General features: G+C 46.0%; 2 protein-coding genes across 2 annotated transcripts in view; both read right to left on the reverse strand.

Annotated features, from left to right (window-relative positions):
* Positions 1–11,463, reverse strand: part of NPC1 (NPC intracellular cholesterol transporter 1) — a 313,228-nt gene extending 301,765 nt beyond the window's left edge. Inside the window, exon 1 of the mRNA XM_069220022.1 lies at positions 11,133–11,463. Coding sequence (XP_069076123.1) covers positions 11,133–11,216 — 84 coding nt within the window. The 5' untranslated portion in view covers positions 11,217–11,463. The remainder of the gene's footprint in view (positions 1–11,132) is intronic.
* Positions 11,464–180,569: 169,106 nt separating this feature from the next.
* ANKRD29 (ankyrin repeat domain 29) lies at positions 180,570–766,048 on the reverse strand. Its single transcript, XM_069220024.1, has 10 exons — positions 765,757–766,048; positions 641,383–641,493; positions 535,728–535,826; positions 446,673–446,771; positions 436,963–437,061; positions 291,034–291,132; positions 223,443–223,541; positions 193,085–193,180; positions 185,263–185,361; positions 180,570–182,428 (listed from the first exon to the last, which is right to left on the reverse strand). Exons 1-10 carry the CDS (start codon positions 765,775–765,777, stop codon positions 182,345–182,347), a joined length of 906 nt encoding a protein of 301 aa, XP_069076125.1. The 5' UTR covers positions 765,778–766,048; the 3' UTR covers positions 180,570–182,344.
* Positions 766,049–1,005,328: the final 239,280 nt, after the last annotated feature.

The following is a 1,005,328-nucleotide window of genomic DNA, read 5'->3' on the forward strand; positions in this document are numbered from 1 at the left end:
GCGACCCATCAGGCAAGGGTCGCTCCCCTGGGGGGGGGGGGCGAATTGTATTTAGACCATTTCTGCCCCCCTGGGGGCAGATTGGCCAATTTTAGGTCAATCTGCCCCCAAGGGGGCAGAAACCACTAGGCACCGGGGATTTGTTATTTGGCGCCAATGTCACGCAGGGGGAGCGACCCCGTAGGCAAGGGTCGCTCCCGGGGGCGGGGTGGGGGGGCAAATTTATTTTAGGCCATTTCTGCCCCCCCGTGGGACAGATCGGCCTAACCCTCTAGGCGCCAGGGCAAATTTTTTTTGTTGTGTTGTTTCTTTTTTTAGAGATGGAGAGCGACCCATCAGGCAAGGGTCGCTCCCCTGGGGGGGGGAAATTGTATTTAGACCATTTCTGCCCCCCTGGGGGCAGATTGGCCAATTTTAGGTCAATCTGCCCCCAAGGGGGCAGAAACCACTAGGCACCGGGGATTTGTTTTTTGGCGCCAATGTCACGCAGGGGGAGCGACCCCGTAGGCAAGGGTCGCTCCCGGGGGGGGGGGGGGGTTGGGGGGGGACAAATTTATTTTAGGCCATTTCTGCCCCCCCCCCCGGGGGACAGATCGGCCTATTATTAGGCCTAACTGCCCCCAGGGGGGGGCAGAACCCTCTAGGCGCCAGGGCAATTTTTTTTGTTGTGTTTTTTTGTTGTTGTTGTTTCTTTTTTTAGAGATGGGGAGCGACCCATCAGGCAAGGGTCGCTCCCCTGAGGGGGGCAAATTGTATTTAGACCATTTCTGCCCCCCTGGGGGCAGATTGGCCAATTTTAGGTCAATCTGCCCCCAAGGGGGCAGAAACCACTAGGCACCGGGGATTTGTTTTTTGGCGCCAATGTCACGCAGGGGGAGCGACCCCGTAGGCAAGGGTCGCTCCCGGGGGGGGGGGGTGGAGGTTGGGGTGAGAGAAATTTATTTTAGGCCATTTCTGCCCCCCCTGGGGGCAGATCGGCCTATTATTAGGGCGATCTGCCCCCGGGGGGGGCAGAAACCTCTAGGCGCCAGGGCAAATTTTTTTTGTGTTTTTTTTTTTGTTTTTGTTTTTTTAGAGATGGGGAGTGACCCATCAGGCAAGGGTCGCTCCCCAGGAGGGCAAATTGTATTTAGACCATTTCTGCCCCCCTGGGGACAGATTGGCAGAGTTTAGGTCAATCTGCCCCCAAGGGGGCAGAAACCACTAGGCACCGGGGATTTGTTTTTTGGTGCCAATGTCACGCAGGGGGAGCGACCCCGTAGGCAAGGGTCGCTCCCGGGGAGGGTGGGGGTTGGGGGGGCAAATTTATTTTAGGGCATTACTGCCCCCCCCCGGGGCCGGCTGAGCTACAGGCCAAACACCACAGGTAGGCACCTTGCAAAAAACACCTCTGTTTTCTGTGAAAAAATATGTTGTGTCCACGTTGTGTTTTGGGCTATTTCCTTTTGTGGGCGCTAGGCCTACCCACAGAAGTGAGGTACCATTTTTATCGAGAGACTTAGGGGAACGCTGGGTGGAAGGAAATTTGTGGCTCCTCTCAGATTCCACAACTTTCTGTCACCGAAATGAGAGGAAAAAGTGTTTTTTGGGCCAAATTTTGATGTTTGCAAAGGATTCTGGGTAACATAACCTGGTCAGAGCCCCGCAAGTCACCCCATCTTGGATTCCCCTGGGTTTCTAGTTTTAAAAAATGCACTGGTTTGCTAAGTTTCCTCAGGTGTCGGCTGAGCTACAGGCCAAAATCCACAGGTAGGCACTGCTTTTTATAAAAAAATGTGATGTGTCCACGTTGTGTTTTGGGCCCTTTCCTTTCGTGGGCGCTAGTCCTACCCACACAAGTGAGGTATCATTTTTATCGGGAGACTTGGGGGAACGCTGGGTAGAAGGAAATTTGTGGCTCCTCTCAGATTCCAGAACTTTCTGCCACAGAAATGTGAGGGACATGTGTTTTTTTAGCCAAATTTTGAGGTTTGCAAAGGATTCTGGGTAACAGAACCTGGTCCGAGCCCCGTAAGTCACCCCTCGTTGGATTCCCCTAGGTCTCTAGTTTTCAGAAATGCACAGGTTTGGTAGGTTTCCCTAGGTGCCGGCTGAGCTAGAGGCCAAAATCTACAGGTAGGCACTTCGCAAAAAACACCTATGTTTTTTTCCAAAATTTAGGATGTGTCCACGTTGCGCTTTGGGGTGTTTCCTGTCGCCGGCGCTAAGCCTACCCACGCAAGTGAGGTATCATTTTTATCGGGAGACTTGGGGGAACGCTGGGTGGAAGGAAATTTGTAGCTCCTCTCAGATTCCAGAACTTTCTGCCACAGAAATGTGAGGGACATGTGTTTTTTTTAGCTAAATTTTGAGGTTTGCAAAGGATTCTGGGTAACAGAACCTGGTCCGAGCCCCGCAAGTCACCCCTCCTTGGATTCCCCTAGGTCTCTAGTTTTCAGAAATGCACAGGTTTGGTAGGTTTCCCTAGGTGCCGGCTGAGCTAGAGGCCAAAATCTACAGGTAGGCACTTCGCAAAAAACACCTCTGTTTTTTTCCAAAATTTAGGATGTGTCCACGTTGCGCTTTGGGGTGTTTCCTGTCGCCGGCGCTAGGCCTACCCACGCAAGTGAGGTATCATTTTTATCGGGAGACTTGGGGGAACGCTGGGTGGAAGGAAATTTGTAGCTCCTCTCAGATTCCAGAACTTTCTGCCACAGAAATGTGAGGGACGTGTTTTTTTAGCCAAATTTTGAGGTTTGCAAAGGATTCTGGGTAACAGAACCTGGTCCGAGCCCCGCAAGTCACCCCTCCTTGGATTCCCCTAGGTCTCCAGTTTTCAGAAATGCACAGGTTTGGTAGGTTTCCCTAGGTGCCGGCTGAGCTAGAGGCCAAAATCTACAGGTAGGCACTTCGCAAAAAACACCTCTGTTTTCTCCCAAAATTTTGGATGTGTCCACGTTGCGCTTTGGGGCGTTTCCTGTCGCGGGCGCTAGGCCTACCCACGCAAGTGAGGTATCATTTTTATCGGGAGACTTGGGGGAACATAGATTAGCAAAACAAGTGCTATTGCCCCTTGTCTTTCTCTACCATTTTTTCCTTCCAAATATAGGAGAGTGTGTAAAAAAGACATCTATTTGAGAAATTCCCTATAATTCACATGCTTGTATGGTCACCCCGGAATTCAGAGATGTGCAAATAACCACTGCTCCTCAGCACCTTATCTTGTGCCCTTTTTGGAAATGCAAAGGTTTTCTTGATAGCAATTTTTTACTCTTTATATTTCAGCAAATGAATTGCTGTATACCCGGTATAGAATGAAAACGCACTGCAGGGTGCAGCTCATTTATTGGCTCTGGGTTCCTCGGGTTCTTGATGAACCTACAAGCCCTATATATCCCCGCAAACAGAGGAGTCCAGCAGACGTAACGGTATATTGCTTTCCATAATCTGACATTGCAGGGAAAAGTTACAGAGTAAAACGTAGAGAAAAATTGATGTTTTTTTCACCTCAATTTCAATATTTTTCTTTTTCAGCTGTTATTTTCTGTAGGAAACCCTTGTAGGATCTACACAAATGACCCCTTGCTGAATTCAGAATTTTGTCTACTTTTCAGAAATGGTTAGGTTTCTGGGATCCAGCATTGGTTTCATGCCCGTTCCTGTCACTGACTGGAAGGAGGCTGAAAGCACAAAAAATTGCAAAAATGGGGTATGCCCCAGTAAAATGCCAAAATTGTGTTGAAAAATTGGGTTTTCTGATTCAAGTCTGCCTGTTCCTGAAAGCTAGGAAGCTGCTGAGTTTAGCACTACAAACCCTTTGTTGATGCCATTTTCAGGGGGAAATCCACAAGCCTTCTTCTGCAGCCACTTTTTCCATTTTTTTTTTAAAAACGAAATTTTCACTGTATTTTGGCCAATTTCTTGGCCTCCTTCAAGGGAACCCACAAAGTCTGGGTACCTCTAGAATCCCTAGGATGTTGGAAAAAAAGGACGCAAATTTGGCTTGGTTAGCTTATGTGGACAAAATGTTATGAGGGCCTAAGCGCGAACTGCCCCAAATAGGCAAAAAAAGGCCTGGCACAGGAGGGGGAAAAGGCCTGGCAGCGAAGGGGTTAAAAATCAAGTTATTATTACTAACACAGACTCCAGAAGGTCCTGAGGAACCCTCGTAAACGTCACAATACTCTAAATGAGCCATTTAAAGCCAGAAAACAATTCAAATAGATGAGGTGGAAAATTGAACTAAACATAGGCTTGTATATGAGACCTCCAAACTGGGAAAGAAATCCACATGAGAGCTTCAGAACTGGACATAAAAGCAACATAAAAGCCAGATAATGCCCTTCGATAAGAATACAATAGTAAAATTGACAACATTCCAGTGATGAATACACCAGTAAAGCAACACCCATTTACTGCTAGTTAAAGCTCTAGTTCTGCACCCCAATTAAAATCTGGTTCTCAATGTGGCCTTATTCCGTTTACCCACCTGAGTTCATCCAATATGATGACTCCAGGATATTTAAGGACAAGGGAAGCTTGAAGGTTCATAAGTTGACCACTGACACTCAGCGGAAAATCATAAAAATGAAATATCAGCAATAGGTTTCAATTACTGTTTTACAAATTCTGTTCCTAGTGTTTTCTGAACACACGTACTGTTGCAACAAATTCTATGATTCTGATTGTCTTTTTCAAAACTATATTTTTTAAATAAGCCCATATTTTTTCTTGTTTCTTAATTCCTTTTCCTTATAAACAGCATTTTTTATTTATTTGTGGTCAAATGCTTGTATTTTCCTTATATTGTAATAGTCTGTATTGCTCCTGACAATATGGTACTTGTGGTGACCTCACCAGAGCTTGAAAAAAGAAAAAGAAAAAAACTTGGCATTTTAAATGATGATATTTAAGAATGTTCCACACAACCAAAGGGGATTAATTCACAAGTGTAACTTACACCACAAAAAACAATGATCTTCAACAGTGGTTGTTGGAGGCAGCACGTTCTGGTTAGCTGAGTTGAGGCCCTAGCCAGGCAGAACATACCACTCCTATTAGGGGTGGGTGACTACACTTACTGTATAAACTGCGCTCACCCTTGAGTAGCTTGGCACAGAGCATTCAGGATTGTCACAGGGGCAATGTGTAATGCAAAGGCACAGCACTTCCCCATAACAATTACACAGAACGTCACCAAAGAAACTTCACACGAGGTGTGTGGAAAATTAAATTTGTATTCAACACACACATTATTAACACAGCATGATCATCATGTAAAACTAGGCATAAATCACATTTAGAAATATTACTCGTAGTACTAGGCCTCAATGTGTTAAACACCATAAACAGTATGTACCTAGGAGAAAAAAAAAAAAAATCCCTCCCAGCACCCTCATGCTGTGCCAAACGTTGTCAGCATGAGACCCACTCTAGAGATTACCCCAATTCAATAGCACACTGTTGCAAGATGCACTCTAGTTCACAACGTTAGCAGCAATATGTACATACTAAGTCTTGCAGTACTTTTAATTAGCTCTGCGACCTGGGCTGCACAAGTAAAACTCAATGTCAACCGTAACAGGCCTTTGGCAAGAAATAATGTGCATGGCAACACCACCGTGCTGGTCTATCAGTCACCCGCACTCACTCCCTCACATTCACTCTGCACCGCTATGCAGTACCGTGGATATCAGGCTGTTCATATACATACACACACTCACTCACAGCACCCTCATGCGATGCCCTGATATCCTGCACTGTGTTCGCAGACACCAGAGGCCCTAATTCACCCTCCACCCGCCAACCAGTTCCTACTACCCCACAAGCAGGAGATGAAGCAACCTTTCACCAGATACTAGGAGGCTCACAGCAAAAGTCCCACCTCTCAGGACCCTGAGCACAAGGTAGGGGGGAGGACCGAGATAACAGCTGTTCTATTAACATACAGAGGTTTAGGCACCAATCAGGAGGTTCACTCAGAGGTCTGCAAAGCACATGGGAGGGTCACTAGGGACACAAACTAGTCACAGTGGTGCCAGGCAAGTCAGGCACTCCAATACCCAAATAGTTACCAAATCCACACCTCCCGGGAAGGAGGCACAGGTCTGAGGCATGATGACTTGAGCTGCCCAGACATTTTCGTTGTACACCAAGAGTTACCAGATCCGTACCATCAGAAAAGGAGGCTCAACGTCTGGTGGGTGATGATTTGAGTCGCACCAGATGATTCCTATCCCATACGTAATGTGCTCAATGTTGTGCCTCCCTAGAATGAGGCACAACGTCTGGGGCTCGATAACTTGAGTTGCCCCAGACAGTTCGATCACACACAAAAAGATTTCCAATGAAGTGCCTACCCGGAATGAGGCAGTTGTCGGGCGCGCGATGACTTGAGTTGACCCACACAATTACAACATGAACTTCGATGCTGTACCCTCCCTGGAATGAGGCACAACGCCTGGTGCGCAATGACTTGAGTCGCACCAGACAATCCGGACACACGCAAAGACGGAAGTTCAGCGGTGCCACCTGAGGGAGAATGTGGCACTGCTCCAGATGCACCCCCACATCCAAGGGTCGCAACCCATGAATCAGGCACTGCACATATGGAGCATGCAGTCGGGTTTCGCACAAGCAAAGCACTAGACAAAAGCGGGCCACACAGGGTCCCACAACCAGAGAACAAACAAGACGTTGATGTGTGCAGTGGCCCTTAAGGGCCACACTCTGCAAGTGCAGGCAGTATGATGAAGGCTCCGCACAAGGCAATTCCGGTCTCTAGATGCAAATCTTATTCTACGCTCACTCCGCTTCTGCCGGGTGGAGTCCAGCAGTCTAGGTAGGCGTGGAGGTGGGTACCACTCCCCAGATGACACAAGTGGATGATGTAGGTGTCTTGCAGGAGGTCTTTGATGTCCTGAGACCTCCAGGCAGAACAGGGAGCAAGCCAACTAGCCCTTGGAGAGCACACTTCAGAGTGCCACATAGAAGCAGCCAATCTGCCCAGTCCAGCCACGATGCAGGAAGGGTGTGCTGATTCTTTTCCAGGACAGTAAATACTCCTGTGCACAATAGATTCCCCTGGCAGAGTGCACCACGCTGTCCAGCGTTATCGGTCCCATGTCCCTGCTAGTATATCTCCAAGTTGCAGAAGTGTGGTATTCTTAGTTATATTCAAGTGTGCCTTTGAATTTGGGAGTGGCTCAAAGGGGCCCCCTTTGAACCACAAATGTCTCCCCTAAAGTTCATTCCTGTCTGCCATGGGGCTAGGGATTGCAGATCTTTATCTCTAGTGGTGAAATGATCTGGCTCCTAGAGGCCAAGTGTCAGAATCTCGCCCTCCAAGCTATCCAGCCAGGCCCTGAAATGGCAGAGGTCTGTTGTTCCAGTTGCCTAAGTTTTATGGAATGCACAAATATGCTCCCACCCCCTCCCCCCCTTCCAGTGGAATTAAGCCAAATTAAGAGACACACCAAAAGAGTCTTTAGAACATACAAATGCCAAATTTCTAGAAGTGGCACTGCTCAGGTATTATTGACAAAAAACACCTTTACCATGAGAAGGGGTTTGTCATTGTGAATCCAATGATAGTAAACATCATGAGGCTGCTCCACTGCAATCCACTATTGCAGCCGGGATTGATTCTCATGGGCAGTGAGAACACACATGGGTAGTCTGCACTCCCTGGGCACATGTGCCCTGGCGAATGCACAAGTCTGCAGGGGCAGGCTGGACACAAATTTAGGATCACCAAAAAGGTGCAAGGACGTCCATGTAGGCCTGCTGTGACAGGCTCAGTATATATAAAACCAGAAGTGTGCAAATGTGCACAACATGGCAAGTTGTGCCAGGCTCAGTATAGAGGAAAACGTCATTGTGGAAATGTGCACCTATTGGCTAGCACTAGGTCCTAGTGGGTGTATGTAGGAAGGACGCATGCACTTTCACACTGTACTTTACAGTGGGAAAGTGCTCAGGGCCACTCACTGAAAATCAGAAAAACCTCCAAGAAAAAAATAAAAAGGTTTGGGGAACCACTATCAAAGCGTGTCAGGTCTAACAGTGGGTAATACCCATGCTTTGTGCAGCAGAATTCCAAGTTACAGTAAAGCATCATTTTGGTGACTAAGCAGCACCACGAGTGTGACACTGTATAAAAGGATGTGACGCATGGCCTTGTGTTCAATGATCAGCAATACTGAAAATAAATGCTGGCAGTGCACATTAGTCATTTGAAAAGGTTATCTGCAAGCCTGTCCCTAACGCACATTGCGTAAAAGTACACCATGTCAGTTCTTTGCTGCCTTGAAGTTTGAAGGTTAATGGTGCATGCACTGGTCAGTATAATTTGAAAAAATTACGTATTTACTTCTGACATGCATCACAAATGTTAGGACCTGTTTAAGTTATACTTTTAAAAAACATCTATCGTGTTGAATAAAATAGAAACCACAATGAACCGTTTTTCAGGAACAATACCGGATTTGTGTTCACTGTGCTGATATACTTGTGTAGTAGAAAACCAGAGTTTCAGCTGGAGCCTCTTGTTTGGTCAGCATGAACAGTTTACATAACTAAAAACTCTAAGAACACTTCAACTGAACAGGAAGGAAGGACCAAAATACACACAGTACTAACAAAACTGCAAACTGCGGTTGTATGTAAATATTTTTACACAAACTAAAAATATTGGTGATTCGGCAGCACAATAAAGTGGCCCATCTCCCCTTCAGGAAGGCCAGTGTTTTACAGTCCCTTCAAAAAACTGCATTTTAGCAAGTATTGACAAAGCTAATATGTTTTGTTTATGTACAGACCGCACACAGACCATTTCTCCTTTTAATGTATGCCTGCCCAGGAACTTCAAATGTAAATAAAAATCTCAGAATTGACAACCCAGTGCAGTAACCAGCTATGTACATAACAAATATCATAAATAGACCTGCAGAGCTGCTCACAGCTACCAGCTTACTGAAAAACGTGAACTGTGCACCATTCTACTTCCTTCACCACCCTGCTAAGTGCTGCGTCCCACAACATGATAACTGGACTTCCGTGGCCATGACGTACGACATGGAAACACTTCCCACACGGGATCAAAACAAAGAGTACACGCTTCCGACCACACACCCTACACGATATGGCGTGCTACCCATGTAGGCAAGTTCTTCAGCGCTCCACACAGGAGCAAGTGCTATATAAATGCTGCAGTATAAAACATACGCCCACAACTTATGGGTTCACAGGCACACTCAGTGCAGGTACAGACCCAAAACACCTAGAAGTATTCCCTTTTCCACTGTCAAATAGTCCGCGCAGACATCCATGCAAAAGAGACCAACATAAAGACTATCTGGGATACATTTGCATGTGCAGGGTAACAGGGAGATGCACCTCAAGGGAGTAAGGGGGTGATGTGCCTCAAGGGAACACTGGGTAATGAGGCTCTGCGCTGCACCACGTGATGCGCATGAGGTCAGCACGATGCTCTGCGTATCAGCACAGGTCAATCTATAATTGAGGGGCTTTCAGCTATGTGTATGAGGGGGCAAAGGCTGATGTGCAGCAGAGGGTACAAAGATGCACAACATGAGGAATCAGCGTCAAAAGCAGAATGTAAAATGCTGCAAACGAAAAAGGCCAACAATGGCTTAAGTTAGCATTTCAGTCCAGTCCTTGTGATGCCAAATCAGTGCTTCGAGTCACTCAGCAGGATGCAGTGGTTGACTACATCATTGGCCGTGATAGCTAATACAGTAAGTTTATCAAGTAATTCAAGCATTGGGTCTATAGCCTGAAATACATAGCTTTCAATTTAGAAGCAGGTATCTTTGTCATGTAAGTCACAACTCAACAGCAATTCACGAGCTTCAGAGGAATGAGAGGGAAATCATCTTATTGGGAATGAAGCCTTTGTTCTTGGCACGAGGCTCATTGATACAATGTTCATTACTACAGTGAGCTACCATACCAGTTCACGACAATGTCAAGTCGGTCAAGTTCACAATTATGAGTAAGAAAACAAGGGAAAACCACCAATCACTACTGCAGTCCAGTTTCAATTTACATCTTATGGACTTTGCTTACAATCCAATCAGAAGTTTTTTTTACAGTGCATGGCCTATTTTTTTAATCCATAACAAACAATTCACTCTCGCAATAGGCAATAGAACCAGATTATTAACTTTTTAGATAAATGGTTACAATGGCCATACTTTTCTATAGGTAAGGCCTTTAACCTCATACTTTACTGCAAAACAAATCTCCTGGCATCTACCACCGTTATCACAAGATTGAATTATTGCTACAACAAATGGATACTAATTTCATTCACTGTCTACTTAAAAAGACGGGAGCACTTAACACGTCTATCGTGCTATAATCTGAATGTATGTTGGGAACAGTAGTCTTTCTCCAAATGTGGACTTTGCTATGTGCATGAAAAATACGGCTGGAGTTCCACACGTTTGGTAAACTCAGGCTTGTAAAGGCTTATGTTATCATAATTAGCTTGCAATCGCACTGGCTACCTGGTATCTTTTTATAACTTCTGCACCCACTAACTTGCTGGGTGCACAAAGATATATGCAGCAGGGGCATTGACCATGTAAGACATTTTAAAGGGTAGTCTGTGACCACTTAAGTAAGCCAAAACACATTTGGATGGGTCTTTGTTTATATTTTTGGGGGGGCAAAATTAAAATAAAGGTAAAAGTTAACTGTCGGACATCACCCCTTTTGACTCCATCCCCCATTCTGCTGCTACTCATTGACTCCCAATTGCTGGGATCCCATAGTATATTTTCCATTTCTAACCCCTACATAACCCTGAGAAATGCTTTGTTTGCACTTAAACCTTGTTACTTGTACTGTAAAAATGTTTGAAAAACAGCAGCTTATGATAAAAACACAAAATGTGTTTCATCTTCCCAGTGGAGAGGACTTTTTTCCCCCAATAGGAAACAGTTCATCCTCTTAATAACAGTTTACTTTCAAAGCGCTGTACTGTACCATTAGAAGGCATGCGCAACACCACCGTACAAGTTAACAATCTTACAATGCCTGCAGAAATATTTTCAGGGTGATTTCTCTGCTTCCAAAAGGGTCAAACTGATGTCGAGAGTCCGCAGTGGACTGCCAACGCTACTGACCTGCAGAGGTAGGAAAGCCAAGAGGAGCAAGAGGAAAAGTGCCGGGCAAGCATGTGCGCGGCTTCTGCAGGACGAATTCCACATAGTTGGGGGCACTGCGCTCGTTCTGAACGGGTCCAGGAACGCTAGTTCGGAGCCACAGTGTCAGTTGCCTGCCAGGAACGATGGGTTGTATCAAGGAGGGGTCGGCACAGTCGCCGGTGAGTTAGGCGTGCCTATGTCAAGGGGAGGTTCTCCCCGCCCGGATGATGCGAGGCGCCCCTCCCTCTCTATCTGTCACCGCCTCTCCAGATCACATTGCGGCTTCAGATGCAGACACCCTTTGCTGCCTGGCTCCTCCTGCTCACGCCACCGGTGGCTGGGGCCTCCTGCTGGCCAATCGTGATGCCACTGAACCTTCATCCTCCAACCAGCGACCAAGAAACATCAGATTACAGCGGCCGGCCTTCAATTAAGGGCAACTAGAACACCTAAACCAAAGGTGACTGAGGGCTGCGTTCATTTTGTTGTAAACAGATCGCCATCTTTGAGTGGAAGATTCCCCCCCCCCCAAAAGGCAATATAGATACAATTTAAAGAGAAGGTGTCACCCAATAAGGCTTTCTTTACCGATTAAAATCTCACCCGATATATACTTCGATAGTTTCCGGCTACATTATATGTACATTATTTTACACTAATTCGTCCTACTAATATTTATTTCCACAATAGTACAATAAATATATGCTTTTAACAACTTTAAATGTGAGTGAAACGACTAAAGTTTTCTGTATATGATATTTTTCGTCAGCTTCGTATGTTGTGGCATTGTTGGACTGTAAAGGAAATATGGGCTCCGACAGGGCATACTGTATGGCCTTGCCAAGTGCAACACATAGGCGGGGAGGAGGGGCGTTAAAGTAACGCAAATTAAGTCATTTTCGCTCATCCTTACGTGTCACTCGTGTTTTCACTTGCTTTCCTCGTGTTCCGATGATTGCCGATAGCACTATTAACCCCTTCGCTGCCAGGCCTTTTCCCCTTCTGTGCTGAGCCTTTTTTTGGGGCTATTTGGGGCAGTTCACGCTTAGGCCCTCATACCTTTTTGTCCACATAAGCTATCCACTCCAAATTTGCAACGTTTTTTTCAAACATCCTAGGGATTCTAGAGATACCCAGAGTTTGTGGGTCACCCTGGAGGAGACCAAGAAATTAGCCAAAATACAGTGAAAATTTTGTTTTTTTTCCCAAAAACATGGGAAAAAAGGGCTGCAGAAGAAGGCTTGTGTATTTTTCCATGAATTTGCATCAACAAAGGGTTTGCGGTGTTAAAATCACCACCATCTTCCCAGCTTTCAGGAACAGGCAGACTTGAATCAGAAAACCACATTTTTCAACACAGTTTTGGCATTTTAGTGGGACATACCCCATTTTTACTATTTTTTGTGCTTTCAGCCTCCTTCCAGTTAGTGACAGAAATGGGTGTGAAACCAATGCTGGATCCCAGAAAGCTAAACATTTCTGAAAAGTAGAAAAAATTCTGAATTCAGCAAGGGGTAATTTGTGTAGATCTTACAAGTGTTTACTACAGACAATAACAGCTGAAATAAACAAAATATTGAAATTGAGGTAAAAAAACAGCAATTTTTCTCCACGCTTTACTCTGTAACTTTTTCCTGCGATGTAATATTTTTAAAAGCAATATACTGTTACATCAGCTAGACTCTTCTGGCTGCGGTGATATATAGGGCCTGTAGGTTCATCATGAACTCTAGGTACCCAGAGCCAATAAAGGAGATGCACCTTGCAATATGTTTTCATTGTACACTGGGCATACAGCAATTAATTTGGTGAAATATGACAAGTGAGAAATAGGTATCAAGAAAACCTTTGTATTTCCAAAATGGGCACATAATAAGGTGTTCAGAAGCAGTGGTTATTTGCACATCTCTGAATTCCGGGGTGCCCATACTAGCATGTGATTTACAGGGCATTTCTCAAATAGATGACTTTTTTACACACTGTCTTACATTTGGAAGGAAACAATGTACAGAAAGACAAGGGACAATAACACTTGTTTTGCTATTCTGTATTCCCCTAAGTCTCCCGATAAAAATGGTACCTCACTTGAGTGGGTAGGCCTAATGCTCGCGACAGGAAACACAACATGGACAGATCACATTTTTACATTGAAATCGGACATGTTTTTTGCAAAGTGCCTAGCTGAGGATTTTGGCCTCTAGCTCAGCCGGTACCTAGGGAAACCTAGCAAACCTGCACATTTTTGAAAACAAGACCCCTGGGGGAATCCAAGATGGGGTGACTTGTGGGGCTCTGACCAGGTTCTGTTACCCAGAATCCTTTGCAAACCTCAAAATTTGGCAGAAAACATTTTATCCTCTCATTTCATGAACAGAAACTTCTGGAATCTGAGAGGAGCCACAAATTTCCTTCCACTCAGCGTTCCCCCAAGTCTCCCAAAAAAAATGGTACCTCACTTGTGTGGGTAGGCCTAGGGCCCGCGACAGGAAATGCCCTAAAACACAACGTGGACACCTCACATTTTCCAGAAGAAAACAGCTGTTTTTTGCAAAGTGTCTAACTGTGGATTTTGGCCTCTAGCTCAGTCCGCACCTAGGGAAACCTAGCAAACCAGCGTATTTTTCAAAACTAGACACCTGGGGGAATACAAGATGGGGTGACTTGTGGGGCTCTGACCAGGTTCTGTTACCCAGAATCCCTTGCAAACCTCAACATTTGGCCAAAAAACACTTTTTCCTCTCATTTTGGTGACAGAAAGATCTGGAATCTGAGAAATTTCAAATTTCCTTCCACCCAGCAATTACCCAAGTCTTCCGATAAAAATGGTACCTCACTTCTGTGGGTAGGCTTAGCGCCTGCAACAGGAAATGTCCCAAAACACAACATGGACACATCACATTTTCCCAAAGAAAACATACCTGTTTTTTGCAAAGTGCCTAACTGTTGATTTTGGCCTCTAGCTCAGCCGGCACCTAGGGAAACCTACCAAACCTGCGCATTTTTGAAAACTAGACACCTAGGGGAATCCAAGATGGGGTGATTTATGGAGCTCTCACCAGGTTCTGTTACCCAGAATACTTTGCAAACCTCACAATTTGGCTAAAAAAAAACACTTTTTCCTCACATTTTGGTGACAGAAAGTTCTGGAATCTGAGAGGAGTGTTATGTATGTGTTCTTAGTGCGTTCGTGAGAACGTAAGTGTTTAAACGTTCTGGAGTTGGCAGTTGAACCTAGCCTCTCCGGAGCGGCTGGACGCTAGGTCGCGCTGAGCAATAAACTTGTGTTTCTACTCACCCATGTCGTGGACCTAGTAGCTTCCGATCACTTCAGTTTGGCGACGAGGGTTTGGCGCGACCTAGGTCAGCCCTGGACCCTGGATCGTATTCCTGCTGTCCTTTTGGATTCCAGTGGCGGCTCTGGGTCATTTTGGATGCTGATTTGGCCGTTTGTTCCTGCTTTCGGTGGCGGTGCTCCTTTCACCTGGCGAGTTTTTTTTTTAAAACAAAAAAAGGACTCCTTTTGTATACCGTGGAGCGGGCTGGTTACTTTGCTCCTACGGCGTTTCCTGCACGTCAGCATCAGCGTTTCCTAGGGGACCAGGAGCGCTTTACACAACGGCCGGCAGAGGGCCAGAGTGTTAACGTCTCCGAGGCAACCTGAGACGCTCTTCACTCCTCGGCGGCTGCGGGCCGGCATACGAGTGTCTACTAAGGAACATTAGTTGTTTATTGATACTTTGTGTAAAAAAAAAAAAGGGAATATCCTTTGAGACGTTCAGGAACACGAACTGGAGGAAAGGAGCTTGCACTGCAAAGGAAGTGACTTTATAATAGTGCATTTTGTGGGTCTTATTGGAACACCTTATTTTTTTTTTTTTACAGGATCTATGGCTACCCAGGCCAATATTTCTCCACCACCGTTATTTCTTCCACTTCCAGGTGTTCCAACTCTGCCTTGGGAAGACTGGATAGAAATGTTGGAGAATTATATTGTAGCGTTGGATGGACAAGGTTTTTCTTCTCTAAGAAAAAGGCTATTCTTTTAAGTACTTTGGGGTGCGAGGGTCAAAGAATCTTTAAATACCTTCCTTCTGCCATGGGGCCAAATGGACAGCCTATGGATGACGTTTTTAAGGAGGCTATTAAGCGGCTGGAGAATAGGTTTGCTAAGGAAACCAATCTAGTACTAGCCAGATATACATTTTATACTCAACCCCAGGATTTTCATGAGTCTATTGACGATTTTGTGTCCAGGTTGAGGGAATTATCAGTCAAATGTAGGTTTGGTACTATGACTGATGAACTAATACGTGATCAACTCATCGTTCAGTGCAGTGATAGAAAGATTCAGGAGAGGTTATGGGCGGCAAAGGATCCTACGTTGCAAGAAGCAATTGACTTGGCAAAAGTTATGGAAAAATCGAGGCGTTGTATAAAAGAATTCGAGAAGAAAGAAAAAATTGGAGAGGTCATGGTTTTATCAAGCGAGTCTACTGGAGCTCAACAGGAACTTGGAACTCTACCAAAGAAAGGGGGGGTATCAAAAGCAAGGGAAAGGAGTGTTTTCGGTGTGGCAGTACTTTACATTTGGGGGATTCCAAGAAATGTTTTGCTATCAATAAGGACTGTCGCAAATGTGGTCGTAGGGGGCATTATGCTCGTGTGTGTAGAGAAGGGAATCGATGTGTTAAGGAGTCGAAACCAACCATAAATATTGTGGAGGACTGCTGTGAATCAGTTTGTGAGGACAGGATATTAGCAATTGAGGATGGAAAGATTCCGAGTGTGAGTGGGAGTGACCGCAGGTGCTCTAGACCGTCTGCTCTATTCTCTATCGGGGAGGTCCAAGTGAATCTCATGGTGGATTCTGGTTCTTTGTACACCATAATCCCTGAGAGCTTATTTAAATGTTGGTGGTCGAAGGAGAAATTGTTACCAAAAGATATATCCCCGGGTGGGTATCAAGGTGTGGAAATTCAACTGCTTGGGTATATGTTTAAAGAAATTCAATTTAAGGATAGGAAAATTGTTGGGAAAATATATGTGGCAGTTGAAGGTCCACCCATTCTAGGCTGGATGCATCAATTTGATCTCAATATTGTCATCAGTCCCAGGGCATCCAACCAGATTTTGTTAGTAGATGATATACAAGTGGATGACATTTTGAAGGGAGCTGGGAATGTGTTTAAGAAAGAGTTGGGATGTTTAAAGGGTTATGTACATAACATTTTGTTGAAGGATGATGCTCACCCGAGTCAGCACAGGGCTCGCAAGATACCATTTGTGGTTAGGGATGAAGTCAAGAAAGTGATAAGCAACATGTTGGCTGAAGGTATTATTGAACCTGTAGAAGTTTCTCCATGGATTTCACCCGTTGTCATTACACGAAAGTCAGACAGTAAAGTGAGATTGTGTGTGGACTTGAGGTCTGTTAACCAAAATATTGTGGTGGATGTCTATCCTTTGCCGAATATTAATGAGCTGTTAACATCGGTCAAAGATGGTAGGTTTTTCTCAAAATTGGATTTGAGAAGTGCCTATCACCAGATTAGGCTTCATCCTGAATCCAAACACATTACGTCATTTGTCACTCCGGAGGGTACCTTTCAATTCACCCGGATGCCTTTTGGTTTGGCATCTGCGGCAAGTGTGTTTCAACGTATGATGGCCAAAATGTTTGGGGATGTTAAAGGTGTATTATTTTTTCAGGATGACGTACTAGTGATGGGTGAAACAGTTAATGAACACAATATCACACTCAGAAAAGTTCTCAAGGTTATTGATGAAGCAGGCTTGAGTTTGAATAAAGAGAAGTGTATCTTTCTGGTAGAAGAAATAGATTACTTAGGGTACTCTATTTCTAAAGGGAGTATCAAGCCAAAGAAAAGTTTATTAGAGGCTATTAAGTTGGCTCCAGCTCCGACTGATAAAGAACAGTTGAGGTCCTTTTTGGGACTTGTAGAATACTACTCCAAATTTGTGGAGAAGTTTGCAAGTAAAACTGAGGATCTTCGGAAATTGTTGAGGAAAGGGAGTAAGTTTTGTTGGTCTGATGAGCAGATGGTTTGTTTTAATAGGATCAAGGAAGAAATTTGTGGAGCGGGTATCCTAACAGCTTTTGATATTAATAGGCGCTCTATCTTGACTGTTGATGCGAGTGGTACAGGTTTAGGAGCGGTGTTGTCACAAATGCATGGGAAATGTGAAAAGACTGTGGCGTTTGTGTCTCGAACTTTGACTCAGACAGAACGTAACTATTCTGTTATTGAACGAGGGGCCTTGGCGGCTGTCTGGGGTACAGAGTACTTTAGAACGTATTTATGGGGAATGGAGTTTACTCTGAGGTGTGACCACAAACCACTGTTAAGGATACTGTCTGCTGGTGGTGGGGGAAGGGGTCAGCGAGGTTGGCCAGACTTTCCGCAAGGCTACAAGAGTATTTATATCGTGTGGAGTATGTCCAAGGTTGGAAAAATGTCCAGGCTGATTGCCTGTCTAGGATGTCCCTTGATTGGGAGAAGGTCGATTCTCAATCGTTAAAGTGTTGTGATACTGATGATGCGGTGGCCTCTATTGGGGATGTGGTAGTTTGGGGTTTAGGTACGTTTACATTGGAAGAATGGAAGCATGAGATGGCTGCGGATGATTGTCTGAAATGTGTTCTCAAACTTGTCTCTTTAGGGGTTAGAAGGGAGAGTGCTCTTCCGCTGTCTGTGAGGCCATTTTTGGATGTGTGGGATGAATTGTCGTGTTGTGGGGAGAGTGTGTTGATGCGTGGAGAGCGTTTTGTTCCACCTATTGGATTGAGGTTTAAATTATTTTCTCTGGCCCACGAGGGTCATTTGGGTCAGGGAATGACAAGTAGGAGGTTGAAGGAGTTTTTTTGGTGGCCAGGGTTAGATGGTCAAGTTAAGCGTTGGGTGGAGCAGTGTAGGTTGTGTAAGGAGAGTGAAAAGAGGTTGAAGGTTGGGGTGGGCAGAATGGAAGGACATATTGAAGATTCTGGAAAACCTTGGCACACGATTTGTTTGGATTTTATTGGTCCACTATTAGAACTTCCATTTCAAATGCGTTTTGCGGTAGTGGTGGTAGACGTACACTCAAGGTGGTTAATGGTTAGGTTTGTACGTGATGTTACCACTACCACAACCATAAAAGTTTTGGAGGATATTTTTATGGAGGAAGGTATCCCCACGGGGCTTATCACAGACAATGGCACGCAGTTAACTTCGAATGAGATGTGTTTATTTTTGAAGAATTGTGGAGTGCGTCATACCAGGACATCCCTATATTATCCACAGGGTAATGGAATTGTTGAAAGAATCAACAGATTAATTAAGGGGGCAATACAACTAGCTCTCGCTAATCATTGTTGTGTGCGGAAAATGATAATTGATGTTGTACGAGCCTATTGTGGAACGATTCATAGTGCCACTGGTGATTCTCCTTTTCGAGTGATGAGGGGACGGTCGGTGGGGTCGAAATTGATTCCTTCTTGGCTGCTAGAGTGGGTTGCATCTGGTGGAAGCAAGACTTGTGTACCCTCTCAGCACAAGCATGGATTGAAAGTAGGAGATTGGGTCAAGGTCAAGTCTGGTAGAGTAAGGGGGGGTGTTTCTAAATTTAGAGGCCCATTTTGTGTGAAGAAGGTTGGAAGATTTAATGTTGAGATTAATGGAGGAGAGAAGTGGAATGTGAGGAATGTGGCCTTGTATCAGAGGTGTGGAGAGTGTGCTTTAAGTCAGGTGGAGGATGATTGTTTGAGCTCTTTCTTCTGGGGTGGGGAGAGAGCGTCTACTTCTGGTGTAAGTCATGGTAATGTTTCTGAAGCTGGAGAGTGTGAGTCACAAAGTACCAGTGCAGCTCAAGAGAGAGAGAATGTCCAAACAAAAGTTGCTGTTCGTGAACAACCGATGAGGACTCGCAAGTGTCCTAATTACTTGAATGACTATATAATGAAGTAACAACTGTTTTTTTGTGTTATTCCTTTTCTTAATTACAATATTGTTGTTTTAGCATCTTTTATTAATTACTTAATGTGAAGACAAGAGGATAATGTTATGTATGTGTTCTTAGTGCGTTCGTGAGAACGTAAGTGTTTAAACGTTCTGGAGTTGGCAGTTGAACCTAGTCTCTCCGGAGCGGCTGGACGCTAGGTCGCGCTGAGCAATAAACTTGTGTTTCTACTCACCCATGTCGTGGACCTAGTAGCTTCCAATCACTTCAAGGAGCCACAAAGTTCCTTCCACCCAGCGTTCCCCCAAGTCTCCCAATAAAAATGGTATCCCACTTGTGTGAGTAGGCCTAGCACCCGCGACAGGCAATGCCTCAAAGCACAACGTGGACACATCACATTTTCCCAAAGAAAACAGAGCTGTTTTTTGCAAAGTGCCTAGCTTTGGATTTTGGCCTCTAGCTCAGCCGGCACCTAGGGAAACAAAGCAACCATGCACATTCTCGAAAACTAGACACCTAGGGGAATCCAAGATGGGGTGACTTGTGGGGCTCTGACCAGGTTCTGTTACCCAGAATCCCTTGCAAACCTCAAAATTTGGCCAAATAAACACCCTTTCCTCTCATTTCGGTGACAGAAAGTTCTAGAATCTGAGAGGAGACACAAATTTCCTTCCACCAAGCGTTCCCGCAAGTCTCCCGATAAAAATGGTACCTCAGTTGTGTGGGTAGGCCTAGCGCCAGCGACAGGAAATGCCTCAAAACACAACGTGGACACCTCACATTTTCCTGAAGAAAACAGAGCTGTTTTTCGCAAAGTGCCTAGCTGTGGATTTTGGCCTCTAGCTCAGCCGGTACCTAGGGAAACCTAGCAAACCTGCACATTTTTGAAAACTAGACACCTAGGGGAATCCAAGATGGGGTGACTTGTGGGGCTCTGACCAGGTTCTGTTCCCCAGAATCCTTTGCAAACCTCAAAATTTGGCAAAAAACATTTTATCCTCTCATTTCATGAACAGAAAGTTCTGGAATCTGAGAGGAGCCACAAATGTCCTTCCACCCAGCGTTCCCCCAAGTCTCCCAATAAAAATGGTACCTCACTTGTGTGGGTAGGCCTAGCGCCCGCGACAGGAAATACCCCAAAACACAACGTGGACACCTCACATTTTCTTGAAGAAAACAGAGCTGTTTTTTGCAAAGTGCCTAACTGTGGATTTTGGCCTCTAGCTCAGCCGGCACCTAGGGAAACCTAGAAAACCAGTGTATTTTTTAAAACTAGACACCTAGGGGAATCCAGGATGGGGTGACTTGTGTGGCTCTCACCAGGTTCTGTTACCCAGAATCCTTTGCAAACCTCAAAATGTGGCTAAAAAAGCACTTTTTCCTCACATTTTGGTGACAGAAAGTTCTGGAATCTGAGAGGAGCCACAAATTTCCTTCCACTCAGCGTTCCCCCAAGTCTCCCAATAAAAATGGTACCTCACTTGTGTGGGTAGGCCTAGGGCCCGCGACAGGAAATGCCCCAAAACACAACGTGGACACCTCACATTTTCCTGAAGAAAACAGAGCTGTTTTTTGCAAAGTGCCTAACTGTGGATTTTGGCCTCTAGCTCAGCCGGCACCTAGGGAAACCTAGAAAACCAGCGTATTTTTGAAAACTAGACACCTAGGGGAATCCAGGATGGGGTGACTTGTGTGGCTCTCACCAGGTTCTGTTACCCAGAATTCTTTGCAAACCTCAAAATGTGGCTAAAAAAGCACTTTTTGCTCACATTATGGTGACAGAAAGTTCTGGAATCTGAGAGGAGCCACAAATTTCCTTCCACCCAGCGTTCCCCCCCAAGTCTCCCAATAAAAATGGTACCTCACTTGTGTAGGTAGGCCTAGCGCCCGCGACAGGCAATGACTCAAAGCAGAACGTGGACACATCACATTTTCACAAAGAAAACAGACCTGTTTTTTGCAAAGTGCCTAACTGTGGATTTTGGCCTCTAGCTCAGCCGGCACCTAGGGAAACCTAGCAAACCTGCGCATTTGTGAAAACTAGATACCTAGGGGAATCCAAGATGGGGTGACTTGTGGGGCTCTGACCAGGTTCTGTTACCAAGAATCCCTTGCAAACCTCAGAATATGGCCATAAAAAACACTTTTTCCTCTCATTTCGGTGACAGAAAGATCTGGAATCTGAGAAATTTCAAATTTCCTTCCACCCAGCGTTTCCCCAAGTCTCCCGATAAAAATGGTACCTCACTTTTGTGGGTAGGCCTACTGCCCGCGAAAGGAAATGCCCCAAAACACTATCTGGACACATTAAAATCATCAAATACAAAACTACCTGTTTTTGCAGGGGGGACCTACGGTTTTGGTCCTGGGCTCAGCAGCCATCTAGGGAAACCTACCAAACCCAGACATTTATGAAAACTAGACACCTGAGGGAGTCCAGGGAGGTGTGACTTGCATGGATCCCCCAATGTTTAATTACCCAGAATCCACAGCAAACCTCAAATTTAGCTAAAAAACTAATTTTCCCCACATTTCTGTGTGGGATCACCGCATGGGACAAATTTAATTCCACCCAACGTTCCCCTCAGTCTCCCGGTAAAAGTGATACCTCACTTGTATAGGTGGATCAAGTGCTTGTGACAAGGGAAGAGCCAAAAACATGTCGAAAGTGAGGGGGAACCAAACAGGGTCCAAAAGGGCAGTTTGAAAAAAAAAATTTTTAGGCTGACATGTGTAGCAGAATTTTTATCGGTATAGATGAGACAATGCTGAGTGGTAGGACTTCTGTGGATTCCTGCAGATTCCAGAAGGTTCCATCATAAAAATGTGGGAAAAATGTGTCATTTCCAGCAAAGTTGGAGGTTTGCAGGGCATTGTGGATAAGAAAATGGTGCGGGGTGCATGTGAAACACACCACCCCGGATTCACCCAGATGTCTAGTTTTCAGATGTGTCTGGGTCTTGTGGATTTTTCTACATGGCAGCGTCCCAAAGCCCATAAAGTGCAGTCCTCACCATTCCAAGTGGGACGATTTTGAGAGTTAGCCAAGCTCTCCTGGCCCAAATGTAAAACCAAAACCCCAAATAATCAAATGTCCGCTTGCTTGCTGTGGGGTAAGATGTTTTAGTGTGTGGGGGAGAGCTGAAAGACTGTCACCCCCTTCAGTTGGGGTGGGGGCATAACCAGGCCCACACTGGTTGTTAGCCACCACCCCACTATTTTTTTTTTTAATTCCCTGGCATCTAGTAGACTTTCTGACCCCCGGGGAGTGGATCAGGGGTAATTACCCCATCTGCCCACTGGTGGGCAGAACAACTTTGGCCCCATTTATTTGGGGTGGGGGGTATGGCCATCCCCCCCACCCTTTTATTTTGGAAAAAAAAGCTTCCCAAGGGGGGCATATATGGCCAACAGTAATGTGCCTCCATGGGGAGAGACCCTTACCCAAGGGGCTGCCCCCCCAAAGAAAACACACACCAATCCCTGGTGCCTAAGTGGTTTCTGCCCCCGGGGCAGATCAACCTAATAGAAATAGGCCGATCTGCCCCCAAGGGGAGCAGAAATGGGCTAAAATAAATTTGTCCCCCCAGGGGAGCGACCCTTGCCTAAGGGGTCACTCCCCTTGCGTGAAATTGGCGCAAAAAAAATCCCTGGTGCCTAGTGGTTTCTGACCCCCTTGGGGGCAGAGCGGCCTAATAAAAATAGGCCGATCTGGCCCCAAAGCTGGCAGAAATGGCCTAAAATAAATTTGCCCCCAGGGAACAACCCTTCTCTAAGGGGTCGCTCCCCTTGCGTGAAATTGACGCAAAAAAATGAAAGATCCCTGGTGTCCAGTGTTTTCTGCCCCCCTTGGGGGAAGATTGGCCTAACAAAAATCAGCCGATCTGCCCCCAAGGGGGGCAGAAATGGTCTAAATACAATTTGTCCCCCCCCAGGGGAGCGACCCTTGCCTAAGGGGTCGCCCCCCCTTGCGTGAAATTGGGGTAAAAAAAATCCCTGGTGGCTAGTGGTTTCTGCCACCCTTGGGGGCAGAGCAGCCTAATACAAATAGGACAATCTGGCCCCAAAGGGGGCAGAAATGGCCTAAAATAAATTTGCTCCCCGGGGAACAACCATTTTCTAAGGGGTTGCTCCCTTTGCGTGAAATTGACGCAAAAAAATGAAAGATCCCTGGTGTCTAATGGTTTTTGCCCCCCTTGGGAGAAGATTGGCCTAACAAAAATTGGCCGATCTGCCCCCAAGGGTGGCAGAAATGGTTTAAATACAATTTGCCCCCCCCCAGGGGAGCGACCCTTGCCTAAGGGGTTGCTCCCTATATATAAAAAACAAAAGTAAACATAAACGAAAATGTATCCCTGTTGTCTAGGGGTTTCTGCCCACCTAATTATAATAGGCCGATCTGCCCCCGGGGGGGGGGTCAGAAAAGGCCGAAAAATATTTTGCCCCCCTGGTAAGCGGCCCTTGCCCAAGGGTCCGCTACCCTTATGCGCAAGTATATATGAAAAAAAAATCCCTTGTGTCTAGTGGTTTCTGCCCCCCATGGGGGCAGATTGGCCTAATAAAATTAGGCCGATCTGCCTCCAAGGGTGGCAGAAATGGCCTAAATACAATTTGCCCCTCAGGGGAGCGACCCTTGCCTAAGGGGTCACTCCCCACCTCTGAAAATCGGAAAAAAAGGATCCCTGGCGCCTAGAGGTTTCTGCCCCCCCGGGGGGCAGATCGGCCTAATAACAATAGGCTGATCTGCCCCCATGGGGGGGCAGAAATGGCCTAAAATAAATTTGCCCCCTCTCCCCCGGGGAGCGACCCTTTCCTAAGGGGTCACTCCCTTTGCGTGAATTCGCCTTAAAAAAAAACTCCCTGGTGTCTAGTGGTTTCTGTCCCCCTTGGGGGCAGATTGGCCTCATAAAAATAGCCCAATCTGCCCCTAAGGGGGGCAGAAATGACCTAAATATAATTTGCCCCCTAGGGGAGCGACCCTTGCCTAAGGGGTCGCTCCCCACCTCTAAAAGACGAAAACAAAATGATCCCTGGTGCCTAGAGGTTTCTACCCCCCCCGGGGCAGATCGGCCTAATAACAATAGGCCAATCTGCCCCCAAGAGGGGCAGAAAAGGCCTTGAAAAATATTGCCCCCGTGGGGAGAAACCCTTGCTCAAGGGGTCGCTACCCATATGCCAATTTCCTTATTTGAAAAAATCCCTGGTGTCTAGTGGGCATTTCAGCAACCAGATCGCCTCACGATCTGGCTGCTAAAATGCTCTGAGAGACTTCAAAGGGAAGGAAATTCCTTTCCTTCCCTTTGAAGCCTCTCAGGCCCCCATCACATGATCGGAAGAGAAATGATCGTGCTGGAAGCTGAGCTTCCAGCGTGATGTGGAGGTTGCCTCTGATGAGGTCAGCGTACGATCGCGCGCTGACGTCATGAGACGTCACAGGGGGGGTCGGGGTGTCGGGGTTGAAGGGGAAGCTTCCCCTTCCATCCCTGCCCTAGCCCACGGAGGCTCCCTCCGAGCTCATGTGCCAGGACGTAATGGTTCCGTCCTCAGCACAGGAGCACTGTGCCAGTGGGTGTAACCATTACATCCCCGGCACAGAAGGGGCTACGGTGCTGCAGGCCAGCACTGAGCCCTAATAAGTTAATTTATTTCAGACAGTAACAAGCATTTGCAATGTAATACAACATTTTCTAGCTTTGCAACAAGAATTTTAGATTCTATTAAGGACACTGAGGTGAGGATTATGCTTCTCAATCAGCCAACAGAAAAATAGTAAAAACAGTAAACACAAACTATAAACCAGGAGACTTTGAACCACGCCTGTATCATAACCCACTGCTGAAGCAGATATGTTAATTAGAATGATCAATGAGTGTTTATTCATCTTGAATAATAAGAAAAATGTAGAAAAAAATAACATTGAAAATTAATGTGCACATTTGAAAATGTGCCCATGGCCATTAAAAATGACTAAAAATATGTGAAATGTTGAAAATGCTTAACAATGATGTAGTAATATGTCATATCGAGATACATAACGGATGTTTTACATTATATTGTAGAGCTAACTTAGCTGAAGTTGTGGCCTAGTTTTGCCAGGCCTCATGCAGAAGCTGAATAATTGTTCAATGTAGAGAAGTTAATGTGCTGAAATGACCCTGAACTGCTCGTTGTTAATAAAGTCTGCTTAGCCAGAATTTTCTGCGATGAACCGACGGACAGGAGATGATGGAACTAGACTATGTATCAAAATCGGTGTAAAGCAGCTGACTGGGAAAGATGGACTTTCCCAGGACTCGAACAATAGAGACACTGACTGGAGAAGAAGGTGCAACATTTTCAATACCTGATGAGCTGGATGATGAGGACATCGTACAGTGAACCAATCGACACTCTGAGAATGGCGTAATACTAGAATTCATAGATTTGGAAAAGTGAAATTATTGGGTAGAGTCATAACTGGTGACTAATTGACCAATTGGAAATTGGGGGTTTGGATGGGTGACTTGGATATAATGGCGTGACAAAGGGGGAAAACTTCAAAACTGATGGGGAGATGTTAGGGCAGATGTCGAAGGAGAGACACTATTCTGAAATTAATGCGATATTGGAGGAGAAGAGATTCGAGATTCTGTCATTTGGGCTCATGCTCTTGAGAGCCTGATGCGATGCTGATCGATTGATGACCTGAAGATGAAGACTGACTTTGTTACTGATCCATACCGTGGATAGGTACCTATGACAAAGTGACTGACTTAACTTTTGTGCCTTTCCTTTCTAGGTACCAACTGCGCTGTGTAAATAGTTTTTTCTCCTAGTTGTTTTTCCAAATTCACATTCTAAACTGTTTTCACATGAAGTCCCACATGCTAATGCTAATCTGGGTTAGGTAATGTCCCTAGGCATTGAGACTTAGACATATACAGTGACAATTGATTGACGGACTGATTTGCTGAACTCTGCTACTAATGTTGGCATATACATTTTTGTTGGCTTACACTGAAGCATTAGAATCTATGTTTTCTCAAGTTCTGATTAGGTTATGTTATTGGTGGTCACTAATGAATTAATCTTGAGTTGATTGAATAAAGTTTGAATTAACCTCATGACTTAATATTGTAACTAAAAGGGAAATAAAATTGATAGAACGCATAATTGAGTGGTGGTTATTCATGAACTGTTGACACTGTTAACAGATGATTAATGTTTTTCTTAATGGTTTTTGATTAATGTATTTGATTATTAATGGTCATCGATTACTACATGGATAGGATACTCCATGCGAATCAAAAGGTTCATCGACCTATACGCATCCCCTTGTAAGTTTACTTTCAAAGGACCGGGCGCGCTAGCAGTTTTTGATAGCAGCTTGATGGTTAGTTTCCTTGGAGAACTAGTTATGTGATGATTGATGGTTATGGTGGTAGTTTGAGTTAGGGTTTGTTGTTCATTATTATTGTGATTTGGATTTTATTTTTCGTAATAGCAATTGTAGCAAGAATGATGTCCCCTTAAACCCAGAAATGACTTTCCCAGCTCCTGGATCCCGCTAGTAAAGTTGAGTATGTTCTCGCCGTTCTAGTGATAGTGTTAAAGTGGTAGGTTGCGCTTGCAAAGGCTTATGCAGACAGCAGGTGAATTGTGATGTATGTGAGGAAAAGTAGGGAGTCTGCGTACTCCAGTTGAGGTTTATTAGGAATGTGCATACTCTGCAGTATGAGAGCAGGGAAGTCGTCAAACTTCACATGTGTGTGGCGCTTTGTGCTAAACATTTGTCCATGTAGTTGTTGGTGATGTACGGACCCTGCATGGTCTAAGGCTCCGGAGTATATTGAGAAGTGTAGGAGACACTTGGTTATATGTTGTAATCTGTCTGGTTTAGTAGGTTGATCGGGTGTGGTCAACAAGGTGGTGTATAAGTTAAGTGAGTAAGAGAAAGTTTTGACTGAGATTTGGCGAGTCCTATGTGCACCAGGAGAGACCCATTGATCAGTTGAGAGTAAAAATTTGCGGGTCGAATTTTGCTTGCGAATGTGGGAGACTGAGAAAGAGGAATAGCTGCATGAGCGAAAGGGCCATCAGTGAAAATCCATAAGGGCTCTGAAGCAATTGTGTACCTTCCTGTCATAAACCAGCAGGTTTGTTTTTGGTTATTGGTTTTTGGTTAGTGCCCACAATCATTTTGCATTAGTTCCGTGTGAATTGAAGATCAGGAGGACAAGCTGCAAGACTTTGTCAGCCGCAGTGTGTGAGTGTGACATCATAGTGAGCCGCGCTGGGATAGGGTGGTTAGTGAGAAGAGTCGCGGGCGGATTGGCAGCCGTCCGTGAAAGACAATTGGTTGAGAAAGCAGGAGAAGGGAATCTTGGGAGTAAAAGTCATTTCCTTATTCAATCGAATGCACAAAGGATAGAAAGATGAAGTTTTTCAAAGCGTTTAGGAGTGCCATGAAGGGCGATACATACATAAAGGCGACAGTGGGGGAGCCTACCCCACCGGAAAATTCTCTGGCATATATTATGATGGAGGAGCAAGGTGTCACGCCATGTCTTTGGTTAAAGCAGTGGTGCAAATTGACTGAGAAACAGGGAGCATGGAACGTTTAATTTGAGAATTTTGGATCAGTTGCGAATGACGTATGAGACAAAGCCACTTCCGAAACCAGCACAGTTTGAGGCATTAGCAGTTTGGGAGCTCATAGCGAGACAGCAGCAAGAAATCAAATTCCAGAGGAGAATAAGGAAGGTAGAGAAGTCCCTAGCAGAAGCAAGATGGGATTTGGAACAGAAAAGTTCGAGAACCGAGACGTTGCAGGGTGTTAAGTTGTTTCCTGCTATCATAGAGGAAGATGAGTTAGAAGAAAAAGGGGATACTAGCAAGAGTGGTAAGAGTTCATCAGGGGCTAAGAAGGAGAAAAGAATAATGTAGAAGAAGAAGATTCAGATGTTGAGGATCTTATAATACAAGTGTTGAGAGACCGACCTCCACCTTATGCGATGCATCAAGGGGGTTCAAGTACTAGTACTGCTCCAACTGCCCCAGCTCAAGTGTCGGGAACAGTGGGACCAATGCAAGCAGATAATGGACAGGTACAAGGGGTAGTGCAGAGTACTCCTAATGCAGTGACTACTTTGGTGGTCCAAGCACAGATGCACTTACCACCGGTACAGAGAATTTATCCAGAGATACCGATACTCAAGACAACCTCGAACTTAGTGGTTCCTACTGAGCAAGCGGTTCCGAACCCTATGTTAGTTCAGACCGAGCTGACTCCAATGTTGATGCCCCAGGCACAGCCACAGGGTTTGCCAAAGTTCACACCAATGACCGGGACACAGTCAGATGTGACACTAGTAATGAATCAAAGTATGGGAGTAGTCCTTCCACAAAATGCGGGTGTCAGAGCGGCACCAGATGCAATATTGCTACCAATTGCTGTTGGTCCAGCGGTACCATTGTTTGCGCAAAAGAAGCCGATTACAGAAGAACATGGTGAAATATCACAAAGCCTTGTGAGGAGGGGATGAGAGACCATGTGCAGGTAATATCATCTGTAGGTCAGACTTTTGATGGATCTAGGCCGTTAATGGATCTTATTCCACTCGTTGCTCTTTCAGATGCTGTAAATGGCCCGAGTGTAAATCAGAGGTTGAAGCTTTTGACACCGCAAACTCCAGGTGCAGTGGTACAACAGGTGCCAAAGCCGAATGCATGTAGTATTTTGTTGCAGGGATTGACAGCACAGCAGTGAAGTGAGTGGTTAGACAGTCTGAATACCCCTCGAAATACATCCAAGGGTGAAGAGCAGATTGATCGTGTAAGGCTGGCTACCGAAATAACCGAACTAGTTGAGGGATCGATGGGCGTGATTAGGTTAGAATCCTATACAGAAGTAGAGCTGAGATACTTGTGTCCAAGAATTACGAGAGAAGTGGGCAAGATACATCAGAAATTGGCAGATCTGGCAGATAAACATGATATTGAAATTGAGAAAACAAAGCGCTTGAAAAGGAGCTACAGGTTAGATTTTGAGGCAAAAGATTTTGAACACATGAGGTCAGCAAGGGATGAAAGAGTTGTTGCAGAGTGCTCAGATTTGGGGAGCATTAGAAAATAGGGAAAGCAGATGGGCAAAGAAGAAGGATAAACAGAAAAGAGATTCACAAGAAGGGTCTGAAGGTGTTTAGAAGGAAAAAGATCCAGTAAAAAGTTTACCAATGAGGAAAATTCCAGGAGGGCAATTTGTTCAAGTTCCCTGGCACAGGAGCGATATTCTGTCATTCACAAATGATTATCCAAAGCTGAGAAAGAAACCAGTTGAGTGGTACCAGCAGACAGATAGATTTGTAAAACTTTAAAAATGTTTGAGGGAAGACTTGAATACTCTGTTGGAGATAGTGGTTCCAGCTGATTTGTGGGTTTAGTGCAAGAGAGCAGTGGATTGGCCAACGAGTGAACCAGAAAGAGATAGAGTTACAGGTGCACCATCACCCGAAATGATGAAACATTATTATAAGGTGATTGAGTTCCTGAAGATGAGAATTTCGCCTAAAAATATTGATTGGCAGAGAATTGACATAACAGTGCAGGAAGTAAAGAAGTCGATACACACCTACTATGAGAGATTGTTGAAGGCGTTCAAAGGAATACAGTGGGAAGGAAGCGATCAAGCCAAAAGACATGTTGCACTTTGTGTTCAGGTTTGTGGAACGATTGAGACCTGAAATAGGTCAGATCATTAAGAGTCATTTGATTTGCTGGCAAGCGAAGCCGATTGATGAGGTGTTGCAGTATGCGAAATACTGTAGTGATGAGATTGAGTTGAAGCAGAAGAAGTTGAAAGAGGAGGCGATGGTGATGCAAATTAAGACGGCTCAAACAGGAGTGTAGGGAGCATTAGTGTAGCAGATACCGCAGCAGCAGGGAAGTGTTATGTTCCAACCTCAGATGGGAGGTAGGGGTTGTGGAATCAATATGAATCGCAGAGCAGATTTGAGTATGGTTGTGGTTCAGAATGATGTGCAAGGGATGAAAAAGATGTTACTGTGTCATCTTTGCGGAAACGTGGGACACTGGAAGCGGGAGTATCCGATGATAGGGCAGGATGGTGTTGTTCAGCAAAGTGCTGATGTCAATACGTTTCAAACTGTCAAAGTCCCTAGAATGAGAGGACCTAATCCAAATTTCCAGAATAACATGAATCAAATGCAGAATTTTCAACCCATGCAAATGCCTTGTGCACAAATGACACAGTTGCAACCAATGCAGCAGCAGGTTCCTATGGTACCTAAACAGCAAATGCAGATACCTCAAGCCCTGATGGAACAGCAACAGATGATGCTTACTCAGCAGGTCACAGGTCAGAGACAAGACAAGTAGTGACACAGTGCACCAATTCCCATTATATAGTGAGAATTAAATAAACGATGAATGGATGTGTAATAGTTCGGGTGAGGAGTCATCTATGCTTGCAGCCTCATTAGAAATAGATCAACGAGGACCCTTTGTGAAAGGAAAAGTAATGAGTCATAGGGTTCCATTCCTAGTGGACACAGGAGCTACACGCTCTACAGCGAGAAGTGCAGAAGTGCTGAATTAACCTCTTTCAGGCAGTTGATAAATCCAATCACAGATCCGGTACAGGTTGAGATTGGCAACTTTCAGGGGCTGCAAAAGTTTGTAGTCTGTGACTCAAGTCCAGTATCCCTACTGGGAAGGGACTTGTGGAAGACAAGATGCTCGATTAGTTGCTCAACTGCTGGAATAGAAGTTCAGATGAATAGTGATGATGAGGACGAACAGACTCCTGAAATTGATAATGAAATCACTAATGAAGAATACCCATTGATTGAGTTTTTCCCGATGTTTATTGTGAAAGAATTGCATTCAGACTTGCAAGAAACAGTACAGGAGAATGTGTGGGACCTGACAGGAAAAGAAGTGGGTCTGATCAAGGGAGTGGAGTTAAGATCACTTTGAAGCCGAATGAAGTGTTCCTGCAGCTTCCATAGTATAACATGGCACAAGATGTTCTGATGAAAGTGGCGCAGATAATTGGAGATTTTCTGAAACAAGGGGTTTTGAAAGAAGTGTTGAGCAGTTAATGTAATTCACCGATAATGGGCTTAAAGAAGCCTTGTGGGAAAGTGCGCATTGTGCAAGATTTGCGAAAAATGAATGACATGGTGGTCAAGTGTTGCCCTGTAGTGCCAAACCCAGCTGTAATATTGTTTCAGATTCCATTCTATGTAGAGTGGTTCACAGTGGTTGATTTGTCACAAGCTTTATTTTGTGTGCCTCTTCATGAGGATAGTCAGTTTCTCTTTAGTTTCAAATTCTTAGACAGAGTCTATAGTTGGTGCAGGCTTCCTCAAGGGTACACGGAGTCACCGTCTCTGTTCAATCAGATTTTGAAAAAGAATTTGGAGTCGTTGGAACTACTGTACAAATCAACTCTGGTGCAGTACATTGATGACTTATTGATTGCATCCAAAACGAGGGACGAGTGTAAGTACAACTTGATTGCCCTGTTGAATCATTTGGGAAAATTTGGACATAAGTGTCACCTTTGAAACTGCAGTATTGTCAGAAATCAGTGAAATATTTGGGTCACCAACTTCATAAAGGGTCAAGAAGAATTTCCAGAGAAAGGATTACAATGAAATGGCAGAGAAGTCCCCCGACTTCACAGAGAGATGTCAGAATGTTTCTGGGTATGGTAAGTTATTGTCATCAGTGGATTCTAACTTTTGCTGAGATTGCCAAACCATTGCAGCAGCTGACACATAAGGATGTTACAGATCCCATTACACTAGACCAGGATCAGATAAAAGCGTTTACTGAGTTGAGAGAGAGTTTGTGCAGAGCTCCAGCGTTGGGAATGCCTGATTACACAAAGTCATTCATATTGTTTTGTCATGAACGTGATGCATGTTCTTTGTCTGTCTTGACACAGGTCCATGGAGGTGCTTATCGCCCAGTAGCCTATTTTTCTGCTACCTTGGACCCAGTCGCAGCAGCCTTACCAGGTTGTTTGCGTGCAGTTGCCGCAGTTGGTCAAAACATTTCTCAATGTGAGGGAGTAGTGATGGGATACCCTTTGACGGTAATGGTACCTCACTCTGTTGGGATCTTACTGACATGGACAAAAACACAGTATTTGACTGGTGCCAGACTTACAAGCATTGTAGGTGCTCCAAATGTAACATTGAAAAGATGTACAGTGCTGAACCCGGCAACATTACTTCCAAGTGATACTCTTGAAATCAAAAAAGAAGAAGACATTTAGTATGATTGTCTTAAGGTGACTGAGTTGTACACAAAACCAAGACCTGATATCAGAGATACTTGATTAGAAGAAAATGATCAAATTGTCTTTGTTGATGGCTCATTTCTTAGAAATGGTACAGGAACATTGAGAGCAGGATATGCTGTGAGCACAATTACAGGTACATTAGAAGCTTCTTGGCTTTGAGGTGTATATTCTGCACAAGTATCAGAATTAGTAGCTCTTACTAGAGCGTGCCATGTTTCTGCTCAATTGAGAGTCACTATCTATACAGATAGCCAATATGGATTTGGAATTGTTCATGATTTTGGTTAATTGTGGTCACAAAGAGGTTTACTGACCTCTACTGGTTCACCAGTAAGAAATGACGACAGAATAAAAGAATTACTGCATGCAATACAGTTGCCTGAAGAAATTGCTGTGGTGAACTGCAGTGCACATCTAAAGTCACAGGACTACATCTCATTAGGAAATGGATATGCAGATCAAGTCACAAGATTTTGCGCATTGAACTATATATCGTTCAAAGACAAGTGGGAATTGATGTCAGAAGAAGATAATAGATGTACAAGTTTTGCATTGAAAGTGATCGATACTTTGGAGGAATTGAAAACATTTCAGAATAATGTTGACAAGGAAGAGAAACAGCTTTAGTCCAAGTTAAAATGTGTACAAAGGCCTGATGAAATATGGGTTTCCGAGGAAGGTCAGATGGTTCTGCCGAATAATTTATTGTCACAAATAACCAGGCATTATCATGGTCAGGCACATTTTGGGAGGGATGCCAGGGTTCGTTTGTTCAAAATAGACTGGTTCAATCCCAAGTTTAGGCAGGCTGCAGAGGCAGTGTGTCATTGCTGTAAATTCTGTCAGCAGCTAAATGTGGGGAAAGGGACAGTGGTGAATTTGAGCCACATTGGAAGAGCAGGAGGTCCATTCAGCAGAATGCAATTGAATTTTATTGAGATGCCTGCGTGTGGAGATTTGAAGTACGTCTTGGTGATTGTGTGCATTTTTAGTCACTGGATTGAAGCATACCCCACAAGAAGGAATGACAGTCTCACAGTAGCAAAATTGTTACTTAGGGAGTTGATACCACATTTGGGGTTTCCGATCTCCTTAGAATCAGATAGGGAACTCACTTCAACAACAAGGTGATTAAACTCTTGTGTGTAGCACTAAACATTGAGCAGAGGTTGCATTGTAGCTATCGCCCTGAAGCATCAGGACTAGTAGAACAGATGAATGGTAATGTTAAAAATGTGTAACAATGATGTAGTAATATGTCAAATTGAGATACATAACGTATGTTTTACATTATATTGTATAGCTAACTTAGCCGAAGCTGTGGCCTAGTTTTGCCAGGCCTCATGCAGAAGCTGAATAATCGTTCAATGTAGAGAAGCTAAAGTGCTGAACTGACCCTGAACTGTTCATTGTTACCGACAGACAGGAGATGATTGAAGTAGAGTATGTATCAAAATCGGTGTAAAGCAGATAAGATGTACTTTCCCAGGACTCGAACAATAGAGACACTGACTAAAGAGAAGATGCAACATTTTCGATACCTGATGAGCTGGATGATGAGGACATCGTACAGTGAACTAATCGATACCCTGAGAACGGCGTAATACTAGAATTCATAGATTTGGAAAAGTGAAATTATTGAGTAGAGTCATAACTGGTGACTAATTGACCAATTGGAAATTGGGGGATAGGCTAGGTGACTTGGATATAATGGCGTGACAAAGGGGGGAAACTCCATAACTGATGGAGAGATGTTAGGGCAGATGTCGGAGGAGAGACATTATTCAGAAATTAATGCGATGTTGGGGGAGAAGAGATTTGAGATTCTGTCATTTGGGCTCATGCTCTTGAGAGTCTGTTGTGATGCTGATCGAATGATGACCTGAAGACGAAGACTGACTTTGTTGCTGAGCCATACTGTGGATAGGTAGCTATGACAATGTGACTGAATTAACTTTTGTGCCTTTCCTTTCTAGGTACCAACTGCGCTGTCTAAATAGTTTTTCTCTTAGTTAGATATTTTTCCAAATTCACGTTCTAAACTGTTTTCACACGAAGTCCCACATGCTAATGCTAATCTGGGTTAGGTAAGGTCCCTAGGCATTGAGACATAGACATATACAGTGACAATTGATTGACAGACTGATTTGCTGAACTCTGCTACTAATGTTGACATATAAATCTTTGTTGGCTTACGCTGAAGCATTAGAATGTATGTTTTCTCAAGTTCTGATTAGGTTATGTTATTGGTGGTCACTAATGAATTAATCTTGAGTTGATTGAATAAAGTTTGAATTAACCTCATGACTTAGGGGGTCATTCCGACCCTGGCGGTCATGGACCGCCAGGGCCGGGGACCGCGGATCCACCGCCAACAGGCTGGCCGTGCATCCAGGCCAATTCTGACCGCGGCGGTAAAGCCGCGGTCAGAAAAGGGAAACCGGTGGTTTCCCGCCGGTTTTCCCCTGGCCTGAGGAATCCTCCATGGCGGCGCTGCAGGCAGCGCCGCCATGGGGATTCTGACCCCCTTACCGCCAGCCTGGTTCTGGGGGTTTTGACCGCCAGAACCTGGCTGGTGGTAATGGGTGCCGTGGGGCCCCTGGGGGCCCCTGCAGTGCCCATGCCAATGGCATGGGCACTGCAGGGGCCCCCTAACAGGGCCCCACCAAGATTTTCAGTGTCTGCATAGCAGACACTGAAAATCGCGATGGGTGCAACTGCACCCGTCGCACCCTTTCCACTCCGCCGGCTCCATTCGGAGCCGGCATCCTCGTGGAAGGGGGTTTCCCGCTGGGCGGGCGGGCGGGCGGCCTTCTGGCGGTCGCCCGCCCAGCGGGAAACTCAGAATTACCGCGGCGGTCTTTTGACCGCGCAGCGGTATTCTGACGGCGGTACTTTGGCGGGCGGCGGAACCCCTTAGTATTGTAACTAATAGGGAAATAAAATTGATAAAAAGTATAATTGAGTTGTGGTTATTCATGAACTGTTGACGCTATTAACAGATGATTAATGTTTTTCGATTAGTGTATTTGATTATTGATGGTCATTGATTACTACATGAGTAGGATACTCCATGCGAATCAAAAGGTTAATCGACCTACGCGCGTCCCCTTGTCAGTTTATTTACAAAGGACCGGGTGCACTAGCACCACCAATGGTAGTCCAGGAAAGCATACAAAATAGATAGGCACCTTCTTGACCTCCTCTTTCTTTGCAAAGGCAATCCATTGTACCAGCCCTTGAACGAAAAAGGGAAATCCAACAAGGTCTCCCAAACGACTTCAAATCCAACCAAATCCAATCAAAGCTCTGGCTTTCAACTTGCTCAACAAAAGACACAGGATGCTTCACATCTGCTTAGAATCCGTTCCTGAAAAGAGAGAAAGAATCAAACCTATCTCAGCCCTTACAAACGTATGAAGGGAGGGCAATATACAGCATGACAAACAGTACTAAGTCAGCATCAAAAAGTTTAAACAGTTTACCTGTCCTGCCTCCGTGTCCTTAATAGAATCTAACATTCTTGTCGCAAAGTTAGAACATTTGTATTCTATGTCAGGACCTGAGGCTCCTATTATGCTGGTTCAAATCTGATCAACAACCAAAGAAGAAACATGCACAAGTGGTTTATAATAAAACATTTTGAACATTGAATCACTCAACCAATTGGCTGCATGAAGAATATCTTCCAACCTAGATCCGACATGACTCAATGGACCCAAAAGGCCAACGTTGCTGCTGAAACAGGACTAAAAGGTTTTTGAGTTGCAATGTGGAGAGGTCCACAGGGGTAGTTCTTTTGACCAGTGGTACGCTCTTCATAGACGTTTAAACATTTCACAACACACAATTTATCATTGTGAGGAAAAGAAGGATAATCAACAGAGGAAGACATGAACTTTGTCCTTTTGGAAATGCTAAATGAAGCACCCGTAGGTGAAAACAACCTTCTTGCAAGATCCAATGCTCTCACATCAGAGACCTTATGACATGATATCAAACACAATAATATAGTCAATTTCGCAGACAATTGTTTCAAAGATAACAAATAATTGTCAGGCAGGGTAATCAAGAAAGATAATACCACATTCACATCCCACAACTGAGAATACTGCGGTCTAGGTGGATTGGCCACCCTAATGCCTTCTAACAACTTACACATCAAAGGGTGGGTGCCCACTGGCTTACCATCTAACCAGTCACGTCCAGCTAAAATAGCCAACCTGAAATTGTTTACTGACCTGTAACACAATCCAGATGCAGTGCATACTGACAGAAAATTCAAAATGTCCTTCAGCTCGGATCGCACAAGATCCACCTCCCCTCGAAGGCACCAACCCACCAATTTCCTCCTTGCCAAAGAACATCGTTTCCGCTTGGATGGAGCCCAAGGTTGGCGTTTAAACGCGGCAGCTGATGATGAAATGCCTTCCATTTGGTTTTGTCTCCCGATATCTTCCAAGCCATAAGGGGCAGTTGTCCCTGCAACAGCAGAGGGTGGGGCAAGCCCACTGAGTCCAAGAGAAATGCAGAAATACTGGGAGCAGAATAGGAAGGGCTATGGACAGCTCCAGAAGGGAAGTAAACCACGGTTGACACTTCCACATTGGAGTAATCAAAACCAAGGACGCTGATTGACGCCTGGCCTGTGCCGACACCCTCAAGATCATGGCAAAGGGTGGACAGACATAATTCATTTGACCCCACCAATCCGTTTCCAGGGCTACTGGGTCTGGTCTCCAATTGTAAAACCTCAGGAGTTGGCAGTTGAGCCGAGATGCAAACAGGTCTAGGTGACAAGGGCCCAGGACCGACATGATCTGCTGAAAGACTGATGGGTGGAGCTACCAGTCGCTGGAATCTAACATGAAACAAGAGTTCCAATCTGACACCAGACTGACCTTCCCGGGAAGGAATTCTGCCACTACCCTGATCTTCTGCAAAAGGGAAAAATGCCAAAACTCTCTGTCAGTGTTCGCTTATAAACGGGACCTGGTCCCTCCCAGGCAGTTGATGTAACGGACCGCCTAAACATTGTCCATCTTCAGCAGAATGCAACAGATGCTTGCTCTTGATGGGGGAAAGGGATTTGATGGCGAAGGAGCCCGCCAACAGTTGCTGACAGTTTATGTGGAGGAGTAACTCATCTGCTGACCACAGACCTCCCTTTGAGAACTCCCCACATCTCGCTCCCCAGCCCCACTGGCTGGCATCGGATTCTATCACAACTTCCAGAGAGGCTCCGAAGATGGCGCTGCCATTCCAGGCTTCCAAATGCAGATGCCAACAGTGGAGTTCCTCTTGGGCTTCGACAGATAAGGGAATCAGATGATCGTAAACCCCACAATCTGGGCAAGGGATCTCAAAGAAACCGTCTGTATTGACAGTGTCACTTCCAACTCCCTCTTGATCCTCTTCATTTTCTGAGATGGCAAGAACATTTGGGCTTTGATGGAGTCCACCTGAAACCCCAAGAATTCCATTTGTTGGGAGGGGATCATAGAGGATTTCTCGAGATTGATCACAAATCCCAATTCTTGTAAAAGAGAAATTGTCCACAACAGATGAGATAGAAGTAGATGTTGGTCTTGTGCTGAAAGAATCATATCATCTAGGTATATGATCATGCGCCCTCCCCTCCCTCAAAGGTGCTCGACCACCGGTTTTAGAAGTTTGGTGGAGACCCAAGGGGCTGTTGATAGGTCAAACGGGAGTACCTGGTATTCGTACTAATCTTCACTCCAACGGAATTGCAGATATTTCCTGTGAGAAGAAGAAATGGGAACCAACAGATAAGTGTCCTTGAAAGCTAGATGTATCATCCACTCTCTCTCTTGAAGTAAGTCCCTCAGAAGATGGAAACTCGCCATCTTGAAGTGGCGATAGACCACAAAGGGATTGAAATTTCTGGGGTTGAGGACCAACCTTTGACTGCCCCCCTTTCTTCTGCACTAGAAATACGTTGCTACAAAAACCTTGAGATTGTTGGGAAGGGAGGGCAATAGCCTGTTTTTCTAACAGCTCTTTAATTTCACAATCGATAAAAGACATCTTGTTGGGAAGAAAGGATGGGATTTGGAAGACATGGTTCAAAAGGGGACGTAATTAACTCTATGGAATAACCTTGTACAGTGTTTAACACCTATGCATCTGTGGAGATTTTTGCCCAGTTGGGAACAAAGTTTCTTAACCTTCCCCTCAGTGAGGAGAAGGAACAGAAAGATTCATTACCAGCAGAGTTGTTGTTAATTGCTCTATAACCACTGTTGGAGCTTCAGAAGGTGTGTCCATGTGCACCTCTTGCTCAGGTGGGATAGAAGCCTGCTTGTCCTGGATCTCGGGAGTAGCCCCTGCACCGTGGATATTATCCCCTAGCAGGACCTTGCTGGTACACACAGCCGATCTGCCGTCCTCGAAAGCGACCGACCCTTCCAAAAAGCGGGTTGAACATTCTTTTAAGAGAAGATTGTGATTTATCCAAAGAAGTGAAGGTGCTTATGAATTTTGCAATGTCCTTCACAAAATGGTTGCCAAACAATTGCCCTTCAGCGAGGGCACCCCCCTCTGCTGAGGCCAAGTCTACGAGTTGAGGATCTATCCTAAACAAAACAGATTTTCAGCGCTAGGAAGCCAGAGCGCAGTTCGTATTGCCCAAAAAACAGATGGCTCACTGGGTCCATCTGGCAAGGACCTCCGGCATATTAGGAGTCCCTGTTTCTTTGGCGTGGGGGTGGGGGGTTCCAGAATTTTTGCTACAGGGCCAGACACATCAAGGAGTTTATCTTAGCCCACCCGGAGGGTTCTATCTATACCTTTCTTTGCTTCTTTATTTTATTTCTCCAAGAATGTCAACATAGTTGCATCAATACCAGGAGTGACAGCCATCTTGTGAGGTACATCCAGCCGAGGACATTCAGATTTTAAATCTGGACCGTACCTCCTTCTCAAAGCTTTTTCTAATATGCGCTTGCCTATAATCTGCGACCGCTGGAGTGGGAGACCAGTCAGAGAATCTTTGGTGGATGATCTCATAGGGCTCAAAGGTAAAGGGGGAAGGAGTGGACCGTGAGAGGGAACATTTGCGTTTCTTGGAGCGCTTTCGGGTTTTATGAAATTCACGTGATGATGAGGAGGAGTCAGAACCAGAACCTGTGACTGGGGAAGAGGGAGGAGGATTAAAAGGCTTAGGGGCAGCAGCCGCTGCATATGTATGCTCAGGTAGGTTTGTTTGGGTCAGAGTGGTCAATGTGCTGGAATGGGGCCAGGCCTGGTCAGAGTAGGATAGGGAAGGAGTGAGGGAAAGATCACCTGAAGTGGGGGGCTAAAGGACAGGACAGTTTCTCCAGGCATTTGGATAATGGATGCAGAGCAGAGGAGAGAGCCTTGTCCATTGATTTCTGGAAGGAGGAGTCAATGACTTGTTCCATGCAAGGGTCATAATAGTTGTCCTCATATTCGTAAGGGCCATACATTTCTAGGCCCTGCTCATATGTCTTGTAGTCAGACATCATCAATGGTATTTCACCACAGTGCTTATGTCCCCAGATGTAAGCAAGGGTCACTTGGAAGTAACTCAGCGTAAAAGGGATGTTAAGGGTCAGAGTCCAGTGACTCAGAAAGAATTATTGCATCCCTTGCCTTCGATAGGCCTAGGACGTCGGTGGGAGTCAAGCTGGTATCAGGCAGAACTGAGAAAGTTCCCAAAAATGACACTGTCAGCCCACAATGTTCATAGATATTCACAAGGGTAGGCCCCACAAAGAAAGAACTTAGGAATGTTCATTGCCGTCAGTATTCACTCCTGCATAGTCTTCCCCCGTTATTGCAGCCCAGGGAGTGGCGTCTCCAGCTTGTTATAGGGAGGTCGGCCGAGTGCGAGAGAACGTCTCGGCTGGCCCTTCCAGAAACCAGCGTGCGCAGCCTAATTGGGCTACGCTGAGTGGCTTTGCTCCGAGGTGGGACGGGATTTGCGGCCGTTGCGCATAGAGGGCTGTCTGGAGGGAGGAAGGGGGAGAATGGAGCAAGGCAACAGTGGACAGCGCGGTACCAAGCATAAAGCAAAGTTCCATAAGCAAACTAAATAAAATAATAAATAAAATACAAAACAATAAAAGTAGGCGCAACACGCATCCAATGGGAATAAAAAACGCGGACCGAAGCGGTCGCGTAATACAATTGGCGCGGTGCGCCTAGTGAACAATAGCAGTAATCACAAAAAAACACAGTAAGGTAATTGTTTAGCAATAAATAGAAAGGCACTTATCTTGACTGTGGAGCAGCAAAGAAAGAGAAGGTCAAAATGATGCCTATCTATTTTGTATGCTTTACTGGACTACCATGGGTGGGTTATTATAGAGGTGTGGTTCAAAACCTCAGGCTTTATATTGAGTGTACTGTTTTTATTGTTTTTGTATTGGCTGCTGTTAATGAGTAGTAATGATTGAGAAGCATAATTGGAGCCTTCGTCCTGGCATAGAATTGGTCTTGCATTGGTGAAAGTTAAAGCTCTTGGCGTTGAAAATTGCATTTTTTTTTACTTTTATTTTTTTGTATGCAGTGGAGTGATGATATTTGCATAGCACTATTGCCATTCGTATGACCTTGCGGAGCTGGAAAACCAGACAATGGGAAATAGGTTATGAGGGAAGGGTGACAAAAGTAATTTGCGGGCTCAGCAAAAAAAATAAGTAACAACATCCTGGAAAAAGCAAACACTCATCGAGAATGCAAGATTAAGTAAAGCATGAGAAATGTAAGCAGGAAAAACATGGTCACGTTAACGCTTTTACACTTATAATATGCCGGCTGAACAAAACCTGCAACATTTACTGTTTTAATGTGCAGGGAAAGGATGCAGTACCACAGGCTGTCTCTAGGTGTTCCTGTGTGAAAAGAGTAATGCAAAATTACTCCAACATAAACACTACTCAATATTATGAACTGCACCTCCATTATTAGGGGGGCACTAATCACAAGAAACAGAGTAGCACATTGTATGAACCTATTTGGCAGTGGATAGGCAGGAGCAGAAGGGGACAGGAATCAGCATACAAGGACTATTGGTCGGTAGGCCCAACAGAGAACAAACGGACAGTCACAGGACAGGAGGGAGAGGTGGCTGAGGCAACCAGAAGCCAGGCAGGGAACGGGATATGGGGATGAGGAACAGTCAAGGGAGGTAACAGAGAGTTAGGGATAGCCAGAGACTGGGCAGGCAGAGCACCCACACAGAGCAGGCAGATTACAAGGCAGTACTGGAGCATGGCAGGCCCTGCAGTCATAGACCAGGAATGGACAGAAAGGAACACCAAGGGGCCGGCAGGGGACGGGGCAGTGAGAGACCAGGGCAGGCTAGAAGAGAAACAACATGGCCATCACAATTTCTGTCAGGGAATGTTTTAGGGGCAGGGTTAGCAAAACAGACGGCCAGTAGGAGATGTGGGGAAGTACAGAACAGTTAGCAGGAGGTAGGCAATAGGCATGGGCAAACGGACAGGCTGAGGGCCCAACGGGAGTGAGCAAGAACGGAAAGGAAAGTCAATGCACAAAGGGAACTGACATGAACAGAAAGAGCAGTCTGGGGGTATGAAGGCAGCAAACATGCAGAGAAGGGTGAGTCAATGGGCATGTACTGACCAGGCATGGCAGAAGGGTCAGTCAGATTGGGCTGAAGGGGCAATCTGAGGGTATGAAGGGAACAAGCATGATCCGAAAACGCACTCTTCAACCATGCCAGTCACAAAACAGACTGGAGACTCCGTTAGAGGTGGCTCAGGCTGCAGCACGGCACAGGGAGCCCCGGATACAGCTCCCTGGAGGAAGGAGTGAACAATGGTCACACAGTTCTAAAAACAACTGCCAGACTACCGCTTGCCAGCTATGGTAATCCTGGACCTATCTGTTGATGCTGGCCAAGGCCTCGCTCTCTGAGGCCGTTAGACTGAGGCAGTCCTCCTCCTCCTTGGGCTAGCTGGCTTTTTCGCACCTCACAGCAACTGGTGCCACAATCTCAGTGAGCGTGCTTTCGCCCGGATAATATAGCGGGCCAAAGCACTACACATCTGATAAATTTGAGAATCTGCACACACAGACACAACATGTAAGGTTGAAAGATTCACAACTAGTGAAGTGCTCGCTCCTAAGGTGGAGCTTGATCTGCTGGACCTAGACTAGACTTGGCAATTTATCTTACAGAGGCTGAAAAAGTAATCTTATACAAATGCTGTTCTGTGTGAAGTGTTTTGTGAAAAGGAGCCTGTTGTAGGTAAGGGGGATTAAGGAGATGGGTAAAATGATAAAACGCAGAGGTAGTCATACCCTCCCCCAAAATTGTTTTTTATCAAAGCAATAGAAAAGGCAAAATGTGTTGGAAAGGGGGCCTCTAATTAATTTCCTGTAAGGTACCATGAGAGAGAGCATCATTATGGGCACAAGTTTCAACTGAAAATGAACATAAATATGTGCGCGCTTAGGGCCGTGGTATGTCACCGATCACCCGGGGTTGCTACATACCCCTATGGTGACTGGAAGGGGCCAATCCTCTTCACAGACTCCTATATCACTTTCTTTCCTGACATGCCAGTTCCTCCACCACTCAACTCCATAAAGCCAAACTGAGCTCCTCCTTCAACAAACATCAGCACCCAGATGGACAAACAAATGGGAGGAGAGAGCACCATGGAATCTGCTGCATTCTGGGAATGCACAGCATCCGTTTTGTAAAATTTGTTATGCTGTTTGAGACAAGAATAATCTGTTGCCTTAAAAAAGAATAAGTAGTAACATCCTGGAAAAAGCAAACACTCAGAGAATGCTAGATTAAGTAAAGCATGTGAAATGTAAGCAGGAAGAACATGGTTACGTTAGCTGAGAGCAAGAATGCTCTGCAAATGAACAGGGAAGTTTTGCCAAACACAAGCAGGAAACCAAGAAAAAAAAGTCCCCCCAAGAACAGATAAACAAAACAATGCATAATTATACAGTAGTTAGTCCCTACTCCCAAAGAGTAAAAGGAGGGACAAAAGGCATGACTGACCACAAGCAAGCAAGGCTTTTTAAATGACACTTGTTAGACCTGGCACCTGTTTGTGTGGTTTCCCTGTATTTTTTGCTTCTGACCTCCTTTTTTTGGACTCTGTGCTGTAATTCGTTTTTGCTGGTTTTGATACTCGGGGTACTTTACCACTGCCGACTAATGTTAAAGTGCAAGTGCTCTCTGTCTAAACGATATTGGTAATTGGTTTTCCATGACTGGCACATTTGATTTACTGGTAAGTCTCTAGTATAGTGGACCATGTGTGCTCAAGACCTGTAATTCAAATGCTACTAGTAGGCCTGCAGCACTGATTGTGCAGCCCACACGAGTAGCCCTGTAAACATGTCTCAGACTTGCCACTGCAGAGTCTGGGTGTGCAATTTTGCACTGCCGATTCGACCTGGCAAGTACCCATTTGCCAGGCCCAAACCTTTCCTTTTACTAAATGTAAGTCACCCCAAGGTAGGCCCTAGGTAGCCCCAGGATGCAGTGTATTTAAAAGGTAGGACACATACCGTTGTGTTTTATATGTCCTGATAGTGAAATACTGCTAAATTTGGTTTTCACTGTTGCAAACCCTATGTGTCCCATAGATTAACATGGGAATCACCTTTAAATATATTTTAAGTCTAGATTCTCATTGGGAGCAGATGAGATATGGAGTTTGGGGTCTCTGAACTCACAATTTAAAAACACATCCTTTGGTAAAGTTGTTTTTAGATTATCTGTTTGAAAATGCCAGTTTTAGAAAGTGAGCATTTTCTTGCTTAACCATTTTGTACCTCTGCTTGGCTGCTGAATACACGTCTGGGTCAGACTGACAGTTGGAATGTTTTAGAATTCACTCTAGACAGTGACACAAAGCGAGCTTAGGTGTTTCCTGCATATCCTGATGAGTTTTCCTGGGCTAGAGTGGGAGGGAGGAGTTGAAACTGGCACTTGAAAGGGCTGTGCCTGCCCTCACACAATACATTCTCCAATCCCCTAGAGTGTGTCTGGGGCAGGACAAGGGAGAGGCAGAGTTTTGTGCACTACAAAGGCTTCCCTTTAAAGTTTGACTACTTCAAAGGCAGAAATGAGTGTAAGTATTGGACTGCTGACCCCACAACTTCAGACTATTTCTGGATCAAGAGGAACCTCTGCCAAAGAAGAAGAGCTTGATGCTTGAGGAGGATCTGCCACTTTGCCTGTTGCTTTGCTGTGCTGGTCTGCTGCTGCTTCTGCCAGAAGAGGGAAAGGACTGGACTTTGCTTTCTGAAAACCTACTGGTAAAGTTTCTCGAAGGGCTGGGACTGAGCTTGCCCCCTGTTCTGAAATCTCAAGGACATCAAAGACTTAATCTGCCAGTGCCTAGACTTTTCTGCTGAGCACCCTGACTTGCTAAGTGGTGCCAAATCTAATCCCTGGGCCAACAGAAGTGGAAGCTGGTAACCTGCGGAGGAAAATCCATGCACCACTGTGGGCACATCAGAAAAATTCATGCAGCACCTGTCAGAGGGCTGAAAATTTGATGCAGCTCCTGCCTTGCAGCTTGATAATCAACGCAGCGCCTGTTCTCAATGCGGACCCTTCCCACAGTGTGTTGGAATTTTCCATGCATTGAACCTGGGTGTTAAAATCTTCAACATCACCGCACGGACCTGTCTGGAAATCGACACATTCTTTCCCTGCGAGGGAAGAATCGATGCATTGCTTACCAGGCAGAGAAAGAATCAACGCACAGCCTCACTTGCAAGTAAGGATTCGATGCATCACGTGTTTTTCCAACGCACCCTCGCCCATGCAGCTTTATTTTTGACGCATGCCAGGTACTTTGTACTAAAACAACACATCCATTGATTTCTATGGATTAGGATTCTTTTTACTTCAAAAAAATTCATATCTGTGCTTGTATGTGTTGGATTTTTGTCGTTTTGGTCTTGTCTGCTGTAGATAAATATTGTCTATTTTTCTAAACTGAGGTGGACTCCTTTTGAGGTGTTTTCACTGTGTTAATGTGTGTGTTTGTACAAATACTTTACACGTTGACTCTGAGATAAGCCTGACTGTTTGTGCCAAGGTACCAGGTGGGTGAGCAGGGTTGTCTGAGCTGTGTATCTCCCTTACCCTGACTAGAGTGAGGGTTCCTGCTTGGACAGGGTGCAAACTGACTGCCAACTAGAGACCCCATTTCTGGCAACACTGAAATGAACAAATGAAATGGCTATAAGCCCACAGAAGTATACTAAAAGTATACAAGAGGCCGTACACTTATGCTCAACCTAAAAACTCTGTTAGCATTCTGCTGCTGCTCAGGGCATGCACAGAGATGTTATCATAATCTCGGGCTCCAGGGCTGAAACATTTTCAGCTTTAGCAAGGACTGCTGTCCATGGCAGGGATAGCGTTTAAGCTTAGAGCTTACCCTGTTGCACACAGTCTAGCTGAACATATTCGATCTAGTCTGTGGCAGACAGCAATTTGTGCCGTATCCTAAGAACAACAGGGAGAGAGGCTTCTAACTAGGCTATGTTTTTTGTTCCTGCAAACTGTTTTGGGGTTGAATCAATATTTTTTTTCTACAAAAAGTTTAAATTTTCCTGTGATGTAGCAGAAATATTAGCATTGTCCCTCATGTCACAGTGATCATCTATACGTGACATTTTATGCAGTATGTTAATCAAAGTACTAATAGTTTGATTGTAAAGTAATACACTGAGAAGCCATATTAGTGTGCCTTCAATCTAGAATAGCTAACGAAATCTGTGTGGTATAGATATTAAATTACATGTTTGAAGAATTAATGTGTCATTATGTTATATTTTAGAGTGTAAACTAATAGTCTGCATTAAAATGATATCACATTTCTGATGAGAAATGTTTGAAATTTGTATGCAAAAGTAGAGAAATGTAGTTCTGCACCACATTAGAAATGTATTAACAGAGTATTTTCCATTCAAAAGTTACTGTAACATGAATGCTAATGCTACATTTACTTACCGGTAATAGCATTACTATGAGTCCTTCTCTCACTGTGATGACTCACTTAGTGAGGCCCTTGTGCCTCCAATCACAACCCTTTCCCAAATATAAAATTACCTCCCCCCTTACTTCCTGTTCGGTACCAAGCCCAAACACCAAACAGTTGGATTAGTCAAAAAGGGTGCGAGCGTGGGCCTGAGCCATCAGAGCGAGAGAAGGACTCAGAGTATTGCTATTATTGGTAAGTAAACACAGCATTGCTCCTTCACCCCTCTTACTGTGAGGACTCACTTAGTGAGATGTATCCAAGCTGAAAACCCGACCAGGAAAACTGCACAGAAAATGCACACGTAAGTTTAAGTCACAGGCAAAAAACTGTAACACAACTGAACAACTGTTCTGTGGAACCCAACAAAGCCGGAACCGCTGGACCCCGGTCTCCACCGAGAATGAGAGACACCTGCAGAAAGAACAGCCCAAGAGGCAGCCCATTGTAGTCCCCGCAAAGACACACCCTGCACCACAGCCAGGGAAGCAGACATGCACCCAGGAGACCTCCTCAGGCTCCCAAGAAGACACTCTGCACAGCAAGCGAACAAAGAGCCACCTCCACAGGAGGCGGAGGGTCAGAAAACAACATCAGGAGAACACATCCCGCAGAAGAAGAAACCAAAACGTCCCTTGGGGCACACATCCCGAACCCAACTGCAACACAGCCCCGGCCACTGATACCCATAAGAAAGGAGATAAACAAGTCAGAGAGCCCAGGTCCTTAAGGCAGTAGGTCGAATCCATGGCCACCCAAAAAAACACCTCCAAGGACAAACGCCAGAACCGACGGAAGACAAGGATACAACAGAGGATACGGGAAAGACCGCAATACCAACTGCAGAAAATCCGATGCAACACCTTATTTTTCCACGCATCTCCTCCTCTGCAGTCTCCGTGTGTCTTTAGTTTTGATGCATCCCCGGTACTGTGTGTAACAAAGAAACAACTGTTAATTTCTAAGGATTGAGACTCTTTTAAACTCTTTAAAAGTGATATTTCAACTTGTGCTTATTGGATTTTTGTCATTTTGATCTTATTGTATTCAGATAAATATTATCTATTTTTCTAAACCTGTGTGATATATTTTTGTGGTGTTTTTACTGTGTTACTGTATGATTTACTGCACAAATAATTAACACATTGCCTTCTAAGGTAAGTCTGACTTCTACGTGCCAAGCTACCAAAGGGTCGGCACAGGATCCTTAGGATTGTGTTGTGACTTACCCTGACTAGGATTGTGGCCCCTATTTGGACAAGAGTGTTTACCTCGGTCAACTAGGGACCCAATTTCTAAAATTGGTGATCAGCAGTGAGGATAGGACAATTTCCCTGCTTGACATTCTTTAATCAATCCTATACATCATGTCTCTGGCTGGGTCCACAAGTGGAGCTGGGGAGTTTGATCTGGCTAAGCTAGAGGCATTCACAGTTAAACAGCTGAAGGGCTTTTGCAAGGGGTTGGGGGTACCTACCTGTAAAGGCTCCAAGAAGGATGAGTACCAAACGTGCTTAGGGCCTGGGTAGAAGCCTGCTGAGAAGAGCATGATAAGTTGGGGAAGCCAGTGGATGGCTCTCCTGAGGAGCTACCAACAGCAGTGGGGGATGACACCCTAGAATTTGTGCCCCCTGTAAAACCAGGGAGCAGTGTCTCAAATCACAGCCTGACTGCAGAGAAAAGGAGGGAGGAGAGAGAACTCCAGCTGCAGTTGGCAAGATTAAAAATAGAGGCAGAGGAGAGGAGAACTGAAAAACAGGCTGAGGCTGAAAGAACCTTAGCTGAGAAGAAACCTATCTTGCCTCATAAACTGAGTCTGAAAGAGTTGGAGCTCAAGTTTAGGCAGTCTGAATCCAGCAGTGACGATGGCAGCATACTACAGTACCTGATGGAGACAAAAAGGTTCATATACCCAAAGATTTGGTGACAAGTTATGTGGTGGGAGATGACATTGACAAGTGGTTTTCTGCTTATGAAGTGGCACATGGGGTTCCTGAAGAGCACTGGGGGCGGGCCTGTGGAAACACATGCCAACACTCGGGAGGGACACACTTCTAACATTAGAAGCTGGAGACCAGACCAAGTACAGTCCTATGAAAGCCATTTTGCTTACCAAATTTGGACTGACCCCTGAGAAGTATCGCCAAAGATACAGGAATAGTAAGCTCCCCCACCAAACCTGGGTAGACTTTATTGATTTTTCGAGGAAGGCAGTGAATGGGTGGGGGCGGGGCAGCAAAGTCAGTGATTATGTTGGGCTATACAATTTGATCCAGAGAGAGCATATACTCAGTATTTGCTTTACAGAGTTGCAGAGTTGAGGAGGCGGACCTCTGGACTAGCACCAGAGTGTCCAAAAATGTATCTGAGGAGACACCTACAAAGATGGTCAGGGTTCCCAACAGAAGAAAAAGGGGGGAGCAAAAGGGGGGAGAAAAACTTAAAAATTAGTTCTCTAAAGGCACCCAAAATAATTCCCAACCAGTCCATCCATGATCCTAAGAAGAAAGGGTTATTTGATTATAAGATAGGGAGGTTTGTACCCCAATGTACAGAGTGCTCCAAGTATGGTCACTCTAAGGGCGACTCCAAATGTCCAAAGAGGGCACAGTCCAGACTGGTGGGCAGACACCTGGGTTGGCTAGTCTAGTGCTCGGGGAGGAGGTAGTCCCAGTTAGTTTTGGGGAGCAGACAGAGGTAGCCCTACTGTCCCTGGGGGATGCAGATATGGGCGGTCATTACAACATTGGTGGTAAAAGCCGCTTACCGCCGTGCAGAAGACCGCCAACACACCGCCGCGACCGCAGAAATCCGCCACAGCTATTATGACCCACAGCTCAGATTCCGCCAAAAGTCAGACACCCACACAAGTCCGCCACACCAAAGGTCAGTGATAAACTGGCGAAAACAAATCCTCCACCGTCACGCCAACAGAAATACGCCCACACTATCATGACACATGAATCCACGTGGCGGTCTTTCAACTGCGGTATTCCAGTGGCGGTACACACCGCCACGCTCAAAATACACACACACATACAAAACACTACCACATTGGACAATTCAAAATACACACACCTGATTCACATACACACACCACTCCCATACACCCATTACAATATAAAACACACACCCACATCACCCACAAACCCCTACGACCTAAATTACAGAGAGAAGGCCAGAGAGGGACACCACAAACAACTACCAAGCATCCACAGGCACACAATACTATCACCCACAGAACGTCCACGCACCTCACACAACACACCACTAAATATCACCCCACTTATCACTACACACACCACCCCACACATCACCCACACCACCCCATGGCACGGCAAGGACACCCCAGGTTCTCTGAGGAGGAGCTCAGGGTCATGGTGGAGGAAATCATCCGGGTAGAGCCACAGCTATTCGGATCACAGGTGCAGCACACCTCCATAGCTAGGAAGATGGAGCTATGGCGAAGAATAGTGGACAGGGTCAACGCAGTGGGACAGCACCCAAGAAATAGGGATGACATCAGGAAGAGGTGGAACGACCTACGGAGGAAGGTGCGTTCCGTGGTCTCAAGACACCACCTTGCGTTTCAGCGGATTGGCGGCGGACCTCCACCTCCTCCCCCACAACTAACAACATGGGAGGAGCAAGTCTTGGCGATTCTGCATCCTGGAGGCCTCGCAGGAGTAGATGGAGGAATGGCCTCTGGTTAGTCAAATCTTAACTATTACATCCCCCACCCTACTTGCATGCTATCACATACCCCCACCCTCACCCCCATCACTCCAACTCCTCACAAATGTCCCAACATCACAAACCACACATCCCAACACCAAGCCCAGCATGCAACAACAAAGCATGGACACCCATCACCAAAGCATGGCCACTGCACATACCCATACACCCCCCTAAACCACCATCACACAAGGTCCCACACAGGAATGCAATCACTGGGGTACAAGGTCACCCACCTATTGCACACCATAGCACACACAGATGTAATAAACATCTTTTTATACCCCTGCCGGACCCCTACCCAACGTCACCGGACAGGAGGGTCCGGACAGGAGTGGTATGTCCACACCACCAACAGAAGAGGCCCACAGTGATGACAGCAGCTCTGTCCAACTGGATCTAGATGACCAGCCCGGCCCATCGGGGACCTCGGGACAGTCGGTTCCCCTCACACAGTCACAGGCCACCACAGAGCTTCCCCCCTCTGGAAACACCAGCACAGCACCCACCCAGCTGGCCCATACCTCTGTCCCCAGGACACGTCAATCAGCAGTGTGTCCACCACTACAGGGAACCCAGGCTAACCCACCATCCCAACAACAACAGGGACCTGGGGGAAGTGGTAGTGGGCACATGGTCCAGGGGACGGAGGCCCAGGAACACAGGGGAACTGGGAGGGCTGCTGTGCGACAGGGGGAGGACAGGCCAAGGGAACACACTCTCCACGAGGCCCTCTCCAACATCATGGGAGCCTACCACCACTCCCAGGAGACGATGGCAACGGTACTTGCCAAGTTTCAGGATACTCAGCGCCTGCAGGAGGGACAGTATTTGGGCTTAGGGAGGAACTCAGATCCATCAATTCCACCCTGGGCACCATGGTAGAGGTGCTGAAGGAAGTACTCAACACCAGGAGGGACACTGTGGCACAACAAGGGGCCCCTGACACTAGCCTGGACGATGAACTGCCCACCACCTCTGCCGGCACTAGTGAACAGGACGCCCGTCACAGAACCACCACACCAGCACCCCACCCCCTGCAGAGGGAAAACCACCCCGCAAACGGTCCCTGAGTTCCAGGACAAAGACAGAGAACGATGCCAAGACCCCCACCAAGAAATGACACCACCCTGGATGTCATCTTTCTGTCCCACTTTGTCACCCTGTCCATCCTCAAACTGCCCCAGCTCCACTTCCTATGCCCATTTGGGCAATGCACCTGTGAGACTAATAGACTGGACTCTGCCATGGACATTCCTCCACCATCACCCCTCACCATTTGAGACCCTCCTCCAATATTGAGCACTTAAATAAACACCCTTGAAGCACAAAACAATCTGGAGTCAGTCTGTGATTTCGAAATAGTGTATTAGCAATTACAGTGTCAAAAGGCTCATTCAAATGTAATGTCAGCATACCTATGTCACACAGCTCTAGTCCATGAGGAAACAAAGCAGATGTCACACAGTGGGACCCACATCTGTGAAATCATAAGGGAAAGTGACAACTCAGTGACCATACACTGGGTGAAAACGACAGACAGTAGAGAGGTAGTAGTGTTAAAGTACATGTAGTGGGCAGGTTTGTATTCTTACCTTTGTCTCACTGGAAATATTGCAGGATCACCGAGTTCCTGTTATTGATGTCCTCTTCTACTTCCTCGTCTTCACTGTCCACAGGCTCCACAGCTGCAACAACACCGCCATCTGGACCATCCTCCTGCAGAAAAGGCACCAGTTGTCGCAAAGCTAAGTTGTGAAGCTTACAGCAGGCCACGATGATCTGGCACACCTTCTTTGGTGAGTAGAATAGGGATCCACCTGTCGTATGTAGGCACCTGAACCTGGCCTTCAGGAGGCCGAAGGTCCACTCTGTTATATGCCGAGTTCACCCATGAGCCTCATTGTAGCGTTCCTCTGCCCTTGTCCTGGGATTCCTCACTGGGGTCAGTAGCCATGACAGGTTGGGGTAACCAGAGTCACCTGCAAATGGTCAGGAACTGTTAGACACACACTAACCTGTAGGGATATCCCCAGACCCAGACAACCATTCCCACTGACTTGCTTCCAGGTGCTCACCTAATAGCCACACACGGTGCCTCTGGAGTTGACCCATCACATAAGGGATGCTGCTATTCCGCAGGATGTATGCGTTATGCACTGAGCCAGGGAATCTGGCATTCACACGGGAGATGTAGTGGTCTGCCAAACACACCATCTGCACATTCATGGAATGATAACTCTTCCAGTTTCTGTACACCTGTTCACTCCTGCGGGGGGTACAAAAGCCAAATGTGTTCCATCAATGGCACCTATGATGTTTGGGATGTGTCCCAGGGCATAGAAATCACCTTTCACTGTATTCATGTGTTCAGCAGGGCAGACAACACTCTGGACAACACGTTGGAAAACATAGGCTGGGACATTCCTGATGCTATGGCCACTGTTGTTTGAAATGACCCACTTGCAAGGAAATGGAATACTGACAGCACCTGCACTTGAGGGGGGATTCCTGTGGGATGGCGGATAGCTGACATCAGGTCTGGCTCCAACTGGGCACACAGTTCCAGGATTGTGGCACGATCAAGCCTGTAGGTGATGATCACATGTCCTTCCTCCATTGTCGACAGGTCCACCAGCGGTCTGTACACCGGAGGAAGCCACCATCTCCTCACATGTCCCAGCGGATGGTGCCTATGAAGGACAACAGCGAGCACAGAGTCAACCAACTCAGAGGTACGTACCCACAGCTTACACAGAACACGAATCATAATCCAAAATTTGGCCTGTATGAGTGTTGAGGCAAGGCCTAGGTATGTGTGACACAGTTAAAAATTAAGCCATGTGGGACCCTGAAATGGAGGCTGCCTGACCTGTAAAGTGGGACAATGGGTTGTGAGGTAACTGCGCTGGGGTCGTATACCGTCGCGGTAGGCGGTCGAAGACCGCGGCGCAATTCTGCATTGGTTAACATTGGACCCTATGGGTCCCAGGAGCCAATGACGATGTACGCCGGCGGTAACGGTACGCACCTCCACGTACGTGACCGCCATTTTCTATCTGTTCAATCACTCGATACCTGATCTTTAACAGAAGAGGACCTACACTGCAAGTGCTGCTGTGACCTCGGTCTGGAAGAGACAATGGCTCATGCGTCTGGGGAAAGGTCCCCTGCCTTCACATCGGAGGAGTTGGAGAAACTCGTGGATGGGGTACTCCCCCAGTACACGCTACTCTACGGTCCTCCAGACAAACAGGTAAGTACACTGGGAGCATGCTGTATGGGCTATGCCTGTGTGGAGTAGGGTGGATGAAAGATGGGGTGGGGGGAGAATGCGGCGTGCATGAAACGACGGTGAGTGCATGTGCCACATGGCAAGGGTAGGGATGGGGGCCAATGACTGTGACGGTGCAGTAGGTAACAACTTTTCTTTTCCCCCTGTACAATTCATGTAGGTCAGCGCCCACCAGAAAAAGGATATTTGGCGTCCGGACCCTGGGGGTCTACCACAGACGGAGCACCCACTGCCGTAAGAGATGGGAGGACATTCGCCGCTGGAGCAAGAAGACGGTGGAGGCCCAGCTGGGGATGGCCTCCCAATGTGGGAGGGGTGCCCATCGCACCATGACCCCCCTGATGTTCAGGATCCTGGCGGTGGCGTACCCCGAGTTGGATGGGCGCTTGAGGACATCACAGCAGCCACAAGGGGGTGAGTACACTCTCATTCTGCTGATTTTGCACGCAGTGGAGGTGTCTGGGTAGGGGAAGTGGGCTGTGTGTTTCCCTAGGCCAGGGCGAGTGTGATAGTTAGGTGCCCTTGTTTTGGCAGACCCTGTGGCACCCCACCCCACCTGTGTACAGTGCCAACTACAGCTAGTCAGGCTCCTGTGTCATCCATGTGTGCAGATGTCGGCCATAGCCTTGTAGGCCATGTCCCAGGGATTGAACAGTGGAGCCCAAGTGCGCGGCGTAGTGCAGGGGGCTTCTGTGTCTGTCGTGTCCGCCAACTGTAGCGGTAATGCATGCACTCAACATGTCTTTCTTCTGTCACCCCCACCCCTTTTTGTGGTCTCCCTGTTCTTGTGTGCATTAGCATCATCAGGCGGAGGAGCAGTGGCACTGGAGCAGGAGGGAGCTGCATCCCACATGGCCCTGGAGGGCGAGACAACGGACTCGGAGTTCACCAGTGGGACGGAGGGCGAGGGGAGCTCCACGGCGGGGACAGGAGCTGACACCAGTGACACAGACTCGTCCTCTGATGGGATCTCCCTTGTGGTGGCGGCAACATCTGTGCCCCCGCATCTACAGGTACAGCCGCCACCCCCTTACCAGCACCTCCCTCCGAGCAGCCCCTCAGCCTTTGCCCCGTGCCCGCTCACCCAGGAGGGTGGGTATCACCTTCGCCCCAGGCACCTCAGGCCCTGCCCCAGTAACCCCTGCTGCCCTCAGTGAGGAGGCCATTGACTTCCTCAGGTCCCTCACTGTTGGGCAGCCTACCATTTTGAATGCCATCCAGGGTGTAGAAAGGCAGTTGCAACAAACAAATGCATTCCTGGAGGGCATTCATTCTGGTCAGGCGACCCTTCAGCGAGCTTTTCAGACTCTGGCCTCAGCACTGATGGCAGCCATTGTCCCTGTCTCTAGCCTCCCCCCTCCAACTTCCTCCACCCAGACCCAATCCCCTCTACCTCAGCCTATCCCAAGCACACCTTCAGACCAGCATGCACACACCTCAACACACAAGGGTAGCTCTGGCAAACATAAGCACCACACATCCCACAGGCACTCACGCAAGTATCACACACATGCAGACACACCAACATCCACTGCCTCCACTGTGTCCCCCTCCTCCTCGTCTCCCTCCTCCCTCCCAGTCTCATCTACACTCACACCTGCATGCACTACATCTACAGCCACTACTTCCATCACCAGCACACACACCACCACACCCCGCTCACGTGCAGTCACCACCCCCACTGCCATTCACACGTCCCCTGTGTCCTCTCCCAGTGTGTCTGTGACGCCACCTCCCAAGATACACAAACGCAGGCACACACCCACCCAACAGCCATCCACCTCACGACAGCCTCCAGCGCATGCACCTTCACCCAAAGTCACCAAACGAACACCTCCTACAACCACAACCTCTTCCTCCACTACCAAACCTCCTCCAGCTACCCGTCCCAGTGTTATCAAGAAACCTTTCAAGTCCAACCTTGACCTCTTTCCCTCACCTCCCCCACCCCGTCCGTCTCCTAGGGCCCGACTCTCCAGGTCCCAACCTAGCACCTCATCCACAACATCTCCGGGACCAGTGGTGCCTGTAGTCACCGGAATCTGGAGTGCACCGGGCAGCAGGGCAGCCAGTGTGGCACGGACATTCCCCCACCTGTCAATCATCAAAAGTTGTCCAGTGCCCGGCGGGAGAGGGGGAAGACTCCAGCCACCAAAGCCGCTCCCAGGGGAACAGGTGGGAGTGTGGAGTTAGCTGCGACACCTTCCAAGGTGGGGAAGGGCCACAAGAAAGTCAGCAAGTCTGGGAAGAGCAGCACGGCGGAGAAGACCGCCATCCTCCCTGCTGCCCAGGAGGCCACTGCCATCATCCCCGCTGCCCAGGAGGCCACCGCCACCCGCCCAGCTGCCCAGGAGGGCACCGCCAGCACCAGCCCAGCTGCCCAGGAGGCCACCGCCATCATCCCTGCTGCCCAGAAGGCCACTGCCATCATCCCCGCTGCCCAGAGGGCCACCGCCACCCACCCAGCTGCGCAGGAGGCCACTGCCAGCACCAGCCCAGCGGCCCAGGAGGCCACCGCCATCATCCCCGCTGCCCAGGAGACCACCAGCCCAGATGCCCAGGAGGCCAGCACCAGCCCAGCTGCCCAAGAGGCCACCGCCATCATCCCCGCTGTGCAGGAAGCCACCGCCACCGGCCCAGCTGCCCAGGAGGCCACCGCCATCATCCCTGCTGCCCAGGAGGCCACCGCCAGCACCAGCCTGCTGCCCAGGAGGCTACCGCCACCAGCCCAGCTGCCCAGGACAGGGCCACCAGCACCAGCCCCGCTGGGCCATGAAGGACCGCCAGCACCAGCCCCGCTGGGCCATGAAGGACCGCCAGCAGCTGAGTCACTGCAAAGGACCCCTCTGCCACAAGCACCGCTGAACAGGGCACTGCCGCAACAAGCACCGCTGCCAATGACAGCGCCGCAACAAGCACCGCTGGCCCATGAGCGCCAAGGGCACTGACGCTACTGAGTCCATCACAAGCAGGATGAAGCACTCTGGGCACACAGCCCCCTCCAGAACCAGTGGAGAAAAAAACATCCACTACCTCTGTCCTTGGCAGGATGAAGCACTCTGGGCACAAAGCCCCCTCCAGAACCGGTGGAGACTGTTATCCACTTGAGAGACTGTGGCTTTGCACTTCCCAGGACTGAACAGTGGGCAACCCACCCACTGTAGAGACTTGAGAGACTGTGGCTTTGCACTCCCCAGGACTGAACAGTGGGCAAACTACCCACTGTAGAGACTTGAGAGACTGTGGCTTTGCACTCCCCAGGATGGAACAGTGGGCATGTGGCCCCCTTGTGGATTTGGCGTTGTGCACTCAACCGGCTGAGGTGCCCCCCTTTCCCTTCCCCCTGAGGTGCCTGTTTTATTGCTATCTGATGCCCCTGCAGTGTTCTCTTTGTCATTTCGGGGATTGAGTGTTGGCCTCACCCATACCGTGTGGGACCAGTGTTCCACAGACTTCATTGGAGCACTACCTGGTCTACTAATCTTGGTGTATATTTTGTTTATAGTGTATATATATATTTTTGCGTACTGGATTTTAATATATTACAATGGTTACACTAATTTACTTTTGTTATTGCATTCTTCCCAGGGGGGTTGGGGGGTATAACTGTTATGTATCATGCTGTATTAGTGTGTGTGTTGTCGTGGGTGAGGGTGGGGGTGGGGGTGTTGCGTGTTGCGTGTTTGTGTCCCTGTTTTTAGCCTCCCCCCTCCCCTGTGTCGTAGGTGCAGTACTCATCGTGGTCTTCGCCGCCAGTGTTCGTGCTTCTGGTAGAGGAGCAAGAAGATCAGGGCTGGCAGGATCTGGAGTTCGGGTTCCATGGCGTCCGGATTCCTCGTGGGATGTGTAGAGGTGAGCGTTTTCCCTTCGAAGTCCTGTTTCCGCCGTGTTTTTGTTCGTGGTGAATCCGCCCCAGAAAAGGTGGCGGACTGGTAGGTTGTGATACTGTGGGCGGTACATTGTCCTCCGCCTGTCTGTTGGCGGTGACCGCCAATCTGTTTGTTTGTACCGCCGTGGCGGTTGGAGTGTTAAAGTGGCTGTCTTTGTTGGCGGTTTCCACCACGGTCGTAATTCGATTTTTTTTCCCGCCGGCCTGTTGGTGGTTTTACCGCCGCTTTAACACCGACCGCCAGGGTTGTAATGACCACCATGATGCCAAAAGCCCACATGTCGGGCCAATACTTCTAAGTATAGGCAGTGGGTCACCATTAGTGGGCAACGGGTGGGGGCTCTGCATGACACAGGAGCCAGCATGACTACTGTCAAGTGTCAGCTGGTGCCAGAAGAGCAGGTCCTACCCAACACATTCCACGAAGTCATAGCCTCTGGCAATCGAGAGAGCCATCTACAAATGGCTCTGGTTCTCTTTGAGGGGGGGGTCTCTGGTATTCTGAAAGTAGATGTGAGTCCTGCCCTGCCTGTAGATTGTCTGTTAGGCAATGACCTACAGCATACTACCTGGAGGGAGGTAGAGCTCAGGTCTCGCCTGGAGATGATGGGATTGCCTGAGTGGCTCTGCATGACCACATAGCCCTTGCCTGCCCGGGAGCAAAGTCAAGTGCCTCTGGAGCCTGGAAAAATGGCCCAGGCAGCTGCTAAGGAGAGGGGCAAGAGGTGCAGGAAACCTGTCCCAGAAGTTCCCACGGTGGAGGTTGCAGGGTCCAAGAGGAGGAGGCCCCTAAGCCAACCAGGGAGGACATTGCCACCATAGGTGACTTACCTGAGATTGCTAGTTGGCAAGTTGAGGTTGGGCCCACCAGGGAGGAATTCTGCAAAGTGCAGAAGGAGTGTTTCACTCTTGATGGCTAGAGGCAACAGGCCTTAGCCCACACAGCAAGTGAAGCCTCTGGGGATCACCTAATCTACTGAGAGAATGAGCCTAAGGCTCTGGGTACTGGGGCAGCATGTGTGCTGGTGGTCCCCAGTGTTACCGGGCCTTCCTACTGGATTTGGCTCATGACATACCCCTGGTAGGACATTTAGGGCAAGACAAGACCTTCGCCAGGCTTGTCACCCACTTTTATTGGCCCCCAATGAGGACAGCCTCAGATACATTCTGCAGGTCCTGTCCCACCTGCCAGCCCAGAAGGAAGTCAGGGATAAAGCTGAAGGCTCCCCTGATCCCACTTCCCGCCGTTGGCACCCCTTTTGAAAGGGTGGGCATTGATGTCATTGGTCCATTGGACCCCAAGACAGCCCTAGCAAACAGGTTCATCCTGGCCTTGTTGGACCATGCCACCCGCTACCCAGAGGCAACCCCTCCGAGGACCGTGACTGCATTGGTGGTGACCAGAACCGTGATGGGGATCTTTACCTGTGTGGGGTTCCCCAAAGAGATAGTGTCTGACAGAGGCACTAACTTCATCTCTGCGTATATAAAGTCCATGTGGGATGCATGTGGTGAAACATACAGGTTCACCACACTCTATTGCCCTCAATCCAATGGTCTCATTGAGAGGTTCAACAAGACCTTGAAGGGCATGATTGCAGGCCTACCTGAGGCAATGAGGCATAAGTGGGATGCCCTTTTGCCATGCCTTCTCTTTGCGTAGAGAGAGGAGCCCCAGAATGGGGTACGGTTTAATCCCTTTGAGCTTCTCTATGGCTACCAGGGGGCCTTAAGCATTGTCAAGGATGGGTGGAAAAAAGCTCCCAGACTCAACATGTAGGTCAGCTACATGTTGACCCTCCAAAACCAGATGCACCACTTCTAGAAAAAGACCAGAAGCAACATTGAGGCCAGTCAAGCGGTAATGAAACACTGGTACGATCAGAAGGCCACTCTGGTGGAGTTTCAACCTGGAGGCAAAGTATAGTTTGGAACCAGTAGAGCCCAGAGCTCTCCAGGATCGCTGGACTGGCCCATACGAGATAAAGGAGAGTAAGGGGGAAACCACTTACTTAGTGGACCTCCAGACCCCTAAGAACCCCCTAAAGGTGCTCTATATAAACAGAATAAAGTCTCACTTTGAGAGGTCTGAAGTCAGCATGCTCCTTGTGATCGATGAGGGAGTGAAGGAGGAGGGTGAATCTCTCCCAGACCTCCTCTCTGCACAAGAGAGTGATGGGTCAGTGGAGGGTGTCAACCTCTCCGACTCCCTGACCCTATACCAGCGAGGTAAGTGTTACCAGTTACTGGAACAGTACTCCTCTCTGTTTTTTCTCACCCCTGGCTCACATATCTGTGTGTCCATGATATTGACACGGGAGACAGTCCCCCTGTAAAGAACAAAATGTACAGGTTGTCAGACAGGGTGAAGGTCAACATCAAGGAAGACGTTGCCAAAATGCCAGCTTTAGGAGTGATTAAAACCTCTAACAGTCCTTGGTCCAGCCCAGTGGTGCTCGTACCTAGGGCTGCCCCACCAGGCACAAAACCAGAACTTTGGTACTGTGTGGACTACTGAGGTCTCAACTTTGTCACTAAAACTGACGCACACCCCATCCTCCAAGCTGACAAGCTCATTGACAGGCTAGGCGCTGCCAAATTCCTCAGTACCATTGATTTAACATAAGGGTACTGGCAAATCATCTTGAGTGAGGGGGCAAAAGAGAGATCCACATTTCAAATCCCTGAGGGACATTACCAGCTCCGGGTAATGCCCTTTGGCTTGACGAATGCCCCTGCTACCTTCCAAAGGTTGGTTAACAGTGTCCTGGCTGGTAAGGAGGCAGCCTGTGCCGCTTACCATGACGACATTGCCATCTATAGTGCCAGCTGGGAGGAACACCTGCTTCACCTCCAACAGGTGCTCCAGGCCCTGCAACAGGCAGGACTGACAATCAAGGACAGTAAGTGCCAGATTGGGCAGGGATCCGTTGGGTACTTGGGAATCCTAGTAGGTGGTGGAAAGGTGCAGCCCTTACAGGGCAAGATTGAAACAATCATGGCCTGGCAACCACCCAGAACTCAAACTGAAGTGAGGGCCTTCCTAGGCCTCAGTGGTTACTACTGCAGATTTGTTAAGGGGTATGGCACCCTGGCGGCACCCTTAACTGAGCTGACTTCCAAAAAGCAGCCCAGGTTGATGATCTGGACAGATGCTTGTCAGAAAGCTTTTGATTCTCTCAAGGAAGCCATGTGCACAGTAGTTGTGCTCAGGGCCCCTGATTACTCCAAGGAATTCATAGTGCAGACGGACGCTTCAGAGCATAGCATAGGGGCAGTCTTAGCACATCTGAATGAGGAGGGCCTAGACTTTATAGTGGAGCATTGCCCGGGGACTGGCCACGCCAATGCTGATGGTCTCTCCAGATTCTTCCCCCTTAGTTATGAGAACTCCAAAGAGGTTGGGTAGCTCTCCCACTTTCAGCTGAGGGGACACATGTTAGGTCTGACAGCCTTAGGGTGGTCATCCCCCAACTTTTTGCCTGCCTCCCTCCATTTTTCTGACACTGTTTTTACTGCTTTTAGGACTCTGCACACTTTACCAATGCTGTCCAGAGCTAAAGTGTATATGCTCTCTCCCTTAAACATGGTAACATTGGTTCTTACCCCAATTGGCATATTTAATTTACCTGTAAGTCCCTAGTAAAGTTCACTACATACGCCCAGGGCCTGTAAATTAGATGTTACTAGTGGGCCTGTAGCATTAATTGTGCCACCCACATAAGTAGCCCTTTAACCATGTCTCAGGCCTGCCATTGCATGGCCTATGTGTGCAGTTTCACTACCACTTCAACTTAGCATTTAAAACTACTTACCAAGCCTTAAACTCCCCTTTTTCTACATGTAAGTCACCCCTAAGGAAGGCTATGGTAACCCACAGGGCAGGGTGCTATGTAGGTAAAAGGCAGGGCATGTATTTATGTGTTTCACATGTCCTGGTAGTGAAAAACACATACATTCGCTTTCCAATACTGTGAGTCCTGCTCCTCCCAAGGACTAGCATTAGAACTGCCCTCGTATACACTTTAGTGGTAGATTCTGATCTGGAAGGAGCAGCCATGTCTTGTTTGGTATTGCTTACTGGTGAAGTTGGATTTAATATTACTATTTTAGAACTGTCACTTTTAGAAAGTGGGCATTTACCTGCACTCACTTCCATCTGTGCCTTCCGGCCTGTCGCCAATCCACGTCTCGTCTGTGCTGGTTGAGAGCTCCCCTTGTGCATTCCACCGAGACAACCACAAACACAGGACACTCAGTCACATCTGCATTCATCTACATACTAAATGGATCTTCCTGAGCAGGAAGGGTGGTGGGGCTCACACTTACATTTCAAAGGTTCAGTGGCCTGCCTCACACAAATGACAGATAACCCCCCACAGGGATCCTGGCAGACAGGACTGGACTGAAAGGGGAACCTGTGCACTTCAAAACCACTCTTTGAAGTTTCCCCACTTCAAAGGCATTTTGGATATATGAACTGGGTCTCTGACCCCACCAAATCAAACACGACTGGACCTACACCTGCACATCTGGACTTTTTTGCTGAGAAGGACTGCTGCCCTGCTTGCCGCCCTGCTGCCTTGGTGGCCTCTGACTCTGCTGGAAGGACTTGGATTGAGCTTGCCTCCTGTTTCTGAAGTCTCAGGGTCAACAAAGACTTTACCTCTTCAGAAAATCTCAATTGCAGAAATCGCCGCAAAGCCTACAACGCGGCTGAGGAATCGTCGCACCGCTGACGGGAATGATGCAGCACCAACGTCCCAACTGGAAATTTGATGCAGCGCCTGCTTTGCAATTGAAAAATTGAAGCATCTCCTACCGGATCGATGCAGCGCCTGCTCCTTCTTCCAGCAAGTTAAGGATTTTCAATGCATTGTCCCTGGGCATCAAAATATCCCCACATCGTAGTGAGGAACCAAGACTGCGTGCCAGAAAAACAACGCAACACCTTATTTTTCCACACATCTCCTCCTATGCGGTCTCCCTAAGTCGTTATTTTTGATCCCAGGTACTTTTTGTAACAAAGAAACAACTGTTGATTTCTAAGGCTTGAGACTCTTATAAATGTTTTAAAAGTGATATTTCAACTTGTGCCTATTGGATCGTTGTCATTTTGATCTTATTTTATTCAGGGAAATATTATCTATTTTTCAAAACCTTTGTGGTGTATTTTTGTTGTGTTTTCACTGTGTTACTGTACGATATATTGCACAAATACTTTTCACATTGCCTTCTAAGTTAAGCCTAACTGCTCAGTGCCAATCTATCATAGGGTGGGCACAGGATAATTTGGACTGTGTTGTTACTTACCCTGACTAGGACTGTGTTTCCTATTTGGACAAGGTTGTATACCTCTTCCAACTAGAGACTCCATTTCTAACACACTTGTGCAATAGTCGGAAAATGTATCTCCGTATTGCCTTGAAGTGTTTGGTTACCCTATCCTGTAGTAAGCAGGCAGGTTGTTGGTTTTTGCTCACATTATTTTGCATTAGGTGTGTGAGCAATTATGTGAGAGACAATAGCGAAGCAAAAGTGTTGCTGCACGGGGTGAGTCTGACTTCATCGTGTGCCACGCTGGTATAGGTCAGTTATGTGAAGCAACACTGGTATTGGTGGACAGTGCTGTGTTGCTATTGGCTGACAAGATGGAGAGAAAAGGATAGTGGGATTGAAGTTACTTCCTGATGCCAACAAAAATATAGTGGGATTCATTGAATTTGATTGAAAATGAAGCTCTTTAAAGCGTTAAAAAGTGCATTGAAGGGAAATGTGTTTATTCCAATTAGAGAGGGCTTGGAAACACCACCAAAGGTACTCCAAATCATTACGTAGCATCCGAAAAAAGTTTTCATGCATGTGTGTGGCTTGAGCAATGGAGCAAGATTGCTGAGAAAGAAGGTGCATAAGCATTTCCCGATTATTGAACTTTCAATCTAAGGATTCTAGATAATCTGAGGTGAGTGCTTTATGAGAGGAAACCGTTTGAAGCATGTAATATTTAGGAACTCATACCACAACAGAAATTAAAAACCAGTATGAGATCAGAGTGCAAAAAGAATTAAAGACCATTTCTGAGGCAAGATGGGACGAAGAGCAGAAAGCTTGGAAAGCAGACATAATTGAAAGAAGTAGGTTTGTATCCAGCTATTTCTTGTAAAGATGGGGAAAGCACTAAACCCAAAACTAAGAGAAAGACATGAAAAGCAGAGCAGGCAACAGATAATGAAAATGAAAAGACAGTGACATATGAAAGTGATTTTGATGATGAATTTATAAATTAGATTTAAGTAAATTGTCACCCTCCTTACCTTTCTGTTGAGGTAGGAGCAAGAAGTGAAGCTGCAAAAAATGTAACCCTGAATGTGACAATCTCTTCAGTAGCAAAAAACCTGAGTCAGATAGTACCAGGTATGCCTACAAATTCAGTGACACAATTTCAGTGAATCAACCTGTTGAGAGCTTTATCACAGTTCAGCCTGTACAAAGTCCTATTGTGAATCAGATTGTGCTGAATGCTAATGTGAAGAAGACCGTACTCAATGTGCAGTCACCTTTTTTGAATCCACCTGTGCAAAATGTTATCCCGAATCAACCAGTGCAACTGTTTAGTCCAGGACAGTTGTTACCAAATGTTTTGCTGAGTCAAACAGGGCAAATTTCAGTACTGTCTTGTCAGGACAGAGTATGGGAATAACAATTCCTCAAGATCAGCCAAATCATATTGGTCCAGGTGTATTACACCAAAGAGAGACAGATCATTGAATGTGTCTAGTCTGCAATTCGAATTGAATGAAATTATATTAGGAACGTTAGACACAGCCCAATTGGAAACTGACACAGAAGACGAACTGTGGTTCATGTGCAAACACATTCTTCAGTGTGCAGGACAGGGTTATGAGAGATTAGCTGAAGTAGCTGAAAACCATAATGAGGATTTGGAGAAATCAAAGCCCTTAAAAATAAGTTACAGATTGGAGTTTAGTACAAAAGATATGGGCTTCATTATGAGTCTGGCTGTCATGACACCGCCAAACGCACGGTGGCAGTCGGACCGCCAAATTACAACTTTAGCGGTTGGACCGCCAAAGGACTGCCGTCCCCGCCGGGAACATGGTTCCCGATGGCTTGACGTTGGTCGGGCTTGCAACCAGCCATGGCGGCGCTGAACTCAACACCACTTGGCTGATTACAACCCTGCTTTCTGCCAGCCTTTTCATGGCGGAGAGCCCATCATGAAAAGGCTGGTGGAAAAGAAGTGCTGGGGCCCCAGCGGTGCCCCAGCACTGACCACCACCATGTCATGGGCAGTGCAGTGTCCCCCTCTGCCCAGCACCATCGGAATGCGCACTGTCTCTGAGGGTGCTGGAGTTTTATGATATTGGCCTGGGCTCCCTTAAGGGAGGCCAATATCCTAACACTGTTCCCGCCGGTAAGCCTGGTGGGATCGCGTATTACAATGTCCAACTGGTCAGCCCGTCAGGAACACTGTAGTACACTCAAGGGAAACGTCACCGCTATGGTGGTGGTGTCCTCTCTGTGAGTTTCACGGTCCTGTGGTGGGACTGCCAAACTCGTAATGGGACCCATCATGAGAACCCCTGATATGAAAACAGACATTAAGGAATTGATTACTTATATTCAGAATTACAGAGCAATAGATAAGTGGGAAGGTAGATGGCGGAAGAAAAGAGATCAGAAGAAAGGAAAGCCAGATGTCCCTCTGGCAGGAGCAAATTAAGCTGAGGTGAATGTAAAAATGCTGGCCATGAGAGAGATACCAAGTGAAGGTTATGTCCATGTACCTTGAAGTAGGAGTGATATTTGTCATTCACAAATGATTACCGGAGATTGAGAGAGAAACCAGTGGATTGGTACATGCAGACAGAAATGTTTGTGAAACTTTCAAAATGCCTGTGGGAAGATTTGAATACACTGTTTGACATTGTGGTTAAGAGTAATTTCTGGACTGAATTTAAAGTCAATGTTGATTGGCCACACAGTGAGGCCCTTAGAGACCCAGCAATGGTGTGCCATCCGAACAAGCAATGAAAAAGTATCATAAGGTGCCCGAGCTCTTGAATAACAAGGTGTATATGAAAGACATTGATTGGCAGAGGATTGACAGACGACACAGGAGTTGAAGGAGTCAATTCATGCTTATTATGAGCGATTGTTGCAGGCTTTGAAACATTTCAGTGGTACAGAAACCGTAGACACTAAAGATGTGGGTTATTTTGTGTTCAGATTTGTGCAAGGACTAAAACTAGACAGAAAAGAGATGTTTCCACAGCATCTGATTTGTTGACAGAACAAACCGATTGATGAAATCCAGCATTACGCAAAATATTGTAGTGACAAATTGAATTTTAAACAGAAAAAGTTGAAAGGCTAAGGTCATGCAATTAAAAGCTGCACAGAAAGCTAGTCAAAGCCCCCGATGATGGTGAACACTGGTGGAATGCAAGGAGTACCACAGCAGGGAACTAATATTATATAGCCTAAAGGCAGAGGACATGGTGTTCAGTTAGATCAGACTGCTGGTGTTAAAGTCCATGTTTTGAAAAGAACTCATAATCCATGTCATGCATGCAGAAAGTTGGGTCATTGGCGAAGTGAGTTTTAATAATGTGAATAACCAGGTACATTATAATGGAGTTGCTCAAGAATAAGGCAATAATCAGGTTCAAATTCAGGGAGTTCTAAATTCCAGAGTACAGAATGTAAATGTGTCCCAAGGACAGCAGATGCAGATACTGCAAGTCCGAATGAAGTGGTTGTTCCCCAACAGAATATAAATCAAATTGCAAATGCAAGTGTGAAGCAGTTAGCATTGCAGTTTCCCTTAATGGATCTGAATGATGAGACATTTTCAGAAATTCTTCAGGTAGATAGCTCAGATGACAAGGATTGTATGTTATGTGCATCCTTACAAATAGATCAGTGTAGTCCCTGTGTAAAAGCTGATGTAATGGGTCACCATGTGTTATTCCTGGTTGATACTGGGGCTACCCACACCTCTGTCAGAACAGCAGAAGTACTGAATATTTCCCTTTCAGGAAGGAGCATTCAACCTGCAGGAGTTGCAAAGAAACAACTGACCAAACCTGTAAAAGAATCTGTCCCTTTAAAATTGGTTCATTTGAAGATGAGCATCAATGTGTGGTCTGAGACTCAAATCCTGTAAGTTTGTTTGGACGTGACTAACTGTGTAAGCTAAATTGTTCTATTAGCTGCATACCACTGAGGAATTGCAATAAGGACAAATGATGAAGATGTGCCCTGTAAAATTGTGAAGAAGTACCCGAGTGTCACATTGTACCCAATGCTGACATGTAATGATTTGACCGAAGTTTTAAGAGACTCAGTGACATCTAAAGTGTGGGATTTGTTGAGGAAAAGAGATATGATTCATTAGAGGAGTTGAGCCTGTAAAAATAACAGTGAAGCCAAATGCAGTGTATCCAAAAATTCATCCATATAGCATGACACAGAGGCAATAGCTGGAATAATACCCCTGATAAAGTTTAATTGAATAAGGTATCCTGAAGGAGATGACGGGAAGTCCATGTAACTCTCCCATTCTAGGACTGCGGAAGCCCAATGGAAAGTGTAGCATAGCTCAGCACCTGAGAACGATTAACAAAATTGTTATCCCATGTTGTCACATGGTACGGAATCCTGCAGTGATTTTATTCCAAATCCCATGTGAAGCAGAATGGTTCACCATGATTGACTTTTTTAAAAAACTTTTATTTTATTGGCATTTCAATTGAAGTTCAAGCAGGTATAACCTAATGCCTAATACTCTGTATAACATACTTCTTGACATTTTTATAGATGACACACGTAGGCTTCACAGGCAAAGTGTACTTACAGCATAGCATTGTAGTTCCTTTAAGTCGCTAAAGTTCTCACCTCTTTGTTAGTATGCCAACAGTAGTAAGTTGTTCAGTGGTTCTTAACAGCCCTCTAGCGTAGCGGGGGAGTGGGGGTGGCAGTGTTCGCGTCCCTTAAGTCCATTGTCTAATGCCTTCAGCAGTGCGCATTCATGCCCTCTAGGGATTACCCATCCAATTCAAAGTCCGCAATGCTTATCAAGAGAGACAATCAGAAATGAAGCCAATAATATAGCAAAACTAAGAGAAACAGAACAAACAATCTGCCTGTGGTCCTCATATGTGTATAAACGAGCTGTGTGGCGACAATAAACATGATAATCATTGTTCAAGTACTGTTCCGGAGTCTGTTCACAGGTTAAGTGTGCAAGGGGGGGGAACCCATACGTCGTTCCCCTGGGAATCCTGGAGATAACACAAGGGTACACTCCCTACATCCCTTCCTATAAACTCATCGTAGAGCTCCCGGTATCACTCTCATGTTCAGAGTCTAGTTCCACGGCACTGTTCTCCCAGCTGTCCATCACCTCAGACCACAGTGGCACTAGTGGCTTACGCCTCACCCCTTTGCTTTCCTCCTCTTCAAGGCACTCTCCTCTGCTCTCCCCCACCTCGTGACATCCTGTGTCTAATCTGTAGGCTGGGACCCTCAGCTTTTTTCCATGCCATTGATCTTCGGCGCTTAGCCAGCACCAGGGCCATATCCACAAATCTGTTGCCTACTTTTTTGGGGCGTGGCCGAGTGAATAACCCCAGGAGGCATGTTTCCATTGTTGGCTCTAGTCGTCTATGTAGTGTAGGGTTACTTTTATGGATGACCCCGCTCCAAAATTCTTGGAACTGTGGACATCCCCATGTGATGTGTCCAAATTAATCAGCACTGTGGGCAACCCAACCCAGCCCCCCTGTATATGAGCATCAGCCGCTGTGGGGTTAAGTAAGTCCTATGTGTGTAGTTATATTGTATATATTTTAGTCAGGTGTTTCGGGAGACCGAGGGAGCATGCACCAGAATTCTGTCCCATTCTCCATCAGTAAGGTGTCTACCTAGGTCCGTCTCCCACCTAGCCCTCTCATGGCATCCATCGGATTATGTACCGTAGCCAGCAGTGACCTGTAGAGCCAGAAGACCAAATGTGAGCCCCCCCAATGGACAGCATAGTCTGTAAGACCTTGTGTGTGGGAGGTTCACCCTCTACCCCTTGCCAGAGGGCACGGATAGATCCCATTGTCGCCTCATATGTCAGGAACTGCCCGCAAGGCAGACCAGTCTGTTCCATGAGGTCGTCAAATGGCGTCAGCGATCCCTGACTGTACAATGCGGCCAGTGTGTGCAGGTCTGCGGCCGCCCAGCAGCATAGTTGTCATTGTGCAAAACAAGAGAGGGGGTCTCTATGAGGCATTCCCACTAGGGGAATGGCTGGCACGTAAGGCACTTCCGTGTGTGTTCTTCTAAGGTCTCTCCGCCAGTTGGCTAGAGCCGTCCTCACCAACACTCCCCTCTTAATGCCACATGCACCAGGTAAGAGCAGCCCTGCCACCAGTCCAGTACCGCTGAGGTCTCCCCCATCTGCTGTCCGCTCCGTTAGCCCCACTCCTCTAAGCCACCGCGCCAGCCATTGTAACTGGGCTGCCAGGAAATAAAACTCAACGTCGGGGACTCCGAGCCCCCCGGCATCCCGAGGTAGACTCAAAGTGGTCAGCGCCACTTGTTGTCTTCCACCATCCCATATCAGTTCCCTAAGCAACATGTCCAGTGGTCGAAACCAGGAGGGCGGAAGGGTGATAGGCAAATTAGCAAAATAATATAGCAGTCTCGGCAGCACTATCATCTTAATAAGAGACACTCGGGCCATAGTCGGCAAGCGCAGGGAACATCAGAAAGTGACACTGGACCGCAAAGCCCTAATAGCTGGGCCCAGGTTGCCTTCACTGAGGGCTAGCGTCTCATGGTAGATCCGTATGCCCAGATAAAGGAAGGTATGTGCCGCCCAGGATACCTCCTCCGGGCAAGAAGACGGTCGGCTTGTTTTCTGGACCGCCGGGAAGACATAAGTCTTCCGTTTATTTAGGCGGAGACCAGAAGAGGCCTGAACTCATCTAACAGCTGGAACACCTGGGGCAGTAATTCTAGTCAATTGTGGAGGTAGATAAGTAGATCATCTGTGGACAGGGAGACTATATGGAAACTTCCCCGTCTACATATGCCCCATTCATGGGCCTTATCTCAGAGTCTCGCAGCCAAGGGTTCTATGGCAATGACGAACAGCAAGGGGGACAGAGGGCATCCCTGCCAGGTTCCTCTATGTATACCATAGCTACAGGAGATTGTTCCCGTTTTGACTCGGGCCATAGGCTGTGTGTAAAGCAAGCAGCCTAACCCAGGCACCCCAGGCCTCGCCCAAGCCCAGTCGCGCCATAGTGGCATCCAAAAATTCCCAGCTCACCGCATCAAAGGCTTTTTCAAAATCCACTGACACAATCATTTCTGCCGGATGGGCGGGGGTGGGTGAGCATCATCATAGAGCAGGGAATATAACTTAAGGAGGTTATTGGAGGTGCTGTGGGTGGGGATGAACCCACTATGGTCCCCATGCATGAGGGCATTTATGTGGGGCAGCAGTCTTGCGGCAAGCGCTTTACTAAGGATCTTGAAGTCAGTGTTGAGCATGGACAGAGGCCTGAAGCCGGTAACCTGTCTGTCGACTTGCGTAGTCTTGGGCAGTGGGATCACTATGGCCTCTCTGGTCGTGGCTGGCAACAGCTTGGTCTCATAGGCTTTGGCATACAACTTCACCAACCTAAGGGCCAGGACATCACAGCACAGCCTATAGAACTCTGGGGGCAAGCCGTCAGCACCTGGAGTCTTCCCGGCCGCTAGCGTTTTAATGGCTGACTTAATCTCTCCTACAGAGACCTGTACACCCAGCCCATCCCTATCTTCGTCAGTCGGAACAGTCCGAGGCAGTGCAGACAAAAAGCTGTCCCCTTATGGTAGCGGAGTCCACATGTATGGAGTTATACAAGGATTTATAGTAATCCATAAATTCAGCATTGATCTGAGTAGGTGTGTAAATAATATTTCCCTCCCTAGTCCGTAGGTGGGTGATCGGTGTCTCCCCAGTCTCCAGACAAATCAGCCATGCCAGTAGCCTCCCAGCTTTCCCTTCCTCGTCGTGCACTTTGGCCAGATAGGTCCTGTAGTCATGACATCAAAGGCGCTCTAGCGCCGATGAGTATTTCTCCCGGAGCTCCAGCAGTTTTGCCTGTGCTTCTGGTGAACCATCTAGGTCATTGTCGCTTCTATGTAAGTCGTCCTCTAAGTGCGAGATGTCCCGTTCAAGGTCCTGGTGGATGCCCACCGTCTGGCCCGCAACACTACCTTTAAATCCTCCCATTCAATGCCCCTACTGGTCGCCGAGCCCGGGTTCTGGGTCAAATATTCCGACAACCTATTTAGTAGTGCTGTGTGGAATACATCATCTTCCAACGCTGTTGAGTGCAGGCGCCACGTCAGGATAGGTTGGCGAGTCTCCATCGTGGCTAGATAGATCAATAGCGGACTATGGTCAGATACAGTCCGGCCCAAGTATTCAGAGTGTGTCGCCAAGCCACTAGGAGAGGTTGAGCAGAGCATTCTGTCTATTCTAGTGTGCACATGGTAGAGGTGGGAATAGTATGAGTAGTCTCTACCAAGAGGGTTCTGAAGATGCTAGATATCCACCAGGTCCCAATGTGAGATCCAGGTTGACATGCCCTTGACCACTCTGACAGCAGCTGCCCCCGCAGCCTGTTGATAGAACGGTCCAAGTCAGGGTCTAGTACCCCATTGAAGTCTCCTCCAAGTAGGAACGGGACATTAACAAAACGTGCCAGCCGGGCAGATAAAGTGTGTAGGAACTGAAGCTGGTCCTGATTCGGGACATATATACTGCCCAAGACCAGCGGCCTGCCATATAGCCGCCCCTCCACTAATATATATCGACCCTCTTTATCTGTTTCAATGTTAATGGACTCAAATGGGACCCCTGCTCTCACCCACCCCCCCACCCCTCTTGCATAGGCCGAGTATGTGGTTGCAAACAGCTGCCCTCGCCAACGCCTACATAGGCGATCCGCATCCACCTGGGTGAGGTGAGATTCCTGCAACATGGCAATCTGTACCCCCCTGCACTTCATATAGGAAAGTATTTTGTGGCATTTCACAATCGAACCCATACCCCTGACATTCCAAGGCAGCAGTTTAGAAAAGGGACGTGTCTTAGCCATATCCTCCAAGAGGTCCGTAATGGAGCCCGTGCCTCCCTCTCATGCAGCTCCCTAACGACCATTGCAGTAGCACATCACACATGTCTACGGGACCACAGGCTAAAACAAATAATACTGACATTCCCCAACTCCCCATCCCGAGAGCAGAAAAGCGACTGCTGCCCGCCCAAACCATAATAACCAGTATATGAACAAGTGATGCCATCATCCGACTGGATCGTCGGGTGAGTGATGTGGGGGGCGGGCACAGAGCACAAAGCCGGTCCATCAATGCCCCGCCGGTCTGCCACTGAGTCGTATAGGACCAACAGGGCTGGGAGCATGTAGTCCCCCCGAACTCAAACGATGTCATCTGAAGTCTGAGGCGTCACGTGGGGGAGGCTCTCCGCCACACTAGTCATTGATTCTATATCCGTGGAGTCCTCTCCGTTTGAGGACTCAGGCTCTGATGTCTGGCCATCCTCAGAGCTCCTCGCCTCCGTCAGGGAGGCCGCCGCCTGCATTACAGCTCTCTTCCCCTAGTGCGCCTGTTAGCTTGTGGGTTTTGTCACCTGGCGGTCATCCAGAGAGCCTTTGGTGTGTCGTTTCTTGCCACGATGTCGAGGTTGTCTGCACTCCGCTTGCCTGAGGTCTGTGGATCTGTGGAGCCCGTTCGGTAGGCCTCCAGCCATGTCCACACCTCATCAGGTTCCTGGAAGAAGTGTGTAGCGCCATCTAGCATAATCTTCAGTTTAGATGGGAGCAGCAAGGACTAACGGAGCCCTTCCTCCCGCAGGGCTTGTTTCACCTCCAGGAAGGTGGCACGTCGAGCTTGGACCACCAATGTAAAGTCTGGGAAAAAGGTGGCACGGCCACCCTCCACCTGGAAGGGGCCCTTGTCGCGGGCAGTCTGTAACACCAGGTTGCGGTCTCGATAATGTAGAAGCTTTGCTACTATTAGTCAGGACGGTCTTCCCGGCTTGGGACTCGGTACGCTCTCTCCCGGGCAAAGAAGGGCATGGGGGGGCGTTCCTTCATAATGGTGCGCAGCCAGGTTTCTAGGTAGGCCACTGCATCAGTGCCCACAACGCCTTCTGGCATTCCAACAATTCGTATGTTATTGCGCTGACTGCAGCCCTCTGTGTCTTCCACACGTCGTTCCAATCCCTGAATCCACTCAGATAGGCAGGGGACCTGAGCCCGGTGGGCCCGGTGTGCGGGCTGCAGCTCCTCGAGGGATGTTTCAGTAGCTTCCACCCTGTCTTCTAGCTTGTGGTGATCTGTTCGTAAGTGACTTAGTTCAAAGGAGACTTTTCTGATTTCCTGACTCAGAGTTAGCTTAGTGTCTTCAATCGCCCCAAGGATCTTATTCAGGGTATCCTGCATCGTAGTGGGCACTGCACCCTCCTCCGGTTCACCAAAGGCTAACTGTCGGGCATGCCCCTGCTCCGCTTGGGATGGTCCCTGCATTTTGTGCCTGAGTTTCCCCATAGTCAGATAGGCTGTTGGGGCAGTCGGGATCCACCTCTGCATAATGTCCAGTAGTATGGGTGAGCCTCGCAGCGCAGGGCACCGGCGGTCCTCCATTCGCAGACCCCAGTGCTCAGCGAGGTAGTTCCCCCAGTCAATTCTTCATGTGGGGGTCAGGCCTGCGCCATCCCAGCCATTTCCGCACTGGCGTCTCCTGTCTCCACCAGGGCGGGGCCGTCAGCCATGCGGGGGATGCTGTGGGGGCAATTACAGCCCTGGGCTCCACATCAGATACCCCTAGGCCGGACCCTCCAGTATCCATAGGGGAGGGTGGGGTAGGGGACACCCCCCCTGTTCACATTCCTCGGCGGGGCCCCCACTGCCAACACCCTCCCACGCAGGGGCCGCAGATTCCAGGCATCTCCCTAGACCCCCTCACTGTCTCCTCACCTCATAGCAGGCACCCTCGCTCCTTGCATCCGTTCCTGCGAGGGGCCGCCTTTCACTGCACCACCGCCAGTGCTTAATGTAGGGATCCAATCCGGTTTGCACCCCCAGTGCCTCCTCAGCTGCGCATAGGGCACACTGCGCATCTTTCTCTGGGGTCGCGTCCGTCCTCTGAGGCGCCCGCACGACAAGCGGCCTCAGCAGCGGCCCCCAGGTTCCCTGGGGGTCCCCCAGAGCCCGGCCGGGGCCCACCACCAGCGCCTCTCCAATCGTAGCTGGGGGCGGTGCACCGCTCCCCGCTACTCGCTTCAGCTCACAGCCGTTTGCCGAGCTCGGCTGTGCACGTATGCACCTCCCCTGATTCCGCGCCGGCAGCCGCTCCTCAGACCCGCAGCCCATGCAGATGGCCGACCAGAGCACCCGTCCGGCCAGCGCGGCCCCCTGCAGGAGCCCGACTCCTGTAGAGACTCCGCCACTCTAATCCCCTCTGGCTAGTGGGCCCCTACCTGCTCAGCGTGGCGTGGGGGCCCCCTCAACAGCCTGGTAATGACAAGATGTTAGGCGGGCCGGCTCGGAGCTCCAGCTCTAAGCGGCCACCATCTTAGGCAGTCAAGCCACCCCCCTCTCCCACCATGATTGACTTTTGCTGATCATTTTTCCCCATACTTTTGCATGAGGAGAGCCAGTTTCTCTTCGATTTTAGGTTTGACATCTGTGTTTCGGTATGGTGCCGAGTTCCACAAGGACATTCCTAGAGTCCTTGGATTTTTAACCAGATCTTGAAAAAGAATCTGGCATCACTTAAAATGCCCTATCATTCTGTCTTAGTCCAGTATATCGATGACCTACTTGTGGCATCAAACACTTAAGAGGCATGCAGGAGAGACATAATTGCTCTTTTGAATCATTTAGGAGAAAATGGACATAAAGGTTCCCCATCAAAACTTCAAAATTGCAAGAAAGAAGTCCTGTACCAAGGTCACCACATAGAGAAAGGTGTGCGGAAGGTGTCACAAGAAAGAATCTCAGCAATTTTGAAAACAAATCCCCCTGCCACTCAGAAAGAAGTCTGAATGCTCCTGGGAATGGTTGGCTACTGTCACCAGTGGTGTTCAAACTTTTACCTTTTGGCCAAGCCTTTACAGAGACTGACACACAAAGGTTTGTCTGATCCAGTACCATTGGATGACAACTGCATACATGCCTTCACAGAGCTGAAAAAAGGCCTATGTTGTGCTTCAGCTCTGGGAATGCCTGATTATAACACATGTTGTTCATTATTTTCATGCGAGAGGGAAGGATGTGCTCTCTTTTTTTTTTGTTTCAGTTGCATGGAAATGCAAGCAAGCCAAGATGCATATTTTTCTGCCACACTTGATCTTGTGGCTTTGTGCTGTCTGGTTGTTTAAAGGCAGATATAGCTCTGAGCATCAGCAATGAACAGTACAAAGGCAATGTTACGGGTCACCCTCTGAATGTTTTCATACTCCATTTAGTGGAAATATTGTTAACCCGAACCAAGACACAGTATCTCACCAGTATGCATTTGACCCGTTATAAACAGGTCATTCTCGCTGCATCAAATTTCAATCCCAAGATGTACTGTTCTGAATCTTACTACTTTGTTGCTTAACCCTGTTGAAAATGCCAACGACTGTACAGATGAGGTTGAGCATGACTGTCTCAATATTATTGAATTTTTCATCAAACCAAGACCTGAGATTCGAGACATTCCCCTAACTCAAAATGACTATGTTATGTTTGTTGATGGCTCCACTTTAAGAGACAAAGATGGTACACTGAGAGCTGGTTATGCAGTCTGCACAGTCGCAGGAATGATTGAAGCTTCCTGGCTTTAAGAAGCCTTTTCTGCCCAAGTTGCTGAATTAGTTGCTCTTACTAGAGCAAGCTTTTTTTCTGAATAGCTGAAAGTGTCAATCTTTACTGTGAGTCAGTATTGTTTTGGTGTTGTTCATGACTTTGGACAGTTGTGGTCCCAGAGAGGGTTCATGATCTCCTCTGGATCCCCTGTCCGCAATGGAGACAACATTTCTATTTTATTGAATGCATTACAGTTGGAATGCAATTTCTCTCAGTGGGTTGAAGCTTACCCGACCAGGAGAAATGACAGTCTCACAGTAGTGACGCTGTTACTTAGGGAATTGATTCCTAGATTTGGCTTCCCGAAATCTCTAGAGTCAGACCAAGGGACACACTTCAACAGCCAGGTCCTGAAATTATTGTATGCGGCATTGCAAGTTGAACAAAGATTACATTGAAGTTACAGACCTGAGGCTTCTGGACTGGTGGAGCAGGTCAATGGCGCTCTGAAGTCTAGATTGGTGAAAGTACGTGCATCTACCACTCTGAAAGGACAAGGCGTGTTTCCCGTGTTTTGATGCAGTACACCAGACAGAGAGACTGGTTTGTCCCCACATGAAATCATCATGGGGAAGGCCATGAGATTGCTAACTGGGCCTGCAAGTGCGTTTGTGATGACTTGGTGCTGGATTTTTGCAAAGGACTGACTGATGTGGTTCATTCTTTGTCTCATCAAGTTGGAGAAGCTACAGTACAGATGCAGCAGGAGCTTTGCCATGGTCTATGACCAGGTGACTGGGTCATGGTGAAAAAGCATGTAAGGAAATCCTGCTGGGAACTGCGTTGGAAAGGTCCCCATCAGGTATTTATGATCACTACCACAACTGAGAAGTGCACTGGTCTTCCTAACTGGGTTCATGCAAGACACACTTGCAAAGTTCCAGGTACCCTAGAAGATACCGCACAAGTTCTAGAAGGGCGTGTTACAATGAGTGAGAGGGATCAGGTCAGTTAAGCTGTTGGGGCTGGACAAGTGCCTACTAAAGCACAAGAACAGACTGAGGGGGGTCTGAGCGAGTCAACATAATTGGTTGGTTCCTGAAGGGTTGAGACAAAATCAGTTGACTCATTCGAGCTGCGATTCTGACGAAGGACCAGTTGCTGCAGATAAAAGAGCTGTACCAGGAGACAATTGACTGTGTAAACAAACAGTGCCAGCTGTACAAGTGCCCCTGACAATTGCTGAGGAGTCTGAAGAGTCAAGTCAAAGTGACAGTAATGCTGAGGGTCCAGTAAATAGAAGATTAAAGAGAAAAAGAGTACTAAGCTGAAAATACTCAGCACCTGAATGGACATATTTTGCTGCCAATGACTAGGAGAAGGAGTTTTCAACCTTTTGCTTTAACAATTCGAATCCAGTTTAACATTCTTGAGTTTGAGATTGCAGTGGAACTGAACTTTGAAATCTCATTGCCGCTTGATGAACGAAGATATTACCTTTTGAAAGTGATTAATAGTGATTAGGAGCTTGCTTTTATTAGAGATATTTGAACTTTTATTAGAAGCTTTTTGAACATTTGCACATAGAGAAACACGTGATGAACTATCAAGGAACTTTTTGTGAATAGTTTGATTACTTGAAAAAGAGGCTATTTTTGATAGTTTGCTCTGCACAAAATTAAAAGGACTTAAAAGAGACAGTGACACATTCAAGCCACTTTGCAATATTTGATTTAGATTTTTGAATTCAAATTAGTGGTCTGAAATTAGAGAACTCATGGAGTTGAACAGAAGTAGAGGTAGTAAGTGTAAATATGTATGTGTAGGATTAGTGATTGTGACATTTATTCTGATCATATTATTGCTTATTGGGCTGAGCTTACCAGCACCAAATGTTTCTGAGAAAGCCAAATCTACAAGTGTCCTGAGTTTAGCAATTCCCATAGCAGATCAATATCCCCTTATAATGATGAGAAATACTTACACACTGATGGTACTAGAGTTGATTTGCCTGCAAATGCATATTACAAGCTGTGAAATGAGTATGTAAATACTATGGAAGCTAGAGACTAGTACAAGTGTATACATCATCAGTGGGTGAGGGAATCACCTATCATAGCCTTCTCTTAGCCTATGGAATTTCCTGTAGCCCACTGCTAACACTTTTGTATCAGCAGGAATATTATCAATATTATTACTTGAACTATGATCTTGTGTTTTCAATTGTCCCAATCATTAAACTTTTGAGCAACATTGCAAAAGTGAAAAACAATGACACAGTGGGAGGTTTCTTTGAGACTACATTGACATTTGGTACAGTTTATTGCCACAAGAATAACCTGGCCTGTATTCTTACCCCAGTAGAAAAGTAGTTCAGAGGAACAGTTGAGGAAAAAGGAGGACTCTGAAGGCTAAAGTAGAAAGGGAATAGTTTTACAAAATTGAGGAACAGATGAAAAATATTCAATAACTGGAAGTCAAGGATCCCTTGCTTTAGATTGGCAACATGTTGGAAAGTTATATGTATAGAGACCCAGATCAAAAGCTGAATCACATTTTGTGGGGACTAGTGAATGTAGACATGTGTTTTTGTTTAAGAGTGTATGGACCTTTATGTTGAATGGACAAGACCAGCTATACCAGGTGTTTATTTTGTTTGTGGAAAGAATGCCTATAACAAGCTGACAAAAGGCTAGTATGGTACAAGTTAACTGGGAGTACTTTTTTCAAAGATTTATCACATGAATCATTTTAATAATCCAGTTTGGGATGTGAAATTAAGTTAAGAGAGTTGGTTGCTGTAGGATCAATGGTTTTACAAAATCACCATGGGCCTCATTCTGAGGCCGGCGGGCGGCAGTCGCCGCCCGCATGGCGGGAACCGCCATATGGCCGCTCCGCGGTCGAAAGACCGCGGAGGCCATTCTGGCTTTCCCGCTGGGCTGGCGGGCGACCGCCAGAAGGCCGCCCGCCAGCCCAGCGGGAAACCCCTTCCCACGAGGAAGCCGGCTCCGAATGGAGCCGGCGGAGTGGGAAGGGTGCGACGGGTGCAGTAGCACCCGTCGCAAATTTCAGTGTCTGCTAAACAGACACTGAAATTCAAAGTGGGGCCCTCTTACGGGGGCCCCTGCAGTGCCCATGCCATTGGCATGGGCACTGCAGGGGCCCCCAGGGGCCCCACGACACCCCTCACCGCCATCCTGTTCCTGGCGGTCGGAAACGCCAGGAACAGGATGGCGGTGAGGGGGTCGGAATCCCCCATGGCGGCGCAGCTGATTCCTCAGGGCAGCGGAAAACCGGCGGGACACCGCCGGTTTTCCTGTTCTGCCCGCGGCCATACCGCTGCGGTCAGAATGCCCTGCGGAGCACCGCCAGCCTGTTGCCGGTGCTCCCGCCGACCCCGGCGGTCCTTGACCGCCGGGGTCGGAATGACCCCCCATGTGTTAGACATTCTTCTCACAAAGGAGGGCAGAGTTTGCAAAATGTTGCAAGCCCAACAATGCAGCACTTACATCCCTGATAATAGTAAGGAAATAAAGAATTCCACTGTGAACATGACAAACTTTAGACAGGACCTGAAGGAGTTAACAGCGAGAGGTGCCTGGGAAGCAATAGGTAATGGTTTTTCAGCAGTTGGAAGGTGGTTTAGCAATCTAGGGAAAGATTTGTTGCAAATATTTGGAGACCCCTATTGATAGTAGTCGTGTGTGCCTTAGTTGCAGTTGGCCTTTATTGATTGTTCAAGAAACTGAAAGAGGGAAGAGCAAAGTGTAAAGGGAGGCTGGTAGAAATTGAGATGGAGTCTAGGCAGAGCAGATATTATAGTGTTGTAGTTTGACTCTTGCTCTAGACAAGACTGCTGGTTTAATGATGACAGTGCTTATGTGTGTAGGCGATTATGCCAGTCCTACAAGTCACAAGTGTCATCCCAACCCTCCCTGCTCACAAGCAGCACCTCACCAAAAACCCAAAGAGTAAAAGGTGATTTGTGGCAGCCTTTACTTATGGATTCAAGAGTGTGACATCTCAGGGGGGTCGTGGTTAAACGGAGATTACCCCTTTCTCACATGATCAACATGTCTCAGTCAAACACAGGCAATGAAGGAGATGCAGTAGAGTTTTCAATAGGTTTTATTAACAAGACTGCAGTCTACGATAAGTTGCATGGTCTGCAATGATTAGGATAATGAACAGTGCAAGAAGCAGAACTGTGAACACAACAGTCATTAATACAAAGACTCCCACCATCTTGCAATAACATGGAATGACATGAGATATTAAATATGTCCTAATACCTTAGCACGATGAACCTAATCTCTAACCTAAAGTGAGCTAGGTATCTTAAACCTACTCTGCCACCATGTCCATGAAAAGAGCCCCCAACCCTTGTTACCTTGGAATGAGGTCTCTAGATCAGACTCCGTAGGGACACGTAGACTGGGGCAGCATCAAGGCGACGTGCAGCATAAATAGCGTCAATGGCATCTGGTAGGAATCCGTCTAACTTTCTGTCTGTATGAGGTGCATTTATACAGATCTGATTGGTCCCCTGACGTAGGTCTGTTCTCAAACAACAGATAACAAGACATGCTTGGGGTGGCGATGACATAAACAATTCCCTCGAAAGCACAAAGTGGGAAAGTACCTAATGTGAATACCTACATCTTATGTATCTTTGGCGCTGATAGTGATGCCTTAGCAGAGTGGGTCTGAGAGCATGAAACTAAAACATTGTCCTGACTAAAAACAATGCAGCCATCTTGGAAAGATATAATAAAATAATTGTGCTAAAACAGAGCAAGCTGAGAGGGTAAAAGTCACTGGACGGGGGCACAAGTCTGCAAGCCAGTAGGTAAAGCTAACTCCTGCTTCCCATTAAAACAAGACAGGATTCACTACAATAGTAACATTTAACAGTTAGAGGAGTTCCGAAGACCTTACCTAGAATGACCTCTGAAATGTTGAGCTGTCTCATTGAAAATGAGAGTTTGGATTTTGCGTGATGGCTTGATTCGTCATCAGAGGATGGACTGATGTAACAGAAATATTAGTATTGTCCCTCATGTCACAGTGATTATCTATACGTGACATTTTATGCATTATGTTTCTCAAAGTACTAATAGTTTGATTGTAGAGTGATGCACTGAGAAGCCAAATTAGTGTGCATCTAGAGTGCCTAGTTCTTCTAGTATTTGTTTGTCTGAACTTATTTAGTTGCCTTGGTCAACCCTTGGTGATACTGTCTCTTTATAACTTTGTCTTGAGGATCATCTACATGACTTTGAGTTTAAGCTTCTAATAAAACCCTTAACTTTATTTCCAACTGGAGTTTTCCTTGTATGGCCACATTGGCCATACTGTGTAGTTGAACTTGTTTGTATTGTAAATTTTATGACTTGCTCCCCACACCCTTATGCGGGGCCCAAATATTCATTGACCTTGTCGGGCGTTGAGTCCTGCAAAGGAGGAAATGCACTAGCACTTGTGTAGATGTTCCTACTTTATCTTGCACTTTTTCCAATAAAATTGGGTTTTGCCTATGGGGATTTGTATCCCTGCCTTGCAGACTCTTGGTTTAACAGGTCATAGCGGCATGGGATGATCTGATCTTAGTCTTATGAATGCAGAATAAATAGGTAGTGCCCCTGGTTGATTATCAGGTAGATTTTGTAGGACTGACATTGTTAGCTCTTGGAAAGGAAACCAGGCATGCTACTATAGCACAATTTTCTCTCGATGTCTGTGCCAATAAAAAAAAATCATATTTACAATTCATAAAATGGGGATTGCTATTGCAATTTTTTACTCTTTTATTTGCAGCCATAAAAAGAAACAACTGAGTTTACATGCATTTGAAAAAGTAACCAAATGGTTTGGTTGTTGTTTATTATAGACCTGAATATGTTTCCAGAACTGTAGTGTTAGAAAGGCGAATTAGGCAAGAGACCTAGCTTAAGTATTCAGAGCTCTGCAGGATTATTTTGGCAATTCCTGAAGTGTCTCTCATTATTAGGGCATAGCTGCTTCATTCTGTTATCAATAAACTCACTCAAATTGTCACACATAAGACACTGGAATATCACACATAAGCACACAAAAACATAGAAATGTCTCCGGTAAGCCAAATGAACACGTTGCATCTATGCATACTGATTAACTGAATTCAGCATACCGTTTCATTCACTCTCATTTGGCTGGTGCTTCCCCCTTCGTTTCACTCATATTCACCCACTGACAAAAAAAACCTCCATGGGCTTCAATTGTTTAACTTTCTTTTCACACCTATCACCCTCTTCATTCTCTATTTGTTTCAATGGGATCACCATTTTCAACATCTGACTGCATGTGCCTTGAAGAACCAGTCAACAAACAGGTTTAGGAAAGTGGGAAAGCTATCAAATATTGTTGCAACAGATATATAGCAGTATAGCAATTTTAGGGCACAGGGAATTGAGGCATGAGTTTTAGGGTCAGATGTAGGAAAGCTTTAGCGAGTCGCAAACGGCGAAAATCGCCGTTTGCGAGTCGCTAAAGCCACTTTGAGATGTAGAAATGCATTTTGCGAGTCGGAACCGACTCCCAAAATGCATTTTACGACTCCCAAATAGGAAGGGGTGTTCCTTTCCTATTTGCGACTCGCAATGCGATGTAATTCCATTTGCGACCGAATGGACTCGCAGTTACCATCCACTTGAAGTGGATGGTAACCCAGTCGCAAACGGGAAGGGGTCCCCACGGGAACCCTTCCCCTTTGTGACTGGCATTAAAAATAATTTTTCACAGCAGGCAGTGGTCCCATGGACCACTACCTGCCCTGAAAAATACCAAAACTAAAGGTTTCGGTATTTTCTTCAAAGTGCAGCTCGTTTTCCTTTAAGGAAAACGGGTTGCACTTTGAAAAAAAATAACTGCTTTATTTAAAAGCAGTCACGGACATGGTGGTCTGCTGATCCCAGCAGGCCACCATCCCCGTGAGTGCCCTGACACGCAATGGGGTCGCAAATTGCGACCCACCTCATTAATATTAATGAGGTGGGTCTTTGCGACCCCATAGCGACTCGCAGAAGGTGTCTGAGACACCTTTCTGCATTCCAAATTGCGAGTTGCAATTTGCGAGTCGCTGGGACTCGCAAATTGCAAGTCGCAATTTGGATCCTACCTACATCTGGCCCTTAGTTACTTGAGATAACTATAACTGGTAAATTTCAGTGTTTTTTTTAAGTTTAAAATGTTACCTTGACACTAACCTTTTCATGTAGCTGTAACGTCACTTTGACCTTTGAGTTTTTCAGTGAGTTTCTGAGGTTTGTAAAAAAAAGTAACAATATGAAAGGCAAAGTTTTAAATAAGTTAGACCTACTGGTATTGTCAAAAGGTCAGAACATGCAGGCCTATTAGCATTACCAAAGAATTAGGAACATCAACATATGAAAAGCTGACCTATTGGCTTTGTCAGTAAATGTATTTCATGTATTTACATGGCAAAGTATAATAATAATCAATATGTATTTATTACTTTAGCTCTACTGTACAAGAGATCAAAATAACTCTCTCCAGTGCACTGCGCTGTCTCACCCTAACCCTCCCCCAATCTATCCTCTATCTCCACTCTCTGACTCATCCCAAACCTCATTCTACTACTATGAGCTTCAAAATAACCCTTCCCAGATTCTTCCCTCCTCTACCCCTCCTGGCTCACCGCAAACCTCAGTTTATGACTATGATCTCCCAAACAACCCTTCTAAATTTTCCCCTCATGTATCTCTCCTTTGACTCATCCCAAACCTCATTTTACTACTATGATCTTCTTAGTCCCTCTCTTCAGACTGTTCCCTCCTCCGTCTCTCCTTTTCTCACCCCAAACATCATCTTACTACCATGATCGCCCCATTAACACTTTCGGATTCTTCCCTCTTCTATCTCTCCATTATTCTATTCAATCCAACTAACAGACTCACATGTCCCCTTCTTGAATGAATTCACATTTCCCTATACTAAAACTAACACTATACTCATATTCCCCTATACAAATCCTTTTTGGTTCTGGAGTAGCGTGCTGCTCACCGAAAAGTGCTTGGACTCCACATCAGGGGAAGTAAGAGCTATATAAATACAATTGCAATTACAATTATTGATGATACCTTCACAGTAATCATTTTGCCTTTTATCTATCGGAATTGCTCTACCCTTTCCCACCAAGTAAGTTTCCCTCCCTTTAAATTATAAAATGAACCAACTTCAGTGCGGAAGACATATTGCAAGAGCCGCGCAGGGCAAAAGTAGACTTTGAGTCTTCATTTGTGCATTTACGTGCGTTCTCCTGGCTGCTTGAAAAATGTGATACTTGTCCTGAAAGGGGTACTCTTTATTAAACAAAAAGTGCATTAACTGCCTGAAAATTTCAAAAATTAAAGTTTGGGTATTTCAAGTTCATTGCCCTTCTGTTTTGCAAAGGGGCCCTTTCATCTTTCTCAGTTTTTTTATATTTTGAGCCAAGGTCATATTCATGTTTCTAAATATATACATATAGCAGAAATAGAGGCAGCCCGTGGGAACGGAGAAGCTTCCTGCGTTGCATCCGAGATTGCATTTCCCAACATGGTCTGTTCTCAGAGGATGAATCCTGTTGCTTTACAGATAATGGAGTCAGTGTTTATCACAAATCTATTTACACGACGAGGTGCATATTCAATTTTGTTTATTTCCCAAACCTTTATCTTTTACTTTTACTCAGAAATCTATGTATTCACAAACAAAACTACATTTCAATTGTGTAATTTTTCACGTGAGTAACTCGCCTCCACGGGGCGAACTGCGGGTGCTCTAAAGTGGAGGAAACTTCCAGAAGGTGCTGAACAATCACAAACTCACAAAACAATTGCAAATAGCTTCTTACTCTAAAAACGATGGTAAACTTACTTCTATTAAAGGTCAGAGTAAACCCCTTTTCATGGAGGGAAGGAGAATGGACCCCCTCCCGACATGGAGGGGTTTACGGTTGCAGCTTCCCATGGGCGTTTCTGGAACAATTTTCAATTCCACTGGCGTCTGTCAGCAATCCGGTGGCAAAACATTTCTGACTTTATTTGTGATTCAGTTGATCAGGTTGAACAAAGGACTGTGGGTAAGCGGCCTCCTGCTTAAGCTGAGCTTGCATTCCTCCCTTGCCCCAGAATTGTCTGTGTTCCTGATCTCACTGTGATCACATCCACACCCTTGCTCTGTATTTCAGCGCCCTTGCTATAAATGGTAAACATGAGATTAGAGAATATGTTATTTGTAAGTGAAGGTGCAGCCTGCTTGTGTTGGCGTCAGAGTTCTAGGACAGCAGTTTTGCAGGTTGTGTGGTCAGCTCAGATTGTTTCCACCTGCATAGATGGTCAGTGATGGCTCAGGTCAGGGCGTGGATTCTGTGGTTGGCAGTTGAATAAATGCAGACATCCTTGTAGACGGGTCTCCGCGCCCGCGTCTTCCATCTCCCAGGGCTGGCCCCGCCCTGACGACTCAGGCGATTCACTTCCGCGTTCCCATGGTAACATGGGAACGCTATCCGACGTCACAGGAGGAGAATTCCGGAAGGAAGACCTACAAGTAACGACGGACTACATGGCGGAGGAGGGAGAGACAGAGAAGGACGCGTTGGAAGGAGAGAGACGGACGGACACAGAAGCAGAAGGAGATCCCTACCGAGGCGAGAGGAACACGAAGTGGTCGCCCCCGGAGAGGGAGAGGAGAAGGCGCGAGGAACCCGCCACGACCCAGGAGGTTCGTGGCTTCTCAAGGTACGGTCCCTTCTAGGGAGAAGGGACGTAAGGGATTCACAGGGGCACAAGGGAATAGGAAACCGGGGAGGTGGGACAGGGAGAAGCACCAGTGAGCACGGGAGCACGTTTTAGAGTAATTCTGTCTAATTAAGAGAAAGAGACAGAACGTGTCTTCAGTACTACTCCTCACCCTCACCGTGGAATACCCTTCACCCAGTCACACTGAGGAATCCCTCCCTGCATATACCCTTCATAAAAGAAACCGTAAAACGCCCAACATAAATACTTAACCCAGTTTTTCCTCTGTTTCTTTTCCGGCGCTCCCGGGAGGATCAAGGACAAGAGGACCGACGAACTTAAAAAGAAGAACCAAAGGACAAGACGATTTAACAGAGACTAAAAGAAACATCACGACATATAATAAAGAAACAAATCCGAGTACTGCACCAATATCAATAAAATCACTTCTTTTTCACCCTAAACAAGACTCAGACCTTTTTGTACCGCCCAAAGCCTATCACAGTGGTGTCAGAAGTGGGATTTAATTCCCGAAGGCTACGGGCAGGTATACAACATGGGTGAAAAAACCAACATTAGAAGACATGATTAAACAGCTAGCAGAAGGCCAGCGCCACCTACAACTAGTCTGGGAGGCACACCAACGGGAGGCAAAGGAAGACAGAGAGGCACTACAAACAGCCCTAAAAAGCCAAGCTACGATCATGGCTAATAACCAGCTCGTACATGAGACTGCGTTGCAGAAATTAACGGACACCATAGCAGCCAGCAAAGTCCACCCCAATGTTCCGAGTTCTGTCTTACAAAAGTTCCAAGAAGGAGAAGATCCGGACTCCTTCTTCACGAACTTCGAGCGCGTGGCCTCTTACGCTCAATGGCCGGAGGAACGGTGGGGCCAGTATATCGCGCCACTGCTCACAGGAATTCTACAAACGGCCTACCAGACCGCTAATCCAGGTGGCACCAACCCCTATAAGGATATTAAAAGGAGTATCCTTGAAAGAGTAGGTCATGACATGGAATACTACAGAATGAAGTTTCGGAAAGTGAAATGGGGACAGAACGAAGACCCTCGTACTTTTTACTTCAGGGTGAAATATCTGGGTTTAAAATGGTTGGGACCCCTAGGAACTACCAGAGAAGACATCATAAAAACAATTATTTTGGAGCAGTACTTAGACTCTCTCCCGCATAGTACCCGGAATTGGATAAGGCAACATCCAAAGGTCGATACGGAACTCGCCATAGACTTAGCCTGTGCCTATCACCGATCTACGGATGTTAAACTCCTACAACCCCGACAGACCATGAAAACGATACCGACCCCTCCTAAGTTAACACCGAGATATCCACTAGATAAACCCGGGCCCCACAAACACGGGGAGGGGAATCCGATGCAACAACCCCAATGTTTCAGTTGTGGGGAGTGGGGCCACATTGCCAGGGTGTGTCCCAGGAAAAATGAGGGAGTCGAACCCATGGAAATTGGAGTCACCCGACGTAGGGTGTTATGTACAGGCAAGGGAAATGCCAAATTCAAACAAGATATCAAGATAAACGGAAATCCTATCTATGCCTTAGTTGATTCGGGTTGTAGTCAATCCGTAATCAGAAGAGACCTGGTGAATCCCATGGACCTAGCCCCGAACCAGTGGGTCACTATTTGGTGCATACATGGTGAGAAGGAACAATACCCCTTAGCGCTGGTCAAGATAGAATGGGGCGAGTATCGCGACTTCCTCCCAGTGGGGGTGATGGACTGGTTGATCGAAGACTGTATTATCGGGACTTATTATATCCGGTTCTATAACCTTCTAGATCAAACCCGAAAACCGAAGGAGATCCCCGACTGGTGGATGGAAGCACCATTTTCGAACAGCTTTATTGAGTGTCCTCCGGGTCGCAGAAAACTAACCCGAAGGGAAAAAAGACATGAGAAACAAAAATATCAGGAGTCCAGAGAGGGGACAAATTCTGATAAAGTGGTGGCGGAAATACGTGACACAACTGGTTCCTTTAGAGATAGTCAGAGACAAGACCCTACTCTCGCAAATGCCTGGAATACGGCCAAAACAGAATCTACGGACGAGGTGGGTCCTTATTTTCTAATACAGAAGAACCTTCTCTATAGACTTACCACGACTACCACAGGAGAAACAAAATGACAACTAGTGGTGCCTGAACCTTATCGAACCCAAGTCCTGTTCTTAGCTCATAATCAGCCAGGAGGTGGTCACTACGGTAGAGAAAAGGCTGAGGAATATCTCCTGCGGAGATTCTATTGGCCGGGAGTCTATGCCCACATTAGGAAATACTGTTCACAATGTCCTAGGTGCCAACTGACAGAACCTAGAATACCCAAGAAAGCCCCCTTACATCCCCTACCCATTATTGAGGTTCCCTTTAGCCGGGTGGGTATGGATTTAGTCAGTCCTTTATTGCCTTCATCAAGAGGACACACGTACATTCTAGTCCTAGTAGACTATGCTACGAGATATCCAGAAGCACTACCCTTATCCAGTATGACAACGAAAACGGTGGCTCAAGCCATGATAACGTTCTTTTCTCGGATAGGTTTTCCCCAAGAGATCCTCACTGATCAAGGCACCCCTTTTATGTCAAATCTTATGAAACAAATCTGTAAATTATTAGGGATCACTCACATAAAGACGTCTCTATACCACCCCCAAACGGACGGCTTAGTGGAACGCTATAACCGTACCATAAAAACTCTATTAAGGAAAATAGTAGACGACTCCGGAAAGGACTGGGACCAGAAATTACCCCTGGTCCTCTACACCATCCGGACTCACGAGCAGTCCTCTACAGGACATAGGGGGTCATTCCGACCCCGACGGTCAAGGACCGCCATGGCCGGGGATGCGGGAGCACCGCCAACAGGCTGGCGGTGCCCCGCAGGGCATTCTGACCGCGGCGGTTTGGCCGCGGTCAGACAAGGAAAACCGGCGGTCTCCCGCCGGTTTTCCGCCGCCATGGGGGATTCCGACCCCCTCACCGCCATCCTGTTCCTGGCGGCTCCGACCGCCAGGAACAGGATGGCGGTGAGAGGTGTAGTGGGGCCCCTGGGGGCCCCTGCAGTGCCCATGCCAATGGCATGGGCACTGCAGGGGCCCCCGTAATAGGGCCCCACTTTGTATTTCAGTGTCTGCTTTGCAGACACTGAAATACGCGACGGGTGCCACTGCACCCGTCGCACATACCCACTCCGCCGGCTCCATTCGGAGCCAGCTTCCTCGTGGGGAGGGGTTTCCCGCTGGGCTGGCGGGCGGCCCTCTGGCGGTCGCCCGCCAGCCCAGCGGGAAAGCCAGAATGGCCTCCGCGGTCTAGGCCATTTGGTGGCTCCCTCCAGGCGGGCGGCTCCCGCCGCCCGCCGGGCTCAGAATGAGCCCCATAGTCCTTTTGAATTAGTTTTCGGAAGGCAACCACGTAGTCTTCTAGACATGGCTGTAGAAACCTGGGAAGAGGAAGGAGAGGAAGGGAAACCATTATTAGAATACGTCCACAACTTAAAAACCCATCTACACACCTTATAGGAAGATGTGCGTGAACATCTCGAGAAAGCACAAACCAATTAAAAGACCTCTTACGACCAGGGAAGTAAACTGCGGTCCTTCCTCCCGAATGACCAAGTTCTTATAATGCGACCAACATCTGAGCATAAATTATTGGCTAAATGGCAAGGACCCTATAGAGTTATCAGAGCAGTGTCTCCTGTCACCTATCTCATAGAATTAAGTAATCAACCAAAAAGAACCCAAATATACCATGTAAACCTATTGAAGAAATGGGAACAACCAGAAGACAACGATAACAGATTAGCTAACGGATTTTTTATCTCGCCATCCACCGAGTCAGGGATAGAACTCTATCCTCTGGAGAACCAAAGACCGGCTGACAGCCCGAGTATAAATGGTTCTCTTACTGAAACTGAGAAATTACAATTGTACACCCTCCTACAACAACACTCACGTTTTTTTTCTGAAACACCAGGTCGAACTTCATTAATTCACCACAAAATAAAAACTCCCGGGGGTCAGACTATCCGTCTTCGGCCCTATCGTATACCCGAAGCCCGGAAACACATAATTGAGAATGAAATTGAGAAAATGCTAGCCCTGAGGGTAATTGAACCCTCGGTGAGCCCGTGGTGTTCCCCAGTAGTTCTCGTCCCAAAACCCGACGGGTCAGTTCGATTTTGTATCAACTTCCGCAAACTCAATGATATCTCACTCTTTGACACGTATCCTTTCCCTCGAGTCGATGATGTCTTAGAGAAATTAGGGAAAGCGAAATACCTGTCCACACTTGATTTAACAAAGGGGTACTGGCAAATTCCCCTCGCACCTGAAGATAAAGAGAAAACGGCCTTTTCGACACACTCTGATATATCACTTTACAGTATTACCCTTCGGTCTACACGATGCCCCAGCTACCTTTCAACACTTGATGGATCGGCTTTTAAAGCCCTTCCATGAGTTTACAGCAGCGTATTTGGATGACATTGTAGTTTTTAGCGACACTTGGCTCGATCATGTACACCATCTCCATGAGGTGTTCACTGCCTTAGCAGAAGCCGGACTGACCGCTAACCCAAAAAAGTGCACACTAGGGAACACGGAAATATCCTATCTAGGTTATGTGATAGGTAACGGAACCCTCCAACCACAAAAAAATAAAATAGAAGCCATAATGCAAGTACAAAAGCCAAAAACCAAGAAAGACCTATGGTCCTTTTTGGGGTTAGTAGGCTATTACCGCAGGTTTATACCCCGATATTCTACGATTGCCGCCCCTCTTACGGATCTCCTAACCAAACAACGCCCCTCCACGTTGGCCCCATTCGCAGAGTCCCAAAGTACTAGTTTCGAACTGTTAAAGAAGTCCCTTACGACTGACCCAGTACTGAAGTACCCTGACTTCTCCAAGCCATTCCACCTCTATACTGACGCGTCTAACGTCGGCCTCGGTGCGGTCCTCACCCAACCCGACAAAGAAGGCCTTGATCACCCCGTTGTCTTTATCAGTAGGAAACTCCTGCCCAGAGAATGCCACTACCCTACTATAGAGAAAGAGTGTCTCACCATTAAATGGGCAGTGGAAAACTTGCAGTACTACCTTTTGGGCAGACCTTTCGTGCTTTATACCGACCATGCCCCTCTCACCTGGTTGGCCTCTCATAAGGATTCCAATTCTAGAGTGTTAAGGTGGTTCCTTGAGCTCCAACCTTTTACTTTCCAGGTCCGCCACGTCCCGGGTTCTCAGCAGGGCCCCGCCGATTACCTGTCCCAGTTCCCCTCCTCTTCGGTCCTCTACCAGTCCCAATCATGGGATGGGGAGTGTAGACGGGTCTCCACGACCGCGTCTTCCATCTCCCAGGGCTGGCCCCACCCTGACGACTCGGGCGATTCACTTCCGCGTTCCCATGGTAACATGGGAACGCTATCCGACGACACAGGAGGAGAATTCCGGAAGGAAGACCTACAAGTAACGACGGACTACACGGCGGAGGAGGAGAGACAGAGAAGGACGCGTTGGAAGGAGAGAGACGGACGGACACAGAAGCAGGAGATCCCGGATCCCTACAGAGGCGAGAGGAACACGAAGCGGTCGCCCCCGGAGAGGGAGAGAAGAAGGCGCAAGGAACCCGCCACGACCCAGGAGGGTCGTGGCTTCTCAAGGTACGGTCCCTCCTAGGGAGAAGGGACGTAAGGGATTCACAGGAGCACAAGGGAATAGGAAACCGGGGAGGTGGGACAGGGAGAAGCACCAGTGAGCACGGGAGCACGTTTTAGAGTAATTCTGTCTAATTAAGAGAAAGAGACAGAACGTGTCTTCAGTACTACTCCTCACCCTCACCGAGGAATACCCTTCACCCAGTCACACTGAGGAATCCCTCCCTGCATGTACCCTTCATAAAAGAAACCGTAAAACGCCCCACATAAATACTTACCCCAGTTTTTCCTCTGTTTCTTTTCCGGCGCTCCCGGGAGGATCAAGGACCAGAGGACCGACGAACCTAAAAAGAAGAACCAAAGGACAAGACGATTTAACAGACCAAAAGAAACATCACGACATATAATAAAGAAACAAATCCGAGTCCTGCACCTATATCAATAAAATGAGTTATTTTTCACCATAAACAAGACTCAGACCTTTTTGTACCGCCCAAAGCCTATCACAATCCTCTATCTACATTTCCTTGTCCTTTTTCCTTTTCTTTATAAAACAATACAATCTCTCCACAATGTTCCTGTTCTCTGGGGAATAATGCAGCCTAAACTATGTCCACTCTTCTGCGCTATTAAGAATAATTCAACATGCCTCTCTTCCTCCCTTCTCCTGCTCTCTAGGGAATACTAAAGCCTTTCCTTATTTTACACTTTTCCACTCTCCTTAAAGAGCCTAGTAATAAGAGAACAGCCCCTAAATCAATTTCACTGTCACTTCCGGTTGATTCTCAGTAGAAAATGTGCTTCTTGTAATTAGTGATAGAAAGTGAATTCTGGGAAGGGAAGAGGGTACTGCAACCTCAGATCACACTGATCAATATTTTTTGCAGCATAAACACCACCAACGAAAATGTTAGGTGTACATGAGCGCCTAGAGAAAACCTCTTTTTGACAATAGTCTAAAAAATGTTTTCTGGATTACACATACATTAGATGATATGCCCATGTAATGGTTGCCAGATCTTTTTAAATAAATATTGAAAAATCCTCTCTTTTGCCTCACTCTTCCCCATCTGCTCACTAATATCACCCACATAGTGACTTACCGCAATTCTAAATTTTATCCCCTATGATAAGAGTACGACTCTACAGAAGCATGCAAGCCCGCTATGAGTGCCTGTTGAGAAGCAAAGTGGAAAAGGTTTGTCCACTCCTGTGTTGCTAAACATATAGACACCCTCACATTTCTGTGCAGACGTATTTTGCTATTGTTACATCTCCAGAAGGCAGTGTTAGCATACACTTTCATTCGTCTACATCTGGCTACAGTGCAGCATAGAAGAAGAATAGGGAACATATATCCCTTTTCAAATGCAAAAGCAAGGATGCGCATGGCAAAAAGGCCCCCCAAAATGCACCCCAAAAATAGTAGTGCACTTGCAGAACACTCATATGTCCAAGGAGCATGTGTGTGCTCTATTGCATTTGAAAAAAAAAAAACATTTGGGGGTGATTTTTTTAAAAACTGCACATTCCATTCCATTTCCTATATGCCTAATTCGCATTTAGGATATGCTTTGTACATCTGAATAGGAATCGCAAATAGGTAATCCCTATTAGCGATTTCCTATTCAGAGGATCGCAACTTGAGATTTCTACTGGGTAGAAATCGCAATTTGCAATTCCCTAAAGGGCTTTGTACATCAGAAAAGTAAATGTTTCATTTCTTAACGGCCGGAAATAGCGATTCCAACCGTTAAGAAATGCTAAATTGCTTTGTACATCTGGCCCATAGTCCTTTCAGCATGCCCAAAAATGGGATGCGAAAAATAGAATGTTCTCTTTGTAGAGCTACTTGGTTTAATCTTTTGTGCTTGTACCGCCCAAAGGAGACAATATGGCACAGAGAAGCCTTCATGTAGCTCTTAATAATGATGCGCAAACGCTTAGCATGTTCTGCGGGTAGGGAGACCGGGCACAGAAAGCCCAAGAGCTTGGTGCCCATTTTGTACAATTAAGTCCAGTGAGGTTATGAAGAATGCGTCACCTGGTTCAACAGCTAATATGTTGAACTCCAGAATACTCCCGTGCCCCACTAAAGAGAAATTATAATTTGAAGAAAAATGCTTTGCTTGATCAGTTTCAGTTCATGCACCTCCATGTCTGCACTCAGGAGTAAGACTAGACAACACAATATCTTCCACAGGAAGAACTTAACAACTCTATCTTTTAAGCCTCACGTGAAGGCTGCCGCCTATGCTCCCTCTCCTGTCTCCAGGCTAGGCAGCATTGCCCACTGCCCCCTTCCTTCTGCTGCTACCTCCCAATTCCACCACACTCATTTCCCGCCCCTCTCCTCATCCTCCACTACTTGTACGGCTAGACTTACTGTGTGATACTAGCGCTTCAAAGCCTTTCCCATCTGCATTAGCTAATGCTCAAAGGAAAATTAAGCTTTTTTTGGTGCACATCTACCTATTTTTAGTTTCCAAGCCAATCCTATTCATTCTTAAAAGGGACAGATGGGGGTCTTTCATACAGCAGTACTAATTTTCCCCTGATGTCCAAAATGTTTATACTGCTACTTATACTGCTATTTATCAGATGCTATAGAGAGACTGAGACAGCTGAGGGTGAAATCTGACCTATTTCAATTAAGAGGATGAGGTCTGTTTGTGCAGCACAGTCTTTTTATGTACACGTATTTTAAAGTTGATGTTCATCTGAGTCCCATTAAAAGTAGGCAGTTGTGCCACTTGTCATTTACAGTGCTTAGAAACAGTAAACGTTTGATAGAAGCACTTATTAGTACTCTGTGTGCTGATAATGTAGCATTGCGATTTGAGTGTGCTCTGCTGAGGTTTGTGTGCAGTCTGCATGTCACATATTGCAGTCAGGCAAGGCTGACATGTTCCTTCATCCTTTTCAGATGTATATATTGGTTACCACTGAGTAGAGTACCACCTGTTATTTACAGATCTCTGGAGTGTCTCTGTATAGGGTGACCACCTGACATGGAGGCAAGTTCTGTACAGGACTGTAAAAAATGCAGGACATAGGGTCAAAATTCAGCACAAAATTCAGGGCGAAGGGTCAAAAAGCAGGACAAAAACTCAGGAGAAAAGGTCAATTTTACAAACACATTCAAAGAGAGGCCTTTCCATACTACTATTTTCTACATAGCATTACTTATTCACCATGGTCTTTATGTGATTGCCTCTAGGTATGTCACAGTCATGTGGCACATTATGTCCTTGTACAATAGTAAATTAATGCCAATCAGCACGGTGTCAGGGACATTAGCCTTACTCAGATTTACCCAAACTTTCTTGGAGAGAAAGCAACAGCAACGTTTTGATTATGGTTCTAAACATTGTAAAACCTTTGGCAAACAGTTTGGGAAACATTAAGGTAAGTGACTATTTGATATTTTAGACAAGTTGAACAAAAACATCTGGCTCAACTCAACCTCCAGTCAAGGTTAAACCTAAAAAAATGATGAGGAAGCGCAGATGGTGTAGGTGACAGTCTCACACCTAATGTCAGGATGTGAGGTACTCATAATTTGTCTATAGCCTTCCAGCACTTGACTGTGCATCCGGGACTCTACATTTATCTCAGAACTGGTATCCCAGACTACCAATCAAAGAGAATTAAAGAGGAGGATGGAATTGGGATCAGATGGGAGATCCACAGCAACTGATTCAAAGGGTTGTTGCAAAGAACTAGAAAAATAAGAAAGAGAAAAACAAGGTGGGACTATTCCTAAAAGCAGAAAAGGTGGACCCACCATGAGTATCCAGAAAGCATTGCATACCTGGGAAGTTGTCTCAGCAGAGAGGCCAGAAACAGAAGAGACACTGTCAAGTGGCTGAACAAGCAGCATCCACCCACCCTGACAAACTTTGCTGGTGAATTGGTCCGCTGGTCATGCGTGTGAAGGGTGATCAGGGGCCAGGCCCATTGGAAGGCTGTGCTGGGCAATTGCGCACTCTGTCCATGGCTTATAACGGTTCCTCAGATGAGCCAAAGCCAAGCCAGAGATCTAGCTCATCCTTAAGTACCAAAGTACATGCAGAATCTTCAAAATAATTGGGATGCAAATTAGACAAGCAAAATGTAAGAACACAATAAATATTTTATAATGTATAAAGTGTTTCTTTAACATATGGTAGTGTTTCCCCCTTATATACAATTAGACCCCAGATTGAATTGGAAATCAGTTACTTTTTAATGCCTAGGGATTAATATCTACCATCCCCCCACTGATTTGCAGAATGGAAATCTGGGCAGAGCGATGGGGTACCTGCAAGCTGAGTTTGCTTTTTGGTCTTCTCTTCCACTTTCAGTAATGGGCCACGTGGCATTAGTGAAGATGGTGGTGCTACCACAGTTATTGTATTATTTTGCAAACCTTCACCTGCTCACCCCTTGTTCTTTTTTCAAAACGTTGACACGTTCCATGTCAGAAGTGATCCTATTGGGCGTATTTCCCTGCACTAAGTTTGAGAAGCCCTTGACCAAGTTCCTCGACCTGGCACTTTTAGCAAAACGCAATTTTACACTGCTCTGGAAGGATTCACTTCCTCTTTCCATTTTGTAGTTGTTCTTGCCAAATCTAGGCAGTGGTTTAAGGGTGTCTATTTTCAACACACTGTCATGATTTCCCCCCTCAAACACTTTCTTCTAAGCTCCACAGGGTTCCTTGCTCTGCTTTCCTATGCAGATAAGTAAAGCAGCGGCAACTGGACAGAGGGGGTGGGAGGAACAGTTTATTATGGGTCAGTTTGTTACACAGATTTAAAAAAAATTGTATGCTAACTCTTCATAAATAGCCCAGCACTGTACTTCTGTAATTGTGCGATGGAATCTATTCATACATACCTGGCTATTGTCATGCTATGTAACTTTTTTTGGCATACAACAATACAATCTTTTAAAAACAAATGGTAGTGTTTCATTTTAGTGCATTAGATCACAACATTTCATTGACATTTATTTGAAGTGAAGGCTTCTAAACATGTACTTTAAAACATTCATTATTTCTCCCTCCTGACAACACTAGGAGTGAACAAAGGGAACCAATTATCCGGTGTCTCTTACATCATGGGCAATATTATTGTATGGATGGGAGAACGTTCCAGGCTAATAAAACATACAAGTGATTTTGTTTGTACACAGTCTATCTCAAACTGAATTACTTGAAAGTGCTCTCAAATGTCCCTATCAAGTAAATTAGACACATGAACTAATTTGATTTGACTAGGATCACACAATTTAGCCATGCAGGAAATCCGGGATCTGAACCCAGGCTTCCCGGTCACACACAGTCACACACAGTACACTTAAGCCACTGACTAGATTAATTTATTTATGGAAGACAGTGTTTTTGTACAATTCTGTAAGATGACCAGTATACTGTGTTAGATACAGATCACAGGTTAATCTGACACAATATTTAAAGGTCCATAATGAAGGTAAGAGAAGGTAGGGGACTATATGCTAATATCATTGACTTTTTAGACATTATGGGGGTCATTACAACCCTGGCGGACGGTGTTAAAGCTGCGTAAATACCGCAAACAGGCCGGTGAACAAAAAAAGGGAAATATGACCCTGGCGGTAACCGCCAACAAAGACAGCCACTTTAACACACCGCCCGCCACGGCGGTACAGACAAGCAGCGCGGCGGTTGCCGCCAACAGACAGGCGGGAGACAATGTACCGCCCACACAATTACAACCCGCCAATCCGCCACCTTTTCCGGGGCGGATTCACCGTGGTTAAAAACACGGTGGAAACAGCTTTTGCTATGGGAAAACGCTCACCTGAACACATCCCACGAGGAAGGAGGACACCATGGAGGCCGAATTACAAATCCTACCTGCCCTTGTCTTTCTGCTCCTCTACGACCAATAGCTACGTAGGCGCCGAAGACACCGGTGAGTACTGCACCTACGACACGGGGGAGGGGGGAGCCAAAAGTTAGGGGGACACCCAACAAACACCCCCTCCCCCACCCTCGCATATTACAACATACACACCAATGCAGTCACAAAAATCACAGTAACAACCCACAATCCCCCCGGAAGAATGAAAACACAAAGCGAATTTCAGGCAAACATTGTAATGTGACAATGTACATGTCATACAAAAATATACAGATATATATATCTCAAAATCACCCTTATTTACACATACAATCCGAGAAGTAGTGCAGATATGTACACAAAAATGTCCGTGCACCAACAGTCCAAAAATGCATGGGTGAGGCCCACAAACTATACCTGACCAAAATCGGAGAGAACACTGCAGGGGCATCAGATAGAAACATTACAGGCACCTCAGGGGGAAGGGAACGGGGGGCACCTCAGCCACATGAATGCGAAGCCAGATCCACAACGGGGCTCCATGCCCATTGATGTATCCTGGGGAGTGCAAAGCCACAGTCTCTCAAGTCTCTACAGTGGGTGGGTTGCCCACTGTGCCATCCTGGGGAGTGCAAAGCCACAGTCTCTCAAGTCTCTACAGTGGGTGGGTTGCCCACTGTCCAATCCTGGGGAGTGCAAAGCCACAGTCTCTCAAGTCTCTACAGTGGGTGGGTTGCCCACTGTCCAATCCTGGGGAGTGCAAAGCCACAGTCTCTCAAGTGGATAACAGTGGGTGGATTGCCCACTGTCCAATCCTGGGGAGTGCAAAGCCACAGTCTCTCAAGTGGATAACAGTGGGTGGGTTTCCCACTGTGCCATCCTGGGGAGTGCAAAGCCACAGTCCCTCAAGTAGATGCAGTTCTCTACTGGTACTGGGTGGGACTGGTGCCCAGACTGGATGAGTCTCCCCGTGAAAGTTCATGTCCTGTCACTGTCCCAGCTGCACATGGGAGAAAGATGCCTGATGTGGCGGCCTCTTCATTCCTACACGGTGCATGCCCTGTTCAGCGGTGCTTTGACATGGCGGTCCAGGACTGTTCAGCGGTGCTTTGCCATGGCGGTCTTTGCCCTGTTCAGCGGTGCTTTGACATGGCGGTTCTGGACTGTTCAGCGGTGCTTTGCCATGGCGGTCCTTGCCCTGTTCAGCGGTGCTTTGACATGGCGGTTCTGGACTGTTCAGCGGTGCTTTGCCATGGCGGTCTTTGCCCTGTTCAGCGGTGCTTTGACATGGCAGTTCTGGACTGTTCAGCGGTGCTTTGCCATGGCGGTCTTTGCCCTGTTCAGCGGTGCTTTGACATGGCGGTTCTGGACTGTTTAGCAGTGCTTTGCCATGGCGGTCTTTGCCCTGTTCAGCGGTGCTTTGACATGGCGGTAAAGGACTGTTCAGCGGTGCTATCACATGGCGGTTCTGATAAGGACATTGGTGTGTGGCATGACATTCTCTACAATGGGCATTGGTGGGTGGCATGACGTTCCATCATTGCCCAGCGGGGCTGTGGCATCCGGGCCCCTCCTGGGCTGTGACTCCGGCGGTGGTCTCCTGACCAGTAATGATACTTGGGCCCTCCTGGGCTGTGACTCCGGCGGTGGTCTCCTGACCACTGACGATACTTGGGCCCTCCTGGGCTGTGACTCCGGCGGTGTTTTCTGGACCAGTTACGATACTTGGGCCCTCCTGGGCTGTGACTCCGGCGTTGGCGGAGGTCTCTGGACCAGTGACGACGGTGCTGGTGGTTGTGTCTGGACCGCCGGAAATGATGGCGCACTTCTCCGCCGTGACACTCACAACTGGCTGGGCAGACTTCCTCTGGACCTTCCCCACCTTTGTTGGAGTTACAGCTGACTCACCAATCCCCTTCGAACCCATGTCACTTGTTGTCCCACCAGGAGTCTTAACACGGTCCTGTCGGCCACTCTCCAGTTTCAGAGCCTTTACAGGGGGTGGGCTGCCAGTGCCTTGGCTCCGGGTCCTACTGCCTGCCCTGGTGGCCGGTGCATTCCACAAACCTTGAACACGCACCACTGGTATTGGAGGCTTTTTGGCTGAGGCGCTACGACGGGACTGATGAATTGGAGGGTGGGGCAAAAAGGTCAATTTGACATAGGGACAGTTTCTGACGGACACTGGGATGGGTGGCTGGAGGGGGTCTGGGAGTGGAGGAAGAGGAGGTGGTTGTAGGAGGTGTCACTTTATGTGTTTTGGGTGCAGGTGCAGGTACTGGAGGCTGTCGTGAGGTGGATGGATGTTGGGTGAGTGATTGCCGGCGTTTGTGTACTTTGGGAGGGGGCGTCACAGACACACTGGGAAAGGACACAGGGGACGTGTAAATGGCAGTGGAGGTGGTGAGTGCAGGTGATCGGCTTGTGGTGCTGGGTGTCCTGGTGCGAGTCCTAGTGCCTGTAGATGTGGTGCATGCAGGTGTGTGTGTAGACGAGACTGGGAGGGAGGAGGGAGAAGAGGAGGAGGGGGACACAGTGGAGACAGTGGATGTTGCTGTGTCTGTATGTGGGTGAGGCTTGCGTGAGTGCCTGTGGTGTGTGTGGTGCCTATGTTTGCTTGAGCTACTTGTGTGTGTTGACTTGTGTGCATGCTGGTCTGTAGGTGTGCTTGGGATGGGCTGGGGTACAGGGGATTGGGTCTGGGTGGAGGAAGTTGGAGGGGGGAGGCTGGACACAGGGACACTGGCTGCCATCAGTGCTGAGGCCAGAGATTGCAGGGTTCGCTGATGGACATCCTGACCAGAATGAATGCCCTCCAGGAATGCATTACCATGTTGCAACTCTCATTCTACACCCTGGATGGCATTCACAATGGTAGACTGCCCAACAGTGATTGACCTGAGGAGGTCAATGGCCTCCTCACTGAGAGCAGCTGGGGTGACTGGGGCAGGGCCTGAGGTGCCTGGGGCGATGGTGATGCCCACCCTCCTGGGTAAGCGGGCACAGGGCGAACGCTGAGGGGCTGCTGGGAGGGCGGTGCTGGTAGGGGAGGTGGCGGCTGTACCTGTAGAAGTGGGGCGCACAGATGGTGCCGCCACCACAGGGGAGCTCCCATCGGCGGACGAGTCCGTGTCGCTGGTTGGTGATCCGGTGCCCGACGTGAAGCTCCCCTCGCCCTCCGTCCCACTGGTGCATTCAGAGTCTGTGGTGTGGCCCTCCATGGCCATGTGGGATGCAGCTCCCTCGTGCTCCGGTGCCACTGTACCTCCGCCTGATGATGCTGATGTACAAGAGGACAGGGAGAGCAGGAAAAGGGGGGGAGACAGAAGAAAGAGAGTTTTAGTGCATGGCATTCCGCTACCGTTGGCGGACAAGACAGACGCAGCAGCCCCCTGCATAACGCCGTGCTCCTGCCCTCTGCACATGCAATTTCTGGGATATGGCCTACATGGCAATGGTGGACATCTGCGCACATGGATGCCACAGGGGCAACTATACCTCAACTTGGCACTCTGCTGAGGTGGGGTTGAGTGCCACATGGCCTACATTGCGGAGGGGCCTTGCCTACAGAATTCGCCCTGGCCTAGGGACACCCACAGCCCACCTCCCCCACCCAGACACCTTCACTACACGCAAAGTCCGCAGAATGAGGTTGTACTCACCCCCTTGTGTCTGCTGTGATGTCCTCAAGCGCCCATCCAACTCCGGGTAGGCCACCGCCAGGATCCGGAACATCAGGGGGGTCATGGTGCGACGGGCACCCCTCCCACGTTGGGAGGCCATCCCCAGCTGAGCCTCTGCCGTCTTCTTGCTGCAGCGGCGAATGTCCTCCCATCTCTTCCGGCAGTGGGTGCCCCGTCTCTGGTGGGCCCCCAGGGTCCGAACCTCCTTGGAGATGGCACGCCAAATGTCCCTCTTCTGGTGGGCGCTGACCTACATGACATGCACAAGGGAAGAGGAACAGTCATTACCAACTGCACCGTCAATGTGAGTGGCCCCCTCCCTACTCTGGCCATGTGGCCCATTCATTCACAAGCATTAGTGTTCTATGTACTCTGCCCTCTTCCCTCTTCCACCCAGCCCTCTCCACCCAGGCCTAGCCCATACAACGTGCTCCCTGTGTACTAACCTGTTGGTCTGGAGGACCGTAGAGTAGCGTGTACTGGGGGAGGACCCCATCCACAAGTTTCTCCAACTCATGTGCAGTGAAGGCAGGGGCCCTTTCCCCAGACGCAGCAGCCATCGTCGCTTCCAGACCGAGGTCACAGCAGCACTAGCAGTGTAGGTCCTCTCCTGTCAAAGGTCAGGTATCTAGTGATTGAAGAGATAGAAAATGGCGGTGACGTCCGCGGCGGTGACATCCGCGGCGGTGCGCATCATCACCGCCGGCGCACCTGTTCATTGGCTCCTGGGACCCATAGGGTCCAATGTTAACCAATGCAGCATTGCGCTGCGGTCTACGACCGCCTACATCGACGGTGTGCAACGCCAGCGCAGTTACCCCACAATCCCATTGTCCCAGTTTAGAGGTCAGGCAGCCGCCATTTCAGGGGCCCACATGGCTTCATTTACTACTGCGTCACACATAGCTAGGCCTACACTCAACACACATACAGGAATGGTTTTGTGTCTGGTGTAGTCTTGTGTGTAACTGTGGGTACATACCTGGAGGAATAGTGACTGGTTCTTCACTGTTGTCCTTCGTAGGCACCGTCAGCTGGGACATATGAGAAGATGGTGGAATCCTCCGGTGTACCGACCGCTGGTGGACCTGTTGACAATGGAAGAAAGACATGTCATCGTCACCTACAGGTTTGACCGTGCCACTATCCAGGAACTATGTACCCAGTTGGAGCCAGACCTGATGTCACAGATCCGCCATCCGACTGGAATCCCCCCTGACGTGCAGGTGCTGTCAGTGCTCCATTTCCTTGCAAGTGGGTCATTTCAGACAACAGTGGCCATGGCATCAGGGATGTCCCAGCCTATGTTTTCCAACGTCTTGTCCAGAGTGTTGTCTGCCCTGCTGAAACACGTAAGGAGATGCATCATATTCCCTCAGGTGGAGGATTTACCTACAGTGAAAGGTGACTTCTATGCCCTTGGACATATCCCCAACGTCATAGGTGCCATTGATGGGACCCATGTAGCTCTGGTCCCCCCCGCAGGAGTGAACAGGTGTACAGGAACAGGAAGAGTTATCTTTCCATGAATGTCCAGATGGTCTGTTTGGCAGACCAGTACATCTCGCAGGTAAATGCTATTATGACACTGTGATTGATAATACAAAGTACCAAATCATAGACTGACTCCAGATTTTTTGGTGTTTCAAGGGTGTTTATTTGAGTGCTCATAAAATGTTGGGGGGTTGTAAAATGGTGATGGGTGATGGTGGAGGAATGTCCATGGAAGAGTCCAGTCTATTAGTCTCACAGGTGCACTGGCCATCTGGGCTTTGGAAGTGGAGCTGGGGCAGTTCGAATATGGACAGGGTAACAAAGTGGGACAGTGGGGGGACAATCAGGGTGGTCTTATTTCCTGGCGGGGGTCTTGCCATCTTGCTCTGTCCTGTTCCTGGATCTCAGGGACCGCTTGCGTGGTGGTTGTCCGTCTGCAGGGGGTGGGGTGCTGGTGTGGTGGTCCTGTGGCGGTGCCTCCTGTCCACTAGCGCCGGCGGAGGTGGTGGGCAGTTCATCGTCCTGGCTAGTGTCAGGGGCCCCTTGGAGTGCCACGGTGTCCCTCAAGGTCTTTTGAATGTCCGTCAGCACCCCTACGATGGTGCCCAGGGCGGAGCCGATGGTCCTGAGCTCCTCCCTGAAACCCAAATACTGCTCCTCCTGCAGACGCAGGGTCTCCTGCAACTTGTCCAGGACCGTCGCCATCGTCTCCTGGGAGTGGTGGTAGGCTCCCATGATGGAGGAGAGGGCCTTGTGGAGAGTTGGTTTCCTTGGCCTGTCCTCCCTCTGTCGCACAGCAGCCCACCCAGTTCCCCGGTGTTCCTGTGCCTCCGTCTCCTTGACCGTGTGCCCACTACCACTGCCCCCAGGTCCCTGTTGTTGTTGGGGTGGTGGGTTAGCCTGGGTGCCCTGTAGTGGTGGACACACCTCTGATAGACCTGTCCTGGGTAGGGAGGTTTGGGCCCGCAGGGTGGGTGCTGTGCTGGTGTTACCAGAGGGTGGAAGCTCGGTGTTGGGCTGTGGCTGGGCAAGGGGAACCGACTGTCCTGAGGCCCACGATGGTCCGGGCTGGTCATCAAGATCCAGTGGGGCAGAGCTGCTGTCGTCACTGTGGGCCTCTTCTGGGGGTGGAGTGGTGTTGTCTGGACCCTCTGGTGTGGTGACGGACCTTCGGGTTCCTGCAGGGGTATAAGTACATGATTATTGCATGTGTGTGTTTCATGGTGTGCAATGGGTGGGTGTGCGTTAACCCGAGTGCAGGCATTCCTGTGTGGGGGCTTGTGTGATGATGGTTGGGGGGGTGTTCTGGGTATGTGCAGTGAGCATGCTTTAGTGAGGGGTGACCATACTTAGTTGTGTCATGCAGGGCTTGGTGTTGGGATGGGTGGTTTGTGTTATGGGTAGATTAGTGAGGATTTGGGGTGATAGGGGAGGGTGTGAGGGTGGGGGTGTGTGATAGCATGCAGGTAGGGTGGGGGATGTGATAGTTAAGATTTGACTTACCAGTGTCCCATCCTCCACCGACTCCTCCGAGGCCCTCAGGATGCAAGATGGTCAAGACTTGCTCCTCCCATGTTGTTAGTTGTGGGGGAGGAGGTGGGGATCTGCCGCCAGTCCGCTGCACCGCGATGTTGTGCCTGGAGACCGTGGAACGCACCTTCCCCCGTAGGTCGTTCCACCTCTTCCTGATGTCCTCCCTATTACTTGGGTGCTGTCCCACGGCGTTCACCCTGTCCACTATTCTGCGCCATAACTCCATCTTCCTGGCTATTGATGTGTGCTGTACCTGTGAGCCAAATAGCTGTGGCTCTACCCGTACGATTTTCTCCACCATGACCCTGAGCTCCTCCTCGGAGAAGCGGGGGTGTCTTTGGCGTGACATGGAGTGGTGTGTGTGAGTGTGGGGTGGTGTATGTGGTGATGAGTGTGGTGAGTGGAGTGGTATGTGGTGTTTTGTGCGTGGATGTTGTGTGGGTGATGGTGTTGTGTGCCTCTGTGTGATGGGGTTGTCAATAGCTGTGCTCTCTCTCGCCTTCTCTCAGAATTTCTGGTTGTAGGGGTTTGTGGGTGATGTGGGTGTGTATTTTATATTGTGTTGGATGTGTGGGAGTGGTGTGTGTATGTGTATCAGGTGTGTGTATTTGTAATTGTCCAATGTGGTGGTGTTTTGGAGCTGTGTGTGTATTTTGAGCGCGGCGGTGTGTACCGCCAATGGAATACCGCAGTTGAATGACCTCCGCGTGGATTCGTGGGTCATAATAGCATGGGCGTGTTTCTGTTGGCGTGGAGGTGGAGGATTTGTCTCCGCATGTTTATCGCTGGCCTTTGGTGTGGCAGTGTTGTGTGGGTGCCTGAATTTCGGCGGATTCCGTGATGTGTGTCATAATTGCTGTGGCGGTCTACCGCGGCCGCGGCGGTGTATTGGCGGTCTTCTGTACGGCGGTAAGCACCTTATACCACCAATGTTGTAATGACCCCCTATGTGGCTATTATAGAGGTGGGTGAGCCACAAAAAGCATGAGCTAGGCTTGAGCCTGAGGCCTGGCTCAGCTTGAGGTCCTGTTGGAACCGCAAAACCATAATGAACCAAGCTTTCATGTGGCTTCTGCTTTCCTCCTTCCTTCTCCCAAGGAAGTGTTGTTAGGGCCAGGGCTGCTGACTTTGGAACTGGGGAAGCAGGTTTGAGCGTCTTCATCAACTCAATGTCCTGTGATTCTGTGCAAAACACTTAGGCCCTTATTATGACCCTGGTGGATGGCGTTATTTTGGATAAAGGTACTGCCAACATACGCCCAATCCTGATGCTGCTCAAAGCAGCGTCAGGATTGTCTGGGAACGCCCAGCCAGGGCACTCCCAGGCAGACTGGGAGCCTGTGCAGGCTCTCTCCAGCCCAGCCGTGTGCGCATGTGTGTTTGGCCGGGCCGAGACGGCCGGCCAAACACACATGGGCTCTGAGGGGAGTGCACAGTGCACTCCCCTCTGCCTGTCCCCCCCAATGCCCCGCCCCTTTCACAAGGAAGGGATAATAAACACAATTTATTATCCCTTCCTTGTGAAAGGATTTGCAGCAGTTGCTGCTGGTGGAGGGGTGACGCTCCTCCGCCCTTATGGAGGAGCCGCCCCTACTTTACATGTGCCGATTAACCAAGTGCACTTCTATGGGGAAGCACACACCCTGACAAGAAGGCTTATTTCTGTTTAGCTGTCTGCCTTTCCCTCCGTAGTGCAGAACAGAAGACTATCTCTCTTGCATTTCAGCTGGGGAATCTCAGTTGAGGGAATTAACTTTTGTCCTTTGGAATGTGAGGATAAAATTACGTACAAATGCCGACGAACAATGGATTTTAGGGCTAATTTACGGACGGTCTTTGCAAATTATGGACGGGTGGAAGGGCACTTCTGGAGTACAAACGGTAGCATCAAGTTATGTATGAAATACATGGTCCTTTATTGCCCCCTTTCCTACCTGTTCTTTCAGTTTCATTTTAGTAAATCCAATCCAAAGAGCTGAGGGAGAGGGCCTTCAAGGTTTATGATTGAGTGTTGACTTGTAAGTGCTAATTATGTATATACCTTATACTACTGCTTATTATTTTGTCAGAGGAAGCTTCAATTTTAACAGGACGCCATTTCCTGAAACTACATTTTAGAGTGGGAAAGTGCAAATATACCAATTGGCAGTCCTTTGTAAGACAACTCACAAGCACTTAATTACTCTGTACATCATTGTTTCTCAAATATATTGTTATGCCGTCTCTTTAGTAACCCTAGCTTTCTAGTGTTTTGTTCCTGGTATCTCCATTTTCAAAGTAGTCACATTAGTTGAAGCTACTGGCGGTCATTCCTACTTTGGCGGGCGGCGGTCACCGCCCGCCTGGCGGGAACCGCCAGAAGACCGTACCGCGGTCAAAAGATCGCGGCGGTCATTCTGACTTTCCCGCTGGGCTGGCGGGCGACCGCCAAAAGGCCGCCCGCCCACCCAGCGGGAAAGCACCAGCAACGAGGAAGCCGGCTCCGAATGGAGCCGGCGGAGTTGCTGGTGTGCGACGGGTGCAGTTGCACCCGTCACGATTTTCAGTGTCTGCCAAGCAGAGACTGAAAATCAATGTGGGGCCCTGTTAGGGGGCCCCTGCAGTGCCCATGCCATGCCATGCCAGTGGCATGGGCACTGCAGGGGCCCCCAGGGGCCCCACGACACCCGTTCCCGCCAGCCAGGTTCTGGTGGTGAAAACAGCCAGAACCAGGCTGGCGGAAAGGGGGTCGGAATCCCCATGGCGGCGCTGCTTGCAGCGTCGCCGTGGAGGATTCACAGGGGCAGCGGGAAGCCGGCGGGAAACCGCCGGCTTCCCTTTTAAGCACCGCCAGCCTGTTGGCGGTGCTTCCTCCGTCCCCTACCCTGGCGGTCTCGGACCGCCAGGGTAGGAATGACCCCCCACTGATTGTTTATGTGTCTCCATCAGTTGCCTCATCACAATCTTCTCACTGCACCCAGGGGTCTCAACCCATTTTGTTGTTGCCGAGAATAGATTAGTTCAATGCGCTCAAAATATAACCATTACATAAATGACCTTTCGCAAAGAGAAAATAAAGACATTTCTTTTCTTTTTTTCCTGTGACAAATGTTGTAACAGATATATGCTGCAGAACCAGTTGAAGCTGTTTCTCTGTTTAAATGTCCTTGCCAGGCTGCTCTCCAGACAATGGGTCCGATTGGGAAATGTAAACTTAGACTTTTGGTTTAAACTTAGACCAAAGGTATAGGTTTCACAAAGGGCATTGACAGTACCATCTTTATGTCTGCACAATTTAAATGCCAGTTAATGAACTGTAGAAATATTTCAGAATGTTTGAGAATTAGGAAAGCACAAAGGAAGCACAGTTGTTTGTAATTCTGAAGTGTGGTGGAAACAAATATTTGAATACTATCAAAATAAATCAGTACCAGAGGTCATGCTGATTTCTATACATTATCATTTGTGCACTGTATAGTTTTATCAGTAAAACTGTATATGTGTTGAAATGTAATCATAATTTCAACTGAAAATGTGTTGTCTGTAATGATGGTGCACTACCTCACCACGCATACTCCACTTTACACCTCTGCTCTCTATGATACTCTACTCCATGGCACTTTATGTCGCTCCACCCTATTCTGCACAACGTTATGCCCCTACACTCTATGACACTCTGCTCCACTCTATGACACTTCTCCCTATGCCATTCCCTCCTGTGCCATTCTACTCCACTGTACACCACTCCACTTTACTCTTTGCCACTCCATGACCTTCCACTCTATGCCACACCACTCTATCCCCCTCCAGCCTATGACACTAAACTCCAGTCCATCACATCCCACTCCACAACACACTACTCCACTCAATGACACATTACACCACTCCACTCTACACCACTCCACTCTATGACAATTCACTCTACGCCATTTTACACCACTCCACTCTACAGCACTCCACACCATTTTACTACACTCCACAACACTCTACTCCACTCCATGCCACTCCACTGTATGACACTACTACATTCTACGCCACTCCACTCATTGCCACTCTACTCCACACCACTCTGCTCCACGCCACTCCACGCCAATGTACTCCACTCTATGCTCCTCTTTTCTATGACACTCTAAGCCATGTCACTGTATGCCAGTCAACACCATTTGAGTCTACCCCAGTCCACTCCACTCCATGCCACTTCACACCACTTTACTTAACTCTATGCCACTTCGCTCTTCCCCACTCCACACCACCGCATTCTACAACACTTTATTCCACTCTATATAATTCCATCCTACAACACTCCACTCTACAACACTCTATTCCACTATACTCCCTGGGATCTGAACACAAATAACTTTCTGAGCCCCAATATTTTATGTAACCCAATTTTACTTTAGCTGGTTTAGTTCCTGGATCTCTCCTTGATCTAGCAACAAGAAACTATGCTCCCCATTAATTACTCAATAATTTAGCAGAGTAAAATTCTAAATAGAAACTGGGACTACTCAAGAGCTGAGTTTTAGATCAGAATTAAGTTAAAAAGGTTTAATACAGAATTTGGTAAATAAACAATACACAATAAATGCACACATTTCTCCATAAAGGCTCAGATACAGACTAGAGAGTCATAAAATCATAATAAAACCCATGTCTAGGAGGTTAAATCTCTCCAGATTCTAAGTGTCAAGCTCATAAAGAGTACTGTAGCAAACTGGGCTTCTTTGCAGATGCCCCCACATTTTGCCCCCATTTGAACTGCCAGATGCTGTGGTTTTTAACCTGCTGGTGTCCTGAGGCCTGCTGACCAGGTCCCAGTACCAATGCTCTTTTCCTTAAAGTGGTATGTTGAATTGCATAGGCCAATTGGCAAGCACCTTACCACCCCTTTAAATCCCTAGTAAATGGTACCCAGGGCAAGGGTGGTAAAGAGGTTACCAGGGCTGTAGCACTGATTGTGCCACCCTGGGTACCCCAAGTAAAAGAGAGACTGAAGAGCTGCCATGTCCGCCTGCACGAGCAGCCTGCTGCTTGAGTGAGACTCTGTCCATACAAGGTGCAGGCAGAGTCCCTGTTACTACCCATGCACAGGTCAGTCACCCGTAATGCAGGCCCCCTCTAGCCCAGGGGGCAGGCTTCACTGTTCCATGCCGGAGCACATATGACCCCGTGCAGGCACTTAAACTGCAATGCTGGCCCGAGTAACGAGCGGTCCGTTGGATAACATGGGCTGGCATCTGACCACTGCTCAGATGTCGAGCTCTGCAATGGCATACCCAAATTGCATTGCGTTTAGTTTGAAACACTGTGCTTTTTAACCCTGAACATGATGCCCATGTTTAAGATCAAAAAGAAGATGTCCAGGTGGCACCCTTATAGAGTTCCCACCAAGATACCTAGTCCTCTACTGTTTTGGTGGGCTCTCCCGAGCCGCTACCCACAGACAGAAGTCTGACCTCCTGCCTGTGATGTTAGCACCTTGACAGGATGTAATACAAAGGGCTTGAGCAGGAAGGAGGTCACACCTCCTCCCACCCAGTCTGGCAAGTGAGAAAAACATCTAGGGCGGGGAGCCTCTAAGGCTTCACCCGCCTTTGATGTGCAAATAGTTGTCTCCCCAGTGGAGGACAAAGCCTTCCTACCCTGCCCGGCAGGTCGGAAAGTAGATATGCAGGAAGAGTGCACCTCCCTCAAACTAGCCACACCTTTGAGGGTGAGCTAGGAGGTCTACACGTCCAAGGAAAGGTTCTGCCATCTTGGCAGAACCCTAGAGTAGTGGGGTCTCGGTGGAAAGTGATGTACTCCACACAGGAAGTCATCGCAGCAGGGGCGGACTAGTCCAGGGATAATAGCCCATTGGCCACTGTCCCTCACTTCCTTAAATGCCTGGACAAGAAGATAGAAGCACAAAGAGACACCTGCACCAACACCAGATCCTGGACTCCAGCCCTAGCATAAAGAAAAGGACACAGGGTGACCTACGGAGACCAGTACTGGAACCATGTGCCCCGGGAGTGCTAGTGGTGAGAACTCATTGGTCCAGACTAGAGGGACCCCCGTGGACATTGAAACCCCAAGGACGACTCCCCTGACTGGTGGCACCAGTCCCTGCAAATTGCAGAATTAAAGAAGTGCTGAGGATGGAGAACTGCAACTCAACAGGCTCTGAGTGCCTGAGCCCAAAGAAATGCGGTGTCCAGCATCTAAGGAGTGGGAGTGAGGATGTGCCAACTTTTAAGCCTCTACTCCCCACCAAACAACCTCCAGCTGCCAGAAAGCTTGTGGATGACCGTTGTAGATACCAAGGCTTGTTGGAAGGCTGCATGGAAACCAACGGTCACACGAAGTTCACCAACTCCAGAGCATCCCCCCAGCATAGGGGTTGACTTCGCCAGTGACCCGCCTCCTGGGACCTTGCAGCCTGAAGGAAGTGACTTCGACTGAAGCAGCAAAGCAGTTTTGGCACAACCAGCTTGATGATTGACAGCTAGGAGCTTACCTCTCCACCTGGAGCCACCGGATGAGGTGGTGAAGATCCAAGTGTCAAATCCTGGTACTGGCCCCCCAAAGACCTGTCCATCCAAAGGGTAGCATGTGAGTCCACCCCAAGGCCAGTGCAAAAGACACCAGCCACTGTGGACCGTTCAGCACCAAGGACAGCCAAGTCACCTCTGCAAACAGACTCCCTGGGAAAGGTCACAAAAGTTTGACTGGAGATTCTTGTTCTAGGTCCCTGCAGCACCTTCATTTCCCGTGTTTTTGCCGGAACTCACCCCCGAAGTGCCTGAGTGCACACTGCTATTTTTCCCCTTGACTTCAATGGAAGCCATTTAAATCTGCAAAGTACTGTATTTTCCAAATACTGTAAAAATTCACAACTCGGGTTGTACAGATTCTACATAGATTATTTTGGTGTCTAAATTAGGAATAAAATAAAATCTTTTTTCTAAACTGGTGTCAGATTTCTGTCAAATCGTGTTGTTTGCTTATCATCCATGATGGTAATGTGAAATGCTTTACACATGTTCATCTAAGTAGCTTGTCTGCTCTTTGCCACATTTCCAGGACTGAGCTAGGGTTTGCTGAGAGTGAACCTGAGGTCCACTACTGGGTATTGTGTTGGTATTCTATGGTAAGACTACCTAGTCATACCATATAATACCTTCACCTTGTTAAAAGTACCAACACCATCCTAAGTGAGGACAATAGAGTCTCAAATAAAAATCAAACAGTCTCAGGAGGAAAATGAGAAGTCGCCCCTCCAAACCTTCAAAACCATTTTTTTTTTATATACAAACTACGCATATCAATTAGTAAAACAGAAAATTCAGTAACATGATCATGGTTAGAGCACATTGGCAAATCAATTTCTTAAGGTAAGAGAAATCTTCTGCTTGCTTCTTCAGCAACTTCACCCCAGAGATGTACAACATAATATGAAACATTTCTAAAACAATAGCTCATAGACTTATGTTCTTCTGCACACCAACATCGAAACTTCCAGTGAAACTCCTTCAAAATCACATATCAGGCATAGGATGGAAAGTTTCTTTCTTTCCCAATACATGCTTTCTAACACAATTGACGCTTTGTGTCATAACAATCTGTGCTTCATGGAAACTATGGGGAGGGAAGAATAACAGCGGGTCTTTGACTAGGAGGGAGAATGAGCAGAAGCTAGTTGAGCAGAACACCAGAAACTGCATCCATTTTAAATAAATGGTGTCTTGCATAAAAATGTGGCAGAACTATACTGCAATTGTATTTCTAAACAAAATAATCAAATTGTTTTATGTACATCATTAGATCATTGGCTACGATCATATGCATCATCAAAATCACTAATACACACAAATAAATTGCCTCCCAAAATTGCACATTTAAAACAAAAACTCCCACAACTCAATGACACTACAGTACTTCTTTCTACTCTACAACACTCACCTCCATTCTATCCCACTTTATTTTACAGCACTCTACAGTATTCCACCCTACAATACTCTACTCCACTCTACTGCACTCCACTCTGACACTCTACTCCATTGTACGCCACTGCACAACTCTTTACTCTGAGTCACTCTACTCCACATTCTAAGCCACTTCATTGTACGCACTCCACTCTATGCCACTGTACTATGTGACACTATGCCACCAAATTCTACCACACCCTGTGGCCCACTACTTCACCCTACTCTGCTCTATGACACTCTACTCCACCTTATAACACTCTACGCTACTACATTCTATGCCACTCCACTCTAAAGCACTCCACTCTACAACACAATATTCCACTCTACTCTGCTCCCCATGACACTCTACTTCTCTTCACTCTATGACACTTTACTGCATTCAATGCCACTCCACTGTATGACATTCTACTCTACGACACTCTACTCCACTTTAGGACACTCTATTCTACTACACTGTGTGCTACTTTACTCTATGACACATTACTCCACTCTACAATAATTTACTCTGTGACACTCCACTCCACACATTACACTAGGACACTCCACTTTACAACTTTCTACTCCACTCTATGCCACTCCACTCTACCCCACTCAACCACACTCCATGATACTCTACATCACTCTACGCCACTCTATTCCACTCTTCGCTACTCTATAACATTCCACTCTATGACACTCCACTGTATTCTACTCAACTCTACACCACTCCACCACAGCACTACTCCACACTACGCCACACCACTGTATGCCATTTAATGACACTCTACCCAAGTCGATGCCAATCCACTCTATGACACTCTACACCACTTTATGCTACTCCACTATATGATAATCCACCCTACTCTACTCCATGACATTCTACTCCATTCCAGTCCACAACAATATACTCCACTCTATGACATACCACTCTACCCTACTCCCCTCTAAGCCACCCCACTCGTCTCCACTCCACTCTGACACTCCACCAACCTCTACTCCATTCTGTGCCACTCTCCTCTATACCACTCTGTTCCACTCTATGACCCTCCACTCTATGACACCCTCCTCTATGATAGTACTCCACAACACTCCACTCTATGCCACTTCACTTTGCCACTCTACTCTACGCCACTCCACTCTATGACAATCTGCTCCACTCTACGCCATTCCACTCTATGACACTGTACTCCACTCTACGTCACTCGACTCTATGTCACTCCACATCACTTTACTCCATTCTACTCCACTCTACTGTATGCCATTCCATTCTACGACACTCTATGCCACTCCACTTTACTCTACAGCACACTACTTCACTCTATGCCTCTTCTCTCTGACACTCTACTTCATTTTAAACCAATATACTCTACGCCACTCCACTCTACGACACACTACTCCACTCTACAACACTGTACTCTACTCTAAGACACTCCACTCCATGCTATGACACTCTATGCCACAATACTCCACTTTATTGTGCGACACTTCACCCTATGACACTTTACTCCATTCTGTGCATCTCCACAGTATGCCACTCTACTCTACAGTATTCTACTCCACTCTACTCTATGCCACCCCACTCTATGACACACTACTTCACTCCACTCTACAATGCTCTACAGTACTCCACTCTGTGACACTCACTATACGCTACAACGTTCTACTTTTAGTACTGTCTGCTCCACTCTACAACATTCAAGAACACTCTACCGTACTCTATGCCACTCCACAACACTCTTCTCAACTATAAACCACTCTATGACATTCCATTCTATGCCACTCTAATCTACACCACTCCACTCCACAGCACCACCCCACTCTATGCCACTCCACTCTACGACACTTCACCATACTCCACTATATGACAATCCACTCTATTCGACTCCACAACACTCTACTCCATTCTAGTTTATGACGCTTTGCTCCTCTCTATGCCACTCCACTCTGCACCACTCCCCACTATACCACTCCACTCTATGCCACTCCACTCCCTGACACTCAACTCCATGCCAGTCTACTTCACTCTATTCCATTCCACTCTATACCACTCTCTTCCACTCTATGACCCTCCACTCTGTGACACTTCACTCTATGATACTACTCCACTCTACTCCATGCCACTCTAATTCACTGTATGCACCCCACTCTACAACACTCTAATCCACTCTGTGCCACTCCACTATATAACACTTCACTCTATCCTATGGCACTCTACATCACTCCACATCACTTTACTCCACCACTCCACTGTACACAATTCCACTCTATAACACTCTATGCCAATCCACTATACTCCACACCACACTACTCCTCTCTATGACACTCTACGCCACACATCAATATTCAGCACTACTTTGTTGTATGCCTATCTACTCTACATGACTCTACTTCACTCTACAACACTCTACTTCACACCACTCCACGACACTCTACTTCACTCTATGCCCGTCCACTCTGAGACACTTTACACCACTTCACTCAATGCCATTGAACACCACTTCACTCTATGCCACTCCACTTGACAACACTCTACTCTACGCCACTCCACTCCACCATGTGCCACTCATCTGTACACTACTCCACAACACTCTACTCCACTTCACTCTACGACTCACTAGTATACTATGCTCCACACTGTGACACTCAACTCCACTCTATGCCACTCTATTATAGGACACTCTACACCATTTCACTCTATGGCACTGTACTTCACTCTACACCACTTTACTCCACTCTATGCCACTCCACTCTATTACATGACACTGTACTCCACTCTACACCACTTGACCCAATAACACACTACTCAACTCTACTCCACACACTCTATGCCACTCCACTGTATGACACTCTAATACATTTTATACCACCCTGCTGTACGCCACTCCAATGTACAACACTACTCCATTCTACATCACTCTACTCCACTCCACTACACAGCACTCTACCCTGGTACAGTCTACTCCACTCTATGCCCTTCACTCTATGACACTATACTCCATCATTCGCCCCTCCTTCTAGGTCTCGCTATACACCACTTCACTCTACACCACTTGATGCCACTTCATTCTACGTCACTCCCCTTATGACACTCCATGACCCTCCTCTCTACCCCACTCCACTCATTCTACACCACTCCACCTTATGTCACTCCACTCTGCAACACTCTACTCCACTTCACAACACTCTACTTCACTCTACACCACTCTACTCTGTGACACCTGACTCCAGGACACTCTACGCCACTTTACTCCACTGTGACACTCTATGCTAATCCACTCAGACATTCTACTTCACTCCACGCTACTCCACTCTACACCACTCCACACCACTTTAATCCATTTTATAACACTCTACTCTGCTCTGACCTTCTATTCATTCCAGTCTTCAACACTCTACTCCATTCTATGCCACTCCACTCAGTGTCACTCTATACCACTCTACCCTGTTTCACTCTATGACACTCCATGCCACCCTACTCAACTCTGTGCCACTTCACTCTGAACCACTTTATTCCACTCTATGACCCTCCAATCTACAACACTCCTCTCGATGCCACTTCACTCCACTTTACACCACCGCACTCTATGGCACTCTACACCACTTAACTCAACCCCACACCTCTAACTGTTGACCATGCTGAACAGCAGCCACACTGGTAGATAACATGGCTAGAAGACACTGGCAAAGCCAATAGCTCTTGCATAAGCGAACGCTATTGTATTTGCCAATGCTTGTTATATTTTAGTATTGCAACATTGATTGATTTGTCCAGAATCACAGGATGATGCACCGACGCCAGATTATAACCTGGCCAGCCAGTTTCAAAGTCTGCAGCTCTGCGGTAATGCCACATCCTCTCCCCGACAATCCAATAAACAACAATAACCAATAACACTGACCTAACCACTAGTTCAATATTGATGGTAGATATCCCACAAAACCAGCAGTGAATGTGTATTTTGGCTCAATCCTCCATGCCGGCATTGGTACCCAATTCAATGAACTCATTCAAGTGATAGCTGTGGCCTTGTCAGTGGACAGTCTTTTTTCAAGATGATGCTCCTACATGCATCACCTGTGTGCTCTTCACAATCCTATAGACATTTGGTCAAAAAGTATGTGTAGGGCCCTCATTACTCAAACTCAACATAACCATGCCCTCATTCTATGTCCTGTTGTGCCCATCTAGGATGTGGGTGATTTCTCCTGGACTTGGACTACATTCTACACCCTAGGGTAGTAGGGGTGAATGAAGCCGCACTTCTAGGCAGTACAACAATGGTTTATAACAGGTATATGAGATAAAGCAAAGTCTGGTGCAGCTTGACCCAGTGCCCTACTACCCAGAAGGCACAAACACGGGTATCAAAGTACCCAAGGACAAAATTGGAACAAATTGGCCACAGCACACAGAATATATTGTCCAATCATGTGGTGAGGATAAGGGATCCCTGGTGGTGCGTTGAAGGTTTTGAAGAAGTATGAGGTAAAGAGAAATCTTGAGTCTTGTTATTAGATGGTGTCTTTAATTGTGGAAATTAGAAATCATGATGTCATCAAAGATATACAGCCAACACGTGTTTCGTCACACAAGTGACTTCATCAAGGCTGGGCCGTCCGGCCAGAGTAGTAGATAATAGTCAGCTAAGTAGGCTAAAGTAAGGGAAAGAAGATCTTATTGAGATGGTGAAACTAAGAGTAGTCTTGCTGCCCGAGCAGCAACAGGAGAGTTGGATGTTGAGCGCGTGGGTTGAGATAAGTATATGAAGCCCTGATAAGCCTTGAGTTAAACCTGAACTGCGTCGGATGTTAACCTTGTGGAGAATAGGCACCTGTGGCATACGTCAGTCACACTCTCACCCAAACCGAGCATCGCTACTCACCCATAGAAAAAACAGCCATAGCCATCTACTGGGGATGTCTGTATGTTCACCTCTATCTGTGGAGGCACTCACCCTTGACATAGACTGATTGCTAAACTGAAACTGGATAATTCTTTTACAGGTACATGTCAGCCACACCCACATCGATATGTCTGGAAAGCACTAACCATACTACATGTTGGGAATGAACTTGCTGTCATTTAGGATGGCTGCCTGCTTAGACAAAATTGAATGATAATTCTGTTAGCCCTCAAGGAAAGGATTCTGCAACTTGAGCATGTTGGACAGCAGGATATCAGAAAAAAACAGAGCTGGTAGAGACACTGGTTAAAGATTGTGCCATCTGTCAATTATTGGGTTTCTCTGGCCCACCTCCATTAATCATCACTGAAAACATCTTGCAATCACCATGGGTGTGTGTCAGTGCTAGTTTCAACAACCTACGGGTGGGCAGCACCCCCTTGTTGCTGTACACAATTACACAAAATACTCAGAAGTAGAAATCCTCACTGAGAGAAGGAGTTATTCCAAAGTTAGAGAAAACACTGGTCCCCCATGGTCTGGCCCAACTTGCTCAACAGCTGAAAGCAAGGGTTGTCCCTTCCCAGGGCATGAAGTTGGTGACTATTTGGTCTCCCAGGCAAGGATACACAACAAGATCACACCATGCTTGCATCAAGCAACCAAGAAGCCCAACTAATGTGAACCATCAACAAGATTATCTACATCAGCCATACAGACCAATGCAACAGTGAATGAGATATGTGTCATTCCTTAAGAGAACACTTACAGACTCCTCATCTGACTATAAAATGCACAAATGCCCAGTTGTGCATAGAAAGGGTTGCCGCATAAATCATTGTTCACAATCACTCTTGCGCCCCAGCAGCTCTTGATAAGTCTTCAACTCTAGCACAGCAGAAACACAACGAAAGCACAAGTGCCTGTCATCAAGCACACCACTAAAATACTGGCATGGGAGACTGCAGCAAGTTCTGCCTCCCTTTTGAGATCTTTGGCCCTCATTCCAACCCTGGCGGTCTATGACCGCCAGGGCCGGGGACCACGGAAGCACCGCCAACAGGCTGGCGGTGCTTCCAGGGCCATTCTGACCGCGGCGGTAAAGCCACGGTCAGAAAAGGGGATCTGGCGGTTTCCCTCCGGATTTCCCCTGGCCCGGAGAATCCTCCATGGCGGCGCTGCATGCATCGCCGCCAGAACCAGGATGGCGGGAACGGGTGTCGTGGGGCTCCTGGGGGCCCCTGCACTGCCCATGCCTCTGGCATGGGCAGTGCAGGGGCCCCCTAACAGGGCCCAATTAAGATTTTCACTGTCTGCTTTGCAGACAGTGAAAATCGCGACAGGTGCAACTGCACCCGTCGCACCCCTGCAACTCCGCCGGCTCCATTCGGAGCAGGCTTCATTGTTGCAGGGTCTTTCCCGCTGGGCCGGCGGGCGCCCTTTTGGCGGTCGCCCGCCGGCCCAGCGGGAAAGTCGAAATGACCCCTGCGGTCTTTTGACCGCGGTGCGGTCTTTCGACGGGGTTACTTTGGCGGGCGGCCTTCGCCGCCCGCCAAAGTTAGAATGACCTCCTTTGTGTGTAAGTGATAATAAAACAAGGAACTTCTGGTAAGGAGGCAAGACACACCGACACAGATGAAATATCCAATATCGGGAATAGGCACGAGCTCAAAACAGTAAATATGTATATTAGCATGGATATGACACACGTCTCATTCTTCAACAATAAAAATAAATATCTATTAAAAATGAAGGATTGTGTTTTAACTATAAGCGGCCTACATTTTTATTCTTTATAGAACTGCAGGGGGGGTTGCAGTTGTATTATGTGTACTGAGAATTTCAACTGAATCATGTTCTTAGGTATTTATGTTTTATATATTATATTATTATTATCATTATTGGATTTTATTCTTCTATTACTACTGTATATTCGCTTTGATGATCGATTGATGGAATAAAGCATGTGTAAATCAATCAAAAAATGAAGGAAAAAAGAAACCAACTAGCAAAGCTTTACCTCTTAGATCTTTACCCACTACTCCACAACAAAGTCCTCAAATTTCGTCGGAAACTTACATAAGCATTTAGCATGCAGAATTTCCGCATCTGCCATGATCTTGCCATTTTCCTGAACACTTTTGCCTATGACCACTTCTCGCTCAAACCCAAATCTTGAAAGTCTGTGTTTATACAATACTACTTTTCTTCTCATATTATTATACCCATTATTATATTCCTTGAACATATAGGGGGTCATTCTGACCTCGGCGGTAAAAGGCGCTTACCGCCGGTCAGAAGACCGCCATAACACCGCCGCGGCAAACCGCCACGGTCATTCTGACCCGCAACAGGCAAACCGCCAAAAACTCGACATCCACAAAAGTCCGCCACACCAACATCCAGCGAAAAACTGGCGATGACCAAACCTCCACCGTTACGCCAACAGAAATACGCCCATTCCATTACGACCCACGAATCCACGCGGCGGTCTTTCAACCGCGGTATTCCATTGGCGGTACACACCGCCGCGGTCAAAATACACACACAGCTCCAAAACACTGCCACATTGGTCATTTTGAAACACACACACCTGATACACATACAAACACCATTCCCACACACCCAACACAATATAAAACACACACCCACATCACCCACAAACCCCTACGACCACCATTTATTGACTAAGGCCAGAGAGAGACACCACCAGCTAGTACAGAGCATTCACAGGCACATAACACCATCACTCACACAACATCCACGCACAAAACACCACACACCACCACACTCACCACACTCATCACCACAAACGCCACCCCACACCTCATCCACACCACCCCATGGCACCCCAAAGACACCCCAGGTTTTCAGACGCTGAACTCAGGGTCATGGTGGAGAAAATAGTTCGGGTAGAGCCCCAGCTCTTCGGGGCACAGGTGCAGCACACCACCATTGCCAGGAAGATGGAGCTATGGCAAAGAATAGTGGACAGGGTCAACGCTGTGGGTCAGCATCCACGAAATCGGGACGACATCAGGAAGAGGTGGAACGACCTACGGGGGAAGGTGCGTTCCATGGTATCCAGACACAACATCGCGGTGCAGAAGACTGGCGGCGGACCCCCACCTCAACCCCCAGAATTTACAACATGGGAGGAACAGGTCTTGGCGATCCTGCATCCTGAGGGCCTCGCAGGAGTAGGCGGAGGAATGGACTCTGGTAAGTCTAATCTCAACTACTTCATCCCCCCCCACCCACCGGCATGCCAAATCATACCCCCACCCTCCCCCCCCACCCCCATCACACATCCTCCTTGCTAATGTCTCACCATCACAACCCACCCATCCCAACACCAAGCCCTGCATGCGACCACAAACCATGGACACCCATCACCTAAGCATGCCCACTGCACATACCCATCCCCCCCCAAACCACCGTCACAACAGCCCCCACAAGGGAATGCCAGCACTGGTGTACACGGGCACCCACCCATTGCACGCTATGGCACACACAGAAGCAATAACCATACTCTTATACCCCTGCAGGACCCGAACGCCACGACACCGCCCAGGAGGGTCCAGAAATGTCCATTTCACCCCCAGAAGAGGCCCACAGTGATGACAGCAGCTCTGTCTCCCTGGACCCAGATGACCAGCCCGGCCCATCGGGGACCTCGGGACAGTCGGTTCCCCTCAGACAGCCACAGGCCACAGCAGACCTACCCCCCTCTGGGAACACCAGCACAGCACCCACCCAGCGGGCCCATGCCTCTGTCTCCAGGACCCGTCAATCAGCGGTGTGTCCACCACTACAGGGCACCCAGGTTAACCCACCACCCCAACAACAACAGGGACCTGGGGGCAGTGGTAGTGGGCACACGGTCCAGGGGACAGAGGCCCAGGGAAACAGGGCAACTGGGAGGGCTACTGTGCGACGGGGGGGGGGACAGGCCCAGGGAACCCACTCTCCACGAGGCCCTATCCTCCATCATGGGAGCATACCACCGCTCCCAGGAGACGATGGCGACGGTCCTGGCCAGGTTCCAGGAGATCCAGGTACTGCAGGAGGAACAGTTTATGGGGTTCAGGGAAGAACTCAGAAATATCAGTTCCGCAATGGGCACCATCGTTGTGGCTCTCAATCAGATTGTCAGCACATTGCGGGACCATGTGGCACCACAAAGGGCCCCTGTCACTAGCATGGACCAAGAACAGGCTACCACCTCCGCCGGCGCTAGTGGACAGGAGGCCCCGACACAAGAACAACAGGCCACCAGAACCCCACCCCCTGCAGAAGGAGAACCACCCCGCAAGCGGATCTAGGAAGAAGACAGAGTAGGATGCCAAGACTCCCGCCAGGAAAGGATACCCCCTGATTGTCATCCCACTGTCCCACATTGTCACCCTGTCCAACCTTAAACTGCCCCTGCTCCACCTTCCACAGGCATATGGACAATGCACCTGTGAGACAGAAAATCTGGACTCTGCCATGGACATTCCTCCACCATCACCCATCACCGAATTGCAACCATTACCCAAAATTGAGCACTTTAATAAACACACTTATTGCACAAAAATAATCTGGAGTCTGCCTGTATTTTTGAACAAATGTATTACACAGAACCATGCCAAAATGTCCAGTTACATTGTGATGACAACATACCACTGTCACACAGCTGTAGTCCATGGGGAAACAAAGCAGAGGTCACGGAGTGGGGCCCACATCTCTGAAATTGGAAGGGAAAGTCACAACTCAGTTAACATACACTGGGGGGAAACTCAGACAGTAGAGAGGCAGGAGACTTTAAGTAAATGTAAAATGCCGGTGTTGATTCTTACCTGTATGTCATTGAAAATACTGCTGTATCACTGTGTCCCTGTTGTCTGTGTCGTCCTCTTCGTCTTCCTCCTCTTCACTCTCCGCAGGCTCCACAGCTGCCACAACACCACCATCTGGACCATCCTCCTGCAGGAAAGGCACCTGGCGTCGCAAAGCCAGGTTGTGAAGCATACAGCAGGCCACGATGATATGGCACACCTTCTTTGGTGAGTACATTAGGGATCCACCTGTCATATGGAGGCACCTAAACCTGGCCTTCAGGAGGCCGAAGGTCCGCTCGATCACCCTCCTAGTACGCCCATGGGCCTCATTGTACCGTTCCTCTGCCCTTGTCCTGGGATTCCTCACTGGGGTCAGTAGCCAGGACAGGTTGGGGTAACCAGAGTCACCAATTAGCCACACACGGTGTCTCTGAAGTAGTCCCATCACGTAAGGGATGCTGCTATTTCGCATGATGTACGCGTCATGCACTGACCCAGGGAACTTGGCATTTAAATGGGAGATGTACTGGTCAGCCAAACAGACCACCTGGACATTCATGGAATGATAACTTTTCCTGTTCCTGTACACCTGTTCACTTTCTCTGGGGGGTACCAAAGCCACATGGGTCCCATCAATGGCACCTATGATGTTGGGGATATGTCCAAGGGCATAGAAGTCACCCTTCACTGTAGGCAAATCCCCCACCTCACGGAAAACGATGTAGCTCCGCATGTGTTTGAGCAGGGCAGACAACACTCTGGACAACACCTTGGAAAACATAGGCTGAGACATCCCTGATGAAATGGCCACTGTTGTTTGAAATGACCCACTTGCCAAAAAATGGAGTACTGACAGCACCTGCACTAGAGGAGGGATCCCTGTGGGTTGGCGGATGGGTGACGTCAGGTCTGGCTCCAGCTGGGCACACAGTTCCTGTATAGTGGCTCTGTCAAGCCTGTATGTCAGTATGACATGTCTTTCTTCCATTGTCGACAGGTCCACCAGCGGTCTGTACACGGGAAGATTCCTCCATCTCCTCGCAAGTCCCAGCGGACGGTGCCTAGGAAGGACAACATGGAGCACAGAGTCAATCAACCCACAGGTACGTTCCCACAGCTTGCACAGTACACGATTCTCAATGCATTGAATGGCTTGTATGAGTGTTGATGCAAGGCCTAGGTATGTGTGACGCAGTAGAAATTAAGATATGGGGGCCCTTGAAATGGCGGCTGCCTGACCTGTGAAGTGCGACAGTGGGATGTGAGGTCAATGCGCTGGTGTGGCACACCGTGGCGGTAGGCGGTCGAAGACCGCGGCGCCAAGCCGCATTGGTTAACATTGAACCCTATGGGTTTCAGGAGCCAATGAGGATGTGCGCCGGCGGTCGCGGTACGCACCGCCGCGGTACGCACCGCCGCGGGCGTGACCGCCATTTTCTATCTGCTTATTCACTCGATACCTGATCATCCACAGGAGAGGACGTATACTGCAAGTGCTGCTGTGACCTAGGTCTGGAAGAGACAATGGCTGCTGCGACTGGGGAAAGGGCCCCTGCCTTCACTTCTGAAGAATTGGAGAAACTCGTGGATGGGGTCCTCCCCCAGTATGCGCTACTCTACGGTCCTCCAGACCAACAGGTAAGTACACTGGGACCATGGTTTGTGGCCAATGCCTGGGTTGAGTGGAGTGAATGAAAGATGGTGGGGAGGGGAGCGAATGAGGCATGCATCAAACGAAAGATAAGAGCATGTGCCACATGGCAAGGGTGGGGATGGGGGGCCACTCACATCGAGCATGCAGAAGGTGATGTTTGTTTCATTTTCTCCCCCTGCACAAGTCACATAGGTCAGCGCCCATCAGAAAATCGACATTTGGCGTGCCATCGCCAAGGACGTCCGGACCCTGGGGGTCCACAACAGACGGGGCACCCACTGCCGGAAGAGGTGGGAGGACATCTGCCGCGGGAGTAGGAAGACCGCGGAGGCTCTGCTGGGGATGGCCTCCCAAGGTAGGAGGGGTGCCAGTCATGCTTTGACCCCCCTGATGTCCCGGATCCTGGCGGTGGCCTACCCCGATTTGGATGGGCGCGTGAGGACATCACAGCAGACACAAGGGGGTGAGTACAAGCACATTCTGCTGATTTTGCGCACACTGGAGGTGTCTGGGTGGGGGAGGAGGGCTGTGGGTATCCCTAGGCCAGGGCGCTTTCTGTAGGCTAGGCCCCTCCGTTAGGCATGGCCCTGTACCCCCGCCCCCCACCTCTGTAGGTTGCCTAGTACAGCTAATCATGGCCCTGTGTCACCTATGTGTGGAGTAGTCGTCCATAGGCTTGTAGGCCATGTCCCACGGATTGAGTAGTGTACCCCAAGTGCGCGGCGTAGTGCACGGGGCTTCTGTGTCTGTCCTCTCCGCCAACGGTAGCGGTAATCCATGCACTCCACATGTCTTTCTTTCTCCCCCTCCCCTTTTTTGTGGTCTTCCTGTTCATGTGTGCATTAGCATCATCAGGTGGAGGAGAATTGGCATCGGAGCACGAGGGAGCTGCATCTCACATGGCCATGGAGGGCCATGCAACTGACTCTGATTTCACCAGTGAGACGGAGGGCAAGGGGAGCGCCACAGCGGGACACGTGGTGACACCAGCGACACAGACACGTCCTCGGAAGGGAGCTCCCTTGTGGTGACGGCAACATCCGTGCCCACCGCAACAACAGGTACAGCCGCCACCCAGCGCACCAGCTCTGCCCTCCCATCAGCCCCTCAGCCTTCGCCCCGTGCCCGCTCACCCAGGAAGGTGGGCATCTCCTTCGCCCCAGGCACCTCAGGCCCTGCCCCAGTTACCCCTGCTGCCCTCAGTGAGGAGGTCATTGACCTCCTGAGGACGCTCATTGTTGGGCAGTCTACCCTTTTGAATGCCATCCAGGGTGTAGAAAGGGAGGTGCTCTGGAGTAATGCATACCTGGAGGGCATTCATTCGGGTCAGGCTGCCCATCAGCGATCGTTCAATGCTCTGGCCTCAGCACTGACGGCAGCCATTGTCCCTGTCTCCTGCCTCCCTCCTCCAACTTCCTCAACCCAGTCCCACTCCCCTGTACCTCTGCCTATCCCAGACACACCTACAGACCAGCCTGCACACACCTCAACACCCAAGGGAAGCTCATCCAGACATAAGCACCACACATCACACAAGCATTCACACAAGCAACATCCACATGCAGACATGCCAACAGCCACTGCCTCCTCTGTGTCCACCTCCTCCTCGTCTCCCTCCTCCCTCCCTGTGACATCTCCACTCACACTTGCATGCACAACATCTTCAGCCACTACGTCCATCACCAGCACACCCACCAGAACACTCCGCACACGTGCAGTCACCACCCCCACTACCATTTACACGTCCCCTGTGTCCTCTCCCAGTGTGTCTGTCACCCCCTCTTCCAAACCACACAAACGCAGGCAGCCACCCACCCAACAGCCATCCACCTCACGACAGCCTCCAGCACAAGCACCTGCACCCAAAGACACCAGACTTCACTCTCCTACAACCACCGCTTCTTCCTCCACTCCCATACCCACTACAACTACCCATCCCTGTCTTACTAAATTGCTTTTCCTCTCCAACCTTGACCTCTTCCCATCAACTGACCCACCCCCTCCATCTCATAAGGCTCCAGTCAGCACCTCAGCCACCACAAAACCTGGACCTACAAAGACAATAGTCCAAGGATTGTGGAGTCCACCACCTTCAAGCCCAGCTACTTCAGCTAGGAGTAAAGAGACGGCCAGCCCACCCCCTGCAAAAAAAGCCAAGAAAGCCAGTACCCGGCGCGAGAGGCCAAAGACAGCAGGCTCCAAAAGCACTACCCTGGCACCGTCTGGGAGTGGGGTGCCATCTGGCACACCGGCAAAGGGAGGAAAGGGCCACAGACGAGCAGGGAAGGGTGGCAAGGGCAGCACGCCCGACAAGTCCAGCCACAGCCCAGCTGCACAGGAGGGCCCTGCCAGCCACAGCCCAGCTGCACAGGAGGGCCCCGCCAGCCACAGACCAGCTGCCCAGGAGGGCCCCGGCAGTCACAGCCCTGCTGGGCAGGAGGGCCCCGCCAGCCACAGCCCAGCTGCCCGGGAGGGCCCCGCCAGCCACAGCCCAGCTGCACAGGAGGGCCCCGCTAGCCACAGCCCAGCTGCACAGGAGGGCCCCGCCAGCCACATCCCAGCTGTACAGGAGGGCCCCGCCAGCCACAGCCCAGCTGCCCAGGAGGGCCCCGCCAGCCACAGCCCAGCTGCACAGGAGGGCCCCGCCAGCCACAGCCCAGCTGCACAGGAGGGCCCCGCCAGCCACAGCCCAGCTGCACAGGAGGGCCCCGCCAGCCACAGCCCAGCTGGGCAATGAAGGAGTGCCAGCCACAGCCCAGCTGGGCAATGAAGGAGCGCCAACTCCAGCAACGCTGAACATGGCAAGGACTGCCAAGGCAAGCACCGCTGAACAGGGCCCTTCAAGTCAAGAACCGCTGAACAGGGCACCGCCATCTCAAGAACCGCTGAACAGGGCCCTTCAAGTCAAGTACCGCTGAACAGGGCCCTTCAAGTCAAGAACCGCTGAACTGGGCCCTTCAAGTCAAGAACCGCTGAACAGGGCCCTTCAAGTCAAGAACCGCTGAACAGGGCACCGCCATCTCGAGAACCGCTGAACAGGGCCCTTCAACTCAAGCACTGCTCCGCTGGGCCCCGCCGTCTCTGCACCTATCTGCTGGGCCCTTCATCTCAAGCACTGCTCCGCTGGGCCCTTCATCTCAAGCACTGCTCCGCTGGGCCCTTCATCTCAAGCACCGCTCCGCTGGGCCCTTCATCTCAAGCACCGCTCCGCTGGGCCCCGCCGTCTCTGCACCGCTCCGCTGGGCCCTTCATCTCAAGCACCGCTCCGCTGGGCCCCGCCGTCTCTGCACCGCTCCGCTGGGCCCTTCATCTCAAGCACTGCTTCGCTGGGCCCTTCATCTCAAGCACCGCTCCGCTGGGCCCTTCATCTCAAGCACTTCTCCGCTGGCCCCGCCGTCTCTGCACCGCTCCGCTGGGCCCTTCATCTCAAGCACTGCTCCGCTGGGCCCTTCATCTCAAGCACCGCTCCGCTGGGCCCTTCATCTCAAGCACCGCTCCACTGGGCACCGCCGTCTCAAGCACCGCTCCACTGGGCACCGCCGTCTCAAGCACCGCTGGCCCATTGGCAGAAGGGGCAGGCCCACATCTGTGTCGGGCAGGGCTGCACGAAGCACTCTGGGCACCATGCCTCCTCCGGACCCGGTGGAGTCAGTAATCCACTTGTGAGACTGTGGCTTTGCACTCCCCAGGATGGCACAGTGGGCAATCCACCCACTGTAGAGACTTGTGAGACTGTGGCTTTGCACTCCCCAGGATGGCACAGTGGGCAACCCACCCACTGTAGAGACTTGTGAGACTGTGGCTTTGCACTCCCCAGGATGGCACAGTGGGCAACCCTCCCACTGTAGAGACTTGTGAGACTGTGGCTTTGCACTCCCCAGGATGGCACAGTGGGCAATCCACCCACTGTAGAGACTTGAGAGACTGTGGCTTTGCACTCCCCAGGATTGAACAGTGGCCATGGAGGCCCCTCGTGGATCTGGCGTTGTGGACTCATCTGGCTGAGGTGCCCCCCCTTTCCTTCCCCCTGAGGTGCCTGTAGTTTTGCTATCTGATGCCCCTGCAGTGTTCTCTCCATTGGAGCCGGGTATCCTGTGTGGGCTTTGCCCATGTGTTTAGGCCCATTGGCCCACGAACAATGGCTGATACCCAATTTGGACTGGACAATTTACATATGTATATATAGTTATAGATGTTTGATATATTTTTTAACTTAGCCGTACAATATACTTCAAATTTCATGATCATTTTTTTTTGTCTTTGCATTCTTCCGGGGGGTTTGGGGGTGTCACTCTGAGTTGTTGCTCTGCATTGATGTGTATGTAGTTGTGGGTGAGGGTGAGGGTGGGTGTGTCGCGTATGTGTGTCCCCGTAATCTTTTTGCCTCCCCTGTGTCGTAGGTGCAGTTCTCACCGTTGTCTTCTGCGCCGGCGTTCGTGCTCCTGGTAGAGGAGCAGGAAGACAATAGCTGGTAGGATGTGTAGTTCCATGCTGTCCAGATTCCTCGTGGAGTGTGTAGAGGTGAGCGTTTTCCGTTCGTAATGTCTGTTTCCGCTGTGTTTTTATCGGCGGGGCTACCGCCCCGGAAAAGGTGGCGGATTGGTGGGTTGTGATAGGGTGGGCGGTACATTGTCTCCCGCCTGTCTGTTGGCGGTCACCGCCGCGCTGTTTGTTTGTCCCGCTGTGGCGGTCGGAGTGTTAAAGTGGCGGTCTCTGTTGGAGGTTTCCGCAAGGGTCAGAATTCCATTTTTTTTACTGCCTGCCTGTTGGCGGGTTGGCCGCCGCTTTAACACCGACCGCCAGGGTTGGAATGACCCCCATAATCCCTTACCATGTATTTACATATCAATTTATTTCTCTAGTCCTATTGTACTAGAGAAAACATAAATAAAATAAACAAAATTAAATCTATAAATAAAATTAAAAATATAAATAAATACATTAAATAATATATATATATATATTAAATAAATAAAAAATAATATAGATTTTACTCTCTTGTAAACTTTCCTCTGTCTCCCCATCCATCACCCTATGTCTCTATCAATCTATCCTCCATCCCCACTCTGACTCATCCCAAATCCATTCTACTACTTTCATCTCCGAAATAACCCTGCCTCAGCATTTCCCTCCTCTACCGCATCTAGCTCACCCCAAACCTCAGTTTACTATCATGATCTCCCGAGCAACCCTACTAAATTCTCCCTAATTTATCTCACCTCTGGCTCATCCAAGAACCCTCCTGCCACTATAATCTCCCTAACCCCTTTCTGCAGACTCTTCCCTCCTCCATCTCTCCTTTACTTATCCCGAGCCTCATCTTATTACTATAAACTCCCAACACTTCTGGATTCATCCCTCCTGTATGCCTCTATTACTCTAGTTAATCCAACTAACAAACGCACATATCCTCTTCTCAAATTAACTCGTAATAATACTAATACTGTACTCATGTTTCCCTATACTAATCCACCACTAAGTCCTCTTGGGTTCTGGAGTAGCTTGCTACTAGCTGAAAAGTGCTTCAACACCACGTCAGGGGTAGTGAGTTCTATAAAAATACATTTACAATTACACTTACAATATCTTTTCCGGGAAATCCAAAGTCCTGATCACACTCAGAAACTTCCTGCTCTTTCACCGCCCATGGCAACATTCCATTATTGACCATTAGTCAATTTAACAACACAACCAACCTCAATCTCCTGTTACCAAAAGCTGAAACTTAGAATCTTTGACCACATCAAACCTCCTTTACTTCTACTATGACTCCTGTGAATATCAGACAGTGTTTCTTCCACATCACAATTCACATTGTCACCGAATCTGAGCAACTTACTTAACCATTAAGGTCTGAGAAGATCTAGCGTTGTCCTTCCGCATAAAGTTACAATTGGCGAGACCCCTGTCACACTACATGGAGTATTGAGTTATGACCATAATATCACAAGAACAACATCTCCAACATCCATACCCCCCAAAAACTGTGCTCCTGATGCACTCACATACCAAATGATCTCCTATTTCTACCTGACCATTGCTTTGGGGTGTACAAACTGCACCATTTGTGCTTTATGCCTACACCCACAGACATTCCTTCACCTCTGCTGACACAAATTGCACCCCATTATCTGAAACATTTCCAGAGAGAAAACCCTGTCTGGCAAAAACATCTGTAAGAAAGGTGATGACTGCCTTGATAGGAGTCTCCTGTACAAACTTCACCTCAAACCATTTAGACAAATGATCAGCTAGAACAATAACAAAACGTTGCCCATTAGGAGGAATATAAAATGGTATCAAGAAATTAATACTAACTTTGCCCTAAACCTTTCTGGGCTACCTACTTCATTCATTGGGGGTGTGTGCCACTTTAAATTTGTGTCATTCGGAGAACAAGTGAAACATCTCACCACCACATTCTCCTCCTCTCTTTTCATACCTAGCCACCAAAATGGTTCTCAACGAATCTTGTTACGATTCAGACCCAGGTGACCTTCATGAGCTATACACAATAACCTATTCCTGAAAGCAATAGTAGGAGTTAATTTGTCAGACCTGAATAACAATCCAAATTCCACAGACAATTCTGTCTGAACCTTAATAAATGGCTAGAAACCCACAGTGAGATTTATTTATTTTAAGTTATCCATTCTTCATGTACTCCTTAACCGTCTCTAAAAAACACTTCATGCTCAAGTGCCTTCCTCCAACACTGTTTGGCAACTCTTACCTCCATCGCAGACCACACTAGCAACCACACAATGCACATCTTAGTGAACATCTATGACTTCATCTGTCACGCCAATTGAACAAGGAACCCTAGAAAGCCAATCAGCCTTCCTATTCTTGCGATCAGGTATGTGTTCAACCAAGAAATGATACTCCCAAAGGTTCACACTTAACCTGACCAACCTAGCAGTAGTTTTTGTTAAGTGAACGTTGGAACCACTCATTATGGCACTTTTATCTTATGAATGGTACACAACAAAAGTGCTGTTGCCCAAACATAAGCTTTGAAACGTTCAACCACCCGAGCGCAAGGACACATTTCACGTTCTGTCACTGAAAACAGCGTCTCCCGAGGTCTCAAAGTGCATGAGGCAAACAGGCTCCGATTTACCACTACCTTGACACAAAACAGCCCAAGGCCAACACTACGTGCATCAACTGTGATTGCTAAAGGTTTACCCGCTGATAAGGACTGAGAAGTGGAGCATTATATGGTTCTTTCTTTACATGTAGAAAAGCCTCATCCTGAATCTGACCACTAAACTTTGCATTCTTATTTAATAGGGCGCGGAGAGGTTCAACTTGTGTGGCAAAATTTTGAATCATTTTGACAATTTACTCCCTGTGGCTGGGTCTAGAGCGACATTTTGATACAGTGAGATTATCAGGAGGGGTTGACACTTAAAAAAGAAACAGCAGCAAGCGCCGGGTCACAAGCAGGTGGAGCTGACACCTGTTGCTTTGAGGTTCACGCTGCAGGTTATTTGTTTGAGGAGGCGGGGGGTGGGGGAGGGTTTATAATCCCTACTGCTTTCTGCTACTTTCCCATGTTTCCCGATGGTTATCCTGGTACCATGTGTGAGGAGAGCGGTGTTTATAGCAATTTCATCCCGCCATCCTAATGGTCTCCCACTGCCACATGCCGACCTGCCCCAGGGGCAGAGAGAGAGAGAGAGTCAAAGACGTGGGCTGCTGCAGGGGACAAGCGGAGATTGCCATACATGGATTAAGTAAATCATTGCACGCGAGAAAATGCTAGGGAATAACATTAAAAGAGGACATATGGTATCAGTGAACTACGACTATGGAACCGGGTAACCAAGTTCGAGTCCCGGCGTCGCCTCAACTTCCTGTGATTCTGGGTAAATAACCTAATCTCCCCCCTCAATTATATGTAAGTGACTATGGGCCATATGTACGAACAGTTTTTCCCATAGACACAGAATGGGTAAAAACCTTTGCTACATCTGGCCCTATGTGTAATGTAACTGGTGCTCGTTTAAAGCGCTTCAACACCTTCAGGTCGAGCCGGCGGAAAATAAAACTGCAAAAAAAAGAGTTTATGGATCAGCGAGATGCAACAAAGGCCTTGAACGGGTGATATGTTTTTTTAACTGTCAGGTGTCTTGCGCTGGGCTTTTCTGATTTTTACAACAAAACTTGCCTGCATCAAGTTCACGTGCATGCACGCTCCCATTCATACCTTGCTGAGGCATTGAGGTGTCAGTTTTCTTTCATGCCTGCAGTTAGTGCAGTGCCCGAAGGGACAGTGCGTGGCTGACGTCTTTTGGCTGTTCGTGGGCCTGTTGACTTTGCTGCACTAGGTTTTTCTGGTGATTTTCCTGATAATACCACAAACCTTTCCTGCATCAAGCTCAAACCTGCACCTGTGTCACATACCTTGGAGAACATCCAGAGAGTGGATGAGATGGTGGGCTGCAGCTTTATTTTTTTACCTTGCTGCTTCCGCGGCCAGTACAGTCGCCAAAGGGCAGGTTTGAGAGGCTCAGTGTGTGGGCTGAATTTGTTGGCAGTTCGTAGGCCTATTGGGTCCAGTGTGTCGGGTTTTTCTGTTGATTTCCCTGATATCACCACAAATTTGCCTCCAGCAAGTATAAACGCATGCAGTCTCCTATACCTTGCAAAACATCTATAAAGCATGTTTTGACAAGTTCAAAGCTGCCCGAGTTTGCAACTGTGGGCCTCATTTTTAACTGTCAGACTTGCTAATGGGGGTCCCTTTTATTTTGATCTTATTACCTGTCCCAGTGCGACCTGTGTTGGAGAGGAGGATATAAATGTTTCCTTTCTGTACTGAATGGCAGACAGTGATTCCTCCGACAGCTCATGACTGGATGGTCTACAGCTCTTTAGCCCTACTTGAATCAACACTGCCTGCTGCAGCAGCCTAGTGGCACCTCTGCCCAGCCCAGCGGAAGGACATGGAAGACTCTCATCCCGGCTGACGCACTCCCTAGTCACTTGTAGTGGCACAGGCTAGGCAGGTGAGGCATGCACTCTCTCTGCACTGAAGTCCACTCATCTCTGCAGCATGGGAATTAACCTACTAGGCCACTCTTCGAGGTTTAGTTATATTTTACGACAAACCGAGGCATGTTTTTTATTTTAATAAATTATATTTTCAGACACACTGGTCTCTAAAACTTACTCAGTGCCTGTTCCATGGTGTTGATTCATTTGCTGTCTTGTCAAGCTAAGCACATGGCTCCACAGGCCCACTGAGAACTTCTTCTTCATGGTGTGGCTCTATTGCAATGAATGATGGTGCATGTTTGTTCTTTGCAGTATGATAATGTTTCAAAGAGACTGTAGCTTGGTGACCTTCCATTCCAGGAGTTTTGCATTAGTTTCAAGATATTTTAGATCTTCTCTTTGCTCAAAATGTTGACATTTCTGATATTTATCTCTTTCAATACACTTCACTGCTTAGTTGTAATAGCAAGAAAGTGTCACTCTAAGTGTCACACATTTGGCAGTTGAATATCACCCATAAGTACAGTGAAACCATGGAAATGTCTCACATAATCGAACTGAAATCTTGGCAGCTATGTAGAACAAGAACTGTAATTACTGTGAAGAGGAGAGACTGTGACACAAAACATTTTCTTTTTTAAGGAATTCAGCAAATCATCTCAGAACTGTGATGTCCTATGAATTTCAACTGTCAGATGGCCTGGATAAAGAATTAATACCATTCCTTAGTTTGAAGAGACTGAACATAGTCGATCACTATCTTGTACTGGACAAATTCAAGAGGCTCCCACTGACCTGTTTATGGCATTAGTCACATCCTCAAGAAGGTTGGAGCAACTCTAAGACTCATGTGTCAATATCAATCAATCAGCGATTTGTAGAGCGTGGCTAATCACCCATCGGGTCTCAAGGCGCTGTTTGTGGGCGTGCGCTCAGTTGAAGAGCCCGGTCTTGAGGTCCTTCCTGAACTGCTTCAGTGATGCGGTCTGTCTGAGTATGAGAGGTAGTGTGCTCCATGTTCACGTTGCTAGGCCAAACCCTGTCAGAAATACGAAGACTAAGTGCAAAGACTTTCGTTGTTTTAGTGAAAATCCTGTTTCGCTGCTTTACAAGCAAGGGTTATTCTGTGTCTTTGCCTGTCTATGATGTTGATAATGTGGATTGCTTACATCTCAACATTTCAATGTTTAGAGTGCAAGAATTCATGTTTTCTTTAATTTACGACAATTTAAATCCCCGTCATCTATCTTGTTGTGACATCACAGTCTTACATTTGATTTGAATTACTGTTTATTCTGTGTCCTCATAGTTTTCACTAGCTGAGAAAATGATTCCCCTTAGCTGCCTGAGCAGAGTGTACTTTCCCAAAGACAGAACAACTGTCCCAAACTGAATAACGTACTATGTCACACTTTATGTACTGGGAACAGACGTTATGAATCCTTTGCTGCAAGAGGGGTGTGGCTAGGGGTCAGCAAAATGGCTGTGGGTCACCACCGGAGGGGAGGTCATCAAAATGTAGCAGAGCACCAGTGGAGGGGAATGATAAAATGAACATTTCCACTATCCACAAGCTGATTTTCACCAAAGCGAATGCTTGCTGCAGCGGAACTGTCCTGAACTCAACAGCGGTCTCTTTAGTCATTTTTTAGGCCTGGGAATGTCGATGTGAGCAGTGGAGCCACCCAGCCCTCCAAAACACTGACACTGCCATCGTCTGACTAACCCGGAAGGACAGTGCCAGGGAGGTTTTTATTCTGTGCAACTACCACCATCAGCAGAGCATTAAAATCAGGATCAAAACACATTAATTCTCTCAACCTCATCAGACTCTACAGGAGTTCTGTATCAGCGACAGCGCTTTCTGCAAAAGCCTTCATAAATTTAACTCTCACGCTATCATCGAGGTTCCCTCTGTTAACATATACCCTGAAACCCCTCACAGAAGCATGTTCCCAGGCAACAATGGGGAAATTCTAAATTCTTTCACATGCACTTATGCTGCCTCCTTATTTTCTGGTCATGCTCACACTTTTGCACACTCAGATATCAGCACTCTGAGGCAATTCTTAACTGTATGCAGAAAATTTAAGTGATCACCTGGAATGGCGCTAAAATCAGTATATCACAAGATTACACTAAGGCCACCATAGTAAGACGAAAGGGCTTTCTGGCTCTAGGATAATCTCTAAAGTGAAAGAAGGTACCCTTTTCTTTGCAGGTCCATCTAAGGTGAGAATTCTTCACAATGGGAAAAATATGTTCTTCAAAAAATTATCTGATCTTGAGAACTTCATTGAATCTCTTCATCATTCTCGCATGGACACTTAGCATCCTTATATTGTGGCTATCTACTACCAGCTGGTCCAGATACTACAGTAGTAACTCTGATGCATGACAAACAGCAAGGGGATGAAGGGAGTATTATTAGATATCTACTGTTTGAATAGCAATTGTTATCTGATTGAGGTTTATGACTGTTGTATTAATGTTAATTCATGAAAAGGGATGATATATTTCTAATGGTATAAATGGCTAGCACTACTTCATACAACTACTTTATACATTCTCTCTCTCACAACTCTATGGCCCTCATTACGACCCTGGCGGTATAGAACCGCCAGGGCCGCGGCACGCGGGAGCACCGCCGACAGGCCGGCGGTGCCCCGCGGGGCATTCTGACCGCGGCGGCTTAGCCGCGGTCAGTAAAGGGAAACCGGCGGTCTCCCGCCGGTTTCCCGCTGCCCCCAGGAATCCTCCAAGCCGGCGCAGCTTGCTGCGCCGGCTTGGGGATTCCGACTCCCCCTCCCGCCATCCAGTTCCTGGCGGTTCTCCCGCCGGGAACCGGATGGCGGGAGGGGGAGTCGCGGGGCCCCTGGGGGCCCCTGCAGTGCCCATGCCAATGGCATGGGCACTGCAGGGGCCCCCGTAAGAGGGCCCCTACAGGTATTTCACTGTCTGCTTGGCAGACAGTGAAATACGCGACGGGTGCAACAGCACCCGTCGCACCTTCCCACTCCGCCGGCTCGATTACGAGCCGGCATCCTCGTGGGAAGGGAGTTTTTCCCTGGGCTGGCGGGCGGTCTTTTGGAGACCGCCCGCCAGCCCAGGGAAAAACTCATAATACCCTCCGCGGTCTTTTGACCGCGGAGCGGTATTATGGAGGGCTGAATTCTGGCGGGCGGCCTCCGCCGCCCGCCAGAATCAGAATGAGGGGCTATATGTGTTCTTTTGTCAAATTTTACTAGGATGTGTTTACTTGTTATTTATATGGAAGAGAAGCTCAAATGTGTTGAGAAAGTGGTTATTTAAGGGACACGGATTTTGTTTCATATACTACCTATATTGAGCAATATATGTTTCACAGGGTCTTATCATATTCTGTAGCTTTTTAAGGGCACCTTGCAGTTTGATATCATACCTTTTTTGTCTTTCCGGTTGAAAATTTCTGTGTGCAACAACTGAGGTTGTATTCGAATGTACTTGATTATTCTAGATTAAACTAATTTATTTATACCTAAGTTTCAGATCTGTATTTAGAAATTCCATCCATATCCCATGTTTCAGAGGGACTCAGAATGTTTTGCATATCCTTAACTTCTATAATGTTCTGGCATTCATTTAATCTTAAAACAATGTTCTCCATCTGTTAGAACTTAGCCGGGTAGCCTGCCGTAGCCTACACTTTTCTCTTGTTTACTAAATGTGTTGGGGGGGGAAGAAATAAGGGTGGGCCATATTTTGGGCTTCCCTATCCTCTTTTATTTCTTCATACTCTTGTTTGTTTTCCCTAATTTTTTCTTTTATACTGACTCCCCATTTAGAGTGATTGTCATACCAATCGAAGAGGTGCTCAAACACATTAATGACCAATCTCAACTGACATCACATAGATGGCCATGTCTACGGTAAAAGTTATATCTCTCAAAGTCAAGGGCCTTAACCTCCTGGTAAAAGAAGGAATGTTTTAGACTACTGTCATAAGCTTAAAGGAGATGTCATTCTTCTCCAAGAAACAAGAGTTGGATTAAAAAAGGTGCAGTACATAAATAATACATGGATTGATAGCAGATACTGCTCCCCGGCTGTTAAGGAAAAGAATAGAGTAGTGACACTGATCACAAAGAAAACAGGGATCTTCTGTGTAGAAGTAACTCACAATAAAGTTGGAAGATGGCTCCTTAGCAAACTAAACGTAAGCAAGGTTGATTTGTATTTTGTAAATATATCTGCTCCTACCAGTGACAACCCTACCTTCTGGACTAGACTGAACACAACACTTACTGGACTTCTTGATTATACAGGCCTAATCCGAAAGGGTGAGTTTAAGCTTCTGATTGACATAATATATGACAGCCTCACTGCCTTTCATTTTCGGTCACCAAAGCACATAGAATGATGATGCATTTACTCAGAACTCATGACCTTAGTGATCCGTAGAGGCTTCATAACCGCACCAGTAGTGGATGTCTGTTCTATTAACATACCCGGAACTCTATGTCTAGGATTGACTACCAAGGAAATAGTTCAGCGAGTCATTGAAAGGCGAACTTTATCGAAGCAAAAGCCCTCACTCACCATCCGGTGACATGCTTCATCATAGGGCCAGCTCCTCGTCAGGCCGGCACTGCAATGCCTGACGGGCCCCACAGGGGGGCTCTTTGCCGGAGATCTTTTTTAGAAAACTCGTTTCTGGCCGGTTGAGAAAAGGAATAAAGTGAAGGATTGGTAAATAGGAAAAAAAATATTAAAAATATCTAGAGGTAGAATCTAATAATTTTAATGCTCATGACTCAACCTCTGACAAGATTAAAATCAAATAAAGTTGGGAATTGGTGGAGTAATGACCACAATTACCATGAAAGCCAGGTAGGTATAAACCTCAAAAGACAGAGTACACAGGATCCCCTGTGTCACTCTATATGATTGGTCAACATGTTTCTCGCTTGTTATCAAGGAATTACCTTATGCGATTCGTCAGGACCCAATAATATACCTAATCCTTTGAATTGCGAAGTTTATCACATATAAAAGTCAAAAACCTAAGGAAATATAAAAAGCAGAGAACCTCAATTAGCATTAAACACAAAACAATATATATACTGTGCAACCCCAAGATTGAAGTGCAAATTCATTCTAGTGCCAAGTGGTATATGAGTGACTAGGAAAAAATAATAATAAATAAGAGTGCACAAGCCAATTTAGGAATGTAAATATTCACAATAGCTTACCCTCCAAAAATTAATGGTAGGGCCACATCGGGGAAGTCCAGGCTAGAAAAGTCAATTCTGATCTATACATATATAAATAGATAAGGGGACATAAGATATCATTAGCGTGACTCTCATAACACTAATTAGAATAATTCAATTGAGAGCCCATGATGTCATAATAGATCATAGAGCCTGCAAAGGAAAAAAACTAATTATGATATGGCCATGAGTTAATAGGTGAATGCGCAGTCAAAGGTATGTCAAGACTCTTGCGAAGAAATGCAACCACGGGACCCAGCACGTGTGTTAAAATTATTGAAAAAGAAGATACGTGTCTAGAGATTACACGTGTATCCCTGTACTGCCAAAATGGCAGGGGCATCCATTTCTTACGTGTCGCTCTAGGAATAGCTATACACTCGGGGTAGAGAGACTAATACGGGTCAGGACAGCAAGGTGCATCAAATCGAAGGCGCGCGTTATTATTGGCAAAGATATGCCGAAATACAGGGAACGCGCATGAACATCAAGTCGTTCTTAAATGTGTAAGCGTGCGAGGGCTGAGGAATAGGAATTAATCCCAGAGCCCAGCGTCACGCGTGACTCCGTAGGTAGCTGAATAAATAAAGCGGGCAATAGCAACGCTGAGGCCGCAGTAATGCGTCGAATCAAAAACATACATAGTGGACCTGTTAGTTGCTTACTTTAAAATATGTATGGGCATCGTATAAATGCAAGCGCAAATCACATACGGCAATGATGTGCCGAAATCAATAAAGCGCGCACGGACACAGAGTCAATCCTAAAAGTGTCAGCGTGCGCGAGCCGAGGAAAGGGATTAGCCTCAGAGCTCAGCTCTCGCACGCTTACACATTTAAGAACGACTTGATGTTCATGCGCGTTCCCTGTATTTCGGCATATCTTTGCCAATAATAACGCGCGCCTTCGATTTGATGCACCTTGCTGTCCTGACCCGTATTAGTCTCTCTACCCCGAGTGTATAGCTATTCCTAGAGCGACACGTAAGAAATGGATGCCCCTGCCATTTTGGCAGTACAGGGATACACGTGTAATCTCTAGACACGTATCTTCTTTTTCAATAATTTTAACACACGTGCTGGGTCCCGTGGTTGCATTTCTTCGCAAGAGTCTTGACATACCTTTGACTGCGCATTCACCTATTAACTCATGGCCATATCATAATTAGTTTTTTTCCTTTGCAGGCTCTATGATCTATTATGACATCATGGGCTCTCAATTGAATTATTCTAATTAGTGTTATGAGAGTCACGCTAATGATATCTTATGTCCCCTTATCTATTTATATATGTATAGATCAGAATTGACTTTTCTAGCCTGGACTTCCCCGATGTGGCCCTACCATTAATTTTTGGAGGGTAAGCTATTGTGAATATTTACATTCCTAAATTGGCTTGTGCACTCTTATTTATTATTATTTTTTCCTAGTCACTCATATACCACTTGGCACTAGAATGAATTTGCACTTCAATCTTGGGGTTGCACAGTATATATATTGTTTTGTGTTTAATGCTAATTGAGGTTCTCTGCTTTTTATATTTCCTTAGGTTTTTGACTTTTATATGTGATAAACTTCGCAATTCAAAGGATTAGGTATATTATTGGGTCCTGACGAATCGCATAAGGTAATTCCTTGATAACAAGCGAGAAACATGTTGACCAATCATATAGAGTGACACAGGGGATCCTGTGTACTCTGTCTTTTGAGGTTTATACCTACCTGGCTTTCATGGTAATTGTGGTCATTACTCCACCAATTCCCAACTTTATTTGATTTTAATCTTGTCAGAGGTTGAGTCATGAGCATTAAAATTATTAGATTCTACCTCTAGATATATATATATTTTTTTTTCCTATTTACCAATCCTTCACTTTATTCCTTTTCTCAACCGGCCAGAAACGAGTTTTCTAAAAAAGATCTCCGGCAAAGAGCCCCCCTGTGGGGCCCGTCAGGCATTGCAGTGCCGGCCTGACGAGGAGCTGGCCCTATGATGAAGCATGTCACCGGATGGTGAGTGAGGGCTTTTGCTTCGATAAAGTTCGCCTTTCAATGACTCGCTGAACTATTTCCTTGAAAGAAACCCTTTAGCATTAGGTGGAACCGTGTGTAACCTTTTTTGATTTCTTATCTATTGGGAACCTTACACACGGGACCAGGAGTTATTCTCCGAATATCCCATTTTTCTTGCCCCTCCTGTGTTGTTTTTTTTAGGATTGACTACCTCCTACCAATAGACAGTTAACAACCAAGTACTTTAATCCCACAATTGAACCTATTATATTCTCTGATCATGCCTGTATATCTATGAACCTAGATTTAACGCTCCCTCACATGGCAGTAAGATCTGGAGGATGAATGATGAATTATTAAATGACCCAATCAGAAACAATATAATTCTTAAGGTGATCAACCATTTCTTTCAGGAGAACATATCAGACTCTATCCCCATTCTCACTCTCTGGGATGCAATGAAGGCAACTTTACAGGGTACAATGATTAGCATAATGACTAACAAGAATAAAATGCTAAATACCAAACTTAAATCTCTAGAGCCTGAAATCAAACAGTGAGAACAAGAATTCATACGTACCAAATATAAAGACTTAGGGCCTGATTCTAACTTTGGAGGACGGTGTTAAACCGTCCCAAAAGTGGCGCATATACCACCTACCGTATTACGAGTTCCATAGGATATAATGGACTCGTAATACGGTAGGTGGTATATCCGCCACTTTTGGGACGGTTTAACACCGTCCTCCAAAGTTAGAATCAGGCCCTTAATTCTGAAACTCATAAAAATGAATTCAATAAGATGTTAATTGAAAAGGCACATAAATGGGTTAACCTGTAAAAAGCCGAATCTTTTATAGAACGCAATAAAGCTGTCAGAATGTAGCTAGTGACTTTACATATAAAACCAATAAATGAACTATCACAGTCATTAGAGACAAGGAGGGTATTACACATCTCAAAAGAGATAATGGACCTCATTACAACCCCGGTGGTAAATCCCGCTGACCGCCGTTCCGACGGCCGCCAACATACCGTGTCTGCGGAGGAAATCCGCAACGGGTATTATGACCCACACTGAGAAATCCTCCACAATACAGATACCCACACAAGTCCGTCACACCAAAGGTCAGTGATAAACTGGCGATAGCAAAAACCACACCGTCAGGCCAACAGGAATACGCCCACACTATCACGAATCAACGCAGCGGTCTTTCAACTGCAGTAAACCATTGGTGGTACACACCGCCGCGCTCAAAATACACACACATTTACAAAACACAACCACATTGGACAATTCAAAATACACACACCTGACATACATACACACACCACAGAGAAAAAAGCAAAGACCACACCAGCATCCAGAGGCACACAACACCAATACTCATACACCATCTACGCACAAAACACCACACACCCCAGCACAACACCCCACACATCACATCTAACATCACCTCACACATCATCCGCACCACATCATGGCACCTCAAAGACACCCCAGGTTTTCTGAGGGGGAGCTCAGGGTCATGGTGGAGGAAATCATCCAGGTAGAACCACAGCTATTCAGATCACAGGTGCAGCTGACATCCATTGCTAGGAAGATGGAGCTATGGCGGAGAATTGTCGACAGGGTCAACGCAGTGGGACAGCATCCAAGAACACGGGATGACATCAGGAAGAGGTGGAACGACCTACGGGGGTAGGTACGTTCCGTGGTATCCAGACACCAGGTAGCCGTACAGAGGACTGGCGGTGGACCCCCACTTCCTCCCCCACAACTAACAACATGGGAGGAGCAAGTCTTGGCAATTATGCATCCTGAGGGCCTCGCAGGAGTAGCAGGAGGACTAGACTCTGGTAAGTCAAATCTTTACTAATATATCCCCCACCCTACCTGCATGCCATCACAAACTCCTACCCCTAACCTCACCCCCATCACTCCAAAACCTCACATATACCCCACTATCACAACCCACCCATCCCAAAACCAAGCTCTGCATGCAACAACAATGCATGGACACCCATCACAGACATGCATGGACACCCATCACCAAAGCATGTCCAAGAAAGAGACTCACCCAGGGCAAACAATCACCACTCACACAAGGGCCAAGGCGATAATGCAAGCACAGTACTAGAAGGAAACACACCCATTGCACAAGATGGCACACACAGATAAAATAACAATGCAGTTACACCCCAACAGGACCCCTACCAAACGTCACCGTACAGGAGGTGCCACCAACATCCAGTCCCCCCACAGAAGAGGCCCACAGTGACGACAGCAGCTCTGCACGCCTGGATCAAGATGACCAGCCCGGCCCATCAGGGATCTCTGGACAGTCAGTTTCCAACCCACCACTGAACCTCACCTCTCAGGAAACACCACCACAGCACCCACCCAGTGGGCCCATGCCACTGTCCCCAGGACACGTCAATCCCTCTGTGCGACAGGGGGAGGACAGGCCCAGGGAACCCACTCTCCTTGAGGCACTCTCAAACATCATGGGAGCATACCAACATTCCCAGGAGACCGTGGGCACGGTACTGGCCAAGTTTCAGGAGACCCAGCGGCTGCAGGAGGGACAGTACCTGGGGATCAGGGAGGACTTGAAGTCCATTAATACCACCCTGGTCACCATTGCAGGGGTGCTGGCAGACATGGCCAACACCATGAGGGAGACAGTGGCATACCACCGGGCCCCTGACACTAGCCCAACCGGTGAACAGCCTTCCACCTCCGCCGGGGCTAGTGGACAGGAGACCCCGCCACAGGAACAACAGGCCACCAGCACCCCCCCCCCTGCAGAAGGAGAACCACCCTGCAAACGGTCCCTGCGATCCAGGCAGAAGACAGAGAACAATGCCAAGACCCCCGCCAGGAAATAAGACTCTCCTGAATGTCACCCTTGTGTCCCACTCTGTCACCCTGTCCACCTTGAACTGCCATTGCTCCCCTTCCTATGCCCCCTTGGACAATGCACCTGTGATACCAAGAGACTGGACTCTACTATGGACCTTCCTCCACCATCACCCCAGCCCCTTCCACATACCACTATGCACATTAGCCCATAAATAAACACCCTTGAATCACAAACCAATCTGGATGCAGTCTGTTCTTTCACAAATGTATAATTACAACATCATCCACAAATATCAATGTAAATGTTCATTTGCTCATACCAATATATGACAGTTGGGCAGCAGTAAATATAGCAGAAGGCAGAATGAGGTACCCAGATCTGTGAAATGGAAAGCGAAAGTGAACTGTCAGTGTCCATAGACAGAGGTTAAGAGGCTGACTTATACAACGTCCTACAGTAGTCAAATATGAGAGGAGCAGTGCCAGTCTCTTACCTGTGTGTCACTGGAAGTACTGCATGATGATATTCGTTCGGTTGTCAATATCTTCTTCCTCTGCCTCCTCTTCCTCACTGTCCACAGGCTCCACTGCTGCCACAAGACCATCATCAGGCCCATCCTCCTGCAGAAAAGGCACCTGGTGTCGCAATGCCAGGTTGTGCAACAGGCAGCATTCCACGATTATATGGTACACCTTCTTCGTGAGTAGTGTAGGGAGCCACCTGTTAGATGGAGGCACCGGAATATGGCCTTCAGAAGGCCGAACGTCCTCTCAATAACACACCTAGTTCGCCCATGTGCTTCATTGTAGCATTCCTCTGCCCCTGCATTCCTCACTGGGGTCAGTAGCCCTGAGAGGTTGGGGTAACCAGAGTCACCTGCAAATGTCGAGGGATATCTGTTAGACACACACTAACCCTTAGGGACGACCCCATTCCCAGACACCTATTCATACTGTGTGGGGACCTTGGGCTCACCTATTAGCCACACCCGGTGCCTCTGGATTTGGCCCATCACATAAGGGATACTGCTATTCCTCAAAATGTAAGCATCATGCACGGAGCCAGGATACTTGGCATTCACATGAGAGCTGTACTGGTCCGCCAAACACACCATCTGCACATTCATAGAATGGTAGCTTTTTCGATTTCTGTACACCTCTTCATTTTTGCGGGGGGGAGGGACAAATGCCACATGTGTACCATCAATGGCACCAATGATGTTGGGGATATGTCCCAGGACATAAAAGTCAGCTTTCACTGTGGACAAATCCTCCACCTGGGGGAACACGGTGTAGCTGCGCATGTGTTTCAGCAGGGCTGACAACACTCTGGTCAACGCGTTAGAAAACATTGGCTGAGACATCCCAGATGCCATGGCCACTGTAGTTTGAAAGGAGCCACTTGCCAGGAAATGGAGCACTGACAGGACCTGCACTAGAGGGGGTATTCCTGTGGGATGGCGGATAGCTGACATCAGGTCTGGCTCCAATTGGGCACACAGTTCCTGGATTGTGAAATGATCAAGTCTGTAGATGATAATGATGTGTCTGTCTTCCATTGTCGACAGGTCCACCAGGGGTCTGTACACCGGAGGATGGCGCCATCTCATCATCTGCCTCAGCGGATGTGCCCTATGTATGAGAATGGTGAGCAGAGTGTCATGTACCACATAGTTTGCCCAAGTGTGTTATCAGTAATTTGAGTAAATCTGTGTGTGGCGTAGTTTGTCCATATATCTGCCAAATTGTGCTGTGATGCAGTTAGGTGCCATGGCATGTGCCTCCCTGAAATGGCGGCTGCCTGACCTGTAAGGAGGGACAATAGGAAATGAGGTAACTGCGCTGGCGTTGTGCAGCGTTGTGGTAGGCGGTCGAAGACTGCTGAGCAATTTAGCATTGGTTATCATTGGGCCCCATGCACCGCCGCGGACGTGACCGACATTTTCTATCTGTTCACTCACTTGATACCTGACCTTCAACAGAAGAGGACCTACACTGCAAGTCCTGCTGTGACCTCAGTCTGGAAGTGACAATGGCTACAGCGTCTGGGGAAAGGGCCCCTGCCTTCACCGCGGAGGAGTTGGACAAACTGGTGGATGGGATCCTCCCCCAGTACACGCTACTCTACGGTCGTCTAGACAAACAGATGAGTACACTGTGAGCATGATGCGTGGGAAATGCCTATTTTGAGTAGTGTGGATGGAAGATACATGTGGGGGGTAGCTGAGGCCTGCATGTGTGGATGGTGAGTGTATGTGCTTCAGGGCATGGGTGGGAACTGGTGGGTAATGAGTATGATGGTCCGGTCGGGAGAGTAATTTCCTTTCATCCTGTACCTTTCCACTAGGTCAGCGCCCACCAGAAGAAGGGTATTTGGCATGCCATCGCCAAGGAAGTACGGACTCTGGGGGTCTGTCATAGATGGAGCACCCACTGCCGCAAGAGATGGGAGGACCTGCACCGCTGGAGCAAGAAGACGGCGAAGGCCCAGCTGGGGATGGCCTCCCAATGTGGAAGGGGTGCCCGTCGCACCATGACTCCGCTCATGTTCCGGATCCTGGCGGTGGCATATCCGGAGTTGGATGGGCACTTGAGGCCATCACAGCAGCCACAAGGGGGTGAGTACAGTGTCATTAAGCCGACTCTGCACACTTTACAAAGTGTCTGGGTGGGGTATGTGGACTGTGGGTTCCCCTAGGCCAGGGCGGACTTGGTAGGGTAGGTCCCATGTTGGGCAGGCTCTGAGGCACTCCAACCTATAGTGTTAGTAGGCATCTACAACTAGGCAGGCTCCTGTGGGTTCCAGGTGTGCAGCAAATGGTGTTAGGCATAGTACCCCATGGGCAGGTGATTTTCCTACTAACTGCTAGTGCATGGCCTACTGCATAGGGCTGCTCCCTGTGTGTTGTGTCCACCAACGGTAGTGGTGTTGCTGGCATTGACCATTTGTGTCCTCTGTCTTTCCCCCCCTTCTTGTTTTGTCACCCTGTACTTCTGTGCATTAGCATCATCTGGCGGAGGAGCAGAGGCACCTACAACTCAGCAGGCTCCTCTGGGCGACGGAGGGAGCTGCATCCCACATGGCCCTGGAGGGTGAATCTACTGAGTCTGAAGGCACCAGTGGGACGGAGGGCGAGGGGAGCTCCATGACGGGGACGCCAGCAACAGCGACTCCTCCTCTGATGGAAGCTCCCTTGCGGTGGCGGGCATCTCTGTGCCCACCGCAACAACAGGTACAGCCACCACCCCCTACCAGCACCTCCCTCCCAACAGCCGCCCAGCGAGTTTCCCGTGTCCGATCACCCAGGAGGGTGGGCATCTCCTTCGCCCCATGCACCCCAGGCCCTGCCCCAGTCAGTCCTGCTGCCCTAAGTGAGGAGGCTATTGACCGCCTGAGATCCCTTACTGTTGGGCAGTCAACCATTCTGAATGCCATCCAGGGTGTCGAGAGGCATTTGCAGCAAACAAATGCATACCTGGAGGGCATTCATTCTGGCGTGGTGGCCCAACAGAGAGCATTTCAGGCTCTGGCCTCAGCACGGATGGCAGCCATTGTCCCTGTGTCCAGCCTCCCCCCTCCAACTGCCACTACCCAGACCCAATCCCCTCTACCTCAGCCTATCCCAAGCACACCATCAGACCAGCATGCACACACATCAACACACAAAAGTGGCTCAGGCAAACATAAGCACCACACATCCCACAGGCACTCACACAAGCACCATACCCATGCAGACACAGCAACAACCACTGCCTCCACTGTGTCCCCCTCTTCCACGTCCTCCACCTCCCTCCCAGTCTCGTCTCCACTCACACCTGCATGCACTACATCCTCAGCCACTACCTCCATCACCAGCGCGCCCATCACTACACGCCGCTCACGTGCAATCACCACCCCCACTACCATTCACATGTCCCCTGTGTCCTCTCCCAGTGTGTCTGTGAGCACTCCTCCCAAAGTACACAAACGCAAGCACACACCCACTCAACAGCCATCCACCTCACAACTGCCTCCAACCCATGCACCTTCACTCAAACTCAGCAGACGTACACCTCCTACAACCACTACCTCTTCCTCCACTCCTACACCCCCTCCATCTTCCCATCCCAGTGTGTCAAAAAAACGTTTCCTAGCTAACTTTGACCTCTTCCCTACACCTTCCCCCATCCTTCCCCTAGGGCCAGGATGTCTAGGTCCCAGCTCAGCACCTCAGCCACCAAATCTGCATCTGCTGTGGTCCCTGCTACTCCAGTACAGTCTAAGGGGGCACCCGTCAGAGCTGCCAGTGTGCCACCGACAGAAAAGAAGGATCACCCTATTCCACCACCTGCAAAGGTCAAAAAGGGGCCGGCTTCCAGCAGGGGACAGTCACACCACCCACCCAGCAAGGCCTCGCCCAAACATGGAGTGGACAGTGCGAAGGTCCCTGCAGCGACTGTCAAGACGGGGAAGGGCCACAAGCCAAAGGGCACATCACTTCTGGGCACGATGTCTCCTGGTGAGGGGCTGGTGACCACCAAATCATCAGGGATGGCAGCCACATGCACCACAGTCACCACCGCCGCTCCGATTGCCACCTGCACCGCCACCTGCACCGCCGCTGCCACAACGTCAGTCTGCAGCATCCTCCCCAAGGATCAGCCATCTGAGGCTGCCGGAGATGGTATGGTGTCCCCATCCACTGCAACAGTCACTTGCACCCCGGCCAGCACTGGCACCATCTCCGCCGCAGCCACCGCCACCTGCACCACCATCAGCACCGCCACGTTCACAGCCGATGCCACTCTGTCGGACGTCAGCCCCATCCCCAGTGTGCAGCCGTCAGAATCTGCAGATGACGTCCTGGACCCTGGACACGCCACTTGAGACACCACCTCCAGAACTGACACGAACCAGCAATTGACAGCCTAAGTCGCCGCAGGATGGAGTGTGGGTCTGCCTCCATGGAGTATCATGCTACCTGTTCCAGGTACATTGCTTGGCTGAGACACCCAGGTGAGACGTAGTCAACTGCCACACCCCAGGTGCAGCATCACTGGACACAAAGCCCCCTCCAGAACCAGTGAAGAAAAGCATCCACTAACCCAGTCCTTGGCAGGATGAAGCACTCTGGGCACAAAGCCCCCTCCAGAACCAGTTGAGAAAAGCATCCACTAACCCAGTCTTTGGCAGGATGAAGCACTCTGGGCACAAATCCCCCTCCAGAACCAGTGGAGAAAAGCATCCACTAACCCAGTCCTTGGTAGGATGAAGCACTCTGGGCACAAAGCCCCCTCCAGAACCAGTGAAGAAAAGCATCCAATAACCCAGTCCTTGGCCCACGGACATTTCATGGGACAGTGTTTGGACTTGTGTACTTGCTGTGAATATTTGTGTATACTGATTATTTGCTGTTCTCTTGGGCTATCTGATTGTTCCAATATTACACTAGTTAAACTCATTTCGTTTTGTGCTTGGGTTCTTCCAGGGGGTGAGGGGGTGAATCTGTGATGTTATTGGATATGTGTGTGTGTTGTTGTGGGTGGCGGGCGGGGGTGTTGCGTGCCGCGTGTGTTTGTCACTCTCTTTTCCCTCCTCCCCTCTCCTGTGTGCTAGGTGCAGTACTCACCGTTGTCATCGCCGCCTTCTTTCCACTTCGTGGTGTATTAAGAGATACAGCAACATGGATAGGATCTGCAATGTGGGCTTCATGGCATCCTAGTTCTTTCTTGATTGCCGAGAGGTGAGTGGTTTCCCTTCTGTGTACTGTTTCTGCCGTGCTTTTGATGGCATTGGTACCGCCCCGGAAAAGCTGGCGGATTGGTGCCTTGTAATAGTGTGGGTGGTACATTATCTTCCACCTGTCTGTTGGCGGTTACCGCTGCGGTGTTTGTTGCTACCGCTGTGGGGGTCGGAGTGTTTAAGTGGCTATCTGTGTTGGCGGTTTCCGCCATGGTCGTGATTCCATTTTTCTAACCGCTGGCCTGTTAGCTGTATTACCGCCACTTTAACACCGACCGCCAGGGTTGTAATGAGGGCCAATATCTTTAAAACTTTACAATCCTTTTATATGTCCTGTTATAATCCTGAGAAACCAGTGAAACCTTTCAGAACTACTGTACAGACTTGAATCTACTCATTCTGAAGGAAGAGAGCTCTGAATTGGATATACAGATACTCAGCTTTGAAATTACCAATTCTATTCTTTCTCATAAAAGTGGGAACACACCAGGACTTAACGGTTTCCCTGCCTCCTTCTCCAAAGCATACCAGAAAGCTCTTCTTCCTCAACTAGGAAAGCTTTTTAGACACTTCTCTGACACGGTTGTGGTAAGAGCTACTGTATCGGAAGCCATAATTGTTAGTGATTCACAAAGAAGGGAAAGACCCATCAGAGCTCAAAAACTACAGACCAATATCACTTTTTAATAATTATCTAATAATCTCAGGTCATTCTCTCAATAGAGACAAATGGAAACCTTCCCACTTAATGGCCTTTGCAACCCTTCATCAGAACTCAAATGACAATCTAAAATTTTGAAATGCTTAGGGATATAATTTAAACACAATCTTGTGGATACAAAACTTCATATTGAAAATAACATTATTTGATAATCAAAATTCTTTTAGAAACATGGGTGGTCATTCTGACCTCGGCGGTAAAAGGCGCCTACCGCCGGTCAGAAATCCTCCATAATCCCGCCGCGGTCGCGGAAACCTGCCACGGTCATTCTGACCCGCAGAAGGCAAACCTCCGAAAATCCGACAGCCACAACAGACCGCCAGACCAGCGGTCGGCGGAAAAGTGGAGGTGACAAAACCTCCACCGTCACGCCAACAGAAATACGCCCATGCCATTACGACCCACGAATCCACGCGGCGGTCTTTCAAACGCGGTATTCCATTGGCGGGACACACCGCCGCGGTCAGAATACACACAAACGAACAAAACTCAGCCACATTGGCCGATTTGAATACCACACACCTGATACACATACACACACCACTCCCACACACACAATACAATATAAAACACACACCCACATCACCCACAAACCCCTACGACCAAAAATTCAGAAAGAAGGCCAGAGCGAGACACCACCATCCACAAACTAGCAGCCACAGCCACTCAACACCATCACCCACACACTATCCACACACAAAACAACACACACCACCACACTCAACACACTTAACTACACATACTCCACCCCACACATCATACACACCACCCCATGGCACCCCAAAGACACCCCCGCTTCTCAGACGAAGAACTCAGGGTCATGGTGGAGGAAATCGTTCGGGTAGAGCCCCAGCTGTTCGGCACACAGGTCCAATACACCAGCATTGCCCGGAGGACGGAGCTATGGCAGAGGATTGTCGACAGGGTCAACGCTGTGGGACAGCACCCCAGAAATCGGGAAGACATCAGGAAGCGATGGAACGACCTACGGGGGAAGGTGCGTTCCATGGTATCCAGGCACAACATCGCCGTGCAGAAGACTGGCGGAGGACCCCCACCTCAACCCCCACAATTTACAACATGGGAGGAGGAAGTCTTGAACATCCTGCATCCTGACGGCCTCGCAGGAGTCGGCGGAGGAATGGATACTGGTAAGTTGAAGCTTCACTACTGCTTCCCCCCCACCTGCATGCCAAATCATACCCCAACCCTCACCCCCATCCTCGAACCCCACCCTCACCCCCACCCCCATCCTCACCCCCACCCTCACCCCCACCACCATCCTCACCCCCACCACCATCCTCACCCCCACCCCCAGCACACCTATTCCCTGCCAATGTCTCACCATCACAACCCACACATCCAAAAACCTAGGCCTGCATGCGTCCACTAAGCATGGACACCCATCACCAAAGCATGCCCAATGCATATACACATCCCCCCCACAAGCCACCCTCACCAAAGCCCCCACACACGAATGCCAGCACTTGGGGACACGGGAACCCACAGATACACCCATATGCCACACATTGAAACTATAACCATACCTCTATACCCCTGCAGGACCCGACCGTCAACACACCGCCGCGGAGGGCCCAGAATTCTCCACACCCCCCACCCAAGAGGCCGTCAGCGATGACAGCAGCTCTGTCGACCTGGACACCGATGACCAGCCCGGACCATCGGGGACCTCTGGACAGTCGGTTCCCCTCACACAGGCCCAGGCCACTACAGACCCAAACCCCTCTGGGAACACCAGCACAGCTCCCACCCAGCGGGCCCATGCCTCTGTCTCCAGGGCGCGTCAATCTGCGGTGTGTCTACCACTACAGGGCACCCAGGATAACCCACCACCCCAACAACAACAGGGACCTGGGGGCAGTGGTAGTGGGCACACCGGCCAGGGGGCAGAGGCCCAGGGAAACAGGGCAACTCGGAGGGCAGCTGTGCGACAGGGGGGGGACGGGCCCAGGGAACCCACTCTCCACGAGGTCCTCACCACCATCATGGGAGCATACAACCGCTCCCAGGAGACGATGGCGACGGTACTGGCCCGGTTCCAGGAGATCCAGGTACTGCAGGAGGAACACTATCGGGGGTACAGGGAGGACATCAGAGCCCTCACCTCCACCCTGGTTACCATGGTAGGGCTGCTGCAGGACCTCATCAACACCAGGACGGACACTCAACAACACCAAAGGGCCCCTGCCACTAGCCTGGACCAAGAACAGCCAACCACCTCCGCCGGCGCTAGTGGACAGGAGGCCCCCGCACAGCAGCAGCCCACCAGACCCCCACCTCCTGCAGGAGAAGAACCACCCCGCAAGAGGGCCCTGAGATCTCGCAAGAAGACAGAGTAGGATGTCAAGACCCCCGCCAGCAAAGGATACCACCTGATGTCATCCCACTGTCCCACATTGTCACCCTGTCCATCCTTGAACTGCCCATGCTCCATCTCTCCACAGGCCTCTGGACAATGCACCTGTGTGACTGTTACTCTGGACTCTGCCATGGACATTCCTTCACCATAGCCCCCACCCACTTGAAACCACCCATCCCATTTTGAGCACTTAAATAAACACCTATTTTGCACAAAACTATCTGGAGTCTGGCTGTGATTTCAAAATATTGTAATTGACATGACAGTGCAAATATGTCCTTGTACATAGTGAAGTCAACAAACAGCTGCCACAAAGCTGTAGTCCATGGGGAAACGAAGCACAGGACTCGTAGTGGGGACCCCAGATCTGAAATAGGGAGGGAAAAGCCACAACTCAGTCATCATACACTGGGGCAAATAGACAGGCAGCAGAGATGCAGGAGAGTAGTTCACATTTACTAAATTATCTTTGAATTGTTACCTGTGTCCTATTGGAAGTACTGTTCAATGATTCTGTCCCTGTTGTCTGTTTCAGCCCCGTCGTCTTCCTCCTCGTCACTCTCCTCAGGTTCCACCGCTGCCACAACACCACCGTCTCGACCATCCTCCTGCAGGAAAGGCACCTGGCGGCGCAAAGCCAGGTTGTGAAGCATGCAGCAGGCCACGATGATGTGACACACCTTCTTAGGTGAGTACATTAGGGATCCACCTGTCATATGCAGGCACCGAAACCTGGCCTTTAGGAGGCCAAAGGTGCGTTCGATCACCCTCCTAGTACGCCCATGGGCCTCATTGTACCGTTCCTCTGCCCTGGTCCGGGGATTCCTTACTGGGGTCAGTAGCCACGACAGGTTGGTGTACCCAGAGTCCCCCAATAGCCATACACGGTGTCTCTCTAGCTGTTCCATCACGTAAGGGATGCTGCTATTCCTTAGGATGTAGGCGTCATGCACTGACCCTGGGAATTTGGCATTTACATGCGAGATGTACTGGTCAGCCAAACACACCACCTGGATGTTCATTGAATGGTAACTTTTTCTGTTCCTGTACACCTGCTCCCTGTCTCTTGGGGGAACCAAAGCCACATGGGTCCCATCAATGGCACCAATGACGTTGGGAATATGTCCAAGGGTGTAGAAATCACCCTTCACTGCAGCCAATTCGCCCACCTCAGGGAAAATGATATAGCTCCTCACGTATTTCATCAGGGCAGACAACACTCTGGATAACACCTTCGAAAACATGGGCTGAGACATCCCAGAAGCAATTCCCACTGTTGTCTGAAATGACCCACTTGCCAAGAAATGGAGTACTGACAGGACCTGCACCAGAGGGGGAATCCCTGTGGGTTGGCGGATGGGGGACATCAGGTCGGGCTCCAGCTGGGCACACAGTTCATGTATAGTGGCACGGTTAAGACGGTAGGTCAGGATAATGTGGCGTTCTTCCATTGTCGACAGGTCCACCAGCGGTCGGTACACGGGAGGATTCATCCGTCTCCTCGCCAAACCCAGCGGACGGTGCCTAGGAAGGACAACATGGAGCACACAGTCAAGCAACCCACAGGTACGTACTCACAGCTAGCACAGTAAACGATTCTCTATGCAGTGAATGGCGTGTCTGAGTGGCTATGCAAGGCCTAGGCCTGTGTGACGCAGTTGAAATTGAGCCAATTGGACCCTCGAAATGGCGGCTGCCTGACCTGTGAAGTGTGACAATGGGATGTGAGGTCAATGCGCTGGCGTGGCACACCGCGGCGGGCGGCGGGCGAAGACCGCGGCGCGAAGCCGCATTGGTTAACATTGAAGCCTATGGGTTTCAGGAGCCAATGGCGAAGGGCGCCGGCGGTGGCGGTACGCACCGCCGCGATACGCACCGCCGCGGACGTGACCGCCATTTTCTATCTACTTATCCACTTGCGACTTGAACTTTCACAGGAGAGGACCTATACTGCAAGTGTTGCTGTGACCTCGGTCTGGAAGGGACAATGGCTGCTGCGCCTGGGGAAAGGGCCCCTGCCTTCACTGGAGAGGAGTTGGAGAAACTTGTGGATGGGGTCCTCCCCCAGTATGCGCTACTCTACGGTCCTCCAGACCAACAAGTGAGTTTAATTCAATCTGGATTTGGGGCCACTGGCTGGCTTGGGGGCCTGGCGGGGGGCCTGGCGGGGATGGGGGGGCATGTTGGGGCTGGCGGGGGGCCTGGCGGGGATGGGGGGGCATGTTGGGCCTGGTGGGGGGCATGGCGGGGGGCCTGGCGGGGATGGGGGGCGTTGGGCCTGGTTTGGGGGCCTGGCGGGGGGCCTGGCGGGGATGGGGGGGCATGTTGGGCCTGGTGGGGGGCATGGCGGGGGGCCTGGCGGGGATGGGGGGCGTTGGGCCTGGCTTGGGGGCCTGGCGGGGGGCCTGGCGGGGATGGGGGGTCATGTTGGGGCTGGCGGGGGGCATGGCGGGGATGGGGGGGCATGTTGGGGCTGGCGGGGGGCCTGGCGGGGATGGGGGGGCATGTTGGGGCTGGCGGGGGGCCTGGCGGGGATGGGGGGGCATGTTGGGCCTGGTGGGGGGCATGGCGGGGGGCCTGGCGGGGATGGGGGGCGTTGGGCCTGGCTTGGGGGCCTGGCGGGGGGCCTGGCGGGGATGGGGGGGCATGTTGGGGCTGGCGGGGGGCATGGCGGGGATGGGGGGGCATGTTGGGGCTGGCGGGGGGCCTGGCGGGGATGGGGGGGCATGTTGGGGCTGGCGGGGGGCATGGCGGGGATGGGGGGGCATGTTGGGCCTGGTGGGGGGCATGGCGGGGGGCCTGGCGGGGGGCCTGGCGGGGATGGGGGGGCATGTTGGGGCTGGCGGGGGGCCTGGCGGGGATGGGGGGACATGTTGGGGCTGGCGGGGGGCCTGGCGGGGATGGGGGGGCATGTTGGGGCACTGGCAACGAAAATGCAGACAAACTTGAACGTGGTATTTCTCCCTCCCTGTACGTGTCACATAGGTCCGCGCCCATGAGAAGATCGGGATTTGGCGTGCCATCGCCAAGGAAGTCCGGACCCTGGGGGTCCACCATCGACGGGGCACCCACTGCCGCAAGAGGTGGGAGGACATCCGCCGCGGGACCAAGAAGACCGCCGAGTCTCTGCTGGGGATGGCCTCCCAACGTAGGCGGGGTGCCTGCCGTCAACTGACCCCCCTGATGTTCCGGATCCTGGCGGTGGCCTACCCTGATTTGGATGGGCGCGTGAGGGCAGCACAGCAGACACAAGGGGGTGAGTACAAGCATTATCTACTCTGTTGTCGTGCAGTGGAGGTGTCTGGGTGGGGGAGGAGGGCTGTGGGTCCCCCTAGGCCAGGGCGATATCTGTAGGCTGGGCACCCCCGTAAGCCCCTGTGTCCCCAGCCACCACCCTCAGTAGTTTGTCAGTACAGCCATCCCTGGGCCGTGTCATCCATGGGTGCAGTTGTCAACTCTAGGCGTGTAGGGCATGTTCCACGGAATGCGTAGCGGACCCCAAGTGCGCAACTTAGTGCAGGGGGCATCTGTGTCTGTCATGTCCGCTAACTGTACCGGAGATCCATGTACTCAATATCCCTTTATTTCTCTCTCCCCCCCCCTTTTTGTTTGTCTTTCTGTGCTTGTGTGCATCAGCATCATCAGGCGGAGGAGAAGTGGCATCGGGGCAGGAGGGAGCTGCATCTCACATTGCCCAGGAGGGCCATGCCACAGAGTCAGACTGGACCAGTGAGACGGAGGGCGAGGGGAGCTCCACAACGGGGACGACTGGACCCTGCAGCGACACGGACACGTCCTCGGTAGGGAGCTCCCTTGCGGGGGTGGCACCATCCGTGCCCCCCGCCATTACAGGTACAGCCGCCACCCAGCGCACCATCTCCGCCCTCCAAGCAGCCCCTCAGCGTTCGCCCCGTGCCCGCTCTGCCAGGAAGCCGGGCATCTCCTTCGCCCCAGGCACCTCAGGCCCTGCCCCTGTTACCCCCGCTGCCCTCAGTGAGGAGGTCATTGACCTCCTCCGAACGCTCATTGTTGGGCAGACTACCCTTTTGAATGCCATCCAGGGGGTGGAGAGGGAGGTTCATCGCAGCAATGCGTACCTGGAGGGCATTCATTCGGGTCAGGCTGCCCATCAGCGATCGTTCCAGGCTCTGGCCTCAGCACTGACGGCCGCCATTGTCCCTGTCTCCTGCCTCCCTCTACTAACTCCCTCCTCCCAGTCTCCTGTTCCTCTGCCTGTCCCACCCACACCATCAGACCAGCCTGCACACACCTCAACACCCAAGAGAAGCTCATCCAAACATAAGCACCACAGATCACGCAGACATTCACACACGCAACATTCCGATGCAGACATGCCAACAGTCACTACCACCTCTGTGACCCCCACCTCCTCGTCTCCCTCCTCCCTCCCTGTGACGTCTACACTCACACCTCCATTCACCTCACCATCAGCCAGTGTTTCCATCACCAGCACACCCTCCACTCCAGTCCGCACACGTGCAGTCACCACCCCCACTGCCATTTACACGTCCCCTGTGTCCTCTCCCACTGTGTCTGTCACCCCCTCTTCCACACCACACAAACGCAGCCACCCACCCACCCAACAGCCATCCACCTCACGACAGCCTATCCCTCCTGCACCTGCACCCAAAGACAGCAAACGTGACTCACCTACAACCACATCCTCTCCCTCCACTCCCATTCCCACTGTACCTACCACTCTCCATTGTCCCAAGAAACTCTTCCTCGCCACTGCTAACTTCTTTCCTGACCCTGAGCCCCCCCCTCCTTCTCGTCGGGGTAAGAAGAGCACCTCAGCCACCACCAGCCCTGCAGCCCCCTTGACAAGGGTGCAGGGGTATTGGAGCCCACCAGCCCGCATGTCTGGATCTTCGCCCAGCAGCAAGGGGACAGCCAGCCCACCCCCTGGGAAGAGGAGCAGAAGGCGGAAGGGGCGCCGCAGGAGCCCGGCTTCTACATCCCCCCCGGACACCACCCAGAGACAGTCACCAGCCACAGCTCCAAAGGGAGGAAAGGGCCACAGACTCCCGACTAAGGAGGGCAAGGGCAGCAAGTCGGAGAGGTCAGGCTGCAGGCCTGCTGCCCAGGAGGAGCCCACCACCCCCATAGCCGCTGCCCAGGGAGGACCCAGCCCAGCTGGCCAGGAGGGCCCCACCACCCACAGCCCAGGTGGGCATTGAAGGAGCACCATCCCCGCTGCCCAGGAGGGCACCACCAGGCAATGAGCAGTTGGCCATAGACCGGCCGCCGTCTCAAGCACCACTGAACTGGGCCCCGCCGTCTCAAGAACCGCTGAACTGGGCCCCGCCGTCTCAAGCACCGCTGAACTGGGCCCCGCCGTCTCAAGCACCGCTGAACTGGGCCCCGCCGTCTCAAGCACCGCTGAACTGGGCCCCGCCGTCTCCAGCACCGCTCCGCTGGGCCCCGCCGTCTCAAGCACCGCTGAACTGGGCCGCCGTCTCCAGCACCGCTCCGCTGGGCCCCGCCGTCTCAAGCACCGCTGAACTGGGCCCCGCCGTCTCAAGCACCGCTGAACTGGGCCCCGCCGTCTCCAGCACCGCTCCGCTGGGCCCCGCCGTCTCAAGCACCGCTGAACTGGGCCCCGCCGTCTCCAGCACCGCTCCGCTGGGCCCCGCCGTCTCAAGCACCGCTGAACTGGGCCCCGCCGTCTCAAGCACCACTGAACTGGGCCCCGCCGTCTCCAGCACCGCTCCGCTGGGCCCCGCCGTCTCAAGCACCGCTGAACTGGGCCCCGCCGTCTCAAGCACCGCTGAACTGGGCCCTTCAAGGCAAGACCCGCTGAACTGGGCCCTTCAAGGCAAGAAGCGCTGAACTGGGCCCTTCAAGGCAAGAAGCGCTGAACTGGGCCCTTCCAGGCAAGAACCGCTGGCCCTTTGGCAGACGTGGCAGGGCAGGATCTGTCTCGGGCAGGGCTGCAGGATGTCCTCTGGCCAACATGCCTCCTCCAGTGTCAGTGGGGTCTGTTATGGACTGTTTGGACTGTGGCTTTGCTCTCCCCAGGATGGCCCAGTGGGCAGGCCACCCACTGTATGGACTGTTTGGACTGTGGCTTTGCTCTCCCCAGGATGGCCCAGTGGGCAGGCCACCCACTGTATGGACTGTTTGGACTGTGGCTTTGCTCTCCCCAGGATGGCCCAGTGGGCAGGCCACCCACTGTATGGACTGTTTGGACTGTGGCTTTGCTCTCCCCAGGATGGCCCAGTGGGCAGGCCACCCACTGTATGGACTGTTTGGACTGTGGCTTTGCTCTCCCCAGGATGGCCCAGTGGGCAGGCCACCCACTGTATGGACTGTATGGACTGTGGCTTTGCACTCCCCAGGATGGGCCAGTGGTCATGGAGTCCCCTCGTGGATCTGGCGTCGTGTACTCAAGTGGCTGAGGTGCCCCCCCCTTCCCTTCCCCCTGAGGTGCCTGTCCTATTTTCTTTCTGATGCCCCTGCAGTGTTCTCTCCGTGGAGTTCTTGTCGTGGGACTGGGCCTTGCCCCTTTGCACAGGACCCCTGTGGTCCACGGACAGTGGTTGGACTACATTTAGTAGCTGTATATATTTTGTACATAGTTTATTTATTTATTGGGATTACTGGTGTCCATATTTCAATATATCTGCCCATTTATGATCTCTTCTTTTGGTCTTTGCATTATTTCGGAGGGGGGGGTTTGTGGGTTGTGACAGTGATCTGTGGGAATGCATTGATGTGTGTGTTGTAGTGGGTATGGGTGGGTGGGTGTGTGCCGGTAATCTTTTCCCTCCCCTGTGTCGTAGGTGCAGTACTCACCGATGTCTTCCGCGCCGCCGGGCGTGCTCCTGGTACAGGAGCAGGTATAGGAGTGCGGGGATGACCTGCAACTCGGGTTCCATACTGCCGGAATCTCGCGTGGAGTGCGTAGAGGTGAGCGTTTTCCCGTTCGTAGTCTGTTTCCGCCGTGTTTTTATCGGCGGTGCTCCCGCCCCGGAAAAGGTGGCGGATTGGTGGGTCGTGATAGGGTGGGCGGTACATTGTCTGCCGCCTGGCTGTTGGCGGGGACCGCCGCGCTGTTTGTTTGTGCCGCCGTGGCGGGCGGAGTGTTAATGCGGCGGGCTGTGTTGGCGGTTCCCGCCAGGGTCAGAATTGCATATTTTGGACCGCCGGCCTGTTGGCGGCTTGGCCGCCGCATTATCACCGACCGCCAGGGTCAGAATGAGGGCCATGGTCTCCTAACTTTATTACATTGTGGGGCAGAATGGAATGTACTAAAATAATGATCTCATTCCAGATAAATTACATTACTAGCAAATTGCCTCTTTGCCTATCCACAAATTTCTTTAAAGGATATTACCAAATTGATCTCAGATTACCTTTGGAAGTATAAAAGTACTAGAATCACCCTCAAACAGCTGAAACTACACAAATGATGTGGTGGTTTAAATTTACTGAACTTTTAGAATTACTAAAGGCTGGTTGGTGGTTCTCTCCACATACACCTGTGAGTCCTCCGTGGCTCGATATTGAATTAAACCTCTGTACTTTCTTAGTCTACTTAGCATTTCCAACATATGCTTCCTGTCTTCACTAGATATCTTAACGGACATGACTAAGGCCATCAAAATCCTTGATCATACATTTCAACATAAAATCCGAGATTTATATTCAACATCCCTTTGGTTAAATAACAACATTAGGAATGATGGAAAACTGATCCTGTGGGAGGACTGGGCTGAGAAAGACATAAAAAAAAATTAGAGACATCTACCAGGATGAGGAAACCCCTTTTTCTTTTTCAATGTTCCAATAAAAACACGATCTACCTACTTTTGACTTTTATAGATTTCTTAATTTAAAATCAGCTGTAACAAGAAACAAATACACACACAAGGCTCAAAGTATCTCATATTTGAGCACTATAAACAACAAGCATTGGCAAAGCCAATAGGTCCTGACTATGAGAGCTATTTGCTTTGGTCATTTTTTTTCAAAGCAAAGTCTTACAGCAGAGCGTCTCCTTTGCAGCATGACTGAAATTTAAAAAAATTAAGCACTGCAAAGGCCACATCATTGTGTTTTTTTAATATTCAGCCATGCTGCACAACAGCTGCACTACTGCAAACATGGCTAAAACGTTGTTGACAAAACCAATAGCTCTCTCGTAGGCACGACATATTGACTTTGCTAATGCTTGTTTAAAATTGTGCTGGTTTAGTCCAAAGTACACTTTTTTCTTGCACCTACTTTGCTGCTTGCTTGTACACACCAGCTTCAAGAATAAAAATGTAAAAACTTGGTAACAATGTGTGCTATATAGGCACAATTTGTGTTTGAACCCATTCACCATATATGTACAAATATAAACTTGGTCACTTTAACCCCTACAGTGCCTTGGACTCAGTTCCCGGGTGCCTTGGACAAGATCACCTCGTCCTGCACCCGGGAACTGGGGGGAGCGCTAGCGCTCCCCCCATGTGCTCCCCACCCACCCCCCCAAGGCAGGGATGGAAGGGGAAGCCCTTCCCCTTCCACCCCGACCCCCCTAACCCCCCCAACCCCCTATCCCCCCCTGTGACATCAGCGTGCATCGCGCGCTGACAATCACAGAGGGCCTCCTCCCATCGCGCTGGAAGATCGAAAGAGAAATGCTAAGCATTTCTCTTTCGATCATGTAGAGGAGGCCAAGAGAGGCTTCAAAGGGAAGGAAAGGAATTTCCTTCCCTTTGAAGTCTCTAAGCATTTCAAAAGCCGGATCGCAAAGCAATCCGGCTTTTGAAACGCCCACTAGACACCAGGGATTTTCTTTGTTTTAAAAAAAATTGGCATAAGGGAGCGACCCCTTGGGCAAGGGTTGCTCCCGAGGGGGGGGCGAGGGGCATTTTTTTGGAAGGCCTTTTCTGCCCCCCCGGGGACAGATCGGCCTATTATTAGGCTGATCTGCCCCCAGGGGGGGCAGAAACCTCTAGGCACCAGGGATCATGTTTTTGTTTAGTTTTATTTGTTTTGCTTTTTTGGAGGTGGGGAGCGACCCCTTAGGCAAGGATCGCTCCCCTAGGGGGCAAATTATATTTAGGCCATTTCTGGCTTATTTTTATGAGGCCAATCTACCCCCAAGGGGGACAGAAACCACTAGACACCAGGGAGGTTTTTTTTTTACGTGAATTTCACGCAAGGGGTGCGACCCCTTAGGCAAGGGTCGCTCCCATGGTGGGGAAATTTATTTTAGGCCATATCTGCCCCCCTGGGGGGCAGATCAGCCTATTTTGATTAGGGATTTTTTGTTTGTTTTTGTTTTACAGATGGGGAGCGACCCCTTGGATAAATTGTATTTAGGCCATTTCTGCCCCCTTTAAGGGCAGATCGGCCGATTTTTGCTACGCCAATCTGCCCCCAAGGGGGGCAGAAACCACTAGGTACCGTGGATTTTTTTTTTTGCGTCAATGTCACGCAGGGGGAGCGACCCCGTAGGCAAGGGTCGCTCCCGGAGGGGGGTGGGAGGGCAAATTTATTTTAGGCCATTTCTGCCCCCCCTGGGGGCAGATCGGCCTATTGTTATTAGGCCGATCTGTCCCCAGGGGGGTAGAAACCTCTAGGCGCCAGGGCAATTATTTTTTGTGTGTTTTCTTTTTTTTATTATTTTTTTTTTAGAGATGGGGAGCGACCCATTAGGCAAGGGTCGCTCTCCTGGGGGGCAAATTGTATTTAGACCATTTCTGCCCCCCTTGGGGGCAGATCGGCCGATTTTAAGTCAATCTGCCCCCAAGGGGGCAGAAACCACTAGGCACCGGGTATTTTCTTTTTGTGCCAATGTCACACAAGGGGAGCGACCCTGTAGGCAAGGGTAGCTACCGGGGGAGGGGTTGGGGGGCAAATTTATTTTAGGCCATTTCTGCCCCCCCTGGGGCCGGCTGAGCTAGAGGCCAAAATCCACAGGTAGGCACTTTGCAAAAAACACCTCTGTTTTCTGTGAAAAAATGTGATGTGTCCACGTTGTGTTTTGGGCCATTTCCTTTCGTGGGCGCTAGGCCTACCCACACAAGTGAGGTACCATTTTTATCGATAGACTTGGGGGAACGCTGGGGGGAAGGAAATTTGTGGCTCCTCTCAGATTCCAGAACTTTCTGTCACCGAAATGAGAGGAAAAAGTGTTTTTTTGGCCAAATTTTGAAGTTTGCAAAGGATTCTGGGTAACAGAACCTGGTCAGAGCCCCACAAGTCACCCCATCTTGGATTCCTCTAGGTTTCTAGTTTTCAAAAATGCACTGGTTTGCTAGGTTTCCCCAGGTGCCGGCTGAGCTATAGGCCAAAATCCACAGGTAGGCACTGTTTTCTGTGAAAAAATGTGATGTGTCCATGTTGTGTTTTGGGCCATTTCCTTTCGTGGGCGATAGGCCTACCCACACAAGTGAGGTATCGTTTTTATCGGGAGACTTGGGGGAACGCTGGTTGGAAGGAAATGTGTGACTCCTCTCAGATTCCAAAACTTTATGTCACCGAAATGTGAGGAAAATGTGTTTTTTTCAGCCAAATTTTGAGGTTTGCTAAGGATTCTGGGTAACAGAACCTGGTCAGAGCCACACAAGTCACCCCATCTTGGATTCCCATAGGTCTCTAGTTTTGAAAAATCCACAGGTTTGGTAGGTTTCCCTAGGTGCCGGCTGAGCTAGAGGCCAACATCTACAGGTAGGCACTTTGCAAAAAACACCTCTGTTTTCTGTCACAAATTGTGATGTGTCCACGTTGTGTTTGGGGCATTTCCTGTCGCGGGCGCTAGGCCTACCCACACAAGTGAGGTATAATTTTTATCGGGAGACTTGGGGGAATGCTGGGAGGAAGGAAATTTGTGCCTCCTCTCAGATTCCAGAACTTTCTGTCACCGAAATGTAAGCAAAACATGTTTTTTTAACCACATTTTGAGGTTTGCAAAGGATTCTGGGTAACAGAACCTGGTCAGAGCCCCACAAGTCACCCCATCTTGGATTCTCCTAGGTCTCTAGTTTTAAAAAATGCACAGGTTTGGTAGGTTTCCCTAGGTGCCGGCTGAGCTAGAGGCCAAAATCTACAGGTAGGCACTTTGCAAAAAACACCTCTGTTTTCTGTCAAAAATTGTAATGTGTCCACGTTGTGTTTTGGGGCATTTCCTGTCACGGGCGCTAGGCCTACCCACACAAGTGAGGTATCATTTTTATCGGGAGACTTGGGGGAATGCTGGGTGGAAGGAAATTTGTGCCTCCTCTCAGATTCCAGAACTTTCTGTCACCGAAATGTGAGGAAAATTAGTTTTTTTAGCCAAATTTTGAGGTTTGCAAAGGATTCTGGGTAACAGAACCTGGTCAGAGCCCCACAAGTCACCCCATCTTGGATTCCCATAGGTCTCTAGTTTTGAAAAATCCACAGGTTTGGTAGGTCTCCCTAGGTGCCGGCTGAGCTAGAGGCCAACATCTACAGGTAGGCACTTTGCAAAAAACACCTCTGTTTTCTGTGAAAAAATTTGATGTGTCCACGTTGTGTTTTGGGGCATTTCCTGTCATGGGAGCTAGGCCTACCCACACAAGTGAGGTATCATTTTTATCGGGAGACTTGGGGGAATGCTGGGTGGAAGGAAATTTGGGCCTCCTCTCAGATTCCAGAACTTTCTGTCACCGAAATGTGAGGAAAATGTGTTTTTTTAGCCAAATTTTGAGGTTTGCAAAGGATTCTGGGTAACAGAACCTGGTCAGAGCCCCACAAGTCACCCCATCTTGGATTCCCATAGGTCTCTAGTTTTGAAAAATCCACAGGTTTGGTAGGTCTCCATAGGTGCCGGCTGAGCTAGAGGCCAACATCTACAGGTAGGCACTTTGCAAAAAACACCTCTGTTTTCTGTCACAAATTGTGATGTGTCCACGTTGTGTTTTGGGGCATTTCCTGTCACGAACGCTAGGCCTACCCACACAATTGAGGTATCATTTTTATCGGGAGAGTTGGGGGAACGCTGGGTGGAAGGAAATTTGTGGCTCCTCTCAGATTCCAGAACTTTCTGTCACCGAAATGTGAGGAAAACTTGTTTTTTTAGCCAAATTTTGAGGTTTGCAAAGGATTTTGGGTAACAGAACCTGGTCAGAGCCCCACAAGTCACCCCATCTTGGATTCCCCTAGGTCTCTAGTTTTAAAAAATGCACAGGTTTGGTAGGTTTCCCTAGGTGCCGGCTGAGCTAGAGGCCAACGTCTACAGGTAGGCACTTTGAAAAAAACACCTCTGTTTCCTGTCAAAAAATGTGGTGTCCACGTTGTGTTTTGGGGCATTTCGTGTCGCGGGCGCTAGGCCTACCCACACAAGTGAGGTATCATTTTTATTGGGAGACTTGGGGGAACATGGAATAGCAAAACAAGTGTTATTGCCCCTTGTCTTTCTCTACATTTTTTCCTTCCAAATATAAGAGAGTGTGTAAAAAAGACGTCTATTTGAGAAATGCCCTGTAATTCACATGCTAGTATGGTCACCCTGGAATTCACAGATGTGCAAATAACCACTGCTCCTCAACACCTTATCTTGTGCCCATTTTGGAAATACAAAGGTTTTCTTGATAGCTATTTTTCACTCTTTATATTTCAGCAAATGAATTGCTGTAGACCCGTATAGAATGAAAACCCACTGCAGGGTGCAGCTCATTTATTGGCTCTGGGTACCTAGGGTTCTTGATGAACCTACAAGCCCTATATATCCTCGCAACCAGAAGAGTCCTGCAGACATAACGGTATATTGCTTCCAAAAATCTGACATTGCAGGACAACGTTACAGAGTAAAACGTAGAGAAAAATTGCTGTTTTTTTCACCTCAATTTCAATACTTTTCTTTTTCAGTTGTTATTTTCTGTAGGAAACCCTTGTAGGATCTACACAAATTACCCCTTGCTGAATTCAGAATTTTGTCTACTTTTCAGAAATGTTTAGGTTTCTGGGATCCAGCATTGGTTTCACACCCATTTCTGTCACTGACTGGAAGGAGGCTGAAAGCACAAACAATTGTAAAAATGGGGCATGTCCCAGTAAAATGCCAAATTTGTGTTGAAAAATTGGGTATTCTGATTCAAGTCTGCCTGTTCCTGAGAGCTGGGAAGCTGGTGATTTTAGCACCGCAAACCTTTTCTTGATACCATTTTCAGGTAAAAAACCACAAGCCTTCTTCTGCAGCCACTTTTTCCCTTTTTTTTTACAAAAAAAGAAATGTTCACTGTATTATGGCTAATTTCTTGGCCTCCTTCAGGGGAACCCACAGAGTCTGGGTACCCCTAGAGGCCCTAGGATATTGGGAAAAAAGGAGGCAAATTTGGCTAGCTTATGTGGACAAAATGTTATGAGGGCCTAAGCGCGAACTGCCCTAAATAGCCCAAAAAAGGCCTGGCACAGGAGGGAGAAAAGGCCTGGCAGAGAAGGGGTTAACTTGGAAAATAATCAACACAAACTTTATTAGCACTGGAAGTTCTTGTGCTCACTTTTTGCACTGGCTCCAAATGATTGCCTAAATACTAAAGTCAGTACTTGGCCTCTTCTATAAATGGCAAATCCATTTGATCTCACCTTTGCCAGTGACTGTTCTGGGGCATACTTTAGAGAAACAAACATTCAAACATTGTTGTGTGTGTATGTGTGCATATACACACATGCAGTGGCAAGGATCTCAGAACGTTTGTGGAAAAGTATAACAAAACTCATTCCAACATTTTTTCCCATGAGTATTGGCAGGTAGAAGGGGAGGCAGGGTGAAGCAGGGAGAGAGGAAGTAGAGGTATAGAGTGGTGGACGGCAAGGGGTGGGGCGGATGAGCACCAGAGGGAAACCAGCCCAAGCTATTGGACTACTGTGGCACAAACAATTTCTAATAAATAGCTACATAGGTTATCTTTTATACAGCACCACCATCATATCAGCAAGTCACAAGTAAAGGAAGTGGCGGTGAGGAGAACATTCTCACAACATACACTTTGCCATTATGAGGAGGGCTAATCAAGTCAGCTTATTTCTGGAGCCTAATTAGAGGCCCACTGCACCAATTACTAGCACTCTGGCAGGCTGTTTGAACAAGCGCCCTCGAAAGACAGCCCCTGACATTTGACCTCTGTCTCTGAATGTCCAGCAAACGTAATGAGATAAGAAAAGAATTACAGGCCTATTTAGTACAGAAAACAAGTTCTTGGAAGGATTCTGTATACACAGCTTTGGCATGGGGAAGGACAAAATCGAGCTGGGGAGCCTAAAGCAAATAAAGCCAGCCTATAGGAAGCCAGAAAATGTGAGTTACAAACCACAAAGTCAATGGCAAATGACCAACAGAATGCATTGCCATGTCAACTTTCTGAGACTGCACAAGATGTCTTTCGCATAACAGACAGCTGCACTATGTGGTAGACTGTGACCTAAAAAAGGATCTATACATTATTAGGAAAAACTAAGAACAATCTATGCCAGGATCGTAGTATTAAATGGGGAAGCTCTCTGACAGCATTGTCTGTGACTCTGCCTCCTGAAAATACATGGTACTGCATATGGGGGGTCATTCTGACCCTTGCGGCCGGTGGCCGCCAGGGCCACCGACCACGGGAGCACCGCCAACAGGCTGGCGGTGCTCCCACGAGCATTCTGACCGCGGCGGTTCAGCCGCGGTCAGAAGCGGCAAGTCGGCGGGCTCCCGCCGACTTACCGCTGCTCGGGGGAATCCTTCATGGCGGCGGAGCGCGCTCCGCCGCCATGAGGATTCTGACAGCCCCTACCGCCATCCTGTTCATGGCGGGAAACCCGCCATGAACAGGATGGCGGTAGGGGGTGCCGCGGGGCCCCTGGGGGCCCCTGCCGTGCCCATGCCAATGGCATGGGCACGGCAGGGGCCCCAATAAGAGGGACCCGCAAAGTATTTCAGTGTCTGCCTTGCAGACACTGAAATACGCGACGGGTGCAACTGCACCCGTCGCACCCCTGCAACTACACCGGCTCAATTCTGAGCCGGCGTCCTCGTTGCAGGGGCATTTCCTCTGGGCCGTCGGGCGCTCTTTCGGAGAGCGCCCGCCGGCCCAGAGGAAATGTTTAAATGGCCGCCGCGGTCTTTTGACCGCGGTGCGGTCATTTCACGGTGGTACCTTGGCGGACGGCGTTAGAATCACCCCCATGGTCTAAATGCCCTCAACACAAAATATCACAAATACTATTTCAATGTAAATTCTGGGCTATCCAGAAAAGTTAATGGATGTCAAGGACTTGTTGATTCTTCTTCATGTTGGAGCTGCAATCATGACCAGGCAGACCTTGAACAAACGGTTTTCTATTGTACTCCGCTAAGGAATTTTTGGTCTGATACAGAGAAACTAAGCTGTGACATATTCCAGGTGAGTATTATATTAAATCCTTGCACAGATATTATTGGACCTGGTATCTGTAATTGTGTCACATAATGCTAGATATTGACTTATCACTTCTAGACCTGCTCTTAACTATAGGTCTCAAACAATCCTAAGTGAAACGATGAACCTATACAACATCTCATTGCGCACTTGGTGGGTTTTGAGTCTTTTTTAGGAGCTCTGACAATATTCTAACCTCCAATAGGCCCTCAAACCACTTGGAATAAATTGGATCTCTAAATGCAAAACACACTTCTTAGCCCATTGAGTAGCTTTCCAGACACAAGTACTATTAAAATCCCTTCTTCAGCAATCACATACTACCTGACCAAATCACATTATACCTCGTCATGATGCAAACTCCTTCCTCTCCAGCATGTTTACTTTCTTTTCTCACGTATTTTTAATTTCTACCTATTCTTCTTTTACATTGGTATTTTGCTCTATTTCCGGATGTACACGGTATATTATAGTGCATCCTGCATCATTTTTGAGTGCGACATTGGAACTTTAGTCAACTCAGGCATAATATGCGGTCTCGCCATGCCCTGTTTGATGAGTCACAACGTATGTTATGCGGATGCGTGAATATCATTTACTTTTAATTTAACACTGCATACCCTAAACTTCAATAAAAATAACGGAACACAAAAATGTATTTTGCTGCAACTGTTGTGCTTTCCTTAATCTTTGTTGGTTATGAGCATGTGAACCATGTACTAATGTAGTAAATGTGTGAAGCCTTTGTTTAAAGCCTTTGTCTGAAGCCCAATAAATCATAGGTTAGGAGGAGACCCTAACTCCGTTCTCAGAAGGCTAATCCATGCTGGATTTCTAGTACACCTTTACCGAGTTCTTTGCTGTAGTTTTATGATTTGTATGCCTTTTGATCTAACTCTGGTGGCCCAGCCATTTCTGTATTTTAACTAACTGAGTAAATCTTAAAATAGAGGAACTTGTCTGTCGTTTTTTATCAGAAATGCCTTATTCTTGCCTCCTGCACATTCCTTATCTAGCTTACTAAGAGAGACAAATTCAGCGGGGAACACCAAAGTCAGGCAGGGACTACACCGCTCCCGATCCGGTGTCAGGGTTCCGAGAAGGAAATTTAATGTATGGGTTTGCACAGTGACAATGTACAAAAATGGGTGTAATATCCTTTGAGTTGATTGCGGAGCAGTTGTTTCCGCAATCTAAAGCCGACTGTACAATTGCAGCTGGGGCATTATGTAGGATAGCTGACCCTTTCCTTCTCTCTAAAAGTGCATCTGTCTCAAGTCCTTTTTGGTGGGTTCAGTGATGGAGATGAAGGGGGCTCCAGCTGGATCTGTTAGCAGATATTGAGCCAGTTCTGGGATTTGGTCTGCCTCAATTTGTTAGCTGTGTCCCAGTGTAATTTGCCTACACCAGGACACATTCAGTGGTCCCCGGAGTTTGCATTCAGAGGAGCAACCTGCAGGGGCTGAAGGAAGCTTCTAATTCTGGTTTCCAGCTGTGCCCAGCACAAATGCCTCATTTAAAGGGCCATCAGCACTCCATTTGTTCATTTCTCTTCCTGGCTAGGAGATAGTTGGAGCGTGACACCTTAATGCCAAGGACATCCAAGAAACAACACAAACAACTGGTTGTCATTTCACAAGTGCTTAAAAGATGAACCTTGATTTAGGGGCAGGTTCTTGAAGTTTCCCAGCTCACTGTAAGTATGTCAGATGTTCCTATTAAACTAATAACCATTTATGTAGCACTTTCTAAGAAGCGCCTATTACTGCCCAAAGCAACATTTTTAACAACCCTAGAGCATCTCAAGACAGATAAGAAACAGATCGTCACCTCCCCCGCCAGCAGTTGCCAAACTTCTACGATACAATACGAAACTACATTTATCATTGTTGTATTGTAGAAGGGGAGGGGCCACGGGCTGTGACAAGCACAGGTGGGGGGGCTTTCCCAGTCTGCCTCGGAGTGCCCTGGCTGGACGCTCTGACCAATCTGAATGCTGCTGTCATGCTTCCAACAGCATGACAGCAGTGTTCAGATTGGCTGCAGGGCAGGCTGGGAGCCTGTGGCGAAGGAAAGAGTAGCTGTGCGGTGGTGGCGTCAGCGGCGTATTCAGGTACTTTTTTTTGTTTTATTGTTAATTTTTATCCACTCCCCGTCCGGCATCGCGAGTCGCTCCTTGAAACAGCAAAGTTGAAAACGTACATTCCTTGCAGTTTGCATGCAGCTCCTTGGTGCTAGTTCATAACTCACTAAACGACAGTATAAGGATTTTAACCTGTGACCTGGAAGTAACACCGAGTTTGCTGCAACAAGAGCAGAGAACTTACATACAGGTCACATACATTACAGATATGTGACCTGCATATTACATGGTGTACTTTACAGCAAGCACATTAACCATCTATGCTATGATAAGTCAATGGTGTGACAAGACTGCACACAGATCTCTCCAGCAAATGCGTTAACCACCAATTAAGTTACCTCTAGTAGACCCCTGAAACTGGTTGGTAAACAAAGATCTCTGCAGCAGATGCCTTAACCCTACAAAGACATTTTAAAATGCAGTCTATGACCATGTGAGTCAGAATATAATTAAAATCATATTTGTCCTTGCTTCCAGTTTCTCTGGGACAGGGGGAGGGGGGTATAGTTTAAAAAAAAATACTTGTATAAGTTTACTGCCAGATTCGACACCTCGTGACTCTGCCCTCCTGTCCCCTTTTTGTCACCACCCCGTGCCCCCAATTTGTGGGATCCTGGAGTCATTTATTTTCATTTCCAGTCCTGGGTTAGTTTGTGCCCAAAGGTGTAACACAACTTGAAGGTACCCCCCACACCATACATGGAGAGGCCACCTTCTGGACTCACTCAGGAGCTCTCAGGCCAGGGTACTGTACTAACACCCCTCCTCCCCCACCCCTGCACCCCAATACCGGGGAGATCGGGGACCTTTGTTACACCACTGTTTGTGCCGTGGCCCCTCGTTCTCTCTATCACTCTCCCATAGCATGCATTTGATTTTCCAGTAAATGTACTTTTTTTATTTTAAAGTTTGTGTAGGACCATGTGTGTTTGCATACTGATTCGTGTGAAGATTTTCATTAGCGGCAGTTTGTGCTCTCTGCATCCCTTTGATGTCAGCAGTCACTTACCCATTCTTGTATCTCTCTTTGTGGGGCTGTGATATGCGCTGAATACGTAGTCGTCCAGTGCATGTTGTGTCCGTCACTGCTTATTTGTGTAAGCGAGTACAAAACATTGTGTACATTGCTGTTCCTGGTTTTTGTAGTTTTGCCCTTTGCAGACTGCATCAAGTTGGCAGGAAACGGTCCGTATTTGGGCCCTCATTCCAACCCTGGCGGTCTCTGACCGCCAGGGCGGAGGGCAGTGGAAGCACCGCCAACAGGCTGGCGGTGCTTCCAGGGCTATTCTACCGCCGCGGTCAGAAAAGGGGAACCGGTGGCTTCCCGCCGGTTTTCCCCTGGCAGAGGGAATCCTCCATGGCGGCGCTGTTTGCAGCGCCGCCATGGGGATTCCGACCCCCTTCCCGTTTTCACCGCAAGAACCAGGATGGCGGGAACGGGTGTCGTGGGGCCCATGAAGATTTTCACTGTCTGCTTTGCACCCGTCGCACCCCTGCAATTCCGCCGGCTCCTTTCGGAGCCGGCTTCCTTGTTGCAGGGTCTTTCCCGCTGGGCCGGCGGGCGGCCTTTTGGCGGTGACCGCATGGCGGGCGGCGACCGCCGCCCGCCGCGGTCAGAATGACCGCCTTGGTGTTGTGTACAGAGTTCTGATACTGAATTCTTCTGGTAGATGTGCTAGTGGGAGTAGAGGGATATATGTTCGATGAAAGTTGGCACTTTGCAGGCCAGCTACTGCATACTCTGTTTCCTCGATCCCCTTGGACTCATTTTTAGTTTTTTTTGTTTTGACATAATTTATTTTTGTGGCTACCTCTACTGCGATTAGACATAGTCATTCTAGGGCACAATGTATTTTGTAAAGAAAACAACACAACTCCTGAACCATTTAAGAAGCATTTTCACATACGCATTTAAAGTCGGGACAATAGAAGCCTTTATTTAGGGACACAATGTTATACTTGAAATATGTATACAATTGTACTTAAGAAATTTACAACTCCACTTTAAAGAAGAAAATACATGATCACTTCCTAGAGGAGTCACTTTCATTGCCGGTCACACATTGGAAAGCAGACACACATTTGCATGGTAGAAACTGCAAACAAATCATATCATTACTTACTCGTGTCCCCTTTTTGGTAATATCGAGTGGAGGGCAGTTTGTGCTAAATTAAACTGGTTTGCTCGGATTTAATAAGTAAGCAGTCCACCACAACTTGCTACATTGAGATTACTGTCCCACGATCCCTTGGTGCCCATGTTAGTTTGTTATGGGGGATTTGTGAAGACAGATCTCCTGCAGCAGCTAAGGCCTCATTCAGCAGGAGTCTTCGGGAGAAAGAAAATGGCGGGTGTGCAGGGCTACCCTGCGGCTGCAGGGTTACACCAGATCTGAAAGGTTACTGAGGACCTACAGAGTTACAGTGGATCTGCAAGGTTACAGCCAACCTGCAGGTTACACCGAATCTGGAAGATTACAGTGGCTCTGCAGGAGGGATACCCAGGATCTGTTACAGCGGATTTGCTGGGTTCCAGTGGATCTCCAAGATTACAGTGGATCTGCAGCAGGGTTACAGCGGATTTGCAGGGTTACACCATACCTGCATTGTTTCACAAAATCTGCAGGGTTACAGCAGATCTGCAACAGGGTTACAGGGGATCGGCAGGATGGCAGTGGGTAAGCGAGGATTACAGTGGATTTGCAATAGGGTTACGTCAGATGTGTATAGTTAGAATGGATCTGCAGGATTATGCATTTGCAGCAGGGTTATATCAAATGGGCTGGGTTACAGTGGTTACACCTGGTCTGCAGTCTGCAGGGTTACACTGGATCAGCAGGGTTTCGGAGGATCTGCAGGGTTATGGTGGATTGGTAGGGTTACAGCCAACCTGAAAGTTACCCCAGGTTTGGAATGCTATAGTGGCTCTGCAGGAGGGTTACACCGGATTTGTTACAGCGGATATGCAGGGTTCGCGTCAGATCTCCAACATTGCAATGGATCTGCAACAGGGTTACAGCAGATCTGCAGGATTATAGTGGATATGCTAGGATTACAGTGGATCTGCAGGATTATAGTGGATATGCTAGGATTACAGTGGATCTGCAGGATTATAGTGGATATGCTAGGATTACAGTGGATCTGCAGTAGGGTTCCACCAGATGGGTAGGGTTACAGCGGATCTTCAGGTTTATAGAGGATCTGCAGCAGGGTTATATCAAGTCTGCATGGTTACATTGGATCTGAGAGCTGGGTTAGGACGGATCTTCTAGTTTACACCTGGTCTGCAGGGTTACACCGGATCAGCAGGGTTACAGAAGATCTGCAGGGTTACAGCGGATCTTGTGATTCTTCATTCTGGGGGACGTGTAACTACCAATTAAGCGGTATCTGCTGACGAGGACGAGAGAGGGCAGTGTTTCTGCATCCCCAGCTGAGCAGTGTTATTATCCTTTAAAGGCGCGCTGCATCCTGCAGCATTTTATAAATCATTACATTCTTTGTCTGTTTTACAGGCACTGGTGCTGAGGTTAGATGACAAATCCAATATGACGTTTCATTACATCCTCAGTCCAATAACAGCATCCAATCGGTTGAAGTGTACTATTCCTCTTTACCTTGCACAAGACTTTTATTTTATGTTATGACATAGTAACATAAAAGAGCAGTGCAGTGCGTCATCCTCACATCGGACTGGCAGTCTTTGTACAGCGGGTACAGCTGGTACAGCTGGTAGAGCGCTGTTAGCCTCTGGTGCCCATTCCTTTTCTCTGAAGGAGTTTAAGGATACGCTCATTTTTTGTAAGTTGTGCTAGTAGTTCATGTGCCTGGAAAAAAAAGTTATATTAAAAAATGCAACACAGAGCAAATAATGAATAAAATATACAACTGGCTGAACTTTCAGAAGGGTTAAAGCAAACTTAAGAACAGAACAAAGGATATCATATGGACGTGTGGGAGTTAAAAGGATAATAAAATCCAAGTATGTCAATAGCAGAGCATGACTATGAAAACCGTATAAATTTAGAGATTTGAGGAAGAGCATCCAGCAATTGGCAGCCTAAGTCGCCGCAGGATGGAGTGTGGGTCTGCCTCCACGGAGTATCATGCTACCTGTTTCAGGTACATCGCGTGGCTGAGACACCCAGGTGAGACGTAGTCAACTGCCACACCTCAGGTGCAGCATCACTGGGCACAAAGCCCCCTCCAGAACCAGTGGAGAAAAGCATCCACTAACCCAGTCCTTGGCAGGATGAAGCAATCTGGGCACAAAGCCCCCTCCAGAACCAGTGGAGAAAAGCATCCACTAACCCAGTCCTTGGTCCACTGACATTTCATGGGACAGTGTTGGGACTCGTGTACTTGCTGTGAATATTTGTGTATACTGATTATTTGCTGTTCTCTTGGGCTATCTGATTGTTCGAATATTACACTAGTTAAACTCATTTCGTCTTGTCCTTGCGTTCTTCCAGGGGGTGACAGGGTATATCTGTGATGTTATTTGATATATGTGTGTGTGTTGTGGGTGGCGGGTGGGGGTGTTGCGTGCCGTGTGTGTGTGTGTCACTCTCTTTTCCATCCTCCCCTCCCCTGTGTGCTATGTGCAGTACTCACTGTTGTCGTCGCCCTCTTTCCACATTGTGGTGTATTAAGAGATACAGCAACATGGGTAGGATCTGCAATTCGGGGTCCATGGCGTCCTAGTTCTTCCTTGATTGCCGAAAGGTGAGTGGTTTCCCTTCTGTGTACTGTTTCCGCTGTGCTTTTGATGGCATTGGTACCGCCCCGGAAAAGCTGGCGGATTGGTGCCTTGTAATAGTGTGGGTGGTACATTGTCTTCCGCCTGTCTGTTGGCGGTTACTGCCACGGTGTTTGTGGCTACCACCGTGGCGGTCGGAGTGTTAAAGTGGCTATCTGTGTTGGCGGTTTCCGCCATGGTCGTGATTCCATTTTTTAACCGCTGGCCTGTTAGCGGTATTACCGTCACTTTAAGGCCGACCGCCAGGGTTGTAATGAGGGCCAATATCTTAATAACTTTACAATCCTTTTATATGTCCCGTTATAATCCTGAGAAACCAGTTAAACCTTTCAGAACTACCGTACAGACTTGAATCTGCTCATTCTGAAGGAAGAGAGCTCTGAATTGAATATACAGATACTCAGCTTTGAAATTACCAATTCTATTCTTTCTCATAAAAGTGGGAACACACCAGGACTTACAATTTCCCTGCCTCCTTCTACAAAACTTACCAGAAACCTCTTCTTCCTCATCTAGGAAAGCTTTTTAGACACTTCTCTGACACGGTTGTGGTAAGAGCTACTGTATCAGATGCCATAATAGTTAGTGATTCACAAAGAAGGGAAAGACCCATCAGAGCTCAGAAACTACAGACCAGTATCACTTTTTAAATAATTATCTAATAATCTCAGGTTATTTTCTCAATAGAGACAAATGGAAACATTCCCACTTAATGGCCTTTGCAACCCTTCTATAATTGGCTCATCAGAACTCAAATGACAATTTAAAATGTTTAAATGCTTAGGGATAGAATTTAAACACAATCTTGTGGATACAAAACTTCATATTGAAAATAACTTTTTTTTTATAATCAAAATTCTTTTGGAAACATGGGCCCTCATTCTGACCTTGGCGGGCGGCGGAGGCCGCCCGCCAAAGTCCCGCCGTCAGGTTACCGTTCCGCGGTCGAAAGACCGCGGCGGTAATTCTGACTTTCCCGCTGGGCTGGCGGGCGGTCTCCTTCAGACCGCCAGCCAGCCCAGCGGGAAAGAGGCTTCCACGATGAAGCCGGCTCGGAATCGAGCCGGCGGAGTGGAAGCTGTGCGACGGGTGCAGTTGCACCCGTCGCGTATTTCACTGTCTGCGCAGCAGACAGTGAAATACATTTAGGGGCCCTCTTACGGGGGCCCCTGCAATGCCCATGCCAGTGGCATGGGCACTGCAGGGGCCCCCAGGGGCCCCGCGACCCCCCCTACCGCCATCCAGATCTCGGCGGTCCGACCGCCGGGATCTGGATGGCGGTAGGGGGGGTCAGAATCCCCGCGGCGGTGCAGCAAGCTGCGCCGCCGCGGAGGATTCAATGGGGCCGCGGTACACTGGCGGGACCCCGCCAGTGGTGCCGGTCCGACCGCGGCTTTACCGCCGCGGTCGGAATCCCCATTGAAGCACCGCCGGCTTGTCGGCGGTGCTCCCGCGGTCCTCCGCCCTGGCGGTCAAAGACCGCCAGGGTCAGAATGAGGGCCATGGTCTCCTAACTTTATTACATTGTGCGGCAGAATGGAATGTACTACAATGATGAGCTCATTCCAGATACATTACATTACTAGCAAATGTCCTCTTTGCCTATCCACGAATTTCTTTAAAGGATATTACCAAATTGATCTCAGATTACCTTTGGAAGCATAAAAGTACTAGAATCACCCTCAAACAGCTGAAACTACACAAATGATGTGGTGGTTTAAATTTACTGAACTTTTAGAATCACTAAACATCCTTCTTATTAAGATTAAGAAAGGCTGGTTGGTGGTTCTCTCCACATACACCTGTGAGTCCTCCGTGGCTCGATATTGAATTAAACCTCGGTCCTTCCTTAGTCTACTTAGCGTTTCCAACTTATGCATCCTGTCTTTACTAGATATCTTAACGGACATGACTAAGGCCATCAAAATCCTTGATCACACATTTCAACAGAAAATCCGAGGTTCATATTCAACATCCCTCTGGTTAAATAACAACATTAGGAATGATGGAAAACGGATCCTGTGGGAGGACTGGGCTGAGAAAGACATAAGAAATATTAGAGACTTCTTCCAGGATGAGAAAACCCCTTTTTCTTTTTCAATGTTCCAATAAAAACACGATCTACCTACTTTTGACTTTTATAGATTTCTTAATTTAAAATCAGCTTTAACAAGAAACACATACACACACAAGGCTCAAAGTATCTCATATTTGAGCACTATAAACAACAAGCATTGGCAAAGCCAATAGGTCCTGACTATGAGAGCTATTTGCTTTGGTCATTTTTTTTCAAAGCAAAGTCTTACAACAGAGCGTCTCCTTTGCAGCATGACTGAAATTTTAAAAAATGAAGCACTGCAAAGGCCACATCATTGTGTTTTTTTTTATATTCAGCCATGCTGCACAACAGCTGCACTACTGCAAACATGGCTAGAACGTTATTGACAAAACCAATAGCTCTCTTGTAGGCACAACATATTGACTTTGCCAATGCTTCTTTCAAATGGTGCTGGTTTAGTCCAAAGTACAAATTATTCTTGCACCTACTTTGCTGCTTGCTCGTACACACCAGCTTCAAGAATAAAAATGTAAAAACTTGGTAACAATGTCTGCTCTACAGGCACAATTTGTGTTTGAACCCATTCACCATAAATGTACAAATATAAACTTGGTCACTTTAACTTGGAAAATAATCAACACAAAAGGTATTAGCACTGGGAGTTCTTGTGCTCACTTTTTGCACTGGATCCAAATGATTGCCTAAATACTAAAGTCAGTACTTGGCCTCTTCTATAAATGGCAAATCCATTTGATCTCACCTTTGCCAGTGACTGTTCTGGGGCATACTTTAAAGAAACAAACATTCAAACATTGTCGTGTGTGTATGTGTGCATATAGAGACATGCAGTGCAAGGAACTCAGAAAGTTTGTGGAAAAGTGTAACAAAACTCATTCCAACAGTTTTTCCCATGAGTATTGGCAGGTAGAAGGGGAGGCAGGGGGAAGCAGGGAGAGAGGAAGTAGAGGTATAGCGTGGTGGACGGCAAGGGGTGGGGCGGATGAGCACCAGAGGGAAACCAGCCCAAGCTATTGGACTACTGTGGCACAAACAATTTCCATCAAATAGCTACATAGGTTATCTTTTATACAGCACCACCATCATATCAGCAAGTCACAGGTAAAGGAAGTGGCGGTGAGGAGAACATTCTCACAACATACACTTTGCCATTATGAGGAGGGCTAATCAAGTCAGCTTATTTTCTGGAGCCTAATTAGAGGCCCACTGCACCAATTACTAGCACTCTGGCAGGCTGTTTGAACAAGCGCCCTCGGAAGACAGCCCCTGACATTTGACCTCTGTCTCTGAATGTCCAGCAAACGTAACGAAATAAGAAAAGAGTTACAGGCCTATTTAGTACAGAAAACAAGTTCTTGGAAGGATTCTGTATACACAGCTTTGGCATGGGGAAGGACAAACTCGGGCTGAGGAGCCTAATGCAAATAAAGCCAGCCAATAGGAAGCCAGAAAATGTGAGTTACAAACCACAAAGCCAATGGCAAGTGACGAACAGAATGCATTACCATGTCAACTTTCTGAGACTGCACAAGATGTCTTTCGCATAACAGACAGCTGCACTATGTGGTAGACTGCGACCTAAAAAAGGATCTGTACATTATTAGGAAAAACTAAGAACAATCTATGCCAGGATCGCAGTATTAAATGGGGAAGCTCTCGGACAGCATTGTCTGTGACTCTCCCTCCTGAAAATACATGATACTGCATATGGTCTAAATGCCCTCAACACAAAATATCACAAATACTATTTCAATGTAAACTCTGGGCTATCCAGAAAAGTTAATTGATGCCAATGAGATTAAATAAACGAGGACTTGTTGATTCGCCTTCATGTTGGAGCTGCAATCATGACCAGGCAGACCTTGAACAAACGGTTTTCTATTGTACTCCGCTCAGGAATTTTTGGTCTGATACAGAGAAACTAAGCTGTGACATATTCCAGGTGAGTATTATATTAAATCCTTGCACTGATATTATTGGACCTGGTATCTGTAATTGTGTCACATAATGCTAGACATTGACTTATCACTTCTAGACCTGCTCTTAACTACAGGTATCAAACAATCCTAAGTGAAACGAAGAACCTATACAACATCTCATTGCGCACTTGGTGGGCTTGAGTTTCTTTTTTTAGGAGCTCTGACAATATTCTAACCTCCAATAGGCCCTCAAACCACTTGGAATAAATTGGATCTCTACATGCAAAACACACTTAGCCCATTGAGTAGCTTTCCAGACACAAGTACTATTAAAATCCCTTCTTCAGCAATCAAATACTACCTGACCAAATCACATTATACCTCGTCATGATGCAAACTCCTTCCTCTCCAGCATGTTTACTTTCTTTTCTCACGTATTTTTAATTTCTACCTATTCTTCTTTTACATTGGTATTTTGTTCTACAGTATTTCCGGATGTACACAGTATATTATAGTGCATCCTGCATCATTTTTGAGGGCGACATTGGAACTTTAATCAACTCAGGCATAATATGCGGTCTCTCCATGCCCTGTTTGATGAGTCACAACGTATGTTATGCGGATGCGTGAATATAATTTACTTTTAATTTAACACTGCATACCCTAAACTTCAATAAAAATAACGGAACACAAAAATGTATTTTGCTGCAACTGTTGTGCTTTCCTTAATCTTTGTTGGTTATGAGCATGTGAACCATGTACTAATGTAGTAAATGTGTGAAGCCTTTGGTTAAAGCCTTTGTCTAAAGCCCAATAAATCATAGGTTAGGAGGAGACCCTAACTCCGTTCTCAGAAGGCTAATCCATGCTGGATTTCTAGTACACCTTTACCGAGTTCTTTGCTGTAGTTTTATGATTTGTATGCCTTTTGATCTAACTCTGGTGGCCCAGCCATTTCTGTATTTTAACTAACTGAGTAAATCTTAAAATAGAGGAACTTGTCTGTCGTTTTTTTATCAGAAATGCTTTATTCTTGCCTCCTGCACATTCCTTATCTAGCTTACTAAGAGAGACAAATTCAGCGGGGAACACCAAAGTCAGGCAGGGACTACACCGCTCCCGATCCGGTGTCAGGGTTCCGAGAAGGAAATTTAATGTATGGGTTTGCACAGTGACAATGTACAAAAATGGGTGTAATATCCTTTGAGTTGATTGCGGAACAGTTGTTTCCGCAATCCAAAGCCGACTGTACAATTGCAGCTGGGGCATTATGTAGGATAGCTGACCCTTTCCTTCTCTCTAAAAGTGCATCTGTCTCAAGTCCTTTTTGGTGGGTTCAGTGATGGAGATGAAGGGGGCTCCAGCTGGATCTGTTAGCAGATATTGAGCCAGTTCTGGGATTTGGTCTGCCTCAATTTGTTAGCTGTGTCCCAGTGTAATTTGCCTACACCAGGACACATTCAGTGGTCCCCGGAGTTTGCATTCAGAGGAGCAACCTGCAGGGGCTGAAGGAAGCTTCTAATTCTGGTTTCCAGCTGTGCCCAGCACAAATGCCTCATTTAAAGGGACATCAGCACTCCAATTGTTCATTTCTCTTCCTGGCTAGGAGATAGTTGGAGCATGACACCTTAATGCCAAGGACATCCAAGAAACAACACAAGCAACTGGTTGTCATTTCACAAGTGCTTAAAAGATGAATCTTGATTTAGGGGCAGGTTCTTGAAGTTTCCCAGCTCACTGTAAGTATGTCAGATATACCTATTAAACTAATAACCATTTATGTAGTACTTTCTAAGAAGCGCCTATACTGCCCAAAGCAACATTTTTAACAACCCTAGAGTGTCTCAAGACAGATAAGAAACAGCCTGGGGCGGATCCTCTGCTAGGGCGGAGGATCGTCACCTCCCCCGCCAGCAGTTGCCAAACTTCTACGATACAATACGAAACTACATTTATCATCGTTGTATTGTAGAAGGGGAGGGGCCACGGTCTGTGACAAGCACAGGTGGGGGGGCATTCCCAGTCTGCCTCGGAGTGCCCTGGCTGGGCGCTCTGACCAATCTGAATGCTGCTGTCATGCTTCCAACAGCATGACAGCAGTGTTCAGATTGGCTGCAGGGCAGGCTGGGAGCCTGTACCTGTGGCGAAGGAAAGAGGAGCTGTGCGGTGGTGGCGTCAGCGGCGTATTCTGGTACTTTTTTTTGTTTTATTGTTAATTTTTATCCACTCCCCGTCCGGCATCACGAGTCGCTCCTTGAAACAGCAAAGTTGAAAACATATATTCTTTGCAGTTTGCACGCAGCTCCTTGGTGCTAGTTCATAACTCACTAAACGACAGTATAAGGATTTTAACCTGTGACCTGGAAGTGACACCGAGTTTGCTGCAACAAGAGCAGAGAACTTACATACAGGTCACATACATTACAGATAAGTGACCTGCATATTACATGGTGTACTTTACAGCAAGCACATTAACCATATATGCTATGATAAGTCAATGGTGTGACAAGACTGCACACAGATCTCTCCAGCAAATGCGTTAACCACCAATTAAGTTACCTCTAGTAGACCCCTGAAACTGGTTGGTAAACAAAGATCTCTGCAGCAGATGCCTTAACCCTACAAATACATTTTAAAATGTAGTCTATGACCATGTGAGTCAGAATATAATTAAAATCATATTTGTCCATGCTTCCAGTTTCTCTGGGACAGGGGGAGGGGGGTATAGTTTTTAAAAAGATACTTGTATAAGTTTACTGCCAGATTCGACACCTCGTGACTCTGCCCTCCTGTCCCCTTTTTGTCACCACCCCGTGCCCCCAATTTGTGGGATCCTAGGGTAATTTATTTTCATTTCCAGTCCTGGGTTAGTTTGTGCCCAAAGGTGTACCACAACTTGAAGGTACCCCCCACACCATACATGGAGAGGCCACCTTCTGGACTCACTCAGGAGCTCTCAGGCCAGGGTACTGTACTAACACCCACCCTCCCCCACCCCTGCACCCCAACACCGGGGAGATCGGGGACCTTTGTTACATCACTGTTTGTGCTGTGGCCCCTCGTTCTCTCTATCACTCTCCCATATCATGCATTTGATTTTCCAGTAAATGTACTTTTTTTATTTTAAAGTTTGTGTAGGACCATGTGTGTTTGCATGCTGATTCGTGTGAAGATTTTCATTAGCGGCAGTTCGTGCTCTCTGCATCCCTTTGATGTCAGCAGTCACTTACCCATTCTTTGTATCTCTCTTTGTGGGGCTGTGATATGCGCTGAATACGTAGTCGTCCAGTGCATGTTGTGTCCGTCACTGCTTATTTGTGTAAGCGAGTACAAAACATTGTGTACATTGCTGTTCCTGGTTTTTGTAGTTTTGCCCTTTGCAGACTGCATCAAGTTGGCAGGAAAGGGTCCGTATTTGGTGTTGTGTACAGAGGTCTGATACTGAATTCTTCTGGTAGATGTGCTTGTGGGAGTAGAGGGATATATGTACGATGAAAGTTGGCACTTTTCAGGACAGCTACTGCCTACTCTGTTTCCTCGATCCCCTTAGACTCATTTTTTTTTTTTTTTTGTTTTGACATAATTTATTTTTGTGGCTACCTGTACTGCGATTAGACATAGTCATTCTAGGGCACTATGTATTTTGTAAAGAAAACAACACAACTCCTGAACCAATTAAGAAGCATTTTCACATACGCATTTAAAGTCGGAACATTAGAAGCCTTTATTTAGGGACACAATGTTATACTTGAAATATGTATACAATTGTACTTAAGAAATATACAACTCCACTTTAAAGAAGAAAAAACATGTTCACTTCCTAGAGGAGTCACTTTCATTGCCGGTCACACATTGGAAAGCAGACACACATTTGCATGGTAGAAACTGCAAACAAATCATATCATTACTTACTCGTGTCCCCTTTTTGGTAATATCAAGCGGAGTGCAGTTTGTGCTAAATTAAACTGGTTTGCTCAGATTTAATAAGTAAGCAGTCCACCACAACTTGCTACATGGAGATTACTGCCCCACCAATCCCTTGGTGCCCATGCTAGTCTGTTATGGGGGATTTGTGAAAACAGATCTCCTGCAGCAGCTAAGGCCTCATTCAGCAGGAGTCTTCGGGAGAAAGAAAATGGCGGGTGTGCAGGGCTACCCTGCGGCTGCAGGATTACACCAGATCTGAAAGGTTGCTGAGGACCTACAGAGTTACAGTGGATCTGCAGGGGGACAGCCAACCTGCAGGTTACACCGAATCTGGAAGGTTACAGTGGCTCTGCAGGAGGGATACCCAGGATCTCTTACAGCGGATATGCTGGCTTCCAGTGGATCTCCAAGATGACAGTGGATCTGCAGCAGGGTTACAGCGGATTTGCAGGATTACACCACACCTGCATTGTTTCACAAAATCTGCAGGGTTACAGCAGATCTGCAACAGGGTTACATCGGATTTGCAGGATTGCAGTGGGTAAGCACGGATTACAGTAGATTTGCAATAGGGTTACGACAGATGTGTATAGTTAGAATGGATCTGCAGGATTATGCATTTGCAGCAGGGTTATATCAAATGGGCAGGGTTACAGTGGATCTTCTGGGTTACACCTGATCTGCAGGGTTACACCGAATCAGCAGGGTTACAGAGGATCAGCAGGGTTACAGAGGATCTGCAGGGTTATGGTGGCTTGGCAGGGTTACAGCCAACCTGAAGGTTACCCCAGATTTGGAATGCTATAGCGGCTCTGCAGGAGGGTTACACCGGATTTGTTACAGCGGATATGCAGGGTTCGCGTCAGATCTCCAACATTGCAATGGATCTGCAACAGGGTTACAGCAGATCTGCAGGATTATAGTGGATATGCTAGGATTACAGTGGATCTGCAGTAGGGTTCCACCAGATGGGTAGGGTTACAGCGGATCTTCAGGTTTATAGAGGATCTGCAGCAGGGTTATATCAAATCTGCATGGTTACATTGGATCTGAAAGCAGGGTTACGGCGGATCTTCTAGTTTACAACTGGTCTGCAGGGTTACACCGGATCAGCAGGGTTACAGAAGATCTGCAGGGTTACAGCGGATGTTGTGATTCTTCATTCTGGGGGACCTGTAACTACCAATTAAGCGGTATCTGCTGACGAGGACGAGAGAGGGCAGTGTTTCTGCATCCCCAGCTGAGCAGTGTTATTATCCTTTAAAGGCGCGCTGCATCCTGCAGCATTTTATAAATCATTACATTCTTTGTCTGGTTTACAGGCACTGGTGCTGAGGTTAGATGACAAATCCAATATGACGTTTCATTGCATCCTCAGTCCAATAACAGCATCCAATCGGTTGAAGTGTACTATTCCTCTTTACCTTGCACAAGACTTTTATTTTACGTTATGACATTGTAACATAAAAGAGCAGTGCAGTGCGTCATCCTCACATCGGACTGGCAGCCTTTGTACAGCAGGTACAGCTGGTACAGCTGGTAGAGCGCTGTTAGCCTCTGGTGCCCATTCCTTTTCTCTGAAGGAGTTTAAGGATACGCTCATTTTTTGTAAGTTGTGCTGGTAGTTCATGTGCCTGGAAAAAAAAGTTATATTAAAAAATGCAACACGGAGCAAATAATGAATAAAATATACAACTGGCTGAACTTTCAGAAGGGTTAAAGCAAACTTAACAACAGAACAAATGATATCATATGGACGTGTGGGAGTTAAAAGGATAATAAAATCCAAGTATGTCAATAGCAGAGCATGACTATGAAAACAGTAACAATTTAGAGATTTGGGGAAGAGCATCCAGCTTCTTATATATTTCTACTCTAAACTTCCTAACACAGTATAAACACAAACATGATAACCTAAGAAATGACTAAGGCAAGAAAATGCCAACTTTGTAAAAGTGGCATTTTCGAAATTATAATTAAAAAAACAACTTCACTGTAAGTTAGGATTTTTCATTACAATTCCAGAGACTCCAAACATGAAGAGGTCACCTGTTCCCATTTGTTTATAAATGACACATATAAAATGTAATAAGGTAACTCCAATGTTATTCTATTGGAGAGGCAGGTCTTACAGTAATGAAAAACATCTTTAGGAGTTTTTCACTACCAGGACATGTAATACGTACAAGTACATGTTCAACTTTTCAAATACACTGCATCCTGCCCTCTCGGCTGTCCAGGGCCTACCCTGGTGGAGACTTATATGTATTAAAAGGGAAGGTTTGGGTCTGACAAATTATTTAATTTGCCAGGTCAAAATGACAGACACACAGGCTACATTGGCAGGCTTCAGGCATGGTTGAAAGTGCCACTAAAGTGTGTGGCACGGTCAGTGCTACAGGTCCACTAGTAACATTTAATTTACAGGCCCTGGGCACAGGTAGTGCCACTTTGCTAGGGACTTACAAATAAATATGACAATTGGGAATAAGTCAATCTAACATGTTCTGGGGAGAGAGCACAAGTGCTTTAACACTGGGTAGCAGTGGTAAAGTACGCAGAGTCCTAAGGCCAGCAAAAATGAACTCAGCAAAACAGGAGGTCTGAAGGAAAAAAGTTAGGGGGAGAACCATGCCAAGGACGGCAAGTCTAACACTAACGGGCAAGGTACTTTTTAATTTGTTTAGAATGAGAAGACTAATGCCTGCACGTGTTCAGAATTGGTGAAATGGTATAAGTTAGTGTGAAAGTGGCTAACATTACAATAAAGCCATCTAAGGGGCAGAAAAAATGGTCAGAATTGTCACAACCAAAAAAATGGTGAAGGATCTTAGCATCAATGTGAAACTTCATGATTAGTGTATCTGAAGTATGAGGAGATTTTCGATGTACAGGAGGAGTGATGCATAGACTGCATTTGAAGGATGCAATGTAAGAAGGAAGTAGAGTCTTACGAAAGAAAGAAGTAATGGCAGTTCAGATGATGTGTGGAGAAATGGCAAAAGACTGATTCGCGTAAAAATGAATGTTTGAAGTGCCTTCTTACTAAGACACTTTATTTGTGTAATGAATGGGATGTGTAGCATTATGGGGGATGTGGTGTGTGTATGTGCATGCATAAGGGAGGCATGAATGCAGTGCCAGAGAGTTTTCTGCTGTGTGTGTGTAATGCTGGTGAGTACAATGTAGAATGTATATGGGCGTGTCAGCCGGAGGTCAACTAGGATGTGGCTTGGTTGGTGACAACATTCTCATCACTCATTGTTAATAAAAAACCTTGTTAACTTTCTGACAGCTGTTGTCCTCATCATTTCACATCTACATTGCGTCTTTATAATAATACACATATTGCATAATAATAATGTGTAACATATTGGATTGTGACAGTGCTTAGTGTGAACCAGTGTTTGCAGTTGGGGTCCAACTGCACTCATTTTTGGGGGCCGACCCTTGTTTTTCTTCACAAAATTCTGACCCATTGGAAGAGATCTAAAAACACAAAAGGGGGAAGGTAAGAAGGAAGAGAAAGAAGGAAAAACAGTGACAAAGACAGAAAGGACAGATGAAAATAATCTGAAAGCATGAGATAATGGGGCAGGAAGTGTCTGGTGGTGAATGAAAGGGGTATGAGCTAGAATCAAGACTTTGCAGCCTTGAAATCAGGCACCTCCAACATCCAACAGCACTGGTCATAGGCTTCTGAACAAAACTTCAGGCCCCAGCATTTAAAAAAAATTAAATAAGCAGTGCTTTGTGACCACTTTGCAACCCTCAGTCCAGGACATAATTTGTCAAATAATAAGTATTAGTTCCTAAAGATGTCTCAGAAACCCATGGAGCTGCGATATGTCAAACCTGCCGAATACCACGGCAGTGTAGTCTTCACCCTTTTACCTCTTTCGTCCACCATCATCCACTCCTTACCCCTTTTTTCCCACTCTTGCATGTGATATTTCTTGTGTGGTTTCTATTGTTGTCATAGTTTTTTCCAGTCTTTCTCTTCCTCCTTCTTTTTCCTTTTTGTGTTCTTCTCTGTCTTGCTCTGGGTAAAATTATTATGAAGAAAAACAAGTGCCGGTCCCAAAAAATAAGTGCTGGTTAGAACCTTCTGCAACCACTGTTTCAAATTAAGCACTGCCTGAGTCCACCATTTGTGTGTTGCTCCACCAGGGTTGGTCGTAATGGCTGCACTTGTGGCTGGTAGCCAAAAGACTGGAGTCTAATCTTAAAAGCAAGATTGCATCAGACGATCGATGGACCTTCAGATAAATTGAGATCTGGTCCTTCAGTTGAAAGGGCTTGGCGGATTATTCTCCTGTTCTTCTTGAACAATAGGCACTAAATATAACAATACATTTTCAATACCTCAATTCAGTTTCTCTCCAGTTCCGCGTAATTTCATGCCTTTAAAACTAGCTGATATTGAATCAAATAACTAAACATCATGAAACAGAATCTAAGAGATTACCTTGTTCCTAAGAGTTGGGTCTGCTCCAGCTTCCAAGAGAAGAGCTACTGCTTTGATGCTGCCACTGAGAACTGCAGCGTGGAGAGCAGAACTACCGTTCTATAACAGGTGGACACAAAGCAGAAACTCAACAATCCGTACCTGGCCATGATTTCACGTCAACAGAATACTGGCTTCAAACTGCTACCTAGCAATAAATACATTTGTTTGAAATATACTTTTCCACTAGCAAGGAAAGTACTAGTTGCACCCAAGGAGGACTACTGTTAGTATGGTACAATTGTGGTTCAAGTCATCACACACTAGTACACAACAAGGTATAATCCCTTTCTTCTTCCCTGTTATCTGCATCACAATACTGCACTGCAGAGATCTTGGGCACGATTCACAAACCTTCTTTTGTGGCTAGGAATGAAAAGTGAAAAAATATACTCATGTAGAAGTGATTATGACACCCCAGGGTACAGAAAGACATATTTTACTTTCTCCTTTGACAGTTATAAAAACACATTATGAAGAATGCCATGATAAGGAAAATCCGTGACACTAACTCTACCTCTTAACCTCAGTTACTAATACCTCAACCCCATCCATCCCTAACCCTAAACACAGCCCTAATTCTCATAGTAAAGCCCTAAACCTGCCTTTCAACCCAACCACAAGTGCATCCTTAACAGAAAAAATAAAACAAGCCCTTATCCTAATCCTAATCATCATCCTACACCTAATCCTAACGTAAACCTTACCATGACCCTGTTCCTAATACTACACATCCTCCACCCTTCCCGGTCCTTCCAATTTACCTAGGCCCAGCAGACCTGCAGGCAGTTCTTGTTAGACTGTGAAGTAGGGAGAAGATCGTGGCAGCTTTGGCCAATGCAACCTGTCATGACTGAGTTTCCACTTATCTTGCATAGTCCACAAGACCAGCCCACGGATCAGAGTAGTCAGAAATTGGGACAGGGCTGAAGGGGAACCCACGTTCACCCCTTGATCCTGTCGTGGCCGTAGCCTACTTTCTATGTTAGAGAGCGCATGATGAACATGTCACATCGAGAGTGGCTTAAATGACTTGTTGAACTGCTCCAGGCATGTACAGCATATGACATATGTATCCTGCCCATGTGAGGGGAGATGCAACTGAAACTACCCTCATGCATGCGCAACACACAGTGCAGCTGCAGTACTTCTACTTCTACATACACATGCAGTTTGTGCATGTAAACAAATAATGTAGTGATATTGCTTCTTTACTTGCACCTGTGCTGCTGTAACATGTTAAGCAAGCTGGTGAGGTAAAGTTGAGCTGGTGTGCCAGGGTCCTGGCAATCCAGAATGGACCAAAGCCACTACTCTACACTTGTTGCAAAAATGGGGATGATGGCACACTTTTCTATGCTAACACTTATGCCTAATTGAGGCATACATTGTGCAATGGGGCAGAGATAAGATGGTCAACGAGCTTGGGAAAAGGTCCTTCAGATGTTCGTGAATGTATGCAATGGTTCAAATTCATGAGTGGCCACCACGTTTACAATACCAGTCCCCATGCAAACTGGTATGTTCTTATACTAGCCAATGATTATGAATGAGAAAATCCACCTACATGGTGTAAGTTGTTTGCAGTGGAAAGTGCCATTTGTGACCTTGGAGGTACACAGATGATTCTGTGAAAGCTGAATCTGTTATTTCTGTGCACAGATGCAAATGTAAGTGTGATTTTCATGCTCAAAACTTGTTCTGATTGGTTCCTAAGTTTCGGGGTGTTTTTTTGTAAACAGATATTACTGAAGGTTTTTTATCAACACATTTAGGCTTAGACTGGAAGTTAAGTCTTCAAGATGCCTTTCTCGTGTCTAGCATGCACAGTTTCAGAAAAAACAATTGAACAATCCCAAACATACTACAAATCCCCCTCCCCCAATTCACACATTGTACATAAATGAGCTTTTTGTCGAGTGTTGCTGTGTCTGTTCTAGCAAAATTCCAGTGGAGTACTGTGTGTGCCGGAGAGGGGGCAGAGGGCTGAGCACTCAACCGGCATTAGGTTTCTCTGACTGGTACCTCGCAACGCGATTAGTGGGTATGGGCAAGTGATGTCCCTAGTGAAGACCCCTGGAATTACCCTTCCGGTTCTCTTAAGCCGTCCACTAGAGCTTCCAAAGCCTGGGTGTCCTCTAATGGCTTCTTTGAGAAGCACTTCTTCTTCATAGGTAGCCCATATTTCGAGTTCCTTGTGCCAGGTTACAATACAGGGCCCTCCTGGTGCCTTCCAGTGTTGTGTGATTTCCCTCTTCACCAAGACAAATGCTAATTCCTGAAATCTGCTAGTTACCTTTGTCTTAGTGGTGTGATGGAACCAGTCCAATACACAATGCTCCATCAAACTTGGGACCTCTTTGTCAATTACGTCAGCCATTACCCTAGTGACCAACTCCCACAAGCCACTAGTTGGGGGCAGTCCCATAGCATGTCCTTAAGCTCTGTGCCGACCTCTCCACACTGTGGGTATGCCACGTCTACCATGTGAGAATATCTGTTGATATGGCCTGGAGTGAGATAGGCCCTATGGAGGATAAACTAGTTAATCAGCTTAAAGTGGACATTTCTGGATATCTTTGGGATTCTATCTAATATGTTTGCCCAGTCTTTATCACGTATAATGGGGGTCCCCAGGTTCTCCCCATTTTGCTTTTGGGGAATCTAGTGGCTGGAGCATGACCCCTCGCAGTGCCTTATAGAGGCATGTGACTGCCTTAATCGTTCCTGCTGGTAGGATCAAGTAATGGCCACCAGCATGGGGCTGTGGTTTTGCATGTCCAGTCCCTCAATGTTTATGAAATGCCACATTAACAGCTCTTTGAAGCAAGAAGTGGCCCTGCAGGAGATTAAACTCTGTGCAGAAGTCCTCAAATAGTAAAAGCTCTCCTGTCCTGAATATATCTTCCACCTTTGTCGCCTCTGCTGTCGACCATTTGGTCATTCCCTCACGCTGTCACAGTTAGGTAGTGTTTTCAGCATAGTCATAGGCATGTCTGTTTGCGTTCTCTGCAGGCAGTGGATCCAGCATCTGTGCATTACTCAAAATTTGCGTGAGTCTTTCTCCGTGGTACTCTACACCCTCAGCAACACTCTTTTCCTAAGCTTCAGGATGTGCCTTTCATATAGTCAAAAGCTGGAAGCAGCAGTACTATATAAATTGTGCTTTTTGTAATGATCTCTGACATGTTAGAAATCAAGAAATAAAATATTTATGAAATGGAACCTCAAAATAACCGATTCCAGAATGTGGTGATTTTAAGGTAAGGGATTCATTGTTCTTCAGTACTTAGTAAGATTTTAGAATTGAAATTATCGCTACACTAAAACCATGAAAAACATTCACAAGAATCATTCCCAGGAGCTTGCCTGGAAAACTCACCATGCACAGATTTTCCAGGAGTACCCTTTGGGTAGGTCATACAGCTCTCCCAAATGCAATTGGGGAGAGTTCTCCATAATCTGCACTTGATGGTCGTGATTCCCTGCGTATCTGCACCTGGTGGAGAAAGCCTCCACCTAGACCCTCGCAAATCTAGAATGATCCATGCTCTCTTCTTCCCTGGAATAGTATTTAATTAAGTCTTGGAATGGTATAAATTCCAGACCTTTATATGTTAGAATTGGGATCGATTGGAATTTGCTAATGCCAACAAATGTACCAATTGTGGACGTTTCCAAACTTCCAAAGCAAACTACACCTTTGATGCTCAGTTTCCCATCCCTTGAGTGAAATATAAGGCTGCAAACATCTCCGTACTCATGGCAGAGATCTCTGAACTCGTAAATGTGTTTATACCTGGCAGGAATTCCTTTGTGAATTTCTGGCAGGCGAGAAAAAGATGAATTCAGTCATATGTTTATGACCACATACCCCACTTTGGACAGGGCCAATATGTGATTATTTTGTACCCTTCTTTCTCGAGAGCTAAGGTGGTGTTTTCATTATACCTTGTTGTGGTACATCAGGGGCTGGCTGTAATTGAGTGCTTTTGAATATGACATCCAGCAAGTGTGTGAGGGTTTTCTTTTAGAAATGGCCAAGGGAGTCTCTATAGGTCTGCTAACCAGAAAATGGGTACTTAAATTTACATTAAGGGCCTGATTTCGTGTTTCTCAGGTAGGGTACAGTCCATCAGAGTAGCAGAGAACATTACTTCAGCCAACCTGACAAACTACTGCCAGACAAATTTAGCAAAGACCACCAGCCCAGTGGATTGAAGGAAATCACTGTCATGGTGTTTCCTGTCAATGTAGTAAACTTTTGGTGGATAGCCAGTATCCGTTTTAAGGGCCATCTTACAAATGTTTAGCTTTTTTTGTTTTTGGAAAAAACCTTCCAAACTGGAGTTTGTTTTTGAAAAAATAAAAAACCCGAATGATCCCCAAACCCTGGGAGTTTTCTCCCAGAGTGTGGGGGTGGTCATTATAGTTGTTATCCTTTTCCTCAACACCAGTTTTTCAGTGATTTCACTGAAATGCAGTCCATACACAGACAGCAAACTCTAACAAACGTTGGCAAAGTCAGTGGGTTTGGATTTAATGTGCTCATCCATGAAGTGCTAGCACAATAGAGCAGGGCACACATGAGCAAGCCAGCAGTAGCACACACAGATAGCTGTAGTTATAAAGTAGACCCTTTTCCAATTCATTGCAAACACTCAAGTGGAGGCAGGATGTACCCAAACACTCAATAGTATTAGGTGAGAGATGAATACTCTGCTGCACTGAACAAAGATGTGATTGACAAACTCTCAACCAAATAGCTGGAAAAGCCTGTTTGAAGAAAGGCAATGGTTAATAGGGGTGGACAAAACTCACTTTATGTGTATTGTAAGCAATAGACCTGTTTGGCAGCTGCACTGTCAAAAACCAGACCTAAAACTGAATGGCATACTTTCTACATTTAATACTGGTAAGTACTCTGCTTAGCAGTGGCAAACATCAGTTCAAACTAAGCAATGGAAGGCAGTTTTCTTGTGTTTTAACGGTTGGGAAAATAAAAACTCCCTTACTTGTGACACCTTTTTTTAACTAAGTAAACATTAAATGCACAGATGGTACAATGCATCCTCCTTTCAACGTAAACTCATCCTACAGATGGCAGTAGTACAAAGCAACATGAAGGCACCAGAAAACTGTGCTAATGTCATCTGAATGAGAGTACTAGATAAGTAAAAGGTATCACAGCCTGGAGAGCTTGAATGTCTATTTAATCCACCATTCCATAGGACACGAATGATACCAAACCTTTTCTGGGCATGCCCGTGTATACTATTAGGTGCACCTTCCCAGCATAGGCAGCTTTGAATCAAACCTAGGAACCTGATGTGTCAAAGGGTTACTCATTACCCATTCTGATACTTTTTGGAAAAGTGTTGATACATAAGGGCCTAAATGTTTGTACTTGAAGCTCCAGTCAGTGAATGGCAATGACTCAAAAGTTCTGCTTTAAAGAGTTTGTTATCTCTGTATGTTTTTTTTTAATTGGCACATATACTCCCAATGTGCTATTGTAGTGCCGAAACAAGGGAACAAATACAGGTTGACCTGTATGTTGGGTTGGAAGAAGGTTTGGTTGTACGATTTTCTATGTGCCAAGAGTTGGATACAATGCATCATGTGGCCTGGGCAGCTTGTGACAACTTTGTTGGTGCTATTATGCATGCCAGAGTAACAGAGGTATGTCAGGAAGAACAAGTTATTTTCATGCAGCAACTGTTCGATGTACCAGTTCAATGAATAATTGCATAGTAGGTGTACTACCTGAAAGTTTCAGTTATTGCATGTACAATACTAAAAGGCTTTCAGACCTGACAAGGTGACAATAATAAACTTCATCCACTACCACTTCCACAACAAGATAGAAACCATCTACCGTAACTTTGATCCACAACGCTCCGACCTCCACCGCATCCTATCAACCTCCATCGCGGACCACCCGCTCACCACATGGGGACAACTCATCTCACCAAACACAATCACATTCATATGCTCCACCCACTTGGGAGCACCCACCCGCTCCTGCTCCCACAGGATCTTCAACCTTGGAAGAAACAAGATCAGCCGCAAGCTCACCACCATCTTCAAAGCATTGTTCACCACGGCCACTATTCCAGAAGCCTGGTAACATGTAGAGATCAGATCCTTCCTCGAGAGCCCTCTGCAGACCCCAGTGAGCTCCAGAATTACCACTCAATCTCTCTGCTACCAATCCCCGCCAAAGTCCTGGAGAAGGCCATCAACCTCCAACTCACCGAACACCTGGGGAGAAACAACCTGCTAACCCCTCCCAATCAGGCTTCAAAGCCAACCACAGCACTGAGACAGCTCTGATCGCCGCAACATACAACTTTCGCGCCCTGCTCACCAGAGAAGAAGCAGCTGTCCTGATCCTGCTCGACCTCTCTGCTGCCGTCAAGCCGTCAACACCGTCTCCCACCACACACTGACCAATCGACTACTCCAGACTGGGATCACAGACAATGTGCTCAAATGGATAGCATCCTTCCTCACGGGATGCACCCAGAGAGTCCACCTCCCCCTCTTCACCTCTCAGGTTAAGCACACCATCTGTGGCATCCCCCAAGGTTCCTCCCTAGGCCCAACACTCTTCAATGTCTACATGACACCACTTGCAGGCATTATAAGATCGCACAACATCAACATAATCTCCTATGCTGATGACACACAGCCATCCTCTCGCTCTCAACAGACCCTACCAAGACAAAGATCAATTTTCACAACTGTATGAAGAACATATCCACCTAGATGAAGGACAACTGCCTAAGCTCAACACGGACAAAGCAGAGGTTCTGATCTTCTGCAGACACTCAATCCTCTGGAACAATTCCTAGTGGTCAGCAGAGCTCAGACCTACCCCTACACGAAAGATCATGCCTGCAACCTTGGCATCATTCTCGACAGTGAACTCTCCAAGAAATGCCAGATCAATGCTGTTCCCTCAGCCTGCTTCCACATGATCTGCAAGATATTTTAGAGGCTCCCCATTGGCACAAGGAAGACAGTGACACAGGCCTTCATCATCAGCCAACTGGACTACAGCTACTCACTCTATGCAGGCACCACCACCAAAGTCATGCAAAGACTCCTGCTGATCCAGAATGCACCTGTCAGACTGATCCTCAACCTGCCCAAAGAACCCACATCACCCAGAACTCGAAGGACCTCCATTGGCTCCCGATCCAGAAAGGAGGCCACTTCACGCTCCTGACCAATGCCTACAAAGCCCTTCATAACCAAAGACCCCCTTACCTGAACCACCGCCTTTACCTCCACCAACCAACCAGCAACCTCTGCTTGGCACACATCACCCTTGCAAGAATACCACACATACATAAGGTCCTTCTCCCCCTTCGCCACCAAAGCCTGGAACACCCTCCCACTCCATCTCCGCTTCCTTGATGACCTACTTCAGAAAGGGAATGAAAACCTAGCTTTTCGAATAAGCACCTGCAGCAAGTGCCTGGATACCCACTCAGGTGACAAGCCATTCTATACAAATAACACCTGATTGACTGATTGATGCTCCACAGTGTTCTAGTAGACTATCTTCACTGTCTATTGACTCCCAAACAGAAAATAAGGCACTTATATATTTTTTTAGTCTGAAATCATAAAAAACTATTAAGGAGAACCAATAATCAACTTGGCTTTGCTATGGGCAATTTTGTATACAAGGAAACAAACAAGAAAAAAACAATTCTTACACTGTCAACTCAGACTTATTTTGATTATTTGTCCTCTAGCCTTCATCACCTACCTTTAGAATACCAAGCTTAGGAGAGAATTTTAGTAATTCCTCTATGACATCACTGTAGCCTTTGTGGGAAGCTTTGAATAAAGCTGTTGAGCCATCCTATTACAAAAAAAGGTATGAGTAAAATATATTACCTTAACACATACTTTACATGTGAAGCATTTTCTTGTCATACTGGAAGAGCTGAGAAGTGAACATTGGAGAAGGATTAACTAAATGTACTTTTCTAAATTGCAATAAATAGAGCAGTGGGTAGAATAATGAACTTTACAGCTGTTCTGTTCCAAGCATTTCAAAGCACAGAGCACTATCACTTCCCTATCCAAAGAAAACGAGAGAGAGATAACAACAAGTTTATTGGGACATTTGTCGTTAAAAACCTTCTAAAAACAAACATAAAATAAAAACACAGTCTTAAAACATACAATTTAAAACCAATAAAGGCTAGTTCATAAAAATAAAAAATCTTGATAAAAAGCATAAAACATGCAATTCCTACTACAACATCCATGAAGTGCACTTTAGACAATAGATCCATTGCTTTTACCCGTTGGTCACTTACATCACAAATCTGTAAACAAAAATCTTCCAACAAAAGAGAATGCAATGTGAAGTAGTAATGGTACTAGTGTAAGGCCCAGTCAGAAAAGTTGGAAATATCAGAGAGAAGTCTTAGCGCCCAAAGTAGAATACAATAGTAATAGAACCCATACAGTTTTTGATGGGAACGGAAAATCTACAGAAGAATCCATGTACTGAATTTCGTCTTCATAGGTTTAGTGTGCTTAAGGGAGTTCTTCTAGTGGAGTATTATCTGAGGTCAGCATTTTCCCACCAGTAGTTGGAGTATTTCATCACCACAAAGTTTTTTTTTGCATTCACTACACATTGTTTCACATATTTAGATCCTGGAAATTCATACCTAGTTTAGATTTCTGAGACTATGCCTGGAAACTCTATCCCAGAGCAAAGCAGATTTTGTGGCATGAAAATTCCACCAGCCACCTGTTTTGGGTTACTACAAATTGTGATTTAAAAAAAATATTCATATGGAAAATATGAATCACAGTCAAACCAATTCTCCAGTGTCTGTGGCAGCTGAGGACAATTATGACAAGTATTGCTCTTCTCCTTGGAACCAGGCGCTTCTGCAAGCTCACAGAGTGACCACATATGAGAAACTGGGGTGTTGCTTTGCTGGGGTGTGAGCCCTGGTCAAGCTACAGCCACAATCCCTTCAAGGGTGAACCACAAAAAGTCACTAAATTAACTTGTGGTTAATCCTGGCTAGCTTGGCACAAAAAGCAGTCAGGCGTAACCTAGCTGGAATGTGTAAAGTATTTATGCAGCACACAAACAGTAATAACGTGAAAACACAACACAATAAAAATCCTAAAGCAATCCAGAAAAATAGAGGACACTGTATTTAAATTGTTTGACACCAAAAAAACAAAAATCCAATTAGTAGAACCAGAGTTATGATTTATTAAAGTTTTAGGTTCAAAATAACACCTAGAAGAGAAAAGTGCCAACCACGGATATCTGGTCAAGCTGGACCGGGGCAAAATCAAAAGTTAAGGCTGATCACGATGGAGTGTGGTTTGGATACATGAAGTAAATTGGGCTTGGTCAGTGCTTATCTCGGACGTAGAAAATATTTGAAGAAAAAGTTTCTGAGAAGATATAAATTCTGTGGGACAAGGCTGCAGGAGTGTCCGAGGAGGGAGTATTGACGTCGGATAGCTATGGAGCAGAGCCATAGTGAAGAATTTTACTTAAAGGACTAAGGCCCTCATTATGACATTAGCAGTAAATCCCACGTACCGCCATGCTGACTGCTGCCAACATATCGCTGCCGCAGCGGATTAACGCCACCCATATTATGACCCACACATAGCAATCCGTCACTATACAGCCACACACACAAGTCCGCCAGCCCAAAGGTCAGTCATAACTGGCGGTAGCAAAACCCGTTACGCCAACAGAACTACGCCCACAGCATTATGACCCACAAATCACCGCAGCGGACATTCAATGGCGCTAAACCATTGGTGGGACATACCGCCGCGCTCAAAACACACACACACACACACACAAAACAACACTACACTGGACAATTTGAATAATTCACACCTGACACACACACACATACACACACCACACCCACACCACTATAAAACACACACCCACATTACCCACAACCCTTTACGAATACAAACAATTGCCACAAGAGAGATAGCAAGACCACAGACAAGACCACATACACACACCACCATCACCTCTACACCATCCACTCACCTTTCATCACACACCCCAGCACATCACCCCACACACCCTCACCCACACCACTCACACTACACCCAGGGCATCACAATGACACCCCAGGTTCTCAGAGGAGGAGCTAAGGGTCATGGTGGAGGAAATCATCTGGGTAGAGCCTCAGCTATTCGGATCACAGGTGCAGCAGACATTCATTGCAAGGAAGATAGAGCTATGGCGGAGAATCGTGGACAGGGTCAACGCCGTGGGACAACACCCTAGAACAAGGGATGACATCAGGAAGAAGTGGAACGACCTATGGGGGAAGGTGCGTTCCACAGCCTCAAGACACCAAATAGCTGTACAAAGGACTGGAGGTGGACCGCCACCTCCTCCCCCACAACTAATAACATGGGAGGAGCAAGTTCTGGCAATCATGCATCTGAGGGCCTGGCAGGAGTAGGAGGAGGACTGGACTCTGGTAAGTCAAATCTCTATTACTATCACCCCCCTACCTGCATGCCATCACAAACTCTCACTCTTACCCTCACTCCCATCACTCCACCACCTCACACACACCCCACCATCACAACCCACCCCTCCCAATACCAAGCCCTGCATGTAACACCAATGAACGGACCCCCATCACAGACCTGCATGGACACCCATCACTAAAGCATGCACACTAGAGAGAATCACCTAGCCCACAAAATAACTACTCACACAAGGCAAAGCTGCCAGGGCAATGCAACCATAGAGGGCAACACACCCATGCACAAGAAGACACACACAGAAACAATAACACTGCATTTACATCCCCACAGGTCCCCCACCCAATGTCACCGGAGAGGAGATGCCAGCAACATCCAGTCCACCCCCAGAAGAGGCCCACAGTGATGACAGCAGCCCTGGATGCCTGGATCTGGATGACCAACCTGGCCCATCAGGGATCTTTGGACAGTCGGTAACCCAGGCACAGTCCCAAACCACCACAGAGCCTCCCCCTCTGGAAACTCCAGCACAGTACCCACCCAGCAGGCCCATACCTCTGTCCCCAGGACACATCAATCAGCAGTGTGTCCACCACTACAGGGACCCCAGGGCACACCACAAACACAGGATGATCAGGGACCTGGGGTCAGTGGCAGTGGGCACACGGTTCAGGGGACAGAGGCACAGGACAACAGGGAAGCTGGGAGGACTGCTGTGCGACAGGGGGAGGACAGGCCCAGGGAACCGACTCTCCAGGAGGCACTCACCAACATCCTGGGAGCATACCACCATTCCCAGGAGACGATGGGCCAGATACTGAACAAGTTGCAGGAGACCCAGCGGCTGCAGGAGGGACAGTACCTGGGGATCAGGGAGGACTTGAAGACCATTAACACCACCCTGGTCACCATTGCAGGGGTGCTGGCAGACGTGGCCAACACCATGAGGGAGGCAGTGGCACACCACCGGGCCCCTGACACTAGCCAAAGCGATGAACAGCCTTCCACCTCCGCTGCCGCTAGTGGACAGGAGGCCCTTCCACAGGAACAACAGGCTACCAGCACTCCACCCCCTGCAGAAGGAGAACTACCCTGCAAATGGTCCCGACGATCCAGGCAGAAGCCAGAGACTATTGCCAAGACCACTGCCAGGAAATAAGACTCTCCTGATTGTCACTCATGTGCTCCACTTCCTATGCCCCCTCGGACAATGCACCTGATACAATTAGACTGGACTCTATCCTGGACATTCCTCCACCATCCCATTGCACATCCCTCTCTACTTATTATCACTTAAATAAACACCATTTGAATAAATGCAAGTATGGAGTCTGTCAAATGATTGAACTATGTATTAATTTAACAAGCTTGTAATGTATACATAGGAATGACCTGTAGTTGTCTGCAGTCAGCACAGCAGGAGCGATAGTGGGGCACAAATATCTGAAAACAGAGATGCCAAAGGGTACAGTAAGTGGCCATAGGAGTGGGAAAATCAGCCTGCCAGTGACAATGTCAAACACAAAACTGTGAAATTACAGTGTCTTACCTGTGCGTCATTGGAAGTATTGTCGTATTATTGCACTTCTGTTGTCCTCATCCTCTCATCGTCTGCCTCCTCATCTTCACTGTCCACAGGGTCCACTGCTGCCACACGCCCATCTCCTACCTCATCCTACTGCAGAAAAAGGCACCTGGTGACGTAAGGCAAGGTTGTGCAACATACAGCATGCCACGATGATCTGGCACACCTTCTTGGGTGTGTAGTACAGGGATCCACCCATGTTAGATGGAGGCAACGAAACCTGGCCTTCAGGAGGCCGAATGTCCTCTCCATGATTCTTCTTGTTCGCCTATGTGCCTCATTGTAACGGTTCTGCCCTTGTTCTGGGATTTGTCACATGGGTCAGTAGCCATGAGAGGTTGGGGTAACCATAGTCACCTGCAAATATAGAGGGACACCTGTTAGCCACGCACTAACCCTTAGGGCCCACACCATACCCATAAACCAACACCTACTGGGGTGGAACCAGCGCTCACCTAATAGCCGTACACGGTGCCTCTGGAGTTGAGCCATCACATTTGGGATGCTGCTATTCACCAGGATAAAGGCATCATGCACAGAACCAGGATACTTTGCATTGACATGGGAGATGTACTGGTCCGCCAGGCACACTATCTGCACATTCATGAAGTGAAAGCTCCTACGATTTCTGAACACCTGTTCATTTCTCTGAGGGGGTGGGGCAAATGCAATATGTGTACCATCTATTGCCCCAATTATGTTGGGGATATGTCCCATTGCATAGAAATCAGCTTTCACTGTGGCCAAATCCTCCACCCTGGGGAAAACGATGTAGCTGCGCATGTGTTTAATCAGGGCAGACAACACTCTGGTCAGCACTATTGAGAACATTGGCTGAGACATTCCTGCTGCCAAGCCCACTGTCACTTGGAGGGAGCCAGTTGCCAGGAAATGGAGCAATGTTAGGACTTGCACAAGAGGGGGATCCCGGTGGGCTGACGGATAGCAGATATCAGCTCAGATTCCAATTGGGCACACAGGTCTGTGATTGTGGCTCTGTCCATTCTATAGGTGAGGATAATGTGCCTGTCCTCCATTGTTGCCAAGTCCACCAGGGGCCTGTACATGGGGGGGATGTCTCCATCTCCTATTCATCTGCACCGGTTGCAATCTAGGGGGCAAACGGTGAGCAGCTGGTCAGTATTCCATATTTCCAAACACTACACTGCATTGCATGTTGTGACTGTAACAGTATATTGTTGGATAGTTGGATAGGCCCAAATGGTGCCTATGTGTACTGATGCAGTTAGGTACCATGGCCTGCTCCCCCCCCCGAAATGGTGTCCGCCTGTCCTGTATGGAGGGACATGTGGAAATGAGGTAATTCCGCTGACACTACGCCGTTGTGGGAGGCGGTCGACAACTGCTGTGCAACACCTCATTGGATACCACTGAGCCCTATGGGTTACAGTGGCCAATGATGATGTACGCCGGTGGTGACGGTACGCACCGCCGTGGATGTGACTGCCATTTTCTATTTGTTCACTCACTTGCTAGCTGACCTTCAACAGGAGAGGACCTACACTGCAAGTGCTGCTGTGACCAGTGTCTGGAACAGACCATGGCTCGTGTCACTGGGGAAAGGTCTCTGCCTTCACTGCTGCGGAGTTGGAGAGACTGGTGGATGGGGTCCTACCCCAGTACCGAATGCTGTATAGGCCTCCAGACCAACAGGTGAGTACACTGTGAGCACAATGCATGGGGCATGAATGCATGGAGTGCTGTGTGTGAGGGCCTCGTGTGGGGGGGTTGGTGGAAGGGCCCTGGGCAGCGTGCTGCATGTGTGGTGGGCCATGTCTGTGTGTAAGGGGATGTGAGGGTTATGGTGGGCCATGAGTGTAACAGGCAGGACGGTCTGACTGATACCTTTTCCTATGTGTATTTCTCTGCAGGTCAGCGCCCATCAAAAAAAGGGTATATGGCGTACCATCGCCAAGGACGTACGGTAGGCGGAGCACCCACTGTCGGAAAAGGTGGGAGGACCTGAGACGCTGGGTACAGAAGACAGCCGAGGCCCAGTTGGGGAGGGCCTCCTAACGAGGAAGGGGTGCCCGTTGAACCCTGACCCCCCTGATGGCCCGCATACTGGCGGTGGCCTATCTGGAGCTGGATGGGGACACTTGGGGGCATCACAGCAGCCACAAGGGGATGAGTACAGTGCCCCAATATACTACTGTTCCCTGTGTGTGTCATATACGCCAATGGTGTTTTTGCCGCCATTGACTTAGGGTATCCTTTGTCTCTCTTCCCCCCCTTTTTGTTTTGTCACCCTGTCCTTGTGTGCATTAGCAAAAACAACAAGTGATGGACGGAATGCCGAACATTGTCAAACACTCACCCCCAGTCACAGATCTGGGTTTAATCCATCGTTCTTTTGCTCACCATGCCACCCCAGTTTGGACCCAGCCATATGCAAATCAGTCTTGACCCTGTTCCTCATGGGAACAGTCCAGCCCGAACTGCCAAGCCAGGTCCTCACTGGACCGGAAACAAGCATCCTGTAACCGGTTTCGGGGTTTCACCCCTCATCAGCCAGACTAGCTTGAATCCAGTGGCATGGGAAGCACGGGACCCACGTCTGGGCATACACTTCCCACTTAGGGCGACAAAGCAAAAACAAGTGATGGACGGAATGCTGAACATTGTCAAACACTCACCCCCAGTCACAGATGTGGGTTTAATCCATCGTTCTTTTGCTCACCATGCCACCCCAGTTTGGACCCAGCCATATGCAAATCAGTCTTGACCCTGTTCCTCATGGGAACAGTCTAGCCCGAACTGCCAAGCCAGGTCCTCACTGGACCGGAAACAAGCATCCTGGGACCGGTTTCGGGGTTTCACCCCTCATCAGCCAGACTAGCTTGAATCCAGTGGCATGGGAAACACGGGACCCACGTCTGGGCATACCCTTCCCACTTAGGGCGACAAAGCAAAAACAACAAGTGATGGACGGAATGCTGAACATTGTCAAACACTCACCCCCAGTCACAGATCTGGGTTTAATCCATCGTTCTTTTGCTCATCATGCCAACCCAGTTTGGACCCAGCCATATGCAAATCCGTCTTGACCCTGTTCCTCATGGGAACAGTCCAGTCCGAACTGCCAAGCCAGGTCCTCACTGGACCGGAAACAAGCATCCTGGGACCGGTTTCGGGGTTTCACCCCTCATCAACCAGACTAGCTTGAATCCAATGGCATGGGAAGCACGGGACCCATGTCTGGGCATACCCTTCCCACTTAGGGCGACAAAGCAAAAACAACAAGTGATGGACGGAATGCTGAACATTGTCAAACACTCACCCCCAGTCACAGATCTGGGTTTAATCCATCGTTCTTTTGCTCACCATGCCACCCCAGTTTGGATCCAGCCATATGCAAATCAGTCTTGACCCTGTTCCTCATGGGAACAGTCCAGCCCGAACTGTCAAGCCAGGTCCTCACTGGACCGGAAACAAGCATCCTGGGACCGGTTTCGGGGTTTCACCCCTCATCAGCCAGACTAGCTTGAATCCAGTGGCATGGGAAGCACGGGACCCACGTCTGGGCATACCCTTCCCACTTAGGGCGACAAAGCAAAAACAACAAGTGATGGACGGAATGCAGAACATTGTCAAACACTCACCCCCAGTCACAGATCTGAGTTTAATCCATCGTTCTTTTGCCCCTAGGCCAGGCCAGACATTGCAGGGTAGGGCCCATGTTGGGCAGGGTCTGATGTAAACCTCCTCCAACCAAGCTAGTAGGCATCCACTACTGGGCAGGTGTCTGTTGGTCTCAGGTATGCTGCAATTGGCGTTAGGTATCCCTGTCCATGGGCTGGTAACTAGCATTGTAACTCGTAGTGCATTGCCTAGTGCGTAGTGCTGTTCCCTGTGTGTGTCATATACGCCAACGGTGGTGTTGTTGCCGCCATTGACTTAGGGTATCCTTTGTCTCTCTTCCCCCCCTTTTTGTTTTGTCACCCTGTCCTTGTGTGCATTAGCATCATCAGGCGGAGGAGCAGAGGCACCGGCGATGGGAAAGCTGCATCTCACAGGGCCCAGGAGGCTGAATCCACCAACGGTGAGGGCACCAGTGGGACGGAGGGCTAGGGGAGCACCACAGCAGAGACTGGAGGGGACAGTTCGGACAGTGATACCTCCTCTGATGAAAGCTCCCTGGTGGATGCGGACACCTCTGTTCCGACCCCAACTACAGGTACAGCCGCCACACCCGTACCACCACCGCCTTCCCAGCAGTCCCTAAGTGTGTTTCCCGTGCCCGCTCACCCAGGAGGGTAGGCATCTCATTCACCCCAGGCACCTTAGGCCCTGCCCCAGTGAGCCCTACTGCTCTGAGTGAGGAGGCTATTGACCTCCTGCGATCCATCTCTGTTGGGCAGTCAACTATTGTGAATGCCATCCTGGGGCTGGCAGCCCATTTGCAACAAACAAATGCATTCCTGGAGGGCATTCACTCTGGCATGGCGGCCCAACAGAGATCAATCCAAGCTCTGGCCTCCTCCCTGATGGCAGCCATTGTCCCTGTTTCTAGCCTCCCCCCTCCAACTTCCTCTGCCCAATCCCATGCCCCTCAACCCCAACCTATCCCAAGCACACAGACAGACCAGCATGCACCCAGGACAACACACAGGAGTGGTTCAGGCAAACACAAGCACCACACATCATCCCACAGGTACTCACACAAACACCATCCAGATGCAGACATACCTTCATCCACTTCACTGTGTCCCCGTCCTCCTCGTCGTCCACCTCCCTCCCAGTAGCATCCACACTCACACCTGCATGCACTACATCCTCATCCACTACCACCATCACACCTATCAGTACCGGCCCCTCACTGGCAGTCACCACCCCCACATCTATGCACAGGTCCCATGTGTCTGTGCCCCCTCATCCCAAAGTACACAAACGCAAGCACTCAGACACCCAACAGCCATCCACCTCACAACAGCATCCAGCCCATGCACCTGCGCCCAAACACAGCAGACAGACACCTCCTACAACCACTTCCTCTTCCTCCACTCCCAAACCTTCACCCTTTTCCAGCTCAATGTCCCTAAGAAGTTTTTCCTCTCCACTGTTGACCTCTTCCCTACCACTCCCCCCCGTCCTTCACGTCCGGCCAGGGTGGTCAGAACCCAGGCGAGCACATCAGCCACCCAGTCCATGGCCACAGTAGTGTTGATAGCTACTGCAGGTGGGAGAGGATCCCGGGCACCAGGCAGCAACACTGACAGGGTGCCTGCATCAGGTGCAACAAGGAAGTGCAAAGAGGCACCACCAGCTGTGACAGGGAAGGGCAAGGAGGCACCACCAGCAGTGTCTAGGAAGGGCAAGGAGGCACCACCAGCTGCAGGAGGGAAGGGCAAGGGGCAATCCCCGGCTGCTGACAGGAAGGGCAAGGGGCCTGCACCAGCAGGCAGGAAGGACAGGAGGCCTGGTGCTGGGACTCATTCGGAGCCCCACCACCAACCATTGTGGTTCAGCCATCTGAGGCTGCAGGGGAAGGGCTGGAGCCTCCCCCCACTACTACCACCACCGCTACCAACACCACTGCCAGCAGCAGCACCCCCTGGGCAGCCGTTCGAGGCTGCAGGGGAAGGGCTGGAGCCTCCCCCCACCACTGCCAGCACCGCCACCAGCACCACTGCCAGCAGCAGCAGCCCCGGTGGGCAGCCATCTGAGGCTGCAGGGGATGGGCTAGAGCCTCCCCCCACCACTGCCAGCACCGCCACCAGCACCACTGCCAGCAGCAGCAGCCACAGTGGGCAGCCATCCGAGGCTGCAGGGGATGGGCTGGAGCCTCCCCACCACTGCTAGCACCGACACCAGGCCCGCCACTGCCACCACTGAGCAGCCATCATCGCCGGCGGACAGTGTGTAGTCCTGCCTCCATGGGCTGTTGTGCGTCCTGGCCCCTGCAAATTCTGTGGGTCTGACACACAGGTGATAGACTGTGACCTTGCACTTCCCAAGATCTCCATCACAGGGCACAATGCCCCCTCCAGAACCAGTGGAAGAAGCCATGCATTCACCCCATCCTTCCCAGGATGAAGCACACTGGGCACAAGGCCCAATCCAGAACCAGTGGAAGAAGCCATCCACTCACCCCATACTTCCCAGGATAAAGACCACTGGGCACAAGGCCCTCTCCAGAACCAGTGGAAGAAACCATCCACTCACCTCATCCTTCCCAGGATGAAGCACACTGGGCACAAGGCCCCCTCCAGAACCAGTGGAGATGCCATCCACTCACCCCATCCTTCCCAGGATGAAGCACACTGGGCACAAGGCCCCATCCAGAACCAGTGGAAGAAGCCATCCACTCACCCCATCCTTCCCAGGATGAAGACCACTGGGCACAAGGCCCTCTCCAGAACCAGTGGAAGAAACCATCCACTCACCCCATCCTTCCCAGGATGAAGCACACTGGACACAAGGCCCCTTCCAGAACCAGTGGAGATGCCATCCACTCACCCCATCCTTCCCAGGATGAAGCACGCTGGGCACAAGGCCCCCTCCAGAACCAATGGAAGAAGTCACCCACTTGAGAGACTGTGGCCTTGCACTCCCCAGGACCAAGCAGTGGGCAAACCACCCACTAGAGAGACTGTGGCCTTGCACTCCCCAGGACCAAGCGGTGGGCAAACTACCCACTAGAGAGACTGTGGCCTTGCACTCCCAAGGACATCGCACAGGGTATGTAGCCCCCTCCAGGATCAGTGGTGTTGTATCATCTTCCGGCTGAGTTGCCCCCACATTCCCCATCCCCCTGAAGTGCCTGTGTATTTTCGACCTGATGACCCTGCAGTGTTCTTTCCGTGTTGTTGCAGGAGTGAGGTGGGGCCTTGGTCTATGTGATGTGGCCCTGTGGCCCACGGACATTGAAGACTGGCCAGTGTCTCTACATTTGTAAATATGTATATATGTTTGTATTTTGATGCACTTATGCATGTTATTTTATCGTATTACACTCACTTTCTTCCAATCATTTTGTCCTTGCATTATTCCTGAGGGGTATGGGGTGGATATGTAATGTTTGTGCATCTGGTTGTGGGTATGGTGTTGGGGGTGGGGGTGTTGCGTGTGTGTGTCACTCTCTTTTTCCTCCCCCCTCCCTTGTGTACTAGGCGGCAGTACTCACCATGGTCGTCTTCGCCGGCGTTGGTGTTCATAATGCAGGAAAAGGTAGACGAGCATCGGAAAAATTTGCAGCTCGGGCTCCATGGCGTCATGGTTGTTCCCAGAGTCTCCAGAGGTGAATCCAATGACTTCTGTGTTCTGTTTTTGCCGTGCTTTTGATGTTGTTGGTACCGCCCCGGAAACGGTGGCGGATAGGCCCGTCGTAATAGTGTGGGCGGTACATTGTCTTACGCCTGGCTGTTGGTGGTTACCGCTGTGGTGCTTTTTGAAACCGCCATGGCGGTTGGTGTGTTAAAGTGGCTGTCTGTCTGAGTGGTTTCCACCGTGGTCATAATTCCATTTTTGTTACCGCCGGCCTGTTGGCGGTATTACTGCCACTTTATCATCAACCGCCAGGGTTGTAATGAGGGCCTAATTAACCAAAACTGAAGTAAAAAATCATCAGCTGGATGAAGCAGAAGGCTGTAGCTGAAGACAGTTCCACAGGGTCGGATAACCCTTTGGTGAAGGATTGCTGAAACGGGTTTGGTTCCGCTGACAAGAACGTAGTAGAAGGGGAAAAGTCAATCTGACCAGTGATGCATTTCAGGGGGATAGGCAAGCAGGTTGGTCCTGGTCGCCTCCTGATTCTCCAAGCACTTTTTGGCCAAATTTTCTCCAAGTTCTCAGTTTTGTAGAATGGCTATAAGGGTACATTTAGTACCACAACCAAGGGTCCAGGAGTGGATGGAGACCTCTTGGGGTTTCAGGGATCACTGGGTCCTAGCCGTGTTCAAGATGGTAGAGCCTGTTATGTCCCTGTGGCTCTGAACAGGAGGCCAGCAAACTAGCCCTTGGAGTCATTTCTGGAACCTCTGGGTGCAGGTGAAGATGCAGGGCTCAGCAGAACGGCTGGTCTTTGCGGTTTAAAGGCAGGCTCCAGGCAGTAAAGCAGTCCTTCCAGGTAGAACAGCAGTCTGGCAGAGTGCACAGCTGGTCAAAACAGCAGGCAGTCTTCTGAGGGTCCTTCCGAAGATTAAATAGTGAACTGAAGAGTGACTTTGAGAACCCTATTTTTATATCCTGGTGCCCTGCCTCTAGAAGTTGAGAGAAGTTTCCAGGAATGTTCTTTTAAATTTTGGGTGTTTTCTGGCTCCCCTGCCCTGGCTGCACTGACAATACAGGGTTTTAAGCCTATTGTAAAAAGACAGCACACAGCCTATTCAGGTGCAAGTAGGGTAGTGTCAGCTCCTAACCCCCCCCTTCCGCCTCAGCCCATCCTGCTAGTTGATGGTCATTGAGGCTCTGCTAATCCCACTATTGTGTGACTGTCAGGGAGAAATTCAAACAGTCCTAACTGTTAGTTACACCCAGGCATGTGACCTAAGACAGGTTACAGGCACAGAGGGCTAAGGGCAGGAAAATGCCAACTTTCTAAAAGTGGCCTTTTCAAACATGAAATGATAATTTGGACTTTACCATTAAAGAGGGTTTATCATTACAAGTTCATAGGTACCAAACATGACATATCTACTGTTAGCCCTGACAGCCTTAGGGTGGTCACCCCCAACTTTTTGCCTGCCTCCCTCCATTTCTCTGACACTGCTTTTGCTGGTTCTAGGACTCTGTACGCTTTACCACTCCTGACCAGTGCTAAAGTGCCTGTGCTCCCTCCCCTAAACATGGTAACATTGGTTCCCACCCAATTGGCATATTTAATTTACATGTATGTCCCAAGTAAAGTGTACTACATGTGCCCAGGGCCAGCAAATTAAATGCTACTAGTGGGTCTGCAGCACTGATTGTATCACCAACATCAGTAGCCCCTTAACCATGTCTCAGGCCTGCCATTGCAGGGTCCCACTTCGACTTGGCATTTAAAACTACTTGTCAAGCCTTATCCTCACCTTTTTCTACATATAAGTCACCCCTAAGGTAGGCCCAGGGTAACCAGTAGGGCAGGGTGCTATGTAAATAAAAGGCAGGACATGTACCTATGTGTTTTACATGTCCTGGTAGTGAAGAACTCAGAAATTTGTTTTCCAGTACTGTGAGGCCTGCTCCTCTCATAGACTAGCATTAGAACTGCCTTCATATACTTTTAAGTGGTGGATTCTGATCTGGAAGGAGTAGCCCTGTCATGTTTAGTATGTCCAGAATGGTAATAGAAAACCCTGCTTACTGGTGAAGTTGGATTTAATATTACTATTTTAGAAATGCTACTTGTAGAAAGTGGGCATTTCTCTGCACTTACTGCCATCTGTACCTTACAGCCTGTCTCCAATGCACATCTCGTCTGTGCTGGTTGACAGCTACCCTTGTGCATTCCACCCAGACAGCCATAAACACAGGACACTCAGTCACATCTGCATTCATCTACATACTGAATGGGTCTCCCTGGGCAGGAAGGGTGGAGGGGGTCTCTTTTACACTTCAAAGGCCAGTGGCCTGCCCTCACACAAAGGACTGAGAATCCCCCTCAGGGATCCTGGCAGACAGGACTGGGCTGAAAGGGGAATGTGTGTGCTTCAAAACCACTTATTGCCTCACTTCGAAGGCACTTTTGTTTATATATACTGGGTCTCTGACCCCACCAAGTCAGACACTTCTGGATCTACACCTGGACTCTGTCAGAGGGACTGCCTGGCTGCCCAAAGGGCTCACCTGGACTGCTTTGCTGAGAAGGACTGGTGCCCTGCTTGTTGTCCTGCTGCCTGCTGGCCTCTGACTCTGCTGTAAGGACTCTACCCTTCCCCACTAGTGCTCTCCAAGGGCTTGGATTGAGCTTGCCTCCTGTACTGAAGTCTCAGGGCCACAAAGACTTCACCCCAGAGAAGAAAATCCCCGTGCATCAGAAAATCGACGCAACACCTGCAGAAATCTGAAAGCCTACCTCGCAGTGGAAAAATCGCTCCATCGCCTACCGAATCGATGCAGCACCTGCTCCTTCTACCAACTTGTCAAGGATTTTCAACGCATCATCCCGGATGGCAAAATATCCTCGCATTGCAGTGAGGAACCAATGCTGTGCTCCTGAAAATTGACACATCACCTTTCAGCATGGAAAGAAACAACACATCATCTGTACCACGCTGGAAAATCGGAAGCAGCGCCTTATTTTTTTCAACGCATCTCCTCCTCTGCGGCCCCCATGCTTCATTATTTTTGTCGCATCCCAGGTACTGTGTGTTACAAGGATATAACCGCTGATTCTTAAGGATTGAGACTCATTAAAATCTTTAAAAAGTCATGTCTCGACTTGTGCACATTGGACTTTTGTCATTTTGATCATATTTTATTCAGATAAATATTATCTATTTTTCTAAATTGGTGTGAAGTATTTTTTGTGGTGTTTTCACAGTGTTACTGTATGAGTTATTGCACAAATCCTTTACACATTGCCTTTAAAGATAAGCCTACCTGCTCTGTGGCAACCTACCAGAGGGTGAGCACAGAATAGTTTGGATTGTGTTGTGATTTACCCTGACTAGGATTGTGGCCCCTACTTGGACAGGGTGAATATCTCTGCCAACTAGAGACCCAATTTCTAACATCTACTTCCTCTCATTTAGGAATTACAGCTTATTAAATAAAGGTAATCCCTCATGCTATTCTATGGGAGGGTAGGCCTCACAGTAGTGATAAATGAATTTAAGAGTTTTTTACTACCAGGACATGTAAAACTCAAAAGTTACATGTCCTATCTTTTAATTACACTGCACCCTGCCCTATGGGCGACCCAGGGCCTTCCTTAGGGGTGACTTGTATGTAATAAAAAGAGAGTTTAAGGCTTGACAAGGGGTTTTAAATGTCAAGTCGATATGGCAGTGTGACACTGTATTTAGTCTGCAATGGCAGGCCTGGGACAAGTTTTACTTAGGTGGGTGGCACAATAAGTGCTGCAGGCCCACCGGCCTTTTTTTCAGGCCCTGGGTATATGGAATACCCCTTTACAAGGGACTTACATGTAAATTAATTATGCCTATCAGGTACATGCCAATCAAACTGTGTCTAGGGGAGTGAGCACAAGCCCTTTAGCACTGGTTAACAGCTGTAAAGTGTACAGAATCCTTAAACCAACAAAAGCAACCAAAAAATCCAGCAAAAAGTTGAAGGAAAAAGGAAAAAAGTGACCTGTAGGGAGGGCCATTTCCAACACCAAGTGCCTCTCTTTGTGCATTGAGGGGATGTAAAATTGAATGTGCTTCAACTTTGTTGCCGTGGGTCCATGGTGCAGCAGTGGTCTTGGAAACAGATGGGCCCTCACATTTCTTGCCGGCGCTACTTGGGGAATTAAGATTAAACAGGGGTCACAAAGGCACACAGGCCCTCACACTTCTAGTCAGTGTGCTCAGTAACTAAGAAAAGCTGCAGTTGAGGAGACACGTGGGTCTTCCTGCTTATCCTCAGCGCTCTTTGTCACTGTGATCTTCAGTCTGGATGAAAAGTATCTCAGGCCCCAGGGTTTGCCAAAGTACTCTCAGCAAATCTCCTCACAGTAGCACACTGAGATGCTGAACTTAGGCCCATGTCTTAATCATGTAGGTTCTCCACATGCCAGATTTCATACCTCCTGTCTCTCTGAAGGTTACAGTAGCAGCAAGTTTTGTCCTCAGTCCTGAGGTACATTACCCACACCTTTGGGGGAGAAAGCCAGTCAAAGATTCTTCCTCGGATCCAGCCTTCCTCATCCCAGATGTGTTCCCTTCTCCACAGCCATTGTACGAATGTCAGGCCATGGGTTGACAAGGCCAGCAATTGGCTTGTAGTTGAGAGATAAACACGAAAAGATCTCCTTGTTCCATCTGTGGAAGAGTTTTCAAACCGACACATATGCACTTGACTTTACAATGGCTATGGGAGGGAGGCTATGGCAGTTAGGAGGGCACACACCATGGATTTCCATGAGAAGAGATGGTAGGCAGTTTGGGTACAGGGAAAAGGGCCTGTATTTCATAACTACTGATAAGATGCCATCAACATTTAGTTGTGTTAGGTGGCCCTGTCAATGGGATGATCATTACTCACGTTAAAAGGACTACCAACTTGGGGAACCTCTATCATCCAACAGAATCTAGTACTCGGCGAACATCTTTGAGGCCTTTTTGTGGGCCTAGAGCAAGCAGGTGCTACTGAAGGTCACCTGCAACAAGCAAGGCCATTCATCGCTGGTGTCTGGAGGCCATAATAGTAATGCACTTCGAATGGATGACCAAGTACTCGCCTTTAGCACGTGCCTCTTATAGGAGAGCAAGGTTGAGCAACCAAGCCTAAGCACAAATGGTACTATTTATAGAGGAAAAATTGGTCATAAATGTTAATCGATGATTGAAAACATATTTTTGTATGTCTGCTAGTAATCCACAAAGGGATTCCAGCAGGCATAAATCTATGTACTACTGTGGATTTCTTTGCCACAAGTGGAGTATTTAACTCCACTTAAGGGGTGGGAAGCTGGAGTTCCTAAGCACTGTTTTCCTTGAACAGCAGTAAATGGGAGAAGTGATTTCCCTGAATACAAGGATGGAGGGGTGGTGGTTGGGGAGTAGGGGAGTGAAAGAGGACAGTCTAAGCAGTGGGGAGGATTGCAAGCTTCCCCTTGCATACGAAGAAGGTTGTCATTATCAGGGACCAGAGGATGAGGCTTGGCTGCTGTTGTAGTCAAAGCATCATACAATTTTACCAACAGGGAAAACTAGGTGCTGGAAAACCGGGCCAGTCCTGACCACGTGGCCAGAATTCCCATACATGCCAATAGACCCGATTCAGATGAGAGACTTACGATTTTTTAAGCCAAAAGTGGCTTTATTTTAGATGTCTGTCCCCTAAAATTGCCTCTGCTGCAATATAAGACAGTGGGAAAAAACATCTTTTATTTGATTTATTTTTACAATGTTATGTAGCGCGGACATGGCCCACAGGCATCAGAGCACTTTACAACACATAGAATACAGTGTTACAGCAGGTTACATTAATAGTAATTGAACTCGGATGTGTACATCAGTGTATGTATACAGGAGTTACCACAAGAGGCAGTTACAGTAATAGGGCAGAGGACATGAACAGTTACATGAAGGCAGATCAGGGCGCATTGGAGAAAGTAAATAAGTTTGGTCGAGGGTTAATTAACCAAGATGTCTGTCAAATAGGAGGAGCTTGAGATCCTTTTTGAAGGTTGCTAGGCAGGTGGTTAGACGGAGTGAGGGAGACAGAGATTTCCAGATTCTAGTGGCGCTGCTAGAGAAAGACTTAATCATATATTGTTGCCGCCTGAAGGTGGTGGGGTTCCAGGAGAAGGGATTGGGTACTTATGGAACACCTATTTGTGCAAGAGATTTTCAGTTTTTGGTTTAGATAGGAGGGTGAGGAGGAATGCAGGGCTCTGTGGGTGATGTAAGCAATTTTTAATTGGGCTCCATGCTTCAATGGGGAGCCATTGGAGTGTTAGCAAGGCAGAGGAAATGCGGTCACATTTCTTGAAACCTAGGACAAAGCATGCTGCAGCATGTAGTGCTGCTCTCAGCGGGCCTAGGTGAATTTTGGGAATGCCTGAGAGAAGGGCGATTCCATAGTCTAGTCTATATAGAGAACGAGAGACTGCACCACTGTTTTGAGGTCTTGTCCGGAATCATTTGTCTGATGCCTCGAGGCTGTCTAAGTTGGTGTTGTGCGCTGTTTGTTATGGCTGCTATGTGGCTGTGGAGATTAAGACAATTGTCCAGGGTGATGCCGAGTGATCTGGCACTTGTGACAATGGCAGGGCAGCCTACAAAGGCGGGGGAGTTGGCCATCCATTCTTGTACAGGTGTTTTTGCTTTTGGAGGTGAGATCAAAACAAATTTAGTTTTAGTTGGGTTGAGTGTTAAATGGTGGTTGGACATCCAGTTTTTTAGGAGTGTATCTGAAAGCAGGGCAACATCCTCTGGAGATGAGATTTTCAAGTGTATTTGGATATCATCGGCGTAGAGGTGGAAGAGAATCACAGAGTTTCTGAGAATCACACATTGTGGTTCTAGGTAGAGGCTGAAGAGGGTTGTGGAGAGGATTCTCCTGAGTCATTTTTCAAAATCTCCCAGTTTGAAAATATTGGTATCTGTGAATTCCGTTTGTACCCCTGCAAATGTCATGCATCTTGCGTCGTTAGAATAACACATTTCAGGTCACTTTTCTGCATTACTGCAATGCCTGAAAAAGTAACGCAACAGAACTGTGTCCACAACTGTGGTAAATCCTTCATATTCCAGTATCTCACTTTGCTAGGTACGCTCCTAGTATTTATCAAAGACCACAAGGAGGAGTTGGTGTATAGCAAGAGGTATAGGGGGACCGGAGGGTCCGATTATGCTTTCTCTTTCTTTTACTGTCTCAACACAGCAGCCAATCAAAAGACAGTAAAACAAAAAACATCAAAACCCATAATGCTTTACAATAGGTCACATGTACCAATCACCACTTGAGACCCCTGTCCATATATATCATGACCCCTAGAGTCACTTCCTCTTTCTTTGCTGCTCCGCAGCAGATAAGCACTAATTTTGCTTACTTTGCTTCTTTGACTGATACTGTAGTTTGTGCACTGTTTAGGTGTTTTCTCATATCATTAGAGCGAAGCGATTCTGTTCGCATAATAATTGTTCTTTCAGTGCTTCACGCTTTGTTGTTTTGCAATCGGCTTCTTGCCGACTCAGCCCTTTTGTGGAGTGGGAGCGGGAACGGACTACGCAACTAGTGCGTAGTCCCATTTTTATTTCTAGTGCCCTCATTGCGTCGCGCTGCAGCTTTATGAGCTGATCTTTTACAGAGTTTCCTCTGGGAGATCGGCTTGTATTGCTGGAATGCATGCGTCTGGAAGCCCCCCTCTGTCTCTCTCTGGTGCTCCCTATATGCCCGATTCATTTAAAATGTGGGCTGTAATAATCTAAAGAGGCTTTGCTTAGAGTGCTTGGATTTTGCTACAGGCTGCTCCCTCCACATTTTATTGGACTTTTAACCTGTCAGGGACTTTTGCACTCTCCCTATATTAATATCCTGTATCTCTTTGATTTTAATTGTGTATTTTATATATATATATAGGAGAAGGTCTCAATGAGATGAGCATGAATCAGGTTATTATCCTGAGGAATCTAGAAATCAGTTAGAGATGAACCTGGTGGAAGCCCTTGATAACAGGGATCAACAGTCTGCCAACAATGCCCTTGTCAGGGCTTTAGGATCTTTTTCTGGCTAACTTTTTGATTATACACGCACCCAGGGTTGGCTACAGGAATCCCAACTTCAGAACAAAGGGTCTAAATCTAAATCAAAATCTAAGAATTTCGATAAGGTATTGGATTCTGTGTCGGGGGACAGCCATGCTGACGCATTTGAGAAACTTTGGCGTAAGCGTGCTAGTGAACATAACTATAGCACCAAAAAAGACTCTGGGTTTTCCCCAACTTTGTCAGACAAAAATTCTTCTTCAGAGGATTCTGATGACTCTGAGATTCTGGGACCCAGCAAGAAACCAAAAAAGCAAGCTTCCCCTCTCAGGGTCCCAGATTTCGATCCCACAGAGATTGTTCACCCCAAGGCGTTCAATTGGGTCCCTTCCCCAGAAGTGGCGAAGTATGTTCAATCCAATATTCGCAGGAGCTTCGATAAAGAGGTGCGATCCCGCCTTCGGGAGCAATGCCCTAGACTGGATCTGGAGGGTAAGGTTATAGACACTCCAGAAATAGACCCTACCACGGTGACCTTTATGAAAAAGTTCGCTAGAGACCTAAAAAAGGGTCTAGATAGGTTGTGGCGTAACTGCCAAGGTAAGTTGCTGGTCCTTTGACAAAGATTCTAGAAATGTCATTCCACACCAAGGAATCTGGGACCCCAGTGGACACTGATGTTTTAATTGGTTGGGCTCAAAGAGCCGTCTGTCAACTGGGCAATATGAATTGCTCAATTTCTTCAGAACGCAGGAAGTCCATACTCATGCGTATTGACCCTAAATTAAATGATTTAGCCACCTCAGAGGCGGGTCCTCTTGTTGATTGATTATTATTTGGTTCTTCCTTTATTAAAGAACTGGCTAAGTTCTGCTCTACCTTTTCCTCCCTCTACAAGGCACAGATGTCCCTTAAAAAGGTTTTTAAAAGAGGACTTTTTCTTAGGGCCAATCGTTATGGAGGGTGAATGTCCGGCCGAGGATCTTCCGCAAGTCCTCAGAACTACTACCCCAGAGAGAGAGGAGGTTGGTATGCGGATCAATCTGAAGACTCTATCTTCTATCCCACCCGCTCCAGAGGAGGATACTCCAGATTCCGTATAGGGCCCTGAAGGGGTCAGTGGGAATCAATTCAGGACGCTGGTTACTCCGGTAAGCATTATACCACATTCTCAAGTACTTCTTGGGGGCAGTGTGGGATTGTTTCTGGACAATTGGAAAAATATTTCTGGGGATCCTTGGGTTCCTCAGACGGTCTTGGAGTTCCATTTGGAGTTTATCAGTACTCCAAAGCTTTTGAAACGCCCTCTTCAAATGTGTTTTTCCCTTGCAGATCAGACCTTTATAGATTTAGAGGTTCAAGCTCTGATTGACAAAGGGGCAGTACGTTTTTCTTCCCCTCACCAGTTCGGCTTTATCAGCCCCATTTTCGTAGTAGACAAGAAAGGCGGGGGTCATCGCCTGGTGTTAAATTTAAAAGATTTAAATTTTTGGATCTTGTACATACACTTCAAAATGGAAGGGATTCACATGTTGAGAGATATTCTATTAGAAGTCGACTGGATGGTCTGCCTAAACCTAAAGGATGCCTGTCTCTCGATTCCCGTTTTTCATCCGCACAGTAGATATTTACAATTCCTGTGGAAAGGCCACTGTCTGGAGTTCAATGCGCTACCTTTTGGTCTGTCGTCAGCCCCCTGGTGCTTCACAAAGCTGATGAGACCAGTGGTAGAATTTCTTTGTGCTAAAGGAAAAGGAGTACGATGGATCATATATTTGGATCACATATTATTGACGGCTCAGGATGTACAGATTCTCCTGACTCATTTAGATTGGACCACTCATCTCTTACAAGACCTGGGTTTCCTTATAAATGTGCAGAAGTCACTGTTGAGTCTGTCTCAGGTGATAGACTTCCAGGGCTTCAGGACAGACTCATTCCGCTCTCAGCTTATTCTTCCTTCTCAGAACATTCGCAAAATCAAGAGGGAATTGAGGTATGCATTAGTCAGCCCGACTGTGTCATTGAGGATGATTGCCAGGTTAGTGGATCTTTTAGCCTCATCTATTCTGGCCATTTTTCCAGCTCCCCTTCACTATCATGCTCTGCAAAGACTCAAGATTCGACACTTGCAGAAGGGTCTGAATTATTCAGAGCTGATTTCGTTATCTGTCGAAGTGAGGTCGGAGATTCATTGGTGGCTCCAGCATATGGAAGCTTGGAACGGCAGGGCCATTTTTGGTTCTTACCAAGAGGTGGTGATCAAATCAGATGTCAGCCGTTGGGGCTGGGAGCCCATTGCGGTTCTTTGGTGACTGGGGGTCGATGGTCGAGTTTGGAGCAGAACCTTCACATCAATTGTTTGGAGGTTCTAGGGGGCTCTTTTGCCATAAAGAATCTATCCCCGCAGAAGACGGATTGCTGCATGTTATTGAAGATGGACAAATTTATCCGCAGGACGGTATGTCAACAAATTGGGAGGGACGAAGTCCAGGATTTTGACAGAAATTGCCAAGGACTTCTGGTATTACTGCCCCAGTCATCGTCTGGTTGTCCTAGCGGATTATTTTCCAGGTGTCCAGGACACTATAGCGGACTGGAATTCCAGATTTCTGAGGGATTCCAGCGATTGGAAACTGGATCCAATAATTTTTTTCTCCAGATAATTAGAGAATGAGGTCCTTGCGACATGGATCTGTTTGCTTCACACCTCAACTCTCAAGTAATAAAAATTTTCAGCTGGCGTCCGGACCCTCTGGCTCTGGCAACAGATGCCTTTTTTCAGGATTGGACACAGTTTTGGGAGCATGCATTTACATCGTTCCAGATGATTTCCAGGGTTCTGTCTCATATACGACGACAGAAAGTAGAGACTGTTCTGGTGACCCCATTCTGGAGAGCCCAACCGTGGTTCCTGGTAGCTCTACATTTAGCTTGCGCTCCTCCACTTCTCATTCCACCTCGTTGGAATCTTTTGATGAGTCCGGAGGGCCTTCAACATCCACTGGTCTTGTCAGAGTAACTGGTATTGATGGTTTGGATGGTTTCAGGTCAAGATGGTATTCCCCAGGCCTTTTGCAGCAAGCTGCAAATTTTATCAAACAGGCTTGGGCAACAGGCACTCATAAGAGATACACCTCAGCCTAGCGCAGATGGAGTAGTTGGTGTGATGGAAGGGGTCTCGTTCCTGTGGGGTCGGACATTGAGTTGATTGTGAATTTCTTAGCTGAACTTGCGGGTTCAGGTTTGGCATATAGAACGATTCATAATTTCAGATCAGCCATCTCTGCTGGGCATGAACATATTGAAGGTAAACCTGTAGGGGAACATCCTCTGGTATGTAAAGTTATTAAATGTATCCGCTTGTCAAATCCTCCTCAAGCCCAATATTCTGCTTTATGGGATGTGAATGCCGTTTTGATGTTTTTTAGATGCTTGGCATTCTAATAGGCATCTTTCTCGAAAACAGATTTCAGCAAAATTGACTATGTTGCTCTGGTTGATTTCTTGTAAAAGAGCATCAGATATCAGAGCTTTGGATTTGGCTGCGAGAGTTTATTCTCCTGATGGTATTTCTTTTACCATCATGAGAAGGACTAAGACTAATTGCAGGTCAGTAACTTATCCAATGTTTCCTGATAATCCACAATTATGTGTAGTTCAATGTTTGAAAGATTATGAAGTGGTCGCGGATGAATTCAGACAAGAGTCTAGTGGTCAATTATTAATTTCAAAACAGAAACCATTTAAGGCGGTTTCGTCACCAACATTATCTAGAAGAAGGAAATGGTTAATGAATGAGGCTGGTGTGAATATCAAAAAAATTGGGGCACATTGATCAAGGGGAGCCATGGCTTCCAAGACCTATGCTTTAAGTTCTCGTTTAGAGGACATTATGAGGGTGTGGATTGGTCCTCTGAGTATACTTTTCGTAAATGTTATCACAAACCTGTTGTTGATGTTGCTACTGTGGTCTTTAGACAGCTTTAAACTAGCATAATCGGAGCCTCCGGTCCTGATATATAATAAAACATTTTCTAGCTCACGCGGAGGCAAGGATCATCCCTCCCTTATATACATATTTATGTCTCTTGTCAGAAATATAATTGTGAAGAATCTTTGGTGTTGTATGATTATATATGTTATGGATTTTGCACTCCCTTGCATTTATACATATTTGCTCACAGAAATGTTGGTGTTGATACATTTATTTTGAGAGGTATTACCCTCCGTTATTTTTTGCTATTTTAGGGTCTGATCAGAAGACTCTGTGAAGTTTTGTCACTGCTCAGTTCTTGGAGAAGACAACGCTGTAGACTTCGTTCTCATTGGAAGTTTCTTCTGGATGTGGCTCCTGTTGAGCTGGCTTGTGTTGTTCCAGAATCTCGGATCTGGTGATGGTTGGAATAGTTCATCTGTAAGAAGTTTCATTTTGGATGTTTGATGCTTATCTGACTTAGGCAAAGAAAGTGGAAGTGACTCTAGGGGTCATGATATATATGGGCAGTGGTCTCCAGTGGTGATTGGTACATTTGACCTATTGTAAAGCATTATGGGTTTTGATGTTTTTTGTTTTACTGTCTTTTGATTAGCTGCTGTGTTGAGACAGTAAAAGAAAGAGAAAGCACAATCATCGCTTCCGTGTCCTTAATTGACGTAAGCTAGAAAAAATTATTTTCGATATATTGCGATATTTATATGGTTCCCTCGCCTTCCGCTTGATTTTGCTTGCGAGACATTGTAACCGGTGAAATGTCACTCATAATTACTCTGAAATTATAAAAATGTCACATATAGCAATATGAAACCGTGGCAGCTATGCATTCGGTAATTCCACTCCATAGGAAAAGAAAAAAAAACAGAACACACAGACATACACACGCACGCAGGTCGGGCTTGAATGCGAACCCTGCATTTTTTATATTTTACAAAAGAGTCAATTAATTAACCCCTTGTCTGGAATGCCATTCTTTTCTTAACGCAGTTTATCAATTTCGGACACGAAGGAGGCATCTGTCTACAATCACTTAATAGTTGAAAATCATTAATTGGCCAGTTGCTCCCCCTAGTGGTCAATTTTAGGATTTATATTTTTCACATCGAGAAACTTGCAATTCTATGAATTTACCCGACTCAACACAATAGAAAAGAAAGAAATGCGAGCTGGTATGAGCAGATTATAATCGGATGCAATTTTATAAACGTGTGCAAAGTAAAGATCTTTCTGAGGTCCACAACCCTTATCCTTTCCCATCCCTAATCTCTGGGCCCTGTATTGTCCTGCCGAAAACATATTTGTCTCCTGACACATAGCACTCCCTGAGGGCTGGCCTTCATTCCCCACCCGCACCCTTCCTGAGTGCTCTTGGCCAGTTCGCCATATTATGTATCTGTGTCGTTCCTTAAGCAGCATGTGGGCCTAGGGCCCAGAACACGACACGTGCAATACTAGTGTTCTGCGCCCGTTTGAACGTGTACTTTGATTCTACATTTTAGTTCAAGTCTTTATTTAGTGTCTTTTCACTAAATGTCTTCCTACCCTCTTAATCCTTAAATGAATTACGCTGAGTTAAACAGAACTGATATTAGTGAAAAAAACGCAGACTGACATTCTTCACGTGGGTCTGTTATGTGACAACAACGCCACTGTTGTATGTGTAGAATTATGGATGGGTAACAGTGAATAATGGAGACATTTGTCTATGATGTCACTTTTTCCAATGTGAAAAGCATCCCCATTATTCACTTTTTACTTATCTATAACTTTACGCGATGTATGGCCCCCAAATCATCTACCACTGTTTTGAACAGCTACGCAGGGGCAAAGGAGCAATAAGGAGCCATTTATAACACGGCCTATCCTCCCTGACCCAAATGTAAAAAGTAAATACCCTAAGTGCCATCCTTAACCACTCCTACCGTCTTCCTTGTCCTTATTCCCCTCCTGCAGCTGTGCTTTCTACTTTCGGTCTGTAAGGGAACCCTGTCAGCCTGGCCTGAAGGCCTCTTCTTGTGCCCCATAGTGCCCCCCTAACACCACCATGTGTGCACCATATCCAAGATGCAGTGCACCATGGCGGTAGTTAGGGAACTAGCATCAAACTTTTTGATGCTAGTTTGGAGCTTTACAGGATTAGTGTAAAAAAATGTTGATGCTAATCCTGCAAAGAGCATTGAGGCCCGGTGCAGGCATAATGTAGTACAAAGGGTTACAAAATGGCGCACTGCATGCATTGTGCCACTTTGTAAATTTGGCGCAGCGATTTTGGCCTCGTTGGGCTACATTAGCATAAAAAATAATTACGCTAATGCGGCGCAAGGATGCGCTAGGGGCTCTTAAATCTGCCCCTTAGAATCTGATGTAAACGATAGAGGTTTCCTATGGAAGCCATACATAAGGAACTGACTAAGCATGATTATCTCTGCATGTAATTATATTGTTTCTTTTATGTAAGTGTTGCTAAGTAGATATATTTTGCGGTATATGTATTATCTGCAAATATAAAAAACAAATGAAGGAATTTCATTGTGCACTTTCCCTTTAAATGAACTGGCACAGGGGTGGGTGTTTTTTCCTGATTATCACCTCGATGCCAAGGCCCTACGGTGGGGAAGCAGATCACACTGTATTCCAGTCAGCTGAGTGAACATATAGCATCTGCATTTTGATGGGCAATCTATATGATGGCAATTATTTTAGGCCATCTGAGAATAAATGAAAGGAATTCCTTGTCTGACCACAAGAAGTAGATATGTTTCTGGAGCTTGTCTTCTCAGTGGAGGGCCGCCATCCACTGTCCTCCCTGTCTTGAGCAGAGCCGTGAGCCAACCCACATGCCAATACGCCTGCTGCACATGGCTTTAGGTTGGGTGCATCATGATCAAAACATATGACCTCTGCAAAGGCCAGGCATGGCACCAGCCCCGTGGCCCTAAGCCTGCAGTGCATGGCATCAGGCAGCCATCCAATATACCACAAGGCGCGCAGACTCTGTCTAAGGGTCCTTGGACCCGGACAGCAACCAGATTCGTTGAACTCTAACATCTCCCGATCCATTAGTGAAAATGGGGTGTTTCTTTATTATTTTGGGTGTGTGTGTATATATGTATTTGTAACCCATGCATATTGTCTCTGGGTTCTTGAAATTCATCCCCTACCCTCTGAACCCCCCTAAATCTTTTTTTGTGACACAGGCTTGGGTCCTTGCATTCTGTAATGGTTGCAACAGCAAAAGCGTTCCTGCCATGACCAGCCAATCAGATTGCGTCCATGGGCCAACCCCAGCTCGTAGCTATTCACAATGGATAAAGGCAAATTTTTTTCCTTCTCTTACTGTATTTATTTATATTTTGATTTGGCTCCAGTGGTCATTCAATGGATTAATGGACAAGGCAGTGTTTTTACTTAATATCCTGAAACTTGCTCCTCACCCCATTGTCATGAAGGTACTGCAAAACTATTGAACCAATACCAAAATACCCTATTCTGAATAAAGTTCTAGTTTCCAGCCAAGAATGCTGTAATTTCGTTTTGCAATTTATGCTGCTTTGCATAATTACCAGTAGAGGCTGGTGGCAGGAAGGGGTGAGGGGGCAGGGGGCAAGGAGCAGCATGAAGCTCAGAGGGAGTGGGGGCTGCATGTGGAGCGAGGGGAATGAAGGGGCATTAAAAAAAATAATAAACTTACCTGCTGTCTCCGTGTTCCACCACTCCAGCAGCCTCCAATCTTCTTCGCCCCTCCCCAACCAATGTCAACGCTTCTCTAATGCTGTTACATGGCAAGAAAGAAGTGCCAGGATTGGCCTGAGTGGGCAGAAATGCTACTCGGGGAGGGAGTGGGACACGGCGCTTGGTCTCCACCCGGCTGTGCAACAAAGCTGGATGGAGAGTTCTAAGTGCGCATGTCAGTTCGGCCGGCCTTGGATGGCTGCCCAAACTGACATGTGCACTTAGAAGCGCACCACTTCTCCTCCTCCACTTGTTGACATGGAAGAGGCTGGCCCGCCCCGCCCTATGAAAGCAGAAAAATAAAGGGATAGTAAAATACTTTTATTATTCCTTTATTTTTCTGCTTTCACCAGCAGGGTGCGCACTCCTCTGCCATATCGGAGAGGCCGCCCCTGATATTTAGAAGGGAAACAAGAAGTGAAAATGCTTTTTTTTATCCCCTCTTTAACCTTTCCCTTCCTGGATACATCTATATGAAACTCGACATACCGATACTTAATCAGGTAAGCTAAGCAGGTGAAAATGTCCATGCACATTCGAATCAAAACTATTAGGAAAATATAAATTGCTTTTCAATGGAAAATTAGACTTAACTATAAATGTACAAATGGTCTTGTTGACTGTAAAATATTTGACGCGATGTATGCTGCTCGACTGAAGAGTGTTTAACAGGCTGTGACAACAGATGATTTGGGTTCTGGTGAATCTTAAAAAAATTAGTACATAGGTGGCGATGCCAGAAAATACAGCTGTGTGTGCAAAATCTTATGGATTACATTAGTACAAATAGAGGCATGTCTAAATTAATTTGGGGTATTCTGAACATTTTCAGAATGTTTCAAGTTGCCGAGAAGTTCAGTGATCATATACACTAGAGGAATGATGCCGAAGGGGCTGGGTTTAAAGTCAATATGTAACAATAGCATTCAGGCTGGAAACCTGTTTTAATCATAGTGCTCTTATTGTTCCACATGTGTCAAAAGGGGATGTTTCTTTGTTAACTTGTTAATTACCAGCTGAAGGTACCATGCCATTCCTACTTAACACTAGCCACATGTGGAAAGCATTTAGCTGGCCTCTTTGTTTCTCACATCACATAACCTCATTAATGCTGTGTGATATGCTAGGAAAACATAGTTTTTCGGGCTCTTGTAATCTTAAATATCTCCTGTCAGACCCCTCCTGTCAGAAGGAGTCATGCGGCGGGCACCGGCTACTGGGCCACAACCAAGGCGGTGGGGTGGTTTACATCTGGTGCTGTGGTATGCCTCTTACTATGGCTCTGCAAAACTGGGCTAAGAACACCTTTTCCAAACTTGACTTTCAGGGTAGCGAAGGTGAGCAGCCAAAAGCTTCTCAGGGACCTAGTGTGGGGAGCAGAGACTCAGAACGCAGTCAAACAACAGACATAATACTTCCTGTTCAACCCAGTGCTGCCTTAATAAAAAGAGAAGTACTTTATTTTCACAGTAAAATGAAGTACAACACACAGTAATGCAGATTCAGCTACAGGATTCTACATTCACACCTATGGGGCTCTAGCCAAGTTCAACATTACTTACTATAGGTACAGTGACCTAACAAAACTCTTATGGTGTCCACAATATCTACAGGGTTTAGCAGCCATAAAAGGTCATATGCAGAATCAGGCATAGGTGAGACCTCATTATCAGATTGTGCAAGCCGCTACCATGTTGAGTATTTCTTAGATCATTTTATACACATCTTGAATTAAAGAGTTCATGCAAGGAATTATTATTTTCCCAAAGGCCTGACTTATCTTTAAAGTTCAAGATACAGTAGCATATTTACAAAGAATTGGCATAGGGCAGCACAGCAAGCCTTTCTGCTGTAATACCCTACACCAATTAAAAAAGGGCAGAAATGCACCACATTCAAATGATACAGCGCACATTCCCCCTGTGCTGGCGCACACACTGCTGCCCCGTGCCAATGCAGGCACCCTTGCACCATGGTGCAAGGGTGTCTGTGTTGTTGGATGGATTGTTTTTGTGCAGGAAGGGCCACGTTTCTGTGCAAAAACATCCTAGAAGGCATTTTCCTCTTTCTATATGTGCTGCAGAATGCGGCACACATAAAAAGAGGAGACAACGAGGAGAAATAAAGATATTTTTCCTCGGTCAGGCATACAGTTTTGATGCTTTCCCCGGTTTACAGATTCTTGTAAATCTGGGAATGCGCCAAAACCCATGGGTGTTGCGTGGAAACTTCCACCGCAAAGCCTATGGTACTCCTCCCTGACGAAGTGGAAGGCAATGCAGCAACTTGCACTGCATTGCCTTACACCATATCTGCAAGGCTATGAAAAGCCATGCAAAATAGCTTTGTATTATTGCCTTGTAGATTCATGCCTCCACTATGCACCACCGCTGCATCACAAAAAGTGACACACTGGCAGGGCACGCAACTTATAAATATGCCTAGAGTTTCTCATTAATTCAGTTTAGTTCCCATATTCCTGTTCACTGGAAGTGGCTTAGCTTAGAGACTGGTGGTGTGCTCTTCGTGGTCACACTGTAAGCCACTTAGTTTGCTGGAGCGGGATCGCAGGCAGCTGCCCCACCTCTCAGATCTTGTGGTTGGGATTGAACAGAATGGCAAGCCTTGGCAGCGGTTGCACATCTTTGGCAATTAGGGCTTATAGGCCATTGGGAATGTCCTCGGTGGTGGCAGTGTTGTTGATCCTTGCAGGTCACACAGCATGTGGAGGCAGCAGAGGATTAAGTTCCACCAGTCACGTTGCATGGAAGCAGAACATGAACCACGCAGAGAGTCCGGAAGATCTCTAACACCTTTGGTTAGCACTGGTTATGCTTCAGGTTCAATTATATTGAAAATCATTTGTCAAATGTAAAAATATGTAATAGTAGAGTTTTGTTAACCAACATGTCAGTCCCCTATAATATAACCTTGTTTTAAACCAAAGAAAATAGACGTAAAGTGCTATACTCACTGTCCGCGTAGAGTCTCTGTCGGCTCCTCGTAGAAGCAATACCCTCACCACCTCCTTGTGGTCCATCTGTGAAGCAATCCAGAGCGGAGTGGTCCCATCCTTTATACAAAAGACCCAAGAGTGCTCCTTAGCAACAGAATCCTTTTAACAAATGTTCATTAAAAATAACTTAATATGATCTCCGGAGGCAAAACAGAAATATAGCAAAGCAGAGTTTTAATCAAAAATGCTAAATATATGTAAAAGAACAGGAAATGTCTATAGACTACAGCTTACAACACAGTTGACTTTCTGGAAGGAAAACATTATCTTTTTGGTTGCTTGTATTCCATTTCTAATTGTGGGATGCTTATTAGACACCTCAGGGTCTTTTCTCTTCTCTTCCTCCATATTTCTCCTTCTAAGCCTTTCTCTCTTTAGCTCTGTGTCAGATTATGAAAAATAAGTTCTGGTCCCCAAAAATGAGTGCAGGAGCCTGTGACCAGTAACTAGGACCATGTGCAAAAATGAGGCCAAAATTAAGAGGGGGGAGGTGAAGCATCTAATCACCACTGCCAGCTCCATGTAATTGTGCCTCTCTCCTCATCTCTCTTTCTCCAGGGATTCCCACTGTCCACTGGCCACACAGACCATCAGTCACTTCACCATATGACCTTTGAGAGGTCAGGTTACAGTCAGGAAGATTTCATTTGTGGTTCACAACTTCCTTACCTCACAGCTGTGGGGGGAGGCCAAATTTGTACTCCTTGGTGCGGGCAAGCTTGCAAAGAACCTGCGAGAGAGGGACTGCCCTACCAAAGCTTATGTGCGGATCTGGTAGACATCAAGAGAAAAATACTGAGATGGCTACCAGGACATCTAACTCCATGGGCTGGCAAAAAACTAGTTAAGGCCCTCTTCTCTGAGAAACCAATTCAAGGATAAGCCTAACTCAGAAAGAAAATACACAAGAAAATGAGATGAAGCACCCATTCCTTCTTGGTTCCTGCCTTGAGGTATTTCCATGGTAATTGTGAGAAAGCATCAAAACACTCCATCTAAAACGAGAGTGCTGTCAGAGGTGAAGTAGGTGCACAGAGGGCCGAGTATTCTGCTGTCCAAACAGATTGGCTTTCATACCTGGTATCACCCCTGACTGGAAGGCCATGCAGGCACGATTTTAGGCCTACTTCAAGGGATTTGTCTCTTGTGCTGCCTGCCTGAATCCTGAATAGTGCCTCAGGGCCACATACAATGCTTGTCGTTATGGTGGAATGTTTTGAGTGTTTTTTTTATCTCAATGTGAGATGGTTGACTATTTGTGTCTGACACTGTTATCAAAGGGATGTTTGCTGATACAAAGGGTAGCACACTCATTAATGAAGGTTTGTTGTATTTTGAATACATGCGGTAACCCTTTATGGAGGAGTTATGATTTGAGAAACCCGAAGTATGAATTGTACGATATATTGTAATGGATTTAGTCGGATGTAATTCATTCAAATATCATCCCTCAGTGTTGAGGAGAGGAGAAGGACAAAAGCGAGAGAGACAGAGAGACAGAGAGATGAGAAGTTGTTTTTCGTGAGATCCTAATGCGTCACAGATAGAGGTGGGTGAAACTTCTGGGTGTTAAGCCAAATACAGAAAAACACCTTTTTTTCCACCTGGAATATGGAATATCCACTTGAGTTGATTTATTAAATAGCCTTAACACGGTTTCATAAGAAGGAGGCGAAGAGTCAGTCACAGGGAAACACGTATTAAGATAAACATGATCCAAAACTGAAGCCAAAGTCTCTTTCCTAATGTACCTTTTACTCATCAGAAAGAGCCTCTACCTCATTTCTGGACTCAGTTGTAGGAGACAACAACAAATCATCCAGAGACACAGTCTCTGTCTTCTTTAATAATAGAGCTTCTTTAAATTCATTATGGTCTCCAATATCAGTCTTTTTACCCTTTCATCATCGATCTCCCTTCTCCTCTTCCTCAAGGGAGAAAAAATGAGATGAAATGGAAGCTGATTCCATATAGTGGCATTTTTGTCTGCCTGCCCATGCTGGAAACAATCTCACAAACTGTGCCTAAGTGTTTAAGCATGGAATGTTAATTCAGTAAAGCAAAAATATAGTCAGCCTGAAAAGCGAACACCTCACCTGCTGCATGAATGATCTTTTATACACTGCGAATGGGATCTCCTCTCCGTGGACCCATAGCAATGAAAATATAGACCATATAAAACTCAGTCAGGCACAGAATCATCAGCAGGTCAATAGTTACAGAAAAATGTCTCTGCACATGGTTCAAGCCCAGCAAGAACAATCTGAGAAACCATAATAAGTGTACCAACCTCACAAGTAATGACTGGGACGAGGATGCAGGACATAGAGGTAATAGTAGTTATAGCCTGCTAATGGAGCATTCTGCGCAGGTGTCCAACGTGCTAGTTGTAGTTTATTCCCTGGATAACTCAGGGCTGTTCATGGATGACAAGACGTGTAGGTCACTGCAAGATCACACTTAATAACATCCATGACCGGTGAAAGAATAGGCGTATACATATTAAATTCCTGAAGCATGGCAGTAAAATGATGACAAACAAAGAAAGCTTGAAGGATATGAAACATTCTGGGGGACAAATATGGAGTCTAGATAAAAAAGAAGGCTCCGCAAAAACCTACCACTAAAATATAAATTCCAAAATAATGATTTTGATTGAATGATTTGAATGTGAAAACCAATGTTTAATCTTGAAAGAAAGAAAATTACAGTTTCCCTTAAACTCGGGGTAAAAATTCTGTATGATTACACAGAATTACGCGAGAAGTGTAATTCTGCATTTAGCACAATTTTTTTTAGAATAAATGCCTCCTCACAGTTAAAATGGATGAGAGAATACATTTTGTGCTAAGAAATAGCACTAACTGCAACAGAACCTGAATAGCGAGCATGAGCAGCTTGCTTGTGGTCGCTCAATGTGCACTTGGGGTAGGAATTACTCTTAACTATGCAAGTGAGTGTAATTGCTTTATTATTGGTAATTCCACATCAAAGGGTAGAGCAGAATTATTGAAACTACTTCGATTACTTCATTATAATAAAAATTACTCCCAAGCCCACTTAAAACTTTGCATTTTTATCTCATCTTTTACTCACATCAAGGGACATATTTATGACAGATTTGCATCATGCTTGCACCACGCATCGTGGTACATGTGGAACACAAACCTCTAAGTCGTATTTGTGAAGCCACGCAAAGCACTATGAGTGGCTTTAAGGGGTTCCATAAATATGGAGTAATGCAATGCAGCTCTTCCTGCACAAAAACAATCCTGCATGCAATGGAGGCATCCTTGCTCCATGATGCAAGGGTGCCAATGTTGGTACTAGGCAGCTCAATGTGTGCCAGCGTAGGGAGAAATGATAGGAATGCGCCGTATGCCTTAAATATGGCGCATTCCTGCCCTTTTCCAGTGACACAGTGTAGCGCAGCAAGGTGACTAGCTACTAAGCACTGCTCCACTTTCCCATGAATATGGGCCCAAGTGTTCATGTTGTGGAATATATTCCATATTCATGTGATTATGCACTATGAAAACACATATTTTATCCCCTGCTGATGGTTTTTGCAGGTATTGATGTTTATTTTTTAACAGCCAGCCAATCAGAAGCATTACCCTTGGGACATTTAATCCAACAGTTGGCCAAGGTGTACTTGATGGGAGTGAAATATGTACTACATAACAATGTTGTGTAGATGTAGAAAAAGTATTGGGAAGTGTCGGTCAGAGGCAGAAGAAGCCTCATGAAGTAAAGACTATAAGAGGGAGGACTACTTCTGGATAATGAGTGACTGTGTCTGACAGGCACATGGAAGATTCAAAGATGGCTCAGGAATAATGGGAGAGGGGCAGAAAATAGGGGAATTGAACATGTCAGAAAAGGTGAATAATGAAAGAGGAGGGAAGGCAAAGGTAATACATGAACATGGGAGAAAAGTCTTGCTCAGAGTGAGCGATTATAGTTTGGAGAACCAACCTGATTAGAGATGAATTGGGTAGAGTCATGGGGCAAGGTGGAGAGTCAGAGAGCATGTGATGCATGTGATGCAATTATAGCAATTCAGACTATATAGGTGAGGTTTACAAGCAATGGCAGATGACGGTGAAGAGGACACTGCAACTGTGCTTTTCACCTTACCTTCTCAATACAAAGAAGCTGCACTGTATATAAACAGAGCTGAACCTGGTCACTTAACATGTCTTTGATTTCTTTTACACACTCTAGTGCTGTCTCTTACTTTCATGCTGGAGGCAGGTGGGATGCTTTTGGGAGTCTGTGTAGCTTCTGATGGCACTAGCTGCTCCTTTTGGCTCAGGCAGATACTTTGAGGACCTCTGGTTGTGGGTAGGCCTGGGCGAAGTGTGCAGAGTCACGCTACACGGAACTCCTCGAACTAGCAAAGAAACTCTGCTGTGCTACGCTGAGTTCTGCTAGCAGGCGGAGTTCTCAGTTGCACCTGTTCGCATTGCGTTTGATGTCCCACGCACTGTGAAGTGCGCACTTGGATTCAAAATCTCATGCACATGGCACCACGTGGTTCACAAGGGCATCACCATCTTGTTTATGGTGCTGGGACTTTTACTCCTATCTGCCCTTAATCTTTGCAATCCTCTACCTCATACTTGAGCTACCCCTATTTTTTATTTATTGTATTAGTATTTCTTTTTGTGTCTCATTATTTTTATGTTGGTTTCATTTATTTTGTGTTTTTTGTGACTTTTTGTATTTTTGTTTTTTCCCCTTTTTCCTTCCTTTTCCTCCTGTTTCTTTGTTTTTCTCCTAACCTACCCACCCAGTACCAGAGCAGCGGCCGCCTGCCTTGTGGTTGTGCCGCACTCAAGGGGTGCAGCTTCGTCCGATCTTCAGCGAGGAGGAGATGGCAGCACTTGTTTTTTAAGTGCAGCGCCACCTCCCCACTATGGTGGCAGCAGGCCTGTTAGTGGTTACCCCCTGCAGGAGCATCAGTGGGGCTGGGCTAGGGTGCGCTGGCTGGTCCAGGCCGCCACCAAAGCCCAGCGCACCACCCAGCAGCTGACGCACCGCTGGGAAGATATTATTGACTGAGAGCAGTACCTGCTCGACCTGGTAGCCGTTCAGATCCCAGGGCTTGGTGAGTATTGTATTTGTATTGTGTTTGTGTTCTATAATGCTGACCTTTTTTTCCAAATAGCATGCAGCTTCTACTCTGAGGTAAGTTACGGTTAGTTTACGTTAGATTACAGGTGCTCAGTGCTACATCATTGATTTTTATACTTGTAGGTAGGCACTCTGCTTGGCTGATTATTTAAGAAGCCATTGCAATGTAGACTCCCCTGTTTTCCCCATAATTCTATAGTGAATTATTGATATCAGTGAGTAAGCATTATCTGTGACTTTATATGGCGTGTACAGTCACGGCTCGCGCTGCATGAAAGGGGTGGGTGTGGCACTGGGGAGTGGAGGGGAGCTCCGGTAGGAATAAAAGTTAAATAAAAAAAAATAATAAACAAACACTTACTCCGTTGCGCCGCTCCTCTCCTCCGTCGCTGCAGGCAGGCACAGGCACCCAGCCTGCCCTGCGCCAATCCTGACGATGCTCAGAGCAGCGTCAGGATTGGCTGGGAGCGCCCAGCCAGGTCGCTTACAGGCAGACAGGGAGCCTGTGCAGGCTCTCTCCAGCCCAGCAAAAGTGTTGCTGGGCTGGAGAAAGCCTACTGCAAATGTGTAGGCCGGCCAAACACACATGCGCTCTGAGGGGCAGCGCTGTGCACTCCCCTCACTCCTCATCACCCCAGTGACCCCACCCCTTTATAAGGAAACGATAATAAACACTGTTTATTATTGTTTCCTTGTAAAGGTTTGCAGATGCCGCTGCTGGCGGGGGGCAACACTCCTCCACCCAAATGGAGTAGCTACCCCTGAGCGTGTACAGTCCCAAGCAATTTCACGTTGATACGAGTATGCATGCATTGCAAAAAAAGGAGTCTTAGTTGGTCCACGAAGGGGCCTGAGAAATGAGAATAAACTGAAAGATCATTCATTGCAATGCAAAGTGAGAGCCATGTGGGGAAGCGCAATGCCATTGGAATTAAAAATAGATAATTGTCAGCTCCAGCAACCTGAGCTGCAGACAGTAGCAATGTACTTGAAGCGCTGGCTAGCATGCCTTCAATAATTTGGCATAGCACTTGTACTGCATAGTGCATAATGCTTTACTCATCATAGTGAGGTAATTATTTTTTATTTTCCCACTAAATGTGTCTAATTCGTTACTATAAATGCCTTTAAAAGAAAACAAAATGTAATTACCAACCTTTTAATCTGGTCTTATTCTGCCTTGATTCTTTTCTACCAGTCAGTTAGTGTTTCTTATGTGAGGCATGTGTAGGTAAACAAATAAAATATTGACCCTGTCACTCTCCTAATCATAAATAATATTCACATCAAATTCCATCGTCCTTACGGGACCAGCAATATCTGTTATTGTGCCACCCACTGTCTATCATTTGAACAAGTGTTTGTTCAGACCATTGTTTACAATTTGCCTTTTGTTATTTTTCTTTTCCTCAATATAGCTACTCCTGCCCAATGACCATCACCAACTAGGCAGGAGATAGCGGCCCGGCTGGTGAACATTCGGGCTGAGTACCAGCACCTGGTGATCCTGGAGGAGGAAGGGGCTGAAACAGCTGCCTTGAACCCAGGATCCTGCAGGAGAGCACAACAGCCCTCAGTCTCACGGCCACTACATCGCCGGCACCACAGCCAGCAGTCAGGGTCCCTGACTGCACCTGCTGCTGCACCCTCCTGCTCCACCAGGGCATTTCAAAGATGCATCCTGCGTCGGATGGACGGTTTGGAGAGCCGGCTCACCAGGATAGAGCAGAGCATCGAGCAGCCCCAGACCCATATAGACAGTGCCCTTTAAAAAAATATATGTTTTGGTGGGAGCCACTTGTGGGTGGAGAGGGAGGGGAGGGAAAAGGGAAGGACTTGAAGGCTGGACTTTTTGGGGACGGGGTTATATTTGCAAAGAATAAAGGGGATATTATTTTTTTTACTTCAATTACATCTCAAGTCTTTATTTTGGTGTTTTAGACTTTTAGTTTGTACTGTTGTCTTTTAGTGCACCCTGTAATTTTTAATCTGCTAAAATAAAGTGTATGTCGTTTACTTAGAGCCTTGCTCTATTGCCCTCTCCAACTATTATTGACCACCAGGGGATGATTGCCCATGCCTATTTCCTACAAAAACCTAGTGCACACAGACAACATTTTCTTCAGTAAGGGTTGAGTACTAACTAAAGAAGTTCACTTCAATACATAGTACTTCTCCTACCTGAATAGATGAAGTGAGAAAGTCTTCTTACTGCATGCTTTTACCAGGATGGGATCTTAAGGGGGTGGAAGTTAGGTATTAGTATTAGCAGGCTAGCACCTAAAAGGAAGGACAGAACTTGAAAGAAAGTGCCACTCCCACCTATGCAAAAAATAGAGAGTTAGTTGGTCATCATCATGTATCATAACTGTAGGAAGACTGAGACCAGACTACCACAATGTCAGTTTTGACACACAGCAAAGAAGACCTGATATGATAATACAATATAGGAATATAAATTTCTTCTGAGCAATGGTGGGGAGCTATAGTATAATAAAACTAAACTTAGAAAATTAGATCATGGAGTCAGAAGTGGGTTCAGATTCAAGCGTGTTTGGACTAGGTTAAGCATTTACGGAATACACACACAAGGCATGAATGAAGATGTTGATGGGGCCGGTGTTGAATATTGCTCAGGTAATGGAAGGTAGAAGGTCAGTGAGTTGGTGTTGCTTACTTACTTTCACCACATCTGCCCCAGCAAGTGTGTGATTCATTTATGGTGTAAAATTAGGTCATACCTCAATAAATCAGATAGCCCAGGGAAGAGGGTTAGGGGTTCAATGAATGGAGGGAAAGGAATTTGGGAAAAGGTGTGACAAAGACAAACACTACACAAAAGAAACCAGGACAATATTCGTTGGGCTGCTGAGGAGCACACCATCATGAATCTGTTGTGAAAGGAAACAAAGGGATAAGTGAGAAAGTATGACACACTATAGTAAATTTGGAAACAGTCCTTCCGCCACAAAGAGACCCCAGATAGTATATCCCTAGTGTTATGTCTTTTAGTTTTGAAATATGGAAGATTGAATGTAACCCACCCAGTTCTAAAAATTATGATTGTTAAAAGGGAAATGATACTGTATTGCCAAATTGGGTGATGTGTTTCCATTCTTTTTGGCATGTCCATCACTCTGGTGCCTGTCTGAACCTGTCCGGTAGGTAAGCTGGAGTCTTGAGCTTTGCAAGTTTTGTTTGTGCAGGAGGGGACTTGGAGAAGGCCTGTGTATTGAAAAAAAACCAGTAGCTTTATTATACAGTAAAGGAAAAGGACAAAAGAAATCAAGGTAAGCTTCAAGAGGAGCCAGGAGGACTTTGGAGTGTACCAAGAAGACTCAGAAGCGGAGCAAGAACACAAGAGGAGTTTTGCATTAGAGCTAGCAATGCAGCAACCTCATACTCAGCAACAATTCCAAATCAACGCACCTCTCTCCAGTTCCCAGAGCTGAGTGAGTACTAGGCCTCACAGTCTTCGCCATCATCACGGGTTCTCTTTGAAGTCGAAAACTTTCTCCTTTCTAGCTGTCGAGGTAGTCCTGCCCTGAGTCCTTCCATCTTCCTCCTCCAGATACAGAGTAACTCTGTTCCAGTCCCAAACCGAGCAAGGTACACTTGTGAAGTGCACTACTGTTAAAGAACAAATAGAGGATCAGAACTGGAGTATTGTTTGTGTAGATTTGTGTTTTGCAAGTAATGTGGCTGGTTTGTTATGAGGAACCAGAAAATAGGAGTAGACCCTGCAAGTAAATTTCACTACCTCTGAAAAGCCCCCGAACATTGCAAATCATCAGAAACAAGTTTACAGTTTTGTTGAACTCGTTCCCTCACCGTTAACTTTTCAGATGTTGATGATGGTAGACACAATGCGCGTCATGGTGCTGCAGTCACCGTATGCTGTGGTGTCTCCATCTCTTCCTGTGCCATTGTGAGGTCGCTGAAGCGAGTGATTCTGGTACACTGCTGGGGACAGGTCTGGTTTGCGTGAGGATGCTGTCACCCTCTTCTTGCTTATCTTCCACTGTGATTTGACAAGGTGTAGCTGATGTTTTCTGGCTCTCCTCACCTTCACCACCGCGACCACGTTGAGCCGTTTGTTTAAGGTGCTGCTCCCACCAGATTGTGTTATGTTTTTTCATGTGGGTCGTCTGGCCTCAAGTACCATAATGTGAACTAGGCTTACCTTGACAAACACTCAAGTGGAAAATGGAGCATATGGCAATATTCTCCTCCTGTTTGCTAATCAAAAAAAAGTCCTAAAGTGGGGAGGAATACTTTCTTATTGGGCTACTGCCAATGCCTGAAGAAGAAGTGGGTGTAGGTGGTCGTGGGTGTGTCGAGTGCTCTCAGGTTCCTCTACGGAGGCTGGTGTGGCAACAGGCACATGTCTCCAAAAAAAAAGTGTGTTGGCATGCCACTGGTGGAAAGCTGCTTCTTCTCACTGGCCACTCTCTTGGGAGTAACTTTTCTTTGGGGCCACATTAACTTGCTGTAGGTTGGCAGTGGCACTCAGATGCATAAGCAAAAGAGTTTGGTGCCTGTGGTCCGAAGTAACTGTAGGGCCTTATCTTTAGACATACTGGGGGTGTAGGTGCAGGTCTCTGCTGGGGCCTTACAAATATAGGAGCTGGGGTGCTGTTTGTGCCACATTCCTCAGAGCCGGTTGGACAGTAATGTTGGACTCTTCTGTGCCAGCTTCTACAATGACCATGTCATTGTCATCATCTTCATCACCATCCCCTTCCATGATTGTAAGGTTTCTGGAACTTTTCTTTTACCTTGCCTCTTCTGGCGTATCCCATACTATGCAGGGATTCACTCCATGTCCCTATCATCATCATCAGAAGTGGTGCTTGGATTAGATGGTGGAGTAGTACCCTTCCTTATTCTTGCTGGAGATCTGGGAGCCCTTGATTTTAAAACAGGAAGTTCTTGCTCTACAGAAAGCTTGACCTACTGTTCTACTCTAACTGCAGGAAGATCTGACTGTGGCAGCTATCCACTTTGCTCTGATTCCTGAATCGATTGGGTACTACTTTGTGAAAGGGACAAATCCAATTCAACATCTCCGCTCGTTCGGGTCACCATGATTGCAGTGGCTGCCTCACTGACAGACATCGTCTTGGGCTTGGGTTGGGTTGGAGTGGTGCTGTTGTTGATGCAGGAGTGCTCTCAGGTTCCTCTACGACGGCTGGTGTGGCAGCAGGCACATGTCTCTGAAAAAAAGGTGTGTTGGCATGTCACTGGTGGAAAGCTGCTTCTTCTCACTGGCCACTCTCTTGGGAGTAACTTTTCTTTGGGGCCACGTTAACTTGCTGTAGGTTGGCAGTGGCACTCAGATGCATAAGCAAAAGAGTTTGGTGCCTGTGGTCCGAAGTAACTGTAGGGCCTTATCTTTAGACATACTGGGGGTGATGTGGGGTCCTCTTCTCTTGTACACCTAAAAACAACCAAGCAAGAAAAACATGTAGTTAATGAAATGTGGCATGTCTTTGTTCCAGCAGTTTGAAAATAATACAGAGAAATGCAATCTTAGTTTGGTTGATTACTTATGTAATATTCCTTGTCTTTATTGTAAAGGCAAACCACACCACCACACCATAATCTAGCTCTTTGCTTTATTTACATCTGTTTTAGGAGACACCTGGGGTAATCAGAAAGAGGTGCATAGGTAAATGGAATAATCTTTTAAATAAAATAACCTATGGCGGCAACGTGGTCCAGTGGAAATGCTTAGGTGGATGGATGGAAGGAGGAATGGAATGGATCGGATGGATGGATCAAGGCAAAATGCAGATTTAAAAAAAAAATAAAATTAAAAATTATAAAAAAAAGTTATAACATAAAAATACAAAAACTAAAAATAAAAAGTAAAACAATAAAACAAAAATTAAATATACAAATTAAAATAAAGAGATTACAAATTGAAAGCAAAAAAGTAAAACAAAATTATAAAAGAATAAAACTAAAATATAAACATTAAAATAAAAAGTAAATTAAAAAAGAAATAAAAATGGCATAAAATGAAACTACAATTAAAAATAAAAATGCAAAAAATAAAATAGAAAAAAACCATAAAACCAGAAACTTCCAAAATAAATGATCAATAACCAACAAGGATGTATGTAAGCTTATGCCAACTCAAAGACACACTGACTGTACAGTATGCACACAAAATGGCTGCCAGCCAGCCACGTGGCCAAACAACAACAACAACAAGCAACGAGGAATCATGGAGAACAAAGAAAACAAGCAAGCCCATGGCAAGGGACACTGGATGCATGGATAAAATGGCTGCCATCCAGCCACATGGTCATACAACAAGGAGCAAGGAGGCATGACAAACAAAGAACACATGCAAGCCTATGGCAAAGCACACTGGCTGGATGGACAAAATGGTCCAGCTACATCCTTCCATATATTATTAGCCCACAATCTACATACACATTTTGCAAAAAAAATGAAATGCAAACAATAGCCAACATTTTAAGTTTAATTTACTCCAATGCCATTCCTGTCCTAAACAAAGTTTAAAAAAATATACCACTGAAACATTTATTTCAAGCACTGATGACTACTAGTACTGGCCTGGGAGGACTGGCCTAATGGCCCTTTGGAAATCTAGGAAACATGATAAAATAATATTGCAAATGGAAACATGTAGAAAAGGTACTGAGCTGAACAATATTCCTTTACAAAATGTGAAAAATCAATGAAATGCTAAATAAATAATAACTGGGCCCATACTTAAACTCCAGGCCACCCACCACCACTATACATTTTTAAATCAAATTAAAGTACAAAGAAATAGTGGTGCATGCCCAAGTAAACAAACTACAACACCCTTAGTCAATATAGTTTTAGAACTTACTTGTGTGATGATTTCATAAAAACAAAGTCCTTAAATCCAAACGTAAATCTAGGAGACAAAGAGAGTGATCCTTCCACCTCGAATTCCAAGTGAAAAGTGACCAGGGGATGGACATAGCACTGGGAGGAGCCTGCCAGATAGGAACAGGAAGTTGGAGTCTGCCACACTTCCTTCCTGTTTGGAAAAATAAAAGGCTTCTCAATCTGAAAAACAAATTGAAGGGTCCATTAGAGAAGGAAATCTAGTCAAAAAAGTGGCTCTGGAGTAGAAAATCGACTTCAGAAGTGAGTTTGCGCTCGCAAGCAGTTTGTTTCGGTTGCTGGCGCGGCTGGAAGCAATGCAAGAGAACACGAGGTCTTGCACGCGCTTGCTAACAGCCCAGGAGAATTGTTGCGCTCGTGAGAGAGTGCCAAAACCCAATCTTGTGAGCGCAAACTAACTTTGCTCTGCATGGGAGAGCGGAATTCGGGAACTCCGTGCTACTTTGCATAGCGCAGAGTACCCGAATTCTGCTAACTATGCCGGCAGAGTGAAGTTCTACGCCCAGGCCTTGTTGTGAGTTTCTTTGCTCAATGTACATTGTAGGTAAGGTATAGCCTCTAGTGGCTGAGAGAGTGCCTGAGGTGCCAGCTGCTATACAGTGACAAAGTCTGTGTGTTACATGTCCTTAGTTACCCTGGCAACCATGGCCTGTACTCAAACCCAGTGTGAGAAAAGGCCTCTTTTTGACATGGCCCCCACCTTTTTGCCTGATGTATGATGTAGCCTAAAAATTATAGTGCCCAGGTCCCCTGCTATCCAGGTTCTCTGGGCCAGAGCTCTTTTCCTAAAACAGTTGTGATGCATTGGCACAATTGGATACACCTTTAGCTACCACGATAAGTCCCTAGCAAAAGGTACTTAGGTACCCAGGGCATGGGGTACTAGGGGGAGGCCCCTGAGGGCAATAGCACTGATTGTACCACCCTCTAGGGCCATGCACCCAGATGCATCCATCACTGCAATTCCAGGCTGAGTGTCCGGGTGCAAACAAAAACACAAACTCAATATAGCACACTGCCTGTGTGCACTGTCCACCATGCACTCCATACACTATGGATAAGACACCCCTCTGGCAGCCTTCCAGCCCTAAGGCAGGGTGCACCATGAGGGCATAGCTGCATGAGCAATATTCCTCCACGGTATCCTTGCCAACCCTGGGACATAGTGGGTGAACAGGGCAGTCATTTTAATACATGTACTCGACACTGGTCAACACGAGTTTCCCAGCCACATGATGGCCAGTCTGAACCCTGGGTTGTGTGGTATCAAACAACTCGGAATGATAAATCCAAACTGATACCAGTATTAGATTTAACCAAAAGGTAGGTGTTGCATTGGACACTACCAGGTTCCCCTAAAATGCCCACTAAATTCAGTATTTAGCGGGCATCCCTACAACAGATAATCAGATTCAACAGACAAAAGAAGACCAGCAACAAGAAGATTCAAGGCCCAAGAACCGCCAACAGGCCAGCGGTAAAAAAATTGGAATTACGACCATGGCGGAAACCGCCAACAAAGACAGCCACTTTAACATTCCGACCGCCACGGCGGTACAGACAAACAGCTTGGCGGTCACCGCCAACAGACAGGCGGAAGACAAAGTACCGCCCACAGTTTCACAACCTACCAATCCACCACCTTTTCCGGGGCGGATTCACCGCGGAGAAAAACACGGCGGAAACCGGTCTTCGAAGGGAAAACGCTGACCTCTACACACCCCACGAGGAATCCGGACGCCATGGAACCCGAGCTGCACATCCTGCCAGCCCTCATCTTCTTGCTCCTCTACCAGGAGCACGAACGCCGGCGGCGAAGACAACGGTGAGTACTGTACCTACGACACAGGGGAAGGGGGAGGGAAAAAACAGGGGCACACACATGCCACTCCCCCACCCCCACCCTCACACTAATACATATTACAGAAGAATGCAAAGACAAAAGGAAATGAGTGTACCCATTGTAATATATTAAAATCAAGTACACAAAAATATATATATACACCATAAACAAAATATACACCAAGCTTAGTAGTCCAGGTAGTGCTCCAATGAAGTCCGCGGAACACTGGGCCCACACGGTATGGGCGAGGCCCACACAAGATTCCCGACCATAACGGAGAGAACACTGCAGGGGCATCAGAGAGCAAGAAAACAGGCACCTCAGGGGGAGGGAAAGGGGGGGCACCTCAGCCGGTTGAGTGCACGACGCCAAATCCACGAGGGGGCCACATGCCCACTGTTCAATCCTGGGGAGTGCAAAGCCACAGTCTCTCAAGTATATACAGTGGGTGGGTTGCCCACTGTGCCATCCTGGGGAGCGCAAAGCCACAGTCTCTCAAGTCTATACAGTGGGTGGGTTGCCCACTGTTCCATCCTGGGGAGTGCAAAGCCACAGTCTCTCAAGTCTCTACAGTGGGTGAGTTGCCCACTGCATTATCCTGGGGAGTACAAAGCCACAGTCTCTCAAGTCTCTACAGTGGGTGGTTTGCCCACTGTTCAATCCTGGGGAGTGCAAAGCCACAGTCTCTCAAGTCTATACAGTGGGTGGTTTGCCCACTGTGCCATCCTGGGGAGTGCAAAGCCACAGTCTCTCAAGTGGATGACAGTCTCCACTGGTTCTGGAGGGGCCTTGGTGCCCAGAGTGCTTCCTCCTGCTAAGGACAGAAGTAGTGGATGCCTTCCTCCACTGGTTGTGGAGGGGGCATGGTGCCCAGAGTGCTTCATCCTGCTAAGGACAGAGGTAGTGGATGCCTTTCTCCACTGGTTCTGGAGGGGGCATGGTGCCCAGAGTGCTTCATCCTGCTAAGGACAGAGGTAGTGGATGTATCTCTCCACTGGTTCTGGAGGGGGCATGGTGCCCAGAGTGCTTCATCCTGCTAAGGACAGAGGTAGTGGATGCCTTTCTCCACTGGTTCTTGAGGGGGCATGGTGCCCAGAGTGCTTCATCCTGCTAAAGACAGAGGTAGTGGATGTATCTCTCCACTGGTTCTGGAGGGGGCATGGTGCCCAGAGTGCTTCATCCTGCTAAGGACAGAGGTAGTGGATGCCTTTCTCCATTGGTTCTGGAGGGGGGCATGGTGCCCAGAGTGCTTCATCCTGCTAAGGACAGAGGTAGTGGATGTATCTCTCCACTGGTTCTGGAGGGGGCATGGTGCCCAGAGTGCTTCATCCTGCTAAGGACAGAGGTAGTAGATGGCAATCTCCACTGGTTCTGGAGGGGGCTCTGTGCCCAGAGTGCTTCATCCTGCTCGTGACGGACTCAGTAGCGTCAGTGCCCTTGGCGCTCATGGGCCAGCGGTGCTTGAGGCGGCGGTGCCCTGTTCAGCGGTGCCCTGTTCAGCGGTGCTTGAGGTGGCGGTGCCCTGTTCAGCGGTGCTTGAGGCGGCGGGCTCCTTTGCAGTGACTAAGCTGCTGGCGGTCCTCTCTAGCCCAGCGGGGCTTGTGCTGGCTGTCCTCTCTGTCCCAGCGGGGCTTGTGCTGGCGGTCCTCTCTGTCCCAGCGGAGGTTATGCTGGCAGTCCTCTCTGTCCCAGTGGGGCTTGTGCTGGCGGTCCTCTCTAGCCCAGCGGGGCTTATGCTGGCGGTCCTCTCTGTCCCAGCTGGGCTTGTGCTGGCGGTCCTCTCTGTCCCAGCGGGGCTTGTGCTGGTGGTCCTCTCTAGCCCAGCGGGGCTTGTGCTGGCGGTCCTCTCTGTCCCAGCGGGGCTTGTGCTGGCGGTCCTCTCTGTCCCAGCGGGGCTTGTGCTGGCGGTGGCCTCCTGGGCAGCAGGGCAGGTGCTGGCGGTGGTCTCCTGGGCAGCGGGGATGATGACGGTGGCCTCCTGGGCAGCAGGGATGATGGCGGTCTCCTCCACCGTGCTGCTCTTCCCAGACTTTCCGGGTTTCTTGTGGCCCTTCCTCACCTTGGAAGGTGTTGCAGCTGACTCCACACTCCCACCGGGACCCCTGGGAGCGGCTTTGGTGGCTGGAGTCTTCCCCCTCTCCCGCCGGGCACTGCCCAACTTTTGATGCTTGACAGGTGGGGGACTGTCCGTGCTGTGGCTCTGTGCCACACCGGCTGCCCTGGTGGCTGGTGCACTTCAGATTCCGGTGACTACAGGCACCACTGGTCCCGGAGATGTTGTGGCTGAGATGCTAGGTTGGGACCTGGAGAGCTGGGCCCTAGGAGACAGACGGGGTGGGGGAGGTGTGGGAAAGAGGTCAAGGTTGAACAGGAAAAGTTTTTGAGAGACACTGGGATGGGTAGCTGGAGGGGGTTTGGGAGTGGAGGAAGAGGTTGTGGTTGTAGGAGGTGTTCGTTTGGTGACTTTGGGTGAAGGTGCATGCGCTGGAGGCTGTCGTGAGGTGGATGGCTGTTGGGTGGGTATGTGCCTGCGTTTGTGTATCTTGGGAGGTGGCGTCACAGACACACTGGGAGAGGACGCAGGGGACGTGTGAATGGTAGTGGGGGTGGTGACTGCACGTGAGCGGGATGTGGTGGTGGGTGTGCTGGTGATGGCAGTAGTGGCTGTAGATGTAGTGCATGCAGGTGTGAGTGTAGACGAGACTGTAAGGGACGAGGAAGAGGAGGAGGAGGGGGGACACAGTAGAGGCAGTGGATGTTGCTGTGTCTGCATGTGTGTGTTGCTTGCGTGAGTGCCTGTGGGATGTGTGGTGCTTATGTTTGCCTGAGCCTACCTTGTGTGTTGCCGTGTGTGCATGCTGGTCTGAAGGTGTGCTTGGGATAGGCTGGGGTACAGGGGATTGGGTCTGGGTGGAGGAAGTTGGAGGGGGGAGGCTAGAGACAGGGACAATGGCTGCCATCAGTGCTGAGGCCAGAGTCTGAAAAGCTTGCTGAAGGGCTGCCTGACCAGAATGAATGCCCTCCAGGAATGCATTGGTATGTTGCAACTGCCTTTCGACACCCTGGATGGCATTCAAAATGGTAAACTGTCCAACAGTGAGGGACCTGAGGAGGTCAATGGCCTCCTCACTGAGGGCAGCAGGGGTGACTGGGGCAGGGCCTGAGGTGCCTGGGGCGAAGGTGATGCCCACCCTCCTGGGTGAGCGGGCACGGGGCAAAGGCTGAGGGGCTGCTGGGAGGGCGGTGCTGGTAGGGGGGGTGGCGGCTGTACCTGTAGATGCGGGGGCACAGATGTTCCCGCCACCACAAGGGAGCTCCCATCAGAGGATGAGTCCGTGTCGCTGGTGTCAGCTCCTGTCCCCGCCGTGGAGCTCCCCTCGCCCTCCGTCCCACTGGTGAACTCCGAATCCGTTGTTTCGCCCTCCAGGGCCATGTGGGGTGCAGCTCCCTCATGCTCCGGTGCCACTGCTCCTCCGCCTGATGATGCTAATGCACACAAGAACAGGGAGACCACAAAAAGGGGGGGGGACAACAGAAGAAAGACATGTTCAGTGCATGCATTACCGCTACAGTTGGCGGACACGACAGACACAGAAGCCCCCTGCACTACGCCGCGCTCTTGGGCTCCACTGTTCAATCCCTGGGAAATGGCCTACTAGGCTATGGACGACATCTGCACACATGGATGACACAGGGGCATGACTAGGTGTACTTGGCACTCTACAGAGGTGGAGTGTGGTGCCACATGGCCTGCCTTACAGAGGGACCTTGCCTACTAAACTCGCCCTGGCCTAGGGAAACCCACAGCCCACCTCCCCCACCCAGACACCTCCACTGCGCGCAAAATCAGCAGGATGAGAGTGTATTCACCCCCTTATGGCTGCTGTGATGCCCTCAAGCGCCCATCCAACTCCGGGTATGCCACCACTAGGATCCTGAACATCAGGGGGGGTCATGGTGCGACGGGCACCCCTCCCACGTTGGGAGGCCATCCCCAGCTGAGCCTCCGCCGTCTTCTTGCTGCAGCGGCGAATGTCCTCCCATCTTTTCCGGCATTGGGTGCTCCGTCTGTGGTAGACCCCTAGGGTCTGGACATCCTTGGCGATGGCACGCCAAATATCTTTTTTCTGGTGGGCGCTGACCTACATGAATTGTACAGGGGGAAGAGAAACTTATTACCAACTGCACCGTCACAGTCATTGGCCCCCATCCCTACCATTGCCATGTAGCACATGCACTCACCGTCGTTTCATGCACGCCGCAATCTCCCCCCCTTCTTACATCCACCCCACTCCACACAGGCATAGCCCATACAGCATGCTCCCAGTGTACTTACCTATTTGTCTGGAGGACCGTAGAGTAGCGGGTACCCTGGGGAGGACCCCGTCCACGAGTTTCTCAAACTCCTCCGATGTGAAGGCAGGGGCCCTTTCCCCAGTCACTCGAGCCATTGTCTCTTTCAGACCGAGGTCACAGCAACACTTGCAGTGTAGGTCCTCTCCTGTCGAAGATCAGGTATCGAGTGATTGAACAGATAGAAAATGGCGGTCACCGTGAGTGCCGTCACCGCTGGCGTACATCGTCATTGGCTCCTGGGACCCATAGGGTCCAATGTTAACCAATGCAGCATTGCGCTGCGGTCTTCGACCGCCTATTGCAACAGTGTACAACGCCAGCGCAGTTACCTCACATCCCATTGTCCCACTTTAGAGGTAAGGCAGCTGCCATTTCAGGGGCCCACATGGCTTCATTTTTAACTGCGTCACACATACCTAGGCCTAGACTCAACACACATACAGGCCACTTTTCGGATTAGGATTCGTGTTCTGTGTAAGCTGTGGGTACGTACCTCTGAGCTGTTTGACTCTGTGCTCGCTGTTGTCTTTCATAGGCACCGTCCGCTGGGACATGTGAGGAGATGGCGGCATCCTCCGGTGTACAGAGGGTTTGGTGGACCAGTCGACAATGGAGGAAAGACATGTGATCATCACATACAGGCTTGACCGTGCCACAATCCAGGAACTGTGTACCCAGCTGGAGCCAGACCTGATGTCAGCTATCTGCCATCCCACAGGAATCCCCCCTCAAGTGCAGGTGCTGTCAGTGCTCCATTTCCTTGCAAGTGGGACTTTTCAAACAACAGTGGCCATAGCATCAGGGATGTCCCAGCCTATGTTTTCAAACGTGTTGTCCAGAGTGTTGTCTGCCCTGCTGAAACACATGCGGAGCTACATCGTTTTCCCTCAGGTTGAGGATTTGCCTACAGTGAAAGGTGATTTCTATGCCCTGGGACATATCCCCAACATCATAGGTGCCATTGATGGGACACATGTGGCTTTGGTACCCCCGCAGGAGTGAACAGGTGTACAGAAACCGGAAGAGTTATCATTCCATGAATGTGCAGATGGTATGTTTGGTAGACCAGTACATCTCCCATGTGAATGCCAAGTTCCCTGGCTCAGTGCATGACGCCTACATCCTGCGGAATAGCAGCATCCCTTATGTGATGGGTCAACTCAAGAGGCACCTTGTGTGGCTATTAGGTGAGCACTTGGAAGCAAGACAGTGGGAATGGTTGTCTGGGGTTATCCCTACAGGTTAGTGTGTGTCTAACAGTTGTCCCTCACCATTTGCAGGTGACTCTGGTTACCCCAACCTGTCATGGCTACTGACCCCAGTGAGGAATCCCAGGGCAAGGGCAGAGGAACGCTACAATGAGGCCCATGGGCGAACTAGGAGGGTGATCGAACGGACCTTCAGCCTCCTGAAGGCCAGGTTCAGGTACCTCCATATGACAGGTGGATCCCTATTCTACTCACCAAAGAAGGTGTGCCAGATCATCGTGGCCTGCTGTATGCTTCACAACTTAGCTTTGCGACGACAGGTGCCTTTTCTGCAGGAGGATGGTCCAGATGGCGGTGTTGTTGCAGCTGTGGAGCCTGTGGACAGTGAAGATGAGGAAGCAGAAGAAGAGGACATGGACAACAGGGACTCTGTGATCCTGCAATATTTCCAGTGAGACACAGGTAAGAATACAAACCTACCTACTACATGTACTTTAATACTACTACATCTCTACTGTCTATTGTTTTCACCCAGTTTATGGTCACTGAGTTGTCACTTTCCCTTACGATTTCACAGATGTGGGTCCCACTGTGAGACATCTGCTTTGATTCCTCATGGACTAGATCTGTGTGACATGGGTATGTTGACATTACAATTGAAAGAGCTTTTTGCCACAGTAATTGCTAATACACTATTCCGAAATCACAGACTGACTCCAGATTGTTTTGTGCTTGAAGGGTGTTTATTTAAGTGCAAAATATTACAGGGGGTTGCAAAATGGTGAGGGGTGATGGTGGAGGAATGTTCATGGCAAAGTCCAGTCTATTAGTCTCACAGGTGCATTGCCCAAATGGGCATAGGAAGTGGAGCTGGGGCAGTTTAAGGATGGACAGGGTGACAAAGTGGGACAGAAGGATGACATTCAGGGTGGTCTCAGTTCTTGGCGTGGGTCTTGGCATCGTTCTCTGTCTTTGTCCTGGATCTCAGGGACTGTTTGCGGGATGGTTCTCCCTCTACAGGGGGTGGGGTGCTGGTGTGGTGGTCCTGTGGCAGTGCCTCCTGTCCACTAGCGCCGGCAGAGGTGGTGGGCAGTTCATCGTCCATGCTAGTGTCAGGGGCCCCTTGTTGTGCCACAGTGTCCCTCCAGGTGTTGAGTACTTCCTTCAGCACCCCTACGATGGTGCCCAGGGTGGAATTGATGGCTCTCAGTTCCTCCCTGAAGCCTAAATACTGTTCCTCCTGCAGGCGCTGGGTCTCCTGAAACTTGGCCAGTACCGTTGCCATCGTCTCCAAAGAGTGGTGGTAGGCTCCCATGATGGAGGAGAGGGCCTCGTGGAGAGTGGGTTCCATGGGCCTGTCCTCCCCCTGTCGCACAGCAGCCCTCCCAGTTCCCCTGTGTTCCTGGGCCTCCGTCCCCTGGACTGTGTGCCCACTGCCACCACCCCCAGGTCCCTGTTGTTGTTGGGGTGGTGGGTTAGCCTGGGTTCCCTGTAGTGGTGGGCACACTGCTGATTGACGCGTCCTGGGGACAGAGGTATGGGCCCACTGGGTGGGTGCTGTGCTTGTGTTTCCAGAGGGGGGAAGCTCTGTAGTGGCCTGTGACTGTGTGATGGGAACTGACTGTTCCGAGGTCCCCGATGGGCCGGGCTGGTCATCTAGATCCAGTTGGACAGAGGTGCTGTCATCACTGTGGGCCTCTTCTGTTGGTGGTGTGGACCCTCCTGTCCGGTGACATTGGGTAGGTGTCCTGCAGGGGTATAAAAGGATGTTTATTACATCTGTGTGTGGCATGGTGTGCAATGGGTGGGTGACTGTGTACCCCAGTGCTTGCATTCCTGTGTGGGACCTTGTGTGATGATGGTTTAGGGGGGTGTATGGGTTTGTGCAAAGGGCATGCTTTGGTGATGGGTGTCCATGCTTTGGTGTTGCATGCAGGGCTTGGTGTTGGGATGTGTGGTTTGTGATGTTGGGACATTTGTGAGGAGTTGGAGTGTTGGGGGTGAGGGTGGGGGTATGTGATGGCATGCAGGTAGGGTGGGGGATGTAATAGTTAAGATTTGACTTACTAGAGTCCATTCCGCCATCTACTCCTGCAAGGCCCTCAGGATGCAGAATCGCCAAGACCTGCTCCTCCCATGTTGTTAGTTGTGGGGGATGAGGTGGGGGTCCACCGCCAGTCCGCTGAACCGCCAGGTGGTGTCTTGATACCACGGAACGCACCTTCCCCCGTAGGTCGTTCCACATCTTCCTGATGTCCTCCCGATTTCTTGGGTGATGTCCCACTGTGTTGACCCTGTCGACTATTCTTCGCCATAGCTCCATTTTCCTTGCAATTGAGGTGTGCTGCACCTGTGATCCGAATAGCTGTGGCTCTACCCGGACGATTTCCTCCACCATTGCCCTGAGCTCCTCCTGAGAACCTGGGGTGTCTTTGCCGTGCCATGGGGTGGTGTGGGTGATGTGTGGGGTGGTGTGTGTGGTGGTAAGTGTGCTGATATGTAGTGGTGTGTTGTGTGGGGTGCGTGGAAGTTATGTGGGTGATGGTCTGGTGTGCCTGTGGATGCTAGTATTGTTGATGGTGGTGACTCTCTCTGTGCTTCTTTCTCAATTGGTGTCATAGGGGTTTGTGGGTGATGTGGGTGTGTGTTTTATATTGTATTGGGTGTGTGGGAGTGGTGTGTGTATGTGTATCAGGTGTGTGTATTTTGAATTGTCCAATGTGGCTGTGTTTTGTATGTGTGTGTGTATTTTGAGCGCGGCGGTGTGTACCGCCAATGGAATACCGCGGTTGAAAGTCCGCCGCATGGATTCGTGTGTCGTGATAGTGTGGGCGTATTTCTGTTGGCGTGACGGTGGAGGTTTTGTTTTTGCCAGTTTACCACTGACCTTTGGTGTGGCGGACTTGTGTGGGTGTATCAATTTTGGCGGATTCCGTGCTGTGGGTCATAATAGCTGTGGCGGATTTCCGCAGCCGCGGCGGTGTGTTGGCGGTCTTCTGCACGGCGGTAAGCGGCTTTTACCGCCAATGATGTAATGAGGGCCTATTTTTTTTAAACTTCAAAAATTCATATCTCAAAAGGTTCTTAACCAATTTTGATAATCTTGGTCTTAGAAATTACATAAAAATCTGAAATATTTGTATGAATTGGTCTCAAGTTATTTCTTTGAGTGTGTGAGTTGCATGATTAATACTGTGAGAACAACAAATGCTTTGCACTTCTGCAAGATTGGCCTAACTGCTCGACCAAGCTACCTTAAAAATTAGAGCATTAGGTGATTTAGTTTTTACCCCTGTAAACCAATGTGTAGTTGTTTAGACTCCTGCATGTGAGTCTAGTTTTGCACACTACATTGAAGGCCAGCCTCCTTCGCCCAGGCAGATCCTGCTTGTAGCAGCTAAATGTAGACTATTAGAGTCACAGGGTGACATGCTGCCTGACAATTTTAGCTCAAAGAAGCCCTGAAATATGTGATGATAAGTTTCAGTGTGGTAATGATGGGACAGTGATTAGGATTAATTTGCTTTAGTCTAACCTCTGATGATTGACAATTGAAAGGGCTGAAACATCCACCCTCATTTAAAATCAAACAGAGTGGCTTGAACTGCACACAGTACACACGTGCAGACAAACACTAAAACCCTCTCTCTCACACACACACAGCCTGTTACACACTCAGTCAGTCTCCAGCTCGCCCACACACACCCCCACGTACCATGGTGACACCTATTACACACAGTACTGTACATGGTATCCACTTGCACATTGCATCTGTCTAGTCTACACACGCACACAAACACCTTCATTCAAACTACCATCCTTGTGAAAACAAAAAGACTCAAAGCTACAGCAAGGCCCAGAATTAGAAAAAACGGCATGGAATGCAGCGCAGCAGCCAAAAATGCTGTGTGCATTGCTTGACAGGGAGAGCCATATCTACATCTGGCTCTCTCCTCTCTCCCTACCGCAGACACAAATTTTAACTGCTGTGCGAAACACACACACCTTTGCCCATAGTGCAAGGGTGTGTATGTGAGTCTAACATAGGTTTTGTACTGGAAGGCTATGCTTCCAGTACAAAATAATATACTTAGACACAATTTAAAACAGTGCAGCACACATGCAAAGTTGGAAAAGAAAGGAGAAATGAAAAGATTTCTCCTTTTAATGCCTCCTTTCAAATGGTGTTAACTTTTGTCACAAAACCCTATATACAGTTGTTTGTGGATAGAGTTTTGCATTAAAAGCCGTTAGTGGTCACAAGGGAACGCCCATGTACCATCCACATAAGGTGCTAAGTTTTGCACTGGAAAGTAAATGAGAAAAAAAACATTTTGTGCTGGTTAGTGTCCCATCACAATATATTTTAAATCTACCCTGTAATGTTCTTTTCCACCACCTCAAGGCAGATGGAAAATTCCCCTACTGCCAATGTAGACATTTTTTTAGGGCTAACTTTACCACCTTTCGACTGTTAGTGTAATCTTCCCTAGGAACACCACTCTTTCAAAGACTTTAAATGAGGGGTTATATCTTTTCTATAGTGTTTGAAATTTAAAAATACTGTATTTGCGTTGCATTGCCACCTTTATTTTTGTTCCTATTCCTTTAGAAACAGGAGAAGAGTGAATCCCCAATATACCTATCCTTGTTCTTTTTTGCACCTGCAGGCAAAACTGTTTCAAAACCCTCCTGTCCACAGTTCCATTCTTCTATTTCAAATGGAGCCTGGCCTGCATTTAGTAGGGGCCCATCAATCATACTACAGCTCCTTTCTTACCATGAAGTAAACAGGGCCAACTGTTCTCTTTTTATTAAAAATTAAATCAGCAGAAAAAAAGGGTGAGGGGAATTTAGATCTGAGCCTGGTGGGGCTGGAGATTCTATGCCATCTGGCATAACAAGCAATTGCAAAAGTCAATAGGTCTCGCCTTTGGGACCTACTGGCTTTGCCAATGGGCTTTAGCCATGCTACACAGCATCCTGGATCTGTGCTGCACAGCTAAAGTTTGACCATTTTGTAGGCATGAGCACCACACATCACATGCCTGTGCGTAAAAAAGGACACAGGTGCTTTTTTTGTTATGGGCGAGCACAAAGTGCTCTGTCCATTCTGTTATCTCTCTTTGGGCTTGAAACCACGCCCATGCCACGTAAGTCACTTACATTGGTTTGTGGGCTTGCCTATTAAAATCCGCTTGCTTTCATTTGTGAAAGGCATGCATGCGTCATGCCTTTTCCGGTGTTTAGCCCACCTACACAGCACTGGTAAAGTACCAAAAACATACGAGGCTCGATGTTTTCAGCCTGGAGTCCGGACTACTTTATCTGTTTATTTTCCACGCAGTGCAATCGCGCTGCATTTTACATAGCGTGATCGTGCTGCGTTTTTTTTGCTTAACAATGCTAATAGCTCTAACTCGAACAAATGCGAGACCCGTTGCATTGAAAATGCTTGTTTTTAGTTACTTATCTGAGTTCTATTGATAGGTAAAAAACACAGAATGCTAGGGAGGGGCACGGATAAAAACTGGGGAGGCATGTGGGGGAAAGGAGTAAAATGTGGGGACAGAAACAACATGGGAGTAGAGAGGAGCACACAACAAGACAAAGCAACATACAGCAGAGCACAGAAGCACACAGTGTGACAGAGCAAAACGGAGATGAGGAGTACAGAAGCTCATGATGAGACAGAACCACATGGAGACGGAGGGGAAGCAATACAGGGGAAGGAAAACATATTGGTGGCACAGAGAAGCATGTTGTAAGGCAGAACACCACGAATACCGGGGAGAGTAGGGGGGAGCACAGAAGCACATGCCTAAAACAGAGAAAATTGGAGACGGGAGATCGGAGGACCTTGTTAAAATATGTGGATTATTGAAAGAGCAATCCTTGAGTGGAAAGTTTACTTTTGATCAGCCAATTAAAGGCACGCATGGGGGTTCTAGTTAAAAAATAGTCCAGAAAGATTTAGGGCTTGATTTAGAGTTTGTGGATGGGATATTCAACACAAACGTGACAGATAACCTGTCTGCCATATGAAACAATAGACTTGTAATACGGTGAACGGTATATCACACACGTTTGTGACAAAGTAACCTTGTCTAACACAGTCCAAATCATGCCCTTACACCTTGATTTCAGGTTTGGTGGTAAAATCTGCCAAATCCACACATTTGATAAATACGAATTCTACAGGGTCTGGTAAGTAGCAAATGAGCTAAATAACACTGATTATGAGTTTTTACTGTGTCCTGCTGAATCAGTAATTAATACAATGCTTGAGTATCGAATGTGTGCTATTTACCTGGTTTTAGAAATGTCAAGCCCTGTAATAGCACATACACAAAACACCACGAAAAGCCTGATTTCAGGCATTGGAAATTCCTGGAATGGGAATTTAACCCTTAGAGAGCAGAAACAACATAGAAGGATCCCAGGACATCCAAAGCACACCAACACTACTTTCCTCTGTATGAGTATGCAGGTAGTCATTTCGTGTGTCTGAAGCACCACAATCATCACAACCAGAAAACTGCCCAGCTCTTCCATTCTGGATCCCTGCTGGGTAATCAAGTACACGTTTACAGATCCTGAGCTGCCGGTCCTTGCCAAGGAAGTGGTTAGACACAAAGATTATCTAATGTGCTATCTCATGTTGAAGGCTCTATTAAAAACAAGAACCTTCCAACAGAAGAAGATAGAACAGTGATTCCTAAACGGTGGTCCAGGAACCCCTGGTAAAGCCTACTCATGGGGGTCCACCATTACTTCTTAGAAAATTAAATACTATTAACTGATCGGTCTATAGCCTTGAGCCATGTCCAGTAGTGTTGTCAGGGTGTTGGACCGTTGCAGTGCATCGCAGAAATTCAGCCACATCGTGCGAGCCGTAGTCTAAATCTTAATGTAGTGGAGGTATTGTCTCATATTAAAGGAAGAAGATTCTATAGCTTCTTCCTCTGTGATGAACTGCCCAACGGGCTAGAGGTCCCCCATAGTATCACAGCCTCCATCCTTTCATCTCTGCACTAACATTGAGTCAGTGATTTGTAGAGAAAATTGCACAACCCACAATGCCATGTCCAGAGCTTATTGCATGCACTGAATCACTCTCCAGAACACCCCCTCCCAAACACCTTCCACCAGTCTAATAATATAGGGAAAGGTGGAAGGGAATCACAAGCCAGTCATTAGCAGGCTCGGTAGGAACTATCCCTCATAGATGCCCTGTAGGAGCTGTTTTTCCCAGTTGTCCTCTGGGTCAACCCAATGAATAGTGTAATGTAGGTGTGCCGCCATGTAGTAAAGTTCCAGATATGGAACCAAAAGACCCCTCAACCCTTTTTGCCCTGCACAGTGTGGCTAACTTGAGACGTCTCTATTTTTTTCCCCAGAAGAGATCCATTATAAGGCTATCCAAGGTGCGAAAGTAGTGCCTAGGGATCACGTACAAGGTGCTCCAGAGTGCATTTAGGCACAGCGGTAAAATTATAAATATTTCAATGGCTATCCTGCCCCTTAGGGACAGAGGTAGTTCCTTCCAGAACTGGATCAAGGCCTGAACCCCTCCACCACTCTCCACACATTTAGAGCCAGATAAGTTGGGGCTGTGTGTTTCAATCGGACATCCAAACACGAAACATTGTTAGTTGTCCAGGGGAACCCTACCCTAGGAAGCTCCCAGACCGGGACCCCCACCAGTCTCCCTAGTGGAAATAATTTAACTGTCAGGGTTGAAGTGGAGTCCAGACAGCTCTCCGAACTCACACATGACATTAAGTAGAATAGGTGCTGAGTAAGTTAACTGTCGCAAATACACCAGGGTGTCATCAGCATAAAGGGAGACATTGTTGTGTATCCATTTTTAGTTATAGATTTATACACGTTATTGTAGCAAACTAGGCCTGCCGCTGTGCACTTTAACCTAGATATGTTTTATTTTATCTTTGTTATATTTTTTTAACATTAGCCACATTTGTGGTCTTGTTTTACTTTCTCTGTCAGGCTGTCCTTTGCCTAGGTCAGCACTGCATTCTTAAACAAGACATTTCTTTCACTCTGTGCTTTTCTCAAGGCTGCAGTAAGATAGGCTGCCAGCAAAAGTGGTACACTTTAGGGGTGATTCTAACTTCGGCGGGCGGCGGAGGCTGCCCGCCGAAGTTCCCCCACCAAAATACCGCTCCGCGGTCGAAAGACCGCTGAGGGTATTTTGGGATTTGCCCTGGGCTGGCGGGCGGCCGCCAAAAGGCCGCCCGCCAGCCCAGGGCAAATCAACCTTCCCACTAAGATGCCAGCTCAGAATTGAGCCGGCGGAGTGGGAAGGTGCGACGGGTGCAGTTGCACCCGTCGCGTATTTCAGTGTCTGCTAGGCAGACACTGAAATACTTTGTGGGGCCCTCTTACGGGGGCCCCGCGGCACCCCCTACCGCCATCCTGTTCCTGGCGGGCAAACCGCCAGGAACAGGATGGCGGTAGGGGGTGTCAGAATCCCCCATGGCGGCGCAGCAAGCTGCGCCGCCATGGGGGATTCTAAGGGCAGCGGTAAACCGGCGGGAGACCGCCGGTTTACCCTTTCTGACCGCGGCCAAACCGCTGCGGTCAGAATGCCCTGCGGGTCACCGCCGGTCTGTCGGCGGTGCTCCCGCCGACCCTGGCCCCGGCGGTCTGAGACCGCCGGGGTTAGAATGAGGGCCTTTGTCTCTAATGTTCACAGAAACATACACACTCTTACGTGGGGATCCTTTCCTGGAACATCAGTTTTTTTATTATAAAAGCACTACTTTGAACCATGTACGTTGGAGGGAGATTCCAGCCAGATGACCACAACTGTATGCTGATTGCTGATTGCTTCGCTATAGCTGCTTATGTAGACTTCAGGCCTCTTGGTCATGTATGAGGGATGATGTCTTCCCAGGGGGAACCTGAAGGGCAGAATTAGAGCTTAACATGCTGTGCTTTAACATAGCTTAGGTAGGAACTATCCCTAACAACCTTAGTGACAACATGGTAGCGTTATTCTTGTGTTTTACTCTTCTTGTCACAATTTTAATCCTATTGTGCTTCATTGTCCTAGGTATTGCAATACATGCTTTATTATCTAAGATGCAGTTACTTCGATAAAACCCTATTGAACTATACTCTGCCTCTGATTGTCCTTGCATACGTGAGACTAATGTAACTGAGAGAAACGGATGATATCTGAGTGACCACGATTCCCCTGAGGAGTCATTTATGTCATGCACCCGGTTGCCCCAATCATCGCCACTCTTGGGCGGAGATGAGGCACTGCTATTTAGCTGGAACAAACCTGGATTAAGCCGACAGGTGTCAAATGGTGCGGGACCAGACCCAGTCCCCCAGAGTACAGGTGATTCCGTCGCTCAAATCCAGTAGTCTTATTAGGATAATGAGAACATATGTGACAACATGATTGGTTGCACCAATGTTATCCGCCATGGACCCATCATCCCTTCACAAGGTTTCTGCCAGGGGCTCCATGGTGAGGGCAAGCAGGAGGGTTGGCAGGGGATGCCACCCAAATGCACCCCAGCATAAGGATCAGAATAAAGGAGTTGGACCCAATGGATAAATCTAGGGCCTAAGCCCATTTTATGTAGCACCTGCCATAGGTAGGTCCAAGTCTGGGAATCAAATGCCTGCTCAATGTCCAACAGTGCCAGGGCATAGGCATTGTCTTGAGGTTGTGGGACATGGTAGATGTGAGCCAAATGTAGATTGTGAAGGGGTTTATGTTTTGGGATGAATCCTGATTGGTCTGTGTAACCTAAAACTGGCAAATATGTAAGCAGGCGCGCTGCTCACACACTGCTAAGAAGTTTCATATCAATGTTCAGGAGAGATATCAGCCTATATGCCAAATCGACCATCGGGTCTCTACCTGACTTCGGCACCATTACAATCAATGCTTGGTGCATGGTGGCTGGCAAACCACCGGTGCACAGGGCCTCATTGTATACCTTCTGGAGCTTGTTGGCTATAATATCAGCGTATTCGTGGTAACATTCTGAGGGCAGACCATTGCTACCCTGGGTTGTAGTGGCGCTTTGAGGCATCGGATCACAGCAAGAATCTCAGCTCTAGGGTCTCCCTGGCTTTGGGATCAAGACGTGGTAGTGGTATATCCACCAGAAATTCTTGCAGTCTTTCGGAGGGGGAGTTCCACTGTTCACTATAGGCATTATGTAGATGGGCATGAAATACACCATTAATAGCCCTCTGTGTACAGACCAGGGGTCTTTTGTTGTTATAGAGGGTCAGAATGGGAGTCCTGGGAGATTCTTGTCAGACTAACCTGGCCAGCAAAACACCCGTTTTGTCACCCTCCATATGAAGTCTCTGACAATAGGCCATAAAAGTATGTTCTTCAAGTCTGCGCCAATCCTACAGCAACTCTGTCTTGGGCTCACTCCATGCATCACTTCCAACTTCTCCAATTTTTTTGTACTTGCTAATGCCATGCTCCAGATGATGATGAACCCCATAGGATGTTTTACTACAAACTCCCGGCCTGTAGGACAACCTTTATTGCCTCCCAGTCCAATGCCTTAGTGCTCGCCGAGCCCCAGTTTTTGGCAATGTAATGCACCAGCGTCTCATTACTAGTCACTGCATACAGGGAGTCAGTCAATGCTTCCACATGGAGGAGCCAGAGACGGATTGCCGGATGTCTGGGTTCACCCCCGAAACTCAGTAGGACCCGGGAATGTTCCAAGAGGTATCTGGCCAAATAGGAGACCTCTGTAACGTTAAGTGCTATTTCAGCAGAGATGAAACAGTAATCGAGTCAACTATGTATGTGTCCGTTGCAGGGGTGTAATAGCAGAACAATCTCTCCGTCAGCTGTCTGTCTCTTCACACATCACATCAGTGTACATCATACATCACATCTCGGAGCAGTCAGGTCAGTTAGTGTGGTCCACGGGAGGTTCCCGATCTTGCATACCTTCCAAGACACAGTTACATTCCCCAGCTAACACAATGGCAGCATCTTGATATGGGGTGGCCACTGGGACCCCAGAGAAAAAATCTGGGCGATTTATATTTTGGGCGTATTTGGGGCATACACATTATAAAGCATATCTCCTGGCCATCTAGGGTCCCATGCAAGATGACATAGCATCCCTCAGGGTCAACAAAATGACTCCTGTAGCAAAACAGGACTCCCAAAGCCACCCAGATAAGCAACCCCCAGACATACCCCATTTATGAAGTAGCATTTATCAGCGTCCTCCAATGTTTGCGCAGACAAAGAATGAAACCCTCCCACACATGTGTTTTTTGGTGGAACGTGATTGACAGTTTGTATCGTTTCAGACAGGAATACACACATCTGCATTTCTCATATTGGGTGATGCCCCTAGAATTCCAGGTAACAAGTTTTATTACGGGAGCAGCTACACGTCATAAACACCACACACACACCGTATCAAAGTTAGTACATTCCCACAGACACACACCCATCCCCGGATATCAGTTGACCAACAAGCAGGACCCACATGCACAAGAGCTGAGCTCACATCTCTAAATCTACCCAAACAAGAGAACCAGAACTTCCCTGTAGCTCCCCTCACCCCCTGGGCAGTTTAACCAATCCATCCTGCCTAGACAAAGACAAGTTGGAAGCCGGCGAATGTCACCCCATTATCACAACTTTGCAAATTCACAAAAAAGAAAAACAGTGTAAAATAAACATCCTGTCTCCCATCCGCTTCCCTATCTTGGTGCTTTGCTAGAGGTTAGGTCTTGAAAGAAGGTGTGAGGCTGAGGTACTCAAGCTCCCCCTCTGTCGCTACCAGCCTCTGAGTTGTGGACACTGTTAGGATACGCCATTGTTGGGATATCTGGAGCAATAATGACCAAAGTCTTCCCAGAGTTAAGTTATTCCAGGACCAAAGAAATTACAGTACACCATGTTGTCAATATCCCAACAGCACATCATCTATGTGGTGAATACCCCTGGCTGTGCCCCCTACCGCAGAAAAAGGGCAGGCAGTGCTACCAAAGAACTCAGACTCATGGCTCACCCACCATTTCAATGAGTTGGATGCAACTTGAGGCTCAGATGAGGGTTGAACTACCACTGGCCGAGCCATGGTTTCCTCGCCACACCTGGAAGACGTCCCCTGAGTCATGGATCACAACCATGGCCTGCGGAGTGTCATCCTGGAAGATCATGATTTCCTCTGCCCTTTGATAATCTTCTAGGCTCTTCCAGCATCCCCGTTGTTGCTGGAGACATGCCAACTGGTGCTGTGTACCTGGCAAAGACAAGCTCAGTCAACCTGGGGTTGGCTAGATGAGCGCGCTAGTGTGTCCAGCCAGTCACTAGCGTCTCCCAGAATGAATAAGAACAGGACCTTTCCTTAGTGTTGTATTCTCAACTTCGCCCAGAACATCAAACTATACTTCATGTTGAGGTCACAGTGTCTCCTCATTGGTCCTGCACTCTCAGCGTGTTTTCAGGAAATATAAAAATAGAATGTCCTTCAAACATTAATGAGCCTCATGTTGAGTGCTTTGCAGGATGGCGTAGCGATCACAGAATTTAAACAAATGGGCAATAATTGCTCTGTGGGTGTTATAGGCTTCGTTAGAGGGGCTGCGTCCCTATGCACCAGTTCTATGGCAAAAAACATTGAGAGTCTCTTTGACAGAAAGAACAAAGTGATCCAGTCCTCCAATAAGATTTTGGTGGACTGTCTCTCTGCCCTTTCTGGAAACTCCACGAACCATAGATTATTTCTGAGGGATCGCCCCTCAAAGTCTTCCAATCGATCATTTAAGTGGTTGTCCTTTTTCTGCAGATAGATGACTATGTCATGGAGGGCGTGTCCCTCTCGCTGCAGGGAGTCAACATGCTGCTCTGCAGCTGTCACATGATCCGCCACATTACATAGGTCAGTGCGTAGCAAGGTAACATCAATGTCAGCAGAGTCAATCTTGTGAGCCATCTCATCACATGAGTCTTGGATTGTTGCTAGTAGGTCTGCCAATGACAGAGCTGCATCTGTCACCCCATCCATTTTTTCTGCAGGACCTGTCAGCACTCTCTACCAAGTCTGGCCTTCAGGGGGAACAGTTTGTGTGTGGTTGAATATTTTGTTCAGCTGAGCAGGTTTGGTCCCCTTGTCCTTTACTATTATGAGAACAGGTCGCTCACCAGTCAGGGAGGGCGAAGTGTGGTCTACAGTAAAAGTTCCATGACAGCCCCTCCTCATCTTACCTGGGCAGGAATACTCAGGCATGTCCTTATAGGCCCCTCTGCACAACCTTAGTTCAAGGCTATTCCCAGGGGGTTTAAAGATGGCAGACGTCACCTCAGTGCCGATATTCCAGACCCAGGATGCCACTGGCCTTACAAAAGCGCAAACATGTCCAGCAGCCCAACCATGCCTACTGATCTCCAGACCACTGTACTTTGTTATATGCGGGCCAATGAGGGCCACAATTAGCAATTATTCTTGCATCAGCAGGACCCCTCCAAGCAGTGTTCAGAGACGCTGTTCCTTCCATTCAGGCACACCAGGGTCAACTATAGTGGGAGGTGGGGAGCGCACACTACAAGGTGTCAGATTGATGTTTGGCAACAGACCTACAGGGAGCAGCCCCCTGTGCCCACTCTACACATCGAGGAGCCGCAGAGATGGGTGAGCTGGGGTCCACACAGGAGGCACTGACCTGCTTATACAGTCTGGGGAGGGGCCCCGCAGAACCTTGGCCAGCAAGTCTCCAGCAAATGCTTGGTGCCTGCAGTCATTAGTCTTAATGTCCGTTAGACCACGTTTTCCTTGTTTTTATGCCAATCACCTCATGGGGGGACATGGGTTTCTCACAGGCCCACCGATAACTGCCACCGGCAGGGCTCACAGCGGGAGCTGTTCCATCACAGGGGGTCAGTGCAGATGGACCTGCCTGGCCCAAATCGCCCACCTCTGTCATGGATTCCACAGCCAGACAGCAGGAGAGTCCACTGCTACCTCTCGCACCCAGATTTTGTGACCACTGCCCAGTCCAACACACCAGTCCTCATGATGACCAGTAGGGCCCCTCCGCTTTGCTTCGAGTCAAATCAGCTCCCTGAGGGAAGAATGGTGCAGCCTTGATCAATCGAGGCCCTGTTTTACAGGTCGGCTTGAAAGTCTACAGAAAGCCCCCATCCTGTCAGGCAGTGGCACAGGACCTGATAGAGAGCCGCTGGGGGACACATTCTGGAAGGATCACACAAGATTAAGATAGGATTTCCCTAGCTCCGTTAGGGGGCTCTGAAAGATGCGTCAATGCATACATCTTGCTTGGTCACGCCCCCTGGAGGTGCATGTGGTTGTGAAAATGTTGACTTGAATGAGAATCAGCATCATTGTGAGGAATGACCAATGTGTTTTGTTACATACACTCACATTGATCCATGAATGTGATGTCATAGGGGTTAACAACTCTTGAATGGTACTGCTGACATTTACTGAAATTGGACTACAACAATAATTGTAGTATAGATGATGAAGGGTTGATTTGTCTGCTGCTCACCAAGCAACCAAGTATGTTGAGGGTCATGTGTCACCTTATTATGAATAATGGGCTCCTTTGTAGTACCATAACAATTTGATTTGATTTACGATATGTAGCACAGAAGTTCAATATACACAGGTCAACATCATGCAGCATTTGAACTTTAATAGTGTGCTGCATTTGACAGTTCCTGTTTATGTAAGGCCACTAGGTGTATGAATGTAGTCAATTGACCCTAAATTAACACAAAATGTCTCTGTAGCATAAAACATTTATTTTGCTAGCAATGGGTGTGTGGGAGTCTAAGGGCAGTGGTTAATTTGTGCAAGTGTTTGTTGGTGCTCGGCTCCGACACCTTTTCAAAACCCCGGCATGTATTTATCCACAACATGGTGGCACTGTGTGCATATATTTTAGCAGAAATCCTTAGTGGTGTTTTAATATATATTGGTACTTCTGTCACTTTGGCAGCAATGGCATTGGCTATGGCAATGCCAGCTGCAGTGGACCCCTGAGAAATACTTTGAACTCTGACACTTAGGGCCTGATTTAAGAAAAGAGGTGCTGCACCTAGTGCTACGCCACTTTTCTTGCACCCCTTAGCGCTCCCTAACGCCACTATGTGTGTGCTGGATCACAGGAATGGCACACCATGGCAGTGGTTTGGGGAAAAAATGTGTTGACGCTAGTTCAGAGCTTTGGAGGATTAGCATAAAAAATGTTGATGGTAATCCTGCAAAGCCCATTGTAATCAATGATGTGCCTCCTTTTAACGCCTCCTCTGAACAGGAGTTAAAAGTGCAGAAAAAATTATACAAAGAAATCTCTTAGATTTCTTTGTATTATTCACCCCCCCTAATGGGGGAATGTCCCCTTTGTATACATTATGCCTGGCACAGGCATAATGTAGCGCAAAGGGTTACAAAGGGGTGCACTGCAAGCATTGCACCATTTTGCAAATTTGGTGCTGCAAAGTTGGCCTCGCTAGGCTACATAAGCATAAAAAATATTATGCTAATGTGGCGCAAGGAGGCGCTAGGGGCTCTTAAATCTGCCCCTTAATTTTTACAAACTAAGCACTGTCTATAGGTAACTATAAATGCTGACCACTCACTCTTAGCAAAGCTTCCACCACTTACTCACTTCTCGTTCTGTCAACTGGCTTGTAGGCCAGCAACAAAAGACCTCCATTTCTGTTTGTCTTGGTAAGCTTCTATACATTTCTGTTTCCACAGTTCGCCTCTAGGTGTTCTTTGGTCTACCTCTCTTCTGTTTGCCTTCTGGGGTCTAGTGGAGACCTGTTCTTGTGATGAAGTCTTGCTCTTTTCTGATGGCTTGATCTATCCACCTCCTTCTCATAATGATGGTGGTGAAAGACGCAAAGCTGTTTGTCACTTAATTGAGTACTTTAAAAAAGGATGCTAAGAAAAGGCATTTGCCAGTCCTACTGTCTGTTGTGTGGTGCCTGTGTGGACTCAGTTGTAAAGATTTTACAATGTATAACACTTCTAGCATTTTCAGGAAAGGAGTATGACAGTGAATCCCCATGTTGGGCTCAAGGGTAACTGTAATGATGATATGATTTGCACAGGTTCCAAATTGACCCTGTATGGTTTTTGAATCTCAGGTTGAATCATGCATAGGTCATTCACCTTTACTCTATGTCAAAACATCTTTCACAGGACCACAGGGCAAGCAGGGCTTACTGGGCCGAACTGTGGGGCTTGCAGCCTTTTACACCTGCTGTCCGGGAGCCTGAGCTACTATGCGTCCTGAGTAACTGGACCTAGTTTTAGCCCTTTCAGCACTTGATTCTCAGTGATAGTACGGGTCATGCAGTCCATATTTCTTCAGGGGAACTGTAAGTGTGAGGCACACACAAGCACAATACTCAAACACAAATTGTCCATCAAATACCTGATTTTGTGAGCAAGCATAGGCAAAGCCAACAGGTTTCATCTATGCAAGACCGAATAGCGTTGTCAATGTTTTTTTAAAGCCATTCTAAAATGGCTAACAGCCTTTTTTTAGACATTAAAGTAAAAATAAAAGATAAAGTGTGCAGTAGTGCAAAAAGAGAAGCGAGAGGCATGGAGGCACTTTGCAGCTGCTGCACACTTTTGAAAACAACCTGCAAAGAAGCAATGTTCCTGAGCTATAGCCCTGTCTGCTTTGCATTTCCTTGACATGTCATTTTGACTTGTTATATGAGGTGCTATGAAGTAGAGCAGAGGGTTAATATGCCTGTCACAAAGAACTCGAAGCTTGGAGTCAGGCGCTATCATGATGTGTTTCAGCCCCGACTGAAGACGGCCGCTGCTGATGGCACAGTAAAAGGGCACGTGCCTTTTACTCACCAGTTGTATAAATCAGGGATCCTGGAATTGGTGGCGATGATCTGCCCATTTAACAGAGTTCTATGAAAAGAGTGTGCAGTGCAAACAAACCTTGTGCTTTATACATGGCTCTGTGTAGAGCATTAATCACAACTGATAGCTTCTGTCCAGTAATGGCCACATCACAGAGGAGAAGCAGTGCAAAACTACACATAGTCTTGGATGTGTTAAGAGTCTGTTCCAACATAACTTATACCCGTTCGCACTGAACAGAACTCGGCAGCCACACTCCAGAACATGGAAGCCTTCCGCCATAAATGTTACACACGTGTCTCACCAACTACACAATACTACACATAGAATACAGCTGCACATCACTCTAGGGTCACATGTTTCAGCAGCGATTAAAGATGACTTCTGATGACGGCACAGTGTTTTCCCACTGAAAAAACACTTCAAAAGTGGAACGAGAGCACTGCTTGGCAAATAGCTAGCACCGAGAGTGAGAGGAGGGCAGGAATGCAGATGGAGTGCTTGTTTGTGAATTAAAAAAAAGTACCTGAGGGATTGAAGTAGTCAGGGAAAGGAGGCAACTGCCAATGAGAAGTGACAAGAGGGCATGCTTCGTCGTAACTCCACGCAATGGCAAAAGCAGGAGAATGCAGGAGGAAGTGAAGTAAAAGCCGACATTCTATCCAATGAGAAGCATGCAAAGCTGAGCGACGCTGGAATAGACAAGTGGTAAGTTCAGGTAAGGGGGTGGTTCTAAGCCCCTTTTAAGTTTTTTGATATGCAAGAGGCTTCGCAAGCACAGCGCGAAAGTGCACGCTGTGCAGGCAAAACCTAAAAAAGTAGCGTTTCAATGTAAATACTCAAACAATAGAGATAACACACTAAATAATACCAATTGTCTCTTAGGGCCAGCACACTAGCATCATCCTGGGCGGTATCCCCAAGTCCTTATGTCCTTTCTATTGGACCTGGTTATTACCCATTAGATAATGGCACAACTTTCAGATGTAACTCATGTGAGTCTCCATGTGACAAAGTCTACGTTTGGCTTCAAGAGTCAACCTTAGCAGTGTTACATGCTATGTTTGTTCAAGCTTCCGGCAGGCCTGATGGCTTTGAACAGTCTTACTCTACACAATGGCAGCTGGCAAGGGTAGGAGAAGTGGTCTCCAGTCTCACAATGCTCTAAGTCCACCACTCTTGTTGTCTTTTTGCGATGACGCATCGGGCCTCTGCAATCCTAAGATGTCCCGCTTCGTTCACAGATGACTTCTCTGTGGTGCCTTTGGCAATAGGTCAGTGTTCTTCACAGCAGCCTTGGTATGACATTTCACAGAGACGGTAAAGAAGGATGCCTCCATGGTGGCCCATCCTGGCACACTGGGGTCACTGATGTTGCTTGCAGAAGTGTGATGGTCTCTTTTATGGTCCACTAGAAGGGACAGAAGGACTTGGGGATACCGCTCAGGATGATGTTAGTGTGTCGGCCTTATTAGACTGCTATGATATATGGTGGTTGTCAAATTTGCTTGGACAAGGGCGATAGCCATAGTTTTCCACAGAGACCTGCCCTTGGCACATGAGGGTCACCAACTTTGTTTCTACCAGGGGTGACGGCCCTACTATCAAGGTGGCCCCCTTCTGGCACACAGGGGTACCTGACTTTGCTTGCATTAGAACAAAGGTCCTAGGCCTCACTCCCTCCAGGTACTTTCCTAGTCCTTGCAGGGTCTGCTGTCCTTGGCAGGGAGGCAGAAGGCTGGTACTCCAAGCTCAGGGCAAGTGGTCTTTACTTCCCAGGTTAGGGCCCTGATCCAGAAGGGAGACTAGTGGGCCTTAGTCTCTAGTCCTGTCCCAGCAGCTAGAAGTCTTGATGAACTTCTCTCCTAATGAACAGTGCTGATTAACAACTTGTTAGACTCCCGCTCCCACCTCTGCAGTCCAAATCCAGTTGTGATTGTTTCTGGTCCTTTGATATTCCTGTTGTGCGTGTGAATTTCTTTGAGATGCTTTTTCCCCTGTTGTGTGGCTTCTCAAATGGACAGATTGCCACAGCAGGAACAGCTCCAGTTTTGATTGACCCACAACACAGCCCAACAGAGTAACCAGGGATCACACCTGGCTGTCAGCGTTTGGGTGTCCTTTGATCTGCCTCTCTTCCGTTTGCCTTCTGGGGTCTAGTTGAGACCTGTTCTTGTGATGAAGTCTTGCTTTCTTCTGATGGCTTGTCCTATCCACCTCCTACTCATAATGTTGGTGTTGGAAGCTGCAAAGCTGTTTCTCACTTAATTTAGTATTTTTAGGAAGGATGCTAAGAAAAGGCATTTGCCAGTCCTACTATCTGTTGTGTGGTGCCTGTGAGGACTCAGTTGTAAACAATTGTAGCACTTCCAGCATTTTCAGGAAAGGAGTATGGCAGTGAATCCCCATGTTGGGCTCAAGGGTAACTGTAATGATGATATGTTTTGCATGGGTTCCAAATTGACCCTGTATGGCTTTTGAATCTCAGGTTGAATCATGCATAGGCCGTTCACCTTTACTCTATGTCAAAACGTCTTTCACAGGACCACAGAGCAAGCAGGGTTTACTGGGCCGAACTGTGGGTGTTGCAGCCTTTTACACCTGCTGTCCGGGGGCCCGACCTACAATGGGTCCTGAGTAACTGAGCCTAGTTTTAGCCCTTTAAGCACTTGACTCTCAATGATAGCATGGGTCAAGCAGTCCATATTTTTTTTAAGGGAATGATAAGTGTGAGGCACACACAAGCACAAGACTCAAAGGCAAGTTGTCCAGCAAATACCTACTTTTGTTTCTCAAGCATTGGCAAACCCAATAGGTTTCACTTCTGCAAGACGAATTGGCGGTGTCAATGTTTTTTTTAAAGCCATTCTAAAATGGCCAGCAGCCTTTTTTGGACATTAAAGTAAAAATAAAAGACAAGGGTGGTCATAATGACTTTGGTGGTCAGGTGGCCGCCACGCTGGCGATGACAGTAGTACTGCTGCCAGGCCGGCTATAATGACCACCAAATAATGACCGTGGCAGTGATCCCTCCCATAGACAGCCAATGTAGCACACCAACAGCCAGCGTGGTATGACCACTTAACATGGCGGTAGCCACCTACAGGCAGGTGGAAGACAAGAATCCGCCCACCATATTATGACATAGCACACCACCAGGATTTCCGGGGCGGTAGCAACGCTACCAAAAGCCTGGTGGAAACACATCATATTAAAGGAGACCCTCACCTCCAGGAACACAGAGGAGTCTGCGGCTGGCATGGAACCTGAACTGCAAGTCTTCCCGATGTTGTACCATGCCATGGCTGTCCTGGAGCACTAACACCAATGAAGACGATGACGGTGAGTACAGCCGCCTAGCACACAAAGGAGGGAGGGAGGGAAGAGAGAGTGACACACACACGCACAACCCCCACCATACACACACACCACACACCCAGAACCAGCTGCAGGGTAAATCGATGGTAACAGTGCCCAGGAGCAAAGAAAGCCAGAACACATACATCTGTTCCAACCACTGTAATCCTCTTGGATGAAAATCCCAAATCCCAAAACATACACAACTGCATATTTACATGCAGGTCCAAATGCCAGTTCAAAGACTCTAATGCCCACAGGGCAAAGTCCAAACCCTGACTTGATTCCTGACAACATCGGACTTCAATGTTCAGGGGCATCATGTTGGAAATGGGAAGGCACCTCAGGGGTAGGGGGGCTTCTCATTGGGAGGGGGCTCCTTGCCCCCTGCTTCTGGAGGGGGCTCCTTGCCCACTGGATCTGGAGTGGGCACCTTTGCCTCTGGTCCTCGAGGGGTCTCCTTGGCCTGAGTTTTGGGAGGGGACTCCTTAGCCTTAGTTTTGGGAGGGGCGACCTTGGCCTTAGTTTTAGGAGGGGCCTCCTTGGCCTTAGTTTTGGAAGGGGTCTCCTTGGCCTTTGTCTTGGGAGGGGTCTCCTTGGCCTTTGTCTTGGGAGCGGTCCCCTTGGCCTTTGTTTTGGGAGGGATCTACTCGGCCTTTGGTTTTGGAGGTGGCTACATGGTTTTGGTTGTTTGTTTGGGAGGTGGTGACACTTTGGCCCTCTGTTTTGGAGGAGGAGGAGTGTCTTTGGTACGGAGGCTGGCGTTGCACTCATGTGCCCCTTAGTGGCAGCTGAAGACTTTGGGGGTGGAACAGTGCCAGACTGGGTGTTTGAGGTAATGGGCTGGGGGGGGTGGGACCTTCCTCTAGCGGGCAAGATAGGGGAAGGAGAGGGAAGAGGTCAAGACAGGCAAGCAAAGGTTCTTAGGGCCAATGGGGTGGGATGTGGGAGTAGGGATGGGAGTGGAGGTAGAGGGAATGGTTGTAAGAGGAGCAGGTGTGCAGGACCTGGGTGCAGGTACATGGAGAGTGTGTGTTTGTGAGGTGGATGGCTGTTGGGGGTCTGAGTGTGAGCGTTTGTGTGTCTTTGGAGGGGGAACGACAGGGTGGGGGAGGTCAAACAGGACATGTGGATGGATGTTGTGATGGTGTCTGTAAGTGAGGTGGGTGTGCTGCATGAGGTGGTGATGGTGGTGGTAGTGACTGCTCATGTGGTGTGTGGGGTGCATGTCTGCGGGTCTGCTATTGTGGTGACTGTGGGCAGGGCTGTGCAGGTGGCAGGTTCAGGGACTGTTGAGGCAGTGCATGCAGGTGTGAGTGCGGATGTGACTGTGAGGGAGGAGGAGGATGGGGAGTCAGTGGGGGCAGTGGATGATATGTGTGCATCTGGGTGTTGGCTGAGTGAGTACTTGCGGACTGAAGTGTGCTTCCTGTGTTTGTCTGTGCAAGTCTTGTGTGATGTTTTGTGAGCATGCTTGTCTAAATGTGTGTGTGGGATGGGTTGGGGTAAGGAGACTGGGACTGGTAGTGGTAGTTGGAGGGGGAACTGAAGAAACAGGGACACATGCTACTGTCAGTGAAGAAGCCAGAGCCTGAAATGATCTCTGTAGGGCCACCAAGCCACCATAAATGCCCTTCAAGAAAGCATTGCATTGCTGCATTTGGGATGCGAGCCCCTGGATGTCATTCACTGTGGTTGACTGCCTAAAGAGATGGGTCTCAGGAGGTCAATTGCCTCCTCACTGAGGGCAGCAGGGCTGACTGTGGCAGAGCCTGAGGTGCCTGGGGAGGGGAGAAAGAGATGCCCACCCTCCTGGGTAAGTGGGTACGGGCAACTCGGTGGGGGGCTACTGGGAGGGTGGTGCTGGTATGGGGGGTGGTGGTAGAACCTGTAGCTGGGGTGGTCCCAGAGGGGTCCGCCACCACCAGGGAGCTCCCATCGGAGGAGGACTCAGACTCAGTGGTATCAGCTCCTGTCCACAACATGGTGCTCCCTTTGCCCTTTGTCCCACTGTTCCCCTCGGTGTCGGTGGACTCTGCCTCCTGGGTCCTGTGGGCTGCAGCTCCCTCACTCGCCTGTGCCCCTGCTCCCTCACCAGATGATGCTAATGCACAGATGGACAGGATGACCAAAGGAGAGAGGGTGAGAAAAAAGGTAGCACATGGTAAATCACAGCATCAACAGCACAGATGGCATACACATGACTGTCACACACAGAGACTGAGAGTGGGCAGTATGGACCACACTGGCATACCATTGGTTAAGTACCACAGCAGGTAGAAGCTAAACACTGCCATCTGCACACCAACTGGGACCAACTAAGCCCTGTTTTCCATAGAAAGCCAGCTACCTATCTATCAAAAACATGCATTTCACCCAATTAACCTAAGCTGGACCACGCAGCAATGTCTAAACTGGCATATTGGGGCATTCACTGACTGGAACCCTGCACCCAAATCCCATACCAGGCAACAGGGATGGTTGTCAAACACACTGTACTCACCCCCTTGTGGCTTCTGGGATGCTCTCAAGTGCCCATCCAGTTCTGGGTAGGCCACCACCAGTATGCGGGCCATCGGGGGGTCAGGTTCCAACGGGCACCCCTCCCTCGTTGGGAAGCCACCCCCAGCTGGACCTCCACGGTCTTCTGCGCCCAGCGTCTCAGGTCTTCCCACCATTTCCTGCAGTGGGTGCTCCACCGGCTATAGACCACCAGGGTCTGCACGTCCTTGGCGATGGCACGCTACAACCCCTTCTTCTTATGCGCGCTGACCTGCTGAGGAAACACAAACACTGGAACACCATGAACCAGACAATCCAACCTTTCACACATATGTCATACAAACTGCACTTCCCCCTCATACTGCACCCACATGACCCGTACCTCTGCATTAACACTGCCACCAGTCATACCCTCTAAATGACACACTGCCAGCACACACACACACACACATCTCCATGCAGCCATGACGGCATGCAACGTACCCATGGTGTACTCACTTGTTGGTCTGGAGGCCCATGCAACTGCCCATACGGGGGTAGGACCCCATCCACGAGCCCTCCAACTCCTCTGACGTGAAGGCTGGGGCCCTTTCCTCTGTTGCACGTGCCATGGCAGGTTCCAGACAGAGGTCACAGCAGTACATGCAGTGGAGATGTCATCCTGTGGAAAGTCAGGAATCAAACGAAGTGGTAGAACTAAAATGGATGTCATGTCCGTGGCGGTGAACACTGTCACTGCCGACGTTGATCTTCATTGGTTCCAATACTCCATAAAGGGCCATGTTAGCCAATGAGGAATTGTACGGCGGTGCAGGCCGCCTCCCACCATGACGAGAACGTCGGTGGAGTGAGGTCACTTCCACCTGTCGCTGCATAATGGACAGGCAGCTGCCAGTTTCTAATGCTAGCACACATGTACAGATTAATAAGTGTCTCATTGTAGTTAAATGTACACACCTAGACAATCTCAGTGTCCAACATACAAGCATGCTCTGTGTACCCTGCTGTACTGTGTTCATGGTTCCTGTTGTCACTCCCTCCTTACTTGTGGGTCCCTTAGGTACCAACCACTGTGGAGGAATAGGAGGAGGAGGTAAGCACCCGTGTACAGACCCCTTGTGGACTTGACTACACTGGAGGACAGGCACATCATACTCACCTATCATCTGGACAGTGCCACAATCACAGAGCTGTGTGCACAATTGGAGCCTGATCTGCTACCTGCTATCCATTGCACAACAGTAATACCGTCTCTTGTGCAGGTACTCTCAGTGCTTCATTTCCTGGCAACCGGCTCTTTCCAGGTGACAATGGGCTGAAGCTGTGAGAAAGACTAAGAGCTACTCTAAAATACCACTTTATAAATAGATACACTACAAAAATCACGATATAAAGAGGTTCACCTTATAATGCATGTCAACAGTTATTTAATGGCTGTATGTCCAATCCAGGGCTACATCAATATCATAGCCTTCACTTCAACAAATCTAATTTCATAGAGTCATAACATTATGGCCCTCATTCCAACCCTGGCGGTCGGTGTTAAAGCGGCGGCTAACCCGCCAACAGGCTGGCGGTTTAAAAAATGGAATTCTGACCCTGGCGGAAACCGCCAACAGAGACCGCCACTTTAACACTCCAACCGCCACTGCGGGACAAACAAACAGCGCGGCGGTCACTGCCAACAGACAGGCGGGAGACAATGTACCGCCCACCCTATCACAACCCACCAATCCGCCACCTTTTCCGGGGCGGTAGCCCCGCTGATAAAAACACGGCGGAAACAGACATTTCAAACCGAAAACGCTCACCTCCATACACCCCACGAGGAATCTGGACAGCATGGAACCCGAATTACACATCCTACCAGCTATTGTATTCCTGCTCCTCTACCAGGAGCACGAACGCCGGCGCAGAAGACAACGGTGAGTACTGCACCTACGACACAGGGGAGGGGGGAGGAGAAAATATTACGGGCACACACATACGCGACACACCCACCCCCACCCACTACAACACACACATCAATGCATAGCAATACATCACTGTTACAACCCCGAAGCCCCCCCGAAAGAATGCAAAGACAAAAGGAATAGATCATAAACAGTCTAATATATTGGATTATTGCCTTATAAAAATATCACACATTTAAAACTAATATATACATAAATATTAAAAGTCCGATAATTCTAGCTATCATTGTCCGTGGACCACTGGGCCCAAATCACATGGGCAAGGCCCACACAAGATACCTGACCTAAACGGAGAGAACACTGCAGGGGCATCAGATAGAAAAACTACAGGCACCCCAGGGGGAAGGGAAGGGGGGGCACCTCAGCCACATGAGTACACGACGCCAGATCCACGAGGGGCCTCCATGGCCACTGTTCCATCCTGGGGAGTGCAAAGCCACAGTCTCACAAGTCTCTACAGTGGGTGGGTTGCCCACTGTTCCATCCTGGGGAGTGCAAAGCCACAGTCTCTCAAGTCTCTACAGTGGGTGGGTTGCCCACTGTCCAATCCTGGGGAGTGCAAAGCCACAGTCTCTCAAGTGGATAACAGTCTCCACTGGTACTGGAGGGGGACTAGTGCCCAGAGTGCTTCGTGCAGCCCTGCCTGACACAGATGCGGGCCTGCCCCTTCCGCCAATGGGCCAGCGGTGCTTGAGATGAAGGGCCCAGTTCAGCGGTGCTTGAGACGGCGGTGCCCAGCGGAGCGGTGCTTGAGACGGCGGTGGCCAGCGGAGCGGTGCTTGAGATGAAGGGCCCAGCGGAGCGGTGCTTGAGATGAAGGGCCCAGCGGAGCGGTGCTTGAGACGGCGGTGGCCAGCGGAGCGGTGCTTGAGATGAAGGCCCCAGCGGAGCGGTGCTTGAGATGAAGGGCCCAGCGGAGCAGTGCTTGAGATGAAGGGCCCAGCGGAGCGGTGCTTGAGATGAAGGGCCCAGCAGAGCGGTGCTTGAGATGAAGGGCCCAATTCAGTGGTGCTTGAGATGAAGGGCCCAGCGGAGCGGTGCTTGAGATGAAGGGCCCAGCAGAGCGGTGGTTGAGATGAAGGGCCCAATTCAGCGGTGCTTGAGATAAATGGCCCAGTTCAGCGGTGCTTGAGATGAAGGGCCCAGTTCAGCAGTGCTTGAGACGGCGGTGCCCAGTTCAGCGGTGTTTGACTGAAAGGGCCCTCTTCAGCGGTGCTTGGGACTGCGGTGCCCTGTTCAGCGGTGCTTGAGACGGCGGTGCCCAGTTCAGCGGTGCTTGAGACGGCGGTGCCCAGTTCAGCGGTGCTTGAGACGGCGTTGCCCAGTTCAGCGGTGTTTGATTGAAAGGGCCCTGTTCAGCGGTGCTTGACACCGCAGTGCCCAGTTCAGCGGTGTTTGATTGAAAGGGCCCTGTTCAGCGGTGCTTGATTGAAAGGGCCCTGTTCAGCGGTGCTTGACACGGCGGTGCCCAGTTCAGCGGTGTTTGATTGAAAGGGCCCTGTTCAGCGGTGCTTGATTGAAAGGGCCCTGTTCAGCGGTGCTTGAGACGGCGGTGCCCTGTTCAGCGGTGCTTGAGACGGCGGTGCCCAGTTCAGCGGTGCTTGAGACGGCGGTGCCCAGTTCAGCAGTGCTTGAGACGGCGGTGCCCAGTTCAGCGGTGTTTGATTGAAAGGGCCCTGTTCAGCGGTGCTTGAGACGGCGGTGCCCAGTTCTGCGGTGCTTGAGACGGCGGTGCCCTGTTCAGCGGTGCTTGACACGGCGGTGCCCTGTTCAGCGGTGCTTGATTGAAAGGGCCCAGTTAAGCGGTGCTTGTTTGAAAGGGCCCAGTTCAGCGGTTCCCGCCCAGGCATGGGTGTCACTCCCCACCTGGCATGTGGCTGGCAGGGCCTTCCTGCCCATCTGTACGTTGGCTAGCGGTGCTTGAGATGAAGGGCCCAGCGGAGCGGTGCTTGAGACGGCGGTGGCCAGCGGAGCGGTGCTTGAGATGAAGGCCCCAGCGGAGCGGTGCTTGAGATGAAGGGCCCAGCGGAGCAGTGCTTGAGATGAAGGGCCCAGCGGAGCGGTGCTTGAGATGAAGGGTCCAGCAGAGCGGTGCTTGAGATGAAGGGCCCAATTCAGCGGTGCTTGAGATGAAGGGCCCAGCGGAGCGGTGCTTGAGATGAAGGGCCCAGCAGAGCGGTGCTTGAGATGAAGGGCCCAATTCAGCGGTGCTTGAGATAAAGGGCCCAGTTCAGCGGTGCTTGAGATGAAGGGCCCAGTCCAGCGGTGCTTGAGACGGCTGTGCCCAGTTCAGCGGTGTTTGACTGAAAGGGCCCTCTTCAGCGGTGCTTGGGACTGCAGTGCCCTGTTCAGCGGTGCTTGAGACGGCGGTGCCCAGTTCAGCGGTGCTTGAGACGGCGGTGCCCAGTTCAGCGGTGCTTGAGACGGCGTTGCCCAGTTCAGCGGTGTTTGATTGAAAGGGCCCTGTTCAGCGGTGCTTGACACCGCAGTGCCCAGTTCAGCGGTGTTTGATTGAAAGGGCCCTGTTCAGCGGTGCTTGATTGAAAGGGCCCTGTTCAGCGGTGCTTGACACGGCGGTGCCCAGTTCAGCGGTGTTTGATTGAAAGGGCCCTGTTCAGCGGTGCTTGATTGAAAGGGCCCTGTTCAGCAGTGCTTGAGACGGCGGTGCCCTGTTCAGTGGTGCTTGAGACGGCGGTGCCCAGTTCAGCGGTGCTTGAGACGGCGGTGCCCAGTTCAGCTGTGCTTGAGACGGCGGTGCCCAGTTCAGCGGTGTTTGATTGAAAGGGCCCTGTTCAGCGGTGCTTGAGACGGCGGTGCCCAGTTCTGCGGTGCTTGAGACGGCGATGCCCTGTTCAGCGGTGCTTGACACGGCGGTGCCCTGTTCAGTGGTGCTTGATTGAAAGGGCCCAGTTAAGCGGTGCTTGTTTGAAAGGGCCCAGTTCAGCGGTTCCCGCCCAGGCATGGGTGTCACTCCCCACCTGGCATGTGGCTGGCAGGGCCTTCCTGCCCATCTGTCCGTTGGCTTGCGGGGCCCTCCTGGGCTGCCGTACCGGGCCTCTGGGTGTCCTCCTGCAGACCTGGGAGGGGGCTGGTGGGGCACTCCTGGGCAGCTGGCCTGCTGCCGGACTTGTCGGGCGTGCTGCCCTTCCCACCCTTCCCTGGTCGTCTGTGGCCCTTTGACCCCTTTGGCGGTGTGCCAGGTGGCACCCCACTTCCAGACGGAGCCAGGGTAGGGATTTTGGTCCCTGGTGTCCGTGGCCTCTCGCGCCGGGCACTGCTCACTTTTGGGTGCTTTTCAGGGGGTGGGCTGGGCGTGCCTTGGCTCCTCGCCGGAGTTGTTGCCCTTGAGGGTGGGGGACTCCACAGTCCTTGGACAACAGTCCTGATAGGTCCTGGTTTGGTGGTGGCTGAGGTGCTGATTGCAGTCTTATGAGATGGACGGGGTGGGGCAGTTGTTGGAAAGAGGTTAAGGTTGGCAAGGAAAAGCAATTTGGAAAGAGAGTGACGGGTAGGTGTAGTGGGTATGGGAGTGGAGGAAGAGGATGTGGTTGTAGGAGTGTGAAGTCTGGTGTCTTTGGGTGCAGGTGCTTGGGCTGGAGGCAGTCGTGAGGTGGATGGCTGTTGGGTGGGTGGCTGCTTGCGTTTGTGTGGTTTGGAAGAGGGGGTGACAGACACACTGGGAGAGGACACAGGGGACGTGTACATGGTAGTGGGGGTGGTGACTGCACGTGTGCGGAGTGTTCTGGTGGGTGTGCTGGTGATGGACATACTGGCTGAAGATGTGCATGCAAGTGTGAGTGGAGACGTCACAGGGAGGGAGGAGGGGGACACAGTGGAGGCAGTGGCTGTTGGTATGTCTGCATGTGGATGTTGCTTGTGTGAATGCTTGTGTGATGTGTGGTGCTTATGTCTGGATGAGCTTCCCTTGGGTGTTGAGGTGTGTGCAGGCTGGTCTGTAGGTGTGTCTGGGATAGGCAGAGGTACAGGGGATTGGGTCTGGGTGGAGGAAGTTGGAGGGGGGAGGCTAGAGACAGGGACAATTGCTGCCGTCAGTGCTGAGGCCAGAGCGTTGAACGATCGCTGATGGGCAGCCTGACCCGAATGAATGCCCTCCAGGTATGCATTACTCCGGTGCACCTCCCTTTCTACACCCTGGATGGCATTCAAAAGGGTAGACTGCCCAACAATGAGCGTCCTCAGGAGGTCAATGACCTCCTCACTGAGGGCAGCAGGGGTGACTGGGGCAGGGCCTGAGGTGCCTGGGGTGAAGGAGATGCCCACCTTCCTGGGTGAGCGGGCACGGGGCGAAGGCTGAGGGGCTGCTGGGAGGGCGGTGCTGGTGCGCTGGGTGGCGGCTGTACCTGTTGTTGCGGGGGGCACGGATGTTGCCGTCACCACAAGGGAGCTCCCTTCAGAGGACGAGTCGCTGCCACTGACATCAGCACGAGTCCCCGCTGTGGAGCTCCCCCCCCTCCGTCTCACTGGTGAAATCCGACTCAGTTGCATGGCCCGCCAGGCCATGTGAGATGCAGCTCCCTCGTGCTCCGATGCCACTTCTCCTCTGCCTGATGATGCTGATGCACACATGAACAGGAAGGTCACAAAAAAGGGGGGGGGAGAAATAAAGACATGTTGAGTGCATGGATTACCGCTACCGTTGGCGGACAAGACAGAGACAGAAGCCCCCTGCACTACGCCGCGCCCTTGGGGTCCACTACGCAATCCGTGGGACATGGCCTACAAGCCTATCGACGACAACTGCACACATAGATGACACAGGGCCATGGATACCTGAACTTGGCACCCGACAGAGGTGGGGGGCGGGGGCACAGGGCCATGCCTTACGGAGGGGCCTAGCCTACAGAATTCGCCCTGGCCTAGGGAGACCCACAGCCCTCCTCCCCACCCAGACACCTCCACTGCGCGCAAAATCACCAGAATGAGACTGTACTCACCCCCTTGTGTCTGCTGTGATGTCCTCACGCGCCCATCCAAATCGGGGTAGGCCACCGCCAGGATCCGGAACATCGGGGGGTCAATTGACGACTGGCACCCCTCCTACGTTGGGAGGCCATCCCCAGCAGAGCCTCCGCCGTCTTCCTGCTCCCGCGGCGGATGTCCTCCCACCTCTTCCGGCAGTGGGTGCCCCGTCTGTTTTGGACCCCCAGGGTCCGGACGTCCTTGGCGATGGCACGCCAAATCGCGATTTTCTGTTGGGCGCTGACCTATGTGACATGTACAGGGAGAGAAAAATTGTCATCACCTTCTGCATGCTCAATGTGAGTGGCCCCCCATCCCCACCCTTGCCATGTGGCACATGCTCTCATCTGTCGTCTGATGCATGACTCAATCGCTCCCCTCCCCACCATCTTTCATCCACGCGACTCAACCCAGGCATTGGCCCCAAAGCATGGTCCCAGTGTACTTACCTGTTGGTCTGGAGGACCGTAGAGTAGCGCATACTGGGGGAGGACCCCATCCACGAGTTTCTCCAATTCTTCAGAAGTGAAGGCAGGGGCCCTTTCCCCAGTCGCAGCAGCCATTGTCTCTTCCAGACCGAGGTCACAGTAGCACTTGCAGTGTAGGTCCTCTCCTGTAGAAGATCAGGTATCGAGTGATTAAGCTGATAGAAAATGGCGGTCACGCCCGCGGCGGTGCGTACCGCAGCGGTGCGTACCGCGACCGCCGGCGCACATCGTCATTGGCTCCTGAAACCCATAGGATTCAATGTGAACCAATGCGGCTTTGCGCCGCGGTCTTCGACCGCCTACCGCCACGGTGTGCCACGCCAGCGCATTGACCTCACATCCCATTGTCACACTTCACAGGTCAGGCAGCCGCCATTTCAAGGGCCCACATGGCTTAATTCCTCATGCGTCACACATACCTAGGCCTTTCCTCAACACTCATACACAACATTCAATGCATAGTGAATCGTGTTGTGTGCAAGCTGTGGGAACGTACCTGTGGGTTGATTGACTCTGTGCTCGCTGTTGTCCTTCCTAGGGACCGTCCGCTTGGCAATGCGAGGAGATGGAGGAATCTTCCTGTGTACAGACCGCTGGTGGAACTGTCGACAATGGAGGAACGACATGTCATTCTGACATACAGGCTTGACCGAGCCACTATACATGAACTGTGTGCCCAGCTGGAGGCAGACCTGATGTCACCCATCCGCCAACCACAGGGATACCCACTCTAGTGCAGGTGCTGTCAGTACTCCATTTCTTAGCAAGTGGGTCATTTCAAACAACAGTGGCCATATCATCAGGGATGTCTCAACCTTAGTTTTCCAAGATGTTGTCCAGAGTGTTGTCTGCCCTGCTCAAACACATGCTGAGCTACATCGTTTTCCCTGAGGTGGGGGATTTGCCTACAGTGAAGGGTGACTTCTATGCCCTTGGACATATCCCCAACATCATAGGTGCCATTGATGGGACCCATGTGGCTTTGGTACCCCCCAGAGAAAGTGAACAGGTGTACAGGAACAGGAAAAGTTATCATTCGATGAATGTCCAGATGGTCTGTTTGTCAGACCAGTACATCTCACATGTTAATGCCAAGTTCCCTGGCTCTGTGCATGACGCCTACATCCTGCGCAATAGCAGCATCCCGTATGTGATGGGGCAACTCTAGAGGCACCGTGTGTGGCTATTAGGGGACTCTGGTTACCCCAACCTTTCCTGGCTATTGACCCCAGTGAGGAATCCCAGGACCAGGGCAGAGGAACGCTACAATGAGGCCCATGGGCGGACTAGGAGGGTGATAGAACGCACCTTCGGCCTCCTGAAGGCCAGGTTCAGGTGCCTCCATATGACAGGTGGATCCCTAATGTACTCACCAAAGAAGGTGTGCCAGATCATCGTGGCCTGCTGTATGCTTCACAACCTGGCTTTGCGCCGCCAGGTGCCTTTTCTGCCGGAGGATGGTCCAGATGGTGGTGTTGTAGCAGCTGTGGAGCCTGTGGAGAATGAAGAAGAGGAAGCCGAAGAGGACGACATAGACAACAGGAACACAGTAATAGAGCAATACTTTCAGTGACACACAGGTAAGAGTACACACCGGCATATTACATTTACTTAAAGACTCCTACCTCTCTACTGTCTGACTTTTTCCCCCTGTGTTGTGACTTTCCCTTCCGTTTTCAGAGCTGTAGACCCCACTGCGTGACATCTGCTTAGTTTCCCCATGGACTACAGCTGTGTGACAGTGGTTTTTTGGCATCACTATGTGAATAACAATTGTGGCACTGTCATGTCTAATACATTTGTTAAAATCACAGACAGACTCCAGATTGTTTATGTGCAATAAGTGTGTTTATTCAAGTGCTCTAATTTGGATGCGTGGTTGGAAATCGGTGAGGGGTGATGGTGGAGGATTGTCCATGGCAGAGTCCAGACTATCAGGTTCACAGGTGCATTGTCCAAATGCCTGTGGGAAGTGGAGCAGGGGCAGTTTAAGGTTGGACAAGGTGACAATGTGGGACAGTGGGATGACAATCAGGGCGGTATCCTTTGCTGGCGGGGGTCTTGACATGTTACTCTGTCTTCTTCCTGGATCTCAGGGCCCGCTTGCGGGGTGGTTCTCCTTCTGCAGGGGGTGGGGTTCTGGTGGCCTGTTGGTCTTCTGTCGGGGCCTCCTGTCCACTAGCGCCGGCGGAGGTGGTAGCCAGTTCTTGGTCCATGCTAGTGTCAGGGGCCCTTTGAGGTGCCAGAGTGGTCCGCAATGTGGAGATTAACTCATTTCGGGCCACTACGATGGTACCCATGGCGGTACTGATGTTTCTCAGTTCCTCCCTGAACCCCATATACTGTTGTTCCTGCAGAAGCTGGATTTCCTGAAACCTGGCCAGGACCGTCGCCTTCGTCTCCTGGGAGTGGTGGTATGCTCCCATGATGGAGGAGAGAGCCTCGTGGAGAGTGGGTTCCCTAGGCCTGTCCCCCCCCTGTCGCACAGCTGCCCTCCCAGTTCCCCTGTTTCCTTGGGCCTCCGTCCCCTGGACCGTGTGCCCACTACCACTGCCCCCAGGTCCCTGTTGTTGTTGGGGTGGTGGGTTAGCCTGGGTTCCCTGTAGTGGTGGACACACCACTGATTGACGTGTCCTGGGGACAGAGGTATGGGCCCGCTGGGTGGGTGCTGTGCTGGTGTTCCCAGAGGGGGGAAGGTCTGCTGTGGCCTGTGCCTGTCTGAGGGGAACCGACTGTCCAGAGGTCCCCGATGGACCGGGCTGGTCATCTAGATCCAGGGAGACAGAGCTGCTGTCATCACTGTGGGCCTCTTCTGGGGGTGGAGGGGACATTTGTGGACCCTCCTGCGCGGTGACCTGGCGTTCGGGTCCTGCAGGGGTTTAAAAGTATGGTTATTGCTTCTGTGTGTGCCAATGGCGTGCAATGGGTGGGTGCCCGTGTACCCCAGTGCTGGCATTCCTTTGTTGGGGCTGTTGTGACGGTGTTTTGGGGGGGGGGTGATGGGTACGTGCATTGGGCATGCTTTGGTGATGGGTGTCCATGCTTTGGGGCCGCATGCAGGGCTAAGTTTTGGGATGGGTGGGTTGTGATGGTGAGACATTTGCAAGGGGTAGTTGTGAAGGGGGTGAGGGTGGGGGTATGAGTTGGCATGCAGGTGGGGTGGGGGGATGAAGTAGAGAAGATGAGACTTACCTGAGTCCATTCCTCCGCCTACTCCAGCGAGGCCCTCAGGATGCAGGATGTTCAAGACTTGCTCCTCCCATGTTGTAAATTCGGGGGGAGTAGGTGGGGGTCCGCCGCCAGTCCGCTGTACCGCGATGTTGTGCCTTGATACCATGGAACGCACTTTCCCTCGTAGGTCGTTCCACCTCTTCCTGATGTCATCCCGATTTCTTGGGTGCTGTCCCACAGCGTTGACCCTGTCGACTATTCTTTGCCATAGCTCCATCTTCCTGGCAATGGTGGTGTGCTGCACCTGTGTCCCGAACAGCTGGGGCTCTACTCATAGGATTTCCTCCACCATGACCCTGATTTCAGCATCTGAGAACCTGGGGTGTCTTTGAGGTGCCATGGGGTGGTGTGGATGATGTGTGGGGTGGAGTGTGTAGTGATAGGTGGGGTGCTATTTAGTGGTGTGTTGTGTGAGGTGCGTGGAAGTTATGTGGGTATTGGTATTGTGTGACTGTGGATGCTTGTTTGTAGATTGTGGTGTCTCTCTCTGGTCTTCGTTCGATATTTCTGGTCGTAAGGGTTTGTGGGTGATGTGGGTGTGTGTTTTATAATGTATTGGTTGTGTGGGAGTGGTGTGTGTATGTGTATCAGGTGTGTGTATTTCGAATGGTCCAATGTGGTAGTGTTTTGTAGGTGTATGTATATTTCGACCGCGGCGGTGTGTACTGCCAATAGAATACCGCGGTTGAAAGACCGCCACGTGGATTCGTGGGTCGTAATGGCATGGGCGTATTTCTGTTGGCGTGACGGTGGAGGTTTGGTCATCGCCAGTTTATCGCTGACCTTTGGTGTGGCGGACTTTTGTGGATGGCGGTATTTTAGCGGTTTGCCTAGTGTGGGTCAGAATGACCGTGGCGGTTTACCACGACCGTGGCGGTGTTTTGGCGGTCTTCTGTCTGGCGGTAAGCGCCTTTTACCGCCGAGGTTAGAATGACCACCTATGTCATCAATATTTTATTACATAATACCAAATACATTATAAAACAGACAATACATTGAGTCAGTCATACCACATTCACCCAACAATAATATATACAGCAATATACAGAGATACAAAGATTATATATATATAATAATAATAATAGTGTGATATATTGTTAATATATATATACAGATACAAAGAGCTGTGAGATCTAATATCTGATGTCACAGTATTCTAGTACAATACTCAAGGAACATAGTAGGAACCAAAGGCCTACGCGCAAATGATAATCCTCTCATTGGGAGGCCACCTTCATCAGGGCCGTTCCCAACCCTGTGTTCAAATGTGAATACAAAAGCCATAGAAAGGACATGTGTGTTAAATGGAGTGCCACTTTCTTAATATATGCCACATCAGGAAAAAATATCTGGTACATAAAACCACATAAAAGAGCAACCTTGAAATAACGGAGTCCAATATCCAAGGTGTAAGACATTTACAGTGACACAAGCCACCTATGCACAGAATAAAAACCATAAAGGAATACAAACTAAAATTAAAAGAATACAGCATGCAAATACACGTATTAAAAGGACCCATTAGTGAAGTGTACACTAAAGAAGCAGAGGAGATAGATAGAGCCCCATGTCCATTTTGCAAGCCACAACATGCACTTGGACCTTAATAGTCACCTGTGATATCTATTGATCATTATGTGCCATGTGTCACCACAGATTTATTCCACCCGGATGAGGTTATGGGATTTGTGTCCAACTAATCCCATCATGTTGTTTCAAACATATATTTACCTGTAGGGATCTCTAGATACACATTGTCATATAGAATAGACGATCTTCCAAGGGGAGGGAAAGAGACCGCTTACATACACCATATCATCCACGTTAATGTTTGAAATATTAGGTTACCTATAGGGCACGACCAATAGTAGTTAGGGATCCTTTTTTTGTCTTGGTCCAATGGGCTTGGCTGCAGGAATGTCACAGCCAATGTTCTCCATTGTGCTTTCAAGGGTTTTGGCAGCCTTGCTCAAACACATGTGCAGCTACATCACATTCCCCTAGGTAGATGATTTACCCACTGTGAAGGGTGGATTCTATGCAATGGGGCATATACCACATGTTATTGGGGCCATTGACGGGACCCATATTGCCTTAGTTCCCCACAGGGCCAATGAACAAGTGTACAGGAATAGGAAGAGTTTCCACTCACTCAATGTCCAGATGGTGTGCCTAGCTGACCAGTACATATCCTACGTCACTGCCAAGTATCCTGTGTTGGTGCATGATACCTTTGTCCTGAGGAATAGCAGTGCCCCACAGCTGATGGCACAACTATAGAGGCACAGAGTGTGGCTTATAGGTGAGCCTGAGTCCCCACCTAATGTATGTCAGTGTATGCCTTCAGGAGTCATACCCCACGCCATTGTGCAGAGCTAATGTTTGGCCCTCACTTCTTGCAGGTGATTCCGGCTACTCAAACCTTTCCTGGCTCCTGACACCTGTTAGGAATCTGAGAACAGGGGCTGAGAATAGGTACAATGATGCTCATAAGTGTACCAGGAGGACTGTTGAAAGGACCTTCGGTCTCCTGAAGTCCAGGTTCAGGTGCCTCCATTTGACAGGTGGATCCCTATGCTACTCCCCTGAGAAGGATTGTTGGTGTGTGTTGCATGATGCACAACTCGGCCCTCAGACACCATGTGCCCTATCTGCAGGAGGAGGGGTGACAATGCAGCTGTGGCAGCAGTGGACACTGAGAACAGTGCGGAGGAGGAAGACGAGGGGGATGTGGACAGCAGGACACATATGATCCAGCAGTACTCCAATGACACTCAGGTAAGACTGTTGAACTAAACATTTCTCCATTTCAGTGTTGTGCTGTGTGGCTGTAGCATAATGCCAGTCATTACCTTTGCATCCCACCTGCCTGTCACCTAAGCCTTCCCTTATTGCAGATGTTGCTGTGGTTACAACAGTGTAATGCTGTGATGTGTACAGACTGCTGAGACACATTTGTAGGATGGATCAACATATTACTGGACATTTACACAGGATAATGCAGTTCATTACAGTTCAATACATTGTACATTACCTTCAGATAAAGCACTATTACTCAAATTGTGTCCAAGGGTGTGTATAGAAAATCTGTATACAATGCAAAGTGCAATAGAGTGGGGTGATGGTTGGGAATATTTCAGTGTAGTGGGCCAGTCTGTTTGTAGCGCAGGTCCAGTGCCCAAGGAGCCATAGGAAGGGGAGCAATGGCAGTTCAAAGTGGACAAGGTGTCACAGAGGAACACACGCTGAACACTCAGGAGGGGCTCATTTCCTGGAGGTGGTCTTGGTCTTGGTAACTGTCTCTATTGTCTGTCTGGGTTGCAGGGACCATTTGTGGGGTGGTTCACCTTCTACAGGGGAGGGGCGCTGGTAGCCTGTGGGTCCTGTGGCAAGGCCTACTGTCCACTAGCTGCACAAAGCTTGGAGTCAGGCGCTATCATGATGTGTTTCAGCCTTGATTGAAGACAGCCGGTACTGCCGCTGGTGGCACAATAACAGGGCACATGCCTTTTACTTGTCTGTTGTATAGCGCAGGGATTCTGATATTGGTGGTGACGAGCCTGCCCATTCAACAGAGCTCTATGAAAAGTGTGGGCAGTGCAAACAAACCCTGTGCTTTATACATGGCTCTGTGTGGAGATCTACATCACAATAGATAGCTTCCATCTGGTAATGGCCACATCACAGGGGAGAAGCAGTGCAAAACGACGCACAGTCTTGGATGTGTTAAGAGTCCATCCCAACATAATTTATACCCATTTGTGCTGAACAGAAGTAGGCAGCCACACCAAAGAACATGGAAGCATTCCGCCATAGATGCTACACATGCATCTCACCACCTACACAATACCACACAAAGAATGCAGTTGCACATCACTCTAGGATCAGAGGTTTCAACCCTGGTTAAAGATGACCGCTGATGGTGACACAGTGTTGTCCAGCTGAAAGAACACTTTCAAAAGTGCAAAGAGACTACCTCTTGGAAAATAGCTGGCACCGAGAGTGGGAGGAGGGCAGGAATGCAGAGAGTGCTTGTTTGTGAATTTAGGAAAAGTACCATGAGGAATGAAGTAGCCCGGTGAAGGACACTGGCTACTGCCAATGAGAAGTGACCAGAAAGTGTACTTCGTCCTAACACAACACACCGACAAAAGCAGGAGACAGCAGGAGGAAGTGAAGTAAAAGACGACGTTCTATCCAATGAGAAGCATGGAAAGCAGAGAGACGCTGGAATAGACCAATGGTAAGCTCAGGTTGGTAAGGAGGCTCGTTCTAAGCCCCTTCTAAGATGTTTTTCATTTACAAAAGGCATCACAAGCACAGCGTGCAAATGGACACTGTACAGGCGAAACCTGAAATAATAGTTTTTCAATGTTAGTACTCAAAGCTTAGAAGACACATACTAAATAATACCCACAGTCTCTTAGGGCCAGCACACCAGCATCAACCTGGGTGGTATCTCCATGTCCTTCTGTCCCTTCTAGTGAACCAGGTTATTATCCCATTATAGATAATGGACACAACTTTCAGATGTAGCCCATGCTAGTCTCCATGGGACAAAGTCTAAGTTTGGCCTCAAGAGTCAACTGTAACAGTGTTACATGCTATGTTTGTTCAGGTTTCTGGCAGGCATGATGGCTTTGAACAGTCTTACCCTACACAATGGCAGCTGGCGAGGTTAGGAGAAGTGGGTCACATCTTTGCAGTCTCAGTCTCACAATGCTCTGGGTCCACCACTATTGCCGTCTTTTTGCGATGACGCATTCGGCCTCTGCAATCCTCAGATCTCCCTCTTCAGTAACAGATTGCCTCTCTGTGGTGTCTTTGGCAATCAGTAAGTGTTCTTCACAGCAGCCTTGGTATGACATTCCATAGAGACGGTAAAGGAAGATGCCTTCATGGTGGGCCCCTCCTGGCACACTGGGATCACAGATTGTGCTTGCAGAAGGGGGATGGCCTCTTTCTGTGGTCCATTAGAAGGGACAGAAGGACTTAGGGATACTGCCCAGGATGATGCTAGTGTGTCAGCCTTATTAGACTGCTTTGGCATATTGCATTTGTCAACGTTGCTTGCACAAGGGCGACAGCCATAGTTTTCCACAGAGACCTTCTCTTGGCACACAGGGGTCGCCCACTTAGTTTCCACCAGGGGTGACAACCGTGTTATCATGGTGGCCCCCTTCTGGCACACAGGGGTACCTGACTTTGTTTGCACTAGAACAAAGGTCCTGGGCCTCATTCCCTCCAGGCACTCTCCTACTCCTCGCAGGGTCTGCTGGCCTTGGCAGGGAGGCAGAAGGCTTGTGCTCCAGGCTCAGGGCAAGCAGTCTTTACTTCCTGGGAGAGGGCCACTGATCCAGTAGGGGGACGAGTGTGCCTTGGTCCCTAGTCCTGGTCCCAGCAGCTATTTAACAACTTTTTGGACTCCTGCTCCCACCTTTATAGTCCAAATCCAGATGTGATTTAGTGTCTGGTCCTTTGATGTTCCTGTTGTGGGTGTCAATTTCTTTAACGTCCTCTCTCCCCTGTTGTGTGCTTTATCAAATGGACAGACTGCCACAGCAGGAGCAGCCCCAGTTTTGCTTGACCCACCACACAGGCCAAGGGAGCAACCAGGCTCACACCAGGCTGTCAGCCTCCATTGAGATATGCCTCAGAAATATTCAAAGACCTTCTCCTATCATTGTTCCCGGGCGCTACAGTGTCAACCTTGTCAGACCCACAATACATTTTACAATGAGCTGGGACCCACTGACCACTAACTCTTCCTAGAATCAAAGAGACCTTTGAAGTGCATAGAGGATGAGCTGTTCACCCTTCCTCCAGTGTCGGTGGTTCCACTCCAGCTTTCAGGAATGTCATCAATCCACATCTCCTGTCTGGGAGTTGCCATCCTCACATCCATCAGCCTTTCCAGGCCCCGGGCTTCCAAAATGGAACCCACAGACTTCAATGTTTTTCACCGTGCACAGGTCCACACAAATACTAGCACACACATGCAAGTATCACATGTTGTCCGGCGCTACATGCAGTCATCATGTAGGTCAAGAGTGAGTTAAATACACAGCAGCAGAACTGTGTGCCTGGAGGCAGCACTCCAGTGATCCATGTAAAAGGGCCTGTTCACACTACTGATCCTTACAAAACACAAAACGGATACGCTTCCACCACCCCGGTCATGCCACTTCAATTCTAGCAAGGGCAATAGCCCTTTGCCATTATGTGGGTAGAGCTTGATGCACCTTACCCAGTCTAACAAGAGCACATTACCATGACAAAGTCCTAGGTTATGGTGCACACACAAGAGCTATGTTTGTCCATTACCATAAATGAGTACCAGGGATCGAGACATACATGCACCTCGGGTACTCAGTTCAGGGGTACGCATCTATCACCTGCAGAAGACTTTTCTGTCACAACACTCTGTCAATCCTGGCTCTCATCCAGCACTGTTGAACCCTTTGAGGTCATGGAATTGTTTCCTTGCATCTATATTCATGCTGCATGGTTTACTGTAACAGAACGTGGGTCTGACATAGCCCGATAAAGCGGCCTAAGTGTGAGGAAGTGTGAGCTGCTGCAATTAACCTGTGAAAGCTTAACCTGTTCATGGCTGTCTATGTAAGTCTAACCCTGTGTGCAGGTGTGTGTTTTGTTTTCAGCTCAGATAATGCATGTATTGTTGTGATGATTTTAAAATGTGTGCATAGTTTTCTAGCTTTTATTTCATTCCATATTCTTTTAGGAACTTTTACCACCTGCTTTTGAATGAAGGCATTTTAAGGTGGTATTTTCCATTTGTTTTCAATTACCTCTTGTACTTCTAATTGGATTTGTTAGACCTGCCAGCCTTTGGGTGGTCATCCCCCAACTGTTTGCCTGCCTCCCTCCACTTTTCTGACACTGTTTTTGCTGGTTTTAGGACTCTGCAAACTTTGCCACTGCGAACCAGTGCTAAAGTGCATATGCTCTCTCCCTTAAACATGGCAACATTGGCTCATACCAACTGGCATATTTAATTTACTTATACGTTCCTGGTAAAGTGCACTACATGTGCCTGGGGCCTGTAAATTAAATGCTATTAGTGGGCCTGCAGCACTGGCTGTGCCACCCACATAAATAGCCCTTTAACCATGTCTCAGGCCTGCCATTCGGCTTGGCATTTAAAAGCACTTGCCAAGCCTAATCTCCCCTTTTTCTGCATATAAGTCACCCCTAAGGTAGGCACTAGGTAATCCATAGGGCAGGGTGCTATGTAGGTAAAAGGCAGGACATGTGCATGTGTGTTTTATATAAGCTGGTTTGGGAAAACTTCTAAATTAGTTTTTCACTACTGTGAGGCCTGCTTCTTTCATAGGATAGCATTAGGGCTACCCTCATATGCTGTTTGAGTGGTAGATTCTGATCAGAAGGTAACCAGGTCATATTTAGTATGGCCAGAATGGTAATAGAACATCCTGCTTATTGGTGAGGTTGGATTTTATATTACTACTTTAGAAATACCACTTTTTACCAAGTGAGCATTTCTCTGCATTTACAATCCATCTGTGCCTAATAGCCTGTCTCCAACCAACGTCTGGGCTGGACTGGTTGACAGCTTCCTTGTGCATTTTACCCAGGCAACCACAAACACAGGATACTCAGTCACACCTGCACTGATCTGCATACTGAATGGGTCTTCCTGGGCAGGAAGGGTGGAGGGCCTGACACTTACATTTCAAAGACTAGTGTCCTGACCTCACACAATGGACTGCCAAACCTCCTACTGGGACCCTGCAGACAGACCTGACTGAAAGGGGAAATTGTGCACTTCAAAACCATTCTTTGAAGTCTCCCCCACTTCAATGGCATTTTTTGGTACATAAACTGGATCTATGACCACACCAACTTAGACACTTCTGGACCTAAATCTACAACCTGTCAAGAGGAACTGCCTGGCTGCCCAAATAACTCATCTGGACTGCTTTGCTGAGAAGGACTGCTGCCCTGCTGTTGCCCTGCTGCCCTCTGACTTTGCTGAGAAGTGCTCTACAAAGCCTTGGATTGAGCTTGTCTCCTGTTTTCTGAAGTTTCAGGGCCAAAAAAACTTCATCTCTTCAGGAAACTTCTTGTGTGCTGAAAATCGACGCACAGCCTGCCAGAAATGACGCACAGCCATTTGTGACCGAGAAATGTCCGCACAGCCAAACTGAAATGATGCAGCCCGACTTCCCGAGTGAAGAATCGATGCAGCACCTGCCTTGTGTCCGGAAAGTTGATACACAGCCTACCGGATTGACGCAAAGCCGAACTGGAACACAGCAGCCTGACTTCCCGGGTGAAGAATTGAAGCATCGCCTACCAGATCAACGCAACACCTGTGACTTCTTTCCGCATGCTCAGGATTTACCCAGCATCATCCCTGGGCGTCAAAAAGATCCCTGCATCGCAGTGAAGAACCAAGACTGCACACCGGAAATCGACGCAAAAACCCTTCCAGCGTGGGAAAAAACAATGCATCGTCTGTGCCGTGTTGGAAAATACGACACACACCCTATTTTTCAACACATTTCCTCTGCTGCGGTCTCCATGCATGTTATTTTTTATGCAAACCAGGTAGTTTGTGTAAACAAGAGACAACTGTTGATTTCGAAGATTTAAGACTCTTTTTAATCTTGCAAAAGTAATATCTCAACTTGTGCTTATTTAATCTTTTTGACCTTAATTAAACCAGATAAATATTGTATATTTTTCTAAACCTGTATGGTGTATTTTGTGGTGTTTTCACTGTGTTACTGTATGATTTAATGCACAAATACTTTACACATTGCCTTCTAAGTTACACATGACTGCTCAGTGCCATGCTACCAGAGGGTGGGCACATGATAATTTGGATTGTGTGTGATTTACCCTGACTAGGATTATGGTCCCTTCTTGGACAAGGGTTTATACCTCTGCCAACTAGAGACCCCATTTCTGACAGGTTTTATTCACCACATTATTTTTCACATGTGGGAACTGTAACATAAATTTATATCATTAATCTGCACATCATCAGGATGCCTAGGATCACAGATTGTGAGACTGATTGTGGGATAGCTCTACTCCTAAGACTTTAGAAAGTGTATCTTTCACCTTAATCCAGAATGTCTGAATAATACTACATATACTGCCTGTAGGAAAATGCCTTCCCTTCTAACACATTTCAATCAGCTGCTGTCAGTAGCTGTCAGTTATTAAGCCCATCTTTTGCAGCCTACTCCTGTCGTAGCATGATATATGAAGTATCTTGCGATGTAGTCCCACTCAACACAGCATTAGTGCTGCCTCCCAATTGTTATCTTCTAGGGTTACGAATTCCTTTTCCAGCCTTCTCTTAAGATTAAGCAAGTAGCCTTGCATATGACTGATAAGTCCCCTTTGGTTAACTTTCTGGGCAGATTGTACTCTCAAGAGTGCTAGTCCTGGACAGCTCCAAGCAATCTACAGTGTTCAAGGCTTGGCATTAGTGGTTCTTCTGTGTTGGGGATAATTATTCCTGTGAATGGGCAAATATTTTAATTCCTCCATTCCCAGCTAAATCTCCACTTTGAAATGCAGATAAAATCCTACTTCTTGAATTTAATTAGGGATTTGACGTCCCTTAGCAAGGTGCTCACACATGAAGAGGATTCTTTGCTATATTAAATTTCCATCCAAGAGGCACAGTAGCTGTTCTCCATGCCCCTATATCCTCCCCTTGACCAATGGGAGAATGGACTCTCCCCTTCCCTCATAAATGTAGCTGTTGTTGATCTCCTTCCCCATTGCAATTCTATCATGCCTAATAAATAGATCGTACATCAGGGGATAGACTGCATTATTCAGCATTTGAAGCTGAGAAGCATAATAGCGTTGTTGGCTATACAGAAGCCCTTTTCTTTCACTGTACATTGATCTATACAGAAAAGCCAGTGCAAAGCTACCCCACAGCAGGGAACTTTATCTCTCCTTCAAGCTTCTTAAAGAAGGCCCCCGGGACAGTGTATGGTCTGGTCTGCAGCATGTATACATTCTTGGGTAGATAGCTCATTTTAAAGATACCTGCACTCTCCATTACAAAACATGGTAGCTTCTGCCAGTGCTTCATGTCCTCCTGAAACTTAGTCATTGAAGTTGTAGTTCAAAATGTTGGTTGTCTCTTGGTCATTTCTATTCCTAGATATTGGAGCCAATCCATGCTTATTTTAAGGCCCTCTGGCACCATCTGATCTGATTCCCAAGTGGTTATCACTTGCATGGTTGTTCTTGTATCTGAAGTATTTCTAATGGATGGTGACTGTTTCTAAGAGCATAGGTATTGCCTGTAGATGGTTCACACCATATAAAAAGATAGCATGCACATAAAGTGAGTTTCTATTTTCTATCTGCCACCTTTGAATCAAAAACCCTGTAACTTTGGTGCTGGCTGAACCCAGAAGGCCAGTAGTTGAATAGCTAGGGCAAAAAAGAATGTCTTGCACACAGTCCAAATTCAAATGTTGCAGATAGTGTCCGATTTACTTGAACAACTACCGCAGGCTCTTTGTAGAGGAGCCTTACTCATGAGAGGAATTCCGGACCTACACTGACACGTTCTAGGACCCAGAGGATAACATTCCAGTCAACTGAGTCAAACTCCTTCTTGGCATCAGGGGAGAGGATCACAAATGGGTTCACCATCTCATTTACATGATGCAAACAATTATGGCACCTCTGTATGTGCAGGATTGTAGAGCAACAGACATTAAGCCAGATTAGTCTGGGTGAATGAGGGTGATCTCTACTCCTGGGAGTAGTCAGTAGCTTTGCTAACACTTTAGTCTCAATGTTTCAGAGTGAGAAACGTTTAAGGGGTAGCAGCCTGCTGCTAGTTTACCTATTCTGGAGTGTCTTGAATCAAGGTGAAATCTTCTCACATCTCTAGCCTCTATGTGGACAGATGTATGAGCAAAATATACGCTCCTTACACAAACTAACAATCACTTATTAAAATGGGAGTACAACCTGTGCAACTGAGCATAATCACAATTTAATTAAAGTTTTCAAGTGGCTGCACATAGTCCATGCTCCAGGGTCTGTTGGTAATCCCAACATAGCTAACATAATCATCGAGGAATAAAATTTAATTGCTGATAGGCACAGTGGTTGTCTTGCTATTTACATGGATAGTGGAGAATTCCATTGTGCCAATGACACGCTGTATTATTGCAACAAAAATGAATGTGCATTAGATACAAATTTTACAAATTACAAATGTTCATATTTGGGCAAACATGTAAGTTTTGTGGTTTTTGTCAGGATGGTGATCCTAAGTATGTTAGTTAACGTTTCCCACACGTCTTTGGCCCTGATTAGGGGTGTCTCATTGTTTTCCAACCCCTGCGCAAAACCCTGTTTCTGCAGGGGTCAGAATTTCGAGTTGGGTGGTAAGGTTCTTTAAATATTTCATCCTTCATTAAATTTCCGTAGGTCAAGCCTGTCAGAAATTAATAGAGGAAATGTGTACTTTTTTCCCATATCAAGTGGATTTTAATGCAGTAAGTGCCAAAATCCTCATGCTTTTCCCAGAACCCAGCAATAGGTGCTATTTACATCACCCAATATGTACCGTATCCCAGGGTATTGTTATTTATTTGGTGTCATAAGAAGAACATGGATGCCGACAAACTCGGAACCAGGCCCTTTATCTTTTCACAAAATGGTGTTTTATTTATTTCCAACCCTTATTTTTCATTTCACTGCAAAATGGTGCTAACTCCTTGCTTCTAATTTTCTTTATTCTGGGTGTCTTGAGGCATACCAATATTACCCGCGTCTGGCTTTAAGTCTAGGTTGGGTTTATGTCTCTTGCTTTTGTGGTATGGGATTGGGTGTAAGACTCTGTTACTGAAGAATCAACAAGTGTCATTGAGTGTGAATTACAGTAAATCAGCAACTGAGCACCTTGTTCCTGTAACCCAATTCACTTTAATGCTGCTGAAAGGTACAGTGCAACATAACTCAATAAAAACTTAAATGAAAGTTAGCACAGGTTGTAAAGACAGTTTGCTCTAAGAGTTAATTCCTAAGAACTGCTCTTCAATCTATACATTTCTTTCCCCAAGGCCTACAATTTACAATCTCTTTACCAATATAGATTTATTGGGTGAAAATACTTTTAGATCTAATACTAAATTTACAGCGGACTGGTCACAGGTCTTGAAATGTCTTAGGCAATAAATATTTGGTCTTAAGGAGTTCTGTTCCTTATCATAGACAATACGGAGAACGTAAAATGAGTGAGCTCTGTTCCAATCATTTGAATCCAAAAGGTAATCTAATTGCAGAATTCAGAACTAGCTAGATCAGCACAGATCACAAATACCCTTGTAACGCTGTGGAGTCTGAAGGAGAAACCTGTAACACTGCACAAATTAGCCCCTGGGATGTTCAGCAAACTATGTTTTTTCTTTTACCAAGGATTATCATCCTTGCAATTATCTTCTGAACTCTTTCAAGGTCAGGTCTTACATCCCACCTACTGCTTTCAAACATTCTATCATGATCATGAAGACCACATTTTCCATTTATGTCCTAACGATCTTGAGAAAGCAAATGGGTATATGTTTTTATGGAATGAGGATTTTTTTGTGCTTTTTAATAAATGAGAGGCCACATTCACACAGCATGTTGTGGCCTTGAACTTGAGTTAGGAACACAAAATATCAATTTTGAATGCAGATATTCCAGACTCTGAATCACAGAGTTAGGATTGCTGGAAATGTAGGTGCACAACAAAAATATGTGAAAGTGGAAAACCTGTAAATTGTAACCTGTAAGAATTCATAAATTGTGGGATAAGGGAAGACTTGTGGCCATTTTGTGAGAGTACCTATCAGCAGAAACAGGCCAATGTTCACAAACATAAGTTTGCGGGAATTCTCATTCAGCTCTTAAAACACACAATATTTGCTCATGTGAAGAACAGGAGTAAGTTTATTCCTGGCTGGCTTTGTTCAACATGGTTATGGTAAGAGGTTTTCCAATGGCAATTTTTTTATGTGCATACATAAAAAAAGTTACATGCGATAATGAACTTGTGTGTCAGACATGCACATGTCGAATGATACATCTTTTACAAATTCAACATATCTAATTTGTACTCATATTGGTACTCAAAGAAATCTACAACTGTCTTAGTCTTCATTGACCATGCATGTGATCCTTTAAGATTTCTATAAAAGTTACAAATGTGCCTAAACGTAGGAGTAATTGTATGGGAACACATTTTTCACTGTCAATCCACAGCCTGGGTGTTATCCTCACCTACAATAAAGCATTGACCAAATGGATAGGACCTTTAAAGATCTTGACTTTGATTTGTGCACTAAAGGGTTCATCCACTTGTGAAGATGGCTGTTTGGTTTTAGGTCAGTATCACAGAATACAAACATGCTGATGCATGAAACATTTTTTATCTTATTTTGTGCTGTGGTTAGGGGGGTTTATTTTTTTCCTACCCAGCATTTTTTAGGCATGCCAGGAGATCACCTGGTCTCCACAATACACGTCATGCCCTACCCACCCTAATCTCTGTTCAGGTTTAGGTTTGACTTATTGGTGCTTTCACCATTCATGAGAACGTATTGTATGTCACCTACAAGAAGGGATAAGGACTGTCTGGCTTTGTGATTGGTTGTCTGAGAATGGTATACAGGATTTGGATTTCTCCCATTCTAATTCAATATGTTATTTTCATTGGTGACACACCACCGCAAAATGAAGTATAGGTAGAGAGATTTTGAGGTAGATGTTTGTTGTGCCAGCTATGTAAGCCATATCAATGCCCACAAGCACCACCTTTGTGTCAACATTTTTTGGCAAAATATATTTTATGCAGGAAAATTGATTGATGCTGCTGTTTGTGTTGCATGTGCAAGCACATAGTAAATCTGTGCTGTGGTCTGTTTGCTAGGACGGCTATAGGGGTAACAGTGATACACTTTAGAAGCAGAGTTTGCCCCAACTTAAAGAATTTCCATACTGCAAACTGGACATTTTGCCTAATGCCAAAATCAAATTAAATCAAAAGGAGCTATTTAAATGTGAAAAAGAGCATTGTTATAATGATACAATTCAGAAGGTGTAGTACAGAAAACATATTCATTCTTATTTGGACCAATATACATTTCTAATGAAGGGCTCCTGACATTTGCCATAAGACTTCCACAGTCCAGAAACTGTCCAGCAAGGTAACATACCACAATATTGTTGATTAAATATTGTCTGACAAAAACATTGTGTTTTAAACATCGTTTACAAAAATATCAATCCATTGGCGTTAACAATGGAAAATCTACAGCTACTTGGACAACAGTTTTGTAAATGTTATTTAAGACACAATTTTTGTGACAGGGTATATGTTTGTCAATGATATTCTGACATACAACCATTTAACAATTTTGAGATTTCTCTTGTGATGTTCATGTTATGTCAAGTATGGCACTACTACCATTCTCACTGCAACTGTTTGATGCTGGCTTCTGCAGATGGTTGTCAGTAGAGCTGCCCTTAGACTTGTAGAGAAGAGTTGTTATTGTCTCCCTGTATAAGAACGCCTAATTGTCCAATCTTACGTTAGTCTTGACATTCATTAAGGAAGGCCTGAGCATTAACTTACCTGCCTCTGCTGGTTAACCTTTGCCCCAGATGACAGCAATAATCGAATGACATCCACATAGCCACTTTGTGCTGCCAAAAACAGCGGTGTGGCTCCATCCTGCATTAAAAAACAACAGCTTGTTAAAGGATTACTGGGCAGTTTTCATAGACAAATACAGGTGTGTACCAGAATATCCTTCGTGAAAATATTGTCTGACAGAATTAGTAGTAGCTAACTCACTAAAGCTTTTATTAGTAAGGGTAGTAGAACAAGACGAGGACTCTTTTTCATGCTCTTACATGCATTCGTGAATCGACCTAAAACATCCAAAATGGAAATAAGACGGGAGTATTCAGGGAATACTCATAAACAGTATGTAAAAGAGTGTTGTAGTCCTACATTTCATACTCATAATTTTCTTTTAGAATCTGCTGCTTTATGTCCGAAATATCTTTTACAATAATATTGTTCTATTGGTTGTAGATTTTCTTTTCGTAACACCCATGGAACGATATGTTTGTAAATGATATTTAGGGCCGATATTTCTGTCAGATGATATTTTGGTTGTGATATTCTGTTTCTATTGGTTGTAGATAAGATCCAGAAGAGAAACATTATAATAATATAGAACATTCAGTTAGCACATGAAAAATATTAATAATACTTGTAAAACATATATAAAATGCAGAATCCACATTGGAAAACATACCAAAATCACAAGTTTTAAGATTTCTTTTTGGGCGAACAGTTTCCTGGACGGTAGCTGTAAAATCAAAGAGCAATTGCATGAGCGACTGAGTTTTTTTTTTCTTCAGCTCTTGTAGTCTAAGAATCTATTTGTGATCAAGTAGTTCTCAAGTAGAAATGTTGGTCTTTTCTGTTAGCCAAAAAGGTCTATTATTGGTCAAACTGTGTTGCCTCACCTACCAACCTGGATTGCTCATACTGTTTTGTGTGGTTCTGAAACTAAGATTCCCTCATTATTATAATTCATGTCATGTCATGTCAGTCACACAGAACACAATGTACTGGTTTATCTGACACATCTTAACTCTTTGAAAACACTTTTTTTTACTCTATCTGCACTGGCTGCCACTATGGAGATATACTGAGGTCTTGCAGATAGTACAATGGGTCATGTCTGACTCAAGTCTCTCTCTCTTAAAACATAGGGCCTTATTTACAGTTTTGAGGACAGGATATTCGATCGCAAACAGGGCTGATGTCCCATCCGCCATATTGCAAGTACAGTATATCCTTTTACACTTGTAATATGGCAGACAAGCTAACTGCTACGGTTTTGACGGAGGATTATAAATTCCAAACTTTAAGTAAGGCCCTAAGTTCCATGACGACATTCCTGGAAATTCTCTTTTATCAAACTAAGCAGACTTAGTTGTCTCTTCCTGCTTTGGATGTGGATAGAAAATTCCTTCATTCAATCAATTAGACATCTGTCCCACGTTGGAAAGAAATCGAGGACCTGGATACATGAGAACCCCTGAAAGATGGAGTGGCCAACAAAATCTAAACAGACAGGATAGTAGCAAATTGATGATGGGCTGTGATCAAAAGAAAAGGTCTCCAGGAAGACCAAGAACAGCTAACAATGTTCATACAAGACTGTGATCCACAACAACCTTGCTACAAGACCTTGCAGTGGCAAACCAAAGGCTCCCAAAACAGTTACTGTCTCATCCTTTTAGGTCGAGCGTAGCGTTCAACTTGTTGTATACTTTTAAGTATACTTATAATATGGGTTCAAGCAAATTCAAGCAATTTAATTTGTTGGTTCCAGTGCCCTTTAAAAATCCTTGCTTGCTACTGGTCTGTTCTGCCTCTTTGTCCTGCCTTTTTCTCTTTGGGAGCAGCACAAAGTACTGTAGAATTACGCTATGTCCTGTTTATCTCTTCTGTAAGGGACTTTTTTTTGTATTTGCCTGTTTGTCTTACACTGTGGGTGTATGTTCAGTCCCTCCTCCCCACCAGCTCCCTCTGTAAACATAAACCCACATCAGAGTGGGGCTTTTCTAGGGCCAGCTCGCCCTTGTTCTCTTTCTCTTGTTATTTTCAGTCTGTGTGGCAAGAAAAGTCCAGTCAGTAATTTACAACGCTAAGAGCTCTAACTCGAGCAAACACGAGACCATTGCACTCCAAATGCTTGTTTTCAGTTGCTATAGCTGTGGCCGTGTCCTCCAAGTGGAGCCAGCGGTGATTAGCTTCACCGGTTGATTGAGGCTTCAGATTACATTTCCGCCTCATGCTCCAGTGGCCAGTGCACAGGTTTCCTAGTTGAGTTGCCTGCCTGTGATGGAAGCCCAGGCACGTCACTTTTTCTCTCTCTGCAGCTCTCCTCAGTTCATTTCTATTGTGATGTCTCCCAAGGGCGGCAGTAAGCAGGAGTCCAAAGAGAGTGCAAGCCCTGCAGGACTTCAGCAGCAACATGTCTGCAGCGCTCTTCTTCAGCAATGCGTTCACCATGTCTGTAATCCTCATATGTAAGTGACTAAGCTTGTCACCCCCTGTTGATATCTGCCCTGTGGTATGTCAAGCAGTTTTATCTTAGTGTTACCATAAGAAGTCTCTACTCCATCCATTCAATGCAGAAGGGTCTATTTTATGAGAAAAAGCACGCACCAACATGATCAGTAGTTAAATGTGTTACTGGAGCAACCCATAAAGGCTATTTCCAAATCATGACTATGATTCTGATTACTACAAGCACAACAACTACGTATTGTTCGTCTTCACCAGAAATTGATGAAAATACATTCAAAGTACTTGTAAAGCGTTCTAGCACCCTAGCCAAAAGTCTTTATCAACACTATATGAAACCAAATAAATTCATACACTAGACAGGGCAGATAAAGTAGGTGGCAAAATTACTCTAAACTTAACCTTATAATAACCTGCATTGCTGCCAAATCGCCTATGCTATAAGATCACACTTTCAGTTTGTCTTGCTTTTTTGGCCTACGAAAATCTGCAGTCTGGAAATTGGAATTGTAGCTGCACTTTAAACATTGAAGGTATGTGCTAAAAATGTCGATCTTGGAAGTTAAAACTGGTTGACAGTGTTGGGCATGACAAGCATCAGTTGGTAGCTATAAATATTTACTTTTATATTTGAAATTTCATAATGTTGTACATAAAAAGTCTTATTAGTGCCCAAGTCAATGGGTCGCTCAATTTATTGACCCAGAAGTATATAAAGTGGGGACCCTGACGTGATTAATATTAATCAGCTGCAATTTATACAGACGAGCACAGAAATGTAACGCACTGCATTGGTGCATTTTACTGTGTTAATGTGCGCCAGGCCTGCATTCGTCCTAAAATGGATCAAATGCTCTTTTAGACAGTTTTTGCTGTTTGCTTCCAAGGGAATGGATCAAAGTGGTTGCTTGTGTCAATATTCTATCGGGTGATGCACCAGGGTGAAAAGGGATATCAAAACATTTGCAAGATGCGTCCTATGTTAAAAAATTATGTTGTATATATACAACATAATTTTTTAACATAGGACGCATATATATATATATATCAACGTTTTTAACAAATAAAAACTGAACCCAAAATAACAAAGCAACCTGATTATAAAAAAATGAAACAAATTTAACTCAAATTTATTTTCTTCTTTCAGTTTAAAAGTTGTGAAAATATATTTGTTCCAATTCCTGCTAGGTAAACACTGCAAATCAGAGCAAATTCAGTATGCTCCACTTTTTGCCCTCATGCAAAATTATTTGTGTACTTTGAACTGCGGCAACTCCTGTTAGGTCAAATTGCTTGAACGTTATTGATGGCGAAGCAGCCACTTGCTCCACTGTTCACGTCCAGTGGAATAGCTGTGCGCTCAACAGCCATCCACTGAAAGCACTTCTTGCCCACTAATAGTGTGGTTAAGAGAAACAAAACAGACCTGACATCCCAGCCTTGTGAAATGCAGACACTACCACAGAGAGAGGGCATAGCCTTCCCATCTGCCCGAGGGAGGAATTACAAGGCTCTCCTGCATCACAGTTGTATCTCATGTCAGCAACAGGGACACCCAGCTGTAAAAGTGTTTAAATCACAGGAGGCCATTAACTCGAATGGATCCTTAAATATAATTTGCAAGTAAGCATCATCGGCAAGCCTTCTACAAAGCAGGTTCAATCTGACCACTAAAACGGGGAAACATGACCATTCATTCAAGCAACAATTGCTGACATATGCACTTCTTAGGTCTCTGCTAGACATGGCTTGCAAGACATGTAGTCTTTCCTATGTGAAATCTATTGGCTGTGTCTGTTTTTTTAGCCATGTTGTACAGCATTGCGGCTGCTATGCAGCATGGCCGAAAGTAAAAAACATAAAAAAAATAAAAATAAACCAAACCAGAGCTATGCCGCAGTCAACACTGGCTGCATCATAGCTCTTATTTTTCTTTTTTTAACTTTCAACCATGCTGCCCAGCAGCCGTGATACTGTTCAACATGGCTGGAAAAAATTGACAATGTCAATTGATCTTGCAATGATCTATGTGTTTTGATTGTTGCCCATGATAATTATAGCCAGTTGGATAGCTCAGTGGGTTGAGTGCTTGCAGCAGACATGTGTGCCTAACATGCAAGTCACAAGCCTAAATTGCACTAAGGCAGACGGTACCGTCTGTACTTCAAAGGTGAACAAAATAAGTATCAGGATTTTATTAGGTAATTTTGGCAGCACTCAATAAAGTGAATTGTCGCATTTCATATTGTGTTTTGCCCTCTATAAAATGGTAGATTTAATTTGGGATGACTTGTTCATGTATGTCCATGATTACACAAAGGAGTAATGGTGCATCAAGTGCAGGGACTTGGGTGCTGCATCTGGTTGGGGAACACTTACCATCTGGCCATGCAATGGTGAAACACAATATATGGTTACACTCCATTACATGCTGCCATTCTGTTTTCATGTGGCTATGTTTTCTAGGGGCTGACTATATGGTTACATGACCATGTTTCTTACAAAAGCCATTTTCATTATAGTGCCCTGTAGGGGCTCTTCTGAGCATTACAGTCAAGATATTACAATAACCACTACACTTAGAAACTCGCCCCCATAATGCTTTGCGGGGCATTCCTTTTACAAAAACATGTTTGCCCATAACTCACCATGTGGTGGTCCTAGGACAATGGGACCACCATCAAAACGGTCAGCATGACATGCTGTTTCTGTCAAGGTCATCTCTGAGTCACCACACTAGATTAAGGGGACCCCAAAATAATAATATAAAACATTAAAATAATGGCAATATTTTTATTTTTTGTTGCAGATAGAGGGGGAAGATAAATGGAAGAGTTTTCGTTATATGTAGGGGCCACTGGAATTATGTGGCAGAGAGGACCAAAATATGCGTCAGGGTTAACCAACTTATATGGTAAGAAAAGTCCAGCTATGCATTTACAACGCCAATAGCTCTAACTCAAGCAAATGCGAGACCTATTGCATTGCAAATGCTTGTTTAACCTGGGCTGAGTTCAAGATCTGCTCTTCGGAAGGTGCTAGGGGATGCAAGGCCGACAACCCAATATAGGAAATGTGGGTAAAGCATATTGAATTTAAGGTCCAAACAAGTGGCTTATTTAGAATTTCATGGATTTGGGCAAACTGTCAAAAAACAGTGGTTCAGGCATCATCCATCATAAAATACCATCTACTGTACTTATAGTTAGGCAGCTTGTTAGATGATATGCAGCCTGTCTACTGTCTTAATCACATACACTACAACACACATAATCTTGTGGATGGGATATAAACCATCGTTTTACAGAATACACCACCTGGAAACCTCAAAATAAAGCCCACTAACTTTACAAAACATACTATGAAAGATTTTATGTGGCCACTACATGATAAGATGTTTGATCTTTGTTTTATGGCCTTTGTAGGTGAAATTGTGTTCATTTCACAGAATGATGAGGATAATTATGAGTTTGTTATTTCTTCATAGACAATTTCATCCTTTCATTTGCTGCCTTACTATGGACACTTGCACACTTACTAGGTGCAGATCCATTGAACTTTGGTCAGGCAATTGAAATGAACAGATCTGAAGTGCACATTTAATTAATTCGCGTGCTTATTGATGCAGTATTCCAACACTTGGTCAGGCTGGGACAACAGTTACATGGTTGTTGACAAATACACCTGACAAACGTGTTCAACTTGTCTAATCATTGAATTTTGACTTTTTTCAATCAACAATCCATAATCCACTGTAAGTACTTAATGTATGTGTACAAGCACAACTGTCGGGAAAGGAGCAGTGACAACCTTATAGTCATGATCGTAACATTCATTTCATATATCCAACTATTTTTATAATTAACTACTTGCCGAGGAGTGCAACATGGTCTGAATTTAGTATTCGGTGAGATGTACTGTTGTCTGTCTCAAATGTATGCAATCAGAATGCATTGTGAGCCGTAAAGTGGTCAATATTGTGTTGTTTTCTTTTCGTTGTTTCTCAATGATGATAAATGTGTGCCTGGCGTTGGAGAAATCTGGTGGACTATGCATCTCTTGGGAATCTTGGGATATTGCGCATTATTCTTACTTAATATGGATGCTGTGTTTGATTTTTCATTAATTGAAAGGTGCACAGAGTCGAAAACACTTTTGAATTTTTTTTTTCATTTAAATTGTAAACTACTTTAAAAGATTGAAGCAATAGTAAAAGGATGGTGGTAAAATAATGTAAAAACTGTTGTCATGTATCACTCTGGCTGCCTAATAACAGAACAAAGTTGAATTTGTAATATAATGCACACCCTATAGCAAACACATATCACATATGCATTTGTTTTAGTCTGCATAAGCAGAATTATTGTGCACACAAAATAACATAATCAGATTTGAATCATGTCCCTATCGACGTTTATGTCATACAAATTTGCTTAGTTATGAATGCTACTTTACATGGAATGTTTTATTAAGAACACATGCTTCAATGTAATGCTAAACATTTTAAAAGTAAACCACAATGCGTTGATGGAAAACATGTTATAATAAGTAAATGATAGACATGTTCGTGATAAATCATTGCCTTGCACTCTGGTAGCTTTAAATTTTGTAAAATGTATCCACAATAACTACAGTGATGCATGCAATATAACTTTCTGGGAATGACGCAACAGCAATGGTAGATTTGCATGTGAAGATAGTCCATAGTGGCTTGGAGTCAAGATGCAGACATCAAAGTGCATCGTAGCAGGGAACAAGTTTAGCCATCACATGCATAAGGCGACATCAGTGTTCGAATTGTTCTGTTTCTTGGTGGTGTTTTTTCGGTATTGGCATCAGCTGGACCACCAGAGAGACACCAATGTAGTGACTATGGATGAGCTGAATCTAAAACAGGGGGTGGTTGTCAGGAGCAGCAATGTGTGGCACATGTGTGCTCTCTGTAAGCCTGTCACCCTGAGATGTTTAGGGGACGTGGTGGCACAAAATGATGTTTGGCCATGGATCGCAGATACAAGGTCTGGCACTATCTCAGGTAGTGTCTTAGCTCCAACAAATATACCTCCATTCTCCTGCAGCCTGACATTAAAGCTCCTCTCCAGGGGTCGTTCTGCATCTGTAGCAGGCTAATGATTTTTTACAGCTCCTCCTCTTGACACGTTTTCATGCCAATCAGGTTTTGCCATTATTAAATTACATTTTTTAACACACACTGCACTTCCCTCTCAATTACAGGTTCTCTCTCGGCAGCTTGGGAAGGGCCCGGTGACCCTTGAGTTGCTGTGGCCATGTCTCCCTTGTCTTGCTGACACTGAAGTTGTAGTTTGCCTTGTTGTGAAAAGAGGCAAGAGAGGGGTAGCTACAGTACAGATGGTGTTGGTCATGGCACAAGGGGATAGCTCAGCCTGATTGTGGTGGTGGGTGTGGGAGGGCACACACTACTGTCTACAGAAGTATTCATGTCGCTTGTGAGAAGGGGGGCAAATCAGACAAACTCGAGGCTCCTGCTGTCTCATCTTGGCTGACTGATGCGACAGGAGGGCTATGATCGCACAGAAGGCACATGATGCACCATCTGCATGTGGTGTGGACATTAGTGTGGGCTCTCACAGGCTCCGCCTGATGCCTCGGAGTTGCACCTACATCAAAAATGTATTGTTTTGGATGAATATCGTTATGTAGCCTCATTATTTCAAAATAAACTGCTTTTCCACATAACTCAAATTAACAAAAAGTTTACCAACAACAATTTTGATTTAAAAAAATGTAAACCAATGATTGTAACAATCATAATATTTTTAATTTTACTGTGTTTAATTGAGTTTTTGGATGATTTTGAGGACGCTGTACCTCATATAGATAGTGTTGGACAGGGTTTTGAATTACACACATGGCAGATGAACCATACAACATATTAGTGTAATTGTTTGCGACAGTACACGCACCCCGCTTGTAATGGAGTAATTTTTCAACCGATAATGATTATTACTGGTGTGTGTAGTGTGTTGTTCTTGGTGTGTTTTTTATTCCAGAATACATTTCGTTTTATAGAGCCTTATTTATGCTTTATGATTTGATGGGCACTAACTTACATTGCACAATTCCTGACAACATGTAATGGTGAGCATTAATCATCCTTCATGTTGATGAGGCCTTCAAAGTGTGTATGACCTAAGACAGAATATAATGGATATGGTTTATGCGTAATTAACACAGTTAAGGCACATTTTTATTGAAATTTGATCTAACATTCCTTTGGTATTGTCAAGTTGCTATTAACTGATTTTTGCATGAAGGTGAGTGATCACGTCCTTTCATTCATTGACATACATTGTTTTAAGTTCTCTAACATAATGCATTCTAGGTGTTGAAGTTTTGTGTTCTTTACATCAAACTAATTGCATCAACACATATCAAAACATAGATTTTTAAGTGAAAATTTCAGGAATATAGCTAGTTGGCCTTATTTTAAGTTGTGCATCTAATCTTTTGGTGCCCCAGGATAGAGGACGTATTTACTCAACTACCCTTGCAGAAAGCAACGCTCCACAAATATATGTCAGCACCTGCTGACAGATTTCTGTAATTTCAGATCAGGCACCACATATTTGATGAGTGGCTATCATGTTTAATGTGGTCACTCACGACTTTTTGTTCAAAACAAATGCAAAAACAATTCTTAATGTTTTTTTAAAGAAATACAATAAGAAAGCCTTGGCACCACTGGAGTGTTCTCTAAGAATGTGTGGATCATTTTATATGTTTTTATGTTTGGGTGAACCAGGCTTTGCCTAGCATTCACAAACATGAAAAAATGATTTTTATACATATGCACTCAATATATAGGATGGTGTGCTGTTCATTGATTAAAGACAAGATCTTACAGACCATCGGTCTATTATTTCCACCAGCAGGGCCACAGGCTACACTGGCAAAAAAAGGCAATTTGTCAGAACCAAAATGTGGCACAAATATCTAAATAAGTGTTCATGAAGACCGGAGTTAGTTGATCGCCCTAATACCACACGATTGCACATGGTAGGGAAGGTGCAAGTGTGATATGTGGAATGTGACCCAAATGACACTGCATATGTAGGGCACTCTGCAGCTTGAAGCTACATGTGTGAGTGATTAAAAAGATACCCCCAAAGCATGTGACGGCCCAGCGTATAGTGGGGCAGCAAAGGTCTGTGGTGTGAGTGTTAAGTAGTTTGCATTTGTTGGCAGGTTTGATTTGTAGAGGAGGAAGCAGGTGTTTGTAATTGTTAGGTATTTGGACAGGTCTTCTGTTGATTTTGACTGACATCCACCACGCGTTTTTGCGGTCTCCATTGCCATCCTGTGTCACAGTCAGTCACACCATGGCAAAGGAACAGTGTGGATCTGGTGACTGCCAATGAGGAGGGCAGGACTGCCGACAGACGTAAGTCTGCTTTGGCATGTGACGGACAAGACAGACAATACTCTAAATACGGAGCACAGACATCTGCCACTTTGATGGACATCGACGTTCTGCCATGGAAGTGGAAGAGAGACCCATGTGCAAAATTCTAAATAAGACCCTAATGTTGCCAGGAGGTGATTTGTGTAAGAAGCGAAAGGCAGATACATTTCTGGGGAAGAAGTTCAAGAAGATGGGGTTAATGGACAGAGATGAACCTTGAAAATGACTGAGTTTGTGCTTTTATCCAAGTCCAGGTCTCAGGGTGCATCCAAGGGATGCTACAGCAGTAAGAATAGCAACTGTAAAAGAGTGGCAACTAGTCGAAAGTACAGGGGGACTCAAGGGTCTTGTACTCATGGCTGTGCATACAGACTACAAACGCACAGCACCGGATTGTCAAAGAATTTGCTATAATGTACTCTTTGAGTCTTGGTAGCTTACTTCAGAATTCCAGGCCTAAGTCACATCTAAACAATGCAGACGTTTTGTGACTCGGGTGCACTGTGTTGTATTTGATTGGTATAGCTCTGTACACGTACTTTAAAGATGTACACCATGGCATGTCTGTGCTTTCTGACCTTCTCCTGACACCCCTTGTCTTAACAGGACTCATTCTGGGAGCTTCCGTTTGAGGTCTCCAGGGTTTTGCCGTTGCAATCTGTCTTTTACTCCTGCATTTCTTTTCTTTTATAGAGTTCTACTGGGATTTTCTAAGGTGCAGAAACACACAATTAACAATGGGTACAGTGCAACCCATTCCATTGAATTACGTTGAGTATACGGCAGTGGAGGTCCATACTTTTAGCGTATACACATCAATTACCTATACCTGGGACAAGGGTGAGGCGACTTAAACAGTTTAATCACCAGAGTCTGTGTCATCTCTGTTTTCCAAATATCTGTCTCAACATTCCAGGTCTATTTTAAATGTGGTGTCTGTTCTGAGCATTGACATTCGGGTTTCCTCTGCCAGTGCCCAGTTCCCAACATCTGCACCATAAAGCGTAGACAGCTCCCCCATCTGCATCCAGCGAGTGGCTATATACCTATTAGATGGCAGGTGACCCAATGCAGCCATGTGGTATTTGGACGTTTCCCCTTCAAGCTTGACTGCAGACTCAAGAAGTAGTGCTAAAAATCACATTGTACCATAACTTGCACAGGCATATGTAAACATATAATAATCTGTCCCCAGACCTTTTGAACAACTCTGTATGTCCTCGCCACATGGCTTCAGTTAGCTTCCTCGTGCACGGTGCCCTTTCACCATGTAATATAATTTACGCAGTACAAGAGGGATGAGGTATGCCTTAGGTTGGTGCTTTAAATGTGTGAGGTGAAATCTAACACTGCTCGCTGTCCTTCTGGTGCAGTGCACCCTATCCCATTATACACCTGATAGCTGGGCCCTGCCTTCTTCATCCCATTATCCTAAGTGGCAATTCTGGTTTTCTCTGTGCAAGGCCCCATACAACGCAGACACCGGTCTCTCCACCCCTACCCTAGAGTCAAGGACATGAGTTCCACCAGTGTGTTGGATTAAGAATCCTACCTAGGAACAAGGAATCCCTCCAATGTTAGTTGGAAAGCAGGACATCTGCATGTTTTAGATAGAAGCAGTGGCGTAACGAAACTGACGACCCCCCATACACATGGACCCCTTACCCCCAGGATCCACTCAGGCCAGGTGCTGTGCTGACGGGCCCCCTGGAGCTCGGGGGGGCGGGGGGCACCGCGGGGGCTGCAAGGGCCTTTGTTACAGCATTGGATAGAAGACTATCAAGTACCATCATGCCTGGCATTCTTTTTCCCATTCTTGGCATGAGTCTAGTAAAAATCAGCTCCTCCATGGTCGCAGCCCATCTATCTGATCTCTCTGGTTTGGGGTGAGCTGTCAGAGCCCCAGTGGATTACCGTCTAACGTGGCCGGAATCTCATTTGCCTTGTACAGCGTCTGTGAGTAGTCTTTACATGTGCACCCGTCTCCCAGCCTCTCCTCCCTATGCGAAAAGTATGCGATCTCGGTGTCCCCTCCCAAACATCCCAGGGTATCATCCGTACTTTACTTGTCATACCATGAACTGAAGGAAGCCGCAGTAAACATGGCCAGTGTGTAGCAGCCCCAATCCCTTACATCTTAATTGCTTTAAGTTACAGGCTCTCCCTGCTACCATTCCTCGCCCGGATCCAATGAAAGGCGGAGAAGAACAGAGCTGTTTTCAAGAGGAATATTTATTTTCTACTGCACGCAGCCACAGGCCTTTCGTACTGTTTTCTTTCACCAGAACATAAAAAATGTTCGGTATTGTAGTACAGAACAGAAAGACGCGGAATTCCGAGGGAATCTGCAGAATCACCCCACAGGTGAGAAATGTGATGCTCATTAGGTAACAGCAAACACAAAATAGCAAACGCCCTTTTCACACAGCTGCTGTACAGATTTGAAGAGCGTGCAAGTTTGAACAGGATGTATGGTCGCGTGTGTATCCGCACCTGTGCGTTATGAATGGGCGTCGCTGAGTGCAGCACAGGCAGGGAGGCTGCCGTCTGATACCATGAAGCAGTCTGGATTTGGAAACCCACACCGAGGTCTGTGGGGTATTTCAATAGTTCGCCACCAGACGACGCGGCCATAGGCCATGGCAGCGTGGAGGAGGGGCAGCCGGACGTATGTGTACAACCTCGTTGACAATATAAAGTAGTTGAGTACAGCTGGGATAAAATAGAATCAACCATACTTTGATGGATAAAGCAAGTCACAGAGGATTTTCATGACCACAGGGCAGCATTAGGAACGGTGCAAGGTTTTGGGATTTTCATCACTTTCCACGTCGTGGAAAGGAGGGAAGTAGTAAGACTTCATTTGGGTTTGCTACACCAACGCTGGCAAAAACAATAGTTTTTTACGCGCTGCTTTCCTACCTGTTATTATCTAGTCTGTGGAGTTAAACCAGGCCCATCACTTTCATTCATTCGTGGGCTTGCCTTTTAAAATAGCTTTGATTTTATTTGTGAAAAGCATGCATAAGTCATGCCTTTCCGGAGTTTAGACTGTTACCATATGCAGCATCCATGTTTTACACACTGTTTCTGGGCTACTTAAAAAAAAAAAATTCACACAGTGTGAACTCGTGCCCCATGGCGATTTCAAAGTTTTAAGTAAACCTTGGCATATGCAAACATGTATGGGTAATTGAAAAAAACATCAGCTTTAATGTTGCAAATTTGACTCGTTTTTGTTTGCTGCTTTGAAGGGATGTAATGCATTTCATATCTTAACAACTGCTGCCGTTTGTGTTGAACAGTGGGTATTAAACACAGTTAAGATTTTCCCTAATTATTCAAACTGTACATTTTGAACATTCAGAACTAAAAAACGGTTTTCCTAAGACCCACAAGTAACTCATTAAAAAACAAAAAAAGGTAAATCAACTTCTCTCCCTCCAGAAATGTCGAGAAGCATTCTTTTACAGAGGAGGGTGGTACCCTTTGAAAGTGGTGAGTCGATTGAAGTGCCCCACCACTTCCCCAAAAATGAATAAAACATCCCTTCTTTCCAAAACCCCAAAGTAAACCACTCCTCCCTAAAAAAGTCCAAAATAATATATCCCCTCCCTCCAAAAGCCCAAATAAACACTAGCACTAACTATAAAATAAACACAACCACTACACATATGTGCATTACATACTTACATGCATTACACATTTGAAATAAAATAAAATGAAATAACACTTGCCCGCTGGCTGCACGTCCTTTTTGGTGTTCTTCCGGTGTCTGATAGAGAAAGAGCTTCCCTAACTAATCCAGACCCTGCTCTTATGCTGTTAACCAGCATGAGAGAGGCTCCTGGATTGGATGGAGCAGGCTGGCCGGATGCTTCTTCAGGCCCTGGAGGCCTGGGCTTGGTCTCCACCGAGCTGTCTTAAGACAGCCAAGTGGAGAGATTCAAAGTGCGCATGTCACTTTGGCTGGCACATAACAGTAGGCCAAAGTGACATGCGCAATTTGGAGTGTCTAGTCAGCCCTGCTTCTGTCCTCTGCTGCCAATCGGCACCAAAGGACACGCCCAGCATGTCTCTGGGCTCGGGGCTGCTGGTAAAAATAAAATGGCAATTAAATCTTTTCAGTGCCATTTTATTTTTGTCAGTGTGGCTTGCACCGGCCGGGGGAACAACGCTCCTCCGCCTTCGAGAAGAACCTGCGATGTTCTTTTAATATGTGAAAGCTTTATGGGTATCGGCTGATGTCACCAATGAGGGCTCCTGCTTCCACCTAGACTTCCACACTGCCAGAAGCGGCCCTCAAGAACTTGGCAACCCTCATCCTAATTACTTCTAGGGATGGGCTCAGGGACATCATAAGGATTTTGGGGGCCCTGGGCCAAATGTATTTTGGGCACCCCTGTTCAGAAAAGCTTTAAATGTATGGTCCAGTTTCAGCTCTTTCATGCCCTCTTTGGCCAGGTCACTGACAATGCACAGGCACACTGGTTCAATTTCTAAATGTGGTTACATTTATTATTCAGAGATAGTGATATATGTTTTCAATACTGTAACACAGCAGTTGCCAACTAATATTCCTGCAAATAACCTCTGTGACAACCTCCCAATTCTCATATGTGAGGGCTGTTTTGATCTAAAAAAATGTTTTATGGATGTATTGTGAAATATAAACAGCATTTCTCTGCAAAATGTCTGTAATAGCCTCTTACACATTGCCCATATTAAAAACGAATTAAAGGAAAACGGTATTTAAAACACTCTGTTTAAGAAATCTTCAGGGTCATTAAGGCAAGTCTCTGCAGAACAGAGCTGGCTCTATCAGGAGGCACCATAAAAGTCTGGTGCCCTGGGACAGAGCCCACTTTTCCCATCCTTAAAAACCCATGGATGGGCTCAGCTTCCCCCCACACACCATCAGGCGAAAGGTAGGCCCTAGTGTTGGTGAGGTGAGCGGAAGCCTTAGCCACATTTAGCCTAATTCCAATAACCGCAATTCGGAGGGGCGCTTCTCCACAGGATGGAATGTGGCCAGTTAAGCCCCACCCCCCTCAAAAATTGCAACAATATTGTACAGCTCAAAATTGTTGGTTTAACGTGGGTCGTGTTTATTGCAGACTTCAGAGGCGCTTTAAGGCATGGCCAAAGTGGGCAGTTGCCACAGCCTTCGTGTTCCAGGGGCCCCTCTGTATCTCTGTTTTATTTCTCAATTTTAACCTTTAATGTATTGTTCTATGTTATTTGGCATTATGAGGCTTCAATTAGTAGAAAATGGCCATAAAATGCAAATCTGTTCCGGACAGGGGCCACTAAAATAAGTCCTGCTCAGGGCCCCCTGGATCTTTAACTTTTTAAAATCATTGTTTTCCAAAACATCAAATGAAACATACTTACTATCACAGTTAATTAGACCAGGCTGTCAATTTGAATTACTTCAATTTACACACTGAAGGCACATAAAACAGGCATTTGACTCTGTATTGTGCCAGCAAAGTCCATCATGAGATACCCCCGAAAGGTTAATAAAGGTATGTCTAAGCTGTGTTATCGGTTGCATCTGAAACCTGACACAGACGGCCACACCAGACCGGGAGGCCACAGAACCAACCAGTAACCAAAGAAAGCATTTTTTAGGGGGATTAAATCTTCATCTAAAATATGCTGCTGATGGCTCATTGTCAGGACAACTTTCAGAGGGACATAGGACAAGCATGGGCTAATGGGCCCAACTGTGTGGGTTTTTGCCTTTTGCCTCACTGTCCTAGGGCCCAACCTACTATAGATCCAGAGTAACTAGGCCGAGTACTACTCCTTAATAACTTGGCTCTCAGTGGTAGCAAGGGTCAAGCAGTCCAGGGTTCTTCAGTGTGAGGTGGGTGCAAGGTTAGCAAAGGCTCAAGACTCTAAATACTCATATTGACCCCAATAATTTGAATGCCCAGGCCAATACTTAATTAACCACACAAAGTATCATTTGGCACACTAAACAATGCACAATGAAAGTCTGACTGGTGATGGAACTGTAAGTGTCCCCCCCTCATGTATCCTTTCCCTCTCTCCTCTACACTAACCAACATGCCCCTTGTGATTCTCTGGAAATAACCCCAAAGGTGCTGATCCCATTTGCGGTGACCAACAAAGTCTGGCTTTGTACCTGAAAGTTCACCTCACTAGGGCGCTAATCCACCATGTTTGTATAAGTCGTAAGAGGGCCTGCCCACCCGCTCTTTCAAATCAAATCTCATTTAATCTGCATCTCTCAACAGCCTTGCTCCTAATCTGTTCCTGTTATATTCTCTAAAACAAATCTACTCCGTCAACTTGCAAACATTTTTCCTGTTAGCACTTTCTGTGTTAGTACCACAAAACATTAAATACTTTTAAGCATTTCAGTTACTCCCAAATTCCTAATATCAGGTAAATAGCCCATAGGAATCATACTCTACATTAGATCCTTCCAAAATATTCCTGATATCCAATCAAGGCATAATATATAAATCTGAAGAGGCCATATAACAATGGAAACTGAATATGAGTCAATCCTTCTAAAAAAAAAATAGGTAAAAGAGTTCAAATCTAACCATCAGAGAAATTCATTATTTTATTATGTTTTCAACATATCCATATAAGTGCTTTCTTCAAATCCTTCATCGTAAGTACTTTTATATCCTAATCTACCATCATTAATAATATTTACAAATATTTAACTATTCATTAAACCGTTATGAAAAATATCCACAAGGGGGAAATATATACCCCAAATACAAATAAAGGCAGCCAAAATATGAAATATAAGGCCCAATTTAGATCTTGGTGATATTACACTGAAGCCACATTGGCAGGCCTGAAAACACCGTCACATCTGAGGTCTACCACCTGCCGTATTTAGATATATTGCAGCTAAGCCAAAGACCGTCACAACGGAGTGTACTGTGTCGTGCCAGCTGCATCCCGCAGCTGATGTGGTGGACTCCAATGCTGACGATTAGCACTCCATCACTGTCTTGATGGCGACATTCTGCCAAGCCTAATTAGATCACACAGTTGCGCTGGTGGTGTCTCAGCAGCAAGCCCTTGATGATAGAAGTCCATTTTGGGACCTGGTCAGCATAGTACCATGGCTGTGACCATTGATTGGATTCTAGTAGCCCACGGCTGTTGTAAATTGGACAGTTGTGAACACCTGCAAAACACACTATAAAACACATTCCATTTCAGACCATGATTCTTTGCCATCACACTGCAGACCACCATATGGATGGAGGAATTGCCACACGGGAGACAGTTCTTTTTCTGTGTTACTCCTATTCTGTATTTTTTTTAAACCAAATTTAGTTGATTCTTCCTCATCTTTTTGGGCACAAGTTTAATTTTCCCCAATAATTCATTATGACAGGGAGGAGAAATCCCCATTTTTCAGAGGGAAAGTTGTCTGTCATGGTGGAAGAAATCATTAGAGTAGAGCCACAATTGTTTGGAGCACAAGTCCAAAATACTACCATTTCCCAGAAAAGGTAAATGTGAACCAGAAAAGTTGACAGAGTGAATGCTCTGGCTAACATCCTGTGCACACAGGAGGAGATTAGGAAGGGGTGGAATGATTTGTGGGGGAAAGTTCGCTCACTGGGAGCACAGGACCCAAGTCTGGGCATACCTGTCCCACTTAGGGTGACAAAAGCAAAAAGAACAAGTGATGGATGGAAATATGAACAATGTTAAACATTCACCCCAAGTACGGAGATGTGGGCCGAAATACATCATGTTTTTTGTTACCCGAGCCATTCCAGTTTGGACCCAGCCATATGCAAATCAGTCTTGGCCCTGCTCCCCATGGGAACAGTCCAGTATGAACTGGAAAGAAGCCTCCTGGGACCGGTTTTGGGGTATCACCCCTCATCAGCCAGGCTAGCTTTACTCCAGCGGCATGCAAATTACTAGAAGTATGGTTGTAGACTTCCTTGTATTGTAACATAATACAATATGTCTAGTCTGAGTGTGTATAGTTCCCCATGGATCATACCTTGCACGGGCTCTGCCCATTACTTTTAATGTATGTTGTTACAAGAACAGGTCCAAAACTACATCCATTTTCACAGGAAAGTATGGTGTTTCTTAGTAGTATTTTCTCCTAGATACATCATATCCATATGTGTGTGCAAATTGCAAACACAGCATGTTTATCTCCAATATAGTCATTGAAAGTGATACGTGTAACTTACTTTTCATACAAGTATTGTCTATAGTGTCAACAGATGACTACAACTACCATGATGCTTTGTTTTTGGATCTGCAAAGTAATAGTGGAATGCAATGTTGTTCCACCGTCCTTTTCTTCCATATGTGCACACATTTAAAAAACTAGTGCATTTGACAGTCGCCATGTCATGCTATGGATTAAAATATCACTTATTGTGTATCTCAACCATGTTGACACCTGCTCATCACTAAATTAAATTGTTGAAAATACTTACCTTATTCATTGTCTTTTGAATTCGAGATATCCAAAAATAAAATTTCCCTGTCTATATGATGACCAATTACAGTTTCATGTGCATTATGAACCATTTTGTATCCAAGGTATTGCAGCCTACTAGGGCTTGGATTGGTCCAGTACTCTAATTCACTCACCACTGTGTTGGGTTCAGTGGCTGTCACATGTAACCTATAAATCTGAAATGACACATTTCAGGACATCTCTACAAGGTCAGCACTGGAGTTGTCATCTGTGTAAATCATGCTGTATGGGTAAAATAATGAAAATAACACAAAGGCCTAATCAGTCTATTGCTCTCTTTCTAGTTTTTATGCTGGCCCTTTTATAGACAAAGACACATAAAATGCACAAAATATATTTTAATTACATATCCTCTCTAACCTTCACAGGTCCAAACACCGAGCCCAGTGCACCACCATCTGCCTGCCAAGACATCGCCACTCCAGCGCTGGAGCAAGCCTTAAGTGAGGACTCCAATGCTGCAAGTCAGGATGACCCCAAGTCAGCTGGTCCATCTGGACTGTTTGGACAGACAGCTCCAGTGAGCCAAACTCGGCCCACAGCTACAACCCTCACCGCAGCTGCAAGAACATCTCAGTGTGAGGACACCTCCACTTCCTGCTCACCGAGGACCTATACACCAATTCTGTGCCCCATAGTCCTGGCCCCTGTTGAGGCACCAAAAAAACAGCCTCCAGTTCTGCCCGGAGCCAGTGGTTTGGGGCATACTTCCTTAAAGGCATACAATAGTGTGGGTAGGGCTTGTGGGAGGGAATATGTGGGCCAGCCAAGGGAGTCCACTGGGGTTTTTGTTGGCCAGGCCACCATTGACGAAGTCTTGGGATTAGTCCAACAGTCCCAAAACATGATGGGCCAGGTTATAAATGAGCTCTGGGAAATCAAGGGGGTGGAGAGGGAGCCATCTTGGAACTGCATACCCACAATGAAAAAATTAGATCCCTGACGGGGGTGCTAATTGACATTTACCACCATATGTGCAGGGCTTTTTCTGTGCCATCTGTCGCTGTCTGTGATCCCTCCACATCTGGGCAAAGTACACCACTACCAGTCACAGACATGGAGGCCCTGCCACATGAGGAGCCTGCTCCTACCACCCCAATCCCTGCACCTCTGTCCCTCTTGCTCCCTGGAGGGGCGGTCATCCAGACCAGCAGGAGAGGATGTCAAGACCAACACCACCACCTGCAAAAGACGCATAACCCAATTTCCTTTTTGTGTTTCTACCATTCACTCTGTGGACTATTTCATGGATCCAGTTACCTTTTCTGAGGACAGTTGTATTTTGGACATTGGACTTCAAAGTGTTTTTGGCTCTACTACCATGTTTCCATCCACCAAGACAGACTCTTTTTTATTTCATCTTTTTATAGAACACCTCACTTTAGTGGTTGTGTTATGTTAATTAATGTAATGGGCACAGAGTACAAGATTCTTGTTGGATTATTTGTGGCATGTCCTTTGTCATTTCCATCTTCCACCATCATGTTGCCAAATCTTTAGAACATTCAATTGGGAAAAAATGTTGCAATGTAACAGAGGCAAAGTGTTAACCAATGTATTAAAAGAAAACAAACTCAACTTAGAATGCATTTCGAGCATACAAATGTTGGCAACAGGTCCTTGTAGACATGGAATCTGGGTTACAAAAGCCAGTCCTAACCCCATCAGTCTGTGCCATTCAGGGTTATATGCTCTACAACCTTGAAACCATGGAGGAAAGGGAATATGCAATGGGAATGAATTAAATAGGCAAACTATCACTGATGCATGACCTCAGTTGGAGCCATACACCCTGCCCTCACAATAGGAATTCTAGATCAGAAACACCAATCATCTACATCATGGCAGTGACAACTTTTGAGACCACATGACCTGTACAGGACACTGGGGCAGTACCTGGTGCAATGACATGTTCACAATTCAGTGGTATGCTAACAAAACGTTCTATCGCTTTTGATGAACCACATTAACAGCTACTTCTGCTGTCCACAAATTAAAGATTTAACCCATGTGAAGGAAGAACAGTGTGCTAGGGCTTTACATACACATGTTGTTTGAGCAACATGTTTGACACAAATTGCTTTGATGGGAGCATTACACAGAAAACAGGTCAGATATGATCTTCTGAACTTCAATACTATCAGAGTACAAGTTGTCTCTGGAAAGGATTTGTCCATCCCAAATGGGTGTCTGTCCCAGAATCAACACATGTTCACTTTATTGTTCCAAACAGCAACATATCACAGCAAATGTCACAATGTTGAAATGTCCAAATTAAGATGGTATGGTGAAGGACCCTGAAACAGAATAACAAGGGAAAATTATTTTAACCACATAATACATTGAACTCAATTGACAAGCCAGGAGGATACACAAACTTAGCACAAGCACATTTCATCTATGTCAATGACCACATTACCCAATATATGGAAACCTGATCCACTAATATCTTTGCCCTGAACTTTCCTGCACTGATCATTCCCAACAAATTACCATAGCAGACAGATATGTTCCCTAGGTCACAAGTTGAACTGACATTGGAGCTTAAAATGTGTAAAGGTAAACTTACACTCAGGTGAAGAAGTGGACAATCACATCTTGACACAAGTCAACTCCTTCATCTCCAACACTGTCATCTTCATTGGGCATTTCAACATCCCCACCCGGGGGCTTATCACGGTCTCCCTCCTCTGCAATTATAGGGATATCTCTCCTCAGGGTGATGTTATGGAGAATGCAACATGCAACCATAATTTGGCACATCTTAGAGGAAGGAAGCCTCCACCAGTCTTGTCCAGGCATCTAAACCTAGCCTTCAGGAGCCCAAAAGCCTGCTCCACTGACCTTTGTGTTCTTCTATTGGCTGCACTGAAGCAGACCTTCCCTGATGCTGTTGGATTCCTCAGCGGTGCCAATAATCACTGTTGGTTAGGATACGCTGAGACTCATACACAGAAGCAAGATATCAACAGATTGCTCACATATCAAGCCCTCACATTTCCCTTCCTAAACTAGGATTCAGGCAAAGGATCAATAAGTCATATTGTACTTACCAACAAGCCAGGCCCTCTCTGGTCCAGGTTGTGACATTTGCATGAGTATATTGCTGTTCTGTAGTATGAATTGTTGACCCAGGGAAGAGCGCACACACACTTGAGATGTATACATCTGGTAAGCAGACAACTTGCACATTGATGGAATGGGAGTTCATCCAATTGCGGTAGACCTGTTCTCTGTTGTGTGGTGACACCAAGGCAATATGTGTGCCATATATTGCTCCAACCACATGTGGTAGCCCACCCAAAGCATAAAATTCTCCATTCACTGTGGCCAAATTCTGCGGAAGTTGGAATTGGATGTTGCTGTTGATGTTTTTCGTTGAGGAAACAAGGACTTCTTGTAGCACATCACTGAAAGTTGGCTGGGACAAGCCCCCAGATACTGCCACAATGTATTGAAAGGAGCCAGTGGCTACAAAATGCAGTACTGCCATGTGTTTTATTATTGGTGTTATGGCTGTTGGATTCATATTGTGAGGCAGGAGGTCAGGCTTCCACTGCTGATACAAATCCAGGATAGTTTGCCTATTTAGACAATATTGCTTGATGACATCCCTTTCCTTCATGGTGGCAAGGTCTGGAAAGGGCCAGAACACCTGAGACTGTCACCTCCTACCCATGTCTAGGTTCAGACGTCTGTATATATTGAAAATAAATCAGATTAAATGGTCACACCATACTTTTAAAGTCAAAACACATCTAACTTCTTTGTAACAGTAGAAATGTCATTGGGTAAAAGTGTACACACATTGACATCAAGTATTTGGACTGCAAACATTTAAAAAAAGCTTTTTATAAATCTTTTGTCATTATGTGCAAATAATAAATTTGAATTGTACTATTTGCACATATTTTTGTTAAAAAATACAGCAGAGCTGATACTTCCCTTGCGGCACTTTAGTTGTCAGACACATTTAAAGTCCACATTTTATTGTGTCATATCTTTCCAAGAAAAGAGTTTGTGTCTGACATGTAGAAATGCAAAAACAATCGAAAAATGCACAGATTCACAGCCTAAAATGGAGGCTGCCTGACCTTGCCATCAGGACATTGGCTACCCAACGGCCGACAGCAGAAGTTGACTGCATAGTAGGGGGTATCCTAACGTATGTGATAGCTTTGCATGAAAGCCAATGGTTGTGTCTGTCATGGCTTGCATCTGCCGTCTACTTGCAGCCCGCATTGTGAAAAAACAGTCACATGCCTTGTAACACTGCATCCATCAAGACCTCCTTTTTTTACTGCTGTTACCGACCTGTGGAGCCAGGATAATGGGCAAAGCAGGTGAGAGGGCCCCTGCCTTCTCCCCTGAGGAGCTGGAGCTCCTTGCCAGGGAGGTTACGTCCCCGTATAACCAATTCTATGGGATCCCAGAGGGACAGGTACATGTCTGATTGGGGAATGTCCGACTGAGTAACCTCTTCCTTTCTGATTCAAGGCAATCTGGTTCCTTTTTGGTAATGTGAGTAGTGTTGTGATTGGAGATGACAGAATGATGCAGCTGGGACAGATTTTTGTGACCAATCTCTGAAATGTCTGTGCATGACAATGTTAAGTCACCCAAAAGTAGAAGCTCTAATGTGTGTCCATGTAACACACAAATTCTATTTCATCACACAAACTGAGGGCCACTGACTACCAGTGATCAGTAGACAGTGTACCAGTAGTATGACTAACAACATACAGCCAAAGTTGAAATGAAAGTGCTATTGATGGAAAAATGTAGAGGGTCTGTCTGATGCTGTACTATCACATTGGATTCCAGCACATATTGGCTCTCATTACAACCCTGCCGGTAAATCCCACTTACCGCCGTGCTGAAGGCCGCCAACATACCGTGGCCGCAGTGGAAATCCGCTACAGGTATTACGACCCAGATCTCGTAATCCGGAACAATACAGACACCCACACAAGTCCGCCACACCAAAGGTCAGTGATAAACTGGCAATACCAAAACCCACACCGTCACGCCAACAGGAATACACCTACACTATCACAACCCACGAATCAACGCAGTGGTCTTTCAACCGTGGTAATCCATTGGCGGTACACACCGCCGCGCTCAAAATACACACACACTTGCAAAACACAACCACATTGGACAAATCAACATACACACACCTGATACACATACACATACCACACCCACACACCCACACCACTATAAAACACACACCCACACTACCCACAACCCCTTACAAATTTTTTGTGAAGAAGCAGAGAGAGAGAATAGCAAACACTACACCAGCATCCACAAGCACACAACACCATCACTCATACAACATCCACGCACCTCAAACAACACACACCAATGCAACATTTCACACAGCACAACAAACATCACCTCACACATCACCCACACCACATCATGGCACCTCAAAGACACCCCAGGTTTTCTGAGGAGGAGTTCAGGGACATGGTGGAGGAAATCATCCGGGTCGAGCCACAGCTTTTTCGGATCACAGGTGCAGCACACCTCTATTACTAGGAAGATGGAGCTATGGCGGAGAATGGTCGACAGGGTCAACGCAGTGGGACAGCAGCAAGAACACAGGGTGACATCAGGAAGAGGTGGAATGACCTACGGGGGAAGGTGCGTTTAGTGTATCAAGGCACCAGATTGCTGTACAGAAGACTGGCGGTGGACCCCCACCTCCTCCCACACAACTAACAACATGGGAGGAGCAAGTCTTGGCAGTACTGCATCCTGAGGGCCTTGCAGGAGTAGCAGGAGGACTGGACTCTGGTAAGTCATATCTTTACTACTATATACCCCACCCCACCTGAATGCCATCACATACCCCCACCCTCCCCCCATCACTCCAACACCTCACATATGCCCCACTATCACAACCCACCTATCCCAATACCAAGCCCTGCATGCAACACCAATGCATGGACACCCATTACCAAAGCATGTCTAGTACAGATACCCACACAGACCCCAAAACACTAATCACACAATGGCAAACACAACAATGCAAGCACAGGAGTAGAGGGTAACTCACCCAGTGCACAATATGGCACACACAGATACAATAACTATGCATTTACACCCCAACAGGACCCATACCCAACGTCACAGGACAGGAGGTGCCAGACATATCCAGTCCACCCACAGAAGAGGCCCACAGTGATGACAGCAGCTCTGCACACCTGGATCTGGATGACCAGCCTGGCCCATCAGGGACCTCTGGACAGTCGATCCCCTGCCACAGTCACAAATCACCACAGAGCCTCCTCTCTCAGGAGACACCACCACAGCAACCACCCAGCGGGCCCATCCCTCTGTCCCCAGGACACGTCAATCAGCAGTGTGTCCACCACTACAGGGACCCCAGGCAAACCCACCAACCCAAGACAATCACGTACCTGGGGTTAGTGGCAGTGGGCACACGGTTCAGAGGACAGAAGCACAGGATAACAGGGAAGCTGGGAGGACTGCTGTGCGACAGGGGGAGGACAGGTCCAGGGAACCCACTCTCCACGAGGCACTCTCCAACATCATGGGAGCATACCATCATTCCCAGGAGAGCATGGGCAGGGGAGTTTCAGGAGACCCAGCGGCTGCAGGAGGAACACTACCTTGGGATCAGGGAGGACTTGAAGTCCATCAACACCACCCTGGTCACCATTGCAGGGGTGCTGGCAGACCTGGCCAACACCATGAGGGACACAGTGGCACACAAACGGGCTCCTGACACTAGCCTGAACGATGAACAGCCCTCCACCTCCGCCGGTGCTAGTGGACAGGAGGCCCCGCCACAGAAACAACAGGCCACCAGCACCCCACCCCCTGCAGAAGGAGAACCACCCGGCAAACGGTCCCTGAGATCCAGGAACAAGACAGACAACATTGCCCAGACCCCCACCAGGAAATAAGACTCTCCTGATTGTCATCCTTTTGTCCCACTTTGTTACCCTGACAACCTTGACCTGCCATCACTCCACTACCTATGCCCCCTTGGACAATGCACCTGTGAGACCAAGAGACTGAACTCTACCATGGACATTCCTCAACCATCACCCCAGCCTATTGCACACCCCCCTCCACTTATTAGCACAGAAATAAATACCATTGAATCACAAATCAATCTGGAGCCAGTCTGTACTTTCACATATGTGTAATTGCAGCCTCTCAGAAATATAGCAATGTCAATATTTATGTCCACATACCAACGTTACACAGTTGTTGGGCAGCAGTAAACATAGCAGAGGGCACAAAGTGGGACCCAGATCTGTGAAATGGAAAGCCAAAGTGACATGTCAGGGTCCATACACAGAGGTAAAAAAGCAGATTTATGCTATGTCCTACAGTAGTATGAGATGTGAGAAGCAGTGCCATCCTCTTACCTGTGTCTCACTGGAAGTATTGCATGATGATGTTGTTTCGGTTGTCTATATCTTCTTCTTCTGCCTCCTCTCCTTCACTGTCCACAGGCTCCACAGCTGCCACAAGACCAGCATCAGACCCATCCTCCTGCAGAAAAGGCACCTGGCGTCGCAAAGCCAGGTTGTGCAACATACAGCATGCCACGATGATCTGGCACACCTTCTTCGGTGAGTAGAATAGGGATCCACCTGTCAGATGGAGGCACCGGAATCTGGCCTTCAGGAGGCCGAAGGTGCGCTCTATTATCCTCCTAGTTCGCCCATGTGCCTCATTGTAGCGTTCCTCTGGCCTTGTCCTGGGATTCCTCATTGGGGTCAGCAGCCATTACAGGTTGAGGTAACCAGAGTCACCTGCAAATATCGAGAGACAACTGTTAGACACCCTCCAACCCTTAGGGACTCTCCCATACCCAGACACCTATTTAAACTGTGTGGGGACCTTGTGCTCACCTATTAGCCACACACGGTGCCTCTGGAGTTGACCCATCACATAAGGGATGCTGCTATTCCTCAAAATGTAAGCGTCATGCACAGAGCCAGGATAATTGGCATTCACATGGGAGATGTACTGGTCTGCCAAACACACCATCTGCACATTCATAGAATGGTAGCTTTTGCTGTTTCTGTACACCTGTTCATTCCTGCGGGGGGGGGGACAAATGCCACATGTGTACCATCAATGACACCAATAATGTTGGGGATATGTCCCCGGGCATAGAAGTCACCTTTCACTGTGGGCAAATCCTCCACCTGAGGGAACACAATGTAGCTGCGCATGTGTTTCAGCAGGGCAGATAACACTCTGGACAACACGTTAGAGAACATTGGCTGTGTCATCCCTGATGCCATAGCCACTGTTGTTTGAAAGGAACCACTGGCCAGGAAATGGAGCACTGACAGGACCTGTACTACAGGGGGTATTCCTGTGGCATGGCGGATAGCTGACATCAGGTCTGGCTCCAAAGGGGGAAACAGTTCCTGGACTGTGGCACGATCAGGCATGTATGTGATAATGATGTGTCTGTCTTCCATTGCCGACAGGTCCACCAGGCATCTGTACACTGGAGGATGCCGCCATCTCATCACCTGTCCCAGCCGACGTGCCCTATGGAGGAAAAGGGTGAGCAGAGGGTCATACACCACATAGGTTTCACAAGGCTGTTTAGCACAATCGTGATATAATCGTTGTGTGCCTTTGTCTGTCCGTATTCCTGGCCAAAAGTGCTGTGACACAGTTAGTTGACCTGCCATGTGGCCCCCTGAAATGGCGGCTGCCTGACCTGTAAGGAGGGACAAGGAGAAATGAGGTAACTGCGCTGCGTTGTGCAGCGTCGCGGTAGGCTGTCGAATACCGCTGCGCAATTCAGCATTGGTTATCATTGGGCCCTATGGTTTCCAGGAGCCAATGACGATGTACGCCGGCGGTGACGGTACGCACCGCCGCGGACGTGACTGCCATTTTCTATCTGTTCACTTACTTGATACCTGACCTTCAACAGAAGAGAACCTACATTGCAAGTGCTGCTGTGACCTGCATCTGGAAGCGACAGTGGCTACAGTGTCTGGTGAAAGGGCCCCTGCCTTCACTGCGGAGGAGTTGGACAAACTGGTGGATGGGGTCCTCCCCAGTACACGCTACTCTACGGTCTTCCAGACAAACAGGTGAGTTAACTGTGTGCATGGTGGATGGCACATGATTGTATGGAGTGTCGTGGATGGAAGAGACGGGGGGGCACAGGCCAGCATGTGAGGATGGTGAGTGTATGTTTTTATGGGCCAGGGTGGGAGGTTTGTGGGCAATGAGTGAGAAGAACCGGAGGGGGGAGTAACTTCCATTTTTTCTTCACTATTCCTCTATTTGGCGTGCCATCGCCAAGGAAGTGCGGACCCTGGGGGTCTACCAGAGACGGAGCACCCACTGCCAGAAAAGATGGGAGGACATGCGCCGCTGGAGCAAGAAGATGGCAGAAGCCCAGCTGTGGATGGCCTCCCAACGTGGAAGGGGTTCCCGTCGCACCATGACCCGCCTGATGTACCAGATCCTGGCGGTGGCATATCCTGAGTTGGATGGGCGCTTGAGGGTATCACAGCAGGCACAAGGGGGTGAGTACAGTCTCATTCAGCTGGCTCTGCGCGCTTTTACGAGGTGTCTGGGTGGGGGAAGTGGGCTGTTTGTTCCCCTAAGCCAGGGCAGAAGCGCCAAGGTACATCCATTGTTTTGCAGGCTCAGTGCCACTCCAACCCCAAAGGTGGTAGTGCCCGCTACACCTAGTTAGGCTCCTGTGGGTTCCAGCTGTGCATCAAATGGGTCTAGGCAGATTCCCCTATGGGCATGTGCTTTCCCCCTGCATTGTTAGTGCATGCGCTAGTGTATAGGGCTGCTCCCTGTGTGTTGTGTCCGCCAACGGTAGTGGTGTTGCAGGCATTGACCATTTGTCTCTTTTGTCTCCCCCCCCCTTTTTGTTTTATCACCCTGTCCTTGTGTGCATTAGCATCATCTGGCGGAAGAGCATTGGCACCGGAGCAGGAGGTAGCTGCAACCCATATGGGCCTGGAGGGTGAATTAACGGAGTCTCAAGACACCAGTGGGACGGAGGGCGAGGGGAGCTCCACGACGGGGACAGGAGCAGACACCAGACTCCTCCTCTAATGGGAGCTCCCTGGCTGTGGCAGGCACCTCTGTGCCCACCGCAACAACAGGTACAGCTGCCAACCCCACTACCAGCACTGCCCTCCCAGCAGCCCCTCATCAAGTTTCCCGTGCCTGCTCACCCAGGAGGGTGGGCATCTCCTTCGCCCCAGGCACCTCAGGCCCTGCCCCAGTAAGCTCTGCTGCCCTAAGTGAGGAGGCTATTGACCTCCTGAGATCCCTCACTGTTGGGCAATCAACCATTTTGAGTGCCATCCAGGGTGTCGAGAGGCATTTGCAGCAAACAAATGCATACCTGGAGGGCATTCATTCTGGCGTGGCGGTCCAATAGAGAGCATTTCAGGCTCTGGCCTCAGCACTGATGGCAGCCATTGTCCATGTGTCCAGCCTCCCACCTCCAACCTCCACTACCCAGACCCAATCCCCTGTACCTCAGCCTATCCCAAGCACACCATCAGACCAGCATACACACTCATCAACACACAAGAGTGGACATGGCAAACATAAGCATCACACATCCCGCAGGCACTCAAACAAGCACCATCCCCATGCAGACACACCAACATCCACTGCCTCCACTGTGTCCCCCTCCTCCACATCCTCCTCCTCCCTCCCTGTTGCGTCTCCACTCACACAAGCATGCACTACATCCTCAGCCACTACCTCCATCACCAGCACGCCCATCACCACACACCGCTAACGTGCACTCACCACCCACACTACCATTCACACGTCCCCTGTGTCCTCTCCCAGTGTGTCTGTGAGCCCTCCTCCCAAAGTACACAAACGCAGGCACACACCCACCCAACAGCCATCCACCTCACAACAGCCTCCGGCCCATGCACCTTCACCCAAATTCAGCAGACTTACACCTCCTACAACCACTACCTCTTCCTCCACTCCCAAACCCCCTCCATCTTCCCATCCCAGTGTGTCTAAAAAACTTTTCCTGGCTAACATTGACCTCTTCCCTACACCTCCCCCCCGTCCTTCCCCTAGGGCCAGGATGTCCAGGTCCCAGCCCAGCACCTCAGCCACCAAATCCTCCAGCACTGTGGTCTCAGCAAGTCCTGTCACATCGCGGGCGGCACCCATCAGGGCTACCAGTGTGCCAGCTAGCGAGGCCAAGGATCAGCCCACTCCGCCACCTGCCAAGGTGAAGAAGGTGCCCACATGCCGTATGGAAAAGCTGCACCAACCACCCAGCAAGGCCTCCTCCAAGCCAAAAGGAGACAGTGCCAAGAGACCAGCAGTGACATCCAAGGTGGGGAAGGGACACAAGGCTAAGGGGAAGTCAGGACAGGGCACGGAGCCTCCCGCTGAGGGACTAGAGTCACCCCTTCTGGCAACCAGAACAGCAACCTGTACGGCGGTGGACACCGCCACCTGTACTGCCACCTGCCCCGCCACCTGCACATCTGCTGCCTCAGCAACAGTCCCCAGCATTATCCCAGTGGGCAGCCATCCGAGGCTGCAGGAGACGTCCTGCTGTCTCCCTTCACAGGTGCTGACACATTCACCACCGGCAGCATCTCCTCCACAGACACTGCCGCAACCACCGCCACCAGCCCCGCGATGTGCTCAGACAGTGCCACCACAGCCGACATGGCAAGCATTCCCAGTGGACAGCCATCCGAGGCTGCAGGAGACGTCCTGGACCCTGCACAGTGTACATGAGGCATGACACCCAGCACTGTCAGTACCAGCAGGTGGCAGGCAAAGTTGCAGCAGGGTAGAGTGTGTCTCTGCCTCCATGGAGTATCATGCTACCTGTTCCCAGGCAGTCTCGTGGTGCTCTCACCCAGGTGAGGGAATGGGACCTGCCACACTGCATGTGGAGCACTCTGGGCACCAAGCCCCCTCCAGAACCAGTGGAGAATCACATCCACTCACACAGTCCTTGGCAGGATGAAGCACTCTGGGCACAAAGCCCCCTCCAGAACCAGTGGAGAATCACATCCACTCACACAGTCCTTGGCAGGATGAAGCACTCTGGGCACAAAGCCCCCTCCAGAATCAGTGGAGAATCACATCCACTACCCCAATCCTTGGCAGTATGAAGCACTCTGGGTACAAAGCCCCATCTAGAACAAGTGGAGAATCACATCCACTCACACAGTCATTGGCAGGATGAAGCACTCTGGGCACAAAGCCCCCTCCAGAACTAGTGGAGAATCACATCAACTCACACAGTCCTTGGCAGGATGAAGCACTCTGGGCACAAAGCCCCCTCCAGAATAAGTGGAGAATCACATCCACTACCCCAATCCTTGGAAGGATGAAGCAGTCTGGGCACAAAGCCCCCTCCAGAACCAGTGGAGAATCACATCCACTACCCCAATCCTTGGCAGTATGAAGCACTCTGGGCACAAAGCCCCGCCCAGAACAAGTGGAGAATCACATCCACTCACACAGTCATTGGCAGGATGAAGCACTCTGGGCACAAAGCCCCCTCCAGAACCAGTGGAGAATCACATCCACTACCCCATTCCTTGAGAGGATGAAGCACTCTGGGCACAAAGGCCCCTCCAGAACCAGTGGAACATGTCACCAACTTGAGAGACTGTGGCTTTGCACTTTCCAGGACCAATCAGTGGGCAAACCACCCACTTGAGAGACTTGAGGGACTGTGGCTTTGCACTCACTAGGACCAATCAGTGGGTAACCCACCCACTTGAGAGACGTGAGAGACTGCTGTTTTGCACTCCACAGGACCAATTAGTGGGCAACCCACCCACTTGAGAGACGTGAGAGACTGTGGCTTTGCACTCCCCAGGACCAATCAGTGGGCAAACCACCCACTTGAGAGACTTGAGAGACTGTGGCTTTGCACTCCCCAGGACCAAACTGTGGGCATGGAGCCCCCTCGTGGAGCAGTGGCATCATCCGATCATCCAGCTGAGGTGCCCCCCCCTCCTCCTCCCCCTGAGGTGCCTGTTTATATTCGATCTCATGCCCCAGCAGTGTTCTCTCCGTTTCGAGTCAGGTATCATGTGTGGGCTTCGTCCATGCATTTTGGAACCACTGGTCCACGGACAATGATTGGAACACTATCCGAACTTGTGTAGTTGCTGTACATATTTGTATATACTGATGATGTAAAGTTATCTTGGCCTAGCTGATTTTTCGATGATTACACTTGTTACAATCATTTAATTTTGTCCTTGTGTTCTTCCAGGGGGTGACGGGTGTAAATGTAATGTTGTTGCACGTATTTGTGTGTATGTTGTTGTGGGTGAGGGTGGGGGTGGGGGTGTTGCGTGTTGCGTGTTGCATGTGTGTGTGTCACTCTCTCTTTCCTCCCACCTCCCCTGTGTGCTAGGTGCAGTACTCACCGTGGTCGTCGCCGGTGTCTTTGCTGCTCCTGGTAGAAGAGGAGGTAAACCAACATGGGCAGGACCTGTAACTTGGGTTCCATGGCATCCTGGTTCCTCGTTGGGTTTCGAGAGCTGAGTGGTTTCCGTTCCAAGTACTGTTCCCGCCATGCTTTTGATGGCGGTTGGTACCACCTCGGAAAAGGTGGCAGATAGGCCTGTTGTAATACAGTGCGGGGTACATTGTGTTCCGCTTGTCTGTTGGCGGATAAGGCCGTGGTGTTTGTTTCTACCGCCGTGGCGGTCGGAGTGTTAAAGTGGCTGTCTATGTTGGCAGTTTCCGCCATGGTCGTGATTCCATTTTATTTACCGCCTGACTATTGGCGGTATTACTGCAGCTTTTACACTGTCCGCAAGGGTTGTAATGAAGGCAATTGTGCATTAGGTTGCTCTGTATGATTTAAACCTGTCATTGAGCCACATATAGGTAAACTTATTTTAGGTGCAGCACATTCAGATGACACTGGCTCACCATTATCCATCCCAGTCTGTCCAATTCCAAAACAAACTTGTTCAAACAACCCACAAATCCCAGCTCTCAATAACACATAGCAGTGCTTCTATCTTGCCCTCAGTCACTGTATCTGATTCAGACCATAGATTCTGACTCCTGGGAGTTTAGGCAGGAAGCCAGTGTTGCTGTGAGTAGAGTTATGTGCAAGGATTGTACAGGTGGTTTGGCCTTTAGTAGCTCACAATGATTGCGAGTAATCAGGAGTGGCTCTCACAACAGGATTGGCTGCATAGCTCTGGCCAAGATGACTCTACCTGTAACAATTTGCTGGTAAAAAAATCTAGTAACTGGTGAATGTACCTGTGAATTTCTAAAATGTAATATCACAGCAGTACTGCCCAATAGTAACACTGAATTTTCTTTCCTTGTCCTTTTATGTCACCTATATAGGTCAAAGCCCATCAGAAGTGGGAAATCTGGAAGGACATCGCTAAGAAGGTGCGGACCCTGATGGTCCACGTGCGGCCTAGCCTGCACTGTCAGAAATGGTGGGAGGAACTGCGTTGGGCCACAAGAAAGTCAGCGGAGAGCCAAGTCAGAGGGCTTTCCCAGTGATCCAGGTAGGTGCACTGCATTCTGAACCTCCTAATGGCCTGTCTCTTTGCAGTGGCTTACTCGGTGCATGATGGGAAGTTAAGGGCTCAACAGCAGGAAGAAGGGGATAAGTCATTGTCTGTAGATATTGTTGTGGTTTAACCTATTTACCTCTCCAGCTATGTTATGTGTCATCAGCTTTGAGGTTGACACACATCCAAAGCTCATGAGGATTTCTGGAGATGTAAGTTGATCAGTCACTGCCTGATGCTGTGTGTGGTGTATTGCTTTGTGCTGAAGAATGCCACTAGATTCTTCCTCACAAGGCGAGTACTGTTGTGGGCAGACAGATGGCTGCATGTAAACAAAGGGATTGCCAGCATTTTCACAATAACATGAGGGACAGTTTTACAAAACATGCCCCATGTCATGATTGGGTCAGGTGTGATGGTACGTCACAAATGTGTGTAGTGAATGTAAGCTTCATTACTAGTAAATGTGGCAATATGCACAATTATGAAGCAGCTATATATCAGACTTGACATTGCTAAGTTGGTGCTATGACGATGTGAGAATGTGCATCTGCACCAGAAGTATTGGTATTCTGTGTACAGTGGCATCATGTCTTATCTGACACAGGTTTGAAAGCTGTTTGTCCAACAAATGTCTAGTAAGTTAATGAGGATAGTAGCAGGTGGACATGAGTCCTTAGTCCTTTACAAATGTGGATGTAAGCCAGTCTGTGATTGCCAATGTGAATTTGTGTGCCAAAATGTATTTTTAGCAACTGACAGGAATGTGTCCACATTGGTGACAGAGTTGTGCGCCCCACAGACAACATTTTGGTGTCCTTGGTCCTGCCCAGAGGAGAAATTGATGACGGAGAGCAATGTAATCCTGAAAGGGATATTTGCATGTGGAAGGTAACATCACTCAGATGTTGTGTTGTCCCATTTTGAGCAGGCGATTTCCATCCAAAAATCTTTCCCTTTGGGAGAAGTGAACAAATCTTAGCTTCATACTGCAGTTATTCAGAGATATTGCAAGACCTTGTGTTTATTCATGCTGTTATGGAGTCAACTACAAGTGTATAAGTGACAAAGGCATACATGATATGGGAGCTGAGATGGGGGATTACTGAACTTGTTGCAAATGTTGTGTGATGTACATTGATGTCCAATGGTATTCTCACAGATACATTATAACTGTTGTATCTGTGTTTTCAGCATCAACTGGGCCAGGCGAAGGTGACTGCAGCCACATCGAAGAGGATGAAGCTGGCCACAGGGGATCAAGTATGTACACCACAGACACTGAGGGACCCAGAGGCATGGAGGGTGAGGGGACTGGCATGGAGGCCTCCAGTGACTCTACATCATCCTCGGAGGCCTACAATTAAGACAATTCCTAAATGGGGGCAGACCCTGGAGAGACTAATCTCCACCCTCTTTCTTGCTACCCCCCCCAGTTGGCTGTAGCCGCCTCCCTAAAAGGGGTGGCATCACTTTTGCTGCAGGCACATCTACCCCTGCCTGGGTGGTTCAAGGCTGCATTCAGTGTGGAGGCTGTTGATCTTTTATGAACAATCACTGTAGGTCAGACCGCATTACTGAATGCCATCAAGGTGCTGGCTGGCCACAACACCCAGATGCTGACTTACTTGGATGGCATTCACAGTACCATGTCGGGCCTCCTTATTAACCACAGCTTCCCACCCACCTCAACCTTGTGCCCAGACTCACACCCCTTCCCCATCTCACATTCCTCAACCCAGCCCTGCCTAAAGCACACTAAAACAAATACAAAAACCCAAACAACAACCACAAGCAGCACATACCAATACCAACACAGAAACAACACAAGCACAAACATATACATGCAGACACCACACACACCACCACCACAAGTACACCCCCAGTCAGTGCACCCACCACTACACCCTTACCACCACCACACTCACAGGCACAACATCTACCACTACAGCAACACCCACACACACCCCAAGCACACCCCCAGTCAGTGTACACACCATGACAAAACCACACACTCCCACCACCACCACACCCACAGACACAACACCCACCACTACAGCAACCCCCACACATACCATAAGTACACCCCACATCACCCACCACAACACAATCAATCAATCAATCAATCAGAGTATTTGTAAAGCATACTGCTCACCCGTGAGGGTGTCAAGGCGCTGAGGGGAGAGGGGGGCTGCTACTGCAAGAACAGCCATGTCTTGAGATGTCTCCTGAAGGTAAGTAGGTCCTGTGTGTGACACAGGTGGGTGGGAAGAGTTTTCCACGTCTTGGCGGTGAGGTGGGAGAACGATCTGCCACCAGCGGTCGTTCTGCGGATCTGTGGGATGGTGGCGAGGGCAAGGTCGGTGGAGTGAAGGTGTCGGGTCGGGGTGTATAAGGAGGCCGTTTGTTGAGGTATTCTGGTCCGGTGTTGTTCAGTGCCTTGTGAGCATGGGTGAGGAGCTTGAACGTGATTCTCTTGTTGATGGGGAGCCAGCATAGGTCTCTCAGATGGGCTGTGAAGTGGCAGTGGTGGGGGATGTCCAGGATGAGGCGTGCGGAGGCGTTCTGTATTCGTTGCAGTCTTGGCCATGGGTCCTGCGTAGAGTGCATTGCTGTAGTCCAATTTGAGCTTACGAGAGCTTGGGTGACCGTCCGTCTGGTTTCAGTGGGGATCCATTTGTAGATCTTCCAAAGCATGCGGAGGGTGTTGAAGCAGGAGGAGGAGATGGCGATGACTTGCTGGGTTATTGATTGTGATGAGTCCAGGATGAATCCCAGGTTGCATGTGTGTTCGGTGGGTATTGGTGCTGTTCCCAGTGTGGCAGGCCACCAGGAGTCGTTCCATGCGGAGGGGGTGGAGCCGAAGTTGAGGACCTCAGTCTTGTCGGAATTCAGTTTCAGGCAGCTGTTCTTCATCCATTCAGCGATGGCCTTCATCCCTTTGTGGAGGTTGGTCTTGACGATGGCGGGGGCCTTGGTGAGGGAGAGGATCAGCTGGGTGTCATCGGCGTATGAGACGATGTTGAGGTTCTGCGATCGGGCGATGTTAGTGAGCGGAGCCATGTAGATGCTAACGAGGGTCGGGCTGAGGGACGATCCCTGGGGTACGCCGCAGGTGATTCTGGTGCCTTCAGAGCGGAATGGAGGGAGGTGGACTCTCTGAGTTCTGCCAGTGAGGAAGGAGGTGATCCAGTCCAGGGCTTTGTCATGGATTCCTGCGTCTTTGAGGCGTGTGTGTAGGGTGTGGTGGCAGACGGTGTCGAACGCGGCTGAGAGGTCCAGGAGGATGAGGGCTGCAGCTTTGCCTTTGTCAAGTATGGTCCTGATGTCATCGGTGGTGGCGATGAGGGCGGTTTTGTTACTGTGGTTGCTGCGGGATCTGGATTGTGATGGATCTAGAGTGTTGTTCCCTCGAGGAAATAAGTCAGTTGTTTGTTGACAAGTTTCTCTATGAATTTAGCCTGGAAGGGGAGCAGGGAGATGGGCCAGAAGTTCTTGAGGTCCTTTGGGTCTGCCTTGGGTTTCTTGAGGAGGGCATTGATCTCGGCGTGTTTCTAGCTCCCCAGGAATGTGGCGTCCCGAAGGAACTGTTGATGATCTTCCGGAGCTGGGGTGTGATGATGGAGCTTGCTTTGTTGAAGATGTGGTGAGGGCAGGGGTCGGATGGTGAGCTGGAGTGGATGGTGTTCATGATTTTGATGGTGTTGTTGTCATTGATGTGGGTCCAGGAGGGTAGGACGCTGGTGGGTGGTAGGTCTGTGGTGTCGGTGGTTGGCGGGGGGGTCTGAGTATTGAAGTTGTCATGAATGTCTGCGATCTTGCGGTAGAAGAAGGTGGCTAGGGAGTCACAGAGGTCTTGTGATGGCGGGATGGCGTTGATGTTGGAGCCGGGTTTGGAGAGCACCTTCACGATGTTGAAGAACCACACAACCCCACCATCAGCACACCCCACAGACTCAACACCGACCACTACAGCAACACCCACAGAAACCACAGACACACTCCCAGTCAGCACACCCACCATCACACAAGCATGCACCAGTACACCCACAGACACGACACCAACACATACGACATCCACTATACACACATCCACAAACACACATACTCAACAGAAACACCCACACTCACCTACCCAACAGATAATCAGTAAAAAACACAAATCTAAAATGACAGCATATACGCCAGACCCTCAAGCACCCATACCTTCAACACACGCAAACACAACAGACACAGCCACTCCCTACACCTCCCGAAACCAAATCCCTCACAAAAACCATACCCATTTTCCAAAGGAGAGCCTACTTTTTTTTCCCTTGCCCTGACCCCTTCCATATCCCACCCCTATCAAACGTAAATCTACCCCTTCCAAATCCCAAACCATCCCTACCAAACCTTGAGGTCTCTGCTCTCTGCCCCATAGATGCCCCTTCCAGAGGAGGCATATTTTGGCCGTGTAAACAGGAGGAAAATTATGGGCAAGCAACCCAGACTTTGAGCTTTCTGGCCTAGTGCCTTTGGTGTTATTTTTTTAAAGTGAATCTTACAGAAAATGTGAGAAAGTTATCTCATACAAGTTTGATTTGAGAATACCTTTATTCTGGGCTTATTTTGGGGTTATTACTGTAGGAAAGTACCCTCTTTTTGGAGTGTTACACGCAATTTCTGCCTGATGTCAGTGTGTTTGACTGTGTTCACTGGGATCCTGCATACCAGGACCCCAGTGACTATGCTCTCTCTCCTCTAACTTTGTCACTGCATACTGGTAACCCAGTATTTCATTCAAAATTGGCATACTGGTCTCCCCTTATAAGTCCCTAGAATATGGTACCTAGGTTCCTGGGGCACTGGGGTTCCAGGGGATCCCTATGGGCTACAGCATTTCTTTTGCCACCCATAGGGAGCCCTGGCAAAGGCTTCTACAGGTTTTCCAGTCAGCCCCAGCTGCTGCCACCTCACAGACAGGTTTCTGCCCTCCAGTTGCTCAAGCAGCTTGAGCCCAGGAAGGCAGAACAAAGAATTTCCTTTGGGCGAGGGTGTTACACCTTCTCCCTTAGGACATAGGTGTTAGAGGCATGGGAGGGGTAGCCTTCCAGAGCCTCTGGAAATGCTTTAAAGGGCACAGATGGTGCTTTCCTTGCATAATCCAGTCTACACCAGTTCAGGGACCCCCAGTCCTTGCTCTGGGCAGAAACTGGACAAAGGAAAGTGGAGTGACCACTCCCCTGTCCATCACTACCCCAGGGGTGGTCCTCAGAGCTCCTCCAGAGGGTCCCTGGGTTTCGCAATCTTGGATTCCAAGTTGGCAGGGCACTCTGGGAGCATCTGAGTGGCCAGTGCCAGCAGGTGACGTCAGAGCCTCCCTGGATAGGTTCTTACCTGTTTAGCTGACCAATCCCCCTATCAGATCTATTTAGGGTCTCTCTCTTGGGTGGTTCTTCAGATTCAGATTGCAAGACTCCAGCAGGAATCCTCTGCATCCTTTTCTTCACCTGCTTACCAAATAAACTGCATCTGGACCCTCCAGCAACCCTACAAACTGCAGCAAAGAAGCAAAGACAAGTTCTGCAACATTGCATCTTCAGCTCCTGCCAGCAACTGCAACTGTTTCCAGGTCGTGCATCCTCTGAGGACTGTCTGCCCTCAGCCTGCACCAGAAGAATGAAGGAATCTCCCTTGAAGCGAATAAGTCACTTCCCTGCTTCAGTATGCACCCCTCTGCAGCGACGGCCGGTGGCGTGGGTCCCCTCTCCTGGAGAAGTGCGAGATACGGCAATATGAGAGTTGAACTGAAGTGGTCCCAATGGTCCTGACATCCAACTGTCCCATTTTGGTGGAGGTAAGAGCTTGCCTCCCCACACAAGACAGTACCCCCTTGCTCTGCGTGTTTTGCAGTTGCCAAGGCTTGTTGGCATCCTTCCACAAAGTTCTTTGTGCACCGTGCAGCACCGGGCCCCATCGCTCCTTCCTGTGATGCACAGCTTCCTGAGTGGTTCTCCGGCGGTGTGGGATCCCTTTGTGCAGTGCTGCCTGGGCCTCCTTTTGCACCTTCCTTGTCCCTGTGCTGTGGGACTCCTGTACACGCTGCCTGGTCTTCTGAGGGCTCTCTGAGTTGCTGAGAGCCCTCTCTGACTCCCCCTCCTGGGTAGAGTCCACAAGGTCCCACCTGGTCCCAGGCAGCACCATTTCCCTCTAACCGCATGCTTTGCGTGTGCCAAGGCTTGTTGGTGGAAACCAGTGACGAAAACCAGACTGCATTCATCCATCCAGCGTGGTAATATTCTGCACCATCCAGGAACCCGCATCTTTCTTCTTGGGTGCAATGCTGACTGTTGTTCCTCACCGGTGGTTCCTCTTTTGCACCTTCATCCGGGTTAGCAGGGGCTCCTGTTCTCCCTGGACTCTTCAGTGCTTCTTGGACTTGGTCCCCTTCTTCCACAGGTCTTCAGGTCTAGGAATCCATCATAGGAATCGTTGGTGTCTTGCAGTCTCTTGTGGTTCTTGCATAATCTTCTTTCTCATGTTCTTGTGCATTCTAGGAAAATTATTGTGATTTACTCCTGCTTTCCTGGGCTCTGGGGTGGGTTCTGTTACTTACTTTTGGTGTTTTCTAATACTCCCAGTGTCCCTCTACACACTACACTCTGCAACAGCTAGCCCTAGATAGGGAGGCGTTGGCTGTGGAAAGGGAAAGGCAGAGGTTGGGGTTAGTTCCCCATAGTGGCAGTAGCAGTTTCAGGAGTTATGAAACTTGCATACCATTATTCCCTCATACAAGGTGGGGGGTGATATCTACAAGTAGTCTGCTGTACTTGAGAGGGCCTGCAAAGATCAGAGGGTCCCTCAAAGGCAGTGGTCTGCTATTATGTGGTTGTCCTTTTCTGACAAGGGGAGGAATAGACTTCTCACTATCAGAGAAGAAGACTCAGACAACTACAATATTCTTAAAACTGCACTCTTGGGTGGATTGTCTTAACCACTGAACAATACAGAATTAAGTTCAGAGAAACCAGAAAAGAGTCCTCAGAAGATTGGATAGACTATGTGGACTGCTCTGTGAAGGCTTTGGAAGGTTGGTTACATGGCAGAAAAGTGTCTGACTATGAGGGCTTATACAGTCTAATTCTGAGAAGGCTTTTTTTGAATAACTGTGTGTCTTATTTATTACACCAGTACTTGGTAGAGTTAGATCTGACTTCTCCCCAAGAATTGGGAAAAAGGCAGACAAATGGGTCAGAACAAGGGTGAGCATGAAAGCTCATACAGGGGGTGACAAAGAGAAGAAGAAAGGTGGTAAGTCCAATGACAAAGGTGAGGACAGAGATAAAAACAATGAGTCTTCACCAGGCCCACTAAAACTCTCTGGGGGTGGGTTTATATCCTTTTCTAACCATCAGAATAAAAAGCCTTGGTGTTATATGTATAAGAACAAAGGCCATTGGGCAAGTGACAATACTTGTCCAAAGAAAAACACCAAAGCTCCCACCACCACAACCCCACTGCTTCCACTAGTGCCCCTAGTAATAGCAGTGGTGGTGAAAAAAATAACACTACAAATAGTCAGTCTAAGGGTGTAGCAGGGCTCACTCTGGGTAATGTAGAGGGGGTTGGTTTATTTAGGGAAACCACTGAGGCTGTTTTAGTTTCTGATGGTGGCATTGACCTTGCCACCCTTGTTGCTTGTCCCCTTAATATGGATAGGTACAAGCAACAGCCTCCTAATAAATGGTGTTCAGGTTGAGGCCTACAGGGACACAGGTGCCAGTGTAACAATGGCGACTGAAAAACTTGTGGCCCCTGAGCAACACCTACTTGGTCATCAGTACCAAGTGACAGATGCCCATAACAACACTGTTAGCCACCCCATGGTTGTTGTTGATCTCAACTGGGAGAGACGGGTACTGATCCAAAGAAAGTTGTGGTTTCCACATACCTACCTATAGATTGTCTTCTAGGGAATGACTTGGAGACTTCCTAGGCATATCTTTCCTTTGACAAGGGCTCAGGCCAAGAAGCAAAGAGGACATGGAAACTTGGATCCTGAACAATGGACGGAGAGCTTCCCAAAAGCAGGGGTAGAAAGGGTAAGAAGTTATCCACTATCCCTCCTTCCACTGTAGATTCCCCTGTTGAGGAGGAGGAGTCTACTCCTTGTGCAGAACCTACACCAGAGGAGCTTCAGGCTGACACAGCTGAACACTTGGGTGCAGGGGGGCCTGTCAGGGAGGAGTTAAGTGTGGGTCAACAGACCTGTCCCGCACTTGAGTGTTTAAGACAGCAAACTGTCAAACAAGAGGCAGGGGATGTGATACCCATAGGGTATATTGGGAAAATAATCTCCTATACACAGAGGCAAGGGACCCAAAACCTGATGCCACCAGGAGAATGGTCATTCCCTTGCTATATAGGGAGTTTCTTTTGACCTTAGCTCATGACATTCCCCTTGCTGGACATGTGGGGGAAAGCAAGATCTGGGACAGACTGGTCCCTCACTTTCACTGGCCTCATGTGTCAGAAGACACAAAGGAGTTTTGTCACTCCTGTGTCACTTGCAAAGCCAGTGGTGATACCCCAAAGGCCCTGTTGATCCCACTGCCAGTGGCTGGGGTATCCTTTGAAAGGGTAGGGGTTGACATTGTTGGCCCCGTTGACCCTTCTACCGCTTCTCTCAATAGGTTCATTTTAGTGGTAGTGGACCATGCCACTAGATATCCAGAAGCAATACCTCTGAGGACCACTACAGCTCCTGCCGTGGCAAAGGCCCTCCTGGGAATCTTTTCCAGGGTGGGTTTTCCAAAGGAAGTGGTGCCAGACAGAGTTAGTAGCTTCACGTCTGCATACCTAAAAGCGATGTGGAAAGAGTGTGGTGTAACCTACAAGTTCACCACACCTTATCATCCCCAAACAAATGAGTTGGTTGAGAGGTTTGATAAAACTCTCAAAGGTATGATTATGGGACTCTCTGAAAAGTTTTTGCCTACAGGAAGGTATCCCAGAAGGGAGGGGGATATAGCCCCTTTGAACTCCTTTGTGGTCACCCTGTTAGTGGTCCATTAGCTCTTGTGAAAGAAGGGTGGGAGCAACCCTTGAAGCCCCCTAAACAAGATATAGTGGACTATGTGCTTGGCTTAAGATCAAGAATGGCTGAGTACATGACAAAGGCAACTAAAAACAATAAGGCAAGCCAGGAGTTACAGATACAATGGCATGAAAAGAAGGCTGTACAGCCTGTGTACCAACCAGGACAATAGGTGTGGGTACTGGAGCCTGTGGCCCCCAGGGCACTCCAGGACAACTGGAGTGGACCACACATAATAGTGGAAAAGAAGAGTGAGGCTTCTTATTTAGGGGACCTAGGCACTCCTAGAAGTCCTCTTAGAGTACTTCGTGTGAATCGCCTGAAGCCCTCCTATGACAGGGCTAACTTAACTTTGCTCGTGGCCACTGATGAGGGACAGGAAGATGGGAGTGATCCTCTCCCTGATCTCTTCGCCAACACTGCAGCTGAAAGCTCAGAAGAAGGAGTTATTCTTGCAGACTGCCTTTCTGAAGAGCAGAAAGAGGACTGCAGGAACCAAGTCAGACCTCTTGGTGTGAACACACCATAGATACTGGAGACAGTTTACCTGCCAGATGTAAGATTTATAGACAGTCTCACCATGTCAGAGACTGCATTAAATTAGAGGTTCAGAAAATGCTTGACCTTGGAATAATTGAACACTCACACAGTCCTCCAAGGTCTGGAAGCTTTTAGTGCAGCATATCTAGATGTTATTGCTGTCTTCAGCTCCACCTGGGATGACCACCTGGTCCACCTGTGGAAAGTATTAGAGGCCCTGAAAAAGTCAGGCCTCACTATCAAGGCTTCAAAGTGCCAGATAGGGCATGGGAAGGTGGTTTATCTTGGACACCCGGTAGGTGGAGAACAGATTGAACCACTACAAGGTAAGAGCCAGGCTATTTTAGACTGGTCTTCCCCTACAACACAGACCCAGGTCAGAGCCTTTCTTGGTCCCACTGGGTATTACAGGAGGTTCATTAAGAACTATGGCTCCATAGTTGCCCTTCTTAATGACTTCACCTCAAAGAAGACACCTAAAAAGGTATTGTGGACAGCTAGCTGTCAGAAAGCTGTGAGGAGCTAAAGCAGGCTATGTGTACTGTACCTGTCCTAAAAATACCAAACTACTCCAAGAAGTCTATTGTCCAAACTGATGCTTCAGAGGTAGGAGTTGGGGTATTGTTATCACAACTGAATTCAGAGGGCCAGGATCAACCAGTAGCTTTTATCAGCAGAAGGTTGACCCCTAGAGAAAAGTGTTGGCCAGCCATAGAGTGGGAGGCCTTCGCTGTGGTCTGGGCCTTGAACAAGTTGAGATCATACCTCTTTGGGACTCACTTCATAGTTCAAGCAGACCACAAACCTCTCTTATGGCTAAAACAAATGAAAGGTGAAAACCCTAACTTGTTGAGGTGGTCTATTTCCCTACAGGGGATGGACTTTACAGTGGAACATAGACCTGGGAGTAACCACTCCAGTGCAGATGGACTCTCCAGATATTTCCCCTTAGACAATGAAGACTCATCTGGGCAAGGTTAGCCTTATTGTCCATCATTTGGGGGGTGGTTGTGTAGGAAAGTTCCCTCTTTTTGACATGTTACCCTCAATTTCTGCCTGATGTCAGTGTTTTTGATTGTGTTAGCTGGGATCCCGCTAACCAGGACCCCAGTGATTACGCTCTCTCTCTCCTCTGAATTTTGTCACTGCATCCTGGTAACCCAGTATTTCATCCAAAATTGGCATACTGGTCCCCCCTTATGAGTCCCTAGTATATGGTACCTAGGTAACTTAGGGCATTGGGGCTCCAGGGGATCCCTATGGACTGCAGCATTTCTTTTGCCACCCATAGGGAGCCCATGCAAAGGCTTATACAGGACTGCCATTGCAGCCTGTGTGCAATGGCACATGCACCCTTTCACTGCCATTTACACTGCACCAATTCACTTATAAGTCACCCCTATTGCAGGCCTTTCAGCCCTGAAGGCAGGGTGCAGAGTACCTGAGTGTGAGGGTACACCTGCACTAGCAAAGGTGCCCCCACGACCTCAGGACCATTTTCCTGGACTTCGTGAGTGCGGGGATGCCATTTTATGCGAGCATTGGACATAGGTCACTACCTATGTCCAGCTTCACTATGGTAACTCCGAATATGGCCATGTTTGGTATCAAACATGTTGGAATCATACCCCAGAGCTTTTTCAAACATTGGTTGTATGATTCCATGCACTCTGGGGGCTCCTTAGAGGACCCCCAGTATTGCCATTACAACCTTCTGAGGTTTTCCAGGCAGCCCCAGCTGCTGCTACCTCACAGACAGGTTTCTGCCCTTCTGTTGCTCAAGCAGCTCGAGCCCAGGAAGGCAGAACCAATAATTTCCTTTGGGAGAGGGGTGTTACACCCTCTCCCTTTGGAAATAGGTGTTACAGGCATGGCAGGGGTAGCCCCCCAGAGCCTCTGGAAATGCTTTGAAGGGCACAGATGGTGCCCTCCTTGCATAATTCAGTCTACCCTCATTCAGGAACCCCCAGTCCCTGTTCTGGCATGAAAGTGGACAAGGAAAGGGGAGTGACCACTCCCCTGTCCATCACTACCCCAGGGGTGGTGCTTAGAGCTTCTCCACAGGGACTCTGGGTTTTGTCATCTTAGATTCCAAGTTGGTAGGGCACTCTGGAAGCATCTGGGTGGCCATTGCCAGCAGGTGACATCAGAGCCCTCCCCTGATAGGTGCTTACCTGTTTAGCTGACCAATCCCCCTTTCGGGGCTATTTAGGGTCTCTCTCTTGGGTGGCTCGTCAGATTCAGATTGCAAGACTCCAACAGGAATCCTCTGCATCCTTTACTTCACCCTCTTACCGAATAAACTGCATTGGACGCTCCAGGAACTTTGCAAACTGCAACAAAGAAGCAAAGACGACTTCTGCAACATTGTATCTTCAGCTCCTGCTAGCAAATGCAACTGTTTACAGGTCGTGCATCCTCCGAAGACTGCCTGTCTTCAGCCGGCACCAGAAGAATGAAGGAATCTCCCTTGAACTGAAGGAGTCACTTCCCTGCTTCAGCAGGCATCCCTGTGCAGTGACGAACAGTGGCGTGGATTTCCTCTCCTGAAGAAGTGCCTGGATCTAGCAACACGGGTGGTGGACTGAAGTGGTCCTGATGGTCCTGACGTCCAAGTGTCCCACTTTGGTGGAGGTAGGAGCTTGCCTCCCCACGCAAGACAGTACCCCATGCACCACATGTTTTGCAGTTTCCAAGCTTGTTGGCATCCTTCCACAAAGTTCTTCGTGCACCATGCAGCTCCCACCCCCAGCACTCCTTCAGTGATGCACAGCTTCCTCAGTGGTTCTCCGGCGGCGTGGGATCCCTTTGTGCAGTGCTGCATGGGCCTTCTTTTGCACCTTCTTTGTCCCCATGTTGTGGGACTCCTGTGCATGCTGTCTGGTCTTCTGAGGGCTCTCTGAGTTGCTGAGAGTCCCCTCTATTTTCCCCTCCTGGGTAGAGTCCACCAGGTCCCTCCTTGTCCGGGCAGTGCCATTTTCTGCTAATCGCGTGCTTTGCGTGTGCCAAGGCTTGTAGGCGAAATCCAGCAACACAAACCAGACTGCATTCATCCATCCGGTATGTGACATCTTCTACACCAACCAGGAACCCACATCTGTCTTCTTGGGTGCACTACTGACTGTTGTTCCTCACCAGTGGTTCCTCTTTTGCACCTTCATCCGGGTTAGCAGGGGCTCCTGTTCTCCCTGGATTCTTTAGTTCTTCTTGGACTTGGTCCCCTTCTTTCACAGTTATACAGGTCCAGGAGTCCATTGTTGGTGTCTTGCAGTCTCTTCTGGTTCTTGCGTAATCTTCTTTCTCGTGTTCTTGAGTATTCTAGGAAAGTTACTGTGATTTACTCCTACTTTCCTGGGCTCTGGGGTGGGTTAAATTACTAACTTTTGGTGCTTTTTAATACTCCCAGCTCCCCTCTACAAACTACACTTTCCTAGGTGGGAAACCGACTTTCGCATTCCACTTTCTTAGTATATGGTTTGTGTTCCCCCTAGGCCCATTTCTAACTGTTGTGATTTTCACTATTTGCAACAGTTTTTACAGCTATTTGTGCATACTAGTGTATATAATGTGTGTATTACTGACCTCCTAAGGGAGTATAGTCTCTATAGTATTTTTGGCATTTGTGTCACCCAAATAAAGTACCTTTATTTTTATAACACTGAGGTGGTCATTTTGATATTGGCGTTAATTGAAGGAATTCCCTGTCATCGGTAGGGCCTACTGCCATCTTTTTTTGTGCGTTGCGAACGCCACAAAAACATGGTGGTAGGCAGGCTCATAATGTCCTCGGCAGTACTGTGCGGGCTGCCTAGCTGGACATTGACATCTCAGGCCCAGCAGCTGATACTGCCATGGCTGTATGAGTGGAGAAGTGGCTGGTTGGCTGCAGCCAACCCACCATTCTCATAATGTGGCGGTATGTTCCGCCAGCCTGTGGCGGTACTACCGCCACATTAAGATTCACTGCTGGGGTCATAATGACCCCCTGAGTATTTTCTTTCATGTGTGTGAGTACTGTGTAACTACAATGGTATTGCATGAGCTTTGCATGTCTCCTAGTTAGGCCTTGGCTGCTCATCCACACTACCCCTAGAGAGCCTGGCTTCTAGACATTGTCTACATTTTACTTATAAGGGATAACTGGACCTGGTATAAGGTGTAAGTACCTTAGGTACCCAGTACAAACCATGCCAGCCTCCTACAATTACTAATTGTTTGCTATTGATGTTCTTTCTGCTAATGTGTGTACCATGCATTTACTCTCATTTGTGACATTGACAAACACAGGTTGTATATTTTAGTTGTTTTTTTAAATGCATACATTAGAGTTGTACATTAGTGATGGACATATTAGTTTTGGTGCAAGCAGTCATGCTGTTACTGGACACTTACACCATAATTACATGTTTCTGTTTTTGTGAGTGGACAATGATTGTGTGTTTGTTTTGTCACGAGGTGTCAATAATATGCACATATGCATTACACCGATGACCTAGCTCTTTACAGTTGGATGGGATCTTATGTTTGTGATATATTGCATACACCAAGAAGACATGCAACCTTCATACATCTCTTCCATGTTTGCAGTTCACCAGTAAAAAATTGTATTACATTTTGTGCACACCCACCTGTAGCATGTTGTAGAGTAATTGTTACATTATCATGGGATTGTTTGGTTCAAACTAGGGATGATGTTTAAGTTAATACTTAAGATATTTTTGTGACTTTATTGTTCACACCTTTGCCGACACGTATATCTCAAGACCTGTTCTGATACATTTTAAGACTTCAACATTACACACTTCAGCATTGCACAACATTATGGTGGTGTTTACACAAATTAATGAGCCATGCACAAGTCCAGTACTATTGTGATGCTCCACCTCTGAGGGTAACAGGAATGCCCAAGACTTACCTTCTGTTCCAGCGATGATGGGGTATATTTCTATCTTGAACCTGGCCCAGGAGCAATGGGAGGAATAGTAGCAGCGGGTTGATGGCGGCTGGATGCGTGGAAAGATTTAAAAAGATGAGTTTTATGTTTGTATAGCTCCCAAAATTCCTGCTCAGGTGTGGAGGTTTAACCACCACAGTTACGTCTGTGGGTCTGCAACTAATGATTGTCTGTGAACTCGCTGCCAACCATTTTTGCCTACGACTCTGTCAATGCAGGTGGAGATTTTTGACGGTGATCTTGTATTGTCGTCTATGTTCCAGTTGGTATCTAAGTATGGAGGGCAGACTGCCATGTCGGGGGGACAGGTTTCCCATCGAAAAGTTGACGGCTGGACTGTTACCGCTAACATCTAAATCATGCCCATAGTCATTATTTGGTAAGCCTTGTGAATTGTTCCATTACATTGAAGGCACTTTTCTTCTATTTGTTATTAAATCTTTAACTTCACTCTTGCAAGCAAAAAAGCAAAATACTAAAATAATCAAAAGTAGTGCAAGTAATCAAAAGTATTTTAAAGTAGTTCAGATCCATCAAAATAAAAAAAAGAAAATCACAGTTTTTTTTTAATTCGTGACTAGTCACTTATTCATTCAGAACTTAGGCAGCATTGACATTTAATAATGTTTTTATTTACCACAGTGGACCTTGTGAATCTCCAAACAAAATTTGAATTCTTTTCAAGTCAATGCCTTTTTCATCTCGTTTAATCCTTGCTGGATATGTCCATTCAGGGGCTATGTACTACTTGTATAGGACTTTTTCTCGTCGATCTTTTTGTTTCAGCACTTTGTACAGTCTTGTTAGCCTTTTTCTTCTTGTTTTCCTCCCACCTTTGGAACCATGTTTCAATCTTGACTTTTGCTTTGTGATTCAACAGCTTCTGCCTCTGCCTCCTTATCAGCAGCATCCGCTTTTCTTGTGTGAAGTGCAATATGGCAAACCTCCACATTTCACAGCTGTATTCATCATCAAAATCACCTGCCGAGGTCCATGCCAATTAAGCTTGATACCAGAGCTTTATATTTGCTTCTTCACAAGCACTAGGTCACCTGGTTGTAGATTGTAACATTATCTGGTACCTGCAGAAGGTATATCAAGTTGCACCTGGTGAGAGCTAGAGTGTACTGTATCAGCTAGACGCATGCAGTAATCCTTGATGAATACATTGGTAAAAATTGATATGGCATTCCTGAAAGTCTTGTAGGTGTTCCCATGATCACTTCATCAGGGCTCAACCCTGTTGATTTGTTAGTACACCTCATGCTTAGTAACACCAGTGGAAGTGCATCTAGGCATTTCAGTGAAGTGAATGCACACATTGTGGCTGTTGTGCCTCTTCACCATACCTTATTGCTATGGGTGCTAACTACAATGGTACTTCTGATCTATTTTCAATGCTGCAAATAACACTCATGTGATTTCATTCTTGAAATGTGTTCCTGTGTCTGACTCAATCACATCTGTTTTTCCAAACCTAGGGGTTAATTCCGTCAATAGCAATTGCACATCTGTCTGTGCATCAAACCTCCTTGCTGGGTATGCCTCAGTGCACTTTGAAAACAATCCAACAATTGTCAAAATATATTTTGAACTGCTGCCTTCAGGCATTTCTACAAAATGACTGTCATCTCTTGGTTGTTTGTACAATTCTGTCACATCAACACAATCATGTTCATCCATATTTTGCATACCATCTCCATTTTTGAAGTCACTTGGAAGCAGTAAGAGTTGCAGGATTCAATATGCTATGACCTCGTTTGTGATACATTCTGTGCTGCTACCATCTCCAATTCATATTTAGTCAATATTGATTTGGTCATATGTTGGGTCATATGCTGGGTTAAAAGTGTCTCTGTTGAATGAGGAACTAACATGTTTTCCATGTGACCCACAACTTTAAAATCACTCGGGGTAATGACAATTGAAGTGGAAGCAACCAATCTCAGGTACCTGAGATACCCCTAAGATGCTATTGGTTTGGACACCGAAACCGAGATACAAATAAACAATGCAGACTGGGCAGCAAGACATAGGAATCACTGACGCACATGATTTGTACTTGTGAGAGTCTAATCACACTGAGGAGGTTCTGAGTATTACCAATGTTTCTCATTCTAAACATTTAATCATTCGATCATGCAGGAGCACCATTATTTGCTGTACATGAGAGCAGTGACAGATCAACAAAAACTTCTGGGCCATACTGACACTGAACACTCAAAGAAGGAACCTCAATAAGAGATGGCTCATAACCTGAACATGTTGTTAAACCGAGTAGACGGCCCAGAAAAGGGTGTTTAGAAGGGATTTATAAGGGAGCTGCAAAAACGTAATAGTTTAATAGTACAGTATCCACTGAAGGCTACAGAAGGCTGGTTTTGGGCACATGAAGGGCTAGGAAACCTTGTGGTGAGACAGTGGGATGATGTCAATACCTAATATAGGTTGACTAAGTGTTGGATACGTGTGAGGTAGGGTATGTGCCCTAGAGTACTTCAAAATAGCTTAGTGCAATAAAGGGATTAGTGCAATATTTACTGAAGGTTCTCTTTTAGGCATAGAAATTGTGAGGAAACATTCGTGGATCAATAGTGGGCAGATGACAATAGGTATGTGCAAGGCGTGGAATGTGCACTAAGGTACAACAGAAAGCTTAGTGCAAAAACGGGGTGAGTGTAATATCTACTGAAGACTCTCTTTTTGGTATAGAAATTCTCTAGGAAACGTGGCTTGAGATAAATCTGAGAGCAATGACGGGATAACTCTCAATTTAGGCAGACTAGAACTACGGAGTGTAGGAGGCAATCCTGAGGGCTATAACGGGACTAGTGCAATATTTCCCGATGGTCGAGTGCAATCCTATTTCAAAGGTCTATTGTGGGCACGACACGTGCTAGGCTATTTAGGGCGCTACAGGAAGTTTAGTGCAATAAAAGAACATGGGCAAAACTTACCGAAAACTGTCTCCGGGTATGGCAAGTGCAATACTCTCCAATGGCTCAGTGCACTATTTACCAAATGGCCCACTATGGGTTTACAGCTGGTGGGGCAACACTGAGTGTAATAATGGGATTAGTACAATTATCACGATGGCACAAGTGCAACATTACTGAGGTTTAACGCTCGGCCCATTGGTTGAAAGCTTAGCTCATGCACGGTAGCTCTTCGAGGCGGTCCCCACTGGTATTTAACTCCAGGGAGGGCAGCTAACAAGGAGGATAAAGATTTTGTGTTCAAAAAAGGGTTTATAAATAAAATATGGAAATTAGGTTGAATTCTTCGCATCATACTTTTTATCTGTGAGGGTTGTGGGTGGGGAGGCATATCTTTATCTTTTTGTTGTAATGATTTTAATTAATTGAACAGTTAATAACATTCAAATCAAATCAAATCAGGCACCTGGATCTCGAGTTTGAGAAACATTTGCAACAAGTATTTTATTATGACTGTGCTTTTTTCGCTAAAACAGAAAGTGAGCTCCCATCTTTTACATGGCAAAGTAAACACAATTATTTGTCATAATCAGACATTCCTTAGAAGTACTACCTCATTAGTCTTTATCAAATCTTGTACTATGCTCCATGTTTCATTAGTGTTTTGTAAGCCCATTATTAGTGAATTGAACAGACACCCCAAAACTCTTTTAAAAGCCTTGCTGCACCATCTTTTCAATCTAAAACAGAAGTAGTACGTGGACCTCTGGATCAGGGTCGGGACTAGGTGTAACCTTTTGAAGGCCTATCAGTAGCCAATTACCCTTCCTGTTAACGGGTTCCTAGGAATCCCAAAGATTTGGACGAGGTGGGCTCGCTCACATAATGTGACATGCTTCATCATTGGTCACCTTATCCCACCCTGGTAAGACAGTATTACCAGGTCAGACGTGATCTCAAGTGGGGCAATTATGAGGGAATTCCTAGATATTAAACAAACTGGATATCAACTCAGAACCAGATGATAAAAAACTAAAAGTACCTTTGGGTATACCGCAAAACGTATCCTTTTTTTTATTTAGGTGGTACCCTGGGTATGATTAAAACATACCTTCAAGGTATCTGTACCAGGGTATCAAAGGGTATTATGCCCAAGGTTTCCCTTTATTTGCTACCAACATGTTTCTGCCCATTTCTATAGCCTAACACGGTCTCAGGCATTCCTCAGGCCATCAATGCTAAACCATCCCCGCTACTTCGGGGTGGTTGAATAAAGTATGAGGTGGACCTACTTTAGTAAAAAAATGTTTTCTTTGAAGGACCCCCCAATCTATTCTGACCTATTGGCCTCATGGTCTGTCAAGGGAGGGCGTCTCACGTAGTCACACCTAGGTCAAGGAGAATTGCCTGTATATGGCCTGCCCCACCGTCTGGAAACAGTCTCTTCCTCAGTTCCACATGAGAATCTACATTGGGGAATGCGTGAAAACACTTCACCTGTTTTCACTGCAGTTTGCACTTGCTTTGCACTTTTAATTAGAACAAAATCTTTTTTTGTTTAAATCTGTTTATTGAATATTAAGTTTAAATTATCACATTTTGTAATGCAGCAGTATTGTCGTCAACTTTTGGTATAAAGTAACCCAGGACATGTGATGACAATGTCTGAACGTTTATCAAATGAGAAATATACAGTGACAAAGAAATAGAAATATTGCGATTGGCATATCGCGTATGGTAGAGAAGGCAGATGTGTACATATGAACAGTTTAAACCAAACAACTTGCTAGACCATCCAGCCTAGTCAACCGCTACTACACGACTCATCAAATATTGAGGGCTTCAGAAGATTTATACATAAAGGCTGTTGTGGTATGTAATGCAGATAGTGTCGGGCAGCCTCTGTTATGTGACCGGTGTACTTTCCACATTGCTATCACTGTTATTGGAGAAGTGTGTTTGGTTAGACTGCTGATCAGTGCGAATATTATACCAGTGAGTGGCAATGGGATAATTCTGCAGCCCCAGTGTGTCCTGTCTGTGAAAAGCCACACTTTCAGCCTGTGACTAGTTGAGCAATGAACATGTCCAAGCAATAGATTTTGGGTGTTCTGATGATTTCCGTCTTTGTGTAATGAGCCGTTTGGCCACTATGAAACCCAGTAAACATATTTCCCACTTGTGTAAGTTTGGGTGTTCTGTGCATGTTGTTAAACTAGAAGTAATTCTTATCCAGTAAGTGTGTAGCTTTGGACAGGCCCATAACATGTGCAGGAAGTCGACATCTCCAAGGGCACAGCATGGACAGGCCAGTAAACTGTGATTAAACCGGTTCACATTAGCAGGAATAAGGTAAACCCTGTGTACAATGTAGAGGTGAATAAGCTTAAATCTGGCATTTCACAGTATATGTTTTGATCCCTCGAGCAGAGGGGCCCATTCTTTGCCTGTGCAAGGATGTGTAAACTCCCAGCACTGCCACAGTTGAGGACGCTCTGGAGTAGTCTGGGAGCAAAGGGAGTCATCTAACCAGCTTATAAGATGTCTGATTTTACCCATAACATGTAAATATTGAACTGTGAGATGAATAGGTGGTCCAATGGATAAATCTCCCCAGTGTCCCTCTAGCGAGGTAAGCAAGGAATTGTATAATTAAAATTGGCCCGTGGCAGGCCATCCTCTGCCATCAACACAAACAGTTAGGAGCGCACCTGCCTGACATCCCACCAGCATGCCAGGGAAGAGGTACTGAAACCGGGTGATTTATGGCAGCATTCCCAGCACCCCGCAAATATGTTCTCTGCTGAAGAAGGGATTAACCCAGAAACACATGTGTCCAGAGATGCACAGTAAAGGCTGTACCTACTTAGAGGTGAAATATTAAAAAATTAATGGAGTTCGTTTTTTGAAGATACTACATCTACCATGATGCAATGGGGCAGATTAATTGCTGGGATGTCAGGCAGGTGCGCTCCTAACTGTTTGTGACTCTGCCATCAACACCTCAATTGATGCTAGGGCACCATCCCCATATAAATCACTCAGTGTGTGTAGCCGTGCAGCATGCGATGTGGCTAATTCGGCTGATGCAGTAGGTCCTCCAGTCATGGGGGTTCCCAGCAGGGCCAATCCTGGTGCATAAGGTAAAGCTTGATTAGTGATACAAAGACAACATCTATAACAATAGGATATCCTCAGGAATAGTGAGTCGGCTGTTTGTGTACGAGTGCAGGTGTGAAAAAGATGCAGGAGTGCTGACACTCCAACTAGGTGAGGATGTTGCCGTATCTGATAGTTGCAGGCCTGCCGGCCACCTAGCTATCCACTAAATTTGGGGAGCTAGGTAATAGTGTTCAAAGTATGAGACAGCCAGGCCCTCTTTATCTGTGGGCAAGCAAAGTTTTGCCAGTGCAACCCTGCATCTCGACTTAAGCCAGATAAATTGGCAAACCTGTTGGTAAAATGACTGGAAGAACACAGCAGGGATATACATAGGCAGGTTAGTAAATAAATATAGAAGCTGAGGTAAAACCATCATTTTCTATAGAGCCACCCTCTCCACCAATATAAGTGGCAGGGTGCACCAGAACGCCATCTGAGCCTGTATTGATGTTACTATATGTGTGATATTGCTGTCAAAAAGGTCCTTGAGGGAGTGGTACACCTGCACCCCCAAGTAGAGAAATGTGTGGTGGTGCTAGGTCAGGAGCACGCTGCTGATTGTAATTCTGGGATCATGTATATTAGGTAGAAAGGGGAACAGGCACAACTTCACCCAATTAACCCATAGTCCAGAAATGCCCGCAAATCGGGCCAACATGAGTACAGTAGATTCATGCATGTTGTGTGTATCACTGACATATAGGAGCATGTCATCTGCGTATAGCAAATCACGTGTGTTCCACTCTCCAATGGAGTACCCCAGGTTGTCCACTGGGTGCACATATTTAACACCAGCAGTTTGATCGCCAGGGAAAACAATAAAGGTGACAGTGGGCAGCCTTGTCTCGTTCCCCTGTGTATGAAGATTGAATACAAGAGGGGTCCCGTCTTCACCCAGATTAGGGGGTTGGCGCATAGTAACTTTACCTGTTCCAGAAAGTGATGCTCAATATTGCTGCGTGGTAGTGCATTGAAGAGGTATTCCTATTCCACTGAGTCAAAGACCTTTTCAAGGTCTAAGACCAGACATCCCGCAGGAGGCCAGGCATTACAGACATAACTTCATAAGTCTGAAGAACTAGCATAGGTTCAATGAGGTATTATGGGCAGATACAAAACTATTTTGGTCTGTGTGAACCAAGCAGGGGTCCAGTGGTGCCAGGCCTTCCACAAGTATTTTCGCAGGTATCTTATAACCAGTATTAAGTACAGCCAATAGTCGGTAGGAACTGGTGAGCAGGGGATCTTTATTCGGTTTGGGCAAGGAGATGACAGTTGCCTCTTTGGGAGGCAGTAAGACTGCCTTTAGCTAAAGCATCTTCATACATTGTTAATAATTGCAGGGCTAATTCAGGAATGAAAGCTTTGTATAGCTCAGTAGGCAGGCCATCTCGTTCAGGGGATTTGCCAGTGGCCAATGCCCTGATCGCTTCTGTTACTTCAAACAGCATAATGGGACAATCAAGTTCTTCACGCTGCTCCATTGCAATGCTATGCTTGGGGAAGTCAGTAAAGGAGGAGGCATATGCCTCAGAGTTCGTGACCACCTAGGACTGGTATACCCGCGTGTGGTGTAGGGGCAGCTCCTTCGCTATGGCAAAGGAGCGTCGCCCCCCGGCCAAGAGCCAGGAGATGAAAAATAAAACAATAGTTGCACTATTGTTTTATTTTTCATCTGGTGGCTCAGCCAGCAGTAAATGGAGGGGTGGGGCTTGGACACTGGAGGTGGGAGGGGGGAAAAGGAGAGAGTGCACCTATGGGTGCATGTGTGTTTGGACGGCTGTCTCAGGCCGGCAAAACACACATGCGCACTTAGGTTTCTCCAGCCCGGCTGTGTTTAACAGCCAGACTGGAGAAACTACACAGGCCCCAGGGATGTGTCTGAGGGGCAGTCTGAGCCACTCAGGCAATGCTTAACATGAAAGCAGCACCAGGATTGCTGGGGCGCCTGTTCTGTTGTCCCAGTGAATGCTGGGACATCACACAGAGGGAAGAGGAGCGTGAGGAGGCAGGAGACGGAAACAGTGGTAAAGTAAGTTTATTTTTAATTTTTTTACTTCCCCCCTCTGTTTCTGTCACCACTTGAGATTTGCTGCGGCTGCAGCTAGTGTAGTGCCGAATCAGTTCCTTATGAATTTTTTGTTGCGCATGGAGGATGGTGCCTGTCTCAAAATGTGATGATTTACTAAGGTGTCTTGGTTGATCCTGCTTGATGAGCCATGCCAGTAGTCATCAAGTTCTGTCAGCTGCTGCATGTGTGCGTGCTGAGTGCGCAGCATAATTAAGACAATGCAATCTTTCCAATATGGTAGTATGTTTGCAGCGTGCATCTGTTAGCTCGTGTGTAGTATTGGGATTGTAAGCTGCCCACGTCTCTAGATCTAGGAGTGTGTTCTCCAATCTTGAGAGGTCCCTATTAATCACCTGTCTCATGTTACTGTGCATTCCCAAGCAGTGTCCCCGCAATGTCACCTCAATGGCATCCCACTCTGAGTTTACTGAATGCTGCGTTAATGTTATTATCAAAATACTCAGAAATCGTTGACCCAAGGGAAGTTCTCAATGGGGGGGCCTTACAGTAATGCAGGCTATAAATGCCATATGGGGATGGGGGAGGGGCTGTGAACCAATGTAGTTGTATTAGTTGAGGGTAGTGATCAGAGTGGCTGCGCCCCATATATTCCATGCTTGTAATAGTCTGTAGCAGTGATGGTGCTCCAACAAATCTGTCTGTACAGATATGTAGGTTGTGTGGTACTTAGTGAAGAGAGTATACCTTTATGACTGGGATGTGGGCCCGCCAAAAATCAACCAACTGCCATTGGTGGAGCCAATCAGTCAATGCTTGGGTGTTTCTGGTTGTGGCTGTGTGGGGTAGTTGGGTGAAGGAGCGATCAAGGCCAGTGTCAAGGGCACTGCTAAAATCCCCCAAAGAATCCATGGTGTGTCACTCCATCAGGATAGGAAATGTCCTATCCTGATGGAGTGACACACCATGGATTCCATGGATACCATGGAGAGTGTGTATTAGAAGACTGTCTTCTCTGTGTTGGAGGCATAAATATAGCCAAGTAGAATGGCGTGACCATCAAGCTGGCCTTTCACCAGTACAAAACGCCCCTCTGGATCCATTAGCGTGTCATCAACTATGAGCGGGGTCCCGGGTCTAACCCACAGCAGCACCCCTCTAAGTAGAATAATTTGTGGGAAATATCTTCCCGTGCCAACGTCTCTGCATCTTGAGGGCTTCAGAATGGATAAGGTGAGTCTCCTGTAGTAACACTATGTGTGTGGCTCATCTTTTCAGGTAAGAATATACAGAGTATTGACGGGACGGTGTGTGCATGCCCGTCACATTCCAAGTGAGTATATTAAACTGGGTCATATTGAGAGGTGTACTTCCCCCAAATGCAGGGAGTCATCATAGTGTCACCAGAAGCATAATGGCACTTGTTGTGCTTTTGTGGAGGGACTGAAGCAAGAGACTTAGGTGGTCATTATGAACCTGGCAGGAAAGACCGCCACCAGCCATTTGACGGTCGACAGAACACCGCCAATGGTGGCGGAATGCATCCTGCCCTATAATGATGCCAAAAAGACAGTCCGCCAAAAATCTGACATCCTCCACCCACCACCAGGGCCAACGATGGCGGAAATGCCTGACACATCACCCCACCACTGCTACGCATACAACCCCCCCACCCACCAAATAATGATGCACAAATCAGCGCAGCGGACATTGGATGGGGAAAAATCATTGGCGGTAAGGCCCTCCGCGGTCAGCAATGGGACCTGCCAACAACTATAGCACACATTGGCTATTTTGAAAGGCCCACACCTGACACAAATCCACACACTTCACACACCCATAAACATCACTATAAAACACACACCTACACACCCCACATTCCTTTGCTACGCCCATTTCACGACCGAGAGTGACACCCGAACACCCATACACCAAACCAACCATCACACAAGTCACACCCAGAAAACCACTAACAAAACTCCAACACTGCACACCCACTATCACAAACCACACACCAAAACACACAACAGCACCGTCCCCAACTCACCACCCACAATACACACCAGGCACCCCCTCAGCACCCCCACTTCATTGAGAGGGAGTTAAGGAACAAGGTGGACAAAATACTCAAGGTCGAGCCACTGCTATTCGGGGCACAGGTGCAGCATACTCCCTTGGCCAGGAAGATGGAGCTATGGCAGAGGATAGTCAACAAGGACAATGCTGAGGAAAGCCATCAGCACACAAGGGATGACACCAGGAAGAGATGGAACGACCTGCGGGGTAAGGTGCGTTCCATGGCATCTAGGCACAACATCACAGTACAGAAGACCGGCGGTGGTCCCCCACCTCCTTACCCCGAATACACCGACTGGGAGGAGAGGGTCTTGGCTAACCTGGACTCGGAGGGCCTCATTGGACTCCATGGAGGACTGGACTCGGGTAAGTCTACTACAATACCATATCAGTCACCACATCTGTAATGCATGTCTCACCCCACCCCTCTCACTACCACTATAACCCCATCCCCCACCCAGCCCACAACATCCAGACACCCCTACCCAACTTCCTGCATTCCCACAAACCTCCATACTAATCACTATCCTGCCCCCTGGGCACAGACAAAAAACCCTGCATGTAATGTTAGTAGCACTACAACACCCATAACGCACCACCACTCCATTACCATCTGTATAAAAATACACACAATGGGACCCAGCATGCTAGTACATGGGACATGTATCCACCAACTACTGGTGACCAGTGCTGCAAGGGAAATGGCAATGACTGTATAGGGAGAAGTAAACAGGATACAAACAAAATAGATGCAATCAACTTCCAGACAAATATCCATACTACCCATATTAGATCTAGGGTCAGTACTGCCAATGCCATATCCGATACAGCACTGCCACAACACTAACACACACACCATTATGCACATGAAAGTGCAGAACACCCACATCTCTACCCCCTCACACACAGGCACCACCACCCATGCCACACGGACGGATACCCCAAGAAGTGACAGTCCTCCAACTGAAGATGAAGGCCCCACTCAGGAGAATGCAGAGGAAATCCCTGGCCCATCCCACACTCCTGGACAGCCCCCCCACAGAAGCCCCACCCAGGACACCGACATCCCTACCACCCAGCCACCACCATCAGCTCTCGCCCAATGCCCCCACACCAGTGTCTCCAGGCCACGGACTGTCTGCCCACCTGTACAGGGTCCCGACTCTCCACCCACCACCAGGCAGGACGATGAAGGGTCCAGTGCAAGTGGGGCAGCCAGACCTGTGCAGGGGACAGGCACAAGGGGCTAGAGCTAGTAGGAGGGTATCAGTGGCCCAAGGGGGTGGCACAAGGAGGTATGCTGCTGCCCAGGAGGCCATTGCTGAGGTCCTGGGAGCATACCACCATTCCCAGGACAGGATGGGCGAGATCCTGGCCACCTTGGAGGAGAATCACAGACTGCAGGTAGCACACCACCAGGAGGTCATGGAGCAATGGAAACAGCTCAATGCTACCATGGCCTCCATTGGAGGGGTCTGCAGCGCCAGACCAACATCCTGCCTGAGTCCTCCACCCACCTGCAGGCCCCTTCCACTAGCCAGGACACTGCCCTGCCATCTACATCTGCAGCAACTAGTGGACTGGTGGCACTGCCTGAGGACTCACAGGATACCAGTACCCCTCCCCCTGCAGCACAGCTTCCCCCTCACAAACGTGGCCTCAGACCCAGACAATCCAGTGAAACAACAGCCAAGACCAAGCCCACCGCCAGGAAGTGGCCCTGAACTGTCTCCCTTGTGTGCCAATGAGCCACCTTGTTGACATTCCGCTGCCATATCCCCATCCACCACTGGCCCCGTGAACTCTGCCCCTGCGCTACCAACTGCTGTGGAGTAGTACCTGAGTATGATGTTCACCATGTTCCCACTCCTTTTCACTATCCCATCACTTTTATATGTTGTATTTTCAAATAACAACACTAGCACATTTCTGTCCTTATTTACTATATTCAAGCAAATGTAAATGTGTATATATGATCCTGTTTCCATCATAATGCCAAATGTTCAACAGAAGGGCCACTAACAGACTGTAGTGTATGAAGTATGTCACACTGCTAATTCCATAGCTGTTCCAGTCATCTGTGTCTTCAATCAGTGGGCACATCACTGGCAAATGACACCACTGCAGCATCTGTCAGCAAGGGAAATGTTACAATTCAGTACAGTCATCTTCTGACAAAACACTTCAAAATCTCCATTAAAGATGCACAGACACACACAATTCAGAAAAAGCATGGGGAGTCTGCACAACTATCACATAGGTCCTCAATACTATAGCCTACATGTTAACTAGCACTACTCCTCTTACACAGTGATGTAGATTTGCACTCTGGTTCCAGTACCCATCACCAGAGGTAGATGAAGAGAAAGATGCCACCACAGATGTGTTTCCCTGTCCAAAATAAAATGATGTATAACAAAGAAACACAAAGAACAGCTCCAGATAATTAGCCTATCAGAGGGATGTTGATACAAAACACTAACAACACAGAAAGGAGACAAGTATGAGGTGTCCTCAATAACATAACACACACTTTAATACTGGATTGTACCTCAGATTTGGCCTCCACAAAACACCTTACTGACACATACCCAAGGACACACAGCACTGTGTTGGTACATAGTACATCAGTCACCCTGAATCAAACCAGTAAAGCCATATGCACAATACCAAATGTACATGATATTCACTGGAAGAATAGCCGGATCAGCTGGGTTCTGGAGTTGATGTCTCCCCTCTCTTCTTCTCCATCACTCTCATCCATCGTCTGAGGTGGCAGGCGTGGGTGGGCAGCATCATCCTCTTCCAGAAGTGGTATAGCTCTCCTCAGGGCCAAGTTGTGCAGCATGCAGCAGGCCACCACCATCTGACACACCTTGTCTGGGACATAGCACAGGGCTCCTCTAGAGAGATGCAGGCGATGAAATCTTGCCTTCAGGAGTCCTATGGTCCTCTCAATCACCCTCCTTGTGCGACCATGTGCCTCATTATAAAGGATTTCTGCATCTGTCCTGGTATTCCTCACAGGTGTCAGTAGCCACTGTATGTTTGGGTACCCAGAATCCCCTGGAAAGGTGGAAAAAAAGGTTCAGAACACACAATTGAAACTTCCATCCAGCCTTACTGTCAGGTAAGTAATTAATACATTCTCATACACACTCACCTATGAGCCACACTCTGTCCCCCTGTAGTTGTCCCATGATCTGTGGTGCACTGCTGTTTCTCAGGACATAGGAATCATGGACAAATCCAGAGAACCTTGCATTAACATGTACTGATCAGCAAGACACACCAATTGGACATTTATTGAGTGATAACTTTTACAGTTTATGAACACCTGTTCATTGGCTCTTGGGGGTACGAGGGCTATGTGGGTACCATCAATGGCACCTAGCACATGGGGGATATTAGCAAAATCATAGAATCCATACTTTATGGTGGCGAGATCATCCCTTTGGGGAAACTGGACATAGCTTTGCAGGTGTTGGACGAATGCATTCAAAACATTGGACAGGATGTGGCTGAACCTTGGCTGAAACATACCAGATGCCATGCCCACTGTCACTTTGAATGAGCCTGTAGCCAAAAAATGTAGCACAGATAGTACCTGCACAGTTGTAGGTATGGCATGAGGATTCCTATTAGCTGCCATCAGATCAGCCTCCATTTGTGCACATAGTTCACAGATTGCTGCTCAATTCAGCCAGTAATAGATGATAATGTGACATTTCTCCATGGTGGCTGTAAACAGATGGAGCCCTCCAAATGGTCTGTACCGATGGGGGTGGAAGAAATACACATTGAGTTGGAACATTCAATCCAATGACAATGTTCCTCTATTGATCTTGTACTAGCAACACTACTGGCCCTCACACAGACACGAGGGACGTGGTAATCCTGTCACGGTAATGTTTATTGAGGTGTGGATGTTTCATTTAATCATAGTGTAGGCACTATTCCCATCCTTAGATAATAAGAGGAGGGGCATTACTTCAATCTATATTTGAAAGACGGAAGGTTTAATGGAGCCATGGCCTGGGACACAGGAAATACATTGAAGGCGTGGTGGGTGCAAAATGGTAGCCCCCTGACCTGCAGGTGGTGTTTTGAAGGAAGTGACCTAATTCAGCTGGCGTTAGTTGTCATGGCGGTAGGCTGTGTGCCTGATCATTGGATAGCGTTGGTGTCAGTGGCAAAGCAGGGCCGATCATGATCACCACCGGTGGTGACGGTGTACACTGCCGCGGTATATACCGCCATTTTGCCATGCCCTTGCCACTTGACTTCTGCACCTATGCAAGGCAACAACTTCACTGCGTATGCTGCTGTGTCCTGACTCTGGTCATTGACATGGCACGTGCTACAGGGGAACGAGCCCAGGCTCTCATCGCAGAGGAGCTGGACAAGCTGGTGGACGGGGTCTTACCCCTGTATGCAAAGCTGTATGGCCGACCAGGTGAGTTGATTTCTCTACATCTGAAAAGTGTGTGATTGTGTTGGATGCTTGTAGGCGTTTCTGTTGCTGTGTGATTGGTTACCCGTAGTGTGTATGTCCGTTATTGTCTTGGCTATTGTCTATCTGCAAGTCTCCATTACAGATAGACAGATAGAACTGGCATGACATTTGTGTATGGGGCAGCCACACTAACATCTGTTTCTTTCCTCTGTGTGTCCCACGCAGGTCAGCGCCCATCAGAAATAAGGTCTTTGGCAAGCTATGGGCAAGGAGGTGCGGACCCTGGGGGTCTACAACCGGCAGAGCACCCACTGAAGAAAGACCGGAAGGGCCCAGCTGGGGACAGTCTTCCAATGAGGGAGGGGTGCCAGTCGGAATCTGACCCCCCACTAATGACCCGCATACTGGCGGTTGCCTATCTGGATTTAGATTGGAGCTTGAAGGCAGCACAGCAGCCACCAGGGGGTGAGTACCAACACTGCTGTGATGCCACTATGATGTGTGTAGTTAGAAGGTATGGGGTGCATACATTGTGATGGGATGCCCCTAGACAGGTGTGTCCCTGCTTTCCTGCCCCCCCATTCCATTGCAAATGAGGAAAGGGGAAAAAATGTGCCTGTCATACTTAGAGGGCCACCTGTATGAGTATACCTTTTTGTGACAAGGGGACTATGAGCACTTGCATTCATGCAGACAATGTATCAGATAATGTCATCTGCCATTTGCGGTGTGATATCCGGAGGGGGGTGCAGAGTCCACCCCAGAGATCTAGGTAATAGAAGATCCATTGTCACTGATTGACTTGTCCAATTCTTCATACATCTCAGAGTGGCAATTTATCTCACTAACTCCTGCAGTCTTTTGTAAAGCTTAATGCCTTTGCTGTATTACTTGTTCCTGTCTGGGTGCATTTGTTAGCTGTGGTGATTGCTGTTTTTGGGAACATCTGCCTCTTCATTGCAGAGCTTCCTGACATGTGATGTAGTGCCAGTGCGGTTGGGACGATCTGCTTTGGAATGTCCTGTTGAGTCCAGCCAGTCCCATGATTCCTCCAGGGTGCTAAAGAATTGCGTTTTGCCCTTGTTTGCCACACCCAGTCGTACTGAAAGAGGAGAGCATATCAAATATACATTTCACAAAGTTTCAGTTTAACTGCAAGGAAGGAGTCCTGACGCTGTTGCATCATTATTGTATAGTTAGGAAAAAACATTACTTTGGTATTATCCACAGCAATTTTGCCTAGCTTCCGTACCTTGCGTAGTACAGCATCTCTGTCTCTGTGGTGCAATAGGCGAAACAGGAATGGTCGGGGATTGGATCCATGGGAAATAGTTGTCACAGCCATTGTTCTACTTATGCAACTTTATCCGATCCCTTTGTTTCCTCCGGAAGGCCCACTATGCACATGTTGTTGCGTCAAGAACGTAGCCTGTATATTGCGCTCCAGAATGTTCACCCGGTCCACTATCTGTTGCAACGATAAGTCAAGATCCCAAGCTCACGGTTTCAGTTCCTCAAGTGTCAATTCAGTGGTGCATACTTTCTTTGCAAGTTTTCGGTGATAAACATGTAACAGCGTCAGATGTGATGTCACTGCAGTCATTTTGCCTTCCAGGGAGGTTCTTGTGGTCTCAAGAGTGGTGCCAATCTTCTCCACTGCCGCAAACACAGTATCAAGTTTATTGCTTATGGAGAGTGGGGGTGTTGCAATATCTGAGGATCCCGCATCCCTTTCCTGACGGTCATGTTCTGTGAGGGGTTTCAAGGTTGATCCTTGAGTGGTAGCGCTTGGTCAACCGATTACCTCGGGTTGCGGCCAGTCAGTCCACAACACACTCCTGGCTCCACTCAGGGGCCCACCTGCCAGGTCGCGCCCAGAAGATGGTGCATGGCAACACAAGCAGCCCCAAAGTGCCAAGAGTTAAAAGATTACTGTGCACTTCCAATATGCCAGTGGCAATAGGGGGTCAATTTGGTCATATATTTGTTTCAAGGGCTAATAACCTTCTGTTGGCTGCCAATAGCATAAGTTAGTAGGTTACATAGATGCACGAAAAAGGGCCCGCTTGTCTGCACCACACAATGGCTCAAGGTGCAGCAGCACAAGCAGCCCCATGCATTAGGTGGGAGGTGAAATATCAATGTCTGTGTTTATGCTGGAAGCCACTAGTTAAAAAGCAATTGTGGGGTGATGTGCTTGAGGCTTATCTGCATTAACCTTTCTGCTGGAGTAGTGAATACTGTGCCCCAGTCATTTTGCTATCTTTTGTTGCTCAATGGTGATACCTCACCATTAATGAGGCCTGGTAGCATACTGTTCCATTAGTTGTAGGCCCTTTGAGGGCAGGGGAAAAAACATAAGCACTGTATCAGTTTCCAATTGCTTGCACTCAGCAGGGAGCCTCGACTGTGCTAATGTATCTGTCCTGTCCAAGCACTCTTACCTCCCAGTACCCTGGGGCAGCTTGTCGGGTGCTGTGCCACGCACTTTGATTTTTAGAATGCGGTGCCCCAGGCCTTACCGGTGTTTGGACGGGAGCGACTAGTCTGCAGCAGTGAGCGCATTGCACATGCACCTCCTTCAGTCACTGTTGCGACCTGGAAACCACAGATGCCGGCTCGGTACCCGATGCCATCTCGGCAAAAGGTGGCACTTCTGTCACCTCCCCATCCCCTTCAGCAGCGGCACCGCTCTCGTGCCTCTTCCATCTCCCTTTAATGGTTGGCAGGGCTTTATGTTAACAGAGGGGTTCTGGGGTAACTGCTTTTCGGGCTGGACTGTTCCCATGAGGAACAGGGTCAAGACTGATTTGCATATGGCTAGATCCAAACTGGGGTGGCGTGGTGAGCAAAAAAACAATGGATTTAACCCAGATCTTTGTGACTGGGGGTGAATGTTTGCATTGTTCAGCATTCTGTCCATCATCTGTTCTTTTTGCATTTGTCACCTCAAGTAGGAAGGGTATGCCTGGATGTGGGTCCCGTGCTCACTGCACCACTGGATTCAAGCTAGCCTAGCTGATGAAGGGTGATACCCTGAAACAAGTCCTAGGATGCTTGTTTCTGGTTCAGGCAGTACCTGGCTTGGCAGTTCAGGCTGGACTGTTCCCATGAGGAACAGGGTCAAGACTAATTTGTATATGGCTAGGTCCAAACTGGGGTGGAGTGGTGAGCAAAAAAACAATGGATTTAACCCAGATATTTGTGACTGGGGATGAATGTTTGCATTGTTCAGCATTCTGTCCATCATCTGTTCTTTTTGCATTTGTCACCCCAAGTGGGAAGGGTATGCCCAGACGTGGGTCCCGTGCTCACTGCGCCACTGGATTCAAGCTAGCCTAGCTGATGAAAGGTGATACCCTTAAACTGGTCCTAGGATGCTTGTTTCTGCTCCATGGAGGACCTGGTTTGTCACATCTCCACACCACACTCGGCAAAAGGGGGCAGTTCTGACACCTCCCCACCCCCTTCAGCAGCGGCACCGCTCTCAAGCCTCTTCCATCTCCCTTTAATGGTTGTTGGGGCTTCATGTTAACAGAGGGGTACTTGGGGAACTGCTGGGTGAGGTTACTTGTTCCAGTCCCAGTCAGATGTTGCCAGATAAACTGAACAAGTAGCGGAGCTTTTCAGAGTGCGTCCTCCACGCTTACTGAGCAAGCCATTCCCCCTCTACTGCATTTAACTAGGACAAAATCTTTTTCAGTAAAGTAGCAAACGCATCTTTTCATTCGGTGTCTTAAATGTTGAAGTATGTTCTCTTTTGTGAGTACGATTTTTCACATCTTGTGATTTCACTTTCAGTTCTGCATTTGGATCCTTTGTCTGAATGTAGACACCGTCCAGTGTACAATAAATAAAACAATTCATTTTACACAGTAGGTCACGGCCCAACAAAAATACAGGACTAGTTTCACTAATCATATCATGAATTCTTGTTTGTTTATTGCTGAACCTATATTACCAGAACATTTGCTGACAACTTATTAACTACTTGTTTATTTGAAGCCTACTATTTTACTTTTTTTTCTAAGAGGGGTAGGTTCAGAATTTCCACTAATTGTAGAATGGGTAGCACCAGCATCAACCCAAAAATGATACAGAAGGGCCATTCACTTCTCTTTCTAAAAAAAGTGCCATTCTGATCTACCTCTAGAACTGCATCAAGAATACAGTCCTCTTCTCTCCTCAGAGGCTGTCACTGACTGTGATTAAACTTAATGGACTTGCTGAAGCAGGTGTCTTAATTAGAAATTATTAATGAGTGTTTATGTATTTTGAATAATTGAATTATATAGAAAATGAAATAACGTAGAAAAATAATGCACACATTTGAAATTGTGACCTCAAAGAATGGCCACCAGTGTTCACGAAATGTACTAATTGATGATTAATACTTATGAATTTTTGAAAATGTACTCGATTAATGTAATAATATGTCATAAATTAGGGTTATGAAATTAAGCTTTAGCTTACTAATTGTAGGCCTTAACTTGGCGAATGTCTAGGCCTAGTTTTGTCAGGCCTCATGCAGAAGCTGTATTTCTTAGTGGTTTAATAAAATTCTGATGGAGTGAATTAAACTGTGAAAAGTACATTTTCTTATTATCTTATTAAAAGTGCTTAACCAAAGCTTTCTGTGGGAATCGATGGACAGGAGATGATGTCTCCAATAATGTATCGACTTGTGTGTGATGTGTGTGAGATGTACTTTCCCAGGACGCAAAAAATAAAGACTCTGACTGGAGATGAAGATGCAACAAATTTGTTAACTGATGAGCCGGATGATGAGGACATCCTAAAGTGAACCAGTCAACTTCATGTGAAGAGAGAAATATTAGAATTCATAGATTTGGTATAGAAATGTTATTGGGTAGTGTATAAACGTATGATTAACTGACCAATAGGGAATTAGGGGATAGTTTAGGTGACTTTGATATAACAACGCACAAGAGGAAAATTAGACAGACAATGAGACCAGAGATCTAGCGTGACTTTGGGAGAAGAAGAGACTGAGGATGAAGACTGATTCTGCTTGCTGACCCATACTGTGGATAGGTAGATATGACAATATGAATGAATTGCATTTCATGCCTTTTCTTCCTAGGTACCAACTGCGCTGTTTGATAGTTTCCATAGCTAGATGTTTTCTAAATTTGTGTTCTAAAATGTTTTGATGAAGCCGAACATGCTGATGCTAATCTGGGTTAAATGAGGTTATTCACAAGACGATTGACGAATTACAGGGTCTAATGTTTTGAGGAATTATCTTGCTGAGTTCTTTCTATGTTATATCCTTGTTACAGCTGACTCTGCTATCGATTTGCACCATTGTCTTAGAATGTGTTGTGATTCAAGCCCTGGTTATATTGCGTTTCTTTCGCCGCTTTGGTCAACCAGTATTGTTCTCATATGTGTTTCATTTGATATTGAGATTAATCTACATGACTTTAGCATTGTTAATATAAAGGAAATAACATTTCTACATTTTACTAAAGGTGTGGTTATTCATGGCTGGAAGGTCAGGGTGCATGGTACTTACTGACTCCATTGATTACTGATTTATTGATTGCTAATGAGTGTTGATTATTGTGAAATTATTATTTGTTCATGTATTGGAGCTATGGCAAGAACATCCTAAATGAGTTAAAAGGTTCATCGACCTATTCGTGTCCCCGTGTAAGTTTACTTATTAAGGTCAGACGCACTAACAGACTACATAAGTATTGATATCCACAGAAAGGCAAAGACTTTTAGCGTGTCTATGATACAGAACATTGCATTCAACTTCTGATATTTTATATGATATGCTCACTGACATACTCTGTATTTTCAACTCCTATTATGAAGTCATTTTCAATATTTTTCCTGAGCAAAATAAGTAAAGCTGATATAATAATTGCAAATTGATATATGATAAACTGAGATATTCTGAGATACGATGAGTATATGCTAAAAAGAGCTATCTCCTATCATCTTCCCAAGAACTGAATGGCTTGCAAAGCATTAAATTCTGTGCAGGGGAGAAGAGAGTGACAATACAAGGCAAGAGAGGAAATCGATTAGGCCTATACGAAGTCTCATAAATGACTCCAAATGCTGGCAAGGATTTAACAAAAATACATAACTGGTTATGAACATATTAGTTAGGCATTCAATTCAAAAGAAACAAATAATAAATTCACCTTCCAAAAGCGAAGAGTTTTCTGGTCTTAGGAAGAGGTTGACAGATTTCAATGATGAACCAGGACTTTTCAGAAAACATAAATAGGGAATGGGAAGCAAGAGAGATCATGTAATAACAGAAGGCACAAACTTGAAGGAAACCAATGGAGTGGAAACAACAAGAAAGGTGCACAATGCAGTGAGGCTGAGTGCAAACTGTATGACAAGTGGGAAAACCAACAAACTTACAGTGTAGCCAGGCAAAGTGTGATTTTCCCTACATCCTATACTATTGCTGGCTAACATAACCTGGAAGTACAAGAACCACAGGAAGTCAAGATCAGGCAAAATGTAGGTAGTCAAACTGTTTCCCATGTCAGATATCGCAAAGAAAGTTGGTTGCTGACATATGTTACCTTATTGTTTCCTTTCTGTTCAGTCCCTTTTCTTTTCAAAACGGCAACTGTAAATTCAGAACTGTGTCATTATGGCATATTTGTGGCATGTGGAACATACTACTAGGCCACAGCCCCCACTATACCAACTCTGAAAGAAAGTAATGAGCGGGGTGAAGATGACTGTCTGCATATGCAGCTGTGACAGCATTGAGATGCATAATATCATTTTGATGGGCAGATTATAATTTGGGGAGACAATGAGTCACTGTAGAAATTGAAATTGAAGAAACAAAAGGCAACACTCCATATGCAGAGAAAAAGGTGAGTAATGAAGACCACTGTGGAAGGAATTATTATAAATAAATTCTGCCAGTGGAATTCATTGAACCCAGCATAAACTTGATATTGGGTGAGTACACAGCGTAAGTAATGTTCGTTTGCTTGATTTACTCACTCCATCTGGCCATCCAACTGTGGATGATAGCTCCTGAGTTTGTGGCCATCAATTCCTAGCAAGCCTAAATGAATGGTAAAAAAAAGCAGAGATGAAATGAGATTCTCTTTCTGTGACTATGGCATCAGGAAGATCAAATAAGCGTAGTACTTCTTTCAAAACACTGTAGCTTATAATGGAGATTATGGTAAAACGTGCATAGGTATAAAATAAGTAATTTTAGCAAAATAATCTACTACAACTAGTAGTGCAGCATAAGAATAACATACTGGTAAATCTATAATTAAATCCTTTGAAATACTGCACCGTGGCCGAGATGGTATGGGTGATTGCATGAGTAGCCCCATTGGTTTTGCACACCTTCATTTGGCTAGATTGCAGGTAGCACAAGAATGAACATGGATCTCTACATCTTGTTGAGGCTTCAGCCACCAGAACTACTGTGACCAATCTAGTGTATGATCATACCCTGGTTGACCGACCAAAAAAGCGTCATGACATCATTCTATTATTTTTGCTTACATGGATTTGGTATGTACAAAAAGTGTTTTGTTTCTACAGAAGAAACCTTTAATATGATGCTGGTAATTAGGTGCTTGCGCAAGCCATTCTTCATAGTCAATTTGCTAAGTAGATTTTAGTAGTGATTTTAAAAAAAGATGCGTTTTGTCTTCATGAGTGACGATTATGTAGCCCTTTCCATGTCTATTTCTGGTTCTGTAGCTTACTTCAAAGGGAAATAGTCATAAAAATAGCTTCCAATGAGCATTTCTGTGGTTGGAACATAGCATTGATTCCATGAAACCTAAGTTCTTATGGTTGGTCCATACAGTGACTTGCTGTTTCGCCCTTTCAAGGTAGTGTCTCCAGTGAGGGAAGACATTTTGAACAGTCAACAGTTTTCTTTCATAGATTATAGATTATGTAATGAGCAATGTTACTCAACCTCAGATAAGTCTCAAAAGTAAATGCAATGCTTGTGTATTGGGATCATTTTGAAACAATATGGCACCTATTGCAGAGGATGAAGCATCAATTTCCAAGACAAAAATAAAATTAACTTTGGGAAATCTTAAAATAGGTGTTGAGATGAAGGCTTTCTTTAATGTCTCAAATGCCATGTCTTTGTCTGAACCTCAAATAAATGGAACTCCCTTGGTCAATGGTATGGTACCATATGTATGAATAAATTGTCTGTTAAAAATTGAGACTAAAGGAATTTTAGCAACTGGGCAGTTTTAGGTTTTGGCAATTGACATACATAACTGACTTTTTCTGTATCCAGAGTAATGTCATTGCTAGTAATGGTAAATCCTAAAGGTGACAAAAGACAGTCTTTCTTCAGCACCTTTGTTTCTCTGGACAAATTTAGTCATGGCAATAGCAATTCTTAACTGATCAAGCAAGACTGAAATTAAAGGTAAGGGTTACCTATTTCTAATCTAAATAGCATTAAATTTATTGTAAACCCCACATTTTCGAAGTTCACCATCAGCTTCAGGAAGATGGTGGCACTCATAGGTGAGGCTCAATGAATAATGAAGTCTTTGCCTAAGTTTTCATGGATGGAGTTATTTAGTTCTGATTTTTCATAGACTGTTAAGGCATAAATTCTTCCATCGGGGATGTTGATCCTAGGAGTAAGATTGATGGCACAATAGAATTTTCCATGTGGTGGTATTTCATCTGTAGATTTTTCATGAAGAAGTTCTGGAATTATTTAATAGAGAATAGTTGATTGTGCAGGAACATTCTATTGAGGTTCAGTAATGCAATATATGGTTTGTGTAACTCTTGCTGAAACTGAAGGGAAACAGTTTTCCTTGAAAAATGGTGCAATAAAAGAAATACAATTCTCTTTTCAGTCAATCAAATAATTGTGTTGAATAAGCCACATGGTGCTTAGTTTGAGGGAAAAGACTGGTGTATTTATGATATCAACACTAATTTCCTCAAGAAAGAATATAATCAACTCTGGAGTTACTTGTCTCTGCAGATGTTAGGGGTTACCAGCAACAAATATTCTTGTTTGGCTTACCGCTTCTAAATGGGATTGGTAGCATTTTGTATAGCAGAGACAAGGGCCATGAAAATGCCAGAGACAACACACCAATAAGGCCATTGTGTATATCAGCAGATTTGAGACAGAAAAAATGAGCAGCAATGAAAACAAGCATTTGAACTGCAATAGCTCTCGTGTTCGCTCGAGTTTCAGCTATTAGCGTTTTCTTGCCACAAACTGAAAATAAAAAGTAAAACAGTTGACATAAGCAGCCGGTTCAAAGTGCTGCTGAGAGCTCGCAGAGACAGACAAAAGGAACAACCATTTGTAATGCAAGAACAGAAAATGTGGGAGCGTAATGAATGGAATAAACAAAGTCACACATCACTGCAGATGAAAAGTAAGTAATAGACTAGAGCCCTGTAAACAGAAACAGCCTGGAGCCACTGAAACATCCAGCGCTCTCGTCAAATGCTATTAGCATTTGAACAAAGTAATCCCTAAGCACATGCTTCATAGGCACAAGTGGAAGGCTACAAGTACTAGAGCCATGCTCCAGGGGAGTGTACAACTGTGGAAAAGGTGGGACAAAGAGCAAGGATTGACCACTAGCAAGCAAGGATTTTTTAAGGACACTGAAACAAACCAGTGAAAAAGCAGAGACCCCACAAAGAAGTATAGAAGTATATACTAAAGTATATACAAGAGGCCTCGAATGCTCGACCTAAAAATGAACAGAGTGTTCCGAAAAGAGTAGGTAACGGATGAATGCTCAGACCCTGCCTGTTGTTCAAGGCTGAGCACTGTCTTTTATGAAAATCTAGGAACATGGGGCCAGATGTAGGTAGATATGGTTTTGCGAATCGCAAATTGCGAGCCGGAGCGACTCGCAAATTGCGAGTCGGAGCAAAACCATATGCAGAATGGTGTCCATGACACCATCTGTGAATCGCAAGGGAGTCGCAAAGACCCACCTCATTAATATTAATGAGGTGGGTCGCAATTTGCGACCCTTTTGCGATTCCCTGCACTCACAGGGATGGTGGCCTGCTGGAGACAGCAGAACACCATGTCTGTGACTGCTTTTTTAATAAAGCAGTTTTTTTTTTTTGTATTGCAGCCCGTTTTCCTTAAAGGAAAACGAGTTGCAATACAAACGAAAAAATTAAACCATTCGGTTTCATTTTTTCAGAGTAGGCAGTGGTCCATTGGACCACTGCCTACTCTGAAAAAATAGTTTGGGCGACATTCACAAAGGGGAAGAGGTCCCATGGGACCCCTTCCCTTTTGCGAATGAGTTAGCACCCACTTCACATGGGTGCTAACTGCGAATTGCTTTGCGACCGCGTTTGTGGTCACAAAGCAATTTTGCATCGCGGTGCGAATCACAAATAGGAACAGAACAGCCCTTCTTATTTGCAAGTCGCATTCCCATTTTACGAGTCGGTACCGACTTGCAAAATGGGAATGTGCATTGCGATGCCTGTTTTGCATGGCCCAAACTGCGAATTTCGCAGTTTGTGCAATGCAAAATGGTTCCTACATCTGGCCCCCATGGTCTCATGATGTGACCAGAAGCTCCACAATACAAACACTAATTATCTTGATGTTAATTGTTAATTGTTTTTTTCACAATACCTAAACAACCGAATTGCAAAAGTTCTTCTTCAGGACATTTGATGCTGCAGTGTTGTGTTCCAGTCTAGAAAAATAATGGCGCCATTCCTGGTGTTTTCCTTATGTCTTCAAGTCTATTGTTGTTCAATTTGTATTAGTAGCTCTATGAGTTCCCATTTAGATAGGGCTATTAATGACTAAGTAATATCGACTATTAAGCCTTAATAGAAGTCAGCCTCTGCTCCTTCTCTTCTGAATATAACTGCTGAAAATAGGTAATAAAAATTACTAGCTCTTTCAAACCTTGTTGAAGGGCCAAGAGACCCAAAAAGGCAGCATGGGAAGTATATTTTCTTTCAAATGTCGCTCAGAATTGGGTGTGAAATAAATTATAGTCTTGTAACACTGGACTACATCCTAAAATGAAAGGGTTTGTCCATGTTAACACATCTCTAGTCAAGAAGCAAATTCTAAACGTAATCCTGAAAAAAAATTAGGGAATTGCTGTGAATGATACAATTGCCACTGTACAGGAATGTCTTACAAATTGTTCTGGTGATGCCATTGTATTACCCACAGGAATAACTAGATAAGGACTTTGAACTACTGAGTTGGAAGCTACAGTAGAAGCCTCTCCAGTTATATGGATTGGTCCACAGGAAAAGGAAACCTACTTTGTGGAGGGGAGGTCTCTACTATTTATGACTTGGTACTGTTGTTCTTTAAGGTCCAGATGTATGAGGAATAGGGACAGTGATTTCCGAATTGTGATTTCCTGCAAATCGCAATTAGGAAATCATTATTGCTAATTTATAAAACTTGTCGAGTTTCAAATAGGAATTACCAGTGGTTCACAAATAGATTTACCTCATAAATAAAAATAATGAGGTAGGGCACAGTTTGTGACCCATTAGAAATGCTAACCATCAGCGGGGTGGTGGCCTGCTGAGGTCGGCAGACCATCATGTCTCTGATAGTTTTTTAATAAAGATTTTTTTTTTTAAATGCAGCCCTTTTTTCCTTAAAGGAAAATGGGATGTGTGTAAAAAACAAAATATATTTTTGTTTACGTTCTCAAATGGGAAGGGGTCCCCCGGGAACCCATTCCCATTCCCAAATTAGCACCACTTTTGAGCTGGTGGTAAAGTATTACAGTTTTGCGACCAGAATTCAGTCGCTAAACATTGATATATATCACTGTGAATCAGTATTTGGAATGGTCAACCTAAACATGTCCCTTCCAAATACCAAACAAGTTAGTGAATCGCAATTTGCCTTTTTGTGCATTAAAATGCGCTTTTTGCAGTTGCCAGCTCAGTAGAGTAGGGAACTGAGAGAGTGGCAAAAAAGGAATATTCACAGTGCAAGGAGGCTGAGTGCAAACTATTCACCTAGGGCCAGATGTAGCAAAGTTTTGCGAGTCGCAAATGGGCCGATTCGCTATTTGCGACAGTGCAAAATCGGAAATGGGATGCAAAAACCCCATTTCCGACTTGCAAAAAGCGATGGGACCCGTTTGCGAGTCGCATCAGTTGCGACCCCATTTTGCGACCCGCAAATTGCAAGTTGCAATTTGCGAGTCGCAAACCTTATGCAATTGCAACTCGCAAATTGCGACTAGTCGCAAAAAGCCCATTTTGCACTTGCAATTTACCACTAACTCAGAGCAGGTGGTAACCATAACCAAAGTATAAAAGGAGACCCAGAAGGCATCTGGGTTACTCAACATGGCGGAGATATACCTGAATGCAGTGAGAAGGAGAGTCCACGCAGCCCAGCAGAGGAGGAGGAGGGGCCACAGACAGGAGAAGATATATAGAACAAGGCAGACTCTTTTTCAGCAAACTGAGGATGAGATATACGATAAATACCGCCTTAGCAGCGCAGCCATACTAGAATTAATTGATTTACTGAAACCACAGCTAGAACACCAGACTCTGCGTGGCTGCGCCATCCCTACGCATGTGCAAGTGCTATGCTCACTGCACCTCTTGGCCTCAGGGAGCTATCAGGGGGTTATTGCTGTGGCAGGTGGGGTATCCCAAAGTTCAGTGTCAAGGTTCCTCAGGGCATTCATAGATGCCATACTCACACACAGGTCTCACTTCATATACCTACCCAGGAATGAGGCAGAAATTAACAGCACCAAGCTGGACTTTTACCGCATTGCCCACTTTCCCCATGTCATAGGGTGTGTAGATGGGACACACATTCAAATATGCCCCCCTGCAAATCTGGAACATCTTTTCCGCAACAGAAAGTGTACCCACTCACTGAATATTCAGGTTGTTTGTGACGCCCATTATGTCATCACGGACATTGTAGCTAAGTTTCCAGGCAGTACCCATGACTCATACATGTTTAGGCATAGTGGGATACATCAACTCCTGGAACGTGGGGAATTTGGAGACGGATACCTCCTAGGTAGAGCTACAGACACCTTGCAGACATACACACAGGTCACTGTGCACAACAATCAAGACTTCCTAACAGTGTACTTTTTGTGCCCAACAGGTGACAGTGCATATGCTCTAAGGCCATGGATCATGACTCCGTTTTTAACACCCAGCAATGAATGTGAGAGGTGATACAACAATGCACATAAGAGGACCAGGAACCTTATCGAGCGCCCCTTCGGACTCCTGAAAGCAAGATTCAGATGCCTCCACCGCAGTGTAGGTGCCCTCCAGTATACCCCCATTACAGCATTCAAAATTGTGGTCGCATGCGCCATCCTCCACAACATAGCCACCCGACGTGGGCTACCTCTCACCCCTGCAGACCCAGATCCTGATGATGAAGAGCAAGAACAACCACATCGCCATCATGGGGATAGGAGTATAGCTAATCAAGGCAGACTGAGACGGGAACACATCGCAACACAATACTTTGGAAGCTACGTGTCAACTCCAACCATACTCACCTATTGACCAAAAACTCAATTTGTTAAGTGGAACAAAAATAACTATTTTATTAGTGCAGAAATGAAACTATTTACAAGTAATGAATGTCCATGGGCATGAAAATGCACACCAGGCATGTGGCACATTGACGTCATGTGCCACTTCTAATGGTCCAGGGTGATCTCTATGACCTTCTGCCCCTCCTGCCAGCCTGGCTGGTCCCTGGTGCTTCCGTGGTGCTCTGCCTGCTACTCCTGAGCACCCTGCTGTCAGTGACAGAGACACTGCTCACTATCGAGCCCTCCTCACTGTCCTGGGGTGTTTCCCCTGTGCCCCTAGACATATTCCGTGTCTCCATCAAGTCAATGATGTGGGTCAGACGTCCCAGGCCCCTAGCCACATCCCCAGCGAAATGGCCCATTTCCACCTGCAGCCCAACTGTCCTCCTCGACAGGCCTGTGGTGTTCATGGCGAGCCTGCTGATGGATGTGGACATCCTGTCCAGTCTGTGCAGGAGCTGACGGTCCCTGCGCCGCCCACCCTCGGCCTGGGCCAGTAGTCCTCCCGCCAGTTCCCTCATGGCAAGGGCAAGGTCCCCAGTGTTAGTGCAGATCCTGTCCATCCTTGAGTTCAGGTGCTGCATGCTGGCATGGTTATTGCGCACGAAGCGGTGCAGTACACCACTAATCCTCCCTAAAATTAGATTTTGTAGGCGCTGACCATGCAGCAGATGTGCCTCACTGGTGCTGGGAGATAGTTGCCCGGATGCAGACTGCAGCCCTGATGTCCTGGACCTGCGACGCCTGCGCAGCGGTGGCTGCCCTGTGATTTCACCTGTCTCATCCCTGCCTGTTGCTGGGGCAGCCTCTTGGGATACTGTTGCAGCAGGTGTGGCTACTGCAGGGATGCTGTTGACCGTGCAGGTGGGGGTGCTGGCGGGTCCTGAGGTGTCCTCATGGGGCTGGCTGATTGGAGTAGTGGTGGTGTCTTGTTGGAGACCTGTGGGACATGGGGAACAGACTGTCAGTGTCTACTATCTGTTGCACACTTCCTAATAAACATTTGCCTATGAACTGCCTACTTGACTACATTTCCCATAATGCATCATTCTGGCGTTTGCTACCCTGAAATGGAGCTATCTTGGTTGTGCATGCCCCTGTGTACATGGTGGGTGGGGGTATGGCATTGATAGGGGTACAGGCATGTCACATGGTACTCACCGGTTGATGTGCTGGGCTCTGATGTGTCCAGGTCCCCAAATCCAGAAACTGCCTCCTGCTCCAAGGTTTCCTCCACCCTTTCTTCCAGGGGTGTGGGTGGTGGCACAGACGATGGTCCCCCTCCTGTGCCTCTCATCTCCCGGAGCCTTTTAGCCACCCTCTCCTTGGTCCGGGAGCGGAGGTCATACCACCTTTTCTTGATGTCATCTATGCTCCTGTGGCTCACCCCCAGGGAATTTATCTTGTCCTGTATGTCCTGCCACAGCTGTTTCTTGGTGGCTTCAGGAACATTGAGGGCTGATTTTCCAAACAAGTCATCATAGTGCTGACAGCATTCGTCTGTCAGCACCTCCAGCTCCCTCTCTGAGAATTTCTGCTTCCTCTTCCTTGGTGTTCCTTCCATGGCAGCTGCTGTTTGTCCTGTGTGTAGTTCAGCAGTTTTAAAAGGGTGTGGTCCTCCCTCCTCCCAGGTGTATTAGTACACTTCCTGGCTGTGATGTCATCATCATGTGCCAGGAAGTGTTTCCAGAGTGTTCTGGAGTGGTTTCTGGAGTGTTCTGCTGCACCTGTAATCAATTAACAAGCTAATCGCAATTTGCGACATCCACTCGCTAATTGCGAGTTCGTTTTTTGCACACTCGCAAAAAGAGACCTCGCAATCGGCGGACTCGCACACTGCGCTGCGAGTCCGGGTGCGAGTCGCAATTTCGGCACGTTTTTTTTGCCTGCATTCCAATTTGCGAGTCGCACCAACTCGCAAAATCCGAGTCGCAAATTTTTTGTTTGCTACATCTGGCCCCTAGCAAGAAAACACCAAAACCTTGCAATGTTGGCAGGCAAAGAGTGATTTTCCCTGCTGTGTTTTATAAAATCTGTGCCTAAAATAACCTGCAAGTGCATTCACCACAAGAAGTAAGTATTTAGCAAAATGTGAAAAACCATGGTTTCAACCATATAAGACATTCCAAAGAAAGATGGCCGCTAACATATGCATTATACACCATTATACCAGTTATCTTCAACCACTTTTCTTTCGAAAATGCAACAGTGTGTGCAGAGCGCTGTCTTTATTAGCATATCTACTAAGCATGGAAGAAACTGCCAGGTAGTGGCTGGTTTCCACAGCATCTACTGCCCAAACCCTTAATTAACTCTTCTCTCAGGAACAATCCTCTGTAAGCTATACCTACATGGTATAGCTTCATTGCTGTGATTGATGCTGAATCCCATGATTTATTCTGTGAGTATTCAAGATGGCTGATACCATAGGTCTTGTGAGAGCCCTTTTGGCTCCATGGGAGATCTAATCCCTCATGCCTTCACTTACACAAGGCTTCTCTCCAGGCGGCGCCTCTCTGCACCCCTTCATACCCCACTGCTCCTGAAGACATGCATGATCAGAAGATTTACATCTCCATGCAGACTTGTGCACAGAGGTAAGCATACCCTGTGCATATTCCTGGCAGTGTGGCACCAATGTACTGTCAGACATAAGTTAGAAACTCAATATTTGTGCTTGAAATGTGTTGAAAATATTTAGACATATTGCTAATCAGAACAATTTCTTCCCAGCATCTTGAAGAAAGAGTCTGTGACAATGCCTCAGGACACCAAGATACACTGTGTGAACTGAGTCTGGAGTGGCAGGTAGGAGCTGGCAGTTCCTGAGTTCTGGGGACAGTGAGCACACACTAAAGAGAGGAGAGGACCTGGAAGAGAACATGAAGAACAACCTTATGCCGCTTCCCTACACAGAAGGATAAATAGCCCCCATAACAAGGTGAAAGTGAAGGTGATACAGAGATGAAAGGGAAGGGATGAAACAATAAGCATAAAATGGGACAACAATGGGTGCTGATTTGCATGATTGTTGTGAACCTGCCAATAAATGACTGTTGCCAAGAAACTATATTTGTCTCAGGAATCCAGGTATAATTCCTCTGAAGTACTAGCATACATAATGTTTCTTCCGATGGTGTCCTACTCTGTAATGCCCCAACCACCAAAGACCCGACCTCCACAACCCCTATGAACCATGTATAGGCGTTTGTCATTTTAATTTCATTAGTCGAGTTGCTGTAGAATCTTTCCTAGTATTCCAGACAAGACCTGCCTTTTCACAATTTCTGACCATGGGCTGCAGATGGATGAAGGCCAAATAAGACAGGGAAGGAAACTGAAGTGGGGAAGGATTATAGGGAAGAACTACTGGCAGACTGAGAAGAGATGGCACCCAAGGATGGCTTGACCAGAATGGGGCCACAAACATCACAGTTGCTACCCACCTGCACATGTTATTGGAGGAAAGACAGAAAGGAGCACCTTGGGTTGAGACAGTAACCACTTGCTAGGCTTACTGACACCAAGGGTAAGATGTAGCAAGGCTTTTGCGCCTCGCAAACAGCGAAAATTGCTGTTTGCGAGGCGCAAAAGCCACATCGCGATGCCCATTCCCATTTTGCGAGTCGGTAACCTGGTTACCGACTCGCAAAATGGGAATGCGAGTCACAAATAGGAAGGGGTGTTTCTGAGTATTTGCGAGTCGCATCGCGATGCAGAATTGCTTTGTGACCGCGAATGCGGTTGCAAAGCAATTCACAGTTACCACCAGTGTCACACTGGTGGTGACCCATTTGCAAAAGGGAAGGGGTCCCAATGGGACCCCTTCTCCTTTGTGAATGGTCCTGAAAACATTTTTTCAGAGCAGGCAGTGGTCCTGCATCCAGCTTTGCGACTCGCAAAGCTGGAATTTCCTACATCTGGCCCTACATCTTGGATCAGAATTTTGGATGAAGAGTAGTTTTTGTCTGCACACAAACAGGTCTCAGGAAACAGAACTAACTGTTTTGTGATAATCTGGAAAACTTCTGATAAGATACTGAAGGGAGAAAAAGTCTGCTCAGATTATCTGATACTGTTTTATGCATTGCAGGAGATAAACTGCTCAGTGACAGAACAGATGTTTCTCATCCCAAGAGCAATTAGACTGACCCATCTGAGCTAGACATTGATATCAAGTGCTCCTCCCTAAACAAGGATTTCTCTACCCAGAAGGAGTGGAGCAAACCCCAGAAGAGTTTGAAAGATTATGGAAGGTTTCCTACAATTTGTAGACAGAGATGGACTCTCCTAAAGCAGAAATCATTGTTCCTGCAACTCTTAATTCTTTCAGGGAGCTCCCCTTCCCCAAACAGCTTGCAACTATGTAATTATAATTGGATTTAGCAAAGCAAAAGCAATTGCCTTTTGAAAGTGTTCAGGGCTCAGCCACCATGATAGAACAAGGGATGCCTTCACTGTCCCAGGGATGAAAGTCATGAAATCTTGAAAAGCTTCACACTAGTGTTTGAGGAAATGAATCACCATTGTCTTGATGTGAGAGTAAGCTCAATGAACTGGTACAGTTGTATATGACATGAATCCCTGAAACTTTTACTTCTCCCTTGCTGACGCAAATAGAAAGGACAACAGATGAGTCAAATGTTTTTGGAAACACAAACATCTGTCCTCAGGAATAAAGTCAAGGCATAGATCAATAAAATGGCTCAGATTAATTGTTATTCCTGACCCATAACAATATATGATCTATCTAAATTCAGTAGGAATTCCAGTTCTGACAGATGCCTGCAAACCCTCTACAGAGATTAGCCAGTCATCAGGATAAAGTAGCACTTGAATGCCCTCCAAATACAAAACGTCACTATCGGAGCCAAATCATTACTGAAAACTTGTGAGCTGATGAAAGGCCAAAGGGAAGAACTTTGAACCGAAAGTGTATGTCTCCAACTGTAAACGTAGGAAGACTAGATATGCAGGGTGTTAAAGCACCAGAAAGTTACACTGAGCTACCAGTTGAATTACTAATTGCACCCCGACAAGACATTGAAGCACTTTTCCGAGAGTAGCAGTATATAGGAAACCAAGGTTTAGTGCCTAATCAATTTTTATCGATGGCTTTCATAGGAACTTTCGTTTGTGAATAACCAAAAAACCCTCAGTAATTCACTGCAGTTACAACAGTGGGTAACCTAGGAGGTGCTCACCATTGTTATGTCACAAGGCTTCACCTTTTTCCTACTGCCTCACCTGTGTCCTTAAAGACCCTGTCCTGGGTATCCAATGACCCCATGGAGGCAGAAAAATATAGGCGGTGAGGTGCTTGAAACAACAGCCTTTTCTCCTGTCAGCATAGGTCTCTGCAGACTCTGCTGCCAGGACAAAATATCCCACATACTAGTGGCTTAAGGCTAGAGCGAATAGAAGGCCTTTTGGGCATGGTCAGGGTGGGATGAAACAGAGGATGGTGTGGGTGGGTGGCAGGAAGCACTGTATTTCTTTTATATTTGGATTTGAGTAGGATGGGCAATTTTCAGAAGATGGAGTGAGTGGGATGCTGCTGGCCAGTATTGGCTTTGTTATGAATGGCTCCCCATACTCCTTGCCTCTTTATATATAGTAGAAGCAGGTGCAGACGTTTTGGGTGCTTATATACCATACAGTTCTAGATGGTCAATACATTAATAATGGGGGGTTTTCACCTCTGTGTTCCAAGTGACATCAAAAACAACTTAACCTTCATTCTCTATTTGATATCACTTGGAATCGCTCTGGGAACATATCTGTTCTTCAGTTAGCCATTTATAATTCTAAATGTTTTTTGTTAGTAATTTCACAAGTCCTTGAAGTTAATAGTGTTTTGTATTGAATGCTTAAGATCCATTAATGCGATAATCTAGGGGACTGACAGCTAGATTAATTAAATTAAATCAGATGGGTGGTAGTTTAAAATGTAGGTGATTAAGATGATGAATCAGATGCATTAGAAGAGTTGTAAAAAGGAAGGCAAGTAATATGTTTGTGCAAATTTGCTAATGAATGGTGAGGTGAGCAGAGGACTAGGATGCTTTTAAGAACATTATGTTATGGGGAGAGTGCATATAGGGCTAGAATAACATTACATTTAGCAACTGGGAGGTTAAAAAACGAACGTAGATTTTTTTAAACAAACTTTATTAAGGTTTTTATGATGACAATCCGACAATGGAGTCCATCTTTCTATTAGCATATAGTGACAAAGTTCATTTAACAACAGCAGAATTATATACATAGACACATATCGGTGTTTGTATCAGAATTATCAACACATACTTCAAAGACAAGCCTTTAGCCCAATAAGGATGTAGTTTATATTCACTCCATTCACTCGGCCCCTCACCAAAAAACTATAAAGACTCCACCCACTCCCTGTAACTGCGTCGTATAGATGGCCTGTTCATTATAAGTACGGAATATGCCTGTTCATCGAAAAATTCCCAAAAGCTTTTGGGAGACCAGCCGGGACCACATCACATAGGGGCTGTCCCTTTCTCAGGGTGGGTATTATTGTTTACAACTCTTATCCCATTCCATTTACTGCCTCCTGTATGTCAGTCATCATGACTGCCCATGCCCTTAGATCATCTTCTAATGTCACATCTGTGCGAACATTCTGCATGCGCACTTCTGCCCCAGTCCATTCTATGACATCCCTCAGCCAGACCCCGACACCCGGAGGCGTTGACCGAAGCCACCCCATAGCAATACATCTATTCGCTAGAACTAGTCCCAGAAGGATAAAATGAGGACTTAAATGTTTCTGAGCGGGGGGGAGAGAGCAGACCAAGCAATATCTGATGTATTTCTGGCTGCACATCCCAACCCGCTGCTTTATTCAGACTTTGAATAACTGTCTTCCAGAAAGAGGTTAAAGATGGACATGTCCAAATCATATGTATGAAGTCTGCTGAGTTAGCATTACATCATGGACAATTGCCAAAGCGGGTTGTGTCCAGTTTATGTAGTGTTTTGGGTGTAATTATATTGAATGGGCTTGAAGCATGCATTGGAGCTGACCCTCTTCACTCCTTCATGTACTTTTCCCATTCTTTCCGTGTTAGTGGTCGCTCCAAAAGTCTTTCCCAGTGACCCTGAACCTGCAGTGCTATCCGTGTACGGTCTTCCTCGAGGGCTCGATATGAGTGGGCGATCAGACGACCGCCCTGAGCCATCTCTAGTATGGTAGTTTGTGTAGTAGATTTAATAGGTTCTTTTGGAAAGGATGGGCATAGTTCACACGCTGTACTGGAGATTTTCATATATTGTAAATATTGTCCCACTCCCAAGGAGAAGGCTTTCCTTGGCCTCCCTTCTGGTTATAAAACGCTGTTATATGTAGATATAAGTCTCCCATAACCACACATCCTGCACTCCTCCACCTCCACCAACATGGATGTAGCAAACTGGAGAAAGGTCAGTACCACCCACCGGGACATCTCCGGGGTATATGTAGGGCGTCGAAGCACCTGACGGACCACCTCCTCCAACACTTTCACTACCAGATGGATAATATAGGGTGTCCCTCAAGGCACATGGTGACAGACAGCATGATCACCTGCAGGTCATTGTCTTTGTAGGTGCCGTAGGGCAGCCCCATCTCCCAATTATCGTCTTCATCGAACCAATGAATTGCAATCTGCAACTGGGCCGTCATATAATAAAGCTCTAGACACTGGACTTCTAGGCACCTCCTATTCCATGGCCATTGTAGGGTAACAAGCCTACCCAGCCTGCACCCGGAGCCCCATAGCAGATCAATGATTAGCCTATCCAGAGTGTGAAAATAGAAGTGAGGGATTGCATGTATTGTGTTCTGTAGTGTGTATAAACAGCGGGGTACTATTATCCTTTTTACAAGAACTATTATTCCCATAAGGTACAGTGGCAACTTTTTCCAAAATCGAATTGAAGTCTGCAATCCCTCCATTACTCTTCCCAGGTCATATTCATGATAAGCTTGGGCCGTGTGTACCAATTGCACACCCAGGTATTGGGTTGCTGTCCGTGTCCATGGGACCCCTACCCAGGGCAAGTCTTCTTTTAATTTATCAGCCATCTGTCCTAGGGGGAATAGTTTAGATTAACGCACAGCCTGATACCTTCCCAAATTCTCAAAGAAGATGGAGGAGGAGTATAGGCACAGAATAATCTGGTTGACGCAGCTATATCAATGCATCATCAGCGTACAGGGAGACCACATGATTGGCCTCTCCTAGCTCTATCCCCATAGTCCCATCACCCGCCGGTGCAATTCCACCAAAGGTTTCATGGTGTTGGCGAAAAGAAGTGGCGACAGGGGGCAGCCCTGTTGCATGCCCCTCTCTAGCCACACAGGTTCTGACACCACATCACCGGACCACACACAAGCATGGAGATTCATGCAGAGAAGACAAATCCAGTCAATAAAATCAAGGCCCAGGCCCACCATCTTCAACACATACCATAGATATGTTCAATTGAGGGAATCAAATGCTTGAGCTATATCCAACAGCGCAAGCGCATTATCACTGGTCTGAAGTTTCGGTGCATGATACATATGTGCTAGACGACATAGGTTGTTTTGTGCAAGGTACTACATTGTGGAATAAACCCTGATTGGTCTGTATGTAGTGTAGTCATATGTGGTAATAGTCTGGCCGCCTGCACCGCGCAAAGGATTTTTACATCCAAATTTACTAGCGATATGGGATGGTAGGCCTTGACGGAATCATGGTCCTGACCCGGCTTAGGCATCATCACCACCAATGCCTCTTGCATCAAACTGGGGACAGAACCTTTAGGTAGGGTCTACTCATAAACCTCCAATAACCTCTCTGGGAGAACATCTGGATACTTCTGATAGAATTCAGCCGGTAGCCCATCGCTGTCAGGTGTTTTTCCAGGTTTAAGAGTTTTAATCGCAGTGATAATCTCCTGTTTGGAGATCTGGGAGTCCAACGATTTCCTATAGTTAAAGGAAAATCATGGTAGGCTTCTCTAAGGCCCAGGCTGCGGTTGTATCTGTTCAGTATATACTCTTCTAAGGTGGTCACAAAACACCCTGTTAATTGCTCGTTGTTTATAGACACTGACCCCTTCGGACGTAAGTAATGATAGGATGATTGTGTCAGGAGACTCTCGACGTATCAAATGAGCCAACAGGGCCCCTTCTTATCCCCATCACTATGCAATCATTGCCTATATGTTTTATAGTCATCCTTCTCCAATCTGCAGGAAGTATCTAGCAGATCAGCTTGCATATTGCATCAGTCATTTAACTTGCTGGGGTCCGTTGGGGGAATTTCTTCTAATTTCTCTAAACCTTGCTCCCGGGTGGCTATATCTCATTCTAGCTGTTGCCATACCCCATAGGACGTCATGAGACATGATCTCCTTACGAACACCTTCATTGCCTCCCAGTCAAAGGCTTTAGAACTTGCTGATGTCCAGTTCTCTACAAAGTAGTTCATCAGTGTTTCTCGTACCGTCTGAGCAAATGGCGGATCAGCAAGGGTCTCCAACCTAAGTCTCCATAATGGTATCTATGCGTGGTCAGGCTTGTCCCCCAAGGTCAGCAATAGTGGAGAATGGTCGGAAATATACAGTGTCAGGTCTGTGATGTGTGGGGCCAGTTCATGGCAGAGGAAGCAATAGTCTAGGCAACTATAGGTGTTTGTCGCATAACAGGAGTAAGTACGTTGTTCAGGGTGTCGGTCACACCAGATATTGTGTAGGCGCAAGTCCAGCCCGAACTGCCAAGCCAGGTCCTCCCCAGACCGGAAATAAGCATTCTGGGACCGGTTTCAGGGTATCACCCTTCATCAGCCAGGCTAGCTTGAATCCAGTGGCACAGTGAGCAAGGGACCCACGTCTGGGCATACCCTTCCCACTTAGGGCAACTTTAGCAACACAAAAGGATGATGGACGGAGTGTTGAACAATGCAAGCACTCATCCCCAGTCACAGATCTGGGTTTAATCCATCGTTCTTTTGCTCACCATGACACCCCAGGTTGGACCCAGCCATATGCAAATCAGTCTTGACCCTGTTCCAAATAGGAGCACTCCAGCCCCAACTGCCAAGCCAGGTCCTCCCCAGACCGGAAACAAGCATTCTGGGACCGGTTTCAGGGTCCCACCCTTCATCAGCCAGGCTAGCTTGAATCCAGTGGCAGAGTGAGCAAGGGACCCACATCTGGGCATACTCTTCCCACTTAGGGCAACTTTAGCAACACAAAAGGATGATGGACAGAGTGCTGAACAATGCAAGCACTCACACCAGTTACAGATCTGGGTTTAATCCATCGTTCTTTTGCTCACCATGCCACCCCAGGTTGGACCCAGCCATATATAAATCAGTCTTGACGCTGTTCCTCATGGGAACAGTCCAGCCCCAACTGCCAAGCCAGGTCCTCCCCAGACTGGAAACAAGCATTCTGGGACTGGTTTCAGGGTATCACCCTTCATCAGCCAGGCTAGCTTGAATCCAGTGGCACAGTGAGCAAGGGACCCACGTCTGGGCATACCCTTCCCACTTAGGGCAACTTTAGCAACACATAAGGATGATGGACAGAGTGCTGAACAATGCAAGCACTCACCCCAGTTACAGATCTGGGTTTAATCCATCGTTCTTTTGCTCACCATGCAACCCCAGGTTGGACCCAGCCATATATAAATCAGTCTTGACCCTGTTCCTCATAGAAACAGTCCAGCCCAGACTGCCAAGCCAGGTCCCCCCCGGACCGGAAACAAGCATTTTGGGACCGGTTTCAGGGTATCACCCTTTATCAGCCAGGCTAGCTTGAATCCAGTGGCACAGTGAGCAAGGAACCCACGTCTGGGCATACCCTTCCCACTTAGGGCAACTATAGCAACACAAAAGGATGATGCATTTGTTCTTTTTACATGGCATATATGTTAACTTTTCACCGTTTTCACCGTTTACGAAGGATGGGATTGCATTCCCCCCATACATGTGTTTCCTGAAGAAAGGCAATAGCCACCCTGTGTCGTCTTAAGTATGCATGAATATGCCTGCGCTTTTCATAATTGGCAAGCCCTCTAACATTCCATGTAATTAGTTTATGGTGGTATATGTCATTAGTTATCTCTGATACCTCCTTCCCTCCATTCTCCCTCAAGAGGTCCCCATGCACTCTTCTCACATCTGGATCCCTCCATCTTCAATGCCAGGCCAGACCTACATGATATTAGTTGTAATATTTCAAATAACAGGTACCCAACGACAACAAGATCCTATCCCAACTCCCCCCCTCCCCATGGGCAGGGATGCAAACCCCTCCCATTGTGCATTGAGTCAGTAATTAACAAGTTCTGCCCCATACCACTCATACTAAACTTCAAAAAGCAATAAAAGAAAAACAATAGAACTTATGCCGTGCAAGAGGGTAGTTCAGTGCGAGGGAAACAAGGCTGTAGCGCTCAGCCCCCTACTCGCTGCTACCAAACCTCTATAGATAGGGGCATCTCTGCATTTTTATGTAGCTGGATGCTATAGTAACAGGAAATGCATATGCACACATTCTCCTAGATATATGTACATTAACACATAGCATCACCCGAGGTCCCAACATTGACCCCAGTATTGCTAGTCTATTCGTAGTATCATATTATCAAGCCTCATATTATCAGGTACCCTTAGGGCTATAGTATCCCATCATCCAACACCCTGAGGTGCTTCCCTCCCTGCTGCATTCCTTCTCAAGGGAATTCCTCAGCTGCTGTCACAGGTTCATCCTGTAGGTCACAGGGGCCTTCTCCCGAGTCAGGTATTATGTTGGTCGCTCTCAGGGTGCCATACAGGCATACCATTATTTTTTCAGTGTTTCGTTCAGTCTCTTGACTCTTCCATTGACCGTGACCACACTGGGGGTGAGACGCAGGGCTTGTAGTGCTCTGCCGAGTGGACGCCACCTGGGTTCAGTCATGGGCAGCACCACAGCCCCTCGAGTGCAGCCAGTCGCAGGCCTCCATGGCTGTGAAGAAAAACAGTACTTTCCTGTCATCCTGGACCCAAGACTTGCTGGAAACATTAGACTGTATTTCAAATTAAGATCCCTGAGGCACCTCTTGACTGCTAGGAAGGTCTTCCTCTGCTCTTGCACTCTAAGAATATAATCAGGAAAAATTAACCCTCAAACATTAGGGGCCCCCTTGTATGGGTAGTCTGCAGTATTGCATCTCTGTCACGAAAATTAAACAGCCGAGCAAAAAGTGCTCTCAACAGCACCCCCCCGTTGGGGCGGAGGGACAAGAGCTCAGAGGGTGCGTTCAATTGTAAAGAAGTTGGAGAGCCTCTTGGGCTGCAAAACAGAAGTAATCCAGTCCTCCAAGAAGACTTCAGCTGATTGACCCTCTGCCCTTTCTGGAAACCCCACAAACCGCAGGTTATTCCTGTGCGATCTTCCCTCCGTGACCTCCATTCTATCTTCTAGATGATTTCACTGCTGTAGGCGGCTACGGTGTACCTGAGTGTCTTGACCTCCTGCTGTAGGATACTCATATTTTGTTCTGTAGACATTACACTTTCCTTGACCTTGCACAGCAAGTTAACGTCTATAGTGACTAAGTCAATCTTATGTGGAAGGTCATCACGTCAGGTATTAATTGCCACCAGGAGATCTTCTAAAGATAAGTCCTCCACATTATACGACTCCCCATCAGCTTCCACCCGTGACTGCTCTGCGGAGGGGGCTGGACGTGTGTACCTCAATATCTTATTAGCCTGGGTGTGCACAATTCTGTTATCTTTCACCATATTGAAAGTCTACGCAGTAGATGTCGCACCCCTTCAGGAGTCAGATCCCAGATGGCAGTCCAGGTCTTGAGTGTGTGGTGCACTTCGGATTAGATTAGTCTCACCTGTGTTTGAAGCCCCGGGTCTCTTCACTGATTCTTCTCCGTTTCCTTAGGGCCCAGTTCTTATACACCCAGCTTCTGGGCTCTGTATGCTGGTGCAGTGGTGATCAGCACACAAGTGTTCACTCCTAGCAAGGGGCTCACACAATGAGCTGCAGAGGAAAACCAGATGTATTTATTTTGTTGCCCTCCTGTATTGGAAGGCACCACTCAAGGTATTAGTCTGTACTGTATATCAATGCACCAAAGGGTGGGGGCCCACCAGCTCCCCCCACAACGACTTGTGCAGGTATTCATCTACCACCCCCCCCTCGGGCGGCCATTCAGGATTGCAACAGTCAAGCCCCCCATTTCCTCACTCAGCGTGGGACAGAATAGGCCGCACAGGACGGTGAGGCAATCTCCCCAGCCCAGGACTTTGCCTAGCCGGTCGCTGGTCGCTGCAAGGTATCCCCTCCATCTCTAGGGGTCCAGGGCCTCACATCAGGCCGGGGCGCAGCATAGCCCACGACAGCCAGAGCCGCAGCCACCAATCGGCAGCCACACCGCTTCCATGCTAATCGCAGCCTCCAGCTGCGCTCCACGCCACCTCACCTCCGATCAGGTGCACATTCAGCCCCCACCAGCTATCACATAACAGGGCTGCGCGTTGGAGCAGGTGGAAGGCCCAGACCCAGCCCTCCAAGGCAGTGTTGAGGCCCGAGGTAAGATAGTGACTGCTCCCTGTGTTCAGTCTGCAGCCGCACCGGACGTCCTGTACACACCACAAAAACGGGGGGTGGGGCAGGAGGGATAAGATCTTCTTTATGTGGCACAGCGATTGTGTGCCATGTTCCCATGGGTAGGTAGGAGATGCGACACACAGGATACTGCAGGATGGAGCAGGATCAGGCCGACGCCAGTATGAGCACAAAGAAAGGCGTCTAGTTGGCCATTTTGCTTGGTCATGCCCCCAAGAGAAAAGTAGATGTTGGCATGGAAAGATTCGATAGACAGATATCAAAATCATTTCCATGCAGGGACATAAGAAGCATTGGTGGTTGTTACATGCAGAAAGGTGGTATGTATTGTATCACCTTAGGTAGTTAGTTTGACTGTTGTTGGTGTTGAACTCTGTTCTTTGATAAATAATAGTAGTAAGGGTAGTCCTATATATTTGATTTCGTACTTTAGTACTGGGTGCCATTGTGCTGTGATTCACCATGATATGTGGTATATTCAATTGGGTGGCCCTTGGTTTAGATATCAGGAAAAAATATTGTGGAACAAAACTAGGGATTTACAAATAAATTAAATATGCCAATTGGGTATGAGCCAATGCTACCATGTTTGAAGGGAGAGATCATATACACTTTAGCACTGGTTAGCAGTGGCAAAGTGTGCAGAGTCCTAAAACCAACAAAAACAGTGTCAGAAAAGTGGAGGGAGGCAGGGAAAACGTTGGGGGATGACCACCCTAAGGTTGTCAGGTCTAACAGTTTTTATTAACAAAACTGAAATGTACTGTAAATTACATTGGCTGCAATGATTAGGATAATGAACAATTCAAGAAACAAAATTGTGAAAACGAGAGGCATGAATATAAAGACCCCCACCCTCTTTCAATAACATGAGATGTAAAATATGCCCTAATACCCTAGCATGATGAGCCTAATCTCTAACCTAAAGAGAGCTAGTCATGTTAAACCTAATTTGCCAGTACAATGTACATGAGAAGAGCCCCCCACTCCTCGTTACCTTGGAATGAGGTCTCTAGATCAGAGTCTGCGGGGACATGAAGGCTGGGTCTGCATCAAGGCAATGTGTAGCATAGATAGCGTTGATGGCATCTGGTAGGAATCCCTGTAATAACCTTGTCTGTGTGACATGTTTTTATACAGATCTTGTAGGACCCCTGATGCAGGTATGTTCCCAAACAACAAATAAGAAATCACTCTTGGGGCGACAGTTACATAAACAATTCCCTCCAAAGGTACATTATATCCTGTTGCGTGCAAGTGGGAAAGAACATGATGTAAATACCTACGTATATTACTTGTCCTTGATGCTGATAGTGACGCCTTGACAGAATGGCACTGATAACGTGAAATCAAAACATCTTCCCAACCATAAACATAGCTGCCATCTTGGAAGAAATAATTAAATAAATGCGCTAAGACCGAGCAGACTAAGTAGGTTAAAAGTCACTACGTGACGGGGCACAGGCCTGCAAGCTAGAAGGCTAAGCTATCTCTTGATTTCCAATAAAACCAAATAGGATGCACTATAACACAATTCTCAAACTCATTGTCTGCTGTAGTAAGTCTCACATATAACGTACACATGTACTACCATATGAACTTTGCAGTGCCAAAACAAGCTACACGTGTAAGCACGGAGAGGTTGCATGTACACAATGTTTAGCTCAGGATCACAGTATGTCATACCAACACATGCATACAAGTGTCTTGTCTTTTAACATCTTTATTCCATTGCAGCAATCATAGGCTGGTATGATGTCAGAAACATAGCAAATTATACATGAGTCAAATATTCTGTGTCATTGATCACATTTTCAGGTGCAGACCTTAACAACATGGAAGGAGGGTATATATCACACATTTTCCTATAGAATATCAAAATAAAGTTGTTCTATGTCATTGGCGGGAGCTACATCGCCTACCTCACAGAAGGAATCCCACATCATTGAAAACAAGAATCAGACAGATGACAGTGCAACAGTTTCTGATCACAGGGTTTTACAATCCAGTGTTGCTGCATCTGGTGGAATGTCACAAACAAATGTCAGTGATGTGCCAAAAGCACTTTGGCCTACAATGATGAGACCTATCAACAGCTAAATACTGTTTATACAAAATGAGGATTTAGGCAATGTGAAGGGAGGCTAGCATGATCTGGGCGTACAACAACATATTGTTTGAGCACATGTTGACATACATAAAGCATTATGGCCACCACATGACTAGGAACAAGTCCAATAAATTCTTCTTATCTTCCATCCTATCACTGTGCAAGCTGTCTTGGTACAGGTTTTGTACGCCCAAGTTTGTGACAGACATTCCCAAGAAAAATCCATTTCTACTTTGTATGATCCAACAGCATCATATACCTGCTCATGTCACAACTCTGAAAAGCCAAATGAAGATGCCATGGTGAAGGCACCTAAAATACACCAAAACAGATTAGCTATGAAATCATACATCTAACACAATTCACATAGTAAACTTCTGGAGAACACAGTCAATGTAAAAAATCAGAGCTAAACAAATCAACACTAACAAAATGAGCTTGTCTCAAAACCTTCTTTCACAAACACCTTTCGCCAGAATTTGCCAGAGCTTTAGTTTCCTAATATGTTGCCTAAACATACTCCTCACAACATCACAATAAGAGTTGCTTCAATACTCAAAGTAATGACATCTCACAACATACTTACATTCATGAGAAGAAGTTGTTGATGAAATCTTAACTCAAGTCAGCTCCTTTCTCTTCACCACTATCAACATCATTTGGCATTTCAAGATCCTCACCTGGTGGCACATTGATGGTCTCTGCAATATAAGGGATGTTCCATCAAAAGATGATGCTGCAGGCCACAGTGATTTGACACACCTTCCCGGGTAAGTAGAGAAGGGCTCCCCAGTCTTGTCCAGATCTCTGAATTTAGACTTCAGGAGCCTAAAAGCTTACTCCACTGACAGCTGTGTTCTTCCATGGCTACATTGAAGCAGACTTCCCCTGGTGTTGTTGGGTTCTTCAGAGTTGTCAACAACCAAGGACGGTTGGGAGTCTCCTAGTTGGAAGAAAGACATAAGTGCTATAATAACTCACACACTTTCTGATAATAGTATCTAACATTACACACACAAATTTAGGACAGATCATACTTGCCAACAAGCCACACCCTCTCCGGTAGACGTTGTGACATCAGCTAGTGTACGGGGGTGCTCCACAGGATGAAGGAATCATGAGCTGAACTTGGAACTGGGCACAGATGATTGAGATATACAAATCCGGTAAAAAGACAACTTGCATGTTGATAGAATAGAAGTCTTCTCATTCTGATAGACTTGTTTGCTGGCTTGTGGTGGTACTAAGGCAATATGAGTGCCATCAATGGCTCCAACCACATGTGGGAGGCGACCACATCTATAAAAGTTAACATTCACATTGGCTTAATCCTTATATCTGGGGAACCGGATGTAGCTGTCAATGTGCTTGTTAGAAAAGGGGTCTCTGGTTGGCAGTTAGTTTGCACTCTGTCCAAGCAGGGACTCTCACTCTAGTCAGGGCAATGGAGATACACACTTAAGATAACCCCTGCTCACCTCCTTGGTAGCTTGGCTCAAGCAGTCAGTCTTATCTCAAAGGTAATGTGTAAAGTGTTTGTACCAACACACAGAGTAATACAGTGAAAACACCACACCAATTTAGAAAAATAGGCAATATTTATCTAAATGAAACAAGACCAAAACAACAAAAAACCAACATACACAAGTCAAGATATGAATTTTCAAAAGAATAAGAGCCTTACTCCATAGAAAACAATGGAAATGTCGTTGTTACAAGGAGTACCTGGGATGCATCAGAAATAAAGCCACAAGGGCGAGCGTGCGTCAAAAAAGTCAGCAACTAATCGATTTCTCACTCGTAAGCCAGACCGTGTGTCATTTTCTTCCCCGATTGGGTAGGCGCTGCGTCATTTTTCTCCCCAGCCAGACAGCAATGTGTCGATTTCCGGACGGGCACCTCGGATCCGCGCGGGCTTGCATTGACTTTTGATGCCCATCGATGGTGCGTGAGATATCCAATCACACGGTGTCGGAAAACGACGCTGTGTGGGGTTTGCATTGTTATCAGAAGCAGCAATCGGGTGTTGCGTTATTTCTCCAGCTGCGATGCGTCGATCTCCCAGCCTCAATGCAGGTGGAGTGTCTAAGCCACGAATCAGGTAGCGCATCGTTTTTCAGCCGCATTGCAGGTAGTGCGCTGAAAGTTTCCCAGCACGGGGTCTGTGCGTGTATTTCAGTCCTTGTTCTGTCAACTTCACCTCTCAAGGGCCAAGGAACTGGAATGGGCACCACTTGGCGGGGTAGAAGTCTCAGCAGAATGTCCAGGTGCTGGCAGAGAAAATCTTTGATGGCCCTGAGACTTCAAAACAAGAGGCAAGCTCAATCCAAGCCCTTGGAGATTCTTCACAAGCAGGAACTGCAGGCCAACCCAGCAAAGCACAGTCACAGGCAAAGGGGCAGTACTCCTCATCCAGCTCTTCAGGTCTTCTCATTGGCACAGGTTCATCTTGAACCCAGAAGTAATCTTAAAATCTGGGGTTTGGGGTCCACTACTAATGACCCTTTCTGCCTTTGAAGTAGGCAAACTTCAAATGAAAGTCTCTGTTGTTCACAAGATCCTGCCTTGGCCAGGCCTACCTCCAGACTCAGACCAGGGGGTTGAAGACTGCATAGTGTGAGGGCAGGCACTGTCCATTCAGGTGCAAGTGACCACTCCTCCCTCCACTCTAGTTCAGATGCCCCATCAGGATATGCAGGCTACACCCCAGCTCCCTTTGTGTCAGTGTCTAGAGAGGATTCACACACAGCCCAACTGTCAGTCTGACCCTGACAGGGACTACACAAGCAGGCAGAGTCACATAATGGTTTAAGCACGAAAATGCCTACTTTCTAAAAGTGGCATTTTCAAACTGACAATTTATGATGTATTTTTGAGTTGTGAGTTCAGAGACATCATTCTATTTGCTCCCAAGGGGAAACTGCATTTAAAAGATATTTAAAGGCAGCCCCATGTTAACGTATGAGAGAGATAAGCCTTGCAACAGTGAAAAACGAATTTGGCAGTATTTCACTGTTAGGACATGTAAAACCCACCAGTACATGTCCCACCTTTTACATACACTGCACCATGTCCATAGGGCTACCTAGGGCCTACCTTAGGGGTTCCTTACATGTGCAAAAATGGAAGATTTGGGCCTGACAAGTGGGTACACTTGACTGGTTGATTGGCAGTTTAAAACTGCACACACAGACACTGCAGTGGCAGGTCTGGGCCATGTTTACAGGGCTACTCATGTTGGACAACCAGTGCTGCAGCCCCACTAGTAATATTTGATTTACAGGCCATGGGCACCTCTAGTGCACTTTACTAGGGACTTACTACTAAATCAAATATGCCAATCAGGGATAAGCTAATTGCACATACATTTTATACAGGTAGCACTTGTACTTTAGCACTGGTCAGCAGTGGTAAAGTACCCAGAGTACCAAAAACAGCAAAGATATAGCCCAGCATACAGTCCAAACATAGGAAGCAGAGGCAAAAAAGACAGGGAAGACCACGCCAAGCACCCCAGATCTAACAGTGCTTCATCATTGCTGAGAGCACGTCTTCTAATACATCACTGAACAATGGTTGTGGCATTCTACCAGATATAGCCACTGTGTATTGAAAGGAACCTGTGGACAGAAAATGCAATACTGCCATAAGTTTCACAACTGGTGAGACACATGTAGAATTAGGGGGTCATTCTGACCCTGGCGGTAATTACCGCCATGGCGGAGGTCGGCGGTAGCACCGCCAACAGGCTGGCGGTGCACCGCTGGGCATTCTGACCGCGGCGGTTCAGCCGCGGCCAGAAACGGAAAGTCGGCGGTGTCCCGCCAACTTTCCGCTGCCCTTGAGAATCCTCCATGGCGGCGGAGCGCGCTCCGCCGCCATGGGGATTATGACACCCCCTACCGCCATCCAGTTCCTGGCGGTTCTCCCGCCGGGAACAGGATGGCGGTAGGGGGTGCCGCGGGGCCCCTGGGGGCCCCTGCAGTGCCCATGCCAATGGCATGGGCACTGCAGGGGCCCCCGTAAGAGGGCCCCAAAAAGAATTTCAGTGTCTGCCTAGCAGACACTGAAATTCGCGACGGGTGCAACTGCACCCGTCGCACCTTCCCACACCGCCGGCTCAATTCTGAGCCGGCGTCCTCGTGGGAAGGGTGTTTCCCGCTGGGCTGGCGGGCGGACTTTCGGCGGTCGCCCGCCAGCCCAGTGGGAAAGCCAGAATGACCGCCGCGGTCTTTTGACCGCGGAGCGGTCTTTCGGCGGGAACCACGTGGCGGGCGGCGACCGCCGTCCGCCGCGGTCAGAATGACCCCCTTAGTGTTTTGAGGCAGGTGATCAAGCTCTAGCTGATGATATAAATCCTGTATTGTTTGCCTATTCAAACAAAACTTCTTGACTACATCCCTTTCTTCCATATTTTGAAGGTCTGGAAATGGGTGGTACACTGGAGGCTGTCTCCTCCCTCTCGCAGGGTACCTATATGTGGAGTGCAAACATTTTGCAGCATTAGTCACAATGTCCATAGTAACATATATGAAGAGTAAGCCAAAAGTCATGTGACAAAACATAACTGATTCTGACAGAATTCCACATAATTCATAATTGTCTACTGTCCAGCATCCACCTATAATCCCCATTGTGGTCTTCACATGTATCTTCAACAGCAATGTGCACATTATACATCTAAAAAATCATGATCGCTTTTATATTGTACATTTTATTGTTCTTACAAAATACCTTCATCGGCGGTTTACAGTGCACCGCGGTAATATAGAGTTTATGCCCAGTAATGGACTACATTGATATTTGTGCAAAGGAAACTACAGAGCAATGGAGTAATACATATGTAAATATGTTACAACACATTTGTAGTGGTGGTGACACAGTTAACAGTTACCAATACTGTAGTTCCAACTGCTAAAATGGTGGATGGCTGACCTTGCATATTGGACATTAGGAACCTGTCGCCACCGGAGGGAGTCAACAGCGCAGTGGTGATTGTGATGGCAGGGGCCCAATGGCTGTTGGTCTACGCTGATGACCGTGTATGTGGTGTACATTTACGCTGTGGTTTGAAAAGTAATTCACGTGCCTCCTAACACTACTGCTATCAACACCTCCCCCATTTTAGCTGCTGTTTGCAACCTCTGGGAGCAATCATGCCAAACCAAGCAGGTGATAGGGCTACTGCCTTCCCTCCAGAGGGCCTAGAGAAACTGGTTGAAATGCTCCTTCCCCTGTATGGCCAGCTCTATGGCTCACCAGAGGAACAGGTAACTATCCCACATACATATGTTCCATCCCATCCTTTCCATTCCCACAGGCTACAATGTGCCTCAGAGTCCCAGAGTGAATTCAGATTACTGTAGTAACATTTAGTGGTCCCTACATAGGATAAAAATGTAATGGATTATGCAAACCTGTACTTTGTGTACTTAGCTTCAACACTGTGATGTGTGATGTGTGATAAGCCCTAGATCCTACTTGCGTTGCATGCACATATATATGCATGTATACATTTCAGGGTATCTATGATATATTTGCTAATCAAATCATGGTAAATGAGCAAAGAAATGTATATGCATTATAGCAGGAGCTGTGTATGTATATTGTTGGAAGCAGCTGAGGATGATGTTAGCTATCTGTACAGTCCCACATATCACTCAGGCCAAATCAGGACTCACCGAAAACGTTTGTCTTAGAGCTAGCTATACCTCACAGACCCCTTCAGAGTGCGACACACCCTTGAGGTCATGTATTGGATGGCCACAAGATGTAATTTTATGTATTGAAGTGGTGGAAATGTGATGTTCATGTGAGTTCAGTATATTCAGCCTGCAGAAATCAAGGTCTGACAATGAGCTGTTCCCAGTCTGGGGCAGAGTTACTGCGGCACAGAGTAATCTCCCGGTAGACCTGCAGATCATTGGATGCTTCCAAAATGAATTTTCTGAAACAACCGTAGGCTGGATTGCTTTTACAAAGACTACTTTGGAATGGTGACTGAGATACCCCCCAGACGTGATACTCCTTTCCATTAACCCACATTGTCAATGAGGGACATTTACTAATGAGAGGCTCCTTACTCCCACAGGTCTGTTTTCACTTTTCCGTAGGTAATGTTTGCACTGTATAGGCCTATCGCACAATTGACAAATTAACAGTGCATATAGTTGGCTACTTCTGAAGAGATTATGATATCACCAACTTTGTTCCATTCAACCAGTCAAACAAGACCTACAATGGTATGCTGAATGATCACTCTGTAACAGTGCCACATATGGCAAAAGGTGTGTCTTGTGATGGCAGTACCTACCACACAAACTCAATCAGACGTAGTGTGGTATCCCATTAAGTAGTCCACATGTCCACACATCTCCATAGAGGAAACTCTCAGTGACACACATGCCAGCCCTTTCATTGTCACCTAGGTCTTAGGATGTAGTCTACACTATGGAACAAGCCTGTATGGACCGTATTCATCAAGTCTATGGGCCTGGCTATTAAGGTGTCCATACAGTCCCGCCCTCCCTTTCCTCTCCCCACTCTCACCGCCACTCTTCTCCCTACCCACCCTCCTTCCATATGTACTCCCTACTTTTCACCCCCTATCACCTTCTTCTTCACTTCTTTCATCTCCGCTCTTTTACTCTCTCATTCATCTACAACTGAAGTACCTTAATCATTCACCACAACACCGAAAACCGCTCCGTCACAATATATACACTGAATAATCTCACCTCACCATTGCAAACAAATACACTTAGCTCCATCCTCTACTTAATAAATGTGGACTGACTCCTCATGCTATATCCTAAACTAGTGTTCACACTTTATTTGATGGTACCATAAAATGTATTGTTTCTTTTTATTTATGTTATTAAATTTTCCTATTGCATAAAATCCCAATAAAACACTCTTGAAATAAAAAAGAATAAAAAAAGTTGTCTGTACAGACATGCACAAATAGTTTACCCTTCAGAAGGTCATAATGGTGTTTTGTGTTTCACAGTAGCTCACATTAGAGTACATGTCAGATGGCCCTAGGCTACATGATGTTAGTGGGCCGGCTTAGTCAGTGGAGGACATGTCCAAGGTTGTAGATAGTCAGAAGATGACTACAAAAGTGTGTATTCAAGTCTTTGTAGTTTTCAGCATGTGAGAATTACACATGCAATGTGTTAACTATTTAATGATGATTGTGCTGGTCTTTACAAAATGTGTCAACCAAACAGATATCCTAAAATTTGCATTTATGATCTGTTTATTCATTTACTGCATCCATACAGGTCAACGCCCATCAGAAGCAAGCCATTTGGAGAGCCATCGCCTGGAAGGTGTGTTCCCTGGGGGTCTATCTGCGGTGGAGAGTCCATTGCAGGGAAAGGTGGGAGGACATGAGACGCTGGGCCCGGGAAAACACAGAGGTCCAGCTGGGATGTCTTCCCAATGTGGACGGGGCACACGCCAGACCCTGATCCCCCTAATGGCCCACATACTGGCGGTGGCCTACCTGGATCTTGATGGGAAGTTGAGGGCCCAACAGCAGCTACAAGGGGTGAGTCCTGGCCAGAGTCAGATATGTCACATTGCCAACTTTGTGTGTTACAGGCAAGTATTTCCGCATCAATATTGGGGATGGCTCATGTGTGACGCATAAGAAGACTTATTGTTTGTGTAGGTCTTGTAGTAGGAGCATGCTGATGTGCTTTGCTTATTGTCCTTATGACCAGGAACACAGCAGAGTCCAGTCCACCAACAATTTACTGTCTTGAGCAGATGCATGGCTGAGTAAAGTAATTAATCTGCTCATGTTGTTTGATGTTGTGGGTGATAACTGTACCCAACAGGCCACTTGCCTTCAGTGTGTCAAGAGCAATGCTAACTCAATCCTGTGTCCCATGTGATGGTGGCCCTCTTAGATGTGACGTAGTATACAGTACACTTTGGGTGTAGCCACTGAGCAATACTTCCCCTTGGTAAGTGGGGAATGTACAGTAACATGAGATAGCAAACATCACTGGTGCCATCAGTATTAGTGTCTACATGTTGGTATGTACCGTTCCCTTTTGTAGTATCGTCTCCTCTAAAGTTTCATACATGATCTACATGTGTTCATAGGATGATGTCTGAATCCATCACAAATGTGTTTATAGGCCAATCTGTATTAGAAATAGTTATAGGTGATCGGTATACAGTTCATGTGTTACCACAGACAGGAGTGTATAGACATTGGTGGGTGGGTCACACACACCTTAAGCCATTATTCAATGTCATTAGTCAGGTCCAATTGATGAAGCAATGGAGGGCATGACAGGTAAACTCTACTTTCTCACAATATTAGTTTCCATGGCATTAATGTTAAAGTATTCAGCTATGTCATCTGCACATGTTGATTTGTCAAGGTTCATTCACTGACTGGTGACATGCATTAGGGAGTGACATGCAGAAATGTAGGAATCATATGTGAGTGTTTACACTCAGTAATCCAAAGAAGCTTGTGTTTAAATGGCAAAAAGGTACAGTGATGTGCCTTCCCATTAGGAAACAGGTTAAACCACCTCTTCAGGTAATGGAGATTCCCTGGGTTTCAACAAACTTTAATGGGCTATTGGCATTTAAGTATGCAATGTAAGAAAGGTGTTTTTACCAGTATCGAACTGGACTGGGGATGTCACTAGGCCTAGCTGATTCATTATGCTGTGGATATTTGTAGACAAATCTCCAAGATATTTGTCCCAGATTGTCTACAGTCTACTTTTCTGTGCTGCATGTGATACACAGCAAAGCTACTAAAGTACAGCTTTCATTAGATATTCTGACAGTGGACATATCAGGAAGTGTGAAATTAGCATTTCCATGTAACCCTATTCCTGCCACTGTACATATTGCTGCAATATAGCTGTATTAGTTGACCACCTTTTCATCATGATGTGGTATTAGGTATATGAACATTTGCTGATTGCAGGGCTTTATGTGGAATCTGCAGGAACAAATTTGGCATTGCCATGCTATTTGATAACATCATGTTACTAAGGTAAACTACAAAAGCCAAACTATACAAGGTGATCAAGTATCCTACTAGATACATGAGGAAGGTGATCAGATGACTTCACTAATGCAATTGGAGCTGTCTGTTGTTATAACATCATTGTGAGCAATTGTTTACAAGTCATGTAGCATGCATGCATGTGCAATTGCTAATGTTGGAGCCACTGCAGTGGACCTTGTAGCAGGAGTGTTCTGTATAACGTATTAATGTTCTGTGACCAAAGCTGTTGGTTGTGTGTTCTGGCACATGCAATAAAGCTATGTTTATATGTCATTTTATCCTCATCCCAGGCAAACAAAGACGACAGGGCCAAGATCTGTGGGGAAGCAGCTGGGCATAGTATCTCCGTTCGTGACACAACAGACATGCAGAGGGGAGTGCCACGGAGGACACAGACTTAATGTCATCTACTTCAGAGTCAATCTCTAGTGGATACTCTCTAGTGGTGGCAGAACACACAGGACCAGTAGACCATACCATCCTTGTCTGCCAACCCTTTCTTCCATCTCTACCCTCTCTGTTGCTCCCCACCCAGTTGGCTGGGTCTGCTCAACTAAGAGGGGGGGGCATTTCCTTTGCTCAAGGCACCTGTTACCCCGCTGCCCTGAGTGAGGAGGCTATTGACCTCCTGAAAAACGTCTCTGTAGGTCAAATGGCACTACTGATTGCTATCCAGATGTACGGTAGCCATCTGCAACAGATGGTGGCCTACCTGAAAGGCATCCACAGTGCTATGTCTGCCCTACAGAGATCTTTTCAGGCTCTGGTCTCCTCCCTCATGGCAGCCTTCCACCAATCCCAAATTTACACTCTATTTCCTGCCTCTTTCTCATCTAAATTCCCTATTCCCATGCTAGTCCCAAGCCCACTCACACATACGCACGCACACACTTCAACAGCTGCAAGCAGCACACACAACCACAAACACCAGAACAAACACAAGTATGCAACCACTCACCAGTCACTCGCCCCCTCACCACCACCTCCCCCAACGTACCCACAGACACCACACACACATCACCAGACCCACTCACCACCCCCAACATTAACCCAGACACCACACCCACACCCACAGATCCGTCCACCACCTCCACCATTACCCCACACACCACAATCATACCACCAGACCCACCCACAACACCCAGCATCTTCAGCACGCCCACATCACACACAACAAAAAAACGCAAACACCCACACTCTCCCACACAACAGACACATACGGCACACATACACCTGCACCAAAAACACAACTGACACTTCTACTCCCTCTGCCTCCCAAATCCTACAATCCAAACAAACATCATAACCTTTTTCCCAGGGAAAGCTTATTATTTGCACTTGCCCTTGACCCTATCAAAGCCAACCACCTACCAAAGTCAAAATGACCTTTTCACATCCTAACCCATCCATTCCGCATCCAAATCCACCCCTAAAATGCCTGATCCCCCACCACTTAACTCAGCTACGAAGAAAACCAAAAGCCCTCCCAAAACCACCAAAAACACCCCTCCCAAAGGCCAGACCACTCCTCCCAAAACTAAACCCATCCATCCCAATATTGACCCCACCACTCCCAAGTGACATAGTTGAGGTGCCTGGACTGGCCACTAGATGCCCCCCTGGCAGTGTCATGAAAGGCAGGTTTAGTAGCATAGCAGTGTGATCGACTACACATTGGGGGTCATTCTGACCCCGGCGGGCGGCGGGAGCCGCCCGCCTGGAGGGAACCGTCAGAATACTGCTGCGCAGTCAAAAGACCGCCGCGGGTATTCTGGGTTTCCCACTGGGCTGGCGGGCGACCGCCAAAAGGCCGTCCGCCAGCCCAGTGGGAAACACCCCTCCATGAGGATGCCGGCTCCGAATGGAGCCGGCGGAGTGGAGGATGTGCGACGGGTGCAGTAGCACCCGTCGCGAATTTCAGTGTCTGCTAAGCAGACACTGAAATTCAGGGTGGGGCCCTCTTACGGGGGCCCCTGCAGTGCCCATGCCGTTGGCTTGGGCACTGCAGGGGCCCCCAGGGGCCCCACGACACCCCATACCGCCATCCTGTTCGGTATGGGGGTCAGAATCCCCATGGCGGCGCAGCTTGCGGAAAACCGGCGGGAGACCGCCGGTTTTCCCTTTCTGGCCGCGGCTGAACCGCCGCGGTCAGAATACCCTGGGGAGCACCGCCAGCCTGTTGGCGGTGCTCCCGCCGACCCCGGCCCCGGCGGTCCTTGACCGCCGGGGTCGGAATCAGGCCCATTGTGTTCGTGGCCTGGCCATTTGCATTTGCTTTACTACATGTGCTGGTTTTGAAAAATTTAAAAGAATGCTTGTTATAGTACATATTAGTCTTGCCATTACTTTTCTACCATTTTGATGTTCTTCGATACTTTGGGATGTGTGACTACAGTTGTGCTTATTTCACCCTGATTGATGATCTATTTGATGTAGTTAGAATAATCTGACCTTGGAACCAGCTCTGGAGTCACCGATGACAAGTGGAAATGTTCAATGGATGGATAAGTGGGATGAATTCCAATCGAGGCTGACATGGCCCTGGGTGATATTTCACATGGAAAGGATTTCAACTTGGTTTGGCCAATGTCAACATCATTTAGCTTGCACTTCTCCCTGTGATGTAGGTTGGATATGTGTTTAATGTGGGCAAGCTACTAGAGATGTGTTTATCCACACATGGAGGGTGTTAAATTGTCATACCTTTGTATACATGTTTATGGACATGTGTCCATATTCGTGTCTGCACGTTACACCTACTTTATCTAAATGTGTGACAAATGCTGTTACTGCTGTGTTTGCTTTCATGACTTGCACTTACACATTACCCAGATATGCATGGCAGGTGGTTATGCTATTGGTTGTCTCTGATATACTTCAAGCAACAGGTGCTGTGCACATGGAGGTATTGAGGCATGTGCAGAGCGGTTTGTGGCCCAGTGCCCCAGCCTCTCATGGGTCCCCCAGGTAGAGGCATACCTATTCTGCACAGTCTTTACATTGCGACGTTTGAATGTTTCTCACACTGATTATTTTGAATCCCATTTACCTAACATTACCTTTAAATGTGGGTGATGTGTGACAGTCCATCACAGAGATTTAGCAGAGAAGGTGTGTTTCAGTTTCATGACAGATCCATACATATGTATCTTTCATATCACAACAGGACCTAGCATGTGAGCAATGTGAGGGTGTCACAGAGATTAATAGATGTGATATTGATGAGTAGGTGCTGTTGTGTGGCACAATTTAATGCACACATCACTATCTCTGATTATGAGATGTGCACACATATCGACTTTTGTAGAATGTGCCTGTGCAGTGTCAGTGTCCCGGCCATAGAAGGCATAATAGAGCTGTAATTGGATCATAAATTGGGAACAATTCTGCACAGGGGCCCACAAAATATTTGGCCCAGGGACCACAAACCCCTTGCCAGGTCATGGTGGGGCATCTCTTTGCTGAGGAGTTGATGGAAACAGGCAAAGGTGTAACTTACCGTCAGTTGCGTTCATGACGGTGTCAATTTTGGATGTCATCAGCGGAAGGACATGTACAGTCGTCTCCAGGGCAGCACCGAATGTGTGAAGCTAAGTACCAGTGAGTTTCAGCATTATTTCCCTCCTTTTCGGCCAGCTCGGAAGTGGTGGTTGGACTGCCAAAGTCACTTTGGTGGGAAGGCACTTTGTAATTGGGCTGGCGGTCTGCTGTCTAAAAGACTCAATGGCCTTTTCCGCTGCATCTGCCGTCAAGATTTCCTATAATTGCATGTGGGCGGAACTCCATAGGTGGGGTGGTGATTCCGATGCCATTTATACAGCAGTACCATTCCCGTCAAATTCGTAATTAGGTCCTAGGTTCTATAAAAATACTGAAAAAGTGTTTTAAAAAACAAACTCTCCAGGAAACTGGAAAAAAAGGAAATCAAAGTAAAAATCATTGGTTTATTATAAACCAAAACAGATTTCCTTTTTTAAAAAACACCTAAACTCCAAATGCCCATAGAACATGTTTGTAGACAAAAACATGTGAAGTACATAAAAACCCACCCGAAAAAACATATAACATTCCCAAAAATACATATAGATAAGTTATAATCATCAAAAAATCACTAATATCACACAGTTTAGCATTGCATGGTGATACATTCCAAAAAGTGTAAAAAAATGCAAAACTGCAAACTAATGTAAAACGCTAACTGTAATACGTCTAAATTTAAAAAAATACAACAAACAACACTATAATTTTCAGACCTCCCTCCTAAATTCTCCCTATCAACAAAACCCTTAAAAATCCTTAAAAAATGACTTACTGGTTCCGATGAAAAGCAGCACCTCACCACAACCTGGATACAGGACAATAGACTAAAAATAACACATTTAGATTACAAAAAAATGACTATCTTCTATACCAATGAATGAGAAATATTGTAAGTATGTTCAATAAATGTTTAAACAAATGTAAACAATTATTAAACATATCAAACAATGTTACAAAAAAATGTGTTAAACAATGACAAATAAGAGACGAAAATATACAACAGAAGAATGTATATGCTATGGTTTACCTACTTGTTATTATTAAATAATCATGAAAAAATGTTTTATTTACTTAACTTTCTATTTTTGTGTTTTTACAGGAAGTAAACATTATAAAAAATGTAAAGCTGTACAATAGGTACAAATTGGAAACAAAAAAATTGAAAAATATGTGACATGTCTTTATTATACAAAAAATGTAATTATTTATATTGTTGGTTACAAACATGCAACTATTTGTTTTATATTTCTTATCTCCAACAATAATATTAAACTAACACGAAACATTTCTACTACAGACAAATAAAAGTGAAATAAACAATTAATGAATAAAATTATAAAATTAAAGTTTAACACTCCAACAAGAATCATTTAAAAAAATTTTAGACACTAAAGGGGTAATAGTTGTTGTTCCCACTTGAATCTAACCATATTGGGGGAAGGTGTTGGACAATAAAGGGGTAACATTTACTATTCCCACTCCAAACTAAACCAATTTGGGGAAGGTGTTGACTAAAGAGGTGACATTTTCAAATCCCACTCCAATCTTAACCAATTTGTGGAAGGTGTTAGACACTAAAGGGGTGACATTTACTTTTCCCACTCCAATTTGAAATAATTTGGAGAAGGTGTGGGACACTAAAGGGGTGGAATTCACTTTTCCCACTCCAATGTAAACCAATTTGGGGAGGATGTTGGACATTAAAGCGGTGATATTAACCATTGCCACTCTAATCTAACCATATTTGGAGAAGGTGTTGGACACTAAAGGGGTGACATTTACTACCAAGACTCAAATATTGGGGGAAGGTGCTGGACACTAAAGAGGTGGCATTTACTATTGCCACTCCAATCTAACCAGAATGGGGGAAGGTGTTGGACATTTACTATTCCGACTCCAATCTACAGAAGTTTGGAGAAGGCATTAGACACTAAGGGTGTGACATTTACTATTCATACATAAAGAAGGTGTTGGATACCAAAAAGGTGAAATTTACAATATCCACTTCAAAATAAAAAAAAATATATAACATATTACAAAATAAAAATATTACATGCATAATAAATACTCAATATTCACACATTCGTTTTACATAACATAAACTAAAATGTTATCTAAAAACACACTAATCTAAACTACGGACTTTTATATACATATTAAATTTTTAAATTATAAAATAATATTTTAATTACCATTAAAAATTAATATCTTGTTGAAAATATTTGCTACCATGAATAAACTTTAAACAATAACATCAAATAAAACCATAATACAAATTTAGCAACCATACATTTAACTAAAGTTTATATTTTAAAAAATTGAAAATAACAAAAATAAAATGAAATTTTTCAATTTTTTGATAAACAACTTTATTGATTTTATGAACAAAGTTATAGACAGCTTACAAGTTTCCCTAGACATGTGTTGAGCACAGTTCATGTTGCATGCCTAACATCTATTGTAAGACGATAACAATCACTTAGTGGTGATAAATATCAAGAAAGCATACATATTGCCCCTGCATACATGTCAACCCATCTGGCTCAACCATTTTCCACAAACTTGCCCATGTTTTGCTGGACAACCTCTTGCTGTCCTGGATTTTCTTGCATCAGACACCAGTCAGGCCCCCTACACCAATGAGTCAAAGTTGGGGGGGTGAAACTCCTCCATTTAACTGCAATGTCACACTTGGCCACCATGGCGGTGGTGCCCAGGAACACCTTATCTGCCCAGGTGCCCCTGTGCCCTCAAACACTCCCAACAGGAGAACCAGGGGGGCTTCTGGGACCTCCAACCCCAGGACATGCGTGAGCTTTTGCACTACCCCATTCCAGTATTTGGGGATGATAGTGCAGGACCATCCAATATGGTAAATATCAGCTGAGGATTGTGAGCAGTGTGGGTAGTCAGGGCTAGGGAGGAAACCCACATGATGGGTCCTTATGGGAGTAAGATAGATGCAATATAGGTAATATGTTTGGATTAATCTCAACCTGGACTAAGGCCATAATGGCGTCACACCAGTCATCATCACCTGGGGGCCCAACCATTGTTCCCAGCACATTCTCAGGTATTCGAGAGACATGGATGCATTGATAATGAGGGTACTGTAAATCTGTGAGACCCCCTCTTTCCCCAGGGATCCCATTAAGAACTTAGGGCCAGATGTAGAAAACGGTTTGCGAGTTGCAAATGGCGAAAATCGCCGTTTGCAAGTCGCAAACCTGAGTTTGCTATGCAGAAATGCATTTTGCGAGTCGGGACCGACTCGCAAAATGCATTTCAGAGTCGCAAATAGGAAAGGGTGTTCCCTTCCTATTTGCAAGTCGGAGTGGTATGCAACTCCATTTGCGACCGCGTATGCGGTCGCAAATGGAGTCGCAGTTACCATCCACTTGAAGTGGATGGTAACCCACTCGCAAACGGGAAGGGGTCCCCATGGGACCCCTTCCCCTTTGTGACTGGACCCCAAATTATTTTTGCAGGGCAGGAAGTGGTCCAAGGGACCACTACCTGCCCTGAAAAAATTCCGAAACAAAAGGTTTCGTTTTTTTTTTTAAGAGCAGCTCGTTTTCCTTTAAGGAAAACAGGCTACACTTGAAAAAAAAAAAACTGCTTTATTTAAAAGCAGTCACGGACATGGAGGTCTGCTGACTACAGCAGGCCTCCATATCCGTGAGTGCCCATAGTCGCTATGGGGCCGCAATTTGCGACCCACCTCATTAATATTAATGAGGTGGGTCTTTGCGACCCCATAGCGACTCGCAGACGGTGTCTGAGACACTGGTCTGCATTGCAAATTGCGAGTTGCAATTTGCGAGTCGCTCGGACTCGCAAATTGCAAGTCGCAATTTGCAAAGTTGCTACATCTGGCCCTTAGCCTCTATCAGGTTAAACTGAGGTAAGGAAACTCTTCCCGAGGGATGTGGGTTGCGAGTGTGTGTCAGAGCTGCAAGTATTTATAGAATAGTGTGGAATGCAATGAGTAGTCATCCTGTATCTCTTGAAAACAGCATAAGTGAGACCCTGACCAGATGTCTCCCAGCTGTGTGATACCTATGTGATCCCACTTCTGGAAGCCCTCCAATGTAACCACTTCTCCAAGCCAGGTGCCGTGCCATAATTGAGTCTAGAATGTAAGTTTGGCCTTCCACTGTGTTAGTCGGAGTGCAGCTCTCCATGCTAGAAAGGCTATGCGAGTGACAACAGGGCGGGTAGTGGGCATCTGGGAACCGTGAGGCATTGTCCTAATCTGGGGAAACCCCATGGAGGTGAGCTCTAGTTGATAGGCTGCGTCTGTCCATCCCCCAGGGAACCAGTCATTGATCACCAGGAGCTGGGTCACTAGACTGCAGAAGTAAAGCTTGGTCACCCCCAGGCCCAAAACATAGGGAGTAAGCTGGCACTGACCCAAAGCTAGGTGAGGGCTGGAGTTACTCCAGAGGAACGTTGTGACAAGTTTGTCAAGGGTCCGGAAACAGTGGTGTGGTAAGTTGATCGGAAGATTCTGGAAGACATATAGGAATCTAGGGAGGATCATCATTTGTATAAGGTGATCCTCCCCATTTTGTTCAGTAAGAGGGATTGCCAGCAGAGGAAATATACCTTCACCTTCCTGGTTGAGGGGGTCAAGTTTTAGAGACCAGGTGAGTTCTGGAAGAAGTGCCACCCAAATGCCCAGATGGCAGAAGCTAAGCTGACGGACAGGAATTAGAGATTGTGAAGCCACGTACTTGCGGGACTCACCCATTACTACCAAGACCAACTTCACAGGGTTTTTATGTAAATCCAACACCTGTCCGAAAAGTTGGAGGATCTGGAAGCAGCAAGGGCCAGTCATCATGGGTTTGAACAGAAATAGTAGGACATCGTCCACGTAGAACATGATCCGATCCTCCCAGCTGGCATCCTAGTGTCAGCCCTGCATCTGAGTGTCACAACAGAGGAGACAGGCCAGTGGTTCTATCACCAGGACAAACAGGAGGGGAGACAGGGGGCAGCCATGTCGCGTACCTTGCCTGATGGGGAAGGGAGTCTGATAGGACTCCTTTGACTTTGACTCTAACAGTAGCATTGGAGTAGAGCACGTAAAGTTGCAAAAGTTTGGCCTGAAGCCCATTATCAATAAAGCTCCATCTGGATACCCCCAGTCCACCATATTGAATGCCTTTTCAGTCCATGAGCAATAAGCCGGGCGTAGTGGCAAGCAGTGGCAATGGGATAGGGTGACGTGGAGCCAAAGAAGGCAATGCCTTGTCCTCCTGTGTGGCATAAAGCCACATTGGTCTGGATGATTGAGCGTTGTAATCACGTGCCTTAATTGAGTAGCTAGGATTATGGCATAGAATTTCACCTCTGTATTTATGAGGGAGATCGGTCAACAATCTGAGCAGGAGATTGAGGGAGGCTGGGTTTTTGGGATAACTGTGATCGTAGCCATGTCAATGTCAGAGGGGAAGACGCTGTTCTTAACTGCTTCCAGATACAGAGTGTGAAGTCGGGGTATCTGGGCGTCTCCTAATATAGTGCAATATTCTGCGTGGAACCCGTCGGGCCCGGGATTTTCCCAGAGGCCATGGCCAATAAAGCTGCGCCAACTTCCTTTTTCGAGAGAGATTGGTCCAACAGCCTGGAATCGCGAGAGTCTCAGAAGAGGCACCTCATCAAGAAAGGGATTGTCTTTGTCACATGTCGTCAATGGGGGTGTTGCATAAAGTTCATGATAATATTAAGCAAATGTCTGTGCTATATCTCGTAAGGTAAGATGGGGTGCTCCCGGGCATCTACTACCTCAGGAATTATTTGGTTAGCCATAGGACGGGAGGCGAGCCAGTAAAGGAGCTTGCTATTTTTATCCCCCACAGTCATAGACCCTCGCTGTTGAGGATCTCTACATTCACCTTGCTGTAGTTAGGGAGATATGGCAGATCTCCCCTTGTATAAGCTGAAGTCGCTGAGACACCTCTTCTTTGCCACCCGAGGTCAGTTCCCTTTCAAGATGAGGGGACTCCAGGTGGACAGGTGCAGGGTCTAGGCACGCTTGCTACATCAAAGGTGGCTCTTGGCATGTCCCCTAATGGTGGCCTTACCAGCCTCCCAAAGGATACATGTGGACTGGACAGAGCCTTCATTATGTTGAAATAGGTCTGTATCTTCTTGCTGAATGTTCTCACCCTGAAAAAAGACAGTCATTGAGGTGCCACATGGGGTGATATACACCTGTAGGGATGGCAATGTGAAGGAGGGGGGTATGGTCTGATATGTCACGTGAGAGAATCTGGACTCGGTTAATGACACGCTAATCTGAAGCAGGCATAAAAATTAGATCTATACATGAGTGATTATGGTGAGCTGCAGAGGTATGGGTGTACTGGAGTCGCTGGGGGTTACATATTGTCAAAGCCCAGCTCACCTGAGTTCTTGTTCAGTTCTGATGGAGGTTGAAGACAATCCGACCCCACCCTGAAACTGCTTGTTCCAGCACACTAGTTTTTAAAACAGTCCACTAAGAACAGAAGCTCAAGGGAAGGGGGGAAGTGGATAAAATAAAAAAAAGAGACAACACCGTTCTTGCGTTTCCACTGTTGAAGTGCTGCACAAATCTGCAGCCCTTTCTGACTTCTGTAGAAACTGGTGCCTAATGAAACATAAACAAAGAACAGATAAGTGCAACCTATTCCTAAATGGGTTCCTGACTATCCCTTTATTTATTAGAAATTCTCTTCTAAAAGTACCTCTTGGATCCTGGTCTCTAGTTTCCAGGTTTGGAATGTGTCACTGCTCTGGGATGTGTTTTCTATTACTGTAAAGCTTCTAAAACATTAAACAAATACCGTTATCAGAATTACCAATATCAAACATTCATCATAATATAACTAATGCCTAAATTCCCAATAGGAGACTCACTTTTCCCATATTTCCAGAATCTTTTATAAAACAAATACTGTACTTTTACATCAAAATACAGCATGTAATTTGTGCAAGTCCTTGATTTACTGTTTGCCTTGTTGTTAATGGTTTCCACTGTTCGATTCTTAAAAGTTCCATAAAAAAAAAAAAAATGTTTGCTTACAAAGTTCCGCAAAGTATTGTAACAAGGGGTTTGAATCACAATGTTCGTGGAAGGTATCTTGTTTCCAATTGTCTATACACGAATCCAGAAATTGTTGTCAAAGTTCTTTCAGGTAATAAAAAGTTATGCACTTACTTGTTGCTGGCAAGAGATACTGATCAGTCTAACCTTGTCTTCTTTCTCTTTTGCAGGTTGCTCGTAGGAGAGAGGCTGAGGCAAGGAGGAACCGGAAACCAGAAGAAGGAAGAGCCAGCAGCTGCGCCCATTGAAGCCAATGAAAGTCAGGAGTGTCAGCGCCGAGGGATATGTTCTCAGGTAAGCGGGAGGTAGACGAGCACAAGCACTGGGTGAGGCTCGGGGGCTGCCTTTTATAGACAGGGCTGGGTGTGGTTCGAAGAGCTGGGTGTGGTTTGAAGAGCTGGGTGTGGTTTGAAGGGCTGGGTGTGGTCCTCACATGCTGCACATGTTCTTGAAAGGTGTGCAGAGCTGGGTGTGGTTTGAAGAGCTGGGTGTGGTCCTCACATGCTGCACATGTTCTTGAAAGGTGTGCAGAGTTTCAGTTATTATGCAAATGAGTTGAATTAACACATGGCCTAGGGAGGAGTGTTTTAAAGAAGCCTTGGTAAAAGCAAGCCCCAATGTGTAAACAAAACAGCACATTAAACAACATACACAGAAGCCTAGGGGGTGGAAAGGTGAGATAACAAGAAAGGCTTTCAATAGTAAGTTTAAAAGGGAGCTATTACAGAACCCACTAGTGCAGTGAGAGGGGACATGCTCTTTGCTGTGCACAAACCCTAACAGTTGCCCTCCTCAAAGGCCCTCCTACAGGACGGGGTTTTCCTGGATTTTTTAAATAAAACCGTCTAATCAGCTGTGGGGCATGTACATATGATGCTGGTTCCCATGAATTCTCAGATTCATCATATCCTTTCCATTCTACTAAATAAAACAGACGTCCACTAATTCTTTTTGAGTCTTTTATGCTTTTCACTTCATATTCTAGATTTCCCTTAATTGGTATGGGTGGAGGTGGTGGTTCAGGTCGGGTTTTTGGGTTGTACGGCTTAAGCAAGGACACATGGAATGTAGTATGTACTGGATATTCTTTTGGTAAATCTAATTTTACTGTTACCGGGTTTACTATGGCAGTTATACTAAAGGGTCCAATGAAACGTGGTTGCAGCTTTCGGGATCCCTCTATGTTTAGGTTCCTTGTGGAGAGCCATACCTTGTCACCAATTTTATACATTGGGGCCTCAGATCTGTGTTTGTCTGCTTGTCTTTTCATGCTTTCCTTGTACTTTAATAAATGTTTCCTGGCTTTGTCTTGTATGTCACCTAACCTCGTTAGTCTATCCGTTACTGTAGGTAACAGGGAATCTTCTAACAAAATGGGTATAGCTCTTGGATGATACCCCTGCAAGAAATAGAATGGTGAGCAAAGTAGAGCTGAATGCTCAGTATTATTATAAACAAACTCCGCTACAGGGAGAGCTTCCAACCATTCACTAGAATAATCAGCCAATAAACAACGTAGCGTTTGAAGTAAGGTTTGGTTCACTCGTTCAGTCTGTCCATCTGTCTCTGGGTGGAAAGCAGTGGATAATGCCACATCTATTTTCAGTTTTTCACATAATTTTTTCCAAAATCTAGAGTTGAACTGGCTCCCTCGGTCTGACACCACTTTGCTTGGCAAACCATGTAAACGCACAATTTCCCTTATAAAAATATCGGCAAATTCTGCCGCCGTGGGTAATTTCCATAATGGTACAAAATGTGCCATTTTAGATAAAAAATCCACTATAACCAACACAGTTGTGAAAGATTTTACAGGTGGTAATCCTACAATAAAGTCTACGCTCACAGTATGCCAAGGTTGTTTGGGTGTTGCCATTGGTATTAACAAGCCGTCAGGGGCCTTATGAGAAGATTTATGTCTTGCACAAATTGGACAGGTAGTGACAAATTGCTTAATGTCCTTTCTTATAGTGTCCCACCAAAATTGTTTTTGCACATTTTCCAGGGTTTTTACCCAACCAGGATGACCTGCCAACGGTGAGGCGTGATGCCAAATTATCACCTGTGTTTGTAATTCAGAGGTGGGCACTAACAGCATGTTGTCGTGATACAATAAACCTCGTTGTATTGTGTTATGGGAATCCTTTAACCAATCCTGAGGTGTTATTTGCATGTGTGCATTATATAGATCTGTGATGAAATCCTTCTGTTGTACTGGTGCCAAAAACTTTTGGGGAGGAATAATGGGTTCTCCTATTTTATCTTGTTTCATGTCTGAGGTATGTCCGTATCTAGATAACACATCAGATTGAATTTGTTGTGCACCTGGTCTATAGGTTATTACAAAGTCAAATGTGCTAAAAAAAATTAACCAGCGCATCTGACGTGGTGTTAATGCTTTAAGTGATCCAAAAAACTGTAGGTTCCTATGGTCAGAAAAGATTGTAACTGGGTACTTGGCTCCCATTAAATGGTGCCTCCATTCTGAAAAGGCTACTTTGATAGCTAGTAGTTCCCTTTCAGCCACAGTGTAATTTTGTTCAGCTGGCAATAACTTTTTGGAATAGAAGGCTATAGGATGTAACTGGCCATCTACTGCATCTCGTTGAGAGAGAACTCCTCCTAAAGCTACTTGTGAAGCATCCGCTTCAACAAAAAAGGGCAAGTCAGGATCAGGATGTTTCAGAATTGGGGCTGAAGTGAATTTTTGTTTTAGGAGTTGAAAGGCGTGTGCCGCCTCATCAGTCCAAAGAAATCGTTGCCCTTTCCGCAACAAGGTAGTTATTGGGGCCGCAATGTCTGCAAAATGTGCAATAAACCTCCTATAAAAATTGGCGAAACCCAGAAATTTCTGAATATCTTTTACAGAGGATGGTTCTGGCCAATCAGCAATAGCACTGATTTTCTTTACATCCATAGTTATTCCTTGAGGTGACAGGCAGTATCCTAAAAAGTCCACCTTGCTGACATTAAAAGTACACTTTTCTAACTTAGCAAAAAGATGATTTTCTTTTAACTTTGATAATACTGCACGAACATGTTGGGTATGTTCTTCTGAGTTCTTAGAGTAAATGAGGATGTCGTCTATGTATACTATGACACAAACGTCCAGGAATTCGTGTAGGACCTCATTTATAAAGAACTGAAAGGCCGCAGGGGCATTACATAACCCAAAGGGCATTACTTTGTACTAAAATAAGCCAAAATTTGTCTTGAAAGCTGTCTTCCACTCATCCCCCTCTTTTACTCGGACCAGGTGGTAAGCTCCCCGCAGATCTAGTTTATTGTATACAGTAGAATGTCTTAATTGATCCAACAACACAGGTATTAGAGGAAGAGGATATTTATTCTTTATTGTAGCCTTATTTAGTCCTCTGTAATCGATACACGCGCGCAGGGATTTATCCGGCTTCGGGATAAAAAAGAGTGGAGATGACACCGGAGATGTGGAATGACGGATGAACCCAGACTGTAGTAGGTCATCTAGGTAGGTTCTTAAGTATTTGGTTTCTTCGTCAGTCAAAGCATATACTCTGTTATTAGGTAAAGGGGCCCCTGGGATAAGATCTATACGACAGTCATAAGACCGATGTGGGGGCAACACACTAGCCTTTACTGGATCAAAGACGTCTTTAAAGTCAGAATATTCAGGAGGGAGACTTGGTTCATCTTGTGTAAGACTAGCACAGTGTAATACTGTGCTCTGTTCTGTACCTGCTTCTTGATAGCAATTAGTTCTACAGAAAGAGGAATCCAAAGTAACAGTTCTATTCACCCAATCAATTTTTGGGTTATGAGTTGTTAACCAGGGTACCCCGAGAATCAAACCAAAATTAGGAGTATCTATCAGATCAAAGCTAATCACCTCTGTGTGCCCGTTCTGACAGACCATAACAAGTGGACTTGTTTGTTTTGTGATTAATCCAGAGGTAAATTCTGACCCATCCACTGCACATACTGCTTCTGGACAAGGCTTTAGGCACATAGGAAGTCCTAAGTTTTCAGCTAACTTATTATCCACAAAATTTCCTGTCGCGCCTGAGTCCAGTAGGACAGGGAGAGAATGCCTCACTTGGGTAGTAACAATTAAAACGACCTGAATTATGAAATGTCTAGGTATGTGCGGTACCCTGTAGGCTGCAGCATTAGAGGTTTGATTAAGATGTTTTCTCGAACAAGTAACCTCTCCCCTTGTCGAGCTTATTCGTTTCCCGATTCAGTTGAGGAGGTGGAGGAAACAGCACCCTTTCGTGGAGTTTTAGGCTTTACTGGACATTCTCTGGCAAAGTGACCTGCCCTGCCACAATATAAACATAATTGAAGTTTTCTCCTTCTTTCTTTTTCCTCTGATGTGAGTGGACCTCTGAGTGTCCCTATTTGCATAGGCTCTGGTTCAGGGAGTTTATTATCTGTGTCTTTCTTCTCGTGTCTAATAAAAGTTAACCGTGATTCCAGTTTGTATTTATCTCCCTTTCTTTCTCCTAATCTATGTTCTAATTTCACAACTAAATCTACAAAGTCCGAATAGTCTTCTGGCAAATCAACGATATGAGCCAGCGCGTCTTTTAACTCGTCTCTCAAACCTTTATAAAAAAGGGAGACACGCTTTTCTTCTGGCCACTGTGTCTCGGTGAGTAAACGATTAAAACTAGTGAGATAGGTCAATAAATCCTTGTTACCTTGTTTAAGATTTAAAAGCTCATTATCACTTGCCTGCATGAAAGTGTGTTTTGCAAAAAGGCTGGTCATGGTACGTTTAAATTGATTCCAATTATGGAGGATGGGATCATCTCTATCCACGAAAGGAATTGACCAATTGGCTGCTGTGCCACCCAAATAAGACAAGACGAATGCCACTTTTGTATCATCAGTAGGGAACTGTTGTGGCTTACAAACGAAGTGTAATTGACATTGATGGATAAAAACATGGAATTTGTTACTATCTCCATGAAAACGTTCAGGTGCTGCTAAGGGCACAGCATTAGGAACATTAACAGTAACCTCAACTGGGGGAGGCAAAGTTGTATGTTTTGATGGCGCCCCTGTCTCTGAGGAGGTTTTAAACAAAGGCGTAAAAGCTGTGTTCCACTGAGATCCCCTAAATTTATACCTGCTTAAATCCTGTTTTAAAGAGGTATTCTCCATCTTTAATCTCTCTATTTCCTCTTGCATATGTTGCAAGATGCCAGACACTGATTCATTATGAGCCAAGTCCTCATTTAGGGCCTGCGCCATATCCGTGACGTCAATGCCCTCTATTTCTTCCCCGGTATTCATCGTCCACCAGAACTGAAATTTTTTAAGGCTTGTGCTTCTGTCAAAGCCCAGCTCACCTGAGTTCTTGTTCAGTTCTGATGGAGGTTGAAGACAATCTGACCCCACCCTGAAACTGCTTGTTCCAGCACACTAGTTTTTAAAACAGTGCACTAAGAACAGAAGCTCAAGGGAAGGGGGGAAGTGGATAAAATAAAAAAAAGAGACAACACCGTTCTTGCGTTTCCACTGTTGAAGTGCTGCACAAATCTGCAGCCCTTTCTGACTTCTGTAGAAACTGGTGCCTAATGAAACATAAACAAAGAACAGATAAGTGCAACCTATTCCTAAATGGGTTCCTGACTATCCCTTTATTTATTAGAAATTCTCTTCTAAAAGTACCTCTTGGATCCTGGTCTCTAGTTTCCAGGTTTGGAATGTGTCACTGCTCTGGGATGTGTTTTCTATTACTGTAAAGCTTCTAAAACATTAAACAAATACCGTTATCAGAATTATCAATATCAAACATTCATCATAATATAACTAAAGCCTAAATTCCCAATAGTAGACTCACTTTTCCCATATTTCCAGAATCTTTTATAAAACAAATACTGTACTTTTACATCAAAATACAGCATGTAATTTGTGCAAGTCCTTGATTTACTGTTTGCCTTGTTGTTAATGGTTTCTACTGTTCGATTCTTAAAAGTTCCATAAAAATAAAAAAAATTGTTTTCTTACAAAGTTCCGCAAAGTATTGTAACAAGGGGTTTGAATCACAATGTTCGTGGAAGGTATCTTGTTTCCAATTGTCTATACACGAATCCAGAAATTGTTGTCAAAGTTCTTTCAGGTAATAAAAAGTTTTGCACTTACTTGTTGCTGGCAAGAGATACTGATCAGTCTAACCTTGTCTTCTTTCTCTTTTGCAGGTTGCTCGTAGGAGAGAGGCTGAGGCAAGGAGGAACCGGAAACCAGAAGAAGGAAGAGCCAGCAGCTGCGCCCATTGAAGCCAATTAAAGTCAGGAGTGTCAGCGCCGAGGGATCTGTTCTCAGGTAAGCGGGAGGTAGACGAGCACAAGCACTGGGTGAGGCTCGGGGCTGCCTTTTATAGACAGGGCTGGGTGTGGTTCGAAGAGCTGGGTGTGGTTTGAAGAGCTGGGTGTGGTTTGAAGGGCTGGGTGTGGTCCTCACATGCTGCACATGTTCTTGAAAGGTGTGCAGAGCTGGGTGTGGTTTGAAGAGCTGGGTGTGGTCCTCACATGCTGCACATGTTCTTGAAAGGTGTGCAGAGTTTCAGTTATTATGCAAATGAGTTGAATTAACACATGGCCTAGGGAGGAGTGTTTTAAAGAAGCCTTGGTAAAAGCAAGGCCCAATGTGTAAACAAAACAGCACATTAAACAACATACACAGAAGCCTAGGGGGGGGAAAGGTGAGATAACAAGAAAGGCTTTCAATAGTAAGTTTAAAAGGGAGCTATTACAGAACCCACTAGTGCAGTGAGAGGGGACATGCTCTTTGCTGTGCACAAACCCTAACACATATCCTCCAAACTTCCCAGAGGCTTAGTGCTGAGGCCCAGCCTAAGATGTGCTTAGCACCAGCTCATCAGCCAGTAGGAGGAATCCCAGTGGCATCCCAGTCAGGATCCATCACTGCATTAAAGTTTGCCCCTATAACTGTCAATCCCTCTAGAAGGTCCATCATGAAGACATCCCCAAGAAGGGAATCCAGAGCTGCTTGTGTGAGTAGCTGGAGATGATGTTAACAGTGTGCCCTCCCATAGTCCCCGTGAATGCCAGGAATCGGCCGTGTGGGTCTCTGATTTCTTTAGTCACCACCAGGGGGAAGGAGCAACAAAGGAGGATTGCCACTCCCAGGGAGCCCCTTGTGGACCCCCTGGCACCTCAAGAAAGGACAGTGGATCCCCAGTAAGTGTGCCTCCTGAAGTAATAGGATGTCAGGAGAAAAGCGGCGTGAATATTTCAGAAACACCACACACTTGATTATATCTAGGAGCCCATTCACATTCCAAGAGAGTACCCGCACAATCCCTAAATTAAGGTATGAGGAGGCCCTACCTTTACGTAACAAAGAATGTAGGCCAGTGTGTGCTGGCTGTAGGCCATGGTGTTTTGTACCATCTAAGGGGAATGGTGGCATGTCGCCCTACTGGTGTCATGAGTGCAAAAGTGAGGAATAGTTGAGTATGGTATCCATGAAACCTGTATCTACAACCTAGACTAAGAAAAAAACATAGTAAAACAACACCATTACAATAACGTCCCTTAACAAACCCTCTTCCCCATACTTCATCCAAAGAAGCATCTGTTGCCCTGAACGTATAAACAGAATTATAACTCAGTTTGAATTCGGGAATGGAGTGCTGGATCATGAATGGGGTTCCTGACCCATGGTAGCTGGTGACTAGTAAGACATCATCTGCAAATGCCCATGAAAAGCGAGGCTACTCCCTCAGAAAGTCATGCTCCGTGAGAGTTCAGTGTCGTCCACCGGGGCTGACGGCGGCGTGGTGGATCTGGCTGGAAGGTTGCCTGGTGTGGTGTCCGAAGATCCAAAAGATAGTGAGATGGTAAGCTGGGGGTCAGGCTTGTTCCAGTCTGTTGACTCGGGTGTCGGTGAGCCTGCTCATCTGGTGGTGCGTCCCCTATGGGAATGAGTATGTTGTCTTTTTGGTTTCGGTGCTGAGAGTCAGAGCCCAGCAAGCCTGCTCAACGACAAACCATGGTGAAAGGAAGTCTTTAGGCATCCAGGTTTTATTTCAAGACTCTATGAAGGCACAGCGGTGGAGTTCAGTTGTGTGTGATAATAGCTTGGTGACCTGGGCTTTCAGTGTAGTGACTTCATCCTCCACTGTGGACGGAGGGTCTCTGCCTCTGTGATTCTTGCTGTGGCATTCCACAGATCCTTGCTGTTGAGAGCCATGTCGACCCACACCTCTTCTCTTTTGTTTTTAACCGAGGCTTGGGAGGTGTGAATGACTTGAAGGATGGTGGCCAACTCAATGGTGGGGTTGGAAGATGTTTCAGGGATGGTGCCCTCAGGGGGGCCTTGGTTAGTATCTTAGCGGTCCATTATGGCTTGTGAAGTTTTTGGGCAAATGGGTTTGGCTTTTCCCATGGTTACTGAAGATTTGATAGCATCTGGAGACTGTTGTGAGGGACTGACCCCCTTACCGCATTGATGTAGTAGCACGAGCAGCCATACCCAGGGTTCTTCACGCTGACCTGCCCGGGGGTCTCCGGCGTATGACTGAAGTGATGGCAGCTCACAGTCATGCTGCATCAAGGTGTATAAGGTGATACCTATGCTCCCTGGAGGACATGATCAGATCATAGAGTCTAACCTGGGTAGCTGGCACATTGAGCCTGGTCCAACATAGTCTGGAAAGTGCTGCAGGTCATGCGTTTTTACAGCAACAGGTAGGAACTTTTAAATGGGCTCCTGAGCCCCCGTTCAATGGCCTGACCAGAAGGGTCCATGGGCATCTCCTCCTGCTATGGCTTATGGACTGGGATCACAAGGACCAGAGAGTGGTGCAGTGCTGTTGCTGAGTTGGGAGGGAAATCTGTGAGCATCCACTGAGTGGTGAGTCCGGAAGGGTCCCCAAGGAGAGGGGGTTGCTTGGAGGATGACAGTGTCTTCAGGGCATGTCAGCCAGGAGGCCCCCTCCTGAGTTGGTGAGGGTAAAATTACCCCCATGGGTCCAATCCCGGGATACAACCAACAGCAACATCTCAGGATCATGGGCGTTAAGGCAGTGGGTGTGCACTTCCAGGAGCAGTGGTGGTTAGAGTTCTAAGAGTCTCAGACAGGGTTGGGTCCAACAAAGTCACCAGTGCTGCCGAGTCTCCTAGTATTTAGAGTAGGCCCTCAGTGTCACTGCCGCATTACATGGGGGTCACCTTGTGCCGGGAGGCCCGAGGTGGCAGGAGTACTTATACAAAGGGAAGGTGTCCAGATAAGTAACAGATGGTGTCTCTGGTCCCACCTCAGCAAGGGAACCACCTTCTATTTCACTACAGGATATTGAGTGTTCAAGTGTATGTCCTTTCTGAAGCGAGGGGTTATGGTTTCCCAAGCCACAGTAGATCACTGACTGAATGCAGTGTTTCTGAGATCTCCACTCCTCCACGAACCCTGCGCATGTGGCAATGGCCTGTCAACAGGAGGATCTAAGTAGGATGAGCTGAAGGACAGCTGGTGCGGTGCAACTCTCAATTTATTTTGCCCGTAATATGTTTGGGAGCAGCTGAGCGCTAAGTGGTGGCAGGCGCTGCTGGGAAACTTCGTCAGGTACAGTAGAGCTCAGGGCCAGGGGAGCCCTTTGGAGAGACACACCCTGGGGGCCTGGGTGTCTCCTGCACTCATTGAGTACAGCAGATCCAGCACGGCACTCGTCTGAAGAAGGCCGTGAGTCAGTTGGAGGGAACTTGGCGGTCAATAGCTGCAGGATGCCGCAACGGGTTGGGAGGTCTCAGGACTGAGGGAATCCCAGAGGGAGACTCACCATCTAGGCCTGGACTTCTTTCACCCTGTGCGCCATGCATCGATTGCCGCAGTGATGTGAGGCCCTCCACATGGTTGAAACGTTGTGCAGGCGGTCTCTTTGGCAACCGGCGCCCCCAATGTCTTTATCCAGCATTGCAGCTGGTCACTGAGCGAGGGCCTCACAGCGATCCACGAGGAGGGAGCTGACCCTCTGTGCGTTACCATCCTGGTGCCAGATGGGAGGTAGGCCTCTGATCCACCACAGATCGCTGGGACAGTCACTGGAAGCTAGGATCACGATTATTAGATCCTGGGGTTGTTGAGCAGCCACAGGTAGCGGTTTGTTTGTGTAGATGAGAGCAGATGACAGAGGGGTCTGGAGCACTCTTAGAGTGTCACTGCCATCTTGACGCTTTTGGCCACGACCCCCTAAGATGTAATTTAAAATAATAAAAAATGTATACACCGTTAATTTTTTAAAAAATAATTTAAAATGTTAAGTTTTAACATAAAATTATTTCTAAATATTTTACTTTATTAAAATATTTTAATTGTTCTCTCATTTTAAAAAGTATTTGCATGGTACAATTATTTCTGAATATTTTATTTCATTAAAATATATTAATTTTTTCTCATTACTATTTGCATATCTTTGAAATATTACCTTAAAAGGTATTAAACATACATTTTCTAAAAAATCTCCCCCCTTAATCCCTAAAAACCCAATATCCCGCTACTAAAAAAAAAAACGAAGCAATAATTATATACATAAATACAACTAAAAATTAAAATGTCAACAATTTCATAAGTAAAAAATGATTTTACTGAAAACACAAGTAAAAAAATAATTAACTTATACAATCAAATACACTAAACTACATTACATACCAATTAACAATTACAAGCGATATTACATACAAGATATATTGAACATCAATTTTTTTGACAATGTTAAAAACAACATTAAACACAATAATTTTACCTTTGATATTCCTGTCCACAATATTTTTGATGTCCCGTAATTCTTGACACAATATTTTTGTATCACAATATTTTGTCAAAACACTATGAGGAGTTGGTGCAATAATTTGCCTGGTGTGATGGGGACCGCGCCTCGTGGAATCACTGGAGTTGTGTGCCCACAGTTTCTGAGTTTGGCCAGACTGTGGTGGCTGATGCTCTTGCTGTTGCTACTCCTCAGACTGGGGCACATCCTCCAGGCCCCAGGGGTAGCTGCGAAAGGGATGAGGACTTTCTTGAACACTCTGAGAAAGGCTGCGATGTATAAGTCATATAGAAATGCAGTACAGTATTCGGTTCTTCTGCAGCTTTCTGTATTACCTAATTTAGGTCACAATCAATTTCAGCCCCAGAAATGGTAGATTGTTGTATAGAGCCACTGATCTCCTTCCGGCTGCCACAGTTTCATCCAAAGGTTTTTTACGGATGCCAATGATGTCCTTTAGCAGAAGCAGGGGAACATAGAAGATCAAACATAATGTCTTATAGAAAACAAGCTAATAGTTTCAGAGAATCCAACAAGTAGTATAAACTTCACCTTGTTGTGTGGAACCAACAAGAGCTTGAACATCTTTCAGGATCATATAAACTGCCTAATCTGCATGGGTTCTAGCCTGCATTGAAAAATTGGAGAATGCAGAAGAGTTCTTCAATGTCCCTTTTTTTTGCCCTATCAAAGGAGTCAGGCATAAAGACTTTCTCTGAAGCCAAGGATGTTGAAGATGACATGCTGGCAATTATGGAGTTAACCTTAGGTACTTGTGGAAATCTTTCCTCAAAGTCTGTTGGAATGTGACCTTTCAATATTAACATGAAAAGCTTGCAATATAATGTATAATGAAGCTGCATAGAAAATCTGTTAAGGTAGAAAATAATGCACACGTTTGAAATGTGCCCACAGGGAGTGGCCACCAATGTATATGAAGACTAATGAAAACGTATTAATGATGAATTAATAATGTACTAAAGTATGGATTTGTATTAGCATTTTATGATTAAAGTCATGTATTGCGGTTTTGCTAAATTAATCACTAGTCCTTAGTTAGCGAGGGTCTGGTTCTAGCTGCCTCGTCTCATATTAAACTGTGTTTTTCTAACATGCAATATGCTGTTCTCCTGAAGGACACGAAGCTGTACTTTTCCAGAAGCTAGAGATGTGTGTGTAGCCGTGGTAAATTCTTTCTCATGGGACCCGACTTGCTCAAGGAGACATTCTTGCCGAATGCAACAGTGTAATTCGTAACGGGTGCAAGGCTGCCTAGACTAGGAGAAGACAATGGGACTACTGACTGGAGCGTAAAGTGTAACTTTTCGCACCTGACATTCCACCCGATGAAGACGTCAATAACATGGGCCAATCAACTGCATGAGAAGTGTGTTTTGTGGAAAATTCTAGTGAGGTGTGTGGAGAATTATTGGACAGAGATAATGATGCACCAAAATTGATCCAATAGGGAATTAAAGGCTATTTCGACTGTTTTGATATAACCGCATGACCCTAGGCGAAATCAGCCATTACTGGACATTCCACTGAGCCATACTCTGCCATTATTCTTGGAGACTTTGCTGTTTATTCTTCTGATACCTTAACCAACCTCTATTGAACTCGTACCTGATACTTACTTCTCCTCCTTATGAGGGAAGAGCCTTATTCTTAGCTATGCCATACTGAGACTTTGCCCTGTCCTGTCTTTGCTGATGCCGAATCAACTGATGTCCTGAGGATGAAGACTGATGCTGCTTGCTGATTCGTTGGAGGGGTAACTATCTGATGATAATTGTAATTGTCTGTTTGCCTTTTCTTTCTAGGTACCAACTACTCTTTTGAGAGAGGCCGTAGTTAGATGTTTTCCAAATTTGTGATTGCTAAATTGTTTTGCATGAAGCCCAACATGCCGATGCTAATTCGAGGTTAGTTAAGGTGTTCACTAAAATCTGATGCAAATAGACAAATGACTGAGTTCTTGCTTTGTTGAACCTTGTACTCTGAGACTTTGCTAAGCTACTCTTTATTAATGATGTGCTAATGCTTAATGAATATTCTCTATGCGTTGATTAACCGTGTTCAAATTATGTATCTGAAGAGTTACTAAGGAGATTGATTGCTAATGAGATTAACGTAGATGACTAGTAGATTGTAATCAATAGGGAATAAATATCCTAACACTTAACTAGATTTGTGTGGTTATTGATGACCGAAAGGTCATGGGAATTTCATTATTGATTCTTGTTAAATGTTATTGATTATCTTATTGATTAGTTACTAAGAGATTGATTGGGTTATTGAGATATTGATTTTGTGATGCCAGAAAGATACCTCGTACTGGGAGGTCTCCGAACGTGGTCAAAAGGTTAATTGCCCTAGGCGTGTCTCCTTGTAAGTTTACTTATCAAGGTTCTGACGCGCTAACAAGCCTATCAATGTGTAGTATTCATTCAAAAATTTGGGAAAACCAGTCAATGCGCTTTCGTTTCTCAATACAAGACCTTTAATAAAACAACGCACATGCTAAAACAAATAGCAGGGGAATCATATTGAGCACAGAATCATCGATTACACCGAATGCAGGTTCCTTAAATCCAAGCATGTCCTGAAAGTGTGAGGAGACCTTTTGCATCTGTGTATACTGAACATGTTTTCCTTCCGGCAGAGGCTCTCCGCTTATCTTTCTCTACCTCAGTCAAATCAGAACAGGGCTAAAGTGTTGGATGCTTGCCATTAACAGGTTCCATAGGGAGTGCTGTGTTTACAATTTATTTGCACCGGTATTTACCATGCACCTACCCACTATTCGCCTTTTGTCTAAAACCCTGACCACGTATTGCTAATGCTGATTGCTTCTGTTACAGTATATCTGTATACCAGTATGTTGTTTGTGGTTTGCAAACTATGAGACTATGCTGCCATATGTTGATATAATAATGCCTTGTGTTTTAGCTCAGGCCTCGTGATTTTCTATATGGACATTCTTAGGTAAGGTTGTAAGAGGTCTCACGAGGTACTTCACACAGTGCTTCATTAGTAAGAAGACAGTTTCTTATGTTAGTCCTGTGAGACAGTATGCATGCAGCATCCTAACCTCTTTGAGACTGAGGCACATCTTGGAATCCAGTGAGCTCCTTTTTCCCACAAAATATTTAACTTCTGTAGACCTATTGTCATATTAATGAAGAGGATTACAACAAAATGAGTTCCTGGCTTTTGTGTTAAAATCAGGGCTTGGTCATCAGTGATTAACAAGAATCACATGGCGTGTCGCGTTACTGTATCAAATATTTTCTATATTGTCTAAATTCACTTTTTTAAACAGCACACGTCGCCGCATTATGCATCGCTGCACTATGCCTACAAAAAGAGCCATCAAACATAGTAGATCGATGGTGAAATTCTTGGAAAACTACATTTTTCATCTGTTGTACTTCTCCCACATGATTTCTTAAGCGGCTAGTGTTTCTTTCAAGTAGTAAAATAAAGAAACCTCTCACGAGCAAAATAAATATTTGATCTGACGGGTTCTAAATCTTTCAAATCGCTGCCCTGGGAACTGTGTTTCCCGCCCACACGTCAGTTAGCAGTTTACAGCTTCACTTGGTCTGGCGCGGTTGATTCTGATAGGACGCTGTGTGCGCTTCTGTGTGTTTGTGTTCACATCTATGTGCAGCTGAAGCTGAATCACATTTCCATGTGTTATGTTCACAGGTAGTTACTTGTCTAGTATGTTAATGAAGGCTGTCCTACTGTAATTGTTTCAGCACGGGTTTGAACAGGTCCTTACAAATGAATGGCTTGCAGAAAGTTTTCACTCCTCATAAGTGTATACATCGCCTTTCCTGTAGTCATGATCATAAACAAACGTATTATCTGTTACATTATGTACGAAACAGCCCAGTTTGTCATTTCCATGGCTTCTTGACATTATTTCGGTGATTCAGTTGACTGCTGTACTCTGTTGACTGATGGATGACCAAAAATGGAGATGGTATTGACCTCAGGACAGTGTGGTTTTGTCATTACATTCTGTCTGTACAAAGGAGAGCGTCTGTGTCCACTCTTCCCTTCACTCCTTGTCTCTAGCTGTCTCCCTGTTTCAGTGTAGGTCACCCTCTGTTAGGAGTAGATGTGTCCCTTTCCCAATGTACTTGTACTACTTGTCTCGGGGTATAAGCAGGTACGTGCCTCTCAGTCCCAGATTTGTCCAAGCATCGGTGTATTCCCTCGCCGTGTGCCAGTATATTGCCTCTCGTATCATGCTTGTATATGCTTGTCCCCAGGGATGTAACTCTTTTCAGTGAAAGGTGTATAATTACATGAAGTGGCACAACAACATAATTTTTTAAATTGCGTGTTACAAGATTAACACAAAATTACAGAAATTACACTAATTTTTAATATGTCACCCTGACCTAGAAAGAATACTACCACAAGCCATGATTAGACGATTTCCAAACTTTCATCCCATCGCCTTTTGGATGTTTGATTGCCAATAGTATGCCTTGAAATCTGAGAATGGCGCAGCTTTTCAAGCCTAGTACTCAAAAGTTGTGAACTCCAAAAAGTGGTACATTTGCACCCATTCAATAAATGTTTCTATGGGTGCAGATTTACAATTTTTCGGCAAATCAGTAACTATATATATATTTATGATCCTAATGCAAAAAATGAAGAGGTTAAAACCTCTCAGTGAAATGAGAATTTCAAGACAAAACCAACACAAACATTGCAGACCTGACTTGGGCCCCCAGACCAAACTGCCAAACCAAGAATGGATATATTTGGTGGATGTCACACCCCAAAAAGACCCACCTATCCCAAATCTTTGCCCCTGCTTGGGGCTAGTGGCAATCCCTATCTTCAACCCAGAAACGCTATGCACTTAAAATGTGAGCAGCCAAGTCTGCAATCATTTTCTAAGTTAAAAAGGTTAGCTTCCTTCCTTTATCCCAGAGGGAGTCTGTTTCACAGTTCACCCGTAGCCACGGAGAAAGAGCGCCCCTTAAGAGAGGATCCTTTAAATATATTTTAAAAATATGTTTGTTCTTTTATTTTGAAACCAGCTGAAGGAAAACACTACAGTCACATGCAAAGTCTGTCAATATTGTCAAATACAGTACAAAAAATAATGTGGGAGAAGCAGGATTTTGCACAAACAACACTTCATTAAAATGAATCATAATGAATGCATGACACACTCGGCTCTACCGGGTTATAGTGAGTTAACGACAGGGTCATGAGATGACTCATAAGTGTCCTTCGTAATACCCAACCCATAGTATGTTCTCCACCAGCTCCAGAGTTTGTCAAACTTACAGGGACAGGCTCTACTACAGTAGACCACCTTTTCTGCTGTCATGTGAAAGTCCATGCCTTCCGCCATTCGTGTATGTTGGGCACCTCCGGTGCCCCCGGTATTTAGCTACGTCTCTCTTCGCCGCCACCAAGCCAAGAACACTTAATAAAAGCTTAAATCAGGGGTTGTCCACATCATATGGGATCCCCAACAGCACAAACCTTTTCTCGAGTGGAGCGACATCTCCATATAGATGTGAGTTCCTGAATAATAATCTTCCAATAGGCCTGTATATTAGGGCATTCCCAGGGTGTGTGCATAAAGGAACCATTCGCTTCCAAACATTGCAGACACAAGGGTATGGGGGCCCTTCCCATATGGTGCAGTGTTTTGTGGTCATAATGTGTCCGTTGGAGTATTTTAAATTGAATCAGGTATAGACGCAATTTAATAGCTACTTCTTGAGGGTGCATTAGTAGTGACTCCCAGTCCAAGTCTTCAAATTCCCCCATATCCTGTCTCCATCCATCTCTAAGCCTACCCAATGAGTCATTCATGTTGTTATTTATTACTTTAAATGGGTAGGAGATGGCGCCCTACCTCAGCTCCTCCATCAGTATCTCCCCTTCCAGTGGGGCATATTCCTAGATCTCAATTTCTTTCCACCCCTCAGCCTGCATGGCGTACTGTGCGTATTTAAAAAACTGGGATGGATGTAGTTTGTAATCTCGCTGTGCCAACAAGAAGGGCATAATGTCTAAATTTATGAGGAGGTCGCCCACAGTGGAGATGCCTATTGTGTGCTGTGAATCATAACCCAGCAGTTTCGCCAGTTCTTATAGTCATTTACCTTTCTGTAGAGGTGCCGCTCTTGTAATCTTACGTGCCGAGCCAAGCATCTTGGTGGCCTTATGCCAAGCCATAAGTGCAACCTGTGTGGCTGGGGGAAGCCTTCCGGAGCCCTGCCATCCATACGGATAATGTAGGTGGGATTTCCACCCCAGCAGTGCCTGCTCAAGACGAAAGGTTGGGTGGTCTTGTGGGAGCAAAGATCCAATCGTTCATATTTACCAGGTACGCTGCCTGGTAGTAGGCCTCAATATCTGGGAAAGGAAGCTCTCCATTATAAGGGTCAAGTTGTAACGTTCCAGTTGCTATCCGTGGGTGGTCACCTTTCCACAAGAGTGTCTGCAGCAATCCGTTAATTTTGGTAAATACCATCTGAGAGACAGGATAACAAGTGTTCTGGAGTGCATATAGCAATTTAGGGAGGGTAATCATTTTGAAAATGGCTACGCTCGTCCAATCAACGTGATTGGGAGACCTCTCCACCTTACCACATCGGATTGAAAGTTTGATAGAACTGTGCTAGTATTACAGCTAGAACAAAGCTCCATCTTTGCTGTCAAAAACATATCTAGGTATTTAAACCCCTCTCTGGCTACCCTAAGACCCTGTAGTGTCAGCAAGGGATCTTGCATTTTCTGTAGAAAGCATTGTAAAGACTTGCCCGGGTTGATTCTGTAATCTGAGTGGGCCCTGAATTCTTGTAAGGTCTGGAAGAATAAAAAGGACATATGAAGAACAGAATGCTAAACAAATCAAACAGTCACCCTCAGTGACAGATCTGGGTGTATTCCATTGTTTTTGTGCTCACCACGCCACCCTAGTTTGAAACCAGCTATATGTAAATAAGTCTTTTCCCTGCCCCCCCATGGGAACAGTCCAGCCCAAACCGCCAGGCCAGGTCCTCCCAGGACCAGACACAACCATCCTGGACCCAGTTTCAGGGTATCACCCCTCATTAGCCAAGCTAGCTTGAATCCAGTGGCACAGTGAGCACAGGACTCAGGTCTGGGCATATCCTTCCCACTTAGGGCAACAAAAGGAAAAAGAACAGATGATGGATGGAATGCTGAACAAATCAAACATTCACCCCCAGTTACAGATCTCAGTTTAATCCATTGTTCTTTTGCTCAACATGCCTGATTTGTTCAACATTCCATCATCAGCTGTTCTTTTTACATGGGTCTGGAAGAGAAATGGTATAGTATTCTTAGGGTCCGTTATGTAGTGGAGTATGTCGTCTGCGTAAAGCGATCTCTTTTCCTCATGCCTGTCCTTTTCTGAAATCCAGAATCCATGTATGTTGGGGTGCTGTCTCTCCACATAAGCTAATGATTCTAGCGTGAGGGTAAACAGGAGGGGTGACAAAGGACACCCTTGTCTAGTACTCTAATGTGGAATTTAGTGGAGGTCTTTTCATTAACCCTAACAACTGCGACGAGGTTGCAATATAAGAGCGCAATTCTTTTTCTAAATTTGGGGCCAAACCCAAACTGGCCAGCGTCTAGTCCAGGATGGGCCGATGAACTGTGTCAAATACTTTTTTGGCTTCGAAGGATAGAAAAATATGCAGTAAGTCTTGTGCCTACACCGTGGTGAGCCAATCATGTGCCTGCCGGATATTAAGCTGTGTGGACCAACTCGGCAAAAATCCTCATTGACCACAATGGATAAGTGGGGAAATAGCCTGCAAGAGATACATATACAATATTGTGGTGAGCAGCTTTGTTTCTAAATTTAACAAGGAAATCAGGCGATAAGACTCAGACCTATCTTTCTGTTTACCCTCTTTGGGTATTGTATTAATTTTGGCTTTCTGGAAATCTGGAGGGAGTTCCCCTACCTCTCCTACTTCCTGGAGCAGACCCAGCAGGGGGGCCCTAGAAAAGTTGCATATGTCTTATAGAACTCAGTGGGGAGGCCGTTTGGCCCCGGTGTTTCACGGATTGTATGTTGGTAATTGCAGCTTGTATCTCGGTCAGAGTCAGATGCTGTTGCAAGGATTCTCTTGCCGTCGCATCCAGTCCTGAGAAAGGTATTGTCACCCAGTCCTGTGCAATTTTGTCGGGCGGTGCAGGGGCCAAGCTTTATAGAACTGCTCACAATAGCAAGCGAATTCCCCCACAATTTGGGCATCTGTATCATAGGTCGCTCCCGTGTCTGCTCAGATCGACTGTACCCATCTAGCTTCCTGTTCTGTCCTACTGAGCCACGCTAGCAATATACCAGGCTTGCCGCCTAATTCATATAGCCGACATAGCACAGCCAACGAGTTTTTGGTCCCTTTCCCGTGCTAGGTCTCTGTATTCCACTTGTAAAGAAGCAATATGTATAAGGAGGAGAGGGTCAGTTCTTGAGCCCGGGGAGCCCCCGAGTTGTAGTTTCAGGATTTCCGGCTCTTCGAGCTCATTCACTTCCCTTTACTTTTGCCATGCTATTAAGTTTTGTGCCATATTTTGTAGAACAACCTTATAGGCTTTCCACAGTGTCACCTTGGAAATTACTGTTCCTTCATTTTCTGTTAAGTATATTTGGTGTCCCCTTGGAGCCCACGCACCATTTCCCTATCTTTTAGGTCCCAAGAGTTCAGTCTCCAATCTGTGACTTGCCTGTCCCTAAGCCCCAGTTTGACTAACAGAGGCGAGTGGTCAGATTTGCCCCTGGCCAGGTAGTCTGTCTGTGTGATATTTCCCATCTCTCCCATGGGTACTAAAATGAAGTCAAGGAGTGAGTAAACCTTATGTGCCCCCGAAAAGTATGAGTATTTCTGGTTTGTTGGATGCAGTTGCCACAATACATCAGTTAGGCCCATTTAGTCTGCAAATTGTACTGCAAGTATTGTTGGTGCTGGGGGTGGTCTGTGCACTTTAACGGTCAATGCCACGTTCATAACGTCTCCACCTAGGATATGTCGGGGGAGGTTGATTCAAGAAGGATATCTGTGATTTTGGCCAGAGAGGGTGCCTGGAGTCGCAGCGGGGTGTACACACTGGATATGGTCATCTCCATCTGCCCCGTCGGCCTTGCACACCGAAGTACCTGCCACCAGGGTCCAGCCATGTTTTAGTAACTTGAAAAGGATGATTCTTTCTCACTAATAAAGCAGCCCCATGGGCCACTGGAAAGCCTGCATGTGCTAGTGTATGTTATGCCCCCCACCCCAGGAAGTGGGAATGCTTCCCCTGTACGTGCGTCTCTTGGAGGACATCCTCAGATATGTGACGTGTGACTGTAGACTGTCAGTACCAACAATGACCAAAAATACAACCAAACATAACATAAACCCACTTGTAACTATTGTCCCCTCACCCTCCAAGGTATCCACTCAATATGGCACCACATCATCCACTCCAGTTTGCGCTTGAAGAGAGTATGAGAGGTCTGTAGCCCAACACCCACCATAACTCACTAACCCCAGAGAATCATAAACAAATAGTAGAACCAACAAAAGAAGGAAAATAGAGAAAACAAACCAACAAAAAACACTCTCACAAATATCCTGTAACTTGGGGGGAGGGGAATACAATGTGGCCAGTTGCACTCTGCTTCTGAAGTGGCTCTATGCTCCTTATCAGTTGTAGGTCCTGTCTTGATTTTGTTGCCTCTCCATCCTTTGGGATGCAGTGTCCAAGTGGCCTCTTTTCAGGTTGGCAATCAGTGCTACCAATGGGTATTCATGTTCAGAGGGGAGTCATCTGTCAGGCCGCCCGAGGATGTCTCATCCCTTACGGTATCTTGTTTAGATTTTTCACAAACAAGATTCGTTCATCTTCAGTATTCCCGATCTGCATGCATGCCGGCACTTAGTCAGTGGATTTCCCTTACGCCATGGCTGTTTTGTTTGTTTCCACTGTCATCTTCAAGTTTGTAGACTTTAGGCCATACCCCTCCTGAAGGAGAAGTGTTCTGTCCAGAGGTCACCCCTGTTGTAGGCTGTTGAGGCCACTCCTCTAGCCAGGTCCATGCCTCTTCCCTTGAGTAACAGAAGTGGACATTTCCTTCAAAGAGCACCTTAAGTTTTGTTGGGTATAACAGCTTATATTGTAATTGGAGGGCCCTCAGTTTTACCTTAACACAGTCAGAGGTACAACACTGTCTCTGGACCTCTCGTGAACTGTCTGGGAAAATCATGATGTTTGTGTTTTTAAATCGAACCTTGCCCAGTCTTCATACTTCTCGTAAGGTCACGTCTCGGTCGAAGAAATTTAGAAAGCGGGATATCACTGGTCACGGGGGCCTTGGCGGGGGTCTGGCATCTAAGGCCCAGTGGGCCCACTCTATAACAAAGCAGGCAGAAAAGTGTTCGTGTGGGAGCGAGGCTCGCTGCCATTTATGCAGAAAGGCTGCCATGTTAGATCTCTATACTCCTTCTGGAAAGCCCACAAAGTGTAAATTGTTCCTCAGTGCCCGGTTTTCTGCATTGTCTACTTTCCATAACAGTTCTTTAGTTGAGGCATGGAGTTTGATGACTTCCTTCCTGGGTTGCACCTTACACTTCAGAGATCCTATCCTTTGCTGCCGTCACTCTTTCAGTCACATTCCAGAGGTCCTGTCATAGGAAGGATACTTCAGATCTCACTTCTCCTATGATCCCCTCAAGCGCCTTGAGGGAGGATTGGATTGTCAACACTAGTATTGCGTTATCCAGCAGTGGCAGGGTACCTGCCTGTGGCTCCTGCTGGGGATTCACCACCCTTGCATAGCAGTCCATCTTGCCCCATCTGGGTGTTTGTGGTCCTTGTCCTTAGCCATGGTTTGGGCATCTGTCCATTCCCTCTGCCTTGGGCACTTCACAGACAGCACCCCTGGAACAATCCACCAACACAATGCCAGGTGGCTTATATACACATTAACCCCAACTCCAGGTTGTGAATGTTGCCACTGAAATGGGCCATCTAACTGTAATTGAGTCAACAGTCCTACACTCCCTGGGCCAACACAACATTTGTCTCCAAGGGATGGCCCAAAAAGACCACTCCTAGACACACCTGGTGGGAGTTTCTACCCACACTTAGGGGGTTATTCTAACTTTGGAGGAGTGTTAATCCGTCCCAAAAGTGACGGTAAAGTGACGGATATACCACCAGCCGTATTACGAGTTCCATAGGATATAATGGACTCGTAATACGGCTGATGGTAAATCCGTCACTTTTCCGTCACTTTTGGGACGGATTAACACCTCCTCCAAAGTTAGAATAACCCCCTTAGTCTCCTTTGCCAATGGGTTATCAAATTTATGTCAGTGCTGTTGTACCTCCTTCAATTTCCTGACTGCATGACCCTGACTTTTCAGGTTAGCAGCACCGTCGTCAAAGGGGTACTGTCGCAATCACAGAAAAGGAGAGGTGGGGGCAGGGATTTGCCCACTCATCTGACCCACCGATGCACTTGAGCTAGCGGTGGGCCTCCTCCCTGTTATACTAGGGTGGGAGGAATCTCCCCCGCAGCTTCAGCGGCATCCTCCTGAGTTCAGGGAGCCCCCATTATGCAGCGGTGTGTCTGTTTGAAGATGAAGCGGGAAAAGGAAATGGAGGGAGGTGCCAGGAGGGTAATCATGCAGGGCGTAACGTGTTTCCCCATCTCCCCATCAGCAAACCCAGCCAAAGTGTGCAGGTTTTATTAGGCAACAAGCTGGGATCAGAGGCTGCAACACACTTGTTGCGCAGTCCTCCCATCAGCCCTGCAGACAGCTACAGGGATGTTTCACAGTCTTTCTGCTCTCTTGGAGGCCTCAGCCATCAGCCCCCCTCACCTGTGAATGTCCAGTCTCTGGCCTGCAACCTCTCAAGGCTGTGAGCACCAAGCCAGTTGTCTTTGATCCGGGACCAGAGAAGACGGGGCCACACTGGTGAGCGCCAGTGAACGCAGGCACTACTCATCCTGATGGAGGCCGCTTTGGCCTCTCTTGTGTGCCAGGGCCCCAAGTTGCTACCACCTTAGTCACGTCTTGTGTTTCCACTGCTGAGGCTGCGCCTGCAGGATGTCCGCCTCCCCTTAACACTAGCATGGTGGACAGAGCTGCTCCGTCATAAGTTGCATGGCAGCGGAAAGAGGTGCGTCGGTACCAGCAAACTCCTGTTCGAGACCTCTTGCTCCTGGATCGGCTGTGCTGGCATTCATGTTAATTGGGCGGCCACTGCCATTTTCTCCCTCGGTGCCCTGCACAGTTTTAACTGGCAATATGTCTGTGTCTTGGACAGCAGCTTCAGGTTGGAGGCATTGCAGTAGTTTACAAAATCGGGGCAACAGTAAGAAGGGTTTCGATGGCGGACAGGTGGCAGGATATTGGTAGGATTAAGTAAGGGCCACTGAAGCTTCCTGCAAACACTAGTCAGCCATCTTGTTGGCCATGCCCCCCTCGATTGAATCATATTTTTTAATGCTCAACACCATTCTCGCTGCAGCATCGTGAACAAGTTGGAGTGTGTGCAATTCCTGAACCTAGATAGTTAGCATTGCAATAATGTAGTCTAGATGACGCAAGCACATTCACAATCTGCATTTTTTGATTAAAGGAAAAGAGATGAATGATGTGTTTACTCAGTAGCAGTTAGAAGAAACAGGATTGTACAACTGAGTTAATCTATTTGTTTAAAGTAAGTTTTGTATCAGGTTTAATGCCAAGATTCTTCACTAATCTCATAGATGTGGCCTTGACAACATACTTCTTATTCATCATTCCGACAGACCGGGTATACATTTTTTTTCAGGAGACCTTGTGTTAGAGGATTCCTGACAAATACTATGAAATCATTCTGCGATGTTGCTTGCCAACAGAGTGTTATGGTCTATTGGATGCTGGGGGACACCAAAGATATATATTTTTAATATTGGTGTCTAATGCCATGTGACTGGGCCACTACTACTGAAGGATGATGCCAGCTGGTTACAGTAGCTGAGTACAGACCTTTTAATGCACTCTCAGGTGAGGAGATGTCTGATGACTCTCCCTGGTAAATATGTAGTATGTCATGACTGTCTGCTTGACATGTCCTTGTTGTATGCAACGTATAGAGGCCATAAGAGAGTCAGTGCTGCTTAGACCTCGCATGTTTGATCTGTGCTGCTCTTCTGATACGTACCTTCCTGTAGAATTATTGTAAAGTGAAGTGCAACTAAACCGGATAGTCAGCTTTTGGCCTGACAGAGAATGAATGATGCCAAAGCCATGTCAAAGACCACATCCCATGTACAAAGAGATGTGCTGCCTGCTCATCCTGTTCAGTTTCCTGGAGAGAGTAGATCACATGAATAGCCTACAATTGGACAAAAGCTAGCCAGGAAGTCCATATACTCCTGAGAGTGGCAGCTCCCCTGGGCTAGTTGCAATGGAGTTTTGACAAGCCTGAAAAGGAAAATGTAATTTGTTTGGATTGGTTCCCTATTAGCTTGGGGCTAACTTTAAATCGGAGAGGATTAGGTGAAATGAAACCAGAATGATCTCTCTCCTAAACAGATGAAACTATCCTCTGCTAGCAAATTCTGTGGGCCTGTGACCTCCTAAATTAGGCTTAGGTGACACGTAATAGGGCAGTGACATCTACTACCCTCAGAGGTTGACTCATCTTTGGACTCAGATAGGAGTAATAAGATCATCAAATCAAAGAATAAGATCCAATAGAAATGAACAACAACAATATGCAATAAGGAGTCAGTAATTTACACAAACCATGACCTACTTAGCCATGAATCACTACACCAATTTAGTAAAGCTCAAACATTTATTGCCCTTATATTAACATTGCTAAAGTCACATAAATATTACGCAAAACCAGATGATAGCAATATAGAAACAACACATACTGTCCAAAACGTCTGAAGAACCTGAATCTGACAACAGTTATCACCATTAAACACTCCCAAAAAATTATACAGAGTAATAACAGAATTATTTGAGAAATAGCAACAGATTTAATTGATTGTGCAGTTGAATCCATCATAATCTATTGATAAATATTCAATTCAATTATTGGGTAGGACATCCCTGGTTGTACTTCTAATTCCAAATGCATGTGGGGGGCTGGGCTTTGTCACATGCAAAATGAAAATAAAACAAAAATTAATTAAGAAAACATTTAAACTATGGCGCTAGTAAAAAATGCGTTTGGAATTTTAAGGGAAAACCTGCAAAGAAAACAAATGCACATTGATTATACTTCTCCTTAAGAGACAGCGGTTACCAGAGTCTTTGTCAGAAGAGCATAGGAACAGCAGCCCATCAGGGATCGGCATCAGGAACATGAAAAGGGCAACAGTTCAGTAAAGTTAGGCATAAGGTATCTGAACTGTTAGAATGACAAAACATTATAAGCTGTCTGTAAAACTGAACATAACTGAACACAATACACCCACACTGACTGAACTGAAACTTTGCTTAATTAAAGTCCCATAAATTAATAGCTAGACTCCTATTGGACAAGACTATGAGGTGTGACATTCAGCAACCAATTGAATGTAATTATTTCTCCAATTTCAATCTTTTCCACATTTCCCCAAGATAGAACCCTGATGAGACTCTTCTCCGGACGACAACTTCCGCAAAATATATACATTGTAGAGAACAGCAGAGAACATTACATTTTTATTAGCATTATTTCTTACCAGAAGCTAAGACCCATTGTTAAAACTTTCAGTAGTTATCACAAGGAAGTACAGCAATGAACAGAGTGAAAAAGGCAGTATGTTTCCACTGTGAGCTTTCACTGCAATAGCTAATTGACAATGTTTTGCAAAAGAATTTGAATGAAGTCAGCCTAACATTTCAACACTGTACTGTGGAAAAATACTAAAGCTTAGGCCTTTGACTAATGCTAATACATGAAGAATAAAACAATTTCAATAATCAAACCATATAAATCTTATAATTCATTTTTCATGACTCTTCATTAATATCAGGCATTCAAAAACATATTAAGTACATTATTTAATCAGTCAATAATAATCTCAAATCATTAGTTTTATTCATAAATATTAATTATCTTTTGTCAGTACAAATGGTTATGATTTCATCAAAATATCTTTTCAAAGTTATTTATTATTTCACATAGAACTCAAAGTGGTGGACACCACCATGTTAGTCACATTGCAAACATGCACATTTTACATTTCTAGCAGAAGTTTCTCTTTATACGATTTGTTTACTCATATTCTATTTATAATACTTGTTCCTTAACACCTGTGTGAAGGAAGGAGAAGACCAGAAGACGAATCTGGCTGTCTCCTTGTTAGGGGTATGGACTATACTCCCAAGGCCGAGCAACAGTCTTTGCTGAACCTTTAGGTGAATCAGAGCTTGACTGCCCTGTGAGTAAGAAATATACCTTAATCTGGCAGCACCTAAGTCATGTGCCCCATACATTTTGCAACAAGTAGGACTTAGCCTGACAAAATCGAAAGTCTCTCCACATTGCCCTGCTCAACCCAAGATTCTCCAAAGCCAGTGAGAGAACCTGTATACCACAGCATTGTTGGTACCTCTGATGAGCCTCCCCTTCCTTTCTGCTATGTGCATCCCTAGTAGTACACCACTGTCTTTAACAGGCCTGTATTTCTCCACTAAGTATTGCTGGTCACCCTGTCTACAAGTATGAAACTTCCTGGGGAATCTTCAGCACCTGTACCCATGGATTGATGTGTCCCTTACTTGCAGGCGCACCCATATTTGTTTGAGGCCAGAGGGTCTGCCCTTCTACAGTGCTTTTGAACCTTGTCTGCTGCAACATCCATGTCCATGTCAGAGTTGTGTGGCTGCACCTCTGCATTTCCGTGCATACTGTCTGCAGGGGGCAAGGAAGGGCATGAACACCAGCCCATGCTTAATTTTAGCTGATGGTTTCTGGTGGTTGGCATCGGCACTTAATTGTCAACACCAGCACTTATGACAGTCTGCCACATGGTTGAGTTGTTTGTCTGATTGAAAGGAGCACAACAGCAGTTTATTAATTCAATATACATTAAAAATGACAATTACATCCCACCCAAGCCATTCTTATAGCTTTGGAGGCCTGGAACAGATTGAATCGTCACATGTGTAGAAGTGTGATGGTTAGTAGGTGTGTTTGTATGGTCATTCACAGTGATAGCAGGGGCAAGTGGTGGTACATGCTGTAGTGGCCCCCTGATGAGGGCCCTGGCACTTATTGTTCTACAAATTAAGCACTGACAACAGCAACCTAAATCAAGTATCAAACTGTGTACAGTGAGAACACTAAGAGCAGTCGCAGCACTGGGTTGTTGTCTCATGATACCTTCGAACCTATACCTTGTTAACTACACACCCTTCCTCTGCAGACCTCACAATAGTTAGGGTAACCAGCTACATATTAACGGTTAATTAATGGTTAATGTCATGAAACTTATTAAAGTTGTCTTCATATAAATGATTAACACTGCTTGAATACACATAGTAGATGGTACTTGGCTCTTCATCTAGCTTACAGTAGGACTTAGCTCCTATGTTTCCAAGGGCAGTGACCACTCTTGTCACAAGGTTTTTGTAACCACCCAACTCACATTGGCCTCAGAACACTGGCCTGAAAATGTGTTTCCTGATTGCTGGATGTCAGAGTATTGCCTTTCCTGGTGACGTTGTTTCTCTTCTCAGCAAAAATTTATTCCCTTTCTCACTGTTGATGCGTTCCTACATTCAACAAACATGTCTCTGAAGGAACATTGTCTCTGCCCTCATTAGGGTACTTTCTGTGACACAAAACGGAAGCATCTCCTGTTCCTTGGTGAATGTCTTTCAGAATCAGTGAAATTTCTGTCTAGGTATATGTATCTTGTTTCCCAAAGAGGATCTCTCCCAGTACTGGTGTGAAAGTGTCCCTTGTATGTATTTCTCATTCTCAGTGTCTGCATCCTAGTACGCTGTCACCTCCATATTCTGGAGTGTTTTTCCCTCTCTCACGGAAACGAGTCTTCTTCTGTCAGCCTACTCCTGTCCCAAAGAGCATATCCTTCAAATCGAATTCCAGTGTGACTACTGGAGTTTCTCTTACCTGAGATCTGCATGTCCCTATTTACTCATTATGGGGGTCATTACGACCCTGGTGGGCGGAGACCGCCATGGCTAAAGTGGCGTCCGTACCGCCAACAGGCTGGCGGTACGGAGACCCATATTATGACCGCGGCGGTAGCGCCGCGGTCACACTGCCGGGGCCGGCGGTTTCCTGCCGTTTTAGCCCCGGCGGTGATAATCCGCCAGCCAGCCTGTTTCTGGCGGTTTGCACCAGCAGGAAGAGGCTGGCGGTAAGGGGACTCCTGGGGTCCCTGGGGGCCCCTGCACTGCCCATGCCAGTGGCATAGGCAGTGCAGGGGCCCCCTAACAGGGCCCCGTGCAGCTTTTCACTGTCTGCATAACATTAGGAGCCGGCTCCTATGTTGCAGCCGCATCCCCGCTGGGCCGGCGGGCGCAAACTAGGTTTGGGCCTGCCGGCCCAGCGGGGATGTTGTAATGGGGACCGCGCCTATGTCTCCTAGTGCCAGTGTCTGTTAATATCTCCCTAAACCAGTGTGGGCATCAGTGTCTGCCTTTCCAAGTGTACGTTCCAATGTCTCCTGACCCGGTGTGGTTGCTCCTCTCACTCTAGCCAGTGTATATTTCACTAGGTTACCTTAATTTGTGTGTGTATAATTCACCACTGCCACTGCTAAGTCGTCTTAGCACCGTGGGCTCTCCTGAATGTGCATTTCCCTCATGGATATGATGTTTCCTGGAGACTGAGGTCTTCTCAGCGGAATGCTGCCTCTCAGGTTTTTTGTTTCTGATTGCCAGTGTCTTGCACTACTTTTGTGTTCTATTGCCTAGTTCTGCTTCTGATTTGTAATGTATTCCTTTTCCTCTTTCCTGGTCACCATGTGTTCTTTTTCCCTAAATGAGTGTTTTCTGAGTCTCTGAATTTGTTTCACTGTCTTGGACTGAGTAATGTCAAGTTACTTTATTTCAGAGTAGTGATTAGTTTTAGTATATCATTGTGCACATCCTGGTATGTAGATGTCTGCAACAGCTATCCAGCGTCTGTCTCAAGTTTTCTGACCCAATTTGCCTATCTCTTAGCTCAAACACACATGAGTCCAATTTTTAAATGACATACACGCCTTCCACAGTGTGAGTGGGAAGACCACAGAAATATCAAGTTCAAAATATTGTGGTGGCAAAATATAATGCCTTATATGTCAACAACTCAAATATCATGAAGGTAAGTATAGATTTAGCATCTTCACGTATCAGTGCCTTGATGATATACATGCCTTTAACTACGTAGATGTAGAGTTCAGAGTAGTAAATCTATTTTTATTTGTGTGGGCATGTCTTCCTGCCTGTTGTTCATGTTTTCTTATTTCCACCCTCGTTTGGTGTTTTCCCTACCAGATCCCAGACAAGTGTTAGAGAGGGTACCTGTGTGAGTGACACTGTGCTCTGTGTCACTGTTGGACCTGGTCCATTCTGCAGGGTCATCCCCAGAGCTTTTGCCTTTTCCCTCTACTTTTTGCTGACCAGTGCTAAAGTGCAAGTGCTCTGTACTCTAAACATGGTAACACTGACTTCTCCATGATTGACATGTTTAATTTACTTGTGAAGCCCTTGTAAAGTGCACTTTATGTGTTCAGGGCCTGCTAATTAAATGCTACTAATGGGCCTGCAGCACCGAGTGTTCCACCCTCTACAGTAGCCCTCTAAACATGTCTCAGGCCTGCCACTGCAGAACCTGTGTGTGCAGTTTAAACTTCCATTTCGACCTTGCACGTGCACCCATTGTCAGGTGCAAACCTTTCTTTTTATAACAAATAAGTAGCCCTTAAGGTAGGCCACGGTTAGCCCCAAGGACAGGGTGCAGTGCATTTAAAAGGTGGGTCATGTACTTTTGAGATTAACATGTCCTAGTAGTGAAAAACTGCTAAATGTATTTTTCACTACTGCACGGTCTATCTCTCCCATTGGTTAACATGGGGGTTGCCTTAAAACACCCCTTCAGTGTAATTTCCGATTGGGAGCAGACAGAATGTTGGAGTTTAGTGTTTCTGGACAACTTAAAACAAAGTATTTTAGTAAAGTTGGTTTTTGTATTGCGGGTCTGAAAATTCCACCTTTAGAAAAATGCAATTTTCTTGCTTTAACCATCCAGTGCCTCTACCTGTCTCTGAATACACGACTGCAATAGATGACAGAAGGGCTTTGTGCAATCCCTATAGACAGTCACACACAAAGGGAGCTTGGGTGTGACATTTGCATCTTGATGGCTCATCACCAGGCTGATCGGTCTTCCTGGGCAAGATGGGAGGAAGGTGCTGACACCTACACCTGAATAGGGATGTGCCTCTCCTCACACAAAGGGCTGCCTATTCCCCTGTAGAGTGTCTGGAGCTAGAGAAGGAAGGGAAGGGACCTGGTGTACTTCAAAAGCCTCTTTGATGTCTCCCCCACTTCAAGGGCACATTTGTGTATAAGTACTGGACCCCAAACCCCACCAAATCAGTTCACTTTTGGAGACTCAGGAGACTCTGCTTAGAGGAGGAGCTGCGCTGCCACGAGGGACTGACACTTTGCTAACTGCTCTGCTGTTTTGGCCTGCTGACTGCTGTGCTGCCAGGAGGGATTGCCACTTTGCACCTTGCTCTGCTGGTCTGCTGCCTGCTGCCTCTTGCAGAGAGAAAGACTGGGGCTTATCTCTACAATGTCAAGAAAGGATTTAAGTAACCCCAAGAGCTTGTTGTCTTGCCCCCGGTTCACAAAGTCTCAGGGACATCAAAGACTTCATCAACATCTGCACCGCTGCCAGACTTTGCCATCCATAAGTTCAACAGCTGTGCCCTGCATCGATCAGCTCTTCATCCACGAAGGCAGCCCACTCTAACCGGTCTACCAGCAGAGCTCTGCACTCCTTGTATCTAGACCTGTGCTGGCCCCTTCCCGATCTGTAGAGGAGTGTGGCATGCAGAGCTATGTTGTCCCCCAGAGGCCTCCCTCTTTCCTCGAGTGATTGCAGAGTGCCGACAAACTGAGGCAGCAACTACACCAAGCAAAGTGCAGATTATAACCAGCACGTCCCTCCTGAGTTCTGCACCCCCTCCCCATTGCCGGGATGACAAGGACACCAGGAACAGCGACGACATCAGTGCCACCCCAGTCGCTCTCAGCCCGAGCAGTGTGACTCACCGCGACCACATCACCACTGCAGGAGCCCCGGACTAGAGGGCAGCACCTTCAGAGACTTGCCCTAACTTCTTTGCTTCAGGTGAAGGTACTTTTTGCTTGCGAATGGACTTGAGGGGTCCCTGCCTGCTGTGTTGCGCACCTCACAGCTGCTGTATCAAACATATAACAAGTTCCTAAAAACACTGTTTGGAGACCGCTCTACTTTTGGGAACATTACCAAACGCCCAGCGAGGCCGTAACTACCTTAATAGCCTCTATTTTCGTATTCTGGTGTGGAGTCTTTTTGTGTTTTCACTGTGTTACTGTATCTACTGTAGTGCACAAATACTTTAAGTCAAGCCTGGATGCTCTGTGCCAAGCTATCGGAGGGTGAGCACAGGTTAATTTAGGGTGTGTATCTGACTTACTCTGATTAGGATTGTGGTCCCTACTTGGACAGGGTGCATACCTCTGTCACCTAGCGGCCCAGTTTCTAACAGTCACCCTTACTAAATATCAGTGCGTACATATGGCATTGTGGCAGTGTAGGTATTTTCATTTTTGGTCTCAGTGGTGCCCATAGTTTTGTATCAGAAATCACACTCTTTGTTAAGCTGCACAGAACATATTTGTAATAATGTCACACATATGCTCATCATTGTGTTATGGAATATGGCATTTGTCCATAAAATATACCATATGAGCCACAGAACATACTACATACCTCTCATTGTATCAGGGAATGCGCACCTTGCTTTGCCACTGTGTATTGCTTCATTTTAGGTCAAGACAAAAACACAAGCTAATTTGTCACTACAAGATTTATAAAATTCAGCAGTAAGGCTACAAGAGTAAGGTGGAGTTGCAAAGTTCCGCCAATTCCACAGGTAGGATGAATTATTTCCCCCACCACTAATAAATATACCTTTTTATACTCTGAGTTTTCCTTAATTCTAGCTTTGCTGCCAATCAGCCCTTAGGCATGACATAAACTGAAGCTCCTGATATAAAATAAATATTTTAACAACACTGATCAGTATCTCACACTCATATATTGCTCCAGAGCATCTTTAATCAAGGTGGAACACACACACACACACACACACACGCCAGTCACAGACATTCTGTGTGATCTGAGTGGGTCTGTTGTTTTGTAGTAACTTTGTAGAGTATGTCATACTGGATGAGGCCCCAAAGCTCTATCGCATGCTAAGTCAGAACAGAACTTTGAGGAAGAGCATTAGGAGATATACATCTTTTATAATGTATGGTCTTAACCTGTTTATCAATTCAATATAGTAGTCAGAGATCAAGTACCTTGTTCAGTAATCTCCTTAAGGCATGTCTGCAATGCAATGTAATCATTATGAAGCTGGCAAATTTCAGTAGCATAGAGCCACCTTCCAATTTCCCTTCTACGTACCATTGGACACAAGTCTTTGGTCTTTTAAAAAAAATAACATGTTTACTGTATGCCTGTGCATACTTTATGACTTTTTTGATGAACTCCGTCACTGCAGGGGCAGTACACTCCTGATCATATGGGCTGGCGGTTAGACCTCTGCATGGCTGGCCCCTTGCGGCACAGACAGTCATTAGACCAGATATTGAAGATATTTAACTGTTTACAAGCTGGCACAGCCACACTCCTCTGTTGAGCTTCAAATGGAGCTCACTGAAGCACAATGTAAGGGACGTTTTACTGTATGCATAACGTAATTACTGTATGTATGACTATAATAATAGCCACTCTGTTTCTGCTAGATGACTGAAAATATGATCACAGTCCCTTTGGTAGAAATCAAAGAAAAAGCATACAGGTCAAAAACTAATGTGGGGATCCTCACAGAACAGTACAAACACGCAGATCCTTGGATGTAAAAACATGGATACAAGTAAGAGGTATTACAGTCAGAAAGAATGGGCAGTTGGCTCGAATCTGCAGTCAGCTTATTTTGTGGGGGACTGCAACAAATGATGTCGGGAGAACAGGACTCTACTACTATCCTTGTCTGGGTAGAATAAACCCAGGTTATTGGCAAAAGAAGAAGAGAAGTGCTTATGGAGAGAATAATATAGTCTTATGCACGGCTACATGCAATTCACCAAGGCTCTCCGTTCACTCTCCTCAAACCAAGTTCTCAGGCGACCACTTGTCCACAGCATTCGTGATGGCAAAAGACAGAAGCGAACTCCACCCCTGAGGGAAGCCAAATATATTGCGCCAGGGAGGAAAGGGGGTTAATGTTTGAACAGCTCTAGAAATCGAAGTGTGCTTTTAAGTGTTCTATATGGAAATCATTGATAAGGTCTACAAAACAGAGACAAAATATGCAAACAGTGCGAGTGCTGGCTTGCTTAGGACTCTGGACCACCAGGAAATTGTATGCAGTTCAGGTCAGATCACCACCAGATGTGGCCAAACCACGTCTTCAGACACAACCTGGGGACACGGGGCCTTGGATGCAGAGCAGCCAGTATGGACCAGTATTTATCACCAATTTTCCATGTGGCGACCTCCATGCTGTTATTCCCCACTGCAGACTGACTCACAGCTGCTCCAGCAAACTCCACAGCCACTTCATGCCACCTGCAAACTCCAGCAGGGTCTCTCCTCACCGGACGATCAATTGTTTCATAAGATTCTGAAGAAGCACCTTACAGGGCAGAAAGCTTCATGGTTTGCTCCAGGACTCTCCTCTAGAACCCAAATACCTTGACTTGTCTTATGAACACCATCCTTACCGAGAACACAGTGGCCATCACTGGACACTTTCCAGGAGAAACCACTCAACACCGCCAGATCTTATGTGCGGCAGCTACAACGGCTGAGCCTTCTAGTTTACCCGGCTACACACTGACGTGCTTCACACCTGCCATGGTGGTGACCATCAAACTACAAATGAAGAGACGACTCAAGCCACACTGACAACAGCTGCTTCTGACCCACTTTATCCTCTCATGCCCCTTGTGGATACCGGTGCTAAGAGCTCAACCAATAGAAATGATGTGATATCACTATACAGAAGTAAAGTTTACTCTAAATGACATAGCAATGTAAGAATTGTGAATCGTATCCTCCATGTACTATGTTTTAATATGTATTTTGCAGGAAGGGTGGCGTAGAACAGAGAGCAAAGACATAGCAAGCTTTCCTTGTTAGTAATATGGACTGTTGTTGTTAATTGGGAGCAAGATGGCAGATAAAGCAAGCATAGCCATGTGCTCTCTTGAGAATGAAAATCCAAACAAAGTATGCATCATAATTCGTACAGTAAAACTGCTGATGATACTTTTCTTTTTTTCTCTACCTAGAGAAGCTTGTAATGGCATCTTCAGTTTTATTTATTTTTACACTTTTTCGATAGACTGCGTAATCATGAGAGTGGAGCAATGTCTTCTCTGTACCCTCTTTTCTCTATCGACTCTAACCTTCTGTGATCAACTTTGCTAAGTTTCAATATTTTATTTTCCTTCTAGCTTTCCTCACTTGTAGCGTCTAAAACCAATAATGGAAGTATGAATATGTAGAAATATGTAGAAGCATGACAGGAACAAGCATAACACTTTAAAATGTGTTGTCTTTTTTGGTAGGTGTACAGTAGTCGCTTTAAATAAACTTACAGAAAGCTGATCTCGTATGTTGGCGCCATGTTTTAACAACGTTTCAACCACGCGCACATGTCCATTTTGACTGGCAGCTAGAAGCGCCGTGCCCCCGTCCTATAAAAGAAAAAAACAGATGATACTACTGTAGACAACGATATAGCTGACATTGTATGTAGGGCATAAATCAACATATAAGTCATTACCAAAATATAAAAATTGATCTGTACAATTAAGAATTGCAGCAGTACCAATATATAGATCTGAGTGGAATCAGGTGGTGCATTACGCCCACACCTGGAGGCAGTTCAGAAAGACAATAAAAAAAGATGAGGTCTTTACATCAGTTTTCTTTTATGCAGCATTAGATATTTGTTCATATGCAATGATAGGTGGCTGGTAATTAAGGACAGCCTTGAGAGTGAATTTTACCAACCCACTACACATTTGCTTGACACGTATATCAATTTACATTAAATGGCTTCAAAGAGATGGCATTTGATAACAAATGTGTGTCACTCTTGTGAACAGGTGTTTCGGAGAAATAAAGAAATAGGCACGTAAAAAGGCACAAATATAAGAATAGCTAATTTTACGGAAAATAATTAAACTGAGTCCCATGCACATTTTTCATTCTGGAACGTGGAATGCAAGTTTCAAAATAAGATGAGAAAACAAACCAGTACACATTTCTTTTAGCCTTGTGTGCAAGCATCGCGCAAGCCCCTCTGATTTATTGATGGTCTCTTTTAAGTAACCCCTTTAGTTAATAAAATATGATGAATATTGAATCAGAATGAGTCAAATTTTCACAAAAAATAACTGGGAACACCAACTCATCCACTTTCTTCCCTCGTGCAAACACACACTCTCCACTTAAGCTTTTTGCTCATTTGCTATAAAAATATTGGTGTTATTGAATTGTATGTTTAAAGCCAACATTGTTTACAATTTACCAGGACTTTACATGTTTCCCTGCATTATGCTTCTTCAGAATCTTATAATACATTAAACATCCAACACCATGAGGTGAGAGAGAAGCCAAAGCCCACTCTTTCTGTATTTGACTCAATTGGTTATAATAGAAACTTGCACTGTCAAGCCAGACCTAACAATGATTGAAATAACCCTAATTCTAAACTGACAGGTTGCCTAGCTGCTGACAACCCTTCAGTCTAACGTTAGCTGCACACATACACAGTGCTTATAAACGTCCATGCATAATCAATGGAATTTATGTAGGGCTTCCAAAAAGGAGAACTTTTAAGAAAATTGTGAAAAAAGTTTATAATTTGTTTATGTACTAATTTCTTTGGAAATTATCCCCTTTGGGAAATTTACCTAGTGCAAAATATTTCTCTATGTAAATTTTGTCCACGTTAATCAAAACATTTATGTCTTGATTTTATTTTATCGTTATCATGAGCTTTGGTTTATTATTTTTATATAGCAACCCTTGTGTGAGCAATATTAGCAAAGACAGTCCATTTTAAATGATAACAAAGATTCTCATTTTCCCCCAAGCATTTTTTGGATAAATGATAGCTGGATGTGAGCGATGAGTTATTTTTACAGTTCCATAGCACCCAAGCTAAACAAAAAGGTAATTTTCATACTTACTTTTAAATAAACCTTCAGTTTATTTCTCTTCAAGTTGGTTATCAGCTTCACAAAAACATTCATTCATACAACATGAGATGAAGAAGATGAATACACAAGTTAATGAGGTTACTTAGGCCTATATGGTGGTAACAATAGTAGTAATCTACTTGCCATTATAGTGTTGGATTAGGCGACGTTCAGGATGTGCTATAAGGAAAATGTCACTTACCCAGTGTACATCTGTTCGTGGCATTAGTCGCTGCAGATTCACATGCTGTGCACATCCCGCCATCTGGTGTTGGGCTCGGAGTGTTACAAGTTGTTTTTCTTCGAAGAAGTCTTTTCGAGTCACGAGACCGAGGGACTCCTCCCATTTCGACTCCATTGCACATGGGCGTCGACTCCATCTTAGATTGTTTTCCCCGCAGAGGGTGAGGTAGGAGTTGTGTATGCAAGTAATAGTGCCCATGCAATGGAGTGAATGCGTATGTACATAATAAAGTTTCAAGTAATCTATTTACAAATGTACAAATGTTTAAGATCTACTTCTAAACGGCTACAGGCTCCCGGGGAGGCGGGTGGGCGCATGTGAATCTGCAGCGACTAATGCCACGAACAGATGTACACTGGGTAAGTGACATTTTCCGTTCGATGGCATGTGTAGCTGCAGATACACATGCTGTGCATAGACTAGTAAGCAGTTATCTCCCCAAAAGCGGTGGTTCAGCCTGTAGGAGTTGAAGTAGTTTGAAATAATGCTCTTAGTACAGCTTGACCTACTGTTGCTTGTTGTGCAGTTAGCACATCTACACAGTAGTGCTTGGTAAATGTATGAGGCGTAGACCATGTTGCTGCCTTACATATTTCGTTCATTGGAATATTTCCTAGAAAGGCCATGGTAGCACCTTTCTTTCTGGTTGAGTGTGCCTTTGGTGTAATAGGCAGTTCTCTTTTAGCTTTAAGAGAGCAGGTTTGAATGCACCTAACTATCCATCTAGCAAAGCCTTGTTTTGAAATTGGATTTCCTGTATGAGGTTTTTGAAAGGCGATAAATAGTTGTTTTGTCTTTCAAATTAGTTTTGTTCTGTCAATGTAGTACATTAGTGCTCTTTTGATGTCTAATGTATGTAGTGCTCTTTCAGCTACAGAATCTGGCTGTGGGAAGAACACTGGTAATTCTACCGTTTGATTCAAGTGGAACGGTGAGATTACTTTTGGTAAAAATTTGGGATTTGTTCGTAGAACAACTTTATTTTTGTGTATTTGAATAAATGGTTCTTGAATGGTAAACGCTTGAATTTCACTCACTCTTCTTAGAGATGTGATGGCAATTAAAAATGCAACTTTCCACGTTAAGTATTGCATTTCACGAGAGTGCATGGGCTCAAAAGGTGCACGGCTGCAGGTGTGACTTTGCGTAGTTGATTGAGAAACCTAGTTTGTGTAGGGTTTCTATGACATATTTTGTGTGTTGTGAACACCGTTTTAGCGTATTGGTTTTGATTAACCAATCGTCTAGGTATGGGAACACATGTATTTGCTGCCTTCTGATATGTGCAGCTACTACTGCCAGGCATTTTGTAAAAACTCTTGGCGCAGTTGTTATTCCGAATGGCAACACTTTGAATTTGTAATGTATCCCTTGGAATACAAACCTTAGGTACTTTCTGTGTGAAGGATGTATTGGTATATGGAAATATGCATCCTTTAGGTCTAGTGTTGTCATGTAGTCTTGTTGTTTGAGCAGTGGGATTACGTCTTGTAGAGTAACCATGTGAAAATGGTCTGATTTGATGTAGGTATTTAATGTTCTGAGATCTAGTATCGGTCTCAGGCTCTTGTCCTTTTTGGGTATCAGGAAGTACAGTGAGTAAACTACTGTGTTTAATTGATCTTTTGGTACTAATTCTATTGCTTCTTTCTAAAGCAATGCCTGAACTTCTAGTCCTAGAAGATCTATATGTTGTTTTGACATATTGTGTGTTGTCGGTGGGACGTTTGGAGGGAATTTGAGAAATTCTATGCAATAACCATGCTGGATAATTGCTAAGACCCAAGTGTCTGTTGTTATTTCCTCCCAATATGTGTAAAACTTGGTTAGTCTCCCCCCCACAGGTGTTATGTGTTGGGGATTTGTGACCTTGAAGTCACTGTTTGTTTTGAGGAGTTTTGGGACTTTGGAACTTTCCTCTGTTTCTTTGAAACTGTCCTCCTCTATATTGTCCCCGAAAACCTCCCCGCTGATACTGGCTCTGGTAAGTGGGCTTTGTTTGTGAGGTTGTGGCTTCTGTGGTTTGCCCTCGAAACCCCCCTCGAAATTGTGTTTTTCGAAATGTGCCTCTGCTCTGCGGGGAGTAGAGCGCGCCCATGGCTTTGGCCGTGTCAGTGTCTTTTTTAAGTTTTTCAATTGCAGTGTCCACCTCCGGCCCAAACAACTGCTGTCCGTTGAATGGCATATTCAGCACAGCTTGCTGTATCTCTGGTTTAAATCCTGATGTACGCAGCCATGCATGCCTCCTTATTGTTACTGCTGTGTTGACAGTTCTAGCAGCTGTGTCTGCAGCATCCATTGCTGATCGAATTTGATTATTGGAGATATTTTGTCCATCTTCTACCACTTGCTGCGCTCTTTTTTGGAACTCCTTTGGCAAGTGTTCAATAAGGTGTTGCATCTCAACCCAATGGGCCCTATCATATCTGGCTAGCAAAGCTTGCGAATTTGCAATACGCCACTGGTTTGCTGCCTGTGCCGCCACCCTTTTGCCTGCTGCGTCGAATTTTCTACTCTCTTTATCTGGAGGTGGCGCGTCTCCTGAAGTATGAGAGTTGGCTCTTTTGCGCGCTGCTCCAACTACAACAGAGTCTGGTGATAGCTGTTGTGTGATGTACACTGGGTCTGTTGGTGGCGGTTTATATTTTTTTATCTACTCTTGGAGTAATGGCTCTCCCTTTGACAGGCTCTTCAAACACTTGTTTGGAGTGTTTTAGCATTCCAGGCAACATTGGCAGACTTTGATATTGACTGTGCGTAGACGACAGTGTATTAAAAAGGAAGTCATCTTCAATGGGTTCTGAGTGAAGGCTGACATTGTGAGATGCTGCTGCCCTTGATACCACTTGAATGTAGCCTGTACTATCCTCAGGTGGCGAGGATCTTGTTGGATAGCATTGAGGACTATTGTCTGACACTGGTGCCCATGCGTCAGGGTCATCTTGACTCATCCCCGTATGTGTTGGGGATTGCCTCATTGGTGGAGTGGCTACCGGTGATAGTTGTGGAGAGTGATGTGGGGATGGTGGTGGTGTTATTTGTTTAGCCACTTTTGCTTGTGGCTGTTTGTCCTTGTCCTTGTCTTGGAAGGCAAGTTTTCGTTTCATTCTGATTGGAGGAAGAGTGCTGATCTTCCCTGTATCTTTCTGAATAAAGAGCCGCCTTTGCGTGTGATCTGGCTCTATTGTCTGTAATTCTTCTTCAAATCTGTGTGTCTTCATTTGAGAGGACAGTCCTTGTTCCTCTGAATAGGAACTAATTTTTGGTTCGGAGGCCGGATGTTTTGGCACCGAAACCTTTTCTGCTGCTTTTTTCGGCTCCAACAAAATCTTTTTGCTTTTCGGCGTAGTGCCCTCTCGGTGCCGACCAATTTCGTTGCCGCTGTCTCGGTGCCCAATCTTTTCGGAGCCACTCTCTTGGGCCCGAGATTGCTGCGTGCCTGTATCTCGACCGGAGTCGGATGACTTCGACACCAGCTCGCCCTTTTTCGGTGCCGATGGACGCTCACCTACTTTTCGGGTTAAGCCATGGCCTGTTGGCGGTGGCGTCCCCTGGGCTTTGGCTGTCTTTTCGTGAGTTTTTTGTTTCGACGTCTTAGTCACGGTTTTCGGCGTTTCTTCGGGATCAACCTCCTCCGAGTCCGAATCCTGGATGGAGAATGTTTCTTCCTCCTCCTCGAAACACCCTTGTCCTGTCGGCGCCGACGCCATTTGCAGTCTTCTTGCTCTTCGGTCCCTGAGGGTCTTCCTCGACCGAAACGCTCGACAGGCCTCACAAGTATCCTCCTTGTGTTCTGGTGACAAACACAAGTTACAGACCAGGTGTTGATATGTATATGGATACTTGTTATGGCATTTTGGACAGAAGCGGAATGGGGTCCGTTCCATCAGCCTTGAAGAGAGACGTGGCCGGGCCGACCAGGCCCCGACGGGGATCGGAAAAAACCCCAAAGGGCCACCGGAGCTCTTCTCAATTCGGTGTTGATCTGTTGTAACTAACCCGATACCGAACGCAAACAATACCGATGATTTTTCCGAGATTCTAACTAACTTTCCGACCCGAAACACGGAGCGAAAAGGAACACGTCCGAACCCGATGGCGGAAAAAAAACAATCTAAGATGGAGTCGACGCCCATGCGCAATGGAGTCGAAATGGGAGGAGTCCCTCGGTCTCGTGACTCGAAAAGACTTCTTCGAAGAAAAACAACTTGTAACACTCCGAGCCCAACACCAGATGGCGGGATGTGCACAGCATGTGTATCTGCAGCTACACATGCCATCGAACATGTAGGTATATATAACTGACTTCGATTTAGAGACACATGAAGACAGATTTTAAAATGTCGAGAAACAATGCTAAAATATTGTATAATAGTTAATATTGCCTAAAACCTGTGTTAGATGCAAAAATTGTAGTAGGCAATCATACTTAAATGTGCTAAGCCTGAGATACTAAAACCCTGCCATCTTATAGTTAACAAGAACTAAAATAATTGTAGAATTAGTACAAGGCTTGATATTGACCTTTTGAAAGACTTGCTTTTCACAATGAATATTTGTTATGCAATATGTTTTCTTTCCGTTCATACAGATGTGTCTACTTCTAGAAGGCTACTGTTGGTTAATGAATATACTTGTTATTTAGAAAGATTGATATTAAAGTTCAAGAAAAGGTGGATAAATCATGATAATCTAGACAAAATAGTTACACAATAATACATAGTTGTGGCCTTAGAAGTTCTGTATGAAGTCTATTGTATTCCTGTGAAAAGACGAGGAGTGAACATGTTCCATGGGTGCATCAAAAGCTTATTGGTCAACTGAAGAAAGAAAAGCAACAAGTTTGCAACACTGATTTGGTGTGTCTATAATCGTGTGTGCTCCTAGACTAAGTCATTCCACATACATTTACTCTCATATAACTTTTTATGCCCATGCCATTCCATACATGCTGGAGACTCTACTGAGTTTCTTGAACCTCTTCACAAGAAGTTCTGCTTTGATAGATTTTTGAACTATTGAGCTGACCTTTGATGCTGAACCTTTATGCTTTGTACTTGATTTCTCTTGAAATCAGAACTTTTTATGGGTTTCTGAAACTGACACCTTTTCATTCTCATTCTTAGAATAGGGATTCTTTCCTTTATGGAATGTGCTTATTGCATTTTATTGTGATTTATTGATAACTTTATTGATTGATTTTTAAATAAAATTTGAATGACAGATTAATAAACTTTCTTTTGTGACTTTAATAAAGATGAACTACTAAAATAAGTTGAAGATTAAAACCAATTAACTCATATCAAACTCACTTTATTGACTGAAGGTGAATTTAGAAATTGGTATGATAAATCTAATGTGATCCACAACTCCTGAATAATATCCATCAATGTAAAAGATCCATCGACCTAAGTTAAAGACAGCTGGGATTTCCCTGACAAGTTGTCTGGTTTTCAGCAAACACTCCAGCACACACAACCATTGTAGTCAGCGATAGTGACCCTGTAGTTATGGTCAACTTATGTGTATTTTAATTTGAGCCAGTGGTTGCCGGTTGGGGCCACCAGCACTCATTTATTGGACCGGCACTTATTTTTGTCATCGGGTGTTTCCCAAGAGGGAGAGGGAAAAACTCTCAAATCAGAAAGATGGAAGAAGAGAAAGATGGACAACCATCACAAAAGCACAAAACAGGAACATGGCATAATGAGATAAATGGGCGGGTGTGTGTGGTAGTGGATTAAAGAGGCCTGGGGTGTATTTGAGATTACTCAGCCTTGTAATTGAGTACAGACATTCAATTGCACCAGCAGCGGATTTTTGAGCAGAACTCAGGGCACCAGCACACTTTCTTTTGCAAGTTAAGCACTGAACTCAAACATAGCAAATAACTTCTTTTAATTTCTTAATACATTTTGCATTGTTTACTGCAGCTGTGCATAATGTGGCAGTCATTTGATTCTTTCAAATTTTATTCAATTTTAATTTCAATTTGCATGGTGATTAGACATGGGGGAAAGAATTTCTTAAAAGTGAACGATTATAGTATGTATTACATTTTAATCCTCATAGGAGTTTTTGCTCTTCCCTGTAGCATACCTTCAAAACAGAATGTCACTAAACGTGGCATAAAGAGAAGGGTTTTCAGGAAAAAGCACATTTTTAGTTCTACCTAAAGACTGTTGCAGATGTCTAAAAGATGTCTGTAATGGAGAAAAATACATAAAATAATATACACCCCTATTATTGAATAATGATTCCGTGGGCTGCTTAAAAAGGTGGGTGATACCCTCAACAAAAATGTTGCTGAAAGGGTTAAAACATTTCCTGCATGTTGGCCCAGGCGGTGATGCCACAAACACAGATATGGCCTGTCATACACTGTGGAAGCCACGTGACTGACCTTGGCACCCATAGTCCACGGCCAACACAGAGAGGGTGATAAAAGCATCACCTCCAAATTTGCAGAATTTGGTGCTCTGTAGTGCTAGGTGCAACCATGCTTCATGTCATCAGGCAGCACATCACTACTTCCTGAGACCTGCGGCCTTTCGGGGAAGTCACAGTTGGAATGATGGTGTAGAGCAAAGGTGGTGTCAGCATAACCACGGCCTTACTGCTTCTGCTTTTCTGGGATACGACGCAGGTGAATTCTCCCGTATCTTTGACCTGCCTGAGGAAGTTTGGAAATATTTTTTTGTGGTCACAATACACAACAGCGGTGGTACCAGATTCTGTGATCCTTGTATTTCCACATCTTTAAGACATTTTCGGTTAATTTCTGAATATTACACATTTTGTCCAAATTGTTTTAATATCCAAAAGAATAGTGTGTAAAGAGAGTCGGCACTGAAAGCCTTCGAACTCGTGAATTTCCAATCACCTCACATCTCACTAATGACAGCTTAGCTCACAACTTAAGAAAATATTTTGTAAAGATTCAGTGTGTGTGCATGGTGTGAAATGTTTAATGGAAATACAGTAAATTGAGGAAGGCCTATAAAGTAATCCACGTGAAACATAATTATGTCACTTAATATCGGAATAGAGTGCAATTTAAGACTTGGCAGGGTGATTTTATTCCAGTTTGTATTTCAATTAATCCAAAATGACTTGGTAAGAACATTATAACATACAGTATATAAAGTGAGTGTAACTTCTTGGATATAATGTTTTGCATCATAAAACGTGAGTTGTGTAACTTTAAACAGGAATCCACATTTGTTATGAAATTGAAGTACATTTTAATGATATTTAAGTCACTGCTATGTGTTTCTTCCATGTCAAAATAATATCATGGAGGATGGAAGGCAGAGCATGCCTTGCAGAGATCTGATTTCAGAGCCTGCTTTGCAGTGATCTGATTTCAGAGCACCGTGTTTGTCAGCGGACAACGTTCAGTTGCATGAGCCATGGTCGCAGGCAAGGAAAGGACAATCAAATTTAAAATTGCAACAACAGCTTCACAAGTCATTAGTTGTAAAAATGATCAAGCGATCTTATTAAGGCTTGTAGGTAGTATCTGCATCGTATATAACATTGAGCCAAAGAAGCAAGGTGCATTCAGGGCTGCTCCCCTGAAAGCCTGGTTACCCACTATCTTCCTGGTTTAGGGCATGATTACAACTTTGGTGGATGGGATACACCTCCACAAAGGTGACGGATATTCCTTCCATCGTCTTACAAGTTCCATTATATCCTATGGAACCTGTAAAATGGCGGGCGGGAAATCCATCAAGTTTGTGACGGAGTTTCCCATCCGCCAAGGTCCTAATCAGGCCCATTGTCTAGAGACAAAATGGAAAACTGACAATCTTGCCTGGGTTTGTCTCTCCACTGCAGCCATATCGCTTACCTTTGTTGTGAATTCAGTGGAGGCTCCTGCTTGAAAAAGTAAGTTGACAATGTCATCATGGCCTTGTTGAGCAGCGAAGTAAAGAGCAGTGGCACCTGACTGGAAAAGGAGAAAGCCATGCTTTATTAAATATGTCTTTTCTCGGCCACCTCTCTCAGGCTAGTGTTCATTGCTATGGAAATAAAAGAAGGAAGAGGGAGCAAATTACAATCTGATCTTTATAGGAGTGTATGTAATTTAAAATGTGCAGTTAACGAATCTGTGGAACAAAATTAAACAACACAATTTCAAGAACATCACTGACACCACTGCTGAAGGCTAAACCCTATGCATTAAATTGCTTCTTCCCTCTCCATCTCACCCAAAACAGAGATACTTTACAAATACTCTCTGTGGAGGTACTGTAAAAGGAAAGTTTTGTGTATCATTAACAAAGTCAGTATGCATTTACACACTGTTTCTCCCCCCATTAGCTTTGTGACACACAGACAAGCTGATTATATATTAAGATATTTCCATTGTTATTCTTGTTCTGCTCATGGTGACCTTTCTCTAGTTCAGATGTAATCCACAACATATTATTATGTCTTCTGTTTCTTCACTGTGACATATTCAACAAAAAAGAGTAACAATGAAAAGTGCAAATTGTTCAAATATCTCAGGATGCCAGTAGCACAGAGTCTGCTGAATTATTATTCATGTAATGGGCTGGTCCTATGATATTAAGGTAATGTGATGTTTATTTAACTTCTGCTCTGATTTGCTAAAGAAATGATACATTTGCACACACCATGATGATTCTGCAAAGGCTCTCATTTTCTATGCAAGAATTGTGTATAAAAACTTGATTTTGGGGTTGATCCAGAAGTTGCCTTAATGCTACTAGGGATACTGTCCAAATCCTTTTGGGTGTAACTGCCCATTGAGACTTACAATATTTTCAGATTTTTATATACTCCGTATAACTCTGCATTGAGAGCCTTCGTGGCATGTAGTCTGTACAACTTATTTTCGATTTTTATAATAAAACCATTTAACTTTCCATTGATCTAGAACTCAGTTATGGAGTGGCACAAAATTATTCTTAAATTGGCTTTATATAATGGCATTCTATTTGATTGATTTTGATGCTTTGGGGGGTGCTTTAACACGGGGACACATTACTTCATTAAATTGAAGTTCAACACTGTCTACGATCTAGTGAAATGTTGGAGATCTGATTAAAGTAAAGTTAGGGGTGCCTTTAATTTGGCGTGCAGTGAATCTGCTCCAACAGCACCTTGGAAACAGTTAAAGCTCTCAGGCTCCTATTCCCATCCCTATATCAAACCCTGTCATGTTATGGGTGCAGGTGCCGACTCCATGCCTACATACACCAGTACAGTGCGGTAACACTCTACCACTATAATGCAATTATAAGTTAAAGCCACGGAACACTAGTTAACCATGCACATCTTATTCTTCATGGTCATATTATGCATTGTATTCCTTTTTTCATGGTCATTAATGTTCCCATTTTTCACCTGCCTTGAGAAGGTGGTAAATGAGAATTGGGGGCCTGTGTGGAGCAATAGGCAGGAGGGTGTCAGAGGGCAGGAATTCTTTGCTCCCCAGTGCTGTGAGTGAGGGTCTAGTCTAGACCAGATAGTCTCTTGTGATTTTACTGGCTGGTAAAGTCTGGTGTCTTTGCACCTGAAAATCCTGGTGTGGGAACACAGCGCTTGTTATAATTGAAGTTATAATCCTATGTAATGATAATCATGGCCTATATGACTGTGATACCCAAGTTACTAAAACATACAGTAAAGTGCACTGTATAAATGTTCTGAGAAAGAAGCCTACAAACAGTAATCATACACAAATCACTGCTTTTGCGCTAGGTAACTGTTTTCCTAACTCACAGCTTCTGACTCACTTATAGATACCACCACCCTGAAAAACCTAAACCCCCCTCCCAGTCCACCTCAGTGTCTTTTTCAGAACACATGAGCTCTTTGTTAGTCCAGTCTGGTGGGTATAATTGTCATCCACAAAAAAAAAAAAATTAGGGCTTGAGTTCTATGGATGAGACCATTAAAAGGCGGAATAAATTCTGCCCAGACTGCTTATCCTTGATTCAGAATTTATCAGTCTGGGGTCCTCTTGTCCTTGATGTAGAGGATTGGATTATTAATTTTCTTTGGTTCCATAAGATAGCTTGTTTCTCAGTGACATAGTAGAGTCACCATGGGCCTTAATGCAGGCAAGAAACGTGGGACCCCAACACTGGTTTGGTAGTTAAAAAAGCCACTAATTAAGGTAAAGTGGGCCATTCTTACAGGTCCCGTGACACTGCACCTGCTCCATTGTTGATAGCTCCTCACCTTTCATTCATCATCTAGAACCCTGCTCTTGCCCACACACACAGGGCAGCAGCTTCATTGACTTTTGGATCAAGTTAATGTTTTTGATGGTAAAACAGATTGAGGTTTGAATTTTCTTTGGTGATCTCTTTCCTACCACAACATTTATGATTATAGTAGAGATCAAACATTAACTGTGAAAAGATTGACAATGAAGTTTGAGTATTTTTCTCCTGATTCTATTAGATATTTGCCAGAAGTTGTACGAATAAAAGTTCAGACGGTATGACATATATTCTGTACATCCTCACTTGCTTATGCAGTAATCTCTTGTGAATACACTTAGAGTAATAACAATTAAAAAAACTCATAAAAAAACAGTGAAAAAAAATATTTGAGGGAAGCTAATTATTTAGCCAAACTCCAAGGGATACATTTACACTCTAAGGGATAATTTACTAAAAACGAAAATGCTTTGTGCTGAGTTTCATAAGAGGGAAAGAACAAGACAGTGCTATATCTCCTGAGATATGGCTCAGTCCTGCTCCCTTTCTAGTGACAGCACACAATCAGACTGTCTAGCCCCATGCACACACCTTTGCACTATAGTGTCTCCATCACATGGAGAATATGTTTTGGGCTGGGACGGTATCCTTCCAGTACCAAATAGTATGTATGGAAGTTCTTTAAAACTTTTCCAACTTTGGATGTGTGCTGTGTAGTACAGCAAACAGGCAAAGTCAGACACGATTGAAGAAATACAAACTTTTCTCATTTTTAATGTCTGGATCAAAGAGGAGTTATTTTTGGCCTGTCTGCTATTTTTAGGAAATAGAACTTTGTATCAAAAACCATGGGTGTTTGCATGGGAAGGCCCAGGTACCAACCATCAACCCCATGGCATTGCCTTGACGTAAAGCAACATAAAGCAATTCAAAGCTCTGTTTTGCATTTCTCTCAAGCATCTTTTCAAACATTTTGCATTGGCTTGCGTCACTTTTGTGGTGCAAACCGAGCACAAAATGTTAGTAAATCCGCCCCTAAATGTACTCTATTTTATCTCACCTCAATTGTTTCTTACGACCCGCAAACGCTTTAGCAAGAATAAATGCAATGTTTGAAAGGCTTTGGAGAAAATGATCTGGTGGACATATGATTCAAGTGTGAAGAGATGTGGCATCTTTCACCTAATCCAGAACTGTAGAACTTCAGATCTGGCAAAGTCCAACAAAGTGCATGAAACAGGCCTCTGTTGGAAATATCAGACAACTTAACTGACTAGAAAATCAAGCAAGCAGAAATTACAATACTTTTTACGTAATCTGGAATGCGTTGCACTTGAAGCTAACTCTTAGCAAGATGTGATCTGAGCTATCTAGGGCATGTTCCAGAAGGGCCCTCGGATCACAGAGGATAGGTATGTCTGCTTTTTGTACTCCCTGGGCACTTCCACATTCCGCAGATGCTTGTGCAGCTCACATGATATAGAATGGGTATTTCCACATTTGCATGGGATGGTTGTCCCATGCGCACTAGCGAACATCTTTATCCTGTACCGTGGCACGATTCACAGATGCAGACACAATTGCAAACTGATGCTATTGGAGAGTGGCAACTGTGTGCCACCAGTGAGTTCTGAACCGTCAGTGGGCCAAGAGAGTGCCATTTAACAGGTGGGACGGAAGGTCCCAGGCATCTCCAATGACTCCCCGCCCAGGGGGCCTGTCAGTGTTTCAGTAGTAGCCATACCTTACGCATATTGAAATTCCAAAGACAGATATTGTATCAGAAAGACTGGAAGGATTAAGCCATAAAACTGGGTTTACTGTGCTAGAAACATTAGTCTAAGAATATAGAACTGATATAATATGATATAGATGGCCGTATGGTAATAAGATCGCTGTAAAAGGCAGAAAGGAGACCAGCTGTACAATATTGGAGGTTCAAAGTGTTTTTCACAAGAGGGATCTCACTTCAGAAATAGCATCCTTCAATAAATATTCAAACCTAAACTGACACCTGCCAATCAAAAGTACAGTTTATATTTATGTAAGGACCTTGGAAATAATTTGTTTTAATATGGCCACTATTTCAATTTGTAAACTGTTCGAAAGTGTGTCATTGCATCAATGCCTACTCCATGTACTAAGCTATTCCAATTTTCTTGAAAGATTTTCAGACAATATTTGAATTATTCTGGCGTGCCACCATCCCGATATTCCAGCTTCTGAAATTGTAAAAACGCAGCCAATAACGTGCGTATGGATATGAATATACAGAATATACCAGCGAATAACTGTTTTAACTGTGGTAGAGGGACTAATCTCTCGCTGCCAGCACAATTTATGAACAACAAATACTGCTCTATGCATCGCCAAGTAACCTAGAGAAAGAGAGGGAAAGAAAGATCAAGAGAGAGAAAGTTGATCTGGGATTTTTAGGTATTGCTGGCAGAGTATTCCCTTTGATGATAGTGTAAAACATGTAAAAAACACAAGTTGTAAAACATGAAACTTGGGAATATATTTAATAGCCACTGGGGCCACCTTAGCACTGCCATAGTGTCATTTTTTTTACACTAAGGCAGCCCTAAGGCGGCTTTTCTGCCACGCTATATTTACAAAGTGCCACTTTGTAACCCCTTGCGCCACATTATGCCTGAGCCAGTCAGCATGTATGCAAGGGGGGCGTTCCAGCACTAGGAGGCCTGCAAAAATGGTGCAGTGAAATTTAAAAGATTTCACTGTGCCATTTTTAGCATCATTTTTAAGGTCTACTCAGTGCAGGCTTTAAAATGACACACCCATATTAACCTTTTGGCTTCCTTGCACTTTGCTGCACTAGCGTTGACATTTTTGACACTAGTATAGCAAAGCTCCACAATAGCGGCAAAAATATTGATGCTATTGTGCTAATGACCGCCATGGTGCGCCGTCTTATAAATACGCTGCAACCATGATGTCATTAGGTGCTGGTGGGGATTGGGGCGCAAGAGAATTGGCGCAGCACAGCTGATGTGCCACTTTTTCTCAAATATGGGCCTTGGTGGTAGTTGATGACCACAATCTATTACATAATCACACTGCATTTCAGGGACCCTAATCCACCACCAGTGCTTAATTTGTAAAAGAATGAGTGATGGTGCCCAAAGCTCTGCTCAGAAGCCTGCTGTGATTGCCATTAAATGTCGGCAGAGCGAATACCCAGACTCTGTAGACTTGAATCCATTTCATACCTGTAGGTTCCTACGTTTTCCTTTTGTGATGGTTTTTCGGTCTTTCTCTTCCACTTTCTTTCCCCTTTGTGTGTTTGTCCCTCTATGTAAGTATCTTATGAAGAAAAATAAGAGCTGGCCCCCAAAAATGAGTGCCAGGGGCTCCACCAGCCACCAGCAGCTCAAATTAAGCACAGCCTACTACATTCCAATCACAGATAAGAGCCACAAAAATTATGACATAGGACTCCATACTGTACAGTAAAGAAGCTAAAACACCACATTGGATAATAATGGCACCCACCAACCAACAGAATAGTAACTCTGTAATGCATCTCAGTAACAATGAACATTAACTGACCACTCTGCATCTTAGGGATGTTAACACACCACTCTGCATTCCTATTGATAGACACTATCTCACTTCAACTTACAGACACTAACTAATTACATTGTACCCCTGATTTGTGAGGCAATTCATCACACTGTGGTGTGCTCCAAGGTCACTTAAGTACCAAACTACACTGCTGCCTATGGACCCTAATCAAGCACACTGCATGTTTCCAATTGCACTAACAAACCACACATCAACACTATCTATATTATTTTATTTATTTAACTATTTTATTTATTTAACTTTTTTTCTAAAGCAGTACTGTACTAAAAGGGCAATAGTGTACTTTTCAACGATAAAACAAATCTAGCATGTTACATTTTTTGTAAACAAGCATATAAATAAAACAAATGGTGTATATAAGACGTATTCCTAAAAGAGAGAATGTTAAGTAGCGATAGCATTTGGTGTGTGGGTGAGGGGCATACATTTGTTTGTACATTTGTAATCAGATGATTCAGAGTGTGTGTTTTTTTTTAATATTACTGTTTTCAATAGAAAAGAGTACTTACTTCTGAGGTTATGGTGGTCGTCAAAAATATTTATGATGCTGGTGTAAAATGCCCGCTTTTGTGGCTCTACGGGTAATGCACCCTAATTTGCTCACTTCAACGGGAAGCCAGGGTAGATGCTCAAGTACGATCATACATTCTCAAGGAAGAACGGGGTCTTGCTGATAAAACAAGGACAGCTTTGATCAGAATAAGGTACATCTGAAACAGTCTGACAAAAATGGTGTTGCTAAAGTCCTGGTTCGACTGAGTAAGGGCTAGCAGATGTCTGATTTTCATAAGGTGGAATTTAGTAGATTGAGCAACTCTGTTGATGTGAAGGATGAGGCTGAGAGTAGCGCCTAGAGTAAAGCCAATGAAATAAGCTGATGAGGGAATTGAGGAGCAAATCCCACTGATTTTGAGTTGATTCAGAAGAATGGAGTCAAACATATTACATTATTTAAAGGTGATTAAGAGGAATTTGGGGCCAGATGTATCAAGCAATTTTGCATTCGCAAACTGCGCGAATTGCAAAAATCGGGCGTTTGCGAATGCAAAAATGCCTTTTGCGATGTATGAAAGGAATTTGCAGTGCGAAAATAATGAATCGCTAAAATAGCGATTTTTTGCAAATGAGACATGAATTTGCGTGTCGCAAACAGTGTATGGCAAATAGCTATATGAATTACAGAATCACTAATTGTGAAATGCAAATTGGACCGATTAGAGAATCGCAGATAGTGATCCGCTAAATCGGGATGCTATTTGCGATACGCAGATTGCGACACTCAAAAAACGATTCGCAATGCGATGCATCAAAAAATCGCAAATTGGGATTATTCGCAGAATGGCCTTTTTCACATGCAATTTACCACGAAGTGAAATCAGGTGGTAACCACGTGCAACCTATATAAAGAGGCCTAGAATGCCTCAGCTGCTCTTCCGCAATAGCTGCACTCCACGTCATGGCGAGGAGAATGAGGATCTTGGCAGGTTTGAGGAGAGGGAGGAGGAGGCAGGCGCGCATTTTCAGAGTGTGCATTACCCTTTTTGACCAGACTGAGGAGGAAATTTATGAGGAGTACAGGTTAAGCTCAGCTATAATACTTGACCTGATAGCTGAGCTACAACTCATGCTGCAGTGCACAACACACAGGACCAATAGCATACCCACCCATGTGCATATATCATGCTCCCTGCACCTACTAGCCTCAGGGAGCTATCAAGGTGGTCATAGCAGCAGCTGGAGGAATGTCACAGAGTGCCCTCTCTAGATTTTTCAACGCATTCCTCAATGCCATGCTGAGCAGAATACAACTGTACATAAGATTCCCCAACACCCCAAAGGCATTACAACAAACTAAAATCAATTTCTACCAGATAGCACAGTTCCCACATGTCCCAAGTGCCATCGATGGGACCATTGTAACAATATGTCCACCATCGGCCAGCGAGTATGTGTATCACAACCGTAAAAACAATCATTCTATGAACATACAGGTGATATGCAATGCCTCTTACATCATTACCGATCTCGTGGCCAGATACCGAGGGAGCACACATGACTTGTACATCTTTCGCCACAGCGGGATTCACACAAGACTGCTAGCTGGCGAGTTTGTTGAAGGATATCTACTAGGTAATTTGATAGTTTACAATGTTGCATTGATGTAAGTGTGATGTCAGATATCACAAGTACTCATTTTATTCTGTGCATTCAGGAGACAGTGCTACGCTGTGAGCACCCATATGCGGACACTCTACCTAAGCCCTGCAACTCCAGCAGAGCAGACAACTCCACTTCAATAATATGTATTTCTGTAGTTAGCATCTTTATTACCTTGACTTCAGGTAACATATGTGTCAATAGGACATAGCTATGCACAATAGGCAGACATGAACGATTAACAGTGTCACACTATTAGTGACATAGTATAACTGTATTGCTACATGTTTAGGTAGTCCCCTGTAGCCCTCAACATCACTTCTTACTTCCACGCACTCCACTTCCCATTTCCAGCATTGGCCATGTTGCTGTTTGGTCCTGGCTTGCTCACAATGCTGGTTCCCTGGTGCTGGGCTGTGTCTCTCTTCCTTATCCTGTGGGTGTGGCTCCTGGAAACAGCATGGGCTGACTCACTTCCTGGTTGTGATGTCATCAGCCAGTTCCGGTTTGTTGTTTTCGCTATTTATGAGTTTCAGTTACCGAATTGCAATTTTTTTTACCGATTTGGTATTTGCATCTCGCAAATTGCGTTTGCAAATTTTAAGAAATCGCTATTAGCGATTTTCAATTTTGATACATCACTTTTTGCATTTCTTAAATAGTGATTTCTTAAAAATCGCTGTTTGAGAATCGCTAGCTGGAATCTTGATACATCTGGCCCTTAGTTTATTAAGGGGTTACAGGACGTTGCCTTGCATCTAGTCCTGGGGTTTGGAAAGGCAAGATTGATAAAAGAGAATGTAATTTACATGGATGCTTTTAGCAATAGTTCTGTGTTATCACCAAATTGATGAATAAAAACTTTGGCACTCTGAATATTGAGCTTATTGGTTTAAGGTAAAAGTTGTACAAAGTTGCTTCCAGAATTGAACCTTTACATGGCATTCCTGCATTTCATGTGGTGTGATCCCCTATCTTCGTCAACTGAAATAGATTGAGGACAAATAATCAGTTCAAGACTCAACCTTGAAGCCCCATGTGATGCACTAGAGTTTTCAACAGATTACCATGGTCAATGGTGTTGAAGAGAGGGCAGAAAGAACACAACAGCAAGAGTCTTCTGCATCTTTTATTCACTGGACATCATTCAAGACTTACTGCTAACACTAGGGCAGAGGCTGGAATGGTAGTAGGCCAAATTAGTTTGTCAATGAAATGGTCAGTTAGTTGGGAAAAGACACATTTTTACATTAATTTCCCTACCCAGAAAGGCTTATAACTGATCAAAAGCCAACTGAAATGTTAAGGTCCTGATTTAGTTTTGCAAGTATGTGAATAATCTGCCTAGCTGTTAGAAGACCTAGGAAAGTTATTTTGGTAAGGGATCACTGATTAATGAGCAATATGTTTCTTTATTGTGTGTGTGTCAGGAGCGAGTCTGACAAATATCTAGTAGGTTTATAGTTCATTATCTAGGTGGAGTGATTTTCTGGGAAATGAACCTAAGAGAGGACCATGTGTTAATAGTTTTGGATAGCAGAGGGACTATTGAAATCAGGGCAGATGTGATAAGGTGTCTAATGGTGGAACTTTTGTTGGTGGAGATCGATAAGAATTGGTTTGCATTTGAGTCCTGATGCCATGGATGGTGAGCCAAAAGAAAGCCAAGAGTTCATGTGAAAAACAGAAAAAGGACACAAGTAGGATCACGGAGTTACAGACCTGCTCGTACATTTAACTGGTCTTTGATGAGGAGATGTCTTGAACACATATGTTGGAAACAACATAAGGCCTTTAAAAACTAGCATTCAGGAACACTAGAGGAACATCCATAAATCAGGTAGCAAAATGCCACTGGTAGACTTTTTTCTTCAACATCATGAATGCAACTGATCATTTAATGTTTTTGGAATAGAATACATGCCGAAAAACCTCAGAGGTAGTTATCATGGCCTTAAACTGAGAAGAAGGGAAACAAATTAATTCTCAAATTACACCCAGTGCGTAATGGGCTAAACAAGGAGGATGAGATGCATTACTGGCTCTACTAATTTCCCCCTGAATGAAGACCTATCTTTATGACCTTAGATAAGCAGGCTATCTGCACCTCTATAAAACACACACTGAACAAATTATTATTTCTTGAAAACAACGTGGCCTTCATTTGTATAATTGTTTTGCCCTAAGGATTCAATGCACAACTGACTGTTTTGCACTGGGGCATCATTTCTTAACCATACCACAATTTAATGTGCTATAAAGTTATAATTTTTTATGGATTGATTGGTTGAATCTGCATGATAATACAATGTAGGTATTATTTTTCCCTAATAAATCAATGTGCAGTTGATTGTTTGCATTGGTTTCCATTCTTAATTATACTGTGATTTTATTTGCCTTATACCATTGCTTTAACTCTGTATGATATGCAATGATAACACAATTTAGTAATTATTACATACTTCTCAAAAACCTAAACATGGACCTTATACTGGTTTTATCTTCCCCCATTTAGGACAAATGTAGATACATGAAGTTTACATGAAGAAGGACTTATACCCAAAATCTTTTTTCCAGATAATATCTCTTTTAAAATTCTCATGCCCACTTCTTCTTAATACCTTTTTATGATATCCATCTAAGTTGTTTAACATAATCACTTTAGTTTAGTTATTCCCTTTGTGCACTACAAGCTATCCCTTTTTCTTTCCATGAAGGACCTTTTTATTAATCGCTAAAGTGGGTTTGGTGCTACAACATCAACACAAACCACCTACATGTTCATACCCGCCTTCTTGGGAACTAAACAATGGCTTAAATTAGCAGTCCATGGCCCAGGTACTCTGATGAGGGTTAGAATCATGCCTTCAACGTCTTTGATCTGATTCTACATCATTGTTCTTCTATTGAACTGAACACTTATCTCATTGTTGATGACAATATAAAATGTGGTTTAGTTTAATACACAATAAGGACACTTTATTTTCACTATCTGCATCTTTTCCGTACTTAACTGTATTAATCATTGGGACTATGACAGGGCTGGTCTGTCCGCTCCCAACATAAGACGACTGCCATGGGAGGCTGAGTGGCCTTTTCTGTCTACTTTCCCTGAATGGAAGTCAACACTTCACACGTTTCAAGTCACTGCATTCCCCAATTAGTTTTGTGACCACCGCCTAGGATTATGACCTTAGGAGGATGGGCACCGTGATGACATCTTCCTTATCCAAGTGCTTGCTTCCCAAGATGAGTGACTTATGCCCACCTTCATTCCTTATGCACTTTTTATACCCTTAAAAAGGGCCATCTTTCATATTCTCACTATGCCCAGACCACAAATAGGCCTACCGCAGGACTGCAGGATTACAGCTGTGAATATTAAGAGAAAGGCAGATTTTATTTCCTACTATTTTCTTGGCAACCGTTTTCTGCTTTAATGTTTGGTGCCACTAGTTCTCTGTTTGAGCTTCTACTTGAGATTATCAGCTGTTTTATTATGCCATCCTCTTTTCTACCGTACATGCTAGCTCTGTTATACTGCAGGCACCCCAGAACTTGTATCCTGGCTTTTGACCTACTAGTTCTCTCCTCTCCCTTGCATGAAGGAGAATCTTTATTTTTTCCCCTCAGCAGATAGATCTTTTTGACCTGTGCCTGTGTAGAGAGACCCTGACATACCTTCATATCAAGGTAACTACATTCTAATTGCCTTTATTAAATGAATTATTCACTAACCTCATCAATGCAACTGACAAGTTTATACCACTCCTGCAGAATTCTTGGGTTCACTTTATTACAGGGTACGTTTAAAAAGTGCCAGTCCTTACCATAACACTGATCCTTTCCAATAGACCTTTGCCTACAATCAGTATATGAGTTCCTTCCAGTACTACCCCCTTTGAGGCACTCTCAACTCTGTCAACAAGCACAACTATTGATAATGTGTTAATCACGTGCCACTCTCTTTTCATACTATGGCATATGAGAGTGCTCTGTCATAGAAATGGTCTGAGCTAAATCTAGCCTCCACACACAAACTACACATACTATGTGAAAGACAAAACTTTTGGCACAATGTTCCCTCCTGATCAGCCCCCTTCAAGCCATGTTCAGCAACTGTATTAATTCTGTACTTCTCGTATGACTTAATCACATGCCATTCTTTCTTTAGAACATATGCTTAATGACTGTATTGTTTTGTATTAGAAAAGGAGTCTACCTGTTCTACCCTCAATATGCAGACCAAGCACCTCAAATTCTCCGCACATGCATTCTCTTATGCACCTAAAACCATATTCATATGCTGCAATCCAATGCACATACATTAATGGAAGACTCATGTTACAAGTCTGTTGCCACACAAATCACAAATGCTTCCCTTGTGCACTGATACAATTATATTTCTCCTATGACAAGTGTAGTGGTACACCAGTGTGGTAATCTCTCACACTGAATTTTTTATTGTGAACTGTTAATACTGTGTACATATCACAGGCTTATTCTGCTAAGACAAATTATTTACAGCCTTTAAAAAGCCCCAGGCATCGTGCTGCTGCGGGACAAAACACTTTTTGGCTCTCAACTCCTCATTGTCTCCGGAAAACATATATCTTGATGAAGAAAATGGAGAACAAGGAAAGTTGATGAGAATGCAATACATTTTAAAAACACTCTATCAACGTGGAATGATTTTGCTTGAATAAGTACGCTGTTGTGACCTATATTTTAAAAATGTATGTGTTTAAATCATGTGACCCGCATTCCAATGTACTTATTCAGGTATATAAGGCCAGATGTACAAAGCATTTTTCACAACCATAATAATGCTTTTTCCAATGTACAAAAGGCAAAATGTGACTCAGTAACTTGTCACCAAATTGCATTTTGCTTTTGCGGTTCAGTATTCAGGAAGGGGCATGTTTGGAGTGTCCCTTCCTAATACCGAATCACACTGGCATGTGTGAATGTTTTGCGAATGGAATGTGGTCACAAAACAGTCACATTTTACCAAATCATTGAAGGATGTGGTAACCCATTCACAAGTGGGAAGGGTCCTGATGAAGCAGAAAATGAAAGTTTTGATTTATTAAGGCATAAACGTAGTGTGAAATAATCATGTGTGACATTAACCGAACTAATAAAGATTGTACGGGGACAAAATGTGCCCTTAGAGTAGTTTGCCAACATTATACGCGTGCTTTATATATAACGTGGTGTATTAGAATTGCACTAATCTGACATAATCATAAACGTGTGCTTCGATTTGCTTGTTTGAACTACGTTAGCTTAGCATTACTTTAATGGAGGCTTTGGCCTAGTGGCCTGGTCTCACGGTTTGGATGTTCGTATTTTTCCAATGTGCTATTAAACGTGTATTTCTGCTTGAAGCTGTACTTTTCCACAGAAACTGTTCACATGCTTATCTTAAAGTTTCGTGCCAGCATGGCATATTTTCTCTTTAATTCAAGGTCGACTTGCAGGTGCGGACAATGGAGGCTCTGAAAGTGAGCTAATTGGTAGACAATGTTGCGATTTGCGTACCCATCTCCAAGGATAATGTATGCTTAAGTAAAAGCTTGAGAACTGTCGTTTTTGATTGGACAATTTGAAGCTAACCTATGAACCCTCCAATGGAGACCCAACTGGATTCGAACTGTTGCCTATAAAACCCAGGTGCACGAGAAGAAAGTAGCCATTACCAGCTCGATACCCGCCATTTTGCAGACTTCGTAGCTATTATGGCCCACTTTGCTGCGACGCCATTTTGAGAGACTTTGATGCTTTCTCTAATCGAGAGAAAGAGACTTTAATGATTCTTGCCCTAGAGACTTTAACTTTGATTTGTCCCTTTGCATGAAGTAGTAGTCTTAACCTGCCGCCGTGAGGCGATTGCCCCGTTCACCTCTGCCCCTTTGTCCCGTCCCATGCTGACCGAGAAACGATACCTGTGAGACGAAGACTTCATTGATTGCTGATCGGAATTGGTAATTATGAAAGGAAACTGTAAAATTGCATTGTGTTCCTTTTAGGTAACCAACTGCTGATTTTAATAAGAGCCCTAGCTAGGAGTTTTTTTTTTCTAAATTAATGTTGCTAAATTGTTTTTGCATGAAGTCCCACATGCCGATGCTAATTTGAGGTTAGATGAGGATTCCATATGTCGCACGATGCAATTTGAGATCTTGTTATGCTGACTAAATGTACGCAATTAGCTCATTACAGATTATCGTATTAGTGCTTTGCATTGCCATTATCGAATGCCTTGTGATTCAAATGCTACATAGATTACACTTGTTTCGACGTTATGGACAGCTATTAATGTTCATTTATGTTTATCATTTGGTGTTGAGACACATCTATATCGTGCTAGCTTTGTTAATATAGGGAAATAAATTCACTAATTTTGCAATAAACTGGTGTGGTTATTCCTGACTGAAAGGTCAGGGTTCGCCGAAATGTATTCTGGGTTAATCATTAAGTGTTATGTTGATCAAGGTATTTCTTATGTACGTTATTGATTATTGATTTGATGCGACTGATCGATTAAGAGTACAGAGAGTTTCCACTTAGTCAAAAGATTCATCGGCCTAAAGAGCGTCCGAACACAGGTAAATTGTTACTACGGTTCGCTCTATCAGTAGATGGTAGCAGAGGACGGTTACGTCTTTTGGGACCCTGTACTATTAGAGTACATGGTGTTGAATTAACGGTTACGCATTTTGAGGCCTCAAAGAGAAGTTGAATTAGATTTTTGGATAAAACTGATTGACAGAATGATGATGGGCTAGGTCCACCGCGACTTTCCCGGGATCTCGGAGCTTGCGAATGGAGAGAACGGAGGTGTGGAAACAGCGTTGGCGGTACTAGTGATGGTATGAGTGAAGTTAGGGTTTTGCGCTTGCACAGCTTATTGCCGCAGGGTGTGTGAAAAGGTTGCGAGGATTTTTTTTTTTTTCTTTTTTAAGGATAGCGGAGGTGCGACTCCGAGTGTAGAAGTAGAGAAGTCGTCGAACTTCATAGAAATAGCGGAGGTGCGGCTCCGAGTGTGAGAGTAGGGAAGTCGTCGAACTTCATGTGCGTGTGGCGCTTTGTGCATAAAAAGGTCCACGTGGTTGTTGTTGTTGAGACGGGCCCTGCGAGGTCAAGAGACTCCGGAGTATGTTGATCCATGTTGTGGTCTGGGCGGTTTAGTAGGTTGATCGGGCGTGGTCAACGAGTCGGTACGTGTGTTAGGGAGTGAAAGAAACTTCGACTTCGGGCTTTGACAAGATTCTAAGTGCACTAGAATAGATCATTGACAAGTTGAGAGTAGGTCTGCAGGTCAGATTTGCTTGCGAACGTGGGGACCGAGAAAGACGGAATAGCGGCCGAGGCTAGTGAAAGGTCCCTAAGGTCCTGAAGCGACTGTGTTACCCTTCCTGTAGTAAACCGACAGATCTGTTTTAGTTTTTGGTAGCTCGCGATACATGCAAGAAGTTGTTACGAGAGGAGCTGAGTGAAGGAAGGCTAGCCGCGAGGCTTTGTCAGCCGCAGTGTGTGTGAGTGTGACGTCACTAGGAGCCGCGCTGGGATAGGTTGGTTGGAGAAAAGGGTCGCGCACGGATTGGACGCAGTCCGTGGGGCTCGTTAGGAAGGGGAAAGGCAAGCGAAGACTATTCCGGGAATTAAAGTCACCTATTGATTACAAATTTTGTGGAATAAAAGTGACCTATTGATTATAAACTTTGTGAAATAAAAGACGAGAAAATGAAATTCCTTAAAGCATTTAGGAGCGCGATGAAGGGGGAGTCTTACATTAAAGCGAGCGTAGGAGAGGAGACGCCGCCTGAAGGTACTCCAGCTTATATTGTAATGGAGGAAAAAGGGGTAGCTCCGTGTCTTTGGCTAAAGCAATGGCACAAACTGACAGAGAAACATGGGAGCGTAGCGTTCCCGATACATGGGACATTCAATATAAGGATCCTAGAGAATTTGAGATTCACGATGTACGACATGAAGGTGCCTCCGAGGCCGGCACAGTTTGAGGCTCTAGCAATCTGGGAATTAATGGCTAGACAGCAACAGAAAAATAAGTTTGAAACAAGGATGAGGAAGGTAGAAAAGACACTAGCGGATGCTAGGTGGGATAATGCACAGAAGGTGTGGAGGTCAGATGTATTGCAGGGGATAAAATTGTTTCCAGCAATTACTAAGGAAGAAGAGGAGACAGGTAAGAAAGCTACCTGTAAGACAGACAGGAAGTGTTCCAAGGATAGAGAGGACGAGGAAAAATTGAGAAGAGAAGAGGAGTTAGAGGATGAGGAGTTAATAATGCAATTGCTGAACGACCGTCCACCACCTTATGCGGAGAATGGACAAGGTCCAAGTACCAGTTCTGCCCCTCCGGCATCGGTACAGAACAGTGAAACCCAGAGTTCAGGAGCGCCATCGGGATCTAAGGACCCGAGTTTACTGTTCACCCCGCAGATACCGCAGGTTAGGAGAATATATCCAGATGTGCCCATAATGAAACCAGCAGAAAATTACCAACCGCAGATGCCAGGGTACTACAGCAGTGACAATAGTGGAGGAATGGTTCTAGAACAAACAGTAAGGGGAGTACAGAATGGTCACAATCCAACAATGACACAGGCAGAATCAACTCAGTTTATGATGCCTCAAAAGCATATGCAGGGAGGAAACGCACATGCTCAGATGACGGGGAGTCAGATGGGCATGCCGACAATGATGACCCATAGTATGGGGATGAACATGCCTCAGAACATGGGATATGGACAGAACCCAGACGCGATATCACTACCCATTACTGTAGGTCCACCGGTACCTCTGTATAGCCAGCCTAACTTAGGCATGAACAGTCAGGGATCAATGCTGCAGAATGGGACAGAGAGGAGGTGCATAGAGAACACTCCAGGGATAACTCCGGTAGCGGCTCAGCCAAGTGGATCTGGATCCTTGATGGAGTTTAGTCCCATATGTGCTCAGTCTACACTGGTGAGGTCGAGTCCCCCACTGATAATACCTTTAACATCGAATACTGAAAAGCTGCCGCAACCATCGATGACAGTCGATGTGAATGCTACACTGATGGGGGTAAATGCGCAACAGCTGACACAGTGGTTCAACAGTTTGAATTCCACACAAAGTTCAGACAGTGGGAAAGGAGAAGATTACCTGAATAGGATGAGGCTGAACATGGAAGCACAAGAATTGGTGGAAGGGAATATGGGTGTGAATAGGTTAGAGTCCTACACGGAAGAGGAGCTGAGGTATCTATGTCCAAAGATCACGAAAGAAGTGAACAAGGTACATAAAAGTTTGCAGGAAGTAGCGGACAGAAATGGGATTGACATAGGCAAGACGAAACACTTGAGCAGGAGCTATAGGTTGGATTTTGGGACCACAGATTTTGAACACATGAGGTCAGCAGGCATGAAGGCACACCTTAGAGAATTGTTGCAGAGTGCCCAAGTGTGGAGGTGCTTAGACAAGTGGGAAAGCAGGTGGGTAAAGAGGAAGGATAAGAGGAGGGACAGTGCTACAGAGCACAACGAGAAAAGACCGCAGAGCAGCGAGACAGTAACCATGTTACCAATGAGGGAGACAGCAGGTGGAAAATTAATACATGTACCGTGGCACAGAAGCGACATTCAGTCTTTTACGGATGATTTTCCCAAACTGAGAGAGAAGCCGATTGAATGGTATCAACAGACTGATAGGTTTGTGAAGCTTGCAAAATGTCTCTGGGAAGACCTGAACACTCTCTTTGAGATCGTGGTTCCGGCAGATTTGTGGGAGGATTGCAAAAGAGCTGTAGGTTGGCCGACAAGTGAACCAGAGAGAGATAGGGAGACGGATGCACCATCACCTATGGTGATGAGCTTGTACTATAAGGTGATTGAGCATTTGAAGACGAAGGTTGCCGCGAAGAATGTGGATTGGCAGAAGATTGATCGAACTGCCCAAGAGGCTAAAGAATCGATTCATAGTTACTATGAGAGGTTGTTGAAGGCGTTCAAGAATTACAGTGGCACGGAAACAATCGAGGCAAAAGATATGCTTCATTTTGTGTTCAGATTTGTGGAAGGGTTGAGACCAGAGATAAGTCAGATGATAAAGTCGCATTTGATTTGCTGGCAGTCGAAACCGATTGATGAGGTCTTGAATTATGCGAAATATTGTAGCGACGAGATTGAGGTGAAACAGAAAAGGTTGAAAGAGAAGGTGATGATGATGCAACTTAAAGCAGCTCAGACAGGTCTGCAAGGTTTGCAAGGGATGCAAGGGTTCCAACAGCAGGTACCGCAACCGCAGCCGCAGTTGCAGGGAAACATGGCATTTCAGCCACAGGCGAGAGGCAGAGGCAGAGGAGGTTTTGTGAATATTGGTCCGGATTTAAACACTGTTGTAACGGGTGTGCAGGCAATGAAGAAGGTGATGCCGTGTCACGTGTGCGGAATTGTAGGTCATTGGAAACGCGAGTGCCCGATGGTGGTGCAGGAAGGTGCAGGTGCAGGTGTAGGTGGTGGTCAGCAAAACAATGATGTCAATGCATTTCAGACAATGAGAGGACCGAAAATGAGAAGTCCAAACCCAAATTTTCAGACCATAAATGAATTGCAGGGATTACAACCTATGCAGCCGCAGCAGATGCCTCGTATGCAGATGACGCAAATGCAGCCGATGCAACAGCAGTTACCCATGGTACCTAATAAGCAAATGCAAATACCTTTGGCACCAATGAGTCAGCAGCAAGTGATGGTTCTTCCATAGGTCTCGGGTCAGGTAATGAGTACAAATGGCACCGTACAACAGTTCCCATTACACAGTGAGAGTGGAATAAACAATGTATGGGAGAGTGAAAGCTCAGAAGAGGAAGGAGATTGTGTGCTTGCAGCATCCTTAGAAGTTGATCAAAAGGGTCCGTACGTAGAGGGAAGAGTAATGGGTCATCGTGTTTCATTCTTGGTGGACACGGGAGCCACACGTTCAACTGTTAAGAGTAGTGAAGTACCAAATTTGCCACTCTCAGGGAGGACAGTTCAAGTGGTGGGAGTAGCAAACAGGCACCTGACAAACCCAATAACAGATCCGGTACCAGTCAGCATCGGTAACTATCAAGGGGTGCATCAGTTTGTGATATGTGACTCAAGCCCAATAGCACTGTTAGGGAGAGACCTATTGTGCAAATTGGGATGTTCGATCATGTGTTCGAACGAAGGAATAACGATACAGACGAGCAGTGATGGGGAAGAAGAGGACAGTGTAGAGGGGGATGAGATGGAAACGGTAGATGAAGAGTATCCTCTGATTTGTCTTTTCCCAATGATAACTGAAGAAGATATTCCAGCCGAATTACGGGAAACTGTCGGAAAGGAAGTGTGGGACATGACAGGGAAAGAGGTGGGATTGATGAAAGGAGTGGAACCAGTGAAAGTGACTGTAAAGCCCAATGCAATCTTTCCCCAGACCCCACAATACCACATGGCACAAGATACCCTCATGAAAGTTGCCCAACTCATTGACGAATTTGTGAAACAGGGGGTACTGAAAGAAGTGTTAAGCAGTCCATGTAATTCACCAATAATGGGACTAATAAAGCCAAGTGGAAAGGTCCGACTTGTGCAAGACTTGAGGAAAATAAATGACATCATAGTCAAATGCTGTCCAGTAGTACCGAATCCAGCTGTGATAATGTTTCAAATCCCTTACGATGCCGAATGGTTCTCGGTCATCGATTTGTCACAAGCATTCTTTTCTGTGCCTCTTCATGAGGACAGCCAATTTCTCTTTTGTTTCAAATTCCTAGACAGAGTGTACAGTTGGTGTCGAATTCCTCAAGGGTTTTCTGAGTCACCGTCGATATTCAATCAGATTCTAAAGAAAGACTTGGAAGAGTTAGAGTTGCCATTCGAGTCAACCCTAGTACAGTACATTGACGACTTACTGGTTGCATCAAAGACAGAAAGTGGCTGCACAGCCGATACCATTGCCCTGTTGAACCATTTGGGAAGAAACGGACACAAGGTGTCTCCTTCCAAATTGCAGTTCTGTCAGAAGAAAGTGAAATACTTGGGTCACCAGATAGAGAAAGGGTCACGGAGAATAATGAAGGAAAGGATTACAAGTGTACTTCAGATGAGTCCGCCCAAGACGAGAAAGGAGGTGAGGAAATTCTTGGGAATGGTGGGCTACTGTCGCCAGTGGATTCCCAACTTCTCGACTCTAGCGAAGCCTTTACTGAAACTGACCCAGAAGGATGCTTTGGATCAAATTGAGCTGAAAGGAGATGAGATGGATGCCTTTGTTGAATTGAAAGAATGCATGTGTAGGGCTCCAGCTTTAGGTATGCCTGATTACACAAAGCCTTTCACACTGTTTTGCCATGAACGTGATGCATGTTCTTTGTCTGTCTTGACTCAAGCCCATGGTGGCGTAAACAGACCAGTAGCGTATTTTTCAGCTACTTTGGATCCGGTCGCAGCAGCACTCCCAGGGTGTTTGCGCGCCGTAGCAGCAGTTGGTATCAGCCTCACTCAGAGTGAAGGAATAGTGATGGGACACCCAGTAACAGTCATGGTCCCTCACTCAGTTGAGATACTTTTGACCCGCTCCCGAACGCAACACATGACTGGAGCTAGACTCACAAGATATGAAACGATAATTCTGGGCTCACCGAATGTGCAGCTGAAAAGGTGCACCACGTTGAATCCAGCAACCTTGCTTCCTGGAGAAAATGCTGAAATTGAGAACGCTGAAGACGTCGAGCATGACTGCCTTCAGGTGACTGAATTTTGCACAAAACCCCGACCGGACATTAAGGATACTAAACTTGATGAAAATGACCAAATTCTTTTTGTTGATGGTTCATGTCTAAGAGATGGGATGGGGATTTTGAAAGCAGGATACGCTGTATGCACTGTAACAGGTGTCTTGGAAGCGGGATGGCTTCAAGGAGTCTATTCTGCACAAGTAGCAGAACTTGTAGCCCTCACCAGAGCATGTCAACTGTCTGCATTGATGAAAGTCACCATTTACACTGATAGCCAATACGGGTTTGGGATTGTGCATGACTTTGGACAACTATGGTCACAGAGAGGTTTCCTGACTTCTTCAGGATCCCCAGTGAAAAACGGGGAGAGAATAAGGGAATTGTTACATGCCATTCAAGTGCCAGCTGAAGTTGCAGTGGTAAAGTGCAGTGCTCACACGAAAGGACAGGACTATGTTTCTCTGGGAAATGCATATGCGGATCAAGTCGCAAGATTTTGTGCCTTGAACTGTATATTACTCAGGGATGAATGGAATTCGATAAGTGAGCCAGAACTAGAACCAGCTGAAGCATTTGCCTTGAAGGTCGTAGATACGATAGAGGAACTAAAAGCACTACAGAATAATGTCAGGGAGGATGAAAGAGATTCCTGGATTAAATCACAATGTATAAAGAGACAAGACGAGTTATGGGTTTCACATGAGGGAAAATTTGTTTTGCCAAATAGTCTCTTATCACAGCTTGCGCGGTTCTATCATGGGCAAGCTCACCTAGGGAGAGATGCCATGATAAGATTGTTCAAAACGGATTGGTTTAACACCAGATTTCGTCAAGCTGCAGAAGCAGTTTGCCATCGATGTGTCACTTGCCAGCAGATGAACCCAGGAAAGGGAACAGTTGTGAACGCGAGTCACATTGGTAGGGCAAGCGGTCCTTTTAGTCGCATGCAGATGGACTTCATTGAGATGCCTGTGCATGGAGGTCTGAAGTATGTGTTGGTGATTGTGTGCATTTTTAGTCACTGGATAGAGGCATACCCAACACGTAGAAATGACAGCCTTACAGTTGCGAAGCTATTGTTGAGAGAATTAATACCACGTTTCGGATTCCCGATCTCTTTAGAATCAGATAGGGGAAGTCACTTCAACAACGAGGTGATAAAGTTACTTTGCGAAGCGCTGAACATTGAGCAGAAACTGCATTGTAGCTATCGCCCTGAAGCATCAGGACTGGTGGAGCAGATGAATGGTACACTGAAATCAGGAATGGCGAAAATATGTGCATCAACAAATTTGAAATGGCCTGACGCATTGCCCTTAGTGCTAATGTCGATGAGAAACACTCCTGATAGAAAAACTGGATTGTCTCCGCACGAGATTCTCATGGGCAGGGCTATGAGACTTCCTGCAGTTCCCGCAAATGCGCTTTTGAATATTACAGATGATATGGTGTTAGACTACTGCAAAGGACTGGCTGACGTGGTTCGCTCTTTCTCTCACCAGGTGGAAGCAACCACCTTGCCACCGATCCAAGGTCCAGGACACGCACTGAAAGCAGGTGACTGGGTCGTGGTGAAGAAGCACGTGAGGAAGTAGTGCCTGGAACCCCGTTGGAAAGGCCCTTTCCAAGTGATCCTGACGACAACTACCGCTGTGAAGTGTGCGGGGTTCCCAACTGGATTCACGCCAGTCACACAAAGAAGGTGTTGTGTCCCACAGATGAGGAAGTTGAAGCGCTGAAATTGCCAGTGCCTGATAAAACAGTGCCGAGTGCTGAGACAGAACAAAAGCGAACTGAAAGCGAACAAGCAGCAGCAGGAGAAAAAGAGATATTATTGGAGAACGAGGAGTCCGACTCACTTGGGGAAGACCAAGGAGAAAGTTCAGACAGCGACGAAGAAGCTGCAGGTGACAAAGAGCCTGAAGCAGCTGAGGGTAGCAAAAAGCCTGAGGCAGCTGAAGGTGACAAAGAACCTGAAGCAGCTGAAAGTGATACAGAGCCTGGCGAAAGTAACGGTGACGAAGGGCTCGAAAAAGGTGAAAAAGCAGGAGAGCCTGATCAGAGGAGGGCTTTCCCAGAAACAGACGATACAGAAAAAGAAAAGGAGAACGTGATCGATTCCCCTGAAGGAGGGGACAAGGCAGAGCAGAACGAAAAAGTTCAAACCTCTACAGAAAAGGTCGCAAGTCCATCAAATGGACACGGCGCAAAGAGGAGACTAAGTATATCACCAGTAAAACAAAGGTCTGGAGAAGGTTTGAACGACGGAGAAAGGCCAAAAGTAAAAGAGAAAAGAAAAGAAGTGTCTGTCGTGGTACCAACCTCGAGTGAAGAAAAGGACTTGACAAAAGAGGAAAGTACCAGCGAGGCAGAATCGAAAAGAGAAGCAAAATTGAAAAGGAAAAGGATACCGAACAGAAGGTATTCTGGTCCTGAATGGGCATATGCAGTCAATGACGATTGGACTGACGAGTTTGTATCTCTAAGCATCGAGAACGAAGAAGAGGAAGAGATACCAATAGAAAAGAAAAGTTTCATGGACAGTGTTGATTGAAAGGGTGATCAATGACATTGCTTGCTACAATCTAACGTGAAATAAACAACCGGATGAGACATTTGCTAAACCGATAAAGACTGAGTTATTGCCAAATTGAGACAAATGCTGCTAACCGATAAATGACTGGCCTCCTGAAGAAGACGGTGTGAACATTGCGCTCGCTCAGCTTTGTAACTGAATTGCTAAATAGTTTCATTTATAGGTGCTTCTAACTCTCTGATTCTATACAGATCATGACGCAAAACAATAGAAAGAAATATTGTAAATATGTGTGTATAGGCTTGGTAGTTACGTGTGTACTAATAATAATGGCAATTGTGCTTGGAATGCGTGGAAAGGGTGAGAATGAGAATATTGAGGCTTCTACTATTGCTCCTGTTACTGTCACTGAACTAAACGCATTGAAAAGGCTAGCACTGGATGAGAGACTCTTGCATGAAAGGAAAGAGCTTTCGTATAATGTTTTCTATCGCTTACTAACAGAATATGTTGAGACAATGGATGCGAAAGATTGTTATGTGTGTACCCAGATACCGACATCAGTGAAGGAAGGGGTGAAATATCACCACATGCCTCTTACATACGGGATTACATGTAGTATAGTAATGTCTAGATTTTATGGTCAAACTAACATACAGTATTTTTACTCAAATTATGATGTTACCTTTGCTTATGTTCCTATAATAGCGCAGCTAAGCCAGACTGCAAAAGATTGGGATGCAAAAATTATGAGGGAATTTTTCGAGCCAATGCTACCTTTTGAAACGGCTCACGCTCATAGGGAAAACCTTACCTGCTCACTCTCTGCAGTAGAAATAAGCTTTTTAGATCGCACAGATGATAGAAGGGCTCAAATGAAGGCGAAATTAGAAAAGGAGTTACATAAGAGGACTTCAGTAGATAATTATGATTTTGCTGCAATAAAAACACAAGGGAAAATTGCTTTAGATGCTTGGCATGTAGGGAAATTTTGTATATATCGAGGTGAATCTTATTATGACAACATTTTTGTAGGGGCGAGTGAGTGTAAACACACGTTTATCTTTAAGGCCAAATGGACATTCATGATGGACGGACTTGACCCTGTCATTCCAGGTGTATATTACATTTGTGGGTATAATGCCTATTATCGTCTTCCAAAGGGATGGTGGGGAAGATGTTATTTGGGTATAGTGTTCCCAAAGGTTTATCAACTGGATGACCTATCGATGATTCAAAAGACATCTGGATCCCATCGTATCCAGAAAAGAGAGACCGCAGCTGCTGTGGTAGGTGATATATTTGGAGCCATGATTCCTTCATTGGGAGTTGTGCTGAATTCCATCAAAATAAGAAAGTTGTCTACTATAGTGGATAACATGTTGACAAAGTTTTCAGGTGCTATAATCCTGATAGATGCTGAACTTGCAGCGGAAAGAGCTATGACTCTTCAAAATAGGCTTGCTTTAGACATTCTTTTAGCAAAGGATGGAGGTGTTTGCAAAATGCTTGGTGCAAGACACTGTTGTACCTATATACCTGACAATAGTGTGAAAATTAAAACTATGCTTGCTAATCTAACAAAAGAGAGTGCAGATTTGAAGGAACTGAAAGAACCAGGAGTGTGGGAGAAGGTTGGAAAAGGACTTGCTTCAGTGGGACATTGGATTGGGGGAATTTGGAATGGAATATTATTAAAAATAATAGAGGGAATTTTAATAGTAATAATTTGTATATTTGGAATTTGGGGAATAAAAAGGGGAATAATAATGATTATGGAAAGAATTAAAAGAAGGAAGGAGGAGAAAATTATTAAAAGAATGGCAGAAGAATACAAAGCACAAACTAGGGGAACTAAAAGGAAAAGGGAACTGACAGAATTTTAATGGAATAAAATTTGTGGGCATAATTTGTGTGATGACAAGTAGTCATCAGAGGAGGGATTGATGAAGCAGAAAATGAAAGTTTTGATTTATTAACGCATAAACGTAGTGTGAAATAATCATGTGTGACATTAACCGAACTAATAAAGATTGTACGGGGACAAAATGTGCCCTCAGAGTAGTTTGCCAACATTATACGCGTGCTTTATATATAACATGGTGTATTAGAATTGCATTAATCTGACATAATCATAAACGTGTGCTTCGATTTGCTTGTTTGAACTACGTTAGCTTAGCATTACTTTAATGGAGGCTTTGGCCTAGTGGCCTGGTCTCACGGTTTAGATGTTCGTATTTTTCCAATGTGCTATTAAACGTGTATTTCTGCTTGAAGCTGTACTTTTCCACAGAAACTGTTCACATGCTTATCTTAAAGTTTCGTGCCAGCATGGCATATTTTCTCTTTAATTCAAGGTCGACTTGCAGGTGCGGACAATGGAGGCTCTGAAAGTGAGCTAATTGGTAGACAATGTTGCGATTTGCGTACCCATCTCCAAGGATAATGTATGCTTAAGTAAAAGCTTGAGAACTGTCGTTTTTGATTGGACAATTTGAAGCTAACCTATGAACCCTCCAATGGAGACCCTACTGGATTCGAACTGTTGCCTATAAAACCCAGGTGCACGAGAAGAAAGTAGCCATTACCAGCTCGATACCCGCCATTTTGCAGACTTCGTAGCTATTATGGCCCACTTTGCTGCGACGCCATTTTGAGAGACTTTGATGCTTTCTCTAATCGAGAGAAAGAGACTTTAATGATTCTTGCCCTAGAGACTTTAACTTTGATTTGTCCCTTTGCATGAAGTAGTAGTCTTAACCTGCCGCCGTGAGGCGATTGCCCCGTTCACCCCTGCCCCTTTGTCCCGTCCCATGCTGACCGAGAAACGATACCTGTGAGACGAAGACTTCATTGATTGCTGATCGGAATTGGTAATTATGAAAGGAAACTGTAAAATTGCATTGTGTTCCTTTTAGGTAACCAACTGCTGATTTTAATAAGAGCCCTAGCTAGGAGTTTTTTTTTTCTAAATTAATGTTGCTAAATTGTTTTTGCATGAAGTCCCACATGCCGATGCTAATTTGAGGTTAGATGAGGATTCCATATGTCGCACGATGCAATTTGAGATCTTGTTATGCTGACTAAATGTACGCAATTAGCTCATTACAGATTATCGTATTAGTGCTTTGCATTGCCATTATCGAATGCCTTGTGATTCAAATGCTACATAGATTACACTTGTTTCGACGTTATGGACAGCTATTAATGTTCATTTATGTTTATCATTTGGTGTTGAGACACATCTATATCGTGCTAGCTTTGTTAATATAGGGAAATAAATTCACTAATTTTGCAATAAACTGGTGTGGTTATTCCTGACTGAAAGGTCAGGGTTCGCCGAAATGTATTCTGGGTTAATCATTAAGTGTTATGTTGATCAAGGTATTGCTTATGTACGTTATTGATTATTGATTTGATGCGACTGATCGATTAAGAGTACAGAGAGTTCCCACTTAGTCAAAAGATTCATCGGCCTAAAGAGCGTCCGAACACAGGTAAATTGTTACTACGGTTCGCTCTATCAGTCCCCAAGGGACCACTTCCCCCTTGAGAATGTGGGTAAAAACATTTTTAAGAGCAGGTAGTGGTCTCACGGACCACTTCCTATTATTAAAAAATTCCGTTTTTCATTTTTCATTTTTCTTTTTGAAATGCATCCTATTTCCTTTGAGGAAAATGGACTGAATTTTTAAAAAATTGCTTTAATGAAAAAGCAATCACAGACATGGTAATCTACTGACTCTAGCAGGCCACCATCCTTGCGATTTCTGCAATTCACAATGCAAACCTACCTCATGAATATTAGTGAGGTATGTCTATTCGTGACCCATTGCGACTCGCACGATTTGTCAAAGACACAATGGTATGTGGGTGTTTGTGATTTCTAAATTGAAAGTCACAAAAATTTGCAATTAGGAAATCACAAAGCCAAACCTATGTACGTGGGAACAGTAAGGCATCAATTCATCACTATATCTTTGAGGATGTATCTAAAATAGGGATTTAAAGGTGACACAGAGCCTCCAATGCCCTCGATTTATACTTTGACTTTTTTTCAAGTAAATTATTTAGCTACCTGAGTTTGACGATTTTAGTGCGCGTCCACCTAAAACTATTACTGGAATTTATAGCACTGTAGATTTTACATTTCATTTGACCAGCAAAGGATTTGCCTAAATCTTTGCAGATTTTAACTCAATCTTACATTTCTCATTCAAGTTTAAAAAAAAGAGCACCATTGAGCTGAAAAGCCTACGATACCTAATACCTCCCAAAAAGCAATCCAGTGTGTTTGGTGAGCATCACAAATCGTCATTATTCGTGAAGCTGCCGGAAGAGGCGTCAGCTTCTTTATCCCACAGGCAGCCGCTGCTTCTCGCGATACACACTGAATGTTCGCGTTGTATGTCTCCCAGTGTACACTCTATAGTGGGACTACAGTGGGACTCATTCATAGGGGCGGGCAAGACATCCGATTCATAGGGAGAGTTGTAAGCCAGAACCAAAGAGCCAACGCACGACAGCGCCGTCAAAAGACCCAGCGTTTAAATCCCACAACCAATTTCATACAAAACAAGACTACTTAGTCTTAAAAAATTAGATTCATATTTTTCAAAAGTGTGTTTCAATTGAATGCATTATGTTAGATTACTCCACTGAATCAAAATGACTACATTTCATAGTTCCCAATCATACGTTTTAGGAACGTTGAAAAAAACATGACTGGACTATTTTTCAATGAACGAGCAAAGTTTTGGTGCTCAGTGTATAAATGCTCAATACTATCATTATATATGTGGCAAAATTAAACTCTATTAAACTATTTACATGGCTCTCGCTAGGGCTGATGTATTTGTCAGTGCGCCCAGATGTTGCAGCTGAGGACAATCAACTACAGTGAGAGAAAATTGTTTATCACACAATTTGGAAAACGTGTTTACAGCCTAAATTTCCTGGGGACGCAGTCTGTAATGTAACCACAGGAGTTACTTCTTCCTGTGTGGAGGTTTACAGAACAGAGCAATCCTTTCTACATAACTCCTTTTCAAGAGTTACATTACTATAATGTATCCAACATGTTCAATAAAACTGACATGCAAGGTATACCAATCAGATAATATACGTACCTGGTAGGAAATAAGAAACGGTTCAAGAAACAAGTTGGGACACCACGTGCCAATCTATCACAAACGATTATCTGTAAAACTAGTATAATATACTCAAGGGAACAACATGGTTTGAAAATGCACCTGAGGCGTTGTGCGTGAAGTAATCCTAAATATAAATAATTAAATCGAACTCTAGATTTACATGTTAACATCACTGGCCTTGTAGACGAAACTATTTGTTGAGGAACTGGACAACTGAAAAAAGGCAATAAAAAAGATGAACAATAAATTACATGGTCGAAGAACCTTGGCCGGAAGTTTCTCCTAGGTTGTAGGACTATATTGAGAGGTTCAACTGGCAGCAGTCTGCTAGTCATATGGTAACACTCTTGTTCGGAAATTAATTAGAACTGCAAAGCAGAGGAAGGGAAAAATACATTTATGTGTGGCTTAATTTCATATGCGAAAGAACAGGCCTTATCAAAAATGCTTGTACTACAATGCAGTTCTGCATTGTGTTGTACAAACAGGTCTGAAGTGACGCAGGAAGCAACAACTTGCCTTCAACGTTTGCTGACCTCCTGACCAGCTGGGGTAGGACTACATCCCACAACAAGCCCTGGTGCACTTGGTGGTGACTCTGCACAGTCCTGGGATGAGAGGCACACAGCGCTATTAAAGCGCTTCCACAGTCTGCGGTCCAAGAGTGGGCCTGTCTGCGCCCGTCTATGGCCAGACAAAGCTGACCCCTCCGGTCCCACAATACATCTTTGGATCTATATCATAGGGAAATGTAAGATACCTCCACCCAAGGCCCCAGGTAAGCCCAGCTCCTCTATTACCAACTCCTTGGCCAATGTAATGGGCATTCTTGATAAAGAGACATCCTCAGTTGAACAGAGGCTAAGTACCTGTGCCCACTCTGTTTTGGATGTGCCTGGCCATTCCTGCCTGACTTCAGATGCCCATGTTGCAGAAGCTCTTACAGGCCACACCAAAACTACTAGGAAGGCGGTGAACAGATGTGTCCAACATACTGTGGATTCATTTACCTCTGTATCCCCCATGAACCTGCTTTGGACCAGCCAGATAAACTTAAGAAAATTCCTGAGACAACCCCCAGCCACGACAGTGATTTCAGTGGAACATAAAATCTGCCTAGATTTGGCTCAGGAAGAACTCCAAGAGCAATCCCCCCTTAGCAGCCATCAAGTCAAAAGTGACCATTACTACCAAGAGTAAAACATTCAAACTATCAAAACCTATGAAACAAATTAAATTGTTATCCTCCAGTTCTGAAGATTTCAACCGTCTTTATTCTGTTGCTCATTCACTGAAAGTCTTGGTCAAACATAAATTAATCTCCCTTACATCCAGATTAACAGTGACTGAACAAACTACTGCTAGCTGCCTTGACTTTTTGCATAGTTTGACGAAGTTACATTCTATACCTAATTCAAAAATTTCAGTCTAAAATCAATCCACTATTGCCCCACATGCTTGTGTAAACTCCAGTTGTTCCCATCTCTCCAACCAGCACACCAGTGGAATAACATCTAAGTCTACCACTATTATTCCAAGTACCCTCCAAGTAGCTAACAACTGTGTCCAGCCAGTCGTGTGCTCCTATAACTCACCTGCCAAACACAGGGAATTGTTTCATGGTATTGCAACTAGAGGTTTATTGCCTAGTCTGAATCTTCCTCCAGACGCTACAACTTTTGTGGTGGTTTTTGGTAATAGTCCAGCTCTTTCTGATCCCAACTCGGAATCCTGGGAAAGCTTGAAAAACAAATCAGTTAATTTGGTTGGCAAGAAAACCTGCTTGATTTGTGAGGTGTTTGAAGATTTAAAAACGGTCAGAAGGGTTAACTGGGTCAGCAAAGGAGCTAAAGCCCTGTGTGGCGATTGCATTGTAAAGTCCTTTAAAAAGTCCTTTAAGTCTCCCTCTCTGGTACAATCAACCCTGAACCAAGCCACGTTAAACCCTACAAATCCTTCCATACAAGTTGCTGCCTTTATTCTGGGCTACTTTTACCATCCATCTACCTTAGAGGTGAGGCCTAATTTCTTTTGGGACAACATTCATCATGACACCTTGGCGCATTCCCCTCCAATTGCTACACAGAACCCTTACGCCCCTGTTGATAGACTTGGATGGCATCGATTGACTCCAACTTGAACCAACAAACTCTCCTAAGTTTGTGATCCCCATTCTCTAGCTTGAGCCTCAGTCCTGTCACTATAATTCAGGAGGTTATTTCACCAATGGTAACTGACACTATCGCTACAGCTCCCAACCCCAGGATGCATGTCAAGGTGCAGCTGTTTCCATCCCAGTTCCTCTTTTGAAAAGTGGTGAGAATTCGCTCCCAAGCTTCTTCTCCCCACCTGTTTGTACCTTGTGTATAATTCTCAGTTTCTTTGTTTACAGGAGAAATAGGCTGTGGACCATATCCATAATAGCGGAATTAAGACTTTTCATCTAGCCACTACACCATGCTGGCAGACCAAAGGGGGGTTCGTCCATTTGTTTTCAACCGGTTACCCTACTGCATTACCACTGTCAATTAATTCTCTCTATATATTTTTTAATCATCATGTGTGGGCTTACTCCCAACCAAAACCTTATTGTGGTGAACATTTATAACACCCATCTCCCCCTTGATATTAACTTTGTCATGTCCCAGTTTGAAAAAGGGCTTGACAAAATGTGTTGCTGTTAAGAGAAATAATTTATTTTGGTCAAGGGTGGAGATTTTAATATTCGTTTGTGTGCTTTTTCAGCTGAAGGTAATTTGTGGGATGGTGGATTCAAATAATTATGATCAAATCAACTTTCTTCACAATGGCTATTGTATGCTTTTGAATGATGTAATGTTAGAATTTAATCTTGGTCTTGTAAATGAGCTATGTTCCCCTCAAGTTCCTTTTACTTCAACTTATATCGGGGGTGGGCACAACTCAGTTATTGATTATATCTTATGCTCTGACAATTGTAAATTGGTTTTAGCTGGCTTCATGACACCCCAAATCAGCGTGAGAGACAACTTCCCCCAAGCAATCTCACTTATGGTGGAGTGTAGCCACCGAAATACCACAGTGGAACATATTCTTGAAAACCTTGCTCTTACAGTGTGCAATGTTATTTCTTTGTGCTGGTCTATGGTGGATTCTGACGTTTTTCTTAAAAATGTGGTTGCTTCTCAGCTGGACACTTTCAATATATGTCTGGGCACTATATGTACCGATGCTGACACTAAGTCAGCCTTCCTGTCTATTGCGAGACCTGTTAAAACTACATTAACTAGATCTGTCAACAAGCTCAAGCCCAGGGGACTCCGATGGTTCAACAGTAATTGTTCAAGTGCCCACAAACACCTTTGTCAATCCTTTACAGGCCACCCTGCTGCCCCCAGTAAGTGAGACAATGTAGATTGGATTATAAACTGGCACTAAAGACCAGGAAGAAAGAGGTGAAAACCTTGGCCTGGGTCTCACTGATTGAAGCCAGTGTCTCTAAAGTCACTTGTGCTTTCTGGCAGGTCAATGGCCACTTTTAAAGGATGATTCGGCCCCCAGCCTTCAGTTGATAGTTAGTGAATGTGAGTGGATTACCCATTTTGTAAGTTGTGCTCTAACCCTTGTCAACTATGAAAGGACTTTGATGGCATAGAGTTTAGTTACTATGTCCAATGACTTCTCTAGTTTGTGTTTTTCTTTAGAAGAAGTCAACGAAGCCCTGGCATGTAGCAGGGGTGATAAAGGCCCCGGTTCAGATGACATCCTCATTGATTTGTTTAAGACAAATATCCCTGTATGGGGACTTATCATAACAAGGGTCCTAGAAGCTTGTTATTTTGGTATCCTCAGTACCTGGTCAGAGTCCGTATTCATACCAACTTTCAAAAAAGACAATCATGCCGATCCTGCATGCTATTGCCCAATATCACTCCTTGATTTTATGATTAAGGTGGCTGGGGGAATTTTGATGAATCACCTGGAGGAGTGGGTTGAGGCTAACTCTATATTATCCAATACTCAGATTCCATAAAGGCCTGGGAGCAGTAGAGCAGGGCCTTAACATCAAGTTACTTATTGACAAGTAGACTTCTATGAAGAAGGGCCATCTGTTCCTAGCTTTTGTGGATCTATTGAGTGCTTCCGTAGCATCCAGCTTGGGAGTTTATGAGTTATTCTTTCGGATTTAGGGGTTGATCAGGCGATTATAGCCTTTCCTAAGGACCTATATTCTGTAGGGAAGGCTAGAGTACGCCTTGGTCTTAAGGGTGAATGCACTAGCACTTTTGACCTCGGTAGAGGGGGGTCAGACAGGGTTGCTCAGTCGCACCCCTGTTATTTACCTTATATATTAATAACTTAGAACCAGTCGTGTGCAACATCTGTCGCGACCCCCCTCAGATTGGGCATAGATGTTGCGTGACCCAAAGGGCTTGCAGCTGTTACTTAAGGGTTTTTCAGACTTTATGTCCATTAATATTGGGAAGACTTTTGTAATGAAGTGTGGGAGTCATCCTCAGAAATGTTGCGATTTTAGGATAAACAGCGCCAAGCTAGATACTGTACCAACCTTTTTTTATCTTGCCATTCTATTTGATGATCATGGTCTGTGGTCCCCAGCAGTCAACAGTAGAATCCAATAGAATCCATCTCAGCACTTCTTAAATTTGCAACTAAACTGGGAGACAAACCTGTTAAAGAAATGTTAACCATCTATAAATCGAAGTATGTTTCTATAGCCCGTAATTGGGCTGGTTTTGGGGCTTTAAAAGCTTTAGTTTGCTTCACAATCTTGAGAAGAATGTTTAAATGATTTGATTACCACACACCCATTCTTCTATGTCATAAGGGTTGGATAAGCGATTTTACCATTTTAAACTGTGCATTTTTAAACAACTCTTCAAATTGATCTTATTCTGGTTCTTTACCCTGGTTTAAGTTCACCAAACAGTTCGGCGTGAATATGGGCCACCCAGAATATTTCGACACTCCGAGTACTTTATCCAAAGTGAGCAAAAGAGAACTAAAAAATTACTGTTTGTGTTTTCGTTCTGATCCATGATTTGTAGAAAAATGGCCAAACCTAGGGTCATTAGGAAGCAGCTATTCGTTTGCAACACGATTCAACCCTATCTCGCCGCTGCCCGTAATCGACGGCACTAGTACCTTCTGATATGTTTCAGGCTGGATATCTTTCATCCATTATTTACTTTGCCAGCTACCAATGATTGGTCACCGACACTGATTATCTGCCCTTGTGATGGTCTCTCAGCCCAATGCACTCTGCACTTTATGTTCTTTTGTTCTTATCATGTGGTACCACGCAAGTGATATATTTTACCTATTGGTTGTGATTATAATTTCATGCAGTGTCAGCATGCGTTATTGTTTCTTCAGCAATTGAATTCTTTGGCAATTTGCTGCTACAAAATGTCTTGCGTTCTAGGGCCAGTGAACCGATTAATGAAACTTCTTAACAGCACTGGATGATGTTTTAACATTTCTGCATTTTAGTTTTACTAAGTACCTCTTATCGTTTTCTATGTGAGGATTCGTGTACTTTGTATTTTGATTATGTGTTTGCTTTTGAGATTTTTATTGAAAAATCGAATAAAGCTGAGATGACTGACTGCCTGACACAGAAAGCATGTGATTGGCGGGTCAGAGCTCACTTGCAGTGCCAGGCTGCAAACGGGTGGCGGCGAAAGTGAGCTCCTCTCGCCTCCTTTAGCAATGCACCCGCAGGCAGCCATTTGCCACCTGCAGTCCTGGGCGTGTGGACACAGTGGGGCGCATTAACAGCCCCCGCTTTAGCTGTTCAAGTGGAACTGTCACAATGTGGCAGCACAGTAAGCAAGCAGAGTGAGCGGCTGTTCACTAGTGCACCACACTACACTGCACCCTAGGGCACTATGGTGCATTTTAGGAATACTTACAGGTCCCCTTCTATACTACCCGACCACTCTGCAGTGAATCCCTTGGGCACCTACCCACTGCACCAGCTCTGTATAGATGAAATAGCCGCAGGAGACCCTGATCCAGAAAGATACTTTTAAATGTAAAAGGATGGTTTACATCCTTAAACTTAAATGGGCGCAGATCTATAAATATCAGGAATTTACAAACCTTTCAAAGAGCAGTCCTGGAAATGGTATGAGAATTTCTGATTACACCTAGGAGGGAGGTTTTGAGCAATTGTATTTCCAATAGAATTCCACTGCATTTCTGCAGCATCAGTTTTTTATTTTCTTTTTTTAACGCCACGGAGAAACCTCTTCCCCGAAACACCCCACCAGTTTTGGAATTGTTCCCTTCACATTCTCAACCTGGAAAGTGATTTGCTCCCGCCCTTGATAGATGTACATCTCCAAACTTTTTCAGAGCGGGGATTGGTCAAGAAAAAGTTTGTGAATACCGACAAAGTCTTGAGTTCCTGGGTATTTCCAAACTTTCGATGGCAACCGTTTCAGAAACACCTCCATCCCTTACGTTTTAGCCATGCATAATATTATACATACATGGAGTAAAATTTGACATGGGTAACTCAAGTTACGAGTGCACATTCATCTTTCGTGATCTCCCTGCACCTATAAAGCAAGTCATTTGCACATGGAGTTTACAAAATAAAACGTTTAAAGCACAAATGCTGATACACGTCGCCGAAAAACAAAATTGATGTTCAATATAAGAATAGTAAATACTTTTCTTCAGAACAAAACCCTCTTTGCAAGACCCACTTCAAGGTGGTTTTAATGCTGATATTTATAAATCCAGACATCAAGCAACGATTACATCAATGTATATGGAACTATATATCGGGGCAGTGATTTCTCATGACCAATGGGCAAACCACAAGAATCTGATGTAATAAACAAAATCAAAACTCAGACTATTTACATCAATTTATTACTGCAGAGCATGCGTGTTTTCCACAGTATTAGTAGACCATACAACCTTTCCAGGAGAGTGCAGCACTGCAGTAGAACATGTAGATATTCATAAAAAAGTAATGTAGTGTAAACTTTTGCGTTCCCTATTTCAAATTTATGTTAACGTGCTTAAAATCCAGTACTAGTACTAGTAGTTTTAGTACTTAACAAATTCAATTTTTTTCTGATTTTCTCGCCATTACTGGCGAGTGGAATCTTGTTTATGGCCTGCTTATTTGACAAATCCGAAAATGGATGCTTTCTAAAAATGGGTAAATCAGCAACTAACAAACTTTATTGAGATAAAAGATCTTCTCAATAGAACATAGTCTGGTTTTTGGCCCTCCTATAGTACTGAGTTGGCGTTACTATTAACATCTGAGTCCATTCCTCAAATTACAGTTGGGGGCGCAACAGCAGCAGTGCTGATGTTAGACTTTAGCGCTGCTTTTGATACCGTGTCCCACAACCTTCTGCTTGAACGACTTTGGAAGTGTGCAGATCGGGTCTAAGGGCCGGCAGTGGCTAGCTTCCTTTGTGCAGGATCGATCTTTTCAGGTGACGACAAAACCTTTTAAACTCACACATTTTCCTTGCAGCAGGGAGTGCCTAAAGGCTCTTCTGTGAGTCCCACATTATTCAGTCTTTACATGTGCCCCCAGACTGGCATCATCGAGCGACAGTTTTAATATTAACTTGTATGCCGATGATACTCAATTAGTCATCACTCTGTCTCGGGAAACTACTGAGTCTACTGTACGCTTACGGTTATGCCTCATGGAGATGGCCCAATGGATGGACATGAATTCCCTTAAGTTAAACGCTGGGAAAACGGAGGTGCTCATTATTGGAAACCAGCCTTCTGATGGTCTTCTGCTTGGTGGCCTGCAGAACTTGCCCCTTTGCCTTCCCCTAAACCAGCAATTAAGAATCTGGGTATCAGGTTCGATGATAAATTTTCCTTTGATAACCAGATAACAGCCTTAGCTGGCAAGTGTTTTGGGATCCTAAAAGTTCTTAGCAAAATTCTTAGTTTTTTTTCCTGAGGTGGCTAGGAATAGAGTGATACAGGCCTTGGTCATTTCAAGGATGGACTATTGTAACGTCCTCTATTTGGGAATAACATAAGCCCGGCTGATGAGACTTCAGCAGGTGAAAAACGCAGCAACGCGGCTGCTTCTGAACATCCTATGGTATGGCTTTGTTAAAAGTGCATTGGCTGCCACTTGAAAAAACGGTTTACTTTGTATTTTTGTCATACGATCATGAGAAACAAGGTTCCTCATTACTTGCACCAGCTTCTGAAACCTTCCGATCCTGTGAGGAACTTAAGATCTGCAAAGTTCTTTTCTAGCAGCAATGCCCAGGATCAAAAAGACACGGATTGGAGGATGCTCTTTCAGTTTCCTAGCAGCAAAATGTTGGAATTCCCTGCCCTTGTGAATTTTGAAAGGAAACTTTGGAACTATTGTTCCAGAAAAATTTGAAAAAAAACTGGTTATTTAAGCTGGCTCAATAAACAAGAGGCTCTGGATTATAGTCTTTATCACTCACTCACTCATTATTGGCACTGGGACACTCCGTTCTGGCATAGCGATGCGCTTTATAAATCATTTTATTATTATTATTAAAGAGCTAATCCTATTTAACAATGCAACAACGGGTCATGGCCGTGTGGCCTTGTGTACAAAAAAGAAGAATGTTTATCAAGTAATCCTACATTAACTGACTTAACAAAACCAATTGACTTCTGGAGGTCTACTCCTATACATTTTTCCATATAACCTTCTATCTGTCTGCCTGCATGCTATTCCTATCTGCTATTGTTTTCCAGGAGGTTGGCAGCGCGGTTAACATTTAGCAAAGAAGATAAGACCTGGGAAATTCACTTAAACACAGAAAACAATGCTCAAAACTTTATGCTGAGGAAGAAAACAAAGAAGAATGGTTGAAATGGAAAATAGAGTAAAAACAGAAATTGCCTTTCATCTTTTGGGGGAAGGGAGAAATGGTTTGAATGATAAACTGAGACTTGAACAACAGAGATTTCAGTTTTTTGGAACTGAGATGCTGTTTTCCTTGCATGTAAGACCATGGGGGAGAGAGAGAGTTCCACAAATGTGAGAACAACCCTAGAAAAATATTTTGCTGCAGGCATGTGGGATTTCTTTTTCATTCCAGTCAAAGAATATATCCTTTTCTTTACACCTCTGAAATTTTTAAGAGTGCAGCAGAGATACTCTAGCTCAGTGGTTCCCAACCTGTGGACTGGGGACCCCTTGGGGTCCGCAAAGCCTCCTCAGGGGGTCCCCCACTGCTCAGAAAATTAAATAATATTAACAGATTAGGTCCCTAGCTTTCAGTAATGACTCAGTAGGGGGGTCCCCAGATTCCAATAATGATTCAGTGGGGGTCCCCGGGTACCAGTAATGATAAAGTGGGGGTCCACAGAAGTCAAAAGGTTGGGAACCACTGCTCTAGCTGTTTATGTCTTAGGGCCTTCAAAAAAGAGGCTACTGAGTTTGAACTTCATGGTCTCCTTCAGCCACTGAAGATATCTTAATACTGGAGTTATAAGCTAATAGCTTTTAGAGCCAGGGGCAAGTCTGGCTGCTGAATGTGGCAGAGCTTTCATTGGGTCAAGTGTGTGTTGTAGGTGCACCAGTGAGAAGGATATTTATGCAGTCATTCTTGGAAATAACATTTGTTTGAATAATTCAAATCAATGGGGCTGGTTCTGATCAACTTCCAGCTGTGCTATGGGAGTGATGAGTTGATCCAAAAACCAAGGGCCAGTTTGGGTTCAAAACAGTTCTTCAAAGTGCGAATTAATTTATTCTTTCCTGGGTTTAGCATGAGGAGGTTTGAGGAAATTCAATTTTGAATATTTATTAGACAGGTTTTGAGAGTGATGATGTAGACAAAGAAAGGAATTTTCGTAAATAAGTTGTGTGTCCACCACTTTTCGGATGTACACATTTGACCCCTTAAATAAGATTCTGAATTGCTTTGTGTTGAAAGTGAAGCCATGAATGAGCATTGTTGGGTTCCACATGTGACTGTATCAGGGTCAGAGAGAGAGATGTACCTTTGAGATGTACTGAGTATTATGATGGCACCCTTTAAGAAATTAGGTTAGTGGTTGGGGGGTGAAACCCTACTTAAGCAGGAACCACAATCCTTGTCGGGGTGAGGCACAAGCAAACCCCAAATTAACCTGTGCACAACACTCTGGTAGGTTGGTATAGAGCAATCAGGCTTACCTCAGACTTGAGGCAATGTGTAAAGTAAATATGCAGCACTTGAAACAGTAAGAATAGAGTAAAATGTAATAAATAAATCAAGACCAACATGACAAAAATCCAATCAGTAGAACCGGAGATAGTGGCAAAAAGCACAAAACATCAACTGTGGATATTTGGTCATGCTAAACCTGCGAGAAAGTTCAGGCCAACAGTGAAGGAGCATGGGCCGGCTACAGGGACTCACTTAGGCCTGCTGGACAAGAGTACCGTAAATCCTCGTTGTGGAGCTTGTGAAGTCCCGCATTAAGGATGCCTCGTAAAGCTGAAGCGATGCATTGGTTCTGAGCAGTTGTAAGCTGCGATGCAAGGACCTGCGTCATCGTCGAGAATCCTGTTGATGAGGGCTTGTGATGTGAATTCCGATGTTGATGATGCGTCACGCAGTCAAGGTGATGCGTCAGTTCAGAGGAGCTGTGAGGCTCCAATACGAGAATCTGTGTCATTGTTGAGGCTGCCGTTGATGAGAGATTTGTGATGTGAGGGCTTATGTCATGGAAGCTTCACATAGTGGTGGTTCCAATGCGGGCTGTGAGGTTAATGCACAATCCTTGAGAATCCACACAGCAGAGGCGGTGCATCAGTTATGCTCGGGGGTTGCACTGCACAGCAGAGGAGATGCATCTGTTCTGCTGGATCCACAGATGGGCTAGCAGGGCACCGTTAGGCCCAATTCCAAGCGTCCAGGACTGGAGTGGCAACACTAGACAGAGTAGGGTAGGACTCATAGATGGGAGAGTCCAGGTGTTGGGTTGAAGGTTGTTGGAACCTTCTGCCATGAGAATGTAGTCAGGAGCCCAGCCAACTAGCTCTTGGAGTCACACTGGGGTCCTGGTTCAACAGATACAGGTCCAGACTTTATCACCCAGGCAAGAGGGCAGCAGACAGTAGTCATTCAGAGCAGCAGTGCAGCAGAGAGGCAGACCTTCTTCCTGGCAGGGTATCCATAGGTCCAGGAGCGTACTAAAGAGTTGGTGTCTGGGGTTCAATATTTATACCTGGACCTTTCTTTGAAGTGGGAAAAGTTTATAGAGTTTTCCTTTTGAAATTAATGTTTTCTGCTTTCCCTGGCTCTAGTCTAACTATAGGCGGTATGCAGCCCTTTGTGTGGAGAGAGGACACAGCCTATTCAAGTGGAAGTAGGGTAGTGCCCAGCTTCGCCCTCCCATCCTGCCAATGATGGCCCATCTACGCACATATAATCTCTCTAATGTGTGTGCGTGTCTAGGAGAAATACACAAAGCCCAACTGTCAGCTACACACAGTCATATGACCCAGGGACAAGCTGCAGGCACTAAATGGCTCATGTAGGAAAATGCCACTTACCTTAAAATGACATTTTCAAAATTGTGATTTAAAATCTTACTTTACCAGGAGCGAATTTCTCATTACAATTCCAAAGACACTAAACATTAACTGATCACCTGCTCCCATTCGGAAATTCTCAGTTACCAAATGTAATAAGGTAACTCCAATGTTATCCTATGGTGGAGTCCGGCCTTGCAGTTTTGAAAAACAAATGTAAGAATTTTTCACTACCAGGACATATAAAGCGGAAAAGTACTTGTCCTACTTTTTAAATATTCTGCACCCACCCTACCCTCTGGGAAGGAGGGTTTGGGCATAGAAAAAAGTTTATTTTGCCAGATTGAAATGTCAGTTTAGAATTGCATACACAGTCTGAATTGGCAGACCTGAGACATGTTTAAAGTGCTACTTAAGTGAGTGTCACAATCAGTGCTGCAGGCCCCCAGTAGCATTTAATTTGCAGGCCCTGAGCACGTGTTTTGTATTATGTGAATGTCACTTGACTTGCTCAAATTTTTCAGGCAGTTCATACTGTGGACTACTTCAGAAGACTGAGGTCTGACCTCAAGGGTCTTTTTTAAATATTATCTATGGACAGTCCACGTAGGAAGACTATCTTGAAAATACCTCTCAGTATGCAAAAAACTTAAGCCATTGGGAGCATGCTTCACTACCCCAGCAATGAGGTTTCTTTTTTTCCGAAATGTTCAGCAAAAATACAGTTTTTTTTAATAGTAAAAGGCAGAGAACTAATAGGTAATAATCTTCGACTAACTTTTTGTTAACGTGGGTTCCCATGAAGGTAGCTCCAATCCAAACTCCATCAAAAAGCCAACACAGCTAAAGATTCCTAACAAGTTATTGGCTACCACAGGGACAGTCTGCCTCCAAGGATGACTGACTGGAGGTCCTGGTTTCATGGTCCACCATATGTATGTAGCTTTTGTCTGAAGCAGCGGGATGATCCAAGAGACTTATAATGCTCATGTCTGCACTTGCTATAGGAACCCCTCACCCATTGGCAGTGGTGCCAGGGGAGCCATGGTCTGCCCATCTAACTACCTAGAATTTGAAAGTTGGGAAGATGCAGCAGAACTTGCCGGATACAACTGTGGTTTGCCCTTCTTTGTAGAATGTCAGTTATTGGCCTAGGCTCAATCCCAAAATATCAATGTCGTTGCCCAAAATCCATAGGGAGAACATCTTTTCCTCCCACCTCAACCTACACTGCCTTGCCATCAAGCTGCAGGATTATGAGCACTGACTTTAACTTGTGGGGTTTGCACTTCTAGTCAAAGTTTTTTCCAGCAGTTTCCCTGATGCCTGGGCAACATTTTGTCTGTTGTCACAAACACCCCCATCAACACTTATACAGCTGGCTTCTGAGCTCTGATAAGCAGTCACTCTTCTTGAGTGTGCATACTGTACATGAAGTGGTGAGAAATGTAGTGCACTAGGGTGAGAATTTCAAGACCCTTGGACCACACTTCTCATGGACATCATTACAACCTCAGTGGACATATGTTCAGGTTCCTGTACATTGAAGATCAGGTTTGTGTTGTGAACATCTAGCTTACAGAACTGCTTGCTATCCCACCACAAGGCTTGTGTGCCCTAAGCTATGAGTTATTTTTGGCTTACATCAATGGGCTTCCAAATGATTACTACAGGTTTTTGAGAAGAAAAGTTTAGAAGTACTTAATGACTTATGTTGCTAACCACTAAATGATCTAGTCTAGTTCAAACTGTCAGCAACCCAGATGTTTGCTGCCATAGGCATTACGCTATGGTCTGGTCCCTATGTATATGCAAGGTACATATGCAGATGCATGCAAGTTTTAAGAACGTTTTTACTTTAAAAAAAGCTTACAGAGCTCATCAAATGATACCCCCCTTCTTCTGATACATCCTTTTAAGTTCTTCATACATTTACACATCCAAGATTTCCAAGTTCTGTAAACTTTTTTCCTCTATGTTCTTAAGCATAAGTCTGGCCAATCCCCCTAATAAATACCTCTTTCATCCAGGAGTCAGTAAGATTTGGAGGGAGATGAACTTCAAATTTTTCAAATATCATGCTGGTGTATAGGCCCTCATTACGACCCTGGTGGTCAATGGTGGTAATACCGCCAACAGGCTGGCGGTTAGATCTCCGAAAGACAGCCAATGTACCACACCGACCGCCAGGGCGGAAACAACAATCCCCACGGCGGTAGCCGCCTACAGCCAGACGGAAGACAACGTTTCGCTCACCATATTATGACAACATAATCTGCCACCTTTTCTGGGGCGGTACCAACGCCTTCAAAAGCCTGGCGGAAACACATTACAGAAGCGAAAGGACTCACCATTGGAGACACAGGGAAGAACCACGCCACCATGGAACCAGAACTGCAAGTATTTCTGATGATCTTCTATGTTATGCTCCACCACGAACACCAATGCCGGCGAAGACGTCGACAGTGAGTACAGCCGTCTAGCACACAAGGGAAGGAGGGAGAAAAACGAGAGTAACACACACACGCACCACACACACCCCATACACACACACCATACACACAACCAGCAGCACAAGAAAACAATTTATAAATCGGCTGAATAATGCAAGGACAATAGGAATTGACTAAAGTGATTGTAATAAGATCAACACAAAAGTAATAATATGATTTGCCAATGCAACAGATATGTACAAATGTACAAAAAAGGGACACTGCCCAGTCCTAAGTTCACAGGAGCCACATGGCCACAGGGCAAAGTCTAAGGCCCCACTTGTTACCTGCCCCAATACGGAGAGAACTCTTCAGGGGCATCAGTTGGCAAATAGGCAAGCACCTCAGGGGGAGTGGAGGCACCTCAGCTGGTTGTGGAAACAAGACCACTGGTTCTGGAAGGGACTACATGCCCTGTGTTGGGTCCTGGGGAGTGCAAGGCCACAATCTCTTGAGTGGGTGAATATCCCACTGGTTCTGGAGCGGGCAACATGCCCTGTGCTTGGTCCTGGGGACTGCAAGGCCACAGTCTCTCGAGTGGGTGAATACCCCACTGGTTCTGGAAGTGGCAACATGCCCTGTGCTTGGTCCTGGTGAGTGCAAGGCCACAGTCTCTGGAGTGGGTGAATTCCCCACTGGTTCTGGAGGGGACATGCAGCACAGCAGCCCATGGAGGCTGGATCACATGGCGTCCGCCGGCAGTGACAGCTGCACTGTGGTGGTAGTGGTAGTGGGAGGCTCCTGCTCAGCCCCTGCACCCTGTGATGGCTGCACTGTGGTGGTTGTAGTAGTGGGAGGCTCCTGCTCATCCCCTGCACCCTGCGATGGCTGCACTGTGGTGGTAGTAGTGGGAGGCTCTGGCTCAGCCCCTGCACCCTGCGATGGCTGCACTGTGGTGGTGGTGGTAGTAGTGGGATGCTCCTGCTCAGCCCCTGCATTCACTGATGGCTGAACAACCACGGCTGGTGGTGGGGGTTCTGTGACAGCTGCTGGTGCAGGATCTTTCCCCTTCTTGCTTGCTGGTGCAGGCTCCTTCCCCTTCTTGCTTGCTAGTGCAGGCTCCTTCCCCTTTCTGCTGGCAGGTGCAGGCTCCTTCCCCTTTCTGCTGGCTGGTGCAGGCTCCTTCCCCTTTCTGCTGGCTGGTGCAGGCCCCTTCCCCTTCAGTATTTGTTTCACCATGAGTAGGTGCTGATGGAACTGGGCCAGTGGACTTTTTGGCTGATGTGGTTGGCTGGGCTCTTGATACCCTCGTCATACATGCAGGAGGGGGGAGGAGTAAGGAAGAGGTCAATGGTGGAAAGGAAAAGCTTTTTATGGACATTGGGGCGGGAAGAGGGAAAAGTAATGGGAGTGGAGGATGAGGGAGTGGTTGTTGGAGGTGTTTGTCTGCTGGATTTGGGTGCAGGTGCATGGGTTGTATGCTGTTGTGAGGTGGATGGCTGTTGGGTGTCTGAGAGCTTGCATTTGTGTACCTTAGGAGGGGGGGACACGCACGGTGGGATACGACACAGGGGACGTGTGCATGGATGTTGTGGAGGTGTCTGCCAGTGAGGTGTGTGTTCTGCTTGGTGTGGTGATGATGCAGGTAATGGATGATGATGTAGTGCATGCTGGTGTGAGTGTGGACGTAACTGGGTAGAGGAGGACGAGGAGGAGGAGGAGACAGTGGAAATAGTGGAAATAGTGGATGTTGTTGGGTCTGCAACTGGATGGTGTTTGAGCGAGTGCCTGTGGGATGAAGTGTAGTGCTTGTGTTTGCCTGTGCCACTCTTGGATATTGTAATGTGTGCATGCTTGTCTGGCTGTGTGCTTGGGATGGGTTGGGGTTGAGGAGAATGGGAATGGGACTGGGAAGTGGAAGTTGGAGTGGGGATGGTAGAAATAGGGACAATGGCTGCCATCAGAGAGGAGGCCAGAGCCTGAATCGATCTCTGTTGGGCCGCCAATCCAGTGTGAATGCCCTCCAGGAATGCATTTGATTGTTGCATCTGGGCTGCCAACCCCTGGATGGCATTCACAATGGTTGATTGCCCTACAGAGATGGATCTCAGGAGGTCAATAGCCTTCTCACACAGGGCAGCAGGGCTCTCTGGGGCAGGGACTGAGGTGCCTGGGGCGAAGGAGATGCCCACTCCCCTGGGTGAGTGGGCACGGGCAAATCGTTGAGGGGCTGCTAGGAGGGTGGTGCTGGTATGGCGGGTGGCGGCTGTACCTGTTGCTGGGGTGGTCACAGAGGAGGAGGTATCAGAGTCTGTATTGTCCCCGCCTGTCTCCGCCGTGGTGCTCCCCTCGTCCTCCGTCCCACTGGTGCCCTCAGCGTCAGTGGACACTGCCTCCAGGGTCCTGTGGGATGCAGTTCCCTCCGTCGCTGGTGCCTCTGCTCCTCCGCCAGATGATGCTAATGCACATAAGGACAGGATGACAAAATAAGAAAGGGGGAGAGAGACAAAGGATACACTGGGTCAATGACTGCACCAACCCCACCATTGGCGTATACAGCACCCTCACACACCGAGTACAGGCCTACGCACTATGCATTGCACTACCAGTGACACTGCTAGCCACCAAGGAATGAGGAGAAGCACACACCGCCAACTGCAGCACACCTGGCACCCACCCAGCCCTGGCCAGTAGTGGATGCTAACAAGCTATGTAGGCAGTATTTTCCCTTCAGCCACCAGAGGACCTAGGCTGCTATATCTGGCCTGACCTAGGGGCACTCACTTACACACAACCACCACCCGGATACCACCCCACTAGGCATAAGTTGAAATGATAGCCACTGTACTCATCCCCTTGTGGCAGCTGTGTTGCCCTCATGCGCCCATCCAGCTCTGGATAGGCCACCGCCAGTATGCGGGCCATCAGGAGGTCAGGGTTCAACGGGCACCCCTTCCTTGTGTTGGGAGGCCATACCCAGCTGGGCCTTCGTGGTCTTCTGTTCCCAGCGTCTCAGATCCTCCCACTGTTTGCGACAGTGGGTGCTCCGCCTGCCATAGACCCCCAGGGTCCTCACCTCCTTGGCAATGGCACGCCATATACCCTTCTTTTGATGGGCGCTGACCTGCAGAGGCAATACAGACAGGAGAACACCATTAGACAAACAGTCCAGCCAGTTCCGCAAATGGCCCACCATACCCGTTTACAGCACTATTGGCACACACATAGCCCAGCACTCAATCTGTACCTAGCCAGGAGGACATCCCTCCCCCTTTACACAATGCCTTCACACACAGCTCCATACATGCATGCCACATGCATCGTGCCAACAGTGTACTCACCTGTAGGTCTGGAGGCCCATACAGCAGTCTGTACCGGGGTAGGACCCCATCCACCAGTCTCTCCAACTCCTCCGAAGTGAAGGTTGGGGCCCTTTCCCTGGTCACACGGGCCATGGTAGGTTCCAGACACAGGTCACAGCAGCACATGCAGTGTAGGTCCTCTCCTATGGAAGGTCAGGAAACAAGTGAGGAATATGATAGAAAATGGTGGTCACCTCCGCAGCAGTGCATACCGTCACCACCGGCGCAGATTAACATTGGCCACTGTACCCTGTGGGCCCAATATTAACCAAGGAGTAATTGCACGGCGGTTCCTGACCGCCTCCCGCCACGGCGAACAACGTCAGCAGCATTACCTCACTTCTACCTGTCCCTCCACACAGGACAGACAGACACCATTTGGGGGGAGGAGGCCTATGGAATAATGCTGCGTCACAGGAGAAATAGGCACATACTATATAGATCACACTGACCTATTTCATGTGTACAGATTGCAAACTACTGTTGTGGCTCCATTGTTCAGTTTGTGAAAGGCTCCTCACTCTTTTGTCCCTTAGATTCCTACCGCTGCAGATGAATAGGAGATGGAGACATACCACGTGTACAGACCACTGGTGGACTTGGCAACACTGGAGGACAGGCACATAATACTCACCTATAGACTGGACAGGGCCACAATCACAGAACTGTGTGCCCAATTGGAGCCTGACCTGATATCTGCTATCCGTCACCCCACTGGGATCCCCCCACTTGTGCAAGTTCTATCAGTGCTCCATTTCCTGGCAAGTTGTTCTTTCCAAGTGACAGTGGGCTTGGCAGCAGGAATGTCACAGCCAATGTTCTCAATAGTGCTGACAAGAGTATTGTCTGAATCACAAATGAGAGTACGGGGTTCTTGTAACTATAAGTAGGTCGATAGTGCGCCAATTGTGACACTAGACCAATCGTATGCCTCGACTAGAGGTAAACTGTAGGTGAACTGTGGAGTGGTGTAAGGTCTGAAGGCGGGGGGAAGGAAAATTTCCTTTACGGACTAGGTGGACATTCAAGCGGTCCTGAAGGAGAGGTCGGTATAGGCGCACAGAGAGCGCCCACCTTTAATGCAAGTCTGACTATAAGGGGACGCTCCATCTCCAGGATACCAGAGGCTACTAGCCTCGAGTGTTAGGGTCCTCCCCAGGTATTTCCTTGGTTAAGGTAGGCCCTTCCTCATCCCCTTTTCTATTGTGATTATTTCTGCAGCGCTTAAGAAGCATATGCAACAGGGATCCATCGCCCTGATGAATGCCCAGAGACCCTCCATAGCTCAATTATAAGGGCAGAAACATGTCGGCTACTTCTTTTAGATAGGTGACCTTGTGAGTCATTGCTCTCACACTGGTTCCCCATTTCTTTTAATCACACCACACAGAACCTTCTATTAAACTCACCCAGGTATCTGAGTAGGTGTTTTTATTTCCCTAGAATAGCTGGATCCCCCTTTCCAGAAATTAAATTAATTTACGCACTCCCTCCTGTTCTTTTAACAGTCAGGTTGAGTCCGCCCAGGTGGCACTGTCCTACCTGGGTGGGGCTAGGTGGTCATATGATGAAGCATGACACTATATAGTGTGTGAGACCACCTAGTCCGTAAAGGAAATTTTCCTCCCCCCCCCCTTCAGACCTTACACCACTCCACAGTTCACCTACAGTTTACCTCTAGTCGAGGCATACGATTGGTCTAGTGTCACAATTGGGGGACTATCGACCTACTTATAGTTACAAGAACCCCGTACTCTCATTTGTGATTTAGTATTGTGTTTTGGGAGTCGAGTACGGTGTGTGTCCTTTCTCGCTCCCACATACTCTCCCTTTGTGTAAAGTTAAGAGTATTGTCTGCCCTGATAAAACATATGTGCAGCTACATTGCATTCCCCCACGTTGAGGATTTGGCCACTGTGAAGGTGGAGTTTTATGCAATGGGACATATCGCCAATATAATTGGGGTGATTGACGGAACACATATTGCATTTGTCCCCTCTGCCAGAATGAACAGGTGTTCAGGAATCGTAAGAGTTTCCACTCCATGAATGTGCAGATGGTGTGCCTGGCGGGTCAGTACATCTCCCACGTCAATGCTGAGTATCCTTGGTCGGTGCATGATGTCTTTGTCCTGAGGAATAGCAGCATCCCAAATATGATGTCCCAACTACAGAGGCACAGGGTGTGGCTAATAGGTGAGCCCTGGTTCCCACTCAGTATATGTCATTGGCATGCTGGTGTTTCCCAAATCTATGTCCACTTACTGTTCCCTCTGGCTATTCATTTTGCAGATGTTGGTGATATGACAAATACTCCTGGTGTGATCACAACAGCCAGCTACAGGTCATTAATTCTATGCTCATTCTATGTACAGTTCATTTGCACTGGTTTTACCTGTTTCAATCAATGCATATTCGAAATACATGACATACTCAAAATCGATTTTTATCAAAGGGGGTTTATTGAAGTGCTAACATATAGGGGGAAAGTGAAATAGGATGGGGTGATGATTGAGGAGAGTCCAGGGTATTGTTCCAGTCTGTTTGTAGCACAGGTGCATTGGCCAAGGGGACATAGGAAGGGGAGCAATGGCAGTTCAAGGTGGACAGGGTGACTGTATGGTACCCAAGGGTGACAATCAGGAGAGTCTCATTTCCTGGAGGGGGTCTTGGCAAGTGTCTCTGGCTTCTGTCTGGATCGCAGGGAACGTTTGCGGGGTGGTTCTCCTTCTGCAGAGAGAGGGGTGCTGTGGCCTGTGAGTCCTGTGGTGGGGCCTCTTGGCCACTAGTGGATACGGAAGTGGAAGACTGTTTAGATGACTGGCTAGTGGCAGGGGCCCGCTGATGTGAGACTGCCCCCCTCATAATGTTGGCCATGTCTGCCAGCACCCCTGCTATGGAGATCAGGGTGTTGTTGATGGCCTGCAAGTCTTCCCTGATCCCCTGGTACTGTCCCTCCTGCAGCAGCCTGTTCTCCTGCACTTTGTCCAGACTCTGGCTACTTGTGTCCTGGGAATGTTGGTAGGCTCCCATTATCTCTGAGAGTGCATCCTGGAGAGTCGGGTCCCTGGGCCTGTACTCCCCCTATCACACAGAAGTCCTCCCAGTGTCGGTGGTGTCCTGTGTCTCTGTCCCCTGAACCGTGTGCCCACTGCCACTGACCCCAGGTCCCTGATTGACTTGGGTGCGAGGTGTAGACTGGGGTCCCTGTACAGGTGGGCACACTGCTGATTGGCATGTCCTGGGGACAGAGGTTTGGGGACGCTGGGTGGGTGCTGTGGTGTTGTTTCATGATGGGGGAGGCTCTGTGGAGGTCTGTGACTGGGCTTGGCTAACCGGCTGTATAGTGGTCCCTGATGGGCCAGGTAGATCGTCCAGATCCTGAAGATCAGAGTTACTGTCATCACTGTGGGCCTCTTCAGTTGGGGAACTGGATAGTGCTGGCACCTCTTCTCCGGTGACATTGGCTGGGGTACCTCTGGGGATGTAAATGATGTGTTATGGTTAATGTGTATGACATATTGTACATCCCTGGCTTCCCCTCTATGGTTTGGTTGCCCTGCTAACTTTTACTTGTGTATGTTGGTGTATGGTGGGATTGTTAGTTCTCTCTGCTATGCATGCTTTAGTGAAGAGTGTCTATGCAGGGCTGTGAGGGGTGTCCATGCATTGGTACAGCATGCACAGCTTGGCATTGGGATCGAAGAGATGTGATAGTGGACTGTGTGGGATGGAGTGGAGTGATGGTATGCAATGGCATGCAGGTATGGGGGTAATAATTGTTGTAAGTTGACTTACCTGAGTCCAGTCCTCCTCCGAATCCGGCCAGGCCCTCAGGATGCAGTATTGCCAAGACTTGCTCCTCCCATGCTTTGAGTTGTGGGGGACGGGATGGGGGTCCACCACCAGTCCTCTGTATAGCAAGCTGGTGTCTTGCTTCAATGGAACACACCTTCCCCCATAGGTCACTCCACCTCTTCCTGATGTCGTCCCTTGATCTTGGGTACTGTCCCACGGCATTGACCCTGTCCATGATTCTCCGCCATAGCTCCATCTTTCTTGCAATGGATATCTGCTGCACCTGTGCTCCAAATAGCTGTGGCTCTACCCTGACAATTTCCTCACCATGACCCTTAACTCCTCCTCTGTGAAACAGGGTTGTCTTTGTGGTGCCCTGGGTGTTATGTGAGGTGTGTTGGTGAGGGTGTGTTGGGTAATGTTTTGGGGTGTGTGATGTGTAGTGCATGAGTGGTGTATGGGTGTGAGTGGTGTGTGGTTCTAGTTGGATAAGTGGTCTTGGTGTCAGTCTTGTGCCAATGAATTGTAATCATAAAGGGTTGTGGGTAATGTGGATGTGTGTTTTATAGTGGTTGAATTGTCCAATATGGTGTTGTTTTGTCTGTGGGTGTCCATTGTGAGCGCGACAGTATGTACCGCCAATGGTTTACAGCCGCTGAATGTATGCTGTGGTGTTTTGTGGGTCATAATGTGATGGGCGTTGTTCTGTTGGCATTAAGGTGTGGGTTTCGATACTGTCAGTTTATCACTGACCTTTGGTCTGGTGGATTTGTGTATGTGGCTGTATTATGTCGGATTGGTGTATATGGTGAATGGGTATCTGCGGCTGCGGCGGTAAGTTGGCAGCCGTCAGCGTGGCGGTATGCGGGATTTATCGCCAATGTCATACTGAGGGCCATAATGTTAAATTACATTATACAAAAAGCAGAGCACATGAGAGGGGCTAATGGGGCAGTGAACAGGGAGACAAATGTGGGTTGGCTGGGGTAGTAAATGAGAGAAAACACAATATTTTGCAAAAATAACCACAATTTTTGAAGACTTATGTTACACCTGGAATCCTTGGTGTAGTCTCCCCTGTCTTTTTTGCCTCTGCTTCACATGTTTTGACATTATGTGCTGGTTTTGGAACTCTGGGCACTTTACCACTGCTGACCAGTGCTTAAGTGCAAGTCCTCCTTGAGGAAATTGTATGTGTAATTCCATGATTCACACATTTGATTTACTAGTAAGTCCCTAGGAAAATGCACTAGAGGTGCCCAGGGCCTCTAAATCAAATGCTGCTAGTGGGCCTGCAGTACTGATTGTGCCACCAACATGAGTAACCCTGTAAACATGGCTCAGATCTGCCACTGCAGCGCTGTGTGCACAGTTTTAAACTGGCAATTTGATCTGGCCAAACCTTCCCTCTTTATACATGTAAGGCACCCCTAAGGTAGGCCCTAGGTAGCCCCAGGGGCAGGGTGTAGTGTATGTTAAAGGTGGGAAATGTACTGCTGTGTTTTACATGTCCTAACAGTGAAATACTGCCAAATTTGGTTTTCACAGTTGCAAGGCCTATCTCTATCATAGGTTAACATGGGGGCTGCTGCTAAATAACTTTTAAGTGCAGTTTCCCTTTGAGAACAGATAGAGATGTGGAGTTTGGGGTCTGGTTGGTAAAGTTGCCTTTTAAATTGTCTGTTTGAAAATGCCACTTTTAGAAAGTGGGCATTTTCTTGCTTAAACCATTTTGTGACTCTGCCTGCTTGTGGATTCCCTGTCTGGATCAGACTGACGGGCTGTTTGTGAATCCCCTCTAGACAGTGACACAAAGGGAGCTGGGTTGTAGCCTTCATATCCTGATGAGCCTTCTGGGCTAGAGTGGAGGGAGGAGTGGTCACTTACACCTGAATGGGCTGTGCCTGCTCTCACACAATGCAGTCTCCAAACCCCTGGTGTGTCTTTGGCCACGACTGGGCAAGGTAGGATCTTGTGAACACCCAAGACTTTCATTTGAAGTCTCTCTACTTCAAAGGCAGAGGGGCTATAAGTAGTGGACCCAAAACCCCAGACTTTCAGATTTGCTTCTAAAACCAAGAGGAACCTCTGCCAAGGAGAAGAGCTGAAGGGCTGAGGACAAGTGCCACCTGTGACTTTGCTTTGTTGGGCTATCCTGCAGTTGCTGCTTCTGCCTTTGAAAGGGGACAAAGACTGGACTTTGTGGTATATTCCTGCTTGTGAAGAATCTCCAAGGGCTTGAACTGAACTTACGTCCTGTTCTGAAAATCTGAGGGCCATCAAAGACTTTATCTGTCAGCACCTAGAGTCTCTGCTAAAACTCCTGCCCTGCCACGTGGTCCCCTATCCAGTCCCTGGGCCCTTGCAGGTGAAGCTGGTAGAACAAGGACTGAAATCACCGCATAGGGAGCTGTGTGGGGATAATTTCAACGCACCACCTGCAAAAGGGCTGTAAAAGCGACACACCACTTGCTTCGCGGATGAAATCCTAGGTGTGTATCTCCCTTACACTGACTAGTGTGAGTGTCCCCGCTTGGACAGAGTGCATACTGTCTGCCAAGCAGAGACCCCATTTCTAACATTGGTGCTCAGCAGTGAGGATAGAAGTTGTATTTGTACTTGACATACAGTGACTAAGTTTACACTACTGTTGGCAGTGCAGACCATTACGTGACCACATACTACTTGTTTTTGCTTTTTCTCTTTTTGGACCTTTCTACTTCCATTTTTTTGTTTATTTTTGAACTTCTCTTGGGAACTCTCTGAATTACTTTCAGAACTTTGCATTTTTGAGTACTCACCAACATGTCTCAATCTGGGAATGCGCCAGCAGTGGTTACAAAGGCCAAAGGCTGTTTTTGAGTTGGAGAAACTGGAAGGGTATGCAGTGGCTCAACTGAAGCAGTTTTAAGGATCTTGCCAGCCCAATCAAGAGCTCCACCATGAAGGAAGAGCTGCAAAAGGCACTGAGGGACAGACAGATAGAGAGGGTGCACCTGTTTGAGTTAGAGAAGGTTAAGATGGAGAGAGAGATGGAAGAGAGGAGGTTGGCCATTGAAGAGAAAAAGATGCTCTTGGCTCATGAGCTCAGTTTAAGAGAACTGGATCGGAGGAACCAATCTAGTATAGATGGTGGCAGCAGTACCTCAGTGGAGCCTGAGAGGGGGGTACACATTCCTAAAGACCGGGTGAAGTATTATAAGAGGGAGGATGACATCTATCTGTGGTTCAAGGGGTATGAGTCCTCTCTTCATATGAAAATGGTCCCTGAAGCACATTAGGAGGTGGGTCTGTGGAAGCACTTTGAGGTAGAGGGGAGGAACACTCTGACACCCTTAGGGGATCATCAGGGACTCACCTACACTATCATGAAGGACACCCTACTCATAAGATATGGCCTCACCCCTGAGCAGTTTAGGTTCTACAAAAAGAAAGAATCCCAAACTTGTCTAGAATGTGTTGACTCTTTCTGCAGGTCATTGGATTGTTGGGTGAAGTATAGTAAGGTGCTAACTTATGAGGGGTTATACAATTTGATTGCTTGGGAGCACTTGAACAGCCGTTGTTTTCCAGATGTCCTAATTGACAGCAAGCTGACTGATCCCAAAAGGCTTGCTCAGGAAGCAGACCAGTGGGAAAGCACAAGGGTCCAGAAGAGGTATGGCGGAGACTCCACCAGGGGTGGGCAGGGTCTGCATTAGAAGAAGTGGGGGGGTAAGGGTAAACAGGGAGCATTCTCTAAAGGGCCCCAACCTAGTTCCCAGGGTAAGGATTCCCAGCCCCAGTTGAAAAGAAGCCATGGGTCTCTACAGGGAAACCTGCAGAGAAGGTTCCCCACAAATGTTTCGAATGTGACCAGGTGGGTCATGTGAGGGGGGATCCCAAATGTCCCAAATAGACACCTGCACCCACTGGCTCTCAGTCACAGGGTTGGCCAGTGTAGCGCTTGGAGAGGAGTTGGCTCCAGGTGGGTGGGAGCCAGCTGAGATGACCCTTGTCTCACTAGGGGACAGTGAGATGGTCCAGAGGACCCTTGTGCCTGAGAACGCTAAAAAGTACAGGCAGTGGGTGACTATCGATGGACAGGGGGTGGAGCCTCTGAGAGACACAGGAGCCAGTGTGGCTACTGTGAGAAGTCATCAGCTGTCAGAGGAGCAGGTAGTTCCCCATGCACTTTACCAAGTAGTTACAGTAGATAACTCAGTGTGCCTGTGCAGAGTGGCGCAAGTTTCCTTTGAATGGGGTCTCAGGTGCCTTGAGAGTAGCTATGAGTCCAACCATGCCTGTAGATTGTCTGCTTGGCAAAGAACTTAAGATTTCCCCTTGAAAGAAGGTGAAACACAGGTCTCACTTGGAGATGTTGGGTGTGCCTGGGTGTGAGTGTCCAGCCGGTCAATGGCAGCCCGTCAGGAGGCCCTGGATCGTGAAAGAGTGGCCCAGGTGCCTGCCAGAAAGAGGAAGGGCAAAGGGCAAGTTCCCATGGTCAGGGAGGATGCTGAATGTGAGGGGGACATCCTGGAGCCTACAAGGGAACAGGTGGCTGAACTGGGGGAGGTCGCTAAGCTGACTCAGTGGCAGCAGGAAGCAGGACCCACCAGGGAAGCATTCTGTGAGGCACAGAAAACATGCCCTCCTCTGGAGGGTTTGCGGCAGTAGGCTGCAGACCAGGTGTCTGGCAAGGAGTCTGGTTCACACCTGATTTATTGGGAGGATGACCTCCTATATAGTGAGCCTAAGGTTGCTGAACCTGGGGCAGCCCGTGTCCTGGTGGTACCCCAGTGCTTTAGAGCCTTCCTACTGGGTTTGGCTCATGATGTGCCTTTAGCTGGACATGTGGGGCAGGACAAGACCTCTGAACAGCTTGCCACCCAATTTTACTGGTTCCAAATGTGCAGGCACTCTGATGCATGCTCTAGGTCTTGTCAAACTTGTCAGGCAAGTGGCAAGGTTGGGGGGAATGTAAGGCTCCCCTCCAATTTTTCCCTGTAGTCAGCTCCCCCTTTGAAATGGTTGGTATTGCCATTGTGGGGCCTCTGGATCTCAAGGCAGCCATGGGCAACAGGTTTATCCTGGTCTTGGTGGACCATGCCACCCAGTACCCAGAAGCTATAACTCTGAGATCAATCACAGCCCCTGTGGTGGGACGTGCATTGATGTTTTTTTTTTTACTCGTATGGGGTTTCCCAAGGAGGTGGTATCTGACAGTGGTATCAACTTCATATCCACAAATATGAAGTCTCTGGTTGAGAGATTCAACCGCACCTTCAAGGGCATGAATATGGGCCTGTCAGTGCCCTTGAGGTGTAAGTGGGAAGGTCTGTTGCCATGCCTTCTGTTCGCCTATAGGGAGGTGCCAAAAAATGGTCCCAGATTTTGCCATTTTGATTTGTTGTATGGCCACCCTGTCAGGGGACCTTTCAGTCAGGTCCGGGAAGGCTTGGAAAAAGCCTTCTGTAAGCCCCCCCAGGATGTATTCAGTAACATGCTGACTTTTAAGAACTAGACTTCCCGCTTAAGGAAGGTCGCTCAAGAGAACCTGAAAGCAAGCCAGGAAGATATGAACTGGTGGTATGACCAGAATGCCACTCTGGTTGAGTTTCATCCTGGACAAAAGTGTGGGTGATGGCTCCATTGGAGCCTCGCGCTCTCCAGGACAAGTGGACTGGGCCTTTTGAGGTGGTGGAGTGCAAGAGTGATGTCACCTGACTCCAAGGAACCCTTTGAGGGTCCTGCAGGTGAACCACATCAAGGTTTGAGATGTCTGAAGTGACAATTCTCCTAGCAACAGATGATGGGATGAAGGAAAAGAGTGAGCCTCTTCCTGACCTCCTGTCTAATAAGCATAAAGATTGGTCTGTGGAGGTTGTGAACCTCTGTCCCTCACTGACCCCAGAGCAAAAGAGGGACTGTTGCCAGCCATTGGAGCAGTTTGCCTTACTGTTTTCCTTGATCCCAAGGTCACACATTTGTGAACACATGATGTGGACACTGGGGACAGCCCACTTGTGAAACATAAAGTTTAGTGGGTGGCTGACAAGCCTAGGGCCAACATAAAGGATGAGGTTTCCAAAATGTTAGTTCTTGGGGTTAATGAGTTTTCCAGTAGCCCTTGGGCCAGTCCTGTGGTCTCGGTCCAAAAATCTGCTGCTCCTGGTGCCACTCTAGCACTCAAGTTCTGTGTGGATTACCAGGGACTCAACGCAGTCATGAAGACTGACGCGCACCACATCGCCCGAGCTGATGAGCTCATTAATCGGTAAGGGGCTGCCAAATATCTCAGCACATTTGATTTAACTTCTGGATATTTGACAAGTTGCTCTGACTGAGGGGTCTAAGGAGAGGTCTGTATTTTCTACCCCAGATGGGCACTACCAGTTTAGAGTGATGCCCTTTGGGATTAAAAATGCTTCTGCCACCTTTCAGAGGCTTGTAAACCAGGTGTTGGCTGGATTAGATGATTTCAGTGCCACCTACTTGGATGGTATTGTGGTGTTCAGTTTCACTTGGGAGGAACACCTCTGCACAGTGTCAGAGGCCCTATAGAAGGCAGGTCTCACTATTAAGGCAAGTAAGTGCCAAATAGGGCAGGATTCTGTGGTGTACTTGGGACACCAGGTGGGGAACGGCCAGGTGGCACCCCTCCAGCTGAAGATTGATATCATTCTGTCTTGGAAGCCTCCCAAGACCCAGACTGAGGTGAGAGTCTTTTTAGGTCTCACAGGATACTATAGGAGGTTTGTTAAGGGGTGAGGCACCATTGTTGCTCCTTTAATAGAGTTATTTTTTTAAAATCTGTTTATTAAGGTTTTCAATTGTTTCCAACGTACACATTATTTTGTCAATCTGTTTTACAGGTTACATCATCTGGAAAGCACAATTCTACTGTTGTTCAGTTTAATATTTTATACATTTGGTGATACTTATAATGTACATCGCACATCGTAATTCAGTAAGGAAAGAATAGGAGATTGTGGTGGAGGGGGGGAGATTAGGGAATAGGTTCCTGAAAGGGGCAGCAGAGAGGGAGTGTGGTGGTAGGGGGGGGATGCTCTGCAGAAACCTTTGATTTTTTTTTTCTTTTTTTCTGTGAGGAGTAGGGACGTGAGTGTGGCATGTAGGTGCCAGCGGCAGGGGGAGAGGGAGCGCGTGTATCAATCTCAGAGGGGGATGGAGTATAAGAAGTGGGGAGTCTCTCAGGCGAGGTGTCGTATAACTATAGCTTTTCTATGAATATTTTGTTGACAATCTAAGGTGGTCGGGTGTCATCTTTTTCCTGTATCTGGTCTAGGAAGGTGTCCCATGTGTCCGCATGCTTGACCTCGATTCCAAAGTCACGAAGTGTGTGTAGTACTTGTATCTCTGCTTTGACCCAATGAATCAATTCTTCGGTCCACTTACGTGTCTCTGGAGCCCCAGGAGACTTCCATTGTGTTGCGATGAGTCGCTTAAGTGTAATAAACGCTAAGTCCGCACATCTATGTTTTTGTGTGTCTTTATTGTGCCTGTGGCGTATTCCTAATTTACATGATTCAGGTGTGGAGTTCAGAGGCAGACCCGACCACGTGGCTATCTGTTGCGTAGCTTCATGCCATACACGGAGTAGCGGAGGGCAACTCCAAATCATGTGGTAAAAGTCTGCCTCCGAGTTTCCACACCTTGGACATTCGGGTGTAGTTTGTGGGAACATGCGTTTTATGCGAATCAGAGTCAAGTATGTCTGGTGTAAATAGTTAAGTTGGGTATATCTGAAGCGGGCGTTACGTGATATTTTGTGAGTGGTTGAAAGGGCCATGGACCAGTCTTCCGGTATGAGGGGTGTTTGTAGGGACCTATCCCATCAGGACTTAGCTTGCGTTTGAGTTTCTTCTGGGGAGCACTGTAGCGTGTGGTATATCCAGGAGATGCTTGTTAGTGTGCCTGCGCCTGTTAATAATTCATGGAGAATGGGTGATATTGGTGGCTCTGAATTCCCGCTGCCCCATCCCTTGCGTGTTAGGTGTTTAAGTGCTCCGTGTACATTAAATCCGCTCGGTCCTAGCGAATGTGTTTCTGCTAATTCCAAGTAGGAGATGAAATGCTCGTCCGCAAACAGGACGCCGACCAGTTGTATGCCCTTGGCAGTCCATGGGATGGGGCCTAATCTGCCTTGTAATTTATCTATCCCTGGTATGACTAATAACGGGATCTTGGGTGAATATAATGGTGTGTGGATGCCTCGTGTTACATAACGATTCCAAATTCGATCAGCCACTGTTATCAGGACATTGTTGTGGGGTGAGGGGGGTTCACGACCTACGAGCCAGCCGAGCACGTCGGTGCGTCCCAGATACGACCTCACTTTGCGGGCCTCCGGGTTTAAGGGGTCTTGTAACCAGATCATAATCCAGTGCAGCTGTGCTGCTGCGTAATAGAGTTCGAATTGTGGTACGCCCATGCCACCTTTTTCTATTGGTAGGCAGATCTTACTCATAGCTACTCTCCTGCGTCCATTGGCCCATATCAATTCAGTCAGTAACTTGGTTAATTGTGTGAAGAATGTTTTCGGCAGTATGAGTGGCAGTGCAGCGAAGTAGTAGAGTAATCGGGGGAGTACGATCATTTTAATCAACGCCACTTTGCCCATGGGTGAGAGGGGCAAGGAGCACCAGAAGGGCATAGACCCTTTTATTGATCTGATTGCTCTGTCTAAGTTGCCTTCCTTTAGATCAGAGGCACTGTGGTATATTTGGACATCCAGATATTTAAAGGTCATGTGTTCCCATTTTAAGTCTTTGTCGGCTACGGTATTGTCGCACAGTTCTGGGAATGGTTGCATAGGGAATATACATGATTTAGCCCAGTTAACCCGTAGGCCAGACAGGGTCCCGTAGTGATTAAGCAGTTGTAGTATATGCGGTAGAGATTCAGTGTTGTTGCGTAAGTATATTAATGCGTCGTCTGCGTATAAGGAGATGATGCAGAAGTCCTCTCCATCTGGGATACCCCATCTCGCTGCCTCCTTGCGTGATCTTGCTGCTAGAGGTTCTATTGCTAATGCAAACAAGAGTGGTGACAATGGGCAGCCCTGACGTGTGCCTCTATCTATGTCAAATTTCTCCGAGATGATGGCCCCAGTTTTGACCCTTGCTTTGGGACTGGTATATATTATAGATATCCAGCACATGAATCCAGCACCGAATCCTGTTTTTTGTAAGGTTGCCATCAAGAAGGGCCAGCCCAACGTATCAAAGGCCTTCTCAATGTCCAGTGACAACGCCGCACGAGAATGATCTGCTTCAGGGGTCTCGGCCATTATACGTAGTAAGTTCCTAATATTAATAAAAGTGTTGCGCCCAGGTATGAAGCCGGATTGATCTGGGTGTATCAGAGTGGTCATCAGTGGTAGAAGTTGGTTCGCTAGTACTTTACCTAGTATTTTATAGTCTGAGTTTAATAGTGATAGGGGTCGGTAGGAGCGAACATCCAGAGGGTCTCGGCCTTTTTTATATAGGACAACTATTGTCGCTTCCCGTTGTGATTCTGTAAGCTGCCCAATTTCGTATGTTTCTTGTAGCATTGTTTGGAATGATGAGATTATTTGTGGGGTGAAAGTCTGGTAGTATTCAATGGGTAGTCCATCTGTCCCTGGGGTTTTATTGCGGGCTAGTTGCTGTATTGCCTGCTGGATCTCCTCCTTTTCTGTGGGTTTATCTAAATCTGTTATTTGTGCTGCATTTAGCTGCTTTAATGGGGGTGTTACTGAGAAACTCTGATAATTGTGATGGGTGTGGTGGGGGTTCGGCTCTGTATAGTGTGCTATAGTACTGTTTGAAGGAGTCATTGATCTCTAGTTGCGTGTTTACTATTGTGCCCATGTCTAGTCTAATGGTGTTTATTGGGGAGGTTCTCTGTGTCCCTCTTGCTAGCCATGATAGCATTCTGCTAGAGCGGTCGCCTTCAGCGTGCAGTCGCGTTGTATAGTGTCTGTAGTCGAATTTGTGCAGGCGGGACTCTGTTGCGCTCCATTGCTTTTTGAGATTGGTTAATTCGACGTTGTTGCACTTGTCCAAAGCCAAATCGCGTTCCTTATCCTGTATTACTCCTTCTATATTATGTAACACTGTTGTTAACTCACGATGGACCCCACCTGTCATTGACATACACATACCCCTTATGACTACCTTGTGTCCGTCCTATTCCATTGCTCGTGTTAACGTCGACTTTGTGTTGATTGTGAAGTGGGATTTTATTTCTTCCGCTAGTTTGTCTCGGAAGGGGGGAATCGCTTAGTAGGGTAGGTTGTAAGCGCCATGTAGAGATGCGCGTAGGCTGCGCACCCTATTTAAGTGTTGCAATTAAGGGGTTGTGGTCCGATAGGGTTTTTGCCATGTATGATGCATTGTGTATCGTATGTGTTAACCTGGTTGAGCATAGCAGCAGGTCTATTCTCGTGTGGAGCTGGTGTACTGGAGAGTAAAAGGAATATTCTTTATCTGTAGGGTGTATACAACGCCACACGTCTTGTAGTTCCCTTTCCCGTATCCATAAACCCAACGCTCGAGACAGATTCCTTCTTTGGGCGCCTTTTAGTGGGGGATGAGACCTGTCCATGGACACTTCTATCACGCTATTAAAATCTCCCCCCCAAATAGTTGGTATGGACGGGTCGTGTGGGATTTGTGTAGATGTTGCCCAGAGAAACTCTCCTTGTCCCGTGTTTGGTGCGTATATCCCTATTAATGTTAGCTGTCTACCATCTAAATCTCCAACCGGGCAGACGTATCTACCGTTACTGTCTATATGGACTTCTTGAGCTGCGTAAGGGACCCCAGGGGCAATCCAAATTAATACGCCTTTCGTGTATGTTGATGTTTTAGTTCCATATACTGTGCCCAGCAAATTTGTGCTGATTTCACACAGTTCGTGTGCTGTTGTGTGTGTCTCTTGTAGTATGGCGATATGTATTTTATGGCATTTAAGGTAGGTGTGTATTCTGCATCTTTTAATTATATTGGCTAGGCCCCTGACATTCCAGGTTATTATGTTATATGTCGTCATGTTGTTCGTGAGTCAGCGTATGGAGTATTATCCGCCCTAAGGGTATTCTCAGTCCACCCCTGAATCCTTGCTGCCCCGCCCCGAGTCCCCCGCATCCTACCCATGCGTATAAGTGTTGAGCATGTTGGAGAAAGGGGGAAAGAAGAAGAAAAGTTACAACTTACAGTTCTTAATCTAACTGTGAACTGCCAGGCACAACTGGTGCAACTGCAAACTTTGGTTTCTTTTAGGTCCATTCGGTAACCCAATAGGTTTAGGGGGGTGTTGGTGAATAGTCCAAGATAGCTTCTGTGTTGTGGCCCAAACGGATATTATCATTTCCCGGTTCATTTTCTATGTAGCGCCTTTGAGAGCATTGCGCACATGTTGCTGCAGGATGTATATTAGTGTGTCTGTTGTTTGCGCACCTTAGAAGATCGTGGGCAAGTTTGACGTATCACCATTGATTCTTGGGGAAGCTGGTCCTGTGCTATCCTTGTTGTGTTTTTAACTTAGTGCAGAAGCTTAGATTTGTTCGGTTGTAGGTCACATGCGTTATCTTAAAGGTCGTCTGCTGAACGTGGGGTAAATACAGGGACAGAAATCAGTGGCGATAATAGCGGACCGCGGTGACTGCCCGCCGAGTCAGAGCCCGAATAGTTGATGTCTTGATTGGGTCGTGGGCATATGCACGAGAATCTGTTTACTATTTTTAAGACCTGAGCTTGTTCAACTGCTGCTTGTGACTTGGTTGGGGATGCTTCAGCTCTTGGTTTTTGCCTTTTTTTTCGGCCTGGTGGTTGGGACAACCACTCTTTTTGTTCTTGAGGTTCTGTTGTTGGGTCTACGAGTCCCTCCGCATGAAACCAAGTCCGTGCGTCTTCTGAGGCTGGAAATATGTGAGATCTGTCACCGTCTACAACGCGTAGTCTTGCTGGGTACATTAGGGAATATGAGTAGTTTTTATCGCACAGTAATTGTTTTGCTGAGTGGAAAGTGGCGTGCCTGCGCTGAACGTCGGCTGTATAGTCTGGGTATGCCGTGATTTTTGCGTTTTCAATGCCTATTGTGCCTGACGTGCGGAAGCCTTTTAGTACCTGATCTCTGTCCCGGTAATTTAAAAATCTTGCAATTAGTGGGTGTGGTGGGGCGCCCGGACGGGGAGGGCCCCCCGGTACTCGATGTGCGCGTTCCACTACTAGAAATGGTGAGGTGTCTTGTGTTAATATGGTTTCTTTAAGCCAACTTTCTAGGAATGATTCCACGTTTGGCAGTTCGATCTTCTCCGGGAATCCTAGGAATCTCACATTATTACGGCGAGAGTAGCCTTCTGCTTCGCCTGCACGTTTGTGTAGTCATTGAATCTCGGATTCCTGGTGTTGGAGACGGAGATTCATTTCTTCGATGTCTGGTTGCACAGTTTCAAGGGTTGTTTCAGCTGTAGTGACCCTGTCTGCTAGTCTCCGATGCTCCATTCGGAGGATGTTAACTTCCTGTGTCTATTTTGCCCTCTAGTGAAGTTCTGGTATCGAGTACAGCTTGCAGCACTTTCTCGATTTGTGTGGAGTGGGCGGCCAATGTTTCCCACCCTGTGCGTAGTGCGTTTGAGCTAAGTTCTGTGTCAGTTTCTAATAATGGGGTTGAGGGTCTAGGTTCAAGTTGGTTCGTTGGTTCACCATGTCTGTAGCTGCTTGGGGCACGTTATGCATTAATTATGAGCTGAAATTTATATTTGGTTTGGTGTTTTGTGCGCCCTACAGCTCAGATGCAGATCGATGAGTAATCATTAGTGGGTTCTCTGGGTATGTATGGTCTCTTGCGGTTTTATCTTTACCCGAGTGTATTCAGAGAGCTCTACGGAGGGGGGCCTGCCCGGGGACCCCAGTCGCCCGCCTCTACTGGTGCTGAGATAACTCCATAGTGGCACCACTTTGCCAGTTCAAGATGGCTCTTTGGGATTTAGATTTGTACTTTTATGTGCCTCAATGGTCGAAATGCAGGGTGACGGGCGATCGATCGTGATTGCTCCGCGTATGTGTACTCACATATACTTACATTTTTACTCAAGTGCTTTCCGTAGGCTTTCTGGGGGGAGGGCCCACAAGGCCCTCAATCGTCCTCAGCAGTGTGCGCTGGGAGAGCCCCTCTGCGATTCCGCCATGCCAGACCAGGCCCGGCTGCTGCCTCCTCTCGGGTCTCCGCCCCGTATCCTCTGCGAGCTCTATCTCGATGCTGCCAGGTCCGTGGCCTGCACCCCTCTGACTCGCACCCCGAGGGCAGGAGTGCCGCATCTCCCGGTCCCCGCAGGCCGTGTCGGGCCGCTGGTAAGTTCCTTTATTTATTGCCTGTTCATCTTCTTTTCCCTGTATATGTTTTTTTTTTTTCATTTTCCTCTTTTTCTTTTTTTTTTTACCTCCTTTTGCCCGCGCCCTGGTCTTATGTCTTAATCTTGAAGGTGCCCGCCGTCATATTTGCGTAATTTGTAGGGCCCCACTGTACCTGTGGCTTCGGCCGGTCTTTGTTATGCTTCCGTCGTCTTTCGCATCGCTGGGGCGATCCCGGCACAGCGTTTGCATCGTCCGCCCATCCTCGGGTCGCAAGTGATACTTCTTACACATCCTGGTGCTTCCAGGATAGTGACGGCAGCAATCCAAGGTAGGAGTTGGACACCCGTGGTGTCTCCCTGGTACCAGCGTCTTCTGTTCACGGGCGCGCTGGCTTCAGCTCCTGCGGCCGGGTAGTGTTAGGCCTCTGCCGGGCTCGGCAAAGGACGGTGCCCCGCGGCCCACGCGGATCCAGTCCAGATCGCGTGAGTCGATGAGCGATGCCGATGGTAGCTCTAAGGAGCGACGGGGTCCCCGGCGCCACCGTCACTGTTTGGTTGCGTCTGGGAGTCCGGGAATCAGGTGTTTACAGGATCTTTGTGGTGGGCCATGAGTGGAGCTCTCAGCCAAGCGACTTCTCACGTTGCCATCTTGGACACGCCCCCCTGCTCCTTTAATAGAGTTAACTTCCAAGAAGCAACAAAAGAAAGTGATCTAGACTGAGCCTTGCAAGACAGCTTTTGATGCCCTGAAGGCAGCCATGTGCACGGCACCTGTGCTGAAGGCACCTGACTTCTCTCAAGAATTTGTCATGCAGACTGATGTTTCAGAGCATGGTGTAGGAGCAGTGTTGTCACAGCTAAATAAAGAGGGCCTAGACCAGCCTGTAGCCTTCATTAGTAGAAGCTTACTTCCCCGGGAATGTAGGTGAAGTCCACTTGAGCATGAAGCTTTTGCTGTGGTCTGGGCACTGAAGAAGCTGAGACTCTACGTGCTTGGTACTCAGTTCCGGGTTCTGACAGACCACAGGCCCCTCAGATGGTTAATGCAGATGAAGGGTGAGAACCCAAAACTGTTGAGGTGGTCTATCACCCTACAGGGAATGGACTTTACGGTGATACACCACCCTGGAACAGAACACACCAAAGCTGATGGTCTGACCAGATTCTTCCGCCTTAGTGAAGAGAACTCTCATGAGGTTGGGCAGTTCTCCGCACTTTCAGCTGGGGGCAACATGTGTTAGACCTGGCATCCTTGGTATAGTCTCCCCTGTCTTTTTTGCCTCTGCTTCCCATGCTTTGTCTGTGTGCTGGACTCTGTTTGTTGGTTTTGGTACCCTGGGCACTTTACCACTGCTTACCAGTGCTAAAGTACAAGTGTTCCCTGTGTAAATTGTATGTGTAATTGGCTTTTCTATGATTGGCAGATTTGATTTACTACCAAGCCCCTAGTAAAATGCACTAGAGGTGCCCAGGGCCTGTAAATCAAATGCTACCAGTGGGCCTGCAGCCCTGATTGTGCCACCCACATGGGTAGCCCTGTAAACATGTCTCAGACCTGTCACTGCAGTGTCTGTGTGTGCAGTTTTAAACTGCCAGTTTGACCTGGTAAGTGTACCCACTTGCCAGACACAAACCTTCCCTTTTTATACTTGTATGGCACCCCATGTGCAGGGTGCAGTGTATGTTAAAGATTAAATATGTACTGATGATCGCTCTCTTGCAGGAGAGAAAAATGACACATCGCCTACCCGACCGAAGAAATAAATGATGCACTGCCTCACTTGCGAGTAAGGAATCAACACATCACTGACTGTGTGTGTTGGTACAAATACTTTACACATTGCCTCTGAGATAAGCCTGACTGCTTGTGCCAAGCTACCAAAGGGGTGAGCAGGGGTTATCCTAGGTGTGTATCTCCCTTATCCTGACTAGAGTGAGGTTCCCTGCTTGGACAGAGTGCATACTGACTGCCAACCAGAGACCCCATTTCTAAGAACTTGCAAAGCAGAGAGGGTGAGAGTGTGTGTGCGTTTCTGTTTGTGTTTATGCAAAAATTCCTTGTTAAATTTGACAGACACCTCACTATGTCCGACTGAAAGCACCTGTACCCAACTATTTGCTAGGAAATACATTTATGAAAGGGGTGTAACACCCTAATCCCCTCATGAAGCTACGCCCCTGCTTTCGTCTACAAATAATCTAGACCATCATTCACATTCAACGTCATCACAACTGACCCGCTAAGAGGGAAGTGGTTAAGTAAGTTGCAGTTTCCTTCTAATAGGTCAACAAGTAGGCATCACAGACTAGCTCTTATAAAGCAAACTACGCTGATAAATCTTTGCTCACAGGGTATATTTAACTAAATTCTTCAGACTATGTTGTGAGGGAAGGGATGAATTCACAGAGCACTGTACAAACATGGAGCCCAGAAGCAGTGTTAACTTTCAGGACTTCTGTCATGTGTTGTACCTCCAGTGTGAGCACCGGGTCTTTCACCATCTCTTCTCTCTCTCCCTGTTTTTCCATCACTCTTAAAATCTCTCTGCTTCATTTAATTGAAGTTTTGCTGCCTTTTGCTGGATTCCTAATCTGGACATAGACCTCTCCTGATATTCTGCTCTTAGTTTGCACTGTTCAATTAGGAAGTTTGCACTTTTACTTTACAATTCAACCACTTATATTTCCACATTCTGATCTACCTTAAATGTCGGAGATATTGAGCCTGAATTTGATTGAACTCTAATAAGTTGCTTCTGAGGACCTGCATCAGACTGAACTGATAGCCACCAATGTCAACCTGGGTTCTCTGCATCTGATAATTAAAGGAACCACATATCATAAAAGAGAACGTGGACCTCACTTCACAAAACAAATTTGAAATGCAGCGTCCGTGGGACTTGCCAGTGCCTTGGACTTTCCGTGTGTAGTGGTGGTAACCAGGGAGATGGACTGGGGGGGGGTCAAAGTAGAAATGGGCTCAGAAGAACACAAGGATAGAAGTGCATGGAGCTCAAGAATGACCACAAATGTCACTGGATGGGCAAGCTATTTAGTTAGTAGGGACTTGACCAATGAAACCGAAGCTTGTAAAAAATTAGCAACAAAAATGATAGCTAATTAGAACAATCACTGCAAAGAGGGGTGTGCTGGTGAGGCCAAGGAACCACCATCTCACCTGCACTTTGTACCAGTCAATCTCTCAGAGAACCAGACTACCTCACTGGTGCATGGCTCGGTGCGCTTAATAGGTGTTTTCAAACAGAAGTCATAGAGGAGAGGTTAATTCATCAGCAAATCAGCAACTCATCTCCATTTTGCTGTGATGGGTAGAGTGCACCGTGCAGCAATGCATGGTGTTTAGGCTGACTGTGGGATTCCACAGAGGAGAAAGGCCAGCAGCGGGGCAAGCAGGCTCATCAGAGCCACAAATTTACTTCAAGATAGGAAGCAGCAAGTTAACTCCATACTGTGGGTTGCAACTTTACCAACATGGTAAACAAAGCTACATAGGCCAAATAATGTTTGGTGAGAAGCAGTGTATTTCTAGCTTTAATGTCCTAAAACAAGCTGTGTTGCAGATGCCCATTTTCAGTCACTGTTTAGTGCATCCTTACAGTTTAAAGGTTCAACCCAACATGATTGGTTTGAGTTTACTACTACAAAAAGGAGTCTATGTTAGCAGCAACCTCTATCTAATCTGCCTACACAGTTGGACTACCATGAACCCTACATTTAAAACAAATGCCTGATCAGGAACCATGAGAGCAGTATTTTGTTGTCCTCTGTAGAAAGCACTCATCTTCCTCTTTAACACTGAGTCTTACAGTTAGATAAGTGTTCACAAACAGCTAAGGGTAACCTTAAAAGCAAGTGCCCTTGTAATGTTTGAAAAGGCTTTTACCATAAACGATCACACTATGGTGCACTATGGTTACATTTGTGATGGTGGTGCATAATATATGCAAACATCACATTTATTTGAAACCAGAAAAAACATGAACAGGCCTATAGGCTGAGAGTCTTAAATTCAATTTGTACACAGAAATGAGTAGACAGCTCCCATGGATTACATTTGGCACCGCAAGAGCTATATATTATACTGTCACCAGTCAGGGCCTGAGTTAATGGGAGAAGGGAGCAACTCCTTGAGACCAAACCCGGCGAGGACCAATGGGAGTGTCTTACTTCTCAGGCCTCCCTAAAAGGGTCACTATGGGGAGCATTGATTTGCATGAAGGGAGCCTCTAAGGAATAAGGACACCTCAAACTGTTGCCAAACTAGACTAGGGATATGGCACAGCTGTGCAGGGTTTCTCCAATAGGCACCCTTTAAACAAGGCGTAAACCTGCCTTATATAGTGTAGTCTGTCACTGCATGCAACATTGGAGGACCTGAACTCTGTGCATACTGAGAACTGGCACCTTGAAGAGCATTCTAACTATATACCACCTGTTGTGTGGCATAAAGCATGTTCCCCGAGACCTGTTTTGCAGCACCACCTTTAATATGGTAAATTTACCTGAAGTGTAATCAAAATCAGTCAGCCTTGGTGGGCTCCTAAGAAAAATGTAGGACCACTGCACTTATGTAATTCTTTTTCAGAAATTAAACACTGGCAGAGTAAGATTGAACCTCCGGCCTTCCTAAGTGGAGCAACAGAAAATGTTTGCTAGGGTTGTGGGCAGCTTATTTTCCTTGTAGTTTCCCCACAGCTTAGTGGCAATGCGGATTTCCTCCATATCATTGTCCTCTTCCTGCTGTGACATCTATTTTTGTGGGGGCCACAGTGTGATGCAGGCCTCCTTGGTCACATGACTAAGAAGCTTTCTTCCCTCTTCAGCCTCACCAGACAAGCTCAACCTTCCTTCATCAATCAGACCTGAATTTTTAGCCTGTCCCCCCAGGTGAAGGATGGAGAATTTACAGGCATTCTTTCTGTTTCAGAGGGCCTTGAGTCACCACCTTATTTAACTCCCTATCTCCTATCCTTCCCTAACATTTCTCCTCTTCATATGTCCAATCAACATTCCACCCACAGGATCACCTACTGATGCTAATTATCGTGAGGTGTCTGGAACTCCCACTGTTGTGGACTGTATGCTTCTTTTACTGAAGGCCCTCATACACTGTGGTGGCAGATGCTACTTTGAGTTTTACTACTGTGTGCATGTGTACTCTAAACCTGGATATTGTAATCATGTACCCCCTCATTTCAAGGGCTGCAAGTGTGTCAGTTCTGGGTGGACTCCATATCACACTTCATGGTGGTTTAAAGTGCCTCCAGTGGGGTTGGTCCTGTGCTACTCATGTCTTAGCTCCAGATATTCATCCCTGATGGCTTAAAAGTGCCTCAAGGAGGGTTTTCCCTCTGTCACTCCTAGGTGGACCCATATAATACTCCATAATAGGCTTAACCATATATCCAGTAGGGTCTGTCACCAGTTATGTCTGGGTGGATTCTGTATAATTCTGAATAATCGTGCCTGGTTGCTTAAGAGTGCCTCCACAGGAGAAGGTCCTCCTTTGCTCCTAATTACACTCTGTACATTACTCACTTGTAGGTTTAGCAGTGCATCCAGTGGGTTGGGAGTTTTGTGGCTACTGAGTGGGCTCCATAATATGCAAACATTGGGGACCCCACTCTAAAGTGTGCATCAAAGTAATTGGTGAGTGTCAAGCGTATAGGTTATCATACCAGATTTCATGTCTGTGAAGGCTTTCATAAATACACAAAGGGGGTTATTCCATCTTTGGAGGAAGTGGTAATCCGTCCCAAAAGTGACGGTAAAGTGACGGATATACCACCAGCCGTATTACGAGTCCATTATATCCTATGGAACTCGTAATACGTCTGGTGGTAAATCCGTCACATTTGGGACGGATTACCACCTCCTCCAAAGTTGGAATAACCCCCAAAGTGTTAAATTTTGTGCTCTTTCTTGTTCCCTGGGAATACCAAAGAGAACAGAGTTGATTGTTGGGTAGAACCTGTAGACTATGGCATTTCTTCCTGAGCCAGGACTTCAGGAGGGCAAAGTCTGAATAAAACTCATTTGTGAATGTCAAGCATAACACAATGGGGGTCATTCAGACCCCGGCAGGCGGCGGGAGCCGCCCGCCTGGAGGGAACCGCCATATGGCCGCTCCGCGGTCGAAAGACAGCGGAGGCCATTCTGGCTTTCCCGCTGGGCTGGCGGGCGACCGCCAGAAGGCCGCCCGCCAGCCCAGCGGGAAACCCCTTCCCACGAGGAGGCCGGCTCCGAATGGAGCCGGCGGAGTGGGAAGGTGCGACGGGTGCAGTTGCACCCGTCGCGAATTTCAGTGTCTGCTGAGCAGACACTGAAATTCTTTGTGGGGCCCTCTTACGGGGGCCCCTGCAGTGCCCATGCCATTGGCATGGGCACTGCAGGGGCCCCCAGGGGCCCCACGACACCCCATACCGCCATCCTGTTCCTGGCTAACAGGATGGCGGTATGGGGTGTCGGAATCCCCATGGCGGCGCAGCAAGCTGCGCCGCCATGGAGGATTCCTGAGGGCATCGGAAAACCGGCGGGAGACCGCCGGTTTTCCTGTTCTGACCGCGGCCAAACCGCCGCGGTCAGAATGCCCTGCGGGGCACCGCCAGCCTGTTGGCGGTGCTCCCGCATCCCCGGCCCCGGCGGTCCTTGACCGCCGGGGTCGGAATGACCCCCAATATGTTTTGTTATGTTTTTCACAAATATATGTACTATGCTTTTCAGCATATATGCACTTGCCTGTACGAAGTTAAGAATAAAAACACAACTTGCGGTCAAGTAGTATATGTAGTGGCTGGTGTTTTTTCATGTAGCAAAAAACAGGGTCCTATCAGGAGCTTATAGGAACTTGTATTCGGATGAGACCAAAGAGGTTTTTCAAGGCAACTTTGTGTAATTTACAAGCTCAATTATGAAGCCATTCATGACCATACATAAATCATTGCATCTTGCTTACTTTTGAGAAGTGATTGGGGTGCACAGCAGATTATAAGAATGCAGTATGATAAAAAAACACAGACAGATAGCGAGCAAGAATTGTAATGTTTGCAACATTAGAATCAAAAACAGAATTAGCTTTAATACTAATGTAGTACTATTAGTACTAAGCTTTTTGTTGAGTGAGAGGATGGAGGAAGCATTTGTACCTTTTAATTAAACAGTGATAACAGAATCAGTATTGGATGGCTTATCTTGATAAAGCACAATCCTCCATGGCACAAAATTCCACTTTGGGATTTTTGTTTTTGAAAAAAAGCAGAACTGTCCGTAAAACATTTAATACATTGACAGGAACCACTGTGATGGTGGTTTCTGCCAATGTTTAGGGTTGTCTGCAGGGCTGGTAGACAACTCTAAATTTGGTGGGTGGAGGACCCTTAGTATGGTGGGAGTAAAGTACTCTGCTATACTAATGAACTGACCTCTGCCTGCCAAACTCCAAATCAGTCACCAAACCTTCAAGTGTAACTATGAGTCATCTGCAAACACATTACAAATTTGTCAAGTTTGTGGGATGTGGCCTGCCTGCTATGAAGGTGGACAAGAGATCCGAACGGTGCCCTAAATATCTGCCAACAGCTGATCTTTAACCTGACAAAGATGCAGATGGAAGACTAGCGTGAAGAGGAAACAGTTCTCGGAAAGGATACATACTTGACACAGCCAGCACACACTAATTTTGTTCATCCACTAATAGGCCTAATCTGGTCCTAAACTGTGTAGAAAACCACGGTTTGGAGGCAGATCTCTCTATAGTGAAACCAGAGCCAAGTAACAACATAAGGCTGGTGGGTACTGTTGTGGTGCTGGCCCCCTCCGATCACTCTGAGCTGCAAGTAATAGACCCCTCTAAGAAAGAAAACAATCCTTTTCCAGTGGGGCATGAATGGGTGATGTACCAATGGTTTATGCCTTACAGGCCCTATATACAGGCAAAGAAGCAGTCCAGAGTTTTATGCTTCCCTGAGAGGAGGGTCCCTTCAACCAGTGGGCAGGGCAGCTTGGCGCAACTGGTACTGGATGAGGAGATGGGGCTTGGGGAGGGGCAACTCTGTGATCTGTGCAGCCTAACAATAAATTAGGAGGAGGCAAGCTGGAAGAGAAGCAATTACTGTCCTGAAGATCTGGAAAGGCCTGCAGGAGGAGCCAACTCCATTTGAGGGAAACTGGGGAAGAAATGGAAAGCTGGGTAATTTTTGGTCTGATGGCTCTTGGAACTGATAGCAAGAGAGACTAAAGATGACTAGTGTCTCTAGAAAATGAAACAAGAATATATCAAATTATTTGAATGCTGTGCTAATTTGGGGGCAAGGACAATCCCCTAAAATGAGTTCAGTGGGGCAAGGGTATGTATTGAGAGATCTGGGGGAAAAGACACACTGACAATAAGGGATGGAAGTAGCAATAATAATCAGTCCAGACCACCGAGTTATGGGCCTGAGAAGTGACTACTTCATGTGATCCTTACTGTCTTCTTGCAAGAAGTTACCCATTGAGCATGTGGGGACATTTTAGCTACATGAGACCAGCAGGCTCCTGTCCTAAGATCAGTATAAGTACACTGGAAAGATATATGAGCAACCTACAATGATACCCATAGGGCCAATGAAAAACTGGGCCATTCCCCTAAACAGCCTGATAGCAGCCCTTTGGCCAAACTAAGACCCTAAGCCAGTCAGATGCCCATCAACAGAGGCACTGTATGCAACATCCCCCAGACTAGAGCCAATAAAGGAATATGTCATGTCACAGGAGATGCCTCACCTCTGTTACACTCCAGAAGAGAAAACAGCAATTCCTCCAACTCCTCAGAGGATCTACATTAAGATTCTTTAATTATATGGAGAGGCCTAGGGCTGCTGAAAGAGGTCTAACTTAATATCAAGAAAGAAATTATACTCTTTGGCGCCTTCATCCAACTTCTCACTCTATTCCCTAGCAAAATATTCAGAATGGACAGAAAGAACAACATAATGATAATCATATTAAATATCTACAAAGTAGTTGTCATGTGCACCTTTGAATCGACCTGGGCATAATGGAATAATCACAACCAATAATCCAGAAAGTCTGAAGGAGAACTCCCACCTAAGTGGTACAGCCCATGGGGGTTAGGGAGTAACAAAAGATATATCATCTGACTGTTTTGCAGCCTCAACTGACACTTATGAATCATAAGAGTTAAGGAGCGGCATGTCTTCAACATTCCCTACTAAAAGGGTGATAACACTTTGTAAAGAATTGCTCTTAAACCAAATGACTGGAGAGACAGACTTTTGGACTACTGCAACTGAATGTTGGCAAAATCAAATATAGAACCACAGTGAAAGACAAGCAAAGCCAGGGCGCCAGAAAACCTACGAAGATCTAGGATGAGCCTGACTCCAGCGTTCTGTATGGTCTAAAGTTGTTGAAAGTGAGCTGCAAGCCCTGCAGAGAGAGCATTGCCGTAGTACAGTTTGCTGGAGATGAGGGCCTGGGTGATGGTGTGTCCGGAGCTTTGGGTAGCCATTTGAATATTGTATGTAGCATGCAGAGGATGAAAAAGCAGGAGGAGGAGACGGAGTTGACTTGAGAAGTCACGGTTAGCTTATTGTTCAGGGCAATGCCTATGTTTCTAGAGTGGTTAGTGGGGGTAGGAGTAGGTCCGAGCTCTGAGAGCCACTGGGATTGTGTCCCCTAGGGAGGTTTTTTCAGAATATCAGTACAGCTCTCTTGTCCATGTTGAGCGTCAGGTAGTTGTCCTTTATCCAGCTGGCGACGTCTGTCATGCAGTTGTGGAATTTGGTATTTGTGATGTTTTCAGAGAAGAGGAGAATAATTTGTGTGTCGTCAGCATAGGATATGATGTTGAATCCATGCCTTTGGTGATGCTGGCCAGAGATGTCATCTAAGTGTTAAAGAGGGTGGGGCTGAATGAGAATCTTTGGGGTACCCCACAGATGATATCCTTGGGTTCGGTGGTGAAGAGGGAAAGGCAGATATTTTTGCATTCTTCCGGAGAGGATCAAAGCAATCCATCTGAGGGCAGCTCCTTGGATACTTATGCCGTGGAGCCTTGTGATGAGTGTGTGGTGGGAGAACATTTCAAAGGCTGCTGAGGGTCTAGGAGGATCAGTACTGCAGTCGGAGCTGTGATTGCTGCAGAAACTAGACTGGGAGGAGTCAAGTAGGAGGTTCCATTCCAGATATGAGGAGAGTTGTTGGTTGTTGGCTTTTTCTATTACTTTGACCAGGAATGGGAGCAGGGAGATCAGTCAGTAGCTGTTAAGTTTGCTGGGGTTTGCCAGCGGTTTCTTTAGTAGGATATTGAGTTCTGCGTATTTCCAGTTGTCCGGGAAGGTGGCAATTGAAGGGTTGAACAAGGTGGTGAGTTAATGGCCGATTCTGGCTTCGCCTAGGGTGAAGATGTGGTGAGGGCAGAGATTGGTTTGGGCCCTGTAGTGGACTTAGCTCATGATGAAAGAGGTGTCCTGTGGGGGAGCTGGCTCCATTTGGATAGTTGGATGTCTGTGGTGGTAGTGGGTTCATTGTGTTGCTTGAAGACGTCGGTGGCCTTGGGCTGGGGTTCAAAGTTTCTGTACATGCTAGCGATCTTGTGGAAGAAGTTTGCAAGGGTGTTGCGGAGTGCCTATGAGGGGGTAATGTTGTTTGTTGCAGCTGAAGGGCTGGAAAATCATCTGATGCAGTTGAAGCATTCTTTGCTGTTGTTGGAGCTTGATTTGATGTGTGAGGCTAAGGCCTTTTTCTTCGATTCTCTCAACTGCCTGTGGTAGAGGTTGAGGGCTATCTTGAAGGTGGTCTTGTCAGTCTTGTCCTTGCAGGTGCGTCATCTCCTTTCCAGTTGTGTAGAGTGTCATTTAGCGGTTCTGAGGTCTTCAGAGTACCAGCTAGCCTGCTTGGTGAACCTTCTGTTGGTGTTGTTGCCAACAGGAGTGAAGTTTCTGACTTTCTAATCTAGGCTGTTGGACAAGATGTGCTGGATTTGTTTGAGGGTGTTTATCCTTTGAGACTTTGCTCCAGCTGTAGTATGGGGCATTGGACAAAAACTGGAGTCAGAGGCTGCTGAGCTAGTGATGTTGAAGTGGACAATGGAGTAGTCAGTCCAGTTGAGTTCTGTGTTGTGGCTGTACCTGATGTGGTCACTGGAAGTGAAGATGAGATCTATTGTGTGGCCAGGAGCGTGTATGGGGTCGTGGGTGAGTTGGGTGAGTCCAATCTTGTTCATGCTGTACTGGAGATTGGAAGTATTGATGTCATTGTGGTCATCAAGATGGAATTGAGGTTGCTGAGGAAACTGTAGCTGTTGTAGTCTATGGCAAGGGGGCCGATAAAGTTGGAGATGAAGTTGCAAAAGGCTGGACGTGGTCCTGGAGAATGTTGATGTTGTTTATGCTGTTGAGGATTTCAATAGCTGGGGTGATGTTGTTATTTGTGATGGCGCATTGAATGGATCCCTCCGCCAGGCTTGTTGATGAGGTCGCAGTGGGTGATCCTGTATCCTTCGGGTATTGTGGCTGGTGATGTTGGGCATGGAAGTAGGGTTGCGCCAGGTCACAGGAGAAAGAGGTGTCGGGTTTGAGGTTGAAGATGCGGTCCCAAATCTCAGTGGTATGTTTGCAGAGTGAGCGTGTGTTGAGAACAATGCATGCAAGTTTGAAGTTTTGTTCAGTGGTGTCTGTTGTGTGTTCGGGTGGGGCTGATCAGTGGGCTGGTGTGTGTGCTGAGGCAGATGAAGTGGCAGAGAGTGCAGATGAAAAGTCACACCATGAAGTGTGGGTCGTCACGGTGGCAGTGTTTGTTGCAGCATCTGGGGTCAAGGATGCAGAACTCGGTGATGGTGTATCTTTGGGGGGCGGGAGGGCCAGGGGTCATAGCACTGGGCGCTGTCCAGATGCCGATGGGTGCTGCGGCTTGCATTAAGTAGGACCTGGGATAGGCTGGGCTTCTGTTGGTGGGATGGGAATTTCCAGTGAGTGGGAAAACCCGGGCATGGAAACCCAGGCGGGGAAACCAAGGCAGCAGCGGTGTCAATGGATCAGGCTGGAGCAAGCAAGAACTGAAGCCACAGGCATGTGGCAGTATGATGTCTAGGTGTCTATCTTCCAATGCCTGACGTAAGGACAACTGTTTCCTGAAGCCATTATGTCACCACACACTATAATATCTGGTATGCTGCACCCTCTCAAAAGTCTGTCTATCTCTCTATCTATCTATCTATCTATCTATCTATCTATCTATCTATCTATCTATCTATCTATCTATCTATCTGCCAGTAGGTAGTTATAGTTAGGACCTAGTTTCCATATGAATTTTTTTTTTGACTTGGTTATATCTTTCATGCTGTCTGATGAATCTTCATTACATTTTCTCAAAAAAGTGCCCTCCACTGTCTTGTTGTGCATGGAAAGTTTTCTGGTGATCTGTCAAGTGGGGGCTGCGAAAAAGGGGGGGGCAAAAATGTGTGTTTCCCATGTTAATTCCTTAGGGATTTTGAACATGACTACAGCCTGAACCACTGAATTGAATTACACCAATTTTAGCAGAAAGGTAGCTATTGGTCCAGAAAGCACATTGTTTATTATTTTATGTAAATCTGTTCTGTAGTTTTTGGGAAGTTAAAGGAAATCCAAATTTGTATATCTAGGTTCATGACATCTATGGATTTTGCCACAAATTAAAGAAAAAAAGAAAGCTCAGTCCCTGCACTTATTATTAATGTAGCCCGCGGGTGGCTCAGGTCCCAGGGAATGCATATTTAATTAAAAAAATGACGGGGCACACAGGGTCCCCCTCCAAAAGCTTTCTTAAGCCTAGGGGACCAACAGCTCTCCCAGGCTACATTAAAAAAATATATAGGAGGGCTGTGGGGACTCCCATGGCCCTGGGGACCACCACCTCCCTGGGGCTTTTAAAAAAAAAAGGGGGGAGCTGCATGGACTTCAAGAATCCACAGGGACTACCACCTCCCCAAGGCCAAATACTAATTTTAAAACATGGAGGGGGGCTGCGCTGCCACCCTCCTAGAGCTGTTAATGGCACTTGGGATAGCCACTCCCCAGGGCCAGCTCCTGTTTTCTCCTGAGGTACCCACCCTCGGGAGAGAGCTATTTACTTTTACTTGGCTGAGCTGTGACAGCTCCCAGTAAGCAAAAGCAAACACTAACTCCAATTCCAGCAAGTGGGAGCTGTCAAAATACTCTGCTTTCTAAAAGGCCCCTGAGCATGTTTCCCACTCATTTTGGAGATGTGTTCTTAATGCAGAGGAACATTTACTTCTGTAAAGTACAAATTGTCCAAGTTTCACCTTGAAAAGTCATCTGATGAAGACGCTTGTGGAACAATCACATTGGCAAAGTTACAGACACACAAGGTCACTGGAGACATTACCCCCGCATCCTTTACGCAGCTGTAGTGTAGGAGATGCACTGTACATTTACCCAACTGGGGAGCACTTACTAATTAACCTGTAGAAAGTACTCCAGTTGGGTAGATATTCTGCACAAAATAGTGGCCTCTTCTTGGATACATATGCAGGGCAGTATTCATTCTGGCACAATGCTCATTTTACAAAAATTAAACCTCAGCTGGAAGCACTTATAGATTTAAACAAAGCACATGGCCAAGCTGAAGCTTGACTTCTGTAAAGTATTATTCATCCTAATTTCTTACACATGGTCAAGAGAAATCAAGTGGTTTTTCTCTCCATTTCTACCTTGAAAAGTTATCTGGAAACCTTGATGGAGGAGTTTGCATACTTGCTTTTTTCAATCGCAATTATCTCATGCAGTGACTGTGCCGAGTGGGTTCTTTCTTTTCACCTACTGCTGATACCAGAAATTATGTTCTCCCTTTTAAAAACTACAAGCATGAAAAATGGCCTAGAAACCCCACCTTTTGGCTCCACCCCATATGCATTAGAGGTATGAAACCTATTCATCTCATTTTCCCAGGATGATGGACAGCTTACTACATGACTCCCCAAGAGCCTTCCCCACCTGTTTTAGAGACATGTTCTTGATGCACAGGGTTATGATCATATCTCCACCAAACAAAGAAGAACTTCATGAGTAGGGTGGGGTTGGGTACTCTAATTATAGCAGCTTAATTTCTATGGTTTTGGATGTTTGAAATGTGAGCCTAACTATAACGTCTCAGTAACCTTTGGTTTTGTAAGTGAGTTTCAGTTTTTTAAATTCTATTTCCTAATTATAACACCCTTTTAACCTTTGTTTTTTTCCATCAATATATGTATATATATATATATATATATATATATATATATATATGTGTATATATATAGATATAGATATAATATAGCTATCTATTATATTTATATTTTTTTCACAAAAAAACAAAGGTCACAGGGACGTTATAGTTAGAATCAGAATTTACATGCACAAAACCATAGAAATTCACGAGTTATAGTTATAGTTATCTTAAGAAACTATGGGGGTCATTCCGACCCCGGCGGTCAAGGACCGCCGGGGCCGGGGATGCGGGAGCACCGCCAACAGGCTGGCGGTGCCCCGCAGGGCATTCTGACCACAGCGGTTTGGCTGCGGTCAGAACAGGAAAACCGGCGGTCTCCCGCCGGTTTTCCGATGCCCTCAGGAATCCTCCATGGCGGCGCAGCTTGCTGCGCCGCCATGGGGATTCCGACACCCCATACCGCCATCCTGTTCCTGGCGGTTCACCCGCCAGGAACAGGATGGCGGTATGGGGTGTCGTGGGGCCCCTGGGGGCCCCTGCAGTGCCCATGCCAATGGCATGGGCACTGCAGGGGCCCCCGTAAGAGGGCCCCACAAAGAATTTCAGTGTCTGCTCAGCAGACACTGAAATTCACGACGGGTGCAACTGCACCCGTCGCACCTTCCCACTCCGCCGGCTCCATTCAGAGCCGGCTTCCTCGTGGGAAGGGGTTTCCCGCTGGGCTGGCGGGCGGCCTTCTGGCGGTCGCCCGCCAGCCCAGCGGGAAAGCCAGAATGGCCTCCGCGGTCTTTCGACCGCGGAGCGGCCATATGGCGGTTCCCTCCAGGCGGGCGGCTCCCGCCGCCCGCCGGGGTCTGAATGACACCCTATAACTCGTGCCCTAATGTAACCATAACTCGCACCCCTGCCAAGCACAGTTTTCAGCTGAATAATTTTATACTGAAAATGATATTATCAATGATGTCATAGAAGATGCAATCACTGATGTAATATGTGGGGTAATTAGTAGTATATGGCGAAGGCACCACAAGGTATAGTTTCTTTGGGGCACTAATTATAATTTGGTGGACAACCACCAGGGGGGAGATTACTCCTTCCCCCTGGTGCAGTGATTGCCCAAATTAATAAATGTCCGCAAAGATGGCAATCATTTGTGAAGCACTGTCAGGAACTGCCATCCCGGTGGTTCCCATTAGTGCTTTTTGCTGTTTGGTGCAGGGCTCAGGCTATATGATGGAGCCCTGCACCAAACTGTTTACTTTTTTATTTTCAAAAAGAAAATCCTTAACTGGGATTTTCTTTTTTTAAATAAAAAATAAAATACCCCTTTTACTGTGGGAGTCATCTTCCATGACTGGGGGACCGCATTCCTTTTTTAATGTCCCTCACAGCCAGGGTTTGTCTGAAGATGATGATTTATAAAACAAACAGCTGTAGGTCTGCCCATCCTAATTGGGTGGGTGGACATATTGCCCTTTCTCTGACTACCTTTGATATTGGGCCCTTAGATAGGCTTGGCTATGATGGTGAGGAAGTAATCACCACTGTAGCCAGACCTATGGTCCGTCCGCATCTAAATCAGGTGGTAAGCATATTCCTTCGCCATTGCATGGAATTTGCTTACCGAAAGATATAAATTGGGCTGTAGTTACTGGTAATAACTATAGCTGGTGAATTTTACCTGTCTTTGAAAACAATGAAAAGGGAAACAGGAAATAAAACAGAGCTACTACTGTTATATATGTCTCATAAAACAGAAATAGATGGTAAAAAACACTAAAATATAACAATCCATTCAAAATTAAATTACATAATAGCTCATTCATATTTATGATAATGTGAAGAAGGTAAAGAAAATTATTGTTGTAATGATGAAAAAGAAAAAAATACATCAGATTGAAAAATATCATATAAATGAAATATTTCAGTATCAACCCAAGTCCTCCAGAACTTGATGTTACAGTGTATTTTAATTAAGGGATAATACCATAGGGAAATCTTTCTATAATCTGCAACAGTTAAATTAAATAAATTGTCTAATTCATGAAGTGGTGATTTAGTTGTTTTGATGATTAATGAAGATCTAATAAGTGCATTAGTGTTATACATTGACAATAAAACCGGCAAAGGAAATGGCTTTGCTAAATGTTGTTTAATTTGAATCCATTTAGGAGAAAGTAAGGGATCAATTATCTGAGCACATGGAATCTATATTAATAAAAAAGCTTTATGATATTTATCCAAATCTGGCATACCAACAACAACACTGGATTTACATACTTTAAGTTGGTGATTTGTTTTTCCATATGAAATTAGAAATAATCTTATCTTTACTTTCACACTAAATATTTGGTAATCGTAAAGAAAGCAAAGATAAGATGTATAATCCATGTGGAACAATAGCCATTTTAAAAGATTCCGGGGTATATTTACAATAAAGTGTGCAACGCTGCACCAAAATAGGCAGCGCCACGCTGTTTCACTTTAGAAATGCAGGGATGCACTGTATGAACAAGAATAGGGCACACCTCTGTGTTTCCCCCTGCACCAGCACTAAATTTGCTGATGAGCGACAACGCAGCCACCTTTATGCCATGGTGCAATGATGGCTGTGTTGTGGGGGAGATTGTTTTTGTGAAGGAAGGGGCACCTTCCGGTACAAAAACAATCTTCAAAGGCGATTTGCTCTTTCTAAGCATGCTGCAGAATGCAGCACACATAGAAAGAGCAAAAAACAAGGAGAAATTAAAGCATTTCTTCTTGTTGTGCCATGCTAAAAGCCACCCCTGAGGTGGCTTTAGATTTTGGCACTGCCTCTGATTTATGAAATCTCGTAAATCTGGGGTAGCATCAAAAGGCAATGGGTGTTGCTGTGAAGCATCCACAGCAACACCCATTGCATGCCCCTTCCACGCAAAGTGCTGCGTGTGAAGGGGTCGTATTTACAAGGGGGCGTTAAGCCACAAAAAGTGACTTAACAGTGCCTTGTAAATACAGCGGAGTGCACAGTGCCACCAGAGCATGAAAAGTGACGCTCCGGTGGCGCTAGGGGTTATAAATATGCTCCTCAATTTTCCCCTACAATATCATATGCAAAGAAAACTTCATTTTTTAAAACTATATAGGCACCATTAAGCGGAGAGGAGAGATAGTATTTGCAATAGGGATTTAAAATACCATTCCAAGATATTTAATTTTCCCTTTTTGCATATAATATTGGTAGTATTAAACATATCTGGGGCACAATGAAAATAATAGAGTATAATTGAGTTTTCTTTTTATTTTGAGTACATCCAGAGACTTCAGGATAGCAGTGAATTAATCATAAAATGACTGGGATGATAGGTTCACAATTAGCAATGAATAAAATATTTTATCAGCATATGCAGATTCTTAAATGATTGTATCTTTAATACAAATGACTTTATTCTCTTCAGAATTCCTAAGCAGAAAAAATATTTGAATGCTAATATAAAAAGAAGCGGGTACAACAGGCATCTTCTTATGTTATTCTAAACAATTTAAAGAAGGTCTTCCATTAAAAAACACCTTGCCAAAGATTGAACTTATAACGCTTTAACCACGCTGACAAATGTATTACCTAAATGAAACCCTGTCATTGTAAGAAATAAAAACTACCATTAAATTTTGACGAAAGCTTCTTTGGCAACAAATGCAAGTAAGGCAGGTAAACATTGAAGAGAAGGGATGCATTCGAAATCCTTGAATATTAGTATAGTTTTTGTTAGCAGAAAGTCTGCCTTTCATAAATACAGTTTGATCAACTTGAATAATAACATTTAGGACTGCTGTTAATCTAGTAGCTAGACTTTTGGCATCATTTTTTACAATCTTGGTTCATTAGTGAAATTGATCAGTAATTATATATTAGAGTATGGCCATTATCAGTCGTAGGTAGAACTATTCTTATTGTTTCTGCAAAGGATCCAGCAACTACTCCAGTATTAGTGAATGTGGTAAATAGTGAGAAAAGCTATGGGATACGTAAGTAGACAAGGCTTTATAAAACTCTCCTGGCATCAGAATATTTATTTTGACTTTAAGGAGTTGATAGCATGCATACGTTCATCAATGGTTATAGCTGTAGGGGATTCTAATCTAGGTTAACTAGTTGAAATAACATAGGCATGTTATATGACTCAACATCTCTATTTAATTCTCACAGACAATTTTGGATTTCTTGTATAGGACAAGTCAGAATAAACATGTTGAAACTCTTTAGCAATATCTGAAGTGGATAGCAATGATTTAACCTTTTCCCATGAATTGCATGTACTTGAGATTTATCTGTTTTAATTGAAAAGGCAGTTGGCTAGTAATTTTCCAGATTTATTTTAATTGAAATTGAATTATTCTCTTTAATATGATATCTGCAAGTGAGTAAAATATAACAAAGTATCTACAACTTCAATTAATATGCATTGCTATTATAGGTAACAAAAAATCTTTCAAATCTATCAATATTTTTTATAAGACCACACCTTTTAAAGTAAAATAGTTTATTTTCTTGGCCTATTTAAAAATTGTTGTATCTATAATATCTGCCTTTAAAGCACCCCAGTGCCTAATAACCGGAGTTGCCTCTTTTTAATAGCATGCAAAATAAATATTTCTGGCAGACCACATTCACTCTTTTTGCTGTCATTGTTAAGTGCAATTTTAACACTAATTCTCCATCTGGGCCAAGAAATAGAAAAGAACTTTCATTTAACAAAATATAAATCAGAGCATGATCTGATATAGCTATTCCTTCAATTTAAGTATTAGGGAGTAAAGGATATAAACCTTTTGACAATAACTGATAGTAAATCTGGGAGCAAGGAAGATGAGAGTTAGAGAAAAAAGGAAACTTTTTTTGTGTAGGGAAATGATGCCTCCAATGATCTACAAGTGTGATATTTTTTAAAAGGCTTTAAGGAACTGAAAACATGTAGGTGGTCTAAATCTTTCAGATGATAGTTTATTGATAGGTGGATCACCTATTAAATTTAAAGTATCACCTACTATAAGAGAACATTACCCAGTTTAATAATATTAGTGGTGATATGTTTCCAAAATGTTGGATTATCAACGGTTGGCCCATAAATGTTAATCAGTTTTATCATAAATGTATCCTTTTTAACTTTAGTATAAGTAAATCAACCATATAAGTCAGCATTTTTGTCTAAATTTGCTTTTGGAATTTCTTGGAAAATAATAATGCAACTCCATTTTCTTTCCAACTGCTGGAAATAACACAAAATTTCTAATTCATCCTTTACTTATAGATGCTAAGATTTTTATCATTAATATATGTTTCTCGGAGTTGGCCATTGTCAGACTTAAGGCTGATGAAATAGACTAATTGTGTTATACTTAAGTGGATGTCTTCATCGTTTAACATTACAAGAGATGATGTTGAGGTTATATGGGTTAACCATATTGAAATTAATATAGCCTAGATAGAGAACATACAACAAGAATATAGAGAGATATAAAGCTATGACTAGTGTAGGAACAAATATGGTAGTTCATAGAAGTGAAACCAACAAGACAAGAAGATACATTATATGTAGCACATAAGGCTCACAACGGAATAAACATAACTTTGCTTTGAGTTTCTGTGGATATAAGATGGAGTTGATTCAAGTAAGTTATCAAGTCCATTGGGTGGTTAAATGATTTAGAAATGTATCACCTTTCCAAAGTCTCACAGTGGAAGAATTGAAGAGACCATATTTTACATCAAGCTCATCAAGTTGCTGTCTCAGTGCTGTAAATTCCTTTTTAATGGCAGCAGTTTATTTTGCAAAGACTTTGTGTATTAACATTCTATTACCATCAATCATCAGAGAAGGAATTTCTCTAGCAGCTGTCCTGGTCATAGTTAGATGATAATGCTGAAGAACTTTGAAGATAATTTGTCTAGATTTAGGTTGGTTCATTTTGGGATGCAAAAGGATGCAGTGTGTCTTATCTATCTTAAATTGGTTTTTAACGTTTAGATTCACATGTTAAGGAAGCATATTTTGTAGAAGTAATTGGCAATCAGAACCTTCAATGGCTTCTGGTAAGTTAAAGATCCTCAAATTTTATTGTTCATATTGTGATTTTCTAAAGAATTAATTCCTTCATAGGAAGAATTGTGGTAGTAGCTGGAAGCATTTAGGCAAGCAAAGTTTTACGTTTCTCTGAATTTAGTTTTATTATTGGAGACTTTCATAGACAAACTAGCAAAAGCTTGTCAAATGTTTTTAATATCCACACGTATGACATCAATATTTGTTTGAATGGCTTGAATTTGTTCAAAATTGTTCTTAATGGTGGTTCTGCAGACTCAGCAACTTTTTATTTGATGGGTAGAAGAGATGCAGTCTGTTTCCATTTATTTGAATGGATAGACACAGGGCCTGATTTTGAGTTTGGCAGACAGGTTACTCTGTCACAAACATGATTGATATCCTGTCCCCAATATTAAGACTTCCATAGGATATAATGGAATCATAATACAGCCGACGGGATTTGTGACGGAGTAACCCCATCTGCCAAATTGTAAATCAGGTTCATATATTTAGGCTGCATATTGAGGAAAATGTAGAAAAAGGTGGAGGTGTAAATAACAATAGGCAATGAAAGTAGTAGTTCTTATGTTAAGGTTATAAATCATAGCAAAAAGGACACTTTTTCTTGAGTTGTGTATCAGCTAAAACAGACCTAGGAGGGCCTAGGTTGAAGCAACGCCTCTCGCATCACAGTCTCTCTCTATTGTGATTGGAAACTCAGGGGTATATTTATGAGCTCCTCACACCACTGTTGCAAACCTTGAAATCATATCTATGCGCCACACAAAGCCACTCAGTGTGGCTTTGAAAGGCCTCATTAAAATGGTGTAAGGCAAGGCAGCACAAATCACTGCATTGCCATATGCTGTGCAAGTGGGGCATTCCAGGGGCATTACGGTGGGTGTTCCCACGCAGCACCCATGGATTTTGATGCATTCCCAGATTTACAAGACCTTGTAAAGTTGAGGATGTGCCAAAACCTTTTATTCACCTTCTTACTTCCTCTTTCAATGTGTGCTCCATTCTGCAGCATACATAAAATGAGGAAAAAGCCTCAAAGGATTGCTTTTGTGCAAGAAGGTGCCCTTTCTTTCTCAAAAACAATCCTGCCTACAGCACTGACCCCCATGCACCATAGTGCATGGGTGCCTGCATTGGACAAAGGCTGCCAAAACAGCACCAGCGCAGTGGGAAGGGACACAAATGCGCTCTATGCCATAGATATGGAACATTCCTGCCTTTTCCTTTGAAGGAGGGCAGCACAGCAAGGTGACTTGCTGTGCTGCCCTATACCAAAAGCCAAAATATATAGCCCACAGTGTTTAAGCCTCAGCACACCAATGAGATGAGTTAGAACAGCACTTGTCTGAATCAATGAGGAAAAAAAACCTACATTTTACCAAAGTACTTGTAAACACCAGGCGAGATCACATGGGAGGATTTTGCTGTAAAATAATGTCCTGTTCATCATTCAGGAGAACTATCTATGAGGTGGATGTGCACGGCTCATGGTAAAGTGGACATATTCAAATACACGCATCTCCTACATGCAAAGCATTGTTAAGTTCTGTCTGCCGTCATGCATAATGCTTTTTATCATATATAAATGCTTCACAGGACATCAAAAACCTAATTCACACCACATAAAACCTATATTTAAACAGAACAGGGAAGAAGCATTAATGAGTTCTCTCCCCACAGTGGCCCATATTAAATTAAGGGACGGAGGAAAAAGCCAAGTGAGCCTTCTCAATCTGAAACCGCAGTACAGACGTTAATATGCAAGCCTCGGAAAAGGCTTTATTTCCTTTAATCCTGCTGCATTTATGGACCAGGTGGCTCATGGAACAAGAGTACATCTCAGATACCACTCCGGTGAAGAACATCATAGATTGTTCTCTGGATTGTACTTAGAGTAACATCGGATGATGGAGTAGAGAAGTAACAAGGAGTGTGACTGACACCGAACTGAAATGGATAATGAAGCATTCACAGAGTGACGTGCAAGTCTTTACCTGTCAGTGCCTACACTTCAGGATGACTTAAAAACAAAGAACATCCCACAATATCTTGCAGAAAAGTGGCCTACATTTAAGGCAGATATGCACATATGTAAGAGTAGAATGCTGTCACTCACAGTAAAGAAGTGATCTGACCCGTTATCCCTTGTTGCTGTTGTGGGCGGAAGAACATGTGAATGAAAACAACGGACCCAAACATGTGGAGGGCTTATAGCTAAGTATAATATAGATCTCATTGGCTATTATAAAGAAATGACCTAGCCACTCAACTGTAATAATTGATTACAGTTGAATTCTAACATCACTATGCTTGCTGCCAGTGCAAGCAACTGAGGGAAACGACAGGTCAGGTCAAAAAGCATAAAAAAGCAGCTGTTTAAAGAATGAAAACAGAACATTATTATTCTTTCTTCTGCTCAATATTTATGGCAACATGATTATTATTTGCACTCCATTGGTAATTATAGAAAAATTTAGAGCTACTGTGCCTTTGTTTGATAAAAACTGACTTGTATCAAACTGATTGTAATATCTTTTTGCAATAAATATCTAACAGTTTTTAATGATGTGTTTAATTTTGCACTAGCTATTCTAATGTTATTCTTCATGTTTCAAATATGCTCTCTCTTTCATATGAAAGAGCAACACATCAAGGATTTAAGTGGCTTGTGGGAAAGGATATGGTGCGACCATTGAGTAATAAAGTACCCTTCTGTTCATGATAAGGATATTGCAAGTCACGTCGGAGTTCCATAACCTTATAAAGGAACTCTGGTAATGTGAAATATCCTTATAATTTACACCGGGTGCACTTTATCCCACATATAATTTTAAAAGGTCTTGCAAACTGTGGATCTAAAAATGTGTCAAATGTATTTCCTATTGGTGCAGTTACAACTCTGAAATAGAGGCTAAGAGCTAAGATAATCATGAACATTAACAGACAAAACTGATTACCTAATCTTTTGTTATTGGGTATCGGTCCCAGGATGCTTGTTTCCAGTCCAGGAAGGACCTGGCCTGGCATTTTGGGCTGAACTGTTCCCATATGGAACAGGGTCAAGACTGATTTGCATATAGCTGGATACAAACTGGGGTGGCATGGTGAGCAAAAGAACGATAGATTAAACCCATATCTGTGACTGGTAGTGAGTGTTTGAAAGTTTCAGTACTCCATCCATCATTCTTTTGTGTTACTATAGTTGCCCTAAATGGGAAGGGTATGTCCAGACATGGGTCCCGTGCTCACCGTGCCACTGGATTCAAGCTAGCCTGGCTGATGACGGGTGATACCCTGAAACTGGTCCCAGGATGCTTGTTTCTGGTCCAGGGAGGATCTGTGCTGGCAGTTCAGGCTGGACTGTTCCCATGGGGAACAGGGTTAAGACTGATTTGCATATGGCTAGGTCCAAACTTGGGTGGCATGGTGAGCAAAAGACCGATGGATTACACCCAGATCTGTGACTGGGGGTAAGTTTTTGAAAAGTTTCAGCACCTCGAACATCATCTGTTTGTTTTGCTAAAGTTGCCCAAAGAGGGAAGGGCATGCCCAGATGTGGGCCCCGTGCTCACTGTGAAGGGTGATACCCCGAAACCCATCCCAGGATGCTTGTTTCTGATCTAGGGTGGACCTGGCCTGACAGTTCGGGTTAGACTGTTCCCATGGAGAACAGGGTCAAGGCTGATTCACATATGGCTGGGTCCAAACTGGGGTAGCATGGTGAACAAAAGATTGATGGATTAAACCCAGATCTGTGATTGAGGCTGAGTGTTTGAAAAGTTTTATCACTCCGTCCAACCTCTTTTTGTGTTGCTTATATCTGTATGGAACCATTTACACAAAAACTCTGATCATCATAGCCTCTGAGGTATCTGCAGACAAATAAATGTGAAACTTGCTCTCTTTATGATGATGAAATAAGTTGGTACTTGCATTAATAGGCCGGGTCCAAGTTCGTTTTTTATGTTTTCGAAGGTTTTAAGTTTAATATTGATGAAAAGGATAAGATGTATAAAGATAACAATTAAGCCAATCAAAGGCCATGAGTATTCAAATTCCAAATAAACATGCAAATGAATTTAATCAGTTACTTATGAAAAATTAGAAAGTAATGTGAAGATAGACAGTTAATTTTGGACCCGGGTACATTAAAGTATTAGCAAAATCAATCTGGTAAAAACTATGATAATTTCAACGTATATAATCTGACTTTTTTATCATAAGGTGTATCTGTTAGCAAGAAACATAGGCTCCTGAAGAGAAATGTGTTGCTGTAGGTGCTCAACATAACTGAACATAAAATAAATGTACATTTACTGATACAATGGCATATTTACAAAGATCTGTTTAAAGAAAACATATCTGAATATAAGCCATATGTTTTTGGTTATGGTTCATACATTTACAAGAGATAATTCACTCAATAACGTGTGATATTTAACACATCAAAGCATATGAAACTGTATTTACATGTCATTTATTATTCCAGGTTAAAGGAAAGTCATAGGTTGGATGTCATCAAATGTCTTAAATTTTTGAGGCAAACTCAGTTGAATTTCAGTCTGAAGTAGTGGGTCAAGGATTGTTTTCATTCGTAAACCTACAGAATCCAGTGCCCTCTTCCATAATCTCTAGGAAGGTTTGAAACGTAATGTAGTCCACTGGAATAGACGCCACTGTTTGGTACTCATTGTTGGTTTATAGGGAACCAAGTTAAAGGCAATCTTGGAAGCTGCATGTTAGTTAAATGTGACCTCCTTTTTTATTTTAATTTCAAACTTCTTGATTATTAATCATCATTGGTGGCTCACACAGTTTAACTGGATTTATGCACATTCTTTGTTATTGGTACCAGGTACTTCATTTGTTACTTGTATATTATACATTTTCTTTCAGAATAATAAGAGTTATTTCCCTTTCTAGATGCCTGCTCTTTCTTTTGGCCATGGTTTGAGTGCAAAGATGTTTATGGTTGTTGTTTTGTTTATTTTGGAAAGTGCATAAAAACAGTGTTATAGTTGGGATTGAAAAGTGCAAATTATGCTTAATTTTCTTTTTTTTTTTAAAGAGTGCAGCGGCCGAACATTTTTCTTAGGAACCCAGTGCTGCCAATGGCAAAGGTTTTCACATACCAAGCTGCCTTGTTTTTATCCACCACCCTAGACTTTTGACTCTTTATCACACTATTGCATGTTCCTGCATATCTCATCATCTTTGCCACTGTTTCCTATCTAACCATTCCCCCTTTCTTCTTCCTTAGTTGCCTTTAATACTCTTGCTCTGTTTCAAGAAAGATAAGTTCCCCTCCCCGTAACTGAGTGCCAGTGGACACTACTTTCAACCACCAACACAAATTAAACACAGGATCTATTTTTAATTCTGCTAGACTGATGCTGGAGAACTACAATTAAAGACTTTGCATAAAGTATGAACTTTCTTACAATTAATAAACTAGTTTTTCCATTCTCTGAAAGATGGGACAATCACTTTTCTTTTGTAACACAAGTGGCAAAACACACCCGAGTGATGAGTTTCTTTTGTAATAGGGTACGTAAAATATCTCAGCCTGTTTCTTTAGGGACTCGAAACCCTTTGTTTAATGTGTTTAGTATAAAGAAATACATGCGCAAACATCACAACACAGTTTAACTCAAGCAGATTTCCAAAGAGTTGTGACCGAAAGAAGACATCATTATTAAGAGGCAAAAGATTTCCTACCTCTCTGTGTAGATTAACATCAGCTCCTTGTGAGACCAATTCCCGGGCACAGTCGATGTGGCCAGAGTAAGAGGCAACCATGAGGGCCGTTGAGCCAAGCTGGGGCATGGAAAAAGCAAAGTGTACTTTAAACAATGGAAGTGTGGGAATTAAATCATTTATTTGGCAGAGCTCAGAAACATTTTTAAAATGATTCAACAGGAAACATCCCCTCTTTGTAATAAAGCCCTCTTGATTACTTTTAGGCAAAGAAAATATAGGGGGTCATTCCGACCCTGGCGGTCAAAGACCGCCAGGGCCGCGAATGACGGAAGCACCGCCAACAGGCTGCCGGTGCTTCCTAGCCCATTCTGACTGCTGCGGTAAAGCCGCGGTCAGAAAACCGGGGCCGGCGGTTTCCCGCCGGTTTACCCCCGGCTGGGCGAATCCGCCAGGGCAGCGCTGCAAGCAGCGCTGCCTTGGGGATTCTGACCCCCTTCCCGCCAGCCTGTTTCTGGCGGTTTTCACCGCCAGGAAGAGGCTGGCGGGAACGGTTGTCCTGGGCAGTGCAGGGGTCCCCTAACAGGGCCCAGGGCGGCTTTTCACTGTCTGCTTAGCAGACAGTGAAAAGCGCGACAGGTTCAACTGCACCCGTTGCACCGCCGCACCGCCGCACCGCTGCACCGCCGCAACACCGCCGGCTCCATTCGGAGCCGGCTCCTGTGTTGCGGCCCTCATTCCTGCTGGGCCGGCCGGCGCTAACTTGCTTAGCGCCCGCCGGCCCAGCAGGAATGTCAGAATGCGGGAAGCGATATTTTGGCCGCGTGGCGGCCAAATGGCGCTTCCCGCCTGGCGGGCGGCAACCGCCGCCCGCCAGAGTTAGAATGAGGGCCATAATTTCTTACTCCATTCTTTATAAGCAAAGAACACACACACTCACACACCTAACTGTGCATACTGGCACATGCCTGAAAATATACACACAAAGGCAGCAAAGAAAAACACTCGCACCAGCACACGCACACAAACACCGAACACATACAATCACATGCAAACAAGGTGTACACACACACACGAAGTGAATGTACACAGACACATTCAATCTCTCCAAAGACAATAACATTGCAAAATATACTCTTCTCACAATTCCAGGTATTTTACTTCAGCAGAAATTGAATACTAGATGTAAAGACTTATCTGAGATAGATTTGTCCTTTCTTTTCAAAGTCTTGTTTCCTGATTTAAGACAGTCTTACCAAATGAAGCCAGTCTAATTTATGACTGTGCGTGTTACAATATATTTATAAAGGTATTAGCACTATCGTCGATCAGTTACACATGAGTACATAATATACATTTCAGCACAGTTGTACATTTTATGCTGTGTCACTTGTGGGAGTTCAAAGGGATGTGTTCGATGAGTGGTCAGGGAACTGCAAATGTGGCAAACACCAGCTAGATACAACTTAGTTGATAACCACAAGCATTTATCAATGCATTTCCCGCACCTTTCAGAAGACCGAAATGGCCCAGGAGCATCTGCTAAAGAATGTTCGAAAAAACATCAAATTACCCATTTTTCCCAAGGTTTAGGAAAAGAAAACATGATGAAGAAAAATATTTTTAAGTGGGTGAAAACAGTGTTTCAGAAGTGAAATTAAAAACGTTGTTCTTCCCAAAGAGGCAATTTTGTGTAAAGCAGATAAACCCTGTTAGATAAAATATGAGTAAACAAATTGTATAAATGACATGTATTAAAAGTGCTTAATTAGAGACAAATCTGATAGAAATGTAAAACGTGCATGTTTGAAATGTTGTTGACATGGTGTCCACCATATCGAGTTCTATGTGAAATAATAAATAACTTTGAAAACATACTTCGATGAATTATAACCATTTGTTTTGACAAAAGATATTAAATATTTAAAGAATAAGACTAAGGACTTGAGAATGCTTGTGAATAATTAAATAATGTACTAAGTATGATTTGAAATATATGATATTACTTAAGAGTTATGAAATACTAATTATGAAATTATATGGCTCAAATATTAAAATTGTTTTATTTCTTCATGTATTAGCATTAGTCAAAAGGCCTAAGCTGTAATATATTTTATCAGTTCAGTGTTGAGATGTTATGCTGATTTCATTGAAATCTTTTGCAAATGTTGTGTATTCGCTATCCCATTGATAGCTCATAGTGGAAATCTACTGTCTTTTTCTACTCTGTTCATTCTGTGCTGCCTTGTCATAACTATTGAAAGTTTTAACAATAGGGCTTAGTTTCTGGTAGGAAATAATGTTAGCTAAAATGTAATGTTCGGTGCTAATTTCTACAATGTTAATATTCTGTGGAAACTGCTGTCCGGAGAAGAGCGTCAACATGAGACTATTTTGTAGAAGTATGGAAAAAGTTACAAACTGAAGAAGAGATGTAATTCAATTGGTTGTTCTCTGTCAGACTGCATAGTCTTGTCCGATAGAAGATTAGCTATGATTTTTGGGACTTTAGTTAGACAAAGTTCCAGATGATGTTGTCTTAGTTCTGGTCAGTTCTCTTCAGTTCAGTTTCAGTCTGGTTCTGTTCCAGCTGGTAGCAATTATGTTCAGTGACTAATGATTCTAACAGTTCAGATATTGTAGGCCCAACTCTACTGAACTGTTGCCTCTATCCATGTTCCTGATGATGATCGCTGAAGACATGCAGTTCCTGTGCTCTGTTGACAAATACTCTGCTAACTGCTGTCTCTTTTAGGAGGGGTATAATCAATGTGCATTTGTTTCCTTTGCAGGTTTACCCTTAGAAATCCAACCACATTTTTGCTAGTGCCATAAAACATAGGTTTTCCAAATTCGTTTTTGCTTTATTTTTTATTTTTGCATGTGACAAAGCCCAGCCCCACACATGCTTTTCGAATTACAATTTGGTAGTAAGGATGTCCAACCCAATAATTGAACTGAATGTTGATTAATTGATTATGACTGAATCCACTGCACAACTAATGAAACCTATTGCTATTTCACAAATAATTCTGTTGCTATTCTGTATAATTCTTTTGGAGTGTTTAATGGTGATTTGCTTTCGTCCGACTAAGATTCTTCAGAAGTTTTATACAGCCTGTATTGTTTCTGTATTGCTTTCATCTGGTTTTGCATATTGTTTACGTGACCTTACTAAACTGGTGTGGTGATTCATAACCACAAAGGTCATGGTGAGTGTAAATTACTGACTTCTTATTGTATTTTGTTGTTGTTTTTGGCTATTGGTTCATATTGCTTGTCTGAGTCAAAAGGTGTCACTTCCCTATTACGTGTCACCTAAGCCAAATTTAGAAGGCCACACGCTGACAGAATTTGGTAACAGAGGATGGTTTTGTCTCGATAGGAGAGAGATCATCTGGTTTCAAGGTTTGGTCTGAATAGGAGAGAGATCATCTAGTTTCATGTTTTCGTCTCAATAGATTTTTCCAATGCTTGTTTAGATGAGATTTGTATGTTCCCAATGTTGTTCAGGTTTTAACTAGGGTTTCCACTTGCAATGCTTTGCCAAATTGCAGGTGAAGTGTGATGTATGAGTGAATTAGGGAGTTTGCGTACTCCAAAGTAGTTGAGTAGGCAGTTTGCCTACTCCAATGGTTGAGAGTAGGGGAGTCATCGTATTGCAAATGAGTGTTGCGCTTTGTGCTCAGATATTGCCCACATGGTTGTTGTTGAAATGGGCTCTGCGAAGTCTAAGACTCCGGTGTACTGTATTGTACAAAACATATGTTTGGTTGTTATTGTTTACTTGTCTGCAGGTGAAGGTGTTGGTTGATAAAGCAATGTCGAAAATACCTCCAGTAATATTTCCCTTGTGTGTGTTTTGATGGTTGGTATTAGGTGAGTCCTGGGTGCATATGGAGGGCCTGTACTAACCTGAGTGAGGTTTACGGGTCGAATCTTACTTGCGTTTGTGAGAAAGCCAGAAGACTAGCTGTTTCTGCAAAATGCCACAGTCAAAATTTCTGTGCAGCTTCCAAAGTGTTAGAGTTCTACCTGTAGTAAGCAGACAAATGATTTTTGTTGATTTTTGGTGCCTGCAATATTTACATTTAGTTGTGCAAACTGAGTTTGAAGGATGAGCCGCAGGGCTTTGTCAGCCAATGTGTGGAGTGAGTGTGACGCCACTTGGTCCACGCTGGGATTGGTTGGTTGGTGAAAGGAGCCTTGTATGGATTGGTGGACAATCGTGAACAGCTAATGGCCGAGGGTTGCAATCGAAAAGGATTTTTGGATTAAAATACTTCCTGTTTTGGATTCAATTTGTAGTTTAAAGCCCTATTAAAGGTGAAAATTAAAAAATGTAAAGCACTAAATAGTGCGTTGAGAGGAGATGCATTCATTCCAGTTAGAATAGGAGAAATTGCCTCACCAGAAGGTACATCGGCATACATAGTAATTGAAGGGAAAGGTCCATCAGCATGTATTTGGTTAAAACAGCGGTGCAAAATAACATAGTTTAGCTTTTCCTACTTATGGAAGTTTTAATATGAATATTTTAGAAAATCTGAGAAGAGCAATTTATGAATTAAAGCCCCCACTGAGACCAGCACAATTTGAAGCTTTAGCCATTTGGGAGCTAGTAGCCATACAATAAGAAAAAATAAAATTTCAGAGATGAATGTAAATAGCTGAGAAAACATTGTTAGAAGTCAAATGGGATAATGATCAGAAGTTTTGGAGAACAAAAATCTTGCAAGGTATTGGAATGTTTCCTGCATTTACACAAGAAAAAAGGTGACAGTGTCAGGTCAAAGACAAAGAAAAAGAATCCTGAAGAAACTGAGTTGAAGTCAGGTGAAGCAAACAAATCACAGACTTATGATAATGATTCAGATGATGATCAATTTATAACACAATTATTGAGAAATCGTCTTCCTCCATTTGCAGCGGAAAAGGCAAATCCAGGTGTTAGTACCAGTCCAAGTGCGCCTTCAGTTGTATTAACACAGAGCCAAATTAATGTTGCAACTAATGTTCCTACTATTACAGTAACTCAAACTCCTGTAATTCAAACTATCACTCAGCCTGTAATATATATTACAGTTTGTGTTGCTAATTCTGCACTGAATATTACAGTTCCAGAAGCACCACAGATATTCCAGAAACCAGTGATGGTTCAAATGAAGTCTACACCTAGTTCAATATCTCCTGTTCAAGTTGTTAATCATGCCCAGATAATGCCAACATAAATTCGGGTGACAACATCATAACTGAGTTCCTCAGTAGTTACAGGTCAGAGTGCTGGAATGGGTTTCTCAAAAAATCAGAATACTTCATCAGGTCCAGAAGCATTAACAGTTCCTGTCACAATTGGTCCACTTGTCCCATTGTATGCCCAGGGAAATAATGAGAGCAACATGCAGATTTTGAACTCAGTTAATGCTACAATGTTTTTGCTACATAATTCAAATGCAGAAATGGAGAATCTCAATGGTACTGCAGGAGTTATGTGACCAATAAATCAGACTTTTGCCAAAATAGGTCCGCTTATATACGTGACTTGTCCTGTGATCCCACAAACTTTGGTCTCTCCAAATTCAGTTTTAGTATCACTTGAAAGAGTGATAGGTCCGCCATGTAATACTCCACAATGTTTGCCCAAAGTAAATAATAATGTTTACTTACAAGGCTTGACAACTCAGCAATAAACAGAATGGTTGGAGAAAGTGAGTGGAGCATCAGCAATGAAAATAGTTGCTGAAGGGAAAAGGACACTGCCAAGATTAAAATTAGAATTAAAGGAAATGATTGAGGGTACACTTGAATTAAATAGAATTGACTCATATAATGAAGATGAGTTACGCTTCGTGTGTGAAGATGTCACAAACAGAGCAGGACTGGCACGTCAGAAATGATCAGAGCTTCCAGAAAAATATGAAATAGATATTGAGAAATCCAAACCATTAAAAAGGAGTTATAGAATAGAATTCAATTCAAAATACATTACAAATATGAGATCTCCTGGGATGAAAGTTCATTTTAGAGAATTAATTCAAATTATTCAAAAATGAGGAGCATTAGATAATTAGGAAGGCAGATGAGTGAAGAAAAGAGATCAAAAGAAAAGAGAGTCTGCAACTTTGATCTCTACTGGCACTCAGCAGACTGATAGTCCAGTAAAAATATTACCGGTGAGAGAAATCCCTGGATGGAATTATGTTCACGTCCCTTGGAGCAGGGGTGATATTTTGTCATTTACAAATTATTACCCGAGACTGACAGAGAAGCCAGTAAAATGGTATCAACAGGAAAACAAGTTTGTGAAACTTGCAAAGTTTGTGGGAGGATTTAAATACTCTTTTGAAAATAGTGGTCCCAGCTGATTTATGGATTGAATGCAAGAGGAATGTTGATTGGCCGATGAGTGAGCCTCCTTAAAATCCGGTTACAGGTGTGCCATCTCCTGAAGTAATGAAAAGCTATTACAAAGTGATTGAATTTTTGAAATCAAGAACTTCTCCCAAAAATATTGATTGACAGAGAATTGATAGGACAGCTCAGGAAGCAAAGGAGTCAATACATGCATACTATGAAAGGCTGTTGCAGGTATTCAAGCATTACAGTGGTACAGAGACAATTGAGCTTGAAGATATGATTCATTTTGTGTTCAGGTTTTTACAAGGGTTGAGACCTGAATTTGGTAACATGCTTATGAGTCATTTGATTTGCTGGCAAGCAAAACCGAGTGCTGAAGTATTGTAGTTTACTAAATATTGTAGTGACGAAATATATAAGAAACAGAAAAGGTTGACAGAGAAAGCAATGGTGATGCAAATTAGAACAGCGCAATCAGGGATACAGGGAGTACAACAACAGCAGGGAAACATGAAAGTAGTTCAGAGTCAGGGACAGGTGAGAGGAAGAGGATGTGGTGGTGGCAGAAGTGGAAATCGTGTTGATCTGCATACTAATGTTAATCCAGGTGATGTGCAGGCACTGAAGAAGATATTACCTTGTCATGCGTGCATGGATTTTGGACACTGGAAACGAAAATGTCCTTTGATAGTAGAGGAAGGTGTTGCGCAGATTAATGAACATAACCTTTTTCCAAATTTGAGAAGGCTGAGAAATCAGAAACCTAATGCAAATGTACAAAATATGAATAATCAAATGCAAATTCCGCAAATGCAATTTCCCCAACAGCAGGCGCCATGTTTCCAGGTGCCACAGCAACAAATGCAACAGCAGATGCAAATGATGCCACATTAGCAGCAAATGCAAATACGTCAAGCTCCAATGGCACAGCAGCAGGTAGTGGTTCCTCAACAGAACATGGGACAAAGGTTAAGTCAAAATCGTCAACAATTGATTACACAGTACCCATTACACAATGATGATGAATTGAGTGAAGAAATCATGAGTGAGTGATCGGAAGAAGAAGGATGTGTGCTAGCAGCTTCATTTGAGGTGCATCAGAGTGGTCCTTCTGTAAATGGAACAGTTATGGGTCATGACATTCCATTTCTAGTTGACACAGGAGCTACACGCTCTACTGTCAAAACTACAGAAGTTCCCAATGTGGCACTTTCTGGGAGAACAGTACAAGTTGTGTGAGTAACAAATCAACACCTGACAAATCCGATTACTGAATTGATTCCTGTTAAAATTGGTACTTTTGAAGGCTTGCACAAATTTGTAGTCTGTGACTCAAGTACAATATGTCTGCTAGAAAGAGACTTGTTGTGCAAATTAAAATGTTTGATTACTTGTACGAATGATGGAATTGCCATTCAAACAAATAGTGATGATGAGGAATCTGTAATCTTATAAAATAAAAATTCTCATTAATTAATCTTTTTCCCGCATTTAAGGTACAAAATCTGCCAACTGACCTACCTACAAGTTACAGTTATTCAAAATGTGAGAGCTCTTTCAGGTCGAGATGTTTGTCTAATTAAAGGAGTGGAACCAGTTAAAGTCACAGTTAAACCTAATGCTGTTTTCCCGATAACTCCCCAATATCACATGGCACTAGATGTTATTAAAGGGATTACTCCTATAATTGCAGATTTCATTGAGCAAGGGCTTTTGCAAGAAGTGCTGAGTAGCCCATGTAATTCACCTATTCTGGGTTTGCGGAAACCTAGTGGGAGGTTTCGCATATTTGAGAAAGATAAATGACAAAGTGGTCAAATGTTGTCCAGTGGTACCTAATCCTGCAGGGATTTTGTTTCAAATTCCATGTGACATGGAATGGTTCACAGTAGTGGATTTATCACAAACATTTTCTCAGTGCCTCTACATGAGGATAGCTAGTTTCTCTTTTGTTTTAAATTCTGCAATCAAGTGTTTTCCTGGTGTAGAATTCACAGGGATTTTCAGAATCCCCGTCAATTCTTAATCAAGTGTTGAAAAAGAATTTAGAATTGTTAGAAATGCCTTTCCAATCTATATCAGTTCAGTACATCGATGATTTAATGATTGCTTCAAAGTCATGAGAGGCATGTAGCCAAGATACTATTGCTTTACTGAATCATTTGGGTGAGAATGGACCTAAAGTGGGCCATTAGGAGTTTGGCGGTCTCAGGATCACCATGTTGGAGGTGGCCAACAGGCTGGCGGAGAAGACTGCCAAATTATGACCAGGACAGTATTTGCAACAGAATACAGCCAAATTGTCGCCAGCACCGCCAGTGTGGTCAGGCAGCCACGGACGGCGATAGGCACTTTAAGGCAGGCAGAGACCATGTTTCTGCAGGACAGATTACGAGGCTGCACACCTCCAAGGCTCCCGCCACGGTCGCACCACCATGGAGACCCTGGCGAAAACAAACTCTAAAAAAAGGAGACACTCACCTTCAGGAACACATACCAGTCTGGAGCCGCCATGGAGCATGAACTACATGTCTTCCCATTGCTCCTGCTTGCCCAACAACTTTGGAACCAGTGACGATGATGACGACAACAACTGTGAGTGCACACACCTTACACCATTGCACAATGTCAATGTAGAGACACGCACACAACATACACATCCTGAACAGGTGGTGATGGCGACACATACTTTCACACTGACATGCACACTCACAGACAGCCACCTATGCACATGCACATACATAGTACACACACTACGGCCAACACACACACACTTTCAAAACACACACCAGCAACCAGATGCAAAGTACCAGCAAAGCCTAACACTACAACACACAACACAACCAAATGACGCAACACCACAACTGCTACATCTCGTAATCAATGTTATACATCCACAATACACACCTCCTCTTGACAAATCATAGACACACCACAACCTAACAACACCAGAGAACCAACACTCACTATCAAACATCCATACAACAAGCCATACGTCATATGCCACCAACGCATATCACAACAGATCAGATATAACAATCAACACATACACACACACACACACAGAGACAGTACAATCACACAAGGGCACACAACACTCAAAATAACACTATCACTACACAAAATATCAACATGAATCCATGTCCCTAACTTATACATGCCTATCACACAATACACAGCCATCACAGTGGGACAAATGCAATGGACACACACACACACACACAAACATGCTGGCCACACACTACTGGTAGCACTATCAACACACACACAAAATGTACTCACACAGAAACTTAAGTAGGCAAGACCAAAACAGCCATAAGGAATGAAAGGCAGGACAAAAAAGTAACCTTGGAACAAACAACTGGTTGGCCTAGATGTATGGGAATAAATAATTAAAAACATAACTATGTACAAGAATATTAGGCCAATAGCCAGTCCCTTACAACATGTGCAGCATCCACAGATGGCACATTCCTGTTCCCCTACATGACTCCTGACTGCCATACAACCTCCACTGGTAGGGGCATCAAGGGGGCAGGCAGGCACTTCAGGGGTTGGAGGGTTGAGGGGGTGTTTGGGTTTGGGAGGTGGATCCTTGGGTTTGGGCTTGAGAGGGGGAGGCTTAGATCGAGGCACAGGGGAGAGCTGGGAACTCTTCGGAGGGGGGTTCACTTCTTGGCAGGGGGAAGGGCATGGGTACCTGCAGAGGGGCCGGGGGAGGACTTGGAGGTGGAAGGGCTGGACACGGGGAGGAACACAGATCTTTGGGGATCACATGGGGTGGGAGAGGAGTAGGGAAAAGGTTCAACTCTGAGAGGGAAAATTTCTTAGACACACAGGGATGGTCATGGCAAATGGGTTTGGGAGTAGAGAGGGAGGGAGTGGTTGTAGGAAGTGTATTGGTGGATGCTTTGGGTGCATGTGTGTGCGGCGAATGCTTGTGTGTGCTGTGTGTCTGTTGGGTGGGTGAGTGTGGGCATTTATGTGTCTTTGGAGGAAGGGGGGGAGGAGGTGCTGGGAGATGCCGTAGAAGATGGGTGACTGTCTGTTGGGGTGGTGACTACAAGTATGGTGGATGTGCTTCATGTGGGTGTGTCTGTGGTTGTGGTGTCTGCGGATGTGGTGACTGGGGTGGATGTCTGCAGGTCTGCAGTGGGTAGGATTGGAGTAGAGGCTCTGTCAGTGAATGTGGTGTCTGCAGGTGTGTCCGGTGTAGTGTCTGTGAAGGTGGGGGTGGTGGGGGAGTCTGTGCAGGTTGTGGGTTTTGGTGTGTCTGCACTTGGGTGTTGTTTGTGTGCATGCCAGTGGTGAGTCTTGTGGTGCTTGTGTTTGTCAGTGATACCCTTGGATATTGTGTGGGTGCATGCTTGTCTGTCTGAGTGGTTTGGCTGGGACAGGGAAGAGAGTTATGGGATTGGGAAGAGGAAGGTGGAATGGGATGGAAGACAAAGGGTGACTGGCTGCTGTCAGTGTGGAGGCCAGAGCCTGAAACGATCTCTGTAGGCCAACCAGTGCACCGTGAATGCCTTCCAGGAACGCATTGCTCTGTTGGACTTGAGTTGCTAGTCCCTGGATGGCATTCATGGAGGTCGACTGACCTACAGCCATGCACCTCTGGAGGTCTATACACCCCTCACTGAGGGCAGCAGGGCTGACTGGGCAGGGGCAGAGGTGCCTGCGAAGAAGGAAACTCCCACCCTCCTGGGTAAACAGGCACGAACTACTGGGTGGGGAGCTACAGGGAAGATAATGGTAGTAAGGGGGTAGTGGACAAAGATGGTGCTGGGGTGGTCCCAGAAGGGTCCGCCACTGCCAGTGAGTGTCCACTGGAGGAGGATTCCAAAGAGGATGAGGCCGAAGATCCAGTCTCCCTGTGGCACTCCCCTTGCCATCCATGCCACTGGGTCCCTCGCTGTTGGTGGTCGCAGCACTCTGGGTCCCGTGGCCAGCAGCATCCCCCCTCGCCTGTGCCCGCCTCCTTCGCCTGCCGATGCTGATGCACACAAATAGAGAGAGAGGGAGTGAGAGACAGAGAGGGAGAGAGAGGGTTAACATATTTCACACATACACACATGTAACCATGTACAACTGTATGTAAAGATCTCCTAGCTAGGCTATCTCTGTTGGCAATACAGATATCCTACATCATGCCACATGTTACTACTATCCACCGCTTTATCTCATCCCTCACATTCACATCAAAATCCAAGTAAGTTAGCAAGGCTGGAGTAATCCTAATGATCACCAGTAAACCAATGTCAGTATGCTCATCATGCCCTGGCTGAAGTAGAAATATCTAGCATAATCCTTTTCATACCTCACCAAACTCCTATCACCAATAGGAAGAGCAGGTGACTGATCACAACACATCAAGCATGTCCTGCATCTACACCTGACCAGACCATGTCCATTAGTAATGTCCCTTAATAGTGAAGACTATTCACAGACCACACAGCACCTGCCAGTCATATCACATGGCTGGCCGAACCCTCTGTACATATATGCCAATACGGATACTTTAACTGATGTAGCCACAACAAGTGGGACTCCCATACAGGTGACATCTGATGTGTAGAATAAATGTCTGGAGAACAGACATGTCATTACTTTTACACAATCACAGAGGAATATCTGCAGACACTAAACACAGATACACCACATCACTTCATTTATGCATGTGCAGCGACAATGGCCTACATAGCACACATGATACATCCATAGTCAATCACTGAGTGCAGTGTCACAACAAATAAACTTCAGGCAGCCACAAAATACTTCATTTGGCACCTACTATTCCACCTGCCATGCAGTTACAGTTGCACAGCTTGACAACATGAGTAAACAAACATCACTCACCACATTCCTGACATGTGATTACCTGTACCTAAGTCCAGACAACACACACATCTCACGGAAATGACATGTACACATTATGCACACATGGACCAACATGAATGCCATTGCACTGACAACATATCCTACTAAAACAAAAGGCTGCTTTAGAAATAGTGGGACAACTAAACAATTTCATATTGATCTCATAAGTCATTCCATACCTAATCCTGTCCAAAGTGCCCACATCAGCTAGGCCAAGGGTAGCAATGATTGTCCCACTTCATAAGAAGTGCCCCTAGATAACCATTGAGACATGATGTAGGCAGAAACTAAGCAATGTTGCACTCTTAATGGTAGGGCATTGGCACACATAGCATTGACATCGCATATTGTCAAAGGCTAGCTCTGCCTAGGCACTTACCACCTCTAGAACAAAGTCATTGGGTTACAGGTGAAATGCCCACATATAAACGTTATGGAAATACATGATGAGTCCAAATATACTAAACCATACAACCAAATTAGAATGTCCTTCCACTGCTACCTTCACATACCCCATAGAATGAAGATGAACGGACAATGGGGAGACAACTACAAACCCATATGTACTGTCCTATACAGGCCATATCTGTGGTGTAAATGAGATGGCTGCCTCACATGGAGTCCATACCTGTACCAGTACTAGATATTAATAGTCCTGGTACCAACAAAGTGAGTTACCCAGTTACAAGTACAGGTAATCAACACAGATGGGAGTGGACAGACACCTTAGAACTACTAACGCTCATATGCTGATGGATGGACCAGGTTATACTCAATGGGTAGGATGATACACCAGCTCACATCCATAGAAACGGCAGGATGGAGTCACACATGTGGCATAGTCATTTGAGCATCTCCACATGCAGCCATAGAGATGTCTTGATACAGGTGATTTAAACATACACATAGCAAACCATGATGCCTCATCTACATCTAATACTCAGGCAAGGTGGGAACTACTGATTTCCACTAGTCTACATACATGTAGCATCTACTACATTGTCACAGAAGCTACAATGAGAGAGCAAACACCATACAAATAGAACCAAGTACCAGGATACAGTCGGTACTTATCCCCTTATGGCTGCTGTGCTGCCCTCAAATGCCCATCCACCTCAGGGTAGGCCACCGCCAATATGCGGGCCATTAGGAGGGTCAGGGTCTGACGGGCAGTCCTCCCTCATTGGGAGGACATCCCCAGCAAGGCCTCCACGGTCTTCCCGGCCCAGCGTCTCAGGTCCTCCCATCGCTTACGACAATGGGTGCTCCGCCGGCTGTGGACCCACAGGGTCCGCACTTGTTTGGCGATGGGACGCCAGAACCCCTTCTTCTGATGAGCGTTCACCTGCATAGATGACACAGACAAAGGGAGAAAGTCATGAACACATGCACCATACCAACAGGAGTGGTCACTACACATCTGTCACAGCAAGTGCCCACACATACCCATCCTCTCTGCTCACACACCTTCACTATATAGCATCTGCATTCATCTACTCCCTCACCAGTACACATGCCAGATTCAACGTCACACGCAACCCCTATCACACATGGCTGGGGCACTCACCTGCTCCTCTGGTGCCCCATATAGCTGTCCATACAGTGGTAGGATCTCCTTCCCCAGCTTCTACAGATCTTCTGGGGTGAAGGCAGGGATGTGGCATGATGGCTCCCAGAGGCAGTACACAGCAGCTCACATTGTGAAGGTCTTCCTAGCAACAGTGTCAGGATGTCAGGAGTCAAATGAGCAAGGCTACAGAAAATGGCGGTCATGGCCACCAAGTGCAGGACCGTCAGTGCCATTGGCCCCAGTCCACCAAAGGCAGCAATGTTAACCAATAACAAGCTGTACAGCGATTGCGACCGCCTACTTCCATGACGACTTCCACCGGCGGACTTAAGTCACTTCCAACTGTCCACTACAGTGGGTCAGGTGCCTGCCATTTTGGGCACATGCAATCTATGGATGCCCTTAATTAAGTGCGTCAGACACTTACTCGCCGAAATATCTGTGTAACACTATGGGGGTCATTCTGACCCTGGCGGTCGGTGATAAAGCGGCGGCCAACCCGCCAACAGGCAGGCGGTCCAAAAAAAGGAATTCTGACCCTGGCGGGAACCGCCAACACAGCCTGCTACTTTAACACTCCGACTGCCACGGCGGGACAGACAAACAGCGCGGCGGTCACCGCCAACAGGCAGGCGGCAGACAATGTACCGCCCACCCTATCACAACTCACCAATCCGCCACCTTTTCCGGGGCGGGAGCCCCGCCGATAAAAACACGGCGGAAACAGACTACGAACGGGAAAACGCTCACCTATACACACTCCACGAGGAAGGAGGACAGCATGGAACCCGAATTAAACATCCTACCAGCTATTGTCTACCTGCTCATCTACCAGGATTACGAACGCTGGCGCAGACGACAATGGTGAGTACTGCACCTACGACACAGGCGAGGGGGGAGGAGGAAAGCTTACGCGCACACACATGCGCCATACACCCACCCCCCCACCACAAATACCTACACCCCAATGCCGAGCAACAAGCCAGAGTGACACCCCCTAAACCCACCGGAATAATGCAAAGACACAATTAAAATGATCTATAAAATATATGTAGAAATAGCTCCATTAAAGGTATGGGAAATATGCCATATAAAAGATACAAAAATAAGGAATGAACAGAGTCAACAATATATACATAGGCAATAAGTCCTGCTCATACCCTCAAAGTTCCATAGTCCGTGGGCCAATGTGCACAAACACATGGGCAAAGCCCACACAGGAGACCAGATACCATTGGAGAGAACACTGCTGGGGCATCAGATGATAAAACTACAGGCACCTCAGGGGGAAGGGAAGGGGGGGCACCTCAGCCACATGAGTCCTTGACGCCAGATTCACGAGGGGCCTCCATGCCCACTGTCCCATCCTGGGGAGTGCAAAGCCACAGTCTCACAAGTCTCTACAGTGGGTGGCTTGCCCACTGTTCCATCCTGGGGAGTGCAAAGCCACAGTCTCACAAGTCTCTACAGTGGGTGGCTTGCCCACTGTTCCATCCTGGGGAGTGCAAAGTCACAGTCTCACAAGTCTCTACAGTGGGTGGCTTGCCCACTGTTCCATCCTGGGGAGTGCAAAGCCACAGTCTCTCGAGTCTCTACAGTGGGTGGCTTGCCCACTGTTCCATCCTGGGAGTGCAAAGCCACAGTCTCTCGAGTCTCTACAGTGGGTGGGTTGGCCACTGTTCCATCCTGGGAAGTGCAAAGCCACAGTCCATCAGATGGATTACCGACTCCACTGTTAATGGAGGAGGCATGGTGCCCAGAGTGCTTCCTGAAGCCCTGGTCGACACAGAACCGGCACTGTAAATGGGCCAGCGGTGCTTGAGATGAAGGCCCCAGCGGAGCGGTGCAGAGACGGCGGGACCCAGCGGAGCGGTGCTTGAGATGAAGGCCCCAGTGGAGCGGTGCTTGAGATGAAGGGCCCAGCGGAGCGGTGCTTGAGATGAAGGGCCCAGCGGAGCGGTGCAGAGACGGCGGGACCCAGCGGAGCGGTGCAGAGACGGCGGGACCCAGCGGAGCGGTGCTTGAGATGAAGGGCCCAGCGGAGCGGTGCTTGAGATGAAGGGCCCAGCGGAGCGGTGCTTGAGATGAAGGGCCCAGCGGAGCGGTGCTTGAGATTAAGGCCCCAGCGGAGCGGTGCAGAGACGGCGGGACCCAGCGGAGCGGTGCTTGAGATGAAGGGCCCAGCGGAGCGGTGCTTGAGATGAAGGCCCCAGCGGAGCGGTGCAGAGACGGCGGGACCCAGCGGAGCGGTGCTTGAGATGAAGGGCCCAGCGGAGCGGTGCTTGAGATGAAGGCCCCAGCGGAGCGGTGCAGAGACGGCGGGACCCAGCGGAGCGGTGCTTGAGATGAAGGGCCCAGCGGAGCGGTGCTTGAGATGAAGGCCCCAGCGGAGCGGTGCAGAGACGGCGGGACCCAGTGGAGCGGTGCAGAGACGGCGGGACCCAGCGGAGCGGTGCTTGAGATGAAGGGCCCAGCGGAGCGGTGCTTGAGATGAAGGGCCCAGCGGAGCGGTGCTTGAGATGAAGGCCCCAGCGGAGCGGTGCAGAGACGGCGGGACCCAGCGGAGCGGTGCTTGAGATGAAGGGCCCAGCAGAGCGGTGCTTGAGATGAAGGGCCCAGCGGAGCGGTTCTTGTCCCGGCGGGCCCCTGTTCAGCGGTGCTCCTCCCGGCGGGGCCCTGTTCAGCGGTTCTTGTCCCGGCGGGGCCCTGTTCAGCGGTGCTCCTCCCGGCGGGGCCCTGTTCAGCGGTTCTTGTCCCGGCGGGGCCCTGTTCAGCGGTGCTCCTCCCGGCGGGGCCCTGTTCAGCGGTGCTTGTCCTGTGTGTCTAGGGAGCCAGACCTGGGCAAGACTTCCCGCTCATTCACCATCCGAACTTGCGGTCGCGGCGCCCTCCTGTGATGGAGTCCTGGGCCCGTGGGTGTCGTCCGTCACACCCGGAATGGGGCTGGTGGGGCACTCCTGGGCAGCTCGCCTCCTGCCTGACTTCTCCACCCTGCTGCCCTTGCCCTCCTTCGCTGAAGCTCTGTGGCCCTTGCCTCCCTTGGATGGTGTGGCAGGTGACGGGGCAAGGCTACTGTCCTTGGTGGCAGCCGTCTCAGTCTTGTCGCGCCGGGCCTTTTTCTTTTTTGTCCTCTTCCCAGGGGGTGGGCTGGCTGTCCCCTTGCTGCTGGCCGATGTTCCTGCCCTAGGATCTGGTGGACTCCAATAGCCCTGCACTTGGTCATAGTACATGCAGGGCTGGTGGTGGCTGAGGTGCTTTTTTTACTCTTACCAGATGGAGGGGGTGGGTCAGTGATTGGAACGAGCTCAAGGTTGGAAAGGAAAAGGACTTGGGAAGGACAGGGACGGATAGGTGTAGTGGGTTTGGGAGTGGAGGAAGTGGATGTGGTTGTAGGAGAGTCAAGTGTGCTGTCTTTGGGTGCAGGTGCCTGTGACGGAGGCTGTCGTGAGGTGGATGGCTGTTGGGTGGGTGGCTGCCTGCGTTTGTGTGCTTTGGAAGAATGGGTGACAGACACACTGGGAGAGGACACAGGGGACGTGTAAATGGCAGTGGGGGTGGTGACTGCACGTGTGCGGACTGTAATGGAGGGTGTGCTGGTGATGGAAGTACTGGCTGATGGTGGTGTGCATGCAGATGTGAGTGGAGACGTCACAGGGAGGGAGGAGGGAGATGAGGAGGTGGGGGACACAGAGGTGGTAGTGACTGTTGGCATGTCTGCATCTGGATGTTGCTTGGGTGAATGCTTGTGTGATCTGTGGTGTTTATGTCTGGATGAGCTGCCCTTGGGTGTAGAGGTGTGTGCAGGCTGGTCTGATGGTGTGGATGGGATAGGCAGAGGAACAGGAGACTGGGACTGGGTGGAGGGAGTCAGAAGAGGGAGGCTGGAGACAGGGACAATGGCTGCCGTCAGTGCTGAGGCCAGAGCGTTGAACGATCCCTGATGGGCAGCCTGACCCGAATGAATGCCCTCCAGGTATGCATTGCTCCTATGCACCTCCCTTTCTACACCCTGGATGGCATTCAAAAGGGTAGACTGCCCAACAATGAGTGTCCTGAGGAGGTCAATGACCTCCTCACTGAGGGCAGCAGGGGTAACTGGGGCAGGGCCTGAGGTGCCTGGGGCGAAGGAGATGCCCGCCTTCCTGGGCGAGCGGGCACGGAGCGAAGGCTGAGGGGCTGCTGGGAGGGCGGGGCTGGTGCGCTGGGTGGCGGCTGTACCTGTTGTGGCGGTGGGCACGGATGTTGCCGCCACCGCTAGGGAGCATCCTTCCGAGGACGTGTCGGTGTCGCTGACGTCTCCACGGGTCCCCGTTGTGGAGCTCCACTCGCCCTCCGTCTCACTGGTGTACTCGGAGTCTGTTGTATGGCCCTCCGGGGCCATGTGAGATGCAGCTCCCTCGTGCGCCGATGCCACTTCTCCTCCGCCTGATGATGCTAATGCACACATGAACAGGAAGACAAAGAAAATGGGGGGGGAGAAATGAAGACAGGTTGAGTGCATGCATTGGCAACACCGTTGTCGGAGAGGACAGACACAGAAGCCCCCTGAACTAGGCCGCGCAATCGGGGTACACTACTCAGTTATTGTGACTAGGCCTACAGGTTTCTGGACGACAAATGCACACATGGGTGAGGCCGGACCATGGATAGCTGTACTTGGCACCCTACAGAGGTGGGGGGCGGGGGCACAGGGCCGTGTCTAATGGAGGGGCCTAGCCTACAGAATGCGCCCTGGCCTGGAGATAGCCACAGCCCTCCTCCCCCACCCAGACACCTTCACTGCGCGCAAAGATAGCAGAATGTGCTGATACTCACCCCCTTGTGTCTGCTGTGATGTCCTCACGCGCCCATCCAAATCGGGGTAGGCCACCGCCAGGATCCGGGACATCAGGGGGGTCAATTGGCGGCTGGCACCCCTCCTACGTTGGGAGGCCATCCCCAGCAGAGACTCGGCGGTCTTTCTGGTCCCGCGGCGGATGTCCTCCCACCTCTTTCGGCAGTGGGTGCCCCGTCTGTTGTGGACCCCCAGGGCCCGGACGTCCTTGGCGATGGCACGCCAAATGTTGATCTTCTGATGGGCGCTGACCTATGTGACATGTACAGGGTGGTAAAGGATATCGCATCAGTTTTCTGCCTGGTCAATGTGAGTGCCCCCCCCTCCCCAACCTTGCCATGTGGCACATGCTCTCATCTTTCGTGCGTTGCACTCCTCATTCGCTCCCCTCCCCACCATCTTACATACACCCCACTCAACACAGGCATAGCCCATTCTACGTGCACCCTGTGTACTAACCTGTTGGTCTGGAGGACCGTAGAGTAGCGCATACTGGGGGAGGACCCCATCAACAAGTTTCTCCAATTCTTCGGAAGTGAAGGCAGGGGCCCTTTCCCCATTCGCAGCAGCCATTGTATCTCCCAGACCGAGGTCATAGCAGCACTTGCAGTATAGGTCCTCTCCTGTGGATGATCAGGTCTCGAGTGATTAAGCTGATAGAAAATGGCGGTCACGTCATTGGCTCCTGAGACCCATAGGGTTCAATGTTATCCAATGCTGCTTTGCGTCGCGGTCTTCGACCACCTACCGTCACGGTGTGCCACGCCAGCGCAGTGACCTCACATCCCACTGTGACACTTCACAGGTCAGGCAGCTGCCATTTCAAGGGCCCACATGGCATGATTTCTACTGCGTCACACAGGCCTAGGCCTTGCATTGCCACTCATACAAGCCTTTCAATGCATAGCGATTCGTGTACTGTGCAAGCTGTGTGTACGAACCTGTGGGTTGCTTGACTCTGTGCTCCATGTTGTCCTTCCTAGGCACCGTCCGCTGGGACTTGCGAGGAGAAGGATGAATCCTCCCGTGTACCGACCGCTGGTGGACCTGTCGACAATGGAAGAACGACATATCATACTTACATACCGGCTTGACAGAGCAACTATACATGAACTGTGTGCCCAGCTGGAGCCAGACCTGATGTCCCCCATCCGCCAACCCACAGGGACTCCCCCTCTGGTGCAGGTTCTGTCAGTACTCCATTTTTTGGCAAGTGGGTCTTTTCAGACAACAGTGGCCATGTCATCTGGGATGTCTCAGCCTATGTTTTCTAAGGTTTTGTCCAGAGTGTTGTCTGCCCTGATGAAATACATGCGGAGCTACATTATTTTCCCTGAGGTGGGCGAATTGGCTACAGTGAAGGGTGATTTCTATGCCCTTGGACACATCCCCAACATCATTGGTGCCATTGATGGGACCCATGTGGCTTTGGTTCCCCCCAAAGAAAGTGAGCAGGTGTACAGAAACAGAAAAAGTTATCATTCGATGAATGTCCAGGTGGTCTGTTTGGCTGACCAGTACATCTCCCATGTAAATGCCAAGTCCCCTGGGTCAGTGCATGACGCGTATGTCATGCGAAATAGCAGCATCGCTTATGTGATGGAACAGCTACAGAGACACCGTGTGTGGCTAATTGGTGACTCTGGTTACCCCAACCTGTCGTGGCTACTGACCCCAGTGAGGAATCCCCGGACCAGGGCAGAGGAACGGTACAATGAGGCCCATGGCCGCACTAGGAGGATCATAGAAAGGACCTTCGGGGTCCTGAAGGCCAGGTTTGGGTGCCTGCATATGACAGGGGGATCCCTAATGTACTCACCAAAGAAGGTGTGCCATATCATCGTGGCCTGCTGTATGCTTCACAATCTTGCTTTGCGACGCCAGGTGCCTTTTCTGCAGGAGGATGGTCCAGATGGTGGTGTTGTAGCAGCTGTGGAGCCTGTGGAGAGTGAAGAGGAGGAAGACGACGGGGACGACACGGACAACAGGGATACAGTCATACAACAATATTTTCAGTAGCACACTGGTAAGAATCAGCCACGCCATTTTACATTTACTTAAGGCCTCATGGGTCTCCACTGTCTGTGTTTCCCCCCAGTTCCTGTTAACTGATTTGTGACATTCCCTTCCCTTTTCAGAGCTGTATGACCCACTGCCTGACTTAGCTTTGTTTGCCCATGGACTAAAGCTTATTGAAATTGATATGTTGTCATCACAAAGTAACTGGACATTATTGCACCATTATGTGTAATACATTTGTAAAGAATACAAGCAGACTCCTGTTATTTTAAGTGCAATAAGTGATTTATTTTAAGTGCTACATATAGGTTCATGATTGTGAAACGGTGATGGGTGGGGGTGGAGTAATGTCCATGGCAGAGTCCAGTTCTCAGTCGCACAGGTGCATTGTCCATATGCCTGGGGAAGGATGGAGCAGGGGCAGTTCAAGGTTGGACAGGGTGACAATGTGGGACAGTGGGATGACATCAGGGGGTATCTTTGGCTGGCGGGGGTCTTGCAATCCTACTCTGTCTTCTTGTGAGATCTCAGGTTCCGCTTGCGGGGTGGTTCTTCTTCTGCAGGAGGTGGGGTTCTGGTGGCCTGTCGTTGTGTGGGGGCCTCCTGTCCACTAGCGCCGGCGGAGGTGGTAGGCTGTTCCTGGCCTGGGCTTGTGACAGGGGCCCTTTGGGGTGCCACATGGTCCCGCAATGTGGTGATGATCTGGGTAAGGGCCACGACGATGGTCCCCATTGCGGAACCGATGTTCCTCAGTTCCTCCCTGAACCCCATGTACCGTTCCTCCTGCAGTTCCTGGATCTCCTGGAACCGGGCCAGTACCGTCGCCATCGTCTCCTGGGAGCGGTGGTATGCTCCCATGATGGAGGAGAGGGCCTCTTGGAGAGTCGGTTCCCCGGGCCTGTCCCCCCCCTGTCGCACAGCAGCCCTCCCAGTTCCCCTGTGTTCCTGGGCCTCTGTCCCCTGGACGGTGTGCCCACTACCACTGCCCCCAGGTCCCTGTTGTTGTTGGGGTGGTGGGTCAACCTGGGTGCCCTGTAGTGGTGGACACACCGCTGATTTACGTGTCCTGGAGACAGAGGCATGGGCCCGCTGGGTGGGAGCTGTGCTGGTGTTCCCAGAGGGGTTTTGGTCTGGTGTAGCCTGTGCCTGTCTGTGGGGAACTGACTGTCCAGAGGTCCCCGATGGGCCGGGCTGGTCATCTGGCTCCAGGGAGACAGAGCTGCTGTCATCGCTGGGGGCCTCTTCTGGGGGTGGGATGGACATCGCTGGACCCTCCGTGGCGGTGTGGTGGCGTTCGGGTCCTGCAGGGGTATGAAGGTATGGTTATTGCTTCTGTGTATGGCATTCCGTGTGATGGGTGGGTGTTCGTGTACCCAAGTGCAGGCATTTCCTTGTGGGGGCTTTTGTGAGGGTGGCTTGTGGGGGTGATGTGTGTGTGCAGTGGGCATGCTTTGGTGATGGGTGTCCATGCTTTGTGGTCGCATGCAGGGCATGGTGTTGGGATGGGTGGGTTGTGATGGTGAGCCATTTGCAAGGAGTTGGTGTGATGGGGGTGGGGGTGAGGGTGGTGGTATGACTTGGCATGCAGGTGGGGTGGGGGTGGGAAGCAGTAGTGAAGATTTGACTTACCAGAGTCCATTCCTCCGCCTACTCCTGCGAGGCCCTCAGGATGCAGGATGTGCAAGACTTCCTCCTTCCATGCGGTAAATTCGGGGGGAGTAGGTGGGGGTCCGCCGCCAGTCTTCTGCACCGCAATGTTGTGCCTTGATACCATGGAACGCACCTTCCCCCGTAGGTCGTTCCATCTCTTCCTGATGTCCTCCCGATTGCGTGGATGCTGTCCCACCGCGTTAACCCTGTCCACTATCCTTTGCCATAGCTCCATCTTCCTGGCAATTGTGGTGTGCTGCACCTGTGCCCCGAAGAGCTGGGGCTCTACACGGACTATTTCCTCCACCATGACCCTGAGTTCGGCGTCACTGAACCTTGGGTGTCTTTGGGGTGCCATGGGGTGGTGTGGTTGAGGTGTGGGGTGGCGTTTGTGGTGATGAGTGTGGTGCGTGTGGTGGTGTGTGATGTGTGGTGTTTGGTGCGTGGATTCTGTGAGGGTGATGGTGTTGTGGGATTGTCTAATCTGTGCTCTCTCTCTAGCCTTCGGTAATGATTTCGGGTCATAGAGGCTTGTGGGTGATGTGGGTGTGTGTTTTATATTGTGTTGGGTGTGTGGGAGTGGTTTTAGTATGTGTATCAGGTGTGTGTATTTCAAACTGACCAATGTGGCAGAGTTTTCTATGTGTGTGTGTATTTTGACCGCGGCGGTGTGTACCCCCAATGGAATACCGCGTTTGAAAGACCGCCGCGTGGATTTGTGGGTCGGAATTGTATGGGCGTATTTCTGTTGGCGTGACGGTGGAGGTTTGGTCATCGCCATTTTTTCGCTGACCTTTGGTGTGGCGGACTTTTGTGGATGTCGGGTTTTTGGCGGTTTGCCAGTTGCGGGTCAGAATGACCGTGGCGGTTTACCGCGGCCGCGGCGGTGTTATGGTGGTCTTCTGGCCGGCGGTAAGCGCCTTTTACCGCCGAGGTCAGAATGACCCCCTATGATGTGCCATCATGGTTGCGCAACATAATGTGACAATCTTGACACAATGACATGTTGAGGCTTTGTATATGCTGACAGCTCTGTTAGGCTCGGAGGTACATAGGCAATGGCTAAATATAGGTAGATTAAAAATATATATGTGTGATCAGTGCAGGACTGCTCAGTCACCCACACATGTTCAATTATATATGTTACATAGTTCCTATCCGACTTACATGTTAGCCAATGTGCAGTAATGACGGTGTAACATTTGCATATCCATGGTCTGTATTGTATATGTTAGCAGTTCTACACATCCCCTACATATGTTAGGTGTGAGCTAATATACCATGTGCTGCAGACGTGTGCCTTCTGCATGACACATTGTACATTCTCTCCTCTCAACATAGATATTCTGCCATGAGGAGAGAGAGGCAACCACCAGTATACTGTTCACTAGTAGACCTGGCAACCATGGAGGACAGGCATGTCATCCAGACATATTGTCTGAATCTTCAAACCATCATGGATCTACGTAGACAGTTGGAGCCAGATCTGATGCCAGCCATTCACAGTCCCTATTGTATACCTCCTATGGTACAAGTATTGTCAGTGCTACACTACGTGACCACAGGCTCGTTTCAGAATACTGTCGACTTAACAGCAGGGATGTTTTAGCCCATGTTCAGTCTGGTGTTGAAGGATATACTATGTGATTTGTTGAAACACCTGGACAGCTACATCAGGTTCCCCCAAAGAGCAGATTTGGCCTATGTGAAGGCAGACTTTTGTGAGATGGGACACATTCCACATGTGGTAGGGGCTATTGATGGCACTCATGTAGCCCTGGTCCCTCCCAGAGCCAATGAACAGGTGTATAGGAACGAGAAGAACTACCACTCTATCACCGTGCAGGTGGTGTTTCAGGCAGACCAGTACATCTCACAAGTGACAGCTAAGTTTCCTTGATCAGTACATGACTCTTACATATTGCGGAACAGCAATATCCCACGCATGATGGCACGACTTCACATAGAGAGGGCCTGGCTGCTTGGTAAGTATGCATTGTTATGTGTTTCAATGTTATGTCATCTGTCACCACATTCTGGCCAGTTGCTGATCCTATTGTTTTATTTGTCCTACCATGATGTTCACAGGTGATTCTGGCTATCCAAAACTTCCTTGGCTGTTGACACCAGTGAGGTACCCAGCAACGCCAGTGGAAGTCTGTTTTAATGAGGCCCACAGGAGGACCAGGTGTGTAATCAAGCAAACTTTCGGCCTCCTGAAGGCAAGATTCATGGGCCTGGACCTATATGGAGGTGCCCTCCTCTACCCACCCCACAAGGTTTGCCAAATCATCATTGCCTGCTGCATGCTCCACAATCTAGCCTTGAGATGTGAGATACCCTTGCTAGCTGATGAGGGTGAGGCAGCAGGACCAGTGGCTGGAAATGCTGATATGGCAGGTGAGGAAGAGCCAGAGGAAGAAGGAGCACCTGCCTCTAGGCCTTAGCTCATCAATTAGTACTCCCAGTGACATGCAGATATGTTGAGTAGGCCTTTTCAAGTCTTGAATGTGCACATTCAAAAGTGGATTGTTGACATTACACCTCCTGACTTGATTCATCAGTGGGGGTGTAATGAGGTCCAATGTCTATGTGTGAGTTATGGAGGCAAACAGATAGGGTGTTAGGTGTACAGTAATAGTGGTTCAGCTCTAACATGTGTTATTACAACAGATTCCAAAATTCACTTCTCTAATGGACTGACCAGTATTGAGCTATATTTCCTTCATTCTCCTATTCTCATTTCCTTCCACCCACTGAATGTGGAATTTATTCTTTGGCTCTGCTACCTATGGCTTGAAGTATTCGTTGTCAGTAGCCAATGGAAAATTATTACAGATATGAGAGGTGTACATGGATTTTGTCAAGAGCCTGTGACTGGTAATATATAAATCTAATCTGGGTGCCCCTGCTTTGGAGGTATTCAACAATGGGCACGATATCTATGACCTGCATATGTGCTTTGTGTGGCACCATGCCTTCCATCCTGATGGTAATCTCTGTAACGCTCTCATTGCAGATCGGTATGCGGACTATGCCCTAGTGTTGCTCTGGATTTCAAACTAACTCTCTGACATCTGTCCAGTGACATCCTGTCCCAGGACATTCCTTTAATATGGTGCCCGGCTGGGGCTGTGCAATGGCGCGAGCCGGCGCTATACTTTTTTGCTGCAAAACTGCATTTGCTCAGTTTTACAGCAAAAAGTATAAATCTGGCCCACAGTATGTGGGTATGCAATGGTAATAGTCCTGTCTCTGGATGTTGTGCATGTGCACGGAGTCTGACATCTTACTTTCCAAACCATGGTCAGTCCATTTCAGGCTTGGGGATTTGGAACAGTGGCCATTTGGTTTTGTCACTGAGCTGTAGCTGTGTTTAGCCTTGGTTGCCATTGTGGTGTGCCATTGCATTGTTGTCATTGCCATGCACTGGTCCTCAGACGTACATTCTATTTAGTGTAGGTAGTACAATAGTCATACATGCATGAAATGTGATATGCACATTCCAGTTTTTCACATTGTTGAGTTAGTGCAGGGTTCTGCGAAGTCGTTCATGGAGAGCCGGGTTAATCGATCAATCAATCAATCAATACATTTGTAGAGTGCACTACCCACCTGTAAGGGTCTCAAGGTGCTGAGGGGAGGGGGTGCTGCTACTGCTCGAATAGCCAAGTTTTCAGGCGCTTCCTGAAAGTCAGCAGGTCATCGGTCTGTCGTAGGAGCAAAGGAAGGGTGTTCCAGGTCTTGGTGGTGAGGTGAGAGAAGGATCTGCCTCCGGTGGTCGCTCTTTGGATGCGGAGTACGATGGCGAGAGTGAAGTCGGCTGAACGGAGTTGGCAGGATGGGGTGTAGAAGGTGAGTCGTCTGTTGAGGTAGGCTGGCCCGGTGTTGTGGAGTGCCTTGTGTGTGTTTGTGAGGAGCTTGAAGGTTATCCTTTTGTTGACGGGGAGCCAGTGTAGGTCTCTCAGATGGGGGGTGATGTGGCTGTGGCGGGGTTGGTCGAGGATCAGGCGTGCGGAGGCGTTTTGTATGCGTTGCAGTCGTTTGAGGAGCTTGGCCTGGGCTCCTGCGTAGAGGGCGTTTCCGTAGTCAGGTTTGCTGCTGACGAGGGCCTGGGTGACTGTTCTTCTTGTATCTGTGGGGATCCATCTGTAGATCTCGCGGAGCATGCAGAGGGTGTTGAAGCATGATGAGGAGACAGCGCTGACTTGCTTGGTCATTGAGAGTGTTGAGTCGAGGATGACGCCCAGGTTGCGTGCGTGGTCGGTGGGTGTCGGGGCTGCTCCCAGAGCGGTCGGCCACCAGGAGTCATCCCAGGCTGAGGATTAGGCGCTGAGGATGAAGACTTCCATCTTATCTGAGTTCAATTTCAGTTTGCTGTTCCTCATCCATTCGGCGACGGCCTTCATTCCTTCATGGAGGTTGGATTTGGCGGTGAGGGGGTCCTTGGTGAGGGAGAGGATCAGTTGGGTGTCATCGGCATAGGACATGATGTTGAGGTTGTGTAGCCGGGCGACGTGGGCAAGCGGGACCATGTAGACGTTGAATAGTGTAGGGCTGAGGGACGATCCTTGGGGGAAACCGCAGATGATCTTGAAGGCTTCGGATCGAAAAGGGGGGAGGCGGACGCTCTGGGTTCTGCCGGAGAGGAAGGAGGTGGTCCACTCCAGAGCTTTTTCCTGGATCCCTGCATTGTGGAGGCGTGCACGTAGGGTGTGGTAGCAGACGGTGTCGAAGGCGGCAGAGAGGTCCAGGAGGATGAGGGCCGTGGTTTCGCCGTTGTCAAGCATGGCCCTGATGTCATCTGTGGCGGCGATGAGGGCAGTTTCGGTACTGTGGTTGCTGCAGAACCCTGACTGGGATGGGTCCAGGATGTTGTTTTCTTCGAGGTCGTGGGTCAGTTGTCTGTTGACGATCTTCACGATGACCTTGGCCGAGAATGGGAGCAGGGAGATGGGATGGAAATTCTTAAGGTCTCTCGGGTCCGCCATGGGTTTCTTGAGTAGGGGATTGATCTCAGCATGCTTCCAGCTCTCGGGGTAGGTCGCGGTCTCGAAGGAGATGTTGATGACTTTGCAGAGGTGGGGTGCGATGGTGGCGCTTGCTTTGTTAAAGATGTGGTGCGGGCATGGGTCTGACGGTGATCCAGAGTGGATAGTGCTCATGGTTTTGATTGTGTTGTCTACGTTCACATTGGCCCAGACGAGCAGGGGGTCTTAGCTGAAGGTGGGTGGAGAGTTTGAGGAGTCGGTGGTTGACTGGGTGGTCTGGCTGTTGAAGTTGCCATGGATGTCTGTGATCTTGTGGTGGAAGAAGGTGGTGAGGGAGTTGCACAGGGCTTGTGATGGTGGGTTGTCGTTTGTGCTGGAGCTGGAGAATTCCTTCACGATGTTGAAGAGCTTCTTGCTTTTGTGTGCGTTGTTGTCAAGGTGGTCTTTGAAGGAGGTTTTCTTGGCAGATCTGATGAGGTGATGGTGTTTGCGGATGACGTTCTTGAAGGCAGCATGGTTGTCCGGTGTCTGTTCGTGGATCCATTTTCTCTCCAGTTTCCAGCAGGTTTGCTTGGAAGCTCGAAGGTCTGGGGTGAACCAGGTGGCTCTCTTGTTGGCGCCTCTGTTTGAGGGTTTATTGAGCGGGGCGAGAGTGTTGGCGCAGTCATCGATCCAGCGCCAGAGGATGCAGGCTGCGAGGTCGGAATTGAAGGATTCGGTGGGTGGTTTTCGGGTGAGGCTGGTGTTCAGCTGGTCTTGGCTGACTTTGCTCCAGTTGTGGTGGGGGATCTGTTGGGTGCGGTGGTGCGCTGTGGGTTTCCGGAAGGTGAAGTGGATGCAGCGGTGGTCGGTCCATGGGAGTTCGGTGGTGTGGCTGAAGGTGATGTGGGGGCTAGCGGAGAAGACGGGGTCCAGCGTGTGGCCGGCGGAGTGTGTTGGTGTAGTGACGAGTTGTCTGAGACCGAGGGTGGCAAGGTTGTCGATCTCGGTGGTGGAGTTGGAGTCGTTGTTGTTCTCCAGGTGAAAGTTCAGGTCACCGAGGAGGATGCAGTCTGCGGAGGCTAGGGTGTGCCTGCTGACGAGGTAAGCGATGGAGTCGCAGAACTGAGGCCATGGTCCGGGGGGTCTGTACATGAGAGTTCATCAGAGGGTGGTGTTGGGGTTGGTGTGGATCCGAAAGTGCAGGTGTTTGGCGGTGCTGAGGGTGTCGTCGGTACAGGTCGTGACTCTGATGGTGTTCTTGTGGACGATGGCGATTCCGCCTCTGACTCTGTTGGTGCGATCCCTGCGGGTGATCTTGTAGCCATCCAGAATGGCTAAGGCGATGTCCGGGGCCGAGGAGGCGTTCATCCAGGTCTCCGTCAGGAAAGCGACGTCCGAGGTGGAGGTGTCGAGTAGGTCCCAGAGTTCGACAGCATGTTTGCGAGCGGAGAGGGTGTTTAGTAGGATGCATCAGAGGTAGTTGCGGTCTGACTCGACGGGTGGTTTGGGGGCTGGTGAAGCTGCAGTTCCGGCAGGTGAAGAGTCCCGGGATGTGCTTAAGGGAGGCCAGGAAGCAGGCGTGTCATCGTCCGGTGTTGAATGTGAGGAGGGAGCTGGCGGTGTAGTGGCGTTGGTTGTCGTGGCAGTCTTGGGGACCAGGGGTCCTGGTGCTGGGCACGGTCTGGGCACAGATGGGCGCACACTGGCTTGCCTTAGGTGCGCCTTCGGCTCGCCAGCGGCGCATCTGCGCTGTGGCTGCCATATAAGGGGAGGTGGGAGGGAGGGGCAGCTGGGAGGTGTGAGTGGGGCGGCGAATGGGTGAGCGGGGGGCAGGGCTGCAGGGTCGCAGCGGCGGGAAATAGATCCATGCCAGAGTTTTAGTAAATCCACATTTAGAAAAATGTAGATTTCTGAAAATCTTTTTTCTAAATGTGGATATGCTAAAAATCTGGCATGGACCCGGCTCTCCAGGACCGACTTTGCAGAACCCTGGGTTAGTGCGTTCTGAGAGTTGTAGTGATAGGATTTGCCTATAGTATCCGTGCCTTTGCCAAGGGCTGTGTGGATAGTTGGCTGCGTGGGGTGGTAGCATGCAGGAGAGGGGCATTAGGTGATTGGCATATAGGTGTAGTGGGACACTCAGTTAATTAGGGAGTATTTGTGTGGTGAGGAAGCATGAAGGACATGACAATTGTGTGAAATGGATTTTGTGGGTACTTACCAGACTCCAGTCCCCAGGTATTCCAGTCTGGCCCTCAGGATGCATTAGGTCCAAGACCTTCTCCTCCCATGATGTTAACTGTGGGGGAGGAGATGTGGGCCCACCGCCAGTTTTCTGCACGGCGATCTGGTAGCATGATGCCATGGAACGCACCATCCTCCTGAGATCATTTCACTTCTTCCTGATGTCCTCCCTTGTGCGTTGATGGTTGCCTACTGAGTTGACTATTTTTTTCCACAAATCCTGACAATTTCATCCACCATGACCGTCAACTCATTGTCAGTGAAACAAGGGTGCTTTTGTGGGGACATGGTAGTGGTTGTGATGATGGTGTGGAGGGGTGCTGTGTGTGTAAGGGTGCAGTATTGGGTGAGCAATGGGGTGTGGGTGGTGTGTTATGTGGGATGGACGCTTGTTATGAAATGTGTGTGCTCATTATATGTGTTATGTGGTAGTTGTGCTGGTGTGTGATGCGTGTGGTGTGTGTGTGTGCCTATAATGTAAGGGTGCTCTCTCTATGTAATTGCCTGCTCTCTGTGTCTCAGAATGGAATTTTAGTAGCAAACGATTGTGAGTTGTGTGGGGGTATATTATATAGTGCAGTGTGAAGGTGTGTGGGAGTGTGGATGTGTGTCAGGTGTGGGGTATTCAAACTGTCCAATGTGGTGTTGTGTTCTGACAGTCATGGGTTCTGACCACGGCAGCTCACACTGCCAATGGTTATCCACCATCGAAGAACCGCTGTGTTGATTTGTGGCTTGTAATCCGGTGGGTGGAATTGTTCCGGGCTGGCAGTGATGGTGGTGGAACCGCCTCTTTCCCGCCCTCCAGTCTCTTGGCGGGTTTGGAATTATGACTGTTTTTTTGGTGGTCTTCACAGTGTGAGTCGTAATATAGCAGGCGGTTGACCGCCTACATGGCGGCGGGTGTCTTGCCAAAAGACCACCAAGTCACAATGAGGCCCAAAGTGTCTCCAGCAAAATTACAGTACTGTCAAAAATAAGTCAAGTATTTAGGGTATCAAATAGAGAAAACTGCAAGGAAAGTATCCAGAGAGAGGGTTACAGCTATATTACAAACAAACGCTACCGTTACTCAAAGTGATGTCAGAATGTTTTTGGGACTGGTGACTTACTTTCGCCAATGATTTCCTAATTTTTCTGTTGTTTCCAAGCCTTTCCAAAGATTGACACACAAAGACATTATTGATTCAGTGTCCTTTGATGAAGCTTGTATGAAAGCTTTTACTGAGCTGAGTGAGAGTCTGTGCATAGCACAAGCTCTGAAAATGCCTGATTACACAAAACCATTTTCATTGTTTTGTCATGTACCTGATTGTTGTGCTCTTTCTGTCCTGACACAGGTACAGGGTGGCATAAATCATCCTGTAGCATATTTTCCAGCTACATTAGATCCAGTTGCAGCTGCTTTACCAGGTTGTCAAAAGCAGGTGGCTGCTGTTGATGTTAGTCTTGCCCAGAGTGAGAGCATAGTGATGGGACATCCTTTAACTGTTCTCATCCCTCATTCAGTTGAGGTTTTGCTTACCAGGACCAAGACTCAATATCTGACAAATGCCTGATTGACTCGCTACGAGTTGTTGATTTTGAAGTCCCCGAATATTACCATGAAAAGGTGTGGAGTACTTAACCCATTTCCTTTGTTACCCATAGACACTGCTGAATTTAAAAAATGTAAATGAAGTGGAACGTAACTGCCTGGATGTTACTGAACTGTGCACCAAACCCAGACCTGAAATTCAGGATACTCCATTAGCGAAAAATTATCAGATCATTTTTGTTGATGGTTCCTGTTTAAGAGACAATGTGGGAACATTGAGAAGCTTCTCTGGTGCACTCGAAGCTTCATGGCTTCTAGGAGTATTTTCTGCACAAGTGACAGAATTGGTTGCTCTTACTAGAGCAAGCTGTATTTCATCATAGCTCAGAATTGCGATTTTTACAGACAGACAATATGGATTTGTTGTTGTGCATGACTTTGGGCAGTTGTGGTCCCAAAGGAGTTTCATGACCTCTTCTGACTCACCAATTAGAAATGGTGATAGGATTAATGAGTTACTAGATGCTTTACAATTACCTGAGAAAGTCGCAGTTGTCAAGTGCACTGCGCATCGCAAAGCAAATGATTTTATCTCTTCGGGTAATGCATATGCTGATCAAGTCACCAGATATTGTGCACTTCATTCTGCCACTTTCAATGAAGAATAGAAAAATGTAAAGGTACTGATAAGAAAAGTGAATGTTTTCAGTTGACAATGGCTGACACTTGGGAAGAAATAAAAAGATTGCAAGATGAGATTCCAGAAGATGAAAAAGGAAGCTGGATAAAAGTGGGTTGTAAATAAAGAGAAATTGATGACATCTGGGTTTCAAATGAAGGACAAGCGGTCTTGCCAAACTATCTACTGACAGAAATAGCTAGATATTATCATGGTCAAACACACAATGGCAGAGATGCAATGATTCGAACAATTCAAAATTTAGACAGATTGCAGAAGCAATTTGTCATGGATGCATTACAAGCCAGCAAATGAACGTGGGGAAGAGAACTGTTATTTGAGTCATGTTGGAAGATCAGGTGGTCCATTTAACAGAATGCAGATGGATTTAATTGAAATGCCTGTGCGTGGTAGTTTGAGATACATCTTGGTAATTGTTTGTATATTTCGTCATTGGATTGAAGGATACCCTACACGTAGAAATGATAGCCTCATAGTAGCAAAGTTGTTACTTAGGGAGCTGATCCCAAGAATCAGGTGCCCTGCCTCTTTACAATCAGATACAGGCAGTCACTTCAATGACAAGGTGATAAAAATGCTATGTTCAGTCTTAAACATTGAGCAGAAACTGCACTGTAGTTACAGTCGAGAGGCTTCTGGATTAGTGGAGCAAATTAATGAATGGTACTCTGAAAGCTCGATTGGCAAAAATCTGTGCATCAACTAATCTGAAATGGACTGATGCTTTCCCTTTGGTTCTGATGAGCATGTGAAGTACACCCGACAAAAAGACTGAACTCTCGCCACACAAAATATTGATGGACAGAGCTATGAGATTGCTAACTGTTAATGCGAATGCGCTTGTAATTATAACTGATGACTTGGTGCTGGACTATTGCAAAGGTCTATCTGATGTGGTTCACTCTTTGTCTCACCAGGTGGAAGCAATAGCCATGCCACCATCCCAAGACCAGTGTCACAGTCTATGGGGTGGTGATTGGGTGGTGATCAAGAAGCATGTGTGGAAGACTTGCTTAGAGCCTAGGAGGAAAGGTCCATTTCAGGTCATACTGGTAACAACAACTGCTGGGAAGTGTGCTTGAATTCCAAACTGGATTCATGAGAGCTATACTCGTGAAGTGCCATATCCTTTGGATGAAGAAGATCCAGTGTTCCCGAGAGCACTAGCAGTAACTCTACAGTCTCAAGAGGAGCAAGTGACAGAAACAGAGCAAGAGACTGCAGAAGTAATCACAGTGCAAACTGGTGATGATTCAGACCCAGATATTTCTCTGACAGCTGAACTTAGAACAATCTTGATATTCCTCTGTCAGAAGAAACAGAGGAGAAAGTAGCAGGAGAGTCGAATCTGGGCAGGGGACTCTCCCAAAAGGAGACGATTGGGAAAGAGAGAATAAGCAAATATAATTTCCTGAAATGACCAAGAGTGGAGTTGAATCAAAAGCATTCACATTTGACTCCTCTGGAAGTGGCTAGTGGTGCAGTTGAAACAAGTCAAAAAATAATTTGACGGATTCCTGCCAGACCAAGAAGACATGTATGCCCAGTTATATCGTCAATGTTTGGAAAAACTGTGAAAGGAGATAAGTGGCCTTCCTTGCCTACAGCGGGGAGAGTTTCTCATGGGTTGCGAAGCATAAACAAGGAAGCAGAAACAGCAGAAGGATCAGATCTGAGTGACGGATACACAAGTCCTGAACAGGCATACCTTGCAGCTGATGAGTGGGAACACGAGGTTATGTCCTTTTGCTTTGATCGTGAGAATCCAGTTCAACATTTTGGAACTTGAAATCACACTTGGACTGAGTTTTGAAATCAGATTGTCGATTGACCAAGAGAGACATTATACACTGGAAGTAATAGTCAGTGAACAACAGCTTGTGATCTACTAAAGAGACATTTGAAAATGATTTTGGCAAAGCAGCTAAACTTATTTCTGATGAATTCTGGAGAGTCTGAAAGTTGCTGTATATAATCGTAAAGAAAACTAAAGATCAGTTTTGGTTCTTGTAGTGGCTACATAAGTAAATCTATATCTTTCCACTTTTTGATTCTTTACAAGCCATGAAAATCAATTGCAATAGAAATAATGGAAACAATAGAATCAATAGGTGCAAGTATGTTTGTGTGTTGGATTGGCAGTTGTATGTGTATTGCTAAGTTTGTTGTTGATTATAAGCATGAGTATTTTTGATATAGCTGAAACTACTTACACACTTTCTCCAACAGAAGTTACTACACTCTCTGAGTTAGATGAGTTCTATAAAGATGAGAGTTACTTACACTTAGACAAATCACAAGGAGATCTTTCTCCTAATGTTTACTGTATGAATATGTGGAGACTATGGATGTGAGAAGATGTTATGTATGTAAAAAAGTTCCTTCCTTCGTACAAGAAGGTATTACATATAGCTTACTATTAACTTATGGGATCAGTTGTAGTATTTTAGTAACAAAGCTTTATAATAAGGAATACATAAAGTATTTTTTTTTTAATTTCGATTTAGTCTTTTCTTTTGTTCCAGTTAACCAACACTTGAGTAATATTGCTAAAGCTTGAAACATAGCCATTGTAAAGGGTTTCTTTGAGCCTACAATGACATTTGGTACAGCTTATGGTCACAATAATAATTGAACATGCATACTTTCACCAGTTGAGAAGAATTTCCTGAATCAAGCTGGAGATAGAAGAAAGGCAATTAAAGAGAGTTAATTAAGAATGATCATGCATATAGTGTAACTAACATGCAAGGAAAGCTTGCTTTAGATTTTCAACACATAGGGAAGCTTTGCATATACAGGGCTCAATCCAGAACTGATATTAAGTTTGTGGGAACGAGTGAATTCAGACGTATTTCTATTTAGGAAAATATTGGATTTTATGTTAAATGGACAAGATCCTGTGATTTCTGGTGTGGACTATATTTGTGGTAAAAATGCTTATTATCGTCTCCCTAGGGGATGGTATGGGACTTGTTATCTGGGCGTGGCTTTCCATAAAATGTACCAAATTAATATCATAAATGATACCCATGATAAATCAAGACCAAGATCAAAAAGGCAATCTATTCAGAATTAATTGGGGATATATTTGGAGCAATTATTCCTTCTATAGGAGTTGTTCAGAATTACATGAAAATTAGTATATTGTCAACCATTGTGGACAAAATGCTAACAGATTTTTCTGAAGCTCTGCTTCTCATGGACACAGAAATGGCTGCAGTCCGTTCGATGATTCTTCAGAACCATCTTGCATTAGACATTGTTTTAGCAAAGGAGGGCGGAGTCTGTTGGATGCTTAAGGTGCAACATTGCTGCACTTCTATTCCAGACAATAATAAAGAAATTAGAAGTTACATTAGAAGTTTGACAAATCTAAATTCTGACTTAAGGGGCCCGAAATAACCAAGAGTGTGGGAAAATATAGGTAAAAGTTTTACTAAGATGGGAAATTGGTTGGGAAATCTAGTTCAGGGTTTTGTGGAAATGATACTGAAATCATTATTAATGGTGGGTGGGTGTCTTATTTGTATAATTGGACTTTACAAACTGTACATATGCATACAATTCCAAAGGTATGCAAAATAAACAGAGGAGGGAAGAAATAGAAATGAAAAAGATGAGAAGCAGATACTTTCATGATTTGAGAAGTTTCAAAGAAAGGAGAAAACCTAACTGTCAACATACTAAACAAACTAAGCTTTGAATTGTCTCATTAATGTAGTTTTCTTTTGTGACGGCTCTTATTGCTGTGAGAGGAGGGATTGTTAGAGAGCAGACATTATTAATAAAATATGACTAAACAAATTATATAAATGACATGTACTAAAAGAACTTAATTAGAGAAAAACATGCTAGAAATGTAAAATGTGCATGTTTGAAATGTTTTTGACATGGTGTTCACCATCTCGAGTTCTATGTGAAATAATAAATAACTTTGAAAACCTATGTTGATAAATTATAACCATTTGTATTGACAAAAGATTATTGATATTTGACGAATAAGACTAATGACTTGAGATTTTTATTGACTAATTAAATAATGTGCTAAATACCATTTAAAATATATGATATTAATAAAGAGTTAAAAAATACTAATTATGGAATTATATGGTTCAAATATTAAAATTGTTTTGTTTCTTCATGTATTAGCATTGGTCAAAAGGCCTAGGCTTTAATATTTTTCCACAGTACAGTGTTGAGATGTTATGCTGTCCTCATTGAAATCTTTTGCAAATGTTGTTTATTAGCTGTCCCATTGAAAGCTCACAGTGGAAATCTACTGTATTTTTCCACTCTGTTCATTCTGTACTTCCTTGAGAAAACAATTGAAAGTTTTGACAATAGGTCTTAGTTTCTTGTAGGAAACAATGTTAGCTAAAGTGTCTTGTTCAGTGCTGTTTTCTACAAGTTAATATTCTGTAGAAACGGCGGTGCGGAGAACAGCGTCACCATGAGTCTATCTTAAAGAAATATGGAGAATGTTACAAACGGAAGAAGAGATGTATTTCATTTGGTTGTTCACTGTCACACAGCATAGTCTTGTCTAATAGGAGATTAGCTAGTGATTTTTGGGACTTTAATTAGGCAAAGTTCTAGATGATGTAATTTCAGTTCTGTTCAGTTCTCTTCAGTTCAGTTTCAGTCTAGTTCTGTTACAATTGGTAGCAATTATGTTCAGTGACATGATTCTAACAGTTCTGATATTCTACTGAACTGTTGCCCCTTTCCATGCTCCTGATGTTGATCGCTGAAGACCTGTGGTTCCTGTGCTCTTATGACAAAGACTCAACTAACTGCTGTCTCTTTTAGGAGAGGTGTATTCAATGTGCATTTGTTTCCTTTGCAGATTTACTCTTAGCAATCTAACCACATTTTTGCTAGCACCATAATTCAGATTTCTCCAAATAAATTTTTGCCTTATTTTGAATTGTTGCATGTGGAAAAGCCCAGCCCCACACATGCTTTTTGAATTAGAATTTGGTATGAAGGATGTCCAACCCAATGACTGATTCAACTGCACAACTAATGAAATCTATTTCACAAATAATTCTGTTGTTATTATGTATAATTCTTTTGGAGTGTTTAATGGTGATTGCTCTCATCAGACCTGGGGCCAGATGTAGGTAGGGAAAAATTAGAGACTCGCAAATTGCGATTCTTTGCGACTCACAATTTCTGACTCGCTAACTGCAATGCAGGTAGAAAATGCGAGGACAGTTTGCGACTCGCACACGGAGTCGCACCGCAGATAGCTAGAAGTATTGCTTGCTTAAACATATATTTACTGTTGATTTGAACACAAAATGCAATTGATATTTAAAAGGTATACATTCTGGAAACAGTACTTACCTACAATAAAGATCCATTTGGTTCTAGAAATAAAAGTAACAAAGCATATTTCTGAGAATAGGAGTCAGAACAACTCATGCTGGAACCACGCATGCCTAAACAACGGGGTCGGAACAACGACCGTGTTGTTACCACAAATGCCTTTACCATGAATGCCTTGACAATGATTTTTCGTTGTAAAGGCATTCCTGGTAAAGGCATGCGTGAACGGCGTGCGTGGTTCCAGCATGCGACTCCAACCCTCACCCCACCCCTAAAAACAAGTGTATCACTTCCCCAACCCCCATCCCTAAAACTTAAACTACCCCGACCCACATACCCCACCCCTAAAACTACCACAACCCCCACGCACCCTAAAACCCAAACTACCCGACCCCTCACCCCACCCCTAAAACTACCCCGAGCCCCCACCTCACCTAAAACCTAAACTACCCCAACCCCCCACCGCCCTAAAAACTAAAAGTACCCTGACCCTCACCCCTAAAACTACTGCAACCTCCTGTCGTAGTTTAGACTTATGTTCGTAGGCGACTATGTCTATCCTACAACAAATCACAACTGTAGTCCCAACCCTTCCGGCTCTCTAGCAGTACCTCACCAAAAACCCAAACAGTTAAAGGTGATTTGTGGCAGCCTTTACACATGGACTCAGAAGTATGACATCTCAGGGAGTGTCGTGGTTAATCTGAGATTACCCCTTTCTCGCAGATATATCATGTCTCAACCAAACACAGGTAATAACGAAGATGCAGTAATGTTTCAATAGTTTTTATTTAATACAATCTGCAATTGGTGGTAAATCGCGTGGGCTGCAATGATTAGGATAATGAACAGTACAAGAAATAGAATTGTAAAGACAAAGGTCATGATTCTAAAGACCCCCACCATCTTGCAATAACATGGAAAGACATTGAGTGTGTGATATGTCCTAATACCCTACCATAATAGGCCTAACCTTCTACCTAGAGGAGGGCTGGGTATGTTAAACCTAATCTGCCATTGCCAAGTCCCTGGAAGGAGCCCCCAATCCTTGTTAACTTGGAATGAGGTCGCGAGCTCAGAATCCGAAGGAACACAAAGTCCGGGTCAGTGTCAAGGCGACGTGCAGCATCAATAGCAGGGATGGTATCTGGTCAGAATCCCTCTGACTATCTGTCTAAAGTGTGATGTATTTATGCAGATCTACTTGGACCCCTGACGTAGGTTGTTCCAAAACAATAGATAACACAGCATGCTTGGGACTGTGATTTCTAATGTGAGCACCTTCAGTTTGTTTGTCTTTGTTGCATGAGTTGACGGCTTAGCGCGGTGACAGTGATAACATAAATCTAAACAAAATGGCCTAACTATAAACAAGGCAGCCATCTTAGAAGAATTAATTAAATAAATGGTCTAAGACAGAGCAAGCTAAGTAGGTTAAAAGTCACTAGGTGACGGGGGCATGAGTCTGCAAGCCAAAGGCTAAGCTAACTCCTGTTATCCCATTAAAACAAACTAGGTTTCACTACACCCTCCCCATTGCTGTAACAAGTATGACACCATTACTGCACGCCACCGAAGGTGATGAAACCCAAAATCAAAAAAACTGCTCTGGACTAAAAACAAAGCATAAAAACAAAAGTTAAAAACATAGTTTGAAATTATGGCCCTCATTACAACCCTGGCGGTCAAAGACCGTCAGGGCTGTTTCGACTGAAGCACCGCCAACAGGCTGGCAGTGCTTCCCATGGGATTACGACCGTGGCGGAAGCGCCCTGGGATTACGAGTCCCCCTCCCACCAGCCTTTTCATGGCGGTTCAAAAGGCTGGCGGAAAGGGGAGTCGTGGGGCCTCTGGCATGGGCAGTGCAGGGGCCCCTGCCACGGCCCCATGGAGCTTTTCACTGTCTGCACAGCAGATAGTATAAAGCGCAACGGGTGCAACTGCACCCGTCGCACCGCTGCAACACCGCCGGCTCCATTTGGAGCTGGCTCCCGTGTTGCGGCCGAGATCCCCACTGGGTTTCCGCCCGCCGGGCCAGCGGGGATCTCCAAACAGCCACCGCAGGAGTGCGGTCGCATTGGAGGTTGCGCGGCGGATTCAACTTGCCGAGCGGCACTTGCCGTCCGCCAATGTTGAAATGAGGGCCTAAATGTTTAAAAACATAAAAAAAGAGACTTAAAGTTAACCATGACAACCACAGCAGGCCAAAGTAAGAATCATACATTGGAAGTTAGTTTGATAAAAAAAAAGAAATCCAATCATTGTGGCGTGGAACTATAGTCATGATCTTAAGACTAGCTCCGAAGTCACCTGCTAAAAAGTAATCAAAAAATGAGGCCAAATCGTCTGATGTAAGATGGATCACTTGGGTGGATGGATTCATGGAGCAAAAGTGTGCAGTAGTCTCATGTGCAGGTCCACCTGCATCAGTGCCATTGTCCATAGAAGGAAGAGTCAACTCAGTCAACACGGAGTGTTCATAAGTGGCCTCGTGGATCAGCCTTAGTCTCATGGGGCACGACCGTGTATGAACCATCTTCGGGGACATCAGCAGTTCTTTGTCCACAGGAGGTACTGACAAAACGGCAAGACACACTGTTGGCAAATGTTCAAAGAAGCACCATATGCAGCGAAAGACAGGCTGCACGCACCAGAGGAGTGGTCGAAATGACAATGACCAATTCCACTCTAGTTTCTCCAGCAAGGAAGCATCGAAGATCTGAACCATGTGTTCATGGCACAGTTTTGCTGGTGGCAGCGGTTCCATCGCTCCGTGTAGCTGTAAAGAAACAACCACTGTGAATCATAAAAAATAGCAGTAGTATTCCGCCAAATAATGCCAAAATTACAGGAAATCCACCAAACACACTTAAAAATAGTGAATGGATGGCTGACGGGATGACTTCGAAGATAGTCTGGAAGACGGACACAAATCCAGACCCCACAGCCTTATAGAAATGGACAATCCCAGTAGTGCTCAAGGCGTTGAAAATTCTGGATAGCAGCTCACCAAAGTTCTTGGGGAAGTTGGTATTTAATAGGGATTGTATCTCGGCTGATGATCTTGCAATCTGGAGAACATACGTCTCTCTAGCGGATGTCAAAGCGACCTGTTTTTGAAACAGTAGCGCCTTTAGTCTACTCAGCTTGTCATAATTTACATTAATAGTATCAATGTGAGGCCACATTTCTGATAACTTTATCTCTTGTGGTGGGGGGAATAAAACATGTCCACAACACGTAACAACCTTAGAGACCGAAATTGTGTAGGCAATGTCCGGTTGCATACTGCAACAGCTTTGATCGCTCAGCACCACATATCTGCCATTGGAAAGTACATGAAATGCTGGTCGAATCAAATAGACAGGAGTACCCTTCAGGAAACAGGCCAAGTTTGCGACCCCCGCATTGCAGTGGCCGTAAAGGGACACCTGCTTGCAGATCATTGAATGACTAACAGTAGTCTCACATTAGCTTCCGCTAAGAAAGACCTCTGTTTCGCCATTCAAACATTTGTAATCAAAGGGCAACTCCCACTCTTCCTTAATATAGCTATCACCCAGACGCTCATACCTGCCCACGGCGAGATCTTTCAGGCATTACGAAAAACGAAAGGTGGATATGGGCTGATTAATAATGCCATGGAGGAGCCAGACAGTTGACGGGCTCTTTGCTGTTGTAAAAGGCAATTTTTCCAACTTTTCTATATGAAGCATGGTGAAACTTGCTTCCCTTTTAGCCATTGTCTGTTGTTTCTCGGATGAATTAAAAGCAGCAAACAATTCACTACCGTTAATGTATCTCCATGGAATACGGCCACTTTTCAATGTTTGTAACGTCCAACCAAGCTGCATAATAGAACCCAGCTGACTTTGTCCATGGTATAAACAGGACATGTCTGACTGAATTATATCAATCATAGACGACGCTATGTTAGTTAGTGAATAAATTCTGTTGGACAGGGTGTTCATGCCATTATCGACAACTGCCAAAGCCTTTTCTAAGTTTTTCTTATCAATTTGCCTTAAACGAGCAGCAGCTTCTATCTAAGAAAGCTTCCATATCTCATTATACATAGCAGATATAAATCTTTTAGAGTACTGTTTCCTAGGACCTAACAAGAAGTCCTGTAAGTCCATATCTTTAGAAAGTGTGTGAAGGTGTTCTTTAACTGAGGCTAACGTGTTAGACTGTACCCATTGTTTACACAGTTTACCCACACTGTATGTAGTAACTACCCCCATGTGTTGACCTGAGATGAAGTGAGGATCTGGCCGGCTAATCTTAAAACCCCCTGAGGAATTTAAAAAACGCGCCTGACATCCATTGGTGTCTATTGGCCAAACTAACCACCCGCCGGGACTGGCAAGTGAAGAATTATAGGTACCAGCCTGAACTTTTGCATCTAGTTCTTCTTCGGTGTTATTCAGGAAGAATTATGTACCGGTCTCTGTCTATTTGCACTGTGCAGGTAGTAATGTCCCCAATTATTGTAGCAGAACATTTCCCCATAATTCATTGTATTGACATATACATCATCACTTTCAAATACTGAATAGTCCTTCATTTCAGTTAACATAGAACCAACTGTCTGGACATCCCAATCATCAGATACAACACTTGGTGTAATAACATCTGTCATGGATATCTTGAATACATATGGAAATTGAAGAACCTCAGTAGGCCCGTATATTTCAAATGGAACTTTGTCCCACACAATCCCATCAGAAACAGGTACAGCTGAAATGTTCACTGGGGACAAGACTCTGTGGACCTTGTGTGAGGAATGATATGGAGTTAAGACTTTATCTACTGGTGCAACAGTGGAGCGTTGAGGAATGTAATGACCATTTATAAGTAAGAAGAAAACAGTCATGAAACCAATCCATAGAAATAAGGTAGTTAGGCAGAACCATAAATAGTTATATGGGTATATCAAGTAATTCTTTTTAAGCCATAGATATAGCTTGTGTGTCTTTGAAACATTTTCAATCGCTGTAGTGGATGAGTCTGAAGAAATGTCATCCATGTCGATGAAGCAACCAGAGCCAGTCTCTGCAAAAACAGGAGCACGTTCAGTACCTGTAGATGCATTCACTTCACGTGGGGGCTCATAGTAAAGAGTGCCATCGGTCTATGTTGTATTGGTGTATAAGACAGCCAATTCTTGACCAGGTGTCATCGTGCAAGTGGTGACTGGAACCAGCAAGAGCTCATTCTCCACCCTACCCATGGTTGAGGAGGAATTTATAGCATTGTTGGACATTGTTGCACAGTCCACAGTAGTGTTTGTCACTCTATTCTGAAGAGGTGTGTCCTTTTGGGTAGTGAGAGGGGATCGAGCACTACCCAAGGGACCTCTGGGTCTACTGTGCAGGATCAGCCACACGGTGTAGTTTGACATTGTCAATCTAAACTAATCTGTTTCATCAGGAACAGGCAATGGTGGCATTATTACAGTTCTGGTACCTTGTATTCCAAAGACTGAGACTGGTGCTCTGTAGGATGGACCGAATTCCTTCTTTACAGCAATCTTATCACATACCTGATCCCCAACTTTAGGACTTCAGCCAGTGGAAGTCATTGGAATATCCCTTATTCCTGAGGTGGCAGTACTGGTGGATGATTTATCATCTCAAAATTGTTGAAGCTCCTGTAAGACAGTGAGACGTTCATTTATGTCAAAAGGTGCCACCATACCAGAACCATCAAGATCTGTGACATACATAGGTATCCCAAAGGGAACCTCATAGGGAATTCGTCCCCCTAAGGACCGTCTTGGCAGATTATTCAGTGCTCTCTGGACCCCATATAGGTGATGAAGCCAGCTGCAGCCAGAACCTAATACTCTAGCTGTTAAGAACTGCTTTAGATCACAGTTCTGCCTCACCACGACCGAATTTCCCTTGGGATGGTATGGTGAGGAGTAATGGAGTTCAACACCCATCGTCCCCATGGTGTCCCTGAATGCCTTAGAGGCAAATGCAGAGCCCTGGTCTGAGTGGAATGCTGCAACCGCATATGTACCGATAAAGATCAGCAAATCTTTTATAACAGTTCGAGCGTCAGCCGACCACTGAGGCCACACCCACAGGAATCTAGAACAAGAATCTACAGCAACTAGGATGTATTTGTATGCACCATCCGGTTGGAGTGGGCCACAATGGTCCAGGTACACACACTGTAATGGCCTGCTGGACACTACGAGGGATGTATGTGGTAGGCGTTTGATATTAGAGCCCTTTATTTGCTGGCAGATGTCACAACAAAGGACGTATTGCTTTGTCTGTTTGTATAGGCCCGGCCACCAGAATCTTTTCTGTAAGAGTGTTACTGTGGCCGAAATACCAGCATGAGCAGAAGCAACACCCTCATTCGCTGCTTTTACTAGATCTAATCTCTGGTCTTCGTTGGGGATTGCTCAATCTCCAAACCCAGGAAGTGTTGCATAAGCACTGATGTGGTGAGAATATTTTGTAGGGTACCCTTTCGGGAGAGACTTGCCTTCAGCTGAAGCTTTCACAGCAGTCACTATTTCATTATCCAATCTCATATGGGAACGAGTCACTACAGCCACAGAAGCCGTAGCTACTGCAGATTTGGCTGCTTCGTAAGCCAAAGTATTACCGGTAACCTGTACTTCTACACGTTGGTGGCCCAATGTATGTACTACATGGACGCACGGTAGCTTATCCTTAAGATCAGCAACTCTCTCCCACAATGTCTTGTGTTTTATAGTGTTCCCTTTAGAATCTCTAAACCCGTTCAGTTTCCAATGATTAAGATAATCATTGTAAGACTGAACAAGTAATATGAATCACAGACTATCAAAGTCAGTCTTCCTGTCTCTGTTTTTTCTAGCGCTAAAATAAGGGCTTTGAGTTCGGCTAACTGAGCTGTGCAGTCCCATATCTGCTTGTAGGTATTATGAGGGTGGAAGACTCCATCCTTCATCACTCCACCCACGGTTGCGCAAGTGGCTGAGTATTGATGTCTGGTACCTACAGCTGGTTCGGCTGAACCATCAGTATAAATGACAGTATGATAGTCATCCAAAGGCAAAAGATGTAGAGGAGCGGGGCACTCCTGTTCATATTGGAGAAATTCTTGTGTCTGAAGTTTTGGATCAAAAATATAAATAACATCAGTAGCTGTCAGAGAAGTTGCTCACTGAATCCAGCGTGGATGTAATGCTTTAGCGTTAGGAACGCTCACTTTGGTGACGGCCTCTAAAGCTGGCACCGGGGTAACAACAACAATGCGTTTCCCCTGGGCAAGTGGCCTCTCTTTTATGACAACCATCTGAACTGCAGTCAGAATTTTTTCTGTGGGTGCAAAGCGTTGCTCTGTATTTGAGTATAAATGTGATTTATATGCTATGGGCACAGTGTCATCCTCATTGAAGGTGACATACGTAAACCCAATGGCACCAGCTATTATTCTGATGACCAAATTAGTTTTATTGTCACGTGTGTGTAAGTGTTTAGCTTCCAGCATGTCCTGTTGCAACTCCCTAAGGATGCGTGTGTGTTCAACTGTCCAGTGTCTGCTAGAAAAATCTGGACGTATTAAGTTGTATAGTGGCTTGATATGTTGTGCATAGTCAGGAATGTATGTTCTGCCAAAATTAAAGAAACCAATTAAAGACTGTAGTTTGTTTAGCGTATTTGGTGGGTGTAATTGTGCACACTTCTCTAGGAAGTGCGGGCCAGGCTCTTTCCCTGGTTTGATAGCTCGTATCCCAGGAACAATACAGTGAGAAAGGCGATCTTGCTTTTCTTAAAGTTGAATTTATAATGACTTTTGCAAACCCCAAAATTATTCGATCGACCCTCACAAGATGAATGTTCAGGTCGTCGTCTGTGAGATAAATGTCGTCCACATAGGATAACGCCTCAGGATCAATATCATGCAGTATTGATGTTACTCAGGCTGAGAACAGCCCTGGACTATTCTTATAGCGCTGAGGTAAACAGTAAAAGCATTTTTGTGAGCCAGATGAGAATGCACTCAGGTCCCGACTTTCTTCTGCTAAATTCTGGCAGAAGAACCCGTTGGAAATATCCAACGTTGTTTTATATTTTTTGCGCACTATGTTGTTTATCAGTGGCGTGCTATGTGAATTTTGTATCACATATGTAGGTGTATGACTGTTTAAGTGTCTGTAATCTAAGACTATTCTATATGAATGGTCTGGTTCACAATCGGGAATAATGGATTATTCATTGCAGAGGCGCAGGGCTCAATTACCCCCTGATGTTCTAGCTGAGTGAGGGTCTCTCCCACTGGAGCTTTAGCCTTGTGTTTCACTGGATATTGTGTCTGAGGCTGTGGCGTAGACCTGATAGGTATTACATGACACAGAGAATCCCTGTCCCAATCTAAATGATTGCGATATAATGCAGGTGCCTGTGCTAGAGCCCATCTGACAACGTAGGCTTCCTTTTCTGCCTCTGGAACAAGATTAGAGAAAGAAGGCAAAATGATATTTTCCCCATGTGGGAGCTTACAGACGTGTTCGGGCGTCCAATCTTTTTTGGCCAATAGGATGTCACAATTAAGTTCGTCCCAAAAGATCACACCGATGGTGCGTTCCACGTCTCCCTCAATTTGGATCTTTAGATCATAAAGTCTATCCGGTGGGAGAACGCGTCCGTCCGCCGTTTCAACTGCAACAAAATCACTAGTTGCTGTCGCATCCAGATGATCTTTCAGACTCTGGGGACATATCGTGACCTCTGCTGCACTGTCTAGCAGTGTCACTGCCCATGTCTTGTTCTTCAGCAATGTTTTCAAGTGTATTGGCATTTTTGACCGATAGTACACCACCTTTTTTCTTTTTAAACTGTGGCTTTTGTTGCAAAGTCTTCTCTTCTTTTTTTACTGTAGACTGTGGCGAGTCTTTTTTTTGTTTCACGTATTCAGGACGTCAGTCAGGAAGACCCCCTCTCTCGCTATGCCTATCCAGAGTGTCCTGAAAGGAACGAGAGGGACGTGAATCAGTATATCTATCAGGAGTTCTAATATTCTCCCCATTTCTGAGAGTATATCTCCTTTCGCAGTTCTCCGGATGCGGAGAGTCTGCTCTCTGCTTCTGTCTGTCCTTAAATTGTTTTGGCTTCTCCCAGTGCTTTTTTTAACTCTCTTGTGTCTGTTTTTTTAGGGGTGGTACTCTGTACTTCCAATTTCTTTGGCTTGGCTCCCAGACTATCCCGTCCTATACTAGTATAGGTATCGGAAATAATTTTTGGTAGCTGTCTCTCTTGATCCAAATGTGGAGTTTCTCAGAGACGCTGGCATATAGCCAGTGCTACCTCTTCCCCTTTAATGTTACTGAGTGTTATCGAGGATACTGTGTCAAAATTATGCATTCATTTCATCCCCAAATCTAGGGCAGGTGCTGCTCTATGCTCATTCTGTATTTGTTTTAATACCTCCGGTAAATTGGCAAGTGTCGGGGTACCATGTGTGGTAGTATATATTGCAGCGAAGACTGTACCCCATGTGGTACAGTCATCCACCGAGGGAACCATCCCAAAGGGCAGGCACATTGTTAGAATTCTATGTTTCTCCTCTGGTCCCGTATGGGGAAACACAGCTTCCAGCTGATTTGTTTTCTGGGCTATCCAATAAGGTACTTTCTCCCGCTCTGTGGGTACCTTACCCATGATAGTATGCACTGTTTGTGGATTAATCCCAGTAGCCAGTTGGTATCCAGCAGGTGCTGGTGGTGCTGGACGCGCTGGTGTTGGGTTCAAAGTCCGCATTACGAACTGCACAAGCCTTCTATATAATGTTACTATTTCAATATATAAGTTTTGCAGATCTGCTACTTGCAAATTTTGTATATCTGGGTGAGGGGTGTATGTGGCAAACATAGGCAACGTAGGTCCATCATTGCTTAAAGAACCTAATCTCACTCGTTGTATTACATGTGGTAGGGCGCCTTCAAACCAGTTCTGATGCTCTTGATAGGTGAGCGGTATCTCATGGTACTGGTATGCTTGGTACCATTAAGGTACATTAGCAATTCTATATGTGTGGAATGTGACTGACCTGCCGTCTTCCTCAGTAAAGGTGACCTAGGAATAGAATGTTTCTGTTTGGTAAGCTTCATTAGCTTCTACTATGAATGTAACATCCCCGCCCGCAACTGTCAAGCCATGCGCTACTAAATGTAGTGTTAATGCTTGTCTAGCATTCTCAGGAATTTCTATGGGGCTAGCCATATTTGTGAAATGGGTGAGGAGATGGAACAGCAATGTGAGGAGCAAAGTCCTTTTTCTGAGTTCGAGCTCGAACAACCTACAGCCTAATTAGGTGTTCCCTGTTCAGCCGAGGAGGATTTTCCCAAAGACCACGGACGTCTCTGTATAACGGAACTTAGGTTACCCGTTATCTGTGAAACAGTGATAGTTGGGGTATCCGTAAATTAGTGCCTAAACACCATCGTTGGTGGCGACATGTTGTAGTTTGGACTCTTGCTCTGGGCAAGACTGCTGGTTCAAGGATGACAGTACTTATGTTTGTAGGTAACTATGTTAATTCTACAACAAATCGCAAATATAGTCCCAACCCTTCCGGCTCACTAGCAGTACCTCACCAAAAACCCAAGCAGTTAAAGGTGATTTGTGGCAGCCTTTACGCATGGACTCAGAAGTATGACATCTCAAGGAGTGTTGTGGTTAAACAGAGACTACCCCTTTCTCACAGATACATCATGTCTCAACCAAACACCGGCAATAACGAAGATGCAGTAATGTTTCAACAGTTTTTATTTAATACAATCTGCAATTGGCGGTAAATCGCATGGGCTGCAATGACTAGGATAATGAACAGTACAAGAAATAGAATTGTAAAGACAAGGGTCATGATTATAAAGACCCCCACCATCTTGCATTATCATGGAAAGACATTGAGTGTGTGATATGCCCTAATACCCTACCATAATAGGCCTAACCTTCTACCTAGAGGAGGGCTGGGTATGTTAAACCTAATCTGCCATTGTCAAGTCCCTGGAAGGAGCCCCCAATCCTTGTTACCTTGGAATGAGGTCTTGTGCTCAGACTCCGAAGGAACACGAAGTCCGAGCCAGTGTCAAGGCGACGTGCAGCATCGAGAGCAGCGATGGTATCTGGTGGGAATCCCTCTGACTATCTGTCTAAAGTGTGATGTATTTATACAGATCTACTTGGACCCCTGACGTAGGTTGTTCCAAAACAATAGATAACACAGCATGCTTGGGACAGTGATTTCTAATGTGAGCACCTTCAAGTTTGTTTGTCTTTGATGCATGAGTTGACGCCTTAGTGCGGCGACACTGATAACATAAATCTAAACAAAATGGCCTAACTATAAACAAGGCAGCCATCTTTATAAGAATTAATTAAATAAATGGTCAAAGACAGAGCAAGCTAAGTAGGTTAAAAGTCACTAGGTGATGGGGGCCCGAGTCTGCAAGCCAAAGGCTAAGCTAACTCATATTATCCCATTAAAACAAACTAGGATTCACTACACTTCCGCCCCCAAAACCTAAACTATCCTGACCCCCCACCCGCTCCTAAAACTACTGCGACCCCTCCACCCCTCTAAAACCTGAACTGCCCCGAACACCCACCCCTGCCCCTAAAACTACTGCAACCCCTCCACCCCCTAAAACTTGAACTGCCCGAACCCCCTCCCCCAAAACCTAAACTACCCGACCCCCTAACCTGCCCCTAAAAACTACAAATACCCTGATCCCCGCCCCTAAACCTAAACTACCCCAACCCCCCACCGCTGCCCCTAAAACTATAAATACCCGACGCCCCAGCCTGCCCCTAAAACTGAAAATGCCCTGACCCCGCCACCCCCGCCCCTAAACCTAAACCACCCCCACCCCAAAGACTAAAAATGCTCCGACCACTCCACCCCGCCCCTAAACCTAAACCACCCCACCCCCAAAAACTAAAAATACCCTGACCCCCCAACCACCCCATGAAACTAAAAATGCCCTGACCGCCCCTCCCCGCTTCTAAACCTAAACCACCCCGACCCCCTAGCCCCAAAAACAAAAAATACCCCAACCCCCATCCCAAAACTGAAAATGCCCCGACCCCCCACCCCTAAAACAGCCTCAGCCCCACTTACCTGATCACATCCTCCGACGAAGCCGACTCCCTTCTTCTGTGCCTTAACCACGCATGTGCATTGTTCAGCACATGTGTGGTTAAGGCACCGAACAAGGAAGTCGTGGTTAACAAAAGCGCTGTTCCGCTTTCGTTGTCCACGACTTCGTTGTTCAGGAGTCGTGGTTGGGGATGTTTCCCTATTTTTGATACATAAACATTGAACTGGAAAAGTCATTGAAAATGTGCCTTATTTCTTGACTGTGTGTGTGCATAACAAATGCTTCTTAACATTACCTCTGATAAGCCTAACTGCTTGCCCACACTATCTAAAAAGAGATCATTAGTATTATCTACTTTGATCTCGGTAAAGCCTCTGAGGATCCACTGGACTCTGTACACACTATACCTTACTGCTGGATATTATATACAGAGCCAGCTTCCTACACAAATATCTCAGACTTCTTATAGATAATTGGGGATCATTCCTCCCTCACAAGCAGCATATTAAAAACTGAGCCTCCTCCCTGATCCAGGCATTCTTTGCACTCTAAAACAACTTTGGTCCCGACATTGGTCCCTATGTTGAAAGTAATCCATGGGACTTACTTCGTACACTTGCCTACGGCTCAGAAGAGCAGAAGGGAAAAGAGGAGAAACTCCCGGATAAACTAATTTTACTCATCTACAAGAGATTTTTCTACCTGCCAAAACACTCCTCTACAGCTCAAAACCATCTTTGGAGTAATAAGCAAACAATCGCCCGAAAAGATACTTTAAACTTCATTCAGCCCCAGTAGATCCATTCAACCCCTGCTCTGTCTGGAAATTGTGAATTCAGGGAAGAAAGTGCCCTCATGATGTTTTCTAGAAGAGTCATTACAGGATCTGCAAATAGGGGGCGCGCGGTTATTGAATATTTCTGTTAGCTTCGGCATCTGCAAAAAACTCCTCATCAAAAATATGGACATATTGTCATGGCTGGAAGACAATTTGGAATTGTAAAAGCGTGCGCATGCGTGGATTGTTAATAACAGTTATCTGGTACTTTCTAGCCAAGCTTATCTGGGTATGTCTTTCTAAAAAACCTCAAAACAAAGTCTTGCTATACTATCTGGAAGGACCGTCGACCTTAGATTTAATTCCACATTGTCGCAAGACTAACTCTAGAACAGAGGTCTTCAATCTGGGGGTCGCGACCCCCAGGGGGGCGTGGAGTCTTGGAAAGGGGGTCCCGCATTCCCCCAGCCGATCCTTAAAATGCCTCAGCTGAACTTTAATTTGAGTCTCCTGTGCTGAGAAAGCCTCACAGACAGCTAAGAAGACCTTCATCACAGGGTGTCTGCTTCCTGAATGAAATGCAAATGTGCTCTAAGAGCTAATCTGCAAATGTATAGGGTGCTTGGGAGCAGCTTTAAATGATCGAATCAGTCAAAGCTTTGTGAGGACAAACATGTATTCTTTTAGAGGGGTAATGCAGAGTTAACAACTGTGCTGTGAAGTGCACACTTTTAATTGTAATTGTATTTCTACAGCATTTCCACAGTGCTTACTTCACCTGGAGGTGTTGAAGGGACAGCTATTTAAAAAAAAAAAAAAAAAGGTATTGCATATGCTCTGATATTACTTAAATCTACATTTTGGAAGCACAGTTTTATCTCAAACCTTGTTGTAGTGGCCTATCTTATACTGTGTGTAATGCAAGTATAAAATAACGCCTTACATATTCACAGTGCTTTCTGTCACAGGCTGTGACCTCATGGCACTAAAAATACACAAGTCACTATTCTCAACTGTACTAACCAAGATTTAGTTCTGTCGCTCTCTGGTTACACACAGACCTCTGCAGTGCATTAATTGAGGTTTCATAATGCACTACAGTGCATTTCCCAATGAGTAACAACTTTCTTTTACTTATTTTTCATTTAAGCTGGCTGTTACTTTCTATGTAGCTACCTGACGGTGAAAGACTTTAAAAAACGTAGAGAATATTTTAGGCTTATTTATGAGAGGCTCGCTCTGCTGGAACATCATTTTTTTTTTACGCTCCAGTGGCACAAGCCTCTCAGTCATACCTATTAGATGACGCAAAGCCACCCTGAGTGGCTTTGAATTGCCTTGTAAGTCAAAGCAGTGCAAGCCGCTGCATTGCCTTACTTTGCGTGAAGGAGGCGATCCATGGGCGTTGTGGTGGGTGTTCCCATGCAACACAGATGGATTTTGACGCTTCCCCAGATTTACAAAATCATGTAAACTGGAGCAGTACCAAAACCTTACGCCTCCCCAGAGCAGGCGTAATGAGGAGAAATGTTCTAATTTCTCCTTGTTTTTTTCTCTTTCCATGTGTGTTGCATTCTGCTGCACATATAGAAAGAGGTACAAAGCCTCTCTGGATTGTTTTTGTGCAGGAAGGTGCCCCTTCCTGCACAAATACAATCCTGCCTATGTTGACACTAGGTAACAATTGTGCGCCAGCGCAGGGGGAAAGGATAGAAATGCACTGTATTTCATAAATACGGTCGATTCCTGCCCTTTTGTATTGGCGTGGGGCAGTGTAGCAAGAAGACGTGCGGCGCTGCCCCAAGTCAATTCCTCATAAATGAGGACTTTTGTTTTTAACTACACCCTTGACCACGCCCCCACACTCACTGACCTTTGGTTTGCTAAACACTGTTTAATATTATTTCCTCACAGTAAAAATGATTTGCTGTGGGAAATGGGGACGTTTATTATTGTTGATGATGAGGAGTACTAGGTTCTAGAATTTTTCTATCAGGAGGGGTCCTTACACCTAAAAAGTTTGAAGAGGGGGTCCCGCCATCAAAAGGTTTGAAGACCTCTGCTCTAGAAGGAACTGTAGAATTTGGGGCCACCTTAAGGAGCCTGTGAAACATATTGTGTGTGCTTGTCCTGCACTGGTAACAGAGAAAATAACTTGCCTAAAACAACAGTTAAATCTAATGGGAATGCGCTCCTGTTGGCTTGCAGCTGTGGCCTCAATTCAAGCCTTGAACATTTGCTTGAATGCACGCTTTGTAAAGGTCATGAATATTGTGGAAAAAATCTTGGTTTAGGAGTGGAGTGGCAAATCAGCAAGCAAGGTGCAGCTACATTTATTTTTATTTTGTGACATATTTAGATAATGGTTTTATATGCAGTGGTTTTAATGAACTCGTGTGAATACATATTTGTTCCTGTGAACCTTCATAAACCATGGAAGTCCATGTAGGTTGGGAATATTCCCAGTGCCATCAATGATGTCTGGGCCTTTAGCCAGCATAGACTTGTGGACCAAGAAGTGCACTTTAAAATGGCATTTCTCTTTGGTAGGCAGCCTCTTAAGCTTTTTAAGAACAGGGGAGGTTTGTTCAGGCTGAAAAACTATACAATATAGCTTATTTGCGAGTTTTGCACATCTTGAGCCTGCAGTTTCTTTCTTTGCAGATTTATGTTGTACTCCTGCATATAGGTGACTGTGGCTGCAAAGCGGATATTTGCTATTTTATAAGCCAGAAATGATAGAGCTCTCAAAATGCTGCGATTGGTTCACTTCAGAAAGATGAGGCCTGAGTGAACTCAGCTGGAATTTGAACTTACAAGGTGAGAGGTTGGCCGACACTAGGCTGGTATACAGCACGCTGACGTATCCACCAGCTGTGCAAGAGGCATTATCTAACTCAGTGCTTCCTCAGCCTTTTAAAACCACGACCCAATTTTTTGGAACAACAAATTTTGGATACCCACCTAGCTTTAACGGACGTGAGGCAGAGGGGATTTTTTAATGTAATAGTACACATGCTTTCAAAATGCTGTGAATTACCAAATAACACAGGGCCTGATTTAGAGTTTGACGGACAGGTCACTCCGTCACAACGTGACGGATATCCCGTCCACCATATTATGATCTCCACAGGCTATAATGGGATTATAAAACAGCGGATGGGATAGCCGTCACATTGTGATGGGGTAAACCCTCCTCCAAACTCTAAATCACAAGTTTTTGTACCTCTCTAATAGCAATTGTTTGTAAATTCACAACCTTGACTATGCCCTTTGATATGTCTTTATGGACATGGCAGATGGTGAACTGCACTAGAGCTGGAAGTCTGAGTGGTGCATTTTGGACTCAATATCTATCAGATTGATATATTGTGAACACTGCACAGGGGCATTGGAACGCTCTACATGAGCACCAGATACATTATTATATATATATATATATATTTATATATATATATATTATATTATATATGATACTAAGAAACCGGTCCCAGGATGCTTGTTTCTGGTGCAGGGAGGACCTTGTCTGGCAGTTCGGGCTGGACTGTTTCCATGGGGAACAGTGTCAAAACTGATTTGCAGATGGATGGCTGGGTCCAAACTGGAATGGCATGGAGAGCAAAAAAACTGATGGATTAAACTCAGATCTGTGACTGGGGGTGAATGTTTGACTTGTTCTGCATTCCGTCCATCAACTGTTCTTTTTTCATTTGTCACCCCAAGTGGGAGGGGTATGCCCAGACGTGGGTCCCGTGCTCACTATACCATCAGATTCAGGCTAGCCTGGCTGAAGAGGGGTGGTACCCCACAACTGGTCCCAGGATGCTTGTTTCTGGTGCAGGGAGGACCTGGTCCGGCAGTTCAGGCTGGACTGTTGCCATGGGAAACAGGGTCAAGACTGATTTGCATATTGCTGTGTCCAAACTGGAATGGCATGGTGAGCAAAAAAGCTGATGGATTAAGCCCATATCTGTGACTGGGGGTGAATGTTTGAATTGTTCTGCATTCCGTCCATCAACTTCTTTTTGCATTTGTCACCCCAAGTGGGAAGGGTATGCCCAGACGTGGGTCCCGTGCTCACTATGCCATCAGATTCAAGCTAGCCTGGCTGAAGAGGAGTCGTACCCCAAAACTGGACCCAGTATGCTTGTTTCTGGTGCAGGGAGGACCTGGTCTGGCAGTTCGGGCTGGACTGTTGCCATGGGAAACAGGGTCAAGACTGATTTGCATATGGCTGGGTCCAAACTGGAATGGCATGGTGAACAAAAAAACTGATGGATTAAACCCAGATCTGTGACTGGGGGTGAATGTTTGATTTGTTCTGCATTCTATCCATCAACTGTTCTTTTTGCAACTTTCTAAAAGTGGCATTTTCAGAAATACAATTTAAAATCAGACTTCACCATAAGATGTGATTTTAAATTGTGATTCCAGAGACACCAAACTTGGAGGTCCGTTCTCTTCCCAATTGGAAGTTCCCCTTATCACATGCAATAAGGCAATTCCAATGTTATCCTATATGAGAGATAGCCCTTGCTGTAGTGAAAAATAAATGTAAGAGTTTTTCACTACTAGGACATGTAAAGCGTAAAAGTACAGGTCCCACTTTTAAAATGCATTGCAAGCTGCACCTGGGCTCGCTAGGGCGTACCTTGGGGGTGACTTATATGTATTAAATAGGAAGGCCTGGGCTTGGCAAGAGGGTTAACTTACCAGGTCGACATGGCAGTTAAAACTGTACACACAGGCTCTGCAATGGCAGGTCTGAGTCATGTTCAAAGGGCAACTGAAGTGGGTGGCACAATCAGTGTTGCTTGCCCAGCACTAGCATTTACTTTACAGTCCCCAAGGCACATGTAGTGCACTTTACTGGGGACTTATAAATACATTTAATATACCCTTTGTGGATAAGCCAATGTTACCATGTTTTAAGTAGAGAACACATGCACTTAAGCACTGGATAGCAGTGGAAAGGTGCCCAGAGCCCTAAATCCAGTGGAAATGAGAAGCAAAATAGAAGGTCAGAAAGGAAAGACGTTAGGGGAAACCACACCAAGGATGCAGGTCTAACACGTTTAAAACTGGACTTAAGAACATAGTTCAGCACCTTAGCACCAGTGGTGCTAGAACAATTTTCAGAGTGGGGGTGCTCAACGTTACACCACTGAATTTGAAGGGGTTGTGAAAAATCCTAACTTCACACAAAGCGTAGCAACTATATTCAGCAGGAGAGTGGCAAGGTTGTAGTATGCAGCTGATGGTGAATTTTGGAGCACACTATTGCAAATATATTACTAAAGCATCGCGTGGTAGCACACTGTCATTTACAGACAGCACATTTTTCAATGAAACGGCCACTAAATTTGCTCAGACATACAGTTTTGTTGCTAAAATAATACAGCACACAAATGATAAGGTGAGGTAATTGTTTTTTCAGTGAACACCAAGTAAAAGTGTCTTGATTTTCATCCTAATACATTCTTTGGTTCCATCACACTTTAGAATTACCCAAAAATGTGCTTCATTTTTGCTTTCCTAACTGATGCTATAGCCAGAAATATGTGCATGCATTCACAGGCATTTAAATGTTGTGGTTTACAAAAAATGGCATCATAAAGCCTTTCCGTTTACACTCCATGTATCCTAGAAAGACACTCACATAGTTCACTTTAAAATTAAAAACTCCTCTCACTTTGCAGTCAGAGAAAGAGAAAGAACTTAATTTAGCATTTAGTATATAGTGCATACTGCAACAAAATAAAACTCTGCTTACAGACCCATTGGGTCTCTGAGTTGAAAAAAATCCTCCCAACCCAAAATCAAAGATTAATTCTCACCCGCAAGAACCTGAAAAGTCTTATTGGAAAAGAAATGCATCCCGTTATAACTAACTGCACTGAGCAGGTAGCCACATGACCATTGAGTAAGTAAGATGTAATACAGTGTTTGAATGTGGTCCCCTCATTGGCATCCTATTTTCATGAACCCCCTATGGAAATAAGGTCTGGCCTTCTGCGAACGGTAGCTGTCTTCACAGTAAAACAAAGAAGGTCAGGATGTAATAAAGATCTACTGAGAGGTCCAATGACCCAGCTCAAAAATAGTGGCTCGATGGAAGACTGCCCATTCTTCTGCGTTATTTCTAAAATATTTCAGAAGCTCTGCCGCAATCAGCACCCCTACCAGTTTAACGATCATAATGAGCATACTGAGCACTCAGAGTATAAAAGCATAATTGTCTCTGCCACTGAAGTGGCAAATCCTGATCAACGCCTGCTCAATCCTCCCTATAGAAATTTGTGAGCACAAGCCTAATTCTGCTTTCCCACTATCCCATCACAGAATCAAAAGCTTGATCCACCACAAAAAGGAAACATGCTCAACAAACTAACGCAGTGGTTCCCAACCTATGGTCCGGGGTCCCTTGGGGGTCCGCGAAGCCTCCTCAGGGGTTCCGCGGGTGCTTAGAAAATGTAATAATATTAACAGAGTAGGTCCCCAGCTTTCAGTAATTACTCAATGGGGGGGTCCTCAGATTCCAATAATGATTCAGTGGGGGTCCCTGCGTTCCAGTACTGATAAAGTGGGGTTCCACAGTTGTCAAGAGGTTGGGAACCACTGAACTAAAGGATGACTCAATGTTACCAAAGTTTTCATGGCTGATTCTCCACCCAATAATTTCTCAATGCTCCTCAAGACTCTAGATTCATGCTCACAGTGATGAATCAATTGTATGCATGAACAAATAAAGCAACCTGTCTTGTTGTGACCATAATATAATAAACCTCGAAGACAGCAATTCTCAGGAAACTCAAAACACATGAGATGGCCACATAGAAAAAGGTCTCACACAGTCTACACAGCCAGACTCATCCCTTTTTAAATCTTCCGTTTGGAACCTTTTTTTTTAAACTTTAGACTCAACCACATAAATATTTACTTTTCAATCACACAAGTTGTAAATTGAAACTGATCTGCTTCACACATTGCAACCTATGTTGCTGGGATTGATTGCAAACTAGAGTGACTGAATGACCTCATTGACTGGGCAAAAACAGAGGCAGGCTCGAACAGTTCAACTTGTGCCTACGCCCCTTTCATCAACAAACTTTAATCCAGTACTAAAGCCTTTCTGTATTTGGTACAAGGACTTTCTGAGTTCATTGACATCTTTGAACTAAGTACCACAAATATACAAATGGCAAACCTTCAGACTCTATCAAAAATCAACACCCCGTCTTCTCAAAAGCAAAATGGTGAATCCAGCATGGTATTAAAAACCTAATGGACTGCCCTACTACAATGCAACAGTATGCTTTTGTGCACAAACAAATTGAAATAATCGACATACTTTTATTAAGCTCCTCCAAAGGACAATACTCTGGGAGAAAATAAAGATGTAACTGTAACTGGCAGCTAGCCTCCAACCAACAGGCAATCATCACTTGTGAAAAGATTCACAAAGAAGGAAAGCCAAAAAAAAAAAGAAAAGCATACACTAAATCCTTTAAGGCAATGACAATAACTAAACTCCTTGTTTCATCAATAGCTCATTTTTATCCCATCTTTAACTCATCTTCGTCCAAAGCAATTTCAATTGCCCAAACGGTGCTTCAAACGACCACTGAAAAAGGAAAATCAGTGGACTCGCAAGACATCAAACTACTATTTACAACAACAGACGCAGTAGCTATAAATCAAGAGAGACCAACCAATAGCGCCATGCAAATAAAATACGCTTTAAAAAAATCTGGTCGTGAAGCAATGAAAAACAACATTCCAATTCTTCTAGATCTGCAACTTTTATTACCTACACAGATACCTCTAACAGCAAGCAATAAAAACACAACTAATGCACGTTTATCTCCCATCATTAGTAATGCAAGTGAAAAAAAGGTAAATAACATTCCACAACATTCACAACCAACCTTCTGACAGAAGATATAGTTTCACAGCCATAAGTAGCTCCACAAACACATGAATAAACTGCTCTTTTTGTCCAATTATACTTCAAAAGGGCCTTATGATATTTTAAAAAGAGGAAACATCTTAGAACATTCACCAGCAGTAAAAGAATTCCCATTATGGAGAATATCAATTAGAAAACCGGTCAAACTCTAAATCCCACAATCTTATTACCACGAACCATCTTCTCTATTAAATTAAATATATTTTAACAATCCCTTGTTTAGAAATCATCGCAATTGATCATATCCATGTTTGAGAGGAGCAATAGGCCCCTCTCATTTGTTCCTTCAAAATTTTTAAAGACTAAGCATAACACAATCTTACAGAGCTGGAATACTTTGCAGGCTTCATCCTATCATGATTTAACAGGCCAAAGATTGCAGCTGGCTTACCTCCTCTCTGGTAGCCCATAAGCAGAGCTCATCCAGAGTCTCCTCTGGTTCACCATAAAATCTCCTTTTGTTCATAGAATGTTCACAGCCTTACCAGGATCACAAAAGATATAGAAGTGTTGAAGTTCTAGCAAACGCACAACATTTTTCATTTCAAGAAACTTGGTGTGAAGTAGGTCACCCACTAGTCGACTATGTGGAACTGCAATGGCCAGCAAACTGATACTTTACCAAAAGCAACCCGAAAGGGGGTTTGTATATTTATGTTTCTCTCAAATTATCATTGGAAACTATTCATCTGGAACTGGGGCTTTTGTGGAAACAGGGCCTAGATCACTTCCCACAGATCATAGGTTTCGCATAGATTACCTAATCTGCCCCAAAGCCCGCTGCACTTCAGATCAGCCAGTCACATTCAATATATAACATCTCAAATGGAATAACTTAAATTGTGAAACCATTGCCACACATGCAAAGGAGCTTATTTTTAGAAGGGAGTTTGTAAACAGTCACATAGAAATAAACGTGATATCCAGAAATAGGAAGTATTACAGATCAGTTAATATGTCTTATCCATGTTTGCTCTCTTATATTGGCACTGTTTGCCCTGTAGGAACTGTACTTAAGCTTGGTTATAAAATACCAGAAGGCCTTTCAATTGTTCCTTTTGCATATATGATATACCTTTAGCCACAGGTGTGTTTGATGTGTGGATTTTAACAACCAAACTGCATGTTTACATTGCTTTTTCATTGATTGCACTTCAGAGTGAATTAAGCGATTATTTAGCCCTGATTTTTTCAATTGCTTGATCTCTTTATTCAGAAGCCTTTTTAGGTGGAGTGTAAGTGTACAACCTATTGTATACTTTTAAGTATACTTCTTCAGAGGGTTTAAAACCATTTAATTTGTTTATTTCTGTGTCATTTAAAAATGCTTCCTTGCTAGTGGTCAGTCATGCCTCTTTGTCCCTCCTTTTTCTCTTTGGGAGCAGGGACCAACTACTGTATAATTATGCTTTGTTGTGTTCATCTGTTTTTTGGGAGACTTTTTTTCTCTTTGTTTCCTGGTCGTGTTCGGTGAAGCTTCCCTTTTCATTTTAGAGCAATCTTGCTCTCAGCTTAGCTTTGCTGTAAACAGGGCTGTAAACCAGGGTGTTATCTTGGTCACATTTCCTCTTCGTCGGCTCTCTGGGCCCTCTATTGCTGCTATCTCTCAGCTGCCTGGCTCCCACCCTTCCTTGGCTTGGATTCTCTTTATCGAGTGTGCCTACATGCGGTCCTCAGTGGTGGGAGTGAAAGCGGAGACCCGCTTGTTTAATAGTATAATTCTTTCTGTGGCTAGCAGAGCAGCTCCGATGTGCTTGGAGCCTGAAACACACTATTGTGTTCCGGACAGCTGTGTTTCATGACTTGGTGCTTGAGTTAACAAAATCAAATGCCATTATTGTTTTGGTGTTCGAAAGTGCATACGTTCAGAATAATCTTACTGGTCTACTGAACTTTAAAATTCAATACACTTTACATATTTAAAACATTTTTTACTCATGCTGCACAGAGTAATAAAACGGCAAAGGCAGTACCGACACATAATTGTGACTGAGCCTCTGAAGACGGCTTTGCCCTGACAAGTGTTATCCCCCCACCGTCCAGGACTAGTTTTGCCATTACATTGTGGTGAAAGATGAGGAGCTCTTAGGAAACAACGTACATTGTGTGCTGGAAACTGCTGCACTGCCAAATTTGTTTGCATTAACCAAAAATACCCATGCTGTATTGTGCGTGCTGGAATGCCAGCATCAAAATCAGCCTATCTAAAACGACACAGTGCTCTGGCGCTCACCACCTCTTCAGTGCATGCTCCCATCTAATATCAGGGCCTCAAAGTAAGAACAAATTCCTGGCAAATAATCATCTTACTTTTCTTTGCAGTGCAATGCCATGCATGATTCCCAAATTACCACGGTACCCCTTTCAATCGTGACCACAAAGATTGATGTATCTGAACTCTGTATGCTTCGCATATACGATCTTCGAGGGGAGTGGGGAATCCTTCAGTATAGTTTCTCAAAAGAAAATCTATGCTTGCACATTAATTTCAGACCTTATGCTTCCTAATGGATACAAAGCTCTTTTAGTTCTTTTGAAAGTGGATTGTTGTATTACATTTGCTTTTGTTCAGAAGGAAATCAAAATTAGGCTTGCACATCATCGCTAATACCAAAGGTAATTGTGTCAATATATCTGTAACCAGGGCACAAATCGGGGACACACGCTGGTGGACGGTGTCCCTACACTATTTTCACAGGGTGGACACTGCCCCCTGCTGAGAAGTTGGGCCCTAAGTTGAATGCTGAACATGTCCCTGTTTAACGTTCCGATTCCGGGATACTTTCAGTAGCGCCTGCCTGTTGTCTGCTTTCATTCCAAGCAGTAACGTGCAGTGAGCGGAGGGGCCGGAGACAAAGGTCTATTTTAAAGAGCTATCAGCCCTCCTTTTGTTCAAGTAGCATCCTGAATGGGAGATAACTATCTTGAGCCCAACACCTAAATAACAGAGCTACGGATGGGAAACAAAGGCATACAGCTTGTTATGCCTCACTTGAGTATTTAAGATAAAGTAGGATTTACAAACAAGCTGTTGACTTTGTTCAATTTAAATACCACAATTTTTTAACATGTAATTCTTTTAGAGTGCTACTCCTCCCAATGTAGGGTGTTGTAGTGCTTTACATCACATGCACACATTTTACATTGTGAATAAATCATACAAGTGTGTATATCCATGTACAGGATGTGTTTCATAATACAATGTGACAAGACCACGGGAATTATGAGGCAGGGCTGACCAAATTGTGCAGCAGTGTTGACTAAATTATGTGGCAAGAAAAGAAAAAGTGAGGCGGCAAGAAAAGGCAAATTATGTAGCAAATGCAGTACATCTAGTGCTAGTATTACCTCATCATTTTGGAATTTCTACACATGTTAACATTATCTGGGCAAAGGTTTTGTCTTATTAGTATCACTTTGACACCCAAACACAGAAATAAGCAACTGAAAGGTGACCAGTCAACCTTTGCAAAGGACCTTCCACTGCGTGACAACATGTGTCACTTTGCTTTTAGTAACTTTTAATCTGTTTGAGCTAGAAACAAATACTTTAGTGAAATCTGCAGATAATGCACAAATGATGGATTATGTTGAAAATGCAGCAAATGCATAATTATACTGAAAATGCTGCAACTGTAAAATCCCGTAATTTCAGAGAACCTAAATGAGCCTATGAATATTTAGGAGCCGCACGTCATTCTTCATAGCTCACTGTACTACAGTAGAAGAATTTCAGTTTATGAACTGAGAGTGACAAAACGAGCCACCCACTTACCTACCTACATAAAATAAATATCTTTAATCTGCATGTTACATGATATGCTTTGTGGGAGACACATTAACCTACTATGCTGCTTTTAGTCAGAACTGTGATCATCCAAAACACAGATATTTGCAGCACATGCATTATTCATCCTGGTTATTTTACCATTATTATTCCATGAGATTTACTGGGCACACAAAGATCTCTGCAGCAGGTGTCTTAACCCTATAAGATATTTTAGAACGTGACCTTTACAACCAGTTAAGTCAGTACAGATTTGCTGACACATTTTTCCTTGCTGCCAATTTCCTTGTGGCAGAGGTAAAAAAAATAAAAAAATTGACAGTCAGACTGCTTGCCAGGACTCAGTCCCTCATGACCTCTTCAGCATTTGCTGCATATAGACATGGGTAACCCAACAAATTAGAGGGTAGCTTTTTCAGCTGGACTGATCTGGTACCTCCATCTTCACAGTCAGACTGAACTCGTGACTTTCACCCGGTCCACACAGCCAGATAACCACAAGTGGTGCTTTGTGCTTTTAGGCATTATACTTACCTGAAATTTTTCAAATTGCATATCGCTGGTTTTACTGATCGCATGTATGTGGTTTTGATGTCATTTTATTTAATAAATTGTATTCAATTTTTTTTTTAAAATTGGTACGGGGTGTTCCTTGTGTGTGTTTTCACCTTATCAATGTTTGTGTGCTGTGTACATACTTTACACGTTGCAGCTAAGTTAAACCTGACTGATTGTTGTGCCAAGCTACCAGAGGTTATGCACAGGTTGATTTGGTGACTTTCACAGCTACCTCCGACAAGGATTGTGGATGTTGCTTGAGAAGGGCTCACACCTCAGCCAACAACTCAATTTCTCACAGTCTCCAATATTTGAATTAATATATATATTCAGAATATCCAGTTATTATCACTATATCTTTCTTAGAGAATATAATTTGCCATGCTCATAATACCAAATGCAGTGTGCAACTTGCATTTGTTGTTATAATGGTCAACGTGCTAACATTGTCAGTGAATATAATGGTGGTATATTTGATACGTTAATACATTTTACAGTTCAGATATTCACAAGTGAGAATGTTTGCATTTTTAATGTAATGTATGAAATGTGATTTGTCTTGGTACCAGGTTTTGTATGCCTAGCTTGTAGAACTTAGTGACTCGTCTACTGTAGTTAAACAAATACCAAAAGTCATCCACGTTTGGGCTGTTAATTTTTTTCAGACAGGGAACCCAAGTCACAGGCTTAAGTACTGATCAGCTTTTATTTGTTACATCTTGTAATGCTCTCAAATGTACTCATATGAGACCTGCTAAACATATGTGTGAGGTCTGAAGATCTGATGTCACTTCTTGTGAAATCACTTCCTGTAAGGTTGTGATGTCACTTTCTGTGATGCTACATGCAATGTCATGTGCTGTGATTCCAATTGCATACTGCTACTTGGTTAGTCCTCCCACTTCTTTTTTGAGGACTTGTGCCCTTGCACACTTTGCATGTCCTCAATGAAGAATGCAAAACATTCAGCTGCCTCTAATACAAATAATGTCTTCCTCAATTTACATAAAAAAGAGCCAAAGTGACACTGATGTATCAGGCAAAAAGTCTGGGTCCTGTATCTCATGTGTGACAAAGGTACTGCTGCTTGGGTGATGATGCTGACTCTTTTGCCTCCTGGGACATCATGCCTCTCAATTTTTTTTTCCTGGCACAAAAAATCGAAAGCCTGTGAAAAAGCAGGTTCGATATTGCGGTTCATACCTTTTGATGAAGAATGCTCTGTTCATCTTAGACTTGCCGCTGTGCAGCACAGAATCCTTCAGCCTGTATGGAATGTCAACCTGTCCCACGGTTCTATCCCTGAGCAGTGTAATATCTTCGTGCAGCTTTGATGGGCTCTCTGTGCAGTGTTTCACACACAGTGTACTAATATTATCTTGGAAGGCCAAGTCTACCTTGCTGAGATTCACACTTGTTGGTCGCAGCTTCTTGCATTGTGTCAGCTGTGTGGATTCAGCTCACTGAGCCATACTACTGTTTTTTGAACGATGGGCCCTCTGTTCCTCTGTGTCCCCTTGCTTACTCATCCCCACCCAGTCAGTGAACACTTGGCTCAGGTTTGGCTGGGCAGCACTCCATTTGTCACATTACGAAGCTCTGCCTATAAGTTTGTGGATGTCTGATGTATGGCTAGGTGTCTTGTGTAAAAAAGCCTTCTGTCCTGTAACCAGTGCCTGTAACATTGTGCATTCTTTGCATTTTTCTTTCACATGCTCTGATCAAGGCCAGTTTCCAGAATTCTAAAGAATATTTTGGAAGGAGAGGGATCCCACGGAGACACAAGGTCTCTCATGGCTGGAACTTTTGTTTAATAGCTGGGAGTAGTTTGTGTTTTAAGGGCCCTGTTTGTAACGTTATTCTAGTAGGCCTGCTAGGCCTGAAAATGTGTAATGCACAACACCCTCTACAGGCTAAATATATGTTTACCCTGCATTACGTTCTGCCATTCTGTTTTCATGTGGTTATGCTCTCCAGGGGATGACTATATGGTTACATGACCGTGTTGCTTACAAATGTTATTTTTGTAGTGGTGCCCTCTGCAGCTTTTCTGAGCATTACAGTCAAGATACTACAGTATTTGCTGCACTAGGAAACTCGCCCCATAATGCTTTACAGGTCATCCCTTTACCAAAACATTTCTGCCCATAACTCACTGCACTGTGTGCTCTTTCTGTCTAGGTCATCTCTGGTTCCCCACACTAGGTTGGGGGGACCACAAAATAATGATATAAAAAATATAGATGAATAATGGCAATATTCTTATTTTCTGCCGCAGATAGAGGAAGAAGGTAAATAGAAGTGCTTTAGGTATATGTAGGGCCACTGGAATTATGTGGCAGAAAGGACCAAACTATGCAACAGGGTTGACTAATTTATGTGGCAAGAAAAGTCCAGTTATGCATTTACAATGCCAAAAGCTCTAGCTCAAGCAAATGTGAGACCTATTGCACTACAAATGCTTGTTGAAGATTGAGAGCACTAGTGTACCATTCTTTGCAAGGCAGAACAACACCTAATTTCTAGCATGTTGCCTTTATTGCCAGTAGACATTTTTCTATCACAGCACTGTATGAAACCAGAACCTCAACGTAAGAAATGCCTCTTGTGACCGAGTCAGTCCAAAGGGTAAACTTAACCTTTGATGTCGAGCATTAAGAAACAATATTACCTGCTTAACCCATTATTCCTGCTTTAGTTATGGTTGAACTTTATGACACAATTGTTCAAAGAATCTTTAATAGGACACATCCCAGACTCTTGGAGAGGAAATATCTAGCCCCCATTTAGAAGAACGGTAACCACGCTGACCCAAAGATCAAAAGACTTATAGCTTTATTGGACTTGGAAGAAAACTTGTTTTTGCAAGCAGGCTATTGTAGCATATTGATGCATGGGCAAACTCGTCAAAATATAACCCAGATTAATCAGTCCAGCTTCAGGCAGGGCTCGAGTACGCTGTCAAATCTACAAACTTTTATTATGATCCTTGAAAGAAGTTACAGGTATAAAACAAACTTTGCATGTCTTCCTTGTAGATCTAAAATTGGCCTTTAATGTAGTTCCAAGGAAGCAGTTTTGAGCCTAGGTGGCTCAGTGGAGTATTCCAGAAAATCTACTGCGCATAATGAAAAGACGTCATACGAATACCTCGGTGCAGGTCAAACTTGGGGACGAAAAAAACCATAACATGTAAAATTCCAACAAAGGATGCCCTTAAACAGGGTTGCATTTTTGGGTTCATCCTATTCAATCTAGACATAGCGAACCCTAAAATGGTCCTAGACTCCGTTGTCTCCTACTCTACCAAGATCACAGGTAAAACCACCACAAGCCTTCAATATGCAGATAACATTGTCCTCATCAGTCACACAGCAGTTGGGCTAAAGAGGTTGATAACAGCACTGGTGTCCTCCACTACAACCAATAGTTTGGAATTAAACCTAAAAAAGAACTACTGTTCTAAAATTTACCAACCTAAGACCAAAAACTTGCATTTGGAAAAAAATTCTCAGTTAACCCCTTCGCTGCCAGGCCTTTTCCCCCTCCTGTGCCAGGCCTTTTTTTGCCTATTTGGGGCAGTTCGCGCTTAGGCCCGCATAACTTTTTGTCCACATAAGCTAACCAAGCCAAATTTGCGTCCTTTTTTTCCAACATCCTAGGGATTCTGGAGGTACCCAGACTTTGTGGGTTCCCCTGAAAGAGGCCAAGAAATTGGCCAAAATACAGGGAAAATTTCGTTTTTTTCAAAAAAATTGGAAAAAGTGGCTGCAGAAGAAGGCTTGTGGTTTTTCCCCTGAAAATGGCATCAACAAAGGGTTTGCGGTGCTAAACTCAGCAGCTTCCCAGCTTTCAGGAACAGGCAGACTTGAATCAGAAAACCCAATTTTTCAACACAATTTTGGCATTTTTCTGGGACATACCCCATTTTTGCAATTTTTTGTGCTTTCAGCCTCCTTCCAGCCAGTGACAGAAATGGGCATGAAACCAATGCTGGATCCCAGAAACCTAAACATTTCTGAAACGTAGACAAAATTCTGAATTCAGCAAGGGGTCATTTGTGTAGATCCTACAAGGGTTTCCTACAGAAAATAACAACTGAAAAAGAAAAATATTGAAATTTAGGTGAAAAAAACATAAATGTTTCTCTACGTTTTACTGTGTAACTTTTCCCTGCAATGTCAGATTATCGAAAGCAATATACCGTTACGTCTGCTGGGCTCCTCTGGTTGCGGGGATATATAGGGCTTGTAGGTTCATCAAGAACCCGAGGAAACCAGAGCCAATAAATGAGCTGCACCCTGACGTGCGTTTTCATTCTATACCGGGTATACAGCAATTCATTTGCTGAAATATAAAGAGTAAAAAATTGCTATCAAGAAAACCTTTGTATTTCCAAAAAGGGCACAAGATAAGGTGTTGAGGAGCAGTGGTTATTTGCACATCTCTGAATTCCGGGGTGACCATACTAGCATGTGAATTACAGGGCTTTTCTCAAATAGATGTATTTTTTACACACTCTCCTATATTTGGAAGGAAAAAATGTAGAGAAAGACAAGGGGCAATAACACTTGTTTTGCTAATCTATGTTCCCCCAAGTCTCCCGATAAAAATGATACCTCACTTGTGTGGGTAGGCCTAGCGCCCGCGACAGGAAACGCCCCAAAGCGCAACGTGGACACATCCAAATTTTTGGAAGAAAACAGTGGTGTTTTTTGCGAAGTGCCTACCTGTAGATTTTGGCCTCTAGCTCAGCCGGCACCTAGGGAAACCTACCAAACCTGTGCATTTCTGAAAACTAGAGACCTAGGGGAATCCAAGGAGGGGTGACTTGCGGGGCTCGGACCAGGTTCTGTTACCCAGAATCCTTTGCAAACCTCAAAATTTGGCTAACAAAACACATGTTCCTCACATTTCTGTGGCAGAAAGATCTGGAATCTGAGAGGAGCCAAAAATTTCCTTTCACCCAGCGTTCCCCCAAGTCTCCCGATAAAAATGATACCTCACTTGTGTGGGTAGGCCTAGCGCCCGCAACAGGAAACGCCCCAAAGCGCAACGTGGACACATCCAAATTTTTGGAAGACAACAGAGGTGATTTTTGCGAAGTGCCTACCTGTAGATTTTGGCCTCTAGCTCAGCCGGCACCTAGGGAAACCTACCAAACCTGTGCATTTCTGAAAACTAGAGACCTAGGGGAATCCAAGGAGGGGTGACTTGCGGGGCTCGGACCAGGTTCTGTTACCCAGAATCCTTTGCAAACCTCAAAATTTGGCTAACAAAACACATGTTCCTCACATTTCTGTGGCAGAAAGATCTGGAATCTGAGAGGAGCCAAAAATTTCCTTTCACCCAGCGTTCCCCCAAGTCTCCCGATAAAAATGATACCTCACTTGTGTGGGTAGGCCTAGCGCCCGCAACAGGAAACGCCCCAAAGCGCAACGTGGACACATCCAAATTTTTGGAAGACAACAGAGGTGATTTTTGCGAAGTGCCTACCTGTAGATTTTGGCCTCTAGCTCAGCCGGCACCTAGGGAAACCTACCAAACCTGTGCATTTCTGAAAACTAGAGACCTAGGGGAATCCAAGGAGGGGTGACTTGCGGGGCTCGGACCAGGTTCTGTTACCCAGAATCCTTTGCAAACCTCAAAATTTGGCTAAAAAAACACATGTTCCTCACATTTCTGTGTCAGAAAGTTCTGGAATCTGAGAGGAGCCACAAATTTCCTTCAACCCAGCGTTCCCCCAAGTCTCCCGATAAAAATGATACCTCACTTGTGTGGGTAGGCCTAGTGCCCGCTACAGGAAACGCCCCAAAGCGCAACGTGGACACATCCAAATTTTTGGAAGAAAACAGAGGTGTTTTTTGCGAAGTGCCTACCTGTAGATTTTGGCCTCTAGCTCAGCCGGCACCTAGGGAAACCTACCAAACCTGTGCATTTCTGAAAACTAGAGACCTAGGGGAATCCAAGGAGGGGTGACTTGCGGGGCTCGGACCAGGTTCTGTTACCCAGAATCCTTTGCAAACCTCAAAATTTGGCTAACAAAACACATGTTCCTCACATTTCTGTGGCAGAAAGATCTGGAATCTGAGAGGAGCCAAAAATTTCCTTTCACCCAGCGTTCCCCCAAGTCTCCCGATAAAAATGATACCTCACTTGTGTGGGTAGGCCTAGCGCCTGCGACAGGAAACGCCCCAAAGCGCAACGTGGACACATCCAAATTTTTGGAAGACAACAGAGGTGATTTTTGCGAACTGCCTACCTGTAGATTTTGGCCTCCAGCTCAGCCGGCACCTAGGGAAACCTACCAAACCTGTGCATTTCTGAAAACTAGAGACCTAGGGGAATCCAAGGAGGGGTGACTTGCGGGGCTCGGACCAGGTTCTGTTACCCAGAATCCTTTGCAAACCTCAAAATTTGGCTAAAAAAACACATGTTCCTCACATTTCTGTGTCAGAAAGTTCTGGAATCTGAGAGGAGCCACAAATTTCCTTCAACCCAGCGTTCCCCCAAGTCTCCCGATAAAAATGATACCTCACTTGTGTGGGTAGGCCTAGTGCCCGCTACAGGAAACGCCCCAAAGCGCAACGTGGACACATCCAAATTTTTGGAAGAAAACAGAGGTGTTTTTTGCGAAGTGCCTACCTGTAGATTTTGGCCTCTAGCTCAGCCGGCACCTAGGGAAACCTACCAAACCTGTGCATTTCTGAAAACTAGAGACCTAGGGGAATCCAAGGAGGGGTGACTTGCGGGGCTCGGACCAGGTTCTGTTACCCAGAATCCTTTGCAAACCTCAAAATTTGGCTAACAAAACACATGTTCCTCACATTTCTGTGGCAGAAAGATCTGGAATCTGAGAGGAGCCAAAAATTTCCTTTCACCCAGCGTTCCCCCAAGTCTCCCGATAAAAATGATACCTCACTTGTGTGGGTAGGCCTAGCGCCTGCGACAGGAAACGCCCCAAAGCGCAACGTGGACACATCCAAATTTTTGGAAGACAACAGAGGTGATTTTTGCGAACTGCCTACCTGTAGATTTTGGCCTCTAGCTCAGCCGGCACCTAGGGAAACCTACCAAACCTGTGCATTTCTGAAAACTAGAGACCTAGGGGAATCCAAGGAGGGGTGACTTGCGGGGCTCGGACCAGGTTCTGTTACCCAGAATCCTTTGCAAACCTCAAAATTTGGCTAAAAAAACACATGTTCCTCACATTTCTGTGGCAGAAAGTTCGGGAATCTGAGAGGAGCCACAAATTTCCTTCCACCCAGCGTTCCCCCAAGTCTCCCGATAAAAATTATACCTCACTTGTGTGGGTAGGCCTAGCGCCCGCTACAGGAAACGCCCCAAAGCGCAACGCGGACACATCCAAATTTTTGGAAGAAAACAGAAGTGTTTTTTGCGAAGTGCCTACCTGTAGATTTTGGCCTCTAGCTCAGCCGGCACCTAGGGAAACCTACCAAACCTGTGCATTTTTGAAAACTAGAGACCTAGGGGAATCCACGATGGGGTGACTTGTGGGGCTCTGACCAGGTTCTGTTACCCAGAATCCTTTGCAAACCTCAAAATTTGGCTAAAAAACATATTTTCTTCACATTTCGGTGACAGAAAGTTCTGGAATCTAAGAGGAGCCACAAATTTCCTTCCACCCAGCGTTCCCCCAAGTCTCCCGATAAAAATGGTACCTCACTTGTGTGGTTAGGCCCAGCGCCCGCGACAGGATATGCCCCAAAACACAACGTGGACACATCACAGAAAACAGAGCTGTTTTTTGCAAAGTGCCTACTTGTAGATTTTGGCCTCTAGCTCAGCCGGCACCTAGGGAAACCTACCAAACCTGTGCATTTTTGAAAACTAGAGACCTAGGGGAATCCAAGGAGGGGTGACTTGTGGGGATCGGACCAGGTTCTGTTACCCAGAATCCTTTGCAAACCTCAAAATTTGGCTAAAAAAACACATGTTCCTCACATTTCGGTGACAGAAAGTTCTGGAATCTGAGAGGAGCCACAAATTTCCTTCCACCCAGCGTTCCCCCAAGTCTCCCGATAAAAATGATACCTCACTTGTGTGGGTAGGCCTAGCGCCCGCGACAGTAAATGGCCCAAAACACAACCTGGACACATCACATTTTTTCATAGAAAACAGGGCCTACCTGTGGATTTTGGCCTCTAGCTCAGCCGGCACCTGGGGAAACCTAGCAAACCAGCGCAGTTTTGAAAACTAGAAACCCAGGGGAATCCAAGGTGGGGTGAATTGTGGGGCTCTGACCAGGTTCTGTTACCCAGAATCCTTTGCAAACCTCAAAATTTGACTAAAAAAACATGTTTTCCTCACATTTCAGTGACAGAAAGTTCTGGAATCTGAGAGGAGCCACAAATTTCCTTCCACCTAGCGTTCCCCCAAGTCTCCCGATAAAAATTATACCTCACTGGTGTGGGTAGGCCTAGCGCCCGCGACAGGAAATGGCCCAAAACACAACGTGGGCACATCACATTTTTTCATAGAAAACAGTGCCTACCTGTGGATTTTGGCCTCTAGCTCAGCCGGGCCCAGGGGGGGCAGAAATGGCCTAATATAAATTTGTCCCCCACCCCCCAACCCCCCTGCCCCCCTGGGAGCGACCCTTGCCTATGGGGTCGCCCCCCCCTTGCGTGACATTGGTGCCAAAAAAAAAATCCCCGGTGCCTAGTGGTTTCTGCCCCCCTTGGGGGCAGATTGACCTACAATCGGCCAATCTGCCCCCAAGGGGGGCAGAAATGGTCTAAATACAATTTGCCCCCCAGGGGAGCGACCCTTGCCTAAAGGGTCGCTCCCCATCTCTACAAAAACAAACAAACAAAAAAAAACCCACAAAAAAAACAATTTGCCCTGGCGCCTAGAGGTTTCTGCCCCCCCCGGGGGCAGATCGGCCTAATACCAATAGGCCGATCTGCCCCCAGGGGGGGCAGAAATGGCCTAAAATAAATTTGCCCCCCCCAACCCCCCCGGGGAGCGACCCTTGCCTGCAAGGTCGCTCCCATTGCGTGACAGCGCAAAAAAAAGATCCCTGGTGCCTAGTGGTTTCTGCCCCCCTTGGGGGCAGATTGACCTACAATCGGCCAATCTGCACCCAAGGGGGGCAGAAATGGTCTAAATACAATTTGCCCCCCAGGGGAGCGACCCTTGCCTAATGGGTCGCTCCCCATCTCTACAAAAACAAACAAACAAAAAAAAACCCACAAAAAAAACAATTTGCCCTGGGGCCTAGAGGTTTCTGCCCCCCCCGGGGGCAGATCGGCCTAATACCAATAGGCCGATCTGCCCCCAGGGGGGGCAGAAATGGCCTAAAATAAATTTGCCCCCCAACTCCCCCGGGGAGCGACCCTTGCCTGCAAGGTCGCTCCCCTTGCGTGACGGCGCAAAAAAAAGATCCCTGGTGCCTAGTGGTTTCTGCCCCCCTTGGGGGCAGATTGACCTACAATCGGCCAATCTGCCTCCAAGGGGGGCAGAAATGGTCTAAATACAATTTGCCCCCCAGGGGAGCGACCCTTGCCTAATGCGTCGCTCCCCATCTCTAAAAAAACAAACAAACAAAAAAAAAAAAACCACAAAAAAAAATTTGCCCTGGCGCCTAAAGGTTTCTGCCCCCCCTGGGGGCAGATCGGCCTAATACCAATAGGCCGATCTGCCCCCAGGGGGGCAGAAATGGCCTAAAATAAATTTGCCCCCCCACCCCCCCCGGGGAGCGACCCTTGCCTGCAAGGTCGCTCCCCTTGCGTGACTGCGCAAAAAAAAGATCCCTGGTGCCTAGTGGTTTCTGCCCCCCTTGGGGGCAGATTGACCTACAATCGGCCAATCTGCCCCCAAGGGGGGCAGAAATGGTCTAAATACAATTTGCCCCCCAGGGGAGCGACCCTTGCCTAATGCGTTGCTCCCCATCTCTAAAAAAACAAACAAACAAAAAAAAAAACCACACAAAAAAAAATTTGCCCTGGCGCCTAAAGGTTTCTGCCCCCCCCCAGGGGCAGATCGGCCTAATACCAATAGGCCGATCTGCCCCCAGGGGGGTAGAAATGGCCTAAAATAAATTTGCCCCCCCACCCCCCCCCGGGAGCGACCCTTGCCTGCAAGGTCGCTCCCCTTGCGTGACTGCGCAAAAAAAAGATCCCTGGTGCCTAGTGGTTTCTGGCCCCCTTGGGGGCAGATTGACCTACAATCGGCCAATCTGCCCCCAAGGGGGGCAGAAATGGTCTAAATACAATTTGCCCCCCAGGGGAGCGACCCTTGCCTAATGCGTCGCTCCCCATCTCTAAAAAAACAAACAAACAAAAAAAAAAACCACACAAATTTTTTTTTGCCCTGGCGCCTAAAGGTTTCTGCCCCCCCGGGGGCAGATCGGCCTAATACCAATAGGCCGATCTGCCCCCAGGGGGGCAGAAATGGCCTAAAATAAATTTGCCCCCCCACACCCCCCGGGGAGCGACCCTTGCCTGCAAGGTCGCTCCCCTTGCGTGACGGCGCAAAAAAAAGATCCCTGGTGCCTAGTGGTTTCTGCCCCCATTGGGGGCAGATTGACCTACAATCGGCCAATCTGCCCCCAAAGGGGGCAGAAATGGTCTAAATACAATTTGCCCCCCAGGGGAGCGACCCTTGCCTAATGGGTCGCTCCCCATCTCTACAAAAACAAACAAACAAAAAAAAACTCACAAAAAAAACAATTTGCCCTGCCGCCAAGAGGTTTCTGCCCCCCCGGGGGCAGATCTGCCTAATACCAATAGGCCGATCTGCCCCCAGGGGGGGCAGAAATGGCCTAAAATAAATTTGCCCCCCCAACCCCCCCGGGGAGCGACCCTTGCCTGCAAGGTCGCTCCCCTTGCGTGACGGCGCAAAAAAAAGATCCCTGGTGCCTAGTGGTTTCTGCCCCCCTTGGGGGCAGATTGACCTACAATCGGCCAATCTGCCCCCAAGGGGGGCAGAAATGGTCTAAATACAATTTGCCCCCCAGGGGAGCGACCCTTGCCTAATGGGTCGCTCCCCATCTCTACAAAAACAAACAAACAAAAAAAAAACCACAAAAAAAACAATTTGCCCTGGCGCCTAGAGGTTTCTGCCCCCCCCGGGGGCAGATCGGCCTAATACCAATAGGCCGATCTGCCCCCAGGGGGGGCAGAAATGGCCTAAAATAAATTTGCCCCCCCAAGCCCCCCGGGGAGCGACCCTTGCCTGCAAGGTCGCTCCCCTTGCGTGACGGCGCAAAAAAAAGATCCCTGGTGCCTAGTGGTTTCTGCCCCCCTTGGGGGCAGATTGACCTACAATCGGCCAATCTGCCTCAAAGGGGGGCAGAAATGGTCTAAATACAATTTGCCCCCCAGGGGAGCGACCCTTGCCTAATGCGTCGCTCCCCATCTCTAAAAAAACAAACAAACAAAAAAAAAACCACACAAAAAAAAAATTGCCCTGGCGCCTAAAGGTTTCTGCCCCCCCTGGGGGCAGATCGGCTTAATACCAATAGGCCGATCTGCCCCCAGGGGGGCAGAAATGGCCTAAAATAAATTTGCCTCCCCCACCCCCCCCGGGGAGCGACCCTTGCCTGCAAGGTCGCTCCCCTTGCGTGACTGCGCAAAAAGAAGATCTCTGGTGCCTAGTGGTTTCTGCCCCCCTTGGGGGCAGATTGACCTACAATCAGCCAATCTGCCCCCAAGGGGGGCAGAAATGGTCTAAATACAATTTGCCCCCCAGGGGAGCGACCCTTGCCTAATGCGTCGCTCCCCATCTCTAAAAAAACAAACAAACAAAAAAAAAACCCACACAAAAAAAATTTTGCCCTGGCGCCTAAAGGTTTCTGCCCCACCCCGGGGCAGATCGGCCTAATACCAATAGGCCGATCTGCCCCCAGGGGGGCAGAAATGGCCTAAAATAAATTTGCCCCCCCACCCCCCCCGGGGAGCGACCCTTGCCTGCAAGGTCACTCCCCTTGCGTGACTGCGCAAAAAAAAGATCCCTGGTGCCTAGTGGTTTCTGCCCCCCTTGGGGGCAGATTGACCTACAATCGGCCAATCTGCCCCCAAAGGGGGCAGAAATGGTCTAAATACAATTTGCCCTACAGGCGAGCGACCCTTGCCTAATGCGTCGCTCCCCATCTCTAAAAAAACAAACAAACAACAAAAAAAACACAAAAAAACTGTTTGCCCAGGCGCCTAGAGGTTTCTGCCCCCCCTGTGGGCAGATCGGCCTAATACCAATAGGCCGATCTGCCCCCAGGGGGGGCAGAAATGGCCTAAAATAAATTTGCCCCCCTCCCCCCCCCCCGGGGAGCGACCCTTGCCTACAAGGTCGCTCCCCTTGCGTGACGGCGCAAAAAAAAGATCCCTGGTGCCTAGTGGTTTGGGGGCAGATTGACCTACAATCGGCCAATCTATCCCCAAGGGGGGCAGAAGTGGTCTAAATACAATTTGCCCCCGAGGGGAGCGACCCTTGCCTAATGCGTCGCTCCCCATCTCTAAAAAAACAAGCAAACAAAAAAAAAACACAAAAAAACTATTTGCCCAGGCGCCTAGAGGTTTCTGCCCCCCCGTGGGCAGATCGGCCTAATACTAATAGGCCGATCTGTGGCCTAAAATAAATTTGCCCCCCTCACCCCCCCCCGGGAGCGACCCTTGCCTACAAGGTCGCTCCCCTTGCGTGACGGCGCAAAAAAAAATCCCTGGTGCCTAGTGGTTTCTGCCCCCCTTGGGGGCAGATTGACCTAAAATCGGCCGATCTGCCCCCAAAGCGGGCAGAAATGGCCTAAATACAATTTGCCCCTCCAGGGGAGCGACCCTTGCCTAAGGGGACGCTCCCCATCTGTAAAACACAACAACAACAAAAATCCCTGGTGCCTAGTGGTTTCTGCCCCCCGTGGGGGCAGATCGGCCTAATAAAAATAGGCTGATCTGCCCCCATGGGGGGCAGAAATGGCCTAAAATAAATTTGCCCCCCAAGGGAACGACCCTTGCCTAAGGGGTCGCTCCCCTTACGTGAAAAACAAACAAACAAAAAAAACTCCCTGGTGTCTAGTGGTTTCTGCCCCCCTTGGGGGCAGATTGTCCTCATAAAAATAAGCCAATCTGCCCCCAAAGGGGGCAGAAATGGCCTAAATATAATTTCCCCCTATGGGAGCGACCCTTGCCTAAGGGGTCGCATCCCACACCTAAAAAACAAAAGAAAACAAATAAAAAAATTTTTTTTTAAAAAGTATCCCTGGTGTCTAGAGGTTTCTGCCCCCACTGGGGGCAGATCGGCCTAATAATAGGCCGATCTGCCCCCAGGGGGGGCAGAAAAGGCCTTAAAAAAAATGACCCCCTGGGAGCGACCCTTGCCCAAGGGGTCGCTCCCTTCTGTCAATTTCATATAAAAAAAAAAAAAATCCCTGGTGTCTAGTGGGGTTTCAAAAGCCGGATTGCAAGCAATCCGGCTTTTGAAACCCTCGGAGAGACTTCAAAGGGAAGGAAATACATTTCCTTCCCTTTGAAGCCCCTCCTGGCCACCCCCACGTGATCGAAAGAGAAATGCTGAGCATTTCTCTTTCGATCGCGCTGGAAGCTCTGCTTCCAGCGCGATGGGGGAGGTTGTGTGATTGTCAGCGCGCGCTCGCGTGCTGACGTCACAGAGGGGGTGGGGGGGGGTCGGGGGTTGAAGGGGAAGGGATTCCCCTGTCAGCCCTGACCTAGGGGGGTGGGGGGGCGGCCCTCGGGAGGAGCGCTAGCGCTTCTCCCGAGGGCAGCATTCAGGACGTAATGGTTACGTCCATGGCGCCACACGGGCGCTGCCATGGACGTAACCATTACGTCCCTGGCGGGGAAGGGGTTAAGAATGACAGCTAGAAGTTTGACATTCGCTCTCTGTAAGCTTCAAAACAACCTCATGAATCCATTCTTGAAACCTCTAATGAAAGTAATTGCAGGCAAATTATTGCCCTCCTTAACATATGGATGCAAGGTAAAGATGACAAATTATTGAGTGTGATCCAAACAAAACAGTATCGATCCCTTTTTTGATTTCAAAACTATTTTTTACAAGCACAAATAGTTCAGCTCACCCAAACAAGGCCCTGTAAAGGAAGGTGCATTTCTCACATTTTGTAGAAAACTACATATATGTACCACTGCTACCCTGAACAATTTTAGTTGGGTGGGATACAACATCCACACACTACCACCGCATGGGGGAATTACTTCACCACAGCTCTGCAAAATCTCCATCTCCAAGAGGCTAGAGCTGCTCCCATGTCACATGCCAGTTTCAACCAAATGGTCAATATTTCTAAAAAAAAAGCACTCATTTTACAAGACAAATATCTATTGGGAAGAAAGTGTCACGTCTAGTCAGTGTTTGTATCATTCCTAAAACTATTGGTACAAAAGTATTTGAGTACAAAATTTCCATATATCCGAAGCTCGCATTTATGTCTTGTAAGTATGGGGTAAGTTTCCCACAAAGGACCACGGACCAAGCAGGAAACACACTTGGCTAACAATGACGTCAATTAGGCTGAGACCATTTGGCACATCCTCTGCACCTGCCCTTTTTTGATCGACATACAAAGGAAAGTCTGTAGGCCAGAATTCGGACTCACAAGTAAGAACCTGTCGCCAAGCACTGATTTTATGTCTTTCAGGAGTGAACATCCAACTGTTTTGTAAGTTTGTACAATTTATGGGACATGCAACAAGTATGTTTTAAAAATCCATTTCAGCAGGACCCGAAAAGAGCCTGCAAATTGAGCAAACCTGCTACATTAACGGCTGCTGAAATCATCACGTCTTTTTAAGAATCATCTTGTATTAATGAATTGACACATAACATAGATGAATACTTTCAATTATGGGATGCATACAAAACACATATCCACACAAACACAGCAGATTCTCTTTTTCACATCTCCATTTTAAATGTCAACTTTGCTTGTTTTCTGGTTCAGGAAGGACCTGGACAGCAGTTCGCGCTGGACTGTTCTGACCGGAGCAGGGTCAAGAATGACTTGACTGATTTAAATATGGCAGGTCCAAAAATGAGGTGGTATGGTGTGCAAAATAATGATGGGCTGGTATCTGGCTGAAGTAATTATCAGAGGCTGAGATTGTTTAAAGCATTCCAACCATCACATTTTTCTATATTTCAGTGCAACACAATGGGTAGGACGAGTGTGTCCAGACATAGATCTCATGCACACTGTGCCACAGGAACTAAGCTATACCCAACTTATGAGCCTTAATCAGAACAAAGGCGGTCTTAGGTTTCTTGTGTCTGGTTCAGAGAAGACCTAGCCTGGCAGTTCTGGCTGGAGAGTTTTGATCAGAGCGGGGTCAAGACTGATTTGCATATGGCTGGGTCAAAACTGAAGTGGCATGGTGTGCACAATAATGATTGACTGGGATGCGGCCCTGTGTAACTACCAGAGGCTGGGACTGAATCAAGCATTCCATCCATCACTTTTTTCTATACTACAATTGGAGGATAAAAAGTAACTCTCAATAAAGTTTCTAAACTTGTAAAATGTGACCACTTTAAGAACCATCTGTGAAATACATAATGGCTACAGATACTTTCAAAATGGTGGTCTGCACCAGTGACTACCTGTTTCAAAATCTGGATTAACAAGTATTAATGATGGGAATAGGTTTGGCTTCCATTCAGGGCACGTATATGACGCAACACAGAAGCATCACAAATGAGACACATCCAAACATGTATACACACATAAACAAACTGCTTCTCTTTATTACGTCTTATTTTCCAATATTAACTTTCATTGATTTCTGGTCTAGGGAGGACCTGGACTGGCCTTTGGGCTGGACTTTTCCTAAAGAAGCAGGGACAAGACTGATTCAGGCATTCAATCCATCATATTTATGTATATTTCAGTGTGATGCTCTGGGTGGGACCAATGTGCTCTGAAGTAGGTCCCGTACACACTGTGCCACTGGAACTAAGCTATCCTCGACTGATGAGCCCTAACAATGGTTGAACAAATTTTGGGTTGTTTGGGTTCTGCAGGACCTGGCCTGGCAGTTCATTCTGGACTGTTCTGAGTGGAGCAGGGTCAAGACTGATTTGCAAAATAACAATACACTGAGAGGCTGCAGAGTAATTATCAGTGGCTGAGACTGATTCATGCATTCCATCCATCGCTTTTTTGTATACTTCATTGGGAGAATAAAACGTAACTCTCAACAAAGTTACCAAACTTGTAAAATGTAGCCACTTGAAGAACCATCTGTGAAATATATAATGGCTACAGATACTTTCAAAATGGTAGTTTGCGCCAGTGGCATCCTGTTTCAAAACCTAGAATAACAAGTATTGATAATGGGAACAGATTTGTCTTCCATTAAATGCATATATATAACTCACAATATATGAGTTCTTTCACAGGAGACACAAACACATATGAACGCACAGCCACACATACACTGCTTCTCTTTTTCATTTCTCCTTTTTCTATATCAACTTTATGATCTCTGTGCCTGCTTCTGCCAATTTAGGTTGCAGTCATTCCTTTTTCCACACATAACCACAAAATGTTTGCCTTGCTACAACACTAAGTGATGCAAAACCAAACAAGCAACAACAAAGGTATCACCAGAGGTGCAGGGTAACTGGCTTTGTCATTCTTTCAGTGCTTTTGCATTGCCCTTACTTTATTGGTAATTTGCAATTTAGAAATAGCTGTCGGATCTATCAAAACAGCAAATTAATGATACAGTATAAAACAATGCCAAATAGCTGGTGTAGTGCTGGCTCACCCACAAGGCAGCCCATTTTGGAATTTTTCTTGCTGTGATTTATGAAACAAAACATTCAAAGATGGCCACCCAAGTGTACTGGCAGTGCCAATTTTGGAATCTGAAACAAAGTACTTGTCAAGCTGGTCCATATTTATGTTGCATTGTTTAACGTCTATGTGCTCATTCAATTACCCTTTACATTGCCAATGCATGATCAGCTCATACAAAGACCAAGGCCAACTGGCCCTATTACAGGTCTTAAATCATCCCAGACAGGAGTCCACATTCTTCAGAAATACAGATCAGACAGGAAGAGTAGAGCTGCTGGGAATGCTTTAGCAGAGGGAGAGTGGCAGACCTCAAAGGAAAAAAGCCACAACACCCCTACCCACATGAACACAATGTCACCTGACAATAGCAACAGTGAGGAAATGAGGTGGACTTCTAGGCCACCAGTGACCTGGGCAGCCTTCCACAAAGCCCTCCAACATATTAGTTTGTATCACTCATTTGGAAAGCAAAATATATTTCAACATGTACAGTTATCAGATGGGCACATGGTACACACACTCAACCCTTGATACATACACATGTCTTCCACAAATATTCCAGTTGAGAGTGAAAGATCCATTGAAGGGAGACTGACATAACATTTTACACAAGGGGCTGGTAGACATCTTATCTGTTAGAGATTATTAAAAAGGGTTGTGTCCTCACTCGAAAGTGTGCTACAACCACCGGTGTCACAATTCTCAGATTGTGAGGACAGTAGTAACCCATTCTAAAGCTGGGTACTCTTTGGGTAGCACCTCAAACTCAGAGAATCCCTCTGGTTTTTCAGTCCATGTTAACAGAGAGGCAGATGTTCAGGCTCTCTGTGGCAAAATAAAAAAATAACAGAAGCTTTAAAAGGAAAAGGAAGTAGGGCAGTTGGAGCATGCTCTACAGAGGCTATCCCCTCATTGAGCAAAATGGTCCCGCCCACCCACAATCCCAACACCCATCCATTAGAAAGAAGAACAATATACAGGCCTGTGTACTGAGGCAGCAGACAAGGGAGGTCCTGTTAGCCAAGTGAATGCACAGGATCCAGTAAAGAAGGACCTTGATGCACAACATCGCCGCACTATGTCAAAAAGGCACCTATGCTGAAAGACGCAGAGCTGCAGGAGCATCTGAACAAACAGTGGATGAATGATAAATGGTTGTAGCAAAAACATATATGTAGGAAGTTGGCTCTGTATGTGCTATTTCAAAGTAAGGAATAGCATGCACAGAGTCCAAGGGTTCCCCTTAGAGGTAAAATAGTGGTAAAAATAGATAATACTAATGCTCTATTTTGTGGTAGTGTGGTCGAGCAGTAGGCTTATCCAAGGAGTAGTGTTAAGCATTTGTTGTACATACACATAGACAATAAATGAGGTACACACACTCAGAGACAAATCCAGCCAATAGGTTTTTGTATAGAAAAATATCTTTTCTTAGTTTATTTTAAGAACCACAGGTTCAAATTCTACATGTAATATCTCATTCGAAAGGTATTGCAGGTAAGTACTTTAGGAACTTTAAATCATAAAAATTGCATGTATACTTTTCAAGTTATTGACAAATAGCTGTTTTAAAAGTGGACACAGTGCAATTTTCACAGTTCCTAGGGGAGGTAAGTATTTGTTAGGTTAACCAGGTAAGTAGGACACTTACAGGGCTTAGTTCTTGGTCCAAAGTAGCCCACCGTTGGGGGTTCAGAGCAACCCCAAAGTCACCACACCAGCAGCTCAGGGCCGGTCAGGTGCAGAGTTCAAAGTGGTGCCCAAAACACATAGGCTAGAATGGAGAGAAGGGGGTGCCCCGGTTCCGGTCTGCTTGCAGGTAAGTACCCGCGTCTTCGGAGGGCAGACCAGGGGGATTTTGTAGGGCACCGGGGGGGACACAAGCCCACACAGAAATTTCACCCTCAGCAGCGCGGGGGCGGCCGGGTGCAGTGTAGAAACAGGCGTCGGGTTCGCAATGTTAGTCTATGAGAGATCTCGGGATCTCTTCAGCGCTGCAGGCAGGCAAGGGGGGGGTTCCTCGGGGAAACCTCCACTTGGGCAAGGGAGAGGGACTCCTGGGGGTCACTTCTCCAGTGAAAGTCCGGTCCTTCAGGTCCTGGGGGCTGCGGGTGCAGGGTCTCTCCCAGGCGTCGGGACTTTGTATTCAAAGAGTCGCGGTCAGGGGAAGCCTCGGGATTCCCTCTGCAGGCGGCGCTGTGGGGGCTCAGGGGGGACAGGTTTTGGTACTCACAGTATCAGAGTAGTCCTGGGGTCCCTCCTGAGGTGTTGGATCTCCACCAGCCGAGTCGGGGTCGCCGGGTGCAGTGTTGCAAGTCTCACGCTTCTTGCGGGGAGCTTGCAGGGTTCTTTCAAGGCTGCTGGAAACAAAGTTGCAGCCTTTCTTGGAGCAGGTCCGCTGTCCTCGGGAGTTTCTTGTCTTTTCGAAGCAGGGGCAGTCCTCAGAGGATGTCGAGGTCGCTGGTCCCTTTGGAAGGCGTCGCTGGAGCAGGATCTTTGGAAGGCAGGAGACAGGCCGGTGAGTTTCTGGAGCCAAGGCAGTTGTCGTCTTCTGGTCTTCCTCTGCAGGGGTTTTCAGCTAGGCAGTCCTTCTTCTTGTAGTTGCAGGAATCTAATTTTCTAGGGTTCAGGGTAGCCCTTAAATACTAAATTTAAGGGCGTGTTTAGGTCTGGGGGGTTAGTAGCCAATGGCTACTAGCCCTGAGGGTGGGTACACCCTCTTTGTGCCTCCTCCCAAGGGGAGGGGGTCACAATCCTAACCCTATTGGGGGAATCCTCCATCTGCAAGATGGAGGATTTCTAAAAGTCAGAGTCACCTCAGCTCAGGACACCTTAGGGGCTGTCCTGACTGGCCAGTGACTCCTCCTTGTTGCTTTCTTTGTTCCCTCCAGCCTTGCCGCCAAAAGTGGGGGCCGTGGCCGGAGGGGGCGGGCAACTCCACTAAGCTGGAGTGCCCTGCTGGGCTGTGACAAAGGGGTGAGCCTTTGAGGCTCACCGCCAGGTGTTACAGCTCCTGCCTGGGGGAGGTGTTAGCATCTCCACCCAGTGCAGGCTTTGTTACTGGCCTCAGAGTGACAAAGGCACTCTCCCCATGGGGCCAGCAACATGTCTCTAGTGTGGCAGGCTGCTGGAACTAGTCAGCCTACACAGACAGTCGGTTAAGTTTCAGGGGGCACCTCTAAGGTGCCCTCTGTGGTGTATTTTACAATAAAATGTACACTGGCATCAGTGTGCATTTATTGTGCTGAGAAGTTTGATACCAAACTTCCCAGTTTTCAGTGTAGCCATTATGGTGCTGTGGAGTTCGTGTTTGACAGACTCCCAGACCATATACTCTTATGGCTACCCTGCACTTACAATGTCTAAGGTTTTGTTTAGACACTGTAGGGGTACCATGCTCATGCACTGGTACCCTCACCTATGGTATAGTGCACCCTGCCTTAGGGCTGTAAGGCCTGCTAGAGGGGTGTCTTACCTATACTGCATAGGCAGTGAGAGGCTGGCATGGCACCCTGAGGGGAGTGCCATGTCGACTTACTCGTTTTGTCCTCACTAGCACACACAAGCTGGCAAGCAGTGTGTCTGTGCTGAGTGAGAGGTCTCCAGGGTGGCATAAGACATGCTGCAGCCCTTAGAGACCTTTCTTGGCATCAGGGCCCTTGGTACTAGAAGTACCAGTTACAAGGGACTTATCTGGATGCCAGGGTCTGCCAATTGTGGATACAAAAGTACAGGTTAGGGAAAGAACACTGGTGCTGGGGCCTGGTTAGCAGGCCTCAGCACACTTTCAATTGTAAACATAGCATCAGCAAAGGCAAAAAGTCAGGGGGCAACCATGCCAAGGAGGCATTTCCTTACACAACCCCCCCCCAAACGAAAGAGGATGAGACTAACCTTTCCCAAGAGAGTCTTCATTTTCTAAGTGGAAGAACCTGGAAAGGCCATCTGCATTGGCATGGGCAGTCCCAGGTCTGTGTTCCACTATAAAGTCCATTCCCTGTAGGGAGATGGACCATCTCAACAGTTTAGGATTTTCACTTTTCATTTGCATCAGCCATTTGAGAGGTCTGTGGTCAGTTTGAACTAGGAAGTGAGTCCCAAAGAGGTATGGTCTCAGCTTCTTCAGGGACCAAACCACAGCAAAGGCCTCCCTCTCAATGGCACTCCAACGCTGCTCCCTGGGGAGTAACCTCCTGCTAATGAAAGCAACAGGCTGGTCAAGGCCATCATCATTTGTTTGGGACAAAACTGCCCCTATCCCATGTTCAGAGGCATCAGTCTGCACAATGAACTGCTTAGAATAATCTGGAGCTTTTAGAACTGGTGCTGAGCACATTGCTTGTTTCAGGGTGTCAAAGGCCTGTTGGCATTCCACAGTCCAGTTCACTTTCTTGGGCATTTTCTTGGAGGTGAGTTCAGTGAGGGCTGTCACAATGGATCCATATCCCTTCACAAACCTCCTGTAATACCCAGTCAAGCCAAGGAATGCCCTGACTTGAGTCTGGGTTTTTGGAGCTACCCAGTCCAGAATAGTCTGGATCTTGGGTTGGAGTGGCTGAACTTGGCCTCCACCTACAAGGTGTCCCAAGTAAACCACAGTTCCCTGCCCTATCTGGCATTTGGATGCCTTGATAGAGAGGCCTGCAGATTGCAGAGCCTTCAAAACCTTCTTCAGGTGGACCAGGTGATCCTGCCAGGTGGAGCTAAAGACAGCAATATCATCAAGATAAGCTGTGCTAAAGGACTCCAAGCCAGCAAGGACTTGATTCACCAACCTTTGGAAGGTGGCAGGGGCATTCTTTAAACCAAAGGGCATAACAGTAAACTGATAATGCCCATCAGGTGTGGAGAATGCTGTTTTCTCTTTTGCTCCAGGTGCCATTTTTATTTGCCAGTACCCTGCTGTCAAGTCAAAGGTACTTAAGAATTTGGCAGCACCTAATTTATCTATGAGCTCATCAGCTCTTGGAATTGGATGAGCATCTGTCTTGGTGACAGAATTGAGCCCTCTGTAGTCCACACAAAACCTCATCTCTTTCTTTCCATCTTTGGTGTGAGGTTTGGGGACTAAGACCACTGGGCTAGCCCAGGGGCTGTCAGAGCGCTCAATTACTCCCAATTCCAGCATCTTGTGGACTTCCACCTTGATGCTTTCCTTAACATGGTCAGATTGTCTAAAGATTTTGTTCTTGACAGGCATGCTGTCTCCTGTGTCCACATCATGGGTACACAGGTGTGTCTGACCAGGGGTTAAGGAGAAGAGTTCAGGAAACTGTTGTAGGACTCTCCTACAATCAGCTTGCTGTTGGCCAGAGAGGGTGTCTGAGTAGATCACTCCATCTACTGTGCCATCTTTTGGGTCTGATGACAGAAGATCAGGGAGAGGTTCACTCTCTGCCTCCTGATCCTCATCTGTTACCATCAACAGATTCACATCAGCCCTGTCATGGAAGAGCTTAAGGCGGTTCACATGGATCACCCTCTTGGGGCTCCTGCTTGTGCCCAGGTCCACCAGGTAGGTGACCTGACTCTTCCTTTCTAGTACTGGGTAAGGGCCACTCCATTTGTCCTGGAGTGCCCTGGGAGCCACAGGCTCCAGAACCCAGACTTTCTGCCCTGGTTGGAACTCAACCAGTGCAGCCTTTTGGTCATACCAAAACTTCTGGAGCTGTTGGCTGGCCTCAAGGTTTTTGGTTGCCTTTTCCATGTACTCTGCCATTCTAGAGCGAAGGCCAAGTACATAGTCCACTATGTCTTGTTTAGGCTCATGGAGAGGTCTCTCCCAGCCTTCTTTAACAAGAGCAAGTGGTCCCCTTACAGGATGACCAAACAGAAGTTCAAAGGGTGAGAATCCTACTCCCTTCTGTGGCACCTCTCTGTAAGCGAAAAGCAGACATGGCAAGAGGACATCCCATCTCCTTTTGAGCTTTTCTGGGAGCCCCATGATCATGCCCTTTAATGTCTTGTTGAATCTCTCAACTAAGCCATTAGTTTGTGGATGGTAAGGTGTAGTGAATTTATAAGTCACTCCACACTCATTCCACATGTGTTTCAGGTATGCTGACATGAAGTTGGTACCTCTGTCAGACACCACCTCCTTAGGGAAACCCACTCTGGTAAAGATACCAATGAGGGCCTTGGCTACTGCAGGGGCAGTAGTCGACCTAAGGGGAATAGCTTCAGGATACCTGGTAGCATGATCCACTACTACCAGGATATACATATTTCCTGAGGCTGTGGGAGGTTCCAGTGGACCAACTATGTCCACACCCACTCTTTCAAAGGGGACCCCCACCACTGGAAGTGGAATGAGGGGAGCCTTTGGGTGCCCACCTGTCTTACCACTGGCTTGACAGGTGGGGCAGGAGAGGCAAAACTCCTTAACCATGTTGGACATATTGGGCCAGTAGAAGTGGTTGACTAGCCTCTCCCACGTCTTGGTTTGTCCCAAATGTCCAGCAAGGGGAATGTCATGGGCCAATGTTAGGATGAACTCTCTGAACAGCTGAGGCACTACCACTCTCCTAGTGGCACCAGGTTTGGGGTCTCTGGCCTCAGTGTACAGGAGTCCATCTTCCCAATAGACCCTATGTGTTCCATTTTTCTTGCCCTTGGACTCTTCAGCAGCTTGCTGCCTAAGGCCTTCAAGAGAGGGACAGGTTTCTTGTCCCTTACACAGCTCCTCCCTTGAGGGTCCCCCTGGGCCTAAGAGCTCAACCTGATAAGGTTCAAGCTCCAAAGGCTCAGTTCCCTCAGAGGGCAGAACTTCTTCCTGAGAAGAGAGGTTCCCTTTCTTTTGCTGTGTTGCAGTTGGTTTCCCAACTGACTTTCCTGTTCTCTTGGTAGGCTGGGCCATTTTTCCAGACTCCAGCTCTACTTTTTCACCCTGTGCCTTGCATTGTGCTCTTGTTTTCACACACACCAGTTCAGGGATACCCAGCATTGCTGCATGGGTTTTTAGTTCTACCTCAGCCCATGCTGAGGACTCCAGGTCATTTCCAAGCAGACAGTCCACTGGGATATTTGAGGAGACCACCACCTGTTTCAGGCCATTGACCCCTCCCCATTCTAAAGTAACCATTGCCATGGGATGTACTTTTCTCTGATTGTCAGCGTTGGTGACTGTGTAAGTTTTTCCAGTCAGGTATTGGCCAGGGGAAACCAGTTTCTCTGTCACCATGGTGACACTGGCACCTGTATCCCTCAGGCCCTCTATTCTAGTCCCATTAATTAAGAGTTGCTGTCTGTATTTTTGCATGTTAGGCGGCCAGACAGCTAGTGTGGCTAAATCCACCCCACCCTCAGAAACTAGAGTAGCTTCAGTGTGGACCCTGATTTGCTCTGGGCACACTGTTGATCCCACTTGGAGACTAGCCATACCAGTGTTACCTGGATGGGAGTTTGGAGTGGAACCTTTCTTGGGACAGGCCTTGTCTCCAGTTTGGTGTCCATGCTGTTTACAGCTATGACACCAGGCCTTTTTGGGATCAAAGTTTTTACCCTTGTACCCATTGTTTTGTGAAGAGGCTCTGGGCCCACCCTCCTGTGCAGGTTTTTGGGGGCCTGTAGAAGACTCTTTACTATTTTTAGTTTTGGTTGTCTCATCACCCTTCCCCTGGGGAGTCTTTGTGACCCCTTTCTTTTGGTCACCCCCTGTTGAAGTCTTGGACACCCTTGTCTTGACCCAATGGTCCGCCTTCTTTCCCAATTCTTGGGGAGAAATTGGTCCTAGGTCTACCAGATGCTGATGCAGTTTATCATTGAAACAATTACTTAACAGGTGTTCTTTCACAAATAAATTGTACAGCCCATCATAATTACTTACACCACTGCCTTGAATCCAACCATCTAGTGTTTTCACTGAGTAGTCTACAAAGTCAACCCAGGTCTGGCTCGAGGATTTTTGAGCCCCCCTGAATCTAATCCTATACTCCTCAGTGGAGAATCCAAAGCCCTCAATCAGGGTACCCTTCATGAGGTCATAAGATTCTGCATCTTGTCCAGAGAGTGTGAGGAGTCTATCCCTACACTTTCCTGTGAACATTTCCCAAAGGAGAGCACCCCAGTGAGATCTGTTCACTTTTCTGGTTACACAAGCCCTCTCAAAAGCTGTGAACCTTTTGGTGATGTCATCACCATCTTCATATTTAGTTACAATCCCTTTAGGGAGTTTCAACATGTCAGGAGAATCTCTGACCCTATTTATGTTGCTGCCAACATTGATGGGTCCTAGGCCCATCTCTTGTCTTTCCCTCTCTATGGCTAGGATCTGTCTTTCCAAAGCCAATCTTTTGGCCATCCTGGCTAACTGGATGTCCTCTTCACTGGGGTTATCCTCAGTGATTTCAGAGGTGTTGGTCTCTCCTGTGAGGGAACCAGCATCTCTGACTATTATTTTTGGAGTCAGGGTTTGAGGGACCCTGTTCTCCCTAGATAGGACTGGTAGGGGGGAATTTTCCTCCAAGTCACTATCCTCTTCCTCTGAGTTGCCACCCTCAGAGGGGTTGGCCTTTTCAAACTCTGCCAAAAGCTCCTGGAGCTGTATTTTGGTAGGTTTGGGGCCCATTGTTATTTTCTTTATTTTACAGAGTGACCTTAGCTCCCTCATCTTAAGATGGAGGTAAGGTGTGGTGTCGAGTTCCACCACAGTCACATCTGTGCTAGACATTTTGCTTCTAAAAGTTGGAATACTTTTTAAGAATCTACAACTGGTTCTAGAATCTAATTCAAACTTTTACAAACTTTTAAACTCTAAAAGAAATGCTAAACAGGATCTAACACAAGGCCCTAGCAGGTCTTTTAAGAATTTAGAAAACTTTTCAAATTGCAAAAATCAATTTCTAATGACAATTTTGGAATTTGTCGTGTGATCAGGTATTGGCTGAGTAGTCCAGCAAATGCAAAGTCTTGTACCCCACCGCTGATCCACCAATGTAGGAAGTTGGCTCTGTATGTGCTATTTCAAAGTAAGGAATAGCATGCACAGAGTCCAAGGGTTCCCCTTAGAGGTAAAATAGTGGTAAAAATAGATAATACTAATGCTCTATTTTGTGGTAGTGTGGTCGAGCAGTAGGCTTATCCAAGGAGTAGTGTTAAGCATTTGTTGTACATACACATAGACAATAAATGAGGTACACACACTCAGAGACAAATCCAGCCAATAGGTTTTTGTATAGAAAAATATCTTTTAATAGTTTATTTTAAGAACCACAGGTTCAAATTCTACATGTAATATCTAATTCGAAAGGTATTGCAGGTAAGTACTTTAGGAACTTTAAATCATAAAAATTGCATGTATACTTTTCAAGTTATTGACAAATAGCTGTTTTAAAAGTGGACACAGTGCAATTTTCACAGTTCCTAGGGGAGGTAAGTATTTGTTAGGTTAACCAGGTAAGTAGGACACTTACAGGGCTTAGTTCTTGGTCCAAAGTAGCCCACCGTTGGGGGTTCAGAGCAACCCCAAAGTCACCACACCAGCAGCTCAGGGCCGGTCAGGTGCAGAGTTCAAAGTGGTGCCCAAAACACATAGGCTAGAATGGAGAGAAGGGGGTGCCCCGGTTCCGGTCTGCTTGCAGGTAAGTACCCGCGTCTTCGGAGGGCAGACCAGGGGGATTTTGTAGGGCACCGGGGGGGACACAAGCCCACACAGAAATTTCACCCTCAGCAGCGCGGGGGCGGCCGGGTGCAGTGTAGAAACAGGCGTCGGGTTCGCAATGTTAGTCTATGAGAGATCTCGGGATCTCTTCAGCGCTGCAGGCAGGCAAGGGGGGGGTTCCTCTGGGAAACCTCCACTTGGGCAAGGGAGAGGGACTCCTGGGGGTCACTTCTCCAGTGAAAGTCCGGTCCTTCAGGTCCTGGGGGCTGCGGGTGCAGGGTCTCTCCCAGGCGTCGGGACTTTGTATTCAAAGAGTCGCGGTCAGGGGAAGCCTCGGGATTCCCTCTGCAGGCGGCGCTGTGGGGGCTCAGGGGGGACAGGTTTTGGTACTCACAGTATCAGAGTAGTCCTGGGGTCCCTCCTGAGGTGTTGGATCTCCACCAGCCGAGTCGGGGTCGCCGGGTGCAGTGTTGCAAGTCTCACGCTTCTTGCGGGGAGCTTGCAGGGTTCTTTCAAGGCTGCTGGAAACAAAGTTGCAGCCTTTCTTGGAGCAGGTCCGCTGTCCTCGGGAGTTTCTTGTCTTTTCGAAGCAGGGGCAGTCCTCAGAGGATGTCGAGGTCGCTGGTCCCTTTGGAAGGCGTCGCTGGAGCAGGATCTTTGGAAGGCAGGAGACAGGCCGGTGAGTTTCTGGAGCCAAGGCAGTTGTCGTCTTCTGGTCTTCCTCTGCAGGGGTTTTCAGCTAGGCAGTCCTTCTTCTTGTAGTTGCAGGAATCTAATTTTCTAGGGTTCAGGGTAGCCCTTAAATACTAAATTTAAGGGCGTGTTTAGGTCTGGGGGGTTAGTAGCCAATGGCTACTAGCCCTGAGGGTGGGTACACCCTCTTTGTGCCTCCTCCCAAGGGGAGGGGGTCACAATCCTAACCCTATTGGGGGAATCCTCCATCTGCAAGATGGAGGATTTCTAAAAGTCAGAGTCACCTCAGCTCAGGACACCTTAGGGGCTGTCCTGACTGGCCAGTGACTCCTCCTTGTTGCTTTCTTTGTTCCCTCCAGCCTTGCCGCCAAAAGTGGGGGCCGTGGCCGGAGGGGGCGGGCAACTCCACTAAGCTGGGGTGCCCTGCTGGGCTGTGACAAAGGGGTGAGCCTTTGAGGCTCACCGCCAGGTGTTACAGCTCCTGCCTGGGGGAGGTGTTAGCATCTCCACCCAGTGCAGGCTTTGTTACTGGCCTCAGAGTGACAAAGGCACTCTCCCCATGGGGCCAGCAACATGTCTCTAGTGTGGCAGGCTGCTGGAACTAGTCAGCCTACACAGACAGTCGGTTAAGTTTCAGGGGGCACCTCTAAGGTGCCCTCTGTGGTGTATTTTACAATAAAATGTACACTGGCATCAGTGTGCATTTATTGTGCTGAGAAGTTTGATACCAAACTTCCCAGTTTTCAGTGTAGCCATTATGGTGCTGTGGAGTTCGTGTTTGACAGACTCCCAGACCATATACTCTTATGGCTACCCTGCACTTACAATGTCTAAGGTTTTGTTTAGACACTGTAGGGGTACCATGCTCATGCACTGGTACCCTCACCTATGGTATAGTGCACCCTGCCTTAGGGCTGTAAGGCCTGCTAGAGGGGTGTCTTACCTATACTGCATAGGCAGTGAGAGGCTGGCATGGCACCCTGAGGGGAGTGCCATGTCGACTTACTCGTTTTGTCCTCACTAGCACACACAAGCTGGCAAGCAGTGTGTCTGTGCTGAGTGAGAGGTCTCCAGGGTGGCATAAGACATGCTGCAGCCCTTAGAGACCTTTCTTGGCATCAGGGCCCTTGGTACTAGAAGTACCAGTTACAAGGGACTTATCTGGATGCCAGGGTCTGCCAATTGTGGATACAAAAGTACAGGTTAGGGAAAGAACACTGGTGCTGGGGCCTGGTTAGCAGGCCTCAGCACACTTTCAATTGTAAACATAGCATCAGCAAAGGCAAAAAGTCAGGGGGCAACCATGCCAAGGAGGCATTTCCTTACAATATATACATTATACATTTCTAAAACAAACATGAAGCTGACTCCAAGTAGGGGATTAAATAAGGTAACACATCTTTAGAGAGAGAGAGAGAATAAAAAAAATAGGTGTTGATTCTTAGGGTTCCTCCTGCATTGATTGCTTGTATGGTATTCTGTAGTCTGTAATAATGATCAAAGGGGAAATAATGTAATCAATGTTTTCATTTAGGTAAAGGATAAGTATATCCTTTTGTTTAATGAGGCAAAACCTGATTATGTATGGACTGATGAATAAAACAGGTGAAGAGATAATTCACTACACTAGTTGGATGATACATTCTGCCTAGTATGTAGAGTTAGTAAACTTGTTGGCTCTTCTAGGTTAAGGTTATACACAATCACATATATGTATATGAGCATACTAACTCATTATACCGAGAGGTAAACACTCACTGGTGCTGATTTTTAAAGCATATAGGGCCTCAAATACAAATCTTTTTTGGAGATTGCAAAAGATTTGCCAAAGCGGGATGTTTGTCACCACAAAAAGCCCTTTGAAAAGAACAAAAGCCAAATTGCTACTCAGAACCTTGTTGTCGAATCACAATTTGGTTTTGCGATTCAGTATTTGGAAGGGGTGTGTTTAGGGCATCACTTCCAAATACTCTATTGCATCGCAGTGGCATGTATTAATGTTTTGTCACCAAATTACAGTTGCAAAACATTTTTTTTTTTACCAACTACTGAAAGGTAGTGGTAACCATTCGCATTAACAGCTCATCAATATACAATTACAGAACAATGGATGAAGCGCATTCCATAAATCTAATTTCTATTATAACCTAATTTAAAGTAAATGAAAATAACAGAACCCATAAAGAACTCTAGCCTCAAGATGTGAAAGCATAAAAACTATAATAGAACTTACCATGTAGAGAGGTTCAATAAACTCTTTAAAGTCTTAATAGCTTAAAATGAGAGAAAAATTAGGTAGCCATCAGAGTGAATCTGAAATGCATCAGCAAAGAGTCAAGTCAAAGTGCTCTGGAGAGTGTCTAAGTGAGTCTCAGCCTCAGTCTAAAAGAGCATGCCTAAATCTATTGTCCAGCATGGGAACACAGATGTATACAATGCTGGAAAAGAAACAAATTGAGAGTCTTACGAAGGTATCTTCTGGTTTCAACCAATGAAATGATGATGTCATCATGAGAACAAGATACAATTGAATATTCTCTGCAACGTTTTCAATAATATATTCTTTTCCCTCGTGTTCTCACTCTATAAGACTAAACAAGTCAAGGTAACATTATATTTCACTCTGAAATCACTCCCGTTCCCATACACTTTCTGTGACAGAGCCTCTCCATAAGGAAACAACTTTTAAAATTAATCTAGCATTGTACAAGGGTCAAATGGATAAATAGCTAAGACCTAACATTCTCTCTATTGGTCTACTGTGAATCCTCCCACATGGAGGGAGAGACTGCATCAGGTCCCAGCCGATACTGCAAAGGCAACATGCAGCATACAATGGCAACTTGTTGGAATTCCTCTCTATCGTGTAGGGGGCAGTGAGGTGTTTCATAATAAAACATCTGGTGTTCTGAGAAAAGTGCCTTGACGTGACAACACATATGTTTCTGTGTATTACAGTTGGGGACATGATGAACGCTTTGTGTCGGAACTAATTTGTAACTTATCATGTACAACCTTGAATGAGGCACAGAATGAAAATGTTGTGCAGAGAGAAGAATACCAAAAGTCTGTGTAAAATTACATCTCCACTAAAATAAGGCTTCTGCTAAAATATTATAGAAATAAAAATGCATGCCTCGGAGTGAAAGGGAACAAGTTGCAGGCCTAGGCTAAAATAACATGGCTGTGTAATAGCTCAAGTAACCTCACGACAACTGTTGCAATAAGACATTTGTGTCTTGAAATTATAAAAACTTGTAACCGTGACACAGGTCATAACTAACCTAGATGAAAGAAAGAGGAAAATAAAAAATGAAAGTTATGTGTCTATCAGCAGGTTAAACTAAATTCATGTATCTGTGCAAAAATCGAATGCAAAGCCACTTTTACTGCAGTAATTGTTTTGGACTACAAATCATAATATTAGGTCAATGATTGTTAATCTTAACTAGTAACAATGCTCTCATAAGGTCCTATGGGACTCCTTCCCCTTTGAGAAAGTTTAACAACATAATTTCAATAATTGACAGTGGTCCAACGGACTACTGCCTCCTCTTAAAACATGAAACTTAAACATTTCATTTTTTGTTCTTGAAACACATCCCGTTTTTCTTTAAGGAAAACAGGCTGCTTTTTTAAAATAATGCTTTAAAAATAAGCAATCACAGACATGGTGGTCTGCTGACCCCAGCAGTCCACCACCCCAATGATGGCTATCATTCCAAATGGGTCGCAAACTGCAGCCTGCTTCATTTATATTCATGAGGTAGTTTGACTTACGACCCCGTAGACATCACTACTTAAAAGTTCTACCGTTTCTTACTTTAGGAAATGCCATTTCCTAATTGTGATTCAGTAAGAATGTTTGTGTATCTAGCCCTTACTTATCGTCACTTCTTCTGCTAAACTGAGTTGCACATTTTGTAGGACCCAGCTTCACAACTGACATTACAACCTCTTTGTGGTGATGCAAAAGTTAAAGAGTTTAATCTATTATGGCAAGAGTAAAGCGGGGGTGAAGTCCTAATGGCAATAACATGATTCTGATCTGTCTGCTGCAGTGCCTTGCAGAGCCAATCTTCTTGACTTGACGCACACTAACGCCAGTACGAAGTTGTTTTATATTCTAATAATAATTGTGTGCTGCACTTCAGTTGCTTCCAAAGTTGGGGAATAAAGGACCACATGTACAAAGCATTTTTGCTTTGTCGTCGGGTCAGAAACAGCCGATCACGCCGTTTGCGAACAGCAAAAATGCTGTTAGGTATGTACAAAACACAAATTGTGATTTGGTAACATGTTACCGAATCGCAATTTGTGTTTGCGATTCAGAATTAGAAATGGGCATGTTTAGTGCGTCTCTTCCAAATACAGAATCTGAATTATGGTTGCAGAACATTGATATTTTATCGACTCCTTGAAGGAGGTGGTAACTCATTTGCAAATGGGAAGGGGTCCACAGACCACTAGCTACTCTTAAAAAATTAAACTTCAAAGTTTCAGTTTTTCTTTCTTAAGTAAAATGAGCTGCATTAAAAAAAAAGATTGCTTTATTAAAAAGCAATCAAAGACATGGTGGTCTTCCTAATGGGTCGCAAATTGCGACCTACCTCACTAACATTCATGAGGTAGGTAGGTCAGTTGTGACTCCATTAGGAATCGCTATTGCATACTTGTAAGTTTTCTTACATAAGGGACTGTGATTTCAGTAAGAATCACAATTAGGAAATCACAATTCCTGTATTTTGTACATGTGCCCCATAGTTTGGTAAATATTTTGCACAGAGATATGTTGCCAATGTGTTGCCAATTTCCAGGCTATGTTGAGATTTCACTTTTTAATGAAGAAATACCCTCTATAGGAACATTTAAATTTCTCCCTACGTATCTCCAGATGTGCCTGTGCAGACAGAGTTAGTATTTGCCACAGGGTGTACATTTGGATCAATATTGATTGATGTGCTTCAAATCATTGGTAAATCATTCAGTAAGAAGGGCACGTAGGCAGCCAAATCTAAAATTCGATCAATCCACCTGTAAATGTTGAAATTGCTCTTTGAAAAAGAAAATGATTTTCTCTAAGGCATCCTTGGAAGGGGTGAGAGGATTGTTATTGCATCTATTTTATTAGTATTAATTCACAGTTTATTGATAAAGATGCAATAAGCCAAAAGAATATTTTGCAGCCTGATTAGATTCCCTTTAGGCATCAGACCCCTATAGCAAGCTGGAAAGTGGTAAAAGACATGGGTCTCACCAACCCTACCCGAAGGGCATAGCTCACAAAGATGGGCCTTAGACTTGCCAGAAACTCAGTGTTGGACTTGGCCCCCTCTGCAGGTTTATCCCCAGCATTTTGCCTTAATCCTCCTGTTTTCCTAACACGTTTCTGTTGGACTTTAAAGCGCCGCACACTTTACCACTGTTAACACGGGCTAAAATGTTAGTGCTCTCTCCTTTAAACATGGTGAACATGGATTACACCCAGTTAGAACATTTTATTTACTTGTAAGTCTCTGGTAAAGTGGTACTACAGGTAAACAGGGACTGTAAATTAAATGCTACTAGTGAGCCTACAGCACTGATTGTGCCAACCATTTAAGTAGCCTTTTAAAACATTTCCCAGGCCTGCCATTGCAGCCTGTGTATGCACTTTCAAATTGCCATTTCCATCTGGCAAAAGTAACATTTTGACAGGTGTAAACTTTACTTTTTAATACATGTCACCCCTATGGTAGGCCCGAAACAGCCTATGGGGGGTGCATTGTATTTAATAGGTTGGGCATGTACTGGAGGTTTTACATGTCCTGGTAGTAAAAAGCTTCTAAATTCGTTTTTCGCTACTGTAAGGTTAGGAGCAGGCTGGAATGTCAAGGGGTGGTGTCTGAAGAATTTAAGTTAAAATACTCTTTTAATGGTAAAGTTTTATTTTAAGTCGCAATTCTGAAAATGCCATTTAGAAAGCTAACATTTTTTGTCCTAACCATTTCGTACCTGCAGCCTGTTTCTGGGTCACATGGCTAGCTGCAATTGTCAGTTGGCCTTTGTGTAGTCCTCTCAGCCAATTTCATAATAGAGGATCTGGGTGCTGGAAGGATAGGCTTTACTGGCATTATGGGGGGGTTACGGAGCTGTCAACTACAATACTTGCACTTCGAAGGCACTGGCTCAGCTTCCACACAAAGGTCTTTACACTATCATATTGTGCCCCAGACTGACTGGGACCAGGGCAAGGAGGTAGGAAATTCCAGACCCCTCTGTAATGGAAAAACTCAAAAAGCTTCTCTCACTTCAAAGGGGGCGCTAGGTATAAAAATGGAACCCTCAGACCCGCTCCTTGGGACGCTTATGGACCTGTGGATACTACAGAAGGACTGTCCTGCTGCCAGATGACTATAGATGTGCTTGAGGCCTGCCCTGCTGTCTGAGAAGGAACACTGGACCTGAACCCTTCATCCCAGGCTCAAGTGACTCCTAGGGTCTGCTGACTGACTGCGTGTTAGCGCTACAGGGACGCAGCAAGCTCCAAATCCGTCTCTGCAATTGCCCCGCTGACCTGTTGCATTGGTCCAGCCTAGACCTGCAACCAGACCTGATTGAGCCCTCCTGGCCTCTGCTGGAGTGAGTTCCTGATCCCCCAGAGGTGCTCCTCATGTCCTGGACCATTGGTGTGGCATCAATTGAGCTCTTCCTAAAAGAAAAGGAGAAATCTTGAAGTTTTGGGCTCTTTGCAACCACGCACAATCGTGCTAAGCTCATGCTGCCCATGCCAACTGCCAAATTGAAGCTCTAAGCTACAGCAACCGCCAGCAACCGCCTCAATGCGAGATCTGCACTGCACGCAACAGCATCAGCAGCCCGTGGTGACCAGCAACGTGAAGTTCCAGCAATGACCATTCATGAAACCCAAAGGATCTTTGCTGTACAGCGGCAACCATCTGCAATGCTCTCTCCGCTCCTTGCCGCCTCCCGTACCGCAAACAGAACCCTACACGCTAGACTTTCGAAGGCAACTTTTTCAGAGGGACTTGCCTGAACCCTCTTTCTGGCCCACAGTACATCGTGGTCATCCTGAACTCGTGGTTTTCACCCAGTCGTGCACGACTTTGAAGCGCCATACTTACCGTCTTACAGCATAACTCTGGTTCTACTAATTGGAATGCTGTTGTTTTGGTGTTAAATAATTTATTACATTTTACTCTGTTGTTCGAAATCAGAGTAGGATGTTTCTTGTGTTGTGCTTTCACTCTATTACTATTTTTGTGGTGTATATATACTTTACACATTACCTCTAAGCTAAGCCTGAATGCTTTTGTGCCAGCTACCAGAGAGTAAAGCACAGGTTAATTCTGTCATTTTGTGGTTCACATGACAATAACCATGGCTGTTATGTGAGAAGGGTTTCACCACCCTCAACCAAGAACCATATTTCTCACACTGAGCAGAAGGCTTTTAGATGCCTGGGACCTTCACTTTGCTCTGAGATGTCAAAGGTTATACCACAACTATATTACTTATCATTCCTTATTTACCACTAACCTGGACCATACCAGATGAATGGCAGTTACACATCAGCATCAGTGCTTAATTTGTAAATAAAAACCTGACAGTGCTCAAAGCTATCCTCTGAAACATGTGGCTGCTGCAATTAAATGTGCGACCACAGAATACTGAGGCAGCGTAATCCTGAAACCATCTCGGGCCTCTTTAATCCATTTACAGGCACTCCCTGCCCCTTCAGCTCAATCTTGCAGCTTTCTGCTTTCTCCCTTTGTGACACTTTTTCTTTTTTCTCTTCCTCCGTCTTTCCCATGTGTGTCTGTTGCTTGCAGTAAATGCTTGATGCAGAAAAATAAGTGTCAGTCCTCAAATATAAGTGCCAGTGCCCAGCACCGGAAACAACAAGCACAAATTAAGCACTCAATTCAGCACAAGCTAATAATAAAAGTGTAATTCAAAAGAAAATTAACTAACGTTATTAAAAACTAAGAGACTGCTTTTGAATTTCTGCTGATTTAGTAGAAATGTTCACCCTCCAATCCCCTCGGATCTCCGCTTAGATCAGCGAAAATCAGAGCATCCTACGGGACATAGACTCCGACACCCTTTGTTGTAGTGTAAAACGCTATTTATTAGGACAGGCTTGCTTATCATGATATACAAAAGTACAACCGTAACTTGAATGATAACTTTATCTTAAAACTTGTAACTCCCCTTCTTACATCCCCACTTCAATCCACCACGTATCCTTCACTCACCCAATTTACCCTTTCATTCCCACACATCCTCTTTTCTTCGTATCCCCTGCCAGACTCGGGCCTCCCTCAGTCTGTCATCTTTCACCTGATTCTTTTTCCCCCCTGGAAGGGTGGACAACCCCGCATCTGACTCTCCACCCTCCCCCATCTAATGCCCGTACAAAGCAACCTGCCCTAAAACTGGCATAACCCCCCCCCCAACCTTGTCAAACTGCCTCCAAACCCCATCTTTCTCATCTGCTTACCTGTAGGGTGGGCGGGTGGTCAACCTTCGTGCAGCGTGCCCGGAAGCGCCAAAGAGGCAGATCGTCCCACCCCCTTAAGTACTAACCCCTAAGACCCTCCCCCGCTCCAACCCCAGCCTATCCTAACCTAGGCCGTCCTCTTCTGGCCCCAAAGCTCCCGCAGAAAGACTGGACTGCATCCAGCTCTCCGCGGGCCCTATTGTCGATTCCCTGTTCAGAGTCATGGAGCTGTATGCTCTAATGAACAACGTAATGTGCTCTTGAAGTCTGGATAGTCGTTCTTGAGTGACTAAAATTGTGACTTTTATTCACCGTTTCACTCTCCAGACACGCTAACTCTTTTGTAACCTCTTCACCGAACATCAGGCCATAGGCAGAGAAGCTTTCCTTGCATGAGGTCATGAGAATCATGATACATGGGTTGTGCAAGTGAATAGACATAGCGGCAAGCTATCACATTTTCACATACCATTGTTGAATGTGATCAATGATAAGACATTAATGAGGCAGACAAATCAAAATCATCGTGATGCAGCAAAAAATGTCCAATTGATTGATTATTAAAAAAAAAAATTCTGGTTAATTCAAAAGAGAGTGCAGGTCGTAAGTCATAGCTGGTGATAATTGATGATAAACACGACAATAGGAAATAGAAAATTTAGTGGATGAAACCTCATCACCACCCCTTTGATCAAATTTGATAAGGACAGCCTCGTGGGTAACCAACCACACAGGATACACAGAGATATCAGAAGGGAATCCCAGGAATAATTGGAACAAAGACTGTGCTGACATAAATAGACAGGGTCTGTAAAAGAGACACTAATTGAACCCTGCAGATCCCCCATAGAGATATCATGGAACTTCCCATTATAACATCAAGGAAGCTTTTTTCAGCCTGATTATGCACCCAGAGAAATCAAGGTGATGGCCTCTATATACACCACAGTCGTACAACGTTTATATGGATCACATTTTAAAAAGGCAGACCAATTCCGCATGGCTTGCTTGCTTAAATGCTTTTACTGACCACAATTGTTTATTTTCAGTTCACATTACAGAGGCAGACTTCTTCTGACCACATTGTCTGGCATTAGCACATTAGCATCACGCATTCTGTTAGGAAGTGTGTTTCATTTTTGGTTGTAAAAGTTTGGTAAACAGAGCCAAAATAGTGAAAATGAATTCTTGTTTAACATCATTATACAGTTCCTTCATTTTTTGTAGCAGGCTCAGAAATGTCTGCCGGTCTCTTGTTATCTGGTTTAGTAACCACAAGATGTCATGATGCAACAGTCATTCACATTGAAAACAGTTGTGTCTAACCTTGGGAGTTGTAAGCAACAGCGACATCTCTTTCACTCACAAGGCCAGATGCTTTCATGTACAATGATCCACCTTATGGACAACTTGCCTAAATACTTGATACTTGAAAAAAAAAGTTTCTAAATTTCTGAAGAGGTCTGAAGACTCATTTTGTTCACACTTTGGTTTGCACCACTTGACATTTTCTACGGCACACTATTCCGGTGAGATGTGTAAAACCAGACTGTAAACAGTTATTTGGTCAAACTTGGTGGAACAGAATTGTGATAGACAACACGTTTGCTCATGTCTTGTGTTTTAAGAACAGTAAACTCGCTCCAAGGGTGTGGCTTAAACCAGTTCTCATGGAAGACCCTGTATGGTACCTGCAACAATCAAATAGTCACTTCAAAAACCTTCTGCACTAACTTGCAAGATCCACACCACTTATCCTCCAACCCGGATGAACTGGCTTCAGATTCAACATCTCCTGACTCTCCTTGTACCAAGTAGCATCACTTTCAGGTCGTACCACTCTTTCATCAGCTGTTGACTTGCCTGAATGTTACTCATTGCCTGACCCATATACTGCATCAGTAGCCTCCTGCAGCCCATCACTTAATCCATCGCATCCTTTTGAGGTGATTCTGAAGCACCTTTCCACCCTTCTCTTAGGGAACGAGGGGCACGAATAGGGTGCCCAAACAGAAGCTTGAAAGGATTCGACCCAATTACTTGTGGTGGAATTTCTCTGCAGACAAACAGAAGGCAGGAGAAGATCCAATTTCCTCCTGAGGCTCTCTGGCAAAGATCCCATCTTGTTCTTAAGATTCTTTTAACCAACTCATTTGTTTATTGGTAGTATGTCGTAGAAAAATGGAAGGTGACACCAGCTTGCTCCCACACCTCTTTCCATGCGAGGAGTAATGTTTGTTATCCTGACAGAAATCACTGCCTTAGAAAGTGCGACCCTAGAAAAGGCACCTCGGACTGCCCTGGTTACTACCTTTACAGTGGTGCTTCCCAGAAGTACTGGGTTGGGATTTGTGGGGGTGTGATTCAGCACAACCAAGATATTCTTGTTGCCTGATACGAATGGGGGAGTCAAACAAACAATTCCACTAGCCTCTTACTGACTCTGGTCTCAGGGTTCACAAGGTCAGAATATAGCAGTCCATTGTCCCAGTCAACATAACACCTTCCACCCACTTCTCTCCTGCCCTGACCTGTTTAGGACTTCCTTCTGAAGTCCCAAAAAGAGTAGGACACTGAACTTGTGTCTGGCAAAATTCCTCTAGCATCTAATAAAACTTGCAATGCTGGCAATGACCCAGACACCGACACCGGTTATGCTACGCACCACTTCAGACCGTATCTCATTCTTTCCTTATGGAGCAGGGGTAAATGATGCCATGATTTATGTCATGGCTTGTAGCTTAGCTGAGACTGTCGTGCTCTGCTTGCTACCTTCCTATGGTCCTTGCAAATCTGGAATGGTCTCAATCTGTGCCTGAGACTGGCATGCAGCCTGCTCTCTGGCCATTATAGCTGTCATGATCCAAGTCTTGTTGCTTCTGGTCCTGGTATTGAAGCTAGTGAAATCAAATCATTCCCAATAGACATCCACCATTCTGCTTCTCTCTCACACCTACATTGACCATGCTAACTTGCCATTGTTTCTACATCAACTCGAGCCATTGGGTACTCCATGCTGTCCCTCCTGACCACCATGCCCGGGCCATTGGCAATTGGGCGAGTTGCCTCAGGTCAGAGAAACTTCCTCTCGTAGTCCTATAAGCACCTATATCCCCACGGCTGAATATTTCATCTCACCGATAAAGGCCCAACATTAGCCCCATGGTATCTGAATGAATCTGCTTAAGGGCATCTGAGTGCCAATCCCAAATGTCTATTGCTACTAGGTTGAGGCATGCTATAGCACTATTAACTTAATTTTGAACTAAATATTTAAAACATTTAAATATATTAAATTGTATTAACATTATTTTTTAAGATTTATTAAAATGAAATCCCACCTAAAGTTAAATGCTTATGCATTATATTATGTATTCAAATGCACCAAATATTATGTGCAGAATTCATTTACATGAATGCAATTATTAAAAAAATATTTAAATGAAATTTATTTTTAAATAAAAACATCTTATTAAAAAAAAAACCTAAAATAATGTATTTATTATATTTCACTTTTGTAACATTAAAATAAAATAATATAGAGCTACATAATGACATAGATAGTTATAAGCTATACATGATACATAGGTGTAGAGAAAATACAAAAGTACATCACCCCAAAGCAGCACCATTTTGGAAGAGAAGAATCACATGTAATGATATCCTATGACACATAGTGCATGCAAAATATCGTGCCTGCAAAAGTGACAACAAAATCAAAATTAAAATTAAAGGAAGGGGAAGAAAGGGCAAGTAATTTAACCAAACCAGACCCAAGCTTGTTAACAAAATGATAGTAATCTCTGAGAGGATGTGTTTTTCCTGAGCTTCAAAGGAGGCCTACAATGTCAGATGTCACACCTAGACCTGTCTTTCTTGTTTTCCTAGTCAGCTTGACTCAAAACCCAATTGGAGGGGCAGCTGCCCTAGAACTGGATTGGAATGACCACAAGGGACTTTTTGCCCACTTTCATAGCCACACCTCTTGATGGGCATAGGGGGCTCTGACAAGTATAAAAAGGGTTCTGCCATGCTTGATTTAGGTAGAGGGGGGCACTATGGGATAGTGTTCAGTACAGCACAGAGGAAGTGCTGCACAACTGATCAAGGAAACTACTGGGAACTTTTACCCCAATGGTTAATGAGTGGTCCGCAGTTTCCTATACCCACAGACTGACCCTGTGCATTAAGCCGGCTACCCCAGTACCCTCTTCAAAACACTCCCGGACCTGTGAAGAACTATTGCCTTGCTGTTTGAATCCTGAAGGAAGACTGGACCTGCTTGTCATGAACCCAATACCTCTGAAGTGACTGCAAGGGTCAGTTGACTGACTTCCTATTTGAGCTACAGGGACAAAACATGCTTCCAGAGGCCTCTCTTCATGGAACTGCCCAACTGACCAGTTACAACTATATCTATTCTGGACCTTGCAGATGGCCTCTGGAGGAATGAGTCCTACCCCTCAACTGTTGCCACCACCCCTAGGTCTGGACCATTGACTGGTGTTAGAGTATACTTCTCCTGTCCAAACTGCATAAGCTGGGACTTAGAAACTTTTTGCCAACTTTTCCTCCAAAGAACCAGCAAATGTCTGGGTCCGTCATCAAGCCAAAACTGTCAACATGAAATTGGTGGTAGAATTCAATGTGCTAGATTGCCCCGCTGAAGGAGATTTGACTTTCAAAAAAGTGAACTACATTCACAAACTTAGGTTCAAGGTAAGTTTTCAAATGGAACTGGTATGGCTCCCTTCGACCCACATAACCACTGGTCTGAAACGGGTACATCCTTGCACCCCTGCCAGAATCCCTTTGCAAGTCTGATATGCCTGATTGTCTAGACTAACCTGATGGTCTATCTCCAAAGTTGGGTGTTCCCTTTTCAACTTGAGGTTGTCAACTCCCACTTCTGTATTCCCTTGACTTAAGTCTTCCTTTATTGTTTTCTTTAGGCATAATTCAGTTTCTTAATTATATTTGCTGTTGTGCTAGACCTGATAATGATTGCCTGAAAGCACTGATTTATAAGCTTTTGGTGGTGATCTAATTTCTAAACTGGTTACTGCTAACCGAGTAAGTAGAATATTTATTGATTTCCAGTTACCTTGTTAAGAAACTCTTCCAAAAATCACAACTCCTCAGGTCAGAGGATTGTCCCCTGCATATATCAAAACTCATTATGGTGATCATACTTATTCTTTTAGGAGAGAGGTGTGCTTAGATTTAAATCTGTTACCAAGAATCAAGAAGGATTTCCTTTATCAGAGATTATATTATGTGCCAATCCTTCAGATCGAATGTTCATGGTGTAATGCAGAAAAGAATAAAAAGTGTTGCCACTGATATCTTGGTGCAGAGAACACATTACATGTTTCTGTCCACCGTTTCTCGGCGTTCAGGGAAAAAAGATTTTATGTCAACTTTTCATGAAAAATGCTTTTTTGAGGCAACTGTGTTTTGATGTTGTTTGTTTTAGAGGTGACTTAAATTTAGCTGTTGCATTGTACAATTTTTTAGGTTAACTGGATGCGTGTTAATACGCGTGCTAATAGAGTGAAAAGAAGTAAACCTATCTCCAAATTGGTTGTCGACCAATTTGTATAAAGATGATTGGTGTCTGGATAAATTGTAATTCACTTTTGTAATATGTGTACATTTTTGGATGCGACTACTAACTTTTATTTTTTTGTATTCAAGGCCAGCCTATATCGTATTCATCGTTTTAATTGTAAATGATTCTAATTTATATCATAACGTACCACCTTCCTTTCTGCAGGGACAGGTTAGATAATTGCCATTACACCAAATTTCTACAACTTCCTACTTCATCCACATGTTCAACTATTGTCACTGCAAACTTCCTATTCTACTACACAAAGCTCACTGAGGTGGCTATCAGCTGCATGATTCAAGTTACAAATATAAGTAAATAAGTAAATACACGAATACATACCTAGAAAAACGTCACTGCATATTTCTATTTTCCAGGTACATCCCATTAACTCATTATTTCTCTGAAGTCCAAATACCTCACCTACCGCGTAGATGTATGCAATAAAACGTGGATGCATTTATTATAGTAGAGCAGGACTGTGACAAAGGCTTGGAATTTCAGATCTCATGGATTGGGTCACAGGGCAACTACATATTTTTCAAGCCTTCAGCCTTTATTGAACAAACGCAATAATTCTGAGAGCGTGATTAATGTGTTTCAGTTCATGCACCTGATTTTACTGGCTTGGAAAAGCAAAGTACACGACGACTAGAAAAGTGATGTCGCAGTGACAGCCTACCAATGAGACTGACAATCCAGAAGATTCTGGAGGATTCCATTGCCTTCCAGTGCGTTGGTATTTGAGGCTAAATTGCGAGCAGCTGGGAGCATCTGAGGTCTGGCTGAGATGCAGGAAATGTGGGATTCCGTTTTATTGAGTAATTCTGCATAGTTCAACTGCTGGAGCAAGATTCTTCGAAGGCAGCAATATATATTTTATTCTAGATTGTTCACTTGTTTGTATTCATTCTCTTTCCACCTTATTCGGTGCGCGTCTAAGACACATTTGCCATCTGCCTCTGCAAGGTTGAACTTCTGCCGATGTGAGGGAGAAAAATGCAGACAGGACGTCGATGTGCGGAGAAAGTATGGAAGATGAATCACGTGGAAAGTGGAAATACCAACATTGGTATGTACTGAAGGAAAGGAACTGGGCGTAATGTGGCTGCGCTGGGGTTAATGGTGCTAGAGCGAAGCAGCCTATAGGTCTAGGCTGCAAAGCGGTGCAGGGGTTCAGCTGCACTGTAGGAAATACGTTAGCCATATTGAAAATATAATGAGATTTCATGTCAAGGAAATAGATATCTCAGATCACATTAGGTGCATGTGTAGGTGAATTGCTATGTTGCCTTGATGATTTAGTGTGGTATACTATAATGCCTAGTATCATAATGAGATGCAGAGTATGGCCTCCCTAGAAAATGTGGTTATTAATGTTTTTTAATATAGGCACATGCTGACGTCAAAATCTGCTGCAGTGAGGAGCCTGGATTTGAAACGTCTTTACGGACTATTTTGATGATTGTGGTACCTCAGAGAATGCTCGTGTGAAAACACACTGGGGTCCATTTATAAATGGATTTGTGCTTGAGCAATGCGTCTGGGTCTAAGGCTTATCCTTTCAGAATAAATGTACCTCTGTATGTAAAATATTTTGGATTAAACTCGCATAAACGGTAGTACATGGAAAAAACAGCATGACTGGTATAAACTATAGGGGGTGGCAGGGCAGGGGGTGTGTGGTGAAAATTTAAAAACACATTTTAAAAAGCTTACCTGTAGGGGATACACATTAGTCTCCCCTCTGCCCTCGTCCTCTTCTTGTTCTCAGGCTCCCAGCCAATCACAATGCTTCTGTCACCAGCAACAGCAGCGTTGTGATTGGTCTGAGTGACCTGCTTCGCCGCTCAGACTGGGAGAGGGAGCCTGAGGATATCTTCCACTCAGCTGTGCAACACAGCTGGGTAGAGAACATGCACTTTATAGTGCACATACCCCTCCACCACCACCCCCCTTCCAGCCCAGGCCCACCCCTTCAGCTAGGAAAAATAAAATGATAATAAGGTAGCATTATTATCATATTATTTGTCCTTTCTTCACAATCCAGTAGAGCGACGTTCCTCCGCCTTAGCGAGGAGCCGCCCCTGATAAACTATTTATACACTTTGTTCTGGACTGTAAAAGATGTAGCCAGTGCCAATGAACATAAATCAAGCGTCCTTGCATGAATGAGTACGTACGCTGTCTCTGCAGTCCACGTCCACTCGCCCACTGTTCAGGAGCAGCTGCAGAAGCGCCAGGTTTCCTTTCCTTGCCGCCCAGAATGCAGCATTAGCGAGTGGAGTTTCTTTCTGGAAGAAAAGACGCAAATAAACCATCATATGGCATTCCCATTATTGAGTTTTTTTCTGCTGGTTTTCCATTTGTTCATCACCCCACAGATCAGTGTTATGCAGTCCTTGATGTGCACGCAAACTAATTTCAAACAATTGATGACACAGGCCCATATTTATACTTTTTTTAGCGCCGCATTTGCGCCGCTTTTTGACGCAAAAACGGCGCAAACATACAAAATACAATTTTATTTTGTTAGTTTGTGCCATTTTTGCGCCAAAAAGCGGCGCAAATGCGGCGCTAAAAAAGTATAAATATGGGCCCCAGTGTCATCATGTATTTGCGCTTAATAATATGTCGCCTGTAACTCACATAACCATAGCTTACATGATTTACACGTGGTTTATTCATTAGTCACACATATTTCACAAATTCGTTTTCACGTTTTATAGTTAGCTTTAGCAGACGGATTGACTGATATATTTTGTTTGACTTTAACCAGCATATGTACAATTTAACAATGACACAAGTAGGCCTGGGTGCCTTACTTCATGTTTGAAAAAAACATTGCATTTCTGTTTGTTGTGCATAACACTTTTTTTGTTTCAGACACCAGGGTCACAGCGTGCCTATGTAGAAATGCTATTCTTCATTAGCTTACATTTTGAAGGTTGTAGAGTAACAATTAATCGGTTTGGACAGTGACTTAAGCACCTGCATGGGATGAGAAACTGAGGACGTGAATACCCCTTCGTGAGATATTGTGAAGGTAACAAAGAGAGAAGAACTTGACATTGTATTATCCGTGAAAAGGGGGCCGACACCAAGTCCGCAGAGAACACTGGACTTTGATTGGTTCCTGCCCAGAAGGGAGTCTGAAGAATGTTTCATTTGGATGAAGCGTATGTAACTGTGTGACTGTAGTTACTTAGTGGGGTCACTTGCCCTGTCCACCTTTACAGGCAGGCATCCTTTCCCAATATCTTTAGACTATTGTTCCTTAATTTTCTGCTCATAAAGATGTGCTCAGAGAAAGTATATTACTTCTTGTTCTAGTTGTAACCTTCACCTGGTTCTTCTTTTGATGCTTTATTTGCTGACACCAGCTGCTTCTGAATTTCGCCGACCTGCCAACAACCTTAGGTTAGCATTAGGGAGTTTCCTTTATGGAAACAAGTCTTTGCCTTGATTTCCATATGTTGCCTTTAATAATGTAATTTTCACATTACTAACTGAACAACTTGGATTATAGTCCTGTATACTGTTTTTCGGTGATTTTGATTTCGCTTAATTGATATGATTGAAGATTGTGACCTTACTAATTTGTTAATAAACGTTTATAGTTTGCAACCTACTAATCTCTGTGGTTAGGATAGGGCAAAATCTGCTCCACTCTAAATGCAATTTTAATTAATTAAGTCTCAGTTCAAAATAAAGGTCCATTCTAGTGGACATAGCAGAGATCTGAGTTAGCTTCAAGTCAGCATGGTGCAAAACGATCCTTATTTAATCTGCTATCACATGCTCAATAACATGCCCCTATTGTAACTCTCTCTGCTTGTCACAATTATGGTAATCTCACAAACACATTCTTTGAATATTCGGAGACCTGGCAGTTGAAAAATAAATCACCCTTTCCTTGAATATTTGGGGTATTTCTCTTCTTCTCCTTTGGTATAGAGAGGAAGCATTCAAAAACAGCTATTTCTGAGAGGCAAAGATAGTGAGGGCGCTTCAACAGGTAGAAAGCCGGTCAAGATTTTAAAATGATTAGATGGCCCCTTTAAAAACTAGCACCTAAAGGAATTAATCAGTAAAGTACTGTTTAAACCAGGGTGTGCACCCTGAATACTGACCCCTAGAATATCAGTGGGGCACAATAACAAGGACTTAATAGTGAACAAAGCAATAATGGCATCGACATAAGCCTAGAATTTCTATACCAATCTCCACATATATGTACCTATGTGGTACATATCTCTTCAAGGTACATTAAAGTGCAGTTAGGAATGGCAAATCTATACTTTCCTACATCCACTTGCCTTTCGATATGTTGTCCCTTGATATTTTGTTCTGAATTTTCTTGTACCACAGTATCCTGCTGGTCGATATTCAGTAGTACAATCTAAACCAGGAAAACTGAGCTAGACAGTAGAAGGGACTAGTGAAAACATAAAGCAAGAACTGATTTGGGGAACCAAATTTGACTGTGCAATTTGTTTTACCTAACAGCGCATGTGAGGTAAACTTTACAGCCACTTGACCTACACTCAAAATAAAAATCAGTCACAGTGTGACATTTTTCACCACAGATGACCATCCTATTCTTGTCTCCCACAGACTGTCCTATTGTTTAAAAGCATGCCATGAGAAATAATCAGTTCAGCCTCATTCATGGAGAGAAATGAGTTGGGCTTATAATTTCAGTTGTTTCAGGAGGAGGAAATTGCAGGAATGATGGCTGATATCTCATCCCTTACTTTCCCACATGCAACAGATCGGCTACTCTGTGCCAGAGTGCCTTGTTCCTCAGCATGTGGCTTTTGGCCACTTTTCCTATGAGTGTGGCTATTTTTGCTCAACAGACTACTTTCATGTTAGGCTCTCTCAGCTCCTTCAGCTCAGATTATTTTCTCTATGCCATTTTAACTTTTTCAAATGTAACTTTTTATCAGTTCCTTCTCTTTAACAACACTTCTGTAATACTGTAGACCTTCCCTTCGAAGAAATGTCCTCCTTTCTGTGGCAGTATTTTCCTTTTTGATACCATCACCCTTATCTCTTTGACCATCTTCTATCTATTTCTGTGACTGTAGTGGTCTGTGCCCCAGTATATTTTGTGTTTGTTATTTTCGACCCCTTCAAACAGAAACGCTGTAAACAGTTGGTTTAGATTTTGGTGGTTACTCCTAAAAAGACACATTGTGGGATTTGAATTTGAAAACAATGGAACATGAGAAAGACTACAAAGAGCTAACGTTTTACTTAATAATACATATTGTCTTTTTGGGGTGAGCACGAAAAGAGCAACAAGGAGGTCAAGAGACAGAAATGACAAGTTCGAAAAGGTTAACTTTTAATGACCATTTGAATAGGTTATGGGAGCTGGTTGTTACTTTGATGGGAATGGCATTACACAGGAGTTGACCAAGCAACATGGACGATATACACCAGCCACGGACACAAACAAGAAGGAGCATGCATTCTATCAACTTCAGTGTTGTTTTCAAATAATAGATGACATATGTAGACTACTTTGCATGAACATTTCAAAAGGGTTACTCATAATTGAAACTGACCAATAGAAACACTGTGTAATTTTAAAAGAAGACATGTGTTCTGAAAGTTGACCTACTGATGTGATGTTTTTAACACATTAGTGGTTATCATTTATGCTTGTAGGTGGTCATTCTCTTTAGTGGGCATGCATTTAAATTCATTTCCATTTCTTTCTGGAGCTGTGAAAATGGGACACTGCAATTCTCCTCAAGTCTCCTTGTGGGAGATTCATGACTGGATGTATTCGGTAGAGTAGAATGCTGAACAGCATATTTTGATGACAGATTTGGGTTGTGAAGAAATTAAGGTAAAGTGGTTTAGGTTTTGTGGTATGAGATGGAGAGCAGTGGTCCCTACATTACCTGATATGTCCAGTATGATCCATTCTACTGCAATAATTTTACCTGTAAAGAGGTAATGATGTTATATCATGTGATACAGTATTTGTAAAGTGAATGTATGCCAAAAAGGTTTCATGGTTCTAAGTAAACAGAGAAGGGTGAGCACTCAGAGTTTAGCTATATGCCTGTCTAAAAAGCCAGGTTTTTAAAGGGGTCCCGAACTTCTCATAGGAAGTTGTGGCTCTGATACTAGGAGGGGGAATTCCATATACATGGGGAAACCATGGAAACCCTAGTGCCACCCTGTCCCTTCCTGTTAAATATGGGAACCACTAGTAGATTATGATGGGCTGATTTGAGATTATGTTTGGGGGTGTAGTTCTGGATTCTAGAGGACACAAACGTTGGGAAATTTTCAAGGCGAGATTTAAAAATAATGCAACCAGTTTTAAAAATAGTCCTTAAGGCGACTGGGAGCCAGTATAATTTTTCCATCAAAGGCTTGATATGCCAGTTATCCGGTGGTGGTGTCATTAGATTTCGAAAAGGCGTTCAATGCGATAGGATGGCCGTATCTGATGTGGACGTTGAAGCGCTTTGGTCTTGGTCCCCAGATGTTACGATGGATACAACTTCTTTATACAGCACCCCGAGCTAGAGTCCGTACTGGACATTGCGTGTCCGACTCCTTTCCCATTCAGAGAGGGACTCGGCAGGGTTGCTCACTATCACCAGTACTCTTTGCTCTGGCAATGGAGCCCCTTGCGGTGCGCCTGCGGCAAGAGGACAGTGCGTGGGGCTTATGGGCAGACGGTCACTGCATATTACCTCTTTGTATGCCGATGATGTCTTAATTTACCTATGAGATACGGATACTACCCTGACTGGATTGTTCACAATCTTAGACCAATTCAGTGAGCTGTCCGGCCTTCAAGTGAACTGGGGTAAATCCTGTGTGTTCCCCCTCTGCAAGAGTAGTGAAATAGAGAACCAATCGTCCAATCACAGTAGGCTTTTATGGGTGACCGGAAGTGTCCACTACCTACGAATAGATATATATCATACAGACACAGACTTAGTAGAGGGCAATTATAATAAAGTGTTATCCTCTATCCGGGAGTCTTTACCCTTCTGGATGTGCTTACCCCTCTCCCCTATGGGTAGAGCAGCCATCGCGAAAATGTTAATACTCCCTCGATTGCTTTATCTATTCCTGGCAATACCGATTCCGCCCGGAAGACTATTCTTTGCCACCATGCGTAGTTTATTGACCACACTTATATGGGGTTCAGGACGTAAAAGAGTTTCCTTGGAGGTACTACAATATTCGATGCAGGAAGGGGGTATGGCGATTCCGGATATGGATCGATACTATGCAGCGGCGCAGCTGCAGTGGATTATGACTTGGTTAACTGAGTCCCAAACTATGGAAGGGACCATGATCCGACATATGACAGTGGGCATGGTAGTATTACAATGGCTCCTCCGATGTAATAAAAACAGGGCGAATGTAGGGTTGCTGCTGCCTACAGCAGCGGCCGCATGGGTTGGGAACGTTCAGCGAGGATGACAGCCGTTTCCCTATTCTCCGGAGCTTCCGCTCTCGGAGATACCCCAGGTGCATGATCTAACTCGGAAGTATGATTTTCACGCGTGGCGGGAAAGAGGAGTGGCTCGCGTGGATGAGCTCTTTGAAGATGGGCGATTATACTCCTTTCAGACTTTCAGCTTAAAATATCATTTGGACCCCGGACAGTTCCTTGCCCATGCGGCCCTACACGCAGTCATTCAGCAGATATGGCAGGCAGGCCCCTTAGAGCCACCTACACATACGAGACTCCATTAATTTCTGACGATAATTGGTGAAAAGAAGGCAGTAACTAATTTGTACATGTTATTGAAACTCTGGATGTTCCTCACCCCCGTAGCAAAGCTTGCTGGAACGAGGGATTAGGAGTTGCCCTAGCGACTCACCAATGGAAAATGGCTTTGGAACAAGTCAAATATGTCTCACGTAATGCCAGACTGAAGTTTACGCAGTTTAATTATACCCATCAAACATATTTGTCCCCTCACAGACTGCACTGTATGTTCCCAGGGGCCCTGTCGATATGCCCCGCTGTGGCCTGGATAACGCAACTTTTCTACACATGACCTGGGACTGTGCTGAGATACGCCACACCTGGGCGTATATTACACAACATGTGTCCGACATCGTAGACACTCCCCTTACTTTAGATCCGCTCTTCTGCCTACTAGGGATAACCAAACAATCTAAACAGAACAGATGTTACCTGAAATTTGTAGATCTATCCTTTGTATTGTTTAAACAAATGACTGCTATGTCGTGGAAAGCACCACGACCCCTGGATACACTGAATTGGCTTTGAGTGGTATTACATTGTGACACGGCAGAAGCCAAGGCTTTAGCACAAGATAGGTGCATCCACAGCGGGGCAGGGGGGATTACACTATGGGATACCTATTTGGTGAAATTGGAAGATAAGCAGTCCACTGAAGTAACGGAGGACCATCATTGTAATAACACCCTACCTAGTAATAGATGAGACCACTACCTACTCATTTCTAATGCAGTTCACCTCCGCGAGCTGCTCTCCATTGTACGAATGCTGTCCTTTCTTCATAGTTATCCATCATTCCGACACAGTTACGATCTGGATATCTCCTGCTCCTCTTCCTTCCCCCCCTATCTGTCTATAACACTCATATTCTTAACTCAGGAACAGACACTCAGAAATACGTAAGACTAAGGACTTTTAGTGACTCACCTCTTAGACACCAAGCAAGTATTATTGTTGGTTATAATTGTGTTATTGTTTTATTGGCTTATATAGACTATTATCCTATCTCCTGACATTAAGGCCCAGAAACATTGTATGTTAAATGATCGAGATGTGTTATTCTATTGTTATTGGTCACATCGCCACACCCGACCATGAATCAAATACCAAAATACCATACTTGCACCCTTACAGGGTTCTTTCGATTCTTATCTACCATTTATATAGTGGGAGATGACGAATCACGGAAGTATGTTCATATGATATGTTACTCTAGCTGGATATGTTTAAGGAATGCCATGATGTACACTCAAGATAAGATGTATAATGGCTGTTTAATCTGTTTTGCAATATTACAGTCAATAAAAAATAAAAAAGATTTAAAAAAAAAAAGGCTTGATATGCCAGTGTTTTAGCTGTTGCCAGACCGGTCTGGCTGTCTGGTTTTAAACCAATGGAAGCCTCTGACACACTCCTATTGGAAGTCCCAGATAGAGAGAGTTGGCGTAGTCAATCCGGTAAATGACCAGACCAGTTATAATCTGAATAATAGCCTCAAAGGAAAAATATTTCCTGATTTTCCAGAGCTGAGGCTTCATAGAGAGATCTCCAACAGCAAGGATTCCAAGACTTCTGACTTATTTTTTAGGAATAGAAGGTGTGCCCATCTCTGATGGCCAGATTGTTTTTAGTTAACACAATTTAGATATTGTCAGACTTTAACTTCAACTGATAACTGTTCATCCAATCAAGGATGTAGAACATGGTATTCTGAAATGACTCCATGGACTCCTAAGTGCCAACAGTGTTGAAGAGCAACTGCAGGTCATCAGCATAGTTATATATTTTCCCCCTCAGCTTCTGTAGGGTATATACCAATAGGTGAGTATGAAGATTAAATAGATGGGAAAACAAAGAGGAACCCTGTGGTACACTGCAGTTCAGTCTGACTTTGGATGAGCAGAAAGGAGAAAGGCAGAAAAAACTGGGAGCGGTCTTAAAGAAAGGATTTCATCTAGTCTAATCCTGAGCCTTGCAAGCTAGAGGCCTTGATCCATTGTGTCAAAAGCCGCTGATAAATCCAAAAAGACTAGTGCCTGGGCTAGTCCTTTATCTGCTTCTTCTCTCATATCATCAACTATGAACAATATGACAGTTTCCATTGAATGGGCAAGACAGAAGCTTGCTTAATGAGAGTCCAGAAAGTTTGAATCTTCTGAAAAGGAGCAGAGGTGTGGGGCAATGTGTGCCTCTAATATCTTGGCTAGGTAGGGAAGTAAATAAATAGGACAGTAGTTCTTCAGGGTGAATGGATCCACTCCAGCTTTTTTTTTATAAGTGGAATAACTACCACCTCTTTAAAGGCAAGAGGGACAACGCCCTGACTTAGGGACAAGTTGTGTAGGAAGATCGCTGGGTCGGGAAAATAATATTTTTCAAAATGATACTGGAAATATTCCAAGTTGAACCTTTTGTTTCATAATGAATGAACATCTTTCATCCTTATATGCTTTGCATCTCATTACACAATTTGCCTAATGTCAACGGTTGCTCTTGACTACTGATTCCAGTCCAAACATAGAGTGTGCCTGTTTCAGAGTCAATTGTGTCATAACTGCACATTTTGAAGATCTGCAGTTTTGCAATATTTACAACTGCAGAACATGATACACAGTCCATATCTGTTCCGCTGACATAGTTGCTACTTAACTGATCTTGGTAATGCTGTGCTTTTGAGTAATTTCCACAGTGCTGTCAGACATGCTACATGATTATCTCCAATTACAATACTCTATCCAACAAATTGCTTTTTAAGTGCATCCCCTTATTGTTTTATTATGTACATGAGAAAAATAAATGTCAATTTTACACAATAAACACAGATTATGTTAAAAAATTCCCATATACTTTTAAACCTTTGAGCGGCCCAGGAAAGGAACTTAGATAAGGGGTGAGGTAAAGAAACATTCATAGTAAATGGCAGAACAGAAAGATGAAAAACTTTAAAGAGAATGCCACTTTACTTCTGTTGATGAACAATGAACGAAGGTTCATGATTTGCGAAATACAACACCTCACTGCTTTGTCCACCACACTGTATCTACTTGTGATCACAATGAAGAGAACATAGGGCAAGTAACTCTTGCACACACATTGTACTGCGATACCCTGAATTTAAATGGTCTACAACAAACGCTCACCTGTACTTGGAGGGGTTCTTCTTTGTTCTGTTGATGAGATACCCAAGGGTGATAATTCCTCAAGGTGACTATTCTCTGCACCTACACCAGCATTAGTTATAGTGCAATGTCAGACTCAAATCTAAATGAAAGCTTCCCAACTCTCACATTAAGTTGTGACTTAATACTAACTGTCCAGCTATCAGAGAGAAACTGATAGTGATTCCTATTATAAATATTTTATTTTAGAATGTGAAAGTAAATCCAGTCGGCTAGTTCAATGTTCTTTTGCCCTGTTGCTTCATGTCTGAGAAACAGTTATGTTGTTTTAAAGTTGCAGTAGACTTTGGCGGATGTGATTACTCCGTCACAAACGTAATGGATATCCCGTCCACCGTATTAGGACTCCGTTATATCCTACGGAAATCATAATACGGTGGGCAAGATACCTGTCATATTTGTGACAGAGTAACTCATCTACCAGACTCTAAATCAGGCCCTTAGTTCTCACAAAAGTGAAAGTTTATTTCATCCTACTTTTGATAGTGGTGTGCTGATCAACAATTTTTGCATAAATGTTCAGTTTTTAATCTATTTCCATAGACATGTTTCAACAGTTAATGTGCTTAATGGCTTAGTTTAGTGTGAATGGTGTTTAACATTTTCTCTTGTGCCTTGAGATTTATTCATCCGAGTCCCAAGATAGCTGACAACACTTCAACGCCTTTTGTTGCTGAAATGTTATCAGCCAAACAGATCTCAGCACAAGATCGGGAGGGGTTGTGAATCATTTGCATCCCTGCTTATACAAATTTTACACAAAAACAAAAAAAAGATCGCTTTCTGGACCAGGACCTACCTTTCTGCCAAATTTGGTGTAATTCTGTCCAGTAGTTTCGGCGCTATCGGTGTTCAAAATCCCTACGAAAAAATGAATGGGGAAAATGTGTTTTGGGAATCCCCCCTTTTTCTCGGCCTCCTCTAGCTGGATCACCCCAAAACTTTCCAGGCAGCAGCTGACGGGACTGGCAAATGTTTTTAGAAAGTTTTGTGATGGTTCGTCAAGCGGTGGCAAATATATAGGCAAGTAAAAAAATGTTTTTTTATATAGAAACTAGGTCCTAACTCTAATTAACTAGTGGCAACTGCCACTAGGTAACATATATACAGGGGTGGCTCCTCTGCTATGGCGTCACTTCTCTCGCCCCCGCCAGCAGCTGCAAAACTTTAACAGTAAAAAATATAAAAAACTAAGTTTATTATGTTTTTACTTTAAAAGAGGCGGGTCCACCAGCATGACAGGGACAGAGGTGTGCATGTATGTTTGGCCGGCCGTCAAGGGCCGACCAAACATACATGCGCACCAGGCTCTGTCCAACCCAGTAACACAGTGCCGGATTGGGGAGAGCAGGCAGAGGCTCCCACAATGCCTCGGAGAGCCCAGCCAGGGCGCTCCGTCCAATCTACTGCTCCTTTCAAGCATGAAAGCAGCATTAGCATTGGACGGGCAGCCTGGGAGCCAGTGCCTGCAGTGCAGTGAGGAGTGGTGCAATGGTGGTGCGGCAAAACAGGTAAGTTTTATTTTTTTTATTCTTACTTTTTTTGGGGGGTCGCTAGCTCCCCCCGCACCATGCCGCCTTCCGCTCGCTAGCCGCAACTGCATATATATATCATACACATATATATAAACATTTGTGAAGATTCATCAAACTGTGCCTAAAAACGGGCAAGTCAAAAAACGTTTTTTCTATAACTACCTACTAGCGACCTCCAGTATGTTATATTTATTGATGTGTATATATATAGATATATATATTACCTACTGGTGGTTGCCACTAGGTAGTTATAGTTAGGACCATTTTTTTTCTGTAGACAGAGCGTTTTTTTTGTGCCTATAACTTTGGCGCCACTTGCTGAATCTTCATGAAATTTTTAAAACTTTTATTTTGGTCAGTTCATCTGTTGTGTTGAAAGTTTTGTGGTGAGCCAACAGTTTTTCCCCATTCTTTGTCAATGGGATTGTTCAAATTTTTGAACATTACTACAGCCCGAACCACTAAACAGAATTATACTAAATTTGTCAGAAAGCTAGGTCTTGGTCTGGAAAGCATGCTTTTTGTGATTAGGTGTAAATCCATTCAGTAGTTTTAGAGATATTGAAGAAAAAAATGTAGCTATCTGGGCACGTGGATCCTCCGCAGATCCAGTTGGCCTCGTTATGATATCTGATGAGGTGCCAACATGGCAGTCATCTTAGGAGTCGGCAACATGGACAAGAAGTAGAACATTGCCATCCATTCCATCACTTTTGTTTTCTTCCTCCTCAGTCCCCTCAGTTCCTATCCCTCTTATAGGTTGGCACTTAACTTTGTGTTGCTGAGTTCTGTTTCCCTTGAGGTACACTTCCCCTTACTGGTGCTATATTGTATTCCTGGAAGATAGGGCTCCCTGGGCCTAATAAGGCTTGGGGAGGGGCACATGGCCATCCTCCTCTTTCGTAAAAGAAATGGCCCTGGGGGATAGGCTCCCTGGGACGTGTTGCAAATAGATGCAGCTTTTTTTTTGTTTTTCCGATCCAGCCAGAGTCTTGCGGGATAGCTGCATTATTTTACATTTTTCTCACTTTTTGTTGTGGGAGGGATCCCTCTGGGCCCCACATGGGGTCGAGGGGTTCAGGGTAACCCCACCACGCCTCTTTATATTATTTTTAACTTCAGAACAGGAGACTAAGGGGGTAATTGGAAAATGCCGTCCGCCAAACTCCCCGGTCAGGTTACTGCCAGTGCGGCTCCATTCTCGCTGGCCTCTAGGAGTTTCCCGCTGGGTCAGTGGGCAGAAACAGAATTTCCACCTGCTGGCCCAGCAGGAACAGCCTACAACAATGACACAAATAATAAAGCTGGGGGCAATGCTGTAGTGCACAGAGTGCACCAGCACCCATCGGAGTTTTCATTGTCTGCAAACAGGAAGTGAAAATCATGATGGGGCGGGCCCGGGGTGGGGGGCCTGCATGCCCAATCGAAGTGAATAGGCAGTGCAGCCCCTTCCCTGGGGTACCCTGTACCCTGTCTCCACCAGCCTTTACATGGCAAGGCTACTGACATGTTGTAGCCGTCAAAGAAGGGACTCGTAATCCCTATGGCAGGACTGCCTGCAGCACTGCCCTGGGGGATTAGGACTGCCAGCACCGTCAGCCCCTCCAGTGAAGGAAAACTGGCGGTGCTGGCGGTCCAACCATGGTGCAACTGCCACGGTCATAATATGGCTGTCATACCACCATATTGGTGGCACTCTAACCGCCACCGCAGCCCTGGTGGTCTTGAAACCACCAGGGTCGTAATGAGGCTCTAAGTCTAAGAAAAGCACAACCTGCGGGTCAAGATAAAGCTTCCTGCACAAATTTGGTGTAATTTCTTTCAGCAGTTTTTGCTTTAGACAGTTTTAAAGAGGCCTCTGGAAAATGTTTGGCGATTTTGCGTTTTGGGTCCCCCCTTTTTCCTCGTCCCCAGTTGATGGATCAACCCGAAACTTTCCATGCACAATACGAGTCAAAAAGTAGCATCTTTTTGGAAAGTTTTATGGAGATTTGTCAAACTATGACAATGTCACTGTGGAAGAGCACACCTAACTATAACTACCTAGTGTCGACTGCCACTAGATAATATATATGTATATAAATACATATATATATCCTACTACTACCTATTTGATGGATATGTGTAATATAACCATATTGGTGCATAGTGTACAGTGTTAGTGTAATTATATTTCTGTAAATATATTTTGATTAGGGCCTGTTTCTGTACTCATATATTTTCGTGAATGCACAAAATAGTTCACTTGGGGTTATCTTTATTGGCAGGTTTAAGTAGCAAGTATACACTTTTCCCACTGTCAGTGTTTATGCTTGGCATTTAATTAAGGAGCCTCATGTTCTTATGTATTTGTCTTCCCTAAAGCGACAGCAGTAAATCCAGAAGGAACGGATATTCACAGTAATTATGCTTTTTGCTCAGCCCCACCCATCATGACTAAATAGATCTTGTTAAATTGTAGGCGCTCTGCAATTAATACTATCAGCAGTTTTAATACTCAGCAGCTCCAGACAGGCCTGAGCTGCTTTCCTTAACAACAACACAAAAAGCTTTCTTATCATACTTTTTAATATCTAAATAAAAGACCTTGTAGGTTTGTTGTCAGAGTTTAGGTGACATAGGATGTTGTAATGCAGTAAAAGCTATTGTCTGCTGTAAAACCGAAGCAAACACGGGTTTGTCCCTGGCATGCTCACGATCTCTGTAATGCAGTGGCCCTTGGGCAACCACCGGGGTTGTGGCGGCAGAGAAGCTGGAACATGGACTTGCTGAACCCGCCTTCTGCCCCGAAAACCGTATATTTATTTATTTGACATCCACATCATGAGATTTCTGGCATACCTCTGTACAAACCAAATAAACGGGATATAAGGTAGCGGCAGGTGGGATGAAAACCACATAGAAAGAAAAGGCAGTTAAAGGATTGTACAAAAACAATCTATTGTGATGGGTAGACGGCAAAAAAAGAAAATGTATGGATAAGTTGCATGCCATAGACCTACTTGCAATTCCAAATTTGGAAGGAGACAATTTACATACAATGCCAGACAAATTTATCAGCCAGACTCAACCTTTCTTGCAGGAAATTCCCTGAGATATCCACCATCATACAACTTCAAGGCTCCCATTGAAATAAATCCCACCATGACCCAAGATTCTACTAGTCTTCCATTCAAATGTTCCTTCCAAAGACACCAGCAAAAGTCGTACAGAGTTATTGTAGCTGTAAAATAAAGTTCACTGGATTGTCCATTCTCCCGGGAGGACATTATGACTCTTTTTTACAACTTAAACTGGGTGCCCTGGGTCCATTTACCTTATTTGCAGAAGGGCCCGTGGCACCCTTTCAACGACTGAGGCGTACATAGTTTAATTTTCCACTGCCTTTCCTTCAGTATTCATCCTGAGTCTATATTTTATTTTTTATAACCACCAGGCTGGTTCATCCACACTGTAAAATGAAAATGATGTGAGCACACACCCATGCGAGGAAACAGGCCTGTAGCAAGCTGATCAACCTTGGCCTGTTACTTATTCATCTTCAGTTCAAAGGCGTGCTATGAGATCATGCGTTATCCTTGCGCGACCTTGGCACGTGCGGAATCTCTTGCTTCACCTCAGGTCGCGTTGAAGATGAGGTGTGTGGTAGTTTGCACACCGGGACTGACTGCTCACCTTTGTTCAAAAGCTGTTTAATAGTGTTAGACCCCTTATGGTGATGCCCTGCAACTCTGTCGTGTGCTTTTCACCAACATGAATCTATTAACCTAACACTGTGCAACGAGGTCTTTAATTTTGTATATAATAATTTAAAAACATGGAAATTAAAAGCAGAAGGGGATTAGAGACACCCATACAGTTCCAAGTTGGGTAGTTTTCTGTCAGTTACATCCTAAAGTTAACGATACACAGGGATTCGGAAAATTGAGGGTAGAACTACTGTGGATTACTCTAGTTTATTGCATACCATTTGGAAATCGATGCTTCCACGCCGATTCTCAGGTGTGCTTTAGCCAGGTATTTCTAGAGAATTCAGTGCTTCATACACTGCAAATGGGTTCTCCCACCTGGAGGTAGGCTCGCTTCTTACAAATGGTTAGACATAGGCATATGGTGACTGCCCCTGGGCTGCAGTCCACATGGATTGAAGAAAACCTCCTTTTCTCTTCTCTTTGCCGCCATATTAGCCTTCTGCTGATTATAGTTTCAAAAGGTAAATGTGCTTCCCCCACTGGGACGCACACTGCACTGTCAACCCGCACCTGGCACAGTTTGCAGGCCCCTTCAAGTGGTCACCAGGGACCATGCCTGGACTCTGCCCTCCATGGAATCGGTAATTCGGGGCAAGAGTTGTGATGTTAATGAGGTGTAGCCCCGTCACTCAGTGGGAAAATGTGTGCCTCTTTGGTGTACTCCTGCACTCTCCGCCTCTGGGTGCTTCAGTCAGACGGTGGCCCAGTTGAACCACAGCACTGCATGTCCTCCTCCATGTTCACAATAGATGCTGATGCTTCCGGGTGCGCCTGTCATTCCAGCTCTCCACGGGGTCAGCAGCCGCGGGTTGCCTCTACCATCACCAAAGGATCCGTGCAGAGGTGAAAGCTGCAGTTCTAGATCTTATCAAAATAATGTTCATATCTTTTGGAGATAACCAAGAATAAACCATTTTGGCGATTCATACCTGATAGCTTAGAAGGAACATTTATGATTATATTAAAGGGAATTGAGGCAGTGGCAACGAAACTTGAGGAGGCCTCCCTGCAAAGTACCTGTAAGGGGCCCCTTCCACCTGGACCCAGTTAAGGGCCTGCCGCCTGAGCACAGTATACTGTGCTGAGTGGGGCCCCTTTCAGCTCGCCCTCTACCCCCGCATCGTGGGGGCTGCGGGGACCTTTGTTACACCACTGAGTTGAGGGCTGTACTTTGTTATGAAGCCAAGCCCTGAAGAATTTCTAATGTTTAAATTGCTCACTGCAAGGGAAACTTTATTTAGATGCTCAGGCATACAACGTATCGTACGATCGTATTTCACTCACTAGTAATCGATTGCTAGGATAATTCATTTCTTATTGCACCTCTTCACAAAGTAGAACTTTCAGATTGTTAGATCATGAATCTCTCATTTCAGTATGGTCAGGGACAGTAGACTCCAATATTTTACTGTATCTACTGGCTTTCTATAGCACTTGTGGACAGGGCAGCACCATACTTGTGAAAACAATCCATTGCCCTCCTTTCTCTGTAGATGGCAAGATTGTGGTGGTGCTCTGCAGTAGAAAATATAAGGTTCTTTAGCCGATACAGCAAGAAATTTATGAAATCACAGAGATGTAGATCAAAGGGATCATCTGCCAGAAAAAAAGAGCAGACATCTAATCTCGCTCAAAGAAAATTATTACCAATGTCTAGGCCTATCAGTCCAATTCGAAAATATATTTGGGTTTTATTTCAGTAATCTGTAAATAAGTTGTAGTAACTCAGTGTCTTGTTATGCTTTTTTATGCAGTTTTCTATAATGCAAGCTTGGCGTGAGGACATTTGAGTGCTTTACATGAACACAAGATTACATTACACAAGGTCATATGTTTTTTAGGCACAGGAAGATTAAGGCCCTGATTTAGATTTTGGTGGACAGATTACTCCGTCACAACGCTGATGGATATCCCGCCGGCTGAAATATGAATCCCATTACTTCCTATAGAATTTATATTTTTGCAGGTGGGATATCTGTCACCTTTGTGACAAGCCGAAATCTAAATCGGGTCCTAAGTGATTTGCCCAGAATCACAGGATACCAAGCAGACCCAAACCTGTTTTTTTAACAGTTTTATTTATTGGTACTTCTAATCGTACATTTCTTTATTCACATAGCCATAATATGTTACTTGGAGATGCATTTCATCGTACTGTTTTATCTATAATTGGCTATTTTATGCATTCTGATGCCACAAACGCATGGTAATCTTTACCGCAATCTTATATCCCAACATGTTAATTTGCATTATGGGCATCTAAATTGATTCTAAGTCACAGGGGTTTGTTTGTAAGACAGGGAGTCAGCTCCTGTAGAGCATATACCAATAAAAAATATTTATAGAGCAAAGAAATAAGATAACCAAATAACCAGATAACTAATTAACTTGCCTATACGTGGTTAGTGCAGCTATGTGGTGTGTGGTTGCGGTTGCCGGGTCCCTGCCCTGTGTGCATCTCTGCGGTTCCCTCCTCCTCCCATCTGTTCCCAGTGGACGCCCGTCACAAGGGTGGGGGAGCTCGCCCTGAAGGCCGTGCAGGGAGGGGGCCATCGCCAGCTGTGTATGTCCAGGGGTGTAAGTCGAAGGTTAATTTTCATCTACCTCTAGCTCATGCTGTGCAATGGCCTTGTTTGGGGTATCATCTGTGACCGCATCCACATTCTCCCATGTGTCTATCATCTCTGCCCACAGGTGTGCTATCAGGAGGCGCCTCAGTCCTCTCATCTCCTTCCTCTGTGTTGCCCTTTCCACTGCCCTCGCCCATTGTGTGACGTCTGTTACCCATGTGTCCAGCCTAGGCTCCTTTTTATTTTTCCAGGCCGTCGCCACTTTCCTATGCGCTAGCACCAATGACAGGTCTGCAAACTTGTTCCCCACCTTTTTGAAAGGAGGTTTATTGACTAGCCCCAGTAAACATACTGCTGGCCCATTATTTAGTTGTCTATTGAAGACATTGTTGAGCCGTGCAAGGACTTCCCCCCAGTAGTGTCTCAGTGCTGAGCAGTCCCAAGTCATATGTCGAAGGTCAGCGTTGGTTAGCTGGCATCCAGGGCAAGCCCCCGTCACCACCCTGTATATCCGATTAGTTCTAGACGGAGTGAGGTAGATCCTGTGGATGTAGTTGTATTGAATATACTTCAGGTGAGTGTTTTGTGAAACTTTGTGTGCATGTGCTAGAGTTCTGGCTCACTCAGTGTCCGTCAGACATCTGTCTATATCTGCATCCCATTTGAGGCGCAGACTGTCCCACGGTTGTTCAATCATCCCATTCCGTGCCTTACAGAGCCATGTAATCAGGTGGGATCCCCCACCCACAACCAGCAGAGTCTGGAGGACTGTAGTTGTGGGAAGTCCCTCACACTTGTCACCCCACAAATCCTTTAGGGCACGTGTGACGGCTTCGTAGGTCAGGAATTGGCCAGCAGGCAGACCCGTCTGTGCCATTAAATCCCCAAAGTGTACCAGCATCCCCCTTGGTAACAGTCCCCTACAGTCTTATCCCCCGCTTCTGTCCAAAGTGTTAGTTGTCCGGTAGTGAAGGAGGAACAGGGTTCGCAGTGTGGCAGTCCAACAAGGGGTAGGGATGGGGCATAGGGGTTAGTCGTGCCTGTTCTCCTAAGGGCTCTGCACCAGGCAGTTATGGCCGTGGACACCAATATTTTGGTTTCGGGGATATCTGCCTCCCACCAAGTAGTCAGGCCATGAACCCCTCCCCCTTTCAGTCTCTCCATCTAGGGTAGTCGCTGACAAGTCCAAACCATTTAGCTATTGTGCCGGCCATTGAAGTTGGGCCATCAGGTAGTATAACTTGAAGTAGGGCACTCCGAGTCCCCTGTCCTGCAGCATGCGAAGAGTCCCTAGTGCTACCCAATGGCACCCCTCCGTCCCATTCCAACTCTCGCAGTAGCGTATCCATGGTTCCAAACCACGACATCGATATGTGCACCGGTAGGTTGGTAAAATAGTAGAGGAGTCTGGGGAGGACCCAAACCTGTTTATATGACATGTTGTGCAGATTTGTAGAGTGCACTTTCACCCGGGATGGTAGCCAGGCACTGAGCAGGTGTGAGAGTAGTCAAACCTAGAACCTAGTGAGACTACTCAAGAAGCAAGGTCTTCAGTTTCTTGCAGAATTCCAGAAGTGAGGAGGAGGCTCTTATGTATAGTGGTGAGTATTTCCACACTTTAGGAGTGATGTAGATGAAGGCTTGGCCGATGGATCTGTTTTTCTCTATTCATCGGATGTGTGCAAGTAAGAGGATATGTCTGGAAGGTTTGTGAAAGCAGATTTGATTGTTGAGGTATTCTGGGCCAATGTTATGTAGTCCCTTGAAAGAGTGGGTGAGGTGTTTGAATTCTGCTTTTTTGTGTATTGAGAGCCAGTGTAACTCCTTAAAGTATGGTTTGAAGTGAATGCGGAGTGGGAGTTTGAGAGTGATTCTGGCTGCTGAATTCTGAATGGTCTGAAGCTTTCTGGTTAGTTTTTTGTTGATCTCCGCACAGAGGGTGCTCCCATAGTCAAACCTGCCTGTGACTAGGGCATTTATGACTGTTCTCCAGGTGCTGATTGGCATTTGAAAAATTTGAAAATCTTCCTCAGCATCTTCAGGATATAGAAGTGTGAGGAAGTGAAGCCGTTGACTTGGGCAGTTACGTCGATTTTACTGTTGATGACTATCCCAAGGATCTTCACATGGGTGGTGGGGGTGGGGGAGGTGTGTTGGTCCTAGCTCTGATGGCCACCAGGTTGTGTCCCACAGTGGATTCTTCTTCCTAAAGATCACAATTTCAGTCTTTTACGTGTTTTAGACCGTTGGTCTTCTACCAGTGGGTGATTTCAGTCATGCAGGCACTGAACATGATACAGGTACTGGGTGTCTTGTCCATGAAGGAGAGAATTAGTTGAATGTCAGGGGCATAGGAAAGGATGCTAATGTGAGAGTGGATGGTGCTGGCTTTGAGGGATAATGCATGAGTTGAAGAAGGCCAGGCTTAAGCAATATACTTGCAGAACTACTCAGAAGAGGTAATCAGCGTCCAATATGTACAGTGCCAGGCTGACTGACTGGGTCCTTCTAGTCAGGAAGGAGAAGATCCATTGGAGTACGTGTCCCCAGATTTCGATGTTGTGTAGGCATTGGATGAGGATGGGGAGCGAGACCATGTCAAACGCTGTGGAGAGGTTCATGAAGATGAGGGCCGCCCTGTGTTCTCTGTCCAGAGTCATGTGGATGTCATCACTGGTGCGATGAGGGCAGCTGGTGTGCTGTGATTGGGTCTGAAACCAGAGTGAATGGTGTTGATGATGTATTGGGTGAGGTGCCTGCTGCTGATTTTCTCTAATACCTTGGAACAGTAGCAGAGAGATTGGCCTGTAGTCGATGAGAGTTGAAGGTTCTGTGGAGGGTTTCTTCAGCAATGTGATGACAGCTGCATGTTTCCAAGTGTTTAGGAAGTTCGTGGAAGAGGTCAAGGCATTCAGAATGGGTGTGAACATGGTTCTGGTGGGTTTGAGTCCTCTAGAGTAGACGTGGTGGTGGCAAGGGCCCGATGGGGCCCCTGAGTAGACTTTGTGGTGGTGGTTTCTTCCAGGGTGAAGACAGGTAATGTGGTGAGCATTGGTTCTTTGGGTTAGATCAGGAGGCATTTGGTGAGGTCTGTAGGGTCTGGCTTAGGTTGAAGTTGCTGTCAATAGCAGTCAGATTGTTGCTGAAGAACTGCAGAAGTCCTCTGAGGGGGGGATCAAGTTGGTGGTGGCAACTGGGGAGGTGAAATCCTTCACAATGGAAGATTTCATTTTTTTTCTGTTGGTGATGGCATCAATGTGGCCTGCCGGAACGGTGCGTTTGGTGGTCAAGATCTTTTGGTAGTAGCATGTCAGGGTGGATTTGAATGTCCTCCTGTCTGTATTGTCCTGGCTCATCCTCCAGTTTCACTCCAGTTGTTTGCAATGATGTTTCATCAGTCTCAGTTCCTTTGTGTACAAAATGGCTTGTGGTCAAGATCTTGTATTGCTGTGTTTGAGGGAGGTGGTGCAGGCAATGATCAAGATTTTGAAATTCTTGATGTCTTTGGGAGGATGTTACTGTGCTTGGGTCGGTTGGTATTGAGAGAGGTGTTCCAGTCCTTGTCAGTGATGCTGTTACAGTTACTGTTACTGAGCTAATATGATGGGGGTGCATGTGTGTGGGACTGGGACAGGGATGCTGACCTGGATGAGGGTGCTGTCTGTCCAGGAGTCTAGTGTGGGTTCCTAGAATCTGATGCTGATGAAGGTGATAAAAATACAGTTCAGGATGTGTTTGGAAATGTGGGTAGGTACCTTTATTCATTGGATGAGGCCCAGAACATACTCATTGGGTGAGGTCCAGACTTTTGAGTTGGGGTTGTCATGTTCCACATTCACGTTCAGGTAAGGTAGTGTTGAGGGTGAGTGGTGTGATGAAGTCTGTGATGGAGTAATTGAAGTTGGTATGCAGTCCCCAGGGTCTGAAGATGAAAATGCTGCTTAGGGAGAAGTTGGATTTGACGGGAAGCTTGAACAACAGGTGTTCCTTGATGAAGGATGACATGCCTGTGGAGGTTGTGCAGCTGATAGTGTGACACCTTCAAGCAGAGTCTGTCTTGCTTGGAGAGCTTGTAGCCAGCAGGAGGGTGGATGGCTCTGGTGATATCTCTGAGACATGTTTGGTGAGTGAGAGGTGTTTAGTATACGAGTACTGAGCATTGTGTGAGTGGTTGTGGAACTGTGTGAGTGCAAGAGAGTGGGGTTTTGGGAGTTGTGGGGGTGGGAGAAGTGGAGGTTATGTGTAGTTCAGTGCATGAAAGCTTGCAGGAAGCACAGCTGAACACTCCCTTGGTGCTGTGTGGTGCAGAGAGGCAGCAGCATGTGGAATGGCGGCCAGGGTTGTGGACATGGAGTATGGCAGTGGGGTATTGGTGGGGGGGAAGTCTTACTGGCGTTAGGAACAATCCAGATGCAGATGGACTGCCTTGGTGCACTTTTAGCACATAAGTGGCATGTCCACTGTGCACATGCACTGTATCCACCATTAAGTAGATCTTGGGAGATGGTAGGAGTGATGGCCTCCACTTCATGTGCAGGTTGGATGATGGGAAATCCAGGGATAAAGTGCACAAAAAGTGGTGTAAGGAATGCTGGAATTAATCTCAGCTACTGGTAATCACTCAGCGCGGCATCCCGGTACATCGTTAGTTTGCACATCATGCCACCTCAGTTTGGACCCAGCCATTTGCAAACCAGTCTTGACCCTGCTACAATGAGAGAAATCCAGCCCGAATTGTTAGGTCAGGTCCTCTCTGCACCAAAACACAACCAATCCAGGACTAGTCATATTTACTGAGGCTTTTACACAAAACAGACTTACTGCAGGAAGAATGTCACAGTGCATTACAGAGAACAGTTGTCTATTTAAAATGCTGACATACCCTTAGACACAGAAAACATACATATATACATAATAATGGGTAAAAATACAGAGTTAAGTAATTAGAGTTAATAATAAAGTACAGTGGAGCTATATAATAGTTTTACAGAAAAGCACGTGTCATTGATGGCTAAGGGTTGTAAAGGGTACAATAAATTTTTTAAAATATGTTTAGATAAGGAAGTGGCATGTTCAAATTAGGAGATTTGCAGGTGTTTCAGTAGCGGTCGTGACATCAAACCATTTTTGAAAGCGGAGAGGGCTCTGGTCAATTTGGTGCCCTGTGGGACACTGTTCCAAATAGTTAGAGCTTGACCAGAAAATAAGTGTGTCACAGTGTTTGTTTCCTGCAAATGTGGCTTTTCCAGCTGAAGTGCACTTTTGCTGACTGCAGTGGTTGTACCATCATAAATGGTGAGGTTTTTTTCTCAAATAATTTGGAGTGTTCAGTGTCAAAATGTTCTAAACAAAGGAATTCACTTTGAAAGTGCAGCCTATAAAGGGTCTACATGATAAGATTTACTAGTATCTGATATGTCCTGTGTGGCTTTAAGTAAAGGAAATGTGTTTGTTAAACACATATGCAAAATAACTGCGGATACAGCATGCTAATTAAACAGCATCAAAGGTTTTCCCATTGTGCCCTGGTTCTGGGAGAGGATATCAATATTGTGATAAATCTCATCACAGATAAATGTCCTATGTTGGTCCATCACAGAATATCCCAATTGACTATGTTTTTGAAGGTTTTGCATATTTATTTTTTGATTGAATTATGGTAGCAAAAAATGCTGTTTTGTGATTTAGGGCCTGATTTAAAACTTGGCGGATGGGTTACTCCTTCACAACGGTGACAAGTGTCCCGTCCACCGAAATCTAAATCCCATTACATCCTGTAGAATTTAGATTTCGCCAGACAGGACATCTATCACTGTTGTGATGGTGCAACCTGTTCGTCAATTTCTAAATCAGGCCCTTAGTTTCATATTTTCTAAGGATAATCTCTGGGATAATAGTGGTTAATTCATTCAAATAATTCATTTACAACTACAGTTAGCACAGATCTTAATGATTTATTCTAATTTTGTCTAGGTAGGGCTATATTTATTAAATTCACCTTATTTAAGAAATTGCTTAAGAAAAGATCATTTAGGAGCTGTGCGTAACACCAGGAATTGAAACTACAGGAACTAATAGAAGGGAAGATGAGGGTCAGATTTATGACAACGGTTGGTCCTAAAATTTCCTTAAAGGATTTGGTGTGAAGGTGTTTCTTTTCTAATACAAACTTTAAATTAACCCACTTTAGGATGCTGCACGGAACTTACCTCTCTTGTGTGAGAATGAATACAAGGGTTGTGCTCTTAAAGTTCAACAAAAGGCCTTAAAAGACAATTACAAGACAGTTTTAGGTTTCACCTGCACAGCACTAGCACTGTGCTTGTGAAATCTCTTGTAATGAAAAAAAATCCCAAAAGAGACTTTTGGCCTGCCCATTACTTACCATTAGTTGGCTGCGCGGTCACTCCCATGTTCTTGCTTCTCAATGGTCAGCATCAGGGTAGTGTCATCAGGTTTCACTTCCTCCTTCTTCTTCCTGATGTTCAACTGTTCCCAGGAGCTTGGACCAAGTACAGTTTCCGATCAGCAGCCAGCGTCTTTTCACTGGCAGCATGCTTTTTGAGGTACTTTTTTTTTTTTAGTTAGGTTCTAGCACTCCATACGAGTGCATGTGTTTTCTGTCAGCCTTCCCTCCTCCAACGCACCACTTCCATTCTGTTCCTTGCACCCTTTGCATCCTCCCCCTCGTTGTTTCTTGCTTGTATGTGTCCCCAGGCATGCTCATATGCACTAGTAAACCTGGATACCATGGGCGCACGTGAGTAAATAGCAGGTAAGAAAGGAATCATCTTGGCAAGTCCAAAAAGCTTTTCTTTCTTCTTTTATTTGGGACCTCGGTCTTGTGTGCTACTGTATTCTGGTGGTGAGTCTTTGGTGCAAAACGGTATGCTCTTGTAGACACACGCTGGCCTTGATTCCCCCTCCTCCCCAAAGCCTCCCATGTGACACAAATAACGGGAATGCTGCAAAACACTGCATTTTGAAGCAGTGCACGGATTGGTCATTACCTTCATCATGTGATGCCTGTTCGAACAACTGCATTAAAAGGCAGGGGGCTTGTCCATTCTAGTTTAGGGCCACCTCGCAACAAGTGATCACATTTCTCATTATAAGCATGACTTAAAAGAAACGTTGTGTTACAGTGGACTTGTAAACGACACGGTCACATTTGAAGCATGAAAATAAACGATTACTGCTCGCAGGCACATCTCACACACAATGTGCCAAAGTGCTGTGAGTTATTATTAAACTTAGCTGCATCCACGTCCTTAGCGGGCTGCTCGAGGCATCCTAGCTCACTCCCAATTAGGAAGCATCCACAACAAGCATTGGCAAAGCTAAGCTATGCAAATCCTATTGTATTTGTAAATATTTTTTACATGTTGCACAGCAGTTGAGTTTCTAGGCAACATGCCCCAAAGAAAAAAAAGTGCTATGACGCGCTAATGCTGGCCATGCTATTGTGCTTTTTTTAACTTCAAGCCATGCTGCAAAGCAACTCAACTGCAACATGTAAAATAAAATGATACACCCAATAGATTTCACAAATGAAATGAATTTGCCCTTTGGTGCTTTTGCTATGGGAGATTACCCATTCACTAGAACAGGCCAAGACTGGTGGGGTTTACATGCTATTAAAACATACGTACTGAGTCTGGTTCAGTGAAGAACAGTGGCAGCTAGATCTGCTATCCTGGCATAAATATTAAAGAAAATAGTAATAGCACAATTCTAATTTAAGTAGCTCGCTCTGCAAAAGGAGTCTTCAAAGCAAAGTCTGGAAAACTTTGGCCCAGATTTATACTTGCTTTGTGCTGAATTAGCGTCATTTTTATGATGCTAATTCAGCGCAAACCTAACTCCAAACTTCTACTTTGGTGCTAGACCCATCCAGTGCCAAAGTTTTGGAGTTAAAGTCATTTTTTGGTAGCAGGAAACTACCTTGCCTCAATGAAATGCAAGGTAGGCGTTCCCGGGCTAAAAATGACTCTAAGGCCCAGGCGGCTTATTTATCCTCCTGTGCAAAAATGGTGCACGGGAGGGAGGCAGGCCTAAATTATAATAGTTTGCTTAGCGCCAATATTTAATGCCTGGGTCGGGCAGGTGTTAGGGGACCTGTGGGCCTATTTCCATGGTGGAACACCATAGAATAAGTTCACAGGTGCCCTCCCCAGACCCTAGACCCCAGGGACACTCCCACCCACACCAGAGGGACAGCAGGGGATGGGGGGCCCCATCCCAAGTAAGTAGAGGTGAGTATTTTTTTTTTTTAAGTGCCAATGGGGCCCCTGAAATGGGCCCCTCTAATGGCACTGGGTGCAGTGGCCATACCTAGGGGACCCTTGTCCCCTGTGCTGGCCATTGGGGGTGGTGGGCATGACTCCTGTCTTTTAGAAGACAGGAGTCATGTGGTATGGTAGGTTTAGCATCAAGAAATGAAACTAGGTTGGTTAGGGTGATCTTTTTTTACTCTAACCAGTCTAACATCATTTTTTAGTGCAAAAACCCTTCTCCCATACAGCCACCCCACCCGGTTACCGTCCTTTTCCATGACTTTATCCCACCCTTTGCGCCGGATTGCGCCATTTCATAAATAAGACGCCCAGCCGGCGGTTAGCACAGTTTTTCATGAAAAAGTATACATTTGGGCCTATATGAGGTGGGAGTATGAACTATGTGGTGAACTATTTGAAGGATTAAAACATGTTAAGTACTAGACTACACTTAGACTACTGAATTTAGATGTTATGCCCCAGAGAATTAAAATATGGTTAACCAGTAGTAGAATCTCAAAGTGATTCTATGTAGTGCACCTTTTATTTTGTATTGAGCTTTGTACTGGTAACAACCAGGGGCGGCTCGTCCATGAGGGCGACAGCTGCAAAACATTTATAAAGAAAAAATATTGTGTTTATTATTGTTTCCTTATAAAGGGGCAGGGCCACGGGGGTGACGATTGTGAGGCTGACACAGTTGCTGGGCTGGAGAGAGCCTGCACAGGCTCCCAGTCTGCCTGGGAGCGCCCTGGCTGGATGATCCTAGCCAATCCTGATGCTGCTTTGAGCAGCGTCAGGATTGGGCACAGGGCAGGCTCGGAGCCTGTGCCTGCCAGCAGAAGAGCAGGACGTTGTGCAGCGCTAGCAGCTTTAAGGTAACAATGTTGTATGTTTGTTTGATGATTGCTGTTAAAAGTGAAAATAAAGTTTTAAAACAACATTCATATTCTGATTGTAATAAAACATCTACACATCCACCAAAGAGGAGCTGCATTGCCTTGATTCCCAAGCCAAATATCAATTCATCCAGAAGGGATCATCTAAGACTACTTCTGTCTCCCACCAAGCAAGGGTCTAAAATTACAACATGAAACTACAAAATCTGAACTAGTAACAACAGCCCAAAATAGTAGAAGGTTCTGTAGCACCCCCAGAATCTCTCATCCCTGTCTGATAGTGTTCATGCAATATAGGGGCTGCCTGGGGAAGTACTGTCAAGCAAGCCTTTTATTATATGCAAAGAGTAGCTCAACGAACTGCTGTTTAAACTAGACATCAGCATCCATCAGCATGCCAATAGTATCTTTTTAATTAAAAGTGTCCTGCTAACAAGACATTAAGCACTCTCTCAAACACCCAGGCAGCAGCCTACTGCTAAATGGCACTACACCACTTAAAGATAACATCCACAAAGAAAGGCTGACTCATCCAAAATATATATCCCGACTCACAAGTCTTCTGATAAACAGTGAGCTTGATACCCAGCCTCACCTCAGATCACAACGTGGACTGCACTTCACAAGTCCAACATATTGTCAAATACTAGCACTATATTGTAAACAAGCTTTGGCAAGGCCAATAGATATGGATTTGTTTGCCAGCATTTTTACTTTTGAAGGCCTGTTTTGTCATGGTTTCCCAAAACCTTATTATTGGGGATGCTGCATGGTGTCTCTTGTTAATCTAAACAAAATGCAAAGCAAAAATATTTTTGGCCTCAAGAAGAACACATTGCCATAGTGATCTCTAGCACTGAAGAGAACTAATTAGTGTAGAGTTGATGTGCTCGTTCGAAAAGAGCAAACAAACATCACTCATAGTGATGTTAGACAAATGGTGAGGTTGGCTGACACACTGTATCCCATGCTGTATGCTGTACTGGGTGGAAGAAACGTATGAATAAAACATTAGTAGACCAATGGAGGAAGAGAGTTCACTAAAAGCCCTTATAAGTATATTCTACACATAGTTTTAGTAAAATCAAAGGTACTGGCTAACATTCGACCTAAAAGACCAACCAAGTCAGACATGTAAATTAATTCAAAACCGTTGTAAAAGCTTGCGATCTCTCAAGACTAGATGAAAATGCCATACTCTGTGCCCATCTCCCACTCGCAATGCACAAATAGGTTGCATCACCAGCTTTAAGTACAGCATGCTCATTTTGATCTCCCTCTAATAGCTCAATTGCCAATCATTATTGCCTTAGCAAGAATGATAACGCTCTCTGACAAACGTCTGTCGAGCTAGAGATACAAGATGCAAATCAATGCTACATCTAATAAAGACATTGACAAATTCCTTCCATCAAGGTCTGCACCTTCTTCAGGAGCTAAAAATACACTCATTCAAACTAATGTACATCCTCACAGTCTCCAAAGTACTGAACTGCTTATCATGCCTTATCCCCCTTTTCTCAAATACTATGATGTGGCTTGATCAAGACCCCGCTCCCCAATCATCTACATTGACATACTCTACAATCCTGTAAAAAAAATCGCAAAGAAATGAAACAGCTCTATGCAAATGTTGCATGCATGATATGCTTGCATCAAGTGATATTTTGCTCAACTTGTAAAAAATGATAAAGATATTCTATTCATTATCTGCAATTTTAAATCGCTCCTTTGGTCACCATGGCCTAATATGTGCTTATCAAATACCTACATACATTTATTCATAGACTTAGTCTGCTGTAATAGTTTAAATATATATCTGCCATGTTTATGTAACAGCAACAGTTACACCATACATGCGCTAAATATGTAGGATGTTAAATACAAAGTCACAAACTTTGAGCCATAAAATGTGTCTTCGCGCAGCACTATGAAAGGTGAATTAGCATGCCATCAAAATAAATACTTTTTATCATCTCTCCTGAAAAAAACTCCTGCAGTGAGCTTGTTGTGTTATCCAGGACTACCATGAAAAGAAAAAAACACACATGTTTGCCTTTTGAAAGTCTTCACAAGTTGCACTTTTCATATTCTCCAATTCTGCTTTGTATGATTCTTGGTAGATTGTATTTGTGGTAATTATTGTGCAGATATTTACGGACTGGGACTTGTTAGGAAATACATAGGGGGTCATTACGACATTGGCAAGCGGTAACTGCCGTGCGGCCGCACTCCAGCGGCCCCCATTACGACATTCCCGCTGGGCTTGCGGGCGCAAACCAAGTTTGCGCCAGCTGGCCCAGCGGGGATGAGGCCGCAACATAGGAGCCGGCTCCTAATGGAGCCAGCGGTGTTGCGGCCGTGCGACGGGTGCAGTTGCACCCGTCGCGCTTTTCACTGTCTGCTATGCAGACAGTGAAAAGCTGGCCGGGGCCCTGTTAGGGGGCCCCTGCAGTGCCCATGCCAGTGGCATGGGCAGTGCAGGGGGCCCCAGGACACCCCTTACCGCCAGCCTCTCCCTGGCGGTGCAAACCGCCAGAAACAGGCTGGCGGTAGGGGTGTCATAATCCCCAGGGCAGCGCTGCTTGCAGCGCTGCCCTGGCGGATTATCACCGCCGGGTCTAAAACGGCAGGAAACCGCCGGCCCCGGCGATGCGACCGCAGCGCTACCGCCGCGGTCGTAATAAGGGCCTCCGTACCGCCAGCCTGTTGGCGGTACGGATGCTACATTACCCCTGGCGGTAATGACCCCCATAGTATTTTAGAAACCTAAGTACCACATGGATGGAGCAGATGAGGTAACACAGGGGAGCTCTCCGTAAGAGAGGTTCGGAAAGGTAGAAATATCCTGACACAATCCATCTTCACTCTTTCTATTCAATCCAGTGCTATCGACACCCAACAGGTACAGGTATTTTGAAAAGTATACATTACTTATCCATGAGACGTGGTCAAGAATTGATCCCTTTCCACTCTCTCTGTCCACGGAAGGAAGGATGGATGTCTGCGTGAAATCGCCATCTATCGGTCCTGTGACATCAGGCGTGACCACAAACTATAAATCTTGCTTACACTTTTGTGTATAGTCCCGTCACAACTAAAAACTGTGCATTCTCTCATTTAGGGAAACAGGGTACCTGTCTTTCTCCTGGGTTCAGAAGCTCCTCTGATCTGTTATCTTTCAGAAAACACCAGGAAACCAATTTGTTCAGGTAAAATACGCCATCAGACGTTTTCATTTGTATTTCTGTGTGTTCTTTTAAAGTATTCCTACATTCACCGCAGGGTGAAAATTGAAAACAAAAATAACTAGGTACATATAATCTGTCAATTATCTGTGTATGCGATTGCTGTTTCATATGTTTATATTTCTCCTTTCCTTTGTCTACCTGGGTCTGTAACTATTTTATTGGCTTATCGAAATTCTGTATGCATTTTTCCTGTTGCTTTTTATATAAAAAAAGAAATAGTTACAAAAATAAACTTGTCTTACTCAGTAGACGAAATCTTACCAGTTAGTATGTTTGGTCCCATATGAATTTACTACATTGTGAGTTTAAACGTTGTATGCAAAGAGTTAAGATTACTTGAGACAGGCTGTTTTTTTGGTCATAGTGAGGATTAATATGCAAAAAAAATTCAAAAACTTTACAAGACTGGAGACTGTGGCCCTCATTTACAGTTTTGAGAGATAAGGTACTCTGTCAAAAATATGGCAGCTGTCTCTTTGCCAAGCTTGTGGTTCCCTGGCTCAATTTAGAGTCAGGGAGCCACCATACTTGCAAAAGCAGTGCCTCAACTACCTCTACAAGTGGAATTTTTTATCTGATGGCTCGTCAGATATTGGGCTGTCTATAAAAGTACCACACACTATTAGCTCTACTTAGGGCATGATTTTGGATGTACCTATTTATATCTCGGCTAGACAGTGCATGAGCTGTCCCTTCGAGGCATGCTGTTTACAGTTAGTGGGCTACAGTCTGCCCACAGGCTTACCATTTGTTAGCTGTAACTCATACCCTTTCTTGCAGTGTGCCATGACATGCACGCATAATACCTCTTCTTGTGTTTGGCCCTCTCCTTATTGCATGGACCAAGTACTTGTGTCCATTCACTTCTAAGAGCCACTTTTTAGTTTGAGCGCGCAAGCGCTTTGACCTGTTGTAATCTATCTTTGAGCTTTTAACCACGTCCATCGCGCACCCATCACTATCACTCGTTCATGGGCTTGCCTTTCAAAAATACTTTGTAATCATTGATAAATGCTTTACATTTGTCCCTCCTGGGATGGTTTGGGTACCACCTTGGTCATCTACCCTGTTTCATGGATAATTGCATTTTTGTTGATGCGTTTCACTGCGAGCAAACTTTTTTTTCCTTTTGTGTCACTCCTTTGCACTCATGTTCATGGCAGCCATGGCGCTTTGCACAGGCTTGCTTATGTCAACTGTTTTACTTTTCATTTTCAATTTATTTGGCAAGAAAAGTCTAGTTAGGAAATTACAAGGCTAATAGCCCAAACTTGAGCAAACGCAAGACCTATTGCATTGCAAATGCTTGCTTAATTGTCTTTACGCACTCCATAGAAGTGCTTCTGTTTTCACTTTACTTTCCCCATTCTTGTTGCTTATTTTGTGTCTCACCCACTCCCTCATCTGTTTTTTGATTTACCTCCCCCACCCTTGCCACCCTTTAACGATATGAGTGCTTGCCACTTAGGTTTGGTTCCTATTTCTTTTACAATTACAAACAAACAAATGCTACTGACTCGGTATTCCATGCTGCTTCCCCAATCCCCAGAACCCTCATTCTCAATAGCTGTTGTTGCTTCCCCTTCACACTTGGAAGCAGGAGAAGCTGCATAGTTTGCAGACCCAACGTAAGCTGTAGTAAAATTGTACACTAATCTCAAAAGGTTTCAAAGTGAGAGTGGTTGCACTGCGCTGTCTAATGACAACTTTCAATTATATAGCTAGTGTGGCTAAAAGACAATTAAGAAGGAGGAAGCAGCTTAAATAGGCAATTAGAGCCCATGGCATTTTGGGCATGCAAATGACCCTGGAACGGCTTTCTCAACATTGCATTTAGGACTAGTATGAAATGAATCCATATAGTGAAGCAGGATTTGACAATATTGCAGTTGGTCTCCTGGAGCAACGCCAATTTTATGCAAAGACAAACAAAATACACAAAATGAGTATGCTTTATTGACACTATACCTGCATTTAAAACATCTCCCAAGCATTTGGAACTGGATGGTTATTTTTTTATTGTGTACCTACAATGGGATAAATGAGTCTTTGGCCAGAAAAGTTTTTTTCACTTTTCAAAACAAATTACCTGGACAGCTATTGATAATAGAGAGGAACGTGCACTTCATCCTAATAATGCTCCCACTCCCTGGCACCGCTGTCCCTCCCTCTTCATTGCACAACTGCTTCTTCATCTGCTTCTCCCCTTTCATCCATGTGCGACTGATCCCCTTATTCACTGAATCACACTTCAACCCACTCCAATCTACCCTACTTCACTCCACTTCAATCTGCACCAATCTACCCCACCTGACCTACCCCAATCTACCCATCTCCAATCTACACCACCCAATCTGTCCCACTCCAGTTTACCCCATTTATCCCACTCCAATCTACCCTAATTTACCCCACTCCAATGTAACCCAATCTACCCCACCACAATCTACTCCACTACAATCTACCTGTTACCCCACTCCAATCTACTCCACAAACATCTACACAAATTTTCCCCACATCAATTTACTCAAATCTACCCTACTCCAATCTAACCTATTGCAATATACCTCAACCTATGCCATTTCAATCTACCCCAATCTATCCCACTCCAATCTACCCCACCCCAATTTACACCTCCCAACCTGCCTCAATCTATCCCACTCCAATCTACCCTAATCTATCCCACTCCAATCTATCCTGCTCCAGTCTACTCCACACCAATCTACCCCACCCAACCTAACACAATCTACTCCATTCCAATCTACCCCACTGCAATCTACCCTACTCCAATTTACCTCAATCTACTCCATTCCAATGTACCCCATTTCAATTTACCCCTACAAATCTTCTCCCATCCACCTCAGACCAATTTACCCCACTCTACCCCACTCCAATCCACTCCAATCTATCCCAGTCTATCCCACTCCAATCCACCACAATCTAGCCCACTCCAATCTATCCCAATCTACCTCTCCCCCCCACTCGAATCAACCCCTTGCTACCCTACTCCAATCTACCTCACTCCAATCAACCTCTTGTAATCTACTTCAAACTACCCCACTCCTATCTACCCCAACCTGCCACAATCTACTTCACCCCAATCTAGCTCAATATCCCCAACCCAATCTCCCCACCCCAATATACCTTAATCTACACACCTCAATCTTCCCCACCCAATCTACCCCAATTTACCACACTACAATCTACACCAATGTACCCACCCCAGTTTAAACTAATCTACCCACCCTAATCTACCACACTTTTAGCCATGCTGAACAGCAGCCACGCTGGTGTATAACATGGCTAAGTGCGACCTATTGCTTTTGCCAAAGCTTGTTTCTGATTGGGACCACAGGGAAAGCCTGGCAATCTATAATCTCTACCCGTGGGAAGGAAACTCTGAACATGACGGACATTTTGTTTTTCTTTGCTATTTAGTAGTTTGGTTTTGAAGAACATAAACATTTGCTCAGTGAGTGCATTAACCATTGTGCCTGCTCAGTAATGTTAGAGTGCCCACAAGAGAGCTGTCATGAAGATGACTGTAATGAAGTTGCAGAAAAATCTCAGTCTTCCTGGCAGAGATCTCTAGGAAGGTAGTCGATCTTTCACCTGGATAGCCAAGTACATCCCTCTGCTGCCCTGGAGGACAGATGGACCAGAAGAGAAACGTAAGTTGAGGGGGACCCCGTGGAAAAGTACATTGAGGGGGGGCCCCAACCTAGTCAGGAGCTCTCAGGCAGGGCCCCACTACTCATGTACAGTTTACTGTGCTGAGAAGTCCCCCCGGAGGTCACCCCCTGTGGGGGCTGCGGAGGCTATTGTTACACCAGCGAGATGGACTGGCTGCCATAGTTTAAATGAGGGCCTTTGTCAAAGTGAAGATACATTTCTACTTTGTGTTGTGTTTATTTTGAAAGCATGAAAAGCTATTGGTATTGATTCACAATTTAGGAAAATCTGAAGCAACTATTCCTTACATCAAAACAAAATGACGATAGGCCTCTGGAACATAACATGATTGCATCTTCTCTAGAACATCATTAGATGGATGCCCTTTACTCCTGTGGTTGCTCCTGCAAATTATATAAGCAATTACATTATGGAAGTAAAAAAGACAAGTGCCAAATAACAGTTTTGCCAGTATCCTCTGCCTTAGAGACATGGCTTAGCCATAGTTTGGTATGTCTGGTATTGAACTCACTATTGACTGTTGATACATGCTCTTGACCCACACCAGACACTGAAACCGATACTACTCCTGCAACAGACGTGTGGAGTGTGGGGTCAAAAGGTATTACCTGAGAAATGAATTTATTTGATTTGTCAGCAGATTTCACACCAGAAACTGAGAAGTGCTCTCTATCTAAATGCATCTGATCACCTGAAATGATCTTGCATAATGGAAAAGGCCCTCTTTCCTTTACTACACACGCAAAAGTCGTAATGAAAATCCTGTGTTGCCTGGCATGTGATCCACTTATTCTGGAAGCATGCTGGTCACAACAAAGTACTGGACCCTTCTGGAAATGGGATCCAACAAAAGCAGCACTCCTTTTAGTAGGGGTTACTGCTGTTCTCATTCCCAAACCATTACATAATTCATGTCAGCTAGTGATAGAGTCATGGGCAAATGCTTTTTACCTACATCCCAACATGGGGAGGGTGCCTTCTGACCCTCCCTGGTAAATTAGACTGTCATGACTGAAGTCCCTCCCTTCACTTAGAGGGTGTGTGGTTGGAGAGAGAGAGAGAGAGAAGGAGAGAGACTGAGAAAGAGAGACAGAGGGAGAAGGAGAGGGAGACAGAGAGAAAAAGGATGTATACCTTAGTGGTGGTTGGATCCCACAGTGTATGTGTAGCCCAAGAAGGTGGGTTTCCATTAAAGATAGCAATGCACAAAAATATCTGCCTGCCCTGCATTTTCCTTCACTGCACTGCTCGCCACTCTCACTCTCTCTGCCCATACCACTTTAGCAAGAACATTGTGCGTTTCCACAAAACTATGGATCGCACTAGGATCCAAAACTGTAGCCATAGGTCTGCCTGTGACATGGAAGGAAGCATCACCCTTACGATGAATATAGCGGACCACAAGGCCACAGCAACACCCGAACTAAGGAAATATACTGAATACCCACCATGCCACCTGTTGTAAGAGCTAGAGGAAGAGGACTGAAGCCCAGCAACAAATTCCCGATTAGTTGATGATGTTTCTTAGCTGAAACCAGTAACCATGCTAATATTATAGTATTTCTGTAACGGTGATGGGACCAAGGCTCTGAGAACATATTAAATGATCATTTCTAGGAATCTGAACTCAATTTTTAGCAAGAATTACTTCAAGCCAAAGGATCAGCCCATAAATCTGTTAATAAACTAACATTTAAGTGCTACATTTGCTCTGAATGGTTATTTGGGACTCCCAACTGCCTCTTTCTGGGTAAAAAGCTGGTAGTGTGAAGCAGGAATATGTGAACATTTTGACTTCTAGTTAAAGCTCAAGACCCAAGCACAGGTGGGTTTACCATGGACAGGAGGATTGGCTTTCATGACACCTGATTAGATCTGAAGGACTGTGTGTCACTGCAAACTGGAGGAGAAAAGAAGGGAGGCCATCCTGCATGCGAAGAGCCTGCCTTGATAGCTCCAAGAATCGAGGCACAGAGGTTCATGTCTTGTGCGGAGTATCATAGATCGAAGCATGACATGCTGCTGATAACACAGACCACTGCTGCTGCTCAAGCCGACCCACGATTACCATTAATCACAATGGGAGCTCTCGCTTACTTATGCTACCAAGAAGAGCTCAAAACATCGCTGGGGTTGACTCTTTGGCAGTTTGACTTGCCAAATATGCTCTTCATCTCCCCTGGCTGGAGTACTGTTTGACTTTCTCCCAGCCCCTTTACAGTTCTCCAAATTTCCTTTGATGTTGTACCCACATCCGCATGTGAAGTGGCACACCCTGTCAAAAACTACAATAATTTCGGGGGTGTCGAATTAACACAAACACTGTCTCATGAGCCAAAGCTTCGCTGCACACCATCCTGCAACTGTCCCTGTAGGAGAACTCTGACCATGTGCTATTAAAGCACAGATCCACCCAAGAAACCAGATGTCCAGCCTCACATTCACATGAAAACTGCAGTAACAACTTCTACAATGTGCCCGGCCAGACAATCTCGCTGGGGTTTTCCTGGACACAGCACATAGGACTCATCTTGCTAATGTAACACAGGGCTCCCTGCTATATTTGGGAAACTCAGATTGACTGCATTATTAGTGCTGAAAGTAACTTCCTGTATAACGGGAATACATTTTATTTTGCTAAATTACTGAACATTTTAAAGCCTTATACTTATTTTGAAATCTTACAATTGACATGACAATCTAAAGGGTGCCATTCATGGGTTATCTATATCTGGCAATGCTAACCCTCTGGACACCTCAATTGTAAAAAGTGCTCACTATTGCTATTGTAATTGTATTGTATTTATATAGCGCTTACTACCCCTGATGAGGCATCAAAGTGCTTTTCAGTGAGTAGCACGCTACTCCAGATCCCAAGAGGAGTTAGTGATGGAATAGTATAGGGAAATATGAGTACAGTATTAGTATTATTATGAGTTAATTTGAGCAAAGGATATGTGAGTTTATTAGTTGGATTGACTAGAGTAATTGAGGGATATAGGATGAAAGAATCCAGAAGTGTTAATTGGGAGTTTATAGTAATAGTATAAGGCTACTGATGAGTAATGGAGAGATGGAGGAGGGAGGAGTCTGTGGAAAGGGGTTAAGGAGATCATAGTAGCAAAAGGAGTTATGGATGAGTCAAAGGTGAGATAAATGAGGGAGAATTTAGTGGGGTTGTTTGGGAAATCATAGTAGTAAATTGAGATGTGGGGTGAGCAAAGGAGCGGTAGAGTTTGAAAGAGCTTAGGCAGGGTTATTTTGGAGATCAAAGTAGTAGAATGGGTTTGGGATGAGTCAGAGTGGGGATGGAGGATAGATTGATAGAGACATAGGGTGATGGGGAGATAGAGTAAAGCTTATGAGAGAGTACATTTTCTTTTTTCTTTTATTTAGTGTTTTTTTATTTAATTATTTCTTTTTATTTAATTATTTTTTTAATTGTTTTTATTTAATTTTATTTATTTATATGTCTTTTTTCTATAGTACAGTAGGACTACAGTAATAAATAGATATGTAAATACATAGTAAGTGATATATGTGCAAGGATCATAATAATGGGTATAATAATATGAGAAGTAAAGTTGTATTGTGTAAACACAGACTTTCAAGATTTGTAATATTTTATGTTCATTAATAAGTGTACTTTTCTAACATTCATTTGTCTTTCTTCAATTTTTCAATAGGGAAATGCTTGCTGTTAAATAGTTAAGATAACATTCGCTCATTGTGATATAAAAAGGAAGCAGGGATTCAAATGTATCTAATATAACAACTTATCTAGGAGCTATGCATCGACCTATGAACATGTTAAGCATAGAATAATATACACATGCATATGTATATACACACAAATATACATATACACACATGCACACACACGCATACACACATATATATATATTTAACCGTGAGTATATACACATCTGTTAAACAGGCTTAAAGAGTATGTGTATGATATATTAATGTGAAATAGTACCTATACATATTTCTTAGAGAACAGTACATATCTAGAATATACACATAATCAGATTATAAATATTTATCAACACAGGCGTATGCAGTCCATTGCTGTTTGGATATGGTGGTTATGAAGGAAAGAGCCAACTCTTGAGTAGTCTTCTTAAGACAAGATAGTTATCTGTGGATCTTATATGTGGGGGTAATGAATTCCATAGTTTGGCTGCTTGAACAGGGAAGGATGGACCACCTATTGTCTTTTTCTTGTATGGTGGTGTTTTAAGGCGGGATGCCAATCTTGAGTGGAGGTTTCTTTGTTGAATGTATTTGGTTATTTTGTTTTTGATGAAAAGTGGTCCTGTTCCATGTATAGCTTTGTGGGTGATACAATGCAGCTTGAAGGTGGATCTTCTGGCAACTTTTAAACAGTGTAATGCTCTCAAAGCAGGGGAGATGTGGGCTTGTTGCTTTGCATGTAATAGTAGCCTGGCAGCTGAGTTCTGAATACCTTGTAGTTTTTTCATAATAGATAGAGATGATCCATGGTAGAGGCCATTGTAGTTTTTTCATAATAGATGGAGATGATCCATGGTAGAGGTCATTGGCATAATCCAGTCTAGATAGTATAAGAGAGATAGTAGCCTGCACCTTGTGTGGAAATCCGAGGTGGGGGAAGATGCGTCGCAGAATCTTCAAGGTGATGAGGCTTGATCGTCCTAATTTGTCCACTTGGGCATTCATTGTTAACTTGGAATCCAAGGTAATTCCAAGGATTTTAACTTCCTTGGATACTTGAGGAGGTGGTCCCAGATCGTCAGGCCCGGCGCACAGTGTGTCATAATTTCTTCCAGTTGCTACATGTGAGTATTTCTGTTTTGGAAGCATTCTGTTTCAGATGGCTCCAAGTCATCCACTGATCAACGGCTCTGAGGCAACTGAAGACTTGTGAGTTTTCAATGTCATTGGGGCATTCCCATTTAAATAGTATTTGTGTGTCACCTGCATAGTTGTAACATGTGAGTTGAAAATCATTGATCAATTCTGGCAATGACATCATGTAGATGTTGAAATGCATAGGTGAGATGACTGATCCTTGAGGGACCCCTGCTTTTGTGAGGTAGGATTTGGATGAGAAGGGGGGAGAATAGATAGTATTAATTCTGTTTTGAAGGTAGGATGTAATCCAGTCAAGAGCAGTCCCTTCTATGCTCCTGCTTTGGCTTCCTATTCCTTGATTGTCAAAGTCAAATAATGGAGGTTCTTTTAATTCAGTGAGCTCACAGTTGTATCTGGTACTCGAGACTTCAAGGACAATAGATAATACCTGTTACAAGGACTGCTGAAATACTCTGAGAGTCCTACACCCCAAAAACACATATAACGTATTCCTTTTTATCTTTGATATGTTTGCAATAGCTATTTATTAGGCAGAAAACATAGGGGCATATTTAAGAGCCCCTAGCGCCACTTTTTCGCCACTATAGAATATTTATTTTAATGCTAAGGCGGTGCTCAAATGGCTTTTTCCCAGCGCCATACTTACAAAATGGCGCAATGCATGCATTGTGCCACTTTGTAAAACCTTGCGCCCCAATATACCTGCACCTGGGATAATGTATACAAGGGGGACGTTCTGGCGCTAGGAGGCCTGCAAAAATGGCACAGTGAAATGTAATGAATTTCACTGCGCCATTTTTGGTGTAATTTTTAACATCTGCTCAGACCAGGTGTTAAAATGACGCTCCCATAGAAACCTATGGGCCTTTTTGCACTTTGCTACACTAGCATCAAAATTTTTGATGTTAGTGTAACAAAGTGTCACAATAGAGTAAAAAATGTTGACGGTATTGTACTAAAGACCGCCATGGTGCGCCATAACATAAATATGGCGCAACCATCTTGTCTTTAGGTGCCAGTGGGTGGGCGCAGAAAAAGTGGCACATCAACTCTGATGCACCACCTTTTCTTAAATATGGGCCATAGTATGAGTGGCAAGCACAATATGTGACACACAGAACCGAGATAACACAATCGCACACCTCCTGAAAAAGAGTAGTAACATAGTTTTGTTAAAATAGATTTAACTAAACTTGCAAATGACTGTCCAAAATTTCACAGCAGCTCACCAGGAGTTTGCAAGAAAAAGGAAGGGACAGAAGAGGAAAACACAGCTTAGAGAAAAAAAAAACACAGTGTATATAGAATACAGCCAACAAACCCTGCCTCCCACTCTCTAAGGATTCCTCCAACACACAACATTCCTCAGCCTCTAGTGTACACTGCATGAACTATTCAGTGCTGAAAGAACCAGATGTTACCAAAAACTGATATCAATCTGCGCTTAACCTACAAGTTACAACATGACCACCCGCCATATCTGTCGACCTCCTTGAACTGAAACGGAATTAGCTCCATGGCTGTCATCCTGGCCTCAGATTTCAGCAGATGTCTGAAAGTTTTCGAGGGAATTAAACATATACCTCTACAGTCGGATCTGCGGTTTGTAAGTTCCATAGTTAAAGGCAGAGTGGCGTGTCTCTCAGACACTACAAGCATCACCAAACGTGAATATTTACCATATTAGTCAGACATTTAAGGCTGGCTCCAATCAGCGCCCAATCGCATGGTAACCTCAAGCATTTTATGCGACCATCCCCAGAGCAACATTTTCAGTATTAACTGCTCAACGCCAAGGAGTTAAGAGAAGAAATCAAAGGGCAATGACTCATCTTTGCTGAAAGTATGACACACCGACCAATGATCCCTCAGGGACAGATCTGTGCTTTTGGGCATCTATACTGTACTTCTGTTCAGGGTCTTATGCTCTTGCAACAGAAAGAAGCAAAGAGGTGGCAAAAGTGAAATATTTTATTTTCCGAATATCCAAAGTAGGGGAATGGAGTTTGCTTGGCACTGTGATGACTGCTTTCTTGGCGCCCGAGCGCAGATTCCTCTTCAAGTCTATATTGAGCAGCAAAGTTAAGTGAAGATGATTATGGGGCAGGAAATGCTGGTCACTGACAATGCTCGGGAACAATGATGTGAGAATCATAGTATGCCTGAAGACAATGGAGAGGTGGGTCACCTTGTTAGTGTAAAAGTGGTGTCCTCCAAGACTACAAGTTCTTAACGCAGAAACATACTAGAGTTAATGATGCAGAATGTGAAGAAAAGGATTTCGATGGCATGGGTAAGTCCAACTAAACCAGACAAATAGAGCAAGAGGTTCTAGATTATCACGTCTTCCTTATGTATAGAACTAAACAACAACAAGTGCCATCATTTTAGTCAATGATCTGCACATGAAAAGAGAAAGTACTTTATTTTGGATGAGGAATTCTTACCAACACTTTGTGCCATACTTCTTCATAGTCAACCTCACTTCACTCTGGTAATATGATACTATCAGTGTGGACTCAACCTTTGTGTGAGGGATTTCTTTATAAGAATTGCTAGATAATCTAGGGGTCTAGATTTTTTCATAAAAAACTCTGTGTAAACCTTCAGGGAACTCCTTTATTGATGGGTACACAGGGTAAGATTAAAAAGTAAAAGTAGTAGTTCTATGGCTTAATCATCCTGTGTTTTCTCTTCAGGGGGAAGAAGACATCCTGTGAAGTCACACATTCATCAAGAGGTCCTATGGATAAACCTGATAGTTCCTCCCTCAGCCAAACTGGTCCTCTTACCCCGGGACCAGGTGATGTTTCCAAACCCAAGTTAGGGTGTCAATAAATACTTTATGTTCCCCAAATAAGACATTATCTTCCCTCTGTTAATGTGAACACCTATGGTCCAATTCACAAAGGTAAACTTAGACCTGACGTCTCAGTTTAGACCTGAAGTCTAAGTTTAGACCTAAGTCTAACTTTAGACCTGAAGTTTAAGTTTATACCTAAAATCTAAGTTTAGACTTCAGGTCTAAACTTAAACTTCATGTTTAAGTTACCCTTTGTGAATTGGTCCCTTAGACTTCAGGTCTAAACTTAGACATCAGGCCTAAACTTACACTTAGGGGGTCATTCCGACCCTGGCGGTCCATGACCGCCAGGGCGGAGGGCAGTGGAAGCACCGCCAACAGGCTGGCGGTGCTTCCTGGGCTATTCTGACCGCGGCGGTAAAGCCGCGGTCAGAAAAGGGGAACCGGCGGTTTCCCGCCGGTTTTCCCCTGGCCCAGGGAATCCTCCATGGCGGCGCTTCTTGCAGCGCCGCCACGGGGATTCCGACCCCCTTCCCGCCAGCCTGTTTCTGGTGGTCTTCACCGCCAGAACCAGGATGGCGGGAATGAGTGTCGTGGGGCCCCTGGGGGCCCCTGCACTGCCCATGCCACTGGCATGGGCAGTGCAGGGGCCCCCTCACAGGGCCCCATACAGATTTTCACTGTCTGCTTAGCAGACAGTGAAAATCGCGACGGGTGCCACTGCACCCGTCGCACCCCTGCAACTCCGCCGGCTCCATTCGGAGCCGGCTTCCTCGTTGCAGGGGCTTTCCCGCTGGGCTGGCGGGCGGCCTTTTGGCGGTCGCCCGCTGGCCCAGCGGGAAAGTTGGAATGGCCGCCGCGGTCTTTTGACCGCGGGCGGTCATTTGGTGGTAACCGCATGGCGGGCGGCGACCGCAGCCCGCCGCGGTCATATTGACCGCCTTAATGTCTTAAGTTAGACTTTAGGCCTAAACGTAAACTTTAGGTCTGAACTTAGACATCAGATCTAAACTTAGATTTAAGGTCTAAGTTTACACTTGTGAATCGGGCCCACAGTTTCTATGTTAGGGATCCCACCACCTTGGTCAAAGCCTCGGACCCTTTTTGGGCTGTGTTTTGGGCTGAAGCATGTCACTATAATTAATGATGATTGAATTATAGAACTCAATATTCATCTGATACTTTTACTTCTTAATTTTAGCACACCTGCCTTTAATATAGGTCTTAAATACATCCCAGACTGTATCAGGTTATGGCAGTGACACTATCTATGCTTCAACGGTTCCAATATTACTTGTTGTGCCTCATCTCTGAATACTTAGTCTGATGAACATCTCTAGCCCCTAGATTTATTCAACCCTGTTGATGATGGACTGTCAAAACTTCCAGGGAATAGTCCAACAGTTTGCAGAGGTGGACCTTAATTTTGGATATCCAGGTGCACACATCCCATGTAACCAACCAGTAATCAATGCAGGATGCAATATTATACAACAAACAGCAAAATGTGTATCCTATAGGCACTGGATTATTCTGACAACAAACATCTATTGGATTGGGTTGCTGGTTAATGTTATATTTTGAGTCAGATGCAGTCATCTGTGGTCTGAATGTATTGTGGATTTATCCAAGGTAGTGTTAAGTATTACATGGAAATCACCACTCCGTATTATTGTGTGCACCTCATTTTCTATAACAACCACCTCAAAAAAATGTTGACCATCAATATTTGGCCCATCTACATTAACAATGGCTTTAGAAACATCCCCTATATGCCCTAAACCATAAGGTATATGCATCCACTACACTGCATATGTCTTATCGGAAAGGCTTTAGGAACCAAAATGATGAACCTCATACAATATGTAAAATACAGTAGGAACTATTTATTTGGTCCTCATATTTTGGCAAAATTCTTGTCTGACCTCGTGGCTAGATAAGTCTTTTGCAAACGTGCAACTGTTATTTGATGTTTGCTCTAGGTAGACGAGTACTCTACATAATTGTCTGTGATTAGTGACCTTTCTTATATTCCAGGACATTTAACACATTGGAAGAGCAGCACATCCATCAGCTGTCACTAATCAGTACTGCCAGAAGATCATCTGTCATCCATGCCCATCTGCTCCCTGATGTGCAGCTTAAATGTGTGCAGTTCTGATACAATTACATTCTAGTCGTTAAGTGCATATATTGCCAAAACCATTTTCCCTTAACAAGCCCTTCCACTTCCAACGCAGCAGCTACACACCCATAAATCATTTGCAAAAATTGAAAACCTAACGTTATTCAAACTTTGTCTGAACGAATGTGGTATACACAATTGCATAACAGAACCGGTCAGTCACTCTCTTATTATGGGAGACCCGGTTACATATCAGAATAGTGCCATGAAATATGTGCCCACATATTTAACGCAGACAACTGGATCAACATTCACATGTAGGTATCTCGTGTGGCATATGGCCTGCCATATAGAGCAGATTATCCTGTATGCTGCCACGTGCAGTCTGCCCATATGTGGCATCAGGACAGTTCATGAGAAGTATTATAGTGGGAGGCTGTGCCTAGCAAATCCCTTTCCATTTAATGACTTTTCCGCCTCTCAATAGCAGTCAAAGATGCCTTCAGTCAACTTGCAAAGAGGATTTGCAAGAGGTCCCACTTAACATCATGAGCTTTGTCTACATATTTTTCATCACAAGGCGGAGTTGTTATGGTCTCTGGTCAGCGGACTCAGGGCTATACCTAAAGTTAACTATCCATAAACAACAGGAGGGTGGAAAGTGAACAAACATTTAAAAACAGCCGATTCTACATCATCAGTGGGGGTTTCTGAAAATATTTTCCTAGTCATACTATCGTGTGTTCAGCTTTCACATGTCCTTAGCTGTGCACAAGACTATGTCGGGTCCCTCTTATGTGACAAGCCATTGGATTTGTCACAGATTTTAGGAATGTTTTGTGGCTTCATGAGGGTCTGCAAAGATGTGGGACTACACTTTTTGTAGGTGACTCTGAGCCTCGCTGGTTACAACATGGCATATTGTATCTGCAACTGCTGTGGTTTCTTCTTTACTTGAATGAAAGCCAGGGTGGCAGTCATCTGCGCCTGCTAGACATCCGGGAAGCACCCCAGCTTGGGCACTTAGATCCTACAGCACAGTACTCCCTTCACCGCCAGACCCGGAGGCCTCACACATGGCCCACTCCTCAGGCCTGTGGACAGATGGGGAGAGTTTCACCTTTGGGAATTCCATCTGGTAAACTCAAGGGGAGCAGGCAGTGGCCTAAAGGACCATTGCTTGCTCACTTAGTGGGTTCCCAAACAGGGAACACTTTTTTAATCACATTGCTGCCTTTAAGAACATGGATTTCTTTAAAAAGAAGTTTCCCTTTTTGGGAATGCTAATGCAGGGATGATGGTCTACTGTCCCTTGCAGGCCACCATTTTGATGCCAACCACAAGCGCTGCTTATAGCAATGCGTCTAATTAATATTGATCATACAGGTTGGTCAGCTACCTCCTGTGACTGGAGGCTTTGCAACGTGACCTATTAGTATACAGGCTTTATAGCAAAATCAGAGATAGGTCGCAACTAGTGACTGCTTTACAGCCTATCCCTTTGTGCTCCAGGCCCCCTAAACCCAAAGTAAAATAAACATCTAAAGAGAGAATATTTAACATGAAATGAGTAATCCTTCATTTGTAGACACTTTCTTATAATTCACTACATACAGCAATTTAACGTTAATAACATTGCCACTCTAGCAGCATTTTGCTTAATTGTTTGTCATTTCAAATCACATGGATGGAAGCAATATTCTCGGCAATACAGACAACACAATGTACTTTTGTGCATAGCAGCACCACTTAGAGCAATGTAATGCTGAAAGATATTGTGGAAAGTATTCGCTCATTTCAATGTGGCATTCACAAGATAATTGAACAGTGGACCGTCAGCTATTTAAAGAATGTTCTCGCAGAAAACTCTACTCCAAATGATGATTTTCACAGTGTAATATTTCTGTAATGCTTTCTGTAAACCTACAAGATACATTTCAGAAAGTTTTAAGCACATTTTTCTGCCACTTCACACAAGCTCATTGAGCTGTGATTGTCTGACATAATAAAATTGTGTTCTGTGTAAATAATTCTATATAGGGTTCTTTCAATGACACACACACCTGAACATGTATAATATATACTATCCACACACATGAACGTGTATAATATGTGTGAGGAAATGAGATGGCTTGGAACGAAGCTTACCCAAGATTAATGCTGTTGATAAAATATTTGTGCGAGTGAGAGAAAGGTGTGTTATCTTCAGAACCTGTGCTCGGTGTCCAAATCTGTAAAAGGTACCAGCATATACTAAGCTTTTAAAATATATATATTTGTTTCTAGGCAAAGAAAAAACACAGAATATACATCATGAAATGAGGTTACAGACTTAAATAAAAGTCAAAACAGAAAAAACCCAGAAGCTATTTGTTCCCATGTATTAGTTTCTGAGTGCAGTACATACAGAGATCATTCCTCCCACCCCCTTGGCATATAAATAATCCAATAAGGGCAGTGATTTGGAATACAACTTAAATTAATTAGAGCGTCAGAGATTCTAAAGCATTAGTGTAAAGAAGCAGTGGCAAAGCCAATTGGTTTGCCTTTCAAATGTGGACACAGATTATTGGTTTTGTCAATACTTGTTTGGTTTGGCATAATTGATTCAAACATAGCTATCCCTGAGTGTGGTATGTATGTATTAACAAGGGAGGAAACCTTGGGATGTTTTGTTCATGAATTATAACAAACTATTCCCAAAACGGCTAACTATGCTCCTGCACTCTTGCACATACAGCAGCGGCCACGTTGGAATGGTTTTTTATACTTTAGAAAACACATTTCAAAATGTCTGGCCATGCATTGTCTAGTGTTAGAAATGGGGTCTTTGGTTGGCAGTCAGGTTACCCCCTGTCCAAGCAAGGACCCTCACTCTAGTCAGGGTAAGTCACACACAATCCAAATTATCCTGTGCTCACCCTCTGCTAGCTTGGCACTGAGCAGTCAGGCTTAATTTAGAAGGCAATGTGTAAAGTATTTGTGCAATAACTGAAACAATAACTCCATAGAGCACCACAAAAATACACCACACAGTGTTTAAAAAAATATATAATATTTATCTGGATAAATGCAAGTCAAAACGATTAAAATGCAATAAGTATATGTTGAGATATCACTGAAAAGTGATATAAAGGCCCTCATTCTGACCTTGGCGGGCGGCGGAGGCCGCCCGCCAAAGTCCCGCCGTCAGATTACCGTTCCGCGGTCGAAAGACTGCAGCGGTAATTCTGACTTTCCCGCTGGGCTGGCGGGCGGTCGCCTTCAGACCGCCCGCCAGCCCAGCGGGAAAGAGGCTTCCACGATGAAGCCGGCTCGGAATCGAGCCGGCGGAGTGGAAGCTGTGCGACGGGTGCAGTTGCACCCGTCGCGTATTTCACTGTCTGCGCAGCAGAGAGTGAAATACATGTAGGGGCCCTCTTACGGGGGCCCCTGCAATGCCCATGCCAGTGGCATGGGCACTGCAGGGGCCCCCAGGGGCCCGCGACCCCCCCTACCGCCATCCAGATCCCGGCGGTCCGACCGCCGGGATCTGGATGGCGGTAGGGGGGGTCGGAATCCCCGCGGCGGTGCAGCAAGCTGCGCCGCCGTGGAGGATTCAATGGGGCGGCGGTACACTGGCGGGAGCCCGCCAGTGGTGCCGGTCCGACCGCGGCTTTACCGCCGCGGTCGGAATCCCCATTGGAGCACCGCCGGCCTGTCGGCGGTGCTCCCGCGGTCCTCCGCCCTGGCGGTCAAAGACCGCCAAAGTGTCTTAAGTCTTTTCAAAACAAATAAATTTCTCTTAAAAACAATAAAAGTCTCTTGCAAGCACAAAGTACCTGGTTTGTGTTCAAAATCTCCGTGAGGGACCGCAGAGGAGGCGATGCGTGGAAAATGGGGAGGTGTGCGTCGGTTTCGCCCCTTCGCACACCGACTTGCGTCTTTATTTCCCACACAGGCGAAGGCTTTGCGTCGATTTCTGGTACGCGGACTTGGTTCCTCTTTGGGTTGTAAGGTTTTCTGGCACCCCGGGGACTGTGCATGGAATCCTAGGCTTGCGGAGCGAAGTCACAAGCGCTGCGTCGATCCAGTGGGCGTTGCATGGAAATTTCTCCCGCCCGGCAGGCGCTGCATCAATTCCTCTCTGGAAGTCAGGCTGCGTTGTCCCGGGTCGGCTGTGCGTCGATCCAGTGGGCCATGCTTCGAAGTTCCGGTCGCAACACAGGCGCTTCATCGATCTTCTTCTTGCGAAGTCGGGCTGCATCGTTCTGGTTCGGCATGCAGTGAATTTCTCACCGCGGGGCTGGCTGTGCGTCGTTTTTGGCAGGCTGTGCATTGAATATTCGCCGCACAAGGAATCCAGTTGCAGGAGTGAAGTCTTTTTGGTCCTGAGACTTCAGGAAACAGGAGGCCAGCTCTATCCAAGCCCTTGGAGAGCACTTCTCAGCACAGCCAGGGGGCAGCAAGGAAGCAGGGCAACAGCAAGGCAGCAGTCCTTGTCAGAAAAGCCGTCCCAGTGAGTCCTTTGGGCAGCCATGCAGTTCCTCTTGGCAGGTCTGGTTCAGGGATTCTTCACCAGCAGGTTTCTTGTCCAGAAGTGTCTGTGAAGTAGAGTGTCTACCCCAAGAAGTGTCTCAAGTCTGTGGTTTTGGTTCCTCTTCTTATACCCATTTTGGCCTTTGAAGTAGGTTTACTTCAAAGGAAAGTCTCACTTGATTGTGAAATCCTGCCTTGCCCAGGCAAGGCCTCAGGCACACACCGGGGGGTTGGAGTCTGCATTGTGTGAGGGCAGGCACAGCCTTTTCAGGTGCGAGTGACCACTCCTCCTCTTCCTCCTAGCACAGATGGCTCATCAGAATATGCAGGCTACATCCCAGCCCCCTTTGTGTCACTGTCTGGAGTGAGGTGCAAACAGCCCAACTGTCAAACTAACCCAGACAGGGAATCCACAAACAGGCAGAGTCACAAAAATGGTTCAAGAAAGAAAATGCCCACTTTCTAAAAGTGGCATTTTCAAACCCACAATCTCAAAACCACCTTTACTAAAAGATGTATTTTTAAATTGTGAGTTCAAAGGTCCCAAACTCCACATGTCTATCTTCTCCCAAAGGGAAGCTACGCTTTAATCATGTTTAAAGGCAGCCCCCATGTTTACCTATGAGAGAGATAGGCCTTGCAACAGTGAAAACCGAATTTGGCAGTATTTCACTGTCAGGACATATAAAACACAATAGTATTTGTCCTACCTTAACCATACTCTGCACCCTGCCCATGGGGCTACCTAGGGCCTACCTTAGGGGTGTCTTATATGCAGGAAAAGGGAAGGGTTAGGCCTGGCAAGTGGGTACGTTTGCCAAGTCGAATTTACATTTTAAAACTGCACACACAGTCACTGCAGTGGCAGGTCTGAGACATTATTACAGTGCTACTTATGTGGGTGGCACAATCAGTGCTACAGGCCCACTAGTAGCATTTGATTTACAGGCCCTGGGCACCTCTCGTGCACTTTACTAGGGACTTACTAGTAAATCAAATATGCCAATCATAGATAAACCAATTAATAGTACAATTTACACAGAGAGCATATGCACTTCAGCACTAGTTAGCAGTGGTAAAGTGCTCAGAGTTCAAAAGCCAACAAAAATAGGTCAGTAAAAATAGGAGGAAGGAGGCCAAAAGTCTGGAGATGAGCCTGCCAAAAAGGGCCAGGTCCAACATCTAGTATATATCAAAAATCATTCTGGGGTGACCCCAAGTGTTATCATCTTTGTTCTTAATTTACTATTTCAAGATTGCTGATGGCCATGATGGGATAGTAAATTAAGAAAACAAAGTATGCAGTGGGATGCCACACAAATTGGGACATGTTAGCAGCACAGTCGCAGTGCGCCGCTGCCAGGCCATCACAAAAATAATTAAAAAAAATAATAAAACAGGGTCCGGATGGGACAGGCACGGATGCCAATTCACCCACATGCCAGAGGAAGCGTATGTGACATCACATGCCCTTTGACCTCCACTTTCACTCACACAGGAATACTACACAGACATACAATTTCACACATAAACAAACACACTCTCACCCACAAGCACACACCATACACTTAAAAGCATTTTTTACTTACGTCAGCTGCCATAGAAGGGCATATTCTAGCTAACTGTACTCCATTTTCATTAAACTAATAATGAATAATATCGTATTAATCACTATTAGTGTGATAAAATATTGACAGAAAACAGAGATTAGAGTCCCCAACTAATGTTGATAAGGACAAGCTGCCACTATGTTCCTGGCACTACATTTGCCACCTCTGGGGCCAGGGGTCGCAAAGTCAGTGTCAGGGGTAAGCCGGGGGTCGCAGGTGCGACCTCTGCGACTTCTAAATGACGTCCATGGTGACAGGTGAGCAACAGCCGAGCAGGGAAGTGAACAACTTAATAGCAGTGTGCTGCTCTAGGTTCCCTGCAATAAAAAAGGAAGTAAAAAAACAATACGTGGGGATGGGAGCAGGCAGAGGATCAATGGGAGAGTAATGGATGTGCAGGGAAGCAAGACTGCCGGCCCCTAACGAAAGCAATGCAAACTAAATAAATAACTAAATTGGGGGCGTGGAAGGGAGAGGCAGAGTAGTAACGGGCGAGTAGTGGTGTGTGAAGCAGCAAGAAGAGAGTGAGGAATGCCATTCGCTCACATTGAGTGCTAAAACGGAAATGTAAAACAGCGGTGTTAGGATACAGTTCATCCACACAAATGATGGTAAAAAGCTATGCTCCAGGGACAGGCCAAAATATAGCATAGGGATGAAAGCCACTGAATGAGCATTACTGAGGTTGTAATACACAAGAAAGCCATTCAACTAGGAGCAAGAGGTTATGTTATGTTATGAAAATGTATAGAGCGCATAGCTACCCGAAGGCCTCCCAGCGCTATAAGAAAAACCTTTGAATATACGGCTTTGGGACACAAACTAAAATAACCAAGTTTTTAATAGCCGCCGGATCGACACGTCATGGCTGGTTTGACGTAGATTCAGTGGTAATGAATTCCACAGTCTAGCTCCAAGATACAATATTGATCTTCTTCCCTTTTTGGCCTTTTTTATTGGGGGAATGACAGCTAGGGCCATGGAGGATGATCTAAGATGTCTGGTAGGTTTGTAAAAAGAAGCCAGGGTTAACAATATTGATGGGCCTTTGTCATATTTCGCTCTATGAATGTAACATAAAGATTTACATTTTATCCGTTGCTCCAAAGGAAGCCAGTGCAACGTTGATAAAGCTGATCTGGCCGATTCATGCCTGGGTAGATTGAAGAGAAGGCAGGCAGCAGTGTTCTGCACCACCTGCAATTTCTTCATAACATATTTTGGTGCACCAAGAAACAGGGCGTTCCCTTAATCCAGCAGAGAGATTATTAAGGCCTGTATGATGATGCTCTTTGCAATGAATGGAAGTATTTTGAAAATCTCTCTAAGAAGTCTGAGTATGCCAAAACAGGAGGAGGATATTTTTTTTGCTTGATGATCCATTGTCAACCATGGATCAAACCATAGTCCCAGACTCTTAATCCTTTCTTTGGGCAATGGAAGATCTTCTAGTGGTTGTAAAACTGGGGAGATTAAGTTTGGTTTTGCCTGGTGACCCAGAAACATAACCTCTGTCTTGTCTCCGTTAAACTTAAGTCTACAGCTGGACGTCCATTTGGAGATTGCCTGAAGACAGGGAATGAGCCGAGAATTGGTTGAGTTCTGATCTGTAGAAAAGGATACCACAAGCTGGGAGTCATCTGCATATGATGCTACAGAGAGTCCATAGGGCTCCACTACTTTTGCCAGAGGGGCCAAATAGATATTAAATAAAGTAGGGCTCAAAGAAGAACCCTGCGGCACCCCCCACTTACTCTTAAAACAGCTCGATTAAAAGGAACAGTAACTTGAAATGATCTTGCTTCCAAGAATGAGGCAAACCAACTCAGGGCATTGCCTGAGACTCCACTTTCCCTTATTCTCTGGAGAAAATATTGTGCTCCACCGTGTCAAAGGCGGCACTAAGATCGAGAAGCACGATTGCTGAGACAAAGCCCTGATCTACAAGTTTCATAACTTCTTCAGTGACTGCGATTAATGCAGATTCCGTACTATGTAATGGTCTAAAGCCCATCTGAGACGGATGGAGAATGTTATTTTCCTCCAAAAAACTCGAAAGATGAGTATTAACATGTTTTTCATGTACTTTGGCAAGGGCTGGCAACATAGCGATTGGTCTTTTGTTGCCAGGGATGGGTGGATCCAGGCTGGCCTTCTTAAGCAACGGCTTCACAATTGCATGTTTTCATTGTGGAGGAACGGTGCCGACTGATATTGACATGTCCAGCAGCTCAGTTACCACAGGGATTATTATTGAAGCTCCTTGTCCTAAGATTGAAGGTGGGGCTGGAACCTGAGGAGACCCTGATTTAAGGGTGGTCAATAGAATAGAAACCGCTTCAGGAGAGAGGGGAGGAATATACGTAAACCTTGCTGCACCCTTGGAACACTCGTCATCTACCGCTTGGGGACTATGGGTATCTATTGGAAAGGTTGAATAGATCTCTGCAATCTTTTCCTGAAAAAATCCAGCTAAGTCATTACTATGTTTATGCAAGGCTTCTACAGTGTCTGTGTGTGCCTGAGGAGAGGTAAATTCTTTTAACGGGAGAAAGATTTCCTTCGGGGAGTTAGAGCTCTGTTCGATTTTATCTGCATAATATGCGCTTTGGGCTGCTTTAATTTCAGCATGAAACCTTCTGGTAGCCTTCCTATTCTCATCTTTAGAGGCTGACTACATATTGTACTATAGACAATAGATCATTGATAACAGTGATTCGTTAAAGATGTCTATAGACAGAAAAAAGTGTCTTTATAATTCTGTATCTACACCAACGCTGGTGAAGTTCTGCCATATCCTTCTACAGCCTTATAGCCCACAGTAGCAGGCTATACTGGCCAGTAAAGGCCCACTTCAGCATTAAAGGCCCGAGCAGAAGGCGACAACCTTTAACAAGGGAGCAGGCCTTTAATTTCTGGTACAGCCCAGCTATGGTGGGCTGTAAGGCTATTAAAACATTCTGCTACTAGAAGGCAGAATAGCCAAATAAATAAAACAAAGGCCTCATGGAGCCTGAGGGGATTGAAGTCCTCTCGGGCTCGGTGACGCCTATGCTCACACCTGTTGCTTTGAGAAGGACATTGGAATGTTGGAGCTCTGGGCTTTTACCAGCCATTAGAAGCCCGGAGCTACTCCACTGCCTTCAATTAAGCTCCCACCATTCCAGTGTTCGAATAATATGCTCATTTTCATTTTGGCAATATGGTTACGAAATATGCACATTTAAAAAATCTTTCCAGTTTCAGATGATATAAATATTATTGTTCTTTACTGCTTCGAGATGTTGCACTTGACCATTATAAAGGCCATGTAACTGCAGGTATTCGAAAGTAACACCCATTGTGAAAGATTTCAAATTGTTGCAACTGACCAAATGGCTTAGGGGTTAGCGCACCCACACTTAGTCGATCCCAAATGGACATCATCCTGAACCATGCATGTACTGTGCTGGATCCATTTCTTACTGTCAGCATAGCACATCTTTTCAGGGAACAAAGAGTCATAAATTAAGCTCCCTGTTGATAAAAGTGGCCCACTTAAAAATAATAGAGAAGCCACATGGTAATATTTCCTGAATTCAGCCAGAGCCTACCTTTTGCAAGCAAGCAGGTACTCAATTTACTAAACTCATGTGTTTCAACATTAAGGCATTTATTTTTTTAAGATTTGGGGTGGAGATATTAATGTGACATAATCAGAAAGAAAAATACACTCAGCAATATGGGCAAATAAATTATAATGATTTACATTTGGAGAATAAGGGTAACTTTGTCATGGCTTTGGCTGCAACTTAAGCAATTGAGGCTTATAATTTAATTGACATAAATATTGGAAATTGCTTCAGTAATGACACTCTGTTAGACCAGACATCCTTAGAGTGGTCTTCCCCCAGACATTTTGCCTGCTTGCCTCACATTTTTGCGGATTTCCTTTTTGCTGGCCTTAGGACTCTGAGCACTTTACCACTGCTGGCCATGTGCTCTCTCCCTAACACCTGATTTAATTGGTATTTCTAATTGACATATTTGATTTACTTATAAGTCCCCAGTAACATACACTACATGTACCCAGGGCCTGTAAGGTAAATGCTATTAAGGGGCTTACAGCACTGCTTGTGCCACCTACTTAAGTAGCACTTTAAACCACATCTCAGGCCTGCCATTGCAGCCTGAATGCAGTGTCTGACTGCCATGTCAACTTGGCATTTCAAACCCCTTGCCAAGCCTTAAGCCCCCCTTATATTACATACAGATCACCCCTAAGGTAGGCCCTAAGTAGGCCCTACGTAGTCCATAGGGCAAGCTGCTATGTAAGTAAAAGGCAGGCATATACCTTTAAGTTTTAGATGCTGTGGTAGTGAAAAACTCTCAAATTCATTTTTAACTACTGTGAGGCCTACTCCCCTCATAAGAAAACATTTGGGATTCCTTATTACGTGCAATACGTTGTAATTTCTGATTATATCTGTCATGTTTAGTACCTATGGAACTGTGATGACAAATCCTCTTTAATGGTAAAGTAGGATTTATTATTACAATTTTAAAAATGCCACTTTTAGTTGGACCTTTGGACTCAGAAAGATATCTGGTGAACCATCAACAATTACTTCAACACCACCTAAATAATTTAGACAACATGACCAATGTGGCCACGGACGGTAAACTCCAATCAGGAATATATTTCAAAGAATTAATAGAAACACAAGCATAAACTCAAATAGACAATGCGCAAAAACAAGTTATAGAGATACAAAATCACCAAAGGTTTCCGAAAGCGATGAAATAGATTCAGGCGTACTAACATCAATAGAACTAAGCATTGCAGAAGAATGACACAGAATGTCAGTAGAAATATCTGTGACACGGTGATAACACATGCTCAGATTTCACAGTCAATAATCTTTGGCTGGGCATAGGTCAACCCTACGGCTAACCAAATTAGGGAAAGACGTGTTGGGAGAAACATATACGGGAAAAATACAAAAATGATAAAAATAATTTGGAAAAAAAAATAACTCAGACTACAGAATACTAACTAAAAATAAAGATAAAATAAGCATCAGCATAGTGTTGTTTCTAATTTAATTAGAATAGATCATCAGACTTCAGGTTGCAACAGTTCGACATTTTCTCAAGTCTGTCATCGGAAAATCTCCTTTCTGTGTGACTCAAATAGGTTGAAACATTTGTGTATGATCTCAGTCTATGTTCCTGCATTATAAAATGTTCAAGGCCAAATGGGTACAGTTCTACTACAGTAAAACAATATACTTTTTACAAGTGGAACTTGCTTCTAATGGGAATGAAATCTGAATGAAGACTTCAAGTTATGAAAAAATGATTCATCACTTTTACAATGACTGCAAAATGCAAGCTCTGTAGGCCAAAGTTATGCTAACACAAAAACATATAAAATGCAATTGGTTTAATACTTGTTAATTAAACACACATAATAAGCAAACTTATAAATTCATACTTTTTCATCAGTATAAGTAATGCATTCCATGTAAATAGAAAACAGCTTTGCTATTGCATTACATTATGTATAACAGAGAACTGCATTTTCTCCCTTACACATACTTTCAAAGTCAATAATCCTTCATTAACCACAAGAAATCTAAATTTGCTTCCATGTTGGCTATTAGTTTAGATTCTAACTTACACTTTAACATCAGCTTAAATGTCATTTAATCAAAAAGGCACCTATGTCGAACTGTGAAATACAAGTAAATTGCACATTTAAAATGCTTATCAGTGCAGCTTTCTATGTTAGTTTTTCTCTCATTTACATTTATGAGCTTAAACTTGTCACAGTCTGATGACTTTAGTGACACGAGGGGCAGAACTAACATTTACACTCTATCAATAACATTGGGGATTCCTTATTACATTTAATAGGTTGTAACTCCTGACTGAGGATTAGACCTGTCATTTTTAGTACCTATGGAACTGTAATGACAAAACTTCTTTAATGGTAAAGTCTGATTTATTATTACAATTTTGAAAATGCCACTTTTAGAAATTTGGCATTTTCCTTTTCTTAGCCCTGCGCGCCTGCAGCCTGTCTCCAATACACATCTGGAGTGGATTAGCAGCTGGACTTGTACATTCCCTCTAGATAGCCACACACAAAGGAAGCTTAGGTGTGGCTGATGGACCTTCAACATCCTGGTGCGCCATCCTAGGCAGGATGGGTGGGAGGGACTGACACTTACACCTGAATAGGCAGTGTCCTGTCCCTACACAAAGGGTTGCATACCTGGAATCGGGAGCCAGGACAGGAATGGAGGACCTCTTTGCAATTCAAAACCCTTCTTTGAAGTCCCTCCCTCTTCAAAGGTAGCGCTGGGTATAGGAACTGGACCTCTGACATTACCAACTCAGTACACTTCTGGACCTGTGGATACCCTGCCAGGAAGAAGGACTGCTGTGCTGCTACAAGGACTGCTGCTCTGGGAAAACTGTTTTCTTGCGGTGCTAATCTGCTGCCTGTTGCCCCAGTTGCCTGGGTGAGGACTGGACCCACAACACTTAAACCCAGAACCAGAGTGACTCCAAGGGCTTGCTGGCTTGCTTCCTGTTCTTCTGAAGTCTCAGGGACACAAAAAACTTCCACATCATCACCTACAGCACCAGGACTTTGCTTGCTGCAAGTCCTGCCCTACCAAGTGGTGCTAATCCAGTTGTGGGCCCCTGGAAAGGAGTAAAAAGTGCTGCTCCAGTCCAAAATGTATGCATCTACACTGTGCATCGTTTAGAACTGGAAAATCTCGATTGACACATCACTGCTCCTACGAGCACTGCAGACACTGTATCACTGTTGACGCCAGTGCATTTTTGCTCCTGCGAGGATCAGGAACACAACATAACCGACTGTGCGGCACATCGCCTCCATTCTCGATGCATCTCCGACTTTGTGCTGCTTGGAGCCGATGCATCACCTACATCTGCGGGATAGATGCCAATGCATCTCCTTCTTTGCTCCTCGCATCTTGCTCTCAACGTCGACGGGACTCCAAACCAAGGTACTGTTCTCAGCAGGCCAAGGCATGCCCCTGTATCTCACCTATGCTCCTTCATGGTCAGCCTGACTTTTTAAATTTGACCTGGTCTAGCGCGAGCAGATGGACCCGGTTGGCACTTCATGCTTTTAAGCACTACAACTAATTTTGTTCTTTAAAAAATCATATCTCAGGTTCTACTAATTAGATTTTTATTATTTTGGTGTTACTGTGATCATTAAATTAAGCTCTATTGTCCTAACTGGGTGTGTAAAATTTTGTGTGGCATTTTCACTGTTTTACTATTTGAAGTGTTGCACGCATACTTAACACATTGCTTCTTAAGTTAAGCTTGACTGCTCTGTGCCAAGCTACCAGAAGGTAAGCGCAGGTTAATTTAGGATGTCTTAGCCTGACTAGGATTGTGGATCCTGCTTGAACAGGGGAAGAGGTGGACGCGGAGACCTGGCTGGTTCCTAAACCCCGGCAGCACATACGTCAACATGTTGCCTTGAAACCACCTCAGGGCCTGGTGGTGGCAGAACAAGCGCAAGCTGTCTTGGAAATTTCCCAACATGGCGTGAGCTCTTTCCCTCTCCTACGTACAAATAGCCTAACGGCTTCAGACTCAGAGACTGGGGCATCAATGCACTCACAGACAGATCTCCTGCATGTCCCGCAAATCACACCAAGGACTGCTGATGATCTATGAGGTACTTCTCAGTAGTTTGAATGGGATACCCCTCCTATTCTCTTGCTTTGATGCCTCCGCACATCCTGGTGGTAAACGGTTGTTAGAAATGAGGTCTTTGGTTGGCAGTCAGGTTACCCCCTGTCCAAGCAAGGACCCTCACTCTAGTCAGGGTAAGTCACACACAATCCAAATTATCCTGTGCCCACCCTCTGGTAGCTTCGCACTGAGCAGCCGGGCTTAACTTAGAAGGCAATGTGTAAAGTATTTGTGCAATAAATCATACAATAACCCAATATAGCACCACAAAAATACACCACACAGTGTTTAGAAAAAATATATAATATTTATCTGGGTATTTGCAGGTCAAAACGATAAAATCTGCAATATGAAATTGTAGAGACATCACTGAAAAGTGATATAAAGTGTCTTAAGTCTTTAAAAAGCAAACAAAGGCCCTCATTCTGACCTTGGCGGGCGGCGGAGGCCGCCCGCCAAAGTCCCGCCGTCAGGTTACCGTTCCGCGGTCGAAAGACCGCGGCGGTAATTCTGACTTTCCCGCTGGGCTGGCGGGCGGTCTCCTTCAGACCGCCAGCCAGCCCAGCGGGAAAGAGGCTTCCACGATGAAGCCGGCTCGGAATCGAGCCGGCGGAGTGGAAGCTGTGCGACGGGTGCAGTTGCACCCGTCGCGTATTTCACTGTCTGCGCAGCAGACAGTGAAATACATGTAGGGGCCCTCTTACGGGGGCCCCTGCAATGCCCATGCCAGTGGCATGGGCACTGCAGGGGCCCCCAGGGGCCCCGCGACCCCCCCTACCGCCATCCGGATCTCGGCGGTCCGACCGCCGGGATCTGGATGGCGGTAGGGGGGGTCAGAATCCCCGCGGCGGTGCAGCAAGCTGCGCCGCCGCGGAGGATTCAATGGGGCCGCGGTACACTGGCGGGACCCCGCCAGTGGTGCCGGTCCGACCGCGGCTTTACCGCCGCGGTCGGAATCCCCATTGAAGCACCGCCGGCTTGTCGGCGGTGCTCCCGCGGTCCTCCGCCCTGGCGGTCAAAGACCGCCAGGGTCAGAATGAGGGCCAAAGTCTCTTTCAAGCACAAAGTACCTGGTTTGGAGTGGAAAATCTCCGCAAAGGGCCGCAGAGGAGGAGATGCGTGGAAAAATGGTGTGTGCGTCGGTTTCGCCCCTTCACACACGGACTTGCGTCGTTATTTTTCACGCGGGGAAGTCGTGCGTCGTTTTGTGGCGCGCGGACAGTCTCCTTCTGTGGGTCGCGGGATTACCAGATGTCCCGGGGTCGGTGTGTGGAATCCTGAGCTTGTTGTCCGGCTGTGCGTCGTTCCGGTGGGCTGTGTGTGGAATTTTCTCCCTCACGGCAGGCGTTGTGTCGATTTCCTCTGGGGAAGTCGGGCGGCGTTGTCCAGGCGGGCCGTACGTTGAAGTTCCGGTTGCACCGCAGGCGTCGATCTTTTCCTTGCGGGGTCGAGCGGCGTCTTTCCGGATTGGCGTGCAGTGAATTTTTCACCGCAGAGCAAGCTGTGCGTCGAATTTTTCGGCGCACAAGGAGTCCAGTTGAAAAAGAGAAGTCTTTTTGGTCCTGAAACTTCAGGGAACAGGAGGCAAGCTCTATCGAAGCCCTTGGAGAGCACTTCTGCAGCAAGGCAAGAGTTCAGCAAGGCAGCAGGCCAACAGCAAGGCAGCAGTCCTTTGTAGAAAGCAGTCAGGTGAGTCCTTTGAGCAGCCAGGCAGTACTTCTTGGCAGGATGCAGGTTCTGGTTCAGGTTTCTTCTCCAGCAAGTGTCTGAGGTGGTAGGGCAGAGGCCCTGTTTTATACCCAAATATGCCTTTGAAGTGGGGGAGACTTAAAAGAGTGGCTTAGAAGTGCACCAGGTCCCCTTTCAGTTCAATCCTGTCTGCCAGGGTCCCAGTAGGGGGTGTGGCAGTCCTTTGTGTCAGAGCAGGCCCTCCACCCTCCCAGCCCAGGAAGACCCATTCAAAATGCAGATGTAGGCAAGTGAGGCTGAGTACCCTGTGTTTGGGGTGTGTCTGAGTGAATGCACAAGGAGCTGTCAACTAAACCTAGCCAGACGTGGATTGTAAGGCACAGAAAGATTTAAGTGCAGAGAAATGCTCACTTTCTAAAAGTGGCATTTCTAAAATAGTAATATTAAATCCAACTTCACCAGTCAGCAGGATTTTGTATTACCATTCTGGCCATACTAAATATGACCTTCTTGCTCCCTTTGGATCAGCAGCTACCACTTCAACAATGTATGAGGGCAGCCCCAATGTTAGCCTATGAAGGGAGCAGGCCTCACAGTAGTGTAAAAACGAATTTAGGAGTTTTACACTACCAGGACATGTAAACTACACAGGTACATGTCCTGCCTTTTTTACCTAGGGCACACATTAGAGGTGACTTATGTGTAGAAAAAGGGGAGTTTTAGGCTTGGCAAGTACTTTTAAATGCCAAGTCGAATTGGCAGTGAAACTGCACACACAGGCCTTTGAATGGCAGGCCTGAGACAAGGTAAAGGGGCTACTGGAGTGGGTGGCACAATCAGTGCTGCAGGCCCACTAGTAGCATTTAATCTATAGGCCCTAGGCAAATACAGTGCACATTACATTACTTATAAGTAAATTAAATAGTCCAATTGGGTATGATCCAAAGTTACCATGTTTAAAGGGAGAGAGCATATGCACTTTAGCACTGGTTAGCAGTGGTAAAGTGCGCAGAGTCTAAAAGCCAGCAAAAACAGTCCAACAAGCGGATGGAGGCAGGCAAAAAGTTAGGGGTGACCACCCTAAGGCATGTCAGGTCTAACAACGGGGAACCCCAGGCACAAGGGAGGGCTGAGGACATACACTTGGGCATCCCCACATGATACCTACTCTACTTCATCATACAACGTGGGTCTGCGATATGGAGATGTACCGCCCTATGTATTATGTAGTTGCCCTGAAGCTCTGATGGGGGGTGTTGGGTGGAAGGGACAGGGTGTGTTTCATCTACGGCCCAACCTAAAAACATATGCACCATGATAACAGTGTTAACTCTTCACATACAAAGGTACATGATCATGCACATCTAAAAGTTATTGGGGCCTCTTACTTTCCTTTAGAGCACAACGTATTGGCAGGAGGCCTGGATGCCCTGATATTTGAAGCAGACTTGTTTGATAGATGGAGTTCGGTCCTGCACTTACATATGTTGTATATCTACCCTTGGTCCGCACTCCATTGATTGTTCTGCAAGGACATACCTACGTTACGGACATTTACTGTATACCAGTTAAATTTTACCAGATGGTGCTCAGGCCAGGGATGAGGGAGTTGTGTTACACAATTGTTTGAATGTTCGTCTCCTGTTACGCTGGCTGGTGGGGTGTACGAGGGATGGGCGAGGGAGCTGGGGGGAGTAGAGGATAGTAAACACATAGGCCCTCATTCTGACCTTGGCGGTCTTTTCGCAAGACCGCTGAGTTACCGCTGCGGTGAAGACCGCCGACCGCGGCGGTGTGCCGCTGTGCGCATTCTGACCGCTGGGAGCGTTCCGCCGGAAAACCGCCAGAAGCCACACTGGCGGTCGGCGGGAAAGTGGAGACTGGTCAACCTCCACCGCCACGCCAGCAGAACACCGCCCACAGAATTACGACCCACATTTCTGTGTGGCGGTCTTCTGTTGGTGGTCTTCTGTTGGCGGTCACGTCCCTATGGCTCCCGTCGCCTCCCGGAGGGTCAACGCACAAGGTAAGTTGATCGTCCGTGAGGGGAGGGGGTGGGGGGGTGTTGTGTGATGTGGGCGTGCATGGGGGTGTGCGTGTGAGTGTGTAGAGGGGGTGTGTGAGTGCGTGTATGCGGGCGGGGGGTGCTGCTGTGTCTATGGGTAATGTGTGCTGTTCGGCAGGTGCGCATGTCGGCATGTATGTGTGCGGGTATGTGTCCCCGTTGTGTATGTGTGTGTAGGGGGGGTGTATATGTGCATGTTGGGGGTGTGTGCATGTCGGGGTACATGTATGTGCATGTCGGGGTGGGGGTGGGGAGGGGGTTCGTACCACCTCTGGGGGGTGGCAGGGGGGTGGAGGGTGTGGGGGGAGGACTCGGGTGGGTAGTGGGGGGTGGGGGAGACCCCTATCAGTGCCAGGGAAGGAATTCCCTGGCCCCGATAGTGCTTACCGCCATGGTTCGCACGGCGGTTCCCGCTCGCAAGAAACCGCGGCGGTAGGCAGGGTCATAATACCCTTGGCGGTCTTGGGACGACCGCCGGGCCGGAGTGCGCAAACTCCAGCCCCGCGGTCATGACCGCCGTGGCGGTCGGAGTGGAGAAGTAGCGGTCGGTCGCGGCGGGGACCGCCGCGGTCAGAATGCCATTTTTAATACCGCCGGTCTGTTCGCGGTCCGACCGCCGTCTCTCCGCCGACCGCCAGGGTCAGAATGAGGGCCATAGTCTGAAATTTCTGATGCCCATGGCCACTATGTTTACTGCATTAACTTGGAATATAGAGGGCATAGCGACCCCTGCCAGGAGACACCAGATATATGCATAACTACAACGTAGACATATAGACCTAGCCTGTCTCCAGGAGAGACACCTTACCACGGGTGAATTAGACAAACTAAAGAGATGATGGGGTGGGCAGATCTATGGAACTGGCTGTTCAGCTTATCCCTGAGGGGTACTTATTTGGATTGCTCCAGAGGTGCCCCTAGTAATTTCCAGAGTACTCATTGACACAGAGGGCCGCTATGTTCTTCTTGAGGAGAAACTAGATGGATGAACCTTCTTCATGGTGTCCCTCTATGCACCCAACACCACACAAGGTGCTTTTTTAGACACCCTTTCCCCGACTATGTTATTAGACCCCAAGCACCTGGATTATGAGTGGTGACTTTAATTGTATGCATTCCACAAATGTTGACAGATCACTACCCCCACTTCCGGGCACATTGAGTGTGCAGGTGATAAAGCACTTTCAGTAGTGGTATAAACAATCTGATTTGATTGATGTTTGGTACTTGAGACACCCCAGGGAGAAGGAGTATTCTTATTATGTTCCGGGACATCAAGTACATAATCACTTAGATTATTTCTTTTGTAATGCAGAATGTTGGCCCCTCATATGGACCTCTGAATATCTGGGCAATACCCTCTCGAGTAATAACCCTCTTCAGCTCACGTTTCAGTGGGGGGTGGACAAAGGCACCCATCCCAACATGGCAGCTTCACACTGAAGCACTACAAGACAGTGGCCACACATATTAACAGATATTTTGAGGACAATGCAGGAACAGAGGGATCAAGAGGACTTGAGTGGGAAGCCATGAAAGCTGTTATTTAGGGACATTGCATTACCACAACTTGGGATACTAAGGCAGTTCTCACTCGCTCTGTGCTGGAACTCGATATGTGCGTACGAACCTTGGAGAAAGATGCAGTCACGCTGCCTGAAGCGCACCCACGCTTGGCAGACCTACGTTGCCAATATAGTGAGGAGACACAAAGACTTTGTGCCCTGGACTATAAATCCTTCTTAGCTCAACAACACGTAGATGGCAACAAGCCAGGGCACACTCTAGCCTGGTTGTTGAGCACCGAGTCCCCTAGAACACTGGTGGGTGCCATACGTAATATAGAAGGGTACCTGAAGAATACACAAGCAGACAACAATGAAGTATTCACCCAATACTGCAAACACTTATATTCCCCCTGACGGAACCCCTTCTTACACAAATATTGGACTATCTGAACTCAATCATGCTGCCCGACTGCCCCATTGTAATTGCTAGATTTAGAGCAACTACTCCAGAAAGAAGAGACCAACCTGGCCATACACCTGATGGCTCTCGTTAAGATCCCTGGTACCAATGGGCCCGCTGTGGAATATTACATCACTTTTCAAGCTACCCTTGCTCCACGTTTGCTCAAGGTCTATAGGGAGGCACACCAATTGAAGACATTACTGGGTACTCTGTGGGAAGTACTCATAGTGGTGCTCCCAATACCAGGACGAGACCCCCTAGATGTCAGCTCATATAGACCTTATCGGTGTTGAACATTGATGACAAAATTTTCAGCAAGATCTTGGCTAACAGGTTGCTACCAACACTTTACTTACTTGTCCACCCGGACCAATGTGGATATGTGCATCACAGGACGACACACTATTACATCCAGCGTCTTTGTCAAATAATGGATGCGATGTCTGAGGGGGCTGACTCATAAGTGGCAAACCCCCTACACTTTGAGAAAGGCTTTGGCATGCTGAGCTGGACATACTTACTGCAGGTTGTAGAGTGGTTAGGGGTTGACCCCAGTTTCCTACGTTGGATCTAATTGCTCTACACCACCCCACACGCATGTGTCCGCACAGGCCATCAGATCTCACACTCATTCCCCATCTATAGGGGAACCCACCAAGGCTGTTCTTTATCCCCTGTATGCTTCACTTTTACCATGGAACCACTGGCAGCCCTATTACATACTAAGCTAACTGGGGTGTCAAGGTGGGACCTAATTGGTACATTGTATCCCTCTACATGGACGACGTGCTAATATATATCCAAGATCACAATGCCACGATGCCCAACCTCTATGATTTATTGGACCGTTTCAGAGATGTAGCTGGGCTCAAAGTCATTTGGGGCAAATCCTGTAGTTTTCCCCTGCACTGGATAGACCCAGACAACTGAGTGACACTGAGAGCAAGATGCCTCCAAAGGTTCTTTGACACTTTTGTTACCTCAGCGTTAAGTTATCACTCAGAGAGGGACATATTGGATGGTAATCATGGCAAGGCCTTGGTCTCGATTCACCGCTACTTGAACTTTTGAGCCTGACTCCCTCTCTCACACTATGGTGGCTAAAATGGTGGTCCTACTATGGCTCCTTTACTTCTTTGCAACTTTACTGATGATACCTCTGAGATCCTTATTCAGGAATCTGAAGAGTCTTGAGTCTGCTAGCAAACGAGTGCCAATTAGCCTGCTCTAGCAGCTCCTTATCCTAGGGGGGGGCCTTGCTGTTCCAGACATAGAACTCAACTTTGCAATGGCACAATTACAATGACCTATGCAATAGCTCACCGGGGACAAGACAATAGATGGTGACCTGGTCAGGGCAGGTCTGAGAGACAAAGACATACTAGAATGGTTGTTCACATCAGGAAGACCAGTTAAAAGTCTGGGGAGGCTCACTCGAGTGGTCAAACTGGTTTTGAACCATTGCATCCAACCCAAGCATGCACCAGCCCCCTATGCATCACAGTTACCTCTGTTGTGTTTACCGGCCATTAAACAGACTTCCCATGATTCCACCACTTAGGAGACTTATATAGCAATGGGACATCAGGAGCTCTATGGGACCGGTGCAGACCTCTTTTTGACATATACTGCACTCAGGGCGGCAACAGGAGCACTGTGGGCCCTGGGGCAGACTGAACCACCGGTGTACAAGAGCCTGCAGCGTTTCCTGACCCACAGGGCGGAACGGCAAGTGATCTCTGTTTTATACATAGCATTGCAGGGAGACGGCCGTGGATATATGGACCGAAGCAAAAGAAAACGTGATGCATGCTTAAACACAAAATTGACCAATAAACAATGTTCCATGGCACGAGTGAAAAGGATCTTGCAAAATGCTCGCCTAAAATTCAGTCAATTCAGCTTTGTACACCAAACCTATCTCATGCCCATCACCTACATAGGATGTTCCTGGCGACCTCACTGAAGTGCCCCAGATGTGGACACACGGATGCTACATTTCTTCACATGGTCTAGTAGGGCCTGCCATTAATGCACACCTGGACCCAGGTGCTAGAGCATGTGTCGGCGATAATAGATATTCGACTGCCCCATGACGCTCATCTCTATCTCCTGGGAGTCACAAAGCGAAGTTAGTGCACTAAGCAATATATGAAGCTAGTTGACATGGCATTGGCCCTATTTAAGGGGCTAATAGCCATGGCTTGGAAAGACCCTCAATCACCCGTGGTGGAGTGCTGGCTCAGGGTGACATATAAATGTGCCCTGGCAGAAGCAGATGCCATATTACATGACTGTAGGATACGAGGTTGTTCTGTTGCGACCACTATATGGGATATGTACATACTTAAATTATTTGACAAAATAAACCTGCCGCCGTTTAATGACACCACCCACAGTGACTCAGGTGACTGATTAGACTAAGCCCCATTTGACCTACACCTTTTGCACACCCACCACAACATGCTGACTATTTTGAACTATGGATCCTTCCTCTCCCCCCACGCCACTATAATGGAGGAGGATATGCTCCCTCTCCATTCACCCTTCCTCCTCGGGTGACCCACTGCTGGACTCTGTCCTACACATATATATTTATGACCATAACCACTCTTTCTCACGCAGTCAGTGTGGCTCCCACTCACTTAGCCAGCCGGAGTGTCACAGAAGTTACTATTTGAGTTCATTCATCACCACCATTATTTGTGTTAAATATTGGACGAGATAGGTCACGATAAATTGTTAAAGACAATTATATTGTCATTGATCACTATTACTCTCTCTTGACAGCAACTTCGTGTTGCTGTGAATTTTGTAACTCAAATCCATGTCATTGTTAATTGAGATATGGAACGACAACTTACTCACCTTCTGTAAAGGTTGGCTGTTGTAATTTATTTGCCTAATGGGGAATGTAAACAAACTAAATAAATAAATATTTAAAAAAATACAATGCAAACATTCTCCCCCAGTCGCAAAGATCTAGCAGTTCGGGCTGGACTGTTCCCATGGGGAGCAGGGTCAAGACTGATCTGCATATGGCTGGGTCCAAATTGGGGTAGCATGATGGGCAAAGAAATGGTGGATTAAACCCAGATCTCTGTGACTGGGGGTGAATGTTTGCATTGGTCAGCATTCCGTCCATCATCTGTCCTTTATACTTTTAGAAAGTTGACATTTTCCTGCTTTAGCCATTTGTGTCTGCAACCAGTTTCTGGGTCACATGACTGGGTGTAATAGGTGTTTGGTCTTTCAGTATTCCTCATAGGCAGTCACATGCAAAAAAGACTGCCTTTGAGGTATGAGGAATACTGAAAGACGAAACACCAATTACACCCAGTCATGTGACCCAGAAACTGGTTGCAGTTAGGCACAGCTCCACTTACCCCTAATTCGGCTGTGTCCTGCCTTCAAACAAAGGATCATACCCCCTCGAGCCATGGTAGAGGAGGCAGGAAACCTGTGCACTTCAAAGAGAATTCTCTAGAAGCTTCTCCATCTCTAAAGGAGGCAGCAGGTATAAAGATTGGATCTCAGACATCAACTCTTCAGAACACTTCTAGACAGGTGAAAGACTCTTCCAGGAGGAAGGACTACGATGCAGGACCTCGTATCACAAGCCCCGCAGTCTCATTGGAACCTGACCTTGCATCCTTGACGCTCGACTTTGCATCGCAAGTTTCCTTTGTTGATGGCCTTCCCAATGACGCAGGCCCTTGCATTGCTTCCTCACAGCTCCTCAGAAGTGATGCAGTTCAACGCATCTCCAACCCAGACCTCTCATTGCCTCGGCTGTATGATGCATCCTCAAAGTGAGACCTCGCAATGCTCTGCAACAAGGATTTAAAGTACACTTGTTCAACAGGCCTAACTAGGTCCCTGTAGCCGACGCACACTCCATTGTGGTCGGCCTGGACCTGTGACTTCGTCCTGGTCCAGTGTGACCAGATATCCGCTGCTGGCATATTGTGATTTTTGACGTAATGTTCACTGAAATATTTAAACCTGCATACTCCGGTTCTACTGATTGGATTTTTGTTGTTGTGGTCTTGTTTTGTTTATTAACTTTTACTCTATTTTTCTGTTGTGGGAACCCTTTTTTTAGGTGTGTTATGACTTTGTTACTGTTTGAAGTGTTGCACAAATACTTTGCACATTGCCTCTAAGTTAAGCCTGACTGCTCTGTGCCAAGCTACATGAGGGTTGAGCACAGGTTAATTTAGGGTTTGCTTGTGACATCACCTTGAAAAGGATTGTGGTTCCTGCTTGAGCAAGGTTACACCCCTCTCAACCAGTAACACAATTGCTTGTACTTACCTACTGCCAGGTACATCAATTCTCCAAAACACCAGGGGTAGCAGAAGTGACATCACACAACAGTCAGTGCTTAATGTGTGTGTGTTGTTTCCGGTGCGCAGCACCGGCACTTATTTTTGAGAGCCAGCGCTTATTTTTCTGCCTCAGGCACTTACTGCGAGCAAAAGACACATATGGGAAAGAGGGAGGAAGAGAAAAACAAAAAAGCATCACAATGGGAGAAAGCCGAAAACTGCAGGAGTGAGCTGAAGGGGCAGGGAGTGGCCGTAAATGAATTGAAGAGGCTTGAGATGGCTACAGGATTACGCTGCCTCAGTATTCTGCAATCGCCCATTTAATTGCAGCAGCCACGTGTTTAGGAAGCGGGATTTGGGCACCAGCACTTTTTTATTTACAAATTAAGCACTGACGACAGTACATCTTCACTGTCACTCATGCTTACACATACACACACATTAACTCATGTATACACACACTCTGTCTCTCACATAAACACACTCTCACCCACAAGCCCGCACACAACATACATTTAAAAGTGTTTTTACTTACCTCAGCTATTATGGAGGTTCATATTCCAGCTAACAATACTTCATTTATTTATTACACTAATAGTGAAGAATATATTATTCACTATTACTGTACTAAAAAACAGATTGAAAGCACGGAAGTGGAGCCCCAAGCAACGTCCACAAGGACGAGCTGCCCCGGTGTTTCTGGCACTACTTTTGCGACCTCTGAGGCCAGGGGTCACAGAGGCAGTGCCAGGGGTTGCAAGGGTCAAGCTGGTGATAGAGCGAACCGTAGTAATAATTTACCTGTGTTCGGACGCTCTTTAGGCCGATGAATCTTTTGACTAAGTGGGAACTCTCCGTACTCTTATATCGATCAGTCGCATCAAATCAATAATCAATAACGAACATAAGCAATACCTTGATCAACATAACACTTAACAATTAATCCAGAATACATTTCGGCGAACCCTGACCTTTCAGTCAGGAATAACCACACCAGTTTATTGCAAAGTTAGTGAATTTATTTCCCTATATTAACAAAGCTAGCACAATATATATGTGTCTCAACACCAAATGATAAACATAAATGAACATTAATAGCTGTCCATAACGGCGAAACAAGTGTGATCTATGTAGCATTTGAATCACAAGGCATTCGATAATGGCAATGCAAATCACTAATACGATAATCTGTAATGAGCTAATTGCGTACATTTAGTCAGCATAACAAGATCTCAAATTGCATCGTGCGACATATGGAATCCTCGTCTAACCTCAAATTAGCATCGGCATGTGGGACTTCATGCAAAAACAATTTAGCAACATAAATTTAGAAAACTCCTAGCTAGGGCTCTTATCAAAATCAGCAGTTGGTTACCTAAAAGAAACACAATGCAATTTTACAATTTTCCTTTCATATTTACCAATTACGATCAGCATACAAGGAAGTCTTCGTCTCACAGGTACCGTTTCTCGATCAGCATGGGAAGGGGCAAAGGGGCAGGGGTGGACGGGGCAATTGCCTCACGGCGGCAATAAAACTACTACTTCATGCAAAGGGCATTTCAAAGTTAAAGTCTCTAGGGCAAGAATCATTTAAAGTCTCTTTCTCTCGATTAGAGAAAGCATCAAAGTATCTCTCAAAATGGCGTCGCAGCAAGATGGGACATAATAGCTACGAAATGACGCAATGTCGGGCAATAGATGGTAATGGCTTAATTTCTTCTCGTGCACCTGGTTTTTTATAGACAACAGTTCGAATCCAGTAGGGTCTTCCATTGGAGGGTTCATAGGTTAGCTTCAAATTGTCCAATCAAAAACGACAGTTCTCAAGCTTTTACTTAAGCATACATTATCCTTGGAGATGGGTACGCACGTTGCAACATTGTATACCAATTAGTTCACTTTCAGAGCCTCCATTGTCCGCACCTGCAAATCGACCTTGGAGTAAAGAGAAAATATGCCAGGCTGGCACGAAACTTTAAGATAAGCATGTGAACGGTCTCAGTGGAAAAGTACAGCTTCAAGCAAAAATACACGTTTAATAGCACATTGGAAAAATACGAGCATCTAAACCGTGAGACCAGGCCACTAGGCCAAAGCCTCCGCTAAAGTAATGCTAAGCTAAAACATTTCAAACAAGCAAATCGTAGCACACGTTTATGATTATGTCGGATTAGTGCAATTCTAATACACCACGTTATATAAAGCGCGCTTATAAATGTTGGCAAACTACTCTAAGGGCACATTTTGTCCCCGTACAATCTTTATTAGTTCGGTTAAAGTCACACATGATTATTTCACACTACGTTTATGCGTTAATAAATCAAAACCTTCATTTTCTGCTTCATCAATCCCTCCTCTGATGACTACTAGTCATCACACCAAACCATGCCCACAAATTTTATTCCATTAAAATTCTGTCAGTTCCCTTTTCCTTTTAATTCCCCTAGTTTGCGCTTTGTATTCTTCTGCCATTCTCTTCATAATTTTCTCCTCCTTTCTTCTTTTAATTCTTTCCATAATCATTATTATTCCCCTTTTTATTCCCCAAATTCCAAATACACAAATTATCACTATTAAAATTCCCTCTATTATTTTTAACAATATTCCATTCCAAATTCCCCCAATCCAATGTCCCACGGAAGCAAGTCCTTTTCCAACCTTTTTCCACACTCCTGGTTCTTTCAGTTCCTTCAAATCTGCACTTTCTTTTGTTAGATTAGCAAGCATAGTTTTAATTTTCACACTATTGTCAGGAATATATGTACAACAGTGTCGTGCACCAAGCATTTTGCAAACGCCACCATCCTTTGCTAAAAGAATGTCTAAAGCAAGCCTATTTTGAAGAGTCATAGCTCTTTCCGCTGCAAGTTCAGCATCTATCAGGATTATAGCACCTGAAAACTTTGTCAACATGTTATCCACTATAGTAGACAACTTTCTTATTTTGATGGAATTCAGCACAACTCCCAATGAAGGAATCATGGCTCCAAATATATCTCCTACCACAGCAGCTGCGGTCTCTCTTTTCTGGATACGATGGGATCCAGATGTCTTTTGAATCATCGATAGGTCATCCAGTTGATAAACCTTTGGGAACACTATACCCAAATAACATCTCCCCCACCATCCCTTTGGAAGACGATAATAGGCATTATACCCACAAATGTAATATACACCTGGAATGACAGGGTCAAGTCCATCCATCATGAATGTCCATTTGGCCTTAAAGATAAACGTGTGTTTACACTCACTCGCTCCTACAAAAATGTTGTCATAATAAGATTCACCTCGATATATACAAAACTTCCCTACATGCCAAGCATCTAAAGCAATTTTCCCTTGTGTCTTTATTGCAGCAAAATCATAATTATCTACTGAAGTCCTCTTATGTAACTCCTTTTCTAATTTCGCCTTCATTTGTGCCCTTCTATCATCTGTACGATCTAAAAAGCTTATTTCTACTGCAGAGAGTGAGCAGGTAAGATTTTCCCTATGAGCGTGAGCCGTTTCAAAAGGTAGCATTGGCTCGAAAAATTCGCTCATTATCTTAGCATCCCAATCTTTAGCAATCTGGCTTAGCTGCGCTATTATAGGAACATAAGCAAAGGTAACATCATAATTTGAGTAAAAATACTGTATGTTAGTTTGACCATAAAACCTAGACATTACTATACTACATGTAATCCCGTATGTAAGAGGCATGTGGTGATATGTCACCCCTTCCTTCACTGATGTCGGTATCTGTGTACACACATAACAATCTTTCGCATCCATTGTCTCAACATATTCTGTTAGCAAGCGATAGAAAACATTATACGAAAGCTCTTTCTTATCGTGCAAGAGTCTCTCATCCAATGCTAGCCTCTTCAATGCGGTTAGTTCAGTGACAGTAACAGGAGCAAAAGTAGAAGCAGCAATTTTCTCATTCTCACCCTTTCCATGCATTCCAAGCACAATTGCCATTATTATTAGTACACATGCAATTACCAAGCCTATACACACATATTTACAATATTTCTTTCTATTGTTTTGCGTCATGATCTGTATAGAATCAGAGAGCTAGAAGCACCTATAAATGAAACTATTTAGCAATTCAGTTACGAAGCTGAACGAGCGCAATGTTCACACAGTTTTCTTCAGGAGGCCAGTCACTTATCGGTTAGCAGCATTTGTCTCAATTCGGCAATAACTCAGTCTTTATCGGTTTAGCAAAGTCTCAGCTGGTTGTTTGTTTCACTTTAGATTGTAGCAAGCAGTATCATTTATCACCCTTTCAATCAACACTGTCCATAAAACTTTTCTTTTCTATTGGTATCTCTTCCTCTTCTTCGTTCTCGATGCTTAGAGATACAAACTCGTCAGTCCAATCGTCATTGACTGCATATGCCCATTCAGGACCGGAATACCTTCTGTTCGGTATCCTTTTCCTTTTCAATTTTGCTTCTCTTTTCGATTCTGCCTCGCTGGTACTTTCCTCTTTTGTCAAGTCTTTTTCTTCACTTGAGGTTGGTACCACGACAGACACTTCCTTTCTTTTCTCTTTCACTTTTGGCCTTTCTCCGTCGTTCAAACCTTCTCCAGTCCTTTGTTTTACTGGTGATATACTTAGTCTCCTCTTTGCACCGTGTCCATTCGATGGACCTGCGACCTTTTCTGTAGAAGTTTGAACCTTTTCGCTCTGTTCTGCCTTGTCCCCTCCCTCTGGGGAATCGATCACGTTCTCTCTTTCTTTTTCTGTATCGTCTGTTTCTGGGAAAGCCCTCCTCTGATCAGGCTCTCCTGCTTTTTCACCTTTTTCAAGCCCTTCTTCACCGTTACTTTCGTCAGGCTCTTTATCACTTTCAGCTGCTTCAGGTTCTTTGTCACCCTCAGCTGCTTCAGGCTCTTTGCTACCCTCAGCTGCTTCGTCGCTGTCTGAACTTTCTCCTTGGTCTTCCCCAAGTGAGTCGGACTCTTCGTTCTCCAATAATATCTCTCTCTCTCCTGCTTCTGCCTGTCCGCTTTCAGTTCGGTTTTGTTCTGTCTCAGCACTCGGCACTGTTTTATCAGGCACTGGCAGTTTCAGCGCTTCAACTTCCTCATCTGTGGGACACAACACCTTCTTTGTGTGACTGGCGTGAATCCAGTTGGGAACCCCCGCACACTTCACAGCGGTAGTTGTCGTCAGGATCACTTGGAAAGGGCCTTTCCAACGGGGTTCCAGACACGACTTTCTCACGTGCTTCTTTACCACGACCCAGTTACCTGCTTTCAGTGCGTGTCCTGGACCTTGGATCGGTGGCAAGGTGGTCGCTTCCACCTGGTGAGAGAAAGAGCGAACCACGTCAGCCAGTCCTTTGCAGTAGTCTAACACCATATCATCTGTAATATTCAAAAGCGCGTTTGCGGGAACTGCAGGAAGTCTCATAGCCCTGCCCATGAGAATTTCGTGCGGAGACAGTCCAGTTTTTCTATCAGGGGTGTTTCTCATTGACATTAGCACTAAGGGCAATGCGTCAGGCCATTTCAAATTTGTCGATGCACATATTTTCGCCATTCTTGATTTCAGTGTACCATTCATCTGCTCCACCAATCCTGATGCTTCAGGGCGATAGCTACAATGCAGTTTTTGCTCAATGTTCAGCGCTTCGCAGAGTAACTTTATCACCTCGTTATTGAAGTGACTTCCCCTATCTGATTCTAAAGAGATCGGGTATCCGAAACGTGGTATTAACTCTCTCAACAATAACTTTGCAACTGTAAGGCTGTCATTTCTACGTGTGGGGTATGCTTCAATCCAGTGACTAAAAATGCACACAATCACCAACACATACTTTAGACCTCCATGCACGGGCATCTCAATGAAGTCCATCTGCATACGACTAAAAGGCCCCCTTGCCCTACCAATGTGGCTCGCGTTCACAACTGTTCCCTTTCCTGGGTTCATCTGCTGGCAAGTGACACATCGATGGCAAACTGCTTCTGCAGCTTGACGAAATCTGGGGTTAAACCAATCAGTTTTGAACAATCTTATCATGGCATCTCTCCCTAGGTGAGCTTGCCCATGATAGAACCGCGCAAGCTGTGATAAGAGACTGTTTGGCAAAACAAATTTTCCCTCATTTGAAACCCATAACTCGTCTGGTCTCTTTATACACTGTGATTTAATCCAGGAATCTCTTTCATCCTCCCTGACGTTATTCTGCAATGCTTTTAATTCATCTATCGTATCTACGACCTTCAAGGCAAATGCTTCAGCTGGTTCTAGTTCTGGCTCACTTATTGAATTCCATTCATCTCTGAGTAATATACAGTTCAAGGCACAAAATCTTGCGACTTGATCCGCATATGCATTTCTCAGAGAAACATAGTCCTGTCCTTTCGTGTGAGCACTGCACTTTACCACTGCAACTTCAGCTGGCATTTGAATGGCGTGTAACAATTCCCTTATTCTCTCCCCGTTTTTCACTGGGGATCCTGAAGAAGTCAGGAAACCTCTCTGTGACCATAGTTGTCCAAAGTCATGCACAATCCCAAACCCGTATTGACTATCAGTGTAAATGGTGACTTTCATCAATGTAGACAGTTGACATGCTCTGGTAAGGGCTACAAGTTCTGCTACTTGTGCAGAATAGACTCCTTGGAGCCATCCCGCTTCCAAGACACCTGTTACAGTACATACAGCGTATCCTGCTTTCAAAATCCCCATCCCGTCTCTTAGACATGAACCATCAACAAAAAGAATTTGGTCATTTTCATCAAGCTTAGTATCCTTAATGTCCGGTCGTGGTTTTGTGCAAAATTCAGTCACCTGAAGGCAGTCATGCTCGACGTCTTCAGCGTTCTCAATTTCAGCATTTTCTCCAGGAAGCAAGGTTGCTGGATTCAACGTAGTGCACCTTTTCAGCTGCACATTCGGTGAGCCCAGAATAATCGTTTCATACCTTGTGAGTCTTGCTCCAGTCATGTGTTGCGTTCGGGAGCGGGTCAAAAGTATCTCAACTGAGTGAGGGACCATGACTGTTACTGGGTGTCCCATCACTATTCCTTCACTCTGAGTGAGGCTGATACCAACTGCTGCTACGGCGCGCAAACACCCTGGGAGTGCTGCTGTGACCGGATCCAAAGTAGCTGAAAAATACGCTACTGGTCTGTTTACGCCACCATGGGCTTGAGTCAAGACAGACAAAGAACATGCATCACGTTCATGGCAAAACAATGTGAAAGGCTTTGTGTAATCAGGCATACCTAAAGCTGGAGCCCTGCACATGCATTCTTTCAGTTCAACAAAAGCATCCATCTCATCTCCTTTCAGCTCAATTTGATCCAAGGCATCCTTCTGGGTCAGCTTCAGTAAAGGCTTTGCTAGAGTCGAGAAGTTGGGAATCCACTGGCGACAGTAGCCCACCATTCCCAAAAACTTCCTCACCTCCTTTCTCGTCTTGGGCGGACTCATTTGAAGTACACTTGTTATTCTTTCCTTCATTATTCTCCGTGACCCCTTCTCTATCTGGTGACCCAAGTATTTCACTTTCTCCTGACAGAACTGCAATTTGGCAGGAGACACCTTGTGTCCATTCCTTCCCAAATGGTTCAACAGAGCAATGGTATCGGCTGTGCAGCCACTTTCTGTCTTTGATGCAACCAGTAAGTCGTCAATGTATTGTACTAGGGTTGACTCGAATGGCAATTCTAACTCTTCCAAGTCTTTCTTTAGAATCTGATTGAAGATTGACAGTGACTCAGAAAACCCTTGAGGAATTCGGCACCAACTGTACACTCTGTCTAAGAATTTGAAACAAAAGAGGAATTGGCTGTCCTCATGAAGAGGCACAGAAAAGAATGCTTGTGACAAATCGATGACTGAGAACCATTCAGCATCGCAAGGGACTTGAAACATTATCACAGCTGGATTCGGTACTACTGGGCAACATTTGACTATGATGTCATTTATTTTCCTCAAGTCCTGCACAAGTCGGACCTTTCCACTCGGCATTATTAGTCCCATTATTGGTGAATTACATGGACTGCTTAACACTTCTTTCAGTACTCCCTGTTTTACAAATTCATCAATAAGTTGGGCAACTTTCATGAGGGTGTCTTGTGCCATGTGGTATTGTGGGGTCTGGGGAAAGATCGCATTGGGCTTTACAGTCACTTTCACTGGTTCCACTCCTTTCATCAATCCCACCTCTTTCCCTGTCATGTCCCACACTTCCTTTCCGACTGTTTCCCGTAGTTCAGCGGGAACATCTTCTTCAGTTATCATCGGGAAAAGACAAATCAGAGGATACTCTTCATCTACCGTTTCCAGCTCATCCCCCTCTACACTGTCCTCTTCTTCCCCATCACTGCTCGTCTGGATTGTTATTCCTTCGTTCGAACACATGATCGAACATCCCAATTTGCACAATAGGTCTCTCCCTAACAGTGCTATTGGGCTTGAGTCACATATCACAAACTGATGCACCCCTTGATAGTTACCGATGCTGACTGGTACCGGATCTGTTATTGGGTTCGTCAGGTGCCTGTTTGCTACTCCCACCACTTGGACTGTCCTCCCTGAGAGTGGCAAATTTGGTACTTCACTGCTCTTAACAGTTGAACGTGTGGCTCCCGTGTCAACCAAGAACGAGACACGATGACCCATTACTCTTCCCTCTACGTACGGACCCTTTTGATCAACTTCCAAGGATGCTGCAAGCACACAATCTCCTTCTTCTTCTGAGCTTTCACTCTCCCATACATTGTTTATTCCACTCTCACTGTGTAATGGGAACTGTTGTACGGTGCCATTTGTACTCATTACCTGACCCGAGACCTGTGGAGGAACCATCACTTGCTGCTGACTCATTGGTGCCAAAGGTATTTGCATTTGCTGATTAGGTACCATGGGTAACTGCTGTTGCATCGGCTGCATTTGCGTCATCTGCATACGGGGCATCTGCATCTGCTGCGGCTGCATAGGTTGTAATCCCTCCAATGATTTATGGTCTGAAAATTTGGGTTTGGACCTCTCATTTTCGGTCCCCTCATTGTCTAAAATGCATTGACATCATTGTTTTGCTGACCAACACCTACACCTGCACCTGCACCTTCCTGCACCACCATCGGGCACTCGCGTTTCCAATGACCGACAATTCCGCACACGTGACACGGCATCACCTTCTTCATTGCCTGCACACCAGTCACAACAGTGTTCAAATCCGGACCATTATTCACAAAACCTCCTCTGCCTCTGGCCTGTGGCTGAAACGCCATATTTCCCTGCAACTGCAGCTGCGGTTGCGGTACCTGCTGTTGGAACCCTTGCAACCCTTGCAGACCTTGCAAACCTGTCTGAGCTGCCTTAAGCTGCATCATCATCACCTTCTCTTTCAACTTTTTCTGTTTCACTTAAATTTCGTCGCTACAGTATTTCGCATAATTCAACACCTCATCAATCGGTTTCGACTGCCAACAAATCAAATGCGACTTTATCATCTGACTTATCTCTGGCCTCAGCCCTTCCACAAATCTGAACACAAAATGAAGCATGTCCTTCGCCTCTATTGTTTCCGTGCCACTGTAGTTCTTGAACGCCTTCAACAACCTCTCATAGTAACTATGAATCGACTCTTTAGCCTCTTGGGCCGTTCGATCAATCTTCTGCAAATCCACATTTTTCGCGGCAACCTTCGTCTTCAAATGCTCAATCACCTTATAGTACAAGCTCATCACCATAGGTGATGGTGCACCCGTCTCCCTGTCTCTTTCTGGTTCACTTGTCGGCCAACCTACAGCTCTTTTGCAATCCTCCCACAAATCTGCTGGAACTACAATCTCGAAGAGAGTGTTCAGGTCTTCCCAGAGACATTTTGCAAGCTTCACAAACCTATCGGTCTGTTGATACCATTCAATCGGTTTCTCTCTCAGTTTGGGAAAATCATCCGTAAAAGACTGAATATCGCTTCTGTGCCATGGTACATGTATTAATTTTCCCCCTGCTGTCTCCCTCATTGGTAACATGGTTACTGTTTCGCTACTCTGTGGTCTTTTCTCATTATGCTCTGTAGCACTGTCCCTCCTCTTTTCCTTCCTCTTTACCCATCTGCTTTCCCACTTGTCTAAGCACCTCCACACTTGTGCACTCTGCAGCAATTCTCTAAGGTGCGCCTTCATGCCTGCTGACCTCATGTGTTCAAAATCTGTGGCCCCAAAATCCAACCTATAGCTTCTGCTCAAGTGTTTCATCTTGTCTATGTCAATCCCGTTTCTGTCCGCTACTTCCTGCAAGCTTTTATGTACCTTGTTCACTTCTTTCGTAATCTTTGGACATAGGTATCTCAACTCTACTTCCGTGTAGGACTCTAACCTATTCACACCCATAGTCCCTTCCACCAATTCTTGTGCTTCCATGTTCAGCCTCATCCTATTCAGGTAATCTTCTCCTTTCCCACTGTCTGAACTTTGTGTGGAATTCAAACTGTTGAACCACTGTGTCAGCTGTTGCGCATTTACCCCCATCAGTGTAGCATTCACATCGACTGCCATTGATGGTTGCGGCAACTTTTCAGTATCCGATGTTAGAGGTATTATCAGTGGGGGGCTCGACCTCACCAGTGTTGACTGAGCACATATGGGACTAAACTCCATCAAGGACCCAGATCCATTTGGCTGAGCCGCTATAGGAGTTATCCCTGGAGTGTTTTCTATGCACCTCCTCTCTGTCCCATTCTGCAGCATTGATCCCTGACTGCTCATACCTAAGTTAGGCTGACTATACAAAGGTACCGGTGGACCTACAGTAATGGGTAGGGATATCGCATCTGGGTTCTGTCCATTTCCCATGTTCTGAGGCATGTTCATTCCCACACCATGGGTCATCATTGCCGGCATGCCCATCTGACTCCCCGTCATTTGAGCATGTGCGTTTCCCCCCTGCATCTGCTTCTGAGGCATCAAAAACTGAGTTGATTCAGCTTGTGTCATTGTTGGATTGTGACCATTCTGTACTCCCCTTACGGTTGGATCTAGAATCATTCCTGCACTGTTGTCACTGCTGTAGTACCCTGGCATTTGCGGCTGATAATTTTCTGCTGGTTTCAGCATGGGCACATCTGGGTATATTCTCCTAACCTGCTGTATCTGCGGGGTGAACAGTAAACTCGGGTCCTTGGATCCCGAGGATGCTCCTGAACTCTGGGTTTCACTGTTCTGTACCGGTGCCGGAGGGGCAGAACTGGTACTTGGACCTTGTCCATTCTCCGCATAAGGTGGTGGACGGTCGTTCAGCAATTGCATTATTAACTCCTCATCCTCTAACTCCTCTTCTCTTCTCAACTTTTCCTCGTCCTCTCTATCCTTGGAACACTTCCTGTCTGTCTTACAGGTAGCTTTCTTGCCTGTCTCTTCTTCTTCCTTAGTAATTGCGGGAAACAGTTTTATTCCCTGCAGTACATCTGACCTCCACACCTTCTGTGCATTATCCCACCAAGCATCCGCTAGTGTCTTTTCTACCTTTCTCATCCTGGTCTCAAACTTCTTCTGCTGTTGCTGTCTGGCCATTAGTTCCCAAATGGCTAGAGCCTCAAACTGTGCTGGCCTTGGAGGTACCTTCATGTCGTACATCGTGAATCTCAAATTCTCTAGGATCCTTATATTGAATGTCCCATGTATCGGGAACGCTACGCTCCCATGTTTCTCTGTCAGTTTGTGCCATTGCTTTAGCCAAAGACACGGAGCTACCCCCTTCTCTTCCATTACAATGTAAGCTGGTGTACCTTCGGGCGGCGTCTCCTCTCCTACGCTCGCTTTAATGTAAGACTCCCCCTTCATCGCACTCCTAAATGCTTTAAGGAATTTCATTTTCTCGTCTTTTATTTCACAAAGTTTGTAATCAATAGGTGACTTTGATTCCCGGAATACTCTTCGCTTGCCTTTCCCCTTCCAATCGAGCCCCACGGACTGCGTCCAATCCGTGCGCGACCCTTCTCTCCAACCAACCTATCCCAGCGCGGCTCCTAGTGACGTCACACTCACACACACTGCGGCTAACAAAGCCTTGCGGCTAGTCTTCCTTCACTCACCTCTTTTCGTAACAACTTCTTGCATATATTGCGAGCTACCAAAAAATAAAACAGATCTGTCGGTTTACTACAGGAAGGGTAACACAGTCGCTTCAGGACCTTAGGGACCTTTCACTAGCCTCGGCCGCTATTCCGTCTTTCTCGGTCCCCACGTTCGCAAGCAAATCTAACCCGCAGACCTACTCTCAACTTGTCAATGATCTATTCTAGTGCACTTAGAATCTTGTCAAAGCCCGAAGTCGAAGTTCCTTTCACTCCCTAACACCCGTACCGACTTGTTGACCACGCCCGATCAACCTACTAAACCGCCCAGACCACAACATGGATCAACATACTCCGGAGTCTCTTGACCTCGCAGGGCCCGTCTCAACAACAACAACCACGTGGACCTTTTTATGCACATGAAGTTCGACGACTTCCCTACTCTCACAGTCGGAGTCGCACCTCCGCTATTTCTATGAAGTTCGACGACTTCACTACTTCTACACTCGGAGTCGCACCTCCGCTATCCTCTAAAAAAAAAAAATGATTCCTCGCAACCTTTTCATACACCCTGCGGCAATAAGCTGTGCAAGCGCAAAACCCTAACTTCACTCATACCATCACTAGTACCGCCAACGCCGAATCCACACCTCCATTCTCTCCATTCGCAAGCTCCGAGATCCCGGGAAAGTCGCGGTGGACCTAGCCCATCATCATTCTGTCAATCTATTTTATCCAAGAAAAATCTAATTCAACTTCTCGAGTGGGGTCTCAAAATGCGTAACCGTTAATTCAACACCATGTACTTTAAGAGTACAGGGTCCCAAAAGACGTAACCATCCTCTGCTACCATCTACTGATAGAGCGAACCGTAGTAATAATTTACCTGTGTTCGGACGCTCTTTAGGCCGATGAATCTTTTGACTAAGTGGGAACTCTCCGTACTCTTATATCGATCAGTCGCATCAAATCAATAATCAATAATGAACATAAGCAATACCTTGATCAACATAACACTTAACAATTAATCCAGAATACATTTCGGCGAACCCTGACCTTTCAGTCAGGAATAACCACACCAGTTTATTGCAAAGTTAGTGAATTTATTTCCCTATATTAACAAAGCTAGCACAATATATATGTGTCTCAACACCAAATGATAAACATAAATGAACATTAATAGCTGTCCATAACGGCGAAACAAGTGTAATCTATGTAGCATTTGAATCACAAGGCATTCGATAATGGCAATGCAAATCACTAATACGATAATCTGTAATGAGCTAATTGCGTACATTTAGTCAGCATAACAAGATCTCAAATTGCATCGTGCGACATATGGAATCCTCGTCTAACCTCAAATTAGCATCGGCATGTGGGACTTCATGCAAAAACAATTTAGCAACATAAATTTAGAAAACTCCTAGCTAGGGCTCTTATCAAAATCAGCAGTTGGTTACCTAAAAGAAACACAATGCAATTTTACAATTTTCCTTTCATATTTACCAATTACGATCAGCATACAAGGAAGTCTTCGTCTCACAGGTACCGTTTCTCGATCAGCATGGGACGGGGCAAAGGGGCAGGGGTGGACGGGGCAATTGCCTCACGGCGGCAATAAAACTACTACTTCATGCAAAGGGCATTTCAAAGTTAAAGTCTCTAGGGCAAGAATCATTTAAAGTCTCTTTCTCTCGATTAGAGAAAGCATCAAAGTATCTCTCAAAATGGCGTCGCAGCAAGATGGGCCATAATAGCTACGAAATGACGCAATGTCGGGCAATAGCTGGTAATGGCTTAATTTCTTCTCGTGCACCTGGTTTTTTATAGACAACAGTTCGAATCCAGTAGGGTCTTCCATTGGAGGGTTCATAGGTTAGCTTCAAATTGTCCAATCAAAAACGACAGTTCTCAAGCTTTTACTTAAGCATACATTATCCTTGGAGATGGGTACGCACGTTGCAACATTGTATACCAATTAGTTCACTTTCAGAGCCTCCATTGTCCGCACCTGCAAATCGACCTTGGAGTAAAGAGAAAATATGCCAGGCTGGCACGAAACTTTAAGATAAGCATGTGAACGGTCTCAGTGGAAAAGTACAGCTTCAAGCAAAAATACACGTTTAATAGCACATTGGAAAAATACGAGCATCTAAACCGTGAGACCAGGCCACTAGGCCAAAGCCTCCGCTAAAGTAATGCTAAGCTAAAACATTTCAAACAAGCAAATCGTAGCACACGTTTATGATTATGTCGGATTAGTGCAATTCTAATACACCACGTTATATAAAGCGCGCTTATAAATGTTGGCAAACTACTCTAAGGGCACATTTTGTCCCCGTACAATCTTTATTAGTTCGGTTAAAGTCACACATGATTATTTCACACTACGTTTATGCGTTAATAAATCAAAACCTTCATTTTCTGCTTCATCACTGGCGACCCCTAAATGACGTCCATGGGGACTGCTGAGACTCTTGGAGGACGCCGTGTGTTAACACCCCAAGAGTACACCTAGATCCGTGAGTGGTCGCAGGCGGTCCCATGCTCGCAATGACTATAGGCGTCAGACACAGCAGGCAGGATTTTCTGCTGGCTGGGTCAGCCTGAGCCCACCACTGCATGATGTGATTGCAGTAGAGGTTGGACTGCATCGGATGCTGGTATGGAGGGCCAGCAGTGCAGTGACAGCACATCCGTAAAGATCATTCCACTGCACTGAGTGCCTGAACAAGAGTGCTCCATCTCATAGAAATGCCTCTGCATCATGTGTGCCTGAGGCAACTAGACAGTGAGGCTGGCAGACACTACATACCTCAGAATGGTTCCATCTCCACAACATGCTGAGAGGAGTCAACTGTTTTCTTTCATTTCCCATTTTTGTAGCGCAGAAGATGTAATAGGAATTTGAGGAGACCAGGTGCGTTCATCTAGGAGGCAGCCATCTTATTAGAATGACTCTCATCACATAGATCTTGTTTACATCTGCCTCACCAGAGTTTTACTAGGGGTGTGTTTACTCGCTTGGAATGCTACAGGAGCATGGGTCTTTTATTAAGACGGTCACAGTCACTGTTTAATGATCCTTGCCTTAACTGAATTTGAGTGCTACGTCTTTTATATTTTACGATCTCCTTATTGCTTCCATTTGTTTTTGTTCTTGTCTTATGTAACGTTTGAAATGTTCTCACGGCAATTTGTAAATGTAAACTCATTTAAACTGCTTACACGCAGTAGTAACTGTCTTCAAATAAAGCACTCTGATACCTCTCGGTCTAGTTTGCGCTAAATGAATCTGCAAAAATAAAATAAAAAAACAAATAAACAAATAAATGAATTAAATAATAATATTCAAAGCTTTCATCCTCAAAAGCTCAGCCAGACAGATCCTTTTTCAACCCTTGTTTAGTGACTGGAAGCTCAGAAACGAAAATCAAAATGATTCATATGAGCAATGCATTATAATATTCCATTGGCCCTAACAATTACTGACCGATGAAGAGTGGGCCTTCACTGGGGAAACTGATTGAAAAATCTGCATTCAAACAAATATTACTATCCACTGAAAATAACCTGCACTCGGACTACCAAAATTATTTCAACCTGGTTGCAACCTGGTCACCGACTGTGAAAAGGGATGATATCAAAACCACTGCCGACTTAAATGTATTAGTGTCACTCCTGCTGTTGGATCTCTCGCCGGCCTTTGGCAGTGTTAACCACTCCACACTTCTATAGTGGGCCCATGATTTAGGAGATCAAGAAACCATCATGAAAGGGACTACATCTTAACCCCCTGACAAACTGCTCATTGTTTCGCTGCACACTTTTCGTCTAAACTATTCAATTCCACAGCTAGTGTATCACAAAGTCTAAGCAATTCTCTCAAATACCTGACCTGAAATCCACATTTAATCTCCACTGCTACATCTGTGCTGAAGACCCACAAACATTGAAAGGGTATCTGTTGACTTCTGTATAGTAGGACACTGCTTACCAACAGCTAACCCACAATCCTTGAAAGTTCATCTAATGTTGACTTCTGTGTACTGGAACAATGCTTATCAGCAGTTAACCACTGGATGGTTGCCAAGCACCTAAACCTCAACACTCCAAAAAAGGAAATGCTTGTAGATAGCAAATGGATGTACTATCACCCTTCAACTGTTTGGTCTCAATGTGTAGAACCTCCACCATCAAACTAAGCTGAAGCGAGGTACTGAGGGGTGACTGTGGACTCCAATCTATTTCTTACAATACCAGTATATCAAGCTACCAAACAAAAAATCAAGATGATAAGACACCTTTGAAACTTTTTATGAATCTTTGCATACCTCAGCTTCCCATAAAAGTTTATGCAACCATCACATTAGAACTCCCCCATTTTCACTATGCCAGTGGACAGCATCTTGGAGCGATCCTGCCACTACTTCAAAAGTTACAGTGAATCCAAAATGTAGATGCCCGGCTCTTCCTTCAATAAAAAACTTCTTTCTGCCCTCCAAACAAAACATTTATGCTAAAGCTGGATTCGTTATGTACCGACCCTTCCTTTAAAATCTGCAATGCTTTAAAAACTGGCAGAAGTTCCTTCTCCTTTAGCACAGCATATCTCTGAAACTCTATGCCTGCATGAATAAGAATTGTCAGTTTACCTTCAGTTTCAGAGAGCATTAAAAACACGATTGCCTCCATCTCCAGATGACGATCTATGCAAATTGGTAAGTAGGTATGTACAACTGTGTCTATTCTTACACTCTCTGCAACACTTCATGCTTGTGCACAGCAACATACACCTCTCCATGTTCTTTGAACCTCATCTAATATCTCTCATATCAGACGTACTATGTCCAGCATCCATCCAACCACAAACTCTGAACTGACATCCTGTGATTAAAACTTGAACACTTTTCGGCCTACTCATGAAATGGACACTCTACACAAATGCAGTAAAACAATATCTGACCACCGCTGTACTGGTATAAATGCATATTACTTGTTGGCCAAGCCATACTCCCACAATTGCCTCCACAGGCAAATATGGCAATTGAAACCTCAGGAAATTATTTCTGCTTCTTGGGCTGGGCAGTTGTGTGCCTTTGATGTAGCTCAAGATCCGAGTACCTTAAACCACTTTCAAGGATTTCAGGGTGAACAAATAACAAGGTAATTTATAGCACTAAAATACAATAGCGCTTTTAAATACAGAATTAACAGTGTTTTTAGCTCTGACACTTACCCCTTTCAAATCACTGTACAATACTCGACTGTATCAGTACAACATCTACTGCATTTAACATCTTTATTTGGTCAATGCCCATTAATATGCTTAATGTTTTCCACATGAAATACTGCTAAATTTAACAGAATCCTCTTGAAAAATGAATATGTTTTAACAATGGTCAAATATGTTCCAAACGATTTTGAGAAAAGAGTTTAGTCAAAGTCTCGGTATATCTACTATTTGAGTGAGCTTAACAATCTCAAAGTCATACTTGGTGGGAATCCAGATAGAAACATGTGCATAGTAGTCATAGAACCCATGCAAATGCACGCCCGGTTGGCATATGAACATACTCATTAATGAACGAATCGTGTATTAATCACACTTATAAATAGCTGCCACACATAATTGACTACATTTCAATATACATTCACTCTGTTAGGACAAACAAATAAACACTCGTTCCTACGAATATTATTAATTCGTCACACTGAAGAAGAATTCAGACCAAACAATGTGGATTCTGACCAATGAAAATAAATAAACTTGTTTGAACCGAACAGACCATAAAGGAGGGTAACGCCATAAAATACAACATTACACATGGCTACTACTTACCAGATCAGGAAACAATGTATATTCAAACTTTGTATTGTGCAGTACTTAACTCCTCACATCCTGGTCACTTTAAAAACCAAGCATTAGGAAAGTCAGGGGTCTGGCTTGTTATTAGGGGAAAAGTTTGATAATAGTTGGGTGATTTTGTGTGCATTTGGTGCACCTAGTTGCCCTAGAATGAAAATCTTAAAATGAATCACCATCTTGACCTGCAACAGTATGGAGGATGTAACTAAGGCCTCTTTGGTGAACAGACTGTATTAGCAGAGGTAAGTTCTACCCTGATGCATGAATATGGAAAGAGATCTGTTAGAAATTGGGCTTCTGGTTGGCAGAGGTATGCACCCTTCCCAAGCAGGATCCGCAGTCCTAGTCAGAGTCTGTAAACCATACACTTAAATTAACCTGTGCTCACCCTCTGGTTGCTTGAAGCAGAGCAGTCAGGCTTCACATAAGAGGCAATGTTTAAAGTATTTGTGCAAACTCAAATACAGTAACACAGTATACAGTAACACATTGAAAGCACCACAAAAAGACTCTACACTGGTATAGCAAAATAGTAGACTCTTTACTGCTCTAAACAAAACAACAAAAATCCAATTATAGATACAAAAGATATGCACTTTAAAAGTATACAGGTAAACAGAGTACTTCAGCAGCACTCACGATAATCCAGTCACCGGCGGTCATGTTAACTGGGGAGCAATGGGCCAAATTCAAAATAGGGAATGCTTGTTATGACATCCTTGCAATATCATGGCCAAAACAGTGCTCAAAGGGGCAAACAGGGTTCCACGGGTCCCTCGGGACTGGTGCAATTGGATGATTTAAGCCGCCGTGAGAGCGTAGGTCGGCTACTGAGACCTCAAGGGTCTCTTTCTCACACACAGTAATTTTCTCCAAAGCAACAGGAGTGGCTGCCTCATGGGTTGGGGCCCGTGTGATTGTCAGTCCCCAGCTGGAAGGCAGTGCTCCGATGGGCTATGCAGGGCTGTCCTCGAGACAGACTCGGTTGTCTGATGCAAAAGAACAGTACAGATGCAGCAATCCCCCTCGATCAGGCCTCTCACCTCAGAGCTGCCAATGTTGGTGCGCAGTGTTGGTTCTGCTGAAGTGGGTAGGCCAGGCTGTCATGTTGTCACTGGGGCAGCTTCGATTACCAGGACAAGGAAGCCGCACTGGAAGGGCTTTGCTCAGCGCTTGTGGTGACTTTTCAGAGACATAGGCAGCGATTTTGATTGCATTGGGTGCTGATTCTTATAGGTTGTAATTGCAGGTCAGAAAGTGGAGTGATAGACCATTTTAGAGCCCCTTCTGCCAGGCAGAAGGTGATGTGCTATCTTGGGTGGAGCTGGGCTGCAAGACTCACGGATTGGAGTGTCCAGCAGCAGTGTAGTGGGGAGACTGATAACTTTTAAGGACCTAAGACCTTTTCAACAGGAGCCAAGCCAGCAAGCCCTTTGAAATAACTTGGAAGGAAGGCAGAGTTCAGCTCTCCTTCAGCAGAGTCAGTGAGCAGCAGGATAAGAAGCACAAAAACAGTCCTTCCAGAAACACACTCGAGTTGAGTCCTTTAAGCAGCAAAGCAGTCATTCTGACAGAGGTTCATTTCAAGATCCAGTAGTGTCTAATTTCAGGGGGCCAGAGACCCAGTACTTATACCATACCCAAAAGAGCCTTTGACGTGGTGGTGACTTCAAAGTAGGTCTCTGAAATGCACAAGTATCCCTTTCAGTGAGTCCTGTCTGCCAGGCTATCTGTGGGTGGGAATCAGTCCTTTGTGTGCCTAGTCAAGTGAAGTGTTAGCCCCTCTCTTCATACTGCCCAGGCAAGGCCATCAGAATGCAGATGTATATAGATGGGTAGTCAGACACACCTATCTTTCCTGTGTTGTGGTTGTCTAGAGGAAAAAGGAAAGTGTAGCTGTCACCCACGCCAGACATGTATTAGATACAGGCTGTCAGGCTCACAGAGCAGTAAGTGCAGAGAACTTTCACCTTCTAAAAGTGTGTTTCTAAAACAGTAATAGTAAATCCAATTTTAACAGTAAGGAGGATTTATCATTACATTTCCAAACATATGAAACATGAAAGATCTACTCCTCTCTGAGTATTAAAGAATTCCCAATGCTGGCCTATGAGAGGAGTATGCCTCATAGTACTGAAACACAAAATAGGCTGTTTGTCACTACCAGGACAGGTAAAACATAAAGAAACATTACCTACCTTTTTATTACAGAGCACCCTGCACTTAGGGTTACTTATGGCCTACCTTAGGGATGACTTATATGTAATAAAAGGGGCATTTAAGGCCTGGCCAATGTTTTTTTATAAAGAAGTTTTTATTGAGTTTATTGTCAAAAAACAACAGTGGCACAGATAGTTGCCAGGGACAACACAGCATAGCAGTCAAGCAAGCTTGGTACCATTTCCCTCTGTTGACAGCAATGAAGTTATATCAATTTGTAAACTTCTCCCAGTTCAGGGCAGAGGGATAGTCAAGGAATCTGACCCAACCACTTCCCCCATACTCACTCATGATTACTGGGGCACCCTTGAGCTTCATACACTGGTTGTTTCTGTCTCGTACGCTAGTTTACTCCATGAGGCTACTTCGAAATAGTGGGGGGGCAGATGATTTCCAGTTCCTTTTGGACACCACAAAGGCTGTACCCAGGAAGGTGCTGACAGCTTGGGTGTTCCCCACTCCCTCCAGTACCCCTAAAAGGATAATGGGGGGACAAAGGGGCCTCTTGTGCCACAGTCTCAGTGAGCTCATGCATTATCGCTGACCATTATACCTTTGTATTTGGGGCAGATCCAGGTCATATGATAGAAGTCAGTGGGAGTTTCCGCACATCTTGGACATGTCGGTTTCGGTAGAAGCCCTGTGTGGTGCAGCCTAGCTAGCAAGAGGTATGAACCATGAATCTGTATTAAGCACTGGCAGGAGGGCATGGTGATATTTCTGTGGGCCATTAAGGCGTCACACCAATCATCCTCCTGTATTGGGCCTATCCACTGTTCCCATTTGTTCTTGATAGGTCAGATCTCCTGAGGTGTTTGTGATCAGGTTCTTATATATTTGGGACACTCCACCTTTCCCAGTGCTCCCAGAAAAAGTCTGGCCTCAAGCGGGCTATAATCCAGTAGTGAAGCTATGAATGTGAGATGTTGATGGAGGGCGTGGGGGAGTTGCAAGTATCTGTAGAACTGGCTGTATGAAGGTTGGTTGTCGGCACAAGGTCTTGAAAGGACCGCATGTGTGAACCAGTCCATACGTCTCCAAGGTAGGAAATACCCAGTAGGTCCCATTAGTCAAACCCTTGCAAATTAATTGTTTCGTATAACCATCTAACACACCAGTGGGGAGTAAGTTGTGTGACAGTGCAGGCCCAATGCATGTGCCTCAGAGCTGCTCTCCAGGCCAAAAAGACCGTCTTGATCACTGGGTCAATGCTGTTGGGAAGGGGACAGCTGAAAAACAATAATTCAAGCCAATACACTGGATCTGCCCATCTCCCATTAAACCAGTTGTGTATGATGATAAGTTGAACACTAATTAATATAACTAGGGCTAGGACATGCCCAGCCCTCCTTCAAGCGTGCCTCATTGACAGTAGTGAAGTGCCATACGATGTCGAGCTCTGTGCTAGAGGAATGTTGAGTCTGATTTGTCTAAGGCTAAGAACCAGGTATGAGGCAGAGGGATTGGAATGTTTTGGAACACATAGAGTAAGTGTGGCAAAATCATCATTTTGTATAATACTATGCAGCCTAGCACATTGAGGGGGAGAGTACGCCATGGAGTTAAGTCCCTGTTTGCTTTCTGTGTTAAAGGCCGAAGACCACGTGAGGCCGGAAGGTGGGACACCCAGACGCCCAGGCACCTAAAGCTGAGTCGGCAAAGGGGTATCCCTCCTTACTAATCAAAGCAGCTGTGGGACAGGACACGGCACAAGAACTTATTTAGATGGGTTCATGTGGAGACCCGAGGTGGCCTCAAAGCAGAGAAGGAGGTAAAGATACCTGGGGCCACTGATTTCCGGTTTACACAGGTTTACACATGTCATCGGCATCCAGGGCCACCGGGTTCTCGTGTCCCTCCTCCCACTCACTCAGCAAAGGGTCCTCTCGAAGCACCTGTGCCAGTGACTCAATCTCTAAGGCAAAGAGGAGGCGAGACAAGGGCCAACCTTGTCGGGTGCCTCGACTAATGGAGAATGACCATGATAGAGTGCCGTTGATCTGGACCCCTGCCGCAACATTATTGAACTGAGCCTGTACCAGTCTGCGTATGCACAGCACCAACCCGGCTCGCTGTAATATCAGCCTAAGGTATTCCCAATCCACTGTATTGAGTACCTTCTCAAAGTCGATAAACAGCAGTGCTAAGTCGGAAGGCAAACAGTGGGGGTAATCTAGGGCCACGTGGAGGCGGTGTATGCAAAGCCTCGTTCTGCAGGTGGACATAAAGCCACACTGATCAGGGTGGATTAGCGTGTGGAGCACTCACTTGAGTCTGGCTGCCAAGATGGTAGAATATATTTTAACATCTCCATTGATAAGGGAAATCAGCTTATACTCAGAACAAGATCAGGAGGGAGGCTATTTTTTGGGAATGACCACTATGGTGGCCACATCCATATCAGATGGGAAAGCGTCCTCTGCATAAAGGGCCAAAACGTTTGCCAGTAGTGTCTCCCGAAGCATCGCATAGAGTTCATTTGGAAAGCCATCCAGGCCTAGGGTCTTCCCGGTGGCCATGGCCAAAGCTGATGATTCTATTTTGGCTAGCAGGATAGGTTCGTCCAGCTTCTGGGTCTCTATATGGGACCATTGAGGAAGAGGCACTTCATCAAGGAACTGAACAAGTGATCTTTTTTAACTATTTGGAAGGGTGCATACAATGACTGATAATAACAGTCAAAGGAATTCGCCACCTCTGCAATGGCAGTCAGAGTCACACCCTCCTCAGTAGTTATTTCAGGAGTGATTCAAGAGGCTTGATGGTGTGAGATTAGCCAGTAAAGCAGCTTTCCATTTTTGTTGCCCCTGCCATAGACTCACGCCGTGGAGGCTCGCCACAGATGTTTGTCAGCCTCCATGGCCTGTAGGCATATCTCCTCACTCAGTAATGAGAGCTGATGGGTGGTCACAGCCTCAGGTGTAAGTGTCAAAGTGCTCTCTAGGTGCAGAGCTTGGGCCTCGAGCCGGGTGATGTATTCCAATTTGGTGCGCTCCCAGGAGTGTATGTAGTGTTTTGCTTGGGGTTGCGCTACCATGTTGCTGGCTGCCCAGAGGTTGCCGATCGAGGCGACTGCACCTTCATTGATGGCAAAATATTCCTTGGATTTCTCCCTCCGAAACCGAACACAGTCCTTATACTGTAAATACCACACATCTAATCGCCACATGGGTCGCATTCCTTTGCACCGGGGGCCAGTATGAAGAGCTTTGCGAACATGGTCGGAAATAACTCGAGACAGGATCTCCACATAGGTAATGTTACAGCTAACAGGGGCAGGCATGCAAAGAAGGTCTATACAGGACTGTGTGTGGTGCACTGCTGATGTGTGTGTGAACTGCCTAAACTTTGGATGCCAGGACCACCAGAAGTCACAGAGCCCCAAGGAGCTGAGCCAATCAGAGAGACATTGAACAGTGGTGCATCAGGATGTAGATGGCAATCCAGTGATGTCCAGGTCGGGGTCAGGGACTGCTTTATAATCACCCCTATTATTGTTGTACCTTGTGGAAGGTATAGGAGGACCTTGGAAAGGTCAGCCAGGACGGAGCAAAGGGCTGCTGGAGAAGCGTAAATGCTCAAAAGGTTGAGCATGTGCCTCTCAATCATGCCAGTGAGTGCCAGGAACCTGCCCTGTCTATCCTTCACTGTGTGGCTGACTGCTAGAGGATAGGAGAGGTGCAAGAGAATGACAATTCCCCTGGAGCCTCACAAAAAGCCTGAGTGGTATATCCTGTTGTACACTTTACCTGCCAGGAAGGGACAGTTGCCACCTAAGAGGTGCATCTCTGGGAGTAGCAGGACATCAGCTTGGTGTCACTGGGCAAATGCTAATACTGATGTATGCTTTATTCTGTTCAGGAGCCCATTACCATTCCAGGACAGGAGCTTGGTATGTGTAGCCATGGGAGTCAGTAAAGATGTAAAACCATGTGAGAGGGAAGGGCCCCCCTGCACCAGATAGGACCCCTGGCCCATACACAGCGTCTAGAATCTGGGAATGGTGCAGTGAGGACAAGGAGAGCTTGTGCTCCGTCGGGAATCTGTGCTAGTACCTAAAACAAAGTTTTTTGTTAGAACAGAAGCACATGTTCATATAATCGACTTTAGAACACAAAACCTCTCTACTCTCCCATCCCCTGACTCTCTCCCCACCCCATACTTCCCCCCAGAAGCATCTGTCACCCTTGTTATCAATCCTAACCGAAGAACTAAAGATAGACATTTTGGTTCATGTCGGACCCCTCCATGAAGTAGGACAGTATGTGGCCATTGGATCAAAAACAAGTTTTCCACTCGGGTACATGTCTCAGTATGAGCACAGGCAGGGGGCTCGACATGAGCATCACAGCACTAGACTTCAGGAGAGATCTGTATCACTGTGTGTCCCCAGTTGCCTCCAACGCAGCTCCCAAGGCAGGAGCAGAGGAATCCCGCTCGTCCACCCCTTCAACAGCTGGCTGGGGCGAGGGCCGAACGTGGTATCGAGGCGACGGCAAAATGGATCTCAAACGCTGCTGAATTTTGGGTTTCCGTGAATGAGTTCACTTATGTTGGGGCTGGGGCTCATAGTAAGGGTGGCCCTTGTCCGTTGGGTCCGGATCACTCATTGATCTCAACTGAGGCATGCCTGTGGGTGCTCCTCCGTGAGCTATATCCAGGCCACCGTTTGCGTTTAAAAAAAATGTGATTTGTTGCTGTAAATTTCATGGAGCATAGCTGGAAATAGGAGTCAATATTGTGCACCCATTGCTCTGAGTTTCTGTTTTACATCCGAGTATGAGCGACAGAGTTGTTGGACCTCATGGGTATAGTCTGGAAAGCGGAGAACTTTTGCATCCCCGCAGCGAACATCAGCATGCGTCCAGGCCTCTTGGAGAACAGCATCTCTGTCCCAAAAATTAAGAAAACAGGCTATCACTGGCCTTGGTGATGAGCCCGGTGGCAGCCTATGGGTCAGGGCCCGATGTGCTCATTCTAATGCAAACCAGGAAGAGAGGTGAGTGGAAGGCACCCAAGTCTTAATCCATTGTTCAAGGAAGTCTAACACTACTGCGGTACTACACTTTCAGGAATGCCAGTAATGCATATATTGTTGAGCTGGGAGTGATTTCCAGTGTCTTCAGATTGATGGTGTAGTTCAGAAGTATGTGTGAGGAGAGTTGAGACTAATATAGATAACCATGTTTCAGCTTTGGATAGCTGAAACATGGTGTTGCGGAGGTCCTGGTGCAGCAGCACCACATCCATCCAGACCTCGCCGATCTTGTTCCCCACCGCTGCTTGGGAGGCCTGTATTGCCTAAAGAATCATGGCGAGGTATCCTGATTCTGGCACTTTGCATTCCCCAGATTCACCCTGCGGTCCCGCAGCTGAGCCACTCGTAAATTGCTCCATACGGGTCTGAGTGAAGGAAGACCGGGGGGGGGGGGACATGCCCTTCACCATGTTCACAGGTGTGTTAATGGCAATCATTGCTAGTCCCTAAACCCAGTCTGCCTATAACCACATGCGGCAGCCCAAGCAGTTGAGTCACTGGGGTGGGGTCCAGGTGGGAGATCCATGATCTGACGAAATGATGTCCTACCCAAGGGTCTCAGATATCTCCCCCCAGTATGCCGGCAGTGTGGGTGGCCTCCAGGTGGGTCCAGCAGGAAGCATGCACCGCGGATGGAGCGATATTGGTGTGTGGCATGAGGGGACCAGCAAGCGGGTGCATGAGATACCTGAGTCTTCTGACCCGGGCCCTGGGCATGCACCCCAGCTCGATCCCCACAGGGTGCTGGCAGCAAAACGGACCCCGCAGCTAGGGCGACCATGCAGAGCAGGAGCCCCCTACTCCCAAGCCTCAATCCCACACAGCCAGAGGGTCGGCCTTGGTGTCTGTTTTCTTGGCCCCTTATTCCCTGAAGTGTGGGTAGTGTGGGGTGGGAGCAGGGGAGATCAGCTCTATGCCTAGGTCAGGGCCCTAGTAGTGAGCGGGGTGACATATACATCTAGGAAATAGTCTCATACCCGGGCGGGGGCAGCGGGCCTTCCCGTGCGTCCCTGCACATTACCACCAACCCAATAAGCCTAGGCAGCGGCATGAGGAACAAAAGGGGATGGAACAATAAGGGGGCCCTCATCTTGGGCCTCGAGCTCCATGGAACCATCCACTCAGTCGCTTGCAGCATGCTCCGGTGGCCCCAATGTCCTCAGGTCGAGGGGCATCCAGTCCCCCCGCAGCAGGTAGAGTATCTGGCAGGTCGAAGCGGCTCAGCTGGAGGGTGGGAGCGCCTTCCCGCAAGCACTCAACTCCACTGCACACAGATTGAGTGAACGGGGATGAGCCAGCCTTTGTCACGCTCACCACAGAGTGCCCACCAGCTCACCCCAAGGCCCACCGTGCTTCCTTCACGCTCCAGCCGATTACAAGGACGCGAGCATCCAAACAGTGAGGTCCTGGTAGTCCCACTCCCCAGTCGTCCAGGAGTGGGCCGGGGCCCCCGCCAGGAGTAGAGTTCCTGTAGTCACCACACCTCCTAGGGCGCTAAGACACGCCGCTCAGGGTCTCTTAGGACAGTGCCCTCCACCACTAGGCCTGCACCACCATCTTGAACAGTCATCATCGGTCGCCACCCTGGCACAGGAGACTGCCGTTGTCCTCCCAGATGGCAATTCGGGTGGCACCAGAGCCAGTACCTCTATCATTGGCCCATGGCAACCCCGGTGAAGATCGATGGCTGCTGATTTCAGATTGGATGACGGAGGGCTCCAGAGCCCTCTTGAATGTGACCGACATCTTGACGCTCAGGCCACACACCCTTCATCATGGTTAGAGGAGAAGAACATGCATGTTAGCACTGGTTGGCAATGGTAAAGTGCTCAGATTCCTAAGGCCAACAAAAAGATACAGCAAAAAAGAGAAGGGAAAAAGGCAAAAACTTTGGGGTGACCCTTCGGAGACGGGTTTTTTCCAACAAGGTCTGATGAAGAAGTTCATGTTGTAAGGGGTGAAAGTAAAAGTTATACACAATAGAATATGGCATAGTAGATCCTTTTTTTTGAACTGCCTTCAAATGCCGTGCTCACATGAGCTAATGTGTACAAGCAGTGAAAGCAATTTCACTTTGTTTATGGAACACTGTACGGCAAAATGTGGTACCCAAGAATAATGGATGAATTAATGTGGCAAGTAAATGCAATAGGCAGGATGTTGGAGATTGCACCAGTGCTGTATTGGTTACAGCTGGCAAGTAGAAAATAAACAAGTGAAAAATCAATACAACCAAATCTGTTGTAAGTGAAGTCTGCAAGTTCACAAAAATGGGCTAAGGATACTGTGAATCAAGGCAAATGAAAAAAGGTGCTATTATTTTGAATGTAACAGCTAAACTGAGATAGAAAACAAAGCAGTACCTGATGTATCACAAAGAATTCAAAAGAAAATAAGAAAGCATAATGATTTATTATGTGTGTAGCAATTGTTAACATGCTACAGGCAGACTGGTTGTAAAAGAAGCAGGTCCTTTTTTATTTTTGTCATTGTGTATGTAATTTCATCCATATATATTTTTTTAATTTTTTTAAAATATTTATTAATGATTTTATATAAACAACATACAACAAACATACAAAGCTCCCTCCTCTGCCCCTGTCGTTGTAACAAAAAAAAAACAGTTAAGCAATAGTGGTTCTTCAGCACTTTGAGTTTTCTTCATATCTTGAATCTCAAAAAATTCTTAACATTCAGATTGAGTGAGACCAAAAAAGGTGTCCATTGCATGTATGCAGCAGTCCCCTGCCAAGAACTCAGCAGGCCATCAAGCTCAATGTCCGGACTCTGAACATATAGGGCAGAGGGGAAGAAACACAAATCCCAACAAAATATAAGGGAGGACAGAAAGAAAGAGCCAGGAGGAGCAAGCCATTCTCTCAACATCCGTTCCACATGACTGCATCCTAAAGAAGCGGGGACATCATTCAACACCGCAAGATGCCCATCCATAGCAGGCTTTTCAGACAGACCCGGATTCAAGGTATGCTCGCAGCGGCGCCCAGATATCCCGTGGCCTAGAGCCAGCCGGCATTAGTTCCCAGTAATTTGTTAATTGTTCCTGACAGAACGCAGCATCTCGCAGCCAATCCGAGACCCGAGGAGACCGAGCCCGGCCCCAACAAATTGCCACCCTGCACCTAGCCAGCAGCAACAACATGCCAGCCAGGTGCCGCATCTCGGTCTGCACTCCACTCATCTTGCCCAGCAGAGCCATCAAGGGAGACGGAGAGATCTCCTGACCCGTCATCTCAGAAAGTGCACAAAAAACCATCCTCCAATAGGCAGACACCTCCGGGCAAGCCCATGCCAAGTGCAAAAAATCAGCGGCAGGGGCCTGACATCTTGCACAGTTGTCATCCGCCCCCAGCCCCATCGCACACAGTCTTCGAGGGGTGTAATACAGGTGGTGCAAAAACTTAAAATGTATAAGGCGTAGCCTGTAGTTGGGTGACAACTCCTTTATATGTGCACAACACGATCTCCAAACATCCGCTGAAATGTTCTCTCCTATATCCTCCGCCCACTTCACCCTTGCTGACAAACCTGTCCCCTCCCCTTGTTCCTGTACACAACCATACAGTTTAGTGATGAGCCTCTTAGGAGTCCGCGCACTCCACAGCACCTCCAGCGCGCGACAGTGAACCAGGGCCGCAGGCGATCCAGGGAAGCGAGCGCGCAGCATGGCGCATATCCGCAGCACATAAAAGCGGTAAAGCACGGTGGCAGGTCTATCGCCCAGGAGGTCCTCAGTCTATCTTCAACAAACCGATCATCTAGGGTTGTCAAATCAAAGGCCTGGAGAAAGCTCCGGAGCTGCGAGTCTCGAAACATCACCTCATCCCCCGCAGCCACCACATGCATAGACAGCGCAAATGGCACATTCGTTCCAGAACGCTTCAGTAGGTTCGACCAGGCCCGGACCGTGGAAACCACCGTTTCTATGCCCCAAGGCCGAGCCCTGTTCAGACTGCCCAACACTCGTTCAAGTCCGTCAGGCCACACTGCGTCGCTTTCAGGAGCTAGATGCGGTAAATAACGAATCGGCCTGATCCAATAATACTCAAATAGGGCCTGCACGCAGTAATAATATAACTCCAAGTCAGGGGCCGCGAGTCCTCCCATCTCGAATGGCAGCACTAGTGTTTTCCAAGCTATGCGAGGTTGGCCCCCCGCCCATACCAATCTGATCAGCGCAGAGCGAAGGCGCTGTAAAAAGTCGACCGTGAGCACCAGCGGGAGGTTAATGAACAAATACAAAAATTTGGGCAATACAATCATCTTTGCTACCGCGATCCGCCCCGTCAGGGACATTGGTAATGAACGCCATGCTGTAATTCTGTCTTCTAGCCAAGCCATGGCTTTGCCATAATTGGCCAGCCAGAGCGTCTCAACATCACAGCTCAGCCAAAGGCCTAAGTATCTGACAGGCCCGTCCGCCCACACAATAGGGTAACGGGATCGACACTCCGCCATTCCAGACGACAGAGGTAACACGACCGAATTAGTCCAATTTATCGCCACTCCAGAAATACCTCCAAACCTAACAATCTCATCTAATAACACGTCTAAGTTGCGTATAGGGTCGCGCACATACAGTGCCACGTCGTCGGCATACATGGAGATCAGAATTGCTCTCTGACAGAACGGAAGCCCCCGCTCACTGTGATGCTGTCTCAAAAAGGCCGCCAGAGGCTCCATTGCAATCGCAAAAAGCAATGGCGACAGGGGGCATCCCTGCCTAGTTCTGCGCGCCACCACAAAAGGCTCCGACACACAGCCGTTTATCCGCAAGCGGGCCACTGGCTGCAAATATAGCAGACGTATCCAGCTCACAAATCGTCCACTCATTCCCACCCTTTCAAGAAGCGCAAACAGATATTGCCACAGCAATGAATCGAACGCCTTAGTGGCATCTAGGAACACCGCCGCAGCCACATCATCGGCAGAAATTGAACCAGCAACGGCAAAGAATGTACACATGTTGTGTGTGGTGGACCGCCCCGGGACAAACCCTGACTGATCCGGCAGCACTAGACTCGTCATGAGAGGCTGCAACCGAGCCGCTATCATTTTAGCCAATATCTTGTTGTCAATATTGATCATTGACAGAGGTCGGTACGAATCACAGCTAGTTGCAGCCTTACAAGGCTTGAGGATAGTGACAATAAGCGCCTCTCGCAGCGAATCAGGGAGGACACCCTCCCGCAAGGCCTCATCATACATCTCCAGCAGATAGGGCACCAAGATGTCAGCGTATTCTTTGTAAAACGCCGGTGTCAACCCGTCCAACCCAGGGGCCTTGTCTCCCGGAAGGCTCCGAATTGCAGCCTTTACCTCTTCCGTAGTGAAGGGAACATCCATATATTCCCTATGCGCCCTGTCAAACCAGAGGAGGCTAATGTCCGAGAAGTATCTCTGAATCACCTCCACGGGAATCGCAGAGGGAGCAGAATAAAGATCCTGAAAGAATGCAGTGAAAACCCTCAGAACCTCAGTCGTACCGATCGCTCGCTCCCCACCCGGATCATCCATCTCAGCCACATAGCTGCTGGCCCATGGCCTGCGGAGTAAACTCGCCAAAGTGCGCCCAGCTCTGTCACCCTCTCCATAGCGCCTGGCTCGTGCAAATTTCCCTAAGAAATGTACTTCTCTCAAGGAGGCCTCCTCATACGCATAGACCGCAGTCCGCAGGGCCGCCAATGTATCTCCCGACCAGTCCGACACCAGTTGGGCCTCCAGATCCGCAACCTGGCTCTCCAGGTCAGCCAGCTCACGCCGCAGCGCGCGTAGTACACCATGTTGCTTTGAAATGCATGTCCCGTGTACAACCACCCTAAAGGCTTCCCACAACGTGCCAGCAGACTTCACCGAGCCCGCATTCTGTTCAAAATAAAGGTTGATATCCCTTCGCAGTTCCTCACGGAACACCTCATCTCTAAGTGCCCCGAGTGGCAGCCTCCATACATAGGTCTGAGCCGGCCCGCCAGGTATCTCCAGCTCCACCCGTACCGGGGAGTGGTCCGACAGCGTACGAGCCAGATGGTCGATCGAGTGGGTCCATAAGGCCACATCACGCGAGCCTATCCAGCGATCAAGTCGCGACCAACTATTATGCACATAGTTTACGCAAGTGCCCTCCCGGGCCGCAGGATGTCTCATCCGCCACAGGTCTACCAACAACGCATCTTCCATAACTGCCGACAGGGCGCGAGCAGCAGCAGAACACTGTACCCGAGCCGCACTTTCTCTGTCAAGAATAGGATCAAGGGTCACATTGAAGTCTCCTCCCCATATCATAGCTTCTCCCCCCAAAGACTCTATCAACTGCCAGACCTCACTGAAGAACTCAGGGTCCTCTGTATTGGGTCCATACACCGACGCGAGGCGACACGGCTTATCCATCAACACTCCACTAAGCAATACATATTGTCCCAAAGGGCAACAATTTCCTTACGAGTACGCCACTGTAACCCCTTCCGTATCAAGATCGCTACGCCTCTAGCATAACACGAGTACACAGAGCCGTGGCATTCCCCAAGCCTTCAAGTAATGCAAAGTATTCTCCACCAGGTGCGTCTCTTGTAACATGCATATATCTATGTTCTGACTCTTAAAATAGGCTGACATAAGTCGCACCTTCCGTCTAACATTCAAGCCACGCACGTTCCATGTTACGCAATGAATCAAAGACGCTCTCATCGGTGTCATCCCCATTCCCCAGCAGACATACAGCAGAATTTTATCACTCCTCCATCCTGGCCAGACTCCTCCATCCGCAGAACACAAAGAAAAAGACAGAAAATCGCATATTGCAACAGCCCCGAAAACCCCACCACCCCCCACCCACACCGACCCCCCAAACGGGTCAAATGCATATCCCTCCCCCCAAAAACCACAATTACCCAATCATGTAAATAGTGGGGACTCATTCAGAGGGCAGAAGCTAACCGCCCAACCCGCCTACTAACGGCAGAGAGGGCAGGCGGGGGCCCATCGCAAAAGTAGTGTCTTCAGGACGAGCGGCACAAAACTATCTCACATCCAGATGCAGTAACATATTCTCTGCCGGAAGGCAGCCGCGTCAATCAGTCATTGTCACTTAGCGACTCCCGCTCAGCGGCACGGTCTTCCGCAGGAGCCGCCTCAGACCTCCATGGGAGAGACTTAGCATACCTCGCTGTCTGCTTCGGATCCGTGAAGAATTGTAGAGACCCGCCATGCTGCACCTTTAGTTTGGCCAGGTATATTAGCGAAAACCTAGCCGCCGTTTGGGCCAGAGAGCACTTCACCGGCAAAAACGCCCTATGTGCCGCCTGCACGCTAGGGGTGTAGTCTGGGAAAAAGTTAAATTCAGTGTTTTTATAGATCACTGGGCGGCGCCCCCTGGCCAGTCGCAGAATCATGTCTTGATCCCGATAATTTAGGAGCCGGATGACAATAGGGCATGGAGGGGTCCCAGGCGGGGGCTGCGGTCCCAGCAATCTGTGCGCCCTCTCCACCACCAGCAAGCGGGACAACTGACCAGGGAAGAGATCCGACAGCATTTCCTCAACAAAGTCCTCCATTCTGCCCATGTCCGTGGACTCAGGAAGACCTATCAGCCTGAGGTTATTCCAGCGCGACCGGGCTTCCAAATCTTCATTTTTAGCCCGGATGACCTCCAGCACCCTCTCCATGCGCAGCAGCTGCTCACTCTCCCCTTGCTGCGTGTCCTCCACCCCGGAGGTACGCACCTCCAACTGGTCGAGACGGGAGTCATGTTCGTCCACCCGAGTCTTAATGCGATCAAGTTGCTCTGTCACGTGGTCTATCTTCCCATCTATGCCAGCCAAGCTGGTTTTTAAGTCCAGGAACATAGCCCTGACCGATCCATCCGATGGCTCCCCATCCGTCACAGGCTCCTCCAGCCGAGCAGCAAGTACACCCCCCTTCCGTCGGCCTCCCTCAAAGGAGAGCTTAGCTTGCCTCTGCTCCGACCTTCCCCATCTCTCAATCAACAAGTCGGCGCCAAGGAGATATCTCCAACCGCCGTGGAAGTTCAAGAAAGGGAGTCAGGTATACAGGTCACTCACATAAATTCTGCAAGGCTTCTGCCAGTCAGTCCGGTCCGACTCCGGTCCTCCAACTCGCACACACAGTTCCGTCACACCAGTAGTTCGCACAATGTTTACACCTAAGGGCACCGCAGCCCCACTGACCTCTATAAGCCAGTCCCAAGGTGCAGGGGCCAAGTCACGCTGAGCTGTCACTCCACACTGCCATCCGCTCCAATTGCAGCAACTTCAGACAGCCATCCGCAGCCGGCCGTGATGTCGTCCAGCTCCAGCCAGATGAGAAGGGAGAGGGGGTGGGGGGAAAGCCACGGTCCGACTCAGCCGCCGAGCAGCCCCCCAAATCCCCTAGGCACCAGCCCGCAACACCAACGGAGGTCTCCCCCCTCACCTCGAGCTGTCCTCCAACAATAGGCAGCCCCCCGGCCGCACAGGGCCGCCCGCGCAGCCGCCTGCCCTCCAGGCCGCGCGGTAACCTGCTCCGCGGCCCAGCCGCGATCCCGACCGCGGCCGGTAAGGAAATCCCCAGGTGCAGAAGGGGAGGGAGGGGGGCCGCGGCACGACCCCACCGCCGAACATGCCCCCCAACGCGTCTCAATGGGCGCATCCCCAGGAGCCCTCCAGTACTCCCCAGGGGCTGCGCGAAGTGGCTCCACCTCCGGCGTGGTGGCCGAGACTGCGCCGCGCCACTGGGAGTCCGATCCTCCCCTCCGCGCCGCCAATCCGCCTCCGCTCACTGCATCAAGGGGGCGACGCCGATCTCAGGCGCCCCCCCACCTCCTCGCTGCTCGGCCAGCTTCGTCCTGGCCGAGTAAATAAGTTATTTGGGCACCCGCCGGAGCAGAGCCTCACGGAGTGCCGGCCATCTTGCTGGCTTGCTAGCTCCACCCCTAATTTCATCTATATCTATGTCTATATCTATATCTATATCTATATCTATCTATACATGTCTATATCAATCTATCTATCTAATTATACATCTATTTCTATCTCTATCAAAACAAGACTGTTCCAGGCTTAGCATGCCACATAAATTATGGAAAAAGGAAGCGGGAACTCTAGTAGTTCCCAAGTTTAGGTGGTGAGCTGCTTGTTTATATAGAGCACCCTACAACACCACTGACACTCTGAATCTGCTCACCTCAAATGTCTGTTTCTCTAGCAGAGTTTTTAAGGACTGGATTATTACAGTGCCATCCACGCCGAGCAAGAAAGTGACAAAGCCTAGTGTGGGTATTAAATGCTCCATGAGTTCAAAATAAATAAAACAATGAGAAGTATCAGAAAGTTAAATGAAAAGCGTAATAAAATAATGGATGGTTATGTATAGTAGTATTTTACAGTACAACAAATATGTCTGCATTTACATCAATAAATAAAATAGTTTTTTATATATATGATTGAGGTATTAGTGCAAGGGTGTTAGTTATAATGGGATGGAACTAACAATGGACCACAGACAAAAGATATGCATTTTTGTTGCATGTCAAAGAGAGCCTATTTGCTTACACGTCTTTACTTTGTCAATTAACAATAACAATTGTTAATTGACAAAATGACAGTATTTTTGCTTAATTTTTATGACACCCAAAAATAATGCCAACAATATGTAATCATAACAGGAAAGTAAGGACCGCAAAATAAAACATACAAGTGTGTTTAGGGATTAACATTGTGTCTTTATGGCTAACCAATACAATCAAAAAGCACCCACATCCTAACTAAAGGGCCACTAATCAGCATGTAGAATACCAACAAAATACATACTGCAAGTAACTCACGGTGACTGTGAGTTACAATCTTCTTGTCATGCAGCATCTATAGGCTATTAACAAGAATGAGTAATGTATTAATCACTAAAGGCCAATAGGACACTGCAACTATTCATGAAATACCACAGCTTTCATGGAGCACCAGTCCAATTAATTGCAAGCCATGCAAAACACATGAAGGCCAATAACTTAGTTGTGCCTCACCTAAAGTCCACCCTCTCTGTACATCTCCTTATGGTACTTTTTTGAATAATTACTACATGAAGTCGTCCTAATAACTAACACTGTCTGTTGAATAACTAGAGAGAACATAAATGAAAACAGTAGGAATCAAGGATAGAACAGCTACAGAATACCACACTTATAAAAATATAAAGTATCCACAGAAGCGCTGACATACATAAACTAAGGCTACACAGAATCCACAGAAGTGATGAAATACATAAATGAAAGATGTTTTTAAGAACAATTACATCACACTGCTAAGAGGAACCCTAACATGGTCTGCATGATCACTAACATATCATAATCTAAAGTACAATATGAGAGGATACATTATTCATGGTGAAATATTCCTTTTATGTAGTGGTTTGATGCATTCTGGTAATGTTAAATTTTCTTCTTTAATGTCTTTTTGACTGTGAGCCGTGCAATAGTCTTTAGAGGTCTATAAAGATTATTTTTTCAGTCTAGCACTTTTAAAGCATCATAATTATGGTGTGCTGGATGAGAGACAGTGCCTCACATTGTCATCCCTATTTATTGTAGACTGGTGTTGCTGTTTTGTTTACTCTGCGCACTGGGACGCTGCTAGTCAGTCCTTAGTGCATGTGCTCTGACACCTCCCCTCCCGAAAAGTTGAAATTTGCTATTTTTTAATCAGCATATTTAACTTTTCTGTAAGGCCATAGTATAAGATGCCTATAATATACCCAGGTCTTGAACAATTAAAAGTCACATATTCAATCCTGCACTACTTTGCCATCAACTTGTGTGATTAGGCAAATGTCCCCAGATCTATCATTGTAGCCTGGCTGATGCAATTTTAAACATGGGCCTGACCTGTCAATATGACCATTACTGACAAGTGAAAAACATCCTTTTAAATGTTCACCTTTTTATAGGCAGTGCAGCCACCAAGGCAGGGTGCATGGTATTTAGAAGCAAGACATGTATACATTTAAAGTTAACATTTCATTACAGTGACTAGCCCCCAAAGCTATTTTACCTGTAGCAAGGCTGGCTGGCACATAGAGAAGCACTGAGAGGCAATATTAAATAATAACACTGTTATGCCCGATTGGGGACCAGCTAAAACTTTTTTAATATTTACTAAAATCCCAACGCAATGGAGAAGTAAGGTTTTTGTGGAATATCAAGGAAAAGTAACTTTTTAGAAAGTTACCTTTTTCTTGCCACAAAGGTCCTATATGATAATTTTCATTAGACCTCCAAACGTAGCCCTGTCAGTGAATAGCCCCTGATCAAATGTGAAAACTGTCCTCAGAACACAGGCAAAGTCTTGGGTATGGGGAGGTGTTTTTGTAACTCTGCAGGAAGACCAGTTCGGGTGAACCAGGATTTTAATTTACTTCTAAGAGGACAACTAAATATTATTTTCTCCTACCACTCAGGCAGGCACCAAACATGCTGGTTTGGAGTGATCATAGAGGGTGGATTGCTCGTTGCCCTGGTCACACTTCTGGGTGGGCACAAAGGCTCTGAACAAGGGTAGAAGTAAAAGGGTTTCTCTATTTGGATCTGGACAGTGAGGGATACAGTAGGATAGCTTGTGGAAGGGCAGATAGAAACTGCTGCAAAGACAGGTAGGGGTCTCTCAGGGAAATTTCACCCCATTGGTGAGGGAGGGGCCCAGAGTCACTACCACCCACAAGCTAGTGCCAGCCATAAATGTGGCCCCCGGGGGCTCCTTCTTCAGAAGACTCTGGACCTTTGGGAGAGCAGAAGAAGGACTTTCCCTGTTGTTTGAGACCTGTAAGGAGACCTGAAGGGATTGATCTGTACTCTTGTGTACCCAGGACGAAGAAGTAAACTTCAAGGGTCAGTTGGCTAACCTCCTGTGTAAGCCACAGGACCATATCAGGCTGCTAGAGGCCTTTTCCTGAAAAGTCAGTACCAACTGGACCTGACAAGGATCCTGTTAGTGGCCTCTGTTGGAGTGATACTTGACCCCCAAGTGCTGTTCCTGAGGTATTGGGACCCTTTGCTTTGTGTAACTGTTCACCTCTGAAAAGCAGAGACTTGGAAATTGTTTGAGCTTCAAGAACTCTGGAGGAGTGGGTCAAACATGCCACACCAATGTTCCCAAGGTGTGACCTTGCTAGGCTGAAGAAGGCTGAAGAAGCAGGTTTCCCCCTCTCAGAGCTTCTATTTAGCAGCAAATACAATTCAGCAGGACCTTGGCGAGAAAGTATCTGACTTTGTGTAGCCCTCCTCGGATTCAGCCTTATTCAGCCTTATTCCGCTGGAAAATTCCAAGCCCTAAAAAAAGAGCTTAAGTCCAAAAGTTACAATATTGACGGGGAGGTGCCAAAAGTATCCAGCCAGCTAGAGGACTTCTCTGGGTGCAAAATTTGATTTTTCCTGCTCTGATCTTTTCCCACCAAAATCAGTGGTTTCCCAGGACTGTATCTAAATCACCTCCAACTTTGTGAAGGCACAAATATGCCCGCTGGCTTGCCTCACTGAAGGATTTTGACTTATATTTCAAAGACTAAGTCCAAAGGTATGACCTCTGAATGGATCAAACCAGGTTGGTGTATCTGACCTGTGCTTCATGGCTGTCAGCCTTAAATCATTCCTAGGTCCCTGCCTACAGTGACCAGTTGACTTTCATTGGCACATAACACATTTTTGAGCTATTTTTACTTACATCTTCTAGTATTCATGTCTCCTGTTCCCCTTATTGGATTTTTTCATTTTGGTATATTTGTGTTCATTAAACTAGTCTCTATTTTTATAAATAGGAGTTTCATTTTTATTGGACTGTGTTTTCAATTTTGTAAATGTTTTGGTACTTCTAAATTCTTCACACATTTTCTATAAATTGAGCCTGTCTTTTCTGTGCCATAGCTAGCAGGATTTTAGTTCAAGTTTAAATAATTAAAATCTTTAACTGGACCTAATACGAAAGAGACTTATTACTTGTGGTAGACAGCCATCCACCCCAATTAATAATCCACTTTCTCACACTGGCCAACACTACTGGACTGATATACATGAAACAAAACAAAGACTGTGAGATGGAGTTATCTGGAATTTCCGGTCCACTTGCGGTGTCATTCTATCCTGGGGAGTGTGAATAAGAAATGCTAATTTTGGGGACTTTGAAAAGGTTTGCCCCCATTTAAGGAATCCAATCAAAATCTCCAAAATCAAACTTAGGTGCATAATTACGTCTTGAAATGTTTCATGCAGATTTCTCGACCAAGCCCCTGCTAAAGACTAAAACAAAAGATTTTTCTTTGGACTTTTGAACTCATCTATAACAGTAGTGCTACTGGTGGCGCAGAAAGAGTGAGACCGTGTGTTTGTACTTTTTTGGCATATTTTACATTGTTATATAATATTCTGTAAAATATTTGACTCTAGAAAAATCCTTAAATTTGATAAGATCTCCTCCTCTTCAACTAACAGGACAGGAAGGATGTGGACTTTTTCCATAGTAAGGGATCACCCAAACTCACTAACAGAGTATCTACTTTTTTCCTTGTGAGGCTGTAGGAAAGTACCATCTTGCCTGGCATGTTACCCCCAATTTCACTGTATGTATGTTTGTTTTTGCCTATGTGTCACTGGTATCCTGCTAGTCAGGACCCCAGTGCTCATAAAGTATGCCCTGTATGTGTTCCCTGTGTGGTGCCCAACTGTATCACTGAGTCTCTGCTAACCAGGACCTCAGTTTTTATTTTCTCTCTGCTTTTAAAATTGTCACTGCAGGCTAGTGTTTAATTTTACCAATTCTAATTGGCACACTGGAACACCCTTATAATTCCCTAGTATATGGTACCTAGGTACCCAGGGTATTGGGGTTACAGGAGATCTCTATAGGCTGCAGCATTTCTTTTGCCACCCATAGGGAGCTCAGACAATTCTTACACAGGACTGCCACTGCACCCTGAGTGAAATAACATCCACGTTATTTCACAGCCATTTTACACTGCACTTAAGTAACTTAGAAGTCACCTATATGTATAACCCTCACTTAGTGAAGGTTAGGTGCCAAGATACTTAGGGGGTCATTCTGACCTTGGCGGGCGGCGGAGGCCGCCCGCCAAAGTCCCGCCGTCAGATTACCGCTGCGCGGTCAGAAGACCGCCACGGTAATTCTGAGTTTCCCACTGGGCTGGCGGGCGACCGCCAGAAGGCCGCCCGCCAGCCCAGCGGGAAACCCCCTTCCATGAGGATGCCGGCTCCGAATGGAGCCGGCGGAGTGGAAGGGGTGCGACGGGTGCAGTTGCACCCGTCGCGATTTTCAGTGTCTGCTTAGCAGACACTGAAAATCTTGGTGGGGCCCTGTTAGGGGGCCCCGGGACACCCGTTACCGCCAGCCAGGTTCTGGCGGTCAGAACCGCCAGAGCCAGGCTGGCGGTAAGGGGGTCGGAATCCCCATGGCGGCGCTGCCTGCAGCGCCGCCATGGAGGATTCCCCAGGGCAGCGGGAAACCGGCGGGACACCGCCGGTTTTCCGTTTCTGACCGCGGCGGTACCGCCGCGGTCAGAATGCCCATGGATGCACCGCCAGCCTGTTGGCGGTGCATCCGCGGTCGTTGGCCTGGCGGTAGTCTACCGCCAGGGTCAGAATGACCCCCTTAGTGTGTGGGCACCCTGGCACTAGCCAAGGTGCCCCCACATTGTTCAGGGCGAATTCCCCGGACTTTGTGAGTGCGGGGACACCATTACATGCGTGCACTACATATAGGTCAATAACTATATGTAGCGTCACCATGGTAACTCCGGAAATGGCCATGTAACATGTCTAGGATCATGGAATTGACACCCCAATACCATTCTGGTATTGGGGGGACAATTGCATGCATCCCCGGTTCTCCAGCATAGAGCCCAGGTACTGTCAAACTAACTTTCCGGGGTCTCCTCTGCAGCTACCGCTGCTGCGATCCCCTCAGACAGGTTTCTGCCCCCCTGGGGCCTGGGCAGCCCAGTCCCAGGAAGACAGAACAAAGGATTTCCTCTGAGAGAGGGTGTTACACCCTCTCCCTTTGGAAATAGGTGTGGAGGGCCTGGGAGGAGTAGCCTCCCCTGGCCTCTGGAAATGCTTTGAAGGGCACAGATGGTGCCCTCCTTGCATAAGCCAGTCTACACCGGTTCAGGGATTCCCCAAGCTCTGCTCTTGCATGAAACTGGACAAAGAAAAGGGGAGTGACCACTCCCCTGACCAGCACCTCCCAGGGGAGGTGCCCAGAGCTCCTCCAGTGTGTCCCAGACCTCTGCCATCTTGGATGCAGAGGTGTGAGGGCACAGTGGACAGCTATGAGTGGCCAGTGCCAGCAGGTGACGTCAGAGACCCCTCCTGATAGGTGCGTACCTTTCTCTGTAGCAAATCCTCCTCGGTGGGCTATTTAGGGTCTCTCCTGTGGGCATCTCACCAGATAACGAATGCAAGAGCTCACCAGAGTTCCTCTGCACTTCCCTCTTCGACTTTGGCCAAGGATTGACCGCTGACTGCTCCAGGACGCCTGCATAACCACAACAAAGTAGCAAGAAGACTACCAGCAACATTGTAGCGCCTCATCCTGCTGGCTTTCTCGACTGTTTCCTGGTGGTGCATGCTCTGAGGGCTGTCTGCCTTCACCCTGCACTGGAAGCCAAGAAGAAATCTCCCGTGGGTCGACGGAATCATCCCCCTGCTAACGCAGGCACCAAACTTCTGCATCACCGGTCCTCTGGGTCCCCTCTCATCCTGACGAGCGTGGTCCCTGTAACACAGGAGCTGGGTCCAAGTGTCTTTGCAGTCCAGTGGCCCTTCTATCCAAATTTGGTGGAGGTAAGTCCTTGCCTCCCCACGCCAGACCGTAATCCTGTGTACTGCGAGAACTGCAGCTGCTCGGGCTTCTGTGCACTTTTGCAAGACTTCCTTCGTGCACAGCCTAGCCCAGGTCCCCAGCACTCTGTCCTGCATTGCCCAACTCGCTGAGTTCGACTCCGACGTCGTGGGACCCTCTTTTGTGGCTCTGAGACGACCGCTGTCCTCAGATCTTCTAAGTGCCTGTTCAGGTGCTTCTGCGGGTGCTGCCTGCTTCTGAGTGGGCTCTCTGTGTTGCTGAGTGCCCCCTCAGTCTCACCCTCCAAGGGGCGACCTCCTGGTCCTTCCTGGGCCCTAGCAGCACCCAAAATCCTCAACCGCAACTCTTGCAGCTAGCAAGGCTTGTTTGCGGTCTTTTTGCAAGAAACAACTCTGCACCCTCCAGCACGCCGTGGGACATCTTCTGACCAAAGTAGATGTTCCTGGTACCTTCCATTGTTGCAGAATCTTTGGCTTCTTCCACCTGGAGGCAGCCCTTTTTGCACCTTCATCTGGGGTTTAGTGTGCTCCTGCCCCCTTCGGACACTTGCGTGACTCTTGGACTTGGTCCCCTTCCTTTACAGGTCCTCAGGTCCAGGAATCCATCTTCAGTGTTTTGCAGTCAGTTGTTGTCCTTGCAGAATCCCCTATCTCGACTTTACTGTCTTTCTGGGGTAGTAGGGTAACTTTACTCCTACTTTTCAGGGTCTCGGGGTGAGGTATCTTGGACACGCTTAGTGTTTTCTTACATTCCCAGCGACCCTCTACTCACTACACTAGGCATGGGGTCCATTTGTGGTTCGCATTCTACTTTTGGAGTATATGGTTTATGTTGTCCCTAGGCCTATTTCTCCCTATTGCATTCTATTGTGTTCTACATTGTTTGCACTACTTTTCTAACTGTTTACTTACCTGATTTTGGTTTGTGTGCATACTTTTTGTGTATATTACTTACCTCCTAAGGGAGTATATCCTCTGAGATACTTTTGGCATATTGTCACTAAAATAAAGTACCTTTATTTTTAGTAACTCTATGTATTGTGTTTTCTTGTGACATAGTGCTAAGTGATATAAGTGGTATAGTAGGAGCTTTGCATGTCTCCTAGTTCAGCCTAAGCTGATGTGCTATAGCTACCTCTATCAGCCTAAGCTGCTAGAACACCCCTAATCTACTAATAAGGGATAACTGGACCTGGCACGAGGTGTAAGTACCACAAGGTACCCACTATACAGTAAGCCAGGCCAGCCTCCTACAAAAGCGGAAGAAAGATAGATGAAAAGCGCCAGAAGAACGTGTCAGTAAGGCACTAATATGGGGCCGTTTTGCATAAAATGAGCTCTGGTGGCAGTCAGAGTTTTGGGCTGACTTGTGTCTTAAATCGTTTAAGAGCTGAAGCAGCGCTATTTTACCGTCTAAGAAAATGGTAAATCGATGCATGACACAGGAACTTTAAAGGCGTGTGCTGTTTTTGGCTGGAATAATAGCATTGTTTGTGATGACGCAGAAATGAAGGTTTTTACATTTATTAGCGCATAGACGTAGTGCTGCAATAATCAAGTGTGACTTTAACCGAACTAATAAAGATTGTACGGGGACAAATGTGCCCTCAGAGTAGTTTGCCAACATTTATAAGCGTGCTTTATATAACGTGATGTATTAGACTTGTATTAATTTGACATAATCGTAAACGTGTGCCATGATTTGCTTGTTTGAAATGTTTTAGCTTAGCATAACTTTAGTGGAGGCTTTGGCCTAGTTGCCTTGTCTCACGGTTTAGATGCTCGTATTTTTCCAATGTGCTAATAAAACGTGTATTCTTGCTTGAAGCTGTACTTTTCCAGTGAGATCGTTCACATGCTTATCTTTAAGGTTTCGTGCCAGCCTGGCATCTTCTTCTTTGCTCCAAGGTCAATCTGCAGGTGCAGACAATGGACGCTCTGAAAGTGAGTTAATTGGTAAAATATGTTGCAACTTACGTTCCCGACTCCAAGGATAATGTATGCCTAGGTAGAAGCTTGAGAACTGTTGTTTTTGATTGGACAATTTGAAGCCAACCTATGAACCCTCCAATGGAAGACCCTACTGGATTTGAACTGTCGTCTATTTAAACCTGGTGCACGAAAGGAAATCGGACATCGCCCCATACCCGCCATTTTGCAGGACATTGCAGACATTATGGCCCATCTTGCTGCGACGCCATTTTGAATGAGACTTTGATGCTTTCTCTAATCGAGAGAAAGAGACTTTAAGTAATTCTCGCCCTAGAGACTTTAACTTTGATTTGCCCCTTTGCATGAAGTAGTTTTGTCCTTTTACCTTGCCGCTGTGAGGCAATTGCCCCGTCCACCCTGCCCCTTTGCCCCATCCCATGCTGATCGAAACCGGTACCTGTGAGACGAAGACTTCCTTGAATGCTGATTGAATTTGGTAAATATGAAAGGAAATTGTACAATTACATGGTGTTTTCTTTTTAGGTAACCAACTGCTGATTTTTGATAAGAGCCCTAGCTAGGAGTTTTCTAAATTAATGTTGCTAAATTGTTTTCGCATGAAGTCCCACATGCTGATGCTAATTTGAGGTTAGATGAGGATTCATTTGTTGCACGATGCAATTTGAGACCTTGTTATGCTGACCAATGTATGCAATTAGCTCATTACAGATTATAGTTTTAGTGGTTTGTGTTGCTATTATCGAATGCATTGTTATTCAAATGCTGCATAGATTACATCTGTTTCGCCGTTATGGACAGCTATTAATGTTCATTTACATATATCATTTGGTGTTGAGACACATTTATATCGTGCTAGCTTTGTTAATATAGGGAAATAAATTCATTAACTTTGAATAAACTGGTGTGGTTATTCATGACCGAAAGGTCATGGTTCGCCGAAATGTTTTCTGGATTAATTGTGAAGTGTTATGTTGATCAAGGTATTGCTTATGTTCGTTATTGATTATCGATTGTTGATTTGATTGGTTACTCTCGGGTGAAGAGAGTCCCACTTGGCCAAAAGATTCATCGACCCAAGAGCGTCCAGATACAGGTAATTTATTAGGCTGGAACGCTCTATCAGTAGATGGTAGCAGAGGACGGTTTCGACTTTTGGGACCCCACTCGAGACATACATGGTGTTGAATTAACGGTTTCGACTTTTGAGATCCCACTCGAGAAGTTGAATTAGATTTTTCTTGGGTAAAACAGATTGAGAGAATGATGATGGGCTAAGTCCCCCGCGACTTTCCCGGGATCTCGGAGCTTGCGAATGGAAAGAATGGAGGTGTGAGATCGGCGTTGGGGGTACTAGTGACGGTATGAGTGAAGTTAGGATTTTGCGCTTGCACAGCTTATTGCCGCAGATTGTGTGAAAAGGTTGCGAGGATTTTAGAGAATAGCGGAGGTGCGACTCCGAGTGTAGGAGTAGAGAAGTCGTCGAACTTCATAGAAAATAGCGGAGGTGCGACTCCAAGTGTGAGAGTAGGGAAGTCGTCGAACTTCATGTGTATGTGGCGCTTTGTGCAGAAAAAGGTCCACGTGGTTGTTGTTGTTGAGACGGGCCCTGCGAGGTCAAGAGACTCCGGAGTATGTTGAAAAGTGTATGAGACACTTGTTTTATGTTGTGGTCTGGTCGGTTTAATAGGTTGACCGGGCGTGGTCAACGAGTCGGTACGTGTGTTAAAGGGAGTGAAAGAAAACTTCGACTTCGGGCTTTGACAAATTCTAAGTGCACTAGAATAGATCATTGACAAGTTGAGAGCAGAGTCTGCGGGTCAGATTTGCTTGCGAAAGTGGGGAACGAGAAAGATGGAATAACTGCCGAGGCTAGTGAAAAATCCCTAAGGTCCTGAAGCGATTGTGTTACCCTTCCTGTAGTAAACCGACAGATCTGTTTTATTATTATTTGGTTGCTCGCGATACATGCTAGAAGTTGTTACGAGAGGAGCTGAGTGAAGGAGGACAAGCCGCGAGGCTTTGTCAGCCGCAGTGTGTGTGAATGTGACGTCACTAGGAGCCGCGCTGGGATAGGTTGGTTGCAGAGAAGGGTCGCGCACGGATTGGACGCAGTCCGTGGGACTCGATTGGAAGGGGAAAGGCAAGCGAAGAGTATTCCGGGAATTAAAGTCACCTATTGATTACAAACTTTGTGAAATAAAAGACGAGAAAATGAAATTTTTTAAAGCATTAAAGAGTGCGATGAAAGGGGAGTCTTACATTAAAGCGAGCGTAGGAGAGGAGATGCCACCCGAAGGTACACCAGCTTACATTGTAATGGAGGAAAAGGGGGTAGCACCGTGCCTTTGGCTAAAGCAATGGCACAAGCTGACAGAGAAACATGGGAGCGTAGCGTTCCCGATCCATGCGACATTCAATATAAGGATCCTAGAGAATTTGAGATTCGCGATGTACGACATGAAGGTACCTCCAAGGCCAGCACAGTTTGAGGCTCTAGCGATTTGGGAACTAATGGCTAGACAGCAACAGCAAAAGAAGTTCGAGAGCAGGATAAGAAAGGTAGAAAAGACACTAGCGGACGCTAGGTGGGATAATGCACAGAAGGTGTGGAGGTCAGATATATTGCAGGGAATAAAATTGTTTCCCGCAATTGCTAAGGAAGAAGAGGCGATAGGCAAGAAAGCTACCTGTAAGACGAACAGGAGGTGTTCCAAAGATAGAGAGGACGAGTCAGATGATGAGGAGTTCATCATGCAATTGCTGAACGACCGTCCACCACCTTATGCAGAGAGTGGACAAGGTCCAAGTACCATTTCTGCCCCTCCGGCACCGGTACAGAATAATGAAACTCTGAATTCAGAAACGCCATCGGGATCTAAGGACCCGAGTTTACTGTTCACCCCGCAGATACCGCAGGTTAGGAGAATATATCCAGATGTGCCTATGTTGAAACCAGCAGAAAATTATCAGCCGCAGGTCCCAAGGTACTACAGCAGTGACAACAGTACGGGAATGATTCTAGATCCAACCGTAATGGGAGTACAGAATGGTCACGACCCGACATTGGCACAAGCTGAATCAACCCAGTTTTTGATGCCTCAAAAGCAGATGCAGGGGGGAACCGCACATGCTCAGATGACGGGGAGTCAGACGGGCATGCCGGCAATGATGACCCATAGTGTGGGAATGAACATGCCTCAGAACATGGGGAATGGACAGAACCCAGATGCGATATCCCTACCCATTACTGTAGGTCCACCGGTACCTTTGTACACTCAGCCTAACTTAGGTGTGAGCGGTCAAGGATCAATGCTGCAGAGTGGGACGGAAAGGAGGGGCATAGAAAACACTCCAGAGACAACTCCGATAGCGGCTCTGCCAACTGGATCTGGGTCCTTGATGGAGTTTAGTCCCATATGTGCTCAGTCAACAGTGGTGAGGTCAAGTCCCCCACTGATGATACCGCTATCATCGAACACTGAAAAGTTGCCGCAACCATCAATGGCAGTCGATGTGAACGCTACACTGATGGGGTTGAATGCGCAACAGCTGACACAGTGGTTCAACAGTCTGAATTCCACACAAAGCTCAGCTAGTGGGAAGGGAGAAGACTATCTGAATAAGGTCAGGTTGAACATGGAAGCAGAAGAATTGGTGGAAGGGACTATGGGTTTGAACAGGTTAGAGTCCTACTCGGAAGAAGAGCTGAGGTATCTATGTCCCAGGATTACGAGAGAAGTGAACAAGGTACATAGAAGGTTGCAAGAAATAGCTGACAAAAACGGGGTTGAGATAGACAAGACAAAACACTTGAGCAGGAGCTATAGATTAGATTTCGGGACCACAGACTTTGAACACATGAGGTCAGCAGGCATGAAAACACACCTTAGAGAATTGCTGCAGAGTGCACAAGTGTGGAGGTGCTTAGACAAATGGGAGAGCAGATGGGCAAAGAAAAAGGAAAAGAAGAAAGACAGTGTCCCAGAGCATAAGGAGAAAAGACCACAGAGTAGTGATGCAATAACCATGTTACCAATGAGGGAGACAGCAGGGGGAAAATTAATACATGTACCGTGGCACAGAAGCGACATTCAGTCTTTTACGGATGATTTTCCCAAACTGAGAGAGAAACCGATTGAATGGTATCAACAGACTGATAGGTTTGTGAAGCTTGCGAAGTGTCTTTGGGAAGAGCTGAACACCCTCTTTGAGATTGTGGTTCCGGCAGATTTGTGGGAAGACTGCAAAAGGGCTGTAGGTTGGCCGACAAGTGAACCAGAGAGAGACAGGGATACGGGTGCACCATCACCTATGGTAATGAGCTTGTACTATAAGGTGATTGAGCATTTGAAGACGAAGGTTGCCGCGAAAAATGTGGATTGGCAGAAGATTGATCGAACTGCCCAAGAGGCTAAAGAGTCGATTCATGGTTACTATGAGAGGTTGTTGAAGGCGTTCAAGAACTACAGTGGCACGGAAACAATAGAGGCGAAGGATATGCTTCATTTTGTGTTTAGATTTGTGGAAGGGCTGAGACCAGAGATAAGTCAGATGATAAAGACGCATTTGATTTGTTGGCAGTCGAAACCGATTGATGAGGTGTTGAATTATGCGAAATACTGTAGCGACGAAATTGAAGTGAAACAGAAAAAGTTGAAAGAGAAAGTGATGATGATGCAGCTTAAAGCAGCTCAGACAGGTTTGCAGGGGTTGCAAGGGTTCCAACAGCAGGTACCGCAGCCGCAGCCGCAGGGAAATATGGTGTTTCAGCCACAGGCGAGAGGCAGAGGGGGTTTTGTGAATAATGGTCCAGATTTGAATACTGTTGCGATTCCGAATGGTGTGCAGGCAATGAAAAGGGTGATGCCGTGTCACGTGTGCGGAATCGTCGGACATTGGAAACGCGAGTGCCCGATGGTGGTGCAGGAAGGTGCAGGTGTTGGTCAGCAAAACAATGATGTCAATGCATTACAGACAATGAGGGGATCGAAAATGAGAGGTCCAAACCCAAATTTTCAGACCATAAATCAGCTGCAGGGATTACAGCCTATGCAGCCGCAGCAGATGCAGATGCCCCGTATGCAGATGACGCAAATGCAGCCAATGCAACAGCAGTTTCCCATGGTACCTAATCAGCAAATGCAAATACCTTTGGCACCAGTGAGTCAGCAGCAAGTGATGGTTCCTCCACAGATCTCGGGTCAGGTGATGAATACAAATGGCACAGTACAACAGTTCCCATTACACAGTGAGAATGGGATAAACAATGCATGGGAGAGTGAGAATTCAGATGAGGAGGGAAATTGTGTGCTTGCAGCATCCTTGGAGGTTGATCAAAACGGTCCGTATGTAGAGGGAAGAGTCATGGGTCATCGTGTTTCATTCTTGGTTGACACAGGAGCCACACGTTCAACTGTTAAGAGCATTGAAGTACCAAATTTGCCACTCTCAGGGAGGACTGTTCAAGTAGTGGGAGTAGCAAACAGGTACCTGACGAACCCAATCACAGATCCAGTACAAGTCAGTATTGGTAACTATCAAGGGACACATAGGTGGTCATTCTGACCCTGGCGGTCTTTGACCGCCAGGGCGGAGGACCGCGGGAGCACCGCCGACAGGCCGGCGGTGCTCCAATGGGGATTCCGACCGCGGCGGTAAAGCCGCGGTCGGACCGGCACCACTGGCGGGGTCCCGCCAGTGTACCGCGGCCCCATTGAATCCTCCGCGGCGGCGCAGCTTGCTGCACCGCCGCGGGGATTCCGACCCCCCCTACCGCCATCCAGATCCCGGCGGTCGGACCGCCGAGATCCGGATGGCGGTAGGGGGGGTCGCAGGGCCCCTGGGGGCCCCTGCAGTGCCCATGCCACTGGCATGGGCATTGCAGGGGCCCCCGTAAGAGGGCCCCTACATGTATTTCACTGTCTGCTGCGCAGACAGTGAAATATGCGACGGGTGCAACTGCACCCGTCGCACAGCTTCCACTCCGCCGGCTCGATTCCGAGCCGGCTTCATCGTGGAAGCCTCTTTCCCGCTGGGCTGGCTGGCGGTCTGAAGGCGACCGCCCGCCAGCCCAGCGGGAAAGTCAGAATTACCGCCGCGGTCTTTCGACCGCGGAACGGTAACCTGACGGCGGGACTTTGGCGGGCGGCCTCCGCCGCCCGCCAAGGTCAGAATGAGGGCCATAGTTTTGTGGTATGTGACTCAAGCCCGATAGCACTGTTAGGGAGAGACCTATTGTGCAAATTGGGATGTTCGATTATGTGTTCGGACGATGGAATCAGAATTCAGACGAGCAGTGATGGGGAAGAAGAGGACAGTGTAGAAGGGGATGAGATGGAAACTGTCGATGAAGAATATCCTCTGATTACCCTTTTTCCGATGATAACTGAAGAGGATATTCCAGCTGAATTACGGGAAACAGTCGGAAAGGAAGTGTGGGATATGACAGGAAGGTGGGATTGGTGAAAGGAGTGGAACCAGTGAAAGTGACCGTAAAACCCAATGTAACATTTCCCCAGACCCCACAATACCACATGGCACAAGACACCCTCATGAAAGTCGCCCAACTCATTGACGAGTTTGTAAAACAGGGAGTACTGAAAGAAGTGTTAAGCAGTCCATGTAATTCACCAATCATGGGACTAATAAAGCCGAGTGGAAAGGTCCGAATTGTGCAGGACTTGAGGAAAATAAATGACATCATAGTCAAATGCTGCCCTGTAGTACCAAATCCAGCTGTGATAATGTTTCAAATCCCTTGCGATGCCGAGTGCTTCTCAGTCATCGACTTGTCACAAGCATTCTTTTCGGTGCCTCTTCATGAGGACAGCCAATTTCTCTTTTGTTTCAAATTCCTAGACAGGGTTTACAGTTGGTGTCGAATTCCTCAAGGGTTTTCTGAGTCGCCGTCAATTTTCAATCAGATTCTAAAGAAAGACTTGGAAGCGTTAGAATTGCCATTCGAGTCAACCCTAGTACAGTACATTGATGACTTACTGATTGCATCTAAGACAGAAAGTGGCTGCACAGCCGACACCATTGCCCTACTGAACCATTTGGGAAGGAATGGACACAAGGTGTCTCCTTCAAAGTTGCAGTTCTGTCAGAAGAAAGTGAAATACTTGGGTCATCAAATAGAGAAAGGGTCACGGAGAATAATGAAGGAAAGAATAACAAGTGTACTTCAAATGAGTCCACCAAAGACAAGGAGGGAGGTGAGAAAGTTTTTGGGGATGGTGAGCTACTGTCGCCAGTGGATTCCCAACTTCTCAACTCTAGCAAAGCCTTTACTGAAACTGACCCAGAAGGATGCCTTGGATGAAATTGAGCTGAAAGGAGATGAGATGGATGCTTTTATTGAATTGAAAGAATGCATGTGCAGGGCTCCAGCTTTAGGTATGCTTGATTACACAAAGCCTTTCACATTGTTTTGTCATGAACGTGATGCATGTTCTTTGTCTGTCTTGACCCAAGCCCATGGTGGCATAAACAGACCAGTAGCGTATTTTTCAGCTACTTTAGATCCGGTCGCAGCAGCACTTCCAGGGTGTTTGCGCGCCGTAGCAGCAGTTGGTATCAGCCTCACTCAGAGTGAAGGAATAGTGATGGGACACCCCTTAACAGTCATGGTCCCTCACTCAGTTGAGATACTTTTGACCCGCTCCCGAACGCAACACATGACTGGAGCAAGACTCACAAGGTATGAAACGATAATTCTGGGCTCACCGAATGTGCAGCTGAAAAGGTGCACTACATTGAATCCAGCAACCTTGCTTCCCGGTGAAAATGCTGAAATTGAGAACGCTGAGGACGTCAAGCATGACTGCCTTCAGGTGACTGAATTTTGCACAAAACCCCGACCTGACATTAAGGATACTAAGCTTGATGAAAATGACCAAATTGTTTTTGTTGATGGGTCATGTTTAAGAGATGCATTGGGAATATTGAAAGCAGGATATGCTGTATGTACTGTAACAGGTGTCTTGGAAGCGTCCTGGCTTCAAGGAGTCTATTCTGCACAAGTAGCAGAGCTTGTAGCCCTTACAAGAGCATGCCAACTGTCTACATTGATGAAGGTTACCATTTACACTGATAGTCAGTACAGGTTTGGAATTGTGCACGACTTTGGGCAATTATGGTCACAGAGAGGTTTCCTGACTTCTTCAGGGTCCCCAGTGAAAAACGGGGAGAGAATAAGGGAATTGTTACACGCCATTCAAATGCCAGCCGAAGTTGCAGTGGTAAAGTGTAGTGCTCATACAAAAGGACAGGACTATGTTTTCCTGGGAAATGCATATGCGGATCAAGTCGCAAGATTTTGTGCCTTGAACTGTATATTGCTCAGGGATGAATGGAATTCGATAAGTGAGCCAGAGCTTGAACCAGCTGAAGCATTTGCCCTGAAGGTCGTAGATACAATGGATGAACTAAAAGCATTACAGAATAGCGTCAGGGAGGATGAAAGGGCTTCCTGGATTAAGTCACAATGTACAAAGAGACCAGATGAGTTATGGGTTTCAAATGAAGGAAAATATGTTTTACCAAATTGTCTCTTATCGCAGCTAGCGCGGTTCTATCATGGGCAGGCTCACCTAGGGAGAGATGCCATGATAAGATTGTTCAAAACTGATTGGTTTAACCCCAGATTCCGTCAAGCTGCAGAAGCAGTTTGCCATCGTTGTGTCATTTGTCAGCAGATGAACCCAGGAAAGGGAACAGTTGTGAACACGAGCCACATTGGCAGGGCGAGCGGCCCGTTCAGCAGAATGCAGATGGACTTTATTGAGATGCCTGTGCATGGAGGTCTGAAGTATGTGTTGGTGATTGTGTGCATTTTTAGTCACTGGATTGAAGCATACCCCACACGTAGGAATGACAGCCTTACAGTTGCAAAACTATTGTTGAGGGAGTTGATACCACGTTTCGGATTCCCGATCTCTTTAGAATCAGATAGGGGAAGTCACTTCAATAACGAGGTGATAAAGTTACTTTGCGCAGCGCTGAACATTGAGCAAAAACTGCATTGTAGCTATCGCCCAGAAGCCTCAGGACTGGTGGAGCAAATGAATGGTACACTGAAATCAATAATGGCGAAAATATGTGCATCGACAAATTTGAAATGGCCTGACGCATTGCCCTTGGTGTTAATGTCAATGAGAAACACCCCTGACAGAAAGACTGGATTGTCCCCGCACGAAATTCTCATGGGCAGGGCCATGAGACTTCCTGCAGTTCCCGCAAAGCGCTTTTGAATATTACAGATGATATGGTGTTAGACTACTGCAAAGGTCTGGCTGACGTGGTTCGCTCTTTCTCTCACCAGGTGGAAGCAACCACCTTGCCACCGATTCAAGGTCCAGGACACACACTGAAAGCAGGTGACTGGGTCGTGATAAAGAAGCACGTGAGGAAGTCGTGTCTGGAACCCCGTTGGAAAGGCCCTTTCCAAGTGATCCTGACAACCACTACCGCTGTGAAGTGTGCGGGAGTTCCCAACTGGATTCACGCCAGTCACACAAAGAAAGTGTTGTGTCCCACAGATGAGGAAGTTGAAGCGCTGAAACTGCCAGTACCTGATGACAAAGTGCCGAGCGCTGAGACAGAGCAAAACAGAACTAGAAGCGAACAGACAGAAATAGAGGAGAGAGAAATATTCTCTGAGGACGAAACAACCGATTCACTTGGGGAAGACCAAGGAGAAACTTCAGACAGCGACGAAGCAGCTGAAGGTAACAAAGAGCCTGAAGCAGCTGAAGGTGACAAAGAGCCTGAAGCAGCTGAAAGTGACAAAGAGCCTGAAGAAAGTAACGGTGACAAAGGGCTCGAAAAAGGTGAAAAAGCAGGAGAGCCTGATCAGAGGAGGGCTTTCCCAGAAGCAGACGGTACAGAAAAAGAAAAGGAAAACCTGCTTGACTCCCCAGAAGGAAGGGACAAGGCAGAACAGAACGAAACTGTTCAAACTCCTTCAGAAGAGATCGCAGGTCCATCAAGTGGACACAGTGCAAAGAGAAAGCCGAGTATATCACCAGTAAAACTAAGAACTAGAGAAAAGTTGAACGACAGTGAAGGGCCAAGAGTGAAAGAGAAAAGAAAGGAAGTGTCTGTCGTGGTATCAACCTCAAGTGAGGAAAAGAACTTGGCCAAAGAGGAAAGTACCAGTGAGGCAGAATCAAAGAGAGATGCAAAATTGAAAAGGAAAAGGATACCAAACAGGAGATATTCTGGTCCAGAATGGGCATATGCAGTCAATGACGATTGGACTGATGAATTTGTATCTCTCAGCCTTGAGAACGAAGAAGAAGAGATACCAATAGAAAAGAAAAGTTTTATGGACACTGTTGATTGAAAAGCTGATAAATGACATTGCTTGCTACAATCTAACGTGACACAACCAGCTGAGACATTGCTAAACCGGATGAGACATTTGCTAACTTGATAAGACTTTGATAACCTGATTGACTCTTAAACCCGATTTGAGACAACGTTGCTAACTGATAAAAGACTGAGTTATTGCCGAATTGAGACAAATGCTGCTAAACGATAAGTGACTGGGCTCCTGAAGAAAACTGTGTGAACATTGCGCTCGTTCAGCTTTGTAACTGAATTGCTAAATCGTTTCTTTTTAAAGGTGCTTCTAGCTCTCTGATTCTATACAGATCATGACTAGGTACGCTACACAAAACAGTAGAGTGAAATATTGTAAATATGCGTGTATAGGCTTGATAACTGCATGTGTACTAATAATAATGGCAATAGTGCTTGGAATGCATGGTAAGGGTGAGAATGAGAAAATTGATGCTTCTACTTCTGTTCCTGTTACTGTCACTGAACTAACCGCATTGAAAAGACTAGAATTAGATGAGAGACACTTGCATGATAAGAAGGAGCTTTCGTATAATGTTTTCTATCGCTTGCTAACAGAATATGTTGAGACTATGGATGCGAAAGATTGTTATGTGTGTACACAGATACCAACATCGGTAACGGAAGGGGTGACTTATCATCACATGCCTCTTACATATGGGATTACATGTAGTATAGTAACTTCTAGATTTTATGGTCAAACCAACATACAGTATTTTTACTCAAATTATGATGTTACCTTTGCATATGTTCCTATAATCACGCAGCTAAGCCAGATTGCTAAAGATTGGGATGCTAAAATAATGAGGGAATTTTTCGAGCCAATGCAACCTTTTGAAACAGCTCACGCACATAGGGAAAATCTTACCTGCTCGCTCTCTGCAGTAGAAATAAGCTTTTTAGATCGCACAGATGATAGAAGGGCACAAATGAATGTGAAATTAGAAAAAGAGCTAAGTAAGAGGACTTCAGTAGATAATTATGCTTTTGCTGCAATAAGGACACAAGGGAGAATAGCTTTAGATGCTTGGCATGTAGGGAAATTTTGTATATATCGAGGTGAATCTTATTATGATAACATTTTCGTGGGAGCGAGTGAATGTAAACATACGTTTATCTTTAAGGCCAAATGGACATTTATGCTGAACGGACTTGACCCTGTTATACCAGGTGTATATTACATTTGTGGGCATAATGCCTATTATCGTCTTCCAAAGGGATGGTGGGGGAGATGTTATTTGGGTATAGTGTTCCCAAAGGTTTATCAACTGGATGACCTATCGATGATTCCAAAGACATCTGGATCCCATCGTATCCAGAAAAAAGAGACCGCAGCTGCTGTGGTAGGAGATATATTTGGAGCCATGATTCCTTCATTGGGAGTTGTGCTGAATTCCATCAAAATAAGGAAGTTGTCTACTATTGTGGATAACATGTTGACAAAGTTTTCAGGTGCTATAATCCTGATGGATGCTGAACTTGCAGCGGAAAGAGCTATGACTCTTCAAAACAGGCTTGCCCTAGACATTCTTTTAGCAAAGGATGGCGGCGTTTGCAAAATGCTTGGTGCGCGCCACTGTTGTACGTATATTCCAGACAACAGTGTGAAGATTAAAACAATGCTTGCTAATCTAACGAAAGAAAGTGCAGACTTGAAGGAATTGAAAGAACCAGGAGTGTGGGAGAAGGTTGGAAAGGGACTTGCTTCAGTGGGAAATTGGCTTGGTGGCATTTGGAATGGAATATTATTAAAAATAATACAGGGAATATTAATAGTACTGATTTGCATCTTTGGGATTTGGGGAATAAAAAGGGGAATATTAATGATCATGGCAAGAATTAAAAGAAGGAAGGAAGAGAAAATGATGAAAAGAATGGCAGAAGAATACAAAGCAAGAACAAGGGGATCTAAAAGGCAGAGAGAACTGACAGAATTTTAATGGAATAAAATTTGTGGGAATGGTTTTGTGTGATGACAAGTAGTCATCAGAGGAGGGATTGATGACGCAGAAATGAAGGTTTTTACATTTATTAGCGCATAGACGTAGTGCTGCAATAATCAAGTGTGACTTTAACCGAACTAATAAAGATTGTACGGGGACAAATGTGCCCTCAGAGTAGTTTGCCAACATTTATAAGCGTGCTTTATATAACGTGATGTATTAGACTTGTATTAATTTGACATAATCGTAAACGTGTGCCATGATTTGCTTGTTTGAAATGTTTTAGCTTAGCATAACTTTAGTGGAGGCTTTGGCCTAGTTGCCTTGTCTCACGGTTTAGATGCTCGTATTTTTCCAATGTGCTAATAAAACGTGTATTCTTGCTTGAAGCTGTACTTTTCCAGTGAGATCGTTCACATGCTTATCTTTAAGGTTTCGTGCCAGCCTGGCATCTTCTTCTTTGCTCCAAGGTCAATCTGCAGGTGCAGACAATGGACGCTCTGAAAGTGAGTTAATTGGTAAAATATGTTGCAACTTACGTTCCCGACTCCAAGGATAATGTATGCCTAGGTAGAAGCTTGAGAACTGTTGTTTTTGATTTGACAATTTGAAGCCAACCTATGAACCCTCCAATGGAAGACCCTACTGGATTTGAACTGTCGTCTATTTAAACCTGGTGCACGAAAGGAAATCGGACATCGCCCCATACCCGCCATTTTGCAGGACATTGCAGACATTATGGCCCATCTTGCTGCGACGCCATTTTGAATGAGACTTTGATGCTTTCTCTAATTGAGAGAAAGAGACTTTAAGTAATTCTCGCCCTAGAGACTTTAACTTTGATTTGCCCCTTTGCATGAAGTAGTTTTGTCCTTTTACCTTGCCGCTGTGAGGCAATTGCCCCGTCCACCCTGCCCCTTTGCCCCGTCCCATGCTGATCGAAACCGGTACCTGTGAGACGAAGACTTCCTTGAATGCTGATTGAATTTGGTAAATATGAAAGGAAATTGTACAATTACATGGTGTTTTCTTTTTAGGTAACCAACTGCTGATTTTTGATAAGAGCCCTAGCTAGGAGTTTTCTAAATTAATGTTGCTAAATTGTTTTCGCATGAAGTCCCACATGCTGATGCTAATTTGAGGTTAGATGAGGATTCATTTGTTGCACGATGCAATTTGAGACCTTGTTATGCTGACCAATGTATGCAATTAGCTCATTACAGATTATAGTTTTAGTGGTTTGTGTTGCTATTATCGAATGCATTGTTATTCAAATGCTGCATAGATTACATCTGTTTCGCCGTTATGGACAGCTATTAATGTTCATTTACATATATCATTTGGTGTTGAGACACATTTATATCGTGCTAGCTTTGTTAATATAGGGAAATAAATTCATTAACTTTGAATAAAGTGGTGTGGTTATTCATGACCGAAAGGTCATGGTTCGCCGAAATGTTTTCTGGATTAATTGTGAAGTGTTATGTTGATCAAGGTATTGCTTATGTTCGTTATTGATTATCGATTGTTGATTTGATTGTTTACTCTCGGGTGAAGAGAGTCCCACTTGGCCAAAAGATTCATCGACCCAAGAGCGTCCAGATACAGGTAATTTATTAGGCTGGAACGCTCTATCATTTGTTGACATGCTTAAAGTAAACAATAAACGAAACTTAACAGCATTCACAAAGCAACACCACACTTAAAACACAACATGGCACATCACAGCAAATCAGTCAAAACTGAATGCAACACAAACACTGCAGCATATCAAAACAAAATCACACTGTAATAATGCAGCACAAAAAGACAGCGGCACAAAAAATGAACACGTCGCCAACACAGCAAAATGCTAAACAGCAAATATACACAAACGTTTTTCACACACATTACCACCTCCAGAATCCTGTTTCATAACTTGGTGGTAAAAGATGTTTAGGGCAAACACAACCTTGATGGTAACTGTCAAAAATGGTTTGTGATCCGGCCCATACTTTACAGCATTTGTGTGTTACTGTCACTGAATGCAGCACCCATGAAAGAACAATTCTTCGGGTTTAAGGTAGTCTCTTTGCAATGCCGACCCAAATGCAGGGAATATTATAGAGGCTGCGAAACGACTGTCCATGCGTGCCAAAGTCTATTTAGATTAGCAATACGATTATTTAAATGAGACAAGTACATTCAGAAAACAAGGTATAGGGGCGTGGAGTGTCCGGCAAGTGGGATAAACGGCAACATTTATGAGGAGGGTGAATACATCATATGACATGTGATTATTGAGTCTAACATAACATAGCAGTTGATCTGCGTTTCCATACTGCAGTGCTTTTCGAAAAGGTATTAACGACGTATGGTTTTGGAAGGGATCTGCTTTATTGCACTTAATGCAGGAAGTGCGATTGTATCATTCTGGACGCCACTCCATCACTTAACTACGGGAATGTGAAACCTATTTTGAATAAGAACCCCGTAAAACCCGAATAGTAAACACATTGATCATTTACTAAAAGATCCGACAAGTAAAGAAGGATAGATGACTGCACACTAAAAGCCCATGCTGCCTGGAGCCGGAGGCCTGAGCTTCTGCAGTACACAGTAAGAATGGTACCTTTCATTCAATTGGCTGTAAGCGCGGAAAAGCAAAACAAACATGCTTACCTTGAACGACATTTTGCACATCTCAGCGCCGTCTCATTCCCAGTCAGGCTGCATTAGAAACGGACTGGATGGCGTCCTCGGCTGCTTCCTGTCCTCCTTCCACTTAAGAAATTGTAAACCCAAGGCGGTTTTGCAGCGCGGCTGTAGAATCCGCAGGATGCTCCCAGCCAAGCCTCTTACCAGCAGTGAGTGCAGCAGCGGCAGCAGAACCAGGAGCTGCATTACAGCTCCCGAGGGAGCTCCCTGACTCTCGGTGCTCAATACGTACACGGCATGCAGTGTGCAGCTGCACAGCACACGTGCAAATGTACCGGCCACCACATAAAAGCGAGACAGTCTATACAGACATGCACAAAGAAGAATATTGTGCAAACATTTAAGTTTGTTTCAATTCTATATATCGTGATGCAAAGAAAACACACTTACGATTTTTAATAGTAAAATTCAACTTAAAAATAGTAAACACAAACATTTGTAATATCAAGAACATAATATATTTACTACCACACTATTTGTATATTTTCTACAATGACAAGCACCAACAAAGTCAATGGATTTCGGGGGTCATTCTGACCCCGGCGGTAAAATCCGCCGCGGCCGGGGTCGGCGGTAGCACCGCCAACAGGCTGGCGGTGCTCCGCCGGGCATTCTGACCGCGGCGGTACAGCCGCGGCCAGAAGCGGAAAGCCGGCGGTGTACCGCCGACTTTCCGCTGCCCATGGGAATCCACCATGGCGGCGCAGCTTGCTGCGCCGCCATGGGGATTCCGACCCCCTCACTGCCATCCTGTTCCTGGCGGTTCCGCCCGCCAGGAACAGGATGGCGGTATGGGGTGTCGTGGGGCCCCTGGGGGCCCCTGCAGTGCCCATGCCAATGGCATGGGCACTGCAGGGGCCCCCGTAAGAGGGCCCCACTCTGAATTTCAGTGTCTGCTTTGCAGACACTGAAATTCGCGACGGGTGCCACTGCACCCGTCGCACACCTTCCACTCCGCCGGCTCCATTCGGAGCCGGCTTCCTCGTGGAAGGGTGTTTCCCACTGGGCTGGCGGGCGGCCTTTTGGCGGTCGCCCGCCAGCCCAGTGGGAAACCCAGAATGACCGCTGCGGTCTTCTGACCGCGGGACGGTCTTCTGGCGGTTCCCTCCAGGCGGGCGGTTCCCTCCAGGCGGGCGGCTCCCGCCGCCCGCCGGGGTCAGAATAACCCCCTTCGTGTAGTTTATCACAGAGAAGCACGCAACATGCACACACACTGCTTCTGGTTCACAAAAAAAGTACATGTATGGGCGAAGATTTTCATCTCCACCTGAACATATGTTTTTGTCTTTTTTAGTTCACAAACCTTCATAGAATTATCCATAGAAAGCTTGTCAGGCCTTTGTATCCAGATGTACTACTGGGAATTGAAAGTGACGTGTTTCTAGGATTGCAATGAACGCCGAAGGTACTGTTCCTGCCAGAAAGGAAATAAAAACAGAATGGTGGACGAGACATAAGGTGGGAATCCCAAGGATTAGTTCTTGGTGCCCTCATACATCCCTCGGGATGTCATGCTTCATCGTCAGGCTTGCTCCTCATAGGGCAGGTGCTGCAAGGCCCTATGGGTCCCCAGAAGGGTCGCTTTAGCAGAGATCTTTTTTATCTTGCTGAGTGATGAGAGGTTTATGTGTAAGGGTGTCCTAGATGTGTGGGATGGAGTGGTTCTGTATGCACAAGTGAAGGGGAGTTCAAACTGCCTTAGACATACCTGATTCAATTTATTGCAGTGGTTCTCTTGGCAGGGTTAAAAGAATCTGTGAGATGGGTCAGGGGTACTAAAGGTGTGCAAAATGCCTAAGTAGCTTCAAATCCAGGAGTGTAGTCAGGTAGGGTTTAGTTAGGTCGACATATTTCACGCCCTTGAGGCTCAAAAAGAATCGGTGGTGCTTCTTCAGCACCTAAGAATAAAAAGGAGTATTGCCCTAATTGCTCTAAATAACACATACCCTCAGCTGGTAATTTGAAATATGCATTTTGTCTACAACTGAAATAGACTAAAGGAATTGCTGGATTATCACTCTGTAAATCTGTCAAGCTCAGTCTTAGCTTTGGGTAAATTATTTTCATTCTAATGTAATCTTCTTTGTTTTTCCAAGCATCTTTTAAAACATCATCACACCGGATTCTGACTACGTGCAATGTGTGTTCTCCTCTCTTCTAACATCATGATAAATTCCTTCTATAGTGGACTCATTACACAAGTCATGTTAGTCTGATAAGCTTTAACAGAGTTAATAGGTAAGTAGGGTCTGAAATAATACCAAGCATTGTTTATTTTTTTCACCTTTGGGTTTAATTTCATGTTCTTCTGCAAAGGTACTTTTGAAAGAATCATACGATAGTTCAACTAGTAATAGTCAAAGTGCTGTTGCCTCTAAACTAAGCCAAGCAATATGCTGCAGGAAATTGCATAAAATAAAGGAATGTCACCCCTCTCCCCCAGCTGACTAAGGTAAGTGCTCACACACATAACAATTCTTAGCATTCATGGCATATGTACATTCTAGAACTAATCAAGAACAAATATTGGTTCAGTAATCTTCATTCATAAAGTCTACAAATAATGATTTCAGCTCATCATCATCTACAGCAGGAACAGGTGTAGTATTAGTGTGTGAAAATACAGATTTATCTTTCTATGGTGAAAGTATATCACTGACAATAATGCTACAGCTACTAATACTATCAACAGGTTGGCGGTGCTTCCCTGCCCATTCTGACCGCGGCGGTAAAGCCGCAGACAGAAAAGGGGATCCGGCGGTTTCCCGACGGATTTCCCCTGTCTGGGCTGAATCTCCATGGCGGCGCTGCAAGCAGCGCCGCCATGGAGATTCCGACCCCCTTCCCGCCACCCTGTTTCTGGCGGTTTTTACCGCCAGGAACAGGATGGCGGGAACGGGTGTCGTGGGGCCCCTGGGTGCCCCTGCACTGCCCATGCCACTGGCATGGGCAGTGCAGGGGCCCCCTAACAGGGCCCCAGCATGATTTTCACTGTCTGCTTAGCAGACAGTGAAAATCGCGACGGGTGCAATTGCACCCGTCGCACCCCTGCAACACCGCCGGCTCCATTCGGAGCCGGCTTCTATGTTGCAGGGCCTTTCCCGCTGGGCCGGCGGGCGCTCCTTAATGCCTAATATAGTTTTGCATCTAGCTCTGGTTAGAACACACGTTTGTCTAAAATCAGATCTTTAAACACGTTCAGTGTGGCAGCAAAAGTTAGAGTCTTTATTTTTATTGCAGAGAACAGTCTTTATTTTTCTTCTTTTTCTTTGCAATTCATTTAGGGGGTTATTACAACTTTGGAGGAGGTGTTAATCCGTCCCAAAAGTGACGGTAAAGTGACGGATATACCACCAGCCGTATTACGAGTCCATTATATCCTATGGAACTCGTAATACGGCTGGTGGTATATCCGTCACATTTGGGACGGATTAACACCTCCTCCAAAGTTGTAATAACCCCCTTAGTTCCTTGCAGCTATATTTACAGCAACCTTCATATAGGGGGTGATTCTGATTCTGGCGGGCGGCGGAGGCCGCCCGCCAGAATTCCGCCCCCAAAATACCGCGCCGCGGTCAAAAGACCGCGGCGGGTATATCAAGTTTTCCCCTGGGCTGGCGGGCGGCCGCCAAAAGGCCGCCCGCCAGCCCAGGGGAAAACGACCTTCCCACGAGGATGCCGGCTCGTAATCGAGCCGGCGGAGTGGGAAGGTGCGACGGGTGCTACTGCACCCGTCGCGTATTTCACTGTCTGCCAAGCAGACAGTGAAATACTTGTAGGGGCCCTCTTACGGGGGCCCCTGCAGTGCCCATGCCATTGGCATGGGCACTGCAGGGGCCCCCAGGGGCCCCGCGACCCAACCCAACCGTCATCCGGTTCCCGGCGGGCGGACCGCCGGGAACTGGATGGCGGTAGGGGGGGTCGGAATCCCCTCTGCAGCGCAGCTAGCTGCGCTGCCTTGGAGGATTCAACAGGGCAGCGGTACACTGGCGGGAGACCGCCAGTATTGCCGGTCTGACCGCGGCTTTACCGCCGCGGTCAGAATGCCCTGCGGGGCACCGCCGGCCTGTCGGCGGTGCTCCCGCCGACCCTGGCCCCGGCGGTCTAAGACCGCCGGGGTCAGAATCACCCCCATAGTCTTCCTTAACCTTGCTCCATGTTCTTCTAAAAATGTTATCCCTGCTCTTTTACTGCTTCTTCAGGCCTAAGTAATCCTCTTAATTCTTCTTAGCAACTTATCAGTTTTTATTTTGCACAGTTCATTCATTGAGTTTATCAAAACTGGGTTTTATTCTGAACTCGTGGTTCCCAACCTGTGGTCTGGGGACCCCTGGGGATCCATGAAGCCGCCTCAGGAGGTCAGTGACTGCTTAGAAAATTAGCAAATTTTAACAGATTAATAAAGTGTATCTGACTAAAGTGCCTAAATGTACAACTGAAAATGTTAAAACATACTGTAAATGTCAAGGAATTTGAAATTGGAGGCTAAAAATCAAATTAGAATCCTCAGGTTGATTAGTGAAGGTGCATCAAACAGAATATAGTATGGACAATATGTGGCTTCAATTGAATTTAGAATACCTTCCTATTAAAGTCATTTTTTAATTTTTTATTTTACTTGCTTGCAAATAAATAAAATGTGTTATAATTTGTATTTGTGTTTGATGGAACGCTTGTTTCTGTATTTATTGTGTATTGTTTTTGGGTTCAAATCATTGAGAAAGTTTAGGTCTGGATTACCGGCTTCCAGCAATGACTCAGTGGAGGGGTCCCTGGATTCCAACAATGATTCAGTGGGGGGTCTCTGGGTTTCAGTAATGATAAAGTGGGGGTCCACAGAAGTCGAAAGGTTGGGAAGCACTGTTCTAGACAGTTTTAAGTGGGTTCAGGCTATTCTATGCTCCATGCAAGCAAATCTGATGGGGGAACATTTAGCACTTGACTCATGTAGTAAGTCAATTCAGGTGCTGAATAACTTCAGCTAGGTACTCTTGATCTTTTGGATCTCCTTTGTACTTGCTGTTCACCTTCTGTGTCATTTATACCACTTGATTCTGTTTCTTCAGTGCTCATGGATGGTATTGCTTTGACTGACATGCTTGATCTTAATTTCTTTCTTTTGTAGACTTTTGGCCTTTCAGGATTTAAAGTTCTTTCTGGTCTTGATATGGCGATCCTTTCTTCTCCTGGATCCTCTTCTTGCTTTGGAAGTGTCTCTACTGTCACTCCAGCTGGAGTGTTTACTCCTTCTTCTCCAAGAGCTCTAATGTCACTCTGAGAAATCTAGGAATTGGATTTCTTCACCTGTCTGTTGTTCTTCACCCCTTGCTTTTTGCCGTTGTGCTACTTGCAGTATTTGTACAATCTGCACAACTTGTGGTGGCACAGTCACCAGTGTTCACAGTTCTGGCTCATTGAACACTATTCCCTCATATGGATCTCTTGTTCTCTGGGTATGAGATGCATGTACCCAGGTTGGCACTCCGGAACATTTGACAGCAGTGTTTGTGACTAAAATTACCTGGTACGGGCCTTTCCACCTCGGCTTCAGACAGGACTTTCTGTGTTTCTTGAAAAGCACCCAGTCTTCTGGGCTCAAGTCATGGCACTGCTACTGATGTGGGTTTGCAGCGACAGCTTCAACCTGTTGAGAAACAGAACACACCACATCAGCCAATCCTTTGCAGTAATCGAGTACCATGTCATCTGTTATGTTCACAAGTGCATTTGCAAGTACAACAAGCAGTCTTCCTGTCAGGTGTATTCCGAAGGCTCATCTGAACCAAGGGCAAAGCATCAAGACATTTCAGTGAAGTGAATGCACAGACTTTTGCCAATCGAGATTTGCCTGTTCCATTTAGCTGCTTGACTATGCCAGAAGCCTCTGGTAGATAGCTACAATGCAGCTTCTGCTTCACACAACATCTTGGGGATCTCATTATTAAAATGAGTTCCTCGATCTGATTCTGGGGAAACCAGCTTTCTGTAGCATGGTATAATTTCTCTTAACAGCAGTTTAGCTACAGTGAGACTTTCATTCTTCCTTGTTGGGCAGGCTTCTACACATCAGAAGAAAAGGCACAGAATAACTAGGACATATCTCAGCCCATTACAAACAGGCATCTCAATAACGTACACCTGTATTCTGTTGAAAGGACCACCTGATCTCCCCATGTGACTCATGGTAACTGGTGTTCTGTTCCCTACATTCATCTGCTGGCAGGTTAAACAATGGTGACAAAGATCCGCTGCAAGCATTTTGAATCTGGGGTTGAACCAATTCTGCTTGAACAACTTGACTATTGCATCCCTACCTAAATGTGTGGAGCCAAGGTAGTGTTGTGTGGGGATAATAAACTGTCTGATAACGCTGATCTCCCATCTGCTGAAATCCAAATGTAATTTGTATCCTGATCTGATCCAGCCCTCCTGTCCTGTCTCAGTGACATTTCCCTGCAAGCTTTTGACTTCTTCTAATGTGTCAGCCACAGTCATCAACATTGAAAACGTAGTGTCTTCCTGAGATTCATCTGTGAATGTTCCATTAAATGTGCAGACCACTATGGCACAATGTCATGCTACTTCATCAGCATATCAATTACAGACTGTCACATAGACATTGTCACTTTGGGGAGATGCACATTTTACAACAGCAGTTTCAGTAAAGAGTTGCAATGTTATATTGTTGCTACAAAAATAATCGTACTGCTTATTAGGACAACAGAACTTCAGAATGTGAGAGACTATGGGGCTCATTCTGAGCCCGGCGGGCGGCGGGCGCCGCCCGCCTGGAGGGAGCCGCCAAATGACCGCACCGCGGTCATAAGACCGCGGCGGCCATTCAGACATTTCCTCTGGGCCGGCGGGCGCTCTCCAAAAGAGCGCCCGCCGGCCCAGAAGAAATGCCCCTGCAACGAGGACACCGGCTCAGAATTGAGCCGGCGTAGTTGCAGGGGTGCGACGGGTGCAGTTTGCACCCGTCGCGTATTTCAGTGTCTGCATTGCAGACACTGAAATACACAGTGGGGCCCTCTTACGGGGGCCCCTGCAGTGCCCATGCCATTGGCATGGGCACTGCAGGGGCCCCCAGGGGCCCCGCGGCACCCCCTACCGCCATCCTGTTCCTGGCGGGAGACCCGCCAGGAACAGGATGGTGGTAGGGGGTGTCAGAATCCCCATGGCTGCGGAGCGCGCTCCGCAGCCATGGAGGATTCCCCCGAGCAGCGGGAAGTCGGCGGGAGACCGCCGACTTTCCGCTTCTGACCACGGCTGAACCGCCGCGGTCAGAATGCTCGTGGGAGCACCGCCAGCCTGTTGGCGGTGCTCCCGTGGTCGGTGGCCCTGGCGGCCACCGGCCGCCAGGGTCAGAATGACCCCCTATGTCCGTCCACACCATCAGAAAATGCTGATCCAACTCCTGGCTAGCTCATCTACACCCCTAAACTTGTGGGAGCGGAATGTGATTGTGGCAACATGAACATGGCACTCTGAATAACAAGGAAGTCATGGAAACAGATCTCATTGTTTTGTCGGATTACTCATTCATGGCCAGATGAAAACACAAGAGAGATATGAAATACGTTTTCAATGCATTTATTGAAACAATTGTAATATGGCATAGAAAGAGTGAGCTGCGATAAGTAGGCAGATAAAAAAGCAAGGTTACCAGCATTATGAACAATCTTAAGATAATTTTTAGAAATGAGGTTTCTGGTTAGCTAGGGTATGTACCTAAGCCATGCAGAACTCACCACTCTAGTCAGGACAAGTAAGATACATGCTAACGATAACCTGCCACCCTCTCGTAGTTTGGGGCAGGGCAGACAGGCTTGTCCTCAGTGGTAATGTGTAAAGTATTTGTGCAACCCACTCACAACAACCAAGTAAACACACCACAAATGGACTCTACACCATGTTAAAAAAATAGTGATTTTAATATGGGAATTATAAGATCAAACCGACAAAGATCCAATAAATAGATTAGGAGTTGTACTGTAGAATAAATTTGGTCAAAACAGTATGAGGCCCAGACAAGGAATATGGGTCTGTGATAAATCTATGCAGGGGTTAAAATATAGTTGCACAACAAGACATTACTCATTGTCCAGAGTGTGCGGGGATCGTATTAGGCCTTTTATGGTAATGCCAGCAGTTGCCAAGTGAGTGATGGTTATCCAAACGGGGTCGTGACTGGTGGTTTCTGGTCGGGCCTTGCAGGACCGGCTTATCAGAGAGAATGTGGTAAAGCTTTTCTACCAGCAAGGAGCGTCGTGTGAACAATCTGGGACCGCTTGGGTCCACCCCCTTCCTGAGTCACAAGCAGGACGACCAGCTACCAACGGGTCGGTGTTCCCAGTTGGTGGGATGACAGCAGCCTCTCATCCAGGGTTTGCATTACTGGCTAGGTGGCAGTGCTACACAGGGGCAGGAGGTGCTGGGAGAGCAAGTGTCATGCAGAGCCTCGCACTGCGAGTGCAGGCCAATGCGGCTCACCTGATGAAGTGCGTGGCAGTCCCAGTGTTCCTTTAAGATGTTGCATGAAGTCCCCAAACACTGTTGCTGCTTAACCAGGCCACAGGTTGCACCCCCGGAGGTCTCTGCTACCACACTACCATGGTGCTTGGTCCTCAGTGCTCAGGCAGTGCTGCAAGTGCAGAACAAGAGGCAGGACTTCTGGTGATGAGGTTGGTGTTGTTCCTGAGACCTCAGGCAAGGGCTGGGGCTAGCTGCCAAACCCCTGTAGTCACTTTGGAGTTGACTTGAGAGTTCCTTGTGCCAGGCAGAGGTAAGCAGCCAGCAGGCCAGCTCATGAAGCAGGACAGCAGTCCCTAGGAGCAGTCAGGCAAAGCAAAGTAACAGTCCTTCTGGCGCAGCATCCTTTACTCCAGCAGAGTTTCTTCTTGATCTAGGAGTGTACTGTTGTAGTGGGTCAATGGAAAGCGCCTTTGATGTGGGGAGCACTACAAAGGATTTATGTGAAGTGCACAGGTCCCACTTTCAGTTCAGCCTTGGCTCCAGACTATCAGTGGGGGGGGGGGTAACCAGCCTCTTTGTGTGGGCTCTGGTCACTACCCTTTGAGTTGTTGGTGTGAGCCCTTCCCAATCTCCTCCCCAGGAACACCCATTGGTATGCAGATTAATGCAGATGTAGCTGAGTGTCCTGTGTTGTGGGTGTCTTTAAGGAATGCACAAGTGCAACTGTCACCCAGGCATGTATTGCAGATAGGCTATAGGCACACAGGGCAGTGAGTGCAGAGAAATGTTCACTTTTTACAAGTGGCATTTCTAAAATAGTAATAATAAATCTGACTCTACCAGTAAAGAGGATTTATTATTACCATTCTAGTGGTATTAAACATGATGTAGCTACTCTTCTTAGATCAGGAATTATAGCTTAAAGATATTATAAGGAATTCCCAATGCTGGCCTATGTGAAGGGCAGGCCTTGCAGTAATGAAAAATGACTTGAGGAGTTTTTCATTATTAGGACATGAAAAACGTTAAGGTCCATGTCCTGCATTTTGCTTCCATGGCACCTTGCCATATAGGCTACAAAGGGCCCACTTTAAGGGTGACCTATATGTAAGAAAATGGGAGTTTTGGGCTTGGAAAAAGGTTTTAGTTGCCAAATTGGGTGGCAGTGAGCCTGCACACACAGGCTCTGCAGTGGCAGGCCTGAGACATGGTTTGTGGGTGGCACAATCAGTTGTGCAGGCCCACTAGTAGCATTTAATTTACAGGGCCTGGGTAGATGGTATATCTCTTTACCAAGGACTTACAGGTAAATTAAATATGTCAATTGTGGATACACTAATGTTACCATGTTTTAGGGGAAAAGCACATGCAATTTAGCACTGATTAGCAGTGGTAAAATGCTCAGAGTCCTAAGGTCAACCGAAAGATACAGCAACAAAATAGGAGGTAAAGGCAACAAAGTCTTGGGTAAGACTACCCTAAGGATGCCTGGTCTAAACATAATGAATAATCCAACCATAGTGAACAGTTTGTAGAGGCTCTAGAGGTTCCTAGCCCTAAGACTATACTGAGAGCATAACGGGTGTACCCTCCTGCCAGGCCCGATCTAAGGCAATAGCCTTAGTCCCATACCTGGAAATGGTGTAAGGAGTCAGCCAGTAATGTGGATGGCTATGCTTTTCGGAAGCTAGTAGATTAGTGCCAGCAGAGCTGCATGTCGAACACAGCTTTTGTCCCAGGATCGTTGCAGCTGGAATGCCCTTCTGCCCCTTCCAGGCTAGTGCACCACTTATATAATAAAAAGCCACTATATCATAAGCAAAGCTCTGATGTTTTGCTCTGTCTAGATGTTAGAAGTTGTCTCCTCAACGGGCAATGCAAGCACTGATTATCTCATACTGTGCTCCTAGCCTTGAACAGAATGTACTGATTTTGTGGAAAGAAAAGGCTAACTAAAACAGGCAACTCGTTCAATATATTCCTAGAAAAACATAATGCAAGCAAAGTGTGTAAAATGTCACAGCTAAAGTGATGCAGCTAAAATGTGTAAAATATTAAATATAAAAAGAAGCTAAAAAACGAGGGAACCACTTCTGGTTCAATAGGTTCTCACAATAGAATAGCCTCTAAAAGTCTTCACACATGTTCATCAGTACAGATTGGTGAGCCTGATAAGGTCATGAAACCTCTTTGTTACCATAAATGTCCAAAATCATGGACAACACCAAAGCTTTATTGACTGTCTATAAATATAGACACTCTCATTGTAGCTGTTAAACTGTAGGCTCTGATAAGGGCAATCAATTCTGCAACTTGTGCGGAGGTTATAGCTCAAAGCCAGGAAGCTTCTACAACCTCTTGAATTGTACAGACAGCATAAGCTGCTCCTATGAAACAATCATTTGTTCTAAAGCATGAGTCATCCACAAATAGCAATATTCAGGTCTTATTAAAGGCTCATCTTTTATGTTGGGTCTTGACTTGGTGCATAGTTTTTTGACATCCATACAGTCATGCTTAAAATCATCTGTTACATCACTTTCAGGCAAGGGCACTAAAGTAATGAGGGTTCAAAACTTGGCTCAGCTATAGTTCTACATTTTCAGCAGTGAGGATTTGCTGCTCATATTTAGCCTACCTAAAGTTAGTCATGTATTGGGTCTTGGTTCTGGTTAGCAAAACCTCAACCGAGTGAAAGACCATAACAGTTAAAGGATGTCCCATCACTATGCTTTCACACTTTTCCAGGATAACGTTCACAGCTGCTATTGATTTAAGATAACTGGCAGTCCTGCGGCAACAAAGGGTGATTGATCTAGACCAGTGATTCCCAAGCTGTGGTCGGGACCCTTGGTGGTCAGCGAAGCCTCCTCAGGGGGTCCACGATTGCTTAGAAAAATAAATAATATTAGCAGATTAGGTCCCCAACTTTTAGCAATGACTCAGTGGGGGGGGGGTGCCTGGATTCCAATAAAGATTCAGAGATGGTCCCTGGGCTCCAGTAATGATAAAGTGGGGGTCCAAAGAAGTCAAAATGTTGGGAACCACTGATCTAGACTACAGGCCTTCAGGCTTCTTCATGCATCTGAGTAAGCACTGAGAGATCGTAGCCCACCGTCTCACTGCAAAACAAAGTAAATATGGCATTTCAGAGACTTTCTCTCATCTCTAGGAAAGTTTTCATGCATTTGATGTCCCATGGGAGCAGATGAGGCACATCTGAGTGTGTGTCAGATTTATCAAAGGTTTAGCCACCTGGGAAAAGTTGGGTATCTACTGTCTATAGTAGCCAACCATTCCTAGAAACATTTTGACGTCTCGCTGCATTTTAGGACGTCCTGTCCTTAGGATTGCCTCCACCCTTTCTTGTGACACTTTTCTCGTTCCTTTTTCAATGATGTATCCCAAGTATTGTACTTCCTTTTGGCAGTATTGCAACTTGCTCGGGACACTATGGGCCCGATTACGACCATGGTGGATGGTGGATGGAATACTCCGTCACAAATCCCACCCGCTGTTTTACAAGTTCCATAGAATATAATGGAACTTGAAATACGGCGGACAGGAGATCCGTCACATTTGTGATGGAGAATCCCATCCATCAAGGTTGTAATCAGGCCCTTTATGTCCATTTTCAGACGTGATTCAGAAGTGCAATGGTATCTTGTTCGCAGTCTTCTTTTGTCTCTAATGTCACAAGTAGATTATCAATATATTCAACAAGAAATGGGTGACAAGGCATATGTAATGTCTCCAGATTTTTCTTTAGCGTATGATTAAAGATTGATGGACTTTCAGTATACCCTTGTGGGACTGCGCACCACGCCAAAACTGCCCCTTGAAACCCAAATGAGAATGGTACTGGCTGTCTTCATATAAGGGAATTGAGAAGAAAACCTGACAAAGGTCCACAACAGTAAACCATTTTGCTCGTTGGTATAGATATGGTGGCTGGATTCAGTATGTAGGAGGCTGGCCTGGCTTGTAGTGGGTACCAGAGGTACTTACACCTTGTGCCAGGTCCAGTTATCCCTTATTAGTGTAGAAGAGGTGTTTCTAGCAGCTTAGGCTGATAGAAGGTAGCTATGGCAAAGCAGCTTAGGCTGAACTAGGAGACATGTAAAGCTCCTACTATACCACTGGTGTCATATGCACAATATCACAAGAAAACACAATACACAGAGGCGGTCATTACAACATTGGCGGTAAAAGCCGCTTACCGCCGTGCAGAAGACCGCAAACACACCGCCGTGGCCGCGGAATTCCGCCACAGCTATTATGACCCACATCTCGGAATCTGCCAAAATTCGGACACGCACACAAGTCCGCCACACCAAAGGTCAGTGATACACTGGCAAAAACAAATCCTCCACCGTCACGCCAACAGAAATACGCCCACACTATCAAGACACATGAATCCACGCGGCGGTCTTTCATCCGCGGTATTCCATTGGCGGTACACACCGCCGCGCTCAAAATACACACACTCTTACAAAACACTGCCACATTGGACAATCCAAAATACACACACCTGAGACACATACACACACCACTCCCATACACCCATTACAATATAAAACACACACCCACATCACCCACAAACCCTTACTACCAAAAATTCAGAAAGAAGGCCAGAGAGAGACACCACCAGCAAGAACAACAGCATCCACAGGCACACAACACCATCACCCACACAACTTCCACGCACCTCACACAACACACCACTACATATCACCACACTTATCACCACACACTCCACCCCACACATCACCTATACCACCCCATGGCACGGCAAAGACACCCCAGGTTCTCGGAGGAGGAGCTCACGGTCATGGTGGAGGAAATCGTCCGGGTAGAGCCACAGCTATTCGGAGCACAGGTGCAGCACACCTCAATTGCAAGGAAGATGGAGCTATGGCGAAGAATAGTGGACAGGGTCAACGCAGTGGGACAACACCCAAGAAATCGGGAGGACATCAGGAAAAGGTGGAACGACCTAACGGGGGGAAGGTGCGTTCCGTGGTCTCAAGACACCACCTGGCGGTTCAGCGGACTGGCGGCGGACCCCCACCTCCTACCCCACAACTAACAACATGGGAGGAGCAGGTCTTGGCGATTCTGCATCCTGAGGGCCTCGCAGGAGTAGGTGGAGGAATGGTCTCTGGTAAGTCAAATCTTAACTATTACATCCCCCACCCTACCTGCATGCCAGCACATACCCCCACCCTCACCCTCACCTCATCACTCTAACTCCTCACAAATGTCCCAACATCACAAACCACACATCCTAACACCAAGCCTTGCATGCAACAACAAAGCATGGACACCCATCACTAAAGCATGCCCACTGCACATACCCATACACCCCCCTAAACCACCATCACACAAGCTCCCACAGAGGAATGCTAGCACTGGGGTACACGCTCACCCACCCATTGCACACCATTACACACACAGATTTAACAAATATCCTTTTATACCCCAGCAGGACCCCTACCCAACGTCACCAGACAGGAAGGTCCACACATGTCCACACCACCAACAAAAGAGGCCCACAGTGATGACAGCACCTCTGTCCAACTGGATCTAAATGGCCAGCCCCGACCACCATCGGGGACCTCTGGACAGTCGGTTCCCCTAACACAGGCACAGGCCACCACAGACCTTCCCCCATCTGGAAACACCAGCACAGCACCCACCCAGCGGGCCCATACCTCCGTCCCCAGGACACGTCAATCAGCTGTGTGTCCACCACTACAAGGAACCCAGGATAACCCCACCCCAACAACAACAGGGACCTGGGGGCAGTGGCAGTGGGCACACGGTCCAGGGGACGGAGGCACTGGAACACAGGGGAACTGGGATGGCTGCCGTGGGACAGGGGGCGGACAGGCCAAGGGAACCCACTCTCCACGAGGCCCTCTCCTCCATCATGGGAGCATACCACCACTCCCAGGAGACAATGGCAACGGTACTGGCCAAGTTTCAGGAGACCCAGCGCATGCAGGAGGAACAGTATATGGGCTTCAGGGAGGAACTCAGAACCATCAGCTCCACCCTGGGCACCATCGTAGGGGTGTTGAAGGAAGTACTCAACACCAGGAGGGACACTGTGGCACTACAAGGGGCCCCTGACACTAGCATGGACGATGAACTGCCCACCACCTCCGCCGGCGCTAGTGGACAGGACGCTCCGCCACAGGACCAACACACCAGCACCCCACCCCCTGCAGACGGAGAACCACCCCGCAAACGGTCCCTGAGATCCAGGAACAAGACAGAGAACGATACCAAGACCCCCGCCAAGAAATGAGACCACCCTGATTGTCATCCTACTGTCCCACTTTGTCACCCTGTCCATAATTAAACTGCCCCAGCTCCACTTCCTATGCCCATTTGGGCAATGCACCTGTGAGACTAATAGACTGGACTCTGCCATGGACATTCCTCTGCCATCACCTCTCACCATTTCACTACCCCCTCCAATACTTTGCATTTAAATAAACACACCTAAAGCACAAAATGATCTGGAGTCTGTCTGTGATTTCGAAATAGTGTATTAGCAATTACAGTGACAAAATGTTTTTTATATAGTAATGTCAACATATCTATGTCACACAGCTCTAGTCCATGAGGAATCTAAGCAGATGTCACACTGTGGGACCCACATCTGTGAAACCGTAAGGAAAAGTGACAACTCAGTGACCATACACTAGGTGAAAACGACAGACAGGAGAGAGGTAGTAGTGTGAAAGCACATGTAGTAGGCAGGATTGTATTCTTACCTGTGTTTCACTGGAAATATTGCTGGATCACTGAGTCCTTGTTCTGCATGTCTTCTTCCTCTGCTTCCTCCTCATCACTGTCCACAGGCTCCACAGCTGCCACAACACCGCATTCTGGACCATCCTCCTGCAGGAAAGGCACCTGGTGTCGCAAAGCCAAGTTGTGAAGCATACAGCAGGCCACGATGATCTGGCACACCTTCTTTGGTGAGTAGAATAGGGATCCACCTGTCATATGGTGGCACCTGAACCTGGCCTTCAGGAGGCCGAAGGTCCGCTCGATCACCCTCCTAGTTCGCCCATGGGCCTCATTGTAGCGTTCCTCTGCCCTGGTCCTGGGATTCCTCACTGGGGTCAGTAGCCATGACAGGATGGGGTAACCAGAGTCACCTGCAAATGGTGAGGGGCAACTGTTAGACACACTAACCTGGAGGGATAACCCCAGACCCAGACAACCATTCCCACTGACGTGCTTCCAGGTGCTCACCTAATAGCCACACACACAGTGCCTCTGGAGTTGACCCATCACATACGGGATGCTGCTATTCCGCAGGATGTAGGTGTCATGCACTGAGCCAGGGAACATGGCATTCACATGGGAGATGTACTGGTCTGCCCAATATACCATCTGTACATTCATAGAATGAAAACTCTTCCGGCTTCTGTACACCTGTTCACTCCTGTGGGGGGGGGACCAAAGCCACATGGGTCCCATCAATGGCACCTATGATGTTGGGGATATGTCCCTGGGCATAGAAAACACCTTTCACTGTAGGCAAATCCTCCACCTGAGGGAAAACGATGTAGCTCCGCTGGGGTTTCAGAAGGGCAGACAACACTCTGGACAATACGTTGGAAAACATAGGCTGGGACATCCCTGATGCCATGGCCACAGTTGTTTGAAAAGAGCCACTTGCAAGGAAATGGAGCACTGACAGCACCTGCACTTGAGGGGGGATTGCTGTGGGATGGCGGATTGCTGACATCAGGTCTGGCTCCAACTGGGTACACAGTTCCTGGATTGTGGCACGGTCAAGCCTGTAGGTGATTATCAAATGTCGCTCCTCCATTGTCGACAGGTCCGCCAACGGTCGGTACACCGGAGGATGCCGCCATCTCCTCACATGTCCCAGCGGACGGTGCCTATGAAGGACAACAGCAAGCACAGAGTCAAACAACTCAGAGGTACGTACCCACAGTTTACCCAGAACACCAATCATACACAAAAGGTGGCCTGTATGTGTGTTGAGACCAGGCCTAGGTATGTGTGACGCAGTTGAAAATGAAGCCATGTGGGCCCCTGAAATGGCAGTTGCCTGACCTGTAAAGTGGGACAATGGGATGTGAGGTAACTGCGCTGGCGTTGTACACCGTCGCGGTAGGCGGTCGAAGACTGCGGGACAATGCTGCATTGGTTAACATTGGACCCTATGGGTCCCAGGAGCCACTGACGATGTACGCCGGCGGTGACGGTACGCACCGCCGCGGACGTGACCGCTATTTTCTATCTCTTCAATCACTCGATACCTGATCTTCGACAGGACCTACATTGCAAGTGCTGCTGTGACCTCGGTCTGGAAGAGACAATGGCTCGAGTGTCTGGGGAAAGGGGCCCTGCCTTCACATCGGAGGAGTTGGAGAAGCTCGTGGATGGGGTCCTCCCCCAATACACGCTACTCTACGGTCCTCCAGACAAACAGGTAAGTACACAGGGAGCATGTTGTATGGGCTATGCCTGTGTGGAGAGGGCTGGATGTAAGAAGGAAGGGGGCAGAGTGCTGCGTGCATGAAAGACGGTGAATGCATGTGCCACATGGCAAGGGTAGGGATGGGGGCCAATCACTTTGACGGTGCAGTTGGTAATGACTTCTCTTCTTCCCCTGTACATTTCATGTAGGTCAGCGCCCACCAGAAGAAAGATATTTGGCGTGCCATCGCCAAGGACGTCCGGACCCTGGGGGTCTACCACAGACGGAGCACCCACTGCCGTAAAAGATGGGCGGACATTCGCCGCTGGAGAAAGAAGACAGCGGAGGCTCAGCTGGGGATGGCCTCCCAACGTGGGAGGGGTGTCCGTCGCACCATGACCCCCCTGATGTTCAGGATCCTGGCGGTGGCCTACCCGGAGTTGGATGGGCGCTTGAGGGCATCACAGCAGACACAAGGGAGTGAGTACACTCTCATTCTGCTGACTTTGCGTGCAGTGGAGTTGTCTGGGTGGGGGAGGAGGGCTGTGGGTTTCCCTAGGCCAGGGCGAGTTCCGTAGGCAAGGCCCTCCGTAAGGCAGGCCATGTGGCACCCCGCCCACCTCTCTAGAGTGCCAAGTACAGCTATTCATGCCCCTGTGTCATCTATGTGTGCAGATGTCATCCATAGCCTTGTAGGCCATTTCCCAGGAATTGACCAGTGGAGCCCAAGAGCGCGGCGTAGTGCAGGGGGCTTCTGTGTCTGTCTTGTCCGCCAACGGTAGCGGTAATCCATGCACTCAACATGTCTTTCTTCTGTCGTCCCCCCCTTTTTTGTAGTCTCCCTGTTCTTGTGTGCATTAGCATCATCAGGCAGAGGAGCAGTGGCAACGGAGCATGAGGGAGCTGCATCCCACATGGCCCTGGAGGGCGAGACTACAGACTCGGAATTCACCAGTGGGACGGAGGGCAAGGGGAGCTTCACGGCGGGGACAGGAGCCGACACCAGCGACACAGACACGTCCTCTGATGGGAGATCCCTTGTGGTAGCGGCAACATCTGTGCCCCCGCATCTACAGGTAGAGCCGCCACCCCCCCTACCAGCACCGCCCTCCCAGCAGCCCCTCTGCCTTTGCCCCGTGCCCGCTCACCCAGGAGGGTGGCCATCACCTTTGCCCCAGGCACCTTAGGCCCTGCCCCAGTCACCCCTGCTGCCCTCAGTGAGGAGGCCATTGACCTCCTCAGGTCCCTCACTGTTGGGCAGTCATTTTGAATGCCATCCAGGGTGTAGAAAGGCAGTTGCAACAAACTAATGCATTCCTGGAGGGCATTCATTCTGGTCAGGTGGCCCTTCACCGAGCTTTTCAGACTCTGGCCTCAGCACTGATGGCAGCCATTGTCCCCGTCTCTAGCCTCTCCCCTCCAACTTCTTCCACCCAGACCCAATCCCCTGTACCTCTGCCTATCCCAAGCACACCTACAGACCAGCATGCACACACGTCAACACACAAGGGAAGCTCAGGCAAACATAAGCACCACACATCCCACAGGCACTCACGCAAGCAACACACACATGCAGACACACCAACATCCACTGCCTCCACTGTGTCCCCCTCCTCGTCGTCTCCCTCCTCCCTCCCAGTCTCGTCTACACTCACACCTGCATGCACTACCTCTACAGCCACTACCTCCCTCACCAGCACACCCAGCAGCACACCCCGCTCACGTGCAGTCACCACCCCCACTACCATTCACACGTCCCCTGTGTCCTCTCCCAGTGTGTCTGTGACACCCCCTCCCAAGATACACAAACGCAGCCACACACCCACCCAACAGCCATCCACCTCATGACAGCCTCCAGCGGATGCACCTGCACCCAAAGTCACCAAACGTACACCTCCTACTACCACCACCTCTTCTTCCACTCCCACACCCCCTCCAGCTACCCGTCCCAGTGTGTCCAAAAAATATTTCATGTCTTGCCTTGACCTTTTTCCAACACCTCCCCCACCCCGTCCATCTCATAGGTCCCGAACTAGCACCTCAGCCACAACATCTCCGGGACCAGTGATGCCTGTAGTCACGGGTATGTGGAGAGCACCGGCCACCAGGACAGCCAGTGTGGCACGGAGCCAAAGCACAGCCAGTCCCCCACCTGTGAAGCATCAGAAGTTGGCCAGTGCCCGGCGGGAGAGGGGGAAGACTCCAGCCACCAAAGCCGCTCCCAGGGGTCCCGGTGGGAGTGTGGAGTCAGCTGTGACACCTTCCAAGGTGGGGAAGGGCCACAAGAAACCCGGCAAGTCTGGGAAGAGCTGCACGGCGGAGACGACCGCCATCATCCCCGCTGTCCAGGAGGGCCCCGCCAGCCCCAGCCCAGCTACCCAGGAGGGCCCCGCCAGCCCCAGCCCAGCTGCCCAGGCGGGCCCCGCCAGCCCCAGCCCAGCTGCCCAGGAGGGCCCTGCCAGCCCCGCTGCCCAGGAGGGCCCCACCAGCCCCAGCCCAGCTGCTCAGGAGGGTCCCGCCAGCCCCAGCCCCGCTGCCCAGGAGGGCCCCGCCAGCCCCAGCCCAGCTGCCCAGGAGGGCCCAACCAGCCTCAGCCCCGCTGATCCATGAAGGACCGCCAGCACAAGCCCAGCTGGGCCATGAAGGACCGCCAGCACAAGCCCCGGTGGGCCATAAAGGACCGCCAGCACAAGCCCCGCTTGGCCATGAAGGACCGCCAGCACAAGCCCCGCTGGGCCATGAGGGACCGCCAGAACAAGCCCCGCTGGGCCATGAAGGACCGCCAACTCAAGCACCGCTGAACAGGGCACCGCCAACTCAAGCACCGCTGGGCTGGGCACCGCCAACTCAAGCACCGCTGAACAGGGCACCGCCAACTCAAGCACAGCTGGGCCGGGCACCGCCAACTCAAGCACCGCTGAACAGGGCACCACCAACTCAAGCACCGCTGAACAGGGCACCACCAACTCAAGCACCGCTGAACAGGGCACCGCCAACTCAAGCACCGCTGAACAGGGCACCGCCAACTCAAGCACTGCTGGGCCGGGCACCGCCAACTCAAGCACCACTGAACAGGGCACCACCAACTCAAGCACCGCTGAATAGGGCACCGCCAACTCAAGCTCCGCTGTGCCGGGCACCGCCAACTCAAGCACCACTGGACAGGGCACCTCCAATTCAAGCACCGCTGGGCCGGGCACCGCCAACTCAAGCACCGCTGAACAGGGCACCGCCAACTCAAGCACCACTGAACAGGGCACCGCCAACTCAAGCACCACTAGGCCGGGCACCGCCAACTCAAGCACCGCTGAACAGGGCACCACCAACTCAAGCACCGCTAGCCCATGAGCAACTGGGTCCGTCACGGGGTGAGTGATGCACTCTGGGCACCAGTCCCCCTCCAGAACCAGTGGAGACATCCATCCACTACCTCTGTCCTTCACAGGATGAAGCACTCTGGGCACCAGTTCCCCTCCAGAACCAGTGGAGAGATCCATCCACTACCTCTGTCCTTCACAGGATGAAGCACTCTGGGCACCAGTTCCCCTCCAGAACCAGTGGAGAGATCCATCCACTACCTCTGTACTTCACAGGATGAAGCACTCTGGGCACCAGTCCCCCTCCAGAACCAGTGGAGAGATCCATCCACTACCTCTGTCCTTCACAGGATGAAGCACTCTGGGCACCAGTCCCCCTTCAGAACCAGTTGAGAGATCCATCCACTGCCTCTGACCTTCACAGGATGAAGCACTCTGGGCACCAGTCCCCCTCCAGAACCAGTGGAGACTGTTATCCACTTGAGAGACTGTGGCTTTGCACTCCCCAGGATGTTACAGTGGGAAAGCCACCCACTGTAGAGACTTGAGAGACTGTGGCTTTGCACTCCCCAGGATTGAACAGTGGGCAAACCATCCACTGTAGAGACTTGAGAGACTGTGGCTTTGCACTCCCCAGGATGTTACAGTGGGCAAGCCACCCACTGTAGAGACTTGAGAGACTGTGGCTTTGCACTCCCCAGGATTGAACAGTGGGCAAGCCACCCAGTGTAGAGACTTGAGAGACTGTGGCTTTGCACTCCCCAGGATGTTACAGTGGGCAAGCCACCCACTGTAGAGACATGAGAGACTGTGGCTTTGCACTCCCCAGGATTGAACAGTGGGCAACCCACCCACTGTAGAGACTTGAGAGACTGCGGCTTTGCACTCCCCAGGATTGAACAGTGGGCAAGCCACCCGCTGTAGAGACTTGTGAGACTGTGGCTTTGCACTCCCCAGGATTGAACAGTGGGCATTGACCCCCCTCGTGGATCTGGCATCGTGCACTCATCCGGCTGAGGTGCCCCCCCCTTCCCTTCCCCCTGAGGTGCCTGTTGTATTTCTATCTGATGCCCCTGCAGTGTTCTCTCTGTTTTGATCGGGTATCGAGTGTGGGCCTCGCCCATGCATTTTGGGCCCAGTGGTCCACGGACTATAAATGGTGCAATACCTAGACTTGTATTATTGGTGTTTATATTTGTTTATAGTGTATATATATTTTGGAGTACTGGATTTTAATGGATTACATTTGTTACAATCATTTCCTTTTGTCTTTGCATTCTTGCTGGGGGCTTGGGGGGTGTAACTGTAATGTATCAACATGTATTAGTGTGTGTGTTGTATTGGGTGAGGGTGGGGGTGGGGGTGTTGCGTGTGTGTGTCACTCTTTTTTCCCTCCCCCCTCCCCTGTGTCGTAGGTGCAGTACTCACCGTGGTCTTCGCCACCGGCGTTCGTGTCCCTGGTAGAGGAGAAGGAAGACTATCGCAGGTAGAATTTGGAGTTCCGGTTCCGCGCAGTTTGTTTGTACCGCCGTGGCGGTCGGAGTGTTAAAGTGGCTGTCTTTGTTGGCTGTTTCCGCCACGATCGTAATTCCAATTTTTTTACCGCTGGCCTGTTGGCGGTCTTACCGCCGCTTTAACACCGTCCGCCAGGGTTGTAATGACCACCAGAGTTACTAAAAATAAAGGTACTTTATTTTTATGACAATATGCCAAAAGTATCTCAGTGAGTACCCTCAGTATGAGGATAAATTACATACACAAGATATATGTACACAAACCAAAATTAGGTAAGTAATAGCAAGAAAAGTAACGCAAACAGTGTGGAATTACAATAGATTGTAATAGGAGCACATAGGTATAGGGGCAACACAAACCATATACTCCAAAAGAGGAATGCAAACCACGAATGGACCCCAAACCTATTTGAGCTTGTAGAGGGTCGCTGGGACTGTAAGAAAATAGTGAGGGTTAGAAAAATAGCCCACCCCAAGACCCTGAAAGGTAGGTGTAAAGTGCACCTACTACCCCCAGAGAGCACGGAAGTCGTGATGGGGGATTCTGCAGGAAGAACAAACACCAGCAATGCAAAAACAGTGGATTTCCGGACCTGAGTACCTGTAAGACAAGGGGACCAAGTCCAATAGTCGCGACAGTGTCGAGAGTGGGCAGGAGCCCAGGAAATGCCAGCTGAGGGTGCAAGGAAGCTGCCACCGGTTTGAAGAAGCTTGGAGTTTTGCAAGAAAGAAGAGAGCTAGGGACTTCTCCTTTGGAAGATGGATGTCACACGTCGCGATGAAGCTTGCAGAGGTATTCCCACACAGAAAGACCGCAAACAAGCCTTGCTAGCTGCAAGGGTTGCGGTAGAGGTTTTTGGGTGCTGCTGTGGTCCAGGAGGGACCAGAATGTCGCCACTTGGAGGAGGAGACATAGGGGGCAGCCAGCAACTCAGGGAGCCCTCACAGAAGCAGGCAGCACCCGCTAAAGTACCTGAACAGGCACTTGGAAGTAAAGTGAACCAGAGTCCATGCGAAGTCACAAAAGGGAGTCCCACGATGCCAGAAGACAACTCCGAAGGTTGTGCACTGCAGGATAGAGTGTTGGGGACCCAGGCTTGGCTGTGCATGAAGGAAATCCTGGAAGAGTGCACAGGAGCCAGAGCAGCTGCAAATCACATGGTACCCAGCAATGCAGTCTAACGTGGGGAGGCAAGAACTTACCTCCACCAAACTTGGACTGAAGAGTCACTGGACTGTGGGAGTCACTTGGACAGAGTTTCTGAGTTCCAGAGACCACGCTCGTCAGGAGGAGAGGGGACCCAGAGGACTAGTGATGCAGTCTTTTGGTGCCTGCGTTAGCAGGGGGAAGATTCCGTCGACCCACAGGAGATTTCTTTAGAGCTCCTGGTGCAGGGTGAAGGCAGGCTACACCCAGAGCATGCACCACCTGGAAACAGTCGAGATAGCCGGCAGGATGAGGCGATACAAGGTTGCTAGTAGTCGTCTTGCTACTTTGTTGCGGTTTTGCAGGCGTCCTGAGCAGTCAGCGGTCGATCCTTTGGTAGAAGGTGAAGAGGGAGACGCAGAGGAACTCTGGTGAGCTCTTGCATTCGTTATCTACAGAATTCCCCAAAGCAGAGACCCTAAATAGCCAGAAAAGGAGGTTTGGCTACCAACAAAGGAGGATTGGCTACCAAGACAGGCAAGAGCCTACCAGAAGGAGTCTCTGACGGCACCTGCTGGCACTGGGCACTCAGAGCAGTCCAGTGTGCCCCCAGCACCTCTAAATCCAAGATGGCAGAGGCCTGGGACACACTGAAGGAGCTCGTGGCACCTCCCCTGGGAGGTGCAGGTCAGGGGAGTGGCCACTCCCCTTTCCTTTGTCCAGTTTCGTGCCAGAGCAGGGCTGGGGGATCCCTGAACCGGTGTAGACTGGCTTATGCAGAGATGGGCACCATCTGTGCCCATCAAAGCATTTCCAGAGGCTGGGGGAGGCTACTCCTCCCCAGCCCTCACACCTATTTCCAAAGGGAGAGGGTGTTACACCCTCTCTCAGAGGAAGTCCTTTGTTCTGCCTTCCTGGGCCAGGGCTGCCTGGACCCCAGGAGGGCAGAAACCTGTCTGAGGGGTTGGCAGCAGCAGCAGCTGCAGTGGAGACCCCGGAAAGGCAGTTTGGCAGTACCCGGGTACTATGCTAGAGACCCGACAATTCCATGATCTTAGACATGTTACATGGCCATGTTCGGAGTTACCATTGTGACGCTATACATAGGTAGTGACCTATGTATAGTGCACGCGTGTTATGGTGTCCCCGCACTCACAAAGTCCGGGCAATTTGCCCTGAATGATGTGGGGGCACCTTGGCTAGTGCCAGGGTGCCCACACACTAAGTAACTTTGCACCCAACCTTCACCAGGTGAAGGTTAGACATATAGGTGACTTATAAGTTACTTAAGTGCAGTGGTAAATGGCTGTGAAATAACGTGGACTTTATTTCACGCAGGCTGCACTGGCAGGCCTGTGTAAGAATTGTCAGAGCTCCCTATGGGTGGCAAAGGAAATGCTGCAGCCCATAGGGATCTCCTGGAACCTCAATACCCTGGGTACCTCAGTACCATATACTAGTGAATTATATGGGTGTACCAGTATGCCAATGTGAATTGGTAATTTTAGTCACTAGCCTGTTAGTGACAAATTTGGAAAGCAAAGAGAGAGCATAACCACTGAGGTTCTGGTTAGCAGAGCCTCAGTGAGACAGTTAGGCATTACACAGGGAACACATACAGGGCACATACTTATGAGCATTGGGGCCCTGCCTGGCAGGGTCCCAGTGACACATAGACTAAAACAACATATATACAGTGAAATATGGGGGTAACATGCCAGGGAAGATGGTACTTTCCTACACAACCCCCGCCCCCAAACGAAGGACAATAAGACTAGCCATGACCTGATGAGTCTTCATTGTCTAAGTGGAAATATCTGGAGAGTCCATCCGCATTGAAGTGGGTACTCCCAGGTCTATGTTCCACTGTATAGTCCATTCCCTGTAGAGATATGGACCACCTCAACAATGTAGGGTTCTCACCTTTCATTTGTTTTAGCCAAAGTAGAGGTTTGTGGTCTGTCTGAACAATAAAGTGAGTGCCAAACAGGTATGGCCTCAACTTTTTCAGTGCCCAGACCACAGCAAAGGCCTCCCTCCCTATGACAGAACAACGCTTTTCTCTAGGGGTCATCCTTCTGCCGATAAAAGCAAATGGTTGATCCTGGCCCTCAGAATTCAGTTGTGATAAGACTGCCCCTACCCCTAATTCAGATGCATCAGTTTGAACAATTAATTTCTTGGAGTAACATGGGCTTTTTAGGACAGGTGCAGAGCACATGGCTTGTTTGAGCTCCTCAAAAGCTTTCTGACAGCTGGCTGTCCATAATACCTTTTTAGGCATCTTCTTACTAGTGAGATCATTAAGAGGTGCTGCTATGGAGCCATAGTTTTTAATGAATCTCCTGTAATACCCAGTGAGGCCTAGGAAGGCTCTCACCTGGGTCTGAGTTGTAGGTAGAACACAATCCATGATTGTCTGGATTTTCCCCTGAAGTGGTGCAATCTGTTCTCCACCTACCAGGTGTCCCAGATAAGCCACCTTTCTCTGCCCTATCTGGCACTTTGAGGCCTTGATAGTGAGGCCTGCCTTTTGCAGGGCCTCCAAAACATTCCAAAGGTGGACCAGGTGCTCATCCCAGGTGGAGCTAAAGACAGCTATATCATCTAGATATGCTGCACTAAAAGCCTCCAACCCTTGCAGGACTGTGCTCACCAACCTCTGAAAAGTGGCAGGTGCATTTTTCAAACCAAAGGGCATCACTGTAAATTGGTAGTTCCCTCCTATAGTTGAAAATGCAGTTTTAGGTTTAGCATCCTCAGCCAATTTGATCTGCCAATACCCTGCAGTCAACTCAAAGGTGCTTAGATACTTGGCAGATGCCAGTGTATCAATGAGCTCATCTGCCCTGGGTATAGGGTGAGCATCAGTTTTTGTTACCTGATTGAGACCTCTGTAGTCTACACAAAACCTCATCTCCCTTTTTCCATCTTTTGAGTGAGGCTTTGGTACAAGCACCACAGGACTTGCCCATGGGCTTTCAGAAGGTTCAACCACTCCTAGATCAAGCATTTTCTGCACCTCTTGTTTTATGCAGTCCCTGACATGGTCAGGCTGCCTATAGATTTTACTTTTGACAGGCAAGCTGTCTCCAGTATCAAATGTGTGTTCACACCAGGAAGTTGTTCCTGGCACAATTGAAAAGAGGTCAGAAAACTGTCCAAGGAGATTTATGCAGTTGCCTTTCTGTTCTGCAGTCAGACAATCTGCCAAAACTACTCCCTCCACTAAAGCATCAGATTCAGTGGTGGAAAAGAGATCAGGGGGAGGGTCACTCTCTTCTTCCTGTCCCTTATCTGTTGCCATGAGCAGGGTGAGATCAGCCCTGTCATAGTAGGGTTTTAGGCAGTTGACATGTATCACCCTAAGGGGACTCCTGGCAGTGCCCAGGTCTACCAGGTAGGTAACCTCATCCTTCTTTTCAACAATGAGATGGGGTCCACTCCATTTGTCCTGGAGTGCTCTTGGGGCCACAGGCTCTAATACCCACACCTTCTGTCCTGGTTGGTACTAGATCAGAGCAGCCTTCTGGTCATGCCATTGCTTCTGGAGCTCCTGGCTGGCCTGAAGGTTTTTACTGGCCTTTTTCATGTACTCAGCCATTCTGGATCTTAGGCCAAGTACATAGTCCACTATGTCCTGTTTGGGAGCTTTTAAAGGTTGTTCCCAACCCTCCTTCACAAGTGTTAGTGGACCTCTTACAGGGTGTCCAAAGAGGAGTTCGAAGGGGCTGAAGCCCACTCCTTTTTGGGGTACCTCCCTGTAAGCAAAAAGGAGGCAAGGTAACAGAACATCCCATCTCCTCCTGAGTTTTTCAGGGAGTCCCATTATCATACCTTTGAGAGTTTTATTAAACCTCTCTACCAGTCCATTAGTCTGTGGATGATAAGGAGTGGTGAACTTGTAGGTTGCACCACACTCCTTCCACATTGCTTTCAAGTATGCAGACATGAAGTTGCTACCCCTGTCTGATACAACCTCTTAAGGGAAACGCACCCTGGAAAAGATTCCCAGGAGGGCCTTTGCCACTGCAGGAGCTGTAGTGGTCTTTAGAGGAATTGCTGCAGGATATCTTGTGGCATGGTCCACAACCACCAAGATAAACTGTGGAGATGGCTTGGTGCTCTATGTAATATAGGAGAGCCAAGCGTGGAGTGTGATGAGGTATATAGGTTCTGGAACGGAATGGTGGGAAGAGGAGAGAGGTGTTGGAGTAAGAGAGATGGAAGGAGCTGTGCTGGAGATGCTATATACTACATGTGAAATAAAGAAGTGGAATTGAATCAGATTGAGAGACTCATCTTTACATTGGCGACGAGGAGCCGTGCAGGAGACGGTTTGAATTGAACATCTCCACTCCTGGAAGTTAATACAGCTCATAAAACCAGCTATTCAACTGAAGAGGAAAAGACTCACAAAAGAACTTGAATTTTGAATTGGAACTGGTGAGCACAAGTATCATTGTTCAAAGATCGTATTTAAATCGTTAAGCTGCTCTTGGATACTGTGGGAAACGTTGTGAAGACATGAACGTTTTATATTTCAACTTCGAACGACTAGTTAATGGCGTGCTACCTCGTGCTAAACATTATTAATTGAACAAATATAATTGTACAAATGTAAAGACAACGCCTGCCTCTAACGAACTGTGTGTGTTTTGTGGAAAAATAAACGAGCAGACGCGTAAAGTACAACCGTCGGGAGCGCGTGAAACATTTCAATTAATGCTGTAGACGCGCGAGGTACAACTGCCGGCAGCGCGTGTAGCATTTCAATTAACGCGCGAGGTACAATTTACAGGAGCGCGTGAACCATTTAATTTAATGCGCGACAGAAGCGCGTGAACCAATTAAACAATAGCGAGCACAACACGAGCTGTAAAATCGAGCAGACAATTTCCTTTACGGCAGTTCATGCCGTGTGTGGAAAATTAACAGGCTTCCTGCAGCAATTAAAATATAATAAACGAAAGGAAAATAAAAAGACCTTGCCTGCATCGATAGTTCACTAGCCTTGCAAAAGCGAGGAAGGACTCAGAAAAGTTGAATAGTAGAAGAAAAGAAAGACTTTAAGGAAAGGAAAAAAAAGGGAAGAAAGACTTTAAGAAAAAAAAAAAAAAAAAAGAGGACTAGAAGAAAGACTTTGAAATAGTACAAATATTAAATGCAAATATTAAAATTCAAAATGGATTTGTAAAATGGATGTGTAAATATAAAATTTAATAGGAACCAAGGAAATAACTATTGAATTGTACTATGGGTGATCAAAGTATGTCCTCGCCACCACCTTTTTTGGCAACCCCTGGGGAGCCGCCTATTCCGTGGAAACAGTGGAAAAAGATGTTTTCTACCTACTTACTGGCAATTGGAGGAGATCGCTACAGTCCTATCAGAAGACGGCCGATTCTTCTTCATCATTTGGGTATTGAAGGAAGAAGAATCTATGAAGATCTACCTGAGGTTTCCTTAGGTATGGGTGATGGTCAACCCTCCAATTTGTTTGAGATGTCCTTGCAAATGCTAGATTTACAATTTACACCTAAGACTAATTTGGTCCTAGAGCGTCATAAATTTTTCTCGAGGATGCAGAGTGCTGATGAAGATGTAGCATCATATGTGGCAACCTTAAGGGGACTCGCTCTGTCTTGTCGATTCGAACAGTTATCAGATTCCTTGATAAGAGATCAGATAGTAAGGTGTGCTTATAGTAAGAAGATAAGAGAGAAGTTATTAATGAAAGATCCTAATCTGGAGGAAGCGATTCAAGTTGCTAAAAGAATGGAGCACACAGCTGTATGGCTGCAGGAAATGGATGTTTCAAATAAGGAAGGAAGACAAAATGTTATCAGTGAAATAAAGAACAAGGATAAATTCACAATTAGTGAGGAGAAGAAAAGATCAACAAGGTATTGGGAAGATCCGAATCGAGGAAAGTCTGATTCAAGGGGAGTGAAATGCTATCAGTGCGGAGCACCTGGACACATTGCATCAAGCAAAATGTGTGCTGCAAGAAATGCAATATGTCGCAATTGCGGAAAAAGAGGGCATTTTGCCAAGGTCTGTAAATTTAAAAACAATGAAAGTGGTGACAAAGATCACACAATTCAAGATGTTCAGGATGTGTGTGGAAACTTGGAAGAAATAATTTTAACTGTGGAAGAAAATTCTATTGATCTAACTCATGACCAGAAAGCCATAGGTATGGAAGATTCGACACTCAAGATTGAGCTTGAAAGTACAAGTATCTTGAAGAAACCTCATGCTCAAGTGTTACTGAAAAACCTGCCAGTTAAGATGTTGGTAGATTCTGGAAGTTTATTCACCCTTGTTTCAAAAGGAACTTATGAGGAAATAGCGATCAACACTGGAAATGAAAATCTGTTGGAATCAGATATAAAGGCGGTGGGATATGCAGGAAAAAGAATAGAAATGATAGGCATGATTTGGATGACGATTGTTTTCAAAGGGAGAGCAGTTAAAGGAAGGATATATATCCATGATTTTGGAACTAATTTATTGGGCTGGCGTCATCAGAAAGATTTGGGGATAATTCTGAACCCTAATGCTAAGGAGCCTGTAATGATTTTTGAAAAAGAAAGAATTGGTGAAGTAAAAGACACTTCTCACCCCTTGATCCAAAAACATCCACAGGTTTTTTCTCCAAAGTTAGGCCTCTTGATAGGGTTTTCTCACAAGATTGTGCTAAAAAGTGGTGCAAAGCCAGTGGTTCACAAGGTGTGAGGCATACCTAATTTGATGAAGGAACCTTTGAAAAATGAATTGGACAGGTTGTTGCAAGATGGTATCATCGAACCAATAGAGTCCTCGGAATGGCTAGCTCCAATTGTGGTAGCACCCAAGGAGGGGGGAAGGATTTGTCTGTGCATCGATCTTAGAGACTTAAATAAGAATATCTGGGTGGACAGGCAACCTTTGCCAAATATTTCACAAATGTTGTCCATAAAAGGTAAAGGGTGCATTTTTAGTGTGCTGGATATGTCCTCAGCATATCATCAGATCAATTTACATGAAGAATCCAGACATTTGACGTCCTTTGTCACGCCTTTGGGGGCATTTCGTTATAAGAGAATGCCCTTTGGGTTAGCTTCTGCCTCAGCCGTTTTTCAGAGGCTAATGGGAGAGATTTTTGGAGATATGAACAAAGTGTTATGCTTTCAAGACGACATTTTAATTATTGGTAATGATGAAAGAGAGCATAACCTCTTATTTGAAGAAGTAATGTCCAGGTTGGAGAAGAGGGGCCTGACCATTAAGGAGGAAAAATGTCAGATTGGAAAATCTGAAGTGACTTATTTAGGACATACTGTTAATGGAAACGGTATCAGACCCAAGAAGAGCATAGTGTCTGCAATCGAGAAGGCACCAGAGCCATGTAACAAAGATGAATTAAGATCCTTTTTGGGTCTTGCGGAATACTGTGCCAAGTTCATAAGGAATTTTACAGAGATTGTAGAACCTTTAAGGAGATTGATGAAAAAAGGAGTGGTATATGAGTGGAATGAGGATTGCAAAGGTGCCTTTGATTATGTGAAAAAGAGTATTTTGAGTGCTCCCACTTTAGGTGTTTCTGATGTAACGGCAAAAACGTATGTAACTTCAGATGCAAGCAATGTAGGTGTAGGTGCAGTCTTAACTCAAGTAAAGGATGGAAGAGAGTATGTGATAGGTTTCGCTTCAAGGCGGTTACAGGGTGCTGAATTATCATATTCAGTAATTGAAAGAGAGGCCTTGGCTTGTTGCTGGGGAATTAATCATTTTAGGTTTTATTTATGGGGTGTGCCTTTTAGATTAAAAACTGATCATAAGCCCTTGATCTATATTTTCAAGGGCGGGCGTGGTTTGGAAGGGCATGTAACTCCTCGAATTTCAAGGTGGCTATTATCTGTGATGGAGTATAATTTTGAAGTGGAGTTTGTAAGAGGCAATAGGAATATGGTGGCAGATTGTTTGTCGAGAATGCCTGTGAATATGGTAGAGAATGTAGAGGAAGTGGTAAGTGATAGGGTTGAGAATTTTGTGGGTACTATTTTAGGTGAACTGGCCTTAAGTGAGAGCGAGTGGGATGAGGCTAAAGTGAATGATTCCGTCATGTGTAAGGTGGAGGAAAAAATAATTAATGGATGGACACATGGGGATGAACGAGGTAGCGATGTGTCATGCTACTTTAAGATTAAGGATCAACTGAGTGTACTGGAGGGGAGATTATATAGGAAAAATCAAATTATTCCCCCTGAGGGTGTAAGGAAGCACATAATTGATATAACTCACCAGGGACACTTAGGACGGGGTGTAATGAAAAGGAAGATAAGGCAGTTATTCTGGTGGCCTGGAATAGATAGACAGGTGGAAGAGACGGTGAAGTTTTGTGTGCCTTGTGGTAATAGTGACAAAACTAAGGTACTAAGACAAACTCCTTTAGCCCCTGTAAAATTTCCAGAAAGACCTTGGGAAAAACTAGCAGTGGATTTCATTGGCCCTGTGTCCAAATTGGGTGTTAGAAATAGGTTCATTATTGTGCTAGTAGACTATCACTCGAAATGGTTTGTGGTTAAAATTGTTGATCATGTGAATACTGCGAGAGTCATAGAATTCTTTGAAGAAGTTTTCTTGGAGGAGGGGATACCAAAAACTATTGTGTCTGACAATGGAGTACAATTGGTTTCACATGAAATGGTGGAATATTTGCGGAAAATGGGTATTAGTCAGGAAAGAGTTGCTTTTTTTCGACCACAGGCCAATGGTTTGGTTGAGAGAGTGAATCGCGTGATAATGGATAATATTCAATTGTCTTTGGCCAATCATTTATCGTGGAAAAAGGAATTATGTAAAATGATGTGGACGTATCGTACAACTCCACATTCAGTTACTGGAGTGGCGCCATTTGTAGCTCTCAAGGGAAGAGTGCCTGGAGTGAAAGAGTGTCCAGTGTGGTTAAAGACGGAAAGAAATGTGAGAGTGGACAGGGAGGCAATGAAAAAGAGAGTAGAGGAGATGCAGAGGAAAAATACCCAACAGTACAACAAAAGAATGGGTGTGAAGTATTTTCACATAAAGGAAGGGGATTGGGTAGTGACAAGGAGAGGTGGAACAATTGTGAAGGGAGACAGCAAGTATTCTGCTCCTCAGGTGGTGAGGCAAGTCAAAAGAAATGTAGTAATTTTGGAGGATGGTTCTTCCTGGAGTATGGGAAGTCTGTGTAAAGTTCATTGTTAAAATATTGAATTCCGGGATTATTTTGGGTGCTTATATTGTGAACTAGGGTCTATAGCTTTATTTGATCTTCCATGTCTTCTGGTACTTATTTTTCTTATTACTTGTTTTGTTATTTGTCATATATTGTATAAGGGGAGAAGTGTGGAGATGGCTTGGTGCTCTATGTAATATAGGAGAGCCAAGCGTGGAGTGTGATGAGGTATATAGGTTCTGGAACGGAATGGTGGGAAGAGGAGAGAGGTGTAGGAGTAAGAGAGATGGAAGGAGCTGTGCTGGAGATGCTATATACTACATGTGAAATAAAGAAGTGGAATTGAATCAGATTGAGAGACTCATCTTTACATAAACCTATTGCCTGAAGCAGTAGGAGGGTCAAGGGGGCCAACTATGTCAACCCCTACCCTTTCAAAGGGGACCCCAACCACAGGTAGTGGGATAAGGGGAGCCTTTGGTGTGCCACCAGTCTTGCCACTGGCTTGGCAGGTCACACAAGACTTGCAAACATCTTTTGTGTCCTCTGACATCCTAGGCCAGTGAAACAGGGGGACAAGCCTTTCCCATGTTTTGATCTGGCCAAAATGCCCAGCCAAAGGAATGTCATGTGCAAGAGTTAGGAGGAACTCTCTGTACTGCAGGGGAATGACCAATCTCCTGGCTGCTCCAGGTTTTGGGTCCCTTGCCTCGGTGCACAAGAGGTTGTCCTCCCAGTAAACTCTATGTGAGTCACTGACATCCCCATTTTGCTGCTTGACAGCTTGCTGTCTGAGACCCTCTAATGTGGGACAGGTTTGCTGTGCCACACTCAGCTCTTCCCTGACAGGCCCCCTTCCACCCAAAAGCTCAGCAGTGTCTGCTGCCAGCTCATCTGGTGAAGGTTCTGCACAGGGAGGAAATTCTTCTTCCTCAGAAGGAAAATCATCTGTAGAGGGAGGGATAGCGGGTAGGGATTTACCCTTGCTACCCCTAGCTTTAAGGAGCACTTGGTCCATTGTTCCAGGATCCAAGTTACCCTGTCCTTTTTGCTTTTTGGCCTGAGTCCTTGTCAAAGCAAAAATATGCCCAGGAATGCCCAGCATTGCTACATGAGCCTCCAACTCCACTTCTGCCCAAGCTGATATCTCTAAATAGTTCCCTAGTAGACAGTCTACAGGTAAATCTGAGGCAACCACAACTTTCTTTGGACCAGTAACCCCCCCCCCCCAGTTGAGATTCACAACAGCCATGGGGTGGCTAAGAGTGTTGTTATGAGCGTCTGTCACTTGGTACTGCTGACCAAGTAGGTGTTGTTCAGGGTGCACCAGTTTCTCTATTACCATGGTAACACTGGCACCTGTGTCCCTGTAGGCCTGAACCTCAACACCATTTATTAGGGGAAGTTGCTTGTACTTATCTATATTAAAGGGGCAAGCAACCAAGGTGGCCAAATCAATGGCACCTTCAGAGACTAACACAGCCTCTGTGGTCTCCCTAACAAGACCAACCCCAACTACATCACCAATAGTGAGCCCGGCTACTCCTTTGGATTGGCTATTTGTAGGTTTGCTCCCACCACCACTGCTATTACTAGGGGCACTAGAATTTGCAGTAGGGGTTGTGGTAGTGGGAGGTTTGGTGTTTTTCTTTGGAGAACTGGCATCAGTTGTCCAATGGCCTTTGACTTTACACAAATAATACCAAGGCTTTTTAGGTCATTTATTGGAAGAGGATTTTGACCCACCTCCCCACCAGAAGATTTTTGTGGGCCTGATGAAGACTCAGTTTTACTTTTGTACCCACCCTTGTCAGAAGACTTACCATCCTTCTTCTTGCCATCCTTGTCACCCCCTGTATGAACTTTTCTGTTCACTCTTGTTCTGACCCATTTGTCTGCCTTCTTTCCCAATTCTTGGGGAGAGGTCAGATCTGAGTCCACTAGATATTGGTGTAACAAGTCAGACACACAGTTATTCAGAATATGCTCTCTCAGAATAAGATTATACAGGCTTTCATAGTCAGAAACTCTACTGCCATGTAACCACCCCTCCAAGGCCTTCACTGAACAGTCTACAAAGTCTGTCCAGTCTTGTGAAGACTCTTTTCTGGTGTCTCTGTACTTAATCCTGTATTGTTCAGTGGTTAAGCCAAATCCATCCAAGAGTGCATCCTTCAAAACTGCAAAATTGTTAGCATCACTTTATCTAACAGTAAGGACACCCTATCCTTACCCTTCCCAGTGAAAGATAGCCACAATATAGCAACCCACTGCCTTTGAGGGACCCCCTGTACCATACAGGCCCTCTCAAATGCAGCAAACCACTTGTTGATGTCATCCCCCTCCTTGTAAGGGGGGACTATCTTGTGCAGATTCCTGGAATCATGCTCTCTAACAGGATTACTATCAGAAATACTGCTGCTGCCACCATGGGGTCCAAACCCCAATCTCTGTCTTTCCTTCTCCAGGTCTAGGGATTCCCTATCTAAGGCCAGCTGTTGCTGTTTAAGCTTCAGTCTGGTCTCTTCAACCCTCAACTTTTTGAGTTCCCTTTCTAACAAGTTATCCTCAGGGTGGGTGGGTTGGGAATGCTTGGACACAGAAGACAAATTGGAAACAACAGAGGGGGATCTGTCCCTAACTGACTGGACCCTAGGAACGTGGCCTCTAGGAATAAAGACTTCCCTACTGTGATGGGAACCTCCATTACTACCAACATTACTGGGTGTCCTTCTAGGGGGCAGATCCTGATCAGAACCCTCCCTACCTCCTTCAAGGAGATCCCCTGAGTCAGATTGGGAACCTTCTATTAACCTCTCATTTGATGTGCCTGCTTGGGACTCATCATTTACAATAAGCATGTTAAATAGAAATTCTTTGGTAGGGTTCTTTCCTATCACTAAACCTCTTTCTAAGCAGAGACTCCTTAGGCTCTTGTAATTCAAATTGTCATAAGTAGCATTGACCATTTTAAGAGTAGAGTCTTCTACAGACATGATAGTAAAAGGTTTAGAAATAGTGAGAAGGAAGAAAAAGTTTCAGAACTTTTTAAAGAACAGAGAAAAAAACTTTTTCTAACTTTTAGAAAACTTTTAGAAGTTTTAGAAAACTTTTCAGAACTTTGTAAAAAGTTTAAGAGGAGAAAAGCAAAACTTTTTGGTTAGGTGTACATACACTGAACTGTTTTGTATATTATTCTCTTATGAAAAGTACACAATGACAAAGTGGTAAGTAGTTACAAGTACTTATCCCACCACTGCACAACCAATTTAGTAGGCTGGCCTGGCTTGTAGTGGGTACCAGAGGTACTTACACCATGTGCCAGGCCCAGTTATCCCTTATTAGTATAGAAGAGGTGTTTCTAGCAGCTTAGGCTGATAGAAGGTAGCTATGGAAAAGCAGCTTAGGCTGAACTAGGAGACATGTAAAGCTCCTACTAAACCACTGGTGTCATATGCACAATATCATAAGAAAACACAATACACAGAGTTACTAAAAATAAAGGTACTTTATTTTTATGACAATATGCCAAAAGTATCTCAGTGAGTACCCCCAGTATGAGGATAAGTTATATACACAAGACATATGTACACAAACCAAAATTAGGTAAGTAATAGCAAGAAAAGTCATGCAAACAGTGTAGAATTACAATAGATTGCAATAGGAGCACATAGGTATAGGGCAACACAAACCATATACTCCAAAAGTGGAATGCGAACCACGAATGGACCCCAAACCTATGTGAGCTTGTAGAGGGTCGCTGGGACTGTAAGAAAACAGTGAGGGTTAGAAAAATAGCCCACCCCAAGACTCTGAAAGGTAGGTGTAAAGTGCACCTACTACCCCCCGAGAGCACAGAAGTCGTGATAGGGGGATTCTGCAGGAAGAACAAACACCAGCAATGCAACAACAGTGGATTTCCAGACCTGAGTACCTGTAAGACAAGGGGACCAAGTCCAATAGTCGCAACAGTGTCGAGAGTGGGCAGGAGCCCAGGAAATGCCAGCTGAGGGTGCAAGGAAGCTGCCACCAGTTGGAAGAAGCTTGGAAATCTGCAAGAAAGAAGAGAGCTAGGGACTTCTCATTTAGAAGACGGATGTCCCACGTCACGATGAAGCTTGCAGAGGTGTTTCCACACAGAAAGACCGCAAACAAGCCTTGCTAGCTGCAAGGGTTATGGGAAAGGTTTTTGGGTGCTGCTGTGGCCCAGGAGGGATCAGGATGTCGCCACTTGGAGGAAGAGACAGAGGGGCGCCCAGCAACTCAGGGAGCCATCACAGAAGCAGGCAGCACCCGCAAAAGTACCTGAACAGGCACTTGGAAGTAAAGTGAACCGGAGTTCATGCAAAGTCACAAAAGGGAGTCCCACGATGCCGGAGGACAACTCAGAAGGTTGTGCACTGCAGGATAGAGTGTCAGGGACCCAGGCTTGGCTGTGCATGAAGGAAATCCTGGAAGAGTGCACAGGAGCCGGAGCAGCTGCAAATCACACGGGACCCAGCAATGCAGTCTAGCGTGAGGAGGCAAGGACTTACCTCCACCAAACTTGGACTGAAGAGTCACTGCACTGTGGGAGTCACTTGGACAGAGTTGCTGAGTTCCAGGGACCATGCTCGTCAGGATGAGAGGGGACCTAGAGGACCAGTGATGCAGTCTTTTGGTGCCTGCCTCCCATGGGTTGAAGATTCCGTCGACCCATGGGAGATTTCTTCAGAGCTCCTGGTGCAGGGTGAAGGCAGGCTTCCCCCAGAGCATGCACCTCCTGGAAACAGTCGAGATATCCGGCAGGATGAGGCGATACAAGGTTGCTAGTAATCGTCTTGCTACTTTGTTGCGGTTTTGCAGGCGTCCTGAGCAGTCAGCGGTCGATCCTTTGGTAGAAGGTGAAGAGGGAGATGCAGAGGAACTCTGGTGAGCTCTTGCATTCGTTATCTACAGAATTCCCCAAAGCAGAGACCCTAAATAGCCAGAAAAGGAGGTTTGGCTACCAACAAAGGAGGATTGGCTACCAAGACAGGCAAGAGCCTATCAGAAGGAGTCTCTGACGGCACCTGCTGGCACTGGGCACTCAGAGCAGTCCAGTGTGCCCCCAGCACCTCTAAATCCAAGATGGCAGAGGTCTGGGACACACTGAAGGAGCTCGTGGCACCTCCCCTGGGAGGTGCAGGTCAGGGGAGTGGCCACTCCCCTTTCCTTTGTCCAGTTTCGTGCCAGAGCAGGGCTGGGGGATCCCTGAACCGGTGTAGACTGGCTTATGCAGAGATGGGCACCATCTGTGCCCATCAAAGCATTTCCAGAGGCTGGGGGAGGCTACTCCTCCCCAGCCCTCACACCTATTTCCAAAGGGAGAGGGTGTTACACCCTCTCTCAGAGGAAGTCCTTTGTTCTGCCTTCCTGGGCCAGGGCTGCCTGGACCCCAGGAGGGCAGAAACCTGTCTGAGGGGTTGGCAGCAGCAGCAGCTGCAGTGGAGACCCCGGAAAGGCAGTTTGGCAGTACCCGGGTACTATGCTAGAGACCCAACAATTCCAGGATCTTAGACATGTTACATGGCCATGTTCGGAGTTACCATTGTGACGCTATACATAGGTAGTGACCTATGTATAGTGCACGCGTGTAATGGTGTCCCCGCACTCACAAAGTCCGGGCAATTTGCCCTGAATGATGTGGGGGCACCTTGGCTAGTGCCAGGGTGCCCACACACTAAGTAACTTTGCACCCAACCTTCACCAGGTGAAGGTTAGACATATAGGTGACTTATAAGTTACTTAAGTGCAGTGGTAAATGGCTGTGAAATAACGTGGACTTTATTTCACGCAGGCTGCACTGGCAGACCTGTGTAAGAATTGTCAGAGCTCCCTATGGGTGGCAAAGGAAATGCTGCAGCCCATAGGGATCTCCTGGAACCCCAATACCCTGGGTACCTCAGTACCATATACTAGTGAATTATATGGGTGTACCAGTATGCCAATGTGAATTGGTAATTTTAGTCACTAGCCTGTTAGTGACAAATTTGGAAAGCAAAGAGAGAGCATAACCACTGAGGTTCTGGTTAGCAGAGCCTCAGTGAGACAGTTAGGCATTACACAGGGAACACATACAGGGCACATACTTATGAGCATTGGGGCCCTGCCTGGCAGGGTCCCGGTGACACATAGACTAAAACAACATATATACAGTGAAATATGGGGGTAACATGCCAGGCAAGATGGTACTTTCCTACCCAGTACCACAGGACCACATCAGATTATAATGTCATTCACCTTTCGCAAGTCATGAACAATACTAAATATACTATTAGGCGTCTGTAATTCCATAATCGGTGAGATGTACTGACTCCAGATTCTCTCTCTCAAAATCTCTTTTTCTAACATGTCTTTAGTTATTAGTGTTATCCCTGCTATTAATTCTGAGGTCATGTGAAAAGTGTTGTTCTCAGGAAAACAGTATTGGGCTTCACCGTGATACAGACTTGTTCTACACCTTCCATTAGTCCAATCTTGAATGTTCCATCACTAGGAAGATTTAACAGTCAGAACACTAGTAAATAAACACACTGCCATGCAGTGCTTGGATTTGAATCTTCAGCCTGCCCTGCTGTGTGACAGTCCAAGACCTTGACAATTAGCTGTTCTACTGTACATCCAAATGCAACTGTAATATTCGAACTAAACATCTTGCTAGTCTGACTCTTTGAAGCCATTGTATAGAGAGACCAATCTCTCTCTCTCCCATTGTGGGATGAGATGGAAGAGAGGGAGAGAGGGACACAGAAAGTGAGAGATTGAGAATGAGGGAAAGAAATTAAGAGAAAGAGATTGACAGAGAGAATTTAGAGAGAGGGAGAGAGGGAGAGCAAGGTTTTTGAGGCATAGATGAATGATATACATAGAATGAGATATTTTAATACAAATTGAAAAAGTAAATGTCTTTGTCAATTAAACGTGTGAGATCACATCTCAGCATATACTTTACTCATTTGAAGGTGTAGAGAGAGACAGAATGTGAGAGATTGAGAGAGATTTAGAGAAAGAGATTGAGAGAGAGAGGGAAAGAGAGCAAGAGAGTTTTTTTTAGGCTTTGGTGAATGATAGACAGAATGAGATATTTTAGGACAAACTGAAAAGAAAAGTGTATTTGTCAATTAAACCGAGTTAGATCACCTTTCTGTATGAAACTTAAACATTTGAAGTTGAAAACAAATTAAAGCAGGGAAATGACCAAAGAAACACCTTGGCTAGTCAGCCTACTGAGTGACAGCCCAAGACCTTTACCATTAGGTCAGATGTAACTTTGGTCTGCTGTGCAAAAAAACCTAACTATAACATTCGAAGCAAAAATCTTACTAGTCTGACTCTTTGAAGTCATTTTATGGAGATACCTTTGCAATAACAATCTTTTGCTGTCTCTACCATCCCATGAATGGATGAAAGAGAGAGAGAGAGATAGAGAGAAAGTGAGAGATTGAGAGAGAGGGAGAAAGAGAAAAAGAGGAATAGATTGACAGAGAGGGAGGTTTTTCAGGTTTTGATGAATGATATACGTAAAATGAGATATTTTAGGACAAATTGTAAAGACAAATTTATTTGTCAATTAAAATGAGTGCGATCACATTTCAGTATGAACCTTAAACATTTGAAGTTGAAAACACACCTGAACAAGAACATTTCAATTTCAGTGTGATGGTTTAAGGCCTTATCCATTCTGCCATAGGTAACTCTTTAATGTGCTATATCCAGACATAACTATGACATTCAACCCACAGATTGTGACGGGAAAGAGGGGTGAATATTCCATCATTCGAAAGGTTAAACAGTCAAAATACAAAGGGAGATGAGATACTTGAATTTGAATCTTCAGCCTACTGAGTGACAGCCCAAGAATGTGACCATTAGGCAAGAAGTGCCTCTGGTCTTCTGTAGCTCCAAACGTATCTATGGCATTTGAACCAAACATCTTGGTAGTTTGACTCTTTGAAGTCGTTGCATGGAGAGACTGTTGCAATAACAATCTCTCTCTCTCTTCCATCCCATTATGAGATAGAAGAGAGATAAAGAGAGAGAGACAGACAGAAAGTGAGGGATTGAGAATGAGGGGGAGAAATCAGGAAAATAAATTGACACAGCAAACATGAGTGATAGAGTGAGGGAGAGAAGTGTTTTAGGCTTTGATGAATGATATACGTAGAATGAGATATTGTAGGACAAATTGAAAAAAAAATGTAGTTGTCAATTAAAACTAGTGAGATAACCTTTCAGTATGAACCTTACACATTTAAAGTTGAAAACAAATTAAAGCAGGTAAACAGCACATATACACCTGGACTACAACCCTCAACTTTCAGTGTGAGGGTTTAAGAACTTAACCATTAGGCCACACATCAGAGCGCTGTGTCCAGACATACCTATGACATTCAACCCAAAGATTTTGATAGGAAAGACACTAGAATGGTCCATCAGTAGCAAGGTTTAACAGTCAAAACACAAGAAAATAAACATGCTGCCATGCAGTTCTTAGATTTGAACCTTCGGCCTACTGAATGACAGTCCAAGACCTTGACCATTAAAACGGAAGTGACTCTGATCTTCCATGCATCAAAGCATAACCTTAACATTCAAACCAAACATCTTGCCAGTCTGACTCTTTGAAGTCTTTGTATTGAGAGACCATTGAAATAACAATCTCTCTCTCTTTCTTTCATCCCATTATGGACAGAAAGTGAGAGATTGAGAATGAGGGAAAGAAATTAACAGAAAAAGATTGACAGAGAGAACATGAGAGAGAGAGGGAGGGAGAGAGGTTGTTTAGGCACTGATGAATGATATATGTAGAATGAGATCTTTTAGGACACATTGAAAAGGTGAATATGGGGGTCATTCTGACCCCGGCCGGCGGCGGTAGCCGCCGGCCTGGCTGGGACCGCCAGAAGACCGTCCCGCGGTCAAAAGACCGCAGCGGTCATTCTGGGTTTCCCACTGGGCTGGCAGGCGACCGACAAAAGGCCGCCCGCCAGCCCAGTGGGAAACACCCTTCCACGAGGAAGCCGGCTCCGAATGGAGCCGGCGGAGTGGAAGGTGTGCGACGGGTGCAGTAGCACCCGTCGCGAATTTCAGTGTCTGCTAAGCAGACACTGAAATTCAAAGTGGGGCCCTCTTACGGGGGCCCCTGCAGTGCCCATGCCATTGGCATGGGCACTACAGGGGCCCCCAGGGGCCCCACGACACCCCACACCGCCATCCTGTTCCTGGCGGTCGAAACCGCCAGGAACAGGATGGCGGTGAGGGGGTCGGAATCCCCCATGGCGGCGCAGCAAGCTGCGCCGCCATGGGGGATTCCTCAGGGCAGCGGAAAACCGGCGGGACACCGCCGGTTTTCCGGTTCTGACCGCGGCCATACCGCCGCGGTCAGAATGCCCTCAGGAGCACCGCCAGCCTGTTGGCAGTGCTCCCGCCGACGGCCGGGGTCGGAATGACCCCCTATATTTGTTAGTTAAAAAGTGTGAGGTCACATTTCAGTATGTTCCTTAAAAGTTTGAAGTTGAAAAGAAAATAAGGAAGAAATTATCAAAGACATGTCTAAACTATTACCATCACCTTTCAGTGTGAGGGTCTGAGGGCGTACCCATTCTGCCGCAGGGGACTCCTTAATGTGCTGTGTGTAGACATACCTATGACAGTCAAATCAAAGTTTTTGAAGGAAAGGCACATTAATGTTTCATCACTAGGAAGGTTTCACAGCCAAAGCACTAGTAAATAAACACACACATTCCCATGAGATACTCCTATTTGAACCTTCAGAATACAGAGTAGTAGCATAATACCTTGACCTTTAGGCCAAGAATGACTCTGTCCTGCTGTGCATCCAAAGGAAACTATATGATTCAAACAAAACGTGTTGCTAATCTGACTCTTTGACGTCATTGTATGTAGATGCCATTGCAATACCAATCTCTCTATCTCTCTTCCATCCCATTATGAGATGGAAGAGACAGAGAGAGAGAGATACAGAAAGTGAGACATTCAGAGAGAAAGAGAGATTTAGAGAAAGAGAGTGAGAGATAGAGAGAGAGAGAAGTTTTTTAGTCTTTGATGAATGATATAGGTAGAAAGAGATAGTTTAGGACAAATTGAAAAGCTAGATGTATTTGTCAATTAAAAAGAGTAAGATCACCTTCAAGTACGAACCTTACACATTTGAAGCTGAAAACAACTTAAAACAGGGAAATGACCACAGACACATCTGGGCAAAAACCTTCACCAGTCAGTGTGTGACCTTACCCATCATACCACAGGCAACTCCTTGTAGTGCTGTGCCTAGGCATACCTATGACATTCAACCCCTAGATTTTGATAGGAAAGACACATGAAGTTTCCAGTACTAGGAAGGTTTAACAGTCAAAGCACTAGTAATAAACACACTGCATACAATTCTGGGATCTGAACCTTGAGCCTACTGAGTGACAGTGTAAGACCTTGACTGTTAGGCCAGAAGTGACTCTGGTCTGCTGTGCATCAAAACGTAACTATAACATTCGAGCCAAACATCTTGCTAGTCCAACTCTTTGAAGTAATTGTTTGGAGAGACCATTGCAATAACAAGTTCTCTCTCTCTCTTCCATTCCATTATGGGATGGAAGAGGGAGACAGAGAGTTAGAAAGTGAAAGATTGAGAATGGGAGAAAAAAATTAAGCGAAAGAGATTAATAGAGACAACAAGAGAGTGACAGGGAGAGAGAGAGGAAGTTTTTTAGGCATTAATGAATAATATACACTGCAGCAAGGTGGCAATATTATGTGGTATGACTGAGGAGTCTTACCAATCAATACTAGCATGTTACCCAGAAGTGGGCCTCAGATTCACACTAGTAAAACTTAGCTTTGTCTTGGTTGTGTGGCAAAAAGCAGTCAGGCTACTTAGAGAAGCATGTGTAAAGCATTTGACAACAACCACATGATGATAGGTAAATGACACAACTTGTCCCTGAAGTGATGACTTTCTGTGGGAGTACATCAATTTCCTACCCAGAACTCACTATTCCTAAGGTTTGCTAACATGGCAGAGCCCTTCTTCGGCTGTACAGACCTCCTAGCCCACCCTAAAGGTGTGACTAACTTTTGGGGACTATGGCCCTCATTCTGACCTTGGCGGGCGGCGGAGGCCGCCTGCCAAAGTCCCGCCGTCAGGTTACCGTTCCGCGGTCGAAAGACCGCGGCGGTAATTCTGACTTTCCCGCTGGGCTGGCGGGCGGTCTCCTTCAGACCGCCAGCCAGCCCAGCGGGAAAGAGGCTTCCACGATGAAGCCGGTTCGGAATCGAGCCGGCGGAGTGGAAGCTGTGCGACGGGTGCAGTTGCACCCGTCGCGTATTTCACTGTCTGCGCAGCAGACAGTGAAATACATGTAGGGGCCCTCTTACGGGGGCCCCTGCAATGCCCATGCCAGTGGCATGGGCACTGCAGGGGCCCCCAGGGGCCCCGCGACCCCCCCTACCGCCATCCGGATCTCGGCGGTCCGACCGCCGGGATCTGGATGGCGGTAGGGGGGGGTCGGAATCCCCGCGGCGGTGCAGCAAGCTGCGCCGCCGCGGAGGATTCAATGGGGCCGCGGTACACTGGCGGGACCCCGCCAGTGGTGCCGGTCCGACCGCGGCTTTACCGCCGCGGTCGGAATCCCCATTGGAGCACCGCCGGCCTGTCGGCGGTGCTCCCGCGGTCCTCCGCCCTGGCGGTCAAAGACCGCCAGGGTCAGAATGACCACCTATATGCCTCCTGAATAGCTAATTTTCTCGCCTACCAGTGTGTTCAGGGTGGGAAGGGATTTGTCATTGAATGGGGGCAAGAGATTACACATCAAGGGCAGTGAAGCCTTTGAGGATCACTCCTTCCTTTTCAGGTCATTTGTCTCCATCCTGGGGGAGGTGGTAGCACATCCAGCAGGAGGGCAGACACTTGTCTCAGTGGCAAATGGCCCAGGAGGGCCTGCCACAGCAAGGGAAAGCTGGTTTCTTGGTGGGCATCCTCTAAGGGTGCCACCATGGTGGTGTGTAGCCATTTTAGTTATAGCTCCATGCACGTTATTTTAACATACTAGGCCTGCCGCTGTGCACGTTATCCTCTATATATTTTATTCTGCTTTGCTTTATTATTGTTACAATAGCAACTTTTACGATCTTGTTTTATTTCTCTCTATGTAACTGTTTTTGCCTAGGCCAGCACTCTGTTCTCAAACAAGACATTCTTGCTCACTCTGTGCTTCTTCCAAGGCTGCAGTAAGATAGGTTAACGGTGAACGTGGTATAAGTTTACTCTTTGACATTCATAGAAAATACACATCCTTACGTAGGGACATTTTCTCAGAACATCAGCTGTTTTATTATAAAACACTTCCCTGTCCCTTACACGTTAGAGGGAGATTCCAGCCAGAGAACCACGACAGTACACTGATTGCCGAATGCTTCGCTACAGCTGTCTTTGCAGACTTAAGGCCTTTGCTCAGGTATGGGGGATGATGTCTTCCCAGGGGAACCTGAAGGGTAGAATTAGAGCTTAACACGCTGTGCTCTATCATAGTTTAGGACGGAATTAGTCTGTTGACTCTCATGACAAAATGGTAGCATTATTTTTATGTTTTACTCTCCTTGCCACAATTTTAATCTTGTCATGGGTGGTCATTCTGACCTCGGCGGTAAAAGGCGCCTACCGCCGGTCAGAAATCCTCCATAATCCCGCCGCGGTCGCGGAAACCCGCCACGGTCATTCTGACCCGCAGAAGGCAAACCTCCGAAAATCCGTCTGCCACAACAGACCGCCAGACCAGCGGTCGGCGGAAAGGTGGAGGTGACCAAACCTCCACCGCCACGCCAACAGAAATACGCCCATGCCATTACGACCCACGAATCCACGCGGCGGTCATTCAAACGCGGTATTCCATTGGCGGGACACACCGGCGCGGTCAGAATACACACAAACGAACAAAACTCACCCACATTGGACGATTTGAATCCCACACACCTGATACACATACACACACCACTCCCACACACACAATACAATATAAAACACCCACCCACATCACCCACAAACCCCTACGCTTAAAAATTCGTAAAGAAGGCAAGAGCGAGACACCAGCATCCAAAACATAACAGCCACAGCCACTCAACACCATCACCCACACACTATCCACACACAAAACAACACACACCACCACACTCAACTCACTTAAATACACATACTCCACCCCACACATCATACACACCACCCCATGGCACCCCAAAGACAACCCCGCTTCACAGACGAAGAACTCAGGGTTATGGTGGAGGAAATCGTTCGTGTAGAGCCCCAGCTGTTCGGCACACAGATACAATACACCAGCATTGCCCGGAGGACGGAGCTATGGCAGAGGATTGTCGACAGGGTGAACGCAGTGGGACAGCACCCCAGAAATCGGGAAGACATCAGGAAGCGATGGAACGACCTACGGGGGAAGGTGCGTTCCATGGTATCCAGGCACAACATCGCCGTGCAGAAGACTGGCGGAGGACCCCCACCTCAACCCCCACAATTCACATCATGGGAGGAGGAAGTCTTGAACATCCTGCATCCTGACGGCCTCGCAGGAGTCGGCGGAGGAATGGATACTGGTAAGTTGAAGCTTCAATACTGCTTCCCCCCCACCTGCATGCCAAATCAGACCCCAACCCTCACCCCCATCCTCGAACCCCACCCTCACCCCCACCCCCATCCTCACCCCCACCCTCACCCCCACCACCATCCTCACCCCCACCCCCAGCACACCTATTCCCCGCCAATGTCTCACCATCACAACCCACACATCCCAAAACCTAGGCCTGCATGCGTCCACTAAGCATGGACACCCATCACCAAAGCATGCCCAATGCATATACACATCCCCCCCACAAGCCACCCTCACCAAAGCCCCCACACACGAATGCCAGCACTTGGGGACACGGGAACCCACAGATACACCCATATGCCACACATTGAAACTATAACCATACCTCTATACCCCTGCAGGACCCGACCGTCAACACACCGCGGCGGAGGGGCCAGAATTATCCACACCCCCCACCCAAGAGGCCGTCAGCGATGACAGCAGCTCTGTCGATCTGGACACCGATGACCAGCCCGGACCATCGGGGACCTCTGGACAGTCGGTTCCCCTCACACAGGCACAGGCCACTATAGACCCTAACCCCTCTGGGAACACCAGCACAGCTCCCACCCAGCGGGCCCATGCCTCTGTCTCCAGGGCGCGTCAATCTGCGGTGTGTCTACCACTACAGGGCACCCAGGATAACCCACCACCCCAACAACAACAGGGACCTGGGGGCAGTGGTAGTGGGCACACCGGCCAGGGGGCAGAGGCCCAGGGAAACAGGGCAACTCGGCGGGCAGCTGTGCGACAGGGGGGGGAGGAGAGGCCCAGGGAACCCACTCTCCACGAGGTCCTCACCACCATCATGGGAGCATACAACCGCTCCCAGGAGACGATGGCGACGGTACTGGCCCGGTTCCAGGAGATCCAGGTGCTGCAGGAGGAACACTATCGGGGGTACAGGGAGGACATCCGAGCCATCAACACCACCCTGGTTACCATGGTAGGGCTGCTGCAGGACCTCGTAAACAGCAGGGCGGACACTGAACAACACCCAAGGGCCCCTGCCACTAGCCTGGACCAAGAACAGCCATCCACCTCCGCCGGCGCTAGTGGACAGGAGGCCCCCGCACAGCAGCAGCCCACCAGACCCCCACCTCCTGCAGGAGAAGAACCACCCCGCAAGAGGGCCCTGAGATCTCGCAAGACAGAGTAGGATGTCAAGACCCCCGCCAGCAATGGATACCACCTGATGTCATCCCACTGTCCCACATTGTCACCCTGTCCATCCTCGAACTGCCCATGCTCCATCTCTCCACAGGCCTCTGGACAATGCACCTGTGTGACTGTTACTCTGGACTCTGCCATGGACATTCCTTCACCATAGCCCCCACCCACTTGAAACCACCCATCCCATTTTGAGCACTTCAATAAACACCTATTTTGCACCAAAATATCAGGAGTCTGGCTGTGATTTCAATAGATTGTAATTGACATGACAGTGCAAATATGTCCTTGTACATGGTGAAGTCAACAAACAGCTGCCACAAAGCTGTAGTCCATGGGGAAACGAAGCACAGGACTCGTAGTGGGGACCCCAGATCTGAAATAGGGAGGGAAAAGCCAAAACTCAGTCATCATACACTGGGGCAAATAGACAGGCAGCAGAGATGCTGCAGAGTAGTTAACATTTACTAAATTATCTTTGAAATGTTACCTGTGTCCTATTGGAAGTACTGTTCAATGATTCTGTCCCTGTTGTCTGTTTCAGCCCCGTCGTCTTCCTCCTCGTCACTCTCCACAGGTTCCACAGCTGCCACAACACCACCGTCTCGACCATCCTCCTGCAGGAAAGGCACCTGGCGGCGCAAAGCCAGGTTGTGAAGCATGCAGCAGGCCACGATGATGTGACACACCTTCTTAGGTGAGTACATTAGGGATCCACCGGTCATATGCAGGCAGCGAAACCTGGCCTTTAGGAGGCCAAAGGTGCGTTCGATCACCCTCCTAGTACGCCCATGGGCCTCATTGTACCGTTCCTCTGCCCTGGTCCGGGGATTCCTTACTGGGGTCAGTAGCCACGACAGGTTGGGGTACCCAGAGTCCCCCACTAGCCATACACGGTGTCTCTGTAGCTGTTCCATCACGTAAGGGATGCTGCTATTCCTCAGGATGTAGGCGTCATGCACTGACCCTGGGAATTTGGCATTTACATGCGAGATGTACTGGTCAGCCAAACACACCACCTGGATGTTCATTGAATGGTAACTCTTTCTGTTCCTGTACACCTGCTCCCTGTCTCTTGGGGGAACCAAAGCCACATGGGTCCCATCAATGGCACCAATTACGTTGGGAATATGTCCAAGGGCGTAGAAATCACCCTTCACTGTAGCCAATTCGCCCACCTCAGGGAAAATGATGTAGTTCCTCATGGATTTCATCAGGGCAGACAACACTCTGGATAACACCTTTGAAAACATGGGCTGAGACATCCCGGAAGCAATTCCCACGGTTGTCTGAAATGACCCACTTGCCAAGAAATGGAGTACTGACAGGACCTGCACCAGAGGGGGAATCCCTGTGGGTTGGCGGATGGGGGACATCAGGTCGGGGTCTAGCCGGGCACACAGTTCATGGATAGTGTCACGGTTAAGACGGTAGGTCAGGATAATGTGGCGTTCTTCCATTGTCGACAGGTCCACCAGCGGTCGGTACACGGGAGGATTCATCCGTCTCCTCGCCCAACCCAGCGGACGGTGCCTAGGAAGGACAACATGGAGCACACAGTCAGGCAACCCACAGGTACGTACTCACAGCTAGCACAGTATACGATTCTCTATGCAGTGAATGGCGTGTCTGAGTGGCTATGCAAGGCCTAGGCCTGTGTGACGCAGTTGAAATTGAGCCATGTGGGCCCTGGAAATGGCGGCTGCCTGACCTGTGAAGTGTGACAATGGGATGTGAGGTCAATGCGCTGGCGTGGCACACCGCTGCGGGCGGCGGGCGAAGACCACGGCGCGAAGCCGCATTGGTTAACATTGAAGCCTATGGGTTTCAGGAGCCAATGGCGAAGGGCGCCGGCGGTGGCGGGACGCACCGCCGCGGTACGCACCGCCGCGGACGTGACCGCCATTTTCGATCTACTTATCCACTTGCGACTTGAACTTTCACAGGAGAGGACCTATACTGCAAGTGTTGCTGTGACCTCGGTCTGGAAGGGACAATGGCTGCTGCGACTGGGGAAAGGGCCCCTGCCTTCACTGGAGAGGAGTTGGAGAAACTTGTGGATGGGGTCCTCCCCCAGTATGCGCTACTCTACGGTCCTCCAGACCAACAAGTGAGTTTAATTCTATCTGGATTTGGGGCCACTGGCTGGCTTGGGGGCCTGGCGGGGATGGGGGGCATGTTGGGGCTGGCGGGGGGCCTGGCGGGGGGCCTGGCGGGGATGGGGGGCATGTTGGGCCTGGCGGGGGGCCTGGCGGGGATGGGGGGCATGTTTGGGCTGGCGGGGGGCCTGGCGGGGGGCCTGGCGGGGATGGGGGGCATGTTGGGCATGGCGGGGGGCCTGGCGGGGATGGGGGGCATGTTGGGGCTGATGGGGGGCCTGGCGGGGGGCCTGGCGGGGATGGGGGGCATGTTGGGCATGGCGGGGGGCCTGGCGGGGATGGGGGGCATGTTGGGGCTGACGGGGGGCCTGGCGGGGGGCCTGGCGGGGATGGGGGGCATGTTGGGCCTGGCGGGGGGCCTGGCGGGGATGGGGGGCATGTTGGGGCTGGCGGGGGGCCTGGCGGGGGGCCTGGCGGGGATGGGGGGCATGTTGGGCATGGCGGGGGGCCTGGCGGGGATGGGGGGCATGTTGGGGCTGACGGGGGGCCTGGCGGGGGGCCTGGCGGGGATGGGGGGCGTTGGGCCACTGGAAAGGAAAATGCTGAGTAACTTGAACGTGGTATTTCTCCCTCCCTGTACGTGTCACATAGGTCCGCGCCCATGAGAAGATCGGGATTTGGCGTGCCATCGCCAAGGAAGTCCGGGCCCTGGGGGTCCACCATCGACGGGGCACCCACTGCCGCAAGAGGTGGGAGGACATCCGCCGCGGGACCAAGAAGACCGCCGAGTCTCTGCTGGGGATGGCCTCCCAACGTAGGCGGGGTGCCTGCCGTCAACTGAGCCCCCTGATGTTCCGGATCCTGGCGGTGGCCTACCCTGATTTGGATGGGCGCGTGAGGGCAGCACAGCAGACACAAGGGGGTGAGTACAAGCATTATCTACTCTGTTGTCGCGCAGTGGAGGTGTCTGGGTGGGGGAGGAGGGCTGGGGGTCCCCCTAGGCCAGGGCGATATCTGTAGGCTGGGCACCCCCGTAAGCCCCTGTGTCCCCAGCCACCACCCTCAGTAGTTTGTCAGTACAGCCATCCCTGGGCCGTGTCATCCATGGGTGCAGTTGTCAACTCTAGGCGTGTAGGGCATGTTCCACGGAATGCGTAGCGTACCCCAAGTGCGCAACTTAGTGCAGGGGGCATCTGTGTCTGTCATGTCCGCTAACTGTACCGGAGATCCATGTACTCAATATCCCTTTATTTCTCTCTCCCCCCCCCTTTTTGTTTGTCTTTCTGTGCTTGTGTGCATCAGCATCATCAGGCGGAGGAGAAGTGGCATCGGGGCAGGAGGGAGCTGCATCTCACATGGCCCAGGAGGGCCATGCCACAGAGTCAGACTGGACCAGTGAGACGGAGGGCGAGGGGAGCTCCACGACGGGGACGACTGGAGCCTGCAGCGACACGGACACGTCCTCGGAAGGGGGCTCCCTTGCGGGGGTGGCACCATCCGTGCCCCCCGCCATTACAGGTACAGCCGCCACCCAGCGCACCATCTCCGCCCTCCCAGCAGCCCCTCCGCGTTCGCCCCGTGCCCGCTCTGGCAGGAAGCCGGGCATCTCCTTCGCCCCAGGCACCTCAGGCCCTGCCCCTGTTACCCCCGCTGCCCTCAGTGAGGAGGTCATTGACCTCCTCCGAACGCTCATTGTTGGGCAGACTACCCTTTTGAATGCCATCCAGGGGGTGGAGAGGGAGGTTCATCGCAGCAATGCGTACTTGGAGGGCATTCATTCGGGTCAGGCTGCCCATCAGCGATCGTTCCAGGCTCTGGCCTCAGCACTGACGGCAGCCATTGTCCCTGTCTCCTGCCTGCCTCTACTAACTCCCTCCTCCCAGTCTCCTGTTCCTCTGCCTGTCCCACCCACACCATCAGACCAGCCTGCACACACCTCAACACCCAAGAGAAGCTCATCCAAACATAAGCACCACAGATCACGCAGACATTCACACACGCAACATTCCGATGCAGACATGCCAACAGTCACTACCACCTCTGTGACCCCCACCTCCTCGTCTCCCTCCTCCCTCCCTGTGACGTCTACACTCACACCTCCATTCACCTCACCATCAGCCAGTGTTTCCATCACCAGCACACCCTCCACTCCAGTCCGCACACGTGCAGTCACCACCCCCACTGCCATTTACACGTCCCCTGTGTCCTCTCCCACTGTGTCTGTCACCCCCTCTTCCACACCACACAAACGCAGCCACCCACCCACCCAACAGCCATCCACCTCACGACAGCCTATCCCTCCTGCACCTGCACCCAAAGACAGCAAACGTGACTCACCTACAACCACATCCTCTCCCTCCACTCCCATTCCCACTGTACCTACCACTCTCCATTGTCCCAAGAAGCTCTTCCTCGCCACTACTAACTTCTTTCCTGACCCTGAGCCCCCCCCTCCTTCTCGTCGGGGTAAGAAGAGCACCTCAGCCACCACCAGCCCTGCAGCCCCCTTGACAAGGGTGCAGGGGTATTGGAGCCCGCCAGCCCGCATGTCTGGATCTTCGCCCAGCAGCAAGGGGACAGCCAGCCCACCCCCTGGGAAGAGGAGCAGAAGGCGGAAGGGGCGCCGCAGGAGCCCGCCTTCTACATCTCCCCCGGACACCACCCAGAGACAGTCACCAGCCACAGCTCCAAAGGGAGGAAAGGGCCACAGGCCGACGACTAAGGAGGGCAAGGGCAGCAAGTTGGAGAGGTCAGGCAGCAGGCCTGCTGCCCAGGAGGAGCCCACAACCCCCATAGCCGCTGCCCCGGGAGGAACCGGCACAGCTGCCCCGGGAGAGCCCACCAGCCCCATAGCCGCTGCCCAGGGAGGACCCAGCCCAGCTGGCCAGGAGGGCCCCACCACCCACAGCCCAGGTGGGCAGTGAAGGAGCACCATCCCCGCTGCCCAGGAGGGCACCACCAGGCATTTAGCAGTTGGCCATAGACCGTCCGCCGTCTCAAGAACCGCTGAACTGGGCCCTTCAAGGCAAGAACCGCTGAACTGGGCCCCGCCGTCTCAAGAACCGCTGAACTGGGCCCCGCCGTCTCAAGAACCGCTGAACTGGGCCCCGCCGTCTCAAGAACCGCTGAACTGGGCCCTTCAAGCCAAGAACCGCTGAACTGGGCCCCGCCGTCTCAAGAACCGCTGAACTGGGCCCCGCCGTCTCAAGAACCGCTGAACTGGGTCCCGCCATCTCAAGAACCGCTGAACTGGGCCCTTCAAGCCAAGAACCGCTGAACTGGGCCCCGCCGTCTCAAGAACCGCTGAACTGGGCCCCGCCGTCTCAAGAACCGCTGAACTGGGCCCCGCCGTCTCAAGAACCGCTGAACTGGGCCCTTCAAGCCAAGAACCGCTGAACTGGGCCCTTCAAGGCAAGAACCGCTGAACTGGGCCCCGCCGTCTCAAGAACCGCTGAACTGGGCCCCGCCGTCTCAAGAACCGCTGAACTGGGCCCTTCAAGCCAAGAACCGCTGAACTGGGCCCCGCCGTCTCAAGAACCGCTGAACTGGGCCCGCCGTCTCAAGAACCGCTGAACTGGGCCCCGCCGTCTCAAGAACCGCTGAACTGGGCCCTTCAAGCCAAGAACCGCTGAACTGGGCCCTTCAAGGCAAGAACCGCTGAACTGGGCCCCGCCGTCTCAAGAACCGCTGAACTGGGCCCCGCCGTCTCAAGAACCGCTGAACTGGGCCCTTCAAGGCAAGAACCGCTGAACTGGGCCCCGCCGTCTCAAGAACCGCTGAACTGGGCCCTTCAAGGCAAGAACCGCTGAACTGGGCCCCGCCGTCTCAAGAACCGCTGAACTGGGCCCCGCCGTCTCAAGAACCGCTGAACTGGGCCCCGCCGTCTCAAGAACCGCTGAACTGGGCCCTTCAAGCCAAGAACCGCTGAACTGGGCCCCGCCGTCTCAAGAACCGCTGAACTGGGCCCCGCCGTCTCAAGAACCGCTGAACTGGGCCCCGCCGTCTCAAGAACCGCTGAACTGGGCCCGCCGTCTCAAGAACCGCTGAACTGGGCCCCGCCGTCTCAAGAACCGCTGAACTGGGCCCTTCAAGCCAAGAACCGCTGAACTGGGCCCTTCAAGGCAAGAACCACTGAACTGGGCCCCGCCGTCTCAAGAACCGCTGAACTGGGCCCCGCCGTCTCAAGAACCGCTGAACTGGGCCCTTCAAGCCAAGAACCGCTGAACTGGGCCCCGCCGTCTCAAGAACCGCTGAACTGGGCCCCGCCGTCTCAAGAACCGCTGAACTGGGCCCTTCAAGCCAAGAACCGCTGAACTGGGCCCTTCAAGGCAAGAACCGCTGAACTGGGCCCCGCCGTCTCAAGAACCGCTGAACTGGGCCCCGCCGTCTCAAGAACCGCTGAACTGGGCCCCGCCGTCTCAAGAACCGCTGAACTGGGCCCTTCAAGGCAAGAACCGCTGAACTGGGCCCCGCCGTCTCAAGAACCGCTGAACTGGGCCCCGCCGTCTCAAGAACCGCTGAACTGGGCCCCGCCGTCTCAAGAACCGCTGAACTGGGCCCTTCAAGCCAAGAACCGCTGAACTGGGCCCTTCAAGGCAAGAACCGCTGAACTGGGCCCCGCCGTCTCAAGAACCGCTGAACTGGGCCCTTCAGGGCAAGAACCGCTGGCCCTTTGGCAGACGTGGCAGGGCAGGATCTATCTCGGGCAGGGCTGCAGGATGTCCTCTGGCCAACTTGCCTCCTCCAGTGGCAGTGGGGTCTGTTATGGACTGTATGGACTGTGGCTTTGCTCTCCCCAGGATGGCCCAGTGGGCAGGCCACCCACTGTATGGACTGTATGGACTGTGGCTTTGCTCTCCCCAGGATGGCCCAGTGGGCAGGCCACCCACTGTATGGACTGTTTGGACTGTGGCTTTGCTCTCCCCAGGATGGCCCAGTGGGCAGGCCACCCACTGTATGGACTGTATGGACTGTGGCTTTGCTCTCCCCAGGATGGCCCAGTGGGCAGGCCACCCACTGTATGGACTGTATGGACTGTGGCTTTGCTCTCCCCAGGATGGCCCAGTGGGCAGGCCACCCACTGTATGGACTGTATGGACTGTGGCTTTGCTCTCCCCAGGATGGCCCAGTGGGCAGGCCACCCACTGTATGGACTGTATGGACTGTGGCTTTGCTCTCCCCAGGATGGCCCAGTGGGCAGGCCACCCACTGTATGGACTGTATGGACTGTGGCTTTGCTCTCCCCAGGATGGCCCAGTGGGCAGGCCACCCACTGTATGGACTGTATGGACTGTGGCTTTGCACTCCCCAGGATGGGCCAGTGGTCATGGAGTCCCCTCGTGGATCTGGCGTCGTGTACTCAAGTGGCTGAGGTGCCCCCCCTTCCCTTCCCCCTGAGGTGCCTGTCCTATTTTCTTTCTGATGCCCCTGCAGTGTTCTCTCCGTGGAGTTCTTGTCGTGGGACTGGGCCTTGCCCCTTTGCACAGGACCCCTGTGATCCACGGACAGTGGTTGGACTACATTTAGTAGCTGTATATATTTTGTACATAGTTTATTTATTTATTGGGATTACTGGTGTCCATATTTCAATATATCTGCCCGTTTATGATCTCTTCTTTTGGTCTTTGCATTATTTCGGAGGGGGGTGGTTTGTGGGTTGTGACAGTGATCTGTGGGAATGCATTGATGTGTGTGTTGTAGTGGGTGTGGGTGGGTGGGTGTGTGCCGGTAATCTTTTCCCTCCCCTGTGTCGTAGGTGCAGTACTCACCGATGTCTTCCGCGCCGCCGGGCGTGCTCCTGGTATATGAGGAGGAATAGGAGTGCGGGGATGACCTGTAACTCTGGCTCCATACTGCCGGAATCTCGCGTGGAGTGCGTAGAGGTGAGCGTTTTCCCGTTCGTAGTCTGTTTCCGCCGTGTTCTTATCGGCGGTGCTCCCGCCCCGGAAAAGGTGGCAGATTGGTGGGTCGTAATAGGGTGGGCGGTACTTTGTCTGCCGCCGGGCTGTTGGCGGGAACCGCCGCGCTGTTTGTTTGTACCGCTGTGGCGGTCGGAGTGTTAAGTTGGCGGGCTGTGTTGGCGGGTCCCGCCAGGGTCAGAATTGCATATTTTAGACCGCCGGCCTGTTGGCGGCTTGGCCGCCGCTTTATCACCGACCGCCAGGGTCAGAATGAGGGCCATGCTGTATCGTCCTGGTTATTGCAGTCCATGCTTTGCTATCTAGGATGCAGTCGCTTATTTAAAGCATTATTGAAATATATACTGCCTCTGTTTGTCATTGTGTATGTGAGACTAATGTAACTGAGAGAAACGGATGAGACCTGAGTGACCACTACTTTCCTGAGAAACCAGTTATGTCATGCGCTCAGCTTCCCAATCATCCCTGCCCTTGGGAAGAGATGAGGCACTGCTAGTAAGCCAGAGCAAAACCCGGATTGGAGCGACAGGCGTCACCTGTAGTGGGTCAAACTCAGTCTCCCACACCACAGGCGATTGTGCCACTCAAAATACAGTAGTCTCATTAGAATAATGAAAGCCTATGTCACAATGGTACATACTAATTAATCCAGAATCGTGCTCATGGTTAAAAAACACAGTGTTTGGTATGAAACACAGGGGAAAACTTTTGGGCCATGATTCAACTGGACATCTGAAGACTGCTCTGGTGCCAGCCCATGTTATCCTAAGGCCGCCGATCATTTTCAGTAGCATTACATTTTAAATGCTGCCATAGGGTCCTGTATGCTCGTACATATATGTCACCACTTACAACACAGTGCACCCTGCCTCCTGCCTTAGAGATTACTGACCTGTGCTATGGACAATGAAGGGACTCTGTCTGCACCTCTTGTGGGCAGAGTTGCACAAGAACAGACAGGCTGCTTATGCAGGCTGACATGGCAGCCCTGCAGGTTTGCTTTTATTTGGGCCTCACAGGCTGGCACAATCAATGCTACATCCCTGGTGACCTCTTTACCATCCCTGCTCTGGGTACCACTGGTACCATTTACTAGGGCATTACAAGGGTGGAAAAGTCCTTTCCAATTGTTTTTGCAAAATCTCAGTACAATTTAAGGGAAAGAGCACTGGTACTGGGGTCTAGTTAGCAGGCCAGTACAATCTCAGGTCAAAAGCAACAGCATCAAGCAGCAAAAGGTGAGGGTGACCATCCAAATGGGGACTTTACAACACCCATTAGACCACTTGTGACTCCTCACTTTGCTATGTCCAGACATACCTATGACTTTCAAACCAAAGATTTTGATACAAAAACATGTGAATGTTCCATCACTAGGAAGGTTTAACACTAGTAAATAAATACACCTCCATGCAACTCTTGGATTTGAACCTTCAGCCTACTGAGTGACAGCCCAAGACCTTGACCATTAGGCCAGAAGCGACTCTGGTCTGCTATGTATCAAAACGTAACTATAGCATTCAAACCAAACATCTTGCTAGTCTGACTCTTTGAAGTCATTGTATGGAGACACCATTGCAACAGCAATCTCTCTCTCTATCTTCCATTCCATTATAGGATGGAAAAGAGAGAGAGAGAGAGAGACAGAAAGAGAGAGTTTGAGAATGAGGGAGAGAAATTAAGAGAAGGAGACTGACAGGTACTTCTGGACACAGCTCATTAAGAAGTCACCAGTGGCCTAATACTTAAGGTCTGAGACTCTCACAATGAAAGTTAAAGGTTGTAGTCCTGGTGTGTCTGTGGTCATTTTTGTGCTTTTAATTGCTTTTAATTTCAAATGTTTAAAATTCATACTGAAAGGTGATCTCACCCATTTTAATTGACAAATAGGCTTTTCTTTTTAATTTGTCGTAAAATATCTAATTATGACTATCTCATTCATCAAAGCCTAAAAATACTCTCTCTCTCTCATTCTGTGTCTCTCTAACAGGTTCTCTTAGAGAGACACAGAATGAGAGAGAGAGAGTATTTTTAGGCTTTGATGAATGAGATAGTCATAATTAGATATTTTACGACAAATTAAAAAGAAAAGCCTATTTGTCAATTAAAATGGGTGAGATCACCTTTCAGTATGAATTTTAAACATTTGAAATTAAAAGCAATTAAAAGCACAAAAATGACCACAGACACACCAGGACTACAACCTTTAACTTTCATTGTGAGAGTCTCAGACCTTAAGTATTAGGCCACTGGTGACTTCTTAATGAGCTGTGTCCAGAAGTACCTATGACAGTCAAGCCAAAGATGTTGATAGTAAAGACATGTCGATGTTCTATCATTAGGAAGGTTTCACAGTCAAAACGCCAGTAAATAAACAGACACAATGCCATGAGATACTTGTATCTGAATACTGAGCAACAGTACAAGACCTTGGCAACTAGGCCGGAAGTGACTCTGTTTTGCTCTGCATACAAATGTAACTATAACATTCTAACAAAAGATCTTGCTAGTCTGACTATTTGAAGTCATTGGATGGAGAGACCATTGCAAAAACAATTTCTCTCTCTCTCATCCATCCCACTATGGGATGGATGAGAGAGATGAGAGAGAGAGAGGGAGAGAGACAGAAAGTGAGAGATTGAGAGAGAGATATTTAAAGAAAGAGTTTGAGAGAGAGTTGTTTTTAAGCTTTGATGAATGATATACATAGAATGAGATATTTTAGGACAAATTGAAAGAAAAAGTGTATTTGTCAATTAACCCCTTCTGTGCCGCGGACGTAATGGTTACGTCCTGCGGCACAGTGCTTGTGTGCCGAGGACGTAACCATTACGTCCTGGGCACAGAGCTCAGAGGGAGCGCTAGCGCTCCCTCTGTGGGCTTCCCTCCCCCCCAAGGCAGGGATTGAAGGGGAAGCCCATCCCCTTCCACCATGATACCCCCTGGCCCCCCCAGTGATGTCTGATGACGTCAGCGCACATATGCGCGCTGACCTCATCAGAGGCCACTTCTCCATCGCACTGGAAGCTCAGCTTCCAGCGCGAACGGAAGAGAAATGCAAGGCATTTCTCTTCCGATCATGTGATGGGGGCCTGAGAGGCTTCAAAGGGAAGGAAAGGAATTTCCTTCCCTTTGAAGTCTCTCAGAGCATTTCAAAAGCCTGATTGTAAAGCAATCCGGCTTTTGAAATGCCCACTGGACACCAGTGATTTATTTTTGTATGAAACTGGCACGAGGGGAGCGACCCCTTGGGTAAGGGTCGCTCCCCAAGAGGGCAATATTTTTCAAGGCCTTTTCTGCCCGGAGGGGGGCAGAATCCACTAGGCGCCAGGGATCATTTTTTTTGTTTGTTTTTTTTTGTTTGTTTTTTTAGTTGGGGAGCGACCCCTTAGGCAAGGGTCACTCCCTAGGGGGCAAATTACATTTAAGCCATTTCTGCCCCCCTTGGGCAGATTGGCCTATTTTTACCAGGGTTTTTTTTTTACGCTAAATTCACGGAAGGGGAGCGACCCCTCAGGCAAGGGTCGCTCCCGTGAGGGGCAAATTGTATTTAGACCATTTCTGTCCCCCTTGGGGGCAGATTGGCCAGAAACCACTAGGCACCGGGGATTTTTTTTTGTGCCAATGTCACGCAAGGGGAGCGACCCCTTAGGCAAGGGTCGCTCCTCGGGGGTGGGGGGGCAAATTTATTTTAGGCCATTTCTGCACCTCCCCGGGGGCACTTCGGCCTATTGTTATTAGGCCGATATGCCCCCGGGCGGGGGGAGGGCAGAAACCTCTAGGAGCCAGGGATTTTATTTTTTAGTTTTTTTTAGCGGTGGGGAGCGACCTCTTAGGCAAGGGTTGCTCCCTTGTGGGGCCAATTTTGTATTTAGACCATTTCTGCCCCCCTTGAGGGCAGATTGGCCCTTTTTTTTTTAGGCCAATCTGCCCCCAAGGGGGGCAGAAACCACTTTGGCACCAGGGATTGGTGTGTGTGTATGCGTGTGTTTTCTTTAGGGGGGCAGCCCCTTGGGTAAGGGTCGGTCCCCATGGGGGCACATTACTGTTGGCCATATCTGCCCCACTTGGGGGAAGATGGGCCTATTTTTGGAAGGCCCACCAGAGGCCAGGGAAGTTTTTTTCAAAAATAAGAGGGTGGGGGTATGGCCATACCCCCACCCCAAATAAATGGGGCCAAAGTTGTTGTGACCACCAGTGGGCAGATGGGGCAATTACCCCTGATCCACACCCCGGGGGGGCAGAAAGTCTAATAGATGACAGGGAATTTAAAAAAACAAAAAATATTGGGGTGGTGGCTACCAACCAGTATGGGCCTGGTTATGCCCCCTTCCCAACTGAAGGGGGTAACAGTCTTTCAGCTGTCGCCCGCACTCTAAAACATCTTATCCCACAGCAAGCAAGAAGACTTTGGTTATTTTGGGTTTTGTTTTACATTTGGCCCATGAGAGCTTGGCTAACTCTCAAAATCGTCCCACTTGGAATGGTGAGGGCTGCACTTTATGGACTTTGGGACGCTGCCATGTAGAAAATCCACAAGACCTAGATACATCTGAAAACTAAACATCTGGGTGATTCCAGGGTGGTGTGTTTTACGTGCACCCCGCACCATTTTCATACCCACAATGCCCTGCAAACCTCCAACTTGGCTGAAAATGTGATGTGTCCACATTGTGTTTTGGGGCATTTCCTTTCCCGGGCGCTAGGCCTACCCACACAAGTGAGGTACCATTTTTATCGGGAGACTTGAGGGAATGCTGGGTGGAAGGAAATTTGTGGCTCCTCTCAGATTCCAGAACTTTCTGTCACCAAAATGAGAGAAAAAAGTGTTTTTATGGCCAAAGTTTGAAGTTTGCAAAGGATTCTGGGTAACAGAACCTGGTCAGAGCCCCACAAGTCAACCCATCTTGGATTCCCCTAGGTGTCTAGTTTTCAAAAATGTGCTGGTTTGCTAGGTTTCCTCAGGTGCCGGCTGAGCTAGAGGCCAAAATCCACAGGTAGGCACTTTGTAAAAAACAGCTCTGTTTTCTTTGTGAAAATGTGATGTGTCCACGTTGTGGTTTGGGGGATTTCCGTTCGCGGGCGCTAGGCCTACCCATGCAAGTGAGGTACCATTTTTATCGGGAGACATAGGGGAACACAGAATAGCAAAACAAGTATTATTGCCCCTTGTCTTTCTCCACATTTTTTCCTTCCAAATGTAAGACAGTGTGTAAAAAAGACGTCTATTTGAGAAATGCCTTGTAATTCACATGCTAGTATGGGCACCCTGAAATTCAGAGATGTGCAAATAACCACTGCTTCTCAACACCTTATCTTGTGGCCATTTTGGAAATACAAAGGTTTTCTTGATACCTATTTGTCACCTTTATATTTCAGCAAATGAATTGCTGTATACCCGGTATAGAATGAAAACCCATTGCAAGGTGCAACTGATTTATTGGCTCTGGGTACCTAGGGTTCTTGATGAACCCACAAGCCCTATATATCCCCGCAACCAGAAGAGTCCAGCAGACGTAACTGTATATTGCTTTCAAAAATCTGACATTGCAGGAAAAAGTTACAGAGTAAAATGTGGAGAAAAATGGCTGTTTTTTTCACCTCAATTCCAATATTTTTTTATTTCAGCTGTTATTTTCTGTAGGAAACACTTGTAGGATCTACACAAATAACCCCTTGCTGAATTCATAATTTTGTCTACTTTTCAGAAATGTTTAGCTTTCTGGGATCCAGCATTGGTTTCCCACCCATTTTGGCCACTAACTGGAAGGAGGCTGAAAGCACAAACAATAGTAAAAATGGGGTATGTCCCAGTAAAATGTCAAAATTGTGTTGAAAAATTGGGTTTTCTAATTCAAGTCTGCCTGTTCCTGAAATCTGGGAAGATGGTGATCTTACCACCGCAAACCCTTTTGTTGATGCCATTTTCAGGGAAAAAAACACGAGCCGCCTTCTGCAGCCCTTTTTTCCCATTTTTTTGCAAAAAACAAAATTTTCGCTGTATTTTGGCTAATTTCTTGGTCTCCTTCAGGGGAACTCACAAAGTCTGGGTACCTCTAGAATCCCTAGGATGTTGGAAAAAAAGGACACAAATTTGGCGTGGGTAGCTTATGTGAACAAAAAGTTATGAGGGCCTAAGCGGGAACTGCCCCAAATAGCCAAAAAAATGCTCGGCACAGGAGGGGAAAAGGCCTAGCAGCGAAGGGGTTAAAATGAGTGAGATCACCTTTCAGTATGAACATTAAATATTTGAAGATGAAAACAACTTAAAGCAGGGAAATGGCATCCAATACAGCTGGGCTAAAACCCTCAACTGTTAGTGTGAGAGCCTCAGACCGTGTAAATTCTGCTACAAGTGACCTCTTAATAGGCTGTATCCATACATACCTATGTTAGTCAACCCAAAGAATTTGCTAGGAAAGGCACGTGAATGCTCCATCACTAGGAAGTTTTTACAGTCAAAACACTAGTAAATAAACAGATACAATGCCATAAAATACTTAGATTTGAACCTTCCGAATACTGAGCGATAGTAGAAGACCTTGACCATTAGACCAGAAGTGACTCTGCTCTCAAAACTCCTTCTCCTCCTCCCAGAAGGGGGGCTACTGGAGTGATTTTGTACACTTCCCACTGGTGAAGGAGGTCTGGCAAAGGGTGGAGAATCAAGGTCCTCCACACCTACCCATTCACTTACTGGAGCCAGGGCATCCTCTTCTATCCTATGAGTTCTTCTCAGGATGAAGCCTCTTCCCTAATTTTCTCTAGCTCAAACGAGGTGAGGGCACATACAAGGTCCTCTCTTTTGGCAGGAGCACTAAAGCTAATGCCCCTAGCTTTGCATGTAGCCCTGAGATCACTGATCTTTAGGATGGACAGAATAGGCTGATCGAGGCTCAGGAAATTCTCCATTGTGCACTTTTTATCTAAGGGGTTGGGAACTTTTTAAAACTTTTAACAATTCTTTTACCTGACTACCTTATTTACTTGGAAAAATCCTTTTTGAAAACTTTTATAGCCTATTGGAATGGGGATGTAACACAGAGAGAGAGGGAGAGAGTGAGAGGGAGAGAGGTTTTTTAGTCTTTGATTAGTGACCTACGTAAAATGAGATATTTTAGGACAAATTGAAAAGAAAAGTGTATTTGTCAATGACAATGAGCAAGATCACTTTTCAGTTGAACCTTAAACATTTGAAATTGGAAACAATTTAAAGCAGACACACCTGGACTTTAGCAATTAACTTTCAGTGCGAGAGTCTGAGACCTTAACCATTATGCAACAGGTTCTAAGCCCACAGACCAGTGACAAACCTGGATTATAAACCTTAACTTTCAATGTGAAAGTCCGAGACCTCAGCCATTAGGCCACAGGTGACACATGAATGTGCTGTGTCCAGAAATACCAATGATAGTCAACCCAAAGATTTTGATAGGAAAGACATGTGTATATTCCATCACGCTAGTAAATAAACAGACACAGTGCCATGAGATACTAAGATTGGAACCTTCAGCTCCCTGAGGGACAGTTGAGGATCTTTACCAATAGGACAGAAGTGACTCTGGCTTGCTATGCATCAAAACTTATCTATGACGTTCAAACCAAACATCTAACCTCCTGAGTGACACTCCAGGATATTTAACAGTAAGCCAGAAGAGACTCTGGCCCTCATTCTGACCCTGGCGGTCAAAGACCGCCAGGGCGGAGGACCGCGGGAGCACCGCCGACAGGCCGGCGGTGCTCCAATGGGGATTCCGACCACGGCGGAAAAGCCGCGGTCGGACCGGCACCACTGGCGGGCTCCCGCCAGTGTACCGCCGCCCCATTGAATCCTCCACGGCGGCGCAGCTTGCTGCACCGCCGCGGGGATTCCGACCCCCCCTACCGCCATCCAGATCCCGGCGGTCCGACCGCCGGGATCCGGATGGCGGTAGGGGGGGTCGCGGGGCCCCTGGGGGCCCCTGCAGTGCCCATGCCACTGGCATGGGCATTGCAGGGGCCCCCGTAAGAGGGCCCCTACATGTATTTCACTGTCTGCTGCGCAGACAGTGAAATACGCGACGGGTGCAACTGCACCCGTCGCACAGCTTCCACTCCGCCGGCTCGATTCCGAGCCGGCTTCATCGTGGAAGCCTCTTTCCCGCTGGGCTGGCGGGCGGTCTGAAGGTGACCGCCCGCCAGCCCAGCGGGAAAGTCAGAATTACCGCTGCGGTCTTTTGACCGCGGAACGGTAACCTGACGGCGGGACTTTGGCGGGCGGCCTCCGCCGCCCGCCAAGGTCAGAATGAGGGCCTCTGTTCTGCTATGTATCAAAACGTAACTAGTAACTATTAAGTTCAAACCAAACATCTTGCTAGTCTGGCTCTTTGAAGTCATTGTACAGAGAGATCATTGCAATGACAATCTCTCTCTCTCTTACATTCCATTATGAGATGAACGAGAGACAGACAGTAAGTGAGAGATTGAGAATGAGGGAGGGAAATTGAGAGAAACGGATTGACAGAGAGAAGTTGAGAGTGCAAGAGAGAGAGAGGGAGAGAGGTGTTTTTAATATTTGATGAATGACATATGTAGAATGAGATATTTTAGGGCAAATTAAAAAAAGGAGGCCCATATTTCTACGTTTTTTAGCACAGCATTTGTGTAATTTTTTCTGCAAAAGCAGTGCAACCTTACAAAATACTATTGTATTTTGTATGTTTAAGCCAATTTTGCGTCAAAAAACGATGCAAATGTGGCGCTAAAAAAGTATAAATATGGGCCGTAGTGTTTTTGTCAATTAAAGAGCGTGAGATCACCTTTCAGTATGAATCTTAAGAATTTGAAGTTGAAAACCAATTAAAGCAGAGAAATTACCTCAGACACTGATGTATGAGGGAATACCAAATGCCATTATAATGAATGGCTTTATAACGCAAGTATTATAATAAAAATGCCATTAGAACTAAAGGCTTTTACAACCAGATGTATTACAACAAATATGCCTTTACAATGAAAGCCTTTAGCACAAAACGTAAGTATAAAACATAAATATATGTATACCTTTTAACCAATAACCCCTGAACCCTAAAAAAAATCCTTTCCCACAGCAAAGTTCCCGTACCACCCACAAAAGCCCAGCCCCACCCTAAACCCTAAAAAAATCCTTTACCACCCAAAAACCATAAAGAACTTAGGGCCTGATTCTAACTTTGGAGGACGGTGTTAAACCGTCCCAAAAGTGGCGGATATACCACCTACCGTATTACGAGTCCATTATATCCTATGGAACTCGTAATACGGTAGGTGGTATATCCGCCACTTTTGGGACGGTTTAACACCGTCCTCCAAAGTTAGAATCAGGCCCTAAAAGCCTAAAATGGCCCTTACCACTCAAACACTTATACCCATCCTAAACCCTAAAAATTCCCTTCCTACTCAAAAACCGATAGCCACCCTAAACCCTAAGAATTCCCTCACCACCCATAAACCTATACCCTCCCTAAACGCTAAAAACTCTCCTTCTCATCCAAAAACCTATCACCACCCTGAAACCTAAAAATAATATAAATATATATATATCTGTATATGTATTTTAAAAATGTAACACACATACATATATATATCATATATACTTCCTACTGGCGGTCACCAGTAGGTAGTAATTGTTGGACAATGTTTCCATAGAAAAAGCGTTTATTGACTTGCCTATATCTTTTGTGCTGTTTGATGGATCTTCATGACATTTTTTAAATAATAATTGCTCCAGAGAATCTTGTCATGCCTGGGAAGGTTCGGGGTGATCCAATAAGTGGGGGCCGAGAAATGGGGGGGATCAAAACATTTATGTTTCACATGTTAATTCCCATAGGGATTTTGAACACGACTACAGCCAGAACTGCTGAACGGAAATACACCAAATTAGGCAGAAAGGTAGCTTTTGGTCCAGAAAGAAGCCTTTTACTTGTTTGATGTAAATCCATTCAGTAGATTTTGAGATAGTAAAAGAAAAAGAAATATAGATATCTAGAGGCGCGAAGGATCTGCTGATATTTGCAAATGTGCGTGGGAATAGAAACGCTCTAAGTGGCTAGCTACAACCTGATGAGAAAGTTGTGGCCACCATTTTAATGCCCCGGGACATGGTCCCAGGGGCTGAAAAACAAAATGAAAAATGAAAAGTAGCATATTGGGTCAGGGCGGTTTGAGTGTCAAATTATGGGTTTAAAATTATCTTTTTTTTCACCATGCGTTATTCTCACAGTTTTTTCACAAAAAATTCAAGACTATCAAGCATGGTGAAAAAAAAATTAAGAAAAAGCATTCACAGACTCATTCATACACAAGTTCATTCACTCATACATGCACCCAGAGGCTCATGCACCCACTTACACACCAACTCAGACATTCATGCACCCACTCAGACCCACTCAGACACTCACACACCCACTTTCAGACCACTCAGACACTCACGCACAGAGTCAGGCCCTGTGGCCAACCCCGCTGTGCATGGCCAAAGGCAGTGAAAAGCGCAGGTTTGGGTGGTTATAAGAGCTTTGCTGCAGGGCCTGACCACACTCCAGGTCCTGCGGCCAACCACCCCCCACACACAGCCAAAGGCCATGTGCGTCGGTGGTTGGATTAACATACAGTAATTAAAATTACTTTACGCTAAAAACCATAGAATAAACCATAGAAATCCACTGAAAAAAACAACGGATACAGTACATTATAGTTAGGTTCTGAATTTACTAGTACAAAACCATAGAAATTCAGTAGTTATAGTTATTTCAAGTGACTATAACTCGCTCCCTAAGGTAACAATAACTAGCACCTTTGCCATGCACAACTAATTACTCCACATATTATGTCATTGATGACACTTTCTTTGGCATGTTTAATATCATCACTGAAGAATTTGCAATAAAATTATTGATGAGAAAACTGTGCATGGCGAGGGCACCAGCTATAGATACCTGAGTCAGGGAATTATAGTTACTTGAAATAATTATAACTGCTCAATTTCTATGGTTTTGCACATCCCTTTAACCTTTGTTTTTTTCAGTATTTATATATATATATATATGTTTGTTCTTTATGGGCACTTTAGAGACTTTTTATATGTGCCATTCACTTCTTATATTTTTTTATGCGGTGTGAAATTAACCTGCATTTGAACTTTTCCAATAAATTGGAGCCAATGATATTACATACGAGTGTTTTTCGATTCTACATTTCACGAGCCTGTTTAGATATTGTGCAGCCCTTTGGTGTGTGATTGAATTGCACAGTTTTTAAAAAATATTATTGTTCCGCGTTAAGTCTGGTTCGCGGTTGGGCTAGCACGCCGCTTGGAGTGCGCGTGATACAAACTTACCAGACTCCCTTCAAAGAAGAATGTCTACCCTGCACCGTGCCGCTTGGATACAATGTTTCTCTCCCATATGACTGTCGCAGTTACCGAAGAGAGCTGAATATCTCTCAGAGGTAAGGAGGATTGCCTACGGGGGTGGCTTTGAGATATCCATTGGAAGTATAACGTCGCTCGGCTCAAATGGACCATTAGAGTCAAATATTTGAAATTTCCACTTTCATTTATCATCGTGTACGCTACGTTCGTGTGATTAACTTTTGTAGATTGCAATTCACGAATTTCTGTCGGCTCGTTTGGAATTTGATTTTTTCTACACACGCTGTCCCAGTGTTTCCGGTACGGTGTTTAAGCTTTTATATCTACAGGATTTTGATTACATATTTTTGGAACTTTATTTTTTCCTTGAATTTTTACGTTTGATTTTTGCATTTGGATAATTCATTTTCCAGTATGGGATTGACTTTAAATATATGACTGTCATTCTACAGGCTTGTAGATTGAAGATTTGGTTCAACAATGATTCCACCTGGCGTACCTTTAATATTGTGTACCTAATTTATCAATTTTTGAACTATTTAACACAATATGGCTGATCGGAAAGCTCTGTGGGAACAGGCTGCTACCACTTTATTTGATAGCGCTCCTGGAACATCAGCTGCCTCGAATTCATTAACACGCATTACAGCCAATATTATTTTTGAATTGGAAAAGGCAAGAATCCTAGAATTGAAAAAATGGTGGGAAATGACCTCATTGACCAAATATATAGAAAACGGTTGTGTACCACGAGGTCTAAGAATCTTAATATTACCCACCCTTGGAGATATACTGTAGATCCTGATCTTTTGGAACAATGGAGAGTACATACATCTGAGTGTTCAGTTAAATTGATGGACACCTTGATTATTCAATCCAAACGACACATGGAAGAACAAACCCATAAGATTGAACTGTTAACCAAAGAATTAGAAAAAATGGGTAACTCTCCAGAGATACAACAATTATTGATGAAGATGGAAGAACGTATTGCCAAAAAAGAGGATGAAATGAAACTCCGTAAGGCCTCAAAATTCAATAGAGACAAAAAAGATTATGAAGTAGGTAGAATTTACACATTTGCTCGTAAATACAATATATTTAGAGCACAAGACAAAATTGTAACAACAGATAGTTCCAATGTGACAGCCAATTCGGTGGATGATAGTTCTGACTTAAGTTCATCAGCTGATGAAGCCTCCGCAAATAAATTGGATTTTCACGGGGAAATGAGACTATTACAATTAGTTACGCCACAATCAAACAGGAGCAGACGACGAAGTCGAGGAGGTACAAGACGCAGAGGGGGAAGAGGCAGAAATCACAAATACCAAGACTAGAGGGGACTTTTCGATCTGACAATTCTAACATCATTGTAAATATTTCTAAAGCACAACTAACTTTGAATCAAGAACGTATTCTAAATTTAGGGCTAAGCTTTTGTCCAGACAATCATTGGGATTATGTTGATACCAGAATAGAATTGTATAAATATACACGTAAGTTGCGGTTGTTGAAACATTTTTCTAAGAAAACACGGGCCATTACATCAGGGCCCAATACTAATGAAGATATGCTTTCTGGGTTTCACATTAATGATGCCCCTGACCTAGTAGAAATTGGAAACTTGAGTTGTGCAGATGATACAAGCAACGAAACAGGTAAAGATAATGACATTTTGATAGATTTGGGATTTGTAACTAATCAGACCATTTCAAGTGCATTAAAACTTTCTAGTAGATTTAATCCTCAATTACCCACAGGTAATATGATTGATATGTTCTATGAATTGGTGGTCGATGATATTGATCATTTCCGTAATAATTGGAAAAATATAAAAATGAAAAAATCTCAGAGAACCAATTTCTTAGCCTCAGATTGGAAAGATCTAAATGAGCTCAAATCTAATAGCACTATTGTCATTAAACCCTCCGATAAAGGAGGGAATATTGTCATCATGGACACAGATAGTTATGTGAAGGAGGCCAATCATCAACTTTCCAATAAACAGCACTATCAAAAACTAACTACCAATCCCACCAGTGAATATCAAACCATCTACTGGGAGATGCTGGATATTTGGCATACTAATGATCTTATTGATCAAAATGAATACCTGTATCTAAAAGTTACATCTCCCAAAACTCCTTGTATCTACTTTCTACCAAAAATTCATAAAAATAAAAAATAACCCCCTGGCCGACCCATAGTCAGCATGAATTTGGCCCTCTTAGAAAATACCTCTCGTTACCTGGACCTCTTTTTATGTCCCTATGTAACCGAATTGCCCTCATACCTACGAGATACTAATGACTTTCTAGCCAAGATTCATAATGTTCCATGGCAATCCAATTATTTATTGGTAACCATGGATGTGACCGCACTTTATACCTCCATCATGCATGATTATGGCATTCAAGCTTGTAGTCACTTTTTAGGCACTCGTAAAATTGAATTCCTTCAACACACCAATATGCTTGTAAGCATGCTAAGATTCTGTCTCACCCACAATGCCTTTTTATTTGACAACCAGTATTATTTTCAAAAACAAGGGACTGCAATGGGAGCTTCATTTGCTCCCACTTACGCGAACCTCTATATGGGCTGGTGGGGGAAGGAGATAGCTTGGTCTGACTCCAATAGTAAATACATGGAACAAGTGATACTATGGGTCAGATACATCGATGATCTCTTTCTTATTTGGGATGGTGATGAAGGTTCCCCTGCACAATATGTTAACATATTGAACAATAATGAGCTTAATATCCACTTAGATTTAAAATATAGTGCCCAAACTATAGAATATCTTGATGTCCAGATCTCTGTACAAAAGGATAGTTTACAGACAACCATATTTCGTAAACCTACAGCTTGCAATTCAATTCTGCATGGCAATAGTGGTCACCTGAAAGCTTTGAAATGGAGCATTCCATACAGTCAATTTTTACGGGCTCGTAGAATTTGTTCTAATGATGAATGCTTTAACACTGAAATTGTCACTATGACACAGAGATTTCTGGAGAGAGGTTATCCCTTAAAGATTCTCAAAGATGCACATCTGAGGGTGCTGAACATGTCTAGAGAAAAACTTCTTTTTAAATCTGGAGGCACCAATAATCAGGATCAAGATGATGGATCTCCGCCTAGACTTTTTCTCGAATTCAACTCTCAACACTCTCAATTAAATAATATCATACAAAAAAACTGGCAAGTTCTTAGACATGATTCTGCCATAAAGGACAATATAGGTCCTCATCCACATATAACATATCGCAAAACTCAATCATTGGGTGACCATCTCACCAGAAGTCTATTTAGCTCTAAAGCTAATTAATCTTGGTTAGCTAAGAAAAGCCTTGGCTTTTGGAAGTGTGGGCATTGTAAATCTTGTTTATATGCACAAAACACCCACACATATACCACATTTGAAGGGAAAATTTGTGATATAACTGACCGAATCACCTGTGAAACTGAATATGTCGTATATGTTATTGAATGTGGCTGCCATAAAAAAATATGTAGGCAGCACCATTCATAAATTGAAAGTCAGGTTTCTACAACATCTCAGAGCTATCAAGAACCATGATCCATCTTACCCTTTGGCTAAACATTTTTGGGATGTACCTGAGGGCAATTGCAGCTCTTTAACATTTTATGGCATTAAAACCATCGTTGCCCATCCCCGGGGGGGCAATAGAACTGCCCACTTAAGACAAATTGAATCGAAAATGATTCTACTCTTAGGCACAGAAAACCCCTGGGGTCATAATTTGGATGCAGAACTTCATGTACATCTGTGAAATTTTACATTTTTACATTTTTACATCAGATTAGAAATCATGAAATCCTTTCTGCATTGAAGATTATTTTGGGATCCTTGTCACTGATTAATAATACTTCCGGATTGGGACACAGTCTATTTTGTCATTTTATACATTACATCATCAATTTTCTTTAATGGTTTTACACTCATTTTATCACTTTTGCACTTTATTATCAATTTTTGAGGGAAGTTTTAGCGGTTTGTATATATATGTCCCTGTTGTTGGATTTGATGGGGTTCTCCTTCACATTCTTATATTAATAGTATTTTTGCCTGTGCATTGGATATAATAATATTTTTTTCTGTCGATATAACATTGATATTTGGAGGACTTTTTTACCATTTTTTATGAATTGTGTAATTATTCATCTATAATTGAATTCAATACTGTCATTAAGACTAATTGAGATATTTATACATCAGTATATATTGTTCAGGTTTTTGGCTATTTATATCTATTATCCATATATCTGTCCTTTTTATATACTTTTTATTGTCATTCATCGATATATATTAGTTGGAATTATTCCGTTTATTTATAGCTTTTATGTATATTGATTGTATTGAAAATAATTTATAGTACATATATTTATCTATTTATTTATATATTAAGGTTTTGGAATTGTTAAGCTAAAGGTGGACAGTATTTTGATACTAGAGAGAGGAGAAAATAATATTTATATGTGGGTTGTCCTCCTCCTTTTATTTATTAATTATCAATTGAGAATATATATTTATTTATGCATTCATAGGTGATTATATCATAAATGTGATGTTGTATTACAATATAAAAGACATACATAATGTTATATTTAAGAGTTCATATTCCATCTAAGCACAGGGTCAGTATTTTCTATCTTTGCATCTTAAAACTGTTATGTTATAAAATGGCCGCTCTGTTTGCACTTTCCTTTTTAGCTATGTAGTTAATAGCAAAGAAGGACTATAGGGTTTAAATAGTTGGGTGTAAAAATGTCTCCCAATGCCCAGTTGAAGGCTATTGCCGAAACGCGTCGACATTTGGTTGGGACAGCATGTGTTTGTTCTTTATGGGCACTTTAGAGACTTTTTATATGTGCCATTCACTTATTATATTTTTTTATGCGGTGTGAAATGAACCTGCATTTGAACTTTCCCAATAAATTGGAGCCGATGATATTACATACGAGTGTTTTTCGATTCTACATTTTACGAACCTATTTGGATATTGTGCAGCCCTTTGGTGTGTGATTGAATTGCACCGTTTTTTTTAAATATTATATATATATATATATATATATATATAGAGGAGGTGGAATGAGACAAAGAGATATCGAAAGTTCTATGGGGATCCATACGAGGGGACAAACTGCATCAAATTAGTGAATAAAAAGACTGTGGTCAATTTATCAAATAGAGTTCTTACTAACACACAGGAGACTTATAATTGAGGTAGTGGTATACAACAAAGTCATCACACGCAAAAGCTACAACCAGGAATAAGCCATTGAGTTTACAGATAGGCAATATAGAAGTCCTCCAAACAATGAAAAATGTATGATAAAGGAATTTCAAAAAATTTAAAATAGAAAGAAATGTGCGCATATGAATTTAAAGAAGAAACAACTAGAAGCTATTAGAGAATTAAAAAAATAATCAAAATATAGTTTTAAAAACAATCAGATAAAGGACGCAATGTAGTGATCGGGCCCTTGAAGAGGGGCTGAGACAACTTAATGATTCTGATCAGTATGAAGTGACAACTAAACAGATTTTTTTAATAGCTAATACAGAATATCTAGTTGAACTAAATGCCTGGAAAGTAAAGGGATTAATTGAGAAAGATGAATTTCTCTTTTTAAAATGTGATTTTCTGAAGTTACCTGTATTGTATTTGTTGCCAAAATTGCACAAAAATTACCGATAAATCCACCTGGGAGACCTATTGTCTCCTCTAGAGGAAGTATGTTGGAAAACACTTCAAAATATGTGGACTTTTTCCTTCGACCTTTATTAGAATCTTTGCCATCCTACATTAAGGATACAAGTGAATTGCCTAAAAAGGATTAATGGCATTGTGTGAGAGAAAAAAAAAATTTCTACTGTGTTTAGATGTGGAAAGCCTATACACTTGTATACCTCATGACTTGGGTATAAAAGCGAGCAAGCACTTTCTAAGAGCTAGATCAATATCATTCTTACAACACACTGATTTGCTCTTCCAAATGATGTACACTTGTTTGACTGATAATTTCTTCATTTTTGACAGCGAAGTCTACAGGCAGACACACGGGACAGTGATGGGCACTTGCTTCGCCCCAGCTATGCAGGTCTTTACCTGGGCTGGTGGGAGGAGCAGATAGTGTATAACATCCGTCAATTTGACGAACACGCCGTCCTCTGGGTTCACAATATTGACAACATTTTCTGCATTTGGAATGGCAGTGAGAGTGAGGCCTCCGACTTTGTTAAGCAATTGAATGACAATAAATTAAACTTGAAATTTACAGCTCATATACATCCATCTAAAATATAATTCTTATATTTGAGTTTGGAGGTCAGAGATGTGAAACTGGCAAGCACTGTGTTCCGTAAAAAAATGGCAGGAAATAGTCTGTTGCATGCAAAAAGTTGCCATCCCAGAAATCTCATACCGAGTATTCCTTATGGGGAATTACTCAGAGCCAAAAGAAATTGCAGTGTTGAAACTGATTTTTTATAGGAAATAGAAATTATGAGTAAAAGATTCCTAGAGACAGGTTATTCTCGAAAGGTTATTGAAAGTGCATGCAATGGGGTCGAGACAACTGATTGTGAAAAACTGTTGATTTCACAAGAAAAAGAAAAGAGTAATGAGATACAACGTGTAAGGTTTATTACAACTTTTCATAACCAAGCTTGGGAGGTAAGACACAGTCTAAATAAGTAGTGGGATATTTTGAGAACTGAAGAACATCTGGTTGATTGCATTGGAGAGAAACCACAGATGACTTTTAGAAGATGCACCTCACTTGAGGACAAATGATGTGAAAGCTTGGTACAATCTACACAGATTGGCAGACAAACATCCATACAAGGTTTTTTTATATGTGGCTAATGAAAAGCTTGTAAATATAGTAGTAGCTGCCACACAATACAGCTATCAAAACAATCAAAGTCATACATGATTAAAAAACATTTAACTTGTAACATAGATTTTAGTATTTATGCACTGGGCTGTCCATGTGATAAATTTTATATAGGCAGCACAATCCATAAAGCTAAAAAAATGAGTGCTTGAACACATGAGAGCCATGTTAAATGAGGACAAACAGTATCCTATTGCGAGGCACTTTGCCATGTATCACCACAAGAATACTAATTTATTAAAATTTTGTGTGTTGGATAGTATTCCTATTCACATGAGAGGAGGCAACAGGGAACAGGAATTAAGGAGATTGGAATCTAAACTCATTATTGAACACAGAACATTTCAACCAGGAGGATTAAACTTGGATGAAGAATTATCAGTACATTTAGGTTAAATTTCAATGCACTCAAAATTTCAGGGGCTAACAGAGAGGTTCTTTTAGATAATAAAACATAGGTATTGGATTTTCAATAGTTATCTGTTGACATTTGAGTTAGAATTTTAATTTTATTTTTTTGTTTTGTCTTTTATAGATTAGGATATAGCTATGAAGCTGAAGCTGAATGGAGAAATTGGAACCCAGAAGAGCTGTTATATCTTATTAGAACATTGGAAGTTGGCAGCTCCATTGAAAACAATGGAGTGCTGCGGGCTTTTACTGGCCGGTAAAAGCCCGCAGCGCCAACATTCCAATGGGCTTTGTTCACAGCAGCAGCTGTGAACAAAGCCTCACGGAGCCCGAGGGGATTCTAATCCCCTCGGGCTCCGTGATCAATTTGTTTTTTTTAAGAGAACATTCTGCCCTGAGTGGCAGAATGTTCTAATAGCCTTAGAACCCGCCGTAGCGGGCTCTACCGGCTATTAAAGGCCCTTTCCCTTGTTAAATGCCCTCGCCTTCGGCTCGGGCATTTAACTCGGGAGCAGGCCTTTAATAGCCGGTAGAGCCCGCTACGGCGGGTTCTAAGGCTATATTCCTTCCTTGGCCATGTAAGTGATTGTACAGTGTGTAATTGTTTTTTTCATTATATTATGAAAAGGAATATAATTTTGAGAAATATTAAGTAACAGAGTTAAGGATGTTAGAAACGAAAAATCTAATAGAGTAGTTGTGTGCATTATAATATTTAGTTTTATTTTCATTTTTATTTTTTAATTTGTTTGGTCACTTCAAAATGGGGGTTATACAAGATTTCATTCATTTATGAAAGCTTTCACAATGAATTAAGCCATTGTACATGTTGTAGATTGGCAAGAAAGTAGTTTTTCTATAAAATAAGGAACACTCCAATATGGCTGACATGCTTTTAGAAAGTGAACAAGCAAATGTTAGTCCATTTTTTGTGTTGATTGTTAAACTTAAGTTTAATTTTATAAATGTCATTGAACCATACATGGTGTTTATTCGAACTTGTGAGCAAGGAGCGGAAGCTCCGAAACGCATCGGGTGAAATTTGCTGTCATTCTTGGAAATAAACACGCTGTCTGACAACGAGCCGCGGTACTTTGCCTTAGTGATGTTTGGATTGTCTGCTCATTCGGGCAATGCGTTGTGTCGGATATATACATATATATATATATATATATATATATATATATTATTCTCCAAAGTTAATCCCCATAATGCGTCAGCTCAACACAGCGGTCCCGGTCGGGCGCAGGGGACGCCCAAATATTAGTCACAGAATTCTTTGTTGATTCCAAAGAGGACCAGGACACCTCTGTATACTGTTCAAACATTTATTCACAGCACTCAAATTAAATCCAACTCGTTTCGGCAATAAGCCTTGATCACAGACGAGGCAACATTCCTCAACCTCATTTAAATATCCTGATCCATAAAAATAAAAAGAGGACTAAATCAATTCATATCCATGGCAACCATTTTGGTGTACCTTTACCAAATTAAGCGCGTATACAAAGAAATGTACAGAGGTAATTCAGACATTTACTCAGCCAATGTTAACAAAAATAGTTTCTATTCATAACAATACAATACCTGGTATATTACCTAATACTCAAGAATTTCCAAAGTCATTACTAGTGTTGATCCCCAATGCACACTCATTGGATCTATACACAAGTTCTGCCGAAGTGGGCAAGATTACTTTACCATATCGCTGTTTTCTAACTAATTTCTCTCTTCTTCCTCCTTTCATTAAATTGTTATTTTTAAATTTTTCTTCACACAGTCCTCTCCTTTCCAGAACAATTAAAGTCCTCATCTCTTATAGATCCATAAAACTAAAAAATAAATAATTATATTTTAAATAACAAAATATATGAACCAAAGAGAATTAATTTACCTAAATGTAATACAATACCAATGAGAAGAGTCCAACCCTCATCTAAAAATAGAGGAATGCATAGCCCCCTTCAAACTACATCAATCATCCCAAATGTATACTTAATTCTTCGCTGGAGTTCAGCCCCACAGGGTCCAATGTCTCAAAATCTATAATGTAACGAGACTCCAATGTCCTCAAACTCCGTTCTCTGTTGCCTCCCCTTTTACTCTGTTTAACCTGGTCGATGACCACAAACTTCAGGAGGTTCTCATTGCCCTCATGATGACTAAAGAAGTGCTTTGCTACTGGATAGCTTTTGCCTACATTTTTAATTGCCTTCCTATGCTCAAGCACACGTTTCTTAGCAGTGTGTATCGTGCTTCCTACATATAATTTGTTACATGGACATATGAGGCAATACACACAGTAACTTGTCATACAACTGTAACTTCCTTTGATCATGAAAGCCTCATCCCTCCCTTGTATTTGTAACTTACTGCAGTTGTTGCACGTCCTACAGGCCTTACACTTCATACAACAAGAAAAACCATTGTCAAGGTTACCCCTAGTGTCATTATATCTTACTATTTAATTTCTACATAGATCATCCCTAAGGGACCTACTTCTCCTAAATGTTATTTGAGATTCATCTCCAAAACACTTGACCAGTAATGAATCAGTTTGTAGAATGTGCCAGCTCTTATTCAATACCTTCCGTACCTCATAGGCTAGATTACTGAAAGTAGTTATAAATCTAACCTTGTCCTCACTTCTAATTTCCTGCTTATCCACATGGTAAACTAGATTTTCCCTTCTTAAACTCTCCACTTTACATCGAGCTGAATCAATGGACTTGGGCCCATGACCCCTTTCTTTGAATCTTTCACACATCTCATCACCTACTTGTTGGAAATCTAACTCTTCGCCACAATTCCTACGGGCTCTAAGTAACTCCCCATAAGGAATACTTTGTATCAGACTCCTCGGGTGTGCACTACGAACATCCAGCAGACTGTTACCAGCTGGTTCCTTTCTATGTAATTTTGAAATCAGGCCTCCTGCGGTTGCTGTAATTTCCACATCTAAAAACACTGCATGTTTAGAATGCAGATGTTTTGTGAATCTCAAATTATAATCAATTTCATTTAATTTCTGTACAAAGTACTCTGCTGATTTCTCATCCCCCTTCCAGATCACAAAGATGTCATCTATAAAACGACACCATAAAATTACATTCTTATCAAATTCTGTCAAAGTTACAGATACCTGTTCCTCCCACCAGCTCATGAATACATTTTCGTAGCTGGGGGCAAAGCATGCAAGTAATGAAAGATAAATATATTGTTCCGAAGGCAGAACTTCATCATATCGCACAGCATTTCTGAATGGAAAAACAATGACAATGATTTTGCTCTTAAAAAAAAAATGTTTGGTTGCATTCACCCCTAAATCGTGATCTATACAGGTATATAAGCTGGTAACATCTAACGTTAACAGGAGGTAATCATCCTCCCACTGGATGCCTTCAATGATCTTCAGAAAGTGCATTGTATCCTTCAAATAAGATGGTAATGCCCCACCAAAAGGACGTAAAAAGTGGTCTGTACACTTTGATGTATTTTCCAAAAGAGAACCCATGGCCGAAACTATCGGTCTACCCGGGGGGTTATTTTTATCCTTGTGGACCTTAAGTAGGAGGTATAATACTGGAATCCTGGGATGGTCACATTTGAGGAACAAAAATTCATCCCAATCTATTAAACCTTTCTCCCTCCAGTCAACCAACATGCTATGGTACTCATCGTTCATCATTTTAATGTCCTCATATCCAATTAGTTTGCAACATTCACTCGAACTTAACTGTCTTAAACCTTCCGCAACATATTTGCTGGCATCCTGAACTACTACATTGCCACCCTTGTCAGATTGCCGGATGACAATGGATCGATCTTTTTTAAATCTTGAAGAGCTTTCCACTGTGCTTTTGATAAGTTCTTTTTACCATTTCTCCCCTTGTATCTCATTGTTTTCAAATGTTTAATGACCTCCCGTTCAAATACATTAATTGCATCACATTGAATCGCCGGTAAGAATGTAGACTTTAGCTTCAAATTACTAGGACACGGATCATCTAAAGCAATGCCTAATCCCTCCAAATTCAAAATGGCATCCTCATGACCAGATACCCCATCATGCAAATCTGCCCGTGTATGCAAGATCTCAATATCTGAAATACACAATTTGCTATATTCACAGCATACTTCCTTTTGCTTTGAACTATTCACTTTAGTCTGATACAATTTTTTCAATTTTAACTTGCAAATTAATTGAAAGTATCTATTCTAGTTTGTACATAATTAAAACAACCTGTTGGGCAGAAGGAGAGACCCAGAGCTAAGAGACTCTCTTCCACATTGGATAGCACTCTGCCCGACACATTTATAACATCCAAATTGTTTACTTTCGAGCACGGGTGACCACTCCCACCGGTCTTGAGTTTCCTTTTCCGTCTCCTGTTCTTTGCCTGTCTGTTCCTCGTCTTCTTCCTCTGGGCCCACCCCCTCTGCCTCTCTGTGGCTGAAAGTCTTTGTACTGATCCATCCGTCCCTGATTTAGGAGCCGAAATTGTTTTAACAAAATTAGATCTTTCTGTTCCCTTATCTACTACCACACCTTTAGATACTGCTGTGTCGGAGACATCTAATAGATTACCATCTGATACATCGCTCTCCACTGGTTCCTCTATGGATCCTACTGTACTTTCTAAATTTTTCAAACTTGCTTCGGATGCTTCCTCTCTATACATATGATCATATTTACGATTGAAAGTTAAAATCGTCCTGCCTGATAATCCTTGAAGTCTCTTATAAACTTCCTTTGTTTCTTGGTCGTAATATCTTCCTCCATCTTAACTAATTTCTTTTCCAGATTTCTCATGAAGTCATCCAATGTTTCTTGAGTAACAAGCATTAATAATTCCAGCCGTATATTATCGATCTCTTCTAATATTTTGTTCCTGTCCCTGGTTGCGTATTTAATGAGTATCCGCATCATATTCAATGAACTTTGTTTACAGTTTTCAGCCCATTCCTCTAACATTTCTGGGTCAGGATCCTTGTATGTTGGTATGGTATAGATTCTCAAGCCCCTAGGGACACGCTCAACTTCAATATATTTTTGCAATGACTCTACCTTCCACCATTTGGACAGCTCTCTTTTATGCAATCTTTTCCAACTTATCGTACAATTTTTGTAGTTTCACCTCTGCTCCAATGCTACCTTGACCAGATTGGGTAGGCTGTGCTCCTTCCATTTGGGAAAAAAAACATCTTCCTAGACTTCTCCTTTCGCCGAGCTTCCCACTCAGAAGCCATGTTTGCTGTGTTAAATTCAAAAAGCTACAATGTCCCACAGTATACAGATGTGGATGAAGGACCAATTCTAAACATATAACATCCACTCTGTTCCTGCAGCACTCCTTTCCATATATATATATATGTATGTGTGTGTGTGTATATATACATATATATATATATATGTGTGTATAAGTTCTTTACTTACCTGCCATATCCTTACATTTCCCACAATTTTTGTTGTAAAAGGCATCCATTGTAAAAGCATAATCGTTGTAAATATCTTTCATTCTAAATGACTTTCGTTGTAAAGGCATTTTTGTTTGTAAAAGCTTCACCTTGTTTCACCTTTGTGATAAAGGCTGCTTCCTCAAAGACCAACCTGGGCTATAACCCTCAAGCGCCACTGTGACAATCTGAGTCCTTTACCATTATAAGACAAGTGACTCCATATAGGTTTGTGCCCAGACACACCTATGACTTTCAACCCATACATTTTGATATGAAAGACACAAGAATGTTCCATCATTAGGAAGGTTTAACAGTCAAAACACTAGTAAATAAGCACAGTGTCACACAGTTCTTGGATATGAACCTTCAGCCTAACATGTAACAGTCCAATACCTTGACCATTAGGCTAGAAGTGACGCAGGCCTCCTGTGCCTCAAAAGGTAATGATAATATTATAACTAAACAGGTTGCTAGTTTGACTCTTTAAAGTCATTGTATGGAGAGACCATTGCAATAAAAATCTCTCTTTCTCTCTTCCATCCCATTATGAGGTGGATGAGAGCGAGAGAGGGGCAGAAAGTGAGAGATTGAGAATGAGGGAATGAAATTAAGAGAAAGAGATTGACAGAGAGAAATCGAGAAAGAGAGGGAGAGAGAGGAAGTGAGGTGTTTTAGGCGCTGATGAATGATATACATAGAATGAGATATTTTAGTACAAACTTAAAAGGTAAATGTATGTGTCAATTATAAAGTGTGAGATCACCTTACAGTATGTACCTTAAACATTTGAAGTTGAAAAGAAATTAAAGTAGCAACTTATTCAGAGACACACCTAGACTAGAACCTTCACATTTCAGTGTAAGACCTTATTCATTATGTCACATGTAACTCCTTACAGTGCTTTTCCCAGACATACCTGTGACATTTAATCCATAGATTTTGATAGGAAAGACACGTAAAAGTTCCACCACTACGAAGGTTTAACAATCTAAAAACTAGCAAATAGACAGATGACCATGCAATTCTTGAATTTGAACCTTCAACATACTGAGTGATAGTCCAAGGCCTTGTCCACTAGGTCAGATGTGATTTGATGCTGCTGTGTATCAAAACATAACTATAACATTTGAACCAAACGTCTTGCTAGCCTGACTCTTTGAAGTCATTGTGCAGAGAGACCATTCTAATTCCAATCTCTCTCTCACTCTCTTCCATCCTATTATGGGTTGGAAGAGCATGAGACAGAAAGAGAGATATTGAAAATGAGGGAAAAAATTAAGAGAAAGAGATTGACAGAGAGAACTTGCGAGAGAGAGGGAAAGAGAGGGGGACAAGTTTTTTAGGCAATACATAGAATGAGAAATGTTAGGACAAATTGAAAGATAAATGTATTTGTCAATTTAAAAGTGTGAGGTCACTTTTCAGTATGTACCTTAAACTTTTATAGTTGATAAGAAATTAAAGTTGGGAATTGATCACAGACACACCTAGGCTAGAACCCACACCTTTCAAGTGTGAGGCTTTAACCATCCTGCCACAGGTAACTCCTTAATGTGGTCTCACCCTACATACCTATGACAATCAAACCAAAGATTTTGATAGGAAAGTCATGTAGACGTTGTATCACAAGGAAGGTTTTACAGTCAAAACACTAGTAATTAAACAAACACACTGCAGTGAGATGCTTAGATTTGAACCTTCAGAATACTGAGCCACAGTGCGAGCCCTTGACCACTAGGCTAGAAGAGACTCTGTGCGGCTATATATCCAAACATAACTATAACATTCAGAAAAAAAGCATCTTCCTTGTCTGACTCTTTGAAATCATTGCATAGAGAGACCATTGCAATAACAATCCTCTCTCTCTCTTCTATCAAACTATGGGATGGTAGAGAATGAGAGACAGAAAGTGATATATTGAGAGAGACTGAGAGAAATTAAGGAAAAGAGATTGACAGTGAGAATTTGAGAGAGGGAGAAAGGTGTTTTTAGGCTTTGATGAATGATTTACGTAGAATGATGTATTTTAGGACAAATCAAAAAGAAAAGTGTATTTCTCAATTAAAATGAGTGGGGTCGCCTTGTAGTATGAACCTTGAACATTTGAAGATGAAAACAAATTAAATTTGGGAAATAACCTGACACATATGCGAGAACCCTCATCTGTCAGTGTTCGATCCCTTATACATTTTGCCTCAGGTGGGTCTTTAAAATGCTCTGTCCAGACATACCTATGACATTCAACCCATAGCTTTTGATAGGAAAAACATGAATGTTCAATCACTAGGATGGTTTAACAGTCAAAACACTAGTAAACAAACACCCTGTCATTAAATTCTTTGATTTGAACCCTCAGCCTACTAAGTGATAGAGCAAGACATTAACCATTAGGCCAGAAGAAAATGTGGTAAGTTGTGCATCAAAACGTAATTATAACATTCAAACCAAACATCTTCCTAGTTTGACTCTTTAAAGTCATCAAATTGGGAGACCGTTGCAATAACAAGTTCTCTCTCTCTCTCTCTCTCTCTTCCATCCCATTATGGGAATCACAGAGAGAAATTAAGAGAAAGAGATAGACAGAGAGATCTTGGAGAGACAGAGGGAGAGAGGTGTTTTAGGCTTTGATGAATGATATACATAGAATGAGATATTTTAGGACAAATTGAAAAGAAAAGTGTATTAGTGAATTTAAAAGAGTGAGATCACCTTTTAGTATGAACCTTAAACATTTGAAGTTGAAAACAAAGAAAAGCATGGAAATGATTATTGACACATTTGTAATAAAACCCTGTGTTGGCGTCTGAAACCTTAGCCATTATGCCATGGTTGACTCAATCAGTGATGTCTCCAGACATATCTCTGACATTCAGCCCACAGATTTTGATAGGAAAGGACGGTGAATGTTCCATCACGAGGAAGGTTTAACAGTCAAAACACTAGCAAATATACATACTTCCATGCCATTTGTTGATTTGAACTGTCAGGCTACTGAGGGATTGTTCAAGACCTTGACCATTAAGGCAAAAGTGTATCTAGGTTGATGTGCAACAAAACATAACTATAACATTCGAACCAAAACATCTTGCCAGTCTGACTCTTTGAAGTCAATGTATGGAGAGACTGTTGTAATAACAATCTCTCTCTCCCCCCTCTTCCATCCCATTATGGGAAGGAAGAGAGAGAGAGAGAAAGCGAGAGACTGAGATTTAGTAAAAGAAATTAAAAGAAAGAGATTGATGGAGAGAACTTCACAAGGAGCAGGAGAGAAAGAAATGATCTAGTTGTAGTGTACAGGCATTTTTATTTGTAGATACTCAACTTTTTCATAACGTATAGTAATTTTCAATAAACATTTTTTTATTGTCTACATTTGTTAAACATTACAAAGTGTTAGAAACGAATACATTATTTTTAGCAGTATATTTTAATATATGTGTGTATATGCAATACTTTTTTGCATATTTTATGAAGACATACAAAAATTAACATTTTAACATGTTTCTAATTTGTAAACATTAATAAAAAATACATACCTTAACATTGATTTCAAAGAAGTGAAATTCTTTTCTTATTTTCGTTTAACTACCATTGTTTGGGTGGTGGTGTTTGTGGTCTCTTGTTCAGGTAACACTATTTTAAATTTAGTTTCTTTTACTGATAGGGAGGGGGGATTTAGATTAGAAAGGCAAGACTTTGTAATTGGATGTTGTTTTAGTGTATAATTGTAGTTTGTGGTATTGCCCTAGGTTTTATTGCACAATATAATGTTTGTTTGTATTTTACATGTATGTTCTATCTGTTTGACATTGCTTTTAATACTTGTAATTGCTTTGTTTTATTTTGGAGTTGTTTGTTTGGGTTTACGTGTATTTTGCTTTACAGATGTTTAATACTTGCTGTGGGACTTTATTTTGAATCTGGATGCATTAAATTATTGTTCAAGAAAAAGAGTTGTTTTATTTTTTAACCACAATTATTTTGTACTTTTTTGTGTTTTCCTGGACCATTCATTTATTTTTTTGGGATGTTTTGGATTTTGTATGGACTCATTGGGCTTTTAGAGCCTCGTTACAAGTATGGAGGTCTGACAGTAAGACCTCCGCAGTTGTGGCCGCCAAAAGACCGCCATGTTGGCGGTCAGCTGACCGCCATATTAAGAGATACACAGCTCAGACTGCCAAAACACAGCCAATATCCCGAAACTGTCAAGACACAGGTGGGCAGAAAAAACACAGTGAGACCACCAGCACCGCCAGCCCGAAAAAAATCAACGATCTAATTGCGATTCACAATGGATGAAGGCCCCAGTGAGGAAAACAGCCCTGGATGCCTGGACACTGAGGATGAGGCTAGTCCATCCAGGACAGCTGGTCAGTCAACAACTGTCAGCCTCACCCGGCCAAGTCCTCCCAGCCCTGTTGCAGCTCCATCACAAGCAATCATTTGCCCCCAAACCTGTGTCCCAAGGACAGTCTATTCCATTGTGTGCCCCCAGTACAGGTCCCTGAGTCTCCTCATGTCACTACTGACAATGATGGTCCTGCCACCAGTGGGAGTGGGCACACAGTGCCAGGGACATCGATATGTGGGGGTAGGGTGCATGAGAGGGATGGTGTGGGCCAGAGGATGGGTGCTCCAAGGGACACAACTGACTAAGAGACCATCTCCCAAGTCGTGGGAGCCTACCAAAACTCCCAAGGCATGATGGACCAGGTTCTGACCATGATGGGGGAGATCAGACAGCTGCAGAGGGACAACCACCAGGGAGCCATGCAACAGTGGCAGGCACAAAATGCCATCCTGGCTTCCATTGCTGAGGCGCTGAGGGACATCAACACTACCCTGAGTAGATTTGGCATCCAAAATCAGCCCTTTTTTCACTAGCCATGAGACATCAGGCCCCTCGACATCTGTGGCTGCTAGTGGAATTGAGGCCCTGCCACGGGAAGGGAATGCCTCAGACACCCCACCATCTGTAAAAGAAGAACCACCCAACAAACGTGGATGTCCACCCAGACATCCAAGAGGAGCAGATGCCAAGACCAAACCCCCTGCCAGGAAGTGAACCTCTCCTGATTGGTATTGTAATATACACATGACACAAGTCACCTGTATTGTACAACTCCACATATTTATAAGGAGAATGGCAATCAGCACATTGTGAAATAATGCTGTGGACTTCAGTGTTTCAGCATAGGTGGCGTACACTGCAAACCCACATAATACAGAAGTTATGGACGTCAGTCTATCTCCATCCCAAAAGGCAGACAGATTGATTCAATGTATCATCAGCTAAAGCCTTATTGCATATCTATACCTCATCCTCCCAAATCACCATAACCTATCAAACAGACAGAAGTCAGTAGTAAGCTCCCCAGTCAAGGAATCTTCCACGTACCATTGTCCGGTATCTGGAGGCTTGCCACTCACCTATGTCAGTCTTCACACACATACACATTGGTCTCCAATGATGAAACACACTGATAGCTATGCACAAGTTAGGTCACAAACAACACAAACTATAATGATGGTAGAGGGTCTGGATACCACATTGTGACATTTGCCAGACACAAATGGATACACATATGACACCTTTTGAGCCACCTCCAATACAAAACAGGTCTAGTTTGTGGAAAAGGACACTTCCAAACCACTGTCCTGATGGTCTGGGCATAGAATTCACACAACACAAATCTGATGCAAAAGAGTACCTGGTCTAATCCGTGTCCACTGCTCATGTCAGTCTGCAAACCCCATCTGCATGTGACAAAGTCTGACAATGCCAAATGAGGATGAGCCAAACCGCAAATCTGCAAATATATGATTGACAAAGCTGAGGTATAGGTCAGAGTGGAACACAAAGATCACATTGTCTATGCATAACTACAAAAGTTACTTTGATTGTGCATTTGCTGAACAATAGCCCATGAACATTACATTTCTGTACACAACTCGAAGGAACATCCAGCATGCATATTTGAGTCATGATCTTTGGAGCCACTTAAGACCACACTTACAGTGGCAAGAAGGACATTACATGGCATGCATTACCTCAACAATGACCCATTAAATCTCATTAGTAACATCACATCACATACCTTAAGTCAGTTGAAGTACTGATTGATGACATCTGCTCTGATGTCTCCAGCTTCATCCTCATCATGCTCATCCTCACTTGGCATATCTGCATTCCCATCCACAGGATCTGCAGGCTCCCCCTCATATGGTATGAATGGCATCTGACGTGTCAGGGCAAAGTTGTGGAGCATGCAGTAGGCAATAATTATTTGACATACCTTGTAGGGTGAGTAGGGGAGTGCTCCTCCAGATATGTCTATGAAGTTAAATATTGCCTTCAGAAGACAAAGGTCCACTCCACGACACGCCTTGTCCTTCCGTGGGCCTCATTGAAGCAGACTTCCCCTGGCATGGTTGGGCACTTCACTGGTGTCAATTACCAAGAATGGTTTGGGTAGCCAGAGTCCCCTGTAAGGTATAGTTATATCAATCCAAACTTTAATCTTGGACATCCACATATTTGGTAGCAGGAAAAAGGAACAGACACACATGACATACATGACTTACCAACCTGCCAGGCCATCTCTCTGTATAGCCATGTCATCAGCAGTGGGATATTGCTGTTCTGCATGATGAAGGAATCATGGACTGATCCCGGATACCTGGCATAAATTTGTGAAACGTAGAGTCCAGCCAAACAGACCACTTGGACGTTTATATAGTGGACATATTTCCTGTTTCTATATATCTGTTCATTTGCACTTGGGGGAACCAAGGGTGCAATGTATGGCTCCAACCACATGTGGAAAGTGTTGAAAAACATAGAAATCAGCCTTCACATGAGCCAGATCCTCATGTTGGGGAAATCTGATGTAGCTGTCCAGGTGTTTTAACAATGCAGACAGTACAGCCTTCAAAACCAAACTGAACATAGGCTGAGACATCCCTGCAGTAAGGGCCACTGTATTCTGAAAGGACCCAGTGGCCAGTGAGTGCAGCACTGACATGACTTGAACGATGGGAGGTATGCTATTGGGATTGCGAATGGAAGGCATCAGATCTGGCTCCAACTGGAAACATAGATCCATAATTGTGTGCCTATCCAGGCAATTCATTTGGATTACATGTCGTGCCTCCATGATCTGCAGGTCTGCTGTGGACGGTACACTGGAGGTTGTCTGGATCATCTCAAGCCTGAATATGAGGGAAAACATCAATTAGAATGTGAATAACTCAACACTTCCATCATAAGTATGATCACAACAATGTCACACACATATCAAAATCATGTCACATAAACAGTCAATATGTGGTATTCAGCGCATAGCCTGCCAAAATGTGAAAGTGTACCGGATTCAAATCCCCTAAACCCTTGCGTGTACTCTACATGGAGCTACATGTCACTGACAGTGAAAGTTAAATCAACCCTGTAGACATGTCACACATATTTTTGCACCTATGCCATCTTCCGATTGTCATTAGTATTGTGACAACTCTGTTTCATGTACCTAACCCAAAATACCTCATTTCACTTCCTCTACTAATTACATGCACATTAATAGTTGTAAACAGTAAGCCTGTGCTAACGCAGGAAATCCTAACTATTTAGTCATGACAAACCAGATAGTGGATTTTATACCCTAGGCCAATGAACCAAACCCAGTCTGCTTGAAAGATAACATCATAATAAAAACACCATAGATAATATATGTATCAAACATATAATAATCAATTAGTACTTCAATAACCACACCGATTTATTAAGAAGTTAAATATTTATTTCCCTATAGTATCAATGCTAAAGTCACGAAAATCATTCTCAGACTCAAATGATACATATTTAGAAACAACAATGGCTGATTTGATTGGCGCACGAATCTACGTTTAATCAATGCAAACACACACAATATCTCAATGTTTTTTACACAAAACCACCATAGCAATGTAGCAATAGAACTTGAGTAAGATCAATTGAATCTATTTGATTAAATAAGAAAAGGAAATCAATAACCATCTGGAAATATGAGAATAACACCTCACTAACCACTAATTAACATGTTGGAGTTCATGTAAAAAGAATTTAGTAATATAAATTTAGAAAAAAATATCTAGCTAAAGAACTATAATGAAAATAGCAACAGTCTTATATTATCAGCAGTTGGTACCTGAAAAACAAAAGACAAATAACAATTTACATTTCACACAATTATCCAATCACTAAGGTATTCAGCAACAACGTCTACGTCATCAAGGGGACAGCAACATCAGATATCAGGATCAGAACAGGAATAAAGTGAGGGGTATGGTTTAGAATTTGGGCTTTAAGACTACTAAACCATCAAAGCATTTGTTCAGTATTGAACAGAAAAAGTAAACTCAGAAAATAATAAACACCAGCATTGTCAGTAGACTAATTGATAAAGTACGAAATGTCAAAATGACAGATCATAAAGAATAAGATCTCTGAAACTCAGAATACACAAATCTGTTCCCCACTAATGGAGACTGAACATTAAATTAAACCAGCTAAATGCACTGCTTGGTTCAGAGAAATATGGTGGGAAAACTATGTCCAATCAGAACACTAACAAATATCAAAATTATATAGAATGTTAGCTCTAAGCCTTTCTATTTGCTAATATTCCATTGAAGAAACTCAAACTAATACATTTGTTATTTCTTCTTTTCTTTTTCCGTTGCCTCCGTAGACTCTTTGTTTTAAACTCCAATTACGTTGACACCGGACAGTGATTACAAAATATGGAAACATTTCTCGTTATGCCATTCTTTCCTGGAGGAAAAGTACCTAGGTTAGAAACATAACTACAAGCAAAATATACAAATACAATGAATGAAGTCTGTTAGGCCATGGAAATGCAGCTAGGAAACAGAACACACTAGAAACATTTTATACAGATAACATTTCACAGTGACCTTGCATTTGCTTTTCTTCAGTCCAGCAGAGGCCACTAAATACACGTTTAATTCTGACATTTATTTTAGCAAAGAAACACACTCTCTTAAAAAAGACAGAATAATTTCATTACCTTAAGTCAGCATAAAAAAGAAAAGTAGGCCTTATATATGATAGTTGCCATTAAGTCGGTCAAAAATCTCAATTTTTTCATAAAAATTAATACACAATGATTAATAAATTGAAATATGAGTACTGTTACATATGTGAAAAATAAAACATAAAATGTACACTCTTACAATCCCTCCTCTGATGACTATAAATGTCATCACATAAAAATCCCAAAGAAATGTATTTATTTAAAATTTTTACAATTTAGGCCCTTATTATGACATTGGCGGTAAATCACACTTACCGCCATGCTGACTGCTGCCAACATATCGCCACCGCAGCAGATATCGGTTCACCATATTATGACACACACACACCAATCCATCACTATACAGCCACAGACACAACTCTGCCACACCAAAGGTCAGTGATAAACTGGTGGTATCAAAACCCACACCGTTACGCCAACAGAACTACACCCACCACATTATGACCCGTGAATCACCACAGCGGACATTCAATGGCAGTAAACCATTGGCGGTACATACGGCCATGCTCAAAATACATACACACAAAGTAAACAACACCACATTGGACAATTAAAACTACACACACCAGACACCCATACACACACCACACCCAAACACCCACACCACTATAAAACACACACCCACATTACCCACAACCATTTACCATTACAAACTATTGGCACAAGACAGACACCACGACCACAGACAAGACCAGAGCCACACACCACCATCACCTATACACCACCCACGCACCCCACATCACACACCCCAACACATCACCCTATTCACCCTCACCCACACTACTCACACAACACCCATGGCACTACACGACACCCCAGATTCTCTGAGAAGTAGCTAAGGGTCATGGTGGAGGAAATCATCCGGGTAGAGCCACAGCTATTTAGAGCACAGGTGCAGCAGATATCCATTGCTAGGAAAATGGAGCTATGGCGGAGGATCATGGACAGGGTCAACGCCATAGGACAGCACCCCAGAACAAGGGATGACATCAGGAAGAGGTGGAATGACCTACGGAGGAAGGTGCGTTCCATTGCAGCAAGACACCAACTAGCTGTACAGAGGACTGGCGGTGGACCCCCACCTCCTACCCCCACAACTAACAACAAGGGAGGAGCAAGTCTTGACAATCATGCATCCTGAGGGCCTGGCAGGAGTAGTAAGAGGAACGGACTCTGGTAAGTCAACTCTTTACTACTATCACCCTCCTACCTGCATGCCATCACATACCCCCACCCTCACTCCCATCACTCCACTCCATCCCACACACCCCACCATCACAACACACTCATCCCAATGCCAATCCCTGCATTCGCCACCAATGCATGGACACTACTCACAGCCCTGCATGGACACCTATCACTAAAGCATGCACACTGGAGAGAATCAGCTAGCCCACCACATACCAACTCACACAAGTTAAAGTTAAAGCTGCCAGGGCAAATATAACCAAAGAGGGCAACCCACCCATGCACAAAATGTTACACACAGAAACAATAACACTACATTTACATCCCCACAGGTATCCTAGACAATGTCACCGGAGAAGAGGTGCCAACACTAGCCAGCCCCCCTGCCTGGGGTCAGTAGCAGTGGACACACGGTACAGGGGACAGAGGCACAGGACAACAGGGAAGCTGGGAGCAGTGCTGTGCACCAGGGGGAGGACAGGCCCAGGGAACCGACTCTCCAGGAGGCACTCACTGAAATCCTGGGAGCATACCAACATTCCTAGGTTACGCTGGGCCAGATCCTGGACAACGTGCAGGAGGGACAGTACCAGGGGATCAGGGAGGACGTGAAGGCCATTAACACCACCCTGGTCTCCATTGCAGGGGTGCTGGTAGACATGGCCAACATTATGAGGGAGGCAGTCTTACAACAGCGGGCCCATGCCACTAGCCAGACATCTGAACAACCTTCTACCTGTGCTGCCGCTAGTGGACAGGAGGCCTGTCACAGGACCAACAGGCCACAAGCACCCCTCCCCCTGCAGAAGGAGAACCATCCCGCAAACGTTCCCTGTGATCCAGGCAGAAGCCAGAGACTATTGCCAAGACCCCACCAGGAAATGAGACTCTCCTGATTGTCACTCTTGTGTCCCACTCTGTCACCCTGTCCACCTTGAACTGCCAGTGCTCCCCTTTCCTATGCCCCCTTGGACAATGCACCTGTGCTACAAACAGACTGGAACAATACCCTGGACATTCCTCCATCATCACCCCAGCCCTTTGCACTTCCCCCTTTTCTTCTTAGCACTGCAATAAACACACTTTTTAAAAATACAAGTATTGAGTATGTCAAATGATTTGAGTATGTATTTGTTTAACAAGGGTCACACATTGCAAATCAACTGAACAGTAATGTGCACATAGGATAGACCTGTAGTTGGCTGCAGTGAACACACCAGGAGCGATAGTGGGGCACCAACATCTGCAAAAAGAGTTTCCAAAGGGTACAGTGAGTGGGATAGAAGTGGGAAATAACAGCCTGCCAGTGACAACGTTAAACCAAAAAATGACAATGAAATGTGAAGTACCACTGTCTTACCTGTGTATCATTAGAAATATTGTCGAATCACTGCAGTTCTGTTGTCCTCATCCTCATCCTCTGCCTCCTCATCTTCACTGTCCACAGGGTCCACTGCTGCCACACTGCCATCTTAGCCTCCTCCTCCTGCAGAAAAGGCACATGGCATCTCAAGGCAAGGTTATGCAACATGCAGCATGCTACGATTATCTGGCAGACCTTCTTGGGTGAGAAGCACAGGGATCCACCTGTTAGATGGAGGCACCGAAACCTGGTCTTCAGGAGGCCAAAGGTACGTTCAATGATCCTTATTGTTTGCCCATGTGACTCATTGTAACGTTCCTCTGCCCTTGTCCTGGGATTCCTCACAGGGGTCAGTAGCCATGATAGGTTGGAGTAACCAGAGTCACCTGCAAATATCGAGGGACAACATTTAGCCACACACTATCCCTTATGGCCTACACCATACCTATACACCAACATCCAATTGGTGGGAACCAGGGCTCACCTATTAGCCACACTCTGTGCCTCTGTAGTTGGTCCATCACATTTGGGATGCTGCTATTCCTCAGTATAAAGGCATTATGCACAGACCCAGGATTCTTTGCATTGATGTGGGAGATGTACTGGTCCACCAGGCACACCATCTGGACATTCATGGAATGAAAACTCTTTCGATTTCTGAAGACCTGTTCATTTTGCCGGGGAGGGACAAATGCAATATGTGTTCCATCAATCTCCCCAATTATGTTGGGGATGTGTCCCATTGCATAGAAGTCAGCCTCCACTGTGGCCAAATCCTCCATCTGGGGGAAAACAATGTAACTGCACATGTGTTTAACCAGGGCAGACATCACTCTGGTCAGCACTATTGAGAACATTGGCTGTGACATTCCTGTTGCCAAGCCCACTGCCACTTGAAAAGAACCAATTGCCAAGAAATGGAGCAGAGATAGCACTTGCACAAGAGGGGGGATCCCAGTGGGGTGACAGATAGCAGATATCAGGTCAGGCTCCAGTTGGGAACACAGCTCCGTGATTGTGGCCCTGTCTAGTCTGTAGGTGAGGATAATGTGCCTGTCTTCCATTGTTGCCAAGTCTAACAGGGGTCTGTATATGGGGGTATGTCTCCATCTCCTATTCATCCGCAGTGGTTGCAAGCTATGGGGCAAAAGAGTGAGGAGCCAGTCATAAACTGTACATTGTAGCCACAACAGTACAATGCATGATGTTATTTTGAAATGTATATGTGGCATTTGTCTCGTATATACAATTGTGAACTGTGATGCAGTTTTAATTCCGGGCCTGCCCCCCCCTGAAATGGTGTCTGCCTGTCCTGTGTGGATGGACAGGGTAAAGTGAGGTAATTCCGCTGACGTTGTGCGTTGTTACGGGAGGCGGTCGGGAACCGCCATGCAACGCCTCATTGGATAATATTGGGCTGTACGGGGTACAGTGGCCAATGGTGATGTATGCCGGCAGTGACGGTATGCACTGCCCCGGACGCCACCACCATTTTCTATCTGTTCACTCACTTGCTACCTGACCTTCAGCAGTAGAGGACCTACACTGCATGTGCTGCTGTGACCTGTGTCTGGAACCTACCATGGCTCGTGTGACTGGGGAAAGGGCCCCTGCCTTCACCTCGGCTGAGTTGGAGCGACTGGTGGATGGGGTCCTACCCCAGTACTGACTGCTGTATGGGCTGCCAGACCAACAGGTGAGTACACTGTGAGCACGATGCATGGGACATGAATGCATGGAGTGGTGTGTGTGAAGGCCTCGTGTAGGGAGGTGTTGGTGGATGTCCCCTGGGTGACGTGCAGCTTGAGTGCTGGGCCATGTCTGTGCAAATAGGGATGGGAATGGGTATGGTCGGCCATGAGTGTAACACGCAGGACGGTCTGACTAATACCTTTCCCTGTTTGTATTTTCTCTTTAGGTCAGCGTCCATCACAAGAAGGGTATATGGCGTACCATCGCCAAGGACGTGCAGACCCTGGGTGTCTACGGCAGGCAGAGCACCCACTGTCAGAAACGGTTGGAGGACCTGAGACCCTGGGCACGGAAGACCACAGAGGCCCACCTCAGGATGGCCTCCCAATGAGGAAGGGGTGCCGGTCGAACCCTGACCCCCCTGATGGCCCGCATACTGGCGGTGGCCTATCCAAAGCTGGATAGGCGCTTGAGGGCATCACAGCAGCCACAAGGGTGTGAGTACAGCTCCCATCATTACAACCTACGCATGGTAGGGTGGTATCCGAGTGGGGGATGTGTGTCTGTGGGTGCCCCTAGGCCAGGGCTGACATCGCAGAGTAGGTCCCATGTTGGGCAGGGTCCTGATGTGATATTCCTCCTACCTAGCTAATAGGCATCCACTACTGGTCAGGGCTGTGTGGGTCCCACGTATGCTGCAGTTGGCGGTATGTGTCCCTCCCCATGCCCTGGTGACTAGCATTGTTACTGATAGTGCACTGCATAGTGCGTAGGGCTGTTTCCTGTGTGTGAGGGTACTGTATACGCCAACAGTGGTGGTGGTGCAGCCATTGACCAAGTGTTTCCTTTGTCTCTCCCCCCCTTTCTGTTTTGTCATCCTGTCCTTATGTGCATTAGCATCATCTGGCGGAGGAGCAGATGCACTGGCGACGGAGGGAGCTCCATCCCACAGGAGGCAGAGTCCACTGACGCTGAGGGCACCAGTGGGACGGAGAACGAGGGAAGCACCACGGCAGAGACTGGAGGGGACAGGTCGGACACAGATACCTCTTCCGACGGAAGCTCCCTGGTGGTGCCCATCCCAGCTACAGGTACAGCCGCCACCCCCGTACCAGCACTGCCCTCCCAGCAGCCCCTCAGCTAGTTGCCCGTGCACGCTCACCCAGGAGGGTGGGCATCTCCTTCGCCCCAGGCACCTTAGGCCTTGTCCCAGTTAGCCCTGCTGCCCTGAGTAAGGAGGCTATTGACCTCCTGAGATCCATCTCTGTTGGACAGTCAACCATTGTGAATGCCATCCAGGGGCTGGCAGCCCAAATGCAACAAACTAATGCATTTCTAGAGGGCATTCACACTGGCTTGGTGGCCCAACAGAGATCAATCCAGGCTCTGGCCTCCTCTCTGATGGCAGCCATTCTCCCTGTTTAGACCCTCCCCCCTCCAACTTCATCTACCCAATCCCATTACCTTTAACCCCAACCTATTCCAAGCACACAGGCAGACCAGCATGCACCAAGACAACACACAAGAGTGGTTCAGGCAAACACAAGCACCACACTTCATCCCACAGGCACTCACACAAACACCATCCAGATGCAGACATACTAACATCCACTGCCTCCACTGTGCCCCCCTCCTCCTCCTCCTCTACCTCCCTCCCAGTTGCGCCTACACTCACACCTACATGCACCACATCCTCATCCACTACCGCCATCACCAGCACACCTATCAGAATACACACCTCACTGGCAGACACCCCCCCAACAGCCATGCACACGTCCCCTGTGTCCTCTCCCACTGTGTCTGTGCCCCCCCTTCCAAGGTACACAAACACAAGTATTCAGACACCCAACAGTCATCCACCTCACAACAGCATCCAGCCCATGCGTCTGGATCCAAGCACAGTAGACAGACACCTCCTACAACCACTCCCTCTTCCTCCACTCCCAAACCTTCTCCCTCTTCTCACCCCAATGTCCCTAAGAAGTTATTCCTCTCCACCATTGACCTCTTCCCTACCCCTCCCCCCGTCCTTCACATCTGGCCAGGGTGGGTAAAACCCAGGCAAGCACCTCAGCCACCCAGTCCACGGGCCCAGTAGTGTCCACAGCAACTCGTGGTGGTAAAGGATCTAGGGCACCAGGCAACCTCATGGAAAAGGTGCCTGCCCTAAGTGCTGCCCTGAAGGGCAAGGAGCTGTCGCCAGCTGCTGCCAGGAAGGGCACAGAGCCATCCCCAGCTGCTGACAGGAAGGGCAATGAGCCATCCCCAGCTCCTGCCAGTAAGGTCAAGGATCTATCCCCAGCTGCTGCCAGGAAGGGCAAGGGGCCTGCACCAGCTGTTGCCCTGAAGAGCAATGAGCCATTCCCAGCTGCCACCAGGAAGGGCAAGGGGCCTGCACCAGCGGGCAGGAAGGACAAGGGGCCTAGTGCAGGGACTCAGTCAGAGCCCCCACCACCAGCCATGGTTGTGCAGCCGCCCGAGGCTACAGAGGGTGGGCTGGAGCTTCCCCCCACCACCACCAGCAGCACCGCCACCAGCAGTGAGCAGCTGTCCGAGGCTGCAGGAGATGGGCTGGAGCTTCCCCCCACCACCACCACTAGCAGCACCACCACCAGCAGTGGGCAGCCGTCCGAGGCTGCCGGGGATGGACTGGAGCTTCCCCCCACCACCAGCAGCAGCACCAGTGGGCAGCCGTCTGAGGCTGCTGGGGATGGGCTGGAGCTTCCCCCCACAACCACCACCAGCAGCAGCACCACTGCCACCAATGAGCAGCCGTCACCGCCGGTGGACATTCTGTAGACCTGCCTCCATGGGCTGTTGTGCGGCCTGCCCCCTGAAAATCTTGTGGGTATGACACCCAACTGAGAGACTGTGACCTTGCACTCCCCAGGATCAGAAGCACAGGGCACGTTGCCCCCTCCAGAACCAGTGGGTATGGCACCAACTCACCCCATCCTCCCCAGGATGAAGATCACAGGGCACAATGCCCCCTCCAGAACCAGTGGGGAAGCCACCCACTCACCCCATCCTCCCCAGGATGAAGATCACAGGGAACAATGCCCCCTCCAGAACTAGTGGGAAAGCCACTCACTTGAGAGACTGTGGCCTTGCACTCCCAAAGAGCAAGCACAGGGCATGTTGCCCCCTCCAGAGCATGAGGGCAAGTCGCCTACTTGAGAGACTGTGGCTTTTCACTCCCCAGGACCAAGCACAGAGCATGTTGCCCCTTCCAGAGCATGTGGGCAAGTCACCCACTTGAGAGACTGTGGCCTTGCACTCCCCAGGACCAAGCACAGGGCATGTTGCCCCCTCAGGACAAGTGGTGTTGTTCCATCTGCCGGCTGAGGTGCCCCCCGTTCCCCGTCCCCCTGAGGTGCCTGCCTATTTTCAAACTGATGCCCCTGCAGTGTTCTCTCCAGGTTGTTGCAGGATACAAGTGGGGCCTTGGACTTTGTCATGTGGCCCTGTGGCCCATGCACATTGAGGACTGGGCAGTGTCCCTTGATTTGTATATACTTTTAGATTGGATGTACGCATTTTTGATGTATTTATTATATTACACTCCCTTTCATCTATTCGTGTTGTCCTTGCATTATCCTGAGGGGTACGGGGTATACATGTTTTCTTACTGCATCTGATTGTGTGTATGGTGCCGGGGATAGGGGTGTGTGTGTTATGCGTGTGTGTGTCACTCTCTTTTTCCTCCCCCACTCCCCTGTGTGCTAGGCGGCTGTACTCACTGTGGTTGTCTTCGCCGTCGTTGGTGTTTGTGGTGGACCAGGATGTAGAAGATGATTGGAAAAATCTGCAGCTCGGGTTCCATGGCGGCGTGGTTGTTCCCTGTGTCACTAAAGGTGAGTCGTTCCCTTCTGTGCAGTGTTTCCTCCGGGCTTTTGATGTCATTGGTACCGCCCCGGAAAAGGTGGCGGATTGGATTGTCATTATACGGTGGGTGGAACATTGTCTTCTGTCTGGCTGTAGGCGGCTACCGCTGTGGTGGCTGTTGTTTCTGCCCTGACGTTCGGTGTGGTAAAGTGGCTGTCTATCTGAGCTCTTTCCGTCATGGTCATAATTTGGCGGTATTGATCGCCAGCCTGTTGGCGGTATTACCACCACTTTATCACCAACTGCCAGGGTTGTAATGAGGGCCTTAGTCTCCTTTGCATTTTTATAAAATGTATTTCTTCTCAAATTGTCCCCATAAAGTTTTTCCATCTGAACATCTACCCTCCTCTGATTCTTTTCATATCTTTTTCTTTTAATCATTTGAAATAATTTATATATTCCCCAAATTGGAATTAGACATAACACAGAAATTGAAATCCATTTCCTTAATTTTGATATAATACCTTCACCTAGGTTGGCAATCCTATTTCCCACTGAAGCAATTTCCTTGCCAGCCTTTCCCCGAATAGTAGTTTCCGTTAATTCTTTTAATTCTGTTTTATCTCTTGTTTAATTGTTAATTAAACCTCTAACTAACTTAGTATTGTCCGGTATGTATGAACAACAGCGACGCGGACAAAGTAATTTACAAACTCAGCTCTCTTTTGCTAAGAGAACGTCTAACGCAAGATGATTCTGAAGAGTCATAGCTCTTGTCACAGCCAATTCAGTATCCAGGAGTAAAATAGCTCCTGAGTGATCCGTTAACATGTTATCTACTGTAGACAACTCCCACTGAAGGAATTATTGCTCCAAATATGTCTCCCACAATGCTAAAAGATGATTCTCGCTTGTGTCTCGTTTGAATTTCAGAACATTTAGGAAACTTACTTAAGTCTTCCAGTTGGTAGATTTTCGAAAAGACTATTCCCAAATAACATGTGCCATACCTTCCTCTAGGAAGATGGTAATAAACAATTTTCCCACAAATATAGTAAACACCAGGCACTGGTGGATCCTGACCATTCAACATAAAACTCCATTTACTCCCAAACAAAAACACATGTTTACATTCACTCGTTCCCACATGTACTCTATCTAAATAAGATTGTGGCCTGTATATACAAAGTTTGCCTACATGCAATGCATCTAAGTTCATCTTCCCTTGTTTAGTAATGTCAGTATATGCATGATCAGTTCCAGGACTTCGCAAAACTAATCCCTTATTCTATTTTTGCTCTAATTGTTCTTCTCCTACCTCTGTGTTATCTAGAAATTTCTTCTCTACAGGTGTAAATAAACAGGCGAGACTGTTACAATGCACAAAGGCAGTCTCAAAAGTTAATGTAGGTTCAAAGAAACCCTTTACTATCTCTATGTTGTGATCCCTAGCTATCTTACTAAGATCTTACTAAGATCTTTAATAATAGACAAAAAAAGAAAACACATCTGTGTTCGAGTAAAAATATTGAATATATTCTTGGTTACAGAATCGTGTCAGTAAAAGACTACAACTTATAGCATAAGTAAGCGGTAAACTATGATAAGCAATTCCCTCCTCAACAGAGGCTAGAATCTGTGTACAGGCATAACAATCTTTCGCATCCATTACATAAACATACTCACGCAATAAGCGATAGAAGACTTTAGAAGAAAGTTCTTTCTCTTCCTGTAAGTATTTCTCATCCATTTTAAACCTGTCTATCTCTGAAAGATCAGTAGTTGATTTTGAAAGAGTAACAGTGATAGGTGTAACTATAGTATGATTGGCTCTATTCGATTATAAAATAATCACACTCACAATCAATAACAAACATACTATTGCACAAACAATTGGCAAACCAATACCTATACATTTACAACGAATATTCTTAGTATGTTGATTACTTAAGTTTCCCATGGTCTGTAAAGAACCAAAAAGTAAAAACAAAAACAATTATGGCTATGCAGCAAAAATAAAAATAAAAACAAAAACAAAAAACAAAAGGCAAAAATTTCAAAAAAATCTTTAACTTGCAATCTTTAAAAAAAAATCTTTAACTTGCAATCTTCAAATTAAATCCCTCCTAATTTTTGTCCTTTGTTTCATAAGTTCAGTCACACTTCCAGGACCTTTTGTCAAAGTTGAGTAAAAATGTGTCAAATTCAGTTTAGCATCTTGTCAAGTTAGGTTCTCAAAGTTTTTTCCAGGTATTTTCAACAAAGTCTTTTCACTTTTGTTTTTCAAATTCAATTTTTCCCCAACAAATGTTCATTAGTTTTCTTCATGTACCAAAATATAACCCTGGAATCTCTCTGTCAAAACAAAAATTCAAAACTCTTCATGACATTCATTTGTAGTTGCATATGCCCATTCAGGGCCAGAATATCTCTTATTAGCAACTATTTTCCTTTCCAATATTCTACCAACACAAACCTCTCCTTCGCATTCAACTCGTTTTCTTCCCAAATTGGTGGTACTACGTTAATCTTCCCTGCTTCTGAAACTTTCTCTGGCCAGTTATCAACTTTTAGTGGCTTTTTTGTCAGAACTCTTTTCAAAATTGAACTCTTCTCCTTTGACGTTCGTGCAACTGGTTCAGGAGGAGTCAAACCCTTTTGGCTTGGATCTGCCTCAACTCCTTTTCCACTGAGGTTAGTCACTTCTTCAGTCTCGTTTATCAGAACATTTGCTTCTGAGGGCACCCTTCTCTAAGCAGGTCTTCTCTCGACCAGTACTCTCTTTTGTTCTCCTTGGACCTGTTCTTTTATTCTTTTAGTCGAGGATGGTTCACCCTCATCTTCCAGGATACCCTCCACCTCGTCTGACACAGGAATTGATACTTGATCTTTAGCCTCTAGGCTCTTCTCTTTCTTTTTCTTGACCTGAAATACACTTAGGTGCAGGTAATCTCAACAGTTCTTCTTGCTCTGTTGGATTGTTCACTTTCTGGGGATAACTTGCAGGTATCCAGATCGCAAGTCCTGCACACTTCACAGCTGTAGTTGTTATTAATATCACCTGGTAGGGTCTATCCACCTTGGCTCCAAGCACGACTTCCTCCTATGCCTACGAATAACAACCCAATCACCAGCTTTCAAGTTGTGTCCTTGACCTTGAGATGATTGCAGTGTAGTAGCTTCCACCTGATGAGAGACAGATCGTACCACATCAGCTAGACCCTTGTAGTAGTCCAACACCATCTGTAATGTTCACAAGTGCATTTGTAGGTACTGCTTGTAATCTCGTAGTTCTTCCCAGAGGATTTCATGGGGCGACAGTCCTGTTTTCTTGTTAGGAGTGCTTCTCATTGACATTAGAACCAATGGTAATGCATCTGGCCATTTCAAATTAGTTGACCCACGCATTTTTACCAATCTTGATTTTAGAGTGCTGTTCATCTGTTCTACAACTCCTGAAGCTTCTGGGTGGTAACTACAATGGAGTTTCTGCTCAATGTTTAAAGCTGAACATAGCAATTTAATCACTTCATTGCTGAAGTGGCTTCCTCTATCTGATTCCAAAGAGACCAGGAACCCGAAACGTGGTAACTCTCTAAGTAGTAACTTTGCTCCTGTAATGCTATAATTTCTCCTTGTGGGACAAGCCTCAGTCCAGAGACTGAAAATGCACACAGTCACAAACACGTACTTCAATCCAGCACATGCAGGCATCTCAATAAAATCTATCTGCATTCTGCTAAATGGTCCTCCTGCCATGCCAATGTGTCCCATATTAAACACCATCCCTTTGCCAACATTCAACTGTTGACAAATAGTGTACCTATGGCAAATTGCTTCAGCAACCTGTCTAAAATTTGGATTGCACCAATACTGTTTTAAAGTATGGACCATTGCATCTCTCCCTATGTGAGCTTGTCCATGGTAGTATCTAGCCATTTGTGTCAGTAGACTGTTTGGCATGACTACTTTCCCTTCTCCTGTCATCCAGATATCATCATCCCTCTGGACACATTTTAACTTTAGCCATTCTTTGAGCTCCTCTTTAGAGACATTGGGGGTCATAACAACATTGGCGGTAAAAGCTGCTTACTGCCGTGCAGAAGACTGCAACACACCAATGTGGCCGCGGAATTCCGCCACGGTCATTCTGACCCACAGCTCGGAATCCGCCAAAATCCAGACACCCACACAAGTCCGCCACACCAAAGGTCAGATAACAAAACCTCCACCGGCACGCCAACAGGAATACGCCCACACTATCACGACCCACGAATCCACGCGGAGGTCCTTCAACCGCGGTATTCCATTGGCGGTAAACACTGCTGCGCTCAAAATACACACACATTTACAAAACACTACCACATTGGACAATTCCAAATACACACACCTGATACACATACACACATCACTCCCACACATCCAATACAATATAAAACCCACACCCACATCACCCACAAACCCTTACGTCAACAATTGCGACTGAAGGCCAGAGAGAGACACCACCATCTACAAACTAGCATCCACAAGCACTCAACACCATCACTCACACAACATCCAAGCACCTCACACAACACACCTCTAAATATCACCCCACACATCACAACACACACCACCCCACACATCACCCACACCACCCCATGGCGCCGCAAAGACACCCCAGGTTCTCTGAGGAGGAGCTCAGGGTCATGGTGGAGGAAATCATCCGGGTAGAACCACAGCTATTCGGATCACAGGTGCAACCCACCACCATAGCTAGGAAGATGGAGCTATGGCAAAGAATGGTGGACAGGGTCAACGCAGTGGGACAGCACCCAAGAACCAGGGATGACATCAGGAAGAGGTGGAATGACCTACGGGGGAAGGTGCGTTCCGTGGTCTCAAGGCACCACCTTGCGGTTCAGAGGACTGGGGGCGGACCCCCACCTCCTGCCCAAGAACTCACTACATGGGAGGAGCAGGTCTTGGCTATACTGCATCCTGAGGGCCTCGCAGGAGTAGCGGGAGGAATGGACTCTGGTAAGTCAAACTTTTAACTACTTCATCCCCCACCCACCTGCATGCTATCACATACCCCCACCCTCGCCCTCACCCCATCACTCCAACTCCTCACGTATGTCCCAATATCACAAACCACCCATCCCAAACCCAAGCCCTGCATGGACACCCATCACCAAAGCATGGCCACTGCACATACCCATACACCCCCCTAAACCATTATCACACAAGGTCCTACACAGGAATGCACGCACTAGGGTACACGGTCACCCACCCATTGCACACCGTGTCACACACAGATGCAATAATCATGCCTTTACACCCCTGCAGGACCCCTACCCAATGTCACCGGACAGGAGGGTCCAGATATGTCCACTCCAGCCACAGAAGAGGCCCACAGTGATGACAGCAGCTCTGTCCAACTGGATCAAGATGACCAGCCCGGCCCATCTGGGACCTCGGGACAATCGGTTCCCCTTGGTCTTCAGGGAGGAACTCAAATCCATCAATTCCACCCTGGGCACCATTGTAGGGGTGCTGAAGGAACTTGTGAACACCAGGAGGGACACTGTGGCACAACAAGGGGCCCCTGACACTAGCCTGGACGATGAACTGCCCACCACCTCCACCGGTGCTAGTGGACAGGAGGCACCGCCACAGGACCACCACACCAGCACCCCACCCCCTGCAGATAGAGAACCACCCTGCAAGCGGTCCCTGAGATCCAGGACAAAGACAGGGAACAATGCCAAGACCCCCGCCAAGAAATGAGACCACCCTGATTGTCATCCTTCTGTCCCACTTTGTCACCCTGTCCATACTTAAACTGTCCTAGCTCCACTTCCTATGCCCCTTTGGACAATGCACCTGTGAGACTAATAGATTGGAATCTGCCATGGACATTCCTCCACCGTCACCCCTGACCATTTTACAACCCCCTCCACTATTGAGCACTTAAATAAACACCCTTAAATCACAAAACAATCAGGAGTCTGTCTGTGCTTTCGAAAATGTGTATTAGCAATAACAGTGGCAAAATGTTATATCAAATGTAATGTCAACATACGTATGTCACACAGCTCTAGTCCATGCGGAAACAAAGCAGATGTCACACAGTGGGACCCACATCTGTGAAATCGTAAGGGAAAGTGACAACTCAGTGACCATACAATGGGTGAAAATGACAGACAGATGAGAGGTAGTAGAATTAAATCAGCAGGCCGTGTTGACTTCTTACCTGTGTCTCACTGGAGGTATTGCAGGATCACCGTGTTCCTGTTGTCTATGTCCTCTTCTTTTGCTTCCTCGTCTTCACTGTCCACAGGCTCCACAGCTGCCACAACACCTCCATCTGGACCATCCTCCTGCAGGAAAGGCACCTGTCATCGCAAAGCCAAGTTGTGAAGCATACAGCAGGCCACGATGATCTGGCACACCTTCTTTGGTGAGTAGAATAGGGAACCACCTGTCATATGGAGGCACCGGAACCTGGCCTTCAGGAGGCCGAAGGTCCTCTTTATAACCCTCCTAGTTCACCCATGGGCCTCATTGTAGCGTTCCTCTGCCCTTGTCCTGGGATTCCTTACTGGGGTCAGTAGCCATGACAGGTTGGGGTAACCAGAGTCACCAGCAAATGTCGAGGGACAACTGTTAGACACACACTAACTCATAGGGACATCCCCAGACCCAGACACCTAGTCACACTGTATTGGGTCCATGTCTTCACCTAATGGCCACACACGGTGCCTCTGGAGTTGCCCCATCACATAAGGGATGCTGCTATTCCGTAGAATATAAGCGTCATGCACTGAGCCAGGAAATTTGGCATTCACATGGGAGATGTACTGGTCGGCCAAACACACCATCTGCACATTCATAGAATGGTAACTCTTCCGGTTTCTGTACACATGTTCACTCCTGCGGGGGGGACCAAGGCCACATGTGTCCCATCAATGGCACCTATGATTTTGGGGATATGTCCCAGGGCATAGAAATCACCTTTCATTGTAGACAAATCCTCCACCTGAGGGAAAACGATGTAGCTCTGCATGTGTTTCAGCAGGGCAGACAACACTCTGGACAACACGTTGGAAAACATAGGCTGGGACATCCCTGATGCTATGGCCACTGTAGTTTGAAAAGACCCACTTGCAAGGAAATGGAGTACTGACAGCACCTGCACTTGAGGGGGGATTCCTGTGGGATGGTGGATAGCTGACATCAGGTCTGGCTCCAACTGGGCACACAGTTCCAGGATTGTGGCACGATCACATCTAAAGGTGATGATCACATGTTGCTCCTCCATTGTCGACAGGTCCACCAGCGGTCTGTACACCGGAGGATGCCGCCATCTCCTCACATGCCCCAGCGGACGGTGCCTATGGAGGAGAACAGCGAGCAGAGAGTCAACCAACTCTGAGGTACGTAAAAACAGCTTAATCGGAAAATATTAGCAAATCGACATATGCCTGTATTAGTGTTTAAGCAAGGCCTAGATGTGTGTGACGCAGTCCAAAATAATGCCATGTGCCCCCCTGAAATGGCGGCTGCCTGACCTGTAAAGTGGGACAAGGGGATATGAGGTAACTGCGCTGGCGTTGAACACCGTTGCGGTAGGCGGTCGAAGACCACAGTGCAATCCTGCATTGGTTAACATTGGACCCTATGGGTCCCAGGAGCCAATGACGATGTACGCCGGTGGTGACGGTACGCACCGCCGTGGACGTGACCGCCATTTTCTATCTGTTCAATCACTTGATACCTGATCTTCGACAGGAGAGGACCTACACTGCAAGTGCTGCTGTGACCTCAGTCTGGAAGAGACAATGGCTTGTGTGTCTGGGGAAAGGGCCCCTGCCTTCAGCATGGAGGAGTTGGAGAAACTGGTGGATGGGGTCCTCCCCCAGTACACGCTACTCTACGGTTCTCCAGACAAGCAGGTAAGTACACTGTGAGCATGCTGTATGGGCAATGCCTGTGTGGAGTGGTGTGGATGAAAGATAGGGGGGGTGAGAATGAGGCGTGCATGAAACGGCGGTGAGTGCATGTGCGTCATGGCAAGGGTAGGGATGCAGGCCAATGACTGTGACGTGCGGACGCTAATATCTTTTCCTTTTCCCCTGTACTATTCCTGTAGGTCAGCGCCCACCAGAAGAAGGACATTTGGTGTGCCATCGCCAAGGAAGTCCGGACCCTGGGGGTCTACCACAGACGGAGAACCCACTGCCGGAAAAGATGGGAGGACATTCACCTCTGGAGCAAGAAGACGGCGGAGGCCCAGCTGGGAATGGCCTCCCAACGTGGGAGGGGTGCCCGTCACACCATGACCCCCCTGATGTTCAGGATCCTGGCGGTGGCGTACCCGGAGTTGGATGGGCGCTTGAGGGCATCACAGCAGCCACAAGGGGGTGAGTACACTCTCATTCTGCTGATTCAGCGCGCATTGGAGGTGTCTGGGTGGGGGAGGTGGGCTGTGGGTTCCCCTAGGCCAGGGCGAGTTTAGTAGGCAAGGTTCCTTCTTAAGGCAGGCCCTGTGGCACCCCACCCCACCTGTGTAGAGTGCCAACTACACCTAGTCAGGCTCCTGTGACATCCATGTGTGCAGCAATCGGGCATAGCCTTGTAACCCATGTCCCTGGGATTGATTAGGGAACTCCAAGTGCACGGCGTAGTGCAGGGGGCTTCTGTGTCTGTAGTGTCCGCCAACGGTACCGGTATTGCATGCACTCAACATGTCTTTCTTCTGTCTTCCCCCCCTTTTTGTGGTCTTCCCGTTCTTGTGTGCATTAGTATCATCAGGTGGAAGAGCAGTGGCACCGGAGCAGGAGGGAGCTGCATCCCACATGGCCCTGGAGGGTGACACAACGGAGTCTGAATTCACCAGTGGGACGGAGGGTAAAGGGAGCTCCACGGCGGGGACAGGAGCTGAGACCAGCGATACGGACTCCTCCTCTGATGGGAGCTCCCTTGCGGTGGCGGGCCCATCTGTGCCCCCTGCATCTACAGGTACAGCCGCCAACCCCCCCCACCAGCACCGCCCTCCCAGCAGCCCCTCAGCGTGTATCCCGTGCCCGCTCACCCAGGAGGGTGGGCATCTCCTTCGCCCCATGCACCTCAGCCCCTGCCCCTGTCACCCCTGCTGCCCTCAGTGAGGAGGCCATTGACCTCCTCAGGTCCCTCACTGTTGGGCAGTCTACCATTTTGAATGCCATCCAGGGTGTAGAGAGGCAGTTGCAACAAACCAATGCATACCTGGAGGGCATTCATTCTGGTCATGCAGCCCATCAGCAAGCTTTTCACACTCTGGCCTCAGCAATGATGGCAGCCTTTGTCCCTGTCTCTAGCCTCCCTCCTCCAACTTCCTCCACCCAGACCCAAACCCCTGTACCTCAGCCTATCCCAAGCACACCATCAGACCAGCATGCGCACACCTCAACACACAAGGGAAGCTCTGGCAAACATAAGCACCACACATCCCACAGGCACTCACGCAAGCATCATACACATGCAGACACACCAACATCCACTGCCTCCACTGTGTCCCCCTCCTCCTCGTCTCCCTCCTCCCTCCCTGTCTCGTCTCCACTCACACCTGCATGCACTACATCCTCAGCCACTACGTCCATCACCAGAACACCCACCACCACACCCCGCTCATGTGCACTCACTACCCCCACTACCATTCACACATCCTCTGTGTCCTCTACCAGTGTGTCTGTGAGCCCACCTCCCAAGGTACACAAACGCAGCCACACACCCACCCAACAGCCTTCCACCTCACAACAGCCTCCAGCCCATGCTCCTTCACCCAAAGTCACCAAACGTACACCTCCTACAACCACTACCTCTTCCTCCACTCTTAAACCCCCTCCATCTACCCGTCCCAGTGTCTCCCAAAAACTTTTCCTGTCCAACCTTGACCTCTTCCCCTCACCTCCCCCACCCCTTCAGTCTCCTAGGGCCCGCCTCGCAAGGTCCCAATCCAGCACCTCAGCCACAACATCTGCGGGACCAGTGGTGCCAGTAGTAACCGGCTTCTGGAGTGCGCCAGGCAGCAGGGCAACCAGTGTGGCAAGGAGCCAGAGCACGGACAGTCCCCCACCTGTAAAGCACAAAACGTTGGCCAGTGCCCGGCAGGAGAGAGGAAAGAAATCAGCCACCAAAGCCGCTCCCAGGGGTACAGTTGGGAGTGTGGAGACAGCTGCGCCACCATTCAAGGTGGGGAAGGGGCACAATAAAACCGGCAAGTCTGGGAAAATCTGCACAGTGGACAAGACCGCCACCAGCCCCGCTGCCCAGGACACCGCCGCCACCAGCACCGCTGCCCAGGACACCGTCGCCAGCCCTGCTGCCCAGGACACCGCCACCACCAGCCCCGCTGCCCAGGACACCGCCGCCACCAGCACCGGTGCCCAGGACACCGCCGCAACAAGCACTGCTGCCCAGGACACCGCCGCCACCAGCACCGCTGCCCAGGACACCGCCGCAACAAGCACCACTGCCCAGGACACCGCCGCCACCAACTCTGCCACCACCAACACCGCTGCCCAGGACACCGCCGCCACCAGCACCGCTGCCCAGGACACCGCCACAACAAGCACCGCAGGCCAGTGAGCGCCAAAGATTCCAACGCCACGAGCAGGATGAAGCACTCTGGGCCCCAAGCCCCCTCCAGAACCAGTGGAGAAAGGCATCCACTACCTCTGTCCTTGGCAGGATGAAGCACTCTGAGCATAAAGCCCCCTCCAGAACCAGTGGAGATTCACATCCACTACCTCAGTCCTTGGCAGGTTGAAGCACTCTGGGCACCAAGCCCCCTCCAGAACCAGTGGAGATTCACATCCACTACCTCTGTCCTTGGCAGGATGAAGCACTCTGGGAACAAAGCCCCCTCCAGAACCAGTGGAGAATGTTATCCACTTGAGAGGCTGTGGCTTTGCACTCCCCAGGATATAGCAGTGGGCAAACCACCCACTGGAGAGACTTGAGAGACTGTGGCTTTCCACTCCCCAGGATATAGCAGTGGGCAAACCACCCACTGTAGAGACTTGAGAGACTGTGGCTTTGCACTCCCCAGGATATAGCAGTGGGCAAACCACCCACTGTAGAGACTTGAGAGACTGTAGCTTTGCACTCCCCAGGATTGACAGTGGGCAAACCACCCACTGAGAGACTTGAGAGACTGTGGCTTTGCACTCCCCAGGATATAGTGGTAGGTAAACCACCCACTATAGAGACTTGAGAGACTGTGGCTTTACACTCCCCAGGATATAGCAGTGGGCAAACCACCCACTGTAGAGACTTGAGAGACTGTGGCTTTGCACTCCCCAGGATTGAACAGTGGGCAAACCACCCACTGGAGAGACTTGAGAGACTGTGGCTTTGCACTCCCCAGGATTGAACAGTGGGCATGGAGCCCCCTCGTGGATCTGGCGTCGTGCACTCATCCGGCTGAGGTGCACCCCCTTCCCTTCCCCCTGAGGTGCCTGTTTTATTTCTATCTGATGCCCCAGCAGTGCTCTCTCCGTCTTGTTCGGGTATCTTGTGTGGGCCTTGCCCATGCCTTTTGGGCCCAGTGGTCCACGGACTATGATAGTGGAATACCTTGGACTTGTATTCTTGGTGTATATATTTGTTTATAGTGTACGTATCTTTATATATGTATATATTTTTGATTACTGTATTTGGATATATTACAATCATTCGACTCATTTCCTTTTGTCCTTGCATTCTTCCAGGGGAGGTTGCGAGGTGTAACTGTAATATATCATGATGTATTAGTGTGTGTGTTGTTGTGGGTGAGGGTGGGGGTGGGGGTTTTGCATGTTGCGTGTGTGTGTCACTGTTTTTTCCCTCCCCCCCCCCTGTGTCGTAGGTGCAGTACTCACCGTGGTCTTCGCTGCCGGCGTTCGTGATCCTGGTAGAGGAGCAGGAAGATAAAGGCTGGAAGAATCTGAATTTCCGGTTCCATGGCGTCCTGGTTCCTCGTGGGGTATGTAGAGGCGAGCGTTTCCCCTTCCAAGTCCTGTTTCCGCCGTGTTTTTGTTCGCAGTGAATCCGCCCCGGAAAAGGTGGCGGATTGGACTGTTGTAATTCTGTGGGCGGTACGTTGTCCTCCGCCTGTATGTTGGCGGTTACCGCCGCGGTGTTTGTTTGTACCGCCTTGGTGGTCGGAGTGTTAAAGTGGCTGTCTATGTTGGCGGTTTCCGCCACGGTCGTAATTCTCTTTTTATTTTTTGCCGGCCTGTTGGTGGTTTTACCGCCGCTTTAACACCGACCGCCAGGGTTGTAATGACCACCATTGTCTTGAATAGCTTTTAGCTCTTCCAAGGTATCAACAATTTGGATAGTAAAGTTTGCATAGACTTCATCATTTTCAAGTAACAACTCCCAATTTCCTTTGAAGGATATGCCATTCAAGGCGCAAAACTTTGCTACTTGATCTGCATTTGCATTTCCCAATGACACGTAATCTTGTGATCTCTGATGTGCATTGCATTTCACTACAGCAACTTTCTCAGGCATTTGAATAGCTTGTAACAGCTCATAAATTCTCTCACCATTTCTTATTGGTGACCCAGAAGAAATTAGGAAACCCCCTCTGTGACCAAATCTGACTAAAGTCATACACAATTCTGAATCCATATTGACTATCTGTGTAAATTGTCACTTTCATCTGATTTGAAATATGGCAGGCTCTAGTAAGACCTACCAATTCTGCTACTTGTGCAGAAAACTCTCCTCGAAGTCATGATGCTTCTAATTTGCCAGTTATAGTACATACCGCATATCCTGCCCTCAATGTGCCCACATTATCTCTCAGGCAGGAACCATCAACAAAAATAATTTGATCATTCTCTTCCAGGCAGCTATCTTTAATGTCAAAGGGTTTTGTGCATAACTCAGTAACTTCCAAACAATCATGTTCTGTATCATCCAGTTTGTTCGAACCAATGTTTTCAATCGGGAGTAAGGTTGCTGTGGTTAAGCACTGTACATCTCTGAATGGAAATATTTGGAGACCCTAAGATTGCTGTTTCATATCTTGTCAATCTTGAACTGGTAGGGTACTGCATTTTGGAACGTGTAAGCAGAATTTCTATTGAGTGATGGACCATCATTGTAAGGGGATATCCCATTACTATACCTTGACTCTGAACGATACTCTGCTGAACTGCTGCAACAGACCGCAAACAACCAGGTAAAGCTGCTGCTAACGGATCCAAAGAAGCTGTAAAATATGCTACTGGGCAATTGACACCACCATGTGTCTGAGTCAAAACAGACAATGAACATGCATCACGTTCATGACAAAACAACAGAAAACTGTTAGTGTAGTCAGGCATACCTAAAACTGAGGCTTGACACAAACTCTCTTTCAGTTCAGAAAATGCTTTCATACAAGCTGCATCCAATATTATAGGATCGGAAACATCTTTATGAGTCAGCTTATGTAAAGGCTTTGAAAGAACTGAAAAATTTGGGATCCATTGACGACAGTAACAAACCATTCCTAGAAATATCCTCACATATTTCTGTGTACTTGGTACTTTCATCTGCAAAATTGTAGCTACTCTCTCTCTCAAAATTCTCCTAGTTCCTTTCTCAATCAGATGACTCAAATATCGCACCTCCTTTTGACAATACAGCAATTTAGTAGGGGACACCTTAGGTCCATTGTCTCCCAGAAAATTCAACAAAGCAATGTAATCATATTTACACCTTTCCTTTGTCTTTGATGCAATCAATAAATCATCAATGTATTGCACTAGTATCGATTGATATGGCATTACCAATGATTTCAAATTATTTTTCAAGATCTGATTGAAAATGGATGGTGATTCTGAAAACCCTTGTGGAATTCTACACCAACAGTAGACTTTGCCCAAAAATGTAAAACAAAATAGATATCTGTTGTCCTCATGAAGAGGCACTTAAAAGACTGCTTGACATAGGTCTAACACAGTAAACCATTTAGCATCGCATGGGATCTCAAACATAATCGCAGCTGGATTTGGAACCACTGGACAACATTTTATCACAATGTCTTTTATTTTTCTCAAATCCTTTACAAGACAAATTTTCCCAGATGGTGTTCATAAACCCATTATTGGTGAATTACATGGGCTACTCAGCACTTCTTTCAGAATTCCTTTTTCCATAAACTGTTCTATCAAAGGTTTTACACCTTCGATTGCCTCAATCATCATTGAATACTGTGGAGTCTGAGGGAAAACTACATTTGGCTTCACTGCTACCCTGACTGGTTCTACTCCTTTAATTAACCCAATGTCTTTTCATGAAAGATCCTACACTTTAGACTTAACAGTCTTTTGCAGATCAACAGAAAGATCTTTCACTTCAAAAACTGGAAAGAAACTAATCAAAGGAGCTTCTTCAATTTCTGACTCATCAAAACTATTCAAAGGTAATTCCTCAGACACTTACTCATTGCTAACAGTAAGTATTGGGTCTTCTTCATCATCACTGTTTGTCTGAATTTCAATTCCCTCATCTGAACAGGTCATTAACATCTTGTTTTGCACAATAGATCTCTCCCTAGTAGTGACACTGGACTTGAATCTCAAACCACAAACTTGTGTAACCCTTTAAAACTACCAATTTTAACCAAAACTGGCTCTGTGATAGGGTTTGTTAAATATTGATTTGTAACACCCACAATTTTAATTATGTTTCCTGATAAAGGCAAATCTGGAACCTCTGAAGATCTTACTGTTGAGCGTGTAGCTTCTGTATCAAACAGAAAATAAACTTTGTAACCATGCACTTTTCTCCTTAACATAAGGACCTTTCTGATCCACTTCTAACGAAGCAGCCATCACACACTCCTCCTCCTCATCAGAACTATCCGACAGCCATACATCGTTTATTCCATTCTCACTATGTAAGGGAAATTGTTGAACTGCATTAGTACTATTATTCTGATTTGTTTTCTGATTGTGACCATTTAAGAAAGCATAATTTGTTGCTTATCCATAGAGCTCTGTGGTATCTGTAATTGTCGAGGTATTTGAATTTGTTGTGCAGGAACCAGCTGCACTTGTGGCTGTATCTGCTGTAAATGAGGTATTTGTACTTGTTGTACCTTTGGCTGTACACTTTCTACCTGCTGCCTGGGATGTAAAGGTTGAAAACCCTTCATCGAATTTACACTGTTCTGGAAATTTTGAATATGACCTCTCATTTGTGGTCCTCTCATATTCTGGAAAGCATTGACACCATTCATTTGTTAAACAACATTTCCTTGATTCATCATTGGACACTGTCTCTTCCAATGCCCCATTCCTCCGCAAACATGACGAGGTAACATTCTTTTTCCCTGCAGCTCTCCTTGCATCATCACAGAATTCAAATCTACACCTTCTTAACATTTGGAAGTGTCATTCCACTACGGCCTCTAACTCTGCTTCCATTCTGAAGAATACCCTGATTCCGGAACATGCCATTTCCCTGCTGTTATTGAGACTGAAAACTCCCCTGAATCCCTGTCTGTGCAGCTTAAAACTGCATCACCAGCGCTTTCTCCTTCAACTTTTTCTGTTTCAATTCAATCTCATCACTACAGTATTTCGCATACTGTAACACCTCATCAATCGGCCTTGCTTGCCAGCAAATCAAATCATTCTTAATCATCTGACTAATTTCTGGTCTCAATCCTTCAACACACCTGAACACAAAATGAATCATGTCTTTTGACTGGACTGTTTCTGTACCACTGTAATGTTTGAATGCTTTTAACAACCTTCTCATAATATGCACAAATTGATTCTTTCACCTCTTGAGCTGTTCATTGCCAATCAATATTTTTGGGTGAAATTCTCATTTTCAGGAACTCAATGACCTTATAGTAATACTTCATTACTTCAGGAGATGGTGCACCTGTTGTCAGATCTCTTTTCTGCTCACTTGTTGGCCAATCTATACTCCTCTCACATTCTACCCATAAATCTGCTGGAACAATGTTGTATTCATGGAATTGTTGGCACGTTTCTCATGCCGACAATTCCATGTTAAGAATGCCTGGTGGATTCGATTGAGGGTGGTTATCTAACTTGGGACTGGGAGCTAGATGCTAGCGAGGGAGCTAGTATTGTGTCTGTGTCTACATTTGTCTACAATAAATGCTGCATCGAAACTACATTGAATCTGCATCTTTATATATTCACAACAAATTTATGGCGACGAGTGCTAGAGAACTGTGGCGGATTGAGTGGGAGTAGACATAGACCTGAGGAGCGACGAACCCACAAGAAGATTTCATTCTTCCATTAGGATCGGAAAAAAACAAATAAACAACAAAAGGTACTGTTTTTATTCCTTACTTTTATTCGGATCGAATATCTGGAACTGAATGGAGACTTGCTTATTTAAGCGCGTGCTGAGGAGCGCAAGCGGTTCTGTGTGCTCAAATTACCTTGCGCACTCCTCTATGGATGCCATTTCCGGTGGAGCGTGCTCATCGCTGTAAGGATTGGTTGCTAGGAGACGCTCCTTAGCCTAACAGCAACCATTGTAACATCTCGGACAATGTGTCAAAGTCTCAAGGATTGGTTCTTGGAGACGCTCCTTGGCCTAACAGCAACAATTTTAACATGTCGAATAACGCATCAATGTTATTGGTTACTAGGAGACGCTCCATAGCGTCACAGTGGACATTTTAGGACATCGGCGAGTCAAGCGAGTCAATTGTTAGTGCTCCATTGAAAAAAAAAGAAGAGAAAGTATATAAAATATATAAGGATAATATATATATTCAACAAAAAAATACATATATATTGATTTAAAAAAAAAGATATATATATATATATATATGTATATATATATATATATATATATATGTGTTTTTTTCCTTTTCGTTTCCCCATCACATATACGTTCAATGGTGTCAATGGCTAATAACAGTCAAGGTATAATACCACCACTCCATTTTTGACTCAGCCAGGTAATCCAACTATTCCTTGAGAAGAGTGGGTGGTCATTTCTGAAAACTATTTAGTGGCACTGGATGGACAAAATTTGAGACCTGCTAGGAGAAAAGCAATTCTCCTTAGTATGGTGGGCCAAGAAGGACAGCGGACATTTAAATACTTACCTCAAATAGTACAACAAGAAGGTCAAGAAATGATGGCTGTATACCCTGAAGCATTAAAGAGATTGGAAAAACGGTTTCCAAAAGAATCTAATATAGTAATGACAAGACATCTATTCTATACACAACCCCAAACAGCAGGGGAGAGTATTGATGAATTTGTTTCTAGATAGAGAGAATTGTTCACCAGATGTCAATTTGGAAAAATGACAGATGAGTTAATCCAGGACCAATTATTCGTACAATGGCGAATTAAAAAAATGCAGGAGAGATTGAAGGCGGCGAAAAATTGTACGTTGAAGAATGCTATCGAAATAGCAAAGGTTGTTAAACAGTCAGAATACTGTAGGAGAGTTTGACCGGGCGGGTTTAAGGACGACACGTAGATATAGGTTTGGTTTGTCTTGGATGTGATTTATTATGGTTTCGTGGCAAGATAGTTCTTCATTTACGTAACTTTCTGATGGTCTTTACTGTTTCCGTGCTTTGTCCTTTCCCTGGATTTTTCACCTCTTCCTTGGTTTGTTTTCTCTCTGGCAGATCTCCCAGGAAGCGCATGTGGGGGAACAAACAAGAAAAGTATCGGTAAGTTATTTTTCCTTCTTTTGCCTCGTTTCTTTTCCCCTATCCTTTCTTTTTTTTCCCTCCACCTGTACCCTGTGGGGATTTTCTCTACCTTTTGGTTTCTTTACGCGTTTCTTTTGGGGTCTCTGCCTCTCTTTCTCTGGTATTACTTCTATAGTGCTCTGTGTCTCTCTGCTTTTCTAGAAGTATCTTCTGCTATACTGTTCTCCCTTTTGAGTTATTTTCTTCTATTGCTTCTTTTCTGGCTCTCGCTGTTCGTTTTGTAGGTTTTTTAGCAGGTATATTTTTCCCCCTTTCATGGTCCCGTCCTCCCACTGCCCCTTGTCTCCTGTTCCCTTCTCCTCCCGTCCTCGGGTCGGCCCATCACAGAGAGAAATGGAGAAAAAGGACAAAGCAGATGCAGATGGGATTGATGTTAATTATATAAGTAAAGTGGGGGGCTGAGGATTATGATGTACTGGCAGGTACAAACTCAGCATGTAAACATAATAGCAAACCTATTCACAGCAATGTTGGGAAAATGTGAATAAGCTGTGTACAAGATGTGGAAGCAAGTTTCACAATTCAGAGTCCAAAACATGTTTTGCAATAGGTAAAGAGTGCATGAAGTGTGGAAAAAAAGGCCATTTGCACATGTATGTAAGACAGGGTCCAAGTACAGTGTGGGGGTGGTGCATGATAATCATCCAACATTTGGGGAAGGATTGGCTGGAGTTTTGTCAGTAGAAAACAAGGAAGTGCTGGGGGAGATTAAGCCACCTAGACCGACGGCGAACTTTACGATAAGAGGCAGGAATATACAACTAATGATTGATTCAGGGTCATTGTATACAATTATACCTAAAGAATTATTTTCCCAGGAGTGGCCGGGTGTAAGTCTTTTGCCTAAAGACATAAATCCAGGAGGTTACCAGGGTGAGAAAATTGACATATTGGGATATATGTTGGCGAAGATTGAGTTTGGGAAAAGACATGTTGATGGGAAGATTTATGTGGCCAGCAATAGACCACCGATTCTGGGATGGCATCATCAATATGATCTTCACATTAAGATAGATCCACGAGTGCAAGAGAATGTTATGTTAGTGGATGGTGATAACATTGCCATAATTTTGGATGACTATTAATGATACATTGGGGAAACTTAAAGGTTATGTACATAAGATTGTGGTAAAAGAAAATGCAATCCCCGTTCAACATAAATTGAGAAAGGAACGAATTTCAGCTCGCCAGGAAGTGAGTAGGATGATCTCGAAAATGGTACAGGAGGGTATTATTGAGCCAATTGAAACTTCTAGTTGGATTTCTCCAGTGGTTATAACGGGAGAGTTGGATGGTAGTTAAAGATTTTGTGTTGACCGCCGCACGCTCAATCAAAACATTGTGGTGGGTAACTATCCATGACCAAATATCAATGAGTTGATTTTATTGTTACAAGGGGGGAGATATTTTTCTAAGCTTGATCTTAGGAGCGCATGTCACCAAATCAAATTTCATGATGACTCTAAAGGGCTTATGGCCTTTATCACTATGGAGGGGATTTTCCAATTGGGATATACATTATCTGAGCAGAGGGTCAGGCCAAAAAAAAAGTTTGTTGGATGCAATTAAAAATACTCCCTCTCCTCAGGATAAGGATTATCTTAGATCATTTCTTGGGTTGATTGAGTAGTTTCAAAGTTTATACAAAATTTTACAGACAAGACAGACAATTTGTGGAAGCTGTTGCGCAAAGGACAGAAATTTCAGTAGGCGGGTGGAACAAAACGATGTGTTTCAAATCATAAAGGATGAGATGTGTAAGGCACAAGTTTTGGTACCATTTGATGAATATGAAAAAACAATCATTACAGTTGATGCAAGTGCCATTGGTTTGGGGGCGATCTTGTCACAAATGCATGGTCTGAAAGAAAAAACTGTGGCGTTTGCCTCCCAATCTTTGACTGTAACGGAACAAAATTACTTGGTGATTGAAAGAGAGACTTTGGCTGCTACTTGGGTGATTGATTATTTTAGAACCTATGTGTGGGAATGTAAAATTACTCTTCTCACAGACCATAAACCACTTTTGAGGGTATTGTTACCGGGAAGTAAAGGCAAGGTCTCAGCAAGATTGGCCAGGTTGGCAGCTCGTCTGCAGGAATATCAGTTTGATATTGAATATATTCAGTGTTGGCGTAATGTTAGGGCAGATTGTTTGTCTCGCCTACCAAAAGATTGAAAAAAAGTCGATAGAGAGAGCATGCAAGAGGGTGAGGAGGAAGGAGCAGTGGAAAGTATTGAGGATGTATTAGAGTGTACTCAGGGCACAATTTCCCAAAAAGAATGGTGTAGAAGTATGGAAAATGATGTGATTATGAATGGTGTGATTAAACTGATCAAAGAAGGAGGGAGAAGAAAGAATACTCTAAGTGTCCAAATTCATCCTTTTGTAAAGGGGTTGGAGGAGTTGTCATTGACAGCTGAGAACATTATTTTGAGAGGTGATAGATTTATTCCCCCGAGGATTTAAGAATCAAGTTAGCACATGAAGACCATTTAGGTCAAACCCTGACTAAGAGAAGGTTGAGGGTATATTTCTGGTGGCCAGGACTTGATAGCGATGTGGACCTTTGGGTTGAGAAGTGTATTGATTGTAAGGAAGGTGAAAAGAGGTTAAAGTTTGGGAAACAACGTGCTTTTGGAGTGATATCAGACCCTTGGAAAGCGTGGCACACACTGTGTATGGACTTTATTGACCCGCTTGAAGGGGTTACCTCAGATTTGAGATGTGCATTGGTTATGGTGGATGTCCATTCAAGATGGTTGACAGTAAAATTCCTAAGAGAAATTACTACCAGTAGTACAATTAAAGTGATTAAAGAAATATTTCTGGAGGAAGGGTGTCCTGCAAAAGTCTTCAGTGATAATGGGACACAATTAACCTCTGTTGAGATGGAAAGTTTTCTAAAATCATGTGGGATATGGCATTCTCGTACCTCCTTATACAATCCACAAGCAAATGGTATAGTGGAGAGGAGTAACCGTATGGTGGAAGGTATTATCCAAATGGCATTGGGTAGTGGGAAAGATGTACGTGATATGGTGAGTGATTTAGGCCCTCATTACAACCCTGGCGGTTGGTGTTAAGGTGGCGGTAATACCGCCAACAGGCCGGCGGTAATTACCGCCAAATTATGACCATGGCGGAAAGATCTCTGATAGACAGCCAATGTACCACACCGAACACCAGGGCGGAAACAACAGTCACCACGGCAGTATCCGCCTTCAGCCAGGTGGAAGTCACTGTTCCGCCCACCATATTAAGACACAGCAAACCGCCACCTTTTCGGGGGCGGTACCAATGACATCAAAAGCCTGGCAGAAACTGAGCTCAGAATGGAAAGGACTCACCATTGGAGTCGCAGGGAAGAACCACGCCGCCATGGAGCCTGAGCTGCATTTCTTCCCCATGATCTTCCATGTGCTGCTCCACCACGAACATCAACGCCGGCGAAGACAAGAAGGGTGAGTACAGCCGCCTAGCAAACAAGGAAGGGGGGGAGGAAAACAACAGTGACACACATGCACCACACACCCCCAACACCATACATACAATCAGCCGCATTACTAAAACATTTTTACCCTGTAACTCGGATGAATAATGCAAGGACAAAACTATTTTGAAAAAGTGAATGTAATGAGAGTAACACATCAAGAAAAATAAGTTAGGCAACATAATGGATATGTACGTAGGTACACAAAAAGGGACACAGCCCAGTACACAATGTTCGGAGGCCAAATGGCCACAGGCCAAAGTCAAAGGCCACACATGACACCTGCATCAACACGGAGAAAACACTGCAGGGGCATCAGCTGATAAATAGGTAGGCACCTCAGGGGGATGGGGGACGGAGGGCACCTCAGCCGGGAGATTGAACAAGACCACTGGTTCAGGAGGGGGCAACATGCCCTGTGCTTGATCCTGGGGAGTGCAAGGCCACAGTCTCTGGAGTGGGTGACTTACCCACTGGTTCTGGAGGGGGCAACATGCCCTGTGTTTGATCCTGGGGAGGGCAAGGCCGCAGTCTCTGGAGTGGGTGACTTGCCCACTTGCTCTGGAGGGGGCAACATGACCTGTGCTTGGTCCTGGGGAGTGCAAGGCCACAGTCTCATGAGTGGGTGACTTGCCCACTTGCTCTGGAGGGGGCCTTGTTCCCTGTGCTCTTGATCCTGGGGAGTCTTGGCTATGTGGGTGTCGTACCCACTGGTTCTGGAGGGGGCCTCGTGCCCTGTGCTCCTGATCCTGGGGAGTCTTGGCTATTTGGGTGTCTTACCCACTGGTTCTGGAGGGGGCATCGTGCCCTGTGCTCCTGAATCTGGGGAGTCTTGGCTATGTGGGTGTCTTACCCACTGGTTCTGGAGGGGGCCTCGTTCTCTGTGCTCTTGATCCTGGGGAGTCTTGGCTATGTGGGTGTCTTACCCACTGGTTCTGGAGGGAGCTGCGTGCCCTGTGCTTGATCCTGGGGAGTCTTGGCTATGTGGGTGTCCTACCCACTGGTTCTGGAGGTGGCCTTGTGCTCTTGATCCTGGGGAGTCTTGGCTATGTGGGTGTCTTACCCATTGGTTCTGGAGGGGGCCTCGTGCCCTCTGCTTGATCCTGGGGAGTCTTGGCTATGTGGGTGTCTGATCCACTGGTTCTGGCGGGGGCCTCATGCCCTGTGCTCTTGGTCCTGGGGAGTGCAAGGTCACAGTCTCTCAGGTGGGTGTCATACCCACTGGATTTGCAGGGGGTAGGCCGGACAGCAGCCCATGGAGGCAGGATTACATACCGTCCGCCGGTGGTGACGGCTGCTCAGTGGTGGTGTTGCTGCTGGGCGGGGGGAGGCTCCTACCCATCCCCTGCAACCTCGGACAGCTGCTCAGTGGAGGTAGTGGTGCTGCTGGTGGGGAAGGCTCCTTCCCATTCCCTGCAACCTCGGGCGGCTGCAGAACCATGGTTGGTGGTGTGGGCTCCGTCACAGTTCTTGCCCCAGGCACCTTGCTCTTCCTGCCTGCTGGTGCAGGCTCCTTGCCCTTCCTGGCAGCTAGGGCAGGCTCCTTTACCTTCTTAGCAGCTGCTGGTGCAGGCTCCTTGGTCTTTCTGGCAGTTGGGGCAGGCTCCTTTCCCTTCTTCCCCTGCTGGGGCAGGCTCCTTGGTCTTTCTGGCAGCTGGGGCAGGCTCCATTCCCTTGAGGCTGCCTGGTGCAGGCAAATTCACCTTCAGGACATGTGACCTGGATCCTTTTCCACCACGAGTGGGTGTGGTGACGACTGGGCTAATGGACTGGGTGGCTGATGTGCTTGGCTGGGTTCTTCCAAACCTGCCCATATGTGCTGGTGATTGGGGGGCAGGGGGGAGGGAAAAGGTCAATGGTGGATAGGAACAGTTTTTTAGGCACATTGGGGCAGGAAGAGGGAGAAGGAATGGGAGTGGAGGAAGTGGGAGTGGTTGTGGGGGTGTCTGTCTGCTGATTTTGGGTGCAGGTGCATGGGCTGGATGCTGTTGTGAGGTGGGTGGCTGTTGGGCGTCTGAGTGCTTGCGTTTGTGTACCTTAGGAGGGGGGACAGACACAGTGGGAGAGGACACAGTGGACGTGTATATGGTGTTGTGGAGGTGTCTCTGCTTGGTGTGGTGATGCTTGTAGTGATGATGATGTAGTGCGTGCAGGTGTGAGTGTAGATGGAACTGGGAGGGAAGTGGAGGAGGAGGGGGAGACAGTGGAAATAGTGGATGTTGATGTGTTTGCATCTGGGTGGTGTTTGTGTGAGTGCCTGTTGGATGAAGTGTGGTGATTGTGTTTGTCTGTGCTACTCTTGTGTGTTGTCTTGTGTGCATGCTTGTCTGGCTATGTGCTTGTGATAGGTTGGGGTTGAGGAGAATGGGACTGGGAAGAGGAAGTTGGAGGGAGGAGGGTAGAAACAGGGACAATGGCTGCCATTGGAGCGGAGGCCAGAGCCTGGATCGGTCTCTGTTGGGCTGCCAATCCAGTGTGAATGCCTTCCAGGAATGCATCAGTCTGTTGCATCGGGGCTGCCAGCCCCTGGATGGCATTCACAATGGTTGACTGCCCAACAGAGATGGAGTTCAGGAGGTCAACAGCCTCCTCACTCAGGGCAGCAGGGCTAACTGGGACAGGGCCTGAGGTGCCTGGGGAGAAGGAAATGCCCACCGTCCTGGGTGAGCGTGCATGGGCAACTTGCTGAGGGGCTGCTGGGAGGGCAGTGCTGGTACGGGGGAGGCAGTGGTACCTGTAGCTGGGGTGGTCACAGAGGTGTATGCCACCACCAGGGAGCTTCCATTGGGGGAGGTATCTGTGTCAGAACTGTCCCCTCCAGTCTCCGCTGTGGTGCTCCCCTCGCACTCTGTCCCACTGGTGCCCTCACTGTTTGTGGACTCTGCCTCCTAGGTCCTGTGGGATGCAGCTCCCTCCGTCGCCGGTGCCTCTGCTCCTCCGCCAGATGATGCTAATGCACATAAGGACAGGGTGACAAAGCAAAAAAGGGGGGGAAGAGACAAAGGATACACTTGGTCAATGGCTGCACCAACACCACCCTTGGCGTTCACAGCACCCTCACACACACAGGGAACAGCCCTACGCAATATGCCATAGCACTACCAGAGAAATAGTTAGCAGCCAAGCCATGGGGAGGGGCACACACCACCAAATGCAGCACAACTGGGACCCACCCAGCCCTGACCAGTTGTGGATGCCTACGAGCTAGGTAGCAAGATTCTCCCTTCTGTACCCTAGCCACCAGGGGACCTATGCTGCAATGTCAGGCCTGGCCTAGGGGCACCCACTGACACACATCCCCTACCCGGATACCACTCTACCATGTGTAAGTTGTAATGATTGGCACTGAACTCACCCCCTTGTGGCTGCTGTGATGCCCTCAAGCGCCCATCCAGTCCAGGATAGGTCACTGCCAGTATGCGGGCCATCAGGGGGGTCAGGGTTCGACAGGCGCCCCTTCCTCGTTGGAAGCCATCCATAGCTGGGCAACCACCATCTTCCGTTCCCAGTGTCTCAGGTCCTTCCACTGTTTGTGACAGTGGGTGCTCCGTCTGCCGTAGACCCCCAGGGTCTGCACGTTCTTGGTGATTTCACGCCATATTCCCTTCTTTTGATGGGCACTGACCTGCAGAGGAAATACACACAGGAAAATAGAATTAGTCAAACAGTCCTGCCTGTTACACTTATGGACCACCATACCCCTGCACATCACCATTTACACACACATGGCCCTGCACACAACCAATACGCTGCCCAGAGGACATCCACCCACCCCACTTATACGAGGCCTTCACACACACCACTCCATGCATTCATGCCACATGCATTGTCCCCACAGTGAACTCACCTGTTGGTCTGGAGGCCCATACAGCAGTCCGTACTGTGGTAGGACCCCATTCACCAGTCTCTCCAACTCCTCCGAAGTGAAGGCAAGGGACCTTTACCCAGTCACACGGGCCATGGTAGTTTCCAGACACAGGTCACAGCAGCACATGCAGTGTAGGTCCTCTCCTGTTGATGATCAGGTATCAAGTGAGGCATGAGATAGAAAATGGCGGTCACGTCTGAAGCGGTGCATACCATCACTGTCAGCGTAGATCACCATTGGTCACTGTAACCCATAGGGCCCAATGTTAACCAATGAGGAGTTGCACGGCGGTTCCCTACCACCTCCCGCAATGGTGCACAACGTCAGCAGAATTACCTCACTTCCACCTGTACCTCCACACAGGACAGGTGGACCCCATTTCGGGGTGGGCAGGCCCTGGAAACTTGCTGGGTCACTGGTAAAATTAGGACATACTGGACAAATCACACTTACCCATTACAAGTTAACAGCAAGCAAAAGTTCTGTTGTATCTCCATTGTTCAGATTGTGACCTGCTCCTCACTCTTTTCCACATAGATTGCTACCTCTGCGGATGAATAGAATATGGAGACATACCCCCGTGTACAGACCCCGGTAGACTTGGCATCAATGGAGGACAGGCACATCATCCTCACCTATAGACTGACTTGACAGGGCCACAATCACAGAGCTGTGTGCCAAATTGGAGCCTGACCTGATATCTGCTATGCATCACCCCACTGGGATATCCCCTCTTGTGCAAGTTCTATCAGTGCTCCATTTCCTGGCAACTGGTTCTTTCCAAGTGACAGTGGGCTTGGCAGCAGGAATGTCACAGCCAATGTTTTCAATAGTGCTAACAAGAGTGTTGTCTGCCCTGATTAAACACATGTGCAGCTACATTGTATTTCCCCAGGTTGAAGATTTGGCCACAGTGAAGGCCGAGTTCTATGCAATGGGACATATCCCCAACATAAGTGGGGCGATTGATGGTACACATATTGCATTTGTCCCCCTGTCAGGATGAACAGGTGTTCAGAAATTGTAAGAGCTTCCACTTTATAAATGTACAGATGGTGTACTTGGCGGACCAGTACATCTCCCACGTCAATGCTAAGTATCCTGGGTCGGTGCACGATGCCTTTGTCCTGAGGAATAGCAGCATACCAAATGTGATGGCCCAACTAAAGAGGCACAGGTTGTGGCTAATAGGTGAGCCCTGGTTCCCACCCATTATATGTTGGTGTATGGGTATGGTGTGTGCCATATAAGATAGTGTGTGGCTAAATGTTGTCCCTCAATATTTGCAGGTGACTCCGATTACCCCAACCTATCATGGCTGCTGACCCCTGTGAGGAATGCCAGGACAAGGGCAGAAGAACGTTATAATGAGGCCCATGGGCGAACCAGAAGGATAATAAAAAGGACCTTTGGCCTCCTGAAGGCCAGGTTTTGGTGCCTCCATCTAACAGTGTGCTACTCACCCAAGAAGGTCTGCCAGATAGTAGTGGCATGCTGTATGTTGCACAGCTTTGCCCTGAGACGCCATGTGCCTTTTCTGCAGGAGGAGGAGGCTGGAGATGCCCGTGTGCCAGCAGTGGACCCTGTGGACAGTGAGGATGAGAAGGCGGAGGATGAGGACAACAGAACATCAGTGATGAGACAATACTTCCAATGACACACAGGTAAGACAGTGTTACTTCACATTTCATTTACATTTGTTTGAATTTCTGCGGCACTGGCATGCTGTTTTTTCCCACTTCTATGTCCACTTACTGTACCCTCTGGCAATTCATTTTGCAGATGTTGGTGATCACTGCAGCCAGCTACAGGTCATTACTCTATTCTCATTTTCTGTGCAGTTGAATTGCTATGTTTGTACCTGTTTCGATGAATACATAATTGAAAATATGACATACTCCAGACTTCTTTTTTTTCCCAAGGGTGTTTATTGAAGTGCTAAAATATAGAGGAGCAATTGCAATGGGCTGGGGTGATGATGGAGGAAAGTCCAGGGTATTGTTCCAGTCTGTTTGTGGCACAGGTACACTATCCAAGGGGACATAGGAAGGGGAGCAATGTCAGTTCAAGGTGGACAGGTTGACAGAGTGGGACACAAGGGTGACAATCAGGAGAGTCTCATTTCCTGGTGGGGGTCTTGGGAAGTGTCTCTGGCTTCTGTCTGGATTGCAGGAAAGGTTTGCGGGGTGGTTCTCCTTTTGCAGGGGGAGGGGTACTGGTGGCCTGTGAGTCCTGCGGCGGTGCCTCCTGGCCACTAGCGGCAGCGGAGGTGGAAGGCTGTTCAGATGTCTGGCTAGTGGCAGGGGCCCGCTGTTGTGTGACTGCCTCCCTCATAATCTTGGCCATGATAGCCAGCACCCAGCCATGGAGATCAGAGTGTTGTTGGTGACATACAAGTCCTCCCTTATCCCCTGGTATTGTCCCTCCTGCAGCCGCCTGTTCTCCTGCACATTGTCCAGGATCTGGCCTATCGTGTCCTGGGAATGTTGATATGCTCCCAGGATCTCTGCAAGTGCCTCCTGGAGAGTCGGTTCCCTGGTCTGTCCTCCCCCTGGTGCACAGCACTCCTCCCAGTTTCCCTGTTGGCCTGTGCCTAAGTCCCCCAAACTGTGTGCCCACTGCCACTGACCCCAGGTCCCTGACTGTCATGTGTATGAGGTGTGGCCTGGGGCCCCTGGAGAGGTGGACACACTGCTGATTGACGTGTCCTGGGGACAGCGGTGTGGGCACGCTAGGTGGGTGCTGTGGTGGTGTTTCCTCATGGGGGAGGCTCTGTGGTGGCGTGTGACTGGGCCTGGGTAACCAGCTGTCCAGAGGTCTCTGATGGGCCAGGTTGGTCATCCAGATCCTGAAGACCAGAGTTGCTGTCATCACTGTGGACCTCTTCTGTTGGGGGACTGGATATTGCTGGCACCTCCTCTCCGGTTACATTGGCTGGGGTACCTGTGGGGATGTAAATGATGTGTTATGGTTTCTGTGTCTGACATATTGTGCATCCGTGGCTTGCCCTCTTTGGTTGTATTTGCCCTGGCTACTTTCACTTGTGTCCGTTGGTGTTTGGGTGGATAATTAGTTCTCTATAGTGTGCATGCTTTAGTGATGAGTGTCCATGCAGGGCTGTGAGTGGTGTCCATGCATTGGTAGAGCATGCAGGGCTCGGCATTGGGATGAGTGAGATGTGATGGTGGGGTGTGTGGGAAGTTGTGGAGTGATGGGAGTGATGGGAGTGATGGGAGTGAGGGTGGGGGTATGTGATGGCATGCGGGTAGGGGGGTAGTAGTAGTAGAGAGTTGACTTACCAGAGTCCAGTCCTCCTCCTACTCGGGCCAGGCCCTCAGGATGCAGGATTGCCAAGACGTGCCCCTCCCACGCTGTTAGTTGTGGGGAGGAGGTGGGGGTCCACCCCCAGTCCTCTGTACAGTGAGTTGGTGTCTTGCTGCAATGGAAGGTACCTTCCCCTGTAGGTCGTTCCACCTCTTCCTGATTTCATCCCTAGTTCTTGGGTGCTGTCCCACGGCGTTGACCCTGTCCACAATTCTCCGCAATAGCTCCATCTTCCTAGCTATCGATATCTGCTGCACCTGTGCTCCAAATAGCTGTGGCTCTACCCTGAAGATTTCCTCCGCTATGACCCTTAGCGCCTCCTCTGTGAAGCAGGGGTGTCTTTGTGGTGCCATGGGTGTTGTGTGAGGTGTGTAAGTGAGGGTGTGTTGGGTAATGTGTTGGAGTGTGTGATATGGGGTGCGTGAGTGGTGTATAAGTTTGAGTAGTGTGTGGCTCTGGTTGTGTCTGTGGTCTTGCTGTCTCTCTAGTGGCAAAGGTTTGTAATGGTAAAGGGTTGTTGGTAATGTGGGTGTGTGTTTTATAGTGATGAGTGGGTGTGTGTGTGGTGTGTGTATGTGTGTCAGGTGTATGTTGTTTGAATTGTCCAATGTTGTGTTGTTTTGTTTGTGTGTGTCGATTTTGAGCGCAGCGGTATGTACCGCCAATGGTTTACCGGCATTGAGGGGGTCATTCCGACCCTGGCGGTCCATGACCGCCAGGGCCGGGGACCGCGGAAGCACCGCCAACAGGCTGGCGGTGCTTCCTGGGCCATTCTGACCGCGGCGGTAAAGCCGCGGTCAGAAAAGGGGAACCAGCGGTTTACCGCCGGTTTTCCCCTGGCCCAGGGAATCCTCCATGGCGGCGCTGCTTGCAGTGCCGCCATGGGGATTCCGACCCCCTTCCCGCCATCCCGTTCCTGGCGGTTGTTACCGCCAGGAACAGGATGGCGGGAACGGGCGTCGAGGGGCCCCTAGGGGCCCCTGCACTGCCCATGCCACTGGCATGGGCAGTGCAGGGGCCCCCTAACAGGGCCCTATAATGATTTTCAGTGTCTGCTTTGCAGACACTGAAAATCGCGACGGGTGCCACTGCACCAGTCGCACCCCAGCAACTCCGCCGGCTCCATTCGGAGCCGGCTTCATCGTTGCTGGGTCTTTCCCGCTGGGCCGGCGGGCGGCCTTTTGGCGGTCGCCCGCCGGCCCAGCGGGAAAGCCAGAATGGCTGCCGCGGTCATTCGGCGGTTCCCGCCAGGCTGGGACCGCCTGAATGTCCGCTGTGGTGATTCGTTGGTCATAATGTGGTGGGCGTTGTTCTGTTGGCGTCATGGTGTGGGTTTTGATACTGCCAGTTTATCATTGACCTTTGGTCTGGTGGATTTGTGTATGTGGCTGAAAAGTGATAGATTGGTATATGTGTGTTATAATATGGTGAACGGATATCCGCCGCCTCAGAGGTAAGTTGGCGGCAGTCAGCGTGGCGGTAAGTGGGATTTACCACCAATGTCATAATGGGGGCCTTAGTTTGGGCGTATAGAACGACTGAAAATGGAGGAACAGGTAAAATACCCTTCATGGTGATGACAGGCAGGGAGGCTGGGACAAAATTGAATCCCTCATTGATGTCTATGTTAATAGTGAAAAGGGAGGTGTTCAAGGGTAAGAGGGTAGTCCCTACGTCAAATGTTGGGAACATTTGAAAGAAAGGGGATTTTTTTTAAATAATGTCTGGACGCATTAGTGGAGGTCTTACGAAATGTCGTGGACCATATAAGGTGAGGGAAGTTCATGATTTTCATGTTGTGTTGGAGAACGGTCAACGATGGAACAAAAGGAAAGTTGCCTTTTACAGTAGACGGGGTGAGGAAAGAGACGTTGACAATAGGGGTGAAAGTGTTGGTGGTTGCAACAGCTTTTTGCTCATGTCAGACGAGGAGCTGTTACGGAATAATCACATTTGTAGGGAAAGTGATGGGCAGACACCAATCACCAGTTGTGATTCTCATACACATGAGTTAGGTCCTAGGTGTCGGAAAATTCCAAGATATTTGCAGGATGTGATATGCTGCTATGTATTTTGTGTTACTCTTATTGTATATCTTAATTTGCTTGTTTGTTTTCTTTGTATAAAGGGAGTGGATATGTTATATTCATGGAATTGTCAGCACGTTCCTCATGCCGACAATTCCATGCTAAGAATTCCTGGTGGATTCAATTGAGTGCGGTTATCTAACCGGGGCTGGGTGCCAGATGCTAGCGAGGGAGCTCGCATTGTGTCTGTGTCTACATTTGTCTACAATAAATGCTGCATTGAAACTACATAGGATCCGCATCTTTATATATTCACAACAAACCACAATCTCTAAAAGAGTGTTTAAATCCTCCCACAGACATTTCACAGGTTTCACAAATCTATCTGTCTGCTGGTACCATTCCACTGGTTTCTCCCTCAACCTGGGGTAATCATTTGTAAATAATAAGATATCACTCCTGCTCCAAGGGACATGAACAAAATCCTCTCCTGGAAGCTCTCTCATGGGTAAAACCTTTACTGGCTCTTTAATCCGTGATACATCTACAAGAGGAGTATCTGAACCTTTCCTCAGTCTTTCTCTTTTCTTGACCCATCTGCCTTCCCATTTATCTAAGGCTCTCCAAATTTGCACTCTCTCAAGTAATTCTCTTAGATGTGTTTTCATCCCTGTAGACCTCATGTGTTTAAAATATACAGCTTTTAAAAATAATCTATAACTTCTCTTCAGGTATTTTGTTTTCAGAAGATCTATCTCATATTTGTCTGCTAATTCTTGTAATTGCTGATGTACTTCTGTTGCTCCCTCTGTGATTAATGGACACAAATATCTCAACTGGGTTTCAGTATAGGAATGGAGTCTATTTATTCCTATTGTTCCTTCCAGAAGCTCACCCACTTCCATTGATAATCTTGTTTTATTCATGTACTCCCTTTCCGTGAAATGACTCTCAGGAACACGTTTAGACTGACTCTCTGGATTATTTGAAGCACTTAAATATTCTAACTACTTCGTTAATTGCTGTGCAGTCATATTTTGTAATGAAATATTACGAGGTTGTATACTCAGTAACTACTGTTGCACTGGGCTCACATGTTGAGGTGTTAAAATGTGAAACACAGGACCATTTCCCAGTCCATTTGTTTCAGAATTTCTAATAGGACTTAAATCCAATAATGAACCTGTTCTATTTAGAATCTGTCGTATAGGTGACATTAACGTCTTTATTCTGATTTTGAACTCTTTGATTTTCTGTGCTCCTTTTACTCTGAGCATATAAAGGCACAAGTGGACCAGATGTAATTGGTGCTGATATTGCATCTGGGCTCCAGTTTTTTACATTCTGTGAATTCTCTACTCCTGGATTCTCCATTTGAGGCATTAACACTGGAGTAGGCTCTGTTTGAATCAATCTCAGCTTCTGTAAATTCTGACCTAAAGATACTACTAGTTTAGCAGTAGTGTTCATAATTGGAACATCTGGATAAATCTCAGGAATATTAGTCTTAGGAGCTGTCTATTGTTAGTTGACTAATTAAGGCTGCTCTGCATCGATATTTGCACTAAATGACTGGTCTGAACTGAGCTCTGATTCATGTACGGATTAACTTGTATGGAACTCCCAGTTGTGTTCTGGTTACTCTGTACTGGATTCTGAGTCACTGTAACTGGAATGGGTGCAGTAGGATTTGTACCTGCAGTACTTGATCCTTCTTGAACCACAGAAGGTGGCGGACAATTTCTAAAAATCTGTGTAATAAACTCATCTTCGTATGATTCGTCATCATTAATCACAAACATTTTAGGCTCCTTTGATGTCTGCTCTTCGACTGCTGAAAAATAACTCTTTTTAGGTTTCTTTGAAACCTTCTCACTGTCTTCAGTCATTGCAGGAAACAGTCTGACACCTTGTAAGGTATTGAGTCTTCACTGTCTCTGTTCACTGTCCCATCTAGCTTCCGCTAGTGATTTCTCTGCTCTTCATATTCTCCTCTTAAATTTCAGTGATTGTTGCTGTCTAGCTTCTAGTTCCCAAATCACTAAAGCTTCAAACTGAGCTGGTCTTGGTGGAAGTCTTAGACCATATATCACCTGTCTTAAATTCTCCAAAATTCTCAAATTAAATGTACCATTTTCAGGAAACGCTAAACAACCTGCTTTCTTTGTGATCCTAACACAATGTTTTAACCAAAGACATGCTCCGGTACCTTTCTCTTCAATTACGATATATGCCGGAGTACCATCTGGCAGACAAATTTCTCCTTGCCTAGCCGGAATATATGCATGTCCTTTAAAAGCACTTTTTAAAGCTTTGAAAAATGTAATTTTCACACTTTTATTTACAAAAAATCAATAATCAGGAAGTGACTACAATCCCACAATCCTCTTCGTCTCCCTTCTCGTCCAATTGTGCTTCATGGTTGTCCACCAATCCGTGCACTACCCTTCTCACTAACCAACCTATCCCAGGGTGGCACAAAATGATGTCACACTTACACATAGCGGCTGACAAAGTCTTGCTGCTTGTTCTCCTTTACTCAAAAACACAAAAAACAAATGCAAATTAATTGCGAGCACTTCTTCAAAACCAATAATAAAACAAAGTTGTCTATTTACTATAGGTAGGGTAATACATTCGCTTCAGGAACCTTACGAATTTCACTGTTGGCTCCTGCTCTTGCAGCTATTCTTCTTTCTCAGTTCCCCAGATTCGCAAGCAAAATTTGACCTGCAATTTTCACTCTCAACTGATCAATGGATACTGATCTGGTGCACATGGAACTCGCCAAATCTCAGTCAAAAATTCCAAACACTCAATTTAACTCGCAAACTTGACTTGCAAACCACGCCCGATTGGTCTAGTAAATAGACAAATTACAACAAAAATCAAGTGTCTCCATACACTTTTAATATACTCTGGAGTCTTAGACCTACTCTGTGAGGTCCGTCTTACCGACAACCAAGTGGACAATTTTTCCGAGCACCAAGAGCCACACACATGTGAACTTTGCTGACTTCCCTGCTCTCACACTTTAGAGTGTGCCAACTCTTTCTCTAACATTATCTTTTTCTTTTGGAGTGCGCCAACTCCCTAAAATCTCACAAACAACTCAATCAACTGTAAATTAGTTAAAGCTTACAAACGCATATTCTATCTCACTCAATCTAACAACAGAACGCTGAGAACATTCCCTATCAACCTAGGAAAGCTCCAAGAACCGGGGAAAGTCACTTTGGGCACTTAGCAATTCATTTTATCAAAATTTCACAACATCTTAAAAAACAATAACCAAAAGAACACTAATTAATTCACTACTTATGATGCAATTATGACATCACTTAAAGAGACAATAAACCGAATTCTGCTACCAAAACTGCTAACGCAGGAAATCCTAACTATTTAGTCATGACAAACCAGATAGCGGATTTTATACCCTAGGCCAATGAACCAAATCCAGTCTGCTTTAAAGATAAGGTCATAAAAACGCAATAGATAATATATATATATCACACATACAATAATCAATTAGTACTTCAATAACCACACCAATTTATAAAGAAGCTAAAGATGTATTTCCCTATATTAACAATGTTAAAGTCACGGAACTCACTCTCAGACTCAAATGATACATATATAGAAACAACAATGGCTGATTTGATCAGCGTATGAATCTAAGTTTAATCAATGCAAACAAACACAATATCTCAATGGTTATTACACAAAACCATAGCAATAGAATTTGAGTAAGAGAAATTGAATACAAGTGATTAAATAAATAAAGGAAATCAATAACCATACAGAAATATGAGAATAACAGCTCACTAACCACTAATTAGCATGTACATGTTGGAATCCATGTAAAAAGATTTTAGTAGTATAAATTCAGAAAATATTCCTAGCTAAAGAACTATCAAAAATAGCAGCAGTATTATATTATTAGCAGTTGATACTTGAAAAACAAAAGACAAATAACAATTTAGAGTTCAAACAATTACCCAGTCACTAAGATATTCAGCAACAACGTCTACGTCATCAAGGGGACAGCAACATCAGACATCAGGATCGGAACAGGAACAAAGTGAGGGGTATGGTTTAGAATTTGGATTTTAACACTGCTAAACCATCAAAGCATTTGTTCAGTATTGAACAGACAAAGTAAACTCAAAAAATAATAAACACCAGCATTGTCAGTAAACTAACTGGAAAAGTACGAAATGTCAAAATGACAGATCATAAAGAATAAGTTCTCTGGAACTCAGGATACACGAACTAGAGCATCAAAAGAAAATGAATCGGACTGACCCAAAAAGAACCTGCTCCCCACTAATGGAGACTGAACATTACATTAAACTTGCTAAATACACTGATTGGTTCAGAGAAATATGGTGAGAAAACTATGTCCAATCATAACACTAACAAATATCAAAATTATATAAAATGTTACCTCTAAGCCTTTCTATTTGCTGTTATTCCATTGCCAAAACTCAAACTAATACATTTGTTATTTCTTCTTCCCTTCTTCTGTTGCCTCTGAAGACTCTTTGTTTAAAACTCCAATTACGTTGACACCAGATAGTGATTACAAAATATCAAAACATTTCTCATTATGCCATTATCTCCTTGAGGAAAATAACATAGGTTAGAAACATAACTACAAGCAAGATATATAAATACAATGAATGAAGTCGGTTAGGCCACGGAAATGCAGCTAGGAAACAGAACACACTAGAAACATTTTATACAGTTAACAATTCACAGTGACTTTGCATCTGCTTCTACTTCAGTCCAGCAGAGGCCACTAAATACACGTTTAATTCTGACATTTATTTTAGCAAAGAAACACACTCTTTTAAAAAAGACAGAATAATTTCATTAGCTTAAGTTAGCGTGGAAAACAAAAGTAGGCCTTACATATGATGGTGTCCATTAAGTCGATCACAAATCTCAATTTTTCCTAAAAATTAATACACAATGTTTAATATATCGAAATATGAGTATTGTTACATATGTGAAAAATAAAACATCAAATTTACGCTCTTACACCTGCACTTCACGCATTGTCATAGATGTGAGGTTTCTGTAAATGATGCAACTTTCATTACTTCATCATACATATTAGAGCCCTAAAATAGCAGCTGCCTGACCTACTGTACTGGACATCGGGAAGTGACCTGACTCTGCTGGCAGAAGTCGTCATGGCAGTAGGCGGTTACAACCATGGTGGACATTGCCATTGGAACACATTGCTACCTTAGGTGGGCTTGACCCAATGGCAATGTCCGCTGGCAGTGATGGTCCTGTATGTGGCAGACGTGACCGCCATCTTCTGCACAATCCCTCACTTGACTCCTGACACTACTGCCAGCAGGACCTTCATGACCTGAGCTGCTACTGTCTCTGCGAGCAATCATGCAACACCCTGCAGGTGATAGGGCCCCTGCCTACTCTCCCAAAGAGCTGGCCAAGCTTATGAAGGAGGTCCTACCCCTGTGTGGACAGCTATATGGTGCACCAGAGGAGCAGGTGAGTCCAATGCAACACTAATGGGTAAAAGGTAGAGTGTATGATGAGGTAGATTAAAGGTGCATGAATGAAGGATTGAGCTAACATGTGTGGCTAGATGGTTATATTCACATGTGCATAGGAAGACTGATACATAGTAGGTAGTGTATGATGTATGTACCCTCATCCACATACGTACATTACAGCATTTACATCAATCTCACTGTGACAAATAGTTTTTGAGATGTGCCATTTCAATGACATACTTGTGGTCTGGTCCTATGTTTCTAGCCAAAACCCGGTACTGGGTGTGCATGTTGTATGCCTGACTCCACTTCACACATGGCCTGACTGCAAAGAGTGACTTGCAAAAGAGTTTGAAGTTTGATGAATGGTATGTATGGCAACTTGCGCTAACTTGATTGCTCATCCTAAATGTTTGGGAATGGAGCATGTGTACATGACATTTTTCTCTTGTCTGTGTCATCCATGAAAGTCAGTGCCCAACAGAAAAAGGGGATCTGGTGTGCCATCGCCAAGAAAGTGCGGACCCTGGGGGTCCACAGCTTTTGGAACACCCACTGTCAAAAGTGGTGCGAAGACCTGAGACGCTGGGCCCGTAAGACCGCTGAGGCTCAGCTTGGGATGTCCTCCAAAGGATGAAGAGATGACTGTCGGACCTTGACCGCTCTATTATCCCACATATTGGTGGTGGCCTACCCTAAGTTGAATGGGCATTTGACGGCAGTGCAGCAGCCATAAGGGGTGAGTACTGACTGAAGTCATTTACATTTCTATGCAAGGTCAGTGTATGATGTGAAAGACTCTCAGCTATGACAATGTGGTAAGTGCAAAAGGTAAAATGTGTCCTAGATGAACCTATATGTGAAGTACTCAACATTGGTACATAGGTGTGCACAATGTATTGTGTATTGGGACATATTATTCACCTATGTCATCCCTTCAATACAGTAGAATATGATGATGCACATGTGACTGTGTCATATGTGTACCACTATACCGCTCTTGGTACCCTGCTGGTTTGTTCCTTGCTACCTACAGATCCATACTCCCAACATCCTGATGATAAGTTGTCATGATCTTTGCCCTCTGTCCATTCAAATGTCCCTTGATCCATCTTATGTGCAACATCAAATCAGACAAGTCGAGTAGATGCCTAATATTCCTGAGGTTTCCAATGAGTGTCAAATTATTGAGGGTGTGATCTCAATCTGGCAAACTTGCTGCACTTACTCAGATCTGTTAGGAGGTGCCCCCATTGGTAAGTGAGGTCTAAACATTGGCATGTGTGATGTTTCCTCAGAATGGACATCCTGCATGTACTAAACCATGGTGGTATTACTAGAATCCTAGTGCAAGCCATATCATTGATATGAGTGTTTAGAATATTAGTACCAGATACATGTTCTTTGGATGGTGATTGGCTATTCAGCAATTTCCTATTATAATGTGTTGTGGGCATGCTAAATAGCCACTACATCTTGGTAACCCTTCAGTTAGTACTGACTGAATTGTGTTGCAGATGTGACATGTCACCTTCACATGTTGTTGGGCTGGTATGTGTAGTCAGTTATTTGGTTTGCCTTAAGGTTTACGCCTCTATCATGTTAAGCTCAGAAGTGTGCTGTGGCGTTGCAATAGTCATTAACAATTGTAAGATTGCTCATGTCTGAAGTGTGGATAGTGATGTGGCCACTTGAATAATGGGCTGTTGATGTTGCAAACCATCATGATTAGTTGTACTGTATGTGGACTTCATGCACATGACAGGTGTACATTGTATATAATGTGATGTTATGGTACCTGGCCTTCTCTGTGGTTAATTCCTATGGGCTAAGTTGGCCCCTATAAGAGTACATGACCTTGTTTACAGGTGGAGGATGACTTAGATGAGTAGCTGCACAAAGAATGTATCCTCCTTTCCTATATGACTATTGGGCCCTGTGTTGCTGACATGTTTTTAGACTCTATCATACTCCAATCATTGAAATGGCAAGTATAGTTGTTGCATATTTGCTTATGTCAATAGTGAAGGTTGTGGACTCTGTGACATGAAATGGTTTTGGCATGTATTCAACATGCTGTCTTGTGTTTGGCACATGATGTGGTTCCTCCCCAGGTATATGACATCTGCTACAAATGTAGGTATGTGTGGCTTTTGTGTATGTGACATGTAGAAATGAATGTTACCACTATTTCCTATTGCGTGGTTGTTGGTTGATTATGTTGGTGGATAGGGACTCAGATTCATATTGGCAAGTCAGGTTGTCATGGAATGGTTATTGTGATTGCTCTACTGATATGATGGTATAGTAGATGTGTGATAGGTTGCTTAGCTGGTGTGTGACATTGCTGTAATGTAGGGATGTAGGTGGTAGCTAGTTATGACATGATGTTGGCACTGACTTGGTTTTACCTGGGAGTGTAGTACAAGTGGTTGTAATGTGATTGATGTGTACAGTGTGATGTAAATGTTTGAAAAGAATGTGATGACCCTACTTCTCTTTCTGTTTCCCAGCATCAGCAGGCGAAGGAGATGGGGCACAGCTGAGTGTAGAAGCTGCTGGCCACAGCACCGACACCGAGGGATCCAGTGGGCCGGAGGGTGAGAGGAGTGCCACAAGGGAGACAGGATCCAGTTCTTTATCTTCAGAATCCTCCTCCAGTGGACACTCGCTGGCAGTGGCGGACTCCCCATCACCATCTCTGTCCACCATCCGTCTTTCTAACACTGCCCTCCCTTTAGCTCCCCACCCAGTTGGCCATGCCCGCTCACACAAGAGGGTAGGTTTCTCCTTTGCCACAGGCACCTCTGCCCCAGCCCCTGCTAGCCCTGCTGCCCTCAGTGAGAAGACTATTGACCTCCTGAGGTCAATCTCTCTGGGTCAGTCAACCATTGTAAATGCCATCCAGGGACTGGGAACTCAAGTCCAACAGAGTAATGTGTTCCTGTAGGACATTCATGGTACACTGGCTGGCCTATAGAGATCCTTTCAGGCTCTGGCCTCCACATTGAAGGCAACCAGTCACCCATTGTCTACTGTCCCCATTCCACCTTCCTCTTCCCAAACCCACACCCTGCTTCCTCGACCCAGCTAAAGTACACAGACAGACAGGCATGCATCCACCTCAACATCCAAGGGTAGCTCAGATAGACTTAGACTCCGCAAGATACTCCACTGGTATGCACACAAGGAACATACAGATGCAGACACAGCAAAAGTCACACCCTGCCCTGAAACCCATACCACCCCCAGCATCTCTGACACTACACCTGACACACCTGCAGTCACCACACCAACATTTACAGATCCGGCCACTATACCTATCCTACCCACAGTCAGCACAACAGCAGACCCTCAGACATCCACCCCAGTCACCAGACCTGCAGACAACACAACCACTGACACTCCTACATGCAGTACATCCACCATACCTGCAGTCACCACCCTAACAGACAGTCACCCACCCACCGCAGCATCCCCCATCACCTCCAACCCCTCAGTCCTGTACACATAAATGCATTCAGTCACCCACCCAACAGACACCCATCACCCACATGCATACCTCCCACAAACATGCACCCATGATAACCACACATACACGTCAGACAACCACTTCCTCACCATCCACACTCAAACCCCCTTCTGATGACTGTTCCCGTGAATCAAAAACAGCTTTCCTTTCATGTTTTGCCCTTTTCCCTACTCCTCTTTCCACCAGTGAGACCCCTAAATGCTCTGTTTCCCTCTCCAGGCTTGTCGCTTCCATCTCTAAGGACTCCCCTGCACCCCCTTCAAGTACGCACGCCCCCACCAAGAAGTCTGCCACTCCCAGTAGAACCCAGCCCTCTCCTGAGCCTAGACCTAAACACCCCCTCCCAAGCCCAATCCCAAAGAACCCCCCCCAAAGCCTAGGCCCAAACCCCCACCTCAGCCCCCCACCCCTGGTACTCCCTGAGGTGTCTGCCTCACCCCTTGATGCCCCTTCCTGTGGAGGTTACATGGCAGTCAGGAGTCAAGTTCGGGGCACATAGATGTGCATTGTGTGCATGTTGCATATTTTCCAATTGTACTGTCTTATGGCCTTGAACATTTCAATAATACTTCTAATTTTAATACATATTTGGACCAACCAGTTGTTGGTTTCGACGTTACATATTTGTCCTGCATTTCTTTTCTTAGGGCAGATTTGATCATGGCTGACATTGTTTGTGTGTGAGTATTTGTGTGTAAGTGTTGCTTGTGCTACCTGATTTGTCTGGGCAGCATGTGAGGTTGTGTGCAGTGCTTTTGTCCCCCAGTGATAGGTGTGTTATTGTTGGGGACATGTTGTTGTCATGGTATTGAGTGGTGTTTCTGTTGTCATGTGTTTATTGCAGTGTTGTGTGGCTTTGTGTGCTTTGACTATGTGTGTGTTTAGTGCATGGTATGTCAGATACGATGTGCTGTGTGTTTGCTGTGTATGTCGATTGCTGCATTGTGTGGTTGCATGATGGTGTGTGTTTGTTCCCTGTTGGTGATACGTAATGTTGTATGTGTGATTTGTCACTGGTTAGTGACTGTTGTTGCTGCTTGCCAAGGCATTGATGGTGTTGCGGTTGTGGTGTTGATGTGATGTGTTGTGGTGTTGTGGTGGTGTGTGTTATTGTGTGTGACTGAGCCTGTGCTCTGTTTGCGGGAGTTGGTGTGTGTTTTTGACATGTGTGTGTGTGATGGCCGTAGTGTGTGTACTGTGTATGTGGGGGGTGCATGTGGCTGTCTGTGAGTGTTCATGTCAGTATCAGGTTACGTGTGTGTGTTGTCCTCACACCCTGTTCCAGATGAGATGTGGTGTGAGCGTACGAACTTTGGCAATATACAACAGTGACAGATAAGTGTGTCTAGTTACAGTTGCTGTTGTCATCTTCGGCGTTGATTCCGGAGTATCTGGGCAAGTACGAGCAGCGAGATGACGTCTAGTTCTGGTTCTATGGCAGCTTCAGACGAGTATGGCTTCCTGAAGGTGAGTGTCTCCTTTCATATAGTTTGTTTCCCCTTGGTTTGCGTGTTGGTGCAACCGCTGTAGAAACCTTGGCGGTGTGCACCCTCGCAATCTGCCTGGTGGAAACATGGTCTATGCCACCCTGCAGGTGCCTTCTGACATCCGTGGCGGTCTGACCACAGTAGCTGTGCCGGCAATGCATTGACTGTATTCTGTTGGGAATACCGTTATTGTCATAATTTGGCGGTCTTCTCCGCCAGCCTGTTGGCGGTATGACTGCCAGAACCTACATGAGGGTCCTCGGACCGCCAAACTCGTAATGAGGCCCTTAGACTTGTATTGTTTATTCTGTGGTTTATTTTTTCTATTTTTGGGCTCTTTTGTATCTATTTTCTTGGGATTGTACTTTTTTGAAATGTCATTTCACTGACCAGGACTTAGGCTACCAAATCAAAACTATTATTGTATAAATTTATGTTAATAGATGGGCACTTAATTGTTTTGATTTTTTGTTTATATATTCTCTCTCTATATATGACTTTTTATGGTGTTAACATATTCTTATTGGTGGTAGAAAATAGTGTGTTTACTCAAAATAATAGTGTTTATTTTGCATGGTTTATTTTTTTACTTTTAAATATAATTATAGTAACTTTGAATTATGAAACAGAATTTTTGTCTTTCGAATTGCTTTTGAATTGTTTTTATTCAGATTTGCATTTCAAATTTGCTTAAACAATATTTAGAAATAAATGTTAATAAAATACGATTGTTTATGTTTTCGGACAGTTAAGTTGTTCATGAGTGTATCTGTTTTTAAGTAGGTTTCTTGCTATTGAGTCTACATTTGGTAGGTCTGGGTTACTAAAGAGTCTTACTTTGAAAGCTAGGACTGTGTGCGTTTATTTGGTTTGTTTGGTTTGTTTGGAGATTTTTGGCTTGAGTTTGGTTTGGGATTCTTCCATTCTTAGTTCGAGGTAGCATTCTTCTTTTTTAACTAATCTAGGAATTGTTTAGACTGTAAGGTTGCTTCTTCCAAGTTTTCAATTGAAAGAATTGTACAATCATTCCACTGTGTCTTTGCTTCCTGGGACATTGTGCTGCTGTAGACATTCCACCAAGGAATGAGATACTTAGGTTGATGTCTGTTGCCTGATCACTGCAGGCGACCAACCCAAATATCCTCAAAATAATCCATTAATGGAGCAAATTTTGTTTCATTAATAATAATAATAATAATAATAATAATAGTAATAAGGGGATTCAATTAGCACATCATAGTGCTGAATGACGTCTGGCACAAGGACAAATGATAAAGCTTTGGCCAATATATTTTCCTTTCAGGTTTTAGCTTTGTTGCATATTCTGTGGTCAGGGTGGATTTTTGTAGATGCCTCTATATGCTCTGCTTAAAGATTAGTAGCATCCCTGAATTGCAGTGGTTGGCTAGATATTTAATATGGCTGAAACATTGAACTGTTCCAAATCTCTGGTGAGTTCTTTGTTGGTTCTAGTTGTTATTAGTTTAATGTTTTACATAGTAACACTTTTATTGTAGGTTGCACTCTGTTTATTAGGTAACAAGGCATATACAAATGGGGTGCTTGTATTTTGCCACTGACCAGGTATTGTGTATATGTGACTAAATTGGTAGAGGGCACAATTTACAAGTGCCCTCCATCATCCATGTGTTACTTTGTGTTAAAGTTGGTAAATTGATATTGGTAGCATAAATGCTTATTGTTTTTATCATTATTGAGGTTGTCATACTAAAAAGGTGTTGTTTTTAGATGTGATTAGTAAATGTTGGGGTATATCTATAGGTTTATATGTATTAGGTGCTACAGGTGTGTGCCTGATTATCCATGTGTTCTAGCAATTATTCTTTTTTGAGGTGGTATGCCAGGGAGTTGAGCTATTGCTACTTGTGTAATGTTTGGTATAAAATCTTTAAGATCCTCTCTTCTGGCTCTTGTGAGCTCGTAAAATATTTCTGATTTCTATTTCAGTAACATTAGGGGGAGACTGTTTTACTCTACCTCTTTCACCTCTTTCATTTTTCATGGTAGCCCTGCTGTAGCATGCATTTAAATAATATTTGGCACATTTCCAGTGTGTTTTGTCACTGCTAGCGCTCACCGGAGTATAAGTATATCCTCTATAGTTTAATAACAGCTTACCTTTTTTGGATTTTATGTCTTATGCTGTTATCTGTGGATGTTCCAGTCCAGGGCACACATATTCTTTTTAAAACAATACGTGATGTTACATTTATGTGAACATTTTCGCATTGCAGCTTCACATTTTTACTTCCGTCTTGGATTTTAATTTTACTTCAGTGTAATTGCAGATTTTTGCTTTGTTTAGTGCTCTTTTTGGCACAAATTTATTTTGTTGCAGTCCGTTGAGAGGAAAAATGTTTTACTCTGTTTTAGTTTATTTTTTAATGTTAAGTTTAGTCAGGGGTTTCTTTGTTACATTAAATTTTTAAATAAGTTAAATGGTTATTTGTAATGTAATTTGTTTTTGTTCTTCGGTTACAATACCTATTTTCAAGGTTGTATTTTGAGTAATTTAGTCTTATTTTCTTTTCATTTCAGGATTTCTTTCATCTTGTAGAGGATGTACCTGTTAATTGGAAACTAAAATCTGCAGCATAGTTTTGATTTTTTTTATATTTTAACATACTTTTGGTTATTTATTATTTCTGTTAGTTTCATTTATAGTTAAACCTACTTTTGTTTGTAGCATTTAATGGTTTGTTTAAATGCTGAAGTCTTCTTTGTAGGTTTGCAATCTGGCAGAGTGAAACTGTCCTACTGTAATTTGTTTAGGGAAGCATTTTGTTGAATGTGTTCGTGGTGTTTTTTACTGCTTGTTAATTGGAAAAAACCTTTCCATTTTTTTAACTGTTTTTAAATTTCATTTAATAGGTTGTGAGTAGGCTAGTTTGACCTTTTAAGTTTTTTGTGCATCATTTATGGTAAACACTAGTAAGTGTTTTCATTCTTTATTTTATGTATATTCATTTTATTTTTACTTATTTTTATATGTGTTTATATATTTATTGCAATATTCTGGTGTTTTATTTGTAAATATATCTGGTTTTCAGTGTTTAAAATTTGGTATTTGTGATTATTGTTATTTTCCCTAATGTATAGAAGATATTTGCTATTTCTTTGTTTTTGTTTACGATATTGTGGTATTTTAGATATTATTTTCCACTATATTTTTGTTGTTGATAATTTTGTATTTACTGTTCAAGAATGGGGTTGCAATATTTTTTATGTTTTTGGTTATATTTGCATATATCATTATTGATTTTGTCTGTATAGGGTCATACAACCATGAAGGGTTTAACGCATCCAATAGTGGGTGCAGTGAATGTTTCACATAATGCTTCAAATTCCAGTTGTATTTAGCCTTTCTATGGTTATGACAACAAGCGTGATGCTATCTTTAATGCCCTGCCCCAGAGAGTCAATTTCTGTCTTGTGGACAGCGGAACCTACATTCACAATCTGCTATATCCCAAATTCTACCATTTACTGTACCTGAGGACTTCCCATACTCTATATTGTGCTATGAGTTATGCAGCAGCAGAAACATATAGCCTGGAGTTTCTGAGTGGGATATCCCTGCATTTTATGACTTAAATAAATCTTAGATGATGGGTGGCCATGACTTCGCACCAGTGCTCTCAAAGTAGGATAGAAATAGCTACCTTATCGCAGTAGTGGTATTTCATTTGGATCACAGAAGGAGCCATTTGGCAGGAACCATACTGCATTGTTGCTGCTCTTAAGGCCATGCCTAATAACTGGAGATGCTCCGCTGCTGCAACTTGCCCTAGAATGAGAGGAAATTCTACTACCCAATGTGGAGAGAATCACCAGGAAGACAAGGGACAAGGTCCTGCTGACAGAAGCCTATGTGATGTTCACTTGAACAGAAGGACATTTGGGTGAGTTTGAGGGCAGCAGAGGAAATTCCAGGACTACTAGGTGCGCTGAACCTGAATTATGCTCAGACCATTAGCACAAGCCTTAACTTCATAATAGCTTATATCTACTCATTTAAAATCCAAGAGGGACACTTAGACTTTTCTTCTTCACCTTTGACCTTAGAATTAGATATTGACTAGGGTGGAGTAGGGCCCTCTGCTTTGTCTTGAAACCCTCTGACTCCACTGCGGTGAATAACTGCCTGGTAGTGCCTTCCAATTTCAGTAATATTGCTTAAATAATGCTTTGGATGGATGATCTGAAAGTATCTCATCTGTCCTAATGCCTGTACACCCAGTATTATAGTTTTAAAATCATCTCCCTTTCAAAGCAAAATATGATACAAATTTCTGGCTCTTTTAATATTAAGCTATCAAATATCTATCAAACGTACCACAGTTCTTTGAATTCCAAGAACAGAAATGAATGGTTGGAAAGATGACTGGGGTTGGGAGAAATTTTTAATTTTGTACTTTGCTGTGAAGAAAAATATCTGAAATGAATTATACATGATGTTGAGCTCATAAAAATAAAACAAAGCCCTATGAATAGTTCTCAGAGTCCAAATTGTCAATTACATTTGTATAGTGCCTTTAAGTTTTAGTCTAACATTCAAACAGTGTTTACCAATCAATAGGAGAAAAAGTAACATTGTAATCATTTAACGATTATGAGAGGGCTCTTTATTTCAGCTATCTCCTTAATGTAGTACAAATAGACATCTGGATGATTAGAAATAGAGCTGTTTCAGTTTGCTTCAGTGGGGCTGCCTCATTGCCATTTGGAGCAAGGCTATTGCCTGACCCTAAAATGGCAACCAGATTTGTTTACTATTACCAACATAGTGCCACATTTACTCAGAACTACCACACCCCTAATAAAATTGTTTGCATAGCGATAGATCAAGTATCTACTACACTTCCTGTCATTTCTGGCAAGGAATGTGTTATTTCAGTAGAGACTCAGAAAGCGCTTGAAATACTCCATACCTTTTTTTTAATTGTGCGATATTTCACTTAGATTTCAAGTAGCAAACACTAATTTCTGATTACCCATATCTTTGTTAATATTTACTAACCCATGAAAAATCTCTCCCTCCCCAATCGAGCTAATGATCAAAAGTCTAGTAAGGTAAACAAACAGTGTTGTCTTCCTCTATATATTCAACCAATTTCTACCACTCCTCAAACCAGGTGTGAACCTCATCTCCCAAATACAAGTTAACTGCCCCTCTAGCATGGACTAATCTAGCAGATCATCATGAAAAATTAACATTGTCATTATCTTTTATTAGTATAAAAACATGAGAGGTATTAGAAAGCTGGTATAAAATGCAGACTAACCATGATTTCAAACTGATTAAAACTTGCACAAATATATGTACCTCTTGGGTGTAGTGTAAACTCCTTCCTGTCTAACGTTCCTCTTGAGCAGCCATGATGCATATTTGTTGGACTGTGTGAGAAACTTGAGCAGCTATGACGATATCAGACATGAGAGCTCTCAACCCAGTGTGCTACATGACTTCTCTCTCTCCATACAAATGATGGTTAATGCACTTCCCTGAAGGTGTTTTAGAGGTATGGGTCTCTAGGCAACCCTCTTACTTTCCAGGAAATGTTTTTCCCAGGTTTTGGAGCAGCCAAAGGTTGCCAAACAATGTGTGTTGTGAGCACTATCATTTATCACTGGATTCCCAGGGCTTTGGAAACCACTGCACACTAAGGGCTTGATTTAAGAGGTCCTAACGCCACCTTAGAGCCACCATAGCATCAGTTATTTGATGTTAAGGCAGAGCTAAAGTGGCTTTTTACAAGTGCCATATTTACAAAATGCATGCATTGCGCCACTTTGTAAACCCTTGAGCCACATTATGCGCAAGGCATAATGTATGCAAGGCGGGTGTTCGCCCATTAGGGGAGCCTAAAAAATGGTTGCAAGAAAATCTATGAGATTTCCTTGAGCCATTTTTTTCTGCACTTTTAACGCCTGCTCAGAGCAGGCATTAAAAGGAGGCATGCCATTGAATAGAATAAATGTTGGCACTACCTCTGCAGGTACATCAATAGATTCAGGAATTCTGACACTATTGTCCCCTACCCTGCACCATGGTGCACCATATTTTAAATATGGCGCACACATGGTGGTGGTAGGCAGGGCTAAGGTGCTCAGGGAAAGGTGCAGCGCCACTTGTCTTAAACAGCTCCAAATCAGCTCTTAAGTGGACAACCTTACACTTTCATGACACTCCTATGGCAGCTTGGGTGAACAATCAATGCTGACATCAGAATTTGGTAGTAGTTTGGGTCCTAAGATTCAGTAAAACAAAGTAACCACACACATCAAAATCAACATCCAATCAGAAATATTTGTCATAAAGTGATTGTGAATTACATGTAGGGGAAGCACGGAAGATAAAATTTGACACAACAAAAAGAACCAGAAGGTCCTAACACTTTCCAGTGCATACTTAATTAATAGACATTACACTGCTTATAACAGAGGCATATGAAAGAGAATACAAAAAGCTGGTAGACTTCAGACCCTCCTCTCTGTATGGCCAGATGTTAAATTCTGGTTCGCTCTCAACAAGAGCGTGTAGGGAACCGGGCATGATGGAAACATATATTCCAAGGGTTATGATCCTTCTCAACTTTGTCATAGTTTTTTCACTGTTTCGGCTCACCAAGGACATTTCATTAAGCCTGAGCGAATAGCGAATACTGCAGAAATTGTGCCATAATGTAACACACCCACACCCAAAAGGGGAGTGAGATCTCACAAAACTTCAAAAATGGTTTACAAGTTGACATGGTAAATATGACAGCACTCTAGTTCTTGGGGTGGCCAGTATTCTGTGACTTTGAGTTTTAGTTCCTGGGACTTGACAGGGCTAGTCTTCAACAAAGTGTGGTAGAGGCAAGGGTAAGGCCAGGAACCATCCAAAAAAGGTATAGATATTGCCACTGCTCTGGTTGTGGAATTTTGACTGCTGAGCTTTGCCAGGGGCTCGATCTAATCACATATTGTCAGAACATAATAAAAATATAACCAATGGGAGGAGGCCATGGAAACCCAGGCTACGAGGGGAAAAAGAGTAACCCTTATTGATTAATTTTATTTCTCATATCTTTTACCCCATCCTTTTGGCTGTTAGAGCACACTTGCGCATCTTAATGTAGCAGTGTGTTTGTACCTACTTGGAGCTGGGTATTGGAATATGGAGTAGTAGCCTGTGCTGCAAAACCTAGAACTGCAGAGTATGAGCAGAGGACCACTATCTAGTAGGAAAAGTGAAAAATTAGAAGAGATGAGAATGACTCATATTCTATGTATATTCACTTTTAAAAAACAAAAGTTGAGGGGACGTCATAGTTAGAAGAGTATGGGGGTTATTCTAACTTTGGAGGAGTGTTAATCCGTCCCAAAAGTGACGGTAAAGTGACGGATATACCACCAGCCGTATTACGAGTTCCATAGGATATAATGGACTCGTAATACGGCTGGTGGTAAATCCGTCACTTTACCGTCACTTTTGGGACGGATTAACACCTCCTCCAAAGTTAGAATAACCCCCTATGTCAGTTAAAGCATACAGTTTTATACTAACAAAACCACTGAAATTCATCAGTTAAAGTTACCTCAAATAACTATAACTTGTAGCCTAAGCTAAATATTACTTGAGCCCCCAACTTGCACAGTGTTGTCATCAATGATGTAATTTCAGATGTTGCAGTGGTGTTTTCAATTATGTTGTAGAACATGTCATGAGTGATGTAATATGTGAGGTAATTATCATGTCCGTGGTAAGGATGCAAGTTATTGTTACTTTAGGGCATAAGTCACAGGGCCTCATTACGAGTTTGAGCACCATGGCGGTGTTGGCGGTCCACCCGTTATTGGGTCAGAGGTCGGTGGAGCCTGTGTTTCCGCCTTTCACATTCTGAAGGTACGGGAGTATAAAGGGAGACACTCAACTGCTGGCAGCCTCACGCGCCTGGTGCCACCATGGAGCCTATCACACACTTCCTGCCTCTGCTGATGATCATCATCGATGGAGCACAAAATCCACACTACCAGGGGGGCAACCAACTGTAAGTAAATGCACCTACCTGTGTCATTATGCTCAAAAACAAATCGCTGTGACATCAGCCACATCATACGAAGTTCAATCTATGGGCACCAAGTGCACTTGTCATTGCGTCCCACTTCAGAATCATACACAAAGAAGGACACAGTTATAGTCACAAAACACCCCCTTTGGGGAGATCACTCACACTGCACTGCAACACTACAGAAAAACACATCTCCTCACCTCAGGCACAGGGACAGTGAAGTGTACACAACATTGTCCACATAGCACCAACAACACACCAACATCACATCTAGAAATACAACTTACACACTCACATTCCTCACATGCTACGGACTGTCATCACATTCAAAACACGTGTATGGATTTTGCATGGAACACAAACACCAGTCCCAGTAAACAGCCCTGCAATGGATACACACATCACCCACATTGCAACACAATGGAAGGATAATGAGATGCACAATAGACAGAGAGACAAATATAGAAAGATCACTATGCAAATAATACCTGCACACTGGGATGGGGCCATCAGGAACACTCAGGGAAGGAGGCTGCACTCGGACACAGAACACTTTCCACATGCCCATAAAACAGTATTTGCACAGGAACTGGCCCATCAGGTATCTCTGGGACAACAATACTAGACCAAAATGACATTCCTATCTGCACAATGTGGAAGTGCAAGTCAACAAAGCACATACAGCTCCAACTGCATGGGACATACATCTACATGAAGTAGCTGAAAGGTACACAACTTTAAATTGGGCACACGCACAGTCAAATGCAAACAAAGGAAGCATAATTGAACACTCTCCTCATATCTGCACAATGGAACTCAAACTGCCACACATTAGAGGAATACAAAATCCATATTAGGGGGACAAGTCTAACACCATACATGCTCGCATTGGACAACACAAGATTAAATACTTTACCATAACAAATAGTACACAATGCCATGACAGCACATTGCATTTACACACACATATCCATAAAGTCAACATATACCCTTGTCTTGGGGGTTCATCAGCACCGCTCACAAAGTCAGATGCTGCAAACAACAGCAAATGGATCAGCAGGCAGGCTGAAATATATACAACTGTAGGCAGATTACACAAGCTACTCTGGAACAATATTAAGGTAGAAAAGGAATTACAGCACAAAAGTGTACCCAAAAAACAATTATTTGGGTTTATTAACTTTAAAGGCAAAATGTCCATTGCCATTGGCCAGTCCATAGTCAATGTGCAATGCACATTCCTGTGCTCTCACTTGACTCCTAACTACCAGGGAACCTTCACAGGAGGGGCAGTCAGTGGGCAGACAGGCATCTCAGGGATCATCTTTGGAGGGGGCAGATTTGAGAGGTGGTTTGGTCTTGGTTTTGGGAGAGGTGGACTGCTTTTTGGGAGGGATGGGCTTCTTTTGGGGAGGAGGGGTATGGGTGCTTGCAGGGGGGAAAGTGTGACAGAGGAAGAATTGGAAATGGAAGGGAGGGGTTGGGAGGTGGGTCCGGACCTCTTGGGTTTGGAACGGGGTGGAGGGAACAGGGAAAAGGTCAAGGTCAAACAAAAATAAATTCTTAGGTACACAGGGATGGTCAGCAGAATGGTTGGGGATATGGAGGTTGAGGGAGTGGCTGTCTGCTCTGTCGGTGTGGCTATCGTGGATGTGTGCGTGTGGGCGTGTTGGACATATGCTTGTGTTTGGGTGGTATCTCTTGCATGGCTTAGTGTGTGCGTTTGTGTGTCTTGGAGGCCTGGGAGGTGGAGGTGCTAGGGGATGGAGTGGAGGATGTGTGTGTGTCTGTTGGGGTGGTGTCTACAGGTATGCTTGATGTGGTAGATATCTGTGTGGTGTCTACAGGTATGGTGGGTGTGATAGATATCTGTGTTTCTGTTGTGGTTGCGTCTGCGGGTATGCTGGGTGTGGTGGGTGTACCACTGACTGTTGTGGTGGTACCTGTTGGTATGCTTGATGTCGTATGTGGGGGTGTCTGGGAAAGTGGTGACTGATTTTGTGTCTGTGCGTGTCTGTTATTTGTTTACGTGCCGGTGTGTTTTGTGCTGCTTGTGTCTGTGTGTGCTGCTGTTGTGTGTTGAGGTGGGTGCATGCGGATCGGTCTGTGTGCTTTGGGTAGGTTGGGGAATGGGGGATTTAGATTCAGAAGAGGGAGGGATGGAAGGTGGGGGGTGACTGGCTGTTGTCACTGAGGAGGTCAGATCCCAGAAGATCTCTGTAGGCCAGACATTGCACCATGAATGCCTTCCAGGAATGCATTAGTCTGCTGCAGTTGGGTTGCCAATCCCCGGATGGCATTCACAATGGCTGTTTGACCCACAGAGATACTTCTCAGGAGGCGGAGGTGCCTGCGGCAAAGGAGACATCCATCCTCTTGGATGAGTGGGCAGGGCCAAGTGGGTGGGGAGTGACAGGAAGAGTGGTGATAGGACAGCGGTGGCGGACAAAGATGGAACAGGGGTATGCCCTGATGGGTTTGTGTAGGAGACTCGTCCTCTATATAGTGTGCAAAGATAGGCATGTGTGTAGGGGGCCCAGGCAACCAGACAATGGTTTACAGAGGTAAAAATTAGACCATATAATGCTCTAATTTTCATGGTAGCTTGGTCGAGCAGTTAGGCCAATTTTGGAGAAGTTCAAAGCATTTGTTGCACGCACTGTATCAATAAATCAAGACACACACTCACAAGATTAACTCGCGACCAATTGACAAAATACTTATGATTTTTATAAAAATTTTAAGACAAAGATCATCAAAAGTGGGTAAGTATTTTTTAAGTTATGAATTTTTAAAGTTTTAATAAAGTTAGTCTTTCTGTGCATAATTATGCACCCTAGGAATCAATGTAAGAATACTTTGAAAATTCACAGTAAATCAGGCGATGTGTTTACCAGTGTCTCCTTTTACAGGTAGGTTGAGGTCATCAGTGGGTACCCTGAAACAGCTAGAGAAGTTCAGGCAACTCCCGATTCCGGCGGGAGCAGCTACAGAAAGTCGATGGAGCTGGTGCCAGGCCACTGATGGGGACCACTTGGAAAAGCACTTCACAGGTCCGGTGGGTCGGCTTGGATTGTTGAGTTTGCAAGGGGTATGGGACACTTAGTGCACAGCTGGATCTTTGGTGAAGGGCACAGGGTAGCCGGGTGCAGAGCGAATCGGTGACCCATGAGCTGTGCGCAAAGGTGCCCTTGGAAGCAGGAGGTAGGTTACTTTGAGGGTCACTTGCAGGTCAGCAGGGGCACTCTGATGGGAGGTCCAGGTGGTTACTGAAGTCCCTTGACTGGGTCTTCCTTCTGGTTCTTTTTCAGTCCAAAATGAGCTGTCCTTCTGGGTGTCTGATGTGAGGTGACCAGTACCCAGGGCTACTGCACGGCCTGGCCACTGGACGTCGCAGTGCCACCAAACTTGGCACACTGGTAAATTTTGTCCTCACTGTCTGATGGGTGAAGTTTAGTCTGGCCGTGGTGTTTGGTTCTTTGGTCAGCAGCCAGTCAGTGAAGTGGCCTTCCTTGGTGTTGTAGAGTGATGTTTTCACTCTGGAGGGAGATCTTTGGTGATTTTTGAATAGTGGAGGTCCTCTGGGGGTTTGTAGAATCCGTCCAACATCCACGCAACCCCTCAGCCCAATTGTTGAGTCCTGGGTGCAGCAGGCAGAGTTTGGTGGCTTTTCTTGGTGAAGCAGAACTTCACTTCTCAAGCCTTGGGTCTCCTTTGTTGCTGGTTTTCTCTTGTCCATGGAATCTGATTTCTTAGTCTAAGGATGCCCACCAAATACTGTATTTAGTGAGCGTTTTAGGGGGGAACTTAGTAGTGACCAGTGGGCTACACACACTAAGTGACCACTTCCTGTGGGCAGAGATCACTTTTCTACACCTGATTGGCTATTTTCCTTCCATGCAAGATGGAGGAAATTTAAATTGAGTGGTCATCTTGCATGCAACACCTTAGGGGTGGTGCAAGCCAGGGCTGACCACTCCTCCTGTCCTTTGTCTGGTTTCCCACTGTTGCTCCCACAAAAAGTAGAGGTTTGTATTGGGGCGGCCATCTGCTGCTAGCAGCAGGAGTGGGGGTCGAATTTAAAGGGCAGTAAGCCCTTTGAAGCTCACTAGCAGGGAAGTGCACATTCCACCTTAGCACCTCCACCCAGGAAGGGCTTTGCTCTGAATCCCAGAGAGCAGGATCTCTCACCCCAGGGATTCAGACTCTTCTCTGGTGGTGGCAGGCTGGTTGTGACCAGCCAGCAACCATGCCAGTGTAGTTAGCTTTTGCAGGGGGCACCTTCATGGTGACCCCTGGGTACATTTGACAATCAATCCAATGCTTGTACTAGCTTGGATTTATCATTCCGAGTTGCTTGATACCAAACATCTCATGGTTCAGAGTGGCCATCATGTAGCTGTGAAACTCGCATTGACCACTGTCCAGCACATGCACTTAAAATGGCTGTTCTGTTCACTCACTATGTCCCAGGTTTGGCAAGGACACAGTGGGGGCATATTGCTCATGCAGCTACACCCTCACATACAGTGCAGTACTCCTGCCTTAGTGCTGGTAGGTCTGCTGGAGGGGTGTTTTACCTATGCTGCATGCAGTGGGTAGTGGACAGGGCACAAAGGAAGTGTGCCATGTCAAGTTTGTTTTTTGGAGTTGCAACAGGACACTCGTCTGCAAGTACAGTGTTGGCTGCTTCTGAATGTATGGTCTTATAGAGTGGCACAATCAGTGCCGCTGCCCTCAGGGGCAGGGGCCTACCCTTAGTACCCCATGTCCTGGGTACTTAAGTACCATTTACTAGGGACTTAAAGTGGCAGCTAAAGTGTCCCCATTTGTGCCAATGTATCACAACAGTTTTGGGGGAAAAGATCTGGCCCAGGGAACCTGGTTAGTAGGGGCCCTGGGTACTAACAACTTTGAGGCTACATCATTTACCACGCAAAAAGTGTGGGTGGGGTAGGGTAACCAATGTCAAAAGAGGCCTTTTCTCACAGTCTGTCCCCACTTGGGAGTGTCCACTGGAGGAAGATTCAGATGACGAAGATGATGTTCCAGTCTCCTCCGTGACACTCCCCTCATCCTCTTGGCCACTGGGTCCCACTGTGTCTGTGGTGTCTTGACCCAAGGCCCCATGGTCATATGTGTCCCCACTCGGCTGTGCCCTGTTTTATTGCTTCCCGGTGTTGATGTTGCTGATACAAAGAGAAATAAAGGTCATCACATGTCCATGGATCACACTTGAGCAACAGCTCTGTTTAGCAAACATTACCATGATGTTAAGTAGACCCCAGCAACAAACTCCACCTAAGTGGCTTATATATGTGACCAAGGTACTGAGTCACACATCATGGCCTCCCAGGAATCAAGACACTGGCTGCACTGTGGGACTGTCAGATATGCAATATGCCTGCACAGGACAAATATGACCTGTGTGAAAGTGATAATAGAGCTGTGGGAGTAGGGGATGTGTCATGGGTCCAAGACACGCATTGACGATGAAGCAAAATGTCCATATGGACTAGATTAATGATTTACCTCTGAACCCATTCCTAATCTAGTCATAGGAATGAGGCATTCAGGGCAGGTTTTGCCACCAGAGCCTCATATTGGCCACATGACAGAATCTGCTGGGGTACAGGGAGTGGGTATAGTGCTGCAGTTGCATAGCCACAGTGACTCTATCACAACCTAGAATAGGTGCCATACTACAGAGAGGCCATGGTCTCTGTAGGATGAACTGACAGAACATGCATGACACTCCATTCCCATCACTTCCATGCATGGCAGTACATCATGTAGCCAACAGCAATTTGTCTTGTGGTATGTATGACAACCTGAAGGGCAGAGTGAGTCATGATATGTCTTCCACACAACAGTTTAGCAAGGCCAGATGTAGGTTGAAAGATGTTTGGCCCTATACACATTGCTCACATGACTCTCCCCTCACTCATACAATATGCATGCACAGTGCATGCTGTCATGCACATACATGTTGTCTGACATTTACAACAATCATGAGGAAAGAGATGTCTACTTACCTAGTTATGTGCATCCAACACAAGGAGGATCTAGGACTCCAAAAAACTCACACAACACAATGGTGGTCATTACAACATTGGCGGTAAAAGCCGCATACCGCCGTGCAGAAGACCACCAACACATCGCTGTGGCCGTGGAAAACCACCACAGCTATTATGACCCACAGCACGGAATCCGCCAACATTCAGACACCCACACAAGTCCGCCACACCAAGGGTCAGTGATAAACTGGCGAAAACAAAACCTCCACCGTCACGCCAACAGAAATACGCCCACACTATCACGACCCACAAATCCACGCGGCGGTCTTTCAACCGCGGTATTCCATCGGCGGTACACACCGCTGCGCTCAAAATACACACACTCTTACAAAACACTACCACATTGGATAATTCGAAATACACACACCTGATACACATACACACACCACTCCCACACACCCAATACAATATAAAACACACACCTACATCACCCACAAACCCCTACAACAAAAAATCACGAACGAAGGCCAGAGAGAGACACCACCATCAACAATACTAGCATCCACAGGCACACAACACCATCACCCACATAACTTCCACGCACCTCACACTACACACCACTACATATCAGCACACTTATCACCCCACACACCACCCCACACATCACCTACACCACCCCATGGCACGGCAAAGACACCCCAGGTTCTCGGAGGAGGAGCTCAGGGTCATGGTGGAGGAAATCGTCCGGGTAGAGCCACAGCTTTTCGGATCACAGGTGCAGAACACCTCAATTGCAAGGAAGATGGAGCTATGGCGAAGAATAGTGGACAGGGTCAACGCAGTGGGACAGCACCCAAGAAATAGGGAGGACATCAGGAAGAGGTGGAACGACCTACGGGGGAAGGTGCGTTCCGTGGTCTCAAGACACCACCTTGCGGTTCAGCGGACTGGCGGCGTGCCCCCACCTTCTCCCCTACAACTAACAACATGGGAGGAGCAGGTCTTGGCGATTCTGTATCCTGAGGGCCTCGCAGGAGTAGGTGGAGGAATGGACTCTGGTAACTCAAATCTCAACTATTACATCCCATACCCTACCTGCATGCCAGCACATACCCCCACCCTCACCCTCACCACCATCACTCTAACTCCTCACAAATGTCCCAACATCACAAACCACACATCCTAACCCCAAGCCCTGCATGCAACAACAAAGCATGGACACCCATCACTAAAGCACGGCCACTGCACATACCCATACACCCCCCTAAACCATCATCACACAAGGTCCCACACAGGAATGCAAGCAGTGGGGTACACGGTCACCCACCCATTGCACACCATGGCACACACAGATGTAATAAACATCCTTTTATACCCCTGCAGGACCCCTACCCAACGTCACCGGACAGGAGGGTCCACACATGTCCACACCACCAACAGAAGAGGCCCACAGTGATGACAGCACCTCTGTGCAACTGGATCTAGATGACCAGCCCGGCCCATCGGGGACCTCGGGACAGTCGGTTCCCCTCACCCAGTCACAGGCCACCACAGAGCTTCCCCCCTCTGGAAACACCAGCACAGCACCCACCCAGCAGGCCCATACCTCCGTCCCCAGAACACGTCAATCAGCAGTGTGTCCACCACTACAGGGAACCCAGGCTAACCCACCACCCCAACAACAACAGCGACCTGGGGGCAGTGGTAGTGGGCACACCGTCCAGGGGACAGAGGCCCAGGAACACAGGGGAACTGGGAGGGCTGCTGTGCGACAGGGGGTGGACAGGCCCAGGGAACCCACTCTCCACGAGGCCCTCTCCAACATCATGGGATCCTACCACCACTTCCAGGAGACGATGGCAACGGTACTGGCAAAAGTTTCAGGAGACCCAGCGCCTGCATGAGGAACAGTATTTGGGGTTCAGGGAGGAACTCAGAACCATCAATTCCACCCTGGGCACCATCGTAGGGGTGCTGAAGGAAGTACTCAACACCAGGAGGGACACTGTGGCACTACAAGGGGCCCCTGACACTAGCCTGGACGATGAACTGCCCACCACCTCCGCCGGTGCTAGTGGACAGGAGGCACCGCCACAGGACCACCACACCAGCACCCCACCCCCTGCAGAGGGAGAACCACCTTGCAAACGGTCCCTGAGATCCAGGACAAAGACAAAGAACGATGCCAAGACCCCCGGCAAGAAATTAGACCACCCTGATTGTCATCCTACTGTCCCACTTTGTCACCCTGTCCATCCTTAAACTGCTCCAGCTCCACTTCACATGCACCATTTTGCTACCCCCTCCAATATTGAGCACTAAAACAAACACCCTTAAAGCACAAAACAATCTGGAGTCAGTCTGTGATTTCGGAATACTGTATTAGCAATTACTGTGGCAAAAAGCTCTTTCATTTGTAATGTCAACATACCTATGTCACACAGCTGTAGTCCATGAGGAATCAAAGCAGATGTCACACTGTGGGACCCACATCTGTGAAATCGTAAGGGAAAGTGACAACTCAGTGACCATACACTGGGTGAAAACGACAGACAGTAGAGAGGTAGTAGTGATTAAGTACATGTAGTAGGTGGGGCGTGGCCAACATGGCGGCCGGAGCGGATGCTTAATCTGAGCTCCGCTCGTGGCCCACCAAAGATCCGTTCATTAATGTACTCCTGAGACCGCTGGAACGGTCGACTTGGCGCTGCGGAGACTGGGGGAGCAGCTGGCGTCCACGGTTGCCGAACTTGATGCACGGCAAGACTGGTGAGAAGAGCACTAAGCCCACATCGGGCTCACGCATTGACTGAAACGGAGCGGCCCTTCCTCCTCGCTGAGGAGCACTGGGTCCGGCGGCGCAGCAACGCAGCGGGGCCCCGAGGACTGGGCGTCCAGTAATCGAAAAAAGTGCAGCGGAGCGGGGGCAGACTCGAGCCCCGACCAAGAGGCCGGAGGGTAAACTTTGTGTTCCCACATGGAGGAGAGCACGAGGCAGCGGGTCCGGTAGGAGAGGCATTGGGCCTACACTGGGCTCGCGCACTAGCGGGAACGGGGTGGTCTCTCGCCCTGTCGAGGACTACCAGTGACGCGAAGGACCCGGCGGTGCGGCAACAAGCGGGGCCCCTAATGATTGGGCGCCCAACATTAGAAAAAGTGAAGTGGAGCGGCAACGGGGACAGATTCGAGCCCCGACAAGACCCGAGGAGCCAGGAGACAAACTTTGTGCTGCCGCACTGCGGGGAGCGTGAAACAATGAGCCCGGAGGGAGAGGCATGGAACCCACGGGGGGCTCGGGCTCTGGCGGGAACAGGGTGGTCTCCCGCCCTACCGAAGATCACTGAAGCCAGCGGCGCGGAGGATTCAGTGGCGCGGCAAAAAACGTGGCCCCCTGAGGGCTGGGCGCCCAACAACAGGAAAAAAAGTGCAATGGAGAGGTAGCGGGGGCAGACTCGAGCCCCGACAAGATCCGAAGGGCCGGGAGGCGAAACTCGTGTCCCCGCGCTCTGGGGAATGCGAGGCAACGAGCCCGGCGCAAGGAGCGCTGAGCCCACGCTGGGCTCGCGCATTGACTGGAACAGAGCAGTCTCTCGCCCTGCTGAGGAGCGTCGGACCCGGTGGCACGGAGGAAATGGAGCCCCTGAGGGCTGGGCGCCCAGCGACGAGAAAGACACAAAGGGGTGGTAACGGGGGCAGATTCGAGCCCCGATTAGAACTGGCGACAAGAAAGCAGCCTCGTGTCCCCGCGCTGAGGGGAGCGCGAAGCAGTGAGCGGCCAGACCCTGCCGTACAGAGAAATAAAGGAGCGGCCACAGAGCCTGTAGAAGAAGTGCCCCGCTGGTGCCCCCCCACCTCCCTCCCGCGAAACACATAGGGGGTCATTCTGACCCCGGCCGGCGGCAGAAGCCGCCGGCCTGGCTGGGACCGCCAGAATACCGCTGCGCGGTCAAAAGACCGCCGCGGGTATTCTGGGTTTCCCGCTGGGCTGGCGGGCGACTGCCAGAAGGCCGCCCGCCAGCCCAGCGGGAAACACCCTGCCATGAGGATGCCGGCTCCGAATGGAGCCGGCGGAGTGGAAGGGGTGCGACGGGTGCAGTTGCACCCGTCGCGATTTTCAGTGTCTGCATGGCAGACACTGAAAATCTTGGTGGGGCCCCACGACACACCATACCGCCATCCTGTGCCTGGCGGCCAAAACCGCCAGGAACAGGATGGCGGTATGGGTGTCGGAATCCCCATGGCGGCGCCCAGGGCAGCGGAAAACCGGCGGTACACCGCCGGTTTTCCGTTTCTGACCGCGGCTGTACCGCCGCGGTCAGAATGCCCAAGGGAGCACCGCCAGCCTGTTGGCGGTGCTCCCGCGGTCGTCAGAATGACCCCCATAGTGCTGATAAACGGAGAAAAGACAAGAGACACCAGAAGATGAATCAAGAACAACCACAGAGCAGCAAAGTAATTAAGGGCGCCCTCAAGTAAGGAGGAAGATCTAGATAGTGCTCCTGACCTGCTCCTGCACCCCGGCCAAAATCCAACGTCAAGGAGCAGCAGTCTCAACAGCACCACAACAAGGAAGGTTATCTCCGGACAGCACAAAAAGGCGAAGTGATGCCGAATAAAAGACGAACTGAATGAAAGAGTCTACACTTTTAAAAACCTGGCGAGAAGAACAGCCCCCAGCAAGGCAAGAATAAGGACACCCAACGAGAGTAGAGCAGGGGACAGGCAAACAGGAACAAACAGGGATGGGAGCACCTGAAAGGGAAACCGGCAAATCGACAACCAATCGGGGCAGACCTCGATATACAACGGGCCGGGCGGACGACGACTCACCGAACGGAGGACACGGATACACCACAGACGACCATGGTCAAACCAAAGCCACCGAGAACACACACCAGCGCAGAACATGAGACCCCTGTCGTAAAGGGGGAAACGAGACCTCAAGCTGACGCTTTACTTAGGATTTCCTTAACTTTGGCCACTCACTCAGCACAGTTTGACAAGGTGCTACAAGCGATACTAGACACTAAAGCCTCATTGGAGGGAAAAATAGACTCGGTGGTACTAGAGGTTACTATACTCCGTGCAGATCACCGCAAATTGACGGAAAGAGTCAATGCTGCTGAACTGATGCTAGAATCTACTCAACCAGCAATAACCGAAATGAAAGCTCAAATCAGACGCATGGAATCTGAGGTGACGCAACTACAACGCAGAGCTGAGGACGCTGAGGGACGCTCACGCAGGAACAATGTAAGGTTCTTGGATATCCCAGAACGATCGGAGCTCCCCAACGCTGAATTATTTCTGGAGCGTTGGCTAAAGGACACAGTGCTGACCCAAAATGTGTCACCGATGCTGGTGGTGGAACGGGCCCACCGGGTCCCAGAAGGTCCGGCCCGGACAGGCACTCCACCCAGACCGCTGATTGCCAGATTCCTAAATTACAGGGATAGAGACCTGTTGATACAGGGCTTCCGGACACAGGGCCCTATACGACTAGAGAACTCGGAGGTAAAAGCGTATCCGGACTATACAGTGGAAGTTCAGCGCAGACATGCAACTTTGACCAAAGTCAAGCAGGTGCTCCGAGACAAAAACATCACATACTCCCTCTTGTTTCCGGCTCGACTAAGAGTGATAGACGGAGACAGAACTCTCTTCTTCCCATCGGCGGAAGATGCATGGACATGGCTACACGCCAAGGGCCTGGCAGATCCAGTGGAGGAGCCTGATGGAAACAGAGAATGGCAGGAACAGCGGCCTCGGCGAAAGAAAAAAACAAACACCGGACTTAAAACACGCCCATCGAAGCTACAAGTAGCGGACGCACAAGCACAAGCCCTGAAAGAAGCAAATAGGTTTGTGACAACGCCAGCATCACCCAGGAACGCAAATGGGGACACAGACTCGAACTCTTCATGGGTCACTTATGTCCTCCTTCGTCGCCACTCACAACCGGCCCCGACTTGACACCACGCGCGGCTGATGACATATGAAGGGAAAGAGAACAAAAAAAAAAAAAGGGAGACAGAATGATACGGAGACATTGGAACTCTGAACCCAAAGGGACACAAATGAACAATTTGAGACATAAATAGGCCTGATGGACTGGTGCCGGAAGGGAGACTCGTGGACAACGACCCGGATGTACTGCATCTCCCTTGGCTGCGGAGATGTAGGCCCAGAATCCGGAGAAAATTTTTTTGGATTAACGCATTGGGGGGCCAAACACGGACGAGCATGGACGAGTGACTGTCCGGGTGAGCCTCTGAGGAAGCCACGATCATCTATGTGGACCATGAGCAATCGCCAACTCGGACTCTCATTGACCACGCCCTCACGCCCATATGGGCTACCGAATGGACTCAGACTGGAGAGACGCATTTGTTGACATCGGTTGTGCTACACAGTTTATTGATGTTATGATTATCGTAAGTTTTCTTACACCTTTACACCTTTTCCTACATGCGCCATATACACCATATACATTACCTCAAGCGACAGGCAATACATATAGCAATACTCCAGGAGACACACCTTGCAAACGACGAATTGAACAGGGTAGATAAGAAATTGCCAGGAACAACATACGGCACTAAAGCATCAACATACTCAAAAGTAGTGCTGGTGTGGATAGCCCCGGGGGGGCCCTATACACTTAAATGCACACAAATAGACAAGGACGCAGGTATGTTCACTTATGTGGAGAATTAGATGGGAAACAATTGACTATAACAGGAATATATGCACCCACCCAACACCAGGCAGGGAGATTTTTTGTCATCCACCTATGCAGCCTTGTCATGGGAACCGTCGATACCTAACATTTGGGGGGGAGATTTCAATTGCGTTCCTGGTGTAAATATAGACAGATCCCACCCACCGCTCGAGGGCACTCAAAGTAGAAGACTTTCTCAGGCGCTGCAAACTTGGCTGACAGAGAGGAGACTCCATGATGTTTGGAGGAACCTACACCCTACAGACAGGGAATATTCCTTCTTCTCCTCGGTACACCAACTCGACACAAGGATAGATCTGCTGTTTTGCTCCAGCGAACTCACTCAACTCATAGATAAAGCAACATACCTAGCTAAAACAATATCAGATCACAGCCCCCTAGTCACCACAATGCGATGGGGGAGAGTGGTCACACGTATCCCTACCTGGCACCTGCAGCCCTCCCTATTACGGGACCCTCATTTCGGGCCGAACTAGCAGAGGGTATAGGATCATATTTCAAATTAAACACAAGATCGGCAACATCTAGAGCAATTGAGTGGGACAGGCACAATGTGGTAATACGCGGGTTATGTATGTCGGCGTCTGGTGGGGTTAACCGCACGCTGACTGCGGAACTACAAGGCGTTGAGGGAAGATTGCGAGAGGCAGAGCAAAGGGTGGAGGGAGGAGTGGGAGACATGAAAGAAGTGGCTGAATTAAAAGCGCAATGGACAGAGACTGATGCCCGCTTGCGGAACTTTGACTATCGGCATTACACGGCAAGATTGCATGTTGAGGGGGACCGATCCAGCAGATTATTATCATGGCTAGTGAAAGGTGAGCAACAACACTCCCCCATAAACGCCATCCGGTTAAATACAGGTAACATAGTTAACACGCAGAGGGAGATCAATTAGGCCTTTAAACAATACTATGTCACCCTGTATAAGGCGGGCCCCCCACCGTCGGAGGAACATCTGAAAGAATTCCTCCAAACATCTCAAGTAACACGCTTGACGGAAACACAATTACTAGATCTGGAAAAACCTATAGAGATGGATGAGATCCAAAGAGCCCTGAAGCAAATGGCCCATACTAAGGCCCCAGGCGGAGACGGTCTCCCGGCGGACTACTATCAGGCTTTCTCATCACAGACGGTAAAGCCATATCTAGAAATGCTACAGGAGGCATATGAGAAAGGCCACCTCCCGGAATCACAACAGGAGGCAATCATCATAGTCCTCCACAAAAAAGGACGTGACCCTCTGGATGTCCGGTCTTACCGTCCCTTATCTTTGCTGAACTCTGACTGTAAACTGCTGGGGAAGGTGTTGGCAAATCGTCTCCTCCCGTTGATGCCGACTTTAATTCACCCAGATCAATCGGGTTTCATACCCGGCCGCAATACCCATATTAACATCAGATGCCTCTTGAGACTAATAGCTGAGACCCCGGAATCAGACCACTCACGAACGGCGGTCTCACTGGATGTAGAAAAAGCATTCGACACACTAGGTTGGACATACCTGATGGAAGCCCTAAAATGCATGGGTTTCGGAAATACATTCATACGATGGGTAGCAACACTGTATGCAGACCCGAAGGCCAGAGTTAAACCAGGTGGGATTATATCAGAGAGGTTTTCGATCAGCAGAGGCACCACACAGGGTTGCCCATTATCACCACTCCTGTTTGCATTGGCAATCGAGCTGCTTGCGGCTCGGCTACGGTGTGAGGCTCCACGCTGGGGTATTCGCGACAGAAATGAACACAAAATTATCTCCCTATATGCAGATGATGCATTAATATATTTACGCAACCGAACTGGAACCCTGCCGGATCTACTACTACTACTAGATATATTTGGGGACATATCAGGCCTACGTGTAAACTGCCCAAAATCATGCCTGTTCCCGTTGTAACAGATTCCGAACCCTCAGAGAGAAACCTCACCTACGCATAACTTACAATGGTGCTACACCACCTTCAAATATTTGGGAGTGCAAATATATCATGATCAACTGGACCTAAAAGAGCGGAACTCCTGACGATTAGATCCATAAGAGGCACAATGCCCTTTTGGTGTTCACTCCCACTCTCACCCTTAGGAAGAGTAGCAATAGCTAAAATGATCATACTACAGCGGATTCTGTATTACCTGTCGGCTCTACTGCTGAAACTCCCCAAGAGTTTCTTTATGTCTCTGTCCAGCCTACTGACGGATTTGATATGGAATGGAGGACGCCGCCGTGTGGCCCTAGCTAAGACTCACATGCCATTGGAAAAGGGGGGACTGGGAGTGCCGCAACTTGAATTATATTATGCAGCGGCACAAATACACTGGATCATGGACTGGAGGTGTAATCCAAACGGTTCAGAGGGACAAATGGTGCATACTCAGCTGGGGAAACTAGATGTACCAAGGTGGCTCATAGGCCAAGAAAACCCACCACCCCACAGTAACATTCTGATGGGAGTGGCGGAATGGGTGTGGCACCGATACGTGATGATGAAAAGACAGCCGACACCATACTCACCCATGATCCCGCTGCTTGCCACACCTGGTGCAAATAAAATAAAAGGACAGTTTAAATTATCTACCTGGGTCGACAAGGGCGTGCAAACTATTGGGGAAATATTCAAGGAGGGACACTTCCAACTGTATGAGATGCTAGCAAACACACACAACTTAGGAAGGGGCGAATTACTCACACACAAGGCACTGCAACAGGTAGTGAAAAAAACATGGGGAAACGGTAATAATGAACCAAGCACTTCAGCAACACTCCACGAGTTATTGATGGGCACGGGCACACAATCGGACATCTCCTGGATATACAAGACACTACAAGACTATCCAGAGGTGATGCAATCACAGGCGAAAACCAGGTGGGAAACGGCCCTGTCACCCTCAGTACCCACTCCAGCATGGAACATGGAGCTTACAACTACACGTGAGGTGTTGAGAAATGCCCGTTTCCGATACACTCAATTCAATTACCTACACCAGACATACCTCACCCCAGCTAGGATAAAACTCATGTTCCAGCAATCAGCCCCAGACTGCCCGAGATGCGGGTCACTAGAAGCTGACTTCTTACATATGACATGGGAGTGCCCACCAATACACCGCATGTGGCAAGAGGTAACGACGCAAACGGCTAAATGACCCTATTCCCAACTCCGGAATCCTGTCTATTGGGGATACGCCCATGGCGAGGAAAAGACAGACAGAAACATCGGTGTGCTGACCTCGCGTTCGTGCTATTTAAACGGTTAATAGCAATACAATGGAAATCTCCCAGCGCACCAGACATGCGCCGATGGACATCAGATCTACTACAATGGGCGAGGGCGGAAGCGCAAGTAATACGCGAAATGTGCGATAATGGAATGGTAATCAAGGGGGCGGAAATATGGAACTCCCTTGTAGAACAACTGGAGCAAAAAGATGACACCCGACCTCCAAAAGTTCACACCACTCCAATTGCATATATATTCACAAATCATCTCCTTGCATGGAAGAGAGTCCCCAAGTGATAGGCAGCCTGACTTCACTCTGCCCCGCCTCATTCTCGTTCACTTCCCTTCCCCCTCCCGCTCCCCCCTGAAGGCCCTGGCCCCCACGACACTCCCCCCCACACATATAATATGAGACATGTACTGATTCGCTGGCACGCGACAATTTCTTTAAATGGCGCTTTATTGTTATTGTTAACTTCCTTTTCCTTATTCTTTCTTTCTATTATTGTTGAATGTTTATTGAGAGATGTCATGCAGACAGTAGTGTTGATCGGGAGGTAGGGCGGATCGTCACAACAACTTTATGTCATGATTAACACACTGTAAAGTACCTGAGAAAATGAATAAACATCTAAAAAAAAAAAAAAAGTACATGTAGTAGGCAGGTTTGTATTCTTACCTGTGTTTCACTGGAAATATTGCTGAATCACTGAGTCCCTGTTGTCCATGTCTTCTTCATCTGCTTCCTCGTCTTCACTGTCCACAGGCTCCACAGCGGCAACAACACCGCCATCTGGACCATCCTCCTGCAGAAAAGGCACCTGTCGTCGCAAAGCCAAGTTGTGAAGTATACAGCAGGCCACGCTGATTTGGCACACCTTCTTTGGTGAGTAGAATAGGGATCCACCTCTCATATGGAGGCACCTGAACCTGAACCGCTCGATCACCTTCCTAGTTCGCCCATGGGCCTCATTGTAGCGTTCCTCTGCCCTTGTCCTGGGATTCCTCACTGGGGTCAGTAGCCATGACAGGTTGGGGTAACCAGAGTCACCTGCAAATGGCGAGGGGACAACTGTTAGACACACACTAACCTGTAGGGATATCCCCAGACCCAGACAACCATTCCCAATGACTAGCTTCCAGGTGCTCACCTAATAGCCACACACGGTGCCTCTGGAGTTGACCCATCACATAAAGGATGCTGCTATTCCGCAGGATGTAGGCATCATGCACTGAGCCAGGGAACTTGGCATTCACATGGGAGATGTACTGGTCCGCCAAACATACCATCTGTACATTCATCGAATGATAACTCTTCCGGTTTCTGTATACCTGTTCACTCCTGTGGGGGGGTACCAATGCCACATGTGTCCCATCAATGGCAACTATGATGTTGGGGATATGTCCCAGGGCATATAAATCACCTTTCACTGTAGGCAAATCCTCTACCTGAGGGAAAATGATGTAGCTCCCCATGTGTTTCAGCAGGGCAGACAACACTCTGGACAACACGTTGGAAAACATAGGCTGGGACATACCTGATGCTATGGCCACTGTTGTTTGAAATGACCCACTTGCAAGGAAATGGAGCACTGACAGCACCTGCACTTGAGGGGGGATTCTTGTGGGATGGCAGATAGCTGACATCAGGTCTGGCTCCAACTGGGTACACAGTTCCTGGGTTGTGGCACGGTCAAGCCTGTATGTGATGATCACCTGCCTTTCCTCCATTGTCGACAGGTCCACCAACGGTCGGTACACCGGAGGATGCCGCCATCTCCTCACATGTCCCAGCGGACGGTGCCTATGAAGGACAACAGCGAGGACAGAGTCAACCAACTCAGAGGTACGTACCCACAGCTTACACAGAACACCAATCATAATCTAAAAAGTGGCCTGTAAGTGTGTTGAGTCTAGGCCTAGGTATGTGTGACGCAGTTGAAAATGAAGCCATGTGGGCCCCTGAAATGGCGGCTGCCTGAACTGTAAAGTGGGACAATGGGATGTGAGGTAACTGCGTTGGCGTTGTACACCGTCGCGGTAGGCGGTCGAAGACCTCAGGACAATGCTGCATTGGTTAACATTGGACCCTATGGGTCCCAGGAGCCAATGACAATTTACGCCGGCGGTGACGGTACGCACTGCCTCGGACGTGACCGCCATTTTCTATCACTTCAATCACTCGATACCTGATCTTCGACATGAGAGGACCTACACTGCAAGTGCTGCTGTGACCTCGGTCTGGAAGAGACAATGGCTCGAGTGTCTGGGGAAAGGGCCCCTGCCTTCATATCGGAGGAGTTGGAGAAACTCGTGGATGGGGTCCTCCCCCAGTACACGCTACTCTACGGTCCTCCAGACAAACAGGTAAGTACACTGGGAGCATGCTGTATGCATTATGCCTGTGTGGATAGGTGTGGATGTAAGAAGGAAGGGGGGAGAGTGCGGCGTGCATAAAATGAGGGTGAGTTCATGTGCTACATGGCAAGGGTAGGGATGGGGGCCAATGACTGTGACGGTGCAGTTGGTAATAAGTTTCTCTTCCCCCTGTACAAATCACGTAGGTCAGCGCCCTCCAGAAAAAATATATTTGGCGTGCCATCGCCAAGGACGTCCGGACCCTGGGGGTCTACCACAGACGGAGCACCCACTGCTGGAAAAGATGGGAGGACATTCGCCGCTGGAGCAAGAAGATGGCGGAGGCTCAGCTGGGGATGGCCTCCCAACGTGGAGGGGGTGCCCGTCGCACCATGACCCCCCTGATGTTCAGGATCCTGGCGGTGGCGTACCCGGAGTTGGATGGGCGCTTGAGGGCATCACAGCAGCCACAAGGGGGTGAGTACACTCTCATTCTGCTGATTTTGCGTGCAGTGGAGGGGTCTGGGTGGGGGAGGTGGGCTGTGGGTTTCCCTAGGCCAGGGCGAGTTCCATAGGCAAGGTCCCTCCATAAGGCAGGCCATGTGGCACCCCACCGCACCTCTGTAGAGTGCCAAGTACACCTAGTCATGCCCCTGTGTCATCCATGTGTGCAGATGTCGTTCATAGCCTAGTAGGCCATTTCCCAGGAATTTAACAGTGGAGCCCAAGAGAGCGGCGTAGAGCAGGGGGCTTGTGTGTCTGTCGTGTCTGCCAACGGTAGCGGGAATGCATGCACTCAACATGTCTTTCTTCTGTCGTCCCCCCCCCTTTTTGTGGTCTCCCTGTTCTTGTGTGCATTAGCATCATCAGGCGGAGGAGCAGTGGCACTGGAGCACGAGGGGGCTGCATCCCACATGGCCATGGAGGGCCACACTACGGAATCGGACTTCACCAGTGGGACAGAGGGCGAGGGGAGCTCCACGGCGGGGAAAGGAGCTGACACCAGTGACACGGACTCGTCCTCTGATGGGAGCTCCCTCGTGGTGGCGGCAACATCTGTGCCCCCCCATCTACAGGTACAGCCGCCACCCCCCTTCCAGCACCACCCTCCCAGCAGCCCCTCAGCCTTTGCCCCGTGCCCGCTCACCCGGGAGGGTGGGCATCACCTTCGCACCAGGCACCTCAGGCCCTGCCCCAGTCACCCCTGCTGCCCTCAGTGAGGAGGCCATTGACCTCCGCAGGTCCCTTGCTGTTGGGCAGTCTACCATTTTGAATGCCTCCAGGGTGTAGAAAGGCAGTTGCAACAAACAAATGCATTCCTGGAGGGCATTCATTCTGGTCAGGCGGCCCTTCAGCAAGCTTTTCAGACTCTGGCCTCAGCACTGATGGCAGCCATTGTCCCTGTCTCTAGCCTCCCGCCTTCAACTTCCTCCACCCAGACCCAATCCCCTGTACCCCAGCCTATCCCAAGTACACTTCTAGACCAGCATACACACACGTCAACACACAAGGGAAACTCAGGCAAACATAAGCACCACACATCCCACAGGCACTCACGCAAGCATCAGACACATGCAGACACACCAACATCCACTGCCTCCACTGTGTCCCCCTCCTCCTCGTCTCCTTCCTCCCTCCCAGTCTCGTCTACACTCACACCTGCATGCACTACCTCTACAGCCACTACTACCATCACCAGCACACCCACCACCACACCCCGCTCACGTGCAATCACCACTCCCACTTCCATTCACACGTCCCCTGTGTCCTCTCCCAGTATGTCTGTGACCCCTCCTCCCAAGAGACACAAACGCATGCACACACCCACCCAACAGCCATCCACCTCACGACAGCCTCCAGCGCATGCACCTTCACCCAAAGTCAGCAAACGAACACCTTCTACAACCACAACCACAACCTCTTCCTCCACTCCCAATCCCCCTCCAGCTACCCGTCCCAGTGTCTCCAAAAAACTTTTCCTGTCCAACCTTGACCTCTTTCCCACACCTCCCCCACCCCGTCCATCGCCTAGGTCCCGAACTAGCACGCAGCCACAACATCTCCAGGACCAGTGGTGCCTGTAGTCACCGCAATCTGGAGTGCATCGGCCACCAGGGCAGCCAGTATGGCACGGAGCCACAGCACAGACAGTCCCCCACCTGTCAAGCATCAGAAGTTGGCCAGTGCCCGGCGGGAGAGGGGGAAGACTCCAGCCACCAAAGCCACTCCCAGGGGTACAGGTGGGAGTGTGGAGTCAGCTGTGACACCTTCCAAGGTGGAGAAGGGGGACAAGAAACTCAGCAAGTCTGGGAAGAGTAGCACGGCGGAGAAGACCGCCATCATCCCCGCTGTCCAGGAGGCCACCACCAGCACCAGCCCAGCTGCCCAGGAGGCCACTGCCACCAGCCCTGCTGCCCAGAAGGCCACCGCCAGCACCAGACCAGCTGCCCATGAGGCCACCGCCAGCACCAGCCCAGCTGCCCAGGAGGCCACCTCCACCAGCCCTGCTGGCCAGGAGGCCACCGCCACCAGCCCTGCTGGCCAGGAGGCCACCGCCACCAGCCCTGTTGCCCAGGAGGCCACCACCAGCCCAGCTGCCCAGGAGGCCACCGCCACCAACCCTGCTGCCCAGGAGGCCACCGCCAGCACCAGCCCAGCTGCCCAGGCGGCGACCGCAATCATCCCCGCTGCCCAGGAGGCCACAGCCGTCATCCCCGCTGGGACAGAGAGGACCACCAGCACAAGCCCCGCTGGGACAGAGAGGACCGCCAGCACAAGTCCCGCTGGGCTAGAGAGGACCGTCAGCACAAGCCCCGCTGGGCCATGAAGGATCGCCAGCACAAGCCCTGCTGGGACAGAGAGGACCGCTAGCACAAGCCCTGCTGTGCTAGAGAGGACCGCCAGCACAAGCACCGCTGGGCTAGAGAGGACCGCCAGCACAAGCCCCGCTGGGCCATGAAGGACCGCCAGCAGCTGAGTCACTGCAAAGGAGCCCGCTGCTCCAAGCACTGCTGAACAGGGCACCGCCGTCTCAAGCACCGCTGAACAGGGCACTGCCGTCTCAAGCACCGCTGAACTGGGCACCGCCGTCTCAAGCACCGCTGAACAGGGCACCGCCGTCTCAAGCAACGCTGGCCCATGAGCGCCAAGGGCACTGACGCTACTGAGTCCGTCACGGGCAGAATGAAGCACTCTGGGCACCATGCCCCCTCCAACCAGTGGAGAGATACATCCACTACCGCTGTCCTTAGCAGGATGAAGCACTCTGGGCACCATGCCCACTCCAGAACCAGTGGAGAGATCCATCCACTACCTCTGTCCTTAGCAGGATGAAGCACTCTGGGCACAATGCCCCCTCCAGAACCAGTGGAGACTGTTATCCACTTGAGAGACTGTGGATTTGCACTCCCCAGGATGGAACAGTGGGCAACCCACCCACTGTAGAGACTTGAGAGACTGTGGCTTTGCACTCCCCAGGATGGAACAGTGGGCAACCCACCCACTGTAGAGACTTGAGAGACTGTGGCTTTGCACTCCCCAGGATTGAACAGTGGGCAACCCACCCACTGTAGAGACTTGAGGGACTGTGGCTTTGCACTCCCCAGGATTGAACAGTGGGCATGTGGCCCTCTTGTGGATTTGGCGTCGTGCACTCAACCAGCTGAGGTGCCCCCCTTTCCCTCCCCCTGAGGTGCCTGTTTTGTTGCTCTCTGATGCCCCTGCAGTGTTCTCTCCGTCATGGTCGGGGATCTTGTGTGGGCCTCGCCCATACAGAGTGGGCCCAGTGTTCCACGGACTTAATTGGAGCACTACCTGGACTACTATGCTTGGTGTATATTTTGTTAATGGTGTATATATATATATTTTTGCCTACTTGATTTTAATATATTACAATGGTTACACTCATTTTCTTTTGTCTTTGCATTCTTCCGGGGCGGTTGGGGGTGTAACTGTGATGTATCAATATGTATTAGTGTGTGTGTTGTCGTGGGTGGGGGCGGGGGTGTTGCGTGTTGCATGTTTGTGTCCCTGTTTTTTCCCTCCCCCCTCCCCTGTGTCATAGGTGCAGTACTCACCGTGGTCTTCGCCGCCGGCGTTCATGCTCCTGGTAGAGGAGCAGGAAGGCTATCGTAGGGAGAATTTGGAGTTCCGGCTCCATGGTGTCCTAGTTCCTCGTGGAGTGTGTAGAGGTGAGCGTTTTCCCTTCGGAATCCTGTTTCCGCTGTGTTTTTATCCGCGGTGAATCCGCCCCGGAAAAGGTGGCGGATTGGTAGGTTGTGATCTTGTGGACGGTACTTTGTCCTCCGCCTGTCTGTTGGCGGTGACCGCTGCGCTGTTTGTTTGTACCGCCGTGGCGGTCGGAGTGTTAAAGTGGCTGTCTTTGTTGGCGGTTTCCCCACGGTCGTAATTGCAAAAATGTTACCGCCAGCCTGTTGGCGGTCTTACCATCGCTTTAACACCGACCACCAGGGTTGTAATGACCACCAATATGACTGAACATAACATATGGCACTGAGCACCAATATCTGCACATTGTCCATCCCATTGATGCCACACAGACTGCAACAACAGGCACTCAAGTAGTCTAACTGGCACACATGGGCACATTCTAGCCTGGGAGGAGGGGGAGGATGGTGAAGTACATATAAAATTGTGCCAATGAGGTCCTTACCTGCTCCTCTGGTGAGCCATAGAACTGTCCATACAGGGGTAGGACCTCATTAACTAGCCTCTGCAGCTTCTGTGGAGAGAAGGCAGGGGCCCTATCATCTGTTGGACGTCGCATGATTGCTCCCAGAGGCGGCACACAGCAGGTCATGAAGGTATTGCTGGCAGCAGTGTCAGGAGTCAAGTGAGTGAATCGGCATAACATGGTGGTCACATCCCCCTTGTACATGGCTGTCACCGCCAGAGGACATAGCCATTGGCCTGCGACTGCCTCTGGCAACAACCTTACCCTATGGCTGTGTCTGCCATGATTGCAACCACCTACTGCAATGACGACTTCTGTTGGTGGTCACTGGAGGTTCCTAATGTCCAATGGGGTAGGTCAGACAGCCGCCATTATGGCTGCCTGTAATGCTGTACTGGGCAATATAAACTGAGTCACACCTGCAAAGAATGATTTTAAACATCACAAACAGGCTTATCCTGTTTTGTCATATAGGTCCTACTACTCAAACCGCATTGTTGTATGTTGCAGGACACAGATGGCAGTTAACAGTGGGGCACAGTCCACCACCACCAATGGTCATTTTGGGGGTAGGGATATCTAGTTATATTTCGAGAGGCAATAGTGTTGCACATCTTTGAGTTTGGTGCATATGCATGTTGTGACCCTATGTGTGGAAACCCATGGTGGTCACATGTGACCCTTGTGTTATTTGCAGCTGTGATGTGTACTGCTTGCCAAGTCTATCGATTCAGAAATGCCTTGTCACATGATATCATTGACATGCATCATGTATGTAGCTGTGGACACACTGACTAATGTTCCAAATCATGTATTGTCATACATAGGTACCCAGGGAGAGGAAGGATGTGACAACCTCTTGTCTACCGTCAGACCATGGAAGAATGTCACATCATACTGCTCTACCCTCTGACTAAGCAAGCAATAGAGGAATTATGTTGTCAGTTGGAGCCAGATCTGATGCCAGCTATTAATTATCCAACCTCCATACCACCATTGTACTAGTCATGTCAATATTGCACTTCCTAGCCACAGGGTCCGTCCAAAATACAGTGGCATAATTTGCTGGTATGTCCCAACCTATGTTTAGTCTGGTGTTCAAGGATTTCTACTCAGCAATGTTGAAACCAATGAACAAGTATACCACAATAGAAAGAACTTCCATTCCATCAACGTGCAAATTGTCTGTTTTGTGCATCTCTACATTTCACACGTGTGTGCCCATTATCCGGGTTCATCCCATGATTCTTTCATAATGCAGAACAGCATCATACCCCAGCTGATGTCACAATTGTACCCAGAGATAGCCTGGCTGGTTGGTAAGTCACATCTGTCCTGTTTGTATGTGTGCAGGCAATGTCTGGTACTACAATCATGAAGTGAGTGACTCATTGTTGCACATATGTCCCATTCCTTAACAAGAGGCTCCACATATACAAACTGTCCTTGGTTGTTGACACCACTAAGGAATCCAACTACGCCAGGGAAAGTCAGCTTCAATGAAGCCCATGGAAGAAGAAGGTGGGTAGTAGAGTGGGCTTTTGGGCTCCTAATGGCCAGATTTAGGTGTCTTGACTGGACTGATGGAGCCCTCCTCTACTCACCCAGAAAAGTGTGCCAGATCACTGTGACATGCTGCATGCTCCACAACATCGCCCTGTGGAGGAATTTCCATACACCCCAGAGGAGGGGGAGCCTGCAGTGTCACTTGGTGAGAATCCAGAAATGCCAAGTGAGGATAATAGTAGTGAAGAGGAAGGAGCTGACTTGTGGGAAGATCTCATCAGCAGCTACTTTTCATGAGTGTAAGTATGTCATGTGATGTAATGACTGTGACTCTACAATGAACTGTGTTTGTGAGAATGTGTGGGATTGAGTGTTTTAGCAACAACTAGGGAGCAGATACTCTGCAATATTCAGCCAAAGGCTGCTTGAAAAGTTGGCCTTTGACATATCCCCACCATCATGATGTTTAGTTTATGTCAGTCTCATTACAATGTAATTACAATTCCAGTAGATTGCTATTTGATTGTGTAATGGGCATGTGTTCAAGCCTATACTTTTTGTTTTGGCTTTGAACAGGTGCTTTCACCATGACATTCTCATGTGAGCATTTCAGAGTTGTGACATTGGCAGGCATCTGATGCTGATCTGACCCACTAAGTGGACACGGATTGTTCCAGGTCGTGTAGGTCTCAGATTTGGGGTGAATGAGACCTGTGCCATAGCAGCTTGCACAGTGTTTGGGTGGAAGGTCAGAGGTGCTCATTGGACTTGTTTTGTGTGCTGGGCTGATTTTATCATGTGTGTCTTCATGTGGGTATTCATTTATTGTGAGCAAGGCATTCACCCTTCACATTGGCTAAACACTATTCTTGTATGACCTGTATGTAGCTGTAGATGTGTTTCATCATTGCAGTCCACCCACAGGGCCTGTGCCACAACACTGGCATATGTTTGTGTCATACCACCAGATGCATGGTCATTGGATTATGATGGACCTGTGATCAGGGTCTGTTGTACTGCCATCTGTCTATATGTTGGATTACTTTGGTATGGTATGTGATAAGGCTCAAGCTGCTAACAGCATCCACTTTAATGTTGGCCTATTCTACAGGACAATGTCTGACAAATCCCTCCCTTCCTGGGCCTATGAGTCTGTACCCTGGAATATGTACTTTGACTCAGTATGTGTCACACATTCTTATGTCACAAGGATCCAGACATATGGAAAGCCTATGTGCTGTGCACTGGAATAACATGTTTGTTGTGACCATTGTTGGACTTTTGCCCATGCAGGGTCATCCCCAGTCTTTTTGCCTCCTGCCTCCTATTTTTTTCTGACCTGTTGCTGTTAGCCTTTCAACTCTGAGCACTTTACCACTGCTAACCAGTACTAAAGTGCATATGCTTTCCGTGTAAATTGTATGTAATTGGTTTATCCATGATTGGCATATTTGATTTACTAGTAAGTCCCTAGTAAGGTGCACTAGAGGTACCAGGGCCTGTAAATCAAATGCTACTAGTGGGCCTGCAGCACTGGTTGTGCCACCCACATAAGTAGCTCTGTAATCATGTCTGAGACCTGCCACTGCAGTGTCTGTGTGTATTTTTACACTGTAAATTCGACTTGGCAACTGTACCCACTTGCCTGGCCTAAACCTTCCCTTTTCTTACATGTAAGGCACCCCTAAGGTAGGCCCTAGGTAGCCCCAAGGGCAGGGTGCAGTGTATGGATAAGGTAGGACATATAGTAATGTGATTTATATGTCCTGAGAGTGAAATACTGCCAACTTCATTATTCACTGTTGCAAGGCCTGTCTCTCTCATAGGATAATATGGGGGCTACCTTTAAATATGATTAAAGTGTAGATTCCCCTAGAGAGTAGATGGACATGTGGAGTTTGGGGTCCCTGAACTCACAATAAAAAAATACACCTTTTAGTAAAGTTGATTTTAAGATTGTGCGTTTGAAAATGCCACTTTTAGAAAGTGAGCATTTTCTTGCTTAAACCATTCTGTGACTCTGCCTTGTTTGTGGATTCCCTGTCTGGGTCAGTTTGACAGTTGGGTTGTTTTTCACCTCGCACTAGACAGTGACACAAAGGGGGCTGGGGTGTAACCTGCATTTCCTGATTAGCCATCTCTGCTAGGAGGGAGGGGTGGAGTGGTCACTCTCATCTGAAAGGACTGTGCCTGCCTCTGACAATGCCGGCTCCAACCCCCCGCTGTGTGTCTGATGCCTTGCCTGGGCAGGATTTCACAAGTAGGTGTGAGTCCCCTTTGAAGAAAGGTGACTTCAAAGACTAAAATGGGTATAAGAAGGGCACCCAAATCTACAGACTTGAGAAACACTTCTGGAACCAAGAGGAACCTCTGCCTGGAGGAGAGCTGATAGCTGAGGAAGAAGTGCTGCCCTGCCTGTGACTGTGCTTTGTGGAGCTCTCCTGCAGTGCTGCTTCTGCCAGAGTAAGAGGGCAAAGACTGGACTTTGTGTGCCTTCCATCTTGTGAAGAAATCTCCAAGGGCTTGAGTTAGAGCTTGCCTCCTGTTGTTTGAAGTCTCAGGGACAGCAATGACTTCTCTCTGCCAGCACCTGGAGTCTCTGGAGAGACTCCTGCCCCGACAAGTGGTACCCTATCCAGTCCCGGGGCCCTTGAAAGGAAAGCTGGTGGAATCCAAGGAAATCGACTTCAGACGACTTCGGACCGACGCCGCTGCTGAATCCGGTAACGCCGCCTGCACCTGACGCCGTGACCTCTTCGCAGGCCCGACGCCGCAGCAGCCCCGCTGAAGTCCGCGACTCCGTGGAAGTCGCCGCACCACGTCGTGACCGACGCCGCTCGAAGTGCACGGATTCAACGTTTTGCACAGACGCCGCGATCCCAGACTTCGCGCATCGGGTTGTTTTCACTCTTCACCAAAGGTACTGTACTTGGGGGTCTACACGACTCCGTGTCCGGCGCCGCTGGTGTCGGCTTGTTGGGAACGACTCCGTCACGACGCCGTGTTAACATCTCATCGAAGCATTTTTGTTTCTAAGCGCTATTTTTGAGTTTAATCTCTAAAAATTCATAACTTGACTTGTGTATGTTGGATTTTTGTCGTTTTGGTCTTGTTTTGTTTAGATAAATATTTCCTATTTTTCTAAACCGGTGTTGTGTCATTTTGTAGTGTTTTCATTAAGTTACTGTGTGTGTTAGTACAAATACTTTACACCTATCGCTCTGAAGTTAAGCCTACTGCTCTGCCAAGCTACCAAGGGGGTAAGCAGGGGTTAGCTGAGTGTGATTCTCTTTTACCCTGACTAGAGTGAGGGTCCTTGCTTGAACAGTGGGTAACCTGACTGTCAACCAAAGACCCCATTTCTAACATTACATATGGAAAGCCTATGTGCTGTGCACTGGAATGACATGTTTGTTGTGACCAGACACTGTGGACCTTGTGGACCTTTAACATATCACTCCTTGCACAAGTAAGTTATGTCTTCATCATATGATTCACATGGTCTTACACATCTACATAGAAAAATGTTGAAAGTAATGTGATGGGTGAATTTATTTGAAAATGCAGTAAATAAAATGTGGATAGAAAAGTAGAAAATAATAAAGTGAAGGAGTCAGTCATGGTGAATGAAATAATTGGAGTAGATGCCACACCAGTGGGAGTCCAAAGTCAAGAATACTCCTCCCATTGGAACTGGTGGGTAGTTCAGGATCAGTCAACAGAGTGAATGTGTGGCACACAAAGGAGGTCTCTTGCTGGCAGTGGTGGGTGTCTTGCCATCCGCACCTCCTGGATTCTTCGCCAGACGTCCCCACTTGAGTGTTTTGAGGGCGGGAGTCTGCTGCTACAGAGACAGGGTGTCTGAGGCTTGTTCCTCTGGCAGAGCCTACCTTCCAGTGGCAGGCCCCGATGAAGAAAGGCCTGGTGTTGATGCGCCAAAGGAACAAAGAAAGGGGTAGAGAGGTGTTGTACAGCCCTCCTCAGGGTGGTGTTAATTTCGCTCTTCACCCCTGTTGTTATTGTGAGCCTCCTACTGTTCATGCATATCCCTGTGGATATCACTCTGTAGCTACACTATTTCATGGTGTTTGATCAAGACCCGGCCCACCATGCCTTGGGACTCCTAATAGACCACCAAGATGTGGCTGATGGTGTCCTGGCCAGGATCAGCCACAGAGGCCTTGCTAGTGCGCCTGGTCCTTAGTAAGTAAACTTACAAGGGGGCGCGTATAGGTCGATGAACCTTTTGATTCGCTTTGAGTATCCTAGTTATGGTATAATCAATGTGCATCAATGATCAATACACAAACCAATAACCAATAAGCAAGCAGTAGTCAGCAGTTAATAACGTCAACATTCATGAAAAACCACAACTCAAAATACATTTTAGCAGTTTTATTTCCCTATTGGTTACAATACTAAGTCATGATATTAATTTAAACGTTGTTCAAAATCAACTGAGGATTAATTCACTAATGACCACCAATAACATAACCTAATCATAACTTGAGAAAACATGCGTTCTAAAGCTTCTACATAAGCCAGTAATGATGAATATGTAAACAAGAGTAGCAGAGTTCAGCAAATGAGTCTGTCAATCATTTGTCGGGGTATATGTCAACGTTCAGAATAGGAACCGTACCTAACCCAGATTAGTATTAGCATGTGGGACTTCATGTGAAAACAATTTAACGCACAAATTTGGAAAACATCTAACTAAAAGAAACTATTAACAGCGCAGTTGGTACCTAGAAAGAAAAGGCACAAAAAGTCAATCAGTCACATTGTCATAGCTACCTATCCACGGCATGGATCAGCAACAAAGTCAGTCTTCGTCTTCAGGTCATCAATCGATCAGAATCGCATCAGGCTCTCAAGAGCATTAGCCCAATGACAGAATCTCAAATCTCGTCGATCATCCACACCTAGCTTCCAAAATCTATTCTGAAGTTCTCACCCTTTGTCACAGCATTATATCAAAGTCACCTAGACCAGGTGTGGCAGGCTTTGGCGGTACAAAAAAGGGCTGAGACTAAATAATTGGGTAGGTAAACCAATGTTTTTAATTTCCTTTCCAATTGTAAATACAGTCCAGTATCCGTTCTATGCTTCTTGTAGTTCTTGGGGTTGTTTTTCAGTCCTTCGTTAAGTGTTGTACTTTCTTGTTTCCTTTTCTCTCTTCTAGGGCGGCTACTTGTCAGGTTCTGGATGCTCCAGCGCGTTTTACCGAAAAAATAAACAGAAAACGCGAAGGTAAGTTGGTGGGTGGTTCTGGGGTTCTCTTAGTTAATAGGTGGGGAAGGATCTCCAAGAGGGAGAGAGTGAGGGTATCCCACTGTGAGTGTGAGGAAAAAGGGGTTTGTGGTGGTCTTTCTATTAGTGCCTGTAATATTTCTTAGTGCTTCCCAATTAGAGGGTGAGAAGTGCTCTTGCTAGTGGGGGGGTGCCGCGCTCCTTTTCCCCTCTCCCACCTCCCCTGGTCCCTTCCCCTGTGCCCCTTTAGCTGTGGCCTCCCTCGTCCCCAGGAGGGACCGTACCTTGGAAAGCCACGACCCTCCAGGGTCGTGACGGGTTCCTCGGGTGTTCTGTTCCGGCGTGTCGCTGGAATGGTTGCTGGTCTTCTCGGCTCCTGAGAAGAGTCCTCGCTCGTCCTGTTCTTCCTTGTTCGGGTCTCCGTCTTCCTTCCTCTGCTCCGTGGCGTCCTCCCCTCCCTCCTGGGAGTCCGTCTTCATTTCAATGCCCCGTAGCCGGAAGTCCATTTCCGATGCGTCCCATAGCGTTCTCATGTTATCATGGGAACGCGGACCTGACGCGACGGGGTCGGCTGAAGGGTTCCGGTTCACGGAAGGAGGAGACGCGGTCTCGGAGACCCGTCTACACCAGGGTTCTGCAAAATCGGTCCTCGAGAGCCGGGTCCATGCCAGATTTTTAGCATATCCACATTTAGAAAAATAGAGAATTCTGAAACATCTTCTTTCTAAATGTGGATATTGTAAAAATCTGGCATGGACCTGGCTCTCCAGGACCGACTTTGGAGAACCCTGACTTAGACTATCCCCCAATTCCTAATAGGTCAATTAGTCACCAGTCATGACTTTATCCAATGATCTTAGTGTTTCAAATCTATGAATTCTAGTATTACACAGTTCTCAAGGTGTCGATTGGTTCACTGTATGATGGCCTCCTCATCTGTCATCTCGCCAGGTATCAAAGTTGTTGCATCTTCTTCTCCAGTCAGTGTTCTCATTGTTCGAGTCCTGAGAAAGTACATCTCGTCTGCTTTACACAGTCCTTGTTACATTTATGATTTCATCATCTCCTGTCCGTCGGTTCACGCATAGGATTTTGCTGAGCAGATTTTATTAAACAATGAGCAGTACAGGGTCAGTTTAACACATTAGCTTCTCTACCTTGCTCTAATAATTCAGCTTCTGCATGAGGCCTAGCCCACAACTTTGGCTAAGTTAATTCTACAATATAATGCAAAACAAATGTTATATATCTCAATATGACATACTACTACATTGTTTTAATACATTTTCTATATTTCATACATGTTATTCATTTTATTAGTACATTTGTGAATCATGGTGACTACTCTCCGTGGGTTCATTTTCAAACTAACACATCATTTTTCTTCATTAATTACTTCTACATTTTATTATTATTATTCAAAATGCATAAACACTCATTAATATTTCCAATTAGCATATTGACTTCAACAGTCCCTCCTCTGATGACTAAATATGTCATCACACTACTTTTCCCGTTAACATTTTCATAGCTCAATTTCTTCAGTATTTTGGCTCCTTCTCAAATCTTCCCTATAAATTCTTTCCCTGTTTCGTTCTTCCCTCCTCTGATTATTTTTATACCTTTTCAATTTAATCTTTTGACACAATCTATAAGAACCCCATAATCCTAATATACAAGCAATCACAATTAATATTCCCTGTATAATTTTTAATAATACCCCATTCCAAATGTTACTAAGCCAATTTCTCACTGAAGCAAATCCTTTTCCAACCTTTTCCCAAACACCTGGTTCCTTCAATTCTTTCAAATCTTTACTTGAGTTAGTCAGGTTAGTAATCAAGTCTCTTATCTCTTTACTATTGTTAGGAATGTACGAGCAGCGATGCATAGAGTTTATCATTTTACAGACTCCGCTGTCCTTCGCTAGAAGGATGTCTAAAACAAGGCGATTCTGAAGCGTCATAGCTCTATCCGCAGCGAATTCTGTATCTATCAGGAGTATTCCCCCTGTAAAATTTGTCAGCATGTAATCCACAATAGTAGACAACTTTCGTATCTTGATCGAGTTCAGGATGACTCCCAGTGAAGGAATCACCACACCAAATATATCTCCCACAATAGCAGAAGAGGATTCCCTCCTCTATCGCTTATGATGTAATTCAGTCAATTCGGAAACTTCTTTAAGTCTTCTATCTGATAAATCTTTAGGAAAACTATCTCCAAATAACATGTCCCATACCATCCTCTTGGAAGTCAGTAATAAGCATTAAGTCCACAAATATAATAGATACCAGGAATCGCAGGGTCCTGACGATTCAACCTAAAAGTCCATTTACTCTGAAACAAAAACACATGCCTACATTCACTCGTCCCCACAAATAAAGTGTCAGTGTGTGATTTTGGCCTATATATACAAAGCTTTCCTACATGTAATGCATCTAAAGCTAATTTCCCTTGCGTCGTAATTGCAGTGTAAGCATAATCATTCTTATAAGTTCTTTTCTCTAATCCTTTTCCTAATTTCTCTTTTAGTGCTTTTCTCCTGTCGTCAGTATGTTCTATGAAGCTCTTCTCTAAAGGTGTAAGCAAGCATGTAAGATTGTTCTCATGTGCATATGCAGTTCCAAATGTTAGTGTAGGCTCAAAGAATCCTCTAACCAATACTATATCATGATCCTTAGCTACTCTACTCAAATACCTAATAATAAGAACAAACGAAAACACCAGGTCATCGTTAGAGTAAAAATACTGTATATACTCTTGATCACAGAACCTTGTAAGTAGCAGACTACAGCTTATTCTGTATGTTAGTGGAAGACTGTGGTACGAAACTCCTTCTTCTACTGACGAAGGAATTTGCGAACACACAAGACAATCCCTTGCATCCATCGTCTCAACATATTCACTCAACAAGCGATAGAAAACATTAGAAGAAAGCTCTGCTTGAGCATTAGTATAGTCATGCAAATATGTTTCATCTACCTTAAACTTCTCTAAAGCTGGTATTGTAGTAGTTTCAAAAGCAGTAATATGGATGGCTCCTCCTGCACCAAGAACAGACATACCCACAATCAATACAATGAACAAATTCCCACACATAATCGCCAATCCAATGCTCATATATTTACAATGTCTAGTATTTCTAATTTGATTATTCAACTCAGCCATGATCTATAAAGAATCTGAAAGCCGAATTACCTCTTATATAAAGCTCAGTAAAAATCAAAAATAAGGAAATTTCTTCTTTCACAGTTCAGCTTCACATCCAGGAACCCTTCTCCTTCATCAAAATCGATTAGCAGCTTGTCACATCCGAGTTTTTAATGTCAAATCAGGTTATCAATGTCTCTTCTGGTTATTTTCAACAGTCGCTTTGAGGTAATTCAGATTGGTTCAACAATTCAGCTCCTTGTTCACCTTCAGGTTACATCAAAATACTGAAAGGACATGAACTTGTGTTGCCATTCATTATTAGTTGCATACGCCCATTCTGGACCTGCATAACGCCGACTTGCTATTCTCTTTCTTTTCAATTTTCGATCACCACTTATTACTCCTTCACTCAATTCTTCTTTTCTCGTAGTATCTACTTCTTCCTCTATTGTTTCATTTATGATCACTTCCTTTCTTTTCTCTACTTGCGATTCAGGCAAATTATCTCCTTTTCTCAATCCTTCTATTAATATATTTTTCAAGATTAGACTCTTTTCCTTCTCCTTATCTATGGTGTTTTCTCTTGATGGACCTGCAACAGGCTCAGGAGGAGTCAGATCACCCTGAATTTTATCTGTCTCAACTCCCTATCCTTCTTGGTCTGGCACTTGCTCTGTCTGCTTCTCAGCTCTGTCTGCTTCTGAGAGAACCCCTGATGAGCTAGGCTCTCCTGCTGTATCCATTGAGATTGCTTCTTCCACACCCTCCTGTAATTCTTCACCTTCGTCTCTTACAGGGGTAACAAAACCATCTTCCACAAGCTCTTGTTCAATTTCAGGCTCTATTGGTTCTTTTTCTGGTTCAGGTGCGGCAACCTGTTTCACCATTGTTGGTGCTCTCAACACTTCTTCATGATCTAGTGGACATGCCACCTTCTTCGTATGACTCGCGTGAATCCAGTTCGGGAGTCCTGCACACTTCACAGCTGTCTTAGTTGTTGAGACCACCTGGTATGGCCCTCTCCAGCGTGGCTCTCAGGATGTCTTGCCCACATGTTTCCGAACAACGACCCAGCCACCGGCTCTCAGATTGTGCCCTGGATCATGGATGGGTGGCAGGGTAGTGGCCAGCCTCTGCTGAAAGAAAGAGCAAACTACATCAGCCAGACCCTTGCAGTAGTCCAACACCATATCATCTGTAATGTTAACGAGCGCATTTGCTGGAACTGCTGGTAATCTCATTGCTCTGCCCATGAGGATCTCGTGGGGCGACAGCCCTGTGTTCCTGTCAGGTGTATTTCTCATCGACATCAACACCAAAGGCAATGCATCTGGCCATTTCAGATTCGTGGCTGCACACATCTTAGCAATTCTGGATTTCAAGGTACCATTAATCGGTTCCACTAGTCCTGATGCTTTCAGGGCGATAACTACAATGGAACTTTTGCTGAATGTTTAATGCTGCACATAAGGGTTTAATCACCTCGTTGTTGAAGTGAGTTCCCCTATCTGATTCTAAAGAGATCGGAAAACCCGAAATGTGGTATCAACTCCCTGAGCAACAACTTTGCCATTGTGAGACTGTCATTCCTTCTTGTGGGGTATGCTTCAATCCAGTGACTAAAAATGCACACTATCACCAACACATACTTCAAACCTCCACACACAGGCATCTCAATGAAATCCAATTGCATTCTGATGAATAGACCTCCTGCTCTTCCAATCTGGCTCAAATTCACCACTATTCCTTGTCCCACATTTAGCTGCTGACAGATTATACAGCGATGACATACTGCTTCTGCTGGGTTCCTAAATTTAGGATTGAACCAGTCAATCTTGAACAATCAAACCATTGCATCCCTCCCAATGTGTGCCTGGCCATGATAATACCTGGCCATTTGGGACAATAAACTATTCGGCAGGACCATCTGACCTTCCTCAGAAACCCATATTTCATCAGGTCTTTGTTTTCAAATCTTCCAGAGTATCAATCACTTTCAATGTAAAACTTGTACATGTATTATCTTCTTCTGACATCAGTTCCCACTTGTCTTTGAACGATATACAGTTCAATGGGCAAAACCTTGCGACTTGATCCGCATAACCATTTCCTAGTGAGATGTAGTCGTGTGACTTTAGATGTGCACTGCATTTCAACACAGCACTTTCTTCAGGTAACTGTATTGCATACAGCAACTCCTTTATTCTGTTGACATTTCTTACTGGGGTACCAGTAGAGGTTGGGAAACCTCTTTGTGACCACAACAGACCAAAAGCATGGACAATTCCAAATCCATATTTGCTATCTGTGTAAATGGGTACTCTCAACCTTGCAGATACGTGGCATGCTTTAGTAAGAGCTACCAATTCTGCTACTTATGCAGAATATAAACCTCGAAGCCAAGAAGCTTCTAAAGTACCTGTAATTGTCCACACAGCATAACCTGCTCTCAATGTTCCTCTACCATCCCTGAGACATGAGCCATCAACAAAGACAATTTGATCATTTTCTTCCAATCGTTTATCTCTAATATCAGGTCTGGGTTTCGTGCATAGCTCAGTTACCTCAAGACAATCATGCTCAATGTCTTCCTCTTTTTCAATCTCAACAGTATCACTTGAAAGTAATGTTGCCGGGTTCAGCACTGTACATCTTTTCAATGTTACATTTGGAGCACCTAGAATTCTCGTCTCATATCTTGTCAGTCTGGCACCAGTCAAATACTGTGTTTTTGTCCTTGTCAGTAAGATCTCAACAGAATGAGGTACCATTACCGTCTGAGGGTATCCCATCACTACTCCCTCCCACTGTGAAAGACTTTGACCAACTGTGGCAACTTCACGCAAACAACCTGGTAAGGCTGCTGCAACTGGATCCAAGGTAGCTGCAAAATAGGCTACAGGGCGATAAGCACCTCCATTGGATTGTGTCAAGAAACATAAAGAACAAGCATCACGTTCATGACAAAACAATGTGAATGGTTTTGTGTAATCAGGCATTTCCAACGCTGGAGCCCTGCTCAAACTCTCTCTCAACTCAGTGAACGCTTTTATCTGATCCTGGTCTAGTGTAATGGGATCTGTAACATCCTTATGTGTCAGCTGCTGCAATGGTTTGGCAATCTCAGCAAAATGTGGAATCCACTGACGACAATAATCTACCATTCCCAGAAACATCCTGACATCTCTCTGTGAAGTCGGGGGACTTCTCTGCTATATCATTGTGATCCTTTCTCTGGAAATTCTCCTTGACCCTTTCTCAATTTGGTGTCCCAGGTATTTTACTGACTTCTGACAGTACTGCAATTTTAATGGTGACACTTTGTGTCCAAATTTTCCCAAATGATTTAACAGGGCAATTCAGACGTACTTACACTCGTCTCTCGTTTTGGATGCAATCTGTAAGTCATCAATGTACTGCACCAAAATTGATTGGTACGGTAGTTACAATGACTCCAGATTCTTTTTCAAAATCTGATTGAACAAGGATGGTGACTCTGTGTATCCTTGAGGAAGCCTGCACCAGCTGTGGACTCTGTCTAGGAATTTGAAACTAAAAAGAAACTGACTATCCTCATGAAGAGGCACAGAAAAGAAAGCCTGTGACAAATCAACCACTCTGAACCACTCTGCATTGCATGGAATTTGAAACAATATTACTGCTGGGTTTGGCACCACAGGACAACACTTGACCACCTTGTCATTCACTTTTCGCAAGTCTTGTACAATTCGTACTTTCCCACAAGGTTTCTTCAAGCCCATTATCAGTGAATTACATGGACTGCTCCACACTTCTTTTAAAGCCCCTTGTTTCAGAAAATCTCCAATTATCTGTGCCACTTTCTTCAGAACATCTTGTGCCATGTTATACTGTGGAAGCTGCGGGAACACTACATTCGGCTTCAAAGTGTTAATCAGCTCCACTCCCTTAATCAAGCCAACTTCTTTACCTGTCAGGTCCCACACATTTTCCTTTACTGTTCCCTGCAAGTTTGCATGTAACTCTTTCACAGTAAACATTGGGAAAAACTCAATCAACGGGTATTCTTCATTAGTGGTTTCATTCTCATTTTCAGGAGCTTGGCTTCCTCATCATCACTATTTGTTTGTACCTCTATTTCAGCAGTTGAACAGTTAATCGAACATCTGGTCTTGCACAGTAAGTCCATTCCCAGTAGGGATATTGGACTTGAATCACAGACTACAAACTTATGCAGTACCTGAAAATTGCCAATCTCAACCTCTACTGGATCTGTGATCGGATTTATCAACTGTCTTTTCACTACCCATGCAACCTGAACTGTTCTGCCTGAAAGAGGTAAGTTCGGAACTTCTGCACTTCTTACTGTAGAACGTGTAGCTCCGGAGTCCACTAGGAATGAGACCATCTGACCCATCACCTTTCCTCTCACAAAAGGTCCTCTCTGATCTACCTCGAGAGACGCTGCAAGCATGCATGGCTCCCCATCCGAACTCTCACACATCCATTTGTCGTTTATTTCATTCTCACTATGTAATGGGAATTGGTGCACTGTGTCACTACTTCTGTCTTGCCTCTGACCTGTGACCTGCTGAGTAAGCATCATCTGTTGCTGTTCCATCGGGGCTTGAGGTATCTGCATTAGCTGTCTAGGTACCATAGGAACCTGCTGCTGCACTGGTTGCAACTGTGTCATTTATGCACAAGGTATTTGCACCTGCTGTATGGGTTGAAAATTCTGCACTTGATTCATGTTACTCTGAAAATTCGAATTAAGTCCTCGCATTCTAGGGATTTTTACAGTTTGAAACATATTGACTTCATCACTTTGCTGAACAACACCATCCTGCACCATCATCGGACACTCCCACTTCCTGTGTCCCATGTTTCCGCAAAGATGACACAGTAACATCTTTTTCATCCCTTGCACATCATTTTGAACCACTACCGTATTCTAATCTGAACCATGATTCATATTGACTCCATGACCTCTGCCTCTCACCTGGGGTTGGAACATAACAGTTCCCTGCTGCTGTGGCATCTGCTCCACTAAAGCTCCTTGTACTCCTGTTTGAGCTGCCTTAATCTGCATCACCATTGCTTTCTCCTTCAGCTTCTTCTGTTTCAACTCAATCTCGTCACTACAGTATTTCGCATACTGCAACACCTCATCAATCTGTTTTGCTTGCCAACAAATCAAATGACTCTAATCATCTGACCTACTTCAGGTCTCAATCCCTCCACACACCTGAACACAAAGTGTAGCATGTCTTTCAGCTCAATCACTTCCTTGCCACTGTACTCCTTGAACGCTTTCAACAACCTTTCATAGTACGCATGTATCGACTCGGTTACCTCCTGCACTGTCCTGTCAATTCTCTGCCAGTCAATATTTTTAGGCGAGATTTTCGTCTTTAGAAATTCAATCACCTTATAATAATGTTTCATAACTTCGGGTGATGGTGCACCTGTAACTCTATCTCTTTCCGGTTCACTCGTCGGCCAATCCAGTGCTCTCTTGCATTCAACCCACAAATCAGCTGACACTACTATCTCCAACAGAGTATTCAGGTCTTCCCACAGACATTTCAAAAGCTTCACAAATCTATCTGTCTGCTGATACCATTCAACCGGTTTCTCCCTCAATTTTGGATAATCATTTGAAAATGACAGAATATCACTTCTGTGCTACGGAACGTGAACAAATTGCACTCCTGGTATTTCCCTCATTGGTAAGATATTTACAGGATCCTTTTCTTTCTGCACACCTTCAGACCCTTCTTGTGAATCTTGTTTCCATTTATCCTTATTATTTGCCCATATGCCTTCCCACTTCTCTAATGCTCCCCAGACTGAGCACTCTGCAGTAGTTCTTTAAGATACGCTTTCATTCCAGCTGACCTCATGTGCTCAAAATCTTTTGCCTCAAAATCTAACCTGTAACTTCGTTTCAAATGCTTTGTTTTCTCAATTTCTATGTCATGCTTCTCTTCCAAATCTGCAAATTTCTGATGTATCCTGCCCACTTCTTTTGTGATTCTCGGACACAAGTATCTCAGCTCTTCTTCAGTGTAGGATTCTAACCTATTCACTCCCATTGATCCCTCAACTAGTTCAGTCATTTCTGTAGCCAGCCTCACTCGAGCAATCTGCTCTTCACCCTTAGATGTGCTTCGTGGAGTATTCAGACTATCTAACCACTCATTTAACTGCTGTGCTGTCAGTCCCTGTAATGAAATATTACTTGAGTTCGGCAATGGCACATGTTGTACCACTGCACCTGGAGTTTGCAGTGTCAAAAGCTTCAAGCTCTGACTTACACTTGGGCCATTTACAGCATCTGGAAGAGCAACAAGGGGACTAAGGTCCATTAATTGCCTAGATCCATCAAAGGTCTAACCCATAGATGAAACCACCTGCACATGCTCTCTCTCCCCCCTCTTCATGAGGCTTTGTGACATCTCACCCTGTTCTCCTGCAATCTGCTTCTTTTGCACAAATAATGGTACCTCTGGACCAACAGTAATTGGCAAGGATATTGCATCTGGTGCCGCTCTGACACCCGCATTTTGTGGAAGGACTACCCCCATACTCTGATTCATTACTGGTGTCACATCTGACTGTGTCCCTGTCATAGGTGTGAACTTCGGCAAACCCTCTGGCTGTGCCTGAGGCATCAACATTGGAGTCGGCTCAGTCTGAACTACCATCAGCCTCAGAGCCACTTGCTCCGTAGGCACCACTAAGTTCGAGGTTGTCTGGAGTTTCAGTATCTCTGGATAAATTCTCTGCACCGGTGGAGGGGGAATCTGTGGTTGGATCCCGATGTAGCCACTGCATTCGGAGTACTCTGCACTACCTCTTGTACCTGTCCATTACCTGCTTGCACTGGTCCTGCTGTCCCTGACACTTGAGCTGGGGCAGGTGGAGCAGTACTAGTACTGGGGCCCCCTTCATGCACCGCATATGGTGGAGGTCGGTCTCTCAACATCTGAGTAATAAGATCCTCAACATCTGAATCTTCCTCTTCTACGTAGGTCTTTTTCTTCTTCTTACTCCCTTACAAACTCTTATCACTCTTACTAGTTTCCTTTTTCCCTTCCGACTCATCTTCCTCTGTGATAGTAGGAAACAACTTAACATCCTGCAATGTCGCTGTTCTCCACCTTTTCTGTTCCCAATCCCATCTTGCCTCTGCTAAAGACTTCTCTACCTTCCTTATTCTTCTCTGGAATTTGATTTCTTGCTGCTGTCTCGCTATGAGCCCCCAAACACTAATGCCTCAAACTGTGCTGGTCTCGGAAGAGGCCTTGTCTCATACAGTGTCATTCGCAATTGATCCAAAATTCTCAAATGAAACGTTCCATGCTCTGGAAACGCTAAAGCTCCCTGTTTCTCTGTCAATTTGCACCACTGTTTTAACCAAAGACATGGCGCGACACCTCGCTCCTCCACTACAATATAAGCAAGAGAGTTTTCCGGTGCGGTAGGCTCTCCCACTGTCGCCTTAATGTAGGTATCACCTTTCATGGCACTCCTAAACGCCTTGCAAAACTTCATCTTTCTCTGTTGTTTTTATTCGATTCGATAGGGAAATGACTTTTACTCCCAAGATTCCCTTCACCCGCCTTCTCAATCAATTGTCTCTCACAGACAGCTGCCAATCCGCTCACGACTCTTCTCACTAACCTATCCCAGCGCGGCTCACTCTCACATCACACTCACACACTGCGGCTGACAAAGTCTTGCGGATCGTCGCCCTATTTTCCGTTTCACACAAAATTAACGCAATTTATTGCAAGCACTAACCAATAACCAAAAGAAACCTGCTGGCTTACTACAGGAAGGAACACAATCCCTTCAGAGATCTTACAGATTTTCACTGATGGCCCTTTTTCTCATGCAGCTATTCCTCTTTCTCAGTCTCCCACGTTCGCAAGCAAAATTTGACCGGCAAATTTTACTCTCAACTGATCATTGGGTCTGTCCTGGTACGTATAGGACTCGCCATATCTCAGTCTAAATTTTTCTCCTACCCACTTAACTCACACACCGACTTGTTGACCACGCCCGATCAACCTACTAAGCCAGACAGATTACAACATAAACCCAAGTGTCTCCTACACTTGTCAATATACTCCGGAGTCTTAGACCACTCAGGGTCCGTACATCACCAACAACCACTTGGACAATTTTTGAGCACAAAGCGCCACACACGTATGAAGTTCGATGACTTCCCTACTCTCATACTGCGGAGTACAACACTCCTACTAAACTTCAACTGGAGTACGCAGACTCCCTACTTCCCTCACACACTTCACAATTCACCTGCAATTTGCATAAGGCTTTGCAAGCGCAATCTACCACTTTCACTCTATCACTAAAATGTTGAGAACATACCCAACTCCACTTGCAGGATCCAGGGTCTGGGAAAGTCATTTCTGGACTTAAGGGGACATCATTCTTACTACAGATGTCATTTCAGAACACAAAATTTAAAAATAAAAATGAATAACTAGCTCTAACTCAAACTACCACCATAACCATTGGTCACCACATAACTAGTTCTCCGAGGAAACTAACCATCAAGTTGCTACCAAAAACTGTTAGCGCACCTGGCCCTTACTAAGTAAACCTACAAGGGGACGCATATAGGTTGATGAACCTCTTGATTCGCTTGGAGTATCCTAGTTACAGTATAACCATGTGCATCAATGATCCATACACAAACCAATAACTAATAAACAAACATTAGTCAGCAGTTAATAACATCAACATTCATGAAAAACCACAACTCAATGTAAGTTCTAGCAGTTTTATTTCCCTATTAGTTACAATACTGTCATGATATTAATTCAAACTTTATTCAAAATCAACTGAAGATTAATTCATTAATGACCACTAATAACATAACCTAATCATAACTTGAGAAAACATGTGTTCTAAAGCTTCAACATAAGCCAATAATGATGAATACGTGAACATGAGTAGCAGAGTTCAGCAAATGAGTACGTCAATCATTTGTCACCGTATATGTCAACGTTCAGAACAGGAACCCTACCTAACCCAGATTAGCATTAGCATGTGGGACTTCATGCGAAAACAATTTAAAACACAAATTTGGAAAACATCTAACTAAAAGAAACTATTAACAGCGCAGTTGGTACCTAGAAAGGAAAGGCACAAAAATTCAATCAGTCACATTGTCATAGCTACCTATCCACGGCATGGACCAGCAACAAAGTCAGTCTTCGTCTTCAGGTCATCAATCGAACTGCATCGCATCAGGCTCTCAAGAGCATGAGCCCAATGACAGAATCTCAAATCTCGTTGATCATCCATGCCTAGCCTCCAGCATCTATTCTGAAGTTCTACCCCTTTGTCACAGCATTAAATCAAAGTCAAGTAGACTATCCCCCAATTCCTAAATGGTCAATTAGTCACCAGTCATGACTTTATCCAATGATCCTAGTTTTTCAAATCTATGAATTCTAGTATTACACAGTTCTCAAGGTGTCGATTGGTTCACTGTACAATGGCCTCATCTTCCGGCTCATCAGATATCAAAAATGTTGCATCTTCTTCTCCAGTCAGTGTCTTCATTGTTCGAGTCCTGGGAAAGTACATCTCGTCTGCTTTACACAGTCCTTGTTACATTTATGATTCCGTCATCTCCTGTCCATCGGTTCACGCATAGGATTTTGCTGAGCAGATTATATTAAACAATGAGCAGTTCAGGGTCGGTTTAGCACATTCGCTTCTCTACATTGCTCTAATAATTCACCTTCTGCATGAGGCCTGGCAAGACTCGACCACAACTTCGGCTGAGTTAATTCTACAATATAATGCAAAACATAAGTTATATATCGTAATATGACATACTACTACATTGTTTTAATACATTTTCCGTATTTCATACATGTTATTCACTTTATTAGTACATTTGTGAATCATGGTGACCACTCTCCGAGGGTACATTTTCAAACGTGCACATTATTTTTCTTCATTAATTACTTCTACATTTTATTATTATTATTCAAAATGCATAAACACTCATTAATATTTCTAATTAGCATATTGACTTCAACAGTCTCATCCCGCCAGCCCACAGCATCCCTACCATGCTACCATGCACCCTACCCCCACGGCCCTGTGCCCTTGCCAGAGGGAGCCCTCTCCCACTGGGCCATGGACCCTCATTGTTAGAAGAGTTGCATTGCAACTCAGGATCCTGAACTGGGGGGCCCAGATGGTAGACACTGTGCTCGGAACACAGGTTGGAGGCGAATGGTTGCCTGTGATGTAGAGGCAACCTGGACTTGATGTGGCCACAGTGAGACTCACTGGTGGTGTCTGATTAGATTGCCCAGATGGGCCAGAACCGTCCTCCACATCCAGACGTCCAGGAGTGTCTTTTTCACTAAGGGCTTCATCCAGGGCAGTAGTGGCAGTCTCTTCTGTGTCCTCTGTGTGCCCAAGTGGCAGCTGGACCTGTTGAAGTGAAAGATACAATGTTACTGGTTGTATTGTGACATTTAGCTCCAATAATTTAGTGTTACATTAAGCATGGGCCTTGCACAAAGTTATTTTGCAGTTAATCTTATTGTGGCAAGTAGCCATGATATTGGTTGTATTGATTTGACATTTATGAAGCATGACAATTCCATCTAAGTCAAACAGCTGGTAAAATGTGCAGATCATTAGCCCTTGGGAGTATGGCCCAAGAATGCCATTTTGCCACCAGTGCAGGCAAAACAGTGGCTTGCCAAGATATGTCTTGCCATTTTTTAGGCCTAGTTGATTGCCATGCAGGCAGACCTAGGACTTTGTTGTATGTGTGACTGGAGTATTCATGTGGTCAGTTCATTATGAATGTGTCTGTAGCCAATACCATTCTGGTGATGCATCTTGAGGCTTTTGGGATCATTGTTTTATGCACTAGGTAAGCTGTCCTTCCTGTCCTCAATAGTTTCATCTTGGGTTAGATGGTCAAAATGGAGCTAAGAGGTCTGACACATCTCTGAGTTGAGCATGATCAGTATCTTGGTTCCTCAAAGGTGAGTAAACTTCAATTGAGAGCTAGCAGGCAAGGGGATTTGGATAAATGACCACTGTTCTGTTGTTTGGAGTTACTGAAACAGTGCCTCCTGGGAGTTGCATGCATGTCACTCACCATACTACACACACTTGACAAATGTTATCCTCCCGGGTGAGTAAACGTCAAATGAGAGTTCATAAAAGGATAGATTAGGGCAAATTAATATTGTTTTTGTGGTTGAAGTTAGAGAGACAGGGCCTATTGGGCTTAGCATTCTGGCCACACTCTCTACTTCCCACCACCATACAAATGTTATCCTCCCAGATGAGTAAACTTCATTTGAGAGTTTGAGGGTTAAGACGCAGGGGTATTTATGCATGAGACTGGTTTTGTGTTTGGAGTTGGAGAGACAGAGCCTCCTGGCCTTAGCAGTCATGTCACTCCCTCTACTTCATACACTTGATAAATGTCATCCCCACAGGTGAGTACACTTCCTTTGTGAATTTTGAAAGAAGGATATTTGGAGAACTGGACACTGGACTGGTATTTTGAGTTAGTGACACAGTGCCAACCTGGCCTTAGCAAGCATGTAGCTCTCTGTACTACACACACTATACAAATACACTCCTCCTAGGTGAGTACACTTCAATAAAGAGGTAAGGCACAGGGGTCTTTGGAGAAGAGTGCACTGGGCTGGTGTTTGGAGTTACAGAAACAGGGCCTTCTGGGAGTTGCAGTCATGTCAGTCCCTGTACTACACACAATTTGCAAATATTATCCTTCCAGGTGAGTTCACTAAATGTGTGAGTTACCAAACAGTAGTCTTTGGTAAAGGACAGTAAGAGAGCCTCCTGGGAGTTGAAGTCATGTAACTCCCTGTACTACACATACTGTACAAATGGTATCCTCCCCTGGTGAGTACACTTCAATTGAGAGTTAAGACACAGGGATCCTTGGACAAGAATACAATGGGTTGGTGTTTGGAGTTACAGATAAAGGGCCTGCTGGGAGTTGCAGTCATGCCACTCCCTCTAGTACACACAGTATACAAATATTATCCCCCCAGGTGTAGGAAAGTACCATCTTGCCTGGCATGTTACCTCCATATTTCACTGTATATATGTTGTTTTAGTTGTATGTGTCACTGGGACCCTGCCAGCCAGGGCCCCAGTGCTCATAAGTGTGCCCTGTATGTGTTACCTGTGTTATGACTAACTGTCTCACTGAGGCTCTGCTAATCAGAACCTCAGTGGTTATGCCCTTCACTTCTTTCCAAATTGTCACTAACAGGCTAGTGACCAATTTTACCAATTTACATTGGCATACTGGAACACCCTTATAATTCCCTAGTATATGGTACTGAGGTACCCAGAGTATTGGGGTTCCAGGAGATCCCTATGGGCTGGAGCATTTCTTTTGCCACCCATAGGGAGCTCTGACAATTCTTACACAGGCCTGCCACTGCAGCCTGAGTGAAATAACGTCCACGTTATTTCACAGCCATTTTACACTACACTTAAGTAACTTATAAGTCACCTATATGTCTAACCTTTACCTGGTAAAGGTTGGGTGCTAAGTTACTTAGTGTGTGGGCACCCTGGCACTAGCCAAGGTGCCCCCACATTGTTCAGGGCCAATTCCCCGGACTTTGTGAGTGCGGGGACACCATTACACATGTGCACTATACATAGGTAACTACCTATGTATAGCTTCACAATGGTAACTCCGAATATGGCCATGTAACATGTCTAAGATCATGGAATTGCCCCACCAATGCCATCCTGGTATTGGGGAGACAATCCCATGATTCCCCGGGTCTCTAGCACAGACCCGGGTACTGCCAAACTGCCTTTCCTGGGGTTTCACTGCAGATGCTGCTGCTGCTGCCAACCCCTCAGACAGGTTTCTGCCCTCCTGGGGTCCAGCCAGGCTTGGCCCAGGAAGGCAGAACAAAGGACTTCCTCAGAGAGAGGGTGTTACACCCTCTCCCTTTGGAATAAGGTGTCAGGGCTGGGGAGGAGTAGCCTCCCCCCAGCCTCTGGAAATGCTTTGATGGGCACAGATGGTGCCCATCTCTGCATAAGCCAGTCTACACCGGTTCAGGGATCCCTCAGCCCTGCTCTGGCGCGAAACTGGACAAAGGAAAGGGGAGTGACCACTCCCCTGACCTGCACCTCCCCTGGGAGGTGCCCAGAGCTCCTCCAGTGTGCTCCAGACCTCTGCCATCTTGGAAACAGAGGTGCTGCTGGCACACTGGACTGCTCTGAGTGGCCAGGGCCAGCAGGTGACGTCAGAGACTCCTTCTGATAGGCTCCTTCAGGTGTTGCTAGCCTATCCTCTCTCCTAGGTAGCCAAACCTCCTTTTCTGGCTATTTAGGGTCTCTGCTTTGGGGAATTCCTTAGATAACGAATGCAAGAGCTCATCAGAGTTCCTCTGCATCTCTCTCTTCACCTTCTGCCAAGGAATCGACTGCTGACCGCGCTGGAAGCCTGCAAAACTGCAACAAAGTAGCAAAGACGACTACTGCGACCTTGTAACGCTGATCCTGCCGCCTTCTCGACTGTTTTCCTGGTGGTGCATGCTGTGGGGGTAGTCTGCCTCCTCTCTGCACTAGAAGCTCTGAAGAAATCTCCTGTGGGTCGACGGAATCTTCCCCCTGCAACCGCAGGCACCAAAGAACTGTATCACCGGTCCTCTGGGTCTCCTCTCAGCATGACGAGCGAGGTCCCTTGAACTCAGCAACTCTGTCCAAGTGACTCCCACAGTCCAGTGACTCTTCAGTCCAAGTTTGGTGGAGGTAAGTCCTTGCCTCCCCACGCTAGACTGCATTGCTGGGAACCACGTGTTTTGCAGCTACTCCGGCTCCTGTGCACTCACAGAGGATTTCCTTCGTGCACAGCCAAGCCTGGGTCCCCGGCACTCTAACCTGCATTGCACGACCTCCTGAGCTGTCCTCCGGCGGCGTGGGACTCTCTTGTGCAACTTCGGGTGAGCACCGATTCACTCCACTTCGTAGTGCCTGTTCCGGCACTTCTGCGGGTGCTGCTTGCTTTTGAGTGGGCTCCTTCTCTTGCTGGACGCCCCCTCTGTCCCCTCACGCAATTGGTGACATCCTGGTCCCTCCTGGGCCACAGCAGCATCCAAAAACCCTATCCACGACCCTTGCAGCTAGCAAGGCTTGTTTGCAGTCTTTCTGCAGGAAAACACTTCTACACGACTCTTCACGACGTGGGACATCCATCCTTCAAAGGGGAAGTTTCTAGCCCTTGTCGTTCATGCAGAATCCTCAACTTCTACCATCCGGTGGCAGCTTCTTTGCATCCACAGCTGGCATTTCCTGGGCATCTGCCCACTCCCGACTTGATCGTGACTTTTGGACTTGGTCCCCTTGTTCCACAGGTACCCTCGTCTGGAAATCCATCATTGGTGCATTGCTGGTGTTGGTCTTTCCTGCAGAATTCCCCTATCACGACTTCTGTGCTCTTTGGGGAACACCCCAAGTGCACCCACTTTTCAGGGTCTTGGGGTGGGCTATTTTTCTAACCCTCACTGTTTTCTTACAGTCCCAGCGACCCTCTACAAGGTCACATAGGTTTGGGGTCCATTTGTGGTTCGCATTCCACTTCTAGAGTATATGGTTTGTGTTGCCCCTATCCCTATGTGCCCCCATTGCATTCTATTGTGACTATACATTGTTTGCACTGTTTTCTATTGCTATTACTGCATATTTTGGTATTGTGTAGATATATCTTGTGTATATTTGCTATCCTCATACTGAGGGTACTCACTGAGATACTTTTGGCATATTGTCATAAAAATAAAGTACCTTTATTTTTAGTATATCTGTGTATTGTGTTTTCTTATGATATTGTGCATATGACATTAGTGGTACTGTAGGAGCTTCACTCGTCTCCTAGTTCAGCCTAAGCTGCTCTGCTAAGCTACCTTTTCTATCAGCCTAAGCTGCTAGACACTCCTCTACACTAATAAGGGATACCTGGGCCTGGTGCAAGGTGTAAGTACCCCTTGGTACTCACTACAAGCCAGTCCAGCCTCCTACACCAGGTGAGTACATTTCATGTGTGAGTTACCAACCAGGAGTCTTTGGAGAAGAGGACACTGGACTGGTGGTTTTGGCAGAAAGATAGCTTTTGGTCCCAAAATAAACCTTTTTTTTTATTTGGTGTAAACCCTTTTAGTAGTTTTTGAAATATTAAAAGAAAACCAAATTTGCATATTAAAAGGGGCGAAGGCATTGCAAATCCTCCTGATCTCAACCAGAGACTCAGCCGAGTCTCAAAATCAAACATATAAAAAAAAATAGGGTAGGGTACATTTACCCTAAGCCCCTAGCCTTGGTCCAGGGATCTTCCTGGGACCCCACAAGGCTTTAAAGTTTTTTTTTTTTTAAATCATCCGAAATTTGTGGTGGATCTATGGATTTCACCATGATTTAAAAAAAGAAAATGAGGTCTCCTGCGTTTCTCTGGTATGTTGCCCAAAGGTGGGCCAGGTCCCGGGGACATTTTTGGTAAGAAAAGGAGGGGACACATGGGCCCCCCCTCCTAGGACTTTCAGAAGCCCCAGGGACCACCACTTCCCCAGGGCTGTGCTTATTAAGTATGCAAGGGGGCCGCGCCACAGGGACCACCACTTCCCCGGGGCAAGATATTATAAAAATATTAGGGATGGTCCTGTGGACCTTCCCAATCCCCAGGGACTGCCATCTCCCCAGGGCTAGCTCTTAGTATGCAGAGGGCCCCCACACCCTGGGGACCACCACCTCCTGGGGCAAGATAATTTAAAAATATTAGGGAGGTCCTGTTGAACCCAGAGGCCCAGGGACCACCACCTACCCGGGGCTATCGCTTAATAGTAATGGGGGCCTCCCCATGCCAAGGGGACCACCACCTTCCCAGTGCAATATTTTAAAAGATGAATAAGGGGTCCTGCGGCCCATCCCGGACCTTCGGGTGGCCACTTCCCCAGGGCCACAAAAATATTAAAGGAGAGGGTCCGTTATGGACCCCCAGGGTCCACCACCTCCCTGGGGTCAAATAGAAAAGATGCGGGGCATGCACCCCTCCCCAAGGAGCAATATATGGCCCTGGGGACTGTCATCCACAGGGCTGGCTCCTGCTACCTCCCGAGGTGCCCACCTTCGGAAGATAGCTGTTTGATTTTGCTTGGCTGGAGCTGACAGCTCCCACCAGGCAAAAGCAAACATTCCACTTTCAGCAAGCAGAAGCTTATACATTCTCCAGCTTGCTGAAAGCAGAGTTTTCATCTCTTTCCTTGCCCACTAACATGTGGAAAGGGAAAGAGATGAAAACATTGCTCCCGCACACAGGGAGCTGCTATTTAAAGTAGTTCCCTGCCTGGCGGAGTGATGCCGGTTCTCACAGGAGACAGGAGTCAGTGGGACCGCAGGGGTCTTAAGGCTCCCCCTGTGGTCCACATAGATCTATACTGGGTGATCTGGGCACCCAGGTACATGTGGCTAGGCAATGGGAAAGGGAGTCCCCAGGGTAGAAATTGGCCTAGGGAGGGGGGCATATGGCTCCTCCCTTTTTTTTGTAAAAGGTGGTGTTCTCCAGGGCTCGGGGGTCCTTGTGGCCCACACGCCCCCCTTATAGTTTTCCAAAGTAGCCCTAGAGGTGGTGGCCTCTGGGGCCCATTGGGGTTTGTGTGGCCCACCATATGCATTGTCCCAGGGATGTGGCCCCCCTAGTTTTTATATTATGTAGCCCCAGGGAGGTGGTGGTCCCTGGGCCTGGGGGGTCCGTGCAGCTCCCATATATTTTTTAATGTTGTCCTAGGGAGATGGTGGTCCCCTAGACCAAGAGGGGGTCTACACGGCCCTCCTACTTTTTTTTATTATGTAGCACTGGGGAACATGCGCCTCCCCCATAAATATACATATTCATTGTTGCCCCCTTTAAGGTCTAAACCCCTTTGGCTGTGCGTGGTACAGGGTGTGTAGCTTAAAGAGAGTTGGCTTGGGGGCCTTGTGGCAGGCCAAGTCCACAGCTCACCCCGTTGTGCATGGCTGAAGGCCGTGCATGGTGCGGGGCTGGGTTGGTATAGAAGGGTTGGCTGCAGGGCCTGTCCTGTGGCCAACCCACCTATAACCACTCAGTAAGGTTCAGATTTTACACACACAAAACCTTAGAAATTGAGCTCTATAGTTACAATCATGTCAAGTAACTACAACTTGTGCCCTAAGGGAACTATAACTCAAGCCCTTGCCAGGCATAGTTTTCTCATCAGTATTTTTACTGCAAATGTTACAATGATATTATCAATGATGTTATAGCAGATGTCATGAGTGATGTAATATCTGGGGTAATTAGCAGTGCATGGCGAGGGCGCAAGTTATATTTACCTTAGGGCACGAGTTATAGTTACTTGAAATAACTCTAACAATAACAGCTCAATTGTTATGGTGTGTGCTTGTAAAGTCTGAACCTAACTGTAACATCCCTGCAACTTTTGTTGTTGTTGTGTGAATTGCTAAGGTTCTTTTAATTCTATTTCCTACTATACCATCCCTGTAACCTTTGTTCTTTCAGTGTATTTCTAGTTTTTTTTAATGTTAAGTAAAATACCCATTACAATGCCCAGTGGGGGGGGAGTTGGACGCAGGGCCTGGCATTGTGCTGCCCCCACTCAGGCTTGCTGCTTCTGTTCCCTCTCCTCCTTGCAATCCATTGTCCAAGTCCATGCCACTGGTCCCTCATTATAGCCCTGTGTGGGTGTTGTTCTGTCACTGCCCTTCCTGCCTGCACTGAACAGTTAGTTTGTGCCCCATCCACCTCCTCCCTACCCTCTGTTGTCCGAGTCCCCTGTCTCCTGCCCTTCATGGTGCAATGTGCTGCTACTACCCTCCATTTAGCTTGATGTCTCTGCCCACTCCTCCTGCCCTCCGTTTGCTCAATTCTATGCCTCATCATTGCCCTCCTGATTAGCCTATGTGCTTAGCTCGCTGCTCCTACCCTCCTTCCCCCGATCTCTGATCTCTGTGTGCTTGCCCCTGCTCCCTCCTTTTAGCCCATAATGTGCAATGGAAATTGCCACTGACCCTCGTATCTACTCTGACTGTTCTTTTGAGCTGCCGCTGCCCCTCCCAGCTGCCTAGCATGGTCAGGTGACTGCCACCTGTCCCTGTCATCTCCATCCTGCCTGTCTGAGTTCCATGCCTCCCTCCTGTCCTCAATAGTCTATTTGGTTGCCACTCCCATTTGCCCTCCATGCTCAGTTGTGCTGCAACTGCTCCTTCGGCCTACCGAATGGGGACTGTTGTGAAGCCCCTTCCTCTGCCATCTCTTGCCTATGTCCAGCCCCTACCCATCCCTTCTGTCCTCCATGATCCTTTGTGCATGCCCCTGCCCTCTCCCTGTTACCCACCATGACTATTGTGCTGCCACTAATCCTCCTGCTTGCCATGCATGGCCTTCTGTGCTGCCACGGCCCCATCAATATGGTGGCCAGATGTGCCACACTTTTGTCAGAAATTCAGAATGGTAGCGCTCTAGTTGCTCATTAGAGCACTGTAGTAAATTGCTGATCACCAGGGAGTTAACTGACTGTCTATTGCATGTGGAAAGTGCATGTTTCAGTCTACATGACAGAAAGTTTTAATGAAATAGAAGAGGAATACATTTGTTCTAATTTTTCTTTCTACAGCGCTAACTATAATTTCAATGACAAAATGAAACCCCCCCATTTTGTTCCTTTCTAAATTTATTACGTTTTAATAGTTTGATTCATTGAAGAAGGCTTCAGGTGTGCCACACTTTTGTCAGAAGTAAGACTGTTAGCACTCCAGTTGTTCTGTAGAACATAAGAGAATCAACTGATAGGCTGCTCCTGTTGGAAGTACAACAGGAAGATATTTCAGAACTCACTTAAAATGTGTCCCAATTTTTCTTTCTACAGCACTCTCCATAATATCTATGACAAAATGAACCCCCTCATTTTGTTCTTTTCTGAATTAAATGTTTTAAGTTTCACCAGTTTGATTCAATTAGGATGGCTTCAGGTGTGCCACACTTTTGTTGTCAGTAAGACTGTTAGCACTCTAGTTGTTCTTTAGAACACTCTGGGAGGCTGCAATGGCAACAAAGGGAATAAACTGGCAGGCTGCTCCTGTTGGACATCCATGTTTTACTGATAATGTCAGATTTCATTCTCATATGACTGAGAAAGATAGTGTGAATTTACAGAAAATATGCTCATATGTTAGCATCTGGAGAACCTTCCATAACCTCTATGGCAAAATCATGAGAAAACAGTTTCCTATAAAACATGATTCATGAAATCCCAGCAGAAGGTTTTTTTACAGGATAAAATTACCTCAGCAACAAATGATTTATATTGTAACTAAAACCTGTTAATACACTTTATACATGCTCTTTTTGGTGACCCTCAAAACTTGTGATTCACTACAATGCGTTTCAGTGGGTGCTATCATGTATATTGGTCCCAAGAGGTTGCCAGCACTTTCTGGTTGAAGTGCTGACAGCCAATCAGATCTCACCATGAGATCTGTGCTTAGGCTCTGCCCAGACATACGAATGTGGTTTTCTTTAAATATCTCAAAAACTAGTGAATGGATTTACACCAAATAACAAAAAGGGCACTTTCTAGACCTAGAGCTACCTTCCTGCCAAACTTGATGTAATTTCGTCCAGCTAGTCGGGCTACAGTCGTGTCCAAAATCCCTATGGGAATTAACATTGGAAATGCATGTTTTTTACCTTTTTCTTGGCACCCGCTTGACAGATCACCTTGATACCTTTCATGTACATCTAGGCTCTAGAGAACACTTTTTTGGGAAAATTTCATGGAGATTCATCAAACGGTGCCAAAGATATAGCCAAGTCAAAAATGCGTGTATATGTCACAGAATGGCAACAGCCACTCTAATTATAGCTATGGTTACCAGAGATAGTTTTTTTTTGGATTTTAATCCCTTGATAACATTGCACCCATTTGATAAATCTCCTCAAAATGTTGCAGACATGCTACAACAGTTGCATAGATGACTGATTGAAAGTTTTGTGGTGTTTGGTCAAAGGGTGCTAATCAAAAAGGTGGGTCCCAAAACATGTTTGATATCCAAAACATTTTACAAAGACTTTTGTATTTAATATAGCAGCAAAAACGCTGAACAGATTGTAATGAAATTTCATAGCAATATACATCAGACTATGTAGAATATTTCTATTTGCTATAGTAAGTGACGTTATGAAGTGGTTATGAAGTTATAAGGGTCAACTATTGTGACAAGTGATATCTTGTAGCACAATACTACTAAACGTAGCAAGAAAGCACACAAAAAACTAGACTGCCTATGTAAAGTTTCAGATTTACTGCATGAACAACTGGAAAAAAACATTTATGGTCACATGCTAATAGAAACCCATAAACAAATACATAATGAAAGGAATGCATCTTAATCTTCCAAAGTTTTCTTTGTATGCTCTCTGGCTCACAAAATAAAACTATCCTAACAAGCCAAACAAAAAACACGTTTCTTATGCACCACTGTGCAACAAAATGAAAATTTGACCTAGCAGTGAGCCACACACAGTACTATTTGAAGGACAAGCTAATTAGCCACTAGTGAAAAATAATAAACTCAGTTCTTATAACAAATACAGTGATTGCCTTCCAGTCAGTTTGGTCTTCATATGTAGCATGATCCTACTAAAAGTAGCAAGGAATCCCAAAAAATAAACTAGACTGCACATGTAAAGTTTCAGATTTACTACATGAACAACTGAAAGACCCATGTATGGTCATATGCTAATGGAAACCTATAAACAAATACATTATTTATAGAATACATCTTAATCTATAAATGTTTTCTCTGCATGCTAACTTGCTCACAAAATAAAACTGTGCCCAACCAGCCAAACAAAAATCATCTTCCTTTTGTACTCCTGCACAACAAAATGGAATAGTGACTTATCAGTGAGCTACACAAACTAATTTACAGAGGACATAATAATTGGCCACTAGGAAAAAAATAATTGTAATTGTTATAACAACAATGGTTGACTTTCATTAACTTTAGGCTTCATATGTAGTACAAGCCTTCTAAAAGTAGCAACGAAGCCCAAAACATAAACAAGACTGTATATGTAAAGTTTCAGAATTACTACATGAACAAATAAAAGAAACATTTATAGTTACATGATTGCACAAACCATTAAACAAATACATAACAAATACAATAGATAAAGAGAAAGAAATCACATTAAATCTGATTGCCACTCTGTAGTTATAGTTATATTTCCCAAAGATAGGATTTCCTAGGCTATTAGCTCCATAATAAGTTTCGACCTGTTTGACGAATCACCACAAAACTTTGCAGACCTACAACAGTTTCTAGATTTGGATATGATATACATTTTTGTGGTGAATCATTAAGGAGGTCCAAAGATGAAAGGGGGTCCCAATACGTGTTTTTCCACTAATGCATGTTCTATAGACTATTGTATTTGATGTAGCTGAATGGATTTACATGAAATTTGGCAGAATTATAAATTATGGTGCAGAGATGATGCTTTTTTGGAGCAGCAGTTAAGTAGAGTATGTATTTTTTATAAGACATTTAAACTTAGTGATATCAGCCACCACAGTACTTTCATGGAATTTCACAAAATTTTGCAGAACTACTGGAGTACATGACCGTAAAGTTATGTAAAAATATATTATAAAAATCTTTTTAAATTCTCTATTACTACCTTTACAAAGTGGTAATAGGTAGTGATTTACTACTTAATATATCTAACGCCGTAACACTAAACACAGCCAAAGTGTAGTAAAAGAAATATAGCTGTATTTTCATTCTTTAAAAACAGGCATTAACCAATTATATATTGGCTAGTCATCGCCATGTACCACGGTATACTGCTAAGTTATCACGGTATACCCTTGCACAAAATATAATTAAAGCCTAGGTGTATTATTGGATTGCAGCACTCTTGCACTAACATGGTGTCACATGGGCAATGCAATGCTTAAGTCAGATTTGCAAAGCAACACAAGGTCACCATGCTTGGCCCTGCATTGATTGATACATCTGGAGAAATGTAAGGCAGCTCAATTAGCTGTTTTGTGTTACTCTGAACACCATAATTTATATTGTTGCCAATTTTCACATACATCTGTATACCACACTACTGTAGCCACGCCCGTATATGCTATTCCACTCTATGCCATTCTACTATATGCCACTCCACTCTACTCTATTACACTGTATGCCACTCCACTCTACAACACTTCACTCCATCCTATTCCACTGTATTCCACTCAGCAGTACACTGCTCTCCTCTACGCCACTTCATTCTACACTTTTCAATCGGATGCCATTTCAATGTATGCCACTCCACTATGTGCTAGTACACTCTACCCCACGCCACACTCTGCCACTCCAGTCTGCACCACTCCATTTTATACACCACTCCACTGCACGCTATTCCACTATACACTATTACACTTTATGCCACTCCACCGTATAACACTTCACTATATGCCACTCCACTCTACACTATTACACTGTACACAACTCCACTCTATGCCAGTCCACTCTACTCTATTACACTGTACACGACTCCACTCTACACCTCATCAGAGTCCGCCACTCCGCTGTATGCCACTTCTCCATATGCTACTCCAGTATATGCTATTCCACTCTAAGCCATTCCACTGTATGCCACTCCACTGTGTGCTAGTCCTCTCTACATCACTCCAGTGTATGTCACTCCACTATATCCCGCTCCATTCTATGCTATTCCATCGGGAATCACTCCATTGTACGCCACTTCACTGCATGCTATTGCACTCTACCCCATTCGAGTGCATGCCATTCTAGTCTACACCACTTCACTGTATGCTACTGTACTACACATTATTCCATTATATCCTATTCCAGTCTATGCCACTCTACTGTACACCACTCAACTCTACGCTGTTCCACTGTGTGCCACTCCACTATACGATTCTCCACTCTACGCCACTCCAGTATACACCACTCCACTCTACACTACTCTATTGTACGCTGGTCCATTGCCCGCCACTCCACTCTATGCCACTCCACTATATGCAATTTCACTTCACTCCACTCCACTGTACACCACTCCAGTCAGTGTCACTTTACTGTATCCCACACCATGCTACTCTATTACTACCTTTACAAAGTGGTAATAGGTAGTGACTCACTACTTAATATATCTAACGCCGTAACACTAAACACAGCCAAAGTGTAGTAAAAGAAATATAGCTGTATTTTCATTCTTTAAAAACAGGCATTAACCAATTATATATTGGCTAGTCATCGCCATGTACCACGGTATACTGCTAAGTTATCACGGTATACCCTTGCACAAAATATAATTAAGGCCTAGGTGTATTATTAGATTGCAGCACTCTTGCACTAACATGGTATCACATGGGCAATGCAATGCTTAAGTCAGATTTGCAAAGCCACACAAGGTCACCATGCTTGGCCCTGCATTGATTGATACATCTGGAGAAATGTAAGGCAGCTCAATTAGCTGTTTTGTGTTACTCTGAACACCATAATTTATATTGTTGCCAATTTTCACATACATCTGTATACCACTCTACTGTAGCCACGCCCGTATATGCTATTCCACTCTATGCCATTCTACTATATGCCACTCCACTCTACTCTATTACACTGTATGCCACTCCACTCTACAACACTTCACTCCATCCTATTCCACTGTATTCCACTCAGCAGTACACTGCTCTCCTCTACGCCACTTCATTCTATGCTTTTCAATCGGATGCCATTTAAATGTATGCCACTCCACTATGTGCTAGTACACTCTACCCCACGCCACACTCTGCCACTCCAGTCTGCACCACTCCATTGTATACACCACTCCACTGCACGCTATTCCACTATACACTATTACACTTTATGCCACTCCACCGTTTAACACTTCACTATATTCCACTCCACTCTGCACTATTACACTGTACACAACTCCACTCTATGCCAGTCCACTCTACGCTATTACACTGTACACAACTCCACTCTACACCTCATCACAGTCCGCCACTCCCCTGTATGCCACTTCTCCATATGCTACTCCAGTATATGCTATTCCACTCTAAGCCATTCCACTGTATGCCACTCCACTGTGTGCTACTCCTCTCTACATCACTCCAGTGTATGCCACTCCACTCTATCCCGCTCCATTCTATGCTATTCCATCGGGAATCACTCCATTGTACGCCACTTCACTGCATGCTATTGCACTCTACCCCATTCGAGTGCATGCCACTCTAGTCTACACCACTTCACTGTATGCTACTGTACTACACATTATTCCATTATATCCTATTCCAGTCTATGCCACTCTACTGTACACCACTCAACTCTACGCTGTTCCACTGTGTGCCACTCCACTATATGATTCTCCACTCTACGCCACTCCAGTATACACCACTCCACTCTACACTACTCTATTGTACGCTGGTCCATTGCCCGCCAATCCACTCTATGCCACTCCACTATATGCAATTTCACTTCACTCCACTCCACTGTACACCACTCCAGTCAGTGTCACTTTACTGTATCCCACACCATGCTAATCTATTCTACGCTATGCTAATTCATTCTATGCTATTTTACTCTATGGCACTCCACTGTACTCTACACTACAATATTCCACTGTACGCCACTCCACTCTGTGCTATTACAGTTTATGCAACTTCAATCTCTGCCCCTCTACTTTAAGGTATTGCACTCTATCCCACTCCACCATATGCCACTCTACTGTATGCTATTACATTCTACCCCACTCCACAATACACAACATCAGTCTACATCACTTCACTGTATACCACGCCACTCTATAGCACTACACTACACGCTATTAGACTTTATCCCACTTCTGTGTACACCACTCCAGTCCACGCTACTCCACTCTACTCTGTTCCACTTTATGCCACACCACTGTATGCTATTCCTCTCTACACCACTCCAGTGTACTCTCTTCTGCTCTATAACTCTACTCTATAAAAATCTACTACATTCTATGCCACTGTACTACACTCTACTCCATTCTATCCCATACACTCCACTCTCCAAATTCGCACTCAACTCTCTGCCCATACACTCTATTGTACAACACTCTACTCCACTCTACAATAGTTTCCAACACTGTAGGATACAACACTCCACTCTACTGTATGAGATGTCACTCCAATTTATCAGTTTCCTCAATTCTATACTCTGCCACCTCAGTGTATGCCACACACTGTATCCTAACCCACTTAACCCTACTTCATTCTACACCACTCCACTGTACACCAGTCCACTCTACGCTATTCCACTCTATGCCACTCTGTTCTCCTATACTCCGATAAACAGTATTTCACTGTACGATATTCCACTGTATGCTGTATGCTACTCCGCTTTATGATAATCCACTCCATGTCACTACAGTGCACGCCACTCCACTCTGTGTCACTTCTTTGTATGACACTCTCCTCCATTCTATATAACTCCACTCTATAAAGGTCTAGCACACTCCATGACACGCTACAACATTCTACTTCAATCTATCCTTGTAAGCTCCAATGTCCAACTCTGTACTCCACTCTATGCCCTTACACTCCAATGTACAGCACTCTATTCCACTACACAACACTTTTGTATATGACATAGCACTCCACTCTTCTGTACGAGAGCCCACTCCAATTTAACAGTTTACTACATACAATACACCAGTACACTCCACTCCATGCCTTTGTACACTACAACACACCATACACTCTATTGTACTTTACTCCACACTACATTACACAACTCCACTCAACTCTACTCCACTGTACGAGACTTTACCTCAGTCTACGCTGCTATACATCAATCGACTCTACACCACTCCACTGTTTCACACACTACTGTACTCTATGCAACTCCACTCTATAACACTCTACTATAATGTGTACCACTCTCCAACAATTTACTTCTGCCTAAACCCCTTCACTCAATTTTACAAACCTCTTCACTACTCTATCATACTCTAGTTCCTTATATGACACTGGTCACAATTCTTTGTATGCCACTGTGCCCCACTTTACTTCACTCTACTCTGACACAGTACTCCACTCAACTAGTCCAGTCAATGCCACTTCACTCTACACTGCTCTATGACATTGTACTCTACAACACTGTATGGCAATCCACTCTACCACACTTTACAATACTGTACTGTACTGAACACCACTCCACTTTACAAAAATCAACTAGACAGTATGCCACTCTTCTCTACATTACTTTCCAATAGTGTACGGCACCCGACTAAACTCTACTGTACAACACAGTACTCAGTTTATCAAACTTTACTTGACTGTATGCTATGCCACTCCACTCTACTGTATTTCACGCCACTATAGTTTACAACACACCACTCCACTCTATGACACTTTACTCCACTCTACAGTACCCCACTCCAGTGTAATCCACTCCACTGTACTCCACTCTACTACATTTTATCCCACTCAACACCACTGTACTATACTCCGCCCTATGCCGTTCCACTGTCCCACACTCTACTCTACTGTATGTATCTCAGCTCTACAACACTGTACTACACTCTATGCCACTCTACTCCACTCTATGCCCATCCACTCTGTGCCACTGTACTACACTGTATGACACTCAATGACTCGCCACTCAACTTCTCTTTATGATACACCATTCCACTATATGACATGGCACTCCAGTCTACGACACTCCCCTCCATTCTACTCTGTGACACTCCACTTGATGATTCTCCACTCTATGACACTCTACTACACCCTACTTCACTTTAAAACACTACTCCACTCTATGACAGTCTACGATACCCTACTCATCTGCTCGATGCACCATTCAACTGTACAACTCGGTGCTCCAGTTTATGATACTTGACTCCGTTTTAAGAGACACCATGTCACTACACTATATGGCACTTTACTACACTGTAGGATAGGCTACAACACTCTACTCTATTCCACTTTATTCCAATCTGCAATACTCCACTCTATTACAATAGACTTTACAACAGTCTCTCCCACTGTACTGTACAGCACTTCACTTGTGACACTGGACTCCACCATTTGAAATACATTCATTAAACAAATTGAAAAAATTGAAATTCAATGAAAAAAGAACGGTTAAAGGTTAGTTATAGTTAGGAAAAGGTATTTTCCCTATGCAAACTAAATATAAACTACACAAACGTTTAAAATTATAAACTTACAGTAAGAACTTTCATTTACAGTTTATCCACCACCTTAAAATTGTTATAAATAGCGGACCTCGTTACACACACTTTTCAACTCACTAACCGGACAACACTAACTATAACTATAACGTTTCTAAGGTGATCTTACAAAGCTAATAGTTGCAGTCATTGTTAATATTCTGCAAGTACATCGAAAATGACCTTTTAGCTGAAGAAATGTAGAGCTAAAAAAGACAGTTTTGCACACCAAAAGCATATGTCATTTTGCATAAAACAATAAAAAGAAATTGCCCTTTAGTTTGAATCCTGAATTTCAGGCCTAACATACTCATGTTAAGTGAATCACACTCAAAATATGTCATTTGGTACAAAAACATGGACTATATTAAAAAGCACCAAGGCCTGTTAAGCCTATTCACTTTTATCACACATGTATAGAGAAAGGTTGCAAGTGGCAGGGGGCATTAAGGTTCAAGACGATGAAGAAAAAGGGAGGCAGTTCAATGAATATTTTTTCTATTTTTTATCCTGATGCACTTTGGGGGTCCGTTATGTATTGTTTTTTTCGTCTCTGTGCTTTTACGCTAAACAACAATTAACTAATTAATATATTATAGACAAAGCCAGTCATTTAATACAAATAATACTGCTTCTTGATTGCTTCAATAGATCTTGCCGATGCTACAGTTCTACTTAAAGGTTCATTTCAAGAAACAGTGTTCTCTGAAATATCACAACTAGTTTTTCAGAAAAGTATTGCATTAATTGCTTCAAGACACGGTAGGTATGCCGAATCAGCAAAAACCCTCTCTTTCCTTTTAGAGGCGATGAGACATTTATAGATATCTATTTTTTCTGGTTATTGGTGGATTAGTTGTAACCACAACGAGTTGTTCCATATGTCATTTACTGTCAACTTTCTACAAAACATATACCTATACTAATTACCTTGCACATGTGCATGCCATTTATACATTAAAGCGCAGTAGCCCGGATGCTGTCGAGTGGCAAAAAAGTCAGAGCCTAGTTACTAAATTAGCACTTGTGCAGTGCATCTATGACCAATGATCCGCTACATACTCCTTTCCACATTGAATAAAAGGATACATTAAAATCACTGGCTCTTAACACAATAACTGCAACTGTGGCATAGCATAAATATAACAATGCACACTCCTAAATGAGGCAAATGAAGAATCATCCTGAAAGTTTTTTTCTATCATAGGGTATACTTGTATTTAACTTCACATAACTTTAGGCTAGGTGAATAGTTTTCTTACACTTGTCCATACTGTCTTAAGCGTTAAATGCATTTATATTTATCAATGGCTCCACTTTAGGTTAGATTCTGCAGGGCACACAATCTGGACTTGGCTGTCTCTTGCCTTTGCTCTTGTTAGGAGTGATCCTCAAGCCCCTGTTATTTTGCCACAGGGGAGAAATAATCACTATAATAGCAGACAAGTTCAGCAGGATTAACAATGAATACCGTATTATGGCCCTCATTACAACCCTGGCGGTCGGTGTTAAAGTTACGGTAATACCGCCAACAGGCCGGCGGAAAAAAAATCGAATCACGACCATGGCGGAAACCACCAACATAGACAGCCACTTTAACACTCAGACTGCCACGGCGGTAGAAACAAACACTGTGGCGTTAACCGCCAACAGACAGGCGGAAAAGAAAGTATCGCCCACAGTATTTCAACACGCCTATTCGCCACCTTTTGCGGGGAGGAACCAATGCTGTCCAAAGCACGGCAGAAACAGTACACAGAAGGGAAAACACTCACCTTTCGACACCCAACGTGGAATCAGGAAGCCATGGAGCCCGAACTACAGGTGTTACCTATGCTGCTCTTCCTCCTGCTCTATCAGGAGCAGGACAGACGCTGTCGATGACCACAGTGAGTACTGCACCTACAACACAGGGGAGATGGGGAGGGAAAAGAGAGTGACACACACATGCAACACGCAATACCCCCACCCACAACAACATACACACAAATACATGCAGGAACATTACATATACACCCCCCACCCCCTGGAAGAACGCAGGGACAAAAGAAAATGATTGTAACCAGTGTAATCATGAAAAATCTGATATTCAAAAATCAAAATTCAGCATATACAAATATGTACACCAACTACACAACTCCGGATAGTGTACCAATCATTGTCCGAGGACCACTGGTCCCAAAATGCATGGGCGAAGCCCACACTAGATACCTGACTGGAAACGGAGAGAACACTGCTGGGGCATCAGACTGAAAATATACAGGCACCTCAGCCAGATGAACGCACAACGCCACTGCTGCACGAGGGGGCTCCATGCCCATTGCTGTATCCTGAGGAGTGCAAAGCCACAGTCTCTCAAGTCTCTCAAGTGGGTGGTTTGCCCACTGCTTGGTCCTGGGGAGTGCAAAGCCACAGTCTCTCAAGTCTCTCCAGTGGGTGGTTTGCCCACTGCTTGGTCCTGGGGAGTGCTAAGCCACAGTCTCTCAAGTCTCTCCAGTGGGTGGTTTGCCCACTGCTTGGTCCTGGGGAGTGCAAAGCCACATTCTCTCAAGTGGGTGGTATGCCAACTGCTTGGTCCTGGGGAGTGCAAGGCCACAGTCTCTCAAGTGGATGTCATTCTCCACTGGTTCTGGAGGGGGCCTGGTGCCCAGAGTGCTTCATCCTGCCAAGGATTGAGGTAGTGGATGTATCTCTCCACTGGTTCTGGAGGGGGCTTTGTGCCTAGAGTGCTTCATCCTGCCAAGGACTCAGGTAGTGGATGTCATTCTCCACTGGTTCTAGATGGGGCCTGGTGCCCAGAGTGCTCCACGTGCAGTGTGGCTGGTACAAATCCCTCACCTGGGTGTGTGTGCCACAAGATTGGCGAGGTACAGGTAGCATGATACGCCATGGAGGCAGTGACATACCCCACACTGCTGCGGCTTCGCCTTCCACCTGCAGGTGCAAACAGTAATGGCAGTTTAAGGATGGACAGGGTGACATAGTGGGACAGAAGGGTGACTTTCAGGGGGGTCTTATTTCCTGGAGGGGGTCTTGGCAATGTTCTCTGTCTTGTTCCTGGATCTCGGGACCGTTTATGGGGTGGCTCTGCATCTGCAGGGGGTGGGGTGGGGTGCTGGTGGGCTGTTGTTCCTGTGGCGGTGCCTCCTGTCCATTAGCGCCTGCAGAGGTGAAGGGCTGGTAATTGTCGAGGCTAGTGTCAGGGGCCCGTTGGTGTGCCACTGTGTCCTGGTGTTGAGAAGGTCTGCCAGCACCCCTGCAATGTTGACCAGGGTGGTGTTGATGGACTTCAAGTCCTCCCTGATCCCCAGGTAGTGTTCCTCCTGCAGCCGCTGGGTCTCCTGAAACTTGGCCAGTACCGTGCCCATGGTCTCCTGGGAATGGGGGTAAGCTCCCATGATGTTGGAGAGTGCCTCGTGCACAGTGGGCTCCCTGGGCCTGTCCTCCCCCTGTTGCACAGCAGTTCTCCCAGCTTCCCTGTTATCCTGTGCCTCTGTCCCCTGAACCGCATGCCCACTGCCACTGACCCCAGGTCCCTGATCGTCCTGTGTTAGTGGGTTTGCCTGGGTTCCCTGTAGTGGTGGACACACTGCTGATTGACATGTCCTGGGGACAGAGGGATGGGCCCGCTGGGTGGGTGCTGTGCTGGTGTTTCCTGAGGGGGAGGCTCTGTGGTGGTTTGTGACTGTGTCAGGGGAACCAACTGTCCCGAGGTCCCTGATGGGCCGGGCTGGTCATCTTGATCCAGGCGTACAGAGCTGCTGTCATCACTGTGGGTCTCTTCTGTAGGGGGACTGGATATGTCTGGCACCTCCAGTCCGGTGACGTTGGGTATGGGTCCTGTTGGGGTGTTATTGCATAGTTATTGTATGTGTGTGTGCCATCTTGTGCAATGGGTGAGTGACCCTCTACTCCTGTGCTTGCATTATTGGCTTGGTCCTTGTGTGATTGGTGATTTTGGGGCATGAGTGAGTCTCTGTACTGGACATGCATTGGTGATGGATGTCCATGCATTGGTGTTACATGCAGGGCTTGGTTTTGGGATGTGTGGGTTGTGTTAGTGGGGTATCTGTGGGTTGTTGGGGTGATGGGTGTGAGGGTAAGGGTGTCGGTATGATGGCATGTAGGTGGGGTGTCGGGGATAAAGTAGTAAAGATTTGCCTTACCAGAGTCCAGTCCTCCTGCTACTCCTGCGAGGCCCTCAGGATGCCTAATTGCCAAGACTTGCTTCTCCCATGTTGTTAGTTGTGGGGGAAGAGGTGGAGGTCCACCGCCAGTCCTCTGTACAGCAATCTGGTGTCTGATACCACGGAACGTACTTTCCTCCGTAGGTCGTTCCACCTCTCCCTGATGTCATCCCGTGTTCTTGGATGCTGTCCCACTGTGTTGACCCTGTCGACAATTCTGCACCATAGCTCCATCTTCCTTACAATGGATGTCTGCTGCACCTGTGATCCGAATAGCTGTGGCTCTACCCGGACGATTTCCTCCACCATGACCCTGAGCTCCTCCTCAGAGAACCTGGGGTGTCTTTGAGGTGCCATGATGGGTGTTGGTGATGTGTGAGGTGGTGTCTGTTGTGATGTGTGAGGGGATGTGTTGGTGTGTGCTGTTTGAGGTGTGTGGATGTTGTGTAAGTGATGGTGTTGTGTGTCTGTGGATGCTGGTGTTGTTTTAGCTAGTCTCTCTCTCTGGCCTTCTTTCAAAATTGTGGTAGTAAGGGTTTGTGGGTGATGTGTGTGTGTGCTTTATATTGGATTGGGTGTGGTGTGTGTATGTGTATCAGGTGTGTGTATTTCTAATTGTCTAATGTGGTTGTGTTTTGTAAGTGTGTGTGTATTTTGAGCACGGCAGTGTGTAACTGCCAATGGATTACCGCGGTTGAATGACCGCTGCGTTGATTCGTTGGTCGTGATAGTGTGGGTGTATTCCTGTTGGCGTGACGGTGTCGGTTTTGGTATCGCCAGTTTATCACTGACCTTTGGTGTGGCGCACTTGTGTGGGTGTCTGTATTGTGGCGGATTCCGAGCTGGGGGTCGTAATACCTGTAGCGGATTTCCGCCGCCGCAGCGGCATGTTGCCGGTCTTCTGCACGGCGGAAAGCGGGATTTACCGCCAGGGTTGTAATGAGGGCCTATGTCTTGGATCCAGAGACCTTCTTCATTGTCTTTCGACAAGGCCTTCTACCTAGGTAGACAGACATGAAAAACATAGGTTCGTCTGGTACCTGCCTTATATGCATTGCTTACCAGAGGAGTACAGGATAAAATCTATTCAAGGCCAAAAAATTCAAACCATGCATCATGCATATGGTCCTTCTAGTACAAAAGCCCAGGAGGTCCACATTTCGTCAGGGAACCCATATCATGTTTCACACAGCAATTGCCAATTGAAGTTAATGACTAGGAAAATGGTGACAGGTCCCTTGAAGTACAGAGTATTATGCTTTTGAATTGCTCGTATGGTGACAGGTCCCTTGAAGTACAGAGTATTATGCATTTGAATTGCTCTTGCGTGAGTGGCGTACCAACATGTTCTTCCAGAAATATGCGAGAATGTCTTTTTTGAGGCAGTGCTACCCACCTTTTGGTTGGAAAGCTGATGTTCTGAGTCAAAGAGCAGACATGACTGGTCCCGCCTACCTCAGCTTTCACTATCAAATGTATCATGAATCAGGTTGTATCCCATAGCCTCATACCTTCTGACTCGTGCAGTTATTTCTGTAATAGTATTCTTTTTTTAAAAAGAAATTGGCTGCTTGTCGAGGGATGATGTGTTAAACCGATGAAATAAATAACCACAGTGTGAAGCAGCCCATGGTATCAGACAATAAGTCAATATCGAACAGAATGGCCCTCTGCCTACAAAGAAATGGAAAATGTATTTCTGCCAGTGGTTAAATATTCACATAAGGAAAACATAAAGGTGATTTGTGAGATGCTTTAATTAATTAAAACAGTAACGGTTGGAATGTTTGAACTATTCTCAGCCACTGATAATATCTTGGGCCGCAGTCCATCATATGTTTTTGACCGACCCAGTATCTTCAGACGTGATCCAGCCATAGGCAAATCAACGTTGGTACTGCTCCAATAGGAGAAGTCCTGCCAAACAGCCAGGTCCAGAATCAAGCAATCCTAGATACCTTTCAGCCTGTTTGAGCCGTGTTAGTATGATGCAGCTTGGTTTAAGTGGCACAATGAGCACAGGACTCAAGTCTAGGTATATCCATCATTGTAGGGCATTGCATTAAGGAAAACAAAAAGGTGAAGGGTGGAATGCTTGAATTAATCTCAACCACAGGTAATAATCAAGGAACGCTCCCCAGTCCATCAGGTTTCTGCTCATCAAGCCATCTCAGACAACAACCAGCCAGGACTGCAGGACTGATTTGCTTACTGTAGGTAGCCAAAAAATTGCTAATTGACCAAACCGCTGTCTATATTATACTAGCCCCATTTAATTTGTAGCTTTTCAAGTACATGAAAAGAACATTTCTCCATTTCATATTGAAAAACAACCCATCTCTTATCAGGTGGCCATTTTCATAGAGCGGAGTGAACTACTTTTGCCCAGACATCCACTGCTATCAAGGCTTATTGGCAAATTTTTGTACATCTCATTTTTTTTAATTGTATTTTAGTGGGGTTTTGTAAAGTGCTACAGCACTTTAAGATAGACAAAGACAGCTAAGTGATACGAACACATATAAAAAAGGGAAAATATCCTGGAGGTTGAAAAGTGAGTCAATCAGACAGGAGAAGGGTGACTGAAGTCTATTGGCGAGAACTCTCACCCATGTATGCCTAAGTACGATGAAAAGAGCTGGAGAAAAAACAACTAAGTCCTGAGAAGACCAGAGAGGTGAAGGCAAATTAGAGTCTCAGGCATTTGGCTTGCAAGATTGCTGGATCAAGGAACAGGAGTCTTATTTTTTCGTCCTAGCATGCTGGGCTACACAAAGAAAAGATGAATATTCCGCGACCTACTAAGTTTGAAAATGTCATCTTTAAGTCCGAGCTGTAGTAGTAGTCAGTTCCACATGGATGAGCCCTGTAAGTGATGAGATCTTCCTTCAAATGTTTGTGCCTTGCTGGTCCTACTATTAGTAGATTTATATTAGCAGACTTTAGACTTTTGGTTAGAGGGCAAAGGACAAACCACTTGGCAATGTAGGCTTGTGAGCAGCCAAGTACCACTCTGTAGATAGGATAGGATCTTTTGCTTACTGTGTAGCAATGGAGAGTCACCAGTGTTGGTGTAATTTGATCATATCTTTTCTAACCCAACAAGAAATGGGACGCATGGATCTGAGTTATTCGGAGTTATTTGGAGTGTTTTTGGGAGAATAGTGCAGAAGCTATTGGAATAATGCAGGCAGGACTTAGCCACGGAAAAGATTAGGGCAGGTTTCTATGAGAATGAGGGGCTGCTGAACCACTGTTCGTTGGAAAGTGGATGACTGTCAACAACAGACCCAGGTTGCATATCTTTTCCGCAGGCAGTATAGGAGGGCTTAGTGTCTCAGAAAAAATCATATGGAGGAAAGCTAGAATGAAATGACACATGAGCTGGATTTCTGTTTTCCCACCATTCAAGTACAGCCAGTTTTTTCTTCCTCAAATGTTGATCATGCGAAAGGCCATGATTTGAGGTTCTGAAAGGCATTTTGTATAGCTTGAAATTACCCTAAGAATTATCTGCATATATGTGGTAATCAGTGTTGTGATTGATTGTGATGTTGGTGACTGGGTCCATGCAAGAGTTGAAAAGCTGAGGGTACAGGGCAAAGCCTTGAACAGCCCTAGCATGATAGTGACAGTTTTTGAGAGGAACGTTTCAGTTTAATCTAGTGGGTAGGTATGGTTTTGGGAGAATAAAGGAATGTAGTAAAATAGGACAGTGCAGTTCCACTGACATCTGCTATGGTTGACACTCTATCAAGGACCACCTGATATTATCAAATGCAATCGAGATATCGAATAGAATCAAGGTGCAGGGGATGTTGTGGTCATTGGTACCGAATAGTTCTTCATTGATATTTAATAGTTTTATTCAAGTACCTTGGCAAGGTCTAAAACTTGGTTGCAAGTCACTTAGTTGGTCGTTTGATTCCAGAGGGGAAGACAAATGTAATTTGACAAGTGTTTTGGGGCCTTTAAAACACAGAATTGGAAAGAGATTGGTCTGTAACTGGATGGTTCAATAGGGTCACTGGAGGGTTTCTTTAGGGTTGAGTTGATGGCTATATGACTCAACCCTAAGTCTAGTGGATCTATCACACTGGATTGGAACTTGTCATCATGCTTTCAATGTCATTCCTGATCATGATGTAAAACCTCAAGTTACTGCTCCCCTTGCCATTTAGGATTGCTTCTCTTGGACCACATATGTATGGTGCAATCAGATTATTCACCTACATAGATGTATACATTATTGAACCATCTTAAATAGTCTGCAAATTGTACTCTGTGGATTTATTAATTGTGAGGGATCCCCACGTCAATTCTTTTGAAGCTGCAGGATACCCCCAAACTCTTTTTGTGAACAGTGGTCAAGGAGGAAATGATTCCAGACTTGGGTGCTTTACAGCTACATAACACACTCTTGATTATATAGCTCTCCTATGTGATACCAGTTAAATAATACTAAAATAACAGCAAATCTGTGACTGGATTTGGGATGCAAAAGAGGTCAAATTGTGGGCTTGCAGAAAATTCTTTGCATCACTTGGCTTTATGAGGTTCTGGTCTCTTCATCCCTGACCTGCGCGGGACTTAGCCCACTGAATTATTATTATGTTACCTTTGAATCTGAAAATGACTCTGGCCATTTGGAGGGGTCCTGCATCTACAATACTCAAAATGGATGGAACTGATCGTTTGAGGGCACCTGAAAGCATAGATGACATTAGAAATGTTATGTGGCTCGTGAAATGTACTTTAGAGAAGGGACTCTATATTTTTGTCATTATACTCACATTATGTACATGTGAACAACAGTACGAATACATACATAGATACATTTTTAGGGGATTGTGTACCTAGCCGCTTCTTGGCACTGCATCTCTTCTTGGGCGTAGGTTCCGGTGGATGACTTCTACTCCATCCCAGTGAACCTCACAACTGTAATCCACCTCAGATCAAGGGAGTTCAACTCAGAGCAGCATATTGGCAGAACCCCCAGGTTTATTTTCTTTATTTTGTTTTTTGCAGAGACTTGTTCTTCGTAAATAAGTTAACCGCTAGAGTAGTAGCCCTCAGTGGAACAAGTTAAGAACGAGAACAAGAAGTTTGCCTCAGTCTTTTAGGGCGAGATGTGCATGATATTATCTCTTTATTGACAATCAAATCACATGTTTCATCTTTTTAAAGTTGTTCCTATTCATATCCTGTTGGCTCATAATATCAGCAGTGCTATCAATTACCCGCCTGTCAAGTGCATACACTAGTTGTGCTCGTAATTCCACACATTTGTTTTGTTTGCATAAGAATGAACTCTTGTCATAGAAACAGCTCTGCCGATTGGACAACTGTGGCTATTATCCTTGGAAATCCTCTTCTAGGTTTAAATCCCAGAGGGACTTCTGCAAGCTTTCATCTTTCAGAAGTTGGTAAAATGAGGGCCATATTCAGTGCTGCAATAATTATAAAAGTGTTGTACAAGAAACACATTGTTATTGTATGCCTGTATCCAAATTCTTCCTTTGGCATACATACAGTTTTGAAGAGCCTATGCGTGTGGCCTCGCTGCAGATATTAAATATATGAGCTATTCCGCCTACTGTTCAGGTTGCGCAAGATCCTCGCGGCTGGGAATATGTTTACCTCTATTCACAGAGTGCATTTTTTTCATTCCTTTAAACAGAAGAAGCGTATCGCCTTTTGCACATTTGATTTAATGTTTAACTTTTTAAGCACCGACCACCTGTGGAAGTTAATCAGTCTTTACACATGCTAGCCTCCATAGATGGTTCCTGTGCACTTTTCTGTACATTGGTGTCATGGCGTTTTAAATAATAACAATGAATGTAATCAACACGTAGACATCTCAGATGTAAAGCTTCATTTTAATCACAAGAGAGAGCAGTAGTCTTTCCGAGCTACCAATGTTAAGTTTAAAAGGCCCTAGAACGCATTTTTCTTTTCTTTTTACAAAACCCTGAACTCTGTCGGGAAGATAAAACGTTCAATGATGCAAATGTGCTGAGGTAGAATGATTTAAGAGAAATTGTCCGATTTTGACCTTCCCATAAGCATATTTTTTATTAAATAGAATAGTGTATTAAAATGTTTGTTTAATTTCCCTATAACGTTTAATTTGAACAATGAGGCTTGTTAGTTTAGTTGGGTGAAAAACTCATTTTAACTAGTGATATGGAAATGTTATCTGAATGATCTTCCTAGAGTAGACAGATCAGATACTGCCAGACCTCAGATCTCTTCTGACCCAGACTCTCTGCTGATTCTGCAGAGCCTTTTGCAGACATCTCTCAAATTAATTCTGAGAGACCCCATTCATTTTCCCTGCCTGAATCTATATGCTGCTCTGATACCCCAGGAGCATCTTTGACCTCTTTTTATGGGAAGTTCTGCTTTATGAATTGAGATTAAGGGGGTCATTCTGAGTTTGGCGGGCGGCGGTTGCCGCCCGCCAAACTACCCCCATCGAAAGACCGCTCCGCGGTCAAAAGACCGCGGGGGCCATTTCGACTTTCCCGCTGGGCCGGCGGGCGACCGCCAAAAGGGCGCCCGCCGGCCCAGCGGGAAAGGCCCTGCAACATAGAAGCCGGCTCCGAATGGAGCCGGCGGTGTTGCAGGGGTGCGACAGGTGCAGTTGCACCCGTCGCGATTTTCACTGTCTGCAAAGCAGACAGTGAAAATCCTGCTGGGGCCCTGTTAGGGGACCCCTGCACTGCCCATGCCAGTGGCATGGGCAGTGCAGGGGCCCCGAGGGGCCCCACGACACCCGTTCCCGCCATCCTGTTTCTGGCGGTGAAAACCGCCAGAAACAGGCTGGCGGGAAGGGGGTTGGAATCCCCACAGAGGATTCCCCCAGCTGGGGGAAATCCGGCGGAAAACCGCCGGACCCGGCTGGGCGACAGCCGCGGTCGGAATACAAAATGAAGCACCGCCAGCCTGTTGGCGGTGCTTCAGCCGGCCTCATCCCTGGCGGTCATAGACCGCCAGGGTCAGAAGGAGGCCCTAAATGCTAAAAGATTCATGCTTTCACCTCTCAAGCTAGAACTATTTATGGGATCTGACTAATGCTTTTCTCTCATACTCAATAGCTTAGAATATGGACTTTTCCTCTATGGAACATCTTTATGCATTTGTTCTGATATTAATGATTTGCATTGATTAATTGACTGATTTGCGCTAATGATGATCAATAAAGATTTACTCGCTAAAAGATTTTAAATAAAGTCTTGGAACTCGTGCTAACTTTCTTCATTGCGATGAATACGTTGATTTGTCTTACTGTTCCTGATTAATTACCATTTATGGCAAAGGTCTATTGACCTTTGGCCTGGTTACAAAAGGGGCTTTTGTCCAGATGAGTTGGTAGGATTTACACTGTAAACCAAATATTTATTTAAAGTCTCTTCTCCACCATTGGCTTGTGGCCTTCACAATTTAAATTTGCTGTTGTGTGCCATTTTGTGACTGTGCACTCTCGCATCCCCCAGAGTTTTTGTGGAGGGCGCAGAATCTTTAACATTTAGTGCTTCTGCTTGTCAGTGTTATTCATAGCCATTTTAGTTTATTTTTCCGGGGGTTCCCCAAATTACTAAATCATTTTTTTTGCAGTTTTTATATACAGTAGTGTGGTCTTGGACCAAGGACATTAGAACTCTTTTCATAAGCACCAGATTAAAATAAACAAGGCCAGGAATGTTTGATTATTGTCTACAAAGTTTTCAACACAAGAAAAAGGTGTTTTCCACTTCGAGAAAGTGCACCAAAAAGCTCATCAAATTGTCAGTAGCGGTTTCACTCTTAATTATTGATGGTAGGCAGACACTCACCTCAAAAATTGTTTAAACATCCAATATGTATGCCTTCATGAAATTAATAAACAATTTAAACAATTGTAATCATTGGCTCAGAATCTGGCTTACCCACCAATCACATATGGACTGTAACTTTGCTTTTGAATCCATACAGATGTCTATTGTCTTTTGGCTAGGTTCACACTACACAAATAAAGCATATTCGTACATTTAGAAGACGGCACAACAAAGTATATACGAAAAAGTGGTGATGTTTGAGGACAGTAACTGAAAAGGAGCAAATTATTACATTTAGTTATAAACCTAATTGTTGTTTCAACCCTGTTGGCTCGTCATTAGGACAGCTAAACTTTATGTAATAAATTGCTTATGGAATTAAGTGGAAGACTGAAAATCACTTATGGCATTATTAGGCAGTAATTGCCATGAAGTAATTTCAGAAAATAAAAATAATTCCATTAAGTCTGTTGCCAGTGGAAAGCATCATCACTGCAAGCGGTGCTAAAAAACTGCAAGATGTCCAAACTCGTGTTTGTACCCCGAATGACCGAAATCAGTAATGGGTCTACATTATACAGCTGGAATAATTTGCCCTATATTCTATTATTACGCTGTCACCATCTTACTTGGTTATGTATGCCTGATTTTATTTTCTTCAAATAAAGTAACACTACGCATCACAATCTCTCAGGTACTGCATGGAAAACCAGCCTTTACTTTCTCTGTATAAGTAATGCAAAACAGTGCTGCAATTTTTTTTATACAGCGTGAACCCAACCTGAAGGCATTGGCGTGCTTTACATGAGCTGCAGTTACCTTGCATAAAGTCACATTCATTTATTTTGAGGCACAGAGTGATTTAGGTGACCAATAACTTTGTTCCCAAATATTTTTGTCACTCCCATATATACATACCTATTTGATGTTTCTAGAAACGTAACATTTTCCAACACAACCATTGTTTTTGATAACAAGACATACTCTCGTTCACCTCTGTTGTTGTTTAATATCCACCGATTTCATTTTACTGGAAGGTGCACAATTTGTCTTAATGTAGCTGTGGAAAGAGGATTTATTAAATGTTTAAGTCTTGCCCACAGACAGCTTTAGTTATCTATTGGCCAGTTCTATTGATTCCATGACAGTGGGCATGGGCCAAATCCTTGCTCACAATTGAATGGCATTGTTGTCTATCTCAGATGTCCAATTTTAAAGCAATGGCTTTCCCCCCTAGTCATGTCCTAGTCTTGCCCAGGATCAAATTGGTATCACATTGTTCTGATTAATTGACATATTTCCTTCCACTGCCGACGTTGCTTGCATTCAGAGATTTTTTTTCTTTTCCCCTGTTTCTTCCTTTCATATTAACTTCTCCCTAACCCACTAGATCATCAAGTTGCTTCCCATCGCCCCCGCCCCCATCTCATCCATTACGACCCTTGCTGTTTTTTTTTTTAATAATCATCTGACTTCTCTGTTGCTCCATGGACCTCCCCTGCTTGGGCAGTACCTGTCTTCTGTGCCCTTCCTCCTCCATACTGGCTGCTACTATTGGCTTTGTCAGTATTAAATGCTTTTACAACGAGCCAGGATTTGCACAGCCAATAAAGGCAAATGGACATTCTGAATGTATTGAAAAGTATTTCTATACTTTCAGGATGGCCACCCTGTTGCGAGATACAATGTGACAGCTGTCTCAAAAGTATAGGAAAACATTTGTTTCTAAACTTTCAAGATGGACACTAACATGGCAATGCAACATCATGTTGCAAGACGCAATGTGGTGGTCATCTTCAAATTTTAGAAAGCAATTGTATTTTATCTTTATCCTTGATGGGACGGTCCCTTGCATGAAATCAGACTCTGCTTCAGAGAGTACTAGCTTTTTACAATTTTTTTAATTTGCTTTCTTTCTGCAGCATCTCTTTTTAAATAATTTATTTTACTGGTCTAACATAGAATCTGCCACGTTAGATGGTCAATTAATAATGGTTGCTTGCTTCACATTGTATGCACATGCACGCCTCAAGATCCACACCTCTCGATATGTGTGTATGCATCATGGCACTAGGGCCCATCCTGGAATGGGTTTTCGTTGTTAGAAAATGCATTTCAAAATTGCCACTGTATGTATGTGAAATTGTCTTCATGCATGCCCACATAAAAAAGAACTGGCAAAGAAAATAGCTTGGGGTTTTGGAGCTGAGACCCTTTGCCTTTGCCAGTGCTTATCTTACCAGCAGGCAGTTATCCCTTATGGCCATGATGTTTCAGGGAAGCTGTGCATGCTTGCTTCTCCTTATTTTTCCATATATCAGTTTTGTGGTCTATTCAATGTTTACATCTTATTTCAATTTGCCAACAATCTTCAAATATGTAATTTCTTGATTTGTCACTAGTATGTGGTGTTCTCTCCAATAGTACTGTATATTGTACTGTATGTCATATATAAAGATCCTGACTGAGTCTCTGCTGATGAGTGTACTTGGTCTGTTTTGTGCAGCCTAGCAGTATTTTGCTTTTTTTGTTGTAACAAAAATGTCATTGTCTTTAATTAAAGAACTTGTTTACGGCTGGGATTGTTTACACTTGTACCCCAACCACAGTCTTGAAAGCACGCTTGCACAAAGCAACAGTACAGTTCAACAACAGTGTTACCATGGCATTGCTATGCCACCTTTGAGTTACCATATCATGGCAACTTTGCATTTTCATGAACGCTGGCAGGGGGAATATCAGCCCTCGCACTGTGTTCAAGGTCTGCAGATAAAGATAGGAGGAGAAGGGAGGCATAGATGAGGGGGCCACATTCTATTTACACACTGCTCTTCATGAACATGGCACTCTGCAGCTGGATGTCTGGCCTGCACATGTGTGAATGAGTACTTTTGCTACTTCTCCTCACAATGGCACAACCCATACTCTTGTACGAATATGCTGTGCATGCTTCTTGATGTTCAAAATATTTGCTAAAATGTGACTGTTAAGGTGCTAACCATTGCATTTTTGTGTCCGGTTGGGACTTACAGAGAGTGGCAGGGGCGGGATCAAAGCCTTGTACCAGCTTTTTATAGGGTTGGAGATAAAGCACTCCCAGAAACGGGTGAAGGGCTTCAGATGACGGGACTTCCTCTCATGAATCTTGACCATCTTGCCCTGTCCGTCTCCGTATTTGCAACCCAGGAATCACGTCTTGCTAGTTCATATTTCCAGTAACAGATTCCTGCTGCTGTTATGGAGGAGGAAGGGGAAGCAAAGAAAATTTAAAAACAAATTCCAATGCTGGTTCATCTGGTTGCAAATGAGAGCGAGTGAGCATGTGTGAAAGTGAGTTTCTGAGTAGTTGTGTGAGACTGAGAGACAATGAGCGAATGAGAGTGAGTGCGACTGAGAGTGTGTGAGTTAAAGGGAGTAACAGAGCCTGAGTGGAAGTGAGTGAGAATGACTGCATGAGAATATAGTGAAAATGAGTCACATGAAAAGGAGTGGTTGAGAGAGACTGACTATGAGTAAGTGAGAGTGTGGGTATTTGTATGTGTGTGTTGTGCTTGTGAGTCTACCAATGGCCCTGACACACTGGAATTACTTCTTGGCCTATGGAGGAACACATGGCAACATGCTGATGCTGACATATTGGAAGTAATTCTTGGCATAAGGGAGGGCAAACATGCCAAAATGTAGGCCCTGTAATACCGCTGGAAATTCTTGGCATTTGAGGGTACTCGTGACAAAATGCTAGGCCTAACATACTGGAGGTAATGTTTAGGGCACTCTCGGCATATTAGTAGCATCAATGGCAAAATTCAATCACTGGCTTCATTATAGGTACAACATAAATATCTCTTGACATAAAGGTCACCTATGGCATCTGGAGGGCACACATGACAAAATGCTGGTGTGGGCTCACGAGCACATAAGCATTACACTCAATAAATGATTGTCCAGTCTGTGCTTTTTCTTTTTAGAAAGTAAAAGTACATTTATAACACACACACAGTACTCAATACTTTGCAACAATTTACCAATATACACAAATTGATGGAATTACCCTTGGATGACATTGTGTAATCTCTCATGTCTCCCACTAGGGGAAATATAAACCAACAACCCACATGGTAAAACAGTCCCTGGTATCCCAATGCAACATGTGCTTGTAATGTAGAGTGAGAGCACCAAAATCTGGCAGATAAGCACTTCTACTGTGCAAGAGAGAGGTTATCAATCTGGTTACGCAAATCAGCAATACAAAAAGCATATAGAAACAAGTTTAAATACTTTAAAAAGTGAAGATCACTTTTGGAATACTTTTAGATTTCATCTTGATTATCCTGGGTTAACCTGGCGTAATATCATCCTACACTCCTAGATAGTGCAGTCCCACAAACAAGGAACAAACTTTCTAAGAGGCTTGTGCTTGGCAGTATGTTGGAACCCTTGAGAGGTTATGATTCCTTTGTCCCACCCAACCTAGGGTGGGGACACAAATGTTGCGTTCAGGGGGATGCTGCGCTGTTTCTGCAGCTCTCTCTGGCAATCGGCGGTTGGTTGGTTGGTGGTGACCCCACCCTCCTGGGGCCACTACGAGCTGAGCACCCATCTCAGAATGACATTGGGCCTCGCAGCGCCTTGTGGGCCAAATGCATATCTAATGAGCAGCTCTCCAGCTGTGACGGGGAGAGCCGCTTTGCTTCCTTTCATGCAGCCTCATACCGCTGTGTTCCTCTTGGTTTCGGGGGTGTCTGGTCCCACACAGCCACCCCACAGAATGCTGGGATCAATGAAGGGCGGCGCGTGGAGCCTAACCCCGGCTGCCCTCATGTTTGGGGCAGGGTGTCCAGTCCCACCCGGACACCCCAGTCATGCTGCCTCCTTGGTGGAGGGCAGCGCGGGGAGCCTACCCCCCAGCTGCCTTCATGGTTAGGGTTGTCCCACCCGGACACCCCCGTCTGCTGGGTGCTGTTGGGGAGCAGCTCGGGGAACCCATCCCAGCCACTCCTGCTGGCTCCCCGCACAGCCAGCACCTCCAGGTGCTGCCACGGGAGCCGGTCTTTTCTTTGATGTCTGCCCGCTCGTGCGGCAGACGTGTGCTGCTGAGGCCGCTGTCGGAGCTGCCTGGGGGAGTGCGACGGCACTCCCCCCACCTCCTCTGCTACATCTGGGCCTGGGGATTTGGGCCGGGGCCCCTCCTCATCATTCCGCAGAACGTGGCGGTGCTCCCACCTTCAGCCTCCTTGTGGAGCCCTGGGATGGGGTCCGGACCCCTTTTGCCACTTTTTACGGGGTTGCGAAGGCGCACCCGACTTCCTCTTCTGGGAGGTGCCCCACGATGGGGTCCGGGGCCCCGGCTCCATTTTTCACAGGGAGCGCAACGGTGCTACCCGGCTTGATCTTCGGCCGCCTGCATTCCCTCAGCATGTGTCCATCTTCACGGGGGACGCGACAGCGCCCCCTGACTAGTTCTCTTGGTGGGATCCTGAGAAAGGGTCCGGGGCCCCCTTCCACCATCTTCACAGAGGCACGACAGCGCTTCACACCTTCCTTCACTGTGGGCTCCGGGATGGGGTGTAGGGCCCTCCTAGCTACTATTCACAGGGGGCCCTATGCTTTATTTCATTTTGGGGCAGCCCCCGGGCCCTGGCCCACCCCTAGGGCATGGACCAGAGCAGTGGAGGAGCCCAACATGCTTCGCCACTTGCTTTGGCATAGGTCAAAGGTCACAGACCCTCTCCTTGAGATATGATTCTTGTGACGTTTTGCTCCTGGCCTAGAAGGCACCCAATTATAGGGAGCCAGTCCAACTGACTCCTTGTGCCAACCTTCCTTTTGGGGGTCCTTTTCTTCTGGGCAGCGCGCTCCCGTTGGTCCTCAGAGGTTGTAAGGGGGGCAGCTGCCCCAGGGGATATTCAGGGGGTTCTTCTTTCTAGTTGTCCAGGACGCCCGTCTGCACTCTCAGTGTCCAGCAGTGAGGCACAGCCAAGAGAGAGAGCTACCCGCCCGTGCAGGATCTTTTAAGTGGGGGCAGAAGAGTCCAGCAGGCCTGCACCTCTGGCCAATCCAGGTGTGCCACATCACTTCCTTGCCCCTGCCCCTGCTTCCTGCACAGTCTTCTGGGATAGCTCAACATGGGGTCGTCCAGGAACTTGGTCCACATGTGCTCTGAAACTCACCCCCTCTGTCCTGACATTCCTTTCCGGGCTTCTCCACCCATTTCCTGGCAAGGGGGCTGACAGATGGCTGATTGATGCAAGGCCCTGCTTAGGCAGCTGGATAGAGCAGTAATTGACCCTAATCCTGAGCTGAGTCAGAGAAAGATGACATTCCTGGATGAGCCATAAGTTGTACAACTATGCTTTTGTAACCTACTGCATCATTCCTTTCATACTGGTTACAGTGTACATTGGTGTGACTCTGGTCTCTGTGGGCCCTAGGGGACATGATTTATGCCGTATGCCATTCTTTCCGATTGACATTGAATGAAGTGTCCCTTCATTGATGTTGACATGTACTGGAGTGTCCCTACAGTAAAAATACAGTAAACACACTGACTACCCCTCTTCTGTGTACACCCATCTCATGAGGCCTATTCCAGGTCACCACCCACCCTGCATAGTTCCTTCTGCACCAGGTTCCCTAAGCACAGTTCTTGGGCTGCGCAAGCCATGAACCCTCCACGCGCATCCCTTACATGGGTGCACATGTGTGTGCACACATGATCCTGTGTAACCAGCGCGGGGCCTCCTACTCTTGCTGCACCTCAGCAGCCTTTCCTTAGCAAGGCGGCAATGACGGTCACATGCGCAGTACGTTTTACCATGAGTTTACTATGGGGTGTCCCTCTCTAGGACGCTCCCTCACATTAAAAGGTCAAAGACCAGGTGGTCAAAAAGCAAAAAATCAAGGCACACCAGATGGCCAGAACCATCCTCTCACAGAGATATTCTCAAATTCACACTAGGTAAGTCAGGGGATGTACCATGAAGATCTGTGTTGGCTCAGATCAGAGCTAAGCACTTGAGATTTTGCTTTTAAGCTGTCTAAAGTTCATTCATATAACTCAGTATTTCTCAAAATCAATGCATGAACCTTACACAGAACAAGTCTGACACAAAGAAAGGCTGTCAGAAATTTTGAGTTCCATGTATTAACTTAAAATACCTAAAACACAAATATCTAGGCATTCATCTCTGTGCTGAGCCGGAGCAGCTATTCATGATTTGCTCCTAGTCAGTACATTTCTTGTTCTCAGGCAACTCATAGATTTTCTGTATATATATCTATATATATATATATATATAATATATATATATAATCACATTTTCGACATATTCCACAGACATTATGACTAGTTCACTTAGACTTAATGTGGCTAGGTTAGACACACTGTAGTAACACATCAGGTCTGGCTTGGCCCTACACCTAACCTAAAGTGACTTCAAATGTATGGTTAAATGCAAAACTTAACAACTTTTTTTCTCAAATTCCAACTACTTTTACAGGTAGAAAAATCGCTTCCTTCCCTTCCCCTGTCATGAAGTGCAACCATATGCAGGAGACATAGGGTCTCCTCTTCCAACAAAGGGTTGTCGTAGTTGGACTCTCGCTCTTAGGCGAGACTGCTGGTTTAGGGATGAAAGCACTTTTGTTAGTAGGTGACTAGGCCAATCCTACAACAAGTCCCAACAGTTGGCCGAACCCTCCTGGCTCACAAGCAGTAACTCACCAAAAACGCAAACAATGAAAGGTGATTTCTGGCAGCCTTTCGCATGGACATCTCAGGGGAGTCGTGGTGGAACAGAAGTTACCCTTTTCTCACGTTAGCAATGAGTCTCAGTCACACACAGGCAATGAAGGAGATGCAGGAACGTTTTCAATATATTTATTAAAAGGATTGCAATCTACAGTAAAATGCAAGAGCTGCAATGATTAGGATAATGAATAATAACAGAACCATAATTGTGAAGATGATAGTCATGAATACAAAGACCCCCTTCTAGCACCATCTAGAAATAACCCTGAAATTTAAAATCCCTAGCATAGAGAACCTGATCCCTAACCTAATGAGATCTAGGTGTGATAAATCAGCCAGTACCATGTCCATGAGAAGGGCCCCCAACCCTCATTACCTTGGAGTGAGGTCTAGTTCAGACTCCCTGGTGACACCAAGGCTGAATTCTGCAGCGAGGTGGCATGCAGCATAGAAGGCTAAGATGGCAACTGGTAGGAATCCTTCTGATAACCTTGTCTGTGTGAGATGTATTTATACAGATCATGTAGGACCCCAGATGCAGGTATGTTCCCAAACAATAGATATGGGGGCAGACTTGTGGCGGCAGTTATGTAAACAATTCCCACCAAATGTACATTATATTCCTGTCAAATGTAAGTTAGGAAGGGACATGATGTGAATACCTGCGTACATCACTTGATGATGACACTGATCGTGATGCCTTCATAGAGTGGCACTGATATCGCAAATAAAAAGATTTCTGTAACCATGAACAATAGCAGCCATCTTATAAGAAATAATAAAATAAATGGGCTAAGACAGAGCATGTTAAGTAGGTTAAAAGTCACTAGGTGATGGGAGCACAGGCCTGAAAGCCAAAAGGCTAAGCTAACCTCCTGAGTCCCAATAAAAGCTAATATGGATTCACTACACCCCCCCCATTGCCGGAACAAAGATGCTAATATATTATAGAAGGTCCATGAGTCCAGGCTAAAATGCTCTGAGCTAAAATCATTCTAAAATCTAATTAAAAACTAATCTAAAAACATATAAAGAGATAAAATGTCGACCATGACAAGCACAGCAGGCCAAATGTGAATCAAATTAATAAGGCAATCTGGCTGGAACCTATAAACTTTAGAATAAGGCCAATGGTCAAATTATTTAACAATCATCGTGATATTGAAGAATGTCTCTGAAGTCATCGAACAGGAGCGCATCCAGAAATGACTCCACATCTTCAGATGTAAGATTGATTACAGGATTGGCAGATGGATCCACAGAGCAGAATTGCGCAGAAGCCTCAAGGGAAAGATCACCCGCGAAGGCAGCAAATTCCATAGTGCCTGGTGGAGCCAAATAGTTCACAAGAGGTGGCTCATAGGTGGCCTTGCGAATCAGCCTCAGTCTGATGTGGCACTACCTTGAATGAACCCTCATCTGGAACATCAGCAGTTCCTTGTCCACAGGAGGCACTGGCAGAACAGCAAGACACACCAAAGGTAGTCACTCAAAAAGGCACCAGGTACAATGAAAGACGGATTGCACGCACCATAGAAATGGTTGGAATGACAATGGCCAATCATGCTGCAATTCCTCCAGCACCGAAGCACCAACGAACTGCACCATGTAAGGATGCCATAGCTGGGTTTGGGGTATGAGCTCCATCCCTCCGCTTAGCTGAGAAGGCACAATCACTGCGTATCTGGAAAAGCAGAAGTATCCCGCCAATCAGTGCAGAAGTCACAGGAAAGCCCCCAAACATGCTTGAAAAGACTGAATGGATAGCTGATGGAATGACTCCGAAGACAGTCTGGAAGATGGAAACGAATCCAGACCCAACAGCGTTAAAGAAGTGCACAATCCCCATAGTGCTCGAGGCATTGACTATTCCGAAGACCAGCTCTCCAAAGTACTTTGAGAAGTTGGTATTTAATAGGGATTGTATGGCGGCTGATGATCTTGCTAATTGGAGAGCATATGTCTCTATGGCCGATGTCAACGCCACTTGTTTTTGGAACAGTATCGCTGTTAGTCTGCTCATCTTGTCATAATTTACATTAGTAGTATTAATCTGAGGCCACATTTCTGTTACTCTTATCTCTTGTGTGGGGGGGAGGAGTGGGAATAGAACATGCCCACAACAAGTTACAATTTGAGAAACTGAAATTGCCTAGGCAATTCCTGGTCTCATTTCGAATCAGCTCTGTTAGTTCAAGGCCACATAACTTTCATTCAAAAGTATTTGAAATGCTGGACAAATCAAAGGGACAGTAGTGCCCTTCAGAAAGCATGCCAAGTTTGCGACCCCTGCATTGCAAAAGTCGTGAGGTGACACCTGCTTGCAGATCATTGAATTACTAATAGTAGTCTCACATTCACTTCAACTCAGAAAGACCTCTGTTTCACCGTTCAGACATTTGAACTAGAAAGGCAACTCCCACTCTTCTTTAATATAGCTATCTCCTTGCTACTCATATCTGCCCACAGCAAAATGTTTCAAATATTTTATGAAACGAAAGGTGGAAAGTGGCAGATTTTTAACACCATTTATGAACCATACTGTTGAAGGACTTTCTGCTACTGTGAAAGGCAGCTTTTCTAACTTTTCTATATTGAGCATGGCATAACTAGCTGCCTTTTTAGACATTATCTGTTGTTCCCTGGACAAATGAAAAGCAGCAAACAAGTCAATACTGTTAATGTACTTCCATGGGACACGGCCATTTTTTGGAATCTGTAATGTCCAACCTAACTGCACGATAGAACGCAGCTGACTTTGTCCATGGTGTAAAAGGGACATGTCATTCTGTATTAAATCAATTGCAGAAGATACTATGGGCCTCATTACGATTTCGGTGGTCTTTTTGTAAGACTGCCAAAGCCGCTGCAGGCAACAGATTGCCAGTCCTGACGGTCTGTTGCCCACCATATTAGGAGTCATTGGAGGACTTCTGCCATTTATGGGAGGTAATCCGACTCCAAAGAGGCGGTTGCATCGCCAGCACCGCCACACCAGCAGAACTCTGCCCGCCGTATTACAAGCCGTATTACGGCTTGGTGGAGCCCTGCTGGCGTGGTGGTGCTGGAGGTGCAAGACCACCAGGACCCATCCCCTCCCAGATGACCTCCTTGACGGAGAAGGTAAGTGGTTGCCTGAAACAGGGGGAGAGTGTCTGTGTTTGTGGATGCATGGATGCAGAGGGGGGTGGTGAATGCCTGCATGTATGCGATTGAATGTGAATGTGTGTGTGTGGGTATGTGTGCATGTATGGGGGTGTCTGAATATGTGTGAGCGAATGGGGGTGTGTGTCTGCATGTTTGTGAGTGAGCGGGGGTGTGTGTCTGCATGTCTGCGAGTGAGTGGGGGTGTCTGTGTGGATGTATGTGTATGCTGAGGGGTGGGTATGTGAATACATGCGTGTTTGTAGTGTGTGGATGGGTGGGGGTATGTGCATTCATGTGGACGTGTGGGGGTGCATGTGCTGGCAACAGAAATGGGGATTCCTGTCACCGTGTGCATGACCGCCAGGGTTTTCTTGGTGGGTGACTGAGGCCTGCCGCTGGGTTGGAGGTGCACATGGCAGGCCGCGAAGGTGCTACCGCACTGGCGGGCCATGCAGCGTTAAAGATAAAGAGGTATAAGATGAAAACTGACAAAGTAATTAAAATAGTTAGATTAGAGTGGCACAAGAGAGTTAGATAGTTAAGTGCAGATTTTCACCTGTATATATTTTTTCTATTGTTCTTTTTATTTAGTCTGAGTGTGGATTGTCTGAGTTAGGTATCTTGTCCTTCATTGATTCATCTTGTCATATGTTGTCCATGTTTTTTAAATGTTTGTAAAATGATTTAATAAAAGTGTATGATTTTGTGATAAAATAATTTCATCTGTCATTATCTATCTATGTTCAGCAGCTCAGTATCATGTGTCATTAGTAGGTTCTAGTTTATCATTTTATAATTATTTGTATTTACAGTCATTTGTTCCTGAGGATTATTATATCTTTAGGTCTATTATTCTAGCTCGTTTAGTAGTGTGTCCCACATTGATTATTTCCCTGTTCGAGCTACGCTCATCTCACTAGGGAACCCCTTTATAGCTACTCTCCTTGAATTAACAAATTGTGCCTGACACCCATTTATGTCTATTGGTCACAATAACCACCCGCCGGGACTAGAAAGTGTGGAACTATAGGTACCATCCTGAACCCAAGCATTTAGTTCTTCCTCTGTGACATTTAGGAATCATTGCCAATTGGTGAATTTGGCTGTTGTGGGGATACTGGCCCATTCATTTCCTTTATTTTTGCTGACCCTAGGCAGAATGTTTGTTGAACTGTGTCATTTAAACATGTAATTTGAACCGGAATAAGGTATGCTCTAAACAAAACTTCCCTACCCTGAATTTGCAATCTTGTGTTCCCCATACACTTTTCACATCTATAGTGCTCTTCCAGTATTCATTACCTTCAACAGAAAGTCAGAAACAAAGGAATCTGAATAGATCAATTTGGTGTCAGTCAGCAAAATTTCCACATTTTGGAAGGTGGTATTTTGAAATATTATGACTCTGCATTAGTAGTATCATGCCTAGAAAAGTATGCAAATGTATTTACCTATGTTTCGGGGCTCCCCACAGGTGGAGCTGAACAGTGTTCCCACTGTGTGTAATTAAATACTGATCTGTGTCTAGTTGCTCAGTGCAGATAGTAATGTCTCCAATGATTATAACAGAACATTTCCCCTTAATTCGTTGTGTTCATGTACACATCATCACTTTCAAATATAGTGTAATTCTGCATCTCAGCAAGCATAGAATCAATTGTTTTAACATCCCAGTCATCAGAAACAACACCAGGTGTAATTACATCAGTCGTTGAAATTTTTTATATGTACGGGATTTGAATAACTACAGTAGGCCCATAAATATCAAAGGGAACTTTCTCCCAAACAATCCCATCTGGAATTGGTACTGTTGAAATGTTCACAAGAGTCAGGTCTCTTCGGACCTTATGTGAGGAAAGATAGGGTGTTAAAACTTCATCCACTGACTCGATAGAAGAACGTTCAGAAAGATATTTTAATATTCTTGGAGAATGTTTAGAGGCCGAAAGCTGGGGGAGACTAGAACTTGAATTTGAAAGAAGCACTTTTCTGGGCAGTGTCTATTTTTGTCAGGACCCGTGGTATTTTGGGTCAGCCGTCATTTATACTTTTTAACTTTTTAAATAATTTTTAAACTGTAGAGTTTTTTAAGCTGGTCGCTTGTTAGTGAGGGGAGCAGACATGTTTTCCTCTCACGAGCGGCCTATTGGAGGTCCGCCATCTTGGGTAGTTGACGGTCTAGTTGACCGCAACCCGAAGAGACGAAACCGGACCACTTTCTAGCCACTTTAAAAATCAAGGTGTCCAATCAGTACGGCTTTCATCAGCCTTTAAAAAGGAAGGTAAGGTAATGGCACAGCCTGAAGGTAGATGAATGAGTTAATCTGTTAATCAGAAGTGAAAAAGATTTTATGAGCGACCATCAGATGGACTTTACCCTTTTTAATGACTGGATTTTTAACAGCCTTGAGATGGTACTGCCCTATAAAGCTCCTTCTGGGCAGAGGAACGGAGACAAGTCCCCATGGTTCTCCCCTCAGTTGATGATACTGAAGAGGAATTGTAGGCGCTTCGAAAGAAAATGGTGGAAATCATTAAAACAGGTAGACAGGGAAGAGTATAGATGCTCAATTAGGCTTTATCATAGTGAGATAAGACTAGCTCAAGCAACCTATTATGGGTACAAAATTGAAAAGGCGGCGGTTTCTTCAAAATAAATCTTTTGTATTTTGAAGGAGTTGCTTTACTCCCCTATTGGCTCTCAAGCAACGGTAGCTTCAGTGGAACACAGCAATAATTTTGCCTCATTCTTCTTACAGAAGATTAAGGATATTTATAAGAATTTCCCAGGTGAAAACGTGATAAGTTCTGTTCAGCCCATTGAGAATAAGGAGGGTGACAATTTTCTACAAAGTTTTCCCTTTATCTCTGAAGAAGGTACTTCCTGGCTTCTTAGTAAATTGAAGTCTGGTTCTCCATTAGATCGCCCGCCTCCTCATATAATTATGCAGGGAGGTTTAGCCAAAATACCGGTGACAACAGAGCTGTTAAATAGCTCCTTACAAAGTGGCATGGTACCTGAATCATGGAAGCATACAGTGGTAAAGCCCGTGCTAAAGAAACCCAATCTAGATGGAGCCGAACTTAACAACTATAGGCCAATTTCTCTTCTTCCATTTATGGCAAAATTAATTGACAAGCATGCCAACACTCAAATATCTGGATTTTTGGAAGAACATAAGATTTTGCACTCTACACAAATGGGCTTTAGACCCACCCACAACACTGAATCAGCTATGATAGCGGTTACGGAAGAAGCCAGAAAACGGATGGATCTGGGACAGGTGACAGCTGTAATAATGTTGGGCTTAAGCGCCACATTTGATACAGTCAACCATGGACTACTAATTCAAAGAATAAGAAAAAGTGGTATTAATGGCCTGGCGCTTAAATGGTTGAGCTCCTTTCTTCAAAACAGATCTTTTCAGGTTTTAGATCGTTCTTTTTTTTCAGACCAGTTTAGACTTCAATGTGGAGTGCCACAGGGTTCATCCTTGAGCCCGACTCTTTTTAATATCTATATGGCTCCCCTGGCAGATGTTGTGGAACCTTTTGGTGTATCGCTTGTATCATGTGCGGACGACACGCAACTGGTAGTCTCTTTCCCCTCTAGTAAGGATGTTGATAATTCAGTGTTACCTGCCTGCCTGCAAGCGGTGTCGTCTTGGATGACAGATAGCAGGCTTCAGCTTAATGAAGAAAAGACTGAAATAATGTTTTTGGGAAGGCTTTCCAATCAGGTAAAGAACATTTTGCCAGCAACACAATTAGAACATCTACCTCCACCGAAAGACCATATCAAAGCATTAGGAGTCTGGTTAGACACCAGTCTAACTTTAGACTATCAGGCTAGGAGACTTTCAGCTACCTGTTTTGGAATACTGAAGTTACTTCGTAAGGTCATTGGTGTGCTTCCGCCCTAGGCCAAAAGACTTACAGTGCAGGCCCTCATCTTATCCAGGTTGAACTATGGTAATAGTCTCCTCCTGGGTTCCCCAGGGTATGTGGTCAATAAACCGCAAGTAGTCCAAAATGTGGCTGCCCGGTTACTGTTTAATTTGCATAGGTCTACTTCGGCTAGGAAAGCTTTGATCACATTGCATTGGCTCCCAGTGGGGAAAAGAATTAAGTTCAAGGCTTTGTGTATTTTCCATAGAGCTCTATGCAAAGGGGCTCCTCATCAATTAAACACATTAGTTTCATTTTATGCACCTACGAGAGCCTTAAGATCTTCTTCTAAAGCCTTGGTAGTGCTCCCTAAAGTAAAAAGAGCTTCTTGGGGAGGCAGATCCCTGAAGTATCAGGGAGCCAGACTCTGTAACTCTCTACCACTTAATATTCGTTTGATGAGACAGGAGACTGAATTTCGGAAGGCCATCAAAACATGGCTATTCTAATGTTAAGGTAGTTTTCTTCGTCGCATCCCTAGGCGGCATGATCCCTCCAGCTTGTTTAATTTTCAGTCTAAGTAGCGCTACGAAGCCTCCGGGTAGTATGGCGCTATATAAAACACCGTAACATAACATAACATAATGACCATTTATCAAGAGAAAGAAAACAGTCACAAAACTAATTCATAACAGGAAGGCAAGCAATGTTAATAATTTCCACAGATAATTCCATGGATAAACCAAATAGTTATCTTTAAGCCATGTGTACAGCTTACAGTTTCAGTTGCAGATATAGATGAGGTTGTAGAGAAGTCATCTTGGTCAATGAAGTAACCAGAAGCAGACTCCAGGAACATAGTAGACAATGTCGTCAGTTTGTGTTGAATTGGAGTAGAAGACAGCCACATCTTGGACAATTCTTGTCGGTGAAGTGGTAACAGGAATCATCAGAAGCTCATTCTCCTCCCTCCTCATGCTTGAGGAGGCATTTGTAGCAGTGTTGTACATGCTGGTATATTCAAAAGTGTTGTTGTTTCTTCTTTATAAAGGTATGTCCTGTCAGGTATTGAGAGGGGATCGGGGACTAACCAAGGGACCCCTGGGTCTACTGTGCAGGATCGGCCACGTGAAGCAATTTTACATAGTCGACGGAGACAAATCTGTTTGCTTTGGAACCTTGCATCGGTGCCAAAATGACAATTTGGGTGCCTCGCATTCTCAGGACTAGAACCAGTGCTCTGTAAGATGGGCCAAATTCCTTCTTCACAGCAATTTTCTTACACACCACATCCCCTTCTTTTGGAATCCAGCCTGTAGAAGTCGTTGGCAAATCCCTTATTCCTAAAGTGGCAGCACTGGTGGATGAATTATCATCACAAAATTGTTGAAGTTCCTGTAAAACAGTAAGACATTCATTTATGTTAAACGGTGTGTCTGCTGCCACCATAGCAGGGCCATCTTGATCTGGGACATACATAGATATCCCAAAGAGGACCTCGTAAAAAGTGTGTCCTCCCAAGCACTGTCTTGGTAGATTATTCAGTGTTCTCTAGACCCCATATAGGTGATGAAGACAATTGCGGCCTGAACTGAATACCCTAGCTGTTAAGTACTGCTTTAGGTCACAATTCCTCCTCTCCATGACAGAATTTCCCTCGGGGTGATATGAGTAAGAGTAATGGAGTTCAACACCCATCGTCCTCAGGGTGTCCCAGAATGCCATAGAGGCAAAGGCAGGGTCCTGATCCGAGTGGAATGCTGCAACCGCATATGTAGTGATAAAGACCAGCAAGTCTTTTATAACAGTTTGAGCGTCAGCCAACTGCTGTAGCCATAGCCACAGGAATCTAGAAAAAGAATCAACAGTGACTAAGATGTATTTGTATGCACCATCAGGTTGTAAGGGACCACAATGGTCCAGGTACAAACATTGTAGTGGCCTATTGGACACCAAGATGGATCTCTGTGTTGGGTGTTTGATGTTTGAGCCCTTTTTTTGCTGGCAAATGTCACAGAAAGGAATTAATTATCCAATCTCATGTGAAAATGAGTCACTGCAGCAATAGAAGCCGTAGCTACTGCAGATTTGGCTGCTTCATCAGCCAAGGTGTTTCCAATAACGTGTACTCCTACACGTTGGTGGCCCAATTTATGTACTATATGAGCATCTGGTAGCTTATCCTCAAAATCAGCTACCCTCCCCACAGAGTTCTGTGTTTTATCATGTTCCCCTTTGAGTCTCTGAATCCGTTCAACTGCCAATGACTGAGCCGTTGCAGCCCCCCATTGTGAGCCTGTTGATATTCTGACAGTGGATTACATCATCCTTCATCACTCCACTCACGGCTCTGCAAGAAGCTGAGTATTGGCGTTTTGTGCATACAGCTGGTTGTGCTGAACCATCAATGTAAATGAGAGTTTGGTGTCTGTCAAGTTGCAAAATGTTGAAAGGTGCGGGCTACTCCTGCTCGTACTGGAGAAATTCTTTTGTTTGAAGTTTTGTGTCAAAGATGTAATCAACATCAGTGGCAGTCAGTGAGATTGCCCTTTGAATCCAACGTGGATTAAATGCTTTAGCATTAGGAACAGTTGTTTTGGTGATGGCCTCTAAGGCTTGTAACAACAGTAATGAGTTTCCCTTGGGCAAGTGGCATCTCCTTGATGACACCCATCTGTACAGCAGTCCGGGTTTTTTCTGTGAGTGCAAAGCATTGTTCTGCATTTGAATATTAATGTGATTTATATGCTATGAGCACCATGTCACCTTCATTGAGGGTGACACAGGTGAAAATGGCACCAGCAATTCTTCTGATTACTAAATTTGTTTAGTTGCACATGCGTGCAAGTGTTTTGCTTCTAGCATATCTTGCTGAAATCCTCTAAGGTTGGGCGTGTGTTGAACTGTCCAGTGTCTGATTGAGAAATCTGGGTGAATTAAATCACAGAGTAGTTTGATACATTGTGCATAATCAGGAATGTAAGTTCAGCCAAATTTAAAGAAACCAAGAAAAGACAGCAGTATTTTAATGGCATTTGGTGGTTGAAGTTGAGCGCATGTTTCTAAAAAGTGTGGGGCCGGGCTCTTGCCCTCATTTGATAGCTTGCATCCCAGGAACAATACACTGAGAAAGGCTATTTTGGTTTTCCTAAAATTAAATTTATAGCCAAGGGCTGCGAATCCTAGAAGGATCTGATCGACCCTGGCCAGATAAATGTTGAGGTCGTCATCCACATAAGAAAATGCCTCTGGATCAATATCATACAATATTGAGGTTGCACCTGCTGAGAACAACCGTAGGCTATTCTTCTAGCTCTGGGGCAAACGACAGAAGCATTTTTGTGAGCCAAATGAGAATGTACTCAGTTTCCAACTTTCATGTGCTAAATTTTGTCAGAAAAAAACATTGGAAATATCGAAGGTTGTTTTATATTTTTGCGCCCTATGTTGTTAACAGTGTGCACTGTGTATTGCATAAGTGCATGTGAAGTTTTTTGAGCAGGGGTGGCTCCTCCGCTAAGGTGGAGGAGCGTCACCCCGCTGGATTTTTGAAAAAAGGAATAATAAAATGTTAATAACGTAATGCATGTTATTATCATTTTATATTTCCTTGGAGTAAGGGGTGAGGGGGGGCTGGAGGGAGGGGGCCGGGCAGGGGTATGTACACTATGAAGTGCGCATGTCTGTTTGGCTGGCCGTGTTGGGCCGGCCAAACAGACATGTTCTCTACCCAGGTATTGCACATACATAATGAACATACCAGGGCTCCCACTTCCAGTCTGAGTGGCGAAGCAGGCCGCTCAGACCATTCATGACGCTGCTGTCACGCTATAAAAATATGAAACTAAATGTCCCAATAAATAAGGTACCAACTACATTAAACTACGAGCAATTAATGCATTGGCTAAAATGAATCACACCATCAGGAAAGGCCTACGAAGGAAGGCTCTTTTAGGAGGCAGCAGGAAGAATGCCCTTGCATCTGTGATGAAGTATAGACAAATGGAATTGGTGTATTACTCTTATTTATCAGTTAATCGAGAATATATTGAATCAAACCTACCAGGTGCAGTAAAAAAGAAATATTTAAGATTCAGACTACTTTATATACCAACATTTGAATTTGAGGAGCCATGGAGTCCGGAATTCAATCGAAAGAATGCATGCCCTCTTTTTAGCTTTAAAGAAGAACTGCTCAGTCACACAGTGTGCATTTGTCCAAAATTGTTAACACTAAGGAGACTTTATCTACAGAGACTTTTTAAAGACATGAATATTATTATAACAATTAACAAGGCTATTACTTATTGCTTTAGAACAAAATTTTATATTTTTATTTATATATTAATTATATTTTTAAATTTCGCATACAGTATGCTGGAAAATGTGATTAGTTTATTAACACCTAATTTTGAAGGTTGTTTCAACAAATATTTATGACTGTATTAGATGTAGTATGGTTTATTGTATTCTATGTTATTAATATAATACATTTAATATTCTAACACTAAACACAAATATGTAGCAAGAGTACAAAGAACAAAAGAGGCAAAATGAGAGCTTCTACACATTCAAACACCCTAAAGGAACAGTAAATAACTTTTCAAATCAAGCACTTACAAAATCCACAAACCAAAAAATATGCACAAAGAATGCAAAAACAGCTATTTATACAAAAATATTAAAAACACAAACCATACTCAGTCATCTTTAACTTCCATCAACAGAATACAATCTTCCAAACAGCCCACACATGTTTCAAATAAAAAGTAATACAATATACAACTAATGACATTCAAGATCATACCTTTAAAAACCCACTAAAATATGTAAAGACTCATAAATGTATATATGTATTCAATCTCTACCATCCTAACAGTAGTACCTTAATACAACCAGCCATTATCTCATCATCACATATGACCATGAAAGCACCACTATATGTACACATAAACGTAAGTATGAGACCACAAGCACCTGATTACACATGGCTAGTTTATTTCAAATACATGCAGCATTCTACGTCAATATATCTAACATCAAATTGCTACACATCCACAAACCAATAGCTACATATGCACCATTATGGGTCACAATATCTACCTTCTGACTGCTAAACAAAAACAATAGTCCACATTCAGAACACCCATAAGAGAGAAACACACACATGATCACATACCAACACAATCATTATATAGCCACCATTTACCAATGCAATACAGTATAATGTATGGATTTGGTCACACAATCATACTTTTATTACACACAAATGTGATAAATAATTGACTCAACTACATCAAACTTCAAGCTTACCCAAGAACCAACAATGGCAACAGAAAACACCATCATTTACCCATACAGCCAGATTCATGCAGCAACACAACTTGTATCATTTAACTTGTATCATACATCCAAATGGCAGTGCTCTAGAACAGTGGTTCCCAATCTTTTAACTTATGTGGAACCCTACTTTATCATTATTGGAACCCAGGGACCCCCACTGAATGATTATTGGAATCCGGGGACCCCCCACTGAGTCATTACTGAAAGCTGTGGACCTAATCTGTTAAAATGTTTAATTTTCTAAGCAGTCGCGGACTCCCAGGGGTCCCAGACCACAAGTTGGGAACCACTGCTCTAGAATACAGATAGCAAAAATATTGTTTAACAAACATTATGGCCTAAATATCATTTACTAAAATATTGCTCTTTTATGTGTAGATTTTCTATTATAAACTCCAACCGGGCAATTTTTTTGCAAACAATAATAAGGAGATTATATTTTTTACATAGAATATTTACAAAACTGCAGCATCACCATTATTTACCAATATGCCAACCATAATGTGCCTACGCGTTTCACCACAAGACTTAATATTACCACTGCTAAATCTTTAACATCTCATCATAGAACCTCTAATAAATGATTAAATGCCAGATTTCTCCAGCAATAACAGGAGAGGGAGGTAAGGCTGACTTGATGTGCTGTGGTTGAGTCACAAGATGAAGGCAGCACCTTAGGTTTGAAATGTCTTTGCATTTTATGATGTTTTAATTTTAAACCACATTAACACTTCAAATTTAGCTTTTCTATACCTATATTACACCATAGGCAATAGTGACTTTTTTTTGTTGCTAGCAAAACAAAGCTTATTATGAAATGCTGAGAAGTTGTGCGGGATACTCTGAATTACTAAACATAACAGCTACTTCTGTTGGGTGTAGTTTGCAGAACTCAACTAACTCACAACCTTTCTAGTAAATTTTCTGTAGATGCTTCCCAATTAGTGTAATTACACTGACATTTGTAATACAACATTTAATTTCAATCTATAGGGGGTCATTACGGGTTTGGTGGTCTCAGGACCGCCATGTTGGCAGCGGCAGTCGTACAGCCGACGGCCCGGCGGTGAAGACTGCCAAATTATGACCATGGTCAGTGTTCCCAACAGAACACAGCCAAACTACCACCAATTCTGCCAGTTCAGTCAGGCCTCCGCGGACGGTGGTAGGCACCTTCAGACTGGCAGGGAACATGTTTCCACCAGACACATTACAAGACTGCACACCGCCAGGTTTCCGCCACGGTCGCACCACCACTAAAACCCTGGCAGAAACCAACTCCATAAAAGGAAACACTCACCTTCAGGATCTCGTACCTGTCCGGAGCCACCATGGAACCTGAACTGGAAGTCCTCCCACTCCTCCTGCTCGCACAACGACTCTGGACCCACCTACAGCGACGAAGACTACTACCGTAAGTAGACACACCTACCGGACACTGCAGGGAAAGGCATCAGTAACTATGCACACAACATACACAGCCGGGACAAGTTGCGACAGCCACACACACATGTAACCACACACTCATAAGAACCCTCACACACACATCACCAGCACTGTCTAACACAATCATACATATACCACCGAGTCACCCAACGACACCACAACCGCAGCTCCACAAATGTTAGGCCAAGTAATCTCACTGCACACCTCCACATGACAACACAGACTTACAACAACACGTAACATCACCACACAAGCAATCAACACAATCACTGCCATA

This window comes from Pleurodeles waltl, chromosome 2_2 (assembly GCF_031143425.1).
Source record: "Pleurodeles waltl isolate 20211129_DDA chromosome 2_2, aPleWal1.hap1.20221129, whole genome shotgun sequence".
NCBI classification, from domain to species: Eukaryota; Metazoa; Chordata; class Amphibia; order Caudata; family Salamandridae; genus Pleurodeles; species Pleurodeles waltl.

Coding starts and splice junctions, on each gene's coding strand:
- ANKRD29 (XM_069220024.1), bottom strand. CDS start 765,777: ATGTGCAAAATGTCGTTCAAG. Junction 535,827..641,382: donor ACGTGGACTGCAGAGACAGC/GTACGTACTCAT, acceptor TCCATGCCCCAG/CTTGGCTCAACGGCCCTCAT. Junction 437,062..446,672: donor CCACTGAATTCACAACAAAG/GTAAGCGATATG, acceptor TTTCTTTTATAG/GACGGGGGCACGGCGCTTCT.